This window comes from Equus przewalskii, chromosome 1, assembly GCF_037783145.1.
Source record: "Equus przewalskii isolate Varuska chromosome 1, EquPr2, whole genome shotgun sequence".
In the NCBI taxonomy this organism is placed as follows: Eukaryota; Metazoa; Chordata; class Mammalia; order Perissodactyla; family Equidae; genus Equus; species Equus przewalskii.
In genome coordinates this window covers 61734195-62887627 of record NC_091831.1, presented here as the reverse complement: position 1 = coordinate 62887627, position 1153433 = coordinate 61734195, and the positions used below count along the sequence as shown (strand labels likewise).

Genomic DNA, 1153433 nt, shown 5'->3' with positions numbered 1-1153433 from the left:
GTATAATTCTTTTAATATATTGCTAAATTCTATTTGCTAATTTTTAAAAGGATGTTTACTTCTATATTCATGAGGGATATGAGTCTGTAGTTTTCTTTTTTGTGTGTGGACTTAGTCTATTTTGGGCAACAGGGTAATATTATCTTCATGAAATAAATTGAGAAGTGTGCCCTCCTCTTCTACTTTCTGGAAGAGATTTTATAAAATTAGTGTTAACTCTTCTTTAAACATCTTGTAGAATTCTCCAGTAAAACCATTTGGGGACCTGGAGTCTTCTTATTTGAGAGTTTTTTAAATTACGAATTCAATATGCTTACTAGTTACACTATTCAAAATATCTATTTCATATTGACTGAATTGTGGTGGTTAGTGTTGGAATTGGTCCATTTCACCTAAGTCACTCCTGCTTTCTTTTGATTAGTATTTGCATGATACATCATTGTCCAGCCTCTTACTTTCAATTTGGCTATATCATTATATTTGAAGGGAATTTTTTTGTAGACAACATATATTTGGGTCATGTTTTTAATACATGCTGCCAGTCTCTGTCTTTTAATTATTGTATTTAGATCACTTATATTTGGTACAATTGTTGATATGCCAGCACTTAAGTCTACCTTTTTATTCTTCATTTTCTGTTTTTCATTTCTCATTTCTCTTTCATGCCTTCCTTCCCGTGGATTACTTGAATTTTTAAAAATTCAATTTTGATTTACCTATAGTGAGTGTTCTTGAGAGTAAATCTTTTCTTTTTTCAGGTATGAGAGCCTTCTTGAGGATTTCTTGTAGTGGCAGTCTTGTGGCTACAAAGTCCCTTAGCTTTTGTTTGTCTGGAAAAGATTTAATTTCTCCCTCATATCTGAAGGATATTTTTGCTGGATAGAGTATTCTTGGCTGAAGATTTTTATCCTTTAAAGTTTTGAATATGTCACTCCAATCTCTCCTAGCATGTAAGGTTTCTGTAGAGAAATCCACTGAAAGTCTGATAGGGGTTCCTTTGTAGGTTATTTTCTTCTGCCTTGCTGCCCTGAGTATTCTTTCTTTGTCATTCATTTTTGCCATTTTTACTACTATATGCCTTGCAGTAGGTCTTTTTACATTGACAAATCTAGGAGATCTGAAATCTTCCTCCACTCACATTTCTCTCTCAGTCCCTAGATTTGGGAAGTGCTTTTCTATAATTTCGTTAAGCACACTTTCTGTTCCATTTTCCCTTTCCAAGCCCTCAGGAATTCCAATAATTCTTAAGTTGCATTTTCTCATTGAGTCAGCTAATTCTTAGAGATTTTCTTCAGTTTTTTTAAATTCTTAGGTCTCTTTCTTCCTCTGTCTGGAGCCATTCAGCCTGTCTATCTTTGATTATGCTAATTTGCTCCCCTATGGTGTCTACACGGGCATTCAGAGAATCTGTATTCTGTTTTATCTGAGCCATTGTATTTTTCATCTCTAGTATTTCTGATTGATTCTTCTTTATAGTTTCAATCTCTTTTGTGAAGTAACTCCAGAACTCATTGACTTGTTTCTCTATATTTCCCTTTACCTCATTGAGTTTTTTGATGATAGCTACTCTGAATTCATTGTCACTTAGTTTACCTATTTCCAAGTCCTCAGGACCTAATTCTGTGTTTTTATTATTTTCCTTTTGGTCTGGAGCTTTTATAAATTGCTGGATGGTAGAGGAGCAGTTTTTGCACATAATGCTATTATTCGGTTGCAGTTACAGCCTGTCGCCACTAGATGGGGGTCGGGAGCTGCACGTTCTTAGCCCTCTGCCTTCAGCCGCGATGGCGGCATGCAGCGCGGGTTGGGGGAGAAGGGGCACTTTCTCTTGCGCCCAGACCTGGAGTCCATTCAGTGCTCGCTCTCTGGTTTCCCAGAGCCCTGGCTTGATTGGGTCCCTCCATGCAAAAGCTTTCCCCTGTTAGAGGGTTTCCACTGCACAGGTCTGTGGGAGTCCTGGATGATCCCACAGATGCGTGGCCCCTATCCCGCTCCTTCCTTCACCCACAGCAGCGATCCCAGTCTCTAGGGGAGGGAGTGAAGTTCTCTTTTACCATGTTCCAGCTCCTCCGAGGGCAGCTCCAGCCTCTCCGCCTTCCATCATTTGGCTGCTGTGGGTCTCTGATGATTTCTGTCATTAGGAGTTTTCTTTTTGGTTGGAAAGCAGCTGGTGCTTTTAGTTGCAGTTTGGAGGGGAGAGAGTCCTGGGTGAGCTCACTCTGCCATGTCACTGACATCACCCTTGGGAGTAAATCTTTTGATACTCTTGAAGGTATAGCTTTTTTAGTGGTTTCTCTAGATATTACACTATATATACATAACATATCACAGTCTATTTATGTAATTTTACCAGTTCAAGTGAATAATAGAGACCTCCTCCCTTTATGTTTGTTTACTCTCTCCTATTTGTAGTATAATTATTTTAAATATTTCCTCTATATAAATTTAGAATCCATAAGACAGTATTATAATTTTTGGGGAAATCATCAAACATCATTTTAGAAAATTTAAGAAGAGAAAGTCTATTATATTTACCCATACTTTTGCTGACTGTATTATTTTCTCCTTCCTGATGTTTTAAAGTTCCTTATTTTATCATTTCCATTCTGTTTAGAGAACTTCCTTTTGCCATTCTTTTAGGATAGCTCTGCTAGTGACAAATTCTCTTACTTTTCCTTCATCAGAGAATGCCTTCATTTCTTCTTCATTCCTGAAGGATATTTTTGCTGTGTATAGGAGTCTGAATTGATAGTTTTTTACTTTCAGCACTTAAAAACATTGTGTCACTCATTTCTGGGCCCCATGGTTTCTGATGAGTGATACACCATAATTAAAATTGTTTTCTCCTCTTGGTAAGATGTCATTTTTATCTGTTTGTTTTCACGAATTTTTCTTCACTTTTAGCTTTCATTAGTTTAATTATAATGCATTTTAGTATAGATGTCTTTGAGTTTATGCTGTTTAGGATTCGCCCAGCTTCTTGAATTATATGTTTTTGTCTCTTGACAAATTTGGAGAGGCTTCCACTGTTATTTCTTTTCATACCTTTTTCAGCCCCACCCTCTTTCTCCTCTCCTTCCTGGACTCTGATGTCCCAAATGTTAGATCTTTTGTTATGGTCCCACATGTATCTGAAGCTCTGTTCTTTCTCTCTCTCTCTTTCATCCAGATTGGGTAATTTCTGTATTTTCAGCTTCTGGTTCACTGATTCTTTGCTCTGTCTTCTATTCCACTGTTAATCCCACTCCCTGAACTTTTAATTTTGGTTATTATATTCTTTACTTCTAATATTTCCATTTGGTTTTTCTTTATATCTCTTATTTCTTGCCGAGGCTTCCTACTTTTTCATTTGTTTCAAATACATTGGTAACTGCTTGTTGAAGCACTTTTATCACAGTTGCTTTAAAATGTCTCAGATAATTTTAGCATCTCTGCCTCTTTTACACTGTGAGTTCAGTGAGAATGTAAGCAGAATCCTTCACATATTGAGATTCTTTTTGAATAGTTGTGATTTTTTTTCCTCCAATCTTTTCTGGCTGTCATATACGCACCCAATTCAAAATAATTTTTTGCTACTTGTCTTTATTGAGTCTTTCCAAAACATTCAATCTAGTTAACACAGAAAAACAAATTTATTTCTGTTCTAGTCAGATTTTATTAGTTTATGTTATATTTAAATAAGTTAGGTAATTAAAATTATAAGTAAAACTGACATAAAGAGGTTTAAGAACACAAACAACTGATTTGTAGTAAGCAGACAATACAACTGGTGGACATGTTGGAGAGTAGCATACCAGTTACAGGGGTTTATTGAACTGAGGCCATCAGTCAATATCTTTTACAGAGAGAATAAAGAAATATTAAAACAGAGGCCAATTAGCAGAGCTTCTACTATACATTTGAGGATTATGATAATTTTCACTAATAACCAAATTTACTAAATGGGAGTCTCACTGGGCCTGTTTTAATGAATAATAATACACATTAGCAATTAGCAAGATGAATTTGAAAACAAACACAATGGTTAAGCTTTAGATAAAGTAAGTTATTTTAAGTAGTTTAAACATAGTCTCTGCAATCTTGTTTATGCTGTTCCGTTCATTTGGTAAACAAAACACTTCTCCGCAGAGACCAAAAATGACAATCCAACCTATCTTGATTTCAGGCATTTTAATTCTCTATGGTGAGAGGATCCTCAACCTTTAGCAGATTATAAGCTCTGCAAGAGTAAGGACTACATCTGCCTCACTCACCACAACATTCTCAGTAACTATCACACCATCTGACACAAGGTAGATTATCAAATACTGTTTGAATGCATACATGAATAAATGAATGAATTAGTGCTTGAAGAAGAAAACATGGGGGCCCATACTCAGCACCAGAATGTCTACTCACAGAGGCAGGGGTGAATAAAGGGTGAGTCAGGAGCAGGACCAAGGCAGGACAAGAGTGAAGCAAGAGCAGTTCAGTCTGGTCAGGCCCACTTTGCCTGCCTTATTTTGGCCTTACATGATGTAATATGGACCCCACAGCCTTGCTGCTCACTATCCAAATCCTCCCTGGCCCTCACACAGCCCCCATCCACATCACTGAAGTTGCCCAGAACCACTTTCCCACTATCTCTAGGGTAACTTATACCTGGGCTAAAGTCACAAAGAACATATTTGTGTCACACAGTTGGTCCTGGTTTCAGTTTCTCTTGTCTGAATTTCTTTCCTAAACTTCTCACCTCCTTCAAAGCAGAGCCAGGCAGCCCCCTATGAAATGGCTCGGAGCAGGGGCACTCCCTAAACCCATTTGGACCAATCAGATTCTTTCTGTTGGAAATTTGAACTGGAAATATAGATGACTGCAATGTTCAGTAAATAACAGAAGCAAAAGCTTAAAGAACTTACCAAAGGACTTCTGACTTCTGCCACAATGGAGTTAGGAGGTCCACAAAACATCTCATAAAAAAAAGCAACTATCAAGGTGGACAAAATAACAAAAACAAACAAACAAAAATATTTCATCACTTTGTAATTCTACTAAAGGTATACAACAACTGAGAAATATTTATTCATTAAAATCACCAAACTTTAGGTTAGAACAGCATGAGTCTATGGCTGCTCACTCCCCATTTGCCTCCCCCAAGCTCTGTCAGTGCCATGACAACCAGTAGCTTCACCACAAATGCTAGGGGTGGCATACTTGATATGGAGAATTGTCAGTTGAAGTGATGATCCCAGTGGCAAGCAAAAAAGGGAGGACCAGGATCTCCATTAATCTGAGCTGTCAGGCCTGTTTGAGACAAGCAAAAGACTGGTGGACTAGCCAGGGATTTATCAAGAAGTTTCAGGAGGTAAGACAGCCATAAGTGGCTTGATAAGCTTCCCACATGTCCTGGGTTGACCAGAGACTATGTGCATACATAGCAGAGACCAAAGAAGGCCAAAGATGCCCACTCATCCATGACCAACAGAGCCTATGCACATGTGCAGAGGAGATGTGAGGCAATATTAAGGGTACGAACATATTAGTAACGAGTATCCTAGAAGGAGAGTAGAAAGATAAAGACGTAGAAAAAATATTTAAAGATATAATGGCCGAAACCTAAAATTAATCTACACATCCAAGAAGCTCAATAAATCCTAAATAGGATCAAGACAAAGAGATCTACCCCTAGATCCACATAGTCAAACTGTTGATAGCCTCAGACAAAGAATAAATCTTGAAAGAGAAAGCAAGAAAAAAACAACTCATCACGAATAGGAGAGCAACAATACAATTAATAGCTGATTTCTCATCAAAAACAATGGCAGTCAAGAAGCAATGGAATGGCATATTCAAAGTACTAGAATTAAAGAAAAATATCCAACCAAGAATCCCATACCCAGCTAAAATAATGCTTCAAACACGAAGGTGAAATAAAAACATTCCCAGATAAACAGACTTAGAATATTTGTGGCTACCACACCTATCTTCAAGAAGCACTAAGTGAAGTCCTTCAGGAAAAAAGAAAGTGACCTTGGCTGATAACTCAAATCCACAAAAAGAAACAAAGAGTGCCAAAAATGATAAATATGTGAGTAAATATAAAAGACTCTCTGTGTATATTTTTTCTCATTTCTTCTCTTAACTTGTTTTTAAAAACATGAGATTGTAATAGAGATAATTATAATACTGCTTTATTGAGTTTATAACACATATAGATGTAATATATATAACAATAATAGCACAAAGGAGAAGAGAGGAAGAGGAGGTGTATTAGAACAAAATTTCTGTATTTCATCAGAATTAAGGTAGCATTATTCTGAAATAGACTGTAATAAGTTACAATGAATATTGTAATTCCCTAGAACAACCACTGAGAAAATAACTTGAATCAGTAAGAAAACAAGAGAGAAATTAAAATACTTATTTTTCAACAAAAAAAAATATAATTACTAAACACCAAAAAAAGGCAATAAAAGAGAAAGAGAAAAACAAAAAAGACATAAAACAAGTAGAAAAATGTCAGGTGTAAATACAGCCATATCAATAATTACATTAAAAGGAAATGGACTAAAAACCCCTTCAAAAGGCAGAAATTGTCAAACAGGATAAAAAAAAAACAGACTCAACCATGTGCTGTCAACAAGAGACACACCATAGCTTCAAAGACATAAATAGGTTGAAACTAGAAAGATGGGAAAAGATACCACATGCAAAACAGTAATCATAAGAGAACTGGAGTGGCTATATTAATAACAAACAAAATGGACTTGAAGTTAAGAAATATTACTAGAGATAAAGAGGTAAAATTTTATAATGATAAAAGGGTTACTATATCAGGAAGTAACAACTATAAATGTATGTGGACTTAACAAGAGACCCCCCAAAATACATAAAGCAAAAACTGATGACATTGAAAGGAGAAATAGACAATTCAATAATAATAATTGGAGATTTCAACATCCCACTCTCAATAATTAATAGAACCACCAGGTAGAAAGTCAGAAAAGACATATAAGACATAAATAACACTATCAACCAACTTGACCTAACTGACATTCATACAACGCTCTGCCCAAAGACTGCGGAATAACCATTCTTTTCAAGAGCACATGGAATATTCTCCAGGATAAAGCATATGCTGGGCCACAAAACAGGCCTCTATAACTTTAAAAAGACTGAAATCATAAAAAGTACCCTCCCTGACTACAACAAGACTAAATTAGAGATCCATAACAAAAAAGAAATATGGAAAAATGCCAAAAATTTGGAAATTAAACAACATCCTTAAAGCAGAATCAACGAAATAGAAAGTAGAGAAAATCAATAGAGCCAAAAGTTGGTTCTTTGAAGAAGTCAACTAAACTGGCAAACCCTTAGCCAGACTACCTAGAAAGTCAGAGTTAAAATACAAATCACCAAATCAAGAATAAAGAAGGTAGATCATCACCGACATGCTGACACTACAGAAATTAAAAGGATCATAAGAATACAGGGACAACTTTATGCCGTCAAGTTAGACGACTAAGGTAAAATAGACAAATACCTAGAGGTGCACAAATTACCAAACTGACTCCAAAAGAATTGAAAATCTGGATAAACTTGTGATGAAAAATGAAATTGAAAGAATAATTAAAAATCTTTCCACAAAAAAAGCCTAGGCCCAGATGGATTTACTGGTGAATCAAATATTAAATATTTAAAGAAGAACTGATATCCATCCTTCACAAACTCAGGAATTAGTGGAGGAGGAAATGCTTCCCAACTCATTCTATGAAACTAGATTTACCCAGAAATGAAAGCCAGGCAAAGATACCCCACACACACAAAAAACTGATATCCCTCATAAACACAGATGTAAGGATCCTTGACAAATATTAGCAAACTAATAAAAACTTATAAACTTATAAAAAGGATGGCTAAGTGGTATTTATCCCAGGAATGTAAGGTTGGTTTAATGTTTGAAAATGAATTAATATAGTACACCATATTAAAAGAATAAAGAACAAAAACTCACATGATAATTTCAAGGAGAAATAGACAATTCAACAATAATAATGGGGATTTCAATACCTCACTCAGTAGATGCAGGAAAAGCATTTGACAAAATCCAGTGCTAATTATGATTCTTTTAAAAGTTATACTGGGACAATTGAATATCAATATGCAAAAAAATGAATTTACCTCTTACCTCATAGCATACACAAAAAGTAAATTCAAAGGGATCACAGTCAAAAAGTTAAATATAGAGTCACCATATGACGTAGCAAGTCTGCTTACTCCTAGACATACATCCAAGAGAATTGAAAACATACGTGCCCACAAAAACTTGTGCGCAAATGTTCACAGCAGCATTATTCATAATTGCCAAAAAGCAGAAATAACCCAAGTTTCCATCAGTGGGAAATGGATAATCAAAATGTTAGAAATTCATAGACTATTATTTGGCGATAAAAAAGGAATAAAGTTCTCAGAAGTGCACAACATGGATGAGTCTTGAAAACATTATGCTGAGTGAAAGAAGCCAGACAAAAAAGACCTTATATGGTGTGATTCCATCTATATGGATTGTCTAGAATAGGCAAATTCATAGAGACAGAGAGTAGATTGATGATTTTCAGGGAGTTGGTCAGGGAAGAATGGGAAGTGACTACTAATGGGTAAGGAGTTTCTTTTTTCTGGTGATGAAATGTTCTGGAATCAGATAGTGGTGATATTTACAAAACTTTGTTAATATATTAAAAAGCACCAAATTTTACCTTTTTAAAGGATGGACTTTGTGGCGTGTGAGTTATGTCACAAAAAAGTTGCTATATATTTTTTAGGGCCAGCCCAGTGGCGCAGAGGTTAAGTGCGCATGTTCTGCTTCGGTGGCCCAGGGTTCGCCAGTTCAGATGCCAGGTGTGGACATGGCACCGCTTGGCAAGCCATGCTGTGGTAGTCATCCCACATATAAAATAGAAGAAGATAGGCAGGGATGTTAGCTCAGGGCCAGTCTTCCTCAGCAAAAAGAGGAGGATTGGCATCAGGTGTTAGCTCAGGGCTAATCTTCCTTAAAAAAAAGTTTGAAAATTGGCATTAGGGGCTGGAAGAAGCCATGAATGGGCCAGTTATGAGTTACAGAAGCTGAGAGGTTCAGCTGTACTGTCATTCTTGTGTCCCCAGGAGATTTTTGCCTTCCTTATTGCTACCATCTTACAATAATCCCCCTCCTGGAGCTAGCCCGAGTTTCCTTTCTTACTACGAAGAAGCCTCACCAATACTCCTACACATAAGCTACCACAATGTCAGCTCCAAGAGGGCACGGAATTTTGCGCATTGCTGAATCTCTAGTGCCCAGAACAATACCTGGCATATAGTAGCTTCTCAACACATATTTCTTAAAGGAGTGAACAAATGAACGAACAGAGGAATAGTTGTAGAGGAGGGGAGGTGTAGAGGCAGGGATTTGCATACATTTTTCAATGCAGCCTGGCCAACATTTTCACAGGAATATGGACAAAATGCTGTGGGGTCCCAGAGGATGAAATAATGCCTTCTGGGGAATGTCAGGAAACTGTGGCAGAGGAGACCGCATTGGAGTTGGGTCTTGAAGGATGAGAAGGAGTTTGCCAGAGAAAGAATGCAGGGGAGTGGGATAGACAGAGATACAACCAGGCAAAGCACATTGTTCTGAAAGAGCCTGGTATTCTGGGGGACCCTGAGAAGGCTCATGTGGCAGAAGCACAGGGTTCATAGTTGAGGATAGGTGAGAGATGAGGCTGAAGAAGCTGGAGGGAGATGGGAAAGGGTCATCTATTCCCAGACAAGACATTTGGACTGACGCCTGCAGGAAGCACAGCCAAGGGAGAATTTTAGACAGGGATTGAATTTGCTTTTTAGGGAGCCCATTTTGGCTGGAGCAGGAAGAGTTTCTCTGAGTTCATGGGCCATCTACTCTGCTGGTATCTGCATTTCTGCGTCTATGTCTCTCTCTCTCTACATTCTTCTCTTCCTTCTCTCTCTCTTCTGTGCTTTCATGTCTAGGTCTCTCCTCTCTGTTTATGCATTTCTTTCCATTTTTTTCTCAAGACACGACCCCTTGAAGATATCCCTCAACCACCTCCATCTTATCTGTCCCCAAACAGCTTTCAGATTCCATCTCCGACTCATTTTCTCCAGGACACCATCCCCATCCAGGCTTGGGTCTTTCACAAACAAGTAACTCAGGATTTCCTCTCAAACAGCAAGCTCTTCAGGGCCTCACCCTGTATAGTGTACAGACAAGGCACCTGGAAGAAGAGGGAGGGTCTGAGTCACCCTCTTCTGGGCCCAGAGCCGGTGAGCCACCAGGTTCTGAGGCCTGCATGGAACCATGAGCTGGGAACACGATACTCTCCTCTCAGGCATCCTGATACTGCTCACAACATGGATAGGCCCATGATTCTGAAGCCACGGCCCTTCCAGCCTCATCCAGGAAAGCCTAATGCCCAGTTGCTCATACCCCAGCCCTTCTGCTCTGCAATATTTCCTGGTATCTACCCTCCCAGGGGCTGGATGACTAGGTCAGGGAGGAACAGCCCCTCCGCCATGCTGAGCCGGGCCTCCTCTCCAGGATGATTCTCTCCCCTGGGACAGGGGGATCATGCTTCTCTTCTAGACATGACCTCAGAGATGTGCAGTGAGGGCCCTGGCCCAATTTATCGCCACGGGGCTATAATTAGGTTTGTTAACATACAGTCAAGTGTAGTCGTGTTGACTAGGAACTTAATCACGTTACTATTGAGTTCCTGTATGCATTGCTCCGGGTGACTGTTTTACTTGTAGAGTTATAGCTAAGCCCAACGGGAGGAAATTAGCTTTGGACACAAGTTTAGAGGGGGGTTCTTTTTCCTCCTGACTTTGTCTCCCTCCCCACCGTCCATGTGAAAATATTTAGCAAACAGTGACAATGATGAAAAACAGTAGGAAACAAAATGTTCTACATTAGTATAAAACATGAAAAATGCAGCAAGGACCCTTAGCGGTACAACATGTGTTATGCTGGCTGGCAGTCCATTAGCTCTGATAGACATTTCACTTACCTAAGTCAAATATAACAGTCTAGTATTCATTAATATAAGAAGGGGCTGTGGAATCAGAGCTACCATCTGGCTGGGCCGACAGAATAATCTACAACTCATGATTAGGTCTAAGGAGTGGGGTTTCACTTTAATCTTTCTCATTGCTCGAAATTTCCATCTGCGCAGTTCGGCACATCATTTTTCTTCAAGACAAATGTGCTGTTTTTCATGTTCCAAAATTAGATCAGAAGAAAACGATTAATCATGTCACGGCCTGGGAAAGGAAACAAAGCTCCGATATTCTCCTGCTCCCCCCTCCCCCACCCCCCCGCCCGCCCGCCCCTCCCGGGGCCCTGGACGGCTGCAAGTTTCGCTTTTTTCCGCAACCTCTGGGTTTTCAGGACAACTTTCTGAGACGCCACCGCCAGCCGAGAGGAGGAGGGTGGGATTGGAGGGAGAGGGTGCCGCAGGGCTTGCAGGGAGAGTTTGGGGGGCCCTGGGACCCCAGCTGGGGCGCTCCCCTGCCTCCCTCTAGAGCCCCTCGGTCCCCTGGGGGGGTCACCCCTGGCCGGTCCAAACCGTCTACCCCGTGGAGCCTCCGAGTCAGGGCGCTGGGCGCTGCCGTTTGACCAGAGTGACAAAAAGGGCTGCCTGCGTCCCTCCCGCGCGTCCCCCTCCCGCGGCCGCCACAGTCCTGTCTGTCAGCCGGCTCGCAAGTCATAACAAATCCCTGGCGCGGAGCTGAAGCTGAGCATTTGCCGGAGCGTCATGGGGATGATGAATGACCCGCAGGCCTTTGAAGTGCTCTGCCAGTTCAGCTGGGTCCGCGGTGCTGACAGAGAAATATACACAACAGCGTAACCAATAATGAGAACATTAAACATTCCTGCGCCGTGACAGGCTGACAGAAAAACCCAGGCTCCCATCAATCATCGCGCAGATAGAAGCTTGACAATCGGCCCTCGCTGATACCCGCGGTCACCTTGCCCTCTCCCTGCGCTCGGCCTCTCTCCTCGCTCCCTCGGCCAGTCTCCCTCCTCTTCCTCTCTCGGGTTTTCCTCTTTTTTCTCGGCTGACTCCTCTCAGCCCCTCCTCCCCTTTCTTCCCTTACTTCTCTCCCCTCCTCTTCCCCTCTCTCTCTGCCCCACTCCCCCTTCTCCTCCTCTCCTGCCCTCCCCAGCCTCTCGGAGGTCAAGTGAGGTTTGGACTACTTCCATTTTGTTAGGCCGCCCTGTGTGAAACAGCGAAGAGTTGCCGCACAGAGTGAGAAGTGTGAAGTCTTTAAGTTTGTCTTTAACAATTTGTCGCTTTTAACCAGATGCAAAAAATAATGATACAATTACTGCATGTAAAACCCTCATTTGGAAATGTTATTAAAAGTCTAAAGCTAGGCCCACATGAACCCTCCTCTCCCTCCTCTGCAGGGGGAAGGTCTCTCTGGGTGTCTTCCTGTGGGACTTTGGCAAGGGACCCTTCTCTTTGTGCTAGCGTCTGCCTCTTTCTTTTCAACTCCTCTTATCTGACAGGATCTGCTTTCTGATGCCTGAAAGGGAAAAAACAGCAGAGAAACACCAAGATCTCTTCCTTTTCCTCCAACAGGAAATAGAATCTGCCCAGATAAAACGTATTTGATAGACCTTTGCCCTATTCCCCAAGGAGATGCCGGTGACCATTTAGCCACTCTCTGGATCCTCCGGGCTCCCAGGAGAACTTGGTATGGGCCACACTTTCCCCGCGCTGTGCTGAGTCTCTACTCCCACTTTGTGAAGACGGAGCATCACCCCTGCCCGCCCACCCACGCACAGATTACCCCTGCCAGGCCCACTGCCAGTGTTCAGCAAGGGCTCACGGAAAGAGCCCTGGGCTGGCGATGAGAAGAAGCCAGAGTTCTAGTTCCAACCGTGAGAACTTGGGCAAGTCCAGAATTTTCCTGGGCGTCTATATCTTCATCTACACCTGGGAGTAGAAGTTTCTACCTCAGAACTCTTACAGCTCTCTTTACCTTCTCCAGATTGAAGAGTTATTTTCTTCTTGGAGCTTTTTTTTTTTTTTTTTCCATTCTTGGCTTTTGGAGAAAGGAAACATTCCTTGACTTTCCAAAAAGGTCATGAAAAACTCCCCACAACCTCCACACACATGTCCAGAGATGGTGAGTGGCAGAGGGGGAGGGTCACTTCAGGGACTAAGGGTGTTATGAAGAGTACGGTGGGAACCTGGAGGGCAGAGATAAGGGAGGCCAGTGCTCATGCTCTGAGAAAAATCTCAGTCATGGACACAACACTTCAAATGCATTTGCATATTCATTCAGGTGAGCCAGCTCAGGTGTGAAGAGAGCATCTGTTGAGGCAATGTCCGCCCCATGAGTATATTGTCCTTTCCTTTCTGCCCACTTGGAAAGGCCAACTCTGCTCCCACCACCTCCAGAAAGCTTGTTCTGCTTGTCCTGACCCTTGTCCTCTGAGATTCTATGACCCCTGGCCCAGATGAGCAATCTTGCCTGCCCAGCTAGACTTGAAGCTACTTGAGGACAGGGATGGTGCCATGCTCTGCCCTTCTTTGGGTCACCTGGGACTAGCATGACATCTTCTTCTGAAATGCCTGTCCCACCCCCTTCTCTAAGGAACTGCTCCTACCAGACCTGTTCAAGGGGCAGCCCTCAGAGGCCATGTTTGTACTATATAACCCCACCCTCTGCCACACCTGATTGGTCCAGTAATAAACACCTATCCCTTCAACCAGTCAGATTCTCTCTTCCTTGAAAATCTGAACTCAGCCACAGATGGTGTTGGGCTCCTGAAAGTTGTGTAGTGTTTGGTGCTGGGGCAGCCATTTTGAGCCATGTACCTGCTGAAGAGAAACAAACAAACAAAAAAAGCTGATCGTCAAGGGAAGCAGGAGATTGAGGAGGTGGGCAAAAAGAAGTAGATATGAAATACCAGGTAGACCAGGTAGACAGCATATCTTCAATTCCCACATTGCCCATTCTCGTCCCCTGAAGCGTGGTTGTACTACTTCCTGCCCTTGGACGCCTGTGAGATAGCTGGCCACTGTAAAGACGTATGACCCAGGCCTGGCCAATCATTCTATCCTAACTTTCTGCCTATAAAGATTGGCCCAGGGATAGGCATGGAACCCATGTCGGGCAATCAGAGTCCTTCTCTGGAATTTTATATATTGATTCTGAAAGAGAGATGCTCTCCATTCCTTTTGGATTGGGACTTGTAAGGCTAGGACTCCAGAGTTTCCAGCACCTAGGCTGCTGCTGCCTGAAAAAAAGGCCAGCTTCCTGTAGGAGCAAATGAGGCCAACCCGAGCAGTGGAGCCTACTGATGACAAGTCTGATGACTTCGTCAGGTCCCTTGATCTAGTTAAGCCTGAAGCCCACTCTCTCCTTGGCCTTCACAGCAGGTGAGTCAATACATTCCCTTTCTTAATTAAACTAGGTTTCATTTTGTTTTTGTCCCTGGTAACCCAGAGAGTCCTCATACTGGTATTGAGGGGACATGTCAATTTAGGAGACTTCACCTAAAATCGATAAATGCTTCTAATCTCTTTTAACATATATGTACATGAATAAGAATCCACAAAGGCCCAGAACAAGGAGGGCTGCCACGAGCCTTTTCTGATCCTCTCCTTCTCTGTAGCCCTCTCCGTGACCTCACCTCTCATGCCAGGCAGTCAGTCTGTTCCCAGGCCAGGACAAAGTGACCCTTACTTCTGAGCCTGTCAGGAATGGCACTTCCCTGTCTCTATGGTTTGCCCTCACCCCTAAGCAAGAAGGGGACAGGCACTGGGCAAGGGGGGGTCTTCCCAGTCTCCGAATGAACCCATTTGGCCTGTCCCCCCGCCAGCCCAGCAGAAAGCAGGGCTCAAGCTGTCCCCTGGTCCACCTTGGATGCAGTCACAAGGCCCGCTCTTCAAACACCCTTTTGACCTCAGAAGTCCTTTGGGGCCAACAATGGACCTCTGGATGTTCATCCTCATTGTAATCATGGTTTGATGAGAAGGTTCGTGGACAAAGATGGTGTGGAAGAGCCCAGGTGCAGCAGCAGTTAAAGTAAAAAATGATCAAGAGGTTTTAGTTTAGCTTAAGATGAGCCAACCTTATGTGATATGACTGCTAAAAAGAAAAAAAAGGAGCCAGGTGAGGCTCTAGCATCACATTCAAATGGTGCTTTAAGAACTTTGAGAAACTGTAACATAGGCAAAGGTGATGAGTAGTCAAGAAATCCAATCATTGAGGAATAGGGGAGAGACCGCAGGATGCAGAAGTGACATCTTCATCAACACTGAGGGGGTTGGCACGTGCTTGTTCTCTATGACAGGGCTGTGAACACTTCAAGCACAGGTCTGGCACATAGTTAGCACTCGAGAGCATTAGTTCCCTTCTATCTTGTCCAGTCCTCATTCACCAGGGGCAGAACTAGAGCCAGCGAGCAGACTTTACAGGGAAGCGCCTTTTATCACAATCTAAGAACTTTCTGACAGTCCCAACTGTGCAGCAATTGGAATGCACCCTTTGAGAGGTAATGTGCTCCACATCACCACAGGTATTCAAGCAGAGGCTAGATCATTAGCTCCAAGGGATACTGTAGAAAGAATCTCTGAATTGAATGGCGTCAAGCTTTTAGGGCCCTTTTCCAATTCAAGGACTTTTGAAGCCTCAGCTGTTCTCTCTGTGAAGTGAATGTCAGGCCCCCTGTGTGCCACTGGACCCCCTCATCTTCCTAAATTTATGGCTGTGGCAGGTGGACTTTCCAAAGATGTGGCTGTTCTATTTTCGATGATGGCTGCAACAACATCTCCCATCTCACACACTCTTCTTACAGCATAACCTTGCTTATCCTCATGAAGAAGCAGTAGCTAATTCCTCTCCCATTCAGTCTGAGCCAGCTTGTGACTGCTTGCCTGAAGAATGTGGCAGAAGTGACACTGCATGACTTCTAAGGCCACACAGCTTCTGTTGGCTCTCTGGGGGGTGCTTGTTCCTAGAATCGAGTTGCCATGCTGTGAGGAAGCCCGAATTAGCCCATGCAGAGAGTTCACATGGAGAGGGCCATGGAGGTGTCTGACCCACAGCCCAGCCAAGGTCCTAGCTGACAGCCAGCACCAACCACCAAATGTGTGAATGAAGACTTTTCCAGATGATTCCCCCAGACTTTGAGTCAGCCCAGCTGAGATGCCAGAGACAAAGCGTCCTCACTGTGCTGCATCCAAATTCCTGACCCGGAGAATCTGTGACATAATAAAATGGCTTGGAAGGGGTTTGCTATGCAGCATTAGTAACTGGAACAGAGACTCAGAGGCCCACGGGCATGAGACAAGTCCAGGGCTGGGACCCACTGGTGGCTCAGTTGTTACCCTCTATGGTGCATCAGCCCTCTCCCCAACTGTGATCCTCTTTCCAGCCAGGTTTTATTCCAATCTGAAAAGCCAGGCCTTACCCCTGACATAAATAGTCCCAGCTCCCACCCCTTCTGGCTCCAATCTGGCCCACCAGAGAATAAGAGGGATTGAGAGTGTGGAAGTTGTGCTCACAGGGAAGACCCAGCCCTCAGGGACTTCCACCCAGGCCCTCTTTTCATAGCTCTGAGACAGTCTGTCTAGCCCTCCTCTTGGGACTCACAGGGAGTGGGACCAGCTCAGGGAGATCTGGGGAGGGGGTGTTGGAGCAGATCACTGCAGTCCAGCCCAGCCCAGCCCACTCAGCCAGGCCCTCAGTCCCTGCTGACCCCTTGGGCAGAGAGATCACAGAAAAGACATAGATGCCTGGAAAGGGAAAAAATCACACACAGCAAAATTTAGGGGGAAATACTTTCAGTTCTATGACTCCCATTTAGACCTTCACCCATGAACTAAAAATTTTGGGTGAATTTTCCCTCTTTATCCTGACCCCAATTTGGGCAAGTGTTATACATTGTCATAGGTCTTGAGTCCCCCATTTATCCTGGCCTGTCCCAAGGCCCACCTGCTAGGGTTTATGGAGCAGGCTGGGGTTCTGCAGACCAAGGGGTTCCAAGTGATGTCATGTCAGTGTCCACGATGTCTGTGACTGGCGAAGTGAGGAGAACCTCAGCTCCTGGCTGACCCCACTGGGGCCTTTGGGAAGGAGATAGATTTTTTACCAGAGGATTTGTTAGTGCCACTGTTTTGGAATTGAGGTTCTCCAGGGTGATAGAAGACTGCGTGGTAAAGGCTCTGAACGTGGAGCCCAACAGCACAGGCCTCTCCTACAGCCTAGCTCACAACATCCTCTTGCAGCTCTGAGGTCCCAGGCCCAGACACACCCCTCTGTTATCTCTTCATCTCCCCTGCCCACTCTCGGTCAGGGAAGCCCTGGTCAGTCTCAGCTGGAGCCACTCAACTGGAACCTTGGCTAAATGTCTGCCAAATCACTTCCAATTCACACACACAAAAATAAATATAGAAAGATTATCCTCTCACTCTAAACATGACTGTGTCTGTCTTGAGACAAATTCCCAATGGGGCAGCAGAATCTATGTCTGAACCTTGTGCCCCCATACAGCTTTGCTTGCACATGTTGCTAGTGCTGGGATGTTGGGGCAGACTGTTCCACCTGCAGTGGAGTTATGTTCTCTTGCTTGGCTTAGCATCTCCCTTTTTGTGGACAACACTTTATCTAACCATGCACAAGAGCGGGCAGGTGGCCCGTGCCTGGCCTATCACAGTACCCCATCCACTCAGCACTGTGATATGTCAAGAGTTGAGTGCCTGTCCCAAGCTTGGACAATCAGAGTCCTTCCCAGCACTTTTTAACTAGACCAGGGATAGATATTCTTCATTCTCCATGGGCACGGATGTGAGGCCACAGCTTTGGCAACCCTTCTGTGAGGAGAAGCTTGGCAGAGGATGACATTACTCCAGAGAGCAGCAGAACCTGGGGAGGGAGCCTTGAGTCCTGACTTCTTTGGAGGCCCTGGTTCCACTCATCTACCCTGCTCAAGGCTTGGTGTGTTCAACCTACTCTCAGGAAGCCTTCAATCAAAGGTCCAGAAAGTATCACAAGGCTAGACCCTGGTAAGTGGGGATGGGATGGGAAGTACTAGGAATGGGAGACAGAGAAAGTAAAAAGAAACAAACCTAGGATGGGGAGGAGTGGAAGGTGGGCTGCAGGGTGGGCTGGAGAGAGGGCCAGAAAGAAGGTCAGGAGAGAGGATGACAGGGGCAGGGGCATGTATCCAAGCCCGTAAATTGACCTGTCCCCAGGATCAGGGGACAGTGGCAGCAGAAAGATGGAAAAAGAGCACGTCATCTGTGTGTGTGTGTGTGTGTGTGTGTGTGTGTGTGTGTGTGTGTTCAGACCTTGGGGGCATCACCAGAGCAGGGAGAGGTATGAGAGCAGAGAACTGGAATCTCCTAGAGCCAGGCTGAGGAGCAGCAGCACGGGGGATAGCAGGCATGTGGCAGCCACCCCACAGCCTGTCACCACCAGAGGCACAAAAAGACGACCAGGCCCCCTCCTACAAGGACCAAAAGCCAGTGTGTGGAAGGGCATTTCTGAACCACGTGGGCAGAGGGCAGACAGGCTCAGGATGAGTGGACTGGAGAGTCCCATAGCTTGTTTGGTGTCCTTCCAGCTGACCTGCCTGCAGACTCCAGGGTCATATTCCTACAGCTGGAGCTCCACATTTGGGAGCATGAGATCCAGGATCACACCTCCCCCCAGTGGTGGGAGCTTAAGGAACACAAAAAGGTTTGCACAGCTGCTAGGCAGCTGGGAGACCTCAACAGAAGAGGCCAGCTCCTGGGGAGGTAAGGGTAGCCCCTTGGCTCAGCCCTGGCCCCCTGCACAGGGGCCCTGGCAGATGAAAGGTGGGTATGGGGCACCTTTTTCCCCCAGAGAAAGAGACAATGCAGGGAAGAATGGCAGCAAAACTGAGGAGGTATTGGGCACTTCCTATGTTCCAAGTCAGTGCCCAGCATCTGCTGTTCATTATCTCGTTCAATCGTCACAGCACCCTATGAATAGACACTATTGACTATCCTCAATTCACAGAGAAGGAAACCAAGACACAGAGAAACTAAGCAACTCGTCTAAGGTCACAGAGGTGGGAAGAGGCAGCTTTCCAGGCCCTCGTCTGTCTGGCTCCAAAAATGGTGAAGAATGAAGGAGGAAGCAGAAGGAATGTCCTCTGTGTCCTATGAAGTTCACATAGCAACATGTGTTTTGCACATATACACAGACCTAGCCCATTATATAAGCATACAGTGGAACCACCTTATATTTGTGAGTGAAAACTTAATTAAATTAAGTGCAATTTTGTGGCTCCAGGTTCTTTAGGAAAGTAGTTTTATACCTAATCCTATGGTTATGGTGGCATCCCAGAGGCCACCTGATGCAAATGAGGACAAAGAGCTCATGTCAGGAGCCCTCAGTGGCAAAGCCAGGTCTAGAACTCAGGTCTCTAGACTCCCTCTCCAGCACTTTCTGCACTTCCCTCTGATGGAGAGAAGCTACCATGAGGTTATCACAAACTACAGCATAATGTTCTCTGCTTTCCCTTGAGTCCTTCCCAGGGGTTTGATGGTAAATGTTTAATAACCAGCCCTTCAGGAAACAAACCAACCAACCAAGAAAAAGCCTGACTTGCAGCATTTGCCATTTTCCATAGTATAAATATTACTACCATGGTTGATTTCAATCTTCCAGTATGATGTCCCTGAATGGAGTTGGGGGAACTACAGAACACCACTGTTCCTTCCACAGTCAAGGAAGGATTCCAGAGCAGCTGGTGCTAATTGCAAGGACTTGTAAGTTAACCTAATAGTCTTCCTCCTATTTAGTTTGAAATTAGTGAGTCTGCCATCCACGGAGGCTCAGAGTGGGAGGGATGCTGACGGCAGAAGAGGAAAATCTGTTTATGAGGGGTTTTGATGCCAAAACAGACCAAAGCACTGATGTCATTAACTAGAAATTTAAATGGTTCCGACTGAATTGAGTAAAATATAGTGTCATGGTCTAGAGAATGGACTCTCGAGCCAGATGGTCTGGGTCTGATCCTAACAAGTTGTGTGACCTTGGACATATAACTTAACCTGCCCGTAAATTGGGGATGGCACTAGGGCCAATCTCATAGGGTTGTGAGGATTCAATAAGAAATGCGAACACAAAGCTCTCAGCACAGTGACTGGCACTTCGTGGACACTAGACGATGTGAGCTGTATTTATAACACAAATCACGGTGGTTATCTGTTGCTCCTATCTCAGTCCGCATGGAAAACAAACCATGATCAATAAGTAGTGATTGATCGCTGGACTAGAAGCTCCTTGAGAGCAAGGACCTTGTCCGTCTTGATCTCTGCTGTATCCTCCATACATAGAACAGGGCCTGACATGTTCATTGAACAGGCACTCAATAAATATTGACTGCATGTTGAGGATGGCATCTAATAGTTCTTAAATATTTGTATTTCTTTCACCCTTACTTGAATTGCATCCTCCATTTAAAAATAACCATCATTAATGCTGGCTAATGTCTATGCCATTATGCCAAAAATCATTGTATTTTTTAAGTCTGTTTGAGTGGGAATAAGAGCCTACCTTCCCCTTAGTTAACCACACCCATGGAAACCTACAGATGCAGATTATCACCCAGATGGTACATCCTACTTGGTGGCAGGACAACCAAAGACAGGCAAAAGGGCTCAGATGAAAACCTTTCCAGCATTAGCCTTACGCATCCCATACCCTTAAGTGACAGACGACACTGATCCCAGCCCCAGTCCTGACCCTCACCCCCGCCATCCCCCCAGCAGGCCCAAGAATGGTAGGGAATGTTGTGGACCTGCGTGGGGGCTGGGGGATTCTGCCTTCCATTTCTACTCTGCTCTCATCCCTTACTCTCCTCCTCACAGCCCCCCTCACCCTTCTTCCCCGCCCTCCTCAGACCCCAAGCCCGCTCCCTGCACAGGCTTCTCCTCACCATTCTCAGCTCTCCCAGACTGGTTTGTTAGGGCATGAAAAATGGCTCCGTGGAATAAAGATGTTTCCCCTCTGATGAAAACATTTGCAGAAGGTATGTCAGAGATCCTGGGGCTGGGGAAGGGCAGTCTCTCAAGAAACTTGTTTTTCCCCCTTCTTTTCCTCCCTCCCTTCGCACTCCCCACCGCCTCAGCTCTCCCCACCCTTTTGCTTACTTATTGGAAGAGTAATAAATATTGGGCCGACAGGCCCTTCTCACAGTTAAGAAGCCTACCTGTAAGCGAGCTCAATAATTAGCAGTCTTGAAGATGATATATGGCTTTCATTACCCTTTGGGACTGGAGACTAAATGAGGACAGAGCTAATTGCCGTGCAAAGCAGTTTGGCATGAATGAGAAAAATGCAGGCCCTGTCTCCTGCCAAAAAAAGGGCCCTATTGCTGCTCTGATCTCAAGGCTGGTTTCTGCCGCAGGAGTTCACTTGGTGTCCATAAATCATGGGCTGCTTACAGCTGGGGCTGCCCTGAGTCGTCAGTGGGCTGTGCGCTGAGTGACAGATCCCAGCTGACTGCATTAGAACTTCAACTCGCTTCTTTCTTCCCCTCCTCCTGGTCCTCTTCCTCCTCCTTTTCACACTGACTAGAAAATTAAACCCAGACTCCTGGGAGTGGGGAGGCCAGGGCTGGGGGTGGAGACTGTTGACTTGTGTTGGGTTCTGGATGCCCGCGCCCAGCTGCTCACTCCCTGCACACTGTCTCTCTGCTCAAAACATTCCCTGGGCCCCTGAGGCCAGGGAGGATGGCTCTTTCCATCCTCTTGGAATGCTCTGGGCTGAGCTGTTGTCCTTCGTTTGTCATCGAGACAAACATGGCATCCCTTCTGGCCGCATGTCTTCTTCTTCTTCCCCACCACCCTTTCTGGAAATGCTTCCCTTCCCTTAAAGCGGAAGGACTGACACCAGCCAGATGTGTGTCTGCAGCTGACAGGCGTACACAAGCCAAGGAAGGCGGAACTAGCCGGGTGGGCCAGGGCCATGTCAGAGGGGACACCTCCAGGAAACATTTTCTTCCCCACCCATCAGCCTCACCCCTTGGTCAGTCCTCAAGGAACCTTCCTTCTGAGGGTCCAGAGGGGGAAATGCACAGACTGTGCAGAGCACCACCCCCTTCCATTCACTTCCCTAGATGTGGGGAGGTTCCCTGCCTTGTGTGAAGACGCCAATTTCACACTCAGACCTGAGCTCCCTGACTTTTCTAAGGGCAGTCACATAATTAGTTCTTAGTGTGGCCAAATTATATTTGACACTTAATTTAAAACTCGAGGTTTCATAATGCAAAATCCTCTCCTGGCAATAAGGGTGACATGCACAATGAGTGTGTGTGCAACTTGACAGCCAGGGTTGGAGGTATGGGTCCCTGTAACTCCCAGAGAAAGAAGGGGGCTGATTTTTAATGAACACTACTTTACATCCAGTGATTTCTTGGATTTATTTATTTATTTCTCATTATCCCATTTATTTTCTCATTTCCTTCCCAACTGCCCTATGAGGCAAGTGCTATTTATTGGCTCTGTTGTACAGATGAGGAAACCAAGACCCAGTGAGGTTAATTCACCTAATGTCATCCTATTAGAGAAGAGGCCAAGCTGGGGTTCATGATCTTGGGAGACTCTCACTTCCTTATGCCATTCAATTCTTCCTTTAAGGATGGGAGCAGGGGTTCCCCAAACTGGAAGCCTCGGCTACTTCACATGGGTGGGAGTTAGGGCCAGACTTTGGCTGCACACTGTAGAATGCCTGGTTACAGCAGCTTAAACAAGTACAGATTATTTTGTCTCACATAACAAGAAAGCCAGAGGCAGGTCTTCCAGGACTGGTGCAACTCAACAGTGACTTCAAGAGTCCAGACTCTTTCTATCTTCCCACACCGTTATCCCTGCATTCTAGCTTCTTGTATTCCGGTTATAAAGTGGCGGCTGCACCACCAAGCGTCATGTCTTCAGTTCAGGGAGGAAAAAGGGATTAGAGAGAAAGAAGAAAGAAATTCTCCAGCCAAGCTTTCTTCTTTGTGTTTGGGTAGGGGAGCCCTCCCCAGCAGACATTCCCTTGCATCTCATTGGCCAGAACTGGATCCCATATCCCCCACCTTGTCCACCATTTAGACCAATCATTGGCCAAGGGAATGAGTTGCCAAGGCTCATTTAAACCAATCATGATTTATCTCCTGGGGCTGGGGAGATAATCTCAGGGTCCCAGCCTCTCAAAGATCAAGTCTCTCCAGTTGCTAATTGCATAAATCACATTGTTAATAAGAAAGAAGGGATGGCTGCTGGGTATGCAATGAACTGGGTTTGCCACACCCAGTCCTTACCCTTGGGTGCCTCTTGTTCTCATAGAAGAGACCTGGGTCCCAACTGGAGAAAGACTCTGATTTGCTGGATATGCACACAGACAGCTTTGAGGAGTTTTGGAAACTTGGTTCCCTCCTAAGCCACCTTCTCTGGGCTTTGTCGACCCCAAGCTCCCTGGTGACAGGAGTTTGTGTTTTGTCCTCTGCACCTGGGTCTGTGGACCTATGTGTGCATGGGGAGTGGTAACACTATGGTCACCTCCCGATGTGTGAACATATCTTCAGTGACTTGCTCATTGCCCATCCCACAGGACTCCACAGGCCATTGCTGGGCTCCTGGCTGCCCCTCGCACTTCCTGATTTCTTATATTTCCCTGACCTTTCTCAAGAGGCTCCTCCACATGAATGGAAGGATGGTGGGAGTTTTCTAATTGCTTGGCTCCACCTCAGGCCCTCCAGGTGCAAACGGCGTCACATCTCCACTTCCTCCAGACCCCAATGGCTTCTCATATCCTTGAGAATAAAACTCAAACTGTTTACCTTGACCTACAAGGAGGGGTGACCTGGCATCCCGACATTATTAGTAGTAGCACTCCTTTCAGTCTCAAATGTGTCCTCATCTGGATGAGAAATTACCTGGTCACCTGATCAGGCAGTAGGCTCTGCATGTTCCCAGCCCTGCCTCTGTCCCCAGGCTCCTGTCCTCTGCTCCCTCCACCTCACACGCCTCATGCCAAACAGGCAGAGTGGTTCCTTGAAGGGGCAAAGCTCTTCCCTGCCTTGTTACTACACTTGAAATACACCAACCTGCTCCTTCCTCTGCTCAGTTCTACTCAGCTCTCAGATCTCATTTCAACACTCCTTTTTCAGAGGGATCTTCCTTTATCTATCCCCTAGAAACTTTAATTCTATCATAGAAATGTGGTTATTTTTCTTTATTGCCAGAATCATCAATTTGAAGACATGTTATTTGTTTAATATCTCCTTCCCCCACTAGATCGTAAGCAGAGACCCCTGCATCTCCAAAGCCTAGCATAGGCTATTGCCCCATAACTGTTTTATGAATGAATAAATGAATGAATACATGATATTTCTCCCAAAGGCATACTCCCACCCCCAAGATACTAAGTTCACTATGATCATCTGCAGTGAGATATAATTCTGGCACAATTTGAGCTTCCAAGCAACATAACACTTCACTCTGAGCTACCTGTCACAGGAGGAGATTAAACAAAGCCCATCATAGAATGAGAGACGCTGCACTGTAAGGTCTTCCCTGCACCTGGTTCTCACCCTACCTCAGGCAGGATATCACCCAGTTTGCCTCCAACTCCACACCACCACATACAATGCTGTAGTTTCCCTGGAATGTGGATTTCCCAGATAGCTGAATTGATGGGTCACTAGGGATATATACTTAATAAACTTAATTGGATTAAATGCCTTCCCTTTTTTTTTTTTTGATCTACATAAGTTCTAGAATTCTTGGGCTGATTGTCCATCTTGACAAGTGGAACCTTGAACCAAATTTAACTTGATAAAAAAAAATACATCTTTCTTCTATTCCAAGTATCATGGAAATTTTGCTACCTGTGATAGACACAGTTTTATGTGCTATTGTCCACCCTTAGGAAAAAGGCCTCAGAATGAGCTGGATGTTATGGAGGTGGCTTCGGCAATATCAACCCTTGCCCATCCCCAGGCATAGGTGACAGGAGCAAGAGATGAAAAGGAGAGAGTTCTGCTAAAGGTTAGATCTCCCTGAAGTATGATGGCATTAGCTCTCCTGGAGACCTATGGAAAAATCCATTGTGCAGAACACTAGGTTATGCTCCTCCAAGACCTGGGCTGGGCTGACAGCAACAACCAGACCCCTCCTGTGCCCAGAGAGACCAGCACTCAAGCTAGGAACCACTGAAGGGTGGGTCAGCCTGGGGCCCTTGGGATTGCTGTGGAAGGGAAAGGAGAGTCAGGGCCCTCAGATCAGCCCCAGCAGACTCAAAACAGAAAAGCCATTTGCTCCCAACCAGAACGACGAAAGGCAAATGTCTACTTGGCTTATTTGCAGCCTGTAGACAGCCCAGGCCTGATGGGCTCTGGCATGGGACATCCAGAAATTTGACGGGATGACACTGTATGAGCAGCCTGGAGTTTCACCTGAGCAGACAGTAAGAAGGACCCTGTCCCAGGGGGCAGCCACAAACAGCTTCCCAGATTCCAGCAGAATGCATTCAGACATGCACACAGACGTACAGACAGACCTGCAGACAGATGTGCGATCAAGGATAACAGATACACAGCAATGGGCACAGAGATGCATACCCTTTCATATCAACTGACCATTCTTCCTCCAGCCAGTCCCATAACCCACCTCAGTCTCCTCCAGAAGTGTTAGTTTAATGGCACTGTTGCTGGAAGTAAAAGAGCACTGAGCACTTTCTACTTCCAGCCAAGGAGGAGAAACAGGAACTGGATTGACTCTCCCACCTGAAACAACTAAGGCGTAGTACAAAGTATATGAGACGATTTTTGAGACACTGAACATCAAGCAACAGAGATGTGAAATCAACAAGGTGAGCCATACTTTTCCTAACTTACTGCCTTGAGGGAGTTTCCAGGATGCAGCAAAGGAAGGAGGAATCCCAGGGAGAGCTTAGTTAAGGAGATGGAGCTAAGATGGTCTCTGAGGAAACCAAGGCATCTGGCATTTGCAAGATAGAGTCCTGGAGAGGAGAGAGCTGCACAGAGAGACAACTCCAGAGATGTGCAGTTCCTGCTCAAATACTCAGCAAGTACTGACCAGTGCATGGTGTATGAGGATGCAACCTGAGGCCAGGGAAAGAACTACCAGAAGAGATTAGAGGGCCAAGAATATTTCCTGTTTTCACCAGCCAAACAAGAAACCCCCATTTTTCACTGGGCAGTGAGCAGAGTACTTAGAGGGGGCTGGCCTCAGCAGTGGGACAAAATTAGCCCTAGACTACCACTACTCTGGTTCCACCTAGCAAATCTTAAAAGCAAGACCCAAAAGGATCAAATCGTTCCCAAGTAACTTAATGGCATCCAGAACAAAGCTGAAGAGGATTTATAAAAATACAAAGCATCCAACAAAGTAAAGTTCAAAATGTCTGGCATCTATCAAAAATTACCACACGTGCAAAGAAGTAGGAAAGTGCAACCCATAAAGAGGAGAAAAATTAATCAAGAAAAACCTAGAATTATCAGATAACAGCATTAAAACAGTTATTACAACTGTATGCATATACTCAAAAGCTAAAGGTAAGAGTAAACTTGTTAAGTAGAGACATGGAAGACACAAAAAGGACCCAAATCAACTTCGAGAAAAATAAAGTGGAACACGTCATCAGCAAACTATAGAACAACTCAGGCAGCCATATACATATATATATACACGTATATATACAAAGAGAGAGAGAGAGGGAGAGAGAGAATCCCCAAAGGAAAGGAGAGGGGAAAGATGAAATGATGACCAAAATTTTTAATCAAACTACTAAACCTCACTCAAGAAGAAATAGATATCCTGAATATTCCTGTATCTATTATAGAAATTGAATTTGTAGTTATAAACCTTCCCAGGCCCAGATGACTTCACAGTGAATTCTATCAAACATTTAAGTAAGAAATAACACCAATTCTACACACTCTTCCAGAAAATTGAAGAGAAGAGAACTCTCCAAACTCATTCTATAATGTTAGCATTATTCTAATACCAAAATTAGACGAAGACATTACTTAAAAAAAAAAGAAAAAAAAGACTATTGATCAATATCCCTCATGAATCATGATGCAAAAATTCTTAACAAAATGTTAGAAAATTGAATCAACAATATATAAAAAGGGTAACACATTATCACCAGGTAGAGTTTATCTCAGGGAGGCAAGGTTGATTTAATATCCAAAAATCAATTAATGTGATACACCATATTAATGGAATGAAGGGGATAAAAGCCAGTTTATTATCTCAATAGACATAGAAAAAGAATTTGATAAAATACAACACCCATTCATGATGGAAATTCTCAAAAAACTAGAAATAGAATGAAATGTCCTTGACTTGATAAAAGACACTATAGAAACCTCACAGCTATCCTTATACTTAATGGTGAGAGACCAAATGCTTTTCCCTTAAGATCAGGAACAAGATAAGGATGTCTGATCTTGTCACTCCTATTCAACATTGTACTAGGGGTTCGGGACAATCTAACAAGGCAAGAAAAGCTTTTTAAGAAGGCATCTAAATTGGAAAAGAAGAAGCAAATTGTCTGTATTTGTATATGTCATGATCATCTATGTAGAAAATCCATTCACATCTACAAAACCCTACTAAAACTAACAAGTAAGTTTAGCAAAATGGCAGGATACAAAATCAATTTCTAAAAATTGATTGTATTTCTATATACTAGCAATGAGCAATTGGAAATTCTAATTCCATTGTAATGGAAATTAGAATGGCCCTCATCAAGAAGACAAGAGATAACAAGTGTTGGCAAAGACATGGAGAAAAGGGAACCCTCACGCACTGTTGGTGGGAATGTAAATTGGTGCAGCCACAATGGAAGCAGTGTGGAGGTTCCTCAAAAAATTAAAAATACAACTACCTTATGATCCAGCAATCTCACTTCTGGGTATATATCCAAAGGAAATGAAAACAGGATAATGAAGAGATATCTGCACTCCCATGCTCATTGCAGCATTATTCAAAATAGGCAAGATATGGAAACAACTTAAGTGTCTATCAGTGGATGAAAGGACAAAGAGGATGTGGTATATACATACAATGGAATGTTATTTGGCCATGAAAAAGAAGGAAATCCTGCCGTTTGCAATAACACGGATGGAACTTGAGGGCATTAATGCTAAGTGAAATAAGCCAGAGAAAGACAAATGCTGCACAGTATCATTTATATGGGAAATCTAAAAAAGTCAAACTCATAGAAACAGAGAGTAGAAAAGTGGTTACCAGAGGCTGGGGGAGGGCGAAGTGGAGTGGGGGCGGGAATAGGGAGAGGCTGGTAAAAAGGTACACACTTTCAGCTATAAGATGGATGGAAATGCTGAGGATCTAATGTAGAACATGGTGACTGTAGTTGATAACACTATCGTATAACTGAAGTTTTCTAAGAGAGCAGAACTTAAATATTTCCACCAAAGGAAAAAAATATATAAATATGTAAAGTGGTAGATGTGTTAATTAAATAGATGGGAGGAATCCTTTCACAATGTATATGTATATCAAATCATTATGATGTATACTTTACGTATCTTATAATTTATCTAAGTAAAGCTGAAAAAAAGTTTTAAATTTACAATAGCATCAAAAATATGATTATTTAAAGATAAATCCAACTAAAGATGTGTAAGACTTGTACACTGAAAACTACAAACCATTACTGAGAGAAAATAAAGAAGACCTAAACAAATGGAGAGATAAACCATGTTCCCTGGTTGGAAGGTAGTTAGGACGTCACTTCTCAAAGTGACGTATAGCATCAAAGCAATCCCACTCAAAATCCTAGCAGGCTTTGCTGTAGAAATTGACAAGCTGATTCTAAAATTCATATGGAAATACCTAAGACTTAGAATAGCCAGCCAACTTTGAAAAATAACAAAGTTGGAGGTTAGCACTACCTTATTTCAAGATCTATTATAAAGCTACAGTTAACAAGATAGTGTGCTATTAGCATCAAAATAGACAGATCAATGGAACAGAAAGAGACCTACACATATATGGACAGTTAATTGTCAAGAGAGATACAAAGAAAGAAATTCAGTGGAAAAAGAATAGTCTTTTCAACAAATGATGCTGAAACAATTGGATATGTATACATAAAAACTGAGGTTCAAGCCATACCTCATACCATATGTAAAAAAATTAGATAAAAATGGATCATATACATATACATATAAAAAAATACATATACATATTAAAAAATGGATATGATACATATACATATAAAACCTAAAACTATAGAATTTCTAGAAATTTTTGTGACATTGAGATAGGCAAAAATTTCTTAGGTAGGACATCACAAGTGTGATACATAAAGGAAAAAATGATAAATCGGACTTCATCAAAATTAAAATTTTCTACTCTTCAATAAACACTGTTAAGAGAATGAAAAGACAAGTCATGCATTGGGAGAAATATGTGTAAATCACATGTCTGAGAGAGGACTTGCATCCAGAACAGACAAAGGACCCTCAAAATTCAATAATAAGAAAACAAACAATTCAATATAAAAATAATCAGCAAAAGATTTGAACAGACACTTTCAAAAGAAGATATACAAATGGCAAATAATAGTCAATAGGGAAATGCAAATGAAAACCACAATGAGATACCACTGCACACTTATTAGAATAGTTCCGATTAAAAAGGCTGACCATACCAAATGCTGGTGGGATGCAGAAGAACTGGGACTCTCATACACTGCTGCCAGGAATGTGAAATGGTGCCATCACTTTGGAAAACAGTTTGACAGTCTCTTTAGAAAGTTAAACATACACCTAGCACATGATCCAGCCACTCCCAGATATTTGCCTAAGAGAAATAGAAGCAGAAGTCCACCTGAAGACTTGTAGACAAATGTTTATAGCAGCTTTATTTGTAATAGTCAAAAACTGGAAACAATCCAAATGTCCATCAACAAATGAATGGACAAATAAGTGCTGTATTAAAAGAACAAAATGCCAGGGCCAACCCCATGGCCTAGTGGTTAAGTTCGGCATGTTCTGTTTCTGCAGCCTGGGCTCAGTTCCTGGGAGCAGACCTACACCACTCATCAGCAGCCATGCTGTGGTGGTGACCCACATACAAAATAGAGGAAGATTGGCACAGATGTTAGCTCAGGGTGAATGTTCCTCAGCAAAAAAAGGGAAGATTAGCAATAGATGTTAGCTCAGGGTGAATCTTTCTCAGCAAAAGAAAAAAAAACACCAAAATGCCTAAGATATATAGCTGTACACTCATGTTCATAGCAGCATTGTTCAATAGCCAATAACCAAAAGGTGGAAGCAACCCAAGTGTCCATAGATGGATGAATGGATAAACAAAATGTGGTATATACATGCAATGGAATATTATTCAGTTTTAGGAAGGAAGGAAATCCTGATACACACTACAGCATGGATGAACCTTAAGGACATTATGCCAAGTGAAATAAGCTGTTCACAAGAAGACAAATACTGTATGATTCCACTTACAGCAGGTACCCAGAGCAGCCAAATTCATAGAGACAGCAATAGAGGGGTGGTTGCCAGGGGCTGGGGGCAAGAAGGTATGGGGAGTTACTGTTTAATGGGTGCAGAGTTTCACTTTTGCAAGATGAGAAGAGTTTTGTGGATGAATAGTGGTGATGGTTGCACAACAATGTGAATGTACTTAACACTATTGAACTGTACACATAAAAATGTGTAAGATGGTAAATTTTATGTTATATGTATTTTACCACAATTAAAATTTTTTAAACTTTTTTTTAAAAAGTGCCAGAGGAAGGAAGAGATTCCTTAGACCTTGAAAGAATCCTAGACAGCTTCCCGAAGGAGGTTTAGGTGAGGTCCAGGAAGGAGAGTAGGATTTACCTAGAGAACAGGAATTGGGCACCCCAGGCAGAAGACAGCTGAAGCAAAGGCAGAAAAGCCAAAGAGGGCTGGAGGGTGTGGGGTCGGAGAGCCAGCAGCAGGGCACCTGGTGTAGGGAGGGATGAGGCTGAAAAGTCGACTGGGCCCACCAGTGAGGGCCTCCCAGCCTCTCTTAGAGAAGAGAAACATTTGTAAACATCAGCCCCACAGCACAATGGCTCCACCGAGACGGCCATTCGGGAAGGGAAAGACTTGGGGTCGCCTCTGACAGTCGTCGACAAATAAACATGTCCCTGGACATTCAGGAAATGCTCAGCAAGGCTGTGTCCAGGCGGGGCTGTTTGCTTATCTATGACTTTCCTGCTTTCCATCACCCTGTCAGCAGCCACCCTGGCCCCATCCTGACCCTGACGCCGGCCTGGCCTGGGCTCAGTCATTGGCTTCAGAAGAAAAGAGGGCTCTGGAAGGAGAAGGAAGGCACAGGGGCAGCAGGAGTGTGTGTGGTCAGCGGGTGAGGGTGTATGTCAGAGTGCATTTGCACACAAACAGGTCTGACAGCATTGTGAATGGCACAAAGTGTGTGTGTGCGTGCATTTGTCCACATGTGCACACGTGGATCTGTGTGTACATGTGAAGGCAGACACATGTCAGCGGGGTGTGTGTGTGTGTGTGTGTGTAGTTCACACCAGAGTAGGTGGGGGCCTGGGTGAAGCAGTGTGGACTCTAGGCCAACATGGACTGAGTTCAAATCCAACTCAGGCAAGTTGCTTAGCCTCCCTGTGCCTCAGTTTCTACATCTGTTAAATGGGAAAAATCATATTACCTATCTCACAGGGTTGTTGTAAGGATTGAAATGAATTCATGAATAAAAAGCACTTGATCAAATGGGGCCAGTACATAGTAAAGTGTCTAATAAGTGTTAGCAATTATTATTCAGAAATAGACGGTGTGTGTGTGTACGTGCATGCGCAAGTGTGTGTTGGTGTGGGTTCTGAGTGTGGAAATGTAAGCAGCTGTGCAGTGAATGAGCATGAGTGTTCTTGAGGGCACCTGTGCCAGGATTCAGGGGAGAGCAGCCACAACCAGCCAGGCGCTGGTCCCCAGGGCACAGCTTCCTAGCCTGGTGCCCCGCCTCCCATGAAGGCAAGCTAGGCCTTTGGGCAGCTTCCTTCTCTGCAGCCCTCTGCTGTGGGGAGCAGGCCCACGCTTCCTGCCTTGGGCTCCTCAAGCCTCCTGCTGTCTTTCCATTTCCTCGGGCTGCAGGAGTGTGAATATTTTTTCTGTCAAAGCCACTGACCCCAAAAAGAAATCAAGCAAGGATCACATAAAAAATCAACTTAATCTGGGGACTGTTTTTCCTTGAAAAACAACAAAGGAACTCAACTCGTCTGCTTTTTAAATCAAGAACAGTAAGTGGTGCCAATTCTTTAAAAAAAGTCCTCAATTTCATATTACGTGGAACTGCTTTATAAAAGGTAAAGCACTTTACAGATGTGAAGAATTCTTCTCGTTTAGAGGCACAGTGCGTCCCACGGTGGGTGTGGGTGGGGGACCCAGTAAGGGGAGAAAGAGAGACCAAGAAGAAAACCTGATGGTGGAGCTGAGAGGTTCATCGGGGAGGTGAACTTCAGATCCAACCTTCGGTGTTCGTGGGCTAACCGTGGCTCTCTGTTCTTGAACTGCTTGAACCCTCAAACCTCTAGAGGTTACATTCTAGATGGAAACAGTGGGCTTTGGAATCAGGCTGCCTGGATTCAAGTCCTGGCTCTGCTGTCACCAGGAGGGCTGCTCCATTAAACACCCTGTCCCTGGAATTGTGCAACCCGGGGGCCCACTTAGCAGGTACGTGAATTGGGCTATAGTGGGATGAAAGGTGACTCCAAAAGTATATGTCTATGTCCCATCCTATAACCTGTGGATATTACCTTATATGGCAAAAGACGTGAATAAGTTAAAGATCCTGAGAGGAGTCGCCTATCCTGTATTATCCAGGTAAGCCCAAAATCCAACGACAAGTGTCCTTATAAGAGAGAGGCAGAGAGAGATTTGAGACAAACAAGAGGAGAAGACAGACATTCAGAAGAGAAGGTGAGGTGAACACGGAGGCCAAGATTGGAGGGGGGAAAGTGACAGTTCCTTCCTCCTAGATTTTTTTTGAGGATTAAATAATAAAATGAATGTCCAGTTAGCTATACAACTCAGGGTTCGGCTTTAAGATTCAGGGTGGCAATATTAATCCCTCAGTTGTGTCCCAGAGCTCTCACTGCTGAGGACACATGATGAGCAAGATACAGGATCAGCATCATAGTGGGAATTTTGAGGTTTATGTCTGCCTTGGAGGCCCTGAAGCCTGCTTCTCTGCTTTCCTCACCTCCTGACTCCTGGCAACAGTCGAGAGCTGCCCAGTTTCCTTGTCTCTAATTGTCCACCAATGTCTATTCTCCTCTTTCCTCATTTTAGTAGCAGGAACTGCTGAGAGTCAGCTGGACACACAGCTCTCCAAATAGAGTCTTCATTTCCCACACTCCCTTACAGCTAGGTGCAGCCGTCTAAGTTTCAAGCAATGGGGCATGAAAGGAAGTGATGTGTGCCCTCAAAGGGAAGCTACATGCCCTCTCCTTTCTCCCACTTCTGAGATCTACAAGGTGGATTGGTAGAGTCCCTTTCAGTCAGGCAGATAAGGACAACTCCAGAGATATGCTGTCCAACACTAGAGCCATTAACTATATGTGCCTACTTAAATTAATTAAAATTAAATAAAATTTAAAACTCAGTTCCTCAGTCACTCTAGCCACATTTTAAGTACTCGATAGACACCTGTGGCTAGTGGCTACTCTATTGGACAGCACAGATAGAGATCATTTCCATCATCACCAAAAGTTCTCTTGGACCGTGCTGTCCTGGACGATGTGGAGCAACAAGACGGAAGGAGCCTGGGCCTTTGGGGAGCTCTGAGGAGCAAAGCCACCCTGCAGCCTCCTCTGCCCTGACTGCCTATCGTCTTGTATTTTTATAAGACAGAAATAAACTCTCTACCTTACCTGTCAATGCAGCCAAGGCAATATCCTAATAAACACTCTTTAAAAATCAACCCCTTTTCCACTTAAGTTACCAGAGGCAGTTTCTGTTGCTTGCAATGAAGAATGTTGACTGCTACAAAAATGAGTAAAACAGGAAAAATAAGAGATTGCTCATGTGGTCTGGGAGAGCAGGGAGGGCTTCTCGGGGAAGTGCTGTTTACACTGAGACCTTTGCCATTTGCTCTGTCCACAGCAGTGGGATTATGTTGAGGTCCTCAGGTCACTCACTGCTGTGCCCCAGGCAGAGCCACAGTGCTGGGTCAAAGTGGTGCACATGATGTGAGACAGGATGCTCCTCCCCCTAAAACGGACCTAGATTTATTCACCCACAGGAAACAGCTGATCCCAGTTCTGAGGCAGGAAATGTACAAGATGGGCCCATGTCACACCAGCTGGCAAGGACTCTACAAAGACACTAGGGTAGTGTCAAAAGGATCGGGAGCCAACTGAAGAGAACAAAGATGGAAGAAGTCGGGTGTCAATAACAGAACTAACTGCAATGGATTAAAATGCATCAAATATGCGTGATGTGAGTCCATAATGATACTAAAAACAAACAAGCAAACAGAGGAGGATGACTGGAAACAAACTTCTTGTTTTGACGACTGGTAAATAAAAGGAGGAATCCAGCCTGATCCTGCTCTTCCTTTATGAACAGTACACTGGGTAACCAAATAGTGGGTGAGGAGAAGTTTCTCTTTGCTAACAAATGAGGTAGGAATGATAGGTCTTGCAGTCCTTTATGAATTTATGGATCTAGGCTTTAAATATCACAAAAAGAGAGATAGCCAGACATTATATGTCTCCTGATGGAGGAATATACCACCAACACCAGCACCCTTGGCAAAAACAGAAGTAAGATACAAAAACCCCTGAATCTGATCAAACGTCTAGATCCAGCTTCCAACTTACAGGAAATTCAGAGTCCAGAGGAGCTTGCTAAACATACAATTAGAAAATTCAGGCTGTGAGAAACTCTTCTGAACAACAATCAAACAAATCAACTTCATGAAAAAAAATTAGAGGAGGAAATTATGGATTGATAGACTCCAGAGATGTAACAACTAGTCTCAATGTGTGGCCTTATTTAAAGATTTTATTTTTTTTTTCCTTTTTCTCCCAAAGCACCCCCGTACATGGTTGTATATTCTTCGTTGTGGGTCCTTCTAGTTGTGGTATGTGGGACGCTGCCTCAGCGTGGTCTGATGAGCAGTGCCATGTCCGCACCCAGGATTCGAACCCACGAAACACTGGGCCGCCTGCAGCGGAGCGCGCGAACTTAACCACTCGGCCACGGGGCCAGCCCCCAATGTGTGGCCTTATTTAGATTGTGACTCAGACAAACTAAAATTTTTTTTAAACTATGACATTAATGAAGCATTTGGAAATTTGGACAATGACTGGATATTTGATGATCTTAAAGAATTACTATTAGTTCTTTTAGGCATAATAATGCTACTTTCAGATGAAATGATGTGAGGTGTGGGGTCTGCTTCAATATAATCCAGAAAGGGCAGAAGTGAATGGGGATGTGGATGAAAAAAAAATGTCCATGAGTTGATAATTGTTGAAGTTGGGTAATGGGTACCCAAGCCTTCATTATACTGTTCTCTTTCTGTTTGGATATTTGAAAATTTCTGTTTGACATTTTCTAAAAGAATCATTTGGTATCTTTATCTGGTTGAAGTTTTCTAAAAATAATTTTAAAAATAATAATTCACCACACATGAATCCCAGGTCCAGCCAAGCCAACTGGGCCAAAGCAGATTTTGGGTTCTGCTGCCTTCCCCGCCTGCCCAGAGGCAACTCCCCTTCCATCAGCCAACCCGCTGGTCCCATGCCTGTCCCTGCTGATTTTATCTCAGGGACCTCGGCAGCCTTCCCTGCCATTGGGTCTTTTTGTTGTTGTTGCTTTAACAACTGCTTTACTGAGATATAATTCATATATTACACGATTCACTCATTTAAAGTGTACCATTCAATGGTTTCTGATATAGTCACCAATATGTACAACCATTACACAGCCAGTTTGAGAACGTTGCCACTGGCTCTTTATCACATACACACTCCAAAAATTAATACCTTCAAATCTTACACAAAAGGAGTTGGAGTCTTGATCCGTTCTTTCCCAGAAGGCCCCTGTGCCTTTTATGTGGTTGTCCTGTAATGATACAAGTTCTGTGTATCATTTACTATACACACACACAGTAAGCACCACCTCACTGGCCACCACACCACTGAATAGTGAATGCTGGCCTTCCAGGCCCGGGCCCAGCATGAGCAGAGGCTAGAGGCTTGGTGCTGTGCCCACTTGGGGTCAACAGGAGTCCTAAAGTCATTCAGAGATGAAAGAGGACACAGGAGGCGGAGAGATCCAGGCGAGGCTGAGGAGACTGGACTCGAGGGGGCCCCTAACACTGGAGAGGCTGCAGGTGTCCCTGCCCAGAGGGATGGGAGCCACTCCCCTCTGCCCTCCTCCCAGGTGGGAAAGCCCACTCCATCACCACCCGTTCCTGTCCTCCTGCCCCAATCCTGAGGCCTGCAAATCACCAAGGCCGCTAAGCCCATCCAGTCACACTTTTCAAAGCAGTAGTTTCCTTTATTCGAAGACAAGAGACATTTCCACTGTGGGCAGGCCAGCTAGGAGCCCTTTCTCTGTCCTGTCCTCCCTTCGCAGGGAATCAGTCTTCTTAAACTTCATCCTCCCAGAGACCATCTGGATAAAACCATTCTGGAAACTCAGGCAGACGCTAAGCCCAGAGCTCTCATCCATCTTGCCCTGTCAGAGCCCAGCGCTCTGGCCTTTAAGGATTTAAGCTGGGGCCACCACGGGCCTCCTGGCCACAGGAGAGAGCCCTGCTTGCACTCAGAGCCGAAACGTCCAGATATCTCAGGGACTGTAAACTGCCTTGTGGTCTTCTCCAGCCCTCCTACTTCGGGGCCCTTGGTGCCCCTCTGCTGTGTCACCCAATTGTAATCCAGAGAAGCAGTGTGGTAGAGTGGGAAGAATGCAGAGACCCAGGGCTGGAATCTTTCTCTGCTGTGTGACTTTGGCCAAGTGACCCAACCTCTCTGAGCCTCAGGGACCTCATAAGTAAAATAGTGGTTAATAATGCCCACCTTGGGGAACCACAGTAAGGACTAAATGAGATAATGTACTTTAAAATTACCCCCCTCCTCGTTTACTCTGCATCAGCCTTCTTACTGTTCCTTGAACTCTCCAACTACCCTCCCACCTCAGGGCCTTTGCACTTGCTGTTCCCTATACCTGGAAACTCTTTCCCTGGATATCCATGTGCGTGGCTTACTTCCTTCAGGTCTCAGCTCAAAATGTTATTTTGTCAAAGAGGCCTTCTTTAACCAGCCTATCTAAAATGGACATTACGACCACCACCACCCCCCACTATTCCCCACCAGCCCCCACCACCCCCACCTCCATTCCTCTCTGTCCTTTACGCTGCTTTAATTCTCTCCAAAGCCGTTAAGACTACCTAACACATTAGAGAGTAACATGTTTATTAATGCCTGTCCTCCCCGCTGGAATGTAAGCTCAGTGAGGGCAGCAACCATGTCTGCTTTGTTCCCTGCTGTGTCCCCAGTGTAGGGACAGTGCCAGCCACCTAGAAGTCACTCAACAACTATTTAACCAAAGGAGGAATAAATGGCCGATTGTATGAACGAGCCACCTTGCACAGGGCCTGGCCCGTCATAGGCACTCAGTAAACAGGAGTTATCACCGCTACTAATTTGCAGGTGCTGAGAGAGGCCCGAGGGGGCCTGGACTTTTGGGAACAGGTGGGGCTAAAGAGAAGAGCTCAGGTGGACTCAAAGCTACCCACAGCCTGTCCAGAGGCCAAACACCACACGCCAGCACATTTGGCCAAGGCAGGGATTTGCCATCCCGGCCTGAGGGGGCCTCGAGCCCCACCTACTACAAGCCCTGCACCCGGGGGATGGGGCCGGGCCTGGTCCTGAGGCTGGACAGACCCTCCCACCCACACCTAGACGGGGTGCCCAGCCACCCTGGGGCTGATAAGAGGCTCTCTGTCCCCTAGAGAGCCTGAGCAGCAGGAAGGGCTGGTTACTAGGACTGAGTTTGTGGTGGACCCCCAGGCCAGGTTGGGAATTAGGCCAGGCCCAGCCAGGGGAACCAGAGAACAAGGGCATGAGTCTGTAGCCCCGAACTGTGCCTCCAGGGTCTGGAGTTTCCCAGCTCAGAACAGGCTGGGCCCCAAATTATGGAGGAAAGAGCAAATCTGGGAGGAAAGCCCAGCTCCATCCCTGTGACTAGGTGACCTCAGGCCAACTACTAACCTCTCAGAGCCTCAGTGTCCCCATCAGTCAGGGAGAAATAATAATATCCACCTCAAAATGCTGACAGGATGGCTATTAAGAAGAATAATAGTTACTATTTACCAGCGCTTTGCTATGTCCTAGGGCTGTTACATTATCTCTTTGATTCTCAAAACACCCCTAATGTTAGGTGTTGCTATTCCTGTTTTACAGAGGAGAAAACTGAAGTTCAGAGAGGGTAGCGGCCAGACCAAAGCCACACAGCTAGGAAGAATCAGAGCAAAATTGGGCCCAAGTCTGCTGGTTGTAAAGTCCTGTTTCAACCACCACCTAGAGAATGCACTTAAGCACCGCCCCCCGCACCTGTCTAGGCACAAACAGACTTCCAATCAATGCAAATTTTCTTTTCCTTCCCTGAGATTCAGCTCTTGGGACAGGTGAGCCCGGCTACAGAGGCTAAAGGAGCAGGGAACCAGGTGGCCCTTAGGCCGGGTTAAGGCTGCAGCAATGGCCCCTCCCAGCCCCAGCTAAGCACAAAGAACCTGGGCTGGCTTCCTGCTCCCAGCAGGTTGCGAAGAGGCCCTTGCCAACACCGCCTCCCCAGCCCGGGCAGGCTGGGGTCAGCCCCACAGAGGAAGTTCACCCAGGTCAGGCCTGCCCCTTTCCCACAGCCCGGAGTGACCCTCACAGCTTTTCCACTCACCTCTGGGTCCACAGTATCCCAACGCCCCCTGCCCAGGGCCTGTGGGTAATGCTGCCTTGGGCATTGCTCCGGCGATAGGGGACAGCCTAATTCACATTTGACCCACACCAATCGATCAGGGAGGGGTGGGGACATTCATAAATCCATATCAAACAGCCCCCAAATTATGACAGATGACATGGCAGTCATAAAATTGCACAAGCAAAACTCACCAAGTCATTAATTTCATGGCCGTAGAAAATAAACAGACACATTTTTTCGCGGCCCTAATAAATTTTTTAAAACTCAAAGAATGGTCCATCTGCTTCGAATAATTTTTAATTTCCTATTCTGTCTCATTCCCATTAGCTATTCCACTGAGATATTTGCTAAATTCTTTCATTTACCTCCTCCCATCTGTATTCAATTACCCTATTCCCAGATAGAGCGAGTTTTTGTTTCTCCTAAGCGCAGGACGAAATACCCCCGCCTGTACCTTAAAGCAAATGTTATGTGTGTTTTATTATCTGTTAGACCGTATGAGTCATTCTAACTCGATTGCCTGTGTGGAAAGGCTTGGAGAGCAATCTGATTTTGATGTTTTCTGGCTTGGGTGGAAAACACCTGCCCGATTCTCAAAGCTAATCTATTAACGTGGTAAATGCTGTAGCAGATGTTCCTGAGTGAGCAAGGGGCCATGCTGGGCTGTGACCGGGCCCAGAGTGTCGGGCACACGGTAGAAATGCCCAGAGATCAGAGGCCAGCAATGCCACTGGGGGCTGAGCTGTCATGAAGTCACATTTTCCAGCCAGCTCCCAGGCTCCCGCTGGCTGGTGACTCCCCACTGCCTTCCTGGGCTTTCAACAGCCACTCTACATGGAAGGACATTTCAAGGTCATCTGGTCCACTCCACCGCACTCTTATTTTTTACAGTAGGGAGACTGAGGCCAAGAGAGGAGGTGTCCTTTCCCAAAGGCACACAGCATTCTGAAAAAGGAGAACATCCTTAGCGGCTGCAGGTGGGTACAGGGAGCTGAGATTCCTTTTGTGGAGGTAGGGAAAGGAGGAGAATCCTGTGAGCATACCTTTCCCCCTCGTGCCTTTTACCTAGGAAAACAAGATCACCTAGGGTCTTTTCAGTCTAAAATTCTTCACAGGCCGTCTTTCCTCAACCTGCAGGGGCTGGGCCAGGGCTGCAACAGAAAGGGAGACTGAAAAGCACGTTGAGAGGCCAAAGCCTTGCTCCGGGCGGGTTGGTTTCAACAGTGTACACACTGGGACCTGCAAAGCCCTAGGAAGGTGGATTGCCAGGCCAAGCTGCAGATCTTGGGAGGTACTGGGGTCCCCAAAGCCACATATGGCAGGATCCATGTAGCTGCACTGTGGGTGCCCACATCCACTCAGCACTCATTATTTCCATGCATGCTGGTGGCTTCTTACTATGGGCACCTGCAATACTGCCTGAGGCTTTCTCTGACCTGGGATCATGTTCAGTAGACCTTCAGGACAAAGAGACGTCAGGGACTTGACACTCCCAAGAGCAGCCCTAAAACAATGATGAATGGGAGCTGGTGTGTAAATACCCCAGCTCCCTCCTCTCTTGGATGGGACAATTCTGAGACATGTCTACACCAGTGATTCTCACCAGTGCTATGATTTTGCCACCCAGGGGACATTTGACAATGTCTGGAGACATTGTAGTTGCATGGTTGCTCTTGGCATCTAGTAGGCAGAGGCCAGGATGCTGCTAAACATCCTACATTGCACAGGACAGCCACCTACAACCAAGAATTATCCAGCCCAAAATGTCAGTACTGCTGAAGTTGAGAAGCCCTGTTCTCCACCCTCTCACAGAGGTCCCCAGTGGGATTGAGCCCCAGATGCCCACAGCAATAACCTGCTCATTTAGGCACCTTCTCCCGACTTCTTTCCCCTCCCTGGCCCCCTTCCCCACGCCCCTTCCAGCACTTCCTAGGACCACCTACTTTCACTCAAATCCTCATCTCAAGGTCTGCTTCTTGTGGTCCAACCTAAGATTATTACTACAGTCATGGTGACAACTTTGGAAGGGTCTCAAAGACTTGAGTTCCTATTGCAGCCATCTACACTCTTACCATACACACTCAGTCCCAATGACACACACACTGATGTGGCTTCTTGAGGGCACATATATGGGGGCACACCAGACCAGCGTGGGCAGGAAGTCCTTTGGTTCTACTCTGGTGCACCAGCTGAATGGAGCTGTGTTCACCCTGCAAAGAGATGTAAGACTTGAGTACAGGTTCGTTGCAATCCCTTTTCAGAATCCCAGCTGACTTCTTTGTAGAAATTGATAGGCTGATTCTAAAATTTATACTTAATTACCAGGGACCAGGGAAAGCCAAAACAGACTTGAAAAAGAAAGACAAAGTAGGCGGAATCACACTTCCTGATTTCAAAGCTCGCTACAAAGCAGCCGTAATCAAGATAGTGTGGTACTGGCACAAGGATAGATACAAAGATCAATGGACTAGCGTTGAATGTCCAGAAATAACCATATGTCTGTAGTCAACTGACTTTCAACAAGAGTGTCAAGACCATTCAATGGAGAAAGGATAGTCTTCATCAAAATTGAAAACTTTTGTGCTTCTATGGACACCATCAATAAAGTGAAAAGACAATCCACAGAACGGGAGGAAATATTTTCAAATCATGTATCTGGTTGGGGACTTATATTATAAGGGATCCATGAATTTAGAACTATTTTCTCCTGGTGAATTTAAATTTCATATATTGACCCTCTACATCTCTAATGATGCCTTTTGCCTTAAAGTCTATTTTGTCAGATAGTAATACAATCATGCCAATTTTCTTTTGGTTAGTATTTTTCTTGTATTTTTTCACTGTTCTACTTACAAATTTTTATATGTCCTCATGTTTTAGGCATGTCTCATGTAAGCAGAATTTGGCTTTTCTTTTTTCAATCTATGATACTCTATGTGTTTTAATTGGAGAGTTCAGTCTACTTATATTTATAGAAATTACAAATATATTTGGCTTTATTTCTATGATCTTATTTTGTGTGTTTTTTTCTAATTTGTCCTTTTCCTAAGGATTTTTCATCTTCTTTGTTGCATTGTTTTGAACTGATTGAGGTTTTTTACTCACTCCATTTTTTCCCCATGTGCTGGTATGAAAGATAGGCATTCTATTTCTTTTTTTTTTTATTGGTGACTTGGCATTTTGAAATGATTACAGAACTTAATCTAGTTTAAGGTTCATCAACATCTTAGCCTCCTGAACAATGCAAAGTACTTTGAAAGCATTAATTTCACTTACTTAAGGCCCACCCTTTTAGCTCCATCTCTCGTGTAACCCCATGGAATAGACATTGTTTTGGACAATCAGTGTGTTTGTTCAAATTTACCCATATTTTCATTATTTTCTTAATTCATCATTTCTTCTTGTATTTGAGACTTTCTTCCTGAGATCATTTTTCTTCTCTTTAAGTTCATCCTTCAGAAATTAATTGAGGGTCTGTTATTTATAAATTATCTTGGTTTTAGTATAAAATGTCTTTGTTTCCACCCTTACTCTTTTTTTTTTGCATTTATTGAGATATAATTTACACACTATAAAATTCACCCTTTGAAAGTGTACACTTTAGTGGTTTTAGGTTTAGGTTTAAAAGCTTATAAAGTTTTGCAAACATCACCACTATCTAATTCCCCAACATTTCATCACCCAAAAGGGAAATCCCATGTCCATTACCATCTTCTTTCATTGTTACTGTTGACACTATTGTAATTAATCACCCATTAGTTCTTATTTCTTCTAATTACAGAAGTTGTGAACAACAAAATTTTTTCTTTCTGAGACTTTTAAGATCTTCTCCTTGTCTTTGGTATTCTTCAGTTTGACTATGATGTGATTATGTCTGGACTTCTTTTTATTCATCTTGTTTAGGATTCATTGGAATTCCTGAATCTGAGGATTCATGTTTTTTAGTAATCATGAAAAATTCTCAGCTACTATGTCTTTGAATATTATGTCTCTCCCATTATTCCTATAATCACTTTCCAAAAATCTGATTAAACATATATTAAAGATTTTTATTCCATTCTCCATGTCTCTTAACCTCTTTTTCATATTTTCCATTTTTCTTTCTATGCTACATTACGTGTAGTTTTTTCAGGTCTATCTTCCAGTTTACTAATTTCCTCTCCAGCTGTGTCTATTCTATTTGTTCCATTGCGTTTTTAATTTCATGTGATAGATCTTCATTTCTAGAACCTCTGTTTGTTTATTTTTCATTTCTGCCTGGTCATTTTTATCATCCTTTGCTTCTTTCTTGTGCCACAGAAGTTCAAGCTGTGAAAGCTGTAAGCTGCCCGACAAGATAGATGTCCTCAAGGTGTGCAGCAGTTTCAGCAATCACTTAATTCCCTGGACAGATGTTTTCAATTTGTTCCTAGCCTCTCGTAATTTCCTTATTTTCCTATAGGCCCTTTCATTAAATGAAGAGAATTTCAAAAATATTTTTTCCAGCATCCTTACATGTTTTGTAACTGATATATTTGTAAACTTTTAGTCATCATATAGATTTTAAAACACTTTGTTTCTTTTCCAATGTCTTTGCTTTTAGAAAATAACTATTAAGCACCTACTATGTGCCAAGAACTGTGCTGGAGATTCAGAGGAGAACAAGACAGAGCTTGTTCCTGCCCTCGGGATTGCTTATGGTCTATGGAGAAACTAGACACTTAACCAGGCAAATGCACCCCACAGTTAATTGGTGCTCTGATGGGGTAGGCATTAGTAAACAGGCCACACTGAGATATATAGAGGCCAGAAACACTCTCATAATCACATTAACTCTCTTTAAGTAGATATTCAACTTTTATTTAAGGGGGAAGAATGCAAAGCAAAACTCAAGTTCTTTTCCTATATTAGAAGACATTAGGGAAGCTGTCTGTCATTATTCAACATGTGTTGTTACTGGAACTTGCATCTTTTGCACGGAGTTCCTAGCACCCACTCAAGCTACTTAGAAAGCCAGCTATTCCAACCACATACAGTAGCCTCCTGGAGGGATTTTCTGGTAAATTACATTTCCGCTGATGTTTTATTTGCTTCCTTAGCCATCCCTTAATTCTAGTGTTGTGAGTAACTACTGCTGCATAACAATTCACTTCAAAACAGTGGCTTAAAATGATAACTATATGTTACAGGTTGAATTTTGACCCCCTACAAGATATGTTAAAGTCTTAACCCTCAGTACTTCAGAATGTCATCTTATTTGAGAAATATGGTCATTGCAGATGTAATGACTTAAAATGAGGTCATAACGGAGTAGGGCGGGCCCCTAATCAAATATGACTGATGTCCTTATAGAAAGAGGGAAATTTGAATACACAGACTCAGGGAGAACACCAGGTGAAGAGGGAGGCAGAGACAGGAGTGATGCGTCTACAAGCCAAGGAACGCCAAGCACCAGAAGCTGGGAGGAAAGCATGGCACAGATGCTCCCTCAGAGCCCTTGGAAGGAAGCAGCCCTGCCAACACCTTGATTTTGGACTCTGGCCTCCAGTTCTGTGAGAGAATACATTGCTGTTGTTTTACCCAGTTTGTGGTCATTTGTTACTTAGGCAGCCCTAGGAAACTCATATATGACCATTTATTCTGCTTATAAATCTGGAGGCTGCCTGGACTCCAGGCAGTTCTTGCTCTGGGTCTGTCACCCCATAGGGCAGCTCACACACACAAGAGAGAACCTGGGAGAAGCTATTTGGCCTTTTCTAACCAGCCTCAGAAGTCACAGAACATCACTTCTGCTACATTCTGTTCAAGGGGGCTTGCCTAGCTTCAAGGTGAGGGGACACAGACTCCACCTCCTAATGAGAGGAGTATCTAAGAATTCATGGACATGTATTAAAACCACCCTACCAGCTCGTCAGGGGGAGCATCTGACCTGGAGGCTGAGGGAAGGCTCCCTGGAGACAGCAATGTCTGCCTGCCTGAACCCCTAGGTGTAAGGAGGTACCAGGTGAGCAGGGCATGTGCCAGGAAGAGGAGCCACTCCCCCTGCCCCAGCCCTGAGCCTCTCAGCTGATGCTGGAGTACTGCGCCCCTTCCATCCTCAAGCACAGCCTCCAGCCCTGACAGGGTCCCAGGCTCACTCATTTGGCTGAGGCTCTGTGCCAGGCCCTGGAGATCCATACTCTGCCCAGATGCCACCCAAGCCAAAGGGTTCCTCTCCGCCTGCCACCCAAAGGAATGGAGGGGAAGTTCATGTGCTTCATGTAGCTGACAGAGAGCCTTCTTCTTGTCCGCAGTCTGAGGACATTTCCGTCCCCACTAATCTGGGCAGACAGGAGGCCCTTCAGAGAGGGCTCCCCACACCAACACCAGCCCCCGATGCTCAGGGCTCAGTCTCAGGGTCTGAGGCAGTTCCCCACGAACTCCAGCTGTGGCTCCTCAGTTCTCTGCCTCCTGACGAGTCTGTAAAGCTTCTCCTCCCCTACCCACCGCACCCCTCGCTGCGGATAAGGAGATAGAATGCATTTCCGGTATTGCTGTAGTCTGAGAAGGCCACTCTTCTGTCAAGGGAAATATGCAGTTTTCTGATTACCTGGACGTACCTAATCTGGCACAGAGGGACACACACACACATACGCTGCTCTCCTTTCTCCGTGAGGCCTCTGATCTCCAGAAGAGGCTGAACAAAGGTTCACTCAAGGTCACATCACCCTCCCCTCCAGCCCGGCCTCCACCCCCAGAGCAGCAACCAAGACCATCAGACCGGTCTGTGTGGGGCAGCAGTGCCCACCCACTGAGCATCAGCTACAGGTCAGCCTGCGCCGTCTGTCCTTGCTGGCCTCCTTGCAAGGGACGTGTTCTGTCTCCTCAGTCACCAGTGCAGAAGCGGAGGCTGGGGGACCGGGCTGCTAGTGTGCCAGAGCCAAGACTCACTGTCATGTTCGTCTCAACATTTATCTCTAGAACCTGAGACCATTCTCTTCTCCCCCTCAGCCTCCTCCTACTGCACTTCTGCCTCTCTCATTCTCTCCTTCAACCCCTCTGTCCATCTATTTTTGTGTCTCTGAGCTCTTTTTCTCTTTGGCTGTAACCCTCACAAAGGTCTAGGGCTATCTAAAGGCTGTTTCGAATTTTCTCCAGAATGGGGTCACCTTCCCTTCAGTCTTTGGTGCTGGGACCTGGCCATGCTCATTAGGAAAATCCCGTGAAGGAATGAACCTGCCGCCTGCTTCTCCCCACCCTACAAGGACCTTTCCCAGGTCTTGAAGCTGAGACCCAGGGTAGGATGGATGGGGAGAGAATGGCGGAAGACCAGAATGACAAGGGACGGGCTTATTCCCAGTGGTCAGATACAACAGGACACAGACAGCAAAGGGGACAGGAATTCAATTCTTATCAATAATCAAAATTCCTCCCAACTTGAAAGCTCCAGCCCAAAGTGGTGCTGCCACTGGCCAGCTGTGTGACCTTAGCTATGTCACCTAACCTCGTTGAGCCAATGATAATCCCTACTTCAAAGGATTGTTGTTATGATTCATTGAGATAAGACTGTCAATTTGTTTGGAATGCTCTGGGCTGCAAATAACAGAAAAGTCAACCAAGACTTGCCTGAGCAATAAAGATATTTAATTATTTCACACACTGAGATTCTAGAGGTAGTTTTCAGGCTCTGTGCAATGATTCAGAAATGCCATTTCTGTATTTTTGCTTCACCATCCTTAGCTTGTTGTTTACATCTCATGATGTTTCCTTATGGCTGAAAGATAGCTGCTGAAGCTCCAGACATCATGTACCACATTCAAAAGAAGAACACCCCATAAACTAATAAACGGCCCTTCAGGTGATGGATTCCATTGCAGATGATCCAAGGAGGCCACCTTGAGAGATTCTGCCCTGCAGCATGGTCATGTAATACGAAACTCACTCTCACCTCAGAGGCTTTTGCATTTTGAAAAGGCCTTCAGAGAAAAGGTAGCACTCCATGCACCTGTGGGGCTAGGAAGGGTCAGGAGAAGTTTCCAGGCAGCTCAGGTCCTATCACAACCTTCAGAGCCGGAAGGGACCTGAGAGAGCCTCCCCCTCCTCCATACAAATGGGGAACCGAGGCCCAGGGCAGACAAGTGATTTCCTTGGAGTCACACAGCAGAGCCGGGCCAAGGATTCCTGGCTCTGAGCCCCTCTTAGTGCTCTGGGGGGAGTCCAGAGCAGGGAGGGCTCTGACCAGGGAAGGCAGCTGTCTTAGGTGGGTCCCCCAGAGGCAGAGCCTGGGCCAGGGATTCCTATCCAGATGATTTACTGGCGGAGGCTCTGAGAAGAGGAGTGAGGGAGGCAAGATGGGGAATGGGTAGACGCTAAGCCAGAATATGGTGTCAGCTGGAGTCTAGCCCCAGCCTGGTCCCTCTGAAGGTTCTGGAGCACGGACAACATTGCAGCGTTCATCCTACCTGACGCTTGGGGTTGCCTTCTGTACCACCACGTCTGCCAGTCGCTGGCCACAGTCTGCACACAGCCTCTGGGTGGGCGGTTCTCGCCCAGCTGAGGACCCCGCTCCTGTGAAGGGGCAGTTGCGAGACGTCCCCCCAGAAGCGGGGGGACGGGAAAACCAGCAGGGAGAAGGAAAACAAGCAGGTCCCCTCCCCAGAGCCCCACATTATCCACAGCATTCCAGCCACGGGACGGTGTACAGGAGCACAGGCCTGTCCCTTCTGCAGCCTCAGTGTCCCTGCTCCTAAAATGGGCCTGCGGAACCAAGGGTGGCTGAGTTCCTCTCCAGCTCTGCTCTCCCAAGCTTCCGTGAGTCCACTTCCACTTCTCCCCAAAGTTCCCGCCAGGCAGCCCCCTGCCCCCAGTCTCCCCACTTGCCCAAGCGGTTGAAGAACCAGTGAGACCAAAGTAGGGTCTCCCCTCAGTCAGGCCTGAACGCCACGAGGCAGGCAGAGCAACGGCTCCTTGGCACGTGTACGTCTCCATCCTGCTGAACGGGCCTGGGGAGTCAGTATTTCTTGAAATGTCAGTACCGAGACTACACTGGGTTGTCAGTAAATTCATTATCCCATTACGCAGGCCTGAATTATTCAGCGCTGCTGAGCCGCCTCAGGAGCTGCCTGAGCAGTCTGTGCCCGCATTAGTGGGATGGATGGAGTCAGGCCTGGGGCATGGTTGGTGCCAGCGTGACAGATCTGGGCCCAGAGAGGCTGCCAGTGTTCGAAGGCCCAAGGGGAGTCTGGCTGGCAGGATCTGGGACCTGGACGTTCGTGGGGCCTGGGAAGAGGGTAATGTACATATCTACCGTCCCCCTCGCCCCCCAGGAAATTGGCAGCATGTGTCTTTGGAACCCCACCTGCTCCAAAGGGCCCAGAGACAGAAGATCCAGGCAGCACCTCTTCCTGATTGTGTGACCTCCAGCAGTTCATTCAGCTCTTTGAGCCTCGGCTTCTGGATCTGTATAAGGTAGCAATGATGCTAAATGTTCCCAGTATCCACTCTCCCTTTTAAGTTTAATGATAGAACTGATTTTTCATGGAGCATATAACCCTCCAGAATAAAGACTATTTCTAGGTGGCCATGTGACTAAATGCTGGTCAAAGGGTTGTGAGTAGAAGTATGCTGTGAAACTTTCAGGAGATGTCCTTAAAGGAAGGGGATGAGTCCTGTTTTGTCCCTTCCATTTTTTTTTTTAAATTGGGGTGAAGGTGTGATGGCTGGAGCTCAAGTAGTCATCTTGCTCAATGAGGAGAAGCCAAAGGATGAGGATGGCACTAAAATAGAGTAGAAGCCTGAGTCCCTCTTGACCCTGGAGCCTTCTTAACACCTTCAAGTTGCATGTACATAAAATAGAAATCAACTTCTCTTTTGGTTAAGTCACTGTTCTTTTGGGTTTTTCTGTCACTCACAGCCAAACCCAACCCTACCTTGTTGGGCAAGTCTGAGGGTGAAACGAGACATTATAGTAAAAGCAGCCATCTCAATAGGCATTTCCTCTAGGATATTTCAGTGGTTAAGAACTGTAAGCCCTGAAACCAGAGGACCTGAGTTCAAATCACAACTCTACCACTTACAAGCTGTGCAACTTTGGGCAAGTTGCTTAACCTCTCTGTGCTTCAGCTTTCTCATCTACAAAGTGGGGATAAAAATGGTTCCACCTCACAGGGTTAATGTGAGGATTAAGCCAGTTAATATGAAATTACAAGAAGTGGCTGGCACACAGTAAGTATCAGCAGTTAGTCTCCCATTTTTCCACATCTAGGCAGATTCCCTATCTAGCTCAGGGACCTGGGTCCCCGTAACATTTCCCAAAGCTTCATCTCAGTGTGGATTTTCCCTGAAGGTGACTGTGCTCTCAGGACAGCAATGCCAGGGGCATTCTGAGCTTCAGCCATGACGTAAACAGCTTTGCCTTGAGGGAGAGGATGCCAATCTGAGCCAACAGGGATGGGCGGCAGGGACTGAGCTCCTGGTTTGGAGCCCAGAAGAGGGACTGCCCTCTGGGATCTAGATGAAGTTCTTAGGAAGAAAGAAAGAGAAATAAAGGCCCCTGACTGGCTGTGTACCCCGGGCAGGTATCTCTTCTTTCTGAGGCTCTGGAGAGTGGATTAAATCATAGGTTATAGCTCACGTGCCAGCAGCACAAAAAACAATACAGAATATGAGTGAAATTTGTTGGGTTTGAGGCAGCAGGGAGTGGTGGGGACTGGGGCAAGAGCACATGGCCCATGGAGGGACAGCGGCAGGCTCCATGCAGTGCCAGCCCACCTGCCATGCGGGGCCAAATGAGCCGTGCTGTCAAATCTGCTTTTTCAAAAGAAATGGAAATCAAATCTGAATTCTTTGTGAAATGTTTTGATTGTTTAGTGTTGGCTCCATTCTAACAAACAAAACACTGATCAAGACAAACAAAATATGCCCCCAGGCCAGCTTAGCAGCTGCCAGATGCAAATGAGTGCCGAGAGGTCCCCCAGGCAATGCAGTGGGAATCAGAGTCCCAGGCTCTCTGTGGGAAGTGGACACACACGTGTGGGCGTGTGGCGGGGTGTGCAGGAGAGAAAGGAGCTGGGGGCGTGTCCCTCCTGGAGAAGCATGTGATCCCTCCCCTGCCTGGGTTGGGATGGCAGGAGGGTGGGCAGAGGCAGGGGCTGCCCTGTGACCTCAGGCAGCCCTCTGACTCCCCAGAGCTTCAGCTTCTTCCTCTGAAAGGGAGATTGAGGAATCTTTTGCTTTTTCACAGAATAGATCAGAGAATCCTCAGCTCAAGCCTGAGGCAGCGCCCCTGGTCCGCCTGCCCTGCTGAGGCCCTGCCCAAGGGGCAGCCTCCGCACCCCCAGCTTTGGGGACACCCTGAGGCCCTTGGGACCTGTGTGTAGACCCTGACTCTTCGCTCTGCCACCTGTAATACGGTTACACATCCACACCCTTTGCCTCGTGCCCTCACAGGGCCACCCCATGGAGTAGCTAGAGTACACGCACTTGCTCCATCCTCGGGGCTTTGCCAGGTGACTCGCTGTGGCCACTGGAACATCAGCAGACCTGACTGAGGCAGAGGCTCTAAAAGCACTCGTGTGGTTGGCCTGTCGCACCTGTGCTGTCCCCAGCACAGCACAGCTCTGGGAAAGAGCATCCCCAGGTAGCCACTGGTCTCACAATGATCTGGACCCATGGCCTAAGCAGAAACCCCCAGCGGACCTGCTGACCCAGGAACAAGAAAAGCAGGGGGGCTATTTGGGAAGCCGCTGAGACTTAGGGCTGTTCCACAGCAGTGTCACAGCAGAGACCTGATTCCTCTGCCAGGAGGGTGTGGGCTTCCGTAAGCCCGTCCCCAGCTCACGGCACAGAAGCTCCCACCCTGTCTGGTCATCCACTGTCCCAGAAGCCCCTGCACCCCTGGCCTGGGGCAAATAGAGAGACTCCCCCTGGAGTGGGGAGACCCTCAGGCTTTGGGCCACACACATTTGGAGCCAGCCCCCGCATCCTGGCTGCCAGCCCTCAGATGAGTCACATCCACCACCTGAGAGTCACTTGTGGAATGTGGGAGGGGTAGGGAGGGCCCGAGGAGACGCCAGGGGTCTGCAGTGCCCAGCGCTGGCACTGGGACTCCGCAGGAGGGGGCGGGACTGGGCCTGCCGTGAGTCTGCAGGACAAGGCATCTCCTGTGAGGAAACTGACCCCTGAGGAAAACGGGGCCTCCCCTGCGGAGGGCATGATTTCAAGTTCATGTGGAATCCGTCATTCTAGACTGAAGGAAAATCAGGGACGGTTCCCTCAGCACACCCCTGTGGGCACAGGCCATACTGCTTGGGGGCCTGTATCAGTTAGGAATGCTTTGAACTTCAAAAAATATACAGCCAATCACTGCTTAAACACAAAGGCTCATTTTCTTAGATAACAAGGAGTCTGGAGGTAGACAGTTGCTGGTGGTGGTTCAATGACTAGATAATGTCTTCAAAGACCAACACTTCATCTTTCCTCTCACCATCCTGTTTGGTTTTTTCGCCTTAACCTTGTTGCTTCATGGCCACAAGATGGCTGCTACAGTTCCAAGCATCTCATCTTGGACAAAATCCAAGCAGAAGAGATGATGGCCAGGAGTGGCTGTGATAGTGGCACCCCTGGCCATCCTGTCAAGAAAGGGGGAAAGAAACCAGTGACACCATGAAATAGACACCTGCATCATCCACTGGGAACTCCCAGAAAGACCCAAATGCCAGGACCTGAACTGAACCAGAGAAACTGGATCATAGGTAAATCGCTGGTGCGTGGTAGATGCTTCTCAAAAGAACTAAATGAATTTCCAGAGGATACTCAGGCTCCGGACTTGGGCCCAATGGTGAGATGACAAACTTTCACGTGAAGCTGAAACAGAGTCAGGTTCACTTCCTGGTTCTGCCACCTATATATCACCTGACATCTGGAAAGTGGAGTCAATGCTGGCTACTTGAGAGGGCTGCTGTGAGGCACATTCCCACTGCCTGTTCTATTTGCGCGGTAGCAGGGGATCCTGTGCGTTTAAATACCCAACACTGTGGTTCTCAGGGAACCAGCAGGCGTATATTCAGCCTTACAGCCACTCAGAGAGGTCAGAGGTTGTGCCCAGCAGGGTTTTGCCGCCCTCTCATGATCACCACCAACACTCCCACTCCCATGGTGGTTATCTTACATGGCAAGGGGAACCCTGCAGCTGCAACTAGGGAGACTAAGCTGCTCACCTTAAAATAAGGAGATTATCTGGGTGGGCCCCACATAATCACATGAGCCCTTAAAAACAGAAGAGGAAGGCAGAGTGATTTGAACCCCCAGAAAGAGTCAAGGTGCCTTCGCTAGCTGTGAAAATGGAGGGGCTTCATGAGAAGGAACCGAATTCTGCCCACAACTAGAGAGGCTGGAAGAGGGCCTGGGGCCCCAGCACAGAACTGCAGCCCCATATGCCACTTTGACTTTAGCCTGGCGAGGCCCTGAGCAGAGAGTCCCCCCGTGACTTCCAGACTTCTGACCGACAGCACCGTGAGCCAATACATGGGGTCTGTCTGAAGCCACTCAGGGCGTGGTAGTGTATCACATGGCAGTGGAACACGAAGACAGAGGCATTGTCCCCACCGTCTAGTCAAGACACTCGGAGCTCACAGCCACAGAGGGAGTGGTAGGACCAGTGTTTGAACCCAAGTCCATCTGACTCCAGAGCCCATGCTGTCACTTCCCATTTGGCCTGTCCAGATGAGGAAACTGAGGCACTAGAGGCTGGGGCATTGTCAGTGCCAGCTCCGCAGCATCTCAGCACAGAGGAGGCAGGGCCAGGCTGTGGGCCCCCAGCTCAGCAGGGCCCACCCAGATGCGGTCAGACTCCAGGCTGTAAGTTTCTCTGTGGAGAGGAGGGCTAAGGAAGGCGAGCCCTGGAGAGAGGCCCAAGAGCACCTCTGGCAGCCAGGCTGCTGGGAAAGAGCCCCTGAGTGAGGGAAGGGGCCTGAAGGGCCCAAGGTAGGAAGGGCCGGGGCGGGGAGCAATCAGCCAGCCACCGAGGCCCTTCTGGGCCTGACAGACTCCACTTCCAGCGCCTAGCGTATGCCAGAGGAGACAGTGTCCCGTGGGCCAGATCAGACACGAAAATCAAACATGTATTCAGTTTGACTGACACAGAGCTTAAAAGAAAAAGCCTAACCCAAATGTTTTAAATTGTGAAGTTTCACATTAAAAGCCAGATTTCCAACGTCTCTTGAAAAATGAGGAGCTCTGGTCCCACCGCGCCTATCTTCCCACACGGCAGCATAGGCTGGGGCCGAGTGGCTGCCACACCCTCTGACGGGACACGAGCTTTGGAGCACTGCAGTCCCCACTGCCCTCTGTCGCCCTCTCCTCACTTACCTGCCTGGCCCCTGAAGACATGTGAGTTCCAATCCCTTAGGCCCAACTTGACTCCATGACTTTACTCTTCTGTCCCTGCCCCACTCAGTCCTGGGAGACCCCGGGGGGAGGGGCCCAGCCTGTGTGATGTTAGCAGGCTGGGAGAAACAGGCGTTGGGGGCATTAGGATAGAAACCCAGCGGCCTCTTTCATACCTGCTTTTGTGGACAGCTGTTCCCAGTGACCCAAGTTAGCTAAGAATTCACCAGGGGTCCAACCCCTGACTTCCTGGTGGACCTAAGGGCACTTACGGGCACCCAATTTCTCTACCCCCATGAGCCTGCAGGTGCCCAATGGGACAGCTGCATTTGGCCAAAAGGGCAACTGAGGGAGGTAAAAATGATCTTCCCCTCTCCCCAGCCTCTGCACTCCCCCCAGGGTAGCTGCCCACATCCAGTGGCCCTTTGCGGAGGCCCAGTTGCACCCACCACCACTGGGGCCACCTCCGAGGAAAAGAATCAAAGCCTACTTTGTCTCCAGGCCCAGGCCTTCCAGGAAAAGGCCCTGTAGCAGATTCAGAGGTAACACTCTGCTCCCTTCCTTGTGAGCTGAGACGCTGGCGCTGCAATGGAAGAGACAAGAAATGAGCAGCAAACGGGGGAGGGAGGTGGAAAAATTAAATTTTGCGTGATCAGCAAGGTTTCAAACAATCGCTCGCCAACTGAAGTGGGTGCCACATCTATAAGTCATTCTATTTTATAGGCCATTAGGATCTCTAGAGAGAACCTGCATGGAGACCACTGCTTTTTGTTGAAATTAAAATGTCAGAGAAAAAGAAATAGAACAAAACAGGGAATCTGCAATTAATTACCAGGCCATAAAAATTCAATAATCAGGAGGCAGAGCGGCCGCGGGCCCAGAGGTATCAGAGCCCGCGTAACAAGAATGGAATACATTAATCTTTTCAAATTAGTTTTTTAATCTGACGGGGATATATGGTGACATGCTTCCCCTCCCCGCCCGCTCCCCCCAGCCTCCACAGGCTCTGGCCTGAAGCCTGGCTCGGGGAGAGAGGTTCTGGTGTGAGCTGGGGGACTGCCCAAACTCTGACCCCCAGACAAGGGAGAGTGCGGATCTGCAACCCCAGCTGAGCGCAGGGCCGCCATGCCAGCTGGCCTGATGGAGAGGCCCCAGCAAGAGGTGCCAGGAAAGCACCTCTTGGGAGTCTGGTTCCCGCTGGGTCCCAGTGCATCAGAGGAGCTCAGAGGTGTGTCCTCCCCTGGCCAGTGGGTCAGAGGGTTTAAGAAAGCAAGAGCAGGATCTGGGGAGTAAGCACAGCGAGGTGGTCTCTCTGAGCCGAGGTTTCCTCCTCCGGAAAATGGGAATAATGTCACAGCCTCACAGAGAGGCTGGAGGTGTAGTGCCCAGTGCTCAATCAAAGGCCCCCATCTATTACTCTTTTTACTATCTAGACTGGCAGCTCAGGCAGCAAGGAGACCCAGAGACCACCAGGACACTATTCAGAGAGATTTATTTAACGCTTGCTGTGTGCTCAGCTCTGGGGAAGGAGACCAGCAGCCTCGGTCCTGATCTTGGAGAATGAGACTCATAATCAGGTCAGAGAAACATTTACAGGGCCAAGCAGGATGTAGAGGATCAAAAGGGGGAAGGAGCTTCTCCTAGGAGCAGGGCACCTTGCCTGGTGACAGGGAACTGGGAGGAGCGGGGTCGGCAGCCCACCCACCCACTGCCGGGGACAGCAGCTCCTGCCTGGCACTCTGGGCCTGGGGGTAGCCGGTTGGTTGGTCAAAGGATCAGTCCCAGCCCTGCCTTGATTCCAGGCCGTGCCCTGGAACTGGGCGTCCTCCTGCATCACGTCCCCAGGCAGCCCAGGGCAGTCCAGTGTCCCAAGTTTCTCTCCAGCTAGCCCTGGTCTTCAGCCTCAGCCAGGCCACTCTCTCACTGACCCCTCCCCTGCCTCCAAGAAGCCTGCCTCTGGGCCTGCTTGCTGAGTCCCACCTGGGAAGCCCCCCATGGAGCTCCAGTCTGGCCAGTGTGGTGACTAAATGGCCGCCCCAAGGGACAGCTGTAGAGCAGTAGCTGCTGGATGACCTTCTGCTATTTGGACTTTGACTCCTTTCAAATGTAACTGTTGTAACCCTCTAAGTGCTGGATTTTCTCATTTCATCCCCTGGGAAGCAGGAGCTATTAATAACCCCATTTTACAGAAGAGGAAATTGTGAAGCCGATGTTGGCCACCAGTTCTGTGTGTCCTGCGGTCTTCACTAAGAATACAAAACAGGACAGGTGCTTTCACCTCCGCCAGTTTGGCAAACAGTAGGTGTTCAATGCTCCCTGGATAGTGTCCCTGAGGACACAGCCCTGCAAGGTGTCTCACCTGCCCTCCAATATCTTTCATCCCCAAAATGTCTTCACTCCAACTCGATCATAACAGCAGCTGCCATTTATTGAGCACTTACTGTGTGCCAGGCTGTGGGATCTGGTGCCATTTATGGTAAGACTGTGCTCCCCGTTTTACATGAAGGAAACTGAGGCTCAGAGAGAATGATGGGCCCAAGATCTCACACCCACGTCTACTGGCACCCAAGGGTAGGACTCTAATTAAGGACATTGTCTCAGTGCCCCAGCAACCAGACCCACTCCAGGGTTCCAGAGCCCCACCTCTGGCTGTGTTCCCCCAAACCAGGTCCTTCACTCCTGGTCAACCGGATACCCTTGGTCACCTCCCCAGATTCTCTGTCTTTCTCAGGACTCCTTTAATTTCTATCACTTTGCAGCTGTTACTATTCTGTTACACCAACCCCAGGTGCCCCAGGGGATCTCAGCAGAAATGGTAGCAAGAAGAAAGAAGCGTAGCCAGGAAGGGCATCAAACGTTTCCTCCCTGACCCAGGCCTCTAGACCGCAGGCACCGAAGAACCCCCACCCTAGATGCTTGCTCCCCACCGGGCGCAGTTTCGAGCACGACCACCAGATGGCGTTCGGCTCGCTCGAGCGGGGCTTGCAGTAAGAGAATGCGGCCGCAAGATGGCACTCGAGGCCATGGCTCCGCGGGCAGTGCCCAGATAAGGCGGAGCCAGGAAGGCCCGCCGGTCCGGGTGCCGTCTCGGTAACCCCAGCGCAAGGGACCCGGCCGCCGCCGCTTCTTGCCTGAGCCATGACCCAGCCCATGCCCCGGCTCTCTGTGCCCGCCGCGCTGGCCCTGGGCTCGGCAGCTCTGGGCGCCGCCTTCGCCACCGGCCTCTTCCTGGGTGAGTAGGGCCGGACCTGCGGCACCCTCCGCAGGGTCCCCGCGGGCAGAGTGGGCACGGGAGCAGAGCCCGAGAATCCGCGAGGCTGGCCGAGGCTGAGGCTCACCCCTGGCGCCTGGAGCCCCCGGCTCTGACCCATCACCCCCTCTCCGGCAGGGAGACGGTGCCCTCCGTGGCGATCTCGGCGAGAGAAGCGCCTGCTGCCCCCCGAGGACAGCCCGCTGTGGCAGTATCTGCTGAGCCGCTCCATGCGGGAGCACCCGGCGCTGCGGAGCCTGCGGCTGGTCAGCAGGGCTGGGCACGGGAACAGGCGCCCACCTCGGGCCAGCGGGTCCCACGCGGTTGTGTGACCTTGGGCTGGGCCATGGCCCTCTCCGGGCTTCCGGGCTCCCCAGGCCCCGCGCAGTGGGCGTTTCCTGAGGGCCCATCCCCGGCCACGCCCACAGTCACGCCCACAGCCACGGCCCGGGGCGGGTCTGAACCTGGAGCGCGGCTGGGTGTCTGGCAGGGCTGGTGCGACCCTCTCCCCCACACACACAGCTGACCCTGGAGCAACAGCAGGGGGATTCCATGATGACCTGTGAGCAGGCCCAGCTTCTGGCCAACCTGGCGCGGCTCATCAAGGCCAAGAAGGCGCTGGACCTCGGTAAGACGCATGGTCCGGATCACTGGGGGCCGAGGTCACGGGGCCGTCCCCCCACTCTGTCCTGACCCTGCCCGTGTCCCTGTCCCCAGGCACTTTCACAGGCTACTCAGCCCTCGCGTTGGCCCTGGCGCTGCCTCCAGCCGGGCGCGTGGTGACCTGCGAGGTGAACGCGGGGCCCCCGGAACTGGGGCGGCCCCTGTGGAGGCAGGTGAGTGTCCCACACACCTGAAGTCCTCGTCAGGCCCCGGGAGCCCGGCCACTCCCATCTCCAGGAGAAGGGACGTGCTGGTTCTGACCTCGCTCCTTGCAGGCCGAGGAGGAGCACAAGATCGACCTTCGGTTGAAGCCCGCCCTGGAGACTCTGGGTGAGCACCGGAGCTGAAAGGGCCTTGGCGCCATTTCCCAAATGGGGCCAGTGGGCGCGAGCTAGTGACCAGGTCTGCTGGGCAGGCTTGGGGCAATGACAGCCCCTGCCGCCCGACCTTCCGGTATGCGACCACATGCAGGGTGGCAGGGCTAGTCGCAGCGCCTGGGCCGGGGCTTCCGGCCGCTGGGGCCTGCGGACTCAGCGCATCTGTTCCTCCATCTCCCACAAGACGAGCTACTGGCCGCCGGCGAAGCTGGCACCTTCGACGTGGCCGTGGTGGACGCGGACAAGGAGAACTGCGCTGCCTACTATGAACGGTGCCTGCAGCTGCTGCGCCCCGGAGGCGTCCTCGCCGTTCTCAGTGTAAGGGATAGCCGAAGGGGAGAAGAAAGCACCTTCCCTGGCTGGGTCCCCTTTGCCCTTGGCTCCTCCCTACGCCCCGCCCCCATGCCCCAAAGCCCCTCCCTCGTGGTACTCGAGTCCCTCGGCTTTCCGTGCCTCGGGTCCTCGGTCTCCAGCTCTCGCCCCGCCTACTGCTCAGGCCCCTCCCCGAGGCCCGCCCCCCGTGATGCCCCGCCCACCCACAGGTCCTGTGGCGCGGCGAGGTGTTGCAGCCTCAACCTCGGGACACTGCGGCAGAGTGTGTGCGAAACCTGAATGAGCGCATCCTGCGGGACGCCAGGGTCCATATCAGCCTCCTGCCCCTGGGCGACGGTCTCACTTTAGCCTTCAAGATCTAGGGCTGGCCCCTAGGCAAGTGGCCTCAAGGGAGGGGGAACTTAGGAACCCCAGCCTTGGACCCTAAGTTTTAAATCTATCAATAAAGTTGGGCCTGGGACACGATCCGATTCTCCATACTTCTGAGCCTTCCTTCGTGGCGCTCAAAAGGGTAAGGTGGGAAGGCCCAGCATAGGGAGGCTTTGTCAGGAAAAGGGAGTCTTGAGGTCATAGACGTGCATCCCCTCCCTGGCACAATCCTGAGGGCTGCCCAGCACCAAGGAGCCTCCACCTGACTGGAGGCAGTATATAGTTCTGATTGACCTGGCCACACACAAGTGGTCAGAGATCCCACATCCTCAGGTTTGCTTCCACTCCACAGGATCTGAGGGCTGGATGCTGGGTAGAGCTGCCTTGGTCTCCCCACTAACTTCCTAGGAGGGACAAGTAAATGAAGTTCCTGTTCAGTGCAGCTGGGACGCTGGGGAGACCCTATGTGGGATCTAACAAGGAGGCGGCCTTGCAGAGAACCAGGGTACTGGGTACTTTTGTAGGTTATGCCAGTTCTGCTGGACATTTGCCTGTGTTTTCAGAACTGTCAACTCGGCCTCAGCTCTGCAGGGGAGGTCCTTGTCAGTAGCCATCACTTCTGAGAACCAGACCACTTGACTTAGACCTGAGAACCTCAAAGTTGACTGGAGTATATATCCTGCCCTCCCATTTAAGTCCTAGAAGGTGAGGGACTGGTAGGATCACTGGCCAGAGAGATGTGAAGCAGACAGGCCTACAGGAGATTATTACTATGGCAATTTCTAACAAGTTCCCCAGAGGAAGATGAAGAGAAAGTTAGGTTTTCCAGCACCAACATCTAGGAGTGGAGATGGAAAGCAAGCCAGATGCTTCACTTTTCTCCTTTAAACCTCCCCAATCCTGTAGGTAGATCTCATCTCCACACCACAGATGAAGATCAGGCTCAGATACTGTATTATTTCCACTAACACTGCCTCAGGCCTCAGGCAGAAATAGTATCAGCCTAGAATACAATTAGGTTTTGCCACCACCTGATTAGGCCTGGATGGTGGATGTGCATCCTGGAGGCTGCTAGAAGCAAGACTGCACAAGCTAGAGGAGCCCACAGCTTGCAACTTTCATAATCTTACAGCTCCTGGGATATACCTTGCATCTCAGACAATTCTCAGGACCCTAGCTGTAAACCTACCCTTCTCTCTTCCACTCATAAAAGCATATTAAGCATATTAGGATGCATGTGGGTGAACAGGTCCAATTTACTCTAAGTAGATTCTTGACAAACTGGTAACTCACTTGTGCCACACCTCACAACATATGGCCACACCCCAGTCCAGAGTATTGGACCAGGAGACCCCAGCCACAGCATGAGGGAGGGCCACTGGTTAGCTAAGGGGCAACAGGCCGTAAGGGGGCTTCAGGTGTTGCCAGGCCCTGTGACCAGGTTTCTTGTCTGCTGAGCACCACCAGCAGTTTGAGAGCTGTCTGCTGGTCTACTTCACACTTTGCATATGTATCTCAAGCACAAGAGGTGCTGTCACACCCAGCTTGCATAGACATCTTTTCTGTTTTTCTTACATAGCAATAGGTCCTGACTCAATCAAATTGGTTCAAAATTCCAACTTTCTACCATTAAGTCATGTGTGTCTGATTCACATGGGCCATTCCAGCCAGTCCCTTAAGACAAACATCATGAGACCAGAAAGGGCCTTTGTGCCCCCCACCCAGTCCACCTGTGTGGAGAGCTTGCTTGGGCTTCTTCTAATCTCTCATTAAGATTCTTCTTGACCTGGAAATTTTCAGCAAATATCACTTTTTGGGTAATGAGTCTCAAAGGACTACATTTTCTTATCTGTTCTCTCTCAGACTTAAAACTCTACTTCAGATCTAGCATTATGAATTTCCTGAACAAACTTCCCCATTCTCCAACCTTTGATCATATGCTCCATCAAAAAACTTGCTCTTTCCTACTTTTCCAACTAGAATCACCTATTAATTTCTATCATTCATCCCCAATCCAGATGAAGGCCAATGGCCACACAGCCTAAAGGTGTTGCCTCTGGTTTCAATCTTAGGCCCAAGCTTTTCAGTCAGCGTCTGCTTGGAAGGAAATGAGTAATGACCTCTCACCGGCCCTATACACTCCCCTCTGACAATCCCTCTGCTTACAGACACTGTCTACACCTTGTTCTATTACCCCACACCTAAGTCTCATCGCACCTAACTAAGGTCCAGTTCATTTCCCGTAGCAATAGCTCGGAGAGGTATAATGTATGCATATAACCTTCCAGCACCATCCATCCCTTCACTTTCCTTTCTTCATCACTTACTCTCAAACGCTTCCTGGAGTTAACAATGATCAATGTAATTTTGCACAAACTTACAAACTGAAGATGTAAAGGCATATATCCTCTTATTTTATTGTAGTCTAAAAAGCTCATGGAATTACTCTAGGGACACAGAGGACTTTGTGGCACAGATTTAGGTAAAGAGCAAAATGCTCACTGGAAAAATAAAGTATTAGCTAGATACCAGGGAGATTTGACCCTAGCTGGCAAATTTTTAACTCTGCAAATACTTGGAGTCGTTAATTATGTATACTTGTTTTATTCATAATTTGTAATGTTTTGGGATACCAAAAGTAATTCTAATGGCTGAATTTAACAAAATTTTTTTAACCTCATCTTAAAACATCCACTGATCCATCTCATTCAATGGCAATATTCAATGTTAAAAGGAACATAAAAACAAACATGCACACGATTGCACAGTTTTCTTAAAGGTCTATTTCATTATTGGTGGGTAGCGCATTTAATAGTTAAATACATTTAAATAATGTATAGATGGCTGCATAACTGCAGCATTGGTAACTAGATAGATAACCAATTCAACTAGAAACCAGCTAACAAGTAACCGTCTAAATATTTAAAATACAGCTCTTATTTAGATCATCCTGTGTTTTGATCACCTTCTTGGGGTGGGGGGGGGGAAGCCTGCTGGTCACACTGGAAATATATTAAGGCCAAATCTTCTGATATCCATTCCCAGAGGTTTCTTTCAGCTGGATTAAGCCTCCAACTCCAGGGCAAGCCCAAGTTTGTGGCCTCCAGCATTAATGCTCTTCCCGTCTACCAGAGCAGACAGCGTAAGCTTCACACCTGTAAACAAAAGCAGACAACCATTACGTGGCTGAAACACCTCAAAGAGCCTGTAGTCTTCTTTAATCACCCTTCCTCAGCCATCAGAAGACCTACTAGTGCCAGCCACCAGAGGGCGCTTGGGGGTATCTGAGATACTAGAAACAATTCAGTTGGCACCACATCCTGGGTAACACATCAAGTCACAGAGCATTAAAAATGTTAATAATAAACGTTCAAAGTGCCCTAGAAAATATAACAATGTTCATTATACTACCCAGACTAAAAGATGATCACAATTGGATCCTGGGAAAGACATTTTGGGGACAAGTGGGGAAATCTGAATATAGACTACATATTAGGTATTAGTGTTTTCTTAGCTGTGACAATGATATTATAGTTATGAAGAAAAATGTCTTACTCTTAGGATATGCATACTAGGACTACTATGTCTACAAAACATACAGTTAAATAATTCCTAAGGGTTTGTAGGAAAAAAAAGTAAAAAGGATTGAGGAAGAACAACAAAGCTCCAAGTGCCACGATACCTCACTTCAAACTGTACTTTTGCTACAGTAATCAAAACAGTGGTACTGACACAAAGATCAATGGAACAGAACAGAGAGCTCAGAAATAACCCCACGCTTTTATGGTCAATTAATCTACAAGAAAGGAGGTAAGAATATACAACGGGGAAAAGGCAGTCTCTTCAATAAATGGTGTTGGGAAAACTGGACAACTACATGCAAAAGAATAAAACTGGACCACTTTCTCATATCACATACAAAAATAAACTCAAAATGGATTCAAGACAAACATAAGATCTGAAACCATAAAATTCTTAGAAGAAAACATAGGCAGTAAGCTCTTTGACATCAGTCTCAGTGATTTTTTAGATCTATCTCCTCAGGGCAAAGGCAACAAAACCAAAAATAAGCAAATGGGACTATATCAAACTAAAAAGCTTTTGCAGAGTGAAGAAAACTATTAACAAAACAAAAAGGCAACCTACTGAATAGCAGAACATATTTGCAAATGATATATCCAACAAGGGGTTAATATCTAAAATATATAAAGAACTCACACAATGCAGTATCAAACAATCTGATTAAAAAATGGGCAGAGGACCTGAATAGACATTTTCCCAAAAAAGACATACAGATGACCAACAGACACATGAAAAGATGCTCAAGATCACTAATCATCAGGGAAATACAAATCAAAACCAGTGAGATATCACCTCACACCTGTCAGAATGGCTATTATCAAAAAGATATTTGTTGGCAAGGGTGTGGAAAAAAGGGAACCCTGGAGCCCTGTTGGTGGGAATGTAAACTGGTATAGCCACTATGGAAAATAGTATGGAGATTCCTCAAAACATTAAAAATAGGGGCCAAGCCAGCGGTGTACTGGTTAAGTTTGTGTGCTCCACTTCAGTGGCCTGGGGTTCATAGGCTCGGATCCCAGTTGTGGAACTACACACCCTTCATCAAGCCATGCTGTGGCAGCATCCCACAAACAAAATAGAGGAAGATTGGCACAAATGTTAGCCTAGGGCCAATCTTCCTCACCAAAATAATAATAATAATAATGATGATGATAATAAAAGTTTAAAAAAAAGCAGAACTACCATACAATCCAGCAATTCTATTTCTGGGTATTTATCTGAAGAAAACAAAAATACTAGGTCAAAAAGATATATGCACCCCCTTTGTTCACTGTAGCATTATTTAGAATAGCCAAGATATGGAAGCAATCTAAATGTCCATCAATAGATGAATGGATAAAGGAAATATGGTACATACACAATGGAATATTACTCAGCAATAAAAAAGAATGAAATCTTGCCAATTGTGACAACGTGAATGGACCTAGAGGGTACTATGTTAAGTGAAAGAAGTCAAACAGAGAAAGACAAATACCACATGATTTCCCTTATGTGTGGAATCTAAAAGACCAACAAAACTAAAACAAACTCATAGATACAAACAACAAACTGAAGGTCACGAGAGGGGAGGGGAGTAGGGGGGTAAGGTGAAACAGATGAAGGTGATTAAGAGGTACACACTTCCAGTTAAAAAACAAGTTAAGTCATGGGCGCTGGCCCGGTGGCGCAGCAGTTAAGTTCGCACGTTTCACTTCAGCAGCCTGGGGTTCACTGGTTCAGATCCCAGGTGTGGACATGGCACCACTTGGCAAGCTATGCTGTGGTAGGCATCCCACATGTAAAGCAGAGGAAGATGGGCATGGATGTTAGCTCAGGGCCAGTCTTCCTCAGCAAAAAGAGGAAGACTGGCAGCAGATGTTAGCTCAGGGCTAATCTTCCTCAAAAAAATAAATTAAATAATAAAAAAATAAATAAGTCATGGGGATATAATGTACAGCATAGGGAATTTAGTCAGTATTACTGTACTAAGTTTTATGGTGACAGTTACTAGACCTGTGATCATTTCAAAAAGTATACAAACATCAAATCACTATGTTGTACACCTGAAACTAATATATAATACCTTACGTCAACTATACTTCAATAAGAAAAGGATTATGTATACAAACATGGAGAGATACAAGAAATGTGGTAAATGTTAGTACTTGGTGAATGTGGGGAAGGGTATATGGGTGTTCATGGTACCATTCTTTTCTTTAGATTTCAAAATAATCAAAATTAAGTCAGGAGGAAAGATCCCTATTTGGAGGGGAAAAAGTGCCAAGTGCTTTAGAACCTTGCTATTCAAACAGTAGTTCAAGAGCCAGCAACACTGGCATCACCTAAGAGCTTGTTAGAAAGACAGAAGCCCTCATCCCAGACCTATGGGATCAGAATTGGCATTTTCACAAGATTCCCCAGGTGATTCATGTACACAGAGGTTTGAGAAGCACTGCTCCAGAAAAAAAACATCAAGGCTCAAAATTCTATAAATGAGGCTATGAAGACTCGACAACCAAAACAATGAATCAACTTTGATTAAAGCAATAAAAATTCTAAGACATTTCCGGTACAAGGAGGAAAGTAAACAGAGAAAGGATATTAAATAATATGGAATCACTGTTAACTTTCTCAGGGGTGATAATGGTGTTGTGGTTATGCAGAACACGAGGACATTCCTATTCTGAGAATGCACGCTAAAGCATTTAGGGAAGTGTCATGACAGCTGCAGCTTCCAAACAGCCTGCAAAGAAAAAAAAGCTGGCAGGAGGACAAAAGAAAGAAAAAATTGTGCTAAAACTCAACACGTGCTCATCATACTCTTCTGCTAATTCTTCCATATGCTTGAAAGGTTTGCAAATAAGAAGCTGAGACATGATAACTAATTTTTAAAACACTATCAGAACAATCCTACTTTATCAAGAATACTTACCAGGCCTCAGAGTCTGAGTATAGCCGACTCCAATCAAACTAGAGTTGTTGACTTTTGCCTAAAATACAAAAACAACTATAAGAAAAATTTTTGAATGGAGAGACAAAGCCCCTACATGTTTCCCTATCCTGCAATTACAAAGTGTTTAGCTTTTCTATTAACATATAAAAGAATAAAATTTAATATCGTTATTAAACCAAACGAAAACCAGGTACCACTTAATTCTTATCCATTAAACTCAAAGTCAAATTGTCAGTAAAAGACAATACTCTTAATATCTAATGTGGGATGTTAGAAACCCCAAATTATCCACAGAGCACAAGAGCCTATATACTGTCATAAAAATCGGCCTTGTTGAGTCTAATCTAGCACAACAAAACCATGCCAAAATGTGGGTAAGAAGTCCACTAGGCTCAGTAGCTATGTGACGCACATACCAGCCTCAACGTGTGGAAAATGGAGGTTCAATTCATAACTTTGACACACACATTACTACTTTCAGGGGTCTCCCAAAAGAATCTCCAAACGACAAGCACTTCCTCTGAAGAATCAGATCAACTAAAAATCCTTTACTTCACATACTTACACCTCTCATTAATGTCCCTGGGTCTTGGCTATATGTAACTAGACTGCGTTTGAGAAGAGGTTCCAATAGGGCATCATTTACCAATCCAGGCCCCTGCCCTCCTTGCACAATTCTATTATTTTAGGATTTAGTCATACTCCTGCAAGGGCTGGAAGGATCCCTGGAGGGCAAGACGTGGTAAGGAGAAGGTCCTTCTAGCTCCATTTTCTCCTGCTGCTAACATCATGAAGCCATACCAGGGACCGATGGCTACAACTGGAGGCATCTCACCCCAATCTACAAGGACTAGTTTGCCTAGCCAGGCAACTCTGCTCTTCACATTGAGTGCTATGGTACAGAGGTAATAGACAGCCTCTGGGATGAAAACACATTTAGAAATGATTTGATGTCTACAACACTCTTTTGTAATGTGTAACATCAAAACAGTCCAATACAGAGAGAAAAATGATATAACTGTACAGGCAAAAGTCACATAAACTGCACTTGTATTCACTTGGCAATACAGACAAGTATTCATGAGCTACCAATGACCATGTGAGTTATTTGTCTAAGGAAGAAATGCCCCAAATTAGGAGCTTCAGAGAACTGGACACAAGTTCCTACTATTTTAGAATAGGAGTCAACCATGAAACTATGATGGAGCACTAAGCAACGCTTCAGAAACTTGCTTGGTTGGGGCAACAGCAGCATTTCTTAGGTGGGAAATGCCACATACCTTTCCAAACTAATCCCCAGGAGTCACTCAGTGACACACAGGTCCCAAGATCCGTTACCGTTTTAGACTATGAGATGAGTGTATCTAGATATATATCTATCTATATAGATATACAGATAGATATATCTATCTATATAGATAGATATATCTATAGATGACTATATACATCTATATATAGATGACTAATGCCATCTTCTGCTGGCATTAAATCTGTGATGGTGCCACAGACATACATTTGCAGAGAACAGCAATGTAGCTCCCAGAGAATAGTATGCTATGTGACTCCTGAGGTTTTTATTGCTACTGTGCAGTTAGAAACACAGAAGGGAAAAATAAATGAATCACTGCCTTAACAATGGGGAAAGCATTCTGGGCGCTTCTCACTCTCTCTGCTTACAACTGTGCTAAGATAAAACAAGGATGGGGCTAAAACTTAACTGTCTAAATTATCGAAACATGTTGTCCTCAGGAATGAAGACCACTTTATGGAACAAAATTAACTCTCATGGAAGGTTTAACTTTCTCTCATTCCCACTACATACAGTACAGGCAGTGCCTGACCTGTAATCACCTGACACACAGAAACAGCTGCTGATCTGCCTGAAATTGGAGCTAGGTCCTCTACACCCTCAGACACGGCATTCCCTCCCTCCTACCTCCACCCACTATGACTGAAGGGGGAAACAGCAGAAAGAGGCTAAAGACAGGACCAGGGTGGCCATCCGACCCAGCTAACTCGGGATGGGGGAAGGGAGTCCTCAGGATGCAGGCAGGACTTTGAGTGCTAAGTTGGAAGAGTCCCATGCAAAGCAGGATGAGCTAGCTGATCACCCTAGACAGGAGGGAAATCAAAAGACATGCAGTCCAGTCCTGGCTCTTCCCCTCCCCTTCTCCCTCCCTAGTAGTGGTATTAAGTCTTTTCTCTCTCCAAGCTTTGGTTTCTTCATCTGCAAAATGGCACGTGTACTACAGACCCTTCAGATCAAATTGAAGATATTTTGTAAACCACAAAATGACAAAGTCAAAGTAACAATTAAAGTACTATTATTCCTCATAAAAAGACAGAAAGACAAAGTAACAATTACAGTACAATTATTCTCTGACAGAGATAAAAACTGTCAGGGCCCAAAATATTAGCTCCCTGGGCTTAGACAGGCTTGGGGCTCAGGATTACCTAAATTAATTCAGCAGCTTTTGAAGTTAAAAAAACTCCTGGTTGGGGGGGCCGGCCCCATGGCCGAGTGGTTAAGTTTGCCGCCTCTGCTTCGGCAGCCCAGGGTTTTGCCAGTTCAAATCCCGGGCACGGACATGGCACCGCTCATCAAACCATGCTGATGTGGCATCTCACATGCCACAACAAGAAGAACCCACAACTAGAAGATGCACAACTATGTACCAGGCGGCTTTGGGAGAAAAAGGAAAAAAGCAAAATCTTTAAAAAAAAAAATTTTTTTTTTAATTAGAAAAAGAAAAAGAAACTCCTGGGGCCTGGATATCCAACTTCTAACACTGCCTCCATAGAAAAAGCACCATTCCAAGTTCTAATTCCAATTTAGGTGTAAACTGGGGATTGTGTGAACCACAGTTCAAATTTTTAATATACTAAAAGATTAATTCTCACTACTAAAACCCCATTCTAAGTCCACAGTAGTACTTACAGAAATGGAAGCAGTAGGATCCAACTGATATTTAGCTGCAATGCCAAAGCGAGTGCAGTTGGTACCTGATGTCCAAGCAAGGTTTACTGAAGTGTCAAGATCTTCACATACTTTCTGATAAATTGATCCTCCAAATTCTGTCCCATCATTGCTGTAAGATATTTTAAATTAGTAAATGTAGAATACACAATGTAATATGTCTAAAGCACTAGAGTGATATTATAGCATCACATTTAAATAAAAGCCATTGCTCACATGCATCTCTACTGTTCCACAGAAAACCTGAAAGTTTGGTTTTTTTTTTTTTGAGGAAGATTAGCCCTGAGCTAACTGCTGCCAATCCTCCTCTTTTTGCTGAGGAAGACTGGCCCTGAGCTAACATCCGTGCCCATCTTCCTCTACTTTATATGTGGGACGCCTACCACAGCATGGCTTGCCAAGCGGTGCCATGTCCACACCCGGGATCTGAACCAGTGAACCCCGGGCCGCTGAGAAGTGGAACGTGCGAACTTAACCACTGCGCCACTGGGCTGACCCCGAAAACCTGAAAGTTTTAAAAGGTCTCTTCTCAACTTATGTCCAAAAAACAAGGACTGGTCAAATAAATCATGGTACATCCACCCAGGCGGAATTGCCACATAGCCACTAAGGATCACAATGTAGAATACAAAATGCTATAGGAAAATTATCAAAATGTACTGAGGAAAGGGTTATAAAACAGCCTTTTCAGTATGTATTTTACATACATATACACATATAAAAAGGTGAAACACCAAAACATTAACAAAGATTATATATCTAAGTGGTGGGATTATGGGAAATTTTGGTTTTCTTCATTGAATTTCTATTATCTGTCAATGCATTATTTTTATAAGGGAAAAAAAATTCTTTTTAAGTCCTTTCCACATATTCATCTACTTTGGGTTAAGTAAAAACACCATACATTTTAGGCAATCCTATCAAATCAGCACCTCACACATTACAGACAATTAAGTCTGTAATTACATTAATATAATTACATTACATTACATCAAATGAATGCACTGGCAGAGTCTGGCAAAGTCTTAGCCTCTTCTAAAAATCCAAAGCACATCAAGCTTCATATGGAATGAATATTTACTCTCTCAGCACCAAAAGTCAGACATTTTTTACCACACATTTTGGAGGGGCAACCTAGAAATGGCCCAAGGATGATCTCCTTTTTATGTTAAAAGAAATCCCTTAGATTCTACCTAGATTAATAAGAATCGTCCTCAAGGCCTACACCATAATATCCCACAAAAGAAATACTCACACATTAGTGTGCAGCTGGAAGTCCCCAGTCCTGTAGCCTACTGCAAAGTTATTCCTTGTCAGCTTTGATTTGGCACTGTCAAAGGTCATCTGGTACCCAGCAAGCCAGCCTTCATAACCAAAGACAGCTGAACCATGGATTGCAGGTCCAGCAAAATCAAAGTCAACATCACAACCAAGGTTTATACACTCCCTCTTGTAAGAAGACTTGATTTTACCACTTTTCTTTCTGGAAAAAGAACAAACTGACTTAAAACTGATGCCTGTGGGAAAGATTTACATATATAACTTCTGCAGAGAGGGCACAAACGAAGAAGAAAAGAGAAATTTGCCACCACAAGGCAGTTGACTAAACTATCAAACAGTAAATGTGCAACTTTCCTAAATATACAGAAGAGGAATGCTTTTAAATTTAAAGCAGATAAAAATGTCCAGGCCTACCCCGTGTTTGGTGAAAAGGTGGTATCAAATGTCAGTTTCAAACCTTGACAAATCTATTTTGAAAGAAAAAGAGTTTGTTTTCAGCTTTATTTCCTTTTGAAATACAAAAATTAAATAATTAATACTAAATCACATTTTCAAAATGTTACCTGGTCTTCAATTGCGATTTCTGTTCCCAGAGTGTTATCAGTGTTCCATTTTTCTGTGAAAGTCAGACCATACTCACACCATTTATATTTGGTCTCCAAGGTCCCAGTAACTTTACCAGTGTCTGTATTAGATGAACCAGATGTTGAAAATTCCTAATAAGACAATAAAAACTTCATGAACTTTTTCTTGTAAACCTAGAAGAATCCACTGCCTAACTTACACCAAAAAACCCAATGAACATTTGGTAATTTCACTAGTCCTCTTTTTTCTAGCTTGCTGAGTACTCCTACCCTCGGCTACTCTCTCAGTACACACAAACAGAGTTACAAATTAGCCTGTAGCTACTGACTGCCGACTTACTTACAGTTGACATTTCCAACCAATCTATCACAACTTAACCTCTATCTAATTCTCAAGTGAACAACAAACTGCACACCTTTTTAAGCAAACTTCTGCTAAAGTAATTTTACTGGGGATTCAAAAATCAGTGGGGGAAAACAAAGGAATGGATGTTTTAGCACTGCATCCAGTCTACCTGATATTGAATAAAACACTAAATAAGTCAGTTTGGTTAATCACAGAGCTCATGATTAAAATCTGAGTTTATAATAACTGATACTCAATCTTTATTATGAAATTTTTCTTGAAAATCCTTAAAGGAAAGCACCCATTGTAGGAATCCACACCATAAAAAAAGATTTTTTTAAAAAATTCTCTGGTAATCCCAACATTCTGTCTTTCTGAGATAAGAGTCTTCATCAGGTTTCATGCCTTTCCAACCATCTTTCACATTCTCATTAAAAAAGAAAAAGAAAGTAGGGGGAGGGAATTAAAGGAAATTTACTCTACAACTGGTTTATATCATGCATAATATAAACTACATTATGTATAACAGATGTTATCAGTAGAAAAAATAATCCAATCTAGGGATCAATTTGAAGTGCATGATATAATCTTATGTTTGTAGCAAATATGCTTTGTCAATTCCTAATTGCACACCAACTGAAAGGGAAGGCATAATATGGAGGAGGGCTTATCTGAAATTTAAAATCTACAACAGATAAGCCAGAAATCTAATCTTTCAGAGCTCAGTATACAGGCAGGCAACTGAAATCTTCCAAGATAAATATAAAAACACCCTGAGGGTTCTGATTCACAATTTGTCTGCTAATGATGGCTGTACACTTTGGCCGTTAGAAAGACAAGTCTAAAGAAGATGGCTGATCTGAACTAATGAAAAAGAGAACTTCAACCCGAAATTGTGCTATCTGGAGAGTGAAGAAATAACAAAAACTGTATCAATAGAAAAGGCCAATCATCCTTCACTTAGGAAATAGAACATTTGTCTAACTATTGCTCTGCAATTAAACAGACTCAAATCCTTACGTTTTTATATACAATTCTCCTGAAATCAGATGCTTTCATTAACAGGAATTTCAAGTCAAAAAGCTTGGCACTCAATGCCCATACTAAAAAGCACTGGATTATGTCAGGAAGTAACACTGGATAAAAAACTTAGGAGTCCTGGCATCCAGTTCTGGCTGTCATTTAATACATGACTAACACTGAGGAAGACAGTTAACTTTTCTGGGTCTCAGTTTCCTCAACTGTAATAACAAAACCTACCTGTGGAGGATTAAATTGGAAGGACACTGTGAAAGCTTTGCACATTTTCATGTGCTCTACACAAAAGGAAAGTATTATTAAAACAATATACATAAAACATGAATGGGGAATACGTGAGTAGTTATTTTTAATCCTGAGTGACACTAATTAATGACTCTTAAGGCCCCACCCACTGCCATCCATCAGCCCACAGATTGAGAGCCAGCCTATATAGATGCCAAGGAATCCTCAAGACACAAAACCAAGAAGATCACACTGTCAGACCAGAATTGGGCGAAATGACACCACTGGTGGAGCTTACACCCTTCATTCCACCACCAGACATTTAGGCTTCCACATTCTGCGGTGGACTGGGCATCTCTACAGTTCAGGTGAGAAAACAGAACCAGCCGTTAATGGGACTTATTTGGGGCCAGGTACATATTACAAGATCATAGTACTTCAAAGTATCATGCTTGCTGAATTAGTCCTGTGCTGCATAACGATGTTTCAGTCAACACACATGCAATGGACCGCATACACAACAGTGGAACCATTAAGATTAGTACCATACAGCCTAGGTGTGTAGTACGCTATACTATCTAGGTTTGTGTAAGTACACTCTATGATGTTCACACAATGACAAAATTGCCTAACAATGCATCTCTCAGCACATATCCCCATCATTGACAAATGACTGCATATACATTAAGTGGAAACAAAAACATGCTATATCTAATCCAGCTCCTACACATCCTTCATGATCTTACACCTAATTCCATAAAACTTTTCTTAACCCTGTCCACAATAAGCCTTTCCTTCCCAAGAAAGATTTTGATTTTTCAAACAACCTAGTACTAGATATACTTCTCTGATTGTTCCCTAGTTCAAAGTTTATTTTGTCTCTCCAACCAGAAAGTAAGCTTTTTAAACACAAAGATTGAGTGTTCTTTTACTTTTAGAAGGCCTTTTGTGTTTCAACAGATTACAGAGCAAGTGTTTATAAGGGGCCTCAATAGGTTAAGAGTGGGAACACAAAACAACAATCACTAAGTCACTGCTCTGTAGCCTATCACTCTGAGCAAATGTCACTCAACCACACTGAATACTCAGGCTTCCCCTCAGATCAAAGAAACCAAACGACAGATGTGACCAATATAAAACCCCAGAAACCCAAGTCTAGGCATTAAGAAACTACAACATGACTAATTTTAAGAAATACCAGCTATGTACACTAAGGGAATTAACAACCACAGCAAGAACTTATCAAAATAACCAATAATATTCAATATGCACACACTATACCCATCCTCAAAACAAAAAAATTTTAGAGAAAGAAAAAAACTACACAAAATTAAATTTTACTTTACTCCCTTTGAGGGAGTTTGTTAGGGAGAATCAAGACATGAAAATACCAAAATATTACCTCTTTAAAAATACTCAAATCAGGGCTCTCTAAATTCACAAAATACATGTGGAAATCTTCCCAAAGGAAGGCTGCTAAAATCCAACCATTATAAAATGATTAGAACACTCAAATTAAGAGTTACTGAATATTTTAATGAACTCTTAATGCTTTTAATACGCATTGAGGGGGCCGGCCCTGTGGCTGAGAGGTTAAGTTCGCACGCTCCACTTCGGTGGCTCAGGGTTTCGCTGGTTCGGATCCTGGGTGCGGACATAGTACTGCTCGGCAGGCCACGTTGACGTGGCATCCCACATGCCACAACTAGAGCAACCCACAACTAAAATATACAACTACGTACTGGGGGGATTTAGGGAAGAAAAAGCAGGAAAAAAAAGACTGGCAACAGTTATTAGCTCAGGTGTCAATCTTAAAAAAAAAAAAAAAAAATGCATTAAAAGAAAGGGTTACCAAAAAACAGTATAGGTTCCCTGGCTTCAAGCCTGTAATCTTACTAAGTAAACAGAGTCCCACATGACCAGTGTCTTTCCTGAGTTCCCTGTGCATACATAGTAAGTAATACGGCAAAAGACCACATGAAAATCAGAAATCATATCCAAAGCCAAAACAAACCAAGTTACATGCAAATCCTTTAAAACAAAATTAACTTCTGCCTCTTCTTTAAGATAAAATGGGTAGACATTTTCCAGTTATGACTATCTTATAGGTTGAAAATTATATAAAGGCTCATCAGAACTTATTAGATATCTAACACTCACCACACCACTGCATGACTTTGTTTTCACATCCAGTTTCACCAAACCAAAACCTTCAAGTAGAGAGTAAAAGATAAGAAAATGATTCATTTGTATAAAAGATGCATACCAACAGCTGACTATACATATAAAAAAGAGATTTCACAGATTCAGAGGGGGATAAAAATGTGTGTTGATACACAATATTTAAATGAAAAAGTTTTAAATTATTCTATATAAACTGACATGTAAAGGACAGAACATCCCTATGCAGGTTTGCATAGTGTTTTGGTATATATTTGGCACCAAAAAAAAAAATGCTTTCAATGATTTTAAAATCTAAATATCAAATCAGAGAATCAATTCAACTTAAACCTCAGAACCAATAGCTTATTATAATACAGACATTTAAAACATTTATCCCAAAGCGGTATCTCTCTTTGGGATTAAAAAATCTAAATAATTGGGGGAATAACTTAAAGAGGGGGCAGGGATCTTCAGGAAGAAAACCCAGGGGCCAGCCAGCCTGGTGGCTGAGTGGTTAAGTTCTCGCACTCCGCTTCCGCAGCCCAGGGTTTCACCACTTGGAATCCTAGGCCTGGACATGGCACCGCTCATCAGACCACACTGAGGCGGTGTCCCACATGCCACAACTAGAAGGAGCCACAACTGAAAAAAAAAATACACAACTATGTACCAGGGGGCTTTGGCAGAAAAAAGGAAAAATAAAAATCTTTAAAAAAAAAAAATTAAAGAAAAAAAAGAAGAAAACCCAAATTCATTTGACAAAGCCCACAATCCATTAGGAGTCACCACCACCAAAGCAAAACAGTAACACATCATAATTCTAGTCAACCAAGGCATAGGCTACATCTGAAGGAAATGAAAACACAGCTGTTTTTCTCTTAAACGTAAATTCCTTGAAATTTAGTTTGAAAAAATGGGACAAAATTGGGGTAGATGCAAACGTGGACTGTTAAAAAACTATTTTAACAGAAATTTTACCTAAAATGTATCTAATAGAAGAAGTGAAGCAGCAGGATATTTACAATCTGAATTACTGATTTACTTTTCCTAAGCAATCCAAACACACATTTTCACTTCTGATCTAAAATTTTTCTAAAAAATTCTTACCAAATCCTTTGTTGAAAATATCTCTGGCAGCTTTGCCAAGGTCAGCATATGATGGAGGAACACACATTGCTGGTGGGAAGAAATATTCCAGTGTTAATGTTCCGGTTCTCCCACTTTCTGTCCAAGAACCAGATTATGACCCACGGCTATCTTTAAATTCAAGCAGTTCAACCTGTTGGAGATGTGTTTTCGACAGCACCAGGAGCTATACTAAAACTGTACTCCAATCACCCATGAAAGACATTACCAACAAAGGCTTATTTCTAAAATGGATAACCACAGTAAGTGGCTATACAAACTTGGGAAATGCTGTACAAAACAGAAAAACAGACTTTCTATTCCTAACTTTACACAGCCTCACCTCCTAGGACAGGATTAGTACAAAGCAACAAACACATACACACATGTATACCTATACATACAGATACAGCCGCCAAAATTGACTGGAATGGGTTGATTTACCCAAACGAGATAAATCAAAACCGGAGATAAGGCCCTCTGCCCCAGTACATCCCTTAGTATCCTCACTGAGTCCAAAACCAACATTCTGGAGCGGGAAGACAAAGGTAATTTACACTTTGGGAATTTAAATACTGAAACTTAGCAAAAACACGGCCATCTGTGTTTCACTCAAGTGTCTACATCAACTAAATATCAAATGGCACTTTAAACATATTAATACGATAGTCAAGTCCTCGGCCAATGCTGTGCGGCTTAAGGGCAAGCAATCTGAGCTCATTACACCAGCTCATTCATTCTACAGAGCACGTTCACGCCCTTAGGAGTACGTGTAATGACCTTCCGCTCTCACAGGGGGGGTTACTACTTCCTCTAGAAAAGTGACTGATCCAATCCGCCAAAGATCGAGTCCAGTAATTAGCAACGTTTTGCTTTTAAGTTTGCCAAAAACTCGTCCAAAAACTGAAAGTGAATGCAGTCAGAAACCAACTCCCCCGGCCTAGTCCCCTTATCCGAAATCCAGCAGCCCAGCCCCTCCTCCAGAGAGCCGGGAGAGGGAGTCAGGCTGGTGGAGCAGCTACCGAAAGGGGCGAATTTCCAAGTCCTTGGAGAGATGGAGGGAAAGAAGGAGAGGTTTTCTGGTCGGCAGGCTTAGATTCCCGGGACACCGCCACCCTATCCCGCAGAGATCCCTGGTCCACTTACGCCGCGGGCAGCTCTGGCCGCAGGTCGCCATGGCAGGGCCGCGGGAAGAAGTGATCTGCGGAAGGGAAAAAAATGCGGTCAGCGGGGGTCAGGAGGCCAGAAAGGAGTCTCACACAGAGGGGGCAAGAGGGAGCGGGGCAGCGCGGCCATCTTAGGGAGCCAAGGCCAACCCCGAGTCCGGCTCAGGCCTCCTGCTTTGCCGCCGGGGCCCAGACTCCCAGGTCGGAGGGAAGCGGGCGCGGCGGTACCTGATAGTCTCCTAACGGGAACCGCCGCCGCCGCTCCACTCACAACTGAGGCTGCTCGGCTCGCTCCGTGTCAGGCTGCAGCTGCGGCGGCTGGAGGGCGAAGTGAAGGAGACACCGTTCCGCCCGCCGCAACCCTGTCCTCTCCCCGCCAGGACCCCGCCGCTGCACCCGGGGCTGTCCGCCGCGCCTGTCCCCGCAGCGCCACCCGCTTCCCACTCCAACCCGCTCCGGAACGACCTCGTGGACCGAGGGCACCCCCGCCCCCGGGGTGGACTGCCTCCGCTCGTCAGCGGGGGCCGGAAAAGCAGAAGCTGCTGGACCTCGGGTCAGGCAGTGATGAAGGCAGCCCCAAAGACGAGGGGGCGGGGAACGGCAGAGGCAACGCGGCTGGGACAGCGCGAGAGGGGGATGGGGCGGAGGCCCCGCGCGCGCTCGTCACGGGCGGGGCGGGGCGGGGCGTCAGGCGTGTGCCCGCGTGGGGCCCGGAGCGACTGGGCGCGGCCGTGCACCCCGCGGGTCACGTACATCTCTCTCCAACTCCCATTCTCAGCCGTGGTTCCCGTAACCTGCTAAGACCGTCTACCGTATAGGGCGTCTGGAAGGAATTAGCTGAGCCTTAGTCCTGTTTACCCTGAGCAAGTGCAGCGTGCGCTTCTGAAAGACCGTCTCTCCGTCCAGGCCCAGGGAGAAACGAGTAGGCCACAGGGTCACCACCTCCAGCCCCTCGCGCCCTCCCTCCCCTCGTCTGCCTTCCGCGGCGGTGTAATCGCCTTGCTGAGCGGGACTCAGCCCCAGAGGCGCTCTTGGGCTGCTCCTCCCTGGACAAACTTGAGCACGCCTCAGGGTGCCCCGACCCTCCGTCCCCCTTCCCCCCTCCCGCCTCCTGCTCACGCCTCAGGTTTCCTCTTCTGTCGCCTTCTCCCCGCTTAGGGATGGGACTCCTTTACACAGGTACAGAACCCGCGCTGTCTTCGTGAGTCAAGCCTGCTAGAAAATTTAAGAGTCATGCTGACCAGGCGTTGAATGCTGCGCTCAAGTTCCCTGGGTGTGCAGGAAGAGTGAGGAAGCCAAGGGAATAAGAAAAAATGAGCCTAATGAGCTAGAAATGGGGTCAGTGGAGGCTCCGGAGTCAATCACCAATGTCAGCAATTTATCCCCTTTGTACCCCAGTTTCCTCATCTGTAAAATGACAATTTAAATCAGACGAAGTGGTCTTTAATAGCTGTTCAGCCATACACTATGAGCAAAGAATCTTTTCCCCTGATTTATTCTGGCTCTGAAAGCCAGCTCTGGTCAAATGCTGCCAAGGTTCCACCCTCCTCCTATACCAGGAAAGGATAGCTAGATAGGCTTCCACAATCCAAACAGGATTATAGCTGCAGCCTGATGGATATCCCTGCCCTGAGCAAACCCAGCCAGCAATCTTGCCTGGTCATGGTTGGGCTTACTCATGTAAAGGGTTAAGAGAAAGGAAGAGTCTTTGCTCTTAAGAGTTCAGGCAGCAGAAGCACTGATTAATTCTTTCATTCAAGCTCAGACAGGTTGGTCTGAAAGCTCCACTGGCAGCTGGTCTGTTCTGGCTATGTTTGATGCTATTGTGAGGCTAATGGCGGAGACTGACATCCCATTCCAACTGAAGCATAACACACCACCTCCCAGAAAAACCTAGTCTCTGCTTAGTCACCTCAATTACCTAAAGTAGGGCTTATTCACACTGTGAACTATCTGTAGCATTTTTTTTTAAGATTTTATTTTTTTTCTTTTCTCCCCAAAGCCCCCCGGTACATAGTTGTGTATTCTTCGTTGTGACTCCTTCTAGTTGTGGCATGTGGGACGCTGCCTCAGCGTGGTTTGATGAGCAGTGCCATGTCCATGCCCAGGATTCGAACCAATGAAACACTGGGCTGCCTGCAGCGGAGCGCGCGAAGTTAACCACTCAGCCACGGGGCCAGCCCCTATCTGTAGCATTTTTAACTCCCAGAAAATTTCACTTTGCCACAGAACACCGATCTGAGGCTTCACTGTCTGTAAACCCAAGGAACAGACACAATACCTAATAACCAGGAAAAGAATCACGGCAATTTACTTCAAAGTTAGATTCAGTAAATATATCTGAGTGCTTACATCCAAAGCCCTTTAGACCAAAGCAGCATTAGTAGCAGCCACCTCTTACACAGCAACTATCTTCTGTCACCCACAGGAGAACCAAAGTCTATTCAGATGCAGCCCTTGCTCTCAAGCACTTAAAGTGTGTGTAGAAGTGTCAAGAACAGTGAAGGGTCTAAGATTTTACCCTACTTACAAACTAGCAAGTTGCATAGGTTCATAGATGCTGACTGAAGACATGAGACTCGAAAGTCAGAGACAGAGGACTTTATTACTTGTGGCACAGCAGGCAGCATAAGTTTCATGTTTGAATCTGTTCCCCTTGCCCTCCATGTCCCACAGGGGTGATGCAGAGCACCCTAGATAGAACCTGTGCACACCATGTATTTGTGTCACAGCTGGGGAATCCTGAGCTGAGGAAACCTCCTGCTTATAAGCAGCTGCTAACAAACCTGCCTAGCCTTTGGCCCAGAGGGAGATATTATTACAGTATACTTTGCAGGAAATTGTCTTCCCTCTGCCCTAGAGGGAGACACTACCTCTATCTCCAAAGGCTGTTTGTTATGCACACATCCTTGAAAAAGTGTATTGCCACAGAGAACTGCGGGCACAGTCAGACTGAGGAGACGCACTAAAGTTTGAAAATAGGACTTATCAAAATTAAAAAGCCATAAGGTCAAGGATAGAAAGCAAAATTCTAGAAAGAGGTATATGCAAAGCCATATGGGGACTTGAAGTGACACGAATTGTTTGGAAACCACAAGTAAACAAAGCTGGAAAAAACCTGTAGAAAAAGTTGAGAGGGGCCGGCCCTGTGGCCAAGTGGTTAAGTTCGCGTGCTCCTCTTCGGCGGCCCAGGGTTTCCCGGTTTGGATCCTGGGTGCGGACATGGCACTGCTCATCAGGCCGTGTTGAGGTGGTGTCCCACATGCCACAACTAGAAGGACCCATAACTACAATATACAACTATGTACTGGGAGGACTTGGGGAGAAAAGGCCAAAAAAAAAAAAAAAGAGAGATTGGCAACAGTTGTTAGGTGCCAATCTTAAAAAAAAAGATGTTGGCTGGAGCGAAATGCTGAAGGTCCTGAAAAGAGTGGGTGAGGAGGAGTCTGGGGTAGCTGGAAGCAACATTTCTGACTTGAGCAACTGGGAGGACAAAGGTTCCACTCAGGGTGGGAAGGACTACAGGAAGAAGAAGTGTGAAGGGCAAAGAGGATGATTCAGTTTCAGATAAGTATGAGGAATCAGGGGCCACATCTAAATGGAGCTGTCCCGTAGGCAATTATGAAGCCTAGGAGAAAGGTCTGGGTAGGAGGCTAAAAGAAAACTCAGGAAGGAATGTTTTCCTGGAAGCCAAAGGGAAGGAGTGCTAAACAGTGTCACATCCTGAGGAGCAGTCAAGTGACATAAAGAGTTTTAGTTACTATTACCGTGTAACAAATTACCCCAAAACTTAGTAGCTTAAAACACTAAGCATTTTATTATCTGAAAGTTTCTGTGGGTCAGAAATTAGAGAACGGCTTAGTTGGGTGGTTTTGGATCAGGGCCTCTCCTGAGTTTGCAGTCAAGATGTTGGCTGGGACTACAGTCTTTTGAAGGGTTGCCTGTGCTAAAGGATCCACTTCCACGATGGCTCCCTCATGTGGCTATTGGGAAGGGGCCTCAGATCCTCACCATGTGAATCTCTCCATAGGGCTACTTGAGTGTCCTCATGACAGGGCAGCTGGCTTCTCCCAGAGCAAGTGATTCAAGAGAGAGGAAAAGACTGAAGCCATAATGTGTTATATGATCCAGCCTCAGAAATCACACTGTGATTTCTGCCTTATCCTATTTGTTAGAAGTCAATTACTAAGACTAGTCCACACTCAAGGGAAGAGGAATTAGCTTCAGCCTTTTGAAAGGAGTGTCAAAGAATTTGTGGATGTATTTTAAATCACCACAGTCGATGCTCTTGTCACATTATTTATATTTCTCCTAAACAGAAAATACACTAAGTCCGTCACAAGACTTCCCCCAAACCTCCAGCCTTTACAGCATCAGCAAGAGGCCTCTCAGGTGTAGTGCCTTAAGTACAGCAACTCCAGTACAGTTCCTCATGATCTGAAGACTTATGGACTAAAGAGACCAGCTGTCTGCCTCCCCCCGACATACACACATCCAACACACACAGAGTAGGATATGCAGGGGATAAGTGCTAAAGACACTCCTGTGAAAAGGGGGGAAACAGGACATACACATGAGTCCATAACAGTTCTGAAATCCAGCCAGGCAAATTTTGAAGATGCCTTTATTAGGACTCGGTCCTATTCCTGTCTGTGCAAATTGAGGTCACATGGGGAGAGCGAGCTCTAGATACACATTCCTTCTCTTCTTGCCCCAGGTGTATTCTACAATGTGAGGAATACACCCCAGCCCATACATCCAAGCTCCATCCCCCCTCACATACACATGCTCCTTGACTACCCCATGGGCTTAGGGATGTGTCACCGGCAGTTCAGTCCATCCTCAGAAGAAAGGACTCTGAAGAAGAAATCCATGCAGGCCCCAGAAGCAGGCTCAGGACTGTTTCAACTAGGAAGACTGAAATCTTGTACATCCAGAGTTTGGTCCAGATATGGAGAGGGGGGGCATGGGCTTTGGTAGGCATGTTCACTTGGCCCTGCAGATTCCTCACCCCATAGGAATAAGCACAATCTGAGGAGGGTTAGAGTGAAGCACTCTAAAATATGAGGTCCAGGGTGGGGGCCCCTCTTGCCCAAGTCGAAGATTAGGGATAGGGACTGGGAATCTTCATGTGATTGAAATAAACATTGAAATGAGACAGTGAGAGAAAGAAAGAAGATTGTAAGCTGTGGTTATGTTTAGAATGTGGGACATTGGGATGTAAGATTTAGCAGTGGGGCATTCTGGGTGGTGAGTGGCCATGGAAGGGTATAGTGGAAGTGAAGTTCACTGGAACTGAGGTGGTCAAGGATGACAGGTGAGGTTAAGTTGTTGGAGCCCTCTGCCCCACATATATCCAATACACAATGGTAGGATAGGCACAGGTTGTTGGCAGGGATACTGAAGTTACCAGGATGTGGCTAGGATAAGAGGTAGAGAGAGAAACTATGAGTCAGGTGCCAAAGTCCTCAGGGAACAAGGGAGAGTGACCAGGAAGCAGGTCATAAAGGATAAGTAGAGGATGGCATGAACCTCAAAGGAGGTGATTTTATAAGAGGGTGGAGGAATGAAGAAAGTGGCCACCCTTTCCATCCCCAGGTCCAGCACTAGGGTTGAGGAGGGTGTGGAAGAACAAGCAGCATTCCCTGCAATCCAATATCCATGGGAAAACGTAGTTTTGTGCTAAGGTAAGGAGAGTGAAAGGCATTCGGTAGTGAAGCTGAGGACTTAGGGTAGTTTGTTGACAATAGAATGAGGTTCTAGAGGGCACTGTGGGACGGAGTGGCAGGGAAGGCAGCAGTGGGAGGACGAATGAGGAAGAAGGAAGCACAGAAAGGACTGGGATGAAAACTAAGGAAAGCAAAGAAAATCAGAGGGACTTAAAATATTTTGGGGAGTTAAGACCTACAGCTAGAGGTGAAGGGTATCCTAGGATTAACTAGGCTTGAAAGTCAAGCCAGTACCTGTGAAAAATCCCTGAAATTGCGCAAAAAGGACAATGTGCCTGGTTTTGTGCATAAAATTTTGGGCTGTCATTCTTAGGCACATTAAAGCAAGAAAACCACTGATCTAGACTATCTATCAAATCCCAGCAGTGACTAGGAGAAAGGAGGAGCATTCTATAGCTCTCCAGATCACATGCAGGGTGGAATCCATTCTGATTTAGTATTTAATATAAAATGTGATGACTGAAGCAGAGGATGGAGTTACAGCTTAACAGTCATGACACAAATTAAGTGGAAGCTCCATGCAGTTCCTCTCAATTGATAGTCCAATGTAGTGATTCTGGGTTGATGCAGAGACTGATATAAAGCTATTTATTATCTAGTCAGCAAGCTGTCGTCTTGCTCAGAGTTCCAATCTTGCTCAGAGTTCCAATTACAGTGGTGTACACTGTGTACAGTGTTTACACTGTCACAGTGATGAGCACTCGTGAAACATTGTTTTGTTCCCTGAAAAAGCTCACACCTTCCTCTATGGGAAAGCTTAGCCCAAAGTAACTGGGAAAATGGACAGAGGCTCCTGCTCAAGAAACTTCAGTGGCTCCCCTTTACCTATAGGATAAGGTCTCTGATATAAGGAAGATGGACATGATCCTACTCTGCCTTCCAGAGGTCCTGTTTCCCATCTGCCACCTGTACTAATTCAGATCACAGACTATTCCCAAATCATGGTGTTTTCAGTGTCACTGCCTTTGCTTATGCTGCTCATTCTACCTAGAATGCTTCCTTCCTCCCACCCCCATTTTGAGTTAAACCATATGAATCCTTTTAAAATACATCCTAACTCAAATGTACTCACGCCACATCACAGTTTTTTTTTCTGACTTACCACCTATAGGTTCATTTTACGTTCTTTAAATTTCTATGGCATTTGTTACCTCATGGCATTTATTACATATTTTCCCATTATTTTATTATGAGGATTTTCAAACCGACAGAAAAGTTGAAAGAATTGTATAATGAACACCCATATATCCTCCTCCTAGATTCCACAACTACCATTTTGTTGTATTTGCTTTATCCCATGTCTATCCATCTATCCATTCATCAATCCATCTTACCTTTTTGATGCATTTCAAAGTTAGCTGCAGACATCATACACTTCACCCCTAAATACTTCAGCATGCATATCATTAGCTGGAGTTGAATATTTGTTTATGGTTTTTTTTTTTTAAGTAAAAGTTACCTAAACATGTTTAAAAAAAAATACTTCTGCCTTCTGCCTTCCCTATCAAACTCCTTAATGGTGAGAACGATTTCTCACTCACCTTTATCCCCAGCCACCAACCCACCCAATATCTAATAATGATGACGATAGTAATGAAAACACAATCAGAATAATCAGGGCTAACATATATCAGGCACTTCCTTCTTGCTAGGCACTGCTCTAAATACTTCATATGCTTTTTTTGATTCTTATAACAACCCTATGAAACAGGTACTATAAAGATACCTGTTATAGATAAGAAATATGAGCTTACAGAGGTTAGATAACTGGCCCAAGATGTATAGCTAGTTCTTTAAGTGATGGAGACAAAATTGAAACCCAGCTCTGTCTGAATCTGGGACATATGCTCTTAACCACAATTCACATTGCCTCCCCATTGTCCAAGCCTTATCCATTGAGGGTGACTAATCATATTTATGGAAGATTCAGAGTCCACTGCTTTGGACCATCCTTGTCATAGCCCATTAGCAGAGATAGTTGCCTTAAAAAACTTTCCCTGGTAAATCTGTCATGAGGGCATGAGCCTCCACAACGAAGGTAAACGGGGGAGAGGGAAGCTGGCTTCTCCACAGACTTGTCACTGGGTCAGTGCTGAGAATGTCTCATGACTCACATCCCACGGCTGCCTGCATCTACTGTGTGGCTGCCTTGTATCTCTGGGGCTGGTGTGGGAAGCAGTGGAAGGAGGGTGAGGGGGAGTTCTGAGGCCTGGGAAAGTCACAAGGGCAGCTTGGCTGGCAGCCGCCTGGACACTAAGTACAGTGGGAAGCTGATGAGGAAGCCAGAGGGACAATGGGCCATTATTTCTGGCTGTAGGAGGTTGGTCAGTCAGACTCACCATCCTTCCCAACAATGTGAGTTCTCCTAGACCTCTGGTTGGAAGTAAAGCAATTGGATTTCAAATGATTCACATGCTATGTATGGAGACTGGGGGCAATCACAGGGCTGATTATGGCTGTAAGTAATCAGTGGTTAACTTTGAGGGCCACCATCTTGCTCCAATCTCCACTATACACTACTGCCAGATAACACAACTGTGAGTGCATGACTCCCCTCTTCAGAACCCCTCCATAAAGCAACCCATGCACAAAGTTAAATACAGGCTAAAGTCACCCAAACATGGCCTAAACTTAACTTCCTAAGCATCCACAGAGTTTTTTTTTGAACACTAATTACATAGGGCATTAATAGAATTTACATATATAGAAAGAGCTCTGTGGTCAAATAGGTTTGGGGAACTGCTGGGTTAAACCAAGGTTAACCTATTTCTTTAAGTAGAACTTCACAGAGCCTTGAGTTATTGTACATGATGAGTTTCTGAAAGGGGAATGCAATATGTTCCCAGTTTTTTCAAGGATCGTAAGGGACTAGTGCTCCATAGAAAGTGCGCTATCTCAAATGTCATTCTCAACATAGCTACCCCTAAAATTTAACCAATTCTTCTAAGCCTATCATGGCAGCCATGAAAATGCACTGTTCAGATCTCCTGCTATGAGGAGCACAACAGCCTCACTGCTCTAGATGCTGCCCCTCTGTATCCAATGAAGCCACACAGGCTGCTCCCAGACGATGACTGAGCATGGGGGTGGTACTCATGCAGGTCCATCCCTGCAAAACATGGGTCTCCTCTAACAGGACACTTCAGCTTGAGGATGCCCCTTTGGCCTCGCCAAAACTTTTTTAGAACTGTGCTGCCATCTGAGACTCTTCCTACCCAATCTTCCTTCCTTCCCATATTGAAATCCAAAGCTTCTGCTTTTTCTTTTTTGTCCATCGCAGGCTTATCCCTCAATAAATCTTTTGCACATTTAATTCTATCTTGGCATCTACTGCTCAGAGGAGTAAACTGGCACAGCTATCTCAAATGTGTTTCTAAAGCCTTCCCAGATCCAGCTCCTCCTTGGAGTCTCATATCACTTTTATGGGATCTGCCTTTTATGGTCTGCACTGAGAGGCCTCCTGGTACAGTAGAGAAGCTCACAGACTCTGGAAGACAGTGGCCCAGGTTTGAATAACAACTCTGTCACTTACTAACAGTATAACCTTAAGGGAGTTCTTCAACAAGCTGTAAAGTGGGGGATGATATCACTGTCTTGCAAGGCTTGCAAGGATTAAATGAAATATTACATTTAAAGCACTAAGCATACAGCAGGTGCTCAATAAACAGAATGATTATGATCCTTTACAGTCATTTGTGTTTTTTCTGCTTTCCTCTATCAGATTATAAACTCTTGAGAGTGGACAGTTTAATCTTCATCTTTAACTCCCCTGGACAGCCTGCAATATAGGCTTTATTCATAGTGAACCAACAAATAGCTGTTAAGTTGAATGGAAAAAGTGGCCATTTGCAGAAAGAAAGGGGTATCTCAGAGAAGAGGGGCAAAAGAGCCAACCAGGAGAGTCTGTCAATGGTACAGGAAATGTAAATATTCAAAATATGTAATATATGTATAAGATAGAAAGTGTATATATTTTATTACATATATAATATTTAAATATATAAAAGAACCATGATTTCAGAAATAACTGCCTAGAAGAGGGCCAGGGAGACCAAAGGTATGCTCCCAGACCCCTCTGCAGAGATTGGTACTCTAAGCCCTGTAAACACAACCTGGAAGGGCAATTTTAGCAATGAAAGCCTCACACCCAAGCTCAGTGTAACTAGGAAAAATGGCAGGCAAGCAAAGGAAGGAGACTGCAAAGACTGATGAGAAACACTGTGTCAATGAAGGGACACAATTAGAACATACAGGGGCTGGCTCCGTGGCCGAGTGGTTAAGTTCGCGTGCTCCACTGCAGGCGGCCCAGTGTTTCGTTGGTAAGAATCCTGGGCGCGGACATGGCACTGCTCATCAGACCACGCTGAGGGAGCGTCCCACATGCCACAACTAGAAGGACCCACAACGAAGAATATACAACTATGTACTGGGGGGCTTTGGGGAGAAAAAAGGAAAAAAAAAAAAAAGAACATACAGAACCAGGGCTTTCCTGCCTAGTTCAGAATATTGCCTTCTCATTCAGTTCAGGATGTCAGGCCACCTTGGGTTTAGGGTTTTCCCATGGAATCTGACTTGGGAGGTGGAAACCACAGCACAGCAGTGGCGGCCTCCAAAGTAACCTGCTGTAAGTCTTGGCAGGAGGAAGCTACTGGAATTCCTAGATTCCTGGAATGCCTTTAAGCCCAGCTGTGGCTCCACCTCTGGGGAGGCTCAGGAAAGGACATCACCTGTCCCAGAAGCCCAGCATTGCTTTCTGATGGGAGAGGAGGCCTTCACACGCACTTCTGCTCTTCCCAAAGCTTCCTTAGTTTCTTGAAACCTCTACTCCAGGGGATTTTAGCAAAGAGTAGAAAAGTCATAGCTGGAAGAATTGCCTAAGACCCTGTTTGGGAGGCACAGCACAGCACAGCACTAATGGCCTCTTTGCTCTCCCAACAGGTAAGTGTGGTCATGTGCAGCAAGGTTTCCTCCCCAGGTAACACCCTTCTGTTCTAACAGGATGACCCTCCATGACCAGTCTGTGTTTTTCTTCATTTAAGGCTCTTATGCCACAGGAAAGCTCTGTGGGTATGATATGTGTATAGAAGTGGGCTTTTTTTTTGGAGGGGGGCAAGGTTAGGAAGGGTGCCTGTTAAGAGTCAGGGCTGCTGCTACAGCTCCCCTACAAGTAGAAAGCCACCAAGCTCATGAGGTCCAAATCTAGAGACCAAAGTGTACCAAGGACACCTCTTTCACCTCCTCCAAAACAGCATCAGATTCCTATGGGTTTCCAGCAATTTTATGAGACAAGCTACAAAGACATACCTTTTGAATGAATCATTCTGCTCTCTGAAGTACCAAGGACTTCAAATATAGTTAATTTAGATTAACTAGGCCCATCTAACAAGAGTTGGTTTGACTGAAATCATAAAGCATATTAAAAGAAACTGTTTTATTACCTTCAGGAATCTAGTTGAACTATGCTAATAAATTGCTTCTCAGTATAGGTCTTAAAGGAAATTTGTTTTAATGAACAGATGAGAATATTTTCTAATCCAGTCCATCAATTGTTTATATGGAAAGGGTTACATGTTAAGAGTTTAAGGTTAATTGAAATGCTTGCTCTTGTTTATATCACAGTATTTTAGTTGAACAAACCCTGTGTTTATAAATGGTATAAAATGAACTATCCAACTTGTCCTTCCTTCAAAATTAGTGAAGTCTCAATTAATGCCACAATCGCTCTGTTAGCATGAAATCAAGTTACCGTATTCATCACTCAGGAGGAACACAGCTTTTGCATGGGCTATTCTTCCACCTGGGAGGGCCATCCCTATTCTTTCAGATTTTGTGACACATATTCCTTCCTCTCTACAAATGCTTATTAAGCAACTAGTATGTGTCAGACACTGTGCTGGAGACTAATTAAAAATCAACAATCTCACAGTCTAGAAAGGGAGACAAATATGAACAAGTATTTTAAAGTGCTGTAGGTACAAAGATTGCTATGTGAACAGAGAACAGTAGGGTTACGAAGGAGTCAGTTCATCCTGAGAGCATCAGGACGGCCTCAGAAGTAAATAGTCTTAAAAATGGAGGATGCGTTTGTGTGGCAGACAAGGAAGGGAAGGGCAGCAAATAAGAAAAGATGCCCAGGCATGATACGGCTTGGAATGTTCAGCAACTACAAATAATATGGCAAGAATGGAAATTAAAACAGATGGGATAATAGGGGAGGAGGTAGCAGGAAGAGGGGTTACCTAGCAAGGCTAGGCTGGAAAGGTCAGCTGAGGCCATTTTGCAACCTACTACAGAGAGTGTCTGCTCAGGTTCTATCTCCTTCATGAAATTACAAACATGAAGTGAAAGACATATGGAGTGCAGGTCAAGGGGAGCATGGGCTGCCTGTTCTCAGTACTGGGCCCATATCACATCTGGAGTATCATATTTAGGATGATGGTGACAAAGCAGGGGGCATCAATGAAGTGGGAGGGTAAATCTGGTCCCTATTACTCCATCTTGGCCACAGGCAGAAGTCTAAATTTGTGATTTCTTAACTCAAAAGTTTTGAAAGCATATGTGTTGGTCCATTTAATTCCAGGAAAAGCCAAGTGAGAATGCAACAGTGACTCACCACTGCATTTAAAATACAACAGCCTTAGAGCCAAGCCCAGCCTCATGAAAACAGACTTCAGGACAGTATGGAACTGGATATTGGCCAAAAAGCCTGGGAGAACACATTCTGTGCTCCTAAAGAAGTAGAGCTAGGCCTTTCAAGATAGAGAAGACCAGTGGGAAGGGGCTTTAGAAATAAAATGTTAGCTATATCAGTTATATATTGCCGCCTAACAAACTATACGAAAACTTAGTGGCTTATGTTTGTGATTTTATGTCTGTGATTCTGTGCATTGCCTAGACAGTTCTTCTGGTCTCCCTTGGGCTTACTCATGCAGCTGCATCAGCTGGGGACTGGGCTCAGCTGGGATAGCCTGATCAGCTGGGCCTCTCTCCTTACAAGAACCTTTATCCCAGGCTCCTTCATGGCACAGTAGTTTCAGGCCAGCATCCCTGGAGGGCAAAAGTAGTAGCCTCTTGAGTCACATAATAGCACTCCCACCACATTTTATTAGTCAAAGCCAGCTACAAAGACAGTCCCTACAAGAGTCCCTACAGCTCTTGATGGATGGAGCAGTGAAGTCACATTAGAAAAGAGTACACAGTCTACCACATAGGACTTGGTGTCTACTACAAAAACACCTGTATGATGTGCGGTGAGTGCAGAAGGGCTGAAAAGCAAAGAAAGCCTTCCATAGGCCCCTGACCATGCAGATACAGAACAGTGGAAAAACTAAGTGGCAGAGTGGCCAAACTTCTGTAGACTCAATCAAAGCCTTCAATGAGTGCAATTTAGTGAACAATCTAGCAGAAAAGGCTAGACACGGCAAACGTAAGCGGCAGCAGGAGAGCCTTATATCAAAAGAGGGCATACTGCTCACCCCCACACCCTGACTCTCCACTAGAACTCACCTTTAGGGAGGTTTGGTTCAGCTATGGAGATTCGCCAAGTAACAGTATAACCTTATACTCCAACAATACCTTTTCTTTGTTATATCTGAGACTACTAACTCATTGTCTTCTTTCAAGCACCTTATGAAGTGAGCAGAACAGGGACTCTTGTTCTTCTTTTAGAGATAAGGACATTAGGGCCTGGAGGGACTATCCTCCAGTCCCCAGAAGGTTGGCACAAGAGCCAGGCTTCTCATAACTCCCTCTCAGGTCTCTGTCTTGTGCCAGGGCATTGCCTTTGTACCGGATGCTGACTGAGGCCTTCCTCCCCAACTCTTTCCTGCAGAGGTGGTTAAGTCATTCCCTGGAAGTGTGATATCTTCAGTTCTTAATTCCCCAGCATCTAAGGCTCTATATAAATAATGGGGATCTGTGTCCTCCATGCCAGTTTGTGGGCAGAGGAATTCCCCAGGCAAGGGTAGGTTATCAAGGCTTTGGGAAGGTGCCATTCAAAACAGCCCTCCTTAACCTGAAGGCTTAGCATAATTAATTCCACGATTAAATACCTTCGGTAAGGTAATAGTCACAAAGTGGATATCACTTTTCAATTTCAAAGTACTTTTACAATATGAACTCAGTGGATCCTTACAATGTGGTGATGATGATGATGATGATGATGATACCTTACACTTATGATATTTCAGGTACTGTTTTACATCCTTTGTATGTATTAAACTTATTAGTCCTCATAGTAATCCTATGACGGTAAGTACTTTTACCAACTCAAAACTGAGAGACAAAGAGGCTAAGTAACTTCCTAGGGTTACACAGCTGGCAAGTAGAGGAGTTAAGATTTGAGTCCAGGCACTTGGCTTCAGAGTCCATGCCCTTAAACCACTGTACTATACTGCCTTCCAAATATTAGGATCCCATTATATTAAATGAGGAAACTGAGACAGAGTGGTTTGGTGGCTTACCTGAACTCACACACAGTCCCACTACATCACAACTAGGAGACAGAACCCAGGTCTTTCCCCTGTAAGCCAAGCCCTATTACAGTGTGACATTGAGGTTATCAGCCATTTCTATTTTAAATGGTTATTGTTAACAGGAAGGATTATAAGGGATGAGAGGTGGAGCCCAGAGTGGGAGGCCAAAGGCAGTACTAATTTTGAATCTACTCCAAAACATGCTACCCTACAGCTAGGGAAATGAAAATGTAATATACTTTAGACATGCTGATATGTTCCCTGAGAAGATAACAGCTACCTTTAAATTTAGAGGCAGGGGAAGGATGCTGCGAAAATGGGAGCTGCTTAGTGAACTGACCCCAGAAGCTAGAGCCTAAGAAAAGGGACTTGGCAAAGGGAGGGCCAAGGGAGGTCATGCCTCAGATGCCATTTTTCCCCACACAAATACTGCCCAGGAAAGGAGAAACTTCCTCTCCCCTGCTGCCTAGATTAGAAAATCAATCTGTTGCTTTCCACTTTGGAGCCCTCCATGAGAATGCAGCTACCTATTCCCAGAACCTTGATCAAATGGGCTGAGGGCTACTTTCACTTCTGCCAAGCCATGGTCCACCCCAAGGCTTAACCCAAGAGTCCCCTTAGATGCTACAACTCAGATATTTGACCCACTCAGGAACCCCTGGCTCAGAGTGGCAGGATTGTGCTAAAGGCTAGACTCTTTCCACTCCTGGCTGGAGCCCAATCTCTCCACTGTAGGAAGGCAGGGGTTCTACTCTCTAGCTCCGGCCGATGAGAATAAACTATATCATCAAGGCTGGGTCTCTCTCACCTCAGGGCCAATGCCCTTATCATCATTTCAGATGTTTTTCCCCTGAGTGTCCTAGTGGTCACTTAGGATTCAGAATACCATCAATTGTTTTATGAATTGGTGCATTATCTTCTCCTGAATATCATGACAGAACGGGTTCAGCAGATCTAGTTCTGGCCACCAGAGAAACAAGAGTTAAGATGGAATGGGGAAAAAAATAAAACTGTCCCTATTCACAGATGAGACCGTCTACAACTACATAAAAAATCCTGAGGAATTTACAAAAGAACTTCTAGAACTAATACATGAGTTTGGCAATGTCATAGAATATAAGGTAAATATCCAAAAATCAATTGTATTTCTACACTAGTAATGTACAACGGGAAACCAAAATTAAAAGATGGAATGAAGGAATAAAAAAGCTAAGCATGATGCTTATGGTAATCATTTGTATAGAGCTTCCATTTAGAGTACTTTCACAATTGCCTAAGACAGGGAGGAGCAAACTAGGGAGCCTTGCGAACACCTGCATTCTCACTCTGCCCCATTCTGAAATGCCCTTAGGGGAGGGTGCCTCAGCCATGTTGAAATGCTCTTCAGGTGATTCTGATCACCTCTAGATAGAGAACCAATTTGACCGGGAACATCAGCAACACCTGGGAACCTGTGAGAAATGAAAATTCCTCCCATCCACAAAATCAAACTCAGGAGGTAGGATCCAGAGTTGTGTATTTAACAAGCCAGGTGATTCTGATGCACACACCACCATACTTTGTTCAAAGCAGCAACTTCCATAGTTTTCTGTGCCTAAGTGACAAAGACATGCAGGCTGCTGGAGGTTTGCAGCACCCTCTGCTGGTGCCCATCTGCAAAGGCAGACCTCTGAACCAAAAACAAGGCTCTCGTAACTCTAGTTTGCCAGCCTGCGAATTTTTTATTCAAGCGAAGAAAAGTTAAGAAAAATCCTGTTTCCTATTACATCCTCTGCTGCCTCATTCCACTGCAGCATTTCTGAGATGATGGTGCATTCTCCTTTGGCTCTGCTGCAGCTTTCATTTCCTTGCGCATCCTTCATTCTTTAGGACTTTAATAAAGGACCCAGAGGAGCTTGATGAAACTTTCAGGGATAACAGTCCCCAGTGCCAGGCAAGTCGCCCCACACAGAAGGAAGTGGGTGGATAAGGCCTTCTCTGCCTTAGCCTAAGGGTAGTGCCACTCTGTCTATAGCGGAGTTGTGGGAAGGAGATGTGAGTCACTCCCCTACACAAAACCAAAATCTCTCAATGACTTCCTCTAACACTTGAAGCAAAAGGTAGTCTTTACCAGGACCTTTGAGGCTTGCATGACTGAACCCTGGCTACTTCTCTCATTCATCTCCAATCACCCTTTCCCTTGCTCACTCTTAAACCAAATTGACCTCCTGGTTGCAGAACACTCCAAGCCTGCTCCAGAGGCCAGTGCACTTGCTATTCTCTCTACCCCTAGATATCCACATGGTTCCTCCCTCATTTCATTCAGGCCTCTGCTCAAATGTCACCTCTGCAGAAGGCTTTAGTGCTGTCAGGTAGCAAGTGTTCCCTGTCACTCTCTATCCTTTTATGTGTTTTTTATCGTGTGTGTGTGTGTGTGTGTGTGAGAGAGAGAGAGAGAGACAGAGATAGCACTTTTGGCTACCTAAAGAGTCAATTCCCACCAGCCAAAGATCACCAGGAGCACACATCAAAGTTAGTTTTTAAAATTAAACTTCCTGCAGCAAGAGAGACTAAACACCATGGAGAGGAGTGGGGAATCTCAGCAGGAAGATGTTGCAGGAGGCTTGTACAGGATTTGGGCCTGTGTTAGGTGATCTTACAGAGGTTTCAAGAAAACAAGGAAGTGGGGTGCTATTCTGGATTGGATGTTTTCAGAAAGCTGGGGCAATTCAGTATCTTACTCATATTATTCAGGAGGAGGAGTGTATAGTTATTTTTGTGTTGTACAGTGTCTGTTTAGGCCTGGTTATGAGTGAAGATGGTCCATCACAGTCATGCAGAGTAATCATTTGATGTTGGTATTCTATAACATTGCTTATGTTCAGTAGGGGAACACCACTGTAACTAGGCCAGTTACTAGCTGATAGCTGTAAGAGATGCTTTTTTTTCTTTCTCATATATATGCTTATTGTCTAGAAAGTAAGCTTCTTGAGGGCAGGAACTTTGTTGTATTTACCACTGAAGCACCAGTGCTTAAATAGTGCCTGGCATATAGTAGGTGCTCAATAAATGTTCAATAAATATTCTTTCAAAACATTTTCCACACCTTAGGTCTTACACATCTACAATGGAGGTCTATATCTGGGACAGGTAAATTCAGGTCCTTGAAACATTTTATAGGTGATGGCAGAGCCCATAGTAGCTGCTGGTGGGCAGACAAGGTTAACATTTACCCTTTATAGAACTTTACAACAGAGAGCAACTGAGTCTTCCAGACTCTCCCTTAGGCTAGACAGGACTTAGCTTCCTTCAGGTGCTTAGGGAAGACAATTATCAGAAAAAAATGCTACTCTCCAATAACAAGAGATGGCCAAGTTAAAGACTATGCTACAAACAAAATGGGAGAAACACTCCTTAATCTGTTAAATCATCTTCCTTTGCCCGTTCAACATCTTATATGGATTTTTAACAGAACATACGACACTGTCCACAATTCATTTAGTCTTCCAGAAAGATATGCACATCAATAAAGCTGTCACCATTCCACCATTCCCTTACTATATTACAATTTTTAAATACTTCTGCAGCTTACTTATGTAGAAAGGGAATTAAGATACCATTTTTAAACCTATTAGCTTGGCAAAAATAAGAAAGTTCACACATTATTTTGGCGATGGTGTGGATTAACAGGCAAACTCGTATGTTGCTAGTGGAAGAATAAATTGTGACTCCTTCTACTGAGGTCAGTATGATAGTATTTAAAATGCACAAAGCCTTTGACCCAACAACTTCACTTTTAGTAATTTATTCTACAGATAAACTTGCACATATGCAAAGTACCATATGTTATTTATTGTAGCACTGTTTGAATAGTAAACAATCTTTTAGGGAACGAGTAATAAATTACGACATCTGTACAATGAAATGTCATGCTGCTATTAACAAGAATGAGGCAAATCTCATACTTTATGTACATATATGGAGAGAACACTAATATATTATATGAGAAAAAAAAAAGCAGCTCTTGACATCAGGGAGCTGGCCTGATACCATTAACTAGGATTTGGTGTCGCGAGAAGCTGGACTGGCACTCACAGCTAGGCCTTATTGTTTTCCTGTTGAACATAAAAAATTTCACAGAACACCAACATCACACAAGGAGATCTGTGACCATGAAAGAGCAAGACAAAACCAAGACTACTCAGTAATCATGTCTGAACAGATAAAAATAATAACATTATTGAAACCACAAAAACAATCAAATATCCCTCTATCCTGGCTAATATGATTGACTGCTATTTCTGTTTGGTAAAATTGTAACATTAGTCTTTTTTTTTTTTTTTTTTTGAGGAAGATTAGCCCTGAGCTAACATCTGCTGTCAATCCTCCTCTTTTTGCTGAGGAAGACTGGCCCTGAGCTAACATCTGTGCCCATCCTCCTCCACTCTATACATGGGACGCCTACCACAGCATGGCTTTTGCCAAGCGGTGCCATGTCTGCACCCAGGATCTGAACCGGCGAACTCCAGGCCGCCAAGAAGCGGAACGTGCGAACCTAACCACTGCGCCACCGGGCCAGCCCCTGTAACGTTAGTCTTAATTCATTCCTCTTGCCTATTGTCAAGATTTATTAAGATACCTAATCATAGAATTGCCCCAGCATCCTGAAAGCATCCACTCCAGAGCAAATCCATGCTTCCTTAACATTTTCCCCCAAAACCACCTAATCTAAACCCAGATCCTATAATAAGTCCTTTCCAACACCCTCCAGCTGAGATGCCCTGTAATTCCCCATGGTGTGTGTTCTCCCTCATTACAAGGAGCAATAAGCACAACTTCTTCAATTAAGGTATGTCCTTGGAGGGGAAGGCATTGGCACATGTTGAGTGAAATAAGCAATTGCAAAACCATGTATATATGTGCATATACAAGTATATGCTACAATTTGTGTAAAATAATGTAAAAATAAATTTTGAAAATATTTGTTTGTATACGCATAGTATACCCCTGGAAAAACACAAGTTAAAAATGGTTGCCTCTTGGAAGGAGAACTAAAGGCTGAGGCACAGGGGTGCGAGGAAGAGTTTTCAATATACATAGTTTGTTACCATGTTCACTAATTACTTACTTAAAATTAATAATTTTTTTAAAAGAGAGTACGAATCAAGATAGTAAAAGAAAGGAAGAATCAAAGGCACCACTGTGGAATCGGTAGTGAAGAAAATTCAGAATCTTGCCTTACCAAATTTCCGCATGTGAGATTTCAACCATGTTGAAGTCCCTCAGATTGCATAACTACTGCCAATATGCTCCCGCTAAGCCTCCAAAATCAGTCTTTGTGGAAAAACAGGATCATATTTCACATGCTTTGATGTCTTATTGATGAAGGCTGCTGATTAATCTGTATCAAAAAACCATTAGGTACAGATATTCTCTTTAGGGTGGGATCCAGGGCTCTTAAGGCTGGAATATGAACAGGACATGGTGGTTTTGTATTTCTGGCTCTCTTGGGGAGCCCTGTGAGCTGAGAACATATAGCACTTAAATATCACGCTAGTCTAGCAGAGGCCTTACAGCTATCATCTGGTATTCTTCAAAGCTGTAGCTGAGGGTGATAACTGAACTCCTCTGAGGTATTCTCTTAGCCAAGCACTCTTCAAGTCTCCACCAAAGCCGGCTCCCACTCCACTTGATGGCTGGCAGCCCAGCACTAACAGGTGGGTTAGGTGCACGACCACAAGAAGGACAATTTTGGATACAGAGTATATTATATCCTATATTCATATTACACCAGCTAGTAGAAGTTGGCAGCTCATTTGTTTGGTGTCTTGATCTTCCTTCGCAGGGGGCAAAGGCCTTCGTCAAGCTGTGCCCAGTCCTGGGTCCTTGACTAGCATACTATCTTGGCGTCTCTACCCTTCCCTTCATCTCCAGTTTGATCTTTTGTGTACTTCCCACCATCTCACCTCTCTCTTTTCGACTTACACTTCTGCCCTTTACTAACTCCTGTTTTACAGCACTACTTAAACCTGTCCCAACAATTTAGACCCTGCCAAGAGACATTCCCAATGCTTCCATTTATAATAAAATCAAACACATAGCCTGTCAACAGTTCCCTAATACCTATACAAATAAACCCAATTTTTTGCATGGCAGTTAGAGCCCTCCAAGCCTTTCATCATGTCCTTACGAATTATCCTCCAGGGAAGGCTCAGTTCAGGTTTCACATGCTTTAGTGAATGTTTGGACCCTCAGTCTCCAGTTGGCCCTTCCTCTCCCAAGCTACCATTAAACGAAGACATAAAATTTGCCTATTGCCTCACTGATTTCCAAACATTTCCTTCCCCTATCCTCAACCCTTTTTTCAAAGGGAAAGCCTACTTGGAAGCCAAATACGTAAAACACCAACTCTAGATGAAAATGATACAAGCCCCAACTCTCTTCCCTTACGTCTGAAGATATTCAGCCAGGCAGTTTTAAAACTACTGGTCTATTCCACCAATGAATGTTATCTACCTTTTTAAGTTATCTTCCCAGCTAGATTATTAATTCCCTGGGGAAATAGGCCCTGTTTTATTGACCTAAATTCAACTAATATTTCAGCATTATTACCAGATACTGAGCCAACAAGGCTACAGTAATTTTATAATCTGGCCCTTAATACAACCTATGAAGTAGGCATTCTGCCTCCCCACATGCACCCCCATTTTCCACATAAAGTTAAGTGGAGTTGGAAGAAAAGACCCAATTTAATCAGCAGCAGAGATGCAACTCATACCTAGGTCCTCAGAGTCTAAATCCAGTGCATTTTCTATTCCACCAAGCAGCCTCTAAGTCTGTTCTGGACTAGTCTTTCCCCAGAGTTCCTGAGAGAGACCAGCTGGGGCCAGCAACAGAGAAACTATAATTAGTAGTGATCATGAAGACTAGTTCAGTTGTGGGGTAAGCTCATATGGTCCCGTGACAACGCTTAGTGTACCAACTACTCCATGGTTCTGGGCTACTGGGCTACCTCCTAACAACTGTTTTCTTGTTCATCATTATCTCCAAAGCTGACCTGACAGGATGATGTCATCTTCCCATATAAACTACAATTAAAATAAACCAAAACAAACAAAAAACTTAAATGTGTCCAGGAATAAGTAGCTATTTGCTTCTCTTCCCTTCCTCTCAACTTAGTCCACAATTATTCTACTAACCTCAGGAAGATGACTTTTCTTTCCTAGTTTACAGAAAGGAAAGAGGAAAGGGCAAATGGTTTATCTAATAGACAACTAAGAATTCGTAAACGCCAGGGACTAGATACTTTATTAGGATTTAAAGTTGCAGGGCCCAATCATTTGCAAAAATAAAAATTCACTGTATAAAAAATAGACCAGCTGCATTAATAATGCAAAGACATTTAAATAAGAGACTGCAAACCAGCTTTCAAATGTTTTATTTTTAGTGTTTTTAAACATTTTAATACAACAAAGATATAAAATAATATATATTAGTTAAATCTGGATATAATTTAGAATCAAGATATTTACTTATATACAATACTGTGCTTCAAGGTATCACTACCACAGGAACTTTCACATCTTCAAGTAATACTAGTTTTGTGTAGATAAGGTGACATTTAGGTAGAATTCTTAAACAAAACATGCCCATTTTAGTCCATGCCAATTTTGCTTTCCCCAGTAAGTACCAGTTTCTACTTTCTTTGTTCTGTATCAGAAATACTTCAATTGTCCTAACAATCTAACAATCTCTGAACAAATAGTTACTAAAATTAAGCATTTTCAAGATGACATTACTAACTGATAACATTGCTTGGCTATCTTCAGACAACCCAGTAGTTCAGATTGAAACAGACCTGAAATAACAATGAAATAAACACAACATTCCTTCTCCCTCCATATTAGGCACAAAGCTTCCTTATATTTAAACATAGAGTACACTGAATAAAAAGTCTTTTGGTTAATTTAGGGTAGAACATATTCTAAAAACCAACTTTATTGGTAGCTGAATTATGACTTACAGATTTCATAGATATTTTTAGTGACCTTGATGCAAAGCAGTAAGCCACATTTTAGTTACCTGATATTGTTGGCATTTGCTGGGGGTGAGAGGTAGATAAGAGGGGGACCAAAACCTACTTCCATGATAATTTCAGTCATTCAAAGCCACTCAAAGACAGAGAGGGAAAAAAACCTTCAACCTCTTTCCTTTCTCAAGGGTCACCTGAAGCAATCTGTTTTTGATGATACTAACAATTCTCTACAGAGATAGCAAGGGTAATCAGGCTAAACTTTTTACAAATGCAAACTATTTTAACTGCCAAATAATGTTGGCCTTAAAACTAACATGCTTTGCTGGCTTTGAAACTATCTAAATGAAACCAATACCATTGAAGAAAGCTATTGGACTATTCTAAGAGAGCTTTCTTGTCTCAAATGCCTCAATACCTTAAAGAACTGACAAATGACTATTACTATAATTACTTTTAGTAAGGGGTAACTTAAATCTACAAAAAGACTATCAAAGAATTAAATTTATTAGATCCTAGAGTTTAAAACAAGAATATGGTTAATGTTTTCAGGCATTTTGGAACTAGAATCCTTCAAAAAAGTTTACTATGAAACTAATGATGAAACTGCCTTTTGCTGAATGCAGTCAAAGCAGGTTAGTGTTATATGACTTTGAATATATAAATAACACTTTCTAAACAGATGTACTTAAAACAGACTGTTTCGTATCAGCTATAAAAGGATTTGGCTCCTCTGTTCTCCACTTACAAATGATAAGATTTTTGGAATTCTAAGTAACAGCAGGTACAGGACAGAGAAGAATGTCACTTGTAGTGTCACAGTTACACTACCAGCAGGTCTCTCAGTCACTGGGTTTTTTCTTGTGAACAGTCTACACTTGTTTAACTGACTGGTTCTAAGGCTAAGCTCATTGCTTACTGATTTAAAAGGATACTAATAAACAGACTCAGCATATGGAAGATATGACCACATTGCTTGGCTACCTTCAGACAAACCAGTAGTTCAGAATGAATTGCTAGCGTAAAAATACCACAGAGAACTATGGAGATCACAGCCATGTTGAGACATCTGCAGCATGGCCAAAAATTATCCCAAATTACTTGGTGATAATAGCAAACTCGCCTTCTTCAAAACCTCCCACTCCCTATGAACTCCAATTACCCTTTAGTAACACTGCCTTGCATGGTCTTAAAAAAAAAAAGGCAATGTTGCCCCCAGGAGCAGAGAAAATGCATCGAGAACTTTCAATATAACTTCCAGTTTGCATCCCCAAACCAAAAACCTTCTTAGTTCCTTCTGAGCTCTTAATGTTTAACGATGTAAGCCTCTCACCAGTCTGCAACTGTAAAACCTAATACACGGTCAAAAAATATGTAGATAGAAGGCATGTAGCTTCTCTACCTAGCCACATTCACACCCAAAATGTAAATGTAAATACTATCTTCACTATGGTTTAGATTTTAACAAGGAAAAAATACAAAGACAAATCTGGAAATTTCTGGACAAAACAAAAAGTGACTAAAATATAGGTTTCATATTTTAAAAAAACACAGAAAAGAATTTTGTCTCAAAGTTTTCCAAAAAGGGACTTGGAGATGATCAATTTATATAAACACTACCTTGTAATAGGTGTAACAATAAATTATAAATCTAGCTTACCTTTTCCTCAAAACAGATATGATAACGCAAGGCTGAAAAGTTATTTTACAATCCTCATTGCAGTCTGCTGTTAGGCACTCTTAATGTCAATAGCTCTGCAAAGTTAGCTGCAATTTTTTTTTTCTATTTTGTTCTAGAATAGAATCCATATGAAGGAAAGAAGACTGACGTTAGGAAATTTGCCATTAAGTCGCTATTTAACATTCTTGAATTAATGTTGCCATAGATTTTTGTCAAACATTTTCCCAAAAGCCAGCATCAGTCCCTTCTAGGTAAATTCAGTCCCATTCTGTCATTTGGTTTGAAAAGTGGCAAGAACACATCTTTTAACCTCAAGGGCCAAACTACTCTAACTGGCATAGGAAACATCCTTCACCCTTCATGATTATGCAACTTCCTTAGATGAAATGTTGGCATTTTGTCCCTAGCATGTAGCAGAATCAACAATTTAAGATACTATAAGATTCTGAAGAATGAGATTTAAAAGCATAATAAAACTTGACTTGCCTTGTGCCATTTTTCAAGTGAGAAATAAAAAATAATGTTCAGAGTAGACTCATATTGAGGTCACTCAGCACTGGCTGAAACTCGTTTGTATAATATTCCTTTCCTGCCCAATCCATTCAGGTTCATCTCTAACTTATACAGGGGTGGTGATGTGACTCAAGGTGCAAAAATAGAATATTTCACCCATCTAAGGAGCAAGCTTCTGCTAAGTGGCTTAATTTTAAACCTCAAATGCCAGTACCTTTTCTAACTCCTTGTTTTAAAATGGAATGTAAAAACTACGATTAATATTCCAAGTAGCAAAGCTCATCCACTGGGGTTCAAATTTCAATTCCATAACCATCCTATTGTCATAACTACTATAGAAAATCATTAAAAGTGACAAATGTTACCAAAGAGGTCAAATTACTTAAGGTATCAAATTTCTAGTGTTGTAAACAGCAACTAAGTTATATCACTTCCTGACTGCCAAATTAAGACTAAAAAGAATGTATGTACACGTTGTATTTAAAAATAAAAAACAAAACCTTTTCATATCCAAATATGTCTGCAACTGCTTACTTTGCATGGCCAAGAATGAGAAATTTCAAAAACCAAAAAGTTATATTATGCCTGCAAGCTGTTATAAATTTCTTTTCAGAAAGAGAAAAGATATTCTTTGCATGCATACCTCCCGACTTAAACACATAAGAATTTTATCTAACATCTGATAAAACACTCCACTATTTTGCTTATTAAATAACATCACTGAAAAGCATAAAATTGGGCTGTCATCTGTCTAACTAACATCTATAGCACAAGTTATTCCAGGAATCTACATCACTAAAATTAAGCCTATTTTATTTTTATAGATGCAGCCATTTTTCCCTCATGAATACTTACTGATGGTAATACTGAACCTCAGAACAAAACAGAAACTGCATCTTTTGTTGCATCTTTGGTGAAAAATGCCAGCACTATATATATTTGTACTTTGTCACCTCGTGTATGGCCCCTTTCATTTTCTTCTTGTTTCAGGCATTCTAGTATGTTCAGTAAACTTTTCTTAAAGATGGTTCAGAAGGCAAAAATTATTTGTTAGTAAAATGGATCACTTTTCAGACTTACATTTTTAAAGAAGACACAGAGATTAGTTCAAAGAATAAGTACTGCTCACTTGGTAGGGTTTTCCTTTGAAGATAACAAGGAACTTCAAAAAGACTAGAGTCCTACTAGAAATCAAAAAAAAAAAAATCTTTCAATCAACAAATTGCTTAAGTTGATTTAGTTAAGTTCAATAAGCAAATACTCAACAGGTAAGGGTAACAGCCTAATTTCAATCACAACATTGTCTGCCTAAAGAGAAGGGGCAGAAAACATTTACTTAAGCTTTCTGTTCAAACAGATTATGTAAGGACTCTTGATTGTTTTATCTTGCTTTCTATAATCACAGCCTTGCTCAGAAGTTTACTTTGTCAACACATAAGCCAAAAAGTAAGGCATTCAGAACAACCTAGGGGGAGAAAGCAAAGTTATTCACTTTCAACATCTACTGTATATTTAATCATGAACCCATTACAAAGATAGTTTCATCCAATTAGTCTTTTCATTATTGCTGGTTTTGAAAATGGCCAACAATATTCATTAGGTACTGTACCATTAACATTGCACTCAAAAAAAGAAAACATGGGAAACCAAATTCTCGCTCTCCTACTCTGCTGATAAGCTCTGGTATTGGCTAGAGTATGGTAGTACAAAAAGAGTCTTGTTGTGATATAAAAGGCAATAAATACATCAATGGAATAATGTTCGTGGGCAGCCAAAATGAAGAAGATTCCAAAGAGGTTGAGAACCCAGGATAAAGTGTGCAAGAAATTCCAGCTTCTTGGTGTATCTGGGAAAAGGACAGAAAGATCATTTTAAAACCACATTCCTTCCAATGCTTCTAAGTCACATGTTTCTTAGTTCAGTCTGTTTCTCCCATTCTTCAAAGAACTTGACACCCTTCCCACAGCCTCTTCTGCAGCTAGTCATCTAACATGCATAGAAGAATGAAAGAGATACTTACATTCAGTGACAAAGAAATTCAGCATAGTTAGGACGACTGTGTGGCCACTGAACATATAATCTCCACAGGTGTGAACACCAGTTAGGGTCATACCAAAGCCACTCCAAATGGCAAAAGCCCGGTGTAGTTTCTCCCATACGCTGCCATATATCTAAAAAGAAAGCTATGAATTAGTGCTTCAAATGCTTAGGGAGGTAGGGGCTTCCAAACATCCACTCTCACTGAAATTCAAATGCTGAATGACTTAGAAATAATATCTAAGCAAAAGCAACCAGACTTCCAGTCTAATGAATTTCAAACATCAAGAATGGGTGGTCAGGGCCAGCCTCGGTGGCCTTGTGGTTAAGTTCAGCACACTCCGCTTTGGAGGCCCGGGTTTATTTCCCAGGCATGGACCTACACCACTTGTCGTTGGCCATGCTGTGGTGGCAGCTCACAGACAAAAAAAGAGGAAGATTGGCAACAGATGTTAGCTCAGGGCAAATATTCCTTAGGAAAAAAAAAAAGAATGGGTGGCCAAAGCTTGGCAGTACTCAGAAGAAATATTTTGGTAACTACATGAAATCAATGTAATTCAAACTTCTCTACTAGGAGTTTCTTTACAATGAAAAAGTCACTCTAACACAAAAATATGTTCAAGTTTTTACTCCAATAATACAGTAGTATTTGCTTGGCTGTTCTTGCCAGTAAGAAATAGACTATGATAGGGGCTGGCCTCGTGGCTGAGTGGATAAGTTCGCGCGCTCTGCTGCAGGCAGCCCGGTGTTTCGTTGGTTCGAATCCTGGGCGCCGACATGGCACTGCTCGTCGAGCCACGCTGAGGCGGCATCCCACATGCCACAACTAGAAGGACCCACAACGAAGAATATACAACTATGTACCGGGGGGCTTTGGGGAGAAAAAGGGAAAAAATAAAATCTTAAAAAAAAAAAAAAAAAAGAGAGAGACTATGACAGAGACGATGGCTATTATTCAATATCCATTCTGCCCTTCTTCACTGGTAACAGAATCTCATATTTATTTGAAGCAGCAATGAACTCAACCAAAACATTGCATTTCTTAGCCTCCCTTGCAGCTAGGTGTGGCTCTGTGACTAAGTTCTATAAAATAAGATATATGTGGAAATGTAAAACATTTCTGGGAAGGCTATTTATAAAGGAAAGAGACAACAGCTCAGAGGAAGTCTTTTCTACCTTTCCTTCTTCTAGCCTACAACTTAGACATGATAGTTGAAACTCCAGCAACCATCCTGGACCACAAAATGGCCTTGAAGATGCAAGCCAAGTGTTAGGACAGGAGAGCAGAAAGACAGAAGAATCATGGGTTTTTGATGACTCCATAAAGTTACCACACCCGACCTGGAGTACTTACTTTCAGACTTATAAGCGAGAATAAACCATTGTTTGTTTGTTTATTACACCATAGCCATCTTAAATTTCCTGCTATTAGCAGCCAAATCTAATCCTAACTCCCACAAATGAGCTTAAAAAAGCAATCCACTTTGAGGAAGAGTTTGAACAACAGTCACACACAAAGGAAACAAAAAAATTGCTAAAATTTTATGTGCATTTACTATGTGCAAGGCATTCTGCTAAGTGCTTTATGTGTTATTGTATTTAATTTCTACAACAATCCTATGAAGTGATTCAATTGTACAGATGAGGAAACTAGCTTAGAGAGGTCACACAGCTAGTAAGTAACATTACCAGGATGTGAACCCAGAAGTCCAATTCTAAAGCCCTAAGTCTTAAAGATTATACTATGACTAATGAACAAAAGAAACCACCTCATTAGATATCACAATTTCATTAGCAATCTCACCTGGTGATTATACACTACTCAGTTTTCCCTTTCTGTCTCAGTTGAGAGCAGGAGAGGAAGACGAATTTATTATTAGAGAAAAGGAAAGAGAATGTACTAAAATACACACGGTTTGGTTCTTCCATGACCTCCAATGAGAATAGGGTTAGAGATATTACTCTCATCAAAGTAAAAAATCAGGCAATGAAGAACAGAGACTGCTAGGAAAATGTCTCAGCCAAGGACAGAAAACAAGTGATGCCAATCAAAAGAAAGCAATTATTACTCAATTACTCAAGTCTCCCTATCCTTTCCAATCTTAAAATGCCCCAAATATTCTTCCAGAAAAATTAAAATTTAAACCCAACAGATTGAATAAGATGCTTTGATGAGACAAGGTGTCGAAATTTGCTTTCAGTGTTTCTTTCATTATGATAGGTCTATTGCTAAATTTCGGAAACAGGTATGTTCTCGGTTCTGTCCCCAAACCTCATACTTTTGGGAATGATATTTCAAGCAATTAATTTATTACAATGAAAATACCCTATGGAGTTTACTGTAAGGGATTTGATTGCTAGTTACTATCACCTTAACTTGCTATTTTTAAAGACTGCTGCAAATAATACAGGTCAATAAGTAGGTTACATTATAATTCAAAACAATTAACAGTATTTAGGGCAGATTTGAATAGAAATGTCCATATATAAGTAACTGATAATGAAAAACACTCATTAGAGACAGAAAAAGGGCTGTCGATATTGCAGAGGGATGGTATCTAATTTATTTTTGTTGCATATGTTGCAGCCCTATGCACATATATCCTTCACTTTAGGGGCTGAACCACAACTAACTCCCTCAGCTACAGGAAATTCTCCTTTCAGTGTAATAAGCTTACATTTTTCTTCTTTTAAATCTCTTCTAATCAATAAGCATTCTATTTGGGGGAAACTGTTCTATCCCTCTTCATACCATGTATAAAAAAAATTCAATAAAGATTTAAATATACAAGACCATAAAGTCTCAGATATCATCTTTCATTAATCAGAGTGGCAGTGATAAGCAGTGCTGGCATGGGGGTGGGAAAACTGACATGCATACATTGTTGGTAGTGGTGAAAAACTACTCTTTTCTAGTGGACATCTGAGCAATATGTATCACAATTTCTTTTCCTTTTTAAAAAAAATTTTTTTTTTTTAGATTTTTAAATTTTTCCTTCATTTCTCCAAAGCCCCCCAGTACATGGTTATATATTTTAGTTGTGAGTCCTTCTAGTTGTCGCATGTGGGATGCCACCTTAGCATGGCCTGATGAGCAGTGCCATGTCCACGCCCAGGATCCCAACCAGCGAAACCCTGGGCCGCCAGAGCAGAGCATGCGAACTTAACCACTCGGCCACGGGGCCGGCCCCTACATATCACAATTTTTAACGCACGTGTTCTCTGACTTCACAATCCCATTTCCAGGAATTTCTCTTAACAAGATGATTAAATAAGTGAAAAAGCATAAATGTATAAGGATGTTTACAATAGCATTGTTTATAAATAGTAAGATTTGGAAACAACCTAAATGTATATCCTTTGGAAACTGGTAAATCATACAATGGAACACTCTGTAGCTATTAAAAAGATGAGGTTGAGTTATATGTATTTCTTTAGAAAAAAGTAAACATACTATTAAATAAAACAAGCTAAAGAACAATGTCTGCAATATAATCCTATCTTTTGTTTAAAAACTATCTATATAGGGCCGGCCCAGTGGTGCAGCGGTTAAGTTCGCACGTTCCGCTTCTCGGCGGCTGGGGGTTCGCCAGTTGGATCCCGGGTGTGGACATGGCACCGCTTGGCAACCCATGCTGTGGTAGGCGTCCCATGTATAAAGTAGAGGAAGATGGGCACGGATGTTAGCTCAAGGCCAGGCTTCCTCAGCAAAAAGAGGAGGATTGGCAGCAGTTAGCTCAGGGCTAATCTTCCTCAAAAAATAAAAAAAGTATCTATATAAACTTATATGAATGTATAAGCATGCTTAAAAATAGTCTATGTAGCTATATACACAACTGTTAGTATTATTTATGGGATGAGGTGAAAGAAGAGGGGATTATGTGAGCTTTTACTTTTTAATTTATATATTTCTATTCAATTTGAATTTTTACAATAAACATAAAACTTTATAATTAGAAAAAATTACCTTCCCATTAAAAAGAGAAACAAAACAGCTTTTACCTTAAAAATAAAATATTTCCTTTACAGTAAATCCTATATGTCATATTAATCCTTCCCTCTTTCTTACTGGTCAGTCTCCTGATACTAGGAGAAAGTTTTGTCATCTTTCAGCTCTGGGCTTTATTTTTAGTTCTTGATCTCCTTTGGCTGCCTAATCTTCCCTTGTCAGCATTTCAGCTATTTATATTGCAGTAGAAGAACTGACCCTTAAATTGACACTTTACCAACAACATTCAAATGATAACAAAGGTGTTAATATATAACATTTGAATATTTAGAAACATAACTAAAGCATGGAGGCTCGGAAAAGTAGAATAATAAATTCTTTTGTCTAAATTTAACAAGTCACAACAGTCAATTTTGTATATAAAGCACAAGCGATTTTCAGTTGTTGGTTTTTTAAAAATTTTTTAAAGTAATTCATTACCCTGTTTTCTCATTCCCATCTGCATAAGCTCTCCTCTCTCAATTTAACCATATGAGAAGTCTACAGTATCCCAAAACAAGCTACAAAGTATAAAACAAAAACAAAAAAATCAGCCATTAATTAATCCCAGATATACTCCGTAAAGTTTAGAGTAGTGCATATTGTATTTTAAATGGGATATGGTCAAACTGCAACACTTTTTAAAAAAAGAGTGATGAGGATAGTGAAGAGACCAGAGTCATGTCCTACGAGGAACTAAAGATGCTGAGGATGGTGGGAAAGAGAAAACAATAATTGAAAGAAACTTTTTTTCTACAGCTCCACACTGCAGAACTAGTATCATTGAATAGCAGTAACAGGGAGGTAGATTTGGGGTTAAGATTTTTACCAAGTTACTTCTAGAGGTTTCTTACAGATATTGAAAATACTGAAAAGCACATTTTAATATTAAAAGCAAAGTCTTAGCCCTAGTGCATATATGGTGTCATCAACCCACCAAGAAGAGAAAAGAATGATAAAGAAGGTAGCAGGCTACCTTTCCAGTACACTGCAGGTGCTGTCCTGGCACGGAGAGGGAGGTCACAAACATGGTAAAGCAGCGAAGCAAGAAAACAGTGCCCATCAGACTACAGAGCCTTCGCAGAAGTATTGACCTGTGAACAGAGTAGCCAAAGAAGGAGAAAATCAGAAGAAAACAAACCAAAATACCCCAGGCATCAAATGTTTACTTAAAGGGAGAGCAAGCAAGAAAACCACTAGACTTGGACAAGGACAGAAATCTTCGAGACCATCCAAAGTATCACTGTCCAACAGAACTTTCTGCAATGATGGAAATGTTCTATAGCTGCACTGTCCTATAAACTATCTACATGTGACTCCTGAGCACTTGAAATGTAACTAGTATCACTGAGGAACTGAATTTTAATATTTTTTTTGGTGAGGAAGATTCACCCTGAGCTAACATCTGTTGCCAATCTTCCTGTGAGCTGCCAACACAGCATGGCCACTGACGAGTGGTATAGGTCTGCATCTGGGAACCAAACCTGGGCCACCGAAGCAGAGCATGCTGAACTTAACCACTATGCCACTGGGGCTGGCCCACTGAATTTTAATTTTATTTCATTTTCATTCATTTAAATTTAAATAGCCACTTGTGGCTAGTACCTGCCATGCTGGACAGTGCAGATGTAAGAGCATCATTTCATTAATAAGAAAATATAGCTAAGAGAATGTAAAAGAGTTATGCAAGAGTGAAGTAAGACTAGTACCTAGCCTGACTCTTAGCTAAGTGGTAGTCCTGTAACTCACATATTGCTCATAAATTATTCACTTAACGAGAGGTAAAGTTAAACGTGATTTTAGAGAATTTTTTGCTCATTAATAAAAATGTAAACTGGTTAATGTTAGTAGCTAGTAAAGGTACTCTAACTTCTAACTTACATTAAATTTATCTCTAACAAAAATTTTTGAACTGCTTTGTGACATCACTTGTATTATAATATTATTTTTCTAAATGTCTTAAACTAAAACAGACCATAAGATTCTTAAGTACAGGGACTATGCTTTACACATTTTCAAAATGCTCCTCCCATCCTCCAAAAAAGCACTGACCACAAGGTTAGGTATGTTTCAAACTTTAGTGTGTGCACCTGGGATGGAGCCTAGGCGCCTGTATCTTACAGAGCCCAGGTGATTCTAATGAAAGTGGTACAAAGACTATACCTTGAGAAACACTTTCTTTGACTAATTAAACATCAAAACTTGCATTAATTGGCCACTGCTATGCTTTACTAAACCTACCAAGGTTTCCTATAAGGTCAACTCTTGTTTTGAAGAGTAGACAAATTCAAATCCACAGGGTCTTGTGAGGCAAAGTTAAACCAGAAAGCAGCAGTGATGCATGCATTTTTCAAACCAACTCTGATTTTAAGCAATCCATTTAAAAATATTGCTGCAAAACAGGAGAGAATGAAGTACAATATGGCCTAGAAGTGTACCAAGAATAACAATCATCAACCTTTCTTTTAACCTTCAAAACAGGGAAATAAGTACTGCTTAGGACCTAAAGCCCAACACTGTGGTTTACCTCAAGCACTCTCTAGTGAGGAGAAAGGATCAAAAACTCAAGAAAGTGTCCCTATTTCTCTTCAAGGCCAATGGACAGCGGATCCACAAACTATAGGTCTTTAAATATTTTCTCTGCTATGACTTATTTTTCACTTAAATCAAGTAATTCCCCTGATTAAAGTACAAAAGGAGTCTCCCCTTATGTTTCTCTTCTTTTTTAAATTAAAACACAATTCTTCCCTTTATATTTCTTTTTCAATGGGCCTCCTTCAAGTAGAGAACAATTTCTTCCATCCAAACATTTGACCAAAGACTGTCCTTGGAGAAGTTTCTATCCTTCTATAAAAAGTGACAGTTCTGATTTGTTTCCAAAGAAAGATAAGGCTAGACTGTCATTGATTGGCCCATGGTTGAACATCACCTTCTTTGATCTCTCCCTACAAAATACATTCAGAGTATTACTAAATATGTAGGTATTACCTCTGGGTGACTCTTTTGTTAATCAAACTCAAAACATTTTCCTATGTCAATAACTACAATGTCACAATTAAAGAAGAAAATGTGTTTAACAAGGAAACTGCAAAGGTAGAAACAAGGTTTGATGACCTTTACGCAAGACAATCAAAACACTTTCAGTCTTTTAATGAAATAATTGGCATACCTGTGCTTGTGAAGAAGAAGAACCAGGAGCCAAATATAGCACAGAATCATGCCACATACTTCTGTCATGGCAAAAGCCCACGGGATTCTAGGAACGCTGGAAGAGAAAAAAAATTACATTTTGAACTGACAAGAAGTATATGTACGTAATGACTCCACCCTTTTCAATAAGATTCTCTTCTAATAACAACCTTAAAATTGCTTTTTATAACTTTTACCTCTTTTAGGAGATGATATTTGGAGAAACTGGGGAAAAAACCTTTTTCATAAAGTGCTCCATTTACCAGAACCTCTTTGCTGTCTGTGGTTCCCAGTCACAGTTCTCTGTAAAGCAATAACAACTCCCTCGCTGTAGCACGGGAGACCTGGACACCGGACTGCCCACAAAAGACAACAGGGAAAAGGCTCACTTCTGGCACGATATGCTCATTTCAAAGTCCAGACAATCAGGGCTTGAACCTGATTCCTCTTTTTTTAGACTATTTGGTTTTGTTTTAGAGGCAGTAAATAGCGTTCTTCTTTTACTCCTTGATTTCTCTCTGTCCACTTTTGTATTATACTTCTGCTTTCTTCTACCTTTTCCACTGATCTCTTTCCTCACCAAATCCACAGCTCCTGTGGTTTTCCACTAGTAAAAGACGTGTCACATTTCTTAATTTAAAAAAAACAGAGAGAGGAAGAAGAAGAGGGGCGAGAAGGAAGAGAAGGAGGAGGAGGAGGAGGAAACGGAGGGCAGAGATGGAAATGAATTAGTCCAAACAGATCATCTCTAGGGGGTAGGATTATTGATGGTTTTATTTTTATTCTTTGTACATTTCCACTAAAAAGTTTTATACAATGGCATGTTAATTTTATAACTAAAGAAATAAAGCTATTTTTAAAAAGAAAACATGAAATCTGAAAGAAAGATATTAACAGTCTACTCCAAACCTTACTCAGAGTAACCGAAGAGTCTCAATCATCTGCATTCAGGGACTCATCTTTTAACTGTTTCCTCAGAAAAAAGATCCTTTTTTGTATTTTTAATCTATTGCCTTATTTATCTGGCATTACTGGGAAAGGGTCATTTTACACAGAAATTTTCAGATAAAAGAGATGACCTTTAAAAATTTAAACTTTTAAAATGAACATTTAAAAAACAATAATATATGTATATATGTATGAATATGTGTATATATATTTTTACATATGTATTTTAAATAGTTTTACAATGTTTATGATGAAAATAAGTTTTCTGCCCCACCCCCAACCTAAACCTAACTCTAGCTCCCCAGAGGCAATCACTTTCACTCTTCTGTTTTATTTGGCTTCATATCTTTTAGTCATACATCACAAACACGCACACACATAAACACACACATTCTCCTATGTTCTCAATATTATTTCACAATTTTGTTTTAAAATAATTTTTGGCTTTTACTTAATGTAAGTTTGTAAATATCATTCATAGCTGAGTCAGTAGAGAATGATTAAATCTCTTTTCTCTACAACTTCTTACAAATCTCTGTAGCTAACACTTTTTTTTAGTTTGCTCTGTTTCTTGTGTCCCTATCACCAATTCATCTCCAAATTATTCTATCAATTTCAATTTTTCCTTGGGTAAAATCTTTCCTAGAGCTCTTCTTGTTGTTCCAATTTAGAATGTTTCATTTTCTAGTCCTCCTGCATGGCTATTCGTCAGAATAAAACAACCCTCATCTTGGGAATTCTTTTTTATATTGGATTCTCTGTTTCCTGAATCCCATGTTCTCCTCTTTCTCCATTTACTTCTTAGTTTTGATGGTGTGTATCCTCCAGTTGTTTTCTGAGAAAGAGAGGCTATAGGATAAACGTGTTGTTAACGTCAGATTTATCAAGGTTCAATTTACAAACAGAAAAACTCACCCTTTTTTGCTGTATAGTGCAATGAGTTTTGACAAACATCTTCAGTCATGTAACCACCACCACTTTAAAGATGTAGAACATTTTTATCACTCCAAAAAGTTCCTACATTTTCTTTATCTACGATTTATCTACAATTTCTTTATCTATTCACTGGTTAATGGATATTTTGGGCTATTTCCAATTTTGAGTGATTATGAATAAAGACCACATACAATTCTTTGCATGGACATATGTTTTCATTTCTCTTGGGTAAATACCTAAGGTGAAACTGTTGGATCCTATTTTATTTTTTTATTTATTTATTTTTTTTTTTAAAGATTTTTATTTTTTTCCTTTTTCTCCCCAAAGCCCCCCAGTACACAGTTGTATATTCTTTGTTGTGGGTCCTTCTAGTTGTGGCATGTGGGACGCTGCCTCAGCGTGGTTTGATGAGCAGTGCCATGTCCGCGCCCAGGATTCGAAGCAACGAAACACTGGGCTGCCTGCAGTGGAGCGCGCGAACTTAACCACTCGGCCACGGGGCCAGCCCCTGTTGGATCCTATTTTAATTCTATGTTTAACTTAGAAGCTGTCAAACTGGGGCCAGCCCCGTGGCCGAGTGGTTAAGTTTGCGCGCTCCGCTTCAGCGGCCCAGGGTTTCACTGGTTTGGATCCTGGGCGCAGACATGGCATCGCTCATCAGGCCATGCTGAGGGGCATCCCACATGCCACAACTAGAAGACCCACAACTAAAATATACAACTATGTCCTGGGGGTATTTGGGGAGAAAAAGCAGAAAAAAAAAAAGAAAAAGATTGGCAACAGTTGTTAGCTCAGGTGCCAATCTTTAAAAAAAAACCAAAACTATCAAACTGTTTTCAAAGCAGTTGGATCATTTTGTATGTCTACCAGCAACGTATGAGAGTATCAGTTGCTCCAAATCCTCATCAGGCCTTGTTATTATCAATTTTTTTCATCTTAGCAATTCTAGTAGGGGTGGGGTTGGAGAGTACATTATTTATTTATTTATTTATTTATTGGTAAGGAAGATTGTCGCTGAGCTAACATCTCTACCAATCTTCCTCTATTTTATATGTGGGATGCTGCCACAGCATGGCTTGATGAGTGGTGTGTACGTCCACACCAGGGATCCGAACTCACAAACCCTGGGCTGCCAAAGCAGAGCATGCGAACTTAACCACTATGCCACCAGGCTGGCCCTAAGAGTGAATTTTTTGAGACTTACAAATTGAAAAATATTCTTGGGTTTAGCCTTATATCTAATTGGCAGTTTGCCTGCACAGACAATTCTGGATTAGACATTACTTCCTCTCCGAATGTTAAAGACATTGTTCCATTGTCTTCTAGCTACCATTGTTGCTAAGAATTCTGATGCTATTTGGACTTCCAATCTTTGTATGTTACTTGTTTTGTCTCTTAAGCTTTTAAGATCTTCCGTCTACAACCACTGTTTTGAAATTTTTCATTTCTTGTACTGGGTGCTCAGTGGGCCCTTTCAATCTGGAAAGTCACGTTCTTTGGTTCTGAGAAATTTCCTTGTATTACGTCTTAGATTATATCTTTCCCTTCGTTTTCTCTATGTATTCTTTCTAGAATCCCTATTTGTTCACTATTAGGCCAAATGGATCAATGTTACTTTTTCTCCTCTACTTTTCCTCTCTGTTCTACATGTTGGGCAATTTCATCAAATCCATGTTGCGATTATCTTGCTAGATTTTAAATTTCTACTCATTTTTAATTTTCCAAATGCTTTTTTCCCTGAATTTTCCTATTTTATTGCCTACTTTTACCACCTCATAGAATGCAATATTTCTTATCTGTGAGAATACGAATTTTTTTTTAAGTGTTCTGCTCCCTATTTTGTGCTTCTCAGTTTGCTTTTTCTGTTTGCATTGGTCTGTTTTCCTCAAATGCGGGGTGATTCTTGACTGACCATTTTTGACAGTAAAGTATGAAAAAAAATACTCCGTGTGTATGGACTGAGCTTGTCAAGTTGTAGATTTCACTGTCGAGTGATCAAGCAGAGGTCTGGTAGACGGGATAGGGACATTTCCCCTACCACAGTATCTATGGTCCTTTTCTCTTGTGCAGGTTTTCGAAGGAGAGGAATCTGTTCTCCTGCTTGGAGGATTGGTGCTGGGTGGGAATGGGGATGGGAGATAAGTCTGGCTACTTAAGGAAGGGAGCTGGAAGTCTCAGTGATCAGTACGTAGATTTACAGTTAATCTCTTTGAAAGCATGTACCTTTGTTCACATCTGGGCATGGTGCCCCCAAGTCCAGAATCCTTCACATTTGACTACTCTGGAGAATATACCACCCGTCTTCTGTTGGAGTAGAAAAGGTCTAAAAGCTTCTCAAATTGATTTTCAACCAATTCTCCCATATTTAGCTCCTATCTGTACCTGCCTGGTGCCTCCTGTTCTGAGTGTTTTTCTGGAGCTCTGTAGTACAAATACATTCACCTCTTGGGCACTACTAGTCCCAACTTCCAATCTCAAAATAGGCACTTAGCTTTCTACTTTTCAAATTTTCATTATTATCACTGTTTTTGCCTTCGTGGAATTACAGGGTCCCTCCTTGCTTTTTACTGTCATTTTAGTAGAGTGTTGTAAGGAAACTGTCAAATGTATATTCAATATCTCATATTTACTTTGCTGTCTTTCTAAAATGCATTATATACGTATACGCCTTTTTTTCTGGGTAGAATTTAATGTTCTTTGGTAATTCAGAGTCATCACTGTGAACAGTGATTATTACATTGAACATGGTAATGACCTCAGGGACTACTGAGAAGTGAAGCGCAGTTAAGCCCAAGATTCCTGTGGTTTTTCCATTATTTATGTTTGCTTTTTATCATGCTTCTGTTTCCTCCCTTGTTATCACGGCTATCAGCTATCCCTTCTCACTGTTCTAAGTAAGGCTGCCTCTAGAAGCATCCCTATCTCCTTCTAATTTTCTGTTTAAATGATGTACTGAAGCTGTTGGAATTGTGTCAAGCTTCAGAAGCAGACTCTGAAACAAAGATCACCATGAAAGTGATTACGGGTATTCCCAAAGGAAAACCATAGGGTAGTGAGGAAATGAGAAAAGGAAGATAAGGAAGCAAGGGAAAGGTAAGACATCAAGCAAAGCCCTGTGGGGAATTCAGGCAAGAGTAACTTTGGTTCAATCCTGTGGGGAATTTGAGAGACAGTATAGGTCAGACCTAAAAGTTGTCCCAATTAGGGTGAAGAGAAATGAAATATGTATATCCCCACCTCATCAGTCACTGGTTAAGGGCTGCTGCTGGAGGGATGTAAATTTCCAAGCATGTTTGGCTCTATTTTCAAGCAGCCAAAGTATGTTCTAGCAGTCCAAGAGCAGCTCTCCAACAAAGTGACACGTTTGCTGGATGTTGGGAATATCTATGTGCAAGAAAATGGAAAAGAGATCTGAGGGGATATAAGAGGAACACTGACAGCACCTGCTACCATTCTCCTATGAATAAAGTTTAGATGTATAACAGCATGGAGCTTTGTAGTGGGTGGCACTGTAGAGAGTTACGCAAAATTTGGTTTCAAATTCCCACTACAAATTGAAAACATATGTCTGTACAAAACTTTGTACGTGAATGTTCACAGCAACATTATTAATAGTAGCCAAAAAGTGGACACAACTCAAACATTCATCAACTGATGAATGGATAAACGAAATGTAGTATATCCATACAATGGAATATTTTTCTGTAATAAAAAGTAACAAAGTACTGATACATACTACTATATGGATGAATCTTGAACACATTATGCTAAGTGAAAGAAGCCAGACACAAAAAAAGGCCACATATGGTATGATTCCATTTATACTAAATGTCCAGACTGGACAAATCCAGAGAAACAGAGAGTAGATTAGTGGTTGTCAGGGTCTGGAGGGAGGAGGGAATGCGGTGTGACTGGTAACGGATATGAGTTTCTTTCTGTGGTGATGAAAATGCTCTGGAATTAGTGGTGAAGACTGCACAACTTTGTAAACGTACTAAAAACCACTGAATTGTACACTTTAAAATAAAATCCTCATTACTCTCCCAGACCATTTTCCCTCCCTTCTCCCATTATGCCTTGTTATAGTCATCTATACAACCTCAGCATTTGTCCTCTCATTTCTGGAAGATTTTAGCTCTGGTTCACTGTCACTCTCTCCAAAAGTTCTCCTGTTGTAATGTGTGTTCTTCTCACTCACTTCTCTTTTTACTTCTCCTCCAAGGATCTTGTCTTTTACTCTACTTTAGTGACCCACACCCATGGTTATAACCTGGATCTTGTCATTACTAAGATTATTCTTCATAATCTCAGTTTCAAGAATCCTGTACTAACCACCTCTTGTCTTTCCAGCTTAACTTTTCTAGTACTCTAACTTTAATGTCTTTCTTTCTTTCTTTTCTTCGCTGAGGAAGATTCACCCTAAGCTAACATTTGTGCCAATTTTCCTCTATTTTTTAGGATGTGGGCTGCCAGCACAGCATGGCCGCTAACAAAGCAGTGTACATCCATGCCTGGGAACTGAACCTGGGTTGCTGAAGTGAAGCACACCAAACATAACCACTAGGCCACTGGGGCTGGCCCAATAATTCTGAGACCTAAAAATCCATTGATCTTATAACATTTTCACTGTCCTTTACCTACATCATATCTTCACATCCTTCCTTATCCACCTGAGTCCAAGGTCAGTCATTAAAATCACTCCCTTGCCTCTTTTTCCTTCATCATACTGCCTAGTAACAACCTGCTTAAATCCAATTATCCACCAGTTCCGTACCTGTATCTGCGCTGTTGAGTGAGGCTGATAAAAACACACAACGCCAACACGACTACGAACCTCAGGGAGGCCTTTAGTGCTGCTGCTACTACGTCACACAAATCTATTCACTCTCCTAGGTGGCTATTTTATACCTCATCCTTTCTCTTCAAACCTCCAACCTTTTCTCTATCTAACTCTGTTCATAGAGAAAATAAAAACACTCAAAAAGCACTTCCTCTTGCTTCACCATCACATTTAGCCACCTTCTATCTCTGTTTCCATATTTTGCACCTTCTCCTCTATTATGAACAGTCCATGTGCCCAAGACCAGCCTCTCCCACCCATTAGGTCCCATCCCTTTTCATCTACTCAAGGACATGACTTTCCTCTAACATCATCCCTGTCCCTCAAAATTGGGTGATCACTATCATCAATACAACAAACGTGCTATGATATAGGCCATGCAAAACAAAACCTGGGTGACTCCACATCCTTTCCTCCCCTTCACAAGCTACAGCTCCATTTCTCTGCTACCCTTACAGAAAACTTGTAAGACCTGATTGTTTCCAATTTCTCTCTTCTCATTCTCTCTCTCATCATTCCTTTGCCCAATTTTTTTACTTTGAAAAATCCTGATCATACCAAAAGAAAAGTTGAAAGAACATTTATGTTCTTCACCTAAATCCATCAATTGTTTACAATAATTAACATTTTTCCACATTTGCTTTATTTCACTCTTTCTATACATACCTACATACACATACACATATACTCTTTTGGAGGAGGCTGAACCCCTCAAAGTAAGTTGCAGTCATTATGACACTTCTCCCCTAAATATTTCAACATGTGTCTCTGAAGAACAGGGATATCCTCTTCATAACCCAATACACTATTACACCCAGAAAACTGGAACACTGATTTAGTGTTACACTACATCATTTAATATACAGTCCATACTCAAATTTTCCTAATTGTCCCCAAAATGTCCTTTATAGCAACATTTTTTTTCTTGCTATAGGATCCAATTAAAGTTCATGCATTACTCTTGGTTATGTCTCTTTAATTTCCCTTACAATTCCCCCTGCCTGGCTTGTCTGCCATTACAATGACATTTTTGGAGAGTACAAATCAGCTGTCTTGTAGAATGTTCGTGTTCTGGATTTGTCTGATAATTTCCTCATGATTAGATTTAGGTTATATTTTGGGGGGGGGCAGGATTATTATATAGGTGATGTTGTGCAATGTACATAATGTCAGTTTGTCCCACAGTTTGTAGCATCAGTTTGTGATGCTATGTTTGATCATTTGGTTAAATGATGCATGCCAGATCTTGCCATTGTAAAGCAACTTATTCCCCCTGTAATTAAGGAATATGTGAGATGATCCTTTCAGATCATGTGAATATCCTGCCCACCAAGAGCCTTGAGTTCTTGTAATCCAGTACCATCTAAGAGTTCCAGTACCATCTAAGAATCCAGTACCATATAAGAGTTCTTATAATCCAGTACCATCATTATTGTTTTTGATGTTCCAGTTGTACTAATTTGCTGAGTGGGAGCCCCTTCAAACCAGCTCCTATGTTCTTTTGACATGTTTGTTTCCCTTTTTTTGTAAGGAGCCTTTTACCTAGTGGATTTTAGCATCCATAAACAACTTGCCTGAATAAATTATTACATTGGAAGCTGCAAAATAGTCAGGACATCCACATTTATTTGCTGGTATTATTCTTGGATTTCCCCTCTCACCCTACCATTTTTGTTTTGTTTTGTTTATCACTAGGGATTCACAGATTCTTTTTCTTACTCAATATATTATAATCCAGTACCATCATTATTGTTTTTGATGTTCCAGTTGTACTAATTTGCTGAGTGGGAGCCCCTTCAAACCAGCTCCTATGTTCTTTTGACATGTTTCTTTCCCTTTTTTTGTAAGGAAGATTGGCCCTGAGCTAACATGTGTGCCAATCTTCCTCTATTTTATGTGAGATGCCTCCACAGTGTGGCTTGACGAGTGGTGCTACGTCGGTGCCCAGATCCAAACCTGGGAACCCCAGGCCACAAAGCAGAGTCTGTGAACTTAACCACTTCTCCACTGGGCCAGCCCCTCCACTGGTTTTGAGCACTTTCTTGCTTTATGGCACGAGATCTGTTTCAGGCTCATTTTGCACTTTCCTTGGCCTAGACTTAAAACCAAACATTTCTCTAAGGAGCCCTGGTCTGGTTCCTTTTAGTAGGGATTGGTATTTAGAAACCGTGATCTAGATGCTCGTGGTGCTCACAGCTATGAAGTTTTTCTTGCAAAATATTTCATATCAGTTCACAGAAATCTTTCTCATTCTTTTCTACAATTAAATAGTACTCTTTTGTACAGATGTACCAATTACCAAATTCAACTAGTTTTCCATGGATAAGCATTCAGATTATTTCCAATATTTACAATTATTACAAATAATGTCACAATGAATAACTTTGTGCATATGCTGTTTCATATTTGTGGAGATATACTTTTAGGTAAATTCCATTAAGTCTCATATTCTCTCTTGAACCCATTCTCTCTTGAACCAATCAGGCTTTTGCCCTTATTAACTTACCGATGACCAACATGTTGCTAAATCCAATGGTCAATTATCCTCATCTTACTTGACCCTTCAGCGGCACTTGCCATAGCTAATTCCTGCCTTCTTAAAATACTTTTTTACTTGGCTTCCAGGATACTACTCTCTCTCTGCCTTGACCTTCTCAGTCTTCTTTGCTGGTTTTGCCTTACTTCTCTTACCTCTAAATGTTACAATGTTCTTGGGCTCAATCTTCAATCTTCTTTTTTTCCCTTCTGAACTCACTTCCTAGAAGACCTTATCTAACATCATGGCTTTACTGGTAACTCCCAAATTTCAGGCTAGGTCTCTCTGAACTCCAACTCATCTTTCCATATCTTACTTGGCATCTGTTTGGTGTAAAAGATATCTTAAACTTGACATGTCCAAAACCAAACCCTTAATTTTCTCTCTGGGTCAGCTCCTTTCATAGTCTTTCCATCTCTATGAAGGGCAACTCCGTCCTTCCAGATGCTCAGGTCAAAAATCTTGGAATAATCTTTGAATTCTTTTTGTTATACCTTACATGCAGATCCATCCGCAAATCTTGTTGGCTGTACTTTCAAAATATATATATATATAATTTGACTCTTTCATACTGTCTCTACCACTACTATCCTCATCCAATCCACCATCATCTTTGTCTAGATGAATTCAATAATTTAGTCTCCGCTTTCCCACACCCCTCTCAGGCTATTCTCAATACAACTAGAGTGACCTTTTTAAAATGGAAGTTAGATCACTCTACTCTTCTCCTAAATACTTTCCAATGGCTTCCCTTTTCACTCAGAATGAAAGCTAAAGTCCTTACAACGGTCTATAAAGTCCCTACACAATCTGGGTTCCTGTCTCCTCTCCAGACTTCATCTCCAACTGTTCTCCCCATCTCTCATTTGTTGTTCCTTAAACATGCCATCATACTACCAGTTCAGGATCTTTGCACCTTGCTGTTTTCTCCACCTAGAGTACTCTCTCCCCAGATAGCCACAGGCTTTTTTCCTTACTTCCTTAGGGTCCTCTGTTTATAGTTCGGAAAACTGTATACAATAGGGGAGGAGATATAGGGATGAAACAGTTTATTAAACAGCTTTCATCCAATCTCCTTATTTTAGCACCACCCCTTCACTTGTAGTATCCAGAGCATTGAGAAATCTGCAACATAAATTGGGTTGGCTCTCAGCTGTCCCAACTGCTGTTTTAGAATTAACTTATTTTATTTAGGTCTGCTGGTTGCCACTCATTCATCTGCTTTCAAACTTTAAAAAATGTATGGCTGTTTTCTCCTCTCTTATCTGCCCTATCCTTGTTGGCTTACAACTTAAAACAAAAAACCAAAATCTCTTTACTATACTTTTAGTCAGGGTTTGAGAGGGAACAAAATGTGATATGTATGTCGTTCTGCCATCTTAATGTGAGCATTTTAATTCATTTTACTTTAAAAAACATATACAAGGCACTTCCAGAAAGGCAAAACATTCTAGAAAAACAAACAAAAAAGTACTACAAACTTTAAAAAGATCTTAAAAAGCACAAATATAAAAACTAATAGTTTTGAGTTTTGTTCTATTTTTATTTTCATATACATATACTATATTCTTTTTTATGCATTCAGTATTTCATAAAAACAACAGAATACTATCAATGAATCAGTTTGTACCATTTGTGAAAATTCCAATTTATCTGGTGATAGAGGGGAATTCTCCATGTTTCTGGAAAAGCAGAATCCTGTTCATCACACACACAAAAAGAAAAGTAACCAAATTCCATTTATCATAAACAATGTTCCAGGAAACCCTTTTAAAATGTGAAGTGCCCGAGGAACTATAATATAGCTATAGAAAAATAAACTAAGCAGTGGTCTTTCCCATTCACCTAGGCTTAAGGTCTAATTCACTCTGAGAGAAAAAGGCCATTTCAAAGCGTATCTTTATATACTATCAGATAAAGCAAATGGAAAGTATATATCAACCAAAACAACAATAACAAAAAAGCTAATTATCATAAATATATTATTACCATTACTCTTATAGCAATCTTCCACAAACTTGGCAACTAGAAACAAAACTTACCTGTCTAAGAAAATATCTGGGAGTGGTGGATAGGTCTGCATGTCAGGCACTCGCTCGTGGACTATTACCATAATGAAAGATGTAAACCCGAATACTATAAAAACATATATACAACTCAATATGGTCTTCCAGTACTCTGGGTCCAATCTTCGAACAGAATGTTTGTTTTTACCATTCATATACTGGTACTGATCAGAATTCAAATCAGTGATGGGTCCATCACAGTCATGTGAAGGCTCCCCATTACAGAGCCACTCTGCACTCTGAAGAACACTGATGAAAGGGGTCATAGAACCCATGGGACTGTCACTGTTGTATCCCATGTCTTCTAAAACATCAATATGTATTTTCTGCAATTTTCGGACTGAAAGCATTAACCTCTTAATGTCCCCTAAGACTTTGATTTCCAAAGGGGGAGACCGGAGATCATACTCAGTCAATGTTAGCAAGGTGATTCCATCAAGTCGGTGCTTATTGCATAAAATGTCCACGTATTCAAAAAAGCCTTCATCCTTTAGCCAAACAGCTACATGCTTAGTTGTCCAGCGGCGAATGCAGAGTTGATTAGGACTGGCCATTTCCTCCTCCACTGCCTATCAAGGGAAAACAGGAAAACAAAACAAAAACTTGAGTGTGTCCTAACAACTCCTTTGAAGACCAAATACACATAAACATACCAGAAACAGTAATTTACCTTTACTGCCCTACTGGCTTCTAGAAGAGAGTAAAAGAAACAAAAATTACTCATTAATGAGTGGTTTTCAATAAATTAATATTCTAATAATTTTATGCATATAACCCCAATAGCAGAAGGAAGGCTAAGGACCTTTTTTTTTTTTTTTAAAGATTGGCACCTGGGCTAACAACTGTTGGCAATCTTTTTTTTTTAAGGATTGGCACCTGGACTAACAACTGATGCCAATCTTTTTCTCTTTTTTTTTCTGCTTTATCTCCCCAAACACCCCCTGTACACAGTTGTATATCTTAGTTGCAGGTCCTTCTAGTTGTGGGATGTGGGATGCCGCCTCAACGTGGCCTGACGAGCGGTGCCATGTCCACGTCCAGGATCCGAACCCTGGGCTGCCGCAGTGGAGCGCGCAAACTTAACCACTCGGCCACGGAGCCGGCCCCCTAATGACTATTTTTATAAAACATTATTTTACAAATGTCTTTTCCACACCACTGCAGCCATAACTTAATTTAAAAAATCCCATTTTAATACTTTTCATAACATGAGATATACAGAAAGATTTGTTATATGTAAAAATAAATCAAATTTCAGAAATCTTCATGTTCATGGAGTATTTCTCCCTCCTCCACAAAGAAAGAAAGAAAAAAAAAACACCACAAAGGCGGATAGAGATAACTAATTTCAGGAAAGCCATTAGATTAAGCGTATTTCTATCTACCATATAAACAACTATTTCTGTAACAGATACTAGGCCTTTAAACTAGATATAAAGAGCTATAAATATCTTAATAGCTCAGTTCTTTCTATACCTTGAATATTCCATTATAGAACTGAATAAGGACTTTCCTTCTTAAACTATCATTGAAATGTTAGTGACAAAAATTTTAAAAGAAAGCTATTTCAATGAACCCATAAATTTGAGGACCCAAACTTTACACTGCAATTATAAAAAGCCAATAATGTATGTACCATTTCAAAAAGTACTAATAATTTTTACTACTTTGATCCCACACAAATCTATTTATGTTCTTTTTCTATTTTAAAACTTTCAGTTACTTGGGCGTATATCACATTTATAAACCTGTATCAGTTACACTGGAGATTTACAAAGCCCTACAAAAAAAAAAAACGATTTCTCTAAAGCAGTTTCTCAACTACTAAAGCCTGTGGGTTTTCTGACATTTTCCAGATCTCCAAAGACCACATTTCCTTCTGAGATGATTTTTAAAAAACATACTAGACAAACTTTAAAGCATTAAAAAAAAAAAAGAACAAAGAATGCTACAACAAACACCCATGTGCCCACTACCCAGCTTGAAAAATAATAATTCCAATATGCATATTCTGTTTCTTAATCTGGGTATTAGTTATACGGTGTTGTTCATTCTGTGAAAACTCATCAAGCTGTACATTTATGATCTATACTTTTCTCTACATGTGTTAAACTTTATTTAAAAAGCAAAACAAAACATCAATATAAGTGAACATCCTTCCCTGATAGCATCCCCTTCCTCTCCTTCCAGTTGTTATAATTCCTGATTTTGATGTTTATCATTCCCTTCTAATATGCATTTTTGGCTATGAAAAATCTTCTATGCTTCTTGATGCTGAAGAAGGAAAAGGCCACAAATGTTTTACATTCTTCCCTTACCCACACAAACTCTTGCCATGAAGATTTATAATTACTTGAAAAAGGCAGATACTTAACTACATGGGCACCACTTGCACCATCAAAAATATTCAGCAAACAAGAAATACTTTCATTAAATATTTATTTCTTAATTACTTAAAAGCAATCCTAGTTTTTGGAAACCTTAAATCATCTTTTCTTTCCAGAGGTTTTAATATTATCAATTCACAACAGCTTTTCAGTTTTAGAAAATTAACAGCACATATATCTATAAGCAGTCTATACGTTTTAAAAGGCTATCTAATTCTTATATACTACAGAGCTACAAAAGCTCTTACTCAACTCTTCTTTTTAGGTACTGTATATCATTGCCATCCCAAAGGCCAAGGAATTGTGACTTAGTCACTTTAACACATGAAATTTATACACATTGATGTATATTGTTTTATACCATTTATTATATCTATATAAAATTCCATTAAAAATACGATTTTGCTATGTTCACATACATAGCCAGAGGGTTTCATCCTACCCACTACATACACATCTTTTCCCCAAGGTATGCTCTGAATAAATTACTACATCCTTGAATATTCAACAAGTACATACTACAAACTCTGCAGCAGTTACAACATAGCAAATTTGAGAAACTTATCTCATACAAAACAAGGCCAGATTTCTTCCATCGTTTTATTTCTATTTGGGTATATTTACCCTTTCTCTAACAGCTTACCAACAATGGGTTCCAAGTCACTCCCATCCTTGTAGCATTATTCTTCAGTATAGTTTCATCTCACACACTGCTCAAAATGATCTCCTTTTTCATCTTCTTCTTTTTTTTTTTTGGTCTTACATTACCAGTTCTTTACACCCTCAATCAGGCTAACAAACAGGCTTTGAAAAGGGTGTTTTAGCTGCTAGAAAATGAGTTATCATACAGGTAGCCCAATGGAAGTGTTTGAGCCTGCTGTGGCAATGCCCTAAAAACATGACACATTCCAGGGTTGTGCTTCAGCAGGTCAGGGCCTGTACTGTAATAGTATTCTACCACATATAGTCAGAGGCCTATATTTAGCTAACGCTGTGAAGATCTGCATTAAAGAGGTATATTAAAAGGTGATAAAAGGCTTTAGGGCCGACAATATTTTTGATATACTAGAGAAACTACAGGGAATAGGAGATTTTGAACAAAGAATATGACAGCTATAGATTTCACACGAATCCAAAAATGAAGAAATTAGGTTAGCAAATGTTTATGAACACTTTCAGCTTTAACCAATAATTAATATGAACGAATTATCAGTGAAAAGGACTTCTGCTTCTGACCAAGATATAATAAGAGGAACCAGATTACCCTCCCACCTGAAACAACCAAAAAGTACACAAACAATATGGGAAAAAAGCCCAGTTTCAAGACACTGGGCAACAGACAACAAAGGAGATCCCTGACAGAGCCCTACTGCCCTTGAGCCTATATCAGGTTTATAAACTTTATCAGATACACAGGAGACAAAAGCCTACCTGAAAATAAGGTGAGCCTACTGCCTCAGCTCACTGCCTTGAGAGTCTGTATGCAATGAGCGGCACAGGATGGAAGCTGGGTGAGGCCCAGCAGACTCAGTGAGTGGAAAACATGGAGCTGAGAGTCTGGGGAGGCTAGTGTTCATGGGATAGAACAGTGGAGAGGAGAAAGACGCATAGACAGAGAACTTGTCATGGACTGAATGTTTGTGTCTCCCCAAAATTCATATATTGAAATCCTAACCTCCAATGTGATGATATTAGGAGGTGATGAGGTCATGAAAGCAGAGCCCTCATGAATAGGATTAGTGCCTTTATAAGAGATACCCCAGAGAATTCTCTCACTCCTTCCACCATGTGAAGACACAGCTAGAAGATGACCACCTATGAACCAAGAAGCAGGCCCTCATCAGACACCAAATCTGCTGGCACTTTAATCTTGGACTCCACAACCTCTAGAACTGTGAGAAATAAATTGTTGGTTAAGCCACCCAGACTATAGTATTTTTGTTACACAGCCTGAACGGACCAAGACGGAACTCCAGAGATCTGCAGAGGGTCTTCCTTGAATATGCAGTTGAATGCTGATCAGCACATATATGTGAGGAAACCAAACAAGACTGAGAAAAGAACCACCTAGGAAGAGTAGAGGGAACAGTGCCCAGTACTTACACAAAGCCAATAGAAGTGCCCACCCTAAACAACCATACTGAAAAAAAAAATCTCATGATCCATGGGGCTTCAGGTAGAGTACACAGGAAGATCTTGCCATAGTAGTAAGGCAAAATTAACCCTAACATAGTAGTTCTCACCTGGGGGCAATTTTACCCTACCCCCAACATTTGGTAATTTCTGGAGACATTTTTGGTTGTCAAAACTGGGGGATCATCTAAACAATAAAGGCTAGGAATGCCGTTAAATATTCTACATTGCACAGGACAGCCTCTCACAACAAAGAATTATCTGACCCAAAATGTTATACTGCTGATATTGAGAAACCCTGCCCTTGACTAAATATGTCTCTGGTCCAGCCAAGCAAATCTTAAAAGCAAGACCCAGAACGATCACACCGTTTTCAAGTAACTTAACTATATCCCACAACAAAGCTCAAGAATATTAATAGGAATACAAAGTATTCAGCACCCAACAGGTACAATTCACAATATCTGGCATCCAATCAAAGATTACTAGGCAACAGTCAACCAAAATCAACCCAGAACTGACACAGATAATAGTATTAGCAGACAAAGAAATTAACACACTTATGCTAACTGTATTAAATATGTCCAAGTTCAATAGAGACATAGACACATAAAAAAGATCCAACTCAAACTTCTAAAGATGAAGTTATAATATATGTAATGAAAGACAACATACTAGATGGGATTAACAGCTGATTAGACATTGCAGAAGATAAGAATAATAAACCTGAAGACATATCAATAAATTATTTAAAAATTATTCAAAATAAAACACAGAAAGAAAAGAGTATTTTAAAAAATGAAGAGAATATTACTCAGCCTTTAAAAGGAATCTTGAAAACATTGTGCTACGTGAAATAAACCAGACACAAAAGGACAAATATTGTATGATTCACTTAGATGAGGTACCTAGAATAGTGAAATTCATAAAGACAAAAAAAATAGAATGGTGGTTTCCAGAGACTGGGGCAGGGGACAAGGGGAGTTATTATTTAATGGGTACAGAGTTTTCATTTGGGATGATGTAAAAGTTCTGGAAATAGATGGTGGTGATGGTTGCATAACAATGTGAATGTACTTAATGCCACTGAACTGTACACTTAAAAATGGTTAAATGATAAGTTTATGTTATAGATACTTTACCACAACTTAAAAAAACAAAAAGAATATCAGTGAGAGGAGGGACAACTTCAAATAACCTAACAGATGTGTGACTGTAGTCCCCAAAGGGGAAGAGTGAGAGGAGGGGACAGAAAAAAATATTTGGGGGCCAGCCCTGTGGCATAGTGGTTAAGTTTGGCGCACTCCACTTTGGCAGCCCAGGTTCACAGGTTCGGATCCCGGGCACGGACCGACACCACTCATCAAGCCATGCTGCGGGAGTGATCCACATAGGAAGACAGGCAGACTGGAAGACTGTTAGCCCAGGACTAATCTTCCTCAAGCAAAAAAAGATTAGCTCAGGGCTAATCTTCCTCAAGCAAGAAAAGAGGAAGATTGGCAACAGATGTTGGCTCAAAGCAAATCTTCCTCAGCAAAAACGTAAAATAAATAAAACAATACCAGTGAATGTTTTAAAAAAATTCTTGAAGTAACAATGGCCAGAACTTTTCCAAATTTCGTGAAAACTATAACACGTGTACCCAAAAACCTCAATAAACCTCAAACTTAAGAATCACAAAGAAAACTATACCAAGGCATATTATAATCAAATTGCTCAAAACCAATGACAATGAAAAAATCTTAAAAGCAAAAAAGGGAAAATAGACCCATTATGTGCACAGGAACAAAGAGAAGAATGAAATCAGATTTCTCACTGGGAACAACGCAAGCTGGAGACAGTGAAACAACGTCCTTAAAGTACTGAAACAAAAAAACTGGCAACCTATAATTCTGTGCCCAGTGCAATAACTTTCAAAGACAAAGATAAAATAAATAGTTTTTTAGACACACAAAAGCTGAACAATTTCATCACCAGCACACCTGCACTACCAGACATATTAAAAGGAAGTCTTTCAGGCAGAATGAAAATGCTACCATATGAAAATATGAATCTACACAAAGCACTGAATACCAGAAATAGTAACTATATATGGTAAATACATAAGTAAATTTATGTCAACAATAGCACAAAAATTGGGAGAAATGGGTTACTAAAATGACACTCTTTCAGAAAAGGAGGGAATATTTCTGAATTCATTCCATGAGGACAGTATTACCCTGATACCAAAACCAAATAAAAACATTACAAGAGAAAAAAACTACAGTTTGATAACCCTCAAGAACATAGATGCAAAAATTTTAAGCAAATCTTAGCAAATCAAATCCAACAATATTTAAAAAGGATACATCATAACCAAGTGGTGTTTATCTCGGAATGCAAAGTTAGTTTAACACTTGAAAATTAAAATAATTCACCATATTAACAAGCTAAAACAGGGAAATCACATGATCATCTCAAAAGACACAAAGTGGTATTGGCATAAAGATAAACAAATCAATGGAACAGAACAGAGAATTCAGAAATAGATCTACATATATATATGGATATCTAATTTTCTACAAATGTAGAAGGGCAATTCAGTGGAGAAAGGACAGTCTTTTCATCAAATGGTATTGGAACAATGGACATCCATAGAAAAAAAAACCAATCCATACCTCTCACCACATATAAAAATTAACTCGATATGGATCACAGACTTAATGTAAAACCTAAAACCAGAAAACTTCTAGAAGAAAACATAGGAGAAAATCTTTCTGATCCTAGCTTTCTCAGAAATGACACCAAAAGCAAAATCCATAAAAGAACAAATTGATAAATTGGACTTCATTCATCTAGGCAGGGGACTGAATGACTTCTATGGTTTTTAGTCTGCAAATTTCTGCATTGTTTGAATCTTTATAGTCATGTATTTTTATAACAAAGACAGAAAAATACATAGAATACATATTCATTGAAGAACATGTAAAATATAATTTTAAAACTACCCCCCAGAGAACTATTGCTTGTGATTTGTTATATATAAAGAGAAATCATACCATAGATAATTCTGTATCATTTTACTTAACATTATTACATGAATCCTGTCTTATGTTATAAATTATCCTTTGAAAAGGACATTCCATTGTATGGCTATACAATAATTTGTCACCTCCTCATTGTTGGCAATTGTTTACAATTGTATTACTATTACAAATAGTACTGCAGTGCCTTAAGTTAGATTTCTAGAAGTGGAATACCTGTATCAAAGATCTGAGGTGTTATTTAGACACAAACTCTGAGGTACATTGTTAAAGCTTGATCCACATTAAAAAGCACTGCAAAATGTTAATTCATATATATAAAGGAAATAGTTCAATGTGAGATAAAATTTAAAAGAAGTTTATTCTGAAATCATGAGCAATTAAGCAATTATTTATCAAAGGTCAATACTGTATTATCAAGGCACTGAGAGAACAGTCCACTCCTGCAGAATCTTACTAACCAGAAACATCAGTCAAACCTACTTTGAAGTCATAGATAGCAGATAAACAAAAGCAGCTGATTGTTCTGTACAAAGTGAAACATGTCTTATTTTTCGGGTGGACTCTGGTTAGAAATTTTTGAAAACTATAAAAAAACAATTTTCAGCACAACTCTTTTATTTACTAGCAAATTTATTTGTTTTCTCTCCAAATTCAGTTCACACTAATGAGATTTCAGTAGCCTGAGAGCAAAAGAGCTCAGTATATTTCCTATGTTCTTATCTCCATACTTAATAAAATGAAAAAAGCTTATCATAAACCTAAGAACTTTAAATCAAGTATTTCTTAACAGTAGCATAACTATTCCTTAATTAATGACCCTTTAAGATGCAACCTATTAGAGTGACCCAAATCTCTTCACAATAATATAACTCAGTTGTGTTCTACCATACTAAAACTGCAAACACTGCGTGTTAGGTTTAACAAACTAAACACAATCAGCCCAGAACTGCAAAAGGAGATAATGACTATCAACAAACTCTTTTCCAGTTCTGCCTTGTGGAAGCTATTTGTTTTGCCCCACCCTTCCTCTGTGACTGACAGCTGCAGGACAATCTGGCCATTCCTGGGAATGATGACTTGACTAAAAGGAGAATTATCGGCTATGACCTACTACTGACTCAGAGTACGTGACAAATATGATGAACTGGAGCTCAGTATCCTTTCCAATCTCCCTTCAGTTGTTTTCCGCTACTGCAGAGGTTAAAAAGCTAAAACCCAGGATCCAACTAGAATTCTAAATGTGAATTTAGGTTCAGCCAGCTAGATGCTCTGACATGAGATGTGGAAAGCAGAACGTAAAGCAGGGGCCATTTTCCTGAAGTTTTGGCTATCCACAAGAAAGACTACGGAAATGTTGGTTGTGTGTGTGTGCATGTAATTCTCCAGTTTTCAGTCACTAACTGTGTCTCAAAGCAGGTGTAGTTGTGAAGCAGCAGTACTGGCTTTCTAATACCTGCATTACAAATAAGATGGTATCTTCTTTGTGTTTGTGTGTGTTAAACTATACATAACATAAAGTTTACTATTTTAACCATTTTTAAGTGGACAGTTCAGTGGCATTAAGTACATTCTCACTGTTATACAATCATTACCACCATCCATTCCAGAACTTTTTCATCATTCTAAATGGAAACTCTGTAATCATTTAACAATAACTCCCCATCATCCCCTCCCCCAGCCCCTGGTAACCACTACTCTACTTTCTGTCTCTGAATTTGACTATTGTAGGTACTTCATAGAAGTGGAATCACACAATATTTGTCCTTTTGCATCTGGCTTACTTCCCTAAGTACATCTTCAAGGTTCATCCATGTTGTAGCATGTGTCAGAATTTCCTTCCTTTTTTTTTATTGAGTTCATAATAGTTTACATCAATGTGAGATTTCAGTTGTACATTATTTCTTGACTGTCACCACATAAGTGCTCCCCTTCACCCCCTGTGCCCACCCCCCATCCCCTTCCCCTGGTAACCTCTGAACTGTTTTGTCCTTGTGTTTGTTCATATTCCACATGAGTGAAATCATCTGATGTTTATCTTTCTCAGTCTGGCTTATTTCACTTAGCATAATTCCCTCCAGGTCCATCCATGTTGTTGCAAATGGGATGAATTTGTTTTTTTATGGCTGAGTAGTATTCCACTGTATATACCACATCTTCTTTATCCAATCACCAGTCGATGAGCACTTGGATTGTTTCCATGTCTTGGCTATTGTGAATAGTGCTGCAACGAACATAGGGGTGCACATGTTACTTTGCATGGTTGATTTCAAGTTGTTTGGGTAGATACCCAGTAGTGGGATAGCTGGGTGTGTGGTGGTTCTATTTTTAGGTTTTAAAGGAATCTCCATACTGTTTTCCATAGTGGCTGCACCAGTTTACATTCCCACCAGCAGTGTATGAGAGTTCCCTTTTGTCCACACCCTCTCCAACATTTGTTATTTTTAGTCTTAGTGATTATAGCCATTTTAACAGGCATAAGGTGGTATCTTAGTGTAGTTATGATTTGCATTTCCCTGATAATTAGTAATGTTGAACATCTTTTCATGTGTTTATTGGCCATCTGTATATCTTCTTTGGAAAAATGTTTATATCCTCTGCCCATTTTTGATTGGGCTGTTTTTTTATTGTTCAGTCATCTGAGTTCCTTATACACTACGGAGATTAACTCCTTGTCAGATATATGATTTGCAAATATTTTCTCCCAAGTGGTGGTCTCTTTGTTTTGACCCTAGTTTCTTTTGCCTTGCAGAAGCTCTTTAATCCGATGATTCCTTCTTTTTAAAGGCTGAATAGTATTCTCTTGTATGTATATATCACATTTTGTTTATCCATTCATCCATTAATGGGCACTTGGGTTGCTTCCAACTTTTGCCTACTGTGAATAATGCTGTTACGAACATGGGTGTACAAGAATCTATTCAAGTCCTACATTCACTTCTTTTGGGTATATACCCAGAAGTGGAATCGCTGGGTCATTTGGTAATTCTGTTTAATTTTTTCAGGAATTGCCATACACTTCTCAAAGCAGCTGCACCATTTTACATTCCCACTAGCAATGGACAAGTGCTCTATTTTTTCCACATCCTCATCAATGCTTGTTATTTTCTGGGCTTTTAAAAAAAATAATAGTCATCCTAATGGGTGTGAAGTGGTATCTCATGGTGGTTTTGATTTGATTTCTATAATGATCAGTGATGCTGAGCATCTTTTCATGTGCTTACTGTACATTTTCTCTATCTCCTTTAGAGAAATGTCTATGCAAGTCCTTAGACTATTTTTGAATCAGGTTGTTCGTTTTCTTATTGTTGAGATGATGTGTTCTTAAATGAATAGTTCCATGCTGGCCCCCTAATACCTCTGCCGACTGTGGCATTCTTCTGGCACACCAGTTCAAATCTTGTTCTAGAAGTCATTCCCAGCAGCCCAGCCCAGAGCCTAGAGCAGTTTCAGTCTCTTGAAACCAAATTCTGACTGAATATAGCAGCATAGGCCCTTCAGTCTTTCAAGTTGTCATCTTTCAAAGCCAAGCACCCAAAGGCTTCGAGCTCTCTCATAAGGTCCACATTTTGTTCAATTCTAGGTAAGGTAAAACAACTCTATCTTGTTTCCTTTAATTTCCTGGGAAATTAATTAAGCAGGATATGATTTTATCTGTTCTTCGCATTAAATATATATATATTCTTCCATTATCTTTGGAATGAATGACATATTTTATTTCAATAAGCTGTACAACTATTTTCTTCTCAACCAAGCACACTGAGGTAGTGAAAAAAGACTTAAGTAGTAAAATGTACCAATAATTTTAAAAAAAAACAAAGACTCTGATCTGGCCATTTCATCTACTAAGTGTCAAGAATAAGAAAGTAAACAAATACCACACTAGAAACTAAAGAAAGGGGGAGAAAAGGGAAAAAAAGAAAGTATCCAGCAAAAATAAATAAATAAGTATCTAGCCCCTAGTGCAGCAGGAGAGCTTAGTGGGTTTTTGTTAGGTTATTTTTGTTTTATTTGTAGAGGAGATAGTAGCAATTACTAAGAACATTACTAAGGCCTGTACGATTAGCACACAGCAGGTTCTCAATAAGCATTATTAAATGAATGTGCAAAAAAGAAGTAGCAATCAAAATAATTTAATAACTCAATTCCCAATACCCTTCCAAACAGGATCATTACAAACAAAACAAAAAAGGGGTTGGCCCAGTGGTATAGTGGTTAAGTTCGTGTCCTCTGCTTCAGCAGCCTGGGGTTTGCAGGTTCGGATCCTGGTGTGGACCTACACACCACTCATCAAGCCATGCTGTAGTGGCATCCCACATACACAACAGAGGAAGATTGGCACAGATGCTAGCTCAGAGACAATCTTCCTCAGGCAAAAAGAGGGAGATTGGCAACAGATGTTAGCTCAGGGCAGATCTTCCTCACCAAAAACAAAACAAAACAAAACACCACCACCAACAATAAAAAACCTGCCTTTAGGCTGGTTACTTCATTCTTCAGAATATACATTCTGTTAAAAAGATTTTAAAATTTCCCTTTATTTCTGCATATTTTTAATCACAAATTTTCAGAGCTTCAGACAGTTTCACATCAACAAATTTAGAATGTCTAATTGCCAAAAGATAACCCCTGGTCACTAATTCGCTAAATTCACAAGAAATCAGGGCCTGATATTCAGTCTCAAAGGTTCAAAACTGTATCTCACCAGTACCACAGAGCTGATCGAACCAAAGGAGACTAAGAGCAAACTCATAAGATACTGATGGATAAACCAGAACGCCAATACTAGACTCTTAAGTGTCTAGAAAGAATGCTCAAGTACCTTGCTCAAAGCACACCTTTTTATAATTTTGAAGTATCCAATAGGCTGATTTAATAATCAGAATGTTACTTGTAGAGTAAGTAAGCATAGCAAAGAAAAGCAGATGATGATAACCAAAATTTAAACCAGACTGTGCTACACAGAGTACCTGTCTAGAAAAAGATGGTTCACACCTCCCAGTTTCTCTCTCTCTCCCTCCCAGACGCTGCAGGATACACAGAACCAATTCTCTTTGACTCCTCCTTTGCCTATGCTCCAAGGAAACAATATACCTATTAGAACACTAGAATTCATATATTAGAATAATTTGAAATTTAAAAACATGCCCGTACCTATGTCCATGCCCCACCACAGGACAACTGAATTAGAATCCCTGAGGGCATAGGAGCTTTACATCTATATTTTTTAAAAGCTCGTCAAGTGGTTCAGATACGTAAAGAAGGTTTCAAAGTACTGTGAGACCACCCAATCTAATTCTGTCTGTTCTTCTATTTCTGGCTTGGATAACATTTAATCTTTGAGGTACCTTTGCACAAATCTTATTTCATCCATTATATGTTGATTTTATGTTGAGTTCTTGTCTCTTTTATATTATAATCTATGTGATAAAACTGAATAAGATATAGTTAAACATATACATAGAACTGCAGGAAAAAATATCTCACACTCTAGGGTTGACTGCTGATATATAATATTAAGAAAAATTGTACTTACTTTATATTAAAAATAATTGTTTAAAGTTTGGAGAGCAAGGGGAGGAGGAGAGATGGCACTGGACGTGTTTCTTAAAACACTAATAGCAGTATTTCAACCTTTACCTACTATCTACCTAAGGCTCTATAAACAGACCATTTCCTATTATCCCTAAGACCTTCCTTTTTCTACATAGATAACAAATTCAAAACTGAAGATGTCAAATGAGACTAGCTAATCATTTTAACTTTAAAGAAGTCCAAAAGAAAATAAAACAAATATTGTCAGAATAAGAAAAGCACACTGGAAACAAGATTCAGATGACTTTTTAGCTGATTTGTAAATATAGAAAAAATTATGCAGGACAGTAGGGCTTCTTTATTATAAAAGTATCAACTTTTATTAAAAGACCCTTTTGCAGATAGAAACAATACATTTTCCTCAATGTTTGTCTAGAAATCTGTGCTATTTAGGTACCAAAACCAGACAAATGAATATATTAATAATGCAATACAAACAGCTGAATAAAAAGCATATCTTTCCATTTCAGGCTTGCAACTACCCATTTCCCTTAAAGTTTATAAACACTACCAGGTCACTAGCCCAGTATCCCTGTATATACTCCCAATCAATAACCCTCTTTATCCTCCCATGGTAATCACAAACCTATCTTTGTGATAATGCCCCCTTTTTTTATAGCTTGATTTTATAGTTTTTCTTTATAGCTTTACTATTTAAGCAAGTATCCATAAATAATACAGTTTAGTGTTGCCTGCTTTTTGTATTTTATATGAATAAGATCAAACCGTGTGTATCCTTTAAGTCTTATACAAAAGAAGATTGCAGAATTCACCTATTACAAAAAAAAAAATCTGAACCAAATTAATCTTGGAAAAAGTTTAAAAGACTGTTAAATTGGTAAAAAAGAGACTTACGATTGAAAACAATATAGGAAATGTTAAACAGTCATTTTAATTTGTCCATTAAGACAAAATAAAGGGTATATTACCTAGGAAGAGTTAACTGCACAAAATAGGAAGGCATATTCAACCAGAACTAATAAAGTTTGTGATATCCTTCAAAGGAAGAAGACAAAAATACATATTGTTCCTTGGTGTGAATTAGTTAATCCTTTTTGAGCTAAAAAGTCCCAGGAGGACTTGTTTATTTAACTTTTGTATGATGAGCACAATGAGGTGAACAGGATTATCAGCTATTCAATCAATACCTACTGGTATAAGAATACAGCAGGCAGGATGTGTAGGTACAAGATACTTGATGTCTGCAAAGTGTTGTTCCTTAAAAAGAATAAATAGCCTAACTCACAGACTCCTTAAATTCCGAACTGTGTTCAGTACATTTTCAGGAAGTAACAACAAGTAATAACTAGATTAGTTAACACTTAAGACATTTACAAAGTGCCAGAAACTGTTCTAAGTATTTTACTTATATGCTCAAATAATCCTCATAAACCATATAGAATAGGTATTATCTTTATCCTTTTACAGATGATATAACTGAAACAGATGGGTTAAGTAACTCGCCCAAGATAAACTTGTACTAGTAACTAGTACAGAAAAGTTTTCAACTCAGGCAATTTCATTTCAAAGTCCATGTTCTTACTACAACACACTGCCTCACATGAGCTGAGGGCTTTTGTACCTCTGTAAGGGTTGAATTTCATGAATACTAAATATTTTCTAGTTATCAGCAGAGGAATTTATCAAAGGTCTTCAGTTACATTAGATAAAGATTACACCAATGTGACCCTAATAATGAGGGCTTTTTTGAATCATAAATGTTGCATTGTTCAGTCTCAAACATTTACTGTTTGCTATACACAGATGTCCGATACCAAGGGACTGGGAATACAGACAGTATCCTTAAGATGCCCTCACGTTATGTTTATTTACCTATTAAACATTCATTGTTCACATATTACATGAAGAGTATTCCAACAGGAAATGTGGTCTCTACCTAGATGAAACAGATCCTGCCATCTATGACTTTACAGTCTAGAAAAGGATACTAAAAGAAAGTCACTAAAAAAGGGGGAAAAAGGAATTACAGTTGCTAGTTCTCTATATATATTAGCTCACTTAATCCTCAAAACACTAATAAAGTGGTTACTCATGTAACCTGTTAAAAATTGGAAAGTTAAGGGAGTTTTAAAAAAGAGGTGATTTCTAGTTGGTGAGATAAGAGTTCTTAGAAGTGACATTTGAGCTGAGGCTCAAAGAAGGGATGAAACTGTGGCTTGAGATAGAGAAATAAAAGTATACTAGCAGAGGAAACTGCATGAGCAAAGACGTAAAGACAGAAAACAATAGAGAACATTAGTATTCATAAGGCACAAGGGAGTCTTAGGATATTAAGTAGAAAATATGAATTGGGGCCAGATCATAGAAACCTTTAACTGTCAAGTTAAGAATATTCTATAGACAATAGGTAGCCACTAGAGATTTCTGAACAAGAGAATGACATAAAGTGTGCTTTATAAAGAATAATTGTGGGGCTGGCTCCGTGGCCAAGTGGTTAAGTTCGCGTGCTCCACTGCGGCAGCCCAGGGTTTGGATCCTGGGCACGGACATGGCACCACTCGTCAGGCCACGTTGAGGCGGCGTCCCACATCCCACAACTAGAAGGACCTGCAACTAAGATATACAACTATGTAGAGGGGGGGTTTGGGGAGATAAAGCAGAAAAAAAAAAAGATCGGCAACAGTTTTTAGCCCAGGTGCCAATCTTTAAAAAAAAAAAAGAATTGTTAGAAGGGTATAAAACAGATTGTGAGGGTTGAAGCTAGCATGAAAAGTAATGAGAGATTGAATGAAAGAAACAGCTTCTAAAATGTAGAGACATGGGATGAAGGAAATACAGCAGATGAAAAGACGCCACTGTCTGCACTCTTTAAACTTTCTAACAGGTACATTTTTTTAAAATAGCATACGTGGACTTCTACTTGTGGAAAGATGGAGTAGACATACTTTTCCCTATTCTCCCCAAGCATTACATATAACACAAACATAAGAAGACTGAAAGGTGGAGGAGGAAGGCAGACTGGCTAGGCAGCTCAAGACTGGAGAAAAAGACACAATAATAAGTTATCCGGTGTTTTTGTTTGTTTGTTTGTTTTGTCACAAATATCCCAGACGGGGATGAAGATGGCAATCAGGAAATGCCGATGGATGCAGATAAGAGTTGCAAGGAAATCTTGTTTTCTCCAGCCAAGGGATCAGAAAAGAGGCAGCTTAGCAAAACAAAACATTTAGATGATAACTGTTCTATTCCAGCCAAACAGCATAGAAAAAACTACGCCTCACCTCCACCACCACCCCTGCTAGCAAAGGCTGAGTGGAGAGCCCAGATTTCTAACTCTGTCAGGCTGTAACTAGGCCATATCTCCCCCGACCCGTCCTACCAGGATGATATCAGAAAAGGCCAAGCAGGGAACAGTCTGCAATAACTGCCTAGCAGTAACAAGTCCCTCCTCCTCTGCTAAGACGGTGTCAGTGGAGACCTTATGGGGAGCCTGGACTTCTATCCACCTAACACTGATGAGGTCCTGCTCCCCCTCCTTGCTGAGGTGATGTCAGTGAAAGCCTAGTGGAAAGTCAGGACTAACACACGACTTAGTGGTAGAGGCCAAACACACCTACCCATCCTCCCACCCTCCAAATCCCCCTCCCACCAGGAAAACAATGAAGTACCCTATCCCCTCCCAGCCAGCAGAGTAGAAAACCTGAACCTCTACCTGACACTAAGGAGGCAGTACCTGTAGAAAACTACAATACGGGCAACCAATATCCCCCATGAATACAAATGCAAAAATCCTTAACGAAATATTAGCAAATAGAATTCAGCAATACATAAATAAGTATAAATACGTACATACACACCCCCCACCCCAAGAGCAAGCAGAGGTTATTCTGGGGATAAAGGCTGGTTCAATATTCAAAAATCAAACAAAGTAATGCACCATGTTAACCAGATAAAGAAGAAAAAGCACAAGATTGTATGAATTTATGCAGAAAAAGCATCTGACAGAAATTTCATCGTGAACACTCGTTCATGAGAAAAACTGTCAGAAAAGCAGGAATACCTGTAGAGGGGACATTCTCAATTTGGTAAAGAACATCTATTAAAAAAATATACAGCTTTAATGGTGAAAAACTGAATGCTTTCCTCCTCAGATCAGGAACAAGAAAAGGATGTCCACTTTCTAAACTGCTATTCAACACAGTACTGAAACTTCTGGCCAGCACAATAAGGCAAGGAAAGGAAATAAGAAGTGTACATTTTGGAAATGAAGAAATAAAAGTATTTCTATGTATTTGCAGGTGATATGATAGACTACAGAGAAAAATCCCAGGGAATCTACAAAAAAAAAAACCCTCCTAGAACTAATAACTAAGTTCAGTAAGGTTGTAGGACACAAGAGCAACATACAAAAATCAATTGTATTTCTATATACTAGCAATGAACACATGAACAAAGAAATTAAAAATATAATACCATTTATAATTACTAAAAAAAGAAATACAGGCACATTGCCTGTATTGCCTCGGAATTATTGCAGGTTTGGTTCCAGACCACCACAACAAAACAAATATCACAATAAAGTGAGTCACAGAAATTTTTTGTTTTCCCAGTGCACACAAAAATTATGTTTACACTATACTGCAGCCTATTATGTGTGCAATAGCATTATATATAAAAAATGTACATACTTCAAAAAATACTTTATTGCTAAAAATGGCTAACCATTACCTGAGCCTTCTATGAATCATAATCTTTCTGTTGATGGAGGGTCTGGCACCAATGCTGATGGCAGCTGACTAACCAGGGTGGTGGTTGCTGAAGGCTGGGATGCCTGTTGCAATTTATCAAAATAAGACAACAATGAAGTGTGCCACACTGACTCTTCCTTTCATGAACGATTTCTCTGTAGCATAGGATGCTATTTGATAGCATTTTACCCACAGAAGAACTTCTTTCAAAATTGGAGTCAATCCTACGAAACCCTGCTGCTGCTTTATCAACTAGGTTTATAGAATATTCTAAATCCTTTGTTGTTATTTCAACAATCTTCTCAGCATCTTCACCAGGAGTAGATTCCACCTCATGAAACCACTTTCTTTGCTCATCCCTAAGATGCAACTCCTCATCCGTTAAAGTTTTATCATGAGATCGCAGCAATTCAGTCCCATCTTCCGGCCCCACTTCTAATTCTAGTTCTCTTGCTATTTCTACCACATCTGCAGTTACTTCATCCACCGAAGTCTTGAACCCCTCAAAGTCATCCATCAGGGTTGGAATCAACTTCTTCCAAACTCCTGTTAATGTTGATATTTTGATCTCTTCCCATGAATCACAAATCTTCTTAATGGCATCTAGAATGGCGAGTCCTTTCCAGAGGTTTTCAATTTATTTTGCCCAAATCCATCAGATAAGTCACCATCTAAGGCAGCTATAACCTTATGAAATGTACTTCTTAAATAATAAGACTTGAAAGTTGAAATTATTCCTTGATCCATGAGCTGCAGAATAGATGCTGTGTTAGCAGACATGAAAACAACACTAATCTCCTTGGTGCACTGTCAAGGAGCAGTAACGTTTTTAAGGAATCCTTTTTCCTGAGCAGTAGGTCTCAAGAGTGGGCTTAAAATATTCAGTAAACCATGTTCTAAACAGATGTGCCATCATCCAAGCTTTGTTGTTCCATTTATAGCACACAGGCAGAGTAGACAGCATAACTTCTTAAGGGCCCTGGGATTTTCAGAATGGTAAATGAGCACTGACTCAACTGCAAGTCACCAGCTGCCTTAGCCCCTAACAAGAGAGTCAGTCTGTCCTTGAAACTCTGAAGCCAGGAACTGACTTCTCTTCTCCAGCTATGAAAGTCCCAGAAGACATCTTCTTCCCATAGAAAGCTGTTCTGTCTACACTGAAAATCTGTTGTTTGGTGTAGCCACGTTCATTAACGATCTTAGCTAGATCTTCTCAATAACTTGGTGTAGCTTCAACATCAACACTTGCTGTTTCACCTTGCACTTTGATGTTATGAAGATGCCTTCTTTCCTTAAACCTCATGGACCAACCTCTGCTGGCTTTGAACTTTTCTTCTGCAGCTTCCTTATCTCTCTCAGCCTTCATAGAATTGAAGAGAGTTAGGGCCTTGCTCTGGATTAGGCTTTGGCTTAAGAGAATGTTGTGGCTGGCTTGATCTTTTATCCAGACCACTAAAACTTTTCCCATATCAGCAAAACAGCTGTTTCGCTTTCTTATCATTTGTGTGTCCACCGGAGTAGCAGTTTTAATTTCCTTCAAGAACTTTTCTTTTGCATTCACAACTTGGCTAATTGTTTGGCACAAGAGGCCTACCTTTCAGCCTATCTCGGCTTTCAACATGTCCTCCTCACTGAGCTTAATCATTTCTAGCTTTTGATTTAAAGCGAGAGATGTGCGACTCTTCCTTTCACTTGAACACTTAGAGGCCATTGTAGTGTTATTAATTGGCCTAATTCCAATATTGTCAGGTCTCAGAGAATAGGCATGCCCAAGGAGAGGAACAGAGACAAGGGAATAGGTGGTCAGTGAAGCAGTCAGAACACACACAACATCTATCGATTAAGTTCGCCACCGTATGGGCACGGTTCATGGTGCTCCCAGACAATTACAATAGTAACATCAAAGATCACTGATCAGGGGCCAGCTCAGTGGCTGAGTGGTTAAGTTCGCGCGCTCTGCTGCGGCGGCCCAGGGTTCGGATCCTGGGCGTGGACATGGCACCACTCGTCAGGCCACGTTGAGGCGGCATCCCACATCCCACAACTAGAAGGACCTGCAACTAAGATATACAATGTGTACAGAAGGAGTTTGGGGAGATAAAGCATAGAAAAAAAAAAAAAAAGATTGGCAACAGTTGTTAGCCCACGTGCCAATCTTTAAAAAAAAAAAAAAAAAAAGATCACTGATCACAGATCACCATAACAAATATAGTAATGAAGAAGTCTGAAATATTGTGAGGATTACCAAATGTGACACAGAGAAATAAAGTGAGCAAATGCTGTTGGAAAAATGGCACTGATAGACTTGCTCAACGCAGGGCTGTCACAAACCTTCAATTTGTAAAAAACACAGTATCTGCAAAGCACAATAAAGCAAAGTGCAATAAAACGAGGTATGCCTGTATTCAGATCTAACTAGCATGCATAGGATCTGTATGTTGAGAATTGTGATGAAAGAAACCAAAGAAGACCTACATAAATAGAGAGATATTCAATGTTCATGGATTAGCAGACTCAACATAGTAAAGATGTCAATTCTCTTCAAATTGATATAGTAAGTTTTAACACAATTCCTAAGAAAACACCAGAAAGACATTTTTGTAGATACGGATAAGATTATCCTAAAATGTATATGGAAAAGTAAAGAAACTAGAACAGCTAAATTAATTTTGAACAAGAATAAAGTGGAAGAAATCACTCTACTCAATTTCAAGACTTATTATATTGCTATAGCAATCAAGACTACATGGTACTGACAGAAGTATAGACACATAGATCAATTGAACAGAATAAAGAACTCATAAGTAGCTTCACCCAAGTACGGATAACTGGTTTTTGACGAGGCTACAAAAGGAATTCAATGGGAGATAGGTGAAAAATAGTGCTAGTACAACTGGATATTCATAGGCAAAAAATGAATCTTGAATCTCACACCTTATGTAAAATTTCATTCAAAATGGATCACAGATTTAAATGTAAAGTGTAAAACTACAAAACTTTTACCTAATAACAGGAGAAAATCTTCAGGATCTATGGCAGAGTTTCTACACAACACCCAAAAGAACAATCCAAAAAACCCATAAACCAAAAAACCCTAAGTTGAGCTTTGATAAAATTAAAAACTTTTACTCTACAAAAGACCCTGTGAAGAGAATGCAAAGACAAACTACAGACTGGGAGGAAATACTTGCAAACCACATACCTCAGAAAGAACTCCTATCTTGAAGATATAAAGAACTCCTAAAATTCAAGATATAAAGCATTCCCAAAAGACGTGAAGAGGCACGTCATCAAAGAGAATATACAAGTGGCAGATAAGCACATGAAAAGATGTTCAACAGCACTAGCTACTACGGAAACACAAGACTATGATAAGATATTGGTACACAACTATTAGAACAGGTAAAATAAATTGTGATGATACGAAATGCTGGCAAGGATCCAGAGAAAGTGGACCTCGCACACACGGCTGGTGGGAAAGTAAAACTGTACAGTTGTGCTGGAAAACAATTCGGCAATTTCTTAAAAAACTAAACATCCACTTACCACACAACCTAGCAATTGTACTCCTGGGCATTTATCCCAGAGAAATGAAAAATAATATCCACACAAAACCTGTACACAAATGTCCCTAGCTTCATTACCTCTAATAGCTGAAACATGTATAAAAACGAAATAACCCACAATATGTGAACAGTTAAACTGTGGTACATCCATACCATTGAATACTACTCAGCAATAAAAATTTATACATCCATACCACAGACTACTACTCAGCAATAAAAATTTATAAACTATGGATACACATAATAGATGGTGTCTCAAGAGCATCATGCTGAGTAAAAAAAGCCAATCTCAAAAGGTCACATACTATATGATTCCATTTATATAATATCCTCAAAATGACAAAATTAGACAGGTGGAAAACAGATTAGTGGTTGGAAGAGGTTAGAGACAGTGTGTGACAGAGGATGCGGGGTAATGGAGATCTTTATAGTTATGGAATAACTCTCTATCTTGATTGGGGCAATGATTACACAAATCTACTCATGACAAAATGACACAGAAGTATACAAACACCTTGAACCAATGTCAATTTCCTGGTCTTGATACTGTGCTATAATTATGTAAGATGTAAACATTGAGGGAAACTGAGTGAAGGGTACATGAGATCTCTCTGTACCATCTTTACAACTTCTTGTGAATCTACAATTATCTCAAAATAAAAAGATAAAAAAAAATTTTTAAGGAGCAAAATGTCCTAAAAAATAGCACATGTAGTGTGTATATATTTTTAAATAAATAAAATATCAAACTATTAATAGTTACTCTTCCAGTGGACTCTTTCACTCTCTATATTAAATACTTCTAAAATTTCTAAATTTTATACAGTGAGCATGTAATATTTGATAATCAGAGGGAAAAGGTTCTCTTAAGAAGACGAAAATATTATTTCTCACTGTTTGAAGCACATCACACAAACATGTGAACAGAAAATTAAGAAAATCAATTAAATTCAATTATTAACCCATGTATGCATATATACACTAAATAAAAGACAAGAAATAGTAAGGCAACTAGAAACACCAAGGAGTCCAAGAGAAGATTTGATTATAGATCCAGCTCCATCACCCACTAATAGTGTGACTCTGCAAAATGACTTAACCTTTATACTTTAAGAGATCAAGAGACTACAAAAAGAAACTAATCAGAAATATTAAACACATAATATTTTGTAAATCAGGATGACAGAATTCTTACAATGTTAGAATTGGAAGTGACCTGAAAGATCTAGTACAATTCCTCAATTTACAGCAGAAGAAACTAAGGCTAGAGAGTTAAATACATTTCAGACTGCTATGCTACAAAAGAACCTGATAGAAAACCCAGAAAACATAGTAGTTAAGAGTGCTGGCTCTGGAATCAAACTGCATAGGTTCAAATCCTGGATTTATCACTTACAGCTACTTTATTTTGCAGAAGTTACTGAACATCCTTGGCCCTCATTATTTTCATCTGTAAAATGAGGAGAATACTATTCCGAATCCATAGGCTTGTAGTGAAGATTATGTGGAATAACACATGGAACGAATTTGTAATAATGCATGGCAAATAGAAATTGCTCAGTAAATGTAAGCTTGTTTGCCATCATCAACAACTCCTCTTTCTGCTAGTGTTGCCTTAGGCCTGAAATTAAATCATTAGGATAGTCATCTATCAACTTATAGTCAAATCCACTCTTAACTCCTGAAATCTTTGGGTTAATACAAAATAAGTATTTGAAAACAACTGTTAAATCTTATAAAAGTTTTGCTGAAGATGGAATTACCTTTCAGCAAAATAACAAGGTAATCAAGTAACATAAACTGAAAAACAGAATAACAATATAATAGTGATTCCAGTTAATGCAGAATTCTGCACATCAACATGAGTTTCTCATATAGACTCATTTAATGTCAAATTTAACTACATAAAACTATTTCAACAGGAGCATATCACTCACCAATATTTTTTTAATGTTATAGGTTGATGCAACTGATTATTGTTGATACATAAAAGTACCTCTATACTTTAACAATTTGGGAAGAAATTGGGAAAATTTCCTAAAGTGACATGCATCAATAAGTAGAAAGACACAAACTATCCCACTGGTCTTAACTCTGCAAACACACCAGACTAAAATGGCTCCTAGTTTATCATTACGCAATCTTTAGAATCAGAGGATATACTGACAAAATGAAACCTTTACTATGTGTTTTACAGAACCAATGTCTATGTTCAGATGGTGATTGTAGTGATTTAAATATGCTGGATTTTTCTCATAGTTTCACTTGATTGTGTGTGTACACACAAAATATGCTAAAATACTAGAGTACAGCTGTCTGTAGCAACTGTCCTCTTTAAAAACCATACATTCGGGGCTGGCCCCGTGGCCGAGTGGTTAAGTTCGCGCGATGCGCTGCAGGCGGCCCAGTGTTTCGTTGGTTCGAATCCTGGCCGCGGACACGGCACTGCTCATCAAACCACGCTGAGGCAGCATCCCACATGCCATAACCAGAACGACCCACAACGAAGAATATACAACTATGTACTGGGGGGCTTTGGGGAGAAAAAGGAAAAAAATAACATCTTTAAAAAAACCATACATTCAAATTCCCCTATAGGAATTTAGAACAATTGATGAAATTTGATTCATACATACAAAATGTGCCGTTTTGGGAAGTTATTAGTGATTTGGTATACAATAAAAACTTTAAAAAGTTATCATTTCCAAGTGATGTATAAAACCTAAAAAGATAATATCCAGGGGCCAGCCTGGTGGCACAGCGGTTAAGTTCGCATGTTCCGGCTTCTTGGCGGCCTGGGGTTCACCCGTCCGGATCCTGGGTACGGACATGGCACTGCTTGGCAAAAGCCATGCTGTGGTAGGCATCCCACGTATAAAGTAGAGGAAGATGGGCATGGATGTTAGCTCAGGGCCAGTCTTCCTCAGCAAAAAGAGGAGGATTGGCAGTAGTTAGCTCAGGGATAATCTTCCTCAAAAACACTACTACTACTACTAATAATATCCATATCCTAAGGCAAAAAAAGGAGAAGAGATTTTTTTAAATTATGTAAAATTAATGTTAACATATTCTCCTTAAGGCAATTATACATTACTGTTGCACTCACACTAAAATAAATTAAATCCAATTTTATCTAATAAAGCTTATTTAATATGCACACAATAGAGACAGATTATACCAGTTTGCAGACCCATAAACCAGAGCATAAAGGTAATTTTTATGAAAGCAAAAAGCCTAAATTATAATGTAGGAGGACAAGGTTTACTCTGGGCACTTAGCCCTGCAGTTTGCAGTATTTGAGACTATGTAGGGCTCTTTTTAATCCCACTTTTAATTTTTAATCCTAAATGAAAATCTTTTCATTGAGCGAACAAAAACTACTCTTTTCTCTTTATCAAAAGACAGTTTATCTTAGTATGCTCAGAGCATTGTTTCCAAAACATCTATGAAATCTGTTATACTTACAAAACAGTTTCAAAGACCCAGCACCAATTCCTACCATTCATTTTTGAAATTCTAGAGTGATTTTCTACCGCTTTGTTATGTCCCACATCAGAGCAGTAGAATTTGGGGCGGCACATGTGAAGAAATTAAATTACCTCCTCAGTTACATGCTCATTCTCTTGGCTGCACTTCAGTTCTGGGACATTTTTTGCTGCCCAGACCATGCACTCTTATATACTATTAAAAGAAAAAACAAGGTGGTCATGTATACCAAAGAACACAAACCTTTTCTGGCTCCAACTTGCCTTTAAACTAAGACTCCAACTATCAGGTTGCAGCTAATTTCTATACCACATCCAGAGGCATCTCAGCTCAATGAGTAAGAATCAAATAGACAACACTGTCCAGTTTATCTCTTCAGTTATAGTAAAAGTTTTAACACGATCAAAATTTAGCGGTAAATTTGATGAAGGGTTCTTGACCTGGCTGCATGCCAGAGCACACCAGTAAAGAAGCAAAGTACATAAAATTCTAATTCCTATTCTTATTACTAAAATAGTATTTGGGCAGGCTAGTAGTTTGACATATTGATTGGATTCTTTTAAATATGCTACACCCCCAAATCAAATTAACATAATGGAAAATTAGAAACTGGCTCAAGACTTCAAACTCCATCACAATATTGTGAAAATACATTGGATTTGGACCCAAAATTTAATGTGTGGTTTTGGCAATCTACGACTTTCATGCCAATATTATACTGATAAAACTGACATCCACTTAATTTAGTCTTAAAGTTGCAAATTAAAACCAATTTACAGGCATTTCTAATAACTCAGTGACACAGTTTAACTTACAGGAAGACCCTAAATTAGCAGAACTCATGGTTCTCATCTCCTACTAGAATTTCTTACCTGTCAAGAATTTTAAGGGAACAGAGAAAGGGTGAAGATAATAGATACATTATCACTTCCCTTGTCCTCTGCCACAATCCAAAAGCTTAACTAAACCCACAATAAAATTTGAAGACAAATACAAATATAGGTCACTGCTTCCACAACACTCTTTTGAGGTACATATCATAAAACACTGTTTTATGGTGAAATACTGTGGTGAAACTATTACAACTAAGTTTTCCTAATTTCTACTATCCTAAGCAAGAGCCAAGATAGACTCACATTATATTACACTCTGTACTGAAGTGATTTTATTACCAGGAGGGCCCAGTGCATAGTGAAGTAACAACATTTCAATATGGAAGCATGAACTCTAGACTCATCTTGAAGATTAGGCGTAAGATCCAGTAATGATGGTGCTGTGTGTATAGGAGGAGAGGGTGCAGGAATATTCACACCACAGGTCTGTCACAAATTCATACCCACATATTCAGACGGCAAATTACCAGGTAGTGACAGTGGCATCATGTAAAGACTGAATTGTTCACCAAGCATGCCCGGCCCATGCTCTCCTTTTTTTAGTTAACTTCTTGATTTCTCAAAGCCAAGAGAACCACAAGACTTAAAGTAAGAAGCACTGTCATGATATTACCTTTAGACAAGTGGCTCTTTCTGTTCTTGCCCAACTATTACCCTTCTATACCCTTGGAGAAAAAAACAAAACAAAACCAGATTTCAAGAGTTTCCAAAATCACAGGCAAGCAAAAATTTAAAAAGATAAAGAAATAGCATTTTGTAAATATGTAACACCTTATTTGTAAACAAATACAAATAAACGAGAGAAAAGTGAAAAAAAAATTAAGTTCCCCCCAATCTCTGTAAAAAGTAAAACATTTAATCTGGGCATGAGATAGCATAGTCCCTCTCTGTAACCTAAATCCATTAAAAGAATTATACTTAGCTCATATTATATTTTTCCACTAATACCACAACCTTTCAAAATAGCTTCATAGATAATATAGCAGAATATGGAATCGTATTCATATCTCACAGAAGTCAGTTTAATGTTCATAAAGAATCAAAGCTACAGAGGCTTTAAATTAAAAAAGTGAATTCAACTTTCATTAACAATATACCACCACATAAAGAACGAAGACAAGAAAAAGTTCCATCCACAAGTTAACGGTCGTGCTAGGTATACCCTACTATTAACACCATATATTATATCAGGCCTGGAGGTAAGAGTTTTGAAAGAATAGCTAGTTAGTATGGTCACTCTTATAAGATAAAATAATAATATTCATTAGAACATCTGTGATTCAACAGTTTCTCAAAAACAATGTTCAAATTTCAATTCTTAGAAAAGTCATAAAAATATCTCTAAATCCGCTATGGCAAAGTGTTTAAAAAGCATTGAGGATCTAGTGATTAACAAAATAAAAATGTTTACAAGTAGTTGTGCAATGTGATAAGAATCGGTGCAGAATGGAAAGAATGCCACCGAAATCAAAACATTTATCTAAGTATGTCTGCATGTTCTGCCATCACAGTCCTGATGGCTTCTTCTGGAATAATACAGATTTTCTTGCCTTAGAGAAACTGCTCTACCATAAAATACTAAGTGGCTGTGAGAAGTGTCAAAGTGAAACAAAAATAAAATAGCTATTAGGCATGCAAATATAGTAATTGTACAACTCCATCTAACAGTTTCTTTCTTTAAATTTGCACTAACATTAAGACATAACCTTTAAGAGTGAGCTCTTACAATTCAGTTCATTTAGCAAACTTTTACATGCCAAGACTTTTATTTAGAGCTATGTATGAAAACAGGGGCTCTAGAGAATCTCAGTGGGGTGACGGCAAACAGAAATATAAATAAACAATTAGTAATATGTAAACTTCTTCAACTAAACATCATTAGTATTAAGTTAAAGAAAAGGGAGTTAATATTTTGACAACTAGAAGCAAAGCTAAGAATTCACTTCTCCTTTGAAGAAATCATTACTAGCCCACTGAGCATCTGAAGATACAGCATAGAGTCTATACACATAAACTAATTTAAAGCTTGTTGCAATTATAAATTATTATCTCACAAAGATTAAACAGTAGATATCTGTTTAGAGTAGAAATATTTGATTTAAAGTTCGTCTTGAAATGGAGAACAACTTTGCAAAACCTATCATCAGATAAAAAGTTGTAAAGGTAAAACAACATATGAAACGTGGCTAAAGTCAAACAAAGATTTCATGAAGCAATGTTATAATTTAATAATTACAAAAGAAAATTACCTTATTTCTCCTAAGATGAATATAAATATTGTAATCATTATTTTTCTGGCACAATTATGGTTTTGGAACTATGTCTTCTATAAAAAGCATCTGTGTACCCACCTGTCCCAGTTCTGTTAACTGCCAACTACAAGCATCCTCTATTCTTATTTTTCTAGATCACTCTACTAAAAATATTATTCATACAATATCTACAAAATTGCATTAATATTGGTCCTGCAAATCTGTTAAAAGTACCCCCTCCAATTTTCAAGCGATAACTCCAATCCTGGAGTTACAGGTGAGAAGATCTGGTAGGCTCCTGGACTGTGGTGCTTTCACACACAGTTTTATGTATCCTTTTAACCCAGACACCTGCACTGACCATATTTTTACTCTGTGGTAAATACTTGAGTGCACTCAAGCTGCCAAATTGGAACCATTCAATACTGAGTATCTGTAAAACCTAAGTGTCCAAATTCTTGTTTCGAGTTTAATTTTTCAATGTAAAGGTAATGTATTAACCCTTTTTTAATATCTAAACTTGTCTGGTATTTAAAATAAATTTAATAAAGAAAAAAAAGAAACACTATTGCTTTTAGAAGAAATCCAAATAACATCTTTATTTTTAGAATCACTTCCTTTTCACTACTTTCCCCAGTCCTTTAGGCAAATCAGTGTTTAACGCCGCCCCTCCCACCCCAGATTCTTAAAAGAATCCACTGTCCACAAAGGAGAAAGCCCTATAATCCGAGTACATTACCCTAGTGATCTTGGATGCTTTGAAAGACACCTGTGATAATGCCAAAGCCCTAAATTATATCCCAAGAGCTCCTTGTCCTTCTGGACCCCATTTCCCTTTCTTCGACCAGCGACTTCCCACCCGACAGCTCCTCCCTCTTGCAGTCAAACGTAAATCCTTTCCCTAATTATCCCCACCCCCACTTTGGTCAGCTACCTCGTCAGTGCCAAGCCGGTTCCCTCTCTTTCGCCATGTGATAGCATCGACCCTGGTCCTTCTCTTCTGACTCCTCGCCCCCACCGCCAAACCCCAGAGCATCTCTTCCTCCGGCCCCACCTTCCCGCGGGACCCCTTCGATCTTCTTCCCTCACTACGCTGCTTTCAAAAACCTCCGAGCACTGGCCTCTTCAGGGCCACATCTCCCTCACCCGTCAGCCTCTACCTACCCCTCAGCCTCTGGCCATCGTCACCCATCTCAGGCCCTTGGCTCAACAACCACCATTTCCCTCAGATTCCATTCTAGAGCTGCCTCTCCAAGCTCCCTCAACCGTCTCCCGCGGCCCGTCCAGATCCCTGTCCTCGGCAGTCCCCGCCTCCATCCCTGGCTCCCCACTCACCCTTGGCTGCAGGCGCCCCCCAAACTCCCCTCTCCTCAGCCTCAGCTTCTGCTCACCTCCGCAGTCCGAGTCGGGCTCCCCAAACCCACCTCCGAGTCGGCGTCAGAGGCGCCGTCGGAGTCGGGGGTTCTCTGGGCCTGGTCGCAGCGAAGCGCCTCGAGCGGCGGGGGCGGAGCCCGGGGAGGAGAGCTGGAGTGGAGGTGGGGGCGGTGGCGGCTGCGCGCAGGCATCGCTCCGGCCTCGGTCTCAGCCGCGCCAGGAGCTGCTGGTCTCCGAACCGGAACTGCTTCGGGAGGCGGAGCCCTACCGGCGGGAGGCGGAGCCTTGAGGGCAGGGGCCGGGCCAAAACCGGAAGGGAAGCGGGGCTCAAGATGGTCGCGAGAGGAGAACGAAGAAGGGAAACCGTAGCATGGAAACCCGAGAGCGCATGCGTCAGGGCCAAAGCCAACACAGGAGAAGAGAAGATAGGCTCATGAAGATGCAGCGAGGCCTATGGGATTAATGGGGCTTGGGGGCTAAAGGAGGTTATCCTAATGACTTTGGAGGGAGTCAGCTCCTCTCCAAGAGTCAACTCCCATCATTGTTCTGTAGGGGAGGAAGACATTTCCTCTTCCCAAATGTGGGTTCATCTGGCCGGAGAACGAATTAAATTCACATGAGACAGAATAGCAAGAGAAAATTAAACAAAGCTTTATGAGGAACCATCGCCCAGGGCCTTTCTTCCCAAAGGAAGAAAGGGCTCCGAAGAAGTGGGGTGCACAGAGTGGTTATGTACCCCCAAACAGGGTATTTCGCATATGATTGAAATGTCCCTCCCACAATAGTCACAAGATTGCCCTGTCCGTGCAGTGCTTGATGGACACAGCAGGTAGTGGGTCTGCTGTCTCAGAGGGCGTAGCTGGAGGCAAGTCTATTGTCTGGAGCTGGGTGGTCACAGGTGAGCGCTGCAATCAGTTCCTAGCCTAAGAAGGAAAGATGCTTAATCCTTAAAGAAATGCCAACAGTTGGGAGGGGGAGGGAAGTCAGTTACAGGAGGTTATCAGACTAGCACAATAAAATGCAGATTTAAGTCCTTGCCTTTGGCATTGATTAAGAGTTTCTAGAGAGAAGGTCATCTGCTTTCTTCTTCCTGGTACAGAGAGGGAGGCACCTTTTACAGATAGAGATTTACCTTACAAATGTAAATGTGTCCTAACAAAGGGCAAGTTCCATTCCTCAGAGCCTCCTTCCCTGTCCCAGTTTATCAAAAGCAATCAGCCTCAAATAATCCTGATGCCAAAGAGACATATCTTGGGGTGGCCAATTCCAGGTCCCCACAGTCCCGCCTTTGAAACTTTAAGAAGTTTCACAATCCAGAAGCTGAGTGGTAGATTGTTTCATCTTACTGAACACATTTCTTAGTCCTGTTAATAGATCAGTCCAGTTAAAGTCATTTTGGAAGGTGGTGATGCAGGTGGGCTCCCCAAGTTAGGCCTACATTTTGGAAACAAGCAATCAGGTATTTAATAAGTATTTCTATGGAAATAAAAGAAAAACAAGGTTAATGGTTGGGGCAAATTATAAACTAGTTCCTGAGTCCAGCAGGCAGTCAGTAAAGAAGACTTCTCTACATGTCAGAGTCAAAGCATCTTTTGTAGCTTGAAAGTCATCGGGCATTCAGATATCTTTCTGAGTGGCTTACAGCTTACAAAGCAACAGACAGGAATCTCTCAAGTTTCTGTCAAGTCGTTCAGCTTCAGTTTGCAAGGCTTCAGGAAAAAGAGCAGGTTCAATTCTCAATGATTCCAAATGAAAATGAAGTAAAGATTGAAAACATTAGTTTGGAGATTTTTAACCAGGTATTTCAGCAGAAGAATTCAGGATCCAGTCCAGTTCACAGGTAGAGAAAAACCTCAAAGACAAATAACAGAACTAGGATCTAAGATCCACAAATGTGTATTTTAGTTTTTCACTGAAACATAGTTCTTCTCTCTAAAATCACCCTCATTTTTACCAAAGATAGCCAAATTAAGACTAATTGGTTTGCAAAATAAGTTTAGTTTCAAGAAACTTGGCCCAATTATTTACATAAGTGCAGCAAGAATAGCAATTGATCATATAGGCTCTTAAATCTCCTTTGCTGGAATTTTTTTATGAGGAGTCTCAGATTGAACTTTAAAGACCTCTCAAGGCCAGGAAAACCAAGCCAAGGACTTGCCGTCAGATTTTGCCTGCAGTACCTACAGATTTGGGTGGATTTCTCTCTTCTTGAGGTCCCCCAAAATATTCTGAGGTTCCTTACATCTGCCAGATAAGCAAGCTTCCTTACTTACCAGGTAAGATTGCCAGAATCTCTGTAAACAAGGTACCAGGCCCATATTTCCAAGTGGCTTATTTCAGAAAGTCAACCTTATTCCTCAAAGGCAGTATTGTCATATCCGAGTCTGTACATTTCTCTCAAATATGACATTCCAGTCAAAGCCTTGGTAATACAACCAATGTGTCCTGTTATAAGGAGAACAGATTCTTATTGAACTTATGCAAATAACTATATTGGCATGAAATAACCATACTCACAAAGAGTTTCCAAATTCTGGAGGGATCAGGTAGGGAGAAAAAGATAAATGTTTCAGTTTTCTCACAAAGGTATAATTTCACTCAATTTCACTAAATTGCTATAAGTCATAGTTAGCATAAAAGAAAAAATTTCCTTAAATCTGAGAAAACAAAACAACACATCAAAAACAATATTTCAAACAAAAGTCGTAAAAAAATTATAATCATCCTCAGTTCATTCAGTCCTGTATAATCAGTTCTTGATCTTAATCTTCTGTTAGCAGTTTTATGGGGTCATCAGTTTTTCCATTAGATTTCTGTAATTTCTTACCCAGAGTTCAGTTCTATGATCTGAAAGTTTATGGGAAAACTGTATTCCAGAGTCAGAGTCCTTTCCATTAATTCCTCTAAAGATGAGACATATTTGCAAAAGCAAAAAGCATCAGAGTAAACAACTGACCGTAAACGACAAAAGACTTAAAAATGGCAATTGACAGAGAAACTTGGTTATTTCTGTGATATACAACACCTTAAAATAATATTTAGAATTATGGCTGATAGCCAGGACAGATCAGAATTTTAGGAATGTTATATAATTTTCAAAACACTTACATCAGTAACATTTACCTGCACAATACCAACTAAGAAAGATTATCATCACTTTATCTGACAATGCTTCCAATGTAATTTAACAGACCAATAAGCCTAATTAGTTTAGAATCTTCCACCTTATAGGAAGAGAGAGCAAATTTCTCTGTGAATTCTCAGGGGCCCTCTGAAAATCCTCAGAGAAATTCTCTTCCTTCATTCAGGTCAAAGGAAAGCCTTTATTCAGGACTTGAATAATTTTTTTGAGAGAGAAGCTTGTCAAAAATATCAAAAGGTTTTAAAACATTTACTTAAACAAGATCAAGAGGTTGCTGATCTTGTCATTGTAAAACAAGGGTCACTGAAACAATGCTTCATAATATTTAACCAAAGTGACAACATCAAAAAAAAAAAACCTAAATAGAGAGACCTCTGTCTTTTGCATAGAGAGACCTCTGTCTTTTTGCATAGGAGATTATCTTAACCAAACATAGATCTTCTAAACCTTTTATAATCTCTTTATCAAGAGCAGACTAAGAGTTTAAGAAAATTATCCTTTTGAGAGAAAACCAAATTCTAATTTCTGCACCAGTTTACTTTTTCATATTAAAACCTGTTTACCTAATTAGATTCATTTTAATCTTAACCAACTTGACCAGGTACAAAACTCTTTTCAAAATTTCTATAACTTTCTTTTGCATTCAGCATTTGTTCCACGCTTTCTTTCTTACTTTCTAGTACTTTAGGACAAGTTTATCTTTCTTAACCCATCAAACAAAATATTTCCATTCTTTATACCCTCTTTACTGAAAACATACATTTTACTTTCCTTGAATACAGAACTGTTTTCCTTATTAATTTCCAGTAGCTTTAATTACTAATTACGTATGTTAATTAGACTTTTAACCCTTACAGACCATAGTAAAAAACTAAAAACTAAGCAATTATGAACTGTTTTATATCAGCATTCTAAACACTTTTCCTAATTTCTAGAAACATGCCACTTTACAATAAAACACAAGGCATACTTTCTAATAGACCCAAATGTTTTTTAGCCTCTTTACAATAAGAAGCCAAAAGTAAACTTACATTTAATAATTAATGTCTAATATCCTATTTGGAAATTATCTAGTTACTCAACGAATTTTATCCTTCAGATTAACCTAGCAAAACTTCAAAGTTTCAAGTTACCAGAAAGATTTTGGAAGTTATTTTAAATACACATACCATAAACTATAATTATTGCTAAAAAAAACGTTATCTATAAACTCTTATTTCATTTATATCTAAATCATTTGTTCCCAATAATGGTGTTTAGATTACCCACAAAAACTTTGAGACATTAGACAAACAGCTATCATTTAAAGCTATTGTGCTGACAAATTTGTAACAGGGATAACATAAGCTTTTATTTATTTATTCATTTATTTTAAACTAGTAAACCCAGGCTGCATGATTGCATTATATCCAAATACTGACAACTCTTTAGTACATGCCCTTTTAATCAAACCAACAAACTTAAACTTTCATTAACCAAAGATTAATCCATATCGTCTTAACTTAAAAGACATTGGGTTAATTTCTATTGCATTTAGAATTTATGTAAGCGCTTACTTTAAGCCAATTAAACAGAGCTCTTAGTTTTGGCCATATCACCTGGGGGTAAAAATATCACACACATATAGACACACACAGACACAGAGCCTTCACAGCTATTGTTTTAAAAATCACTCCATGAATCTGGTACAATAATACAAAGTTCCCTAGCTATGAATCCAAATTTTGTTCTGGGCCTTTTTACTAATATTTCTGGAGAAGACACTCAAGATGCTAGATTTTTTTCTCAGCAAGGGCACACTTATGACCTTTCCCCTCTTTTTTTTTTTTTTTTTCTTCAGTCTTAGGAATTAGTGATGGGCTAGATAGTAGTTCCTGGAGAAGGGAGATGATAATCCTTTTTTGAGATAAAGGAACTGGGTGGAATCTGAACTGCCTCTAGAGCTGTATTTCCAGTCTTGCAAGGATTTTCCAAGGACAGTTGGAAGTTACTGGGTTTAACTTACTGGCATTCTAGATTGACCTGCCTGTCCAACTACATCACAAAGGCACAGAGAAACTCAAGTTTTCTCCAAGCTGGAGTTTCCGGGGCATAACCTATCCAACTGAAAGCGTTTCCACTAGTTAAAATGCACCCAGGGGTGAGTCTCTGGGTTGAGGCATTCCTCATGGCCATAAAGCTGGTGTCCGACTGACAGAAGCCAGAGAAAGGGTGCAAAGGCACCTGACTGCAGGTATCAACATAGTTATAAGATCTAGTCAAATCCCACTGAGCCCAGGGCACTCAGTCCCTGAGCCAGCACAGGTGAGCCAGGCAGGGAAGCAGGAGGCAAAGGCCTGGAGAACAAAGGGAAAGAGATCAGGCCTCACCCTCATGGCCTTTCCCCCAAGGGTTATTGAGATAGAGGTCACACAGCAGTTCCCATGCAGGGGCACACAACACCATTAGGACAGTTCAAAGAATAAATCACAGGTCTCCTATCTTCATAACCAATTCAGTAGGCCACCTAAAATGCTTAACGAGTCAATCACCAAGAGAGGGCTCCCCACATGGTTGCTGGGGTGATCAGGCCCGGAAACCAGAGTGGGGGCTCCCAGGGGTTGAGCCTTTAACACCTTAAAAATTCCCTTCTCAGTTGCAAAGCTCAGAAAGAGTCCAAAATGGCCACTGTAACTTTAAGAGAGAGGAAAGAAAAGGGTCCATTACCTTGAAAATCTCCCAAACCTAGGGCAGCATCCTACTTGTTCTGCCTGTAGGGTTCCTATAGTAAGGGGTGATGGGGGCGTCCCTCTGCATTGCATCCTTTGTACACCTTCCCTATTATGCCTGGCAGTCATAAGTGCCAGGTGAATTGCCCCAAAGATAAAAGAACAGAGAAAAACAATGAAGAATTTTTCTGCCGGTCTGGGGGACATTCTACCCAATTGCGTCCTGGAGCCATTCTCCCAAGAAGGGGTTCCCATACTCAACCAAAGGTTAGAGTTTGGTACTTTCCTTGAACTGGAGTCCCGATTAGGACTTTCCCGCAGTTCAGAGAGTGGTCAGGTGCCAGATGAAGGGATCCCAATCCAGCCTTAGGAAAAGAAACCTTCCACGGGAGTCTTACAGATTGGCGGCCGTCCTAATGACTTAAGTGGCCGACCCGTGCCCGTGTAAAATTTGTCTATTAGAGATAGAGTCAGGAAGGAATGGATTCATTCATTTTCCATCACCCTCAGGCTTAAGGTACTGATTCTCTTCTGGCTGAATGCCACAATTTGCCCCATAGAGTAGCCATGGGCAGCAAACATGGATTCATACAGCTGTCCAAGAAAGTTCCCGATGGAGCAGTGAATTTAGATCCATTCTTGAAAAAGAGAAAGGCACAAGGAAGTCTAGAACTTTAGCTCACAAGCTGGTGAAGCAAGCGGGCTCAGCAAGCCAAGGAGTCAAAAGAAAGACTTCCTGGGCTCAAGGTCTGGAAGCAGTGCTCCTCTATTCAGAGAATAGTGTGGGGACAGGGCCTATGGGCAGGGAAGAGCCGCAGCATGGCGACAGGGCCCATGGCCAGGACTTAACAGGTCCTAGTCTTATACTATTGGATAGGGAAGTATTCCCAGTCAGACATTTTAAAACATACTCAGGCAAAGTTGATATAATCTCTTTATAAAGAAAATCAGCTCAAGCATTCCAACCTTTACAATCTTATCTACACTTAGACCTTTATATTTCACCAGTTCAATTATAACCTGAGTCAGGGTTTAAACCTAGTTACCATTTTCCATGTTTCCTTTTTAATTTGGCTTTTTTGATAGATATCAATAAAAATTATGATGAGAGCTCTCACAATTTTTTCCCCCCCAATTTAGAAGTTTTCTGAATTTAAATGATCCATCATCTGGCCGATTTGATGAATAGGATCTCAACAGCGACTCAACCAAAGCTTAACCAAGGACAAAGAGGCGTCCCCAAAAGAGATCCAAAAAATTCGCTCCCAAAAATAGCCTAAGAAAGTAAAGGCAAGCAACAAAGGTTGAGACGACAAAGGCTTCTTATGAAAGTGGTTGGGACCTCTTATGACAAACTTCCCTGAGAGCTTACACAGCTGGACAAAGAGAGCCAAGCTCTCAAGACAAACTTTCCCAGAGCCCCAGTCTATGTGACTGGCCACCAAGATGCATGCCGGTACATGCATCCTCCAATGGCGGAGACCAGAAAGGTCACAAAACCAAGCTCTCAAGACATAGAACAAGACAAAAGGCCCAGACAACAGGCTTATAGAGATGCCTATGTCTTATGACAAACAAAAAGACAGAGACAAGGAAAAGTCTATCTCTGGGAGGAAAAGGAGCTACAACCAGTGAGTACTCAAATCCTAGAGTCGCTGAATACAAGAAGCTAGCCTCACCAACATTTTCTCCTGCTAATCTAAATTTAGAAGAGCAAAAACGCACCACTCTTGCTTCCATTGGAGCCTGCAGGTAGAGATCCGGGAGACTGACGTGGTAAGAACTCTTACCTCTTGCCGGCTCTTGTCAGGGGTCCGGGATCTCTTGGCTGCAGTGGTCCAGGAACAAGCAGTGTCCAGCCAGGTAAATTTATCCTGCCGACTACGCCAAAACTGTAGGGGAGAAAGACATTTCCTCTTCCCAAATGTGGGTCTGTCTGGCCGGAGAACAAATTAAATTCACATGAGACAGAATAGCAAGAGAAAATTAAACAAAGCTTTATGAGGAACCACGGCCCGGGGCCTTTCTTCCTGAAGGAAGAAAGGGCACCGAAGAAGTGGGGTGCACACAGTGGTTATATACCCCCAAACGGGGTGTTTCACATGTGATTGAAATGTCCCTCCCACAATAGTCACAAGATTGCCCTGTTGGCACAGCACTTGATGGACACAGCAGGTAGTGGTCTGCTGTCTCAGAGGGTGTAGCAGGAGGCAAGTCTATTGTCTGGAGCTGGGCGGTCACAGGTGAGTGCAGCAATCAGTTCCTTCCCTAAGGAAAGATGCTTAATCCTTAAGAAATGCCAAAGTTGGGAGGGGGAGGGAAGTCAGTTACAGGAGGTTATCAGACTAGCACAATAAAATGCAGATTTAAGTCCTTGCCTTTGGCATTGATTAAGAGTTTCTAGAGAGAAGGTCATCTGCTTTCTTCTTCCTGGTACAGTGAGGGAGGCACCTTTTACAGATAGAGATTTACCTTACAAATGTAAATGTGTCCTAACAAAGGGCAAGTTCCATTCCTCAGAGCCTCCTTCCCTGTCCCAGTTTATCAAAAGCAATCAGCCTCAAATAATCCTGATGCCAAAGAGACATATCTTGGGGTGGCCAATTCCAGGTCCCCACAGGGGTATTACAACACAGAAGGGCCAAGAAAGTTGCCTAAGGTATGACAGTTAATATGTGCCAAAGCCAGTATTCGTACTCAAATCTGTCTAACGTCAGAAGCCATGCTGTTCTCATTCCACTATACCATCCCACCCTGAGGGAAGTCCCCAACCTAGGCCTAACATTGGCATAAACCAAGTCCAAAGCCACCTGAAGCCTGGCCCTAACCCCTCCTTGGCCTTGCTTCCCCATGCTGTGCAGGGCAGACTTCAGTGGCTCTAATGGGGGCGGGGACAGGTTCTGGGGTGCACATGAGTGCAGACTGCATTCCAAGGTGTCAATGAAAATAATCCATAACCAATCTATAAATGAAAATTTGGGTGAGTTTATTCTGAGCTTAAATTTTAGGATTATAACCCGGGAGTGTCTTTCCACAAAGGAACAGAGCACTCCAAAGAAGTGGGGGTATACAGGGTGGTTATATACCCTCAAAGAGTATGTTTCACATATGATTGAAATGTCCCTTTTACAATAGTCACAAGGCTGCTCTGTCAGCACAGTGATTGATGGAAACGGCGGATAGGTCTGCTGTCTCAGTGAACGCAGCGGGGTGGCAGGTGTGTTGCCTCAGGCTGGGGGGGTCACAGATGAGCGCTGCAATCGGTTCCCAGCCTAAAGAAAGTGCTTAGTCTTTAAGGAGATGCCTTAAAGGTTGGGAGGGGGAGGGAAGTTGCACCTTTATCTCAAGGGCCTTTTGCTCTTGCCATAGGGAATCTCCAAAGCAGATATGCAATGCATGCTTAACGGCCTTGGTCAGGCCCTTTTGGAAAGACAAGGTCAGGCCGAATTAGGTTTACACCAAATGGCTTCCTCATATACTCCAATATATCCTATTACTTGCCATTTTTACTTGTCAAAGGGATGTCACAATGTGACCTTTCCCCTCAAGCTGGACTCCGGGCCAGGAGGAGCTGAGAGCCTTCCCACTGCCCCCATCAGGGCCTTCATGCAATCACCTGAGAGTGGGCAAGACCTCTCCTTTGTTCTGCCAATAACTAACTCTGGCGGAAGGACAGATACAGACCTTCCTCAGTTTCTGTTGTGGGGACAAAAGCCCTTACAGGCAGAGGAATCTCCCTCCCACCTCAAAAATGTTTCTGATGACAGGCCCTTTGGCTTTTCAGAAAGTCTAGAGCAATATTCACCTCCCTTCTTCCCTTTTGACATACATGGCCCCTTTCAGCCTTCTCTTTTGAGAAATCAGCCATCTTCATTACAGAACCATTGTTCAAATGTTCCATCATGAGCCCTGTGGGCACCCTTTAGATGAGGTCCTCTATGCCTCCTCTCCACATTTCTCCAACTCTACAACTCAGAAAACTTCCCCGGGGCCCGAGAATCCAGAGGCTCATCCAACAGTCATATGGTTCCCACCTAGTTTGTGACCCACCCAGACCTAAAAACTTTTTCGATCATTCATCCTTGGAGCCAACAACCTCCTCTCCACCCTGGATCTCTACTTTAATTCAGTCCTCAGAACCAAATAACCTTATTCAGGGCTCTAAATCTGTTACTTCAACAAATTTTTATTATTATTTTTATTGAATTTATGATAGTTTACAACCTTGTGAAATTTCAGTTGTACATCATTGTTTGTCAGTCGTGTTGTAGGTGCACCACTTCACACTTTGTGCCCACCCCCCACTCCCCCTTTCCCCTGGTAGCCACTAATCTGTTCTCGTTGTCTACATACTTCAACAAATTTTTACAGCATCTACTATGTGTTAGACACAGAACATCGTTTATTTCATTTAATCCTCACAATTCTCTAAGGTAGGTGTAATTATCCTTACTTTACAGATGAAGAAACTGAGGTTGAGAGATAAAGTAACTTGCAGAGGTATGTCTGATTCCATGTTGTCACAGAGTTTGGGGGTGGGGAGACTTGGGGAGGAAAAGGTCCTGTTTTCTCTACAGGCCTCTGTGACTTGCTGAGTCACTTGCTGCTGGCCCACCTGTTCCTGCCAATCTCCAGGAAGGAGAAATGACACTGGAGAGACAGAGAGGAGCGAGCGCAGTGACAGAGGGGTGGGTGGGCTGGCTCATGGCTGAGGCCTTTCTCCCAGAGCTGAGGGGAGATGCCGAAGCCACGCCTTGCCCCAGTGTCCTGGAACTGGAGGAGCTCCTGAGGGCGGGCAAGGTTTCTTGCAGCCATGTGGACGAAGTTTGGCCCAACCTTTACATAGGAGATGCGTGAGTGATAGCTGGCCCAAGAGGTGTGGGGGTGGGGACAAGGAGAGATAGTTCTTGGGCTCTTTATCAGAGATGAGGGTGGAGTGGGAACAAGCAGAAATAGTTCTGCTCTGAGTATCCCAGGCCAGGGATTTTCGGCGGGACCCTCATGTGCTGAGGATAGTGCAGTGACCAGGTGCGGCCACCAGGGGGAGCAAGGACTTTGCGTGCCTGAAAGATGGGCACTCCCAGAGGTTCCTGGAGTCTTCTGGCACAACCGACAACTGGCGAGTCTGTGGGCAGAGGTCTGGGGAATGGTGATTTGGAGTATGAGATGGGGTGACAGAGAGTTCCCCTTCCGGGCCCCAGCCTCCCTCCTCTGGATATAGAGTGAGTGAGGAAGCCTGACTGAAGGTGAATCAGGGGAGGTGTCGCCTCTAAACATCTGCAAATTAGAAGCAAGTATGAGGTAGTGGCCAGGAGAGGCCGGGTGTGATGTGTGTGGGAGAGCACGCAGTGGGAAGGGAGGGGCAGCTGGGTCCCAGGACTGAAGCAATCCTTTCCTTCCTGTCTTGGACAAGGCAGGGGCAAGTGGCCTCAGCAAACAAAGAGGGCCTAAAGATAACTCTTTGTGCCACCAATTCTTCCATCAGAGAGCTCTGAGGGTGGGGCTGTGAGCTGTGGACCCCAGCTCAAGCTTGCTGGGTTCCTTCCAACTCCCTTTGGACCCTAACGGCTCCATCCCTCTGAAGCAGGGGGCCCAGCAAAGCCACCTTCCTGGACCCCGTGACTCAGCCAGCATCCAGCCCCTTTCCTCCCTTTCCCAGGACCACGGCAAATAACCGCTTTGAGCTATGGAAGCTGGGCATCACCCACGTGCTGAATGCCGCTCATGGGGGCCTCTACTGCCAGGGCGGCCCTGACTTCTACGGCAGCAGTGTGACCTACCTGGGGGTGCCAGCCCCCGATCTCCCTGATTTCGACATCAGTGCCTACTTCTCCTCCACAGCTGACTTCATTCACCGTGCCCTCAGCACACCTGGGGGTAGGAGTTGGGGTCTGAACCCTTATTCCATCCTGCTCAGTCATGGGGGGGATGTCTGGTTTCCCCTCAAACATCAGTATCCTCCCGTCCCTAGTTTTCAAAAAGTCATCAGGTTTTTAAAAATCCTCTGCTCAGTGCTCTAGCAATTTATCCAACTGCATTGTTTCACAGATGAGGAAACTGAGGCCTAGAATACAAGGTCATGCCATGGATTAGAGGCAGGCCTGCGGTTGGAAGCCAGGCTCCATCCCTCTGAAGCAGGGGGCCAAGCAAAGCCACCTTCCTGGACCCCACGGCTCAGCTAACATCCAGCCCCTTTCCAACAAAGGAGCTTGGGAAAGAGGGAGCCCCTGCTTTGTGCTCATCCTGGCTGAGAGCTCTGCCTTTGCTACCTGACCCTGGGCAAGCCACTGTCCCTCTCTGGATTTCAGTTTCTCATCTATGTGATGGGAAAGACAAAACTATGGCTCATAACACTTTTTAATATCCAAAGCACTTTGACATGATTTGTTCTTCATCCATTCATTCACCAGCTAGTTATTATCTTCTGTGTGCCAGGCACAGAGCTAGATACTGGGAATCCACACTTAGACATGGCAGGGTCCTTGTCCTCACGGAAAGACAGCCAAAATGGGAAGTATTATGAGTGCTACTCGTATGAGTGGACAAAAGTGAAGAGCTACAGGAACACAGGGTAGGAGTGCTCAGAGGATCAGGGAAGCAAGAGGACTTCCCTCTACAACATGGCACATACAGAAAAGGACGAACTGCTCTGTGGTTCAAGTGATACCATGAGTGGTCAGGAAAGCTTCTGCATGGAAGCCACGCCTCAGCCAAAACCTGATGGATGACTAGTAGAAGTTAGTCAGATCAACAACAGGGAAGAGTCTTACAGGTAGTTGAAATAGCATGTGCTAATGCTGGAGGCCAGGGATTATGACAGCTTCAAGGAACTGAAAGTTACCCAGTGTTCCTAGAGCTGAGAGTTGGGGTGGGATGGCCTGAGACGAGGCTGCAGGTTCAGCAGGGGCCAGCTCACAGAGGGTCTTATAAGCCATGTTAAGGAGTTTGGACCCCATCCCAAGGGTAAGCAAAACAAGTATTGGTCTACCCATTTGACAGATCAGGAAACTGAGGTCCATAAAGGCTGAATGACTTGCCCAGGGTCACAGATTCACCTCAGGAAGAGCAGGGTGAGGAACTTGGGTGTCCACCGCAGCCCCTGGGCCACCTGGTGGGAAAGGGTCTTTAACCAGGATGTCTTCCTCAGCCAAGGTCCTGGTGCACTGTGTGGTAGGTGTGAGCCGCTCTGCCACACTGGTCCTGGCCTACCTCATGCTGCGCCAGCACCTGTCCCTGCGGCAGGCAGTGATCACCGTGAGGCAGCGCCGATGGATCTTTCCCAACCGAGGCTTCCTCCGCCAGCTCTGCCAGCTGGACCAGAAGCTGCGGGGTGCAGGCCAGAGCTGAGGGGCCAGGTAAGGGCTGGACAGGATGTGAGGAGGCAGGGGGAAGGGCTGAGTGCAGTTAGAAGTGAGGTCGGGTGAGGGCCTGGGGAAGGAGAATGGAGGGGGAGGCCAATGAGAGCTGGAAGTGAAAGGTCAGGTGAGGGGCTGGCCAGGGGCAAGGCCACAATTGGAAGAAAGGGTTCAGGTGAGGGCTGGCAGGGGACATGGATGGAACCAGTTCTGAGGTTGGTTGTCGGGGCTATGTGTGGCCTGAAGTCAGGATTGAAGGCGGCCTGGCCCACTCCCCAAGCTGCTGGGCTCCCCTCACCAACCCAAGGTCTCAACAGGGCCTCGCTGAGGCAACCTCCAGTAGGATCCTCTCTCCCAGCCCACCCAGATTCTTCAGACCCCAGAGAAGATGGAAAGGCTAGGGAGGAAAGGGGTAGAAAGCATGGAATAGAAGAGGTGAGGCCTTCCTCCCTGGTCCTGATGCTGACATGCCCTGCCTCCTTGGCTGAAAGCCTTTGGGGCTCACCTGAACCCCACCAAGGCAGCAGCACAGCCAATCCTGGCACCTGAGGGCTGTCTAGACCTCTGCATCCCTTCCCCTCAGGTCTGGACCCCAGCTACAGCTGTGGGGAGGAAGTGTGGCTGAAGCTATGAATCCAGGCTTAGTTAATTCTCATGTCAGCCCTGCCTCACCATTCCCACCATGAGGAAGGAGAAAGGTGCTCCTACCCCCAGCCAGGACCTCCTCACACAAACGTTGCTCGATACAAAGTTCTCCTGTCATCAGGCTATTCAGTTCTCTGCCTTGGACCTAGACCCTGGTCCCTACCTGCCCCCTCCCCCAATCTGAGCTCAGAGTTCTACAGAAGGACCCTCCCTAACCTCCCTCCCTCTCTGGTTCTGGTGACCCCTTTAGGACAAAAAGGTCTTCATGAAGTTTATCCAGACTCCTTCCTGCTTCCATTTACTCCCTGCCTTCTTGTTCTGTGTTCAGTGCATTTGGAGCAATAGCAGACGGTCCTTAAGATGCACAAGGGGAACAGATCCCCAGTACCTCCTCTCTCAAGCCTCCTCCCTCCTGCTGGAGGTTCCAGTGTCCGCGGCTGCCCAGTAGAAGGAGTTGGGCTCCGCTAGCAGCAACACTACTTCTCAGGCTCCCAGCTCGAAAATGCTTGCCAGGTGCTGCTTCAGTGTCTTCAGCATCAGCCCGGTGTTTTCCTCCAGCTCAGCGGGGAGGAGGCAGAGGTGTCTCTTCCCAGGGTGGAGTGGTTGTGGAGACACCAGGATGGTGAGGGAGCTGCAGTGTGCCCACTGCTCTTCTTCTCCCACCATGCCCAGGCTGGGTCTATCCCTGTCTGGCTTCAACAGCCTGCCTTCCTCATATTCATATCCACCCCCACCCGCCCCCGAGGGCGATCAGCTGGGGGTTAGGACTCCAGGGCTGCACTCTGCTCCCCCTACCCTGCTTCCAGCTCCTACTCCTTCCCTCCTCTTACTTCGGGTGTGCTCCCACCCACTGACTCAGAGGGGCTGCCTGCTCTGGGTGGGTGACTGCCCTAGGATTTCCTGGGAATTGGGAGAGCAGCAGCTTTCTCCTCCTGCCAAGAGTTTCCAGGGCATGGCCAGAATCTCCTCCTGCCCCCTACCCACAGGAACTGTTTTTGTCTCCGAATGCATACCAGCCCAACCAAAGGGGAGCATTTTAGTAATATCGACCCCTTCCCACAGGCTATCAGGAGGATGAGCATTTGGTGGATGGGGATTAGGCTAGGACAGAGGGTTGAGAGTTTGGGGGTGAGTGTAATGGAAGAAAATTAGGGTTATAGCTGGGGTTGGGATTAGGCCTTGGCTGAGCTGGGTGGGAAACTTGTGGGGAGTTCTGCAGGTATGGGGAGCCAAGAGGAGGGCAAGAATGGCATGTTCCCATCCTACTCTCTTTCCTCTACACAGGTATTGGGAACCTGGCAGAGCAGCAGATCTCTGATCATGCCCAGTTACCCCACTTCCTTGGCCTGGGGCCCTTATACCCTGACCTCCAACCTCAGCATCTTTCCCATCAGGCAGCTAGCTTTGGGGGAGTCAGTTGGGCTACAGCACTGCACACTTCCTGGGGGTGCCATCTACCAAATAGTCTGTGCAACTGGAGCCCCCAGGAGTTGTGCAGTGTGCAGCTTGTGCAGCTGTACACAGCAGCCCTGGGGCTAGGGACTCTGAAAGATGAGGGGGCCATGGGGACAATCATTTCTCTCCATGAGCCCTGGGCCCCAAACCTGCCTCCTCATCTCTCCCAGCACCCATACCCACTTGACCTTACACAGAAGGCTCAATGCAGAAGCAGATTTAGGTGGCAGCTCTTGCTTCTGCCCCGATGAGTCCCAGACAGTCTGGGCCTTGGTTTACCTGCTTGTAACGTGGAGCTCATCTCTCCTCCAGAGCTGGTCCCTATACCCTCCCACAGGGTTCTGCCATTTTGCTACCCTGGCACTGGCGCTGCTGGTGCTGCTGCAGGCTCTGGCCCAGGTGGATACCCAGAAGATGGTAAGAGCCCAGAGTGGGGCCTGCCCTGGAGCTTGCTAATCCATCTGCTTCCTCCAGCTGCCTGCACTCCCTCTCAGCCACTGTCTTTGGTCCCCACAGGTGGGAATGGGCTGCCCTCTCAGCCAAGACCTGAGACTTCTCAGCCAGGGACCCCAAGTCCCCTTGTTGGGGAGGATAGGAGGAGAGCAGGAGGGGATTCTAAGTGTTCATGATAGCTCTTGGCCACACCTGCTTCCACCATCTCTCCCCAGGGCTCAGGGAGCCCCAGCAGGGGCTCATCTCAAGCTCCCTGGAGCTCAGAATTCAGAGACCCAGTGTTGGGGTGGCTGTGGGTATGCACGTGTCTCTGTGTGCTTCAGTTCTCTGGGAGTGTGAGTGGGGAAGAGTACTGAAGTATGGGTATGTGAGGAGGGTCTCTGGATAGCAGGGAGGGTTCTTAACAGGCCCAAATCCAAGGTCCCTAACCGACCACAGTTAGCCTTAGGAGGGACCTTAAAGCCCATCTTGCTGGCCTCAGAAGACAGTGGGGCCTGAGCCAGAAATGCCTTCTCGGGGAGAGAGGAGCTCAGCAGAGGGCAGAGTGGCTTCTGGATACACAGCTTCTGGCTGCAGGCCAGGGCTGGGCTAAAGACCTGCTCTGAACCCCACTTACACCTTTGTCTGTTTGCCTGCCTGCACTTTCCTCAGCTTGAGTGTTCTAGTTCTTAATCTTGGGCCAGTGCTGTAATCCTCATCTCCCAACTAAGGGCCCCTGGATCTGGGTTCTGATGTTTGTGATTTGGGCTAGTCTCTTCCCTGTCCTCCTCCATGGAAAAAGCCTTCTAGCTTTAACTTTCTGCCCATGGTCCACACCACCCTTAAAGGCCAAGGGAGCTTTTAAAATGGCTTATTCTATCTTCCTTCTCCCTGCCCCACAATCAACATTCACATATACATGTACTACAGGCAGACCCCTGCCAGGCTGCCTCTGCTCCCAGCAGAGCCAAGTGCCCAGCTGGGCTTGCTATGCCATGGGACCAGTGGGTGAGTTGGGAGTGGCAGAGGGAGGCCAGAAGAGGGGAGCAGCACATCATACTTTATAATTAAACTCAAATCAAAAAATAGAAACAGCATCAAGTGTGCGGAGACAGGCGGCTGGAAGCCGGCAGCACAAAGTGCCCGTCAGAGAAGACTACAGCCTGGGCCAGATACCCCTACAGGTGGGTGAGTGCCCCTATTTCAGGGGGGCTACAGAGCATGCTGGGTAATGAGGGCCAGGGCACCTGTGTCAGTGTGTGTTGTGGGGGAGATTTGGTTAGACTGGGGGACTAGTCTGTCTGTCGGGGTCAGACATAGAGGCACAGACAAAGCACTGTAGAGTCAGAAAGATCTGGGCTTGAACCCTGGCTCCTATGCTTATTGGTTGTGTGACCTTGGGCATATTGCTTAATCTCTCTGAGCCTCAGTTTCCTAATCTGTAAAATAGGGATGATAATATTACCTGGCTCATAATGGTACTGTGAAGATTCATTGAGAAAATGTAAGCACTTAGCTGTCTGATACATAATACATCCTTAGTAATTGGTGAAATATAATAATAATTATTGGTGGACAGAGGAGGAAATGTCAGCAAACAAGTGCCAGACCCAAGACCTCCTCCAGGTCTGCTCTCCTCCAAGGCCTGCATGCTGAGTGCACAGACCCACTGGCAGCTCACCATTAGCAGCCCACCTGCCTTCCTCCCAAGGCTTCCTTCACCAGACTCCTCACTTGTCCTGCCCTAAGATCTCTGGCCTCACCTGTCCTGTGGCCACAGTCCTGCCTGCTCTGCCTTGGGAGGAGGAAGCAGAAAGAATGGGCAGGAGGGAAGACCAAGGGGAACATCTCTGGAGCTGCAGCTGAGAAGGTGGATGGCAAACATCTGCCCCCCTGCCCTGAGGAGCCTTGTGCCTTGGCCTGAGCTGCCGGCATGCAGGGTGGTTTGCCAGGAGGCTGTGGAAGAGCACGAGCTCCTGTGAGAGGTTGGGAGATAGAGGCAACTGGGGAGAGCAACATAGAGAGGAGGAAAGATACAAAAACACAGAAAACAGGTGTCTGCATTTATCAATAGCAGCAACACAAGAGCGGGAAAACCACTGCCTACAGAGGCAGCTGTTCAGCTTCGCGGGAGAGGCAGGAAGGAGGCAGAATGAAGGCTAGAGGGAAAGGGGAGAAGATCCAGGCCGGGCCCTGTCTCCACTGGACATTGGGCCCTTGCTTCACCCTGTGGTGGCAGAGGAGATGTGGGAGGAAGTGTCAGGCAGGGTCCTTGGCAGTTCTAGTTGTAGGGGCTGCAGAAACCAGAGGAGCTGCTGCAGCCACCCACTCCCCTTCCTTGGATGTGCCTGGAGCTTGAAGGATGAGTCACTGGGTAGGGGGCTGGGCCTCACTCTGGCTGGCAAGGCAGGCTGGACCCCCAGTGGGATAGAGCAGACAAGGGGGGTACATCCATGAGCACCAGGAGTGAGGCCCTGGGTGGGACCTGAAAAGGAGTATCCCTAAGTCCAAGGAAAAGCCCCTATCTCCAGATCTGGCCTAGGGCCCCTAGGAGGCTGAGGAGTGGGCTGTGGCCTCGCAGTCCCTTTGCTGGCTCCTCCTCCCCCCAGGAGCCTCTAGAAGGATCAGGGTCTAGCTCTGTCTCAGCTGGAGCCTGGCTGCCTGCTCATTGACACAACTGGGCTGTGAGGCACTGACTAACCACTAGGCGGCAGCCTCACCCCACACCAAGTTCAGAGGCCTGAGCCAGCGCCTGCCAGGCTTCCCAGAGCCCCATCTGGTCCTGCCTGAGGCTCAGGAAGCACCAGCTGGCAGCTCCAGACCAGTATGGCCATTGGACAACCTTGGTGCCTGGGGGCTTCTCCCACCCCAACACACTACATTGCTCTCTGCCCTGTAGTTACTGCATTCCCAGCCACTCCTCTCTCATTCTCAGATCAGACCCCCAGAGAATCCTGAAAGTCAGGGAAGGCCAGGATCTTCAACATGAGAAAGAGAAATTATGACCCAGACAGGAGCAAAGATTTCCTCCAAGACACAGAAAGAGTTGTGGCCAGGCTCTCCTCCCTCTTTCTAAAGTTCTCTTTCCATCACTCAGGTAGCCTCCCATCTTCGTGGGAGTTCCAAGGCCAAGAGCCTTTAATCCCAGAGACACCAAGCAGAGAGGGGGCCTGGGGTTTGGAAGGACCACACGTCTGTCCATAGCAGCCTAGGTCTGCTCTCAGGCCCCACCCCCGTGGGCTCCAGGGAAGGACTTGGAATTCTAGCCGCTTCACAGCGTTTGTGTTCTGGGCAGAACCTGCCCAGCCCTGTTCCGCTCACCTGCTGAGTCCTGTCCCTGCACCTATTCCCCCACTCCCGGTCCCAGACCATGCCCTAGGTAGGTGGCAGGCCACTCAGCCTGCCCTGAGAGGTCACAGTGAGGGATGAGGGGAAAATCCGGGTCTTCACTTCCACCCTGCCCACCGGCTGCCCGCTGGGTGAGCTTGGCCAAGCCAGTGGCCTCCTGGGTGCCCGTTTCCCTTCCCGGTCCTGGCATCGCCTACCAGAGAGGAAAGACGTTCTTCCCAGTTTGTACCTTCCCTAGCTACTGGTTGAAGGGGCCAGAGACAGTTAGCCAAGATAAGCACTCCTTCCCAGCACGGCACCAGACCCAGGTTCTGGTGCCACTGACATCCCAGCTCTGCAGGGTCCCGGACTTCCTCAGTCAGCTGACTCCTGACAGAACCCACCTCACCTGGGTGAGGCCTGACCCGCAGCGCTGGCCTGAGTCACGGGGGTAAGGAAGAAAATCCCAGGGCCTATAGGCAGTTATGTAACAGCAACACCAAGTCTCCCCTATAGAGATGGATAAGTTAGTGACCACTCTCTGGAGTCCTCAAAGATGGTAACTGGAAGGCTTGGGGATGGAACTAAAGGAGCACAGAACTGGATTAAAATCCCAAATGGCTTTAGGCATCACTTTAAAAAATTCTCTCTGAGCTTCAGCTTCCTCCTGTGTAAAATAGGGACCTACCGCAACAGAAGAGGCATTAGCTCCTTTAGTATGGAAATACTAATAATCGTCAGTTCATAGCCCAAGCACCTCACTCCAGAGATGGACTCTGCCCTCAAAGCACCTGAAACTGGGAGGGGATGGGGGCCTGAGGAGCAGCCTGGAAGTAGCAGAGGAGGGGGCTTGAGAGGAGCTGCCCAGATTGTGGGGGCCTTCCTACATGCCATCTGAGGGCCACAGCCATCTGGGGTCTCCATCCCTACGAAGTCCCAAGTGACCAGCGACTTAAGGGGTGGGGTTTGCACTGACCAGTTGCCACAAAGGGAACTCCAGGGGCCCCTTGGCCAGAGCTTCCAACATCAGGGGACTCTGGACAGGGCCAGAGGGCTTCCCTTGTTCCCTGGGGAAAGGGTCTGGGCCTCAGCCCGGCTGAGCTGGTAAATAACCTCATCTAAAATAGGTGAGGCCCTTCCCTGGGGCACCTGGGCACTCTACCATGCCTAGGCCTCCCCCTCAGCTGGACCCACCTGTGGAGAGCCTGCCCCAGCCACTGCGGTGTCCACTCTGTTCCAGGATGGACTCACTGCAGAAGCAGGACCTCCGGAGGCCCAAGATCCATGGAGCAGTCCGGGTGCCTCCATATCAGCCACCCACGCTGGCCTCGCTGCAGCGCTTGCTATGGGTCCATCGGGCCGCCACGCTGAGCCACATCAATGAAGTCTGGCCCAATCTCTTCCTGGGAGATGCGTAAGTACAACCCATGGTGAGAGGTGAAGGGAGCAGAAGGGGAGCTTTTCCCGGAGCCCCCTAGGGGCAGAGGTGGCACCCTCTTTTCCTCCCACCATCTCATTCCATATGTTTCTTTCCTTTTATATTATTCTTTTAACTATGGAAATACAACACATGTAAGAAAAGTGCATAGAGTATATACGAACTATTTCACCACCTATGTCAAGAAAAAGGACGTTATTTGTGCTCAGAAGCCCCCGCTGAACCCTTCTCATCATAACCCTCTGGATAACCACTATCTAAGTGTTGAAATAAATATTTTCTTGCTTTTCTTTATAGTTTTACTGTGTATGTACCTACAATGTAGTTAGTTTTGCCTGTCTTTAAAAGGTATATAAATGGAATCATATTGTGTGTGTTTTGTGCCTGGCATCATTTGCTCAAAATTGTAAGATTCACCCATGTTATTATGTGTAGCTGCAGTTCATTCATTTTTCATTGCTGTATACTACTTGATTGTATGAATACACCATAGTTTATCCATTCTATTGTATATGGACATTTGAGTTGCTTCCATTCTTTGGCTATTATAAACAGTGATCCTAGGAACATTCTAGTACATGTGTCCTGGGTACATACCCAAGAGTTACTTTAGGGTGTATATATAGAGAGTAGAATTGTGAGTCATTTTCCCTAAAAGTTTTCTTAAAATTTAGAACATATGAATCAATATATGTGGATTTTAGAAATTTTCCTTAATATTTAGAAAATATGGATCAATATCTTGGTAACCATATGGCAAATATGCTGTTCTCCCCCCACACACAGATAACCAGTAATAAAAGTCCTTGTTTAATTGTTTTTTTAACCATTTTTAAAGTGTAAAGTACGTAGTACAGTACATTTTTTTATTGAGTTTATGATAGTTTACAACCTTGTGAAATTTCAGTTGTACTTTATTGTTTGTCAGTCGTGTTGTAGGTGCACCCCTTCACCCTTTGTGCCCACGCCCCACCGCCCCCCCCTTTCCCCTGGTAGCCACTAATCTGTTCTCTTTCTCCACATGTTTAAATTCCTCATATGAGTGGAGTCATACAGAGATTGTCCTTCTCTATCTGGCTTATTTCACTTAACATAATTCCCTCAAGGTCCATGCATGTTGTTGTGAATGGGACGATTTTATTCTTTTTTATGGCTGGGTAATATTCCATTGTATATACATACCATATCTTCTTTATCCAATCATCAGTTGATGGGCATGTAGGTTGCTTCCATGTCTTGGCTATTGTAAATAATACTGCAATGAACATAGGGGTGCATGGAACTTTTGGAATTGCTGACTTCAAGTTCTTTGGATAGATACCCAGTTGTGGGATGCCTGAGTCAGTTTGCACTCCCACCAGCAGTGTATGAGGGATCCTTTTTCTCCACAACCTCTCCAACACTTGTTACTTTTTATTTTGGTTATTTTTGCCATTCTAATGGGTGTAAGGTGATATCTTAGTGTAGTTTTGGTTTGCATTTCCCTGATGATCAGTGATGATGAACATCTTTGCATGTGCCTATTGGCCATCTGTATGTCTTCTTTGGAGAAATGTCTGTTCATGTGCCCTGCCCATTTTTTGATCAGGTTGTTTGAGTTTTTGTTGTTGAGTTGTGTGAGTTATTTATATATTATGGAGATTAACCCGTTGTCAGATATATGACTTGCAAATATTTTTTCCCAATTAGTGGGTTGTTTTTTTGTTTCAATCCTGTTTTCCCTTGCCTTGAAGAAGATCTTTAGTTTAATCAGGTCTCATTTGTTTATTCTTTCTATTGTTTCCCTTGTCTGAGAAGACAGGGTGTCCAAAAAGATCCTTTTAATACTGATGTCAAAGAGTGTACTGCCTACATTTTCCTCTAGAAGCCTTATGTCTCACCTTTAGGTCTTTGATCCACTTTGAGTTTATTTTTGTGAGTGGTGAAAAAGGATGGTCAATTTTCATTCTTTTACGTGTGGCTTTCCAGTTTTCCCAGCACCATTTGTTGAAAAGACTTTCTTTTCTCCATTGTAGGCCCTCAGCTCCTTTGTTGAAGATTAGCTGTCCATAGATGTGTGGTTTTATTTCTGGGCTTTCAATTCTGTTCCATTGATCTGTGCACCTGTTTTTGTACCAGTATCATGCTGTTTTGATTACTGTAGCTTTGTAGTATGTTTTGAAGTCAGGGATTGTGATGCCTCCAGTTTTGTTCTTTTTTCTCAGGATTGCTTTAGCAATTTGGGGTCTTTTGTTGCTCCATATGAATTTTAGGATTCTTTGTTCTATTTCTGTAAAGAATGTCATTGGGATTCTGATTGGGATTGCATTGAATCTGTAGATTGCTTTAGGTAGTATGGACATTTTAACTATGTTTATTCTTCCAATTCATGTACATGGAATGTCTTTCCATCTTTTTATGTCCTCATCCATTTCTTTCAGGAAAGCCTTGTAGTTTTCGTTGTGTAGGTCCTTCGCTTCCTTAGTTAAATTCACCCTGAGGTATTTTATTCTTTTTGTTGCAATTGTGAATGGTATTGTGTTCTTGAGTTCTTTTTTTGTTAGTTCGTTATTAGAGTATAGAAATGCTACTGATTTATGTAAGTTGATTTTATATCCTGACACTTTGCTGTAGTTGTTGATTATTTCTAAAAGTTTTCCAATGGATTCTTTGGGGTTTTCTATATATAAGATCATGTCATCTGCAAACAGCAAGAGTTTGACTTCTTCCCTTCCTATTTGGATTCCTTTTATTCCTTTCTCTTGCCTAATTGCTCTGGTCAAAACCTCCAGTACTATGTTGAATAAGAGTGATGATAGAGGGCATCGTTGTCTCGTTCCTGTTTTCAGGGGGATAGCACTCAGTTTTTGCCCATTGAGTATGATGTTGGCTGTGGGTGTGTTATATATATGGCCTTTATTATGTTGAGGAAATTTCCTTCTATCCCCATTTTGTTCAGAGTTTTTATCATAAATGGCTGTTGGATCTTGTCAAATACTTTCTCTGCATCCATTGAGATGATCATGTGGTTTTTATTCCTCAATTTGTTGATGTGGTGTATCACGTTGATTGATTTGCGGATGTTGAACCATCCCTGAGTCCCTGGTATGAATCCCACTTGATCATGATATATGATCCTTTTGATGTATTGCTGAATTCGGGTTGCCAAAATTTTGTTGAGAATTTTTGCATCTGTGTTCATCAGCGATATTGGCCTGTAGTTCTCCTTTTTCGTGCTGTCCTTGTCAGGCTTTGGTATCAGGGTGATGTTGGCCTCGTAAAATGTGTTACAAAGTGTTCCATCCTCCCTAATTTTTTGCAATGGCTTGAAAAGTATAGGTATTAAATCCTCTTTGAAAGTTTGGTAGAATTCCCCAGGAAAGCCGTCTGGTCCTGGGGTTTTATTTTTTGGGGTGCTTTTGATTGCTGTTTCAGTCTCCTTCCTTGTGATTGGTGCATTCAGACTGCTTCTTCTTGACTTAGCTTTGTGAGATTGTAAAAGTCTAAGAATTTATCCATTTCCTCTAGGTTATCCATTTTGTTGGCATATAGTTTTTCATAGTATTCTCTTATAATCCGTTGTATTTCTGTGGAGTCTGTTGTTATTTCTCCTCTTTCATTTCTAATTTGTTTATTTGAGCTTTCTCTCTTTTTTTCTTTGTAAGACTGGCTAGGGGTTTGTCCATTTTACTTATCTTCTCAAAGAACCAGCTCTTTGTTTCATTGATCTTTTCTACTGCCTTTTTTGTTTCAATAGCATTTATTTCTGCTCTGATTTTTATTATTTCTCTCCTTCTGCTGACTTTGGGCTTTGTTTGTTCTTCTTTCTCTAATTCAGTTAGGTGTAATTTGATGTTGCTTATTTGGGACTTTTCTTGTTTGTTAAGGTGTGCCTGTATTGTGATGAATTTCCCTCTTAATACAGATTTTGCTGTATCCCAATTGAGTTGGTATGACATGTTATCATTTTAATTTGTCTCCAGATATTTTTTGATTTCTTCTTTAATTTCTTCAATGATCCATTGCTTGTTCAGTAGCATATTGTTTAGTCTCCACATCTTTGTCCCTTTCTCAGCTTTTTCCTTGTAATTAATTTCTAGCTTTATAGCATTATGATTGGAGAAGATTCTTGTTATTATTTCAATTTTTTAAAATTTATAGAGGCTTGCCTTGTTTCCCAACATATGGTCTATCCTTGAGAATGTTCCATGTGCACTTGAGAAGAATGTGTATTCTGCTGTTTTTGGATGGAGTGTTCTATATATGTCTATTAAGTCCAACTGTTTTAGCTTTTCATTTAATTCCACCGTTTCCTTGTTGATTTTCTGTCTGGATGATCTGTCCAATGATGTAAGTGGGGTGTTGAGGTCCCCTACTATTATTGTGTTATTTTTAATATCTTCTTTTGGGTTTTTTAATAGTTGCTTTATGAACTTTGGTGCTCCTGTGTTGGGTGCATAGATATTTATAAGTGTTATTTCTTCTTGATGTAGTGTCCCTTTGATCATTATATACTGACCCTCTATGTCTCTCTTTACCTGCCTTATCTTGAAATCTACTTTGTCTGATATAAGTATTGTGACACCTGCTTTCTTTTGTTTGCTATTAGCTTGGATTGTCATCTTCCACTCCTTCACTGTGAGCCTGTGTTTGTCGTTGGAGCTGAGGTGTATTTCCTGGAGGCAACAGATTGTTGAATCTTGTTCTTTAATCCATCTCGCCACTCTGTACCTTTTTATTGGAGAGTTCAATCCGTTTACATTGAGGGTGATTATTGATGCATGAGAGCTGAATGCTGTCATTCTGTCACTTGTTTTCCAGTTTTCCTGCATTACCTTTGTTTCTTGTCCTGTGTGTTTTGGCCTACCCATTGACTTCTGCAGTTTCTTATTTCCTTACTTATGTTTTGTGTCTCTGTTCCGTTTTTAAGGTTAGTGGCTACCCTGAAGCTTGTATTCAGAATCTCGTGTATAACATAGTCCATTTTCTGGTGGCCTCTTATTTCCTTAGCCTAAACTGATTCAGTCCCTTTCCTCCTTCCCTCCTAAGTTATTCTTGTCATTTCTTATTCCATCTTGTGTTGTGAGTTTGTGGTTAAAGTGATAAGACTGTCTTTGTTTTTGGTGTTTTCATTCCCTTTATCCTAATGCTATAGTTGTATATTTGATATACTATTCTGATTCTATCTATTTGTCTCCTTACTCTGTGTTTTGTGACCCCTTTCTCCCTTTTTTCTTTTTTCAGGTATGAGGGCCTTCTTGAGGATTTCTTGTACGGGGTGTCTCGTGGCTATGAACTCCCTTAGTTTTTGTTTGTCTGGGAAAGATTTAATTTATCCCTCATATCTGAAGGATATTTTTGCTGGATAGAGTATTCTTGGCTGAAGATTGTTATCTTTTAAAGCTGTGAATATGTCATTCCAATCTTTCCTAGCTTGTAAGGTTTCTGCAGAGAAATTCTCTGAAAGTCTTGTAGGGGTTCCTTTGTAGGTTATTTTCTTCTGCCTTGCTGTCCTGAGTATTCTTTCTTTGTCATTCACTTTTGCCAGTTTTACTACTATATGCCTTGCAGTTGGTCTTTTTACATCGACATATCTAGGAGACCTGAAAGCTTCCTCCACACATATTTCTCTCTCATTCTCCAGATTTTGGAAATTCTCTGCTATTATTCCTTTGAGCACACTTTCTGCTCCATTCTCCTTCTCGTCACCCTCAGGGATTCCAATTATTCTTATATTGCATTTCCTCATTGAATTGGCTATTTCTTGGAGATTTTCTTCATTCCTTTTTATTCTTAATTCTCTCCTTTCCTCTGTCTGGACCCATTCAGCCTGTCTATCTTCGATTATGCTCATTTGCTCCTCTATGGCATCCACACAGGCACTCAAGGAATCAGTATTCTGTTTTATCTGATCCATTCTATTTTTCATCTCTAGTATTTCTGATTGATTCTTCTTGATAGTTTCAGTCTCTTTTGTGAAGTAACTCCAGAACTCCTTAACTTGTTTCTCTATATTTTCCTTTACCTCCTTGAGTTTTTTGACAATAGCTATTCTGAATTCATTTTTGTTTAGTTTACTTATTTCTGAGTCCTCAGGGCATAACCCTGGGTGCTTGTTTTCCCTCTGGTCTGGAGATTTGATGAATTGATGGATGCTGGAAGAAGGAAGGGTCTTCCCCATGGTGATATTATTCGGTTGCAGTTACAGCCTATCAGCACTAGATGGGCTTCAAGAGCTGAGTATTGCGAGCCCTCCATCTTCAGCCGAGATGGCGGCGCACAGCATGGGTTGGGGGAGGGAGGGGCACCTTCTCTTGCGCTCAGACCTGGTTTCCTGATCAGCTCTATTTGCTCTCCTGGGGTCTTGGCTTGCTGAGGTTACCCCACATGAAAGCTTTCTCCCATTAGAGGGCTTCTGTCTGGGCTGCACGGTGTGGGAGTCCTGGGTGATCCTGTGGATGTGAAGCCCCTCCCCAACTCCCTCCCTCACAGAGCCTCCCACTGTAGTGATCCCAGTCATTAGGGGAGAGAGTGAAGATCTCTCTTACCCTGTTCCAGCTCCTCTGAGGGGGTCTCCAGCCTCTCCGCCCTCTGTCGTTTGGCTGCTGTGGGTCTTCAAGGATTTCTGTGCTAGTATGATATTTTTTTGTTGGAATATGGTTGCTCTTCTTTTGTTGTATGTTTGAGGGGAGAGAGTCCCAGGCAAGCTCACTCCACCATGACTCTGACATCCTCCCTTGTTTAATTTTTTTAAAATGCATGCACACATACACACCATATGCTTTTCCACAATTATTTTTTTTTACAAAAATAGTGTCACTTTATAATCCCATTTTGTAATCTGCTTTATAGAGAAAGCTTTTTTAATGGAATTACACAACATATTTATAAAACATTTTAAAACAATGTTCTGTTTTGTATCCTGCATTTTTCAGAGGTTCTCAATATAGCACAAACATCTTTCCTTGTTTACCTACATGCATCTACCACATTTTAGTAGTTGCATGGTATTTCACTTAGCTATACCATACTCAATCTCCTATTATAGGATATTTAGGGATTTTTTTCCCTCAATTTTTCACTATTTTAAGTATCATTAGTTCCAGTTTACATATATCTGTGGGCACATTTTGGATTCTTTCTTTAATTAAGTTCCTGGACAAAAACTTGCTGGGGTGAAGCATGTATACATTTTTAAGGCTTTTGATGCATATGGCCAAACTGCTCTCCAGAAAAGTTGGCCTGAGTGAAAGGGATTCTTAAACTCCAACTAGAGGAGCCCTTTCACCCCATGCCAGTTCACTGGTTCCAGTCTCACCCTTGGAGGGGGATGGCAGAGGAGGGAAGGAGGCAAGTTCCAACCCAGCCAGAGCTGACCCACTGAGCTCTCCCCAACCTCCCAACTCCTCCTGTGCCCTCCCTCCAGGTATGCAGCCCGGGACAAGAACAAGCTGACCCAGCTGGGCATCACCCATGTCGTGAATGTCGCTGCAGGCAAGTTTCAAGTGGATACAGGTGCCAAGTTCTACCATGGAATGCCCTTGGAGTACTATGGCATTGAAGCCGATGACAACCCCTTCTTTGACCTCAGTGTCTACTTTCTGCCTGTTGCTCGATACATCCGAACTGCCCTCAATATTCCCCAAGGTGAGCTGCTGTGGAAGGCACTGGGGTGGAGGTGGGAGTGGGAGAAGGATTTGGGGCTATCCATTTTTCTGGTAGCACTGATGGGTGTGGTGGCCAGAACCACAAACCCCTTCATCAACCCTCTCACCCCATGAGGCAAATAGCTACTACCATTTAGTGAGCATCCCTTTCTGGAACACCCTGAAAACCAACAATCACAGACATAACTAAAGTCCAGTGTGGTTGTCAGTGTAACCATATTCCTCAGTAAGAGGTCAGGTGTTGGGCAGAAAGTACAGGACCTAGCAAAGGCTGAGCAGGCCCCTCTAAGATGAGGCCTTGGTATAGGCCTGCAGGGCCAGAGGAGAGAGCAGAACTGGGGGTAAAGGGAGGTACAAGGACACCCCCCGTAATCTATCATAAACCCAGGGGACTCCAGGAGTACTGTCCCCCTCCACTCCACAAGAGTTGCAAAGGATGCCAGAGAAAGCATCTTGGACCAAGAGAAGAGAATCCCAGCCGTTAATGTTAGCACTGCCACTAACTTGCTGGGTGACCTTGAACCAGTACCTTTCCCTCTCTGGGCCCCAGCTGCCCCATCAGACAGTGAGGACAGTGTCAGTATTCCAGGATGCTGTGATAGGTGGGCTGAAGGATGGCCAGAAGCATCCCTGATTCCCAAACGGGTGAGCAGTACAAGGACAGGTAGCTGACGTTAGGTTGGGTCTCCACACAGGCCGTGTGCTGGTACACTGCGCCATGGGGGTAAGCCGCTCTGCCACAGTTGTCCTGGCCTTCCTCATGATCTACGAGAACATGACGCTGGTGGAGGCCATCCAGACGGTTCAGGCTCACCGTGATATCTGCCCCAACTCGGGCTTTCTCCAGCAGCTCCAGGTTCTGGACAACCGACTGGGGCGGGAGACGGGGCGACTCTGACCTGGTGGGCAGCCAGGAGCCCTAACTCTCTGTCCAGCATAGCCTGACCCAACCAGCCTGGCCCTGGGGATAGCAGCCTCTGCTGTTTCCAGCGACCTTGAGATGTAAATAGCAAGTGGGGGCTTAGCTGAGGCAGAGGCAGGGAGAGCCAGGTGGTGACCTTTAGCAGGTGGATTTCCCTGACCCAGTCTAGAGATTCTTTATGCAAAAGAGAGTTCAGTCTGTCTCTATAATAAAAGGTTCATCATAATAAAGACAGGAGATCTTCTGGTGGTTTGTGGGGCGGTAGCTTACTCCCAGGATGGCCAGGAGGATCCAGAAGGCTTGCCAACTCTGCTTTAGCATGATGGCAGCCTAGAGGAGTGTGAGTCCATTGTCTGAATAAAGACCAAAGTTCAATGTGTCACCACCTTCTCCATGCCCTCCCTATCAAAAACCGACTATCAAAACTCGCTGTGCACAAATAGCATCTCTTGAATCCATTCAGTCTTTTCATTTATACTCTACTTTCAAAAGGACTGACTAAAATTACAGACACCTAAAAAATACAGGCATTAAACAAGAGGATAGAGATTGGGGAGGAGACACTCCAGAAAGCTTAGGTGAAGGGTGGTTATATGATGGAGCAAAACATTTAGCTCTAAGTTACTTAGTTCTTGTACCCTAATAAAATGAAACAAAATAAAAAGCCCACAGGTTCCTCACCTGTAATTGGTACAAGGTATTTATAAGGATTAAATGGGTTGTCTTTCCTCCTACCTCTCTGGCTGCTCCTATTTACCCTTGTCTCCTCCAGCTGACCCTTAAATGTCAAGGTTCTGGCCTCTGCCTCTTCTCTCCCTCAGTGTCTCCGCGCTCCTGGGGGATCCCCTTGCTCCCACAGCCTTAGCTCACATCTCTAGACTCATGACTCTCAGACCCCTATGGTGGCCCAAATTTCTCTCCTTAGCTCAAAACCTACTTATCCCACTGCTACCTCCATTTAAACATTGCACTTGAATTTCAAACTCAGCTGAACTTTTCATCACCCCCTACAAAGACCCACTCCTCTTCCTAGTTCCCCATGTTAATGAAGGGTTCTGACAGCCATTGTTACCCACATCAGTGAGGGCGTCACCCTGGACTCCTGCCTCTTGTACAATTATCAATTGTACCTATCAATTCTACCTCCTAAATACCACTCCGATCTGCTCACTTAATCTTTGTTGTAACTACACGAGTTCAAGCTGCTCTCACCTCTCACTTGGATTCTTCCAACAGCCTACTAACAGTCTCTCTACCTCCATCCTTGCCTCTCCAACCTCCACACAGTATGCAGGCATCTTGCTAAAATGAAACGTCACTCCTCTGTTTACAACCTCTGAAGTACCAACACCTTGACAAAGTATAAAGATGCTTCCTTATCTGAGACCTGCTTATATCTCCAGCCATATCTCTTGTAATTCTGTTCCCATGCATACCATGTAATTAGGAAATGGCAAATCCACTTGCAGTTTCCAGAATGTACCACACTCTCTTACCTCTGGTACTTTGCAGATGCTTCAGGTTGTACCACCTGAATGCACCACCCTCACCCATTTTCACTGGAGTCTCCTTGAGGTCTCAATTCAGATGTCAGTTCTGGGAATCCCTCCTGGACTCCTCAAGCCTCTCAGGAAGCAGTTCTCCTCGAGCTCCCAAAATGTCCATCCACCCCTTGTGATATCACCTGTCTTTCTGAATTATACTTGTCTAATGCCTTGTCATTCTCTTCCAAGTGGCTCTCTCTGACCAGGCTTTCTCTGGGCTCAAGTTCCCATGGCTCCCACCCTCTCTGGCTATGACCCTGTCCGCAGGTACAGCTCTCTGGTTCCATGCCACTTGGCCCTCTCTACAGAGGCCACCACGGGGAGTGGATCCCAGCTGGCCCCAGGACTGGGCCCGCCTCCAAAGGGCACCTCCTCTCCTCCCAGCTCCACCTGCCCACAGCAGCTCACCATTTGGTCACCCTCACACCCTCTTCCCAGCACATCTTGTCCCTCTTGGGCTAGCTTTGAACCCTCTCCTCACTCCCCACCAAGGCTCTCTGGGGCCAGCTCTGCCTTCTCCTGGGGGTTTAAAGGGTCTTTGCCCTTCTCTGCCATCTGGTCTATTTCTAGAGGGCGAGTGCTTTTCTTTTGTGTAAATCAAAGAAGGTGCCCCTCTGAGCGAATCAGCCTTTCAAAAAGAAGCACTCCTCGCAACCAGCTTGGTCAAGGAAAAGGTGTCCCTTCCTCCCAAGTGGATGTAGCTCCAAGTCAGAGTGCCCAGCTGACCGAGCTGAGCACAGGCTGGGTGTTGGCCCCCATTCACTCCTTCTGCAATTTATAAACTGCACAAACGTATGCTGCCTTGTCTGGGATGTAGGGATTGATATCTCTATTTTACAGATGAACAAACTGAGGCTCAGAGAAGTGAAATGAGGCTCTCTTGTTGCCTCCTGGATTCAGGATCTCTGGGCTCTCGCCTCAAAGGGCAGGTACTGCCCAGCCGGCTCCTCTGCTCTCCTCCCTGCAGTACTTGGTCCTAATCCTAGCTGGCTGTTGGCTGCCTCAGGTACTCTCTGGGCCTTTTCCAAAGGGTAAACATACATCCTAGCTGAAGGATGGCAGAAGGGCTCGTGCTGCTGTGACCAACCAGACAGGGCTCCTCGACAATCTGGGGACAGAAAACTGTTCTCAGTTCATCCTCGGGTTGGTGGGGCCTATAATTCTCCAGAGCAGACAAAGCTAGTCCCCGCTCAGTAGCCCAACCTGCCAACATTCAGTTCCCTTGGATCCCTCCTCTGCCCAAGAACTCAGCCCTTGTTACTATTTCTTGCTCATGCACTGTCAGCAGGATCCAAAATAGTGGCTCCAGAAGCCAGTCTCTAAATCAATATCCAGGTCTATGAGTGTGGACAGCCTGTCCCAGCCGGCTGCAGTAGGATGCCCAGAGGCTGGGACAGAGCCTCACCCTGGAGCTTTAGTTTCAGCACGTCACCTTCTTGGGGCTCTGAGGGTTGCGCTCAGAATCTAGGGCTGCAAGGGGAAGTGCGAGGGAAGCCCTAAGAAGGCAGGTGGTGGGAAAGCCAAATATTTTCCAGAGCACCCAGGGAAACAGAAGTTGAGCTCCAGACTGGCACCTCTGCCAGGAAGCCTTCCTGCCTGCTGCACTTGCCCCAGGAGGTCTGTGATGATGTGTCTGCTCCCCCTCTTCTCTAGAGTAGCCTCATGAAAGGAGTGGCGTATTGTTAAGAGCATGACTTTGGAGCCAGATTACCTGGGTTCAAATCCTACCTCTGCCCCTTACCAGGTGTATGACCTCAGTTACTCTCTCCGTACCTTAGATTCCTAATCTATAACATTTAGAGTAATAATAGCCAACATAGAGGATTGTTGTAAGGATTCAGTGGAGCATATAGAAAGTGCTGTATGCAACACGTGGCAAGCCCTCAAAAATGAGAACTGTGATTATTACCTGGTGTCAGCTGCTACATAGACCCCCAGTCTTAAACTAAACGTTGGCAGCACTTTCAGTGTATTGAATGAATGAATGAATGATTTAAAATTAGCTGACCTAAATGCAACATGGTATCCTGGATAGGATTCTGAAACAGAAAATGGACATAAGTAGAAAAACTGGTGAAATCTGAAAAGAAGTCTGTGGTTTAGTTAATACTGTTACATCAATTTTAATGTCTTAGATAAATGTGCCACGGTTAGGTAAGAAGTTAACAGTAGAGGAAGCTGGGTGGAAAGTGTAGAAGAAATGTTCCTACTATCTTTATAACTCTTCTGTAAATCTAAAATTGTTTCAAAATAAAAGGTTAAAAAAATTTTCTGACAATGACTGACTGCTTTGCACATGCCAGGCACTGTGCTGAGTGCTTTAGACACGTCACACGTCTTTTATTCAATTTCATCTATAGTGTTTTATTTCTTTAGAAAAAGCACAAATCAAATATGGCAAAAAGTTAAGATTTGACCACAATGAGTTGTGGAAATATAGGTGTTTGTTATATCTTTTTATTTTTTTGTGTTCTTAAAATATTTCCTAATTTAAAAAATCAAAAATAAATTGACTAACTTTCAAAATTAGAAACATCCTACTCTACATATTTAGGTTTTGAAACCCATCAGCAAATAGATTTTAGGACTGCATTTAGGAAGTGTTCTGAATTAATATGGTACCATTATTGCTGGCTTCAGGCCTAAAATACTGCAAATTCACATGTTATCCTTTTAAAGCCTTCAAGAGGCTTTATTATGGATCATCTTGCTTCAAGAAAAAGGTAATGATGGCCCAGTTTATAGTGTTTAGATGAAATAACTGTGATCAAAGCCAATAAGTCAAACTATGCGTTTCATTTAATCCTCACAACACTATGGGGTAGGTTGTATTATCACTCCATTGTACAGACAAGAACACAGGTGCAGAGAGGTTAAGCCATATAGCAGCTAATTTTAATTGAGAGCTTATGTACCTGTGTATTAGTCAGGCTAACGGTTCTGACAAACAAAGCTTTATTTCTCCCTCACAACACAAGTTAAAGGGGGCAGGGGCTGTAAGCTTGGAGGATGTAGAGACCAGATATATCATTTCCCCTCTAGTTCTGTAGGCCAAACTCAGTCACATGGTCACAGCTAACTGCAGAGGAGGCTGGGAAATGTAGTCTAGAGGGGTGCCCAGGACGAAGAGGACACTGAAGATATCGGTGATCATGAGTAGGCTTTTCCAAAGCAGGCATTCATATGAGATATACATAATCATTTAATCCTCATAAACCATAAGAGGTAGGTACTATTATTAGTATTCCCATCTTACAGATGTGAAAACTGAGACTCAGAGAGAGTTTAAGTAAACTTTCTCAAGGTCACTTAGCTGGCGCTGGTAGAATCATATTACAAAGTCAGCAAGCCTGTTTTCTTAAACGCTTCCTGAGCCTTCATTGTGGGTTGGCCTAGTGATTGTTTACCAATAGAATTTGAGGCAAAAGTGGTATTCTGGGACTTCTGGGGCTGGATCATAAGATGCCTTGCAACTTCTGTCTGGGTCTCTTGGAACACTGTCTTTGGGAGCCCTGAGTCACTGTGCAAGAAGTCTGACTACTCCAAGACTGCCACACTAGAGGAGTCACGTGTAAGCTAACTGGTCAACAGTCCCAGCTGACTCCAGCCTTCCAGCCTCCTTGCCAAGGCACTACACATTTGAGTGATGACCTCTTTTTGAACTCTCCAGATCAGCACATCTGCCAGCTAAATACCACCAAATGACCTCTGTCAACACCACGTGGAACAGAAGAACAATCCATCCAAGCCTGCCTGAATTAAGGACCCACAAAATCATGAGATACAGCATAAGAAAATGGCCCTGTTTTAAGTCACTAAATTTTGGGGTAGTTTGTTACATGTCAATAGATAACCAGCACAGCAGTAGAGCCAGCTCTGACCAAAAGCCCTGGTTTTTAACCACTAAATTAGCTTCTGGAAGAATAGGTGATTGAGAAAAGGACAGAGCAGCCACATCCATCCACCCCTTCACCAAGTGCATGACAATGAGGTTCCACATCTACAGAGGAGTACACATGACAAAGAGCCCTGGCTCATATCTGCCCAGAGCCCCAGTCTGGTTAGGGGCCCAAGGAGAATATTGGTGGCAAAGTCCTGGAGGTGGGCACGGTAGAGAGGCTGCCAGAAAGGGAACAACCCCCTCCCCCAAAAGCTCTGCCCTAAGCTCCAGCTGTCCTACCTTTTAGGCCATCAGACTCCTGCTGAGCCACCCAAGACTTCCTGACCAACAGGAGGCCCCTGTGGGTCTGCTGGCCTCTAGCTCCCAGCCTGGCCTTGACAGCTGCCTCCTCCATTTCCTCCCCAACAGGGGTGTGGAGGGCAGCCACAGTATGGACTCTGTAGCCAGTGGGACCTTCGGGAAACCTGGTTTGAGGAAAACTCAAAGAGAATACTGCACCCCCTCCCTACACAGGTACTGCCCTCCCTGGAGGCAGGAGGACCCAGCTGCCAGTATTCTCCTGTCCTCAGATCACTCTGCTCCCCTCAGTTTATTCTCCTAGGTTTCTGCATTAATCTCTTCACCCATGCTTCCTGAGCTGTTTGATGTCAGGTCAGCCTGGTCCTCTTTTCTTGGGAGCTGCTAGAATTTCCCCTCCTCTGAGATTCCCTGCACCCCAGCTGCTTATCCAGAGCCTTCCATCAGCCCATCATGTGCCCGCCCTCCCTCAAAATGCTTCCCCTTTCACATCCCTATACAGGTATTCTGGCTTTGCCTCCTGTACCCTCTGGGCCTACAATGTGGCTCCTGAGACCCACAACTGAGACCCCATCAGACTAGCTTCCAGGTCTCCCAGGGCTCCAGCTTAGTGCTGTTGTCCTCTAGGGCCATCCTGACTTCGGTAGTGAGTGGGGCGGAGGGTTGCTGACTAGGCAGAAATGAAAAAATACACACACAAGTATGAAGAATTGAGGACAGGTGAATTTTCCCAGGATCACGTGCCCACTTTAAAAGGGGCGCAGAGGAAGGCACTGCTTCACTTGAATGATGAACTGACAGGCAGGACTACTAAGGGGAAATTTGGGAGGCGGTGAGGGAGTGCTTCTAATTCCTTTTAGACCATACCACACAAATGTAGATATGTACCTCGTACAGTCCATGCAAGGCTCCACCATGCCAGTGCTCTTTTCCTGAGGGATTCCTGGTGTCACACACTCTCTACCAAATGGCTCTGCTGTTCTAGCCACAGATGGTACCATTAGGATAGGCACTTGGGCACAGACTTCTCCTTGCTCTCCTTTGACTTTGATAAAGAATTTCAATTGTTAGCTGGGTGGCAGTGTACCCAGCTAAAGTAGAACCTCTCCCAACCTCCCTTGCAGGTAAGTGTGGCCAAGTGACTACGTTCTGGCCAATGAGATGTAATTATGTAATTAAAGTCTCTTTCAAAGAGAGGGTGGGGCCTTTGATCCACTCCCAACCCTCTCCGCCATGGTGCTCCTTGGAGTGTGAATGGCACTGGCTGGGCTCCCTTGTAGTCCTGGACTGCCTCTACCTCTACACTTCCTGTACATGAGAGAGAAAGAAATGTCCATCCTGTTTAAGCCACTATTTTTCGTCTCTGCTACTTGCAGCCAAAGCTGGTCTCAACGATCAAATCTCCTGACCCACAGGTAGCCAGAAGCCTGTGAGGTAGTCTGATGTAAGAGGTTGCCATTGTGGGTGCTCCTTCCTGGATAAGGATGCTGCTGACCCAATGAGGTCTTCTCTCTTGGAGAGTTTGAGTGGGAGACAGATTTAGAGGTGGCAGGATGGGTGGAGAGGAGCCTGGAGAGAGGTCAGGGAGCAGGAGCAATGGGCTGCATAAACTGCAAAGTGGAGAAGAAGAGGGAGTCAGCTGGTAGCGGCAGGAGTATCAGAAGCCAAGCAGAAAAGAGCCGAGTGCCCACAGAGCCAGAGCCCTGGAAGGAAGAGCAGCCGCACCTGACGAGACTCCACGTTAACCTGGTCACTGGAGTCACGGTGTATCCTGGGAGACATTCCCATTCTCCAGGAGATTCCTTGTTTTCAAGTGTGTTCTTACAATGAATCTCTGAAGTCACTTGACTCTAAGTTTATTTTTTGGCACCTGAAAGAACCTCATCTATTCATTTAATGAATTTCAATCAGACCACAGGCAGCACCTGACAAGAATGAGTCTCTTTGGCAGGACAATGGGTCAGTGGATTCAGGCTTGTCCCAGAAATTGCCACCGCAACGAAGTGCCTAGCCTGGTCTATCTCTGTCTCAATCCAGCTTTGCCCTCCTGAGAAGTAGCAATATGTCTCTAGGCAAGGAGATTATAACATACACCACTACAACCACCACCACCACACCACCACCACCACTGAGTTGAGCTACCTGGGGTGGGAATGGAGTGGCAGGAAGAACAGGAGGCTTGGACACACATGGACTCAGGTTTTCACTCAGACTCCATCCTTTAACCAGCTTTTCGAGCCTGCACAGATAATTAACTCCTCTGAACTTCACATTCTTCAAGTGTAAAAATAGGAAGGATAATAGCATTGCACAGGTCTGTTGTGAGGATGGAAAGCATCCCAGGGCCCGAGAAACAGCCCAGTGCAAGCACACAGTAGATCCTCTACAAAAGCTGGCATTTCTTTCCTGCCTGCTAAGGCAACCAGGGGCTTGGGAAGGAAGATCTGGATCTTTATCCTTCCTGGGGCCAGGGTAGGGGGTCGGGGAAGCGGGGCTGGTCACACAGACCCCAAGAGAGACGCAATCTTTTCCTGCCGCTTCTCAGAACAGCAGTAGGGCACCAGGGGGTGATCACGACCAGCCTGTTCCAAAAGGCCATCATCTGGAGTTACTTTCACATTCTTTTAAATAGATGTATATGATGTATAAACTTTTGCCCAGCAGTTTTACATACATAAGAGGCTTGGCATTCTATTACAGGTTTCTTAAATATGGTTATAAGCTTACATTAGGATATTAGGCTGTAATGACAAATGCAGCCCTCTCACATAAAACTCCAATTCTCCAAACACTAGAATATTTGCTTAATGAAAAGAGTTTTACAGGCTCTCCAGATCCAGTTCATCTTTATTCTAGTCCTTAATTTAGAGAAGAGAGAAAAGTTAAACGTCACACACACAAACCTCCTACTTTTTCTTTCTTTCCAGAAGATTAGCCCTGAGCTAACATCTGCTGCCAATCCTCCTCTTTTTGCTGAGGAAGACTGGCCCTGAGCTAACATCCGTGCCCATCTTCCTCTACTTTATACATGGGACACCCGCCACAGCATGGCTTGCCAAGCGGTGCCATGTCCACACCTGGGATCCGAACCAGCAAACCCCGGGCTGCCCAAGTGGAACGTGCGAACTTAACCTCTGCGCCACTGGGCCAGCCTCACCTCCTAGATTTTTCGACAAACACTCTGGTGTGGTCTGGCCAAAATCCTTTGAGTTTTTGCATACACACACACACACACACGCACGCACACGTCTGAAGGAGGCTTGTGAGAAAAATCTGGAATGTCATGGATTTTTTTTCTTTTCAATTACAGCTCAATAAAAATGTCCTCATAAAAGTTATAGGTAAGCAATTGCTTTGCCAGCAGGATGGGGCTACCCATATCCCGGGGAGGCCTGCCTGGTGTGACTCGGGGAGGAAGCAGAGGAAGCCAAAGCTGGTTCTCCATCATCCTCCCCCTCCCTCAAACAACACACTCATAACAGGCTCCTCTGAGGAACTGGGAACGGCTCATGCTAGAGAGGAGGTGGGGCGCAGCCTCCTTATTTCTGAAGCCCCTCTAAGTCTGTCCAGCCAAGAGGCCAGCTGGGGCTAAGCTTTATATCAGGCATAATATTTTGAAAATACTAAATGGTTGTGTTTTTCATTCCTCTTCCCCATAATCAAGTCCCCAAGAAGTAGGATTGCCAGATGAAATGTGGGACACCAGTTAAATTTGAATTTCTGATAAGTAACAAATAATTTTTTAGTATAAATATGTCCCAAATATTGCAGAGGACATACTTATACTAAAAATTTATTTGTAAATCAGTCAAGCCTGCCTAGAAGTAGTTTTGCCATTATGGCCTCAGAGAAATGGGAAAGAGAGGCCAAATCCAGTAGGAGGAGGCCCAGAGGATGTTCTGGTGAGAAAGGAAAAGAAAGTGAATGATTGAAGAAGGAGAAGAGGATAGAGGAGGGGGCAGCTGGCAGCGAGGCCTATAGATAGTGACCTCCGTTCTCCAAGACAATGTCCCAGGGACAAAGTGACAAGTGGAGAGGGTGCTTCGCTCTTTACCCATTTAGGCTTCTGAAAGGAGATCATTGTGCACAACATGAGCAGCAGCAAGGCTCAAGGGGCCCCACAGCATCAGGGACCCCTCCCCACCATGACACTTGCAATAAACCCTGATGTACATTCATAATCCATCTTGGGCAACAGGAGGATTCTGAGAATTTGAGTTTTTAACTGGGAAGAGACTGGGATCTTATTATTTAGAAAATTAACTGTTCTCAGTTCCCAGCAGGGTGGGGTGGGGCTTGCGGGGAAAGTTAGAAGAGCCTAAAGAAAAACAAAGATGCCTCACTTACTTTGTACATCCCAGTGAAAAGAATGGCAGCAACATGAGAGCAGTGACTAGTATATATTGTTGTTACTTTTCCCTCAGTTTCTAGAACACTGCCTAGCACGTAATAGGTGCTGTTCAGGGATGGGTAGAGTGAGTGATTTTCGCCCTACTCCAAGCCAGATTGCCTGCAGCACTGAGGGTCTCTTCGGTCCTGGGCCACGCCCACTGACCTCCTTCCCTGAGAACTGGCCTCGGACAGTCCAAGACCATGTGCACAGATGCCAAAGTTATGAGGTGCTTAATAAAACATGAGTTTCCTTCCTAACTCAATCCATCAGCTTCTTGTTCAGGGAAAAGTTACATCATCAGGGTCCGAAAGCCTTTTTAAAACAACAACAATAGTTACGTGCTGTGTTAAGCACTTTACATTATTTCATTTATTCCTGAACATACAAATCCCTCATAGTCAAATTCATCAAGTAATCCTTTATAATCTACCATCAAAACATATCCAGAATCGGATTCACTTCTCACAAACTCTGCTGCTACCATCCTTGACCAAGCCACTAGCATCTCTTGCCTGGACAACCAGAGTAGCCCCCTCACTGGCTCACCTTTTGTTCACCACATTCTATTCCCCACATACCAGTCAAAATGTTCATCTTAAAATGCAAAGCAGATCATGTAAGCATCCTCCCGGGAATAAAATCCAAATTCCTTACCATGGCTGCAAGGCCCCATGGTTATAGGTCCTTATCTGCTAACGTTCTCTCCTTTACCCACTCTATTGCAACCACACTAGCCTTTGAATGCATTAGGATACAGGCTAGGTTACTGTGACAGAGACTCCAAAATACAGTGGCTTAAACAGACAGCTGTTTACTTCTCTCTCATGTCACTGTACAGAGGTACGTGGGCAGTCCAGACAGGTAAGGGGACTTGGCTCTAAGAGGTCATGCAGGGACCCAGGTTCTTTCCACCTTGTTGCCCTGCCATCCCTGAGAATGTTATCCTCATCTGCTTGGTTGAAGCTGAGTCACAGCCACATCCGTATCGCATGGACTTCCACTGTTGCTACTTCCTGGGTGCTTCAGCATCTCTCCTTTGTCCCCTCAACCCTGCTCACACTTTGCATGTAGTCTCTTCATTAACAAATTTTCATTTAGCCACCCATGGTGAATTCTGTCCCTTGTTGGATCCTGACTGATCAGGGTCCACTGCACAGTGTGGCAAAGTGAACCACTCCCTAAAATTGAGCTTAGTCCAGCATATATATAAATTTTTTTTCCTCCCAAACAAAGTGCCTGAAATTTAACCAGAATTGACTTAAGGTACCTGTCTGGACTAAACTCTCATGGGTTGGCTAATGCCTATCATTGAACTAAAATGTTCACGGCAGTTTGTAGTAATATCACTCTCTATGCAACAAGTGTTTGTTGAGTGCCTACTGGGTTCATGGATGACCAGCACATTATGATATGACACTCCCATCCAGCCTTCCTCCCTCAGTGCCAAAGTTGGCCTCCTCTGAGTGTCTTTATTGAGTCTCCTGGCTCTTCTGGGCAACTCTTATACACCTCCCTTCATAGCCCTCACTCACTGAGCTGCCAGCATGTGCTTAGAGGTCTGTTTCTCATTGGACAGTGAGTTTACCCAAGGCAGACCCTGCTTTCCTGCCTCCCTGTCCTGCTGCCTGCTTCTAGAACATGGCCTGGACACAGAGTAGGGTCTTGCCTCAGTGAATGCCTGCTGAATCTGTAGGGAGATTTCAGCTCCCAATCTAATGGTTTGTTAATTTAATTTTCTTTAGAGATTTCTTAATCCATCCAATGGGAGCTAAAACAATTAACCAGAGTTGAGGGTGAGTGGGAAAAAGAACAGTGAGGACTAGCATGCATTGGTTGCTTATTCCAAGCCAAGAGCTTTACATGCATTGTCTTACTTAATCCTCATGATAACCCTATAGGAAGATCCTGTTATTATTCCCAATGTACAGATGAGGAGACTGACTCAGAGAAGTTAAGGGACTTGCACCAGCTTAGAGCTAAGTGGCAGGGGCAGGATTTGAACCCAAGTCCTTATGTTTTGAAGGCACATGCCCTTCACTCTTCTGCTCTCCTGCCTCCCACACACAATTAATCACAGTCAAGCCTCATCAATGTCATTGTGATGCACTATCAGGCTGTGAAGAGGAAACGGCCATCTATCTGTAAAATAAACAAGTCCTGGCATGCAGACAGAGGTGCTAATAGAGACACAATTTACCCATTTGCTCTGATCCCTGACAGGCTCAAGAGGGCTTAAACAACATTCATTCTCTGGGAAAGGGGGGAGTTTGGGAGACCCCTGCCCACACCCATGCCCTAGGTCCTAAAGGCTCCAGAGCCCCCCAGCAGGAGTCTGGCAGCAGGCATTCCCAGTGTTTTGACAGCCAGGGAGATAAACAGAGGTATTGATTTCAGAGAAACAGCCTTGGCCCTTAAGCCTTCTCTCCAAACACAATGTCCTCACATTGCTTGGCCATCAGAGTCAAGAGTGACAGCTACACTACAAACGTGCCTGGCCAGCTGCCAAAAAAACTCCCCAGCAAACCACAGAAACCTCCAAGGCACCCACACAAGTTTTAGGACCTGGGGACAACTTAGGCTGGGAGGAGGGAAGGTTTGTGATCATCTGGTAGGAAGGATATACGTCAGGCCTGGGCAGGAGGACAAATGGAAGCCCCCATCCCACATTCCCATCACCACACTGACTTGTCTCATTCTCAGTGGTCTAGACCTGGGCTATCCAGCATGGGAGCCACCAGCCCACGGGGCTACCGAGCACTTGAAACAAGGCTGATCCATGTTAAGACGTGGTGTAAGTGTAAAATACAAATTTCAAAGATTTTCACGGAAAAAAGAATGTTAAATATCTCAATAATTTTTCATATTGATTACATGTTGAAAAGACAATATTTGGGGTATAGACAGTTAAATAAAATATATTATTAAAATTAATCTCACCAGTTTGTTTTACTCTTTAACATGGCTACTAGAAAATTTAAAATTGCATATACATGGCTTGCATTATATTTCTTTTGGACAGTGCTGATCTGAAGGATCAAAAATAAAATGTAACTGAATTCAAAGTGAACAAATGTAAATATTATTTTTATCAAAATGTAAATTAAAGGAAAACAAAAAACTAAAATCATTTCCATGTATATTTTCAAAAATTCTTTTTCTAAAATATTCAAAGTTTTGATTAAAAATAAAAGGGAATATATAATTATTGAATATCAATTTAAAATCAAAATGATCTAAATGAACCTGAAAATCTTAATTCACCTTTTTGAAAGTCTTGTTAAATCTTATAAACAATTGTTATAAAAATAAAATTATTGACAATTCTAGTAGTCAATGTAAAGGAGTGACATGATGCTTCACACTTATTACATCTAGACCTACCTATATACACTTTAAAGAATACTATGAATTGTTCAGTATACCAGAATATTCCTCAGCTGTTGTGTGACTGTTATGAATATCACGTTAATTCTGGGTCACCTCCAGAACCCAGAAGCAGAACACAGAGACACTGGATGCTCAGCACTACTAGATTTTTGTACTGTCTGAGCAGACAACTGGACAAGTTGAACAAGCTATCTTTTCTCTCATGTAAGTGCTTCCACAGCTCAAATCCTCCCCCATACTCCAAGATTAGTGGCAACACAACCCACCAAACTTCATGAAATTCAGACTCAGTTACCTTTTATTTTGAGGACACAGAACAAGAGAAAGAGAAACACATTCTCTGTGGCTTAACTGGTATTAGTCACAAAAGTGGATAGATTTATGGGTCACTCTGCCAGTGCTGAAAGCCAGATCCCAGGTGAGCAAGGCTTCCATGTATCCTTTTTATTTTTAAGTTTACATACACCAAAATCCACTCTTCTTTGTTTTACTGACAGACGCATATGCTTGTGTAACCACCACCATGACCAAGATACAGAACAGTTGCAGCAGCCCCCAAAATTCTTACTAGCATTTGGTATTGTTGGTTTTTTCTTTGTTCGTTTTTAGCCATTCTAATAGATGTGTAGCAGTATCTCAATGTTGTGTGTATGTTTGTGATATGAAGGGACCTCTAAAAAAACAAGCTCAGGGAAGGGACACCTGTTTCCAGGGTCTACAGATGATATTGTCTAGGAGAGCCAAAAATTCCCCTCTTGGATTGGTGACTTATCTAGGAAAATGCCTTAGCGGGCTTTTTTGATGAGAAAGGGATGCCCCTAGGCTTAGCCTGCTTGGGAGGTCGAGATTTAGAGGGAGCTGACCTGCTCTGCAAATCCTAAGGGAGGAGGAATCTGGAGCCTCTTGAGGGACTCACATCTAGAGAGGAGGGTGAGAGACTAAGAATGGAGAAAAAGGAGAGCTGTGAGATACTACATACAGAGAGGAGCCTCCTGAACACGGCAGGGACAGGGGCAGAAGTCTCTGGAAGGAGAAATTCCCTGAGAATGGAGCCCAGCCAACAAATATCTAAGAATAGGGAGATTAGATATTGAATTTAGAGTTGTCTCCTGCTCTGTGCTGTGGTTCCCTCTGCCACACACAGCGGCATTGGGCAGGTGGTGCTTTGGAGGAAGAACAGAAGAGGGCAGTGTCAAGCCTGGGGTGAGGTTGAGGAGTGAGAGGCCAGAGGGTGCCAGCGAGGGTGGAGAAGGCTACAGACAATTGACTCAGGATAAAGGTGAGCCATCCTACCTATACCTCTCTCAGGGGGAAAACAGCCCTTCCAACTCTCAAGGAGAGCTCTGGGCTTCCTGCAGAATGTGGGCCTCAGTCTGTTTGCTTTGCTTTGCTTCTTTTTAATATGAAAGAAGAGAGAGACCTCTAGGAGAGCAGCTGTCAGATGCTACCCGTCTGCCACAAAGATGTGGCCTCAGCCCTCTGGGCTGTGTCTGGACTCTAGCTGGACTCAGTGTCCACATAAACTCAGGTGTCCACAGAGCACTAGAAGCCTCTGGATCCTTTGGACCCAGAAAAGTAATGTATTAGTCAAACCTCATGTATTAGTTTCCTATTGCTTCTGTAACAAATTACCTCAAACTTAGTGGCCTAAAACAACACATTTATTATCTTACAGTTCTGTGGGTCAGAAGTCTGACATGGGTCTCATTGGGCTAAAATCAAGATGTTGGCAGGACTGCATTCCTTCTGCAGGTTCTAGGGGAGAATGCATTTCCTTTCCCTTTCCAGTTTCTAGAGGCTGTTCTTTGGCTCGTGGCCACTTCCTCCACCTTGAAAGCTAGCAACAGGGAGTTGAGTCCTCCTCACATTGTATCACTCCAATCTCCTCTTCTGTCTCGCTCTTCCACTTTTAAGAATTTCTGTAATTACATTGGGCCTACTTGGATGATCCAAGATACCCACCCTCTCTTAAGGTCAGATGAGTAGCAACCTTAATTCCATCTGCAACCTTAATTCCCCTTTGCCGTGTAAAATAATATATTCACAGGTCCCAGGGATTAGGATGTGGACATCTTTGGGGGCCTAGGGGAGGATATATGCTGCCTACCACACTTGCCACTGGGCCTAAGTGAGATTCTGATCCAGAGAGGTTGGGACAAAGAGCAGTGTCTACCTATCTCTGAAAATGGAGAAAGTAGAAGGTGACTCTGGGAAAAATGAGCTGCTAATAAAAATAACATGAGTCAGAGAAGCAGCGGCTGGTAAAGACCTATGTCAAACATTGTCATAGGTAAGTTCCTAAGAAGCTACATGAAAATAACAGCTGTTTCTACAGATCATACTTTACCGACACTAGTGCAGCTTGCTGTTGCACAGAATCCTAGGGGACTACCCTTGGAACTGGGAAGAGTTGGAGACATCTCTGGGTTACCTGGGTCACTCCCATCCCAGCAAGATGGTCTGTTTGCTGCATATGAGGTAGCTCTTATGGCATCTACCCATGGCCTGAGTTATGCCCTCAGAATTGTGCAGAGAGCTCTATTGTTTCTGTCACAGCTCAGCACTTCAGTTCCTAGAAGACAGACTAGGTGTCCCCTGCCACTACCACCACTCTTTTCTAATAAAATCTTCCCAGGGATTCTGACAGATCCTCATCATGAATGATGTGGTTTTCCACCCTTCCCCATCCTTGTCACCCTCTTTTGGGCATATTTAATGTGTGAAGGGTTGGAGGCTTGTGGGGAAGGGGGTCACCAGTCTTCTGGTCAACCACATTTAGAGTCTAATGGTGGTCATAATCCAGCAACCCACCAAATTCTTCTCTTGGCTTTATTTACTGGAACATCCTCTCTCTCTCTTATCTATCTATCTATCTTTCTATCATCTATCTATCTATCTATCTATCTAATCTCAGATGTCTTTAGATATTTGATGTTTGCCCCCCTGCTGCACCTACATGCTCAGATGCCCCTCTTGCCTCCTTAGCCCTTGACTTGGGCTAGGGTTGGGGCTGAGACCAGCCCCTCAGACTCTCAACTAGATGGAAATCTTTCTTCAGACTTTGTCAGTTCCAGCATCTCTGACTCATTTAGTTCTTGGAGTAATTGCAGAAGGGGCTTTCAACCCTACTGCTCTGACTGTAGCACTTGATAGCAGGGACATTTGGACCCTGACATTTTGACCTCCTTGTACATTGATCCTGAATCTCTGCCTTGTGAATATTCTTTGCACTAAGAAATCAATAAAAGGGGCCGGCCCCATGGCCGAATGGTTAAGTTCGCATGCTCCGCTTTGGTGGCCCAGGGTTTTACCACTTTGGATCCTGGGTGCAGACATGGTACCACTCATCAGGCCACGCTGAGGCGGCATCCCACATAGCACAACCAGAGGCACTCATAACTAGAATATACAACTATGTACTGGGGGGCTATGGAATGAAGATGAAGAAGAAGAAAAAGAAGGAGGAGGAGGAGGAGGAGGGGGAGAAGGAGAAGGAGAAGGAGAGGAAGAAGAGGACCACGAAGAAGAAAAGATTGGCAACAGATGTTAGCTCAGGTGCCAATCTTTGGGGGGAAAAAAAAGAAATCAATAAAAGCTAAGTCTTTTAGCAGTTTCACAATGAATAATACCAGTAGAAATAATCACTCTAAATAAAACTGGCAGTAGCTAAACCTACAAATTGTGAGGAACATCTTTGGTTTGCTGAATACAAAGTTGCAGAGAAGAACAGAATGACCCCGACACAAGAAAGACCCCAACTCGTTAAGCAAAGGATGCGGGGAGACTGGTGACTCCCTCCCTACTCCCCTCAATCCTTCACGCATTAACGTATGCCCCAAAGAGGGTGACAAAGATGGGGAAGGATGGAAAACCATGTCATTCGTTATAAGGAAACATAGGAAGCCCTGGAAAGATTTTACTAGAAAATTAGAGGAAACTGGACAGGCCCACTCCTCTCAGCACTAAAAAGAAGGCCACAGTGGTAGAGCTTGGTGTGGGGATTGTAGGGGAGGAGGACATTTCCTCTCCCCAAATGTGGGTTCGTCTGGCCGGAGAACGAATTAAATTCACATGAGACAGAATAGCAAGAGAAAATTAAACAAAGCTTTATGAGGAACCATCGCCCAGGGCCTTTCTTCCCGAAGGAAGAAAGGGCACCGAAGAAGTGGGGTGCACACAGTGGTTATATACCCCCAAACACACAGTGGTTATATACCCCCAAACACACAGTGGTTATATACCCCCAAATGGGGTGTTTCACGTGTGATTGAAATGTCCCTCCCACAATAGTCACAAGATTGCCCTGTCGGCACAGGTAGTGGTCTGCTATCTCAGAGGGCGTAGCTGGAGGCAAGTCTATTGTCTGGAGCTGGGTGGTCACAGGTGAGCACAGCAATCAGTCCCTAGCCTAAAGAAAGACACTTAATCCTTAAAGAAATGCCAGCGTTGGGAGGGGGAGGGAAGTTAGTTACAGGAGGTTACCAGACTAGCACAATAAAATGCAGATTTAAGTCCTTGCCTTTGGTATTGATTAAGAGTTTTTAGAGAGAAGGTCATCGCCTTTCTTCTTCCTGGTTCAGAGGGGGAGGCACCTTTTACAGATAGAGATTTACCTTACAAACGTAAATGTGTCCTAACAAAGGGCAAGTTCCATTCCTCCTTCCCTGTCCCAGTTTATCAAAAGCAATCAGCCTCAAATAATCCTGATGCCAAAGAGACATATCTTGGGGTGGCCAATTCCAGGTCCCCACAGGATCCTGGAGCAAAGAAGGCTAGAGCTAACAAGACAGGAGGATGAGAGAAGAAACCACTAGGAAGAGAGACCAGGGATGTGGAATTGGGACTTTTTTGGCATGCTAATACCATCTAGCATTTTTTAAATGTTTATCACATACCAGGGACTGTGCTAAGTACTTTCCATACTTTATTTCACTTAACTCTCATAAAAACATAAGAGAACAGCATTATGATTATTTTTCCCACTGAAGCCACTTGTCAGTGGTTTCTCGGGAAGCGACACAATGCAAATGAACACAAGCTTACAGAGTCTCCCGCAGTTTCACTGGCTGCCTCCACGTGATGCAGCATCCATCCCATTCACTCTGCAGAGATGGTTCCACAAACTCCCAGAAAAGACTAGAATGGAGAGTTCTTCTTCGGGCTGAGCGCCCTGACCCTCCCATTGGCTCTGTGCCAGCGGGCAAACCTCTCCTGTTCCAGCTATTCCAGGACAGAGCCCGGGCCAGGCCCCACAAACACCTGGCCTCATCCATCCCAAGAAAACAAAGCTGGGAAATCCCCCTGCCTGTCCTTGCCCTAGCAGCCACATGTCCTGCCTCTGTGGCTGGGCTGGGGACAAGCGTGAGGGCTCCAGGTACAGGACTCCCAAAGTTAAGAGTTTCAGGTCACATTGGTGAATCATTCTGCAAGCAGATGCCACAGGTCTCTTCTCAGACTGGGAAACATGCAAGGTCAGCGTCAGCAGATCTGACCCTAAAAATAGGCTCTCGGATGCCAGTCAAGGTGGCCGTGTGTGCAGCTGCCACACACCCCACGGACCAGCACCTCCTGACCCAGCCAGCTCCCAGCACGTACAGGTAAGGCCCTCGGGTGGGGAGGCTGACACCTCTTGGGTCTAGTCAAATGTCCTTTGAGGCCTGGGTGCGGAGATTAGAGGCCTCCCTTTCCACCCTGTTCTGGAACTGTGGAGAACAGCTGACATCCTTTTAGTATGAAAGGCTTCTTGTTGCCCTTTCTCTAGAGACTGCATGGAATTTTCTCCACTTCCCTCCCTCTAATTCTGAGCTTCCAGTTCAAGGACCATTTCTAGAGGATAATAGGGTGGGTTAAAGCTCATCAGTCTCTTCTGAAGCATTGGATGCTTTATATCACATATCATATTCCAGCAAGGGTCTGCATTTAGCCAGTAGAGGGGAAAAAAATTTCAGAGGGAGAAGGGGATAAAGACCCTGAAGTAACTCACACCATGTGTAGGGCAGCACAATTACAAATAAGTACTCAGCACCGCAGGGATGAGAATCCTTCCTGTGTCCTGGGTAACGCGGGGCACCAGTTGGACAGAGTGACTGTTTTCGAAGCTTTTCCCAGTCCTGGTGGGAGGATGAGGTTGGGGATGACTGCCCTGGGAAAGATGGGGATACTGGGTCACCGAGGGACAGAGCCACTCGACGAAGACAGCAGCATGTGTAGGTAGGAAGGTGGGAAGACGTCCTGTGTCTCAGACCAGGACTCTCCCATTAGACCCTGGTGCCCTTGTCCTATGGCCACAATGGCCCCTCATGGGCCTGGAACCCAAGAGCTGCTGGGTATGGGGCGGGGGTTGGGGGGAGGGGGCTCTGATTGTTCAGGAAAGCTGAACACATTCCAAGGGAAAAACCTCTCAAGTAAGAAGGGAAGGGGCATGAGGTGCACTTGTGGAGAGTCTCCTCAAGTTAAGGCCCCAGCACCTGACGGTCCCGGGTACTTGTAGCTTGTTTTGTCGCCCTGATCTCTCCCTTGTGGCCCCTCTTTATTCTCTTCAAGAGAAAATCATTTTGGTCCCACCAAATGACATTTACGAACAACACTTGAAGGGCTTCTGAGCTGAGTCCTGTACAAGGAAAGAGCCTTGGACATGGAGGGGAGTAGGAGAGGGTCTGAGGTTAGTGGGAGGTCAGTTGGCCCTGACGGCTCTTCAAGGGCAAAAGCAGATCTGTGCTGGGGGTGAGAGGGAAGGCAGTGGTCCTCCACCATCTGATAAGCTGGAGGCTCTCACTGGGGACACTTCAGTTCTGGGGTGACACTGGGCTTGGGGGGAATCTGGGTCCTATCTGAGAGTAGAATTCCTGCGGCTGTTGTCAACCACACAGGGGATGAGGAGCAGAGGAGGGGCACTGAGGCTTGCCTGTTAGCATTTCCTGCAACCCTGCTGAGGCCCAGCTGAGTCTACCTGGGGAGGGGACAAGCTGCCCTCCAGCAGCCACTGAGCCGGAGTTGGCCTTCCATAGACACTGCACAGCCTTTGTGTATTGGTAATGTTTCCTGGGGCTGACGATGTGCCAGGCACTGTTCCAAGAGCTTCTCTTATAAGCATTAACTCATTTACTCCTCACAACTACAATAACCCTATGAGGGATGTACTTCATCATGTTCATTTTCAGATGAGGAAACCGAGAAACAAGGAAGTGAAGTGGTTTGTCAACGTCGCAAAGTCCAGACAGTGGTAGAGACTAGAATCCAGTGTGCCTCAGAGTCTGATGGTATAGCCACTGTGCTCTAGTGCCCCTCAGTGGGGTGGGGGCAGCAGTGACATCTCACTCTCCTGCCTCCCTCGAGGCTCAGACTCAAACCTAGGTCCACCCCCAGGGAGGCCTGGGCCTGGAAACAGCTACTCCAGGTCTTCAGCCAGACTCCAAAGCAGATGGTGTTTGAATTTTCTCTTCTGGTGACCCTCCGTGGTTCCGGTGACCACTTCCACAGTAAATAGGGGCTTAAGTCTCATAGCAGCCTGGCACAGCCACCAGATATTAACTGGCTGGAGAGAGTCCTTTCTCCTCCTCCCAAAACCTTGCTTGCACATCATATAGGAGCAAATGAGTCCCATCACCCATAGGAGAATGTTCAGGCTTATTTATGGCCTTTCCCATCTGCCACAACTACCCTTCAGAGACCCTCAGCCCTGGCCAAACTGCTCTATTCACTCTTCCCTATTCTTGGCTCAGAACTTAGCTCCCAGCAGAGTTGGGAATTCTCCATCCACCCTTCTCCCTGCCTCCTTGTCCTCCCTTCATGAAACATTCTTTGAACCCATTTCAGTGTGCCAAGGACTTATATTATCTCATATAATCCAACAACCAGTGAGATGGATATTATCCCCATTTTATAGATAAGGAAGTTGAAGCCCAGGAACGTGAGACTCCAGGTCCTGTGAGAGCTCTTTCCATGCCTTCATACCACTTTGTGCTTCACACTGGGGAGGAAGGCATATAGAATTGAAAGGCCCAGCCCTGCCCTCAGGAGTGTATACCTTATGACCAAGAATATCGTGGCCTATCTATTGACATGGGTTGGGATGCTCAGCTGCCTGGTTTGAGTTCCAGCCATACCACTTACTAGCTTAATGTCGTTACTAACTTCTCTGACCCTCACTTTTCCAATCTGTAAAATGGGAAAAGCTATTCCCTGTCTAGAGATTTTGAGCGTAGATAATCACTGGGCACATGATAAAAGTAACCAAGTGTATAATCATTTCTCTGCATCCTGCTAGAGCCTCGATTTCTTAGTGAGCTTTTGTGGCAGGTTAAGAGCTGAGAGCTTAGCCCCCAGCCTTCCCCAGGCCCAGAGCCTCCTTTGTGCAGCATCAAGAGACAGGCTTACGGAGGAATAGTAGCCTGGATGGAATGGAGGGGAAGCAGACCCACGGTGAGGGCCGCACCCCCACGGTCTACCCCACCCCCATTTCTCCTCACACAAACAAGCCTCATGTTCTGAGGTGACGCACAGCAGGAAACAGTTCTTAAAAGATGTGGGTTAAAAGGCCATTTATTCCTGAGTTCACGAGCTGTGAAACTGCCTGCAGTGTTTCCACACATTTTCAGAGGCAGCAAAGGCCCAGCTACTTAGGAGTCAGGACCCACAACTGGCCTGCTCAGATGTCATGGCCTCTTGTCTCCTGTGCCAGAACCTTCTCTTCCCTACTGGGGCCTAGGCTGCAGAGGTAAAGTTCATCCCAATGGCAGCCTTGTCTGAGGAGGAAGCCATGTGTGGGCCTCCAGCCTACTCACAGTTTCTGGGAGGCCTGACTCTGCCAAACCAAGATTGGAGAAATCAATTACGAGTCCATAAATTACCACACAAAGCACTTTAAAACCATTCGAAGAGTTAATCAAACAAGTTAATGACATCAACACCATAGTAGAAGGAATATTAAATTACCTCTTTAAATGACGCCTTTTCTGTTTTTTTAATAAAAGGATTTTATATTAATTCACTTAATTGCCTCCTGTTAATGTACTTGCCAGAATCCAAACAAAAAAAAAAAATCTGTTAAACTTGGATTATGTCTGATACATTAAGAATTAAATTATAGACAACAGAAAATTCCTGGGTTTTCACATCTAGGTTTTAATTTTTTAAAGATCCACAGCCTTTATTTCCTAGTTGTGAACATTTTTGCAGATTTAAGATGCATAAAGACAAGCACTGACCTGTAGTAAATTTAAAATATGTATATCTATATACATACACTGCTGCCAAATTCCGCCCCTCTACATACCCCAGCAGTAGGCATTACTGTGCTAATAGAGTAATTTGCCCAACCACAACAACATTTTTAGTCTCCTTTTATTTCAAGGCACATTCCAAGCCCAACTTGGGTGGTGTCCTGGAAGAAATGTGGTGTGCATGCATTTAAACACAGACGAACTTCCCCCAATTATCCCAATGCATTAGGACATAAATATGCGACATACACATATGCACAGATATAGAATAACTTCAAAGGGAGAGGCAAATTTTTTAAAAGATTAGATTTTAAAAGACTTCTAGAAGGAAGAGATCTTTCTGGCCCAGCCCATCCCCGGTGCTTAACAGACAGATGGGTGAGTAAAGCTGGGTGGAGGGAGGGGACAGGGCCAGGTCTAACTTCTGAGGTGAAGTCAAGGAGGAAGTTATGCCACTTCCCATCCCCACTGATGACCCACTAGAGCACCCCAACATGAGGTGATTTAGATTAAGCCAGGAGCAGGCTAAGGCAAGTCATGGGGGACGGGGCAGGGTGCTGCCCTCTCTATCTGACATCTGTCTCTAGTCAGAAGGCAAGGAAGTTTCCCTCAGAGGTAGATTTACCCCAAAGCTTCAGAACCCCACACTTGCACTGGCCTCTTCCAAGGCCCTGAACCTATTTGGTTTTCTTAAAGAAATTGTACAAGCTTCAGGACCCACAAAACTTGATTCCCCTCTGGTTTCCCGGGAAGCACTGAGGGACTAGAATGAACTTCTGACATGACCTAGGCCTGGCTCAGCCACCAGAGGCCTCAAGGAGAGCACAGCCCCATCTTTGTGGAGCTCACACTTACTAGGAGGATACTCAGTGCCATGCGAGACGTAAGGAACACTTGGTCAGGCCTTGGCCTAAAGCCCACCTTCCTGCACCTCAGCCCATAGTTTTAGCGTGAGCATCTATTACATCCAGAACAATTCTAAAATAGAACTTACACAGGCTTTTTTTTCCCCCTCCATATACTCAAGTAATACATGTTCATCACAGAAACTTTAGAAAAGATGATTCCTTAAAAAGAAGAAAAATCACACATAATTCTATCATACTAAAATAAGCATATAGCCAGTGTTAATATTTTGGTGAAATGTATTTTTGTATAAGAACAGAATCACACTGTACATGCTGCTTCATAAATTTCTGGTTTCTTCTCTCCACTGGCACAAGCCTCTTTCCCTTTAATTCCTCAGAACCCCCACAAAGGCGGCTGTCTGTTGTGTCTAACAGTTTCACCAAAGGCGTAGGGTGACAAAGAGGGGGCTGACATAGCTATAGGGCACCACAAAGTTGAACATTGGGAATCCTTGTTCTCAGCAGTTCTGTGGCTGTTTCTCCCCTGGACACTCCTCACCTGGCTGTCTCTGGCCCCCACCACCCTCACCCCACAGCAGGATCCCTCACATCCCTTCTGGAGATGTTCTAAGAGGCTCAGAACTCCCCTTGCTTTCTTGTAGGAACAATGTAGCTCTCTTTGTTTCACACCACCACTTTCAGAGTCATGCTTCAGGACTTACCTTTTTCTCATCAAAAAAATCTCCAATGGTGTTTTTTGTTAAGCAGGAGGCCTCTTCTGTGGCTCACATTCTTGGGCATAGATACTCCACCAGTTTCTGCAGGTTCAAGGGGTGCACTTAGACATTTAATTTTCCCACTGAAATGAATGATGCATCTCTCCACTCTGCTTCTCCCATACTCCATCTTAGAAAGCAAAAGAGTTCAGTTTGGGTTTTTTGTTTGTTTTTCTGTTTGTTTTAAAAAGCATTTCTACTCCTTTTGTTACAGCTCCATTTTATCAAAGAAGAAAATGAAGCTTAGGAAGGATGAGACATGTAGATCTGAGAGTCCTCAGTGCCCGGTGGGCCTACGAGAGCAGTGAATGGCCACAAGCCAATGAATGTAGGGAGAGAGGGACAGAGAGGCAGAGAAGATCCAGGAAAGTTCCAGGTCCTGGGAGCAAGCAAGATAGAGTGGAAATTACAAATTAGAAGTCACAAGCAGCTTTCTGCCCAGACTGTTCTGTTTGGCCAGCATAGGTAAACAACAGACATGGTTATTTATTACAAAATATGATTATTTATTTATTTATTTATTTATTTATTTATTTTTTTGAGGAAGATTAGCCCTGAGCTAACATCTGCTGCCAATCCTCCTCTTTTTTCTGAGGAAGACTGGCTCTGAGCTCACATCCGTGCCCACCTTCCTCTACCTTATACATGGGATGGCTGCCACAGCATGGCTTACTAAGTGGTGCCATGTCTGCACCCGGGATCTGAACCGGCAAACCCCGGGCCGACAAAGCAGAACAGAAAAAAATTCCCCTGAGTCCTGCCACTTGCCCACAGTATGGACATGTTGATGGGTTTTTTTCTAGTTAAAAAAAAATATATATATATATATATATGTATATATAATTACATATATACACTTTTTTTTTTACATAAACTCAAATCGCAGTGTCAAAATTATAGTTTTGAATTCAGATCAAAGCCTTCCCTCATTGGGCAAGGGAAACCTGTATCTAAATGCAAGCTGTACCGTCGAAAATTCTGAAATGGAGTCAGAATTAATGTGTTGATTATTTCCAGAAATAGCTCCTCAGTGGCAAGACCACTGTTTCACAGAGGGAAACGGCACTCCAGGCCTTGGTGGTCAAGGCCCATTTGGCCTCTGCATTCTCTGTTATCACAGAGTCTTTAAATGTTTTAAAATTAGCAGCATTTTAGCTCAGGTTCCCTCCAAGGCGGACCCTGAGACCAAGGTTTCGGTGCAAGTTGTTCATTTGTGAAGTGCTCCAGCAAGCACGGTGCAGAGTGGAAAAGTGAGACCAGGAGGGAAGAGAGCCAGCAGAGGATGTGTGAGAGAGCAGGGTACCACTCTGGGCATGGGGCAGGAGCACACTGGGGAGCCTCCAAGAAACTGTGTAGAACAGACTCTAGAATGGTCCCAGTCAGGGTGGGGGAAGCTGGCGTATTTATCCACCAACTCCTGCCCCTCATTGGCAATAGCTTCTGTGAGCACTTCCCCATGCTTCAGATCTGACTAGTGCAAAGACCAGAAAATACCCACAAGCCAAGAGATTCAGGGGCTTGCAGGAGGAAACCTTTTGTGTATAAGGGAACTGTCCACTTACACTGCAGTGATCTGAGCCGAGGAATGGGATGGGACAAGGATAGCATCTGCTACAGCTGCCTATATTTAAAAATCAGCAGGTTTCTGGGGCTGGCCCTGTGGCCGAGTGGTTAAGTTCGCGCGCTCCGCTGCAGGTGGCCCAGTGTTTCGTTAGTTTGAATCCTGGGCGCGGACATGGCACTGCTCATCAGACCACGCTGAGGCAGCGTCCCACATGCCACAACTAGAAGAACCCACAATGAAGAATACACAACTATGTACCGGGGGGCTTTGGGGAGAAAAAGGAAAAAATGAAATCTTTAAAAAAAAAAAAATCAGCAGGTTTCTCATGAAACTCTGCCTTCTGACTTCTCATAAAAATATCAGACAATCCGGGCTTGCATTCTCACATGGAATGGCAAGTGGCTGCCCCTTCAGAGAGGGCATTTGCTCTCTAGTGTGCCACAGTCCCCACTACTCCCAGATGTCTCCAGCTTGAAGCCAATAGTTAGGTTTTTGCTTGTTCGTTTTATTCTTACATACCCAGTCCACTTCCCTGCTCTGTATTACCTGCCTGGCTCCTCTAGGAAGGAGCCTGAGTTTGCGCTGCTCTGAGGAGGAGGCAGGCTGATGCTGCAATAGGCCAAGTAGCCTTCAAGTTGGCATTTGGTTTCCTCGGGCCAAACCTTTAAATATGAAGCTGCAGCAGGAACCTGGAGGCCTTTCTGGACAACCTGCCCAGCTCTCATTATGACATTTAGCCTGTGATAGATATTGTGTGTGTCATCAAGACCTTGGCAGTTAATCTCTGGGTCAAATCTATGGAAACCAAACAGAACAGATTTGTCTTCCCCTTCCATCTTGGCTGTGATCTGGGAAACAGACGCTCCAGCCTCTCTGAGGTTCAGAGATTTGGGAGCCATGCAGAGAGGGATGCACACAGGCCGCCTTCAGGATTTGGAAAGATTACAGGTCTGTGGTTTCTGGACAGTTCTGTGCTTTGTTCTCATTCCCCATCAAATCTGCGTGCTGGAGGATAATAGATCCCAGAGCTCCCTGTGCATGCCAAGCCACTCTGGGTAGGCCACACCACTTCCTCTTCTGTCTGGAAATTCAGCCGCGGCTTTCAGCACGGAGATGGGGATGGGGATGGCTCCTTCCACAGGATAATGAAGGAGGAAGGGCCTCAGCAAGGGTGAGGTCAGCTTCAGTGATCAAAGGAGGCAAGCAGAAGTTTCAGAATGCAATTTACTCCAGCATCTCCCTAAATCACCTCTTCTGAAGCTTCCTTTAGTGGTTCAAAATGGCCTAAACTTCCAAATTTAGGTATATGGTGCCCAGCTTCTACTTACTTTGAAATAAAAAGAGTTGGTGCCATGGACAGGCTGAGCTCCAGACCTCTCAAAATGAAGGTGCCTGGACCTGAAGCAAGCAGAGCTATAATGGCACTCTTAGGATCCTGAGGTGTCTGTGCTGGTTCCTGCCACAGAAGTTTCTGGCCATCCCTTGAAACAACTCCCCACTTTGTGACTGGAAATGCCAGCAGGCAGGCCCCAGAAGGGAGTTCATGCCTGAGCAACCACCCACTACAGGGGCCTGTCCATCCTGTATTCTGCACTCGGCTCACATTCACCCCACTTCCAAATTAGCCCAGAGGCTCAGTCCTGCCTCATCAGCTCTGGCTGAGTCCCTAGCAGGCTCACAGTTCTTTATTTATTCACTCCCTGAGTCATTCATTCACTCATTTCATTCATTCACCAAGCCATTTCCTCATACTACAAATACTTTCTAAACACCTCCCCCATGTCAGACACTGAGTCTACAGAGACAAAGAACTCTAAGGAGCTGTCTTCAAGGAGCCCAGAGGAAGGTCGTCCAGCCCCTCACTCCTCCCAGTCCTGCACCCTCCTTCTAGGCTGAAGACCTGGCCTCCACTTCAGTGAGAAGATGGAAAGTATATTGAGCACCCTTACTACCCTTCTCCTGACTTAACAGCTCCTGACTCTTTAGCCATATTACTCGTGGGCAATTATCAAATTTCAGTGAGCATCAGACTCACTTGGGAGCTTGTGAAAATACAGACTCCTAGGCCCTTACCCCAGTCCAGGGTGCAACCCAGGAATCTGTATTTTTAGCAAGTGCTGGATGAGTCTGAGAGAAGTGGTCTTTAGATCACACTTTGACAGACCCCAAAGAAGGGTCACCCCTGCTGCCTATTGCTCCCAACCCCCAACTCAGGATTTTGCAGAAGAAAGTTACAGATCCTGCCTTCCCACGATCCTCAAAGACACACACTGCTAGCTAGTGATCCTTTAATTTATCTACTGTGAACGTGGGAGAATCAAATTCTCCATAGAAGTGCTTTCAACCCCTTCTTTTTCTTTTTAAAACTTTTTAATGGAAATTTCAAACACATACAAAGAGAAACAGTAACTACCTTACGACCATCATCCAACCCCAACCACCATTATCCACAGCCAATCCTGCCTCATCGCACCTCCACCTATACTCCCCACCCCACACACAATATATTATTACATTTTCCAACTATATCGTCTTTGAAGCAAATCCCAGACATTAGATCATTTCATCTGAGTATTTCAGTATATGTGTCTAAAAGATAAGGCCCTGTGATGTAACTTAACTGTCCTCTGAATCTCATGCAAATTGGTATTTAGATCTAGACTCTGAAGACTCTGATCAAAGATTCAGGTTTTTCTTTGGTGAGACTACTTTTGTGGTGGTGGTACGTTCTTCCATCAGAGGGCCCATAATGTCTGATCATCTCTTCTTATGTTACTAGCAGTCAATATTCAATGCCTACGTCCGTTAGCTCATTGGCTGTTATAAAATGGTGCTTTCTTCCTTCTTTATTACCTGGAATACTTCTATAAAAGATAAAATTTCCCTCATCTACCCAGTAGTACAGTTTGTATCAGAAAGGAACAATAAATGCTGGATTCTTTCCCTTTACTTATCCATCTGCAAAATAACGAGCTGGTTCTCTAGCATCTTCCAACAGTGAACAGTTGTTTTAAGTATCATTACTATTTCGATGTTTGACATGTTTCAATTCGCTGCAATTGTTTTTATTATTCATGTTCAAATTGTTCCATTTTTGACAAGAGGGAGCCTCTTTGAGTTTATTCTGAGTCCTTTTCACATGATCCTAGTGGTCTTGGAACTACCAACTCTTTTTTACATTTTTCAGATCCCTGGCCTGCCCCTCCTCACACTGCATCCCCCACCCTACCCCCTCCCATTCAGCAATTACTTCTCAGAAGACAAAGACCGTGTGTTACAAACATTCTCAACTTACAATCATCCTCATCTGTAAAATGGAGATAATAATAGCGCCTATCTCCTCGGGTTGTTAAGAAGATTAAATGAGTTAATAATTGTAGAGCACTTGGAACAGTGCCTGGCATAAAATACGTGCTACATAAATATTTGCTAACTAAATAAATAATATTTCCTCCCCATCACTCACCTCCATGTTTCTCAGTTACCTCACTTTTTACTCCTTCCTTCCAGTCTCAGAGCACCAGGAGCAAAACTTCCCTTCCAAGGGTGTCTGAGTGTAGATGTATCAGTCGTTCAACTCAGGGAACAAACCTGCCCAATTCCACAGTGAATTCATTTCCTTGGGGACAGTGGACACTCTTCTCCTGCATTTCACTTGCAGACCCTGACAAGCTCTCCAAACACACGTGTCAATCTCTAAACCCAGCTTTCTACCTTGGAACATCTCTTCTGAACCCCTAGTAAGTCAGCACAACCACCAGCCTCCTAGTGTGTGAGCGGCAAACAGTGACTTCAACTGTCTTAACAAGCTGACTAACCCTCACACAGCCAAATCTCCTCCTACTCTGTTGATCGAAAACAAATAAACAGCCAGTTTTCTTAATCAGCAAAATGGGTTTATTTTGGAAGAACAAAGAATTGCAATTTGGGACATGGTCTATTGTGAACCTCAGGCAAGTCTGGGAAAACAAAGGAGACAAACATTCTTTATGAAGTTGGGCAGGGCTGTTATTAACAGAGAGTCTATTGGAGGAAACTGAGAGTTTGAAGTATAGTGACTTTTCATTAGCTGAGTTATGGCAGTCTCTTATTGGCTGAGCTCTTGCGGGACAAGAAGGAATTTCTTCCTTCCTTCTGCCAGGGTAGTAAAGTAGTATCACTTCCTGTCCAGAGATGCAAGGTATGGCTCTGCCTGTGGGGGTCTGTAGCCTCCTGACTCCATTTTAAAGGAGGTTTCTGTTTATTAATTCTCACAACCCTACGGCTTCTGAAGCCCCGAGAATGTATATGGCTCCCAGACTACACAGGCTCTGGATTTCCAGATGTGCCCCTTCCAGTGGCCGACGGCTCTCTGCGCATGTTGAGTACCACCAACCTGGAATGGCAGGGACCTTCTGGGCCTTCCTATTCGGGTTCCAAATGGCCCAAACCAGCAGATTCCATTCAGATAAAGGAAAAAGTAGGCACTAAAGAAGAGGTAAAATCTAAAGGAAAGGAGGCAAGAGACCGGCTGCTGCAGGGATTTCTTAGGCCTGAAGCCGACCTCTGGTCTGTGGCAAATCCTCCTCAGCCCACGTCAGAGGGTGCCCAGCACTCTTGCTCTGGTGGAGACTGGAATGTTGAGGAAGTGTTGTTTAACTGTCATCATGGCCTCCCTGCTTGCCTCTGTGGCCTGGGAAGAGGAAGCAGGAACACAGCAGGCCAGCGAAATGCCTGCCAAAGCTTAAGATCAGCTTATCCCTACCTCTCTTTGTGAAGCCCATTTCCTACCTCTGTCCCCTGCTAACCCCAGTCCTGACTTTCTCTCATGACCAGCTGCAGAAAGGAAAGCAAATCCCTTGGCTCCAAAATGACATCCGGAGAACCGAAGACAAGCCTCAAGAATGCCTGCCCATCTGCCCGGAGGCTGCTGCCGAAGGCAGAGGAGGAGGAGGAGGCAGACTACTGCGCCCCTGGGGCCTTCGAGTTGGAGCGCCTCTTCTGGAAAGGCAGTCCCCAGTACACCCACGTCAATGAAGTCTGGCCCAAGCTGTACATCGGTGACGAGTAAGTCCCCAGGCCAATCCTCACCTTCAGCCTCGCCCAGGAGAAGGCAGCCAGCCCCTCCCCAAGTCACACCCTCGCCACCTCTTCACTATGAGCTTTTGCTTTTTAGCTTAGTTATTTTGTGAGAATTCTTTTAGTTAGGTCTAGGTTTATTTTCATATTACAGAAAACTCAGAAAAGGGGCTTAAGCAAGATAGAGCTTTATTTCTGACTCACATAAAGGAAGTCCAGAGGAAGTCAAGTTGGGGCCGTCACGGCAGCTCCAGGGTCATCAGGAACCTAGGCTTCTGTGCTTCTGCTCCACCATCCCAAGGGCGTGGCTTCCTTCCTCATGGTTACTGCATGGCTCAAGATTACTGATAGTGCTCCAGCCATTATCTAGGATCCAGACCACAGGAAGGCAGAAGGGAGTGAAGAACAAAAGGGCATCTTTCCAAAGGGAAATCTCACCTAAGACTTCCCCTACCCCTAGCTGCAAGGCAGGCTGGAAAATGTAGTTGTTTATTTTAGCTGGGTATAACACCAGCATGAATAAAGTCAGTTCTCAGTTTGGTGGCATAGAGCACATTAACCCATGTGTTGGGAAGCATAGGCCTAGCAAAGTTGAGATTGCTGTTCCCTCCACTAAATTTTTTTTCTCTTTTTTTTGTGAGGAAGATTGGCCCTGAGCTAACATCTGTGCCAATATTCCTTTACCTTACGTGGGATGCCGCCAGAGCGTGGCCTAACAAGCATGGATTTGAACCTATGAACCCTGGGCTGCCAAAGCAGAATGTGTGAACTCAACCACTATGCCACCAGGCCAACTCCTCCCCGCTAGATTTTTATAGCCACCATTCCCCACTCCTTAAACAATTGGGAAGTGCCTACTGTAAATAATATTAATAATAATAATGCCTGTCATTTATTGAATATTATGTGCCAGGCACTGTCTTAGCCATCTTCCATGTACGATCTCATTTTATTCTCACCATAGCCCAATGAAAGAGGTCACCTAATTACTCCCATTTTAAAGATAAGGAAACTGAGGTACAGAGGAGTTAAGTAGATGGCCAAAGGTCCCAGAGCTCAGTAGGTGGCAGAGAGCTGGATTCGAATACAGCCCAACCCAGAAGCTTTCATCTTAACTAGGACTCCTACTCCTCCCTCCCTCCCCCAGGATTTCAGCCCACATTCCATCTTTCCAAGGAGCGGGTGTGCAGGACCCTCCATGTGTGATTTCAATATACGTTGCGTTGCTTAAAACCTAAGGAGAACTGTCTAGTGGGAAGATCTAGGGGCAGAATTCTTTGCCTATTTTTTCCCTTAATATTTTTAAATTGAAAAAGTTACAAAAATTACATGCCCTTTGATACTAAATTAAACAACATAGAGGGTTATAAAAACAAACTGCATAATCTCCCTTTGTCCTCTCTTAATTTTGCCACTGAGTAACTAATATTAAGTTTACTTGCATACTTCTACGACTTTATGTATGCTATTGCAAACATAAGAAAACATATGCACACATATAAAGGGTTTTCATTTCTTTTAAAGAATTTTTAGCAAAAAGAAAAAAGGAATCATACAATTCTGTATTTTTGCTATTCCATAGTATAGCTGTACCCCAACTTATCCAATCATTTCCCAGTGTGAACATTAGGGGAGTCTAGGGCAAGGGTATATAGGGACTCTCTGAGCTGTTTTTTTCCAAAAATAATAGCTTCAGTGAGATCTATCTCATACTCCATAAAATTCACTCTTTTAAACTGTACAAGTGTACAATTCAGTGGTTTTATATAGTCACAGAGTTGTGCCCCTATCACCACTATCTATTTTCAAAGCATTTTCATCACCTCAAAGCATTTCGAATCCATTACGTACTCACTCTACATTCTCCATCTTGACCTAGTCTTAGGCAACCACCAATCTGCTTTCTGTTTCTATGGATTTACCTGTTCCGGACACTTCATACAAATGGAATCACAATATGTGACCTTTTGTGGCTGGCTTCTTTCACTTAGCATAATGTTTTCAAGGTTCATCCAAGTTGTAGCATATATCAGTATTCTATTCTTTTTTATTGCCAAATAATCTCTGTACCGTTTTGGCAACTTTTCTCTAAGTCTAAAATTAGTTCAAAATTAAATATACATACACTTGGACTCAAAATATCACTATAAGAGACGTAATTTATGGAAATAAGAGTACCAATGCATAAGGAAATATGCACAACAATGTTTATTTTAACACTGTTTGAAGTAGCCAAAAAAAGGGTGGGGGGTGGAATCTGAATCTCTTATCTTTTAATAATAAAATATTAAATAAATGTAGTAAACATATGGTTTTTCTACCATAAAAGCAATATATGCCCATTACATTAATATAGAAGTCTTTGTTTCTCTATTTGTAATAGTTTAAAGAGAACCTTCCTCATAGGGTTGTAAGGATTAAGTGAGATAATATATGTAAAATATTAGTGCAGTGCCTAGTACCTAGTAAGCACTCAATAAAAGTTAGCTGTAATAATAAAATAGTGATTAATGTAAGCAAGAAAACTTTTAAATCTCCCAGAACAGTCACCAAAGCCCACTAGTCTGAAGCCACTCCTATTAATAATTCAGTATATTTCTTTCTAGGCTTTCTGTGTATTATTTTTGGGTTTGAAATTTGTTTTTATATAGTTGTAACCATAATGCTTTTTCATTTTATTTTTTTCCCACATAGCATCATTCATAAACTTTTCCCTTATTACATCTCATATATTTAATTACTATATATATAATACACATATTATAATTATATATATACAATAATATATCAGATGGATATAAGATCATTTATTTAACCACTTCCCTATTGTTAGACATACCAGTTATTTCCATGTTCTCGCTTTTATAAATAATGCTGCAGCGGACATCTTTATGCATAAAAATTTTCTCAGATTTAGGATTATTTCCTTAGATCTGACCCTAAAAATGGTATAACTGGGGGAAGGAGGATTGAGATTTTAAGACTTACACTGTCTCTATGTCTTTGTCTATGCTGTTCCCTTTGTCTAAAATGCCTTCCTTTCATCTCATCTCTGTGTCCAGATTCTATCCATTCTTCAAAGTCCACTCACGTTACTTCTGCCATGAAGTTAGCTTTCCCCAATCCCTGTAGTGAGAAGAAAGTTTTTCTCCCTGTACTATATTATTTACCTTTCCAACAGCATATAATAGTAATAACAGCTAATTGTATTGGATTCTCACCATGGACCGTGCCCTGTGCTAGGCATCTTTAAACTCCACAACAACCCTATGAAGGAGGTGCCATTTTTACTCCTATTTTACAAATGGGCAAACCAAGGCTCACAGAGCTCATCTATTTAGTCAATCAGTCAGTGAGTATTTACTGGGCACCTTAATAGGAGCTGTGGGAGATACAAAGAGGAAACTGAGGCTCAGTGAAATTAACTGACTAGCCCAAGGTCACCCACCAGCCAGTGATAGAATTTATACACAAATCCAGATCAAGAATATGTGGTCAGTCAGATAAAGCAGCTGTTCTACAGTTGAGGAGAAGCGGTGTGTAGAAATGTAACAGGGAACAGAGAGAGAAGTAGTTTGCAGGGATGGAATGCAGGGTTTGAGTCCTGACTCTGCCAGTTACCATCTGTGTGATCTTGGACAAACTGGTTTACATCCCTTCTCCTTGTACGGGCAGTAATAGGGCATATCTCATAGGGTGAAGATTAAATGAATTAAAACAAGTAAAGTGCTAGACTAGTAGCTGGCACACAGTAAACCCTGAGTAAGTGTTTGGTATTAGTATGGATCTGAGAAAGCATTACAGAAGAGGTGAATCCCAAGCTTGACTTTGGAAGATGGGTAGGATTTCAACAAAATTCCAGCCAGAAGGAGCAGGATGAGAAAAGACATAGAGGTAAGAGCAAACAGGGTGATTTACCTGGAATACAGGGGACAAATGTGGGAGAAGGGGCACTTTCAGAAGGTCTGGGATTATGCCATATTTTACCAGTGTGTGGTGAGCTTAGATTTAGCCATGTGACAACAGGTAACCCCAACATCTTGGTGGCCTACCACAATAATAGTTTATTTCTCACTCATGTGATGTGTCCCTGGTGGACACGTCGGCTGGTTCTAACTGTGCTTCATGTCCACTTTACTCCAGGACCTAGGACTCAGAAGTAGCCCCTACCTGGGATTTTGTGAGTCTCCTGCAGAGAAAAGAGACACATGGCAAACCACAAGTTGACTCAGAAGTGACACATGCCACTTATGCTCACATTTCATTGGCCAAAGCAAGTCCATGCCAAAGCCTCAAGTCAACGGGGTAGGAAAGTGTAACCCAACCGTAGGGAGGGGCAGCAAATATTCCAAATGATAACACACAGACTGCCAAAGCCACAGTCTACTCTTGGGGTAGAGACTCTAGGCAGGTCCCTTTGCCTGATGAGTGAAAGGGCCTATATCCTCATCTCTAAAAATGGTTACTGAGGAGATTCAAAGAAATACGGAATGTGAAAGCATTTTGTAAATTATAAAGTAATAGACAAATGCAAATGTTATTATTATTATTGCTACTTAGTGAGAAAGAAACCTGGGAAGGTAGGTCAGGGTCAGCTTGTGGAAGGCTGAGGGCTGGCCAAGGGACTTCATTCAGGAAGCCACTGAGAGTGTTTGAGCAGGACAGACATGTTCTAGTTAGTAGAGTTCCAGACAGTAGAGCTTGACGCAATAAGATACGCTTGCCTCCTTGATATCTGACCATAACCTTGCTTCTTTCAACCAAGATGATGTCACTCCCCTTTCAGTTCAATCCAGCTCTGTCTAACCGAGCCTCAAAACAAACACACACACACACACAGTCTAGGCAAGCTCCATGGTCAGCGTGCGTGACCTGCATGCACAGCAGGGGCAGGGGGCTAAAGTCAGCACAGAGTGATGTTTGTCCCCTTCTCTGCTTAGGGTCCCTCCTAGACATCCACTTAACAAGGTTAACAAGACTCATAGATGCTTACTGAGCAATTAATTCCACTGCTAGTGCAACCACATGGAGGTTATAACCCAGCCGAGAGCAGGCACAGCTGCCGGCGTTTCTTGGTCTCTTTGCAGATGTTGCCCAAAGCAGCAAAAAGTTCCAAGCTGCCTTCTCATGCACAAAGCCTCAGTTTTAATTTGATATTTGCACTTAGGTTGAGTTTCTCCTTTCCCTAAAAGCACCTAAGACTTTTGAAAGTCGAGTACTAAGGCTCTGGAAGTTAGGGTGGTCAGGACCCAGGGTGAGGATGGGTGTCCTGGGGCAGCCAGAGCTACTGGCTGTACCTGGAATCTAGACCAGTGATGCCTGGGACCTGCTGGGGACCAGACTTACCCCCAAGAAGCAGCTCACTCTTTCCCCCACCCTCTCCCTTCAAGGGCTTCTTTATGGAGGGAGGCAGAATAGCTGAGCATCTGCTCCAGAGCCACGATGTCTGGGTCAAATACTGGTTTCTGTGTGGCCTCGGGCAAGTCACTCAAGCTTCCTGAGCTTCAATTTATTCACCTATAAGATGCAGATTTAATGGATTAATATATATGATGCTTAGTGCAGTGCCTGGCACACTCAGAAGTGTGAACTGTTATAGATCAGACAGGTTCTGGAAATTCGACAGTGTGAGAGGAAGGTAAAGAAGTCACTATTTTTGCCACTAAGGGTCCCTCATGCTAAGGGCAGGGCAGCCTTGGGACAGAAAACACCCCTGGTCAAATTTCTCCCATGAGATGCTATCATGAACCCAAGGCCAGGTTGGAAGGAAGGTCCCTCCTAATGGCCCTTCTCTAGCTCATGTACCAACTCCTTCCACAGACACTGTCCTGGCCTTCCAGGGCCCCAGTGGCCTAAGGCCTAAGGAGGCAGAGCCCCATCAAAGCCCTATGGGCCTGTGGGTTTCAGAATTTCTAAAGCATTTTCTCAGTCCCAGCTTATCTGAAGGGGATCACCTGGTGACTCCAAGTCCCTATTGCTTAACAGCCTGGGGAAAACAGAGGTGGCCCCACCACCACAGCCTGGGGAGAAGAGGCCACAGACAGGAGGGGGATGTGGTTGGTGTTCAGTGTGCTGGGTCAGCAGAGGGGGTTTGCCAGCCACCGTTTGGATATTCTCACAGAGAAGTCTTCCTCGCTCGAGGCGCAGCCACCGTCTCCCGACTCATTTCCCACAACTTGGTAGGGGGTCTGAATCTGCCACAGTGGGAACTGTAGGGTCAGCATGGAATAAAGCAAAAGCCCTCAAGCGGGATTCAGAGCACAGGGTTCAAGCTCCTAGTGTGGGTGGCCACTGTGTGTGGCCTTTAGCAAAACATTTTACTGTTCTGGGACTCAGTTTCTTTATTTGTAAAATAAAGGGATGACTTCAAAGGTCCCTTCCAGCTCTAAAGTAAAATTCTTTAAGAAATGTCCTATTAAATAAATTAGGCTTTATTAAGTTCAAGCACATACTTATTTTATTACTTTTAAGTCATTCAAATTAGGTTAACCAAGTGTTGCCCTCCAGAGAGCCAGGGACTGGCGTCAATGATGAGATAAGAATAATTCATCACCTCTTATCAATCAGCAGTCCCTAAATGGGTACTTCAAAAGTGCTTGAGTATGCTTGAAAGCAGTATGTTTCTGCAATTTAAATATTCTCACTTTAATCTCATTCATATCTTTCATTTGCTTAACAAAATCTTTTTTCTTTCCTATAGTCAGCAGGAGGGGAAATATCCTGGCTACTGTCAAAGTGCGTGCAAATTCCCAGCTAGGACAGCCTCCTGAAAGTAAGGCTTGGCTAAACAGGGTAACCGAGAAATTGCTCTTTCCTCTCCTGCTGTAGGCATCCCTGTGAGCCTATACCAGGGCGCTGTGGAGCTGCTTTGCCACTTGAGGGGCTGGGGCCCTAAGCAGCTTCCCATTTTTATTAAAAACACAGGTGCCTCCAAGGTCCGGCTTTTGGAGTCATCAACAGACAGCTGCCCCTGCCCATAAAGCCTGACTCCTCAAATGCCTGTGGCCAGCCCCAGGCAGCTGAGCTTGCTTTCCAGGGGTCTCTCTGTCTTACCCTTTCTGTTTTTCGGCTCCCTACCAAACCAACGGCCTCAAAAGCCAGAGGCATCTCCAGGGCCAAGCTGGAGTCGAGGAGGCTGGAAAGTGAGGTGAGGGCCAATCAACCAGCTGAGACAGCCCTCAGCTGGACAGAGGGCTTCTTATTGGTGCACCTGGACAGCTGCACCTCTCTCCCCAAAAAAGGAGAGCTAAAACTTGACCTGCTTCTTCAGGGTGGGCCACGGCTCATTTAGAATGCAGTGGAAACACAGCCAAGGTTAACAATTTAACATGCTGAATGTTACCTGAAAGAACTAGAAAACCTGGACTCTGAACCTCCAAGTACCAAAGATGACTTGGGTACAACAGGGCACCAGTCATGGGCAAGGCGACTTGGGCGACATGCCACAGGCCCTGGCCTGGCTGGGCCTTCTTACGCTGGGTGACAGCTTTTCAGTGAAGGCCTCAAGCAATGTCAACCATTTCCTTTCATGGTTAGCCAAATGCCTAGTCCCATCATTAATACAACATCATTTCTCAAAACCAGGCCTCCTGTGTATTCTCTCTTCCCTCTTTGCCCCCATCCTTGGAGGACTAGTTCTGGGGGAGTGGGGTAGACGTTGAAGAGATTTCTAAGAGTTAAAACTGCAGAGGCCACCTTGTGTCTTTGCAATAGTCAGTCTATCCTGAGAACTAAGGAAATAACATCAATAAAAATCATGGTATATATTTACATAATAAGTGAATATATGACATGTTCATTACTGAAAATCTACAACACAGAGATAGACAAAAAAGAAGAAAATTAAAATTCCCATTACCCATAATCTCATTACCCAGAGATAACCACTGATAACATTTTGGCATACATCTTTCTATTGCTTTTTCCCCCCGGAATTTGTCTTTTAACCTTTCAAAGGAACTTGAATATTGCATAATTCAACTTTACAAGAATATTGTAAGGAAAGTACTGCCACTGGAAGTGGTTCTATTTAACAAACAAAGAAAACTGAGGGTCCCAGAGGTTCAGTTGTTTTAGTTCACGCAGCCGTTCAAGCTTATAAACTCCACCTGTCAGCTCGGTGTCTTCTAGGAGCCTCGAACCCGGACAGCTTCATCAGCAAGCATTAAGAACAGCCACGAAACTAGGAAGCCAGTGAATCTCATTTTTGACAGGTGAATTGACTGAAATGAAAAGCTAGAAATGCGCCTGCTCTTTTAAAATCCACCTGCAAGGAGTAGGTGTGGGCAAGACTCCAAAGGAGGAAAAGGTCACCATCAGGGTCATGTCCATGAAATGATGTGAGACCACAACAGTGTCTAAAGCATCAGAATAAATAAGGCGCCAGATTACAGGATTTAGTCCTTGGTGAACAGGAGTCCACAATTCGGTGCAGGAAATCAGCAGGTCCTCACAGACAGGGGGGTATGAGAACCATCTGATCATTAGTGGGTCTCCTTCAATGCCCAATGCAGAATCCCAGCAACAGGGGAACAGCTGGTTTCCCACTGCAAGGAAGCTGGTGAAGGGCTTGTACAAACATATACACACACATCGCTCCTCCCCTCTGTGCAAAAGCATACACCTGGAGAAAATGGGCTTTCGGGTAGATGCTGAGGTGTATACACTGGGAATCAGGAGGGCACCAAGGGGTCTGAAAAAGGGGAATGTTAGGAATGCTGCCTCACAGAAAGTGCTCTTATTTGCCATTCCTCAAGGGTTGAGGGGTTGAAGCAAGCTTCCTGGAGGAACTCCAGAGGGGCTGGAAGGAAGCTGGCCCAGGCCAGAAAAAGTGGAAGGGAGGAGAAGTCTCTGCCTGAGGAAATTGGGCTATGTGAGAAGAACGTCACATCCTTGGCCCTCCAGCCTGGAGTCAGAATCCAGAGCTAGGCAAGAGGTCCACAGCGAAGAAGAGCTAAGGAGAACTTGGTCAAAAACAGGGATACGAAAATGTCCTTCAAAAGCAAACTGCACAAGGGCAACAAATTTGTGAGAAAATGTCCAACCTCATTGCTATAACAAAGTAATGAAAAACAAGACACTTTTTTTGCCTATGAAATTAGCAAAGAATAAAAGTCAGAATGTAAATTTGAGCAAGTTTTCTGGAGGATAATTTAGTAATGAGTATCACTGTGTTAAAAATGCTCATGCTCATTGACGCAGCAATTCCATTTTTAAAAATCTCTCCAGGACATAGAGATGTGCCCAAAGAAACACAGTGAAGCTGTTTGTTTACAGTGTTTCTTATAACACCTGCCACTCTCCCTCCATGAGAAAGAGACACAGAGAGAGAGAGAAACACAAATGTCCAAAACTGGGGGCTTGGTGAGGTAAAATTGAGATTTACGTATAGAATAGAATAGCATGCAGCTATTGATGGCTGTGTGTTGACATAGGAAGATGTTTACAACATATCACCTTGTCAAAGTTTTTAAAACTGTATATATATATAGTATTACACCCACCCCCAAAATGTATATAAAACATACAGATCTATGCATGGAAAAACAAATGGAGGATCTTAGTATATTAAAAAGCAAATAGTCTTTGTCTCTAGGGGTAGAAATACAGGTGGTTCTGTGTGCGTGTGTGGGAGGAGATATGTTTTCCACATTCTGCATTGAGCATGTGCTATTTTTGAAATTAAGTGGCATGTTATTTTAAAAATGAACAGATTGCTTACATCTAGGATTTTTCTTAAAACAACCAGAAACTAAGGATCTTGCTAGAAGTAAATTCCTGTATCTGTTTTTCTTCTGAGCTGTTCTCCTTCAGCAGAGGCAGATTTCTGTCTCTTTCTCAGATATCTGAGCAGGTGGCCCTGAAATTAAAAAACAAAACAAAACAATACAGTGCCAGACACTACCCTCCGGCTCCACCCCACACCCAGTTATGGCTGACCCAGGTGTCTAGACCAACTGGGGATCTGCTTCATCACAGCCCCTGTAGGCTAAGAGTACTAAGAGTCACCTGTTTATTTGCAGGTCCCTATTCTATCATGGATACCCTTCTGAGCCCTCAACTGGACTCTGAGTAAACCAAGCTAGGGGGAGATCTCCAGAGTGGTGTGTGAGGACACCACCTCCCCTTCCCAGGCCAGGTCACCACAGAGCCCCCCAAAACCTGCAGTGGGCCTCAGATACCCATCAGGTCTAATCTTCTCCATGAGCCCTTTCTCTCCCTCAGACATAGCCAAAACCAGCTCTGTGGGGTGAATGTGGAGGAGTCATGCAACGTCTTGTTGCATATCTACCCTGATCCTTGACCCCCAAAGCAGCAAAGCGCAAATTGTTATTTATTCAAATTGCCATTTGATTATGGTGAAACCCAGCTGCTGAACTGAGAGAGAACAGTCTTTATGCTGGGTAGGAACTTCCTGTCAAGGACAGTTAATTTTAATTTTTCCATTGAGCTCAACCTCAAAGTGAGGTTGATTGCTACTCAGCAAGATGGACTGCATTAGAGGAGCCTTTAATTGAGCACAGATCTATGTCCCCAAAGCATAATGTTTGTTGTATACATACTTTGGGACAAGAAGAAAAATGAAAAACAGACCTTTCCGAGGAAAAATTGAAAGCAGAATGTGTCCCATAGTTAGGATAACAGCGCCAAAAGCCAGCTGGGGGGCTTGGTAGAACTCCCCGCCTCCCCACGCCTCAGTTCCAATGGGCCGTTTGCAAATGTTTCTAAAAGCTCAATGCCTGTGTTCAGGTCTCTCTTTCCCAAACACTGGACTCCACTGTGGTTCCTCCTATGGCCAAAAAAAAAAAAAGCTCCAGGAAGCCAGCAATAGACAAGGGGCCCTTGGCTGAGGGGCCATGGCATGTTTTTTTGGTGCAAGGCTCCTCTCAGTCTAGGGTGTTGATTCACAGTAGCCAACATGGCCACTTCCGTCCGTGTCCTTTTACCACTGGCCTTGAGATGATCCCTCAGTTATGATTCCAGACCCTTGTCATCTCTTCCCTGAGCTGTAGAACTGGTCTTTGTGCTGTTGAGGGAGATGTTGTCCTAAAACCCAGAGGGGGTCACCCCTCCTCAAACACTATCAAAAGCTCTTCTCGACCCCCAAAACAGATTCTGGCATCTAAGCACTTCCATGATCAAATCCCACACTCTCTCTCCAAACCTTTCTCTACACTCATCTCATATCCTATGCTCTGGCCAAACCAGTTCCCTCCCTCCTGTCCTCATTCCCAACACATCAGCACGTCTGCTGTGACACTGCTCTAGTCCAGGCCCCCCTCCTCTCCTGGCTGTACAACTGCAATCGCCTCCAACAGAGCTCCCTGCTTCTATTTTTTGCCCCTCTCCAATCCATCTCCACACATCAGCCCCACTGATCTTCAAAAAAGAAAACAATGCTCACTCCTTCCTTAAAATCCTCTGTGGCATTCTACCACACTTCAAATAAAATCCAAACTCTCCCTATGGCCGACAGGGCCCATCTTTCCCACGTCCCCTTGTACACCACTCCCTCACTACTACAGCTACTGCTACTACTTTCCCTTCTGTTCTTAGCACTTACTATTCCCACTGCCTGGATGAAACACTTCTCCTCAGACTCTTCCCCTAGCTCCTTCTCATTCCTCAGTCTTAGCTTAAATGCCACCTCCCTGCAGTGGCCTTCGCTGACCATGTTGCCTAAAGCAGGATCACAGTCATTCTGCTCATTCTGCTATCTAAAATTATCCTGTTTACTTGTTGCTTAGTTGCTACCCCAATTAGAATCTAAGCTTACTGAGGGACCTTGACTAACCTATTCACTGCTGCATCATCAGCACCCAGGACAGTGCCTGGCATGCAATGGAACCTATATCATTTTTTGGGGATACATGATTGATTACAGGAAATAATAAACATTTCCTGAAAAGCCTTCATTTGCTCCAGCCTCCATCCCTTAGGTTGTGCCATTTCCTTGGCTTGGCGTGTCCTTGCCTCCTCCTTCCCTTTCATCAACACTCGCAGCAAGGCAGGCTCAGAAGCCCCTCTCCCATGCAGTCTCCCCTGCCCCTCTAGGCAGAAATGACTCCTGCTTCCTTTGACAGTCTACCTCTGTCTCACATTTCAAGGCCACCTATTTCAACATGACTTTACTCTTTGTTTCTAGAAATTCTTGCCTAGAAAGATAAGGCTATAAACTAGCAAATAACTTCACTGTTGGCTTCAGGAACTTCCCCGAAATCAATTCAAACAACAGACTGCTCAAATAGCTCTCCTTTTCAGAACAACGCTTTGCCCAACTAGGCAATGACTCACTTATCAAAGCAACGGTTTGGCATTGTGCTCACAAACCCCATGAACATCAGTATCAGGAATTTTGGCCAATCTCAGTCTTAAACCATTCATTCAAGCCCCCACTTCCACGCTCTTACAGACATTCGACGGTCAGAGGAGAGCACTGCTTTGCAGGGTCTCCTGAGGCTCCGTGAAGGTGGTCCTCTCCTTTACATTTGGCTTTGCATTCTGGTCACCTTTTGGGGGATTTGGTAGGTGACGATCCCCTCCTGCGACCACTGTAGTGTCCAGCACCAAGCTCTTCTGTATTTGGTGAATGATGAAAAAATGATGAACTGACCAATGAATAGCTCGCCTCCCCCAGCCTCCAACCCTCTCCCTTCTAGAACCGGCGGAGCTAGAAACATGAAATGGCACAGGCTGCTAAGATGTCAGTAGGAGCAGGGCTTTGGTCTAGGGTAGCCCTTCATTTCAATGACTAGTATTTATTGTAGAAGCCTGAATCGACAGCAGAAACCTGTAGGCGGCCCCCGAGTTTCCCCCCAGATCCAGACCAAGACACCGCCCAGCCCACCAGGCCCTTCTCCCTTGCGCCCAGGGCTACGGCGCTGGACCGCTATGGGCTGCAGAAGGCAGGCTTCACGCACGTGCTGAACGCGGCCCACGGCCGCTGGAACGTGGACACGGGGCCCGAATACTACCGCGACATGGCCATCGAGTACCACGGCGTCGAGGCCGACGACCTGCCCACCTTCGACCTCAGCGTCTTCTTCTACCCGGCGGCCGCTTTCATCCACGCAGCGCTCGGCAGCGATCACAGTAAGAGACCCGCCGCCCGCCTGCGGCCCCGCCCCCGGTCAGAGGCTGCGCCCCAGCCTGAGTCCCCGCCCTTCACCCAGGCTGGAAGCGAGATCCGAGTGCTTAAAGTCTGCTCCCCTCTCAAAGCCGGCCCTGTGGGAATTGCATGTGGTTGAACTGGAAACGTCTGAGCCCCTGGAGGCTGTGAGCCGCACTGAGCGTGCTGATGGTGGGGTTCGGGCCTTGCTTGCCGCTGTGGGGAATCAGAGTCGGGAGGGTTCAGAGGAGAGGCCTGTGGACTGAATCTATCTTCTCTAAGGCACATCAGCCAAGCGGCAGTCTGGGCGGCCCTCAAAGCTGGGATGCGGCTGAGACACTAATTGTGCCTGGGCACAAACCCGACTAAAAGCCAAAGCCTTCAATGCCAGAAAACCCTCAGGGAGCTGACTTGAGTGGGAATCTGTGGAGAGACTTCAAATTCTCTTGCCAATCAACCAAGCCCACAGCCTCCCTTCCTGCTCCCTTCCCCCCAAGTCACAGTCTGGTGAGGCCTCTTGTAGAACGTTGACAACCTCGCCTATATAAGTGACAAACTATATGTGAGAATCTGAGTTTTGCACCCATAATGTCCAAGTTTCCCAAGGTTAATTATCCATCTTTTATATCATAGTGCTAGTCCTTGCCCTCAAAATGCAGTTTTATCTGTCCTAATCCAGGGAAAGGCTACAAGGCTATTTTGGAGAGAAGGGCACAGTTAGGTAGGCATCAGGTAAGAGAATATGCAGTTATTGCTGCAGGGTTTATTTCAGTGACATACCATAGAGGCCAGAGGGACTTCAGCTCCCTAATCTGTTCTCTGACTTCAGTCCCATGTGTCACACCCCTTTATGGGGCCATCATGTAATTCAGAGCATCCAGTTACTGAAAGTCTTTCTTATCACAAGAGGTTGGGACTACAAGGCTCATTGACTGGCCTGCTTCAGAAACTTACAACATGTGCCTGGGCCTAGGCCATGTCTGCTGAACAGTCCCAGACCTTGATGGCTGTCCCAGGGTGGCCCTGGCCCCATAGCCAGCCATAGGCATCAACAATTTGTCATTATTTTGGTCCAGAAAGCAATGTCATGATGAAAAAAAGCCCATGGAGCTCAAGTGCTTGTATTAGGGGATGCCTCATTTCAAAGTCATCCTTTTATGAGTCTATTTATGGACCATCTTTCGTGTTATGCACATTTTGAGTTTCCAAGCAGGATCAAAAAGCAACTGGACTCTGACTCATTACCATGAGGTGAAATTCACCTCAAAGTATTTGAGGTTAACTGAAAACATATTTGGTATGAAAAAACAAAAAGCTACAACCACCCAATCCTTCAGATTCTGTTTAATGTGCTCACTTGCCATTACTATATCTTCGACCCTCACCTTAATGGAAGGGGTCTGGCAGGCTTTGGAGAAGACAGGCTGGGTTGAAATTCATGCTGCACACCTCACTAACAATGTGATTTCTCTGAGCCTTCGTTTCTCCATCTGGTGATGAAAATATTGACCTTGAAAGGTTATAATGAGGATCAGCAGTACCCACATAAAGCATTTGGCATAGGACCTGGTGCACAGCAGTCTCTCAGATGTGTTTGATAAAGAGAGGTCATGCACCGTGAAACACATAACCACACCAGCACATGCACATCATAATAATAAAGTTTCTAATCCCCAAAGGAAAAAAAAAGGGAAAAAGACATTCCAACTTTGAACTAGTATGATATACTCACAGGACAGCTTGTTTTCAATTCCTGGCACGCCCTTTTAGAGTCTGCCCCCACTGCTGAATCAGGAAAGAATGGGTCTCTAAAGTCATATGTTGAAGTCTGGTCAGATCACAGAGCATCGATGTGGAGCTGTCAGGCTGGTGTAGATTGTGACTGGTAGACTGAGTGGTTGAAATCACCCAGCAAAGAAAGGGTCGAGAGGGAAAAGGATATACACAGGGAAAAATATACATGCACAGAGAACATGTAGTGGATAGAATGGGTGGGCAGGGGTGTGGTACTAGACCAGTTGGCTGGAGATGGGGAGCAGGACATGACCACATTGCCAGGTGGAAGGCTGGGTTCCCTTCTCAGTGCTCTTGGCACTTGCACGTCTAAATGTTTCCTCAAGTCCAGGCTCAAATCAAATGCCAACCCTTCAGGACCAGGCAGAGTGCGTAAAGGAATGAAGCTGACTGTGTGTAAGGCAGTGGAGGATGGGAGGGTGGGGCCTGTGGCTAAACAGAGAGCCCCATATCTCCTCCTAAGTGGGCAGCTGCTACTCAGTCCCAGTCGACATTGGTCCTGTGAGAATCAGTGCAAATGTGATAGATCTGACTTTTCAGGAGAAGTCTCTAATCTGGCTTTTAATGTAGAATTGCTCAATTTTTAAGTGTTGGCAACAAATTGAAAATTTCTTAAAATATTGCAAAGCCCAAACAAAAGAAATCCAAAGGCTGTCAGTTTGTAACCTGTGCCCTGAGTGGTGAGGGTAGTTCATTAGTTCAGCAAGGGCGTTGTCATAGACACCATACAGTGGAGACGGCCTGTGCTCAGCCTGCATGCCACACACAGTAGGCAGCCTGGTTGTGTCTAGTCATGCAGTGGAAAACCAAGGGACACTAATGTGCCAATTTACAGCCAAGTCCACTCGTATGTTTCTTATTATACTCTTGACGTAAGAGGTGTTGATGGACAGGCTGGCCTGTAGGCAAGGCATCTCTCTTTCCTCTCTCCTGTCCTTCCTGTTCTTCTTTGGCTAGTTTTAGCCAAGTGTACACTGCTTCCCACCACTGCCTCTCACAGCCAGTCTTGTTCACTCTTTTTGAAAAGCATTCCTTGTGCTACTGTAGAGCTGTATTCGTGGCCTGCAATCAGCCCCATAGGGCCCACACCTACCCGTACCCTACCCTGATTTGACCCTTTGGAAATGACTCCCCAGGCAACCTCTGTCACTCTTGAGAAATGTTAGAGATAATCTAGTCCAGTGTCCTGCCCTGAGAGCTTGGGAAATAGAGGCCCAGAGAAGGCAAGTGAAGTGCCCAGGGTCACAGAGCTAATCAGAGGCCAGTGGGAGTTCCTTCTGTCACTCAGGCCTCACAGAAGAGTCCTTTGCCCTTATTTTGAGCATCTGGTGACTTTGCTGTATAAGAGGTCACCAAATATCATGGAAGGTGAGGCATTCCAGCTGGTTATAGGATCTGAAACAACTGAATTTGTCGTTCTTCATCAGAAAAAGAAGTACTTACAAACTACTGCTATGGGAACCCCATTTGGACAGCCTTAACTGCTCCTGGCATGGCATACTCAGAGGCGAATTAGTGTGGTTTTAATTTAATGAAGTCTTCTAGGAAAGCCCCAGGCAGATTCCATGAGGCTCTAAAGATCAGATTTTAGCATCACCACCCTCCTTTCATTCTTTTTCTCAAACAGTCCATAGCCTGCTTTTGAAGCCATCTTAAAATCTATTATGGACAAGGTAGGTAGGAATAAATAAATGAAGTCTGCTTTTGAGCAGGAGGTTGATTCTCTGGTGCTTCTAAGCTTTAACCAGACCAGATTTTCAGGGTATTTTAAGGGTCTCCTGCCCCACTGCAGCACACAAAGGTCTGTCCCCTGGCAGTTCAAAACATACCATGCACCCTTTTTCTGAGGACTTCCACATGCCCAGAACTGTATTGGGAGGAGTATGAACTCTGCCTTTGAGTGCTGCTGAGGAAGGCAAGTTCCAAGGTAGTGAGTGAGAGATGGGCAAAGGGCATCCCCCAAAAGCAACGAAGGCACTGCTTAGACAGCACACACCTGGCGGGGCCTAGGGGTGGGGCTGGGATAATAGGCTTGGCCTGTATGTCTGATTTGAGTGACAGAGGTCTACCTTCTTGTCACCAGTGAAAATATGCCATTGAGGTGCAGTAGAGATTCCGGATTTGGGTTTTCTTCATCAGATTATGGGAATTCACTTTTTGGTAAAGGCCAAAGGGGAAATATTTAACCGAAATCACCATTTGTCCAAGATTGATTGTGGCCTATGATTGGCTCATAAAATCAATTTAGTGGATGTGACCAGTATTTCTTTAAGAAAATTTTTTTTAATTGAATATATCGGGAAAGAATAGAAGACATCAGCATGCATGCACATCATAAAAGTACATAGTATTTTGTGAAATTTTTGTCTGACACATGCACACTTGTGATACCACAGAGCATTTCAGAGCTCCAACTCTGGTGTCAGGTGGCCTGGGCTTGAGTCACAGTTCTGCCACTTCCTAGCTGTGCTACTTGGACAGGACAAGTCACCTTTCTGCACTTTAGCTACCTCCTCTGCAAAATGGGGATAATAATTTTGTCTACCTCTTTGGGGCATTGTGAGGATTGCCTATGATAAAATATGTAAAAACATACTCGGAAGATATGGGGGTGAGATGAGGCTACGTACGTGTTAGCTGTGAATTTTATGTTGTGTTTTTTGGGATCACACAAAAAAGTTTGGAAGCCACTGATCCAGAAAGTTCCAACCCTGACAATGCTGTCTTCACTCAGGGCCCTGGCCTTGGCCCGTGTTTAACTCGCAGAGGGCCTCCTAGTTTCTCTGGTGTGAGACATGCTGGGAACCGGCCAAATGCAGCCTTCCTTGCTTTTTCTTCTCAACTCTCCTAAGAGCAGTTTCTCACCACCTGATGCTGGGCCCCAAAGGGTGCTGCTCAGCAGAGCCACAGAGCAAAGAGGGAGAAGCGCCCTGAGAGTCTGGGGACATGCCCTTCACCCTAGGGAGACCCAGCAAGAGCACATGGCTCGTTAATGCGGCTGTCATATAAACAAAATTTAGCTTCGGCAGCTCCTGCTGGAGCTGACCACTTCCCACTACTTTCCCCCTTTCTCTCCCACCCCGTCTCTCTCTCTTTCGCTTCCCTCTCACTTCCCCATCCTCCCACTTAACAGACTTCAGGCTCCCAAAAGTCTTAATGAACTACAGGTTTCATTTGTTTCAAACATTTAGTCATGACAGAAAGAATTACCCTTTTTGCCAGGAGAGGAAGAAACGCTTTTAGTTATCAGCAGAGCTGGCAGGCGGCCAGCAGCCTCTGGAACAGTCTGTGGGGATTAGAATGCCAGACAGAGGTAGACATTCCACTCCAGAAGCACGGTCCTGCCGGGTGATAGCTGGGGCTAGCCTCCTCCAAACCTGACTCACAATAAAGAAGCTGGCCCTGCTGCCTGCCCTCCTTTCTGGCCAAGGTGCACAAGGCAGAGGTGGTGCAGCCACACTCTTGTAACTCAGCAACATGCAGAGGGGATTGAAGGGCTGCCTGGTTAGCCTGTGGAGATTCGTGAGAATGAATTGTGACAAAATTAATCGTTCCTTATGGGGCACCTCTCTGCGCCAGCACAGTGCGTGTGGCGAGGGCTTCAGTGGATCTTTACGATTGGGCAGGGTGCGCAGGCCTCTCCAGCCAGGCCAGGGTGGAGAGAGAGAATCCTGGTGCCTGGGGTTCGCGGCCTCTTGATTTCTCGTGCTGCCTCTGCTGCTGACCATCACCACTGTCCTGGGCATGTCCTGTGAGGAAGATGAGGGGGCAGAGGTGAGAGGGACACAGGGGAGTCACATCCATTCAGAAGCTGTTCCAAGCTGTTTTTTCCAAGCTGTTCTCATACTCTGCTCCATAAACCCAGTGATGTCCATGAGTGTCTCCTTGGTCATCCTTCCAGGCCTCAGGCCTAAGACTCAGGAACAGGGACAGCATTGGAGTCACACAGCTCAAGCTGTCCCAACCAGCTCAACCCCAGTGGAGGGATCCCAGAACCACAGGAGAGGGTGGTCACTGGGATGGCAGTGGTGGGAACAGGTAGAGAGGCTAATCTCTTACTTTCTCTGTCCCCAGAGCACAGTGGCCAGTGGCCAGAGTAGAGCCTCAATAACAAGTTGCTTTCAACTATTTCTAGTGATGGTACCAGCTTTCAGGGTGACCTCTGGCAAGTCATTTCACCTCTCTGAACCTTTTTGCCATCTGTAAAGCAGGGATGATGATAATGAAACCCTTAAGGTTGTATTAAGGATGAAATGAGATGAAGTGTGTTGATGCACTGTGTGCGCTCTAGAACGCCACCAAATGCAGGACAGAAGGATCAGGGAAACTCCATCGCATAACGACGTCTCATCTGGGCCCAGGTGTCCCCACGGTAGTGGCCAAAGGAAGTTTTTTTTTCCTCTGGAGATTCTTCTAGATCTCTTGTTCTCAAACTTTTTGGTCTCAGAAAACTTTTACACTCTTAAGAATTATTGAAGACCTCAAAGAGCTTTTGTTTATGTAAGTTATATCTATCAATACCCTTTTAGAGATAAAAACTGAAAAATGTAAAAATATTCATTCATTTAAAAATAATAGACCCATTGCCTATTAACATAATATAGTATTTTTATGAAAACTTTATTTTCCAAAATAAAGTTAGGGAGAAGAGTGGCATCATTTTACATTTTTGCAAATCTCTTCAAGGTTAAGCTTATTAGAATCCAGCTGGATTCTCATCAGCAGCTTCTGCGTTGAGTCTGCTGTGATATATTGTTTTGGTCACAGTATATTAAGAAAACCCAGGAACACTCAGATATGTAGTTGGAGAAGGGAGGGATATTTTCATAGCCTTTCAGATAATTGTGAATATTCTTTGATACTACACCAAAACTGGACAAGTGATAGCTTCTTTTTTTGTTTGTTTAAGGTATGTTTTTTGGTGAGGAAGATTGGCCCTGAGCTAACATCTGTTGCCAATCTTCCTCTTTTTTTTTTTTTTTCTCCCCAAAGTGCCAGTACATAGTTGTATATCCTAGTTGTAAGTCATTCTAGTTCTTCTATGTGGGATACCACCACAGCATGGCCTGATGAGCAGTATGTACGTTCATGCCCAGACTCCCAGCATCCAAACTCGGGAACCCCAGGCCGCCGAAGGAGAGTGCACAAACTTAATCGCTATGCCACTGGGCCGGCCCCAAGTGATGGCTTCTTAAAGGCTGGTTGTGATGTGGAATCTATAGCCATATCAATAAAATTTATACTCTGTCACATAAAAATTCATTGGTCTGTCTTGCACTTTGAATGGATTTTTCACCCATGCATGATTTTTTACTATCCCGCGTTGGTCATTTAGAAAATATTGGTTTACTGAGTTATGTAGATCCTCCAAATGCTGACCATTTCCATTGTACGTATCAAAAAAACACATTTGTAAATATCACCACCAATCTTAACAGAAAATCTTAAAAGTATTGGGAAACTGTCCACCTCATGGTGATAGATACAAGTTTTCCAAAATTCTAATTTTTGCTTGAAAGTTTGCATTTTATCACTGGCAGCAAATACGGTCAGTGGTTTTCTTTGATGTAACAAGCTACCTTTTTTCACTTTTGAGAAAAACTCTGACAAATACCCAAGTTTGAATTACCATGGTTTTTCTATCAGTCATTCTTTCAAGCAAAAATGATGTTTCATGAAACAGTGGCTAATTCAGCTTACAGCTCAATCTCCGATGTGCTTTTCCTTGAGAGAACAACTGTACTTTGGGACGCAGCCAAAGTGCTTTCTGTGTACATCCCTTTTTAGCACACAGAATATTAAGAAGTGTAACCAAGGGCTGAAATTTGATAAAATTAATTTTTACTGCTACATCAAGGATATTCTTAAGGGATGTTGGCTTTCTTCCCCCTGAGAGTGCATGGTGGTGAAGAAAGCAATGACTACCAGTACAGTTTGCTGCCTCTTCTCCCTGTTCCATTTCAGATAAGATCCTGGTTCACTGCGTCATGGGCCGCAGCCGGTCGGCGACCCTGGTCCTGGCCTACCTGATGATCCATAGGAACATGACCCTGGTGGACGCCATTCAACAAGTGGCGAAGAACCGCTGTGTCCTACCCAACCGGGGCTTTCTGAAGCAGCTCCGGGAACTGGACAAACAGCTGGTGCAGCAGAGGCGACAGGCCCAGAGCAGCGACGACAGTGAGAAGGCCAGTGAGAAGGAGCTGTAGGGTCCCACAGGGAGACGGCAGAGACACTGGGAATGCAGAGGGAAGGCTGAAATAGCTCTGGCCTGTGACTTCGTTTGTCATGGAGAAGGGACAGTGAAACTAAAGCTTGACTTCTTCCAAACAAGCTCAAACTTCCCAGGTGTGTGCTGATGAACAGGGAAGATTGAAAGCTGCCCCTTGGAGAAGGCCAGTACTTGGCTTCCCAGCAAAATGGGTCAGACAGGCTTCCCAGCCAGAACTGGTTGTAAATGAGCACATGGTTCTGCACAAAGGCACCTGTACTTTTTTTTTTTTTTTTCTGTATAAGATGGAAGCAGAAAAGGATTTAAAAATGTGTAAGCATTGTGTTGTAATTAAATGTTTGGCTTTGTCTGAAAGTCAGATTCTTAAAAAATAATTTTAAAATATACATTTATTTTCTAACCACAGAAAAGTGCCCGGGAGAGCTGTGTTACAGGAGAGTTTGCACAGCTTCTCAGTGAATCCCCTTTCTGGGACATCTGCATTTCCTTACCTTCTCCTGCATCCTCTTTCGATGGAATCCCCGGGCTTGGGCCAACCTATAGGTGCTGCTCTCTGGAAACTGTGGAGAGTGACTCATTTGGTAGAAGTGGGGAATGGGGGTCCTGAGTCCTTATACAGAGGCCTCTGCTTTGGGCTCCTCCATTTCCTCAGGGAGCCAGGGCTCTTTAGAATTTTAGCAGAGCTGACACTACTCAGAAAAATTCACTAAATTGTGGTAAATTTGGACAAGAATTTGACTACAATTTTGAGAAAAAGAGGGAGGAGACACTCTTTAGGGGACTGGAACTTGGGGAAGCTCCTTTCATTGTGATTCTAGTCAAAGCAACACGGGCTAGTTTTCAGTCACACCAGAAAGTATTCGCAAATGTGTTTGCTCTAGAATGGGAGAATGAGGCAGCCAGGTGAGCTCAGGTGTGGAGTTCTCCTACCCATGAGCTAAGCCAGTCGCCATGACTGTGTGATCTCATTCTTGAGGAGAAAACAGCAGCAGGCACCAAGAGGCAGAGATGGCTTCTAGAACCAGGACCAGTAAGCCATACAGAACCGAAAAAGAGATGCTGATGGAGATGCCAGCAGGGAAGGACCAGAAACCAAAACCACCTGAAGAAAGCAAAAAGAGTGTGATAAAGGCCTGTTGGAAAAATAAGAAAAAGGGCCCATTCCTCTACTTTGGTTGTGGTTTTCACAGAATGAAAGGGGAAGTTCTTGATGGAGGGAGGATAATGTCCAGAGGCTCAGCAGCTGTAAAGCCACCCAAGAGGCATCTTGTAACCTTTGCCAGGCTTCCCTGTTTTTGTGCCGGAGGAAGAACTTGTGGCCTGGGCCCCTATGGCTGGGCCTGCCTTTCTGGGACTGCACAGGGTCTGCTCCAGGACAGTCACGTTGGCCCGAGAGAAATCGGGTCCTCATAGTGACACAGATTTGGGTGTGAGGGGAGCCAGACACAGGCTCTTCGGAAAGGGACTCTCGGGTCACAGTGGCCCCTAGCTAGACCTTCCCATCACAGGATCCCGATAACCCCCTTGACACTCATTCATCTTCTAGGTCTCATCTATTCCTTGTCCAAAGAGAAATCAATATTTCCATTTTAAGGAAATATTACATTTTCTATATCATAATGAAATATTTACATTTAGGTGAATCCATATGTGGGCAGGATGGAACATCTAGAGGTCCACTCCTGACATTCTCTTGGGTGTCCCTCCGCCTTCCTACATGCTCTCACCTCTCGGCGGGGTTATGAGTCCTGCTGAGGACAGCAGAAGCAGAAAACTTTAAAGTTGGAGGTCTGGTCTCTTCAAGATGACTCCTGGGAACCACAGGTAGGAGAAAGGAGGAACAGAAGTTTTTGCAAAAGTGTTTCAAGTCTTCAGAAGTAAAATATTAATTTGGTCAACAAATATTGATTGAGAATCTATTACATGCCAAAAACTGGTTTAGGAAGCCAAATGTCAAAAACAAAAATGCATGCTGTGATAAAGTGCAATGAGGGAAACAGGTACTGGGGTGGAGAACAATTGGGGGCAGGATGGGGAAAAAATCCACTTTACACGGGGTGGTTGAAGAACACCTCTCTAAGGAGATGAGCTGAGCTGAGACGTGAAGGAACTCGTCTTCCAAATGGGGCGGGAACGTTCTAGGCCGAGGAACAGCACAGGAGAAGGCCCTGACGTGGCAAGAGGTATGTTTTTGAGGAAACACACTGAGGTGGTGTGTTTGAGGAAGTGCCCATCAGCAAAGCTGCAGCTCGTGGGGGAGGAGGAAGTGCAAGGAGACAGGGTAGAGAGACTAGATTTTATTTCAAGTGCAAAGAAAGACCACTGAAGGGTTTTAAGCAGGGGAATGGTAGGATCTATGCTTTATGATCGCTCTCGAAAGAAAAAGTCACTCTTGCTGAAGAATGGAGAATGGATTGTAGGGAGGCAAGAAGGGCAGCTAGAAGGCTGTCGGAGCTATTGACAGGGAAGAGGAAGACAGCCTGCACGAAGCACCAGGGGACTAGTATTCAGGATTATTTTAGAATTATCCTGGAGAATTGACAGAACCTGCTGAGAGGGGAGGGAGAAATGAAAGTTATCAATTCAGTTTCTTGGTGGTGCCTTAATCCTGAGATGCAGTTGACCATGGCAGAAATGGGGGGAGGGGGCTGCAGATCACCAGTTACGTCATGTCTGTTAGACGTACAAAAGGTGTCCCACGTCATTTGACCTTGAATCCAGTGAGAGGTCAGAGGAATGTTCACAGCTGGAGGTAATAATTCTGGGTGTTATCCATCTAGAGGTGGAATCTGAAGCCATCATACTGGATGAGATAATGAGAGAAAATAGAGAGGAAGCACCCAGGCCTGAGTGCTTGGGTGTCAGGGGGAGATCCAGGAAAGCGGACAGAGAAGGGAGAAGGAAGACCAGGACTGTGGAACTATGGAAGCCTGGATACAAAGAAATCGAAGGGACTGTTTCATCACATGACAGTACTTGTACTCTTAGTAAGACTGACTGTAGACCACCGATTGCTTGTGACCACGAAGTACCCTGTATTTATATAGCACCTAACAGTTCTTAGAGCATCACATATTCATAAGCTAATCAGAGATGACAAGCCTTTTCACAGAGTAGTGTTCTAGGAAAAAGAGCTGTGATTTGGAAAAAATTGGGTTTGTTGCACCTCAAATTTTAGCTGAGTTTGGGCAATAAATTAGCTTCTTTGAGCCTCAACGCCTCATCTTAAATTGGATACAACTGCCCCATTTCCTGCACAGGGTTGGTGTGTGGAACATGTGGGAGGACTGTTTATGAAAGCTTTGCAGCAATATTGCAAGTCATTATTTTAAAAATAGAATGTGGGTGAGGAAGGTCGATGCCATCACACCTGGGAAGGCCCCACTTGAGCTATTAAAAAGTAAAGGTTGGCAACTGACAACCACTTGTTAAGACTTTTATAAATGAAAGAACATGGTACTGGGTTTAAAAGATGTGGCCGGTTAATGAACCTCAACCTTATGGCGACCACATTTCAGTTCTGATGAATCCAGCTCCTGTTTTCCAGGACCCTCAGTGTCCCATTTAGGTCTGAATTGATTTCTCTAGTGACAGCAGGTGAGGAGACCGTGCGGGCTGTTCTGAGGCCACCTCAGCTCAGCAAATTTCTCTCATATGCTAAGCCTTTCTGTCTGTCAATGAATGCTGTGACTTGGGGCCAGCAGAAGGGCTCTGGTACCTGGCTACGCTGCAGTCCTTAGGGAGCCTGTGAAACACAAGGAGTTGCCAGTACTGTTCTGAGATTCTGGTCTAGCAGGTCTGGGGTAGTGCCTTATCCACAAACTCCCTGGAGGACTGCGGGGCAGTCAGGGTGTGGGGGTGGAGTCCCGGTATCACACTGACCGTAGGGTGTGGTTATCAAGCTACTGCCAAAACGGAACACAGAGGGGCATCTCAGTCCCCAAAGAACCTTAACACAAGAGGAAAGAGACCAAATATCTGAACGTTTCAAGGTGAGGCCAGTGGGAGGTTCTGCGTATCTTCCAATCAGCTTGTTAGCAGGACCCCACCTCACCTCCCAGGCTCGGGCAGCCTCTTCCCTGATGTGTGGACCCCCTGGGCTGCTAAGCTCCTTGGCTGCTCCTGGACTGATGCAGCGGTGCTTCAAACAAGCAGCAAACCGTTGCCTCTCACTCTGAAGGGAGGTTAGAAGCTTCCTTTCCTACCAGCACAGCAACGTAAAGGTTCTCTTCTCCCCTTTTTGAGGACAGGCCTTGGAGAAGCGTCTTCTTCGAAGCCCTCCATCAGCCACTATAGATTTTCCCCCACTGACTGTGCAGTTGTGGAAGGAAGGGACCAAAAGATAACATCTTGACACTAAAGAAGTTACTCTTCCTAACTGCGAGAGAAAAAAATACTAAGGGTGAGGGCACAAGGCGAACCATCACTGGGGGCCCTCTGTTGGGGCCTGTGACTCCGGGGTCTATGCTCCATTCTGCCTCTTCAGAGTTCTATTCTGTCTCCTCAAAAGCTTGTGTCTATGATCAGTACAACATCTGATTTTTTGTGTTGAACCACTGGTGGAAAAGCAATGCTCTTCCTCCAAGAGTTTGAAAGTAGTGACCAGCTGCTCTGGCGAATTGTGAGCACCCACGTTTAGAAACTGATAGCTTAACGGGCCAGTTTCACATGGGTGCCAAGTCAAACATTCATTTCTAGGCTTGCCAATGGAATAATCAAATGTTTTAACAGTCAGAACTTTCTCTGAATTCCATGTTTGTGAACACTGACATTTTTCTTTTTGGTCTAAACTTTAGATTCTAAAGAACACATCCAATCACTCATTCACAACAGAGCAAAACTTGCACACCTTTTTTAAGAAAATGATTTTTCAAACATACAACCCCAAATTGGGTGCTTTTTTGTATTAATGTTTATAAAAATGAAATTTGCTACTGCTGCACTAGGGCCGGAGGGGAGTTTCTACAGACTGAACAAATGAGGCAAATGGATATCTGTGCAGGATCCCTTTGCAAATGAAGATCAAAGTCAAAAAGAAAAAAACAAATTCACTTTATTTTAAAGACAATGATTGGCATACAGAAGGTATGCACTAGCATAAAATAAACTTTCATGAAAAGCATTAAAATCCATTATAAATTAATTTATTAAATAGGTATTTGGTATATGTGATGGTTTTATAAGATATTACTCTTATTTATTGCCAACCCTCTCCCCCAAAGTCAAAACAAATCAGAAAACCTCATAACTCCAATTTACACTAAATAATTTATTTTCCCAAAATGTGTATGTGTTCTGAGATGTGACACATGATACAGTTCAATTGGTCATTCTCTATCAATCATAATATGACAGGACACAAGAGGCTAAAAATGGCTCATCATAATTTATTTTATGTTAAAATGTACAGCTTTTTTTTTGTTTTGTTTTGTTTTTTTTTTGAAGTGACTGACTAAAAAGAGAACAGATAAATACAAGAGTGTCGCTGGCTCCTATTTTATACAAGGATTTCGCCTCTCCTCCTTGGCCCTTACAGTCACCCTGTACAGGTACAAAGGCTACAAAAAGGAAGCAATATAAACAGACACAAATAACTTTTTTGCTTTTTTACATGCGATTTGTAAGCTTAGTTTGAGCTATTCACAAGCTACTTCTCTATTTTTCCTTAAAAAATAACTCCAATATTTTATAAAGATAGAAAAATCTACAGATGGAATGAAAATGTAAAGTTAGAGGCATTTCCATAAAATAGCAACTTTACACCAAATTCACTATTTTTTTTAAATCCTGCCAAGTATTTGGACATATATGAAATGTTTCAAAACCTGACAGATAAACACTGAGATATGCTTCATTCAATAAACAGAAGTCTGCATTTATAAAACAGAAAGCTGCCTTTTTTCCCCAAAGAAATCTGTCACCAAAATGGAAAAGGGTCTCAACTTTACACCAAACATTTAGCAATAAAACCCTTTTGACTAACCAAACGGGAATAGCTTTTATAGCTCTTTACAGTTTTATAATTAACAAAAATATAGTTTTTTTTAAACCCTCAAATTAGGGCACCCTAATCAAGGCAAAAAACTTAAGAAATGGCTTACCGTTAGCACAACACTTGTACAGTACTACAAAATGCACTGTCACTAACAAAGACATTAGCGGCATGCTGAAGTGTCACCTTAAACAAAATATACAATAACTGAAATGCTAAAGGCATTTACATGGAGTGGACAGGGAAGAAAAAAAGCTCTAGGTTCAGTATTAAAACAGATAATTTGGGGGGTGGGGCTTGATATCCACATTGTTTAACGGAAGCAGGCACGACAAGTGGCTGCCTCCAAATTGTAGTCCAGAGAGGCCTTCCTTTGCAGAGAATTTCATATAAAAGTAACAGAAACAAAAGTACCAAAAAAGAAAAAGGAAAAAAAGAAAAACAACTTGTATAAGGCTTTCTGCTGCATACAGCTTTTTTTTTTTTTTTAAATAAATGGTGCCAACAAATGTTTTTGCATTCACACCAATTGCTGGTTTTGAAATCGTACTCTTCGAAGGTATTTGTGCAGATCAATCCAAGAGTGATGCCCAGGGGTTTTGTGACTGCCCAGGTTGCCTACCTTCTCATGTAGGACCCATTGAGAGATTGTTTGGACATGCCTGTGTTCATGTAGCCGTGATGCCCAGGGGCCGTGTACATCATGTTACCATGGGGCGGGGTCTGCATTGGCTGCTGGGCATATGGCTGGGTTCCCATCATGCCCATCTGCATCTGCATAGGGTATTGGGGCGTTTGATTCATGTAGCCATGATTGCTGTGGTAGCCACTGTTCATCATTGGCTGGGACATGCTGTACCCATTCATGGCATTGAGAGTGTTCATGTTCATGTTGACAGAGTTGACATTGTAGGCTGGGGCGGGCATCAGGTTCACACTCATGTTCATGCCTCTTTGCATTGTTAAAGTCCGTGCAGGACCCTGCATGGCTACGGTCTGGGAGCGCCCATAGATTTGCGACTGATGGGTGGCAGCGGCTGGTGACAGAGATGCCGATTTGGTTCTCATGGAGACGTGGCCCTTGCTGGCAATCTGGGTTTGCAGTCTTTGGCTGTGGGAGATACCAATATTTGATGCAGCCATGTTTCGTTGCAAAAGAGGCGGTGGCAGATTCATTGGAGGAGGAGTCAGGTTGGGGGGTGGGGTCATGGTAGCTTGTGCTTGGGGTCCCCCAGGGACAGAGTGTGGAGACTGGGAAAGCTGAACAAGCCCTGTGTTACTTAATGGTGTGGACAAAGAGGCACTGTTTGCATAGGAAGTTACAGCAGCGGAATGGCTGTAAGGCAATGAATGATCAATAAGTGTATTAGTTAACTGCTGTAGTTTGGCAAGGCTGAAGGTGGCTGATGGCTGTGGGTAATGCCCAGCCCCAAAGTCACTTTGACCCATCCGTTCATATAAGCCAATATTGGCATTGCCAGTCTCAGGGATCTCAGCCAGCTGCATCGGCGGGGTGAAGTTAGCAGCCATGCTACACGGAGCCAGCTGCTGGCTGCTGCTCGGAGGCCGCTCCACCACACAGCCTTGAGGAGACTTGACGTTGCAGGTCGGGGGAGAACTGATGCTGGTTTGTTGCAGCATGCTGCAGCTCCCACTGATGTTGGACATCTGCTGGGTGACAGCGCAGCTGCTCTGTGTCAGATTGCTAGAGGTGAGGTTGCTATAAGAGCAGCTGTTCTGTGAAGAGCCATTTCCACAAATGCTGCCACCCATAGTGGAATCATAGCTGCTAGGGTTTTCGTAGTTCTCAGTTGTGCTCTCAATACTTCCCAGGTCACTAAATCCACTGTCTACGACTTGCTGTGAATGATCTGAAACTGACGGGACATCCATCATTGGACTGGTTTCCATGTTCTGCAAAGATGGCACTGAGATGGCACTTTGATCTGGGCTAATTTGGGCATAGCTATTTTCTAGGGCAGGAACACTTGGGCTGTTGACAGAACGTACTGACTGGCCAGGATGGGAATGGACAGATGAAACCGGGCTACTGTGGTCTGACTGTTGGCAATCATCCAGCGTGGCAGCGATTTGTGGACTTTGGTCTGCATGGGTGTAGTTCTGTAGGCTTCTACAGGCCTCTTGAGTCTCGGCACAATCCTGAAAGGTATCGTCCTGTTCACTGTTCTCCTGGGTCAAAGACTGAACTGCCTGGACTGTCTCAGAGTCGATTTCCATGGTTGCTGTATTTCCCTCTTTGAACTCAGAATCCACTTCTTCCCTGTTCTTTTGGTCCTGCTTCTGTGCCTGTTCTTCTGGGGGCTCCTCATCAGATTCAGGTGCCGTTTCAGTGTCTCCAGCAAGCTCCTTAGGTTCACTGTTACAAGAAGCTGCAAGATCAACGCCACAGTCCATTAAGACCTCTGGGTTTGAATGACTAGGCTGGACACTAAGGTCTAAAAAAGCCTCCTGGTTTTCCAGTACTTCTTTGAAGGCTTCTCTTGGGTGTTCTTTCTTCTCTGCTTCCGCAGACTCCATATGACTATCATCTTCATCATCTGCATCATGACCCTCGTTGTGAGATGGTTCTTCATCCTCTTCCTCCTCCTCTTCATGATCATCCAAACGGACAGAGTCTTCTTTGTCCATGCAGACTTCTGGTTCCTCTTTTTCCTGACTTTTAGCACCACCAGGATCTTTTTCTACGTTTCCTTCTTCTTCCTCCTCCTCTTCCTCTTCTTCTTCTTCCTCCTCCTCCTCCTCTTCCTCTTCAGGTTTGATTAGATCGTCTTCTGGCTTTTCACCTGGTGATTTATTTGGACTTATAGGTGCACATGTTTCTTCCCTTCTGTTTTCATCCCGAGGCAGCAGGGGTTCCACAGCTTCCTCAACCTCCTCCTCAATCCTGGTGGAAGTAGGGCTGGTTTTGTCCTCTGGAGTCTCCTTCTGTTCTTCCACTGTTACCTGGTCATCAGGTTCCATGGGTGTTTCTGGTGGGGTGTACAAGTTTAGTTTAAATCCAGTCTTCCTCTCTTTGTTTGGTCTCCACTTAGATAGACCATGCTTTGTTCCTTTTGGCCACACTTGTTTGCACTTTAGAGGTTCAGGATTGTCTCTACTGCCTTCTTTCAAGTTATTAGCATCATCATCCATATTGTCTTAGTGAGGAGACAGACAGAGAGGGGAGGAAGAAAACAAAGTCTTAGAAAGCATAACCATGAACAACTTGAATTCATTCTTCTAAATTAATTAGCAAACACTGCTTTCAATTTAGCATTTTAAGAGTTGATGGTAAAGACAGAATTAAAAGTAATATAGAATAATATTGTGGTATAAACTGAGTAAATAACCTAGGCCTAGGAAAATAATATATGCTACACACACACACGCTTAAAAGAAAGTTGTACTTTTTATAGGAAGCACATGGATAAAGGCAACTATAATAAGTTTATTTGAGTTTAACAAATAAGACATTCTCTGATGCAAAAGCCTGGAATTCCACAATGGAAAAAAATCCATTTGAACTTTTATACATTAGAAAATACAGGGAAACAGGGTTAATGCTAGCTCATATCCAAATCATCACAGCACTGAGGAAATGAATAGAAATCTAACTTGCATATTTATCCTGAGAAAGTGAACTTCTGTTTGTGGACATTTACTGTATTTAAATGATCTCAGATGACATTATTTACTTTGACTTGAATGTTCTCTCTGGCATAAAAATAACCTGTGTTCCTCCGAAACAAACGAATTAAATAACTAAATACCCAAAATACAAATGTATCTGCAATCTACTACAGGATCATCATTTTTACATGACACAAACTATAATGTATTTACCATGAAATTATTGAACATTTAAAATACAGCTACTCTTTTTATCACTAATTCTGTCCACATTGTATTTTGGATCAATTTGCTGCTCAAATGTATGGTTTGAATATTAAAGTAAATAAGAAGTAAACCATAATTGTCAAGTTCATTTTAATTCAGCTCATCTTATATCTACTGTACCTGTCTGCACATACGAATATAAATATATAAATATATTTATATAAATACAAGCAAACAAATATATGCATAAATATAAATATAAAATATCCAAGTCTTCTTAGGATCTTTAGAAAATTAAAGATCATACTGATCTCTTGATGGGGTCAATTTAAAGAAAAAGCTTTACAAAGAGAAATATCCTTATTAGAAACACTATTTTGGAGAACAAAAACAAGATCTAATAATCAGTGTGGAACAGAGATCTCTTTTGCCAGAATGCAATGATTTCCAATGCAATCAGTCAAAGCAGGGTACGCTCTTAGCTCATTTATGTAATAAAGGGTTAGAGATGAACTTACCTGCAAGTATTACACTCAAACTGGCTAGCTGAAAAGAACAGATACGTGATGTGGACTGATTCCTTCAGAAGCACAAAGTACAGTACTCAGTTAACAAACATCTCAAGATGTTCGAATGGTTTCATTTCTCTTCACATAGGCAGGGAATAGCCATGCAAATGCCCCTGGATTTCACATGCTACTGGACCTATCAGCTTCTGTAGCAACACCTCTCTAAACAGAAGATGAGTTTCCTGATAATTATTTTTTAAGAAAGAAGAAGATCCTGAAAGGAATCAAATGTAATACGGCCATTTATAATCTTTAAAGGCAAATGGCACAAAGTGGAGAACGAAGGCAGTGATGATTCATTTATAGGCTCCCGAGAAGACAGCTAAGAAGTGGAAATAAGGCTCAATTTTCACAAAAAAATGATCTCTTGCTGCAGTTTGTTGTTGTTGTTTGTATGTTTCTTTGTTTAAAGAAACTAAAGAACAAGGCTTGGTTTCTCTAAACCCAGGGTAAGATGTCATTCCCTCAGCAAAATACTGTATGCAGCAATAGTATTCTTATTAATTCAGAAATACAGGTAGATGCTTGCTCAAGTTCTTAAAATTGTGGCTTTTCAAAAGCAAGAGTGATAACCTGTGGTTCCCAGGGAAATGAGATAGCCTGTACCCTAGATGGGAATAAAGTAAAGTTTTGAATTTCAGCAGTAGAGTAGGAAGCCTGTCCCACATTTCCTCATGATTCAGCTGGGAGCACGACTTCCCAGACCAACAGGCAAGGGATGGTTGCTTTTAAACAGGGCATCAAAGACGATGCACTGGTGTTTAGTATTTTTTTAGAGGATGGGGCGAGGTGTCCCTGCCAATAGCAACTGTAAAAGAATAATTTAAAAGAAAGGACAGTTTTCTGATTTCTATATTATCCTATACTATCAAAGCTAATAGTGATGGTGTGGGGGTGTGGGTAAGTTTAGAGGATTCTCTACAATAATATAGCCTAAGACACCACTGATTATAAGATGCACCATCAATTTACTAATATTTGTTTTTCAGGAAAAAAAAGAAACAGTTGCATTCAATGTTGACACTGATAATAATATATACCTTGATTTCAAAAATATTAAATGTGAAAAAAAGTACATTTTAAAATCAAGGAAATGCAGTGTGTTCCTTATTGAGAGACTTCAAAATTTTCGAGGATAAGCCACTTTCTGGAAAGTAAGATAAACCCACCTAGAGGAATGTTCTGGCCTTAGAAATTGTTTAACATAAAATCCAATTCCAGGAAGAAGGTATAGAACGTTTTATGAATGAGAAAGGATATATGAGCACTTATTCGTGGTGGGTTGGCACAACCTCAGAGACGCCTTTGGATATAACTCCAGGTGCCTGCCTCTTGGCAGTAATATACAGATATTCACAAAGGTAGGATTTTTATAATTCTTCCACTTACTTCTACAAGGGTCGGAATTCTTAAAGCAACGATTGTCTTTTCCTTCCTCTTCCCCTGTTTGTCTTTTCTTCCCAGGCTGATGTTGGAATGCTTTTCTCAGGGGGGGCTTCTCGCCATCTTCCTCCACTTCAATCTCACAGGTAGGTTCCAGCTGTGGCATTGGCCTCTCTTCATCTGAGTTGTCAAAGGGCTCATTCAGTACTTCTGTCGTTTCAGAAATGGTCTCAGTTGTTACACTGCTGTTGATCCTCCTGCGTTTACGACCTCTTTTCTTCTTTAGTACAAAAGGCCTCTGAAATTAATTCCAAACATAATACATAAGAGCTCATGAGAAATTAAATGGTTGAAGTCGATATGCAGCAAACATGTACTGAACGCGTGCCTGAGAATCTGACATGTAAAGACTTCTGTAATGCCTTTGTACTTAACCTTCCATTTGATGTTTAACATCTCACTTGGGCTTCAACTACACAGGCAAGTGTTTTCCAAATAAAACAGCTGTTTACTCAAGCAGATGCTTTGAGAGGGAACATCCTAGCAGCTTAACTGTACATTTTAAAAGCTAAGGTTTGCTTTTCTAACACACATTTTCCATTGGCACTTGCTGGCTTCAATATCATGTACACCATAGCTATTAAGTTATCAAGGACACCAATGTTTCTATAAGTGATACAATAATTAACCAGCCACTGGGTCACTCATTTAATACTTGATAACTGTTCAAGAAGCATGTACCACATGCAAAGCACTATAGGAAATACGATGGTACACGGTACACAAGACGAGCCTACTTGTCCCCCATTTCACAGGACCTCAGGAACAATGAAAAGGGAAGAGAAAAAGGTACTGGAAGAAAGGATTACTTTACTGTTTAAAATGTTAACAGAGTCCAGTATTGGTGGCTGCAGAGATGCCAGTAGCTGATAATTTTACAAAATATTTTAATAGAGAAAGCATCTAAAAAATTAAAAGACATGTGAAATGTTTTACTTATATAAGACGTAAAAATTTTTTTTCTGGGGCCAGCCCCGTGGCCAAGTGGTTAAGTTTGCACACTCTGCTTCGGCGCACCAGGGTTTTGCCCGTTCAGATCCCTGGTGTGGACATGGCACCGCTCGTCAGGCCACGCTGAGGTGGCATCCCACATGCCACAACTAGAAGGACCCACAACTAAAATATTTAACTATGTACTGGGGGCATTTAGGGAGAAAAAGCAGGAAAAAAAAAAAAAAAGATTGGCAAGAGTTGTTAGCTCAGGTGCCAATCTTAAAAAAAAAATTTTTTTCTTTTAATTGCACTTAAGGTTGGCACCAATGACTCTCCATAATTGCAATTATAAAGTATTTTTTCCCAACCAAAAAGTATCTAATGATACAAAATTCAGATGCAGGAATAATAGGTAGATTTGCTGCTAAAATGTAATGTCAATAATAGGGCCAAAAAATTATGGAAAATACATTGTAAAGAAGGTTCAACATAATTGGTTAAAACTCAAACTCTAAGTAAACTGTATCCAAGAATTATTGTGTCTCATTTTCTCATTTTTTTTTTTTTTTAAGATTGGCACCTGAGCTAACAACTCTTGCCAATCTTTTTTAATTTTCTTTCTTCTTCCCAAAGCCCCCCATTACATAGTTGTTGCTTCTAGTTGTGAGTGCCTCTGGTCATGGCATGTGGGACGCCGCCTCAGCGTGGCCTGATGAGCGGTGCCATGTCCACGCCCAGGATCTGAACTGGTGAAACCCTGGGCTTAACCACTCAGCCACGGGCTGGCCCTGTCTCATGTTTTTAACTCTTTGACTGTTCAATGAAGTACACATATTAGCCTGCTAATCATATTCTGTAATTTAACGTTTATGGTTATCAATCCCCCCAGTTGGCCTGTCCTCCCTAGTGCACTAGAATTTTCTCAAACATGAGTATAGACAATATAAAGAACTGGTTTTCTTTAGATTGAGTCCATTTATATGATGGCAGTATATATCATGCCTTGGATGATTCTGGTTTCTGATGTTTTTAAAACAAATTTCTTTTGTTATATATAATTCATGAATGTACTTTCCTTGTAAGAAATCAAAACATTATTCATAAACCCAAAGTCCACTTTATGGGATGGTTCATTCTACCAGCTCCCCACAGCTGCCCTTCCACTAGAAGACTGCCAGGCTTAGAAGAATGCGTACCATCTGAAAGGTGGAACGGCAGATTCTTTGACAGACACCACACAGGATAGCTTTGGGGCTGAGCCTTAACTTGTGTTTCTCTAGTAGTCTTGTCAATACTAACAATATCTGGCCCCTCTCTGTCACAGACAGATACTGAAGAGAAAGATATTAGATCTGGGTTGAGCAATTATCTAAAGACAAAATCAATTTTTTACCTTCTGCACAGGGTGTATCTACTAAGCCATGAAGACACTTCAGTAATGTGTACGTGGCCACAAATGCAAAATAACAGCTTCAAAATGAAGGACCTAAAATACCTTCTAACAATTCTATGCAAAGAACAAGAAAAAGAAATAGCATCAGGAGCACCGGGCGTAGAGTGTGAGCACTCATCTGGTTCTTGCTTCATATCTAACGAGTTGTGAGACCTTGGACAAGTCTCCTAGCCTCTCCAGGCCTTGGTGTTTTCATTAAAATTCGGTGAAGGGTGGTTTAAGTGTTCTCCAGGGCCCTTTTCTGTTCCCATAGCCTGATTTACTCTAGTCCCACAAACCAGCAGGTGGCAGTAACTCCTAGACTAGAAAGCTGGCCTATTCCAGGTTTCCTGTCACAGCACTAACAAACCTCAAAAAGTAAACACAATCATGACTGTAAGATAAACAATAACGATATATGATCAGTAGGACTGGATACAAATAAACTACATCTAAAGAATAGAGAGTGAAACAAATACTAATAGATCTAAGAATGTTTGCAAAGACAAATAAGATTTGACTGAAACTGACTCAGACTGAAAGTCTAAACAGACACATACCTTTCTCTTTATGGCAACTGATTGTGGTTTAGTTAATCTTGGAGGAGAGCTTTGAATATTTTCTTCTTCCTCTTCTTCCTCCTCCTCCTCTTCTTCCTCTTCCTCCTCCTCCTCCTCTTCCTCCTCCTCCTCCTCCTCCTCCTCCTCCTCTTCACTGCTCTCTTTAGACAGCTCCATCAGCTGCCCTCGCTCCCCTGCCACTGGCCGGCTCTCCGGGGAATGCAAATATTTATTTTTCGATTGTACTTTTGCAGGTGATTGCCTACTGTTGGCTCTAGATGACAAGATTTCTTGCTCCTCCTTTTCCCAGCAGCTAGCTTGTTCCATTAGCCGCTCAGCCTAAGGAGGGAGGGTAAAAATGGCCAGTGAGAGGACAGTTATGCGGCCAGAGTCTCTAAGGATCAAAGGCAAAGGATCTCTAAGTCATTGCTGATCAGGGCAGTTAGCCAGCCAAGCAACATTCCACTTGCGTCATCTCAGGACTCTTTTGCATCAGTTAGGATAACAAATCAAAGAAGATTGGGTTTCAAGGGATATTTAGCAGTATTAATGATGCAGCAAATTGATTTGAGTCCTTTATCACTACATTACACGCTCACTGGCACAGAGCACTTTAAGCAAGTTCATAAACACAAAGAATCGATTGACATTGCAGCCTTGGAGCTCGGCACCAAATTTGATCTGATTACATGCTGTCAGTAGTGAAAAACACTGCTTTATGATCAATGATAAATGTTTCATTTTTCATACTCAATTCAATAAAATTATCATGTCTTATCATGCAACCTCAGTTAGGGTAAATTAGTGCCATATCATTTCACACGCTCGCTCTCCATAACCAAGCTTTTGACAATGATGTTAATGACTTTCTCAGCTTAAGAATGCTACAAGATTGAAGTTACACAACTTAAGCTGATGAAGCCAATCATTACCTCTTTTTCAGCTTCTCGCTCTTCTTCAGAAACTGCAGCATTAGAAATTAAAATTGGGGTCCACCTCAGACTCTCTGGATCAAGTTCATTGGTCCGGGAGCAGGTTTTCAGCTTTTCCATGTGGCCCAATATCAACTTTTCTCTTCTAATGATGACAAATCTGTAATGTGATGAGGCAGAACAAAGTGCAATCAAAAGGTGGAATTTCATTTCACCTTCACATACTGACATATGCTAGCACTAACATTACCTGGGCTGGGAAAAATCAGAAAGCTCATCAATGAAAAGGCATATAGCAAATTGAAATTTGATTAACAAAGAAGTGTCATTTCCTGTTTTCTTTTCAGGAGAAAGGTTTTGATAATACTGTTGGGGAACCTCTTATCTTTAAGTGGAAAAATCTGCCTAACTCCAGGGGCCTTTTCTGATAAAGATGCTTGAGAGGCAGCCAGGGTCGCCCAGGGTACTCACCTGCCGTCCCTCTTGTCAATCATGTGGAGGTGCTGCAGAGTGGTGGCGATGTCGTGTGGGCACATGCCTGTAGCTCTGCTGATCGCCTTGATGCTGATGTGCCTCTCGTGGTGGTGGTAGAGGTATTCTAAGATGACGCTCTTCCAATAGGCCAGGTAGGACAGACGGCCCAGGTCAGAGAGTGGCTTTTCAGGAGACCCTGCTTGGCCTTCTCTTCTAGAAAGCAAATAGCCTAGGCGGAAAAAGCAAAAGTCGACCTCACCGTCATGTTTTCAGACTGGAACAGGGGCCTCTTGAAATAATGTAAGTAGCAACAAGATAAAAACATCACATCGGAGAAGTGCATTCATTTTATGTATGTAGTCTCTTCCCAGTGACGGTGATTTGACATCGATGAAGTGTATGCTTCTGAATGTTTTATAGTGGCATTATAAGTCAATTCTTGTCACTAGTGACAGCAGCATCCCAAACATACACTGTTGCATATTTAACAAAACTAAGGTTGAAGACATAACTTCTGATAAGTCTCAGCATCCAAGTCCCCCACCAGCTTTAAATTCTTTCAAAAACTACATGTCAGGCATTTACTCAGAAATCCTGTCCAGGGACCACCGCAAACATTAACAAGTAAGTTGTTTTCTGCAGGAAGGACCTAATGACCCTTTGACAGCTGGGTCTTAATAAAAGAGAAGGGCCTCTGTTGACTCAGATTCCATATTGCTTATTACATTTAACCAGCGAGCTAATCCGAAGCTTTATTTTAGGACTAAAAAAAGAATGTCTTTTAAGTCAACTGCTGCAACTCATATCAGCTCCACTAGCTCTATTTTCATGGAAATTAATGTATAATCCAATCCTAGAATATGTTGCTCGTACAAATTAAAACAAAACAAAACAACCTCTTTAAAACAAACTGTTTCGTGTATACCCAGAAAATCCCGGCGCATGGTAAGCTTTTGAACATGCATTCTGCAGCATTACTGTGAAAGTTCTTTGGCAGAGGAACTTCAAAATGAGAAAAACTTTAAATCCACTTGAAGGTAATGAATGAAAGCTGGCGGCTGTCTCAGTAGTTAAGAGCCACTTATGGAGTAGAGAAGAAATGCTATAAACTAATGATGTCTTCCTTGCTCTAATTATCTATTTCAACACCTCACCTTCATGAACTTCCTAAATTTAAACAAACATCAACCACATACAGTAGGTGGCAGCAATTACAAAATCATGCTGCTCTGTAAACCATCCAAATCTTCAGCATTTTTCTTCTTTATCTACATTTCCAAAATGGCTGCATTCTCAAGAATTTTCTCAATTTTGGATTTTTTGTTAGAAGGAGAAATCAATGCCTCCGATGCATTTTCCTGCCTCTCAAAATCACTGTAAATAATGCAGAAATATAGAATAAGGAATCCAAGCTGACCCTAGCGGGGTACAACTACAGCATTTTGACGGTTTTAATCTGAATGCCATTATAAAAAATAGGCATATATTTAACTTTAGGTTTTGCTGAAGTCTTTGACTTATCTGTCTCTTTAATTCATGTTTAAGTGCAAAGGATTTGACTGAATGCAAATGAGCACCACAAAATCTTACAGTGAAACCACTGTCGACACGTCATCCGGCTGCACACAGAGGCTTTCAAGAGCAGCGTGTCAGGAATGCTAACAGTGATGGCCACTGTGCCGAATCCAGCCCACACCATGCCCTGTAAATATGGAGAAGAGCTCTCTGTTGCCAGAGTACAAAGGGTGCCCAAACCTCAGACCACAGATAATTGGCACATCCGTCACCTGCCTCCTAAGAGCTTGGCACACGCTGAGAAATTTACTCAGTCAGCTGGAGGTCTCAGCTCTGTACTCTTGCGCAGGGAGAGAACCATAGTGTCGTGGATATGAAACTATCCCCCTTTTGTCCATGAGATCCCACAATTAAAAGTCCCCTGCAGTGACTGTGAAATTCCCCAGCCCCTCACTGGTTCTTAGCTGAACTCCACAGCTGGGGACAGAAAGCACCTGCTCAGCCTAGCAGAAAGATTTCTGTACAACCAAAGTGGTCAGAAGGTGGTATGTGCCCTCCCTACCTTATGTCCCCCACTATGATGAGCAACCTTACCCAGCAAGCAAATGTATTTCTTTGTTCTGTCTTCTCTTCCCACAATCTCTACTCTGGGCTAAGAGGAAGCAGCCAGAATCCTCCCAAAACATATTTGACACAGCTGTTCATGTTTTCACACCCTGAGGCAGTACAGATACACCTTATCAGGGCCTGAGCCTAAACAAGATAGGCCACTGCAACTATCAGGCAACTTGGGGTCTGTGGAGAGCATTCAGGCATAAAACTTTCGGCACCTGCTACCCCCTCCATGTTAAGTGGCTGTCTCCTGGGACACTCACTGGGACACAGTCTGCAGTCTGTGCTGACACTGCCACGGAAGAGTCCCGGGGCCCATGGGGACCAGAGGAGGGGGCGGCATGGCAACGAGCCCTGTCGAGCATGCGTACACTGAGCCCACCGGACTTTCACAGCAAACACCTCCATACTGAGCTAGCAAAGGCTACAAAGCAGGAAAGCTACAAACACCTGACAGGAAGTGATCCTTTCCTGGGTGCTGGGGAGAAAAAACTGCAAACAAAACTCCAACAGGAAACCTCAAGCAGGTTTTCAGGGATGATGGGCACCAACACTGCAGATCACATAGTGCCACTGCTGGGAGGCAGCGCTGCATTGCCTGCAGTTTGTTTTTCCTTCTCTCTGACTCATGAGACCCTCAAGAAGCTCACAGCAATGGAAGGAATTTACACTTATGCCAAGAGCCATTTGTAAGTCCACAGAGCCTCCTCCTGCAGGAGAAATTTTTGGTTTAAATGGAATCCATTTGAACAATCAAAATGACCAAGAATAAATTTCTGATTCCTTATTTGTCAAGTGAAATCACCTGTAATATATTAAAACATATAGCTTAGAAGAAAAAGTTTTGTCACGTCTAATCCATTTGTGCACTAAGTGGATGCAATATATAATTCAAATTTTCTACCTGCAGCAGGCACTTTCCCTCAAAAAAGCTACAGCTTCACTACTCTGACCTTCATAATATGGCATTTTTTAAATAATGAATTTCTTAGAGGAAGATAGGCACAGCTGCTAGCTCAGGGCTAATCTTCCTCAAAAACAAAATTAAAATTAAATAATGAATTTCTTGCCATCTTTTGTTTCCTCCTACTTTTTCTAGGTTCCTCAAATCATAATTACGATATAGCCCACTGACAGAATAATTTTTGGTAAGAACATTTACTTATTAAGTGATTATAGAGATGTGGTGGTTTAAGTTACAGCTCTTAAATTTAACTTACCAAAAAGACTCCAAATAATTGATCTAAGATGCAGGGAAATAAAAAGCACTTATCTTGGAAGCCGGTGTATTATCCTGAAGCATCTGAAACAAGTACAACACACCCCTGGTGAATAGATTCCCATGGTGCTCTAACACCTCTCCTTCACTCGGGATACTTTCCATCAGAAACCTGAACTATCCCTGGGGAAACCTGGCTGTTCAGACTGAAAACAAAGTGATGTTTGGAGGACAAATCTCAGTAGCTGCAGTACAATTAGTTGCTGGTGAAATTATTCCCTTTAAATGGTCTGTTAGCCAGGGGTGCTGGTGAACAGCACTTACTCTGTGATCAGCAGGCCTGCAATTGGAAGCTGGCTAGCCCATAAACTCCTCACCTACGTCCACTATCTCGATACCAGCGAAAGCTGGCCGCTTCTTTTGCTTCACTGGAGCTACTTACCCAGGGAAGGTGAGGTCTGAGTTTCAGTACACGCCTTACACACTTAATTCAAAAGACTATCAAGGTGTTTGCTTAAAGGGAAAATAAGAACAATGTGATATCTGCAAAAAGTAAGCATTTCTAAGCTGTACTGCATGGGACCAAAATTTATATCACCTCTGTTAAGACTGACCTACTTGTAGTAAGAGAATCAGTTTTCATGTTAACTAGTCCTGATCCTTTGAGTTTGAAATGGTTAACTCCCTCCCAGGGGGAGGAAAAAAAAGTGATAGAAGAGTTGCCTTTGTGGAGACAGATCCATTAGGATAAGGAAGAAACTATCTAGACAAGGTCAAGATTTGTTTTTGCAGACCTAAATTCCCAAATTAATTGAACTCCCAGCACATTAATTGCAAGGTTAACCCTCGTTTAACATGAAACATTCCTTCCTTTTAAACTAGCAATATTTCCAGATTGCAGACTGGACGAGAAGTGGCATAACGTTCTCAGGCAAGGATAAAGATTTACCCCACAAAAGCAGCTGCCCTCAACCCTTGCCCACCTTCATCTTCTACCATTTGGAACCAAACCACATGAACTTTCTCAAACACAAAAGCATAAACTTTGGCAAGCTACTCCCAACTCCCATCTGCCTGGATTATGTGAGTTTGGGGTCACTAGCTGCTTTTAGGGGAAGATGATCTTCAAGGATTACACACCTTTCATCAGATACCTGTTTAACTCAGCAAACCCTGCTGAAAGGTTCCTATCAGTAGACAGCAGCGGGTTTGCGAGTCTGGGAACTGACACCAGGCCAGGGATTCATGGTGGCTCTTGAGCAGAGGAAATCCAACGGCTCTAATCACATATCTCGTGCTTGGGGACAGAAATTCACTGGTCCACACTCATCTGTTACTAGTTTCTAGGATTAAGCAGCTCTGTGACCAAGTGGCTGAATGGCATATTATCAGTTTAAATAGTGATAAATGAACTTGACAGGCTATTTATGTCTCCTTGCTGAAATTTTGTGGTGATTTTGCAATTGGTAAAAAAGAAAGCTGAACCTTAGCTTTCCCATTGTTTAAGAGAACAGGAGTGTTTTTTTAAATGACCTGTGACCTGCCTGAATTCCTATTGCTTTCCATTTACTAAAAGATATAGATGCCTCCCTAGCAAAAATGGAAATTTTGAATTGTTCAGGTATTTTCTATTTTAAGAGATTGGCTTTGAAAATGTGGAAATTTAAGACGTCTCTCTCTCCCATAGTTCTACGGGCTTGAAGTAATTATATAACAACTTGAATAAATATTACTTGACTTCTTAACAGACTTCTCAGTCCACTCTCTATAGACCTGTGGTTTTCAGAGGGTGGACGGTGGCTCCCCCAGACCAGCAACATCAGCAGCACCTGGGAACTTGTTAGAACTGCAAATTCTCAGACCTTCCCATCAGAAACTCAGGGGGCGGGACCCAGCACCTGTGCTTTAACAAGTCCTCCAGATGATTCTGACGCACACAAGTTTGAGGACCACTGATATGAATTCTGCTACAGAGTTGCTGGTTTTGATGAGCATGTGAAAACCATTTTGTGCAGCAGGAGAACCACTGACTAGAGAGTGTGACTGAAGAATCTCAGATAGGTGAGGAGGCCTCCCCTACCTTCTTGGTGATAGAGAACTGGGGACAGGAATCTCCAAAGCCCCACCAGACTGAAATTTAGCTAGAGGCCACTGAGGTGCTGAGTGGCTTTGTCCATAGGTTCTATGCCTGTGCTTCTCAACCTTCACTGTGCAAGCAATCACCTCTTGTTACAAAGTGGATTCTGATTTGGTACATCTGGGGTAGAGGGGGTGAGACTCTGCATTTCTAACAAGTGCCTATACCATGGACCATGACTGAATAGCAAGGGTTTAATACATTACATCAGTGCTTCTACAATTTTTTGGTCTCAGGACCTCTTTACGTTCAAAAAAAATATTTCAAAGCTTCTATTTATAAGGGCTATATCTATTGACTTTATTGAGAAATTTGACAAATATTTATTAATTCATTAAAAATCCAATACACCTTGTTAACATAATTTCTTATGAAAAGAATTACATTTCCTAAAATACAAAAAAGTAGTGAGAAGAGTGGCATTGTTTTACACTTTCACAAACCTCTTCAACGTGTGGCTAAAGAGAAAGCAGCTAGATTCTCATATCTGCTTTGACATTCAGTCTGTTGTGATATCACAGGTCATAAAATTTCTTGAAAACTCCACTGTACACGCATGAGAGTATGACAGTGAAAACGACAAATAGTACGTTAGTATTACTTTGAAAACAGTTATGACCTTGCAGACTCCATGAAAGGGCCTTAAGGATCCCCAGGGGTCCCCGGACCATACTTTGAGCCCATCTGCATTAACTAAAACATGAGAAGAATTTTTAAAAATTGGAAAACAAGGCCAAAGGTATTTTAAAACAGTACAGCATTTATTGATTACAGTATGACAGATCAGAAGGGGTACTATGGGTTGGTTAAGAGCAAGGTTCTGGAACCAGACTGCCTGGAATGGAACCTGGGCTCTACCATGCACCAGCTGTGTGATCTCGGGCAAGTTATTTAACCTGTGTTTCAGATCCCTCATCCATAAAACGTGGAGAATAATCATACCTATCTCCCAGGGTTGTTGTAACAATTAAATGAATTAATACAAAGCATGTAGAACAGAGCTTGGTATAATACAGAAACCCCATATAAGTGTTAGCTATTATTATTATTTAACATACTGAATTAACGAAATCTCAAGGTGATCATTTGGGTGACTAGATCTCCTTAATGTAGGGGAAAGAAGTGGAATTTGGAGAGAAGGAAGGAGACAGACTGCTCTATAGAGTCAGACTGAGAAAAGCTACCTTTCTTTTCCTACTTCTGTCTGAGGCACCTGAAAACCACTCCATTGCCTCAGACAGAAGTCCCCCCATCCCCCAGCTAACCACTCAAATATAAATTTAATTAATGGAAGAAGCAATGAAAAAAACCCCCATATTCTGCGCAAGGAATGATCTCAGGAAACTGATGACTGGAAGTTTCCAGCAAGCACAGTTCTGTGCCCTCTCAAATTCCCTTTGGCCCTTAAGTTCTTAACTTCAAGGACTACCCTCAGGAAACAGCAAGCCCATCAAACCACAATAACAATGACTGCTTGAGGGCTTCAGCAGAACCCAGAGACAGTCCCAGGACAAATGAAACAAAGACCTAAATGTTCTAGAAGACCAAAGTGTGTCCCTAAGAAAATGGCCTGAGCCAGGAAAAACCCAGAGAATGGAGACAGCAGGTCTTTGGGGAAGGAAGGCTGGATGCCCTGGGTCACATAACAGTCTGTTTCTCTAAGCCCCTTTTTAAGATCTTCCCTCTCAAAGATCCCACCAGCTTCACAGCAGACTGCTCTGGTATGAAGCTCTTCCTCAATTATTCAGAGGGGCCACCGGTCTTTCTTACTGAACACTCCCTGTCCCCCAAGTCCACTTGGGAGAGGAATGATGATTCTTTATCTCCCTCCAGTGGAAGGTGTGTGGTAGGGGCCTGACTCCTCTGGGGGTGTGGTGTGTGTGTGTGTGTGTGTGTGTGTGTACACAAACCTACAGACTATGCTGGAATTTACCAGATGAGTTCTATGATTCTGTGCATGAGTGTGGACTCCCTTGAAGGTGGTGGTCAGTCACGCAGGGAAAAGGTAGGTGCTTACATGAACTCATGTAATGAACTCACAAATAGGGCATCAGGCAGCAGGAAAGGGAACTCTCCTCCCTCTGCAGCACCCTTGTGTGGAGGAGGGTGAACATCTGTGAATGAGCTCCTGAGGAGGGGAGGAACCAGGGCCAGAGACAGACCCCTTGTTAGACAGCCACAGATGGCGAAAGATGAGTCAGTGGTATTTTTATAACTGATAACCTAATTCAGTGAGAATGTCTCTCCCTATTTTTCCTTTTTCTATCCTCTAGTCTAGCCCAACCGCTCTCAACTCTGGCTGCACATTAGAATCACTTAGGGGCTTTTAAAAACTCCAGATGTCTGTACCTCACTCAATCTCAACTTCTGCCTGTCTCAGGCCAGGCTGGTCTCAGACGTATTGGGGGTTATATTAAGCAAAAGGTGTGGGACTATATCTTGGCCAGATTTTAAATGATGGTACACCACCAATCACTCTTCTCCCTTTCTGCCACCCCAAAGAGCTGTGGAGGTAGCAGTGGTGCCTAATAAGAGATCCAAGTAGAAGGTGAATCTTGGGGTAAATGGAGACATCTAAGAGGCTAGGGAGGAGACGGTCACTTGGTAAAGAGAGCTCTGTGACAGACTTCACACAGGTTTCATTTATTTAAACATTTAACTGATGAATATTCATGTATGACACGTCACCACCAAACGAGCAAGGTCCTGGTCTGGCGTATTAGAAGAATATATTGTTTCTTTCTAAGAAGATGACCATGTATGGTCAATCTGTTTCTATGACTGAAACAGACTCAGCCTCTCAGTTTCCTTGTTAGGAAAATAAGGCACCTCTGGCAAAGGATAAAATGATCATGGAATGAGATCACAGTGTCAATATCACCTACAGACTAAAATCACGTGGGGAAGGCAAGAATTTTTTAAAATATCTTTCTTTAAATATATTTGGGGCGTAATCAGATTCTTCCTGAAGCCCACTGCCTATTACAAATCTAAGTAAAGCTCTGATTTGTCACTCAAAGGCACTTCTACTTAGGTAATGGTAAAGTACCAGTACCGTGGGCTCCAAAGCAACAGAAATTGGAAAGATATGTCAGAATAATGCCCTTCTCTTTTTTGATTTTCCACAGTTCAAACCACTTTTAAATTTTGGAAAATTTTAGGAAAAACAAATTTACAAGAAAAATTTTTTTTAAGATGAAGTAATTTGGCATTTAAAATTATTTCCTCTCTCATAAATAGGCAGAAGTCCACATTAGAGATTCAATCTGAAAAAATATTTCAGAAACTAATTTAATTCTTCAAGTTGAAACCTGGTTAAAATTTTCACATCTAAGTTACAAAATCCTAGTAACAAGAATTTACCATTGAAGAGTTAGAAGATTTTAAACCCTGAATTAAACACATACACACTTCAAATAAAGCATCTGCTCCAAGCAAGTAACTACATGTATTTATAATGCATCACCTGTAAGACCATTCTCCTGCTGCTAAAACATTACAATTGAACTTTTCCTTAAATAAACTTCTAAAAGCAAAAACTAGAGTTTCTTTTGCCCACTTTTACAGGTCTGAGGTTCTGTGGGGCAGCTGAGATAGTTTACTCTAACATCTAGCTGTCCAGCCTAATCCTATGTGGCAGACTGAGGGGAGTGTTTACATCAGCGTGGACACTACCACTGATTTCAGAACCAAGCTTTGGGAGACAGGACGTTAGAAGAGCAACTGCCTTTCCATTTGCTCTCCCACAACCCCCTAAAACTCTGTGTGTGTGTGTCTACACACTAGCTGTAATTTTCAAAAACTAGACAAAGTATGCTGTAATTCCAATTCTGAGTGGTGAGCTTTCACAAAGGAAACACAAATACACAAATACAGCAAGATTGAAGAAAGGAAAAAGAGGGAGTACAAATCTCCCTGAAATGTTTCTTTGTTTTCAAAGCACATTTCAGACGAAAATCTGTCAGTCTTTGAGATAACTTCCTAAAATCAAAGCACAGCCCATCACCCAATCTGATTCAGGAACTGATGCTGAAAATGTAAGGGAGAGAAACCATCTCCAGTTGTCCTCAGGTCATCCAGAAAAACAGTCGTATTCCACTGGTCTACAGAAATCGAAAACTTCTTTTTTCACTTATTTATTTATCTTCTATAAGCTTTCAAACAGGATTTGAGGTAAAAAGCCTCTGGCAACAAAAGGTGGTCTCCCCACAGGGTTACTGATAAACCCTTTTGATGGAGGTGCGGCACACATGGCATGCAGGCTGGGGGTGGGAGCTGGGGTGGGATGAGGTGTTCAATGAAGGGACTAGCTGGTCTGCCAGTGGATTTGGCGTCATGTAGGTATCTAGCCTTTAAATCCTATAGGAATCTTTAAGCCCAAATTGGTTACAGTTTTATGTTAGTTGTTGAAAAAACAAAAGCATATGAAATATCCTCACTAACAGTGTTAAAAGACAAAATTACTACCCTTCTAGTTAGTATGCGATACCTTTCTCGAAGTCCACTATTTGGATGGGCTCCCTAAAAGTTAAGACTTTAGTAGCAAAATAGTATTAGCACAGCTTTAGCTACAATACGCTAATCTTATCCCCATGAGCCTTTATTCTGTGTGGTCACTGTTAATCAGAGAATCTCCATTCAACTTTGAAAGGATTGGAATGGTTTAGTAGTGTGTTCAACAGTTGAGTGCCTACTGTGTTCTAGGCACTTTTCTAGCTAGGTTGTATATAAACACTCCATTTTCCAAATTTAATAAGGAAAAAAGCTCTGGGAGTTTAATTTAACTAGTATGCAAGTGCTGAACGCAAGAACCACAAACTACGTAAATAAGAGGAACTCAAATAGACATGTTAACAGCTAAAGTTCATTTTTTAAGAACCAATTCAATATGCTACATGCAAGCAATCAATCGTACTGCAATCATCATTTACAAATCAAAGGACAATGCAGATACTCACAGGGGATATACAACGAGGTGGAAGCGTGTGATTATGGACGAGCAGATTGAAACTGTAAATTATGTAACTGTCTCTTGTAATTACCCTGCTTGAGAACCGAAAGAGACATCCTGTATAATTTTGCAGGAGAATGGGGATCGAGATACAGAATTGCTTTTTAGTTGGTTTTAACCCTTCAACAGCTATTTAATTATGTGTGATGAGGTCAAAGAAAGTTTATGCTTAATTCACAAAAAGTTGGCAGAGAGGTATTTCAAAGTAATCCTCTGAAAAGCTCCAGATTATGAAAAAGACCTGATGATTTCTCTTCCTCTTCAAGAAAGATTTATCTAAATTATTTGGTAAAATAAACAACATTTAAAACAAATTCACAGGCGTCATTCATTTTATTTCCTCTCTAAAAACATTCATGATGGTCCAAGTTTTTAACTGAGGCAACTGAAAAGCTGCAGGGGTAGAAGTCCGTCAGAATTCTCAGACACATCTTCTGCTTTGGTAGGAAAAAAAATCTCATTAACTTCCTTAAATTTCGCAGGGAAAAGCTCCAACACTGGGCAAACCACAGGGCAGGACTTCTACGAACAGAGAATCATCTTCATTAGAAGGGAGGCTGTTTCTGCAATAATCAATCAGCAGAATCTTGTTTCAGCATATTTTAAGACATTCTAGCCTTTTTCTTTCCTTTTCTTAAAAATCTAAACATCTTTTCTCTTCTATAAGCACTGTTTCTAGTGCCTAAAGATCTGCCCCCAATAATAACCGCTGAACACCTAGCATTCTGGGAGGAGGCAGGGCAATTTCCTACTTACAGCGCCTGCCAGTATTGCTTTCCCTCATTTTCGATCTTTTAAAAAAAATAGAAAGAAAGAGAGGGAAAGAAGGAAAGAAAGGAAGGAAAAACAGAAAAAGAACAAGAAAAGTTCCAGTGCTGCAATGTCTCTTCTTTATCTCGTTGGCCTCTCTGTTCCATATTTTCTCTTCAGTCCACCCCTATTCTGCACAGCCGTTCCTTGTCAGAACACTCTATTTAACACCATTCTTTTATCACCATACAACTCTTCAATTATGTTTCTCTAGGTTTAAGAGTGGAAGCATAATTTACAGGAATGCTATTCTCTAATGGACTTGACTCAACGCTTGAGAAGATGTGATTCTAGTAAATTTCAGTACATTTCCTTCACTTAAAGATGGTTCTGCAAAGTCAGAAATGGAATTGATGCCAATACACCAAATACCCATGTACTCATGTTTTGATCTTAAAGCAGCAAAGGTGAAAAACTGTATCTCTCTTTTAAAAAATCACTAATATAATGCTGGCAACAAATCAAAAAAGTTTTCCAGTTTTAAGAATTAAAACTTTCCATTTGTCCCATCCCAACCACCCCTCCTTTCTCCCTCATACATAAGTACTATCCTGACTTTAATAGTAATCTCTTGTGTTTCTTTATACTTTAGCACTAAAATATCCCCAAGCACTGCAGTACAGTCCTGTCCATTAAAAAAAAAAAGAAGAAGAAACATCTTTTAATCTACAGGTTCCCCCCTCCACCCCTTTCTTTTCTTTATAATTTGTCTGTTGATGAACTGGTGCCATTTGACCTATCGAGTTTACAGAGCCTGGATTTTGCTGACTGCACATACACAAGGCGGTTCAATCGGTTCCTCTTTCCTCTGTGTTCCTGCAAAACGGCAGCTGGATCCAGAGGCTTGATCAGACTTGGGTTCGGCACTTTGGCAAACTACAGGTGGTGGCATGTTGCTTGATCAGGAAGCACATAATTTCTGATTATCCCCCCTGTTGCAATATGTGCTGCTGTTGATGTTCAATGTCTAGATCCATTAATTCACTGACAGAATTGCAAAATGGTGATGTCTTAATTCTACCATTTCATTTAATTTCATTTGTTAGCTACAATAAGTTTATAAAAAGATGCTTCCCCTCATTTACTATATGGTTACTAGTGGTATAGTTCATATAGGAAAGGCAAGTTAAATACTTTATTCACCAGTTTTCAGGATAATGAATTGGTTCCTATCATCTAAATTTGTCTTTAAATGTCATTACGAATGTGTGAGTTTCAATCAATTGCAATTGTGATCTTTATTATTATATTTACTGTCCAGTGGGAGCCTCTTTAAGTTGAATCCTGAGTCCTTTTGACAAGACCTTAATAATTTTTGCCTGCTTGCTATCTAGTGTGAAAAGAAGGATCACTCCTTTTTATAGAAAGAATTCTTCACTTCAATTTAAATGATTCAATTTGCCCCCTAAAAAGGATATATGCAATATATTGTGTATAGTGAGGGCTACCTATTACATTTTCTTAAAATTTCAGCAACACTTTTTTGAATACCATCTGCTATATAATCACACTGCATATTTTTTTCAATGTGGACAAATAGTTACATGCATAACTGAATTACTTTTAATCCATTCAACTATTTTCAAGCACTCTATAAACATTAATTTAAAATAATTTTGTTGAAAAAAGAAGTTCCTCTATGATGTTAACCCAAAGCATGATTCTATAAATAATTATAAAACAGAGTTTTGTGTATTGGTAAACATGAAAATGTAGCATTAATATTAGAGTAAAAACATGTTAACCACAAATCCATCGGGGAGAAAAAAATTAGATTCCTAACTAGCATTTTCCTAAGAAAATTTTGAGCAAATGAAAGAAAATCTATGCTTTACCCAAAACAAATTGATGTAAAAAAAAAAAATACTACCTTACAACCAGCTGAAATCATAAATCTGTTGTTTAGAAATACCATCATAAGAGGACCTTATCAAACTATCAAATATAAGAAATCAGAATATTCTACTTCCAATATAATACTACAAGCTGGAAAATATGTTTAAGGGGAATATTTCCCTTGAAACCAAAAACAGGTATAGCACTAATTTCAACGAATCAGAACAAAATCTTTCTTGATCTTGTTTTAATAATGGAAAAATGCTTCCCTTGCATTTATCTGTGCTGGGAAAATGGAAAAGAGAGTTGGAAGCATTCCCTCCTCTGCCTGATAGAGTCCCATGTGTGCCCCTCACACGCAGCATTGCATGCTGGGATGAATCCTCTGCGTGTCTGACCGTCCACTACCCTGTGGGCAAGGGCTGGATCATTTATCCTTATGGTCTCATCACCTAGGTCAACCCTGGCACAGTCCATGTAAAGCTCGTTTGCTGAAGGAAGGGATGAAGAAGGGATAAATAAGTGAAAAAAACAAAGACTGAGGAGATCTGAGATCAAGCACCAATTCTGCTATAAGCTAGCTGGGTGAACCTGGTAGGTGCTGCCAGTGACACAAAGAAGAGGACTGACTAGATCTGGGCATTCATTTACTCCCTCAACAAACCTTTTTGGGCACACGTACTATGTGTGTGGTACTGTGCTCATGGCTTGGATTTCGGCAGTGACAAGTCACAGTCCTCATGATGGCATTGCTAAGGTTCCATTAACTGTTGAAAATTAGGTTGTCTCATACCAATTATCTGAATGGAATTTGCCCAGTAGTGGGTTTCAGAATGACTCACTGCAAATGCCTGTCAATGTTAGAAATCCAAACAGACAAAAGATTTGTTAAAAAAAATCCACCTGCATGTCAAAACTTGAAAAAATTCTAAGCTATGTAAGGCAAAACGGTAGCTGTAGACCGTATGTTTCATATTTACGGTGTTTTCACTGAAGCAATGAATACAAACTATTCTATAAGAGCTATTTATTTGCTCTTATTTATGACAAGCTTAGTTAAAAAAAGATACAGCAATTGCTGGCTGCACTGCCTCATTTCAATGCATTCAGTAACAGTTAATTTCTAAATAAATCACTGAGAGTTCCATTTTCAACCTTGATGTTATCTTTAGCATATTAAATATACTGTACTTCAGCCCAATACATAAAACAATCATGACAAAGGCTTTTGGTGCAACATATTATAATGAGAAAATAAGGAAAAATAGTCATTTTCCTTATTATATTATAAACTAGAAAGCTATTAAAACATATGTTACCATTATACTTGATTACACAGGTCAAAACATGTCTTCCAAAACCCAGCAGAAGTCTGAAGATCCAGCCGCTGGTCTTAACCTCCAACAAGCGTTACGGTGGAGGTGGGGGGAGGGGATCCTATCTTAGAAAAAGGCTATAAAGTACTCAAGCACCATTTCAAAAACATAACTTATTATTCTTTAATGATGGCCTTAACTGTGCTCACCCAGGGAGGAGGGCTGCTGGGAAAACGATGAAAAGAGAGAAGCTTTCTTGACAGTTTCTGAAGACTAGAGTTGGAATTTGCCTTCCAAAATAAATGCACGAAGAAATGAATTATCTGATAAAAGTAAGGAAAAGCAAAGCGTCTCTTCAACCAACTATGTATAAATGTGAATTTTGTCACAGCTCTCATTTCTTTGCCCAAGGTTTACAGTAGATAATGCCAATCTTCTTTCTGATGCAACTTAAATGATTTTATCACAGAGGCTGTGCTTGAACAAGAACACCAGACCTCAAAAGAGGTCAGGGCACACCTGACAACATTTGGAAGTAAGCAGACCACACCTGACTGATGATGTTCTAATATAAAATAAAATTCTTCTTCCTAAGAATCACATATAAGAAGAGAAAGTACATCAAGAAAGTTCTTCCTGGCCTGCCCTTGTGGCTGACGGGTTAAAGTTCTGCGTGCTCTGCTTCGGCGGCCCAGGTTCATGGGTTTGGATCCTGGGCACAGATCTACTCCATTCACCAGCCATGCTGTGTCAGTGTCCCACGTACAAAAAAACAGAGGAAGATTGGCACAGATATTAGCTCAGGGCTAGTCTTCCTCAAGCAAAAAAAGAGGAAGATTGGCAATGGATGTTAGCTCAGGGCAAATCTTCCTCAGCAAAAAAAAAAAAAGAAGAAGAAGAAGAAAAGAATGGTCTTCTCAAGGTAATTCATTTAACATTTGTTCAACAAATAATAAGGACCTATTAAGTGCCAGGCTCTTCCAGGAGGTGAGACTATAGCAGAGAAGAAAGTCTCTGCCCCCATGAAGCTTACATTAGGTGAAGGAGATGGGCAATAAATAATAAATATATAAAAGACATATGTAACTTTCTAAGTGACTTTGTACTTGCTTAGCTTAGAGCCTTTTCTTTTCTGTGAGGAAGATCGGCCCCGAACTAACATCTGTTGCCAATCTTCCTGTTTTTGCTCAAGGAAGATTGTCCCTGAGCTAACATCTATGCCAGCCTTCCTCTATTTTGTATGTGGGATACTGTGACAGCATGGTTCGATCAGTGGTGCTAAGTCTGCACCCAGGATCCAAACCTGCGATCCGCAGGTCACTGAAGCGGAGCACATGAATTCAACCACTATGCCACCAGCTGGCCCCTTTTTTCACCTTTTAATTAGCCATTTGTACTTGACAGACTTTGGAGTGTAGTGGCTAAGAGTCAAAGTGCTAGGACTCAAATTGCAGCTATGCATTTATTACTTATGTAACTGTGCCTCACTTTCCTCACCCATACGAGGAAGTTTAAAGCACACATCTCGATCACTGTTGTGACGAGTGAATGAGTCAGTGCTCTTAGGAAAGTGTTGCACATAGGAGTACTCGGTAACATCAGCAACGTTGCTGCCACCAATGACTTTCCTTTTCTGCACATTCTGTGTTCATATCCTCTGCTCATTTTTCTATTAGGGTTTATGTTTTCATGCTATTAAATCTTTCCTTTTATATTTATTTAAATACTACAGATATCAAACCTTTGCCTGGCATATTTGTTGCAAACATCTTTCCCATTATGTTTACTTTTAAATAGTAATAGATTTTACTATATAGAAGTTTTACATTTTTATATAGTCAAGTCCATCTGTATATTCTTTTGTGATTTCTTTCATTGCTTTAATGTCTAGGATGTCCTTGATTATCCAAAGATTGGATAAGTAATATATATCCTTTCTTCCACTTTTTAATGGTTTTTGTGTGTTTGTTTTTTGTTAATCATTTAAATCTTTAATCTGCCTGGAGTGTCTTTTTAGTTGCTCAAACATCTAAGATGTTTTCTCACATGGTCATGCTTTTGAATATGCTGGTTCCCTCAGCCTGGAATGTTTCCACTTCAACTTCTTATGAGCTCTCAATGTATACTGTACAAACATACTGTCCAGCACTTGTTGACTTGTCAGTGAACTTGACCACCCAGCAAAAGCTATGTCTCCTTCATTTTTGTCACTGGTGTTTAGCAGAGTGTAGACTAGGGTGCCCCAATCAACAAAGGTTCAATGAAGAGAGAAAAAATGAATGAAATGACTCTTCTCATCCTCCTCCACTATCCAGTTTAGACTCAGATAAATGCATTTACACAAACACACAAGTAAGTGATGATGCCAACCTCTTTCACCACTGCCTCATACAATGTTCTGCAACCTACTGCTGAATCAGCTGCCTTTCCCTGAATCTCTCCTGGGTCAGCTAAGGAGGATGGGTTTTGCACCCTGCTCCCCAGGCAAGGTTCTGGCTTTGCAGGCTTGAGTAAAAGACAATTCATTATCTGCTCACCCACTGCCCAGCCAAGCAGAATCATAAACAGCTAAAAGTATATATAACAGACTATAACTGCTACATAAGTATGTATCAGTCAAAATATGCCCAGGCTACTCACTACAGCACTTCTAAAATTGTGAAATATTAGAAACAACCTATATGCCCATACCTAGGAGAGTAGGAATAAGCTATATACATCCATACAATGGAGAACTATGCAGCTGCAGGAGAGAATAAGAAGATCTCCATGAAGTAGTATGGAGTGACTACCAAGACATGTCGTTCAGTGGAAAAAATCAAAATGTAAGAGCCTATCTATAGTATGCTACCTTTTGTAAAAGAAAGGAGGAGAAATTAGAAAATACACATCTATCTTCTCATTTGTACAAAAAGAACATGGAAAGGATAAACTAGAAACTAATGAGACTGGCAACCTGCAGGAAAGGATCAGGGAATGGGAACGGGTGGAGGGAATCGGGGAGGGGAGTGACACTTCTCTGAGTATACTCTTTAACATAGTTTCAACTTTGAAAATCATGTTAATGTTTTATATTCTAAAAGAAAAAAAAAAGCAATGAGCAAAGAGAAAAAACTAAAGTGGATAACACAAACAAATAAGCCTAACTGTATCTCAAATAAATAACATCACCAGACTGAAGGGGAAAAAAGTTAAAAAGAACTAACCCAAGTAACATTTGAACACAGTATTTGGACTAAATATACTTGGAGTAAAGCCAAAAGAACTATGTACAAATACTGACCTCTAGTTAGGAGGTTTCTTTTTCACAGTGGTAAGAGTTAGCAATTCTGAAACTACTTAATGTGCATTCTAGGACCGAGCACACAAGTACATAGACTGTAGATAACAGAAGTCAGGTTTCTCGCTGTCACAGAAGAGAGTTACAAATATGGAAATGTGGAAGGATAGAATAAAACCTTGTAGTGGTGTTGATTCGGAATGCAAGGTTACGGTGTAAACTCATGATAGCAGTGTGTGTGTATGCATATACATGTATGTATATATATGTACGCGTGTGTATACACTCACACACACACACAGATTCATTCTTTCTTAGTTCTGCCACCTGAGAGGTCCTAGAAGCAGTGACACCACAGTAGCAATAAGCACACCTAAGTGCCAAGATCTTGTTTCTATATTGTTCTCCAGTATAAACAACCAAGGCCCTTAGGAGAAACGGGAGATTCTAGGGCTAGGTCAGAGAAAGAACAAGATGAATCCGGAACATGACACTGTACCAGAAAGTATGGAAGTGTTCAAACGGATGGGACATGTCAGAAGGACACAGGAACGAACTTGAAGCAGTTCCCACTGAATAAATCTTGGACAATTTGAGAAAATAAATATGGTAGCAACAAGTTATAATCCATAAAATAAAATAAAAATCCATGAGTATGTAATTATATAAATAAATTAATAATTAGGTAAATGAAGTAATTAAAAAACTAATAAAGCTCTTCTTTACAGTGAATGTCAATTAATAAGTAGAAGAAACAATGGAAGTAGAAAACCACCATTTCGTGACTACCATAGTAATAACTATCTTAGACAAGAATCATAAATGAATGCTAAAACAAGTAAGTGGAAATTGGATGAGAAATAGGATATTTACACAATCACAAAGTATCTTCTTACCAGATATTAACTGATTACAAAGGGGAATAAGTTATTTGACAATGAAGAAACCTGGCAGGCACCACCTTAAGCCAGTAACGTGACAAATAAATTATCAGATGATCTTGATCTTGATAAGCTGCACTGAGAAGGACACAGCATCACTTCTGTGGTATTCCTGCCAAAAATACACCTAACTTGAATCTAATCATGAGGAAACATTAGACAAGCCTAAATTGAGGGACACTGTACTAAATAAGTCGCCTGCACACTTCAAAACTGCCAAGATAAAAAAACAAAACAAAACAGGGGCCGGCCCTGTGGCACGGCGGTTAAGTTTGCACGTTCCCCACTTCAGCAGCCCAGGGTTTTGCCGGTTCGGATCCCGGGTGCAGACATGGCACCGCTTGGCAAGCCATGCTGTGGTAGGTGTCCCATGTATAAAGTAGAGGAAGATGGGCACGGATGTTAGCTCAGGGCCAGTCTTCTTCAGCAAAAAGAGGAGGATGGGCAGCAGATGTTAGTTCAGGGCTAATCTTCCTCAAAACAACCACAACAACAACAACAAATGACTGAGGTGCTATTCCAGATTACTCAGGAGACATAATAACTAAATTCAATATGTTATCCTGGACTAGGAAAATTTTTTTTCCCTAGAAAGGGCATTAGTGAAAACTGGCAAAAATTGGAATTTGAACAAGGTGGATGGATTAGATAATAGTGCTGAGTCAACACTAATTTCTTGATTTTGACAATTTGTAGTTATGTATGAAAGCATCTTGGTTTTTAGAAAAACACACTGAAATATTTAGGGGTACAGGTGCAACAGGTCTACAACCTATTCTCAAATGACTCAGGAAAAGAATTCTATGTATATATCATACACACACATATATCAGTATGACAGAGGGCAATGAGGAGGGAGAGAGAGGGAGACTGAGAAGAAGAAAGCAGAAAGCAGATGTGATAAGATGTTAACATCTGGGGAATCTGAGTGGAGAGTATATGAGAATTCTTGGCACTGTTTTTGTAACTTTTTTCTAAGTCTGAAATTATTTCAAAATTAAAGGAAAAAATAGGGGGCTGGATAAGGCATTGCTGGGCAGCTCTGGCAGCAGGGGCAGGCCACGGCCCGGCAGGGAACACTCTAGTACCCAATACCCAGCAGTACCCTGGGAGGAAGAGCAGCTACTTGCCTTGTCCTGGACGGCTCCAAAGCAGGTATCACAAAAGTTTTGTGGGAAGTGGGCTTCTCTCAAGTCTTGAGATGTCTGGTAGGACAGAGTGTGCTGTGTGTGTGTGTGTGTGTGTAAACAGAGATGGGGAGGACGTTAAAATTTTCTGACAGAGAAAGAGAGAGAACCTCAGAATCCAGAAGAATGAGATGTGGTATCCACTTCAACCCATGACAGTCACTTCTCCCCCTCTACCTACTTAAGTTTTGGGCAAAGAGTCACAAAACTCATGAGGTGGTTTATGAGCAAGCTGGGAGTTGGTCCCCTCTACTCATTCTGGCCAACCTCTGCAAATGACCTCCCAGGGAGCCCTGTTCTGACAAATCCTAGATAAACCGTCCTAGGGAGAGAGACATAACACCCTATTCCAAGGGCAGCATTTGGTGTCATGGGTGGCCATTCCATCTCTCCCGACTGTCCTGTAGAAGACTGTTGAGAGCTGTGGATTCGTGGTTCTTTACATGCACACAACACATCATAGGGCACCCATGTCTAGAACCAGCATGCAAGCGGGCAGCTGGGCATCTATGGCCATCCTCCTGCTGGTATCCTGTTTCAGCTTCCTAAACTAGCAGTCATTATAGACAAAATGAAGATTTTCCGGACTTTCAACTTTATTTGAATTACTGAAAATACATCCCCTGACCAAAAGACCCTCAGCCTCATGTACAAAATAAAAAGAAAATAAATCTAACCATTAAGAGGTCCCTTAAAAAAAACAGAGCAGGGGCCAGCCCTGTGGCCGAGTAGTTAAGTTTGCGCGCTCGCGTCGGCCCCCCAGGGTTTCACTGGTTTGAATCCTGGGCACGGACATGGCACCGCTCATCAGGCCATGCTGAGGTGGCGTCCCACGTGCCACAACTGGAAGGACTCACAGCTAAAATATACAACTATGTCCTGGGGGATGTGGGGAGAAAAAGCAGAAAAAAAAATAAAGATGATTTTTAAAAAACAAAACAAAACAAAACAGATCAGATTTTAGAAAACCCATAACTCTGGTTATCTGTTTTGCCCTGAATTCTGAGGCTGACAAGGCTTATGAGAGGTCACGGGGTTTATCTCCTCTTCTACAAGAGATTGGACCTGAATCATTCTAGAATGATATTATCTACTATTACTTTAAGTAACTCCAAAGAAGGAGATGCTATCAATATTGTCAGCAGCCTACTCCATCTCCTTTAAAACCTTTGAAGCCAAGGAATTTTTGGGGTTTTAAATTTAATTTCTATTGGGTTTACACCAGTTCCCATTTTCTTTGAGTGTTATAAGATTCTTCCCCTAATCTCCTCTTCTCTGAAGAAATAACACCAATCCCATTTCAACTTTATTCAAATCATTCCACCACACTCCTTAACCCACTCCAGTGTAGGGGCAAGGCCAAGGGTAGAGGAAAGAGAAAAACTAAATTTACACCCTCAGCACCGCATTGCCTGGACACACCCTAATGGATGGCATTCACCATGATGGCACTGAGCCATCCAGAAAGGTTCCATTGTGTTCCACAGTTCATGTTTAAAAATACAAGGTAGACTCTAATACAGTTTTCACTAAAATGGTTAACATGAAGATTTAGCATTTGAAGGGAGTATCTTTGTTCCTGGGTTGTTCTCTTATGTAGAAGATCTCAGTACCAGATCATGCAGTACAAACAAGATGATACTATATTTAGAGACTTGCATTTTTACCTGGTACGTACCAGTCCCTTTTTAATTTTATTGTGGGCAGTGACCAAATCACTTTGGAGATTCAATTCAAGTCAACAAAAGTATATCTAATGCAGATTATTGAGCGCTATCCTACTGAACACAAAGAAGAAGGTGTTCAAGGACTGTACAGCACGTTGGAAGTATGACAGTTATATCAACAACTACTGCAAAAGGGCGAATTGAGTCTAAGTGCTATGCTACAGAGATAAAGAGCAAGAAGAGAATGAGATGAAACTCCAGGAGGCAGAATAAAAAAGAAGAGGATGTTGAGCTGGCTCTTAACAATGGGTAGGATTTTGAACAGACAGAGGCCTGGGAAGGAGGAAGTGGTCATTTTAGGGAAGGGACTACATAGACAAAGAATGGAAGTATGGAAATATGCTCAGAATATTTGAATAAAAAGATTAGTCGATGAAAAAGCTTAAAAGATAGGCTGGAACTAGGTGTTGGAAGATCTTGAATATTGAGCTAAAGAGTTTGCCTTATTTTGTAGGTATGCAGATACTATACGAAGTTTAAGGCCTGAGGCCAGCTCGTGGCATAGTGGTTAAATTTGCGCATTCTCCTTTGAGGGCCGGGGTTCACAGGTTCGGATCCCGGGCACAGACCTAACACTGCTCATGAAGCCATGCTGTGGCAGCATACCACATAAAACAGAGGAAGATTGGCAATAGATGTTAGCTCAGGGCCAGTCTTCCTCACACAAGAAAAAAGTTTAAGGCCTGAATCACTGCTATGTATATCAGAAATTACAATATATTTATGAACAACTTATGAATGGTGGCCAAAAAAACCTCCATAACAAGACAATTGGATTTGCCCTTAGAACTGATCACAACTAGGACTCTGCAAAATAAAAATGGTGAACTCCTGGTAAGACGGCCCTCCATGGGATAACTAGATCAGAAAAGAATAAATAAGACTAGGGTAATATTTATTTTAATAACCAAAATGTTACCTGAAATACAAAAATAATTTTAAAAAATACTTCAAAAAAGAATATCTTTCAAAGTCAATGTCAACAAATTATACAAATCAGTCCAAAACTGCTAAACAGTTATTTTAACACCCAGACTTTAATATTTTAATATATAATAATACATATTTAGACACAACATATTTCTTCATGATTTTCCTTGAGCACATTTGCATTGTGATTTTTGCATTTGATGTGCCTTACAAAAATTACATGATTTCCTAAATTTTCCTTCTTCGAGTTTAAAATCAGACAAATTACAATCTGGTAATGAAGAAGTATAGAGTCCCAAGTGACAGATTTTCACGTGCTCAGAAATGACTATTATCATCGAATACCTGACCTTCGTGTTATTTGGGTATTTTGAATCAATTCTCAAAATGTAGCCTTAATACTACATTTATACATCCAATTGAATATAAACAAGGAGAAAAAAATTACCAATTTTTTTTACATTATCCCGTGCATACTTTTATATGTTATTCTGATTTTAATTGAGGAGACTCAGAAGATACAAATGTGTAACAAAAATACTTCTTGGGCAACCTCTAGATACAAACATTGTAATAATTTCCATAATAGACAAGGGAAATTAACTAAACAAGATAGTTATTTCTACTAGAGAGGCTCAAGGGATAGGCTATGGAAAGCATTGTTTTTCTAAATAGAAGCATCCCTTTCCTGCTCTGTACTGTACAAGATTATAGGCAAAATTTTAGGAAGCTGAAAATCCTTTTAAATAACACTTCCTTTAGCTTTAATTGCAAATAATTGCCTCTTTTGGTGCTAATGAGCATGAGCACCACAGAATGGAATGTAATTCTGCCGGTTCATTCAGGGTAATGGCTTTGTGAGCTGGTGACACTGCAGAGAGAACTAGTCTCAATTTCCTAGAGTACAATAAGTGAGCAGCAGTAAATTTTTCACTTGAGGAAGATTTTCTAACCTATGTAAATATAAATAGAAAATCCATTATCTATTGATAAAAACAACAAAGTAGATTAAATAAAGTTTTATGTGTTACTCTTTCCTTTAACAGCCATCAGCTTCCTGGATCATGAAAGTAAATAAAGCACTTCACTTACTGAAATCAATGAGAAACCGTCCAAATCCTTGCCTTTGGTGCTGGGGCATGATCATTATGCAGGAGACATTATACTTCTGCTGGCAAAGCTTTTCCTGAGGGAAGGAGAAACAGATCAAGTACGTCAGAGCTCTGCTGAAGTGGGCACTTCCCTGCACCTGCCACTGTCCTTGTACAATAGTCCACTAAGGTGAGCCAATGTGTTAGGTCAGGATCAAGCAGAATAATCCTACTGTGTTAATCAATCCAACTATCAGCTAATGAGAAACCATGAACTCCAGGCACGTCTCTCAATTACGTCTTTATTCTTGAAAGTCAACACCATAAAATATGAATGAAGAATCCAAGGAAATATGAGCTTTTCAAATGAAACAGAACACAAACAGTATAGAACAAATGCTTTCCTTGCCCAGACAACTTGGGAGATGGGGAAAAAAACATCCAGAGACTCACCCAGTGGGTAAGTTAGGACTTAGCCTCCTATCTTGTTAAATAACTTACAACTCTGCAACAGCAATCTGTCTTCTGCCTTTGATCAAATGCCCCAGTGAAACTAAAATAGTCTAGGTGTGGATAGATTTGCACAAATATATTTCGTCTATGAATAAAAAGTCATAGTAGAAAGCTAGAGAAACAATTAGCCTGCATTTCAAACCAGGAAAACAAAAAAGACAACAGCAACAAGAAACCCCAAAGCCTCCAAACAAAAGTGAGGCCAAAATATTACCAACAGTCTGAAACCAAGAGGAAGATTGGAAAGAATACGGTGGGAAACAGTTCTTATAGTTAAGGAAAAATATGAAATTTTCATGGCATGTGGCATCAGAGCAGCAATATTTTATTCAGAGTACACAGAAGCCGCTAAAACCTACACAGAGGAAATCTGGAAAAGGCTTTCAAGGTTGTGAGCGCTCTGGCCAAGTATAAACCACAAATAAGACTGACCACAAACAGTACTAACCACATCAAAGAATCACTTCAGAACACCCAGATCTTTAATGAACCTATTTGAAAGATCACAGGAAATGGTTGCGGGAAAAACCCTACAGGGCAGAATTAAAGATTTCTTTGTGAAAAAGATGTGCTCCCAACTTTTCCACATTTGTAGCTGTCTGTGGAGTCTCTGAGAAATGAAGAGGAAGAAATAATGTGTCAGTTTTCTTAAGAAACTGGATTGTCCATCACTAGATAAATAAATGAAAAGCAAAGGTTCAAAAAAATCAGTCTATTTTGCAAAGTTAGAGAAATGGGTCACTCTGTCTAAAAAGAGATGCACTCTGGATTAAAAGGATTCAACCTTGATGGCATTCTTTTCTTTGTCCCAAACTATTCCTAATTTTAGGAGATTTTAAAAAAATAACCCAATAGTGGTCCTCCCCCCAACCTCCTTTAACACGTTACTACAGCTAAATTTTAAACTATGGATAAAATAACTGCTCCTTCTGTCCTTCCCATTTAGAGACATCCATTACGTGCTTGGAAAGTCATGTGTATGCAGTGATTTACAGTGAACTTCTCTAGGTCACCTTGGCCATCCTCTGGCTATAACCTCTAGAATTCGGTTTAAGTATAACCCCAAAGGGCCATAGTCCTTCACACTCCAAATGACATATTAGAATATGGTTTAATTTGCTAGTCTTTTAAGATGTTTATTTTTTAGATTAATTTTTGTTTTATTACTCTGTCAAAGAATATTAGTATTCTGCGTATGGTAAGAAATGACAGTAGGTGCTGCCATATTATAAAAGAAGCTGAAAAAATGAGAAAAGTTTAGCTTGTTCTAAGTAAAACGTTGGGCCCCCCGGAGGAAGAGACTCGAACCACAAGAATCACCATTAACTGTAGACCCAGAGGCCAGCTTGAGAAGGCAGGACAAGGACAGCAGGTACCACTAAGGATTTATGTTTAAACTCAGACACATTTAAAGAAACACCATTTTCTAACAGGAAGACAACTGTGACCACTATGCTTTTTAACTCTTTGGAGAAAAAGATCTTTAAACACCTATATGAAAGGTAAGATGTTTTATAAATAAAATCATATAAATAGATTTCCTTTTTATTGTTTTATTTTGTGTTAATTCTCTGTCATCTTTTGAATCTGTAAAGTGCAAATTAACTTTCTTCTTTTTCGTTTTAAAGCTTTACCAAATATGTGGATTAAAACATTGAGGCTGTTACACATGAGTTCTGTCACTTATTGGTATTTTTCTCTATAGGTGGTCCCTCAGTTGATTCTTAAATTTAGAACAATTAACAGTTTGCAAAGGACTTTCATTTATATCTTTTGATCTTCCATGAAAATAACACTTCTATAAGGCATTCCATTTACATTATGCAAGAGTAGGTTCATTAAAATTCACTTATCTGATCACCTACTATGTAAAAATATACCATAAAATAAATAAAATATAGAGTTCAGATCATTTACCTTCTGCCTGGAAGTCTTAGTTACCATCTTAGCACAATGAACTATTTCCTAGGTGCCTAAGAAAAGTGAAGGTCATTACCTGGTAAATATCTCCAAACCCAGCTTTCCTTTATTGCATATGAGTTATTGTTTCTCAGAAGCCTTTGAACAGAAGAATGTGAGAGAAATCTCTCTAAACCAGTGAAAAAGACAAACTATATCCACTCAATATGTCAAGGGCTTGCTTCCCTATGTCAACAGCTGGAGATACTTTGGCTTTCTAAAGGTGAGGCTGCTTTAGATCTTAAAACAATAGCACAGAGAATAGGAAACGAAAGAGTAAAAGTAGTCATTATACCAGCTTGACTGTCCAAATGCCAACATTCCAACTCACTGAAATACTGATGACCAGAGAAGGAATGCAACGAGGAGAAATGAGAATTATCTCTTAAATGCTACATTACACTGAAACCTTCTGGTTGACACCATTTAGGGGGAAAGGGGAAATAAGCTTAACATTTAGAAAATCAAAGATGCTGGGTGGTCTGCCAGGCAGCAATTATAAGGGTAGATAGGCACTGACAGTCAAGATAGCAAGCAGTGCTGAGGTCCTTTACACACTTCCTAGGCACGATGTTTATTGTTTTTGTTTTAAATGAGCTCTAAACAAGAATGTGAGCTTTTCAGAAATATGTGTCACTTATTCAAATTAGAGTCATAAAAAAGCCCTGTTCAAAGAATTGGGCTCTACCAAAAACATTTTTAAAAAGAAAATTAAGGTCATACTGGCTCTTGTTTTACCTTAGAGAAGTATCCAACCAGATGACAGCCCTTTTCATCATTTTTTGTAAGGACATAAAAAAGGAAGGGCTCGACATCATAATACAACGTTTTGTGGTCCAGGAAGAGCTTGGCTAACAAGCAAAGGTTTTGGCAATAAATTTTGCTCATATTCCCATCAACCTAGCAAAGAGAAACAGACAACATTATTTAACATAAAAATATCACTCAATATAAAATTGTTTCTTTTATATGGTATTTTGTAAAGTATATAATTCTATTTCTAAAACCCAAACTGATAGATTAAAACACTCCATTAAACAAGTATAAAGTTAACCAGTAAACAGCTGTCACTTGGCACATCAGAAGTCCACCTTTTCTCTAAATTAGAGTAAATTTAAGGTAGCTTAAAGAGAAATTTAGGAAGAAAAGAAAGGCCAAACCACTAACAGAGAAGTAGTTTTTATTTGCAATTTATTATGAGTAAAAAATGATCAGGCATGCCCTCTCTATTTGAATCAAGTAAATCTGAATTAAAGAAATGTAAACACATTAAAATACTGCTCAAGAAAGTTAAACTTTATGCTGCTTTTAAAAGGGCTTCCCTTAAAAATAAAATAAATGAACTGTATTATTCTGATTCCACAGAAGCGTAGATTAGCAAAAGAGGTTTCCATTTTTATTTTATGCCAAGCATCTTTAAATATAATTGGAAAACATAAAATTTCTACATTGGGAATACTTATAGAGAAAGTGAGATGAATTTCAACCTACAATAAGTACCATAATTACCGTTTACTTCTCTTCAAAATAAAAAAATCAAGCTGTGATACTGATGATTATAGACAGGAGGCTAGGCACAGATGGCAATTTCTTTGATCAAATGTAGTTACTTGTTGAAAACAGAAAGCACAGCAGATTCAAGAAGAATTTTCCTAGCACTTTTCTTAGGGGAAATGGATATTTGCTAACCAGAGCTCTTTAACAATGAACTTGACCGTTCTCAAGTCTCCTGTGGACCATACAGGTTCTCATATTGCACAAATTATTTTTAGACTTCATATAACTATTTCCCTTGGATGAAACCTAGGTCCCACACATAGCAACATAATCAAATATGGGCAACGGGCACAGAGGATACAGTTCTCTCTTTAATTAAAGGAAGTTTCTAAGTATTTGGGAGTATGGTCCTTTCGGAAATGGTAGTATGTTACAAAAAGGAAAGATGAAGATGTATCCATCTGTGAACCAGAAAAACAGAGATGACAATGTTGAAGCAAAATTCTTATTAATTGTGACAGGTCTAATATGGCCTGATTTCAAGAGGGACAGATAAAGAGAAGATAGGAAAGTAGCAATCCGTGACTATTCTTCATTTATTTCATAAGTTACTTAGGAGACAGCTAAGAGCAAAGTATCCCACATGCTGTATACTCTACGTATTAAGTCAGATTCTAAAAGAGTGACCTTGACACTTATCCAATCCAACTACTTCAATTATTTTTATGAATAAATTTTACAAATATACTCCTGATTTTTCCCTCTCATCTCTGTATGGTCCAAAAGCACCTGCCCTGAAACAGCAGACCATTCTTATCAGCCATTCTTATCAGCCTAACAAGATTGATTCTCTTACTCCTGGAGGAGACTATCCCTGGATTTATGAGAGCTTCAACCCCACAGGCAGATACATTCATGCTGATTTATTTAACAATTATTTAAAGTCAACAATATGTTTTGCCTTTTGGGAAACAATGAGAGAATGATTTTTATTTTATTTTGGTTAGAAGAAAGGATCCAAGGCAACAAGGAAGGAACCAATAGGAAAGTTGAACTTGTGACATTAGTTAAGCCTCAACTGAGAACAAGTCTGTTGTCTCAACTGGTTGGAGCTGGATAGCATCCCAAAACTAGCAACAGGAAGGACATGCAAGTTGCATTTGGCTTTCCCTCTAGCCCAGTGGTCCTCATTGGGGGTAATTCTGCCCCCCAGGGGACAGTTTTGGTTGTTCCATCCAGAGGGGATGTGGTGCCACTGGCATTTAGTGCACAGTGGCCAGGGATGCTGCTAAACATCCTACAATGCACAGGATGCCCCCTAAACCAAACAATTATCCAGTCTGAAATGTGAATAGAGCCCAGGTTCAGAAACCCTATCCCTACCATCTACTAAGAAGTAACATATAAACAAATCTTCCTACAACAATACCTTCCTTCCTTCAAGCTTGCCAAAAGAGCCTGATATAACTAGTAAGAGGGGCCTTAAAAAAATCATAAGACACAATGGAATACTACTCAGCCATAAAAAAAGACAAAATTGGCCCATTCACAGCAACGTGGATGGACCTCGAGGGTATTATGTCAAGCGAAATAAGCCAGTCAGAGAAAGACGAACTCTATATGACTCCACTCATAGGTGGAAGTTGATATATTGACAAGGAGATCTGATCGGTGGTTACCAGGGAAAAGGGGGGGTGGGGGGAGGGCACAAAGGGGGAAGTGGTGTACCCACAACATGACTAACAATAATGTACAACTGAAATCTCACAAGGTTGTAATCTATCATAACATTCATAAAAAAATAAAAAATCATAAGACACAGCTGGAGTTACCTGTGTTCTCTGATCAGTTTTGAGAAAAAGTAGTGGGCCTAAGCTTATCTGACAGAGGGAACCTGGTCCATAACCTATGGAATGACCCTCCTATATTAAATACAATGCAAGACATCACAGACCAGAACTAAAGAGAAATGTGGGGCAGAACAATACATTTCAGTCTAAACAACTCAGAAAAAGAATCCTAAGGTAAAACTGTATTTCAGAGAAAGGAGATATGTCTGCTGTGCAAGGAAGGCTTGTTCTGAGCACCCAGGAACGAAAACAATTCACCAAAATGGGTACCAGAGAAGAAAATAAGTCAGGGAAATAGAAGTGCTCGACTGGAGTGAAGAAAATAAAGGAGAGAATTAAGAAGTCCCATGAATAGGCAATAACATGAAAGAAAGGCATGGTCTCCTCACAGTACAACTGACTCAGCTAAACTGGATCCCTGAAACTGACAATAAAACATGATTAAACAATGAAACGATAGAGAGGCAAAGACTTTCTGCTACTAAATCAATTTTGAAAACACAAAATGTCTTTAAGAACCCACAATGACAGACACATGGCCACAAGGGGTTCCTGTGAACAGCAGAGTTCTCCAGGGGTGGCCATCCACCCAGATTGGGGGGGAGTCCCAACATCTGCTGGGGTCTCACCCAAAGGATTATCCACCCTGCCAAGAAATGGGTGGAAACACAGGTGGCTGTGTATTGAGGAGATATGTACAGCTGCTCAATCCCCTGGAAGAGTGAACACCTGCCAGACATTGGCTGGAGCTGCTGAAAAAAGCTAATTTCTCCTGCCAAGGAAAGTAGAGTTTACAAAGCACTGAGGAGATCATAAATTCACTGGTGAATATATCTGGTGCAGACACGGATTTAGGGGAAGACAAAATAAGTTAATGTGATGAAGAAGGAATTTATCATCAACCTAAATGGTTGCTTAATATGGTTAGATAAACATTCCAAAACATAGGGATATTTTAGAGAGTGGTCTGAATTTCAACGCCAAAACTGAATATACTTTGTACCTTCTAGAAACAAATCAGTACATAGCCAACACTTAGAAGTGCTAGGTTTCGAAAGTTGAGTCTTTTTTATTTACACATGCTTACCTCAAATACTGAAAGGTCTTTCCTCCGGTAAATTTCATTTGCTGGAGGATGAAACCATCCACATTTCTTTGAGTGTCTTAACAAAATATTTTTACTTTTCATATATTTAAGACAGAATTCACACAGGTAAAGCTTTGGTAATCTGTTAAAATTTTAAAATCAAAGAATCTATGAGATTGATGATACTGTTTAGGCAAAATTATTAAATATTGTTCAATTTTCTCTAAATCATAAAAAGGCTGTATAATAGTATTTGAAAGAAGCAGTTTCAAAAAACAAAAAGAAAGCCAGTAATAAAGAGTATGTACAAACAGAACATTATTTTTCAGTATAATAATATTTGCTGTCTTTACTCTGTGAACAAATCATTTGTTTCCTTAGAAATATCCTACTGAAAGAAAGGTTTTCATACTTGGAATCACTACTCTAAAAACCAACAATAAGGATGGCATCCTGTCAGGCAACCATGCATACTTTTCAAATTTCAGATTTAATGTCACAGTTTCAACAGTTTTACATATATGGTCAGTGGTATAAATGTAACAATCTTTTACTCAGAGAGAAGTGAATTCATTATTTTTTAAAATGATCTGTGTACTTATAAGGCAGAGAAGTCCTAGAATTTAGCTGTTTCCATTTCTACTTATAGATTTCTACTTTAAAGTTATTATCATAGTTAGATACGGTCTAAAGCAATAAAAGTAGAAAAATCAAAAGACCTTATGCGTTTTTACCAATTCTACTGACTCTTTGAGTAACATTAGACAGCTTTCTTTCCTCTGCTGACTTTTTTTTCCACCTTAAAAATTGTAACACTGGGGCCAGGCCAGTGGTGTAGTGGTTAAGTTTGCACTCTCCGCTTCAGCGGCCCAGGGTTTGTAGCTTCGGATCCCGGGGGCAGACCCGGCACTGTTCATCAGGTCATGCTGTGGTGGCATCCCACAAAAAGTAGAGGAAGATTGGCACAGATGTTAGCCCAGGACCAATCCTCCTCACCAAAAAAAAAAATATATATATACATATATATATATGTAACATCAAAAAAAAATTGTAACATTTCTTATTTGTACCCTATCATGCTTAAATGGACACTTCTGGTATTTATAAGGAAATGTTTAGAAGTACATTCAAGGTCTTTGCGGTATAAGAATGGGGATAGTTAGATACAGACTCAGATAAGAGTAATTTCAAATCTTGGACTTGCAAATTTTATTCAAAGCTCTCAGACCACATGACTTACGACTACCCATGCAAATTAAAGCTCATAAGTATCTTTTAAAAATTGTTCAAGAACACAAAGCCAAGTGATACAAGTTGGGGAGACAAACCAAGACTCCTGACTCTTAGCTTGCCACTTAACTTCTAGAACACCCTCCCTATTTCCTCCAGTTAGATGACTGGCCAGACATTCATGTGGTAAAGAAAAGGACAATATCTATTCTAGAAGAAAAGCAAGTTTGTGATTACCAGAAATTTTGTAGGCTAAAACATTTGAGAAGATATTAATAAAGTAAACCCTGATGCACCTGAAATCTGTTTACAACATACCCATTTTTAGACATATTAGTTCAAGACAATTTCATACCTATCTTAGTTCAAGACAAAAGAAAACTCTAGTACCATTATTTTGTCTTCATTTTTAACAAGTTAGTCACAAATGGCTCTAAAACTCTAAAAGTAAAGATTTGGGGAAGGGTCTCTTAAGGCTACTTACTCCTACCTACTTTCTTCCATTTTTCCTTCTTTTGCTACATTTCTATAAAAAACTTAAAATAGCAGAAATTAGAGAGAAAACTAATAGGCCTAATTAGAAAAATGAAAAAGGCAAATGAGAAGAAACTACCCAATATTTTACAAAGGCTAACTTTTTCCCCCGATTTAGTTGCATACACAAACATCATTTACCCAATTAACCAAAGGAAGAAACCATGGTGTAGAAGCTAAAAGACAAAATTTACAATGCCTGTGTACCTAAGGAGTGTAAGGAGTTTACACAGAGCAGTGAATACTATAAAAAGGTGCTGGTAAAAGTAGTAGTTTTGGAAGCACTTACAATCAGCTGTCAAAATTTATGTCTTAAAAGTCATCTAATTCCTGCTTTAGAATCAAGAATCTTCCTTCCTCACATATATGGCATTGAAGTGATATACCTGCCAGGCTTATTCCATTACCTTGCATATTCCTGTGGGTAAGGCGAGGAGTACCAGGTTTGGATTTCATATTTCCCAAATTCTATTACAGAAGGGTACCGGCCACAGTCTTCTACTCCACTTTCACACTCTATTTTCTGTCAGACAGAAAGAAAAGAAAATAAACAAAATATAAGCAATAGAAGAGGATTTTGCTTCTTTCAAGAAGGGAAATGACCAGAATACTAATATTAATCATCAATTTTCATATTGTTGAAAAAACATTATATAGGTCCTTGTGAAATAAACTTTGTATAAGATTCATATATAAACAAACTAATACTCTAATAAACAGTATCACCAAGACAGAAAATGAGTACAATATAAACATATACGAATATCTATTGAACTGAATTCAATAATCTCTTGCAATGTATTAAAACCGAGGAAATCCTAAGATGATGTGGCTTTATACACTCTTACAGTCCCTTGTTCCTCCGTGAAGTAGTATTTACCCCAATTGTAATGAAATAATCAATTGTGAAGTCTGCAGTTTCACATCCATCTCCCCCTCCTCCCCTGACTCCCACGCAGTAAGCTACATGAGGTGAAGACTCTGCCTGCCTGATTCACTGTGGTACTCTCAGTGTCTAGCACAGTGCCTCACACAGACAAGAAATGTCCGTGAATGAAAAAGCCAGTGTTACCGTGCTGGAAAGAAAGGGCTTGAGATTTAACAGTATCTTTCAGATCATAGCCTGCTGTTCATCATGTCTATCTATGAATGCCAGAAGTAGGCTGAAAAAACAGGAGTATTTAAGGACTTCAAATCTCAAAGATTGGGGGAAATCTTCACATTTATCTTAGCAAAAGGAAAAACAACACAAACCATACCGAGGGGGCAAAATGAGGAATGGAAATATCCAATAGCCCCTAAAGTAGAAACCATCAGACGTATTTAGCCCAAGTGGCTGCTACTAAAAAAATAAAGCTTAAGAACCTATGGACAGACCCAGCCCGCAAAAAACGGCAGTGAGGGGGGTAGGAGTCCATCTGTGACTATTGTGCCATAGAAACTGAATGTGGTCTACTGACATAAGAAAGTCACAATCCATAACAAATTTGTCTTTGAGAAGTCCAATAGCTTTACCTTTTAATGTTTTTCTGACAATAAGCTAAGCAGAGTTAATATTTTAAGTGGAACCATTTAAAGAAATTACTGGACAATGAATATAAAAGTGACTACAACTGATCACGCAACACAATATTGCCTTCACCAATGCCAAAGAGTTAAAATTATGAGACATTGTTCATATGGCTGGCCATCTGTGTCGGAAAAAGTATTGGTAAATTTAAAAGCGATGTTCTTCTTTTGCTAATGGTTTAAAATTGCTATTTTCTAAATCTGAACAAAAATATTCAGACTTCTATTCCTCCACACCAAGAAGTGTTTTTCAAAATCTGCCTCAACTGCTGCTACTCTGGTCTATTTTGTGAGACCAGCTGAGCTCTTTCCAACTTTTAAGAGTGGAGACAACTCTACAGAGTCATTGCTTTTGAGTGTACAGTCAACAAAAATTATCATAACAGTTAAAGAACCACAAAGGATTTGGAGGGGAGTCTCTATAAAATCAAAGCAGCAATTTCATAATAGTCATACATACAGAAGTCACATATTATCCTTGTTACTATAATGTGGTATCCTGGCCTTACCTCCCAAGAAAGTTCCTGGGCTTGCTTAAAAACATCCAAATCCTCTTCAGTAACGGTATCCTTGTTTCCAACCACATTTATATCTGTACTTTCTTGTTTGACGCTTATTTTGATTTCAGTATCTGTCATTTAAAACCAGCAGAAAGGGTATTCACTGACTTGAATGACAAGTAACCACCATATATTACCAAAATGATACCAAATTAGCATAGTGGGCAAATAGGGATCTTTTTTTTTTTTAACCTTTCTAAGCTTTTACATCTAAGTACTGCTCATAGATTCAGCAGTACCCTTTCCCTGCTGTGCCCAAATTTTTATTTGAATTATCAGTCATCTTTTTATAGCTTCAATAAATAAATGAGGGAAAGTAAGAATACAAAGCAAAATCATATTTTTCAACCAAGATTAGAAGTTATATCAATGACTAGTTATAGAATTCCCATTATCACTTTTGAGATAATAAAATCTACCACTTTGTCCAAATGAGACATTTTTGTTTTTTGTTTTATAAAGGGTAGCAAATCTAACGGGCCAATTTGTTAGATGAAATTATGAAATCAGTTTTCTCCCTAAGGTGAATACACACATGGACACACACACATCCAGAAGCACACTTCACAGAATCACAGATCAGGCTTTGTTGAGAAGGAAGCAGGATGAACTTTGTCATGAGAATGCAATGGAGCAGAGGGAAATGAGGAGCTGAGATCCCCCTGGTGGAAGCATGACAGCGCACAACCAAACAGTGCCGTGATGAAGAGGCGGCATGGGAAAGAACATGGCAGAAGCATGACAGTGGCTACTCATGCGGGACTACAAAGCCATAAGCAACGCTATGGAGGCATCTGGGGGGTCCTAGTGTCACTACGAATGGAAATAAATAATAAAAGGTGGGAGAGTATTAGTTGGAAAAACAACATTTTAGAGGTTTAGTCAGTATTAGAAAAAGGTCAAAGTTTCACTGCTTCTGTATGAAAGTGAAGTGAGAACAAGAGAAATAGCTAAGACCTACGTGACAAATAGGAATTGATTTATTTATTTTTGGGGGGGTTGGGAAAAAGGGACGGGACGCAGGTTTGGTTGGAGCTTTGACCTTTTGCTTACCATCATCCTGATCAGGTTTAATCCTTCCGTCTGTCAAGCTCCCCTTCCCTGGTGAGGGGGTCCCCATCTGAGGGGTCACTTTATATTTTAATCTGCCTAGCATCCTGTGCTTTTTAAGGAAAGTTGTTCGCTTGAAGTGAGCAATTGCTTTAAAAATACGTCCTCTAGCCATCCCCCAGCTAGAGGAGGAGGAGTGAGAAATAAACCTACTTCTAATATCTCTTTTTCCAAAGAAATGGGCTTTAGATTTTGCCGTGGAAGATAATTCAGTTTTACGACGCATACGTTTGGGTGGTGCATAACTTGGGTGTCCCTTTTTCCGAGACTGTCCCTGAGTGGTATAGATATGAGAAAGTCCATCAAAGAGTGCCTTCAGCTGGCTGTTATTAGTAAGACTGCTAAAGGAGGGCACACTGGACTGGCTGGAAGAACTCTGGGGAGAGGTAGAAGAAGTGGAAGTGCTGGACTTTTGTGAACTGGGGCTCTGACCAGAGATGGGGGTTGGGGGTAGAAGTGAAGAAGGTGGAGGTTTTAGCTTTTGTGTGGTACCTGTAGCCAACACATGAGAAGTGCATGACTGTTTCTGAGAGACCTTTTTCCTTGGACGATAGTGCTTTGAAAAGTCTATTATTTCACCTCGTGATCTGCGACCATCAGGTGATGGTGTAAAAAACTTAGTAAGGCCATCAATAAGCCCTTTGGTTTTCTTGTTAACTTTAAGTGTAGAGGCAGAAATGTAGGTGGAGGTGGTGGTGATTTTGGTGGTGGCACCAGGCCGAGTGGGGTCTGTAACAGCCAATCTGCTGCTTGAGTCCTTCCCAGATGCAGCATGACCAGATGAAGGTGTGGTACAGACTTTAGTCTTTTGACCCCTACCAGGTGACCCCCTTCCTGTGAATGCATTCATGGATCCTTCATCACTGGTTACAGACCTAGGCAAAAATTTAGAGAATAGTATCAGCATTTAATAATAGAATTTAAAGGTATCTAAAACAAATTTATAGCAACTAGATGCATTCAATGTGCTTAAACTTAAGAAACAGAATTGCAACCCTAACAACTGTTTTTGTGTGTGCCTCCACTGAGATGTTTCTCTGTGAAGCAGGTAGCAGCAACTACACTGGCATGTTATGATTCTCCCAGGGCCCATCCAACAGGTACTGGAAAAATCCATGTGGACCCAAGGGCAATATAAGTAAGAAACTTTTGGAAGAGATTAAAAGAACACCCAATGCTTTCATTATAATTAAATTCAAATGCTACCCCTTGTGCTGTCACAAGTAATTATGACTTCCTGAAATGTCTTTTTAAAAGTATTAAAGGAAATGTCATAAGTGTTACAAAAGAATAAGCTTATCTAATCTTTAGTTAGAAGCAATTTTAACTCAATTTGAAAACTATATCAATCGAATTTGGGTTTTTTAAAAAATAGAAAACATTAAAAGATACCCTCTTCCTCTCAGCAGTTTTTGCTTAGAATGATAAGATAACCAATAATACTCTCTAAGCAGAGGAGACAATTAATTATAGCATAAAATATTGCTGAAAAAAGGACAACAATAGCAAAAAACTGAAGAAATGATTAAAGAAAAGCTACAGCGGGTCAGACATGACATGGAAAATCTGGTGAAGAAGCAGCACATTTACCATGGTCATTATCAGACACTGGTGTCAGAATCTTTATACACTGGTTCTGACTGCTAGTTTACTTCATTTGACGCTGGTTCTGCCCATACAGCTGTGTGGTCAACAGAGAATGGAGGTCACTCCACTAACACAGCTGCTTACGGGAACAGCAGCTGCCTGCCTTCACCTCAGGCTAGAGCTTGGAAAGCTACCCATTTTGCAGCAGAATTTTATACAATAGAAACATTTGCATGTGAATTATGGCAGTGCTGGGACCCAAGAATGCACTTTAAAAATTATCAATTTAGCTGAAGGCTAATAATGAAGAAATGGAAGCCTGAAAATGATATGATATTGAATTATAAAAAAATCTTAAGTAATTACAAATACAAGAGCACATTTTAGTGGTCATCTTGTACATAAAGATTTAATGAACAATTTCGGCAGTCAGCTGAAGGGGAGGCTGGTGCAGATGACCGCGGCAAGCTACTAGGCTCATCTGAGGCGGTCAAGCACCCGGAGCTCCGCCTGACGCCACCAATTCAGCCAAATCAGGTTAACGCTGGAGATCTCTAGTGTCACAGTGAGAGTTACCAATAAACAACTCATTCAGGCTACAATGTTTCACATTAGAATGCTGCATTTGGACTGTATCTGGAATCGATTGCCCAGAAAGGATAATAAGCTTATAAAGCATGTAAAAAGGAAAACTCCCTAGACTGTCTTAAAAATTCCTAAGCTCAAAGGACAATTTTGGACAAACAAAAAGTTAGGATTGGTGCCAGATGCAATTTTCAGCTGTGTCCTTTGTTTAGAAAGTTTATATCCTAATTTGGTTCTTTTAATTGGGCCCTGAGGATACAGTCCCATTTTGAGAACAATGCTTACACAGAACGAATGCAAAAACATACAATTTCTACTTCAAATGATGCTAACATGAAAGATTTTATTCATAAGTGTGTTTCATGTTTGCCTCCAGAAATTAACAAAAATTCCACTTAAAAATGCCACCAGTTAAAGGATTTTCACAGAAAACTCTAGAAGGGAGCACGCATCTTCTGTTTCTCCTTTGAGAGATAAAGGTGCAGGAGGTTACTGTTTACCTGAGAGCAGGTAATACAGTGAATTGCTTCAGACAAAATTAGGGGGAAAAGACTAAGCAAGTGAGCAAGACACCCGCTGTTTGTTCACGGTGTGTGCGCAGTGTGTGTGGAGCACCTCATTTCTACACGACAATGACCCTTTCACTAAGCCTAAAGACATGGGCAATGGTCTTATTGATAGAACTGCTTGAGATATGCAAGGCCACTGATTTTATCTGTAAACACCTGATTTAAGGTTGATAGTCAAATCTATACTCTACGCAGGTTAAAAAAATACACCCATTTCACTTCTTTTCTTTTCTCTGCTTTGCCAAGTAACTCCTGCTAAATGTTCTACTCGGCTTTAATGGCCACTATACGGCAACAGTCTAGTGGAAATGGGGTTATCATAGTATATCTGCAGGCCACTGTAGAGTATTTTGTATGTCTGTCTGCACACATGTGCACATACCAAACGGTCCTAACTCTTTGGGGACAAACATGAGGACAGTCATTTGCAGTTTTCTCAGAAGCTCCTATTTCATAAAAGGTATCTTAAAAAGCTGTAATACTAACTAAATTAGCATCAGAAAAGAGAAGTATCTTTCTAAAATGTTATCTGGAGCAACAAAAGAGATTCATTATAGACATGGACCAATCCCTCTCTTGTTTTAAAATTCCCATAAAAATACTTATACAATTAAGCGCTTGTAATGTTCAGCCAGTAATAAAATAGGCTGAATGACTGTTTCCAATTCTGACATTCCGCTTCCATCCTACTGCTTGAAAAATGTCATTTGGCATCACAGATACTGCCAACAGAAGACCCCAAAATGCCAACTGTAATTAAAAATTTTATTTTCAAAAAATTTCCACAGCTTATGCTAATAGGAAAAATATTCCTCATCCCTTGAGTTTGTAAAAATGATACTAAACGGTTAATGGAATCTAAGGGGGTTACAATCACCTATATTTTAAAGCACAACATAAAAGATTTCTTTTGATAAGATCTCAACCTACAACAATCGTTGCTTTAATTTATTTTTCGGTCGTCCAATGGGTTTTGCATATCGTCGTTTTATTTGTGCAGCTTTCTCATGAAGTAGTTTTCTTCCCTTTTTCTTTGGTCTGCAGACTTGGCAAATCCACATCCCTGAATTAATATATATATGAGAAAAATATTTTAATGTTTCATTTTAGGAGAGATATTAAATATAAACTGCAGCTGTAATAAGCTGCCCAAGGATGCCTGTATGCAGAACTTTACTGCAGAAGGAGGATTATTCCCCTTGTTATTCTCCTCCAGAAGCCATCAGTAACGGTCAATAGCCCCTGGGTCAAGGGAGTGAGAGCAGAGGGCTGCCCGTATCTCAGAACCCCTCCATAAGGCTTTTCCCAACATGTTACCAAGCCTCCCTCCACCACATAAACACACATGAAAACCCAATCCTGTCAGAGATTGTATATCTTTTGATTTGAGGAAGATATTTTCAAGTCAATCAGTTTTTGGAACTTCTGAAAAAAAAAATGTGTTTTGTCATATCTGGAAATTTCCACACTAAAAAAATTATCTGTATAAAATATAATTTTTAAATTAAAACTGCAAAATTTTAAGTACAATGGAACTACAATAATTAAAACTATACATCTCGCATAGGAAAATAGGTCAATGGATGAGAATTGAAAGACCAGAGCAACTGAAGCCTACAGAAAAAATTCAGCATTCAAAAAGGTCTTATTTCAAATCAGTAGGGAAAAGATGAAATGATTCAGTAAGTGGTGATAGAACAAATAGCTATCTATCTGGAAGGAAAAGAATTATTTCCTATTCTTTATGAAAATAAATTCTAGGCAGACGAATATTATAATATGACAAAATTAAATGTTACAAGTACCAAGAAAAATATGTGGATATTTATATAGGCTAAGCATGACTGACATTTAAGACTGAAGCCATAAAGAAAAAGATTCATGGATTTGACTACATAAAAATATAAAGAACTTCTGCAAATCAGTAAGAAAAAGGTGAAAACCTCAATAGAAAAATGATTAATGGATAAAAACAGGCACTTTACAAAGATGATATACAAACAGCCAATAATCAACCACAAAAAATGATCAATCTCACTGCTTAAAGAAAAAAATTATCAATCTTTTCTCTATTATCAAATTGGTAAAAATTTAAAATAAAAACACCATTTGATTAATCTAAGACACTATTGACTCAGATGCATCTGATTTCAAAGACGTTAAGTGTAAAAAAAAAAGTGTGTCAGACAATGAAATATAGTAACAGTCAATGTTGGTCATAATACTTGGAAACAGGTATTTTCATACACTGGTGGTGGGTCTGAAAACTGATACAACCTTTCCTGTACAGCCTCTGATCCAGCAATTCCTCCCTAGGAATTTATCTTAAGGCAATAATTATGTATGGAAAAAATTGGAAACATTTGTAATATCCACCATAGAGGATTAGTTAAATAAGTTATGATTTTTTATACACGGCGTTGCAAAAATCAAATACATTCAGGAAGCACCCAGGTACAATATACGTGACTGGATCAAGCTGGGATTTAAGACAATGGAGAGTAGCAAGATTGGGGCAAATTGGAGCACACATACTCTACATAAGGACTCAAATTCAAAATTTTTAAAATACTGTACCAGCTCTTCTATAATACATTTAGAGAAGTCTTTAAAATATATACAATCTTGTACCAACAAAGCATATCTGTGTCCCATAGTCACCAGGTTTGTAACCCCCACTCTATACACTATAGAGTTCTATATACTACACAGTTATTAAAAACTATGTTTAGGAGAATATTTAATGATGTGGGAATGCTAGAATCTATTGCTAAGAGGGGAAAAACATAAGATTACAAAAACATGTATAGAATGTTCCATTTCTTTTCAAAAGGATGTGTGGAGGCAGAGAAGGGATTTCTAATTGATTGTTCTTTTCATTCCTTCTTGTCAATCTCTATTTTCTAAATCTTTCACAATGTAAATATATAAATTTTGTAATAAGGCAAAGTAATTTTTAATGTTTAATAGATTATAAAATGAGAAAAAGGAGACTGAGCTAGGCTTACTTACACAATAGAAACGAAAATTCTTATTCTCTATGGATATAGCCATAAGACAATTCAGATGCTCATGTACAAAATGTCAACTAATGGCCAAGAAAATGGTGATGGCTCCTGTTGTAGGACTTTGGAGTCATCATTATCACCATCATCAAAAATAGGTAATTTCCTACCTCTGAACACAGTACTGAAGAATATGGAGAGTATTCTAAACTTTTGACCTACCTAATCTAAACTTATTCTAATAGGGGAGTGCTTTTTGGAGAGGAATGGTCTTTTTTATCCCTGTGTCTAAATCAGTCTTTATTACACACATTACCCTCAAACTAAATGCTTTTACACTCCTCTGTTTACAACCTGTGCCAAACCCAAAAGTATAAGGAAGGTGGGAGGGATGAAAAAATGCCTCAGGAACCTGTATACCTCTGAGCTGTCAGACATCATGACAAGGCTAATGAGTATGTAATAAAACACATTTTTAATACGGTTTAAAAGTTCACCTTTTGGCATTCTGGAAAGTGGGGGGTCACAGCACTCCATATGGAATCCTCTATCACAGGAGTCACAAAAAAGCATATTATCCTGTAATACAGCATATTAGAGACTAATTGAGACTGAAATCAACTGTAAAATGCCACAATTCTTATGTTATCCGATTAATAGTAATAAAATGTAATGAAGGAGCACCGCCATCCCTGTTGAAATCTGACATTTGTGTATTTAAAACTTTAAAAAGAAAATAGCCACAGTCCACAAAAAAGAAAAACTTTAACACTGAAAACTAACAATTTACCTGGAGATGGACTATTGAGAGTCATACTCACTGCATTTTTGCCTTGGATTCTACATGCACTGCAGGTCTTGCATTCGATGCACTGCCATCTTAAGGCCTTTACATTTGTTGTTAATTCAGGACAAAATTTCAAACAGGATGGGTGTCCTATAAGAATAAAAAGCAAATTGCTTTATGGGAATGGTGCCTGAGATTTTTTTTTTTTAAGATTTTATTTTTTCCTTTTTCTCCCCAAAGCCCCCTGGTACATAGTTGTGTATTCTTCGTTGTGGGTTCCTCTAGTTGTGGCATGTGGGACGCTGCCTCAGCGTGGTTTGATGAGCAGTGCCATGTCCACGCCCAGGATTCGAACCAACGAAACACTGGGCCGCCTGCAGCGGAGTGCGCGAACTTAACCATTTGGCCAAGGGGCCAGCCCCGTGACTGAGATTTTTTAAACTTCCTTTCCCTAAGACTTAGTCGATAGCAATGTCAGCCAAAGAAACTTAACAACTTGAAAATACAAAAAGATCAGAGAATCCATGGTATACTTTCCTTTCTGCCTTTTCTTTCCCGGTATGTACTGCAGTGACTGTACAAATGTTTTCCCTAAGAGAAATTTGGAAAATTTATACCAATTCCAATCACAAGTCTTGGAGAACTTGAAGATAACGTATGCTCAGATCATGTTCTCCTGTGTCTTCTGTTAAAGCTTCTGCCCTCGCCATCTTCATCAACCACCATTTACCCAAAGTGTTCTGGTCTGCCAGACTGAGTGGAGTGCTGAAGTGCAAACAATTCCTGCTCTCTGTGTGTGATGAAATCATAAAACTTCAAACAACAGTTAGCTAAATAAAAAACTGGGGCTGCTTAACATAATATAACTACAAATGCTATAACAAAACAAAACAAAACAAGAGTATACAAAGAATATCCCATTGCTGGGATATACAAAGAAGATACTATTGCTATCTTGCCCCCAAATCCCTGAATTTAAATTCTGGAAGTAAGAGCAGAAACAGTGAATTTGAGAGGTCAGAAGTTGAAAGATCCAGGTCAATAGAATACGTCAAAAAGCACACCCTCGGCAGGCTTCCCCAATTTTTCTGAGTATTTAGCTTTTCCACACTGTTTCGGGTACACTTTTCATCTAGCAGCTCTCACTTCACAGAGCAAATCTGGAGGCCCTGAGGGGCTACGTCATTCAAGGAAGCCAGCCAGGCCGCAGTGAGTAATAGATTCCTCCAAAAGGCTTGGGGAGTGCAAGCCTAGACTCTTTGAAAGGCAGTTCAGTTTAAAATCTGATGGTTTTTTATCACATAAACCTGAGATCTCCAAACTTGATTTTATTTTTCTAAATCTGGTTTTAAAATAGTAAGAACATTAGCAAATCCCATGTGAAAGAACTTATAACCAAGCTGCAAAAGAAACCTGAAGGGTAATAAAGAAAAGCAGATTCTGCAATTTCAAAACTGTTTTATAATTTCCTGACTTTGGCAGGCTCATTGTTTAAATATGTATTTTGGGTTGCTGCCAAAAAGGTCCTCCTCCCTAAAGCTTAACAGGTGCTTCATAAAATTCCACCCACCAAGAGATTGGGCTTTTTGAAGTAAAAACATTCAAAATCAATCATCAATGCTGTTAATAAAAGCGCACTATTCCTGAGTTAAAAAAAAAAACAACAACTCAACATCTGTATTTAAGATGTTGAGCAAATAAAATGTTGTCATAGGATTGCGACCTCAGGCAGAAGAGACACCCAGGCATTTAACCTACCACACCATTCTTTTACAAGGGCTTCTCTCACTCAAATGAATGCCCAGGGGTGGGGGAGTTAAATATATAAAAATGATATCAATCACCTCTTTCTGCTCAGGAACAGCAAACAAAGACAGCTTGCTTGTCGACTTTGAGAAGTATACTCTGAAGGGGGAGGGGAGAGGTCTTACCTTGATCAGGGAGTACTTTCCCCCTTATATGGTGAGGGGGATAAAAATTCAAGTTTTAAAGAACAGCAATTTAAATTCCACCCTTAAAATGGGTCCCATCAGTTTAAAAGTATACCATTTACTTCTCTTTTTTTCAGCCTTTTTACTACTTCCTGTAAGTCATACATCACTAGCACATATGACCTCAATTTCATGCACTAAATTTTTCTCTACATTAAAATCTGCTTTTGTACTCTGTAGCTTAATATTCAGTAACTAAGGGTAATTCACATCATATTATAGCTCACTATTTATTCTCACAGGTATGCTTTGAAAAATACTTTTTAGTAATTATACATTTTGAAGATTAATGGATTTCAGCCACTTTCAATCAAGAGTGAGGAATACTCTACCTCTTTTTGCTTTCTCTCACTTTAAGCAATATTATATCTCAACTAGTACCATTTAAGCTACCCTGTCAAATTTTAAAATCTCCAGCCTATCTTTCCTTTAGGCAGCAATCGGACCTTTATTTAGCTCAAGAGAATTGGCCATAGATGCCTTCCAGCTCTGAATTTCTATGATTTTGTAAAGGATGCTGAGGGATGAAGAAACATTTCCATTGTATTTTCTCATGACCAACTTTAAATTAACACAAAAGACTAACTGAGTCTTGGTATACTCCTCACAATCTATAGTAATTAGATAAAGGACAACAGTGCTACTGATAATGTAATTCCTTACCTCCCATTTAGCCATTCCATAAACTCACAAATTCCCTCGAAAATTCGGGTTCTCTCTGCTGACAATATTCTTAATGGTTTGTCTTTCTGGATTTGTTTTATTTTTGTGGTTTGCAATTTATCATATTTGAGAGCATAATACGTATTCATTCACTCATTCATTCTTACTACAAACACACATTAAGCACTAGGAGCTTATAACAGTTTTATCTAGTAAAACTAAAGGGATACTGTTTAAAATTAAACAAATACCGATGAGACCACAAATGAGTAGAAATGATTTTTGGAGGAAGTACTGTGGTAGAAAAAAGGCATAGGCTCTGTAGCAGACAGAATAACGCCCCCAAAGAGGTCTCTGCTATAACCCCTGTAACCTGTAAATATATTGCCTGCCATGGCAAAAGGGACTTTGTAGATGTGACTAAGGGTACAGGCTTTGAGATGGGGAGATTATCCTGGATTATCTGGGTAGACCCTATCTAATCACAAGTACTTAAAAGCAGAGAACCTTTTCCAGCTAGGTTAGTAAGATGAGATGAAAGGAGGAAGAGGAGAGATGCAAAGCAGGAGAAGGACTCCAGCCAGCTTTGCTAGCTTTGAAGATGGAAGAAGGGGGGGTCCCACAAGCCAAGGAATATGGGTGGCCTCTAGAAGCAGGGAACGGCCCTCACCAGAGAGAAAGCAAGAAAATGGGGATCTCACTCCTACAAACACAAGGAACTGAATTCTGTCAACAACTTTGTGGTAACTTGTTACAGCAGCAATGAAAAACATTAATAAGGACTCAGGCAGTGGGTCCCTCGGACTAGCTATCTAACCAACCACCAGTCCATCTTAGACCAGTGAGGAAAAAGACAGACAATTCAGATCATATAGTCTAAAAGGAGAAATAGACATTAAACAAGAATTAAATTAACGCATGACAATGGGGTGGCTCAGAGATATGGAAGAATCTAGCAGGAGGTTAAAGGAAGACCTTCCTAAAGAAGAGACCCGAAGGATGAATGAGGTTAGATGGGACGAGAGGAGGGGCAGGACAGGAGAAGTTAGCATGTGCAGAGGGAGAGAACAACATGGTACATTTAAGGAGTGGAAAAAGGTTCAATGTGACTAGTGTGCAGAATACGAAAGGGATGGTGATGTGGAATGGAGTTAAGAGGAGCCCAATCCAGGAAAGTTTTCTAGGCTATATTAAAGAATGGATTTCTTAAGGGTAATTGGTAGCCACTAAAAAAAATTCTGTGATTTAGGGGCCAGCCTGGTGGCATAGTGGTTGGGTTTGTGTGCTCTGCTCTGGGGGCTCAGGGTTCACAGGTTTGGATCCGGGCACAGACCTACACACCACTCATCAGGCCATGCTGTGGTGGCATCCCATATACAAAATAGAGGAAGACTGGCATGGATGTTAGCTCAGGGCCAATCTTCCTCACCAAAAAAAAAATAAAAAATAAAAAACAAATCTGTGATTAGTTTTATAATTTAAAAAAGTAACTTAGGCTGCAGTATGGAAAACCGGTGAGGGGAAAGAGGGTCAAGATGAGATTTAGGTTACTATAATAGCAGACTGACTGGGTTTGGTGGGGGTGTGGATATACTGAGGATGTAGGATATTTATTAGGACACAGAATCAATGTATTTTTGGTGATTCCTTGGTGTGAGAGAAAAGGACAGAGGATGGTTTGTGGAACTGAATGAGTACGAATGGCACCCATGCTCATTCACAGTCACAGCACACCTGCGAGCCGGTGGGTGCCATTTGCTGAAATAAGAAATCCCTGAGGAGAAGCTAGACCTTGTTTGTTTGCTGAGATTTCTGTTGTTACTGTTGTGGTGGTTGTTTTGGGGTGTAGGCAGCAGTGCAAGCTTGATAAGCTGTTTTGGATATTAACTCTGGGGAGCCTATGGGGTGTCCAAGTGGAGAAGTTTTGGAGGCATTTACACCCGAGGTGTGGCGCTCAGGAGAAGACCTGAAGCAAAGGAACAAACACAGGGCCAAGGACAGAGGCCTGAAGAAACACTGAAGGGATGAAGAGAGGCCCAGGAGCTAACAAAAGATGTGGAAGGAAGTGGTAGAGAGAAAACACAGAGAACACAATACCACAGAAGTCAAAGCAAGAGAACATTTCAAGGAAAAAGATCCTTAGGTCAAATATGGCTGAGAGGAGTATCTGATGTGGACTGAAAGATGTCCATTAGCTTCTGATGAAGACTGAAAAGTGACCTTTAGATTTTGCTACATGGAGGTCACTTTTAATCCCGACAAGCACAATTTTAGTGAAATAACAGGCCAAAGCAAGGTTTCTGCTTCCTGTTTCTCCACTTGGATGGTCAATCCAGCTTTGGGCTTGTGGAGGGTGGGGCTCATCAATCCTTCCTCCTCCATCCCTATCTATTCCTCTTTGGAGTACATCTTTAGGTTTCTTTCTAGTCAGGGGTCTCCTTCTCAACCTAATTATTCAATCTGTCTACTCAGTGCAAAACCGGACGACTAACCAACCAATCCCTGGGTTTTCTCACAGTGATCTTAAGAAACTAGCGATCCTTTTTGTATACCTATGTATCCATATAATGCACCTACTAGCTCACTCTGGAAGCAGAAGGCAGGCCAAGTTTGCTCAGGGTTAACACACAAATAAAGACAAACCCAGAGAGACTTCAAGTCTCCTGAGTGCAGACTGATATTCGACCTCACAGCTCTTGCTCCCTTTACTATACAAAGGTGATTTTTCTTCCTCTCCCAACTGCATCACAGCAGTTTTTCTCTGTCTCCAGTTTCAATGAGCTTCCACTTAGAATGATGCTGTAATTTTGAACTGTGCACTTATCTTAGATTTGCTAATTTGAAAACACACATGCACACAAGTCATCTGTAAGTAAGATTTAACCACCCAGCAATCTAAGCAGCAGACACAAAATTTCATTTGGTATAATATCTAATACTTATGTGAAGCTAATTAAACATAATTTGGTCTTAATGAGGCAAAGAGAATGTAACAGTGTTAATTTCAAAGTAGGCTGATCCATGAAAGTCAAGTAAAATCCGTTCCTAGTCCCAACATTTCGATAGACCTGAAGACTATCTGATGATTCTCATATTCACATTAGTGTTTAGAATAATCTTCCACATTTATGTAATGTTTTATAGTTACTAATAATCTTCATATCATTATCTCATTGGATCCTTACAACAATCCTGGGGACGCAGGCTGCAGACGTCACCCTCTGCATTTTACAGATATGGAAAACTGCAGCTAAACCTCCAGCAAGCAGAAGAGAATTGGAACACCACATTTGGGGCTCCTTGCATCACGCACCTCACCTCACATTTTACTACCTGCAAACTTGATTTTCAAAAGAATTTTTAGCAGGAAAAACACAGTTAAAGAAAATATTGCCCATTTGCAACCCTGAGCCATCTTAAAAATAGAGAAATTTCTAATTGGCTTTTACTTTATGATCTAAGCAGAAGGAAACATTTATTACTCACATCTCTGAAATCTAAGCAGAGTCTAAATGTGACATCATACAAATGGTACTTCAGATAGAGGCTGACCAAAAAGCAACAGGCACATATGGGAAACACATTTAAGAATGATCCTCCTTATGGGCTGCCATCTATCTACATTTTCTTTTTTTGATTTTATACTGCTATGGGTATTTTTTTCACATAAACATCTTACATTAAGAATTCCTCTAATCATTACAAAGTCTTGATTCAATCCTAGAACCAATGGACTCTTCCGTGTGTGAGAGAGCGGCCATTTCCATAAGGCCGACTAAGGGTACCAACTACTCTGTAATTCCCCCTTGAGAAACTGGACTGGACCATGACAATGGGGCTTCCACCATTATTAGAGGGGATTGTTGAGCCATGCCGGCCTTTTTTATTCTTTTTTCCCTATAATTACCAAGGTGTCACAACAGAGCTTTATGACTATAAGAATCCTCCAAGCTCTCTAAGAAGAATCATATTTTATTTTGATTCTTCTATTTAATGACTAGCAAATAAAAAAGTCCACTCATCTGATCTACCAGATGAAGTAAACATCTATAGTGCATCTCCCTGAGTTAGGAAGAATGGGTTCCTAATGACTTAAATATTAGTTAAATCCAGAATGGCACAGTACACTCAAGAGAAGATTAAGTGAACCTCAACACTAGAGCCAGATCCCTTTGCTGAGTCCAGAGAAGCACTCTGACCCCAGGGCTTGAATTTCTGCCATGACCCATACCTTGACTCCAAAGCCTCTGGCTCTTTCTACCTGAAGGGAGGGGGAAAGACTGGCTCACAAAATGACTCTAGCTATGTAACCCTTCTAGACACTATCCTCAATCCATTCTTCTCCATTTGTTAAAAGAGAAAACAAGAGACTGTTTTTGAAAAGAGAAAATATAACACTACACCTACACACCCTGAGGAAATAAGAAACTTCAGAGGAAAAGAATTTCAGTGACCTCAAAGTATAAAGGAGATGAAACCTCTCCTTTGGCAGGTCTTCAATCTGGAAAGACGGAGGGAGATGATTACATCAGAAAATCTAAGATCTGCCTGTTAGAATTACACCTTTATACCCTGTGAAGGAGGCCATGAAGTTATGATCTAAAAGATAATGATCATGAATTCTTTATCAACTCAGGCAAGTGTATCACCAGAGGTAAGAAAATATAGGAAGGGAACTTTTCTTCCCACATTAAGTGCGTTAATTAATCTGTCTAGGCGCTCAGACAAATAGATACTCAAGAAATAAAACAATGAAGGGTGTTTTTAAAGTACCACCTTAAAAATCACAAAGGGCAAACCCTAGACAAGTGAACACCACTACACTGATCAGGCAGTTAAAGAAAAGAATAATTCATTCAGAATGGGCCTCGTGAGAAAACCCAAAAGATAACTACAGAGTCAGAACTGATGAGTGAGGCACTACCTCACCAGGATAAAACAGGGAGATTGTATGGTTGAAATTTATTAAACTGAACACACAGATAATGCTTCCATGCCCTTTTGTCACTATCCATGATACCATGGGCAGGTAAAAGAATTTTAATGAATCGGTGAAGCCTATCAAAAAGACTGTCAGAATGCATTTCTCAAGCAGAGTTTACAATGTCTTATTTCCAAGGCTCTCCTCTCCTAGTCAGGTCCTGAAGGCTGCAGAACCACATAGGGCCTATCAAGTTAAAACTTCATAGGAGAAGGAAGAAGCATTACACAACACTGTCATTCCTCAGTGTGAAATATTTCTTCTACCCAACCATCAAGCAGCTGTCACACATGGTGATAAGATTTTAAATTACTCACAGCAATCAAGGACAACAATATCAAACATGCCAAATAGTAACAATGGCTGACATTTACAGTTCACTTACCATACTTCTGGCAGCCCCTGTGTTAGGCTACTTACTTGCATTCTCTCATTTAACTCCCACAAAACCCAAGAGGTAGGTGCTACCATCATCTAATTTTCTAATGAGGAAACTCAGGCTCAGAATGGTTAAACAAGTAACTCAAGGTAGAGGAGCTGGGCTATGGCTGGCTCTCAAGTTTGCTCTTAACCACTATACTATACTGACATCCTAAATGAAGCCGTCAGGGTATTTTGCAGGTTTGTTGTTGTTTCTAAAGATATTTATAACGAGAGAACTACTTGGTCATGAATTTTAAAATAACATGTGGGGGATAAAAGTTTCAGTAGTCTAGGAGAAGAAAATTTTAAAAATTAACACATTAATTTTTAAAAATCCAATAACCGTCACTTAATCTGTTGATATATATATTTGTGTTATATGTGTGTATCTAAGTATGTGTATATGTGTGTGTGTATACATACACACATATATATAACCATATATATTTGTCTCACCTAGGCAACTATCACCTGTTTACCGAGAAGGAAGACTGGCTTGGTAAGACAAATTCTCTTAATATAAGCATAATTTGACTTTTAAGCTCCATTATAAAACTAGACTATGGTCTTAAAATCTTATATTGAGAAAAAGGCAGAGGTGACAGCTACCTTGAAAGCATTTTGGGTATGGCCATTTGGCAACAGTCTAGTATCCCTACCCAGCAATTCCTTAATTTCAACATCACCTTCTGCCTAGATTATTCTTTTCCTATCTTATTCTAGGCAATTTGAATTTCTTTCATGCCTGATGATTTTTTGATTCTATCACTGCAGTTTCCAGAATACTGTCCCTTTCATTTGAAGTCACACAGAGCTGGGCTGTAATACTATATTTCACCAGTAGGTGTCATGACCTGAAACACTACATATTCCAAATCAAGTATCTCAAATTGAGACTTCAGGTTATAGAAAACAAGTCATTCTAGTTGTATCCACCTTGAAAACTCAGAATTCTCTACACTGAATTTAACCTGCAATGCAGAATACTCCACAATGAATGATCAATGCTGGTATGAAATCAAAGCTTAATTATAAATTTTAATACATAGCATTATATCAACATATGTAATATCTTTACGTCAGTACTAATATACTGGCACTATTTTCCCCCCTCTACCTGCACTTACTTTTTAAACTTAAAACCTATGCCATTACTACATAATTGCTTTAAATAACAAATACAGATTGGTAAAGAGATAAACAGCATGTAGTTATAAAGGGGAGTCATTGTACATACATACAAAAAATACCAACTTACCACTACTGCCACAATCTGCACAAGAGAGGAGTTCTTCTGGTTTCTTTTCACGATTTGATTCTTTAGTCCCCAAACAGAAGCTACATATTGGAATGGGATCAGCACGGGGCTATGACAGAATTAAAATGAAAAAAAAGTTAGTTTTCCATTTCAAAATTTAAAACAAAACATTAAAGTCAAAATCTTCTTACATATCTAACAAAAAAACATGCTAAAAAGGTATTCAAATCAATATTTTCTGCTAATAAAAAAGCTCTTAAGTTATTTGATACTAAAGTATTACCTAATGTATAAGTATAATATCTAAAATTCAGAAGTAATTTTTATTTAACCAATAAAATCTAAGACCTTTATATATTATAAAACCTTCCTGAAATGAACATTATCAAGGATTCATTTGAAATCTCAATCGTTCCCATAATCTATTTGCCTAAATTGATTCATCTATTCAATATTATAATCTATGATATCATCTAGTTAGGTCAGATTGTTTAAGCTTTATTAAATGTTTTAGTGCAGGTTACTACTTTTCATCTATTAAATATTTGACATAAAATCTTGGTATGTTTTTAGGTGACATAATAACAGAGTTAGAGCTAAGCAAGAACTTTAAAATTCTATAGGAGCACTTGAAAAGATCAAAAGACCATTAACAAGGCATGTCTCTGGCATGTCTTCAAAAGTAAACCACACCATGCCACACAAAGGAGATAAACTCTCAATCTCTGACATTTCCACTTTAATAGAAGGAACAACAAAACATTTGTCTAACCCCCTAGCACCCTTTAACTCTCACTAAGGAAACTGCTTTTAATGATGTATATAAATCTGCATACATTTTAGTGTCTCCATTGTTGTTTATGGAGTATACTAGCAATGCTAGTATTCCTATCCATGTGAATAGATGACTGTGCCTATAGATCTGATCAAATTATTTTGAACAGCCAAAACTGTATGAAAACTAAAATTTTATTGCATATTCCAAGCCTTCACACATGTTGTCTGCTAGCCATCTGAATGTAACTATAATGTATTTCTATTTGAATCTCACATATCAAAAATTCAGGGCAAGAAAACGTAGCATAATCACAAATGTTTCTCTAATGTAAATGAAAAAGAAGATTATGTTATGTCTTACTTTCTAAATATATATCAGCATAGAATAAACTTCATTTGTTCAGCTACTCCATCCCAAATGCCTAATACAATGTCTGAAGCACAGTAGGCACTCAAAATATACTTGCCAACTGAATAAATGAAAAAAAAAAACCCTCATCTCTAAGATAGTATTTAAAATGGTTATAATTCCAACAAATATCTTGGCTCACTCTGACAACATGTCATCAAAAAACAAAACTTGTCTTATGACCAAGCATTTGCAAAATTGTTCAATATGACTGTTAATTTCATCTTACAATATAAGTGTTCGTTATCTTGTCCTTATTTTTGTTTTAATTTGTTAATATGCACCGGCTTTACTTTCTGAGGTAGCTTTGCAAATGTATTTTTGTAGCCCCAGTTAAAAAGCAGAGTATAAAACACTGTGTATTAGAAAAACCAAAAAAGACAAGCTACAACAAATTGGTCACCAACTCCAGCCACAATTTTTTAAGTGCCAGATAATCAGCACTGCATAATTATGGATGCATAGTTATTATTTGCAACTGCTCAACTGCAGTACCTTGGGAACACTTTTGTTCCTTTAAATAGCAATTAAAGGAACAATCTGGTTTTAAAGTGACAACATTCCCCTGACAGATTCTAGCTAAAACCCAGTCCCCGTACTAATGGGATTCTTGCTTTCATTTGATATAACAATGCTCAAGCCATTGCTGCCACCTTGCAGTGATAAATAATTTACAAAATGTCACATATCATTCATGCAATGAAACAAATCCAAATCTGCGATCCCATTTTTCTTTCCCAGACGAATTTTTATTGTAAGAAAGACATGGCCATCAGCCAGCATTCAGCTCATTTTTCATTTTTAACTAAAGGTAACACAAAGGACAAAGGTTGCTAGTAGTTCATGGCCAGAAAGACTGATGTCCCACACTCTTCCCAATAATGGAAAGCATAGATGCTATCACTTCACGCCACATTCAAGTGAACCCCTCCATGCTGATGTACGCTCACATCCATTTATTTTAGGGATAACTATCTCACAATACTCTATAAAACCACTGCATTATACAGAAATGTCTGCCCTGCTGAATTATTGATAATTCAAAGCACTTTGTACTAACCTCAGTATAGCTGAGTCTAATTAACTTTAAAAATTTGTCACTTGTATGAAATGAAACTTTTACAGTAATGCATGTAAATGGGTCACAGAATTATTATGATTCACTATTCTCAATCAGACTACATGTAAATTGTTTCAAAAAATAATCCCTGGTACTAGATTAAAATGGATTGCTGTCAGAAAGAGGTCTGAATAAATGGCAACTCGATTCTACACATCCACTACTGACAGATCATATTAAGAGTCTGAAAACAGAACCAAACATTCCCAATTCTTAATTTCTTTTCTTTGAAATTTCACAAAGGCTCCTAACTTGTTGATCACATCTTCTCATCAACGTGCCTGCATATTTCAGAGAATTAACACTCATGAATAGGTTTAAACTCTGCAAACTGCTCAGGAAGTACCTCCTCCACATTTCCCATGTAACCGTCCTAGGGGAGCTGCTAGGTGAGAGGCCGCTCATACACTGTATCTCATCTAATCACCTTAACAATCCTGTCAGGAATGTATATTATTATACCCATTTTAGGAAGGAAATTGAGGATCTGAGAAGTTAGGTGACTTTTCTAAAGTTACACAGGTTCAGCTGTGGACCTGGCATTTAAACACAAGTCTGTCTTCACTAAAGCCCATTTCTCACCTGTACCACCTCCCTTCCTCTTCTCGCTTCTCTCAGGAAAATAAATGTTGAAAATGATCTTTCCATCAGCAGCAATAACTCTTTACTAATGTGCTCACTATCTCTTCCATCCAATTTCTTCCATGACTAATGGCATATGTTTTCAAAACTATTTAAAAAGCAACCATTAATATGCTATAGATTATTTATTAATTACAATGGGGAAAAGGTAACCTTACAGTGGAGAAATCTGGCAGACACTTCCTTAACCAAGTGACCAAACCTATCATCAACATGGGACAAGGAGACATCATGCAACTGAACATTGCACTGAAGGACTCAAGCAATGCCTATGCAGTATTCTTGCTGGAAACATTTACCCTGAATCTAATCATAAGGAAACAATCAGGCAAACCCCAATTTAGGGGCATTCTGTAAAACTACTGGCCTGGACTCTTCAAAAAAACCGTCAAGTCATGTAAGACCCAAAAAAGGGAAGAATCATCAATTTAGGAAACTAACCTGGTATGAAAACTAAACACAATTTGTGACTCTTGCTTGGATTCTGACTTAAAAAAAAAAAAAATACCCTATAAAGGACATTATTTGGATAATTATGGAAATATGCACTAAATAGTAGACAATACATAAACTAGATACAGCATAAATTTCTTGAGTCAATATAATTGTGATTAAATAGGAGAATGTCCTTGTTCTTAGGAGTTATTTGCTGAAACATTTTGTAGTAAAGTGCTACGATGTCAATAACTTAAGCTCAAATGATGCAGGGGGGAAAACCTATGTGTATTTGTATGTGTGTGCACAGAGAGGGAGAGAGAAAGCAAATGTGGCAAAATGTAAATGGTTAGTGAACCCATGTAAAGGGTACATGGGTGTTCATTATATTATTCTTCCATTTTTCTGGATGTTTGCAATTTTCCAAAAAGCTGAGGGGGAAAAATAGTATCCTCTCCACTCCCAAAAAAGATCTAGAATGAATTATTATACAGTTGGATTATAAGCATTTATAAAATAAAACATCTCAAACCAATTGCCAATTCACAGGAAATATAGAGGACAGAGGAACATGTCAATCTATACAGCAGGGGGATGCAAGTACCAAAACTCTTGAGGACAAATGACCCAGTTTCTTCAACAAATAAATTAAAAGGGAGACAGAGTGAGCAAGCAAGGCTTATCAGCCAATCACAAGGTATAGTCCTTACCTTGATCATGATACAAATAAATTGTAAAACAAAACAAAATAGGATGAGGGACCTGAAGGAACTGGGGCTAGTTAGCCTTGAAGAGACTGCTGGGAGGGGATAAGCTGGGTGTCTTCATGCAGGTCCTGGAAGGGTTAGATTTGTCCTCCATGGTTCCAGAGTATAAAACTTCGACCAATAGGGGTTACTGCAGAGGAGGTTAAACTTTCCAACAGAGCTGTCCAGCAATAGAATGGATTATTTTTTTCCTGCTTCCTTTATTTATTTTTTAAATTGTGACAAAATATACATAACATAAAATTTACCAGGCTCAACCACTTTTAAGTATACAGTTCAGTGATCTTAAGTATAATCACATTGTTGTACAACCAGCATCACCATCCATCTTCCCAAACTGATGCTCTGTCCTCATTAAATACTAACTTCCCACTTCCTCCTCGCCCCAGCCCCAGGATACCACCTTAATACTTTCTGTCTCCATGAATTTGACTCCTCTAGGTACCTCAGGTAAGTGGAATCATATAGTCTTCATGGAATGGATTCTTCTTGAGGCAGCTGAAGGCCGCCGTAATCAGAAGAAACCATGGAGAGGCCGGATGGGCCCCATCAGGATGGTGAGGATGCCACAGTGGACAAAGAAAGGAGCTGTGTACAAGTCGGGGATCCGGGATTCTTCAAAGGTCCTTTCCAGATCAAATATTTTAATGGTTCCAAGGCTGGATAATCGCTAAAGCTCTTCCCAGCTCTAATTTTTTATTGATTCTATTATACTTAAAAAGACATTTTAAGAGTTTTCAGGACCCTCGACTTCAAAATAAAATAGCCTTTTCTGAGCAAACATTCTTTAAATCCATGACAGTGCGTTTTTGAGAAATTTTATATTTGCTTACGGTTACTTTTGTTTCTGCCCTGAAGGAAACAACTTCATGTGATAGTCTTGTTAGTCTAAGTAACCGGACAAAAATAAATGAAAGCTCATGTACTTGATCAGAGCCAGGCGTTCTCAGGGCTCACATCCTCTTTCTGACAATGACATAAAACAGGGTTTTCTCCCCATGGTCTCCATTCACAACAGTCAGGGATATAGCCCTCTCTTTCCATAATCCCCCATGGAGTCATCTTCTTGAGTCATCTGCAACTTCTCGAATCTACTTACAAAACATATCATTTTAGTAATTCCAAGTGTTGAAAACAATTCAGCATTTTTCATTCATGTACTTGTGCTTGTATCATGGGAAGACCTGGAGTTAAATTTTGTTCTGTGAGCCTCAGGTTTCCTCATTTGTCAAAGGGCACTATAGCGTCCACATTTTCTAGCACTAGTGCTGCTAAAGTTCAAATGTGAGTGAGTGTGTGAAGTACTTTGTAACTATAAAGTTCTATTCAAACATTGTTACAATTATTGCAAAATTCACTTTGGCTATAAAAACAAAAAGAGCAAACAAACAACTTCAAGTCCTTAATAAACATAAGCACAAATGAACTGCTGTGGAGTTTAGAATTACTCTATAAAAGACTTTGATTCTGTGAGCCCCCATTATAAATATTAATCTTAGAAGTTTTTTTTTTAATGAATTAATCAGGGAGTACAGGAACAGGGTAGAAAACGCCTCAAGTGGGAGCCAAGAGGCCTGTAGCTGAATTAATAAAAGGAAAGCTCAAAGTAAAAGAAAAGAAAAAGATGTCAAAGGAAGAAAAGCACAAACAAACATAAAACCTTAAATGAATAACACCATAAAAGTGAAGAAAGATGAACATAAATCCTTCACACTCAAGTATGAAAAAGTTCATCTTTGGAGAAAGTTCTCTACACTTTACCTCAGACAACTCAATTCAGTAACTGCAAAACAAGTTGCATGAAAGGGCTGTTTTAAGACTCTTTTGTACCTATCTCTTTAATTTGCACCCTTGTTTTGTTTGGCACTGAAATTTGAAGTTTAGGTAATGCTTCGCTGTTTACCAAAATGCTTTTCTCAAATGTCTCACTTGTGCCAAACACCAATCCTGTGAGACAGGTCTGGCGGCTCTTGCTGTCTCCATTTTACAGGTAGACAGAGGGACCCCAGCCTGCTGACTCCAAGCCCTTTGCTCTTCCACTTTTCCCATGGTCGGTCCTTCATTTCATTTGGAGCTTGATTCAGTATTCCGCCTTATCAGAGAGGCTATCCCTGACCATTCTCTCTGAAATTGCCCTTCACCAGCACCTCTGGATCCTCCAGGCCTTGTTTTATTTTTCCGCTCTACACTCATCATTATCTGACATATTACGTATCATTTGTCTATTTTATTTCACTTACTAAACTATAAAAGCTCCATCGGGAGGGCAGAGACTCTGTTCATTGCTGTAGCTCCAGCCTCCAAGTACATTTTTGAATAAATGAATGAACAAATGGTCGAACTGCTTTCAGGTTAGGAACCGGTTCCTCCAGTTCAACAGGTCCCCAAACACTGACTACTGTTCTTTGTCTTAATGTATATCCTTAATGGCTACAATATGACCTGTGAAGCAACCACTGATGGCAAGGTGGGTTCCATTACTATCTAACCTGAAGGCTTTTGTCTACTCCGACCATTTATAATGAATGACACATTTGGGCATAAATGCACTTCTGTGGCTATAATCTGACAAGAGAGAACCAAAATTTAAAAATAGCTAGAAGGAAAATTATCTTGCCACTACCCTAAGTATTAACTATCAGGGATTGCTCAGTAGTAGTCACTATGGATTGTGTTTAAAATAAATTTGGGGCCACACCCAGTTGCCAGTACCTAACTGTGACCCTGCTCCCTTTTTTCCCTCTCAAGAAACAATACAAGTAAAAAAAAGAAAGAAAAAAAAAGAAGTCAAGGAGAATGAATACATTGCAGCAGGTAACAAAATTATAATAAGAGCATGAATCTGTTCAACTTATTTTAAAAAGAAAATATTTTACAAACGCTGGTGCTTTATGATTAGTCATGAATTATTTTCTACAAACTTCACAATTGATAGCGCCAGGACAGAGGTTGAAAGCTGTTCGTGTTGTTTTTAGGGTAACATGCTAACTTTTTTTTTTGGCCACTTTAGCCCTCTACTTGACATTTATCTATTAAAGAGCGGGACTTCATTTCTTGCCACTTAACCTACCTTATTCAACTGATGTCTGTCTGAACAGATCAGGCCCACTCTTAATTAGGATATATAGATCATGCACACTCAGGGTTTTCCTTTATAGCTATCTGCTTAAGATGTGGTCTTCGGAAATATACTAACTTTAAAAGTAGAAACTCCCTGTGATAATCTAAATTGTCTTATTTTTCAAGAGCGATGTCTTCTTCCCAAAGGTATGTGCTATAACTGTGATCAGTGCAGCCATTCCTCTGCAAGAAGGTTTGGTGACCAGCTTGCCCTCATAGCACATCCTTTGGTCTGCAGCAGAACTTTGTTACGACGCGTCTATCATCATTTTTTCTACACCTATGTACCCTTTTGTTTTATTCTAAGGCTATTCTTGCAATTCTGTCATGAATTTTAACCTGACTAGATGCCTAAATAATTTTTTCCAGAAGATAATTGGAGATATAAGACTTTTCACAGGCAACAATTTTACCATAATTTTACTCTTGCCATATAGATTTCTATAGTATCACCTCTCCTGCTCATTATACTTCTCTGTGGGTAATTGGTTCTGTGAGGGAGGACTACATCATCCCCACTGGCTCTGGACTGAGTTTCTGTATTACACTGGGCAAAAGGATTTATTATTGCTAATGTATGGAGATCTTGAATATGACTGCCGTATTTTGCCTCCTTGTCACAGTGAAGAGGATTCTCTGTACTTTGAGTGACAACAAATAAATTAAATCTAATAAAATAAAAATATTTAAAAGCATCCCTACACATATCTATAAATACATTACTTCTTTTTCCATTTAAAGAATCATTTAGAAACAATAACAATATCAATGACTACATACTGGGAAATTCCCATAATCAAAGGCTGATTCAGAAGTACAGAATAATAAAAACTTAGCCACAATGGAATAAGAAGAGAAGGAAAGACTCTAAGAATATCAGCCATAACAGTTATCAATTGTGTGGATCTAATTGAAATGCTCACATGGTATCCTGCAGTCTAGAACTCGTTCTAATTAGGCAGGTGTACCATTTATAAGAGTGCTGATTAAGGAAAGTGATTCTATTGGAAGGAAACAAATCTAATCCTGCACACTGCATTTAACAATAGCATCTCATTTGTTCCTTTTGGAGTTGGAGGGTGGGGAGTAAATGAAGCCTACAAATTTGGAGTGGGGGAAGCGGGAAGGACAATGAAACAACTGCCTTCCGCAGGGTCTTTAATTTCTTATCTGGACAGAGACTTGGCTTTTAAGATTTCATCTGAAAGTCTCTCCTCCACCCCTACCATTAGAAACTGCAGATATTGCATTTATCTTCTTAAGAGGGATCAAAGGCTGATTCAACACAGCTGGAAATTCAACACATGGTTACAGAAAGTCTGCTTAGGATTTACAAACTGTTCTGTTCAGCAAACATGTCATAATATTAGCAATATAATACAAACCCTACCCTAGATTTTGAAAAATGGAATTTTAAAATCAATTCATATTCAAGTGTCACAAATCTTTAACGGTTTCTCTTTTTTTTTAGACATTATTTTTTTAGAGCAGTTTTAGGTTCAGAGCAAAATTGAGCAGAAGGTACAGAAATTTCCCGTATATCCCTGCCCCCACATATGCAGAGCCTCCCCTATTATCAACATCCCTCCCTAGAGTGATACATTTGTTATAACTGACAAACCTACACTGACACAGTTATCACCCAAAGTCCACAGTTTACATTAGGGTTCTCTCTTGGTTGTATATTCTATGGTTTTGGACAAATTTATGATAACATGTATCTACCATTACAGTATCATACAGAGTATTTTCACTGCCCTAAAAAAATCTTTGTGCTCCGCTTCTTCATCTCTCCCTCCCCTCTAATCCCTGACAACCACTTATCTTTTTTTCTTACTGCATCCATAGTTTTGCCTTTTCCAGAATGTCCTATAGTTGGAATCATACAGCTGACTTCCCCAGTTGCCCCATGGCATCTGTTTTCATCTAGATGTGGTGCCTACAACCCCACCTAGGCACCATGTGAGCACTAGATATGATCATTCCACTAAGAGAAACCATCATTAACTGCTCAGAGGAGACACAGGCAACTGCATTGATTGTAATTAGATCCAAACAGAGAAGCAGAATGAAGAGATGAGACATTAGGTAGGTGGATATTAGCAAGTTAGAAAAGTGGTGTTAGTCACTTTCTCAACAATATCATCACCACCACCACCACCAACCCCAACAATGTTCTACATTCACAGAATTTACATGGCAGTTGAGATGCTATGCACTATTCAATAAGTTACTAATGTTTACTCAGCATTCAAGTACACCAAGTAGAGTATGACTGGTAGTCCAAGTGCTTGTCCTCACAGAACCAATAAAAGTGGTGCAATTCCATTACCACACTTAATTCTCAATAACCCTGTGGGCACATAAACCATCTAATGTACAGAATTTCCATGGCCCTGACGTTTTGGCTTTGGTCTTCCTCACTTTCAGACTACCACTGACCGTTTCAATTTCAGTAGTCATAAGCAGTAGGCCAAGAGGATTGCTTGGATAATTACTACCTGAATGTCAAGAGTTCTGACCTTGTTTGTTGGACTCTGCCCTAAACCTATTTTGGTGGAGGCTCTAGATCTACTAATGCTCTAGGCCAGGCACCACCCTGTGCACTCACATGAACATTATCGGTGACACTCCAGCATCACTCCAGGCTGTATGGAAACTGCACAAAAGGTAAGCCCCTCCCCTACCTATGCAAGCTACAGCAAGGCCAAGAAGAGAAACACCACATGTGACAGGCTTTCCCCCCATGGCAAGGAGTTTTAAGTTCAATTTCTTAGAACTTTAAGAGTCTACAGTAGCCTACTGAAGGATATACAGTAGGTGGAAAAAAGCTCTTTATTTTTGCGAAATCAATTTTTTTGCATATTTTAAGCCAAAGCTTAGTACACTGTGAGCTCTCTGAAGGAGATTCTTGTTTGGTTCATCTTAATTACCTACCACACATACTGAAGAACTATACACACTGTGGATGCCTGATAAATATTTGTAGAATACATAAATGTAACATTATTTCTCACACTTGGCACTTTCTCATCATTTTCTAAATTGCATTCTTACAGTAGCATATAAATGGAAAATAAAGAAAGAATAATACAACAGTACACGCTTATGGGGGGAATAAACACTTTAAATGTTTGCCCATTTAGAACCTTCACATCCACCCACTTATATTTTTTAAATTGTAAAACATACATAACATAAAATCTACCATTTTAACCATTTTTAAGTGTAAAGTTCAGTGGCACTAAGTACATTCACATTGTACATTCACATTGTTGTACAACTAAGTTAAGATATATTTTACATACAATGAAATGTACAGTTCAAAGAGTTTTATAAATGCAGACACTCATGTAACCCACATCTCTATCAAAATATAAAACATTCCATAACCCCAGAAAGTTGTCTCCTGCCCCTTCCCAGTCAATCCTTTCCCAAGCAACCACTGTTCTGATTTCTACCACCATAATTTGGTTTGGTCTGTTCTAGAACTTTGTATAAATGGAACTAGACATTGAATTCTTTTCTGTAGGGCTTCTTTTCACTCACCGTACTGTCAGATTCATTCATACTGTTGTACATATCAGTTACTCATTTCTTTTTATTACTGAGTAGTATTTTACTGTAAAACATACAAAAATTTTCTTATTCTCTCTATGGGTGATCAGCAATTAAGTTGTTTTCAGCTTAGGGCTAAAATGAATAAAACTGTTACGAACATTCTTATATAAGTATTTTTATGGATATGTGTTTTCATCTCTCTTCAGTAAATACCCAGAAGTGAAACTACTGGGTCATAAGGTAGGTAGATGCTTAGCTTTATTATATACCTTTAGCTAGATTACTCAAGAAAAAGAAAAATGCTAATTACCAATATTGGGAAGTAGGAAGGAGGTATTACTATAGATCTTGAAGACAATAAAATGATAGGAAATGTTATAAACAGCTTATGCAACAAATTAGACAACTTAGATAAAATGGACAACTTCAGTTGATAGACTAAATTAACAAAACTAACATGAGAGGAAGTTAAAAATCTGAATAATTCTACATCCATTAAAAAAAATGGTTCATAACTTAAAACCTCCCTAACAAAGAACTCCAGGCCCAATAGCTTTGCTGGTGAACTCTTTCAAAGACTTAAGAATACACTACAAATCTGAGATGATATACTTAAAAAAACAGAGGAGGAGGAAATATTTCTCAACTAACTTTATGAGCCAGCATAATTCTGATGCCAAAATCAGACGAAAACATTACAAGGAAAAAATTGAAAGAACAATCAATATCCCTCATGAACATAAACCCCCATTTGTTCTTCTTCTTCAATTTTACTTTGAAAAAAAAAAAAAACTTTACTGAGGTGTAATTTATACATAATAAAATGCACCCTCTTAAAGTTTGGACAAATACATATATCCATAGAATTATCACAACAATTAAGAAATAGAACCTCAGAAAGTTTATCACCTCAGAAAGTTCCCTCAAGTCCTTCTGCAATCCTCTTCCCCCTGCAGACCCAGATAACTACTGATCTGCTTATTATAGATTATTTTGCCTGTTCTAGGATTTCAAACATGAAATCATACTCTTTTGTGACTTCCTTGTGCTCAGCAGGTTTTTGAGATTCATCCATGTTGCATGTGTGAGTAATTTATTCTTTTTAACATTACACAGTATCTCATTATATCAACGTATCTAAATGAATTTATCCATTTACCTGTTGATGGACATTTGTACTCTTTACAGTTTTGAGCTGTATGAATAAAGCTAATCCGAACATTCATGTAAAAGTCTCTTTGTATATGTGCTTTTATTTCTCTTTAGTAAATACCTAGGAGTAGAATTGCTGGGTCATACAGTAAGTGTATATCTACCTTGATGAGACTAACAAAGTGTTTCCCAAAGTGATTCAACCATTTTACACTCCCAGTTGCACTTGGGATTGCTAGTCTTTTTAATTTTCACCATTCCAGAGATTGTGTGGAAGTGTCTCACTGTGGTTTTATTTTGCATATCCTTGATAGTTAATGATGCTGTATATGTGTTTTCATGTGCTTAATGGTTCTTCATATATCTTCTTTTGTACAGTTGCTGGTAGACTCTTCTGCCCATCATCATCTTCTGCTCCAACACATTGCCAGACCCTCTTTCAGTGGAAAACCTGTTGCCCCAGCTACTGAGAATGTTATAGGCAGTTTTCAGTTGTCACCCCCTCCAGGGATTGCTTCAATTGCGGAGTCATGTCACCCAAGGACATGCCCCTTCCTGGGGTGGCCCATATCCAAGTGGTACAGGTCCTCATCACTGAGTGATAGAGAAATATAAAGATCTGGTCATCTTGGCCCAAACTCTGTCAGATCAATCTAGCTCCAGAGCTATGTATGAAGTCAACCAAGGCTGTTATTAGCTGCATAACTGCTCAGTTCTTCTCTATGCACAACACTGCTTTGTTGCCCTCCCTCCCATAAGCGTTGATAATACTAAGAGCATCCCTCATAAATATTCTACACACAAAACTTTACCTCAGTGCCCACTTCCTGAGGAACACAACCTGTAACACCTATTTTTTAAATTGTGTTGTTTGCTTATTATTGAGTTTTAAGAGTTTCTTACACATATAATGGTTACAAGTCCTTTGTATGTATATGTGTGTATACATATATGCACGGATACAAGAGATACGTATTGTGAATATTTTCTGTCATTCTGTGGCTTGTCTCTTCATTTTCCTAATAATTTCTCTTGAAAAACATCAGTTTTTAATTTTTTTTTTGAGGAAGATTGATTGGCCTTGAGGTAACATCTTTTGCCAATCTTCCTCTATTTTACGTGGGACGCCGCCACAGCGTGGCTTGATGAGCAGTGCTAGGTCCACACCTGGGTCCAAGCCCATGAATCCCAGGTGTCCAAAGCAGAGCACATGACCTCAACCACTATGCCACCAGGCTGGCCCGCTTTTAATTTTGATGAGGTCCCATTTATTAATTTCTTCTACTTTTTATGTTCAGTCTAAGAAATTTTTGCCTATTCCAAAGTTGCAAAGGTTTTATCCTATATTTTCCTCTAGTTTCATGATTTTAGTTTATAACTTAAGTCTATGATACATTTTTAATTACTTTTTGTGTATGGAGTGAGGTAATGGTCAAGACTCACTTTTTTCCACATGTATATCCACTTATTTCAAGACCATTTGATGGGAAGATTTTTTTTTTCTTCTCAATGAATTAGTCCTTCAACTTTGGTCTTTTTCAAGTTTATTTTAGCTATTCTAGGTCCTTTGCACTGCCATATAAATTTTTAATCAGCTTGTCAATTTCTAGAAAAAGTTTGCTGATCTTTATTGTTCTTGTGCTGCTATATAGATCAGTTTGGGGAGTACTGAATTTGTAACATTATTGAGTCTTCTAATCCATGAAGATAGACATTTCTCCATTTATTTAGGTCTTCTTTAATTTCTTTCAACAATGCTTTATAGTTTTCAGGGTATACATTTTGTCCAAATTTGAGTATTTTCATATTGTTTGATGCTACTGTAAATATTTCAATTTCTGAATGTTCATTACTACTACATAGAAATACAATTGGGTTTTGTATATTAACCTTGTGTCCTTGCTAAATTCACTCTAGTTTTAGTAGCTTTCTTAAAGATTCCTTAAGATTTTCTATATAGACAATCATGTGGTCTGAAACTAGAGATGGTTTTAGTTCTTTCTCCCAGTCTGATGCCTTTCATTTCTTTTCCTGTCTTATTGCACTGGCTAGGAAGTCCAGTATAATGCTGAATAGAAATAATGAAAGGGGACATACTTATCTTACTCCTGACCTTAGAAAGAAAGTATTTGGTTTTTCACCATTATTTATTTATTTTTTAAGATTGGCAGCTGAGCTAACACCTGTTGCTGATCTTTTTTTTTCTTCTCCCCAAAGCCCCCCAGTACGTAGTTGTATATTTTAGTTGTGGGTCCCTCTAGTTGTGGCTTGTGGGATGCTGCCTCAGCATGGCCTGATGAGTGGTACCATGTCCACACCCAGGATCCGAACCAGTGAAATTGCAGGCCGCCAAAGTTAAGCGTGCAAATTTAACCACTCGGTCATGGGGCCGGCCCCGGTTTTTCTTTTTATAGATGCCTTTTATCAGTTAATAAAGTTCTTTCTATTGCTAGTTTGCTGAGAGTTTTGACCATGAATGGATTTTTAGTTTTGTCAATTGCTTTCCTATATCTATTGAGATGATCATATGTTTTCCTCATTTTAGAATATTAAACCAACCTTGCATTTATAGATAATCTCATTCTGGATAAACCTCACAATATATTATCCTTTTCATATGTTTCTGGATTTGATTTGCTAATATTTTTGAAAGGTTTTTCATGTTTTCATGAAAACATGTGTTTTCATGAGGAATATGGTTCCACAGTTTCCTTTTTTGCAATGTCTTTGGTTAGTTTTGGTATCAAAGTAATGCTGGTCTCATAAAATGAATTAGGATGTGTTCCCTCCTACTTTCTGAAAGAATTTACCTAACATTTGCATTGTTAAATGTTTGACAGATTTCATCATTAAACCTGTCTGTTATCTGAGCCTGGAGTTTTCTTTGTAGCACAGTTTTAAATTATAAACTCAATTTCTTTAATAGATATAGAGCTATTCAGGTTTCCTATTTTGTGTGTGTGTCAGTTGTGGTAATTTGGGCATTCACAGAATTTTCCCATTTCATCTAAGTTGCCCAATTTATTGGCATGAATTGCTCATAATATTTCCTTATTATTCTTATTATTCTTATTTTTATGTCTTCAGTGATATCCCCTCCCCCAGCCCTGGTATTGGCAATTTATGTCTTCCCCCTTTTTTTGATTGGTCTAGCTAGAGATTTCTGAATTTTATTGAAGTTTTCAAAGATCAGCTTTTAGTTTCCCCTATTTACTTTCAATGTTCTTTATTTGCAGAAAATGGTGATTCTAATGCTGAAACCTGATTTATTATCATCACTACCATGATCATTATTATTCTAAAACAAGACAGAAAGCCAAGAGGCTATTCAGAGGGGCGCTCCCTTTTCCGTGGATGTAGAGCAGAAGATCCACTCACTCTACTCTGGTGCCATGTCTACAACACTCCTAGGAGGCTGTGGGGGCAGGTGGTAACAGTTGATGGTTTACGAAAAAGGAATCCCACCAAGAACTGCTCTCTAGACAGTGGTTCTTAACAAGCGTGAACATCAGAATCACCTATATAGCTCTTTAAAAACGTACATGCCTAAGCCAAACCCACAGATTTTGATTCAATAGGTCTGGGGTTGACTTAGGCATCTTAATTTTTTTTTTTATTTTCGATATAATTTATTTCCTTTGCAATCATATACATTTTATTTTATGCCCTTCAAATTATTCTTTTGAGAATGAGACCATAAACTTTACAAGATTACAAAGGTGTCTAAGGCACAACACATGTTAAGAAACCCTGATGAGGTGGAAAGACTCAGCTTTAGAACCAAAGAGACCTGGGTTTAAATGCTTATTTGCTGATTCCTACTCTGTGACCTTGGGCACATCGTTTAACCTTCATTTATCTTCCATACTTCCACAGATTCAATAAATGTCTATTGAACACCTATTTCCAGACACTGTATTAAGGATTTAATACAGACAGACAGATATAACCTTTCCTGTATAGAGTTTACAACTGAGTGAGGGAGGCAGATGAGTCAACAGGTCATTACACAATACTGTGATAAGTGCTTTGATAGCAGAAGGAGAGAGTCCTGTGGGAGCTCAGGGTGGGGGGACTCCCAACCCAGACTTGTTGAGTCAGGAAAGATTTCCAAAGATAAGCCATTAAACTGAAACCTCCAAAAGAAGTGGACATTAGCCAAACAAAGAGACAGGAAGAGCAATCTAGGCAGGGGGATGAACTCTTAAGAGATGTGGCATGTTTGAGAAAATGAGAGAAAACCAGGTTGGGGAGAAGTAAGGGACTAATAGCACAAGGCACAGTAGCAGAAGGGATCAGACTGGAGGGTCTTGTAGCCACCTTAAGGATATTAGCTTCACCATAAGAGAAGTGGGAAGCCATTGATGAGTTTCATTTATTTATTCTTTTTAAAGGTTGGCACCTGAGCTAACATCTGTTTAGGGATCTTAATTTTTTAAAAGCTTCAGGGAGGTTCTGATGGTGCTCCGGGTTGAGAATTATAGCCCTGAATGACTAGGACATCAGGCAGTTGATGCTCAGGAGAGTCTAAGGAGTGAGAGAGTAAATACAGAGCAGTGAGGCTACTGGGAATTCATTGACCACTCTTAATAACTGTCTGAGGGCCCCAGAAATATAAATAAGTCTATGTACATGAACACACTTTAAAAGTTAAAAAGGGGCCAGCCCAGTGGCATAGTGCTTAAGTTCACACACTCCACTTTGGTGGCCTGAGGTTCACAGGTTTGGATCGCGGGCACACACCTACACACAGCTTGTTAAGCCATTCTGTGGGGTATCCCACATACAAAATAGAGGAAGACTGGCACAGATGTTAACTCAGCAGCAATCCTCCTCAAGCAAAAAGGGGAAGATTGGCAACAGATGTTAGCTCAGGGCCAATCTTCCTCATCAGAAGAAAAGGAAAAAAAAAGTAGGGGGATCTCATCAAGATGGCGGGATAAGCAGACTCTGAACTCATCTCCTCCCATGAACACAACCTGGTTAGAACTATTTTTGGAAAAATTGCCCCAGATTGAAAACTGAAAACCGAATAAAAACAACCCCCACAACAAGGGACAGTCCTGACTAAGGCAGAAGAGGCAAAATTCCTGCTAGACAGGAAAAAAGCCACCTTTGGGAGCAGTGGAGCTTCTCAGCTGGCCAGGCGGGAGCCACCCTAAGGTACGCAGCCCTCCCTGGAGGAGTGAGGTCCGGAGCGGGGGCCAACACTGCTATAAGCATCCTTCAGACTCAGCCCATCTGAGATGGGGGTCTTACTCTCTGGCTTTGCTGGCTTTTAACTGCAGCGAGGATACACCCAGAAAAGCTATCAGCCGAAAGCCGAAAAGACCTGGGTCTTAAAGGGCCCACGCACAAACTCACTCATTGCAGCAACCTAAAATCACCAGAGAGAAGGCTGACAGGCGTTTGGTGAAACCAGACTGACCTAGTGGACTCTGGGGACATCTTGGTGAGAGGAGGGACCTCTCCGGAGACTGAGACATTGGTGGTGGCCATTGTTCTGAACTGGTCCATGCGAGTTGACATAGACCCTGGTGGGTGCCACTGAGGTTCATCCCTTGGCCTGTTAGCCCAGGGGTCTGCCACGCCCACTAGAGCACAGATTTACTCCAGTTCAGCCAGGGCAGGCAACCTGCCCTAGGGACTGGCCCCACCTAACAGCAAGCCCTCAGGCTACATTTCAGCCTGCATTGACTGGTTGCCTCGATCCTCCACAGGCAGGCAAGGGTGTCTGCCTCTATGGGGCAGGGCCTGTGTGAGGACCAGGTGAACTGTGTGGGGCATTGGTGGTGAGGTGTGGGCCTCTGCAGTGTGGCCTCGGAGACAGGGTATGCTCCAGGGGCTTGAGAAGTTTGCTGGACCAGGACTGTGTTGATGGTGTGTGTGGTCCTGTGGGGGGTGAGGCTTATCAGCAGCACAAGACCTGTGCTTCACAAATAGCCATAAAAAGGAGCAGCCCCACCTTCCAAAGCCTGAAACAATTGAGCGCCCCCTGCCTAGGGCCAGCCCCACTCAGCTGCACTCCTAAGAGAACTGACAACAGCCTTGTAGGCCTGAGGCCTATCACAAATGTAAGCCCCTGAGCCTAGCAACCAGCTACACTGGGTACCAACCCAATTAAGAGGAAAACTGCAGTAAGAGTGTGCTGATAGACTTCGCAGCCAACAGTGCTGAGGCTCCCCAAAGCAGATTTACAAACAGCTGGCCAGGAAAGGAAAGACTAGACTCCCTGGGTACCTGCAGTGGGAGCAACCCTGCCACAGCAGAAGGACACAAGTTGCCCACAAAGGGGTCACTCCTGGATCTTCTGGACTGGTGATGAGAGGGAAGCACACTGCTGGGCCTCATAAGGCATCTCATACGTAAGGCCACTTCTCCAAGATCAGGAGACATAGCCGACTCACCTAATACATAGAAATAAGCACAGAGAAAGAGGCATAATGAGGAGACAAAGGAATACTTTCCAAGCAAGGGGACAGGACCAAACCCCAGAAAAAGGACTAAATGAAACAGAAACAAGTGACCTACTCGACAAAGAGTTCAAACAAAATATCACGAGGATGCTCACAGATATTGGGAGAAGACTAGATGAACAGAGTGAGCTCATCAGAAAAGAACTGGAAGATTAAAAAAAAAAAACAAAAAAAACAAACCAGAAATGAAGAATACAATACTGGAAATGAAAAATTCACTAGAGGGACTCAACAGTAAAGTAGAGGATACAGAAGACTGGATCAGCGAGCTAGAAGAAAGACTAGAGGAAATCACCCAAGCAGAACAGAAAACAGAATTAAGACATAATGAGAACACTCTAAGGGAACTCTGGGACAATATCAAGCACACTAACATTCAGATTATAGGTATCCCAGAAGGAGAAAAGGGAGACAAAGGGGCAGAAAATTTATTTGTATAAATAACAGTGGAAAATTTTCCTAACCTGAAGAAGGAAACAGACATCCAAGTTAAGGAAGCACAGAGAGCTCCAAACAAGATAAACCCAAAGAGGCCCACACCAAGACATATTATAATTAAAATGTCCAAAATTAAAGATAAAGAGAGAATCCTAAAAGCAGCAAGAGAAATGCCACAAGTGACACACAAAGGGAAGCCCATCAGGCTATCAGTGGACTTCTCAGCCGAGACCCTACAGGCGAGAAGAGAATGGGATGGCGTATTTAAAGTGCTAAAAGGAAAAGACCTACAGCCAAGAATACTCTATCCACCAAGGCTGTCATTCAGAATGGAAGGAGAGATAAAGAGCTTCCCGGACAAGCAAAAATTAAAGGAGTTTATCACCAAGAAACCAGTTCAACAAGAAATGCTGAAGGGACTTATTTAAGTGGGAAAGCAATGACCACAAATAGAGATTAAAAAAAAATATATATCTAAGAAACAAAACAACAACAACAAAAAAACAGGCAATAAAATCACTCGTAAAGGTAAAAATATAGTAAAGGTAGCAGATCAACTATCTGTGAAGATAAGATGAAGGTTAAAAGACAAATGTACTAAAATGACTTATTTCAATGATAAGAGGGTAATGGATAGACAAACACTAAACAAGACACTATATATGATTTCAAAAACATAAAACGTGGGAGGAGGGGAGTGAAAAAATAGAGCTTTTAGAAAGAGGTCAAGCTAAAGAGTCTATCAACTCGATATAGACTGTTATATACATACAATATTAAATAGGATCCTCATGGTAATCACAAATCAGAAACCTATACTGAGCAAGAAAAAAAGTAAGAGAAAAGAAATCAAACAGGTTACTAAAGATAGAGAAAAAGAAAGGAACAGAGAAGAACTACTAAAACGCCCAGAAAAAAAAAGTAACAAATTGGCAATAAATACATATTTATCAATAGCTACTTTAAATGTCAATGGACTAAATGCTCCAATCAAATGCCAGAGGATGGCCAATTGGATAAAAAAACAAGACCCATGTATATGCTGCATACAAGAGACACACTTCAGACCTAAAGACACACACAAACTGAAAGTAAAAGGATGGAAAAAGATATTCCATGCAAATGGCAAAGAAAAGAAAGTGGGGGTAGCAATACTTATCTCAGACAAAATAGACTTTACAAGAAAAACTGTAACAAGAGACAAAGAGGGGTACTACATAATGATAAAGGGAACAATCTAACAAGAAAATATAACACTTGTAAATATCTACGCACCCAACATAGAAGCACCTAAATATATAAAGCAATTATTAACAGACATAAAAGGAGAAATAGACAGTAACACAATCATGGTAAGGGACTTTAACACTCCACTTACACCAATGGATAGGTCATCCACACAGAAGATAAATAAGGAAACACTGGCCTTAAAGGACACATTAGACCAGATGGACTTAGTAGATATATACAGAACATTCCATCCAAAAACCACAGAATACACATTCTTTTCAAATGCATATGGAACATTCTCCAGCACTGATCACATATTAGGCCACAAAACAAGTCTCAATAAATTTAAGAAGATCGAAATAATACCATGCATCTTTTCTGACCACAAAGGTATGAAAACTAGACATCAACAACAGGAAGAAAACCAGAAAAGCCAGAAAAATGTGGAGATTAAACAAAATGCTACTGAACAACGATTGGGTCAATGAAGAAATCAAAGGAGAAATCAAAAAATTCCTGGAGACAAATGAAAATGAAAATACGACATGCTAAAATCTGTGGGATACAGCAAAAGCAGTTCTACAAGGGAAGTTGATAGCAATTCAGGCCTACCTCAACAAAGAAGAAAAATCCCAAATGGACAATCTAAAAGCACATCTAAAGGTAGTGGAAAAAGAACAACAAACAAATCTCAAAATCAGCAGAAGGAAGGAAATAATGAAATAAATGATACAGCGACTAAAAAAAAAATGCAAAAAAATTAATACAACCAAGAGCTGGTTCTTTGAAAACATAAACAAAATTGACAAACCCTTAGCAAGATTCACCAAGAAAAAAAGAGAGAAGGCGCAAATAAATAAAATAAGAAATGAAAGAGGAGAGATTACAATGGACACGTCAGAAATACAAAAGATAATAAGGGAATACTATGAAAAGCTATACGCCAACAAATTGGATAATCTAGAAGAAATGGATAAATTCTTAGAATCATACAACCTTCCAAAACTGGACCAAGAAGTAGAAAATTTGAATAGACCGATCACCAGTAAGGAGATCGAAACAGCAATTAAAAACCTCCCAAAAAATAAAAGTCCAGGACCAGATGTCTTCTCTGTAGAATTCTACCAAACATTCAAAGACCTAATACCTATCTTTCTCAAACTATTCCAAAAAATTGAAGAGGAGGGGAGGCTTCCTAACTCATTCTACGAAGCCAACATTATACTAATACCAAAACCAGACTAGGACAACACACAAAAAGAAAATTACAGGCCAATATCACTGATGAACATTGATGCAAAAATTCTCAACAAAATACTAGCAAATCAAATACAATAATACATTAAAAAGATCATACATCATGATCAAGTGGGTTTCATTCCGGGGATGCAGGGATGGTTCAACATCCTCAAATCTATCAACTTGATACACCACATTAACAAAATGAAAAATAAAAATCACATGATCATCTCAATAGATGCAGAGAAAGCATTTGACAAGATACAGCATCCATTTATGATAAAAACTCTAAACAAAATGGGTATAGACAGAAAATACTTCAACATAATAAAGGCCATATATGACAAAACCACAGCAAATATCATTCTCAATGGAGAAAAACTGAAAGCTATCCCTCTAAGAACAGGAACCAGACAAGGATGCCCACTGTCACCACTCTCATTTAACATAGTATTGGAAGTCCTAGCCAGAGCAATCAGGCAAGAAAAAGATATAAAAGGGATCCCCATTGGAAAAGAAGAAGTGAAACTGTCACTCTTTGCAGATGACTTGGTTTTATATCTAGAAAACCCTAAAGAATCCACTAAAAAACTTTTAGAAGTAATAAAGGAATACAGTCAAGTCGCGGGATACAAAATCAACATATAAAAATTGGTTGAGTTTCTATACACTAACAACAAAGTAGCAGAAAGAGAAATTAAGAGTACAATCCCATTTACAATTGCAACAAAAAGAATAAAATACCTAGGAATAGACTTAACCAAAGAAGTGAAAGATCTGTACACCGAAAACTATAAAACATTGTTGAAAGAAATCAAAGAAGACACAAAGAAATGGAAAGACATTCTGTGCTCTTGTATTGGAAGAATTAACATCGTTAAAATGTCCATACTTCCTAAAGCCATCTACAGATTCAACGCAATCCTTATCAAAGTTCCAAGAACATTTTTTACAGAAATAGAACAAGAATCCTAAAATTTATATGGAACAACAAAAGACCCTGCAGAGCCAAAGGATTCCTGAGAAAAAAGAACAAAGCTGGAGGTATCACACTCCCTGATTTCAAAATATACTACAAAGCCATAGTAACCAAAACAGCACAGTACTGGCACAAAAACAGACACACAGATCAATGGAACAGAATCAAGAGTCCAGAAGTAAACCCACACATTTATGGACAGCTAATATTCGACAAGGGAGCCAAGAGCATACGATGTTTCGAAAAGAGAGTCTCTTCAATAAATGGTGTTGGGAAAACTGGACAGCCACATGCAAAAGAATGAAAGTAGACCATTTCCTTACACCATGCACAAAAATCAACTCAAAATGGATTAAAGACCTGAATGTAAGACCCGAAACCACGAAACTTCTAGAACAAAACATAGGCAGTATGCTCTTTGACATCAATTTTAGCAGCATATTTTCAAGTCCCATGTCTGACTGGGCAAGGGAAACAAAAGAAAAAATGAACAAATGGGACTACATGCACAGCAAAGGAAACCATCAACAAAACAAAAAGACAACCTAACAACTGGGAGAAGATATTTGCAAATCATATATCAGATATGGGGTTAATATCCAAAATATACAAAGAACTCACACAGCTCAAGAGCAAAAAAACCAACAATCCAATTAAAAAATGGGCAAAAGATCTGAACAGAGATTTCCCCAAAGAAGATATACGGATGGCCAACAAGCATATGAAAAGATGCTCAACATCATTAGCTATCAGGGAAATGCAAATCAAAACTACAGTGAGGGATCACCTCACTCCAGTCGGAATGGCTATAATTAACAAGACAGGAAACAACAAATGTTGGAGAGGGTGTGGAGAGAAGGGAACCCTTGTACACTGCTGGTGGGAGTGCAAACTGGTGCACCCACTATGGAAAGCAGTTTGGAGTATCCTCAGAAAATTAAGAATAGATCTACCATATGATCCAGCTATTCCACTGCTGGGTATTTATCCAAAGAACTTGAAAACGCAAAGGCATAAAGATACTTGCACCCCTCGTTCACTGCAGCATTATACACAATAGCCAAGACTTGGAAGCAACCTAGGTGCCCATCAAGGGATGAATGGATAAAGAAGATGTGGTATTTATACACAATGGACTACTACTCAGCCATAAGAAATGACGAAATCCAGCCATTTGTGATAAGATGGATGGACCTTGAGGGTATTACGCTGAGTGAAATAAGTCAGAGGGAGAAAGTCAAATACCATATGATCTTACTTATAAGTAGAGGATAAAAACAACGACAGACAAACACATAGAATTGGAGATTGGATTGGTGGTTACGATGGGGAAGGGAGGGCGGGGGGAGGGCAAAAGGGGTGATTAGGCTCACATGTGAGGGGATGGAGTATAATTAGTTTTTGGGTGGGGAACATGATGTAATCTACACAGAATTCGAAATATATTATTATGTACATCTGAAAGCTATATAATGTTATAATCCAATGTTACTGCAATTAAATAAATAAATACATAAATAAATAAAAATAAAACCAAATGATTCTGACTTGGGAAAAAATATATATATAACTATATGATTCCGCCTATAAGAGATACTTAGAGTGATCAAATTCAGAGACAAAGTTGACTGGTGGTTGCCAGGGGCTGGCAGGAGGAGGGATGGGGAGTTATGTTTAATGGGTACACAATTTTGGTTTTGCAAGATGAAAAGAGTTCTGGAGATGGATGGTGGTGACAGTTGCATAACAATGTGAATGTACTTAACACTATTATTAAAAATGGTTAAGATGGTAAATTTTGTTATATGCATTTTACCACAATTAAAAAAAAATAAAGCTCATAGCCCAAAAAACAAAGAAAAAAGAAAAACAAATACACGAGTGTTAAAGACACGGCCTAATGCAAGGGCTAGTGTCTTGATTTTAAAGTACTATACATACACGGTTTAAAAAAAAAATCCAAACAGTATGAGGTTATACACAATGGAAAATAAGTCTCCCTCCTATGTCTAACCCCTGGACACTCAAATCCCTGTTCCAAAGGTTCATTGGGACACTTTCATTGATAGACCTGGCACATATAAACATATAACATCTTAAAAAACAAAACAAAACAAAAAACTTGAGGTACATAAACCAGTTTCATCCTAATAGATACTGACGATTATCACTACTTTTTTTCTTCTACAAAAATGTACATACAAGCATTTGCATGTACAAACATACCTACAGGATAAATTCCTAGATGCGAGATTGCTGGGTCACAGAACATGGGCATTTTTGACTCTATGAGGTTGTGCCACTGTATATTCCTAACATATTTTATCAAATTTTTTTCCTTGCCAATTTAATAGTTGAAAACTACAACACATTTTAACTTAAATTTGTTTTTCAAAACAACTTTTAAAAAATGGATTCCAAGGTCATATTTTAAGTCAAAAAGGAATAATTTTCCTTATCTTCTGGTATATGATAATACATATAAAGCTATCCCTCCACAATTCATGGTTAATCAAAGACCAATGTTCTCATACATCTTCACAACCTTTACATTGGAGAAGACAAACCACACAAAGGCAAAAGCACTAGCAAAGGACAGAGAACAGTAAACGAAACTCTACTCTCCAATGATCTTTCAGGATCAGCACATTAAGAACAGCATCCTCACACCAAAACGTTAATTAAAGCATAATTATAAGAGGATTGCACACTGTGTGTGTGTTTAAGAAAATAAGGAGTATATAATAATTTTTGACCGTGAGTTAAAAGGAAACTCTCCAAAGTTTGACAGATCACTGAAACTTAGAAGGTCACAGAAATGTTTTACCAGCCCATAAAATTTCAGTAATCCTTTCCATATCCAGGGTCACAACAAAGAACAATCTGAAATCAGTTTGAGCACAATCTGAGAACAAGCTGAGCACAGACCCATCTACAGAATTATAATATCAGTATTGTCAGGCATAGTTTTTCTTCCTCCCTCCCTCCTTCTTCCTTCTTTCCAACATCCCTTCTTTCTAATTACCTGCCATATGTCTATTTTGAGGGCCTGGCTTACGTGATACTGCTGACAGTCATCTCTAAATTATTCAGATGATTTTGAGGATAGTTGGGAGGGAGAAGGTCAGGAAATGATGATTAGTGCTTCTGAAAATTTAATATATAACTTTAAACAAAACTTTATATTAAAAAGTTTTTATATTAAAAACCTTAATATAAAACTTTAAACAAAACACCTGGAAATCTTGTTAAAATGTAGATCTGATTCATTAGTTCTGGGATGGGGCCAAAGATTCTGCATTTCTAAGAAGCCCCCCAGTGATACTGATGCTGCTGATCTGTGGTCCACACCTGAGTAGTAAGAATATTGATACTTTTAAAAAGTAACCCCAAAATTACTCAGATTCAACTTTAAGATATGTTTTACCATTTCAATATGAAGATTTACCAAAGAGCAAAACCCTGCAGGAGGAGCTATTATAATAGGAATAGTTAGTAGTTGGTGTGTAGCAGTTGTAGTAGTTAGCAGTAGTAGTAGCAGCAGCAGTAGTAACAGTAATTAGCAGCAGCAAACATTTGAAGAACACTTACTCTGAACACATATTCAGGTAAGCACTTAATTAACCATTAAAATGCCAGAAGGTAGGTGCTATTATCTCCACATTACAGATAAGAAAACCAAAGCTAACTTGCCCAAGATATTAGGCTCCAGGACCACTGCAGTACCTTATTCCAATTATCAAGTTCACCATCACTGTACTGTTATCAATGGACGTCACCATTTCTCAAGTTGACACATAGGAGGGGGCAATTGTTTAAAGGCCTTATTTTCTAGCTCCTATAAAGTCCAGCTTAGATAAATAAATAGACAGATTGTGGTAACTAATCAGTCTGGGTCAATGTCAGGAAGAATTTAAAACTATTATTTGACACTACAGGCAATCTCCCCTTGGATAACCAAGACTGGCCGTGTGTTTAGAGGCCACAGAGACGATGTTGTTTTAAATCGCTTGGCTTTATTGGCTAACTAAGGTGGGAGAGAGTGGAAGGGCTTGCTTTTGAAGTTATCTGAAGACTAACTTTGGTTACAATATGAGTTCCAGCATATTTGGCTTCGAAGCTACATTTTACACTTTTTAGAGATCAAGCTAAACACACAGTTCTCAGCCACAAAGCCCTGTAGAGTAACTGGATCCGAGCAAGGGCACTTAAACTCACTGCCAAATAAAAAGCGTGATCGCCTTATTCCACACACACAAATGCCATACTAGGATAGGCCAATTAATCATGAATATAACTTTTCAGACATTACATAATTTCACATAGACTTGCTTCTAATGCTGCCAAAGAAAACAGCAATTTGTATCACTAAGAATAAATCCACACTTGAAAAGAAATGAAAGTTACAAACATGAAACAGTGTAACTCTGGCCACTTCTTTTCATGCCACCCTCCTTCATAATTTTTCTAGTTAATTTTATTTTACAAAACTGGCATTAGTAAAACAACCTAAAATGATATAAGCCATAAAATTACATAAATAAATGAAACTAGAGAAATCCAAGTAATGTTACACTTATAAGAATAGTAAACTCTAAAATATGATTAACGGCACTAAAAAAATAAATAATAAAGTCATACGCACACTGCATACTTCTGGGTCCTCCAATATTACACAAAAACCCCTGGTATATTACGTCATTTATTATTATTTTTAATAGACTCCACTTTGCTATCTAAAACTATTTCTATTTTCTAAATAAATGTTTCACTGATACATCCCTCATAAATTAGGAATAAGTGATTAATTTGAAAGCAATCCACCAATATCTACAGTCAACATTTTCAAATATAAATAATCAACATAAGCCTAGTAAGTATCTATTTAGAAAATATTACCCGTCAGCCCAGGATTACCTTTAGCATGTTCATAAAATTCCTTAACAGAATATTTGCAAGCAACAAAACCAAGAAAACAAAAGCAATTAATTACTTCTCATGCTTAAATAATGGCTGTGCTGAAGATACATCAGACTTTAAAAGGGGGTAAGCATAAACTCATGACATATTTATCTGACTAGTCCTCTTCTACAGTCATTTTTGAAAAGAGTGTTCTCCTTCACACTATCCTTTCTCAAAAAATAAATTTCTCTTTCATTTACTCAAAAGTGGGTGGACTACTGCTTGCTTTTGAAACTTTCCTAAGGAAAACCTGTCACCTTAATCATTATCACACAAAAGTATGCAAGTGTCCATACATACACACGGGGCTCTGGTGCTTTTAAACAAAGACCAAACCACTAACAGCAGATCTTTAATAGGTATGCACAAACAACTGGTATAGTGCTTCTTTACCTTTGTTTAAACCCTTGCCTCACCAGCCAGGATTTTGTTCAACTTTATGTGTTCAGCATTTAAAATATGCATTTTTTAATTTTCTAAAAAAGAAATTACATCACAATTCTGAATGTTTTTCCTAACTATGTATGTGTACACAGATGTGTGAGCGCACATGTGTGTATACGTGTGTGTGTGTGTGTATAAAATAAGGGGGTGTGTTCTTCATTCTTTCCCCCCAGTTAATAAATAATAATAATAACAGTTAATATTTATTGCATGTTTACAATGTGCCAGGTACTGTGTGAAGTACTTACATTATTTCAACAATCTCAGGTTGGTGTTATTATTGCCCCAGTCTTATTAAGGAGGAAACTGTGGCACAGAAAGGTTAAATAACAGGCCCAAAGGAGCATGGCTGCAAGTGGCAGGGCTCAGATTCCAAGTCAGGCAGTCGACCTCAGAATCTGCTTTTTTCACCCCTGTGTGAGTCTCTAAATTAGGAACAGTAACCAGAACAGGGATGGAAAATAAGTCAAGGGCAAGGGTCATTTTGGGGGTGGGAGGCGGAGGTGAATTTATAATGGGAGTGGATATTATAAGAAGCAGCCATGGGAGGTCTATTATTGTCAGAGTAGATGAAGAGGAGACCATCAGCAATTCTCTGCTTAATTCAAAATGACTTTTACAGAAGATGAGATTTCAGAAGTTACTTAAAACAGAAGAAAAAAGGACAGCATCTTGAGAGGAGAGTATAAGAAACTGATTGTGCTTGGGAGATGGCTCAAAAGACTAATGTATTGAGTTCACAAGGAAGGTGCTAGGTAAAGGAACTTAAAACAAATGGAGAGAGAGAAGGCTGGGGACCTAAGCAGCAGAGGAGGGAAATGAGATAATCCAGAGCCTGCTGGTGCCTGGCTTTGATGCATGGAGTGAACAGCTAGAAGAGATGCAAAAGGAAATGAGACGCCACTGTAAAGATTTAAGGAAGGGGCTGGCATGGCCAGGAAGTCCACACAGCAGGACGTAACAGCCCATTCTAGAAACCTGGAAGAGAAGGCGAGGAGAGGAAAAGGACAGGCTTAGAAGCTACTGAGTTTAGTGGATTTCATGAAGATTTCTTAAAGACCAGTGTTATTCTGGACAAGTCTGTACATTGAGGGAAAAATGTCAGCCAGAAATTGATCTAAATTCAACAAAGTCTTCAGAAAAAACTGCCAAGGCAGAAAACTTCCTAGTGACTCTGCCAGTACAGCTAATTGTTTAGCAATTACTGGCCTTGATCATAACAGAAATTGTAGACATTTAAAAACTCTTATACTGTGAGGAACTACGTCTCAAAGCCCTTGAAATTTTTATTAGTATTTGGGCATGCTCTGAGCAAAGTTCTCTACCCACGTCACCAGAATAAAGATGATAATTTTCCAAAGAAAATTGTTACGTTGTCTTCTCCATTAAGCTAGTTATCCTCAGTGAACATGTACATATGAATAATTTATATGCACCTGGAATGATTAACATGAGCATACTGTTCCAAAGACACAGCTAGTTTTCTTAACAGTCCAGATCATAGAAATTCCTAACAGTTATTTTCTTTCTTTCTTTTTTTTGTGAGGAAAATTGGCCCTGAGCTAACACCTGTGCCAGTCTTCCTCCATTTCATGTGGGATGCCGCCACAGCGTGGCTTGACAGCAGTGCTAGGTCCTCGCCCAGGATCTGAACCCACGAACCCTGGGCCACCAAAGCAGACTGCACAAACTTACACTACACCACTGGGCCAGCCCCCTATTTTCATTTGGTTAAAGGGATAAAATACAGACATTTATGGGGGGAAAACAACTTTTGCAGCTTATTGATTTAGCTTTAGGAGTATTTCACAAGTGAGTCCTTTCTAGCAGCACACAACCAGGGGCATATGTCTCATTAATACGGAACAGCTACCTTGCAGTTTGCCCTCATGAATTAATCAACATCACTCAAATTCAAACCATCAGGCAAAAATCAACAGAGACCTACATCTCTTTGAACACTGTAGAACCACCCAAACAATGTTATCATTTATGATAATGACAATAAACTCAAACCCTAACCACAAGCCCCCAAACTAGTGTCTCTACTCATGAGTTATTTATTTCTAGGCTCTCTTCTTTCCAAGGAACTAATTGTGTGAATGAAAGCTGTCAAATGCAACACTGTCTATATTGCTGCATTAGCTGCATCACGTAACACTACAAACCAAGAGCTGAGAAACGGCAGGGGATAACCTCAAGGCCACACAGCAAAATTAGGGGTTTTGGGGAATCTGGATCTCTCCTCTAAATTCAATAGTCTATTGTTAGGCAAAGTAACCTGTTTCCTGATCAGCATGTGAAACAATACAGGAAAAAATGGTGTGTAAGCAGAAAGTCTTTCTTTATGAGCTGCAAATTATATTAAAAAGGTTTCATTTCTAATTATGGTCATAGAATTACAGATACCTTAAGAAGAAGAGCCTGTTTGTTCTCCCTGGTGTGAGCAACTCACTGATTTAGGCTCTCTTGAAGCCAGCAGCCAAGTGGCAGTGGCACAGATCCAGGAGTGCCTGGAGAAGAACAGATGGACAGCTATCCTAAAAAAAGAGCTCCCTGATGTCACCCAGCAATGAGATGTGAGAGCTGGATAACTATCCCATCCTCATTCAGGTACTACATGTATAAAATGAAAGGGTTCACAGTAAGTAGATATTTTTCTCATTGGAGAGCAGATAACACCATGGTTGTTCTCCCTTCCACTCTCATTTTCTAAGGAGGCCTTCCCAAGGCTTCCTATTTAACATAAATCAACTTCATCTAAGGATTATTTTTCAGTTTTCCACTTATGTTGGTTAAGAGAAAATTCATATTTCATCAAAGTTTTCAGAACGTGTTACACAAACTTTTGAAAGGTTGCTGACACACACTGTAGTAAAGGAATTAAGGGCATAGAATCTGGAACCAGACTCCCTGGGTTTAATCCCTAACTCTACCATTTTCTAGTTGTGTGACCAAGCCAAGTATTTGACCCCTCCTTTAGTTTCTATATCTGTAAAATGGGAACAACAATAGTTGTACGAATTACATGAGATCGCATATTTAAAGCACGTGTATAGCATGTGGTGAGTGCTCAAAAGATGTTAGCAGCTATGAGTTATTACCCTATGATGTAGATATTTTGGCTAATCAACATTTTTTCAGCACCTGCTACTTACTTCAACTGTACAAGAGCACAGACTCTCTATCCACTATGCCAGAGAAGATTAAAAGAACGAGAACATGTGACTCGTGCCTTGAAGAGTTTACAAATTATATGGGGAAAGAGGATACATACAATTCAAGACCATGATTTTAGACAAAACAATTCCACAAACACGTGTGTTTCATATTTCCTTCAATAACATATTCTGTAAGGTTGGCAAGTCAAATTCTCAAAGATCAGTTCCTCTATCCCTTGTAAAAGAAAGGAATGATGAACAGTTTTGAAAATTAAACGTGTCAAAAATTGTCACATGTTAATTGTATCTCAATAAAACTGAGGGGAAAAAAGAATTATTCTATTTTCTTCTTATAAATTCATTTAGCTAAAGAAATATTTGAGCACTTATATACAGGACACTATATTTGATTTTAAAATTCAGGTTTTTCAAGTTTTATTTCATTAAAATTGTATAGCTAGAACATAAATTATCAATAGAAGTATAAAAGTTGGGTAGAGTCAGTGCATAGGGCTTCTAAAAGGAGGTGAATTTTGATGAAAATTTTAAAACGAAGGGTGGGAGAGAAACTAACAGCAGAAGTAAAGGGCAGTAGACATGGGTAGAAAGGTAAGGGGTGGTGCCTATGACGATTAAAATACACAGACTTGAGCAAGGATTCATGCAGGGACAGGAAAAGAAAGGAGGTCCTTTAGATGGAGAGCCAACTTGGCAACAGCCTCAAATTAAGAAAAACAAAGCTCTCCTAACTGACCACCACGTAACGGCCTCGCCAGTCCAGAGCTCTTTATTTCCCCACAAAATGCTCAACACTAGTGGCTAATAAGCTATTGTCTAGGACACTTCTGCTTCCACCTGTTGAGTTCTGTGCTTAATTGTGTTTGTTTTCAAATCTGTTTATGTCAGTTATGCCTGTTACCATAATTAAGTACCTTAATTAAACACTGTTATACAACATCCAATAAACTATGTGTACAAAAGAATCGTAGTCTCTATGGACACTTAGTTGAATGTTTTTAGACAAATTTGACTAATAGTAAAAATAAATTGTACAAGATTTGGAGGAAATTACAATCTAGAAGAATTCTGCATTCAGATTGCTTCATAAATGCCTTTAAAGAAACTGAGACTGAAAATTGTTGAGAAAAAAGATGGGCAACTCCAACCCATGCTCAGAAGAAAAGCCTGCCTTCCATCACACAACGGGCAAACACATAAACATGATATATATCTTATAGTTAAAATATTAATAAAATGTTTATTTATATCCTTTTTTATTCCTTCCTTTTAAACAATTTTAAACTAACCAACCAATTCTTACCACCTCAAATAAAAGAGCTTTTATTGTAATGAAGTCAAGTGGCCCATATGATCATTCTTAAAAGACAATTACCAAAAAACTACACCTTCACATAGCTGGGAAAAATCCTATTCAAATACATAAATTTTTATATCTATACTCACTGTGTCTCATTTCAGCTAAGTCTATGTGATCATAGATGCACAAGGAATAATAACAGGTAAATCAAATGTAAATTTTGTTAAATATTTTGCCCACAAAACTCCAATCTGAATATTGAATTTAAACAGATATTTGCATTGTATAGACCCAACCTTAATATATTTTCCTTTTATCTAATGCAAAATAAATATTTCATATCTAGCACAAAAGAAGTCTAAATAGATATCAAGTACTTTCAAAGTATCTTAAAATAATCAAGAAAAGATAGATACTACAAGGATAATCAGTCTGTGAAAAGCAATCATTTTTCAAATATTATAATTTGCTACTGACTGACTTTAAGACCTAAATAATATTAACATAAACAATGGTAGATACCACCTACTTGTGTTCACTTTTTTCTTGAGTGGGTTAAAACACAGACAAGAACTAAACCTAGGATGTAGTAATAAGAATTATTTTATTTACTGTGAATTATTTTGAATACACACTTACTACTTATATATCTGAAACTATCACCCCAGTAGAAGCTACATATATTTTCCCATTAATTACCCAGAGCAGGTTATTAATCCTAACTGCAAACAATTTGCCCAACTGATGGCTCGTTGGTTTTTCTGACATGACCATTTCACAGATAATTAGACTATAAAACCACTAAATAGGGATTGTGTCTTGGACTATGTCCTGTACATGATGATGAATACACATGGCACTCAGTCAATGTATGACTAATGATAACACTGCCGTTCGTTTATTTTTCAAATACTTTATGTTCACTGAAAAATATTTATCACAGGATTTCACTGTACGCAAGAGCATCTGTAACACAGGGTAGAAACGGAATGTTTTCAAAACAGAGTGCCTGGAAACATTAGCCAGAACTCAGGCGGCCAGTATTTGGGGATTTTTTTGGCAGGCGCATAAAATAGATCAGACATTCTAGTTAGAAAACTAAATTCCCAGGCAATAGGTAGAAGAAACCAATTTCATTCAAGATAAATGATTACTTTCAAATTCCATTAAGAAGAAAGAATTCTGTTTGGTAGAGATAGGCATAAAATCATGAAAGACATCAGAAATAAGAGATGAGGCCCAAACCACCACTGCCTCGTATTCTGCAGCATTTCCCACTACAGAGGCCAGAAAGCTCTGCAAATTTTATCTAATTAATTATAAATCACTAAACAAATCCTGACAATGAGGAGAATGCAGCTTGGACAGAAACAGTCTGAACATTTCTAACTCTAAGTTCTACCACACAACAAAAGAGAAAAATATTCAGCAAGGAAAAACAAAGGTTCTTGGCTAGAAGCTCAACTCACCATCTTGTACTTATCAAAGTCATCTTAGAAGGCATTATTCCAGGGTTACTTTACGGTTGTCTAAAAACTAAAAAATGTACATGCACTGGCCCAAGGTCAGTGATCAATAAATACTTGTTGACTTGATGTCTTAATTTTTCAAGAAAAGGGTTATGAAGCCTTTAAAGTTTTAACAACTATGTATAAAAACTAAAGATTTCTTTCTCCAAAAAGTAAGTTCGTATGTCAAATGACATAAATGAGCTAAGAATTTTAAAGTACAGAATAAAACCAGGTAGGGGGCCAGCCCCGTGGCTGAGTGGTTCAATTCGCGTGCTCCACTTTGGCAGCCCAGGGTTTTGCTGGTTTGGATCCTGGGCGCAGACATGGCACCACTCGTCAGGCCACGTTGAGGAGGCATCCCACATGCCACAACTAGAGGGACCCACAACTAAAACAATATACAACTATGTACAGGGGGAATGGGGGAGAAAAAGCAGAAGAAAAAAAAGAAAATTGGCAACAGTTGTTAGTCCAGGTGCCAATCTTTAAAAAAAAAGAATAAAAACCAGGCTCTCCACCAGTGATTAAATCAGAGATTCAAACTGTTCTTCCTGACAGGAGAATAGAAAATATTACAAATATTTATTTCTTCTGTAGTAGTGAATTTTACTAAATAATACTTTTCATCTCTCTTCCTTCTTGCATGCATAGCACTTAAAACTGAAAACATACACTATTACACTTGATTACTACTCAAAATATCTAGCATTCTGTTTCACATGCATAAATCTTATCCATTCAATCACACTACTAGTTTCCCGAGAGAGAGAGGGTCTTACACTTTTTATAGCCTCTTCAGGGCCTAATGCACCATCAGGATATAATAGACTTGCAAAAATTACTTATTTATCAAGTAAGTAATAATTTAACCAGGGAAAGAGAAAGTAAACTCCCGCATCTGGCACAAGTAATAGATACTTGCTTTATTCAAATATCCTGGTTCATAGAGTAGGATTAACAACTTCACAAATTTTGAGTGGAGTTAAAAACTTATTACAGCTATACAAAACACAATTTACTTTTTCTTGAGTTTTGCATTGTATATCCTTGCATTACTACCCTTGATGAAATAGAGGACTCCCTAGTTAAAAGAACTTTTCAAATAATAAAATGCCAGGTAGGCTATTTCTTTTTCCTGGAGCACTCTTTGCTGATGAGTTTGGATGTCTGACTCATGATCCAGGTTAGCTTGCATAAGCCTGTGGAGTCCTCTCGAGTTTAGGGCAGCTCAGAGGGTCTCTCCTATATACAAGCATTGGAAAGCAGCACATGACCACCTAGTCTGCATATTTCCTAGGCTGTAAAACATGGGGTCCAAGAGCAAAGGTCACTGTGGAAGCTACCAGTAGACTCCTGATAGCACTGAATTGGTGCTGGATGCTTGTAAATGCCAAAGGACATCCACAAAGGCAAATGGGTAGGAAAAACAGCACCTACTCCAAGTTAGCATGAGAAAGACATCTGAGGAAGGGTGAGGAGTGAGGGGCTGGGGAAAAGGGCTACTAAGAGAACCCAGAGCCCCCTGGGGCTTCACTCCCCACCCCCGCAACCCAACCAGTGAATAATCCAGCCCATCACTACTTGCTGAGACTCTGAATCAGAAAGGATTTTAAATGATCTCTTTTTTAAAAAGAGATTTTCAATTTCCCCAACAGTCTGTCAGAGCCAAAGAAAGGCTTCTTACAGCAGGCTCCAGTCAGCCAAGACAAGGTGCCTCCTGCTGAGATGCTAGCTCCCCAGTTCAGATTTCCTGAATCATTCAGGCTCTCCTGAGGGGTTTCTTTATACCCACAGAAACATTGAGGTCTCACTCTGCAGGGATCATCTCTAGGCAGTCCCTTGTCAGTTGACAGATATGGCTCCTAATTCATTAGCAGTCTGTACTATTAGGGTGGGAGGTTGAAGAGATGCACAGAAGCCTTAAAGGAGCCTTGTCAAGCACCTATACTGGGTCAACACTAATCGGTAGAGAATTGTTTATTACATCAACATATAGGTCAAACCTAGAACACTCATGTCCTCAGCAAGATTTGTAATTATATTTCTGGAATGTGTATTCTAAGGAACAACAGAAGTGTAGTAATAACAAATGTTGATATGATGATTCTATTGCCTTACATTTATTGAATATGCTTAACTCTTACTTCATTACTGCATTCAATCCTCACAACCCTGTGTGAGATGAGGAAGAATAAATACCTCAAAATAAAGGAATGGAACACAGAGCTGACTTAACTAGAGGTCACTCCTTCCTGGGAGAGCCAGAACAGAGGTCTCTGGTGTGCACTGAGGAAGGCACGTAAACAGATACATTCATTCATTAAACAAATCTCTGTCCAATACCTCCATGCAAAGTGGTGGACCAAGCTCCAAGATTTCACAGGTAAATATGATAGGGTCTTGTCGTAAAAAAGTTGTGAGATGATACGAAAGGAACAAGGTGGCATTTAGGCTGGGTCTTGAAGTGTAGGTGATAAGTGTTGCTAGGTAAAGACTAAAACAAACATGCAGAGGCATGGACCCAAGGAAGGACCTGGGTCAGCTTATTAAAAACATATATACATAAAATAGAATAAGAGTTTATATTTACACTTATAGGTAACATAGATAAATGGTTTTTGAAAAAAAATAATAACATTCCATTTTTGACTAGTCTAAAACCCCATGTCTATCCAATTTCAAAATCAAATTCATTTATTGTGTTCACAATATACATACTAATATACATATTATGTACCCAGTTACACACTCACTGTGCCCTGCACCTATCATCATTGTAATTGCATGGTTATCTGTGTGATTATTTGTTTACTGGCTCCCCTGCCCTCCACCTTGCCATGGACTGTAAGTTCTAGTCAGTACAAACTGCATCTGTTCTGCTTACCACTCTATCTCCTACACATGTGTTGTGTCCGCATCCCACACATAAAGAGCACTCAATACATTCTTTCAGTGAATGAATAAATATCTATCAGGCACGGTTATAAAAGAATTCCCAGCAGAAGACAATGACACCTAAAAATTAATAATAACACTCTGTAATGAGGGTTATAAGAGTTACTGTTAAAGAGCTTTGAAAACACAGATGAAGAAGCAAATAATCCAGTTCAGATATCTTCCTACACATTCACCCTGTATAGACAGTTTCCACCCTTTAATAATTTACTTTTATAACAAATACTCATCCAACAGAACCTATGTTACTTTGTTAACGAAATTTAAGCAATAAAAGTGACTCAATTTCCAGGTATAGGTTTCACAAAATGCTCTATTCTCTGTCAACCACTGTGATTACCAGTGCCTTTGTGAGGATTATGAAAAAGAAATGTTATTATAAAGAAAGACTGGAACAAGCCTAACCCTAGACCTGCTTATTAGGAAATCCTCTTCTTTGAAATTAATGTAAATTGGAGGGATGCAGGGTGGTGGGGGAGGCTAAGGGAAGGGAAAGGGTAGGATGATTCTTCCACAATAAAAAAGAGATTTTATATTTTGGTTTGGATACAGAAGCTAAAAGGTCTCCTCTATCGTCCCCAAAATTCTAATATTAGACCTTTAGCTTTCAGATGTTAAGAAACAGTTTATGTCCCAAAGGTACAATTAAAACAAAGTTGAAAAAAATAACTCAATAGAGCAAACTGACAGGTTCCATCATCTGATTTCATCACAGAACAGTAGGAAGCATTTAACTGGCCTACAGAGAGATAGAAGAGTGATTCTCTTGGCTAGAAGGCACAAAATTCAACTTTATATTTTTCTGGCAAAGGAAGAATATCCAATCAGCAGAGTAGGAAGCAAGTCACAGAATTTCTAATTTTAAAAAGTCAATTTCATGGTTAAGAAGTGATGTTTTCATGGTAAGGAATATCTTTCATTTTTAAAGCCCAACTATGAGAATTAAGTAGAGAACATCCAACTAAGACAGTTATTTCCAAGGGTAATGTCCCTTCCTCTCAAAGTTAAAACTCTTAATATTCACTTGGCATGGAACATGTTTTTTAGTCATTCCTCTTCTTTGAATCTTTGCCTAATATAAGATTTCATTTGGATACACCACTCCCAATGATGTTTATAAGAATGTCATGCTATTAACCTCTAACCCAATTAGTCACCAAATTGGCAGAATATATTGCTATTTGGAAGCCAATAGCTTATGGAGGAAGTAAAAAAAAAATCTGAGCAAAATGAACTATGACTATTTATAGTTTTTGAAAAAGTATTCCAGGAAATCTACAGTAACAAATTCAGAATAAAAGTAAGTACAGGTCCTTTGTGTGCACTGGGGCGGGGGCGGGAGGTGGGTATTGTAAATAACAATAAGTTAAAAAAATTTAAAGGTACAGTACACCTTCCACCGTATGCCATCTTTCCCCTTTACTCTCCTCCCATCTCTGTTCATCTCAGTAAATGATAACTTCATCCTTCCAGTTACTCAGGCCAATAACCAATCTTGAGTCATTCCCAGACCATCCTCAGCAATTATGCTTCATCTGTACTATTATTTTCTTAATATTTTTAACTTGGCTCACTTTTGTTCTTTTAAAAAATATACGCAAAAAGTAACTCATCTTAAGCAATAATGTCCATGAAATGACAGGTTTGAAGCAGGGTCCCCCCCCAATACATATTAAAATAAAAGTAGGATTACAGAAATGAAGTGTTTGTCCATGGTCCACCACCAGTGGTACAATACCATACTCTAGGATTCACTGATACAGGCCAAAAGAAAGTTTACCAGGGGACCTGCAATACCTTTAGGAAGTAACACACACATACACACAAATACCCCTTTGCTTTACACCATGTAAGTTAAGATTTCAAATGACAATAGTATCAGATCATCTACGGACTTGAAATATATCATTAAGAAATGTCTAAATTCCTGGTCAGATTTATTTAGACCATGAAAACTAAGCTTTTAAAAAAAAATCTGTTCAATTATCTTTGGGTCCTTTTGCAAGATAATATTTGCTAAAATGCTCTGGCAAAGAGCAAACTTGCATGCTTTTCTAGAGTAGTTCTTTTTTTGAGCACCATTCTGTCTGTCTGTCTATCTATCTTTCTTCTTTCCTTTCTTCCTCCCTCTCTCCCTTCTTTTCTTTTAGGAGGGGGTTGGTTGAAGTGAAAGGACCTGGGAGACATTTCCTAAACTTGATAGATTTCTTCATAATAACAATTTTGCAGTTTATTTCTAGTGCCTTATCAAATGTGACTTCTAAAGTTTACTTTTCTATTTAGAGAATCTCTGATCGAGAACAATCTTTTACAAACTATAAAGCCATCCTTATATTCAAACATTTTAAAGAATGTGAGCAGTATTTTAAACTTGCTTCAGACAACCCATACAATCACAAGAGTTATTTTAAGAAAAAGACTCAGATGGACATGTCTATGTGAATTAATACTAATGTGCTGTTCTTCCAACAAAAAGGTTATTGACCTGTTGGTAGGAGTTGTCTTGTCTGGCAGAGATGATAGATTTGCCTTGTCTTATCTAGACCCCCTACTCTGTCCCCATAATGAGCCATGGCATACATGTGCATGACAGCTGGCAAGGGGGAGTCAGGATCGTGGCCATAGGCCAGAGCAAAGCTTACCAACCCACTCAGAGTCTGGACCTATAACCTGTGTCTCATTAGCACCTTGCGCCAAGCAACTGAGCTGCCACAAAAATCAACAGTGGCTTAAGCCATTTTGTTTACATGTGAAGCAAATCAGGTCAGTTTGAAAACCAATAGTTCAAGCAGCCACTAGAAAACTGCCAAAAGTACAGAAGAACCAATGGTGAGGAGGAATTATAAGGGTCCTGCAGTCCTGGTTTTGAGGTACACCCCACCCCCTCAGCAAGGATGAATTTGGAAAAGGAATGAGAATGCAATAGGCAAGTCCATTTTTAATATACTAGGTATTCAGTGCATGTTAACAAAAGACAATAAAAGAAGAAAAGCACATCTACAACTTCCTAAGTGATATCTTTCTTACTCAGTGGTTAGAACAACACTGGATAGGTGCACAAAAAAGAGCAAGAGACAGTTTGCTCTTGGAAATTGCAAACTTAAAAATTCTATGGTCTAAAAATACTTAGACTATGTAATCCATTTACATTAGGAAACCATTTGATCTCAAGGCAAAATGAAACAAACAAAAATAAATCCATAGCAAATCAAGCTCAAAAGAAATTATATGAATATTTTCATTGCCAAAATTTTGGATTTCCAAAACATCCAAATAATCTTTCCTTTTAGAATATAAAAAAAGAGGAAGATTCCAAGATGGCGCCGTGAGTAGTCCTCTTTGTCTCTCGCCCTTCGAGTCTACAATTATTTGGACACTTATCGCTTGACAAAGGATATCCAGACAGCATCCCAGGACGTCTGAGACACCCACGCGACTATACATCGGAAGGTGGACGGACTTTCCTCCGGGAGGATGTGGAAATAGGTGAAAACTCTCCGACCCCGACGGGCAGCCTAGTACCCGCAAGCGGCTTTCTTCCAACGGACGCCCCCAGAGGATCCACACACATCTAGGGCAGGAGCGAGAACACAACAGAGGAGCGACGGTGGAAACAGGTGACCAGAACCCTACTTAAACCCCCCGCAATTACTCCTAAACGCAGAGGGAAACTTTGGAGTTGCACACCTGAGCCCGTGGGGAGAGTCTCTCCCCGCCATTGGCGGGGAGACCCGGCCTGGTGCTCGGGGCGCCCGGAGGGTCCCAGAGAGAGACACGGAGGGCACGGAGGTCTCCCAGCTGCCGTTGCCCGCCCCGTGGGACTAGGGATTGCCGGAGATCTCGGAGAGGACCGGGGCGGGGGAACTTTCAAAGGCGGGTCCGGCGACCCGGTGGGGAAGCGCCGGAGCTCCGCCAGGCAGCAGACAAAACTCTCTGTCTGCCGGTAGCAGAGGGGCCACGCTGAGCACTCAGGGCTCCCGGCAGAGGCCCGGACAGAAGCCCAGAGGGCGGGGCGACCCCCAGCTGCCGTTGCCCACCCCGGGGGACTAGGGATTGCCGGAGATCTCGGAGAGGACCGGGGCAGGGGAACTTTCAAAGGCCGGATCGGCGACCCGGAGGGGAAGCGCCGGAGCTCCGCCAGGCAGCAGACAAAACTCTCTGTCTGCCGGTAGCAGAGGGGCCACGCTGAGCACTCAGGGCTCCCGGCAGAGGCCCGGAGAGAAGCCCAGAGGGCGGGGCGACCCCCAGCTGCCGTTGCCCACCCGGTGAGGCTAGGGATTGCCGGAGATCTCGGAGAGGACTGGGGCTGGAGAGAGTTCCAGAGACCCAGCTTAGTAGCCTAGGGGGAAACCCTACAGGCTCACAGAAGCCTTAGGGAAAGCCTCTGCACAGCACCAGTAGAAGGCACCCAGCCGCCAGCCACAAGGCTGGAAGACCCCAGGGCAAAAGCAGCATAGCTAGGTGTACTAACCACAGACTGTAGAAGATGCCAATAGCTCTCCTGCGACACATAGAGGACAAGTGAGATTTGGTGGGTGCCGACAGCAACCGAGCGACAAATAAAAGTGATCCCACCCCTGGCCGCTGGAAAAGCCCATAACACCGTTGCAGACCCCAAGGAGAGAGCGCATCTAGGTGGGCAACAACAGTAGGCACCTGCAGCCTGAAGCCCCCCGTGACGGCCCCCACGGCAGAGGAGGGAATCCAAAGGGCCACTGTGGCTACGAAGAGGGGCCCAGGCCCAGTTAGCAACTACGGACAGGGTTCCTGGTTGGTGAAGTATAAACAGCTGCTCCCCCCACCGCAGCAGCTGAAACAAGTGAAAGGAGCAACTAAACTCTATCTCCATGCGGAGGCACAAATCAACATCATCAAGCAATATGAAAAAATACATTAAATCTCCAGAACAGAAAGAAAGTAACAAATACACAGAAAACAATCCCAAAGAAAATGAGATATATAACCTAAATGATGATGACTTCAAAACAGCCATCATTAAAATACTCACTGAGTTAAGAGAGAATTCCGACCGACAACTCAACGAGTTCAGGAGCTATGTCACAAAAGAGTTTGATACGATAAAGAAGAACCAAACAGAAATACTGGAAATGAAGAACACAATAGAGGAGATTAAGAAAAATCTAGATGCTCTGAACAGTAGGGCCGATAATATGGAGGAAAGAATTAGCAATTTGGAAGATGGCAATATAGAATTGTTGCAGGCAGAGGAGGAGAGAGAAGCAAGACTTAAAAGAAATGAAGAAACTCTCCGAGAATTATCAGACACAATTAGGAGATGCAACGTAAGGATTATAGGTATACCAGAGGGAGAAGAGAAGGAGAAAGGGGCAGAAAACCTATTCAAAGAAATAATGGCTGAGAACTTCCCAAATCTGGTGAGGGAGATGGATCTTCAGGTGACAGAAGCCAATAGATCTCCAAACTTTATCAATGCAAGAAGACCAACTCCACGGCATATAGTAGTGAAGCTAGCAAAAGTCAACGACAAGGAGAAAATATTAAGGACAGCCAGGCAAAAGAAACTAACCTACAAAGGAACCCCCATCAGGCTATCAGCAGATTTCTCAGCAGAAACTTTACAGGCTAGAAGAGAGTGGAATGATATATTCAAAAATCTGAAGGACAAAAACCTACAGCCGAGAATTCTCTACCCAGCGAAAATATCCTTCAAATACGATGGAGAAATAAAAACTTTCCCAGATAAACAAAAATTAAGGGAGTTCATTGCCACAAAACCTCCTCTTCAGGAAATCCTCAGGAAAACCCTCATTCCTGAAAAATCCAAAAAAGGAAAGGGGCTACAAAACCAAGAGCAGAGGAGATAAGTAGAAGGACAACAACAGAGAGTAGCAGCTCTACATCAGAACAGATTAAACCATGGGACGAGAAACAAAGGAAACTGAAGAAAACCGGAAAACAAGACACAAAATGGTAGTGGTAGGCCCCCACGTCTCAATAATCACTCTAAATGTAAACGGATTGAACTCCCCAATCAAAAGACACAGAGTGGCAGGATGGATCAAAGAACAAGATCCAACAATATGCTGCCTCCAGGAAACACACCTCAGCCCCAAAGACAAACACAGACTCAGAGTGAAGGGATGGAGAACAATACTCCAAGCTAATAATGAACAAAAGAAAGCAGGTGTCGCTATACTAATATCAGACAAGGTAGATTTCAAAGCAAAACAGATAAAGAAAGACAAAGAGGGACAGTATATAATGATAAAAGGGACTCTCCACCAAGAAGACATAACACTTATAAATATATACGCACCCAACACAGGAGCACCAAAATTTGTAAAGCAACTCTTAATAGAACTAAAAGAAGACATCAACAACAATACAATAATAGTAGGGGACCTCAACACACCATTAACACCAATGGACAGAACATCCAGACAGAAAATCAACAAGGAAATAATAGAATTAAATGAAAAATTAGACCAGATGGACTTAATAGATATATATAGAACACTTCATCCAAAAACAGCAGGTTACACATTCTTCTCAAGTGCACATGGAACATTCTCAAGGATTGACCATATTTTGGGAACCAAAGCAAACATCAATAAATACAAGAGAGTTGAAATAATATCAAGCATCTTTTCTGATCATAACGCTATTAAACTAGAAATCAACTACAAGAAAAAAGCAGAGAAAGGTGCAAAAATGTGGAGACTAAACAACACGCTTCTCAACAAACAATGGATCATTGAAGAAATTAAAGAAGAAATCAAATATTATCTGGAGACAAATGAAAATGAGAACACGACATACCAAATCATTTGGGATGCAGCAAAAGCAGTCCTAAGAGGGAAATTCATCGCAATACAGGCTCACCTCACTAAACAAGAAAAAGCTCACGTAGAATATAAAAAAATTAATATTAAGAAAACCTCCCTGGGTACCATTTTATGCCAGGGTTTTAGTGGTTAGTTTAATTAGAGTTATCCCATCTTGGCGTGGAATAGCAAGGGAGAGAAAAGTGGACATGTTATTTTTAAATTATAACAAATCTCTCTTTGAAGGACAAAAGCAGCCTTATGAACAAAGAGGAGAAATCACTGTAGGTTGGAAGATTGTCACTTTAATGAGTCAACTGATCGAGATGGTTGTAGAGAACCAACTATTCAGGTGCCACTATATTAAATGCTATGTGAATGTTCTCATCAAGATGGCACTGTGAGCAGAAGTTGAACTCGCCTCATCCCACGAACACAACCAGGATACAAAATTTTAGGAAGAATCACCCTGGATTGAAAACTGAAAACTGGATAAAAAGAACCCCCACAACAAGGGACAGTCCTGACGAAAGCAGAAGAGGCAGTAACTCCGGCTGGAGAGGAAAAAGGCCACCTTTGGGAGCAGCAGAGCTTCTCAGATGGCCAGGCAGGAGCCAACCTAAGGAACCAGCCCTCCCTGGAGGAGTGAGGTCCGGAGCGGGGGCCAACACTGCTATAAGCATCCTTCGGACTCAGCCCAACTGAGAGGGGAGTCTTACTGTCTGGCTTTGCTGGCTATTAACTGCAGCGAGGACACCCCCAGAAAAGCTATCGGCCAAAAGCCGAAAAGATCCGGGTCTTAAAGGGCCCACGCACAAACTCACTCATTGCAGCAACCTAAAATCACCAGAGAGAAGGCTGACTGTCCTTTGGTGAAACAAGACTCACCTGGTGGGCTCTGGGGGCATCTTGGTGAGAGGAGGATCCTCTCCGGAGACTGAGCCATTGGTGGGGGCCTTTGTTCTGAGCTGGTCCAGGCATGCTGATACAGACACTGGTGGGGGCCATTGAGGTGCGTCCCTTGGGCTGTTAGCCCAGGGGTCTGCCACGCCCACTAGAGCACAGATTTAATCCAGTTCAGCCAGGGCAGGTACCCCCCCCTAGGGACTGACCCCACCTAACAGCAAGCCCTCAGGCTACTTTTCAGCCTGCATTGACTGAGTGCCTTGATCCTCTACAGGCAAGCAAAGGTGTCTGCTTCTGTGGGGCAGGGCTTGTGTGAGGACCAGGTGAACTGTGGGGGGCACTGGGGCAGAGATGGGGGCCTGTGCCGTGTGGCGGTGGGGTATGCTCCCGGGGGTTGAGAAGTGTGCACGGACCAAGACTGTGCTGATAGTGTATGTGGTCCAGAGGGGGGGTGAGGCTTATCAGCTGCAGAAGACTTGTGTTTCACAAATAGCCATAAAAAGGAGCAGCCCCACCTTCCAAAGCCTGAAACAACTGAGTGCCTCCATGCCAAGAGCTAGCCCTACTCAGCTGCACTCCTAAGAGAACTGACATCAGCCTTGTTGGCCTCAGGCCTATCACAACTGTACAACCCTGAGCCTAGCAACCAGCTACACTGGGTACCAACCCAATTAAGAGGACACTTGCAATTAGAGTGTGCTAATAGACTTTGTAGCCAACAGTGCTAAGGCCCCTCCAAATCGGATTTACAAACAGCTGGCCAGGGAAGGAAAGATCAGACTCCCTGGGTACCTGCAGTGGGAGCAACCCTGCCAGAGCAGAAGGACACAAGTAGCCCACAAAGGGGTCACTCCTGGTTCTTACGGTCTGGTGATGAGAGGGAAGTACACTGCTGGGCCTCATAAGGCATCTCATACATAAGGCCACTTCTCCAAGATCAGGAGACATAACTGACTCAACTAGTACAAAGAAAATAGCACAGAGAAAGAGGCATAATGAGGAGGCAAAGGAATACTTTCCCAGCAAGGGAACACTACAAAACACCAGAAAAAGAACTAAGTGAAATAGAATCTAGCAACATCCTTGACAAAGAATTCAAACAAAATATAATGAGGATGCTCACAGATATGCAGAGAAGAATGGATGAACACAGTGAGCACATCAGCAAAGAACTGGAAGATATAAAAAAGAACCAATCAGAAATGAAGAATACAATACTCGAAATGAGAAATTCACTAGAGGGACTGAATAGCAGAGTAGAGGATGCAGAAAAACGGATCAGCGAGCTAGACGAAAGATTAGAGGAAATCACCCAAGCAGAACAGAAAAGAGAAAAAAGAATTAGACAAAATGAGAACAGTGTAAGGGAACTCTGGGACAATATCAAGCGTGCTAACATTTGGATTATAGGGGTCCCAGAAGAAGAAGAGAGAGACAAAGGGGCAGAAAATTTATTTGTAGAAATAACAGTGGAAAATTTTCCTCACCTGAGGAAGGAAACAGACATCCAGGTTCAGGAAGCACAGAGAGCTCCAAACAAGAGAAGCCCAAAGAGGCCCACACCAAGACATATTATAATCAAAATGTCTAAAATTAAAGACAAAGAGAGAATCCTAAAAGCAGCAAGAGAAAGGCCCCAAGCGACATATAAAGGGAAGCCCATCAGGCTGTCAGCGGACTTCTCAGTCGAGACCCTACAGGCGAGAAGAGAATGGCAGGACATATTTAAAGTGCTAAAAGGAAAAAACCTACAACCAAGAATACTCTATCCATCAAGGCTGTCATTCAGAATGGAAGGAGAGATAAAGAGCTTCCCAGACAAGCAAAAGTTAAAGGAGTTTATCACCAAGAAACCAGTTCAACAAGAAATGCTGAAGGGACTTATTTAAGTGGGAAAGCAATGACCACAAATAGAGATAAAAGAAAAAAATTATCAAAAAACCCCAAAACAACAACAAGAAAAAACAGGCAATAAAATCATTTGTAAGGTAAAAGTATAGTAAAGGCAGCAGATCAACTACCTGTGAAGGTAATATGAAGGTTAAAAGACAAATGTACTAAAATTACCTATTTCAATGATAAGAAGGTAATGGATATACACACACTAAACAAAAGACTATATATGATGTGAAAAACATATAACGTGGAAGGAGGGGAGTGAAAAACTAGAGCTTTTAGAAAGAGGTCAATAGACTGTTACATGCATAGTATATTAAATAGGATCCTCATGGTAACCACAAACCAGAAACCTATAACAAGCAGGAAAAAAAGCAAGACAAAAGAAATGAAACATATTACTAAAGATAGCCATCAAACAACAAGGGAAGAGAGCAAGAGAAAAAGAAAGGAACTGAGAAGAACTACTAAAACACCCCAAAAAAAGAAAAAGTGACAAAATGGCAATAAATACATATTTATCAACAGCTACTTTAAATGTCAATGGACTAAATGCTCCAATCAAATGCCATAGGGTGGCCAACTGGATAAAAAAACAATCCATGTATATGCTGCATACAAGAGACACACTTCACACCTACAGACACTCAGAAACTGAAAGTGAAAGGATGGAAAAAGATATTCCATGCAAATGGCAAAGAAAAGAAAGCAGAGGTAGCAATACTTATATCAGACAAAATAGACTTTAAATCAAAAACTGTAATAAGAGACAAAGATGGGAACTACATAATGATAAAGGGAACAATCCAACAAGAAAATATAACACTTGTAAATATCTATGCACCCAACATAGGAGCACCTAAATATATAAAGCAATTATTAACAGACATAAGAGGAGAAATAGACAGTAACACAATAATAGTAGGGGACTTTAAACCTCCACTTACACCAATGGATAGATCATCCAAACAGAAGATCAATAAGGAAACACTGGCCTTAAAGGACACATTAGACCAGATGGACTTAGTAGATATATACAGAACATTCCATCCAAAAACCACAGAATACACATTCTTTTCAAATACCCATGGAACATTCTCCAGGATTGATCACATATTAGGCCACAAAACAAGTCTCAATAAATTTAAGAAGATTGAAATAATACCATGCATCTTTTCTGACCACAAAGGTATGAAACTGGAAATCAACGACAGGAAGAAAACCAGAAAAGCCATAAAAATGTGGAGATTGAACAAAATGCTACTGAACAATGATTGGGTCAATGAAGAAATCAAAGAAGAAATAAAAAAATTCCTGGAGACAGATGAAAATAAAAACACGACATGCCAAAATCTGTGGGATACAGCAAAAGTGGTTCTACAAGGGAAGTTGATAGCAATTCAGGCCTACCTCAACAAAGAAGAAAAATCCCAAATTGACAATCTAAAAGTGCACCTAAAGGTACTGGAAAAAGAACAACAAACAAATCCCAAAATCAGCAGAAGGAAGGAAACAATAAAAATCAGAGCAGAAATAAACGAAATAGAGACTAAAAAAACAATCGAAAAAATTAATGAAACCAAGAGTTCGTTCTTTGAAAAGATAAACAAAATTGACAAACCCTTAGCTAGCCTCACCAAGAAAAAAAGAGAGAAGGCTCAAATAAATAAAATCAGAAATGAAAGAGGAGAGATTACAACGGACACCTCAGAAATACAAAAGATAATAAGAGAATACTATGAAAAGCTATACGCCAACAAATTGGATAATCTAGAGGAAATGGATAAATTCTTAGAAACATACAACCTTCCAAAACTGGACCAAGAAGACGTAGAAAATTTGAATAGACCGATCACCAGTAAGGAGATCAAAACAGCAATTAAAAACCTCCCAAAAAATTAAACTCCAGGACTAGATGGCTTCCCTGGTGAATTCTACCAAACATTCAAAGAAGACCTAATACCTATCCTTCTCAAACTCTTCCAAAAAATTTAAGAGGAGGGGAGACTTCCTAACTCCTTCTATGAAGCAAACATTATCCTGATACCAAAACCAGACAAGGACAGCACAAAAAAAGAAAATTACAGGCCAATATCACTGAAGAACATCGATGCAAAAATCCTCAACAAAATACTAGCAAATCGAATACAACAATACATTAAAAAGATCATACATCATGATCAAGTGGGTTTCATTCTGGGGATGCAGGGATGGTTCAACATCCGCAAATCTATCAACGTGATACAGCAAATTAACAAAATGAAGGATAAAAATCACATGATCATCTCAATAGATGCAGAGAAAGCATTTGACAAGATACAGCATCCATTTATGATAAAAACTCTAAATAAAATGGGTATAGAAGGAAAATACCTCAACATAATAAAGGCTATATATGACAAACCCACAGCAAATATCATTCTCAATGGAGAAAAACTGAAAGCTATCCCTCTAAGAACAGGAACCAGACAAGGATGCCCACTGTCACCACTCTCATTTAACATAGTATTGGAAGTCCTAGCCAGAGCAATCAGGCAAGAAAAAGAAATAAAAGGGATCCCCATTGGAAAAGAAGAAGTGAAACTATCACTCTTTGCAGACGACATGATTTTATATCTAGAAAACCGTAAAGAGTCCACTAAAAAACTTTTAGAAATAATAAAGGAATACAGTCAAGTTGCGGGATACAAAATCAATGTACAAAAATCGGTTGCATTCCTATACACTAACAATGAAGTAGCAGAAAGAGAAATTAAGAATACAATCCCATTTACAATTGCAAGAAAAAGAATAAAATACCTAAGAATATGCTTAACAAAAGAGGTGAAAGACCTGTACACCGAAAACTATAAGACATTGTTGAAAGAAATCGAAGAAGACACAAAGAAATGGAAAGATATTCCGTGCTCTTGGATTGGAAGAATTAACATTGTTAAAATGTCCATACTTCCTAAAGTAATCTATAGATTCAACGCAATCCCTATCAAAGTTCCAACAACATTTTTTACAGAAATAGAACAAAGAATCCTAAAATTTATATGGAACAACAAAAGACTCCGAATAGCCAAAGGAGTCCTCAGAAAAAAGAACAAAGCTGGAGGTATCACACTCCCCGATTTCAAATTATACTACAAAAAAGCCATACTAACCAAAACAGCATGGCACTGGCACAAAACCAGACACACAGATCAATGGAAGAAAACTGAGAGCCCAGAAGTAAACCCACACGTTTACGGACAGCTAATATTCGACAAGGGAGCCAAGAGCTTACGATGGAGAAACGGAGAGTCTCTTCAATAAATGGTGTTGGGAAAACAGGACAGCCACATGCGAAAGAATGAAAGTAGACCATTCCCTTACACCATGCACAAAAATCAACTCAAAATGGATTAAAGACTTGAATGTAAGACCCGAAACCATGAGACTTCTAGAAGAAAACATAGGCAGTACGCTCTATGACATTGGTCTGAGCAGCATATTTTCAAGTCCCATGTCTGACTGGGAAGGGAAACAAAAGAAAAAATGAACAAATGGGACTACATCAAACTAAAAAGTTTCTGCACAGCAAAGGAAACCATCAACAAAACAAAAAGACAACCTAACAATTGGGAGAAGATATTTGCAAACCACATATCAGATAAGGGGTTAATATCCAAAATATACTAATACAAAGAACTAATACAGCTTAACAACAAAAACACCAACAATCCAATTAGAAAATGGGCAAAAGATCTGAACAGAGATTTCTCCAAAGAAGATATACGGATGGCCAACAGGCATATGAAAAGACGCTGAACATCATTAACTATCAGGGAAATGCAAATCAAAACTACAATGAGGGATCACCTCACTCTGGTCAGAATGGCTATAATTAACAAGACAGGAAACAACAAATGTTGGAGAGGGTGTGGAGAGAAGGGAACCCTTGTTCACTGCTGTTGGCAGTGCAAACTGGTGCAGCCACTATGGAAAGCAGTTTGGAGTATCCTCAGAAAATTAAGAATAGATCTACCATATGATCCAGCTATTCCACTGCTGGGTATTTATCCAAAGAACTTGAAAACGCAAAGGCATAAAGATACTTGCACCCCTATGTTCATTGCGGCATTATACACAATAGCCAAGACTTGGAAGCAACCTAGGTGCCCATCAAGGGACGAATGGATAAAGAAGATGTGGTATTTATACACGATGGACTACTACTCAGCCATAAGAAATGACGAAATCCGGCCATTTGTGACAACATGGATGGACCTTGAGGGTATTATGCTGAGTGAAATAAGTCAGAGGGAGAAAGTCAAATACCATACGATCTCACTCATAAGTAGAAGATAAAAACAACAACAAAAAAAAACACATAGCATTGGAGATTGGACCGGTGGTTACCATTGGGGGAGGGGGAAGGGGAGAGGGCAAAAGGGGTGATTAGGGTCACATGTGAGGGGATGCACTATAATTAGTGTTCGGGTGGTGAACATGATGTAATGTATACAGAACTTGAAATATGATGTACATCTGAAAAAAATAAAAATTAAAAAATAAATAAAAATAAATGCTATGTGATATGGATAAGGAATATTAGACAAAGTGCTTATCCACAAAGTTTACGACCTGTTGAAAACCTAAGATTAACAAATGTTAAAAACCAAACAATCCAACCAAAATAGCGAACTGTCTAGTTTAGGCAGTAAAAGAGTGCTGGAGGCACTCTTCTGATATGGCAGAATAGACAATTCATACCATCTTCCTGCTAAAGACAATGTAAAAAGGTGGACAATATATCTTTCTACAAGCAACAAACAGCTAATGAGCCAGATTCAAATTATCTGTCCAAGATTGGTGAGAACAGAAGGCCAGAGAGATAAGCCCAACATTCAGAGACACTTTTGTCCTAAGGTTATTTGCCAACTAAGGAAAAAAAGCTGAGATGAAATTTTGGTGGCCTCTGGGGCCTAAGAAGTTGGGGTCTCTAGTAGGCCAACCCCTACTGTAAGCTGGGCCACACATAAGGAAGGTAGTGATCAATACATAAGCAGCCTACAAATCGATCTGCAGCCCAACTCACAACACCTGAATCACAGACCTGGCCTGAGGAGGTCTTAAACTGCTCAACTAGGCAGAAGACAGAAGCACATGAAAATTCTACATCTCAAATTATTTCCATAAATATTTTTTCAAAAATAACATCCAACATATAATCAGGCACATGAAGAGACAAGACACCATGAATCAGAACTAACAGAAACAAGAGTCAACAGAATCAGATCCACAGAAATTTCAGATATTGACAATATCAGCAAAAATTTTTTAAAAATTATGTTTACTATATTCAAAGAGACAAAAATGAAGCTTAAAGATATGGCAAGGAACGGTCAACTATAAAAGTGACAAATTTGGAAAATAACTAAGAATTCAATAACTGAAATATACAATAACTGAATTTAGGAACTCAGTGAATCTGTTTAATGGTAGATTAGATACAATTAAAGAAAGAATTAGAAACTGCAATTGAGAAGAAATTATTCTGAGTACAGCTAAGAGAGAGAAAAAGATGAAAACTACAGAAGAGAGGGTAAGAGGCATAAGGCACATAGTGAGAAAGTCTAACATATGTTTAATCGGAAACCCAAAAAAAGAGAAGAAAGAAGCAGCAGCAGAAACAATATGTGAAGATATAACAGTTGAGGATTTTCTGAACTAATGAAAGACACCAATCTTCAGATCCCACAAAACAAATAAAAAGATATCCATATCTAGATATATCACAGCAAAACTTCAAAAGTAAAAACCAAAGAAAATATTTTAAAAAGAAGTCCGAGAAAAGGCAGTTGCCTTAGATTGACAAATAAAATCAGGAGACAGGGGAATATTTTCAATGTTTGTTCAAAGAAAATAACTACTTAGAGTTCTATACCTAGCAAAAATAATCTTCAATCATGAATGTGAAATAAAGATAAAATTACTTGTGCCAGTAAAACTGTACTCAATGAATTTCTTTTCTTTCTTCAAGACCCAGTCACTTATTTATCCATTTTTGTATCCCTGAGCCCCTAGATGCAATGCCTCACACATGGCAGGCAGTCAACAAATGCTTGCTGAAGTGAACTGCCACCTTAGCTCAAATATATTACAACTAGAACCACTAATGTATTAGAACAGCAGGACGTTATCTCTGTTTTCTTCGCTGCTATGTCCCTCATCTGAAACAGTGTCTGTCACACAACAGGTGCTCAATAAATACTACAAAATGAATTCATATTTTTATTAACAGAACTAAAAAGATATTAATGCTACATAACAGCTGAAGATAATTATTTGTTCCCTTTGTTTCTCCAAAAAGGCAATAAAATTTTAATGTTGTGCATTCTGAAATTAGAAACACTGATTAAAAATCAAATGCTCATAGGTATGGTTAACTTGAAATTACAAAAAAAAAGTCAAAAACTTACCTCATAATTATGAGGATACACTTATCATTAAAAAGCAGTGAAAAAAGGTGGTCCCTAACTGTTTCTAGTTTCATTTCTCATTATGCTCTCCACATCCCCTATGCTCCATTCCTATTAAGTGATTCACCAGTCTACAAAGTCACCAGTCTTTCATGCATTCATGCCAAATACTGTTGCCTCTGTCCACAAAGTCCTCCTCTTCTATGCCAGTTCTCCAAAAAGAGAAGTTCTCTGATCGTTGAAGACCCAGATCTAATGTCATTTCTTCTGAAAAGGCTGCCTCAACACTGTCACCCAGGGAGTTAGTGACTCTTTCCTCTCTATTCAAGATAGTACAAAGGCCTGTTACAGAAGGTACTACATTATGTTGACGTTACTTGTATATACGTTGTCTACCTCATTAGAGCTAGAAGGTAAGGGCCATGTCTTTTCTATTCTTTTATCTCCCTACCCCCAAGCAACAATCTTCATGACTAGGACATAGTAAGCGTCTAAAATGGTTTGCTAAGGAGATGAAAGACAAAGAACGAGGAACTATAACAGATTGAAGAGACAAAGAAGAAACAACCAAAGGCAACGTGGGATTCAGGCCTGGATCCTAGGACAGAAAAAATACTGTAGGTAAAAAAGTGGTGAAATTCAAATAGGGACTGTAGTTTAGTTAACAGCATTGTACCAATGAATTTCTTGTTTTGATGACAGTATTGTGGTTATGCAAGTTAGGGGAAAACTGGCTAAAGGGTATATATAAACTCTACTCTTTTTGCAACTTTTCTGCATTATTTTCAAAATAATGTTTTAATAAGTGCTTGCTAGATTGAACTATTTTATCAAATTCTAGAAACATCACAAAGAAATGTTCAGTTTTATACAAATTGCTCAAATATACAATGTAAATAAATAATGGAACAGGTCAAAGGAACTGTTTTCATATGTATACTATCTGAATTTTCACCAAGAATGAATTCATGTACACATGTATCAAGTATAATTAAGAAACAAAACCAAGCAAATAAATTATGTGAGAGGTAGAAAGCAAATTTATTATACCTGCAAATATGTCTATGGCCAGAGCAGTGGATAAAAATACAAGAGTCTGCGTCATGACTCTAAGCACTCTCTGGATAATACGGAACTCAGTGATGCACAGAAGAATATGTAAATCATAATACATGAAATCCAGTACTACTGGGCAGATATTTCATTCTGACACTTCATTGCACATGAAACCAAGCTCCAAAGCAAAGTGCCAGGCTACAGAAAAGAATAGAAAAATATGTCCTTGATAAAACTGTTGGGATTATAAAAATACAAACGTGAGAGGTCAGTTTAACTTAGAGAAAAATATGAATTACTAAAGAAAGCATCAATTCCATATAACATTTAGATTATGGATATAAGTGAAAGCACAAAAGTGATCTACAAGACAAGTTACCACTAAAGCATTATGATGTCTCACATGGGCTCACTACATGGCAACACCAGTATTAAAAACTATAGATCTTAGCTATCACCATCACAAGCAAGGAAGATCTAGAAGTACACAGAGCACAGCATATTCAAAGAAGTGAGGAAAATTCAGAATGCTACAATGTACAGTGGGATGGGGTAGAACATGCATTGTCAGCCTGTAGCATGATTCTGAAAAATACAGAGACCTACACAGATGCTTTAACAACTGATTCTCTTAAGCTGCATAGAGTAACAGTTTATCATTATGATTATCACTACTTTTGCCAAAGTAAAAACATGTTTTAATGAAAAGCTGTATTTTTAAAGACATCGTCTTTGCTTTTAAGGAAATTCTATAAACTAGACTTTGAAAACGAAGTAGAATGTGTCAACAGAAAAAAAATCAATTTGCACTGAGTATACACTGGAATCATAACCTAACTATATGGGCCTTTTAAATTGTCGAATTAAAAAAAGATGGCTCATTATTAAAGAAATTCCTAATTTCTTGAGCCAACAGCTTGAAAAAGTTACCAATTTCATCTGAAGTACCTTATTCACAAGTAAGTTTTCCTAAAATTTTCCAGAAGAAATAAATTGCTTTAACCTTTGCAGTAAATAAGACATAAACAAGATAAATATCGAATTAACTAAATCCAAATTAGTTCTAAGCATCTATTATCGAGAAAATTATGTTGAAAACTATCCATATTGACCAACTGAACAATTCCAATTGAACAATTCTTCAATTTAAAAAGAATTCATTTAAATAATAAATCTGATTGAATTTTATTTCTCATTTTTTGTGAGAATAGCATCTGTTTTCTGTGACAGGACTTTTAATTTCTGGATTAACTAATTATACTTTGAGAAAGCACAGTGATACACTGTATTAAGAAACTGCTACAGACTTGCTAAATAACTACACTTAAAGCTCATGCTAGCCTTGAAGACAGGTCTAGTGTACTTGCCTGACAGAACTGGATAGGCAGGAGATTCAGGCACTGGGCATAGGTCTCTTCCGGGGAAGTCCTGGGTGATCCCTGCAGGTCAGGTTGCTTCATGCCTCCAGAAGCAGATCTATTAGTGGGCCTTGGGCATATAAGTTTTCTTTCACCTTTGTGCACTCTCTCTCAAAAGGGCAAATTTCCAAAATACAAGTTGTTGCTTGACTTATGTGAGGTAATGTGCTTCTTTAAGCAAGATCCAAATTTAATTCAATCCTTGTGAATTCTAGAAACAATTAACATTATGAGAATATTTAAAAATCTATTTCAAAGTTTACCACGGGGATGCTTAACTTCAGATTTCCCTAACAAAAGGTACCTGCAGAGTTCTCTAACATAGAAAATAACTACACTGAATAGCTTGTTAGACCAAAACTCTCCCTCCAACTACTGGCCTACCCCTTTCTCTTTCTTCACACCCCAAATTCAACTAATACTTCACGTGACTCTTATTTATCTGCAGGATTATCATATAACTACCATTTATGGTTAGATCCAGTTTTTCACACTTAACTGGACAACCCTATCAACCCTATCAATAGCAACAAGGACACACGGCTGTCAAAAAGCAGATGGCTGCTCCAGCTGCTGGCTCCCCTGGGGCTGATATTGGGCAATCATGTTAGAGAGCCCAGCCAGGACGGCACAATGTGACACAGTCACTCTGCTCCACCACAGAGACACTGACATCAGGTAGAGCACTAAATCACGTGGGTCATTAATGAACTTGACCATAATTAGGTAATGCCACAGAATAAGAAATGAAAGAAAGTATCCCAATATGTGCCCAAATACAGGACAATATATCATAGCCTCCTTTGTACTTGCAATTTTGAAGGTCTAAAAACTGGCTATGGCTGCCCATATTATGAACTGCAATCACAGCTGTTACAACTGATGTTAAAGAGAGACAAATAGGAGAAAGCGAAATGCTCACATATAAATAACCTTTCTACCATACAGGCAGAGTGCTAAATACAAAACACATGGCTGAACTTTTACATAAAGAGATGCACAATATAGGAAATTATATTAACTGAATGACCATTTAATAGAAAATCTATTCAAAGTTGGAATTCTTCCTCCAAACCTATCCCCTTCAAACTTTAACTATCAGAAATATATATGCAAGACAGTGTAATAACATGCCCAAATAGCCTAGAAATTAGGATATTTGTAGGCTGATCTCATAGCCACTGAAGATATGCTCAGAAAGAAACCAGCCTAGAAATCCTTTGTAACATAAAAGGGAATATAATTTTGGAAAACAGAATCTTCTTTTAAAAAAGTAACAATAGGGGTCAGCCTGGTGGCATAGCAGTTAAGTTTGCAGGTTCCGCTTTGGTGGCCGGCAGTTTACCAGTTCAGATCCCAGGCGCGGACCTATGCACCACTTATCAAGTCATGCTGTGGCAGGCTTCTTACATATAAAATAGAGGAAGACAGGTACAGATGTTAGCTCAGGGCCAATCTTCCTCAAAAAAAAAGTAATCACAACACTGATTGTGTTTTCCCCCCAGATTATGGACATAATACACAGTCAGTCTACAAAACGTATCAAAATATTTCCAAAGGAAAGATAATTTGAAATGGATGTAAGAATCTCAAATATTACAAAATAATAATATAAAATCATGATGAGAACAAGAAAGCGTGAAGAGAAACCAATGACATGGTTCTACAAAAACTGCATGGTGCAGCAGGTGGATTAAGGTCTAAAGTGAGTAAAGACAGTAAAAATTATGTACAATGAATTTTTAAAAATATGCTCACACATACACAGTCACATACACATATATGCTCTCATTTAAGAGCATGAATCCCCGAAGAATATAAACAGTGTTCATCAAATATCCTCACACATATACTCTGCTATGCTACCCATAGAAATCAAAGAAAAATAAAGTTACTCTGAAGATTTTAGAGGAAAGATGTTTTACAAAATAAAGTACCCAATCTCAAAATATATTTTAAATAATGCATTCTTTCAAGAATGAAGAAAAATACAGAAGATCTTCTATCAAGAGTCAAAGAAAAAGATCTTGAAAATGGCAAGGGGTAGGCTAGACAAGATAAAACACCTCAAACCCAGATGAGGGAAGAAATGATAAGAGATGACATAGCTTCTCTATGTATATGTAATTACTCCCTGCCTTTGTCCATAAAAGATGAGTGGTGATATCTGTTTTATAGAAGTTCAAGTTTCCAGGCCTAGACAAAATTTCTCTTAAACCCAAGAGAAACTTTCCAGGGAGGTGGCAGATCTGTAGTCCATTCAGTTTGAAAAGTCAGGGAGAGTAGCTGAGATGCCAGAAGTCTGTATATGAGCAAATGCCAACAACAGCAACAAAACAAAGTAAAGGAAGAAAATTCAGAAAATAACAGACAAGAAAGTACTGCACTTACCCTCAGCAAAACCTTCAGAAAAAATTAAACAGATTATTTCTAAGTACCCCGAAGTGAAGTATCTTTAGAAGCCAAGATGGAGTCACTAAGCACTAAACCTCAAAAACTAAGCTCATTTCTCCTCCTGATAAGTTTACAGGACAGTGAGTCACAAAAAATGCCACAGACAAAAAAGGGCAGGTAACAAGTTATTCTCATGCTATAATTACGGAGAAGAGAGAAAAATTAGTTTAAAGACAGCTGAATTCACCAATTGACTGAAAAACTACAGCATAGCCAAAGTAGACTGATTAATAGAGCAACAAGAATGAGAGGTCTTTCCTTTGTCCCATCCTACTCAGTAGATACATGACCTAAAGAAAGCAGGAGACAAAAACAGGACATTAGGGGAAAAAAGAAACAGCTGAACACAAAGGCATAACAACCTCCTCCCTTAAAGTAGTTTGGGATCTAAGTGGTTTGGAGTGGGGCTCGGAAGCTGAGTACTCTGCTCATCCTATAAATACTACAACTGCTCCACAAAATTTCCTATGAAACAAAGAACAGACAAAGAGTGCTGAGCACTCCATGTAATATGCACACAGAACTTGGGGGAAGAAATTTAGGTCTGCTGTAGAACCCAAGCTGGTCTAAACTTAAGTCAAAAAACAGCTTTGGCCATAGCACCCTCGCTCCTCATCCAGAAGGCCAGTATCCATACAGAACCCAAGAGAGCTAAAGGAAAGAAGCACAGAGTCATGAGTGAGAGGAAGTGAGATAGCAGCTTATGCACAAAGTGGGAAGACTATCCGGAAAAGATGTGAGAGTCCAGTTCTGGTGTAATGCTAACCCAAATCTGAGTAGTTCAGCCTGGTATCCAGCCAATAAAGAGCTAGACTGGGCACAATTCTGCACAATAAAGAGGATAAACTCTAAAACTGATTTTAGGAAACAGGCTTGGCTTCATTTACATTTTAATAAATCAAGATGACCATCAGATTTCTCACGTCCCCAATTATCTACTTGTCCCCCAACCCATCATATATATACTTGTGAATATCATGATTAAGAAATCTTGGTTCAGAGTCCAAAAAGGAGGAAGGTCTGGGAAGAACTCGCAGTTGATATAGGGAAGAAGAACCACCGCAGAATTTGAGCCTCAGGGGCCAAGTCCCTGGGGCCTAGCAGAGTAAAAATGGACGTAAAATAATAAAAAAAAAAATAAAAGGAAACAAGGAACTAAGAACTTATATTAAGGATCTAAATGATGAGAGGTTATTTAAACTAGAAGAACATAAAAACTGGAAAAGCAGAGAATCAGCAGGAATATATCAGGGTGACCCATATAAAATTGCCATTTTTACAGGTCAAAAACAGTGTAATGTCAGCAATTTCATAAGGTCCAAATGAATAACGACACGACATTTTGCACTGGAAACTTGGCTCGTTCAGTGTAACTGCACTGGAGAGCACCAGAATGAAGACAAGTTTTAGATTCAAAAGGAAGAATGCCCCTCTGACAAACAGGGCAGGCCAAATTGGGAACTGGAAGCGTGCAAACTGAACAGATAAACCCCTCTCAAGAGATTTCTGTATTGAGTGGTCTCTAAGAATCCCCTCTGAAATATTCTGGAAGTTCTTTCCCACTTAGCGTAAGTAAGTTCTGGTGAGTTTGGTTCTGCCTATAGTAGGAATAGAGAAGACAGGTAGATGGGAAAGGAACGTACCCCGAAAAGAAAATGGGACAAGAGAAAGTCACGAAGTCAATAAAATGACCATTTCCACCATTTTCAACTCACTCTCTGCAGGACCTGGAGATCATTTTGCCTTTACCACAGTGAAATCTCAACCAACATCTGTAGACAGGAAGAAATATGAGCCCTATACACAAGTGCTGTAAATTTAAAGAAAAAATTTAGCACTATTAAAATGCAGTAAACAGGTCTAGAATGGAAGGGTTCACTGAGCTAAAGGAACTTACACTGCAAAACTGCAACCAGGTAGGTTTGGGCTGGGTAGTTTGGGACAGGCAGAGTGAAAAGCACTGCAGGACGGGAAGCTCAAGAAGCAGCCCAGCAGGAGCAGGAGACAGTAAATCTAGCTGGAGCAGAGAGCCTGCAGTGACGACTCAGGGAAAGTGGGCCGAGGCCAAGACTGTGAATCATCCTGATTGCCAAGCTCCGGCTTACACTCTAAGTTTGTTCACTATAGTCTTTCAAACACAGTGTACAGACAAAACGGAAGACTGAAGTAAGTGAAGGGGATATTTCATGTACTCGTGTACACGTTTAAAACATCACAATGTTTAGGATCCAGACAAAGAAAAAAGCAGAAAGATTTTTTTGAGTAATCAGTTGTTGCTTCATTTTTCTATTTTTCAGGTCAGATTTTGCTATATCTTAGTTTACAACCATTCTCAACAGATTTTGCTACATTTTAGTTACAACAGTTTACAAAGCATACTAAAAATCTCATTATTTTTATTACACCAATTTTTCTACACACTATCACAAATGTTATTAGACCATGTTCACCTAGGATTTCTTCTCTAAAGAAAACATACTGCTCCTCTCACATTTGAGCTGAGATGTAACAGTATACATTTTTGAGCACTTACATGCAAGGCAGTAGCATTTCAAAGTAGGAGTGCTTCACCCAGGGTTCAGGCAATAAGGGGGTACCTTGTCTGTAGCGAATTTAAAAACAGTAATGAACTCACTAAAAGTCAGTCTGCTTTTTATTATCACTTTGCACTGGCAATTCTAAATAATTCTAACTCCTCCCTGCTGGGGCTGATGGCTCCCATCACAGCCACCTCTCCTTGGTCCACCACTAGCACTGGTGCTCAGCATCATACTAAGAGTTCACAGGGGCTCTTTTAACCCTCATTTTACAGATAGGAAAAGAAAGGCTCGAGAGACTGAGGTAAATGGAAGAATGAGGATTTACCCCAGGCAGCCCGATTCCCAGGTTTAACCTACATGCTACTACCACTCAGGGAAAATAAGCAAAAGGCAGCAGAAACCCCCAGTTCCGCTCAGTTGAGAGTCAACAGCTGAGTTTGAATGTTGTCTTCCATTAGCCTACCTCCTACCTTTTCCATCAGTCAATCAACAACTGACTGCCGATAGCTCAGAGAACACTTTTTACTTATTAATTCATTGCCCATTTCTTGACAGTTTCCCTAGAAAGCGAGGGAGGTTAACTCTGCTACATCCCTGGCCACTGTGACCTGAGGCAACGATCTCTCACAAGACGAGGATTGGTAAACATCTATCTCATGACAACATTCTGGATTCCTTAGCATTCATTTTAATGGGCAAGGAGATCTATTGTTTATGTACTGTCAAAATCCCCATGATAGCAAAGTTTTTCTTAATTGCTTTAATTTTAGACTATGCCTTTAGTGGAAGTTATCATATTGAGAGAATGCAGAAAATAAATAAGAAACAATGTACTTGCATTTCTTCAATGGTTAATAATTTAACTATACAAACAACTCATTTCCTCTTTTCTGTTTCTCCATCCATTAAGTAGAAATGTTAAGTTACAATCCTCAAAAAGTTCAGTGAGGGTAGAATTTCTCTAATAATCCAAAATCTTTAGACCATAAAACTAAAAACAGAGGCCCACTGCTGTCAGGACCTTGGAAATTACAGTGAAGACCTTTCCCCCTGCCCATCTCCCAACTGCTAAAGGGGGAAAGAGAGAAATAAAACTGCCTTTACAAATTTAAACTTTAAAATCAACACATACTAAATATGAGTAGAACTATGGAGTCACTTTAGAGACGCAAAATAGCTTCCAAGTCTGGACTTCCAAACACTGGATGTATTAACACAGCTAAAGAGTGAAGCTGTCAAACAGCAAGGTGGTCAGTCAGCAATGGATGCACAGACTAAGGGAGCGGTAGGTAGAATTCTAAGATGGCCCCCTGGTATATACATCCTCTATAATTTCTTCCTTTTGAGTATGGTCAGGATCATGAATATGATGGATTTCACTCTCACAGTTAGGTTATGTTATGTGACCAAGGCGAGAGAATTTTGCAGATGTAATTAAGGTCTCAAATCCATTGATTTGGGCCCATCAAGAGGCAGATCATCCAGCTTAGGCCTGACTTAATCAGATGGGGGCTTTTAAAAGGATCAGAGATTGGAAAGATTGGAAGTGTGTGAGAGATTCTCAAACTGACCTTCAAGAAGCAAAAAGCTATGTTGTAGAGAATGCTACGTGGCAGGGCAGCCTCTAGGAACAGAGGGCCCTAGTCCTACAACCACAAAGAACTAAACTCTGCCCAAAGCCAGTGAGCCTGGAAGACCTCAACTCTGAGATGAGACCACAGCCCCAGCCAACATCTTGATTTCAGCCTGGTGAGATGTTGAGCAGAGGACCCAACAAATCCACGCCTTGACTCCTGACCCACAGAAACTATGAGATATTAAGTGAATTGTTTTAAGCTACTAAATTGCGGTGATTTGTTAATACAATAATTGGAAACTAAGACAGAAAGTCTCCAGATAAGTTGGTAGTTCCCATATAAACACTGTCCAGGACAAAGAGAAGGCATCCCTGTTGTGAGAGAAAAACTGTAATCATCTAACTAACTCTTCTGGTTAGATGCCATGCTCACTAATACAAGCTTGGCTTCCTATGCAGTCTAGCTTCAGGGAGATAATATACTGACCATTCAAACTGAGTACCCCGGTCCTTGGGACAACTACTTCTCAGGCAAATAAACAAATAATTATACTGGCCTCCTGACTTCATGCATCAGTTTCTTTAGCTAGGCTAGTCTCTGCAAAAGAGCTCTGCCCTTGATATCCAGAAAAAAATAAGGACAAAATTTGACAAAGCTAAGAATCAGCCAGACCCTGGAATGTATTAATTTTCCATCGCCACAAACAGTGACTCAAAACTACACCTATTTATTATTTCACAGTTCTGTAGGTCAGAAGTCCAGGCAGGCTCAACTGGCTTCTCTGCTTAAGGTCTCACAGAGCCAAACTGAAGGTATTTGGCCAGCCTTGGCTATTATCTGGACCCTCCTGGGAAGAATCCACTTCCAAGCTAATTTAGGTTGTTGGCAGAATTCAATTCTTAGCGGTTGTAGAACTGAGGTCCTCATTTCTCTGCTAGCTGTCAGCTGGGGGCCACACACAGCTTCTGGAAGCTACCCATATTCCTTGGTACATGGCCCCCACCATCTTCAAAGCCAGCAACAACACAGTGAATTGAATCCTATTCATACTTCAAATCTCTCTTTTTTCCCCACTAGCCAGAAAAAAACTGTTTTTAATGGGCTGGTGTGATTAGATTAGCCCACCTGGATACTTTCCCTTTTGCTATACAAGGTAGTATAATAATGGGAGTGCTATCTCAGCACATTCACAGGTTCCACCTATACTCAAAGGGGAGGGGAGTACACCAAAGGCAAGGGCCATTGGGGCTTATTCTTAGGATTCTGCCTACCACACTGGACCATGGCAAATCCAACAAGATAATTAATGAATGCTACCCCAGGAGGGTTCCTGAAACAACGAGCCAGCTTCCTACAGGAGACACCTCATACACCACATGGACTGTTAAAATGCCCATTAGTTTTAAAGCAATTAGGATATTTCTCTCTTTATTCCTTTTCCATATCTTTAGCATACTAGCTTATACATATATATTGTTACTTTTTATTTCTTTGAGCTGGAACCTTATCAATGTATTTTGAGCACACAAATTTTCATAAAAATTAAGACTAAATACTTACTGGACATCTATTTAGTACAAGGCACTATGTGAAGCAGTGTGAAAGATGGAAACACAAGTTAACTCCTCGGAAAGGGGTTGATAAATAATGTAAGTCAAAGAGAGGATAATACAAAATGATTAATGATGCCACACATTAAAATTAGTCAAAGGCCAAGAATTAATAAAATATTCACACCAGACTGCACAGCTTTTAATACAAGTCTCATAGCCAGAGTATTCCTACAAGTGTCACTGGTGACAAATAGATATGAAGACCTTTAAAATATTATCAATACAGTTCTAAATTTTGAGGGTGTTTAATGTGTATATAATTTTTACGTGTAAACTAGAAAAAATATAAGAGGAAATATACCAAAGTGGTTAGTCATTTGAGTAACAGAATTACAGGAGATTTTAATTACATTTTTATTAATTTTTAAATTTTCTCATTTTTTTCCAATAAGCACTCTTATAACCAGGGTGGGGGGAATATATATATATATATTTATATATATATATATACACATATATATATATATATATATATATACACATATATATATAAACATTTACACTGGGCAAGTCGTGGTATTTGGTCCAATCAAGCTTTCCTTCAAGCCAAAACCTGTCCTGTGCATAGCCCCCAGCTCTAAAAAACAGAAGCAGTTTTGGCATGGCACAAAAAAGACTAGTAGAAACCTGGCTATCTGGAATCTGAAGAAGGAAACAAACTTGTTAATAGCAGGTACTAGAGCTGAAAGGATACAAGAGAGTTGAAATTAATAAGGGCCACAGCGAATTGATGGCATGAGAGGACAGAAATGATGAGTAAGCAGAAGCTATGGGGTAGAGGAAAAGATATGGAACACAGAGTGAGGAAGCAACAGATGAGAGCAGAGCAAGCAATGTGCAGACGAAGGCAAAGACAGAGACTAGAGGGGACAAGAAGAGAATGGATAGGCAGGGAGGTGGGCAGACAGATGGGTGGACCAAGGGATGGACAGACACATGGACAGGGTGCCAGAGCTAGCACCCAGTTCTCCTAGGACTCTGATTTCTGAGAATTTTCTAGCCCCCCTTTTCAATAAATGATTTTTCATTCTTTTCAACCAAAATGAGGTCAACTACAATGACATTAAAAACATTACTTCCATAAGGCTAAAAATTAAAACAAAACACACGTTTTTAAAGGTCTTCTAAAAGACAAGTTCTTAATTTAGATTTTTTTCACTTCTTCAACTCCAGTTCCTCTCAAAAGCTGGTGGAAATCTAGGAATCTCTGAATCCCCCCACCCCAAGCACTCACAAACAGAACAATCCTAGCCAGAAAAGGATTTGCCTATTAGCCACACTATCTCCACCAAGACAGCAGCCTTATTAAATTACAACTGTTTGAACAAGGTCAAACACTTAGAGTTTAATTCAAAGTGTTTCCAGGTATAATGCTGTCAGGTCAACTTAAACAAGCCAACAGAGGCTTGGAGCCTGATTAACTATTAAAACAGAATCTTTCACATCTGTTTTTACCCAAGGATGAAATTACTGTACATCACTTCAACCAGCTCATTAACACACTATACACACATCTTGCCTCAAAGGTTACAGGAATATCAATGCTTCAGAGGCCTGCAGTGAAACCTGCCCACACATCCAGAAGTGAGGTCAGTGCACACTTTACAGGACGTCAATATCTCTTTCTAAAAGGTGAGCAATAATCAGTTAGACATAGACACATCTTAAAATAAAGGATGAAAACCTCCATGAAGTTAAGCCAGTTGCTTTTGATCTGAACCTTTTAATCATTCATTCAGTTGGCTTTGATAGGTTACTTGATAGGAGATGTTGAGCAAAAACTTTGATTCAACACTAATTATTTTATAAAATGAAGGGTTGTCACATCCAAATAGATGGCCACGGTGATTACATTTTTAACCTACAAAAACAAATATAAAAGATACATATGAATATTCAAAGGCACAAACAACTGAACAGAGTACATACTTTCATGGTATATTGGGTAAAAAGAGTAGTTAAAGATTTGCTGCTTTAAAAACTCCTCTAACAGGGAATGATACCTGGACAAATAGTCTAGAATTACTTTGAATATTTCTCTGTGTTTAATGTCCCCATACCCGAACCCAGTGAACAATTCTGAAACTGTTTTGCAGGACTATCTATGTCACAGACTATAATAGCTATTATTTGTAGCTGCTGTGCACATTTCCCACTCTCTCCTCTTCCTTTGGTACACCATTCCCTTTCTTCCAGGGAACCCCACTTCCACTCCTGGTCCTGGGGAACTGTCAATCACAGTGCCCTCACCCCCAGCCACCTGGATGGGTACATCCTCCAAACCATACTCCCTGAGCCTCTAGTGACAACGGCTGGTCTAAGGGGTAGGCACGTGCCTCAGGTGAGCTGTTTCTACATGCAGATTGGGAGAGAAAAGTCTTTAGGGGCTGAAACTGCTCACCTGGCAGGATATTTGGGTAGCCACTTTCCCATCCCCAAGGAGAAAGCCAATATGTATAATAAATATGTATACAGAGAGCAGAGTTCAAAATACAGAGAAACAGCTCTGACCACATCTTCTGAGCAACAGGAGCCCATTGAGCCTAATCCACCTCCACTTTCTGTTTTGAAGATTAGATGTCTATAGATAATATTAACATTAGTTAATGCCAGACTTATCTGTGTTTAGATATTAGCAATAAGTTAATAGAAAGATTGCTATTCTGACCCAAGGTGCAGCTAAACTCACACTTTCTCTAGGAAATCCTACCGATCTATCTTTTCTGAAGTTCTCCAGAACTTCAACTTCTACATTACCAAGAGATTTTATCTTCCACTGCTTTCCTATTGTTTCATATATGTAACTGATTTAAAGTTTTAAATCTCTTGTTGCTATATAGTCAAAAGAATATAAAAGCTGCCTAAATCTGAGATATTTTAAGTTAGTTCAATACAGACTAGGATAAGGATGAGAAAGTCTAACTACGTAATATTTGACCAAAAATAACAATGCTGGTATTGATGTGGAGTAGGTTTCATTGTAATATTGCCATACCTCAGATATTCAAGTTTCTTTTCAAAAAAGAGATGATCACTCACTTATTCAGGAGTACAGGTCAACTTCACACCCAAAGAAGAGTGGTCACAGTGCATAGACCCCAAGTGATAAAACCTTCACAATCCAACTTACATACTTGAGGCTAAGGAAACATTATTCAAGAACCACTTGTTGGAATAATCCCATAGCACAATATGAAATAGCATTTCAGTCGGAAAACCATAGGATGTGGAGTCAGGGGACCCAAGCTGGAGTTCTTGTTCTGTCACTGACTCACCAGGAGAAGATAAAACAGACAAGGCACAAAACTTCTCTTGAACCTGTTTTCTTTGCTGCAAAACAAGAGTAATGCCTCCCTTACCCACTGTATAAGTAGGCAGTGAAGATCCACTGAGATAAAGTAAAAATAAAACAGCATCATCTGAAAGCAATACACAAATATAAGTTGCTGTCTAGAAAAAATAAATTAGTTAATACCTTGTGCTATATTCAAACATGATCTTAATCCTCTTCCAATTTTATAAACAAGAAAAAAACCCTCAAAGAGGTTAACCCTAGCTCACGCAAAGTCACAGAACGGGTACAAGAAGAGGTCAGTCCACAGCACACATTCTTCCCATCACAAACCTGACTTCAGTGACTACAGAACAACGAAGCGACACACCTCGACTCATGAAGATCCAAATTCTAGGTGGCCTTGCCTAGTTTACAAATGCATTTCGAATTTGTTGAGAAGACATAAATTCTATAATAAGCACCTTATTGTTGTTCTTTATTATTGACAAAGAAAAGGTCCAGCAAATATACATAAGGGCTTATTGTGCTCTGTTGAACAAAATAACTTTAAAGTGTCTGTTTGTCTGCTATGCTTGGTATGGTTAAAAAGCTAATTTAACATGGCAAAAATATCTGCAACTGAACTATAGTTAATTTCCTATAGAATTTTCAAGTTCTAAGAAACAAAATAGTTCCCAAATTTTCAATTTTTGACACCAAAAAAGCAACACAGATCTCTGCTTATAGGTTTATAGTGTTCATTTACTGAATGCAAACCATGATGAATACATTTAAATTTTTAACAGGATGTGTTTTTTATAGAAAAGCTGAAATTGCCTGACTAGTGATTTAAATCATGATGCAAGTTGGAATCATTTAAAAATCAAATCCATCTTGGATGAAGTTCACTGCTAAGACACAAAATACGTGTGAGGCCTATCATTTATTTTCTGTAGGATGCAAGCAACAGGCCTTGTTAGGAGGTAATAGAAAAAAGAAAGTCTCCAGGTAGTCGTGACTCACTGGATTTTCCCTGCCCACAAGACTCAATGGAAGCAAAAGGAACTAATCAACATAATGGGACTAAGGGATAGGAGGTATGCCTGTGGGCCACCATAGTGGGGAGGTGAGGTGCAACACAAATGGCTACTAGACTTGGGCCACCACTCTAGGTACACAATCAGAGTGTCTCCGGGACAGACATTTCGCATCATGTTGGTGCGAGGAGTAGGGGAGGAGAAAGGGTTCAGTGGGGTGTGTGCCAGAGTGTGTGTCTGTGCCTGGGCTTGTTTCAAGGGTGGAGAAGGATGCAGTGAAACCAGAAGGTTAGTCTGCAGCATTATAACAAAAGCATTTGAATACTTAGAGAGAAAAAGGCTTTTTGAAATCTTAAACCATTAAATTTAAAAACCAGTGGTTAAAACAAAAACAGAAAATAAAATTCCAATATGGCACAATCTTATAAGACACACAAAATCACTCTTGAATGATATCATCAAGCAGAGTAAACCATACTAAATGTAACATCAATACATTCTTTTTTGATTGTTAAGCCCCACTACCACCACCAAAGACTATAAGGAATTTAACAGAAGGAAATTAATCATCATAATACTTTGGTTCAATACCGATCTTCAGTGAAATAATTTGGGCATTAGTACAGTTTACTTGAAATAAGATTTAAAGCAGCACATTTAACAGAAGCAGAACTCATTAAGCAACCTCTCAAAAGGATCATTTCCTCTAATTATTGCTTTTATAACAGAAGAGAAAGGCAGCCCAAAGTAAGTTCATAAAATCTACAATTAGCTGCCAAAATCTTACCAGGTAAAATTAGAAGAGAAAGGATATTCAGAAGAACAATTGGTAAAAAGTTCTGTTATTTCTAAAAAGGCGTTTGCTCTTTCTTTCTACCCATAATCATTTAAAGTAGACAAACTCTATAGGCCGGATATGTGGTAGATTCACAGGAACGAAGGAGTGAAAATACAAGACCAAGCTGCGTGCTCCAGAAGTTTACACTCCTGGGGTGGAGGGGAGGAGAGTTATCCTCACAATACCTCCAGACAAGTGTTCTAACCTGGGTTGTATGTAAGAAGCCATGGAAGAAGGAAGCTGCTGACTGAATGGTTAACTGGAAAATCTTCACATCTGACCTGAGTCTAAATGGAGAAGAAGGAGAAGGAGCCTGAAAAATAAGGTAAAGCAAGAAGGAAAGTAAGGCATTCCATATGCCATGCAAAAGAAAACAAAAAGAGAACAGTGAGTGAAAGGGTACAAAAGGATGAAATAGAGTATTTTTAGGAATCTTTGGACAGAGGAGGAGTTGGAGAGATAAGGAGGAATGATGATGGGGTGTACAAAGCTGGAAAGGTCGATGGGAACAAGATTATGGAGGAAGAGCATTTAGTCAAACTCTGGAATTAATTCAGACTTTAGGCCTTACTCAATAGGGCCTATTGGGAAGATACTGAAGACCTGATCAAAATCTGTCATATAATTTCCTAATCTTTTCAGTATTCCAAAGTAATAATTATAATAAATGTTTTAACTGCAAAAAATATGATTAAAGGACAGAGTGAAAAGGCAACCTATGAAATGTGAAAAAATATTTCCAAACCATGTATCTGATAAGGGGTTAATATCCAGAATATACAAAGAACTGCTACAACTCAACAAGCAAAAAAGCAAACGAATAATCTGATTAAAAAATGGGCAAAGGACTCAAACAGACATTACTTCAAAGAAGATATACTAATGGCCAAGAAGCATATGAAAAGATACTCAATATCACTAATCATAAGAGAAATGCAAATCAAAACCACAATGGGAAATCACCTCACACCCATCAGGATGGCCACTATCAAAAGAACAGAAAATAGTAAGTGTTGATGAGAATGTGGAAAAATCAGATCCTTGTGCACTGTTGGTGGAAATGTAAAATGGTACAGCTACTTTGAAAAACAGTATGGAGGTTCCTCAAAAAATTGAAACTGGATTACCATATGAACCAGCAATCCCAATTCTAGGAATATCCAAAAGAATTGAAAACAGTATTTAAAAGAGATATTTGCACACTCATCTTCACTGAAGCATTATTCACAATAGCCAAGAGGTAGAAGCAACTCAAGTGTCCGTCAATGGATAAATGAGTACAGAAAATGTGGTATTTATATAAAATGGAATATCATTCAGCCTTAAAAAAGAGGGAAATCCTGTCATATGCTACCATATGAATGAGCCTTGAAGATATTATGCTAAATGAAATAAGCCAGCCAGAAAAGACAAATATTGCATGATTCCACTTATATGAGATATCTAAAGTAATCAAACTCTTAGAAACACAAAGTAGAATGGTGATTGCTGAGGGTTTCGGGTAGGGAGAAAGGGGAGAAGGCATTGGTGTTTAATGGATACAAAGTTTCAGTTTTACAAGATGAAATAGTTCTAGAGATCCACTGCACGACAATGTGCACAAAGTTAACACTACTGTACAATACACTTTAAAAATGTACTGTACTATGTACTTTACACTTTAAAATTGGTTAAGATGGTAAATTTTATGTTTCTCACCATAATTTAAAAATAAATAAACCAATAACAACAAATACAAAAAATTACAATTAAAAGTTGCAAAGTTTCAGGCTAATTCATAAGGGGTCCCTAAGGCCAATATGGGGACATGACCTGTAGTAGCTGTATACTGAGTTAGCAAATTTCCAGTCTTCAGCTTATCATGAAATTTCAACTTTCTCAGATGACACAGTAATTGCTGGCAAGTCGTATGCTTGAAATCTGCAGGATACAACATAATAGAAACTATACTTAGTGATAAAACCTAGCTCTAGTCTACTGGGGCCGAGACGGCCGAATGTGTCATCATGAAAGGACTTTTCAGGGTTCAGTAACTCAGAACTACTGATTTGTAGCTAGAGTTTTAAAAAGAAATCATTATCTTAAATAAATAAGCCAAACTTTCAGGCATTAAAAAGTCCAATCTAGTCTAAACCAAAACTAATTTCATCCAGTGTGAAGCTTTTCCCCTGAGACCAGCATTGAGGAAAGGGTGGGGGGCCAGAGCAAAAGAGGCAATTTTGAGGAAAAGGAAACAGGAAAGTCTATCCATTTGTCTGTGGTCCTCCGGTCTGTAAAACATCTGCCACTTGCAGGAGTCCAAATGCCAGCTCTCACTAGTGAGACCCCTTCACTGGGATCTCCACGCTGCCTGAGGCAGGCAATGAGGGCCCTTCGGCTCATCTCTCACAGCCTCCGCTGAGTTCCTGCCCCTGTGGTTCACCCACAGCCTCTTTCTGCTGGAGTCCTACACATGGTGGGCAGTCTTCTTCTGCAGGGAAGGTTTTTCAAGATGACTCACAGCTGCTGCCCTCCAGGGAGACCTCCTGACCAGCAGAAAAGGTCAAGCATTTACTGCCCCCTCTCTATACACACTGCCCCCTACCCCTCCACCCTAGGAAGCTCCAGCCACACAGCTGCTTTCAGGTGAGAGGAAGACACCAGTCTCTGTGTTCACAGACATCTCCAAACTCCAAGACACACGACAATCTCTAAAGAACTCTTTCTCAGATTCCATTCTAATCCCACAGTAGCACCTGTCTTGTGAGTGCAGTTCAATAAAATGTCAATTTCCTTTTGCAATCAACCCCAATCTTTTCATTACTCTCTTGGTGTCTCTCTCAAATGATTGCAGGCAGGACAGAGAGAGGGAAACCCCCACTTCCCTCAGGGAAGAGCACTCCCTACCCCGGGAGTTCCTTGCATGTAATCCATTTCTAGTCTTCCTGACACAGGCTGGGTTACAGGGTAGAGGGTGTAAAAGTTGCTAGACCTATTTGGCCAATTCTTGACAAGTCCTGCAACGGATGCTTCTAAAATCTCTCCTCAGACTACGTGGGTACTTTCCATCTACTGGCTACAGCTTTTGGACTTTGGCCAAAATTTTAGACAACAGGAAACCTCCCATTTAACATCTTATCATATATAAAAATGATAAGGACTATATCAAACTGAGGTACTGTTATTAGGTGCCCAAGGTATCTCCATGAAGTCTAAAACTCCTCCAAGGACAGTTTGAAATTCAACTCTACTGAAAATTCAAATAATTGCACAAATAAGCACTGTTACACAGGAAAAGATGTCAACACTGCTGAACCCAAACTGTTGGTTGGCAGGCAGCATCACCATGCAATAGCTTGAACTCTCTGCCATCCAATGCTTAAAGTTCTGATCATGTGCACAAAGGTCGTTAGAGGCATCAGTACAAAATGTACAAAAGTAAAAGCTAAGCCCACCTGTAGTAACATTGATGTGTACGACTAGGACTATCCAGGAAAGAAATCTTAGTAATTTCAGTAACTCTACTGCCACTACTAACTGTCCCTGCATTTTGCAACATTCTCTCCAGATTTAAACTCCAGGTGAAAGCAGTCAGGAGGCTGAGCCTAAGTAGTGAGCCCACCCCTGTAACTCCTACGGGGCAAGAAGAAGAAACGCTCATTTGACCTGGGCTGGCTTCCACAGCAGAAGGTGGACCCCACCACAGCCCACCACTGGGCAACCTACAGTGGACAGCAAATGTCCATTATAGACATTCTATCATCTTTCTGAAAGAACTCAGAATATAAGTCAAAACAACACTGGCAATGATAAACAGTGTTAGTTCTGCCAGTCAACATTACAGGCTAATATCATTCTGACTAAAAAATAATTTATAAAAGTATATCACTATCACAATCTGCCATCATCAGTCAAAATAAACAAAAAATGAAAGCTGCCAGAAGGGCTAAAATCATTAATGCAATGCTGATGACAAAGATGCTGGGAGATTATTTAATTTTTTATGTCATATCATATTAATTGTCATGTTTAAATTTGCAAATTGCTGCTTAAAATATTCATTTACTAAAATAATAAATAACGCATGTTGTAACATAATAGTGAAATTATTATTTTTAAGTGCATCATAGACACAGATGAATAACCATTTCAATGCAAACCCTTTTACCATTTAGGGAAAAACAAGAGGATCTGATAAGTTATATTGCGGCAGAAAAAGCAAGAATTGCTACCACATTTCCTTACCCCAAACTGATCCTCCACATTTCAAATTCATAAAGTCAGCTCAGCTCAGCAAGGCACCAGAGGAGCCAAAACCAGAGTCCGGAAAGTTGACTGGAGGCTTCCTGCCAAAGGCAGCACTTGAAGCAGCAGCACCAGGCTAACACTGAAGTTAAACTGACAATGGAAAGGTGGCCAGATTTAAAAGAAAGGCTGTAAAGAATTGCAGGACAAGAGAAGCTGTTCCAAATCATACTGTAGCAAAGGTAACAAAATTACAGCTTTCCCTAAACAATGTTCACCCATTTTCATCTCCCACTAATCTTACTTGGTAAATCTTTTATGTTCAATTTCACCTCTTATAGGGCACAGTTCTTTATTTTCATTGAATAGGGATAAACACTAGGCTCTCCTATGATCTCCTTCAAAAGAGAAGTGGTCATTTGCAAATGCTGGAAGGCCGAAAGTAAAAACAAAGTTTGTAGCGCAAATGAAATTTTGAAATTGAATCATTTATATGCAAAAAAACCCAAAAACCCATGCTCTACATACTTTTAACACAGATTTGAACATACATCATAAAAACCCTAGAAAATAAACTTGAAGTGACCAAATTAAAAAACATTCAAACCAACGATGGTATAAAAATATTTGGTAACCAAAAGATTAAATGTAAAACATGTGCCTACTGAATCAAGGTCAAACTCCTAAACCTGGCATTCTTGGCTCTTCATGGTCTGGCCATAACCTACGCTTTAAAATCTTCCCATTGCTTCCCTCCAGAACAGAGGAGACCCATCCTCCAATCTATGGCAGGTCATCTCCTACCTGCCTTGTTGCACCCCTCAGATTTAAAAATCCATTTATTCCTTTGGCTCTTCCCCACTAGGGCTTAGTTCTCTACCCAGACAATGCATTTTCCTTTCAGTGGCATTAGGTAATGCTCCTTGGTTTGATCTATTTTTCTGCCTCACCATACAATTCCCTTATCCAAACAGCAGATGGTACACCACAGACAAGGTGTACCTCAGGGAACCGCCCCCCGCCCCCCACAGCTGGTGGATGGGTAACCCTACAGTGATTACCCCTGACTAACCTGGCACCACCTTGCAAACTGGTACCTTCAACCTCTTCACCAGAAAGTAAAGGTTATGATGGAGCAATTGGTCCTGGCTCTAGAATCCTGCTCTCCTATCCCCCTTTTCTCAGACCTCAGCTCTCAATTCTCTCCCACTGTATCTTCACAGCTACTTAAATTCTTAATGGAGCTGAACAATCTCTCAGCCATCCAGGCCATAAAGTGCTCAGACAAAGCTGAGTATCAAGTACAACGGCAGATGTAGAGAAATGGCTCAGATGACACAGATCTGTAGGCAACTCTATCTCCTCTAATACATATAACATTACACAATAAGTAATACATTTTCATGGTTTAAAAAAATTCAAATACAGATGAAGTCTCTACTGACCTCTTCAACCCCATCCCATCCTTCCTTAGAGTCCTTTATCAATCTATTTACGTACCATCTTTCATTAAATCTAAAATCTTACAATATCATGATTCACCAAGAAAGAAAAAAAGTTTAACTATTAACTATGCCACCAATTGTTAGATACACTGATTTCAGAAATGTTGAAATGTGAATAACATGTTTTAGAATCCATGAAATACATCTAAATGAGCTTTTAAATATATCTAAAATGAATTTATTCTATAGATTTCATATGTACAATACATATAGAATTTTTTAAATGTAATAAATATAGAAATATATCTAGTTTTGAGGAATTTTTAATGTAAATATGATAATTTTGTAAATTTTTTTCACTAAAAATGTATTTGGGAGAGCTTCACATACTAGTTGCATATAGATCTACCACACTTTTTATGTGCTGCATAATATTCCATATGCTGGCTGTACCATTGTGCATTTAGTTATTCCAATACTATTCCAATACCATTACTAACAATGATGGAATAAGCATGTGCCCATGTGAATTTCACTAGAGGCAAAATTACTGGTGAATCAAAGGTATGTGATTTTATTTTCATATATACTGTCAAATTGCCCTTCCACAAGGTCTGAACAATTTATACACTTGCTCTATATAAAGTATACCTATCTCTCCTCATTGTTGCCAAAACAGAATATTATCAATCTTTTTAATTTCTGTCAATCTAATGGGAGAAAAATCATACCTGATTATTTTGTAGAAGCTTCCTTATATTCTTTCTATTTAACTATTTTCTTCTAGTCTATTATTTTTCTTTTAATTATATTTGCAGTTTTGCCTTTGGTGATACAGACATTTCAAATTTTTAAACAGTCAAATTTACTCATCATTTCCCATTTGCACCCAAGATTATTTACATATAGGTAATATTTTTTTCTAATAGGTAAGCTATTCTTTGTAAACTCCACTGGGTTCTGCCCTGGCAGTGTTTGGAAGGAGATGGAATACACTCCCACAACCCACACACTGGAGAATTTCCACACAACTATCCTGAGACTACCTCTGAAAGGTGCAGGTGCCAGTCAGTACTCTGCCAGCCTGTGGGCACTATTTCAGGAAGGACTAGACAGTTCCTTTCCTTAATGTCTGAGACAGAAGCCTAACCCATTCCAGGCTACATGTGCCAACTTGGTCAGCCTGACATCATGGCCCAAGGCCACAGACCAATGACCAGACACAGAGAGAGGCAAGCATCTCACAATATGTGGCTGAGTTCCTGAGCCAGGGGTGTCTGGACACCCTGTGTAAAGATAACCCATTCCCCCTCTCCCTCAGACTCAGATATAATAGGCTGCCTGCAGAACTACAACGCTGACCTGGCAAAAACAAACCCCAAAGCATTGGGTAACTCTGGTGACTAGATCCTGACAAGCCCAGCTGCCAAGACACAAGTCCATGTGACACAGTCCCCTGTCCCCAGGGAGCCAAGGGGAAAAGCCTAGCTCCTTTTCCTCCACATTTGCACCATGAGATCAGATTATTAATTCCTCTGTGTCCAGCTCCCCACTGTTTACACAGTCTCCCTCTCTCACTCCATAACCTACTACTCCCCGCCTGTGTGAGCTTCACCCCTCAGTCCCTCATGACTCACCCAACTGCCAGAAAGAGGGCCCAGGACAGTTAGGTTCCGAGTTCCCTGACTCCAAGCAGCGCCAAGTGAGCTCTTATTAGTGGCACCAATGGGAAGACATGGGGCTGTAGATGGGTCATAGATTGGTAGGAACACACACCCCTCTGCTATAAGTTCATGATTTATTTAGCCAAAAACACAGAACTTTAATGGGCAAGTAAGGTGGCTACACAGAATAGAAGCAGATGCAGACTATTTTTCTGTGGGTTTTCCTTTGCCCCTGGGTTTCCAACTAAGAGCACAGCCAACTGAACTCAAGGGTCTTGCCAGATTTGGAAAGAAAAAAAAAGCTGAACTCTTGCTGCAATTTTTTAAAAAATCTGGCTTACCCAACAACCTCCATACTTCTGTTTAAGGGAATATTTATATACATTACACACTCCTGGTTGGTGAGCCAAGCTCAGTATCATCAAGAATTCCTCCTCACCTAGGTGAAAGAGAGTGTGTGTGAGGAAGGACCCATGTCCGATGTCTCTGCCTCCGGCTTTCCAGAATCTTGAGAAAGTGCATCTCTCAGAAGCAGTGAAGACCTGAGGGGCACTGCTCAAACACATCTGGAACTCAGCAGAGCTTCTTGCAGTGCACACCTGGGGAAATCACTTGGGACTCAATCCCCCCTCAACCCTCTCTCACCCAAAATTAATCTTGCATGTCAGAGTTGAGAGGCAACTTACTGTTCCCTGATGAAATAGCTCCTCCTCATGCTGTTACAGCCCCAGCCATCCTGCACAATACTGAAGCCAACTCCTGATGTTAACAGCCTGATGAAAATACCCCACTTGGCATTCTGCACTCTAGCAGGTACCCTCCCTTGAACAGAGCTCACCCCTTGGTCCATCAAAGCCCCCGTAGGAAGAAGCAAATAGAAAGCTCCTTGAGGGGACCACCTAAGTTCCATTCATCTCACCTCTTCATTTAGTACAGTTCTTTACATATAAGAAATATTTTCTAAATATGTGTTAAATTAATTATATTAGAATTATTTTTGGATGAATACTTGACTTCTCAAATATTTCTATTTATTTTATTTCTTAATATTTCATTTCTAATATATTTAAGTCTAATAAACTTACATCTTTGTTAAAGAAGTCCTTCCCTTTGGCTAACAGCAATACTATCCATTATCAACTTCAAATTTAATCAGCCTCAACTTCCCAACCAAAAACAAGGAACCTTGAGAGCCCAGGATGCCATTACACTAAATGGAGACTTTCTAGATGCTCTAGATCTGTGCTGTACAACGTGGTAACCACTAACCACATGTGACTATTTAAATTTTAAAGAAAATTTAAAATTTATTTCCTCAGTCTCACCAGCCACATGTGGCTACCATATTGGACAGTGTAGATACAGAATATTTCCATCATTCTTTTGGTCAGCACTGCTCTAGATGCATTATAAACGTTGAAAACCCAAAGAATTCTCAGCTTGCAGCCAGGAAGTATCAGATCATCAAAGTGCTATAATAAATTTAAAAATACACTTCTCCTTTAATTAAAACAACAGAAGGAAACACTCTCACTGATGAGTAGTGCTTTTATAATAATAGATTTGTCTCATCACAAGGAAAAATTTAAACACAGTATAACTCTCATCTATCTCTGGTTGCCAAAATTAATATGCTTCGCAGAGGGCAATGCATACTTAGAGTTGCATGAATCCTTTCTTTGGACAGAGAAAATTTTCTGGTTAATGGTCATTTAGGGAACTAATTTTTATATATCACTTAATGTCCTAGGCTGAGTAGAGTGTGCAAACATCTAGAAAATTTTCAGCCCAGGGATTTCAAAATGTATGCATACAAAACCAAAACACCTAAGTCTTCTAAGAGTTCAGAATTTGAAGCTAGGAGAAAAATGGCCATGACTATGTTAAGTGATTATGTAAATTAGAATAAAGGAAGCACCTATGTGGGTCATCTCCCCCTCCCTCTCCCCCTCTCCACTAATGCCAACATTCCCTAACAGATAAAACATACACACAGGGAGTTAAAGAAAAGGGATCTGCTATTTCTACACTGTGATAGAAAAGTTTTCCCCCAACAGTGAAGCAGTGAGAGGTATAATAAGTGTACAATAAAAAATAAATCAAAACTGCAGTGGATAATGATGGAAAAAAGGGTAGGCCTGGAGGTAAAAATAACAACTTATCCGGGAGTGTCAAGGTATAAAATAATGCATTAGAGTCTGAATTTTACACAGTTTTACACATTTGTGACATTCTCATTGGGCTGTCCACCACACTGTCTAATAAACTGAGCTTTAATTACCAAGGTCATTCTCACTAATTCTTACTGAGATGTGCTCTACTTAAGGACCACTCAAGGGGATCACAAACAACTTCACTTTGTTTTCAGCTAAGTTTTCTGTTGGATCCTAAAGCCTATGACTTTCTACTAACAGAAAGGTCAAAGGAAATACATCCCTAAAACAATGCCAGGAAGACAGCTGGAGATATTAGGGATGGCCAACAACTGGCAGTTTGGTGATGTCAACTTTAACTTTCAGGTCACCTTTTCCCCTCTACAGCATCTCATAGTCCTAAAACAGTAATCACCCTTTTACTCCTGACTCCTGTGTCCTTGAAGAGCTATTTATCACCATTAAATCAAATTATATTTTCTGGGCTGGCCCCCTGGCCGAGTGGTTAAGTTTGCGCGCTCTGCTTCAGCAGCCCAGTGTTTCACTGGTTCAGATCCTGGGCGTGGACATGGCACCACTCATGAGGCCACGCTGAGGCAGTGTCCCACATGCCACAATTAGAAGGACCCACAACTAAAAAAATATACAACTATGTACTGGGGGATTGGGGGAGAAAATCAGGGAAAAAAAAAAAGATTGGCAACAGTTGTTAGCTCAGGTGCCAATCTCTAAAAAAAAATTCTGCTTTCTCCTTTGGGAACATACATGTTCTGTGACAAACCAGGAAATCCTTAGACTATGGTGGGTAGTACCATATTGGGCTCACATACTGACCTTGACTTCACTGGAAAATTTTAAGTGGAAAAATTTCATCAAGAGAGGAAGAAATGAGGAACATTTTTCCCTTCTATTTACATATCTATTATTTCAATTCCGTTGCCAACTGTTTGTAATCTTTTTTTATAAACTCTCAGGAACTCAAGAGAAAATAGTGCATGAGTCACATTCCCAAAAGCATTTAAATGACAAGGAATACATTATCATATGCATACTATCATTCATTGAAATTTTTATTTTGTTGTTTTTAATAAAGAAAACCCAAATGATTATCAAAAGTATATTGTAAGATTTGGTACAGGTTTCTTAAAATTTAGAAGAAAGTATGTAGACTAAAAAAGTATTAACATATCAACCCTAAGAAAAAAAGTTTAAAACATTAAAAATAAAATGTTTTAACCAGAATCAAATTTACCAAAAACTTTCTTTACTGAGACATTAGAGAAGAAATTAACTTTTTAAACAAAGACAACTTTTAAAAGTAAGCAATCTTACAAAATGTTTATCTAACATAATCCAGGCATGCTGGCTACAGCATCTCTATTGACATACCTTAAAAACCACAAATTACTATGAAATAGGTCTGGAAACATGTGGCCCATGTAGAAAAAGTCTATAACAAAGAAAGATTTCTTTCTAAATTATATTAGTATTCATGAAGTGGAACAACCTGTTACGGATGTGCAGTGTTAGTCTCATATTCAATAACACCTTCACTAACAAAGAATATGTCCAAATATTACTTTTTTGTTTTTTTTACAAAACTTAATTATCAGAGGCTAGAACTGCGAGGCACAGGGATGAGTTGCAGGATATCAGATAAGAGGAGAGCTAAATAATGAAATTATCGTTAAATATTAACTAAAAGTCAAACATGCAAGAAAATATAAAATATGCATCGACAGTTTTAGGATGAAGTTAAGGAAAAGAGGCAGTGAGCCAGATTACTATTAACAGTAAGACAAGAAATAAGAGGAATCTCTGTTCGAATAGGGAAGCGGGGACAGCAGAGGAAACTGAAGAGGGACAGAGCTCTGGGGTCCGAAGTAAAGAGGAGAATCCAACTCCTGCAGCCCCAGCAGACAGTCCAGGTTTCAGCTTCAGGCAGAGAACTGCGGAGGGGAGAGAAGGTTCTTTCTGGCCCTGTTTTTCCATTCCATGTCACCCATTAAAGGTCTACATTAGGGCTACTTTCAGGTCAACCTCAGCAGGAAGCGTGGTGTGACGAGAGGGGCGCTAGCATCTAAAACTCCACCCCTACCTGTGTGCTAGCTAGTGGCATGCCTGCAACATAGCTTTAACATGTAAATTCTGCCTGAGATTACAGTTGTTTTCATTATAACTAGTCAATTAATCACAAGTGTCAGTGAATAATATCAGATTCTTCTGTTTTGACTGAAGGAAGAAGGCAGAGAACAGAAGATATGGGGTGTTTGAAGCTAGCCAGAAGGCAAAGGCAGGAAGCTCAAGACAGTGGAACCACCACTACTGAGTGACGTGCAGGCTATGAGCCAGCACCTCACTTTATCCAGGTTATCTCAGTTAAGCCTCACAATAACTCTCCACCCTGAAGTGGAGAGAGTCAAATGAGGGCAACTCAGATGTATACCCACCAAATCTGGGAAGACTAATGCTGTCCAGTAAGAATCAAACTATAAAAATCTCTGAGTTGAGAACAGGGATGGTCCAACATCCGCAAATCAGTCAATGTGATAAACCATATTAACAAAAGGAGAAACAAAAACCACATGATCATCTCCGTAGATGCAGAGAAAGCATCTGATAAGATCCAACATCCATTCATGATAAAAACTCTCAATAAAATGGGTATAGGGGCCGGCCCGGTGGCACAGCGGTTAAGTTTACACATTCCACTTCAGCGGCCCAGGTTTCGCCACTTTGGATCCCGGGTGCAGACATGGCACTGCTGTCAAGCCATGCTGTGGTAGGTGTCTACATATAAAGTAGACGAAGATGGGCACGGATGTTAGCTCAGGGTCAGTCTTCCTCAGCAAAAAGAGGAAGACTGGCAGCAGATGTTAGCTCAGGCTAATCTGCCTCAAAAAAAAAAAATGGGTATAGAAGGAAAATACCTCAACATAATAAAGGCCATATATGACAACCCACTGCCAACATCACACTCAATGGGGAAAAACTGAAAGCCATCCCACTGAGAACAGGAAGGACAAGGGTGCCCACGATCACCTCTCTTATTCAACATAATACTAGAGGTTTTGACCAGAGCAATTAGGCAGGAGAAAGAAATAAAAGGAATCCAAATAGGCACTGAAGAAGTAAAACTCTCACTCTTTGCAAACAACATGATTTTGTATATAGAAAACCCTAAAGAGTCCATCAGAAAACTATTAGAAATAATTGATAACTACAGCAAAGTTGCAGGATACAAAGACAACATACAAAAATCAGTGGCATTTCTATACTCTACTAACAAACTAACAGAACAAGAACTCAAAAATACAACTCCATTTACAATCGCAACAAAAAGAATAAAATATCCAGGAATAAATTTAACCAAGGAGATGAAACACCTATACAAGGAAAACTATAGGACATTACTGAAAGAAATCAATAATGACATAAAGAAATGGAAATATATTCCATGTACACGGGTTGGAAAAGTGAATATAGTTAAAATGTCCATACTACCTAAAGCAATCTACAGATTCAGTGCAATCCCAATCAGAATCCCACTGACATTCTTCACAGAAATAGAACGAAGAATCTTAAAATTCAAATGGGGCAACAAAAGACCCCGAATAGCCTAAGCAATCCTGAGAAAGAAGAACAAATCTGGTGGTATCGCAATCCCTGACTTCAAAAGATATTACAAAGCTATAGTAATCAAAACAGCATGGTACTGGGTACAAAAGCAGGCACACAGATCAATGGAACAGAACTGAAAGCCCAGAAATAAAACCACACATATAGAGACAACTAATCTTCAACAAAGGAGCCAAGAACATACAACGGAGAAAGGAAAGCTTCTTCAAGAAATGGTGCTGGGAAAACTGGACAGCCACATGGAAAAGAATGAAAGTAGATCATTATCTTTCTCCACACACACAAATAGACTCAAAATGGATCAAAGACTTGAAGGTAAGAGCAGAAACCATAAAACTTCCGGAAGAAAATACAGGCAGTACACTCTTTGACATCAGTCTTAAAAGGATCTTTACAAATACGACATCCACTCAGACACGGGAAACAAAAGAAAAAATAAACAAGTGGGAGTTTATCAGACTTAAGAGCTTCTGGAAGGCAAAGGAAACCAAGATCAAAATGAAAAAGCAACCCACTAACTGGGAGAAAATATTTGCAAATCATATATCCAATAGAGGATTAATCTCCATAATATATAAAGAGCTCATTCAACTGAACTACAAAAAAACAACCCAATCAAAAAGTAGGCAGCGGATATGAATAGACCTTTTTCCAAAGAAGATATACAGACAACCAATAGGTACATGAAAAGATGCTCAAGATCATTAATTATCAGGGGATGCAAATCAAAACTACACTTAGATATCATCTTATGCCCATTAGAATGGCTATAATCACCAAGACAAAAAATAATAAATGTTGGAGAGGTTGTAGAGAAAAGGGAACCTTCATCCACAGCTGGTAGGAATGCAAACTGATGCAGCGACTTTGGAAAACAGTATGGAGATTTCTCAAAAAACTTAAAATAGAATTACCATATGACCCAGCTATCCCACTACTGGGTATTTATCCAAAGAACTTGAAGTCAACAATACAAAGGGACTTATGCACCCCTATGTTCATTGCAGCATTATTCACAATAGCTAAGATGTGGAAGCAACCCAAGTGTCCAACAACTGATGACTGGATAAAGAAGATGTGGATACATATACAATGGAATACTACTCAGCCATAAAAAAAGACACAATTATCCCATTTGCAACCACATGGGTGGTCCTTAAGGGCATCATGTTAAGTGAAACAAGCCAGACAAACACTATGTGATTTCACTCATGTGGAATATAAACAAACTTACAGACAAAAAGAACAAGTTAGTGGTTACCCAAGGGAAGCAGGGGGAAGGTGGGCACAAGGGGTGCAGGGGCACATTTACCTGGTGTTTGACAAATATTAATGTACAACTGAAATTTCACAATGTTATAAACTATTTAGGCCACAATAAAAAAAAAATTTGTTTTTTTAAATCTCTGAGTTATCAGAGATAACAGTCTCTTTAAAGAATCAGAGCAACATTTGCCTGAAGACTCAGCAATTCCTCTCCCAGGTATATTCCAAGAGAATATAGGTATATTCCAAAGATTTGAAAACATGTGTCCACCCAAAAACTTGTACACAAATCCTCACAGCAGCATTATTCAAAATAGCCAGAAAGCAGAAACAACCTAAATGTCCATCAACTTATGAATGGATAAACAAAATATGGTATATCCATATAATGCAATATTACTCGGCAATTAAAAGGAATGAAGTACTGATACATGCTACACATTGGATGAACTTGAAAACATTATGCTAAGTGAAAGAAGTGAGACACTAAAAAGGCCATATACTGTATGATGCCATTTAAATGAAACGTCCAGAAGAAACAAATCCACAAGAGATAGAAAGTAAACTGTTAACAGTTGCCAGTGGCTGAGGGTAACGGAATAGGCAGTTACTACTAATAGGTACAGGGTTTCATTTTGGGGTAATGAAAATGTTCTGGAATTAGGTAGTGGTCAAAGTTACATGACTTTGTGAATATACTAAAAAAAACCCCACTGATTTGTATACTTTAAAAGGGTGAATTTCACAATATGTGAATTATACCACAATTTTAAAAAAGATTTGCCTGAACATAACATATCCAAAGACCGTCCATCAGAAGGGGAGACTTGTCAGCAACATGAGTTCAAAAACAGGGAAAAAACGAAAATGGCACCGTCTAGGGGAGAAGCTTCATTAGCAGAGGGACTAGGAACACTGAGCTCAGTCCCACTGGAAAGGCTTTTCTGAGCAGCATTAGCACTACAGAATTAATCCCAGGGGGGATTAATTGTGAACAAAGCCACCTCGAGGTGGGTAACATGGCAGCCCTAAAATCCCGTGTCAAAATCTCACATGCTTTAAGCAGCTCCATAGGGTTCTGCTTCCAGTATGCTCCACGGATCCAATATCACTTATTTCTCATTGTAAATTATTATTTAATAGTTTAATAATTATTGTGTATAATTTATAATTAAATTATTACTTGATACTATTAGATTATTATTAAAATTAAATTATTAAACTGTCTTTCGATCTTTTTAAACCCAATCAAGGTGGCTCCATCCTCAAGAGATGACTCACTTCCATATTTTTAGACCAAAAGAACATGGGCAAGACTAAGGTGAACAATCACCCGCATTTTCCTAGGACTGTCCAGGTTATAGCACTGAAAGTCCAGCATCCCAGGAAATCTCTCAATCCTGGGCAAACCAGGACAGTTGTCACCTTAGATAAGCCCCTGAAGTTGGTAACTATACCAAGATAATGTTGCCCTAACAAGGGTAGATGCTCTGTAAACCAACTGATGCAAACCCATTCCCATCACCTTCCCCTTTGTCTTCTAACCAAAGAGACTAGAAAGCTAAATTCTTGACCTCCCTGACTACCTGCAGCTAGTGACCGCCACGTGACTCAGCTGAAGGCAACGAAATACAGGCAGAAGCCCCTGTGGGGGAAGGGGATTGCCTCACTTCCTGAATAAAAAGGAAAAGCCTCACCAGGAGAAAGCCTTTGCTATTACCCTTGGCCCTTTCCCTTTTTTCCCTGCTGGAACAAAGAAGTGATGCCTAGACATGAAGAAGTTATTTCGTGATGATAAGAAAAGCATGAGGAAGGCCTCTATGCTAAGGATGGTGAAGCAGAAAGATACAAACACCCTGGCTCCTGATGGCATCGTAGTATCATGGGCAGCTGGCTGTCCCAGCCTTGGAATGCCTACCCTGGGCTGCTACAAGAGACAATTTCCACTGAAGCTCTATTATTTGAGTTGAGCATATCCCTAACTTACATTACCTATGAAACTTAAGAAAGAGCCAGCAGGTCACTCCAGGCTTAAAGGTAGTCATGGGAAATAAGAGTAAACTGTTCTCATTAAACATTCTCAGATATGCATATTTTACAAAAAAAGAAAAAGCTCAGAGATGGAATAAGGTTTGGGTCAGATATGGGATGGGGTGTTCACTGGTTATACAACTGGGAAATTTTTTAAAAGCTGAAAGGTTAATAGTTTCTTTCCCATGGTTAGGAAATAGGCATGAATGTCAAATCTACATCAAAATGGTCTCTTCAAAATGTCACGTGGCTTTCTTGGAGATAATCCATTTTGAATCAATAAATCTTTTATTGCTTGAATAGATACTAATCTTTCCACTTCACAGGTGAGAAGTCTAAGGCTCAGAGATGAAGTAAAAGGCCCAAAGTCAAGTAGTTAGAAAGTGCAGGAGCCAGTATTAAAATCTAGCACCAGCCCAAAGACTTCCTCTGCCCCAGGGATATGAGGAGTGGAGGAGGGTGCCTTGAAAGACGCACCATTTTGCCTAAATGAGGAAAGGACAAGTGGAGGCTCTACATAGTGGCACATATAACTTCATCAAGATTTCTTTAAAAAAGATTTAAACAAGTCTGATTTTATTGTAAAGAGGCTTTAGTCTTAAAGATTTATATATATTAGATAATAAGGTATCTTGTAAATAACAATAAATTGTCTGTTAAGATATTTACTAATATAACTATTACGTATAGGGAACAAAATGAGAAGTAAAATTGCTCAGAATATCCAATAATATGAAGAACAGGCCCACTTCCTGGGCTAATCCTTGAATGTTAGTATTCCCAGTGACCTGTTCTCTCTGCAACCATCATCCCTCACAGACTCCTCTCCCCCATGCCACACAACTTAGATTAGAAATGTCTCAACACTTCAGTCCATCCTCTCAACCCACAAAGACACTGGTCTACATACAAGACCCCGGTTCTCCTTTACCTCAACCAGCATATCACTCACTGCCTCCAATTTCTCTACCCCACAATGTTTCATGCTTCTACATGTTATCTACCTAAAACATAAATCTTTCCTCCTCTGCTTAAAAGCCTATTTTCAGAATAAAGTCTGAATTTCTTCACTGGACACAACTCTACCATCTTTATAGCTTCATATTCCATCACACTTCCCCTACCCTGAGCCATACCTTCTGTTCAGCCATATGCTACTTACCATTGCCCAAACATGCATTCTGGATCACATCCCCGAAAACTCTGTGCTCACTATTTCCTCTGGCTAGAGTGCCCTCCTCATTTGGGGGATGTCTGGTACACTCTGACACTAAATATCAACCTAAAAGTTCCTCCCTCTGCAAAGCATTCCCCAGCAAAACAAATTTCTCCTTCTTCGTGCTCTCAAGGTAATCTGTTCACCGCAAGCCCAGGCACTTAGCACACACCATTAGCATTAGTTGTATGCTTAGTTATTGACACAACCCACTAGTGTCCCTGGTTGACCACTATGTACTATATACCCATAATAGGTACTCAGTAAATGAATGAATATGAAAGATTTGATGAGTCACTGAAAAAGTGAACTCCATTAATCTTTGAGTTTCTTAAGGGAAGGAGTGGTGTCTTACTCATTTTTATATCCCTAACACCAGCAAATCTGAGATGCCCAATAAATGTTTGCTAAACTCATTATCATCATAGCTCTTTACGAAAATGTCTCCATTGAGGTATGATTTAATGCCATTCCTTTCTGTGAACTGAGGAATGAGAAATGAGAAAAGTCTCCTTGGACAAAGGTTTAGTGTTATTCAGGGAGACTTCATTTCGATAAATGTATTTCTGATTTGTTTACAATTTTTCTTTTTATACAACCAGCATGTGTTATTTTTACAATCAGGTATTTTCCTTTTGGTGAGAGAAGAGACAACATTAGGAAGAAAGACTGTCAATGTTATTACTCAATTATATAGGATTAGAATCCAAAATAAATTATCCCTGAACTCAGAAAAAGCAGGAAAAAAATTCTCTAGAAACTTCTATGCTTCCATATCTGATAATGAGACTCATAAACTACATCTTTCTCTTTTCTCCTTAACTTCCAGGATGTTTAGAACTAAATTACTCATTCTAGACACAGAGTTTATCTGTTCTTTCATCCTAACTATGTTTGATGCTGTGAAAAAAAATTAGTATATTAAGTATACTTCAATGAACTAAGTGACCTAAAATCATTTTTGGATGCAGGCATACTATAACCACCATATAATAGCTGAAATTAGGCAAAGCCACTTTCTGTAGCATCAAAACAGCAGTAAAGCCTTGAAAAAATTATACACCTCCCAAATCTTGGCAAAATCATCCCCCTCCCTTTTCTAAATTATTTCAATGCATTTTTAACAAGCTTTTTAGTTTTCACTGAGATCTTTAAACCATCACGTATTTAAGCACCATTAAAATCTTCTTTTGTAAAGCAGCAGACTGCCCACGTTGACACACAAAACTTTAGCTCTTCGTTATTCCGCTCCCAGAAACCCTTGTGGTTGCCTTAATTTTGACTTGGAATAAAAGGTCTACTTAAACTGAGAAATAATTCTGTATGATAATTACCAAAGCAATAACTCCTCAAAATAAAATTTTGCTTTAGTACTTGGAGATGCCTAAGAAATAGTACTACAAAAAGCAACAAAAAAATAAAAGTGAAGATTAACTTTTAATAAAACAAGTCTTTGTATGAAAAAAAGTAATGCCAGTCACAAAGAAGGAATACTTATACATATCTTCCACATTCTCTACATAATAGGGCAGACAAGCTCCTAAGAAGTTGAAGCCTATTTTTCTATTGCCGTAATAAAAAAAATGGGAGATATATTTACATTTTCAGAGCTCTTCAAATAGGGGGTAATGTTGACATGAAGTTGCAAGTGTAAATATTTGTTCCCTTCTTGGTTTATAAATTTCATGATGATAAAATTCTGTATATAGAGCCACTAATTAAAAAGGAATCTATTTGCCTTGTAGGATGTTTGAGGTTGTATGTTTATTCGAGATGAATAAAATGGTGTGTACTAGAAAGAAATGGGAATTAGAATTTTGAACTTTACTGGTTTAACAAGTTCCTCCTGGGAAGGAAAAGATATTTCATTTGTCAAACCTAAGAAGCTCCTTCAGATGATAATTTGTGTGAAGATGTAGCAGTGTAGTAAAAATTAACCTTGACCTTGAAAGGAAGGAAGGATGATGTGTGATGAAGAAACAGCAAATTAAATGCTTCAGGAAAAGGAAGACAATTTTCCATTACTTTGATTTTAGGGTCACTTGACAACACCTTTTAAAGGGACGTAGTAAAATGAAATCCCCTCATTGATCAAGATTGCTTTATTATGCTATTCAGAGAACTAGCTAAACAAAATCGATTATCACATAGCATATACACACGAACAGCCAGAACTACTACTATTTACTTCTATACTAATCTGGAATCTACACTTTAAGCTTGAATTGATCTCTTACAGTAAGAATCACCACTGCAAACAACTAACAGTTATTGAGTTCTTATTATATGCCATGGACTGTCCAAAGCACTCTGTGTATTAACTAATTTGATTTACCAAACAGCTCTGCGCAATGAGTACTATTATCCCCAATTTATGAAATAAAAAATAAAGATATTTAAAAACACATATATCTCACATAGTGAACTAATTTCTCTAACTTCTCTTACTGCTAGGAGGTCCAGGACTGAAAAACAGGGAATCAACTCTACGAAAATTGATATCCAGCCCTTCCCTCCTCCCTCCATAAAACATCTCTAGGCTCAGGCATGGATTTCTTCCCTTCTCACTGATGCTCTTTTTTTTTTTAAAGATTGGCACCTGAGCTAACAACTGTTGCCAATCTTCTTTTCCTTTTTTTTTTCTTCTTCTCCCAAAAGCCCCCCAGTACATGGTTGCAGATTCTAGTGTGACTGCCTCCGGTTGTGCTATGTGGGACGCTGCCAGAGGAGCGGTGTCATGTCCATGCCCAGTATCCGAACTAGCGAAACCCTTGGCCGCTGAAGCGGAGCGGCACAAACTTAACCACTCAGCCCATATGAGCCGGCCCTTGCTCTTTCTTTCTTAACTGCCCTGGGAATCTGGCCTCAGGCCTCTGCTCTTCTAATGCACTCTCCCTCAAGTAAGCTCATCAGGTCCCATTCCTTTAAATGTCAGCTATACATTGATGGCTCTCAAATTTGTGTCTCCAATTTAGACCTCTTACTCAAGATCTCGACTCTCCAGCTGACCGCCCTGGGTCTCCATTTGGATGTCCAACAGGCCTCTCAAATTCACAGCCAGGAATAGAACCACTGATTTGTTTTTTCTCAAATCACATTTCGACATCATCTTCCAGCATTCCCTACCAGTAAATAGCATCATCCACCCAGAATCATCCTTAAGTCCCTTCCCTCTACGTCCTACATACAATCCATTATTAAGTCCTTCTGGCTTTATCTCCAAAAAATATCCTAAATCTGACCTTCTCTTCCTCTACTCTCCCTGGACCCCACATTAGAGTTACATGGGCCATCTTTCTGTCCCTCTTAACACCCTTGGCTTGTTTTCAACTCATGGCTTTTACCTGGGCTGCTGCTTTTGCTTAGGACACTCTTCCTTGAAGCAAAGCTGCATCTTCAGTTTCACTCAGGTCTGAACCCAAACGTCACCTTCTCAGAGAAGCCTTCCCAGACCAGTCCTACCAAATCTTTAGAACACCTATCACTTAAGAGAACTGAATGAGTCTTATGGTTTCACTTGGTAACATGTTTATTGTAAGCTCCTTGAGGGTCATGTCGTTCCTGCTCACTGCAATTGTCTAGAACAATGCCTGGCACACAGCCGGCATTCAATATTTGTTGATTTCAAGACTGGAAGTAGAGGATAACTATGAAATCAACTAAGAAAACACTGACTTACAGTCCATCAATCACTCAAGAAATAAACAACACAGGACAGCCAACAGTAGCCACCCAAGTGAGTTTGTGCTTTGCTTTCTCATTCCCATGGGGACTGCAAGACCTCTGTTTACAATAATCCTTTTGATGGCAACTCAAAGTAAATAATACATTTTACATCATGACCTAGAATACATATATGTACATATTTAACTAAAACAGAAGTTTCATGAAATAGTACTCACCCTTTGTACATGGGACATGCTACGATTTTAGTGGGTTTTTTTCCTTTAATGCTGGTAGCAAACCCAGATATTGATTTCACAACCAACTAACGGGAGAGAATTCAGTTTAAAGAACACTGATCTCATGCCTATATTTTAGTTTTCTAGGTAAAATTGCTGCCTACACCTGATAACTTCAAATGAGTCACTTCACCTCGCTGAGCCTCACCTCACCTGTGAAATAAATCCCTCTGTTAACTATTCATAGAGTGGCTGACTTGCGTAGAACAGATTGAGAGTGCCAGCACCTTGGGAAGGAGAAGATTCTACTAGAATTCAGTCTAATTATCAAGGCACACCAATGGGGCAACTTCTACCTCCCTCTCTTCCCCTCGGCCGCCACATCCAATTCATCAGCAAGTTCCATTAGTTTCACCTCCAAAACACATTTCAGATCTGTCCTCTTCTCTTCATCCCCACTGTTACATCCCAGCCCATGCCTCCATCACCTCAACAGCCTCCTCCCAGGGCCGCCTGCCTCTCTTGCCCCCATAACGCCTCCCACACACAGCAGCCTCAGTGACCTTTAAAGTTCTGTTTTTTAAAAATTTCAAGCCTATAGAAAAGTTGCAAGAATATTACAATAAATACCCATATGCCCTCAACAATTTGCCACCTTCTATTTCTCTCTCTCTCTCTTTTCTTTTCTAAACCACTTGAGAATAAGCTGCAAAGACCATGACCCTTCACCTCTCTTAAGAACAAGGACATTCTCTTCAAAACTCCAACGGATTATCAAATTCAGGAAATTTCACATTGATACAATACTGTTATCTAATATTCAGTCCATATTCAAATTCTGCCATTTATTCCAATACTGCCCTTTATTGCAACTTTTTTTTCTAACCACACATTTAATTTAATTGTCATGTCTCTCATTTCTCAGTGATTTAAAAAACACAAATTAGATCATGTCATTCCCCAACTTTAAACTCTCTGCCGCTCTTCCCTGGGTCTCTCTGCCATAGCATACGAACTGCCTTTTTCTTCCTCAAACACAGGTACTGGACCCTTCCCTCCATGAGCCCTTCAGCTCTTCCTACAGCTGACCCCTCATCCTCTCATCTCTCCTCAGGAACTTTCCAGAGCACAGCATCTATAGCCGCACTCCTTGGTTTTTATCTGTCACTCCGCTCTTGATCTCCTTCACATCACTTAACACAGTCTTTAATTATCTTGTTGGTTTATTTGCTATCAGCACCTCTCCTAGTATAATATAAACTCTGTGAAAAAAAGGGGCATCTCCAAGAACAGTGCTTGGCTCAGAGTAGGCACTCAGTAAATATTTTTGAATGAATAAATGAAAGAATTAATAAATAAACTGCTAAAAAAAGAAAGTGCCGTGTCAATGACAGCACTGTGTAAGGCTGCACACTGATAGGTGCAAGTCAGTAAGGCCCCTTTTCTTCCACGGGATATTACGGTACATGGTCACAGCCAGAGTGCATCCAACATTAACACTCATCCCAAGGTAAGCACTGTGAAGATTACCAAGATGAATAACAAGATGGTTTAGCATGCCAGAACAAGATGGTTTAAAGTGCTAGAAAGACATACATCCTCAGCTCAAAACAGGAAGCCCACAGCATTATAAATAAAGACCTGGCTCTGGAGTCAGAAGACGGATTTGACTCCCATCTGTGTGGCCCTAACTCTCTCTGGGCCTCAATTGCCTCATATGTTTTGTAAGGATAATGACTACTCCTTAGCCCATCAGAGAGGAGAGGGTGCTACAAGAAAGAGAGTAGGTGGGAGACTCCAGTTTCCATTTGTTCTCCAAGGACTCAAAGGCCAATCTTTTACCCCTAAATTCAAAATTACTTTGTAAAATGTCAGAGGTTGAAATGACTTTTGTTTCTATTTGATTTCTTCTACTTTTTTCCATCTGCAGATGTCTACAGATTATCTTAGTAAGATTTTTATAACACCAGGCAATTGGCTTTCTTACATTCCTAAAGTATCTATTTTAGACCTTCCTAGTAATCACTATACATCCCACAGGGTTATGTAAAAACACACACTGTCTCTTCTTTTAACCAAATTTTAGCCTCAGACATTGATAGATCATAATTTCTTTTATACTACAAACATTTGCATTGCTTATTTCATTAGCTCATGAAAGTGTTTCACAGAAAAAAAAAATAGCAATTAAAATGATCTCTCTCAATAGCCAACATGTTTAAACAAGCAAAATGAAAATGAAAAGATCAAACGGATCTATTTGAAATTAGCTGATAACTGATTGGGCGATTCACTGGTCATCATTAAATAAAGAGATTCTTGTTGCTACTCATCCTAGATCAAGACATGGAGGGGCCAGCCCCATGGCCGAGTGGTTGGGTTCACATGCTCTGTGTCAGCGGCCCAGGGTTTCACCAGTTTAGATGCTGGGCATGGACCTAGCACCGTTCATCAAGCCATGCTGATGCAGCATCCCGCACAGCATAACCGAAGGACTTACAGCTGGAATGTACAACTCTGTACCGGGGGAGCTTTGAAGAGAAGAAGAAAAAAGATTGGCAACAGATGTTAGCTCAGGTGCTAAACTTAAAAAAAAAAAAAAAAAAAAGATATGGAGGCCCAAGTAAGAAGCTACTCAAATCTAAAATGCAAACCAAGGTATGAAATTCAGAGACTTGCCCTTAGGACTTTCAATTAGGTCTCATGTTTAAAATCTCTGTATGTTACCTCTGACACAGGATCAGAAAATATGACACATGTCTCCTGATCATCCTAGACATACTCTCCAAAAACTGTCCAAGTTTAGTGAAAAATCTGTCTGACTGTTTCTGAACAGGTTGTGGTGTTTCTGCAATGAAGCAAGAGACAAATGGAAACTTAATGTTAGCTAATAAACATTATAAGTACTTGCACTCATTCAACAGAGGTGAGCGAAAAGATAAGCTCTTTGTGGAGCTTTTCCATCTAGAGAGGACAACTGAAGTTAAAAAAAAGACCAAACAGGGGCCAGTCCCATGGCCGAGTGGTTAAGTTCACAGGCTCTACTTCGGCGGCCCAGGGTTTCGCCAGTTTGAATCCTGGGCACGGACCTAGCACTGCTCATCAAGCCATGCTGAGGCAGCGTCCCACATGCCACAACTAGAAGGGCCCACAACTAAAATATACAACTATGTACTGGGGGGGCTTTGGGGAGAAGAAGGAAAAATAAAAAAAATAAAATCTTGGGGCCGGCCCCGTGGCTGAGTGGCTAAGTTTGCGCACTCCACTTTGGCAGCCCAGGATTTCACCAGTTCGGATCCTGGCATCAGACATGGCACCACTCACCAAGTCATGCTGAGGTGGCATCCCATAGGCCACAACTAGAAGGACCCACAACTAAAAAAATACACAACTATGTGAGGATAAAATCAAAGAGCATATGTAAAGGGCTGAGTCCAGTGCCCAACACAGAATATATACTTAATAAATGTTGGTGGGCATTATGATGATTACCAGCAAATAAATCCAAATGAAAAAGTGGGTTCTGAATCAAAAGTCTCCAGGGTCCAACAGATGACCAAATTAGAGAAATCAGATGACTCCTCATCAATCGCTGTTAAATGATTTCTCTCTGACAATAAGCAAATCAACTAGTGGTTACAGTCATTTTCTCTGAGGCCACCTACACTGTACCCTGAGTGAAACCAAAAAGATTAGTCCAAGAAAAATTCTCCTAAAGAAGAAATGAGCCACACAATTTTGCCAATTTACTAAAACAATTAAGAACCCCTTTATTAAAAATGAAGCCACCTGAAATAGTTTACAGACATTGAGATAGAATCCATATAAAAATATGGCAGATTTAAAATAAAATAGCCCCACAAACAAAAATTATGCTGCTGGAATTTGCCAAGACATGATGTCACTAAGGCACGCTTTTAGAGTCCAGAATATTTGTGAAAATAAACCAAAAAAACAAGAACTCCATTAGCTTATCATGCATCTTCAAACACAAACACTGCCATAAAATCAGAATGCTTCTAAGATCAAACATATTTCCTTCAACTTAAAATATTAGGTAAAAGACAATTCTCAAGCATTCATCCAAACACTCAATAATCCGTGGCTTTAAATCATTTAGTTAATTGAGCAAAAAGTAAAAACGTTTTTGTTCATTCACTTCCATCAGAACTGAAAACAGTGTCAAAAGAGGAAGAAGGCTTTCACTATTGCTTTGTTGAATACCTGGATCAGACTGACCACCCTTTAAGATAGTCTTTGTGTACTCCACCACCCAAACCAAGCCACACGGAGCAGCTGCTCACTGACCAACTGGTCTGCGGAATTCAATGAATGACAAAAGGCTACCTTAATTCAATAAGATAATCAGCACACATTTACCCACCACCCAGAGTCTAACCATCTGCAAGGCGGCAGAGCCAAATGCCTATAAAACAACTGGCAGTGTGCAAACATGTCTTCGTGTCCCTCACGTCAATGAAATTTCTCTCTTAGCAACAGCTAAAAAGAAGCTGAACTTTCAAAAAAATTTCAAGATATCATGATCTAACAACTTGTTAGTAAGTTATTTTGAGTGCCACTGAGATTTCCAGGCCAGATGGGTAATATGTTTTATTCAATTGAGTCTTGTATGGGGATAACAAAATGTGAGACAGACACGATCTGGATCCTTTCATTGTTCAAGAGGCAAACCAACCTCATAGCTTCCAAATAACAGCAGGAGCAATGTAGCAGGAAAGAAAAGAGAGAGAGAGAGAGAGAAGGAAAAAAAAAAACAGCGAAAATCCAACTACAAGAGCAACTTCAGAGCAGGAAACCAGTAACAATTCAGACTTCAGAATCTGACATCTGCCTTAGGCCAGGATACCATTCAGCAAAACATGCATCTATAGTGATTAAAACTACCAAATAATAATAATGATGATGATAATTCAACATAGAAGTTTAAAAAAAAAAAGATAATGGGCACTATAAACGGAATTCAATATAGAAGTTCATTTTCTTTCTAACACATTACACCTAAATCAACGGATGCAGTATTTCTCAAAGTGTGGGATTCAAGATGCTCTGAGATGAAACTTGAGATGTTTGAGGTGATCTGAATCACACAGAGAGAGAAAGCTCTCTCTTTCAATTGTTCCCTTTTCAATTTTCTCTGAGACCTTCTCATTAAGTCAATGAGAAAGCCTCAGTTTCGTGCCACTGTCTTTCACCTCTCTAACGTTGGCTAGTCTTCCTTTGAGAGAGCAGGCCTCAGGCTCGGAGCCTTGGAGGATAACAGTATCCAGCCACATTTTAATAAAACCTTTTTTAATAATAACTTTTACAAGTTACCTTCTACTTATGACAAGGTATACTTGTTTTCCACTTAGGGTAATGATATAGTTTCCTTTTTCAATAGATCTATTAAAGAAAGTGAGGCAGTTTAATTTTTAATGAGTATTCTAATTACACTTCTCTTTGTAAATTTACATTTTGAAAAACTTTCAAGCTTACAGAAAAGTTGGCAGTATACAATGAATGCTTGAATATTTTTCACCTAGATTCACCAATTATTCACATTTTTGCCTAATAATTTTATCTACACCTGTATCTATCTATACTCACATATATATTTATATACACACACTTTTGTTATAGTTGTTACTGAACCATGTGAAAGTAAGCTGCAGCAGCATGTCACTTCACCATTAAATACTTCAGAAGGTATTTCCTAACTCATAAGGACATAATCTTAGATAACCAAAATGCCATCATCATATGAAGAACATTAACATTAATGTCAATCGCCCCTAATATCTGGTCCAAATTCAAATGTATCTAATTGTCCCCCAATTGCTAGTATAGAAGTCAACCAAGGTTCATGCATGGCATTTGGTTGTTATGGTTCTTTAATGGGACAATGTGAAAAAAAATATTAAGAAAATAATTAATATGGACAGTATATGAAAGTGGCAAAAACTGTAATGGAATCACACTTTGATTTGAAAAACACTGAACTAAACAATGGCCTGAGAGGAGTAGGGGAGAAGTAATCTAAATAATTAATAAAGAAAAAGAAAAAAAACCCTCTGCTATTAAACTCATTTATAGCACACAAAGCTATGAAGGAAAACATTTAAGATCTTCTCTTTCTTTACAGGGCCTTGAAAAAGGACATAGTAAGTCAAAATATCACTGTCAAAACATAGAGCTATATGCCAAAACGTGCTTCATTAAAAATTCCAGAGCTGATACATGTTCAAAATAACCAGCTCATCTCTTTTATTGAATGGGCACTGTATTAGGTTCTCAAATGTATCATCTCATTAAATCCTAATTGACAGCTCTATGAAGAATATTTTATTATTCCTATTTATAGATGAGATGACTGAGATTCAAGGAGTTAGCATGGGCCTTTGTTTTCTTTCCATTATTAGAACTTTTTCAAGAAGAATGTACTCATACATTTCTTACATATCTAAAAAAAATAAATTTTAAAAGAGAAAAAGTCAAAAGTATAAATCTATTTCTTGTTAAAATATGTATACAAATGTATGTATAATATTTATTTACAAGTGCTTTAAGAAAGCTTAGAAGAATACATACAAATCACTAACTGTAGTTGTCTTTGGAAGGCTGTTTTAAGGGGAAGAACACACAGGGCCTTTATAACTTCTTAAAAGTCAAAAAATTCAAATTCTAAATTTAAAATGCCCATATTCTTTCCATCATACTATGCTGCCACCAATACGTTTCAAGTACTACCACGCATTAGACATATTTGGTTTTAATTTAATGGTAAAAAATTATTACATTATAGTTTGTTACAACAAAGATTTGGATATATCATACATGTACAATATATTACATCATAGCTTCTAAAACCCAATACTGTGTTCTATCTCTCTTGCAGGAGGTTATGTTCACTCTCCCTCCCCCCCCCTCAACTCCCATGCAACGTGATCACCTAATACACGAGGATAACAAAAAGATGGCAACAGGGAATAAGTTTACTAATAAGAACACTTCTTTACTGAATAGACATGTTTCTAAAATGTTATGGGGAATTAAGACTGAAATTTTTAAACATGCCAGGAAAATTTACTATTCAAAGGAATGGATTAAATTTATTAAACAAATGATATATTATGAAGATGTGAGATTCATACTCAGAAAGCAAGGATGGTTAAATATTAGGAAACCAGTTATTATAATTAATAATATTAAAGATCAAAGGAGAAAAATCATATCTCCATAAATGCTGAAAAGACACCTGATAAAATTAAAAATCCATCCACAATGAAACTTCTTTAACATAGTAAGTACATAAGCCAGCATCCCACTCCCTACCCATGTTTAATGGCGATATAATGAAGTATTCCCCAAAAACATATCCACTATCACCAATATTCTTTAACATCATTAAAGAGGTATTAGAGCTGATAAAAATCAGACAAGAGAAAGATTTAAGATATAGAAATTACAAAAGAGGAAGTAAAAATTATCATTATTTGCAGATCACAGCATTACATATGGGGAAAATCCAAGATAATAAACTAAGAATTATTATAAACAAAAAGATAATTTAGTAAGGTGGCTAGGCACAAAATTAATTTGTAAAAATCAATAACTTTCCTGTATTAAAAAAAGAGCCAATTAGAAAGTAATGGAAGAGTCTATTTACAATAGCAACCCAAAAAGATCATACCTAGGAATTAATTTAACAAGAAGTTAACATCCTTCATACATACTACCAACACTCTATACTCTATACATTTATACTCATATCCAAAAGACTTTCAATGGATGATAATGGTTATATTACAGAAACATCTACAGATAAAATCATATAATGTCTGGGATTTGCTTCAAAATAATTCAGTAGTGGCAGGGGCCAGAGGGAGTGGGTAGGGATATAACTGAAACAAGAGTGGTCATGGGCTAATTATTTTCATAGCCAGTAATGGGTGAACACTGCTCTTGATTTTTATGTATGCATAAAATTCTCCACAATAAAAAAAAAATTTAAGTAAAAGAATAGATTAAAAAAGTGGAACGATATATCTGTTCTTCGATATAAGACTCAATATTATAAGAATGCCATTCTATACACTGAAAACTCCAATAAAATTACAACAAGATCTTTTGAGTACTAAGAAGCTGATTCTAAAGTTTATGTGGAAAAATAAGCAAGCACAATTAGCCATGAAGATTCTGAAAAAGAAAATAAGGGAGCATTAGCCTACCAAGAAAGAACAAGAGAGAAAGAAAGAAAATAAAAAGTGTCAGTGAGAATGTGGAGAAATTAGAACCCTCATACATTGCTGATAGCAATGCAAAATGGTACAACCACTGTTGAAAGCAGTCAGGAAGTTCCTCAAAAAGTTAAACATAGGGGGCCAGCCTGGTGGCATAGTGGTTAAGTTCACATGCTCCGCTTCAGAGATCTGGGGTTCACGGGTGTGGATTCCAGGCATAGACCTACACACTGCTCATCAAGCCACGCTGTGGTGGTGTCCCACACACAAAATAGAGGAAGACTGGCATAGATGTTAGCTCAGTGACAATCTTCCTCAAGCCAAAAGAGGAGGATTGGCAACAGATGTTAGCTCACGACCAATCTTCCTCACCAAAAAACTCCACAGTTAAACACAGAATTATCAAATGACCCAACAATTCCACTCCTGGGTAGGTATCCAAAAGAACTGAAAACACATATTTAAATAAATACTTTTACATGAGTGTTCACAGCAGCACTATTTACGCTGTCTACAAGATATACACTTTAGATTCAAAGACATAAATAGGTTGAAAGTAAAAGAATGGAAAAAGATATACCATGTAAACAGTAACCAAAGGAAGGTGAAGTGGCTATATTAATATCAGAAAACAGACTTCAACATGAAAGTTCTTACTAGAAACAAAAAAGGCCATTGTATATGATAAAAGGGTCAATACATTAAGAAAACATAACAACTATAAATACTGTATATATGTACCTAACAACAGAACGTCAAAATACATCTAGAAGTGACAATACTAAAAGAAGAAAGAGACAAAGTCAACAATAGTTGGAGTCTTCAATTTTATACTTTCAATTATAGTATAACCATGCAGAAGATCACAGCAAGGAAATACAAGTCTTAAACAGCACTACAAACCAACTAGACCTAACATATAGACCCCTATAGATGTCTCCACCCAACAACAGCAGAATACACATTATTCTCAAGTGCACATGGAACATTTTTCAGGATAGACTATATGTTAGGCCATAAAGCAAGCCCCAATAAATGTAAAAGGACTAAAATCATACAAGTATGTTCTTTAACCACAATGGAATGAAATTAGAAATCAATAACAGAAGTAAATTTAGGAAATTCACAGCCCAGTGTAAATATTTGGGCAACAGTGAATGAGAGTGAGGTGGCTGGAGAGGTCAGATGGCAGGTAGGGGCCAGAGTCTGATGGGCAACAGCTCAAGGCATGCCATACAGGAAACTCTCTTCCAACTGTGTCAGATTTAACACAGCAAGGATCTCTGACAAGTGCACTTCTACATCATTAAAGCCAATAGCTAATCAGCTATAATAAATCCTTTTCTGAATCCTCAGGTTCACAAAATGATCATAAGGAGTTAGTGAAACACAGGCTGACACAGAGGGCTAGCTAAGACCCTCTAGAAACCCACAGAATTTAAGTGGCAAATGATTTCAAGTGACCTATGTATTCTTGGAGATGGTAATACTGTACCATGGAGGCCACTCGCCTCTTGCCTTCAGCCTCCTCCTCCCCTACATTCCAAAGCAAAACTGGAGACAGCTCCAACAGGTTAAATGAGGTTAAGTGAAATAAAAGTGGGAAAGTTAATTGAGTTAAAATTATCAAAGGCAAAAGTGAAGCTGTGTATTGAGATCTACATTTCTGACAGATATAAAATTATGATGTGATTTTTTTTTTTTAAAGGCATCATAGGGGAGCGGCCCTGTGGCCGAGTGGTTAAGTTCGCTCGCTCCGCTTCAACAGCCCAGGGTTTCGCCAGTTCAGATCCTGGGCGCAGACATGGCACCGCTCATCAAGCCCACTGAGGCGACATCCCACATGCCACAACTAGGAGGACCCACAACTAAAAATATACAACTATGTACCAGGGGGCTTTGGGGAGAAAAAGGAAAAATAAAATCTTTAAAGGCATCATAAATTAGTGGAGAAAGTAAGACTTTTAATATATGATCCTGGAACATTCAGTCAGCTATTTAAAAAAAGAAGAAGAAGAAACATACACCATTTACCAAAATAAAAATTGCAAATGATTTTAAGGATTTAAGTAGAACACCACTAAAGACAAACAGAAAACTGCAAGGAAATACCAGTAAATGCCTCTCTGAACTCAGAATGGGGAAGAACTTTCTAAAACAAGCAAGAGAAAAAAAAATCACAAAAATTGGTAACCATAAACTTTATAGCTCAACTGAATAGTACTTGCATACTCATAAAAATATAAACACAATACAAATACTGACCTAAGCAAAAATGATGACAATTATACTGAGATGAGAAGGGCAACGGGAAACGGAAGGCTATATGTGTTTTAAGAGAACTTTGCCCTTATTTTCCTTGGCAAGAAGTCAATAGAAAATGTCTAAAATTGAAAATCAAGAAACAGCATTATAAGAATGTTGTTTAAAAATATAGAACTCTAACTTCCAGATGAAATTACCAAAGACGGTTGAAAGAGTTGAAGATGGTTGCTTCCAGGGCATAGGGATGAAGGATGGAGAGATAACCACACTAGTTTTTGAGCAATGACCATTAAACAAAAAAAAAGTTCAAGTTGTTCATAATCAAAGAAATGCAAAGTAAAGTACAGGGATCCGCTCTTCCCTCTACCACATTAGCAAGATAAAAAGTAAGAGCTAGGAAGCCCTTACATGGCCCCTCTTACTGTGCCCAAGAGCATAAGCTGCCCTTTTTATCACAGCCCAGGAAAAGCTCACTACCTCGCTATCTCAGGGCCATGCAGTTGCTGAAAATTATCCCTATGTAGTCTGTGCTATTATCATTTCCATTTGTCAGCTAAGGAAACCAAGACAGACTGAACTTGCCCAGTGGAAAAGTCAGGATTTGAACCTAAGCATTCTGGCTCCAGAGTCAGCTCCCCATAAGACTCCTTTTAGAATGATCTCTAAGATCTCTTTCAGCAAAAATGAGGGCCCTGCCTAATTAACACTTCTAGACTGTTTCCTCAACCACATAAGTAGGCCCTGTTTGTTTATCTATAAAAGAAGAAAGTTAGCCTCGGGCAGTGATTTGCTGCACATTGGCATCACCTGGGGATCTTCAAAAAGTTTGCCTGGCTCCCATTCCCACCCCAACAGTCTCATTTAACAGGTGTGGGGTGTGATCTGGGCATCAGAACTTTTTAAAGCTGTTCAGATGATCCTAATGTGCAGCAAAGTCTGGGAACCACTGGCCTAAGTTAAATGACCTGTTGAAGGAGGGGAGAGGTGAGAGGCTCCAGAAAAACACTCATAAATACACAAGCCCAACATTTTGCATACAATTTCAGGGGTTCACAAACTCCCTGAAGGGGGTCCTTGGATCTCATCTTAAAACCCCTGAACTTGGTGATCTCAAAGATCGCCTGCAACTCTAAAATTTTATTCTTCAGTTGAAGAATTATCATACAACAGTTTTACCAGATTAACTCATAATAGAGACAAGGGATGAATTTGCTGATTTTGGGTTTTCTATTCTGAAGCACAAACTCTAAGTTCAATTAATCAGTGGTGTCCTTTGGGTTGTGTATTTGGAAGAAATCATTTGGAAGAAAGGAGGAAACGGCACTGTCTGAGCTGTTTTTAACCAAATGCAAAGATTTCTAGAAAGTGAAAGCCTGTAGTGAGGAAAAAGGGAAAGGAGCAGGCCCATCGTCAAATTATCTTGGGAAACTGTGGGTTAAGCAAGTTAAATTTCAAAACTCCTCAGAGACTTTAAATCTCAGAACTTTATCAGCATCATTAACAGATGCACTTCCTTCTACCTCAGAACACGGTGCAGGAAAAGCTACCTTATATGACGTCACACTATAAATTTTAAGTCTCTTCAGTGACTCCTATGACAAACACTAAAAGGCGTTTAGAAGTCCAGGTTTATAAGAACTTAATGTAAGGCTCTTTTCTTTAAAAGAAATTTTTCTTCATGAGGAAAACAAGAGGCAGTGTAGTGTAATGGTTAAGTATACAGATGATAGAGCCAAGATGCCTGGGTTTGAATCCTGGCTCTACTATACAATACCTATGTGATCCTGGGCAAGTCCTTTAACCTCATGTGCCTCAGTTCCCTCCTTTGTAAACTAAGAGTGAAAAGAAGTACTACTTCATAGGCAAGTTACTATATTTAAAGCACTTTAAGTAGCGCCTGTCTCATAGTCAACAATACGTAAATGCTAGCTGTTGTTACTCATTCCTAAAGAAAAGAAAATTTCAATCACTCTGAAAATGAAGATGACCCCACAGGTCATTTGAGAAGGACTCACATAGCTGCATGTCTTGGCATGTTTCAACTGATAATTTTAATTACCATTTGAATATGGCTTATATTTTGTAACTTCTGTAGTGCCTAGTACAGTGCTTTGTATGTTACAAGAATTCAACAGATATGTGTCGATTTCATCCAAATAAATGAGATGACTGGCAGGTGGTAAAGTGGCTGTACTCCATCCTGTGTGCCAGGATTGAAACACCAGCTCCAATAATTCCTGTGTACTCGTGGACAAGGTACCTTCTCTGGCCTTTTTCTTCACTTGTAAAATTCCATTAATAACAGTACTAATCTCTCAGGGTTCATATAAAATTATTTTATATATATTAAATACTTAGAATATTACCTGGTACATAGTAAGCACTAAGTGTTTAATATTAATATCTTCTTTCACGTTTTATTTAGAGTCTTCAAATCTAATACGAACTGTTTATTACGCACAGTTTACAAGGCAGAAGTACATTTTTTCCTTTTTCTTTTTTTTTTTGCTGAGGAAAATTCACCTGAGCTAACATCCATGCCAATCTCCCTCTATTTTGTATGAGGGTCACAACCACAGCATGGCTGACGAATGGTGTAGGTCTGCACTTGGGACCTGAACCTGCAAACCAGGGCCACAGAAATGGAGTGCGCTGAAGTTAACCACTACACCACAAGGCTGGCCCCCAAGAAGTACATATTTTAACCATGTTCTTTTGCTTATGTTGTATATCACAGACAAAATGGGGAACTTCAATGGTCACAGACACAAATCATGAATTTCAGGAGAGTCAAGGCACTTCCCGCAAGATATATGGTGATGTTCTACTATGTCAAACAAAGATGACCTAAAAAGTGGTGGTCTTGATGATAACTACTTAGTTTACTTTACTCTGAAATTTTTAGAAGCTAGAAAAATACATACAATTGGTACCTGATCAATGTTCTGCAAACTGCCTTCAGGTTTGTGTTCATACCCTAGCAAGATTTATTGCTAACCAACGTGCCAGGCTAAATTGAAATCAAGATATTACACAGTTTTCCAATAAAGAAGTGATTTTATAAGTTGGTATAAATACTTTGAGGGGATGTAATTGTTGGCATCTTGTCATATTTCAGTAGTTGATGGAAAAAGAGATAAGTTGGAAGGTTTACAGAGGGTCAGAGCTCATCAGATGAAAAGATCACCTTTTTTTAACAGCTCTAGAAAGGACATTTATAGGCAGACTACTAAACAGTTATTCTCTAACAATAGGAACAGTCAGTATTTTCAAAGCATTCCAATTAACTGCAGCTACTGCAGAAGATTCTACGAAAACACCGTGAAATGAAAGGAAATGAAGAATTCTTGAGGTTAACTGTCATTGTGAATCTTTATTTGATATTTATTTTTTCTGAGTTCTTACTAAGAACTGAAAGAATGTAATATACATCCTTCTTCATGCTATTTTTTCCAACTGTATTAAGATATAATTGACACATAACATTGTGAGCATGATATTGTTCTTTTTTTAATAAGTCAGTTTCTTTTTCAGCCTATTTAGAGTTCTCTAATTGGGGATTAGAATTTAAATAAAAATCAAAATTTTTCAGATGTCGTTTAGTCTTTAAAACGTCACCAAGGAGCCTATTCTTATTGAGTTGCCTTACATATTTTCATGTGCTCTGTGGGCATTTAAATGAAAGACATTTGTCTACAATTTTAAATACACTTCTTAGAAAACATTTTGGATATCCAAACTCCTATTGTTAAAAACTCTCAAGCTATTATTGCCAAATCCATTCTTCAGTTCTTCAACTTGTGAGTAAAGAAATACTAAATGGAAGCAGGAAGCAGTCCCTGTTCCTGCCCTCATGGAAATGATTCAGTATGTACCATCAGACCTAGAACTCAGGCCTCTTGACCCTCAGCCTTCAAGCAGCATTACTCCCATAAACTGTGATTCATTCCTTTCTAAGCAGACTTAGACCATGTTACACCATGGCACTAACCTTCAAAGATCTGCAACCCCCAATGCAAAAACTGCTTTAGAAGAGGATACTAAAACCACTGTGTGGCGGGCAGAATACTCCCACACACACAAAGATGTCCACTTCCTAATGCCAAGAACCTGTGAATCTATCACCTCACATGGCAAAAATGACTTTACTGATGTGATTAAGTGAAGGACTTTGAGATGGGGAGATTATCTTGGATTATCTAAATGGCCCCAACCTAATCACATGAATCCTTTAAAAGCTGAGAGCCTGTCCAGGCTATGGTCAGAAAGAGATGTGACTGGAAAGAGATGTAATGCTGCTGGCTTTGAAGATGGAGGGAGGGAGCCACGAGCTAAGGAATACAGGCAGCCTGTAGACACTGGAAAAGATGAAGAAACAGATTCTCCCCTAGAGCCTCCAGAAAGGAAGAGAGCCCTGCTGGCACCTTGATTTTAACCCAATGAGATCAATGTTAGACTTCCAACCTACAGAACTGTAAAACAATAAACTTGTATTGTTTTAAGCCACTAAGTTTGTGGTAATTTGTTACAGCAGTAAAAGAAAACTAATACACACTGAATGAAAGGTTATTCACACGGTCTCAGAGTATCACTGTACAGATTACCTATTAACGACAAAAGGGAAAAGATGCCTTTATAAAGAGAGATCTGGGACACCACCTTAAGTAACTGATCAAATAAGCACTGCCAGTAATGAGACAACGTGAAAGGATATATCTCTTAAGATGACCAAAGAGGAAATACAACATCACCCATGCAGTATACTTGCCAAAAATGTTTACCCTGAATCTAGTCATGAGGACACACTCAGACAACTGTGGGACATCATACAAGACAACTGGCCTAGATTCTTCAAAAATGTCACTGATAAGAGAAGCAAAAAAAGAAGGAAAACCATTCTCTATTAAAGGAGATACAACAACAAAATGCAGTGTGTGATCCTTAACTGGATCCTAGAACAAAAACAAAAGTTATAAATGACATTTTGGGGCCATTGGGGGAAACATAAACTGTCTAGTATATAACATTTGTTCCACTATTGAATCTCTTACATGAGATACGAGTATTGTAGTTATATAGGAGAATGTTCCTTGATATATAATTATTACTATAACAATATTATAATATCTTAAATCATGTTTGCTATTTATTTTCAAATAGTTCAGACAAAAAATATGATGACGTATATATATGTGTATATACACACACATATAAAAATATACACAGGAGAGAGAAAAAAACAAATGTGGCAAAATGTTAACAACTGATAAATCTAGAAAGAAATACAGAGCTTATTGTACTACCCTTTAAACTTTTCTGAAATACTGCACTTCTGTAAATTACAAAGTTAGGGAGGAGCTATCTCCCTGCCTACCGTCCCAGTCTCCTCACACCCTCCAGCAGTCTAACTGCACTAGCTTTGTTCTTCAGACAGGTCACACTCTTCTACTAGCAGATCCTGTTTTCTGCTGCTCTACTCACATCTCAAGGTTCAATAGCTGGGATTGGGTTTTGATATAAGATAGAAGATCATACATGATTTTAAAACACCAGTTTTGGAAACAAGTTGATTAAATATCAAATAGGAATTATCATTTGATATCCTTAACACTGGATTTCAGTTTGAGCATTCTTTGTTTCTCTTACTACTGTTTCTCTTACTCCATATAACCTTTACTCTCTGTTTCTTGAACTCCATCATTCCCATTTATGAGCTGAGAGGGTCACGAGCATGGCAGTAAACCGTGGATAAAAATCAGGACTGGCCACATCAGAAACTACTACAGAAACATTCAAGTGTGTCTCTGGCTCCCAGCCCACATCACTCCCAAATATCACAGGCAGCCGAGACAAGGCTCACCTCCTTCCTGTAGGCCTCATTGCTTTCCACATGGCAGCTTACTGACATCAAAGAAAATGGAAGAAATTATCTAAATTCACCAGGCTAGTCTCATTCCCTCCCTTGAAGTGTGGAAGAGTCATTGATATCTCAATCACCTCTTCTGCAATACCTTTTTCCCTGCATGCTAAGATTTTGCAATGCTAAAAAAGGGGGGCCTGGGGGTATACTGGACTAACAGATGGAGGATTAAGAACAAAGACCTCCCTGACAGAGGGAACAAGAGCTAAAATGTTTGTATACCTACAATAATAGTACAGAATAACAAAAACTGAACTTGTAAATAAAATTAAGTTGCTCTTCTGAAATGCCTGTCTAGCTACAGACAGGAAAAGGCCCAGCATGGTTTCTATGTATGCTTATGCTGTTTCTAATAGAAAGGACACAATCAAGCCAAAACAAACATCTGTTAACCAGTCAAGTTTGTTAATGAAACAAAATTGCAGCTGGTTTTATCTAAGATCAAAAGTGAAGCAAATTAGAGAAAGGATGTATGAACAAAGCTGGTTTCTAAAAAATAATGGCTAAAGAATTCTAAACCCACTTGTCAAATTAACACAAATCCTTCCTGGATTTTGCTTAGACCACTGATTAGTATTTATTTTATATCTTTGTAGAGACCAGCCTCACAATTTAAATCTAATAGCATTCACTCTAGAATTTTGTTTATATAGTTCATTTCACAGATTTTTCAAACTATTACCTTTCATGAAACAAAAAAAGCTATACTCCACATTAATACTCTGCTAACTAAAAGGTTCACCTATAAAAGGAAAAACAATAGTATGCAGTCTGCAACTTGTGGAGAGCTCTTTGGGCAAATAGTGGAGTCCCAAGCAGAAGCCTAATAACCGTGATCTGTATTTCACAATGCACACTGGCCAGACTTCCTTTTTTTACACATATAAACTCCCCATCACCACCTGAAGACAGCAAGCACCCATACACAAATAAAATCATACTTTCCTCCTGGCCCTGCTAACTCAAAATGTCACGAACAAATTACATGGCTGACTCATTTGCTAACTTCAATTTAGTGAGCTAATTGATGTTTATGTACTTAGAAACATTAATAGATTGGAGAGATCAAAGTACCTGAGAAGATGCAGATTCACATTTTAAATGTTGGTGTAACTAGAGAAGAACAATTTCATCAGATCTACTGTAGTTTAATTGTACAGGCCAAAAAAATTAAACGTATAAACAAAACAGTATGAATTTTACAACCAAAATTTGCTATTGCAATGATAAAACAATCTTCTCATGTATCCTTTGTACATTATCATGTACAAAGATAAAATACATAAAAAGAATATAGACCTTCATTCTGAGAAAAAAAAATCTTTGCCATCCAAGATACAATCAGAATAAATCAGCAAACAGCACTTAACTGTTAAATAACTTCAAAGCTATAAAATACAGATTTTCTTAGCACAGAAAGTATAATAAATGTAGCTATTATAAGCTAAATAAGTATATGGAATACAACAATACATTCCTGAAAGCAGTCAAAAATATCCAAAATTATTCAAAAGTCCACACCCTTAGCATCCTCAATGCTTGAAAGATAATACCATTAGGAAATCAGAAAATAGACTGATCTGTGTATCATTCAGGATGGAATCATGTGCTGTAGAAAAGGCAGCAATACAGTACCAAATACTTATAAGATCCAGAGTTAAAAAGAATTTTTAACACTCATTTTAAGAGTCAAAAATCCCCTGACATAATGTCTCTACTTTACCTGAAGGCTATTTCATTAGAAGTCTAAACAAGTCCCATCTTGTTTTTTGTGTTTTTTTGAGGAAGATCAGCCCTGAGCTAACATCTGCCTCCAATCCTCCTCTTTTTGCTGAGGAAGACTGGCCCTGAGCTAACATCCGTGTCCATCTTCCCCTACTTTATATGTGGAACGTCTGCCACAGCATGGCTTGCCAAGTGGTGCCATGTCCGCACGCGGCATCCAAAGGGTGAACCCCGGGCCACCGAAGTGGAACGTGAGAACTTAAATGCTGAGCCACCAGGCCCAGCCCCCTAGACAAGTCCTATCTTGATAAAAGTTCAAAAGTGAACAAGCTGTCATGTCTCAGAGTACAACAGAAAGACTCATTCACTCTTCATTTTATCTTTCCCTTGACCCAACTAACTAGTTTGAGACAATGCAAGTGTTCTCTCAACAGTGTCTCAAGGACTGGTACTGCATGCTCACAAAAGTAGTCCTCAGATACTCTGCTATTTTGAAGAACGTCTGAAGCTTAATTATAGGAAAAACATGAACTACAATTTTTTTTTCTTCCCTGACCCTGGAACAGGAAGTATTTGATCCAGCTAGACCCTCACATTATAATAGGTCTCTGTCTGACTTTAGTCATTCTAAAACTGACTTTCATCCATATCAATCCCAAAATTCAGGTTACATGGAAGAGTCTATTTTGCAATATTTAGAGCTTTATCCAACTTTCAGTTGAACACACATAGCTAAGCATTCTTTGAGAAAGGTGACATCTGCAATACAAAGGACACCAATTCAAAGGACAACTAAGAAGGTCAACAGAGAGGAGGACATTTAGACTCTCTATAATTAGCAGATAAAAAATACACACATTTCTGCCAAAAAGATCCAGAGTTGTCTGAGACTACGAACAATTCCCCTAGGGCTGAGAGACTTCTGGAAGCCTGCCACATCAAAGAACAATATGGACTAGTGAATGGTCCTTCACAAAGTACAGGCAATTGGAACAGTCCCAGAGAGAGATGAAGAGGGTCTCTCTAGGGCAGGGATAATGGAACTGGAGAGGAGAGGACAGAATGGAGAAAACTGAAGAAAGGAAAATCTATAAATAAAGTTCTTCAATTTATGGCATTTACATAACACAAGAAACTGATGTAGGATGTACATTAATCTTACATTTATAGAAATATTTCATACTAATAACATTGCCAAAAGCCTTAATAAGATATTTCCCTAAAAGGGGGTGGGGGACAAATGTAATAAACAACTAAACAGGCCAAGACCACATGTGATTTTTTTTTTAAAAGATTGGCACCTGAGCTAACAACTGTTGCCAATCTTCTTTTTCTTTTTCCCCTGCTTTTTTCTCCCCAAATCCCCCCAGTACATATATATATATATATATATATATACACAAGTATTTTAGTTTTGGATCCACAAGTGATTTTAACAGTTTTGTCTCTCAGCCCCATTTCTGAACATCTGTGCTCCTTTTAAAACTCTTTGTTTTTTTCTTAATGACAGTATCATTGTTTTTGTAATTATGTTTGAAGGTTTTTGTAAGACTACTACAGTTATTTCATTTCTTCAAGAAAAAAAATACCAAAAGCCCTACTTCTACAAGGTGTAGAAGCCTACACCTACAGCAGTCAAGAATGAGAATTTCCTATTAGGGACTGCACTAGAAATATACCAAGATTTGATACTTAACAAACTTTAGGAAGATATTCTCAATAAAGTGAAATACCAAAGAACCTGTTTAAAATTGAACTAAACTGATTTTATAAAAATGCTGAAGCCCAAATGTTCAAATGAAATCTTAATGCTACAAAGCGTGTGGTGATAAACGAAGTCTCTCTTAGAATATTTGACTTTCCAAAGTCCTCATAATCTGACCTACTTGAGCTTTACCACTTTTGATGAGAAACACTAATACTGTCTTTGAGGAGTTTCCTCACTAAGTCAAAGATAAAGTTTTATCTGCGGTGGTTTAATTCATTTCCATATCACCTCACCAAAGACAGCTTTCTTAAAGAAATACAAAGAAGTGATGCTAAGGAGCCAGTGTGGTAACATCCACTCGGAATTCTAGGCTATCAGGAGATGTGCAGTTTCATTTCAGAGAGCAAGGAGCCCTGCTACTGTGACTTGCACTGTACCCCTCCCAGCCACCGTGCATAGGAACCATGACGACGTTAAATCTAGCTAGACACACGTTTACTATTTTCCCTGTTGCTTTCCCATACACGCTAACATTATAAATAGTATCTGCTTTAAGAACTGTAAGAAGCTCATTGCAACTACCAAATTTGAAATGCCAGATATCGATTTGTTGGGAGAAAACTGCTTCTAAGCATTCGAGGTACGGGAAGACCTATTTTTAGTGTTAGTGAAAAGCCGCCACTGTAGACCAGTACCCAGCCCAGTAGCAGAGCTGGGGAGTCAGACTGTCTCCTTAGAATCTTGGCTTCACCACTCACCAGCTCTATAACTGACCCTGGGCAAATTGCTTGGGCTCTGAGCCTGAGTTTTTCATCTGTAAAATAAGGATAATAATCTATGATCCTCACAGTTATTGTGGTAAGGAATAAATATAAAGCACTTGGAATAGTGCTAGCATTTAACACTTAAGAAATGTTAGTTACTATTTTTATTTTCTTTTTTACAGTTAAATGAAACTGCTTAGCAAAAGTAACTAGAATAACAGCTTCTTTGAAAGACATCAGGTGACAAAATTGTAACTGAGTTTATTTCATCTCTGTACAAACACTTGCCATTTATATCATAAATGTCCTCATACAATGCAAACTCTACAGACTTCTAGCACATCAAGAACTACAATAACCTGTCTTTCAAATATATTTTTAAAAGCCCTGTATAGGGGCCAGCCCTGGGGCCGAGTGGTTAAGTTTGCGCGCTCCGCTTCAGCGGCCCAGGGTTTCACTGGTTCGGATCCTGGGCGCGGACATGGCACTGCTCATCAAGCCATGCTGAGGCGGCGTCCCACATGCCACAACTAGAAGGACCCACAACTAAAAATATGCAACTATGTACCAGAGGGATTTGGGGAGAAAAAGGAAAAATAAAATCTTTAAAAGAAAAAAGCCCTATGTACATGAAACTACAGTACAACCAATCTGCGTACAGATCCCAGTTTAGCAGCTGAAGCAAGAATAATCAAAAGCCAACAATTAGCATAAGAAACTCAAAACACTTTCTACAGTACAAAAATGTTCACATTGACTATTTGATATTTTGGATCCCTCTGAGAATCTGATAAAAACTATAGACCCGGGGCCCAGACAGGTGGCCGAGTGATTAAGTTTGCACTCTGCTTCGGTGGCCCAGGGTTCCAATGGTTCAGATCCTGGGCGCAGACATGGCACCGCTCATCAGGTCATGCTGAGGTGGCATCCCACATGCCACAACTAGAAGGACCCACAACTAATATATGCAACTATGTACCAGAGGGATTTGGGGAGAAAAAGCCAAAAAAAAAAAAAAAAGAAGAAGATTGGCAACAGTTGTTAGCTCAGGTGCCAATCTTAAAAACAACAACAACAACAACAACAACAACAAACTATAGACCCTGACCCTAGAAAAACATGTGGATACACAAACCTGACATTCGATTTCAGGGGATTTGTGGCCTACCTGCTCCAAACTCATTCATGGATCCCAGGTTAAGAATTTCTATTACATTTAGCTTATTAGGAAGTTTACATGGTTTTAAACTATTTACCACTTGTAATTTCAAAGGGCAATATATTATGATGTGGTTTTTATTACATTTTTTCAAGGAAAAGTGCTATTGTAATGCACAATACAAACAAAAAAATATATTGTGTCCAAATTGATTTGATCTGATATTTATTTTTATTTGCTCTTTTTTAAGAATTAGATTATCATTACTCAATACAACTGATCTCCAAATTTCATCAAATAAACATTCTAGGACACATTTTTCTCAGCATTCCTTGTTATAGGATGATGCTAACTGGACAATTTAAACATCAGCATCATAAAAAAAGCAGTAACAATTGCATGTTAAGCAATAAATTACTCTGTTCTCAATCCGAGACACTTTCAGACATGAATTTTCCTTTAGACTAAAAATACTTCCATACAGATGCTGTATGAAAAAATATGATAAGGTTAGCAAGAAATGATGGGCAAGGTTAAAGAGACGGATAAGAAAGGGACTACGGAAAATCTATAGTGACTTCTCTATCAGAAGTAAAGAGATTCCCTGGATCACAAAATCATTGAAACATCCTGCTAAATGCTTAAAGCTGCCTGAATTAGTCCATATACCCGATAATGATAAATCCTTAAAATACCTTAGGGTAATATATATAATATGAAAACAAAGATATCCAAATCTATCAAGAAATGGCTCTATATCCCCTTAACGAATTTCCTCATGGTGTAAGCTTTTATAAAAATAGTTAATGAGAAACAGAAGTGCTTAATGTGGCTGTGTCAGACACAGGAATTAGGATTTGAGTCACTTGCTGTATTTTTTTGAAACAAATGTTATTAAAATGAAAATTTCATAGGTTTACTTCTTTCTTTATGCTCACGTTCTCTGACAAAGAATTGGGGGTTGGTTACACAAACAAAGACCACCAAAATAAATGTTGAGGAAAACTAATAAAATAAAAACACAGTTAAGAAATAAATGCTAGGGCTGAGATTAGTCCGTGGAAAGGCAAACCACCTGGTCATACTCACTTTCTAGAGCTGGGCCTCTATCAGCTTAAAGCACTGAGGGAAGCAGGGTCTATCTCCAGAGTTGGCCACATCCAAACAGGACAAACAAGCCAACAGGAGCATAACTTTTCCTAACACTCGTGTTTCCATCACTTCTAAAAATGTAGTTAACACATACAACCACCCTTTCTAAGAACAATGGTTAATGGTTTACAAGAGGTAAAGTTAACTGATATCAATGTGTCCACTTGCCCAAAGGACAGACAATCCTAAAACTGGAGGGCCTGAATTATTATCATAAACAATTTGCTACTGCTCTACTTTGGTTTTAGTTTGGGAAGCAATTTCAGCTGCTTTGAAACAAAACACTGGAAAATCCTACAGAACCAAAGACTTAAAATTTTAGCAGTAACTTAAGGAGAAATCTGCCACATATTTATAAATACTATAGAAATAACATAAGGCCCAGAGAAACCAAGAGAATTAGAAAAGAGAAGAAGATACAGTATGAGACAAATAAACATTCACTTTCAACCACTGAGAAGTGGACAATAATAAATGACTTTAAACTGAAACAGGCGGGATATTTAGGTCACATATTAAAACAATTCCAGAAACGCACAGACTATCAGTATTAAAATAATTAGTCTACAGATTCTTCTTCTCTGAAAATAATAAAGAGAAAAATATGTCAATTATACCTCAATAAAGCTGAAAAAATTTAAAAAATAACTTTTTTAAAAAGGAAAATATACTATGGCCTTTCTTAGATTTTTGATATATGATATATATGATCCTGCCTTGAGGAAGGAGAATTAAAGTTATCTATCCTGGTCCCTTCAAGCACTTATCAATTAGGAATTAGTTTAAAAAACAAGTGACATAATCATGTTAAATTCTTAGTCAACCAATGGGAAAGCCCTTAATATGTCGTAAAACAATACAGGACAGTTTATATTGTAAAAAAAAATACACATTTTAAAACATAAAAGCCTGCTCTAAGGCAAAACATTTGATTTTATCAGACTTTACTCAGAATTTTTGTCCATATGAAATTTAACTGAAACTGTACAAATCAAATGGGTAATACTTGGAACGTATTAACATTCTCTCTTCACTTACCTGGTCTTTCTCATGGGGTAGAAGGCTGACAGGTGGGAGCGAGGATGGGAAAGCACTGGGATATTTGGGAGCCCCTTTGCCGTCTAAGCTTCCATAATTAACCCTGTACTGCGGTCCATCTTTCAGTAACCTCCCATTGTTCACTGCGCGTTTGGCCCCCAGTCGCAGCCTCTGCTGAAAGGCTGGGTTGTTGGTGGTGCCCGTGAGATCACTTTGACTTCTGAGATACTTCTCTATGTTTTTCAGGGAGGAGCCATTTGGCTCCTCAAGTCCTTCAATTGCTCTCCTTAAAAGTTTATTCCAATCCACATTGCGGAGATCATTACATGATCCTCTAGATCCCTTGGTTGATTTAGGAAAAGTGCCTGGTTTAACTGATGAAAAGCGCCCAGGGTTGTCTGGGTCCTTATAAGAGGCAAGGCCTTTGTTGGTGACTTTGAGAACTGAGCCATCCTGAACACTGAGTTCCAGCTGTTCAGAGACTGTCTTCTTATCCAACCCATGGGAAGTGCTCACTGCATGGCAGATTCTCTCTTCAGAGGGCCTTTGCTTTTGCTTTTTTATTTTCTGTATAGCTTCAAGAATCCACTCTGTATAAAGTGGGTTTGCAAGTTTTACCATGGTTGACAAATGACTTCTTCAATACAAAAGTTACCCATAGAGGTTCTCCTTGTATTTAACAGAACTTGCACATTTAAAAGTCATTTACAATTCAACAAATGGGCAGAGTATTCCAGACCATATAAGCAACATCTTACAAACATCCATTCTTAAGAGATTAAAAAGACGGACAAAGAGGCAATGTTGATAGTTGTCTTATCTGCCCAACAGGAAAGACTGCATTCTGGCGAGGAACATCTTTAACTAGGATATCAAGACCTTAAAGGATAAAAAGGGAGGGAAGGCTCTTAATAATGGAACATCTAAAAATAAATTAAATGACTCTTAAGCATTACTTTTTCAGATGCAAAATGACCAGAGAAGTACTGACAGGCAGGTATTATGCAACAAAGTCAGTGACCATATTTTCCAACCAGAAATCAGGTCACAGTCTGAGAAGGAATCTCTTTAGAATTTTTCACTTGTTATTTATATGAAGTCACTTATGGGGCATTTAAGAGATGACATATAAGTTCTATATTTAATGTATAACCTTTATTGAAATTAATAAAATTACATGAAAGGGGTTCAAGATACATGTCTATCATAAACATAAAATCAACATCATATAAGTCTATGATATGAAATCTGGTGAAGGTACATTAAACTTACTTCAAGAAATCCTAAACAAAAAAAAAAGAGCAAAAATTCTGATTTTCTATTTCAGCTAGACATTATATTTCCCAAGTCTCACACATAAGAGAATTTCCCATCTAGCCATTTCTATAGAATTACATCTTCTCATCCCTTTGAAAAGAGCCTGTGACACCCTCTAACCCACATGTTGGAAAACTGAAACTAATATAGTAACACAATGCTTCACCTTTTAAATAATGTAGCATTCTAGGTATCTTAGTACCTGGTTAGTTCAAGACACTGCTCAACACAAGGAAGGTTCACACAAATCTGACTCCAGGTAGACAGTAGTATTGCTCTGAGACCCTCCTGATGGACACAAAAACCACCCTAGATCTCCAAGCTGGTATTGAGTACACTGCAAGAGCACCAGGAGAAAGTGCCCTGGCCTGGGAGTTAGGTCAGATCTGGGCTCTAATCTCGCTCTCCACTGACAATATTCAAATCTTAACTCCTTTTTTATAGTTTACAATTTATAGAGGGGCCAGCCTGGTGGTGTAGTGGTTAAGCTCAGCATGCTCTGCTTCAGCAGTCCAGGGTTCACAGGTTCAGATCCTGGGCCCAGACCTACACCACTCATCAAGCCATGCTGTGGTGGCAACCAATATACAAAATAAAGGAAGACTGGCACAGATGTTAGCTCAGGGTTAATCCTCCTCAAGCAAAAAGAGGAAGATTGGCAACAGACATTAGCTCAGGGCCAATCTTTCTCACACAAAAAAAAATTAATTTACAGAGTGTGTTCACATATAATGCTTGTCATTTAATCTACAGGACGACTCTATGGGTAAACTGAGGCTCAGGGAAAGCTGTAACTCACTCAAAGTCACAGTCAATAGTAGACTTAAGGCTCAAACACCATTATTCTAAAATCTAAACCCAGCACTATCTTCATCTAAGCCACAACTGCCTGCTCTAGCTAGTTCTGCCTCTGCCATCAGACTAATGGTATGAATGCCAGTTCTACCAATGTCTAGCAAGGAAACTCTGAGCAATTGACTTAAGTTTGAGTCACTTTACCTGTAGGGCAATAATAGCACATCCTTCACAGGACTGTTGAGAGAATTAAGTGAAAACAATATCTAATATTCAATACACAGTAGCTACCATCAAATGCAGTATCTACACACTCTGAAAAATGTCTCATAAAATACAAAATTAAAGTTCTCTCTCGTTATTGATTTAGATTTAACATAACCTAAAAAGGGAAAACAACGTCTTTCCTCAAAACTTTAGCCAGATATACTGAAGAATTTAACGTTTGCTCTCAAATATTGGGCCATTGAACTATACTTTTTCAATCAGCTTCAAAGAGGCAGTTTAAAAAGGATTATCCTCTTTGCAATCAGTAAACTGCAGGTTCACTCCATATTTTTCCCATCAGATTCAGAAACTTGGGGCTGAAGGGACCTTAGAGGTCATCCAGTCCAACTTCCAGCTATCCAGTAAAAGACCCCTTCTCCATATCCCCAAGTGATGAACCATCAAGTGTCAAGATACTTCCAGGGATTGAGAATTTGTCATTCTTTAAGGCAGTTCACTCCACTGTTGGACAACTAACTGTAATATATCTCCTGCTCACAGGAGCCAAAATCTGCCTTCTTATAACTCCTAAACACTAGTCCTACTTCTCTGGAACAATCTGAAGAAATTCTGAATAATTCTTTAATATGGCAGGCCTTCCAATATTTCTAAAACAAATATCTTTTGAAAATCACTAACAATCAAACCCCATTCTACCTCCAGCCCTACCTTACAGCACTCACATCCCAGTTCCTAACATCTCCACATATCACATAGTTTCCAAGCACGCCTTCTTTTGGTTGCTCACTAGTTTGACTAGTGCCCATCCTAAAATCTGGCAGTCTAGGCATTATCTAGTTATAAATGCAATCCAGGGTTGCATGAGCTTTTTTTTTTTTTTTTTTTGAGGAAGATTAGCCCTGAGCTAACACCTGTGCCAATCTTCTTCCACTTTATATGTCAGTCACCACAACAGCATGGTTAACAGGTGATGTAGGTCCACACCCAGGATCTGAACCTGTGAACCCAGGCCGCTGAAGCAGAGCACACCAAACTTAACCACTACACCATGAAGCCAGCCCCCGAACTTTCTTAACAGCCACTCAACTGGCTCATGCTAAGCATGCAGTCCAACTAAGAATCTTCTTTCAAAAATACTGTCAAGCTGAGTCTTTTCATTCCCTTCCTTGTGCAAATTTAAATGCTGGAATTTAAAATTTATTACAGTTCAAGTTCATCTTGTTGGTTTGAGTATATCTTCCAATATTTTAAAATTTGTTTTGAATCTTGATTCTGTCATCTATGTCATCTACAAATCTAATAAGCATTCCCTTTGTGTCACTATATAAATCACTGACAAAAATGTTAGATTTGGGACATGGTATGTTTAGGAATGAAATCACTGGCTTTCACAGTGTAACCACTTTCACGATAGAACACAGGAATCATCATGTGTAAGTTTAGAACAGGAAGCTGATATTTCCAAAGTAAAATGATTTGGGGCAAAATTTCATTAGAAGACATTTCACCACATCCAAGTCATTATTTCATCTTTCATCATTTATTCAGGATGAATCAATTAATTTAATCTGACTGTACACAATATAACTACAGAAGCAGAAGAGGTCACAGAAAAGTATCCAATATTGCAAAGTTGCTTTCAAGCATTTTGGTTACCCAAGCAAATGAACATACATTAAAACAAACTGCATTTCATAATTAATAAATGCTCAAAGTGTACCTTCATGACAAGCTATTACCACAATCCTCACCTATAATCAAAAGAATCATTCATATCCATTACCAACAATTTCAATAAGACTGACATTTTATACATTAAAAATATAAGGGAAAATACCAGAATTGGAACTCCAAATATTTTAACAGTCCATGACAAAAGTGAAGATTGTCCAGATCTTCAGGCAAATCTGCCAAAAGAAAAAAAAAGTAAATGTTAATTTGGGCATAAGGACATCCCTTTAATCTAGCAACCATCTATGGAACTCCACAACTATTCAACACCTGCAGCTTGAGTTTATTAGTACACTACATTTAATGATATATCAACTCTTTCATACCACTAAAGGATATTTAAGAATATGGAATTTGGGACAGGAAATGAAGCCCCAAAGCAAATGCCTAAAGAAATAAATTTCACTCTTCTTTGAGGCCAGCCCTGTTCTCCAAATTTGAAAAATTAGGTTTGTGATAAAGTCTAAGAAAGAATCTTATGAAGAAAAAAAAGCCTCCTATTACTTAAATAGGCGGGCAGGTATAACATTTTATCCGAAAAAAAAAAGTCCAAACTTGTTTAAAAGGTCAATATTAACTCTCTCAGGCAACATTCACTATTTGTTCCAAGGGTCACCTGGCATCTAGGTACTGATTAGACTAGCAAGATATGGCCAATAACTGCACCTAAGAGAAGGATGTACCAGTTTCCACAGCAGTAGGTATGTGCTGACATACGTCACATTTTTGGACAGTAGTGATCATTTTTACTTCAAAACCAAAAAATAAATTTAAAATAACAGTGAATAACTGCATTTAAAATAGTAGTGAATAACTGCATTTTGATCTCATGCAAAACAACCAAGCAACCTTCGATCCTCCATCTGCCCTCCCCCAGACACAGACACACACCCCACTCCTCAATTTAATCTCAAAATTAGCTCTCATCTGACACCAACCAACAGAGTTAATTAGGCAAAAGCAGATGTAACTCAGTTCTTTGCTACAAGCAGAATCAGTGTTAAAAAAACACACACACACAGCTAGGAGAGGAACAGAATCAGAAGTCTCTTATCCACAGCCAATTCTCAACTAAACACATGTATATTATCCACTTTATACATTATCCACTGCAAATTTTTTAATCTTAGGCTGGTTTGTTTCTGACATCCCACTGGCCCCACTGTAAATTAGTATATGCTAAGAGAATAGATTGAAAACCAATTTAACTTTAGTCTAAGCAATATCTAACTAGAAAGACAAATCTATAGGAAAAAAATTCATAATTCATTCAAAAGCCAAACAGAAATGCTTTTTTTCCCGATTCAAAATTACCCACACCACTTCTCTTTTTCAGAGCACTAGGATTTGTTTCATATGTAAACAGGACATTCTATCAAAAGTACAACCCTAAAAATCATTATTCTCATTTTTTTCTATAAAAACTTGAAAGTTAGACTAGAAAGCTATCAAAAAGGAAGTGAATCAGTCCAAATTAATTCTGGGGACTCATGCAACATGAAACTAAATTATTCTATTTTCTAAGGTTTTGAATCATTTTATTTTTAACTACAAAATAATATCAGTAAATTATATGGTTCTATCATATAGTTTTATAATAAAACACTAGTTACATCATTTATTACAGACTACTCTAAACAGATCTAGAGAAATGCTTAGTCCAACACTGAGCTTTCGGCTTCATTAGTAGGATATAAATATCAACACTATTCCAAAATATTCACATCAGCATAAGAGTCAAAATATCCTGGATCATAAATATTACGTGATGCCTCCTCTAAGCTTTTACTAAAGCTGTGTGTTGTTTCAAAATCAATGTCATAACACTTGAGTCATGAGATTACGGATGAGCCAAAAACAATGGTTAAAAAAAAAAGAATAAATATTAATAACAGAGTGTATTCTTTTGTCATCCTGAGTTTTCCTTGCTAACAGTTATTTTTAGCTCTCTCACTTTCATAAGCTCCTGGATTATTTTCATAGCCTATTATGTAACTGAGTGAGACTCACAAATCTTAAAGTATCTTCCAAAACAGAACATACACTGCTTAAGGGAAGGCACCTTGACTTTTCTTTTATAACCATCCAGCATAGACTATTGGCACAGTTGCTCAAAACAGCGTCTTCGGTTAACAAATATCTGCTGTCTGACATCAAACATCATCCACATGGTGATATTTGTTAACTTTCAAGTCCTGGATGCATCCATTTCCCCTAAAATTAATGTTCAAGGCTCAAAATGTGAATTGGGAAGTAAGGTTATAAATACTAATCAAAGAACAACAAATAAATATTTAGCGAGATGTTGTTGTGTGTGTGCAGCCGTACAGTAAGAGCTATGCGGATGGGAAGTAATTAAGAAGTAACAAAGCACTGCTTGGCATTTCCTCAAAAAGTTAAACATAAAATTACCACACGACTCCACAATTCCACTTCTAGGTATATACCCCAAATAACTGAAGATAAGTACTCAAATAAGTACACATACACAGAGGTTCGTAACAGCACTATTCACAACAGCCAAAAAGTGGAAACAGCCCAAATGTCCATCAACAGATGAAGAAATTAACAAAATGTGGTATATCCACACATTGGCATGTTATTCAGTCATAAAAAGAACTAAGTACTGATACACGTACAACATGGATGAACCTCAATAAGATGTGAAAGAAGCCACATGCAAAAGGTCACATATCATATAATTCCATTTATATGAAACTTCAGAATAGATAAATCCATAGAGAGAACACAGATTTACAGGGCTGGCGGGGGGTAGGGGAGCTGAGGAGAAACTGCTCTATGGGTAAGGAATTTTATTTTGGATTGATGAAAATGTTTTGGAACTAGATAGAGGTGGTGGTCACACAACACTGTGAATGTACTAAGTGTGAAATGTCACTGAATTGTTCCCTTTAAAATCGTTAATTTTATGTTATGTGAATTTCACCTCAATAAATTACTTTTTAAAAAAAGAAATAAAGCACTAAACTATAATACCACCAACCATTTTCTGACACCTGCTGTGGGTGAGGCACTACACAGATTATCAGTAAACCTTAAAACAAGCCTATAAGGTAGCATTGTTGCTCCACTTTGCAAAAGGAAAAGTGAGACATGACCTGGCCAAGACCTCAGACCAGTAAGTCATGAAGGATTTTCAATCAGATGCTAAAACCTAAACTCTTTCCTGTCTCTCCATTGGTTTTCAAACTAGGTTCCTTAGATCTCTTGTGAGAACATGCTTTGGGCATCACCTGCAGGTGCCCCTTGTAGGCCATAACCCCTTGTACCCAAAAAAGCAGCTCCATCTTAACTGTTCTATATATACAGTGGGCTTCTCCACAAGATTCATTTCAAAGAAAGGGTTCCTCTGACTACAGAAGGAAAAAACTGTGGAACTCTGGAAACAAGTGTGACTATATCTTGCTAAGTGTGGATGCGTAGAACACCACTTGAGTGGATGGGACTTAAACTGAACCTTGAAAGACAAGGCAGAACTTGGATAACTGTCTGGTTTCTCCAACCAAATTCAAATCTTTCATGGCCCAGTGCAAACAACACCTTCTCAGTAGCCCTACATCTCTTTGTCTAACAGGAAGCTTTTAGCTTTCTTACTATTTTGGCATTCATTTCCTACTTTGAATTATGCTTATTTGCATACTGACCTCATCTCCCTTACTAGACTGTAAAATTCTTAAGAACAGGATTCATGTTTGATTCATCTTTGTATGCTCCAAGATTGCCCAGGACCACAACTTGAACATAAGAAGGGTTCAAAGCCTATTGGTTAAATGAATACATCAGTGAATGAATGAAGGGAATCAAGGAGAAGACAAAGAAACTAAGAATGAGCTGTCAGACAAAATGGACACTGAGTCCATCCATGTGCATGCCTAGAACAGGTATGTGTTACAGAGGAATAAGAAATACAGTTGGCTGTCACAAAAGCTAGGCTGATGGGGCCGGCCCCACAGCCGAGTGGTTGGGTTTGCATGCTCTGCTTCAGTGGCCCATGGTTTCACCGGTTCGGATCCTGGACACAGACATGGCACCGCTCGTTGGGCCACATTGAGGCAGCACCTCACATGCCACAACTAGAAGGACCCACAACTAAAATATACAACTATGTACTGGGGAGATTTGGGGAGAAAAAGCAAAATAAAAAAGCTGGCCTGAAGCATGAGAACATGACAGATGAAGTAATAGGAAGCCACTGAAGGAGTAGTGACACAATAAGGCATAGTGGAGTGCATGCATGCACACACACAAATTTGTTGAATGTCTGAATCACTCTGGCCATAGTATCCATCCAGTATTGGATGGAGAAAAGAATGACTGAAGGAATAAACAAAAGCAACCAGTATTTCATCTCTTCAAATATCAATTTTATTCAGCTTATATTTATGAGTCTAACTCAGCAGCAAGCCCAGAGTAAGCACTCAATAAATGTTAGTTGAATTGAATATTTAATTCCCTATCTTTTTAGAATAATACTAAGTTCTTTCTCACTACTCATTAACATAGTTTTCCATTCATAAGCTAATAATGTTTTCCAAGGATTTCTAAGAGACTAAATCACCATGAAAATTATCATTTCAACTAATACATATTACATTAATTAGAAGTTTAATTTTTCATGTCATGCTCTCCTAGTTGACAATATCCTTGTTATGTCATTAAACTATAATTGTGTAAATCTGCTTCAACAAACAATAACTGAACCATCAATAAACTATTATGGCTTCCATAATCCCAGCAAAGATTAGTTTCAACATCATCATCATAAATGAGTAGAAACATGTCCCAAATCTCCTGGTGAAGCCCATGAATTAGGTTTGCACAGTCATCTCTGCATTTAAGTGCTCAAGAGTTTCAATCTCTAAACTTTAATCACACTGTTAGGAACCTCCCAGGAAATTTGATCCCTTGTAAAACAGGATTTTAGAGACAAGATGAAAAGTCATTTGAAGTCATCAGGCCTTCGGAGCCAGGGTACACTGATTAGTAATGATGATATATTATAACTAAGCATTTGCACTTAAGAAATAATCAACTAAATTTGGAGCGATTTTTGGGGGACATCTAAAATTTCTATTCAATCTTAGATTTCTTTCTAATTACAAATTAGCTTTAGCTGGGTTTTAATGACAAAGACAGAACAACATACTAAGAAAAAATCTGACATCTGAATTTTTAAAAGATTATTTTGAAAATATAGATCATCTCACACTTAAATGTTACCTTTATCACAAATGTCTTCAAACAGGGTATCCAGTATAGCCTGAAAACAAATTAGGGCTCCCTTTGAGAATCACAAAAAATTACAGATCTATTTTTAAAAATGACCACATATACATACAGCTATTTCCACAATTTCCAGGGCTTACAGAACCTCTATGGCCATCCCAGGACCCCGGAAGGTCCACTGGCTACTCCAGCTTTACTTACTTTAACAGACACAGTGAGGTTGATCATTTTATCCAGTTTCACAATAATTATCTCTATGTGTGCTTAATTAGGACATGTGACATTAAAAGTAAAAATGTTATTCTCATTGATTTTGGAAATTATCAAATATGCTACTGAAATCTTACTTAACAAGGTGTGCTATGATGGGACGTATCTAGAGGGTAGGGATCAAGTCCCCACTTTGCCAGCTACCTAAGCTGTGGCATATTGGACATGTTACTTAATCAACCTAAGTCTCAGTTTTCTCATCTGTAAAAATGAGAATATGTCCTCGTTTTGCAGAACTGTAAAGAGGAATAATTGAGATAACAAATATGAAAGAACCAAGGATGGAGGTGGACACATGGCAGGAACATAATAAAATGCTAGCTCATAAAAGGAAAAAGGGCAATACAGTCGGCTGGAGACCTGTAAAATCTAATCTGGCTAAACTTCTGTGTGTACGATCATTTGCTCCTAAGACAAGGGGAAGTCAGCACCTGGCTCTTAGTCATAGATGTAGACAAGCAAAAATTCAAGACAGGAAAAAGAAAAAGCGAAGAAAAGCAAAAATAGATTTGTAATGGTGAGGATGGGGTCGATAAGAGTGTATTTTACTCATAATCATGTATCTCTAAGGTCAATAAAGCTTTCAGGAGATTAATACTGCATAGGAGAATATCTACTTGACGTGAGGGTAGGAAGAGTCTTAAAACAAGACACAAAAAGCACTAACCATAAAGAAAAAAACAATAAATCTGACTCCATTAAAATTAAGAACTTCTGCTCATTAAAAGACATCATAAAGAGAGTGAAAAGGCAAGCCACAGAACTGACGAAGGCATTTGCAACATACATAACAAAGGATTTGTATCTACAGTAAATAAAGAACTTCTAAACAACAATAAAAGACACAAAGCCCAATTTAAAAAAAAAATAATAGGGGGCAGATTTGAATAGGAACTTTAAAAATGAGGAAATCCAAATAGCCAAGAAATGTATGAAAAGCTGTTCAACCTGATTACTAATCAGGTAGATGCAAAATTTACCAGATTAGCTAATTTGAAAAGCTAAGACTGAGAGTTCGAGAGGACAAGAAACAACGGGAATTCTCATACATCACTGGAGGGAGTGTGACATGGTACAACAGTGGAAAACAGTTTGACTGGTACCTAGTAAAGCTGAAAATAGCATCCTCTGCGACTAGGGCAACAACACAACTCATCATCCAAATCCAGACACTTTTGAGAATTAAAGGTATTACATTAATAATTACACCAGGACAACAGGTATAAGCCAGGATAAGCGGTCACCCTACCTTTGAATAAGCAATTCCAACCCTAGGGGCACACCTTAGAGAAACCTATACACATGTGCACCAGATGACAGGTACGGGAACACTCAGAGCAGCTTTGTTCACAATTTCCCCCAAGCTGGAAACAACTCAAATATCCTGCAACAGTGGAAAGGATGTTACAAAAATTGTGGAAGATTGTGGGAGTCCTGTAAAAAAGTGCTTAAAGGTGCTTTGGAAATGCAAATTAAAGCATTATAAGGAAGAAATATCCCTCCATCACACTTCTCCCATCTATGCATCATTTACCATTCTGCAAGCAAAGACTGATCACTATAGCTCACACATCCCTACTTTCATAAAACAATTTCCTTTTCTCTCACTTTATACAAATACAGGCATCTGTATGCAGGAAAAGTGAAGGTATTTTGTAGAGAACTATCTAAGAGACTGAAAAGTCACCTGTTAGGAATCCTGGCATTTAATAAAGCCAGATCCATTAGTTAGGTCTTCTTCTAACCAGTATGTGAAAGTCCATGAAAGTTTCTAAAGCACATTAAAGTTATTTATCAAACTTCCTCAACTACCTTCCAATACTCACCCTATTTTACCTTTCATTCATGTTATGCCTTACATCTGACAATTTCCACTTTATCTTCACAAGTAGTGAGTAAGATAAACATTTGGTTATAACGGCAGACATAACATCCACTCTACTCAGAGGCCTGCGTATGGCTGGTAGGCAAAACTACTGACCATGTCATCACCACCAGCCAGTTATTCCCCTAAGTTCCCCCTTTAATGTTAAAACCTTCCTCTGTCTCTACCTTTTCTTCATTTTTTTTTCTAACCATCCTTTCACCTCCCCAGCCTTCAATCCTAAGTAGAAGTTCTCGGGTAAGAATCTGATCCTTTACTGAAACATGCAATATTATCCTTTCCTTCTTTCTTTTTTCTTCTTCTCTCCAAAGGCCCCCAGCACACAGTTGTATATTCTAGTTGTAGGTCCTTCTAGTTTTGCTATGTGGGATGCTGCCTTAGCATGGCTTGATGAGCAGTGCTAGGTCTGTGCCCAGGATCCAAACCAGTGAAATGCCAGACAGCCAAAGTAGAGCACATGAACTTAATCACTCGGCAAGGGGAACAGCTCCCTATCCTTTCTGTCTTAAAAAGATAAAAAGACTGCCCCAATTCATTTTGATACATGTGTGAAAAATATATATAATAAAAGAATGGAGTGTTTTATTTCAGGCTATCCCAGAAAATCTAAGGTACACAAGTAAGACGGTAAGAATGTACGTTACTAATAGTCATATCAAAAAAAAAAAAAAAAACCTTTGTTGAAGCACCACAGAACTAACATTATCCTAACAGAACTAACTCCCATTTGCTACTTCCATCTCCTTGTTCATGTATGGAAGAGTCTTCATATACTCTTTAGTTTGAATTTCCTGGTACCTCCACCCCAAACATACTTGGTTCAATGGTTCTCTTTTCCCATTTTCCACATCTGTAATTCTTTATCACTATCTATTCACAACCTTGGTCCAATACTCACTTTATCACATCCCAATACCCTCTCCCAGTTGCAGGACTTAAACTCCTTCATGGGGCACAGGAGGCCATTTGCCTTTGTCCCTGATCTCCCACTACTCCCTGCAGTCTGGCCATACCAAAGCACTTACAAATTCAAAAATACACAGTATCCTTTCCCAAGGGAGTACAGAAGCCTCATCCTGAAACACCCTTCTTTCCTTCTCCTGCCCCACCTTCAAGACTCCAGCTCAAGTTTCACCCAAGAAATCCACCCTATCTAACAACCCTGTGTCCCAAACTAACACCTTTCGTTGTCCCATCCTCAGTCCTGGTGCAGTCCACCGAATCACATTCACCTCGACCTACTACTGCCCAGCTCCAGCCATCTTTCTTCACGCCTGCCACCTTTTCCCACTCCCGGGAATCCCTCATCCCCATGAGATTTTCTGCTACAGATATATTTTGCAAGTTCTAAGTAGCCTCCCTTCACATTTAAGTCTGCTCTGCTGTCTTATCATCTTTCAGAGACTCTCCCAGGCATATCCACCCCACCCTGCCATGTTTATTTAATTCTTCATAAACCCAAAGCCTGCAAACTTCCTTTCTATTCCAACATGCCAATTCACCCAGGTATCTCCTTCCCACCACAGCAACTGTACCTGCTCCTCACATTCCCCTAATACTACTCCCAATCCAATATCTACTCTACACTGCTTTCTCAACTCCACTCCACATCCACCACACCTAAATCCATCCTTACTCTGCTCTCAGACAACTGCAATCTCACCCTTCTGAATCATTTCACCTGCCTTCATCTACCCTTGGTCCCCCTTCCACATCTCCAATATTGCGCCTTTCTGTATCTTCCCTTCTGCACCTGCATGCACACGTCCACTTTCCCATCCTATCCATCCCCTCACCAGTCCTTCCCAACCACTCGCTGGCTCCCCACCGTTCCTACCAGGTCACTCCGATTCAGAAAACTCCTACAAGCCACCCACCTTCCGACCACCCGAGCCCCTCCCCCACTCCGATATCGCCCCGCCCCCTCCACCCTCGAGCCCCGCCCCTTGCCCTGGAGGCCCGCTGGGGGGCGGAGCCTGTCCCTCCTCCCCTTTCCCCGCCCCCTACCGTCACGCTCAGGGGCAGCCTGACCCCGAGCGGCCCCGCGGTGACCCTCGCGCAGAGGCCTGTGGGAGGGGCGTCACAAACCCCCGATCCCCACCTTCTGCTCCTCTCCCGCCCAGTCTCCTCCCCCTGGGAACGCGCTGGGTGGGTGACAGACCTGGCCGCGCGCCACTGCCACCGCGCCTGCCGGGGGTGCTGCCGCTGCCTGAGAAAAATCCGCGGCTGCCGCCTGGAGGAGGTACCGTCGCCTCCGCCACCTCTGCCGCCGCCGCCAGGGGTAGGAGCTAAGCCGCCGCCATTTTGTGTCCCCCTGTTGTTGTCGTTGACATGAATCCGACATGACACTGATTACAGCCCAATGGAGTCTCATTAAACCCGAGCCGCGGCCCCGCCCCAGCGCTGCTCCATTGGACGACACCGCAGACACTTAGAGCCACCCGTTGGCCTACGGCTCTGTCCGTCACGCACACAATAACCATTCTGCACCCCATTGGGGCAGATTCCTGCCGGTCATCTCGCCCCGCATAGACACACCCCTCGACACACATCATCCCCCTCTCCGGCACCACCCCGGGGGAGGGCCCACTGCCAGTACCAATCAACAGACCGCTGGGCCCGCCTCTTCTGGGCACCTATTGGTCCAGCACTTTTTCTCTCTCTCTGACACCGCGCCACCTCTACTTCCACCTACCCGCCCCCTCTACCTCTAGAAATGGATTGGGTCTACTCGCAGGAGAGGCGCTTGGCCTTACTGGCTGGAGACAACGCCAATCAGAGGGCCTTTTCCCTCTCCCCTCCCCCACTCAACCCCAAACCCCTAGCCCGCAGCTAAAGTTTGTGTGAGAGCTGATCGCTGGCGGCGGCCGCAGGATTCAGGGGTGGGCGGGGGCGGGGGCGGGCGCGCGCGGGCGGGCACGCGAAGTTAAAATTCGAGGTTCTCAGTCGCCGGCTCCCGCAGTGGAGAGCGCGGACGGGCGCGCCGCCCGGAGCGTTCCATCCCGCCCCCTCCTCCACCCTCTCTCGTCCCGTCCCGGGCGACTACTCGCCCGCCCCCTGGCTCTCATCCTTACCCCCCACATACCCCTACCCTGGAAGCCACAGGCCGCGTGCAGGCAGAACGATGTTGCTGCAGCCTCCTCTCCATCCCATACCGAGGGGGAGCAAGCCCCTACCCGCCGGGCGTGCACCCCCCGGCTCCACACTAGCCCGTGTCTGCAAGCACGTGCACCGTTCGCCGCTGCCTCCAGCCACCCCGGTCCCCGGCTAACCTCGCCTGCAGCCCGGCCAATCGCTTGCTGCCCTTTGTTGCTGCAGCCCGAGTCTCCCCGCTGCCTTCCTCAGCCTCCGCCTCGTCCTTTGCCAGCCGCCCGGGTCCGCAGCGCCGCGCTCCCCCCGCCTGGGACCCACCGCCGCCGCCGCCGCCGCCTCCTTCTCCTCCGCCTCCTCCTCCTCGGCTCCGGGCTGCAGCGCACAGAGCCCGAGGCAGCGCCGCCCAGCCCTGCTCCCCCCGCGCCGCCAGCTAGCCCGCCCGGCCCGGCCAGGGGCGCAGCCTGGACCCCGCCCGCCCCAGTCCCCGCCCCGGGGGTACCTGCCTCCGCCCTGGGGGGCTCCACTCGCCGCCCTCCGGGGAGGGCGGAGATGCCGGTGTCCGCGGGAGGATGGGGACGCCTGGGCCGTTTGGGGCGGGGAGTGTGCCCGCCAGGGCTGGGACTGAGAGGTGCGGTCCTCGCCAACGCGCCCCCCCTCCCGCCGCTGTGGGCCCCAAACTTCGTCCTCCGCCCAGGCCTTGCACCCTCGGGCGATCGCGGCAGTTTTGGGGTGGAGGATGCCTCGGGAGCTGTGTCTACCCTGATCAGGAGGAAGAGGGAGCAGTGACATTCAGCGACTGCGGACAGGGCACGGCGGCGGCATCCTTGGGTGGGAGTGGGGATGTCAGACGCGGGCTGGAGGGAGAAGCTGCCCCTCAAGATGCCCTCTCCCGGCCTGAGAGGAGCCAGAGAGCTCTGAGCTGCTTTCGGAGTGCTTTCTTGGGCGTTGCAGCCGACGGCAGAGGTGCTGGGGGGCGGGGGGAATCGGGGGAAGACCGCTGGGGGGGCCCTTCCCCCTCTCCTCTAGCCAGCGCTCGAAGGAAGGCTGATGGCGAAGTTCGGTTTTCCAGGCTTCCCCTGGGCCCCCCGAGTTCCTGAGGCCCACATGAGGGAGGCTGGGGGCTTCTCTGGCCGCCCAGTCAAGGCCAGTCTAACGCTGCCCACATGCCTTCCAGCGCCCTCCAGACTCGGAAGAGATCGTCCCTCGTTCTTCCCGGAGATGGGTGGCATGCTAGCAGGAGAGACTTCCGAAAATAGGAAAAGTAGGCTCAAGAAATGGCTTCTACAGAGTTTGAGTACAAAGTTTCCCTTCCGAGGCGCCATTTCTTCGGGAGGAGGAGGAGAACTATGTCTTTGTAAAAGATCCAAATTTCAGGCATGGTGGCCTGGGTGGAAAACCACCTGTTGACTGAAGTCTGTCCCTGGAGTCAGGGCAGTCTTGGGCCCTGGCAGAGTGACGCAAGGTGCCAGGGAGGGGAGGCCCCAAGCTTCCTGCACTGGTTGACTCCAGCATCCTCATGCCACTGACAGTGCAGCAGCAGCATCTTCAGCTCCCCATTAGAAACCACTGTACAAACTAGGTAGGTACTTTGTTAGAGCAACTTATCTCAGACAAACAAAACAAGCAGCACAGCCTTGTCCTCAAATACAGAGAGCACAATACACACTTTACTTTTAAAGATCGCCTGTTCCTTTGGGGTGTGAGCTGCCTCTACTTATAGCTTCTTGGCAGCAAGGTGAGAAAGGAGCTAAGACAAAGGGCACAGAGTTGGATGAAAGGATAGATAAAGGGAGAGGGGGAGCAAAAGAGTTGTAATACTAAGCGCAAAACTGTCACTGGTTCCATTATAAACCCCTTTTATAGGTGTTTTATTACTTGGTTGTTAGTTTTAAAAAAACAAACCTCTTTAGATTAAATCTTGGCATTCAGGGGCTCAGCTCAGGGAAACAAAACACAGGGAAAGCTTGCATCCGCCATCAGCTTGGCTACTTTTGAGTTAAATTACTGATAAAACAAACAACGGATTGGGCTTCCTCAGAGTCTCTCTACCTCTTTTCTTTAGTGTCTTCAGTAGCTGGCTCAAGGTGAATTTTTACAAGGCATTAGTTCATAATTCAGTCTAGTTCATTGAGTTATTTCAAAGAGAAGGACGTTTATAAGGTGTGCTTTTTTTTATAACGCAGGTGCTGGGATTTTTATTCTCCAAGAAGTTACTAAGTAAACTTAAGAATCCTGGCAGACACTTTAGCTTTTACTTTCTATTTTTTTCCTATGGTCTGCCCAGATGCACTTTATTTTGTAACTTAGATTTGAGTGTCCCAGACTGCATTTTATCTCAACCAATAAAAATAAACCATGTCTTAATTAAAAACAAGTTTCAAAACCCCATTAACTGTACACTCAAACTAAAGTATGCTAAAGAAGCAACCAAAGACAATAAAAGCCAAAAAGTACACATTTCAGATGTCTTCAGGCAATGAATTGTGGGAGATTTATGAGCATCTAACACTCATTCTCACTAATGAGTTAGCCACTTGGCTTTCCAGTGCATCAAGAAGTGAAGAGACACCTTGGAGAGAAATGGGTCTTGTTCACCTAAACTTGTGGTCCTGTAACCCCAGGAGCTGGCAAACACAGAACAGAGAAATGTCTTTATCCAAAATCTTAATATGTTTTCTGAGGTTCTTTTCTTAACAAACATTGTTCTCTAACAGTGGCATGGCAAGCAAAGGGAATGTCTTGCTTCCCCATTGATACTCCCCTCTAAGGTGAGAAATCCTGGCTCTTGAGATAAGTGGGACTGGAAAGGAAACAAAGACACAGCCAGAGATACTTAATGCTACTCCTAAAACTCTCTTATCTATGGTATCTCAAGTCTTCTGCTGAGCTAAACAGCTCAGTTAAGAAGTTAACCTAGAAATAACTTGAATTGAAAACCAAGTATTGTGCAAAATTTGCAAGCTGACTGTGCTGAAGGATTATGAATCCAGGGGCTCACTGACCAGTCCTCCTCCCTCCCCTAAAACAGCCCCCAACGGCCACCACTGCCAGAACTACTGACAACTACAGTTATACTGCTCAGTGTGGTCCACAGATCACTGCCATCAGAATGATGTGGGAATGAGTGCTTAAAACACAAGTCCCTCAGCCCAACCCCAGAGATTCTGAATCAGTAGGTCTGGAGTGGGGCTCCCAAATCTACATTTTTAGCCCGTGACTTGACTTGAAGCTTATGATCACTGAATTTGAGAACCACTGGCCTAGGCTGAATCCTCTACTTCCCCAACTGGAAAGGAATGCTGCTTCTGTGAGTGTCTAAGCCAGACAGTTATAGTCCCTGATACTGGGATGATTCCATGGTCTGACCAACGTGCCCTTGAGTCCTGAGTAAGGATAAAAAAGAATGCAGAGGAGCTTCAGGAGCTGAAGGGAACCTGGAGAGTTTGATCTTTTGGGTTTGTTTCCTTGCTCTGAGGCAAATCAGACAAACAGCCTGATGAGAGACATAACATCCACAGATGCACTAACAAGTCCTTCTGAAGGAAAGTGGGTAAGGAGGCAACAAGCCTGGATTCAGAAAGGATTTGTCCAGGCCTCAGCCCCACATGAATTCTATTTACATTCAATTAGTCACTTAAAAAAATTGGTCTATACCTCCCCTTCCTACTGCCACATGGAATCTTCTCTCTTCATTAACCGGAAATTGTCCCCACACAGTGTCTGATAAAGTAAGTCAAGGGCAGAGGGAGTGTGGGATGACCAGTCAAACTATTAGTTTTAAATAGGCTAGCAAATTCAAGCTATAGCTTTGTGTATGAACAGCCTGTATTATCTTAAATACCAGTACTCTGCACCCACACCCCATTTGTGTGTTCCTGCTTAAAAACCTTTAATGTCTTTTAAATGCATTCTGGATCAAGTCTAAATTCCTTAGTTTACCTCTAAGGCTAGAAGTACATCTGCACCCAACCAATATCTCATCTCTAGTTTCTCCCAACTCATCACACTCCTCCATGCCCAGCACTCACTGTTCCCTCTGCAGCCATGCCTGCCGCTACCTTACCTGATGAAGACATTGAGAAGGGTTCCTCCAAACCCATGATTCGCTGCTGCCTCCTCTGGGAAGTTTTCCTGGTCTTTTCAGGTAGCCCACAGGACTTTGAGCACACCTTTACTCCAGCCCTGGCACATGTTAAGTGCTCTGTTATTATTTGTTGAATTATGGAATAAATAAAAGCACTTAGCACACTCTGTTGTCACATTTGCCAGTCTGTTGTCCTATTCAGCTTTTCTCCTGCATAGACCAGCTTGTTCATCTGTGTAACTGCCCTAATGCCTGCTGCTTAGTAGAGAAACACCATCCATACCTGTGGTTCCCATCCCTGGCAGTACATTAGAATCACCTGAGAAATTTTTGAGCCAGCCTAGCCCTTAAGTTCCACCTGAGGCCACTTAAATAAGAACATCTGGGAGTGGGGCCCATTCATCAGTATTTTTTTTTTGAGGAAGATAAGCCCTGAGATAACATCTGTTGCCAATCTTCCTCTACTTTATATGTGGGACGCCTGCCACAGCATGGCTTGACAAGCGGTGCCATGTCCGCACCCGGGATCCAAACTAGTGAACCCTGGGTCGCCAAAGCAGAACGTGTGAACTTAACTGCTGCACCACCGGGCTAGCCCCATCATCAGTATTTTTTTTTAAAGCACCCTGTGCAGTCAGAGTAGAGAACCATTGATTTATATAAACCAGGAGGATGTCTCAGCATCAAGTGAGAAATTCTGAAGAAGACAGAGGAGTGGGAAAAGATCATAAAGTTAGCTAAATGTTGCTGAGAGGACAGAGTTGGCAGGGATCTTTTCGTTTTTGTTTTGAGACTCAAAGGTGTGGTGACCTTTCATTAATCATCAGAAGAGAGTCTTACGACTCAGTTTTTAGCACCAGGCTATACCAAAGAAAATTTGAACTATCCCAATACTTAACTTAATGATTCCCAGTCATTTGGATTTTGAAATTTTGGGGAAACTGTCAGAGTTGCCAACTTTTAATTTTGATAATAAGGACATTTTTAAAAAGAACTAACTGCCATCCACTACCTGCATCATTTCATAGGAGAAAGGACATTTTTAACTCCCAAAACAGTTAGAAGAACATATTCTCTGAATGAAAGCCCCTCCCGTTAATTTGAAAGTGGGCAGCTTTACTTCACATGTACATTTTCTTTCTTCCTCTTTTTTTTTCCATTGCAGTGCAGACAGTGGAACTTCATCTCTGAGTCTGGCTACCTGACAAGAGTACATTTAAGAATTACTGGACTATTTTATACTTTTCTAGGGGTAAGGAAGTATAGATCATGTTCAGTCTAACAATTTTCTCCAGTTTGTACGACCCAATGTACTCAACTAATCCAAGACGGTTTTCTCTTATTCTGTCTTCAGTACAGAAAGAAAATATACACCTCAGAGGGTCCGTGGCAAAGGAATATGGAAGAGAGCACCAAATTAAAAGTAGGACACCATATTTTTACCCATCTCTGCCACCAACTAATGTGTGTTCTTGGGCGAATCACAGAGTGGCATTGTCTTAAAACTTGGGTTTTCTATGAGACAGTAAGCCCTGTGTGGGTGCTGTGTCCTCAGAGCCTAGCACAGTGCCTTGTACACAGTAGATGCTCAATAAATATTTGTTAAGTTAACAAATAGATTAAATCAAGGGAGTTATTTTACATTATCTCTAAAGTCTTAACAGGCCCCAAATCCTACAACTTATTTAAATAGTAAACTGCAAATCTCTGCCCTCAGTAATTTATTATTAACTTACCCTGTGGTTCCCAAAAGGGCATTATTCTTGTATATAGTGTGCGTAAAGAATTAATGAAAGAGCGAAATTTCTGAATAACTTCCTTTTTTTCCTACCTCATTTTTAATTATAAAATTTGTATACATATGTGTCATAGAATGGACAATAGAGAAAAAGGAGAAAAATTAGTTGTAGGTCCTGATGCTGAATGATAATATTTTATCACATATTCTTCTAATTTTTTGCCTCTGTCAATATTTCTATTGTGACTGAAGGTTGGGATAAAATTTTCAGCTAAGGAAACTAGAGTAGTAAAAAGTAATTTACTAGAACTTACTAGAATATTGAGCTTCCTTAGAGAGTTTGCATTATCATAATCATTCCATGTCTGGAAATATCCCAGTTCTTCAACAGAATTGCAGAGAGAGGACCTGAGTTCTCCTTTCCAGTTATAAGGTGCTAAATGAAGTTAGCATGTCTAAAACATCCCAGAGAAAGCCAAGGGGGTAAGTCTGATGAGTCTTTTCTCCAGCTTGCTACCTTTCCTGGTATTAGGAACAAAAGACTGCTTGTGGGAGAATGTGGTTGAGCTTGATCATAACACCCTTGGCCAAAAACTCCTTCAGGGTTGAGACTGGATTTGGTTCATCTTTATATTCCCCAAATTGCCTTGCACATATGTTGAATAAAATAGAAGGTTAAGGATCTGTTATCCATCTGCTTATCTAAAGCCTACCTTTTAAAATTCGTAAATTAAACTGTAAACCTCATAAGCTTAAAGATTTCTTCTATAGTGATTTTTACACATCATAGGCATTTATTAAATGTATGAAGGTTGGATAAATACATTTCCTAACCACTGTGAAATAGTACTTCCTGTTACCCAATCTAAAACCACTTTTTCTAAGCTATGTATGTTTGTTGGGGAGTTGTCTTTAAACACTTAACACTTTAGCATTTGATCAATGGGTGTGTTTTATTTGCTATATACTATATTTGCTATTTTTTCTACTATATATATGTATACATAGTGTGTACTATGTATATATGTATATGTATATTATGTATATACATGACTAGGAACCACTCCCATCTCAGTTTCTCTCTTTCTAAGAGCAAAAGTACCATACTTTGAGGAGCTCTTCTCTACTACCAAAACTGTTTTAGCTGTTGCCTTCTGGAGTTTGCAGCCTATTAATCTGCTCCATGCGCATTACTTCAGTGGCTGATGTGACTTGGCATATCTACTGGCTGGGACTTAGATCTTCTGTTTTCTTACAATAGCAATGCCACACGTCAAGTAATAATCTTTAGTAAATAGTCAATAATGGCTTCTGATTTTGTTTCCTAAATCATAACCGATGACCTGAAATAACAACTCCAAGTTCTGTGTATTTGTAGTTTGTTGTATCTCAATCCCTGGCAGAGAGATCAGTGTTCACCACTATTCCCTGTGCTTCCCTACATTTCACAGTCTTCCTTTCAATTTGGTTAGAACCATGTAGCTAGTTTCAGCCAATGAATGATGAGCAGAAGTGGTATGTATTACTTCTGGGTCAAGGAAATTAAGAACCAAGATGGTCATTCTCTATTCCTCTCTTTCCCTTCAGAAGCATCTCAGAATCCATGTGTTCCAGATGAGGAACCTCAACTTGGCAGAGCCACTATTAGCCTGGACCTCTGAGTGACTGAAAGGAGCAGACTTCCCCGTACCGCCCCCCCACCCCCCCACCGCCACCACTTGCTTTGACATATAACAGGAGAAATACATTTTGTTGTGTTAAGCCAAAAAGATGTTGAAATGTGTCTACTACAGCAGGTAGTAGTGTTGCATAACCTAAATTAATATACTCCCTAAATGCAATACTTTACAAACACCTTTCTTAAATCTCAGTGACTATGTAGTTGAGGTAAAAGCACTCCTCTCTCCACTAATTATCCTCTTCTCCAAGCACCCCAGCTGACTGCCCATTGGCCATGTTTGTGATGGGTATATCAGATATATCATGCTATGTTGGATCTTCCTCATAGTACTTTAGTAAACTATTGATGACGTGGAGAGAATTAAAAAGTGGATCCATTTCTCCATGTAAATAAAAGCTGTGAAAGCCTGGGGCAGTAGTGTCACTCTCAGGCTAGAATCTACTGTATTTTGCCCTGAAAGGAGAGAAAAGGAAGTCGGAATCACCTTAGTACTTCAGTGTGGCTTTGTTAGCTTTCAAATAATTAACTTTCTCACCACTGTAAATTGAGTTTTTTGGAAATAATGGATGTTTCTTGGGAATATGACTGCTTATTAAGAGAAAGAAATTCTACCCCAGTCCATTCAGTGCCCTCTTTGCAGCTTCTCAACCTAGTCTTGGAGCTCTAAGAAATGACAAATGACCTAGGAGAAGCATATTTTATTCCTATCAATTAAAGGAGTAGGGGAACTCATGTTGGGCATGGTGCTGCGTAATTCTGTGGTTCTACTCAAAAGCTCTAAAGATGAATAGTGTGGAAATGCAGGATGTTGAACTGGACTGAGGGAGCATTGTTTGCTGAGCATGGCTTTAGACTGCTTGGTGTAACAATATTATTAATAACAGCTACCACTTACGGAGTACTTACAGTGCTAAGTGATTTCCCTGAATTGGCTCATTTGAGCCTCACAAAAATCCTTTTTAAATACTGCTATTACCCACCTCCTTCCCCCCACCCCCCGCCCATTCACAGACAAGGAAACTGTGGCCCTGAGGTGTTGAGCAGTTGGCAGGAGGTCAGAATTCCCACCCAGGCTCTTCATCCTTACACTCTACCTGTCCCTCAATGACATCTGAACCCAAGCCCAGGCCTGAAGCCGCTGCTCCATGAGGGTGGCCCCGTGGAGCTAGTCAGGAGACCAGGCAGCCACTGAGCAACCCACCCTCCTCCACTGCCCAGAGGGCACCTGTGGACCAGAAGCAACCCTTAGGCACCCACCACCTCACCCAGGCACTGAAGCCCAAGGCTCCTGGCCAGAGAGGAGGTTGGCTCCACCAACAATGAGAAGGCAGGAAGGCAGGAAGGCAGAAGGCCAAGGAAGGCGAATGGCCTCTGGGGCAGAAGGAAGGAGTCCTGCACTCAATGGAAAAGAGAAAGAGAAGGTGCTACTGGCAGCAACAGAGAAAAGAACCATCCCAGGTAGACTTCCTTGGGGAGGCCTGAGGTCTAACCACTTGCAGGCTGTGAGGACACTGGAATAACCGCTTTGGGGTTTACAAAAGCCTCTCACTTAATTCCTACAAGAATTATTCTGGGGCCAGCCGAGTGGCGCAGCGGTTAGTTCACAGGCTCAGCTTCAGCGCCCAGAGCACCGCTTATCAAGCCATGCTGTGGCAGGCCTCCCACATACAAAATAGAGAAAGATGAGCATAGATGTTAGCTCAGGGCCTATCTTCCTAAGCAAAAAAAAAAGAAAAAAAGAGGAGGATTGGCAGCAGATGTTAGCTCAGGGCTAATCTTCCTCAAAAAGAAAAACAAACAAACAAACAAACAAACAAACCAAGAATTATTTTACAGAGAGAGACAGAAGGAGCGAGGACGCGACTTGCTTCCCCCAGGCAGCTGCTGGACAGGGGCTCCTCGGCAGCCCCTCACCCACCTCGCCCTCCCCCGCCACAGGGCGATGCTCTGCGCCTTTGTCATTCCATATCCCACGGTGGCAGCTAAGTCACTCAGCTGTCACAATCAGGCCTGGAGCGGCAGGATACAAAATAACTCCATGGAGACCTCCCTGTGGCAGGGGTGGGGGCCAGAAGGCCTGGCAATTTCAGCACGCAAAGGAGCACCAGCTGCATCTCGCAAGTTGCTAAATTAGCCGGGCTGTGGTTTTGCTTTTAATTTTTGTGTGAATTCAAGAATAGGTAGCGGATGTCTTGGCAGCATGTGAATGAGACCCTTTCTGAAAGAATTCACCTAGCTGAGGGCCGCTGTCAGGCGCACAAAACTCGCAGTGAGCAGCAGACTTTGACAGAAGCCTCTTGCTTGCCCTCCCACTGCCGGGTTATGTGGCCTCCCTTCTAGGGGGCCTGCCTTACAGAACCGAGCACCTTGGGACCACCATCTCCCTTCCAGCTGGGAAGGGCGAGCTAGAGCCGGGGCCTGGGCCTGGGTCTGGCATGGCCTCTGAGCCCTCTGCAGTCAGGGAGCCGGCACCCAGCCTTCCTCCTGCTGGCCGGATATGACCCCAACAGTGTTCCTGGAAGGAAGCGGGGAAATCGGGCAGAAGGTTCTGGAAACTGACAGCCTTGCTCCTGAATAAGTCTGCTCTGCACCAAAAATATGCCTGCCTCCGGGTGACCCAGCCAGCGAGTCCTGTGGCCATCACCAGCCTGACATCGCCAAATGAGCAGAAGGAAAGGGCCATTCTGGTGATAATGGCCCCAGACATTTGTTGCTCTAGCAGAAAACAATACATAGATGGTTCATCTTAGTGTTGGTTTTGTTTCAGCATCACACCCAACTCTTTGCTGTCACCTTTCTCAATCTGAATGCACCCGATGTCTCCCATGGTAGTCCTAGGCCTCCTGGACTTGCAACTCCAATGTAAAGCCAAGGACACGAGCCAAGAGCCATAACAACCCATCTGGTTGCCTCAGCTGCTGCTTTTGCCCCCATGAACCAGTGTCTTTACTGAGACTAGATAAGAACTGACATGCTACATTTTTAAGAAAGTTGTACATATTTTTAAAAATGTATAATCCAACATGTACACTTAAGAGAAGAAAAGTACAGCTAATAAACATATGAAAAATGTTCAGATTCACAAGTTACGGAAGACCTGTGAGTTGCTATTTTTCCCCTTCCCAATTGGCAAAATGAAAATATGGAATCCCCCACACTGGCCTGGGTGTGGCAAGTTTGGCACTTTCAGTATGAGTGTAAACTGAAATGACGTTAATAGAAAGTAATTTGACCATGTTTATCAAGAGCCTTAAAAACGCCCCACGCAGATGAGTGGGCTCTAAAGCAGGGGCTTGGGAGCCAAGCAGATGTGAGTTGTGATACCCGCAGTTCCAGCTGTGTGCCCCAGGGCAAGTCATTTCACCTCCTTAAACCCCTTTCCTCAAGTATGAGGAAAATAGGAGTGCTCCTCCCTCCTCACAGGGCTGTTGTGAGGAAGAGGAGAAAAAATACAGGCTGCTTAACAAGTGCTGATGGTTGTTGCAGTGTATATCATAAATTCTCTTTGGCCCAGTAATCTGGACTGTCCCAAAGAAATAATCCAAGATGTGGACATAGATTCATGCACAAAAGATGTGCATCCAGCATTACTTATAATCATAAAAACATGGAAACAACATACCTAGCATTAGGGGAAAAGTTAAGAAAATTATGGTACAGCCACATGATTTTACATATAAACTCAGCTGATAGCATATGATATGTACCGTTCTGTACCTTGCTTTTCTCACTTAACGGTATGACATTTTGCAAGTTTTAAGTGTGCCTGCAGGATAAGTACCTAGCATTGGAATTGTCGGATCAAAGGATGTGTACTTAAAATTTTGGCAACTATGGCCAACTTGCCCCACAGGGCAGTTGTTCCAGTGCTAACTCCCTACAGCGATATCCCGGAGCCTGTTTCCCCAACCCTCTACACAGTGTTATCAACCTTTGTTCTTGGCCAAGGTGAAAGTGCTATCTCATTGAATTTCAATTTGCATTGCTCTTATTATAAATGAGGTTGAGCACCTTTTCAGATGTTTAAGAGCCATTTGTGTTTCCTTTTCATTGAATTGTCTGCTCAAGTACCTTTGGCCTTGGTTTCTATTGGGTAGTATGTCTGTTTTTTGCATCAGTTTAGCCCTTTAGCTGACACATATGCAAATATTGTTTTGTCCTCCAGTTTATCACTTACCTTTTAAATTTTTTTGGTGGTTTTTGCCATTCAGCTTTAAAAAATATATACATATTGTCTAGGCTCTAGGCAATTGCTCTTTCTGTGCTGTGACACGCTGTAATGTCCTAACCCACTGACTCTTTTCACTTTCTCTGAGCTCCGTGAGTGCAGGGACCTTGACTATTTAGTTGACCACTGGAACTCCCAGTAGGCACCCGATAGATACTTGTTCAGTGACTGTAGTTCCACTTTGTGCGTGAGTGCCAAGAACCTGTGGCCTCCTAGGTAAATTTGCATAGTACACAAAGAAAAAACATTCTTGTGTTCTACTAACTTCTGCCATGAAACAGTCATGTTCAACTTGTGACAGAAATGTAGTGAATTCTCAAGGTATTACCCCAACCTCAGAGGTCAGCAGTCTCAACATTCAAGGGCAAGTGAGAGTAGACCAGTCCAACCCCAGCCTCCGGCCTGGCCCAGGCCCAATCCAGCCCCATGTCAGACATACTCTCCCAGCTCCTAACAGACTCACTCTACTCTGGCTCCGCACTGAGCAGGCTGACCTCCATCCACAGGGCCTGGGGCAGCTTCAGAAGACCCTCAGCTTGTCTTCTGAGGGGCCTAAGAGGAAAAGGAAAGTTCCTTTCTAACAGCAAAGAACAGGGTGGCCCAGATTGTGTCGTGCAAATGATTAACTCTAATCTATGGAAGCTTCAGAGCATTCCTGGCCTCTCCAAGAATAACCAAGAAAATTCAAATTAAAAATAAAACGAGGGGCCAGCCCAGTGGTGCAACGGTTGGGTTCGCACATTCCGCTTAGGCGGCCTGGGGTTCGCCGTTTCGGATCCCGGGTGTGGACATGGCACCCCTTGGCAAGCCATGCTGTGGCAGGCGTCCCACATATGGAGTAGAGAAGGATGGACACAGGTGTTGGCTGAGGGCCAGTCTTCCTCAGCAAAAAGAAGAGGATTGGCAGCAGATGTTAGCTCAGGGCTAATCTTCCTCAAAAAATAAATAAATAAAAATAAATTTTTAAAAAATTTTAAAAAAGGAAAAGGAAGAGAGTACAGAACTACTTCCAGCCTTTAGCAGAGGTGGGCCAGGCTAGGCATTGCTGCCAGGGTCTCATATATTACTTGCTGTTCAGGGGCAAAATTGGCAAAGGTACAAAGTTAAACTTTGTCCCCAAAGCTGATTTCATTTTGGAGCTCGGACATCGGTATTGTTTTTCTAAGAACCACATTCCATGAGCAAAGGACATTGGTGTTGACACTAGGAGGGCAGTGTTCAGGCATCCAATACTGCCCCACTTGCATGGTTAGCCCCCTCTTTGCAGAAAGCATGAACGAGCCACTCTAAACAATGACCCTTACCATACCAGAGATATTGGAGATATCTTTATATCTTTACATATCTTAAAAGGCTTTTTTATTTTAAAAACATGTCAAATTTATAGAAAAGTTGCAAAAACAATTCAATGAACGCCCATACACTCCTCACCTAGATTCACCAATTGTTCTTATTTTTGCTACATTTGCCTTATCACTTTCTATACAATATATACTATTATTATTATCTTTTTACTGAAGTATTTGAGAGCAAATGGTAGACTTTTACTCCTAAATATTTCCATCTTCACTGCTAACATTGAGGACGTCCCTTTAAATAATCATAGTCAAATTATCAAATCCAGAAAATTTAGCATTGGTAAATTACTGTTATCTAATCTGTAGTTTGTATTCAAATTTCATTAATTGTCCCAATAAAGCCCTTCATAGTTTTTTCTTTCCCAAACCAGGATCCAATCCAGGATCACATGTTGCATTTATTTGATTTGTCTTCTTAATTTCTTTTAATCTGGAAGAGTTCCTCAGCCTAGTCTTTATAACTTTGATATTTTTAAAGATTACAGGCCAATCGTTTTGTAGAATTTCCTTTAGTTTGGGTTTGTCTGATGATTAGATTCAGATTATGCATTTTTGATAAAAGTACTTTAAATTGTTAACAATTCTTGTATATTATAAGCAAATTATCAGATGAGTCACATTTTGAAACAGATTTTTTCATTATAGTTCATATTAATTTGCAGCTTACTCTCTACTACATTATTTTTCTACATTTTTGTACTATCTCCTTTGGCAATCTTTAAACGTGGTAAAATAATTTTTTTGCATTTAGTGTTTATTCTTTTGAACATAGATCAGGGTGTCTCTCTTGCTGGCTCACTCTCTTTTTGTTAGTTCTGTTTTTGCACCTGTTAATAATATTTTGATATTGACAGTTCATTTTGAAATAAAAGAATTGTTTCCACTGAGACCAAGTCTCCTGTGTTGTATCCCTGTGTCTGGCGACAATACCTGGCAACACTCAGGAAGCCTTTGGGAACCATTGAGTGAGTGAATGAATTTAGTGGCTACAACTGAATTTTCTGAATTCAGGTCCTATGCAGGAAACAATTTTGATTGTTATTAATTACTATACACATTGAGAAGTATAGGAATTCATGTATTAAAATTTAACAAAAATTTATTCTACTAATAATTTTAGTGTCTCAATCTTCTGATGAACCCCAAATCCGCCATCTTTTATTGAAACCATAATTGAGCACTGGTGCATTTGAAGGAGGAAGGCTAGGGAGATGGAGGGGTTGGCTGGTCTGAAGCAGGGCTTCTCTGGGGAAAGGTGCTTCCCAGAAATGAAGACAGAGGCAGGCTGGGGGCTTTCAGGCTTACCACAGGACACCAAGTCTGAGTGCAGAGAATCTGACCTAGTCACTCCTTGGTTTGAATTTTGTAGCTTGTAGTCCAGCTGCCTCAGCCAGGTGTTCAAGATGCTTGCCCTCTAGAGCCAGCCCACCTTTCCAGGCTCAGGCTCTCCCTCCCCATTGTCCCTCTGCCAGTAACACTGCCTCCTCCACTCCCTCCCTGAAGTTCTGATGTTTGGCTAATAGATGAAAAGAGGCTCAAACTCACAGAGAATTAAACAAATTCAAATGTTATAATGAAATAGCGATTAAATTTATCAGACTGGCAAAGATTAGATAGATTAATTATACCCAGGAATGTGGCAAAAGAAGTGCTTTCATACACTTTTCATACATTTTACAGTATCTGTTTAAACTTAAGATGCCTTTACCTGTGAACTAAGCAATTCCAGTTCTGGGACTCTTTCCTGTAGAAATTCTTGCACAAGTGCAGAAAGAAACATGTAAAACACATTTTCTGTAAACTTTTTGTAACAATGAAAAGATGGAAACTGCTCATGTAACTGTCCACCAATAGAGACTGGCTAATAGACTATGGCACAGTATGTAGCCTGACACAATCTGGCTGTAAGAAAGAACAAGGTAGAGAGCTGCATGATCTAATATGCAACATTTCCAGGATATATTGTTAAATGGAAAAAGCAATTTGCAAAACAGATTAAGTATGATTAATAATATTGTGAAAATATTTAGTTCATCTGTTAATATATGCACAGCAAAAAATCTGAAAAAACCTACACTAAACTGTGAACGATGATTGTCTCAGAAATGCGGGATTGTGAGAGGCTTTCACATTCTTTGCTCGGCACATTGGTGATGTTGAAGGTTTTTTTTAAGATTTTTTATTTTTTCCTTTTTCTCCCCAAAGCCCCCTGGTACATTGTTGTATATTTTTAGTTGTGGATCCTTCTAGTTGTGGCATGTGGGACGTGGCCTCAGCATGGCCTGATGAGCGGTGCCATGTCCACGCCCAGGATTCGAACCAGTGAAACCCTGGGCCGCTGCAGTGGAGAGAGTGAACTTAACCACTCGGCCATGGGGCCAGCCCCTGTTTGAAGTTTTTATAAAAAATATTATTTGAAAATCAAAAAAACCCAAAGATTAAAAAGCCCATGAGTCAAAAAAGTGGTAGTGTTTGAGGTCAGGGAGTTGGTGGGGGTCCAGGTGCAACAAGATTGAACATATGTTGACTACTGCTGAAGCTATGGGAGAGGTACATGGGCGTTCCTTGTATTCTCTACTTTTGGATATGTTAGAATCTTCCATAATAAAAAGTAAAAAACAAAGAAAAAAACCACTTAAGACATGTAGGGGAAGAGCAAGCCTGTATGTCAATTGCAAAAGGATAGAGTTCTATGGAACTCTTTAAACATCTCAGTTTAGATTTTAGTAGGTAGAGAATGAGGCTCATTTATTAACTTTTTAAAAGTACGAAAACTAATTTTTAGAAGGATCACTTTGTTTAATTGGGGTTGGAGAACAGAAGGATTAGAGGTGAGGAGACAGACTAGAAAGGACTCTGCTAGCAGCAATAAGGTAGCAAGGAAGGGTCAGAGGTGGGGTAGAGGTTGCATGGAAAAGTCATGGTGACTGTCCAGGAGTGGGGAGGTGAGAAAGGAGTCCCAGGTAGCATTTCAGACCTTCTTTAGAGGCCCTGGAGGCCAGTGCAGCCATCAACAAAGTCAGACAGAAATCAGTTTCCTGAGTGCCGCGTTCCATCTGCTTCCCACCTCAGGGAAACCTCCCCACCTCTCCAGCTGCCTTTTAGCAGGCTCGTGCCTGGCTCAGGTGGAGATTGAACAACTGGCTTCTACCTTGATTCCACTTTTTTCTCCCTACTCCTCCCAACACCGTTTTCCATTTCTCGTGGGGCTCCCTATTTGGCTATAGGAGTTAGCAGGAGGGTTTTTTTTTTAATGTTCATTTATTCATCAAATATCTTTAAGTACATACAACATGTCCAGATATTGTTTGACTATACACAATAATGAATAGAATAGACAGGTCACTGGTCTCCTGGAGCTTACAATCTATTCTTCCATCATCACATAAGTAGTTTTGTTTGTTTGTTTTCTCCTTTAAAAAATTATTATTATTATTGTGGTTAAATATATATATCATAAGATTTACCATCCTAACCATTTTTTTTTTTTAAGATTTTATTTTTTCCCTTTTTCTCCCCAAAGCCCCCTGGTACATAGTTGTATATTCTTTGTTGTGGGTCCTTCTAGTTGTGGCATGTGGGACACTGCCTCAGCGTGGTCTGATGAGCAGTGCCATGTCCACGCCCAGGATTCGAACCAACGAAACACTGGGCTGCCTGCAGCGGAGCGTGCGAACTTAACCACTCGGCCACGGGGCCAGCCCCATCCTAACCATTTTTAAGTGTACAGTTTTGTGGCATTAATTGCACTCATATCTTGCAAGGCTGAAATTCTGTACCTATTAAATAATAACTTCCTATTCCACCCCTCACTCTGCCCCTGGCAAGCACCATTCTACTTTCAATCTTGATAAATCTGTTTACTCTAGGTACCTCATATAAGTAGAATCATAAAGTATTTGTCTTTTTGTGTGTGGCTTATTTCACTTAGCATATTGTCCTGAAGCTTCATCCATGCTGTAGTATGTGTCAGAACTCCCTTTTTAAGGCTGAATCAACCTTCCACTGTGTGTATATGTATCATATTTTTTTGGATTGCTTCCACCTTTTGGCTATTGTGATAATGCATCTATGAATGTGAGTACACAAATATTTCTTTGAATCTCTGCTTTCAAGTGTTTAGGTATATGCCCAGAAGTGGAATTGCCAGATTGTATCGTAATTCTAATTTTTTGAGGAATTGCTATAATGTTTTCCATAGCAACTGCTCTATTTTACATTCTCACCAACAGTGCACCACAAGGGTTCCAATTTTTCCACATCTTCACCAACACTTGTAATGTTGTTTGTTTTTATGGTAGCCATACTAATGGGTGGGAAGTGGTAAGATAGGTTTTAAATTATAGAATTTATGTACAACTAATATTGCTCAAGGATATATGATTTTCCATTCAGAAGGTTCTTTTCCACCATATTAAACCACCACAATCAGAGGCAGCAAGCTTTGGGAAGGATGAGCCATTGAATCGCCTTCTTTCCACGAGTCTAATCCCACTATACCGAATGCAGCACACCTGGAAGGTTCAATCCACTCCCTCTAGGGTTGCTCCTTAAATCAGTTTCCCCATCTGTAAAATGAGAATAACAATAGTATCTACCTCATAGGGTTGTTATGAAGATTAAATAAGTTAATTAATACAAAGCGCTTAGAACAGCGCCTGACATATTGTAGGCTCTGTATAGGCACCCATTAAATAAAACAATAAAAATGTTTTTCCAGTTTTGTGGCTTCCTTGGAGGTGCTGATTGAATGTAAGAATTGTGTATTACACTGAAAGGAAACATTAATTTATCAAACCTTTACTGAAAGCCTGTATGTCCCAAGTTGTTCTAGGCATGGGGAGGGGACATTGGGAGATGCTTCAGCATCATCCAGGGGCTGTGGCTCCCTGGTGAGAAAAACTTCTGAACATCAAGTTTCAGCTTCTCCAGAATTAAAAACACAACTGCTCAGCTTGCACAGACCCTGTAGCAGCACTACATGCTGGGCATTGTCCTGGGCATTTTATTTGCCATTTCTAATCCTTACAACAACCTTGTAAAACAGGGATTATTAATAACAGTTTACAGATGATGAAACTGAGGCTCTGCGGGGTTAAGTGACTTGCCCAAGATGGGGAGCATTGTGGGAGATGAGTCTAGGAGGGAGGCAGGGCCAGCTCACCCCAGAGATTGAGACCTTCAGGGTTAATGAACATCCACCATTTACTGAGGCTTGCTACATGCCAGCCCGGGCTAAGTCTTTACACATGAAACTCATCAGTGGACTCGCCATTCGTGGAAGAACTCTTCCTTGGAGGGACTTTTACTAAAGAGGAACTGGAGGCAGAGTGAGGCTAAATCATCAGCTGGCAAAATGTAAGTTCCTTACCCTGTTGCCAGCCACCTGAAAGGGTGGTTAAGCACTATCCAGGAATTTAAAAGGAGACGTCTTGCATCAAAATCACCTGGGTTGTATATCAAAATGCAGATTCCTGGGCTCCACCCCAGGCCCATTTAGTAAAAAACTGCCTAGGATTTGGATGTTTCAGTAAAGTTTTCCCTGGAGCCTGGAAAAAAGTAGAATGCAACTGTTCGCAGAGAGTTAAACCATGAAATCAGCATTAAAGAATCCAGGCAAGATATGCAAAGTCACCTCCAAGGGGACAGATCAGCCTTCCTCTTCCCTCTTAACACTAACCAGATTGATTGCATTAACAAATATAGAAGAAGAATGACAAGGAGAAAATGTTATGACCATGGCATAGAGGAGATTTCTTAAACAAGTTGCAAAAAGTAGAAGCCTTAACAGAAAAGGATTCAAATATTGAATCATATAAAAATTAAAAACTTCTGTACACCAAAAGATGCCTTAAAAAAAGTAAAGACAAGCCAGAGAAGGGGAGAAGATATTTGCATTACACATAATCAACAACAGATTGTATACAGTCAACAAAAGATCAGTATCTAGAATATATAAAGAACTTTTAAAAATAAATTTTCAAAAAGGGAGAAATATCTCCACAGACTAATGATCAAAGGACATGGACAGGCAATTAGAAGAAAAGCCCAAACCACAGATAAAGACGTGAAAAGGTGTTAAACTTTACCAGGGATGCAGAAATGCAAATTAAAATCACAAAGACATATTTCCAGCTGGTGAGGCTGTGCAGCAGATGAAACTTCTATATACACTGACAGTGTGAAGTGGGACATACTCTTTGCAGAGCAATTTGGCAATAGCTAATAACATTTAAGAGGCAAATACCCCACAATCCAGTAATTCCCCTCCTAGAAAAATTCCCCTACACGTGTTCCAAGCAGCAGGTACAAAAATGTCCACTGCAGCATTGTGGATAATAAATATGGAGACAATTTAAATGTCCTCTAATAGGAGAGTGAATAAATGTGTGATCCTACAATAGAACACCACACAAAAGTTAAAATAAATGAACCAGAGTTATGTGTATCAACATTTTAAAATGTAATCTAAGTCAGTCTCTCCTCTGCTCCCCAAGCCCTTCACTGGCTCCCCATTTCATTCCAGTGAAAGCAAAATCCTCACAAAGGCCTACAAGTTCCTCCATGATTTGCATCCCCCACCCTACCTATTATTTTTGGACGTTACTGGAATGCTGTCTGTGGCTCCCTCCTTCACCTCTGTCAAGTCTTCTTTCCAATGTCACCTTCTCCGAGAGGCCCTCTCCAGCCACTCAGTTTACAATTTACAGTCGCAAATACCTCTCCCCTTGATACTCCCAAGCTCACCTCTCCTGCTGTGTTTTTCCTTTCTCCTTGGCATGATGATCTCCTTTCAAACACGCAATATAATTCACATGTAATATTTAATGTTTACTTTCTGTCTTCCCCTGCTAGAATACAAGTTGCATGAGGGCAGAAATCTTTGTCTTTGTTTACTGGTGTATTCAAAACACCAAGAATGAATGAACATGGCTAAATCTCAAAATCACGTTAACCAATAAAATCATGATGCAGAATGATATTTATGGTATATTATCTATATAAAGTTTTAAGACATGTAAAGCAATACTATATATTGTTTATATATACATATATATGGAGCAAAAGTATAAAAACTTAAAGGAATCATAAATTTAGGATAGTAATTATCTCTGGTTTTGGAGCTGAAGGAGGATGGATTTGCAATTGATTTGTAATGTTTTGTCTTGAAAAATTGATCTGAGACATATGACAAAATCTTGAGATTTGACAAAGCTGAGAAATGAGATGTTGTGTCAGTTCTATTGTTTTCTCTTTGTGTAGCCTTGAAATATCTCATAACTTTAGAAGAAAGGAATAATAAATGAATCCATAAAAAGTTAGGTTGGGCATGCTAACCTGTACAAGGACAAGTGCTGGAGAGAAGCTGTCCTACCAGCAAATCATTGCAGTTCCTTTAGCTAAAACCATCCTAATTCTGAAAGGGAGATGTCAGCTACTAAATATTGAGCCACTAAAAATCAGTAAGTGCTGGCAAGGATGTGGACTGATTGACATTCTCAGACATGCTGGAAAACTGTCTGTCAGCATTATTAGATCTTAACAGGTCGTGTCCTCTGATTCAGCAATTCCACCCTCCGGGATATAACTAACAGAAATACATATGCAAGACCTCAAAAGACATGTACAAGAATATTCATAGCAGCATCATTCATAATAGCCCCAAACTGGAAACAACCAAATGCGCATCAAGAGAAGAACAGATACAAAAACCACAGTGTATTCACATTGGAGTACTATACGACAATGGAAATACATTAACTACAGCTACTTACACCACCGCAGGTAAATGTTGAACCAAAAGAAAAGACACCAAAAAAATACATACTGCATGATTTCATTTATAACAGTTAAAAAACAGCAAAACAAATCTGTGGTTTTAGAAGCCATGAAGGTTTAGTTTGGGGAGGAGGTAGTCTTTGGGACGGGTCACCAGGTGGAGGTGATTCTCGGAAACAGGAATGTTGGATTTCTTTTTTTTTTTTTTTTTTAAAGATTTTATTTTTTCCTTTTTCTCCCCAAAGCCCCCCCGGTGCATAGTTGTGCATTCTTCGTTGTGGGTTCCTCTAGTTGTGGCATGTGGGACGCTGCCTCAGCGTGGTCTGATGAGCAGTGCCATGTCCGCGCCCAGGATTCGAACCGACGAAACACTGGGCCGCCTGCAGCAGAGTGCGCGAACTTAACCGCTCGGCCACGGGGCCAGCCCCAGGAATGTTGGATTTCTTGACTGGAGAGGTGGTTACAAGGTTATATTCACTTTGTGACAGTTCATTTAGCTGTACTCTTATAAATTTTACATTTATATGGATGTGTGTTCCATGAGTTTAGCAGGGCCCATGCTAATCTCCATATTCTTCTAACATCTGTCCACATGCTTTCAAGGTGAATCGTGTATATATGTTATATGCCAATTTAAAATTTTTAAATAAAACATCTGAATTATTTAATTAACTACCCTTGTTCCTAGTCCACCAACCAACTTTTTGAATATGAGTTAGTTTCTGAAGGGAGAGAAAGTGCTAGCCGTATTATTTGGGTATTCCCTTCTTGGCACATCATGCATTCACCAATTCAACAACTATTTGTCAACTGCCTCCCTTGTGTTGAGCCCTCTGCTACATGGAGGACACACAATGATGAACGAAATCAGACATGGTGCTTGCATTCATGGGGCTTACAAACACACGCTATAGGCAGTGCTAATGAAACTCATATAAAGGGCACTATTTTTCACACTAAGTACATAAACTGGCTTTTAGCTGTGATGGATATTGCTGTTATCAAGTTCTTGTGCAAGTGTTTTTTGTGAACATATGTTCTCATTTCTCTTCGTATTTGCCTAGTCTAGGAGTGGCTGTGTCATGTGGTAACTCTATGTTTAACCTTTGGAGAATCTGCCAGACCGTTTTCTAAAGAGGGTGCCTTCACATTCCCATCAGCAAGGTACAAGAGTTCCAATTTCTCCACATTCTTGCCAACATTTGTTATTAGCTGTCTTTTTGATTGTAGCCATCCTAGTGGGTATGAAGTATCTCCTTATGGGTTTGATTCACGTTTCCGTGATGATTAATGATGTTAAAAAGCATCTTTTCATGCACTTATTGGCCATTTATATACTATCTTCTTTGGAGAAATATCTACTCAGATCCTTTGCTCATTTTTAATTAGGTTATTTACCTTATTATTATTATTATTATTTTAAAGACTGGCACCTGAGCTAACAACTGTTGCTAATCTTCTTTTTTCTTTCTGCTTTTTTCTCCCCAACTCCTCCCAGTACATAGCTGTGTATTTCAGTTGTGGATCCTTCTAGTTGTGGCATGTGGGATGCTGCCTCAGCATGGCCTGATGAGCGGTGCCATGTCTACGCCCAGGATCCAAACTGGCGAAACCCTGGGCCACTGAAGTGGAGCATGCAAACTTAACCACTTGGCCATGGAGCCAGCCCCTTCCTTTTTATTATTAAGCCAACAATATTTTATAGTTTTCAATCTACCATGTTGTACTTGTTTTGTTAATTTTTTCCTACGTATTTTATTCTTTTTGAATAAAGTTGTAAGTTGTAAATTTAACTGTTTTCTTAATTTCATTTTCAGATTGGTCAATGCTGGTGTATAGAAATACAATTGTAGTAGTATATTGATCTTCCGTCCTGCAACCTTTCTGAACTTGTTTATTAGTTCTAATAGTTTTTTTATAGATTCCGTAGGATTTTCTATATACAAGAGCATTTCATCTGTGAAAGAGAGAGTTTTATTTTTTCCTTTCCAAATGTGGATGCCTTTTATTTCTTTCCTTGCCTAATTGCCCCGGCTAAAACATCCAATATGATGTTGAATACAAGTGGCAAGAACAGACATCTTTGTCTTGTTCCCAATGTAAGAGGAAAAGCTTTCAATCTTTCACCATTAAGTATGATGCTAGCTGTGAGTTTTTTATTGATACCCCTTTCAGGTTGAGGAAGTTCTTAGTTTGGTGAGTATTTGTGTCATGAAAGGATGGTGGATATTGTCAAATGGTTTTCTGTATCTATTGAGATCACCATTTGTCTGCTCCTTTACGCTATAATTGTGGTCAGTTACGTTGACTGATTTTTGTATGTTATACCAACCTTGGATTCCTGGGATAAATCCTACTTGGGTGTGGAGTATAAGCCTTCTGATATGTCACTAAATTTGATTTCCTAGTGTTTTGTTGAGGATTTTTGAATCTATATTCTTAAGGTATATTGGTCTATAGTTTCATGTCTAGTTTTGGTATGAGGGTAATAATACTGGTATCATAGAATGAGTTGAGAAGTAATCCCTGCTCTTGTGTTTATTGGAAGACTTTGTGAAGGATTTGTGTTAATTCTTTAAACATTTGGTAGAATTCACCAGTGAAGCCATCTGGTCCTGAGCTTTTCTTTGTGGGGAGGTTTTTGATGACTGATTCGGTTTCTTTATTTGTTATAGATCTACTCAGATTTTCTATTTCTTCTTGAGTCAGTTTCAGTAGTTTATTCTTTCTAGGAATTTGTCAGTTTCATCTAGGTTGTCTGATTTGTAGGCATAAAATTGTTCATAGAATATTCTTTTCTTTTGTACAATTAGTAATCATATCCTATCTTTCATTCCTGATTTTAATAACTTGGGTATCATTTCTTTTTTTCTGGATCAGTCTTGCTAAATGTTTGTCAATATTGCTGATCTTTTCAAAGAACCAAGTTTTGGGTTGTTAATTTTCTCTGTTGTTTTTTTAATTCTCTATTTCATTTACTTCTGCTCTTATTTTTATTCTCATTCTTATTCATCTCAAAGTATTTTGTAATTTCCCATGTGACTTCTTTGACCCACTAGTTGTTTAAGAGTATATTGTATAATTTCCACATATTTGTGAATTTCCTAAATTTCCTTCTGTTAGATTTGTACTTTCATTGTGATCAAAGGCATATTTGTATGACTTCAATCTTTTAAAATTTTTATTGAAAAAAATTTATGGCCTAGCATATGGTCTATCCTGATAATTATTCCATGTGCATTTGAGAAGTGTATTCTGCTATTATTAGAGTATTCTATAGATGTCTGTTAGGTTGTTTATAGTGTTGTTCAGTTCTTCTATTTACTTGTTGATCTTCTACCCAGTTATTCTATCCATTATGGAAAACAGAATATTAAAATCTTTATTATTAAATTATCTATTTCTCCCTTCAATTGTGACTGTTTTTGGTTCACGTATTTTGGGGCCCTGTGTTACATATATCCATCGATGTATAATTGTTATGTCTTCTTGATATATTGGCCATTTTATAATTAAATAATCTCTTTCTTTGTCTCTAGTAGCAATTTTTATTATAAAGTCCATTTTGTCTGATATTCACATAGACATTCCAGCTCTCTTTTGGTTACTATTTGCATGGTGTAGCTTTTTCGATTTCTCTTCTTTCAACCTGTGTCTTTGATTCTAAAATGTTCCTTTTGTAGACAGCATATAGTTGGATTTTCTTTTATCCTTGCCGAAAATCTCTGCCTATTGATTGGAGGGTTTAGTACATCTACATTTAATTACTGATAAAGTAGGATTTGCATCTGTCATTTGATATTTGTTTGCTATATGTCTTGTCTTTTTTATTTCTCTATTCCTCCAGTACTGCCTTCTGTTCTGTTAATTAGATATTTTTTACTATATCATTTTAATTTCATTGCCATTTCTTTTACTATTTTTTTGAGTTTTCTTTGTGGTTTCCTGGGGATTGCAATTCACATATCTTAAACCAATCCAGTTTGGAATGATTCCAACTTAATTTCAAAAATATATAAAAACTTTTGTCCTATATAGCTCCATTCACTCCCCTTTCCTTTGCACTGTTATTGCCAAGCAAATACATCTTTATACAAAATATGTCCATCAATATATATTTTGTATGGCTTATAGTTAGTACTTGTCTTGTTAGCAGTTGTCTTTTAAATCAGGGAGAAAAAGAGTTACAAACAAAATATACGTGTATACTGTCTTTTATATTTACTTATTTAGTTATCTCTTCCAATGCTCTTTATTTCTTCATGTGAGTTTGGATTACTCTCTAGTGCTCTTTCATTTCAGCCTGAAGGACCCCCTTTACTATTTTCTGTAGGATAGGTGTGCTACTGACAAATTCTCTCAATTGTTTTTTTTGCAGGGAAAGATTTGCCCTGAGCTAACATCTGTTGCAAATCTTCCTCTTTTTATTTTTTCCTCCCCAAAGTTCCCGTGCATGGTTGTAATTCTAGTTATAAGTCCTTCTAGTTCTTCTACGTGAGCTGCTGCCACAGCATGGCCACTGACAGACGGGTGATGTGGTTCTGAGACTAGGAAATGAACCTGGGTGGCCAAAGCAGTGAGAGCTCTGAACTTAAACCACTAGGCCATCAGGGCTGGCTTATATTTTTGTTTTGTTTTGTTTTTATCTTGGAATGTCTTAATTTCTCCTCAATTTTTCTTGCTGTTTTTTTCTAACATTGTATTTTTCTCTTATTGTGGTAAAATATACAGAACATAAAATTTACTATTTTAACCACTTTTAAGTGGACATTTCTGTGGCATTAAGCACATTCACATTGTTGTGCAAGCATTACCACCTTTCATCTCCAGAACTTTTTCATCTTCTCCAATTGAAACTCTGTCCTTATTAAACACTAATGCCTCAATCCCTCTTCCCCCCAACCCTTGGCGAGCATCTTCATTCAATTTTATGTTTCTACAGATTTGCCTATTCCAGGTGCCTCATATAAGTGGAATCACACAATATTTGTCTTTTTGTGTCTGGCTTATTTCACTTAGCACAATGTCTTCAAAGTTCATCCACATAGCATGTATCAGAATTTCATTCTTTTGTGTGTATATAACCACATTTTGTTTAGTCATTCATCTGTCAACAGACATTTTGGTTGTTTTTATCTTTTGCCTCTTGTAAATAATAACACTGTTATGAACACTGGTATACAAATATCTTTTGAGTTCTCCTTAATTTTTGAAGGATAATTTTACTGGATATAGACTTCTTGGTTGACAGTTTTTTCTTTCAATTTTCAACTTTCTTTGAATATGTCATCCCAATGCCTTTGACCTCCTTGATTTTTTTTTTAATGTATAGGTTTATTTCTGGACTAGAATTTATGTTTTGTTTTGTTTCGTTTTTTGAGGAGATTAGCTCTGAGCTAACTGCTGCCAGTCCTCCTCTTTTTGCTGAGGAAGACTGGCGCTGAGCTAACATTCGTGCCCATCTTCCTCTACTTTATATGTGGGATGCCTGCCACAGCATGGCTTGATAAGTGGTGCCATGTCTGCACCCGGGATCCGAACCAGTGAACCCTGGGCCGCCAAAGCAGAACCTGCGCACTTAACCACTGCACCCCCGGGCCGGACCCTGACTTCCTTGATTTCTGATGAGATGTCAGTTGTTACTTTTGTTGAGGATCTCTTATATGTGATGTGTTGCTTTTGTCTTTCTGTTTTTCAGATTCTGTCTTTGTTGGTCCCTTTCAACAGTTTGATTATGATGTGTCCAAGTTCAGGTCTCCTTGAATTTATCCTACATTGTTTTTGCTGAGTTTCTTGGATATGTGGACGGTTTTCACGAGGTTTATTTTCTCAAATTTTGAAAGTTTTTGGCCATCCTTTTTTCAAATATTTTTTCTGCCCCTTTCTCTCTCTCCTCTCCTTCTAGGACTCTTATTATATATATGTTGATATACTTGAAGGTTTCCCACAGGTCTCTGAGGTTCTGTTCTTTTTTGCCAATCTTTTTTCTTTCTGATCCTCAGACGAGATAATCTCAATTGATCTATTCTCAAGTTCTCTGATTTTTTTATAACAACTTTATTGAGATATAATTTACATACCATGCAATTCACCCACTCAAAGTATATAATTCAGTGGTTTTTAGTGTATTTACAGAGTTGTGCAGCAATCACCACAATTAATTTTAGAATATTTTTACTTCTGAAAGATAAGCTCTGTACTCATTAGCTGTCACTCCCTGTTTACCCCAAAGCCTCCAGCCATGGGCAACCACAAATCTGTTCTCTTTCCTTACATATTTTCCTATTGTGAACATTTCATGTTTTTAATTTAAGAGTTTCTAGGGAATGGATTTGGCCTGGTGGACCCAGCCCACCCACCACCTAAATGGAATCAGGTTATCCCTCTTCATTCCCCCATCTCAAAGACACAGGCTTCCTGCCTCTTCCTTGTCCTCCTCCCTCACTTGTTTCTCTATCTTGTCATCCATCCCCTTACTTCTTCATCCTAGTTGCCTCTTCTCCCTTCTTTGCTCTACACTTTCCTTCCACTTCCCTTCTCTCTCCCTTGCTCTTCCAACATCTGCTCCAGTGAGGCAACATGACTTAGTGAATGTGCTCAGGATTTAGCACCAGGAAGATCTGAGTTGAATCCCAGCACTGCTGTGTGCATTTGGGAATGACCTTCTGTTTGCTCACCTGTAAAATGGATTTAATAACAATTAACTTGCCATGTTGTGGTGAGGAATAAATGAAATAATATATGCAAAGTTTGGCACGTGGTAAATGCTCAACATTGAAACGTTATCTTTATTCATGAATAAAGGTAATATTATACGTTCATTATTTCTGCTATGACTATATTATCAATTTTGTTTCTTTTTTTATGATTGTCAAATGTTCATATAATTTACCATCCATTCTTTTAAAGCATCTATTTCTTTTATGACCTCATGTCTTGATCCTTTTTTTTGCTTACCATGGCATATGGTCCCTGTCTCTTTAATTGTCTGCATCCCTGCTAATGTGTAGATCCTCAAGGGCAAGGACCAAGTCTTGTTCACCATCAGATGCCGGGCCCTTGGACAGTGTCTGGAACATGACAGGGACCCAAAAAACATTTACTAAAAGTCGAATGAATGAATGAATGAATGAATGAGCCTTTTCCCACTCTGGGACAGAAAGAAGTGCCCAGCAGGCCCAGGACACCTGTCTCTGCTCAGTGTTTCCCAGACTTCACGATGCAGTATCAGTATCACCATTTCACCATTAGCTGAAGGCCAACCATGCTATTATTTATTAAAAGTTTTATATAAATGAACTTGCTGTTTTACTGAAACATAGTCAAAAGGGAAATTTTATATCAATATCGTAAGTAGAAAAGCCAGTATCACTTGTCTTTATTCATTAGCATACCCATATTAATGTTCCAAATTAAAAAAAAATTCCATTGCGTATTCCTTAAAGTGACCTTGGGTACCATACTTTGGGAAATGTTACTTCTCATTCAGCACTTTTCCCACCCAATACACTGGCCATTTTACTTGGGATTTCAGAATTTCTGATTTTTCTCTGTCCTTTCCCTTCCCAAGGCTGAGATGCTGTGTCCTATGGAAAATGAAATTTCTTTGGTTTCCCTTAGTTTGAACTTACTTGGGGTCAACTCGAGATGGTACAACAGAAGGCATCAGGCTTTGGTTTCCAGGTGTGCACTCTGCTATTCTCAGGGCTTGATCCTTGATGTTTTTATTTCATTGCATCCCTTTGGTGCTCACCCCTGGGTGAGGCCACTATGACCTACCTCTGAGCACAAGGCATTGGATTTTTATGACTTGTAAATCAGATTAACCGGAAAGATCAAGATAAGGGCCCAGGTGAATACTTAGATTTACAAGGAAAAAGAAACATATTATTATTATATACCATGTCATTGGTTTCCAATCAGCCCAGTACTAGTGTTCTATGTTATAGAACATAAAGTGTCTCTAAACATGCTAGGAGAAATTTTTTCTTATAAAATCTCCTTCATAATTATATCATTGCTGCTTTGTAATTTCCATTAGAAACAAGTTTGCTCAGAGGTTCCTAACTTTGCTTAGTTTCCATAAAGTACCTTTTTGGCCAGTAGATTGTTGAACTGGATGCAAATCCTCTCTCTGAATTAAGTGAAAACTTGTTAAGTCACTTTATTTAGATCGAGGAGGGATTTTGATCTGTTTTTGGAGAAAGTACAGACGCTTTTTGATCCTGCCACTTCTCACAGCTATCGAAGATTATTTTACAAGGAAAATTTGGGGAAGTTCACCTTGGTTCACATTAATAAGCACTGCTGAAAACTGGAAGGCCCTTTTCCTTCTGGGATGCTGAAGGGCAGAACTACCAGGAGACAGGGAGCTGGGACTTGTTCCCCTGTCCCCCTCTAGGAGCCTGCCTGCGTGTGTGTCCTCCACCTCCAGGTGAGGCTCCCAGAGCTCCTGCCCCCAGCTCTGCTCCTCTTCCCTGGCTGTGGTCACCACAGTTCAATTCTGGCATGAAGCAGCCAAGCGTCAGCATCTTTGGTCCTCGCCTCCTGCAGAATTTGGCTAGAAGAACTTTAGGGGCCCTTCTGAGAGGGACAGGTCCTCTGGCCAATCCGAGTGGCTGGGTACTTTGCCAATGTCCCAAACTGACAAGTGACTGTGGCAAATAAATCACAGTCACTAATTTTGAAATATAAATTCTAAAATTTCCATCCAGACTGTCTGACAGAATATTAGCCAGAAGTTTTTCTTTTAGGGCTCCAGGGAAGTCAACGATAGAGTGGTTTTCTGCTTCCCTTGTGTAGGTCTTCTCAAGTGGGTGTGAAGGGGAAGGAAGGTGCCTCTTGACACCTTCTGTTTGCATTTGTTCTTTTGAGCATCTTTGTTCCTCGGTGACAGCAGCTCAGTGACCACACAGAGACCCTGTCTTCAGTCTGAGTCAAGCCCATGTGCTCACATTTTTATATTCACACAGAATAATTCCTGTGAAGAGAACTTCCTCTCCTCTTGTTGACTCACCAGTGATTCTCACTTCTTCCAACTCTAGATGCTGACATCCTATGTGTGGGAAGCCCGTGGTTTCCCAGCCTGGTGCCCTTTGTAATCCTGTTTCATCTACCTGGGAAGCCCATTCCTATTTTCAACTGCCCATCTCAAATGCCTTCTCATCCAGGTTGTTTTTCCATTTCTCTCAACTTTAAATCTCCATAGCACTTTGTGCATGTCTTCTAGAGCTTCCCTCACTCTGTGATATTAGAGTTATATGTGGCCTGTGCACTGGGCTATGTGCACCTTGAAAACAAGACCTTTGTCTTTTGACATCCTGTATCCACCCTCTACCCTTCTCAGAATGGTTGAGTACATTATTTGTTGAATTAAACCTAATCGCATCTATCTTTGCTTCTTTATTTTCTATTTTTTCCCTATTTGATCCCTTAGCTTCAGTCTTCACTAATTTCTGGATATATGCTCTCTTTCTATTCATTTGTCTCTTAATTTGTTAAGCAGACATTTATAATGTGCCTTCCAAGTGTCAGGCACTGGACGAGGCACTGGGGAGGACACAGTGAACAAAACACTGTCCCAGGAACCAAGAAGCCCACAGTCAGAAGGGAGGGATGGGGAGGAGAGAAGGACACGCTGCACTGGGGACTGCGGATGCAGTTTGGGGAAGTCAGGGGAGACTTTCTAGGGCTGTGATGTCTAAGCAGAATCACTGGCATTGGCTCATATATTCCCTATGCCTGCATATACCCTCTTCATCCCCTGGGCCCAACTCCATTTGACCTCCTCCCCTCCAAACCCTCCTCCTGGAGGCAGTCTCCTCTCTCAGCTTTCAAGACTGTCGCCCTCCTGGTCCTCAGACATTCTGGTCTTTTGTCAACGTCCAACAGCATTGGTAAAGTTTTGTCCTTGATCTTTTCCTCATTTTTCCTGGTTTGGCTCTCACCTCGATGCAAACGACTTTCCCATGTGTGTCTCTAAGCCCCACTTCTGGTTTGAGGTACATCACTACCTGCCTGCTGGATCCAGCTTTCTATAGACATTCTGATGTTTCCTCAAATTTGGCACACCCAGAACAGATGTGATGTTTTTCTTCTGAGTTCCCACTCCTAGGACATTCCGGGGATAGTGGTATCCTCCAGAGGTCTTAGGGTGAAGCCAGGGAGGAGGCAGGCTACCACTTCCTTTTGTCTTTTTGCAGAACCTGATACAAAGTTTACTCTTGTCATGTTCTCTCCGGCTTGGAGACATTCCTTTGTGATAAGTACAACCATACTATGATTTGTCTCTATTCATAGTTAGTTGCTACATCAAGAAGTTGCCTCAGCTAGTAGCCTACTTCTCAGATGTGCAGCACAATGGCAATGGAGTGCTGTGTGCCAAGCGCTGATTGGCTGGGTTTGCTCGTGGCCAGTTGTCTGAATACCAGTGAACTCTGCTAGTTTAGGATGGTTACCTACTATTCACCAAATACTTCCAGCTCTCTGCCTTTCTGGGACATGGAAGAATTGTAATTTTTGGCCCTCTTGTGGTTGAGTGGGGCCATGTAACTTGTTCCTGTTCTTGAGTCCTGAGTGGAAGTACTGCGCCTGGGCTGAAGCATTTAATTGCAAGTGGAAGACGCTTCCCAGAGCTCTTTCCCTTTGCCATGGCGACTGGCAATGTTTGTGATGACAGTTGCTTTGCCAGCCTGGGTTCTAGAATGAGAAGATAAGGAGCAGTGGCTCCAGCTAGCTCATGATAGACACAGAGCTCGAGTGAGAAATAAACCTTTGTTGTTATAAACCACTAAGGTTTGGGTGTTGTAACGCAACTCGTCCTGGGTAGCACCTTAATAGCGTGAAGTGAAGTCATATTTAGCACCATTTATATTTCAAGCACACATTCGTTTTTATAGATGAATAGCTGACATATCCACTTCCGTGAACTTTGTAGATGAAATTCCCAAAAACAATAGGTTTCTCTATTTCAAACAATGGCAGAAAATATATACACATTGACATAGCATATTTTACACAAACCTAATCTATGTGAAATCAGAGTATGTTCCACTTAATGAGTTAATAAATTAGGCTGGGACCACACTTACTGTCAAGTTTGCCTTAAACTACCTACCTCTGTTGTCACACCACATGCTTGATCTGCTGCTCAGATCTGACTCTGCGTCCACAGGAGTCAGCACGTGGTGGCTGCCTCGTTTCCATTGTAGCTCACTTTGATAAATCAGAAGTGGTGTTTCCAGTGATTTAAATCTCCCTGATCTTTCTCATTCCTGTTCCAACCTGCCACCAGAGTCTCAAGTTAGAAGGGCCCCTAGCTGTCACATACCCACCTCTCAAACCCCAGAATGGAGAGAGAGAAACCAAGTGAGGACCATCTATTAGTGGCAGAGGACAGACACTCGGAGTCCAGCCAAGGACAGTCCTTGGAGATCCTACAATTGACCAGGCCTCAATCCCTCAGCCTCAAATGCTGTTCCCTCTGTGGGTGACTAACTCCCCCATCTTCAGGTCTCTACTTAAATGTAGTCCTCCTAATGAGGCCTACCCTGCCTCCTAGATTTAAAATTGCAACCAGCTCCTCTCACCTTTCTTAACACTCATCTCCCTTTCCTTGTGTCTTTCCTCCACGGCATTTAACTCCTTGTAACATCCATATCATTTACTAGCTTATTGTTATTATTGTTTCTTCCTCTCTCCACTAGAACATGAGCTCCACAAAAGGAATTTTGTCATTTTTTTTGGTCAGTCTTGTATCCCAAGTAAACAGCAGAACAGTGCCTGGCACAGAGATAATGCTTGATAAATATCTGTTGAATGAATGAATAGGGTGGGGCCAGACATCTGTGATTTTGACAGCCTTCCCAAGTGAGTCCAAGCAGAGCAGGGTGGAGAACCACTGCCACATAGTCCTTAGTTCACTGGTGATGTGCGTAGTTCTTGCTCTTTACTCGATTTGGACCAAAGTGGCCAAGTGTGTTCTGGTTTCTTCCTGCTGGTCAGGGACAGCGTCCCTCCCACAGCCTTGGCAGAGCAAGGAAATGGAGTTGGTTCTGTGTGAGCCCATGATGGCTGCTTCTCTAAGTGCTTGTGTTCTCAATGGACACATTCCAAAAAAGAACACAAATCATGTGATACAGAATAATTTTTAGTGACTATTAAATTTGGGATGGAAGTGGAGGACGCATTTCTTTCCCTGATTACATTTTCAGAGCAGAGATCTCCCTGGCACCCTGTAGCTGTCAGGAGAGCATCTGGCATTGGTCTTGTTGTGAACATGGCAGTAGTAACAGGGAGATATAGTGCCACGACATCATTTGTCCTTTTAAGAGAGGAAACATCATAGTTGGCAAGCAATAGACTCTGTAAAAACATTTTTTAAAATTCTCTTTATTTAAAGAGTACCATTTGTTCCTAATTTTTTGCCTGATTTGTGTTACAGTCTTGTGTATTTTTTATCTGCCTTCTGTTGCCCATATTCTTTTCCTTTTTTTTTTTAATCAATAGACTATTTTTTAGAGCAGTCTTAGGTTTACACTAAATTGAGCAGATGGTAGGGAGAGTTCCCATACATGCCCTCCCAACATACACAGTTTGCCCTATCATTAACATCTTGCATAATGTGGTGTATTTGTTAAAATTGATAAGCCAGTATTAATACACTACTATTAACTAAAGTCCATGGTTTACATTAGGGTTCACTCTTTGTGTTGTATATTCTCTATGAGTGACAAATGCATAATGTCGTGTATCTGCCATTACAATATCATACAGAATAGTTTCTCTGCTTTAAAACTCCTTCGTGCTCCACCTGGTCCTCCCTCCCTCCTCCAAACTCCTGGCAACCACTCATCCTTTTACTGTCTCTATAGTTTTCCCTTTGCTAGAATGTCATATAGTTGGAATCATATACTATGTAGCTTTCTTCAACTGGCTTCTTCTACTAAGTACTAAGCATTTAAGGTTCCTTCATGTCTTTCTGTGGCTTGATAGATCATTTCCGTTTCATCAGTGAATAATATTCTGCTATATAGATTGCCACAATTTGTTTATCCATTCACCTTTTGAAGAACATCTTGGTTGCCTCTAGCTTTTAGCAATCATGAATAAAGCTGCTATAAACATTCATGTGCAGGTTTCTAAGCAGACATAGTTTTCAACTCATTTGGGTAAGTATCTTGGAGCACCATGCTGGTTTGTATGGTAAGCGTATGTTTGGCTTTGTAAGAAACTGCCAAACTGTATTCTGAAGTGGCTATACCATTTTGCATTCCTACTAGCAATGAGTCAGAGTTCTTGTTGCTCCATATCCTTGCTAGCATTTGGTGTTGTCTGTTCTTTGGATTTTGGTCATTCTAATAGATGGGTAGTTGTTTAATTTGCAATTCCCTGATGACATATGATGTTGAGCATCTTATCATATGCTTATTTGCCATCTGCATAGCTTCATTGGTGAGGATCTGTTCAGCTCTTTTACTCATTTTTTTAACTGGGTTGTTTGTTTTCTTACTGTTGAGTTTTAAGAACTCTTTGATATTCGGGATACAATTCCTTTATCAGGTATGTGTTTTGCAGTTTTTTTTAATATAACAGCGTTTTTGAGATATAATTCACACACCATACACTTCACCTTTTTAAAATGTATAATTGAATGACGTTTGGTATATATAGAGTTGTGCAAATGTAACCACAATTAATTTTAGAACATTTTCTTCACCTCAAAAAGAAACCCATGGCTATTAACAGTCACCCTTCATTTCTCCCCACCGCCTCCAGCCCTCGGCAACCACTAATTTACTTTCTGTTTCTATAGGTTTGTCTATTCTGCTCAGTGCATGTGGAATCATATAATATGTCATCTTTTGTGACTGGCTTCTTTCATTTAGTGTAATTTTTCAAGGTTCATCTATGTTGTAGCTTTTATCAATACTTTATTTCTTTATATGGCCGAACAATATTCCACTAAATGTGTACCACATATTGTTTATTGATTTATCAGTTGACGGTCATTTAGATTGTTTCCACTTTTTGGCTATTATGAATATTGTTGCTATGGACATTTGTGTGGACATATGTTTTTATTTCTCTTGTGTATATACCTAAGAGTATAACTGCTGGGTCATATATGGTAGCACTACGTTTAACTTTTTTTTTTAAAGGACTTCTTTTTTTTTTGGTGAGGAAGCTTGGCCCTGAGCTAACATCTGTTGCCAGTCTTCCTCTTTTTTTTCCTCCTCAAAGCCCCAGTATAGTTGTACATCCTAGTTGTGAGTCGTTCTAGCTCTTCTACATGGGATGCCACCACAGCACGGATTGATGAGCAGTGTGTAGTTCTGTGCCCAGGATCTGAACCAGTGAACCCTGGCTTGCCAAAGTGGAGCACACAAGCTTAACCACTTGGCCATGTGGCCAGCCCCTGTTTGACTTTTTGAGGAACTGCCAAACTGTTTTCCAAAATGGTGGCAGAATTTTACATAGCCACTAGCAATGTATGAAGATTCCAATTTCTCCACATTCTCATCAACATTTGTTTTTGTCCATCTGTTTGATTATGGTCATCTTAGTGGGTGTGAAGTGGTATCTCATTGTAGTTTTGATTTGCATTTTCACAATGACTAATGGTGTTAAGCATCTTTTCATAGCATCTTATTCACCATCTGTATGTTTTTGGAGAAATGTCTATTCCAATCCTTTCCCCATTTTAAAATTTAGTTGTTTTTCTTTTTGTTATTTAGTTATAAGAGTTTGTTAATACATTCTGGATACTAGACCCTTATCAAATATATAAATTGGAAACATTTCCTCCCATTCAGTGAGTTGTCTTTTCACTTTCTTTCTTGATAGTGTCCTTTGAAACACAAATGCTTTCAATTTTGAAGAAGTTTAATTTGTCAATTTTCCTTTTGTTGCTTGTACCTTTGGTCTTGTATCTAAGAAGCTATTACCTAAACCAAAGTCATGAAGATTAACAGCTATGTTTTATTCTAAGAGTTTTTGTTGTTTTTTTTGTGAGGGAAATTGGCCCTGAGCTAACATCTGTTGCGAATCTTCCTATTTTTGCTTGAGGAAGATTGTCACTGAGCTAACATCTGTGCTAACCTTCCTGTATTTTTTGTATGTGGGATGCTGCCACAGCATGGCCTAACGAGTGGTGCTAGGTCTACACCTGGGACCCAAACCTATGAACTCCAGGCCACTGAAGCAGAGAATGCAAACTTAACCACTATGCCACTGGGTGGCCCCAGAGTTTTATAGGTTTAGGTCTTAGATCCATTTTGAGTTAATTTTTGCATATGGTGCATGTGTGGAAGGAGTCCAACTTCATTCTTTTGCATGTGGATATCCAGTAATCCCAGTACCATTTGCTGAAATGACAGCACACAGACTTTTAATGAAGAAGCTAATGTTACGTTTGAAAGAGGCAGAAGAGGGCTTCTTCAGCCAGGTCTTCTGACTCTGTGTTTTCCTTTGGGGTTGCCTGACCAAGAGTCACTCTGTAGGCAAGTGCTGATGGTGGCCGTGGCCAACTTTTCCCATCTTTCAACGCTCATCTCCTTCATTCCACACCAATTTCCTTCATCTTCTAGTGCACTTAGAATAAAACAGAGTCTCCATAAAAGGTCCTTACACATCTAGTCTCACCACTGTGTGAAGCTTGAATCTTTCCCACAGGATCCTGGATAAATTGCTGGCTTGTTTCTCTTTAGATAACAGCAAGAAAGAGGAAACTCACTACTTTTGAAGTGACAAGTTCAATTAGTGGATGACTTGGTAATAATAACGATAACAACAACCACAACCACTATTTTTTGAGCCCTTACTCTGTGATAAGATGTATCATCTCCTTTTAATTCCTACAACAACCATCTGAGGTAGTTATTGTTAGTCTATTTTACAGAGAAGCACAGAGAAGTTATTTGCTCAAAGTCACACATATTGTTACTTTAACTATGTGGATCTAGGTTTAAATCTGCTCCATCTGACTCCAAAATCTGTCTTCCTAATTACTATATCCTTTCCAAATATGCTGTTGTGTTAGCAGATTTGGTTCTCTTCCCTCTGGGCACACAGGAGGACCAGCACACTTGTGATTAGGCGGTACTACATTACTATTTCCAGCCAATGGGCTGTGAGTTGAACTTCTAGGCTAAGGCATTTAAGAGCAGATGGGAGCTCTCCACTCTCTTTTTTCCGTTGCAGCACTCCTCGAAGCAATGATTGGAGACGGTGAAGCTGCGTAAAATGAAAGATACCTGGATCCCTAAGTCACCACATGGCAAATAGCTGCCTGGCCTTCATTTAACTTTGCCTGAGCAAGAAGCAAACTTTTATGTGTTAAACTTCTGAGAGTTTAAGGTTTGTTTGTTCTTGCTGTGTAGACTACCCCATCCGGAGTATTAAAGCTGAAGATTATAATTGCCTCCATTTATTTTACTCTTGATTGGAGTTCTGCCTTCTTGGGCTATCCACAAGGGTATGCCACATAATCTCAGTTTCTGACACCTGTCATATTGTTGGATTTGTTATTGTCTCCTGTGTGTTGATTTCCTGGCACTGATTAGTTAGCAGGTCAGAGATTATGTTCTATATTTCTTTTCTTTTTTCTTTTTTTTTATAGATTGGCACCTGAGCTAACAACTGTTGCCAATCTTCTTTTTTTTTTTTTTCTGCTTTTTCTCCCCAAATCCCCCTAGCACATAGTTGTATATTTTAGTTGTGGATCCTCCTAGTTGTGGCATGTAGGACCCCGCCTCACTATGGCGTAATGAGCAGTGACATGTCTGCGCCCAGGATCCGAATGGGTGAAATCCCAGGCCGCCGAAGCGGAGCGTGCAAACTTAACCACTCGGCCACGGGGCTGGCCCCTATATTTCTTCTTTATCCTAGCAGCTCTAGGCACAAAATTAGTGCTAAAGCAATGCTAGCTAATTGTTGAATCCCCCAGAAAAACCTATTTGTATTTGTATTTACCCTGGCTTTAAAAAGTTAATATTCAGGGGCTGGCCCCGTGGCCGAGTGGTTAAGTTCTCGCGCTCCACTGCAGGCGGCCCAGTGTTTCTTTGGTTCGAATCCTTGGCGCGGACATGGCACTGCTCGTCAGACCATGCTGAGGCAGCGTCCCACATACCACAACTAGAAGAACCCACAATGAGAAATATACAATTATGTACTGGGGGGTTTTGGGGAGAAAAAGGAAAAAATAAAATCTTAAAAAAAAAAAAGTTAATATTCATTAGATTTTTCAGTTCAGTTGAAGAAACTATTCTATTTATAAGTCTAGAAAGTTTTAGCAATTACTTTTAAGGACTTTCAAAATAATAATTTGATCCCATTTATAGATTCAGTTAAATACTTTTAGCCCTTTAAAACTGCATTTATAAATGTGATATATTTTATTTCCTTTTAAAGCTATTTCAGTTGTCTAATTGACAAACCCTCCCAAGTACCCATGCAATTTTTATAAATCTAATAAATTAAACATATAGATATGGTGAACCTAATTTCTCTAAAATGTTTCACTACTGTATATAAACCTGGTAAGATTTCTACTTAAAAATCATAAATCTAAATCAATTACCTGATTACACATTTTTGATACAAACACAAACTTCTAGCAAAGTTGAAAGTATAGTCCAAACACTTTTTTTCAAACCATTTCAGAGTAAGTTGCCGATCTGATGCCCCATCACCTTCAACCTTCAAATGTTTTAGTGTATATTTTCCTAGAAAAAAGGACATTTTCCTATACAACCACAACACAGCCATTAAAATCAGGAGATTAAACTGATACATTACTACTATTAACTCCTTAGACCCCATTCAAGTTTTGTCAATAGTTGTAATGATGTTCTTTATAGCAAAAGGATAAGTTCAGAACCATATGTTCATTTAGTTGTCCTGCCTCTTTATTCTCCTTCAGCCTGGAATAGCTCCTCAGCCCTTCTTTGACTTTCATATTCGTGATATTTTTGAAGGTTGCAGACCAATTATTTTGCAGAGTAGTCCCCAGTTTGGGTATGTCCAATCCTCATGAGAGGTTCAGGGTATGTATCTTGGGCAGAAATATCATGGAAGCACTGTTATGTTCTTATTGCCTTCTGTCAGTTGATGTGATTTCGTTTTTCTCATTACTGCTCATGTTCACTTTGATTGCTCGAGTAAGGTAGTGTCTTCCAGTCTTCACTGTAAACTGAATTTTTTAGTCCCTTTGTAACTAATCAGTATTTTGAAGCTATATAAATATCTCATTTTTGTAAAAGTTTTGAAAAAACTTTAACATATTCATTTATTTATTTATGCCTATATATTTCCTATTTTATTAAATGGATTATAATCCATTACTATCATTCTTTATTTTGATTCTCATGTTATCTATAATCAGGCTGGCTTGTTCCTTTTGACATGCCCCATCATTTTTTGAGCACTCTTTGCTCTCTGGCACAATACGATGTTTTGGGTTTATATTGCATTTCCCTGCCCTAGCCCTGGAATCACCCATTTCTCCAAGGAGCCATGATAGTATTTAGAAGCTAAGACTGGGGCTGTAGGTATACTCATTGCCATTGGGGTAATGCTCCTCCCAGGTTCTCTCTGTTGACAGAAACAGAGAGAAATGTGGCTTCCATTACTCTCAATATGTTTGTTTATTTATTTGATCAATACCTATGTACAAAATTAATCTCACACCTGGGCTGCCACCCTCTTTTCCCTGCTTGGACTCTGGCTCTCCACTCTAACCTCCCCCTGCATGGATCCCCTCCTCACCCTGCTTGGGATCTGACACTGCTCTGCACCACTGCTGCTCCTCACTTACTATCTAAAGGTACAGTCAATTCTCATTCGTGGTAGTTGTGTTCAATAAAGTCACCATAAATACTGAATTAGTGAATACTGAACCATTGCTCCTAAAGGAAATATAGGATTAAGATCCTGAGAGCCTCTGGTCACAATATTTTTGTCAATGGATCAATACATGCCTCATTTTATGTGTATTTCTGCTTAAAGTACATTATTCAATAGATATTGTTGATTCATTAACATTGAACTCACAGCCAACAGCACTATAACCCATGCCTGAATAAAGTTTACCTAACACATGTATTTTCTCTATAAGGCTCTTCACAGCCTTCTTGCACTTAGAAACAGTAGACAGCACTTCAAGACCACACTTGGGCCATTTTAAATAGTGAAACAAGACCAAAAAAGGACAAAAATGTGAAAAACATGGCACTAAATAGATAAAGAAAAGGACACTTGTGGAGAAATGTGTCAAGATGGTGGTATAGGCAGACCCTGAACTCACCTACTCCCATGGACACAACCAAGTTACAACAACTCTGGGAATAATTACTCCAAGAGAGAACTGAAAACTGGAGAAAAAGAACCTCTTCAACAAGGGACAGTCCTGACTGAGGTGGAAGAGGCAGAAATTGCTTTTTTGAGAGAAAAAAAAAAAAGCCACCTTCATGAGCCCAGGAACTTCACAGCCAGCCAGGAGCAATCATAAGGTATGCAGCCTTCCCTGGAGGTGTGGGGGACCTGAGCGGGGGAGCATTACTGCTATAAGCATCCTTTGGACTCAGCACAACCAAGATGAGACTCATAATATCTGGTTTTGCTGGCTACTAACAACAACAGTGACTACCCACAGAAAAGCTGTCAGACATAAGGGAAAATGAAGCTGGTTCTTAAAGGACCCATGCACAAATTCACCCATTTTGGAAAGCAATCTAAAATCACCAGAAAGAAAGGTACACAGTCCTTTGATGAAAAGAGACTCACCTGATAGGCTCTGGGTGCATCTTGGTGAGAGGTGAGAACTCTCCAGGGACTGAGACTTTGGCAGCAGCCATTATTATGACCCAGTACAGGTGTGCTGACACAGACAGTGGCAGACACCATTGGAATTCTTCCCCTGGCCTGTTAGCCCAGGGGTCTGCCCCACCCACTAGAGCACTGATTTAATTCAGCTCAGCCAGGGCAGGCAGCCTGCCTTAGGGACTGGCCCCACCCAACAGCAAGCCCTTGGGTGACTTGTGGGCCTGCATAGGCTGGGTGTCTGGATCCTCTGCAGCTGAATGGGTCCGCCTCTGCAAGGCAAGGCATGCACAAGGAGTGGGTGGAGTGTGTGGGGCATTGGTGGAGCGTGTGGGGTCTCTGCATTGGGGCAACTGGGTCCACTTCACAGGGTCAGGACATGTGCATGGGGCAGGACTGTGTTGATGGTGTGTGTGGACCTATGGGTGGTGGGACTTGTCAGCTGCAAAAGATTTGTGCTTCTCAAACAGCCACATAGGGAATTGACCCCACCTTCCAATGCCTGAAACAATTGGGTGCCCCCATGCCTGGGGCCACCCCACTCAGCTGCAATCATGAGAGAGCTGACAACAGCTTTGCGAGCTGGAGGCCTATAGCAATTGCAAGCTCCTGAGCCTAGCAACCAGCCACTCTGGGGGCCTACTCACTTAACAGAAAAACTTCAACAGGAATGTGCTATTAGACCTTGCAGCAACTGTGCTGGGGCTCCCCATGCCCAATAAAGTGACTGAAAGGTCCATAGCAGCCACATGCAGTTGAGCATTACAACCAGCTGGCAGATGGACAGCCTAGACTCCCTGGGCACTTTAAGCAAGAGCAAACCTGCCAAAACAGATGGACACATGTATCCCACACAGGGGTCACTACTGGAATATTTGGAACTGGTAATGAGAGGGAAGCATACTGCTGGGCATTATAAGGCATCTCTTACATAAGGCTACCTCTCTAAGATCAGAAGATGTAGTTGATCCACCTAATACATAGATATAAGCAAAGAAAAAAAAGCAAAATGAGGGGAAAAGGAATACATTCTAAGTAATGGAACAGGACAAAACTCCAGAAAAAGATCTAAATGAAACAAATGAAGAATCTACCTGACAAAGAGTTAAAAAAAAAAAAAAGTCATAAGGATGCTCACTGATCTTGGGAGAAGATTGGATGAACTCAGTGAGAATGTCAACAAAGAATTGGACAATATAAAAAACTACCAATCAAAATGAAGGATAAAATACTGGAAATGAAAAATTCACTAGAGGGACTTAATAGCAGAGTAGATGATACAGAAGAACAGATCAGTGAACTGGATGAAAGACTAGAGGAAATCACCCAGGCTGAACAGATAAAAGAAAAAAGAGTTAAAAAGAACAAGAACAGTCTAAGAGACCTCTGGGACAACATCAAGTGCACAAACATTCATATTATAGGTGTCCCAGAAGGAGAAGACAGAGACAAAGGGGCAGAGAATCTATTTGAAGAAATAATAGCTGAAATCTTTCCTAATCTAAGGAAAGAAACAAACATCTAGGTGTGAGAAGCAGAGATAGCACCAAACAAGACAAACCCAAAGAAGCCCACAGTAAGACACATTATAATTAAAATGTCCAAAATTAAAGATAAAGAGAGAATCCCAAGAGCTGCAAGAGAAAGGCAACAAGTTACAGACAAAGGAAACCCCATAAGTCTATCAGCTTATTTCTCAGCAGAAACCTTATAGGCCAGAAGAGAGTGGCATGATATATTTAAAGTGCTGAAAGGAAAAAACCTACAGCCAAAAATACTCTATCTAACAAGGTTATCATTCAGAATGGAAGGAGAGAGAAAGAGTTTCCCAGACAAGCAAAAATTAAAGGAGTTATCACCAACAACCAGTTTTACAAGAAATGCTAAAGGGACTTATTTAAGTGGGAAAGAGAAGACCACAAATAGGAATAAGAAAATTATCACACACACACAGGCAATAAAATCACGGGTAAAGGCAAATATACAGTAAACGTGGCAGATCAACCACCTATGAAGATAATATGAATGTCAAAAGACAAAAGTACTAAAATTACCCAGTTCAATGATAAGAGGGTAGCAGATACACATCCACAAAAAAGAGGTTAGACATGATATCGAAAATATAAAATGTGGGAGGAGAGGAATAAAAGAGTAGAGCTTTCAGAAAGAGGTCAAACTAAAGAGACCATCAATTTAATATAGATTGCTATATACATAGGTTATTATATATGAACCTCATGGTAATCACAAAACAGAAACCTATAATAAATATACAAAAGATTAAGAAAAAGGAACCCAAACATAATACTAAAGAAAGCCAAAAAAACCACAAAGGAAGAGATCAAGAGAATAAGAAAGGAACAGAGAAGAACTAGTAAAACACTCAGGAAAAAGTAACAAGTTGGCAATAAGTATATACTTATCAATAGCTACTTTAAATGTCAATGGACCAAATGCACCAATCAAAAGGCATAGAGTGGCCGATTGCATAAAAAAACAAGACCCATATATATGCTGCATACAAGAGACACACTTCAGACCTAAAGACACTCACAAACTGAAAGTGAAGGCATGGAAAAAGATACTCCACACATATGGCAATGAAAAGAAATCTGGGGTAGCCATACTTATATCAGACAAAATAGACTTTAAAACAAAAACTGTAACAAGAGACAAAGAAGCGTGCTATGTAATGATAAAGGGAACAATCCAATAAGAGGATATAACACTTGTAAATATCTATGCACCCAACATAGGAGCACCTAAATATATAAAGCAATTATTATTGTTTTTAAAAATTCTATTTTTCCTTTTTTCCCCCAAAGCCTCCTGGTACATAGTTGTGTATCCTTAGTCCTTCTAGATGTGGCATGTGGAATGCTGCCTCAGCATAGCTTGATGAGTGGTGCCAGGTCTGCAACCAGGATTCAAACCGGTGAAACCCTGGGCTGCCAAAGCAGAGCGTGTGAACTTAACCACTTGGCCATGGGGCTGGCCACTAAAGCAATTATTAACAGACATAAAAGGAGAAAGAAACAGTAACACAATAATACTAGGGGACTTTAACACTCCAGTTACACCAGTATATACATCATCCAAACAGAAGATCAGTAAGGAAATATTGGCCTTAAATGACACATTAGACCAGATTGACTTAGTAGATATATACAGAACATTCCATCCAAAACCCACAGAATAGACACTCTTTTTAAATGCACATGGAACATTCTCCAGGATTGATCACATGTTATGCCACAAAACAAGTGTCATAAATTTAAGAAGATTGAAATAATACCAAGTATCTTTTCTGATCATAAAGGTATGAAACTAGACATCAACTACAGGAAGAAAATCAGAAAAGCCACAAATATGTGGAGATTAAAAAAATGCTACTGAACAACAATTGCGTCAATGAAGAAATCAAAGGTGAAATCAAAAAATACCTGGAGACAAGTGAAAATGACAATACCACATTCCAAAATTTATGAGATATAGCAAAAGTGGTTCTAAGAGGGAAGTTTATAGTCATACAGGCCTACCTCAACGAACAAGAAAAATCTCAAATAAATAATCTAAAAGTGTATCTAAAGGAACTGGAAGAAGAAACAAACAAAGCTCCAAATTGGTAATAAGGAAGGAAATAATAAAAATCAGCACAGAAATAAATGAAATAGAGACTAAAAAATCAGTGGAACCAAGAACTGGTTCTTTGAAAAGATAAACAAAATTGACAAACCTTTAGCTAGATTGACCAAGAAAAAAAGAGAGAAGTCTCAAATAAATAAAATCAGAAATGAAAAAGGAGAAATTACAATGGACACCTCAGAAGTACAAAAGATTATAACAGAATATGATGAAAAGCTATATGCCAACAAATTGAATAATCTAGAAGAAATGGATAAATGCTTAGATTCATATAACCTTCCAAAACTGAATCAAAAAGAAATAGAGAATTTGAATAGACCAATCACCAGTAAGGAGATTGAAACAGTACTCAAAAATCTCCCCCAAAATAAGAAGCCAGGACCAGATGGCTTCCCTGGTGAATTCTACCAAACATTCAAAGAAGACTTAATGCCTATCCTTCTCCAACTCTTCAAAAAACTAAAGAGGAGGGGAAGCTTCCTAACTCATTCTATGAAGCCAACATTACCCTGATACCAAAACGAGACAAGGACAACACGAAAAAAGAAAATTACAGGCCAGTATCACTGATAACCTCTATGCAAAAATCCTCAACAAAATATTAGCAAATTGAATATAACAATACATTAAAAAGATCATACACCACGATCAAATGGGATTTATTCAGGGATGCAAGGATGGTTCAACATCCGCAAATAATCAATGTGATACACCACATTAACAAAATGAACAATAAAAATCACATGATCATCTCAATAGATGCAGAGAAAGCATTTGACAAGATACAGCATCCATTTATGATAAAAAATGAATAAAATGGGTATAGAAGGAAAGTATCTCAACATAATTAAGGCCATATATGGCAAACCCACAGCTAATATCATTCTCAATGGAGAAAAACTGAAAGCTATCCCTCTAAGAACAGAAACCATACAAGGATGCCCACTTCCACCACTCTTATTTAACATAGTATTGGAAGTCCTAGCAGAGCAATCAGGCAAGAAAAAGAAATAAAAAGGATTGAAATTGGGGGCTGGCCCCGTGGCTGAGTGGTTAAGTTTGCGCGCTCTGCTGCAGGCGGCCCAGTGTTTCGTTGGTTCAAATCCTGGGTGCGGACATGGCACTGCTCATCAAACCACGCTGAGGCAGCATCCCACACGCCACAACTAGAAGGACCCACAATGAAGAATATACAACTATGTACCGGGGGGCTTTGGGGAGAAAAAGGAAAAAAATAAAATCTTAAAAAAAAGGATTGAAATTGCAATGAAGAAGTGAAACTGTCACTTTGCAGATGACACGATCTTATATATAGAAAACTCTAAAGAGTCTGCCAAAAAAACTTTTAGAAATAACAATACAGTAAAGTTGCAGGATACAAAATCAACATACAAAAATCAAGTGCATTTCTACACACTAACAATGAAGTAGCAGAAAGAGAAATTAAGAATACAATCCCATTTTTTTTTTTGAGGAAGATTAGCCCTGAGCTAACTACTGCCAATCCTCCTCTTTTGCTGAGGAAGACTGGCCCTGAGCTAACATCCATGCCCATCTTCCTCTGCTTTATACATGGGACACCTACCACAGCCAAGCGGTCCCGTGTCTGCACCCGGGATCCAAACCAGCGAACCCCGGGCCACTGAGAAGCAGAACGTGTGAACTTAACTGCTGTACCACCAGGCCGGCCCCTACAATCCCATTTAAAATTGCAACCAAAAGAATAAAATACCTATGAATAAACTTAATCAATGAGGTGAAAGATCTGTGCACTGAAAATGACAAAAGATTGTTGAAAGAAGTTGAAGAAGACACAAAAAAATGGAAAGATATTCTGTGCTCTTGGATTGGAAGAATTAGCATAGTTAAAATGCTTCCTAAAGCAATCTACAGATTCAATGCAATCCCTATCAAAGTTCACAGAAATACAACAAAGAACCCTAAAATTTATATAGAATAGCAAAAGACCCTGAATAGCCAAAGGAATCCTGAGAAAAAGGAACAAAGCTGGAGGTATCACACTCACTGATTTCAAAATATCCTATAAAGCTATAGTCACCAAAACAGCATGCTACTGGCACAAAAAACAGACAGACAGATCAACGGAACAGAATCAAGAGCCCAGAAATAAACCCACACATTTGTGGACAGCTAATTTTTGACAAGGGAGCCCAGAACATACAATGGAGAAAGGAAAGTCTCTTCAATAAATGGTGTTGGGAAAACGGCACGGCCACATGCAAAAGAATGAAAGTAGACCACTGTCTTACATCATACACAAAAATCAACTCAAAATGGATTAAAATCTTGAATATAAGACCTGGAACCACTAAATTTCTAGAAGAAAACACAGGCAGTGCGCTCTTCAACATCAGTCTTATCATCATATTTTCAAGTACCATGTCTGACAGGGCAAAGGAAACAATAGAAAAACTAAACAAATGACTACATCAAACTAAAAAGCTTCTGCACAGCAGAGGAAACCATCAACAAAATGAAAAAACAATCTAACAATTGGGAGAAGATATTTGCAAACCATATGTCTGATAAGGGGTTAATACTCGAAAGGTAAAAGAACTCATACATCTCAACAACAAAAAACTAACAACCCAATTAAAAACGGCCAAAAGATCTAAACAGACATTTTTCCAAAGACGGTATACAGTTGGCCAACAGTCACATGAAAGGATGTTAAACATCATTAACTGTCATGGAAATGCAAATCAAAACTATGATGAGATATCATCTCACTCCCATCAGAATGGCTGTAATTAACAAGACAGGAAACAAGTGTTGGAGAGGATGTGGAGAGAAGGAAACCCTCATACACTGCTAGTGGGAGAGCAAACTGGTGCAGCCACTGTGGAAAACAGTATGGAGATTCCTGAAAAAATTAAGAATAGATCTACCATATGATCCAGCTATCCCATTGCTGGGTATTTATCCAAAGAACATGAAAACATGAATGCATAAAGATACATGCACCCCTAGGTTCATCACAGCATTATCCACAACAGCCAAGACTTGGAAGCAACCTAGGTGCCCATCAAGGGATGAATGGATAAAGAAGATGTGGTATATATACAAAATGGAATACTACTGAGCCATGAGAAACAATGAAATCCAGCCATTTGTGCTGACAAGGATGGATCTTGAGGGTATTAAGCTAAGCGAAATAAGTCAGAGGGAGAAAGTCAAATCTCACTCTTAAATAGAAGATAATAAAAACAACAACAAACTGATACATATAGACAGAGATTGGATTGGTGGTTTCCAGAGGCGAAGGGGAGAGGGATGAGGGCAAAAGGGGTGATTAGGCACATGTTTGTGGTGATGGATTGTGATTAGTCTTTGGGTGGTGAACATGAAGTAATCTATACAGAAATCGAAGTATAATGATGTATACCTGAGATTTATATAATGTTATAAACCAATGTTACTACAATATAAAAAAAAAAGAAAATGACACGTTTACAGTATGATAGCTGAAACAAGATGGCAGAGGGTTGTCTTGTTCAACCTCAACTGGGAAGGTGATTCAAATTTTTTGCCGCTCTGTGCATGCCCATGAACGACTTCAAAGGTGTCATGAGTAATCATTTTGGGATTACAAATAAATTTTAGTGAGTAGGCAAATTTACAAATATGGGATCCACAAATAACGAGAATTGACTGAATCCACTTTGCTCTGCCTCACCCAGTGGCTGTTGCGCTGACGGGAAGAAAGGGAAGGGAAGAGAGAGAAAGAGCTTGATGACATGTTTGAAATTGAAGTCACAAGGCTGAGCTGTTATACTAACAGGCTAAATTCTTTTAAGCACTAGAAGTACATAAAAAACAATGTGTACAAACACCTTAACTCAAAAATATTAATTCTCTGAGTGTTCTTCTTCTAAACATTTCCATACTTCCTTCTAAATCATACCAGGTTTGAAAGATACTTATCCATTAAGGAAATTATATTATCTCACACGATTTTTTTTTTCCTGAGGAAGATTTGCCCTGAGCTAACATTTGTCACCAATCTTCCTCTTTTTGCTTGGGGAAGATTCACCCTAAACTAACATCTGTGCCATTCTTCCTCTATTTTGTGCCACCACAACATGGCCACCAATGAGTGGTGTAGGTCTGCACCGAGGAACCAAGCCTGGGCCGCTGAAGTGGAGTGCACCCAACTTAACGACTAGGCCACAGGGCCAGCCCCTCACAAAATTTTTAGTATTATCTTCTGATACAATTTTTGAGGTTGGCTCATTGACTTACTTAAGGTTGCAAAACTACCAGAGAAGTGGGCTGCTGATGGGATTCTTGTTGGTGACCTGGACAGGATTCGGGGAATTAGTGTGTGCTGGAGCCACTCGTACAGGCTTGCAAGAGATGGCTGTGCAATCTCTTCTCAATTCTATATTCTGAGCCTTGCATTAGTGGTTTGAAATTGGCTATGGTGGGTGTATTTACACCATGGAAATCTGCAAATGCTACAAATCAGAGCTTTTTGGGAGAACTGGTTTTTAAACCTTAACCAGCACACCTCTGCCCTGAACCCTATTTATAGTTACTGTACCAATGACTTCATAACCCAGAAAGGGAGTGCTCAGATAGCCAGAAACCCTTCTCACCTCTACTCACAGAAGTCTTCAACCCTTATATCACTTGTTTGGATACTACATTTCTTCGGCTCTTAAGATACATAACCTCAACTCTAAAGATTTAAATTTGATGGATTTCTGCATTCTTTCACCTTCCTAGGACCAAACAACTCTTACAGCCATGGAAATAAAATCTGACTGAGTCCAGACTCTTTCTCAGCTTTGTCCAGCTCAGTCATGACCTTCAAAGTCATTCTATGTCCCCCCACCCCAACCTCTAACCCAGTGTACATCCTCCTGCAGTATCCAGCCCAGAATCCTCATGCTATAAACTTTCCTCGTATTTTTTTCTTGCTTAGGGTCCAGATGAAGTCTCCTTTTACAGACAAGTCCCCTGCTCTCACAGCTTGGGGGTCAGGCACCCCCCCACCCCCCGACCCGCCGCAGGCCTCCTCTAGCCGGGTGAGCCGCCACAGCCAGTTCCCCTAACACCTGGCACCAGGATGTGGACAAAGAACTCGTGCTGTTGTGCTGATCCTAGTGACTCAAGCTGTAAAACTGCAGGCCAAGCTGTTAAACCCAGTTTCAGGTAGACAGCCAAACAGGGCCAAGGCTGCCCTGCATCTGGGTTTTGGCAAACAGCGCAGTTTCCCCATCTGTGGGAGCCTTAGTGTGGCCTTTCCCTCCAGGAGGCAGTGCCGGTATAATTTATTAGGCCATAATTGTTGAAAGGAACAGTCCTTCTGGCCATTCATTCAGGCCAAAAATATTTCTTTATTGAGCATTCTCAGTGTTCTCAGCCTTGTGCTATGTGGGGTGTGTGTGTGTTGAGGAGAGAGTCACAAAAAAGACCAAGACTCAGTTCCTCTCGTGTAGCTTACAAGTCAAGCAACAACAGAAAGCAGAATATAGTAAATGCCAAATAAGTAGTAGAAACAGAAAATGCTAAATAATTTCAAAGGAAGAACTTCTCAGAGTGGCCTTGAATTTCACGAGTGTTTGAAGGTTGAATGGGACTTAGTGAAAAGCAAGGTGAGGGCACCTTACCTGAGAGAAGAGCTCACAGGCTTGGTGTTCAATGGCCGAGGGCATGTCCAGGGAGTGCCAAGTCGTAGGCATGGAATTTCTGAGGTGGACTCTCCTGGGGAGGGTCTCCTGAGAGAAGAGCTGAAGATATGGGGAGGGGATCTGGAATGACGGGCAAAGGAGTTTGAACATCATTTTGTAAGAAACAGGAAACTTCATCGAAAGTTTTTAAGGTGAGGAGCAGCATGATCTGGTCCGTGTCATGTGAAAACCAAATTGGGATTTCTGCTCTCACCATTGGAAGTATTTTCTCTAAGAGGAGCTTCAGCAATGTGCTGAGTTTTCCAGGTTAAGGGGGTCATGAGTGAAGGAAGAAGGTAGGTGTGTTTCCAAGAGCATCTCTTCTGTGCTCACTGGGCTGTTCCCGTTGTCCAGTTACCATCTGCAGTAGATGTCGGAAGTAACAATGTGATTCATCACCATAATAATAACCATAAAAGTAACAAGTATAGGTAAAATTTATTGAGTAATTCCTATGTGTTAGACCCTGAGCTAAGCACTCTACATGTATGATTTTGTAAAATACTTACATCAACTCTGCGAAGTAGATACTATTCTTATCCTGATTTTACAGATGAGAAAACTAAAGCACAGAGAAGTGAAGTGATTTGCCCAAGGTCACACAGCCACGAAGTGGCAGGGGGAAGATGAGAGCCTAGACTCACTCGAGAGCTTGAGCTCTGCCCTTCTACACCGTCTACACTGTCTTCTGAGATGAGGCACTTCCTCTATGGAGCAGTCCCCAGGGTGTCTGGGCAAGAGAGTGAATGAGAGGCTGGATGTCAACCCAAGTAAGTGGTTCAGTGGGTAGTTGAAGGATCACATCCGGAGGGCGCTGGAGGATGAATTCAGAATGACGTGTGTGTGTCACAGGCTCTGACCACCATCCTGATAGTTCAATTAGTTTAATGATGGATGAATGAGTTAATTAATTGATTGCTAACTGGTGGCCCACAGGACATCTGTTCTACAGACATTTTTGTCCCACATCCTGTTAAAAAAAACCACAGAGTCAATGTTTTAAAATCAGGTGATTTAAAAAAAAATCTAGAATTCCAGATTCTCTTACAAAAGCTGGAGATCTGGCAATAGCACATTTGCATTCCTGCAGAGCAACAGTCAGCTGGAGCAAATAGCAGCCGCCCCCGTGCCAAGGGGCTTTTGCTCCCCTGTTCACAGAGCCCACGTCATTCACACGGAGTACACACTTACACCCAGCCCTAGTGATCCACTTTTCTTACCTCCTTGGCCTCTATAGGTATTTGATTTTGAGGCCCTGTTGATAGGTGATTCCTCAAATAATCACAGGTGAAGTGAAAGTGGGAGGAACAGCAAGAAAATGGATAACAGCATCAAGATCCAGAAAGATCTAGTCAACAGATGTGCATCTAGTGAAAGTTTAATAGAGATACATGTAAAGTCTTATAATTGTCCATTAAATCAACTGTACTAGTGGGGACACAGGGATATAGCTTAAAAGTAATAAACTTAAAAAAAACCCCACAAGTTTTAGTTGATAAAAATCCTCAATATGAATCAATAGTATGATATGAGTGTCAAAAAAGCTGTGACTTTGGGTTATGTTAATAGAAGTATATAGCAAATGTTTGACTTCCTTGTACCAGGGATTAGAGGTATACTGCATAGCCTCCCAGGAAGAGTATGAATTAATTTCACAGGGTAGAGACTAAGGGAAGACAGATATTGGCACAGTGTAAGGAAGCTGCCCAAAGACAGGAGTGCTGCTCAGGAAGCAGTGCATTTCCTGGAAACTGGAGTGTTCAAGCATGAACAGGATGACCACGTGGCAGAAGGATGGAGTGGTGAGACCATCAGAGGAAGATTGGTCTCAGAGAACTTAAGGTCTATTTTAACCCTTGCATTCCATGATTCCAGGTACTAGAAGTCTCGCTGCAGAAAGGAATATGAGTATTAACCTCTTTGTGCCATTTCATTTGTGAGAACTACACGTATGGCACTAGTTTAGAAGAAAGCACTGGTTAACCATACACTAACAACTTGCCAGATATTGAGGGTCCTTGTGTAATTTCAACCCAAATCTGGAAGTCTGCTCCCTTAACAACACTTTGTAACCACTGGGTTAGCAATGAGTCTGTAATATCCAATGCACATAATCACCTCACCCAGGAGGCGATGCTCTGCAGTGGAAAAGAACCCCAGCTCTGGAGTCAGCCAGCCTGGGATCCAATCCTGATCCAGGTTACTCATGTGTAGAATGAGGATAATCACACCTACATACAAGTTAATATATAAAGTGTTTGTAATTTAGTAAATGAGCAACAGAGACTAACCAAAGGCTTATTTTTCTTTATAAATATTTTTAAGACCAGACTTACTTTTTGTTGTTGTTTTCTTCCTATTGTGGCTGTGTCTGTGAGGCTGCTTACATTTCAGCAGCTTTGACTCTTAAAAAAAAACATGTGTTGAGGAGACTGGATGGAGGGTTGGAAGATCTGAGCTCCGATTATGGGTGGGATCCACCCACCGTTCACATGGAGAGATTGTCACCAGCAATTTTAATAAGAAGCTCCTTATTCACCATCTAACTCAGAATCTCCTGTAAGAGCCTCCCTAGAAGGTATTTCTTTCATCAGCTCCTCAAAGTGCCACCTGCAGGTCCCCAAACATGCCAAGCACACCCGCAGCCAGGACCTTTTTGCTGTTGCTTCTTCTGCGTGAAACTCTCTTGCCTCAGGTTGTGCACAACTCAGTCTCTTTCTTCATTCACATATTGCCTTGTCAGAGGAAGTTTCCCTGAGCAGTCCAACTGGAATAGCACTTGCCCTTTGTCCTAGTTTATCTTCCTTTGAACATCACCTGAACATACGATGTAATTATTTATTACCTTTATTGCCCTATTGAATGTGTTTTCCTTGAGAGCAGGGACTTGGTTGTAAACAGAGCTCTTTTCCCAGGGCCTGGAACCTGCTGACATTTGTTAGGTTTCAATGAACATTTTTGGATTGTGTGGTTTACAATGGCCTTCTGGATGGCTTTATTACTTTCCAGAAAAACTGTACTCCAACCCATGCTGAGTTCACTCTGAGTAATGGATCTGCGGCCCAACGGCAATTCCTAGAAAGAGAATGCTACCCTCCTGGCACTGGGATGGGTCTCTTTTGTGGCTGGCTCATCTACCTTTTGCTTCCCTTCTGCTGCTAAGGTTAAACAGTAGCAGCAAGAGACTGAGAGCAGGTGCAGGGGCTCCAGAAGAATGAGACATTTACTCACATAAAGGGGAAGGAGGACAAAGCGCTCTACTTCTAGTGAGCCGCCGCGCAGAATAATCCCTGGAAATGGGTCAGCACTTCCCAGTCCTGTCTTTGAATGGTCCAATTGTCTGGCCCCAGAGAGCTGGTGAAGCTGCTTATAGACGGGTTTTCACGCTCAGGCAAGGAAAGAGTTTCCTTCTGATCGTGCAGCTGAAGGTAAACCTTTCATACGTCTCATCTATACACAACCATTGCATTTTATTCACACGGAAGATCATGTTTACTCCTTTGGCCCTTGAAAGGCGGATCCTGTTGAAGCAATTATTCACCAGCAGTTCACTTGCTGTTTAAACCTGTATTTCAAAACTGTGTTTGACATTGGAAATAAACTCGATTGGCTTGGAGGGGTTTTACGCGTTGGCATTTGGCTTGTTGGGCAGACGGCGCTTTTGAGCTGACAATTCAAACTATATCTTCTGATGGAAAGTGGTCAAATTGATATGGCTGTGGGTCTTAAATGAGGAAATATTTTTGGATTGCTATCCATATAATTATGTTTTTCATGACAGTGATTTTAAAAAGCTAACTGATAAAACTAAACAACTCACAGGGTAGGGGAGTGAGGGCTGAAAAACAACGCTTAGACTTTAGTAAGACAATTAACTCAGCAATTAGCTATATTTTGTATTCTGCATTTGTCCTTCATAACATGCAGCACATGCAGCATATGCAAGCATTTGTCCTTGTCACCAGAGCTTGCTGCAAGCTGACTCTGGCCACAGAGAATGGACAGAGGCTCCTCCCTTGAAACCCCTTTCCTTCAGGATAGGGGGTGAAAATGTGGTGGATGTATGACTCCTAGGATATTCATTTCCCATTTACTGGACTATAAAAATGGCTGAGGCCCAGATAGGAGACAGGCAGAGACCATGGCCTTTTGTTAATGACCTTCAAGCATGTTATAAACCAACTCTGGAATAAGCATACACATACCCATTTCCATCTTTGTGCTACCCACTCTGTCTTGCTCAAAAAGATGGTGGGTCCTTAAATGGTAGGGTCTATGAGTCATTCCTCTAGGCCTAGAAAGTGCCTGGTAAAGGGTGCTCAATAATGATATTGAGGGGGCTGGCCCAGTGGTGCAGTGGTTAAGCACACATGTTCCGTTTCTCAGCAGCCCAGGGTTCGCCGGTTCGGATCCCAGATGTGGCCATGGCACCACTTGGCAAAAAGCCACGCTGTGGTAGGCATCCCACATACAAAGTAGAGGAAGGTGGACACAGATCTTAGCTCAGGGCCAGTCTTCCTCAACAAAAAGAAGAGGATTGGCAGTAGTTAGCTCAGGGCTAATCTTCCTCCAAAAAAAAAAAAGATCATTGAATAGAATTGAATGATCACAAAGCAGAATTTTAGAAATGGAGGGACTTCAGAGACCACCTAGGCCAAGAATCTGATTTCATAGAGAAGGGCCTGGAGAGGTGCAGTGATTTGATTTGAAGAGTTGCCTAAGATCCAGTAAGGCTGGCAGTCATCAATCACCAGGGCTTTTGCTTTCTTGCCAGACATTTTTACACTAGAAAAACAGAAGTTTCAGAGCTGGAAGAGGAAGGTATTCGTAAAACATCTTTCACTTGTGTGTCTCTGTGTTTGTGGGTCACAACTAATTTCTTTCTATTTGCAGTATAGAAAAGTCATCCCTCTAACACTGTCATTTTATAGATGAGGAGGTTGAGCTCTGGAGTCACAATGCAGTTGCCCGGGGTTACATGGTTGGGTATGTGGCAGGACCTCCTTATTCTCTAGGAGCTAAGCCTGGTATTTTCCCGGGCGACTGAGTGCACGCCCTCCAGAGCACTGGGAACTTACCGAAGTGCCCATGGGGAAGTGAGACTACATGAGCCAACCACAATAAAAGATCCCCAAAGGCAAAGACTTTGGGTCTGTGGCAGTGCTTAGCACATACTAGGTGCCCAGAAAGTATCTGTTGAACGAATGAAGTACTAAAGGTATTTTGAAGCTGACCATGTAGAGAATGGCTGTAAAGTTACAGCATAAAAACAATCTCTACTTTCACAGAACGTTTACATCGAAGTGAGTCTTGTTTTCCAAAGAATTCATCCTTTGAGGCTATATATATTTATTTCAATATGCTGCTACTGTTCAAAATACTTTTAAAGCTCTGTTTTGGTATTTCTCTCTGAGTTTGGTAAAGTCCTATAAAATCAAGGTTTCCTTACGTTATAGTCACATCTTTTTCACCTAAACACAACTTTCTCAGTCAAATCCTCCATCATATTCATCATATTTTATTTATTCAAAGATGTTTATTAAATGTCTTTTGTATGCCAGCATTACCGACTTCAAGATTTAGAATCCAATCGTTACATGTATAGCCGTGAATATTCATTGAATGCCAGGCAATGTGTTTATAAGCACTTCATAGAAAACGACTTATTTAATCCCCATGACGACTTTAAAAGCTAAGTGTGGAAGCTGAGGCTTAGAGAGATTAAACAGAACACCCATGGTGTAAAACTGGGAGGAGATGAGTTTGAATCGAGGTCTGACTCCAGAGCCTAGTGGTCGGACATTCCCATACTTACTGTCAGATATACTGGTCAACAGGATTTTTAAGAGCTCTGTGGTATTCCATCATATCTGTAGACTGTAGCTCACCAAAGCAGCCTTCTGTTGCAGAACGTTTAAATGATTTCTATTAAAAATATTTTAAGGAATTCTGTGATGAACATCCTTCGCCATAAATCTTTACATAGGTCACGAACTTTTCTTCAGAAACAAATTCTAGACATAGCATTTCTAGGTCATATTTTTAAGGTTTTTAACCACCTTCTACAGTATATGAAGCCTTGTTTCCAATACTTAGATTATCGTTATTTAAATCATTGCCAATCTGAAAGGTATAAAAAGATATCTTATCTTGATTTGCATTTCCATGTTTTTAGTGAGAATAAACATTTTTTTCATTTGTATTCTTCTTTTGTGAATTGCCTTTTATTTAGTCTAATAGGATGCATGTCTTTTTCCTTCTGCTTTGCAAGTGTTTTTTAAATAAAGGATATTAAGCCTGTGTCTATCTTTCATACTGCCAACATTTTATCCTTGTCTGTCATTTGCCTTTTCAGTTTTTTGAAATCAAATGTAAGTTTTAAAATTTTATGTAGGAAAATCTATGCATCTTTCATGATTTTTGCTTTGGGTATTATGCTATGAAAAACCTTTATGACTCAACACTTTCTATAATCTCTAGTTATTTAAGATATTTAAAAAAATAACTCATCTATTTGGAACTTTACCTTGATGATTGGCATGCAGTGGGAACTGTAGCTTAATTTTCCCAAACAAACCAACTATCCCAGTACTACTTGCTTGAATAATATTTTACCCCTCTGATTTTTTTTATTGAGAAATAATTGCCATGTAATATTATTAGTTTCAGGTGTACAACATAATGATTCGATGTTTGAATGTATTGCAAAATGAGGACCACAATGAGTCTAGTTAACATCTGTCACCACAGTTAGAAATTTTTTTCTTGTGATGAGAACTTTTAAGATCTCTCTTAGCAACCTCAAATATGCAATACAGTATTATTAACTATAGTCACCATGCTGTACATTACATCCACATGACTTATTTTATAAGTGGAAGTTTGTACCTTTTAATCCCCTTCACCCACTTCGTCCATCCACCCACCTCTGATTTTAAATGCTACTTTTATGATATAACAAATACTTGGATATACTTGGGTCTGTTTCCAGGTTTTAAATTTTATTGTACTTCTCTATCTATTCTATGCCAAATCTTACTGTTTTAAATACTCGGCTTTCTAAGAGGCTTTAGTACTTAAGTATGCAAATATCCCCTGATATTCCCCCCCACACACCCAAAATTCATTCACTCACCTCTCCCAAAATCTCTTTTTGATTTTAATGGGACCTCCACTACATTTATAAATTAGTTTGAGAAGAACTGACAACTTTATAATGTTGCCTTTTCTTATCCAGGGATGTGACATGTTCTCATGTATTTATCTTTTTTTTTAAACACAACAGCATGTTTCACTTTTTTTTCAGGAACATTTCAGAAATATTTTATTTTTCCAGCTTTATTGAGGTAGAATTGACAATTTAAAATTTTGCATATTTAAGGTGTACAACTTAATGATTTGATATAGGCATACATTGTGAAATAATCACCACAATCAAGGTAATTAACATATCCACCACTTCATGTAGTTAGTTACCTTTTTCTTTCTTTTCTTTTCTTTTTTTTTTGTGGTGAGGAAGATCTACCCTCTTAGCAAATTTCAAGTATACAATACAGTACTGTTACCTATAGTCACATTGTTGTACATGTACTTATCTTCTTTTATGTATGTTGGTAAAATTTTGCTCTTTCCTTCAAGTAGAACTTACATACATTTTGTTAAGTTTATTCCTGGGTCATATATACACATGTACACACACACACACACATACACGTTCAAATACATGCATACACATTTTTATATATTTATATACAATTGCTACTTGAATGGGATTTTTTTTTCTTGTTTTCAAGCAGATTATTGATAGTAAATATTTATTTACTTTATAAGCAGGTACTTATTGTCTACTGTATGCCAGGCACTATGCTACGCACCAGGACTATGCTAGTGTACAAAACAGACCCAATCTGTATATAGTGCTAATAAATTCTAAAATATTGATCATCCTTGCATTTCTGGGCCAAGCCTTGCTTGGTAATAGATTACTATTATTTTAATATATCGTACTGATGAATTAGATTTGGTAGTATTCCATTTAGGATGTATGTTTGTAAATTCCATATAAATAGCTTAAGTGAGATTAGTCTGGTCCAGCCTGTGTTTTGTGTGTGTGTGTGTTTATGTTAGCTTTGTAAAATAAATTGGAAACCTTGCCATTATTTCTATAGTTTATATAGCATTGCAATTAAGTGTTTCTTATTCCTTGACAATCACATTAAATCATAAAGTTCAAACTAGAAGGCTAGAATTAAGCAATTCTAGAATTAAGCCCCAGGTTTTCTGAATCTCAGACCTTTGAAAGAATTTATGGAAATGGGACAGAATAGAGATTTATACGACAATAAGCCAGCTGATAAGAAACGTATTTCTTGTTTTGGTCCTGTTCCCTCCTGGGGTGACAGCGGCCTTGGATGTGCACATCTTGAAAGGACTGGCTTTTTTTCTAGGGAGGACACCAAGTATGTTCAACACTCTTGGCCAATACAAGATTGGACGGATGTTTGAGGCAGAGGGGACCAACTGGCTTTGTATGAGGTGAGTCGAATACCAGTGAGGACAGGCCAGGGGCAACAAGCAGCACCGTTGCTGTTCCTTTCTCATGGAACCTGCCTACATCAGATACAAATAAGAGTCCAAGAGCTCACACTTCTTGTCTTCATTCTCCGTGTCTTCCTGAATTTGTATACTTGTAGCTAAATCTATCAGGCCTGTTCCATGCCTGCTGCAGAGTCCAGCGTCAGGGCCAACCTGTGAGCCCAAAGCCTTGATTCTGTGATATAATATAATCCTTCTTGTTTTTATTTATATCCCTGAGTGTGTCCTCCAATTTTTAAATTTAAGCACCATCACCCTTACCTTCCCTAAGAACCTTTAAAGCACATGGGGCCCCTAAACCTCTTTCCAACAGCTCTTCTATTAGTTTTCTATTGCCATGTAAAAAATTGTCACACACTTAAGAAGCAGAAAACAACACCCATTTATTATCTTAGAGCTCTGTAGTCAGAAGTCTGTGGGATTTGGCAAGGTGCTCTCCCTCAGATCTCAAAAGGTCGAAATCGAGGTGCCAGCAGGTCTTTGTTCCTTACTGGGGGCTCTGAGGAAGAATTCGCTAACAAGCTCAGCCGGGTTGTTGGTCAAATTCAGTTCTTTCTGGCTGTAAGGCTGAGGGCCTGTTTCCTTTCTGGCTGTCAGCCTGGAGTCCCTCTCGGCTCCAAAAGATTTCCCGTGTACCTTATCTCATTGCTTCTATATCTTCAAAGACAGCAAAGGTGCAATGAGTCCTTCTCTTGCTTCAGATCTCTCTGACTTCTCCTTCTGCCTCATCTCTGCTGCCTCCTGCCAGAGAAAGTTCTCTGCTTTTTAAAGGCTCATGTGGTTAGACTGGGCTCACCTAGGTCATCCAGAATAATCTCCTTATTTTAAAGTCTGTAACCTTAATTCCATCTGCAATGGCTTGTTTGCCATGTTCTGTAACATGCTCACAGGGCTCAGGGACTAGGGCATGGACCTCTTTGTGGGACCATTAAGCTTCTCAAAGCTTTTATCTCTTTATTTTCTATGCAGGATATTTTAGGATGATCTTTTCCTTTGAAGAAGAAGTGGAAAACAGTTTCATCCTTTAGAAAAAAATAAACTGCCAGTCACCATCGTGCCCCAAACTCACACAGACATCATGCTTTCAGCTTATGACCATAAACTTCTTTGATTCTGGCGGCAAACTCAGTAAAATTCATTTGGTGGATGTAAGATCTGAGACAGCCAAATATTGACACACCATTAGGTGGCACTTGATAGAAAGCTTGCTTCTGTCTGAACTTTCCCAAGGCAACAATCCAACAAGATGGAAAAGAAACTTTGTTGTAAACAGGGCAGCACGGAGGATGGGATTCTTAGTGATTATAAAAAAATCCTTAAAGGCAAAAACTATCCAACACTCGAAAGTAATCTGTACGTTCAAGCTAACTTGAGAGAATTTAATTATTACTTTGCAAATGTAAACAGAGTATTTAAAATCTTGTATACATGATAGTTTTAAAAAATCCTGTGGTCAAAAAATTACCTCTAATATATTTTTATTGGCTGTAACATTTATTCTATGTTAACAATGAACAAATATTCATGGAACACATTATATGCAGGGCAGGCACACAATGAATATCACTATGTCCTGCTTCCCTCCAGCCCGCATTTTGCACTAAGCCGTGTTCTTCTGAAACAGCCCTGTCCAACAGAAATATAGTATTAGCCAAATATGTAATTTTTAACAGCTTTTTTGAGATATAATTTACATAACATAAAGTGCACTTGTTTAAAGCATATGGTTCAATAGTTTTTAGTATATTTACAGAACTGTGGAATCATCACCATAATCTAGTTTCAGAACCTTTTTCATTATCCTCAGAAGAAAGCTTTGTACCCATTAGCAGTCACTTCCCATTCTCCTCCTACCCTCAGGCCTAGGCAACCAGTAATGAACTTTCTATCTTTACAGACTTTCCTATTCTGGACTTTTTATATAAATGGGATCATATAATATGTAGCGTTCTGTGGTAGCTCTTTCATTTAGCATAACATTTTTGAGGTTCATTTCTGTTGCAGCATGTATCACTACCTGATTTGTCTTTATGGCTGAGTAATATTTGATTGTATGGATATAGCATATTTGTTTTTCCATTTATTAGTTGATGGACATTTGAGCTGCTTCTGATTTTTGGCTATTATGAATAATGCTGCTACAGAGATTCATGCACAAGTTTCTTTGTATGGACATATGTTTTCATTTCTTTTGGGTAGTCACATAGAAATGGAATTGCTGGGTTAGACGGTAACTCCATGTTTAGCTTTTTGAGGAACTCCCCAAATGTTTGCCAAGATAGCTGTATGATTGTACATTATCAAAATTTGTAATTTAAAAAATAGCTTTACTGAGATATAATTGACATACAATGAAATGCACATATATAGAGTATATGACTCGGCAAGTTTTGATGTAGGCATACGCTTGTGAAACCATCACCACAATCAAGAGAATGAGCACACGTAGCACTCCAAAATTTCCCTTGTGCCTCTTTGAGATCCATTCTTCCCACCCATCCCTACTCCATCACCCCATTATTCCCAAGTGACCACTGATCAGCTTTCTATCACAATGGTTTAGTTTGCATTTTCTAGAATTTTATATAAATGAAATCACACAGTATGTACTTCTTTTTTTCTGGCTTTTTCATTGAATATAATTATTTTAAGATTTATCATGTTGTTGAATATATCCATAATTCATTTTTTTATTCATGAATAGTATTCTGTTGTATGTATATACCTCAATTTGTTTATCCTTTCATCTGCTGATGGACGTTTATTTTTTTCCAGTTCAGGGCTTTTACAAATAAAGCTGCTATGAACATTCATGTACAAGTCTTTGTATGGATGTATGCTTTCATTTTTTGGATAAATACCTGAGTGGAATATTTGGATGATGTGGAAGGTATATAGTTATCACTTTAAGAAACTTCCAAACTGCTTTCCAAAGAGGTTGTACTGTTGTATATTCTGAGCACCAGTATACGAGAGCTCAGTTACTCCACATCCTCACCAATACTCAATATGGTCAGTTTTTAAAATTCTACTAATTCTAATAGGTGTGAAGAGGTACCTCTTTGTGGTTTTAATGTGCATTTTCTTAATGCTCTATGATGCTGAGCATTTTTTCCTGTGATTATTTGGCAAAGTATGTGTTCAAATCTTTGTCTATCTACAGTGTTATAAGCTGATATGACCCCAGTAAAAAAAAATCTTTACCTATAAAACTGGGGGTTTTTTAAATCTTTTTTTTTTTTAAGGCTTGGCACCTGAACTAAAAACTGTTGCCAATCTTTTTTTTTTTTTTCCTGCTTTACCTCCCCAGATCCCTCCAGTACATAGTTGTATATCTTAGTTGCAGGTCCTTCTAGTTGTGGCATGTGGGACGCCGCCTCAACGTGGCCTGACGAGCGGTGCCATGTCTGCGTCCAGGATCCGAACCGGTGAAACCCTGGGCCGCTGCAGCGGAGCGCGTGAATTTAACCACTCGGCCACGGCGCCGGCCCCTTATATTGAGTTTTGAGAGTCTGTTATATATTATTGATACAAGACATTTATCAGATATGTGTTTTGCAAATATATTCCCTTTCTGGGGCTTATATTTTCATTTTCTTCACAGTATCTTTTGTGGAGCAGAGCTTTTTAATTTTGATGAAGTACAAATTATTGATTTTGGGGATTGTGCTTTTGTGTCGTATCTAAAGATTTTTACCTAATCAACCGCAAGATTTTGGTGCTGTTCTTTTTTTTTTTAATAGAAGTTTTACACTGTTGGGCTTTAAATTTAGGTCTCTGGTCCCTTTTGAGATAATTTTTGTGTATGAGATATACATGATATGAATTGTGATACATGAATTGAAGGGTTTTTTTTCTTGTTTTTTGTTTGTTTGGCTTAAAACCAGCCACTTGTCCCAGCACCGTTTGTTGATAAAACTATCCTTTCTTCACCAAATTGCTTTTGGACTTTTAACAAAAGTCAGTTGTCACAGAATTAAAATTTCAGAAATAAACCCATGCATTTATGGTCAATTTTTTTTTTCAGTTATTTTATTGAGGTCATAATGGTTGATAACACTGTGTAATTTCAGGTGTGCATTATTATTTATCAGTTTCTGTGCAGACTGCATCATGCTCACCACCAACAGTCTAATTTTTATCTGTCACCATATATATGTGCCTCTTTACCACTTTCACCCACCCACCAAACCCCTTCCCCTCTGCTAACCACTAATCTGTTCTCTTTATCCATGTGTTTGTTCATCTTCCACATGTGAGTGAAGTCATGCGGTGTTTGTCTTTCTCTGTCTCTGTTACCTTACTTAACATCATATCTTTAAGGTGCATCCAGGTTGTTGCAAATGGGCTGATTTTGAATTTTTTATAGCTGAGTAGTATTCCATTGTGTATATATACCACATCTTCTTTATCCATTCATTAGTTGATGGGCACCTAGGTTGCTTCTAAGTCTTGGCTATTGTGAATAATGCTGCAATGAACATAGGGGTGCATACATCTCTTTGAATTATTGATTTCAAGTTCTTTGGATAAATACCCAGTTGTGGGATAGCTAGATAATATGATATTTCTATTTTTAATTTTTTGAGAAATCTCTATACTGTTTTCCATAGTGGTTGCACTAGTTTGCACTCCCACCAGCAGTGGATGAGGGTTCCCTTTTCTCCACATCCTCTCTGACATTTGTTATTCTTTTGTCTTGGTAGTTATAGCCATTTTGAAAAGTGTAAGATGGTATCTCATTGTAGTTTTGATTTGCGTTTCCCTAATAATTAGTGATGTTGAACATCTTTTCATGTGCTTGTTGGCCATCTGTATGTCTTCTTTGGAAAAATGTCTGTTCATATCCTCTGCCCATTTTTTGATTGGGTTGTTCGTTTGTCATTGAGTTGTTTGAATTCTTTATATAATTTGGAAATTAACACCTTGTCAGATATATGATTTGCAAATATTTTCTCCCAGTTGGTGATTTGTCTTTTTGTTTTGTTCCTGATTTCCTTTGCCTTGCAGAAGCTCTTTAGTCTGATGTAGTCCCATTTGTTTATTTTTTCTTTTGTTTCTCTTGTCCATGTAGACACGGTATTTGAAAAGATGCTGCTAAGACCAATTTCAGAGTGTACTACCTATATTTTCTTCTAAGAGTTTTATGGTTTCGGGTCTTATATTCAAGTCTTTAATTCATTTTGAGTTAATTTTTGTGTATAGTGTGAGAAGATGGTCTACTTTCATTCTTTTGCGGGTGGTTGTCCAGTTTTCCCAGCACCGTTTATTGAAGAGATTTTCCTTTCTTCATTGTACGTTCTTAGCTCCTTTATCGAAGATTAGCTGTCCGTAGATGTGTGGTTTTATTTCTAGGCTTTCAATTCTGTTCCATTGATCTTTGTGTCTGGTTTTGTGCCAGTACCATACTGTTCTGATTACCATAGCTTTGTAGTATATTTTGAAGTCAGGGATTGTGATGCCTCCAGCTTTGTTCCTTTTTCTCAGGGTTGCTTTAGTCATTCGGGGTTTTCTGTTGTTCCATGTAAATTTTTGGATTTTTTGTTCTATTTCCATGAAGAATGTCATTGGGATGCTGGCTGAGATTGTTCTGAACCTGTAGATTGCTTTAGGTAATGTGGACATTTTAACTATGTTTATTCTTCCAATCCATGAGGATGGAATATTTCTCCATTTCTTTATGTCATCTTCGATTTCTTTCAATAATGTCTCATAGTTTTCAGTGTATAGGTATTTCACTTCCTTAGTTAAATTTATTCCTAGATGTTTTATTCTTTTTGTTGAGATTGTAAATGGGATTGTATTCTTGGGTTCTCTTTCTGCTAGTTTACTATTAGTGTATAGAAATACAACTGATTTTTGTAAGTTGATTTTGTACCCTGCAGCTTTGCTGTAGTTGTTGATTATTTCTAATAGTTTTCTGGTGGATTCTTTAGAGTTTTCTATATATATATAGGCTCATGTTGTCTGCAAACAGCAAGTTTCACTTCTTCCTTTCCAGTTTCGGTCCCTTTTATTTCTTTTTCTTGCCTAATTGCTCTGGCCAAAACCTCCAGTACTATGTTGAATAGGAGTGGCGAGAGTGGGCACCCTTGTCTTGTTCATGTTCTCAGAGGGATGGCTTTCAGTTTTTCACTGTTGAGTATGATGTTGGCTGTCATATATGGCATTTGTTATGTTGAGCTACTTTCCTTCTATACCCATTTTATTGAGAGTTTTTATCATAAATGGATGTTGGATCTTGTCAAATGCTTGTCAAATGTTAATGTGGTATATCACATTGATTGATTTGTGGATGTTGACCCATCTCTGTGTCCCTAGTATAAATCCCACTTGATCATGGTGTATGATCCTTTTAATGTATTGCTGTATTCAATTTGCCAATATTTTGTTGAGGATTTCTGCACCTATGTTCATCAGCTGTATTGGCCTATAATTTTCCTTCTTTGTGTTGTCCTCGTCTGGCTTTGGAATCAGGGTGATGTTGGCCTTGTAGAATGAGTTAGGAAGCATTCCATCTTCTTCAATTTTTTGGAGAAAAGTATAAACACTTCATTGTGATCAAATGAAGTGTTTATAGTTATTTTTGATGCTTTTCTTCCCTTTATCTTTTTGTCATAATTGTTTGCCAACCTGCTCCAATAGAGAGCTGCAATTTCCTGGTTTTGTCCATCTATTTGTCTCCTTGCTCAAGGTTTTTGTTTATCTGGGACAGCTTTTATTTCTCCATTGTATCTGAAGGATAGTTTTGATGGACAGAGTATTCTTGGCTGAAAGTTTTTGTCTTTTAGTATTTTGAATATATCATTCCAATCTCTCCTAGCCTGTAAGGTTTCTGCTGAGAAATCTGCTGAAAGCCTGAAAGGGGTTTCTTTGTAGATTATTCTCTTCTGCCTTGCTGCCCTTAATATTTTTTCTTTGTCATTGGCTTTTGCCAGTTTTACTATTCTATGCCTCGGAGAAGGTCTTTTTGCACTGATGTAATTAGGAATTATATTGGCTTCATAAACTTGTACGTCCAGTTCTTTCACGAGGTTTGGGAAGTTCTCAGCTATTCGCTGCTCCTTTCTCCCTCTTCTCCCTCTGGAATACCTACGATCCTTATGTTACATATCCTAATTGAGTTGGATATTTCTCAAAGACTTTCTTCATTTTTTTAAAGTCTTAGTTCTCTCTTCTCCTCCACCTGATGCATCTCTATATTTCTGTCCTCTAAATTACTAATTCTGTCCTCCATAATATCAGCCCTGTTTTTGAAGTATTCTAGATTTTTTGAAAAAAATCTCATTCATTGTGTTCTTCATCTCCAACATTTCTGAGTGGTTTTTTTTTTTTAGAGTTTCAATCTCCTTGGTAAGTAGTTCTTCCGCTCATTACTTTTATTCCTGAGTTCATTGAACTGTCTCTCTGAATTTTCTTTTGACTCATTGAGTTTCTTTATGATGACTATTTTGAATTCTCTGTCATTTAGATTGTAAATTTCTGTGAGTCCAGGATTGGTTTTGGAGACTTGTCATTTTTCTTCTGCTCTGAAGTGTTAATACATTTCTTCATGGTGTTTGATAAAGTGATCCTTTGCAGGCACATAGTGGTAGTATCAGGTCACAGATTCCACCTGCCACCCCTGGGCAAGGGGCAGGAGCTGTGTTTTCTGAAGAGCCATGTCTGCTAGAAGTTGTGCTGATAGGCATTTTCCTGCTGGCCACAGCTGCTTGGTGGGTCACACATGCACACACAGGCACTCTGATGGGAAACTGCTGCCTTGGCCAGGGACTGGCCAAGCTGGTGTGTTGGGCCAGAGGAGAGGGGTGCTCTCTTTCACGTGTGTGGGCCAACTCTGCACTCATGGGTGCTTCACCTGGGCTGTTGCACTTGGTGGGGATGTCGACACAGTGGCTGAGCCATACTACTTGGCATGGAGCATTCCTGTGGGAATCGTCTGTTGGCTAATGAATGTCTGTTTGGTTGTAAATTAAGGGGGAGAGACTAAGGGAACAGCTCACTCTGCCATAATGCTGACATCACTATGCCTGATCAACTGTTTTTTTTGACAAGAATGCCAAGACAATTTGCTAGGGAGAGAATAGTTTTCTCAACAAATAGTGCTGGAACAAATGGATAGTCACATACAAAGGAAGGAAGATGGATCTCTACTTCACATCATAGCCAAAAATTAACTCATAAACCTAAATGTAAGAGCTAAAACTATAAAAGACTTAGAAGAAAATAAAGAAATAAATATTTGTGACCTTGGGCTAGACAGTGATTTCTTAGATATGATACCAAAAGCACAGGTGACAGAAGAAAAAAATAGATAAATTTGGCTACATCAAAATGAGAATTGTTTGTGCTGCAAATGATATCATTAAGAAAGTGAAAAAACAGTCTACAGAATGGGAGAAAATATTTACAGGTCATATATCTGATAAAGGAATTTCATTCACAATATATAAAAAAACACTTTCAACTTAACAAAACAAACAAATAACCCAATTAAAAAATGAGCTAAAGATTTGAACATATGTTAATCCAAAGAATATATATAAATGGCTGATGGCACATGAAAAAATGCTCAACATTATTAGTTATTAGGGAAATGCAAATCAAAACCACAATGAGATTCTACTTCTCACCTACTAGGTAAGAGTCACACCTACTAGGATGGCTATAATATTGAAAAAACCAAACCAATAACAAACCAAAACAACAATAATCAGAAAGTAACAAAAGTTGATGAGGATGTGGAGAGATTGGAAATTTTGTGCATTGCTGGTGGGAATGTAAAATTGTTCTTCCACTGTGGAAAACAGTATGGTGGTTTCTCAAAAAGTTAAAGTTACAATTATCAGATGACCCTGCAATTCCACTCCTGAGTATATACCCAAAAGAACTGAAAACAAGTACTCAAACAGATACTTGTATGACAATGATCATTGTAGCATTATTCACAGTAGCTGAAGATGGGAACAATTCAAGTGTCCATCAACAGATGAATGGATAAACAAAACGTGTTATATCCATGCAGTGGAATAGTATTCAGTCATAACAAGGAATGACATTCTAATACATGCTATATCATGGATAAACTTTGAAAACATTATACTAAGTGAAATAAGGCAGAGACAAAAAAGACAAATATTATATGATTCCATTTATATGGAGTATCTGGAATAGGCAAATTAATAGCAACAGGAAGTAGATTAGAGGTTACCAGGGGCTGGGAGCAAAGGTGGGGAGTTATTGCTTAATGGGTACAGAGTTTTTGTATGGGGTGATGGAAAAGTTTTGGAAATAGATAGTGGTAGAGGTTGCATAACATTGTGAATGTAATTAGTGCCACTAAATTATATACTTAAAATGGTTAAAATGAGATATTTGATGTTACTTGTATTTTACCACAATTAAAAAAAAACATAATGAGATAGCACTTCACTTTCATTAGGATGGCTATAATCAAAAAGACAAGCAATAACAAGTGTTGGCAAGGATGTGGAAAAATTGGAAACTTAATACACTTCTGGCAGGAATGTAAAATTTTGTGATTGTTTTGGAAAATAGTTTGCAGTTCCTTAAAAGGAAAACATAGAGTTTATGTGATCCAACAATTCTACTACTATATATCTATCCAAGAGAAATGAAAACATATGTCCACATGAAAATTTGTACACAAATGCCCATAGTAGCATTATTTGCAGTAGCCAAAAAGTGGGAACAACCCCAGTGTCCATCAACTGGTGAATGAATAAACAAAATGACCTTTGTTTATTCTTACAATGTAATATTATTTGGCGATTGAAAGGAATGCAATACTGATGTATGCTACAATATAGATGAATCTTGAAAGAATTATGCTAAGTGAAAGAAGCCAATCACAGAAGACCAAATATTCTATGATTCTGTTTATACAAAATGTCTAGAGTAAGCAAATCTGTAGAGACAGAAAGTATATTAGTGGTTGCTTAGGGTTGAGGCAGGGGTAGTAATGGGAAATGAGAGTGACTGCTGATAAGTACAAGGTTTCTTCTTGGATGGACAAAAACGTGAAGGACAAAAAAGATTGTGGTGATTATTGGACGACCCCGTGAACTTACTAAAAAACACTGAGCTGTACATTTTAAACGGGTGGATAGTATGGTTTGTACATTATATCTCATAAAGCTGTTAAAGGATCACTTGTCCATATATGCGTGGGTCTATTTCTGGACCCTCAGTTCTGTTCCACTTGTCTGTTCATCTATCTTTATGCCAGTGCCACACTGGTGTGATTACTGTGGCTTTGTAATACGCCTTGAGCTGATCACGTAGTGTGAATCCTCTGACCGCTCTTCTTTTTCAAAGCTCTTTTGCCTGTTCTAGGTCCTGTGCCCTTTCATATGAATTTTAAAAATCAGCTCGTCAGTTTTCACAAAAAAGCCTGCTGGAATCATCTATAGATCAATTTGGGGACAGTTGATATCTTAATGTTTTTGTATTCTGACCCATGAAGAAGCTATATCTATTTATTTATTTAGGTCTTTAGTTTCTCACAGCAGTGTTTTCTAGTTTCCAATGTAAAGGACTGTCACATATTTTGTCAGATTTATCCCCCAGTAGTTAATATTTTTTATGTTTTTATAAATATTTTATTAATTTTAATTTTTAATTTTTTACTGTTAGAATATAGAAATACAATTAATTTTTGTGTTTATCTTGTATGCTTCAACATTGCTAAACTTGCATATTAGTTCTAGTTGCTTTTTTCTAGATTCCATTGGATTTCTACATAGACAACTGTATTATCTACAAACACAGTTTTACTTCTTCAATCTGGCTGCTTTTTTTCCTTTTTCTTGCTTGACAACAGTGGCCAGACCTCCAGGACAGTGTCAAATAGAAATGGAAAGAGCAGATATCTTTGTCTTCTTGTTCCTGCTCTTAGGGAGAAATTATTCAGTTTTTCGCCATTAGGTATCATGCTAGCTGTAGGGTTTTTGTAGATTCACTTTTTCATGTTGAGGAAGTACCTTTCTATTCCAAGTTTTCTGAGAGTTTTTATCAAGAATGGATATTAAATTTTGTCAAATGCTTCCTCTGTGTCTATTAAGATGATCATATAATTTTCTTTTTTAGTTTGTTAATATGGTGAATTACACTGATTGATTTTGAATGTCAAACCAATCATATATTCCTGGGTTAAACCCTACTTGATCACGATGTAGTAACCTTTTAATGTATTGTTAGATTCAGTTTGCTGAAAAAAGCTTTTAAAAAAATTTTTAATCAATGTTCATGAGAGATATTGGTTTGTTATTTTCTTCTAATGCCTTTTTCTGCTTTTGAGACTGGCCTCAGAGAAGGAATTGGGAAGACTTCCGTTGTCTTCAGTTTATTTCAGGAGAGTATGTGTAGAATGATATTCTTTCTTCTTTAAATGTTTGGTAGACTTCATGAGGGAAACCATATAGGCCTGGAGTTTTCTTTGTGGGAAAGTTTTTCAACTGCAAATTCAACTACTTTAATGTATATAGGACAATTAATCTTATCTTTTTGTTTGTTTCAAAGTAAGGTTTATTGAGATATAATTAATATATCATAAAATTCATATTTTAATGTGTACAATTCAGTGGTTTTTTAAAATACATTCAGGTTGTGCAACCTCTACTGCTATCTAATTCCGGAATATTTTCATCACTCCAAGAAGAAATTCCATAACCATTAGCAGTCACGCCCCATTCCTCCCATTCTCCCAGTCACTGACAAATATTAATCTACTTTCTGTCTCTGTGATTCAGATTATTACCAAGTTAATTTCAATAGTATCCAAAATCTTTGCTCCTCTATTGCCTCAGTCTTCCCTTTATGCTGTTATTGTTACAAATTATATCTTTATACATTGTGTGCCTATCAACATATATTTATAATTATTGCTTATGCAGTTTTCTTTTAAATAAGATATGATAAAAGAAGAGTTATAATAAAAATACATTATTTAAAAAATATTTATCCATGTGATTTTTCATATTTACTCAGGTAGTTACCCTTACCAGTGTTCTTTTTATGGATCCAAGTTACTGTCGAGTGTCCCTTCATTTCAGCCTGAAGGATGCTGTTTAGCATGTCTTCCAGGGCAGATTGGCCAGCAATGAACACTCTCAGCTTTTTTTTTTTTTTTGAGGAAGATTAGCCCTGAGCTAACATCTGCTGCCAATCCTCCTCTTTTTGCTGAGGAAGACTGGCCCTGAGCTCACATCTGTGCCCGTCTTGCTCTACTTTATATGTGGGACACCTACCACAGAATGGCTTGCCAAGCTGTGCCATGTCCGCACCTAGGATCCGAACCAGGGAACCCTGGGCCGCCGAAGCAGAATGTGCCAACTTAACCGCTGTGCCACCAGGCCGGCCCACACTCTCAGCTTTTGTTTATCTGGGAATGTCACAATTTCACATTCACTTTTGAAGGATATTTTTGCTGGATTCTTGGTTAATAGTTTTTTTCTGTCAGCACTTTGAATATGTCATCACACAGCTTTTTTATTTTTAATAGACTTTATGTTTTAGACAAGTTTTAGTTTCAAAACAAAAATGAATAGAAAATACAAGGAATTACCATATACTCCTTGCCTCCCCTCCAGGCACAGTCTCCCCAACTATTAACATCCCACACCAGAGTGGTACATTTGTTATGACTGATGAACCTACACTGACATAGCATCACCCAAAGTTCACAGTTATATTAGGATTCACTCTTGGTTTTGTATATTCTATGGGTTTGGACAAAAGTATAATGACATGTATCCATTATTACAGTATCATACAGAATAGTTTCACTGCCTTAAAAATCCCCTGTGCTCTGCCTATTCACCTCTGCCACCCGAGCCTCTGGCAACCACAGATCTTTTTACTGTCTCCATAGTTTTTCCTTTTCCAAAATGTCAAATAGTTGGAATCATACAGTACATAGCCTTTTCATATTGGCTTCTTTCACTTGTAATACTCATTTAAGGTTCCCTCATGTCTTGTCATGGCTTGGTAGCTCATTTCTTTTTAGTGCTGAATAATATTCCATTGTCTGGATGCACTACAGTTGATTTACCCATTCATCTATTGAAAGACATCTTGGTTGCTTCCAAGTTTTGGCAATTATGAATAAAGCTGCTTTAAACATCTGTGTATAGATTTTTGTCTGGACATAAGGTTTCATTTCTTTCAGGTGAAGAGCAAGGAGCATAATTGCTGGATCATATGATAAGAATATGTTATTTTTGTAAGAAACTGTCAAACGGTCTTCCAAACTGACTGTATCATTTTGTATTCCCACCAGCAATGAATGAGAGTTTCTGTTGCTCCACATGACAGCATTTCATGTTGTCAGTGTTATGGGTTTTGGCTGTTGTAATAGATGTGAAGTTGATGTTTTAATTTGCAATTCCCTAGTGACATATGTTGTTAAGCATATTTTCATATAATTATTTTTCATTTGTATAACTTCTATGGTGAGATGTCTCTTCAGGTCTTTTCTGAAGAGAAATCAGTTGTTAATCTTATTGAGGATTCCTCGTACGTTTTTATGTGAATCTCTTTGAGTTTATCCCACTTGAAGGTTATTGATCTTATTGGATGTATGGATTAATGTTTGTTATCAAATTTGGGGAGTTTTCAGCCATTATTTCTTCAGATAGTCTCTCTCTTCTCCCTTTCTGGGATTCCTACTATACATATGTAGGTACGCTTGATGGTGTCCCATAGGTCTCTTAGGCACTGTTCATTTGTCTTCATTTTTATCTCTCTGTTCCTCAGATTAGATCACCTCAATTGACCTACATTCAAGGTCTCTGGTTCTTTCTTCTGCCTGTTCAAATCTGCTGTTGAACTCCTCTAGTGAATTTTTCATTTGAGTTATTGTAATTGTCAATTCCAGAGTATCTATTTGGTTTCTTTTTATATTTTTCTATCTCCTTATTGATATTCTCTGTTTGGTGAGATATCATACTTTCTTTTAGTTCTTTAGATATGTTTTCTTTCAGCTGTTTGAACATACTTAAAATGGCTGATTTAAAGTCTTGTCCAGTAAGTCCAGTGTCTGGGCTTCCTCAGGGACAGTTTTACATTGGTTGCTTTTTTCTCCAGGTACGAGCCATAATTTCTTGTTTCTTGCACTCCTTTGAGTGTGTGGGATGGGACTGGAGCAAGTTAAAATGTCACAAAGCTAACTGTTCCTACCAAGGTGCAGCCATTTTTCTTAAAAAGTGATCCCCAAGTTGCTTCAAGTTTTTGATTATTGTCCAGAGTTCTGAAAAATTGATTCTGACAGTTTTTTGCCAGTTTCGCTCTTATAGAGTGACAGACTTTTGGCATTCTATACTCTGTCATTTTCGCTGATGTTTCTCTTCTAAGTCTTTAAAATCTGGTTTACTTTATACTTGCAGCACCGCTCTTCCAACTAGCCACATTTCAAGCGCTTAATAATCACATGGGGCTAACAGCTATCTTATTGGACAATGCAGGTCTATAAGAAAATTTCCAGGCAAAGTTATTTAAAGGCGTATAGATGAGAAATGAGGTCTCTAATCTAATTGATTTTTTGTACCTGGACCAGAACTGATTTTCATGGCATAGTAAGTACCCTATGAAGCACAGGTAGCAATTAATAGCTACCACTTCTTAAGCACTTTACTTAATGCCAGATAACATTTTAAGACTTGCACGTATTAACAATTTTATTCTTCACAACAAACTAGTGGGTAGAAATTGTGCTTTAAAGATGCAGAAAGCAAAACACCAAGAATTTAAGCAACTTACCCAATGTCTCACAGCTAAAAAGTGGTAGAGCCAGGATTCAAATCTTGAAAGTCTGGCTTTAAAGCCCATGCTGTTAACCACCACTCTACACTACTTAGCAGACCTTAAAGGAAGAATTCAGAGAAAAATTATTTTGGCCAAGGGAGAACATGGTGGGGAGGAAACAGCACCATACAGAATATTAAAAACATAACAAAGTCCAAAACACATTTGCAAGAAAACAAACTTGCATTTTTATTGAGTGCTATATACCTGCACCTAGCACAGTATATGATATTTAGTAAGCAGTCAGTGAATGTTTGTTGAATGAATGAATGAGTGCTGCACATTTATGCGTTGTGTTAGGTCTTTACAAATGTCTCTCACGAAGTCATTTTAAAGAGGAGAAACTGAAGCTCAGTGTGGTGGTATCATTTTCCCCTTACTATTTAGTTAGTGCACGGATTAGACTGGAGCCCAGTCCTCAAATTCCTACCCTATAGCTTTTTCTTAGTTGAGAAAGGAACAAAGTTGAGAAAGGATAAAAGCTTACATCATACCACATGATCATATTTCATTCATGTGCAAGTAGATTATGTGACTGAGGAGGGGGAGAGAAGGTGATCCAGTTGTGGCAAACTGGGTACTATTTTTCTCTTGCCTACTTAGGGGACACACTTCTATGAATGGAGTAGAATAGGGAAGAAGGAAGGGGTCCAGTATGCAGAATGTGAGCAGAAGTATAACCAGATAATATGAATAATTATAGCTGTTCTGGCAGCTAAAATCCTTGGCAAGCTGTCATCTCTAAGTCCCTAATGCCCTGCAGAGACACTGAGAAGTGAGAAAGGCCTTCACTGAACAAACACTTATTCAGCGTCTACTATGTGGCAATGGATAGTTCTACCTTAGAAGAAGACATATACATCAATAAACAATTATATGATACATCATGATTGTAAAAACTACAATAAGAAAGTATGCAATGTACTTTGAGAGAAAAAAGGATGGAGCAGCAACTAACTGCCTGGGAGGTTCAGAGAAAATCTTTTAAAGGACCTGACTTTTGAACTGGATCTTTAAACCTGAGTCGTTGTAGAAGAAAAACAGTAATCCAAAGAGAGGCATGAGCACAGTTATAAGGTGTGTTTGGGCTGGAATGTAGGCTTATAAGGAGGGATGGCCACAGCAAGGCTGTTAAAGTGATTAAGGGTGGATGGTCAAGGAATTTAAACAGACTAGGGAATGTGATTGTTTTTCTGCTCTAGCAAGGCATCCTCCATGGTGAGAGGGAACTGACTAGTGAAGGGGAAGAACGAAAGTTGGGTAAATTAGTTAGACATGATGAAGGTCTAAATTATACCTGAGGGGATGAAGAGGTGAGGAAGAGATTTAAGAGAGGTAGAGCTGACAGAACTTAGGGATCAACTAGATATATGGGTGAGGGAGGGAGAAAGTCAGGAAGAATTATTTCTATTAATGGAGGGAGACAAAGTAGGAGGAATAGAATGAGTCTGGATGTTCAAGAGAAGGTGAGTTTGGTTTTGCCAATCAACGTGTCTAGAGAATATCCCAAGGGGCTGAACTGTAGGTTTCAAGCTTAAAGGTCAGGAGGGGATCAGGTTAGAAACAGAGATTTTGAGAGTAATCAGGTGATAGATGAATTCATGGGAGTCAAATTGGTTACCTAGGAGGAGCTTATAGAGTTACAAAAGGCTTGTGAAGGTAGAGGCTCCTTAACACTGAAGAGAAGGACAGAGGAACTCTTCCTAACAGACTAAGAAGAGGCTGTAAAGGAGTAAGAGAATGAGGAAAACGTGGTTGTGTAAAGGCAAGGGAGGGGCCAGCCCTGTGGCCTAGTGGTTAAGTTCGGCATGCTCTGCTTGGGCGGCCTGGGTTCAGTTTCCAGGCACAGACCTACACCACTTATCAGCAGCCATGCTGTGGTGGTGACCCACGTACAAAATAGAGGAAGATTGGCACAGATGCTGGCATAGGCAAATTTTCCTCAGCAAAAAGAGGCAGAATATCGATGGATGTTAACTCAGGGCAAATCTTCCTCAGAAAAAAACAAAGGCAAGGGAAAATAAATTTTAAGAGAGTGTGACCCTCCAAGTCAGATACTGAGAAAAGATGAGGTAGGGTAGGACTGAACATAGGCCATTGGATCTGACAATTAGGAATTTTCTAATCAGGAGAAGGGATGCTTCAGAGGAGGTAGAAGCAGATTGCAGTGGATTCAGGGGTCTGGGTGGGGAGAGGTCTGGTTGGTGTTTGCAGGGGTGCTTCATGAATCTTCCAACTACCAGGTGGGTTGGGGGACGAAGAGAGGGTGCTCCATACTTAAAAGAGGAACTTGGAGATTGTGGCAGCCCCAAGAAACCACGCAGAAGCCCAAGATTGGCTAATTTTGACATGTAATTCATGTTAAAAATTATATTTTGAAGTAAATAATATGTATGTTTTTGTATTAATGTGCAGTTTTATCTTCTTCATGTGATGCTGCAATCAATCAAGTTTAATGGGTTTTCCTAAGTACTTTATATTTTTCCCAACATTAGGAAAAATTTCAACCATACAGAAATGTTGAAAAGTATTACATAGCAAACATCCATCTATTTACTATTTACCTAGATTCTGCAATTAATATTTTGCTGTATTTGCCTTATCACTTATCTACTCATATTTCCATCCCTCTTTCCATTTTTTTTTTTTTTGAGGAAGATTAGCCCTAAGCTAACCTCTGCCACCAATCCTCTTTTTTTTTTGCTGAGGAAGACTGGTCCCGAGCTAACATCCATGCCCATCTTCCTCTACTTTATATGTGGGATGCCTGCTACAGCATGGCTTGACAAGCAGTGCGTAGGTCTGCACCCGGGCTCTGAACTGGCGAACCCCAGGTGGCTGAAGTGGAACATGTGAATTTAACTGCTGTGCCACTGGGCTGGCTCTCCCATTCATCTTAATTTTTGATGCACTTTGCTGTTAAGTTGAAGACATCAATACACTTCATCTCTCTCAGTATGCATATCACTACCTAGAGTCTGATATTTGCTTAGGGTTCCTTTCTGCATGTGCGTGAGATGAAAAAATCAGACAACTTAAGTGGGACATTCCCTGAGTTTTGACAAATGCATACACCTGTGTAACCCTTATCAATGACATGAAATATCACTGTCAGCTTAGAAAGTCCCCTCATTTCCCTTCCCAGTCAGTTTCTTCTCCTCTCCCAGAAAGCCAGCTCTGCTTTTTTTTCACTGTAGGTTGGTTTTGCCTGCTCTAGAACTTTGTATGTATGGATTCTTAGTTTGCACTCTTTTGTATCTGGCTTCTTTCACTTGGTGAAACATTTCTGAGATTGATTCATGTTGTCTCATCAATAGTTAATTTCTTTCTTTTGCTGAGTATACTCCATTGTTGGAATATATCAAAGTTTTTATTCTCCTGCTGATGGAATACTACCCTGTTTCCAGCTTTTGTAAATAATGAATAAAACTGCTATAAATAGTCTAATACAAGCCTTTTTGTGGATATATGCTTTCATTTCTCTTGGATAAATACCAGGAGTGGAATGGCTGGATAAAATAGGTGTGTTTAATTTTATAAGAAACTTCCAAGCCTTTTTCTCAAGTGGCTGTTCCATTTTACAGTTCCACTAGCAATGTTTCTTCACATCCTCTCCAACATTTGGTGCCGTCATTTTAATTTTGGTCAATCTAGTGCAGTAGCATCTCATTGAAGTTTTAACATTCATTTCTCTCATGACTAATGATATTGAATACTTTATCATGTACTTATTGGTCATTCATATATTTTCTTTTGTAAGGTCATCTGTTTGTCTTTTTGAGTTGTAAAAGTTTTTTGTGTGTGTGAGGAAGATTGGCCCTGGGCTAACATCTGTTGCCAATTTTCCTCCTTTTTTTCCTCCCCAAAGCCCCAGTACATAGTTGTATATCCTAGTTGTACATCATTCTAGATCTTCTATGTGGGATGCTGCCACAGCATGGCTTGATGAGCAGTGTGTAGGCCCACATCCAGGATCTGAACCGGCTAACCCCAGGCTGCTGAAGTGGAACATGTGAACTTAACCACTTGGCCACGGGGCCAGTCTCCATACTGAGTTGTAAAAGTTTTTAATATATTCTGGATATAAGTTCTTTGTTAGATATATGTGTTGTGAATATTTTATCCTGACCTGTGGCTTGTTTATTCCTAACAGTGTCTTGAAGAACAAAAAGCTTAATTTTTTTTGACTTCAATTTATCAATATTTTTTCTTTTACAGATAGTGCTTTCAAAGTTCTCTACAAGAAACTTTCACCTACTCCCAAGCTGTGAAAATATTCTCCTATGTTTTTTTCTAGAAGTTTAAGTTTTAGCTGCTGCGTTATGGCCATGACCCCACTCTAATTTTTAGGTATGGTGTGAGGTCAGGGTCAAAGGTTCATTTTTTCCCCATATAGATATCAAGTTGTTATAGCATAATCTCTTGAAAAGACTTTCCTTTCCCCATTGGGTTGCTTTGGTGTCTTTGTGAAATATCAAACTACTTCATAATTATTTTACTATTAATAGTTTTCACTCACACATTCTCTTAACACTCTCTCTGGAGGTGGATATATTTTCACTTCACAGGTGAGAAAACCAAGGTTTAGAGTAGTTCAAGAACTTGTCCAAGGGGACACAAAGCCAAGGACTTGAACATAGAACTGCTACTGAATCATGAAGAAATTGTTTACACTTTAAACCTATTTTATCCAGTGGAAGCGTTATTAAATGGATGTCTTTCTGAGGGTGATGGAGTAACAGAACTGAATAAGCTCATATTTTTATATTTCAACACTGGTGGTATTTTTAGACTGCCAGCCAAACACATGCTTCCTTTGTAGGCTCGTGTATATCTAAAACAATCTTTATATTATGTGTCTGTTTGAAAGGGTAAAAAAGAATAGTACTTGCTTTCCAAAATTGGGTAAGAATAATAGCTTTTAGCCAAAGTTACTTGGACTTTATTTAAGATAAAGAATTACTTCTCTCACCCTGATCTAAAAAAAAAGTCTTACTCTGATTCTTTCAGAGAAATAAAGCAGCACTTACAGATACATATGATGAAGACAGATGCAAAAACTAGAAGAAAACACAATAGCCACTCTAGCTTTTTGTTTTCTCTCCTACTCTGGTACATTTATTTGGGAACCCAGCTTGCCTCCAAACGCTTCATACCACCTTCTTTCCCACTTCATGGAAGCAGTTTTCTGGCAACCTTGATCATTTGGTGAGACTAGGCCTACCTCAATGCTCTAACTGTCCAGATCACCTACGCCTGCCCCTTAGGGTATCAGTTTCCTGTGCTTACCTCATTTGCTGACTGTGACACACAAATAGCCTGTTTTTCTGGCTCACTCAAGAACCACCTTTCCCCACATACAGGGAGCCAACCTTGTTAAAACCACTGGTCTATAATATACTTTAGGGATGTTACAACTAAAGCATCTATGCCTTGTGAGTTACACAGAATAAGAGGGTCACACAACTATTTGAAGCCAATGAGGGGCCGGAACCCAAGTCTTCTTGACAACTTCACTATTCTTCCCCCATACTACATGTTCTCCCTTCAAATATCTGTTAAACCAAGATGCTATGAAGTGGGACTAGGTTAACTACTTCTCATTCCTAGATGGAAAAATTTAGGCCACAGAGGGGAATGCCTAACAGTCAGTCAAAGGCAGCTTTCCTGAGACCCAGTTTGCTAGGTTAGCTATTATTTTTCCTTTGTCGTGTACCAGAACAGAGAATTAAAAAACTACGCCATAAACTCAAAGACAAAATCCATATATCCCAGTGACTATTTTTTATTATGAGAAATTTATGTGATCTCTGTGCACGTTAAGTATTACCAAATAGCATACTTTGGAACCTCCAAATGGTGACTTGAAGTCAGAAAAGCCTAGTTGGTGAGTGGTACTTGAACAATAGTCTTGGGGTAAGAGACTTACTCATCAAAAAAGGGGCAGGAAAGGTTTGTCAGTGCCCTTCCTGCTTATCTAAGAGGAAGACATTCTGTACTAGTTTTAATATGATAAAGATACCCTACCACTCAAAATAATTGTTCTTGAGAGACAAAGTCGGAAGACTCCCTGATTTCAAAATTTACTCAAATCTCCAGTAATCAAGACAGTCTGGATTGGCATAAGGATAGACATATAGACCAATGGAATAGAATTGAGAGACCAGAAATAAAACCTTACATTTATGGTCAATTGAATTTTGACAAGGGGGCCAAGATAATCCAAGAGTGGAGAAAACAGTCTTTTCATTAAGGTGCTGGAACAACTGAACAACCACATGCAAGAGAATTAATTTAGAACTCCCCACCTCACATATAGACAAAAATAAACTCGGAAGTGGATCAAATACTTAAATGTAAGAGTAAAAACTATAAAACTCTTAGAAGACAACAAAGATGTAATTCTTCATTACCTTGGATTAGGCAATGGTTTCTTAGATATGAAACCAAAAGTACAAGTGACAAAAGAAAAAATAGATAAATTGGACTTCATACAAATTTCAAACATTTGTGCTTTAAATGACATTATCAAGAAAGTGAAAAGACAGGGGCTGGCCCCGTGGCCGAGTGGTTAAGTTCGCGCGCTCCGCTGCAGGCGGCCCAGTGTTTCGTTGGTTCGAATCCTGGGCGCGGACATAGCACTGCTCACCAAACCACGGTGAGGCAGTGTCCCACATGCCACAACTAGAAGGACCCATAACGAAGAATATACAACTATGTACTGGGGTGCTTTGGGGAGAAAAAGGAAAAAAAATAAAATCTTTAAAAAAAAAATTAAAAAAAAAAAAAAAGAAAGTGAAAACACAATCCACAGAATGGAAGAAAATATTTGTAAATCATGTATCTGATAAGAGACTTACATCTAGACTATATAAAGAACTCTTACGACTCAATAATAAAAGGACAACTCACTCAATTGAAACAATGGGCAAGGGATCTGAGTAGATATTTCTCCAAAGAAAAAATATGAATGGCCAATAAAGCACATGAAAAGATGCACAACATCTTTACTCAATTGCATTAGGGAAATGCAAATCAAAACCACAATGAGATATCACTTCATACACACAAAGATGACTATAATCAGAGAGATAATGGCAAGCACTGGCACAGGTGTGAAGACACTGGGACCCTCAAACCTTGCTAGTGAGAATGCAAAATGGTGCAGTCCCTTTGGAAAAAAGTTTGGCAGTTCCTCAAAAAGTTAAACATAGGGTTACCACGTGACCCAGCAATTCCATTCCTATGTATATACCCAAAAGAACTGAAAACATATATCCACACAAAAAACTTATACAGGAATGTTCACAGCAGCATTATTCAGAATAGCCAAAAACTGGAAATAACCCAAATGTCTATCAACTGACAAATGGATAAAGAAAATATGGTATATCTGTACAATGGAATATTATTTGACAATAAAAAGAAATGCAGTACTGATATATGCTAAAAGATGGTTGAATTTTGAAAACATGCTAAGTGAAGGAAGCCAGACCCAAAAAGAACACAAATTACATGACTCTATTTTTATGAATGTCTAGAGTAGGCCAATCTATAGAGACAGAAAACAGATTAGTAGTTGCCAGGGGATGGGGAGTGGGGTGAATTGGGAGATAGAGTTTCTTTTTGGAGCAATGAAAATGTTCTTGATTTAGATAACGGTGACGGCTGCACAATTTTGTGAATATACTAAAAACCACTGATATTCTGACAAACCCCTAAAAACCACTGACAAAAACCATTTGGTATTCTCTCTAAAATCATCTCAATGACCTTGTACATTCGGGTTATATCCCATTTTATAGAAAGGAAATTGAAGCTCAAACAGGCTGAGTAATTTACCCAAGGTCATGTGAAGGTAATTAAGTCTGACTCCAGAGGTTCTACTATACTATTTGTCTTCCTTAAAACAGTGACTCACTGGTCTCCAATACTAAGTTATTTTTCAATGTATTATGTTATTCTTCCTTCTATCTCCATCAACAAATTAGATATCATTTCAGAGTCCAGGACTAAATAATGATCTTTCTTTCTTAGTTTGTTGAGCACAGGGAAAAGACAGAAAAAAATTCCTATATGACAATTTTTATTTGTATCAAATTACAGAGAAACATAAGTAAATATAAGATAATTTGAATACTGTAGTATAACAATTTGGCAAATTATGTAATTATCCAAAGTTTATTACATGTTTGAGCACGCACTGAAGAGATTATTTGGCATAACTTGGCAAGATAAGTATTTCTGTACTTTATTTGACTATTTATCAATGTATATATGTGGTACATATGTGTATATATGTGTGTATGTGTATGTGTGTGTGTGTGTACTTCTCTCTGGATTCCCCTACTGTATCGTTGTTATTCTTAGAATATGGCTATTTGCACAAAATTCTATCACACACATACACAGATACTCCCAAATTAAACCTACTTGTATAAAAAGCTAAAGATTGATGTGTCAGGATTAACTCATTTTTAAAAATCTATTATATTAAATTGCATCTGCATTCAAGGCAGAAATGTAGGAAAAAAACTGATTGATTTCCTAAGTACACATGAACTTACAAAGTAATTGAAAATGAAATAAAAATTTCTATTGAAGTGTTATATTTCTGTTTAATTGACTTTTTTTTTCTTTTGAGGAAGATCAGCCCTGAGCTAACATGTGCCACCAATCCTCCTCCTTTTGCTGAGGAAGACTGGCTCTAAGCTAAGATCTGTGTCCATCTTCCTCTACTTTATATGTGGGATGCCTGCCACAACATGGCTTGCCAGCGGTGCCATGTCTGCACTGGGGATCCGAACCAGCGAACCCTGGGCAGCCAAAGTGGAACATGTGAACTTAACCGCTGTGCCACCAGGCCGGCCCCTAATTGACAATTTTAAGTGGCACTATCAAACTGTGGAAATAAACATTATTTTTTTAGGTTATTGAGAGAATAAAGAGTCTACTGAGCATTACTGTGTCCTCTAAATCAAGAATGAGTATTATTATAGCAGGAAAAGATGGCAGATAATTTTCTTTATTAATATGGGAATTCTCAGGAAGCAATCAGGGCAGTGTCTGGCCTCCTGGGCTTGGGTTTCTTGCTTTTCCATCAGTGGAAGTCTGGTTTCTCAGGAAAGGTGCATCCAGTCCGTCTAATTATGACACTTGCTGCATAGTGGCCAGCACGAATGCATTCAGTCAGGGGCTTGTCAGAGACCAGTTGAGACAGAAAACCTGAAACACAGACAAAAGAGAACAACGTGAGTACTGTGTAATAGTGTCAGAAATGTCATATTGAGTCAGACCAAAAAATGGTCCATGCATCTATCCTTTTTTTCAGTCTTGATAGTAAAGTGTTAAACCTCAAGGGCTAGAGAGGTGTTCTGCCAAACATCACGAGCTTCCCCTAATATTTCTTTTAAAGAGCTCAAGTTGGGACATGACAACTCACCATCAAGCCAGTCTAGTCTTTCTAAGTCTAAACTATCATGCTTTCCTTTAGCTTTGAGATTAAAAGATTGTAAGAAATACTGGCCAAATAATATTACCTTGGGTCTTTAAAGCTGAGTAGTTATTAGTATCCCTCTCTCCTTCTCTCTGGATTCCCCTTCTGTATCATTCTTATTCTTAGAATATTGCTATCTGGACAAAATTCTATCATCTGGATGTTTCTCCAAGTATAAATTTGAGAGTTGAAAAGTTATGAAGGATCTTACATCTTCCTTTCACTCCCAGAAGTAACAGTGAAATAATTTATATAGTGAAGTACCATGGACCAGCATGACATTATAATAAATTATGATAAGGTAAAATAGCGTTGAGGACTTCTGCTTCTGACCTAGATGAAACAAATGGAACCAGATTTACCCTTTCTCCAGAAACTACTAAAATAAAGACAAAGCATATAAACAACGTTTTTCAAATATTGTACATCAGCCACAAAGGATCCATGAAGGAAAGGAAACAAGTGAGGTAAACCATAAAATTGCTCTAGTTTAAAATCTAGAGAGTTTCCAGGCTACAACACAAGGAGGGACAACCTATGTAGAATCCAACAGCCTCAGTGAGTTGAGAAGACAGAATTGGGAGTCCAAGAAGGATAAAATTAAACATCTAGGCAGACTGATCAGGAAAAAAAAAAGAGAAGACATAAATTATCAATATCAAAAATAAGAGAGGTGGTATCACTATCGAATTTGCACATACTAAAAGAATAATAAGGAAAAGTTATTAACAATTTTGTGCCAATAGATTTGACAAGTTACATGAATTGGACAAATTCCTGGAAAGAGACAAACTATCAAAGCTCACTCAGGAAGAAATAGGTAACCTAAATAACCTTGTATTTATTAAATATATTGATTTTGTAGTTAAAAAGATTCCTATAAAGAAAATCCCGGGTCCAGATGGTGTCACTAATGAATTCAACCAAACATTTAAGGAAGAAGAATAACATCAATGCTATACAAACTTTTCAGAGAACTGAAAAGGAGTGAATACTTCCTAACTCATTCTTTGAGGCCAGCATTACTCTGATACCAAAATCCGAAAAGAAAACTACACATCAATAATCCTCATGAACAGAGATGCAAATATTCTGAAGAAAATTTTAGCAAATCAAATCCAACAGTATATTAAAAAGGTAATAAATCAATTATCCTAGGAATGAAAGGTTGGTTTAACATTCAAAAATCATTCAATGTAATTTACCATGTAAACTAAGAAAACCGTAAGATCATCTTAATAGATGCAGAAAAAGAATTTGACAAAATTCAACATCTCTTCTAATAAAAACTTTCAGCAAAATAGGAATAGAAGGGAACTTCCTCAACCTGATAAAGGGCACTTCTGAAAAATTTACAGTTAATATCATTCTTAATGGTGGATGATGAAATGTTTCTCCCCTTAAGATCAAGAACAAGGCAAGAACATTTGCTCTTAAACACTGGCCTGGAGACTCTAGTCAGTGCAATAAGGCAAACAAACAAACAAAAATAAAAGGCATCAAGATTGAAAAAGAAGTAAAACTATCTTTATTTGTAGATGGCATGATTGTCTATGTCTATGTTTCTCAAAAGTGGGCAATTTTGCTCCGCAGAGGACATCTGGCAAAGTCTGGAGACATTTTTGGTTGTCACAACTGGTGAAGGGGGTGGTACTGGCATCTAGTGGGTAGAGTCCAGGAATGCTGCTAAATATCCTCCAATGTCTATCTATAATGCCGAGACTGAGAAATCCTGGTCTATCTAGAAAATCTTCTGGAATCTATAAGAAAGTTACTAGAACTACTAAGTGAGTTTAGTAAAGTTGCAGGATACAAGACCACACACAAAAATCAATTGAATTTCTATACCAGTAATGTGTGTATATATAGCAATTGTATATAGTAGCAATGAACAATTAGAAATTAATATTAAAAATACTATTTACCATACCATCAAATATGTGAAATATCTAGGGATAAATCTGACAAAAGTTATATAAGACCTGCACACTGAAAATGACAAAACAATGCTGAGAGAAATAAAAGAAATCCAAATAAATGGAGAGATATAAAGTGTTCATAGATCAGAAGATTCAATATTGTTATCAGCTTTGCAGAAATTTTTCTATTGATTCAATATAATATCAATCAAAATTTGAGCAGGCTTTTCTTATAAAAACTGAAAAGTTGATTCTAAAATTCATGTGGAAATACAAAGGACAGATTAGTCACAACACAACTTTGAAAAAGACTACTTGATTTAAAACTTAATATAGAACTAATATAATCAAGATATTATGGTATTGGCATAAAGATAGACATATAGATCAATGCAAATGAATAGAGTCCTGAAATAAACCTACTTCAATATGGTCAATTGATTTTTGACAAAAATATCAAAGCAATTCAGTGGAGAAGGAATAATCTTTTAAACAAATGGTCTTAGAACAGTTGGATGCCACATGTGAAAAAAAAAATCACTTGAACCCTTACCTCACATCATCTACAAAAATCAACTTGAAATGGATCATAGATCTAAATGTAAGAGCTAAAACTATAAAACTCAGAAGAAAACATAGGAGAAAATCTTAGTGATGTTGAATTTGCCAAAGATCTCTTATGATATAAGAAGTACAAACTTTTATAAAAGAAAAAATAATTTGGACTTTGCCAAATTAAACTCTTTTACACTTAAATAACAAGAAACAATCCAATAAAAAGTGGGCAAAAATGTCGAACAAACATTTTAGCAAAGAAGATAAACAGATGCCAAATAAGCAAATGAAAAGATGTTCAACCTTGTTATTCATTAGAGAAATGCAAACCAAAATCAAAATTAGATACCACTGCCCACCCACTACAATGACTAAAATTAAAAAGACAGACCATACCAAGTGTTGACAAGGGTATGTATCAATTGGAACTCTTACATACTGACATGGGAACATAAAATGATAAGACCACTTTGGTAAACCATTTGTTAGTGTCTTAAAAAGTTAAACATACACCTACCCTATGACCCAGTCATTCTATTTAACCCAAGGTACATGAAAGCATATATCCACACAAAGATCTGTAAATGAATGTTCACAGCAGCTTTATTTGTAATAGCTCCAAATTGGAAATAACCCAAATGGGGATGGATGAGAAAGGGCAGGAAGGGAGGATTACAAAAGAGCATGGGAATAGGGGATATGTCTACAGTGATGGTTTCATGGGTGTATACATATGTCAACATTTATAAAATTGTGCACTTTATGTGCAGTTTATTGTATGCCAATTACATAGCAATAAAACTATAAAAGAAGGCAAAAAGTGCTGTAGTTACAAATAAGATATGTCAAGAACTGAAGAATCTGGGGCTATTTTCCCCATGGGGAAACCTGAGCTGCTGTAGCAGTACTCAAATACTCATAAGAACAGACGATAATGAAAAACTGTTCTGTAGGCAGACTTCTAGGCCTTCTCCCAGGCTGTGGGCAGTCTAGGGGGTAAGGTTAATTGAGAAGCTGTGGTATAACAACCTGTAGAGAGCATTATAAGAGACTTATGTCCTTTCTCTTTTACCATTCTGACCACGCAGGCTTTTCCCTGTTAGATTTGGGGAATGCTCTGTATCCGATGAAACAAATAAGTATTCCCAACCAAAGAATAAAATTAATTTCGTTAATGGAGTGAAGTATTTTAAAGACATTTGCTTAGAATGTGAAATCACTCTCTCAAGAGGTTTATAGTAAGAGTATTTTATCACTGAGTTTTCAGGTAACAGTCAAAGGTCAACATTAACTTTCAGCCAAACTGTGCAACTAAAATGCCCAGCCCACACAGTGAATGGAGCAGATGCCAAATTCAGATCCAGATCAGCTTACAATGGAAACATGTCTAGAAGTCTTATAAGCAACATCTGTTTTCATCATTCCTCTTGGTATGATCTTTGTGAGAAAAAGAAAAGCTTAGTTTAGGAAATATTTTTGTGAATCACAAGTACCAGCATCACCAGCATTCTCTTTCTAAGAGAAGAGCTAGCTGATGACTGAAATGCAGTACTCTGAAGAGACATTTGTTTTGACAAGTAGAAAATCTGGATGCACAAAAAAGCTAAGACCTTTGCCCCAAGTGAGTATCAGTCTTTCAATAATCTATTTTTAAAAACCAACTGAGATGAACTACAGATATTATATAATAAATCAGAAGTGGAACTTTAATAAAGTAGCTGATACAAAACTCAAAAATTCTGTAAAATTGTTTAAACAAAGAGAGCTTATATTTAAAGAATCACGGGGAATCCTTTTATAATATGAATAAAAATCCCTGAGATTATTTTTTGTGTGCAAAATATACATAATCTAAAATTTATCATTTTAATCATTTTTAAGTGCATAATTCACAGAATTGAGCACATTTTGCAACGCCATCACCTCTATCGATTTCCACAACTTTTTCATCACTTCAACAGAAACTCTATACTCATTAAACAATAACTCTCCATTTTGCCCTACTCCTGGCCTCTGATAACTGCTATTCTACTTTCTGTCCCTATAAATTTGCTACTTCTAGGTACCTCATATGAGTAGGACCATACAGTATTTGTCCTTTTGTCTCTGGCTTATATCAACTATCATAATGTTCCCAAATATAATTTTTTAAGTTTAGATTTTTAATTATTAAATGGCCTAAAGTGTATTTTTAAAAAAAACTTTAGGGCTGGCCCCGTGGCCGAGTGGTTAAGTTCGCAAGCTCTGCTTCGGCGGCCCAGGGTTTCGCCAGTTCGAATCCTGGGCATGGACATGGCACCGCTCATCAGGCCATGCTGAGGCGGCATCCCACATGCCACAACTAGAAGGACCCACAACTAAAAAAATACACAACTATGTACCGGGGGACTTTGGTGAGAAAAAGGAAAAAAATAAAATCTTTAAAACAAAAAACGAAAACCTTTATTTGGAAATAATTTCAAATTCAAAGAAAAGCTCCAAGAATAAAAATAGTGCAAAAAGCATCTAAATATCCTCTGCTCAGGCATACTTATTAACATTTTGCTTCTTTTGCACACAAATACTCTCTTTATATAACTTCTTCCCCTGAACTATTTGAGAACAAGCTGCATTTTTCATGCTTCTTTACCTTTAAATCCATCAGTGTGTCTTTCCTGAGAATAAGGCTATTCTGTTATATAACCACAATCCAGTTCTCAACTTCAGCAAACACTGTTATAATACTGTTATCTAAGCTACTGTCCATATTAAGATTTTGTCAATGACCCAATAATATCCTTTATAGCATTCTTTTTCCTTCCAGGATAGAATCTAGTCTAGGATTTGTTGTATTTTTTAGCCTTCTTTAATCTTGAACATTTCCTTAGTCTTTCTTTGGCTTTGTGACAGGGACATTTTTGAAAAATACATACAGTCATCCCTTACTCCCTTTTTAATAGAGTGCCTCTCATTTGGGGTTTGTCTGATATTTCCTCATGATTAAATTCGGATTATGCATTGCTGGCAAGAATACTAGAAAAATTATGTCGTGTCCTTCTCAGGGTGTCACATTTAGAGGCACATTATGTTCCGCTGCTGTTCACTGGTGACGTTAATTTTGATCAACTGATCAAGATGTTGTCCTATTTCTCCACGTATAGCTACTATTTTTTCCCTTGCATCTAACAAGCAGTCTGTTGACAGACACTTTAGGACTGTGCAAATATTCTGTTCCCCATCAAAAGTCCCCACTCCCTCTCTCAGATTTAGTATCCATTCATGATTCTTTCCATGATGATTTTCCAACTCCAGCACTCTTTTCACATTTACCAGTCAGATCTTGGCATTCTACTATATGCAAGAGCCTACCCTTTCTTCCACTTGTTATTTTAAATCTATTTATTATCAGCAAGGAGGCACAGATTCTTTTTTATTAATGATTTATAATTCATTAATTCTTTCTCCAAGGACACCTGATTCCTATTAGGGTGGAATGGTATTAGAGTCCAATAGGTGGTAGGTGTGTTCTTTGCTTCTGGACCCTGTCAGTGAATAGAGCTAGGAAGTATGCATGTACACACACTCACAGATACACATAACACACTTATATCACAGACCTACTTTAGAAATTGAGTTGATACTTTCAACTCCAATTCATCCCAACAGGGTTCTTTCTTACCATTCCCCATTCCATTATTGTCATTATCATGTTCCTTCTTCTACAGCGAGAATTCTAGCTCTCAATAATACTTGTTTTTTTGCTCAGTTTTGTAATACTTTTAAAACAGCTTCAAAATTGCTTCATTCCAACTCTACAAAAAACCCCAAATTTACTAAAAAAAAATTGAGGATTGGTTTGCTCTTCTCCCATGTACTCAAATACTGTGTTAAGAATGTTACTTAGATTAGTTCTCTTTTTTACCCCACTTCAGGGTGGGTCATTGTACTTAAGATTGAAAAAATGTTGGGATCATGTGTTTCAATTTGCTTTCAGTTTTAGTCCCTCACTTCTATCCTTGTTAATTTAATTTTTAACAAATATGGAAAACATTAACATGTTTCCAAAAGTAAAAAGCTCTAAAAAAGATATACTCAGAGAAGTGCACTTCCTTTTATCCTATGCCCCTCCACCATCTCTCATAGGTACCCAATTTTACTTTTTTCTGGTTTGTCTTTCTGAGTTTCTTTACATAAAGATAAGTATATCTTATTTCCTCTTCTTTTTACACAAAAGGAGATAACACAGTGTATATATTCTTTTGCACTTTGCTTTTTTCATTTAGAAATATCTCCTGGAAATCACTGCATATCAATTCATAGATCTCTTCCTCGTTCTTTCATACAGCGGCATAGCACCTAATTGTAGGGATACACCATAGTTTATTCACTCCATCTCCTATGTGTGGATGTTCAAATAATTTCCAATATTTTGCAATTACAAATAATGCTGCAATGAATAGCCTTCTGTGTATGAATTTTTGTTTTGTTGAGGGTATATCTTCGGGATAAATTTCTAGAAGTAGAATTTCTGTGCTGAAGGGTAAACATATGTGTAGTTTTGTTAGATATTGCCAAATTCCTCTTCAAAGGAGTTGAGCAATTTTTATTTCCATTAGTAATGTTTAAGAGTGTCTATTTCCCCACAATCTCACCAAACGAGTGTACTGTCAAGCTTTTGAGTTTTCAGCAATCTGATGTGTTAGAAATGGCATCTCAGTGTAATTTTAATTTGTATTTCTCTTATTATGAGTGAGGCTGAACACCTTTTTATATGTATAAAGAACAAATCTCCTTCTGTGAGTTGTTTGTTTTTATTTTTCCATAGGATTTTTGGTCTCTCCCCCGCTCCATTTTTAAATGATCTTTGCATTTTAGGAATATTATTCCAAAAAAGCAGTTTTTTAGGTAGGAAAAAACCCCCAACAATAATAATATGCTATTAATATATAAAAATACTGTATTGGCAAGTAAACAAAGTGCTTATTCATATTTCATTCACTGAATGTGGTGAATTATAAAGAATGTGGTTGGCAAACACTATAGTAGATAAATATGGATTGCAGATATAAAAATAAAAGAAGCTAGCTCTCTTTTAGTAAAGATTTTGGGCATACCAAGAGTTCAAAAAGCAAAATCTTGAATAACTGACTTATTATGTGTGCTCAATATGAAAAGGTCCCTTAGGAGCCCCTTTGCTGGTGCCATTAGCTTATGGTCCATGCCAGTACAGCATCTTGAAAATGAAGGGTGAGGCTCTGTATATATGCTTTTCAACACAGTTAAGAGAACAGGAGAACATAACACTGGAGAAAACGAAACATCAACATAGCTTTCCAAATGAAGAGCTCATATGTTGAGGCAGTTGTTGCCTTTCTACTTTGGATCCTTCTCTCTCTGACCTCTTAACTCCTCTCTCATCCTTTTACAGAGGGGCTTATCCCAGGGTCTCTTAGACTTTTCCCAACTTTAGGCCATGTCATGGACCTTAGGTCTCTAGCTGTTGAAGCATAAGGTAGGTGAAGGCTTCTTACTGACACCGAATTTGGTTCTTAGTGCTAATGGTGGCTAGCTCTTTTTCTTGGAACAATCATTGATCCAGAACTCTCAGAATAAACCTCAGTCCATTAACAACTGGTATAGCTTGCTATCTTTTTGTTAATTTCATTTGAACTTTTCTTTCACTGATGTTAAAGAGAGTGATCAATTTTTGGAATAACTGAATCCAGTGTCTGATATGACGTCTAAACATATATTTAAACTGTACACAGGAGGTGCTAAGCTAGTTTCCTCAAAGCACATAGAGGCTGAATGGAAGACATAAGTATGTCATTATTTTCAATTAAGGGGATTGTATATAGAAAACTCCAAAGAATCTAGGAATTGCTGGACTTGAGAGTTTTGAAAGATTGCTGGATACAAGAGAAATATACAAAAGTCAATTATTCATATATATATAAACAACATTAAAACAAAAGGAATTTGAAAAAGATACAAAAGCAACATAAATTATGCCAGTCTCTAATGAAGACAATTATAAAACCTTACTCAAAGGCATTATAAAGTACCTAAATAAACAGAGAGATATGTTAGGTTCTTAGATAAGAAGATTCATTAAAGCAAATTCAATCAAAGCCTCCACAAGGTTTTGGGGAACCTGACAAGTTGGTTCTGAAATTTGTAGGAAAAAAGCAAAGGATCAAGAATAGCTGAACACTCCTACTGAAGAATATACAAGGTAGAAAATACTTGCCTCACCAGATTCAACATTTATTATAAAACTAAAATAATAAATACAGTGTGGTATTGGAACAGATACAGATAAATAGTGCAAAGGAAAAGAAGAGATAGTCCCCAAACAGATTTATGCAAATGTGGAAATTCGAGCTACAACAGAGGTTAGTATTGTGAATCCATGGCGAAAGGATGGTTTATTAGAAAATAGTGCTTAGGCAACTAGTTTTCAATTTGGAAAAATAAAATGACCTCATTCTGTATGAAAAAAAAATTCCAGATGTATCAAGGAATTAAATGTGAATGGTAAAATTGTAAGACTTTTAGAAGAAAATAAAGAATACATTAATGCTATAGAGGTAAGAAGGATTTCTTAAATAAGACACAAAAAGCACAAACCATAAAGTAAAAGATTAAAAAACTCAACTTTGGTAAAATGAAAACTTCTGTTCTTCAAAAGATACATTTAAAGACAGAGGAAGAAACAAATCAAGTTTGTTTTCTATATACTAACAAAGTTTCTAAAATATCTAAGATATTCTATAAATTAAGAAAAACAACCCAACAAAAAAATAAGAAAACATCTTGAAGAGGCATTTCAGAAGGAAACATAAGATGTTCACTCTCATTAGTAATGAGGGAAAATGCAAATTAAATCCACACTGAGATTCTACTATAAATGCACTGGATTAGCAAAAATTTAAAAGTCTGACAATGCTGCTTGATGATGAGGATGCCTTATAACCTTTATACACAGCTAATAGGAGTTTAAATTGGCACAGTGGACTAGGTAAACGATTTGGCATTACCTAGTAAAGTTGACTAAGCATTTTTCACAACTAGGTATACATCCTAGAGAAACTCTTGCACCACTAGGACACATGTCTAAGAATGTTCATAGTCACATTGGCAATAATAGCAACAAGCTAGAAACAACTCGTGTCCATCAACTGCAAACTGGATTAATTAATTGTGGCATATTACTACAATGAAATTGAACAAATTATAGCTATATACGTGAACATGGGTGAGTTCTCACATTGTTTTGGAATGCATAAACATGTGACAAACTTAAAAGAAAAGTAAGAAAACAATAATTAAGAAATAGTTACTTCTGGTGCTGGGGACCTAACTGGGGTACAGTATACAGGGGCTTCAAAGGTATCAGTCAATGTTCTATTTCTCAACCCGGATGTATGTAGAAGCCTGCTCATTTATTAATGTTATTTGTATTTGATTATACATGTTATTCTATATTTATAAAATGTGTAATTTCAAATTTTTTTTAAAACTAGGAAAGAATTACATGGAATATTTCTCTGTATATTCTTCCAGGCTTTTCATATATATATGTGTGTGTGTGTGGTGTGCATGTCTGTGTATACACACATATATGTATATATATGTGTGTGTGTGTGTCTGTGTGTATATATAGTGTATATATACATATGTATTATATATCTCAATGTCATTATGTTGTCTTTTTAAAATTTCTTTTCTTTTTTTTTTGCTGAGGAATATTTACTCTGAGATAACATCTGTGCCAGTCTTCCTCTATTTTGTATGTGGGTTGCCACTGCAGAATGGTTGTCAATGGGTGGTGTAGGTCCATGCCTGGGAAGTGAATTTGGGCTGCTGAAGTGGAGTGTGCTGAACTTAACCACTAGGCCACAAGGCCAGCCTGTAATTTCTTTTTTTTATTGAGGTAACACTGGTTTATAACATTATATACATTTCAAGTGTACATCATTATATTTCGACTTCTGTATAGACTACATCGTGTTCACTACCAAAAGTCTGCGTGTCATCTGTCACTGTACACATGTGCCCCTTTCCCCCTCTCCTCACCCCCTTCCTCTCTGGTAACCACCAATCTGTTCTCTGCATCCACATGTTTGTTTATCTCCCACATGAGTGAAATCATACAGTATTTATCTTTCTCCATCTGACTCCATAATACCCTCAAGGTTCATCCACATTGTTGCAAATGGCAAGATTCCATCTTTTTTTTTTATGACTGAGTAGTATTCCATTGTATGTGTATATACCACATCTTCTTCATCCCTCACCTGATGATGGGCACTTAGGTTGTTTCCAAGTCTTGGCTATTGTGAATAATGCCACAATGAACATAGGGGTGCATATATCTTTTTGAATTAGTGTTTTCACGTTTTCGGATAAATACCCAGAGGCAGAATAGCTGGACCATATAGTAGTTCTATTGTTAATTTTTTGAGGAATCTCCATACTGTTTTCCATAGTGGTTGCACCAATGTACATTCCCACCAGTAGTGTATGAGGGTTCCCTTTTCTCCACATACTCTCCAACACTTGTTACTTCTTGTCTTTTTAATAATAGCCATTCTGATGGGCATGAGGTTTTAATTTGCATTTAACTAATAATTAGTGATGTTGAACATCTTTTCACGTGCCTGTTGGCCATCTGTGTATCTTCTTTGGATAAACATCTGTTCAGATCTTTTGCCCATTTTTTAACTGAGTTGTTAGTTTTTTTGTTGTTGAGATGTATGAGTTCTTTACATATTTTAGATATTAACCCCATATCAGGTATATGGTTTGCAAATACCTTCTCCCAATTGTTAGGTTGGTTTTTCATTTTGTTGCCATACAGAAGGTTTTTGGTTTGATGTAGTCCCATTTGTTTATTTTTTCTATTGTCTCCCTTGCCTGGCCAGACATGGTACTCGAAAATATGGTGCTAAGATCAATGACAAAGAGCGTACTGCCTGTGTTTTCTTCTTAGAGTTTTATGGTTTTAGGCCCTAAATTCAAGTCTTTAATCCATTTTGAGTTAATTTTTGTGTATGGTGCAAGATAATAGTCTACTTTCATTCTTCTGCATGTGGCTGTCCAGTTTTCCCAACACCATTTATTGAAGAGACTTTCTTTGCTCCACTGTATGTTCTTGGTTCCTTTTTTGAAAATTAGCTGTCCATAAATGTGTCAGTTTATTTCTGGACTCTCAATTCTGTTCCATTGATCTATGTGTCTGTTTTTGTGCCAGTAACATGTTGTTTTGATTAATATAGCTTTGTAACATATTTTGAAAACAAGGAGTGTGATATCTTCAGCTTTGTTCTTTTTTCACAGGATTGCTTTGGCTATTCGGAGTCTTCTGTTGTTCCATATAAATTTTAGGATTCTTTGTACTACTTCTGTGAAAAATATGATTAGGATTGTGATAGGGATTGCACTGAATCTGTAGACTGCTTTAAGTAAAATAAACATTTTAACTATGCTAATTCTTCCAATCCATGAGCACAAAATGTTTCCATTTCTTTGTATCTTGTTTGATTTCTTTCAAGAACGTCTTAATAGTTTTCCGTGTACAGGTTAAATTTATTACTAGGTATTTTATTCTTTTTATTGCAGCTACAAATGGGATTATATTCTTGATTTCTCTTTCTGCCAGTTCACTGTTAGTGTGTAGAAACACAATTGATTTTTCTATGTTGATTTTGTACTCTATAAGTGTACTGTATTTGTTAATTATTTCTAATAGTTTTTTGGTGGATTATTTACGGTTTTCTATATACAGAATCATGTCATCTGCAAATAGTGAGTTTTACTTCTTCCTTTCCAGTTTGGATCTCTTTTATTTGTTTTTCTTGCCTAATCCCTCTGGCTAGGACTTCCAATACTATGTCGAATAAGACTGGTATCTTGTTCCTGTTCTTAGAAGGATAGCTTTCAGTTTTTCACTGAGTATGATGTTAGCTGTGGGTTTGTCATATATGGCCTTTATTATGTTAAGGTAATTTCCTTCTATACACGTTTTATTGAGAGTTTTTATCATAAATGGATGCTGAATCTTGTCAAATGCTTTCTCTGCATCTACTGAGATGATCATGTGATTTTTATTCTTAATGCTGTTAATGTAGTATATCACGTTGATTGATGTGCAGATGCTGAATCACCCTTGCATCCCTGGAATAAATCCCACTTGACTGTGGTGTATGATCCTTTTAATGTATTGTTTACTGTATTCGCTAATATTTTGTTGAGAATTCTTGCATCTATATTCATCAGCAATATTGGCCTGTAATTTTCCTTTTTGGTGTTGTCCTTGTCTGGTTTTGGTATCAGGTTAATGTTGGCCTTATAAAATGAATTAGGAAGCATCCCTTCCTCCTCAATGTATTGGAAGAGTTTGAGAAGGATAGCTATGAAATCCTTGAATGTTTGGTAGAATTCACCTGAGAAGCGGTCTGGTCCTGGACTTTTGTTTTTTGGGAGGTTTTTGAGTACTATTTCAATCTCTTTACTAGTGACTGGTCTATTTAGACTCTCTATTTCTTCTTGATTCAGTTTTGGGAGGTTTTATGATTCTAAGAATCTATCCATTTCTTCTAGGTTATTCAATTTGTTGGCGTATAGCTTTTTGTAGAATTCTCTTGTAATCATTTGTATTTCTGTGGCACCCATTGTAATTTCTCCTCTTGCTTTTCTAATTTTATTTGACACTTCTTAGATATTGTCTTGTAGCCTGCTTTTTTCACTTAATGATAACAATGTGAAATCATTTTTCACTTAAGAGATTAGCAAAGACAAAAATATTTAATACACTGTATTATCAAGAAGTGGACATTCTTTATATGCTGGAGTGTAAATTAGTACTTTTGAAGGGCACTTTGGCAATATATATCAAAATTATAGCCAGCTTTGGTGGTCTAGTGGTCAAGATTTGGTACTCTCACTGCTGTGGCCCAGGTTTGTTTCCTGGTCGGTGAACCACAACACCTGTCTGTCAGTTGTATGGGTGACCAAGTTTCACTGGAGTTTCTAGACTAAGACAGACTAGGAAGAATGACCCGGCCACCCACTTCTGAAAAAACTGTCCATTAAAACCCTGTGAATAGCAGCAAAGCATTGTCTGATGTGGTGCTGGAAGGTGAGAGGATGGCACAAAAAGAGTAGGTAGAGTTCCACTCTGCTGTACACAGGTGTCCAGGAGTCAGAATTGACTTGATGGCACTAACAACAAATCAAAATTATAAGTACACAAAGCCTTTAGCTTAGCAATTCCACTTCTAGGAACTGGAAGAGGTCTCTAAGCCACTACTGGCCATTTGTATTTCTTCTTTTCATGAACTGCCTGATAACAACTTTTACCTGTTGTTTCCATTAGGGTATTTCTCTTCTTTTATTGATTTGTAGGAAACATTCCCAGTCATTTAACTTTTTACTTCATCTGGAAATTATCTGAGTATGACGATTGATAGTGATCAACCTTCACTTTTTCCCAAAGAGTTTTACTTTTGTTCTACTACCATACCTTAAAAAATCCATCCTGTTCCTATCCTTTTTAAATATCTTATTTTCAAATAATTTTAGATTTACAAAGAGTTGCAAAGATATTAAAGAGTGCTCTTGAATCCACTGATTTTAAATCCTGACTTTATTAAACTCCTACATGTGCTTCCTTCCATTTTTAGTCTATCGTCAGATCCATGCAATACATTTCAGAAACACGTTTGTTCAAAATAGTAAAAAAGCAAAACCTCTGTGTGTCTAAAAAGACAACCTTATAATTTCCAGATTTTAGAGACGATTTTTATTTTCTGTCTGCTTTTCTTATCTCCTAAATGTTCTATAAGAAGCAATATTACTTTTATAATCAGAAAAAAGCCAATAAACATTATTTTAAAGAATAATATAGGAACATTTAACTATTTAGAAAAATGGTTAAGAACAACTCTTTCAAGAATTTCAGCTCAGTGATGTTTTAACAGTTTTCCATTCATGCTTTTAGAGTTCATTAATAATTGTAGCCACTTGAGAACAGAGCTTTCTTTAAAGTAAATCAGTATAAGTCTAAGTAGAATGAAACTGGTCACTCTTAGAAGATTCATCAAGGACATAAAGATCTTCACTACTTTCTGTACCCTTAGGCTTAGGGAAACATAGCAATCTTAGAATGTTTCTGAGGGAACCTTAGCACAGTCTTTCTTCCCCAAATAAAGTCTTCATCTATAGAAGCCATATGCCAAGTAAATCAGTCTGCCTCTTTTGAAATAGAAATTCAAGGACAAATGCTTCCCTAGCAGGGATTGCTGGGAGAATTCCTAACAGAATTAAGCAGAAAGGATCACTGTATATAATGTGATAGCAGTGAAAGTAAGCTTTTTGGTAAAAACTGTGAGGGCACTGGCCATAGGACACAGGTCTAAGCCTTAACACCTTAGGACACTGTAATTGATAAAGTTGGGAAACGTAGGACAGACACACAAACTGAAGATACTGGTAAAATGAGATGGACAGAAGGCAGGTTTTTCCACTGACTTCTATTTTAAAAAATTAATAGACTCTATTTTTTGGAGCAGTTTTAGGTTTAAGAAAAATTGAGTAGAAAGTACAGAGTTTCCATATACCCTCTCATTCTCCCATCCCTCAGTTTGCCCCTCACTAACATCTTTTATTAGTTTGCTACATTTGTTATAATTGATGAGCCAATATCAATTCATTATTAACAACTAAGGTCCATGATTTACATTAGGGTTCCCTCTTTGTGTTGTTAGTTCTATAGGATTTGAAAAATGTATAATGATCTGTTATCTATCATTACAATATGATACAGAAGAGTTTCACTGCCCTAAAAAACCCCTGTACTCCACCTATTCATCCCTCTTTACTCCCTACCCTGGTCCTTGACAACTACTGATGTTTTTACTGTCTCCATAGTTTTGCCTTTTCCAGAATGTCATACAGTTGGAATCATCCAGTATGTAGTCTTTTCAGATTGGCTTCTTTCCTTTAGCACTACGTATTAAGTTTCCTCTGCATCTTTTCATGGCTTGATAGCTCATTGCTTTTTATGGCTGAATAATATTCCATTGTCTGGATGCACCACAGTTTGTTTATCCAGTCGCCTACTGAAGGACATCTTTGTTGCTTCCAAGTTTTGTCAATTATAAATAAAGCTGCTGTAAACTTTGTGTGCAGGTTTTTATGTGGATCTAAGTTTTCAACTCATTTGTACAACTAAGAAGCACGACTGCTGGATTATATGGTAGGACTGTGTTTTGTAACAAACTGCCAAACTGTGTTCCAAAGTGGCTGTTCCATTTTGCATTCACATTAGCAATGAATGAGAGAGTTCCTGGTGCTGCACATCCTCATCACCCTGGCCACACATACAAACTCAAGATGTTGGTAAAATGATATGGGTGAAAGAAAGGTTTTTCCATAGTTTTAAATTCTTAATATTTACTTAAAAAGAAAAACCTCACTAAACAAAATGAACTGTTAAAAGTATATGCATTATATCCCAAACGCACTTATCTATTCCACTGCTTGGTGGACTTATTTACTTTATTGTGTGTTTTGTTGTTTTCTGGAAGATACTGATTCACCCCAGACTCCGTTGGTATTCTCCACAGCTTTGGCTCAGATCCTTAAGGACTGGGTCAATGATCTAATGAGTCATTTGCATTCCTGATTGCTATAATACTATGATGTCCCTACTGTCTCTATCCCTTGCCCCACCCCAGCTCATTTAAGTTATCAATGTCTTTCATACATGAGTAATATCAAGCTACACATTGTATAGTAGTGACAAGTTAATTACATAGTTATTAAGAGATAATGTGGGAGTAGTAACATAAGTTATCATGTAATTACCTTTGTTCTCAGAGACATTACCATGTAATTAAAGCAAACCTGATATAATATTTTACAGCAACCAATGGTGCTGCATTCTATATTCTCCTTCCTCCTCCCTATAAAAAAATTTGCTCTCAGTTATGCCTGGGTCAATTTGATTTTTCGATTCTTGTTTACTTTCCATCTTTCCTAGATATGTATACGTTAGTGATGATTTATGAGCTCTTTTAGACTGGCCTGCTATACCTTCTATGCCAATAGTTACCAGATATATGCTGCCACATGGGCATATGAAAGGCTGTATTTTTTTAAGGGTATATTTTTATTACTAATAGCTGTTTTAGGAAAGAGAATAAGATATAAATTAAAACTTTGACTAGTCTGAATCTTCAATTTACAAGACTCATGCCACTACCACTCCTATACTTGATTTTTGTTATAAGAAGCAAATGAAAAGAAAGTAAAAACTCAGAGTGCTATCAAACATACTTCGATTTATTCAATCAACAAAGTTATTGAATGCTACCATCACTAGGTACTGTGCTAGACATCAAAGGATTCAAAGATGGATAAAACCTAGTGTTTGTCCTTGAGGATTTTACAGCTTTAGGAGAGAAAGCCACGTAAATGCTTTAAAAATGATCCTGGCAGAAGTATGGAGTATGAACTTACTAGGAAAGAGATTATTGGTAGAGAGATCAAATAGGATCTACTGCAATATTCTATGAGTGGTTCTTGAAGTATGGTCCCATACTTTAGCATTGCCTAAGCCACACCCCAGATGAGTACCAAATGAGAAGCTCTGAGGATAGGTTCCAGCAATTTGTCTTTTAACAAGTTCTCCAGGTGATTCTGATGCATACTTAAGTTTGAGAACCACTGTTGTAGGTGACAGATAATCAGGACAGGAAGGAGAATAAACAGATTTAGTGATGTGATGTGGGTGCTGACAAAAGTTAAAAAGTTGAAACCAATTCTGTGGCTTAAAGCTTAGGAAACCAGGTGGAAAATGAAACATGGGATATGCCCTAGTTTCAATTCATGTCAAGCACCCTTCACCAGAGATTCTCATTGTCTTCTCTGTGGAGCAGCTACGTTTTTCCCACTCTCACCTGTAAGTGAGGGAACAGCAGTAAAGACCCTAGGTAGGACAAGACAAGGGTGCTGTTATTTGGTGCACTGGCCACTCCACTGGGCATTTTGGCAAACCAAATTTATAGATCTACTGGATACTTCAATACATTCTGTGAAATCTTGACTGGAGCCTCTGACCTGTATGCCAGTGCCTATTACAGTAGGAACTAATGTTCAGGATTATGATCTTAAGAATTAGTTTTCACATTTGTACTGTAGGTACTTAGGACAACTGATGTTAGATACTGCCTCCTTTCCTAACACATGTGTTCTATCCATATTTATCTCTATTCTAAGTGACAGTAAGGAAAAGGTAGCTGTGAGCAGTCTCTCTGCCACTAAATTAGTCACATATACATGCCAGCATGGGTTAATCTTAAATCAAGGTGACCTGACACTAAAGTATGGCATATCTTGCTATTTTCTGACTCACTCCCTCCCTCCCTCAATAACCAAATTCTTACATATACTGACCAGAATGTTTTTTATTTGATGGTAGGGAGTTAAGTCTGTTTGTAGCTGTGCATGTAATTGATCGATTCATTGATTCATACAACTAATATTTACTGAGTATCTACTCTGTGCCAGGCACTGTGTTGGGTCGTGGGGATACATCAGTGAATAAGACACATACAAGTCTCTGCTCTCTTGAGGCTTATATTTTAATGGTGGAGCTAAAAAAACCCAAAAGTAATACGTTAGTAATTAAGATAGTAAATAAGACAATTCCAGAGAATGTTCAGTGCTATTAATGAAAAGGACTGTGTACAGCAGTAGAGAATAGTGAAGGGACACATGTCAGATAGGATGATTAGAGAAGAGGTGACCTTTAAGTTGAGACTGAGGATGAGACAGAGATATCTGTGGCAAGAGTAGAGGAAGACCATCCTAGGCAAAGGGAATTTCACATGCAAGGTGTCTAAGGCCTGAAAAAAGACCAGTATAGCCAGAGCATGCAAGCAAAGGTGAGTATAGCATTAAATACAGATGCAGGGATAGCAGATGATATAGATACTTTGAAGCCACTACAGGAGTTCAGATATTTAGTCTAGGTACAACTACAAGCAACTGAAGGGTTGTAAGCCTGGGAGTGAAATAATTCAATTTTTTCCTAAAATGATTATTTTGGCTACCGTGTAGAAAATGGAATGGAGTGAAAGAAAGAGTGAATGTATGGAGATCAATTAGGAAGTTACTGTAGTAAAGTAGAAAACAGGCTGGCTTGAGCTAAAGTTATGGCAGAAAAGTAGAAGGCTTTGAGATAAGATGATATGAGATATAGCCCTAAAATTGAGTCAAAAGAACTCACTGAAGGTTTGGACAGAGGAAAAGAAAGGCATCAAGAATGACTCCTAGGTTTCTAGCCTGAGATATAGGATGTTTGATGTTCCACATATCGTGTGATACATGGAGCATGTTGTAGGCAACATTTTCAGAACCATAAGCATGGGAAAAATGGTATAGACAGGAATGCAAACATACACATTTATAGAGCCCACCCATTTATTACCCTTTTAAGAAGAGTCGCCTCACCTCCAGCGTTGCTGAGGGGATAAGTTGATATGTTCTGTGTGTGTAAATCAACCATTCCTGCTAATTAGACCAAGGGTAGGGCATTTGACCCAAGAGCAAACAACTTATGGTTCTTCCAGTGTCCTACTTATGAATGGCACAAAAAGTGAATTGAACTAACCTAACATTCTCTTTCAGGAGCCAGAATGGAAAGCAAAGAAAGATCAGGAAGCTGACTGTGAGGCAGGAAGAAGCAGACACGCAATGCAGCTGAGTAACATTAATGTGTAAGCACTGGAAGGAAGGTCCATGAATATCTGCTGTTGGGGGTCTCTAGAACTGATTCGAATCTAGAATCGCCATCTGGCTCTACTCTCAGTGAAAACTTGTCCAGTTTTGGCTCTTGTTTGAGATTCTTTTTATAACAGGTAACACTTAATGAATCCTTACCTGTGTCAGGCACTGAGCTTTATAAACATTATTTCATTTAACTGTTGTAATAACCCAAATGAGGTAGGTACTCATTATCCTCATTTTATAGATGAGGAAACTGAGGCTTAGAGACATAAGTAACTTGTCCATAGTCCTACAACTAGTTAACAGCAGTACCAGAACTCAAACTTACATCTTTTAACCCATTGTCTTAACCACCATGTTAAAATGCCTCCCTTAATGCTTGTGTGCTTGCTTAAAATAAATTCCTTATCCTGATCTAGATGAAATGGGTTTCTATTCCATTTGAACAAAGGAGTCAGATGAAAAGTGTCTTAAAGCCAAAGTATGATTCTCTACTATATCTTGCCCCACCCTCAGTGCCAACAAGTTCCCTCACATAGTTGTCATTCTTAAGAAAGTTGAATAGAACAAAGTAAACTACTGTATTGTGGGGATTTTGAAATGCACATATAAAAAATAGGATGATGTATTATAATCATAAATCCATATCCTTTCTTTTTCCTCTGCCTGACTTCGAATACTTTACTATAGAATTAAGATCTAAATACAATCGTGAAAAATAATTTTCCTCCTCTACCTTCTAAAAAATTCAAAGAAAGAGCTCTGGTGATGCCCTCTTATATAACAAAATTTTATAACCTGCTATTTCATGGCTTAAAGACTTAACTCAGGGTAGAACTTGGCTTATAACTACATAGCATTTCAAAGGCAAAGAAACCTTCCCCAACATCTTTCACTGTCCTTTGTGACAGAGTCTGTTACTCCTAGGCTTTAGAATTGGTTATCCCTCAGATGTCATCATTTTTATTAGTCATTTAGGCAGGCTGGGGCAGTAGTGCAAGAAGGCACGTAAAGTGTACTGTAAGGTACTGAGCAAATGATTATAGATATGGGGAGAAGACATTTTGAATATAACAGCCAAACTTATTTTTAAGAAACTTTCAGTTTTGTGTGCATCATCCTAGGTGAGTGAGTGTTTTCAACTGTGATCTTTTTCTAGTCATTTGCAAGAGGGCAGGTAGAGTGTCTATATGAACAGCTTTCATCGAATTCAATAGCTAATTCAGTTTCTGTAGAAGGTAAGCGACTCCTTAGTCTTACCCCTGTCTTTTGCACAGAAGTGCATCAACTTTTATCTTTAAGATGATGACTAACTTACAGCAAGCTAGAATATTTTAGATTCTTCTTTAACTAAAGAAGGTATTTAGAAACCAGGTGGCACTGACAGTTTTATGTGTCTAGGTCATGTTGTGCTACAAAAACATTTAAGTTTAATAAAGATGCTAACTAGATATTTTTTCTACAAAGACGTGTGTAAATATTTTATAATTGCTTTACTACTTCTTTAAAACTGGTTTTTCAGAAAAATCATGTACTTCTGCTGGTATGAGTATAGATCACTCTCTCTTTACATTGTGTTCTGGTGTTAGCCTAATTTCTAGAGTGAGAAAAAGTCTGAAAAACCCTTAGCCACTAAATTCATATATTTAACAGGTTACAGCCTTGAAGACTCGCTGTACCTGAAAGCACCATTAAAAATGCTGGACTGTTACTACTAGAGGAAATTTTTAATAAAAGCTAATTAAGCTACAAAACTCCCAAGCAGTTAATTGCTTTTAGGTGCTAAATTTCTGGTACTTCTAATTATCTTCTGATGACTTTACTTAGTGTTTTACAACCATGACAGATGACAATGAAAAACTGCAGTGAAATCCATCCACCCTGACACTGTGCTAAGCATCGGCTTCTGCCTCTCCAAGTAAAATCAATACTCTGTTTGAGTAAACACGTTTACAGCTTTATTAGGATGTCTGCTTGTTCTGTAACAGCTACTTGAAGCTGTGGTAACAAATCGACTCAACTCAGTTAAACCTAGAGAGCTGGGTAAGAGGCCCATCAATAAGGTTGTTATAAAAATAAACTGCAGGAGATCAGAAAGCTCAAGCAAACAGTCTGGTAAATGTCAATATTTTCCCTTACAGAGGATGACAAAAACAGTGAAATCATGTGGAAAGTCTTTTCTTCCCCCTTAAAAATGTTTCCTGTTTCAACTAGATAAAGCATATCTACTTTTTGTGCACAACTCTTATGAATGAAATTTTTGCTTCCTAATTCCCAAGTGCATCTGGAACAGGAAGATGATGTAAATACATGGTATTTTCCCTGCCATTTCAGATTCTTTGTTTTCATTCACATTTAGAGGCTTATTTTGATCTTCACTGACTTTATTAAATCATCTTATTCAAGTTATCTGGAATACCTTTGGTGGCTCAGACTCACCTTTTTTTAATTAATGAAACAAAACTTTCATCATCTACATTTGAGAGGTCATTTCAATGCAGTGTTCACTCTTGACATAATACCTGTGAGTCATGATGTTGTACCTTCCAAACTACACCTTCCACATTTATGCATTTAACAAGAGCAAACAGTGTTAGCTTCAGACAGGCTGCACAATCTTCTGACCAGTGGTAGTACAAGAAATGTCTGCTATCTATTAGGAGCAAGCCTCCACAGTGGCTATAGCTCTAGCACATACCTTCTTTAGATGTTCACAGATTGCTCAAAGAACTAACATCTGGCAGGAAATTCCCACTTCAATTTGGCTAGCTTAGACTATTCAGATGTGACAAAGTAATGGTTTCCCCCTGCTGAAAAGTGTTCAGATGTAAACTTTTTTCTTTCAATTTCTATGCAGTCTAGTTAGTAAAAGTTTGTCTTGTTTTGACTTCATATTGACTACCAACTAGTCATGAACTCAAATAACATTGTGTGACCTATATGTTGGAAAACAGCAATTAAGGGGAATGGGAGAGGAAGCTACAAATGTGTGGGAACAGACAAACAAGGTGAGAATAGAAAATACGAAGGTAATTTAGAGAATCCCTGTGGCTCTCAGAAGTACACGTAGGTCCAACATGAAAAAGAAGTAGCCTCCCTCTTCTGGAAACTTAAATCTTTTTTTTTTTTTTTAACTGAAACTCCTTTCTGAACATAAATTAGAAAGTGAAATTAATGCTCCTTTTTATTAGTTGGGAAATAGAATAATTATTTACATTGTGATTGCAAAGTGGCTTTAAGAGTTATTTGCATATTGTAGGTAACATCTTTTAGGGTAATACATCTTCTCTGCTAAAGCTCTTATGAGAAATTTGAAAATATAAGTATTAGAGGTAGCGCAGCTACTTTACTATCATTCAAAATAAACTGTTCTAAGCTACAGAGGACCCAACCACATTTAACAAAGCTTTTTTAATCCTAAAAATGCTGGCCTTGGGTGAGGTCTCTAGTCTTTTATATATATGTTCCTGGGTTTAATCTGTCAAAGATGTACTCACTTTTAGTCTAAAGATAATTTGTAGGTACAGTGCATATGCCTACAGCTGCCATAAGACATACAACTAAATCACATTAGATTAACACAGGCTGGTATTGACAGTCCACTGGGAACATATTGATTAGGTGCCCTTTCATGTTATTTGTTATGATTTTTCTTCTCAGTTTCATTTACTGGGAAGACATAGGGGAAGAGATTTCACTGGGAACAATGACAGTGTCTGTCACAAAATGTTCTCAATCTTTCCATTTGTTACTAAGGCAGTGACAAAGAGAGTTCCAAATGAAAAGGCAGACCTGCTGTGACAAAGCACAGCAGGACAACAGGAAGAAATTTTCTCCTGACCTGGGAAATTAGGAAATCATACTTAGAGATTATACAATTGTCTCCAATGCCAAGGGTACAATCGTAGCACTTGGGCTTTTGAGGGAGAATGTGAATAGGGCAGTTCCATCAGGGCTGGCTAATGACAAATAAGGGGCAAATGTTACGAAGAGCTTAAGATATCCAAATAGAACATGGAGGTATGCTTGTAGATGCCAGAGAGATTTGCCACTCACTAAACCCTTGAAATGGAACCACAAATTTAATTTATGTACATTTGAGGTACTCATTTAAAAATTATACATGAGGGGCCTGCCCTGTGGCTGAACCGTTAAGTTTGCATGCTCCGCTTCGGCAGCCTGGGGTTTCGCTGGTTCGGATCCTGGGCGCAGACCTAGCACTCCTCATCAAGCCATGCTAGGGTCGTGTCCCACATAGCAGAACTAGGACATACAACTAGAATATACAACTATGTACTGGGGGGCTTTGGGGAGAACAAGAAAGAAAGAAAAAAAGAAGACTGGCAACAGATGTTAGCTCAGGGCCAATCTTAAAAAAATTATACACGAAAATCTATGATGTAGTCATTTATCTCTTGTGCAGCTAGTAAGAATACATGGTACTCTGGTACCGGGATTTGTGATTAGCACATGGTAGGTGAAGTAATGCTTTACAAAGAACTTGAAATTAGGACTGGAATATAGTTATGCAAAGTCACAAAAGACAGAAATACTCTTAAGCCAGCTAGACTTGAAAGTAATAGAATACATTAACTATCTAAAGATAGAATGAGTCAATCAGAAAGGAGACATTTAATCAGGCAATAAAGCAAAGAAAGAAACTACATGGTAAATGTAAAAGTTGCCATTGTCTCTTCATTCATGTACAAGGTAGGCGAGTATGTTTCAACAGCTGGAGTATTTCCAGTCCTAGCAGAAAGGCTTCCCTAGTGTAGAGATGAGAGTAGGGGGTTTTAACCAAGGAATTTTTGAATATTTCTAACTAACAAGATCATCTCTATTAAGATGAATGCATCAGCTTGGTGCTATAACTCACTGTATTCAGATTCCATGCTGACCAAACAAGTTTATGATCTGACTTTCTGTATCTCTGTAGTACAATCCATTCTACTGCTTAGCACAGAAGCTTCTGGTTCAAACTCATTGGTTACTACAGTTCTTCAATTCTCCTCCCTTTCACTTTCTCTTTCTTTTCTGCAACAGTCTTGCCCTAGAGTCTTCAGAGTCCTATCAGATAACAAAAGCTCCTGTTCAATAAGTAATGTCATCTATTTAGATAATAGGAAGATTCTTTTTGGCAAAACCAGCTTTTGTTAGTAAGGCTGGTCTGTGGTTCTCAGTCCTAATGATGAGATTTCCCTAAAAGTTTAGACAGGTAGCATAGTGCAGTGAGTAAGAGCATTGACTCTGGAACCAGATTATCTGGGTTCAAATCCTGGCTCTGCTACTTTCTAGCTATGAGACTTTGGGCAAGTTACCTAAACCTTCATGTCTCAGTTTTCTCATCAGTAAAATGGGGTTAAAAACAAGCTACCTCAAGGAGATTTTACAAACATTAAATGAGTTAATATATGTAAAGTGCTTAAGATAGCTAGTAGGTGCTATATAAATGTTATCTATTGCTATTACTATGTAGCTTGACTTACATAGACAGAATGTGTTGAACATGCCAACATAAGTATTTCATTATTAAAATAACACTAGAGTATTCATCTCCTTGCATGACTCAGTCTTTCAGGACCTGATTATCCCAGGAACTGATCAGAGCAGGGTTAAAGTGAGAAAAACGGCAACCTAATTGAGGTATTACCAGTGAAGTCCTGCCTAATTTCAGCTTGCCTTCCACTTTCTCTATATGATTTCAATATGTATAGCGAAATCCAGTATGTGGACCCAGGGTATGATGAAAGTTAGTAAAGTGAGGAAGCTGCCAACGTATTACACAAAGGGTTGGCAAACTATAGCCAGAGGGCCAAATCCAGCCCAGTGCCTGCTTTTGGACAGCTGGAGAACTAAGAAGGTTTTTACATTTTTAGAGTGTTCTAAAAAACCAAAAATAAAACAAAAAAACAAACAAAACAAGAACTATGCAAAACAGGCTGTATATGGCTTGCAAAGCCTAAAATATTCACTATCTGACCCTTTACAAAAAAGTTTGCAGATCGCAGTTCCACATTCTTTCCTTTTTACTTGCCTCACTGTACCCCAACAATAAGTATATAATGAAGCTATGTAAGTAGAGTGATATAAAAGAGAGGCTAAAAACCCTGTAACAAAGAGCCCAAGTGCTTTGAGGAGGTAGCTCATTTATCACCCTAACCTCAACACAAATAGGTAGCTAGCTGTTCCTAGCATCCTATGAATGGCTCCTCTCTCCCTCAAAAAGTCTGTATATTCCTACTTAGTACTCGAAGAAAGATTACAGGTAGTTAGGTGTCTCTAAGGGAATCTGTTACTCTAGGGTCAGAGGTAGTGGCTAATCAAATCACCATCATATCTAGGATGGCCTCACGATGTGCCCTACTAAATGTCAAAGAAATAGAATACTTACTTAGAATATTTTAAAGTACTTAAATAATGTAAACACAGGGTACATGTTAAAAGTTTCTGTACTAAGACTCCTGTTTAATCAATTTCTAACCAAGAAATTAACAGTGTTTCCTTGAGGTATTATGGAATTTGGCCCAATTCTGGATAAGATATTTTTAGCCTAAATGGATTTATAGCTCTGATGCAGTATGGAATACAAAAAATAGCTGCAAAATACTAGCATTTAATCGATGATGAAGACTTTCAGAGCAAAGAAATAAAAGATGCAAGCATGACAGTCAAATAGAATGGTATCTGTGGTATGTACTCTTTCCAAAGAATAGGGCATGGGGCATGCTGCCAGTATAATGTTTAATAGCTCATTTAAGACTAGGCATGAATAGTTTCAAAGAAGGAAATATGAAAAACGTCAGTGAAAAAGACTACTAAAATAGAAGAATATATATATTTTAAACAAGACTAAGTTAAAACCATCAGGCAATCTTGAATAGGTTTCCCATGACTCAAATTATCTTCCAAAGAAAGGAGGACAATGGTCACCTCTATTTGCATTTTTTTCCTTGTCTTGCTTGATGTTATGAGAAATAAACGGAAATCAGGAGACTCTTCCGGGTTATCATTCAGGAATCTAAAGCTTTCTAGAGACTATAACATAGCTTAACCACCCCACTAACTAGAATGAGTTTAGATGTATCAAAAGAACCTTTAAATCAGATTTTAGATCCATCTAAGTCATCAAGCCAAGAATCTTCCAACTGTCTTGATGTCATTTTTTGAGTACTCATTCCAAAAATGATTTAGTCCTTATAAATTGTTCCAGTTCTTACCAAGACTGAACCAGACCAAAATTTAACCCTTCCTAGTACAATAAACTTCTAACTATTGTGTTAAAAAGATGTTTTAACCAAATAATATAAATGCAAAGACATCATTCTTCGTTATTAGCATACTGTTTAATATTCACCACAACTTGTTTTAAAGAACAACAATTTGTTAACATTTAAGCCTGAAGGGCTTTGAATATGCTATATACTGTATTTGATGCAGCTTGTTTATGCAATATTCTGACAGACACAATAAATCTTGTGAAAATGACTGGCATATATCATAATAGTAAATTACCTTTAAGCCAAAAGTACATATTTTTCCTGTAGTAAAATAGTCTCATAAAACTTACAATGACAGTAGCATATGGAAAGAATATTAGGAATTAATTATCTAAAAGAAGAAATTAAAAGCTATTAAATTCAAAAATCTTGGCTATGGGTAGAGACAAGGGTTAAAGGCAATGTTTAACTTAAAAGTCAGTATGAAATAAACAAGTCTGTACCTCCAACAAATGCATCTCCAGCTCCATTGGTATCAACAATTTCTTTCTGGTTTTGATCCAAGACAGGAAAAGCCGTGACTTCACTTCCTGCAATTAGAGCCAGAGAAAGGCAGACTGACTTCGCTTTGTAATGCTCAATATACACAAACTCACCCAGTAAAGTCTGAAGGTTCTTCATCATTGATCACTCAAAGAGAGAGAGAGCATGAGCTCCATATTCTGTACAAGGAAACCAAGGTGCAAAGTCATCTGTAAGCAATGCTTTTTTGGTAATTTTTAGTCTGCAGATCCTGTACATGTTTAGTTAGTGTTACATCTAGGCAGTTCACATTTTTTGGGAACGACTGTAAGTAGTAGCAGTACCTTTCTGGACAGTATAAATACTTAAACAGAAACTACAAGTTAAAGGAAGTGTTTGTAAAGACTGGATCATGGATCTCTAATAAAGCTTCAAGCCTGACTGCATTCCTGCCAGTGAAACCCTGGATAGTTAAAGAGCCGTAAATTTAAAAATTATAAATAACGAGCCTGGGGTGTTTCTCTACAGAAAATTGCAATAAAATGTAACTATTATTCTGTTACAATACTTCATGCCAGTGTCAAGGATTACTGATTTTAGTTGCATATTATAAATAATCTAATCTGGCTACTTTTTACAAAAGACTCACTATTTCCTTTCAACTATTTGTCAACTAGCAAAAGGGAAAGCTACCACTGAATGCATGGGAAGAACAAAACGGACAGTGCAGTGGGCTCTTGTCTTATGGCAGTCTGGACCAGGGCTTGGTTGTTTTGACTACAGAGTAACTTAATACAGTACTTTAAAGTTGGCACATGACAATAGAATGGAGTTATTTGTGATGAAATCTGGCCTAGAGGATATGTGCAAAAGATTGGATAGTGCTTTTTATTGGGGGTGGAACTTCTGAAATCACAAATTTGCATCCCTTATGGGGACTGGTGTGGCTGAAGACTTGTAAACTTCAATCTCATCTAAGATCAAGAGGGAGGGAAAAGGAGATCTTGAGAACTTTAAGGTCTCAGTAAAGAACTTAAGAATTTCAAAAAGTATGTCCTGTCTGCCTTATGCTACCTGCTACTGAGGGATACTTTCAATGAGAGATAAGCATAGATACAATAATTTAAAAAAGACCCTCCTGGAAAGATTGATATTCAAGAAGAGAACCCAATTTACTTAGTGGTCCCTTTTGACCATATGACTGTAGGTGCTAAGAAGACTCCATACCAGAAGCATCTATTTAAACTCTTTAAGCAACTAACTTTCCATACTTTGTAACACCAGGACCTACATGGCAGTTAACAAGATTTTGATTAACTGGAAGTTAAGACATAAAAATCCAGGATTAAATCTTCCAGGGAGTATGCAGTACATACTGCTATATAGGCAAGAAAAAGAAAAAGAAAAAGAAAAAAGAAGATGTAAGCAGACTTCACTAGTAATAATTAGGAAAGGGTTACAGTGTGATTTAGGGAAAGGTCTGTACCATAAATATTTATAAAGAAATCTGATTTTATTACTTCCAAGTACAAGTCACACTATAAAGGGAATTAACAAGTATAAACTAAGAACAAACAGGCACTAAATAAGTAAAATGAACTAAGTTAATGACACCATTACCATTTATAATAGGGTTATATTACATAATAACATAACGTGTCTATAAAACATTTTAGGTAATGTACGAATTAATATAAGAATTAATTACTGGATTACAGATTTAAAAATAATTACCTATAAAGGTAAGTAAGCCACAATTAGATATAATTCTTTGAGTTCTTTGTTTGAAAAAGTTACTGATTTTTGGTTGGATAAATCTTTATTTATGAATAAAACATAATTCACAATGGAAGAGATTATTTTGAACTTTGTTCTTAAGAATTATGACTTCTTGGTGTAAATTACTGAAAATTCTAAATGAATGCAGTTTTACTGCACTTTTTTCTGGATATATGTGTAGATTCTTGAGATGCTTTATCCTTCAGTGTCATATGAAGTTCAATTTTCTGAAATATACAGTACAATTATTTTCCTTTTGTACTTATTAATACAAATATATATACAAGAATGTCAAAATGTAAAAGAGCTGTCATAAATCAGTACAGGCACAGTCTAGTTTCTATTATCTTCTGTATCTATAGAGTTCTATTATGAGAACTACTTTCAATATAATGACCCTGAAAATTTGCAAGATCCTGAAATGTGTGCTAAATCAACGAAACAGGATTAAACAATGTTCAATAATATTTAAGTCCAGTTATATTTTTGGTATATTCTGATTTTTTGAAATGTGATGATCTAAGCTGGTTTACAGAGATGTTTAAAAAAACCCCACAGAACTAAAACAGTATTCACTAGCATGACTTATTCCATAGCCTTCTAGAGCATTTATTGTATGAACATATGAAGTACCTTACTAAATCTCAAGACACATTTATAGGCATGGGCATTATTCAGTCAATGAGGCCCAAGACACTCAAATGACTCTCATCGGGACCTAGTTACCTTAGGTGTGAAATATGCCTGGAGTAGCGGTGGGAACAAGCAGCAAAAGCAGCTTTCTGCCTTAGTTATAGAAAAATGACAGTTAGTTTTGATCAAGTACTTCTACTTAAGGGCTTTAGAAAAGTCAGAGCCATCGGTTCTCAATTCTTCCCAAACTTTTTGTAAAGTGAGAAGAAAAAGGATTGGGAATAATTATTATTCCTACTTTCCAGATTTCTATAAAACCACAAAACCATGAGCTTCCTCAAGCAGACAGGAAACGAACACTAACAATTCAGTTGATACCAGATTTATATGGTGTCATTTATTAGATAAGACTCTCAGGGCTTTCATTCAGAACAATGAAATTTAGCTTGCTTAAAATACAAAATAATGAAATTCAAACATTCTCTGGACAATTTATACAAACAAATAATTTACTCTTCACTTTACTATGACATAAGCCTCACTACCTAATTGCTTAAGAGGCCAGTTTGCCCAGAATCAAAACATCTTCACACAGCTATCATGCTAAGTCAATTAGAGTAGAGATGGTTAGTTCATAAAAATGTCATAATACCTAAGAGAAAAATAATAATAAAAAATGCAGTCACTCAATGCTAAACAACTAGATTTAAATGTTTCTGTAGCCTTATCACTACTAAATTAACTATATATTTTAGCACTGTATGTATACAACCTCTAATGATATTAATGATAATTAATACCCTTAGAAATTTTGTTCGAGGTATTTTAAAATGCTGTTTTGTCACTGTTTTATTGCTGTCACCTCTAAATTGTAGAGAAGATATAATTGACAAAGATACATGGCAGGATGAGAGGCAGGTAGGCAGGTGTTTTCAACCTCAAGGTAGACTGCAGTCACCACTTCTGCCACTGCCTCTGACTGAGTATCACCAGGCATGGAAAAGACAAAAAAGTGATGGCCAAAACTTCACCAGAAAGTGAAAAGTGACTATGTAAAAACCAGAACTCGTAGGATTCTTAAAAGAGGCTCCTGCACGCTGGCCATTCTTTATAATTAGGTAATTTCCAGAGTAATAATGTTTTGTTTGCTTGTTTTTATTAACCTTTTATTTAGAGATAATTTTAAACTAACAGAAAAGTTTGAAGAAAAAGATAGAGAACCCTCATATAATGTTTATCCAGATTTACCAGTTTTTAACATTTTGCCACAACTTCTTTATCATTCCTCCCATATATACATACATATTGTTCTTGTATTCTTTCAAGCCATTTGAGCATATACTATACCCTTACTCCTTAATAACTCAGTGTGTATTTCCTAAGAACAAGGATATTCTTTTAGGTAACCATGGTATAGTTGATGAATTAAAAAACTTAATATTGTCATTTTATGTAATCTATGTTCCATACTCCAATTTTGTTAATTGTCCTAATGTCTTTTAAAGCAATTTTTTTATTCAGAACAGGATCCAGTCCAGAATCACATATTGCTTTTAGTTATGCTTGTTTTTTTTCATTTAACTTTTAAATAGGTAATGTATACATATAGTTCAAAAGTATAAATATATAAAAAGGTATGCTATATAAAAACTCCCTCTCACATCTTATCTCCCATTCATCCAGCTTCTAATCCTGCTACTTTCCAATCTGGTTATCACTGTTATTGCTTTCCCGTATATACTTCCAGAATTTCTCTATGCAAATACAAACAAAACACATTTTTCTCTTTTTAAAAAAAAAACAAAAAATGTATACTATGCAGGCTGCTCTGAACCATGTTTTTTCACTTGGAGATCTTTCTATATTGGTAAACAGAGAATGTCCTCATTATTTTTCATTGCTACATAATAGTCCATTGTATGAATATACTATAACTTATTTAAGTAGTCCTTTATTGACGGACTTTCAGGTTGTTTTCAGTTTTCGGCTATCACAAACAATGTTGCAAAGCACTAATGCTTTTATTTTAAATAGACTCTAAATTTAATTCTTTTACCTAGTAGCCAAGTCAATAACATCATTCCTATTTTATATAGGGAACAGACACAAGGAAACTATGTTGTTATACAAATGGCATGAAAAATAGGAAAAAAATGAGGATCCAGAAAATGCTTTTTTTTCACTAGGATACACATACCAGGATATGAGCAAAGACACGCTGCTTAGATTGCCCTAATAAAACAGGGTAATGAAATAGATGACAAATTCTGCTAATAATAGAGATTTATACAACAATCCTAATTAACAAGGACTTTTGGGGAATAAAGAGTTCTGGGTTAATTTAATTTTCTGGTTAACTAAAGAAAAAGCAGAAAGTCTTTCCAGTTGGAAATTTTTCTAAATGTATTAATATAATATAATAATATACCGTGACATCTCTACTTTAGTTTATTGAATTGAGTCAAATTTTTCTTTGATAATAGAGAATCCTACAGCACATGTTAATGTCATTATTCTAAACATCAATTCTTATTGTAGTTCCAAAGGTATAAGTGCTTTCATGAGAGGCAGGATGAATGGTGGGAAGTACACTGGATTAGGACTTAAAAGACCCTTGGTTTTAGTCTGGTTTTGGCTCAGCTACTTCATTCAACAAATACTTATTAAGAGCTTACTGTGTGTCAGGCACTCTATTAGAAACTGGGAATACAGATGTGAATGGGACAAACAAAGCCCTCTGCTCTCATGGGACCTACGTTCTAGTGAGGATAAACAATATATAAGTAAGAAAAAATGAACGAGATAATTTGAAATAATAATAAATGCCACAAAGAAAATAAAACAGATCGATGTGATGAAGTATGACTTGAAGGAAAGTTAATTTAGACGGGGGGTGTTACTTCCTCACCAAGGAGGTGATGTTTGAATTGAGATTTCAATAGCAAGAAGGAGCCAGCTATGTAAAGATATAGAGGTGGAATATTAAGTGCAGTGGCCTTGGGCTAGCAACAAGTTTGGTGAGCTAAGCCTGTTTAAGGTTAAGAAGGCCACTGTAACTAGCGTATAGTGAGTGTAGGGAGACCAAGTGTATGTCTGTGTGTGTGTGTGAGTGTGTGTGTGTTTGGTGGTGGTGGTAGTTGGTAGGTAGAATTCCATTCTAAGTAAAATGGGAAGCCATTGGAAGGTTTTAAACAGGGGAGTGACACAATCCTATCTTTGATTTAAAAAGGTCAGGCAGCCTCATGAAGAATGGATGGAACGGCAAGGGGGGAAGTGGAGTCAACGATACTACTTACCAAGAGACCTTGTGCAATGTAACTTAAACTCAGATTTATTACTTAGAAAATGAGGATAATACTTGCTCTAGCTATTTTCTGTGACTATTATATGGATTAAGTATTAACAATGTTATGAAAGCACCCTGTCAAATACAAAGCCCTATACAACTTTACAAGGTGCTCTTAGGAGTTTATTTTCTTCATCAGGTAACAAGTATTTGTTGAACACTCACCATGAGCTCTTCATACTCTGCTAGATCCTTCGTGGGAGATACAGGAGAAATATTAAGATATGATCTGTCTTCTCCAAAAACTTAGAATCTAGATGGAAAGGGAAATCTAGCATATGTGAAAGAAATTGTGAAGTATCACACAAATAATACTTATTATAACTGCAACAGGAATTTATAGAAGAAAAGGAACAAGGTGAGATTAATTACCTGGAGATGGTTTCATGGAGAAAACTGAACTTAAGGTAGGTCTTAAAGATGTGTATGGCGAAGACAAGAGGAAAAGAAAGGTGTATATGTCCAAGGAGGCACAGAGAAAGAAGAAAGTTTGTATGTCAGATAAGGCAAGAAATAATGCTAGATGGGAGAAGGGGGGAGGTCCAGCCATTTCCAGCAATACTTTGAAAGCCAGACAAACGTTTGGATTTGATATATCAGGCAATGGGATGCACTGTAGTTTTTGAGTAAAAAAAGTGACAGTCAAAAGCTTACTGTGTCAGGTACTGCACCAAGTGCTTTATATTTACTTTATCTCATGTATTCTCATGGCAATCCCATGAGGTAGGTATTATTGACCTGATATTAAGGCTCCCAGAGGTTGTCAACTGCCTAGGGTCCTGCAGTAAAGCAAGACTTTGAGAGAAAAAGAATGAGAGAGAAGAATTAAAATGTGATTCCAAAGTTGTTATTTGAGCAATGTTGCTACCATTTTTCTGAAAAAAGATGATCATGGAAAAGTCCCAAATTTTGATTAAGCAGTATACAGCAGGTAATTGACATTTAAACTCCCTTTCTAAGCTCTGTACCAATAACTAAATTTGACTAAATTAAGCACATAAATATTCCATAGAGAACAGAGGCAGTATTACTTTGTGGTTAAGAATATGAACTAGCCTGCTTGGGTTCCCGTTCCCAGTTACTAGTAAATTCCCATTTACTAAGCTCGTAACCAAGTTAAACTCTCTATGCCTCAACTTTCTCATGTGTAAAATGGGGACAATGATAGTAATTATCTCATAGGATTTTTGTGAGCATTAAAGCAGTTGATACATATAAAGCACTTAGAGCAAAAGTTGGTAAGTAGTAAGCATTTAATGAATAAATGTACATGAATATTATTAATCTTAAAATGAGACTTTTGGGTATAGGGAATTCAAGTCTCATTTAAAATTGTTGCTTCTGAAGGTATGGTTTTGACCTTGTGCACTACTTGACTGAGTATCACTGTTTGCTGTAAAGCCTCTTAGTTTGTTCACGTTTTCTTCTAATTTTATACAAATGTTTCAAGTAAGCGCCAGTTAAAGTCTTCAGGGCTAAATGGAGACAAATAAGAGAATAAATGAGTGTTTGCTTTGAATATGAAAATAGTTTTCTATAGAAAAGTCGTGAAGAAAACAATGATAAATGGAATTACTGCTTTAAAACCTTGTTTCCCCTTTGTTTGGTATATATTTATTTATTTTTACTTTAAGAGGTTTCTGTTATCTTTAATAGGCTCACTAAATGAAGCATATCACTTTAATCTTATATAAAGCAGTTCATTTCAACCTGTTCTTTCTCTGCTTCTTTCTACATATTAGCTCCATTCTCATAACTATAAGAACTGGTTTCCTTTGCTGGCTTAGCTCATAGGTGACTCGCCATCTATGGATTGTCTAACTTTGGTGAGGTTCCTATCCCTGATTCAATCAGTGCCCAGAGAAGGAGCTAGGGCTCGTGGCACAAAATTTGGTCACCTATGTAAGAGAGGCTGTAGAAAAGGCAATTTGTCTGAAGATCCCTAGCACCCAGAACTATGCTTGGTGTATTATAGGTGCTCAGTAAACATTTGTTGAATGAACAAACAGTGATTTTTTCATAAACACAAATCTGACCATGTTATTCTCCTATTAAAAACCTGTCAATGGTTCTCTAAAGTCTTAACTGTAGGACATGAATTCAGTCACTGTTCAAATCTCATCTTTTGCCATTCCCTGACCTGCGATTGCTCTTTTGACAAACTCATAATTTTTCAAATGTGTCATGCTTTTACTCCTGTGTACATACTAAGTTTACTGCTCAGATTGTCTTTCACTATTAGTTACAAATCTCAGATAAGGCTTGTCTTCCTGAATGTAGTCCCTGACCTCTCTGGGTTCTGCTCAGAAGCAGAACAGATTACTTCCTCTTTGATGCGATCACTTATAGCCTTCACATACCTCTAAGAAAGTACTTATCATGTTTATAATTACTTATTCACAAGCTTTCTTTCTTTTACCAAACTATGATTCCTTCCTTGTGGGTAGGAATCATGACTTAATCTTATTTCCAGCTTAGTTCTGTACCTAGTACCTAGTAGGTGCTTAATAAACATTTTTACTCCTACCAGACTTCAAGTTCCTTAAGACTGGTCTCTGTTTCATGTAGTACAGTATGAACTCACTATATATTTTCTGAATGATCTTGAATAAGTGGTACATAACTATAATACACTTCTCTAGGTTAGTTAAGCAAACCAAGTAAACTAAAGGTTCTAGCTGTCAATGACCCTGTCTTTTAGCATTTTTAGGATTTACTCTAGGTTTCTAAATGTTTGTATGAAAGGAAACCATACAAGTGAAAACCAGAAGGTTATGAGCTATTTCAATAGTGAATAAATTCAACCTTGCACAACTTGTGCTAAAAACCTTTCCAGTTAGAACTGTGCTGAAGAGATCCTGGAGAAATAATGAAAATATGATTTGACTGGCGCCTTCAAACAAGTTATTTTCCATCATTTAGAAATGAAGACACTTTTATGACTCAATGATCCTAGGTTTAGATCCTATTTACAGACAGAGGCTCTGATATTGGGTCTTAGAGTTAACACTTGGATCAGATCAAATCAGGGCAATCAAATGGATCCTAGTGACATGGTTAGAGTTCATCTCATGAGGAGTATCATATAAGTCCGACTAACATCTATATGTTGTGATCCTTCCTTATAAAAAGACCACAGGCTCTTAGGTCTAGAACAAGAGGAAGAGGCATTTATTAGATAATTTGGACCAAGGCATTATGGTTACGGAAAAAACTGAGTGACCAAACATCAACAGCCTTCCTAATTTTTTTGCGGTTTAGTTCTAATCACTGCAGTAGTAGGATAAAGGACATTATTAGTATTCTAAATGCACCCCTTCTTAAAATCATGTATTTCCTTCTGAGTGTAACAGTAAAGATTTTCAAAATAGCTATGCATATACAAAGTTGTTCTCTGTTCTTAAGGAGAAGATAGTGATGCCACTACTTCTAATCTTGGACTTTCCATCAATAAGATTTCTGTTTGAGTTGTTGATGGTGGCAACGGCAAATGTTTACAAAGTTATCAAAGGAAAAGCTGCATTAGATATGAGGGGACCAGCGGTTCCTTTTTTCTTTTTATGGATTAGAAGAAATCTTACAGCAAGAAAGCATTGCTGAGATATCCCTGATATTTAGGACAATCTGGTTTACAGGGATGATAATACCTCAAGATAATGTCATAGGTTTATACTGAAAGAAAAAGATTTTTTAAACATTCTACATTGTACAATAAAATTAAAGTTCCCCAAAGTATGGAGTCAATTTCAATGGGTGCCCTGACACACACTGATGAAAGTTATGAGTACTATTTATCATCCAATAAACTGAATTAGATTCACAGATCACTTGACTACTTGGAGTACAGCGATAAACACCAGTAAACAACCATTTTATCCAATTAAACATAATACTTTTCTTTATTGAGTCATTTGCCAATCTCTCTTGCACTTAAAAGTAGATTAAAATGTGTAAACGTACGGTTAATTACCTATTAAAAAAAACCTCTCAAGTACGCTATTTTACATTGCTTTTAAAGCTTGCGTGTACTCCTCATCATTCTTTATGAACAGAAGTTGCAGCATCACATTTTTAAAAAGTTGCAGGAATAGTTTAAGGATCAAACTCATGCCTATCAGGAGATTAAGAAGAATGGCATGATTCTATAAAGAAAAAAAGATAAAGACCTTATGTCAAAACAGGCTGGTGTCTGTCATCCAATACTCTGTCAATTACCTCTAATTTCTCTCAGAACAGATCATACTAACAGTCCGAATCTGGTGCTTCCATTTCTCTCCCCAAAATATTGTTCTAAATGTCAACTAGTCTTCTCAACTGCCAAATAATTCTCACCCTCAGAATGAATAGAAGCCCTTAGGTGTCAAGTCTTTACACTTTGCTAGTTACGTTAAACTACTACTAGTTCTTCCACCAAACAACACAAGAATCAGTATCTTTGTTTCCGAGACTAGAAGATGAGAGATAATTCAATTTAGGAACATCACCTCATACGACTTCAGAGGATACCATTTATACTATAGCCTGTGTAAATAGCACCTGCTAGACTTGGCCTATTCATAGACCACAATACTATTTATGCTTCCTCAGATGACCCAGGGACAATATACAAACTGGTTAGGCTACAGAGAAGTCAGTGAAGCAAGGCTAGTGTCATTAATTGTGTGGTATGTGAGTTCCTGACATTAGTTACATTTGGACAGAAGAAATTTGTGCTATGCTATGAAAAAAAAAATCTCTACTTTTAATGTACAGACAAATTATGATAGCAACCTTCAAAGAAATAAAAGCAGCAGCAATGGCCCCACAGCCCAGATATCAAATTGCTCATTTATTTTAACACCTCATTTTAGATAAGTAAATGTTCTATGTGAGCTGTAGTACACAACGTAAGTATCAGTAATTACTTTTTATTTTACCATAGTGGCTGCTGATATGGAAGGGCAAAGAACTCCATGTTCTGGTTAGCTCATTCTGAAAGCCTAGAATCTGAGTGTCTGAGGGTAAGGTTCACATTTTCTGATAGTGATGGCAATACTCTAAATACTTTGAGAGTAAAGGGAACATATACTGGACGACATAGGTGCCTTCTACTCCTTATCCTCAGGTATTTTGGTCTTAAAGGTATGGAGACAGAAACATCTTTTATACTTTTAGGGAGAGTCATGGGCACAAGCTTTCACACTCTTTAGAGCATAAATGTGGCTGGGAAATACGAAAATGTGAACATTTTATCTAGCATATTCCAAGACTAGGAAGTCACTCTAGACATCAGAAAATTCTTCTTTCTTGATTAGACATTTAGTGGGAAGAAATAGGGGTAATTATTGAAACCTGGCAGAAAACCCATTATATTAGTTACTCAATAAATATTTGGTGATTGACTGAATTTAAAAGACTTCTAAGTTAGCAATCAAGTATATTTCCTGATAAACTAATTTTTACATACTATTTTAATAAAATAGAGAAAACTTGCTTAGATATTTTTTAGATATTCCTTAGATATTTTCTTAGTGGTTAGCAAGGGGATTACAACTAACACCCTAAATATATAACAAGCTAGTTTAAATTGATACCAACTTAGCTTCAAGAGCATACAAAACCTCTGCTCCTATACACCTCCTTCACTCACTTATGTCATCATTATAAATAACATCTTCATACATGTGTGTCCCTTAACATATATTGATAATTACTGTTTAATGTATTTGTCTTTTAAATAAAGAGGAGTTACAAATCCAAAATACAAGAATACTGGCTATTTCATTTACCTACGTAGTTACTTTTACTGGAGTTCTTTATTTCTTCATATGGCTTCGAGTTACTGTCTAGCATCCTTTCTTTTCAACCTGAAGGATTCCCTTTAGCACTTCTTGTAGGGCAGATCTACTAGCAATGAACTCCTTTAGCTTTTGTTTAACTGGAAATGTCTTAATTTCTCCTTCATTTCTAACAGACGTTTTCGTCAGATATAGAATTTCTGTATTCTTAAGCCCATTTTTTCAGATAGTGAGTTACAAATATAGTTACCAAGAGCTAACTCATCAAGTAGACTCTCCACAATTTTCACAATGCATTTTAATTTACTGAAGGTCCAAGAAGATAAAATTGTAGTGTGGGCAAAGATCAGTGTTGGGCTCAAGATAGCAAAGCTTTTCAGAAACTGGTTGCTGATTGTACTTGGATAATTAAATACACAAACCTGTGATCCTTTTAGGCTCACCTAATTAGTATCAAATGAGTTTACTTAATTGCAGCTAAATTAAATGCATAGGGTTTGCCTCATCTGAAAATAATTACATGTGCATTGTAATGTGAATTATGGAACATTAATTTGTAGTTTATCAATTACTCCCTAAACAGAGACTGGGACTCATTAGGACAAAGTTATTATCATAGTAGTTTTGATAAATAGCTCCTAGAAAAAGTTCTTGAATAATGTTTGCATATAAGTTCTCTAAAGGAAAGGTGTACATGTGTCAGAATTGGTACTGCTCAGACATTTATTGCAAAGCCCCAGCCTAGAAAAATGTGCTCCCTGAAGTATTCATCTGAGAGGCATACATTTGTATATATATGTATATAAAATCTCCACCCTCATTCTGCACAGAGCTAGAATTTTTTCAAGTTTACAGTAGAGGCTGTAATTACTTTTTTAAAGAATCTTTTAGTATAACGTTAAGTAATTATAGGTCAAACTATTACCTCTAACAAGCCAGTTCTTAGCACCCCTCAGATGGAGGAAATGATAGGTTAACTACAATGGTAAGAAAGATTTTGCTATGTTCATTATACCCAAGAACCACAAAAAAAGGGACAAAAACTCTCTCTCTTTCTCTACTGTGGATACTTTACCATAGCAGCTGTTTTCTTCTTCCTTTATGTGATCTTAAAAATCTGAGAAGGAAAGAAATATTTGCTGCTTGAAAATGAGTGGAGAATTATTAAAGGCAGAAATACAGACTAATCAGAGGGAGAAAACAGTCTAATTCTAGAGGTTTTTTTTTTTTTTAAAGGAAATGACTGTGTTGATTAACAGGGAAGAAACAGCCCAGTTCAAATCGGGCTCACTCAATTTAATACTTTTAATTTTTTGTCAAGGGGAGAAACCCTAACCACTTAAAATATTTCAAATGCAATTTCATGAACAGGCCTCAGATTTTCCTTAAATATAAAATGAATTTAAGTAAAAATAGGAGATTGTCATGTTTAAATGAGACAAACTTTTCAGACACCTTTTGCCTCACTTGCTTTAAATACACCCATTGTTTTTCACATTTTCCTATTCCTGCTCTACTGTGAGACAATGCCCACTGACTACATCAATAACTGTTACTGAGTTTATATTATTTCCCTTCATTTTTTTTTTTTTTTTTTGAAATGGAGAGGTTTTATTTGAGGAACCCGAGGTTGAAACCAGATTTTGGATCCACAATCAAATAAAACAAAGTAGTGGATTTCACATATTTGCGTATACAGATTTATGTATATACATATATTTGTAATAAGGAAAACAAAATGAAGTAACTGTTTATTTATCCAAGTAAGATAAAAAACAAAACCTGTTATCTACGATCACCATATTTTCATACAAGAAAGGCTATTTCTATACTAAAAAAGTAGGAAGGGTAAATATCAGATTAAAGAACTATTTTTGAGTAAATATATTGTGTAAAATATGTGTAAATATTGTCGTTGTTTTTCCTTTTTTTCTGTAGACAAGGGAAAAACTTTACAGATCAGGAGTGGTCTTCAGACAGGATTTGGGGATAGGCAGAAAGACGGTGAGAACTTCCTTTATATCCAAAGCAGGGATCTGATATTATCTCCTCAAGGTGAAATAACCTTGAATGGCCTGACATTTGCACAATTGCTTTCTTTTTGATCTGTCTGTAGTTCCAACTAATTACTTGAAAATACCTCTGCTATTTCCCTGCATCCTTCTGCCTATATTATTTTATGACAGTCTAATAAGAACTCAGCTTTCCCGACTGACCATATGTAAAATTAGATAAATTGCAATATTCTAATGGAAATGCTACCTTTTTTTTTGTATTTTTTTTTTTTATTAATGTTATGATAGATTACAACCTTGTGAGAGCCCTTCATTTTTCTTGGATATTTTGCACTGTGTGCCAAAAGAAACTCTGTTGCCACAGAGCCCAAAGAATGCACTGGGATGCTAACTGTAAACACTAAAATTTTGCTAGTCAGGAGCAGGGGCATTATCAGGCTTCAAAAGCAAGAGAGGTGAAGGCTGAACAGATATGTCAAGCCTTTCCTCTACATTTAGAATTTCTAACTTTGGCCACCATAGCTTTTTTCTCATTATTCTTGTAGTTTTCTGCCATTTTCTCCCTTTAAATATAGAGGCCAAGGGGAAGACCTAAGCCTAATACTCCTGTTTTCATTCAGCCCAATTTTGGCCTAAAGCAAACATCTAATTACTGATGATTAATTCTAAAGAACATAACCTACTTTCACATTCAGTGGGTCTACGTTTGAAACGAACTAGTGGCTTCTCCTCATTTTCCACTGCCTTTCACTCTTTTCTCTGTGTTAACTTAATCCCCAAAGTGACTGAGGAATCATAAACTGCCATTTTCCCACTACACAAAATATCTGTATTATGCAACTCACACCTCAAGGGACTTATATTAGTCTTGAATCATGTGCTCAAATTCACATTAAATTCAGATCTCTTTGTAATAAATGACAAGATGCATAAGGGTACTGTAATCTAGGCAACCATAATTATACAATTATTGACAAAATTCCTGTTGATAAACAATGCAAACATTAGGAAATACTATTTTGCAATTAAATGATGAAGAAAGCTGTTTACTGCCTTCCATTCTATCCTCTGTTAATAAGACTGAAGTTGCAGATGTTCACGTATGCTGCATTGATGCTAAATGGTGCATGATGCTCTAGGTGGTTCCCATAACCTTGCTTTGTCTACTATGAACTGACTCAATTGATATGATAATAGAGAAAAGAGCTGGGCTGAACTGCCACAAACTGCATAGCCTTGAGATTTGCCATTATTGGACAGCCAACTGCTCCTAAAAGTTCTTGTTCAGTTGTCACTGACGACTGTATTAGACAATGTTCCAAAATTAACCACTCAGGTGGGGACATCACTTATTGAAGCTTTCATCCTATCAAACAAGGTACCATCAGGGCATTTTTAAGGCTAACAATAGGGAATTTTGCGATTTTCTTTGGGACCAATTACTATTAGATTTAGCACAAAGAGAGCAGACATCATTCAGAGGTCACAAAACAGTGGTAGCACTTGCAACTTTTTGACACAGGAATTATATTTGGAGAAACACCTCTCTCCCTTTCACAAAAACCTATATTTCCACCTCATTATTAAATAAATATCATGTTTTAGATTAATAAATAATAAAATCTTTAATGTTGCTCAATATTGTACTTTGCTCATAAAATAAAGATGATATGAGAGACCTCATACAAGGATATAGGAATTGCACTGATGCATAAAAATAAAATGACATACTAGAGAACCTCAAACACTGAAGAAAATCCTAATACATTTCAAAAACAATTTGAACAGTAATAGGACAACTAGAAAAATACCATAAATATAGCCGTGAACTGGGAATCACTGAGTTTATAATTTAAGGGAATATATGATGAATGAAAGGATAAGAGATAGTAAATATACCCTTGGTCGGTAGACAATTAAAGAAGTAGGAGAAGAGACAAGAATTGCAAATAAGTGGGAAGAATATAATTTAAAGTTTAAAAAAAAATGTTGAAATAAAAATCCTAGAAAAGCTAATAGGAAAATTTAGTGCTAATGAAGGTATAATACAAAACAGGAAATATAATTGGGCTGTCCTGTAATACCTAGAGGTTAATATTAAAGATTTAACTCCCTAAAGAGCAAATTCCCATCTGACTAGTTGCATAAGAGATGGAAGAAAGGAATTTAGACAAACGCTTGATGAAAGAAACTATGAATACATGGAATTAATGTTTTAAAGACGGGTAACAACGATTTTTTAAAAAAAATCCAACTCTTTAGCTTAATTCAAGGTTTAAACAATAGTTTGTTCTGATTTTTGTTTTAGTTGGTATAAATCTTAAATTACAATGAGATCTTTCATTCTCAGCATTAGTGTTATTTCAGGGAGACCAGAATGTAAACTTGCGAAGTAAAATGGAGCCACTGGTACATTGTATTCACTGCCCCTCCTTACTGGGTTCATCCCTGTGGGAGAACTATAATCTGTTAATAAAGACTGTACGGTCATATGGTGCATAACAAGATTTTGGTCAATGACTGACCCATATGTGATGTTGATCTCATAAGATTAATACCATATAGTCTAGGTGTGTAGTAGGCTATACCATCTAGGTTTGAGTAACTACACTATAATGTTCGCATAATGACAAAACCAACTAACGATGCATTTCTCAGAATATATCCCTGTCATTAAGAAACACATTATTGTATTTACTATCTGATTAACAGCAGACTTGGCCATATGACTTGCTTCAGCTAACAAAATGTGAGGGGAAGTGATGTAAGAGCTGTAAGAACTACTGTGTAGTTCTTTCATCATGTCTTTCCCCCTCTACTACAACTAGTGTGCTCCTGATTGGGGCTTCCCTTCAGCATTGGTCCTAGAATGAAGAGAACGTAGAGTAGTACCTCAGTTAACCCAATGAATAAGAATGTAAGAGAAAAATAAATATCTATTATTGAAAGTCATTAAGATTTTGTGGGTTATCTGTTAGACTGCTGCCTTAGCCTAACCTGGTTAATAAACATATGAAAAAGGGCAGCACTGTGATTTTTAATCCTAACAGAATTCAATCACGAGATGAAGGCTATAGAGTAACTGCTTATTTGAATTTTATCATGCCTTCAAACTTGTCTGAACCAAAATGTAATATCAGACTAAACATTCAAGAGGTGATCTTAAAGAGCATCTGGATGAATGTGGTACAGATGATAAAAATGGGCCTATGAAGTCAGGGTTATCCCTGCTCCCTAACAGCTTCCTAAGCAACCCAGAAGGACAGAGGAATGTTAACATAAATTTAAGTAGGTTCTAGGGGCTTTTGATAATGGCAGACCAGGTAATTTAGACCAACTGTCTCATCAAGAACGTTTAGAACATCTGGATAAATTTATCTTTGAAAAACGTGCTTGAAGGCATCGAAGGCTTGACAAAAGAGTAAAGAATTACCAGAGTAGGATATAAGGGACAAGGGAGCCCAGAGAGGTGAGTCTGGAGTTTGATATTGCTAGGAAGACAAAACTGGAATCCAGAACCTGTCAAGAGAGATGGCCCTGGTAAAGCCTCCTCATCTTAGGTCGGGAACCCAAAGGGCTGCACCTAGGCTTATGGGTGAACAGGAAGTCGACAGGCCTTGGCAATTGACTGTAGCTTAGCTTCCAATCATCTAAATTCCCAAACTCAGATCAAGATGACTCTAGTGTGCTGGTATTCCCAAGCCTGCCAAAAGCAAACATGAATCATCCTATGCATCAAATTATTTCTACAAAAAATTTTCCACACATAATGTCTCACACAATAAAAAATAAGTAGCACTATAAGGAGACAAGCAAGAAATTAAAACCAGCAGAAACTGCACAACAGAAAGTAGCCCAAAGTGGTTCCAGATATTGAACTTATCAAACAGAAACTTTGAAATAACTATGCTTACTGATCAAGATTAAAAACAAAATTGAGAATTCAGCAGAGGACTATAAAATATAAAAAATGGAAATTGAAACTAAGAACTCGTGGGTTTAAACAAAAACTGAAAATAGGAATTCAGTTGCTAAGTTCACCAAACTTAGACACAGCTTAGAAAAGAATTAGTGAACTGTAAGACAGATCAGAAGAAAATATCCAGAATGAAGGACAGTGAAAATGGATAAGATGTGTTCTACATAGTTCTTGAAAGTGGAACTAGGACCTATAGATAGAGGTTATTAGAGGGAAAATGTCCGTTCAAAAGGAAGAAAAACTTTCTAACAATTTAGGCTTTATAAAACTGAAATGAATAGATCTGCTAAGTAGTGAGTGTTTGAGAGAGGATTCTTGAGTTGGGAATGAGATAAGACCATCCCTATGCCCTTGACGAGATCTTAGGATTTTATAAGAATTCAGAGAGTTAACAGGGAGAAAAATTAAACTGAAGCATCTCACGAGAAAAAGGTTGGAAAAGTATAGCATGATCCTATATACATAAAATTATGTAATGTGTGCATGCAAGCACTCAGTAGAATGATGTCTGGAGGGATAATCACTAAATTGTTAAAATTTGTTATCTCTATTTGGGGAAATTTCAGTGGATATCTTATATATGGGAAATTGCTGAGGATGGTATCAGTAACCATGAGATCAGAGCATTGAAATTAAGGGTATTACATTAGAGTAGCAGTTCTCAACCTTTTGGTCCAAGGATCCTTGTGATACTCTTAAAAATGGAGGACTCCAAATCGCTTTTGTTTATGTGAGTTATATTTATCAACATTTATTGTATTAGAAATTAAAACAGAGAACTTAAAAAATATTTATTAATAATTATATTTTTAACATATTTTTATGAAAAATGATATATTCCAAACAAAAACATTAGTGAAAAGAGTGGCATTTTTGCTGATCTCTTTAATGTCTGGTTTGATAAAAGACATGGATTTTCATATCTGCTTCAGTATTCAATCTGTTGCTATATCACACATAATGCAGCCTCTGGAAAACTCTCTGGAAAGTGAAAGTCAAAAAGGCAAATAATGTCTTATTATTATTGTAAAGTAGTTTTGACTTTATGGAAGAGACATTTTGAAAGAGTCTTGGAGACCTCCACTGAGCCCACACTTTGAAAACTGCTGCATTATAGTAAGGGCTATAGTCATCACTGTGCTGGGATGGTCGACCTGCTCACTCTGGACAAGTAGTAAGGGCCAGAATATGTCAGGTCTGTTGTGCTCACAGCTGTGTTTAGTGGGATTAGCCAGTAAGGAGTTAGTGCTATGCAGTTTAGAAAGTAAAGATTCCAAACAGTGCTTACATGAAAGCAAGATGGCCAACAAAAATATTTTAGACTTCTCTAGGCAGATAAAGTGCCACTGTGCTGCTCCCTTTATGTAATAATAGGCCTGAATTAATTACCCTAACCTGTGATTATTTTGTTGTTATAGCAAACAGAAGTAAAGTTTGATATAAATGCATTAGACAAAGTAGACTAACTGAGGCCTGGCGTGACAGAACTGACAAAGGTCTCCAAAGCGAAAACAGACTGATTTCCACATTAGAATCCTGGTAATTTAAGAATGAGATATAAGCCCAATCCAAGATAGATGGAGATCTGAAGCCTGCCTAGCATGGCAGTTGCTCCTTTCTGGAGCGTGTGAGCACACACACCCATACACACATACGCAAAGGTCTGCAGTCCACACTCTACTGTGAAGGACATGATTTAGCCTATTTTATCAGAAACAAAATTAACAGGCCATTGAATTTCTCTCCTACCAGGCTCAGAGTTTTTAAGACTTAAACGAATCCTGTCACAAGTGTTGTAGACACCATTTTCTTCCTTAATTGGGAAGGCACAGGGTTTCTCTAATGCAGAGAATTTACTACAATAGCTTGGGGACAGAGTATTTTTATCCTTTTCCTCATGATGCTAAACCCTGACAATGAAATATTTGACTAACTTTTAAAAGTAAAAAGTCTGTGAGAATGGTCTCTCTGAAATAAGGCTTATATCTTATCCTTCAAAGATTCTTTTAATGATACTTCTGTTACCTTAATATCTAGACCAAGGGTTTTCCATCTATGGCCTGTGCGTCCTATCTACCAAAGCTGCCTACTTTTGTAAATACAGTTTTATTGGAACATAGCCATGCCCATTTATATACGGTCACGTATAGCTGCTGTGATATCACAGAGGCAATGAACAGTTGCAACTGAGATTGCACATCCTGCAAAGTTTAAACTTTTTAGTATTTGGCCCTTTACAGAAAGTTTGCTGACTCCTAATCCAGACATATATAGTCCATTAGAACTGAAAGATACATTAGAGATATTCTAGTTAGTCTTTTCATTTTATAGTTGAATGAAATGAAGCCCAGATAATCAAAAAAGCAGTATATTGAGCACACAGAAGACAAGTGGAAGCTTCCTAGCACATGGGATTCCTTCGTTGCTATTTTCTAGCTTACTCATTCCACACTAGGAATACTCTGCCTAAAAGCAAGAATCCTGTCGAGTCTCTTAAAAGCCACATATGGTCTTGGCAAAGAAATTGCTTTTTCAACACCTGGGTAACTAGGCTGTGTAGGTCCCAGGAGTAGAGCGGTGCCCTCAGCATCAGTTCTAGTCAACCCCTGAGGAGTTAGATTTGAGAGAAAGCCACTTTCAAGGCCCTGCCTCATTAGTTCCTGCTGCTACCAATCTAGCTCAGGGAAAACTGATCCTTCCCCATGCCTGCTGCACCAAGGCCAGTCTTGGGGAAAGAGATTTTGTTCATAGAGGATTTGTTAATTAAGTCATCACTGTAGTAAAGAAACCACTAGTAGGTTATGCTACTTTAGGGTAGCTAAATTTGTACAGTTAATTAAAAGGAGTATGTTCTTTTAAAAACAACTGATAATTTTTAAAAAATACAAAAATAAGATACGGAAACACATAGTATTTATCATCTTACCCCCAACATAATCACTCTTGCTATTTTGATTGTAATAGCAGGCAATTTTATATTCTGATTTTTTTATACTTACAGAAAAGTCCTCAATTTTAAGTAATTAAGTTTCACAAAATGAATGAACCCATTGTGTTGGTTTATTTTTAATCTAACAGAATACATATAGATCACCTGAAATTGCTACATTATTTTTAATGGTAGCATCAAGTAAACAACATACTTTACCCATAATATTAGGGTTGCTTTTTTACTATTACACACAAAAATGACATGAATATTTTCACATGTAGTTGCTGCTATATTTTTGATTAAGTATTTAAATACTAAGAACTGAAATTACTGTATAAAAGGATATGAATACTTTCACTTATTTATACTCTAGCAATAGTATAAGGGCATCTGATTGATCACACCCCAAGCATCAAATAGCAATTCTTTTAAAAGATTCTCCCGTATCACATATCCCAGTCTGAACTTCTTTATGATAGTCCCTATGTCTTCTAACATATCTAGGTTCTACCTATGGAATTAATCTTGAATAACTAGAGTTCACATTGGTCTCAACCACAGGCAGGATGATACTGTCAGAAAGCCATTAATAGTCCAATTCTAGAATAAAAGCTCATTAATAAAAGCAAAAGTGTACAAAGCGGGGCCGGCCCTGTGGCCAAGAGGTTAAGTTCACGTGCTCCGCTTCAGCGGCCTAGGATTTTGCCGGTTCGGATCCTGGGTGTGGACATGGCACTGCTCGTCAGACCATGCTGAGGTGGCATCTCACACACCATAACCAGAAGGACAGTTGTAGAATATACAACTATGTACTGGGGGGCTTTGGGGAGAAGAAGAAAAAGAAAAAAAGGAAAAGAAAAGGAAGATTGGCAACAGATGTTAGCTCAGGTGCCAATCTTAAAAAAAAAAGTGTACAAGGGTAAAAAAAAAGTTTCATTAAAAGTATTTATTACAATCTGGGGCACCTGAGACATTGATCTTTCTGCATCTCTCACAAGGAAAAAATATTCACAGTAATGTGGTACTGATATTCGAAAAGCTGCATAAAAGCCAGTTTCCCATCCAGTTCACAGATACCAGCTCTCAAGAAAAATAATCATCCAGAGTCAGCAGAGATTCACAAACACACATATACAAATCTATATCTTAATAAAGTATATTACTTTAAGATTTTAGTTAAAAGTCACTAAATCACTAAAAATCACTCCATTTATCATAACTCAGGCAGCCCAGATTGCTTCAAGTTGTATATATATATTTTAAAATGGCTAACTCTTTTTTATACAGATAATGGTGCAGGTAAAATATTATACCTGACCATTCTAAGATTAAACTCATTTCTTTTATTAATAGCTTTATTGAGGCATGATTGACATACAATAAGCTGGATGTATTTAAAGTGTATAATTTGATAGGTTTGAATATGTATACACCCATGAAACCATCACCAAAATCAAGATAATAAACATACCCAGCACTTCTAAAAATTTCCTTATGCTTCTTAGTAAGCTCCCACCTCTTCCTGCCCCACAGTCCCCAGGCAACCACTCATCTGGATCCACAGCATCAAAATCTGATTTGAATTTCTAACCAATTTCTCTGTAATAATTCAAGTAACACTGCCTGTACTCAGTGGGTTTTGTCTCCATAAATGGATCTGTAATTTGAACAGCAGAGGTTACTTTCTAGGAACGTTTCTGAACTACCGATTCATTGGACCAACAGCAGCTTCAAGCATTTTGCTAAGTGCCAGTCTTCTGTGGAGACCGCCAGCCTTGTCATGTATTAACACATAATTATAGACCTCCAGCATTAGCTGATAATTGGTGGTTCTTGAAACAACAGTATTTTAAAACAAATGAAAGAGGAATTAATTTGATTATTTAGAACCAACCTTTGGAACATTCATAGCAATTCTGTCTTTTCTTTAGTTATTCCATATGCATTTAAAGATTTTTCTTTTCTTCTGAGTTAAGAAAAACATTCACTCAGGTGATTTTTCTTCTTTTACAGTTTGTAATTTTGAAAAAAACTGTGCCAATAGTCAATAATCAACTCTACGTTGTTGGCTGGCTTTCAGAGCCTAAGATGAGCATTTGATATTCAGAGTTTTATTGATGAAATACGTTCATTTAGTGCTATTCTTCACATATACATAAAAAAAGACCTAGGTATCCCATGTATACTCAGATGAAAAGTATCTATAGGCTATATAATTCTTAATACTGAATTTCCATTTATTTGTATTATCATTCTTCTAGTCACTTAAATTCAAAATCTTAGGGTCATTTTTGTCCTCTTACACAGTCACTAAACCCAATTAAACCTTCCTTCATGATGTCTTTTGCCTTGAGTAATGTGATCCTTCTTTATCTTTCTAGCTTCCTGTACCCACACTTGGCTTGCACATGTAGACATACTGAACTATGTCCCTCAATGCACGAAGTTCTACTCTTCTTTGTCTATGCCTCTGCACATACTGTTTCTTCTGCCTAGAATGTTCTTCTTTTCTCGGCCAACTGCAAACACCCATCTAACGTTCAGTCTTCTATAAAGCACCTCTTAGACTCCTCCATATAATTAGTCACTCCCTCTTCTTGGGTCCTTAAGCTTAAACATTCATCTATTATAACTCTTATAAAAATGAATTGTGATTATTTCTTTATATCTCTATTTTATATATTATGAGTTCCTTTAATATAGAGACCGCCACATATACAGTACCTTACTCAGTGCCTGGAACATAGTAGGCCCTCAATCCCTATATATGGGATGAATAAATTCTATTGTCTTCTTTTCCATAGCTTGCCACCATTCTAATTCAAATCCTTATTGATGCATATCTAAATTGTTGCTCCTATATGGGTCTGCCTGATTATAACTTCTCCCTCCTTCAATTGATTTTATACAATAGCATGGAATTATATCTCCTAAACTACTGTTTTGATCACATTATTCCTCTTCTCAAAATCCTTTAATAACTTCCCACATCTTTTCAAATCAGACCCAAATCTTTAGTGAAGCATTCAAATTTTATCCCAATCTACCCCTAAGTTATCTTTCTGTTTGTTTTATCATCTATTAATTTTCCTTAAAAAACTCTACACTAGTCATATAGAAGTACTTGTATTTTCTGGAACATTTTGTAGTCTCTATTTTTGCTACATTATTCTTTAAAAAATAAGTTCTCTATTGTTCGCACTCCTTTCTTTGAAAGCAGAGGTATACTGAGTATAACACAATTGTTTAAAATTGAGGTATAACACATGTATAGAATAGTGTACAGATTGGAAGTGTGACCCTGGAAGTACTGACTCTGAGACTAAATGGAAAGAGAGAGAGGGTTCTAGCTATCCCTAATGAGTCCAGCCTGCAGCCAACACATTAGCTGAATGCAGCCACACAAGTGACCACTGTCAAGACAGGCAGAACTGCCAAGCTGAGCCTAGCCTTGATTGCAGAACTGTGAGAAAATAAAACAGCTATTGATTTTGTGTGTGTGAGGAAGATTGGCCCTGAGCTAAAGTGTATTGCCAATCTTCCTCTATTTAATGTGGGATGCCACTATAGCATGGCTTGACGAGTGGTGCTAGGTCTGCGCCCAGGATCCCAACCTATGAACCCTGGGCTGCTGTAGCAGAACATGCAAACTTAACCTCTATGCCACTAGGCTGGCCCCAAAACTGCTATTGTTTTAAGCTACTAATTTATAGGATGGTTTGTTATGTTGAAACATTCCCTTCTTGCAATTATTAATTCCCTCCAAAGGCAACTTGATTTTCATCTCCAGTGACTTTATTATAAACAGAATCACATAGTAAGTATTTTTTTGTTTATATGAAAATGTCTTTATTTCACCTGCATCCTTGAAGGAAAATTTTGCTGGATACAGAATTCTGCGTTGGTAGTTATTTCTTTTTTTAGCGCTTTAAAGATGTTGTTCTACTCTCTTTTGACCTCCATTATTTCTGATGAAAAAACCTGCAGTTGTTCATACAACTTTTCCCTTGTACACAGTGTGCTATTTTGCTCCAGAAACTTTCAATATTTTCTCTTTCTCTTTTGGTTTTCGTAGTTTGATTTTAATATGTTTAGTTGTGGTTTTCTTTGAATTTATCCTGTTTGTGGTTCACTGAGCTTCCCAAATCTGGAAGTTCATGTCTTTGATCAGAATTGGGAAACTTTCAATTATTATTTCATCAAATACTTCTCCTGCCCCATTCTCTTTCTTTCTCTGGGACTCCAATTACACATATGTTAGGCCCTCTGATACTGTCCCACAGGTTACAGAAGTTCTGTTCATTCTGTTTAAATTTTTTTTTCTCTCCATTCCTCAGACTTGATAATTTCTATAGATCTATATTCAAGTTTACTGGCTCTTCTGTCATCTCTAACTGCTGAAAGAGCATCTAGTGAATTTTTTATTTCAGAAGGCACAGGGTGATTACTTAGTTTCCCCAAGGTCACATAGTAAATAAGTATCTTTTACTTACAATATTCTCTTTGCAAAGAAAATGTGTTTTCTTTCTTACTAGGCTTGCTAGAAGGTTCAGAGGCAGAAATTTTATCCAACCCTAGCAGCTCTATAGGATACTTTCAGCTGCAAATATGCATTTGTTTTCCTTTTTAGTTCTGATGTTGCATTATATTTTGCATTTTCTTTGTTCCTGGATAGATAGATATAGGAATAAAAATAAGGATGGAGCCAAAGATTAAAACCTAGATGAAAGTACAATTATGTCTGCAATTCCTATATGTGGAGACAAGTACTTTGTAACATTAAATCAAAGAAAAATAGTGATTTTCATATTTGATTAAAGGTTTAATATGAATTCAAAGAAAATAAAATTTTGAAACAAAAAAATTACATTTTTTAGTTCTAGAATTTTCATTTTTTAAAGTTTCTGTTTCTCTGCTGAGATATTCTAATTGTTCATTCATATGAGCAAATTTTCCTTTGCATCTTATAGTTAAAATAATTTCTTTAAAATTCTTGTTTGTTAATTCTGACATCAGGGTCATTTCAGAGTTGGTCTTCATTGATTGCTGTTGTTCTTCATTATGCATATTTCTTTGCATGCCTTGTAATTTTAGACTGTATCCCCAATATTGTGAAAGAGATGTTGTAGAGCAAGGGTCAGCAAACTATAGCCAGTGAGCTGGTCACCTGTTTTTGTAAATAAAGTGTTAGTGGAATGCAGCCATGCCCATTTATTTACATATTGTCTATGGATACTTTTGCATTACAATGGCATAGTTGAGTAGTTGTAACAGATATCATATGGCCTGCAAGTCTAAAATATTTAATCTCTGGACCTTTAAGAAAAAGTTTACTGACCTCTGTTGTAGAGACCAGTCAATTACATTTCTATGAAGAGGATTAATTGATTTTTTTTTCAAAGTAGGCATTAAACTTGGCTAGATTCAAATTCTAAACTGTGTGCCCCAGCAAAGGGCAACAACAGAAATCTCCATTCAGTTATTTTAGACTTAGCTGGGCTGCTAGAAAGCTATCCTGCATTTATGTAATTCCTGGGTCATCCAGATATTTTAGAAGGGTCTTTATGCGGAAATTAGGGCTATCTTTCTATGATTCTCTCCTTTCTGAAATTACTTTGCTCACTTTCTGCCTGATTTGGTCACCCCAAACTGTTTGTCTGCTCTTCAAGTCAGTAAGACTGTATGTTTTCTATTGTTTTACGCACGCCACTTGGCGCCAACTTGGGCCTGCCATAGAGAAAAAGGCCACAAAAATAGGAAACTTGCTCAAGACCATTCCCATTCTCTTTCAGGTATAGACTCTCTTTCAGTTTCTGCCTGATTTTCATTGTTCTCTAGTGTTTCCAGGTAGTTGCTTTTATAGAATTTTGTCCAGAGTTATAATTCTTAGTATTGGTAGTCAGGATTCACTCTTTTGGGTACGACTTTGCTCAACATTATGTTTGTTATAGTCACTTATATTGTTGACTGCAGTGGTAATTCACCCATTCTCTTTTCATTATGTATTTCACTGTATTAATTTAATATTCCATTTTACTGTTTATGGACATTTGAATTATTTCTAATTATTTTGGTCATTACAAATAGTACTGCTATATTTTTTATAACCAAGATGTATATCTGAAGAGGATTAGTAAAATAAACTATGGTATACCAATAAAATGGAATATTATGTAGCCATTAAAATATGGAAGAATCTCCAAGATATATTAAGTGAGAAAGCAAGGTGTGGAACAGTATGAATAGCTGACTTCCAATAGAAGCACTGGTTGCCTCTTGGAAAGGAAACGGAATAGACAGGGAACAAGATTAGGAAAGAGAACTTCATACTGTGTGAACATACGACACATTGAAAACACAAATTTATTTACAAATTTATAGAAAACACACATAAATACATTGTGTTTATCTTCCTATGTTAATAAAAAACTTTTATGACTAAATCAACTTCCACCTTATAGATATATTAATAAATTATCTATGGTTGAACATTTAGACTAGAATGAATAAGATCTATGTGAAGTATACAGAGAGATTTCTATGACATATTACAAAGTGAAAAAAGCAAAGTACAAAAGAACATAAACAGTGTGCCACCTTTCAAATAAAAAGGGGAAATAAGAAAATACTCACGTATCTGCTCATTTGGGCATAAAGAAAAAAGGGACTGAAATGTCTATCAATTAATGAATGGATAAATAAAATGTGGCCTATTCTTATATAGTGGGTTGAGTGTCCCCCGAGACCCCCCAGAATTCATTCTGGAACCTTAGAATGTAACCTTACTTGGAAACAAGGTCTTTGCAGATGTAATTAGTTAAGAGAGTCCTTCTAATAAGAGGTGAGCACACAAAGAGATACTAACTGGGAAGAAGACCACGTGAAGATAGAGGCAGAGATTGAAATGACAGAGCTATAAGCCAAGGAATGTCAAGGATTGGTTGCTAGGAGCCACTAGAAGCTAGAAAGACGCAAAGAAGGATTCTTTACTATAGTTTTCAGAAAGAATATGGTCTTTCTGCTATCTTTATAGAGTAATAATGTAATATATGCTATCTGGAGACTTCTAGCTTCTAGAACTGTGAGAGAATATGTTTTTTTTGGTATGCTTTGTGTTAAGCTGAGGAAGATTACCACTGAGCTAACATCTGTTGCCAATCTTCCTCATTTTTTGCTTGAGGATGATCAGCCCTGAGCTAACATCTGTGCCAATCTTCCTCTATATGTGGGTTGCTGCCACAGCGTGGCTGATGAGTAGTGTGGGTCTGCACCTGGGATCCGAACCTGTGAACCTGGGCTACCAAAGCAGAATGTGCCCAACTTAACCACTACACCATGGGGCTGGCCCCTGTATCTGTTGTTTTAAGACACTCAGTTTGTGGTAATTTGTTACAGCAGCCCTAGGAAACTAATATACCATGCAATGGAATATTATATGGTAATGAAAAGAAATAAAGTACTGATACATGCTGTAACATTGATGAACCTTAAAAACATTATACTAAATGAAAGAAGCCTGATACAAAAGACCATACATTGTAAGATTACATTTATACGGAATTTCCAGATAAGGCATATGCACAGAGACAGATTAGTGATTGCAAAGGGCTGGAAGACGTTGGGGGAATTGAGGAGAGAGCTTCTTTTGGGGTGACGAAAAGGTTCTAAAATTTACTGTGGTGATGGTGCCCAACCCTGTGAATATTCCCAAAAAAACCTGAATTATTCATTTTAAATGAGTAAATTGTATGGTATGTGAATTATATCTCGAAAAAGCTGTTAGAAAAAAAGATAAAATATAGGAAGGATAAATCATAAACTAAAGGATCCAGTTGCCTACAAGAAGTGGGTGGGAAAAGGATGGAAGAATGGGAATGGGAAAGGAGGGATGAGTGGGCAGTGATACTTCACTGACTATATCTTTGTGAATAGATACCATGGTATCTGTACAACCATGGTAACTTTCTATTTACCATAAAGTAAGTTATACTTAACAAGGATGTAGGGGGAACTCTGTGATGTTGGATTGGAGTAGACAAAATCAGTATGAACTCATATTTTAAAAATATATATACACAGATAGACATACAAATAGATAAAGATGTGTATACATTCATATATTTTCTAATCCCATACACAGAGAGGTCAAGAAGTAAAGACAATCCAGTTTCAATGAGAACAGCTAGTGCCAATCAAAGGACCCAAGGCTTCTTGGAGAAATTGTTGATTCCATGGCTGGAGCAGGGAAAGTACAAGATGAACTTAGAGAATCTTGTCCTAGAATATAAGGATGTCAAAAAATGATGGGAGCATGTTGAAAGGGCACAAGGGCCAACTTGAAGGCACCTTCCAATGGTCAATTCTAGAACAAGGTGAGCAACAAATAATAATAGTAATGAATTTTAATCCACAGAATAATCTGTGAGTCCATACTGATATAAATAAGTAAATAAATAAACAAATAAATGGGGAGAAAAGAAAGCTCTTCGTGATATAGAATTCCAATTAATAAATGTAGAGTAATAATAAAAATAGAAAATCATTATTTGGCTAATACCACAGTAATAAATATTACTGATTAATCAATGTATGTTAAAATTAGAAGTTAAAAAAGTATGATGAGAGCAAAAAAAAAAAATTAAAGACACAATTTCAAACTATTTCCCCCACAAAATATTTATTAAGGGAAAAACACTAACTTTGCAATAGAGAAATGTGAGAGGCACCAGCTTAACCAAGTGATCAAAGTTAACATCACCACTAATGAGGCAAACTGATATCATACACCTCTTGATATGATGCACCAAGTATAATATCATTTCTGTGGTATTCTTGCCTAAAACGCATAATCTGAATTTAATCATGAGGAAACCCATTAGTCATACCCAAATTGAGAGACATTTTATAAAACAACTGGGCAGTACTCTTCAAAAGTGTCAGTTATGAAAGACAAAGGAAAGACTGAAGAACTATGCCAAACTGTGAGAGAATAAGAAGAACTGACTCACTACTAATGCAATGTGGGATCCTGGTTTGTAACCTAGACCAGAAAAAGACTAGTGGGATAATTGGCAACATCTGAATAAGGGCTGTAGCTTTATTAATAGTATTAGATGCATATTAATTTCCTGGATTTTATAATTGTACTGTGGTTATATAAAATGCTAATGTTTAGGAAAACTGAGTGAAGCATAGATGGAAAATTCTACTACTTTTGCAACCTCATTGCTGCAAAATGAGAAGTTAAAAAAATAAAAAATTTAACACCAGTGCTGTTATGAACATTCTTGTATGTAAACCTTTGGGCATATGCTAGATTATTCCATAGGATTAATTCCTATAAGTAATGTTACAGAGTCAAAGGATATGCAAATTTTAAGGCTTCGGATATGTATTCTCAAGCTATCACCCAGGAAAAAGCTGTACAAAATTCCTCCCACCAGTAGTGGGTTTCAACTATTTTTCAAATTTCCAAGATGTACCAGATGATCTCTAAGGTCACTTCTAGTTCTTATTGCATCAAAATCTCACTTATATTCCACAAATCAGTTTACATGTCACTTTTAAAATACATTGTTCCCCTGATCACTAGTGTAAAGTCAACTCACACTTGCATTATTTCTATAGTACATTGTTTTGGTAAAATTCACATAATCTTCTCTATATACTGTCTTCTAATGTATACCTCACCTGACTTATTTAAGCATAAACTCTTTGAAGTAAGGGCCATATACCTTTGTTTCCAATATTACCCCAGCACAGTATGTTACATACAGCAAGTTATTCAATTTAGCCTTGAGGTAGTTAAACGAGTTGCAACTTGCTTCCTGTCATAGACACGTTCGGATACCTTGTCTGCTGATATTTTAGGTCATACTTTTGCTGGTGTCAGCTCCTTCTTCATTTTGCCCTGCTTATGTCTTTCCCAGGTCTTTACAGTTCAGGTTGTACTTGCAGAGGTGGGTACCAACTCTAAGTCAGTCCCAGTAAAGGCAGAATACGTATAAAAAGTAGGGCATGGAATTACCTTAGACATCCAGATGGAAGCTACAATGGCCCAGCTGTGACCACCAAGCTTTTGTTCTACCTTAATAAACTGTCTTCTGTACTAACCAATCCTTGGAACTGCACTGAGCTTCAGTCTAGATTCCATAACCTCACCCCTGAGTGATTATCCTTCCTAACATTCTAGTCTCCAATTTTTAAAACTAGCCTGCTCTAACTCCAAGGTGTTTGTTAGGTATTTTAGTGCTTGCCAGCTCCTGGCAACCTTTCTATTTAGAAGACCAATACAGCTCCTTTTATATAAGAATAGATCTCTCTGAATGACCCTGATTGCCTCCTGAGAAAGAGATTTTTCTGTTTTTCTGCTACCACTCCTAGCTCACGTAATATCTTGGTGTGTTTATAATAAAACTGCTGAGGCTTTTGTACTCCCTTGGAGACTGTACTTATACTTATGCAAAGTCAGATTTGTTATCAACCCCTGTATCCAGAACATCTTATCTCAACAATTGCTTCACCTGGGTTAAGTTTTTCTCAGCCCTGCTAGCTCTGCTTTCCTGACTTTCCTATTTAACCGAATCACTATGCCTCCTTCCCAGACCATTAATTTAATTTACTAAAATCTAACTAATCACAGCTTTGGCTTGTGAACATAGAAACAGCACATGAGGTCAACACCCAGAATCTTGTTGGTTAGCATGACTCATCCGGAAAAAAATTATCACCCCAAGAGTAACTATTTAATGTTTCTGTTTTCCTCTCTTAGGTAAAATTTAAAAGAACAGGAAGGAAAAAGCTAGCTATGCTTTGAAGCTGAACTGGGATCATCAAATACATAGTAACACATGGAAAGCTGAATTGCACACAGATCCCAGATTAAGCTTCAGTACTGTCAATGGTGACAAATGCCTCTATATTTTATAGATAAGCTTATAAGTGGCATGCTGGGTTGAGTTCTTGCTATCACGTGTCAAAGAAACCTTATTACCTTTATATTATGACCCACTTCTTATGCTGACATACCAACAAGCAGACATAATAAAAACTTCTCTTTTCAAAACTGTTCTTTGTACTTACAAAAAACTCAATAAAACAAATGTGAATATAGAAATCCCTTAGCAATGTAAAGATAGAAACTGATAAACCTGAGGCCATTTCAAAAGAAGGCTTTTTTGATTACCCTTTGTGTCAAATTCTCAAAGTAGTTAGAGCCAAGGCTCTAAAAAGCTTAAATCTTGTATTTGCTATGAGGGTCTAAGATCTAAATGTTTTAAAAGATCCCAGAATATCTGACTGACAAACTACTGTTTATTTTATCATAACAAATAGCACTGTTGATCTTTCACAGTAATCATGTTACAATTGCTAATTTATGGTAGAAATAAAATGGTAAGTCCTAGTGCAAGACACAGAAAGTCAAGGCCATGGTTTACTTTCTAGGACTCATGGGCATATTCAGATTAACCAGCAGTTCAGATAGAAATACGAACCTTGCTAGGGATCCATATAATTGTTGCAAAGAGCTAAACCCTTTTGTCTAGGCCTCTACACACTGTTCCTCATCCAATCTTCCTTAAGACCTAGATACCATTTAGACTTTTAAACAACATCTAAAGGGAAAAAGACAATTTAATAATAGTTCCTTCATTAAAATGAGAGTCATAGAAGGAAAAGTATTCTATAGAAAATACAGTCACAAAGATTTATCTGAATATGCCTAAAAAAATCCACTTTGACTCACAGATTATAATCACATTGTATATTTTATAAATGTAAACTCTTTAGTGAATACATATTCCTACTGCTCTAAATTTTAAGTGGCTCTACCATTTAGTTCTTAACCCCTCAACCAGGAATAATCTCCTGGAAATGGAGATAATTTCGCTAATGTTACCTGCTGTTTCTATATGTATTTAAAAGTGAGGTGAATATAGCTTATTTTAAACACTATTTTGAATTTCTAACTTCCAGTATTTATCACCAAAATTTCTCTAATTTTATTAATAGCTACAGTATCTCCTAATTTTGTATCAACTGCAAATTCTATTAATGAGTTACTTACTCTTTTTCTTTAAGGGAAGAAAAATGCTTTATATGAGCCAGTCCAGCAGCAATTTTTTTAGAAAGCACTTTAATATAAACTTTCTCCATGACTGAATTCATCAGCCTTTCACATTAGTCTTTAACATCTTTAAACCAAGCCAATTATTAATTTTCTAAGGCATTTCCCCTAGTGCTTTTACTATGATTTAGATTTAGACCCCTTTTCTCTACAATTTTTCTAACCCTATCAAATTTGTCTCACTCTAACCCTATGGGATTGTTCATCACTAATACATTTTAGAAGGATTATTGCAGCTTTTATCCTTTGGCATTTAATTAAAAAAAAAGAAAAAGATCTTCATCTTTAGTATTTGTTGATCTCCCTGAAACAGGGCTTTATAAACAAATAGATGTGTAGTTTCTTTTATGGAATTAAGATAAACTGACCACAAAATATTTCTCAGCCCAAATGATCTCTTCCTTCTTTTTATGTAGTTTAAGCACTTAATCATGTACTGCCCAGCATAGCATTCAAAGGCCTATCACAACTTACCATTTCATGCGTATCCACACCTCTCTCCCCAATATCTAATGTTTTTTGAGATATATCATACCCTTTAAGGCCTCTTTGCCTTTTGATCTTATTATCCCATTAACTTACATCCCTTTGTAATCTCAACTTGCCAAAATTATAAGTATTCTTCAAAGCCTAGTTCAAACATTACCTCCTTTGTGAAACTTTCCCCAACTTCTTGTTCCTTCTGTTCTCCTGTAAAAATTAGTTCGTAAAAGTTGTATACCACTTCTCATATTGTATTAGTGAGATTATGTCTCTCCTAGATTTTAAGAAAAGGAGTTTTTGTGTTATTTATCTTTATAACCACAATTCTTGATACATAGTAGGCACTCAATAAGACCATACTGATTTGAATTCATTTGTACTGTTACTGTACTGTTTTATTTATTGATGCCTTGCTTCTTCAACTTGTCCTGCTTGAGGTTAGAGATTCTCAGACTTCTTTAAGTTCTACATTACCTGGCATATTCTTAGCACATGATCAAGAATCTTTGAGTTGGAAGAAATATTAGAAATAATGCAGTCCATAACCTCAACCAATGCAAGAATTCACTTTACCAAATACCTTTGTTTAACCAGCTATAATGATTAGCATGACCAAATGGATTGGTTTGTCCAGGATAGTCCTAGTATATTTAAAAGCACCCCTTTCACTTTCAAAAGTGTCTGGGTTTTGATGATAAGTTTTATGGTTATCCTACTAATGAAAAACTGCTTACTTTCTCACAAGTACTAGACAGCTGAACAGCTCTATTATTACACTTTTTGAATTCTGAACCATGTGAATGTGTTGCCTATTCACAAAGCATTTTTAAAACATTTCCCCTTCTTTATAGGTGGGGAGGGAGTGGAGTTCTAGAAATACGGAAATACTTAAGAGTATAGGTAAAATTTATTATGATAAATCGAATAGACAGCTAAATGCAAAATTGTTAATTTGACAAAAAAGTTAAATTAGGACTTTTGTTGAGACTTTAGATTGTTTATTAAACCAGAAAAGCTCTAAACATAATAACTTAAAATAGATTAATAAAAGCAGGAAAAAGCTAAATAAACTTTATGGGCCAAGAGTAAACAGAGGGGTAAATCCTCAGGAATGCTGGCTTCTATTGGGCTACTTTAAAAATCAATGAATCAAAAATGATGTGAGCTTCTAAAGAAGCTTAATTAGGATGAACTGTCTTGGCTGAGGCTTAAAACAAATACGATAGTTAAGTCTTCATTTAAGCACAGTTTTTAATATTCAATGTGCAACCACTTTAAATGGAGGGAAATTTTAGCTGTTTAGTTACCTGAATCAGACATTTCCACTACACCTCCAAAGATTTTTATTTGAGCCAAAAACTTGCAAGCAGTGTTTCAGCCAAAATAAAATTTTGTTGCCAAGTTGTAATGCTCTGAGAAATGAATTTTAGAATCTAATCGAATTTCAGAAGAATCACTCACTGGGTACAAACAATAATTACTCTGAAAAATATTTGGTAATATACCTCTTACATAAATATCTATTGTATTTTATTTTCAAGAGTTTTCAATTATAGAAATTGCTTATTTGGAGTTTTAAAATAAGACGGATATAGTCTCTAAGAATCATTTGAGATACTGTGTATATATATCTATAAATGTAGCTATCATCTAGACATCCATTCACATATAAAAAATACATTTATAAGATATGTATACACACCTAAATATCAGAATGTTTTCCAGCTCTAACAAATTCTAACTAAAGATAAGTCTTAGAATTGGAGATTATTTGGCAGAAGCTCTGAGAGACACACTTAACTAAGTATGAACTACATCATATATGGACACTTTCTTGGGTCAAGGGGCCTCTGGATGTATTCCTACAAGATTTATCTTGCTAATGTCTGTTGGTATTGATCTTACGGTTAAGTGTAACTAGGAAAGAGATAGTGATCCTATAAATATATATTCTAAGGTATACTGTAAGCAAAATCTTTTCCAACTTTGGCACTATTGATATTTTAGGCCAGATAATTCTTTGTGGCAGGTGGCTGTCCTGTGCATTATAGAATGTGTAATGTCATCTCTGGCCTCTATCCACTAGATGCCAGTGGAATTCTCCCACCCTCCACTGCTCACTTAGTTGTGACAACCAAAGTGAGAAAAACTGCTCCTGGTTGAGAACCACTGCTATAAATAAACGAGAATGTAGCAGAGAACAGATTAGATTAGACTGGGATTCAAGAGGCTGGGTTCTAATCCAGCTGTTTTGTCTCTAATTTTGGGATCTTGGGTAAATTACCTAATCCAGGAGTTTTCAAAGTGGGTGAAGGAGGGTTAACCCAGCTAAGAACCTTATATAACAACTAGATGAGCCCACTTAACTTTTTTGGGCCATATATGTTTCTATTTTTTTTTTTTTTAAAGATTTTATTTTTTCCTTTTTCTCCCCAAAGCCCCCCGGTACATAGTTGTGTATTCTTTGTTGTGGGTTCTTCTAGTTGTGGCATGTGGGACGCTGCCTCAGCGTGGTCTGATGAGCAGTGCCATGTCCGCGCCCAGGATTCGAACTGACGAAACACTGGGCCGCCTGCAGCGGAGCGCATGAACTTAACCACTCGGCCACGGGGCCAGCCCCAATATATGTTTCTATTTTATAATAAAAAATATTGACTAGGGACTTTAATTTAGGCTCTAATGCCACAGCTTGTAACAAACCAACTCCTACACCATAATCAGCTGGAAAAGCTGCAAAAATAAAAAAATTAAAAAAAAAATGAAGGTATGAGAGAGTTACCAAGGTAGCCAAGATTTGATGGGACAAGATCTCTGAGAGAAGAGAACTCTAAAAACCTAGGCTGACATTCTAAAAGTGGATTTTCCCTCAGGGTATTTGCAAATTCTTGGTGCTGGGTGAGAGGCTGGGAATTTAGGCAATAGCATATTACTTAGAGGCGGAGAAGCCAACAGAGCTTTTGTCAATCTTTAGGGCTGGTAAGACAAAAATTGGAGTTTGGGGCTGTGAAGGCAGTCAGAACGGAGATGTCACAGTGCTAAAGAGAAGAGGAACACAGCAGATTAAGTCTGACACTCAGGGGTTTCTCCTTTGAGGTATTTGTAAAATTTGTAAGGTAGGAGGACAAGAGGCCAAGACACTAAGCAGAAGACCTCTAAAAGGCGGAGTATTGTTTTTTGCAGTTGTATAGTGCCAAACAGAACTCACCGAGGAGGAGGGACCCTAGTAAACACCCTAGGATTTCAGCTGAGATTTCAGGAGAGCTGTAGCAGAGAAGAGGGGGCAAATTAGAAGTAGATCGAGTCTTACAAAAACTGCAACCCAACCTTGAGTTGGCTTCGTCCTTCATCTATCTTTACTCTAGCTCCCTTCTACAGGAAGACAGTATCACCAACAGAAATGCTATAATTTATTATGGACAATGTTTATCATTTAACGAAAAATTATCAGGTAAATCGAGAAATAAGCCAAAAAGAAAAGAAGACAAAAGAAAAAGACCCACAGATGACTAAGATACAGTTTTTGGACAAGCAATTTATTATTACTGTGATTAACATGTTCAAAAAAATACATGACAAGGTAGAGGATTAAACTATAGAACTGGGATTAATAAAAAAATAATCAAATAATTTAGAAAATAAAATATGTGATTACTGAAAGAACTCAATAGATGTGTTGAAATGCAGACTGGACAAAGTAGAAGAAAAAGGATTAGTGAACTAAAGGACAGGTCAGCACAAAATATACAGACTGAAGTTTGAGGACAAAGGATGAAAAATACAAAAAAGAGCATGAAAGACATATGAGATACAATAAGAGGACCTAAGATATATGTAATTGGTGTCCCAATTGGAAAGAGAGGGATGCAGTATCTAGAGAGATAATAGCTGAGAATTTTCCAAAACTGGTAAGAGTCATCAGCCTTAGGTTCAGAAGCACTAAAAACCCCAGCAGGATAAATACAAGGAAAACCAGAAACAAGGAGAAAGTTAAAACCAAAGAAAAACTTAAAAAGGAGCCAAAGAAAGTGGAAATACTATATTCAAAGGAGCAAGAATAAGATGAATAGCTGTTCTCAACAAAAATAAGAGAATCCAAAAGATAAGGGAAAGTCATCTTTTTTTAAATTGTGGTAACAGTGGTTTATAACATTGTGTAAATTTCAGGTGCACATCATTAGATTTCAGTTTCTGTGTAGATCATATCATGTTCATCACCCAAGGACTAATTATAATCCATCACCACACACATGTGCCTAACGACCCCTTTCAACCTCCTGCCTCCCCCCTTCCCCTCTGGTAACCATCAAACCAATCTCTGTTGCTATATGTTTGTTTGTTCTTGTTTTTGTCTTCTATTTATGAGTGAGATCATGTGGTATTTGACTTTCTCCCTCTGACTTATTTCGCGTAGCATAATACCCTCAAGGTCCATCCATGTTGTCACAAATGGCCAGATTTCATCCTTTTTTATGGCTGAGTAGTCGTCCATTGTGTACGTATACCACATCTTTATCCATTCATATCCCGATGGGCAGCTAGGTTGCTTCCAAGTCTTGGCTATCGTGAATAATGCTGCAATGAACATAGGGGTGCATGTATGTTTACACATTCATGTTTCACGTTCTTTGGATAGATACTCAGCAGTGGAATAGCTGGATCGTATGGTAGTTCTATTCTTAATTTTTTGAGGAATCTCCATACTGTTTTCCATAGTGGCTGCACCAGTTTGTACTCCCACCAGCAGTGCATGAGGGTTCCCTTGTCTCCACATCTTCTCCAACACTTATTATTTCTTGTCTTGTTATTTATGGCCATTCTGATAGGTGTGAGGTGATATCTCATTGTAGTTTTGATTTGCATTCCCCTGATAATTAGTGATGTTGAACATCTTTTCATGTGCCTGTTGGCCATCTGTATATCTTCTTTGGAGAAATGTCTGTTCAGATCATTTGCCCATTTTTTAATTGGCAACATGTTACATCATGTTGTTAGGTTTTTGTTGTTGAGATATATGACTTCTTTATATATTTTGGATATTAACCTCTTATCAGATATATGGTTTTCAAATATCTTCTCCCAATTGTTACATTGTCTTTTCATTTTGTTGATGGTTTGCTTTGCTTTGCAGAAGCTTTTTAGTTGGATGTAGTCCCATTTGTTTATTTTTTTCCATTGTTTCCCTTGCCTGGACAGACATGGTACTTGAAAAAAAGCTGCTAAGATGGATGTCGAAGAGCGTATAGCCTATGTTTTCTTCCAGAAGTTTCACAGTTTCAGGTCTTACATTCAAGTCTTTAATTAATTTTGAGTTAATTTTTTGTGTATGGCGTAAGATAATGGTCCACTTTCATTCTTTTGCATGTGGTTGTCTAGTTTTCCCAAGACCATTTCTTGAAGAGACTTTGCTTTCTCCATTGTATGTTCTTGGCTCCCTTGTTGAAAATTAGCTGTCCACAAATGTGTGGGTTTATTTCTGGGCTCTCGATTCTGTTCCATTGATCTGTCTGCCTGTTTCTGTGCCAGTACAATGCTGTTTTGATTACTATAGCTTTGTAGTATATTTTGAGACCAGGGAGTATGATACCTCCAGCTTTGTTCTTTTTTCTCAGGATTGCTTTGGCTATTCAGGGTCTTTAGTTGTTTCATATAAACTTTAGGATTTGTTATTTTATTTCTGTGAAAAATGTGCTTGGAACTTTGAGAGGAATTGCATCAAATCTGTAGTTTGCTTTAGGGAGTATGGAAATTTTAACTATGTTAATTCTTCCAATCCAAGCGCACAGAATATCTTTTCATTTCTTTGTGCCTTCTTCTACTGCTTTTGACAATCTTTTGTAGTTTTCAGTGCACAGGTCTTCCACCTCTTTGGTTAAATTTATTCCTAGATATTTTATTCGTTTTGTTGCAAATGTAAATAGGATTGTACTCTTAATTTCTCTTTCTGCTACTTCGTTGTTAGTGTATAGAAACTGAACTGATTTTTGTATGTTGATTTTGTATCATACAACTTTACTATATTCATTTATTATTTCTGAAAGGTTTCGGTGGATTCTTTAGGGTTTTCTATATATAAAATCATGTCATCTGCAAACAGTGACAGTTTCACTTCCTCTTTTCCAATCTGGATCCCTTTTATTTCCTTTTCCTGCCTGATTGCTCTGGTTAGGACTTCCAATACCATGCTAAATTAGAGTGGTGAAAGTGGGCATCCTTGTCTGGTTCCTGTTCTTAGAGAGACAGCTTTGAGTTTTTCTCCATCGAGAATGATATTAGGTGTGGATTTGTCATATATGACGTTTATTATCTTGAGGTACTTTCCTTCTATACCCATTTTATTCAGGGTTTTTATCATAAATGCATGCTATATCTTGTCAAATTCTTTCTATGCATCTATTGAGATGACATGTGATTTTTATTCTTCATTTTGTTAATGTGGTGTATCATGTTGATTGATTTGCAGATGTTGAAGCACCCCTGCATCCCTGGAATAAATCCCACTGGAAAGTCATCTTTAAAGAGCTCAAAGAATGTAACTCCCAATGTAGTGCTCTATACTCATTGAAAGGGAAAATAAAAACATTTTCAAGCAAACAAAAACCAAGAGAATTCACTCAGTGAAGTACTAATGGAAGCTATTTAGGCAAAAGAAAAATTATAAAATAATTCATAGTTATTCAGATGAAACCATGGAAATGCAGGAACAAAAGAAAAACAATGGTAACAGTAAATTTAACTGCATAAAATAATATTTTGTTAATACAATGCATTACAATATATGTAAATTAAGATGACTGACAACAATAATGAAAAAGGTTGGGAGGCTCAAATTGAATTAAAATATTCTAAAATCCTACCACTGTATGAGAAATGGCAGAAGTTACAATTTACATTTGACTTAAATATGTCAAGGATACATCCTGTAACCTTTAGGGCAAACATTAAAAGGATATACAACTGATAAGCTAATAGACAAAGAAATGAGAATAAAAAATATTGGAACAATCCAAAAGAAGCAGGAAAGTAGAGAAAAAAGAAGATAAACAAGTGGGACAAATAGAACAAAAAGAGTAAGAGGTAATATATTAACCCAATTATATTACATATAATTGGACTCCAATTAAAAGATAAAGATTGTCAGAATGAATTAACAAACAACAAAAACTATATGCCAATTACAAAAAAAGATCTTAAATTTAAGAACATAGAAAGGCTGAAAGTAAAGGGATGGAAAAAGGTCTACCACGCCAACACTAACCAACAGGAAGCTGGCATAGTTATACTAATAATAGATAGAACAGATATTGAGGCAAGAAGCATCACTAGAGGTAAAGAAGGATATTTCAAAATGATAAAAGGTTCAATCTATCAGGAAATATAAGAATTCTAGGGGGCCGGCCCCATGGCCAAGTGGTTAAAGTTGTGTGCTCTGCTTCAGCAGCCCAGGGTTTCACCAGTTCAAATCCTGGGTGCAGACACAGCACCACTCATCAAGCCATGCTGAGGCGGTGTCCCACATGCCACAACTAGAAGGACCCACAACTAAAAATACACAACTATGTACCAGGGGGCTTTTAGAGAAAAAGGAAAAATAAAATCTTAAAAAAAAAAAAAGAATTCTAAATTTATAACATACTTGTCAGATAGCTTCAAAATACTTGAAGCAAAATTTGACAGAACCAAAAGTAAAAATATACAATTTCAAATCATAGTAGGAGACTTCAATAAACCTCTCTCAATAACCTATAAAACAAGCAGATAAAACTAAACAAGAGTATAAATGATCTGGACAACAAACTTAACCTAACTGCATATACAAAGACCATATTTAAGACTGTCAGCGTATACATTCTTTTCAAATGCACAAAGAACATGTATAAAATTGATAATATGGTGGACAATAACACATAATTTCAACAAATTTTGAAGAACTAAAATCATTCAGCATATCTGACCACAATAGAATTAAACCCAAAATCATAAACAAAAGATAATTAGAAAATCTCCACATATTGATGAATTAAGCAAAACTTTCTAAATAACTTATGGATTAAAGCTGACATCACAACAGGAATTAGAAAATATTTTGAACTGAAAATAATGAAAAAAAAATCTCAAAATTTGCAAATTAAACATATAGAAAATAGAAGAAAGACAACAGTAATACCAGAAATTTAAAAAATAAAAAACACAAAATGCAGGAAAGCAACAAAGGCAGAGTTGGTTCTTTAGAAGACTAATAAAATTGATAAACCTATGTGGCCATAAAAACATGCCTCAGATCTGTCATGTGGAGCCTAAGTGACTGATGGCCCCAGCTGTGCTCTGAATCGACCACTGGTATTCATGCTGAGGCCACGCTTTCCATGAACCTGGGACCGAGCACAGCAGGAACACTATGGAGACCTATTCTTGAGAGATGTGGGACTCCTTTCGGCCACTTTGGCTTGAGAACTCCCCACTGGCCTCGTCAAAACTTAACTATATTGCAATCTAAGCCTCTTCCAGTCCAGTCTTCCGTCTTTCCCTCTCTCCAACATAGGGGTCAGACCAGCAACACAATTTGACAGGTCTCCCTGCCTCCTCTGATTCCCATTCTATTTTCCCTCACAGGTATTTCTGTCAGTAAATCTAGTGAACGTCTAACTTCATCTTGGCACCTATTTTTTTGAAAATCCAAACTAAAATAAACCTCTAGGAAGAGTAATCCAGGAAAAGAGAAAAAGCACAAATTTAATTCCAGGGTCAGGAATTTAAAAAGGAATATTACTATAGATGCTACAGCAATGAGGAAAATGAGAGAATATTATGAATAATTTATGCTAATAAACTTGAATTTTTACATGAAATAGACAAATTTCTAGAAAAATACAACTTATCAAAACTGGCATAGAAAGAAATAGAAAAAACTGAACATTGCTATTCAATTAAAGAAGTTGAATCTGTAATGAAAAACCATCCTACAAAGTATTCTCTAGACGCAGATATTTTGATAAGTAAGCTCTTTCAAAATTTACATAAAAATAACATCAATCTTATAATACTCTTCCAGAACAGAAAAAGGCACATTCTAATTCACTTTATAAGGCCATCATAATGTTCCTACCCAAACTAACAAGGATGTTACGAGAAAGGAAAATTACAAGACAAGCTCTCTCATGAACAACACTACAAAAATCTGAAACAAAATATCATCAGACTAAACCCAATAATATATTAAAATAGTATCGTGATGATATTGAGATTATTCCAAGAATGCAAATGTGGTTTACCATTCCAAAAATCAAGTTGTAATTCACATATTAAAAGAAAAAGGGGGAGAAAATCATATAGTAATCTTAATAGATGCAGAAAAGTTATCTGATAAAACATCCTTTCATGACTAAAAAAAGTCTTAATAACAAAACTCTTAGCAAACTTTTAATAAAGGAAACTTCCTTAATGTGATAAAGAATATTGACAAAGAGTCTATAGCAAACATTACCCGTTTTGATGAAATATTGAAAGTTTTCACTTGAGATGGGAAATGAGACAAAGATGCTCACTATAACCATTTCAATTGTATTTGTATTCAACATGCTTTACTGTGCTAGTTAGTTCAGTAAGAAAAGAAAAAATATAAGTAGAAAGACTGGAAAAGAAGAAATGAAACTGTCATTATTCACAGATGATATTATATACATAGAAAATCCAAAAGAATCAGCAGATACATTACTACACTTAATAAGTGAAAACAAAGTCATTATAAAAAAAATCTATACCAGTAAAAAATAGAAACTGAAATATAAAAGGATGTCATTTAAAAATGGATAGCATCAAAAAACAAATAACTAGGAATCTTATAAAAGATATATTTACAAGACCATTACACTGAAAACAACAAATATTTGGAGAAAAATTAAAGACCACCTAAATTAACAGAGGGAAATACTCCATAGACTGGAAGACATAATAATGTAAAGATGTAAAGATTCTCTCCGAGTTGATTGCAAACTCAATATAATCTGAATAAAAATTCTAGTAAGGGGGCCAGCCCTGTGGCCAAGTGGTTAGGTTTGTGTGCTCTGCTTTGGTGGCCCAGGGTTCAGCTGTTTGTATCCTGGGCATGGACCTAACCACCGCTCATCAAGCTATGCTGTGGCGGAATCCCACCAAAAAGAACTAGAATGACCTACAACTAGGATATACACCTATGTATTTGGGCTTTGGAGAGAGAGAGAAAAAATTCTAGTAAGGATTAAAAAAATTTTTTAGGAGGGTGACAATAAACAAGCTGATTCTAGAATTTATGTAGAAATGCAAAGGGGCCAAGAAAAGCTTGGATAATCTTGAAGAACAAGTCTGGAAGACTGACATTACCAGATATAAAAAAATTATAAACTAAATAATTAAGAGAGTGTAAACTGGTACAAGGATAGATAAAGAGAACAGTGGAACAGAACAGATGGCCTAGAAAAAGACTCACAAACGTAGATCTGAAATGTAACAGAGGTATCAACTTAGTGCAGTGAGGGAAGGGATGTTCCTTTTAATGAATGATGACGGGTCAACTGGTTATTCATGGGGGAAAATAAATAAATTATGCCCTCTACCCCGTACTATATTTAAAAATTATTTCTCATGCTAGATGAACTACGGATCTAGATAAAAAGAGTAAAAAATAAAATTTTAGAAAAAAAGAACAGGAAAATATCTTCATGAGCATAGGCTGTGCAAAGATTTTCTTTAAAAGAACATGAAAAGCACTACCCATAGGGAAAAACATTATAAATTGGATTATGTTAAAATTAAGAGCTTTTATTTATCAAAAGATACCATGAAGAATCAACAACTACAGCAAAGTAGCAGGGTATAAAATCAACATACGTAAATCAGTAGCATTTCTATACACTAACAATGAACTAACAGAAAAAGAACTCAAGAACTCAATCCCATTCACAATCGCAACAAAAAGAATAAAATACCTTGGGATAAATTTAACCAAGGAAGTGAAGGATTTATACAATGAAAACTACAAGACTTTCTTGAAAGAAATTGACGACGACATAAAGAGATGGAAAGACATTCCATGCACATGGATTGGAAGAATAAACATAGTTAAAATGTCCATACTACCTAAAGCAATCTACAGATTCAATGCTATCCCAAACAGAATCCCAAGGACATTCTTTACAGAAATTGAACAAAGAATCCTAAAATTCATATGGGGCAACAAAAGACCGCAAATTGCTAAAGCAATCCTGAGTAAGAAAAACAAAGCTGGAGGAATCACAATCCCCGATTTCAAAACATACTACAAAGCTACAGTGATCAAAACAGCATGGTACTGGTACAAAAACAGGTCCACAGATCAATGGAACAGAATTGAAAGCCCAGAGATAAAACCACACATCTATGGACAGCTAATCTTCGACAAAGGAGCAGAGGGCCTACATTGGAGAAAAGAAAGTCTCTTCAACAAATGGTGCTGGGAAAACTGGACAGCCACATGCAAAAGATTGAAAATTGACCATTCTTTTTCACCACACACCAAAATAAACTCAAAATGGATCAAAGACCTAAAGATTAGGTCGGAAACAATAAGTCTTCTAGAAGAGAATATAGGCAGTACACTCTTTGACATCAGTTTCAAAAGAATCTTTTCGGACACTATAACTCCTCAGTTGAGGGAAACAATAGAAAGAATAAACAAATGGGACTTCATCAGACTAAAGAGCTTCTTCAAGGCAAGGGAAAACAGGATTGAAACAAAAAAACAGCCCACTAATTGGGAAAAAATATTTACAAGCCACTTATCCGACAAAGGGTTAATCTCCATAATATACAAAGAACTCACACAGCTTAACAACAAAAAAACAAACAACCCAATCAAAAAATGGGCAGAGGACATGAACAGACATTTCTCAAAAGAAGATATAAGTATGGCCAATAGACACATGAAAAGATGTTCATCATCGCTAATCATCAGGGAAATGCAAATCAAAACTACACTAAGATATCACCTTACACCTGTTAGATTGGCAAAAACATCCAAAACCAAGAGCGACAAATGTTGGAGAGGTTGTGGAGAAAAAGGAACCCTCATACACTGTTGGTGGGAATGGAAACTGGTACAGCCACTATGGAAAACAGTATGGAGATTTCTCAAAAAGTTAAAAATAGAAATACCCTATGACCCAGCCATCCCATTACTGGGTATCTATCCTAAGAACCTGAAATCAGAAATCCCAAGAGTCCCTTGCACCCCTATGTTCATAGAAGCATTATTTACAATAGCCAAGACGTGGAACCAACCTAAATGCCCAGAAACTGATGATTGGATAAAGAAGATACGGTATATATACACACTGGAATACTACTCAGCCATAAAAAAGGAAAAAATTGGCCCATTCGCAGCAACATGGATGGACCTCGAGGGTATTATGTTAAGCGAAATAAGCCAGACAGAGAAAGACAAACTCTATATGACTCCACTCATAGGTGGAAGTTAACATATTGACAAGGAGAACTGATTGGTGGTTACCAGGGAAAAGGGGGGGTGGGGAGAGGGCACAAAGGGGGAAGTGGTGTACCCACAACATGACTAACAATAATGTACAACTGAAATCTCACAAGGTTGTAATCTACCATAATATTAAAAAAAAAAAAAAAGATACCACGAAGAGAATGAAAAGGCAAGCCATAGAGTGGGAGAAGATATTTGCAATCTAACAAAAGACTTGTATGTGGACCAGAAAAAGAATTATAAGTCAATAAGACAATCTACTATGGGCAAAACTTCAACAGGAACTTCACACACAAAAAATATGAAAATGCTAATGAGCAGATGAAAAGGTGCCCCACCTCATTACAAGAGGAAAGTTCCAATTAAAACCACAACAAGACAGTAGTACATACTAAACAGATGGCTAAAATTGAAAAGATGGATAGTAGCAATTTCTGGTGAAGATGTGGAAAGATAGCCATTCTATATGCTTTGGTGGGACTATATACATTGGTACCATCACTTTGGAAAACTGGAACTAAAATATAGAACTCTTCTGTATCACAACTGTGGTGGTGGTTACATGATCTTATGCATTTGTCAAAACACACAGAACTTTACAAGATAAAGGGTGAATTTTACTTATTAAAAAAATTAACCCAGGGGCCAGCCTGGTGGCACAGTAGTTAAGTTCACTTGTTCTGCTTTGGTGGCCCAGGGTTCACCAGTTCGGATCCCAGCTGTGGACCGATGCACCGCTTATCAAGCCATGCTGTAGCAGGCATCCCACATATAAAGTAGAAGAAGATGGGCACGGATGTTAGCTCAGAGCCAGTCTTCCCACACAAAAAGAGGAGGATTGGCGGCAGATGTTAGCTCACAGCTAATCTTCCTCAAAAACAAAAAACCAAAAAAACAAAAAACCAAGAAAAAAACAAAGAAAGAAAAAAAAATTAACCCACATACGAAAGGAAACCAAAATGGACTACAAACTCTAACAAATGAATAATGTAACCACACTAAAGTGGATGGAATAAAATAACTAACCTAAGTTACTTTGGATAACAATATTTTGACTAGACACTGTAGGGCTAAAGACAAAAAGAACTGTAAAGAAACAGTGTACTTTGGTAAGTAAATATGTTTCTCACAAGGGTATGGGTAAGCAATTCAAAACTACTTTAGGATGGAACAAATAAGTAAACATATTTTAGATCATGAGAGCCAGAACTTTCAATGACAGAGGAAGAAGCTATAAATAAGGAAAGGAGGAAGGCTAGAATGAACTCTGTGTTGTTGGACTGGAATCAAAGATGTCACTTTGAGCTCATGGAATTAAACATATAAACAAATAGATATAGAAATAAATATAGATGGGTGTGTATGCATAGGTTATTATACATACACATATTGCCAATCTATTCGCTAAGAGGGCCTGGAAGCAATTATACTCAAGTAGCAATAAGCTTATCTAGCACCCAGATCTGGGTTTCTAAAAATCAATTGTCAATAAAAGGAACTGGAGTTACTTGAAGTGGCTAATTCCAGGACCGAGGCAGGGAAAATACAAGGGCCTAGAGCATCTTATGTTGTCAAACAGTAATGTAGTGCGCAAAAAAGGATGGGGACAGGGTCAGATAAAAAGTCTATAGGACTTGGTAATTCTGTTGCAAAAAGAGGCAAAACTAATTGCTAGCAGCAGAAGCCAAAATAATGGTTACCTTTGGTGGGGGCAATGATTAGGAGGGGAGCACATGGGGTAGCTTCTAAAGTGCTAGAAGTGTTCTATTTCTTGATATGGTGGTAGTGACACAGGTGTGTTCACTTAATGAAAAGTTACACCAATTTTACATGTATATTATACTTCAAAACAAACTATACAAGATGTTCCATATTTTGATGATGGTAGTTCTTACATGTTATTTAGTAAAATATGTGTGCATTTTACTATATGTAATCTATACCTCAAATAAATCTGACTTAAAGGTCCTTTGAGAAATAAACACTATAATAGGGTTAACATTTTTGCCTGGTTGAGGTTGTCTTCTATTTTGCTTTCCAGCTTTGACAGAAAGGTAGGAGTTGAAAGAAGTCTCATTTCTTGACAGGCCAGAGATCACTAAAGCATACAAACCATGCCCCAAAGATACTACTTTGTCAGGAATGTGACAGTTCCACATATGTTATTCTGAATTGTTTTTGATCTCTTGGCTAATTAAAGGGACTTTCTGTTTTGTGGTTACAAAAACCTAAAAATGGAACATGCGCTAATAACTTAGTTGTTTATATTCATAGTCAAGAAATATAAATTCTTTAAAATATCTGGTAAGAACTTTTTTCTATGAATGTCATACACAGACATTCTGAAAGAATGCTACCTAATTTGTTCTATCCACATCATCACCAACCTATGCCAACAAGATCATCACTTAAAATCAGTTTGGCTGTAGCAGAGGTAACATTTTCAAAATGATTTAATAATATTTTGTAGCAGTAGGGATTGTGATGATGTGCTGACATTATTCTTCTGCTGCTGAGATTGTTTTCCCTCAGAATTTGCATTTTCTATTACATACTTTCTGTGCTTTATGCCTACAACAATTGCAAATCATATTGACCTTTTCTTACAGAGTAATGGACAGCATTGAGTGTTTTCAAAGAACATGAAAAATTAACTAGTAAAAGGGGTGACAAGTTTCTTTAAGGACTCAGGAACATGAAGACAAGTAACTTAATAATCCCATTTACTTAGAAATTGACAAAGGGCACTAAGATGACACTATTTTAAATTATAAGCTCCTCAAAGGCAGGAGACTATTGAAAGTGATAATGTAGATTGCTTGTAAGAGTGGATGAGTCCTTCATACTTTGTGATTGATCAAGAAAGACAAGCATTCACCAAGGCCTGACTTACTGAAGTCCGAGATGCTTAGTTACTAAAAGGTTCTGTTTCCATCATTCCACAGGATTATAGGACTTGAGGTAACATTATCAAATCAACTAACCCAGTGGTTCTCAAAGTGAGAAATGGAGGATAGACAGCATTGCTGTATCACCTAAGAGAGTTTTTTTTAACAAATACACAACCCTATACTCCCCTTCCCCCAGACTCCACCACTCCCATTCTCATAAATCTTCTTGAGGAAGTATATTCTAATACGTCTTACAGGGATATATCAGCTTGAGGGGAAGGCGGCTTTTATGAAGGCAGGGCTGTATTTACCAAAGCACCACTAGGTGATTCTGATATGATAGCATTAACCTTCCAGTTAAAAATGTCTCGCCTAATCCATTTTTTCCCTTTGGGCAAAATTACAATTCAAATAGCCCAGAAAGAATTCTGAAAGTATTCAGAAAAATCTACAATTTATTCTTCAGGGTACCTATTTCATTGTCTCATAAGAGCCACTGTGTGAAATGTATTATTTTCAATTTATAACAAAAGGTCTATTACTTTTTCCAATTTTTAGTGATATATTTAGTACAGAAACTTGGAGAAATTTAAACTTTCTACAAAGACATATATATGTATAAGTGTGTAATGTATGTATTTTTTTCACTACAATCCTTAACATAATAAGGTGCTAATATACAAAGACCTCATTAGTAGCTGCTGTCCAGTAGGTAATAAAATCCATAGTCTTAGTTTTCTTAAATTTATAGACACAGAAATGGTTTCCTTGATCTGACTCTCATGCCACCTAACAGGTGCATTCAACATTTATTAAAAGGATCAAAATGGACAGAATCATCTTTTCTTTCCCTTTCCTTCATTCCCAGCCTCTTACTCTTATTACTTTCCAGTGTTCTGTTGTGTCCTCCCTCCCAACCCCTCTGCAAATCTTGGAACTCAACTAGCCTGCAAGCAATGAGACAATCAATGATTGATATGTGACAAAACTTCTAGGCTGGATGGATACTCAATCTGAAGTACAGGTGACCAAAAAAATAGGGTAAATGGAAAAGACTTTAGATTTAGAAAATCTAGGCAATTTAGAGAAGAGGAATTCAAAGAATTACACTTATAAAATAAGAGAAAGTGGTTTATAGACACTGTATCTCAAAAGGAGAAAGGTCTCTAGAATTAAATACCAAGAGAACTGATTTTGTTACATTATTCTTACATGCCACAAACTTAGTATTGATCATTTAAAAATACTCTATAGTGTGAGGTTTAAGGAACAATGGTTCCTAATTAGTGTTTTAATAAGTGTGTTAGCACTGCCTTGTGCCATTCTGCAACGTCATTTATGGTAAATTAAGGAACACTTTCCCTTCCCATCTTCCATTAGTGTTTTAATGCTAGGAGGTAGGGAAAAAACTGATCCATATTCAAGAGGAAAGGAGGAAAAACAATAACAAATTGGCATCTCTTCTGTGAATTGCCCCACAGGCCAAGCATTTTTATGTTCTTAATCATTATTAAATGACTTAACATGACACCCAGAGCTTGACGAATGATTGCATCCTGACATGAGAACGAATTACAAATGAAATGAAAGATCAAGCTGTATTAGAGGATTGCCTCTGGGAAATGAAAATCTTTAATTCTCTTTTATTATTGACATTTATTTGGCCGCCATGAATAACAACACAGCAAAGAGATTCAGCTATGCTTGTGCACTGAATAGCTTATCCCAGGGCTCAAAACTGCATTAACATTTATCATATTTGCTTTTGTAGCTGACACTACTGAACAGATTCTCCATCCATCTTGTATTTATCATGCATTGCAGATACAGTACATCCTCTAATTTAAGTTCATTTTCATATAGGAGGAACAGCAAAGATTAGCCAATGTCTTTGCTCAAATAAATTCCTGCTGGTAAGCATTCCTAAGAATGGTTTAATAGATTTAATAAAGAACAAAATGAGTTGACAAGGAAACTCAGTCATAGGAAGGGGAGGCTAATTTAAAAGGTTTCAATTTTGGGAAAATTGTGCAAATTCACAATGAGGAAGACAATTGTACAATATGTATATCTGCAATAATATAAAGCCTTAAAATAAATGTCTCCATAAAGAGCAACCAAATAGCATTTCATGAATCTGAAGGCAGTACTACAGTTCCTATAAGATAAGAAGTCTGCATGTTTTTCAACTTTCCAAACAGTGTTCATTGCTAAGACAGGAACAGGGCATACAATACAGAAAGACAGGAATTCAGATAGTTATTATCAATGTAGGGATATCTTTTCATAACTTGTTTCTTTTCTCTCTTGTACAAATCAACAATGTGGCTTTCCTGTCACAACAGGAAAAGATTATTATATCATACCTAGTGCCTTTGCTTACATGATCTTCTTTGACTGGATTGTCATCCTTTCTTTAAATCCTTCCTACAATTCAAGGCTTACCAACGATATCAAAGTATCTTGGGAAAACCACTTAATATCTCTGAATCTTGTCTGAAAAATTATTTTTTAGTGTTCTTTGTTTTTTATACTTTTAATTATGGAAAATCTTAAACATATACACATAATGACCACCCGTCATATATCCATCACCCAGCTTCCATAATTATTAACTCATGATGAATGTCATTTCATCTATAACCCCACTTCCCTATTTACCACTCACTGAACTATTTTGAAACAAATATTTTTTGAAGTAAATCTCTGAATCACGCTTTTGACAATTCTAAAATAAGAAAATTGGAATGAATTAATTCTAGGTTCCCTTCTCCCCAAAATTTAACAATAATTTCTTCTTTGGCCCTTTTCAGGCTTATAATATTTAATTTAGCAAAAATTTACTTCATATTCACTATAACATCTTTTTTTAAGTTTTATTGATCTCCTTCTTTGAATCAATACAACCCATATTATCTGTAGCAATAATTTAGGAGTATAACTATACTTCCTTTTATTTATATTTTGATGTGTATTAATTTTATTTCCCAGTTAGATCTTTAAGGCTCATATCTTAAATTTCAGTGCTCAGCAGAGTACTGAACCAACACAAAGGTAATAATTGCTACTGTTTTAATAATTATTAATTAACTGATTGATTTTAATCTTAATGGTTCAGACAGAATTAAAAGGTTTGGGGTCAGCCCCGTGGCCGAGTGCTTAAGTTCGCGTGCTCTGCTTCGGCAGCACAGGGTTTCACGGGTTTGGATCCTGGGCCAGGACATGGTACTGCTCATCAGGCCACGCTGAGGCAGTGTTCCACATAGCACAACCAGAAGGGCCTACAAGTAGAATGTACAACTATGTACTGGGGGGCGTCAGGGAGAAAGAAAAAAAGAAGGAAAAAAAAAGATTGGCAACAGATGTTAGCTCAGGTGCCAATCTAAAAAAAAAGGTTCATATTTTGGCTTTAATAGTAGATAGCATCATCTTGACAATATTAATCATTTTAATCAATAAAATGTTTGTTTACTAGATGAAATTCTTATTCTATTTCTATGAGTGCTATAAAATAGATGGCTGAATAAAAACAGAAGTGAGGTTTTTTTTCTTGAAGTTTAAAACTGAAGAAGTAATTTATTTCTGGATTTTGTTTATTCACAATTAGATAAATTTATTTTATTAAAGTATAGGTATCTGGTAAGTAAAATGTTCTGGGTTTTTTTCCAGGAAGGACATTTCTAGACTGACAGTATCTCCAAAATGTTAAAGTAAATAAACCAAACCAAAGTGGATTTACTCAATTGAATTTTAATAAATTATCTTCTTGAAAATAAAATATTTTCTACTGAGATAGAAGGTAGGTTTATTAAAATTAAAAACTATAAAAGGAGGGCTGGCTTGGTGGCATAGTGGTTTAAATTTGTGTGCTCTGCTTCGGTGGACAGGGGTTCGCAGGTTCAAATCCCAGGCACAGAGCTTATGCACCACTTGTCAAACCACGCTGTGGTGGCATCCCACATAAAATAGAGGAAGACTGGCATTGATGTTAGCCCAGTGACAATCTTCCTCAAGCAAAAAGAGGAAGATTGGTAACAGGTGCTAGCTCAGGGCCAACCTTCCTCACAAAAAAAAACAAAACAAAACTATAAAAGTACATTTTCACAGAAATGGAACAAACAATCCTAAAATTTGTATGGAACCAATAACGCCCCCAAATAGCCAAAGCAATCTTGAGAAAGAAGAACCAAGCTGGAGGCATCACATTTCCTGATTTCAAACTATATTACAGAAATATAGTAATCAAAACAGCAGGATACTGGCATAAAAACACTACACACATATAGATAAATGGAATAAAATAGAGAGCCCAGCAATAAACCAAAGCATATATGGTCAATTAATTTATAACACAGGGAGCCAGCTCTGTGGCTCAGTGGTTAAGTTCGCGAGCTCCGCTGCGGCGGCCCAGGGATTGGATCCTGGGCGCGGACATGGCACCGCTTGTCAGGCCATGTTGAGGCGGCGTCCCACATCCCACAACTAGAAGGACCTGCGACTAAGATATACAACTGTGTACGGGGGGGTTTGGGGAGATAAAGCAGAAAAAAAAAAAAGGTTGGCAACAGTTGTTAGCCCAGGTGCCAATCCTTAAAAAAAAAAAAAATTTATAACACAGGACCCAAAAATATACAATGGGGAAAAGACAGTCTCTTCAATAAATGGCATTGGGAACACTGGACAGCGACATGCAAAGAATGAAACTGGACTGCTATCTTACAACACACACAAAAATCATCTTAAAGTGGACGAAAGATTTGAATGTAAGACCTGAAACCATAAAGCTCTTAGAAGAAAACATAGGGGTAAGTTCCTTGACATTGATCTTGGTGACGATTTTTTGAATCTGACACCAAAAGCAAAGGCCACAAAAGCAAAAGTAAATGTGTGGTACATCAAACTAGAAAAACTTCCGTACAGCAAAGGAAACCATCAGCAAAATGAAAAGGCAGCCTATGGGATGGGGAAAAAATTTTGCAAATCATATATCTGATAAGGGGTTAATATCCAAAAGACTTAACTCATATAACTCAACAGTAAAAATAACAATCCAATTAAAAAATGGGCTGAGGATCTGAATAGACATTTTTCCAAAGAAGACACACAAATGGCCAACAGGTACATGAAAAGATGCTAAACATCACTAATCATCAGGGAAATGCAAATCAAAACCACAATGAGATGTTACCTCATACCTGTTAGAACAGCTATTGTCAAAAAGACAAGTAATAAGTGTTGGTGAGGATATGGAGAAAAGGGAACTCTTGTGCACTAGTGGTGGGAATGTATATTGCTGCAGCCACTACGGAAAGCAGTATGGAGGTTCCTTGAAAGATTAAAAATAGAACTACCACATGATCCAGCAATTCCATGTCTGGGTATTTATCCAAAGGAAACAAAAACACTAACTCGAAAAGATACCTGCACCACCATGTTCACTGCAGCATTATTTACAATAGCAAAGGCATGGAAACAACCTAAGAGTCCACTGACGAATAAAAAGATAAAGAAAACATGGTGAATATATATACAATGGAATATTAATCAGCCATCAAAAAGAAGGAAATCCTGCCATTTGCAACAACATGGATGGACTCTGAGGGCATTAGGCTAAGTGAAATAAGTCAGATGGAGAAAGGCAAATACTGGATGATCTCACTTATATGTGGAATCTAAAAAAAACCTCAAACTCATTGATACAGGGAACAGCTTGGCTGTTGCCAGAGGCAGGGCTGAGGGGGTATGGGGAGGGAGCAAAATGTGTCAAGGTAGTAAAAAAGAGAAAAAAACGTTACATTGTTTTGAATAAATTATAATAGAAAGAATATAGAATTTTGTTATGAATGATTAATCTCCATAAAACTGGGTTTCTCACAGTTTCTACATGTACCTGTAGCCATTATGGTGTCATCTCTCCCTTGGGTGAAAATCACGATTCGCTGCCTCTTCGAGTTCACCTTTGGCAGAGCCTGTGTCTTTCTGGCTATCTCTTTAATGTCTTCAGTCTATTAATGAAAAGGAGGAAAAAATTCTCATAACCAGTACAATAAAGCCAAACTTTATTAGATTAAGGATTAAGCTTCTCATGTTCAAAATAAGAGAGACCTGAATATCTATTAAAAGTTATTTAAAAAATTTTACCACATACAAAAGTAAACAGAATAGTACAAACCTCCAAGGAAAACCCACCATTGGGCTGCAACAATTTTAAATTTATGATGAATCTTATTTCATCTATACCTTCATCCATCTGCCTTTCATATTATTCTGAAGCAAATCCCAGATACTATATCATGTCATTTGTAAATGTTTAGTATGTATCTCTGAAAGGTAAAGACTTAAACATAACCACATAACTGTAATCATATTTTGAAAAATTCACAATAATTCCTTAATATCAGCAAATACCCAGTTAGTTTGCAAGTTTCCAATTAAAGAGAGATTTGTAAAAAGAGGAATGTTGAATTATTTTAGAGGTCTGCAGAGCATAATTATGCTGTGGAAATAACATGGTTGCTATAATGCCCAATTTTTCAGAGAACTAAAATGAGAGGAAGATGCCAGCCATTTCCTACAGACTTAATTTTCTTTAAAAAAGACAAAGCTTAAAAAATTACAAATTAATCTAGAAACCCTGATGCTATTTTTCATATAGCATAGGCCGTGAAGTTTTACATCATAAATGTTGAAACTTAAGATCTAACTCATAAGCCATAGGCAGGACTTTTAGAATCATGTTTTCAACAATTTTAGATAATTTAAAAATCCATGTCTGAATTCAGTGGGCCTCTAAAATTGTCCATGGTTTCAGCTTTGTTGGTAGTTTACTGTATCACTGTGCAAAGTTTCAAACAGTTATGGAGAGAGAAATATATCTGAGTGGCATAAAAGATGTTAATTAGGACATACAGGGGGCCGGCCCAGTGGTGTAGTGGTTAAGTTTGTGTGCTACACTTTGGCAGCCCAGGGTTCACAGGTTCAGATCCTGAGCATGGACCTAGCACTGCTTGTCAAACTCTGCTGTGGTGGCATCTCACATAAAATACAGGAAGATTGGCACAGATGATAGCTTAGTGACAATCTTCCTCAAGCAAAAAGAGGAGGATTGGCAACAGATGTTAGTTCGGGGCCAATGTTTCTCACCAAAAAAAAAAAAAAGGATATACAGGACCGAAAAATTTAAGTAAGGGAGGCAGACAAATCATTCTGGTCACAAACAACATCAGAAACCATGACATTTTAAAAGGTATGACAATCTTCAGTGAAATATTTATATGTTGTTTGTTCACTAAATACTTAAATTCCAGATGCTATATGAAGTTAAGCTTCTACTACACTTAACATGATGATTCCAGAGGACTGTTCTTTCTGAAAAGACACTTCTGGTAGGACAATGCTGTTGACCTTTCAAACATGCTGACTATTTTACTTTTGACTGCTTATTGTAGAAGAGAACTAAGCCTGAACTCTGATAAGATGAGAAAAGAAATTCCCTAGGTTTTGCTGGCAAGACTATTAGAAATCACTAGTAATAGCTGAAAGGACCAAAAAAATGCCATATAATAACAATGTCTTCACTGTCTTAAATAAATGTATACATTTAATTAAAATGACTCACGTATTCTCCCAATCTCCCTACCACACATATATTTTACGACAGTAGGATTTTTGCTTATGATTGAGTACAGTTCATATTTAATAAAGATAAGAGGCAAACTCCAGAAACAGATTCACTTTATCATCTTGGGAGCAGAATCTTATGCATGTGCTGGATGTTTTTAAAATAGAGGTCTTTCTTCAAGGTGGTATAAAGAATATATTAAGAATGACATTCCACTGTTGTCTTCAACCAACCCTGTGAGAAGATATTTTTTTATGTGAGTTTTGGTAACCTAATCAAAGAAATCTTACTTATGTCTCAAATTAAATCTTATAAAAACGGTAACTGAAAAAGGGTGAAATAAACTTTCCAAATATAAAACATAAATTTTTACAGAAAAGTTAAGCTTTATTCTATTTGTATCATATCTATAGCTCATATAAAACCTCTTTGTCCCTGTGGGATCACCGTCAGTGAGCACCAAATCTAAATTTCTCACTATGCCTTGTGCAGCCACTGCTTTGCTCTCAATAGCTGATCTCCATCTAGTATAAAAACTCGTGTGAAAACCTCAATTTTGTCTTCCCAATGCTACAGATTTCTAGCTCTGTATTCCTCCCACCCACATGGTAGATTCTTCTCCCGTATACTTGGGTTAACATATCTTAACAGAATGGTGAAATTACAGGGAACTTTAGAGTATGATATACCTGGATTTACTATTTGTGTGATGTTGAGCAGGTAAATAAACCTCTCTGAGGATCCATTTCCTCATCTACAAAACTAAGAAAATGATATTTATGTTAAAAGATGTAAGGAGTATCAAGGTATCTCCCTCTAAGATACTTATTTGCTATAAAAGGAAAAATAGTAATGTTACAGTGGAGAAAGTTGACAGACATCACTTTACCCCAGTGATCACATTTAGTGATGCTAAAATTAGTGGACAAAACAGGATATTTGCATAGTCCTAAAATATCACCCCCAAGATATTTATTAACTATAGTGGGAAAATAGTAACTTTACAGAGGATAAACTGGCAAACACCACCTTAACCCAGTGACCGAGGGCAACATTATCAAGAATAAGATATTGGGAAATCATATACATCCCTGATATGATGCAATGAGAAGGGCACATCCTTTCTCTGGTATTTCCATCAAAAATGCATGACCTCAACTTAATTATGAGAAAATATTAGACAAACTCAAATTGAGGGACATTCTACAAAATGACTAACAAGTACTCCTCAAAGTATCAACCACCAACAACAAGGAAAGAATGAGAAACTGTAACAGATAGGAAGAAACTAAGGAGATATAACAAATAAATGCAAAGTGTGATCCTGGATTAGATTCTGGAACAGAAAAAGGAAATTAGAGGAAAAACTGGGGAAATCAGAATAAAATATGTAGTTCAGTTATTGGTATCGTACTAATGGCAATTTCCTGGTTTTAATGATTATATCTTGGTTAATTAAGATGTTAACATTAGGGAAAACTGACTGAAGGGTATCTGGGAACTCTCTGCACTAGTTTTGCAAATTTTCTAAGCCTAAAATTATTTCAAAATAACAAGTTATAAATAGTTGTGAGGATGAAAAAGGATAACGTAAGTGCAAGAATTTAATGTAACATTTAGAACATGCTAAGTATTTAATAAATATTAATTTCTTTCCTCTAATGAGTGTAATACTCTCCAAATCTGTCATATGCTGAGGGTGCCCCAAAATCTCTAGAAAGGGCCTCAAGAGTTTTGAGTGTAGAGAATTCAATTATGGCATCTAATAATGAAGGTGAAAGAGGAAAAGAGGGAGAAGTAGAAGAAAGCTCATACAATTTAGCTGTGAGCCTGCATATAGCTCTGAAGTATATGTATATACTCATGTATATAGCTCATTAAATCTTAACTTTTCTAGGCAGTAGGTGTTATTACTACATTCCCTTTTTATAGATGAAGAAACTGAGTCACAGAAAAGTTAAGTGACTTCCTAAGGTCATTAATACACTAAGTGGAGCCAAGACTGGCACCCACAAAGTCTAACTCCAAGGATTACACTCTTAACCACTGCTCCATGCTATCCACAAATTGCACTGATTCTACAAATTCTGGCAATGTGCTTTCTGTCGTTGTTATCACACAACTAAAGCATGTTCATCTCAAATCATTTTTCTGCCACATTCACAAGTCATTGACAATCTTGTATTCAAGCTTGCTATTTTTTCTTAATTATTCTGGCTTGTATTTTACCCTAGTGAATTTCAATATTTGAATTTCAAGATATTTCTCATTTTCCAAGGTCATTTGGAAATCTAATCTTCTCCTCCAACATGTTAGAATGTGAGAAAGAAGTGTAGTTTATATAGTAAAGAATACCAGACTTAGAGAGCTGAGCTCTGGTTCTGGCTCCATTATATATTAGCTATGTGACCTTGAACAAATCATGTAGCTTTTTTAAAAATCTCTTGAACTAATATGGTAATACATGCCCTACCTGCCCTCGAAGGTTTGTGTGAATATTAAATGTATTAATGATATGTTAGAAAAGGTTTTATAAACTGTGAAGCATTTTATAAAGGTAAAAGTATGCTTTTATTGTCATTGGTGATAAAATACCTTAAATTTAGCATTGTCTTCCAAATTAAAGAATATAGTCTCTTCATTCCGTTTTTAACAACCTGGTGATATAAATGTTAAACAATACTGTCACAATCTACCTACACCTGTAGAATGCCAATTGTGGTGTTCCCACACATTGCCTCACTTAACCATAGCATATTTTGTTTTCCAACTAGAAACTTCTGTAATAATTAAGGTGTTCATATGATGTGTCAGACTCCAGTCTTAACTCATACTACACTCCTCTTCACTCACTCCACTTCACTCATTCAATGTGACTCCAGTCACTGGCCTTCCGTCAGTTCCTGAAGTACACAGTAATTATGCTCTTTCTTGTTTTTTTTTTTTTTTTTTTGCTCCTTATTTGAGGGCCTTTATACTCTTGCTCCTTCTGTTTGAAATTTGTTTCCCTGTTTGTTTTGCTTTTTTTCTGCCATGGCTAGATATTCATATTTTTCAAGTTGTACTTCCTCAGAGAGTCATTCCCTGACTATTGTATCTAAAATAGCACCTCCTCCTGTGTTCTCTTTCACAGTACACTCTCTGGTCATTTCCCTCTTGTCTTCAGGGTCTATCAAAGTGTTAGGCACATAGTCAGTGTTCAGTAAAGATTTGTTGAATAAATGATAAAATGAAGAGAATTAGAAGAATATTGTATTTTTTTCCCTTAATCTAACTGTTCTGAAACTGTCTTCTTTTGGTACTCAGTCACCTAGCAAAGCAGCATTGCACTCTCTTAGCCAGCAAGACCTGACTTAATGTTTATTTCCAGAAACTCTGGGTAATCATACTGTATTCTTTATATTTGTGAGGAACACAGGAACTTTAGAACAATCTTGGAGAATTCTTTGGGAATCAATACCTCCTGAACACTCTCTGTGGACTTTCTATCCAGTGCTGATCAATGGAACTTTCTGTGATGATGTGTATGTTTTATATCTGCACTGTCCAAAACGGTAGGTACATTGGCTATAGTGCACTTGAAATGTGCCTAGTGACGCTGAGGAAATGAATTTTAAATTTTACTTAAATAGCCACATGTGGCTAGTGGGTGCTGTATTGGATAGCACAATTCAATGCTTTACTCTCTCAGTGGTTTAAGATGATAGAGTTGTCATTGGTCAGAGAAAGAATACAAGTCTGGGATCCTCTAGGTAGAGCCATGGGCTGTGGGGAAAGTTGGAACAGGGAAAAGGATTACTTTATTTCCTCTATAGTCATAAGTTTTATATCTTAGAGATCTAAAGTAAGAAAATTAAAATTTGTTGCTTAGAGTAAAACTAAATAAATTACCCAATAAGGAAGGTATGAATCCTCTTTATCATTAGGCACATACTCTATTGCACAGAGAATGAAAATACAAATAATATTCATTTTTAGGTTTTGGAGGTATTTTCTTCACTTTATTTAAATCAACTTTCAATACAGCTTTTAAAAGCCTTCTTAATGAAACACGCTTTTAAGAATCTTATTTTTATTCAGGTTCTAAAAATACAAAACTTTTATCGGCTCAGCTCAAGATAAGACAGATTTAAAAACACATTGCAGTCTGAACTGATTTTCCAGAATAATAAAAGGCCTCATGAAACTTTTTACCCCAAGAATTGTCATTTTAAATTCTTAGCAGGTCTGTCATTTAAATCAGGCACTATGCAATTTTCCATCACCTATATATATAAAAAAATCCTCTCTATTCTGCTTTGTGCTCTGCCCAGCTCCAGTTTTTATCTCATTCTCCAGTGCCCTCCTAAGCTGCCTCTTCTTACTCAAAATTGCCCAATTCATTTTAAAGATTAAAGATTTTTTTTAAAAGAAAGATTATCTAAAATTTTGCAGAGAAGCTAACCAGAATATCATAAACAATGCCACTGAGGATATTTCCTGATGAATAAACACTGGTTATTTTTAGAGGCATTTGGATTGTCTGTTAGCAGACAGATCACTAGTGGCAATACTCAGTGGTTTTGGGAACTGATGGGGATTTATAATAGAAAGTGAGTGTAGGAAGGCAGAGATGGTGGGAAGAAAAAAATGCTCACCTTTCTTTTTATCTTTTCTTTTCTCTCCTCTCATTCATGCCCAAAATTTAGAGGTAAAATTAAAGTTGGGAGGGATAAAATGCAGATTTTGTCTAGTCTGTCACGCTAGGCTTGAGAGCACTGACACATTTTCATACACATTAAACTGTTAAGATAAACTGATTTATTCTTGTTTGACTCTTTAAAAATACGAAGTTTCATACCTATGTCTAATTGACTAAGGAAACTTTAATGGCATTTGAAAATCACTGAATTTCTCTAGATAGCATTCCACACATGGATCATATTTTATTAACAATACTTACTTGAGGTTATTCTACTCAAGGCTCTTATATATTCTGCAGTGCTTGTAATATTTTAGGGAACAGATGAAGGGACACATCAAGACACTGTGTGCGTTATTCATCTAACATATCACCGTCAACATCACCAAAAGAGCAGTTTTGCTATGTCAGGAGGTAATAAGGTATATTCCTACTATAATCGTCATCACTTTGCTTATATGCTGTAATCAATTATGGCAAATTTATGGTTAAAAGAAATAATTCTAGAATCATTAAGTAAGAACTAATGGAAGGGTTAATATGGTGCTGGTTGGTAGAAAATAGAAAAAGCAGTTTGTTGCTAAGACTGAATTTAAACCAGGCATATTCAAAGCAAGTAGTTCAAGGGGGCAATAGAAGTATGAAGTAGTCAGGTTTAATAAACTATTTAAAAAAATTATTATCTAGGCACTACAGAATCATAATCATTTATCATGCAACCTGTTATATTTCTAAGCATCTACCAAACTGGTTATTTTCTAGAACCAAAATACATTTTTTATGTTAGCACAGAAAACAGGGCACAAATTTAAGTTTTACAAGCTTTTATCTGTGGAGAATTTTGATGTAACAACAGAGAATATCAATTGTTAATATTAAAATTTAACATCAATGAAAGTTTAAAACATGACAGAAAACATCTACTTATATTCTCATGATCAAAACACTTGACTTTTAAATTGAATATTCCTCTGGTTACATCTAGTCCTGTATATCAATAGCCAGTTTGGGAAATTACAAAGTGAAACTTAAATTTGATTAAAAAAATATTTGGAAATCTTTACTCCTTCTTCCACATTGATTCAACCTTATATTCACAAGAATATGGTAAAACACAAAAAGCAAGCACCCAAGAAATTATCACAGTACCTAACAGTTGAGTATTATAAGGCAAAGTTTCCTATCCTGATATAGTTTTTCCATAGGATCTTGACAGTAAAGTAGAATACTTAAACCACATGCTCACTGTCTTCCTCCAAGAAAAGGAAGCTCTGTGTCTGGCTGTCAAGTCTTACGACATGGGTAACATGCACATGTATTACAGTACTTTGTTGCTTGATAATGAATCTGCCTTTCATATATTTAAATAATAGTTCCATCACAAATTCATTCAGCACCTTTCTCTAAAGAGTTCAAAGTGAGCTTACTAATAGATCCAATCAGTGCTTACAGCTTCTCTATCTGGCATACAATACTGAATATGCAAATAAGGAGAGAGTGTCCATATTCCAGCTCTAGTCATCTTAAATTTTTTAAATTACTACCATGCGACATTCCAACTTGCCATACAGAACACAGCATTCTGCATAATTCTGGCTCCATAAATATGATAGTCATAAAATTTGTAAACTGAGTTAATTCTTTGTCATTTATCCTGGGGTCAGATTAAAGTCAGCATTTTCTAACAATTGACTAGAAGATGGATATTATATAGATAAAAACATGGTCTTGTCTGTTATGCTAATTTTGCCAACAACAACCACATGGAGTTTTGAATCTTGACAGGATAATACTTTTACCAGGAAAACGGAATCCGGACGTGGAAATTAAAGCCATTTATCGATATTTAGTTTCAAAAAATTTATATGTTTTATGCTATCCAAAAAAAAAAGGAGAAGGAAAAAAAAAGATTCAAACAGGAAGTTTATATGAGCAGAATTTAAATTAATCAGTTCCTAACAACTGTTAAGTACAACCTTTTGGAAATTAATTTGCATAATGATAATCTACATGTAGTGGGGTTGAAATTATTTAAACGACATTATAGTTCACTATTTAGTCTTGCTCCACCACTGCTTTTGCAGCGAATCTTTATGAAATGTAATGTAGCTAATGAGGTAGCTTTTTAACTGAACAAACTGACAGGCCCCATATCTGCAGAGGCAGCTTGAAACCGTGCCCAACCTCTTGGCTTCCCAAGAGGCTTTTCAAAATTCAATAAATAACATCTGTAGGCGATGTTGGGTGCAGACCTAGCAGAGTGCGTCATAACACTGTGCTGGCAGAACAAAGAAACCATGACGACTGCCAAGTTTCCATGGCAACCGCTGCGAGGCTCTGAGAGTATAATAGCACATCAATCACTGTCCAAAAGAACTTCATTATCAGCTAGAAAAAACCTTTAGGATCTGTTTAGTGTGCAATTGCGGGTTAACTCACCTCAAAGCCTTGCTCTCTAGCAAAAGTGGCAGCTTCCTGAAATTAAAAAAAAAAAAAGAACAGTTAATTATGAAGTGCTAGGTAATGAAGAAATAATCCATTTTGAAACTCTGATTCAAACAGCCTTCTTTTTACACAATTATCTCAATATACCCACATAGTTCAATTTTTATTCTTACACCAAAAAAGCTTTCTTTTTTCCTTGGCATAAAAAAAAGGCAGCATAATGTCAACACACTTCACAAGTTAGAATAAAGAAGATGTAGCGCATGTTTTTACTGTAGCTGTCAGTGAGTTCAGGTGTTTTGACCCCAGCAAAGACAGATAATCATTTGAAACCTGAAGAACACGCCGGTGCTTATGTTTTTAATTAAAACAATATCTTTCAGAAAGCTCTTCTGTCTGTTAATAAATGTAAAGATTCAGAAAAATCACCATTTTGCAATCCCTGATGAAATTTATTCGAGCAAGGATCATCAATCGATGTCAAATTCATTATGTGAAAGGATCATGGGGAACTGGGTATTTCATGGAATCAAAATATTACAGATTATATGCTGGTCACAGGGAGTGAAGTATAACTTAATAATGGAAGGCTCAAGCTGTCATCATCTTAACCCAGTGATCAATCCTACCACTTATTATCATTAATAGTGGGATCACCAAATATCGTGCCTTCTGTTATAATGTAGTACAAAGTACACAGCATTACCTCTAAAGTTTTCTGACCAAAAATTTTTAACATGAATTAATCAAAACTTTAATTCAAAACTTACAGTCTACAGGAAATACAGAGGATAGCAGAACAAGTTAAATGATACACTGAGAAAGCAAATGGACAAATCTGTAAGAATATTCTTCAGGACAGGGGCCGGCCCCGTGGCCGAGTGGTCAAGTCCTCACATTCCATTTTGGCGACCCAGGGTTTCGCTGGTTCGAATCCTGTGATCGGACATGACAGGGCTCATCAAGCCATGCTGAGGTGGCATCCCACATGCCACAACTAGAAGGACCCACAACTGAAAATACACAACTATGTACTGGGGGCTTTGGGGAGAAAAAGGAAAAATAAAATCTTAAAAAAAAAATGTATATTCTACAGGACAAGTAGCTTAGTGTCTTCAATCAATCAATGTCATGATAAAGTGAGGAGGGGAAAAATGACCAAGAGCAATGTAGAGACCTTACCTGATGCAGTTTTGAACAAACCAGCTATAAAAGACATTTTTGGGACAATTGGAGAAATCTGAATATGAAACAGGAATTAGATAATATGAGGAATTATCAATTTGATATGGAAAACGTCCTTAATTTTTAGAGGTTTATCCTGAAGTACTTAGGAATAAAACAGCATGATATATGTAGCCTACTTTAGAATACCTTAAAAAAAAAAAGTGAAGCAAAAATGGCAAAATGTTAACTATTAAATCTAGATGTATTCAGTATTTCTACATTTTGTCTGTTTGAAAATTATTATAACAAATAGTCCAAAAAAACCTCCCTATTTCCCTTTGACATAAGATGACGAGGTAACAAAAGTTAAACATTAAAGAAATATAGTTAAACATTTTAATACACATTTTTCTAGATATTAAATATCTTAAGGGCACAATCTGATGAACATTGTTATATAATCTAATGCCCTTATAACAGGTTATCAAATGACAAAAACACACCTATGTAACCAAATCCTTTCTCTTTCTTTACTCTTTGCTTTGCGCATATATTTTAATTTTAGGACTGATAGAGAAAACGGAGGAAATAGTACTTTTCAACTCCACTTCCCTCTTGAAAATGGAAAAAAGTGCAGAGAACTGTCAAGAGCCTCTAAATCTTAACTCACATTCCTCCAAAATTATCTTTGCCAAGAGATATTAATAGAAAGATGGGATTTGAGCCTGAGTAGTGAGCAGATCCAACTCGACTAAAACGACTGCTGCACCAAACCATGTAAGGCAGAAAGTACGGTCAATGTCTTCAGCATAAATTTGGGTACTGTCTACATGTTAAGGAAAACACTGGGAAATACAGCATGTATGCACTTATGGTCCAAAATACTAATAATGTGTAGATTTAAACAACCATTTCGAGGGTTTAAAAAGGTTGAAATGGATAATTACAGCTGAACACTGAAGTTAATAAAAAGTGATAAGCTGAAAGTTCAACTCCTTAGGCTGTTCACTAGAGAAGCATAACCTTGATTGAGTTAGCCTTAGTGATGTAGATTAAAAAAACTGAATTATGATCTTGACAATTGGTGCAAGAAAGGTTAGCCTCTTTGACAATTTACTTACAGTAGAATTTTGTACACCATATAGTCAATAATATTTGCTGACGTGGATGTCAAGGAAAAAGATAAGGATCAAAAGACATCAATGCAGTATTTTTCCAAGCTGTCCAACCCAACAATTAACCAAGCGAACTCTTATACGAAAAAGACAACTGAAAAGCTCGGCTAGAACAACTTATTCACATGGAACTTCATCAGAGACATGAAGGAACCCTCGAGGACTATAAGATAAAGTTAATATGAAGAATCTGTATGACTAAAATTGTACTAAGACATAAAAGCTCAAAATTCACATGGAGTAGTTAAATTGCTTTTTTAATGTTCAGTTTTGCTCACACAAATGTAAGAAGCAATTAACTGTGATCTGTTATGCTATAGTAGAACTGACTAATTACAAGAAGGCACATATATAAATGTCAGATCAGTATTCGTTAAGGAAACCAGGCCCTAGGACACTTCCACATCTGTAAACTATTCCAAGTGGTAACATATTTCTGACTGAGGAAGGATATGCTGAAGAGAAGTCAACTCGATTTCCAATCTCAGCACCCCCTCACACAGGTTTGCAGAGCTGTGCCCTATCACTGAAAAGCTAAGCACTTGTTCTAGGGCTTAAAAAGATCTTATCTCCTGACTTACTCCCACCTTCCTTTGATCTGGGGCTGGTGCCCCCTACTCCATTAAAGAAGGCAGCTGGCTCACTTCACTGAAGACTTTCCCAAAGCTAACCTTTGATCTGAAGGTGTTTGTAGATACAAGGATGGAACAACATTTATTTTTTCCTCTCAGCAAAACAAATAAAACAACATAGGGGAATAGTTTGACTCAGTAAGAATTTTAAGCAGGATACTAGTTCTCAGATTCACTGCATTAGGGACAGAAAGAAAAGGCATTAGGTCAGAAAATAGAGAAGAAAAAAGGGGCATACATGGTGGGCAGAAGAGCAAGGCAGGTTCCAAATATCAGGGGTAATTCCAAGTGAACTGATCACACTAAATTGAAAAGGACTTTTTAGTGTGCCTTTGCAGTAAAAGTGAGAAAAGAAAACAAGCAAGTCCCCATCTGTGCTGCCCCAGGGCGCCACGCACTGAGTTTCACAAGTCTAATGAAGCAGTCAGGTTAAAATCCAACTGCAGAGTGGATGTGACATGTGGAGAAGGGCTAGGGTTAGAATAGAGAAGCAGGGTGGTTCCTAATCCATGTGATAATCATTATATTTACAGGCTTTCCATTTTAGATCTGACATCAAAAATCACAAAGGAGGATGGATTAAGGAAATAAACAACTGATACAGAGGCTTTCCTGCTCCCCCGAGAGTATAGCACTTTCATTCATGCATGACAAGCAACAAAAGCAAAACCAAACAGGCCAGGAAAGAGTATTTCTGAGAAGGCTGGATTTCACATTAACACTTCTTTCCATTTTGATAACTTTCACTGTTCTTCAGTTTCTCAGGTCACATTTTCAGAATCCAGTTCCCATTGTTGTCTATGAAGTATCATTTTTGGTTTACAATGAGTGATACTCACATAATACGTCTTTTACAACAACAAAGTCATTTTTTCCTTCCTGGAATTGAGTGTTGTGAATAAAATGACATATAATTAAAGTCTTAGACTCTCATCTACACCACGCTATTTAGGATTTGCAGCAGGCTTGCTGCTTCACTGACCAGACTAAAAGGGTGCTAGTGAAACAACAATCAAGTATGGTTTATTGAGGCGAGGTTTAAAAAAAAAAATCTGAAATTTATGGTTAATGAAAACCATGGAATACTTACATTAAGAGCTATTTAAAGGGATTAGCAAGCCACTATTAAAAAAGCACAGTCTTCGGATTATACAGGAACAGAAGGAGAAACTCAAGTGTGTGTTTGTGTGTATGAAAGACAACTATTTGCTTTATAGTCAATTGAGGAGGAAACAATTTCTCTGCATTCTGTCTGATAATACCCCAGTTTTAATTTATAAAATAGAATTATCTGTACTCAATAGTAAATCAAAACCATAACTTGTCCATATTCTTATTTCAATTCCAACTATTTGTTACTAGATATATAGAAATACAAATGATTTCTGTATATTGACCTTATATCCTGAGACTTTGCTAAATTCACTTATTTGTTGTAGGAGCTATTATTTTGCTTTTGTAAAGATAGTTTTCTATGTTCCTACTAACCATGCCAGAAAGTTATTTTGCGAAGTTAGCAAATGCCTTTAAAAAAATTTTCATCTCTCTTTTCTCCAGGGTGATCTGAAGGGTATGACTACTAACTACGACCACTTTACCATAAGCTCATAACCCTTGCCCTGCTGCTTCCTGCTCTGCACTTCAAACCACTGGACCCAGTTAGAACTATTATCTGCTTGCTTATGTTACCACTCTACTTTTTAATCTTAGACATGAGGGGTCCTGGGTGTAGGCTGAAACTTCATGGACTGAAACAAAAATGGGAGAAGGTCCAATTTAGGACCACAGAAAGGTACTTCTGACTATCCACAGAAAGCAGTCCATCCATCCAAAACAAACTACTTTGTTGCTCCAAAGCAAGGAGAAAGCAGAAAATTCAGTGGGAGTCCCCCTGGTCCTCATTCAAGTCATAGGAGTCCAGAGCTTTGGGAAAAGCCAAGGGAGAATGGAGCCACCAAACCAGTTCTGCTGTTTTACTTTGTTCATCTCTCCATTCAACAAGTATTTACCTTCTAAGTATCGTTTTAGGCTAATAGATACTATTATCCTAAAGGTATATCACTGCTACAGTTGTTGCAGAGCTTATAATGGTATTAGACTTTGACTCAGTAATATTGGAAACAATACTATAAAAATGCTAAATGGTGTGGTGTACATCAGTCTAACACACAATGTTATCTGTCTCTCTCTCTATAAATCTATGTATAAAAGTCTCTCTATATAAAATTCATACATTTATATATATACACTTAGATGTATAAAGCTCTCTTTGAATCGCTTTAAATGCAATATAGTACTAGTCAGGAGGCAGTTACAGCCAAATGGAAAGTACAGGGCTTAGACTCAGAAGACCTACACTAAGTTTGCAGTTTTACAGCTCACTTGCTATGTAATCTTGAGCAAGTCACCCAGTCTATCAGTGTATATCCATAAAGTTGAGGCCAACAATATCTATTTCACTGGACTGTTACTAGGAATAAATGAAATATCTAATGTGAAACTGTAAAATCATTTTGCCTATTGAATTTAAGTTCTTGGTAAGATCTCAGGATAGTTTAAACAAATGAGTTCCAGAGCATCCAGAATGCACTCAATGATTTGTTCTATCTGTGGATCATATGTATAGCAGGCAGCCTCCAAATTGGCTCCCAATGATCCCTGACTGCTGGTATTCAAACCCTTGTATAATTCCTTCCCCTTGAGCGTGGGCTGGATCTAGTGACTTGCTTCTACCAAACATAAGGCAAAAGTGATGGGATGTCTTGTTCATCCATCCTTTTGCTCACATGCTCTCTCTGAGCTCTTGCTCTAGGAGAAATAAGCTGCCACGCAGTGAGTACTCTTATGGAGAGCCCCATGGCTAACAATCAGTGAGGATTTGAGGCTTGCCAACAGCCATGTAAGTGATTTTGGAAGTGGATCCTCCCCTAGCAGTGATATGACTACGGCCCTGGTTGACCTCATCATTATAGCCTTATGAGAGACTGAGTCAGTCATCAAGCTAAGCTGTGTCTAGATTCCCTACCCACATTTTACACGCAAGGAACCTAAGCTTTAGAGAGGCTAGGTAACATAGCCAAATTCAGATATTTTCTCATTCAGATTGTTAGCCCTTAAAAAAATTCTCACAAAAATCAAATCAAAGCAAGCATTGTCAACAGATTATTCACAGGGTGAGCAAATTATGGAAGGATAACTTAGATACATACTATGTAAATGCGTTTGTATAAGTGATTATGGTTATCTATTTCTTCAATATAGATAAACTGGGATATATTATCTTTTGCACAAAATTCATTTTTTGGCATCAAGTTTAGTTTCACTTTACAATGTCTTTTGTTATTCTGAAGCAATGGTTACCTTACCAAGATTAGAGTAAGATATTTAAGTAGTGCTAGAATCCTTGAGTGAAAAAAATATTATTGAGGCAAAGCCTAATACCATTTTAAGGTCTGCAACAGACGTAGCACTGATATACCTCTAAGTCATGGTGATATTTAATAATAAAGAACTACCTGCTGTTTATTTCTTTTCATACAATATATTATAAAGACATGTTGCTGAAGCCTCTAAATATTTCCTCATGTTGTCTTTCAGACTATGAATTACCTTTTCTTTATGCTATCTACAAAATCATTTATGTGCCTTTTTATGAGAATACATTAATGTTATACTATTTTTAATTATACTATATTCTATATATTATTATATATATCAATTACATATAATTATAAATATATAATTATTATATATTATTATAATTATATATCAGTTACATATAATTATATATATAATTACAAATATATATAATAAACATATACTATTTGTACTATAAATATATATACTTAATTACACTATTTCTGATGAGGAAAAGTTTCACTTTGTAAACAAAGTAAATGGAGGCTAGATAAAATTGTTAAGTAAAGTATGAGCCTGGGAACCCCCTTTTAAAATAAATTCCATTAACAAAAATATCTGTATTGATTTTTCCAAGGAGTATAACATACAACTTTTTGGAGATTTTCAACCTGTGCTCTGACATTTATTACCATATGCTTCCTGTCTGAAGAATGCTGAATAGAAATATTATTTGACATTTATTGAGTGCCAAAAACTCTGTGGGGCAATGTATAAGCTATAAAGACACTTATGGCACCTATCCAATAGGTTTATAATAAAAATTAGAGTATATAAATTATACCTCAATAAACGTGACTGAAAAAAACATTAGGCAGCTAAAACACAAGCCAAAAAAATTAGGCTTAGTTTAGAACATACTTAACTCTTTCACAAAGTGATTTATTAGGTGACGTGTCTATTCTAGCAAGGAGAGTTTCTCATTCTCACCTTTAAGCATATTTAATGGTGGTAACTAAAGGAAAACAAAGTTAGGAAAAGTGCTTCGTGAAAATGTGATTGATTAGCTTATTTAGGCTAACTTCGAGAACAATCTATGTTTTTCAGTTACTGAAGAAAGAGAAGAGAGATGATAGCATAAGAAAATTCTCAGGGTAGTAGGCCTGTTATTGGGTATTTTATTTCCATTTTTAATGAGATAACATGTGCTTGGCACAAAGGAGGCACTCATCAAATGTCAATTATTTTCCTTATTTCATTTGATCCTCTTAAAAATCCCCTAAGTATTTTTCTCATTTCACAGATGAAAATCTGAAGGTTCAGGGAGATTAAAATATGTCTAAGACCATAGAGCAGGTGATTGTTATAGCTAGCGTTTGGATCTCAGGCTTTCTGAATGGTCTGTGCTGGTCTGCTACTGATGAACTCTTACAGCTTTGACATGTCTGAGAAAGTCTTTATTTCATTTGCATTCTCAAAAGGTATTTTTGCTGGGTATAGAATTATAGGTTGACAATTGTTTCTTTCAGTGATCCAAGATCTAGCTCGTATTGTTTCAGATGATAAGACTGGTGTCATTCTTATCTTTGTTCCTGTATATATAACGTATTTTTTTAAAAAACAAAATCCTGGCTGCTTTTAAGATTTTCTAATCACTGATTTTATGCAATTTGATTATGATGTTCCTTGGTGTAGTTTTTCTCCTTGTTCCTTCCGCTTGTGGTTTGTTGAGCTTCTTGGATTTGTGGGTTTACAGTTTTCATCAAATTTGGAACATTTTCAGGCTTTATTACTTTAAATATTTTTCTGTTCTCCCTCTCCCTCCCCAGGACTTCAGATATGTACATTAGGTCACTTGAAGGTTTTCCACAGCTCACTGATCCACTGCTTACTGTTTTTCCAAGTCTTTTTTTTTTTCCCCTCAGTGTTTAATTTTGAATGGTTTCTACTACTATCTTTAAGATCACTAATTACTACTTTTTCCTTTTGCAGTGTCTAATCTCATCCGGTGCATTTTTTATCTCTAGAAGTTGGATCTTTCTAAAATTTTCCATATCTCTCCTTAACAGGCTTATGCTTTCCTTTACCTTCTTGAAATATAAAAGATATTTAGAAATGCTAATCCTTTTCAACTAATTCTAACATCTGTGCCTTTTCTGAATTCATTCTATTGATGGATGTTTTTATTCAATTACTGGTTGTATTTTCCTGCTTTTTGAAGGCCAGATAATTTTTGACTGGATACCAGACATTATGAATTAGATATTTTGGGGTAGTGGATTTTTTGTATTTCTTTTTACATTTTTGAGGTTTATTCTAAAATTCAGTTTGGTAACTTGGAAACAGTTTGATCCTTTCCAGGCTTATTTTTAAGCTTTGTTAAATGAAATGAGAGTAGTTTATCTAGAGCTAATTTGGTACTCTAACAATGTAATACATTTTTTGAGTACTAAATAAAACGTCCCATTTATTGGAGGTTTCTCCACTCTGGCTACTGGAGACATAAACTATTATTAGCCTTGTGTGAGTTTGGGGAATGTTCTGCCTGCTCCTTTCCAGTGGTTTTATCCTTGGCCTTGAGTAGTTTTCTCACATACATGTGCTGATCAGTTTTCAGCTGAGACTCCAGGGAGCCCTCTGCAGATATCTAGTGTGTATGCTCTGTCTCCATGCAGCTCTCTCTTCTCCAGTACTCTCTCTTGCAAATTTTAGCCACCTGGGCCTCCTTTAACTCTTAATTGTTTCAATTCAGTTGGACCACTGGGTTTGGGATCCACCTTCCTACACTGCAGACTGGAAACTGTTTAAACAGATGCTATAGCAATGGTAGGGATTCCCTCATTTGTTTCCCTTCTCTCAGGGATTACCATCCTGTGCTGCCTATTGTCTAATGTCTAGCAACTGTTGTTTTATATATTTAGCCTGGTTTTACATCGTTTAAGGAAGGAAGATAAATCTGATCCCTCTTACTTCATTACTAACAGCAGAAGTTGAGTGTGGATCCATCTTAAAGATCCTAAAGTATCCTGGAACAGTCAACAAATTTGTAACTCTATTTATTGGTTTAAAAAGCTTATCTATCAGGCCAAAGACAACACAGATTGATCATTTATCTTAAGCACCTCAGATATTGGTTTTTACACCTTATTGTACAAAGGACATAGTTCCTTTATAGCTCCTGCACTAAATTAGAAACATTCTACTTTACCAGCAATCTACATTTGAAATTGTCTGGAGGGAACTCTACTCAGTTCTAAATCTTCATTTACTTTACCACATCCCATATTATTGTCATTTTCTTGCTTTTTGTCTCACCAAATAGAAAGTTCCAGATAGCTAATAAAATCATTCCATCTTTTTTTTTTCTGGTCTTCCCTTTCAATCAATAGAGGGCTCTACTACAATGCATGATCAATACATTATGTCTGAGATCAGCAGCCTGCAGGACAAATTCAGCCACTGCCTGTTTTTATTAATAAAGTTTCACTGGAACATAGCAATGCTCATTCATTTACATATTGTCTATGTTGTTTTTATGCAACCACAGCAGAGCTGAATACTTCAACAGAGATCATAATACCTGAACTTTTACAGAGAAAGTTGGCCGACTTGCGCATTACACTACGAGTAGGTTATTTATAAGTTTCAAAACAGACTTTTTTCTTCTTTATTGAGTTACCAATGATGGGCTGAAGGTCCTATGGAGAGCAGGCTCCAGTATGTTAGCTTTAAGATAAGTAAAATGTGTATCTTTTGACAGGTCTTATTTCCTTCATTCGCTGGCAAAAAAAATCTAAAAATCAAATCACTTATACTAATAAAAAGACAGTAAAAGACAAGATAAATAACCAATTCTTATGAATTTAGCTACATGTTTATGCAGGAGAATGAGAATGGCATTACTGATCAGTGCTAAGCATGAGATGAAAAGAGGAAGGGGAGATCTCAGATAGGGAGAGATCAGCATTCTTCATTCAGTTCAAATGTTCTTTATATTTTCCCTATTCCATTATTGATGCTTCCCAAGTTACCAGGGTGTGATAATCACTGTCACCATAAATTCTACCCTTCATGGCCATTCTAATGGCCCTAACTTATTCTAGTCCCGGAAGTTTTGCAAAATTAACTCTCAGAAAATAGGGTAAAAACAAAATGAAAACAATATACAAAACACAGAAATGGACAAGTACACTGGGTACAGCTGTTTTTGAAACTACTGAGCAAAATGGCAAAGGTAAGGTGTGAGATATAGCAGTGTAATACGAATGCTGGATAGAGCACCAGGATCTAGCTGTTTTGACTCTAGCTGCAGAACTTATCACAAAAGCTCTCCTATTCTTTGATTCTCTTAGTCTTTTGAGGGAAAAGAGGGAATAGAATTAGAAATTCCAGTAACATTTAAAGTCCAAAATATTACTGGATTAAATTAAAATAAGGGAACACACAGGACTAATCGTAATTTATTAACATAAGAAAATACAGTAAAAACAGAGAAGCATCTAGTCCCTTACCTCCAGTGAAAAAAAGGTAATTCCTCCCCAGGTTAGAATTTTAATCTATGGATTTTATATAAGACACCCCATCCAAATACTACCAATAATCAGTATTATTTTCTTCCTTGTTGCCAGAAGACTCACAATAATTATGCACAGAGTATATTGTAATGCTGCTGTCTCACAAGCAAGTCCAAAACAGAAAAAGCTCAAAATTTTCACAATGCCCAGTGGGAAGTAGCAAGGACAGTCATGGCAGTAACAATCAACACGTTTCTTTTCTTTGTGGTGAGGATAATTTGCCCTGAGCTAACATCTGTTGTCAATTTTGCTCTTTTTTTGCTTGAGGAAGATTAGCCCCAAGCTAACATCTGTGCCAATCTTCCTCTATTTTGTATGTGGTCACCGCCACAGCATGGGATGAGTGGTATAGGTCCATGCCTGGGATCTAAACCTGTGAACCCAGGGCTACCGAAGTGGAGCACACCAAACTTAACCACTATGCCACGGGGTCAGCCCCCAACATGTTTCTTTGCTTTTTTGTTTTTCAACACGTTTCTTAAGAAACCCCCCCCCAAAAAACAACAAACCCCCAAAAATAAACCCACGAAACTACAAAGAAGTTGAAGGAAAAAAATCTAATGTGCATGAAAAGAAATCAGCCAAATGTACAAGTCAGGCTATTAAAAAAAATAATCATAGAGAAATGAGAGAAAACACCCAACAGAGCACGTAGCAGGTACTCAGTAAATGAAAGGTACTCAATAAATTGAAAGCATGATTCACTTATCCTTGCTGACTATTTCTGAAAAGCTCACACAGCATTTGATAATGAAATGGGAGCCAATCATCTTAGTTTACAAATTAGAATCAAGAAATGTCCGTCTTTCTACTTTACAAAGCTCTTGTCAGAATCTGAGATAACACAAATTATCCAATCCTAGTGCTTTCCTGTGGTGTTCTATAGTCCCCATGAGAAAGGATGAGTTTTCACTGGGTATCAACAACACATTGGGAATTGAAGGTAATGTAGCACAGAGGTGAGTAACAAAGGATTTGTATTGTACTGAACATTGTAAACTGATTGGGCTAACAGATGGGATTTTGCTATTAGCAATTTTGACTTATTGTACATAGTATTACAAGTTGGCTTCCAGCTATAATCCATTAAAGAAACGGTTTTCTCATTGGTCACCAATCCCAGCCTTTCTCCTTGACCTTTTTGAATAGGTCTTGATCTCTTTTCTCGAGGGAAGAAGAATTTCTGCACGGTGTAAAACTTTGGAATAATTATTTTAAGAAATAAAATAAGAACTCATTTCCTTCTATTCTTTCAGAGGTTTAATTTCAGTCTCTTTCCAAATTTCTTTGTATCACCAATTACTCTTCATTTCCTGAGTAAATATTTTCCCTCCTCTGGGTCTTTGGTTAATTTTCCCCCACTTACTCCTGCACATTCAAGCTCTCGTTTGGATCTTCCAATTCCAACGGATAATTTAATAGGTGAAAAACGAGACTTACTGATGTTTTAGAGGTTGAACTTTCCCACTCTTCTAGGAACTGTCCTCTCTACTTTTCTGTTGCTTATCTTCTTTCCCTTTCTCTCTCACCTTTCTGTTGCTTATCTTCTTTCTCATTTGTTAAATTCCTTAAATACAGCCTTTCTCTAAAAATTCAGTTATCAACTTTCCAATCTTTTCTCTTTACTTTTTTTTTTGGGGGGGGGGGCTAATTTTCTTTGTTCCTTTAATTTGATATCATCATCAGATATCCTGCTTCACTTCCAGAGTCCCTTTGACACTTTTTCCTCTTTGCATCTGACAGCTTCTAAGTTCTGCCAAGTACATTTAATAAGCATAAGGCCTATAACATTTATAGCTTTGTTTCCATACCTACTGACACAAACTTAGGTCAATCCTGTACCACCTCTTGCCTAGATTACTGCTACAGTCTCCTAACCAGTTTCTGGTACCAGTCACACTCAGTGTGAATGCATCTTTGCAAGTGACCATCAGATTCACCTTTCTAAATATCAACTATGATTCGCCTTTGCTCAAAAAGCTACTTACTGGTTCCTGATAGAGTCCTAGTTCCATAGCCTGACTTTCAAAGGTCCTCCATAGTGTGCTTCTACTTTTCCTTTCTAGCCTAATCTTTTACTATTCCCTTATACATGTACCAGATGCCATTCAAACTAGAATATTTACTATTCTTTGAACATGCCCCAGGCTTTTTTGCCTTCATGCTACCTTGCACATGTAAGCACTAAATGCATTAGAATACCCTTCAACCACCCTTGTCAAAATGCTACCAATCCCTCTGGGGTTAGTTCAGCCATCTTTTGCTTAATGGAAGGCTTCTTGAATTGTTCATGGTCTCTCCTTTCTCTACCTCCAGAAGTGGCTTCCTGCATTGCAGAAAAGTTTTGCTCAATTTGTAAAGGTTTCTCTTATGGCAATTATGTGCAGAGTAGAAACATAGTTATTTGTATAGACAGTTTATCTCCCCTACTAGATTATAAATCCTTAGTGCAGAAACTCTTTTTCAGTTTGCATCTTCAAAGCATCTATCATATTGATCTGTACAGAATAGATAATAAATCCTCTGCTGATTTACCAAATGATAAAGACAAAGCATTCACCTACAATAAGCAAAGAAGAAATATCTCTGCATTAGATTAACATTGACTTGATTTCTTGTGGTTCATACTTTATTTTTGGGATCAGAGTTGACTGACTTAGTATGCTGTAGATGCCTCTATTATGCTATTTTTTTTTTGCATTGCACTATAATTTATTTACATCATCTATTTTCTCCCCTAGTTTATGAGCATCTTGAGAACAAAGTTTTATATCATACCCTAGAAATATGTCTCACACATAGCATGAATTAAATGTGTGCTGGAATGAGTTAAACTGACTAATTTAAAGGAATCTTATGGATAAAGCAAAAGATCATTCATCTTACGTGTACTGAGATTTTCAAGAATGAGATCTAAGATTTGGGGGCTGGCCCTGTGGCTGAGTGGTTGTTCGCGCGCTCTGCTTTGGTGGCCTAGGGTTCCGCCGGTTTGAATCCTGGGCGCGGAAGTAGCACCGCTCATCAGGCCATGCTACGGCAGCGTCCCACATGTCACAACTAGAAGAACCTACAGCTAGGATATACAACTATGTACTGGGGAGGCTTTGGGGAGAAAAAGGAAAAATAAAATCTTTAAAAGATTTGGCTAAAAACGTAGTAAGTTGCTGGTCTGATATGTTACATGAGACTATGAAATCCATATCTTGTGCCATATCCGCAATTCTTCTGCTCTGAAAAGTTATCATGGGGGCCCGCCCATGGCTGAGTGGTTAAGTTCACGTGCTCTGCTTCGGTGGCTGAGGGTTTTCGCCAGTTCGAATCCTGGGCACGGACATGGCACCACTCAACAAGCCACGCTGAGGCGGCATCCCACATGCCACAACTAGAAGGACCCACAAGTGAAAATACACAACTATGTACTGGGGGGATTTGGGGAAAAAAAGGAAAAATAAAATCTTAAAAAAAAAATAAAAGTTATCATGAAGGATTTCGGCATTTGTCTCATTTCCAAATATCACACAAATAATCAGGGAAATAGTCTTTCCTGGAAGAATATTTTACTCTGAAATTTTTAAATCATATTTTCAAAGATATACACAGTCCAGACATCTCTGGCAGATACTGGATATCAAAGAGTATAATACAGCACCATAACAAGATAAGTGCCAAAAGATTTATGACAGAAGTAGCAAAAAACAAACCAAAAAAACCAACTAAACAAAACCCATAAAACAATACCCTACATACACATTAAATAACAGGGGTAAATACTAAGTTCCAACTCAGTTTGAGGACTTGGTAAGTTATCAACTAAGAGCAATTCTGTGACAAGCTACTGTTTTACTTTGCTGACATGCAAGATAATTACAAAATGTACAGCACGTGGGATAGAAACAAAAGTCTAAATGAGCTTATAACCAGCAATAGCCCACTATGGTACACTTTCACTTTAAAACAACACCTTTTTTCCCCCTCTAGCAAATAAATGCTAACATATATCCTATGTAAACCATGTCATTTTTTCACTGCCATTGCACACATTATTATAGATATCATGAAATGTGCACCTCAAGACCCACTGCTAAATTTTCTTATTTCAAAAGAAGCGATTGACCTTATGTGTTAAGTGTTCCAAGGACAAGATCTGATCCAGACAGTGAACCCCTTGGAAATAGAAGCTAGGAGCAATGTTCAGAAATCTAAAAACCTTGTTCTGAAAGAAATGATCTGATTTACATCTCTAATTAACATGCACTGCTCCTCACAAACAAGGAAAGTCAATACTTGATTAGCCAGAGTAGATTAGAGATGGTTTGACACAACAGGGGCCTGAAATGTGCTCACCAACCCAGTAGAGCCTGCTAATTAGGCAGTATTGGATTAGCAGTAGCAGGGTGGAAGGCAAGTCTGAATTTAGGAGTGGGTTGCCAGAGGGGAGGGTATTAAGTCTCCCACCTCCATGTCAAAGAAAATAAGTCACTATAATTTTACCATGGTTAACCTTCACCTGGACAACCAAGACGTGACAGCCATTTTGTTATTATATATAGGGATTTTCAGTTATCAGTAACTTCTCTTTCTGCTTTGCTACCTTCACATAATCCCCTGCTAATCAATAGATGATGGTAATGTATTTTTCTTATTTTGGAAGGATGACAAGAAAAGTCAAGAGTCTCAAGAAAGCAAGGGTACATTCTTGAGAAGAGAACTGTATTAAAACATGTATATGAGAGAATGCCAACAATATTTATCACATTACATAATTATAGTACAATATTATTATCTATATTCATTATACGGTGCATTGGATTTTTATGGCTTATTTATCATCATTACAAATTTGTACCTTTAAATATCATCAGTCTTATCCTCCCCGCCCCCCCCCCCAACCGCAGCCTGCTGTCATTCCCTGGTAACCACTATTTTACTCTGTTTTTTTACAGATTTGACATTTTTAGAGTCTACATATAAGTGATATTATACAGTACTTGTCTCTTTCTGACTTATCTTGCTTAGTATAATGTGCTCAAGGTCCATCCACATTGTCACAAATGACAGGAGATGGGATGTAATTCATTTAACTGCGTGGTAGGTAGATGGAAGAGGTGAGAAATACTAAGATTTTTGAGTAGGCAAGCAACATAATTAGGATTACATTCTAGAAAGATTAATTTATTTAGCAGCAGTATGCAGACTGGATGTAAAAGGGGAGATGAATGAAGATTCTTAGATGGCAGATCAAAAAACAAGTGATAAGCAAAATTCTTCTTTTTTCCTTTGGTGAGGAAGATTGGCTATGAGCTAACATCTGTTGCCCATCTTCTTTTTCGCTTGAGGAAGATTGTCCCCGAGCTAACATCTGTCCCAATCCTCCTCTGTTTTGTATGCAGTTTGCCGCCACAGCATGACCTGACAGATGGTATAGGTCCACGCCTGGGATCCAAACCCACAAATCCTGGGCCACCGAAGTGGGGCACACGAACTTAACCACTACACCACCAGGTCAGCCCCTAAACAAAATATTTAACTCAAAGAACAAATTACAGAAATGACAAGTTCTAAGATAATAACAATATAATGAACTTCAGGTGAACAATCAGCTTGCTTTCTATGTTTCATAAAATAATGGTATAAAAAGACAGAGTCCTAGGGGGCTGGCCCCGTGGCCGAGTGGTTAAGTTCGTGCGCTCTGCTGCAGGCAGCCCAGTGTTTCGTTGGTTCGAGTCCTGGGCGCGGACATGGCACTGCTCATCAAACCACGCTGAGGCAGCATCCCACATGCCACAGCTGGAAGGACCCACAACGAAGAATATACAACTATGTACCGGGGGGGTTTGGGGAGAAAAAGGAAAAAAATAAAAATCTTAAAAAAAAAAAAAAAAAAAAGACAGAGTCCTGGACTTGGAATCAAGAAACTTGGACTCCAGTTCTTTGCCATTTACTTTACCTCTAGTGTGACTTTAGGCAAGACACAAACTCTCTTTCTTAGATGCCTCATGCCCAAAATGAGAGTTTTATAACACTTTCTAAAGTCCTTCTAACTCTGAAATAATGATCATAAAAATGAATTTTTGGAAGGTCCATACCCATCCACAGACAGTCCATTATTAGGGAGGGCCTCATATACAAAAAGGCTAGAGACTCTACTTAGAAACGACTGGCCTAAATCAGTGAGCAGATTTAAATATCTGTAATTTTCTACTGCTTATATCTTTCTGTAAAAGGTAAATTAAGTTTTTAGAAGACAGGAAAAGATTCATTCCTTCTTTCTAGAAGCCAAAATTCAAGAAACCTTTTGCCTTATTCATGGGTACTTAAAATAAACCCTTGCCAAGGAAAACAAATGGCAAAATATGGAGGTTGGAAAATGTGAATCATCACTGGTATTAAAACCCACATTTAATAATTACACTGCAGTTTCAAACTACTGCTGAATCCCACTAGGTTTAAACATAAATTCAGTAAGAATTTATGATTTTATAAATGGCATTTAAATGTATTCAGAAGTAGAAATAAGAACCATCTGATAGAGAAGCAATTGTGGTTGAAACGAAAAGAAGGAGAAAATAAAGACATAAGGAGGCCAGAAGGTGAAGAAGAGGAAGGGTATATAAATAGGCTGACAGTGAATGTACTACAGTAATGATTTTGTGGCTAAAGTTAGGAAGCAAATGCTTACAAATTTATCTGCTGTATTACGCTTTTTCTTACTTGATGCGATTCTGAATTAATACAATTAAAGATGAGGCACTTGTCATTTAAAAGGCAGAAATTATTCCAGCAGAACTTTGTGCCAAGTTCTTAAGGATTTTTAGAACATATGGAAATATGCACCACATGACTGAAAATAACAATTTGGCCTTTATTCCACATCCAATTTGGATTTTATTTAACTGTCTTCTGAAATTTTTATTCCATCTTAATTTTAATCATATTCATTAATCTGTAAAATAGAATTGCAAGGAGGGGTCTTATTACATTGTTCTCCTTCCCAAAATATGGTTTATACTTTATTCTTGATATGATCACTTGTTTAAAAGTCATCAGTACTTTAGGCAGCAATCTTGAATTGTTAAAATCTTTAACTCTCTCATTCAGTTGCAGGGAATAGTTATGCAAATATTGTTTCATCAATTCAACAAGCACATGGTAAGGACACAGTAACATTTCTGGAGCACTACTGGAGCTAGGCTGAATTCTAAGACCTGTGATTTGACTTTCTAGGCTCTAACTTCCCTTTCTGAACTCTTTTACTTTAACCCAACCTTCTAGCTCCCAGGGCTTTAAAACCATATTTTAAATAATTTAGGATCCCACAAGGTCTACATACCTTTTCTCTCTATGCTACTAATACTTAGCAATTTTCCTAGGGCCCTTGGGCACAGAATAGGGAAGAGAGTAAAAATTGTCAGTCTTGAAGGGTGAACAGAAAATATTCAGCATGGGAAGTTACATCTAAGCTTTTGAAGCTACCAGCTTTGGCCAAGATTCTCAAGCCCCAGGAAGCAGCAGAGCCCCTGAACTTCAAGGGCTAACAGTGGGTGTCTCAATAGAGTGAATGTGGACAGAAGATTGGGGCGGGGAAGAGGTTAATTTCCTAAATGTTTTACCTTGTGTGAGAGCCCTACAGAGGTGAAGGAAAGCACACCAATAATGACTTATATTGATTCCTCAAGAAAGGGATTTAATTTAAGGAAAATAAGATTAAAGTGACTTTTTTTGGGGGGTGGAACATGTGAGATTAAGGAGTAAGACCACAACAAACACAAAAATGCCTACTTTCAATACAAAATAATGTACATATGACCAAGTATATCAAGGTATAGTATACAAATGTTGAGAAATACATACCAAAATAGTGAGAAAATGCAGAGTTTTTTTTATTAAGGTTATGATAGTTAACAACCTTGTGAAATTACAGTTGTACATCATTATTAGTCATGTTGTAGGTACACCATTTCACCCCTAGTGCCCTCCCCCCACCCTCCTTTCCCCTGGTAACTACCGATCACTTCTCTTTGTCCATATGTTAACTACCACCTATGAGTGGAGTCATACAGAGTTCGTCTTTCTCTGTCTGGCTTATTTCACTCAACATAACACCCTCAAGGTCTATCCATGTTGTTGTGAATGGGACGACTTTGTCCTTTTTTATGGCTGAGTAGTATTCCATTGTATATCTATACCATATCTTCTTTATCCAATCATCAGTTGCTTGGCACTTAGGTTGGTTCCATGACTTGGCTATTGTGAATAATGCTGCGATGAACATAGGGGTGCATGGAACTTTTGGAATTGCTGATTTCAGGTTCTTAGGGTACATACCCAGTAGTGGGATGGCTGGGTCATAAGGTATTTCTATTCTTAACTTTTTGAGGAATCTCCATACCGTTTTCCATAGTGGCTGCACCAGTTTGCATTCCCACCAACAGTGTATGAGGGTTCCTTTTTCTCCACAGCCTCTCCAACATTTGCCACTCTTGGTTTTGGATATTTCTGCCATTCTAACAGGTGTAAGGTGATATCTTAGTGTAGTTTTGATTGAAAATGCAAAGAGTTTTTAGCAAATGGAATAGGGTTAGTCAGAAAAGGTTTGTTAGAGAGAAAGGATTTGTGTGCATGGAACTTTAAAAGAGCATCCTGCGAAGAAAAACAGAGTGAAAGCGTAAACACAAAAAGTATTACAGAATGCTAAGAAAATCACACAACCAGGGTACATGACCATCAAAGAGAACAAATGAAATACCATTAGTTTTCCAGGGCTTGAGAAGGTTTTCAAGCTTCAAAAATTAAAGGTAGAATGTATACAGAGTTTTCTTTTTTCAAGTGGCTTTCCTCCAAATCTTGATGGGCTCATTTGATTTAAATGGTCTTTTCTGGGAGATTTCTGAGATTCTGGCTTTGACTCTAAGCAAAGAACTGTTAGAAGTTAAAGATGCAGACAGCGGAGAGATGCTTGGGAAGTTGGTAAGTGAAACAGGTTGTATTCTGACATACTTGTTAGGAATTTATTATACAGTAGTATCCACTAACATAGTAGCTTTCAAGGTTTCTTGATAGCAACCACAGTGAAATATTCACTTTACTTTGCAACTTGCCATACACAGACATATGTATACATGCATTTCTATAAATGTACATTCTTATATCTTTTATATTTATTTCATTCAGAATTGCTAATTTTGTTCCCTAGAGTGAAACTAAGAATATCACTTACAAAGTAACTTGACTTTTTGGAACCCAGACGTAAGAAAGTTCCTTGAGGGCATTTTATAGTGACTACAACACAGTAAGTGCTAATATATTACTCCATCCTTTCACTTTCCAAGCACCCACTATGTGCCAGGGACTGTTAGGAACTAGTAATATAGGAGAGACTATGAAGGGAATCTAACTGAGATTTGGTGGTGTGGATGAAGAAAGAATCTCTAAGAGAATGATATTTAAGTTGAGACTTAAAGAATGAGTAAGAGTTAGCTGGGTGAATAATACCAAATAATGGGATAAAAATAGGTCAAGGCAGAAGTTCCTTATGCACGTGCAAAGAGCCTGAGAGGACAGAAGAAAGAGTTCAATGGTTTTTAAAACTGAAAATAGGCCAGTGTGTCAGGAGAACAGCTACTAGAGAGACAGTGTTATGGATTCTGAATTTTGTTCTAAGTGAAAAAACAAAATAAAGCAAATACCCACAACACGACATAACCAAACAAAGAAAAATATTTGTTGAATGTAAAACCAAATCCAGAAAACAAATTTAATTCTGCCCTTGACCTGGTTCGCAAGGATAGTTTTAAAGTTATAGAGCAGAAAATATAATGCAAGTGTACTTGACACAAAGAACACTGATTTAATTTCTTGCCAAAGCAGGGATTTATTGAAAGCACATGTACTACACTAAAAAGAATCCTAAAATTTTATGTGCCACATTTGATAAGAGATCTAATTTATATTCTGGCATTTAGGCATTTAGCTAGAAGCCTGGATTAGTGATGCAGCAATATAATAAGGACCTCATTTTCTCTGTTCTTTTATAGATATGTCATATTCACTTGGTCACTGGCAACTCCAACTAGTACAAACTGATGTACTAATTTCAAATAAAGGTTAGGGGTCAGGAACAAGGAGAATAAGACTATCTATAAAGAAAATGAAACAAATTGCTAATGAGTGAAAGTGTATTTGCACCCATTCCAATATACTCCAGTCCTTGAGTCTATCCCTAAATCAGAGCATTTCATTGCTTTTCTACTGCTCCAGTTGCTCTAATTCTAGACCAAGTACCAATTAATTCTAGAATTAATAAAAAGTCTATATTCCTTTAAAAATGCCATATAGGCTTTATTGATTAAAAAAGCACTTATTAAGCATCTATTATGTGTCAGGCAGTGGGCCATGAAGAAAAACATGACTCATGTTCTTATACTTCCCCTATAATGATACTTTGCACAATTAATGCTGGTGCTTCCCTGTCTCACTTTCCCACTAGATTGTCTATCTTGCTCACCATTTTATCAAGAGAAGTGCTTGGCACATAGCAGGCATTTAAATATTTTTTGAATTAATAAATGGTTTTTAGGAACCTTTAGTAGTTACAAGGTTGTGTAAATGCTCAAGAACACCAGATATAAACAATTAAGCACAAAAAACTCAACTAAATCTTTCACTTTAACTTAACTCAAGACCATAATATCAGAGGGTAAACTCTAGGGATCCATTAGAAAAAAATTACAAGGTAAAGTTGGGAGCCAAGGCAATGGAGAAATAGTAAAACTGTCACTAATCCTTATGAGACCTCTTAGAACATGTTTAGAACCCTGAAAAGAGGAGAAAATTCATTCTCATAAAAGCTCTCTATACAAAGTTCATTAAGTATTCAGATTTTCAGTTTTGTACCCTAAGAAACATATTTCTACATACCAGGATCTCTCATATATAATAATATCAGCATCAAGTGGCAACTAGTTTAACTGCACTGAAAATGGAATACTTTCAGTATTCTACCTACTTTTTCTTAGATAAATCTTATAGGGCTGCAGGCAAAAGACTAAGTCAACCAAAATATATTCCTAATAAGATATTTCCTTTATTGGTACTAAAAAAACAAAAATAAATTTCACAGTCTTTCTGGGCTTGAGTTTTTGTACCTGTAAAATGAAGGGATAGGTTTCCCTGGCCTCTTAAGGAGGTCCTTCTAGTTCTAAACCCTATTTTTAAAAATTTATCTTTTATTGAGGTATAATTGAGATATAATATTATATTATCAGGTGTAGAACATAATGATTTAATATTTGTATACATTGCAAAATGATCACCACCAAATTCTTGTGGTGAGGATTTCTAAGATTTATTCTCTTAGCAACTTTCAAATATGCAATACTCTAAACCCTACTTTATGACCAGCAATGAAGCTTATTTTCTGAGCATGACTGGGGCCACTGTAGTATGATGACATTAACTGAAAACGATTTGTGGGGTTACCACTTGGAGGTGAAGTATCTTTTGTGAATTACAGTCAAGAAAAGAACTAGTTTAAATTATATTTAAGTGATTATGATGGCTTTTTTTTTTCCACGTGTCCAACTTGGTCAGACTGAACTATCCTCCCCAGTTATTCAATCAAGCACTAATCTAGTTGCTGCTGTGACAGAATTTTGCAGATATAATGGGAACCCCTAACCAGTTGATGTTAAGTTAACCAAAGTGAGATTATCCCAGGTAGGCATGACTTAATTAGGCAAGCCCTGTAAAAGACAGCTTAGGCTTTCCCTGAGCTGAGAGACTCTAACCAGCTTATACCCATACAGTTTCAACCTGCTCACGATCTCTTTTCTGACTGGTCTTTGCTTTGGTCTTGCTTAGCCAGCCTCCAGAACTGCCTAAGCCAATTCCTTATATCTATATCTATATGGTCCTACTGGTTTTGCTTCTCTCTTTTAACTCTGACACATATAACGATGCTAAATAAGTTATAAACAGTGAACAACTTAAAATATTTTAACTGTTCCCAACAATTTCAGTGAAATGAGTGGTCTTGAGGAGTAGACACATATATATTGGGCAGAAGAAATCTATATTCAGATGAAACTTTGAGGGGTGCAAAGGTAACTCTGATGCCCTATCCTCAGATTCACACTGTTTATTTTCTCAGACTCTTAGACTTTTCATTGTCTCTTTCCTTCCCTATCCAAGACTGAGATGAGGAAAGGATGTTAAAGATACTCACACTCTGGTATTAATACTTAGCAACATTTAGTATGCCAAAATTTCCAGAAGGTACTTCTATTTTAAGAGTGAAAAGCTTTAACACAAAGGAGTAACCGGCAAATGGTGGAATAAGCAAGAAAATAAGTATGTTCTGGCAGAATTAAATTCACAGTCTCTCAGATGATCACTTATTCTGTCTACCTGAACACTGGCCACTTTCAGTTTTTTGGATGATTTCTTCATTTTACATTCTAGAAATGATTGCAGCCAAACCTTTCCCACTAGTAACATTTCCTTAGCAGATAATACTACTACAGAAGAAACTGACATTTTTTTTGTTCTGTTTTCTTTTGGTTTGGGGAGAGGGGTCTTTATACATTGTTGGGTAATTATCAATTATTTTATTATTTAACTTTTGATGTACTTATGCCATGTACTCCAAACTAGATCATGAGCTCTTTGAAGAGAGGCTCATACCTTGCGCCTCTAAAAAAAAAAAATGCTACCACGACTTTTTCTTCTAAGAGGCTAGCAATAAGACAGGTACCCAATAAGTATTTATTGATTTGATAATTTGTAGAACAGTATGTAGAAGGAGGGTAATTGTGGCTTGGCTTTTATCTAAAGGAAATTTTTCTGCTTTGTGTGAAATTCCAGTAGCAAAGCCTTTCATAATAATACCATAACTAGGAAAGGTGTATATATATTAGCCACAAAACTAATAGTAAATATAAAGATACATAAAAGACTAAATTAACTAAATTTCAGAAAAGGACAAACTTCTGGTTTGTTACATGTAGCTTTTTACTTTTGGTTTACATATTACACATTACTTTTACTTTATGGCAATATTTAGAAGTAACTGCTAACCATTCTAGAGAATTTGGTCTCTTGCTAGGCTAAAACATCATTGTTGCAAATATGATTACATTTTTAGTTTGTCCATGCAGTACAACTCATCATCTAGCAGACACTTGGTACACTACAGGACTTAAATGATTAGACTGTGAAAATAAGTGAATGAATGAGTATATTACACTCATATGAAATGTGCTATTTGATATTAATAAAGGTCAGAAGCTATAAAGAACAAGACTAACAAATTTGACTATATATAAATTTAAAACTTCCATTTACAAGAAACTATCCAAAATAAAGTCAAAAGACAAACTGGGAGAAATATTTACAAGTCAGCGAGGGATTTATTCCTTAGTTAAAAAATACACAAGAAAAAAGTTAGTAGGAAAAAACCAAACCATGCAAAAGAAAGATGGGCAAAGAAGTAAGGGTATAACAGAAGATGAAAAATACAAATGGTTTGTAAACATATGAAGAGACGTGAAACTTTAACAATAACTCTAGAAATGCTAAATAAAACCATAAGATGTCATTTTAAATTTATCATTTCAGCAAAGCTTAGAAATACATTTAAATTAGGAATATCATTTGGTAGAAACTCTAAGGAGGGCAATTGGCAAAATTTATCAGAACTTAAAATACTCAGCAGTTCTACTAGAGATTGAGCCTACAGAACATTTACATAGAATAGAGAGCCCAGAAATATACTCACACATCTATGGACGCTAATTTTCGACAAAGGAGCCAAGATCATACAATGGAGAAAGGAAAGTCTCTCCAATAAAGAGAGAGGAGATAAACAGATGGTCCTGGGAAACTGGATGGCCACATGCAAAAAAATGAAAGTAGATCATTATCTTACACCACACACAATAATTAACTCAAAAGGATTAAAGACTTGATTCAGGTCTTATAAGACCTGAAACTATAAATCTCTTAGAAGAAAACATAGGCAGTACACTCTTTGACAGTAGCCTTACAAGTACCTTGTAAATATCATGTCTCTTCAGGCAAGGGAAACAGAAGGAAAAATAGACAAATGGGACTACATCAAACTAAAAAGCTTCTGCACAGCAAAGGAAACCATCAACAAAAGAAAAAGACAATCTAACAACTGGGAGAAGATATTTGCAAATCATATATCCAAAAAGGGGTTAATATCCAAAAAATATGAAGAACTCACACAACTTAACAACAAAAAAACCCCAAACAACCCAATTAAAAAATGGGCAGAGGATCTGAGCAGACGTTTTTCCAAAGAAGATATACAGATGGCTAAGAGGGCACACAAAAAGATGTTCAACAGCACTAAGTACTAGGGAATTGCAAATCAAAACCACAATGAGATATCCCCTCACACCCGTCAGAAGCTGGCTATTATTAAAAAGACAAGAAATAACAAGTGTTGGAGAGGATGTAGAGAAAAGGGAACCCTTGTACACTGCTGGTAGGAATGTAGAGTGCTGCAGCCACTACGGAAAACAGTGTGGAAACTCCTCAAAAATTAAAAATAGAATTACCATATGATCCAGCTATACCACTTCTGCATATTTACCCAAAGAACATGAAAATACTAATTCAAAAGATAATATGTACCCCCATGTTCATTGCATCATTCACAACAGCCAAGACTTGGAAACAACCTAAGTGCCCAAGGACAGATGAAGAGATAAAGAAGATGTGGTACATATATAAAACGGAATACCACTCAGCCATAAAAAGATGAAATCTTGCCATGTGAGACACTGTGGATGGACCTTCAGGGCATTACGCTAAGTGAAATAAGTCAGTTAGGGAAAGCCAAATATGGTAGGACTTCACTCATATGCAGAATACTAAAAGCAACAACAATGACATCAAACACACACAAAGACACAGAGAATAGACTGGTGGTTACCAGAAGGGAAGGGAGGAGGATGAAAGGGGTAAAAGGGCAGATGCGTCTGGTGACACATGGCAATTAGACTTTGGGCAGTGACCACGATGTAGTCTTCACAGAAATCGAAATATAATGATGTACACCTGAAATTTATATAATGTTATAAACCAACGTTACCTCAATTAAAAAAAAAACAAGAGAATTTACACAAAAGTACACGGACATATATTCACTATGGCACTAAAATAACAAAAACCAGGAACAATCCAATATCATTCAATAGAACAAACTCTGGTGTATTCATACTATAATACAATGATTATAAAAAGTAAGGAAGATAAGTCTACCTTCTTCTTCTTCTTATTATTATTCAGAAAAGAGGTCTAGGTATTTTGTTAGGTAAAAAGCAGAATGATAGTACGATCTTGCTAAAATGAATATTTCTAATACTTTTTACAATAAAAAGTAATCTGAAAGAGCATATCCAAAACTATTAACAGAGATTATTTTACTATGAGACGTGATGGGATTACGAGTTTCCTTTCTGCATTATTTATTTTTGTAACGTCTAATTTTTAAACAATTACCAAGAAATAAGGTTCAAGTATGAGATAATGATGCTATCTCTGGTCATCTGTTCTACTTCATTGTAAATTATCTGGATACAGAAGTTGCTGATATTACATAGTGTTTATGTAATAGTAAATTACATGGTTTTTAAATTATAAAGGGGATGAAAAAGCAAACACAAATATTATACAATCAACATATATCCCCATCAGTAGTCAGTCAAATATATATGCCTATTTAGCTTTGTAGGTTTACTAATTTGTGTTTGAAGACCTACGATTCACCTTTTACAAACTTCGGTTAATACAAGGTAATGAGAAAATAAAGCATTGGGTTCCTTTGCTATGTACAGCATAGCTGCTTTTCGTAGTTTTAATAAAGAATGCTTAAAAATTTTAATTTGTAGCTCACCATTGACATTAGGTATAATGTAGCTGGCAGCTCAAATTGAAATTTACTTAGCTTACTTTTATACATGTTAGAAATAGTTACAGAGTAGTATCATTCTCTAACATGTCATAGCACTTGGACTATTTCAAATAAATACCTGATAAGATCCACAGTAACAGGGGTATACTCCTATTCTATTTCTTGAGGTCTGACAGCCTACTACATACTCTAAAGAATGCAAGAGTAAGGCAGAAGTGGGGACCTGACAGCACCAGTCACAGAAATCAGCAGTTTTTTTCTATAGATACACTGCCGTGTAACCTATGCTTAAATCTTACAGAGCAATAATTGTCCTAAAAGGAAACTAACAGCATACCTCCAGCTGTGCTTGGCATCCTTCGCTCCTTAAATTCTAAAACAGACTCCTATATTTTTTTAACTTGATACATAAAAGAAGATAGCAGGAGAAAAGCTAAGATTGATTAAGGATTGGTCACTAAGACTGAGAAAATTTTTCCATGAATGCTATATACACCCCTCCCACCAAATCTCCTGAGTGGTACTGATATTCCAATAGAAGATATTTGGCTAAATATACAATAGCATAGAGTCCATGCTGGTCAAAGCTAGTGAAGCTATTCATTTAGCTCAGTAGCGAAGAATACATACCATATAGTACAAGAGAGGTTGGAGACTTGAAATACACTCCTGCCAATTGCTTGTTACTTTGAAAGCTTTCTAAACCAATGATAAGCTATCCGCACTAAGAAGGGTATGGAATAGCCTCAAGTTGTATATGCAGTCCTTATGTAGAAAATAAGCATGGCTCATATGGCATATTGCTTTTCCCTATTTTAGAACTAGCACAGGAACCATGTGATGCATTCATTGCTATGGTAACTATATTTCAGTAGTTAACAGGAGAGCAAATGGGCATGTAAAACATGTATAAGTTGTCGATATTTAAGTAATTGCTGCCCTGGAGCTGCAATAACTTAAAATTCCTTGTTGTAAGACTTATTAGAATAAAATTCCATCCCTTTTATTTTTTTAAATGAGGTTAATAAGCCTTCACTCCCCATAATGCCTTCCCCCATTCAAGAAAACAAATGAATAGTTGTTTCATCCCAGGGTTTCACTTGCTTCAAAGAGAACTATTATAACTATTATTATTATTATTATTATTAGAGATCTAGGCTTCTAAAACAGTATGTGCAATGTCTTACATGATATAAGGATGAGTGGAGTCTCTGCCTTGGTCAATAGGAAAAATGTTCTGCCTATCTTCTCTAGGGGTTTGAGTCTACTGTTAGGACCAACTCAGTCAGATTTTTAGGTCTGATTATACAAGGTTAAATCTCTGATTTGGCACCAGAGTTATTTCAGTCTTATAGGTGCTTTCTGACCAAGCAACCAAGAAACAAGATCCTCCCACCATTTGATTATCCTTGATTACTTTTAGATAAGTCTCTGAATGTCCTATATTTTAGTGAGATACTTATAATATTGCATATTTAATTTTAGACTTTTTGTATCATGCCACTTAGGAATAGAAATCTTAAGTTTTCTGACAATTCTATCTTTCCTCTACTCCTTCTGATCCATGATTCTGACTTGTGAGACAGGTTACGGGATCTGATGCCAGTGACTTAAAAAAAATTTAATGTGTCAAATGAGTTAAGAATATAAAGGGAAAGGTCAGCCCCTAAAATAATTTTTAAAAGTTAAAATCTATACCAAATTCCATATTATCTTAAGTCTGTGGTCACAATGACTATAACACTATGGTTTACACATAAAATAAGCTATATCTGCATGTCCACAAAATTACATTTTTATATAACAAATATATTGGGGTTCTTTTATAAAGAACCACATTCTGTAGGAAATAAAACACTGCTTCACTACAATAAATATTAATGTCAAAATAGACTACCGAAAAAAATCAGAATTCTGATTTTATTCATAGTAAATGGCAATGTTAAGTTTTACCATATTTTATAACCTGCTATTAACTTTGAACTGAAAAGTTTTTTAAAAATTTCAATAAGTTTCTAATTTAGAAAATACAGTATCATTTTATTGGAACTTGGAAGAAAATTACATGTTAAATAAAGCAGGTTATATTTATAATCAATATACCTCAGACATATAACTATTCATATAGAAATTAAGCTGGAGAGAATAAATTTGTGTACAAAAGAGTAATTCATACTTTGTGCTGTTTCAATGACAGGAATATTTTCTTCAAACTCATTGGTTCATTGACACCATATGGAGCATGCTGATCTTCAGATACCGAGAATGTCTCCAAGATACATTTCATTCTAGTGTGTTAAAACTTTCTACCCTGCAGCTGTCATTATAACTATAATTCATACCCTACTATAAAAATGCAAATCACATAGCTTACTATGCTTGCAGAAATAGAAGGGATTTCTAATGGTATTTATATCTCCAAGTCATAATTTCAATTCTTTGTTAGAAGCATTCCATACATGTGAAGCCGCTGATGATTCTGCTGACTTAACTACTGCTACAGGTGGGGTAAAAGGATGAGAAAGAGGGCAAAGGAAAAGGGATCTCAAAAAACCATTTCAACAATAAAATATTATATAGCAACATAAATTAATAAACTTCAGAAACATACAACAACATGGCTGAATCTCAGAAACCTATTATTGGATGAAAAGGGCAAAACTCAGGCAACTATATACCATATTATACCATTTCTATAAGGCTAAAAGAGAAACACAACAATATATTGTGTAAAGAGATAGACATATATATTTATATACATACTTTTTATGTTATATATAAATATTTATATGTATTCATATATAAATACATATATAAACACATACACAATACATAGATACACACATACATATGCAAGAGATATTTAAATATATATATATACACATATGCAAGGAAATGAAAATACAAAAGTCAAGAACAGGGATTAGCTCCGCAGGGGATTAGCAAAAGTGGGGTTTTTTTTTGCAGTCCTAACAGTATAATTTCTTTTTAATTGTGGTAATATTGGTTTATAACATTATATAAATTTGGGGGTACATCATTATATTTCAATTTCTATGTAGATTACATCATGCTCACCACCCAAAGACTAATTAAAATCCATCACTGCACAAATGTGTGTAATCACCCCTTTCGCCCTCCTCCCTTCCCCTTGCCCCCTCCCCCTCTGGTAACCACCAATCCAATATCTGTCTCTATGTGTTTGTTTGTTGTTGTTTTTGTCTTCTATTTATGAGTGAGATCACTTCTTTATCCATGAGGCGGGAGTCATAGGCATTTGCTTTGTAACACGTGTTACATATATTCTTTGATATACATTAAATATTTCATAATGAAAGAAAAAAGAAAAAGGAGATGAGAAAAGAAAAAGAGAGTATATTGCTGTATAATTACCCTTGAATGGGCCAAACATCACAGTTCCCATTTTACTATAAGAAAGAGTAAGAGAATGGGGTACAAGAGGCTACCATGGGAAATTACCTTTGTTTTACCCAATATAAAAGCATACACAATAAAGCAAAAGATTTACCTTTTTTCACAGAGGATGTTTAGTCAATTTTTTTAGATAATCTTTTCACAATTTGTATGTCACATGTAAGCATATGTAAAATAGCATTAAATAAAACTTTTCTTCTTCTAAAAACAAGAGAGGCAGGATTTATTTTTCTTTTAAAAGATGGTGAGATTTTTTCTAGTAGAGATGCCTGGTTGGCTTGCAACTGGCTATTATTTATAGCATTGTGTATTTTCTTATCACTGAGGTATAATTTATACACAGCATGATGCAGATCTTAAATGTTCACCCGTAACAAGATAAGGAATATTTCCATCATCACAGAAAGTTCTCTACTGCCCCTTATCAGTCAATCTCTATGGTTCCTTACAAAAAAGAAACTGCTTTCTGATTTCTATCATAGATTTTTCTTTTTCCTGTTTAAATGGAATAATACAGAACACAAATATTCTTTTGTATTTGACTTTTTGTGCTCAACATAATGTCTTTGAGGTTTATCCCTGTGGTTGGGGGTATCATTAGTTCATTCCTTTTTATTGTCTAATAGTGTACTATGGTATGAATATATCACAATTTGCTGAAAATTGTCCTGTTGATGAATGTCTCTGTTTCCTGCTATGAATATTTTTGCATAATTCTTTGTGGACATATGTTTTTGCTCCTCTTGAGTAAACGATTTACTGGGTCATAGGTTAGATGTATAGCTAACTTTATTTTTAAAAACCAAACAAAATGGGGCCGGCCCGATGGAGTAGTGGTTAAGTTCACAGGCTCCACTTTCGCGGCCTGGGATTCACAGGTTCGGATCCCGAGTACAGACTTACACACTGCTCACCAAGTCATGCTGTGGCAGTGTCCCCCATACAAAGTAGAGGAAGACTGGCACAGATGTTAGCTCAGCGACAATGTTCCTCAAGCAAAAAGAGGAAGATTGGCAATAGATGTTAGTTTAGGACCAATCTTCTTCACTAAAAACATAAAACAACCACCACCACAAAACAAAACAAAAAACTACCAAAACGTTTTCCAAATTTGTGGTACCACTGAATGATCCCACTAGTGGAGAATGAGAGTTCCAGTTGTTCCATATCCTTGTCAACATTTGAGAGCCTTTTAATTTTAACCACTGAACTAGGTGGGCAATGGTATCTCACTGTGCTGTTAATTTGTATTTCCCTAATGATTAATGATGTTGAGCCCCTTTCACAAGCTTATTGGCCATTAGATTATTTCCCATTGTGAAGTGTCCAAGTCTTTTGCCCAGTTTTTTTCACTGTGCTCTTTGTCTTACAGGATTTGTAGGACTTCTTTATACATTCTGTATACAATCCTTTGTCAGATACACAAATTGTAAATATTTTCTCCTTATCTGTGGTTGGCCTACTTATTATCTTAATGGTATCCTTAAAAAAAAAACCAAACAGTTTTATTAAGGTATTAATTTACATACTATAAAAGTCACCTGATTTCAGTGCACAATTCAATGATTTCTGTGCCAATATCACCACAATCCAGTTCTAGAACATTTCCATCACCCCTAAAAGGTACCTTCATGCTCATTTACAGTGAATCCTTCTTCTACCCCCAGTCTACTATTTGAACTGCTTTAGGCATAGGAGACATTTTGAATTAATGAACCATTTTTTAAATGTAAGGTCATGATGCAAAAATAAAGTAAAAATAAAGAAGTATAAAATGTTTTAAAATCTCAAATAATGGTTGATAGCAGCAGCTTATGAAAACAATTTTTTGTTAGGTTTATCTACCATTACCACCTAATTTCTTAATCTTTTCTATCAATGTAAAAAATTAGTGAAAAAGGCTAAGACATTTCACAATTTAATCAGTATAAAGGTGGTGTATTTCATAGTTGGCTGTCAATTAACAAAACAAGTTGGGGAAAAAAAGTCAAGTCTCTCTACCCTTAAAAAGACCCTAACAGGGCTGGCCCCGTGGCCGAGTGGTTAAGTTCTCGTGCTCCACTGCAGGCAGCCCAATGTTTCGTTGGTTTGAATCCTGGGTGTGGACATGGCACTGATCATCAGGCCACGCTGAGGCAGCGTCCCGCATGCTACAACCAGAAGGACCCACAACGAAGAATATATAACCATGTACTAGGGGGCTTTGGGGAGAAAAAGGAAAAGAAAAATCCTTTAAAAAAAAAAAAAGACCCTAAAATATATATATATCGTATGTCTGGATCTCTAAGTGTAAGGTATGTACGTTTACTATGTAAATGGCATAAAATCAGAACAAACATGGCCTGAAAATATGTTCCAGCTTTAGTTAAATGTAGGGTTCTCTACTCTTGCTATTAGTTATAGCGTAGGGAAAAAATTATGCATAACCATATTTTCTTCCACTAGTATTCTCTGCTGAACTTCTCATAGTTCTTAAGCCTACTTTGTTATCCTGCCTTTTCAGTCCCCTAATGATGTCTTGTGATGAAAAGAATTTCTTAATTTTAACTAGTCCAATTTACTTTTTCTTCATTGCTAGTATTTTGTGCCCTTCACAAGAAATTTTTTCCTACGTAAGACTATGATGATAGTTTCCTATGAGTTCTTCTAGAAGCTTTATTGTTTTACATTTTATATTTATGGACATTCCATATAGAAGTGATTTTTGTGTACAGTGTAGGGTAGGGGTCAAGATTAATTTTTTTCCATATGAACATCCAATTGACCCCAGCACCATCTTTTCCTCTCTATTCACCAGTGGCACTGTTGCTGTAAGTTAGGTGATTGTATATGTGTGGGTCTATTTCTGAACTCTACACTTTGTCTATTAGCTTATCCTCAAGTCAATCCCACACAGTCGTAATTACTCTTGCTACATAAGATTGTGTTGATATAATAAAAAGTTTACTTAAAAAGTAATTCAATTACATTTGAGTATAGCATATGAGTATAGCATAGTATAAACTAAGGTTCAAATGGATATTAATAAGTAAAATAATATAAATTAATTACAAATACTAACATTGGTAGGCCTATATTACTTATCTACCAAGAAAATAAAAAGTCTTTACAAATTGATTGCTGGACTATCCTGACTCTCTATTGCCTATCACACCATGTCAATGCACATTTACTTGGCCCCTATTCCAATCTATTAAACAATGTAGCCATGTCAAAGCACAGATTTATGAAAATCTTAATAAATCTTCTTTTACCATCTTCATCATTGCTTAAAAACCTCCAATATCTTCCTGTTGTTGCTGCAAGGGGGCAAGACTGGGGGGAGAGCAATTATGAAGCTATTGTAATAATCCAAACAAGTGACAAGGGCATCATGAACTAGAAGGAAGGCAGTAGAGGTGGTAAAAAGTAGTCAGATTTTTAATATATACTGAAGGCAGATTCAAAATTGACTGTTTTGGGAGTCACGTCAGCATGATGGTGGAGTGAGCTCTCCTGGTAATCTCTCCCTTTCACTATACAATGAAAAAGACATTCATACTCCAACAGAGGACATCCAAACACAACACAAAAGACGTCTGAGAGACCCACGCAGCCATACAATGGAGAGCGGAGAGGCTGGAGCCCCCCTCAGAGGAGGTGGAACAGGGTAAGAGAAAACTTTGCTCCTTTCCCAAAAGACTTTGATCCAGGACTACATGGGCTCTGAGAGGGAAGGAAGGGCGAGAGGATGTTCATTTGTGGGAACATCAAAGATCCCTGAGGGCCCTTGCAGCCTAGAGGGAAGCCCTCTACCAGGGTGAAAGGTATCATGGGGCGTGATCTCATCAAGCCAACACCCCAGGAGAGCAGATAGGGAGAGTAGAGCGAGAAAACCCCAAGAGCATGCAGAAGAAAGCGCCCTGCTGCCCATACCCAGAGCCGGCTCCAATGCCTGAGATCTCAGCAGAAGGCAAAGGGCTCAGAATATGCTGCTCTTGACCCCCACCCAGCGGTGAGAGGCAGTAACTGTGACCAAACTATACCACAATGTGCAAAAACAGAGCCACGCTCGCTAGGAGCAACAAAAATTAAGTCTCCAGACCAGAGAGAAAATGACCAGTACTCAGAAATGTAATCTAAATGACAAAGAATTCAAAATAGCTATCATCAAAAAACTCAATGAGTTAAAAGAAAATGTAGAGAAACAATTCAACAAGTTCAGGAGGTATTTCACAAAAGAAAATGAAACTATAAAGAAGCATCTATCAAAACATTGGAGATGAAAGACACAATGGAAGAGATAAAATAAAATATGGACTCCCTGAACATTCAAGCAGACATCATAGAGGAGCAAATCAGCATAATTGAGGATAGACATGTTGAAATGCTCAAGATAGAGGAGGAGAGAGAACTAAAACTGAAAAGAAATGAAGAAAGTTTCACAGAAATATCCAACTCAATGAGGAAATGCAACATAAGAATTATGGATAATCAAGAAGGAGAAGAAGTGAATGGAGTACAAAGCTTTTCCAAAGAAATAATAGAAGAGAACTTCCCAAACCTGGGGAAGGAGACGGAAATCCATGTGGAAGAGGCTATCAGATCTCCTAAATATGCCAATGTAAAAAGACCTACTGCAAGGCATATAGTAGTGAAACTGGTAAAAGTAAATGACAAAGAAAAAATACTAAGGGCATCAAGGCAGGAGAAAATAACGTACAAAGGAACCCCTATCAGGCTTTCAGTGGATTTCTCTGCAGAAACCTTACAGGCTAGGAGAGAATGGAGTGACATACTCAAATCTTTGAAGGCCAAAAACTTTCAGCCAAGAATACTCTATCCAGTGAAAATATCCTTCAGATAGGATAGAGAAATAAAAACTTTCTTGGATAAACAAAAGCTAAGGGAGCTCATATCCATGAGAACCCCCTTACAAGAAAGTCTCAAGAAGGCCCTCATACCTGAAAAAAAAAAAAAAGGGAAAAAGGGGTTATAAAGCACAGAGTAAGGAGATAAATAAGCAGACAAAATCAGAAAATTGTAGCTATACATAAGAACAGGTTAGCATATACTCAAGCATAGCATTAAAGATAAAGGGAAGGAAAACACCAGATACAAAGATAATCTTGTCATTTTAACCACAAACTCACAACATAAGATGGAATAAGATATGAGAAATACAACTCAGGAGGGGAAGAGGAAAGAGGCAGAATTGGTTTAGTCTAAGGAAATAAGAGGTCATCAGAAAATGGACTATCGTATCTACAAGATTTTGAATACAAACCTCATGGTAACCACTAAACAAAAAAGCAGAACAGAGACATGCATAACAAATAAGGAGAAAACAAAGAAACACAATATAAAAAACTACATAACTCAATTGGCAGACCAAAATACACAGGACAAGAAACAAAGGAAATGCAGGAGAAGGGGAAAATGAGTGATAAAATGGCAGCATTAAGCCCTCATATATCGATAATTGCCCTAAACATAAATGGATTGAATTCCCCAAAATCGACTGTTTTGATTAAAATTAATAGGTGACAAGGGTTATCAAAGCTCCCTGACAATAAATCACTGGACATCTATCCCTGACCTAAAATTGCCACTCAAGATCTATAAAGTAAGAATGACAACTAGACATCATGAACTTCTTCAGGACGTTCAAAGAATCCAGAAATAGTCTCTTAGATGTATAAGCATATCTATAGCTATCAAAAGTACCATTATAATTTTAATGAATCGACATACATAGTTTACATCTGTTATATCCATGAAACTATGGAGGATAAAAGTAATTCTAAACACCTTTTTGCCTTCCCTAATCTCTGCTTTCTCAAAGAATATATAATCTACTATATAAACTAAATTGCCTGTACAAAAGATAAAAAACCAATGCTGTATAAGAACCAAGTGTGATAGCCCAAAGAGTGTTCTATAAACTCAGGGAGAAAATTAGTGAATAAATGAAGATTTCATAAAAGAAATGGGATCTATGCCTCAAGACCCAACACAATCCCATCCTCAATTAGTCCCATTTTGAAGAATACACCCTCATTTTAAATGATTTTAGAACAAAGTACCTGCCCCTCATAATACACATCAGTTTGTAACTATAAATTGAGTAGTACCTTAATTAAATACATAACATCTGTCTCTCTCACTAGACTGTAAAATCCATGAGGGTAGGGACCATGTCTGTTCTTTCTCACCAAGTATCCCCAGCATCTGACAGAGAGTAGACACAATAAATTATTATGAAATAACTGAATAAAGGAAGGCAGGAAGTCCAAATTCTTCTGCCAGGTTTTCCAAGATCATGGAAATTTGATCCTTTTTTACTTAGTTACAACAGGTAACCTTTGTTCCAAAAAGGCCTGGTTTTATTCACAGTGCAAACTTATTTATTCATTTATTGAGTATTTATTTGAGAAATATTGAGAAAATATTTATTGAGTACCTACAGTGCATAGGCACTGTTTAAGAGGCTGGGGATACAGCAGAGAATAAGTTACAAAGTCTTTATCCTTATTGGGTATACTTCAAACTACACTCATTCTTGCTTCAGTGGCATTCTCAAGCTATTCCTCCTGTGTAAAACATCTTCTTTACTCCCTTCTCTCACCTCTAAGATGAAGATTTCCTGAACACAAAATCCTCTGGTAGGGTTGCCAAATAAAAGACAAGATGCCCAGTTAAATTTGAATTCCAGATATGAAATAAATTGGTTTTTTAGTATAAGTACGTCCCAAATGTTGTGTGTCCCATCTAAAATTCAAATTTAAATGGACATCCTGTATCTCTATTTGCTAAATCTGGCAACTTAATTATCTGGTAATTTTCCCTTTTCCAAAGTTCCATTCTAATTATATTCAGAATCATAGAGATTAACATTTAATTATCATCTTCTGTAGGATTTTTGTTTTGTTGCTCCACGTTGTTAGTACTTAACAAATACTTGATAGATGGATTCAGAAATTAAAATTACAATGAAGATTTATTTACAAAGATGTTCTCCTCAACTGTATTTGAATACTGAAAAAATTAGAAACAGTAAAAATGTCCAACAATACAAAACTAATGAAAATACATGATATAATACAGCCACCCAAAATGATACCTGAAAAAACAATGACATTGGAAAACGCTGAAAATATATTAAGTGGAAAAAGGGATATAAAATTATAATAATGAAAATATCAATTTGTTAAACACTGCATATATAGAACAGTTGGCTATCCACTTCAAAAATGCCCATGTCATGAAAGAGAGAGAAAAAGCAAGGAACTGTTCCAGATTAAAGGAAACCAAAGAGATATGGCAAGTAAAGGCAATGCATGATCCTGGACTGGATCACGGAGCAGGAAAACAAAATTGCCAGAAAGGACATTCTTGGGAGAACTAGAAAAATTTGAATATGTACTGTGATTAGGCATATATAAGTAAAGAGAGAGAATACTCTTATTTGTACTGTTCTTACAACTCTTCTCTAAGTTGGAAATAGTTTCAAAATAAAACATTTAAAAATATGTGTGGAAAAAAACCTGCAAGGAAATACATGAAAAATTTTTAATTTTAATGCTAGATGATATGATGAATGTTGATTTTAATTTTTTTGTATGTTTCTTAATTTTTCACTCTTGACAGGGAGCATGTATTATTAGTATTGTTGGAAATTTTAAAAAATTTATCTATTTTGATATCCCTATTGATAGGGATCTTATAAACGTCCATGACAAGAAATTATTTTTAACATTTTATTAACTTATCGTTATAAGATAAGCTAGCAAATTGAATACATTCTCAATTACTTTCCTAAGAATGGGAGGTACCAAAAGGTATGCATCAAATCAGTTTGTTCATCTACCCTTCTATTTCCACTTCTACTCTTCTACTCTTCTATCTAGGACATTCTATTGTCGTATAATACAGGTAATTTCTAAAGGCTCTAACTTGTAATTGATCTAGGTATAAGCAACTTTTTAGAAATATTCCCTATACTCATGTTACCTATTATACACAAAGATACGGGGAATCTGATAACTAAGTCAGTGGCGTCTTGGGATTATTTTTCTGATTGCTTGGAATAAAATAAAAAGGAATGAAAATCCAGAGCTCAGTTAATATCAATCTAAGTGAGAGTAACTAAAGAAATAGAGATGAGAATATTTCCAGAAAAGGCCTACCTTTTCCCATGCCCTTGCTGCACAGTAACTAATGCATTAAAATCACATTTTTTAAAGGCCCTTCATAACTCTTCCAGTCTCATAAGTGTTTCACTTCTTTCATTTATTATTTGAAAAATAGTACTAAGTACCATTCAGTTGTGACAACATTGCTTGGCATATCTTTGTCATTTGTAGCTATCTAACTGTCCTGAGCAACAAGCAAAAGTTTTGCTAATTTATTTTGTAGTATTCCTTGTGTATTTCTGGGTTCCACATAACAAGAAATATAAACTCTGATTTCAGGATAACAAATGTGAAGTTTGATTATGAAGAAGTAACCTGAATTCACCTCCTAACCAGAATTTCCCTCTGAAGAGGTCATTTTTGAGTTAATACCATGCTGAGAGAAGAAAATGTGTGTTTCCCCACATTGTAAGAAATTAATTTTCTACAAACTATCAACTCAAGTTGGCTTGATGCTGTAATAAAGGATTCTGTTTATCTATTCTTATTTTAATTTGAATAAATTAGTACAAATATCCACTCTACTAACTAACGTCTCCATGTTTAATATTTAGTTTTATTCAGGTCAATTACTGAAAACATTTGTTGCCTCACAAGAAGAATTATTCAGTATAGCTCAAAAGGAATAGTAGTTTAACAATAAAACAACAGTAATGGGAACATCCTATCTACTTGGCCTTGAAAATACCTAACACAAATCAATATGAGCAGTCATATTTCTGAATACACATTAGAATACCCTTCCAAGGAAAAGGAATTAAAAACAGGAGGAGCCAACGAACTCTTGAAATTAAGAAAAGATGATAGATTTAAGTCTTCTGATCTTGGGTAGCAATATTTGGCAATAGGGAGCTGAAGTCCCAGTCCCCTAGACTTCCATCTCTACACCATGGATTGAAATCAGAGAGGAAGAGGGCTGACAAAAGGCTTTTGGTGGAAACCAGAGTTCCTGGGCTTGTTAAATTAGTACAAGGGTACCACAAAATTGAAGCCTTTAGAACTAAAATTCATGTTAGCTGGGACTCCTAAGCCAGACCTGACCCTCTATGTGAAAACATATTTGAGATTCCTACTTTGAAAAAAGTTGACAGGAAAGAGATTGTGATAAGTAACTGACTATAATAGCAGTGTAAACATTCTTAGAGATCTTAGAATACCTAGTACAGAGTACAGTGCCTGACACAGAATATGCTCTCAATAAGTTGTTGTCAAATTGAAGGACATTAAATCTCCAAGAGAGTACCTTAAACTAATGAAAACAGAGTAGGCTTGTTGCCATTTTTCAGATGAGAAAATTAAGGGCTAGAGAAGTTAAACAGACTTGTCACTGACACACAGCTTAACTGGCTAACAGATCAGTGGTCCCATGACTCCCAGGCTAGCGCTCTAATAACTATATCATATTGAAAAGTACATCTGGCATAGAGACAAAGCATTAATATGTGCATCTATACCATTAAATCTTGAGGAAGACGCTGAATGGAAATGACAAAAATTTGAAAATCTATTATCCATAGTTGAAATCAGGATCAACGTAGATAAGCAAGCCCCAGATGCTCCAGTTCATGATATCCTCCTAACTCTGAAAAGGTGAAAATTGAAAGTAATGTAAAAATCCTAGTCACAAATAGTAATTATGCGTTATTTTAACAGGAAGATGTAGTCATCCTTGACTCTTCTCTTTCTTTCAATCTGTTAGCAAATCCTGTTGGTTCTATATCCAAAATATATCCAGAATTAAAACAAACAGTTCGGACTACTTCTGCCACCACTATCTTGGTCTAAACTACTATCATCTTTTGCTTAGATTATTGCCAAAACCTAATAATGAGTCTCTTTGCTTATGTCTTTGCTCCCTTATAGTGTATTCTTTCTTAGTAAAGCATCAGTTTCACAAAGGCAGGTATTTTTGCTTTTTGTATTCCCAGAATTTAGTACAGTACCTAGCACAGAGTAGTCACTCAAAAAGTATTTGTTAAGTGAATAAATACAGCAGCCAGAGTAATCCCTTTATTTATTTATTTAAAAAAAATTTTTTTTGAGGAAGATTAGCCCTGAGCTAACATCTGTGCCCATCTTCCTCTACTTTATATGTGGAATGCCTACCACAGCATGGCTTGTCAAGCAGTGCCATGTCTGCACCCGGGATCTGAACTGATGAACCCTGGGCCTCTGAAGCGGAACATGCGCACTTAACTGCTGCATCACTGGGCCAGCCCCCAGAGTAATCCCTTTAAAAGGTAAATCACATCATTTTACTTCTTTGTTCAAAAACCACGCCCAATTCTCTCCTATCTAATTAAAAAGCCAAAGCCAAAGTCCTTAAAATGGTCCCCAAGGCCCTAAATAATCCAGCATCCCACACAGCTCTCACCTTATCTGCTACTACTTTCCTTTCCTAGCCACATGAGTCTTGCTGATGTTCACTTACTGTCTATCTGCTTGGAATGCTCTTCCCTCAGATATATCTCCTCCAGATCTCTGCTCAAACACTGCTTTTTCAGTGACGTGTTCTCTGATCATCATCATACATATATGTTTTTATCATATATATATGTTTTTACACACATTTTTTAATGTCTAAAACTCATAGATTATTTTTAAAAATAACCAGAATACCACTGTCCATCTAAAAATTTTAACAGTATTTCCTTAATAGCAACAAATAATGCAATCATGTTCATATGCCCCCACTGACTTGAAAGTTATTTTGTTTTTTCAAGCAGTGACTTTCCATTGGGATTGGGATGCAAATAAAGTCTATGCTTTGTCATTGGATGGCATATCTTTTAGGTCTCTTTTAATCTATAGATTCTCTCTTTTAAAATTTTGGTTTAAAAAATTGAATTATTTGTCCTATAGAATGTCTCTCAATCTAGATTTTGCTGAATGCACCTCTGTGATATTATTTAATGAGCTTCTCTCTGCCTCTTATACTTCCCAGGGTAGATTTAGAGAGTTTATAGATTCAGGTTCGAGTTTGGTTTTTTTCCTCCAAGAATTACATAGGTGGTGGTGTGCAGTTCCAACAGAAGGTGCATAATGACTGAACACAATAGAATCTCCACACGAATTAGAATATAGTTGCTGTACACAATTAAAGCGTGCCAGAAAGATGGCTCACAAAATAGACAAAAATTAATCTACCATTTCAACACAAGCTAACAGACATTAAGAAAATGACATAAAACACGAAACAGAACAAGTTAGAATGAGAAAAATTCAGAAATAAAGCAACAGAACTTAGGAAAGAGTTAGAATAAAAAAAAACATATTTCAAAAATGAATAGTAACCTAGAAGGAACACAGAATTAAATGCAACAATTTCTGTCTTAAGAGAAACAGAAAGTGAAGAGAGAAAATCTAAAAACAAAAACATATGAAGACAGACACAAAAATTTTTGAGGAAAAGAAACAAATATTGAAGCCAGGCAAAGAAGACCCAGCATGTGGATAAAAAGAGTGCCCGAAAAAAGAAAATCAAAGCAAGAAAATAGAACAAATACCAAAAACTACATTTTAAGAAAACTTTCCTGAAAAAAGACTTAAAACTATGCACTGAAAAGCATACACACTATGTTTCTAAGAATTTTGACCCAGAATGAATGCCACCAAGATAAACTCTACTAAAATCACTTTAAAGAAAAAAAATCTTTGTGCAAAAAGAGCAAATGACTTATGGGGGAAATAAAATGAGATTATTATCAGACTTTGACAACAAAGAAAATATAGCAAAATGTTTAAAACACACAAGGAAAGAAAACATGAGGCAAGGATTTTATATCCAGCAAAACTAAGCTTCAAGTATAATGCCTACAAACAGTTAACAACATGTGAGAACTAAAGGAATATTGTTTCCATGAGGCTTTCCTGAGGAAATCAGCTATAAGCTACAGGAAATCAAAACAACCAAAGAAATATTAACATAGGATTGGTGGCAGTAATTAAACATATAGTTACTTATATAACTAAGAATAAATGAGAGGAAACAGGGAAAGAAATATATATCATGACTACATCCTCTAAAAATGTAGTATAGCTTGTAAAAATGGGAGAGAAATATAGATATAAGTAAAAAAAAGTTAAAATTATTTTCAGTAATCATATTGATAGTGACAGTATTAAGATTATTATTGTGAGACAGTTGTAAATGTCCTATGGCATAAAGTAAATGAGCAAGTATGTGAATTTCCAATTCTATCATACCCTGTGTCCTAAAGAACCAAGATTCTTAGTGTTAAAGAAAGGGAATAAAAGATATATTATAACAGAGGTTAGGTAAAAACCCTGTAGCCCTAAAGTTGAAGTGGAACTAACAGCATAAATTCATGGGTTAGTTAGGTTAAAAAATTAAATATACATACAGATGTATATGTGTATAAGTGTATATGTGTATAAATGTATATGTGTATATACATATGCACATATACACTTACGTGTGTGTGTGTGCATATATCACACACATTTCCTAGCTCTGTCCACTGAAGAAGATTACAAACAATAAAGAAACAATCTTGTAGCAATGAGCATCCCTTGCACCCAGACTGTGTTCTTGAAATAAACTTTCTTACAAATTTTTGTTTCCATTATTACTTCCGTCATTTCAAATTTTGTGTATTTGTACTCTCTCTCATTTTTATTGATTACATTACATGATTCTGCACACCAATTATAAATTTTGCATAAATAATAATCTATTCATGCACCCTTAATATGGTATAATAAAGACTATATCTGGTTCTTGTCCTGGTTCCTGGCAAAGAACTTCAAACACCCTTGGAATTTCCTGAGTGATAGGCTTATCTTTCTAGTGCTAATGAGGTGACTTATTGTGGGCCCCTAAAAAGCTTCAGACTGGGGCTAGAATTTGGGGTCAGCCCTACCTCCAAAGACGGGGGACTGGAGATTGAGTTTAATCATGTAGGCAATGATTCAATCAATCACATCTACGTAAAGAAACTGTAATAAAAACTCTGCACACTGAGGCTTAGTGGAGTTTCCTGATGGGTAAACACACTGATGTGCTACAAGGGTGATTTGCCTTGACTCTAAGTGGAGAGGGCATGGAAGCTCTGTATCCAGGATCCTTCCAGACCTTTCTTCTTGAATTCTATCCTTTATAATAAAACTGTAATAATAAGTATAGTGCTTTCTTGTGTTTTATGAATCATTTGGGCAAACTATCAAACCTGAGAGGGTTATGGGAATCTCTGGACTTGCAGCTAAGTTGGTCAGAAATGTGGGTGGCCTGGAGACCCCCAAAGTTTGGCTGGCGTCTGAAGTAGGGGTAGTCTTGTGGAGAACTGAGCCCTTAAACCTGTAGAGTCCGATGCTAACTCTCAGCAGTTACTGTCAGAATTGAATTATAGTCCATCCAGTTGCTGTGGAAACCAAACTAAGGGAAAAAATAATGATCAAGGAAAAGCAAAGTACACAAACAAACGTGCATGTTATTACCTAACTAGGCATGCTAGTGCCTACAGGGCAGGAAAAGTGCTGTCTGTATTTTTAAACTACAAAAATAACAGGGATGAGTATTTTTCCAGTTTTTCTTCATACATATCTACAGAGGATTTCGTCACGCTGTTCCAAAAGTTATAAATTTTAGGATTGTCATTCAAATTCAAGAGTCAACCCAACAGCCCATGTAATGTACGACTTGCTACCATATGAAGGGAAAAGAAAGGTAGGAGTCAGCAGTGAAGAGAACATTCACGTTTATTTAACTCCAGGTTAATTTCAATTTTGCATTATTATGTTACACAGCATACATAAAACTGTCAAATAAGGGTTAATATTTTATCACTTAAAAATATTTTAAATGTGCCAAATATAATCTAAAGTAGTTATAAAGTTTAGTTTGGCAGATTCAGATTTAAGATAAAATCTTGAATTTTTCTAAGATCAAAAGTGGTGATTAAGTAGAGACAATCATATTTGTAAAGACAACTATACTCTACAGTTTGCAAAGATTCAAATTATCCAAGCAAAGGAAAAAAGTCATTCATTCATTGATTAAATGTTTAATAAATACATATTATTTGTTAGGCAGGAGGACTATAATGAAGAACAAAAGTCTGATATGAAGGAAACATCTAGTGTAAGAGAAAACACATTAACAAGTAATTACTAAACAATTTAAGAGTTATAATTACACACAAAATATCACAGAACCACTTTTTTTTTTTTGAGGAAGATTAGCCCTGAGCTAACATGTGCTAATAGTGCTCCTCTTTTAGCTGAAGCTTGACCCTGGGCTAACATCTGTGCCCATCTTCTGCTGTTTTATATGTGGGATGCCTGCCACAGAATGGCTTGGATAAGCCATGCGTAGGTCCGCACCTGGGATCCAAACCAGAACCTGGGCCGCTGAAGCAAAGTGCACAAGCTTAACTGCTATGCCACCAGGCAGACCCCCAGAATCACATTTAAATAATGACTAAGTGAATGGGGATAAAGGGAGAAGGAGAAAAAGGGGAGAAGGTGTGAGGGAAGTAATATTTGAACTGAGTTTTAATGGATAAGAAGAAGTTTGCCAGATAGAAGTGGAGAGGGGTGAGGATAAAGACAGAAGAATTGGCATATAAAAAGACATGAAGGCGAAAACGAACAAGTGCATTCTGGAAAATATGAATAGTTATGTACTGCAGGAGAATGAGGTACTTGTGGGAGAGAAATAGGAGATAAAGATAAACATATACAGACACAAAATGAAACTAAAGAGTATATAATGGGGATTCATTCACATTGATCTAATACTTTTAAACAATCAAGCACAAAACAAGACAAAAGAGTCTTTAAAGTCTATACCTTAAAGATATCACTTTTTATTTCTTGGATTATTTTTACCGTGCTAAAATGAATTGGCTGGTAGGAGGTGAATCATGCTACAGTCTTAATTCAGTTTAATTCTTGCAGCAACTAGGTTTTTGAAATAAGAATAGAATTTTACCCTTCTAATGACTTCTGTTTGATGGAAATACCTTATAAACAGTTGATGACAAACATTAAAACAACCTCACTAGAAAAAGGTATTCACATGCACTGCTGCTGGGAATGAAAACAGGTGTAACTCTTTTGAAGAGGAATTTGGCAATATCTAACAAAACTATACATGCACTTATCCTTTGATCCAACAATCCTACTTATAGGAATTTACCCTGAAGAAATAGCTCTAACATAAAAACATGAGTGCACAAGGTTATTCACTGAAAGATCGTTTTTAACTGCAAAATACTGGAAACAACTTAAATGCCCATACACAAGAATGACTGAATAAACTATGGTACATTCACACAGTGGGGTACAATGCAGCTAAAAAAAAAATGAGGAAGAGGTTTATGAGCGTCTATGGAATGATTTCCAAGATATACTTAAGCAAAAAACAAAACAAAACAAAGCTAAGTGCAAAGAGAACCTACAGTATGCTGCATTTCATGTAAGAAAGAAGTGGATATAAGAAAATAAACATATTGCTGCTAATTTGTGCTAAAAGAAATACAGGAATGTGAGCCAGAAACTAATAAGATTACCTATGGGGCACAGGGTAGGTGGGAAGAAACAAAGTAGGAAGAATGAGAAAATGAGGAAAGAAGTAGATGAGAGATGAGGTCCTGGAGAGTGACACTTCTGAGTAAACTTTTTTGTGTAGGTCTGATGTTTAGAACCATGTAAATGTTTCACATATTAAAAAAAAAATTTAAAGTAATTCAGAATTTTGGGGAATCCAAAGTGGAATACAAACAGTAACAAATGAGCCTAACTGTAATTAAATAACATAACCACCCTGAGAGATTGGGGAAAAAAGAACTAACATAAGTAACTTCAAAAAAAGTATTTGACTACGTATTCTAAAGCTAAAGACAAAAAGAGCTGTACACAATTACTGAACTCTAATTTGTAAATTGATTTTCACAGCACGTATTAGTTATCTGTTATTGCATGACAGATTACTCCAAAACTTAGTGACTTAAAACAACAAAAACTTTATCTCATAGTTTCTACGGATAAGGAATCCAGACATGGCTTAGCTGGGTGCCTCTTAATCAAAGTCTTTCACAAGGCTGTGGCCAAGGTGTAGGCCAGGACCGCAGTCATCTTATCTTTGATTAAGGGAGCATTTGCTTCCAAGCTCATTTATGTGGTTGTTGGTAGCCCTCAGGTCCTCACTGGCTACTGACTAGGGACATCAGTTCCTTGCCAAGTGAGTCTCATTAAGGCTACTCAAAACATGGCAGCTTGCTTTCCCCACAGAACGGACTCCAAGAGAGAGGGAAAGAGAGACAAAATAAGAAAGAAGTTAGGGAACTTTTGTAATCTAATTTTGGCAATGACATATCACTTTTGTTATGTTCTATTTGTTACAAGTCATTAGATCCACAGTCAAGGATGGGAACTCTATAGGATCATGAATACCAGGAGGAAGAGATCAGCCGGGGACATTTTATAGGCTACCTATCACAGTCTATCTTCTAGACCCCAATTCATGCCCCTTCCACATGCAAAATACATTTACCTTCCAAAGGTGGCTTTGTAATTCTGGAACTACTTTATATGTATTTTTGGTTTGAGCAAATAAGTCACTAAATTGTAAATAACAAAAGTCAGGTTTCTTACTGTAAAAGAAAGGAAATACGAATAAGGAAAGAAGGAAGGTTAGCTTTAACCCTGTGGTGTTAGATTGCAATTTGAGGTATCATTATGGCCTCATGGTTTTTAATATAAAGATAGATAAACATAGATGTTTGTATGTATATACACATATATTTCTTAGATCTGTTTGCTGAGAGGCCCGAGAAGTAAACATATCTGGTAGCATTGAGCACACCAAGTTCCCAGCTCTTGGTTTCTAAATATCAATGTCTAATAAAGTAGTCTCCAAGAAACCAGGACTCTGTGGACAAATGCAGAATTCCAGGGCTGAGACAGGGAAAATACAGCACAAATTTAGAACAACTTGAAGTGCCAGAAAGTAAGGAAGTGCTCAAAATTAATCAGGCAACACCAAAAGAACAGAGGAGCCAACATGAACGAGCTCCCCATGGCCAAAACTGTGATAACTCATGAAACAAAATAATGATTGCAATGGGTTGCAACCCATAGAATAAAATAAATATCCATAAATTATACTGGTATAAACATGTAAGTTAACAAATTAACAAGTGGAAGAAAAGGGGCAGCTCTTCCTTACATAGAATTCCAATTAATAAATGCAGAAGAAATGATGGAAATAGAAAAATGAGCATTTGGCAAATACCACAATAACTGTTGGAGGCAAGAACCATCAGTGGGTGCTAAAAGTAGTGGGTGAAAATATAATAAAAGAACAAAATACTTACATACTCTTTTTCATTTCCCCACAAGATACTTATTAATTAAATTACAAAGGGGAAAATAGTAACTTTGAACGTAAAAACTGGGTCAACATCTCCTTAACCAAGTTAATATCACCAGTAATGAGACAAGTTGAAATCTTGATATATGTATGAAAAAAGACACAACAGCATTTCTGAGGTATTCTTGCCAAAAAAGCATTAATTATGAGGAAATATCAGTCAATCCTACCTTGAAGCACATTCTACAAAATAATTGGCCAGTACTCTTCAAAAGTGTCTGGTCATAAAAGAAAAAGAAAAACTGAAGAATTGTTCCAGACTAAAGAGACTAAGGAAAAATGTTAACTAAAGGTAACGTAGGACCCTGGATTGGATCTGGATCAGAAAAAGAACATTAGGAGTTTTCCAAATGTGAACATTTTACATAATCATTGTAGAATTATCAAGGGAAATTCTTGATAAAATACTATTAACTAATCTATAGAAGCTATCTAAATTTTGCCAATTATCCCTCTAATGTCAAGGAAGAAAGGCATAGAAAAAAATTTGAGCTGAGTCAAAAACCGGACTTTCTAAATATAGTCCAGTGCTCCTTCTACTGTCATATAAATTTATAGTTTTTATTTACAAGAATAAGTCAATTTCATTAAATAATTTTAATAAGAAGAAATTTTTAAAATGCATTAAATAAGAACTTTAAATATTAACTCATTACTTTTATATCATTGCATACTAGACAAATAATACTAAAACAGTCACAGAATTTGTGGTACAGTAACCAAAACAATCAAATAAATAAAAAGATTAATCGAAATACTGAATCACATGAAAAGGGATAACTGCATAAAATATGATTATCTCCATAGCACTTCAAACCATTTCAAATTGAAGGGCTTTTTACCAATAATGGATGATAGTTTGGCAATGATTTAAAAACTTTTCATTTTTAGAAAGGCAACGGAGTTGGTAAGGGGAGGGAGATGAAGGCAGTAAGAAAGGAAAGGTATGTTGGTGAGGATTGAAAGAACAAAAGAGGAAAGGAGAGAGTTAAGCAGAAGGGAGAAAAAGAGACGCAAAGCATGTAGTTAGATAGCCTTTGGCTCTTTCTGAATCCTTCCCACAGCACATCTTTACAACACGCCACTGACATTAGAAGCTTCCCTTGTGCTACAGTAAATCTCATTTTCTTTAGACAAGTAAAATATATCAGAAAGACCCTAAGGAGAAAGTTAAACCCAGGAGCTAAGCAGCAATATTATGATGCCCCTGCCCTATCTTAATTGAAATTTCATTATCCTTAGCATAAAATATAAATATGTCAGAATTTTATAAGAGCATCACAAATTTTTTTTTGAAGGGGTTATGCATCTTTTCTGAAAACATCTTTTTCTACCTTCCTTGCCTGATCTTATAACAACCTTAGATTTTGTCTATATCGTGGGCTCCTCTCTCTACTTACGTCAAAGAAAGAGGAATGGAAAGATCTGTATGAACAGTTTCAGGAAGGCGACTTCCATCTTTCCTTGGAAGAAAGAAGGCACTTTTGTATTCTACCCTTAAAAGGGTAAAATCATCATTTTAGATACAGCCCTATTTCCCACATCCACGTTGGGAACACCTTGACAAGAGGAAAGGAAAGATCATCTCTTCTGCTATCAGAATATGGACCTGGTGACAGCCTAAAACTCTCTTAAAATGTTTGGAAATCATGTATCTTAAGGAATTAGATTTGACCAAAAGTTATAAAAATTCCAAAAGGAATTCTCTAAGGATAAAATGTACATAGATTTGAGAAAGTGTTTCAAAAATTAAAAATAATACCTTTACAAAGAACAGAAAGTCTCCTAACCAAAGAGAGAATATCTGAATGAATATATATGCATGAATAGCACTGATCACATTTGACAGACATAAAGATTTACAGAGATTTTCATACTGAAATAGCAAATGACTTCCATTTTACAGATGTATAGAAACTGACAAAATACTTTAGATAAGATAGAGTTTACTGAAGGTTATTTACAATTAAAAGCACTACTGATGTTTTCAAATTATTAATTTTTGTACTGTCATTTTAAAAAGAATCAATGGCCATTAGAAAGATTAAAATGGATTTAACAGTGTAAACAATAATATCAATAAAGTCTCTTTTCCCCAGCAAAGTATATAAAAGAAGAAGAAAAAGCCAACCTATTCCATCCGCTTTGGTAAAAAGATGATTAGGGTTTACTTCCAAGCAGATACAGCCACTATTCAGGTTTAGAAAACAGGGATTCAAATACCTAAAACCAATTTTACGTTTTTTTCAAAATGTCCTGATGCATTAAGTAGCACTCCTGTTTTTGGGTGTACATCATCGTCCTAATATAATTGAAGAGCTACTCAACAACAGAAACAAACACAACAACCAAGTGTAGAGCTTTGTTCACTGTTTTGTAACTCATCCACTGAGAAAATAGATATTAAAAAAAAAGTTAAATCATCACTCAGGAAAGACAGTAATTTCAATTTAGCTGGTATCCTCTGCAGGGTCAACAGGTTTAAAGTGGATTTCCCTGCAAGAAAATGCACACTGTGGGAATATTGCCAGCAAGAGGACTGATGAAACAGAGTAACATATAATCTTTATAAATAGAAATCATCTGGGAGATTCAAAATACTAGCTCTATGAGGGGGAGTTTTATCCAAAATGTATCATTCGTAATCCATATGAAATAATTAAACTGAATTCCTCTGCCCAATTTTCAAGCTGTATTTTATTATTTAAACTATCTTACAGTGCACTGTATGGGTGATGTGATGTGTTTCACTGTGGAATTAAGTGGTAACTCTTGACAAAGCAATTATTATCATGAGATAACTGACGTTATTTGAGAGTTAAGCATCCTGAGGCAAAGTTGAGTATACTTAATCCTGGCAGGTTAATTATCTAGTGATTATGGAGCCTTGAAAGGTATTACTCTTAAGGACCATTTGCAAGATGAAACTACTCAAAAAAAATTCCTAATTTAATAAAAATGAAAAACAAGAATAATAATCAAGTTCTTTAGTCATGTATTGCTAGATAATGACTACAAAGCAGCTTGCATTAGTAGGCATCAATGGATATTTCTACCTCCACGTAGAAGGTCCTTTATTAAGCTGATTAAATGTGAGTATAGCTAACAAACGGTTGTCACTGAAGAGAAATGTTTTAAACTTTGAAAATGTCAAAAATAAATTAAAAACACAACGTAACATTTAAAGAATTTATATACTAGTTTCAAAACTACCTTAACAAGAACAAGCAATAAATTCAGATGAGCAGTTTAAAGTACAAAATGCAAAGCAATACAATACCAAGAATTTTTAATTAAGGCAACATGGAAATTTGTCTCTATGTATTTCCGAATCTCAGCTAAAAGTAAACTGCACAAATTAAAATCACGCTAACATCCCACTTCACATCCATTGGTATGGCTATTGACAAAAAAGGAGAAAATAACAAGTGTTAGCAAGGATGCAGAGAAACTGGAAACCATGTGCATTGCTGGTAGAAATGTAAAATGGTGCACCTGCTGTGGAAAACAATTTGGCGGTTCCTCAAAAAGTTAAACATAGAATTATTATCATATGATCCAACAATTACACTTCTAGGCATATTCCTAAAAGTCCTGAAATCAGGGACTCAAGTAGATACTTGTACACCAGTCTTCATAGCAGCATTATTCACAAAAGACAAAAAGTGAAAACAAAACAAATGCCCAGCAATAGATGAGTGAATAAACAAAGGTGAAACTAATACATGCTACAACATGGATGAACCTTGAAAATACTATTAAGTGAAATAAGCTAGATGCAAAAACACAACTATTGTTATGATGCTACTTATATGAGGTACCCAGAATAGGCAAATTGATACAGACAGAACAGTAGTTATTAGGGACATGGGGGTGGTGTGGAGTTATTGTTTAATGTGTATAGAGCTTCTGTTTGGGATGATGAAAAGGTTCTAGAAATAGACAGTGGTGATGGTTGCACAACATCGTGAGTGTACTTAATGCTACTGAACTGTACACTTAAAAATGGTAAATTTTTAATGTATTTTTTACCATAATGAGAGAAAGAAAAAAGGTAAATTATATCATTTAATAATTATACTTTGTTTTTTATCACATTAAGGCAGCAATGATAGTCATGTGGACATCTCTATTTTGTCTCAAGATGTGCCCAACCAAATATTTTCAGATATTCCTTAGAGAAGAACATCCTTTTCCCTGGGCAAATTGAACAGAAAAGAAATGCGGGTGGGAGGGGTGAGAGAAGGGAAAAATCTAGCTTGAAAGGCACTACAGTTGACCCTGTAATACTAACAATGAAAGACAATAACTATATAAATTAATATTTTAGGCACATTATTTTAGATTTCAGAACAAGGACTTTGCTGATTTATAATAAAATTGGTCAGCGTTAATGAATATTAGAATGTGTCAGAAAATGAATCCTCAGGATTTTTTTAAAACATTTTAAGAAAAAATTTACAAGATCATCTAGCATTTCTATATAAATCCCTCACTTTGCACATGAGGAAACTGAAGGAACAGTAGTTGGCTAATAAATTAGCAAATTGATTAAGGAAAAAAAGTCTAAACATTTTACTAATACATAAAGATACATCATTTACTAATATTTAAAGTAGGGTCAGGACTTTTAGTGTGTGTCTGCTGAATAATATTCTAGTCTTTCTTACAGAACCAGATCCATAATTCATAGTTTATGAATTCTTGTTTCAGTTTCTTTAAAGCAGAGTGAAAACTTGAAGACGTCTATGAAGCATCCCTGAGTGTAGATAGTTACAGCTTTTCTTCTTCCTTTAATCTTTTATACTTTTCATGCCCACATCTAATCTAAGGACAACTTTTTAAAGCAATTTGTCTTTACTGAGTTTTGTACCCAAACAATTCATTAAACTAATTCTCATTCTATTTGCGCTCACATTTTATCAGATTATCTAATAATTAAATAATTATATAATGAAGATGAACTGCATAAAAAAGGTTTAGAAACAAATAAACTGACTCTTGGTAAACAAACAGTTTTGTAGGAAGAGAAGTAATGTTGTACACCAGAGAACGGTCTAACAGCCACAAGTTTTCTTTCAATCACTTGGCACCACTCATGTTTTATGAAGGGAGTGGGGAGTGCAGGTTATCCAAGCAAGTTAGTTAGGAGAAACTTAATTAAGAGGGGAATAAGATCAACACTCCTAATAACACTACCACCACCACCCAACAAAACTGAGTACTTTTATGAGTCAGGCTGCAACTTTACAAGCATTAGAGAACCAGCCATAGAATTGTTTTGTAGGTTAAATGATGGTTTGTAACTTTAAAGCATTACTCAATGGTAGGGCATGATAATTTTTAGTAGTCTGTCAAGATTAAAGCCCAGGATAAAAGCACTCCTCCTCTGACTTGATATTACCATTGAAATATAAAGGGATCTTTCAGGAAATAATGAAATTTGATACACGTTGAACAAAAAATAAAAAGTTGGCACTTCATTTTAACATTGGTCCTTTGGAACTTTTTATTTGAACGACTCGATTAACTTTTCCTGTTTTTAAAATTACCTAAATGAAATCACACACTATATATTCACTTAAAATAGCTTTATGAGGTATAACTGACATGTAATAATCTGCTCAAGTTAAAAGTATATAATTAGATAAGTTCTGACACATGTATAAAGTCTTGAAACCACCACAATCAAGACAAGGAACACACCCATTACTTCCAAAAGTTTCCTTATGGCTGTTTATGAACATTGCCTCATAGCACAGCTTCATCCCCAGGCAACCATTGATCTGCTTTCTGTCACTATAGATTAGTTGAATTTTCTAGAATTTAATTTAAATAGAATCATAGAGAATGTATTTTATTTCTAGTATCTCATCTTTCACCCAGCATAAATATTCTGAGATTCATCCATATTGGTGCATGTATAAATAGTTCACTTCTTTTATAGTTGAGTAGTATTCTACTGTATGGATATATAACAATTTCTCAATCTAGTCCCCAGTTGATGGACATCTGGGTTGTTTCCAGACTTTGGGTATTACAAATAAAACTGCTAAGAGCATTTGTGTATGTCTTTATGTGAACATATGCTTTCATTTCTCTTGGGTAAATACCTAGGAGTGGGATAGCTAGGCCATATAGTGGGTGTATATGTAACTTTATAAGAAACTGGAAAACTGTTTTTCAAAGTAGACATACCATTTTACATTCTCACCAGCCATATATGATAGTTCTAGTAGCTCCATATCCTGTCAGTATTTGGTATAGTCACACTATTTAATTTTGGACACTCGAATAGCTGTGCAGTTGTGTGTTGTATGAATTGAAGTTTGCCTTTTGGATATGGATATTCAATTGCTACAACATGATTTGTTAAAAAAGAAACTACTCTCCACGGATTGACCTCTGAAACTTTGTTGAAAAATCAATTGTGGGTCTACTTCTGGACTATCTTTTCTGTCCCCTGGATCTATTTGTCTATGTTTAGGCCAATGCCACATTGTATTGATTACTGCAGTTACAATATAGTAAGTATTGAAACCATGGAGCGTAGGTTCTCTGATTTTTTTTTCCCAAAGTTGGTTTGACTATTCTAGTCCAGTGCTTTTCCATATGAATTTTAGAATAGGTTTGTTGACTTCCACCAAAAAAACATGCTGAGATTTTGATTATGTTAAATCCATGGACCAATTTGAGGAGAAATGACACTTAACAATAGTGTTTTAAAATCTATGAACATGCTATCTATTTAGTTCTTTAATTTTTCTCAAAATGCTTTGTAGTGTTCAGTACACAAGTTTTACACATCTTTTGTCAGATTTATCCCAAAGCATGTCATATATTTTTGTGGTATCAGAAACAGCATTTTAAAATTTCAGTTTATGAGTGTTTGCTGCTAATATATAGAAATATAATTGATTTTTGTATTTTTATCTTGGATCCCACAACCTTGTTAAACTCACTTTCAGTTCTAATAGCTTTTTATTGATTTCGTAGGATTTTCTACAAAGACCATCATGGTATTTGACAATAGGGACAGTTTCACATCTTCCTTTCTAATCTGGATGTTTTCCATGTCTTCTTAACACTGTACAACGTTGAATAGAAGTGGAGAGAGTGAACATCCTTGCTTTTTCTTGATCCTAGAGGAATGTATTCAGTCTTTCATCATTAAGTAGCACGTTAACTGTACATTTTTTGTGGATTCTTCAACCTTTACAAGGTTGAAGAAGTTCCTTTCTATTTCTAGTATTCTGAGCGCTTTTATCTGGAATGGACATTGGATTCTGTCAAATGTTTTTTTTGTGTTTATTAAGATGATATTTTTTTTCTTTTTAGTTTTACTAAGGTGAATTATATTGATTGATTTTAAAGACTGGCACCTGAGCTAACAACTGTTGCCAATCTTGTTTTTTCTTTTTTTCCTGCTTTTTCTCCCCAAATCCCCTCAGTACATAGTTGCATATTTTTAGTTGTGGGCCCTTTTAGTTGTGGCATGTGGGACGCCGCCTCAGCACGGCCTGATGAGCAGTGCCATGTCCACACCCAGGATCTGAACCGATGAAACCCTGGGCTGTCAAAGCAGAGTGCGCGAACTTAACCACTCCGCCATGGGGCCGGCCCCCATTGATTGATTTTAAAATATTAAACCAACCCTGTATTCCTGGTCATGATGAATTATCCTTTTTACATATTATTAGGTTTGATTTGCTAAAATTATCTTAAGAATTTTTTTATCTATGTTTATGAGGAATACTGGTTCATAGTTTTAATTCTTTGTTTGGTTATGGTAGTGTTTCTTCTTCTTCAATTTGCTAGGATAGTTTATACAGAATTGGTATTATTTCTTCCTTAAATGTATGGTAGAATTCAACCTTGAAGCATTCTGGCCATTGAGTTTTCTGTGTGGGAAGGTTTTAACTAAAAATTCAATTTCTTTAATAAACAACCTGAAATAGCCCTATTTCTCTTTCTTCTTGAGTGTGCTTTGGTACTTAACATCTTTCAAGGAACTTGTCCATTACATAAAAGTTGTCACTTATACTGGAATAATATTGTTAGAAGGGACCACAGTAGCTTCTACTCTAGACTAATTTTGTCCCATTAGTGTTCTGAGTACTCTATTTGAAGCCCCATGAATTATGAGGTTATTGACTCTGGCTAGTGGAACAAGAATCGTTACAGGCCCTATGTGTACTCTAAGGATTATTCCCTTTAATCTTTTCAGGTGGTTCTTCTCCCAGCCTTCATAAGTTTCCTTACAAAGATGTGCTGACCAGAACTCAGCAGAAGACTTGGGTCAGACTCTGCAAATCTCTTGTGTTCTCTATGTAGCTCTTTCCTCTCTGGTACTCTGACTTGCAAACACTAGCTGTCGGATTCTCTGAACTTCCAGCTCCTTCTCCTCAGTTCAAAAGAGACTGCCAAGAGGGTTCCCCTCTTTGTGTTGTGGCCAGGAAATTCTCTCCAAGCAGTAAGCTGTGCTAATCATGAGGCTCACCTGATTTATTGCTTGTCTCATAGGGATCATTGTCTGTCTTTACCTGTGAAGATATAGCCTTGGTGGACACGGGTTTTTTTTCAATATTAAGGTTATCAGAAAAGATTTAAAGCATTATTTCTAGTGTATGACCCTCTGAAAAAGGGAAGGTGGCATCAGGTAGACAAGAAGAGCCAAGTGTGTTTGGTTTTAGCTAAGCGCTGACATTTTAAAAATTTATACTAAGCACAGGAGATTTGATTTTTTTTTGGGGGGGGGGTAGGGGCAGATAAAACAATCCTGTATGTATTCTCTGATAAATATATTTTACATTTAGTAGCATTTTAGAAATAAAATGTCTTTCTCCTGAAGAACTGAAGATAATTTATTATTATTAGTGTACTCAAGGAGAAGAACATTGGGAGATGAGATTAAAAAGATAAAGCTCACAAATACCATACTTGCTTTTTGTAACGAAATATGGTATCATTTTTATTTATCCTTATTAAATATCATCACTCAACTGATATTTCCAGTCTATTAAAATTTTTTAAAAGCCTCACTTAGACATTCAACTTACTCGGTATTTGTTAAGGTGTTGCATTATTTGCATTCTCTGCAAATACAGCTTTATCTGAATCATTGATAGTTTAGTTGAGCAAAGCTCAGAGTAAACACTGGGGCATATCACTAGAAATCTATTTATTTATCAGCAGACTTTTTAAGACCGGTTCAGTAAAAGAGCAAATATATTTAATTGCCCTGTATCTAATATTTATTATTCTATAATCCATTTTATGACAGATCATCTCAAATATACTATATACCTGTTTACTGGTCTGCCATAATAGGTACTACATATCCACTAAGATGAATTCAAATGACCAGTAATTACATAAAAAAAGTAAAAAGTCATCCTAACATGACTTATAGCCTTGTAGCAGTGTGCAGTTTTACCACTTCCTCTTCTAGGTAAGAAAAAACAGATTCCTTTAATAATCAATATTAAGTCATAGTCAAACTTTACCGGTTTGTAGAATTAATCTTTTTTTTTAAATGTGGTAAAATACATGTAAGATAAAATTTTACCATTTTAACCATTTTAAGTGTTCAATTCAGTGACATTAAGTACATTCACAATGTTGCACAACCATCACCACTATCCATTTCCAGAACTTTTTTGTCATCCCAAATAGAACCTTGTACCCATTAAATAATAACTCCTAATTTCCCTTTTCCCCAGCGCCTGGTAAACACTATTCTACTGTCCATCTCTATGAATTTGAGTATTCTAGGTACCTCATATAAATGGAATCCTTATAGGAAAATTCAACAGTTGTCTGTGTGTGGCTTATTTCATGTAACACAATGTTTTCAAGGTTAATTCATGTTGTATCACGTGTCAGAATTTCATTCCTTTTTAAGGTTGAATAATATTCCATATATATATATATATATATATATATATATATATATACACACACACACCAAATTTTGTTTATCTATTTATTTGTTGGGGAGCATGCGGTTTTTTTTCCAACTTTTAGCTATTGTAAATAATGCTGCTATAAACATTGGTGTACAAGTATTTGAATCCCTGCTTTCAGGTCTTTTGACTACAACCTAGAAGTGAACTGCTGGATCATATGGTAATAATTTTATGTTTAACTTTTTAAGGAAGCACCAAATTGTTCTCCATAGCAGCTATACCATTTTACATTCCCACCAGCAATGTATAAGGGTTCCAATTTCTCCATATCCTTGCCAATACTTGCTTTTTCCATATTTTTATAACAGCCCTCCTAATGGGTGTCAAGTGCTATCTCATTTTGGTTTCCATATGCATTTCTCTAATGATTAGTGATGGTGAGCATATTTTCATAGGCTTATCAGCCATTTGTATATCTTCTTTGGAGAAATGTTTATCTAAGTCCTTTGACCATTTTTGAATTGGGTTGACTGTTTTCTTGCTGTTGAGATACATATTTTGAATATTAATCCCTTATCGGATATATCATTTGCAAATATTTTCTCCTATCCCATGAGTTGTCTGTTCACTTTCTTGATAGTGTCCTGTGATACACAAAAGTTTTCAATTTTGATGAAGCTCAATTATTTTTTCTGTTATTGCCTGCACATTTGGAGTATTTTTTAAGTGATTATCATTTTGATATCATCAACATTTTCTGCAAGCCTAGTCATTCTTGGGCCTCTATTCTTTTCTATTCTCCTAAGTCTCTACCAAACTTTTAGCATTGTTCCCTATTCTATAAATGTTTTCCACCTTTTTTACATGTTATACAAATGTGAACACTATTAGTTTTCTGTGTGCTCCACAATATTTTTTTTTAAGGCTCCTCTCCCTGTTTTTTAAGTAATTAAGGTCATTTGAAGTTATAAAGTCACAATTGAATTTTTGGTGGTATTCAATCCTGTGAAGTTATCTCTACTTCCAAAGTCTCATTCTTTGGAATCATATTTACATTTTAAAAAGTTTTAACATTTCTCTTGTTAAAGTCTAGAGCATATATTTAAGTATTGCCAGTCTGATCTTTCCTGATTATAAAGAACTCTGAGTTAAAGTATCAATTTCTCCCAAGGATTCTCAGACTACCACACTGATGACGAATTCTTTCATGTTATTTAAAGGGCTAGAGTAGCACTTTCCCTAGTTACTTCCTTTACCCTTCAGAAAATAAAACCAGCAGTAAGGAAAATCTAAACCATAGATTTTTAGTCAAGTGAGACTTCCAGCAGATACATAGGAGTTTAAGGCTTTTACCACTATGTCTTGCCTTTATGTCAGTTTGTGAATTGTCAAGAATGCAGCATTTCTTTCAATTGGTTAGTGCCTTTGAAGATACTCTCACCGTATTATTTCTACAAAACACCCAGGTGATCTCATATTATTTCCAGGTCAAATTTTATGTTATTCTAGGCAGACAAGACAGTTATCTTATTTAGATACAAAATCAGTGAATATAATCGAACTGTTAGAATTATAGAATCAGAATCAGAATGGGCTTCTGGGATAATTAATACAACACCTTCCCTTTACATATAAAGACCCTGAGATTCATGAAAGTTAAGTGACAATACATAGGTGTATGAAGATACACTGAAGATCTCTTTGTTTTTTCTACTTCACAGATTTTTAAAGTCTACCGGTTAAACAGAAGCTATAAATACTAAATGAGAAAAAACAAAATATATTTCCCACTAATTTAGAATGAAAGAAAGTATATTCTTGGTAAAAAGAAAAAACTGAAAAAAATGAAATTCCATTTCATTACCTTCAAATATAATATGCAAATGATACTACTAATAAATGTAATACAAATGACAATATACCAATATTTGCTCATAATTTATCAAATTAAATTAAATAGACTTACACTTTGAAGAGCTACTTAACTTCATAAAACAGTTATTTTAGACTAGATGCCCCTTACCTTAATTCATGAAAATTTCAGAGGAAGATATTATTTTATTGGTTAGAAAACAAAGTAGTTGATGTCAAGGGCTTTGAATGAGGGGAAGGGTTGACTGAAAGGGGTGATGAAAGTGTTTTTTATCTTGATTGTGGCTGTGGTTACATGTCAGATATGCATTTGCAAAAACTCATAGAAATGTACAGTAAAAAGAGTGAATTTTACTGTATATAAATTATAAACCTCAATAACCTAACCCTTTAAAAAAACAATATTTTACCATGTAAGAAATTAGTATAAACTGAAGGAAATACTGAAAATACTGAATTAGTGTGGTTCAAATTGAGGCAGTTTTGTTGTGTAATTCTCAAGTATATTTATGCAAATATTTTGCTTTTTACTTATATATCTGTAAACTTATACACAAACCAGAAACCAAAAAGATCAGGTACGTTTTTTAAAAAACTAACTTACCGTCTCATTTCCAAAAAGTATGTCAACATAAGGCATAACTTTCATCAATGATTCTTTGAAGAACTGACTAATAAATGGTGCAGACAGATTCAAAGTGAAAATTCTGTTGTTTTCAGAAGCATGGCAAGCCACTTTTAATACTGACTCCGGGGAAACCGTAAGAAAAAAACCCTGGTTAAAGAAAAAAAGGAAGGGAAATTAGAAATGCCATCTCTACAGAGTCACTCTCAGTGAGAATAAAGAAATCTATACAAAATACAAAAGCCTATATATTACAAACTTTAAAATAGTTATAAAACGCAAGGTAGAAAATAGCATTTGATTAGGAGAAAAGTTTATCATATGAGTTCTATAGGCTTGATATTTGACATTATGTCACAGTATAAAACATCACTTATTTCACAGTAGATCCGTATGCTCAATACTGAAAGAATTTGGGGAATCTACAAAAGAAAAAATATTTGAAAGGTCTCACTCAAGACAACAATTACATTAAAATTAGAGAAACAGTAATGAAGGCAGATTGAATCCTTCCAGCTTCTTATAAACAGTTTGCATTTTTGTAAGTGATGTGATATTTATTAAAAATAAAATTAGTTTAAAAATGAAATTAGTTTACTAAGATCAGAGCTTGGTACCTTATGAAACATCTAAACTGATTTTTTAAGGAAGATTCTGAAATAGAATCTTCAAATAATTAGAAAATAATTCAATAATGAAATAGAAAAATATTTTAATTAAAATTTCATGTTAGGAAAGTTACATTTTATTATTTATTTATATATTTTTTGAGGAATATTAGCTCTGAGTTACAATCTGCTGCCAATCCTCTTTTTGCTGAGGAAGATGGGCTCTGAGCTAACGAGCTAACATCCGTGCCCATCTTCCTCTATTTTATATATGGGACGCCTACCACAGCATGGCTTGACAAGCCGTGTGTTGGTCCGCACCTGGGATCCGAACCCGCAAACCCTGGGCCTCCGAAGTGGAACGTGAGAACTTAACCGCTGCGCCACCAGGCTGGCCCCAGGAAAGTTATATTTTAAAATGCTATTTATCTACATCTTAAACATTAGCAAAAGTCTTCTAAAATACATTTATGCTTTCTAGATGAAAGAAAGTATAAGTAAAGACATGGATGCTCAAGGAGGAAACGGGTTTGAATGGTGCAGAAGTGAGTGAAGGAATATACAAAGGGCAAGAGAAGATAAACTTGGGAAGGCCAGCTGCATTATAGACCATTAAGGGGCTTAAGAGGCAGGTTAGGAGTCTATTAGGTGGGGTGGGGATGCATGATGCATAACGAAGATTTCTTGAAAGAAAGGATAACAAGCTTGTGAGAAAAGTTAGAATGTTAACTTAGACAGCAGCAATTCAGCAACAGTCAATAAAGGCCTGCATTTGGCTCTGAACAAGGAAATCATACTGGGAGTATTACATTCTAGACTTAGTAACTGTTTAAGATGTGGAAGACAAAGGAGAAAAGAGTCAAAAGATGACTGAGATTCTGGGGCCAGCCTGGTGGTGTAGTGGTTAAGTTTGCGTGCTCGCCTTTGGCGGCCTGAGGTTCGCAGGTTCAGATCCCTGACATGGACCTACACACTGCTCAGCATGCCATGCTATAGCAGCATCCCACATACAAAACAGAGGAAGACTGGCACAGATGTCAGTTCAGGGACAATCTTCTTCAAACAAAAAGAGGAGAATTGGCAATGGATGTTAGCTTACGGTGAATCTTCATCACCAAAAAAAAAAAAAAAAAAAAAGATGACTGCGATTTTGAATATGGTTCCACTTTAACAGAATCAGAAAAATTGAGAATAAGACCTGGCTTAGATGTAAAGAGAGAATATTTAGTTACAGTCAGACTACATTTGAGGTGTTAAGGGACTTCCAAAATAGATATCAGAAAGTTGGACTCACAAGAAAAGCCATGGAAGAACGTGATGGTAAAAGGGAGGTAGTAATTACTGAGGAAGAGAACGTAGAAAAAGAAGATGGTAAAGGACAGGATGGAGAAGAACAAAAATGAGAGGGCAGAGGAAAGGAAAAAAGTAAAGGAGAGAATAAGAGGAAGGCAAATGAGAACAGTAGAAGTGACAACAGAGAAATCCAACAAGGGAAATTTCAAGAAGATACTTAAAGGTACCTATAGCTATCAATTGGTAGAGAAACAAAGAATTGAGCAAAAGCCACAGGATTTGATGATGAGGAGAAAGTACTTACGGTATGAAGGTAAAAATAGTTTTAAAGAAAGAATGGTGAGAAAGTAAGGGTGAGGATTATAAATTGTTTTGAAAACTTTATCAGTAAACAAAAGAATCACCTGAAATTTACTGAGCAATTCTTGTGTTCCAAGTACTATACTAAAAGCTTTATGTATATTAACTCAATTATCATTTTTTCCTTATACCAAACCCATGAGGTAGATAACTGTTATTATTCTCCTTTTATGAATAAAGAAGGCAAGATGGGAAAGTTTAGAAATGTACAGGTCATACAGCTTATATGTGATGGAACTTGGATTCAAATGACTCCAGAGATAATGCCCCTAGTTTGAGTAGATAATAGAGAAGAAAAAAGCAGAAAGATACTTTTAGTGGGGGAAGAGGAATGGGAGAGTGGTTTTTAAGAACAGGGAAAGTTGGAGCATTTTTGCTCTTCATTGAAAAGGATCTGGTAGAGAAACAGAAGAATGAAGCAGAAAGATGGGGAGGATTAGACAGAGGAAGGAACCAGAGAAGAAAGACAATGGGAACCAGAAGGGGAGAAGAGCTAGCTTATAAATGGAAAAAATAACCTTGAAAATGTAAAAGAAACTTCTCTTAACAGTTACAAAAAACCTACTGAAATATTCACTTAAAACTGAGGAACTAACCACTTTCATCACGCTTTAAGAAGATTTTTTTCTTATTACTTTCAAACTGAACATTAAAATAATATTAAAAAATTAATTTTGTGGTAGAAGTCGTGTGTATTGAGATCCATCTTTGAAGCGTTTATTGCCCTTATAAAATTCTGAGATATTAAGAGAGAATTTTACACTGTAATTGTCTCATTACTTTAAAGTACTACTAATGAAATTCTAGTAAAAATGTTTTCCTATCACAATAACATAATACGTCCTCATCATTTAAAGATCCCAACCCTTTAATTCTTTACCAATATTCAACTATTCTAAAAGGTAACAAGTCTTTGTCTTAGGTAACATTATTTTAAAAATGTTTTCATCTTACTTTTTTAACCTACTATCATATCACTTGCAAACCATGACCATCCAAGCTGCTTCCTTTGCTATTTCTGTCACTTGGAGAATTAAATATTACAGCATTAATCACTTGGAGAATTAAATTATATAGCATCTTGTCTCCACAGTAATACGTATGTACTTGCTTTTTAGCCTTTCATTTAATGAGGAGAGTTTAAAGCTCCCCACCCCCATTTCTCCCCAGACTATTTCAGCATGAAATAAAAACCTCCCAGAGCTAGCATTCTGCCAGCTGTGGATTAACCACAGACAGCCATAGAGTGGTCTACATAAATAGTAACCTGGTCAAATAATTAGGCTTCTCACCAACTTCTAACTGAAAATTTGATCTGTGCTAAAATACATCTGATTGTAATTTAAGGTACAGAACAGTACACCTCTGGAGTCTAAATTTGGCCTCATTCCAAATGTGTGTATGTTGTATGTGTGTTTTACTTTAAAACCAACACAAGAGTATTGTAATGTGGATACTTTAATCTCCTTTTTGTTAATTTTATAAAAAATATACAAAAAACTGTCAGTTTCTAAATGAGGCAAACACAATTTAAATTAATTCCATTTTTGAATGGTCTCCTGTTTTTCTTTAAGTAAATATTTAGTATTTAAACAATTTAGGATTTGTGCTCTGTCAGAGTGCAAAGACTTAAAACTGATGCCAACCATAATTTTTCTTCCTAGATTTATATTTGCTAGGCCACATGTTCCAGACTGTAGTATCACCAAAAATATAAATGGTGCCATTATAAAAATTTTTTTCAAGTGTCAGGTTACAACGAAAACAGACCAATAGTTTACAAGGCCATAGTTTAGAAAAATACTCTATATAATCAACAAAATCTTGTGATTTTTTAAATTAGGGATTTCAGTCTACACAACAGTTAAATCTGCTATTATTTGTCCCTAAGAGTAACCAAAAGCAAAGCAGATTCTAACACTAAAGAGGTTAAGTGTTGGAGGTTGGATAATATTAACCAGAACTGAGAGTAAGCAAGACAATTTTACTCCTTAAAATGAAAAACAAAAATGCAGGAGTAGGAGGGATAGTGAAAGACTAAGGTAAAGCCAAAGAACCATTTTAGCAGAGCCAGACATAATGCTTGGAAATCTCAAATACTAGATTTGTCATCCAACTACTCTAAGGACTTCTCAGGGTAGTTTAAACAGAGGGGAATGAGGGAAATTAAACTGTTAAACATACTAAAAGAAAAGGAAAGGAACTACTCTTTACCAGTATTTACCTTAATTCAGGGCAATCACTTGGAGTTCTTTTTAATCCTCCCTACCTAAGAGCACAAACTCTTTTTATTATTTCCATCAACAATTATCTGAGGAATAGATGTGTGTGTGTGCACGTGTGTATGTGTACATAAACACCTATGTAAATTTTAGGGATTCATAACTCTTGGAAGTATAAGAGTCTTGATCCAAAAGGAAATAAAGCTATGTAGAGCAACCATGCCTTATAATTAACAACTGTGAATAAACAGTGAGATAGAAAAAAAAAAGGCCTTTTGTTTAGAAAAATACTCTGATCAGAATGTAATAGGGCAGAAATGGATATTGTTTTGAAACATTCAGAAAGTGGATTTTAACCTATTTGGCTCTATCTAGATACACATATGCATAAAATTTTATATGCAGTGGCGGTAGGGGTGGGTCAGTAACCCCTTGAGGCTCATTTATAAATAACGGGTAAGCACTGGATTTGACTGAAGGTTAAGAACTTGTCATTTAGTTTGTTTTCTCAAAAATACAGAACCACATAAATTACAAGTTATTTAAAGAGCTTGACTTTCTTTTCTTAAAAGCATGGACAATCTCTAATAAAAGAGAACTTCTGGAATGGGAAAGGCTTTCAAGACTGGAGAGAGAAAGATTATCTAAAGATTTGCTATAGAAAAATCAAAACCTTCAGTTGGTTTTCTTCCAAACGTGGGGCTGGGGGCGGGGGGGGGGGGGAAGGGAGGGAGGGAAGAGAAACAAACAAAAAACCAGGAAAAATGCCTACAGTAAGTATGACAAAGTGTTAATATCTTTAGTCTATAAAGAACTTAAAAAATAGATTAAAAATTAAACAAACATCAGGACACCAATTGCTAAATAAGCGAAGAACGTAATGAAGCATTCCATTAAAAGAGAACTACACTAGTAAATAAATATATAGACAAGTATTCCTCTCTAGCAAGTAAAGAAACAACATGGTACTACTAAATGATGACGAAAGGTAGGTGAAATTAATATATCAATATTGCTGATGGGAATGCAACTGACAGAAAATACACATAAGGAACCATAAACAAATTCATACTCTTTGACCCAATAATTCTACTTTTGAGAGTCTACTTTAAGGAAATAACCCAAAATATGGGAAAATATACATTCACAAGCATACCAGTATACTATTTATTTTATTGAAAACCTGGCAACAGCGTAAACATTCAATGACAGAGGAATAAATAGTCAGGTAAGGACTGGCATATATACTCACTCTAAAACTGGCTATTGATCATTTAAAATGTGGCTAGTGCAACTGAAGACCTAAATTTCAAATTTTACTTAATTTTAATTTAAATGTAAGAAGCCACACGTAGCTAATAAGCTCACGCAATGTGGCTAGTGTAACTGTGGAACTAAAATTTTAATTTAGTTTATTTAAAGTTAACAATGGAAGCAGTCCAAAATATTTTTCTGCTAAACACAGTTTTATTGTTTTGGTAGGACTACATTTCATTTTGATCATGGAAAATTTAGTGAATGAATGGTGTTATAAATGTAAAATAGATACCAATTTCAAAGACTTAGTATGAAACAAAAATCTTAAAAATGTAATTAATAAGTTTATATGATTAGATGTTGAAATGAGAAATATTTTAGATATAGTGAATCAAATAAAATATATTAACATTAATTTTATCTATTTCTTTTTACTTTTTTTATGTTGTTACTAGAAAGTTTTGAATTGCATATGTAGTTTGTACTGCATTTTCATTGGACATTGCTGCTCTAGAGAATACTTTGAAGTTATTAAAATGATTACGAAAACTAGTAGCAAAAGTGGAAAACGTTTATGCTACATAAATGTTAAATGAAGCATAAGACATACAAATAATGTGTACAAAATATGGTTACAAATTGGATTAAATCAATAGAAAAAAAACTAGAAGAAAATACTCCTAAAATAAAAATGGTTAGATTTGAGTAGAAAAATTATAGATAATTTTACTATTTTCTCATTTTTCAAATTTTGCTGATGTGGTTCAATTACTCTTCTGATAAAAACTGCTTAAAAGATAAAAATATTTCGTTCACTTGATGTAAATCTATGCACAAACAAGAGATACACTGTGAGAAGCTTAATTCAATAAACAAGAGTAAGAACAGATAAACAGCTAGGAGTAAGTCTACATTATTTCTTCGAGTATACAGACAGTTGAAAAAGGAACAAACTAAATAAGCATAAATCACTATTCATACAAGCAAAAGAAAAATAAAGAAGGATGTGGGGTAACTGAAAAATATCTGGACAACCAGAGAGCCCCACCAAACCCAGGCTAACTGATGAAGGAGGTTGAAGGTACCAGAGGCTGTATCTTAAGATGTACCACTGTTGTTTTAAAGAACATAATTGGTCTGTTTTCCATGCCATAATGAAGATGCCATAGTAACACTAGTCAGAGAACAGGGTTGAGAGAATGAATGAATTAGTAAGCCAAAAATAACAAATACAACAACCATATAGCATGTTTTCTCACTCTTAATGGGTCCTCCATCTTATATGAATCTCCCAGAAAGTACAAAATCTATTTCCTTGTAAGAGAGGGAGGATCAAATATGAACTCTGACAAAGCATAGTTCTCATTTGCTTGTAAGGAAAATAACTGACTTTTGACAACCATTAAGATAACGTACAAATCATTTACAATTACAATGTTGTGATATGCACTACTTCATACCAATGATAGCAATAGAATTACTAAAAGAAAAAAGTCAGAACAAATACACTAGCAAATGCTGCATTGATTATATCTCCACTGACTGAATGTAATGCATCAATGGAATAGAATAATTCACCTAGAACTTTCTGCCTGTGTGGCTCTTTTGGAAGCATCAATGAAATCACTCACTCCACATATATTTTAACCTCTTTAAGGATTAAAATACCTACAAACTATACCATGAATGCAGAAGTCAGCTTTTCTTCCATCCCAAATAACCCTCTCAAAAAGCATGTAATAGGAGGCAGCAAGAAATAGGGGAAAGAAGATGGTTTTAGGGGGACACGTAAGAGGATATTTATCACAACTTTGCTGAAAAGTAAAAGGGAGTGTGAGGCATCCTGGAAGTCCACTTCTATGGGAAAAGATAAGGAAAATGTGGTGAATGCACATCATTATATAGAGATTAAAAACAATAGATTAGAAATATATATATCAGATTGAATAAGCTATATACAAGTATCTACATACTTTTATCTACTGTACATAATATCAACACACATGCACACATCTAAAACAGGATACATTTTTCAAGGAGACAGGACACATCAAACACATTAGAGTATCCACGGTGGGGTGAGGAACGGAATTAGGGATCAGGAATGATATGAAAAACAAAATAATAAGAGAGGAGCCATGCCTAAGCCAAATGATAATAATTTGACAGGGTCTGATTTTAACTCAATTCTCTGCACTATAGAATTTAAACAAACTAGTATACTTATTTTTAACAATTTTGCCAATCTGACTACTTATTAACTGCGTGATTTTGGGCAATTTAACTTCACAGACCTCACTGTTTTCACCTGAAAAATGGCAGTAACACCTATACCTATCAAGGTCATTGTGAAAATTAAACGAGTGCTTAATACACGCCTGGCAAGTTGCACACACTCCATACATATTTATATTTTATAAATATTATTTCTGTAGTAATATCAAGAGTATTAGGGAGTTTTGTTTTGTTTTTCCATGAATGGTGAATTCTATGTTATAGCTGTTAGTTACAATTCTGAACCAAAGTACACTCTTTAATGTCAATATACAGTTTGGGGGGCTGGCCCCGTGGCCGAGTGGTTAAGTTCGAGCGCTTCGCTGCAGGCGGCCCAGTGTTTCGTTAGTTCGAATCCTGGGCGCGGACATGGCACTGCTCATCAGACCACGCTGAGGCAGCGTCCCACATGCCACAACTAGAAGAACCCACAAAGAAGAATACACAACTATGTACTGGGGGGCTTTGGGGAGAAAAAGGAAAAAAATAAAATCTTTAAAAAAAAATATACAGTTTGGTATTTCCTTTGAAAAACAAAAATATAAAACAAAATCCATCATTCCTTTTCCAAAAGCTCTTCCTGCCTCCTCTCTTTGATTTAATCATCCTGTATCTTGCTGACAGATTAATCACTCTGATCACTCTTCTTTTCCTAGTAAATTAAATCCAAATGCCTCACACCCCAGCATTCAAAGCTTTCCACAGAAGTACTCCAACTTACATAGTAAACCAGCTGTAATCTATATTACTTCACAACATATGTCCTTGCTTCAATCATACAGAATGCTTTACTTCTCCCAAAATAAATCTTGTGACTCTTTATGTTGTTTCTTCTATCTGAAATATCCCCTCCCTCCACCTGTTGGAATTTTATTCATCCATCAAGGCCCATTTGAAATCTAACTTCCATCCCACAGAGTATTACTGCATTCCCACCAATGAGAAGTTCTCATTCTTCTTTGAACTTCCATAGTAGGTAGTATTACGAAATAAATAACCAAGGGTATTTATTTTATTTTACTTAATAATAAAAGCAACTTGCATTTGTCTTATCTCCCTAACTTCACTGTAAACTTAAGGGCAAGAGTACTTTCTATTTTTATGTTTGCTGCAGTACAAAGTACAATGTACAGATATTTTAAAGATACCTCAAAATTTAGAACCGCAAAGACCCCAAATAGCCAAAGCAAGTCTGAGAAAGAATGAAGCTGGAGGCATTGTGCTCCCGGATTTCAACCTATATTACAAAGCTATAGTAATCAAAACAGTATGGTATTGGCATAAAAACAGACACAGAGATCAATGGAACAGAATAAAGAGCCTAGAACTAAATCCACACATATATGGTCAATTAATTTACGACAAAGGAGCCAAGAAAATACAATGGGGAAAGGAAAGTCTCTTCAATAAATACTGTAGGAAAACTAGACAGCCACATGCAAAAGAATGAAACGGGACCACTATCTTACATGTACCATACACAAAAACTGACTCAAAATGGATTAAAGACTTGAACATAAGACCTGAAACCATAAAACTCCTAGAAGAAAAGATAGGTGGAGTGACGTTGGTCTTGGCAATGATTTTTTTTGGATTTGACACCCAAAGCAAAAATAAACAAGTGAGACTATATCAAACTAAAGAACTTCTGTACAGCAAAAGAAACCACCAACAAAATGAAATGGCAACCTACAGAATGGGAGAAAATATTTGCAGATCATATATCCGATAGGAGGTTAATATCCAAAATATATAAAGAACTCATATGACTCAATCACATAAAAATCAAACAATCTGATTAAAAATTGGGCAGAGGATCTAAAAAGACATTTTTCCAAGGAAGACATACAAATGGCCAACAGGTAGACGAAAAGGTGCTCAAAAGCAAACCAAAACCACAATGTGGTATCATCTCACACCTATTAGAATGGCTATTAACAAAAAGACAAGAAATAAAGTGCTAACAAGAAATAAGTAAGGACATGGAGAAAAGAGAACCCTTGTGCACTGTTGGTGGGAATGTAAATTGGTGCAGCCACTATGGAATATAATATGGGGCTTCCTCAAAAATTAAAAACAAAACTACAATAATGATCCAGCAATTCCACTTCTGGGTATTTATCCCAAGGAAACAAAAACACTGACTCCCCCATGTTCACTGCAACATTATTTACAGTAGCCAAGATATGGAAACAACCTAAGTGTCCATCGATGGATGAATGTATAAAGAAAATGTGGTATGTATATACAACGGAATATCAGCAGCCATAAAAAAGAAGGAAATCCTGCCATTTGCAACAACATGGATGGATCTTCAGGGCATTATGCTAAGTGAAATATGTCAGATAGAACAAGACAAATACTGTATGATCTCACTTATATATGGAATCTCAAAACAAAAAACAAAACACAAAACTGAGCTCATAGATATGGAGAATCTGTGGTTGTCTGAGACAAGGGTGTGGGGTAGGCAAAATGGGTGAAGGAAGACAAAAGGTACAAATTTCCTGTTATAAAATGAATAAGTCATGGGAATTAATGTAAAGCATGGTGACTACAGTTAATAATACTGTATTGCATATCTGAAAGTAGCTAGGAGAGTAGATCTTGAAAATTCTCATGAGACAAAAAATTTTTGTAACCCCAAGGAATGTATCACAATCTAATGTTGAAACCGTGTATTACTCTGAGATAAAATAACCTAGAGCACTCTTATGAGTTTCCTGCAGCAACCTGGGATGTCTTAGTACACAGTTGGGAAACTGTGGCTCTAGTTGAAGAAAATACCTTGACAAGCATTTTTATTTGAGAGAGCTAAAGCCCTTCTTGAACATAATTCAGAGTATTTAGAAAATGGAAGTTGATTTACTCTGCACAAGGTAGCAGAAGTAAATCTGAGTATAAGGGTAGCATTCCAGAAAGCAGAGGTGAGAGGATTTTATAAAAAGATGGCAGCAGGGTGCCCTGAAAGTAAAATATAGCCAATGAAAAATTGCCTGTGGCTGGGATCCCCTAACAATTTTAGTAATGCTTCCTGTCCTTTATAGTGTTATAATCCCTCTCCATTATAAAAATTAGTTCTTCACCTCTCAAATATGTGTAAATAATTTTTCATATTTCTGTTCAAGGACGTTTGAATTTAAGAATTGTCTTTGCCCCCAAATCCAATGTCTATGTCCCATCAGTTTTAATTCTATAGTAACTCTCACAGCTATGCCATCTTTCCCATTTATGCAACATTAATATTAATTTCCTATTAATACAACCCTCATTACTGTGTAAACACTACTGCAACAGTTTCCTGTTTTGGCAAAGCTCCTTTGCTCAAAAACCTTAAATGGCTTGTTTCCTATACAATATATCTCAAGTTCCTGACATGGCATTAAAAACCTGTTAAATCTGAGTAATCTATCTTTCCTATACTCTCTCTGATGACCTATCTTCATGAAACTTTCACTCTGATCACACGGGGCTTCTAGCTAGCCTAAGTACAAATTCTACATCTTCCTATATCCCTGCCTTTGCTGGTGATGTTTATCCACTTTATAGAACCTGTTCTTCACCTTCTACTTGATCATAAGTTGGCAAAATGCTTTCTGCTAAAGGCCCAATAGTAAATATTTTAGGTTTGTGGGCCATATGATCTCTATTGTAACTACTCAACTCTGCTGTTGTAGCACTAAAGCAGGTATAGACAATACATAAAAGAATGAGCATGGTTGTGTTCCAATAAAACTTTATTCACAAGAACAGGTGGTGGGCCAAATCTGGCCCACAGGACATACTTTGCTGACCCCTGAACTGAAGGAAACATGTACTATTAAGTGGAAATGAAAAGAATCACCTAGATAAAAAGAATGTTGGAGAGAAATATTAATAGGAAATCCAATGTACAGTGGTAATGAGAGTTAGCTTCCTCTTAAGAATAAAGAACATGAAATTTAAAGTTAAAGTAGATTTAGAGAGAGAAGGAAACTATATAATTACATTTCCTGATATCTTCTCTTGAAATGAGAACATCTGACTATTTCCTGAGGTTAGCACTAAGTTACCACAAGTCTCCTACACTTGAGTGCAACACCTAAATTCCAGAGGGTTCTAAGTTATTGCTGCTCTCCATCTCCACCCCTTAGGCTAACTCAATGCTTCTCCCAGATGCCTCTGAAGATACTCTCTAGTTTCCACATGCAGGACAGGATTATTTATATAATTTTTATACCATGAGTAGTATCTATTGGAAGAGACAAAAATTGTCAAGTGGTGGAATGTGCTAATAAAGCTAACCAATGTTTTTAAGATTTTTTAAAATTTTTAAAAATGAATTACAATCACGGTTCACAGACCAGGCACTTGTGGATGAGAATTAAAATAGAGCGTGCCTTCTTTGATGCCAAGGTATTGCAGAGAATAACCTTCTTCTAATTTAAGCTCTGGACTGCTTTGTGGCAAATTATTGAAATAAACACTTGCTATTCCCACATTTTTCATAAGTGGCACAAATGAAAGTGTTTGTCTTAATTTTTATGTAAAAGTAACAATTGGAGTTGTATGTCTCCCTAAAATTTCTAAAATAGCAACAGATAATCAAGTAGCAGGTGACAGTTGAAAAAAAAAAAAGACTGGAGGGGCTGGCTTGGTGGCATGGTAGTTAAGTTCGCACACTCCGCTTTGGTGGCCAGGGGTTCCCAGGTGTGGACCTACATACTGCTCATCAAGCCATGCTGTGGTGGTGTCCCACATAGAAAAGAGAGGAAGATTGGCACAGATGTTAGTGGAGGGCCAATCTTCCTCATCAAAGTAAATAAATAAATAAAAATTAAAAAAAATGACTGCAGTAGAAATTTAGATATTCAAATTCTGGTCTAGGTTTTGGACAAGATAATTTGAAACATTTGAGCAATATATTTAATCTCGACGAGCTTCTGTGCCTTTTTTTCATTTTTTTGAGGAAGATTAGCCCTCAGCTAACATGTGCTGCCCATCCTCCTCTTTTTGCTGAGGAAGACTGGCCCTGAGCTAACATCCGTGCCCATCTTCCTCTACTTTATATGTGGGACGTCTACCACAGCATGGCTTGCCAAGTGGTGCCATGTCTGCACCCGGGATCTGAACCGGTGAATCCCCAGGCCACTGAAGCAGAACATGTACACTTAACTGTTGTGTCACCAGGCCAGCCCCGAGCTTCTGTGTATTAATTTGTGAAAAACAGGAGATTGAATGGATGATCTTGAGAGGATCTTCCATCTCAAAAATTCTATAATTTAGTTAGGTTTTAAATTAATTGATATTTTTTAATCAAGGTAAAATTCACATAACATAAAATTAACCATTTAAAGGTGAACAATTCAATATCACTTAGTACATTCACAATGTTGTGCAACCATTAGCTCAATCCAGTACCAAAAAGTTTACATCTTCCCCAAAAACAAACTCCATACCCATTAAGAAGTTATTCCACATTGCCCCTAGCTCCTGGTAACCACCAATCTGTTTTCTGTTTTCATAGATTTACCTGTTCTGGATATTTCAAATAAAGGGACTCATACATCATGTTATCTTTTATGTCTGGCCTCTTTCACTCAGCATAATGTTTTTGAAGTTCATATATGTTGTAGTATATTTATTTTTTCTTATGGCTGAATAATATTCCATTGCATGGATATATTGCAATGTGTTTATCTATCAGGTTATGGACATTTAGCTTGTTTTCATAAGTGATGTTTTTTGCATATTATTTTTAGAAGCAATAAATAACAAGAACGTGTAAATCTCAAAAGTGCACTCTAAAAAAGATCTGAAGGGATTTCTGAGGAAGGAGTCCCTTTTATCCAGAAATTGACAAATCTTAGTGAGGCAGAAATGCAATGAATTATAACTTCTGATTCATATAACTAATTGAGGTTTTAGTGAAAAATTTTATTTTTTTTTAATTTTTACTTTTTAAAGATTTTAATTTTTCCTTTTTCTCCCCAAAGCCCCCTGGTACATAGCTGTATATTCTTTGTTGTGGGTCCTTCTAGTTGTGGCATACGGGATGCTGCCTCAGCGTGGTTTGATGAGCAGTGCCATGTCCGCACCCAGGATTCGAACCAACGAAACACTGGGCCACCTGCAGCGGAGAGCACGAACTTAACCACTGGGCCACGGAGCCAGCCCCTAGTGAAAAATTTTAAAACACAAAATTCTATCTAAGATGAAAAAGTTTATGAAATACATAGATCAGGGTCTGAAAGAGAAGTAATAGAGAACACAAATGATCTTTAAGAACCTACACTGAGATGGTTGCTCTTTTTGGCCATATTTTATCTGGAAGTGATCTTAAGTAGCTACTTTACAGAATGAAAAATAGTGATTTCTCTCCATTACTACTGGACACAGTTGTTTTAAATCTGAGTTCAAGAATGGCAAAATGCAACTATTTTTCTGAGTAATCATTTTGGCTCTCTGAAGTTTGCATTGTTTATTTTCATGAAAGTATCATTTTATAAATGGAAAATGACTAAGCTGAAAGCTATTGTTTTATCATTCTAAGTGGTCAATGTTTCTGTTTTTGATAAAGTCAAATTTCAAACCATTTTCTGTGACATAGGAAAGAGCTAAACTGTCAGTAAATGTAGTTTTACTGACTCTGACATTTTCTTCTTAGGTGCTGCAAGCCTGTCAAAAGGACAGAATTGCTTTTAGACTTGAAGAATTTCTTTATTGCCGAAGCAAACTCTGATTGATTGCTGCCAGATCAGTATCTATCTGCTCATAACAGTAGCACAAGAAGTCCAAAAGGTACAGATAGCCCTTGGCAACAGATATGAAACCTTCAGGACACTGGAAGCCTTGTATGTTAATTAGCATTTTTCAGATATCATATGATACTTAGACATTAATTGTCTTCTGGCTGTTATTAAGTTACACAAATTGATATAATTTTTAAATTAAGAAAAGTGACTAAAATACACTTTTAACACTGATATAGGACAGTAGTTCTTGAAATGTAATTCCTGAGTCAGCAGCTTCAGTATCATCTGGAACTTGCTAAAAAGGCAAATTCTCGGTCCCACCCCAGACATAGTGAATCAGAAACCGTGGGCAAGACACAGCAAACTGTGTTTTCATGCCCTCTAGGTGATTTTGATGCATGTTAAAGTATGAAAACCACTGATCTAGAATAATGAAATATCCATTCATTATCCTTAAGACTTCTATCCATTATACAGAAACTCAAAATCTTTATGAAGATGGTAAAAAGGAGGCCCACTACAAAATACAAAACTTTTCTGTAGTGTAGAAAAAGGTTGTGTTTCTTTGTTCTAAGAGGTACCTCCAATATTTTCTAGATAAAAATTAGAATTAGTTTCCCTGCAATGGTAGCATTGGCCTGAACACAGCCATTATGCTATTATATGGGGCTTCCAAGTTATGTCCTGTGAAAAAAGGTTTCGCAGTTAAAAATATTTGATCTATTATGGAGATTTCTCAAAAAATTAAAAATAGAAATACCATATGATTCAGCTGTCCCAGTGCTGAGTATTTATCCAAAGAACTTGAAATCAACATTACAAAGATATTCACGTACCCATATGTTCATTGCAGCATTACTCACAACAGTCAAGATGTGGAAGCAACACAAGTACCCTTTTATGGATGAATGGATAAAGATTATGTAGTATACATACACAACAGAATACTACTCAGCCATAAAAAAGGACAAAATCGTCCCATTCGCAACAACATGAATGGACCTTGAGGGTATGATGGTAAGCAAAATAAGCCAGACAGAGAAAGACAAATACTGCATGATTTCACTCATATGTGGAAGATGAAAAAACACAGACAAATAGAACAGTTTAGTGCTTACCAGGGAGGAAGGGAGCTTGGAAGTGGGTGAAAGGGGTAAAGGGGCACATATGTATGGTGATGGATAAAAATTAGGCTACTGGTGGTGAGCACAATGAACTCTGTACAGAAAATGATAAATAATAATGCACACCCCAATTACACAATATTATAATCCATTATGATCTCAATAAACTGAGGAAATTAAAGCCCAGAGAGGTTGGTCTACTTGCCCAAGGTCATTAGTTGGTCAAGTAATGATTTGAAGAGGTACTAGAATTGCAGTCTACTGACTTGCATGTCTGCTTACTTGTTTATACACACTCCTGTCATGTTCCACAATTAATGAGGCAACTTAAAAAAAACGATTAGGGAAAATAGAACTCAGAATAGGTTAAGATTGGAGGAAAAAGAAATACATGGCATAGGGGTCTTGAACTAGCTCTGAATTTGGTTCTAAGTTTCTTGACAGTCAAAGCAAAGAGTCCGACATCCAGTTACTTAGCATTCATTCTTGAGGAGATGAAAAATACCAATCTTGTATGAGAAACATTTGGTTCTAAAATATACTTCTCATATGGTACTTAACATATTAAACACTGATTAATACAGAAGACTATGCTGTCCTCAACAACTTCTCAATAGCAGGTTCAGTCTATTTACTGTAGCATTCTTCCATGAAAGATGAAGGCCTTCATATCAAAACACCTCAGTAAAAGCAACGCAGGTGGGAGTAAAGACCCAGTAAATAGCTTTCTGATGATCCAAGCGTACAACGTGGACTTTTTAGAAAAAAGGATAGACTCTATTTTCCTCAAATAATCCTCTATCAATATCAATTCCCTAAAGTAGGGTGAGAAAGCAGTTGAATAGCAGACAATTTGAAGTTGCGAGGTTGTACTTTCTCTAAGTACATTCATGAATATATTTCTCATTTGGTACATGTTCCATAATACCATGCCACCCACTCTATTATAGAGATTTTAGAATTAATCAATTTATTTATCATGAAAATCTGATCAGTGGTAAAAGCTCTATGATTTACATAAGGTAAATGCTAATGTAAGGAGATGTACATTACTGTTCTATAACACAATTTGTTCAAATAACAGCGCCCCAAAAGGTGTTCATCAACTATTGTAGGTAGTACTTGAACCTCCTGCTTTTAAATTTATTTTTAAATATAGCATTCATCACTACTTAGCATTATATTATACATTCACTTACTTATTTTATTCTTTCTCTCTACTGCTGGAATATAATATGTATGAAGGCAAGAACATCTGTTTTGGTCCTTATTGCATACCTAGAACCATGCCTGACATATAGTGAGAAAAACATTTTAAATATTTTTTAATGGAATGCACAAGTTTTTTTCTTTTTTAAACCTAAGACACAATATTATGTCTAATTTGCCGAAACGACCAAATGTCAGAGCAGCATACGTCTGTGTTCGGGAACCAAACCCAGGCCACTGAAGTGGAGTGTGCCAAACTTAACCACTAGGCCAGGCCAACAACTGTTTTTAAATTAAAACAAACAAAAAAAAGGTTTTTGTGTGTTTATTGAAGAAGATTGTATTTTTTTTAAGTGGTTATGTTTATACTTACACGTTTTCTAATGTTCTTTTCTAAGGCCTTTGTTATTTTATTTAACCTTTTGCTATCTGGTTTATCTGTTTGATTGGTATCCTTTAATTCTCATCTCTTGCCTATATAAGAGGCTTTGGGTTTCTTCTATTTCCTTCTATCTTTCTCTCTCTCTCTTTTTCAGTTACATCATTTCTACTTTGTCCCAACATATAAAATTGGTACATTACTCTTTTACCCTTGGATCTTTTTACTTTAGTCATAGATGTACGTGAATATATTTTTAAATGTTCACCATCATTTAAAACCTCCTGGGGCAGGCCCGGTGGCATAGTGGGTACAGAATTCCCTAAATTCTGTGTTGAAAACTGTTTTTTATAGTCTTTAAACAAAAGAGTCTATTTAGAGTCAAGAAGAGATGGTGTCTGAAGTTAAAACAAATTAATTTGAAGAATACCACGTAGCTGAAACAACGGTTGCCACCTAAGTTCTGTCTCCCTCCAAGACAATACAGAACTAGGATGGAAAAATAAATCTATGAAAACACCATGTCCTCAGCATAAGTTGAAAACAAAAAGAATGCCTAAACTTCAAAGGAACTACAAGTATAAAAAAAGAAAAATCACCAAATTCCATTGCAAGATCTCTTACATTCATGCCCCACCCCCACTCCACTGTGAGGTCTTGTGGAGAGCAAAGGTAGTTTGAGAAAAACTGTCGGCTAAAGAGAAGGAAGCTGGTAACTGAGCTTAAGGGCAATCTAAAACCACTGTCAGAAAGATGATATCCATCCTAAAAATGAAAATATTAAATAGGTATTCAGGCAGATCAGAGAAGGAATTTAAAAGTACACAAATTTGAAAAGGCACTCTTTGAAATGCATAATTCCTAAGGGAGAAAAAAGGCAAAAAGAAGCCCCTTTGGCAATTGAGTCACAAACAGGAAAAGAATCAAAAGGGGGAAAATTTAGAGCTTTGAGAGAGCACAAAGTTGGAGAACTCACAATCCCTAAACCTTCCCTGAAAAAGAAAATCCCCTGAAAACAACTCCTATCCCCAACCCCCACCCCCCAAACAAATCCACTAAAGAATCGGCACTTTGATACACTGACAGAAGAGGGCACTGTTTACTAGGAATCATTTAAAGCACCATAATACCACACACATATCCACACATCCATGCACACGTACAATGAACAAGAGAAAGAATAACAAAAATGAAAATCAATACATATCACTTGAGGAAAATTCCACAAGGAAAGCCAAACATGAAGCAAAAGAAAACAGCAAGACAGCACTGCAAATGGAATTAAATATACTAAAAGAAGCACTTGAAGATATGAAAACTCACCATCAATCTGAAATTTAAAAACTAAGGATAGAAAAAACAAAACAGCAAGAAGAGAGTTGACCGAACTCAGGAAATAAAAATGAACCTAAGATAAAATCATCTCAGAAATGAAGAATAAATTACAACGTGCCCACGGAAATAAACTCAAATGAAAATGTAATAAGAGACAATGAAGAAAGGCAGGAAATTAAAAGAGAATGAAAAAGAAATAATAAGGAAGTAAAATGAGTCAGAGAAAAATAGTGGAAATAGAAGACAGGGAAAGTTGGAATAACATTCATATTGTTAAGTCCCTAAAAAAATAATATAAAGAAACAGAATTAATATTCAAAACTAAAATCCCAGGAACCTTTTAAAAAATAAGAAAGACGTGAATCAAGACATTGAGAGTGCCTGCTGGATACCTGAGGAAATTAATCCACAATGCATATATATCAGATAAATTAGGAGATATATCAGAGTAAAACTACTAGATTATAAGAAATAAAGATAATCCTCCAGACTTCCAAGTACAACAGTCAAATAACTTGCAAAGGCAAAATAATTAGACTGGTATCAAACTTTTCAAAACCAACATACAAAGCATGGCAATAATGGAACCACAAATTTTCAAAAACGCAATAAAAAGAAAGAGTAAACTGAGGATTTTTATATCTAGCCAAGCTGTCCATTAAATATCAAGACTATAAAAAACAGTTTTCAACACAGAATTTAGGGAATTCTGTACCCACTATGCCACCGGGCCTGCCCCAGGAGGTTTTAAATGATGGTGAACATTTAAAAATGTATTCACGTACATCTATGACTAAAGTAAAAAGATCCAAGGGTAAAAGAGTAATGTACCAATTTTATATGTTGGGACAAAGTAGAAATGATGTAACTGAAAAAGAGAGAGAGAGAAAGATAGAAGGAAATAGAAGAAACCCAAAGCCTCTTATATAGGCAAGAGATGAGAATTAAAGGATACCAATCAAACAGATAAACCAGCAAAAGGTTAAATAAAATAACAAAGGCCTTAGAAAAGAACATTAGAAAACGTGTAAGTATAAACATAACCACTTAAAAAAAATACAATCTTCTTCAATAAACACACAAAAACCTTTTTTTTTTTTTAATTTAAAAACAAAATTGTGGGCCAGCCCCAGTGGCCTAGTCTTGAGTAAGTAGGAATAATCAGATTTGAAATGTTCTTTTAAGAGATTCTTTGAAATCATGTAAAATGATTTGAGTTATTATAAGTTATTATAAGTTTGTTGAATCACAAAGAGCCCACATCAGTTTTATATTAATATAGCAATATTGGAATCCATATTTTTGAAAGCATTAGAACATTTAACCAATAGTTCTGGAAATGAATCCTTTTGCCAATCATAATCTAAATACTTAAAAATTCCTTCTCTTTATTTCTTCCTTTTAAATCAACGGCATCTGAATTTCAAAAATATTTCAATAAAGAAGGAAATAAGCACTTTTTAAAATGTTTTGGAAAAGGTTTTCAAATTAGATAAAAATGAGGAAATAAAAACTTCTTTATGCATTCATTGCAATATTGATTTTATCAATGTGTTTCTATAAGGATACTTATATACTAACTTTGAATTGGGTAAACATATGGTACATATGTAATTAATGATGGTGTACAACTATGTTAACCCACAAAATATTGCCAGGGATTTACCAACAGCCACAATTATACAGAAGAAAATTGCAGTTGAAAATACAGGGTTTTGTCTTTTAACATTCTCTCTTTACGTCTAGAAGGTACCAGAGATATTGTATCCCTAGTATATATAATATATACTAGTATTTTCACTTTTTGTCAGACTCTTCTCAAATGTCTGGTAAAGCTGGTTGTCCATTTATATTTAGGAGTGATGTGCTAAGTATGTGATTAGACAATGTACAAGATGATACTTTTTGACCTTCTTAGAATATTTGAGTAAAAGCTTTTTTATAGGAGGGGTAATTTCTATGTCTTGTCTAGGGCTATTTCATTTCTCCAGAGGAGATTGGATCCTCCAGTTTTCTGCTTGAGTGAATTTAAGTCCAAGTGCTAGCCAGGGAAAGGATCTGAGGGCTGACTGTTAGTTTACAGATTCTCACATAACCCTCTTGGCCTGTTTTCAGTCCAGCACTTCCTCCTGAAGTCTGTCCTTTATGCTTGGACTCCTGAGTCTGAAGCTTTTCCCATTTTTTCCTAACCTACCTTCTCTCCATTATCCTGCAGAGATAAGGGAAGGATATTTGTCAGGCTATATGGGATATGAAAGGGAATCTGAAAGTTCAACTCTTAATCATCTCCTCTAATTTTCAGCCTCACTAGATATCTGGTACATACTATCATTTTGTAAACTTCACAAGGTTCTCTGGATGAAACAGCATGCTTCTTGTTGGAATCTCCGTCTGTAGGCATTTATGCTTCAGCTTTCTTTACTCTGCTAATCTAGTTACCACTTCTCCAATATACTTTCTGTTAGTGGCCAAGCTGTGCTAGTGGCCCACATACTGAAAAGTAGAAGAAGACTGGCATGGATGTTAGCTCAGGGCAAATTTTCCTGAGCAACAAAACAAACAAAAAACAACCAAAAAACCAAAATTGTGTTTTCCAGAGGCAAACTTGATGAATGAACTACGCGATAATATTCAAAAAGTCATTTCTCTTGTCTTTAGGCAGAATTATATATGCTCAAGGAGTAACAAACAGCACTGTTTCTGGAAAATATCAGATGACTAATAAATGTATATAGAAATAAAATGAATATTTATTTTTGGCCAAATGTTAGTAGTATGCTTCCACTTTAATCTAGATATGCTGCTAAAAATAATGCCATACTTTTCCTCTGATCAAACAGAATATTACCTATCTCAGACTATAAATTATTACTGATTCTTAAATACTTATTTAAATAGAGTACATTATTTAAAAGTCAGAGATTAAGGAAAACTTCATTTATTAGCAATTTCTCACTATTGATAAATTTTAATTAGAGATAACTGAAAGATGTAGAGCTGGTTTTAAGATAGCATTTCTGATGCCAGAGTATAGACATTTTTGCACAAAAAATTCTCTTCTCAAAAATTACATTTTCTTCTCAAAACAATATAGAGATTGAGAAACTAAAACAAAACTCCTTTGTAAATAAAACTTGAAGATACTGACAATCATGGATATATGAAGAAAAAAAACTATGCATTCCATTTTAACTTGATAAAATAGAAACTGGTTTAATTCTGTTGAGTTAGCATTTAGTAGTTATGCATAGAACTTAGGGTGAGCCATCATACTGTGATCCAATTGGAGAATAATCAGAAAATTATCCCATCCTGCTCTGAGTCTAGCACAACAATAGCAGCACTTTCAGGACTAGACATATCTCTGTTTCAAAGTATGCCTTAGGAAACAGAATGCTATCCAAAACAGAACGCAGACAGACAATGAATTCTTAAAATTGGAACTTAATGCAAATCTAAACATTCCAGAGATTTTTTTCATATATGTGTATATGCACACACACACACACACACAAATACCTATCTCTTAGGGTTTTAGTAATGATTAAATGACACACATGATCTAGCCTACTCGATGTACTACTACACTTATCTGCACTCTTCCTCTAGTAGCACAGCTGAGAATAAGTCGTTTTTCCTCACTTCTCTAATCTTTATCCAAAATTCATGACTTTCAACTTTTGATCCAAATTTGCTGAATTTCTCAGTACTGTTATTTTGACACATTACATAAACTCTCAGCTAAGTATACTCTTATGTGTCTCTTGAGCTAAACTCTACCTTTTATATTGTAGAAATCAGTATCTGGCTGAAAAGATGACTAAATATATAAGCAAAGTGTTCTATATGAACTTTCTTTTAATATAAAATATGTAATTACCTTGTCTGTGAGTCAAACTACTACACGGTGAACTCCTCAATGGCAGTCCAGTCTTACAGGCTTACTCATTCTTAGCAAAGATCCAGGTAATAACAATAACAACAATAGTAGCAGCAGCAGCAGCAGCTATATTTTTTAGAACATTATATGTGCCAGGCTTTTTCATAAGTGCTTCAAATATATTAAGTCATTTAATCATTACTAAAACCCTAAGAGATAGGTACTCTTATTACCCTATTTCATACTTGAGGAGATTGAGACAGATATGTCAAATGACTCACCCAAGATCACACAGTTGAAGTAGTGGAATCTACTCTAGACAATCTCAGAGAGCCTATAAGATTAGCCACTTTACCACAGCACCTAAATGTTCAATACATACCTGTTGAACAAAGCTAAACATAATCCCTGTTAGATTGATTAAATGTCTTTAATGTTTTAAAAGGCTAGTTTTCATTCACGTTTAGAAATGAAATGGAAAACATATTTTAGATTCCTCTATTTCTAATATCTAAAGTTTGGAAAATTATTTTTCTTACAAGTTACCAAGAGGGAAAAAACTCTGTAAAGGATAACTCAGGACAGTTATAAAAAGTATGTTTACTATTATCACATTTTAAAATGCGTTCTTTCCTTGTAGGTTATTCCTCAACTTTTCAGTGTAAATAGGTGATGTTTTTATACTTCTCACTGCATGCCATTAGGAGACACATTAAGTTATTATTAGTTAAGATGTTATATTGAATCACTTGGTTAGGGTGGATTACATCCCTATTTTAACGATTAAATCTAAAGACTGAAAGTCCTGGTTGGCTAAAAATGCACAGTTTTTAGATAAGCCAAGTAATATATTGAATGTGAAAGATACTTTTCTGTTAGTGCTTCAATATGCTCTTTTTAATGATTCTACTATTTCTTCTAATTTTCTCTTTGACATTTCCCTTATTTTCATTATTTAAGGTCTGATACTTGGGACATTGTAAGAGACATGGTGAGATCTGATAGAAAGCTAAACACAATATTATATTTTTATAAAGAAAATATGTGAATTATTTATCCTATATTTAATGTGTTATTTACGAACAAGTGAAAAAGATTGTGGGAATTTTCTACAGGTCAAAAATTTTCAAGATTTTCAAGAAAATATTACTCAGTTTTAAACTCAGTTCAAAAATATTAACAATAGCCCCAAAATTAAGTTGACCTAATCTACCATCCTTTTCCCAGTTTTAAAGTGCCCAGAAAAAACCAAAATGGAGTATTTCATAAAATAAATGCTAAAGATTCCAGCACTAAAAATCATTTTAATCATTTAAAACTTTTTCTGTAAAAAAATTTAATGTAAATGGTATATATGCATTTTTTTTGCTGAGGAAGATTGGCCCTGAGCTAACACCTGTGCCCATCTTCCTCTATTTTATATGTGGGACACCTGCCACAGCATGGCTTGATAAGTGGTGCGTAGGTCCATGCCCGGGATCAGAACCAGTGAACCCTAGGTCGCTGAAGCAGAGCATGCTAACCCAACTGCTATGCCACTGGGCCAGCACACTGTAAGTGCTATATTTTTGTTATTTTCTAGCAATCATTCATTCCTAAACTGAAGCATCAAACCCACACAAGAACAAAATTCTTAATAACAAATATTATCTTCAGCATGTACAAAAATTAAATTCTAATCACTTTGTTTAATTAATATAAAAGGGCTTACTATGAAATATTTACAACTAACCCTTTTCTACATTTAACTGCATTATTTTAAAGAATATTAATAATTTTGAGGGCTTTTACTTTTTTATAATGCTATGATAATCAATGTTTACAAAACCACTTTATGAATACAAGGCAAGAATAGGACTCTTCTAGAACCACAAAAACTAATTATGATTAGGAAGCTACTCTGAATAAGGAGTTCCACGTAATAAAAATAGAGTCAATGGCAGCCATGATACAATTTGATAAGCTTAAATATAATGAATACCACTTGCAGATTTGTGAAACACGAATTCTTACCAAAAATAAAAAGAAAAATGTTTACTTTTCCTGAGAAACCTAATAATAAGTACCCGTTATCAAGGATAACACGTACTGGCAGGATTATATTTGTTATTTCTAACTGTCACTAAAATCCTGAGAAGGAAATTTTATTATTTCATATTGCAGATAAACTAAGAACCAGAATGGTTAAATAACAGCCTTCAGACAAACAGCTAGTAAGTACATGACTGAACTGGGACCTAAACTCCGATCTGACCTCCAAGGCATATTCCACATCACTTTGTGTCTCAAGAAAATAGATTTTGATGAAAAGAATAGACACATATTTATGATAAAGTTTAAAACACTTATTGAAATCAGTACATGTTTAAAACATATGTCATTAGCTTGACCATACTAATTAAAATGGAAGACTGTATTGTGGTGAGTTTCTGGATTCTCTATTCTCTTCCATTACCTATCATTACACCAATATCACATATCTTTATTACTGTAAATGTATATGCAGGAAATTAACTTCTTTCATCTTGTTCATCGTTAAGAGGGTTTTAAGATCCCTTGAATTTCCGAAAACATTTAAGAATCAGTTTGTTAACTTACACCCTCCACATCCCTACTTGTTAGGATTTTTACCAGAATTGCATTGAATCTACCAGATTGGTTTGAGAACTGACAATATCGAATTTTTACAATATTCAGTCTTCTAATCCATAAACATCTTAAATGTCTCCGTTTATTTCTTTCTTTCATTCAATATGTGTATGATTTTCTGTACAGAAACCTCATACATGGTTCATGAGATAAGGTTCTAGATATCAGATACAACTAGTGTTCAAAAGTAACAAAATTTTCCAGGCTGTAGGGAATTCATATCTTCAACTTTAACAAATAATGCAACAGTGTTTTCCAAAGTATATAAGAGTTACTAATCCTAATCTTGGGCAGCATTTGGAATTGTTAAACTTTACAACAGTCTGTTCCTTTGTGCTTTTTGTGTCTTGCTCAAGAAATCTCTCCTTACCCTCTAAGTCATACAGGTATTCTTCAAGGTTACCTTCTAGAAGCTCTATTATTTTACCTTAAATATTCTGATGTACAATCAACTTGAAATTGCTTTCTGTATATGGTGTAAAACATGCATTCGGTTTCACTTTTTCTTTACTAAAAAATAATTACCTCAGCACCACTTATTGAATAATCAACCATTTCCTCTCTGAACCGCAATGCCAGATCTTTCATAAATCAAGTTACTATGTTTTTTGGGATCTATCTGTCTCTGTCCTCTCCATCTTATTCCAATGGTCTACCATTGTGCCAATAGTACACCTTCTAAATTGCAAAAGCATAAAATGTTTGAATACATGGTAGGACACCTCCCCATATTGTGCTTCTTCAGGAGTATCTTGATTACTCTTGACTTTCTGCTGTTCCTGGGAAACTTAAAGTTCCCAAAAATCTTATTTGCATTTTGATTGGAATGGCACTGACTCTATGGTTGAATGTAGGCAGAAATGACATTTTTAATGACGTTAAATTTTTAAATTTAAGAACATCATATAAGACTGATATTTGACTTAAAATTTAAATAACTAAATATAAAAGTATTTCCTTAATACCCGAAAGTGACTAAAAACTATGACAAATTTTCCCTAGATGTCACCAAGGCTTAATGAAAAGGAAAGCTTATATAAAGTGTTTGAGGATCGTGATAAGAAAACATACAGTTATTTTCTGTTCATATTCTACTAAGTTCAGACCATTAAAAGAACTGGTGCATATATTTCATAAGCATAATTCCTGCTAGTATGGAACACATCCCTAACCCCTTCCTTATTTGAACTTTCTGTAAAGCAGCTGGCTTAGAAAAACACATCTTATTCAAACATGAGAAATCAAAAGGGAACCATCCTAGAATCTGTGGATTAACGGAAAAAATAAACTGTCAAAATAAATGACACATGAAAGACATTTAAAAGAAATACATGGGGCCGGCCCTGTGGCCGAGTGGTTAAGTTTGTGCGCTCTGCTTTGGCGGCCCAGGGTTTTGCTGGTTTAGATCCTGGGCACGGATATGGCACAGCTCATCAGGCCATGCTGAGGTGGTGTCCCACATGCCACAACTAAAAGGACCCACAACTAAAATATACAACTATGTACTGGGAGGATTTGGGGAGAAAAAGGAAAAATCTTAAAAACATTAAAAAAATAAACAGGTCCAGAACTTACCAAGAAATTATAGAAACAAAATAAGTAAATCTAAGACAACAAAATGATATCCCTAAACTAGAGTAATCAAGTAGAACAGAAAAATAGCTAAAAATGTATTTGGACATAATAGCATTCACCTTAAACCAAATGTCTATTCATATTCTTCCAATAAGCCACAGCAACAACAAGGAGACCAAATAAAACAACATGTGACCATGTCTTCAGCATTACTAGGGCACAGAATACAGGGAAGAAATGCAAGAAAAAGATAAAATCACTCCAGAGATAAATTTCAAAGTGTCTGAGATAATATATTCAAATTAAAATATAATATGGGACAGCAAAGAAATGAAGGCAAATAACAAAGAGAATGAAAATAAGAAAGAAAAAGGGTCAGAGAAAAATGGATGAAATGGAAGACAAAATTCGAGATATGCATAATTAAAGCCCTGGAGGAAGAAAATAAAAGAACTGAACAGAAACAATATTTAAAATTTAAGAAAAATTTCCAAAACTATAAGAAAATTTAAATCTACATATTTAAAAAACTTACTGTGTACCTGGGGAAGCTGACTACAAACAAAATGTGACATATATCTTGGTAAAATTATTAGACTTTAACAACAAAGAAAATATTCTCAGGGCCTCCAGGCAAAAAGATAAACTTAATCATAAGGGTAAGAAAATTAGGCTGGCATTAGACTTCTCAAGAGCAATATACAAAGCAGGGCAATAGCAGAGCAACACTTTCAAGAAATAAAGTCTAAGATTTTATATTCAGCCAAGCTCTCTTTCACGTACCAAAGTTATACAAAAAAAAAAAGAGAACACAGGGCATATTATACACATGTAACCCTTCCTGAGGAATCTATTAGAAGATGAGCTTCATCCAAGCAAGAGGTAATTGGGGAAAAAATAGAGGACTATTGAGGATTCACTATACTTAATTATAGAGCTGTAATTATAAATTAAAAGACTGGAAGGGACAATAGTTTATAAACATTATATACTCTGAAAAAGTAGAAATACTGCAATTTAAAAACAGAGAAGGGAGAAAGAAAAAAGTGGAAGAACATTATTGACCACTGTATAGGTAGTAGGTGGCGATCAAAGAATATCATTAAATACTGGTAGACTAGATAGTAAAATTTTAAGTAAGAAAAAAAGAGAATAAGGGCACTATAAATGGTGTATACAAAAAGCTAACACTAGAAAGGAAATATAAACCTTCCAAAATACCGAAACAAAAAATTTTTAAATAGCAATGATAAGACACCACATGGAGAGAAAAAACAGTATACATAATACATTCAGTAACTGTAACAGAATAACATGACAGAGTTGAGGCCAAACATACCAGCAGCCTGCTGAGAGAAAAGTATTTTCAAATTGCCTCAGGAAGCAAAATTAGATTTTTTACTGAAAGAGTGATTCAAAATGGCTAAAAGGGATAGTGGAAGATAAACCGGGCCAATGGAACAATAAGAAAATAGAAGTTACAGTCCTGATATAAAGATATATTTGAGAAAATTTTCTAGAAATAAAACCTAACCTGCAGCTGGAAAGAGCTCAACACTGACATATAATAGATAACACTAAGACATACCCTGGTAGATGAATGAGAATTCAAAATTTAAAAAGAATCCTTGGGTGACCCAGCAAAAAGATCAAGGTACTGATAAGGATGGAGGATGGGCCAGAATCAGTCTGGTCTTATTAATTCAACAAACGTTTATTAGATATACACTAAGTAGTGAGCACTTACGTCAGCTCTTGGAATTCAGCAGTGAACAAATCAGACCAAATTCCTTTATTATTGAGGTTTGCATTCTATTGAATGGAGACAGACAACAAACAAATAAACGAAAGAATATATACACAGATGGTAGAAAAATAAAGTTAGATAAAGGAAACAACATTACCAATGAAGAGGGAAAACATAAACATTAGTGCTCAGACTGTTCAAAGCATCATCTAAAGCCCTAAGACAATGAAGTAATGCCTATCACCTTTTTAAGGAAAGAAAGCCTAGCTAAGAATTTTGTATTTAACTAAACTGCCATGTAAGTATAAAGGAAATGACAAAATTTTTGAACATAAAAAGAACTTGGGGAATATAGTCACTATGTGACTTTCTGAAGAAATGACTGAGAATAAGCTTTAGCAAACCAGAGATGAATTGACTATTATTAGAGGTTTGGCAATGAACGTTGATTCTTTTTAACTATTAAGAATAGGACCAAAAATTGTGCGTGGATGAGAGTGGTTATGATTATAGAACAGAACGTAAATTTTATAAACTCTGACAATAAAGAAATATATAAATACAGTAATTGAGAGAAGATGGTGAGAGACTATGAGAGTAAGTAAGATTTCCTCATCCTTTACAGGCAGGGGTCAAGGAGATTCTAAAAAGCTGATAAATCATGTCATCACAGTCTAAGTATACTTAAAAATACAAGAGAAAGAAATGCTTCGTAAGAAAAAGGAATGAGGAATTCCTCATAAGAATCAATAGCTAATACCTAAAAAACACAATTATTTATACAAAGTTACAGATCTAAAGATAATCACTAGAATAAAAATGTAAGCCTTACAAATTACTGGAAGAAACATACACACAAACCAAAGAGGGGAAGACCACATGAAAGATTAAACAAAAAAGCTCATAAAGCTGAAAGCATCATATAAAGTGATAGAACTCAGCCCCAAAATATCTGCTTTAACTATATATTTTACATAATAAACATGCACTATTGATTCAAACAATAACATAAATGAATCTTAAACACATTTTACTCAAAGAAGCCAGATCCAATAGGTTAGATATTGTATGATTCCATTCAAGCGACATTTTAGAAAATACGAAACCAGAGAGATGAAAAACAAATTAATGTTCCCCAAGGGTTGTGGATGGGGGGAGTGTTGTCTGTAAAAGAGCAATAACTTTGAATTTTTAGGTGACAGAATTATTTTGTATGGTTATTTAGAGGTGTATTCATGACTATATTTGTAAAAACCTAGAGAGCCGTACTCTGCAATGAGTTACTTTTACGGAATACAAATTTAAAAATATTAACTAGGATGCTGGGGAAACCTAGGATGGAATGCCAACAGTGACAAACTGGTCTAACTGTATTACAGATGTATATTACAACCTTACGGAAGGTGGAAGGGAAGAAAGAAGCTAATTTAAATAACTGGCAGGCAGTACTTTGTTGAGATGCTGTAAGACTAAACACAAAAAGAACTGTACATAAACATTGTACTTCAGTTGGTAAATTTGTGTGTCAGAGGAGTACGATTTAGTACTTTTGTAACTACTTACAGGTATACCAGAGTTGAGCAAATAAATAAATCTAAGTCAAATAATGAGCACCAGCTTTCTCACTATCAGAGAAAGAACTTACAAATAAGGAAAAGAGAAATGCTACAATGAACCCTGGTGCTGGATTATTCATAGACAGTATTATGAACTCCTGCTTACACACACAGATAGATAGATAGACAGATAGGCACAGGAATAAATATACTGTGTGTATACATAAGCAAGTGGACATAAATATATGTCCTAGCTCTATCTGCTGAGGGAACCTAGAAGCAATGACAGCCAGTAGCAATGAGTACATCTACTGTCCAGACGTTGGTTTCTAAACACGAGTCTTCAATAAATGAAACTAGAGTTCCTTGGAGAAATAGGCTGGGGTATGGTGAGCCTAGAGTATCTTGCAGTGCCAGAGAGTAAGGAAATGCTAAAAGAAGGAAAGGGTCTATCACAAGGATAGAGAAGCCAATTTGAAAGAGATCCCAATGGTCTAAGCAAGAATCTGAGCAATAAAATTAATACAGTATTGGGTTATAACTGAAAGAACTAAATAAATATCCATGAGTCCATATTGATATAAATAATGGTTTTTCCATTTATTAAAAAATACTTGACATATAACATTATGCAAGCTTAAGGTTTGCAATGTGATGACTTGATACACATATATATTATGAAATGAGTACTACAATAAGGTTAGTTAACACATCCATCACCTCACAGTTACCTTTTTTTTTAATGTGCTGAGAACATATTTGTTAACTAAATAATGATTGACTGAATAAAATTAGAAAGTCTGACAACACCTATAAATGGTGTTCAGATAGCAAGAATATGGAAACAAATAAAATACAGTATGGAAAAAGACAGTATCATATCAGTTTCTTACATCATTCCACTTTCTGAAATGATGGAAATATTCCTCTTCACTGTCCAATGGGTAGCTACTAGCCACATGTGGCTGTTCAGCACTTGAAATGTGACTACTCTGATGGAGGGATTTAATTTAATTAAAAAATTTTACATGTAAATAGCCTTATGTAGCTAGTGGCAATCCTACTGAACAGTAAACTTCTAGATCTTACTAGGAAATACAGGTGATAGAACAACAATACCACAAGGAAATACTGAGCCAAATCCAGACTATGAAATATGATGGAGGACAAATGACCTGGTTTTTCTGACAAATCAATGGGAAAAAAAGTGAGGAAGGGGTGGGGAAAAGAACTATTACAGGAAGAAGAGTCTTGTGAGACATCAAAACTAGATGACATCTCAATTGATGCAGAAAAAAACTGACAAAATCCAACATCCGTTCATGATAAAAACACACAACAAACTCAGATTAGAAGGAAATTATCTCAACATAATTAAGATCATATACAAAAAGCCCACAGATAATATAATAGTCAAAGGTGAAACATTGATAGGTTTCCCTCTAAGAGTAAGAGTAAGAGTAAGGCAAGGGTGCCCACTCTAGCCAATTCTATTCAACATAGTACTGAAAGTCTTAGCTAGTGCAGTGAGGCAAGAAACAGAAATAAAAGGCATCCAGATAGAAAAGGAAGAAGTAAAACTATCTCTGGAAAACCCAAAAGATTCCACCAAAAAATGTTAGAATTACTAAGTGAATTCAGTAGTTACAGCATACAAAATCAACACACAAAAATCAGTTGTGTTTCTATACAATAACAATGAATAATCCAACAAGAAACTTAAGAAAACTATCCCATTTACAACAGGAAAAAAACAGAAAAAATATTTAGGAATGAACTTTACAAAGGTGGTGAAAGACTTACACACTGAAAACTATAAAACATTGCTGAAAGAAATACAAGAAGACAAAATCATAAATGGAAAGATATCCTATATTCATGGATTGGAAGACTTAATGTTGTCAAAATGTCCATTCTACCAAAAGTGATCTACAGAGTCAATGCAATTCCATTAGAAACCCAATGGTATTTTTTGTAGAAATAGAAAAAAAAAATCCAAAAATTCACATGGAATCTCAAAAGACCCTTAAACAGCCAAAACAATCTTGAGAAGAAAAAACAAACCTGGTGGCTTCACACTTCCTGATTTCAAAACATATTACATGGAATATCTCTGTTTGCTAGATGGGATGCTACCTGATTCATGAATCATTGAATAAAGCCAATTAGATCTTCAAATTTAAAAAAATATTATAAAACTATAGTAATCAAACAATATGGTACTGGCATAAAGACAGATGTATAGACCAAGGGAATAGAATGAAAATCGACAAACAAACCCTCATGTATATGGTGAAATGATCTTTGAGAAAGATGCCAAGTCTATACAATGGGGAAAGAAAAGTCTCTTCAGCAAATAGCACTGGGAAAACTGGATATACACATGCAAAAGAAGGAAGTTGGACTCTTACCTTACACCATATATAAATTAACTCAAAAGAGATTAAAGACCTAAATGTAAAACCTAAAACTACAAAACTCCTATAAGAAAACAGGGGGAAAGCTTCATGACATTGGACTTGGCAATGATTTCTTGCATATAACACCAAAAGAACAGCCAACAAAACCAAAACCAGACAAAAGTGACTATAACAAACTTCAAACTATATATCAGATAAGGTGTTATAATCAGAATATATAAAGAACAACAACAACTCAACAATGAAACAATCCAATTAAAAAATGGGCAAAGGACTTTAATAGACATTTTTCCAAAGAAGATATACAAATTGCCAATAAACATCTGAAAAGATGCTCAACATTGCTAATCATTAGAGAAATGAAAGTGAAAATCATAATGAACTATCACCTCATACCTGTTAGGATGACTACTATGAAAAAAACACACCCCAAAACAGAAAATAACAAGTGTTGATGAGGATGTGAAAAAGTGGGAATCCTTGTACACTGTTGGTAGGAATGAAAAATGGTATGGCGTCTAAGAAAAATGGCATGAGGCTCCTCAAAAAATTAAAAATAGAATTATGAGAGGCCAATCCTGTGTCATGGTGGTTAAGTTTGACGCGTTCCACTTTGGCAGCCCCGGTTTGGGGGTTCGAATCCCAGGCATGAACCTATACCACTTGTCAGCCATGCTGTGGTGGTGACCCACATATAAAGTGGAGGAAGATTGGCACAGATGTTAGCTCAGGAAAAGTCTTCCAAAAGCCAAAAACAAGAGGAAGACTGGGAACAGATGCTAGCTCAGGGCTAATCTTCCTCAGCCAAACAAAGAGAGAATTACCAGATGACTCATCAATCGCCCTTAAGGTATATATCCAAAAGAACTGAAAGAAAGATCTTTATGATATATGTTCATAGAAGCATTATTCACAAGAGCCAGGGGGTGGAAGCAACCTAAATTTCCATCAACAGGTAAATGGATGAAAAGAGATGTGATATATAAATACAATGGAATGAATATATTATTTAGCCTTAAAAAAGAAGGAACTCTTGTTATATGCTACAACATGGGTGAATCTTAAAGACATTATGTTAAGTGAAATAAGCCAGCCACAAAAAGACACATACTGCTTGATTTCACTTATATGAGGTATCTAAAATAGTCAAACTCTTAGAAACAGAAAAGAATGGTGGTTGCCAGGGGCTGGGGGAAGAGGGAAAAGAGCGTTTCACTTAAGCAAGATGAAAAAGTTCTAGAGATCTGTTTCACAACAATGTGTATATAGTTAAAACTACTGTACTGTGCACTTAAAAGTGCTTAAAAAGGGAAGACTGATGTCAGGATCATGGTGGAGTGAGCTGTCCCTGTGCACTCTCCTCTGTAAGATACAACTAAAAGGACATTCATACACAATCAGAGGACATTCAAACAACACAAAAGAAATCTGACAGACACATACACTCATACACCTGAAGGTGGAGGTGCTTGCCTCCCTGGAGGAAGTGGAAAGAGGCAAGAGGAATTTTCTCTTTCTCCCCAAACAGCAGCAACCCCAGGACCATCTGCAGCTCTGAGAGGAAAGTGGGGAAGGGTGGCCCTTTGCGGGAATACCATCACTCTTCAAATTCCCTCAAAGCCCAAGGGAAAGCCCCACACACAGAGGTGACTAAGCTATTGCGGGGGTATCTTCATCAAGCTAGCACCACAGGAGAGCAGACAGTGAGGGCCCAGTGAGAAGCCCCAAGGATCCAGCAGGTGAAAGAAAGCACCCATCCCCCAGCCTGGCACTCCAGCTCTTGGGTTGGCTAGAGCCCACGCAGGCACAAAAGCAGCCAGCAGCTGGGGTGACAGTACAGGTGAAAGAAAGAGCATATCCTCATGCCTGGCACTCCAGCTCTGTGGTCGGCCAGACTGTCATACATAGAGAGAAGCAGCCAGTGGCTGGGAGGATAGCACAGGTGAAACAAAGCGACCCTCCCGTTGTCCAGTGCTCTAGATCAGCGATGGGCCAGAGTGCCACACAGACAGACAAGGAGTCAGCGGCTGGAGCTAGGGAGCTGTGGATCACAGTGGGATCAGAATAAACAACTCTGACTGCCACACAGTGGCAGTAGGTGGAAGCTGCGACCGTATACTCTGACTATGTGGAGACAGAAATCCATGCCATCAAGCAGTATGAAAAATATATTAAATCTCCAGACCAGAAGGAAAATGACAAGTAACCAGAAATCAATCCTGAAAGCACACAGATTCATAATCTGAATGGCAGAGAATTCAAATAGGTATCATAGAAAAACTCGACAAGATACAAGAAAATACAGATAGACAGTTCAACGAAATCAGGAACTTCTTCACAAAAGAGATAGAAACTATGAAGAAGAAGCAATGAGAACTGTGGGAGACGAAACGCACAATGGGTGAGACAAAGAAAAATCTGGATACCCCCCTGAACAACAGAGATGACATTATGGAGGACCAAATTAGCCATCTAGAGGATAGAAATATACAAATGCGCAGAAGGAGGAGAGAGAAGGACTAAAAAGAAATGAAGAAATTGTTCCAGAAATATCCAACTATAATTAGGAATATGCAACATAAGGATTATAGGTATTCCAGAGGGAGAAGAGAAGGAGAATGGAGCAGAAATCTTGTTCAAAGAAATAATAGCAGACAACTTGCCAAACCTGGGCAAGGAGCTGAAAATAAAGTGAAAGAAGCCAAGAGATCTCCTAAATATATCAACGTAAAAAGACCATCTCCAAGGCATATAGTAGTAAAGCTAGACAAAGCAAATGACAAAGAAAAAATACTAAGGGCAGCAAGGTAGAAGAAAATCACTTACAAAGGAACTCCGATCAGGCTTTCAGTACATTTCTCAGCAGAAACATGGCAGGCTAGGAGAGACTGGAATGACATATTCAAACTTCTAAAAGACAAAAACTTTCAGCAAAGAATAATCTATCTAATAAAATTATCCTTCAGATATGATGAATAAATAAAAACTTTCCCAAACAAAAGCAGAGGGAGTTCATCACCACAAGAAAACCCCTATAAGAAATCCTCAAGAAGGCCCTCATACCTGAAAAAAAGAAAAATAGGAAAGGGACTACATAGCCCAGAGGAAGGGGACAAATAGGTAGGCAAAATCAGAAAATTGCAGCTCTCTATCAGAACAGGTTAGTAAACACTTAACTATAATGTGAAAGATAAAGGGAAAGAAAACACCAAAATGAATATAATCTCGTCACTTTAGCCAGGAAGTCACAACAAAAGATGAAATAACATATGACAAAGTGGGGAGATCTTGTCAACATGGCAGCATAAGCAGGCTCTGAACTCATTTCCTCCCATGAACACAACAAGGTTAGAACTATTTTTGGAAAAATTACCCTGGATAAGAAACTGAAACTGGATAAAAAGACCCCCCACAACAAGAGACAGTCATGACTAAGGCAGAAGAGGCAGAAATTCCTGCTGGAGATGCAAAACAAAACTACACTAAGATATCACCTTACACCCATTAGAATGGCAAAAATAACCAAAACAAAATGTAACAAGTGTTGGAGAGGTTGTGGAGAAAAAGGATCCCTCATACACTGCTGGTGTAAGTGCAAACTGACTGAGCCATCCCACTACTGGGTATCTATTCAAAGAGCTTGAACTATCATTTCCAAAAGTCCCATGCACCCCAATGTTCATTGCAGCATTATTTACAATAGCCAAGACGTGGAGACAACCTAAGTGCCCATCAACAGAGGACTTGATAAAGAAGATGTGGTATATATATACAATGTAATACTACTCTGCCATAAAAAAGAATAAAATCATCCCATTTGCAACAACATGGATGGACCTTGAGGGAATTATGTTAAGTGAAATAAGCCAGATAGAGAAGGACAATCTCTGTATGACTCCACTCATATGAGGAATTTAAAAATGTAGACAAAGAGAACAGATTAGTGGCTACCAGGGGAAAGGTGGTGTCAGGGGTGGGCACAAAGGGTGAATGGGTGCACCTTCAACACGACTGATAAACAGTAATGTATAACAGAAATTTCACAAGATTGTAACGTATCATTAACTCAATAAAAGTTAAATTAAAAAAACAAGCAACCAAAAACCAGGCAATAAAATCACTTGTAAAGGTAAAAATATAGTAAAGGTAGCAGATCAACTACCTGTGAAGATAATATGAAGGCTAAAAGACAAATGTACTAAAATCATCTATTTCTATGACAAGAGGGTAATGGATAGACTGACAGTAAACAAGAGACTATATATGATTTCAAAAACATAAAATCGGTAGGAGGGGAGTGAAAAAGTAAAGCTTTTAGAAAGAGGTCAAGCTAAAGAGTCTATCAACTCGATATAGACTGTTACGTACATAGTATATTAAATAGGATCCTCATGGTAATCACAAATCAGAAACCTATAATAAGCAAGAAAAAAAGGAAGAGAAAAGAAATCAAACAGATTACTAAAGATAGCCATCAAACGACAAGGAAAGAGAGCAAGAGAAAAAGAAAGAAACAGAGAAGAACTACTAAAACACACAGAAAAAAAAGGTAACAAAATGGCAATAAATACATAGTCATCAACAAGTACTTTAAACGTCAAAGGACTAAATGCTCCAATCAAATGCCATAGGGTGGCCAACTGGATAAAAAAACAAGACCCATGTATATGCTGCATACAAGAGACACACTTCAGACCTACAGACACTCAGAAACTGAAAGTCAAAGGATGGAAAAAGATATTCCATGCAAATGGCAAAGAAAAGAAAGTGGGGGGTAGCAATACTTATATCAGACAAAATAGACTTTACAACAAAAACTGTAACAAGAGACAAAGATGGGCGCTACATAATGATAAAGGGAACAATCCAACAAGAAAATATAACACATGTAAATATCTATGCACTCAACATAAGAGCACCTAAATATAGAAAGCAATTATTAACTGACATAAAGGGAGAAATAGACAGTAACACAATTATAGTAGGGGACTTTAACACTCCACTTACACCAATGGATAGATCATCCAAACAGAAGATCAATAAGGAAACACTGGCCTTAAAGGACACATTAGACCAGATGGACTTAGTAGATATATACAGAACATTCCATCCAAAAACCACAGAATACACATTCTTTTCAAATGCACATGGAACATTCTCCAGCACTGATCACATATTAGGCCACAAAACAAGTTTCAATAAATTTAAGAAGATGGAAATAATACCATGCATCTTTTCTGACCACAAAGCTATGAAAACTAGACATCAACTACAGGAAGAAAACCAGAATAATACCTAAAGCAGTCTACAGATTCAATGCAATCTCAATCAGAATCCCAATAACATTCTCACAGAAATAGAATAAAGAATCTTAAAATTTATATGGGGAAACAAAAGACGTCCAACAGCCAAAGGAATCCTGAAAAAAAGCACAAAGCTGGAGGCATCGCAATGCCTAACTTCAAAATTTACTACAAAACTATACTAATCAAAACAGCATGGTACTGGTACAAAAACAGGCAGAGAGATCAATGTAACAGAATGGAAAGCCCAGAAATAAAATCACACATCTATGAACAGCTAATCTTCGACAAAGGTGCCAACATACAATGGAGAAAGGAAAGTCTCTCCAACAAATGGCGTTGAAAACTGGACAGCCACATGTCAAAGAATGAAAGTAGACCGCTATCTTTCTATATACACAAAAATAAACTCAAACTGGATCAAAGACTTGAAGGCAAGACCTGAAACCATAAAACTTATAGAAGATAATACATAATATAGGCAGTACATCCTTAGACATCGGACTTAAAAGGATCCTTTTGAATACCATGTCTACTCGGACAAGGGAAAAAAAAGAAAAAAGAAACAAGTGGGACTTCATCAGACTAAAGAGCTTCTGGAAGGCAAAGGAAACCAGAATCAAAACGAAAAGACAACTCATCAACTGGGAGAAAATATTTGCAAATGATATATCTGACAAGGGGTTAACCTCCACTGAACTACAAAAAAATAAACAACCCAATCAAAAAGTGTGCAGAGGATATGATCAGACATTTTTCCAAGGAAGATATACAGATGGCCAATAGGCACATGAAAAGACGTTCAAGACCACTAATAATCCGGGAAAGGCAAATCAAAACTACACTTAGATACACCCTACAGCTGTTAGAATGGCAATAATCACCAAGAGAGAAAATAACAAACGTTGCAAAGGTTGTGGAGAAAAGGGAATCCTCATACACTGCTGGTGGGAAGGCAAACTGGTGCAGTCACTATGGAAAACAGTACGGCGATTTCTCAAAATATTAAAAATAGAAATACCATATGACCCAGCTATCCCACTACTGGGTATTTATCCAAAGAACTTGAAATCAACAATACAAAGAGACTCATGCATCTCCACGTTCACTGTAGCACTATTCACAATAGCCAAGATGTGGAAGCAACCCAAGTGCCCACCTATGGATGAATGAAGAAGATGTGGTATAGATATACAATGCAATACTACTCAGCCATAAAAAACACAAAATCATCCCATTTGCAACAACCTGGATGGACCTTGAGGATATGATGTTAAGTGAAATAAGACAGACAAAGACAAATACCATATGATTTCACTCATATGTGCAAGATAAAGAGACACATGGACAAAGAGAACAGTTTAAGTGGTTACCAGGGGGAAGGGGATTGGGCGGTATGCACAACGGGTGAAGGGGCACATTTAGGTGGTGACTGAAAAATAATAACGTACAACTGAAATTTCACAATTTTACAATTAAAAAAAGTGCTTAAAAAGGTAAATTTTACATTATGTGTTTTTGACCATAGACACACACACAAAATGAAAAAACTAGATGAGAAACCCACACATACACACACACCTTATTTGCATAATTATTTGAATAAAACTACAAAATAAGTGCAAACTGTAAATTATTACTGAGATTACAAAGGAAATTTTATTGTAAACTAGATATTAGAATTTACTAAGGGATTACTGTTAACGTACATAACATGAAGGTGGGTAATGGCTACAGAGGGGTTCATTATGCTATTCTATCTATTTTTGTATATGATTTCAAATTTTCCATGAAATGTTCAAAACATTATAGATTTTCAGAGCTGGAAGAGACTTTAAAGATAATCGAATTCATCTTCCAATTTTATGAGAAGACGAATCTGACACAGTTACTAAACTTGAACATTATATAAATTAGTGGCAAAACTATGATTAATATTTGAAATTCAATTTGCGATCTAATACTTTATCTAGTATACAATACTGACTCCTTCATAGAAGCTCTATTAATGAACAAAGACTATATATGATACATTTTACTTATTCCCTCTGTAGCTAAACTAAATTTTAAATAAATTTAACAAATTATTAAATATCATTCCACTAACAATTATCATTAAAAATTGACATGACAGCATGCTATATTTGAAAGGATCACTAGATATGATGATGAAACTTTGGAGAATGTTAAGTTTATTAAAACTGTAAAAGTAAAAGATCTTTTGGTTCATTTTTGAGTTCTTCACCTCAACAACATCAAAAATTGTCCAAAGACATCACTAATGGATGGTCTTAAAAAATAAGAAGGGTAATAAAGTCAGTTAAGGCACAGCCTTTTTCTTGAAGAGACACTGAGGAAGACTCTCTTTAAGAGTCATATAACTGTACATCTATCTTCCTAAGGGCCTTTTAATATTACCAGCTATAACAAACACCACCTACTCCCTCTCCCAGTCAGAATCACTGACCATCTGGGACCCTTGAATTGAATGGAAAAAGGGCACTTGGGAAAAGTAGTATAGGTGTAATAAAATACAAAAAGTTAAGAGGAGGAAATTGCCTATACAGTGTAGTGAGAACTAATGAGGAAATGTGGTATAAAGGAAAAAAAGATAGGGTACCTGGGTTTAAGAAACAGCTGTCAGTGACAAATGCGATGTGTGCCCTCTCTCTATCTAGTTCCATTAAGATGATAGCTACCTTATTTAATAGAAATGAATTGAGATTGCAAACTCAACTATCATACAAAAATAACTTTTATATAAATTGTGATTCCAGGGCACTACAAGATCAGTTGATGTTTAATATATAGTTTTAAACAAAAATGAACAGTGAAATTTAATATTGTCTCTATGAAAGAAATATGTCATGAAAACTTCAAATAGAGAAAAACATAAAATAGTAAGTGAATCCCACAATTCCATAATCCCACTTTCTACAGATAAAAATGAATAATTTCATTATTAATTCTCAACAACCATAAAAAAGGAAAGATTCATATATTATTATTCTACTATGAAATTATCTGGATAATATCCATGAAATTTTTTTATTGTATTGTAGCACTGAATATAATAAATCAAAAAATTATATCTTATTCTTTTGGACTCTTAACTATTAATGACTGTTAATCTGGACTGTGAAATCAAAGACACAAGGAAAGCCCTGGATATATAATTTACGACTTCAGGGTAACATTTGTTGTGGCTTTATGGACTATCAACTCAAGACAGAGATGTCAAGAAACTGCAATTCATTGCTTTTCACTGCACCAGGTCTGAAGTACCCTAGTAACACACAGTTTCTTTGATATAGACTTACAACAGTGATACAGTGTTAGATTATTCGGAAGATAAAGGGACTAGTAAAGGTCCATGAATTTTATTTTAATGCTAGAACATGCCACTGTCCTTTCTTTGAGGTCATTTACCTTCACTGAAATAGTGTTAACAGATGAAATAATTAAAAAAAGAAAAAAAGGCAGGGGGGGCCCTGGCCTGGTGGCGCACTGGTTAAGTTTGCACATTTCACTTCTCGGCGGCCCAGGGTTCACCGGTTCAGATCCCAGGTGTGGACATAGCATAGCTTGGCAAAAGCCATACTGTGGTAGGCATCCCACATGTAAAGTAGAGGAAGATGGGCATAGATGTTAGCTCAGGGCCAGTCTTCCTCAGTGAAAAGAGGAGGATTGGCAGTAGTTAGCTCAGGGCTAATCTTCCTTAAGAAAAAAAAAAAGGGCAGGGGGATGGGTAATAATATTGCTGGATCATTAACCTATAATTACAAAAGGGAATTTTTTATTTATTTATTTTTTGGTGAGGAAGATTGGCCGTGAGCTAACATGTGTTGCCAATCTTCTTCTTTTTTTTTAAAGCCCCAGTACATAGTTGTATATCCTAGTTGTGAGTTCTTCTAGTTCTTCTATGTGGGATGCTGCCACAGCATGGCTTGATGAACGGAGTGTAGGTCCATGCCCAGGATCCAAACCAGGGAACACCAGGTCACCGAAATGGAGCATGTGAATCCAACCACTATGCCACCAGGCCAGCCCTCAAAAGGGAAAATTTTGACTTGTATCTTTTCCTTCCATATTTTCCAAAAATATCTAAAGTTAATCATTTAAAATATACACATACACAGTAATACAACCATATATGTAGTCAATTATCTTATTCTTCTTGGGAAGATCTGCAATTTCATAAATTAATTTATCTAGATTTGTTTAATTGAAGATTTTATTTATTGCATACAAATACTACTAAACCACTAACTGTCTCAAGTAACAGATATTAAATGAAGACATGACATTTCAGCTAATGAAGCAAAGCCATTTACCTTGAAATTTTCTTGCTATAGAAAGAGAAACCTTTAAACATGGCCTTAAGTTTGCAAAAATCAGCAACTTTAATCTATCTACTTTCTTTTGACCTTTACAGTCAACCTCAAAAAAATGTTCAGCAACATAAATTCGATCTCCAAAGGCTGCTGCAAATCTCATTTTCTGCTGTTTTTCCATTAGGTATTTATGGGACTTGCTAGCGTTACAAGGGACTAGTAAAACGCCAAAGTAATCCTGCAGTTCCTGTCTATGAATTCAGCTTTTCCCTTTGAGATGATAACTGTTATCCCTTGCCAAAGTCTTTTCTGAATTGAGTATAAAACTAAGACTATAGGTGTAACGTTCTCTTTTAAGACGCACGATGGGTGAGTGGGGATAGGGCAGAGGGAAAAACATTAACTAGATTTAGCAGTTTAACTATGGAAACAAAATAAATTTTAAGCCATCAAGTAGCTTCTTACACATTTGTACTAATTGAAATCACAGGATGATTACAGAGGATAGAAACTGAATTCAATGAATTCTGAAGTTTGAAGAGCTCAGCTGCCTGCATGCCTTTTTTTAACTACACAGGAAACCAGCTGCTTCCATTTATGAACTGCATTGAACACATGTGCTCCAGTATATCCATGACATAACTTGTAACACTACACCTTCAAACAAGTTTGCCAAGAAGGGGAAGGGTGTACAAATATGTCAGTGAGACAAAAAATATTATATATGCTTATTCTTTTTAACGTTAGTAAGGAAAGAAAAGAACTTCAAACTGTGTTTCCATTAATATTCTTTATAATTCTTTATAAAATATAAATAATAAAATCAAAGAACTTAAAAAGAAATCAATTCACTCATAAACATAAGATAATCAGAATCTAAATCCAAATTAAGTCTGAGACAAACAGCAATATTAAATTAATCACTCATACCTATCATTCACTCAATATGGATAAGGGACTATATTAGCCAAAAGATATTGGGCTATGAGCCTAAAACTTTCCCTAATTTATATAAAACTAGACCAAATTCAAATTCTTCCCATTTCCTCATGTCAGTTAGTGGAAGTTCCACTCTTGACTCATTTCTTTCTTTCATACCTTAATTCCAACCCAACAGCAAATCCTATTTATCTACCTGCCAACTACATTCACAATCTGATCACTTCTCACCACTTCCACTGCCAATAACCTAGTCCAACCCACCATCTCTCTCATCTGGGTTACTGCAACAGCCTCCAAACTGATCTCTTTACTTTTGTCTTTGCCCCATTCAGTTTCTTGTCCACACAGCAGCAAGAAAAACCCTACTAAAATATAAGTCAGGTTATGTTTTTCTCCTCTACGCAAAACCCTCTAAAGGCTTTTTATTTCATTCAGAGTAAATAAATAAAGTCTTTACACTGGCCTATAAAGTCTTATTTAATATGCCCCTCAACTCTTTCCCTCTATAACTACATCTCCTACTACTTTTCCCATTGCTCATTCCATTCAAGCCATATTTGCCTCCTTGCTGTTTCTTAAACATGCTATGCCCTTGGCATAGAGCCTTTGTACTTGCTATCTATTCCCTGTGTCTAGATAGTTTTTCTCCCTGTTATGTGTACGGCTCCTTTAACTTAAAATTTTTATTTAAATGTTAGCTTCTTGGGCGAGACTTTCCCTAATGGTCCTATTTGAAAGTGTCAGCCCTCTCTCCAGACCCCAGGACTCTTTATCCTCCCTTTCTGTTTGATTTTTCTCCATAGTTTCTATTATCATCTAAGACACTGAATATTTTGTTCGAATCTTTACCCACTAAAATTAAGCTCCTTGGGGGCAGCACTTTTTATTTGTTTTGGTCTGTGCTATATTTTCAGCACCTAGAAAAGTGCCAGGCACATAGTAAGTCTTTAATAGGAATGAATTAAGCATTTAAAAACATTTAAATTTAAATACATTTCTAAAGGCAAGGTATCTTTTGAACTTCTGCTTCTGTATCTCTTGAGTAAAAATGATTAAAGTTCATGGAATAGTTTTTCAAGGTATGATGGAAATAAATACACAGTAAATCCTAAATTAATATCACTCCATGAATTGTTTACAGATTCTTATTTTACTTTATTCATTTATTTTTCTTTGCTGAGGAAGATCAGCCCTGAGCTAACATCTGTGCCAAACTTTCTCCACTTTATGTGTGGGTCACAATCACAGTATGGCCAATAAGTGGTGTAGATCTGTGCCTGGGACTGAATGCAGAACTCTGGGCCACTGAAGCAGAGTGCACCAAACTCAACCACTATGCCATGGGGCCAGCCCCTATAGATTCTTATTTTAATATACGAAGAGCACACTCACATAACTATTCTTACAAAGATGAAAATTTCCAGAAACTAGGACAAAAAGAACACAGAAAAAGTTGAGTGTCATGTATAAAATATATCTTATGTATATTCCTGAAATTTTTCTTGGTAGTCACTGTTCATCAGTACAAAGGCTTTACATGTATAATTTTGGAAGCATACAAGTAACACAAGTGTACAGGAATCTTTGGGTGTCCAAGAATACACCAATTCAATCATAAGAGCCATAGTCCTTTAATTCAGTAAAAACCCCTTTAGGAAGTTTTGCTTATGATTTTTCTCTTATAAGACATTTAGGATCTATACGGTATCAAGTAACAATCTAATTCTTTTCTAAGAACATTTCCTTGAGTTGTATTAGTATTTTATTTACACTTTGCCTAATTCCTTGAGGATTAAGCTGGTTTAAAAGGATGTAAAAAAGACAGGACCGTGACAAAAAGTTAGTGGTAAAGAAGAATAAACAGAATAAACATTATATGTATACCATAAACTGCACAACAGAGATTTGATTTTAGCCTTTTAACAACCATGGGGAAAAACATAGTGATACAACTGAAAATGTACAAAAGATTGGCAAATCAGGGTAAACAGTATATACAGGTTCTCTGTTTAAAAATATACCAAAATAAAATAACGACAGTAGACAGAAATTTCTCAAGAACTTTAGTTGCGTTTTTCCATGTTTACTGAGGAAATCTAAGTCATCACTGTCTTAGAATTCCAGAAGACAGCTTTGAGACCATCATGAATCCTTAAATCCAGGAATTATGGATATGCTAAATTAAAACTTCTGTTTTTATCCTAAATTTTATATGAATCATGTTTCTTTTATGTGTATCTCTAAACTTAAAGCTAATCAGTTTTTTATCCCTACTATAGTCTTCTCTTCTCATTTAAAGGTAATTTTTCAGAAAGAATTCAAGTTCTTATCATTTCAGAAGGGCAACTGCTATTTGACAAGCTGTAGAGAACAAAGTATGTTGGATGCTACATAGTTAACTAGACTCATTCACTACGTAAGATCACAGCAAATGTGAGTCAAACTACAAAAGCTAAATTTGTGAATGGCAAGGAACTATCTTATTCTTTCATTTTGAAGTAGATGACTCAACTATGACTAACCTATAATACTCTATCTGATGGCCAAAACACAAAAATTACTTGGATTTTTAAAATTAGATATGAAACATATGTGACCTGTTGAATTACTTTCTGAAACTTCAGTTGTTAGTTTTAGGAGAAAATGCGGTCTCTACTTTTTTTTAAACTTTTTTTTCCTATACTTTTTTCTCTGTAGATTGATCTACAGAATTTTAGAAAAGCTCTTCAACTGTACTCTTTAAAAAAGTTCTATTTTTCTGAGAGTACCACGATAAAAGTTTATTCTTAATATGCTGTACAACTTCTCCTAATTTCTCCAAATTGTTAAAAAAAAGTTCATGTTCTTTACAACAGGTCAATAATTTAAATAGGCTTTATCCAATTTAAAATATATTAATGATATAAAAAAACTATCCAAAGCAACGTTCTCAGAGTTCTGGTATAAAAACAAACAAAAAAGACACATAACAAAGAGATTAGAGTGTTTTCAAAACCTGTAAGGCATTTGTATAAGATTTAAAACAGACATATATGCTTTTGAAGGCAAGAACTTTCAAATGCAACAGTTAATCCACATAATAATTCAACAATCAAGACAGGCTAAAAGTTCTAACAGGTACCATATGCAACCTATAATAAAACCTGAGTTAAGATATTTCAAGCAACAGGATAATTTCATTTTCCATTTTAACTACCCATTTATTTTAACAGGCTATGATATAGCACATAAAAATGCTGTAATTATTGTACAAAACCCTCACAGAAATAAGATATTTTATTATTAGTCAAGAAGCTAAGATTCAGGGAGCAATACAGCAAAAACATTTTTCTATGTTTACTACAGAAGATAATTCATACTGAATTAATTGAAAAAGTCATGAAGTCTAGTAATTGTTCAAATAACTAGCTAAAAGTAGATGAAACAGGAGGAAAGTTATATTTAACCTGAAAAATGTATGAGTTCCAAACCATTATCCATTATATTGAATACCTACTATATGTAAAGCTCTATGTCAGTTACAAAGCGAATACATGTTTGCAAGACATTATGCTATTGCAATAGAATTACCAAAAAATATTAGTATTGCGATAGGGAAGGATCAGAGATACATCTAAATGATTCCACATTTTAAATCAGAAGGAAACAATTAAATAAAGTGCAAATAGTACTGTCAGGATTTTTTTCCTTTCCAAAATAAAGAATCAAAGTCATTGTTCTGAGAATCATAGCAATAGAGGGCTTCACAGGCCATTCAGACTAGAAAGGTGAGAAAAGTTTTAAGATGGAATCAATGTGCAGATAAAATTAGCTGTTAGTTGAGTAAAACAAGAAATCTATTTATTGTTTTTTGCTAACAGTCTTTGAGACAAGGGAACACTGTCTGGCAGCTGAACCAAGAGAAGTTGGGAACTTAAATGGCATTGTTAAAAGGAAATATTCTCTATTTCTGGTTTCTCAAGTTTATAGTTGGTTTACTCTAAGGACTTACTCTAAGTATTCCTTACCTGAATCACAGAAGATGTTCTGTACATTTAAGGACAGAAAACTGGCAACCCCGATCAGCTGTATTTCAATATTACAATAGTGTCTTTTATTAGAAACTTAGTACTCTGAATTCATTCATCTGCTAGACAGAACTTCCTGGCCATTGTGATGACATAATTTCTGACAAAGGCATTCTCAGTAAAATGGAGACTACCAGGACTAATCATTATAAATATTATAATGATTACTTTAAATATTTTCTTAAACTGTTTGTAATTCATGGAATAAAAAGGACACTTCACAAAAACATCCACATCACATCATGTCACCCTGAAGGGGCAACTTCACAAAGCAAGAGAGACAAATAAACAAAAACTTGGCAGATTTCAAGTTTGTTTGTTAGGGACAATTTTGCTTATACCTCAGTTGTTTGCAGCAGAGTACCTAAACTGTACAGGGTAGGAATAAGGCAAATAGGATAATCTGGCACTCTTAGTGAGATGGAACTAATTACATTGAATATAAAATCATAACTGAAATTTTAGAAAAAACTAAGCATCCTTAAATAGGAATCTCTCCATTATTTGCATTATAAAAAGTCTAATGGAGTTAATGAACATCTGAAAAAAACTACAATCTTACAACATGTTTTTAAAGCAACAACACTGGGCCGGCCCCGTGGTGGAGCGGTTAAGTCTGCATGCTCTGCTGAGGCAGCCCAGGGTTCCGCGGGTTCGGATCCTGGGCGCAGACATGGCACTGCTCATCAGGCCACGTTAAGGCGGCATCCCACATGACACAACTAGAAGGACGTGCAACTAAGATATACAACTATGTCCAGGGGGGATTTGGGGAGACAAAGCAGGAAAAAAAAAATGATTGGCAACAGTTGTTAGCTCAGGTGCCAATCTTAAAAACAAATAAACAATACTATACATATGTGTGAGGTAAAAAGCAAAAATCAAACCCACAAATTAAATATACTGAAATGGCTGAAATTTCACAATTGCAGAATAACAGACTCATAAGCACGACATATGAAATAAGCTCTACCCTACCCACCTCCAACAACCAAAATGAGTTAGACAGAGAGAGAGAGTTTGTTTGTGTTTGTGTGTATTAGTATCATGTAGCTTATGTCAAAAGGACCTTTTGGTACACAGAAGTAGTACAACAAGGACTTTTTTGTTTTTCCACCAAAAACTGCTTTTACTGGAGTAAGCTTGGGAGAATAATGCTCAAAGAGAGCTCAATAGCAGATGTTTTTTCACAGTATTTTCTCCTGAGGTAGAGGAACAGTTAGGTAGCCATAGACAGAAACAAGCTTCCAAACCCAAATTTCTTTCTAATTTGAAATTTGCAAGTAAAACAGACTGCCTTCTACTTCTTCACGTGTGAGTGTAATTATGAGGACAAATACTTAGAGGGAAGCTCAAAACAAGAAGTGATCATGACGGTGGGAGTGGGGGGAACATAGTTAGATATTTTTTTCTTTTTTAAATCATTGGGAGACAAGAAAGAACCAATAAAAGTTGGTAGGGCAATTAAGCAAGAAGAAAAAAACAGTTGCCTTATTTTAGCAGTGAAAATGTTTGACTCTTGACTACAGAATGCTGATTTTGTGTACAAGTATTTTTTCCAAACAGCATCCTGCTGAACCTACTGTCCCTTGAGACATAAAAAGATGTTCCGTGAATAAAGGGTTTTGTCACACAGCACAGCAATCTGTTCAATTTTTGCCTATCCATATATTTTCCAGCTAATTTGAAAATGAAACTCTTTACTCATGGAATATAATTTGGGAAAAAAAATACTTTTCACCATATGTTAAAGTAGGGTTTATATACGTGTATGCTTAAAAACATCTTTTAATCAAGTTCTGTTTGATTATTTCTTGTTCTTGGCCATATTAAACCTTAACTGATCAAAAGAACTCTATGGTTAGGGAAGAACCACTAGGTGGTCCTGTGGGCTGGTCCTAAATGTAAGTTAGATGAGTATTTCAGAAAGCAGTACAGGAAAGAAAGCTATTTACCTTCATTTATCAGTGGGAGCTAGTAGTACAAGGTGTGGCGTATAGAATGGTCTATACCAAATAGGATCTGCATTACCTTACTGGAAGTATGGGGCAATAATAAAATTTCCAAAGCCAAACTGAATGATATTATATAACTTTTCTTTGGACTAGGGGTCCGAGTATCCACTCCTGAATGATAGAAAAGAGCAGTAACTTCAAACTGGGGTGTGGGATCATTTTTTTAAATGGTCCCACACAAATCATGGGAATTCTGCATTAAAAATGTTTTCATACAAAATTTTAAAAATTACTCCCAATTGTACATCCAAGAAGATGTGACACACCCCCGATATTTTTCAAGTCAGTTTGAAAGGCAGGGTCTGAGGCTCATCAAGAGGAGAGTTAATAAATGGTTCGTTTTACCAAGAAAATAACAACGACGTTTCAAATATCAGTCTGTCATTCCAGAAATACTTACTCATCACGTTACACGCTAACCACTGTTTTTACAACCATAAAACATTCCCTCCCTTCTCATCACAAAGACTTCGTGATCCTCAAAAGTATCAAGCATGTTGTACTCTCTGTTGTATGTGCCTGGAACATTGGTATTTCAGATATATACATGATTTGCCTCCTCAAATAATTTCTGTCTCTGTCAAAAGTCCTGTCCTTAAAAAGATCTTCCAAGAACATCCTGTTTAAAGAAGAGCACCCCCCAAACCCTGCCAGTCAGGCGCTAACCAATTTCCCTGGTTTATTCTTCTTTAAAGTACATACTGCCACCTGACTTCCATAAAATATTCACTATCATCTGAATATATATACTATATAATTGTTTATTATATCATATCCCTTTCCTCTGCCTCTCTAGAGTGAAAGATTCCTAGAAGCAAAGAGTTTTGTTCCTGCAGTACACCTAGTATCTTGTATATAGTATGGACTCACATAATATCTGCTGTTGAATCTGCAAATACTACATGGCCTTAAAAGAGACAGTATATTAAATGGAACGGACCAAGTCAGGAAGTAATGATTGAAACGAAATCTGATAGAACTGTAGAGTTAACTAGGTAAAGGAAGGTGGGAATATGAGAGAGTTGTTTGAGCAGAGAAGAAAAAAACCTGAAAAAAAGTCCAGTGTGGCTGGAGCTCAGAGAACACTGTATGAGAGACGCAGGTAGAAATTAGACAAGAAAAGGCATTCTTTTGGAAGTGAAAAAGATTTTCAAATTAAACTCTCCCTTAAAGATTTGCTTACAGGAGGAGGCAGAGAATAGTTTTGTGGGTCTTAAAGCAAGGCCACTGCAAAGTATGATAACAATAGTCACTTCAGAAATAATCATTTAACTAAGATGAAGCAATATTTTTGAAAAACAAAGTTAAATATTTCTCAGGTTACACAAATGAAAGTCACTTATGAATCATGAAATCAAACTTAGAGCTTCTAATCATATCGTCTGAATTAACAAATCACTTTACTACTTGTATAATGAGAATGTTAGCTCTCTAATGTTCCTGAACAGGCAAGTGACAAATCGAAATGGCAAGCAATAAGATATATTGGAGTATATGAGGAAGCCATTTGGTATAAACCTAATTTGGCCTGACTTCCACCCAGCTCGAAACAGCAGACCTGCCACCCTGCTGTGTTCACCGAGACAGCAGACCTACCTGCTGTTTCCATCCATCGCTGTGCCGACAGAACAGTCTCGCGACTATTGTAAAAGGGACATTTCAATCCTATGTGAAACATCCTCTCTGGGGGTATATAACCTCTCTGTGCACCCCACTTCTTTGGTGCCCTTTCTTCCTTCAGGAAGAAAGGCCCCGCGCCATGGTCCTCAGATTTTAGCTCAGAATAAACTCTCCCAAATTTTCATTTATAGATTGGTTATGGATTATTTTCGTTGACACAAGGAATAGGCAGATATTATTCAATATAACTCAATCATAAATGGAAGAGTTAACTATCTTTTCTAAATTGTGAGGTTGCTTTGTATATAGTTCTATTCCAATGAACTATAAAGAAGTGCCTTTATTATACCAAATAAGCTACTTGTCAAATATGTTCTTTCTTTTACATATAGATTTTCTTTCTGTTAGGATCCAACTTCTCTTCAGCATTCTCATGACTTAACTTTGGAATAAACATATATAAAATTTAACAGAGTCTGGTAAATAATAAAAATATCATCATAGCAAACATTTGGTGCTTCTGGTGGGCCATGTACTGTTCTAACAACTTACATATATTATCATCCCATTTTGCCGATGAAGAAAGTGAGGTTCAGAAGTTAACTTGCCTCATATCACACAGCTAGTAAATAGTGAAACTTGGATTTATATCCTGATAATTTAACTCCAAGGCATACCCTCTTAACCAATATAATACTCTTGTCTTAATACAGCATGAAGCTCCTAAAAAAGATTTATTATTTTTACACATATTTTAAGCTAAAATATATAAAACACAAGAATGTTTCCATAATTGAAAACATTTCATATACTCATTGCATTTACTTTAAAACTTTTCCAAGTTACCTCAAATGCACTCTACTGATGGTTTCTTCACAGTAATAAGTACATTAATGAAACAAATTGAATCAAGTACTGTTATTGAAACTATGCCATTGACAAACACCAGGAAAACAACTCTAATAAACAATCTTTTTAAATGGGGAAAGAAGAGGGAAATGGTATCAATGATTCCCAGTATGTATGAATGAAGCCAAAAGATTTTTATCTAATCAATCTGTAGCATTCCTAAGGCCTTAGGTGGTCTTTATTTAACATTCTTACTTCTGACATGCTAAAGAAATGTCCATTCACTGCAAAAGTTAAGAAAACAAAAATATGGACATCTGCTAACTATGAGAAAATTTTAAGATATTAATAAAGTTCCAATTTAGAAAGAGTTCTGCCTCACTAAAAAACAAAAACTTAAAAAACATATATATATGCTTTTAGGTTCAATTCTTGTCATTGTTCTCCAAATTCATTATGGCTTCTATCATAAATATCCAGAAGCTTAGAACAGCTCTTATAAAAACAAAACAAAAAATTTCATTAGTCTTTTAAAAATTGTTAATTAAATTATCGTTATTGAATTATAAGTTTATAGGTTGTTACTTTTTATGAAATCAATCAATGAAATTGTTGTTTCAATCCTTTTTTCTACAATTTTATAGGTTAGGGACACGAGAGAAATGAGAAGAAAAGGAAATTATAATAAAACGAAATAATTTTTAAAAGCAAAAATCACGGAAAGACTACTACTAAGTTCACTTGACATGCCACAAAAAAGCTTTTAATTGCCTTAAATTTGTGAAAAACTACCCAGGAGATCAACAAATTCTCATCAATGAACTGTATTATACTAACAAGAGACCTTGGCTTCTAGCCAGAGAGAACAAACAAAAGGAACCATTCTCAGATGGCTGCAAATTATCCAAAAGGAAAAGAAAGAGACAGAGTCAAAGTAACATTTGCTTGCATGGTGGGGAAAAAGATCAAATATTGATCAGTCCAAGCTGAGGATATTACAGCCACAGTCAGGGAGATGGGATGCATGTTCTTAGTCCTACAGAAATGCATCTTAAATGCTGAGCAAATGAGTTATTCGCTAGTTGGACTTTTGTAAAAGAAAAAAAAAAATTTCAACAAAACATCTGGATCGTACCAGGTGTTTATACTTTTAAAATTTAATAACTTCTTGACCATTTCAGCAATCATCTCGTTTGTATGACTTTCAGAAGGATTTGTAAGATTTGCTTGAATTTTAAACATATCTCTATTACCATGAGACTAATCACTTACCTATATTAAACTATCGTTTGCACAAATAATCAGAAAATAACATAACTGCAAAATGAAGACAGTTTAAAAATTAGTACATCTCATTAAGTATCTATATACATCTATAAAGTTTTTTCTAACTTTTATTACAGCAAAACCTAGACACTTCCTTTTTTATGGGAATATTACCACTATCATTGTTGAAAACTTTAGAGGTTACAGTAACCTAAAAAAATTGGAGAAAATTCTTAATATTCTACAGCAAGAAGCAAACCAGAAATTAGTCTATTACTCATTCAAAATGAATTTTTTTCATTTAAGCTCTATTCTAATTATAATCACTAAGTGTATCTGGTAGTTAAAACCAAAGTTCTCTATTAAAAACTTGTGGTCAGTCATGTGATAAACTAGAATCAACGGAAAATGTTCACCATGAATTAACTTGCCATGAAAGATTGTTCTTGAAAACTCTGAATAGAATTCTTATTATTACTATTCTGTAGCAATATGAAGCTTTCATTTATAATTTTCCTGATATATATCTAAAGTATTGTGTTTCTACCTCTATTTATAAATTCACGGTTGTAAAACGTTGAAATAAAAATAATGCTTGTACGCCTAACCTCCTTTCTTCCCACCATATTCATGTGTGTTGGTCAATTACAGACTGACTTCAAAAATTCGGCAAGATACGGCAAATCATTAACAACTCTAAAGAAGGCAGCACCACAAAGCTTAATACCACAATTTCAGTTAAGTAGAATGAATGCCTATTTCCACATTCTAGCTAACGACATAATCCAAATGCAGATAAAATTATAGGTTAACCTGAAAATTTTAAATTAATTTATCTAAAATATATCTTTCATGTGTTCTTGTCAACCAAGTTTATTTTCTTAGTCGCAAATTTACTGAAATAACTATTATTTGTTCAAGGTTACATCTATCTTTCTTTTAGTCATGCATGATTATATGTATCTTAATTTTTGTGTAACACATTATGTCTACACTCTGAGCAATTAATTATAGCTAGTCCACCATGAACAAGCAAAACAGGAAATTGAGATGTTTAATCAATATACTGGTTCTGATCAAGCCCCTTATATATTAGTTCTTTCAAGCCTCTTTTCCCAAAATATCAAACACAGGAAAGAGTAAGTGAATAATCATACTAATCATTATTTTTACATTAAGAGTTATGTTACTATTCTTTTAAAGAATAGTGTATTTTGGTTTATTTTCTTTCACTTTTTCTGGCACATTACTTCTTCATTTCAGGATAGTCTTGTTCTATCATTTACGTCTTTGTGAAAAGAGAATGAATTCTAACCATTTGTAACAAATTCCTAATCCCAGTGAAGCTTTGACAGATGGAATGAAATACTCAGATAGTCACTTTAGGAGCTTTGCTATATTGTTAGCTCTCCCAACCCCACCTTTTTTCTGCATTGCTGGAACAAGTGGATCGGATCATCTGATGAAAATGAACTACAAATCTCAATGTTACCACGGGGAAAAAAGTTTCATTTCTAAATTCTTAGTCGTATTTCAAGGAACAGAAATTATATTCACCTTTCATCATTAGCATTTTTTACTATATCTATAATCATGTGATAGAAGCTACCGGTACTCCCCAAGAAAGAATACAGTTAGCAAATTGTTCCATTGGAACAGTGCTTTTATTGTCTCTTTGGGAAAAAGTGGAAAAGTAAATACACTACTTTGCATTTTGTTACCTAGTTTGCAGACAACTTTACTGGCTAAAATAGACAATAAAACAATGTTTATCTTTTAGTATTAAAATCACTAAAAAGCCATCAGAGTAAGATATTCTTTACTCCCTCCTGCTCCTCACAAGGAAATCTCTGCATGCCATTGGCTGACTAGATATTATAAAATCAAGATAAATTGAAAAGAAAATCATAAAATAAGTAGAACTATTATTTCACTTTTTTCACAAAATCCCATGAGAAATTAATTTAACTATGAAAAAAAAGCAGTAGAATCATAATTCTTAAAATTTTAAAAGCACAAAAGAGAAAAAAGGATGTCCAGTTGTTCCTTTGACGTTTTTCTAATACTTAGAAGTGGAAACACAGTGAGAAATAAAGCAATTTCTATGTATTAACAGACCACTGACCCTCAAATGAGATAGGAAGGTAAAAAGATAGCACAGTTAATTAATCTTTAAACCATTTATCTAATAAACCTCTAATCCGCAAACAAATATCTGTACTCAGTAGGATAAAACTACAGCAGCTTTCCTTTATATTCAATTGCTTTGCCTTGTTCCACAGAAAAGCTATAAACAGATGTCCTGTTCACTGAAAGATACCAAACCAGAGAAATTTTATAATGATTGAAGACAAAATAACTGAATATAAACTTTAAATACATAAAAGCCAGAACACTGAAAAAAATCAGTTTACTATTCCTTATTCAATTATGTGATATATTTCAAACATTTTGGTTTCTCTGAATCCCAAAGGAGATGCATTACAAAACCAAGTTTGGATTTCTTCTGTATGCTGTTTTAAATTAATTCAGCAAGCAATATTTATTAAGTATCTTTTAAATGCAAAGCAATAAAGCACTGAGAAGAGATCTAAAATCACATAATAATTCTTACCCTCAAAGTGTTTACATTCCTGCGGGGGAAGATGTGTTAGAAAATGACTTTCCCCAATTTAGGAATTGGGACTGTATTGATTCTTAATACTAATTTAGATATGGCGCTTGGACTCAAAGTACCATCGGATCTGGATGCACATGATGGATCACACTACAACACAGACAGATGTTATGTTTTTGTTCATTACTTAATCCACTTAAACAACAAACATTTGTTGAACACGTTTTTCCAGGTATGGAACGTTTTCCACGTTATGCCAGGCTGTGGGGATACAAATACAAGGATAAATAACACACAATACCAGCTTTTAGAAAGCTCACAGGCTGGTTGTATTCTTGCTCTTATCATATTTTTATCCTCTTAGTCACCATACATATTCCTGCCTTGATCTATGCTTAATCACAAACGAGAACAGATCACTCCATTTCTGTTACCTAAATCACATCTATAATTCAAGTTCGACCTCTTCTATCGGTCCTTACAATGATTTCAGACAGACAAAGTGTTTGTATGAACTCTAAGTTGTTAAGATTTGAAAAAAAACTTAAGATACCTTCTGTTTCCTTTATACTCTTAGCAAAATACTAGGCACATAACAGATTCTTCTCTTTTTTTGTGGTGAAGAATCGCCCTGAGCTAACATCTGTGCCAGTCTTCCTTTATTCTGTGTATGGGATGCTGCCACAGCATGGCTTGATGAGTAGTGTGTAGGCCATACCCGGGATTCAAATCTGCGAACCCAGGGCCGCTGAAGCAGAGCACATGAACTTAACCACTATGCCACCAGGCTGGCCCCACTTAACAGATTCTTAAAGAATTAAAAGTAAAAAACCACCCCAACATGATTAAAGACCAAATACCTTGAATTTGCTATTTCTTTCACAAAAATTTATCTTCTGTGATAGCATTTTTGATGTGACAACTTGGCTAGGCTACAGAGTCCAGTTGTTCAATCAAACACTAATCTACGTGTTGCTGTGACCGTATTTTTCAGATGTAGTTAAAAAGCCCTAATCAGTTGACATCTAGCAAGTGAGTCAATAATCTGGATAATCTGGAAGGGCCATAGTGAATCAGTTGGAAGGCCTTAAAACCACAGCCAAGGTTTCCCTGACAAATAAATTCTACCTATGGAAGACAGCTTTGGTTCATGCCTGTGAAGTTTGAGCCTGATGGTGATTTCCCCTTCCTGACTGCCTTTCCTATGGTTTTTGGAGTACTTAGCCAGCTTCCACAATGATACAGGCCAACTCCTCGAAATCTGTGTGTATGTATACACATCTCACCTATTGCTTCTGCTTCTCTGGTTGAACTCAGACTGACACAATCTCACTATTCCAAATTATATAAGTACTATACGAATACATTTTCAAAGAATGTGTACCTCTGCTTTTTAATTGGAAAAGTGGGCATTTTATCAATTAACGAAGTCAGTATATATTATTGGATATGAACATAAAAAATAAGATTTATAAACAAGTTTGAAATGAGGTTAGTATAAACCTGAATAGGATTTCTAACAATTCTTGGCCAAAACTTCAGCTTTCAATTAAAGGGGCCCAGTTATAGAGAAAAACTGAAGAGGAGTTCCAACAGTTTGTTTTCTTTGCGAACAGAGCACTTTAGTAGGCACTGAAGAGTGTCACAAAGAAAGAGAGGACATGGATTTATCTGAAAGTTGCTTAACATCCTGGGGCAAGGCAAGAAGCCTAGAAAGCCTATATATAGAGGAGGAGGTGACATATAATGAATATTTATCATATGCCATACATTATATATATGCTATCTCATTTAATCCTCATAATCTAATGAAGTAAACATTATTATTCTTATTTCCATATGGGAAAGTGGAGGATTAGAATTGGCCAAAATCACATAGCTAATAGGTGGCAGAATCAGAATTTGAACACAAGCCTATATAAAGCTCCAACTTTTTCTGCACTGTAGAAGGAAATGACTCCCTAGCAGTATAATGAATCATTCATTGAGAACTTACTATGTGTTAGACCATTTTATTAAGCACTTTTATGTATTTTTTGCTGATGTTTTACAACTCTTCAAGATAAGTGCTATCTTAACCTCCATTTTACAGATGAGGGGACTAAGGTTGGAAATGGACATAGAGTAGTAGGATATTAGCTAAAGCTTAAGAATCATCTTAATTTAGCACCCTTGTATCTGAGAGTAGTCCATAGCCAATCTATCTTCTTCTGGAGAAGTACGGGAGTGGAGGGATATTTAAGTAAATATAGCAAATAGTATAGCTGCTAATTTAACAATCATCATGTACATAATAAAAGATGTTTCATAGAAATTATTACTGGGAGGGTAGAAGATTTGAAATGTTTCAGTAAAGCCCTAAAAAAAAAAAAAAAAAAGACAACAAAACCCCAAAGATTGCACAATGCAAATCAATGAATGAGGAACATGGGGTGCTTTGAGACTAATCATATATATGTTGGCTTACAAAATCAATGTAAAAGTTTGCTTAAAATCACTGTAATAAACTAGAACAAATATAGTTGATGAAACAAGTTTACAATTGTCTTAATATATTTCTAAGCTCTAAAAGCAACAAGAAACTGAAGAATATTTGAAGATCTTTGTCTTCTATATTCCATCCACTTTATATACCTGGGAATTACTAGCATAAAGTGTTAACTGCAACTGTACAATTATCCACCCTCTCACTACTATTCTTCCAAATTACAGTCTTACATAACACTCCTTCTTAAAAAGATTTTATGGTTCCCAACTGCGTATAGTTTAGAGTTCATATTCCTAAGCATGGAATATAAGGTCCTTCTGATGTTTTTACTTTTCTACCATCACCTACTTTTCTACCATCTTCTTCTACCATTCTTCCACATGCAGCCTAACTTAGTACTTCACAATCTGTTCCACAGGAGAGGTTAAAAAGCTCTCTGAAAAAAAGGGCTAGAGGGGCAAATAGATTTTTAAAAGCTGCATATCATATCTTTCTTAGAAATTCAAAATGAATATCAGCCTATTAAGGGGAGGGGACAGGTTGGAAGAATTTCTAAGAAAAGTAAGTAAATTACACAAGGGTTACACAATTAGTGGTAGACCATCCCCACATAAAAAAAGGTTCAGGGGCGGGCCTAGTGGTGTAGTGGTTAAGTCCATGCACTCAGCTTCAGCAGCCCGGGGATCACAGGCTTGGATCCTGTGCACAGACCTACACACTACTCAGCAAATCATGCTGTGGCAGCATCCTACATACAAATTAGAGAAAGACTGGCACAGATGTTAGCTCAGGGCTAATCTTCCTCAAGCAAAAAGAAGATTGGCAAGAGATGTTAGCTCAGAGACAATCTTCTGCACCAAAAAAAAAAAAAAAGGCTCAAGTAATTAGAATGAGTAAGGAGATAAATTATCAGTCTTAAATCAGTATAAAAGAAAAAGTTAAAGCCCCTTAAAGTACATACCATCCATTTTAGCATTCACCTGGCAGAATCTATTCCCAAATTATTTACTGGGTTTTGGCTAACCTACTATTTAGATGAAATAAAAAATACACTTAAGATATAGGCTTCAATTAATTCAAAATCATTACTGAAGTAACAAAGAAAAATACTATACACATTCAAATATGTATTCAGAGTTAAATCATTCTTTTTTAAAAAGGTAGAAGTTTTAAAAATGATAAAAGTTCAAAAAGTGACCAGCAATTCCTTCGAGAGAAGAGAGCAGTTATAACTTTCATTTATACTTGACATTTTCCATTACCCTTTCTTAGAATTCTCAGTAAACAATTACTTGTACTCACTTTATGATTTAGCTTAGGCTCAACAGCCACTTCCTCTAAATAAGGAAACCCAGGTTAAGAGAGGTTAAATGCCTCAGCGCGGATCAGAGGTGGAACTAGCTATATAACTATGGGGTTCTCAGGAAATAATTTACTCTTTCCTGCAAGCAGGTGTAAACATACTAAGACATGTGGTATTACAGATATTCCAAGTAGCTTCTTTTACATTTTAACCACTTTATTTCACTCAAAGGCACGAAAAATAATACGGCATAATAGTAGAGAAATATATAGAAATGGATATAAAAACATGTTACAAACAAATGAAGGAATTATTAACACTATTAGCAGCACTTTATTCTTTATTAAACAAAAATTAGATAATAATTACCACTTAGTTATAAACTGGAAAATTCTTCATTTGAGGAATGAATAATAAGAAACATAAGACGTTAATAATAAATTAATTACAGATACATTAATGGCATTCACACTTGCTATTAACATGTTAATCACTAAGTACGCAAGATTTTTCAAGCTAGGGGCAGCTGATTTTAACAGAATGTCTTTTCAACAGAAGCTGCGTATAACATCTGTAAGTTTCATGTCAGAATAGAGGAGAGAAAAAAATTTTTTGGAAAAACTACTGGCCAAGTGTGTAGAAACTAAATTGTGCATGAAATGAATTAATTCTTTATGAAAATATTGAACAATCTATTTACAACACATTGTTAGCATTTGTTTTTCTAAACTAGTGATTATGACAATAAAAAAATAAATTCTACAAGGATGTTTATTCTCAATGTCTTATTACTTCTTGTCTAACCTGTATTTTTAATATTCTGTGTATATGTGCCACTATAATCAGACATTGTGAAAATTATTATACTGTCACAGAAAAGGATTTTATGGTTTCTGGTGGGAAATAAAGCAGTCAGACAAACCATTTGACAGAAAAAAATCATAATTTATGAAAAGTAATAGATCAAGATATTAATGACCATCACTCCTGAACTCACTGCTGGATGCTAAAGAAAAAGGATCTAAACCCCTAAACTCTGAATTAAAAAGGAACGGCTTCTTTAAAAGTCCAAATCTTTTTTCCACATTATAAATTATATGTTTATCCTATAGTTATAGAAGACATGTTGCCAAGGGGAGAAGCAGCTTCAGAGTATACTCCCCCATCCCTCACTACTTTCCATGTCTACTTGTTTTAATAAACACTTCAAAATACTCCAGAAAGCAAGAACCATTTCATTTCTAACAGAGAAGGCTAGAGAACAACTTGAAGATGTGTACTCTTTAAAGGTTCATATCCGTTATATGATGAGGATCAAACAGAAGATGAGCGAGTCTACTAACTCCCAAGTATGTGTTTATCAAAAAACAGACAAATATGCCCCTTTAAAAGCGGAAAACCTTGGAGCAGGATTTATCCTCAGGAAAAATTTTTCTTCTTCCTCTTTCATTAAAGGTCCTTTGCTTCCTAGCTAATTGATGCTTCAATTTAGCTACCTTAAGCGTTAAGCATTTATGGAATATTGTGGAAAATTAACCAGCATTTGTACCTGAAGTTAATTTCTGTGGGGGAATATGTTTCAAGCACCAAATAACTAATTACAAATAAACTTTGGGCATATTGCTTATTTGTTCACACTGGATGGTCTGGCAAAGGACTGATGAAGTGCCAATGAGATAATCATATTAATAGGTAGGTCAGTTTCATATACCTAAAATGGAGAAGCAAGTGATAGGTGATCTGTAAAGTTCTAATATTGATTCTTCCACACTGGACTACCAACATTTGAGTTTCATCCTAAACACTATAATGTATTTAACCAACAGGGACTACAGTAGAATGAATAAGTTAACACCACCACGGTGTTTGATGAAAATAATAAATAAAACAGAAATAATACTTTTACATTACACATTCCTTCAAGGTGTTCCTTTCTAAATATATTTAATACTACAAGTGGTCTAGGTAGTCTAAAAGTTCTGTAATACCATCCATTCTTTTAAATCACAGCTTTATTGAGACCTAACTCACATACCATACAATGCACACATTTAAAGTGCACAATTTAGTGGTTTTTAGTATATTCACAGATATGTAATCATCACCACGATCAATTTTAGAATACCTTCCCAATCCCCCCTGCCCCAAAATCCTCTACCATCAGCAGTAACTCACCATCTACTCCTCCCTCTCACCTGCCCCTCACAATATTTTCAGCCCAAGGCAACCAACAATCTAACTTCTGTCTCTATGGATTAACTATGCTGGACTCTTCACATAAATGGAATTATACAATATGTAGCCCTTTGTAAATGGCTTCTTTCACTTAGCATAATGTTTTCAAGGTTTATCCATGTTGTAGCACATGTCAGTACTTCATGCTCTTTATTGCTGAATAATATTCCATTGTATGGATACAATAAATTTTATTTATCCATTCACCAGCTGATGGACACTTGAATTGTTTCTACTTTTTGACTATTATGGATAATGCTGCAATGAACATTCGTGTACAAATTTTTGTGCAGATATAGGCTTTCATTTCTCTTGGGCATATACCCAGGAGTGGAATTGCTATGTCATATGGTAACTCTATATTTAGCCTTTTGAGGAACTGCCAACATTCCCACCAGCAGTGCAAGAGAGTCCTACTTTCTCTACATCCTTCTCAACATTTGCTATTCTTTTTTTGTGTGTGTGAAGAAGACTGGCCCTGAGCTAATATCTATTGCCAATCCTCGTGTTTTTGCTTGAGGAAGACTGTCACTGAGCTAACATCTGTGCCAATCTTTCTCTATTTTGTATGTGGGACACTGCCACAGCATTCCTTAATGAGTGGTGTGCAGGTCCATGTCTGGATCCGAACCTGTGAACCCCAGGCTGCTGAAGCAGAGCGTGCAAACTTAACCACCACACCACTGAGCCGACCCGTTATTATCTGTCTTTTTTATTATAGCCATCCTAATGAGTGTGAAGTTGAATCTCATTGTGTTTTTGATTTGTGTTTCTCTGACAGCTAATGATGTTAAGCATCTTTTCATGTGCTTATTAACACGTGTGTTTTGTGTACATGTGTATGTATGCATTTTCAGAAAGTGGATGTAAGGTGTTCAGTTTGCAAAGCTATAAGGTTAGTACAAAGCTGATGAAATGACACTTAACTTGTTACCTTTGACAGTTCAGCTGAGGCAATCCTCACATATACTAAGTAAGCACTCATCCCTCTAATTTATATCGCAACAGATCTTATCCTTCCCAGAAGATTGGTAGTTCAAAGACAGCACCTATGTTTTTTTATCTTTGTACCTGTCACATTACTTAATAGGTCAAGCAGTAGGCAGACTCAATGAATGAGTTAATAAATTTAATAAAGGTACTACATTTAACACGTGATCTCATATTACCTTCAAAAATCCCTAAGATAGAATGGACTGACAGTAGTCAATCCCATTTTGAAAGATGATGATCATACACAATTATGCTTTGAATTAGTGATACCATTAGAAAACTCCAAATTTCCTAACCCAAATTCAGTACTCAGTATACCTTTGATTAGGCCAGAGATTTCTGATGTTCAGATCTAAGTTTTAAAATATTTATATCTGTAATAAAGCAGTGTCTTTAGTTCATGAGCATGAATAGATGGTTCACTTCTTTTAAACAAAATGAACATAAAACTAGAGATTATCTCATTAGGATATGGTAAAGCTTAATTAATTTTCTAAGTGTGAAATAAGTGATCGATGGAGTCTTTTGTTTCGCTCAGTATAAGAGGTAGAATTGGGGAATGACTGTTTACGTCTATGAACCTATAATGAAGGTCTGAGTTCCAGTCTCAGATGTACAACTTATGAGTTGGTGACCTTGAACAAATTATTTAACCAGAGGTTCAGTTGCTGCATTTTTCAAGTGGATAACAGAATTTAACTCAGAGGGCTATTGAGAGGAGTAAACATGTAATGTACTAGGATGTAGTAAGCAGGTATTGAAGTAAATTACTATTCTTCAAGGGAACATTGTAAACATGTCCAATGTGGAATCAATTTTCAAAGAAAAAAAATTCTTTAACCTATATCAAGCCAGTAGGATTAATGTGAATGTCTTAGCTTGGTGGGGAACTAGGTGACAGAGATGGAAAAAAGATGCACTTGTACCTTTTGAATTACACATTATCTGCATATGTTATATATTCAAAAATAAGTCAACGAAAACATAAATAACCAAATTAATTATTTGATTACTAAAAGGAATATCTTGTTATGAGAAAATTATTTCTATATTACAAGCTGATATAAGAACTTATATGACTTAATAACATGGACTACTAATACCAAACATATATGCTTACAGGAAATTATGCATGTCTATATACTGAAATTATGTCAAGTTGATTTGTAAAGCAAATGTGATTATTTCAAATTGGGACATTAATTTGAACATTAAATCAACATAAAATGGTTTAACATTAGAGATTTAATTTTATGATGTTTGCTTGACTTATTGTGTATTTCACATTTTATAAACATGAAAACCATATTTGCTGATTTAAGAAAACATTTTCAATAAAAAGGTGAACTTTCTTTTGGAAGCTAAGATAGATTATAATCCATTAATATATCCTTCAACAAAAAGAATGAAATCTTCCACTGGTTAGACTGATAAACTCTTTCGTGTCAAAACTAAGCCCTTTATCATGATAACCCAGAATAATGGTCAGCTGCTCTAGGCACTTTATCTACTTTACAGATGAAAAATCAGCTCTACTTCCGTGGAATTAGATTAATGCCATAACAGGAAATACTTCTGGGGCTGAATTTGCTTCATGCCTTCAAGGCTGCCTGTAAATTTAAAGTACTTCCTGAACTCAAAAGATAAGACAGGAGAAGGAAAAAGAAAAACAGTACAGTGACCCTTTTACTGAAGGAAAATATTGCTTCCTGAAAAAGCTGTTGAATGCTACTTGCTAAGGGCATTATGCTCTAGTAAACCTAGGGCAAGTCTGTTTTAGTTGAACATGGGGATTCTGGTCGTATATTTCACAGATGCTATAAATCTGTTCCTTCTATAATCCTTTTTGATAAACTTTCTTTAAGTCATCTTGGTGAAAGCTAAAGTAATAACTTTCTCAGCTTTTAATAAATTGCTCACTATTTTACATATAAAATTTTATAAAGGATTATAGATTAACACATTTGGAAGAATGCTGACCCCCAAGCTCTAGAATTAAATTTTGGTTCAGAATGCATACCAAAGGCAGCAAATCCAGTAGACACTTAATTGGGCATTCTAAATGTAACATAAAAAAATAGAAGGCATTATGTGGAACATGAAAAAGAGTTTTTAAAATGGTGATCATCATATGAAGATGAGAATTTTTATATGGAAGACATATAATTAGAAAAGAACACTGGCTATAGGTATGCATTTGAACATGCCCACATGAAATTGAAGACAAATACAATAAAACAAATGATTATATGATCTAAAAAAGAAGCAAGAAAGGAGGAAATGGGCCCACTATGAAAACAATAAAGAAAATCAAGAGAAATACAACATCTATCAATTTATATACATCTGGTTGCTTACAATGTGTATAGCACTGTGGCGTATACAAAAAGAAACATAAGATTCTACAGATGCATACTGAACATACATTAAATACTAGGCACAAATGCTAGTAGCTAGCGGTAACGTGGTTATTAAGACAGGCAAGGACTTTCTTTACCTTCTCATCTGCTAGCATCCTAGGAGGGATCAGAGAAGATAATTACTAATTCAGATAACTCAATAAAGGCAACAAGCATGGTTATACAACAGGTGCGGAGTGGTCTAGAGGCGTACAATGACCATAGCTCACGGAAGAGCAGGAGAAGCAATTTTAGAAGGTGATCAAAAAAAGTCTCGCTGGGGTTGGCCCCATGGCTGAGTGGTTGAGTTCGTGCGCTCTGCTGCAGGCGGCCCAGTGTTTCATCAGTTCGAATCCTGGGCGCGGACATGGCACTGCTCAACAAACCATGCTGAGGCGGCATCCCACATGCCACAACTAGAAGGACCCACAACTAAGAATATACAGCTATGTACTGGGGGGCTTTGGGGAGAAAAAGGAAAAAATAAAATCTTTAAAAAAAAAAAAAGTCTTGCTGAGAGGATGATATCTGAGATGAAAGCTAAAGGGTATGAATGAGTCGGCCACTAGAAAACTTGGGTCAAGGGCATTCCAGAAACAAGGAGTAAAAGTGAAAAACTTGAGAAGAAAAAGAGCTTGGATGTTTACGTAATGGTCAATGAGGGAGGGAACAGAATAAGATGATACGACTGGTAAGAGAAAGCCATAGACATGTAAGGTCTTACATGTCAATGCATGAAGTTTGGACTTTATTTTATGAGTAACTGTCTGCTATGCAAGGGATTTAAACACTAAAGTGTCTTACGCTGACTTGCATTTTAAAAATGTCACACCAATTATTCTGTAGAGAATGGTTTGGAAAGAGTTAAAAAGTAAAAGTAAGGAGACCAGTTATTGCCATAGGCCAGGAGTAGAATAATAGTACCTCAGAGTAGAATAGTAATTGCAGACAAAAGAATAAATGGATTCTAGATATGCTTTAAAGATAGAGACTTCCCGAAGCAGAAGGAATACTGAAGGATGACTCCTAGGGTTTGGCCAAGGGGCCCTGAGCCAAACTCTAGAGTGATGCCATATATAGGAAGACCTTGAAGAAACTGCAGGTTTGGTTCCAGACCACCACAATTAAGCAAATATCACAATAAAGCAAATCACACAAACTTTTTGGTTTCCCAGTGCATATAAAGCTTTGTTTACACTATACTGTAGTCTACTAAGTGTGCAATAGCCTTATGTCTAAAAAGAACAATGTACATACTTTAAAAAATACCTTATTGCTAAGAAATGCTAATCCTCATCTGAGCCTTCAGCAAGTTGTCTTTTTGGTGGTGGATAATTTGAAAGAAAACTTTTTTTCTGAGCAGTAGATCTCAACAGGGGGCTTAAAATATTTAGCAAACCATGTTGTAAACAGATGTGCTGTTATCCAGGCTTTGTTGTTCCATTTATACATCACAGGTAGAGTAGATTTAGTATAATTCTTAAGGGCCCTAGGATTTTCAGAATGATAAATGAGCACTGGCTTCACCTTAAAGTCACCAATGGCATTAGCCCCTAACAAGAGAGTCAGTCTGTACTTTAAAAGTTTTGAAGTCAGGCATTGACTTCTCCTCTCCAGCTATGAAAGTCCTAGAAGGCATCTTCTGATGCAAGGCTGTTTCTACATTGAAAATCTGTTGTTCAGTGTAGCCACCTTCATTAATTATCTTAGCTAGATCTTCTCGATAACTTGCTGCAGCTTCTACACCAGCACTTGCTGCTCTAGCTTGCACTTTTATGTTATCGGAGACAGCTACTTTCCTTAAACCTCATGAATCAACCTCTGCTAGCTTTAAACATTTTTTCTGCAGCTTTGTTACCTCTCACAGTCTTCAGAGAATTGAAGAGAGTTATTTAGGGCTTTGCTCTGGATTAGGCTTTGGCCTAAGGGAATGTTGTGGCTGGTTTAATCTTCAGTCTAGACCACTAAAATTTTCTGCACATCAGCAATAAGGCTGTTTTGCTTTCTTATCATTCATATGTTCACTGGAATAGTGCTTTTAATTTCCTTCAAAAACTTTTCCTTTACATTCAGAAGTTGACTAACTATTTAGCACAAGAGGCCTAGCTTTTGGCCTATCTCGCCTTTCAACATACTTTCCTCACTAAACTTCATCATTTCTAGCTTTGGATTTAAAGTGAGAGACCTATGACTCTTCTTTTCACTTGAACACTTAGAGGCTGCTGTAGGGTTATTAACTGGTCTAATTTCAGTACTGTTGTGTCTGAGGAAATGGAGAGAGATGGGGGAATGGACAGTCACTGGAGCAGTCAGAACACATACAACATTTATTGATTAAGTTTGCCATCTTATATGGGCGCAGTTTGTGGTGCTCCAAAACAATTACAATAGTTACATCAAAAATCACTGATCATAGATCACTATAATAAAAATGAAAAAGTTTGAAATATTGCGAGAATTACCAAAACGTGACACAGACACATGAAGTGAGCAAATGGCACCGACAGACTCGCTCAACACCGAGTTGCCAGAAAACATCAATTTGTAAAATACAGAATCTGTGAAGTGCAACAAAATGAAGTGCAAATAAATGAGGTTTACCTGTATAGAGACGTATTAGACACAAGAGAGAAACAGGATTGATAGTATACATCAAGACTTCTGTTTGCATAAAATCAAGTAACCAGAGTTGGACATTGCATTTGGAGATCACAAAAGAGGTATGCACTAAAAAATACATCTGGAAATATTCACACTATGAATGGTATTTATAGCCATGAGTATGGCTAAGATCAACTATGACAATAACGCATGAATGAGAAAATTCCAGAATGTGCCAAACTTTTAAATTTATTGGCCCAAATTTCCTCCTAGAATTGTTTACTGATTAAACATCATTTTCATTTCTAATATTGCTAATGTATGCCTTTTCTTTTTCTCACTTGATTAATCTTACCAGCACTTAAAAAGCTAGGTTTTAGATTTAAGTCTCTCTCTCATTTTCTATTTCATTACTTTCTATATTTATATTTATCATTCTTCTTTCCTCTTATTTTTCTTAGTGGATGTCTTAAGATTTTTTATATACAAAATCATGTTATCTGCAAATATAGTGTCTTAGTCCCTTCAGGCTGCTATAACAAAAATACCACAGACTGGGTGACTTGTAAACAACAGAAATTTATTTCTCACAGTTCTGGAGTCTGGGAAACCAAGATCAACCGTTTGATGAGGGCCCATTTTGTTTTATAGTTGGCCACCTTTTCTCTGTGTTCTTATGTGGTAGATGGGGCAAGGGACTCTTTAAAGAGCAATAATCCCACTCACAAGGTCTCTGCTCTCAAGACCTAATCACCTCCCAAAGGCCCCAACTCCAAATCCGGTAACACTGGGGATTAGGTTTCAATATATGAATTTTGGAGGAACACAGTCTATAGCAGATAGTTTTACTTCTTCATTTCTAATCCAGGTCTTTTATTTTTTCTTGCTTAATTGTTATGGCAAGAAACGGTAGTACAACGCAGAATAGAAATTTGCTTAGCTCTAGACCCAGATTTTTTGCCATCTTGTTTTTCTAAAATTTTTATAGTTTGTCTTTTACATTTAAGTCTGTCATCCAGTTTGATTAGATTTTTGTATAAGATGTGAGGTTTGGGTTAAGGTTCATTGCTCGGTCTATGGATGTCCAATCCCTGAAACATCTTGAAAAAGCTATCTTTCTTCTATTGAAGTGGTTTTGTACCTTTGTCAAAAATCAGTTGAGCATATTTATATCAGTCCTTTAATGATTTTAATTATAATTTTTATTTGCTCATTGGTTGTCCTAAAGCTTACAATATACATCTTAGCTTATCAAATCTACTTCAGATTCATATAAACTTAATTCCAGTAAGATACAGAAACCATGTTCCTATGCAGCTCTATTCCCGCCTCCCTCTTGTGCTATTATAATTACAGATATTAAGTTCATATGTACGTTACAAACCAGCAATTCATTTTCATACAAACTATATAATTTTATGTGCTTTAGAGAAGAAAGCAAAGCAAGTATACATGTATATACTTTGTTATATTAACCTTCTTATTTACCATTCTGGTTCTCTTCATTTCTTCCTGCGCATTTAGGTTGCCATCTGGTGCCATTTTCTTACTTCAAAACAGTTTTGTTGCCACCCACCTCCTTTGCAGTGTTACTGTTATATGTATTACATTCTGATATGTTATAGGGCTAACAATACAATTATATACATATTGATGTATGCATTTGCTTTAAATGAGTTAAGAAAGAATATGCAATTATATCGTCTTTTATAATTACTTACATACTTACCTTTATTGGTGCTCTTTGTTTTATTGTGTGTAAATTTGAACTACAAACTTTCAGCTGAAGAACTTTAGTATTTCTAGTAAGGCAGATCTGCTCGTAACGAATTCTCTTGGATTTTCCTATCTAGAAGTGTCTTTATTTCACCTTCATTTTTGAGCTATTTCAGCCAAACAGAAGATAATTTGTTGATTTGGTTTGTTTGTTTCAGCACTTCAAATGTGTCATCTCACTACCTTCTGGTCTCCATCGATTCTAATGAGAAGTCAGCTAAAAATCTTATCGGTGCTCCCTTTTTTGATGATGACTTTCTTTCCTTGCTGCTTTCACTATTTCCTCCTTGTCAATATCTTTCAAGATTTTGACTATTATGTGTCTTTGTATTTAGCTACTCTTTACATTTATCCTACTTGGCATTTAGTGAGCTTCTGGGATGTGTAGATTAATATTTTCAATAAATTTGGGAAGTTTTCAGTCATTATTTCTTCAAACATCTTTTCTGTCCTTATGTGCAGACATGGTAGTAGTTATAGTATAGAACCAGGCATCAAAATATTTCCATTCTCTAACTATGTGATCATGCATAAGACACTTAAAATTTTTTGTCTCAATTTCCTTATATGTAAAAGAGATGAATTATATCAATTATATTCCACCTAACTCACTGGATTCCTGTAAGGACCAAATTAGATGATATCTAGCTAAAACATACAAAATATTAAATGTGTAAATTTTTTCCCCAAGGAAAAAGCCTTTATCTATATGCCTTTGATATTATTCTATCCATTAGTTATCATTCTTCCATACTGCACCATCAGACTCTTTTGTTCTATCATATGTTTTTCAGCCAATACACAAATTCAAATACTCCTCTTATGTCTTTAAGGAAACCTTCCCTTTCATTCAACACTCTTTAACTCTGTGTAATCTGCCCACTATAACCATCTCTCTGGTATAAGGATTCTCTCTGTGGTGAAGGACAAGTTGACTTTTTTAACCCAGTCCAACACAGACCCATGATATGGCACCACTGTGCATGACTCTTTTACATTTTGTGCCACAAGAAACTCACCGAAGGTTGATTCCCAACATTTGAAGTTGTCCATTCCCTATTCAATGAGGAATCCAGTGATCATGCACCTGGATGATGGGGGCAATGCCAACGTGCTAAAAAGTTTCTAAATACTTACTCTCAATTTCTGTATTTAATTCATTGCAGACTGGGATTAAACGTTTCTCAGACTACACTTTGCTCTAATGATTTTTTTTTCACTGTCACCAGTGGTATAATCAAGGTCTATTAGTTGATTCACTCAGTGATGAACTCTTATCTTTCAGAACCATCCTTCTCTAACTCTTCTATTGATTTTAATTTCTGCCTTCACCACCTAGGAAGCATTCCTCAACGTGGTGCTTTTGGTATTCTTCCCATATCCTTTCTCCTGTTAATCTCAATACTCTAGAAGCTTTCCTAAATCCATCATTATAATTGACTCCCAAATCTGCACCTTTACCTCTGACTTACTTCCCAAGAACCAGAGTTGCAGTTGAGATTATCTATGGGTATCTCATTCGCATTTCTATTTCAATATATCCAAAATCAAACTCACTAGATATCTAGACAATCATTTCTTTCTCTGGATTTACTAAAGAAGGCAGGATTCTCTCAAGTCATCCAAGATAGCAGGTAACCTCTAACTTGTTTTAGTCTGTCACATGCATTCCATTCCAAAGGCTCTTGTATTCTCTCCTGCTTTTCTTACTGGTATCTTAGTTAAGGTTCTTATACTCTCTTGCCTTGACCTAGACTAAAGTAACACTTTCCTAATTAATGTCTCTGTAACTAACCTCTCTTACCCCCAGGTCAGGTTAATGTAGCAAGCACAGTGTTTTGTTTTGTTTTTTTTAAAGATTGGCACCTGAGCTAACAACTGTTGCCAATCTCCTTTTTCTTTCCTTTCTGTTTTTTCTCCCCAAATCCCCCCATTATATAGTTGTATAATTTAGTTGTGGGTTCTTCTAGTTGTGGTACGTGGGAGGCCGCCTCAATGTGGCCTGATGAGCAGTGCCATGTCTGCGCCGAGGATCTGAACCAGCGAAACCCTGGGCTGGTACAGCGGAGCACACAAACTTACCCACTCAGCCATGGGGCCAGCCCCGCGAGCACAGTTTTGATCATATTACTTCTCTCCCTACTCAAAACCTTTCAATAATACTTCATTGCTTTAGCACTCCATGATATAGTACTAATCTCAAAATTTACCACTAATTTATACAAATCAATTCTGACAAGTCTTCAATTCTCTTAAAATATGTAGCAATTGTAAACATCAGTAAATAGTTACTGAATGAATAACTAACTTAAATGATTAAAACATCTGGATTCAAAATAATTTTGAAAATAAAATCATTCTTTGTACTGTTTATATGATTATAAGCTTTTATATTACTATTCTTCTTTTACTAAAACCATTCTATAATCAATGCTATTTTCATATATCTAATAATGTTGTTGCTGATTTTAGTCTTGGATGAACTACATTCTAGCCTCCTGCTGTTACTGAGAAATGCATTAAAGCAGGTCACATGGTTTTCCTCATGTCAACAAATGATGGCTCAATTAGGCAGATAAGTATCTACAGCCCTCAGCAGAATCTTCAGTCCATTCTCAGCAGTTTAGAAAAGCACTCTGGTTAGCATTAGAGCTAAGGAAAGGAACACTTGTAATTCTTTAAGTATTCAATTAAATTTTTAAATTCAAGAGTGGCTATTGAATGTTTCCAAACACAAACAGTGTGGAAGTAGACTTTCATCATGAATGAGCACTCTAAATCTGATGTGTATGTAAATTTCTTAATGAAATGAGATTATGACATTTCTGATGCACTGTTTGCAGTATAAACACTTACGAATGATCCATTTTGCTAATTTTCTCATCAATAGAATAATTCTATGCTGAGTAGCTAATTAATGGACAGGGTTTGCTTGCACTGAAACAAAGGACTTCCAAATAAAAGATACATGGAGCTACTGCTGAGTCACCTTGTAGAGTAAAGCCTTACACTTAAGGAAAGGAAACCTCAGGAATGCAGAGTATAAAAGAGAATCAGGGAGTAGAAAAGGTCCCTGAGCAGTCAAACGTCTAAATATTTAGTACTCAACTTATTTGTTCTTTTCTAAAAATGTCACCCACCTAACTAGATTTCCCCATACACTAAAAATTTAGTGACAACAAAAAAAGAAGTAGGTTGCTTAAGGATGATACATTACCAGCTACAGAAGTGGTAACATTATCTATATCTGCTCAAATTACATTTCAGTTTTGAGCCATTTAAAATAAAAGCAAATAAATGTGCAAAAGAATAGACCCATGTAAGAGCCCAATAAATGGCAGATATTATAGATGATGGCCTTGAGATACGAAGAAAAACTAAACTATATTCATGGAATTAATGAAGAAAGACTGAACCTGAAACACTTCTATATAGCTACATCTATATCTGAAAGAATAAAATTTAAAGAAGGTTCCATTCAGTATTTTGTTTATTAAGATTCACTGCTGCCCTCGACAATTCTGGACATCTCATATATCACCAAAGTTTCAATACTACTAATAGCAGTGCTAAATTTATCTAAATGAGAAAAAATTGTCTATTGTAATTTATCACTCTTGCCAGCACAAGGATTCATTGAAACATCCCTCAATAACATGGAAATAAGAAATATTAATACCGCCTTTCAGTCAACCATAAAACAACAAAGTAGGATAAGATATGCAATATACAATATATGTTTGAATATATTAACAAATCTAAAGAAAGATTATGCTGAGGTTAGTATTGCTGTTAGTGTTGACAGGTTAAGAAAGAGGAACAAAGGAAAATGTTAATCAAAGAAGAGCTCAGGAAGCACTGGGCAATGGACTGCAACTTTTTAGGTCCCTATTGATCAGATAACTGTAGAACATTCAGATACTATTAAAGATTAATTTACTCAAGTCCCCTTATTCTAACTCCATGTCACCACAGAGAAAATACTTAGCTTCCAATGCAAATTTGTCTATATACAGAGAATATGCAGATTAGTCAGACACAAACATTAGGGTTCAAGCGATAAGTATATTTCCTACTATAAATGAATGTGACCTATCATTGCGAACATGGTAAATTTAATCATCCTTGCCTCCTCTCCTTCTCTCATATCCCATAATCAATCTATCAAAAAACTTTGTGAGAGTGACATCAGCATCATGGAGGAGTGAACTCTTGCCTTAGTCTCTCCTCCCTAAGACACAAAGCAAAGGACATTCACAAACCAAGAGAACATCCACACAACACCACAGACGTCTGAGAGATCCATGCAGCCATACGCCTGAAAGGTGGGGTTGCTGGATCCCCCAGGGAGGCAGTGGAAAGACATAAGCGAATCTCTTCTCCCTCCTCCAGCTGCAGCAGTCTAGGGAGCAGGACCTTGCATGGTGGCCGGCCCACAAATCTGAGAGGGGGAAGGGGAAAAAAGACAGCCCTCATGGGAACATTTCTGCTCTGGGAGTTGCCTCCTGGCCTAGGGATTCCTCCATGCTGAGGCTGCTAAGCAACTGCAGGGGTGCCCTCACCATGCCAAGCAGCCCAGCCAGGGAGCCAATGAGTGTAGAGCAGGAGCACGGTGGGGAAAGAAGGTGCCCCCTCTCCCCACATCCCACCTAGTGTATCAGCTTGGCCAAGGCAGGGGATCCCGGACGGAGGGCCTGCACCTACATGTGTAAAGTAGCTGTGGCTAGATGCAGCATATCATCAAATGAATGGGCACAACTGCCAGGCGTCATGGCAGTCAAAGAAAAAATAGCTCCTGGCCCCCCAGTGGTGGCAGGTGGAATCTGCGACCAGATACTACCACTAAACAATGGCAAAAGCACACCTCTTCAAATAGCATGAAGTACATTAACACTCCAAACCAGAAGGAAAATTACAAGTACCCAGAAACGAATCCAGACATCACAGAAATTTACAATCTAAATGACAGAGAATTCAAAATAGTTATCATAAAGAAACTCAATGAGTTACAAGAAAACTCAGAAAGACAGTTGAATAAACTCAAGAATAAAATGAAACAGCAGAGGGAATTCTTCAAAAAAAGAGACTGAAACTAAAATATAACACTCAGAAATGTTGGAGATGAAGAACACATTGAATGAGATTAAAAAAAAAATCTGGAATACTTCAAAACCAGACCTGAGGGGCCAGCCTGGTGGTGTAGTGGTTAAGTTTGTGCACTGTACTTTGGTGGCCTGGGGTTCGCCAGTTCAAATCCCGGGGGTGGACCTAGCACCACTCCTGAAGCCATGCTGAGGTGGCATCCTACATAGACGAACTAGAAGGACATACAACTATGTGCTGGGGCTTTGGGGAGAAAAAAAAAAAAGAGGAAGATTGGAAAGCATGTTAGCTGAGGGCCAATCTTCCTTACCACCACCCCCCAAAAAACGCACAAAAAAATATATTAAAGAAAAATTAAGCTGCAGGAAAAAAAAAAACGAGATGATACTATGGAGCATAGAATTAGTAATTTAGAGGACAGAAATATAGACATGCTCAGGTGAAGGAGAGAAAACTAAGACTTAAAAAAAATGAAGAAATTTTCCAAGATATAAGTGACTCAATTAGGAAATGCAATGTAAGGATTATAGGTATTCCAGAGGGAGAAGACAGGGAGAAAGGAGCAGAGAGCTTTGTTCAGAGAAATAATAGCTGAGAAATTCCCAAACCTGGGGATGAAGCTGGAATTACATGTAAGTGAAGCTAATAGAACTTTTAATTACATCAATGTAACAAGACCTTCTCCAAGGAATATATTAATAAAACTGGCAAAACACAATGACAAAGAAAAAATATTAAGGGCAGCAAGGCAGAAGAAAATAACCTACAAAGGAACAACTAACAGGCTTTCAGCAGATTTCTCAGCTGAAACCTTACAAGCTAGGAGAGAGTAGAATGACATATTCAAAATGATGACAGACAAAAACTTTCAGCCAAGAATACTCTATCCAGTGAAATTATCCTTCAAATATGATAGAGAAATAAAAACTTTCCCAGACAAAAACAGCACAGGTAGTCCATCGCCACAAGACCCCTTGCTATAAGAAATTATCAAGAAGGCCCTCATACCTGAAGAAAAAAAAAGAAAAGGTTTACAAAGCCATGAGCAAGGAGATACTTAGACAGACAAAATCAGAAAATTGCAGCTCTCTATCAGAACAGGTTAGCAAACACTTAATTACGACATTAAAGATAAAGGGAAGGAAAGCATCAAAAATAACTATAATCATTTTAATCACAAACACCCAGCACAAAATGGAATTGTGATAACAATAATTTAGATGGGGAAGAGCAAAGCTATGGAAACTGCTTAGACTAAGGAGATAAGAGACTATCAGAAAATGGACTATCTCATCTACAAGATCTTTTAGACAAACCTCATGGTAACCACTAGACGAAAAATCAAAACAGAGACAGAAATGATAAATAAAGAGAAAAGCATCAAAGACAATCACCAAACTGAACTGGCAGTTGGATACACAGGACAAGAAACAAGGGAAATAAAAGACCAGAAAACAAGAGATAAAATGGCAGTACTAAGCCCTCATATATCAATAATCATTTTAAACATAAATGGATTGAATTCTCCAATCGAAAGACACAGAATGGCTAGATGTATTAAAATACAATGGACCCAGCAATATGCTGCCTTGAAGAAACACATCTCAGCTCAAGACAACACAGGCTCAGAGAAAAGGGATGGAAGACAATAATCCAAGCTAATGGCAAACAAAAGAAAGCAGGTGTTGCTAAACTTATAACACACAAAGTAGACTTCAAGATAAAAAAGGCAATGAGAGGCAAAGAGGGGCAGCATATAATGATAACAGGGACACTCCACCAAGAGGACATAACAGTTATAAATATATATGCACCTAACACAGGAGAACCAAAGTACATAAAGTAACTATTAAAAGACCTAAAAGGAGCAACGCAATAATAGCAGTAAACACCCTACTTACATCAATGGACAGATCATCCAGACAGAAAGTCAAGAAGGAAATAGTGGAACTAAAGGAAAAACTAGACCAGATGGACTTTATAGATATATCAGAACACTCCATCCAAAAAACACCAGAATATACATTCTTTTCAAGAGCACATGGAACATTCTCAAAGATAGACAATATATCGGAAAACAAGACAAGCCTCAATAAATTTAAGAAGACTGAAATCATATCAAGCACGTTTTCTGACCATAATGCTATGAAACTGGAAGTCACCTACTAGAAAAAAGCTGGGAAAGTACAACTATGTGGAGACTAAACAATATGCTACTGAACAACCAATGGATCAATGAAGAAATTAAAGTTGAAATCAAAACATATATGGAGACAAATGAAAATACATCTTACCAACTCATATTGGATGCTGCATGCAGGACTGCAGGATGCAGTCCTAAGAGAGAAATTTATAGCAATACAGACCCACCTTAACAAACAAGAAAAATCGCAAATAAATAATCTTAAGCTACATCTAATAGAAAAAGGATAAAAAAGGCCAAAGTCAGTAGAAGGAGGGGAATAAAAATTAAAGCAGAAATAAATGAAACAGAGACCAAAAACACAGTAGAAAGGATCAAAAAAACTAAGAGCTAGTTCTTTGAGAAGATAAACAAAATGGACAAATCCTTAGCCAGACTCTCTAAGAAAAAAGGAGAGAAGGCTCAAATAAATAAATTAGAAATGAAAGATAAGAAATAACAACAGATACCACAGAAATTCAAAGGACTATAAGAGAATAATATAAAAAACTATAGCCAACAAATTGGACAATCTAGAAAAAAATCGATAAATTCTTAGAGACATAAAACCTCCCAAAACTGAATCAAGAAGAAATAGAGAATCTGAATAGACCAATCACAAGAGATTGAAACAATAATCAAACACCTCTCCAAAATTAAAAATCTAGGACCAGATGGCTTCTCTGGAGAATTCTATCAAACATTCAAAGAAGATTTAATACCTATCCTTCTCAAACTGTACCAAAAAATTGAAGAAGGTGGAACACTTCTGAACTCATTCTACAAGGCCAACATCACGATGATCCCAAAGCCAGACAAGGACAATAACAAAGAAGGAAAATTATAGGCTGATATCCCTATGAACTTAAATGCAAAAATCTTCAACAAAATGTTGCCAAAGTGGATACAGCAATACATTAGAAGGATCGTACACCATGATCAAGGGGGATTTATACCAGGGACGGTGGGATGCTTCAGCATCTGCAAATCAATTAATGTGATACACCACATTAACAAAATGAGGAACAAAAACCACATATCACCTCAATAGATGCAGAGAAAGCATCTGACAAGATGCAACATCCATTTATGATAAAAACCTTCAACAAAATGGGTATAGGAGGAAGGTAACTCAACACCATAAAAGCCATATATGACAAACGCACAGCAAACATCATACTCAATGGGGAAAAACTGAAAGCCATCCCTCTGAGAACAGGAACAAGACAAGCGTGCTCACTCTCAACACTCTTATTCAACATAGTACTGGAGGTTTTGGCCAGAACAATTAGGGAAGAAGAAGACATAAAAGGAATCCAACTTGGAAAGGAAGAAGTGAAACTCTTGCTGTTTACAGACAACATGCTTTTATATATAGAAAACTCTAAAGAATCCATTGGAAAAACTATTAGAAATAATCAACAACTACAGCAAAGTTTCAGGGTCCAAAATCAACTTACAAAAATCAGTTGCATTTCTATACTCTAATAACAAAATAACAGAAAGAGAATTCAAGAATACAATCCCATTTACAATCACGACAAAAAAAATAAAATATCAAGGAATAAATTTAACCAAGGAGGTCAAAGACCTATACAAGGAAAACTATAAGATATTACTGAAAGAAATTCATGATGACATAAAGAAATGGAATGATATTCCATGCACATGGATTGGGAGAATAAACAGAGTTAAAATGTCCATACTACCTAAAGCAATCTATAGATTCAATACAATCCCAATCAGAATCCCAAAGACATTCTTCACAGAAACCAAACAAAGAATCCCAAATTTTGTACAGGGCAACAAAAGACCATGAACAGCTAAAGCAATCCTGAGAAAAGAGAACAAATCTGGAGGTATCACAATCCCTGACTTCAAAATATATTACGAAGCTATAGTAATCAACACAGCATGGTACTGGTACAAAAACAGACACAGAGATCACTGGAACAGAATTCAAAGCCCAGAAATAAAACCACACATCCATGGACAGCTAAGCTTCGACAAAGGAGCCAAGAACATACAATGGAGGAAGGAAAGCCTCTCCAATAAATGATGCTGGGAAAACTGGACAGCCAGATGCAAAAGAATCAAAGTAGATCATTATCTTTCACCATACACAAAAATTAACTCAAAATGGATTACAGCCTTGAAGGTAAGACATGAAACCATAAAACTCCCAGAAGAAAATATAGGCAGTACATTCTCTGACATTGGTCTTAGAAGGATCTTTTTGAATACCATGTCTACTCAGGCAAGGGAAACAAAAGAAAAAACAAACAAATGGGATTTCATCAGACTAAGGAGTTTCTGCAAGGCAAAGGAAATCAGCAACAAAATGAAAAGACAACCCACCAACCAGGAGAAAATATTTGCAAATCATATATCTGACAAGGGGTTAATCTCCAGAATATATAAAGAACTCAGACAACTCAACAATAACAACAAAACAACCCAATCAACAAGTGGGCAGATGATATGAACAGACATTTTTCCAAAGAAGATATACAGATGGACAACAGGCACAGGAAAAGGTGTTCCAAGTCAGTAATCATCACAGAAACGCAAATGAAAAGTATGAGATATCACCTTATACCAGTTAGAATGGCTATAATTACCAAGACAAAAACCAACAAATGTTAGAGAGGATGTGGAGAAAGGGGAACCATCATAATGCTCCTGGTGGGAAAGCAAACTGGTGCAGTCACTATGGAAAACAGAATGGAGACTTCTCAAAATATTAAAAATAGAAATACCATATGATCCAGCTTTCCCTCTCCTGGGTATTTATCCAAAGAACTTAAAATCAACAATTCAAAGAGACTTATGTACCCCTATGTTCACTGCAGCATTATTCACAATAGCCAAGACGTGGAAGCAACCCAAGAGCCCATCAACTGATGAATAGATAAAGAAGATGTGGTGTATATATACAATGGAATACTACTCAGCCATAAAAAAAGAAAAAAATCATCTCACTTGCAACAACATGGATGGAACTTGAGGGTATTATGTTAAGTGAAATAAGCCAGACAAACACTGTATGATTTCACTCATATGTGGAAGATAAATAAATACATGGACAAAGAGAACAGATTAGTGGTTACCAGAGGTGAAGGGGGTTGCAGAGTGGGCATAAGGGTTAAAGGGACACATATATATGGTGACTGACAAATAATAATGTACAACTGAATTTTCACAATGTTATAAACTATTATGACCACAATAAAACAAAAAGCAAACAAACAAAAAAGGCTTGGACACAGAAGCCAAATGGATGGATTCAAATCTTGAGTTGGCCTCTTACTAGCTGTGAAACCTGGAGGAAGTTAATTAGCATCTCCATGCCTCTTGTTCTTCATCTGTGAAAAGAAGGTAATAATAGTGTCTACTCTGATAAGGGTATTTGAGGTAAATTAATTAATACATGTAAAAATCTTAGAATGGTATGTGGCACAGAGTAAGTGCTATATAAATATCTATTATTATTAACAACTCTTCAGAGAATATTGTCATTATATCGTCTATTACAACACATGACCCTTATTCATGGCTATATTCTTAATGCCTAAAGCACTACCTGGCACATAATAAGCACTTGATAAATATTTGTTGAATGAACAAATGAATGCTCCTGAGAGATGTATCGCTTTTAGTGTACTAATAAAATCACTCTTCCTAATCTTCAAGTTTGAGAACACCACTAGTCAAATCTTCCTCGTTTTCATATTTGTATAACTGATTACAATTGACCACAAACATTTTCATCTATATCAGAGAGTTCTTTCTTCTCCCCTTCTTTCTTTCCTTCTCATGAAAACTTTCTTGGTTTAATATTCATTAATATTACATCCAACTTGATAGAAAGAGCTTATGAATATATTTTTAATCTCTTCCTTCCCTCCTTCTACTACAGAAATGAATAATGGTAATAAGGTCACTTGTCTGAAGAATTGTAGATATCTTCAAGTAATTCTAACCATCTTTTTCATGTATATAAAAAATTGTTCAGAATTAATTGAAAGAATTGAGATATTCTGTTCCAAGTTATAACTGTATATTAACTATATATATAACTATATATTAACTATATATAAAATATATATTAACTATAAATATAACTACATATTAAACTGCTATCGTGTTAAATCTCAAGGTGATTCTAGGTAACATAATTTAATGCTGTAAGAGGCATAAAGTCAGTGTAATAAGACATTTCACAACACAAAATCAGTTTCCTAGTTGAACAGTTTGAATAATATTCATTTAGAACCCTGGTTAAGTGTCATTTGGGACTTTCCACTATGAGTCCACCCTAAGATGGTTTCTGCTCAATTTCTCCTCTGCAATAAAAGGACAGTTTATCTAAATTTTCAGTTGGAAATTTCAAAAGTATAAAAAGTTCCAAAAATAAAAATAGTACAGGGAACACCCATATACATACACCCATTACTCAGATTTTCCTGTGAACATTTTACCCCATTTGCTTTATTTGCATTTGCGACTATTCTGTCCCTCTCTCTATATGTGTGTATTTTTCTCCTATTTCCCTGTGATTTGATGAGATTATGTATTCTGAGCCAGAATACCGCATAGGTGATGTTGTGTCCTTGTCAGGGAACCTCACTTGGAGCCACACAATGGCCATCTGATCCTCCTTGGCAATGATAATTTTGATCACCAGGTCAGGTGTTGCCTGACTTCTCCATCATATTAATGCTGTTTCCTCTTCTCCCCTACAATTAATAAATATTCTATGAGGAGACACTTTAAGACGATGCAAACACCCTGCTCCTCATCAACATGTCCTTTTAGATGTTGCATCCATTGATGATTTTTGCCTGATCTAATCTGTACCCCGGTAACTGCAAAATAATGTTTTTTTGTTTTTTTCCAACTCCAGCACACCTTCCACATTTGCCAGTCAACTTCCGGCATTCTACTGTAAGCAAGATACCTTCCTTCCCTCCCTCCTGCCTGTCTATTATTGGTACAGTCTCATAAAACATTTTTTCCCAATGGTCTATAATTCACTACTGTATTTAATTATTTCAATGCTCAAACTGTCCCAGATTTGGCCAGTGGGAGACTCTTTAAGCTAGCTCCAATACAGTTATGATTAAAAAAACCCATCACTGTTTCGAGTACTTTATGTGACATTACAAGATGTTTATGTTGCATCTACTTGGCCCTAGACTTGGAGTCAGCCATTTCAACAACGAATTCTGGCTTCTTTTAGTGGATGTGGTGGGTTGAACTGCGACCCACAAAAAACTATGGTTAAGGGCTAACCCCTGATATCTGTGAATGTAGGCTTACTTGGAAACAGAGTCTTTGCAGATATAATTAAGATGAGATCACAGTGGATTAGAGTGGGCCCTAATCCAATGACTGGTGTCCTTATAAGAAGAGGGGAATTTGGATACAGACACATCAGGAGAATGCCACGTGACAAAGACTAGAGTTACGTTGCCACAAGCCAAGGAATACCAAGGGTTGCAGGCAACCGCCAGAAATTAGGAGCCAGGCACGTAACTGATTCTCCTTCTGCCCCTCCAAGAATTCACCAACCCTGCCAACACAATGATTTGAACTTCTGGACTCCTGAACTGTGAGAGAATAAATTTCTGTTGTTTTAAGTTTGTAGTAATTTGCTATAGCAGCCCTAGGAAACAGAGTGGGAAATGGTGCTAGCTGTGTCATTACTACTTGAGTGACCTTGTTCCTTTGCCCATTTAGCAACAGAGCTAGGAAATAAATGCATGTATATTCACACATACATACACACATACACAAATATACACACATAAATATACTTATACACATGGTGCATATATTTACAGAGCTACCTGTAATCTAATCCATCTCCACAGTGTTCTTTCTGTCTTCTCCTATTCTATATTTCTATGTCCTTTTTCCAGTGAGAACACAGACTCCTAACAATATCAACTTACTCATTTGCTCAAAATAGTTTCAGAACTAGTTACCCATAACACTAAAATAAACGAATCTACTGAAAACAGTTCAGGATTTGTCTGCAATACTTTCCTCCTCTCCTACTCTGCCCCAAACTGAGGATGTAGTCCAATATTGTGTTCATAAATCACCTGGATTAGTCCTCCCTTCTTCTTTCACTTCTTTCTTTTTTATCTTCAGTGTGGTTATAGTATTATTTGACTTTTGACAAACAATTAGGTTCATTTCTTTCAGTTTGCTTACAGTTTTAGGTCCCCTATTCCACCAATATCATTTTATCTTACTTTTTCCATAGGCAGGATATTGACATGCTAACAAAATTCAAAACTATACCAAAAAGATGTACTCCAAGAAGTGTCATGCCCTCCTGTATCTCTTCCACCACACTTTCCTTTCTACCACGTGTATGTTATTGATTTTGTTTTCTGCTTTACTTTTCCTGCATATATGCATGTTTTATTTGCCCTCTGTCTTACATAAAAGGTAGCACTATATATGCTCTTATGTGCTTTCCTTTTCACGTAATATTTCCAGGAAATCACTCTATACCTGTTTATAACAAAGTTGCATAGTACTCTATTGTCTGCATGTACTAGTTTACTCAACCAATCTCCTATGACTGGTCATTTAGTTTCTAATATTTTGCAATTATTAATGATGCTTCAATGAATAATCTCAGCAAATTATTTTTATATGCCAGAGGATTGGATTCTTGGATTAAACTAATTCCTACCTGTGCAGATTTTTATCTTTACTCTCATGTGTAACTAAGTGGTGGTAGTGGGGTTATTGTGGAGGAATATTTAATGGCATGAGCAAACATTCACTAAATATTAAAAAAAAATCATATTATGAAACAGTAGATATGGTATGATGAAAATTATATAAAACTTCAAAGAGATGCTTACATGTATGCACAAAAAACAAACATATGTGATGGTATTATGGAGGATTTTAATTTTATTCTCTGTACTCTTTATATTTTTCAAGTTTAATGTAATCATCATGCATTATGTTTACAATAAAAAATAAAAACAATGAATTATATTTGCAAACAAAAAGGAAGAGTTTATTTCTGGCAGCAAAGCTGATTTAAGTACTGTAACACAGCCCTTCTGCTGAACACAACAATAAATGATGAGTTAAAATAAAAGGAAAAGAAAAGGATCTTTTTGGTTTTGAAATATACTGCTGGGTTGACACAGAATACTCAGAAGGCTAAAACAAAGTAAAAATGGAAATCCAGAGAGGAAAACAAACACTCAAAACACCTTTCATTATGGGGATATGCCAAACCCAGTGAATTGGGCTTCAATTTTCACAGCCATGTTCAGAGCTGGTGTGCTGGTGCTGGCTCATGAACAACAAAGAAAACAAACCACCCTATCAAAAACTGAGCAGAGGATATGAACAGACATTTCTCCAAAGAAGACACAGAGATGGCTAAATAGGCACATGAAAAGATGTTCAACATCACTAATCATCAGGGAAATGCAAATTGAAACTACACTTAGATATCACCTTACACCCATTAAAATGGCTATGATCACTAGGACAAAAAATAAATCTTGGAGAGGTTGTGGAGAAAGGGGACTCTCATACACTGCTGGCGGGAATGCAAACTGGTGGGCATGCAAAAGCCACTACGGAAAACAGTATGGAAATTTCTCAAAAAATTAAAAGTAGACATACTATATGAGCCAGTTATCCCACTACTGGGTATCTATCCAAAGAAATTGAAATCAACAATTCAAAGCGACTTATGCACCCCTATGTTCACTGCAGCATTATTCACAATAGCCAAGTCATGGAAGCAACCCAAGTGTCTATCAACCACTGACTGGACAAAGAAGATGTGGTGTATATATATGTACAATGGAATACTACTCAGCCATAAAAAGAACAAAATCATCCCATTCACAACATGGATAGACCTGGAGGGTATTATGTTAAGTGAAATAAGCCAGACAGAGAAAGACAAACACTGTATGATTTCAATGATGTGGAAGACAAACACACACATGGACAAAGAGAACAGTTCAGTGGTTACCAGGTGAAGGGGGCTGAGAGATGGGCACAGGGGGTGAAGGGGAGCACTTACGTGGTGATGGACAAATAATAACGTACATCTGAAATTTCACAATGTTGTAAACTATTATGAACTCAATAAAAAATATGTCCTTTGTGGGGGGAGGGGGGAAGAAAGCTAAATATACATATCTTTCCAAATTCTCGTTCAGTAACTTCATGTTGGTAGCCTGAAATCAGCCATAATATGAAACTAGAAAATATTACAAAGCAGGACTTCTTTTCTCTAGAGAGCCAGTTTAAAAATATTTACCAGCACATTACTTAGCTCAAGATTTAGGAGAGAAATTCTAGGTATACTGAAGATAGGAAGTCTAATTGGAGATCTCCACATAGAGCTGGGACTCTAAAGAGCTGCATGCTCAGTGTAAGAGTAAAATAGAACCATGCCTATCCCACGGAAAGAATCAGCAAGGAAATCTGCCTGTTTCAAACTCGGGTCCGGGTGGAGGTAAAAATATCTTCCCTGAAAATTTAACCACAAGGCCACTCTCATGAAAGTTTATGGATCTGGAACTTGCACTACCTATACAGCCCACAAAACTTTAAGCCTAAAAATATTTGAATGTGTTCCCAAGTTGATAGTAATCCCAGGCTTTTGGCAGATTCAAACGCAAATCCTCTCTTTGGAAACACTGTCTTCATCTCAACCTCAGAAATTACCACAAATAATGAATATGTTGTATTTTCCCTGACCCAGCCCTAGAATCAGCCATTTCTTCAAGGAACCTTGGATTCTTTTACTGGAGAATGATATTTACAAACCCAGATCTGGGTGCTGGGTATGTTTGTTGCTACTAGGTACACCGCTTCTAAGCTTTCTTAGTGTACAAAACTAGGAAATATACATATGTATACTAATCCCCGTACAGACATACATCTGTAATTCTCTCCTTTTTTTTGAGGAAGATTAGCCCTGAGCTAACATCTGCTGCCAATCCTTCTCTTTTCGCTGAGGAAGACTGACCCTGAGCTAACATCCATGCCCATCTTCCTCTACTTTATATGTGGGATGCCTACCACAGCATGGCTTGCCAAGTGGTGCCATGTCTGCACCCGGGATCCGAACCGGAGAACCCTGGACTGCCGAAATGGAACGTGCGAACTCAACAGCTGTGCCACAGGGTGGGACTCTGTAATTATTTCTGTATCTACCCATTTACTCGTATTAAGCTAATGAGTTCATACTATTATGTCCAACTCTAATTCAGTACCACAGTGTTCATTCTAGCTCTCCCTCCTTATCTTGTTTTTCTGTAACACCTCTCTCTGACAATGAGAAACCTGAATCCCACCATTCATCATCTATTTAGATATTTGTTCAACCTTAATATATATGTAAAGCCGGTTCAAAATTGTTAATCCATATCCCTATAAGAAACAAATTTACCAACCAGAATATAGTGTTTCTGTAGTGTTCCTTTGTATTTAGCTTTACATTTTCCAGTCAAAACAACATTTTCCAAAGTTATTTTAAGTCAGCTCCTTTTTTCACCACCCCCTCCAGTGAGGTAATGCCACACATTACATTCAGGTAGAGTCATTTGTCAAGGTCTGCACTCCATCCTAGGTTTCCCAATATTTAAAAAAATTCATACATTAAAGTTAATTCCTTGTGATGTACAATTCTATAGGCTTTAACAAATCTATAGAATCACATATCCACCACTATAGTACCAAAAACAACAGTTCTATCACCCAAAAATTGACCTATGTGTTTTCTTTGTAGTCAACCATTTTTCTTCCCTATCATCTGTAATTTTAATATCTGAAATGATTAAAAATCAGAGTGCAAAAATTAAAAATCATGATTCGGGCAGAATAAAACCTAAAACTCTAAGGAGAGCCACTGCTTGAAGGTTACTAGCGTTGAGAGCTTCTAATCTATCACTTAGAGTTCTAGGCTGGAGAAAGGACACCTAAGTTCTTTAATTAGCTTTTCCATGATGTTATTCTAAAACATGAGACTATGAGATCAACTTTGATCTTGTTCATGGTTGAGAGTTGGGTTCTGGTCCCAAGCACCTATTTTCTGCATTTATAAAATATTCTCCAAGGAGAGAACCTGCAAGTTTTGTTCACACAAATGTTTAAGATCGAATTTTTAATGGTTTACTAGGGAAATATTAAAAAAACAAAACTACATTGTGGCAACAATAAACTAGAAATTTATCTTACAGGCTATTCAATTTGCACTATCAATTATGTGATTATTTGGTCTTAAGAGGTATGCTATGATAGCTGCCCAGGATCACAGATCTAAAGCTTTTAATTTCAGAAGGATAGCTTCTCAGGTAGATTGACAGATAAGGAAGAAGAATAAAAATTTTCAGGTTATTATTTATACTCTCTCTCTTTTAAACACACGCGTGCGCGCACACACACCCCCCACCCAGGTATGGAAGTTTTCATTTTATTTACATTTAAATAGTGTTAATTCTGTACAGATATCACATACAATTTGCGAATCACGTCCCCAAAGGCAGTGTCATCTGGGAAGGTGGTTAACTATACAGGTCTAAGCAGCTCAACCTACTTGCTGGCAGTACCATCATCAGTTAAGGACTTTTAAGTTGAGCTTTCTCCCCCTGGTGGCAGTGTCTGCATGGATAACATTTTTAAAAATATTTGGATAGTATCTTAATGTTTACAGCTACTATAGTCAATTGCAGGTAGGCAATTTAAGGATAGAAGTAGATTTAAATGAAAAAGGAACAGATCTCAAAACTCTTCTAAAGGAAGCACTTGTCTCCTATAGTTTCTCTTTTTTTCCAAAATGCAATTACAACCATTACATCATTGTAAATTACACGCTGGGGTTATCTCAGTAGGCATCTGCCAAATGTAAAACTTACAAAAGGTCTTCAATGTAATAATCATATTTTATCATTTTAATTACAAACTCTTCAAAAAACTCCCTAAGGTGTACCAATTGGGGTGGTCTAAATTAACAGTATCTTAGTAGCCCAAGGGTAGTAAAAATAGATTGAACTACCAAATTTCATCATACTTATAGCAGCTGTCTTCCTGCCTCTAAGAAGCTAAGTATTTAACAAAGCAGACAGCTTGGCATTGGCATCTGATTAGCAGTGTGTCTACTGTCAGATAGAATGTGCTTGGCTCTTTTGTTCCAGGCTTTGATTAGAAATCTGGAGAGCAGGGGCATCATGTAACTTTATTCTTAAGGTTTCTGAAAGGTAAACAAACTGTGATGTTTCTTCTGGTATTGTACATGAAAGACTGATGAATGCTTTTCTGGTGATATGCTTTATCAAATCCTAGAAAATTTAAATTATAAGGAATTCCTGTATTTTAAAACACACCAAAGATTACTTGAAACAGGCAGATCTTAAAATAATTTTAATTAAATACTTTATACATTAAAATATTTTTGCAATAAGGTGCTTTGAGTCATATTGAGTCCTGTAATTAAAATACTGTTGGTGGGGAGGAAGAATAGTCATTTCAGAGCACATAAATACAATATTCTACTCCAAAAAATACCAACAGTCTAAATAAAGATTCAGAAAATATTTTAAAATGCATATGAACATCTTTTTGGAAAAATAACAGTCTTGTAAGAATAATATTGTTTTGATGCAAGTGCTCAAACATTAAACTATAAAAGGGTGATGCTCATTACTTTCTCCCTACAAATTTCTTTGAAAATTCTTTACAAATGATTGTGCTTATTGGCAGAGTTCAAAATCAGTAGAGTCCATGCAAACAATCTACTTCAATGAGAAGTACATTCTTTTACTCTATCAAATCCATCGGAGGTAATCAGACTGGATGTTTTATTCAACAGGGCTGAAGAAAATTGTTCTACAATAGGTTAATTCAAAATGGCAGCATAGAAAATGCATCTGTCAGTGGGGATCAAATTACAGGGCAAGCTCCTCTCAATGCTTAGAAAAACAAGTCTGCAGTTCTACAGATTATGTGCCTGTGTGTGTTTAAAGGGGTGGGAAAGGAGCTAAATATCTGAGCTAACCTCCAATTAAAGTCAATCATAAAAACAGCCAATTTAATGAGTGCGGATTTCTTTGGGTAATTATAACACCAACCACTTTTTTCTCTTTTAAATCTGTAATTCTGCCTTCTTGTTATTGCTTGCTTTGTCATTAATCGCCTCAGGACCTTGATTTCCTAGCAACAGACTGCCACCAAACATTTGGCTCCTGTTCAACATTTTCTTTGTGAAAAATGGCACTGCTGTTGCCGCCTGGGCTGCTGCAGCTAGACTGACTGTGTAAGTGCTCTAATAATGTATTCCACTGGAAAAAAAATCACATGATATGGGGTGCAATGCCCGAGCTCAGTTAATTATGGAGCTGGGAAGTTTATCTACAATCTAAAAGCTGTGTTGAGGGGAAGGGGGATATAAGGATTAAAATGGTGCTCCTTCCATTATCAATAATTTGCAGGTGAGAATTTACAAAGAAATATTTTATTCTTGAGTTGATAGGTTTCTGTTTAAGTTTATTTAGGAAAGGATACAAAAGGCCAATGTCCCTTAAATGTTGCCTGACAAATTCTTTCTCTTCAAAATAGCCCCAAACACACAAAGGAATCAGAACAGTTTGCTGCAATTTTAAAAAGCAAATTAACCTATGTATCTGTCAGCTGTTTCTTTTCTACTTAAGGCAAAAATCATGTGTATATGTAAATATGCTATGAGATTGCAGAATGAGGTTTTCATTCACAACATGAACACTAGACATTATGAGAACAGAATAATTCAAAATATTGTGTTTTGCTATACTGTACACTTTATTTTTAGTCTATAAGAGAGAAAAAAGATGCTTATCTTTATTTTTGAAATGATTCAACTGGGATTGAAGAAAATGAGACCTCATAATTGGAAACCTAGTGATAAGTTAGATAGGTATTTTGCCACTTTCTTCTTTGTAGATTTATTGAGATTCTCCATGCCTCAGAAATACTACCACTCCCAGTAATGATAGTTATGGAAATTAACATGGCATGTCAGATATGGTTTGCTGATACCTTGGCTTTAGTTCTCAACAATATGGCTTTATAAGACCGGCATGTTTCAGGACGGCTGTCAGGATATGATAATTTAATATGCCCAACAGTACACTAAATATTATGGAAGCATCTGTGAAGCTAAGAAGTCACTGGACATTCCAATTCTTACCAATTTCTACTTATTGTATTAAAAACTTCCCAAAAAGTATAGTCCCAATCCACCTCATCTGAAGAAATGAAAATGCTACAGTCTACCTGAGAACACCACAATGACTACATTGATAGACTGAAATAAAAATGACATTAGGGAATATTTATAAAGGAGCACTAGCATTAAAATCTCTTTGGTTATATGCAGGTAGTTAAAATACACAGATATTTTTAGAAGAGAGAGAATGAATTAAAGATATTTGATGATTTTTTAGAACTCTGCTTATCACTGGCACTTAATCACATCATTTCACCATTGAGCCTGATTCCTCACTTTAACATATTTTTACAAAAACCAATTCTCAGTTGACAGAAGAAAGCAAATATATATTCACAATGAGAAAGGTTATAGAAATCCAGAATGGACATTATTTATCAATTCAATTCACTATTTACTATAACAGAGGCTCTTGACCTGGGCTCCATGAATTAGCAAAAAGTCTTTCGAAATTTATGAACTTTGAAAACTTATATGAAAATTTTATAAGTAAATAAATTTTTCTAGAAGGGTTCAAAACTCAGAAAAGACTAAAAACCACTACACTAAGCCCACCAATCTACCTGAGAAATGCTAGTTGACATTTGTAAGTAAAATTATATTTTAAAGATTCAATTTAGTTTATTATAGCTGTCAAACTAAATAACTGTTAACCTTAAAAGAAGCTACATTCCTACAAAAATAATTCTTTTTGAGGGATGAATAATGGAGTATATGGTGCTCTCTTTATTATATGTGTATCTTTCTAGAAAAGAACTAAAATCTTTTTCTTTGTATTTTATTTGACTGTGTCTCTTTCTGTCACATCTCTTAAACTTAACAATAACATAATACAAGGTGGTCTTAAATTCTTTATAGATTGAAGAAAGAAATAAATACTTTGAAAAATTAATACAGAAAATGACTAGTCAGGAAAGGAGAGTTGAACAGAGGTGGGAAGTTGGATGAAAATTAGATGTTTGGGGTGAGGGTATTACAGGGGAAGGTGGGAATTAGAGAAAAAAGTATTCAAGGGTTTATCACAATCTCAAGAAAAACTTGTGCCACCAATCTGTATAGAGGACAAGAGAAATGCAATTTGGAAAAGCATCAATCAATCTTTCAGAATATCCTCAACTATTTAGGATTTGCTAATGTTGCTAATTGTATTAGGACAATGTCAGTAAAAAGAGGATGAGAATATGTCCTAGAAGTCTAGAGAGGTCCCTGCAGCTTCCAGAAGCTATTTCCAAGGGATACAGAGAAAACACATGATAGATACAAGAGGTTAGAGTCAAATGAGCCCTATTATATAGCTGAGAAACCTGTACTGGTCTGAAATAGGGTACAAAGTAAATATGGATTTATATGAGAACTTGCGTTCTTGAGTAAGGCAAGGAAGAAAACTGTTTTCTCATTTTCTTCATCCACTTTACCAAATATAATTTTTAAAAAACTTCACCTACTACGTCATCCACCCAAATCAGAAAAAAAATTTGACTTTTTAAGGAACTGACCCCAAAACATGGTAATATATCCAGAACAAACAAATGAGAACAAAAGCTCAAAGACCCTCTTCAGACGGTCTGCAAAAGAGAAAGAGGTTAACAGTCAGACATCAAAATAGACTTATTATTACTGCCATTATATATGTCAAAAAACAACAAATTCATTATTTTTCTAATTAAGAACAATTATATCATTTGTAGCCATAATACCTGGTTATCACTGAAACTATTATGAGAGACGTGGATATAAGACTGAATCCAGGAACCATGGGGAATAACTGCTAATGGGTACAAAGTTTCTTTCTGTGGTGATGTGAATGTTCTAAAAATAAATTATGGTGATGGTTGCAGAACTCTGTAAATCTACTAACAATTACTGAATTGTACATTTTAAACGGGTGAACTTTATGTTATACAAATATCTCAATAAAGCTGTTATAAAAAGACTAAATCTAATTTTATTTATCTGAAAAGATAGAGACAACATAAGGGTTAAATCTTATTAAGCTATAAAGATTCTATAATGTGTACAGTAAATATGTTGGAAAACAGATACACTTCTACAGATACGAGACTGTTTATGTCCAGTTTATATACAAAGATATGACAACTAGCACATAAAAATGTACACTTACCATCATAATGTTTATAAATTTTCCCTCTCTTAATCATGTTTATTAAAGAGATTTAGTAAACATTTCATTTCCACAAGCAATTGCTGATTGGTCTGAAATATATAAATAAAGTAAATGGAAGTGGAAACATTTCAGTAGAGGGTTTGTTAATTCATTTGGGGCTCTGTATAAGGGCCTACTGTTTTAACAACTAAGTGCTATATATATGTTTATTTTCTTACCATTCTAAGGCAATTAGCACATAGTGTGGTTTCCAAACTCACATAAAATTCCAAGGCTTCGTTATAACGCCACGAATCCAAAACACAAAAACTTGCAATCATTATCTTTAGAGCTCATAGCTTCTGTAACCAACACTATCTTGCTTCTACTAAGTAAGTCAAAAGATTATTCTGTTTAACTAAAAATAACCTTACTTTAATGTTCCATATATTCTCTCCCTTAGTAGAGTTTTACTTTTGATAGCTGCCAAAAAGAAGACTTAAGAAAAATTACACGAACATAGGAGTAAATTGCCCAACTTGGAGAAAATATTTATCTATAAAAATCACAAACTCTTACTCTAAAAAAATGATTCTGTTAGAATTTAACCTGTCCCAAAAAACCAAGAAAAAAAATAGAGAAACTGGAAATTAATACAAATAGAATTCCTGTAATCATACTCTTGTTTGAAAAATTTTCCAGAAAGAATCAAAGACTGTCCTTATTAAGGAAGAAGTAATAACAATAATCATTTGTGTAATTCACTGAACAAAAATAATATATGGCAAATTTTTTAATGTTAAAAATTGAACTCTAATGCTAATACTTCAGAAGGAATATATAAAGTCCTTTTCTTGTATCTCTCTATACTATACATGAATTAAAGAAAGATGTCTTTATCACATAGTTTTGTGCTTTACTTAATGGGATGTCAAACTGGCACATAAAATTCTAAAGGCTGGCACGACAAAGATTTGTATATACTAAGTGTGAGGAATTATACACAAACATGAAATGCTCTGGATAGAAAAATTAAAACCCCACATATTTCTTCTCATTTTACTTTTCGAAGTTATAAATGTAACAGTTAAGGTCATCTGCAAGGACATTTTAAAATAAAGGCTTAACAATTCATAGTTAATACATAATGAAGTCAAAGAAACAGCCCAGAACAGAGTTGTCAAAAACTTGAGGAAAAAATACAGGAACAAAGCCAAACGGTGATTGCTGATTTGACTAATATAATACATAAGAGTTCAAAAACCGCTCTTAGAACACTGATAAAATGAAAAGTCAGAGGTGGTTCAACCATCCCACTCAACCAATAAACTCAGAATAATAGTATAGGGATTAATAAATTCCCAAAAGTGCTGTGAATTCTATCTAAATGTTTTATAAAGTGTGATATTATTAAATCAATTCATTCACAAAACAACTTAAATTTTTTAAAAAATCCATTATTTACTTACTCTGCCAAAGTATATTCATTATAATAGTACAGCTTTCAAAGGTTTGCTATTGCAAAGGCATTTCTATATCTAATATGGTTTAAGGCAATGAGTTTAAGTAATCGTCCATGAGTCAGTAAAACTTTTCTATCTTCAACTGTTCAGATTTTTATTGGGGGGTGGGGGAGGTATAAATCTCAAATGTATACATATTAAAGTAATAGTTATCTTTCATTTCATTTTACATTACTCCAATTTCGATTAGGTTACCATTACAACACAAATTCACTCATTTTCACTAGAAACTTTTTCAAATCTTTTCACTAAAGAGCTAAGAATACCATAAGTCACATACTAAATTTTGAGCAAAATGAAAATGATCTATTAAAATTTCTAATCAAGGTTTACTGTAAGCATATCTTTTAGTAAATACTGTCAAATCCTAAAAAAACAGCCAGCATATATTTCATTATACATTCATTCTAATTGTTATTCAATGTTTGAGAAAACATTTCTAACGTAAAATTTCTAATATATGATTTCTTAGACTATACTTCTTACAATTTATCACAACACCTCATTTTAAGCACTTTACTTATTGCTTTCAGATTACTGACAAAGATGTTTAATTGAAAACTGAGTCTAAATAACCAGTTCTACTAAGATAAGTTATTATTCATGGTATCATTAAGAATTTTAGGAGGAATGACAACAGCATCATGGCAGAGTGAGCTCGCACCTTGAAGTCTCCCCACTAAAGTACAACCAAAAGGACATTCATACACCAACACAGGGCATTCACACAACACAAAAGACATCTGAGAGACCCACACAGCCATGTGTCTGAAGGTGGTGGGGCTGGATCCTCCGGAGAAGGTGGAAGCTGGTAAGGGGGACTTCTCTCTTCCCAGTGGCAGCCAGTGACCTTGGGACAGCAGGCAGCTCTGAGAGGAAAGGGGGTAGAGGTGGCCCTCTGCAGGAACACCAATGCTTTCTGAGTTCCCTCACAGCCTGAGGGAAAGCCCCACACATACAGGAGACTGAGCTGCTGTAGGGGTGTCTGCACCAAACTAGCACCCAAGGAGAGTAGTGGATGAGGGCACAAGGAGAACATGGGGATGGTATAGAACAGAGTGCCACCCCCCCTTGCCAGGCACTCCAGTCCTGTGATCACCCAGAGTGCTGTGCGGAGTGAGAGGCAGCAGCAGGGAAAGGTGGGCAGGTGTAAGCAGGTGCCTCTTCCCCAACTTGGCACTCCAGCCATGTGATCACCCAGAATGCCGTGCAAAAGAGAGCCAGTGGCTGGGAAAGCTGCACAGGTCTGAGAAGGTGCCCTTTCCCCCTTCTAGCACTCAAGCCCTGCAATAGCCCAGAGGTCTGCACAGAGAGAAAAGCAGAGCCTGGGGAAAGCACAGGTGAAAAAAAGAACCCCTCCCTCTGCCTGGCGCACCAGAAATGCCATTGGTTAGAGCATTGCAAAGAGAGAAAAGGAGCTGTGGCTGGAGCTGGGGAGCTCCAGATCATGCTGGACCCAGAATACACAGCACCTGACCCCACCCAGTGGCAGCAGGTGGAAGCTGCGACCAGATAATAACTGTACAGAGGCAAAAATTTATGTTGTAAAGCAGTATGAAAAAGTATATTAAATCTCCACACTAGAAGGAATGTGACAAGTAGCAAGAAAGCAACACTGAAGACACAGAAATTGATAACCTAAATGACACAGAATTCAAAATAGCTATCATAAAAAAACTCAATGAGTTACAAGAAAACACAGAAAGACAAATCAATGAATTCAGGAAATTCTTCAGAAAAGAAACTGAAACTATAAAGCAGAACCAGTCAGAATTGTTGGAGAAAAACACAATGGGTGAGATAAAGAAAAATCCAGAAGCCCTAAACAACAGAGTTGACATTATGGAGGATGGAATTAGCAACTTAGGGGACAGTAATATAGAAATGCTTCAGATGGAGGAGAAAAGAGAACAAAGACTAAAAAGAAATGAAAAAACTCTCAGAGAAATATCTGACTCAATTAAGAAATGCAATATAAGGATTATAGATATTCCAGAGGGGGAAGAAAAGCAGAATGGAGCAAAAGCTTATTCAAAGAAATAATAGCTGGGAACTTTCCAAACCAAGGGAAAGAGTTGGAAACACAAGTGAATGAAGTCAATAATCTCTTAATTACAACAATGTAAAAAGACCTACTGCAAGGCATATAGTAGTAAATGTGGCAAAAGTAAATGACAAAGAAAAAATGCTAAAGGAACCAAAACAGAAGAAAATAACTTACAAAGGAACCCCTATCAGGCTTTCAATGGATTTCTCAGCACAAACCTTGCAGGCTAGGAGAGAGTGGAATGATATATTCAAAATTCCGAAAGACAAAAACTTTTAGCCAAGAATACTCTATCCAGCAAAAATATCCTTCATATATGATGGAGAAATAAAAACTTTCCCAGACAAACAAAAGCTAAGGGAGTTCACTCCCACAAGATGCCCCCTACAAGAAATCCTCAAGAAGGTCGTCATACCTGAAAAAAAAAATACGAAGCCCTGAGTAAGGAATGAATAGGTAGGCAATAATTGGAAAATGGCAGCTCTCTATCAGATCAGGTTGGTAAACACTTAACTTTAACATTAACGATAATGAGAAGGAAAACACTAAAATAAAAATAATCTCATCATTTTAACCACAAAGTCACAACACAAGATGGAATAAGATATGAAAAAAGTAATCTATAAGGGGAAGAGAAAAGGGATTGAATCAACAAAGTCTAAGGAAATAAGAGTCTATCTGAAAATGGACTATCTCATCTATGAGACTGTTTATACAAACCTAATGGTAACCACTAAATAAACAATTAGAGAAGAGACATATACGATAAACAAGGAGAAAATGAAGAAAATATCATAGAAAACTACGTAATCAAATTGGTAGTCCAAAAATCACAGGACGAGAAACAAAGGGAAATGCAGAAGAACTGGAAAACGAGCAATAAGATGGCAGTATTAATCCTTCATATATCAATAATCACTCTAAATGTAAATGGACTATTCTCCAATAAAAAGACAGAGTGGCTGGATGGATTAAAGAACAAGACCCAAAAACATGAGACCTCCAGGAAACACATCTCAGCTCCAAAGACAAACAAAAGCTTAGAGTGAAGGTATGGAAGATGATACTACAAACTAACAGCAAAGAAAAAGAAAGCAGGCATCGCCATACTTGTATCAGACAAAGTAGACTTCAAGACAAAATAGGTAAAGAGAGATAAAGAGGAGCAGTATATAATGATAAAAGGGACACTTCACAAAGAAGACGTAACACTTACAAACATATATTTGCCCAACATACGAGCACGAAAGTACATAAAGCAAGTATTAACAAACGTAAAAGGACATATTAATGACAACACAATACCCCACTTACATCAATGGATAGAGCATCCAGACAAAAATTCAATAGTGGAATTAAACGAAAAACTAGACCAGATGGACTTCATAGATATATATATAGAGCACTCCATCCAAAAATAGCAGAATATACATTCTTCTTAAGTGCACATGGAAGATTCTATTGGGAAACAAGGCAAACCTCAATAAATTTAATAAGATTGAAACCACATATAGTATCTTTTCTGACTATAATGCGATGAAACTAAAAATCAACTGTAAGAAAAAAGCTAGGAAAGGAACAAAAACTTAGGTAATTAAACAACATGCTACTGGACAATGAATGGATCAGTGAAGAAACAAAAGGAGAAATCAAAAAATATCTGGAGACAAACGAGAATGAAAACACACTATACAAACTCGTATGGGTTGCAGCAAAAGCGAAATTTATAGCAATACAGGCCCACATTAACAAATAAGAAAAAGCTCAATTAAGCAGTCTTAAACTACACCTATTAGATTTAGAAAAAGAAGAACAAACAAAGACCAAACTCAGCAGAAGGAGGGAAATAATAAAACTAGAGCAGAAATAAATGAAATTAAAACAAAAAAGACTGTAGAAAGGATCATTGAAACAAGGAGCTGGTTCTTTAAGAAGATAAAATTAACAAACTCTTAGCCACACTCATGAAGAAAAAAAGAGAGAAGGCTCAAATAAATAAAATTAGAAGTGAAAGAGGAGAAATTACAACAAATATAACAAAAATACAAAAGATCCTAACAGCATATTATGAAAAACTATATGCCAACAAACTGGACAATGTAGAAAAAAATCGATAAATTCTTAGACTCTTACAACCTCCCAAAACTCAATCAAAGAAGAACTAGAGAAGATGAAAACCAACCACTAGTAAAGAGATGGAAACAGTAATCAAAAGCTTTCCAAAAAATAAAAGTCCAGGTCCAGACAGTTTCTCTGGAGAAGTCTACCAAACATTCAAAGGAGATTTATTATCTATCCTTCTCAAACTATTACAAAAAATTGAGGAAGATGGAAAAACTCCTAACACGTTCTATGAGGCCAAAATCACCCAAATACCAAAGCCAGACAAGGACAACAGAAAGAAGGAAAATTACAGGCCAATATCCTTGATGAACATAGCTGCAAAAATTCTCAACAAAATACTGGCAAATCAAATAGAGTAATACATTAAAAAGATCATACACCATGACCAAGTGGGACTCATACCAGGGACACAGGGATGGTTCAACATCCACAAATCAATCAATGTGATACACCACATTAACAAAATGAGGAACAAAAGTCACATGATCATCTCAATAGATGCAGAGAAAGCATTTGACAAGATCCAACATCCATTCAGGATAAAAACTCTCAATAAACTGGGTATAGAAGGAAAGTATGTCAACATGATAAAGGCCATATATGACAAACTCACAGCCAACATCATACTCAATGGGGAAAAACTGAAAGCCTTCCCTTTGAGAACAGGAACAAGAAAAGGGTGCTCACTCTCGCCACTCTTATTCAACATAGTACTGGAGGTTTTGGCCAGAGGAATTAGCCAAGAAAAAGAAATAAAAGGAATCCAAACAAGCAATGAAGAGGTGAAACTCTCACTGTTTGCAGATGAAATGGTTTTATATAGAAAACCCTAAAGAATCCATTGGAAAAACTATTAGAAATAATCAACAACTATAACAAAGTTGCAGGATACAAAGTCAACTTACAAAAATCAGTGGCATTTCTATATTCCAATAATGAACTAACAGAACAAGAACTCAAGAATACAATCCCATCTACAATCCCAACAAAAAGAATAAAATATTTAGGAAGAAATTCAACCAAGGACGTGAAAAATCTATACCAGGAAAAGTATAAGACATTACTGAAAGAAATCGATAATGACATAAAGAAATGGAAAGATACTCCATGCCCATGGATGGAAGAATAAACATAGTTAAAATGTCGATACTACCTAAAGCAGTCTACAGATTCAATGCAATCTCCATCAGAATCCCAATAACATTCTCACAGAAATAGAATAAAGAATCTTAAAATTTATATGGGGAAACAAAAGACGTCCAATAGCCAAAGGAATCCTGAAAAATAGCACAAAGCTGGAGGCATCGCAATGCCTAACTTCAAAATTTACTACAAAACTATACTAATCAAAACAGCATGGTACTGGTACAAAAACAGGCAGAGAGATCAATGTAACAGAATGGAAAGCCCAGAAATAAAATCACACATCTATGAACAGCTAATCTTCGACAAAGGTGCCAACATACAACGGAGAAAGGAAAGTCTCTCCAACAAATGGCGTTGGGAAAACTGGACAGCCACATGTCAAAGAATTAAAGTAGACCGCTATCTTTCTATATACACAAAAATAAACTCAAAATGGATCAAAGACTTGAAGGTAAGACCTGAAACCATAAAACTTATAGAAGATAATATATAATATAGGCAGTACATCCTTAGACATCGGTCTTAAAAGGATCCTTTTGAATACCATGTCTACTCGGACAAGGGAAAAAAAAAGAAAAAAGAAACAAGTGGGACTTCATCAGACTAAAGAGCTTCTGGAAGGCAAAGGAAACCAGGATCAAAACGAAGAGACAACTCACCAACTGGGAGAAAATATTTGCAAATGATATATCTGACAAGGGGTTAATCTCCATAATATATAAGAAGGCATACAACTGAACTACAAGAAAATAAAAAACCCAGTCGAAAAATAGCCAAAGGATATGAACAGACATTTTTCCAAAGAAGATATGCAGATGGCCAACAGGCACATGAAAAGATGCTCAACATCACTAATCATCAGGGAAATACAAATCAAAACTACAATGAGATATCATCTTAAGCCTGTGAGAATGGCTATAATCACCAAGACATAAAATAACAAATGTTGAGAGGGTGTGGAGAAAAGGAGGACCCTCATACACTGCTGGTGGGAAAGGAAACTCATGCAGCCACTATGGAAAACAGTATGGATTTCTCAAAAAACTAAAAATAGAAATACCATATGACCCAGCTATCACACTATTGGGTATTTTTACAAAGAACTTGAAATCAACAATAGAAAGAGACTTATGCACCCCTATGTTCACTGCAGCATTACTCACAACAGCAAGACATGGAAGCAACCCAAGTGCCCACTGAGAGATGATTGGATAAAGATATGGTATATAGATACAATGGAATACTACTCAGCCATAAAAAAGACAAAACTGCCCCATTCACAATCACACGGATGGACCTTGAGGGTATAATGTTAAGTGAAATAAAACAGAAAGACAAACATCATATGATTTCACTTATTTGTGGAACATAAACAAACTTACAGACAAAGAGAACAGTTTAGTGGTTAGCAGGCAGAAGGGGTGTAGGGAGTGGGCACAAGGGGTGAAGGAGCACATTTATATGGTGTCTAACAAATAATGTACAACTGAAATTTCACAATGTTATAAATAATTATGACCACAATAAAAATAAATAAACGAATAAATAAAACAGTCAAAAATGAATAAAAGAGTATCAAACAGAGTATTCTAGTCTAGGTAGCAGATGCTAAGTCCACCTACATCCTGGCCAGGACTCACTCTGTGATTAGGAAATCTCAGCAAACTGATAAAACAATTAAAAAATTTCTTGGGAAGGTAATTTGTGATTCCAGTATAGAAGGTGTAATTGATCAATTTAGACTTGGTAATCAGTTTTAAGTTACAATCATATATATTTTTGTATTATTGGAAACTATATACTAGTGGAACTTTAAAAAAAAAAAACAAAAAACAAAAGAATTTTAGTAGAAAAACCAACCAGGCAAACAAAATGATAGATGTAAAACCCAAATAGTTGTTACTGATTACTACTTGTCCTTTATATACAAATACTCCTATTTCTCTCCAAGTATGAATTCCATTCCTTTTCTCCAAAGTTGTACACTTCTCTGACCCATGTTTCCTCCACTCACCTACAATCACATTTTCCTTTATTCCAGAAGCAAACATTAACACTTGAAAACCCTACCCTCTACAAAAACCACATTTCCCAATGGTAAGATCGTAGGTTGAAAAGAGATAAAAGTGGTCACAATGGAGTTATAAAACAAATATGGACAGGGAAAAAGATCTGTAATAAGCCATGGAAACTGAAAAAATCAGTGAAAGAAAGCAACAGGCATAGGTGCCAACGAAAAATTCAAAATACAAGTCCCCTCTTCTCAGATAATTATCAACAAACTATGATTCACTATTCTTTCATTTAAAACGCTTAATTTTCGATCAGTAGAAAAGGGCACATATCTGGCTGACTTAGTTTATACAAAGTAAGTCACGAGGTATTGGAAGCTTTTGTTAAACCTATTTCTTAAATATCCGCTTAATCTCTAAAATTGAAAGTTCTCCCTATAATAAGCCTAAACTTGTAAGCAGATTCATGCTTTATAGTGTATTTGAAACTTGGAAATTTTTCCTCAAAAAAAAATGTTATTAGAAATAATGCATAGATTTCTATGCAAAATCCCACTGTAGTGACAATATAGTCCAAAACATTATAAAGGGTTGACTGAGAAAAAATTACTGCAAAATTAATAATTATACATAGATGAACAGTATATACTGGCTGACACCTTTTAAATTATTTTTAAATGATAAAATGGTGGCTAGAGAATTTTATAGAATCTACAATAATATGTTGGAGAGCTTTGGAGTTGAATCAACCTCAAGACTAATTTAAGACTTCTCACCACAACTTGGAATTTCTGCTATTACTTGACTATTCTCTATAATACATTTATCAGTGATAGTTTTGGTCATTCTGACACTTAAATAGTTCAAGGAAGGAAATATAAAATCTGGGGACAGGGAAAGAAAGAATTAACTAGGTTAAATGAGAACTAAATCTGCAGTTTAAAATAAATACCGTGTTCCAGGAAAAGTCAGTATAAAACAATGGACACAGAAATAAGTCATGGTTAAGTTATTAGCAGGTTCAAATTCAAAGAAAAATTTAGGCAATCTTGCAGAAAGAGACAATCATCTAAAAAGAGAAAAACCAAATCAACCTGGGAATTTCTGCTTCCAATCAAGATGGATTAATGGGGAATGGATTTATATGTTCACATTAGACAACTAAAAATGGACAAAACATATAAAACAACAAGTTTCAGACATTGGCCAATAATCAAAGAAGGGACAAAATAAGGACAACTCTATAATTCCTCAAACTTACTCCCTAAACAGGGTTTCCAGGCTGCAGTGCAGGCAGAGACAATTGAAACAGAGTCCAGTAGTGTCCATTTGGGGAGGACAAGGTGCCTAACAGATGCAAGGGCAGAATACTGGACAGCAGAGAGCTGCTTGAAGAAAGAGGTACAAAATGAGAACTCTGGAGATTTGCAGGAGTTTTTCATCAAGTCTTCAGCACATTAGCATGAGGAAACAACCCAAAGCCAAGGTTAGAACAAGGGAAAAAAAAACATGTAATAGAATTAGTAGACAAGGACACTAAAACACTTGTTATAATAAGATTTCACAAGTTAAAAATGGCAGATGGCAACATAAGTATGTAAAGTAGACATGGCAGAAGTAAAAAAAGGCCCAAATCAAACTTCCAGAGATGAACACTATAATGTATGAGATAAAAAATACAGCGGAAGGGATTAATAGAAGATTAGGTATTGTAATAGAAATGATTAGTAAACTTCAAGACACACACAATAGTAATTATATGAAATGAAGAACAGAGAGCAAAAACAAAGAAAACTGAAAAGAGCATCACTGAGCCACGGGACAACTTCAAGCAACTTAATGTTAATTGAAGTCCCGAAAGGTGGGTTCAGGTGGCGAGAGAAAATTTATTTACAGAAAAATTTCCAGAGGGAACAAATCCGAATTAGAAGAAGCTTAAAGAAAACTAAACCAAGGTATAACATAATAAAATTGATTAAAATCAATGAATAAGGGAAAAATCTTAAAAGCAAACAGAGGAAAACAAGATATATTAGATAAGGGGGAACAATGATAAGAACGAGAATAGACTTTCTTCCAAAAAATGGTGCAAGGCAGAAGACAGTGAGAAAACAGGGAGTGGAGCCTCCAGCCTGAAACCACAACAAAACAAACACACAAAAAGAGACATGATGAATGCAACAATGGTTTTTAAGACAGTGGACATCAACGATGAAAAATAACGATCTTTGAGAGATTGGAAACAATCTAGGTGAGCCCTAAGAGTGAATCAGCATACTGCCTTGAAAGAGTTCCCAGCTACAACACAAGGAACGGGAACTGTGGATTCAGGAGACCAGAGCAGTTAGAGTTCAGAGACCATAACACTAGAGAAGAGAAAGCACTGCAGAGAACCCTAGAAATCTGCAAAGGGTTCCCATTAAACATTCACCAGAGCAGAGCCTGGGAAGAACTATCTAAAAATATTAGAGTGAAAAGGATTAGAGGGAACAGTACCTGTTTCCACCATCTAGAGCAGAAAAACTCATAATTAGTGGGTCATTTAAGAGAACACAGGAAAGTCTTGCCTCAGTAGTAGGGAATATTAGTTTTAGACCAGGGTTTCTTAAACTTGGCTCTATTGATATTTTGAAATTGAAAATCCTTTGTTGTGGGGTGCTGTCCCACACATTGTAGGATGCTTAGCAACATTCCTGTTTTATATCTACTAGTAGCAATCCTTACTCATCATAATAAAAAATGTCTCCAGACTTTGCCAAATGTCCCTAAGGGGCAAAATCGCCCCTGGTTAAGAACCACTGCCACTGAATGAGCACTATTCTAGATTCACCTAACAAATCCTAACCACAAGACCCAAAAGCACCAAACTTGTTCCAAGTAATGTGAATTCATCCCAGAAAAAACTTCAAGAAGATTTATAATAATACAAAAATATCCTGTACCCAAAATGGTGAAATTCACAATGTTTGATAGTCAATGATTACCAGACATACAAAGAGGAAGGAAAACACAACCCTTAATGAGGAGGATAACTAATTACTCAAAGCTACCCCAGGATTGACACAGATGTTAAAATTAACCAAGAGAGACATTAAAACAGTTCTTTTAATTGTGTTTCACATGTCCTAAGTTGAGACAAGGAAGAGATAAAAGACCAAAATCAATCTTCTAGATATGAAAACAAGTGAAATGAAAAACAGACTGGATGGGATTAATGACAGTTCAGATATTACAGAAGAAAATATTAGTGAACTAGAAGGTATAGCAAAAAAAACTATCCAAAATGAAAATAGAAAAAACAATGCACAAAAAAGAAGAGCGTGGCATCACTGAGCTATGAGACAATTTCAAGAGACCTAACATATGGGTAATTTGAGAGGCAAAGTGGTGGGGCAGAAAACATATTTAAAGAAATAATGGTTGAAAACATTACAAACATAATAAAAGCTATAAACCCAAAGCTCTAATAAGTTAAACACATCCCAAGCACAAGAAATAAGAAAAAGAATACCCTAAGGCCTAATACAACCAAACTGATCAAAACCAGTAATACATAGGGAATCTTAATAGCAACCAGGGTTGAGGGTGTATGGCATGTTACATTCAGAGGAACAAAGGTAATGATGTCAGATTTCTCATTAATAATAACGCAAGTGAGAAGACAGTAGAGCAATTTTCAAGCACTGAAAACCAAAAACAAAACAAAAAAATCTGTCAACTTAGAATTATGGACCCAGTAAAAATCTCTTTTATAACAAAGTGAAATAAAGACATTTTCAAACATACAAAAACTGAACAAATTCATGACCAACAGATCCAAGTACTTGAAATGCTAAAAAATGCTCTTCAGGCAGAAGGAAAATGATACCAGATGAAAACCTAATTCTAAGCAAAAGGAATGAAGAGCACAGGAAATGGTAACTAAATGACCAAATATATGTTTTAAAAAAATTATTTAAATCTCTTTAAAAGATATTTGAGAATTTAAACAAAAATAATGTGTTACAGTGTTTGTGAAGTATGTAAAAGAAAAATGCAAATTATATATTAATAAAGTTGTTTTAAAAAATAATTAAAATTTAAAAAAATTAAAATGTATGAAATGACAGCATAAAGGCTAGGAGACATAAAATTGAAGTATGCTATTGTAAAGGTCTTATACTACGTGGGAAGTCACATAGTATTATTTGAATGCAGACTGCAATGAATTAAAGATGTACATTATAACCCTAATACAATCACTAAAATAGCAAAACAAAACAAAAATACTGGATTGATTCAAAAGAAGGCAGGAAAGAGAAAGAACAACAAATGGGACAAACGGAAAACAAATACCAAGATGATGAACTCAAATCTAACCATATCAATAATCACATTAAATGGGAATGGTAAAAACAGCCCAATTAACAGGTAGGCATTGTCAGGTTGGACAAAAAATAAGATCCAACAATATGCTGCCTGCAAGAGATGCACATTAAAAATAAACACACAGGGGCTAGCCCCGTGGTCGAGTGGTTAAGTTCGCGTGCTCCGCTGCAGGCGGCCCAGTGTTTCGTTGGTTCGAATCCTAGGTGTGGACATGGCACTGCTCGTCAAACCATGCTGAGGCAGCGTCCCACATGCCACAACTAGAAGGATCCACAATGAAGAATACACAACTATGTACTGGGGGGCTTTGGGGAGAAAAAGGAAAAAAATAAAAATCTTTAAAATAAGTAAATAAATAAATAAACATACAATAGGTTATAACTAAAAGGATGGAAAAAGACATACCATAATATCAATAATCAAAAGGAAGTTGGATTGGTTACATTAATATCAGAGTTTCCTATAGAGTAGATTTTAGGACAAAGTATATTATCAGGAATAAATATTTCAAAATGATAAATGGGTCAAATAATCAATGCTACACCTTTACACACCTAATAACAGAGTTTTAAAATACATTAAGAGAAATCTGATAGAATTGCAAAGAGGAATATATAAATTCATGCTAGTAGAAGGAAGAGTCAGCCCTGGTGGTATAGTGGTTAAGACTCAAAGGATCACAGCCTGTGTTCCTTTCTAGGTTAGGGAACCACACCTTGCATATATCGGTTGTCATTCTGTGATGGTTGCAAACTGCCGTAATGCTGAAAGCTATGCCATTAGTATTTCAAATACCAGCAGGGTCACCCATGGTGGAGAGGTTTCAGAGGAGCTTCCAGACTAAGACAGACTAGGAAGAAGGACCTGGACACTCACTTCCAAAAAAATTGGCCACGAAAACCCTATGAATAGCAGTGGACCAATGGCTGATATAGAGCTGGAAGATGAGAGGATGGCACAAAAAGACCAGGCAGGGTTCTGATCTTCTCTACACAGGGTCACTAGGAGTCAGAATCGACTCCACGGCACCAGCAACAAAGAAGGAAGATCTCTGGGAAATCTCCGTATCTAGAAAATAAATAACACACTTCTAAATAACCCATGAGTCAAAGGAGAAAGTAAAAGAAAAAGTGGAAAGCTGAATGAAAATAAATGAAGGAGGAAGAGTAGAAGAGGAACAAATAAAATCCAAAGTAAACAGAAAAAAAGGAATAATAAAGAACAGAAATAATAATTAACCCAGACTTGGATTTTCCATAAAAAGTGCTAGAAGACAATAAAGCAACGTCTACAAAGTACTTTGTTTCACAAAATATCACGCCAAACAAGTTGTCATTTATCTATAAAAGCAAGAAAAAGTAAACAAAAGCTCAAGAAAAAAAGAGCTCTGAGTCCTTTCTTGAGGGAAAAAATGTTTGATGACAAAATGCAGCCAATTGAGAGAGAATCAAAATAAACAATTAAGGAATGGGGGTAAAGTAATCGGTTGTAAGCATTTGACTCAATTAAATATAGAATTAAGACTGTAAGAACTGTGGTTGTAGAACAGAATGCAAATGTTTAAACACTGAAAACAAAAATAAAATAGAAATATAACTATGAAAAATCAAGAGGCAGGATGAAACACTGAGTGCTAATTTTCTCATTTTTGATACCACAGTAATGTTGCTTAAAAAAGGAAACACACAGTTTAGAAAAATTAATGGCTTCAATTTCCTAATCGTTTTTATAACTCTGTCCTAAATATCATCGTCTTAGAGGGCTATCAGAAGAAATATTTCTTGTAAGAGAAGAAACAGATATATGCCTATCTAGTGCTAAGGTGAAGAGCACCTGAGATTTATATTTTGAAAAATATAACTAGCTATCACTATAACCAGTAATCTCTAATCATCTACTAACAAGGAATTTGGTTTAAACATGAAAAAACTGAGTTTACATGCTATAAATGAGACACCTGCTCTGGAGATTTAAAAAAAATGTCAACACTTTATTTAAACCAAAAGAGAACGTTGGTATATGTATATTCCATTTCAGCTTTTTATCAGAAAAGTTTTTGATGTGAACTTTGCATTGTAGGTCCATTGCATTATGTGACAGAGAGAATGATCCAGATTTTGAAGTGTGTGTGTGTGTGTGTGTGTGTGTGTCTGTGAGGAAGATTGGCCATGAGCTAACATCTGTTGCCAATCTTCCTCTTTTTCCTTGAGGAAGATTGTTGCTGAGCTAACATCTGTGCCAATCTTCCCCTATTTTACATGGGTTGCTGCCAGAGTGTGGCTTGAGGAGTGGTGCTAGGTCCACACACAGGATCCGAAACGTTGAACCCCAGCATGCCAAAGTGGAGCGCATGAACTCAACCACTACGCGACCAGGCCGGTACCAAAGAGTCTGAATTTTCTTAGTGCTCATGACCATTACCAATTTATGGAAGAGTGGAAAGAAGACGACAATGTAGATCTGGATTATTTTACATAATTCAGACAGATGTCTTAATTATGGAACTTCACTGAACAGATATACTGAGTTGCTTCCTTAGATCAAGAACTTTTTATACCTAAAGAGCTCTCAGAATTTCAACTTATTAAACCTCAGTAGTTAATGCTGATGAGATGAGAGGACTGCTGACCCTATAGAATCTGAAAGTGTGGAGGAGTCCACCTGATTTGTTTAAATAAGCATAGATAAATATCTACTCAAGCTAAACTTGCAGTATCATAATATACTGTCATAATTTCAGTCAATATAAATAATATAAATAATTTCAAATTTTAAACCATGTGCTCTTTGAAATTCAGACTTACAGATGTAAGATAGTTTGAAATAGCACACAGATCCCTGCTAAAGAATCAAACTACAAAACATTAACAAAGAAATTAACAAGACATTAACCAAAAAATCAGATCATTTGGAGAAATAAAATAAAATAGAAGGTAATCAAGAAGGAAAAATTTTTAGTTTTTGAAATGTTTTCTCACACACTGGCAGAGGAGGTAACGTGACTTTCTTCTACATAATCCTCTCGATGTAAGCATTTATGTGACAGTTATAAAGAGGTAGGATTTCCTATACAGAGGAATCAATAACAACCTTGTAAAGCCTACAGCAGTGCACATAAACATGCTGTAGGAAATATTAACACTAGACTGAAAGAAATAATTAAATTCTCAACAAACATGTTCCTACTGGATAATCAATCTTTTACACGTCTCACCAGCACCAGCTGTTTCACAGCTCAGGTAGTGAATGGCAGCAGCTGTTATATCAAAACCATAGATTATATGCATATGAGGTGCTTTTAATTTTTCATAGGTATCTACTTATTTGTGACCAGACATGGTCAACTCATATTAAATAAACACAAGGTATTCAATGGGTGATTAATTCAGGAGGATTTTTAGTACAGTCTTATTTTAGAAATAAATTCTTAACCAATTATTTTTATGTCATAAGACAATAATTCAAATTACATATTGCCCTTGTTCTCAGATTTAAGAGATTTGTCCTGATCAATGTTTCTAAAATATTAAGTTAAATGGTAATTACTATGGAATAAATAGCAATTAAGATTTTTTTAGGCAAATAAGCTCAAACTGTTTGCAGTGAATATTTATACCACTAATATTTTCCGACACAATGCATGCATCATTCATAACAAGTAGCCTAAAAATATAAAATGTAAATTTGCAGAATTACCTCAAAAGATCTTAAGAAACTGATTTAATACAGAATTTGACAGTACTTGTTAAAGAAAAATCTATGTATAACATATCCAAAAAGAGGTAGACTTGAAGGTAAATAATATAAACTATGTTACCATACAGTGATCATATGTCCGTTCTGTATTTGTAATGGTGAACCTAACACATGCTTTGAGAAAAATAAGTAATTCGCAGCATAAGGGCTGGCCTCATGGCTGAGTGGTTAAGTTCCCACACTCCACTTTGGCAGCACAGGGCTTGCCGGTTCAGATCCTGAGCACGGACCTACACACTGCTCATCAAGCCATAGTGTGGCAGCATCCCACATAGAAGAACTAGAATGACCTACAACTAGGATATACAATTATGTATTGGGGCTTTGGGGAGAAAAAAAACAAGAGGAAGATTGGCAACAGATGTTAGCTCAGGGACAATCTCCTCAAAAAAAAAGAAGAAAGAATTTGCAGGACAAGTAATGGACAACTATTTAAAAATTTACATCAACTAACAACTATAATTTATAGAGTAAATACGTAACAAAAATTTGAATTAAGTAAATACTTACTGCTATGTAATATGTACCAAAAATTTGAATTAGGTAAATACTTACCGCTATGTAATAAACTCTTGCTTTTTCAACCAACATCCAGTTTTTCTCCATATCAAGATGTTTTTCCTTTTTATAACAATTGGCAGCAGCAAGATTAGCTACAAGGGACCTACAACAACAACAAAAAGCATAGGTTTTACTTACACTGTTGCCAAACTTGTCAATTAACATTATTTTTGCAAATTTTGCTGTATATTGACTATAATAAATATATATAAAATTAATTTTGTTTTGGGAACTTTTTGAAACTTCTATGTGGCCTTTGAGAAAAACAAAGATGTTAATACATGTCCTAAATACGATGTGGTATTTTGAGAACCTGGCATTTAAGTTACATTTTGAAACTAACATGATACGACTATCTACTTTCTACATATTAATAGTTCAAAATGCAGTTAAGAAATATGCTACCATGCTGTTACGCAGAAAAAAATATATATATATGCTAGTAAAAACTTCATTTTTAAGTATCAACATGCTGTACATTTATTATTTAGTCTAATACTTTAGAAATCAAGTATGGGATTAATTTCACAAAACACACATATAAATGTAGACTGTATTTACTATGAGGAATTAATTTGCAAATCATTACATTTTAAGGACTGGAATAAATTTAAAGTAGTTTCTATAGTTGAAAACTCCCTGTGCTGGTTCAGTTTTACAGCTAAAAGATCTAAGCAGGATACTGCATTTAAAATCTTGCTGCAACTGTCACATAGAGCTTTTCATTATTGCCCAACAGTTAAACTTAATAAAATAATTATTTACATTACAAACAAATTAATAAAATACTTTCCTGGGGCCAGCCCCAGGGATGAGTGGTTAAGTTCGTGTGCTCCACTTCGGTGGCCTGGGGTTTCACGGGTTTGGATCTTGGGCGCAGACATGACACTGCTGATCAGGCCATGCTGGGGCAGCATCCTACATAGAGGAAGTAGAATGACCTACAACTAGAATATGCACTATTTCCTGGGGGGCTTTGGGGAGAAGAAGGAAAAAAAAAAAAGACTGGCAACAGATGTTAGCTCAGGTAACCAATCTTCAAAAAAAACAAAACCAAAAATCTTTCCCTCATCATTCTGACTCAAACTAGAAAATAACTTGCCAATTTTTCATTTTGCTAATCAAATGCTCACAGTTATGATTTTAAAAAATCCAAATATATCATCTCACCACTTGAGAATTTGGTAATATAGCTGGTTTCTCTGTTAAGAAAAAAATAGATCGATTCTCTTCCAAAACTCATCCACATGCCAACCGACTACTGAAGGATACATCTGTTTATATTCAATTAAATGAAGGAAAATAAGAGTAACACACACATTGATAAATTCATACGAAAAAATAACTGTTACACACTTTAGAATAATTAGGCCTAATTTATAAAAAATATTTTAGTAATCAAGACTTTAGTAAAATTTTGACAAAAATGGTTACTAAATAAAAGCAAACATTTCCAGTATCAGCTACTAAACTCAATTTCGATACCAAAACTACTCTTCGATAGGAAACTACATAACTTCTCCAAAAGAAAGATACACATATTCTTACCTTCCAAATGTATTTAGATACATTTGGAGAATGAGAACGTGGATTGGGAAGATTATATTATCCAAATTCTTTGATTCCCGAGTTTTGGATAGTGGCAGTAAGAGTTACCAGACCTATCTAAAACAATTTATCCAATTTTCTGAGGTTCCACAATTTGGACAATGAGTTAGACCGTGACTTCCAGTTTTTGACTTCCAATATCATCTGAACAAAACTGATCATTATAGGGGCCAGCCCCATGGCTGAGTGGTTAAGTTTGCTCGTTCTGCTTCAGCAGCCCGGGGTTTTGCCAGTTCGGATCCTGGGTGTGGACCTAGCACTGCTCATCAAGCCATGGTGAGGTGGCATCCCACATAGCAAAGCCTACAACTAGAATATACAGTTATGTACTGGGGGGCTTTGGGGAGAAGAAGAGAAAAAAGAAAAAAAGATTGGCAACAGATGTTAGCTCAGGTGCCAATCTTTAGAAAACAAACAAACAAAAACTGATCATTATAGGCAGATTAGTATATAAATTAAGCTGCTGGCATCTGGGAGACCTAATATTATCATAACAGTTCTTTAAAATAGCAATTTACCATATAAAAACAAGTTAGCAATTTTACTCTAGCCTGAGTGGTATCAGAGGCAAAACTTGACCCATTTCTGACTAATGAGAAAACTTCGCACCTGCACATAAAAGTTGGTTTTAGAAAAACTGAAAAAGGGGGCTGGCCCCGTGGCCGAGTGGTTAAGTTCGCGCGCTCCGCTGCAGGCGGCCCAGTGTTTCGTTAGTTCGAATCCTGGGCGCGGACATGGCACTGCTCATCAAACCACGCTGAGGCAGCGTCCCACATGCCACAACTAGAAGGACCCACAACGAAGAATACACAACTATGTACCGGGGGGCTTTGGGGAGAAAAAGGAAAAAATAAAATCTTTAAAAAAAAAAAAAAGAAAAACTGAAAAAGGAGAAAGATCTAAACAAGAATATTTCAAATATGTTTGAACAACGGATGGTTTTATTTATTGAAACTTTAAATTCATAAAGTTCTCCTACACACACAAAATAAAGTTACAGGAAAGGATTAAAAATGGGTTTGGCACTCTGTTTTTGCAAGTTAAATTTTAGTTATTTAATGACTACTGCCCAGAATACTGTCAGATCCTTAACATACATTCACGTTTGCTGGAGGTCAAGGAGTGAGCAAAAATAAAAGGAGTAAGAAAGGGGAATGGAGCAAGGGGAGGAGAAAAAACGGAGGAGATTAAGAAAGGAAGACAAAGAAGCAAATAGAAAGGAGGGAAAAGAAGGGAGACAGGGAATACAGGAGGACAGACTAAATATTTCCAGCTATGAGGAATACAAAATTTTAGTGAATCTCTATTTAAAAAGAGAAAATCTTTGGTGATTCTAACAATATAATAGCTAGGAAATTTACTTTATTTTTCCTTTGCAAAGGAGAAAAAAGCCTATGCTGATGAGCAATATGGTAAAAATGCTGTTAGCAACACATGAATGTATTGAAGGAAAACCTCCATGTAGCTGCAAAAAGCACAAATACAACCAATGCATGGAAGGCCCTGAGAGATATAGTTCAAATTCATATACAGAAGAATTCTCTAATAAGCAAAGTTGTAGAGAAATGTAATGGGTTGCTTCTTGAGAAGTGCATTACTCAGGACTGAAGTTTTTTAATATGGATGGATGACTATTTGCCAAAAATGCTTTAGATGTCCTAATTCATATGAGACTAGATATAATGTAGTATTTCATATATGTTAAAAAATACATATGTAGGGACTGGCCCCATGGCCGAGTGGTTAAGTTCATGCGCCCCACTTCAGTGGCCCAGGGTTTCACTGGTTCAGATACTGCGCACAGACATGGCACCGCTCACCAGGCCACGTTAGCTCAGGTGCCAATCTTTAAAACAAAAAGAAATATGTATATATGTATTTGAATATTCTACTCTCAGGATATGGTGAAAAGAACATTCTTTCTAATGCCAGTTTGGCAAGAAACTAGCCACAAGACATTGAATAAAATGCTTTCCTTTTCTGATCCTAATTATAAAAAGTAGAGATTAGACTAGACAATCTCAAAAATTTCATTCTCATATGCCTCATGAAGACAACAGCAGGTTCAACAAAGGAAATTTTTTTAAAATAAGAAAAAATGATACAAGGAAGAAGAGTTTATTAAATATTAAAAGCAATTATAAACATGAGATCTAAATTCCAAATTCAGATTGGAATTCAGAGTATACCAGTGTTTAAAAAGCCAATTAGTACAGGGCTTCCCTTGGAATTACACTGACCTGTTGTCATCAGTGATGCACACAGCACAGGTTCCTGTTGGTTGCTCATTCTGTTCATAATAATGAGCATCCACATGGACTTCAGCAGTTTTTTTCTTCAGGATCTCCCCAAATTTATCTATTCCGATGCATCCAAAAAATGTTGCTGCTTTGTGTGGTTGCTGAATCATCCACTGAAAAATAGGAACATAAATAATATTAATGGGTCAGAAAAATAGAACACATAGTTCAGTATTCTGCCATAGATGGTGGCATAAAAGGGATGCTTAGAAGCTGTGGCAGTTATGAATAGAATTCCAACCCTGTATTAGAATAATAAATCTAATATAACCACCACATAAAATGTTATTATACTACTTTCAGGGAGAGAAACAGAGCATAGCGGTTAAGAGCTCAGAATCTAAACTCACACAGACCTTACGTCAATGCTGGCTTGATATAGGAAAATAATAGTGAGTCCCAACAGAAGTAGTATAGCATTGTCATTAAAAGCCCAGATAATATGTATTAGCAGTGGTTGTCACTATTATTGTCATACTTGTAGTAATTCATATATAAGTTAAGCTAAACTATGCTCATGTCTAATAAATTGTTTTAAAAATTCAGAAATAAAGTGTTAAAAATTTCAATTCTAATCTTATCATTTCATTAGTCTCATAAAATTTAATTTCTCTGCCATAAATTAGTGACAGTGGATTTCTTTTAAAATGCATATTTTTCACTGATATGAAATGTTATCTTTCATAATTAGTTCAAATTCCTGAGGTTTCTAAAACTTCTATTAGCTATCCTAAAGCCACCATCGATTTTGTTTCTAACACTTATAGTTAGCAAAATACAAAGTCAAAAGACAATAAAATCTTATCATATTCTCAAATATTTGGAGTATAAAAGAAATGCATGTATATTTGAGAGTTAAAGGAATGAGGAGAGAAACAGAAGGTAACAGAGAGAAAAGCATAAGATAAAGATACAGTAACCGTCTGATGATCTAGCAATCTGACTTCTAGAGATTTATCCTGAAGATACATGTCCACAAATGTAAAACAACACATGTATACGTATTCTTTGAGACATTATTTGTAATAGGAAAATGTTGGGAACGACCTAAATGTCCATCCGTATAAGACTGGTTGAATAAACTATGATAAATCTATTCTGTGGTATACCACACAGCAATTTAAAACAAAAAAGAAAAAGGAAAAGCTGTATGGAATCATCCATCTATATGGAGTAATTGCCAGGATATTTTGTCAAGTAAAAAATAAAAAAGAGCAGGGTTCAAAAGTGTGTATGAGTGTATATGGTTTAAGAAAGAATTAAGAACATATATTCTTTTAGTATATAAACATATTCTTTTAGAATTTACATGTAATTTTAAATTTGGTTCTTCTACAAAAGGAAACATAGGAAAAATAAACCAAAAATTAAAATTGTTTTCTATAAGGGTGGGTGGCAAGGAATGGAATACAGAAATAGGGAAGAAGAAAGACTTCTCTGAATGTAATACTTCACATGAACTTGACTTTTCAAATGTTAAAATTTTACTTTTTTGAAAACGAAATTCAATTTAAATTTCAAATTCAATTAAAAGTGGTAAAGTTTAATACAATAGAAGTAAAGAAATCAAAGAAAATATCAAATTGCGACATAACCACAAAGAAAAAAATACAAACAACTTTTCAACATACTGTTAACTTTTCAACCTACTAATACAAGGAACAAAAACAAAAAAGTCTTGAACTTTAATAGTAGGTTTATTGTTGGTAACGACATTGGGTAAAATTATTTTGCGTCTATTGTAGGACAGTGAAATGGACATAAAGTTGATGTCGCTGGGAAGCAGGCTTGAACTGCTGTGAACTAGGCTTGCAGGATAGGAGAAGGACAATACAAATATGGAATGGGGCAAAGGAAGAATGTTCCAAGCAAGAAATTTGAGGGAGACTATCTCAATCAAATGATTTAACTTAGTTTCTTCCCTTACTAAAGATGCTGACATTATATGCCTCCTGCTATGATGCAATGAGAAATACGAAGTATCACTTTTATATAGTATTCTTGTCAAAAATGTTTAACCTGAATCTAATCATGATGACACAATCAGGTAAGTCCAGATTATGGCATATTTTATAAGTAACTGGCTTGGACTCTCAAAAGAAGGAAATGCCTAGAAAGACATCCCACAACCCCCCTAAAAAAGGTGGAAATATTGTTGTAGATCAAAGTAAATTAATGAATATGACAAATACACACACTGTGTAATCCTTACTGGGTCTTGGATTAAGAACAAAATCATGGGGCCGGCCCCGTGGCCAAGTGGTTAAGCTCGAGCACTCTGCTGTGGCGGCCCAGGGTTTCATGGGTTCAAATCCTGGGTGTGGACATAGCACTGCTCATCAAGCGATGCTGAGGGAGCATTCCACATGCCACGACTAGAAGGACCCACAACTAAAAATACACAACTATGTACCGGGGGGCTTTGGGAGAAAAAGGAAAAATGAAATCTTAAAAAAAAAAAAAAAAAAGAATAAAATCAAACAGCTATAAAGGACACTAGTAGAATAATTGTTGAAATTGGAATACTTATATCAGAAAATAGTACTGTATCAATTCTAAATTTCTCAAACAGAGGATAAATACTTCAAAATGGTTTGGATGAATTAATTAATTAATTAATTAATACAAAGAAAGAGAAGCAAATGTGTTAAAATTTTAACAACTGGTAGATCTATGTGTGAAGGGTATAGGGAAGTTCATTTTACTATTCTTTCTACTTTTTCTGTAAGTTAGGAAATTTTCAAAATTAAAGAGTGGGTCAAAGATATTATAACGAAATCAATCATTCCATTTAAAGACTAGTAATAATTTGAAATTAATTTATTCAATCTTGGATATTATCAATCCATTTATTAAAATGAGTAAATCACATCAAGCAGTTAATATCTTAAAATGCATCAATATTAATGCCTAACAGATTTTAAATACTTTAAACTAGACTTAGGGAAAGTATAAATTTAACAGCAGAGAATATGTATTGTTCTATAAATTACTTTTAGTCATGTAGAAAGGAGGGTTAAATGATCAGCTATGTCTCTTTTATGTAGAAAAAACAAGCCAACAACAAATTTTACTATGATTATTTAAATAACTTAATATGCTATCAAAATAATAGAAAACCATTCAGTGAAATTGAAGTCATCATAATCAAACTTTACATATTCAAACTATAATCTGAAAAGGGGGCTATATCAGCTCACTACCAGGCTTAAATTTGACTTATAACACTTCCATAATTGGTATTTAAATGAATTGAAATATCTCGATTATGAATCAATATTCCTTATACCTGCAAGACAAAAATGGACAAATAATACAGATATTCAGCAGGTTTTGTTATAATTCCACTATTGAAAATTTCACCACAATGGCTAACATTCTGGCTATTTCTGATATTAGCATACCAGGACACTGAACAAAATGTGAGAACCTTATTTTTGATCAGTTATTTCCACTCAAAAGTTAGTCAATCTAGAGGCTAGCCCAGTGGCATAGTGGTTAAGTTCGTGCACTCTGCTTTGGCAGCCCAGGGTTCACAGGTTCGGATTCCAGGTGCGGATCTAGCATCACCACTCATCAGGCCACGCTGTGGCAGCATCCCACATAAAACAGAGGAATATTGGCAACAATGTTATCTCAGTGACAATCTTCCTCACACACACTCACAAAGAAGTCAATCTAAAAAATGCAAGTTTAGTAAGCCAAAGTAGATACACAAAAGGAATAGAAGCCATGTTTACTGCACTTAATAATCTAGCTGAGTAAGTAAAGATTTATAACTAAGAAAGCTGAAATAGATGAAAAATATCAACGTTTTTAGTTTCCAAATTAATTTGTTAAGAGTTCTGTTAAAGTTAGAGTTGTCCTAAAATTTTCTCTCAAACACAACATTACCAACACCTAACCAATTTCCTACCATTCTGACATCCAATCAATAAATATTTAGTGGGTGTCTACTAGAGGATAAAAAGATGAAAATAACAGTGTCCCTAATACGAAGTCACAACTGCTACTTTTTCAGATTCTCCAGGAAAGAGATTTAACCATGTTTTCATATTTCTTTTAGCTAAAACAAATGGCCCAGCTTCTCTTTGTTTATATACGTATAGTATATCCTTAAACACCTATCTTTAACTTCCCCTTCAGCCATGAGGGAGCAGCAGGGTCTAGAATTACTCTTGTGCTGTCAATAACTAGAAAACAAAACCAAAAGGAAACTACAGAATTTTCAGACATTGGACAACAGGCAGAGAAGGGCTGTGATCTCTGACAGATAAGAAACAAGGTGAGCCCTGACATCATGCAAGCTCTATGCCAAGAGGCAATTTCCAGACTAAATGCTGCAGGTACAAAGAAGCCCAGCATTCTCACTGAAATGAGGGGACAGAGATAAGTGTTCAAAGAAGAAAAAGAAGGCTAGCAATTACGGAAAAGAGTTTCAGAGAGGAATAAGCTGAAATCCATACAGAATAACTCTTGAGGCTTTGGCTGGATACCAACCTGTGCATGCTTAAGGAATATATGAGATCATAGGGAATCTAAATAAATGCTCTAGGATTAAAAAGTGAGTTTATCAAGGTCTCAGGATTCAAGATCCATTCACAAAAGTATAATATAATTCTATATACTATCAGGGAACAGTTGAAAATTAAAATGAAGAAAACGTCATTTACAATAGAACAAAAAATGAAACACATTGGGACAAATTTAAGAAAACATGTGCAAGACCTATACATAGAACACTACAGAAATTCGGTGAGGAAAAAAAAGCCTACATATATGGAAAGCTATAGTACTATGTTTATGGATTAGAAAACTCAATATTCTTAAGACAGCAAGTCTCCCTAAATTGATTCATAGATTCAATGAAACACCAATCAAAATCTGTTTCTTTCCTATGAAAGATCAGATTCCTGCTCTGCCTGTTGTGAAATGTCTGAAAATTCTGCCATGTCTGCAAAATTTTCATAAATGTTATTAAGATATCAAAAAGCAGATTCTAGGGGCCAGCCCCATGGCATAGCGGTTGAGTTTGGTGCACTCCGCTTTGATGGGCCAGGGTTCACGGGTTCAGATCCCGGGCACAGACCTACACCACTCATCAGCTGTGCTATGGTGATCATCCACGTATAAAATAGAGCAAGACTGGCCCAGATGTTAGCTGCTGAGGGCTAATCTTCCTCAAGCAAAAAAAGAGGAAGATTGGCAACAGATGTTAACTCAGGGCAAATCCTCCTCATCAAAAAAAAAAAAAAGAAAGAAAAGAAAAAAAAGAAGCTGATCACATATTCAATAGCAAAAGAAAAAGGAACAAGAATAGAATAGCCAAAGGTTAGGAGGTATGTCAGTGACGGAAATCAACATTGCCAAATCCCAATTTCTTCAAATATAAAATGTGGAATATAATCTAAGATCTTGTAAGGATGTTTTAAGAATTAGAAATAGACTAACAAGACGTGCACTTCAGTTCATCTATTATAGTTGGATCACTTTTATACAAATGAAAGAGCTTCACTATACTATAAATAACTACACCTAACTGGAGAACAAGAAAAGCACAGGCATAATTGGTAACTTCAAATAAATACGTGGATTAGGGTCAGGCCCAGTGGCTAAGTGGTTGAGTTCGCACGCTCCACTCTGGTGGCCCAGGGTTTCAACGATTCGGATCCTGGGCGCGGACATGGCACGGCTCATCAGGTCATGTTGAGGCAGCATACTACATGCCACAACTAGGAGGACCCACAACTAAAATATACCGCTATATACCGGGGTATTTGGGGAGAAAAAGCAGGGGAAAAAAAAAAGATTGGCAACAGTTGTTAGCTCAGGTGCCAAAAAAAAACCACGTGGATTAGTTGAATTCAATTTTAAAAGCAATACTAAAGGCAGAATGTTACCAGAAAACATCCAGGAGGGAGATTAATTGCAGCTGAGGGGATCAGAAAAGGCTCCCAGAAATGGGTGACATTATCAATCAGTTTTTGAACGATGGGTATAATTTTCAAAAATGGCTATGACTTGGAAAGAAAGTAGAGGCATAGAGTACTTGCCTCCTTTCCTGTCTTAGGAATTTAATCATGGTGTCCCTAAGGCAAAAGAAATTCCATTTAAGTAGTTAGTTCCAAACAACTTAATAACTATTATTTTGTAACAATTTAGCACCTGTTGCGTGCGGCAAAATTCTCAAACCTTGGAATCAGGTGGTGATCACCACCCTCATTTCCTATTTCACATTGATTTTTGTGCAGTACCTGTTTCTTAATCACAGAAACTACCAAAAACCAGTTTTGCAGAGTATATGATACAACCAAAAAGAATGCAGCAATTTAATGTTAGAACGGAAACACCTGGCCAATAGGCACATGAAAAGATGCTCATCATCGCTGATCATCAGGGAAATGCAAAACTACACCAAGATATCACTTTACACCCATTAGAATGAAAAAAATATCTAAATCTAATAGTAACAAATGTTGGAGAGGTTGTGGAGAGAATGGAACCCTCATACACCGCTGGCAGGAACGCAAACTAGTGCAGCCACTATGGAAAACAGTATGGAGATTCCTCAAAAAATTAAAAACAGAACTACCATACGATCCAGCCATTCCACTACTGGGTATCTATCCAAAGAGCTTGAAGTCAGCAATTCCAAAAGTTCTATGTGCCCCAATGTTCACTGCAGCATTAGTTACAATAGCCAAGACATGGAAGCAACCTAAGTGCCCATCAACAGATGAATGGATAAAGAAGTTGTGGTATATATATACAATGGAATACTACTCAGCTGCAAAACAGAACAAAATCATGCCATTTGCAACACATGGGTGGACCTTGAGGGAATTATGTTAAGTGAAATAAGCCAGTTAGAGAAGGATAATCTCTGTATGACTCCACTCATATGAGGAATTTAAAAATGTGGACAAAGAGAACAGATTAGTGGCTACCAGGGGAGAGGTGGGGTTGGGGGTGGGCACACAGGGTGAAATGGTGCACCTACAACATGAATGACAAACATTAATGTACAACTGAAATCACACAAGATTGTAACTTAATTAAAAAAAAAAAGAAGGAAACACCTGGAGCTAGTGGTGCATGCTGTATCTGACAGATGTCACTGTTTGCCTAGAAAATTTAAAATATCCTACAGACCCAATGTGGGTTTGCTACAGCACCCAAGGAGCCTTTGAACATAGTTTGGGAAATAAAGGATTATAGTGTCGACAAAAACAATGAAAAAGAGAAATAAAGAATTAATAGGAGTATAATGACAGAGCTGCTATATGCAAGGGAAGAAACTGATGGGAAAAGTAGATCTAGGCCAGATCATTAAATGCCACTTTAAGAAGTTTAGGCAGCATTCTGTAGGAAGAAGGATGGGCTTTTGAGCAAGAGTGAGATGATAAGAGCTGATGCGTCATTAACGTAAGGAATCAGGAGGAGAACACTTACAACTGAATTTAAACAGGGGCTGAATAAGTTACATATTAAGCTTCACATGAAGAGTCTTTAACAACATATGGAAAGATTTCTATTAATTATTAACTTCACCTTCCAGGTGCATTTCCTTTTATCAACTAAATGCAATATTTAGGACAATATAACTGACAATGATTTTCAAGAGCCAGTCACTTCTAAGATAGTGCTATATACTTTAATTCACGTCAGAATAGAATGATGAAGAATGACACCTAGATGCTAAAATAGTTGCAGAATAAGCCAAAAATAAGAAATTTTATACCAGAAAACTCAATAAGCCATTTCAGGAAAACTATAAAGCACAACTAACAGAAATTAAATGTCAAAACTGGGAAATAGCAACAAGCAGATTGCAAAGGGAGATGAGGAAATCAAAACTGAAGTAGTTGGTTAGGAAAACAGCATATATCACATAGTTTAAAGGACTCATTCTTTCAAATGACTGATATACTACCAAGTGAGACAGAGTAAAACACGAAATTTTCATAAATATTATTAAGAACCAATTCTCCCTGAATAACTAGTACATTATACTCCTTTCCTGCCAAAACTGCTCTATTTCCCAAGTTGGCAAGCATCCTATTAATAAAAATTGATTCCAAATAATCCTATTATTATCTCCATCAATGGTTCTTTTGTATTTTTATTGTTAAATACCTGTTAACATCTGTTTCTCAGAAGAGATTTTGGGAAACTTAGGCCTAACAGGAAAAAAACATAAATCTTAGACTCAGATGTATGTAAGTTCATTTAGCCATTTGATGATAAATTACACCGTCTATCAGAGATATATTTTTTGCAGAATTATTCTGAGAATTGAACAACAAAATGTAAGCAAAGTGCCTAAAGCAATGCCTGTTAGCAAGTACTGATGATGATGACAATTAACAGGCCACTGATATGATAAAAAGAATTTTTAGTCTAACTTCTTTCAACTCATTCCATAAATATTTTCTGATCACCTACCATTTGCTGAACATTACTGTAGTAAATAATGGATAAAGCAGCCTTTCTCTATTTCTTTCATAGGCTTCTTTTCTCCCCATCCCTTAGCGTTCCATAGGCCTGGATCTAAGGATTATCTGCTCTTCTCACCTATATGTTTTCTCCAAATATGGTCTAATCTACTCCCACAGTTTCAATTACCGTGTATACACTGAGACTCTTCATCTCTATTTTCAGATTACTGACCTGAACCTTCAAATACCTATAAACTCTATTTTGCCTACTAACTCTACATACTTCTACTTCTCTCTATCTCCATTATTTCTACTTTAGTGCAAGTCACCGTCTTCTCTCAGCCTACTGCCAGTGTCTTTAAAATTTTTGTTGTTGTTGAAATATATTCACATACCATAAAATTTACCACTTTACAGTGTTTCCCTTATAGTTACAAGCTTATGCAACCATCACCACTATCTAACTCAAGAACATTTCAACACTAAAAAAAGAAACCTGTGCCCATTAGCAATCATTCCCCATTCTTCTCCCCTACTCTATCTCCCACAATCATTTGCAATAGTTTTTTAACTCATTTCCCTGCCTCCAGTTCTGTTTCCCTCCAATCCACTGCACTTTTAATGATCTTTCAAAAATGTCCTTCAATACTTACCCATTTCTCTTAAGCAAAGTTCAAACATAAACTTTATTGAACCATCTACTGCCTCTCCAAGTTCATCCTACAGTATTACTCTCTTGAATGCAATGTTCCAGCACAGTGAATACTTCATTCCATTTGTATTCTGTCTCATGTCTTTCCAGCTTCCTACTTAGGTGTTAGGCCTCACTTTCTTGGTAAACTCTTCCTGAACACTAGAGTATACGCCCATGTCTCATGTTGCCAGAGGAAACTGTATCAGTCCTACCACAAAATTAATTCAACATAATTGTAATTTCCTGTTCAACACACTGTTTTCCTGGCTTCTTTGATGTATTTCTACATCTAGAAGTGGGTCTGTCATTTTATGCACTTAATAAATATTTGTCAAATAAATGAACAGGAAACCCATAATTCTTTCTTCATAAAGCTTACAATTTAGGGTTACATAAAAATTACAGAAAAAAGTACATTACTATAAGATACACAGAGAAAAAGTTATTGTAGCAGCTGGGAGTAGCATGTACCTTAGACTCTGGGGAGTGGACAAAGATTTCCTAAGGGAAATACAAGAAACTGTGTCCAGGCTAAAACTTGTAGGAATTATGGGACATGGTGGGTCTTGGATGGAATACTTAATTTTCAAAGGAAGAAGGATGACAAAGAAGATTAGAAGTAAAAAGGAGACTATTGGAATTATAGAACTAAGAGTAAATTCAGTACTCCAAAGGGATTTTGGTACCTTATAAATGCAATGAATAAAGATGAATAAGAAAAGTTCTTAGAATCAAAATGCTTATAATCTCTTCTGTAGTCTAAAGATATAGCATTTTCTAAAGCACACAATAAATGCACACTGAATGTATTCTACTTGGAGATATCATTAGTGATATAACCATTAAACCCGTTTAAAGATTCAGCATAGGACCTGGGATAAGGTTAGCACAGAATAAATTTTAAACATTATTATAATTCCTACTCTTGTAATTATTATATCAGCATCAACAACACTATTGTTATTGCTATTTCGAAGAGAAATTGTTAAGTATTTAGAATAATAATAAGGAGTCTGAATGTAATCTTCTAAGAAGATTTGTAGCCCACCCGAGGTCCATGGGCCCCTACTAGTGCAAGGTATGTGTGGGATGAAGGGCGAAATCTATGAACTCCCTAAAATGATAAAGAAACTGAGACGCATTTTTTAGAGGAAAGGATTCACAGATTTCATCAGATTCGTAAAAGGGACTGGGCCATCCAGACCAAAGAGAAGGAGACACGGGGAGAAGGTAGCTATAGCGAGGGAGGAAGATCTTTTTTTTAACTAGGTTATAGGACGGAACCAAATTAACCAAGAAAACCATTTAATCCAAAGATATCCAAATTAAAAAATATTGTAGAAGTTATGTGTCCTTAAAACAACTTATATTATCTGAAACTGTTACTAAATTAATTTCTTTAACTATCAACAATAACTAGCCTGGATTTATTTCCATAGGTCTCCAAAACCAGGGGATAAAAAATAACACAATGCATGAGTATGGTGTTATAATAGGTTTCAGGTTTTTAATCAACTTGACTTTCACCAGAAGCCTTTAAGCAACAAGATTTCTAACAAGTGGATAGTATATATTCTACTTCTATGTCCTTCCAAAATTTTAAAAATCATGCCTACTTTTAGTTTCTTGTTTACATACAATGAAGCCTACATTTTAGGTTGGGGAAAAAAAATCTCTTAAAGTGAACTCAGATCTTTTAAAAAAACCTCTGGAAAATGTTTTCAGAAATAGAATTCAATATAGCATTTCCACAACATTAATGGAAATTGTTAAATTCCTTTACATAATGAAATGATGTTCTAAATATATATGGCAATATGTTGATGGGGTTCAGGACACGCTACACCAAATTATGGCACATTGGCTGAAGGAATTTGAGAAAATGGCAGAAACAGGAAGGTCATTCTGACCCTCCCTTCCCTTCTCCCCTGAAACAGGTCATAAAATCCTCATGTTAGACGTGTCCTCTCTATACCTAGAGGAAAAGAACATCTTTATGTCTGAAGACAAAAGGATGCCAAGAACTCTAACTAAAAGACCTTGCTAAGTCTCCCCCAGTTTACTATACTTGCCTCATACTTTCTGACCTATCACATTTCCACTAAATTTCCCACTCTTCATCAAACCTAGCATAAAAATACTCAGGCCAAATTGTTTCTTCAGCTCTTCATTTCCTTATGAAAGCTCCCACGTCACATAAAATTTATGTTAAATAAATCTGTATGCTTTGTCAGTTTAATTTTCAGACCCAGCCAGGGACCCGAAGAGGGTTAAGGAAAACTTTTTCCTCCCCTATAACCCACAAACAACTTCAAATTAAAGGAGATTGTAGTAATAGCTGTTCTAGAGTTTAAAGAACATTTTTATTCATCTATATATTTCATTATAATTTAAAATAATTTCCAAAATCATTTATCATTTTCCCCATATATTCCAAACACCTTCCCCTGACAACTTAAGAAAAACTGTGCTAACACCAGATATAAACCAAAGGTTCAGCTGAAAAACACTATAATTAGCTAAAGATGAGTTAGAAACAAAAATACAGTTAAGAGCTAAATTAGTGAGTACTTACTATACATTGGGCATTACGCTAGTTCTTTACCCACTACGTTATATCAGTTAATCTGATCTACCAAGCACGAGGTAAATACTATTCCAGTCTCACAAGTGAGGAAAGAGAGAGTAGGTCAGTGGCAAAGCTCAAGTCTCTATGATTTTAGAAGATATACTCTCATTCTTTACTCTAGATATGAGGAAAGAAAGGGAAGTAAGGAAAATCATACTAGAATGAGTGTCATCAGACCTTAGACATAGGGCTGGCTTGGAAAAGAGTAACTGTGTAACCTCATATAAGTAACAATCTCTCTAGCTATCATTGTCCTAACTTGTAAAAGTGAGAAAATTCTAGTGATTTTCTAAGAGATCTATCACTTCAAGCTATGAAAAAGCAGAAAAATATACTATATATAAAACAAGAAAATAAACACCATAGAACTTTATTGTGGCCAATTACAACTGGGACAGAGGGGGCTGGCCTGGTGGCACAGGGGTTAAGTTCGCACCTTCTGCCACTTCTCGGTGGCCCGGGGTTTGCCAGTTGGGATCCCGGTTGCAGACACGGTACCACTTGGCAAAAACTATGCTGTGGTAGGTGTCCCACATATAAAGTCGAGGAAGATGGACATGGATGTTAGCTCAGGGCCAGTCTTCCTCAGCAAAAAGAAGAGGATTGGCAGTAGCTAGCTCAGGGCTAATCTTCCTCAGACAAAAAAAAAAAAAAAAAAGAACTGAGACAGAGAGGTGAGGACAGTAAAAAACCTTTAGAATAAACCACAGTGGTCTTTAGAGGTAACAGTGTCACTCAGATGCTTTTGCCGAGAAATTCTACAAAATCCACAGAGAAGCAAGTCACCTAATAACTAAAGAGTAAGAGAAGAATTGAGAAAAATCCTAACCCTTTACTATCTCTAGCATTCACGTTATAAAAAGCAAAGTCCCTCAGGGCAGTCAACATCTGCCCATCAACACCTATCAGCAGCAACATCAAAAACATAACGCAAAGGCCAAGTCAAAGTTTAAGACAATGATGAACTATGACAGCCTCTATTAAATTACCCCTTCCTTCAAGGTGTGTTTGATCAAAACAGTAAAGTTATTTTCACTCAGTCACATAACAAGCTATTTGTTGAGACTGAAACATCTGGTCAATATCTCCTAACACTGCAATTTCATGCACAGTTAGCATAAGGACACGTTTCTTCTCCTCTTCTTTCAGAGTCCATAACGGTGGCACATATGGCTGATCATTTCATTCAAAGAGGATTCAATTCAAGGCATCACACACAATCGTCTGTACTTTATGGTGTTTTAAGTCTACCTCCGTAGTTTTGCATCATCATTGCTCACTGATGTTCTCTTCTACTATAAAAGCCTGCAAATATGACAGAACACTTAAAGCTTAACAGCTTTCCTCCACTGGAGTTAGAAAGCATTTAAGGCAAAGAATCTATAAAGTGGCAGGTGGTTTTCTATTGCTAAAAACTCCCAATACATTAAACTATTTACCATTTTATTTACTATTTAAGCAAAGATCTAGCACAGATTAGGAAAGTAATTTTTAATGACAAATCAAATGCTTAACTTTCTGCATGAAAGATCTATGAAAGTATACTCTTTTGGTATAATTTTAAATTATAATAAATGACTTGAAAACAATATCACAGGAATATTTAAAAATTAATTTTAACAGGGGTTATCAGACTTTTTTTAAACTTCACAAAGAGCAATTCTATAAGAAAATAAGAATGCTACAATTTTATCAGTCCAATATGCTGAAAATTTTCCATTTGAAATTCATTGATTTGTTGTCATGGTAACAGGGCTCTTTCTTAAACACTTATAGTAGTAAACCTGAACTCATACCATAGACTTCTCTTTTCCCCTTTCTTCCTTTAGGATAATAGCTTCAAAGGAAAAATTGGGTGGAGGTAGGGGACATCTTTAAAGCTACTGTTTCACATCTCCTTTGTCACACCTCCCTGATAGTATAGTAGTATAATTGCATGAGGATAGTTACCTTCTGAAATATAAGATTTGCCTAGACATTAATAACTAAACAAATTTCAATGAGGAAATATTCTTCTAGTGATAAAGAATTACTTATGACCATCTTACAATAAGTAGCATGCAATGGCTGATTAAAGAAGGAGAATATCACCATGACCGAATTGAAATCTAAGTTAAAAGTAATGTCCAGGGCTGCTACTCTAGCATATAATTTAAATATTTTGTTTGTTCATTTGTTCATTAATTTAGTCAGTCAATCCAATCTAAAGTCATTTATGGAACACTTCTGTGGGCCAGACACCACGCTGGCACTGAAGCATAAATGTGAATAAGTCAGACATGGTCCCCATCTCATGGAGATTCCAAACAAGATAAAACACAAAGCAAACAAAGCATTAAACAGAAATAAAATAATTGTAAGAAAAGCTATAAAGGAAAAAACAAATAGCTGAGAAAGACAATGGGTGGAAGAAGGGCAAGGAAAGAATCTACTTTAAATAGGCCTATCTGAAACACAAAATATGCAAAAGAGCTTATCAGACAAAGAGTGAACTTGGGGGTTGAGGAGTTTTCCAAGTGCAAAGCTTCTGAGGCACAAAGGAGTTCGGCATGTTCAAAAGAACTGAAAATCAGTGTGGCCAGACCTCAGTGAGGGAGATGGAGGGTAGCTAAGATAAATTTGGAAAAATATGCAGATTCCAGATCAAGCACACCTTGTTGGGTACGAAGAGGAGAATAAATTTTATCTAGGGTGCAACAGGATGCCACTGAAGGGTTTTTTTAAACAAAAAAGCAAAATTATGGAATTTAAATAAAGATCACTTTCGCTAGTGTATAAAAAGGGATTTTTATACTGTATATAAAAGGAGAGGCAATAAGAAGATCAATTAGGAGGGTGTTATTCACATCCCACAGACAGTCCTTTGGAAAAGCTTATTGGCTCTATTCTCAAATTATTTCCGGATTTTAACCACTTTTTTTTCCAACCACTTTTCTTTAATTCCACTGTGACCACCCATCCAAGTTACCATAACATCTTGCCTAGACTGTTGCAAACTGCCTAATTCCCATGCTTCCATCCTTGACATTTTCCTTTTAAAATTTAAGTCAGCGCATGTCATTCCTTTGCTCAAAACCCTGCAATACTCTCCACATCACTCAGTAAGAAGCAAAAGTCATTACATTAGTCTACGATGCCCTACAGGATCCACCCACTCTCCTTTACCTTCTGTTGCCTCTCTAACCTCATCTGCTGCTCGTCATATTCTGGTTCGACTACAGTGATCCTTGCAGGATTTTGAAACATGCCAAGCATGCCGTCCCTTAGCAACTGCTAACATCTCTACTAGACTGGACTTCCACAGCTAGCCAGATGCCTCCTCCCTCATCTTGAAAGTCCTTATTCAAATCTCACCTTCTCAGCGAAACTCTTGCCCACATACCCTACTTAATATTGTAAAACGCTCCTTTCGTTCCAACATTCCCGAAACCATACTCTTCTACTTTTTATCCCTATTCTTTATCACCTTCTAACTTGCTTCTGTAGTACATTTATTATATTTCACCCTCCCACTAAAATATTAGCTCTATGAAGGCAGGAATTTTTATCTGTTTTGCTTACTGATGTATCGCCAGAACTTGACATATAGTAGATACCCAATACGGATTTGATGAATTGTATCTTATTAACAGATCAATAGATAACAAAAGAGACATCAATAGATACCAAAAACTTATTTTGATGATATGCATCACATATTCCTAAAACAATGTACTTGTTTATTTTAAAACAATGAGGGGCCAGCCCCATGGCTGAGTGGTTAAGTGTGGGTGCTCTACTTTGGTGGCCCAGGATTTTGCTGGTTCGGATCCTGGGCACAGACATGGCACCACTTATTAGGCCATGTTGAGGCGGCATCCTACATACTACAATCAGAACGATCCACAACTAAAATATACAACTACACTCTTTCAACTCACACTTTAACCAAAAATGTAAAAAGAGCAGAAAAGTAGAAAATTCAGCTACTTATATTTTAGTAACTTTATGACAGAGACAGATTTCCTAACCAGGGCATGAACACCCAATAGTACAAAGGAAAATACTGACAGCATGACTCGATAAATCTTAAGATCACTATACAGGAAAAAGAAGTGTATGTATGTGATGGGGGTGGGGCGCACATGGGGGAGTTTGATATCCTTAATGTACAAAGCACTCTCAAAAATCACTAAGAAAAAGATCTGCAAGTTTGTCACAAGGGTGGTGGTGCTTGATAGAGTGATGTCCACCGATATAGATGATAATACATATATTTCTTTAAGGTAAGCAAAGAATACAAGCATTTCAAATACCGAGAGGGCTATCTATAGTAAGAAAAATGGCAGCACTTTGAAAAAACAAGAGCAATCTTCATTGGCTTTCAAATCTGTATTAAGGATGCCACTGTTGAAGCTATTTCCTATTCAAGAGTGAGGACGCCACAAGGTCTTTCAAGAAGCTCCCTTTGCCATTCTCACGATACTGCTGAGGTGCTTATGCCATTCTGGTCGTTCCTGATTGACTCTAATAAGAGACTAGCTTTGAGCCTGCCTATCTACCATAGGTAAATAAGTGGTAACAACTACGTCGGAGTCCCAAGTGTTGATTTGTGAAGCCAGGTGAATCAAAGCACAATTTCCCAGGCATATCCCCTATCTCTGGTGGGCCCACACTTTAGCCCACCTGTACCTATTCTTAGAATGAAATAAACAGGAAAGGACAATAATCATATATATTTTTTGCAGAGTAACATCAGATAATTAAAATGTACAGAGTTCTTTTAGAAAAAAGATTTACATGCAAAGAGATCAAGGAGAATCTTGTTAGTAAGTTCAACTGTAAGATCACTAAAGTTAAAATGTTATGAGGCAGCTACCAGGGAATTATACATCTGTTAATCCAAAAAACTTCTATTAAGCTCTTATTATATCTAAAGTACTCTGTGAGGGAATACCAGCGTGAATAAAACCTTGAGGAGTTCACAGTCTAGGTGGAGGAGGCAGCATGGAAACCGAAATACAATGAGCATTATAACAGAGGAATGCACAAAATATTCTGAAAGCATGAAGAAGTTTGGGGAGTAATGAAAAAGTCAAAGATAAAATGACAAGCTAGTTGTTGATGGTTGATGATTTGACCAGGCTGAAAAGAAGAAAAATAAAAGTAAATTACAAACAGAGATACTCACACGTGTAAAAACAGAGAGGGATATCATGTTCATGGCTTACTCAGGGAATTAGTAAGACACAAGATCCATAATAACATATTTTACGAAGGACTAGTAGTCCATAATACTGAAAAGCAGGCTGGGATCAGAGAGTTACATGATAAAAATGTATTTTAGTAATATAATTTTGGCAACAGTGTTCAGAAAACTAACCAAAAAATGGGAGACAATTCTCAATGGGTCTATCATGTCTCTGTAGGTCTTTATCAGATTTTGCTCTCTCCTTTTAAGGATGTTTATATAACAAACAGCCTTAGAAGATAAAGACAGTGGCTTTATCTTAGGGTAAAGGTTGGGCAGGTTTTCAAGAAGCACCTTTGAAGACTGGGGTTTCCTAAGTTCAGGATTCTTTAATTGTAACACAAATTCTCTGCGAGCACAGGTTCCCCCTAGGTCAACCTCCACATTACCAATGAGTGACTGAGGAGGCAAGCAGAACCAATGGGAATATGAAATTCACGCTGCCTGCTATGCTTTGAGTGAAAACTTAATTTGTCTCGGACCCAGAAGGCTCTTGTCTTCTGTCATTATGTCATTATCTATGAAACTGTGGGAGACTAATTTGATAGCTTGCAAGTGGTACAAAATCCAAGACATTTCACAGTTATTGATAAAAAAAAAAAAAGAGGAGGGCCAGGACAGGACGCAGGAAGACCAATTGCCAGGCCATGTGGTATTATAGAAAAGAGACAAGGATCTCAACCTTAAGAATTCTAAGGAAGGAGAAAACAGACAAGAAACATTTTTTTGGAGGCAAAAAGGACAAGACATGGCATTGATTGAGGTGTGGGAGGTAAGAGAGAGCGTGGGTTGAGTATGACTACAATGTCTCTAACTGGATGACTGATGCGTGGTTATGTCATTAAAAGAGAAAGATAAGAACATAAGAGTAAGTACAATGTGAAAAGCCAGAGAACTGAGAGTTGAGTTTGAACATATGGAATTATGAAAATATTCATGTAGAGATACTTACTGAAACATTGGTAATACAGCTTTGTATTTGTTCCAGAAAGAGATCACAAACAGAAAAAGCATTGAGATTCAGCTATTCTTGCAGAAAAGTCTGCAGATCCTCAGAAAACCCTGAGAACTTGTCAGAGGATCCACAAAGTCAACTCAATTTTCACAATAGTATTAAGCTGTTATTTGCATTTTTCACTGTGTTGACATTTGCTTTCATAGTGCAAATTCAACAATGGGTAAAACTGCTGGTACCTAAGGACAAAAAGAGGCAAGGGAACAAAGCTGTACCAGTAGTAACTGAATTACTCAAAACCCTGTGCTCATATTAAAAAGATACCAATTTAAAAATTTTTTGAAGCAGAAAAATCACTGTTTTTTATGAAACATTGACCCTCAAATATACATCTTTTAAATTCTCCGTGTAAGGAAATGGGAAGTATGAATGAAGTACAATGGTTTCCTGAGGAAACGCATTTGTGCAGTTGAGTTTCTATATGAACCAACTGCTTTTTTTTACAAAAAACTATTTTTATTTGAAATAATGATTGACAGACAAATGATAGTTATTCAGACTTGAGTATCTGGCAGACATTTTCTTGGAAATGAAAAAAAGTAAGCCTGGCGCTTAAAAAAAATAACTGTCACGATTTATTGCTAATAATAAAATTTGAGCTTTCAACTGAAATCATAATTGTGTACAACTCCTATCTACCACAGTGAGATTCTCAATACATAAAAGACTATTTTCTTGAGATTGGTAGATTGACAAATGAGACATTTTGTATTTGCATAATTTAATAAATGAAAACTTTGTAAATGACCAATGTATCATAGTAAAAGTCAAGAAGATCTATTCAAAGACTTAGACCAAAAGATATATATTTTTTTAACATTAACAGCTTTGTTTAGATACTATACAATTTACATTTAAAGTATACTATTCAAGGGCATTTAGTACATTCATAGAGTTGTGGAAACATTACCACATCAATTTTAGAATATTTTAAAAAAAACCCACATCACTTAGCCATCACACTCCAAAACCCCTACTCCCAATAAGCCCTAGGCAACCACTAACGTATTTTCTTTTGCTTTAAACATGCATATTCAGGACATCTCACAGAGACTGAATCATAAAATATATGGACTTTTGTGAGTGGCTTCTTTCACTTAGCATAATGTTTCAAGTTTCACTCATATTGTGGCATAAACCAGTACTTCAGTTCTTTTTATGGCCAATATTCTACAGTATGAATACTCCACATTTTGCTTATCTATTTATCAGTGGATGGACACTTGGGTTGTTTCTACTTTTTTGCTACTATGAATAATGCTGCTATGAACATTTGCGTATAAGTTTTTATATAAACATATGTTTTCACTTCTCTTGGGTACATACTAAGAATGGCTGGGTCACATGGCAAATCTATCTTTAGCCTTTTGAGGAATCGCCAGACTATATCCCAAAGCAGTTGCACCATTCTACAATCCGACCAGCACAACTTTTCAACATGCTCATATACAAAAAATTTCTGTATACGGAGTGACGTAGGGGTATAACTTCATTCTTTTGTATGTAGATATCTATTTTTTCCAGCATCATTTGTTGAAAAGGCCATTCTTTCTCTAGTGGACTGTCTTGATATTCTTGCCAAAAATCAACTGACCATAAATGGATGGATTTATCTCTGAACTCTCGAAGCTATGACAACTAAATTTGACAAAGGTGCAAAGGTAATTCATTGGTGAACAAATAGCTTTTTCAACAAAAGGTGCTAGAATTATTGGACAGTAATTTACAAAAACAAAAATCTTCAATCTATTGCTCACACTATAAATGAAAATATCACAAGGTAGACCACAAATCTAAATGTAAAATCTAAAACTATAAAACTCCAGCAGAAGATGGGATAAAATCTTTGTGATCATGAGTTGACTTTTGTCTAACCAAAGGATTTTTAAATATGGATTTATTACTGGCACTGAATAAATGTTAATAATAATGCCATCATGTACCATGATTTTTTTATCATTGGCCATTTAGAATTCCATACATAGAAATATCATAATGACTATAATTTTTCCCATATTGTTGAACATTTAGATTGTCTTCAGTTTTCTACAATTACAAATACTGGCTCAATATATTTACATGTTACTTATGTACACATCTAACTATTTTTATCGGATACTTAAACTAGGAATTATTGGGTCAAAGATTATGTGCATATTAAACCTGTAAAGAACCGTCAATGCTCTACAATAAAGTGTACCTTGTTTTCACACCCATACAGAAAGGTTTAAAAGTGTCCTTTGTTTTCTATCATCCCTAACACTAAACTCTAATCAGTTTATTTTTAACAATGTGACAAATAAAGACGGTAACTTTTATTTTAACTTGTATTTTGATTGTTAATTAGGTTGAGGAGCTTTTCATTTACTTATTAGCAATTCATATTTCTTCTTATGTGAACTGAATTACCCATCATATTCTCTGTTTACTTTCTCGGTTTGGTTTTCCTTTCCTCTTTATGATGCCAAGAATCCAAGAATTTGTTTATATATTAGGAACATTAACTCTTTGTCTGATACATCTTGCAAATATTTTCCTCCATTTCATCTTTGTTTATAATTTTTTCACCAAAATTTTTTTTTGCATTTTTATGTACTTTGATCTTTATGATGTATGAAATTAGACACAACAATAATTGAAGGAAAAGGTAAGCCAGCAAAAGGTACAGAGAAAGGATGACTCAAAGAGTTAATAAAAGAACAAAGAATGAGTGCTATTTGTCCTGAAAGCTAATGGAAGAAAGAAATTTTCAAAATTGAGAGAGTGATCAACAAATGAAACAACCTAAAGTGGGTCACAGTTAGGATTCAGATTTTTAAATGGCCTTTGGGTTTGGCAATTATATTATTAGTGACTTTTGCAAAAAGAATGTATTTAAAAAGAGATAAAGTTGAGATCTCACATTGCAGTTAGTGAATAAAGAATGAGTGGGAGTGGGAGGTGGAGCAGTGGTGATAATGAAGGTATAGCACTCTGTCCAGACATCTGGCAGGGAAGGGGAGGGAGGAAAAAGCTAACAGTTTGAGGTTCTAGAGAATGAAAAAAGATGGAATCGAGTTGAAAAGACAAAATTTTATAAACAAGTTTGAAAACAATGGGGAGAGAAGGTGAAGAAGTCAAAACAACAATTTTTTTATATTTATAGGGTATGCTATGAAGTTGCTTGCTGAGAATAGGGTATGATGGTACAGAAGATTGGGAAAGATGTAAACAAAAACAAAGAAAAATAAGAACTGGAGTAGAAACTCAAAGTACTGTAGATGCAGACATGGGTGAGTTTTTAACAATGCCTAGAAAAATGATTTGCACATAGACAAACTCACTGAATAAGTATAAAATTTAACTAAATTTGGGATAATTAAAAAATATACATACTTCAGAAAATATCGTTTTTATATTAGTTTTTAATACATGTTTTATGCAAACCAATAGACTAATATAATTACACTGTGACATGATTTCCTAAGGAAAACATATAATTTCATTTATTTAATTTCAATAGAATCCGGTAAAGAAATTTCAGATTAAGGAGTTGGCAAGTTGATGAAGCAACAGCAGTTGAAATTTACATTTGTAATATAGCATGAAATATTTGTTAATGTCCAAAAAATGAAATCTTTAAAATTTCTCAAGATCCTTAATAAATAATAATATTTTAATATATATAACACTCTAGAAATAAGAATCATTTAAAATATTATAATCTAAAATGTAACAATAAGAAAACTTAGTCAAGTTTCTATCTAAACTATATTACCATGAGTAACTGTCAACAAAACATTTCCATAACAAAAGCAAAAGTAAAAAGTACTAAAATTGCTAATCACCGGTAAAGCTTGCAGCTAGAGTTAAAATGAAGACTTTACTAAATGTATTCAGTTATTAAATGTACTCTGAAAATGATTTTTTAATGACACTAACACTGAGGGGAAATTGGGTAAGGATTACATGGGAACTCTCTGCACTACCTCTGAAACTTTCAGTAAACCTAAAATCATTCCAAATCAGAAGTTTATTTTTAAAAACTAACAATGAAATAATAGTTTTACATTTTTAAACTTTTTATTTTTAAATATTTTATACTTATAGAAACATTGCAGAAATAATAGAGAATTCCCACATAACTTTGTCACAGCTTCCCTTAATATTAACATGTTATATAATAATAATAAACTCATCAAAATCATGAAATTGCTTTCATATGTTGAAGAGCTTGCCCACATACCATAAAAAACTCTGGGTCATAAGGTAATATTTTTATTGCAAAATTTCCTTGACATCGTTTATTGCTGTTCATCTGAGGTGATAAAGAAAAGGACATTTCCATTTGCAAGCAGAGTGAAAAAGAGTAGTGTTTTCACCTATCAATTTTATCGTTCAACTTTCTACAATATATTGCTATTTTGGAAATGGGTATCCTCCAAGTGGATGGATAACAAGGTACTTACTTAAAATTGTATGAGACATATTAATCATCAAAAGAATTTCTAGAAAGGGGCTGGCCCCGTGGTCGAGTGGTTAAGTTCGCGCGCTCCGCTGCAGGCGGCCCAGCGTTTCGTCTGTTCGAATCCTGGGCGCGGACATGGCACTGCTCGTCAGACCACGCTGAGGCAGCGTCCCACACGCCACAACTAGAGGAACCCACAACGAAGAATACACAACTATGTACCGGGGGGCTTTGGGGAGAAAAAGGAAAAAATAAAAATCTTTAAAAAAAAAAAAAAAAAAAAAAAGAATTTCTAGAAAGAAAAGCTACCATTTCCAAAAATATTCCAGGAAGAGCTGAAGATCTGGAGACCAGAAATTTGTCAAAAGACCCCCCTATATAATATTATAATTTTCATCTAATAGTCTCAATATCCAACGTATAAGAGTGGTGGATGGTTAGGTAGACTGATCAAGAATAGGTGGCTAGATATTGTGAAATAAAAGGACACAAAAATTGAGAGAAAAACGTGAGTACAGTCAAATGCACTAAGTGCAGTGAAATGGCAGATCTAGGGTCAGTGAAGCTTAAGGCACAAGGGCTAGGAGAATTCTATGTAATCAGAGAACTGAAATAACAGGAGAAAAGTCAGGGAAAGACTGAAAAGGATGAGAGGTTTTAGTCAGAGAATAGAATATTAAATTTTTAGACTTCATACACAGAACAGTAGGGGATGATAATGTAGTACATGTAGACATGATAGAGTATAATTAAAAAAGAACTGAGGTCAACAAATTCTGAAACTACCATGAGGGCTGGGTTACAACAATGAAGTCAGACCACTATCAGTTAAATTATTCCTTACCTTCTAGTTGGAGAATTCTTGATAGATACCTACACAAGCCTCAATGAAATTCATTTAAACATCTTAAGACTACAAAACTCTAAAAGAAATTATTAAAATGCTCATTCTATCCTGTATCTGTTGAACTCATGGGAAAAACACAATTTAAAAAAAAAGCCAAAAAAACAAGAAACGTTAAAATTGTCTTGAAAAGAGGATTTTCGAGCAGGATCACCATTTCACAAAATATTTTATTACTAGTTTTTCAAATAATGTCTAATGCTATTAGACATTAATCTCCAGGAATTATATTCAATGTAATTAATCTTCAGAAATTATATGCAATGACACTGAATAGGCATTTAAATTAAGTTTGTAAAGTAATCCTTTAGATAGAGGAGAAAAATGTGATATCTACAAACTTTTCATTTAGAAAACAGAGGAAGACAGATTTCTTACACCTCTGAAAAATTTGGAGGTAACGTGAGTGAGATATTAAGGATGAAGCAATTCTCTCTTGCAAAAACTATTCTTTTTTATATGTTTATTATAAATGGATATGCCAGCATTAGGGCTATACCTTCCAGTTTTACCTGAACATGAGTCAAAAATAAATAGACATCCTTCAAAGTGCACGTTAAAAATATAATCAAAGACATTTCAGAAAGTTGAGGAGAACCGACTTTCTCTTTTCCTTGGGGGGTGAGACACAGGACACTTTAGATTATGATTGTTCTAACACATTAACACAGCTGATTTTAATTTTTCCTTTCCAAACCCAAAAGTTGCAATTGCTAAAACATATATTTCATTGTGAATTTATTTTTCATCATAATGGGTTGTTTGAAAAGGAAATATGATTAAAAACATACTAGACAATCAGGAAAGCAACCAGGAAACTAACAGTTTAAAACATCTCCAAAATAAAAATTACAAGGCTATTTTAAAATCACCTTAAAATTACTCTATATGATCATTAAAAAATATTAATAGAAGATTTTTAATAATAAATAACTCTTAAATAACCTCTACCATAAAGACACATATTCCAAGCTCACTTCTAACCATAATCTATTGGGCCAAATGTATATCAGAAGAAATTGAAGAAAACAGTCAAAAGGCTTAAAAGATGTTGCTCATTCAAAATCTGGAGACTAAGTAGTGGGAAGATGGTGGCATAGGTGGAGTGTGAACTAACCTCCTCCCACAGATACAACAAATTTACAACTACCCTTGGAACAATTATCCTTGAGAGAGAACTGAAACTGCATTAAAAAGATCCCCACAACAAGGGACAGTCCTGACTGAGGTGGAAGAGGCAGAAATTCCCTTGTGGAGAGGAAAAGAAGCCAGCTTCACGAACTCAGGAGCTTCACGGCCAGCCAGAAGTAATCCTAAGTTAGACAGCCTTCCCTGTAGGAGTGGGGGACCCGAGTAGGGGAGCATTACTGCTATAAACATCTTTTCGACTCAACACAATCAAGATGAAACTCATAATATCTGGCTTTGCTGTCTACTAACAACAACAGGGAATACCCCGAGAAAAGCTGTCGGACATAAGGGAAAATGAAGCTGGCTCTTAAAGAGCCACACACAAACTCACCCATTTTGGAAACCAACCTAAAATCACCAGAAAGAAAGGTATATGGTCCTTTGGTGAAAAGAGACTCACCCGATAGACTGTGGGTGCATCTTGGTGAGAGGTGAGAACTCTCCAGGGACTGAGACATTGGTGGCAGCCATTATTGTGACCAAGTACAGGTGTGCTGACACAGACACTGGCAGACACCATTGGAGCTCTTCCCCTAGCCTGTTAGCCCATGGGTCTGCCCCACTGACTAGAGCACCAATTTAATCAAGCTCAGTGAGGGCAGGTAGCCTGCCCTATGGACTGGCCCCACCAAACAGCAAGCCCTTGGGTGACTTGCAGGCCTGAATAGGCTGGGTGCCTGGATCCTCTGCAGCTGAATGGGTCCGCCTCTGCAGGGCAACGCATGCATGAGGAGTCGGTGGATTGTGTGGGGCACTGGTGGAGTGTGTGGGGCCTCTGCATTGGGGCAACTGGGTCTGCTTCACAGGGTCAGGACACGTGCATGGTGCAGGACTGTGTTGATGGTGTGTGTGGACCTGTGGGTGGTGGGACTTGTCAGCTGGAGAAGACTTGTGCTTCTCAAACTGCCACATAGGGGATTGACCCCACCTTCCAAAGTCTGAAACAAGTGGGTACTCCCATGCCTGGGGCCACCCCACTCAGCTGCAATCATGAGAGAGCTGACAACAGCCTTGCAGGCTGGAGGCCTACAGCAATTATAAGCCCCTGAGCCTAGCAACCAGCCACTCTGGGGGCCTACTCACTTAACAGAAAAACTGTAGCAGGAATGTCCTATTAGAGCTTGCAGCCAACTGTCCTGGGGTTCCTCTAAACCAACAAAGTGACTGAAGGGATTATAGCAGCTGCATGCAGCTGAGTCTTACAACAAACTGGGCAGGGGGACAGCCTAGTCTTTCCACACATCTGGAGTAAGAGCAATGCTGCCATAACAGAAGGACACATGTAGCCCACACAGGGAATGCTCCTGGAACATTTGGAACTGGTGACAAGAGGGAAGCACACTGCTGGGTCTCATAAGGCATCTCTTACATAAGGCCACTTCCCCAAGTTTGTAAGACATAGCTGACTTAACTAAAACAAAATATAAGCTCACAGAAATGGGCACAGTGAGGAGACAAAAGGAATGTGTTCCAAATAAGGGAATAGGACAAATCCAAAGAAAAAAAAACTAATTGAAACAGAGATAAACAATCTACATGATAAAGAGTACAAACTAAGAGTCATAGGGATGATCACTGATCTTGGGAGAAGAAAGGATGAACTTAGTGAGAACTTCAATGAAGTGGAAAATATAAAACAGAACCAATCAGAAATGAAGAATACAGTACTGGAAATGAAAAATTCACTAGACAGACTCAATAGCAGAGTAAATGATACAGAAGAACAGAAGAGCGAGCTGGATGCAAGACTAGAGGAAGTCACCCAAGCTGAACAAACAAAAGAATTGAAAAGAACAAGGACAGTATAAGGGACCTCTAGGACAACATCAAGTGCACTAACATCTGTAATATTGGTGTCCCAGAAGGAGGAGAGAGAGACAAAGGAGCATAAGATCTATTCAAAGAAATAATAGCCAAAAACTTTACTAACCTAAGGAATGAAACAGACATCCAACTACAGGAAGCACACAGAACACCAAAGAAGATGAGCCCAAAGAGGCCCACACCAAGACACATTATAATTAAAGTGTCATGAACTAAAGACAAAGAGAGAATCCTAAAAGCTGCAAGAGAAAGGCAATAGGTTACATACAAAGGAAACTGCATAAGGCTATCAGCTGAATTCTCAGCAGAAACCTTACAGGTTAGAAGGGAGTGACATAGTATATTTAAAGTGCTGAAAGGGAAAAACCTACAGTCAAGAATATTCTACCTGGCAAGGCTATCATTCAGAATGGAAGGAGAAATAGAGTTTCTCAGATAAACAAAAACTAAAGGAGTTTATCACCATTAAATCAGCCTTACAAGAAATGCCAAAGGGAATTATTTAAGTGGAAAAGACCAAAAATAAGAACAAGAAGATTATCAAAAAATAAATAAACAAAATCATTGGTAATAAACATAGCAAATCAACCACACATAAAGGTAAGGTCAAAAGACAAAAGGACTAAAATTATCTATTTCCATGGTAAGAGGTTAATGGATACACACAGACACAAAGGTTAAATATGATATCAAAAACATAAAATGTGGGGAGGAGAGCAAAAGAATAGAGCTTTTAGCAAGAGATCAAAGTTAAACAACCATCAACTTAACAGAGATTGCTATTTATGGAGGTTATTATATATGACCCTCATGGTGATCACAATCCAGAAACCTATAATAAATACACAAACAATTAAGAGAAAGAAACTCAAACAAAATACTAAAAAAAGCCATCAAACCAAAAGGGAAGAGAGCAGGAAAAGAAGAAAGGAACAGACAAAAACTACGAAAATACTCAGAAAAAAAGTTAAAAAATGGCAATTTGTCCATTTTTATAAATAGATAGTTTAAATGTCAAGGGACTAAATGCTCCAATCAAGACATAAGGTGTCTGACTGGATAAAAAAGCAAGACCCATACATACAAGCTCCATACAAAAAACACATTTCAAATCTAAAGACACTCACAGACTGAAAGTGCAGGGATGAAAAAAGAGACTCTATGTAAATGGCAAAGAAAAGAAAGCTAGGGTAGTAATATTTATTTGAGACAAAAAGACTTTAAAATTGTAACAAGAGACAAAGAAGAACACAACATAATGATAAAGGGAACAATTCAACAAGAGGATAGTACAGTTGTAAATATCTAATACACTCAACAGAGGAGCACAAAAATACATAAAGCAATTATTAAGAGACATAAAAGGAGAAATAGACAGTCATACACTAATAGTAAGGGACATTAACACTCCACATACATCAACGGATAGATCATCCAAACAGAAAGATTAACAAGAAATCACTGGCCTTAAATGAGACATTAGGCCAGATGGACTTAGTAGATACATATAGAACACTGAATCCAAAAACTGCAAAATACACATTCTTTTTGAATGTACATGGAACATTCTGCAGCATACATAACATATTAGGCCACACAAGAAGTCTCAATAAATTTAAGAAGATCGAAATAATATCAAGCATCTTTTCTGACCACAAAGGTATGAAACTAGAAATCAACTACAGGAAGAAAATCAGAAAAGCCACAAATATGTGAAGATTAAACAAAATGCTACTGATCAACAATTGGGTCAATGAAGAAATCAAAGGTGAAATCAAAAAATATCTGAGGACAAATAAAAATGACAAGACAACACACCAAAATTTATGGAATATAGCAAAAACGGTTCTAAGAGAGAAGTTTGTAGAAATAAAGGCCTACCTCAACAAACAAGAAGAATCTCAAATAAACAATCTAACAGTGCATCTAAAGGAAGTGGAAAAAGAAGAACAAACAAAGCCCGAAATCAGTGGAAAGAATAAAAATCAGCACAGAAATAAATGAAAGAGAGACTAAAAAAACAAATAGGAAAAACATCAATGAAACCAAGAGCTGGTTCTTTGAAAAGATAAACCAAACTGACAAACCTATAGCTACACTCAACCACGAAAAAAAGAGAGAAAATAAATAAAACCAGAAGTGAAAGAGGAGAAATTACAATGGACACCTCAGAAATACAAAAGATAATAAGAGAATACTATGAAAGGCTATCTGCCAACAAATTGGATAATCTAGAAGAAATGGATAAATTCTTAGAATCATACAGCCTTCCAAAACTGAATCAAGAGATAGAGAATTTGAACAGATCAATCACCAGTAAGGTGATCAAAACAGTAATCAAAAAATCCCAAAAAACAAAAGTCCAGGACCAGATGGCTTCCCTGGTGAATTCTACCAAACATTCAAAGAAGACAATGCCTATCTTCCTTCCACTCTTCCAAAAATTGAAGAGGAGGGTAAGCTGCCTAACTCATTCTATGAGAGCAACATTATCATGATACTAAAACCAGACAAGGACAACACAAAAAAAGAAAATTATAGGCCAATATCACTGATGAACATCGATGCAAAAATCCTCAACAAAATACAATCAAATCAAATACAACACTACATTAAAATGATCACACATCATGATCAAGTGGGATTTATTCCAGGGATGGTTCAACATCTACAAATCAATTTATGTGATACACCACATTAACAAAATGAAGAATAAAAAATGACATGGTTATTTCAATAGATGCAGATAAGGTATTTGACCAGACACAGCATCCATTTATGATAAAAAACAAACAAAACGGGTATAGAAGGAAAGTACCTCAATATAATAAAGGCCATATATGACAAACCCACAGCTAATATCATACTCAATGGAGAAAAACTGAAAGCTATCACTTTAAGAACAGGAATCAGACAAGGATGTCCACTTTCGCCCCTCTTATTTAACATAGTATGGGAAGCCCTAGCCAGAGCAATCAGGCAAGAAAAAGAAATAAAAGTGATCTAAATTGGAAAGGAAGAAGTGAAACTGTCACTTTTTGCAGATGACATGATTTTACATACAGAAAATCCTAAAGAATCTACCAAAAAACTTTTTAAAATAATAAACGAATACAGCAAATATGCAAGATACAAAATCAACATACAAAAATCAGCTGCATTTCTATACACTAAAAACAAAGTAGTAGAAAGACAAATTAAGACTACAATCCCATTTACATTTGCAACAAAAAGAATAAAATATCTAGGAATAAATTTAACCAAAGAGGTGAAAGACCTGTACACTGAAAACTATGAAACATTGTTGAAAGAAACTGAAGAGGATACAAAGAAACGGAAAGATAGTCCATCCTCTTGGACTGGAAGAACTAACATAGTTGAAATGTTCATACTTCCTAAAGCAATCTACAGATTCAACGAAATCCCTATCAAAGTTCCAACATTTTTTTCACAGTAATAGAACAAAGAATCCTAAAATTTACATGGAACAATAAAAGACCCAGAAGAGCCAAAGCAATCCTGAGAAAAAGAACAAAGCTGGAGGTATCACACTCCCTGATTTCACAATATACTACAAAGCTATAGTAATTAAAACAGTACGATACTGGCACAAAAACAGACAAACAAACCAATGGAACAGAATCAAGAACTCAGAAATAAATCCACACATCTATGGATAGCTGATTTTCAACAAGGAAGCCAAGAACATACAATGGAGACAGAACATTCTCTTGAATAAACGGTGTTTGGAAAACTGGACAGCCACATGCAAAAGAATGAAAGTAGACCATTATCTTACACTATACACAAAAATTAACTCAAAGTGGATTAAAGAGCTCAATGTAAAACCTGAAACCATAAAACTTCTAGAAGAAAACATAAGCAGTACGCTCTTTGACACTGGTTTTAGCAGCACATTTTTAAATACCATGTCTGACTAGGGAAGAAAACAATAGAAAAAATAAACAAATGGGACTACATCAAACTAAAAAGCTTCTGCATAGCAAAGGAAACCATCAATAAAATGAAAAGTCAACCTAACAACTGGGAGAAGATACTTGCAAATCATATATCTGATAACGGGTTAATATCCAAAATACACAAAGAACTCATACATCTCAACAAGAAAACAAACCCAATTAAAAAATGGGCAAAAATTCTGAACAGAAATTTTTGCAAAGAAGATATACAGATGGCCAACAGGCACATGAAAAGATGTTCAATGTCACTAATTATTAGGGAAACGCAAGTCAAAACTACAATGAGATATTACCTCACACCTGTCAGAAAGGGTATAATTAAAAAGACAAGAAATAACAAGTGATGGAGAGGATGTAGAGAAAAGGGAACTCTCGTACACTGCTGGTGAGAGTGCAAACTAGTGCAGCCACTATGGAAAACAGCACAGAGAGTCCTCAAAATATTAAGAATAGAACTACCATATAATCCAGCTATTCCCACTGCTGGGTATTTATCCAAAGAACATGAAAACACGAATGCGTAAAGATATATGCACACCTATGTTCACTGTGGCATTATTCACGATAGCCAAGACTTGGAAACAACCTAAGTGCCCATCAGAGGATGAATGGATAAAGAATATGTGGTATATATATATACAATAGCATACTATTCAGCCATAAGCAAGAATGAAATCTGACCATTTGTGACAACATGGATGGACCTTGAGGGTATTATGCTAAGTGAAATAAGTCAGACGGAGAAAGTCCAATACCATAGGATCTCACTCATAAATAGAAGATAAAACAACAAGAAACACACACATAGATACAGAGATTATATTGGTGGTTACCAGGGGGGAAGAGAGGCGGGAGGAGGGGTGACTTGGCACATACGTATGGTGATGGATGATAATTAGTCTTTGGCTAGTGAAAATGATGTGATCTACACAGAAATTCAAATATAATGAGGTGCACCTGAAATTTACATAATGTTGTAAACCAATGTTACCTCAATTAAAAACATATTTAGAGTGCTAACCCAAAACATTATAGTAGGCAAATGCATTTAACAAGAAAAGAAGTGGGGCAAGGCCATGAATACTTAACATAGTTCTGGTTTCCAACGAAATAATACTAATATCTAACACTCTACCACACACTTAGAGCTTTTGTTCTGTGATGTTCATTCACTTCTATAAATTGATTTATTTTGTGATTAAAGATTCAGCTGACTTTAGAAAACTCATTTAGAGTTACATGGACACAAATTCCTTTAGTTATTTTGTTTGTTGATTTGTTTTAATAGCTTTACAGAGGTTTAAATGATACAAAATTATCTATACAAATTCAAGGTGTAAAATTGTTTTGACCTATCTATATATCCAATGTACAATTAATCTTTCTTTTCTTTTATGGATCATTCTACTGGTGTCATATATGAAAAATCTGTCCACATAATTTTATTGAGTAATGTTGCATACTTTTAAGTATACAGATGCTGTACATATTTTCTCAGATTTGTCCCTCAGTATGTCATATTATTGATGGTATGATAAACATTGCTTTTTATTAAATTTCAAAATTTTTGCTGCTAGTAGAGAAAAATACATTTGATTTTAAAATATTGATCCTGAATCCTATAAATGTGTTAAACTCAATTATTGTAGTACCTTTTTGTAGATTCTATAGGGTAATGTACACAGATGATCATATCACTGACTGACAGATTTACTTCTGCTTTTCTAACCTAGATGCTTTTCTTTTTATTGACTAATGGTTCTGGCTAGAACCTCCAGTACAATGTTGAATAGAAGTGGTGAAAGTGGACATCCATGTCTTGTTCCTAATCTTAGTGGGAAAGCATTCAGTCAGTAACAGTAAATATAATGTTAACATTGGTTCTTCATAGATTGTATTTATCAGGCTGAGAAAGTTCCCCTCTATTTCTAGTTTACCGAGCGATTTTATGAGGAAGGGATGTTAGATTTTGTCAAATGCTTCTCTGTATCTAAAGACACGATCATATGGCTTTTATTTTATCATTATTTCAGATGGGAAGGTAAATCCTGTACCTGTTACTCCATCTTGTTAGAAAGAGGGAACTCCAAATTCCTTTAATTTTGAAAAATAAAAAATAGACTTCTAATCAGTGAAAGCACCTAAGTATGCAAATATATAGCTCGTATTTGTTAAAGACCTGTTTCTAACTCTTCAACTGTTAATGAATTAGCAGGTCCTTAGATAAAATGGCTAAATTCAGTGTAAATGGTTACAAATACCCCATAGCAAAATACAGTATTATATTCCAATATACTGAATGACGAGAAAATAACATTTCAGACAGAAATTTGAAGTAGACTAGTGAATTCTGGCAGAACTATAAAGTGTAAATATGAAACTCACTTAAATCAATGACATTTATCATGGTTATGTTAGTAGCATCTGATGTGTGATATTAAGAGATGAACGATGCTGTGAGACTATGATTTATAAGAAACATATATATGATCATTCAGATGACTGAAATACATTTCTCAGATATATTTGGTCTTCATCCAGTGTTCCTGGCTCACACTCTCAAAACCCTTGGAATTTCCTAAGCCAAGAGAATGATATAGGTGTCTTTTGATATGTTAATAAAGGCGACTGTTGGACCCCACCCAAAGATGGGGCGGGTTGCCAGGAGAACCACATACATGATCAGAGGATTGGAACTTTCAGTCCCACCCCTTGATTTCCAGGGAGGGAGAGGGGTTTTAGTTTGAATTATTTGCTAGTGGCCAATAATTTAGTCATTCATGACTGCCTAAGGAAGCTTCTAAAAAAACCCAAAAGTACAGTTTGTTGGTCCTTTTTTTTCCTTTTTCAGTGTTGGGGGAAATGCTTCCACATACCATGGTCCTGGGCCTCAAGCTCCACAAGGACAGAAGTTTCTCTGTTCTGCAGCCTGCTCTATGCATCTCTTCATCTGGTTGTTGATTCATATCCTTTGTAAAAAATGGGTCATCTACTGAGTAAATGGGTTTTCTTGAGTTCTGTGAGCCGTTCTATCAAATTAATTGAACCTGAGGAGAGGGTCGTGGGAACCTCAGATTTATAGTCAGTTGGTCAGAAGTATAGGTAACAACCTGGATTTAGGACTGGTGTCTATAGCAGTGGGTGGTCATCTGGGACTGAGCCCTTTAACTATGGAATCTCATTCTGTCTCTGAGTAGACAGTGTCAGTCAGAATTGAGTTGAATTCTCTGACACCCTGCTGGCATACAGGAACTGCCTGTTGGTGAGCAGAAGCCTACACACACACACAAGTTGGAACTGCATCCAGGAACTCCTCTGCAGATGCACAGCCTCATTTTAATGTCAGTTAATGTTCACAGAAAAATAAATTAAGAAATATTAAGTTTAAAAAGAAAGACTTCAAAACGTCAACTAGATTAGCCTCCCTGCCTCTAACCAATTATAGGTGATTCTCATTATTCAAGGTACTTATGTTGTAGAAAGTTGCCAGAAACATTGAATTTGTGAATACTGAACCACTGCTCCTAGGGGAAATACAGGGTTAGGTTCCTGAGATCCTTTGGTCACAACATTTTTTGTCAACCAATCAATATCAATACATAATGTATCTCTAAATAGAAACACATAAAACAAAATTATTTTATTTATATTTATATATACATATATAAAAACGAAACTATATATATAACTATATATATAAATGTGTGTGTGTATATATCTACACATATTAACATTTGACTCATTAACATTGAATTCACGGTCAACAGCACTATAACTCATGCCTGAACAAAGCATGTGTAATAGTATTTTCTCCCAACAGCACATCACAGCTTTCTAGCACTTAGGAACACTAGACAGCATTTCAACACTATGCCTGGGGTCATTTTAAACCAAAGAAAATCACCAACGAAAAGGACAAAAATGCAAAAAACATGGCACCAAATACACCATGAAAAGGACACGTTTATAGTATGAGCACTGAAACAGGAAGGCAAAGCGTCACCTTGTTTGACCTTAGATGGTGATGTGCACATCAGATGACTCAAATTTTTTGCTGCTCTGTGTATATTTCTGAATGACTGCAAAAGTACCCTGAGTACTGAGTTCGGATTTACAAATAAATGTATGTTGAATAAGTGAACTGGCAAATGTGGAATTTACATACAATGAGGATCAATTGTGTATATATAGTGGGATCCACCATGGCCTTTCCCAACATTTTAAATCAGTGGTTCTGAACCACTTTTTGAGTTTCCAATTCTTTTGAGAATATAATAAAAGTTGTGTATCCTCTAAAAAAACCCACACATTAAAAACCACAATTTCAGTGGATGTATGTACCTCATATATGTCCATAAATGAATGCCCATTCCAACTGATAATCCATGAACCACCGTTTAGAAAGGCTAGCTTTAGAGGTTCTAGGGAAAGAATTATTAAAGCATCACTTGATAACCATTTTAAATTTCAACTATTGCTTAACTCTTCATATTTATAAATAGGCATTGCTATACCTATCATCAGCTTACATTTTCTGGATGCACAGCACAAGAATGATTGGGGTTTACCAACTAGACACAACATACAATGTGATAGAAGATAAAATGCATTTGCAATTTTCATGCTTTCTAGAAAAGACTTTTCTTGCCTTTCTTGCAGAAACACTATTTAAAAAAATCTACAGAACATAAGCAGAAAAGCAATACATAAAATTTACAGAGCTCTTCTTGCTTCTTAAATGCTCTAATTTTGGTATATGAACACATAAAGTGTGAGGTTTCATAACACACTGATATTTATATCAGCTTGATAATTTTATTTGGCTCTCTATATATGAAATATCTAAAAGTGTTGACGTAATCTAGTATCCCTTTAGTCTCAAAGAGAAAGTTTGACCGCCAAAAACACTTTTATATCTGAATTACAACTGACATCAACCTGGTAAACATTTGTGAAGTAGTAACAAGAAAGCATGTACTATTTTCTAAAAAGAAAAGGGAATGACAGAGAAAACACATATCAGCAATTACTTCAGCATTAACCAATCAAGCTAGTTAATCAACAAAGGAAATGACAGCTTTTTTATAATTGTATATTAGGATATGAGGAACTGCTACGTAGAAATGTTCTGGATTAAAAATTTGAAAAAGTACTGGATATTTTAGTATAAAAATTAAAATATAACTTACTGCATTTTAAGTACAGAGGGTTCAGACATGTCGATAATATTCAAGTAATTATTAAAAACATGATTATAATAATAGAGAACTTCAAAGGTCAAAATGTGGCTCTTTGATAATTATTAAACCTAGCAACACCCTGCCTCTGATCATCTAAAATATATTTCTGGGTTAAAACGAAAAAACAACGAAATAAAAAATGATTAAATAAGCTGAATAGACATTTCTCCAAAGAAAATATACAAATGGCCAAGAAGCACATAAAAAGATGTTCACTAGCATTAGTCATTAGGGAAATGCAAATCAAAACCACAATGAAATACCACTTTATAGCTGCTAGGTTGGGTATAATTAAAAAAAGGGGATGGGGAAATAGCAAGTGTTGGCAAGGATGTGCACAAATTGGAAGCTTTGTACATTGCTGGAGAAAACATAAATTGGTGCCACCACAGTGGCAAACAGTTCAGCGGTTCTTTGAAAAGTTAAATGTAGATTTACCATATGACCCAGCAATTAAACTCCTAGGTATATACTGAGACAAATCAAAAACAGGCATTCAAAAGGTAGAAACAACTCAAATGTCCATCGACTGATGAATAGATAAAACATAGTTTATTCATACAGTGGAATATTATTCAGCTACAAAAAAGAACGAAGTGCTAATGCATGTGACAATGTAGATGAACCTCAAAAATAGTATAAGTGAAAGAAGTCAGACATAAAAGGTCACATAATGTAATGATTCCATTTATAGGAAACATCCAGAACTGGTAAATCCATAGAGACAAATACCTTACCAGTGTTTGTCAGAGGCCGGCAGGAGGGGAGAATGGGGAGTGATTGCTTAATGGTCTGGGGTTTTACTTTGGAGTGATGAAAATGTATTGGAACTAGATAGGGATTATCGCTGTACAACACTGTGAATGCAGTAAATTCCACTGAGTTGTACACTTTCTAGAAGAGAAGGGAACAAACCAGAGTAAGGGAGGAAAGATTATAGGAAATGGTGATGCCTGGGGTAGACTTTGTAAGACTGCCAAACAGATAAAGGAGAGGAAACCATGAATAGTGCCTGTGACATTGCAGCACAGCATTAGAATATATCAGAAAGAAGGCTAGAATTCATTTGCTAAGAGGCTGTGAGAACCCAAGAGGAAATACAATAGCCTTGGGGTAAAAACTGAAAGGAGTAGGAAAGAAACACTGTAGAAGCCATAAGGATACAAAGATCCAGCTATGGAAAAGGAGATAAAGGAAGCAAAGGGGAGGAAAACCTGGAGAGGTATCACTGAAGCTAAGCAAGAGAGAAAAAAAGTTTTAACCTGGTGATAAGGGCCATATATAGGTCAAATGAGAGAAGAATTGAAAAGTGTTCAGTGGATATGAAAACTAAAAAAGGTCAGGAGTGACTCTTGCTACCTGGATGTCAAAGAATGCTAAGAGTAGTTGAGTGAATAAGAGATAAAGAAGATAGATTACATTTTCAAGAAATTCAGCTGAAAAGGAAAGAGGATAGATGAGGGTAGACAGATGTTGGTGAGAGACTTTCTTACTTTATTTTGGGATGGGAGAGAATTAAGGCACATTTATAACAAAGATAATGAAGACCAGGGAGGGGATAAAATTTGAAGGCAGTCTCAAGAAAGGATGAAAAGAAAAGAGCAAATGGGGCCGGCCCAGTAGCACAGTGGTTAAGTTTGCACATTCCACTTTGGCAGCCAAGGGTTCGCCAGTTCAGATCCCGGGTGTGGACATGGTGTCACCTGGCAAGCCATGCTGTGGTAGGCATCCCACATATAAAGTAGAGAAAGATGGGCACGGATGTTAGCTCAGGGCCAGTCTTCCTCAGCAAAAAGAGAAGGATTGGCAGCAGATGTTAGCTCAAGGCTAATCTTCCTCAAAACAAAAAATATCTGTTTCTCAAATTCAGTAGTCCCCCTTTATAAGTGGTATCGCTTTCTGTGGTTTTGCTTTCTGAGGTTTCAATTATCCTTGGTCAACCATGGCATGAAAATATTAAATGGAGAATTCCAGAAATAAACAATTCACAAGTTTTAAATTTCACACAATTCTGAGTAGCATGATGAAATCTCACACCATCTCACTCCATCTTGCCCAGGACGTGAATCATCCCCTTGTCCAGCATATCCATGCTGCATATGCTACCGGCCTGTGAGTCACTTACTAGCCATCTCAGTAATCAGATCAACTGTGGCAGTATTGCAGTGCTTGTATTCAAATAACCCTTATTTTACATAATAATGGCCCCAAATTGCAAGAGTAAGTGATGCTGACAATTCAGATATGCCAAAGGGAAGTTACTGTTGTTAATCTTTTACTGAGTCTAATTTATAAATTAAACTTTACCAGAGGTCCGTATGAATGGGAGAAAACACAGTATATATAGGGTGTGGTACTATCCGCACTTTCAGGCATCCACTGGGGGTCTTGAAACGCAACCACTGTGGATTATGGTATTTGATAGAAACAATAAAGTATAGATGTGGATGCAGTTAAGTGTGACCATGTATAAGACATTGAGAACACTTCTTAATGGCTAAAATGATTGCTTACTAGAAGTTGAGAATTTGTGTCCTGACAGAGCAATAGGAGGATGGGTAGGAATTGGAGGACAGGAATAAATTATTTAAGTAAATTCTGAAGAAAATAAGAAAGAAAGCTGACCAAAAGCAAATAAAAGAATTGAAAAGAAGGTTGAGGGCCCAACTCATTGTGGAAAACTGAGTTATTTTGTCTCCGTACAAACAGCAAGATTTTCTACAAGTTTTGACCCATCATTTATTCTGCTATCATCCCAGTTTCTTCTGGCATGATAAACAATTTCAAGTGACTATGATTCAGAATACCATAAGTAACTAGTCAATATTTACAAATTATGTCTGTTGGTAAAATTTTTTTCATAATTAACCATGATAATTTCAGATGTACTTCAAAAATGGGCTATATTTATGAATGGATCTGTAGAAATGTAATAGGTATACGTTGATGATAGTTTATTTATAAGAAGAACCCCTTTACTTTCCTCCTGTAGCCAAACATAGGGTAAAGAATTCCTAGCTCTGAGGATGGAAGCTTTAGTCTGTTTCTTATCTCCTAGTATGAAATATATATAATGCAAATTATATACATATTTGGGTAGGTATGAGGGGTTTTTAGCATATATATTTGTAAAGAAGTAATTTTGCATAAACTGTTATTCTAGATTTTCAAAATTGAATGAGCTATATTTCTCTGGTCACAAACAATCAATTTTATCACATACACTGTGTGTACATATATATATATCTGACAATAAAATTTGAAATAAATGAACCATAGGTCTGTATTAGACAAAGTAGATGTTAAATCAACTGCTCTGTACATCACAGTTAGTTTCAGAAGCCTATGCTAATGCTAAATTAAGGAATACTCCTTAAATGTTCTATAAGGATAACTTCTGAATTACGCTTCAAAACACAGGATTAATAATACCCAAAATATCACATAAGCACTGCCACTTGAAATTAATATTTACAGATATAAGGCTATCCCATAACAAGCATAAAGATATATTCTAACTTTGCATCTGTCACAATTATGAGGTAAATTTAGTTTTTAAAACTCTTATAAATAAATAGTGACTTAAGTCCAGTGTTTTAGTTTCCATTACAATCCTAAATACTGAGAAAAACATTAAATTTAAAAAACTCTAGAAGTATTTTTTTCTGTGGGTATTAATAAGTGGATTCTTTTAATGAATAATTTATTTTTATTCAAGGTCACCACAATTTCATCCTTCAATATATTCTGAAATATATGTATGTATATATACAAAACTTTATTCATATAAATAGAATTTCGCCCCTAGGGATCCCAGCCTCAGTCCATCACTTTTTTTAGAGTTTAACTCATGAGGATGTGAGAAAAACATTCAGACTGCTCATGGGATATAGATCATAAACATGTAAACGTAGGTATGAAATATTCACTTTATCTGCTTACACCAAATACTAGTCATTAGCAGCATATTTTTGTTATGTTTCCACCTATGTAAGGCCTAGGTTCAAACTGCAGTTCTGCTACTTACTAACCATGCAGCTCTGTACTTCTATAAACAAGTGTTAATTCAAAAACTGTCAAACGTCTGATATTTAACCCTATTTACACACTAAATAATTACTCAGCCAGCGTCTGCCTATTTGTCTCTTCCTCTCTCTTTCTCTACACACACAAACACACACTGACAGAAGGACGTGATACCTCTGGATCAGAAGGACAATTTATTACTCATGGCGAAAACAGCAGCCAGAGCAATAACTTAGTGCTGCTTTCCTGAGCTTCAATACTCATGGGGCAATACAATGAGGGCTAGATGTTAGCACATGCAACAGAGAGCATCACAGGAGAGTAATCCCAAAATTAAGAAACTGATTTTCTATGTGATTTCTGCTCTGCTCTGTTCTAGAGAGAAAGATCATTCATTACTCTAGTATATAAGCAAATCTCCTACAGAGAGGGGAAGGTGAGGTCTTTTATTTTAATATCATGGGATATCTCCAAGGAGGGAACATGTTACTAGTTTTACTATCCAGAAATTTCTCCTTACACAAACATTGACACTGTAAATGCCCTCACTTAGAAGATTTAAGACTGTACAGGAATGTGAGAAATCCACGAACTATCTCCTGACACTCAGTTTTCCCTTAGTGAAATGATAATGATAACTTAGTGAATGATGATGAGACACAATGAAGTTATATTGAAGTAGTATAAGGTTTAGACGTAAGTTGCCTAAAAAAGTGACTAGCATATAGAATAATTAACTATTTCAGACAGGAGGACTTAGAATAGGCTTCCTAGAGATGTACTGACAGGAGTGCTCTTGATTCACTGGGTACAAAATGGAAAACCCTACTATCTATAACAAAATGCAAACCATCCTATGAAATGAGTATCTTATTATAAAATAACCCAATAATATCTACTATACAAACAAGATGAAGAAGATTCCTCCATTTATACTAATTAACCTCTTACACAGTGATTTTCAAGATATAATCTGCGATGTGCTAGTGGATGATGTTAACTGTAATTGGTCACAACCATCATTTTTGCATTTAATCGAATAAAAAAATCAAGTGTGCTGCAAGGTACTAGAGGTAAGAATTATTTAGCGAAAATTTTCAGTTATATATATACACACACACACACACAGGCATCCTTAGAAGTAACAGAACTGCATTTCTTAGTGTGGACTGGCAGACATACACATTTAGTTATATAAGATAAATAAGACTACATCCAAGAATTGGGAATTTGTAAATAGTAACCTAATGTTTGCCAACAAATAAATACTTAAAAAATAAAATTCAGGAAAGCTCAGTTTTCAATATAATGAAAATTAGAAGAGATACAGACCAGTTGCTCAAATGTCAACTGAAGACAAGATAAAAGGAATTGTCTAAATTATAACAGAAAAAAAATTAGACACTCCTGAGTGAGAAGGGCTACATATCGTAGTGAAAAAGTTGGATAACACTTTTCTCTTCAGCTTCTGAAAATTCTATCTGTAAATATTCCCTAACTCATCTTCCACATCCTACCTTTCTAATAATATGCTAAGCATTAAAGAAGATAAAAGCCATATTAAACAACCACTACCCCAAAGGAGCTTATAATAAAACAAAATTAAGCATTAGTCCATACACATTAAATTGTTAACTCTTGATTGCACAGGCCTAAGTCTTTACTTTATATATTATCTAAAATGCTTTTCTTTGTCTTTGGGTCATTTCATTATTCTTCCAGGTGACAGAGAAGTTTTTAAAAAGTCAACCTATACATCCTTTGTTAATAAATCTAAGAAATGAAATGACGAAAAAGCAACTATCAACTAACAGGTGGTTTATGGTTTAAGAATAAATTTAGGGGGCTGACACGGTGGCATAGTGGTTAAGTTCATGTGCCCAGGGTTCATGGGTTCAGATTCCAGGCACAGACCTACACGCCACTCATCAAGGCATGCTGTGGCAGCATCCCATATACAAAATAGAGGAATATTGGCACAGATGTCAGCTCAGCAACAATCTTCCTCAAGCAAAAAGAGGAAGATTGGCAACAAATGCTAGCTCAGGGCCAATCTTCCTCACCAAAATAAAAAGAACAAATTTAGTCAGGAAAGCTGGGTTTGAACACTCAGCCTTACTCCTCACAATATCTAGCCATATGAGCTTGGTCAAATTACAAACTCTCAACATACACATATAAAATTAGAAAAAATCTGACCACAGACAACCAAATCCATTGAATGAATAAATACTTGTAATGAAGTCTTAGTGATTTACCACACAGTCTTCTGCTTGGACTTAATCAATGCACTACAAATGCATATGGCTTATATAATCATAATCACACACAGTGGAAGCAGAGAGTGAAAAGTAAGAAGCAATAAGATATCTAGCAACTCAAATTTAATTCAAGTGCTAATAGATCTTTCCCTTTGAATCTGATACAGATTTTTTACTTAAAAAACAATGTCATTGGGGCTGGCCTGTGGCTGAGTGGTTAAGTTCGTGTGCTCGACTTTGCCGCTAGGGTTTCGCCAGTTCAGATCCTGAGTGAGGACATGGAACCACTCATCAAGCCATGCTGAAGCACTGTCCCACGCAGCACAACCAGAAGGACCTACAACTAGAATATACAACTATGTACTGGGAACCTTTGGGGAGAAGAAGAAGAGAAGGTAAAACTAAAAAAAGAAGATTGGCAACAGATGTTAGCTCAGGTGTCAATCTTTTAAAACAAACAAACAAACACGTCATTAAAAATGGAAAGACGGCATGAAATTTTGGAGCTGTAATGGACCTTAGGAATCAAGACTAAAATAATCATTTAACAGATTAAGAAGGTGAATCACTTGTCCACGATCACTGAGCTACTTGGTAGCAGAGTATGGAGTAGACCTTCTACCTCATGAGTTCCCATTACACCTGTCACTTATTATGACTGTTTCTATCATCCAAGATGTTTATAAAGTTTCCCTTAAGACTATCCAGATAAATGTCTTCCTCTGAAAAGCCACAAAACAGTTGAAGTTTATCATGTTTTTTCCATAAGCAGTATTCCAGAGGTGATATTCGTTCAAAAACAATAATTGTTTTAATACCTACTCAAGGACTTTGTGGACAGTTATCAAAGAATGCTAAGGTTGAAGGAATTGCGTTGTGGGGAAATTTTTACTATTTATAAAATTGTGTAGGGATAAGAGACGCAATTTTCCAGCAAAAACAAAATCACAAAGACACTAAAATATTTCTGTGAGAGTCAATGAGTCTGTGCATGTGATTCATTTCAGGGCAGCATAGGATTTGCTATACTGATAAGAAGATAAAAATTACTATCTTGTCTCTGGCTGGAACTTATTCCAGATGCTCAAGAGAATGATGAGTTCACTTTTTCCTACTCCCATGTGAAACTTCTGCTCAACAGGAGTAATCAGTAGAGAGACTAACCATAATCAGAAGTTTAACTGCTTGTATTATAATTCATTCACCAATTTGTTGAATACATATTTTTTAATGCTGCTTTAATGTGATGCTCTTCATAAAATGAAAACTTGTTTTTAATGCAGAGATTTAGAGCATTTTTAAAGCTTGATTTATGTTCTACGCCCTTCTTTTTTTTGTGATTCAGAAAAGCATTTTTAAAATCCCTAAGAAACTCTATACACAAAATCAAATACTCTGTTTCAAAAACAAGATTGCTTTCTTTCATTATAAAACAATTTTAACTTTGCATTTATATGACCTTAGTGTTTCTTTCCACTTTAAAGAGACTTTTTTACAGAAAAAAATATAAGACATGTAACTCATAGTCAGACTGATTAAAAACCGGAAATCAATGAAAATTTAGACTAGCTTAAATTAATTACAAGCTAATTAATCAATTATATTAAATGAGGCCCACCCATGTTATAATTACATTCTATTATAATTGTTACACACTTATATCAATATCACTAGTGGAGTAAAATTCTAAATGGTAATAAACTATCAGTATAAAAATTTAATCTCTCAAAGAAAAATCTTAGTGGTACATAAATTTAACTAAAAAATTATGATTAGATTTAATACTCATTTCTTCATGCCAGAAGATAACCTTATAAAATATAACTGTTACACCCAGTATTCAGTAAGATTAAAATACAGAGTGGCATGGTGGTGTAGTGGTTAGGTTTGACTGCTACACTTTGGCAGCCCAGGGTTCTCGGGTTCGGATCTGGGGCGTGGACCCACATGCCGCTCATCAAACCATGCTGTGGTGGCATACCACATACAAAATAGAGAAAGAATGGCAAAGATGTTAGCTCAAGATAATCTCCCTCGAGCAAAATGAGGAAGATTGGCAACAGATGTTAGTTCAGGGCCAGTCATCCCTCAAAAAAAAAAAATTCAGTATTCATGGAAGTATAAACCACTGTTTTAAAATTGTTTTGCTGATATGTACCACGGCATAAAAAGAAGCGAAATAGACTTTTTTTTTTTTTTTACTGAGGAAGATCCACTCTGACCTAACATTTGTCATCAACCTTCCTCTTTTTGCTGGAGGAAGATTCGCCCTGAGCGAATCCCTGGCAAATCTTCCTCTATTGGTGGGCCATCACCATGGCATGGCCACTGACCAGCAGTGTAGGTCCATGCCCAGGAACCAAACCTGGGCTGCTGAAGCAGAGCCCCCTGAACTTTACCACTAGGCCACCAGGGCTGGACCAAACATGAATTTTTGACTCATTAGATAATAGAAATTTTTAAATGCAATGAAACTTAAGCTCATTCAAATGTTCTTCTCAAAGACATTAATAAAAACAAGCTAGGTTTTATATAAAGAGTAGATGATGTTTTACAGAATAGTATATTGAGTGATTCCATGCAAAAAAGATAACGACTAATTTCACACTTTGATATCAAAAGTTCTGTTAATTACACATAAAAGACATTTATGTGTGCTAGAGAAGACACACTGTAGATTAAAAGTTACAAATATATTTAAAGTAACAGGGTGAAAAAAAAGATATATCAGACAACTAACCAGAAGAGAGCTGAAGTGGCGATACCAACATTAGACAAAACAGACATAAGACATAAAAATACATTAGGTCACTCAGAGGAAACGGACAAATTCCTAGAATGCCACAAACTACTGAAACTGATTGAAGAATAAATAGATAGATAATCTGAATAGACCTATACAATGCGTGAAGAGACTGAATTAGTAATCAAAAAACTACCCACAAGGAAAAATCTAGGCCCAGAGAGCTTCACCACTGAATTCTAACAAACATTTAAAGAAGAATTAATATCAGTTCTCCACAAACTCTTCCAAAAGACAGAAAAAAGAACATATCTCAACTCATTTTATGAGGCCAGTATTACCATATCAAAATTAGACACAGAAACCACAAGAAAAGACAACTACAGACAATCTCTCTTAATGATATGATGCAAAAATACTCAATAAAACAAATTCAGCAACATAGAAAAAGAATTATGTAACCTGACCAAGTGAGATTTACCCCAGGAATGCAAAGTTGGTTTCACATCTCAAAATGAATTAATGTAATACATCATATCAATAGAATAGAAAACAAAAATCACACGATCATCACAACAGATACAGAAAAAGCATCTGGCAAAATCTAATACTGTTTCAAATTAAAAATACTCAGCAAACTAGAAATAGAATGGAATCTTCTCAATCTGATAAAGGGCATCTAAAAAAACCCAGAATAAACATCACGGTGAATGATTGGATGCTTTTACCCTCAAATGAGGAAACAAGACAAGGATATCTGTTCTTACCACTTCGATTCAACATTATACTATAGGTGCTAGTCAAGGCAATTAAGCAACAAAATAAACAAATAAAAGGGTTCCAAATTGGAAAGGAAGAAGTAAAACTGTATTTGCAGATGACACATTTTGTATATAGAAAATCCTGAGAAATCCACTCAAAAATATTAGAACTAATCAATGAGTTCAGCAATGCTGCAGGATACAAGATGAGCATTTAAAAAATCAATTTTATCTCTATACACTTGTAATGAACAATTCAAAAATGAAATTAAAAAAACAACTCAATTTATAATAGCATCAAAAAATATTTGGGAATATGCTTTTTTAAGTGCAAAACTTATACTCTGAAAACAACCAAATTTTGTTGAAAGAATTTAAAGATCTAAATAAATGGAAAAGCACTCCATGTTTAGGATTGGAAGACTTAACATTAATTAACATGGCCAATATGACCTATATTGATCTCTATCAGAATCCAAGCTGTATTCTTTGTAGAAGCTGACAAGCTGATTCTAAACCTCATACGGAAATGCAAGGGACCCAGAATAATCCTGGGGGAGGATTGGAGAGATGATAGCTTGAGGGAGCATGTGGTTTCTTTTTGAGGTAATGAAAATGTACTAAAATTGACAATGGTGGTAGTTACAGTATAGATGAATATACTAAAAACCATGGAACTGTACCCTTTGAAGGGATGAATTATATGGTATATGAATTATATCTCAATAAAGCTACTTTTTAAAAAGTAGCATGAGAACAAAGTTAAAGAACAGTTTAATTTCCTTTAGGGGAGGGGAGTTCACTAAAAGATACCAAGGAATGGTGACATTTGTGCTACGTATATGTTTTACTGTTCCGTAAGTCTTGAAAAATATGAAAATACACATATAGCAACAATTAACCACAATAGCACAAATCTGAGCATGCTAGTATTACATTGCATATTTCTACATTATGGAACTTTATAAACGAACAATTGTCAAAACAATGTTCAATATAATGACAGCCAAAAAAATAAATACACAAAACTCCAAGAATAGTTATTTGTATTATATAAGCAACTATATGACATGGGAACTATAATGAAAGCCAACACAAGATACATTTTGGATTAAGGAAGTCCAAACAGAAAACTTTGAAGAAGCCATAAGTAGACAGCAAAAGAGAACAAACAAAAACAGAGACAGCAAGAAGCAAGGGTAATGACTGCAAAAATCCTTCCAATGTATAAAATATAGCATGGCAAGTACAAGAAATTTAGGTAAAAGAATAGTAAAAATGAAAACTTAAATGTGAAAGAAAAGAATCCAGGACATCACTTTGAATAGTACTTTCAAGGAGAAGAAAAATAAGTATAAGTAGGAAACTATACCTTTGGATGCCACAAGGAAATGCACAAGAAAATAAGGATGAGTGTTCATCAATCACATGAGTAATAAAATCTCTCTCATTCAATTTCTGACACAAAGGATAGGGTACACGTCTAACGAATATGGTTAGTCTTAAAAATCATTTTCCCATATTACTTAGGGAAGAAGTTTGTGGTATTTTTTAAAAAGTATTTGAAAGACAATGCCAAATGTTCTACATGAAGTACTATTCCTGGTACTATTGTGCAAATGGACAATAATTAACATTGATTAAATAAATTGCTCCTGTTAAATGTGCCAGCCATCTTAAAATTTTCAAAATTATGTATTTATTTACAATTGGTAATACACAGCATATTACAAAAATGATTAAAACAGTAGGAAAGCACATTGAATGGAAAACAATTTTTCCACAAACAGGAATTTCTGACTTTTCCTAAACTTGTTGCCTGCTTAATAAATATTCTTACTCAATTTCCATTTCTATTTGGTTATTTATTGACTCTATTTTGATCTGTCAATCTATGTACCCAGAAAATATATCCATTGAAACTATATATCTTAGATTTCCCAGAGCAGTCTAGACTTTATCAAAGCAAATGGTATATATGCCCTCATTTTCATAAAAGACCTATTTGCTTACAGTTTCTAAATAGTCACATTCACAGTTCCCAAACCAGGAATCAGAGTATATCATCTGAAACCTGGTTTCGAAAATATTTTTTTTTTCAGTGAGGAAGACTTGCCCTGAGCTAACAGCTGTTGCCAATCTTCTTCTTTTTCTTTTTTCTCTCCTCAAAGCCCCAGTAGACAGTTCTATATCTTAGTTGTAAGTCCTTCTAGTTCTTCTACATGGCACACCACCACAACATGGTTTGATGAGTGGTGTGTAGGTCCGTGCCCATGATCCGAACTAGCGAACCCCAGGCCGCTGAAGCGGAGAGCTTGAACTTAACTACTCCACCATTGGGCCAGCCCCCATGAAACCTGGTTTAGAAAATATTTTAAGAATGAAAAGGCACTAGGTGCAGAAATGAAAAGTGTCAACTACTTAAACTGCCAAAACCGTACATGGGGGGCCGGCCCAGCGGCGCAGCAGTTAAGTTCGTGTGTTCCACTTCTTCGGCCTGGGGTTTGCCAGTTTGGATCTCAGGCACAGACCCCTACCACTTATCAGGCCATGCTGTGGCACGCGATCTCACATATAAAAACCGGAGGAAGATGGGCACGACTGTTAGCTCAGGGCCAATGTTCCTCAGCAAAAAGAGAAGGAATTGCAGTGGATGTTAGCTCAGGGCTAATGTTCCTCAAAAATAAAAAACAAGTATATGGGAATACAGGGGAAACAAGTGAGTTTTTCTCATATATAACATAAACAAGGTAAAATGCAGATAAATGACAAAACATTAAAAACATTTCCTTAGATTTTTAACCAGTATGCTATACCTTTTCCTTCCCCTCACACTCACCAAAAAACAGGATTTTTCTGGTCAATAGAGTTGAATCCTAAAATTATGCTAAATGAATATAACTCACATATATTTTAAATCAATCTAAAGACAATTTATAGTAATAGAATACATTAATATCAGCTCAAATAGTTTACATTCCCTCACATGTACAAGAAAAATGGCCCTTCAAAATGGAAGGGAATTTCATCAACTGGTTTAAAAATAACAATGAAATAAAGAGCAGAACAGACCGGACTACTCTTGGCCTCTGGCTTCCTTCAATATAGAAATGCTATAAAGGGAAGAGTAAGCCAGCACCGATGTAGTACAGAAACCTCCACTTTAATAAATCATTTTTTCAGAAAAAAGAGAAGTCTGCAAAATCTGTGAAAGTGATTTATCTTCAGGTGAATAAAATGAACAGCAATTGATCTTGCACCTAGGGAGTGATTATTCTACAGGTTACAAATATATCTCTGTTAAATATCGCTACAGGTTGGGTGGTCTCATGTTTTGAATAATTTATTTATATATTTAAGATTTAGGATGTATTTTGAAGTTTTGTAGTGGATGCTACCCTTTCTGATGGGTGATTAATTTTTCTCTTATTTGGACACTTTGTACATCTGTAAAATGAATCCAGCCTGGCATAGGAGCATATATGAGTGGCACCAAATACACATTTGGGGATAAGTAGCAGAGGTAAGACCTCCACAAGAAAGTGATGTTTAAGCTAAGACATATGAAATTGGTACAAATTGGTGAAATAAAGGTTAAAGGTCGATGAGATTGCATATTTTATGCCAATGAGATAGGTGACCACCAAAAGTTTCAATTTATAACACAGAATTCTGAAGAAATCATGAGTATTCTCTAATTTAGTCTATAAAGAGGATCATTTTGAAAATGAAACTATTTTATTTATATTTGTAATCCTGGAATCCTGTGAAGAGGTTAAAAAAGCAATAGACGAAGGAAAAATAGTTTACAAAATTAATTTTCATACAATTAGTTTCAAAGTCTTAAGCCCTCACTTTTTTTTTTTTAAATATGTATCATGGGGTTATTCTGTCATGAAGAGAGAATTAGCTTAGACAAGAGATGCAAAGGATGTAAAGACCTAAGACTTACTGAATGACAAAATACTAATTTTAGATTCACAGGAAGTTGCAAAAATAGTACAGAAGGCTCCCATGTCGCCTTCTCCCAGCTTCCCCTAATGATAACATATTACATAACCATAGTCCATTTTCAAATTCAGGAACTTGACATTGGTACAATACTAAACTACAGACCCTATTTAGATTTCACTAGTTTTTACACACATTCTTGTTTTTGTGTGTGTATAGTCTAAGAAATCTTACCAGTTGTATCGATGTGTGCAACCACTACCACAATCAAGATACAGAACTGTGCCATCATCACCAAAAAGACCCCTATGCAACAACTTTGTATTCACACTATCCCCCTTGCCCTTCATCCCTAAACTCTGGTAACCACTGTTCTGTCTTCCACAACTATATATTTTTTATTTTAAGAACATTACATAACTGGAATCATACAGAATGTAACCTTTTGAGATTGGCTTTTTTCACTCAGGATGACGCCTTTGATACCCATGCAAATTGTCTACATCAGTACTTTATTTCTTTTTAAAGCTGGGAAGTATTCCATTGTATAGATGTATAACAGTTTGTTTATCCAATCACCTGTTGAAGGTTATTTGGATTGTTTCCAGTTGGGCAATTACAAATAAGGCTGCTATAAATATTTGTCGCAAGTTTTTGCATAAACGTTAAGTATTCATTCCTCTATGATAAATACTCAGGAACGTGACGGCTGAGTCAAATGGAAATGTAGTATGTTTAATTTTATAAGAAATGTCAAACTGTTTCCCAGAGTGTCTACATCATTTTACATTCTTACCAGCAATGAATGAGAAATCCAGTCATTCCGTAGTCTCAGCAGTACTTGTTATTGTCAGCATTTTTAAATTTTAGCTATTTGAATATACATGCAGTGATTTCTCATGGTTTTAACTTGCACTTCTCTGATGGCTAAACATACTGAAACTGTTTAACATGCTTATTTGCTATCTTAAATATCCTCTTTTATCATTTAAACATTTTAAAATACATGATCTGAAGAGGGAATATTACAATAATATCTCCAAGTGTGCAGTTAGTAAACTCTTCTAGGTAATTAAACAGTCTGACAACAGGGATAAATACACAAAAAGTTAATGAAGCTGTAAGAATAAAAAGTGGAGACAAACATAAATATAAAAAATATAACCTAAGTTATTCAGAAAAATATCATTATAGGATGATTTGATTAAAGCTATTATAATAACCTAGGAAAGGCACTTAAAAGTCATAGGGCACGCACCAGATGCTCTAAGTGCCCCTCTTATATCCTTTGGACCTGTTTCTCCTTGATCCAGATTATTTCTAACAGCTGGTATCTTCCTCTCTATGTCTAAGAGCTTTTCTTCTGAACTGGTGAAGAAAGCTGGTATATCCACCTGAGCACTCAGGAGGTGCACAGTTCTCTGGATTGCACTCCACAACCAATAATAGCAAACACACTCACTTCTGGTGAGTTAATTCTGAAACTGATTTTGACACTGATTTTTCTCAAAATTCCCCCACAGCATAAAGCTCCAGCAGCCTATCATGGTATAATAACTTTTTATTAGCTGCATTGTCTTCCTTGAATCACCTCCTGCCACCGTCGCGACTGTTACTGACACCTCCCAAATAGGCCATTTGTTCTAAAACCCTTGTCCTAGGTTCTGCTGCTGGGAAAACCTATATAAACTACTCAGCACAACAAAGTAAGTCTCCTGAAAAATAAAAATATTTAAAAGAAAAGAGTAGTGACAACCAAGAAGATGGATGAGCTTTCCTTTTTCTACCTATTTACTTATTACTCATTTTAAAACTGTCTTCAACTGTAAATTAGCAGCACAGTTCTCCGCATATTGAAAACATAATTTCTAACATGTATATTACATCAAAATTCAACAGATGTCTATGACTATAAATGAAATTTTCAACCTGTAAAATGTAATACAGTAGTCTCCCCTTACCTGTTGGGGATACGTTCCAAGACCCACAGTGGATGTCTGAAACTGCAGATAGAACCCAACCCAATATATACTATGTTTTTTCCTATACACACATACCTTTGATAAAGTTTAATATATAAATTAGGCATAGAAAGAGATTAACAACAATAACTAATAATAAAATAGAACAATTATAACAGTATACTGTAATATAAAAGTTACTGTAGATCTTAGCAACCTCAGCATACGATTTTTTCCTTTCCTTATTAAGTCAAGAACTTTTCACCTTTTCAGTTGAAGCACTTTATGATTTCTATTTGGCACATCCGAACTTCCAGCATCTCTACTCTTGTGCTTTGGGGCCATTATTAAGTAAAATAAGGATTACTTGAACACAAGCACTGAGATACTGCAACAGTGGATCTAATAACCAAGATGGCTACTAAGTGACTAACGGGTGGGTAGCGTATAGAGCGTGGATACACTGGACAGAGGGATGATTAGCATCTGGGGTGGGACAGGATGGTGCAAGATTTCATCATGCTACTCAGAATGGACACAACTTAAAACTGTTCAATTGTTTATTTCTGGAATTTCCCATTTAACATTTTCAAACCGTGACTGACTGTGGACAACTAAAACCACAGATAAGGAGAGAACTACTGTAATTTCAACTTCCGGATTCAATCTAACATGATTAAAGAGACCATGAAAAATAAACACATCAAGGGTTAGTATAAAGCTGCAGTAATCAGCACAGTGTGATACTGGAGAAAGAACAAACATATAGATCAATGGAACAGAATACAGAGTACAGAAATACAACCATATAAATGATTTTTGAAAAAAGTACAAAGACAATCATAGTGATTTATAAAGATTTCAGGAAAGGGTACCAGCTAGAACAACTGGATGTCCGTATGCCAAAGCAGGGGGGGAAAGAAGAACTTTGTTCCATATCTCACCCTACATACACAAAAATTAACTCAAAATGGATCCCTGACCTAAATGTAAAAAGTAAAACTATGAAAGTTCTAGGAGAAAATCTTTCTGACTTGGATTAGCGAAAGAATTCTTAGGTATTACACAGAAACATAATCAATAAAAAGCAAACTGATAAATTGCTAATAAGAATTTCTGCTCATTAAAAGATATTATTAAGAAAATGAAAAGACAAGAACAGACTGGGAGAAAATATTTGCAAATCACATATCTGATAAAATGTTTGTATTCAGACTCTACAAAACTCAATAATAATGAAAATAACACAATTTTTTTAAAGCGGTAAAGATATGAACAGACACTTCTCCAAAGACGATATACAGATAGCAAAAAAACATATTAAAAATATGCTCAACATCATTAGGAAACGGTAAATGAAAAAAGGGATACGACCCTACCACTTTTATAATGGATAAATAACAAAATCTAACAATACCAAGTGCTGACAAGGACGTGGAGTCACTAAAACTCTAATACACTGCGGGTGGAAATACAAAATGTTAAAGCCAACAGTTTTGCAGTTTCTTATGAAGTTAAACATACACTTACCATGTGACCCAGCAATCCCACCTCTAATAAAATAAAAACATATATTAACACAAAAACTTATATACAAATGTTTATAGCAGCTTTATTTATAATCGCCAAAACTGGAAACATTCCAAGTATTTCTCTGCTGGGGATGGATGTACAAGCTGCAGTACATCAAAATGATGGTATACTACTCAGCCATAAAAGAAACAAACTACTGATATACCATAAAAGAGATCACTCTCAGATGCACTTATGCAACTGAAAGAAGCCAGATTCAAAAGCTATGCACTGTATGATTCCATATAAGTGTCAGGAACTCACATGAGCTCAAGAGAGCTGAGTTGCCAGGTTTGGGAGAAGTCCATTAAGACAACAAGCCAAAATGAAAGTAATACTCAAGCCTTTCATCACTTACTGTGATACTATAAGAAACAGGCTAAACCATAGAAAGCATAGCTCCAGACTGTTCCATTTTCCCCCAAGGAGCAGCACACTGGTCAAGGATCAGGTGGATCAACACAATTGTGAGGGTGGTTTCATTGCCAAGGGAGTCCCCAAACAAAAGGCTCCAGCAGTTTCACGACTCTGGGTCCAGGGGAAGGCAGAAGAGGAAGAGCTAGGAGTAGAAAAGTACTGAGTACTAAGTCAGTAGAGAAAGATGTCTTCAAACTTCCCCCTCATTTCCCCAATAAGAAGGTCTTGACAGAGGCATCTGAGGCAGGCCTCTCTGAAAGCCCCAGATAAAGAGGCCTCTGAATGAAGGTGCTTGAGCTAGAAATTCAGATATGTGCAAGAGCATGGCTGCCCAGAGGGGCAGAGTCCTTGACTGCAACTCCCTTCAGAGACTGCAATGCACTGGTTTTGCATTCCAATGGTGAGGGGAAGGCAGCTTTCTCATGTAAAGCTCACAAGGCAAAATGTTTGTAAATGCCTATGACTGGGCCTAAGAAAAAATCACACACAGGTTTTTAGCTAGGAGCTGGATTCCTCAATACGAAACACAGGAAAAGTCAAAACTAAAGGGACAAAAAACTATGAGTTATGGGATTTGATTTTATCCTATTCAAAAGCTAACACAAAAGTCTGTTACTAATTCATGGATGAGGGCAGAAGACATGAGACTCCTGAGTCAAAGACAAAAGACTTTATTACTCACAGCAAGACACAAGAACATAAGCATATTTGCACAGTTCCCCTTCCTCCAAGTCCTATGGTGCTAAGACAATATGGGTCAGATAACTGGTTTGTATGTAGTGGGTCTGCACTGGCAGGTGAGGAACATCAAACTTGGTGAATCCACCAATTTTACAGCAAACAGTAACTAAGTTTGCTCTTTGTCTGGGGAAAGACAGTTACCTCATATCTTAAGTTCACCAGCTGTATAAATAACACTCAGAAATGTCCCAGGGGCCAGCCCCGTGGCTGAGTGGTTAAGTTCACGCGCTCGGCTTCAGTGGCCAAGGGTTTCACTGGTTCAGATCCTGGGCGCAGACATGGCACTGCTCATCAGGCCATATTGAGGAGGCGTCCCATATGGCACAACCAGAGACACTCACAACTAGAATATACAACTACGTACTGGGGGACTTTGGGAAGAAGAAAAAGAAAGAAGATGAGCAACAGATGTTAGTACAGGCGCCAATCTTTAAAAAGAGAAAAAAGAAAGAAAGAAAGAAAAGAAATGTCCCAGGAAAAAAGTAGTCAGAGCCTTACAGTTCTGGCACAGCGAGCAAGAAAGACTGTCTCTGCCAAGAAAAACAGAGCAGCAATTGCCAAGAGCTGAGGTGAGGGAAAGGTTGACTACAAAGGGGCACAGGGAAGTTTTGTGGTAATGGAACTATACCTTCTCTTGTTTCTGGCAGCGATTATACATCTGTATACATGTGTCTTAAGTTATATAATTGAACATTAAAAAGGTCAATTTAACTGTGTGTAAAATTATTTCTGAATTTTAAAATGGAAAAAAAAAAAGAAAATGAAGATATTGGGACCTTGTGTTAACATCCTCAGTGGCCCTTTCTGCATATGTCTACTTTCAGTTTCCAACTACTTAACAATGTTTCCAGCATTCATTTAAAATTCATTTATTACACTTTTAGAGATACTGAAAACTATTCAAACTTACTAACCTAGGACTCACAGTTTCTAGATCTCCTGGTGTTTACAATTTTTGAGAAAGAAAATAGCTTAAACTTGCAAAATAAAATAAATAAAAATTAATATAGTTTACTGTTGCCTTTCAGCTTTCTAAATTAAGATATGCAAAATACAGTAACATTTGGCAAGCTTCCAGTCACCCTTCTTACCATCAATATTAACTGACACACAGAATAAATTTTCAAAATCATCAAATTGCCATTGCTCATGTTTCTCCTACTGACCAGTGATCTAAACATTTATTTTAGTTAGGAAGGTTTTTAATAGAATGTAACATCTGTTTTATGTTATTTGGGAGACAGCAAAATTCTTCCTCTCTGACTGGATTATTAATGCTCATGCCTTCTACGGAGTTATTCTCTTCATTTGGAATCCCCACACTAGCTCTCCGAAGTGCAACATACTCCCTCATGTAACATATTCTGCTAACTGTATAATACTGTAGATACCATAACTTTAATGTGACATGCTAGCATTTCCTCCTTAAACAACAAATGCATTTCTTATTCTCAATCACAAATTTAAATTTCCTGTGTATTCCCAGCTCACCAGGCATTTTTCTCTTAAAACAGCTGCATAAAAGAAGATGATTTCAAGTTTTTTATTTTGTCATTTCATTTTTTATAGACCTCTCTACAACTCTTAGAATGGAAAAGTGAAGAGATATTTGTTTTAATCCGTGTACTATTAAAGCACCTTAAGCATAAGAAACATTGTAAACTAGTTGTACTTCTTAGGAGTGATGTAAGTCAGTCCATGACACATATAAAATTATTTAAAGTAATGGTTGTATTAAAATCAAGACAATTCCCTTTAACAAAGGCATTCTGCCTGTGTTCAACTCTAGAATTATATTAACGTGAATACATTTTCATTTTGATTTTTAAAACTCCTCAAAATTTGAGATATATTCCTCATTTTGTTTGAGATTAACACCAAGATTTATCTGAGCACATCTTACATTTCATTGATTAAAATGGAGATAAAATAACATGACAAATGGAGTTGTTATATTTCTATTACCTTCAGTTTTTCTTGTTGTGCAATATTTTGTTCATAATGAATGGATTCTGACAAAATTGAGACAAACTACATCACTACTGATGATTCTCAATTAGTTCTTCAGTTCATTTCCTTTGCCTAACTCCAAGAAAACTACATATGGTTTAAATTACTGGTATTTTTTACTTTCTGCCAATACACAAACTATGCATTTTTTGCGTTGAAAACATTCCCGTGAATAATTATAATAGTCTCCAAAGAGACCAGATGGTAATAAACTCTAGAGCAAATTTGGAACCTAATCATAAGTTTACCTTTTCATAGTCTCATCATCATAATACAGTTCTTTGTGTTATGCCATTAAAAAAAATACTGGTGAGAGAAATAATATGAGTATATATTGTACTTAAATAAAAAGATATACAATCATGTTAGGGTCTTTGATAACTACACACACCCCCATCTTACATTGTTAGCAATTTTTAAGAGAGCATCAACTTGATAGAGTATGACATTACTTATCACATAATATAGTGATTTTTACATTAGCAAGATTACTATTAGAATAAAATTGAAGAAATATGATCTACCTAATGGCAGCAAATGATTTGAAGTTAAAAAAATAGAAATACAGTCTAATATTATATAGAATTCCCACTGATTTTTATTTTGCTATTCTTCTAGGAAACATAATTAAATTATTCTGGCCATGCCATTTCAATCGAAGTAAAAGACTTGTATAATCATTTATCACTCTATTTAACAGTATCATGCTTGTGAGAAATAAAACTGAGGAGTGGATTTCAAAAGAAGCATAATTCAAAACTTTCAAAACATATTTAGTATATAAATTAAATTTTAGGCATTTCCTTGTATCTGTAAAAAATAAAAGTTAGCCAAAGAGTAGCTTATTTTGTACTTTTCAATTTAAGCTACAAAATTAATGTATAATAATTAGCTGTATTTTCTGTATTCCTTATAATATCTATAACATATATATCTATAATATATAAACCTATAATAATATACAATGTCTCTGGTATTAAAAAATTCTTATAGCTCAAAACAAGGAATATATAAAATTACACAGCAATGGAAGAATAGAGAGAAAACAAAGAGAAGTACAACAAGGAGAGAAAAAGAAAGTTTAAATAGAAACAGCAAATATAAATTTGGGGGGAGGGCAGAGATTACAGAAAACAGAGACCAAAAAAAGCACCTGTCCAAAAGGTATTTTATCTTTTTGTTTGCTATTGTAAATAAACTTTATAATTTCTATTTATAGTCTATTAAAATGCCTCAATATTTTAATTTTAAATCCAGATAATTTATTGATTCTCTGTTTATAACAGTTTTCACTTCATTTTGTTGGGGTTTTGCACAATAGATTCAAGATAGCCTTAATTTATTTTCCTATTTTATCTATAAAATATGATGCTGGTATTGGAGTTGAGAAAGATAGATTCTCTCATATTAAGGAAGCTTATATCTATTATCATGAACAGATGCTGTTTTAACATCTCCAGAGAAGATCCAGATTCTCTTTCGTTTTACTGATATGTGACTAAAATAATAGATATTATAATATTAAACCATCCTTGCATTCCTAGAATTAACCCTACTTCCCAACTTGGTCATTGACTATTAAGGTGGCACTAGATTCTATTTCCAAATATTTTGAGATGTTTACAATAGTCATAAATAGTAATCTATACTTTTAGTTTTATGCTCACTTAGCTCTTTTTCTTTCTGCTATCCTTGCTGGGTTATGGTATAAATGTGAGAGCAGCTTGAAAAAAATAATCTAAGGGCTTTTTTTCTCCAGTTCTGCCAAACGGTTTAGAATTATCTTAGATTCTCTGCTTCTCACAGGTTTGGTCTATTTTCCTAGTGAAGCCAGCTAGGATTATTACTCTTGTGGAGAGTAAGGTCTTTGATAATGAGGACTATTACTCTTGTGGAGAGTAAGGTCTTTGATAATGTGCTCTATTTCTTGTATAAGCTTTATTTCATTAATTTTTTCTGTTTAGAGTGAATTTTGGCAATTTACTTCTTTTGGACAATAGTTCACTCCATCCAAGTTAATTCATTTCATCCATAGAAATGAAAATGTAAACTTTCAATGGGATTTTATTTTTCACATATTATATGATAAAGAACACTCTGAATTACTCTGAATTGGTGAGAATGCATTAAAATAAACATTTCATTCAGTTCAGGTGGAAACAGAAATTGGTAAACTGTTTATGTGGACAAATTTGGCAACTTCCATAAAAATTTACTACACCAATGCTCTTTGACTCAGCAATTTGATTTGTAAGGGTAAATTATAGATACATTCACACAGATGGAAAATGAAATGTATATTAAGATACGCAATGAAACATCTTTGTAAGCCATCTAAATGTCCAAAAGTAGGGTATTCATTAAACAAATTATAATACTGTCAAAGAAGGGACCATTATGGCTATTAAAAAGAATCAGCATAGGGTATTTATCCAAAGAACTTGAAAACACAAATGTATAAAGATACATGCACCCTTAAGTTCACTGCAGCATTATACACAATAGCCAAGACGTGGAAGCAACCTAGGTGCCCATCGAGGGACGAATGGATAAAGAAGATGTGGTATATATACATAATGGAATACTACTCAGCCATAAGAAATGATGAAATCCAGCCATTTGTAACAACATGGATGGACCTTGAGGGTATTATGCTAAGTGAAATAAGTCAGAGGGAGAAAGTCAAATACCATATGATCTCACTCATAAGTAGAAGATAAAAACAATGACAAACACACACATAGCAACAGAGATTGGATTGGTGGTTACCATGGAGGGGGGTGGAGCAACAGGGGTGATTAGGCTCACATGTGTGGGGATGGACTATAGTTAGTTTTTGGGTGATGAACATGATGTAATATACAGAGAATTCAAAATATATTACCAGATACATCTGAAAACTATATAATGTTATAATCCAATGTTACTGCAATTAAAAAAAACAGAAATCTGCATAGAAAAAAACAGGTAAAAAAATAAATAATAAATCAATTAAAAAAATAATTGCTTTACCATTGCAATAATTTCAAATTTCATTAACAGAAGATCAGGCCTTTCATATCATAATAGTATCAATGTTAAACAAGCACATATTTAAATAAGTTTAAAAATTAATGTGAATACATACTCCTGAAAATGTCAATGATGGAATGAGTCTCTTGACTGGTAAAGAAGTAAAATTTAAAAATAGGAAGTCACTGGCTCTAAATGGAAGGCAACAATGCCCCTAAGGAGGATAAGGAGAGACAAGACATGGAGGTTGGGGGTTCTGAGTACTTGGTCACCTCTAAAGAGCAATACACAGTACAGTGCCTAGGAAGCAAAAATTTTGGCTCACTTTCTCACAGTTAAAATGAGCACCTGGCAAACTAGTAGAACCTGGAAAGTAATATCACAGATACTCATTTGACAATTCATTATTATAGACTGCAAAATTTGATACTATAATATCCAGACTATATCTATGAAGGATGAAGAGTAGCCATTAGACAGTAACAAAGATAGAAGGGATACAGTGGAGACAAGTCTCACATGCACCCAGACTTCTACCCAAGGATATTTCCCAGACCACAATATAGGAAAATAGAGTAAAACATACATTGGCAGTCTCATTAAGGTGAGGAAGCAAATCAGAGTTCAGGGATGTCCTCAGACATCTGGGATTTAAGGAGCAGGGTACCAGAGAACAGGGAGCTGCAGAGAAAGAAGCCCCAAAAAACTGTAAAAATGTTCCTTGGGAGAATAACGCCTAATATAAACTAGAGACTTCAGGTGATAATGACGAGCATATGTATGTTTATCAATTGTCACAAATGTACCACTCTGATGGGAGATGTTGATGACAGGGGAAGCGTGAATGTTTGCGGGCAGCAGCTATATGGGAAATCTCCATACCTTCTGCTCAATTTTCCTGTGAACCTAAAACTGCTCCAAAAAATAAAGTTTATTTATTTCACCCTCTCCCTCGAAAAAATGAAGAGCAATTTCCTAAGATTTAAGACAAACCCTAAATATTTTGACAGACGTACAATTCATTTACTAATTCAAGATTTTTAGCAATAAGCTATTAAAGTACTACTACAATAAAAATCCTGTCTTAAGAATGTTTTTTGGACATACTTGGAATCTCTTCACCCATGGAATCAGAAGAAAATTTTATAGTAATACTCAACTTAAAATTATAAAAACACTGTGTTCCTATACATATCTTTTTTTTTCTTTGTGACCATTTTAAGTAGTGGGTATTTTCAGAACTTATATTAAGAACAGGCATTGAGGTGTTAAGTTGATTACATAATTGTTTTCTCTTTTGAGCCTACTGCTAAAATATATTATTTTAATATTTTTCCTTCTTTTATTACTTTCGCATTCACTAAAATATAAGCATTATGAGGGCAGGCACTTTGTTTTGTTCTCTGCTATTTCTCCTTAGCATCTCCAACATTCTGTCACTTAGAGGACATTCAATGAACATTTTTTTAGTGACTGAATTGATTAATAGACATAACCTTTTATGTGAAAGCTGTATTTTTCTTTACTGCTTGATGTTGTGGTTTGTACTAATTTTATTTAGTTTTCTGACTAACAAATAATCAGGAAACTCTCCCTAACACTAGAAAAGTTGGCTGATTTCACAGCCAAAGCAGTTGTGACCCAACAACGATTGCTTAACTCACTTGATCAGGGAAGTTTTAGATACCTGATGAGCAGGGAGGTGTCTGTGTAGTAACAAACACCTCTTGTGGCACATGGATAAACACCTCTGGGGAAGTAGAGACTCAATTACATAGAATTAGAGAGCAAGCACATCCACTGCAACAAATTTCACCCAATAACCCAGTCTTTTGACTTATCCACCTGGTTATCCTCTGGTTTAGCACTATCATACAAACTGCGCTTCTTGTATAGTTCTTTACCCTGCTTTGTGTACTTGTTGTTCAAGTCTGTTCCTATGGCTTGCCAAAACTTTGTAAACATGATGTACCTAACGAGGTGATGTTAGGTCAACAATTTTAAATGATTTCTAACACTTATGACCTCAGACAACTATAGACTTTGAATAAGAGATGCCTGAGAGTTCTCCCTCCCTCCCTGTCACTCAAATGTGGCCTAAATGGTTTCCAACCACTATGAACTTTCCCTTCAACATGGGACATGACAACCAGCAAAGGTCCTCCTGAGGGACAAAAGCACTATATGCAGAAAACCTGACTCTTGGTCAGTGATGCTTTTGAAGAAAAATCTTGATGATGGATGCCCCCTGTCACCACTCTTATTTAACATAGTATTGGAAATCCTAGCCAGAGCAATCAGGCAAGAAAAAGAAATAAAAGGGATCCACATTGGAAAAGAAGGGGTGAAACTGTCATCTTTGTGGACGACATGATTTTATATACAGAAAACCCTAAAGATTCCACTAAGAAAGTTTTAGAAACAATAAAGGAATACCAAGTCACAGGGTCATTTCTCGTGAATAAAGGGGTCTCAATAAGATTAAAAACTGATTTCTCACCAGAAACCATGGAGGCCAGAAGGCAGTGAGATGACATATTTAAACTGCTAAAAGAACCAAGAATTCTATATCTGGCAAAAATTATCCTTTAAGAGTAAAGGAGAAATTAAGACATATTTAGATAAACAAAAGCTAAAGGATTTTGTTAATAGTAGACCTGCCCTACAAGAAACGTTAAATGAAAGGACACTAGACAGTAATTTGAAGACATAACACAAAATAAGGAACACTGGTAAAGGCAACTACACGAGTAAATATAAAAGCCAGGAGTACCACACTTTTGGTTGCAACTTCTCTTTTATTCCTATAGGACTTAAAAGGCAAATGAACAAAACAATAATTATAAAGCTATATTAATGGGCACACAATCTCTAAAGATGTAATCAGTGACAATAACAACATAAGGAGGGAAGACGAAGATGTAAAGGAGCAGAGTGTTTGTATGCTACTGAAACTAAGCTGGTACAATTCAAACTAGGTTGTTATAGGTTTAGAATGTTAACTGTAATCCCCAAAGTAACCACTAAAAAAATAACTAAAACACATACAGAAAAGGAGAGAAGAAGGGAATCAAAATGGTACAGTACCAAAAATAAAAAATACATACAAATGAGTACTTGTCATGAACTGAATTGTGTCCTCCCCAAATTCATATGTTGAGGCTCTAATCCCTAGAATTTCAGAATGCAAGTGTATTTCGAGATAGGGCCTTTAAAGTGGTAATTAAGTTAACATGAGGCCCTTATGGTGGGCCCTAGCCCAATCTGACTGGTGTTCTTAGAAAAATAAATAGGAACACACAGAGAGACAACAGAAGTGTGCACAGAGGAATAACTACACAAAGAGGTAACAAGAAGAGAAAGGACTCAGAAGAAACCAAAACTAGCCAACATCTTGATTTTGGGCTTCTGGCCTCCAGAATTGTGAGAAAATATATTTCTTTTATTTAAGCCATCCAGTCTACGGTATTGTTACAGCAGTCTTAGGAAACCAATATAGTATTTATTTGAAATTAAATATTATTCTGTATTATTTACTTTTCTGTCACATAAGTGCTGTTATTTAAACAAAACAACAGAAACAAATTACTAATGGTGGCAATTAGTAATAATTAAAAGCAGGACTAATTAAACAAATAGTATGTGTGAGAAAAATATAACAATCGTTATAATGCTTCTTTTGTTAAAATAAACATAGCAACTTATTTCAACTTTTCTTAACTCTTTATTAGATATTTACATTTTATAGGCCATAATGTGTATTCTTAACATATGTAAATGTAAAATTTTTAATAAGAGTAAGTATACTTAGCTTAAACAGATATTACCAATATTTAGAAAAAATAACACTGACATGTTTCTTTTTGTTCCATGAAATAACAGAATATTTTTACTCTGTTCCCTTTCCAATAATACTTCTTCCAATTAACTAGAACCATTAGGACATCCTTCTTTTAGGTGTGGTTAAACTGAATATCGTTAAATATAAATTTCACTTTCACTTACAGCTCTGCTCTTATCAAGTCCACATTCTTGGTGTGATTCTAGTGTGACGCCGTCAGCTAAATACGCTCTTAACAAAAGCATTTGAGCGTGAAATACTTAGGATTTTACTTACTAGCAATAGCAGGTATTTGGATATATGAGTTAGCTTCTAGCTTTACAAAATATCCATCTACTTTACATCTAAATGGTTGTTTTGGTATTCCAATTGTTTATCAATCACATACTTTGCATTTATAGATTCATTATATATGCCATCCAGGTCTAAAATGAACATCATTTCAAAACACTCAGAAGCACAATGATAATTTCAATTTGTGCTATCAAAGTTGGATTCCAAATAAGTTACAGTTTTAGTAAAGAAACTGAGAAAGTATTATTTAACTTGGCTGCCCTTTTGTGGTGACTTTTCTCCCCCCTTAATTATGAAACAGTCATATTACACAAAAATGAGTCATGTGTTTGTTGTATCAGCTTTTTCCAGTCTCCTTACAGCCTCTTCAAATATCATCAAACACTTTTGGAGAAATGGCATGTAAATTTCTGCTCTACTGTAACCTTTTTCTCATTCTCATCCTCAATATATTGCCAAATTAGACAAAAACATTCTTGTCTCACATTTTAAAAATATTTTACTGCAGGACATCTTTTCTAAGTCCAGCAACAATTACAGTCATTTTTTAGGCACATGTCCTGGGAAGCTATCTCCTTCCATTTCTTTAAAGTCAAAAATTACAACGTGTGGCATCTGTACATACTGAGAAAACTGAAAAGTGACCAAAAACATTCACTATGAAAGCATCAGTATCACAGGAAAACAAATCACATCTCTTTTTAGCAGTGTTGTATACAAGGTGTACAGGATATTTAGCAGATAAGATGTTTTTATTCTCATTAATAAGAAGTTTACACTGAAGGGAATTTGACAAAATTTAAATTTGCACTGTCTGGCAAATATGCAGATAAGAAAAGTCTAGAACTGTATTTGGACGTGATATCAACAATATTTTGTTTTACATTGCCTGTGGTTTCATTAAATCTTCAAGAACATGATTAAACAAATCAAAGTATCTAAAAGTTAATAGGAACTTTTTTTGTTGACGTGATTTGCTAGTTCAACTGATATATCAAAGTACAGTTGTTGCTAAGATCTGACAGAATGAGCTCTACATTGTAAAGTGTTAACCTTTACTCTCCTGACGGACTCTCAGTTCTTTCACAGAGGTGGTGACTTTTGCAAATAATGTTCTCTTTCAATTTTCTGCATATTTTTCCATAGCTACCATGTAAGTTATCGTTATTAACTACCGAACAAGGAGAAATCCACCTAAACCTGGTGTCGTGTGGGGAAATTACCTTGAAGCACTGGTAGCCTCCTAGTATATAAACAAGCAAAGTATCTTGGAAGGCACAGAACAGAAAGGACCTACAGACCTCAGCAAAAAGAGGAGGATTGGCAGCAGATGTTAGCTCAGGGCTAATCTTCCTCAAAAAAAAAAAAAAAACAAAAGAGCAAGAAACAAGGGAAAGAACTGAGGTAAGTTAGTACTCAAGGTGCACTACCTTAGGATGCAATCAAGTATAAGGACCACCCTAGCTGAACGTTCAAACATCCTGTCTCTCTTCACCTCATTAGCCTTGCTACATACTCACTTGCACTCTGGGAGAGACTCAAGGGCAAGGAGGCTAAAGCTTGAGAAAGAGACTGCTGAATAGTCAAGGTTTTATTTGACTTTCTGGAGTAGAGAGTATATGGGACCAGAATGAGAACATACTAAGTGTCACTAATGAGTGATCAACTTGGGGGTGATATAACTGTCAGCTCAGTGGTACACGGTCATGATATGTTCTTTCCACCCCTTCCTACCTATAAGTAATACTCATGTTTGTTACAACATAGTTTTTCTCTATTCTATCTTCAGCAGTCTTACAGGTTACAAACTTACTTGCAACTTATATTTAACTCGAGTTTGCCTGTTTCCCAAGCTACCTGTCTATTTACTATCTATATTTAAAATATCCTATGAGTTTTGCCTCAATCATATAAGCTATCAGTTTACTTTCTATGAATTTCATCCATCCTGTTTGTTTTTCTTGTCTTTACAGAATAATTGAATATTTTCAGTATAAATATTACATAGAACACATACAGATACAGAAAAGACATATTACATATGCTAAATACCAATAAAAACATAGTAAATGATCTGTGAACAGTTGGATGACTGAGTTCTAATTTTACCGTAGATCTTATCATATTTTAGATCTACAGTTCAAGTATCTAGTAGACATTCAGTTAGTGTAGCTCTACTGGACTGATATTTGCTGCCCAATATTTGCTTCTTCAATAATCTACAGTGATAGAGAAAATGGAAAGTGGTACTCCAGTTGTTTTCTAGGGTAAAGGAGAACTCAAATGGGTAAGAAAAGAAGACGACAGCCCAAAACCAAGCAATCAAACACACTAACACAAAACAAAACTCAGCACCTTCCCTGGTGGGCTGTTCCTGTGCAACTCCTTTCTACTGGATTTGCCTAGACTTTTTAGACAGCTTTAAGCTCAATCTCAATGTCCACATTCATTCATCACATTAGATACAGCCAAGACTAAACCATGATTATTCACTCTAAGGCTGTAATATTTTTTTGATATTTTACTTAAAATTTAGACGAGACAGTTTGAGTTAGCAGTTACTACCTAGTACAATAACTAGCATACAGCTGATGCTCAATAAATATCTGCTTTATGTACCAAAAAGAATCAGTTATTCCTATTAATGATTGCCAAAGAAAATCTGAGCAATTCTCCTTCTAAAGGGAAGTACTTCTAAAAGAATGTTTCCCAAAACTATGTGGTTATCCTAGTCATAAATTATAATTTGGCAATTATGTAGTTGGATCATCAATCAGATGCAAAGGAAAAGTACTCTCAAAGTATTAGGGGAAGTAAAAAGTCAAGCAAGATGTTCAATTGAGGGCTAGATTGAAAAACATATTTTTAAGTGGACGAGAGCCACAAATCTAGTTGTGCTGTGCACGAATGGGTACACTTAGGCCTTCTTAAGATGAAGAAAATTCAGAAAAATGGGGGGGAAAGCCTTCAACCCTAGTGGTTTCCAAATTTTCTTTTAAAAAGTAGTATAATTTTTTTAACCATTTGTTATCTTATTAATCCTTACAACTTCCATCTGAGATAAGCTTTAACCTCCACATTTACAGATGAAAGGTCTATAAAAGTTGAATAAATTGCTCATGGCTTCATAGCCAGCCAGTCAAGTGACAAATCTTAAACGCAAACTCATTTCTAATGGACTCTCATGGTCCCAAGAGCAAATCCATGCTCCTGACTTGTTATTTTTTAAATTGTGTTAAAATAGACATTCACAAAATTTACCTTAACCATTTTTAAGTGACATTAAGTGACATTCACATTGTTGTACTACCCTTACCACTATCCATCTCTAGAACTCCTTTCATCATGTAAAACTGAAATTCTATACCTATTATGCAGTAACTCCCCATTTTTCCTTCCCCCAATCCCTGGCAACCACCATTCTATTTTCTATCTCTAAGAAATTTGACTACTCTAGGTCTCTCACATAAGTGGGATCATCAGTATTAGTTCTTTCATTACTGGGTTATTTCACTTGGCATAATGCTCTCAAGAGTCATTCACATTGTAGTATGTGTGAGAATCTCCCTTTTTTTTTAAGGCTGAATAATATACCATTGTATGCATATACCACATTTTGTTTATCTATTCATCCATTGAAGTACACTGGGGTTGCTTCCACCTTTTGGCTATTGTGAGTAATTCTGCTATGAACATGAGTGTACAAATATCTCTTCAAGACCTTGATTTCAATTCCTTTGGGTATGTAATCTGTCTTAGTCTACGCAAGTTGCCGTAACAAAATACCAAAAACAGGAGTGCCTAAACAATATAAATTTATTTCTCACAGTTCTGGAGGCTGGGAAATCTAAGATCAATGTGCAGTCAATTTGGTTCCTGGAAAGGACTCTCTTCCTGGCTTGTAGATGGCCAACTTCTCACTGTGTCCTCATGTGGTGGTAGGGGGAGGGGAGAGCAAGCTCTCTGATGTCTCTTCTTATAAGGGCATTAATCCCTCATGACGGGACTCCTCATGACCTCATCTAACCCTAATAACATCTCAAAGGCCCCATCTCCAAATACCATCACATTGCAGGGTTAAGGGCTTCAACATATGAATCGGGGTGGGGGTGGGCACAAACATTCAGTCTGTAGCATTCTCAGAACTGGAATTGCTGGGTCAGATGGTAATTCTATTTGTAACTTCTTGAGGAACTACCATACTGTAAACTATCCAGTGTACAGGGTTCCAATTTCTCTATATCCTTAATAACACTTGTTATTTTATGTTTATGTGGTAACAGCCATCCCAATGAATGTGAGGTAGGCAGCATAAATTTTTAAAAAGTTAAATTTTACATTAAAGCTAATATACAAAATAGAAAGCAAAATTGTTCTTCTTTTAAATACAACAAATTTAAAACAAATCTAGAAATACCCTTGCCTCCTTGTGACAACTTGTGAGAGCCCTGACCAACAGTTTGAGAAAAATCTTAGAAAACAGACTGATAAACCAATCTGATGTTGGGAAAAGGGGGTTCAAGTTGGATAAAGAAAAACTGCTATTCGTGAGTGTCTCTTTCAGTTTTCCTAGCTCAAATTTAAAATCTAGGACATGAGATAAAAATCCTACTGAGAAAATGAGAACAGTCGTGATTCAACCAGAAATTGAACATAACACTGGAGGTGTATTTGGGCAGATATATAGAGTTTTGGATTCAAGTTTCCAAAAACTGGAGAAATCATATACATGAGTACTGACATATTTTTATTCTGGTTCTTCTAAATTTGTTTGTTTGTCTGTCTTTTCGGGGTGGAGAGAATTGTTCCTATAACATCATATTATACTTAATAGTTTATTCTTCTATTGCTCCACGCCACCACCCTGATGCCCAAATATATTTTCATTATAATGAAAGCTTCAAGAGTAGGATCAAGTCCATTATTAACTGTTGCATCAACACCATCTAACAGACTACCTGGCACATGGTAGGAATTTAATAAATGATGATGAAGAAAGGGAGGAAGAACAGAAGAAGAAAAGTTAGGATACTTAATGGTTGAAAAGGAAAAAAAATGGTAAGTTTTGCAATGTAAGCTAGAATTTTATAAACAAGGGAAATTTCCTGTTTATTGATGTTATCTATCATATATAGCACAGAGATTTCTCTAATATCAATACATGTTGGCTGAACTAAACTGAATTGCTTTGCATATGGTCTAAAAGAAGGATTGAGGGGGCTGGCCCCGTGGCCGAGTGGTTAAGTTCACGTGCTCTGCTGCAGGCGGCTCAGGGTTTCGTTGGTTCGAATCCTGGGCGCGGACATGACACCGCTCATCAAACCACGTTGGGGCAGCGTCCCACATGCCACAACTAGAAGGACCCATAGGGAAGAATATGCAACTATGTACTGGGGGGCTTTGGGGAGAAAAAAGGAAAAAAATAAAATCTTTTTAAAAAATAAATAAATAAATAAAAGAAGGATTGCTAGTCTTACTATCAGGATAGGATTTCAACCCCAAATATACCATTAATAAGAAAGTAAAAATAACGGATGAGCCACCCAAAACTTTAAATTCCATTTACATCCTCGGTAAAGATAGGAACAAATACACCATTACTAGAATACATTGTTACAATGAACATGAAATATTGTCAAAACTGAAAATAATAACAGGCAATGATGGTTTTATTAGTGAGACCAACATCAGGTAGAAATCCAATCAAGAGCTTGATATTAATTATATAAGTAATAAATCTTGGGAAAGTAGGAATTGAAAAAGATCCTCAAGAAAGAAGAAATTTGTTAAGTGGACAGCTAATGGCTTCCTGGCTCTAGAGGGAGAGAAGAGTGAAGGGGGAGTAGAATGTGCTTTGACAGACTGAGGCTTTAAAAAAGAGATCTGTCATGGACAGAATTGTTCCCACCTGAAAATGCATATATTGAAGACCCAAACCACAACGTTAACTGGAGATAAAGCCTTTAAGGAGACAATTAAAATTAAATGAGGTCCTAAGGGTGGAACCTCTCAACTGACAGGACTGGTGTCCTTATAAGAAGATGGAAGAAACACCAGAGATCTCTCTCTTTGCGGGCACAGAAGAAAGGCCATGTGAAGACAGTGAGAAGGCAGCGATCTACAAGCCAGGAAAGAACCCTCACTAGAAGCTAGTCCTGATGGCACCTTGATCTTGGACTTCTGCCCTCCAGAACTGTGACAAAATAAATTTCTCTTGTTTAAGCCAAGCAGTCTGTGATATTTTGTTGTAGCAGCCCAAGGAGACTAATACAATATTCTAAGGACAAAAGTAAACTGTAACTTTTTCTAATAACTTGAGCTTACAAAGTGACCAGCAGGCTGTTTTAACAAGAACAATACAAATTCAATTGACAAATACAAAGATCTTCTCATTAGGCCACTCCACACAAATGATCACTTTCAAGATTAATTTTTACAACTTAAAGTATTTTAATACTATGATTAAATTTGAGCTTTGGAAGTAGGTAAGATAATTACACTGCACACTAAATCAACTAAGTGTTAGTCCAAAAAACCAGAAATTGTTCAACCTTTCTCAATATTCTACTTCTCCAGTCCTTGAGATAATTAAAATTCAAAGGAAAAGCAAATCCATGAAAAATCAAAATGACCAGAGTCCATCAGAGTTGACCAATGATTGCAGTACGTGAGATTTTCAGCTACTTTTCAAATCACAAAGGGTAAGAACCTGTGGCAGGTAAAGCTTTTTCATCTCCTTCATAATTGAAAGTTTAAAAAGAATACTAACCAGTCTCACTCAAGATTAGGTTAGGCTGGTGACTTTGAGAGAATAATGTCAAAATGAGATTATCCAATTACCCATTGGAAGATAAAGATATGAGTATAGATACAGCTATATAAATTTGTACTTTTTATATATATTATATATATATATATATATATATATATATATGTATGTATAAGTATATATAAAAGATATGCACAGATATAGATATATAAGTATCTATACATATACACATGAACACTTACAGTATCTTGTTCTAAGAATGTCCTTTCGAAGCACCATATGAAATGCAGAAGCCATAAAGTCTAATTACATTAAAAAAACTGAGAACTTTGGCAAAGTAAAAGACACTATAAGCAGAGTTAAAGTATAAATAACAAATAAACAATAAATGGCTTTCAATTTATAGAATAAAAAGGAATACTAACCATAAAAATATCAGGAATTTCCACAAACCAGTAAACACAAAAAATTCTAAAATAATAAAAAAGGAATCAACAACTAATTAAGAAAGAAAAAGTGAAAATGAACAATAAACATTAAAAGATATTCAAGCTTACTAACAAGCAAAGGAATACCAATTAAAATAAAATAATTTTTGTGGATTAGATGGGCAATAACTGCTAAAATCCCAATTCAAAACCAACAAAACTATTCTATAGCAACAAAATACACCCTGGAAAATTTATGAACAATGACCAAAAGGCCTAGAATCATTTTATAATCCATTTCTTTGTAACTTTTAAAATAATTAACCAACCTGGGCCACTTTAATTGAATTCTGGGTAGAGCCACCAGCATGATATTCAACTTTGAATTTTTTCACAAGTTCATCAAACCTATAAGGAAATCACAGTAGAAAAAAGTAAGTTAGTATCTGTCACTTGTCACAATGTTATATTTTCTGATTAGAAATGCATTAAATCACAATTAGTGGGATTTTTTTTGAATTATACAATTATGTTGAATAAATGACTTAAAATACTGTACGAAAAACAACTTTGCTACATTTCCATACTGAAGAAATTTCTTCCACAATTGTACAACTACAAGAGTTTAAAATACATAGGCTGTCCATACTTAAACATTAAACTAAACATGAGTAAAAATAAAAATACATAAATTATTGTTTATAAAAGCAACACATATTTCCTATATTAAGTGTTGATCTCTAGAAACCATACAAATGTATATTCAAATAAATTTTTAAAGCTTTTGATATCATAAAGACTATTAGCTTATAATTTAAAGAATCAGGAAACTATATTGGGTTGTAGGAATGATTCTAGGCAAGTTGCTTGGTGATAGTTTCTGTATCTGCCAAATAAAGGCACAGAGAGAGATGACCTAAAGCTTTGATATTTCATTATTCTGGTACATGATAAAAGCTATTTTCTCTCCAGGAAAATATATATACTCACTTTATGTGAAACTTTTCATATACATGAAACATGATCCATGTACACCTCTCCTACTACATATACCCAGTCAAAAGACTATGGACAACAATTCCAATAAGTCTCACATTAGATGGCATTAATCTGGATCACAAATCAATATTCCCTACTACATGGCTCTAACATGTTAGGAACTATGGGAGATATCCAAGGGGCATAAGTATGTACGTTAATGTCAAAGGATTTACAAGCTGTGGAAAGACAAAAAGATGAATAAACATGAAAAAATTGAGAAAATTAGAAAATACTGAGTTACAGAATAACAAAACATATGCAATATAGAGCCAGCCCTGATGGCCTAGTGGTTAAAGTTCGGCACGCTGTGCTTTGGTGGTCTGGGTTCAGTTCCAGGGCACAGAACCACACTACTCAACTGTCAGTAGCCATGCTGTGGTGGCAGCTCACATAGAAGAACTAGAAGGACTTATAACTAGAATATACCACTACGTACTGGGGCTGTGGGGAGGGGGAAAAAAAGGAAGATTGGCAACAGATGTTCACTCAGGGTGAATCTTTATTAGAAAAAAAAAAAATGTATGCAATGTAGACAGCAAGTGCTACAGAAGGTTAGTCAAAGGAAAAGAGAGATTGGGACGTGAGTAGAGTATTCAAGGAAGATTCCAATCATGGAAAGTATTGTCAAAACTTTAAGTATAGAAGCAGATCCTTTTATTCAAATGAAACATTTAACAGAACATCAAAATATAAAAAAGAGATAAATGTAGAGATGATCAGATTAGGAGTAGGGAAAACGTAGCTATATCCACTCCCATTTCTCTAACTGTCTTGGGATTCCATCTATAAAACCCTGAGATGCCACTAAAACAATTAGCAAACTAGCCAAGAACTTTAAGAGCAATATTTGTATACCACTAATAATACGAATGTAATAATAACAGTAGAGAAGGGAAAGTACATAGGCACAGATGTGGTTAGGTGAGTAGCTGTGGTAGTTACGGGAAGTGCCTTTCTAACTACTTTCTGAACTAGGTATCAGCTAACTGTGATGTTAGAGATTGGAGAAGAAAGGGAGAGTGAGGGCCAGCCCTGGTACCGAGAGGTTAAGTTCAGCATGCTCTACTTTGGCGGCCCAGGTTGAGTTCCCAGGCATGGACCTACACCACTCACCAGTGGCCCTGCTGTGGTGGCAGTTCACTTACAAAAAGAGGAGGGTTGGCAACGGATGTTGGCTCAGGGTGAATCTTCCTCAGGAAAATAATAATAATAAAATAAAATAAAAATTTTTAAAAAGGGAGACAATGGCAAAGTAAACGCAGAGTCATCAATTGCTAAGCTCCTCTGAGGTCACTCCATTTTCAATCTATTTAAATTTATAGTGATTACTGATATATGAGGGCTTAATGCTGCCATTTTATGACTTGTTTTCCAGTTCTTCTGCCCTTTTCCCTTCTTTGCTGTCCAGTGCATTTCCGACTACCAATTCAGCTTGGTACTTCTCTCTGAAAGTTTTCTTATTTTTCTCTTTATCATTTGTGTCTCTGTTCTCATTATTTGTCTAGTGGTTACACGAGGTTTGTATAAAAAAAATCTCATAGGACCAGTGACGTAACCATGATGGCGGAGTGAGCTTGCCCAAGACTCTCTCCCCTCCAACATACAACAAAAAGGAGCAACCGTATTCCAATAGAAAATATTGTAATAGCACATGAATCCTCAGAGAGTCATGGAAACCAAACAACGGAGGGCAGAAAGCCTGGAGCCCCCCACGGAGGAGCTGGTAGGGGTAAGAGAGAACTTGACTCCCTCCCCTAAAGGCTGGGATCACTGGCGTGGGAGGCTCTGTCAAGGAAGGAGTGGGGAAGAGGTCACATGTCCGTGGGATCAGCCAAGACTTCCTAGTGTCCTTGCAGCCTAGAGGGAAGCCCTCAAATGGGGCGAAAGCTTTCCCATGGGGTGACTTCAACAAGCCAAGACCCCAGGAAACTAGACAGCAAGAGCTAATCGGGAAACCAGGGACTGTAGGCAGGAGAAAGCATCCCCCAACACATCCGAGCCACACTGCACCATCTTGGCTGAACGTGCAGGGCTCAGAATACGTGGCTCTTGACTTTTATCCCATGGCAATAGGCTGTAACTGCAACCTAATACTATCACAATGGGAAAACCTCGTTCTTCCAGATCAGACAGTTCCTCAAATCTCCAAAACAGAGAGCCAATAAATACCCAAAATTCAGTCCGAAGGACTCATAAATAAGTAAATTAAATGACAATGAATTCAAAATAGCCATTGGCAAAAAACTCAATGAGGTAAAAGAGAATATAGAGAAACAATTCAATAAGTTCAAGATCTACTTCACAAAAGAGACTGGAACTATAAAGAAGAGTCAATCAGAAATACTAGAGATGAAAGACACAATGGAAGAGACAAAATAAAATATGGATACCCTGAATTCTCATGTGGACACTCTAGAGGAGCGAATCAGCATAATCAAAGATATACATGTTGAATTGCTCCAGACAGAGGAGGAGAGAGAACTGCGACTAAAAAGAAATGAAGAAAGTCTACGAGAAATATCATGACTCAATTAGGAAATGGAACACAAGAATCATAGGTATTCAGGAAGGTGAACAGAAGAATGGAGCAGAAAGTGTGCTCCAAGAAATAATAGAAGAGAATTTCCCAAATCAAGGGAATGAGAGTGAAATGTGTGTGGAGGAAGCTATCACATCACCTAGATTTGTCAATGTAAAAAGATCTACTGCAAGGCATATAGTAGTAAAATTGGCAAAAATGAATGACAAAGAAAGAATACCAGGACAGTAAGACAGAAGAAAATAACCTACAAAAGAACGCCTATCAGACTTTCAACAGATTTCTCTGCAGAAATCTTACAAGCTAGGAGAGAATAGAATGACATATTCAAAACTTTAAAAGATAAAACTCTTCAGCCAAGAATATCTTCAGCCAAGAATACTCTATCTAGCAAAAATATCCTTAACACATGAGGGAGAAATTAAATCTTTCCCAAATAAAACCTAATGGACTTCATAGACACGAGATGCCCCCTACAAGAAATCCTCAAGAAGGCCCTCATATCTGAAAAAAGAAAGAAGGGGAGAAAGGGGTCACAAAACACAGTCTAAGGAGACAAAAACATAGAAGCAGGATAGGATAGCAAATATTCAACTATAGTATTAGGATAAAGGGAAAGAAAACATCAAAAGCAGAGACAATCTTGTCACTTTAACCACAAACTCACAACACAAGTTGGAATGAGGTATGAGAATAATAATTGAGGAGGGGAAGAGGAAAGGGACTGAGTCAGTTCAGACTAAGGAAATAAGAGGCCATCAGAAAATGGACTATGTTATGCACGAGATTCTGAATACAAACTTCAGGGTAGCCACTAAACCAAAAAGCACAACAGAGACACAAAAGATAAATAAGGAAAACACCAAGAAACAAAGAAAGAAAACTCCATAATTCAATGGGTACACCAAAACACATAGGACGAGAAACAAAGGAAATGCAGGAAAACCGGAAAATGAGTGATATAATGACAGCATTAAACCCCCATACATCAATAATCACCCTGAATGTAAACAAAGTGAACTCGCCAATAAAAAGACACAGAGTGGCAAGATGAATTAAAGAACAAGATCCAACAATATGTTGCCTCCAGGAAACACATATCAATCCCAAGGACAAACACAGGCTCAGAGTGAAGGAGTGGAAGACAATACTCCAAGTTAATGGCAAACAAAAGAAAGCAGGTGTCGCAAAACTTATATCAGACAGAGTAGACTTCAAGATAAGGCAGGTAAAGAGAGGCAAAGAGGATCAATATGTAATGATCAAAGGGAAACTCCATCAGAAAGAAATAATGCTTATGAATATCTATGCACCAAACATAGGAGCAACTATTAATAAACCTAAATGAAGATATTAAAAATAACACAAAACACCCCACTCATATCATTGGACAGATCATCCAGACAGAAAATCAACAAGGAAACAGTGGAATTAAATGAAAAGCTAAAACAGTTGGACCTAACACACATAATTAGAACACTCCATCCAAAAACAGCAGAATACACATTCTTCTCAAGTGTGCAAGGAACAATCTCAAGGATGGACCATGTGTTGGGAAACAAGACAAGCCTCTATAAATATTAAAAAGTTGAAATAATAAGAAGCACCTCTCCGTTCATAATGTTATAAGCCTAGAAATTAATTACAAGAAAAAAGCTGAGAAAGGGACAAAGATGTGAAAACTAAACAGTATGCTATTGAACAAGCAATGGATCATTGAAGAAATTAAAGAAAAAATGAAAAAATATCTGGAGACAAATGAAAAAGATAACATGACATACCAACTCATATGGGATGCAGCAATAGTCGTATTAAGTGGGAAATTCATCGCAATACAGGCACACCTTAACAAACAAGAAAAATGTGAACTAAGCAATCTCAAATTACACCTAAGTGAATTAGAAAAAGAAGAACAAACAAAGCCCAAAGTCAGCAAGAGACAAATAATAAAAATGAGAGCAGAAATAAATGCTACTTAAACAAAAAAGACAGTCGAAAGGATCAATGAAACAAAGAGCTGTTTCTTTGAGAAGATAAATAAAAGTGACAAACCCCTAAGCAGACTTGCAAAGAAAAAAAGAGAGAAAGCTCAAATAAACAAAATCATAAATGAAAGAGGAGAAATAACAGACTCCACAGAAATACAACAGATTATAAGAGAATACTACAAAAAACTATATACCAACAAAAAGGATAACCTAGAGGAAATGGATAAATTCTTAAATTATTACACCCTCCCAACGCTGAGTCAAGAAGAAACAGACAATCTGAACAGACCATCACAAGGAACGAGATTGAAATGGCAATCAAAAGCATCCCAAAGAACAAAACCCGAGGACCAGATGGCTTTCCTGAGGAATCGTACCAAACTTTCAGAGAGGATTTAACACCCATACTTTTCAAGCTATTCCAAAATTTAAGGAGGATGGAACACTTCCTAACACATTCTAAAAGGCCAACATCACACTGATACCAAAGCCTGACAAGGACAGCGCAAAAAAAGGAGAACTACAGGCCAATATCGTTAATGAACATACATGCAAAAATTCCTAACAAAAGTTTGGCAACCTGACGTCAGCAATACATCAAAAGGATCATACATCACGATCAAGTGGGATTCATAGCAGAGACACAGGGGTGGTTCAACATCCGCAAATCAATCAACGTGATACTCCATAACAACAAACTGAGGAAAAAAAACCACATGATCATCTCAATAGATGCAGAGAAAGCCTTTGACAAGATCCAACGGCCATTTGTGAAAAAAACTCTTAACAAAACGTGGATAGAAGAAAATTACCTCAACATAATAATGGCCATATATGACAAATGCACAGCCAACATCATACTCAATGGGCAAAAACTGAGCGCCATCCCCCTGAGAACAGGAATGAGACAAGGATGCCCAGTATCAACACTCTTATTCAACATAGTACTGGAGGTTTTGGCCAGAGCAAGTAGGCAAGAAAAAGGAGTAAAACGAATCCAAATAGGGAAGGAAGACGTGAAACTCTCGATGTTCACAGACGACATGATCTTATATATAGAAAACCCCAAAGAATCCATTGGAAAATTATTAGAAATAATCAACCACCTGCAGCAAAGTTGCAGGGTATAAAATCCAATTACATAAATCAGTAGCATTTCTATACTCTAATAACGAACTAACAGAAAAAGAACTCAAGAACACAATACCATTCACAATCACAACAAAAAGAATAAGATACCTTGGGGTAAATTTAACTAAACTGAAAGACCTATACAATGAAAACTACAAGACTTTCCTGAAAGAAACTGATGACGACATAAAGAGATGGAAAGACATTCCATGCACATGGATTGTGAAGAATAAACATACTTAAAATGACCATACTACCTAAAGCAATCTACCGATTCAATGCAACCCCAATCAGAATCCCAATGCCATTCTTTACAGAAATAGAACAAAGAATCCTAAAATTCATATGGGTCAACAAAAGACCCGGAATAGCTGAAGCAATCCTGAGAAAAAGAACAAAGCTGGAGGCATCACAATCCCTGACTTCAAAACATACTACAAAGAAACTACAGTAATCAAAACAGCATGATACTGGTACAAAAACAGGTGCACAGATCAATGGAACAGAATCGAAAGCCCAGAAATAAAACCACACGTCTAGGGACAGGTAATCTTCAACAAAGGTGCTGAGGGCATATAATGGAGAAAAGAAACTCTCCTCAACAAATGTTGCTGGGAAAACTGGACAGCCACATGTAAAAGAATGAAAATTGACCATTCTTTTTCACCATTCACAAAAATAAACTTTAAATTGATCAAAGACCTAAAGGTAAGACCTGAAACCATAAGGCTTCTAGAAGAAAATATAAGCAGTACACTCTGACATCAGTATTAAAAGGAGCTTTTCAGACACCTTATTTTCTCAGACAAGGGAAACAACAGAAAGAATAAACAAATGGGATTTCATCAGACTAACGAGCTTCTTCAAGGCAAGGGAAAACAGGATTGAAACAAAAAAACAACCCACTAATTGGGAAAAACTATTTGCAAATCACATATCCGACAAAGGGTTAATCTCCATAATATATAAAGAACTCACACAACTCAACAACAAAAAATCAAACCACCCGATCAAAAAATGGGCAGGGCACACGAACAGACATTTCTCCAAAGAAGATATACAGACGGCCAATAGGCACATCAAAAGATGCTCATCATCGCTGATCATCAGGGAAATGTAAATCAAAACTACACTAAGATATCACCTTACACCCATTAGAATGGCAAAAATAACCAAAACAAAAAGTAACAAAGGTTGGAGAGGTTGTGGAGAAAAAGGACCCCTCACACACTGCTGGTGGGAATGCAAACTGGTGAAGCCACTACGGAAAAGAGTATGGAGATTTCTCAAAAAACTAAAAATCGAAATAACATATGACCTGGCCATCCTACTATTGGGTATCTATGCAAAGAACTTGAAATCAGCAATTTCAAAAGTCCGATGCACCCTTATGTTTGCTGCAGTATTATTTACAATAGCCAACATGTGGAAGCATCCTAAGTGCCCATCAACTGACAACTGGATAAAGAAGATACAGAATATATACACACACAATGGAACACTACTCAGCCGTAAAAAAGAATAAAATCGTCCCATTCGCAACAACATGGATGGACCTTGAGGTAATTAGGTTAAGTGAAATAAGCCAGCTGGAGAAGAACAATCTCTGTATGACTCCACTCATATGAGGAATTTAAACGTATGGACAAAGAGAACAGATTAGTAATTACCAGGGGAAAGGGGGAGTGTGGGGTGGGCACAAAGGGTGAAGTTGTGCACATACGACACGACTGACAAACAATAATGTACAACTGACATTTCACAAGGGTGTAAACTATCATAATCTGAAGAAAAAGTTCAAAAAAAATCTCATAGATGCGATAGTCCATTTTCTGATAGCTTCTTATTTTCTTAGACTAAGTCAATTTCATCTCTTTTCTCTTTCACTTCTAACTTATTATTGTCACAACTTAATCCACTTTGTGTTGTGAGTTTGTGGTTAAAATGATGAGATTTTATTTATTTTTGATGTTTTCCTTCCCCTTCTCTTTAATGTTATAATTGTTTGCTAATCTGTTCTGATAGAGAGCTGCAATTTTCTGATTTTGTCTATTTATCTCCTTGATCAAGGTTTTGTAATCCCTTTCTCTTCTTTTTTCAGGTATGAGGGCCTTCCTGAGCATTTCTTGGGGGGGGGGGGGGGTCTTATCGCGATGAACTCCCTTAGCTTTTGTTTATTGGGGTAAGTTTTTACTTCTCCATCATATCTGAACGATATTTTCATTGGATATAGAGAGTTTTCTTGGCTGAAAGTTTCCGTCTTTCAGCATTTTGAATATATCATTCCATTCTCTCCTAGCCTGTAAGGTTTCTGCTGAGAAATCCACTGAACGCCTGATAGGCATTCTTTTGTAAGTTATATTCTTCTGCCTTGCTGCCCTTAATATGTTTTATTGCTCATTTACTTTTTGCCAGCTTTACTACTATAGGCCTTGGAGAAAGCCTTTTTTCCTTTTTTTTTTTCCTGAGTAAGATTAGCCCTGAGCTAACTACTGTCAATCCTCCTCTGTTTGCTGAGCAAGACTGGCCCTGAGCTAACACCCATGCCCATCTTCCTCTACTTTATACATGGGATGCCTACCACAGCATGGCTTTTGCCAAGCGGTGCCATGTCTGCACCCGGGATCCAAAGTGGCAAACATTGGGCCACCGAAGCAGAACGAGCACACTTAACCACTGCACCACCAGGCTGGCCCCATGGAGAAGGATTTTTTACATTGATAGAGTTTGGAGATCTGTTAGCTTCTTTCACTCGTATTTCCAGCGCCTTCCCCAGGTTTAGGAAGTTCTCAGCTATTACTTCTTTGAACAAGCTTTCTGCTCCATTCTCCTTCTCTTCTCCGTCTTGAATACCTATAATCCTTATGTTGCATTTCCTATTTGAGTTAGATATTTCTTAGAGAATTTCTTGATTTCTTTTTAGTTGTAGTTTTCTCTCCTATTCCACCTGAAGCATTTCTATATTTCTATCCTCTAGACTGCTGAGTCTCTCCTCCATAATATCAGTTCTGTTGTCCAGGGAGTCCAGAATTTATCTCACCCATTGTGTTTTTCATCTCCAACATTCCTAATTGGTTTTTCTTTATAGTTTCAATCCCTTTTATTAAGAAGTTCCTGATTTCATTAACCAAGTGTATTTTCTTGTAACTCGTTGATTTTTTTTATAATAGCTATTTTGAATTCTCTGTCATTTAGATTATAAATTTCTGTGCCTTCAGCATTGATTTCTGGGTGCCTACCATTTTCCTTCTGATCTGGAGTATTAACATATTTTTTCATATTGTTTGAAGCGTTGATTTGTGTGTCTGCATAGTGATAGTATTTAGTCATGGCTTCCACCTGCTGCCACTGAGTGGCAGTCAATACCTGTGTATTCTGCGCTTGCTGTGATCCATGGCTTACTCGCTCAGTCACCGCTGCTGGTTTTCTATTGTATGCATGGATGGCTGACCAGCTGAGATGGAACACCAGGCAAAAGGGAGGGGCTTTCTTCCACCAGCCTGATCCTGGGGTGTTCTCGTTCTGCCCTCACTATCTGCTCTCCTAGGGTGCTGGCTTGATGAAGACACTCCCACAATAGCTTAGCCTCCTCTCTGTGGGGCTTTCCCTCAGGCTGTGAGGGAACTTGGATAACGAACGTATTCCTGCAGAGGGCCTCCCCTCCCTCTCTCCTCTGAGAGCTGTGCACAGTCCCAGGGTCACTGTTGTTCTGGAGGGAGAGGAGATCCCCTTACCTCCTTCTAGTTCCCCTGGGGGTCTAACACGTCTGCCTTCAGACCTATGGCTGTGTGGGTGTCTCAGATGTCTTTCATGTGTGAATGCCTTCTGTTGGTATATGAATGTCCTTTTTATTGAATCTTACAGGGGAGACTCTAAAGGAAGCACTCACTCTGCCATGATGCTGATGTCACTCCAGGATCTCTCCCCTTTCAAAAGCCAATTCCTCCAAAGGTTTTAGTATTATTTGTAGTATTTTCAAATGGTCACCTCCATAAAGATATGTTCCCCAGAATCTGTGAGTATAACCCTACTTGGAAAAAGTGTCTTTGCAGATATAATTAAGGATCTTGAGGTAAGATCCTCCCTCCTGCATTACCCAGGTGGGCCCTAAATCCAATAAGAAGTCTTCTTATATCAGACAGAAGAGAAGATGGAGGCAGAGATTGGAGCAACATGGCCAGAAGCCAAGGAATGCCAACATCCACCAAGAGCTGGAAGAGGCAAGGAAGGATTCTCCTCTAGGCTCTTCAAAAGGAGCACAGCCATATCAACACCTTGATTTCAGACTTCTGCCCTGCAAACTGTCAGAATAAATTTCTGTTGTTGTAAGCCACCCCAATCTGTGGTAGTTAGATTAATACCATCCTTTCTCACACTCTTAAGAAATTCTCTCCTTCAGTTATAGTCTCCTCTATTCCACCATTTTTTTCCTTCAAATGACTAAGAATCAAGTAGCTATAATATTTTGGGAAGAAATAGATGGGCCTAAATTTGTTATAAATAACTAAAATCACAGTAAACAAACTACAATGTATTTCTAAGAACTTGGGAAAGTGTAAAGCAAGATATAAAATGAAATCTCTATTTTGGAAGGCACAGTGTACTGCTTAACAGCAATCTGACTACAGACTGGAACACTTATTGCATCACATCTCGTGTGACCATGGTGACATGAACAAATCCTTCTCTGTTTCACTTTCCCGATGGTAAGTAGGGGCTAACAGTACCCACCTCATAAACTTCTAGCGAGCGCTAAAAAAAAATGATGATTTGGATAGACTGTTTAAAACAGTTACTTTAGGCGTATAGTAAATACCATATAAATATTAGCTATGGAACTTAACCCTAACATCTCAGAGGCTTCTGAGATCCTAAGTTTTGGAAAAACTGAGTAATAGCTTAAAAAGTTTCTTTGCTTCAGAATATCTCAAGGCCTTTAATATACTGATGCACACTGTGAAAATTCAAGATGGAGAGAGAGTACACACATTTCCTAAGTTTATTTGGTCATGTAATTCTTTTTCTCTAAGGCATCTAGCAAAGCTCATGGTATCTTTAAACCTTAATAGTCTAGAAGCATATTGGTCCAAAAAGGTAGCTACTAGCCTTATATGGCTATAGACATTCAAATTTAAGCTAATTAAAGTTAAATGAAATTTAAAATTCAGCTCATAAGTCACACTAGCAACATTTCAAGTGTTCAATAGCCACGTGTGGCTTGTGGCTATCATACTGGATTCACAAATACAGCACATTCCCACTATTACTAAAACCTTCTATTGTATGGTGCTGGGAAAGTTCAGTAACAAAAACAAAGTAAACAACAGAGAAAACATGATCAATTTTAGACCTGAAAGGGACCTAAGAGAATGCCTTCATTTAACAAATGGGGAAAGTAAGACATAAAGTATTTGAGTAAATTGCCAAAAAAAGTCACATACGGCAAACTGGTGAGTCAAAATCAGAACTGCAAACTCAGAGTTACCTGTTAATTGCAGACCCAGAGAAATCAGTGTATATGCCTCCTCATTCCAGTCAACTAAGAGTTTTCTATAGAAACCAACATTTTGTTTATTAATGTTATCTTTGGAATCAGTTCAAGAGGTATAAAATTATACAACCTCACATTTCAAGATAGATGACGAAGCATATGTTTGATTCCTCTTCCAAGTCAAAAAACATGTTTCATATATACGTAAATAAGCAAAAACTTGAAAGCATCACAAAGCAAGGAAAGACGCCACATGCAGACCAAATTTGAGAAATAAAATTCTAGTTTAACAGAAAGCAAATGCAATAAAGTAACAAAGCAGTGATAGGAGACATAATAGTAAGAGTAATTTCTTTAAACACTGGTATTTGGAACATCAGGGTAGCTGCCCGACCATTCCTACCTTATCTACAAAAGTAAAATTTATTTAAATGCTCCAATTTGTCATACTAAAGTCCTCCTTATTCTGACCATTGTGTAGAGTCATAGTCTACCTGCCAATTTCTTTTTCCTTTTTCTTTCTATTTTTTTGGTAACAACTTTTTTTTAGATATAATTCATATACCATACAATTCACCCATTTAAAATCTACAATTATTTTAAGTATATGCATATTTGTGTAACCATGACCACAATCAATTTTGGAATATTTTCATTAACTAAAAATAAAACCCCATTGGCTTTAGCTATCAAACCAAATATCCTTATTATCGTCCCCTACTCTAAGCAATCTACTTTCTATCTCTGCAGTTTTGCCTATTCTGGACATTTCATATAAATGGAATCTTTCAGCATGTGTATGGTTTTGCTGACTGGATTCTTTCAGTTAGCATAATGTTATCAAGGATTATATATGCTGTAGCATATTATCAGTACTTTATTCCTTCTTGTGGCTAATAACATTTCATTATATGGATACACTACATTTTGTTTATGCAGTCATCAACAGATGGATACTTGTGCTTTCATCTTTTGGCTATTGTGAATAAGGCTGCTATGAACAATCATGTACAAGATTTTGTGTGGACATAATATTTTCATCTCTCGTGGCTATATATTGAGATGTAGACCTGTTGGATTAAATGGTAACTCTACATTTAACTTTCTGAGGAACTGCCAAACTATTTTCCACTACGTAACTAGTTTTTGCTGAGGCAATAGATGGAAACCTGCCTGTCTAACTACATGAAAAACGAGAAACTAGAGAATAATAGAGTTTCTATAAATTAACTTTCTACCACTGTTGAAATTTTTTTAAAAATCAGTAGTTGAATGGATGACCTGAGCAATAAAAATGGACATTAATATCAAACGAGCTGAAGACACGAGCTGAAGTTAAGGAAAATATTCAGAAATTGGATAGAAAACATGAAAAATGAAAAGTATGAAAGCAAAATTAAACAACACAGAAAATGGATCCAGTGACCCAAGATCCATTTCACAAGAATGACAGAAAGGGAGACAGAGATAATGAAGAGTAAGAAGGAAATACTAGGAGAAAATAGTCTTCAAAACAGGAAAAAAATATATAATATTCAGATTTGTCCAAATACCAAGCAATTTTACTAAGGGGTGGGGGGTGGGGGGACTAGGATCCATACTTGGACAACTCTTGTTAAATTTTAAAACTCTCATATTAAGGGAAAACTTTAAAAGCTTCTAGAGTAAAAAATAACAGCTTTTACCATATAGCTTTTTATATAAAGTATACAGCTTTTAGGATGTTTAAAAATTCCAGAAGGAATATTACTTAAATAAAATGCTAGAGAAAAACTGGATTCAGTGCTTATCAAACTTCTGGACGAGAGTTTCCAGTTGACAGAAGCCAATAAAGAATAGGAACAAATTTGATAATATAAAAATATTTAAAACTTTTTTATGTAAAAGCAAACTCAAACAAGAAATTTTAACTATAAAGGAGAGGAGATGTTTAATAAATACGAAAAATAGTTACCTTTCATTAAAATCTATTTTTAAAAAATATTTCAAAAATATGTTTCTTAATTTAATTTTTAATGAATTTATTAACTCAGCACAATCACATGCCACTTAACAACAAGGATATGTTCTGAGAAATGCATTGTTAGTCGATTTCGTCATGGTGTGAACATCATAGAGTATACTTACACAAACCTAAATGGTACAGCCTACTATACACCTAGGCTATATGGTACTAATCTTATGGGACCATTGTCATACACACGGTCCACTGTTGACTGAAACGTCGTCATGCGATGCAGGACTGTACTTTTAAAAATATAATTTTAATATTCTCATACAAAAGAGAAATAAAAATATTAAGGCTCAGATAAACTGACAAATGAACAATGAACAAAAAAAAATGACTAATGTTGGAAAACAACTAGCCTCAATCACTAGTAATCAACTATATACGAACAGAGATTTCTGCACATTAGTCAAGAGTATGTTATAATACTCAGCATTAATAGTGATATGAAAAAGCTGACATAACCATACAGTATGACAGAACTCTTTTGTAAAGTAATTTAGCAACACATATCAAGAATCATAAAAATGTTTATACCCTATTATCACAAAATTCCATTTCTAAGACTACTCTAAGGAAGCAACCCAAATCATAAATAACGCTATATGCAAGAGCTGCTCATCCTACCATAATATACAATAAAGTAAAACTAAAAGCAACATAAACATCCAAAAAATTTGACAATTTCTGAAAAAATTAAACATATACTTTACTAGACAACTCAGGTACATGACTGTTTATAACAATCTTATTTATTTATAATCACCAAACACTTGAAACAACCTAAATGACCATCAGTGAATGGATAGACAAACTGTGGTACATCCATACAAGGAACACTGTTAAGCAATAAAAAGAAGCAAATGACTAATACATTCAAGAACATGGATGAATCTCAAAATTACTGTGCTATATGAAAGAAGCCAGACATAAAAGGGCTACATACAATATGACTCCATTTATTTGACATTCTGGATACGGCAACGTCTTAAGGACAGAAATCAGAGTAGTGGTTGCCAGGTGCTACACGCAGAAAGGAGAAATTGACTATAAAGAAGTATGAGTTTTTGGGACAATGAAAATGTTCTCTTTTGGTGATGGTCACACACTGCATACATTTTCAAAACTCACAGAATTATACACATAAAAAAGGTGAATTTCACTCCACATAAATTATACCTCAATATACATCAATAAATCTGACTTATTAAAAGAAAAGGAAAGAAAGAGAATATACTACCTAGGGAAAAGATCAAGAAAATTCCAAAAGACTATCTCTCTCTCTCCGCATGTATGTACATAGGTAATGTATCTACCTACCAACCTATGCAGAAAGACATATACATGGACACACAGAGATACATGTGAAGCACATCTGAAACTCAAAATAATCCTGCAACAAGCAAGATGAATACAATTATCCTAATTATCTAAGACACAATGTAGAGTTGTAGTGACTCGTTTTTTAAACTTTTAATTTTAAAATAGTATCAAACCATGGAAAGTCTGTAAGAACAATACAGAGAACACCTCTACATGTTTTACAAAGATTCACCAATTTTTAACATTTTGCACGTTTTCTCTTTTTCTCTATAGATACATCGATGAATATCTAGTTTTTCAAAATCATTTTGGTGTAGGTTGTATAGATAATTTTATTATTTATAATCCCTCAGTGAATACTTCCTAAGAAGATGAAGTTTATACCTAGGAAATCACTTGATTTTATGGGTTCGCTAGATAGCTCCAATTCCAATCCAATCCAATGCCATTGTCTTCTCCTATTGCTTGTCATCTCCCTTTCTACAATATATCTCCCTTCTTCCACAGCGAGATCCCTTGTTCTGAGGTCTAGGACAGGGCTCAGTGCCCCTAATGGACAAGCCCCTTACAGGACAAAAAGGGAAATCTAACTTTCTAGAATGGACTGAGGATGGAGTACTGGGAAGAGAGCCTGCCTGATCCTGCTCTATGTCCAAACAGGCCTGGGACCTATGTTGGACTTTTCAGGAGTGACTGTGTCAGTTCTAAACTACATTCTCCACATCTCTCCTTTCTTTTTCATAGTCTCTTAAGCCTCCCCCAGATCCCTGCTCTGTAAAGGCACAGAAGTATAGAAGTAGCAAGGGCTCTACTGGAATATGATGTTTCTTCCTCTACTTATAAGAAATCTGAATTCTTAGTATGTTCTGCCTCCTAGCAATTCTGAAGGTGCAGGTTATGTGTAATTCTCTTTGTGTCCCTTGTTTTAAGATGGATGAGGAAATTCAGATTCATTATCCTCCAAGCCCAGTTAAAGTGATTTTGATGGATTTCTCAAAATTAGTAAGTGGCAGACTGGGACATTCATAGTAATTAAGAAAACATTAAAATCATATAAAATAAAAATAAGAAAATTTAGAATAAAATACCTTATAACCCGAAACTGAATGAATGACTTTTTTTTTCTTAAAGATTTTATTTTTCCTTTTTCTCCCAAAGCCCCCCAGTACATAGTTGTCTATTTTTAGTTGTGGGTCCTTCTAGTTGTGGCATGTGGGATGCCTCCTCAACGTGACCTGATGATCGGTGCCATGTCCGCACCCAGGATTTGAACCAGCGAAACCCTGGGCGACCAAAGTGGGGCGTGCAAACTTTACCACTCGGCCACGGGGCCAGCCCCTGAATTACTTTTTAATAAAAGGTAGCTGTGGCTTAATTATTTTTAAGCTACATCCAGAAGATGAATTCTAAAAAGCCAGAAAAGTAAAAGAAACAGAGAATGATAAGGAATGAAAAACGAAGAGAAGAAATTAAAGAATAGAAATAACTCTTTAAATTTTAATGTGTATTTTTTTCTACTTATCAGATATGAAGCAAATACTTCAAAAGATTTCATGATTACACCTTATAACTTAGCATCAATCATTTTTATTTGAAAAAAAGTCCTTATAAATAAGATATAAGAATTATGAACAGGAAAGTATCCACAAAATCACCCTTTACAATTTCTAGTTCTGTCTTAGGGCAACTGCTTCCCACTTTCACAGTAACTAAAGTCTCTTTTACCCTAGTCTTAAGAGGAAAACAAATGTAAACTCAGCATACATAAGAAGATAAACCAGATCTCACATTGTGCTAACATCACCACAACATAGAAACAAACATCAAGAATTCTGGACATTTCAAAAAGGAAGAGAAATGAGGAATAAGACACAAAAGTAAAACCTTTACAGTACAACTTAAAACATTTAACTTCCTTAAGAAAGGATTCATAATTGCCAAGTAGAATTTTTGATGAAGTTCTTTCCTAGACTTCTCATCTAAACAAATAATAGATGAAAAAACATCAGTAATTCTAAACAGGTTATACTTATTAAGACCAAATGTTAATAGAATAACACAGGGGGAAAAATCCACAGGCAATTGTAAGATTCAAAGCTTTGAAATCTTTTACCACAAAGGGTTAGTGAGGTTGAAAAAAATTCACTTAAATGTCACTTTGATAAAAGCCAAAAGAACATTTCCCACATGTGTTTATATTTAAGCATACTTTAAAAGATGGAAAAAGTAACAGTCATTCAAAACTAAGGTTAAGCTATTAGTTCACCAGGATTGTAATTTAAAGGTATTTCTCCAATCTCTAATTTTATTCTTTGATAAGAAAGCAGTTTTAAGCATGTGTTGCTTAGATAAGCCCTGATTCAATTCTAAAATGTTTAAAGGTTTAATTATTCCCACGATAACTCTGAAGATGAAGTTTTTTGCACGTGAGATAATCAAATATACTGTTGAAAATCACTTCATATATAAGTATAGATGATTAAAATAAAATGAATTATTTCTAAATTCAGATGCACAATATGTCTATTAGGTTTCTACCCATTCTAAGAACACAAACAAAATTTCACTAAACTAATTGACTATTTTCATTAAATAGTAAAACTGACATTTAGTTTTAAACCATAAAAGAGAAAGCCATATAAAAGGAAAAGAGAAATACTGCAGGACAGTGGTTCTCAAAATGAGACATGTGTCCCCTGGTAAACTTAGTGTGTCATCCATATTTCCACAGGTGGTTCCAAAACACAGATTATACTTTTTCCCTCCTCTATTGATTTGGTTTCAGCTGTTATTTCTATCGCAGAATCCATGGTTTGTAATGGGGCCTCAGTTTCTCTGATCATAGAAAAATTCTAGAAACATACGTAACAGATATGGAGAGGAAGTATTCAAGGAATAATTAATCATTTTTCTCTCCCAAACTTAAAAAAAGTCACTCATCAGAAACACTGAGTCAAACATTTAAATCTCTTATCAAAAGGTAACACATGGAACTTCTGATTCTGAGTAGCATATAGTTCATATAGGTCACAGCCAGCACTCCTACTGACCACAACTAGAAAAGTCATACAAACTATAAATCATTAAAGGTACCAAAAAGCCATGGAAGCAACAAGGACCAAATGAATAAATTTCCAGGGACGTGAGAACTGTTCAGAGGGCAGACCAGTACTGGCAGCTCTTTGTCCAACCTTCGATTTTGTAGTCAGTAGCACAGGGCTGGAGAGACAAAATTTGATAGCAGGGACCTCAACACACAACTGGTTTGTCCTGTAATGCATCTGCTGAATTCTGAAACTGAATGGTAAGCTAAAGGTTAACCAAAATCATCAGAAAGCATAAAGTTCTCCCAATCTGGCAGTGCTTACAAAACAAAGACAGACCAGGAGAAAAGGAACTAAAAACATAATAGGTAAGAAATGAAAGCCCAAGGAGTGGAAAATAAAAACTACAGATACACAGAAGCTTTTCTCCTGAGGACTGGGACAGGACATGTATCTATACTGGTTACATACAGAAGCTGAAAATTCAGACTTAGAGCTTAGCAGAACACTGGGATGGGGGTGGAGGGCAAGGAGGTAAAAAAAAGTGGGTACTTCAGCCATTATATAGTACTAAAGTAATAAAACTGGAAACTGAGGACCTAAAACAAAAGGTCAGTTTCCCAATTTGGATATTTGTCAAATTTTGAAGGTGGGTTGAGCAGAAGGATACAGAATAAAGCTGGAAACCTCCAAGAGCAGCTCTGATGACCTTGTTCTGGAGGAATGTTTCAGAGTTGATGAGACAAAGAACCAATGGTTTCAAATAAAAGTCCTAGAGGGTCAAGCTCTACAAACAGAAGCAAATGAGGTAGACTGAATCTGTCAAAACTGAAAATCAACTTTGACCTAGCTTAATCCTTGATTTTATTAAGGCAATTAGCTTTCTTGTCACTAACAAAAAAGAAAAACACAAGAGAAAAAGTTTCAGAAATGATTCAGATACTGGAAAAAAAGGGACTTCAAAGTAACTATGATTAATATTTTTAAGAAAACAAAGGGAAGGATGTATAAACCAGATGAAAGAATGGAGAATTTCACCAGAGTTGAAATTATAAAAAAAAAAAAAAGAATAAAATAAACATTCAGAACTGAATAATTTAATATATGAGTTTAAGAATTCATTGAATAGGTTAAATTTAGACTATTCTCTCTGTATCTTCCTACCACTTAGCCCCAGGCATGGGTTTAGTCAGAGTGTGTGTGGCAGAAATGGGAAAACAAAGCCCTAGTTCTCTGGTTAGAAGACCAAAAAGGAGAACTACAGGGAAACACAGAATACTAGAACTCTTGAAACATCTGGAAAAAAACAAAAGACTCAGCAAAGAAATAGAAGATACAGAAAGAAGATCAAGTGAAAACTCAATAACTGAAATTTAATTTTATCTATTTATTTATTTATTTTTGGTGAGGAAGACTGGCCCTGAGCTAACGTATGTGTCAATCTTCTTCTATTTTTTGTATAGGGGATGCCACCACAGCATGGCCTGATGAGTGGTGTGTAGGTCTGCACCCAGGATCCGAAACTGTGAACCCTGGGCTGCCAAAGTGGCGTGCACACACTTAACCTCTATGCAACCAGTCTGGTCCCCAATAACTGAAATTTTAAAGCTCACTAGCAAAATGTCAGCTCAACAGCAAAATGGAGAAGACAGAGTTAAGATTCAGTACACTTGAAGAAAGACCAGTAACAATGTTCCAGTTTGAACAACTTAGAGAAAAATGACTGTTAATAAATGAACAAATACTCAGACACCTATGAGATAATACTAAAAAGATATAATGTTTATGTCACCGAAGTATCAGAAGAGAAAAAAAAGCAGTGCAGAGAAACTTTTTGAAGAAATAATGGCTTAAAACTTTCCAAATTTGATGAAAGACACATTGCTACAGGCTTAAGAAGCTCAGATCAAACAGAACAAACAAAAGGAATCCATACCCAGACACATGCGAAGAATCCAGAGGATAGAACTGCATAGAATATCAATATTTAAGAGGAAAAGGTATCAGCAGAGGAAGGGAAACATCCAGCTAACAAAAACGCCAAGAGTGAGATTTCAAGAAGGAAAAAAGGAATATCCAGCTTAGCCAAATCACTTACTAAGGACATATAAGACAAATTTGGTATCAATATGATCGAAAAATGATTTCATATTCTAAGTCATCAGGGTAGGCACCATTCCTTAATGGTTAAGAGCACAGGCTCTGGTGTCAGACAGACCTGGCTTTAATTTCATGTTCATCTAATTGTCTGACATGGGGCAAGTAACTTAAATTCTCTAAGATTAGGTTTCCTCCTTTGTAAAACATAATATTAAAGACTGTGTCTGTTTTTCATTCCACAATATTTAAGCATAGTGTCTGAGAGATACCATGCACATACACACAAAAAAAGAAAAATTAATAAATGAACGAACGGATGGATGGACAGGGGAACTATGGAAGGATTAAATGAGAGTCTTCTTGCTGCTGGGGCTGCTGCTGCTGCTGCTGTTGGATATTTAAGAAAGTGCAGACTACCAAACCATAAAAAGCCTTTAAAAATTAAGGCTTTTAAAATTTTTCTAAAAAGAATTTGACATTGATTTGGATTTTGCCTATGTCCCAGATACCTACTGGACACTTAGGTAGAAAATTAAGGCAAAAGAACTCAAAAAAACAAGAAGGTAGAACATTTTTATTAGAGAAATTTAACTTTATAAGACATAAATTTTAGGGGCCAGCCCATGGCCGAGTGGTTAAGTTCGTGCGCTCCGCTGCAGTGGCCCAGGGTTTTGCCAGTTCCAATCCTGGGCGAGGACATGGTGTCGCTCATCGAGTCACACTGAGGTGGCGTCCCACATGCCACAACTAGAAGGACCCACAACTAAGAATACACAACTATGTACCAGGGGGCTTTGAGGAGAAAAAGGAAAAATAAAATCTTAAAAAAAAGAGAGAGAAATTTTAGGTTAACACTTAGATATGATGTTACTTGGTGAGAAAAACAAAATCAAATTATTTGTAAACAACTGAGATCAGATAAGCTGCTCTGCCTTGCTTCCCCTACAACAGGCTCAAGATGAGAAAAACGTGTGTCTATGTGTGTGTATAGTACACTATTTCACTTTCATTTATTAACTCCTTATCTTTCTTCCAATTAATACAAAACATTGCCACACTGTTGTGAGGATTATGCCAGTGCCTTCAACACAGTAAGCACTCAATAAATGTTACCTACTATTTTTATAATTGTAGAGAAATAACTTAGTTGCTGATTTTGCAGAAACTATTCAATCAGTTTATCCTCTAAAAAAAGTAAATAATTGACATCTTTAAAATTTTAAATTCAAACTTCCCCAAAATTTGGAAGACTTAATATTGGACATTCTCAATCCCTGCTTTACTAAGTAATATAGAATAAAATATCTTGCATAATCCTTGAAACAATTAACCAAATATTACAGCTATACAAAACAAATACTAACCACATAACAGTCAATTCAAAAGCAAATACAACACATATTATTTTTTACATTATTGTTAATGCAATTCTCATTTTGATACTACTTCCTAAAAGCAAAGATTCTGAAATTTGTCAGTATAGAAGTTTTATCTTATGCATGTCTTTGCAGCAAAAAACATTAAAATCATTATGAAAAGTGTTTAGATACTGAGGAGATGTTTTCTTTCATCTTCCAAATACTACTAAGAGAAATTCCAATAAAGAAAACCACAAGTTTGCTGAAGGTTAAAACATCTGGGGAATATATTAAGATATTCATTCTTAGGAGCTCTATGTTAAAGAACAGCCTGAAGGGTAGATGATAAATCTGCTCTAAAAGTGGAAGTGTGTTTTTAATCCCATTGAATACAAACAGACTTCTAAAAAAAAGAAAGAAAAAAGGAACTATAATTCAAAAGCAAGGTGCCAAGAGACAAAAATGCTCCATAAAAGGAAACTTTAAAAATAAACACCAGGGCTCCATTATAAAATATATAAGACTTAATTATAAAATAATCATGAGAATATAATGATTTTAGAGACATCGGCAACCAGAAGGTTAACTATCAATAATCCTTTGTAATTGTTAACTGAAGAATATTGGGTGATGGGTTCAGATTACAAATATTCCTTTGTGAAAGATGTTTCTCCAGCTGTAAATTCTCATGGGGTAATAATAAACTTCAGAAAGCTGTTGCAAGGAATAAAAGAGTTAAGAAAAAACTGAAGATGTATATGTATTTTGCATCAAGTTAATATTAATGCAAAAGTTTGTTTCATAAAAACATTATTTGCTGAAATATTCAATATAGAATGTATCCAGACATGATATATGAAACATATCTTATATATGTAAGATATATATATATCTTATAAATATAAAACTCATATTTCCCACAGAATTTAAAATAAAACTGTCCATGAAGCATACTAATTTGAAGAAAGTATTCATACTGTTTTTTAAAACACCACCAACACTGAATTCAGTAGAATGTGGCATATAAATTCTTTTTAGTACACACTGGATTTCAAAAGTAAAAAACTTTGAGCAAATCACCATTAGTCAATTTGGAAGCAAAAGCAAACCAAATAAGTTAAAAAGGCAAACGCCTGAATTCCAATGTTATTGGGCTACTATAGGAAAAAAGTGTTTGTTGCCGGACACCCTACAGGATATATTCTACTGACATATAATTTACAGGTTAATCTCTTTCCCAACATTTTGAAGACTTAAATTACATTATGTAGACAACAAACTATTGCAAATTTGAACATTTTTAGTATTTTCTAAATTTAAGAACTCTAAAATGAGAATAAAGGACAATCAATCCAATGCATACTTGGTTCTTAATTAGACATACTATTATTCTTTCAGGAGGGGAGTGGTGGGTAAGAAAGCTTTCTCTGTAAAAGATCAGACAGTAACCATTTTGGGCTTTGTGGGTAAAGAGAAAAACACAAGGATATTATTTAGGTAGTTGTAATCAAGAAAACAAATTTCCAGAGAAAATTTTGCTGATGAAATTAAAAATATACCTGAGTAACTTTTTTTGTTTTGTAGTTCAGGTTTACTAATGAGAAGAATATAATTCTCGTGGAGGGAATAACATTTCATTTAATTGGTGTTCAAAGTTAGTGTTTCCTATCAAAAACAATTGCAAATGTTCATCTTGTTAACATTGATCTATAATGAGATTTTACATATTTCAACTTTGAAAATGTCTTTTCACACAGATAGACTCTGCCAAATACTGACATCAATCTACGAGCATATGATTTTAATTGAGCATATTCATCATGTAGAAAGCATTTATACAATTCTATTACAGGAGTCCCTTGATATTTGCCTTTTAGCCTGTCACTATATTGTAGGTTAACCACTTCCAACTCAAAGTTAGGTGGAGGCTCCTCAACTGCACTGTTAGAGGATTTTGAAATAAGGAAGTTTCCTTTGCACCTGCATCAAGGTCTGAAAAATACAGGTTTCAGCCTGGAAAATATATCTGCTACAAAAGTGTGTGGGAATGGAGATGTCACTTCTTGTTTTAACTTCTGACAGAATGAGACATATATAATGTAGTTTGACATTACTTGTGATTCAAACTACATTAGTCACTGTCAAATGACTACCATAGTTTAAGTTTCACATGTTAGTGCTGTTTTGCCTTGCAATTAAGAAACAATATCAACTATATCATTAAGAAACAATATAAAGAGTCAAGCAAAAGGTAAAATTCAAAGCCATTCAAAGTTCCATGAAAGCAGTTAAAGGTGCTCTTCTTGTCTAGAAAAATCTGAATCTTGACTGTGTGCTCAAAAAAAATTGCAGTAATCAAACCAATGGATGGTAGGGCGAGATAAATAGCTCAAATTCCTTACAAAAACTTACAGAATTATCTCTTCATAAGATCAAATTAAGTTTACTATATTATTATTCAGTAACAAATGACAGATTCAAATATTTTCCACAATTTTTTAATTGTATTAATACAATGAAAACCACGGGCTTTAAAAACCTTACATTTTTACAGACTTTGTAAATATGTCCAGTTAACTCTTTTTCCTTTCCACATATATTTTTACCACCCTCATTTGTAACACATCTTAATGGATTCCACTTCAGACTATACTAAAATACTGTCGTCTTAATTTCTTTGAAAATAATCTTGCCTGCAGTTGTTCCACACAGGCTTTCTGTGGAGGCTAATTAATTCTTCAATCACTTGAAACTCTGCATTATGTCTTTGAATAAACAATGAGCAGTGCCAGTAAACATCTGTTGACTCATCAAGAGCCAAGGAAAACTACTCAAAATCATTATCATCTTCTTTAATTGACTACTGATATTGCTACCAATGTCCACAATTCTTAAAGCAATTACTGTCGCCAAAAGGCTAATAGTCTTAAACAAATTTATTTTCTCAACACTTCAGCTATTACAATGAAACACAGTTTAACTAATTCACCATTGGTATATCACTCTCTTTGCTAGGCTAACAAATGAGCCACTCCAAACCTTACTTTGGGTACAGCTTTATTTTCACTTTTGTGTACATGTGTGAAAAATTTCTACTGTGATGAGATATTTTAAATTTTCTAATTTTTATGAGAGTTGCTTTCCTGTGAGTCTGGAATACTATAAGTGCTTAGCCTGGTAATGGCAATGTATACCAAATTCTTTTAATAAAACATAATAAACCCAATGTTTTACCATCTAATTTAATAAAATAATTCACGGTCCACTCCCTTAAAACCATGAGATTCAAAGTCCCCTTTTCTCGCCTTTTCTTGTTTTGACTTGATGGTATGCACTAGTCATAAAAAAATAAAGTATTACAGCATGGCAATACATGTGACACTTGAAACACTACTGAATTACAACTGCATTACTGAGATGTGTAGTGTGCCAAGCAGCAGTGTGACGCAATGAGAATGCCACGTGAAATCCCAGTTGCAACTCTACTCAACTCTGCCACAGTGGTGGGAAAGCAGCCATAGACAATACATAAACAAACGAGCATGAGTATCTTCTAATAAACTTTAATTATGGACACTGAAACTCAAATCTCTTCCCTATCATAAATTTTCCTATCATAAAATATTATTCCATTTTTTCCCAACCATTAAAAAATATAAAAATTCTTAGCTTACAGACCACACAAAAGCAGGTGGTGGGACAGATCTGACCCACAGGCTGTAGTTTGTCAACACCTGTTTTAGAGAAGTGACATATTCATTTTGGGCTCAGTTCATCCTTCTGTAACATGTAAATAAAATAACAATTGTTGTATCTATCCACCACAGAGGGCTATGAAAAAGATTATCAAAGACAACATGTGAGCAGGTTCTGAGACTGTAAAACAAATGAGTGTCAACTAATTCTATTTTGCATTCACAAAATAATGATTGTACAACATTCAATGTACTATGCCAGGCAGTGGAGAGCATGTGAGCATAAAACATGATCTATATCTTCTATTTTCTATGAGTTTACAATGTAAGTGTGAAAATACAGCATAACCAAAAGAAATACTGAATTGCTTGTGTTAAATACCACATGAAGACAATCCAATTACATAAACATAATAGAACAAACACTAGAAGGATTTAGGCACTTCGAAATTCACTATGTACACACAAAACACAAACATTTCACCCACAAACTCTTTTAATAAAATACGTATTTCAGGAACCAATCTTTCCTAGAGCTTATTCCATAACAACTAGCACCTAAAGTCACCCTCTTTTTAGTGGCTTCATAGTCTTCCATTTTATAGCTACAACCTAATCTCTATAGTAAACATTTGGGTTTTGTCTAGTTGTTTTGCTTTTACAGGTAACACAGGAACAAATAACCTTACATATACATACAAGTTCATAGATCACAGGGCATTTAAAATTTCAATAAAAAATATAAGTTGTTCCATCAAAGAGGTTGTGGCAATTTATATCCCCATGATATTACGAAAGTGCCTATTCTCTATATCCTTGCCAATACAATGTATAAGAATTACCGTAACAGCTTTATTTTTAATTCCTCTTTTGAGAGAGGATATTCTTTCATATGTTTAAGTGCCATTAATATTAACTCTTCTACCCATCATCTGTTCACAGACATTATTCATTATTAATATGTAATTGTCGGTCTTTTATTATTGATTTCCAGAAGCTCTTTACATATTACAGAAGCAGAATGTGGACTCTGATGCAATTGGCTATTATTATCAGTTTGTAAATTGTCTTCTGACTTTATGCAAACTTTTTGCCATTTTTTGTATTTTTATGGTCAAGTGTCTCTTGCAAGAATGTAAAAAAAGAACTGCAAATTAAACCCAAAGAAAACAGAAATAAAAAAATCACAAAGAGCTAAATATATAGAAATAGAAAATAAGCATGCTCTATAGGGGAATAACAAAGCCAAAGCTGGTTCTTCAAAAAGGCTAATAAAATTCATGAACCCTTATGAAGAAGGGACAAATAATCATTAGCAGATATGCAAAAGCATATATCTCCACAGATCATACACATATTAAAAGATCACAGACAGATATTTTGAACAAGGGTATACCAATGCATTTTAACATTTGCACAAAATGTACTAATACTTATAAATACAAACCTTAGCAGAGCTAATATAAGAATATATAGAAAAATCCAGAAAGTTCTTTATTTTTTTAAGAGAATATTCCCACAAAGAAAACTCCAGGTCTAGAGAGCATTTTGAGTGCATTCTACCAAACAGTTAAGAATGAAATAACAGCAACCATAGGCAAAAATCATACAGAGAGTAAAAAAAGAGATGAACATCAAAAAGAGTATCTACATTAAAACGAAGGACATTTATTCATGAAAAGATACCATTAAAAGAGTGAAAAATCAAGTCTCAGAGCCAGAGATGGCATTTGCCAAACAAAATGGATCATAACCTGAATATATAGAGAATGCCTATAAATCAATAAAAAATTATTAAACACCCAATAGGAAACTGGGAAAAACAACTTAAACAGGGGCCGACCCTATGGCTGAGTGGTTAAGTTCCCATGCTCTGCTTCAGTGACCCTGGATTTCACCGTACGGATCCTGCGTATGGACACAGCACTGCTCATCAAGCCATGCTGAGGTGGCATCCCACATAGCACAACCAGAGGCACTCACAACTAGAATATACAACTATGTACTGGGGGGTTTTGGGGAGCTGAAGAAGAAGAAGATGAAAAAAGAAGATTGGCAACAGATGTTAGCTGAGGTGCCAATCTTTAGCAAAATTTAAAAAAAGAACTTAAACATGCAATTCACAAAGAAGTATATTCGAATAGTCAATAAACAAATAAGAAAACGCTCAACTTTATTAGTGGAAATGGTCAAGGAAATACAATTAAAACAACAATGAGATACCACTACTCACCCACCAGAATGGCTAAAAGAAAAATTATAAAGACTGAAAATACTGGGGCTGGCCCCATGGCAAAGTGGTTAAGTTTGTGTGCTCTGCTTCAGTAGCCCGGGGTTCACAGGTTCAGATCCCAGGCGTGGACCTACACACCGCTCATCAAGATATGCTGTGGCGGCATCCCACATACAAAACAGAGGAAGACTGGCACAGATGTTAGCTCAGCAACGATCTTCCTCAAGCAAAAGAGAGGAAGATTAGCAACAGATGTTAGCTCAGGGCCAGTCTTCCTCACCAAAAAAAATAATAAAATAAAATAAAAATAAAGACTGAAAACACCAAGGAAACAACTGGAATTTTCAGTCGTGTTGATGGGAATATAAAACTTTGGAAATCTTTTTGGCAGTTATCTAGTAAAGTTTAAGACAAGCATACCCTCTGACCCTGTATTTCCATTCCTACATATACTTCCAACAGAAATGTCTGCACATGAACACGAAAAGACACATGTAAGAATGTTCACTATAGCATTTTATAATAGAGCCAAACTAGAAACAACCCAAATATCCATCAACAGTAGAATATAAAAGTAAATTAAGATGGGTTTTTACAGTGGAATAGGACACAGAAAAGAAAATGAACAATTCACTACTATATGCAATGATGTGAATAAATCACAAAAAGATGAGCCAGAGAAGCCAGAGACAAAAAAAATACAAACTATATGATCCCATTTATTTAAAGCTTGAAAGCAGCAAAGATAATCTTTAGTATTTTAAGTCAGGACAGTGGATACCTTTGGGGAAGGAGGGAGGCCAGGGGTGCTTCTGGGCTGCTGGCCAAGTTCTATTTCTAGAACTGGATGGTGGTTAAACAAGTATATTTACTTTAAGGTAATTCTTTCAGCAGTACACTTATGATATGTATACTTTTCTATGTGTGTTATTCTTTAACTCATAGAAAGCTAATAAAAGGAGAATGAATGCTGAATTTTGCAAATGGATTTTTAGCATTTATGAAATTAGTCATATAAAATTTTTCAAAAAATCTATTAATATGGCCCCATTGGTCTGGGTCCAATCAAAAGATTAAAACCACACAGTAAGTGAAACAGAGGAAGTTTAACATAAAGAATTACTAACTATGATAAAAGAGATTGAAGAGTACCCAAGGAAGGAAAAACTTGTAAAGGATCAGACCTCATCTGAGAAGGTGTGGTTCGGCCACCAGATAGCAGGGTTCACTGGTTTAGTTGGTGTGGAGTTGCAAAGCAAACAACAGAAACCCCCTGGGAAGCAGTTGAGGAGAGCATGGTAAATTATCTTAATAGATTTCCTAATTCTAAACTATCCTTTCATTTTAGAATAAAGCCCACTTGTACTAGTATCTTGTTATATAGCTATATTCTGTTTATACTGCTGTTAATTTATCACTTGTGGCTCTTTGTATACAGAAAAGTATAAAAAATATATTTTTGTATATCAATCCTGTAATCACCCACCAAGTAAATGTTCTTGTTTCTAGTGACTGTTCAGTTGATATTTCTTGTTTCACACACATATAATCATTTTGCCTGCAGAGAGTATTTCCTTTCTTTACTATTTCTATATCTTACTTATTTTTATTAGAGTATCATGATCTGACTTACGTTTTCAAAAAGTCAACCTGTCTGCTGTGCTGAGAATATAACGAAGGTGGCAAGAGTGGAAGGAGAGAGACTAGTTAAAAGGCTATTGCAGTAATAACCCAGACAAAGGATGACAGTGGCACAAAGTGGGGGAGAGATGACTGTAGTGGTATAGATGGTAAGAAGTGATTAGATTGAGGATATATTTCAAATGTGGCCCAGTAGGACTGGGGAAGGATTAGATATGTGCTATGAGGAAAAGAGAAGAATCAAGAATAACGCTAAGGTTTTTAGCCTGACAACCAGAAGGATAAAGTTGCCATCAAGTGAAATAGAGAAGGCTGTAGTTGGAACAGGTTTGGGGGCAAAAGTTAGGAGTTCGGTTTTTGATATGTTGAGTTTAGGATATCAAAAATACAAGCACATTCATTAAATAAATGCTGAAAGAAGAAATCAATTAATCAATCTCTCAACCATGACTGATTCTCCAATTTTCCAAAACTGCTATGATTAAGAACACACAGAGTTATGCCATAGGTAGGACACACTCCATTTCACTGCAAAAAAAAATGATTCCTGAGACTCGCAAAAAAGGATAGAGACTTCACAATGGGTGCTATCTTCCCATGGCAGAAACTGGCCTATATACCAACTGCCATGTGCAGGGAGAACCAAAATGCAGGCTTTACCAAGGCAGAAACAAAGGCCCAAATTTCCCTCCATCATATTCCATACGATCTTTGCAAATAAATAAAACAAGTAAAAGACTGGTATTCTTGGTATAGCAGACAACACTAGGTTCACAATAGTTCTAGATAGATAGACAGACAGGTTTATCAACAGATAGACCAATCCATGTTAAAAAAAAAATACCTTTGAGAAAAAGAAAAAAAAAAATACCACAGTTCATGGTGCTAGTGACATAGTCATTCTGTGCCCAAGGAAGACCTGGCAAGTTTACTTCAAGAGAGACATCTTGCATTAAAAATTTGAACTGCAAGATCTTAAAGTTTCCTGTTTTTCAATATGATATGGTTTTCTTTATTTCATGCTACCTCTTTTCCTTCTTGCAAGAAAAGTCATGAGGAACCAAATATTGTGCATGAGAAAAGTGAAGTATACAATCATAGTGACATATGAAATATAAAGGTAGCCAAAATTAGAATTTTTATCTCCCACATATTTTGTCATTTTCTCAAAGAATTTCTAATATTGTAAAGCTGTCATACTAAATTAAATGAGGTAACAGATAAAACTATAAAAACTTAGCACATTATCAAAATTCCAATGACATTTTTTGCAGAAATAGAAAAAATCTTAAAATTCATATGGAATTTCAAGGGACCCCAAATAGCCAAAACTATCTTGAAAAAGAAGAAAGCTGGAGGATTCACACTTCTGATTTCAGAACTTACAACAAAACTACAATAATCAAATAGTGTGTAATGGCATAAAGATAGACATATAGGTCAAGAGAACAGAATAGAGAGGCAGAAATAAATCCTTGCATACATGGTAAAATGGTTTTTGACAAGAGTGCCAAGACCATTCAAATGAGGAAAGCATAGTCTTTTCAACAACTGATGCTGGGAAAACTAGATATCTACATGCAAAGGAATGAAGTTGGACACTTATCTAACACCACATAAAAAATTATCTAGAAAGGGGGCTGGCCCCGTGGCCGAGTGGTTAAGTTCGCGCGCTCCGCTGCAGGCGGCCCAGTGTTTCGTTGGTTCTAATCCTGGGCGCAGACATGGCACTGCTCGTCAGACCATGCTGAGGCAGCGTCCCACATGCCACAACTAGAAGAACCCACAATGAAGAATACACAACTATGTACTGGGGGTCTTTGGGGAGAAAAAGGAAAAAATAAAATCTTTAAAAAAAAAAAAATTATCTAGAAAGGATTAGAGACCTAAATTTAAGAGCTAAAACTATAAAACTCTTAGAACATAGAGCAAAAGTTTCAGGACACTGGATGTGGCAATGATTTCTTGGAAATGACACCAAAATAACAGGAAACAAAAACAAAAATAGACAAATTGGACTTCATGAAAATTAAACTTTTGTGCAGCAGAAGACAACATCAACAGAGTAAAAAGACAACCCACAGAATAGAAGAAAATATTTGCAAATTGTATATCTGATAAGGATTAATATCCAAAATATAGAGAACTCCTAAAACTCAACAAAAAAAAACCCAAACAGCTTGATTCAAAAATGGGCCAAGGACTTGAATAAACATTTCTCCAAAGAATATATACAAATGGCCAATAAGCACAAAAAAAGATGTCCAACATCACTAATCACTAGGAAAATGCAAATCAAAATTATACTGAGATACTACCTCATACACATTAGGATAACTACTATCAAAAAAACAGAATATAACAAGTGTTGGCAAGGATATGGAAAAATTGGAACACCTGTGCATGTTTGGTGGGAATATAAAATGGTACAGCAACTGTGGAAAACAATATAGTGGTTCCTCAAAAAGATTAAAAATAGAATTATCATACGACCCCACAATTTCACTTCTGATATATACCCAAAAGAATTATAATCAGGGTCTCAAAGAGATATTTGTACACCCATGTTTATAGTAGCATTATTCACAATAGCTAAAATGTGGCAGCAACTCAAGTGTCTGTCAACAGATGAAAGGATTAGCAAATTGTGGTATACATATACAATGGAATATTATTCAGGCTTAAAAAAGGAAGGAAATTCTGACATATGCTACAACATAGATAAACTTTGAGGATATTATGCTAAGTCAAACATGCCAGCCACAAAAAGACAAATATTGTATAATGCCATTTTTATGAGGTACTTAGAGTAGGAGGAAAGAGGAGTTATTGTTTAATGGGTATGGGGATTCCGTTTTGAAAGATGAAGAAGTTAGCTATGAGATGAATGGTGGCGATGACTGCACAACACTATGAAATTTTAATTCGTGTATTTTACTACAATAAAAAAAAAACTGGAGAAAAACTTAAGCAGATATAATTTTAAAATATTTTTTAAAAAATCAATAATACAGGGCCAGTTCCCGTGACCTAGTGGTTAAGTTTGGCATGCTCTGCTTCAGCAGCCGGGGTTCAGTTTCTGGGTATGGACCTTTACCACTTGTCTATCAGTGGCCATGCTGTGGCGGCAGCTCACATACAAAAAAGAGGAAAACTGGCAACAGATGTTAGCTCAGGGTGAATCTTCCTCAGACAAAAAGAAAAAAGAATTAATACTTCAATAATCACAATACTTTTCCCAGTTACAATTATCATTAAGATTTGACTACTGCCATATATCCTTTATATAAAAGAATTTCATAGAATTTATGCTGGCTTCCCACATGTCTGCAACTCATAACAATCTACACAATGCTTTGGTAGAAAATGCTTTATCTTTGTTATGTGTGACATCAAGATTATTATTTCTTTATCAGCTGATGATAATATAATAATGAGCAAAATGCTTCTATATCCTTTAACCTATATTTCACATATGGGCAATAAAATGTATTACAAAACATTTTCCATTTTAAGTTTGTAATTTGGCAGAAAATTTTCCACAGCATTTAACTTACTATTATTCGCTACAGACTCTTCCTAAAAGCAAGGGGCAGCCCATTTTCTCCAGATGACTCATTAACTAAAGGCACAGTAGAATGAAGTGTTCCAACTTAAAATACCAACAGCTAAATATAACCTCTTCCACAACACTGGAAGAGTCAGTGGCTGTCTTTACTCTGTAAGAGCAATCTTAAACAGTTACCTTAACAGAACACATTTAGCACATTAGGTGATCAGCAAGAAGAAAAATCTGGAACAGTGTAAAGTTTTCAAAGAACGCATTCAGCAAAAATTGGGGAAGCTTTGCAAATTACAAAAAAAAGGAAATTAATTTTTTCTCATTCTTTAGGTAAAACACGTACCTCTCTCATAAAAGAATTTAGCACTTTAAAATATGAATACTGGTCACAAATACTAAAATTTATCTACTGGTGCCTAGTGTAGTTAAGTTGAAAGGCTTTTTCAGCCATTAAACAAATGAGAATCCAGTCATGGTTATTTCATTTGAGATTACTCTTTTGAAGAAGAACAGTGAATATATTGGAAATCTTACAAAAATATCAAGCCAAACTATTTTTTCTGGATATTTATCTTGCATATAAGATAAAAATGTAAAAATATTATCTGAAATTACTAATCAACAGTACTGATAGCTTTTCAAATAAGCAAGAAGGAAAGCTAGCAGAAGACCCTTACAAACACAGTAATCAAAGTAAAAAAAAAGAGAGAAAGAAGTATAAAGAGGAAGTCTGACAAACTGAAGATAACTGTTAGAGATGGACAAAGGAAAGAAATGAAGAAAGAAAAATTTGACAGCTTTTGAGACCTTAGATTTAGTCATCCCTAAGGCCCAACTGTTTCCATACTTTTGCAGTTTAGTGACTTGAGTTGCTAAATTCCTTTTTTAGCTTAAGCTAGTGCTGGTAAGGTTTCTTGTCATATGTAGCCAAGAAACCTAACACAGTGTAAAAATATTCTTTTAAAAAAGAGTAAACTACTAATTGTCAATACATCTACAGAAATACATCAATTTCCAGGTGTACTATGACATCATACATTCCATCTTTTCAACTTTTTCCACAAAGGAGAATGATCTCTCCTTTATTTCAAGCTTGGGGGCACGGGTCTTTTAAAAATCATCAACGTAAGATTCATTATAGGAGATCACTTCAGAGACAACTTTTTTGAAAAGCAGCACCAATTTAAGAAAGGAAACGGAAACAACTTTCCTGAAGTACTCATCTCTTTTAAAAATGTCACATCATTTTTAACAGAAAAATTAGTTGGAAGGAATACAAAATGGTAACAATAGTATTCTATTCACAGTGGAATTACTGATGATCTTTATATTTTTCATTTTATTTTTATGTATTTTCCAAATTCACAACAATCAGAAAGAAATGTTACTTTTTTAAAAAGGGTACATTTTATTTTAACCTTCATCATGGTTGAAAGGACATCTTTGCTTAGGCTTAATCTTCACATAGTTTTGAGAAGTGAATTGTTTATTTACTTCAATTCAACAAATATTTATCAAATATCTACTATGTGTAATGCAGAGTGGCATAGCAAAAATGATATGTAGTTCATGGAAGAAGCCATAAGAAAGACTTCAGTGAATATATGTTTGTTGATATAGGTTTTGTGTGTATATGTGTGTGTATGAGAGAGATGTTTGAGTTGCAATAAAGTTTAATCCAGGCTTTATGCCACAACTTTATGGCTCAATTCAACAATAAAGTATGAGCTGCTTCAGTTTAACATTTTTATTTCCTACCTACTGACACAATTTTCAAAGTACCCACCCTCCCCCAGTCAGCTGCAATATAGGCTTATAAAACACTACTTGCTTTTCATGTAAATAATCTCAGTATAATACGCAAAACAACATTTATGGATATTAAGAAAGAAAAGTGAAGTAGCACTGTTACTCACTTTAGATCCTGTTTTCTACTATAATAGTTATCAAGATTCCACTCCAGAGGTGTGTCGACAGTTACCTGTAACATAGTTCAACTTCACTGTAATATTCTAATAGTTTATAAATTTTGGCAAAAAAACAATGAGACTTTCAGGTAAACGATTCTATAGTGAAGTTTTAAAAGTTTACTTTAGTATGTTATGGTCACGTTTGTTTTTAACCACAATACTGATTTAAATGATCTCTAGTAAAAGTCTTTTTCAGTGCTGGAGAATGTGAAAACTGGAAGTTCAGAAGCTATTTAAACTCAACAGATTCCACTAGATGGGCAAGTCCTAGAACTTTCCACTGTGCCCCTTCCTAGGACCCAGAACATAACTGGGCTCTTGGCTATTGTGTTAAGGCTTGATAAAGGAAAAGGTCTCAATGCCTACAGTTCGCCAAGGTTGAAGAACAGATTTCAAAAATATTGGAAGGCAATTTAGGAAGCAGCTTACATAAATGTTTATTTGGAGCCTATTAAGGCCTTAAGGATGCCCTACATTATGTTCCATATATTATCATTAATATGCTTTATCTCAGATTGACACAACCACTCTCCCAAGCTGAGTATAACCTGAGAAATCATTCCTCTCATTTTTTACACTGCCAATCTGTTGATTCCACCTCCCAAATAGCGTTCACTTCCACCTTTTTCCCCTTTAATCTCATTGCCACATTTCAAGACCTCCTTATTTCTTACTTGGGCTATTTCAACAGTCTAATAAGTCTTCTATGTATATCTATATCTAATTTCAGGTGTACTGACTGCAGAAAGGCCTTCCTCTAATCCATTCTACACAGTTTAATCAATTAGCTCCCCTATTTAAAATCATTCCCATTACCTACTAAAAACAAATCTAAACTTCTTAGAGTATATATAATACAACCTGGTTTAATGCCTTTATATATACTAAAATCACTCTTAGTTCCCCAACTCATGTACTACGCTTCAGTCATATTGAGATGTTCCCATAAAATGCTTTCTCATATCTCCGTATGTCTTTTGCAAAGACTGTTCACAAGTATAACCATGCCACACACATACCTTGCTACCTATCATTTTATTTGTCTAACTTCATACTTGCCTTTAAAGACTCAGCTTAAGGCATCATCTTCTCTGTGAAGGCTACCTTCACTGTTATCCTTCAATTCTAAACTAGGTATCTCTCCTCTATGCTCTTAGAGGTCACTTTTCAAGTATTTCTCATAACATATCGCTTTTTCATTAAATTACTAGCTGTGACTACTCAGAATTCTCTCAGACTCAGTTTGTTCATCCATATAGTGATTAACAGTATCTATACTGAAGGACTATTATAAGGATAAATCCAGGAAGTGCCTAGCACTTAATAAAAGTTCCAGTAAATGATAGATATACTGTCATTAATATTTTTCTCAAAGACAAACACATTAGCATTTATCTTCTTTACTTCAACAGCTAATCCAGCAGTTGGCAAAAATAAGCTGCCATACATTTGTAAAGTAAATAAATCTATGTTTCAGAAAGATGACTCCTGTAACAGTATAGAAGATGGAATTGAGGAAGTCTTGCAACAGACCCATTGGGACTTCAGAAAGAAGAGAATCACTTTCAGGGTGTTTTCAACACCTAATACATGCTACACGGAGACCCAGAAGATTTGGTGCCTCAATTGAGAATTACTACTGAAGGGAGTTTCTCTTAATTAAGAGGAGGAGGGGATGACTGGATGGGGATTCAATCCCTCATGACAGAAAAGGTGGAAAAAGAGAACCACTGAAGAAACAGAGCCAGAGGAGAGAGGGCTATAGTACTTAATTCAAGAGATAATGAATCAGGCAATAACCAGTAAAGTAGCAAAGAGGGGTGAAATTTGAGAGCCATTTCAGATGGCAATAAGAGCTAGTGAACAATCTGTTTGTGAAGGTTGAAGGAGAAGGATCAAAGATAGCTGAAAACGGTTAGTATGACAAAAGTTAATTGTGATAAACAGAAGCAAGGCACACAATTAAACTGACCCAGTTTTAGAAACCGGTAGAGTCAAAAGGGAGAGAGAATTGAAGGTAATGGTAAAATCTAGCTGAAATAACTGACCATGCGACTCAGGCTGGATAAAGAGAATAGAGCTAAGATAGGAAAGAGCTAAACAGGAAGCTGATACAGATTTTTTTTTTTTAAAGCAGTTCTGAGCAGGGACTAGGTTCAGAATGTGAAAAGAAGGTCACTGAAGTGGAATGGAGATAAAGGTAGTTATAAAAGAGGAGTTTAAGGAAGTGTGTGATAACTGGTGCTAGAAATGTCATCCACATGAGAACTAAGAAGATATCAGAAAACAGAATATTTGTAAAACAGGTACCAAAGTTTTCAAAGAAGGTGAAATGGTCTAAAAAGGGTGACACTCCAAAAGCTTCCCAACGATCTTTCCTAAGCTTGATCTAGGATTTGCCTTATTGAGTAACTAAGTTAATTAGAGCTTGCTTCCACTTCCTCTAACTTACTGCTGTCTTCCAGAATAAGACTTCCCTATTTTCTGGTATTTTTTCCATGGACACTTCAGTTTGTTATGGCCAGAACAGCACATTCTACATCAGGTGACTTTCATATATTGTAAAACCAAAATAACAGCAAAAAATCTGATTTTACACTAAACAACACAAATTTAATAATCTTATACTAGAAGATATGAACGAACAGTTATTCATTCTACCGATTCTGGTAAGAGAATGACCTAAATGAAAACAAGAAAAAATCTCCATGCATACATTTGATACAACCGTAAACACTTCCGTAAACTACATGTTTTCTAGGAAACTTTAGCTGTTCTCATCACCATCGTATATCAATGGTTATTCTTATTACTACGTACAGCTTTAAAAGCAACAAAACAATTTCTTATTAAGGTGGTTAACTCCAACAAAAGAATAAAACTAAACCTTACAACCCTTAAAAGCTTAAGGGAATTATTATAATTTATGGCTATTCGGAATATTTTAGTACATTTTAAATGATCCAGTTACAGTGTCTTTTCATAAGTACATTGGTATCGCCATGCAATTTTAATCCATATGCTTAAACCCCTTTCACAGTTTATAGGAACAAAGCAGTTCTGATTCACAAACAATGCCCTGCAGTCAAATACTCATGAGGTATTAATTTACAACTTCATCTGTGATCAGTTAAACTGCATGTGAAATCTTAAACATCCTTAAAAAGCTCACCACAAATATAGTTCAATAAGAGATTCTTGGGTTAACATTACTTTAACAAAAAACATGTAAGATTAAATTCTATGGTAAAATAAAACCAAATGCCACTTTCTTTTAAGGATAAGCCACTAACAAAACAATCTTTTAAACTGTCACCTTTTGCATCTAAAATATTAATTAAAAATGTAATGTCAGTATCAAAAAACATATGCTTCAAAAGCTCTGGTAGGACAAGTCACAGATAAAAAGAAAACCAATTTCAGGAAGAAAATGTACATATTTCAACAAATAAGATGTTTCTTTAATCAGTCCCAGGAGCCAGATTTATTAAAATGTCAGGTCAATCTGAATTATACCAAAATAAAAGATTAAAATTACCAGTTTTACCAAACAACTAAAATGTCAGATCTACATAAGTTATGGACAAAGACAACAGTAATGAAAGAAGATGATATAAGTTTCCAATTCAGCTTATTTTAGTGAAAAACAATAATCCCTAACTTCCAAGAAACTTGCAGTTTTGAGCTTTAATATTTACGTAATTCGAACCTTAGAATGTTTATTTAGGATTTTTTTAGCGAGCCACAAGTAATAGTTATTTTGATCAGTTTTTTAAGGCAATCAGAGAAATTATTACCTCATATAACAAAACATCCGGAGCTACAGGAGTTCTAGGATTAGTTAATTTACACTCAACATTATCATCACAGGCCTAGGTTCTTTCCATGTTTTCCCTGTGCCATCCTTAATGTGATGACTTTTGTCCCTTAGTGATCCAAAATGGCTAGAATAGTTGCAAGTATCACTTTACCTAATGTCCAAAGATCAGAAAACAGACTGCCCTTTCCTAATGCATCTCTAACAAAAAACAAGGAAAACTTGTCCCAATAAACATCTTCTTAAGTGTTTCTGGCCACTCCTTATTAAATCAATCTCTAGCAAAGGTAATGAAATAACCATGACCGGCTTAAATTAATTTAGATTCAGCCCCTGCAGGTAAAGAAGAACACAGCTTCCCACAGGGCATAGGGGCATCTAAGTGATAAAAACCAGAGTATCAAAATGACTATATCGATTTGTGACGCATCGAAAAGTGAAGCATCAAATCAATACTATTTTCATACATTGCATATAATTATATACAACAGTTGCTATTTCCTTTACATGATTCAAACCAACATTATACATCCAATGAGGCAACCCCTTTTTGTAACCCTGTATATCTCAATTCTGATAAACTGAATATCTCACTAGAAAACTTTATACAGTATATATATATATATATATATATATATATATATATATATATACACACACAGTAATTTTCCATCTAAATTAAGAAAGACAAAATAAGATAAAAGCAGTAATTCAAAGTATGTATCAGGCTTTCAGCAAAAAGCAAGGAATTGAATACATGCATGAACTTCTGATTCCTCCTGAACCCCACTAAAACTACTCTCAAAGACAAAAATAACAGAAAAGCAAACAAAGGTGACAAAAATTTCGATATTAGAAAGCAGAGTGAGGAGTAGTGATTAACTCAACAAACCCAAGAAAGTTGAATCCTAAACAGCAGCAGAGAAAGACAGAAGAAAGTTGGAAAGCAATCACATTTACAGTGCCATACCCCTAAAAGACACCACACTGGCTGGCATTAGGCATCTGTAGGAATGGGAGTAAAGGTAGGACATAAAAGTTTGTTTAAAAAGCAGCTAGACTTCCAGATCCTGTCCTGTACTCTGCACATTAGGACATACACCCCACCTCTTTTTCTCATCCAGGCAGAAGACAGGAGATCCATCTTCTAGAAAGGATAAAAAGAGGACTAAAAAAAATATTGAGAACATAAGGATTAACTGAAAATTGACACACTAAACTTTGGGGCCTCCAATTTTCTTCTCCTTCTTGGCTCCAGAAGGCAGAAAGTTGGAAAAGGAACCTTTCTATAATTGAAATAGTCTAAGAAACAATCTAATGTTATCAACATGGAATTCTGCTACAGAACAGCCCAGCCAGATCATTTAACAGTGGCACCAACAGCTGACAACTCCTACCCAAGCACAGATATTGTCTTTCAATTTCCCACTTTTAAAAATAAGCAAAGAGGTAAATATCACCAGACGTTTAAAGAAAATCTCTACTGTGAAAGACAGATGCTAAAATATACAAAAATTGTAAACGACAACTTCGAGAAAAGGGAGATGTGCATTAGGAAAAAAGCTGGGGGGAAAAAGCCTATCTTATTAATATCCTCAGAGAGATGAGAGAAGATACTGCATCCATGAGACAAGAACAGATGTTACTAAAAAAGAAAATCAGAATAAGAACCCTTTGAAATTAAAAATATGACAGTAAAAATCAAAATTTCTCAAAAAAGTAGAATAAAATTAGAAGAGAAAAGATAATATAGAGGACCAATCCAAGATGTCTAATATCCAAATGATTGGAGTTCCAAAAGAGAGAGAGAGAACAAAGAAAATAGGAAGAAATCAAACAAATTATTTCAGAAAAACAAAGCTGGGAAAACTGATTTCTCAGAACTGAAGGACATGATCCCTATCAAAAGAATCCATCACCAATGTGTCCAGTAAAACGGATGAAAAGAGATTCATGCAAAGACATTATCAGGACAAAGAGCCTAAAGGCTTTTGTAGAAAAAAACAAACAATTCAAACAAAGGATCAAGAATCAGAATGGCATCAGATTTCACCACAGCAACACTAAAAGCCAGAAGACAATGGAGCATTGCCTTGAAAATACAAAGGCAATTTTGACAAAAAACAAAAATGAAACGCACTACTGAGACAGAATAGCTTTATACCAAAAATGTCTGCTTTAAGTAAGCTGATTTTATGACAGCTAGTACCCCAAGGGACAAGTAAGATCACTCAAATCTGAGCAGCTCTAAATACTTCAATTCTATATAAAGAACAAGAAAAATGGAGTTGTGGCTTAATTCAGGATGCTCCCAACTCTCAGTTGGAAACTTCTAACTAGAACTTCTAATGTTCATGAAACACTTCCTTCTTCTTAACTGGAAATCATGCAAAATCAAAGACAATGAAAATAGCACTTCATTTTCAGTAAAATTTTGTTGTTAGTGCTGTTGAGCCAATTCCAACACCAAGTGACTTTGTGTACAGCAGAGTGGAACCTGCCCAGTCTTTTGGGGCCATCTTCTTATCTTTCAGGGCTCTATCAGACAATGTTCTGCTGCTATTCATAGGATTTTCACAACCAATTTTTCAGAAATGGGTGGCCAGGTCCTTCTTCCTAGTCTGTCTTAGTCTGGAAGCTCTGCTGAAACCTGTCCACCATGGATGACCCTGCTAGTATTTAAAATACTGGTGGCACAGCTTTCAGCAGACAGCAGCATGCATATGCCACAGTGTGACAACTGATGGATGGGTGATGTGGTTCCCTGACCAGGAAATTACCACTAGACCACCAAGGCTGGCTCAGGTAAAATTAGGAGACAAATATAGTAAGTAGGTATTGCAAAGTTAAAAGGAAAAGATGCAGTAATCAATGATGGTATAGAACCACTATAAATGTAGACTGTAAGCTCTGTCAGAAGCAGCTGCCATGCAGCAGGAAGAAAAGCACAGAGTGTGGCACAAGTCCAACAGCGGAAACTCACTAGAAAGAGTCTGCAAAAACATACTTTTTGAAGGTGACAGGAGTACCATGAAATGCATAACTACACCACCAATTTGCCAAGTTAGAAATAAGACAAGAAAGCCCACTATCATCACTATTATTTAACATCATACTAGCCAACACCATTAAACAAAATGAAGGAAAGTAGAGGTATAAATATTGAGAATTGAGAGGTAAATATATTACTACTTGAAGCTGTTATTATTGCATAGCTAAAAAGAATTCCAAAAAATATTAACAAAAAACTTTAAGAGAAGATGGCATGGTAGATGGGTAAAAAATTTATATATAAAAGTCAGTAACTTTCATTTATATAAACCAAAATTAGTTTTAACCAATCCTGATTCACAAAACCAATGAAAAAGGTAAACTTTAAAAACATATAATACGTATAAAAAATAAATATAAAACACTTCTGAAATCATTAACAGAGACTTGGAGCAACAAAAGGATAAACTATAAATATTAAGACATCAATTTACCTTCAGTTAATTTCTAACTTTAACGTAATAACCATAACCAATGTTCAGAGACAACAGGAAGCCCTACTGGCCTAAATTTCTTTGTAAATTGTTGGCTAAAGCTGTAAATGAAGTAAGTAGTTACAAAGGAATAATTGACAAAATGATCTAACAGCAAACCTCTGTAAGTAGAAGACTTTTCTACCAAACTCGACTGGAATTAAACACAGCACAGCTTTTAACTTATCCATCACAACAAAGAGCAGTAAAATATCAATATTTGGAGGCTATAAAATTAAGCACAATCTTTTTAATTGTAATCAGAATTAGAAAATAAGGCATATTTTTAATGTTTTCATCATACATTATTTAAGTATAACCTTTCCTTCATACAATAATTTTTAAGTTCCTACTGTGTGCTAGCCACTACCTAGGAGCTGGATATAGAAGTCAAGAGGATGAAGCTCCTGCCTTCAAGGAGCTTTACATTCTAGTTAGAAGAGACAGATAATAAACAAGGAAACAAAGTAACTTCAGTATCTGTAAGTGTTATGAGAAGTGTCATCTGAACTGAGAACTGAGAGAAGCACAAAAGAACCATAAGGAAGAGCATTCCAGAAAGAGGAAAACAACACATGCAAAGGTTCCAAGGTAGGAATGAGCACCTGTTCAAGAAACAAAACAAAGATCAGTGTCATTGAAGCATATGAGCAAGAGTGCTCTTAGATGAGGTAAGAGTTACACTCAAAGTGTCAATGTCAGGATCAATCATCCTTCCTCCTACTTAATCTGTTGTTTATAGTTAGAGAATTATGTAAATACTTGAGACTGAGAGCTGATAAGCAAACACTTTCAGATTTTGCCAGTAACTAATGCTGCTTCCCATCATTTGTTTTACTCTTATATTATGAAAAAATTAAATGTACATTTTCACAGACATTGAAGAGAAGAAAGAGAACAGAGTAATGGAAAAATTTCTCACATCCCTTATAAGGAAAATTAATTTTATATGTAACATTCAGTAATGCAAAAGATATTAGCAACACTTCCCCTTTATGCAAATATCTACATATATTTTGACTAAGTCACATTAAAGACAGTAAACAAATCATCTATACATCATAACATAAGTATATTCTGAAATAATTAAGGTTTCCCTTCATGTTAAATCTCTGCAAATAATTTAGTATCAATGGATTTGCAGTGTAGCTGGTTCGTACCAGGAAAAACAAGTATTTGTTTGCTGGACTTATCAAAGAGAAGGTTAAGCTAATACAACAGGGGCTGTCCCTGTGGCCAAATGGTTAAGTTTGTATGCTCTGCTTCGGCAGTCCGGGATTTCGCCCGTTCGAATCCTGGGCACGCACACAGCAACACTCATCAAGCCATGCTGAGGCAGCATCCCACATGCCACAACTAGAAGGACCCACAACTAAAAAATACACAACTACGTACTGGGGGGCTTTGGGAGAAAAAGGAAAAAAATAAATAAATAAAATCTTAAGTTAATACAACAATGCTAAGTGGCTTTGTCATACCAAATAACTACAATTACACTATTAGGAAGAAAAGTAAATGATATATTTAAAACAAAATTGCCTTAAAATATACCTTAATAAAAATGTAAAACAGAAATACTTTTAATCTCTAAGCATGAAAACATAAATGGCTAAAGTGTCTAATCAGTAGTGTTAGACCTAAAATTTCCAACATTAGAAATGACAATTACTGCACAATATTAACCAAGGTCTGTCCTGTCTCCATGTCTCACTTAAACAATTGCCAATCTGGAGGTATCAAAAACCTCCACAACTTGATATTGGGGTGAATATATGTTACACTAAGAAAAATTATCAATACAGGAGCCCCTATTTATAAGTTAAGTCTCATTTGTTCCTTAATCTAAGGTGACTAGTCCCTATATACCATCCTGTCAAGTAGATTACATTGTTATCCTCTTCTCCTCACTTGCTGGCATATGTATTCATTTATCAGGCTTCTTTCTCCAAAATATTCCAGTTTCGTCTACACTAAAAATTGGTTGTGAGAGAGAATTTCTCTCTTCTTGATGATCTCTGCACAAGTGTTTTAAGAAACTTTTTAGCAGCTATGGTATCCCCAATTGCTGCCCTACCACTAACTTGGATATCACATGCATTTAAAGGGGCTGAAGCCTACAGAATTCTCTGCGGCTCTGACAAGTTTGATCAGCGGCAGCTACACACTGCTATAGACTTTAAATTCTCAAATTCTTGGTCTTTTAACATAGGGTCAACATACATCTAATATTGATGCTTAGACTGCTATAAATTCAAAAGATTTTCTACCAACGTCTCTTATTGATTACTTACAATTGCTTAGGCTAGCAGTTCTCAAAGTGTGGTCCATAGATCACAGGGGTACCTAAAATTATTTCAGGGAATCCACAGGTTAAAACTATTTGCCTTTTACAATGTTATTCTTGCCTGACTGTACAGCAAAGTTTTCCACAGGCTACATAACATGTGATGACATCACTCTGGCGGCTAACGGAATGGATGCTTGTGTATTTCTGTTTCATTATGAGAATTTTTTAAGGTAATAGATCTAGGGTCTTAATATGTGTGTTTTCAGAGACTGTTTTTTCTCAGTACATCTACTGGGCTGTACCTGTATAATCTACATGTCTGTGAGGCCATATTTCATTTGTATACTTCAATCGAAACAATATATTGTAACAGATTGAATGCAGAAGCAGATGAAGCTCCACGTGCCTTCTATTAAGTCAAACATTAAAGAGATTTGCAAAAATGTAAAACAATACCATCCTTTTTTCAATATTTTTTGTTTTGGAAAATACAGTTATTTTTCACAAAAATGTGTTACTTATGTTAACACAGAATGGGTTTATTACATTTACCTTTAAATGTATTAATACATACATTTGGGGGATGCTTTTCACGTGTTTAATCACTAGCTTTGTCTTCCATATAATTCCTGTTGTTGCATAAACCAATTTTCACTTTTTAAAAAAATTTCTCTACTTTTAACCACTATCAGATGGATACCTCGCTCCTCATCAGCATTTCATATTCTTAAAGCTTTACACCTATATAATATTCTTAAAAGTAAATTGAAATTAAAACACTAACAAAGCAAACACAGTACAGAACAGTACTTTACACGCAGTACACAGTATTTTATTGTTGGTTAAACACAGTACAGTATTTTATTGTATACAACAATAAAATAACAAGCCACATCGGTTTACAATGTCTTTTGGTCTGATGTGGTTTTATTAAAAATGTTATATGGTGAAAACTGGTAAAAAGAACTTTTCAATATTTTACATTGATATTTATCAATTCTGAATAAAAGACACCAGTATAACACAGCTTACAGCTAGCCAAATTTAAATATGCCATAAGTCAAATAATGATGTAACACTATGTTATCTTATAAGAAAAATAGTTCTATTCCATCACTATCAAGAATCTCCTGTGTATTGCTAGTTATTGGAAATGTGGGTTACCAAATATCTAATGTTCAAATAGTTTAAAAACCATTATGGAGGTTCTTGAGTCTACACAACAGTTAACCTGAATACATTATAAAAGCCTTATAGCTGACGGGAAAAAAATTATGATAAATATAAGCAATATTTTCTAATAAAGATGAATGGTAATTGAAAAATTAATGCTACATTTAAAATACATTTCTGAATATTACACACAGCAATAAAGCACTTTAATTAAAAAACAAGTTTAAACCATATTTAATCATTCATCTTTCTCAACTCTTACCACCAACTTCCTTCTATTCTTCAAACACACAAACCATTTATATTATTTCCCCAAACAATAAAACTACTGATCATAATTTAACTATATTTATTGCTGTCTTTAAAGATAATTTATATTTCCCAACATAAATTAATTACAAAAACCTTGCATGAACTAAATCCGCACATTCAATGCAAGTATAAAAATACAGGTAAGTCATGAATAGTACTAAAGCTATCAACTGTCACATTAAGCAGTGAAGGTGGTAATCAATAAACTAAATAATTTAAAAATTAATTATTATAAATTATTATTTGTAATATTCAGAGATTATAAACTAATATAAGACATACAGCAAGTGTTGATAAAACCCACAAGTGTCAGGCTAATAACCATGCTTAGAGGTAAGCTAACATTTCGGGAATACATGATATATGCCAGGTACTAAGCTAGGTATTTTACACATATTATCTTATTTCATCATTGTAAAAACTGTATCAATAGATTTCATATCCGCACTTTTGCCAATGAGGAAATGGATTCTGAGAAGTCACGAAACTAATAAGTAGCAAAGATGAAATTAAAGTAAAAAATTCTAGTGAAATGAAAACAGTTTTAAGACAACTTTCTTAAAGAAACGATTACCATTTTACAACCATTCTTTAGTCTCATAACAAGATTCCAAATTTGCTTTTGGGGAATCATCCCTCCAACACTCTTAATCGCAAAGTTTCCAGCAGTGCTAACGCTATCTCCAATTGCAGGAGTAGGTATGTAGCCCAAGCCAAGCCAAACAGATCTATTATGATCTAATACCACAAATTTTCTTGGAGCCACCAGAACAGATGCAAAAGAGTGAGAAAGATGTAAGCCTACAGCTGCTGGCAGCTACCCTACCTCCAGGAGATGAGAGCCTATTTGCAAAAGGAACCAATACCAAGAGAAACAAAGCTAACAGTTGAAGAGGGTCCAAGTAACATTATTTGAGCCACTAGATCAAGCTTCACCTGAAATCAGCCATACCATGATCTTTTTAATTATGTGACAGTAAATTTCCATTTGCTTAAGCCAGTTTGAGTTGGAATTTCTGTGACTTGTCCAACACACCTATCAATAAAAATTTAATGGCATAAATCATCTCCAGAAATCAAATAATGTATTTAATTATTCTCAGTCTGAAAACTAAAAAGAGATTAAAAGGAATCAAGAAACTACTTTCAGTATTTCAAAAGTTTAGTGGAGTTATACATTGACCAGGGATAAGGCCACTAAAACCTATTAAAACACCAAGTTCCTTCTGACTGTATCATTTCAATATGAAAACTTTAGTTATCTTGTTTTAATATGAGTTCTGAATAAAAATACATTTTTACATATAATCTTTTTTAAAATTAGAAATAGATTGTTACTTTTAAAATACAGTTTATTTGATGGACAAACTGCTTTAAAACAGGAAACTTCAAAATGATCACTGGAGGAGAAAACATCAAAAACTATCATATTACTTTGAAAAATACTGAATAAAACAATTCACATCTTTAATATACAAGCAATTCCTGACTAACTCCTTACTTTGCGACTGCCTTTCAATCCTTCTACCCTGAGGCTATTTAGCCTCCAGAGATATCAAATAAGTAGTCTAGGCTAATGGCACCGCCTAGTGTCCTGTACTGGTCATTTTCTGACTTACCGTCTTCCACTTCTTTTCGCTGCTGAAGGAACACAAGCTAGTCTCCCACTGTTTTTCTCTTTAATAATTCTTCCAAAATCTACTTCTTATTCATATCTGCATACACGCTGCCCTAAGTCTCCTTTCATCTTTCTCTAAACGACTGTCCAGTTACTGTCCAGAACAGCAATTTAGTATGCCCTTGATTTCTGCCAGGTACCTTGGTATTTAAATGTAGGTTATCATCACAAGTACTGTGTAAAGTTACTACTATGAGTATCTCATTCACATGCCCAAGAGCACATCACTGGACCGGCAGTATGACTCTAAAGCCATTTACTTAATTACTACTCATAAGACCCATGCTGCTTTTTTTTAACTCTTCTTTTCATACTACAGCAAACCATAAACCCAATTTATAACATTAGTGGATTCAGCTGTATCTCAGAAGAAAACAAAAACCATTAAAAGTGAAAATTAGATGTAAAAAAAAAAGTCTCAATCCACCATTTGAAATTATCTAGAAGTTCTTACCTTCAGAAAGTTATCATCCATTTTTTTCACTCTGAAAATTAAGTCAAGCTTCCCTCAAATTCCATCACAGCAAAAAATGTTTCTGTTCACTTCTGCTGACTATACTAACATAATTTTCTAATATTTTGTATTATGAATTATAATTCTCTAGCTTATCATCAGTTAAATCAATTTTGGGGAAAGGACTTAAAGAGCTAACCACCATTGTTCTTTTTGTTTTAAGAAAATTCAGGGGCCAGCCCCATGGTCTAGTGGTTAAGTCTGGCATGCTCTGTTTAGCGGCCCAGGGTTCACAGGTTCAGATCCTGGATGCGGACCTACACCACTCATCGGCCATGCTGTGGCAGTGACCCACATACGAAATAGAGGAAGATTGGCACAGATGTTAGCTCAATGCAAATCTTCTCCAAGCAAACAGAGGAAGATTAACAACAGATGTTAGCTCAGGGTGAATCTTCCTCAGCAAAAAAAAAAAAAGAGAAAATCCAAATGAAATATTGGATAAGTTATTAACAGACCAATAAAACAAAATTAGAACCCAGAAACAGACTCATACACATACAGAAAACTCAATATATGGACTGTTCAAAAAATTATGCCAGGATAACTGGTTATCCATATGCAAAGAAATTTAGTCTCAAACTATCACACCATACACAAAAATTATATTCAATTGGATGAAAGATCAAACTCTATAGAACACATACAGGAAACTCTTCGACCTTGAGTAGGAAGAAATTTCTTAAACAAGGCATAAGAGCAAAAAGCATAAAAGAAAAAGATAGATAAATTTGATTACATCAAATTTCAAAACTTGGATGAAATGAAAGACACCACAAAGTTAAAGACAATCATATAAAGGGCACAGATAGATGAAACAGATAAAATCTAAGAATTAGTAACCATAAAATACAAAAAACTTCTACAGATTGGTAATTTTAAATATTCCAACAAAAAAAACTGAGCAAAGGACACTAAGAAGCAATCACAAAACAGGAACCCTTAGGCAAAATAAATGTTTATATAGTAAAATATGCTCAAACTCATCAGACATTTTTAAAGCGTTAAGCTGAAACCATGAGATACATTTCACACATATCAAAACAGAAATAAATTAAAACTTCTATTGATACCAATTCTTAGCAAGACAACTGAGGAAGAGAATGCTCAGATACTGCTGGCAAGAACAATTCAGCAATATCTAGTAAAGTGCAAGACGTATATGACCAGTAATTCCAAACATAGATATAAATCCCAGGCAGCATTGTCCTAAAGAGTTTTCTGGAATCACGGAAATAATCTGTATCTACAATACCCAACACATTAGCCACTGGTTACATGTGGCTATTCAGCACTTGAAATGTCACTAATGCAGCCGAGAAACTGAATTAATTTTATTAATTTAAATTTAAATACCCACATAGGGCAAGTGGCTACTATACTGGACAGTACAGCCCTAGAGAATCTCTCACATATTCATACACATATAAATACAAGAACCTCAATTGCAGCAATGTTTCTAATACTGAAAAAACTTTTAAGTCTTCAATCAGAGAATAAATTGTGACATTCATGTAGTAGTATATAGGAGAAAATAAATTACATAATAATACGTTAATATATATAAATTTCAAAAATATAATACTGCACAAAAAAGCAATCTGAAGGACAGAACAGTAAAACAGCATTTACATAATATTTTAGAGCCTTCAAATCAATCCCTCATATTGCTTATGAATATATACATATACAGTTTAAGCACTAAGAAAAGTATTACAGCTAAAAACACCAAAACAGCTAGAAATAGCAGTAACCTTTGGGATAAGAGGGAGAGTGGGATTGCAGAGAGTTATACAGAGGGACCCAACTGTATCTATTGTTTTATTCCCTCTCCTCACCACACTCAAACCTTCAACAAATACAGCACACTGTTAAGATATTGGGTACATAGGTGTTTTAGTATTATTAAATTTTTCTATATACTTAAAACATTTCATAAGGAAAATCTAAAAACAAGAAAATCCATGCTATAAACTGTAGAACACAATCACCTGAAAGTTTGAGAATTCTGTTTAATCTTTAATTTCTCCCCATCTCATTCAGCTTACTAACATCCATCACTAAACACAATGAAATCAAATTTGTAAAGGTCTAAAATACCCAAGTGTATTTTCATGAGGAAGCATAGCCTATCACTAAAAATGTTTTCTACTTCCTAGTAAAAGCAGTATATAAGCAAGGTTTCTCTTTTTCTTATGACTTTTTGACTTCTCATTCAATTCCCATGTGTAGTATTTGTAAAAATCAAGTATTTTCAGCATGGAAAAAAGAAAAAAACTTTGCTATATAAGAATTATCCTTGGGATAATTCATGGATGTCTGAACCAGGTCATTTAGCTATGAGGTCAATTATAACATATGTTTTAAATAACATTTAATCTACTTTGCTGAACCTCTTACTAAATGTTTATCTTTTGCAACAACTGAACAACTCATAAGGATCATATATTAGGTATTTCCGCCAAGACATTCTGCTCTCTCCTAGTTTTAAAAATCAAAAGGTAACAAATGTGTTCAAGAAAATAGAAACAAGCAAATGTCTCATTCCATTTAAAGAAAGCCTGTCTCTGAATTCAAGAGTTTTCTTGAATCAGTCAGTCCTCCTATGGTTGAGAAGCACAAAATACATGTTTTATCAATTAGATTCTTACCAATCCCTAGTATGGTGTCACTATAATGTTATTGCGTAACACAATATGACTGAACAAATAAATGAACAATCAATGAATGAAACTGCCTATTTATCATCAGTATCAAATGTGTTCCATGTTGGCTTGCTATGCTTCATGGCTTGGTAAGACAAAATAATATGAAAAACTGGAAATAAATGTGCTTGAAAAAGCAATTCTGGGGCCGGCCCAGTGTCTGAGTCGTTAATTCACACGCTCCACTTTGGTGACCCAGGGTTCTCTAGTTCGGATCCTGGACGTGGCCCTACACACCGTTCATCAAGCCACGCTGTGGCAGCATCCCACACAGCAGAACTAGAATGACTTACAACTAGGATACACAACTATGTATGGGAGTTTTTTGGGGGGGTGGGGGGGAAGAGGAAGATTGGCAACAGATGTTAGCTCAGAATCAATCTTCCTCATCAAAAAGACTGCAGAAAAAGTAATTCTAACTCAGTGTTGGAGCTTCACACCAGAATTCGAAATTTGCATAGAAGAATCTCAAAGCTTCTCCCTCTTCTTGCTTTATGCATCCCACCCTCCATCTCTCAGAGGAAGCAGCGATAAACAGGGTAAAGGCCAAATCCCAATTTTAAGGTTAAAATCTTGTGTCTTATGGCAAGGTCTTCACTCTGTGCTCCATCTGGCTAGTGCACTTATACTTGGGAACAATCCCTCTGTCCGAAAAATGACAAAGCCAGGAGAAAGGCTTGGAGGGGATGGTTTAAGCCAGCCACTCTCAGCCTAAAAAGATCTTCTCCTCAACCCATCAACCCTTGAATTGATTCTCTCATGCTGTTTCTCCCCCATTAGAATGCCAAGATTATAAAGACCAATATCAGGGTATGAATGTAAGAGAAAACAGCCAAACAGGTCTGCGTGCAGAATGAGTACAAAAGGAGCCTTTGCAGAATATATTACAAATGGCCAATAAAACAAAAATGTTTTCAACCTCTGCAATAATCAGGGGAAAGAAGGCTTATTAGAACTGTTAAGGGGCCGGCCCAGTGGCGCAGCAGTTAAGTGCACACGTTCCGCTTCGGCGGCCCGGGGTTCACTGGTTTGGATCCTGGGTGCAGACATGGCACCGCTCAGCAAGCCATGCTGTGGTAGGCGCCCCACATATAAAGTAGAGGAAGATGGGCATAGATGTTAGCTGAGGGCCAGTCTTCCTCAGCAAAAAGAGGATTGGCAGTAGTTGGCTCAGGGCTAATCTTCCTCTAAAAAAACAAAAGAAAAGAAAAGAACTGTTAAATGTCACATTTTCACCTATCACATTGGTAGCAGGTGTAAATAAACACTATGATACTCTATCTTAAGGAACTGATACAACTTCTATAAAACATAATTTGGCATCTCTCAAAAATTAAAATCTATATTCCCTTTAGTTATATCTTATTTAAAAACTGGCAGAATTTTGTAAAAGTACATCCAAAAAGATGATAAATCTGAGTAGTTTTGCTAGTGAAAAACTAGAAAAACCCAGAAGTGTTCATTAACAGGAAATAGGTTAATAAAAATAATTCATAGTTCTAGAGAGAAAGAACAGAGAAAATGGTAGAGAGAAAATTACCAAAAAGGTATAACAAAAGCGGAGGAAGGACACTAAAGTCTCTAGACTGTAAGGGCCAATCACACGCTCAGCACAATGAAAAAAAAAAAGAAGAGCCATACTAAGAAAAACTACAAAAAGATATTTCAGAATCCCAGGGGGAAAGTGAAGATCCTTTCCAAGAGTTTCCAAAGAGAAAAAATAGGTCACATATAAAGCTCAAAAATCAGTACATCAGTCTTTTCATGGGCAACACTGGCTACTAATGGAATAAGGCCATCAAATTTTTGAGGAAAAATTATTTTCAACCTATAATTCCATACCTAGTTGAAATTCCAATCTAATGTGAAGGTAGAATAAAGATATTTTAGATCAGAAGTACTCAAAAGTTTTATTTTCTACCCATTCTCTTTTCAGGAATCTCTGGCAGATATACTTCAGTGAAACAAGTGAATAAACTAACAAGAGGGAAAACAACTGAAAACCAAATTATCCAACAAAAGAACAACAAAAGGAAGTCACAGAATCAGAACCATAGAAAGGAAACTAAAAAAGACAAAAAAACTGATTGAAGCAGAATAGAGAGTTGAGGGAGAAAAGTCTCCAAGAAAAAAAAATTGAGCTTTTGGAGCTATATTTAAGCACTCGGAAAAAAAAGCAAGGCAATAAACACAATGAGAGGAAGAAGAGGACACAAAAGTTTACTTAAGTAAATGAATGTAATATAATGCATGACATTATTCAATACCTGCATGCTCATTATAATGTAAATACTGAGTATAGATTCAACCAAAATTATTACATAGCTTTTCAAAACTCGAGATGTATAATATGATCTGAAGCCCAAATAACCATAAAAAAGTCAATAGATAACACCTAAAATTGGTTAATCAAGAAAAGTGGAGTGAGTACATTATTTAAAAATAAGATAATATCAGAAGGAAGAAGATAATACTATTGAAAGTGGCTGCTTCTAAAGAACTGAGAAGGCAGGAGACTGCTATATTTTATGATAAACCTTTTGGCAATAATAGGATTTTCACCCATGCAAAAATTACTTTAATACAAAAAAGTTCCTAGTATTATCAACTTTGATGGTGTTAAAATTTTGTTTTGTTTTGTTTTGCTTTTTGGTGAGGAAGATTAGTCCTGAGCTAACTCCTGTGCCAATCTTCCTCTGCTTTATATGTGGGATGCCTCCACAGCATGGCTGATGAGTGGAATATGTCCAGACCTGGGATCCGAACCCCCAAACCATGGGCCGCTGAAGAGGAGAGCTCAGAACTTTAACCATTCAGCCATGGGGCCAGTCCCTAGAACATCCTTTAAAGAAATATAAGATAGGTGAACAAAAAAATACTAATTTATTGGGAAGAAAGATGGGCAGGACAAGGAGTATTCCCAATAATATGAAGACGGAGAGAAAGAACAAGTAATGAAATTTTTTCTGAATCACTCAATTCAATGAGCAGTTAATTGAGAAAAATTATTACACTGAGTTCATAACTCATTCCTAAGAATTCTGAAGCATACTTAAATCACCACCACCACAAGAATATAAAGCTTAACAAAACATCTCTTGGTTAAAGATTTTCAAGTTAATTATATCTAACTATCTTAATTTTTTAACAAAATTCTTAAAAAACTACACTTGAGCACATGCTTATGTGTTCAAAAAACAATAACTACCGATAAATATTCCATACGGGCCATGACAAGAAGGTTGAAAAGCAATGCATTACGGTATATCCTCATATTTATATGTTAAACAACCATGTTATAGAAAATAATTTGATAACATTTTAAAAAGGTAAAAATTTAAGGAAAAGGGCAGAATATAAAACTATTATATTATTAATATCTAAAGATATTATATAATCACCATATCAGCCCACAGCACTCAACAATGGACATAAACGACAGATGCAAGTCTTCATTTTTAAAGAGATGAGCCTTACTTTATCAGAGTTGATATTATGATCCTTTACTTTTTCCCAGCTAAATAAAATGCTTCAAATTTTGATTACTTCTAAATCTGTTATATTAAGTCTGAAACCAATTAATGATGTACTGTAGCCTGCTAAGTAGAATTAAATTAGTGTATAATTGATTACTGTATAATTGAAGCAGTTGTAGAGTTACCAACTTTAATTAGGATGGCTTATTACAGATAATTTACACTATGAGAAAAAACAGAAGAAAGAAGTTCATCACAACTTTATATTAAGATCCAAGATACAGTATTATATATTAGAAAGGGCTATACGTTATTACCAAGTACTCTGAAACTAAATCATTTTAGTGCTAATCCTTTAAAAGGAGAAAATTATTAATCTTTTAGCCTAGATTTTTCAAATAATTACACTATTTATGGTAATCTACATAGTAGGTGTTGCTAACTTATGTGAGTGAATAAAAGAATCCTTATCGATATTTTGTCTACCTACAACACTAAATTACACTAAAAAGAACACATATTTAAATATTTCTCATAACTCCTTTAGAAGGTAATCAAGCAACAGAAAATTCCATTTGTCTTACCCTAAAAGTAAACCAATATTAATTTACCAACAAAGAAGCAAGTAAGGAGAAAGAGCATCTCAGCAACAAAACACAGGAGTGCCTGCAGTTCTCTCAATACCCTGTGGGTGGTAACTACAGCCCAGAAAGTTCCACAGGTAAATTGGTAACTCCCTCAAGTTTAAAACCATAGTAATTAGGTTCATTATCGTACATGCTAATGACACAGAGATAATAAGTTTGCAGTGAATTCATATACTACCAGCTCCTTACTATGATGCTCACTTCTAATAGTTTATTTACAGCACAACTTACACTGCATTTTTTCTACAGTTTAAATGTATTGCCTAGATAAACAGGAATCATTCAGTGTAGAAATCTAATTTACTGTCAGTAAATGGTAACAATCTCAAGCAAATATACACGGTTTGTATATTTGTACTATAATTTTTGCTCCTTATTCATAATTACTTATGATAATAATCAAAACACCATAAGAATGTCTTATAGAAAGATTAAGGTACCTATAGCTATACAGATGATTATTCTAATGATATCAGATAATGGTAATTACCCACAATGATTAATTGATATCAATAAATTGTGAATTGCTTTAGTAACATTTTCAAATAAGAATTAATATCACTGAACTCATTTAAAAATCTAAATATAAATTATTTTGGAACTTTGAATATCAAAGTATAAATGAGCCTCTTAGGTTTCTTAATACATAAATATTTACTGTAAAATAACATCGAACGTAAGATTAAATTCAGTGACCTACAAAATTGCAGTTGTCTTCTATTTTTACCCAGTGTTGTAATGGATTTATATCATACTTGCCGTATTTATGTTAACAAATTGAAGATGAGGTAATTTTCGTCTCTTTCAAAATGACTTTCTTCTACATACTTACAATAACTCATCTCATTCTCTAGATATATTATGAAAACTTTTCCATTACTATGTACATGAATATCTCTAAACCAGACAGGCAAGATTTTTTCAATGAATTTTTATTCTTCTACAATGATTCCTTCTAAAATAATTTTACTTCTAAGCTAAGACTATTTTAATATGCAGGTTGCATCAATGAAGACAGGTCAGGTAAAGTTCAGGTAACAAGTGCAAAATGTCAGTGGCTTAAAACAATAAAGTCTTTATCTCACTTATATTGGATGTTCATGGGTCATCTAAGGCTCTACTCCATGTATTTTCATTTCAGTACCCAAGATGATGGAGCAATCACCATCTCAAATTCTGCCAGTCATCATGGAAGATGGAAAGAGAGGTCTGGAACAGTCTTGCTGTGGTAATTAAACACTCCAGCCCAGGAAAAAGACATTTCACTTCTGCTCATAACTCATTAGCCCAATGATCTGAGTAAGTGAAATCTTGAAAAAGTTTAAATCTGTAAAATTTCCAAAAACATTTTTTTCCTCAAAGACATCTACTTCACTTAGCAGGTTTGGAAGATAGGTAAGATAATGTTCAAGAAGGTCTTTGAAGACAAATAGCATTCCAAATTCCTTTTTGTATTAATTCACTATTGTAACAATCACTTCTTGCCAAATCTGCCAAAATTATAACCAGGATAATATTAAGTACCCTTTCAAAACTGCAAATTTGAACACATCACCTGCTTAAAATCCTTCAATCTTCTTAGCATATTTCTCCATGAAATGATCCCTGCTTGCTTTTCTGTCATCTCAGAATACTCAATACAACTTACAAAATGCTCCAGGGAGACAAAACTAATAACTATGCTTCTCTCTGGCTTCCCTGCCTTTTCACATGCTGTCCATGTCAGAATGCTTTCTCTGCCACCTCCACTTGATGAAATCTTACTCTTCCTTCAACTAAACTTAAGCCCATCTCCACTGTGAAGCTTTTCCTGACTCTGATCACAACTGGCAAAACCCTGGGCCACTGAAGTGGAGTGCGCGAACTTAACCACTCGGCCACAGGGCTGGCCCCCACTTTGATCTTTCATAAGGAACATGTAATATACCTGTACTTGGAACCAAAAAAGAAGAATTTTTATAATTTTGCAATTATAATTTATACTAATTAAAAAATCAGAAATAGAATGAGAGTTTACTGCAGTTATACTCTCCAGAGACAAAGCTGTTAATAGTTTGGTTATAAAACCATGCACCGCATGATAACATTTCAGTCAGTGACAGACAACAGATATGACGGCGGTCCCATATAGCCTAAATATTGCTTGGGCTCCTCAAAGGGCCTTGAAGAGGCTGTGTACGTGAGGAACCCTGAAACAAGTGACTACAAAGTACATCCATCTCTATTTCCTACCCTAATTTCAAGACCTATTTTCTATTCCTTTTATCTACAAAAACACTTAAAATAGTCAGACTTCCTCAATGATACTCTGCTACTATAACATAACAACATGTTAAAAGAAAAAGAAAGAAACAGGCCCAAAATTGAGTCACTTGTGCTAAGCCCCACATCAGCTAATTAAACCTTAATATCTAAGCTAAATACAGTTTCAGCCTCTCCCAGGAATGTGACCTTCCAGATTGATTCCAATCTGGATTGATTCCAATCTGGAGTTACCTGGTTAGCACTAGTGAGATAATCTGCCTTTTAGACCCCCACCTTTCCCCCAAAGGAAGGTGACCTTGCCTGAAACAACCTACTCTCTGTAAGAAACTTCCTTTTCTGCCCTCCACTGTCCATAAAAGGCTTCCATTTTGTACAGTTCTTTGGAGTTCCTTTCTATTTGCTAGATGGACGCTGCCCCACTCATGAATTGTTAAATAAAACCAATTAGATTGTCAAATTTACTCAACTGAATCTTGATTTTTTTAACATATCTATTTTCTAGAACATATCATCTCTAGCTTCTATCCCAATTAAATTACGTACATTGACACTAAAATTGTCTACTAATTCTGTTTTAATTATATCTTAATAGTATGCAAGCCTTACAATGGTCTTCTATTGTACTTCAAATCAAGGGTAAATATGTTAGACCCCAGTTAGGTTTCTGTCACTGGTAAATGTGGGGAAAAAAATCTAAATCAAAATGGCCTAATAAATTTTCTTATATATTTCACAGAACCTAAGAAATTTCCTCTAATTTCATATAAGACTTAGTCCCGAGGCAGGGTAGCTTTAGGATTGAGTCATTTAGCAGCTAAACAGGAGCATTCAGGATCCAGATTCTATCTTTTCACTCTGTCATACAGTTTTTATTTTATACTCAAAGCAGTGTTTTGATTTGAGTACAACCCTCATATGGTTACAAAACAGGTCCCACAATTTCAAGTACCCATCTAAATGGACAACAGGCGGGGCGGGGGGGGGGGGGGGAATTCCCTAGAAGCCCCTCATAAAACCTCCCTCTCGTCTCATTGGCCAGATATGAGTCACATGCCCATGTCTTAACGAATTACTAGCACAAAAAATAGGATGACCCTGATTGGCCTAGACTGATCAGGATTTACTCAAGTCACATGGTAGCACGGTGAACCTATCTACATACACACACAAAAGAAGGATCTGCCACAAGGACAATAGCAGTAACGAATGGCTGCTGGTTAAGCTTTTTATTAAGTAAATCAATAGCTAATCTTGACATTAATTACAGATTTTTGGCTATGACATATATCTGATTATAGGGCAAGGCTAGATGATGTCTTTAGATCCATCACAGCTCTAAAGTCCTAGAAAACAGGCAAACAGCATAGTGGTTAAGAGCCTGGGTTTTAAAGTCAGACTGACCTGGGTTTGAATACCCATCCTGCCACTTATTTGCTGTAAAATCTTAGTCAAGATACTGGCTCTTCTGAAAATCCAGATAGTAGTAATATTTAACTCATGCTGCTATGAGAACTAAATAGGATGATGAACACAAAAAGCTTAGGATTTTAGCTAAGCTTCATAGGAAGTACTCAATAAATTTTATCTCAAATTTTAACAGTCTATAACATACATTATTATTGTGATTTTTGCACCACTAATCTAGAATTTGTGATAACTAAGACACTGCTTATTTCCAAACCAGAAAAATTATTGATTCCACCTCCTATGTTTTATAAATAACAAGCTGAGAATTTAACAGATTTAATGATATACCTAACAGCTATCCCTCTCCTAATTCTTCTCTTTTCCCTTTAATAGGCATTTCCTCCACCTACAACTTAAATATCTGCAACATTCCTTTAGGTTTATTCTAAACTCAACATTACAAAACCAAATTCATTACTTTCCCAAATCACATTGCTTTTCCTTTCGAAATTAACAGGATCACCATATATCTATACAAATGCCAAAAACAAAACTTGAGACTCTTCCTGGATGCCCTCTCCTCACTGATCAATCACTAAAACCTGTCAATTCAACCTCTGAATTTTATTTATATATAATTTTTTTAAATTTTTTTGGTGAGGAAGATTGGCCCTGAGCTAACATCTGTTGTCAATCCCCCTCTTTTTGCTGAAAGAAGATTGTCGCTGAGCTGACATCTCTGCCAACCTTTCTCTATTTTGAACGTGGGACGCTTCCACAGCATGGCTTGACAAGTGGTGTGTAGGTCCAAGCCCAGGATCTGAACCCACGAACCATGGGCCACTGAAGCAAAGTGCACAAACCTAACCACTACACCACCAGGTCGGCCTCTGAATTATATTTTTAATTCATCCCCTATGTTCTAAAGTCACTACTACTACCCTGTAATAGATCTTCACTATCTCATTCATATCTATTATGAAGAGTCTTCAAATTAATATACCTGCCTCCAGCCTTGACCTCTCTTAACTTTATCCTGTATTCTATCAATTATCATTATAAAATACAGACTAAGCATGTTTGCCTACTTAAAAACTTTCCACAGGTCCCAAATATCTCTCAACTTTACTCAACAAATTAGCCTAGTACATATAGGACTTTAAAACCAACAACTTCAGCTTAGTATATAAGACCTTTCACAATCTGGCTCCAAACCACACTGTGTAGCTTCTTCTCTTACCTCTCCTTCCATGACATACCTAGTGTTTCAACCAAACTATACAATACCTCATCATTCTCCAAATACACCTTGCTCGTTCATGCTTCTGTGTGGTCACATAGATCCCTCTATTTGGGGCATAGGGATAACTCTTCCTCTGTCAATGCTGATTCCTCTGTTCCCAACTATTTTCTACCCATCCTTCAAGGCCCAACTCAGGTATCAGTCTTTGATATAGGTTCTTGTATCCCTCACAGCTAGAGCAATTTATTGCTCTTAAAGGATTTTATACATAATTCTATCATAGCAGTTATCTCACTGTATGATAGCTAGCTATTGCCTGTCTATAATCCTGGAGAGACTGAATTCTTTCAGGGGAGAGTTATATTTTACTAATCTCTACATTTCTGGTATATAATAAACATTTAATAATAAGCCTTAACTAGATGAATAAGTAAACAGTGGCAGAATAAGAACTCAAGTCATTAGACTCCAAGTTCAAAGCATTTTTACTTTCCATTTTACTAGAAATACTAAATGAGAAATTTAATGCTCAGATCTGTCTTCTGCATTAGACTATAAACTCTATGAATGAAAGAAAATTATTGTTTAACACTCTGTATCCAATGTCTAAAGTAGGGCTTTACATAGAGTAGAAGATTAATAAATATTAGTTAAATGAATAAATACATGAATTAATAAATAAAAGAAAACTTCAGCATACTTGAAGAATGGGGCAATCACGTATTTTGTCTAATAACGGGTTAACAAGGAAGCCCATTCATTCAGTTCTGGTCAAATTTCTTAACACTGTAAAACTGAGGGCAAGATTCTACAGTGCCACGAATCTTATCTTGAAGAGAGATTATAATCTACCTATAAATATCTATTGCTTCAACTTGGCTCATTTCACTCATTCATTTCCTAGTTGAATCTTGTAGTAAATTAATTTAACTCCTATGCCATGCCTTTAATAAATGTCTGATAAACAAATAAAACTGTGTGTGTATGTGTACAATAAGACATTATAAAATCTCGAATTCTTTTTGTAAGTATTAAGGATATAAATGATATCTAGAGAAAGATATATGCATAGACACAGAAACACAAGCACCCACTTGCAAATGAAAATAAAACCAAATATTTTGCTATAATCTATTTCTTTCTAGTAGTAGTAAGAATATTTATTTTCTTAGAAACAAAAAAAAAGAATTAAAAATATCAGGCTTATTTCTCCTCCTCAACACTCTGTTGAATTAAGAAGTAATATAATATGTTTTAATGCAGTCACCATTCTAGTGATTATATTACAAAGGACCCTACTACTTACAAAACTACCAACTGAGGAGAATTTCACACAAATATTGGTTATAGATTAGTTTACTTTGTTGGAATACATGGAAAAGGAACAGACAGAAGAGTGGTAAACAAGAGGAAAATATATTTGTCATCATAAGCAAATCAGAAAATAAAATACACCCCAAAATATCATTAATTCAATGTACATCTTCAAAATGGCTTTTACCTTCCTTTGCAATGTTATTTTTCCCTTTCTCTTCCAAATTTCTGCTACCAACCCATCATCTCTTCAAATGGCTTGCAATAAAAGGAACAAACAAAATACACACACTCCTTCTAAGAGAATCAATCATACTGCTCAGGGCAAGACCATAGATCCACATAAAGTCTTCGGGTTTACTGACTAGTTGATATCAAAGTGGAACATATCTGCTAAAGCAACTGCCTTTTTAAAATGAACTCATCATTAAAACAAGTTATTTTCAACAAACATACTCAAACACATAATAATAGAAAGAACTTTGAAACTTATCTAACCCAATTAACCATATCTCCCTGATTCATTTGCCAACATTCCTACCAAGTAATCTGGTCTATACTTTAACACCACAGCAAGGGAACCTATCACCTTCAAAAGAAGTTGATTCTATTTTTATATTTCTTTGCTACTAGAAAATTTTCCTTTATTGAGCTAAAATGATTCAGTCTGTGTCATACACCCATCGGTTCTTCTATCCTTGAGGTTTCATAAATAAATCAATAAATCTAATCTCATTTCCACATGAAGGAAGCCCTTCAAATTAAGAGGGCCATCATATATATCCTGACTCCCTTTCCTCGAGTTAAAATTATCAAGGTTTTCAATCCATCTTCATGACATGGCTTTAAACTCCTTCAACACTTTTATTAAAAAAAGAAATGTTTCATAATCCAACCTCCCAACCATGAGATACAACATGAGAAATAATGCATGTTGACCAAAAAGGCAACATGGAATTACTATCCTCTTAATTTTTGAAACCTAAGAATAGAATATCTTGTTCTTCTATGAGTGGACTGCCATAAATGTCCAGGGAAGCCTGTAACCAATGTTTCATTGTTGATGAGGGGGAATAAAACAAGAAAAGAAGATAATAAAAGAGTCTCTAAAATGCAAGAGCCTCTCTCTTTGCCCTCAACCTTATTTTTTGGACACTAAGGCTATTTCATGTACCTATTTCATGTGCCAATTTCTTTTTCCTGATGGAAAGTTCATACTTCATAGCAGGGTTATACTAGACATTTTGAGTGTGGGGAAAAAAATCCACCATTTTATTGTAGCTGAAAAATCAGGTCAATATTCCCAATCTACTCATATACATAACAAAGTTAGGTAAAATATCAAACTATAAAACAGTTTAAGGAGTTTGGAATTGGTATTAGGTTGGAGAATATCTACATAACAAAACAGCTAATAAAATAAATCAAAGCAGTCAGAAGTCAGTGATACAAGTATCAGCTAAGCCTAAAACTGGCTGAGTATACTTGACTAAACCACTATACCTTGCTGGGCCTCAGAGTACCCTCATGCATGAAATAAAGAATTAAGGTCAGAAGTTCTCATTATGCTTTGATCTCAGTACCTCTTTACATTTAAAAAAAAAAGTATTAAGTACTTGAAAGAGTTTTTATATCTATCCCTGGTTACCATATTAGAAATTAAAACAAATCTTTAAAATGGCTATTAATCTATTTTTTTTTTAAAGATTGGCACCTGAGCTAACAACTGTTGCCAATCTTTTTTTTCTCCTGCTTTATCTCCCCAAACCACGCCCCCATACATAGCTGCATAGCTTAGTTGTGGGTCCTTCTAGTTGTGGCATGTGGAACGCCGCCTCAACGTCACCTGATGAGCAGTGCCATGTCCCCACCCAGGATCCGAACCCTGGACTGCCGCAGCGGAGCGCACGAACTTAACCACTCGGCCATGGGGCCAGCCCCTATTAATCTATTTTTGTAATAATAGAAGCACTAAATGTCAACAAAAGTAACATTGGGGGGGGGGGGGTGGCGGGGCTGTTTCCAAACTAAAAAAATTCAGTGAGAAGAGTAACAATGCTTTATAATTTTTGCAAATCTCTTTCATGTCCAGCTTATTAGAAGACAACTCATATGCCATGCATTCAATCAATATCACATGTCATGTTACCTCTGGAAAACTACCTACATTCCTGAGAGAATGAGAATGAAAAGGGCAAGCAATGTCTTAGCATCATTTTGAAAATAGCTCTGCCCTCATTTACCCCCTGAAAAGTTCGTATGAACCCTCTAAAGAAGCTCTGAACCACACTGAGAGCTCCTAGACTAGAACATCTCTAATTCTCAAGATTCACGTGAAACCAGACTGAAGATGAGATTTTTGATTTTTTTAAAAATTAAAAATACACTTATCTTCACCATGATAGAATGCATTGCTAATATGATTCTAAGAGATTTCAGTGAGATGGTCCATTTTTAAAACAACTATAGGGGCCAGCCAGGCAGTGCAGTGGTTAAGCTGATGCACTCCATTTCGGCAGCCCAGGGTCCCCAGGTTTGGATCCGAGGTACAGACCTATGCCACTCATCAGCCATGCTGTGGTGGTGACTCACATACAAAAAGCAAAAGAAGATTGGCACAGATGTTAGCTCAGGGCAAATCTTCCTCAAGCAAAAAGAGGAAGATTGACAACAGATGTTAGCTCAGGGTGAATCTTCCTCAACAACAACAACAACGCAACAACAACAACAACAACAACAAAAAGCCATCTCAGAAAATAAGTATAAAGATTAAAACAGTAGTATACAGAATACTCTTTGTTACTATGAAAATTTCTAAAAGGAAGAAAATCTATCTAACTAATTTTCTTTGTAATATAATACTACCTAATAATACTTGGCATGACAAAATTATTCTTTTATGTAACAAACATACGCAGATCACCTACTATATGTAAAGCACTGTGATAAGCAGAATGAAGGAAACTAAGCAGGAAGAATTTTATACTCTTGCAGGAAAGATCAGACATATACTCCAAAACTATAACACAAAGTAAAACAATGACAAATGTTATGAAACAAGATAAAGTAGTGTGGTGGTTCACAATCTTAAGGGTATTATGAGGATGATGTTAATTATGATTATTTATTCATAAAGTCTAGGAATGTAAGAAAATATACTATCTATATTTGCTAGCCTATAAAAATATGCTTCATTCACTGAATTCAAAGTAATATACGGGGGCCAGGCTGGTGGTGGAGAGGTTAGGTTTGCATGCTCCGCTTCAGTGGCCTGGGGTTCACTGGTTTGGATCCCGGGCCTGGAACTGCACACCACTTATTAAGCCATGCTGTGGCAGGCGTCCCATATATAAAATAGAGGAAGATAGGCATGGTTGTTAGCTCAGGGCCAATCTTCCTCAGCAAAAAGAAGAAGATTGGCAGTGGATGTTAGCTCAGGGCTAATATTCCTCAAAAAAAACAAAACAACAACAAAGTAATATACATACTTTTCCAGACAAAATAAATGTAAGAAATAAAAGCAAGTTTAATATCTAATTTCACAGATGACAATAACATCATTGCTGGCATAATCAACAATGACTTTGACGAGTACTTCTAACAGCAACTTTATGATTCAATCTCATGGCCAGACACAAATACAAACAGAGAGATAGTAAGATCAGAAAAGTAATTACATTAAAATCCCAGAAGCAGTGGCTGAATCTTTCACTGAAATGTTTCACTGAAAAGTATCTATACTTCAATAGCTAGCCATTTTAACTATAATTGATAGTCAACTGCAGGATCTAAATGAAGAGTGTACCACATAGTTTTTTCTTCCTAATATACAAATTAATTTAGAAGAGCCATCTCTTTCCTTTGTAAAAATAATGAATTCAAGCCTAATTTTCTCTCCTTTATTTGGGAAATGTTCAAGAACACATAAAATAGTCAAAATGTTTCCCTTTTTTGTAAATAACTATATAACTCAGTAATACTGTTTACTTGAAAATGTAAAGAAAGCCAAAACAAATTTTGATACTATACACCTTTTATAATTACATTTTTCATGCATATGGAGTTATGACAGTTACCTTAAGACGAATATCTACTTAATATTTTTAGACTAAATATAAGGTTCTCTGCCATGTTAACTCTAGCAATAGTCTCTACCTTCACTAAGATAAACTTAGAGTACTGAAAGAAGTTTACAACATGTGAATACTTCTTCCCACCGAGCTCCTCTACTCCCAAAATATTAAATCCAAAAAATATTAGATCTTCCACACTCTTAAGTTCTATATACACTTATCCTCTTTATTTTCACAGACAAAACAGGTGAAATAGCGCCATCTGGTGCTTACTTTTAAAATAATTTTCTACATTTACCTACCTTATTGATACTTCTTTGTAAAAACTGCATAACAGGGAATCATACAGTACTATGAGTAAATAATGAAAAGCAGCTTGATTAGCAAGCAAAAGTATACTTGAAAATTGAACCAAGGTTGCAGTATTGTTTTGTTTTTTAATTACTAAGAAGTTAACTGTTATTGTAATGCTAAGGATAAAATTGTAATGTTAAGGATAAAATCTCAAAACTTAACCTTGTGGTCTTAGCTTAAAAAAGAAGTGTCAATTTTTAATACAAAAATAATTTATAGTTTTTATATAAATTATTCAATACTACACGTATACTATTCAAGGGAGAGGATGAGATGTAAACTATTATACTACTTTTTACAAAAGATACTGCTGTCTGTTATTTATGTTTATTTTAGGGTTGATTTTTTTTTAAAAATAGCCGTGTCTAAATAGTCAACTGAAATAGTAGGGCTGATCTCAAGGTTTATTAACAATAAAAGCTTTCTTAGTACTAACAGTATACTGGACAAATGGTCAAAACATAAATTAGGTCATCATTTTATGAGCTAAATAGACATGTAACAACTATGGGAAGGAATATAAACAAACTGAAGACAAAATCAGAAATAAGGTGGAGTTATTTACTTTGGTAATTTTCATATCAGGCTTTTAAAGGTGAAATGGAGAAGGAAAGCAGGATCAAATACTAAAGTCAAACAAAACGGTAGCATATATCTTAGATGAACTTTTATCTAAAATCGTAAAAAACACATATTATATGTTTCCAATAACTATTGGAACTATCTTACTGGGGCTTAAGGTAGAAGAGAAGGCTGTTGGCAGGGGAGAGCGCCAAAGGGGAAAGCCAGATTCAGACCATCAACTGCTTCCAAGTCATGCTTAGTAACCTGAAATTCATCCTGTAGGCAAGAGAAAACTATCTAAGTATTTTAATAACATGGTCAAGTGATGGAACAAATTAGCATTTTAGAAAGGCAGACAATCAGCAGGACAGAAACAAAAGTACAATGACATTAAAAAAAAGAATGTGAAGTACGGATTGAAGGGATGAGACTGGAGGTAGGGTAATCATATAAGATCTACTGTAATATTCCAGGCAAGAATATAAAAAGAAGAATGAATAGAGTTGGAGAGATTTAAGCATATTTATTCTTTAAAAACGTATTGAGCTCCTAGAATATGCTTCATAATGCCAAACCCTGATGATACAAAGATAAAGTATTCTTGTCTTTGGTTAGCTCATAATCTAGAGGAAACAAAGAAAAATAAACAGGGAATTATAAAACAACCTAATAACTCCTCTAACATAAAATCTGGGGACAACTCAGATTTAGGAGATGTTAAAAATAAGACAACAGGCCCAAACTGGAGTTGCTTATGCTAAGCCCCCAATCATCAAACTGAAACTTATTACAGTTTCAGCTCTCCCAGAAATGGAATCTTAAACCAGTCAATTAGGAATCACCTGATCAGCACTAGTTAGGTAATCTGCCTGACAGACCCCTGCCATCGCCCCTAAAGGAAAGTAACTTTGCAATACGCAAAGCATAGTATAACTTCCTTGTTCCCACTCCCTTCTGTCTATAAAAGTCTTTTATCTTGTACAGCTCCTTGGAGCTCCTTTCTATCTGCTAGTCTGGATGTTGCCTGATTCATGAATCACTGAACAAAGCCAATAAGATCTTGAAAATTTACTCAATTGAATGTTGTTTTATAACAGAGGTCAAAGTTTTCCAGATAAATAAATATCTGAATCTTGAAAAGGATTTGGAGTGGTGAGAGGTTACCTACTAGGAGGTTTTTAGAGGGAGGAGTGTGCACAGATACATGTGCAAGAGAGACATCTTCAATGAACTGCAAATACATGTCACAACTAGGGAGTAAAAAGCAAAGGAAGTTCCTTGGGCTTCATCCTGCAGACAAAGAAGAGTTTATGTTTTTAACCTGAAAGAAATAAGATCAGATTTTCAATTTAGAAAAATTGTAATAGGACAAATGTAAATAATATGCATATTTCAGTGTCCCCATGCACAGGAACTAGTTTTTTAATTCACATAAATTACCTGACATTAACAACACAAAAGCTAATGGTGACAAAAAAGCCAAAGAACTACAATTGATTTCAGAGTATTCTCAATTCCACACATACACTGTGAACTTGAACAAGTAAGTGAAAGTTTCTATTCCCCTATTCTTCATAGGAGGAAATATTACTACTACTTCAAAGAGGTCATGACAATAAAGAATAGAACACTTAATCACTAGCCAATTCTATTTCACACAAGCTTTCCCAACCTGTATTCAAACTAAAAATCATGGTTGGAAAATAAAGAACAAATCTGCTTCTTTTCTGAAAGGGTATCAATTCAAAATTCAATGTTTCCATAATGCATGCATATATACATATTAGGAAAATGAACACAATTTGGTAAAGTTGAAAGAACAAAGAACTAAAAAGAAGACCTGAGTAACAGTCTTTTCCTTGCCAATTATGATTTCTATGCCTCAGCTTACTGATTAGTAAAATTAAAATGGCACTAAATGTTGTCCACAGCTTAAAATATTCAGGAACCTGAGGGACATTTTCATTACTGCTATGAGAGAAGAAAGGCATAAGTTAAGCATTAAATAACATCCTAGGAATATGTTTGTAGATAGGAAATGGAATCATTCCTTTTATGCTGATAAAACACGTTTTTACCCACCAAAACTTCTGCACATAAAATGGCCATAAGCAGAGGGCCTAAGAACCGTAACACCCTAAGTCTTTTAAAAAAGGGTTTTAAATAAATTTCCTAGAGATTGACATTAAACTGTATGATAAGTCATTCCTGGAATTAAACCTGTATAATGTCTTTATTTAGTCTGCCTTACAAATGTGGATGTTCAAAAGATAATGATTAATAACAGTCATAATGCTGTCAGCAATAACAGTTATAAAGTCAATGAGATGATCCCCAGAATCTTACAGAATCTTATTGTAGTCTTATAGTTGTTTTGTTTTACAATATCCATAAATCATCCAGACAGAACAAGAAGACAGTTAAGAGACCTATACTTTCACATAGGTGTTTCCCAGATAGTGAAACCTGAAATTAGCAAAAAAGATGTGCTTCATCTCATAAAATGTTCATTTTCCCAAATAACTAACAATGAGTTTACAAGGTTAAATTATCACAGTTTACTTGCTTTACGCAGGCCCATTTTAGATTATGAAAACACATATTTAACCTTAGAATATGCTTCATAGACCACAAATCTAAGGTAAGAACAAGAGAAAATTCTCCCAATTATACAAATTAATGGAAGACAATGAAACATTATTACACATCAAGAACTCAGTCAACAAATAAAAGGCCCTAAGTCCTAGGAATACAAATGATAGTTTCTACCCCTAAAAAAATGTTTAATCATTTTCAAGTATCTGATGAGATGGCCTATAGAAAGCAGTAAATTTACACTATGCTAACTCCTGAGGGCATAATTAGAACCAACATGGGAAACAAATAAGAAAACTCCAAATGATAACAATAACAGCTAAAAATAATATGAAAGTTTTGAAGAGAGGCTGAAAGTTACTCACTTCTCAGGAATATTGCAAAAGTAGATGCTACTGTAATCTTTAAAGAATTGCAGCATTATTATTTTACAAGTCTCACATATTAATAAAAAAAGCTTTACAGAGAAATGAAAAGCAAAAATATATGCAAACATTATGAAAATTAGAGCAGAACCTTCTATTTAAAAAGTTCTTCATATCCAAAGCAAATTGAATTTTTGTGGTGTGGTCATTACAAAACTGATTCAAAGATACCTAAATTAAAGTATTTAAATTATACAATCATCTACTAATATTAAACATTCTTACATATAAGTACTTGAATATGACAGTACATCTTGCTTTTCCCAGTGATTATTCAGTTCTACTTTTACTCTTTTTTTAAGGTCGATTGAACCCATAGTCGTCACTTTTACCCTTAGCTAATATATAACTCTTTGCATAGAAGACAATATTCTTTATTTTATGGAGAAGATCTAATCCCATCCTTGCTGAGTGACTGATTAAAATAATTCCAAACAACAAGTGACTGAATAATAATATATAGTAGTCTGGAATAAAAGTCTCAAAACTACTAAGACTTTAAAAAAACAAAAACCTATTATTATAATGATGTTTTCAAGAGGAGGTAGAAATGTGAGCAGCTTCCCCACTGTGATCCCCTTAAAATATGCATCGCTTCTCGAATATAAAGCACTAACCAAAGCAGCTCTTTACTCTGTAGTATACCATTCTCCTGAATGGATTTTTCTACACTTCCTGGTTTAGAGACAGTAAATAATTTTGTTCGTTTATTTTTAAAGTGTCCTGCTGGGTTGCTGAGGAGGAAATCAAAGAAGAGGCTGAAAATTATGTCAAGACAAAAGGAAGCATATTTCTCAAGGGTTCACATAAGTGCACACATCCCCTTTCAAGTCTGAAGATAACACAAATCTTCCATGCTTTAAAAAATACCCACTCAATTTTTACACATTTTTTACATCTTGGTTACTATCAGAGAATGGGTTTAAATTTCCAATTTTTAAAAGTTTTAATTTTCTTCAATGTGCAGAATAATAAGGAATAAAGACCATAACAGAAAATAGTTTGAGGAACTCTCTCACTGAGGCAGTTTATAAGTCTAGCCCTGGTTGCTATGTTCCCAGGAAAATCTGACAGCCCATTTTATTTAAACATTGTGAGCACTGCACTGTTAATTCCCAAACCAACAGTCACTTCCCTTTTGCAGTGGAACTCCAAATTTTGTTCAAATATTAGAGGGCCTTGTGCTTTAGCCTATGGAATCACTCATGATTGGAATAAGCCAAATCATGATAATTCCATTTTCTTTGCCAGTCATTGGTTTAGGAATGGGCATGTGATGCAATGGAAGTCAATGATAAATTAAGGAGAAATCTGCTGGGGTAATTCTGGGAAAGCTCATCTTGCTCTTAAAAAGGAATACAAGGGGCCGGCCCGGTGGCATAGTGGTTAAATTTGCACACTCTGCTTTGGCGGCCCAGGGTTCACAGGTTTGGATTCCAGGTGTAGACCTACACACTGCTCATCAAGCCATGCTGTGTTGGCATCCCACATAGAAAACAGAGGAAGACTGACAACAGATGTTAGCTCAAGGCCAATATTGCTCACCAAAAAAAAAAAGGAACACAAGATTTTCCTGTGAGTCAACAGATACTATCAACTACATCTGACCTGTGGAACTACAACAGCCATTTGTAACTGTAAGGATTACCAGCCCAAAAGAAGAGTGGGGATGGTAAGCAGAAAAACATAAAGACCCAGGGCTCCCTGATGATGTTCCGGAAGCACTGAATTAACCAACCCTTATCTCCAGATTTATTGTGTTAAACAATAAAATTTTCCATTATAGGTTAAGTCATTTGTTTTGGGTGTCTATTACTTCCTTACGTAATACTAGTATGTGAATCTCCTGACTTTAGAGAATACCAGTTCTGAAAAAGTTTATACTCTCATCTACCACATATTTAATAAGATGAAAAAATTTCTAATTAAAGAAATCTAGAATTGGCATTAAAAAATTCTCTCAGAATCCAGACCTAGGAGGACAGTGACAGAAATTATTCCAAATTTAATCAATACTAGCTGGATTCTAGAATTAGACGCACTTATATACAAAGTCAATCCAAATGTTGGAGAAAAAACAAAGATTTTTGCTCTCTGCTAAGAAAACTTAAGTTGGTAATATTTAAGGAATAATGAGAGGCACCTAATTGTATCTTAGGAGTGTATCTTATTTTCTTAAAGGAGCCTGCTGTTAAATTTGATAAGATTCATGAAGACATAAAAGACATAAAAACCAAAAGTCTGTTTAACCATCAACTTTGTTGTAAAACCAAGAGTAACAAAAATCATTGTGAATAAATCCACTTAATGGTAAAACATACAAATAAATATATGAATTAACAACATCACAGATACTCTGCAGACTATCTTTCAAAATAGTCTTTAATTATTCACAAACATTTATTAACTGTCTACTATATTCCAGGGAATACAAGATGAATAAAATATGAACCTTATACTCAAAGTACTAAGTCTAAAAGAAAAATAAGCAAAATGTAAATAAATAAAAATAGCAGTAGAAGTAATTATGCACATACCAGGCATCATGGAATTGCCTATATGCATTATTTAATCCTCACAATAATTCTATAAGGTGAAGCGTTATCGTTCTCATAATTTAGATGAAGAAACATTTAAAGGAATAAGTAACTAAACCAAAGTCACACAACTAGTAAGTGTCAAAACCAAGATTCTAATTCTGGTCTGCCTGAGGGTCTGCAGCAAACTAATCCCAGAGCACAAGAATGGTGGCCAGTAGAGAAGCCTACCAGAAAGAATTAATATCTGAGTTAAGCTTTAAAACATGAATAGGGGTTAATCAAAGAAGATGAAGGGAGTTCCATGGTTTTCTTTTAAAAATGTTTTACCCATATGAAAAAACAAAAAACAACAACAACAAAACCTACCACAGCCAGTGTTGACCCGGCTCAGGTGATTCCCAAAGTATAGTATGTGCACCACTAGTGATACTCGAGATAATATTTTTTTAACTTCTTATTTTGAAGTAATTTCAAAGTTACAAAAAAACTGCAAGAATTGTACAAATAACTCCTGTATACTCTTCATCTACATTTACTTATTTTTTAATATTTATTTTTCTATTCACTGGTTTTTTGGTGGGGATTTTTGGTTTTTGTTTTGGTGAGGAAGATTGGCACTGAGCTAACATCTGTTGCCAATCTTCCTCTTTTTGCTTGAAGATGACTGCCCCTGAGTTAGCATCTGTACCAATCTTCCTCCATTTTATATGTGAGACACTGCCACTGCATGGCTTGATGAGAGGTGTGCAGGTCTGCGCCCAAGATCCGAACCTGCAAACCCTGGTCCACCAAAGTGAAGCACATGAACTTAACCACTATGCCACTGGGCCAGCCCCTACATTTACTTAATATACATTATAACACAGTTTAACTTCTCTCTCTCTCTCACTCTATCTCTATAACTATTTAATTCATGCATTTTTTTTGTAGGAATACTACCTACACATGTGATATTCTGTCCTCAGTGCATCACATCAGGAAGCACATGATGTCAACTTGTACTTAAGACAACTTTAAGTGGCAAACATTTTTTATTTTAAAAGTTCTATATTTAAATAAAACTCATGATTTTACAGATATTAACAAGATGAGGTTAATTTTTTAAGTTAACATAAAGAAAAATTGAAATAAATATTATAGGAAGTACTAACACTGGGAAGCACTGCTATGCATGTGACCCATATGTTAAATCAAATTCAAAATGAGATGAACTTAAGTAGCCAGCAATAATGTAGAGGAAGTCCACTCCAGATTTCTCCCAGAGAGTAATGGAAGATGGGTTAGTTATCCTTAAAAAACAATGAGAAGTAACGGATTAAAAGAGAAAAACTGTAAGAACTCCCAGAAAAATATTTATGTATCAATACAAACTTTTTACTGACAGAGGAAAACAATATGCCTTTTCAAGGGCATAATATACACTTGAAAGATGACTGATGGATTTGTTATACTAATAAAACTGGTTCAATTCTATTCTTTGAAACAATTCTGATATCAAATTCAAAGTCAACAAATATAAAGCGAATAAGAATCATCCTTGAATTTCTTTGCGCCACCCTAATGCATGCCTGTGTTTGTGCGAACTATATTATACTTTAACAGAATAATAAATACTCAGTATTAACAAAAGATTCAAAGATAATTATCCTACAAAATTGTTTAAAAGCCTATTCATGCATGATCGTAACAACGTCCTTCAATCCTACTTAGAACATAGTTAAACTTTTATAAATTAAAAGAGCATATATACTTGAGTTCATTCTTATCCTCATTATTATGTTGTAGTCCCCAGCTTTACAGTTGACATCAGTTTGCCCATTTTCCTAAATTCCATCTTGGAAGCCAATCACATTCCCTCTGCCCTCATTATAGCACGAAAAAACATCTTTGAAGAGGTAATTACACAATTTAATATTTAAATATAAAATAATGTGGGGAGGAAAGGAGAAAAAGTGATGGTGAAAGAAGTATCCACACTTCCACAAAGGGAAATTGATGGTAAGGTTTGATAACACAGGATTTTCCTTACAAGAATATAAATTTATGGAAATTGAATATGTGAAGCATATTTTCTGCATTTCTTTGTTCTATTTTGGGATCTTGCTAAGATATTTCTTTTTGTTCTCTCTACCACCCAGAAATTTTGTCTCTTTTCTGTAAATCAAAACAAAAAAATTCCTTAATGAACATTCTCCCATCCAATTCAACATTGAAAAGACTCCAAAAAAAAAAAAAAGCAGCAGCCAGCCTGGTGGCATAGTGGTTAAGTTCGCACACTCCACTTCAGTGGCCCAGGGTTTGCTGATTCGGATCCCAGGTGCAGACCTAGTACTGCTCGTCAAGCTGTACTATGGCAGCATCCCACATAAAACAGAGGAAGATTGGCCCAGATGTTAGCTCAGGGCCAATCTTCCTCACATACACACACAAAAAAAGGATAATTTCAAATATGATATATAGAATCCAGGATAATTTCAAATATGATATATATAGAATGCAGTTAAACTTCAAACCTTTTTTTTCCCCAAAATCTTCCATCAGGGTTTTTTCTACCTCCTCTGGTCTTACCAAACACAGACCTACAGACCCAGAAATCACAAGTTTCTCTGGCTTTCCCAAACAATGCACTAAAGTAGTAAAAATGCTTGAGGAAGGTGTTTTAATTTCATATATGCTATTAAAATTTAGTATACACAAAGTGAGAAATTTCTATAAAGGCAAAATTTTCATAAGAAAAACACTTGGAAGTGATTAGGAAATAAAGTAAAATTCTACAAGAAAATTTTAAAATGTATTCTAGATAATGTTTCAACCACTTTGCTAAATAATAGAAAAAGTCAAGTTGCAATCTTAATGAAGTTCTACAGAGGGAGCTATCATCACAAAGAATAAATTTATATTACACAGAACTTCAACAAAAGATCTAGTCTGTTGGAAATATCAGATTTCTATCCATCAACATCAGCTCAGATTAGCCTCTAAGATTTTACCTTAACCATCAGCCAACCCAAAAAAACACAGTATTACCTACAAACTATGGCATATTTCTAGTAAACCAAACTAAAACTTAGGAAATATAATATCCATCATAAATCCCTTGAAACACTTTGTAAAGTAGGTATACTTGTTCTAAGCCATAAAACTCCTCCAAAAAAGTAAACAATATTCTTTTTCCTAAGTCCTTGAACTTAGGCAAAGTAGAAAGCAACAAAAAAATCTAAAATCAGTGCCAGCCCCAGTGGCCTAGTGGTTAAGTTCAGTGCACTCATCTTCAGCAGCCCAGGTTCAGTTCCTGGGTGCAAATCTACACCACTGCTGTGCTGGTGGACCACATACTAAAAAACAGAGGAAGACTGGCATGGATGTTAATTCAGAGTAAATCTTCCTCAGGAAAAAAAAGTCTGAAATCAAATCACAGTATATCCTTTTCTACTATGAGACAAGTTATGGAATCTCTCTGAGCCTCAGTTTCCTATAAAATGGGAATGATTATAATATCTGCCTGATAAGCTTGCTGTGAGAATTAAACTAGAGCATAAAAGTAATTAAAATAATGTCTTCTTCCCTTGTTCTTTAATACACGTTATTTAATTGCTCAATACTTTCCAAAAAGAAATCAATAATTCTAGTTAGTAAAGAAAATGTTTTCAAGGATTAGATTAGCTGCTAATAGATCCTAAAAGTTCCCCAAAACTCCCAAATCCACATCATTCCCAAAAAGTGTGACTCAGTCCTTAAGGGGATATAAACAGTGCTGGCATAACCCTCACACTATTTTTCAGGTACATATCTGTCATAGCTTCATTTTCAAAACATTCCTGTTTGTTGGAGAACAAGGAGAAAAAGAATTCAACATATCAGCAGTTTCTGCTCTCTCCATCCCATGTTGACTCCAATGAATATTCACCCCATAAATATAACAGCGAAATACTGTCAAGTAAATTGTTTGTAGCAAGGGACCAATGAACACTACATGGACTGAAAACCTGTGGATAAAGTTTCAGGAAACACCTTACTCCCCATCCCTGAAAAATCAAACAGGTAGAGAGCGCAGATCATTACCTTCTTTTTTTTTCTGAAGAATTTTATGCTAGGAACTCAGAAAGTATACGCAGAAGGATTACTCAATAGACTAAAAGCAAATTAAAGAAATCATTTGCTTAATGAATAACAATAAAATAGTGAAGCACTAGTCTAAACCCACAGTGATATCTGAGAGACACCTTCTCCAAGAGCAGAAACCAGTTCTCGAGGGTTTTCACAAACCATCATATTCACAAAGACCTGTATCAGACTAACCATTACATGGTTCTTCATAGTTCAAAACTTTTTCACATATGTAATTCTATCTAATCTCATTACACCCAATAAGATAAAATGGAATTATCACCATTTTAGAAATGAGGACATTAAATTCAGAAAATTAAGTGATCATGCAAGTATGGTAGTTTTATATTATGACAGGACTGGTTAGTAACTTTTCCCTGATCCTTTTTGGACCTTTACTTCCCTAGTTTTTCCCACAATTGAATAAGGTTTAATTCCTATAATAAATTCCTTATTTCTTAATACTTGTAGTTGAACTGAATATTAACTGACACACCAAGGTTACAGTCTGTGGCAAAACTCATATATAAACTAAGTTTCTTCTAATGCTAAGTCCAGGGCATCACACATTTCTTCAAAAGCAGAAAGTGATAATTTAGGACTAATCCTTAAAGAGTTTTAAGATTTTACCACTAATGATATACATTTTTAATTCACTTATCATATATGCAAGAATATAAGACCAAGTTTAATCCTAAAATTATCTGTTATAATGAGTTCTTCTCCCTTCTGACAGAGTTAATGATTTTCTTTTAAACAATAAAACATTTAAGCAAACGTTTCAGAAGTTTCATAAGCCAAGTACAACAGATAAGAAGAAACTATGAAATCCTAAAATTGCAAAATGAGAGCACAGTTAAAAATTTAACTAAAAAAGTGAACTCTGGTCACAGAGTAGTTGAGAACCATTTGTGGAAAATGTACAAAAGCCTGAAATGAATTCAATCAATGCTAGTTTGGAATTCTTAAAGAAGTCACCTGACTGTATTAGCAAAAACAGGAGCAAAGAAATCTAACACAGATTTAGTACTTATTCCTGGAAGCACAGCTTCATAAGCACACACGGTAAATGTTATTATAAAAAGCTTTTTAAAGATCAATTTAAAAAGCAATGTAGTTAACAGTTACCTTACAAAGACCATGACTATATATAAAATCAACAAAATAAAATCTATTTTCATGTAAGAGACACTTGTAGGTTAGGATGAAATGTTCAACAAAAATATCATACATGGAATCAAACAACGGAGATCAAAAAAGATTAACATATCTAGTGCTGACAAAGATGTCAATAATGAAGATTCTGAACGTTTAAGGAAATGAGAAGTAAAAAACAAAAAAGTACCTTAAAATTACTTCACATAAGATGTGGTTATAAAATGTTATGATGTAATGAAACTAAATTATAAGTGTTATAAATTGATTTATTTCATAAACATCTCTAAAAGCTTTTAGAATCAGGTTGGCCAAAAAGCTTTCTACTACATACTCTCTCTTTGGAAAAACAGGAAGTGCCTTGAATCTGGAAGTCGGGCATACATAGTATTTAATTATTCTCAATTCACCCACTAGTAGCTATAGGTCTGAAGTGGTTCCTAAAACCATAATACAATACTGTGAAATTAATCAGTCACTGAATCTTGATATAGCTATTGAGTTCACTATAATCAGTTACTGAATCTTACAATGTATGTTAATCCCTTCTAATAAAACAAAAATCACTGCATACTGAGGAGCTACTTGGTGTAACAGAAAAAGCACTTTAAATGGGAATCAGGAGACTTGGATTCTGGTCCAGTGGTGTCGTTAAATAGCAGTGTAACCTGTAGCAAGTCACTTTATCACTGTGAATCTCACCCAATTCATTATAAAATATGGATATTAGTTCTAAAGTTCATTTCTAGAATCCAAGTTCTATAACTTAAAAGATGTGAAAGTCACAATTAGAATGACGTGCAACTAAGATATACAACTGTGTAAGGGGGGGTTGGGGAGATAAAGCAGAGAGAAAAAAAAAAAGATTGGCAACAGTTGTTAGCCCAGATGCCAAGCTTGGAAAAAAAAAAAGAGAGAAAAGATATGAAAGAAAGCAGTCCCTGAGACAGGGACCATAAAAATGTTCATGATATTTAAAATATTGCACTTTATTTATGAATATTGAAAAAATATTAACCATTTAATTTTGTTGTTGGTTCTAGATGTTCTTTATTTCAATTTTGACTTTTTGCTTGCCAGGGTTTTTTTTTTTATTTTTCCTTCAGCAAACGAACAAAATCTATTTGCTTTACAGGCAATCAATTCTTACATCATTCTTACAAAATGATCTTGATGTTTCCGAAGAATTGCTAAGTCACAATTCTAATAATAATGGATTTAAGAGCATATCAGATGTTACTGATTGTCTCTCAATACTCTTCACATAGTCTCTTTTTTGAAGAAGTAGAAGAAGAAGATTAGCCCTGAGCTAACTGCTGCCAATCCTCCTCTTTTCGCCGAGAAAGATTGGCCCTGAGCCAACATCCATGGCCATCTTCCTCCACTTTACATGTGGGACACCTACCACAGCACAGCATGCCAAGCAGTGTGGCATGTCCGCACCCAGGATCCAAACCTGCGAACCCCGGGCCGCTGAAGCAGAATGTACGAACTCAACCACTGTGCCATTGGGCTGGCCCCTGCTCTTCACATATTCTTAAACATGCTACTTAAATACTTATATATCTCCCCTGCTAATCTAGAAAGTGGGCACTGTTCTCTAAGAAATTATAATAATTTCACACTGAATGAAGGATCAAGGTGTAACAGTGTCCTTTCCAATACTCTTTCTCCATATCCCTTACATAATTCATTTATTTTCTCCCATTTCATCATAATCCTAAATCGTCAAAAACTTAAATTCAAGATGATTAATTATTATATGACAAAATTTTAAATTTAAGGGGGTAATTCTGACAAAATAACTTTTGACATAAAAAGATAGTCACTGAAGAGAATCCATTCACTATCAGAAGGGAAAATATACCTTATATCTAGAACAGCATACTTTGCTTATAAAAATTCACTTTATCTTGGCAGCTATCTTGAAAGGTCAAGTAAATAAATGTGAATCTTTTCTAAAGAGGATTGCATCATGCCTTATGTAACATAGCAAACCAAAAAGAAGTCCTCAGATACCAAGTGACTTCTGTGTTAAGTGGCATGGATACTTCTAAATTTATTTATATTTGCCTTTGGAATTTGTCCCTAACTCTAGCCAACTTTTAACTTTCCTCATCTGAATCTTCCCGATCTCATATCAATATTCTGTTCAAGGTAATATACAATTTAGATATTCATAAAACGAACAGATATTCATAGAAACAAAATGGTTCTATCTTCTATAACTGCAGATATGTTCAATAATAAGAAAACCCATGCTTACAAAATCTCCAATTATGAAGCTGTTTTGAAATGTGAAATAATATTAAACTGAAGAATGAGTCTCCATTTATAAATGAAGTCAGTAGCTTTTCTTTAAATAGTACCTAGCATACTGGCTGATAACAGGGTGAAAAAATATTTATTGAATGAAATAGTGATTTTACCTTATTTTAAATTACTCCATTTATAAAACTACTCTGATAGACTCAGAAAAATCTACAAAGACTAATGAAACCAGTTCATTATTGGACCATGTATAGAGCAAAGTATAAATTCCATAGTTTTGGATTAATCCCATCACAAAGTTAACTGCCTGGCCTTCCCTACTTAAAATCATCCCTCAGGGCCAGATCCCGCGGCTGAGAGGTTAAAGTTCCACATGCTCCACTTTGGTGGCCTGGGTTCACAGTTTCGGATCCCCAGTGCAGACCTACTCCACTCACCAGCCACGCTGTAGCAGTGTCCCAAACACAAAAAAACAGAAGAAGATTGGCACAGATGTTACCTCAGGGCTAATTTTCCTCAAGCAAAAAAAGAGGAGGATTGGCAATGGATGTTAGCTCAGGGCAAATCTTCCTCAGCAAAAAAAAAACAAAAAAATCATGCCCCAGAATCTTCAGTATGTAGAATATTAAAAAAACAGGAACTTGAAAAAACCACTCTCTTTAAAGAAACAAGTGTCATTGTTATGGCTGACCAATTTCCCCTGCTTTGTGCATGTCAGCCTTCCCCAAATAACAAGCATATTTGTGAAGCTTGAGTGATTACGTGTAAATGGAATCTGAATCATCACATTTTGGGAAGAATAATTTTAATGAAAATATGGTTAATATTTACCACATAAAGTATTATCAAGATAATTATCATTATACTCTTAATGATGCATTTTCAAAAAGCAAGCTAATATGATGGTGTCAATGCATTTTTACAATATCATGATGAATCAAGACTGCCTTTAACAGATTAGAATTAAGAAACAATAATAATGTTTTATGAGAATAAAGCATGGAATTATTAACTGGATATTTTGTTATATATCTGCATCTCATGATATTTTTAAGCTTAGTATTGAGCACAAAGAGATCTTAGCTATTGTAATTATAAAAAAACCCAAATGAGATTATGTATGAACAGCTTTCATAAAAGGCTGCTATTGAATTTTTTTTAAATTAATATTCTGCTCTTACAGTAGCATATTCAACTGAGAGTTTTCTTTAGTGTATGGGTCAAAAAATACAAGTCATAGAGCCAGCAGCCAAAAGAATTAAGATAATCAACTAATGCCAAATCAATCAAGTGACGATACTAGCAAGTATAAGAACCTTACTATGTTAGCATTAGTTATTAAGGAAGACTTCAGGGGCCGACCCAGTGGCGTAACGGTTAAGTGCACACGTTCTGCTTCAGCGGCCCAGGGTTTGCCAGTTCAGATCCTGGGTGTGGACATGGCACCGCTTGGCAAGCCATGCTGTGGTAGGCGTCCCACATATAAAGTAGAGGAAGATGGCCACGGATGTTAGCTGAGGGCCAGTCTTCCTCAGCAAAAAGAGGAGGATTGGCAGCAGATGTTAGCTCAGGGCTAATCTTCCTCAAAAAAAAAGAAGGAAGACTTCATGTTACACTAAAAAAAAAAAAAATTGTGCCTTTCAACTTTTAGACCCTTGTTGTGTTTGCTCACTTAGTTCACCAATTACAATTATAAAGTTGAAAATGTTCATCTCATAATAGATATTTATATTAACACTTTAAATTTAGGGAATTTAGAATTTCTTTCATTAAGTTCTTCTTTTTTCTCGTAATAGAAATAACACAACTCATTAGAAAAGATTTAAAATACAGATAAAAGTACAAAGAAGAAAATAAAATTCATCCATAATCTCATCACCCAGAGATCTACTATTTTACTATAATTCTCTTCTAGGATATGCACAAGCAAGCTTTTTCACCTACTTAATCATCATGACATTAAATATTTTCATAAAAACATTTTAATAACTGCATAATATTCCACAGAGTTAACTTAAGCACAGGAAAAAGAAAGTAGATCATTTAACACTAATTCAGTGGTATGGCACTTACCATTTTAAGATGGTCAACAAAATTTGTGTTTTGTATAAAATGTGTATATATTAAGTGTTAAGACACATGTCACAAATCACATGGCTCCTAATAAGAGTCTAGACTCTTTTCCATCTTTCTTTAAATTGAAATAAAATAAGTAAAGCAAAGAGTAACCTAGAGAACATGTAATTCTTTTACGTTTTTTAAGCAGTGATAAAACAAAAATTCTAATAACCTAAAAATCTACTCCAATCAATAAAATGTATTTTCCCTGTCATAATATCACATAATTATTTTTCCAGGCCACTTCCATTAGATTAAAAATTTGAGTTATTAAAGTATCATAAGACTATACACCTTAACCAGTTTTTCTAATAATTATGGCAGGTTTGAGCTAAATATCTACCTCTCTTTCCTAGTTGCTGATATGACCAATGACACTCATTTGGACCACAGCTGGCAAAGGTGAGGGGTATCACTCATTTTCCTCAGAGTGACTATGACATACAGCTATATATGTAGATGCGGTAGAAAAATAATTCTAATGTACTTTTAGTGATAAATATTAATTTATAAAATAATTACTGTGTAACATACTCAAAGAAGAGTAGAAATCTGCAAGAGGAATGATAACAACAAGTATTTAACTTTCAAATCCAGAAGATGTTGCAAGTGGCCTAAAATAAAGAAATTTCTAGAAAAAGACATAGTATCGACACTCATCCAGTATATTCTACACTTGATACTATTAATGAGACAGGATTGCCTTTCCTAAATCTGTTATAGAATATCCAGAAGAGGTATTATACACTGTGAAAAGAAAGGACATCTATCCAAATTTAACATACCCCACATGAAAATATAATTTGAAACCCTCAATCTTTTGTTTTGAAATTCAGTCATCAAGCAAAGCTGATATTAAAATTCATTCGGCCAAAAGACATGCAAAACCTCTTTAGTAAAAACTAAAAAGCACTGTCAAGAGACATTAAAGGACTAAATATTGTTAAGATGTCAATTCTCCCCCAAATAGATTCAATATAATCCCAAGGATAATCCCAAAAGGCTTTTCTGAGGAAACTGAGAAGCTGATTCTAAAATACATGGCAATGTAAAGGATCTAGTACCTCCAAAGCAACCTTGAAAGAAAAATAAAGTTGGAGGAATTACATTAAGTAACTTGAATACTTACTACAGTGTATTACTGGCATAAAGAGTGATAGGTAAATCGATGGAACAAAACAGACCTATATTTCTATGATTATTTCATTTTTGACAAAGGAACCAAAACAATCCAGTGGACAGTCTATTCAGCAAATGGAACTGGAATAATTAAGTATCTATATAGGAAAAAAAATGATCCTCAACCTTTATTCAAGCCATATACAAATGTTAATGATAGATCATAAAGCTAAACATAAAAGCTAAAACCATACAGTTTCTAAAGAAAAAAATATAACAGTATCTTACAAATTGACGGTAGGCAAAGGTTTCTTAGATAGATCAAAGAAAGCAATTATTATGAAGGAAAAAACTGATAATTTAGACTTTATCAAAATTAAAAACTTGCTTATCAAAAGACACTATTAAGGGGTAGGCCCCGTGGCAGAGTGGTTCAAGTTCCACAGGTTTCACTTCAGTAGCCCGGGGGTTCATGGGTTCGGATCCCAGCAGGGACCTACTCCACTCATCACCTATGCCATGGAGGCATTCCACATACAAAAAAAGAGAGGAAGATTGGCACAGACGTTAGCTCAGGGCGAATCTACCTCACCAAAAAGAAAAAAGAAAAGACACCATTATGAAAAGCGGTAAGCCATGAACTGGGAAGAAGAAATTTATAAAACATACATCTGACATAAACTGGTATCCAGGAAATATATGAATTCAAACAACTCATCAATAAAAAGACAAAACAACCCAATTTATTTCATGTGCAAAAGATTTGGACAGACACTTCACCAAAGAAAATATAAATGGTCAATAAGCAATTGAAAAAGTGCTCAATATCATTAATCATCACAGAAATGCAAACTAAACCACAATGAGATACCACTATACATCCACCAGAACAGCTAAAATTAGACAAACCAACAAATACCAAATGTTGTTGAGGATGTAGAGCAACTGGCACTCATATATTGCTGGTAGGAATGTAAAATAGTACTACTCTAAAGAAAATCTAGTAGTTCCTTATAGAAGCAAACATACTGTTAGCCTATTGACTCAGCAAATCTACTCCTGAGTAATTATCCAGGAGAAATAAAACATGTTCACAAGAAGACTTGTGCAAAAATATTAATAGCAGCTTTATTCATAGTAGCCAAAAACTGGAAAAGAAAAAGCCTAGATGCCCACCAATAAAAGAACAGATAAACAATGGACTATTAATCAAAAATAAAAAGAAATTAACTAATACATGCAACGATACAGATGAATCTCAAAAATATTATACTAAGTGAAAAAAGTCTAAGCACATATATATGATTCTATTTAGAACAACTTCCAGAACAGGGAAAACAATCTATGGTAGAAAAAAATCATAACAAGGGTTACTTATGGGAGGGATAAGCAGAGACCGATTACAAAGAGACATGAAGGAACTTTCTGGGGTGGTGGTAATGTGCCATATCTTGATAGAGGTTTGGGTTACAAACATTTTATGCATCTGTCAAAATTCAGCAAATGTACAATTGAGATCTGTGCACTACATTGTATGAAAATTTTACATGTAAAAAAAATAACCTCTGAAACACTGAACTTTAGATGATGGTACACATGTTGAAATACTCAGGGGGAAACATACTGATACCTGTGATTTACTTTAAAATGTATCCAAAAGACAGATGAAATAATGGATAGATAGAAGAATGAATAGAAAGGTGATAAAGTAGAGGAGCTCCCCTTATCCGTGAGGAATACGTTCCAAGACCCCCAGTGGATGCCTGAAACCACGAATAGTACTGAATATATACCATGTTTTTTCCTATACATAAATACCTATGATAAAGCTAATTTATAACTTAGGTACCGTAAGAGATTAACAACAATAACTAACAGTAAAATAGAGCAATTATAACAATATACTGAAATAAGTTACCGGAGATCTTAGCAATCTAACCATAAGATTTTTTTTCTTTCCTTATTAAAATGAGACCTTTCACCTCTTCACTTAAAGGAACCACTTTCAAGGTACTCTTTGGCATATCCAAATTGCCAGCATCACTACTCTTGTGCTTTGGGGCCATTATTTGGGGCTAAATAAGGGTTACTTGAACACAAGCACTGAGATTTCATAGCAGTCTGATAACCAAGACCTGATAACCAAGATGGATACCAAGGGACTAACAGGCAGGTAGCACACACAGTGTGGATACGCTGGACAAAGGGAGGATTCACATCCTAGGCGAGACAGAGGTGGATGGCAAGAGATTTCATCACACTAACTCAGAATGGTGTGCAATTTAAAACTTATAAATTTAAAACTGGAATTTTCCATTTTATATTTTCGGACCATGGTTGGCTGCAGGTAACTGAAACCACAGAAAGAACTGTGGATAAGAGGGGACCACTGTAAATAACATGCTAATGAGAAAATGTAGGTGGTGAGTATTTGCATGAATATATACTGAATGTTTAAAATTTTTCATAATAAAATCTAAGAAAAGAAATCAGTCTACCCAAGGGGGTGAACTATGTCATAGACAGCTAATAAAATTTTTAATGAATTAACAAATTAATATGGGTTATATATTAAATAATATGAATATATTCTTTAAAAGCAGTTTTCTGGTATTTTTACTATCAGTCATAGTCTACGAGGGTCAAAAGAACCTCTAGCTCGACTACCTACCTAATTCCCCGACCGAAAGAGCTGTTACCAGACCTACAAATAACAACCAACCAACGGCACAGTGATAATCACCTATCCTCACTGACTATACTTGCCAGTAAAGAAAGGAACTACATAAAATTTCTTGACGATATATTTGAGAATCCACTATGGAGATTATAACAAATGAAGATAGAACAAATATTAAAATATTGAAAGGTTAGCATAACAATGGGATATATCAACTGTTAAGAACTCAAAAAAATCTTCCTACAAATTGGTCGTACCATTTTATGATTAATAATTATTACAATGTCTTCAGTGAGAGAGAAGAAAGAAAATAATTTGGAAGTTTCAGGGCAGAGTTTTTAAAAAGTACTTAGAAAAATCATTACTTAATCTTGAGAAGAAAATAATAGTCTTGAAGTACTCTGTCTAAAAAAAAGTTATTCTCCATACAGATGAGTACAAATGAAGATTACATTAAACTAAACCATAAGTGACCTGAGTTAGATATTAAAATAAAATATCCTAAACATTAGAGAGTATCGAACACTAGGAAAACTCTAAAAGAGCTTGTAAAGTTCACCAGTATTTTTACAAACAAGATAGAACCTTCACTATTATCAAAAATAACTGTGGTCCAATCTGAAGGTGCAGTTGGCCTGAAATTACGCAAATTCTTAATTCTACAGTATTATTTAACGTGAGGTATTTGCATAATAATTAAGGTTATCAGAATTTTATTACTGCACAGTGCGGAAAAAAACAGACTAGCTAGAAAATAGAAATATATAAATTTTTTTTTAGCTTCGCTCTTTGGACAATCTTATGATACTAAAAAGGTTAGGACGAATTTAAATAACTCATAAACCTGTAATTTTTAATTAAAAACCTCACAGTTCCTATGAGGTGGTAATCTTTTAAACAATACTGTAGGGCAGTTGCCATATACTGTTACTATATAGCAACAGGAATATCACAGAATTATATACAGACAGTCCCCAACTTAACGATGGTTCGACTTAATTTTCTGACTTTATGATGGTGCAAAAGCAATAAGCATTCAGTAGAAACCATACTTTGAATTTTGAATTTTGATCTTTTCCTGGGCTAGAAATACACTGTCCAATACTCTCTCATGATGCTGGGCAGCATTAGCAAGTCGCATCTCCCAGTCAGCCACACAATCACAAGGGTAAACAACCAATACACTTACAACCATTCTGTACATATACAACCACTCTGTTTTTCACTTTCACTGCAGTATTCCATGAATTACACGAGATGTTCAACACTTTAGTATAAAATAGGCTTTAGGCTAGAGATTTAGCCCAACTATAGGCTAATGTAAGTGTTCTGAGCACATTTAAGGTAGGCTAGGCTAAGCTATAATGTTCACTAGGTTAGATGTATTAAATATATTTTCAACTTATGATATTTTCAACTTACGATGGGTTTATCAGGATGTAATCACATGGCAGGCTGAGGAAGATCTGTATACAGTTATTTTTATCCAAAAGATAGAATGCTAACAACATTAAAACTTTAAAAAGAAACACTATTTTATTCCCATTTGAAATTTTATTATTTAAAGTGTTTTACCTTACACTAAATAATAGCCAGGCATCTACTTTTTAATAAAGCAATAAAAGAAACAAAATTATATTTCTCCATCTTAAGCATGAGGGCAAGGAAGTCAACTGAGTAAAAGACAACAATTAACTACGACAATTTAATATATTATCTGGGGAAAGAAAATGAAATGACATATTTCCCAATATGCCCTTAGTCTAGATAATGGAATACAATACTACATATTTTAATGTGTATATGGGAACAATTATTTCCTGTGTTAACCTTATGTAGTGTAAATTATCCTAATCCTAGTAGGATTAAGGTCATAGTGTTAAGTATATCTTTATACCATATATAATTTTAAGAATCAGATTGTTTACATACAATCTACTCCACGAACAGAGTAAACCATGCACAACCTCAGGTTTAACACACTTACAGTTCCTTGTGTTTGTCTTCAGCCAAGATTTGGTCATTTGCTTTAAGAGAATACCTATAAAACAGAAACAAAAATAGACTGGTCATTTAAACATACAAGTACAATTGCCTCATGGACATCTGACTGTGGTATCAACCCAGAGTCAGTTGACCCCTATCAAACAAGCAGTACTCTCTGTTACAGGTCTCTGTCTTAATTGATAAAACATAAAAATGACCAAGTTCTTTGCTGTGCTATTAGTCACTTCCACAGACACACTCCAAGAACTGAAGGGAGATGAACTTGACCATGGTTTGATAACATAAGATATCTTCAATAATCTTCTGTAGTGAATCATCTGTAATGTTACATTCATCCAGCAGATCAAAATTCAAGAAACTACTATAACATTAAGTATCTAAGAGTTCATAAAACAATATACAGTTATTCATTCGTTAAATACATATAAAGATCTTCTGTGTACCAGACTATGTACTAGGTAGTGTAACACAGGAGGAAAAGTAAGTTTTGGAGTTCCTGACTAAACCATTTACTAGCTTAATGGCCACAGGCAATTACTTCACCTCTTTAAGTCTCAGTTTCCCTGTCTATAAATTTGAGGTTGCTAGAAATACTAGAATAGGGATCTTTCAAATTGCTGTATATTTGTACTGCTGGAGGTAATCAGACTTTCTGAAGAGTACACAGAAATAGATACTTAACAATGATGGACAACAATTCCCAGGTCTTCAATTTCCACTTGTATTCAACGCTTTCCTAAAACTAATCTACCTGACAATGGATCAGAGGTCCAAGTGGAATGTAGATTCTCCTTCTTGCCTCCCCTTTCACAAGTGCTTTTACTCACTTTATTAAAATATGGCATACCTCTCACCCATCCTAAATGGAACTATATTGCATTGCCTGGGATGTAAAGATCTCTGAAGTGCTAAATGAGGAATGATTCATATTTTGTCTGCAAAGCCATAAACTGGCTACAGGGCTTCCTGGTTTATACATTATTTCTATAAAGAATGAAGCTGGAAATTATAAATGGGGAATTGTATTAGGATGTTCTATTTTAAGATACATTACGGAATGGGGCAGAAGTTCATTACAATTTTCATTTTAAAAGTTTGTCTCTTTCAGCCCATGTTCATCATCAAAGAATGTATTACTTTTCAGGAAGAGTCCTGTGAAGCAAAGCTAAAAGTTTCCAGTAAGGAACAAGAAAAGCGTCAACTTATTTCTTCGAGGCAACAAACTTAAAACAAGGCTCCTTGCCCGTTCATTTATATACCAAGAATTAAATATCAGAAGATGGCTGTCACAGGAACACAAATCAAATCATTAATTTGAATTGAAAAATGAGGCCAGACTTCTTCTATCATGAAAGTAAATCTGACTAGTTTGACAATGAAGAATAATTTTGTCTATAAGGTTGCAAGGCAGATGATGGCCTTAAACTGAACAAAAAGCTTTGACTAAAACATTTTTAAGTCACTTGATAAAAACATTTTATAAAAACAATATTCTTTTCACATTAAGTATATTAAAACTAACAATATTAAACTTTTCCCAGCAACTCCAGAAATGTTCAGGTAAACATATGCCTATAAGTAAAACACTAATAGATAAAATTACTAATTTTTTTTTTAGCTTTTTTATTTTTCTGGTATACTTCCCAGAATTGCATGTCTCTACTGACTCTAATAACTGGCAAGTCAGGGGGATTCTAATTTTTTGCTTCCAATAAAACTGAAGAAAGACCTAATCAAATTATCAGCTGATAAATAAAAATTATTTCTGATGACAGATATTTGATGATAGAGAAGTTCAAATAACTGAGAGAAAGAGCTGAAACAAAACTGTCCACTACCATCAAATTATGTGAACATTGTTCTCAGCATTTATATCTCTAAAAGAAAAAAAGGGAAACGAAATTGATGCTAAACATTTTCTTACTGCAGCAATGAACGTTATTTATTCACAAAAGGTTGAACTAACTTAATTATAGTAAATATTAGCTTCACCCATCTCATTAAAAGATACATTTCCAATAGTTTTCTATTTCTCCCGTTTAATATTTATTCAACAACAGTTAATAAACTTATGTTGTTTTACTAATTATATACTAATTATGACTTACTAACCAGGAAATTTTTTAAATTCAATTTACACACGTTTTTGTTGAAGAGATATATGATAGGGTGATCAATATGCAAGAAAGGCTTTAATGCTAAATATATTACGTTCATAATGTATGCATAATATATTATACGCAAAATATAACTCAAGCATAAAATACATTATATAAGGATAAAGTCTGGTGGGGAAAAGTGTAAGAGAAATAGAAATTTAGAGTGACATTCACAACTTGGCAGAGTGAGTTGTTCTCTTTATCTCTCCCTCTCTTAACTACAACTAAATGGACATGCATTGACCAATGGAGGAAGTCCACACAGTACAACAGGACACCTGAGAGACACACACAACTATACATCTGAGGGTGGATTGACAGGACCTACAGGAAGTGCTGGAGCTAGGTGAGCACTTCCTGCCCACCCCCCTACAGCCCTGTGCACACGCACACTTTCGAGCCTAGAATGAGTGCCAGAAAAGTGGACACCCCCAGGGGCGACTGTGGGAAGACAGAGTGACAGCCCTTAGCCCATTCGTGATCGCTTTCCTGGAGGGAGGGAGCCCACCATGCCCCTGTGGCTCCAGGGAGTGGCCCTGGATTGGTCCCTGTGAGGAAGCCACATCCACCAAGCACAGCAGCACGGGGGGTCCACAAGCAGACAGAGTGGGAGATCTAAACACCAGTGGAAGCACGCTCCAGGACCACACAAGCACCCATAGTACTGCTGAGCCCTGAAAATGGGAATGCACCCCAGGGTGACTGTAGGAAGAGGGGGCAGCAGCCCTTAGCCCACTCGTGATCCCTTTTCCAGCAGTGGGGGAGCTCACTGTGCCTCTGCGGACCTGGCTAAGTCCCCATGAGGAAGTCCCACCAACAAAGCACAGTCCACACAAGTGCCTGAATGCTCTCTAGGCTGCCACAAGTGCCCATAATGCCCCTACAACTTCCAGAAGAGGAGTTGGGACCAGAAACTCTGCTTCTGCTTCCCACTAGTGGTAGCAAGTGGAATCTGTGATCTAATACTACCACAAATGTGCCAACAAAAGATTAGTTCACCAAACAAGATCAGAAACTACAGCAACAATTCAGACCAGAAGGAAAATGACAATTCATCAGAAACCAACCCCGAAGGCACAGAAATTTATAATTTAAATGACAGAGAATTCAAAACACCTGTCATAAAGAAACTCAATGAGTTAAAAGAGAACACAAAAAGACAGTTCAATAAGCTCATAAACAAAATTAATAAGAAGGAATACTTCACCAGAGAGATTGAAACTATTAAAAAAAAAAGTCAAGCAGAAATTCTGGATACGAAAAACACAATTAATGAGATAAAAAACAATCTAGAATCCTTAAGAATAGAGCTGATGTTATGGAGGAAAGAATTAGTGATTTAGAGAATAAAAATATACAACTATGACAGGTGGAGGAAGAGACAGAACTAATATTGTAAAAAAAATGAAGGAATTCTTCAGGAAATATCAAACTCAATTAGGAAAAGCAACATAAAGATTATACCTATTACAGAAGGAGGAGAGAGGGAGAAAGGAGTACAGAGCCTATTGAGAGAAATAATAGCTGAGAACCTCCCAAACCTGGGGAAGGAACCAGATTTAAAAATACTTTCAAAGCTAATAAAATGCCTAATTACACCAATGCTAAATGACGTTCTTCAAGGCATATGATATTGACACTGGCAAAAATCAACAACAAAGAAAAAATATTACGGGCAGCAAGGCAGGAGAAAATAATCTACAAAGGAAACCCTACCAGGTTTTCAGCAGCTTTCTCAGAAGAAACCCTAGCAAGCTAGGAGGAAATGGAATAATATATTGAAAATAGTGAAAGACATAAACTTTCAGCCAACAATACTCTATCCAGCAAAAGTTTCCATCCGATATGATGGAGAAATAAAAGCTTTCCCAAATAAACAAAAGCTGAGGGAGTTCATCACCACTAGATCTCCCCTACAAGAACTGATTAAAGATGCCCTCATATTGGAAACAAAAAGGCAAAGGTCTACAAAGCTTTGAGCAAGGAGATGAATAGACAGACAAAATCAGAAAACTGCAGCTCTCTATCAGAAGAGGGAAGCAAATGTTCAATTATAACAAAAGATAAAGAAAACGAAAGCATCCAAAGTAGGTATTAACACTTCAACTTAGTCACAAACTCACAACATTAAAAAGAGAATACATGCAACAATAACAGCTCAGAAGGGGAAGAGGAGAGGGATGGAACCTAGATTGATGTAGATAAGAGGCTATGAGAAAATGAACTGTTTCATCTACAAGGTCTTTCATACAAACCCCACGGTAACACTAAAAAAATCAGAGCAGAGCCACAACTCACAAAAACTGAGACAACCTCCTCAGAAAACCACCAATATGAAACCGCAGTCAGAAATACAAAGAGAAACAATGAAAACATAACCAACCAGAAAACAAGAGATACAATGGCAGTATTAAGCCCTCATATATCAGTAATCACTCTAAGTGTAAATGGATAGAATTCTGCAATCAAAAGACAGAGAGTAGATGGATGGATTAAAAGACAAGACCCAACAATACAGTGCCTCCAGGAAACACATCTCAGCCCTAAAGACAAACACAGACTCAGAGTGAAGATGATACTCCAAGCTAATGTCAAACAAAAGAAAGCAAGCATTGCCACGCTTATACCAGACAAAGCAGACATCAAGATAAAAAAGGCAGTGAGAGACAAAGAGCAGCAGTATATAATGATAAAAGGGGCATTCCACCAAGAGGACATAACACTTATGAATATATATGCACCTAACACAGGGCCACCAAAGTACATAAAGCAACTAATTAACAGATCTAAAGGGAGAAATTAACAGCAACATGATAATAATACGGGACCTCAACACCCGACTTACATGAATGGACAGATCATCCAGACAAAAAGTCAAGAAGGAAATGGCAGATTTAAATGAAACACTTGACCAGATGGACTTAACAGACATATGGAGAGCATTCCATGCAAAAACAGCAGAATACACATTCTTCTGAAGTGCACATGGATCATTCTCAAAAACAGGCCATATGATGGGAAACAAGGTAAGCCTCAATAAATTTAAAAATATTGAAATCATCTCAAGCATCTTCTCCAACCACAATGCTATAAAACTAGAAATCAACTACAAGAAAAAAATAGGGAAAGCCAGAAATAGGCAGAGACTAAACAATATGCTACTGAACAGCCACTATATCAAAGAAGAAATCAAAAGACAAATTAAAAAATACCTAGAGGCAAATGAAAATGAAAATACAACATGCCAACTCTTACGGGATGCAGCAAGTACAGTCATAAGAGGGAAATTCACAGCATACAGGCCCACCTCAACAGACAAGAAAAATCTCAAATAAGTAACCTTAAAGTACACCTAACACAACTAGAAAAAGAACAAACAAAGCCCAAAGTCAGCAGAAGGAGGGAAATAAGAAAAATCAGAGCAGAAATAAACGAAATAGAGACTAAAAAGGAGAAAGTATCAATGAAACTAAGAGAAGAAAATAAAATTGACAAACCCTTAGCCAGACTCACCAAGAAAAATAAATAATGAAAAGAAAGAGGAGAAATTACAAGAAATACTGCAGAAATACAAAGGATTATAAGAGAATACTATGAAAAACTATACGCCCACAAATTCAATAGCCTGGAAGAAAGGGATAAATTCTTAAACTCAAACAACCTCCCAAAACTGAATCAAGAAGAAATGGAGAATCTGAATAGACCAATCAGAAGTACAGACATTGAAACAGTAATCAAGAATATCTCCCAAAACAAAAGTCCAGGACCACAAGGCTTCTCTGGGGAATTCTCCCAAGCATTCAGAGATTTAATATCTATCCTTCTCAAACTACTACAAAACATTGGAGAAGATGGAACCCTTCCTAACTCATTCTATGAGTCCAACATCACCCTGACACCAAAACCAGACAAGGACAAGACAAAGAAGGAAAATTACAAGCCAATACCACAGATGAACATACATGCAAAAGTCTTCAACAAAATATTGCCAAACCGAACACATCAATACACTAAAAGGATCATACACCATGATCAAGTAGGTTTTATTCCAGGGACACACGGATAGTTCAACATCCACAAATCAATGTGACACACCACATTAACAAAATGAGGAATAAGATTCACACAATCATCTCAATAGATGCAGAGAAAGCATCTGACAAGATCCAACATCTATGTATAATAAAACCTCTCAATAAAATGCGTATGGAAGGAAAGTACCTCAACATAATGAAGGACATATATGTGAAACCCAGAGCCAACATCATACTTAATTGTGAAAAATTGAAAACCAACCCTCTGAGAATACAAACAAGACAAGGGTGCCCACTCTCACCACTCCAATTCAACATAGCACTGAAGGTTTTGGCCAGAACAATTAGGCAAGAAAAAGAAATAAAGGGGATCCAAATTGGAAAGGAAAAAGTGAAACTCTTGCTGTTTGCAGATGACATGATTCTATATATAGAAAATCCTAAAGAATCCATCAGAAAACTATTAGAAATAACAATTACAGCAAAGTTGCAAGGTACAAAATCAAGTTACAAAAATCAGTTGCATTTCTATACACTAACAACAAAGTAGCAGAAAGACAAATCAAGAATACAATCCAATTTACAATCGCAACAAAAAAGAATAAAATATCTAGAAATAAACTTAACCAAAGAGGTGAAAAGACCAATACACTGAAAACTATAAGACACTGTTGAAAGAAACTGAAGAAAATATAAAGAAATAGAAAGATATTCCATGCTCACAAATTGGAAGAATAAACATAGTTAAAATGTCCATATTACCTAAAGCAATACAGATTCAAAGCAATCCCAATCAGAATCCCAATATATATTCTTCATGGAAATAGAACAAAGAATCCTAAAATTTATATGGAACAAGAAAAGACCCTGAATAGCTAAAGCAATCCTGAGAAAACAGAACAAAGCTGGAGGCATCACAATCCCTGACTTTAAAATATATTACAGAGCTACAGTAATCAAAACAACATGGTATTGGCACAAAAACAGACACACAGATCAATGGGACAGAACTGAAAGCCCAGAAATAAATCCTCATATCTATGGACAGTTGATCTTCAACAAAGGAGCCAAGAACATAAAATGGAGAAAGGAAAATCTCTTCAATAAATGGTCTTGGGAAAACTGGACAGCAACCTGCAAAAGAACGAAAGTAGACCATTATCTTGCATCATACACAAAAATTAACTCAAAATGGATTAATGACTTGAATGTAAGGCCTATAACCATAAAACTCCCAGAAGAAAATATAGGCAGCACACTCTTTGACGTAGGTCTTAGCAGCATCTTTTTCAACACCACATCTACTCAGGCAAGGGAAACAAAAGAAAAAGTTAACAAATGGGACTACATCAGACTAAAAAGGTTCCGCAAAGCAAAGGAAACCATAAACAAAACGGAAAGACAATTGTCAACTGGGAGAAAATATTTGCAAATCACATATCCAACAAGGGGTCAATCTCCAAAATATACAAAGAATTCACACAACTGAACAATAAAAACACAGAAAACCTGATCAAAAAATGGGCAGAGGATATGAACAGACATTTTTCCAAATAAGATATACAGTGGGCCAACAGGCACACGACAAGATGCTGAACATCACTAATCATCAGGGAAATGTAAATCTAAACTACACTAAGATATCTGGGCCAGCCCAGTAGCATAGCAGTTAAGTTCGCATGCTCCACTTCAACAGCCCAGGGTTCACTGGTCAGGATCCCAGGCATGAACCTACACACCACTTATCAGTCATGCTGTGGTAGGCATCCCAAATGCAAAGTAGACAGGCATGGATGTTAGCTCAAGGCCAATCTTCCTCAGCAAAAAGAGGAGGACTGGTAGCAGATGTTAGTTCAGGGCTAATCTTCCTCAAAAGAAAAAAAAAATACTACACTAAGATATCACCTTACACCCATTATAATGGCTATAGTCACAAAAACAAAAATTTTAAAATGTTGGAGAGGGTGCGGAAAAAAGGGAACCCTCATACACTGCTTGTGGGAATGCAAACTGGTGCAGCCAATATGGAAAAGCGTATGGAGATCTCCCAAAAAATTAAAAATAGAAATACCATATGACCCAGTTATCCCACTATTTAGCATTTATCCAAAGAACTTGAAATCAACAATTCAAAGAGACTTATGAACCCCTATGTTCACTGCAGCATTATTCACTATGGCCAAGAAAAGACAAGATCGTACCATTTGCAATAACATGGATGGACTTTGAGGGTATTATGTTAAATGAAATAAGCCAGACAGAGAAAGACCAACACCGTATGATTTCACTCATATGTGGAAAATAAAACTAACACATGGAGAAAGAGAATAGTTTAGTGGTTATCAGAGGGGAACAGGGTTGTGGTGTGGGCAAAAAAGGTCGAAGGGTCACATTTACATGGTGACTGACAAATAAGAATGTACAAGTAAAATTTCACAATATTATAAACTATTATGACCTCATTAAAAAAAAAAAACAGCAAACCTAAGTGTCTAATCATAAGTCTATGTAAGCACCATGAAAGAGCAGAGCAGGGGTCTATTAAAGCAAAGAAGAAAGGAGACTTTTCTAGGTCAGGAGATCAGGAAAGGCAGTCATGAGGAAATCACATTGGAGCTGATGTATAATGGATGAGGAGAAGATAACCAGGCAATTTTTACAGGGGATAGACGCCCAGACAGAGGTAATTCCCGGCACTGTGTGAGGCAGTAGAGGTCAGAAGGTGGAACACGGAGCAAGGAGGAGAATGTTTCCAGATGAGGCTTCCAGAGAGAGACAGGCATCAGACCTTGCAGGGCTGTACTGTCCATGAAAGTAACTTTGTTTGTTATCCTAACACAGTATGTCTGAAAGATCACACTGGTGGTGGGTAAGGCGGCTTCTGCACTGGTCTAAGAAGATATGATAAGGACTTGGGTTAGAGTGGTGGCAATAGAGAGAAGCAGATGTTTCAAGAAATATTTAAGAAGTAAAATCAATAGGACCTGGTGCTACATCTATTATGGGCAAAGAGGAGAAAAAAAAGAGGAATCCAGGACACACACACACACACAGACTAGAATGAGACACCACCTTATACTTGTCAGAATGGCTATTAGCAGCAAGACAAAAAAATGAAGCGTTGGAGAGGATGTAGAGAAAGGGAACACTCATACACTGATGGTGGGAATGCAAACTGGTACAGCCAATATAGAAAACAGTGTAGAGATTTCTCAAAATATTAAAAATAGAAATACCATATGATCCAGATATCCCACTACTGGCTATTTATCCAAAGAACTTGAAATCACTGATCCAAAGAGATTTACGCACCCCTATGTTCACTGCAGCATTACTCACAATAGCCAAGATGCGGAAGCAACCCAAGTGCCCTTCTAAGGATGAATGGATAAAGAAAATGTGGTGCATATGTACAACACAATACTACTCAACCATAAAAAGACAAAACCGTCCCATTCACAACAATATGTATGGACCTGGAGGGCATGATGTTACATGAAATAAGCCAGACAGAGAAAGACAAATACTGTATGATTTCACTCATATGCGGAAGATAACAAATACATGGATAAAGAGGACAGATTAGTGGTTACCAGAGGGGAATTGAGGGGTGGGCAAAAGGGGTAAAGGGGCACATATGTATGGTGACAGACAAAAATTAGATCACTTGTGGTGAGGACGATGAAGTCTATTCAGAAAATGCTAAATAAGAACGTACACCCAAAATTACACAATGTTATAAACCATTACACTCTCAACAAAATTACTGCAAAAAAAATATTTAAACAGAAAAAGGAATATAAAATTTTTAAACATTAAAAAAAGAGCTTGTTCAGGTATTTTCAGAAATGGATGATGGCAGGTATCCAACCACAATGGTATTTAGAGTCCACTAAAAGAGCAATTTATCAGTTTTATTTTACATCAGAATAAAAACCCATAAATATTAACTTAGTGAGGAGGCACTTCTTTATTAAAACATTTTTGTGGAAGTTAAAAAATTTGAAACCAGTGGATTTGATGATATCTATATTTTAGCAAAGTGCTTGGTACACATACAATAGGAACTTGATCATCATTACTTCCCTTCCTTCTCTAGCTAGCTAGTGATAGAGAAATAAACATTTCTTGCCCTTAAGGAACCTCACAATTCAGTAAGCAAATCAGAAGAAAGTAACTCTCACAGTGTGGTAAGCATTACGATAAAGTTAAGTACAATGTACACTGTTCATACAAAAGAGGGAGTAATAAGTCTCCTCCCTAAGAGAGTCAAGAAAGGGATAGCTTTTACATGTTCCCCAACTTTCTCTTCATTCCCTGTCATCTCTCTTCTTTGCTCCTTCCCCATAAACCACCTTCCCTTTTAAACTCTCAGGAAAAGAATGTAAAGGGAATAGTGAAAGAGGCCTGAAAAAAGGATCAGGCAAGAAGCAGACAATAGCCCAATTTTGATCAAACTGCCAAAGAGAGATTTTACTCTCCTAATTCACACAATACATCTCCACGTCCTCAACAATGACTTTGCAAGACCCATTTTGAACTGTTCTCCAGGCAAATTAGTTCTCTAATCCCAAACAAGCTCAAAGCTGTCACTTTTCCCATAGTATTTCTTTCTCTGACCTGATTTACCCCTGCCCCAAACCTGGTAACTTTCCATCACATCTCAATAACCTTTATTTTTCTTCATCTTTGCTGGTTTTTATCAATTTTATCTTCCTTGTCTCTTCCTTGACCCCTGCACACTGATTCTTAGGAACATAGCCAAACATATACTACCCAGAGTTAGCCAAACCACAAGGTTTAAGGACACAGTACCCAAGACTGTCCTTGCTTCTGATACCATCTGCAAGTTCAGGGGGTTCCCAAAATCACCCTCAGGTACAACACTTCACTAGAAGGACTCCCAGAACTCACTGAAAGCTATTATACTCATGATTACAAATTACAAGGAAAGAATACAGGTGAAAATCAACCAAGGGACGAAATATACAGGGCAGTGTTTGGGAGGGTTCCAAATGCAAATCGTCCATTGTTCCCTCCTCACAGAGTCAGGATGCATTATTCTCTCGGCATCAATATGTGACAACATGGCACATTGTTGATATGTGACAATGTGGCATGGAATATTTCCAATCAGGGAAGCTCATCAGAGCTTCAGTGTACCGAGTTTTTATTGGAGCTTCATTATGCAGGCATGACTGATCAACTGAGTGCCCAAGTAATTTAACTCAGTCTCCAGGTCAAGTGATACCATACAACCCAAAACCTGACCCTAAATCACATAACTGGTCACAACACTGGGTATGGACAGCCCTGCTCCTAAACTAAAAAGACACTTCTATCAGGTATGATGTAGATTATCTCCCAGAAGCCAAGGGAAAGGCGAGACCTCTCTTTGTGGAAGGCCAAGTTCTTTACTACACATATGGCTATGTGAGTGTTTATTTATTTATTTACATATGTCTATAAATATACTGATGTGTATGTGTATTTCTTTATTCATAAATTTCCATCTAGATTTGCTTTTTTCATAGAATTCTCCTTTATAAATATGCACTTTACCCAATTTTAGTTAGGTAAACAACTACATGAAATGCCACTAAACAACCTATGGTTATTAATTATCTATCTTGCTGCCTAAAAGAACAATATTCTAATTTTACAACTGGAACATCAATTTCGTTTGCAAATTAGAAAAAAGGTACTATTAGACAGAGGTGATTTGTTCCTCTAGGCAACCTAAATCTATTTCTAAAGTTCACAAACTACGATCAAACTCGATAGCTATAGATGGTTACTTGTAAGAGAATAAAAACTTTACGGAACACTTTTAAAATGTAACCAAAAAAAAAAACAGTATACATCTATAATTGTAAAAATTATGTTATAAACTAAAAAGACAATTGAAAATCATTTTGAAAGTAGGCAAAGTACAAATTATAATTATAAATATAAAGGTAAATATACCATGAGGACCATAATCATCACTAATGAAATGGAGCTATTTCTCCTGAAATATACAGTTTGTTTAAATGTGGGATTATAATCATATGTTAACCGCACTTTTATTTAGAATGTTCTGTTCTGCCAACTGAACTGCTATTGGCAGAACAGAAGATATACAGCCTTTTGAATATATCACATTTAACTTATTCTATGGATACTCAATTTTTTAAATTAATAAACTTCAAAGGGAAAATTCAGCTTAGTAGGAAGTACAGAGTAGAGAGCTATACCTCAACTTTCTACTGTCTTTCTCAGAAGGATAAAAAGCACAGCCTATTTTTAAGTCAGGTTTTGATTCTTAAAGACATGACTAGATAGATGGTCTGTTTTTATATCCATTTCTTACATTCAAACATGAACATAGTCCCTAAAAAATCAGAGACAGCAAAACAGTATATGGTAGTTCTCAACCTTTTTTCTACCTGAATTTACCACAGGGAAAAGACATACACTCCAATCAGTAGAAGACAAGGAAGCAGAAGGAGCACAGGGAAGGGCCCTCTTTATCCTGCCACTCACCCCCACAAAAAGAACCCAGGAGGGCATTAAAGAACATTAGATTGAAGGTCTAAGACTTGTCTTATTGTCCTGATTCTGCCATTAAGTAGCTTTCTAAAGTAGACAAGCCATTTCATCTAAGCAGGATAAAACTACTTATGTCACAGGGTTGCTATGTGGATCAAATACGATAATACAAGAAGAGTGCCCAGCACAATATTTAACACATAACAAATACTCATCCTTTCCCACTTTCTTGAAATGCTTCCACTTCTGTAAAATGAATAATCTAATTAGTTCAGGAGGCAGGGAGCAGTTTAAACTGTTTGCATGTTTTGAAACAGTTACATGACTACAAATTTCCATTAAGGAAAGCTCAGAGAGTTGTGTACAAGGATGTCAACCAGAGTATTATTTATGGAAAGGTAAAACTGTAAACAATCACACCATCCAGAAAGTAACAGATTACATCAACGAATAATAGTACAACCATCCAGAAATGGTTCAATATTAAGCTTAAAAAAAAAATGAAAAAGAAGAAATATGGCAATGTACTCCCAAAAACAACTGGAAACATACATGTCAAAATATTATATAGCATTACAGACGATTTTTATTTTCTTCTTTGTGCTTTTTCAAAACATAAATAATAGGCATTATTTTTAAAATTAGAAAAAATATATCAAAAACAAATAGACATAACACTTTAGAATGTGGTTACAATATTCACCTGGATGTAGCTTTCACTTAAACTTTTCAATCAATGAACATGTAAGCCTCCAAATGTTAGTGCCAAACTCAAAACTTTTCTTGTATAAAAAATTTTAGGGGCAGGCCCGGTGGCACAACAGTTAACTGTGCACATTCCACTTTGACGGCCCGGGGTTCGCCGGTTCAGACCCCAGGTGCGGACATGGCACCGTGTGGCAAGCCATGCTGTGGTAGGCGTCCCACATATAAAGTAGAGGAAGATAGGCACACATGTTAGCTCAGGACCGGTCTTCCTCAGCAAAACGAGGAGGATTGACAGCAGATGTTAGCTCAGGGCCAATCTTTCTAAAAAAAAAAAAAATTTTTTTAATATTTATTGTATCAATACTGATAGCAACAAGCGACAAGTTGGAAGAAGGGAAGTGGGAAGGGAAGGAGGTGGAGGGCAAGAGGAAAAGAGGAAGTATGGGAGAGAAGGAGGAGGAGTACTTTCCCTCGACCCTGTCTGAGTTGTTTAAGGAAGACACACTTGAAGCAAAAAGAATAAAATTCAGTAATGGCATTCCCACCACAGGCAATGGGAAAATGGTACTGTTCTTTAGGTTTATGATTAAATGTCAGAACACATAAATAAAGCATATTTTATTTGTATATATAAGGTATATATATATATAACATAATATAATGTACATTATAGATAAGATATGCTAGAATAGCAGTATTGTACAACAGCTATAAAATAAAGTTTGGGCCTTTTACAAGAGACTGAAACAAATTTTATTTATTCAATGTACTCTTTCCCCTGAAGATTAGCATAATAGAATTTCAGGTCTAGAAAGGTACTTGAAGAGATTGTGAAGTCCAGAAACAGCCCAGTCTTAAGTGAAATGTCCTGCCCAATGTCACACAGACAGTTAATGCCAAACTAAAACTTACTACATAGCAGGATGAGAATAAAATATTCCATAAATACTTGCAACTAAGATTGGCCTCTGAGAATCAAACAAGTAAAATTTCTAGAAATCTACAAATATTACCACAAATTGCAAAAAATTCTAATAACATCCTGCAAAGCTTTATCGAATTGGCAGAATCAATCCGGTAGAACAGTGTGGGTATGGCAAGATTTTAAACTTAGCATGTTTAATTGGCTATTGCAATTAAAAAAATAAAGGTCGATTAAAACATATTAGAAAGGAGGAAAAGGGAAACCAAAAGTATTAATAACCACAACAATGTTTCAGACTAAAGCTGAAATTTAAGAGGCCTATAAAGAAACAGATTAAGAGTAAACTAGGGTTAGAATGAGAAGAAGAGCTAAAAGTTACAAGGTTTATGAAAATAATATTTTAAATTCTCATTAGTAAACTAGATGAGGATTAAAACTTAATTAGAGAAAGCTAAAGGAAAGAGAATTAAACTAGATCTAAACCTAAACAAATAGAATTATACTTTTCATATTCTTAAATTTTTCTTTCCTTATGCTTTTTATTTAAAAAAAAAAAAGAACTGATAACTACTCAAAATGACTAACCACATATTTCCATTAACGGATATTTTTAAAATTTGGTATTTGTGAAATGTCACTGCTTAGCTCTTGGGCCACATCAATGAAACTAGCCTACTTTATATGACACCTCCCATTTATTTCTAAATACATTTTAATCTGGCTTCTGTCCCTATCACTCCACTGTGAGTTACCTAGCTGAGGTCACCATTGACATCTTATTTTCAAATTCAGTGAACTTTTTTTTCTTTTAAGATTTTATTTTTCCTTTTTCTCCCCAAATCCCTCCAGTACATAGTTGTATATTTTTAGTTGTGATCCTTCTAGTTGTGGCATGTGGGATGCCACCTCAGCATGACTCGACGAGCAGTGCCATGTCTGCGCCCAGGATGCGAACTGGCAAAACCCTGGAACCCTGGGCCGCCGAAGCAGAGCGCACAAACCCAACCAGTTGGCCACGGGGCCGGCCCCTCAGTGAACTCTCGTAGGCCTTATGTTATTAGACATCTCTGTTACATCTGATATTATTAAACATTCTGCCATACAAACTCACTATACTTCCTAAGACTCTGTCTTAGTTCTCCTGCTAAAAGCTCACTATTTCTTCTTCTATCTTCTTCCATAATTCTTCTTCACCTATCCATCCACTAAATGTTCTATCATCCAACCTACTTCTTCTTTTACTTTATACCCCTTCTCTAGAAGGGATCATCTACTGGTTGCTTTAAATACCACCTACATAATGATAATGATGATGATGATGACGATAATGATAATAATAGCTAACACTTATTGAATGGCATTGTGTCAAAGTACAATATGTTTTTTTATTGTACATCTCTCCAGCCATGAATCCTCTAACCACAAGAAACATAAATCAAACTCTCTCCTAATTATGCCTACCTAGATATCACATATTCAATTCATGCATGAAAAAAATTGAACTCAATCTCTCTAACCCCTCTAACATGTCCTTCTCCCATACTCCTCAGCTTAGTTGTACATATCACCATCTACTCAGTCACCAAAACCAAAAGTTGTAATGTCATCCCTGATGCCTCTGTCCCCTTCATTAAATCAATCATCAGGAATATTCTTATTGAAGATCTTTAGGGGCCGGCCCTAAAGATGGCTGAGTGGTTAAGTTGGTGTGCTCCACTTCGGCGGCCCAGGGTTTCACCAGTTCGGATCCTGGGTGCAGACATGGCACCACTCATCAAGCCATGCTGAGGTGGCATCCCACATGCCACAACTAGAAGGATCTACAACTAAAGTATACAACTATGTACTGGGAGGCTTTGGGAAGAAGAATTAAAAAAAAAAAAAAAAAGGAGATCTTTATAGAAGACGACCATTATAACACTAAAATATTATGAACTTTCTCCCAACCATTCTATCCTAACTACAAAGATCAAGTCGCCATCTCTCAACAGGTCTATCACTACAGCCTCTTCTAATCTATCTCCTCAAATCCACTGACTGACTACAGACACAGTGATTTATATAATTTTAAATGTGAATCTGACCACATCATTTCCCTGTTTAAACCCCCTCATGTTTTCTCCACTGGGACATGAGAGACATCCCAAGCTCCCTGGTAGCCAATAATATTAGCTAACACACAGCAAATACATAAATTATCTCATCCAATTCTCATATTATAATATGCCTATTTTATTCACGAGGAAGTTGAGCTTCCATAGATTAAGCAACATAACCAAGGTCATACAACTGCAAGTAGATCCAGGGCACAATCTTAACCTCTATTCTACAATGCCATAAATGAACTGATTTCTTTCTACATCTGTCTCCTCAATTAGAATTCTAGCTGCTTAACGGCAAGAAACTTACTTAACACTATATTCCCAGTATTTGGCAAAATGCTGACCACGGAGCAAGTGCTCCAAAAAACTTGTACTGAGCTGAAATAAACTGTTAAAAGCGAATCCATGTTTAGGGAAGCCTTAGGAATACTATTTTCCTCATTATTCATGTAAGATCTGAACATCAGAGAATCTACAAGGAAGACCACCTAAGAATATCTGGGCAAAAGGAAGACTTCATAAATGAGTCTGTGTTCATTTAGTATCCATACTTTAGGTCTTATTTGAGAAAAGCCTCACAGCAATTCAAGACCAATCACTTAATAAGTGAAACAATATAAAGATTCAGAATCAAAAATACTAGTTTATTTCAAATTCTAGGAATCTAGACTTCTAAAATAGAGAATTAGAATAACCAAAGATCATCTTTCTTTTTTTCTTTCTTTTTTTGAGGAAGATTAGCCCTGAGCTAACTGCTGCCAATCCTCCTCTTTTCACTGAGGAAGACTGTCCCTGAGCTAACATCCGTGCCCATCTTCCTCCACTTTATATGTGGGACACCTACCACAGCATGGCGTGCCAAGTGGTGCCATGTCCGCACCGGGGATCCAAACTGGCCAACCCCGGGCTGCTGAAGCAGAACGTGGGCACTTAACCGCCGCACCACCAGGCCAGCTCCTATCATCTTTCTCTTAATGCAGGTCACAAGATAACCAAGTTAAAAAAAAATCAAAACTCAGTACCATTTCCAAATACCAGCAATAATCTAGAAAATGTTATTGAAAGAAATTCTACTCACAATAGCAACAACTTTATTTTTAAAATACCTAGAATAAAGCTAACAAAACAATGTACACCTACGAAGAAATAATAAAATGTTGCAATAAGACCTCAGCTACCCTAATGTCATAACCATTAATCACGTGACTATTTAAATTTAAATTAAATTTTAAAATTCAATTCATCAGTTTCACTAACCACACTTCAAATGTTCAAAGCTAAACATAACTACTGGTTACCATGCTGGATGGCACAAATACAGCATTTTCTTCAAGGCAGCATGCTGTAGAGATAACAACTTATCCCAGTATTCATTTTTACTTTAATTACTTCTACAGGGTTTGAATTTTTCTCAAAGGACATTTCTTTTTATGATTTTTGAAGCTAACAAATTTAGCAACGATCACTACCATAAGATGTACAAATCTAAAAAGAAAAACCTAACCATTTTGTACCCCTGTATTTAATGTACTTAGAGCCTATGTGTTATTGAAATATATAAAACAATACCTAAAATAGAGAAATATATGTATCTACAGAAAAACTCATCTAGTAAAGATCTTTTTTTCCAAATTAATCTTTAAGTGCAACACAATTCTAAACAAATTCCCAGAAAGAATTCTGTAGAACTTGACAAGCTCATTCTAAAATTTATGTACAAAAGAACCAAAAATAACTAAGAAAATTCTTGAATAAGAACAGAGTGTAGGGACTTGCCCTATAAGACATCAAGTTTATTGTAAAGTCTTAGTAGTAAAATAAAGATAGAGCTGCATTAGTTCAAGGACAAACAGACCAGCAGAAAAGAACTGAGAACCTAAAAACCAAGCTACAGATAAATAAAAATCAGCAGTGCAGGTCACTGGGCCTGATAGCTAATTTCCCATAAGGAAAAAAGATTTTTAAACTGGATCCCAACCTCACACTACATACAAAAATCAATTCAGGTCAATTAAAGACCTAAATACACAAAAGCGTAATGTTAAAACTTGTAGAAGAAAGCAATACAAAATAGCTTTCTAAACAATTAACTATAAAAGTGTCAGAGCATTTCACAATTAGTTTTAAAACAAAGCAATAATATCTTTTTATATGGAATCTTACTTGACACTCTAAACACTGTTTCACCTTCATATCTAATACACTCATTTATAGAAGTAATTCATCTTAATTTATACAAATAATTCAATTGTAAATTTTCAGCATTGAATAATCAATACTGAAATATATGACCAACTGTAATTACTTTGAGTATTTGTGAACATTAAGTAATGTCATTCATGCATGCTTAATCAAAACTTACCTACAGTTTGTATGATTATATTATTAAAGATTTATAACTGTGAGAAAAACATCTATTTCCTCAACTACTCTAGTTTCCCTTCTTAAAACTGAGGATTTTCATGTCTAATGATGGTTTTTATTTCCCAATTACCATTTCATTAATTCTCTCATTCCTCTTACTTCTGTAGCATTTATCTGATGTCAGGAAAAATGAAGACAAATCTGTCTTACATATTCCTTCCCTCCCTTTTCTATCCCCGTTAATACATACCTCTTCTTTTATTCTCCATAATTAGACTCACCCTCACCTGGAAGAATTTATATGTTCCATACTTCCTCCTCCCCTCACATCGACTGTGTCTCTTCAATATGCTAGAAAGAGTATTTTCAATAGCCTACTTCCTGCCACAAGTCTACCTACTTCTTTTCAGTTGTCATATTTTGGCAAACTGAACACATTAAAATTCACTAACTTAATTTTGCTTTTTATTCAATTAGATAAAGATCCTGAATTTTTCTTATTCCAGGGAAAAACTAGCTTTACAATCTTGAAATAAACAATAGCATATTCTAGAAGAAATGCAATTTTGGGGTATCAAATAATTATCTAATTGATATTTCTGAATAATTAAAGATTCTGAATTTTTCTTATTCCAAGGAAAAACTAGCTTTACAATCTTGAAATAAACAAAAGCATATTCTAGAAGAACTGTAATTTTGGGGTATCAAGTAATTATATAATTAATATTTCTGAATCATGGCAATGCTTTCTCTATTCTGGAAACAGGTCATCTGTAGGCAACATACCAACCTCCCAATGAAAGAAGTACTTTGTTTTGAAAACTTAAGAGGAGTATTGCTGAGTCTTTCAATCTCTGACAAAGGATTTATGAATCTACTCTAATGTACTAATTAAAACTAAATATTAACAATTTCAGGAACAAATTACATACATTTTCCTCACCTATAATATACCTATAATTGAAGGAAAATAGAATTTCATTAAGTTTATAAACCTTTACATATCTACCATAATGTACACCAAAAAAATCTGGATATATAATTGAATTTTTCACTTTCAAATTAATACTTCCATTATAAGGTAGCCAAAAATAAAGAATACAGGTTTTATAATGAAAACGAACCTGTATTACAAATCTCTGCACTGTGACTCATGCATTTTTGGTCATGAACACATTTCTTAAGCTCTAAGTTATTCTTTATGAGGATATCTCTCTCATAAAGTTGTTATGAAGACTAAACTGATACCATATAAAAGGACACCTAACACATGCTGAATAAATGCTATTATCAGATAATAATTGTTGAAAACTACTATACTCTTATTTTTCTCTTTATTCTTGAAAGTTTTTCAGATGGACTGTCTATGGACCTTCTTTAGATTCAACCCTTTGTGATGCACTAATCCAATTTGCAAAGACAGCATATGATGGTTCTTGTTCTTACAAAAACTGTTCTGAAAAGCTTGACAAACAAAAAGCATATCTGTCAAGAGATTTTCACATATTGAGGTATATGGGGTAGCTATTGAGGTTCAAACTGATTCGGCTTAAACTAAAGAAGCCTGACTTATGGTCTGTCAAACCATAACACACATTGTACATCTGCTTTAAATATTAAAGAACGCACTCTCCTAAAATAAGAATGCATAGTTCCCCTCCTGCGCCCTATCCTATCCTTAACACCCTATCAATAATGCCCATCTTATAGTCATTTGCAAATGAATACCTTTTTAAAACTTTGATGAATATGTATCCTGGGCATGTTTAATGTATGTTCCTTGTTCTAAAATGGTATTAAGACTGTACTGAAAACCACGCTTCTCCAGAAAGCTTTCTTCCTTTGTGCAAACTGCCTTCTTGGGTTATAATCCTCACCCTACCTCAAGTAAAACTCACCTTCTCTCTCTTATCTATAGAATGGTTATGGGCTATTTTGTATCAACAATCTGCATGTGGACAGCAGCTGACCTAAGGTAACCGAAACCTCAGGAAGCAAAATTGTAGATAAGAGGGGACTACTGTATATAAAAGATTCACGAAGATACTTTTCCTAATTGTCTCTCTCCCCAGCAATGTTTATAACTGCTGCATGCAAGGCTTATACTATGGATATTTAATTATAAACAGTACAAAAAAGATTATTGAGCTTCCTTTCAAGTAAGAGATTATTAGGAAGCGAAAGAGAATAAGTAAATGAGAGCCAAAAAGGTCATAGGAAATTGTAAATGAAAGAAAAAAACCTTTTATTCAAAACACCGTGATACCAGCTCAACACAAGGTTAACATAAGGGAAGCCATATTGTAGAAAAGAGCCATATTGTAATTTTGAATTACCTTTGATTAACTAACCCAGACATGCTCTGTAGATTTTATGGCCCCTCCCAGCTGCTTTAAATTGACAACTTTGTTCTTTTGAGTTCCTTAGGAATGTGATGACCCCAAGGCAGAGAGTCTATGCTAACAGCCATCATCAATGACAACTGAAAGATCAGGGTATAGGGCATTGCTCTGGTCCCTGATGCGTATCTAGTAAAACAAAAGACTATCAGGAACTAAGACCAGATGTCTGCCCGTACCTGGAGATCAGATGGAGGCCCCACTGGGATTAGGTCTATTTTTCAGGGTCTGTTAAAATTTGGGTTGTCTATACTTCTTATCCTTCTGGTCCAATACTTGATTATAAAATGTGCCTTTAGATGTTGTTCCAAAACTGCTGAGCAAGGTACAAAATTCTAATAATGCAAAACGTCAACCTGAAGCCAGGAACAAGGGAATATTTCCAAATGAGTGCTAAACAGTTTCACTCCTCTAACCCAGATCTACACCCCAATTCAGCAGGAAGTAGCTAGATGGGTCGTCACCCCAAATCCCTCAAGAATAAGGAATGATCAAAGAATAGGAGGACTGAAACAGGCTGAAACCAGCAAAGAGTTAGCCACTGATGATTAAGCAGCTAGGAACTAAAGGTTTTTTTCCTTTTTGCAATTACTAATTACAGCTTTTAGTTGTTCCCCTGCCATCGTTAACTGTGCTGTTTAGGCAATATGCTGACTCCCACTAGGTTCCCATAGATAACATCTTCCTGGAACCTGAGTCACCAGGGTGATGGGTGATTGAGCTGGTTTTCAGGAAAACCACTTCAGGCCAGTTGAGACCATCAACTCATCACCTGGGTGTGTGCAGATGTCCAATAAGCTACCTTCTGACGTCAAGAGGCTAAAAACTTGAACCTGAGATCATGCTAACACCGACATTTTGTGAACATGCGTCCTGTGAAGAGGCATGAAGTCTGACTACACTTACACAGATCATCAATTACCTCACTGTTCCTCACCTACAACCATCTATCTCCACATTTAAGACCACCTTTCCTACTCCATAAATATCCCTAAGTCCCTATTTTTGGGGAAACAGATTTGAGACTTATTCTCTCTCTCAATTCCTCACACAGCTGGCTTGTGATTAAAACCTTCTCTGTCCCAATCTTGTCGTCTCAGTGTTTGGCTTTCTGGGAGGTGGGCAAAAACACACCTGGTGCAGTAACAACTGCTTGTTCAAAAAATTTTAAGTTAAGATCATCATATTAATTATATAAATTGTTGAAAACTTAAAACAAAGGAAGAGGCCAGCAATTAACAAAAGATTTGAACTAAAGAAAAGAAAGATAATTTATTTATCTAGCTATTGTTCTGTGAGGTAGAAACCAGGCTTACGCTTTCTGAATCCTCAAAATATGGCATATAGTTATTATTATTAGTTTGTACAAATGTTTTAACTACCAATAATTTAATAATCTAGTTAAGCAATAAGGGTAGTTAGCATCCCATGGTAGAAAAAGAAACAAATAAGGATCGGGAGATACAGATCCCATCTCATGTTTGCACTGCTAACTGTAATCATGAGCAAAGGATTTAACTTCTCTGAGCCTGTTCCTCTGTTGTAAAATGAGCAAAGAGGATTAAATTTAATCTCCAAATTCAAATCCATCTCAAAAATTCTATGAGTCTGTAGTTACACATTTCCTGCTGCTGTACATATAATAATAGTGAAATACACATGCACATCCCTTAGACTTCCACTTAAATATGGCAGAAAGAGTATTCTTCCTTCCAAGACACTATTAAAACAATAATAAAGGTACAAAAAGGGGTGAACATTCACAGGATCAAAAAGAACAGTAATGTAAGCATTAATGGGCAAGCAGTTCCTACAAACTTTCAGAAAAAGGACAGCTGATGAGCAATTTAGCAGAGGTGAAGAAATTAAAATCTCAATTGCAAATGAAAGAGGCTAGATGATTAGCAAGCCTAGTACACCTGCAGAAGCCCTAAGTCTCAGAGGAAACAGAGAAGGCATGGAGCTAAAAGTAGAGAAACTAACTACCATCTTGTTACAGGCTCTTAAATAATACACCCTGATATCAGTTCCCCCACATTGAACCCAGCATATACATGGTTACAAACAAAAGCATTCATCCCCATTCCCTGCTTCTTTAGTTACACTCATACGTCACACTCACACAAAAGTTTTGGCTAATTGCAGGCCCTTGAAGGTTATTACAGGGAAGCTGATGTCCAGAGAATATCAAGAAACCAAAGCTTCCCAAGCCCAACTCCTCGGCTTCCTGGCACCAGAGTCCACCATGGAGACAGCCAGCCAAGGACATCCTGGAATTCCTTATCTCCTCCCCTCCTGCAAGCAGCTGAAGGCTGGTAAAAAATTCCAGCGAACAAGGTCACAGGCTTTCTCCCTCCCCACATTCCTCACAAACCTTTAAAACCCTTCACCCGTTTCTTAACGGGAAGCTAGCAATTCTTAAGGTACTAGCTGTTGCTTTGCTCCCTAAGCAATAAAGCAGGAAGACTTTATTCTTCAGAATACCTAAAGAAAGGAAATTGGAAGACTTTTCTGTAAAGAAACTGAACAGCCTCAGAAAAGAGACTTCCAAATACTAATGTTAGAGGTCACTCTCCCAAAACTAGGCTTTTATCATAATCAAGCCACAATAAAGTCCCATCAGTCGACAACCCCAATCCATGCATACCAACCTTCCAATGAGGTTTTTAATGTGAGGCATGGGGTGGTGGGCATACATTTGAAAACAAAATTGTTTTGCTTTATTTGTTAGTGCTCTTTGGCTATGTAACAAATTCACCCACAACTTAGCAGGTTAAAACAACAAATAGTCATTATCTCACACAGTTTCTGAGGCTCAGGAATCCAGGAGTGATCTAATTGAGTTTTTCTGGCTCAAGGTCCCTCATGAGGTTGCAGTCAAGCTGTCAGCCAGAGCTGCAATCACCTCAGGGCTCAAAAGAGGATGGAGAGTCCACTTCTAGGCTCATTTAATGTGGCAGTTGGCAGGTCTTGGTTTCTCTCTGGCTGTTGGCCAGAGGACTTCTATCTCCAGCCACATGGGCCTCTCCATAGGGTAACCTGAATGTCCTCAAAATATTACAACTAGCTTCTCCCAGAATGAGTAATCCAAAAGAAAGAGACAGACAGAATGAGAGTATATAAACAACTGAGAGTTGTTGATGGAAAACACAGTCTTTTACAAATTAAATCTCTGAAGTAGCGTGTCATCACTTCTGCCATATACCCTTGGTTACATAGATCAGCCCTAGTGCAATGTGTGAGGGGACAACTCAAGGGAATATCAGAAGGAAGGGCTCATGGGGAGCCATTTTGGGAGCCAGCTATCACAGTCTGCCTTCTCATCCTCAAGGTGCCTCTGTTTTTTTCTCTGCCTCCTATTTTTCATATCCATGTATAGTACCTCTCCAACATTATACGCGGTTTGGTCTGTAGGACGTATAGCAAGCATACGGCAAAAATGACAGCATGTCACTTCCAAGATTAGGTTATAAAAAAGACTGCAGCTTCCATCTAGGAAAAATGACTCTCTTTTCCTCTCTCAAATCACTGGCAATGGGGCAAACAGCTGCCATGTTTTTAGGAAACTCAGAGGTCCACGAGGCGAAAAACTGAGGCCCTCAGTCCAACAGCTCTTAAGAAAATGAGGCCAGCCAATAATACGAGTGAGCTTGGAAGCAAGTCCTTCAGCCACAACTGAGCCTTGAAACGACTGCCACCCTGGCAAACAGACCAACTGCAATTTCATCAGAGACCCTAAGCCAAAACCACTCAGCTAGGCCACATTTTCAAATTCCTAACTCTCAGAAACTGTGTGATACACTAAATGTCTGTTAGTTTAAGCAGCCAAGTTTTAGGGTAATGTGTTACACAGCAATAGTTACCTATTATTATATAGCAATAGATAATTTTATAAAAATCTTTTAAAGAAAACTTGTAAAAGCAATTCAGGATTGTTACAAAAATCTTAAAACTGTATAGATTGTTGAAATAAAAGTACCCACCCTAGGCAACCTACCCTCCCACAACTTTTTCTTATTCCTATGCAAATAAATGGAATGAGATTTTTAATCTTACCCTTAAATATGAACAGACAGCCGCAGATCACCTAATACTAGAGGAAAGTCTCCATCATGAAGGAGAAAGACCACAACAAATAATCACAAAACAGAGATCCACAGGGAACAGAGATGAATCAGGAAATAGAAGATAAACCTTCAAAAACCAAACAAAACCATCTCTAATATGCTTAGACGCACAAGAGGAAAAAAACAGCATCCATAACACAAGAACAAAATGTTACATAATATAATTTACTAACACGAAGGACCCAAAAAAAAAAGATCTTAAAAGCTTCCAGAGAGAAGAAAAACTGGTGATATACAAAGGAAGGAGATGCATTGGATGCTGGCAGACAATGGTACATGCCTTCAAAATTCTCAAAGAAAATTATACTCACCAATCAACAAGGTGTGAGGGAAAAAAATTTTCAAAGATCATCAGACATACACAAGGATTCAAAATATGTACCATACATGTGCTCGTACACTTTTTTTTTTTTTTTAATGAAGATGCCCAGAGCCCTGCTTGGCTGGGCTTGCTCTGGCCTGTGTGCTGGGTGAGGGGGAGACTGGAGGCTGGGACAGCACTGGAGAGGCTGTTGTAAGACTCAAGGTGAACAGGTATAGACCCTGTACCAGAGTCAAGGTGGTCCAAGTGAAAGAGAGGAAAAGCTGGGTTCTAGAACCCGCATCAGGTGTGTCATAGGTGCTATCTGGCTGACCTGGGGAGGACAGATTTCTTTTTTGGTGTGGGGGAGGGGGAGATTAGCCCTGAACTAACATCTGTGCCCATCTACCTCCATTTTCTATGTGGGACGCCTACCACAGCATGGCTTCATCAGTGGTGCGTAGGGCCAGGCCTGGGATCCCAACAGGCAAACCCCAGGCCGCCTAAGCAGAGCTTGTGAACTTAACTGCTGCATCACCAGCCGGCCCCTCATACACTCTGTATCTTAGGAAGTTACTGAAGGATATGCTACATACATACACCCACACACGATATGAGGCGCAGGAAACGAGAAATCCAAAACAGGAAGTCAAAAGGTCATTCCAGGAAGACTATTGTTTTAAAAAAAAAAAAAAAAGTCTAACAACACAATCAGTTCAGTTTGGAGCACAAAGATGGAGAACTCTAGAAGGGAGGTTACCAGATGAAAAGAGGTTGATAGACACATATTTCGGGGATTAGGAAAAGGGAGGGAGAGGGAAGAGGTTAATAGGCTCAGGATAGATTTAATAAAGTGGTTTGAAAATTTGAACAAGTGTGCAAACGCAGAATGCAATAAGTAAGTGCAAGATAAACAAAAAGTTTTATAAGTAATCATAGTCCACAATTTTGTTCACAATGATTACTGATTTGTTTTCATGTAATACAATAATATAAGGAAGATAAAGAGGGAATGATGGTAGGTAAAACAGAGCTAAATCCTTAGCTACTACAATAGGAGTCAATATAGAATACCTAAAATAGACAAACCAAGTAAAAGCTAGAGGACACAGACCTCAGATACCCCCTAAGCTTGGGACTGCTAGTTACATGGTGTGCACAAGAAATTAACCTTCGGGGCCGGCCCGGTGGTGCAGCGGTTAACTGCTTAAGGGCACACGTTCTGCTTCGGCGGCCCGGGGTTTACCAATTCGGATCCCAGGTGTAGACATGGCACCGCTTGGCACGCCATGCTGTGGCAGGCATCCCACATATAGAGTAGAGGAAGATGGGCATGGATGTTAGCTCAGGGCCAGTCTTCCTCAGCAAAAAGAGGAGGATTGGCAGCAATTAGGTCAGAGCTAATCTTCCTCAAAAATAATTAATTAATTAATTAATTAACCTCCAATTCACCTAATCTCACAGTAAATATTCAGGAATGTACAGGGAGTTTTTACCAGTTACTACCACCTGGTCAGCAAGGAGGTAAGTAATCAGAGACTCTTCAAACAATTAAAGCTACATCAACATAAAAATCCTAGTAAGCACACCAAAAACAAAGTTCTCAGAAGGTCAGAGAGAATCCTCTCCACCATCACCCAGTAACGTGATTAGGTAATCTCCTCCCATAAGGACCTGAAAACCAAGAAAGTGTGCCCCTCCACATGGAGTACTACTGCGTCCTCAGTTCTGGAAGCCATCCTGATGGAATCATGTTCTTGTAACCTTTCCTTACATTCAAGGAACTTCTATACTTTGCCTCTCCAATCAATCACCCTTATGGAAATCACATAGAGCAGTATTAGCATATTATTTAGAAACAAGGCAGATACCAGGAAAAAACAGCTAATAGAATTAAAAATGTTTTCTGAAAAAAACAGCAATTATGGGGAATGGAGTAAAAGGGGAGAGGCAGACAATGCAGAAAAGAACCAACATTTTTCCCTAAAAATATTCAGTATTAGTTTACTTTTTAACTAGTATTAGTTTTACATTGATACGTATTTTTTTCATTGACAGGGTCAAATTTTTTTTAAAATCAGAATCAGAAAACAAATATTTTATCAAAAAAACAGTGTAAGATACTAATAAGTATATACTTAATTCATTTGTTACAGTAGCTAGCAAATTATTCCTGGATAATTTACACAGTTCAAATGTAAAACATTTATCTTAAAATGGTCTGAAATGTAAGCTAAACATAGTCCATTGAAATAAGAAGGAACACTTTCAAGTGTATTTTGGGAGTTATAAGAAAAGGGACTTTTTTACCTTTTATTTCAGAGTCTAAAAATTTGCTTTTTACCTCCAAGTACTGATTCCAAATATCAAAGTTAAAAAATAATATCCTCCCAAAATAAAAAAATAAAACTTCGGCTGGCCATTGAAGATCAGCTGCTAATGAAACAAAGAAGCTACTTGAGGTCACAGTAGTGACAGCACACAGCTGCCAGATTATAATCATTCTGATCACATTTGCAAGAACTTTTAAAAACAAACATCTAAACATATTGTAGAGTAAAACAGCAAATTAGCTAAGGCTACACATAGTATTATCCCATAAACACACGCATCCGTCCCTCCATTATACATGCCTAAGAGATGTCTGGAGGCATGTTCATCAAAATAATAAAGTTACACGTCATAAAACTTCAGATTTTTTACTTTCTCTTTGTATTTTTATATGCGGTTGGATTTCTTTAAAAATAGTGACCATCAATTAGTTGATTATCTAAACAAAACATCTCACACTAAGCAAACAAAAGGGATCTAACTTCAAACCCATGAAATTCATGTTCAATTATTTTCTTTTGTTCATAAAGCTTTCTTGGGGTGTAAGTGGCATACAATACACTGTATATATTTAAATATACAATTTGGTAAGTTTTGATACATGTTTATACTCATGAAATTATCACACAATCAAGACAATGAACACACTCCTACAAGTTCCATTCTGTCCCTTTGTAATCTCTCCTTTCCACCCTCCACCACACTCTGGCTCATGCACATGAAACCAAGGATCTGCTTTCTGTCACTATAGATTAAAGTTTCTGTTGTCTCATATAAATGGAATCATACAGTATATTTTCTTTCTTGTCTAGCTTCTTTCAATGAACATAATTATTCTGAGTTTCATCCAATTAACACTTTATTCATTTTTTCTATTTCTGACTAGTATTCCACTGCATGGGTGAACTGTCTAATGATTCACCTGTTGATAGACAGGTAACTTCCAGGTTTTAACTATTAAAAACAAAGTTTCCATGAACATTTGTGAACAAGCCTTTGTATGGACACATGCTTTTACTTCTTTTGGGTAAATACCTAAGAAGGGAATGGTTGGATAAAACAGTACCTGTATGTTTAACTTTTTAAGACTGCCAAACGCAGTGCAGCATTTTACATTCCTATGAACAGAAAGTTTCAGCTTTCTTCCACATCCTGACCAAAATCTGCTTATGCTAAGTTTTAAAATCTTAGCCATTCTAACAAATGTACAGCTGTATTTCACTGTGGCTTTAATTTACATTTCCCTAATAACTGAAGTAGTTGAGTATCTTTTCATGTGCTTATTTGCCATCCGTGTGGCTTTGGTGGATGTTCCAATCTCTCACCCATTTTTTTATTGGGTTATTTCTTTTCTAACTGAATTTTGAGAGTTCTTTATATATTCTGATCAGTAGTCCTTTATCAGACATAAGCTGTGCAAAGATTTTCTCCCAGTCTGTGATTTGTCCTTTCAGTCTCATAACAGACTCTTTACAATAGCAGAAATTTTTTATTTTGATGAAGTCCAATTTATCACAGTTTTTCCTTTATAGAACATGCTTCTGGTGTTATACATAAGAAATCTTGGTTTAAATCAGAGTCACGAAGATTTCCTCCTATGTTATCACCTGGAAGTTTCATAGTTTTAGCCTGGCCATTTAGTTCTATCAGTTAATTTTGTATATGGTACAAAATATGGATCCAAATTCATTTTTTAGCACATGGATATCCAATTGTTCCAGCATTGTCTGTTGAGAAGACAATCCTTTCTCCACTGAATTGCCTTGCACCTTTGTCAAAAATCAGTTGTCCGTTTACATCTGGGCCTACTTCTGGACCTTCTATTCCATGACAACAATATCTTTATGCCAATATCACTGTTTTGATTACTGTAGCTTTATAATAATTCCTTTATAATAATCAGGCAGCAGCTTTCTTATAGATTCCATTACACATTCTACACAGGTAATCATGCTTTTGAAAATAAAAACAGTTAATTTCTTCCTTTGCAATCTGGATGTCTTTTTATTTCTTCTTGCTTGCTGCCATGACTAGAATCCTCCAGAACCACTGCATACATTTTGAAGTGGTGAGAGCTGACATCCTTGAATTATTCCTGATCTTAGGGGAAAGCATTCAGTCTTTCACATTAAGAATTATGTTATCAGTAGGCTTTTCCGTAGCCTAACCTTTAGGAGGTTAAGGAAGTTCCGTTCTATTCCTAGATTGCTATAAGAAATTTTATGAGGAGTAGATATTGGGTTTTGGCAAATGGTTTTTCTGTGTCTATTGAGATGATTATATGATTTTTCTCTTTTAGTTTGTTACTTTGTTAATATACTGAATTACTCTAATTACATTCCAAATGTTAAACTTACTCTATATTCCTAGTATGCTATTTAATTCTGCAGTAAGTGATATATACAGCGATACTTGTGTAAATGCAGGTAAGTGATTTTCAACTTTCACTATCACTTTGTATTCAAAGTTGGTAAGATAATTATAGATAACAGAACGAAAACATATCAATCTCAATATAACAATAAAAAATATAAACAGAAGTTAGAAAGTAGAAAGAAGGAAAAATAGGGCACTGGTAACTTCATCCTACATCATGAGAAGTAAAGGGATTCTACTCAAAGTTGACAGAACAAGACATTTTAAGAAATTTATGTATATTATATTATTTAAAAGTACAAGGTAACCAAAAGCACTAAAATTATTAACATAATTGCATGAAGGAGAGTTTTTGATTAGCAAAGCCTATTTTAAAAATTTTAATCTCAATTTCTTAGGATAAGACACATCCTCCAGTTTATCCTAGGCCCCCCAACCCATTTCCTATTAGATTAAATTCTTGCCTGATTCTTTGACATTCGAGTTTATTCATACAAAGAGTTACGGACATAATATCCAGAACATTAACAAACAGAATTTGTTAAAAATGCTTGTCCCTCTAAAACTAGCAGTATTTCTGTATAGTAGCAATGAAAAATCCAAAAATGAAATTAAGAAAACCATTCCATTTACAATAGCATCAAAAATAACGAAATACTTCGAATTAAATTTAACCACAGAAATGCAAGACTTGTACGCTGAAAACTACTAAACATTGCTGAAACAATTTAAAGAAGACCTAAATAAATGGAAACACATCCCTTGTTCATGAATTGGAAGTCTGAATATTGTTAAAATCGCAAAATTTCTAAAACTTATCTACAGATTTAAAGCAATCTCATTCAAAATTCCAACTGTCTTTTTTGCAGGAAGGGACAAACTGATCCTAAAATTCATATGGAATGCAAGGGACTCCAAATAGCCAAAACAATCTTGAAAGACAACAAAGATGGAGGGCTCACATGTCCTGACTTCAAAACTTACTACAAAGCTACAGTAATCAACACAGTATGGTACTGGCATAAGGATAGACATACAGATCAATGAAATAGAATTGAGAATCCAGAAATTAACCCATACATCTATGGTTGATTGATTTTCATCAAGAGTGCCAAAACCATTCAATGGGGAAAAGAATCTCTTCAACAAATGGTGCTGGGACAACTAGATTTCTAGATGCAAAATGAAGCAAACCCTTAACACATATCTTACACAAAAACTAACTACCCAAAATAGACCAAAGACCTAAATTTAAGAGCTAAAACTATAAAACTCTGAGAAGAAAACATAGGCATAAATCTTCATGACCTTGGATTTAGCAACAGATTCTCAGATATGACAGCAAAACCACAAGCAACAAAAGAAATAAACTGGACTTCATCGAAATTAAAAACATCATGTGCATCAAAGGACACTATCAAGAAAGTGAAAATAACCCACAGAATGGGAGAAAACGTTTGCAAATCAAATATCTGATAAGGGTCTACTATCCAGAACATATAAAGAACTCTTACAAGTCAACAACAAAAAGACAACTAAATTAAAAACTGGGTGAAGAACTTCAAAAGACATTTTTACAAAGATATACAATGGCCAAAGAGCACATGAAAAAATGCTCAACACCATTAGTCATTAGATAAATGTAAATCAAAACCACAATGAGATACTACTTCACACCCACTAAGATGGCTATAATTTGAAAAAGGGAAAAGAACAAGTTTTGGCAAAAATATGGAGAAAATGAAACCCTCATACACTACTTCTAGGACTACAAAGTGGCTACCCAAAAACTTAAACACAGAATTACCATACGACCCAGTAATTCCACTCCAGTGTATACACCCAAGAGAAAGGAAAATATATATCCAGACAAAAACTTGCACAGAAATGTTCACAGCAGCTTTGTTCACAATAGCCTAAAAAGGAAACAACCAAATTGTCCATCAACTAATGAATGGATAAACAAAATGTGGTATATCAATACAATGGAATATTATTCTCCCATAAAAAGGAATGAAGTACTGAAACATGCTATTATAACATGGATATACCTGGAAAAACATTATGCTAAGTGAAATAAGCCAGACACAAAGGTCACGTACTATATGCTTTAATTTATATGAAATAAAATGTGCAGAATAGGCAAATCCATAAAAACAGAAAGCAGACTGACAGTTCTCAGCAGACTGGGCATTGGGTGGGGGTGGGGAAATGGCAGGCAGGGATACTCAAATGACTTGGGTATGGGTTCCTTTTTGGAGTGATGAAAATGTCCTGGTAATAAATAGTGGTGATGGTTGTACAACACTGCAAATATATTGGCAGTCAATGAATTGTACACTTTAAAGCGGTTAAAATTACAAATTTTATTTCAAGTGAATTTTACCTCAATAATTTAAAAAATACTTCCCCTGGGCACAGAACTTGGGGTGTTCAAGGGAAAGAGAACCTTGTTTCCTCATTATTAATCTTTTTTCACTACTTAATTTTTCCTCTGTACCAAATAGTCTCAGTCAGTGAGATAAATAAACACAAACTGATTTCTCAGCTAAGTTAACAAAATCAAATATTACTATTAAGGGAAAAATACCAGAGGTTTGTGGCCTTTGAATTATGTCCTGCATATTCTTCTTGTCCTCTCTAATCCTCTTTCTTCTCCCATATATATTATGATACCATTACATATGCAGTTCACTGACAGTAATATAAAAATTAGGGAATTAAATGATTAGGTAAATCATACATATTTCTTTCTTGCAAAGAACAAAAAATAAATTTCAAGTGAAAACAGCACAAGGAAGAAACAAATATACCCAAATTTTCTCAGGGAAAATTGTGGTCAGTTACTCAATAAATAATGATAGTGCACTTGCTATTAACAGGTTTAGATTTCCTGAATTTTCCTTCAATTGAAGGTGTTAGACAGTAAATTCACTTGTAAAGTTTTCATCAGTTTTGCTTTAGATATAAGTTCCACATAGTAAATATGAAGACTTTAATACTTACTTATCAAGGAAATCCTTATCCACTACAGCAGAGATATCAAGAAGAGGATTTCCCATTCCAAAGAGAATATTTTCCCTAAAAAACATAAACAAAATACAAGTTAGAAATACTTCTGAAAACAAGTTGATGTGTAAAATGTACAAATACATAAATAAATATCTTCACCTTGAAAATAAATCTGACATGCTACTTTATTAAACCTTTTGATTCGCCTATTACATGTAAGATAACATTTTAGAGGTAGCCCAGAGACATTTAGGAAGGATAATGACTTTTAAATTGGATGAAATAAAATACAACAAAAGAAGTAGCAAGATCATGGGACTTTTTCCTTCATGTTCAACAGCTAATGACTGATGCTAATGAATTACAATGTTCTTTTTTAAAAAGCAAAAAAGGTCTATCACAACAAAATTCTATACTTAAACATGACAGATAATTAGCTGTAATGAGTAAGATACCCATTTACTGAAACTTATTAGGGAGAATGAGGAAGTCCTAGAGGAGTCCAGGCAAGAGCCCTATCCTTGAAAAACTGATAACTGTGGTAGGGCCTTCACAACAGGTATCATAGACAATGCATTTCTCAATTACATTTAACAGACTGATGAAGTCTGTTTTCCAAAATTGTTTACCATATGCTCAAAACTGAGGAAAGAACAGAACTCCACCACAAGTGATGCCTTAACAGGAGCCCAACTGACAGCATGAAATGACCAGTGGCCATGGGTGGGTCAGCATCAATGGGAGGAATTCTTATAGTTTATTCAATAAAATTTGCCTCTGTGTAATTTCCCATTGGTCTCCAGTTTAGTGAAGATCTCTGACAGTTGCCCCCAAATGAGTTACCATGCTCACCATTTGGAGACTATCAGTAATATCAATAGGACCAGTACCCCACTGTTTAAGAAAACAAGCTATAGAGGAGAGTGATATCAGCATCACAGCGGTGGGAACTGTTCCCTTTGTCGCTCCCCTCTAAGTTCCAACTAAATGGACCTTCATTAATCAGCAGAGGATTCCCTGCACAGCACAACAGGATGTCTGACTGATCCATGCAGCCCTGCAACTGAAGGTGGGTAGAGTGGATTCTCAGGAGGCAGTGGACCTAGGTGAGCATACCCCTCTCCCACCCTGGTAGCAGCAATCTAGATCTTTCCTCACACAGTAGCCAGCATGACCATAACAGGAGGCAGGGGCAGGCTAGCCTGTGCGAATACTTTCTGAGTTGCAGCTCAGCCTGCAGGAGTGCACACCATGTCACAGTGGCCCTGCCCATGGGAATGCTCCCCACTGAGTGGCTGGGCCTGCGAAGGAGCACCCACCAAGAGCAGCAGTTCAGGAGAGCCACCTGAGAGAACAGAGCTGCCCTGCATACAAAAGGAGTGCCCCTCCCCTCTCACCTAACGCACCACCTCAGCCAGTAACCTGCCAAGTACAGTGGTCCCACAGCAGAATGACCCACCAGCAGAGCACAGAGGCCCTGAATGCACATCCGTGGGTGAATGCACAAGCAGATACAGCCAGCGCACAAACACAGAGCAGCCCTACCAGCACAACCTACAGTAGATGCAGTGGGATCAGAAAACACAGCTACTGCCCACCCGCAGTGGTGGCAGGTGGAATCTGCGAACTGATACTATCAAAAATACACCAGTAAATGATCACTTCAGCAAGAACTACGATGAACTACATTAACAGTTCAGAGCACAAGGAAAATGACAACTCTCCAGAAATGAATCATGAACTAAGAGAAATTTACACTCTAAATGACAGTGAATTCAAAATAATTATCATGAAGAAACTCAATGACTTACAAGAAAACTCAGACAGAAAGTTCAGTCATCTCAGGAATAAAATTAATAACTAGAAGGAATAATTTATAAAAGAGATTGAAACTATTAAAAACAAACAAACAAACATGGGCAAGCCTGGTGGCACAGCAGTTAAGTTCACGCATTCTGCTTCCGCGGCCAGGGGTTCACCAGTTCAGATCCCAGGTGCGGACACGGCACCCCTCATCCAGCCACGCTGCGGTAGGCATCCCACATAGGAAGTAGAGGAAGATGGGCATAGATGTTAGCTCAGGGCCAGTCTTCCTCAGCAAAAAGAGGAAGATTGATGGTAGATGTTAGCTCAGGGCTAATCTTCCTCAAAATAAATAAATATGTAAATATGTAAATTGCATGCTATGTGAATTATATCTCAATAAATTTAAAAAAGTAACAGAAATTATGGATATTAAGAACACAATTAATGGGATAAAAAATAATCTCAACTCCATAAAAAATAGAGCTGATGCAATGGAGGACAGAATTAGTAATTTAGAGGACAGAAACATAGAAATGCTTCAGGTGGAGGAGGAACGAGAACTAAGACTTAAAAAAAAATGAGGAAATTCTTTGAGAAATATCCCAATCAATTAGGAAATGCAACATAAGGATTATAGGTATTCCAGAGGAAGAAGAAAAGGAGTAAGGAGCAGAGAGCTTGTTCAAAGAAATAATAGCTGAGAACGTCCCAAATCTGGGGAAAGCACTAGACTTACAAGTACATGAAGCCAAAAGAACTCATAATTACATCAATGAAAAAAGGCCTTCTACAAGACATACAACAGTAAAATTGGTAAAGTCAACAACAAAAAAAATATATATATTAAGGGCAGCAAGGCAGAAGAAAATAACCTACAAAGGAACCCCTATCAAGCTTGCAACAGATTTCTCAGCAGAAACCTTGCAGGCTAGAAGAGACTGGAACGATATATTCAAAATACTGAAAGACAAAAACTTTCAGCCAAGAGAACTTTATCCAGCAAAACTATCCTTCAGATAGAGAAATAAAAACTTTCCCAGATAAACTAAAGCTGAGGGACTTCATTGCCACTAGGCCTACCTTACAAGAAACACTGAAGGGAGCCCTCCTATCTTAAACTAAAAAGCAAAGGTTTACAAAGCCTTGAGCAAGGAGAAAAATACACAAATGGAATCAGAAAATTGCAGCTCTATGCCAGAATAGGTTAGTAAACACTTAACTATAACATTAAAGACAAAGGGAAGGAAAGTATCAAAAATAACTATGAACACTTCAATTCAGTCACAAATTCACAACACAGAAAAGAACAAGTTGAGACAATAAAAACTCAGAAGGGGAAGAGGGAAGGGATGGAACCAGCTTAGGCTAATGGAGATAAGAGGCTATCAGAAAATGCACTATCTTATCTGAGATCTCTTACACAAACCTCATGGTAACTACTAAACAAAAAAAATCAGAGCAGAGCCATGAATCATAAATAAAGAGAAAACCATCACAGAAAACCAGCCAACTGAAAAGGCAGTGAGAAATACAAGGGAAAAGAAACAAGGGAAACATAGAACAATTGAAAAACAAGAGAGAAAATGGAAGCATTAAGCCCCCATATATCAATAATCACTCTAAATGTAAATGGATTGAATTCTCCAATCAAAAGACACAGAGTGGTTGGATGGATTGAAAAACAAGATGCAGAGGCCGACCCCATGGCTGAGTGGTTAAGTTCGCACACCCCACTTTGGCAGCCCGGGGTTTTGCCAGTTGGGATACTGGGCATGGACACGGCACCCCTCATCAGGCCATGCTGAGGCAGCATCCCACATAGCACAGCTAGAGGCACTCACAACTAGAATATACAACTACGTACCATGGGACTTTGGGAAGAAGAAGAAGAAAATAAAAAGGTTGCCAACATATGTCAGCTCAAGGCCAATCTTTAAAAGAAAAGAAAAACAAGACCCAACATTGTTAGGTCCGGGAAACACATTGCTGCCTCCAAGAAACACATGTTAGCTCTAAGACACACCCAGGCTCAGAATGAAGGGATGGAAGACAATACTCCAAGAGAACAGCAAGCAAAAGCAAGCAGGTGTTGCCCTATCAGACAAAGAAGACTTCAAGATAAAAAAGACAGTGAGAGACAAAGAGGGGCACTATATAATGATAAAAGAGACATTCCACCAACACCACTTATGAATGTATATGGACCTAACACAGGAGCACCAAAGTACGTAAAGCAACTATTAACAGATCTAAAGGGAGAAATTAACAACAACACAATAATAGTAGGGGACCTCAACACCCCAACACCCCACTTACATCAATGGATAGATCATCCAGACAGAATGTCAACAAGGAAATAGTGGACTTAAATGAAAACGTAGACCAAGTGGACTTAATAGATATATAGAGAACACTTCATCTGAAAACAGCAGAAGACACATTCCTCTCAAGTGCACATGGAACATTCTCCAAAACAGACCATTGGAAAACAAGGCAAGCCTCAATCAATTTAAGAAGACTGAAACACATCAAGCATCTTTTCCAACCATAATGCTATGAAACTAGAAATCAACTACAAGAAAAAAGACAGGGAAGTCACAAATATGTGGAGACTAGCCAACATGCTACTGAAAAAGCATTGGATCAATGAAGAAATCAAAAGATATTTGGAGACAAATGAAAATGAAAATACAACAAATTAACTCTTATGCAATGCAAGAAAAGTGGTCCTAAGAGGGAAATTCATAGGAATACAGGCCCACCTCAACAAATAAGAAAAATCTCAAATAAGTAATCTTAAACTGTACCAAACACAACCAGAAAAAAGAAGAACAAACAAGCAAAAAGTCAGCAGAAGGAGAGAAATAATAAAAATTACAGGAGATATAAATGAAATAAAACCAAAAAAAAGTAGAAAGGATCAATGAACCTAAGAGCTGGTTCTTTGAGAAGATAAACAAAGTGGACAAACCCTTCGCCAGACTTACTAAGAAAAAAAGAAAAGCCTCAAATAAATAAAAGAGAAATGAAAGACGAGAAACTAGAACGGATACCAGAAAAATACAATTAAAATACTATGAAAAACCATATGCCAACAAACTGGATAACCTAGAAGAAATGGATAAATTCTTAGACTCATACAACCTCTCAAAACTGAATCAAGAAGAAACAGAGAGGGGTCGGACCACGGCCGAGTGGTTAAGTTCACACTCTCCACTTTGGTGGCCCAGGGTTTGGCCAGTTCAGATCCTGGGTGCAGACACAGCACCACTCATTAGGCCATGCTGAGGTGGCGTCCCACATGCCACCATCAGAAGGACCCACAACAAAATATACAACTATGTACTGGGGGGATTTGGGGAGAAAAAACAGGAAAAAAAAAAGATTAGCAACAGTTGTTAGGTGCCAATCTTTAAAAAATATATATATAAGAAACAGAGAATCTGAATAGCCTAATCACAGGTAATGACATTGAAAGAGTAATCAAAAACCTCCCAAAAAACAAAAGTCCAGGACCAAATGGCTTCTCTGAAGAATTCTCCCAAACATTCAAAGAAGATTTAATACCTATCCTTCTCAACGTAGTCCAAAGAACTAAACATGGACGCTTCCTAACTCATTCTATGAGGTCAACATCACCCTGATACCAAAACCAGACAAGTACAACACAAAGAAGGAAAAGTAGAAGCCAATACGACTGATGAACACAGATGTAAAAATCCTCAACAAAATATTGATAAACGGACTACAGCAATACATTAAAAGGATCATACACTATGATCAAGAGGGATTCATACCAGGTACACAGGGATGGTTCAGCATCTGCAAACGAATCAATGTGATACACCACATTAACAAAATGAGGAATAAAAATGACATGATCATCTCAATAGATGCAAACAAAGCATTTAAGAAGATCCAATATAAATTTATGATAAAAACTCTCAATAAAATGGGTCAGAAGAAACTACCTCAACATAATAAAGGACATATATGACAAACCCACAGCCAACATCATACTTAATGGTAGCAAACTGAAAACCATCCCTCTGAGAACAGGAACAAGACAAGGGTGCCCACTGTCACCACTCCTATTCAACATAGTACTGGAGGTTTTGGCCAGAGCAATTAGGTTGGAAAAGTAATAAAAGGAACCCAAATTGGAAAGTAAGTAGTAAAATTCTCCCGGTTTGCTGACTACATGACTCTCTATACGTAGAAAACCCTAAAGAATGCTTCAGGAAAACTAAAAGTTACAATCAACAACTACAGCAAAGTTGCAGGGTACAAACTCAACTTACAAAAATCAGCTGTATTTCTATATGCTCATAATGGACTAGTAGAAAGAGAAGTCAAGAATATAATTCCATTTACAACTGCAAAAAAAAGAATAAAATATCTAGTAATAAATTTAACTAAGGAGGTGAAAGACCTACACAATGAAAACTACAAGACACTGTTGAAAGAAACTGAAGAAGATATAAAGAAATGGAGGGGCCGGCCCCATGGCTGAGTGGTTAAGTTTGCACGCTCTGCTTCGGCGGCCCAGGGTTTCCCCAGTTCGGATCCTGGGCACGGAGATGGCACTGCTTGTCAGGCCACGTTGAGGTGGCGTCCCACATGCCACAACTAGAAGGACCCACAACTAAAAACATACAACTATCTACTGGGGGGATTTGGGGAGAAAAAGCAAAAAAAAAAAAAAGATTGGCAAGTTGTTAGCTCAGGTGCCAATCTTAAAAAAAAAAAAAAGAAATGGCAAGATAGTAAATGTTCATGGATTGGAAGAATAAACATAGTTAAAATGTCTATATTACCTAAAGCAATCTACAGATTCAATGCAATCCCAATCAGAATCCCAAGGACATTCTGCACGGAAATAAAGCAAAGAATCCTAAAATTTATACGAAGGACAAAAGACCCCAAATAGTTAAAGCAATCCTGAGAAAACAGAACAAAGCTGGAGGCATCACAATCCCTGACTTCAAAATATACCATAAAGCTATAATAATCAAAACAGCATGGTACTGACACAAAAACAGACACACAGACCAACAGAACATAAGGAAAGTCCAAAAATAAAACCACACATCTATGGACAGCTAATCTTCCACAAAAGGGCCAAGAATATACAATCAAGAAAGGAAAGTCTCTTCAATAAATGGTGTGGGAACACTGGACAGCCACATGCAAAAGAATGAAAGTAGACCACTATCTTACATGATATACAAAAATTAACTCAAAATGGATTAAAGACTTGAATGTAAGCCCTGAAACTATAAACCTCCTAGAAGAAAATATAGGCAATACACTCTTTCACATCAGTCTTAGCAGCATCTTTTTGAATGCGTGTCTACTCAGGCATGGGAAACAAAAGAAAAAAATAAACAAATGAGACTACATCAGACTAATAAGCTTGTACAAGGCAAAGAAAACCTTGCAAAAAATGAAGACAAGCCGCCAAATGGGAGAAAATATTTGCAAATCATATATCCACATGGGGTTAATTTCCAAACTATATATAGAACTCATATAGTTCAACAACAAGACAAATAACCCAATCAAAAAATAGGCAGAGGATATGAATAGACATTTTTCCAAAGAAGACAGACAGATAGCCAACAGATACATGAAAAGATGCTCAGCATCACTAATTATTAGGGAAATGCAAGTCAAAACTACAATGTGCTATCACCTAACATCTGTCAGAATGCCTATAATGAACAAGACAAGAAATAATAAGTGTTGGAGAAGATGTAGAGAAAAGGGAACCCTCATATACTGTTGATGGGAATGCAAACTAGTGCAGTTACTATGGAAAATAGTATTGAGATTTCTCAAAGAATTAAAAATAGAAACACCACACAATCCAGCTATCCCACTACTGGGTATTTATCCAAAGAACATGAAATCAAAAATACAAAGAGATCTATGCACCCTTATATTCACTGCAGCATTACTCATAATAGCCAAGACGTGGATGCAACCCAAGTGTCCATCAACTGATGAATGGATAAAGAAGATGTGGTATGTATATATATACATACACACAGGCACACACACACAAACACACAAAGGAATGCTACTTAGCCATTAAAAGAGACAAAATTGTCCCATTTGCAACAATGTGGATGGACCTTGACAGTATTACATTAAGTGAAATAAGCCAGACAGAGAAAGACAAACACTGTATGATTTCACTCATATGTGGAAAATAAACAAACACATGGATAAAGAGAACAGATTAGTGGTTACCAGAAGGGAAGGGAGTGAGAGGGTAGGTGAAAGGGGTAAAGGGGCACATACATATGGTGATGGATAAAAACTAGACTATTGGTGGTGAACATGATGTAGTCTACAGAGAAACTGATATAACAAGGTACACCTGAAACTGTACAATGTTATAAATCAATATGACCTCGATAAAAGAAATTAATTTAAAAAAAGAAAACTAAAAAAAAGGAGAGAGAAGGAGGTATAGACTACAATTATAGTCTACTATGATTTAGAACACTAAATCACAGTCTCTTATTAAAACTACAGACTGGGCAACTACGGCTGAATACACAATAAAGAGACATTTGTCCCTTTTTCTACTTAAAGAAAGCTGGATGGAGGAGGGTTAAAAGATAATACATTTATTTATTCACACTGAAGTTGCATTTGTGATCAAAATAAATGTCTAATATAAAAAGAAAATAAGTGTTTACAAGATGAAGGATCAACAGGCAGATACAGTGAAACTTGACCATCATTTCATCAGGAACTTCTCTGCCTGATTTGCGTATTGTTATTCAAACAATAAAAACTCCTAGAACTTGTTAAAGAAAAAAGAAGAAAAAAGCTTGGGAGAAGCGTTAACTGGGCTGCTTGGCTGTTTCTTTTTAGTCACTCTTTTTAAGTGTTCAATGTGTACAGTCTGGTAACCACCACCGGAATCAAAATATGGAACATTTCCATCACCACAAAGAAGTATCCTCCTGCCCCCCTGTTAACCTCTTCACCCCCAAATGGTCCCCTATTAGTTTGAAGGACTACAATTGGGACACTTCTTTTTAAGAAGTCAATCCTTTGAACATCTCCTGTATTCCCAAAATAGTTTATTACACTCCATTTGAAAATCTAGTAAAGACAGTATTACTATTAATGCACCCTCTCTGAGCCTATGGTTTCTATAGTCAAAGAAGTACTGAGAAGATGAGCACAATGAGTCACAGTAACCATATTTAAACTCATATTCCTAAATGTGTCTCTCCAGCAAAACTTTTTTTCTGACTGTAACTGGACAAGAATACACTTACACAACGAACAAGAATCTGCTGGGAATGAATTGCTCAAGTTTAAGACTGGAAATAATTTTTTATGTTTTATTGAGAATGATGATTAGAAAAAATTTAAGTGGTAAATTATTCCTTTATTATTATTATTAATAAAATAAGTAAATGATAATAACAACATTTGCCTTGTTATTGCCAAATAATATTACAATTCAGTTAAGGTCATTTGAAGCCATTCTCTTAACAAACAAGAATTGTGTACTTGTTATCTGTTCCTTGCCATCCTCTTTCTTTCACCACAAATTACCTTGCTCAAGAGATCTGGGTCGTTGATCCATCCCAGTTCATGGAGAGTAGGGGTCTGAGCGACTTAACCTGGGGCAGAGCAATGCCTAAGCCAATCAGCATAATGCAGTTCTCGAGCCTTTGTGATCACTTCAGAGATGGGCATGTAACGTAAGCCAATCAAATCAGAATGAACCCAAGATTTTTTCTAAGAATGCTCAGATACAGAACATCTTCCTTCCTAATAGATACAAGTGCAGAAGGTACTGGCAGCCCTAAGTATCTCAAGGTGCCCAGGTGGCTGCCTTGCAATCAATCTGACATCACAGAAAACAGAATGGAAAAAATGTAAAGAAACCAGGTTACTGTTGAAGTTACTGGAACACTGAACTAAGCTTTACCTGAAATCTATACCCTCTTTGGACTTTTCAATTACATTTAGGTTAATAATTTTGTTTATTCCAATTTGAGGCTGGTTTTCTATTACTAACATATAAATTATCATATTTCATTTTGCGAATCTGCATTAGTTTTGTAATGTTTTTTCTTTTTTTTAGTGAGGAAGATTGGCCCTGAGCTAACGTCTGTTGCCAATCTTCCTCTTTTTTTTTTTTTCTCCCCAAACCTCCAGTACATAGTTGTATATCCCAGTTGTAGGTGATTCTAGTTCCTCTACATGGGACGTCACCACAGCATGGCTTGATGAGCAGGGCATAGGTCCATGCCCAGGATCCAAACTGGCAAACCCTAGACCACTGAAACAGTGTGTGTGAACTTAACCACTTGGCCACAGAGCTGTCCCTGTAATGCATTTTTAATATAAAGCTGTAATATAGACAAGGTTGTTAGTATTTGCATTATGAATCCACGTTCTATTAATTTAAGTTTCTCTGAGGCTAAAGTCTTTTACTTATTCTCAGGCAGATTCCCTTTTTTTTTTTTTTTTTTTTAGAAAGATTAGCCCTGAGCTAACATCCATGCCCATCTTCCTCTACTTTATATGTGAGATGCCTACCACAGCATGGCTTGACAAGTGGTGCATAGGTCTGCACCAAGGATCTGAACCAGTAGAACCCCAGGCCACAGAGAAGCAGAACCTGCAGCACCACCAGGCTGGCCCCTCAAGGCAGATTTCTTGGTTTCCTTTTTCTTTCCTTTGTGGTAAGGATTATATGAATTTTGGTTTTACTGTCATAGAAACGTGGAGTCTAAAAAACATATTCAACCATCATTTGACATTTTCTTTGTATATCAACAATAAATGGTAATATTATAGTTTAGTTTCATACACTAAGTTCCTACTTGTTTACATATATAGGCTGCTTTGTGTCTTAAGTCTGTGGGGGATCAGAATTAGCCATCCCAAAATGTGTCTCTTTGGCTTGATTTTTTTTTCTTTTTTGAGGAAGATTAGCCCTGAGCTAACTACTGCCAATCCTTCTCTTTTTGCTGAGGAAGACTGGCCCTGAGCTAACCCATGTCCACCTTCCTCTACTTTATACATGAGATGCCTACCACAGCATGGCTTGACAAGTGGTGCACAGATCCACACCCAGGATCTGAACCGGCAAACCCCGGGCCGCCGAGAAGCAGAACGTGCAAACTTCACTGCTGCGCAACAGGGCCAGCCCCTGGCTTGATTATTTTTAAGAAAAAAAGACTCTGAAAGAAACTCTGACCTTCTCCCTAACTGCCTAAAAGAATTTAAGATAGAAGGCCTGTCACCAGCACTGGCCATCACCATAGATAACTCTGGGTATGACTGGCTGGGAGGATCCTTGCTAAGCAGATCCCAGGTTATCTGTAGATGGCCCAGCAAACATTTGTTAATCAAACATTTGCTTTCCCATCTCCATGTAAATTTCCTTCCTTTCCTTTGAAGACCCAAACTACTACCACCAACATCCTTCTTTGTCTTTAGCTGAAGACGGTATTGAAGGTGGTGGCTAGAGCCATTTTGGCGAGTTACTCAGTTTTCCTGGGTTTCTCCCACGTATAAATGTTATTAAACTTTGTTTGATTTTCCCCTGTTATTCTGTCTCATGTAAATTTAATTCTTAGACCAGTCAGAAGGACCTAGAGAGTAGAGGAATAGTTCTTCCTCCCCTACACTGTGATATTGTTATTTATATGAAATGTATATTTGATCTTCATCCCATCTGGGAACAGAGCTCCTAAAACCCTTGGAATTTCCTAAGTGAGGAGACGAATAAGGGTATCTTTTGTTAGGTTAATGAGGTGAGTTTTGGAAAGCCCCCAGATAACCTAAGGATGAGGACTGGTTGCAAGGGGAACCAACGAGGTAATCAGAGGATAGGAACTTTCAGTCCCATCCCCCAACTCCAAGGAGGGGAGAAGGGCTGGAGACCAAGTTCAATCACCAGTGGCCAATGATTTAATCAATCATGCCCATGTAATGAAGCCTCCATAAAAATCCAAACGGACAGGGTTCAGAGAGCTTCCAGGTTGGTGAACACATGGGAATTTGGGGGGAGTGGCTCACCCACAAAAGATGAAAGCACCCATCCCCTCCCACGTATCCTGCTCTATCTATCCTTGTCTTCCATCTGGCTATTCTTGAGTTCTATCCTTTTATAAGGTTGAAATAAATTTCTAGGCCCAAGATGGAGCCACTCCTGCCCAGAGTGCTCCATCAATAAACCAAAGTTTCATGTTCCTGTGTATGGTCCACTTGCCCAGAAATGCAGTACATCCAGTCTGCTACTCTTCAAATGCCCAGCCAACTCTATACCTATTTCCTTGTTCCTTAGTCATTCTAAATAAGATCAGATATGCAAGCCCAGCCAGTCATGCTCTGTTTCTGCTTTGCCCCCTTCTAACACTCCAGAAAACTCACTCTTGACCAAAATCCCCTGGGAAGAGTGCTCCACTGCTTGTGAGGCACTGTATTCCCTCAATCCATGCATTGTTTTCCCTTAAATACAGGACATCAAAATTGTTACTAAATTGGAGAAGGGGCGGAGGAAAATGGCTGGGTGAGCTGACCTGGGACTCTCTCCCCTCAAAATACAACAAAGGATTGGAAAAACTGAACTTCAGAGAATAAATCTAATGCCAACACGTTAGAGACCTACAATACCAAAAAGGCAGAGAACAGAGACCTTGCTGCTGGCCTCGGAGGAGCTGGAACGGGGTAGGAGAGAATGTCGCTCCCTCCCCTAGAGTCTGCGATCCCTGCTGTGCAGTCGAGAAGGAGCAGGGGAGGGGCCGTACGACCGGGGAATCATCCAGGACTCCCGTCACTGGTACAGTGGAAACCCGCTGACAGGGGAAAGCTTCATTGTGCGGGTACCCCATAAACCTGGGGCCTCGGGAGACCAGAGAACAGAACTGACAGGAATCCAGACTGGTGCATGAGAAAAGCAGCCCCTCCCACACGGAAAAGCACACTGGGCACAGCCATCTTGCCCGAAGGCGAAGAGATCAGAACACGCGGCTCCCGACCCCCATCTAGTGGCGACAGGCTGTAACTGCAACTGAATTCTACCACCATGCGAAAAAACTGCTCCTCTACCATCCAGAAATTTATAAAAGCCCCAGACCAGAAGGAAAACAATAAAAACATAGAATTAAGTCCTGAGGACTTGAAATTAGGTAAACTAAGTGAAAATGAGTTCAGAGCAGCTATAATCAAAAAACTCAATGAGGTAGAGAGAAAGATAGAGAAATAAGCCAATGAGTTCTGGAGTTACTTCACAAAAGAGATTGAAATTATAAAGAAGAATCAAACAGAATTACTAGAGATGAAAAACACAATGGACCAGATAAAACAGAATATGGATTCCGTGAATGCCCGTGTAGACATCATAGAAGAGAAAATTAACATAATTGAAGATAGACAGGCTGAATGGCTCCAGACAGAGGAAGAGAACTAAGAATTTTAAAAAATGAGGAAAATCTCCGAGAGATGGTGGATTCAATGAGGAGTAAGAACTTAAGGATCATAGGAATTCCCGAGAACATGGAGAAGGAAAATGGAGCAGAAAGTGTGCTTAACGAAATTATAGAAGAAAACTTCCCAAATCTAGGGATTGACGGAGAAATGTGTGTAGAGGAAGATTTCAGATCTCCTAGATTTGCCAATGTAAAAAGACCTACTGCAAGGCACATAGTAGTACAAATGGCAAGAAGGAAAGACAAAGAAAGAATACTCAGGAAAGCAAGAAAGAAGAGAATAACCTACAAAGGAGCTCCTATCAGACTTTCAGCAGATTTCTCTACAGAAACCTTACAAGCTAGGAGAGTATGGAGTCACATATTCAAAGCTTTAAAAGATAAAAATCTTCAGCCAAGAATACTCTATCCAGCAAGAATTTCCTTCAGATATGAGGGAGAAATTAAATCTTTTGCAGACAAACAAAAGTTAAGGGAATTTGTAACTAAAAGCCCTCCAATACAAGAAATCCTCAAGAAGGCTCTCATACCTGAAAAAAGAAAAAAGGGAGAAAGGGGTCACAAACTACAGACTAGGGAGACCGATGGATAGAACCAGAACAGGATAGCAAATATTCAACTATAGCATTAGGGTAAAGGTAAGGAAACTACCAAAGCAAGGACGATCTTATCACTCTAACTACAAATTCACAACACGAGTTGGAATAAGAAATGAAAATAATTATTTAGGAGGGGAAGAGCAAAGGGTCTAAATCAGTATAGGCCAAGTAAGTAAGAGACCACCAGAGAATAGACTATATTATACACGAGATTCTAAATACAAACTTCAGGGTAGCCACTAAACTATAAAACAGAACAGAGCCACAAAACATACATAAGGAAAACTCTAAGAAACCCAGCATAAGAAATTGCAGTATTAAATGGGTAGGCTAAAGCACACAGGAAAAGAAATGCAGGAAAACATGATAATGAGTGACAGATTGACAGCATTAAGTCCACATGCATCAATAATCACTCTCAATGTAAACGGATGGAACTCTCCAATAAAAAGACACAGAGTGGCAAAATGGATTAAAGAACAAGGTCCAACAATTTGTTGCCTCCAGGAAACACACCTCAGCCCCAAGGACAAACACAGGCTCAGAATGAAGGGGTGGAGGACAATACTTCAAGCTAATAGGAAGCAAAAAAAGGCAGGTGTTGCAATTCTTATATCAGACAAAGTGGATTTCAAAATAAGACAGGTACAGAGAGACAGAGAGGGACAATATATAATGATCAAAGGGACACTTCATCAAGAACAAATAACGCTTATAAATATCTATGCACCCAACACAGGAGCACCAAGATTCATAAAGCAACTATTAACAGACCTAAAGGAAGATGTTAAAAACAACACAATAATAGTAGGGGACCTCAACACCCCACTCACATCAATGGACAGATCATCCAGACAGAAAATCAACAAGGAAATAGTGGAGTTAAATGAAAAACTAAAACAATTGGACTTAACAGACATATATAGATCACTTCATCCTAAAACAGCTGAATACACATTCTTCTCAAGTGCACATGGAACATTCTCAAGGATAGACCACATGTTGGGAAACAAGGCAAGCCTCTACAAATTTAAAAAAAATTGAAATAATAACAAGCATCTTCTTTGATCATCATGCTATAAGGCTAGAAATTAATTACAAGAAAAAAGCTGAGAAAGGCACAAAGATGTGAAGACTAAACAACACACTACTGAACAAGCAATGGATCACTGAAGAAATTAAAGAAGAAATCAAAAAATACCTGGAAACAAATGAAAATGACAAAAATATCTAAAACTAATAGTAACAAATGTTGGAGAGGTTGTGGAGCAAAAGGAACCATCATACACTGCTGGTGGGAATGCAAACTGGTGCAGCCACTATGGAAAACAGTATGGAGATTTCTCAAAAAATTAAAAATAGAACTACCATACAATCCAGCCATCCCATACTGGGTATCTATCCAAAGAGCTTGCAGTCAGCAATCCCAAAAGTCCTATGTACCCCAATGTTCATTGCAGCATTATTTACAATAGCCAAGACGTGGAAGCAACCTAAGTGCCCATCAACAGATGAATGGATAAAGAAGATGTGGTATATATATACAATGGAATACTACTCAGCTGCAAAACAGAACAAAATCATTCCATTTGCAATAACATGGACGGACCTTGAGGGAATTATGTTAAGTGAAATAAGCCAGCTAGAGAAGGATAATCTGTGTATGACTCCACTCATATGAGGAATTTAAAAATGTGGACTAAGAGAACAGTTTAGTGGATACCAGGGGAAAGGTGGGGTGGGGGGTGGGCACAAAGGGTGAAGTGGTGCACCTACAACACGAATGACAAACATTAATGTACAACTGAAATTTCACAAGATTGTAACCTATCATTAACTCAATTTAAAAAAAAGTTACTAAATTGTTTTAGTTTTGTCCTTTGACAATAATAATCTAGTAAGTAAAATAGTACTTACTAGTAGTACTAATACTTTATTTTTTTTTTTTTAAAGATTTTTATTTTATTTTTTTTTTTCCTTTTTCTCCCCAAAGCCCCCCGGTACATAGTTGTGTATTCTTCGTTGTGGGTTCCTCTAGTTGTAGCATGTGGGACGCTGCCTCAGCGTGGTCTGACGAGCAGTGCCATGTCCGCGCCCAGGATTCGAACAGACGAAACACTGGGCCGCCTGCAGCGGAGCGCGCGAACTTAACCACTCGGCCACGGGGCCAGCCCCCAATACTTTACTTTATTAGTACTAGTAAAATAGTAAGTAAAATGTTTCTCTGAGTTCTGTGAGCCCCTCTAGCTAATTAATTGAACCCAACAAGGGGATCCTGGGAATCTGATCTATAGCTGGTTGGTCAGGAGCACAAACGACAACCTGAACTTGCAACCAGCATCTGAAGTGGGGGAAGGGGCAGTCCTGTGGGACTGAGACCTCAACATGTGGGATCTAATACTATCTCCAGGTAGATAGTATCAGAATTGAGTTAACTGCTGGGTGGTGTTGGAAAACTCACACTGTGGACTTGCCCTATGCATCTCTTCCATTTGGCTGTTCCTGAGTTGTAGCCTTTAAAATGAACTGGTATACACTAAAAAAAAAAAAAAAGATGGTGTCTTAGGCTAGGTTCTCCCAAAAGCAAGCCCAAGACAAAGGCTTATAAGCAGGGTATTTGAAAAGTGACGTCAGAAAAGTTGGAGTGAGGGATGAGGGAGTGAAACAAGGAAGGAGAAAAGCCTATAAAAACGTGTTATTGAGTTGGCCATGATTATAGATGATACTGCTCATTCCCACCACTACAGGTGACCTTTGATCAAACTTTTCAGGAAACCTCATAAAATGTGCTTCAGAGCTCCCTGTCTAAAAGACAAAAGAGAAAGAATTTATACATTGACTACTGTCCCCCATTGCAAGAAGTACACAGTATGGGCCTTGATGAGAGATGCTGTCAAACTGTAACTGACCAAAGCCTGTGTGGAACCCGATGCAGCAACAGCGGCTAGTGTGAGAGGTGGGGAAAATGGAATTTAAAGTAGCACCCAAGAGGTGTCTTCATACACAAAGTTAAATATAAACTGTACAATTATTTCCAAAAGCAAATGACTTTAAACTACTCACGTCAGGTTTTCCTCTCTAACTGAGAAACTAGTATATGACTTCATTCTAATATAATAAATTAACTCTGTTAAAAACACTAATTCTTTTAAATAGCTAGTTTCTTAAATACCAACACATATAAACTAGTTCTCAGGCCAATAAATACTAAGACATGTATTACCCTTGTTAAATGATGAAGATACTATATATGTAAGCATTCATTTTGATCTTGTCTGCTAGATATGAACAAGATGGGGTCCAGTCTATGGCCAAAAACTATGACTGATCCACACTGAGATTACTATTTTCTTCCAAATGTTAGCAATGTTTTTTTTCCTGGAATGGATGCTAGAATGAAAGATTCTGAATTACTTTTTTTTTTGGTCAGTAATTTTTAAATGTCTCATAATTCAGGCCTCTAGCCAACATAAACCTATACTATAATTATTTTGTTGGATAGCTAACAGATTTTATGCACTGACATAGATATCAGAGTAAAAGTTTCTGAGAAAAATTTGTCTTGGCTATTGATATATTAATACTGATTAGCCCTCTGGCCAGCAAAAATGTTTAGTTACAGTATGGTGCCAGAATAAATACTGAGTTTTCCTTAACTATTACACCAATCATCCTCTCTTTAAATCCAGAAACCTCAGTTTCATATGTGATTCATCTCTCTCCATCAATAAGCACCACTTTACTAGCAACTGTATCTTTTCAGTTTTATCAAACACTTCTCATACCAGGAACCCTACAACATCCCACTGGCACTGCCTTTAACCTAGGCCCTCTATAGACCTTGCCTAAATTTCAACATTGCTGCTCATTTTTTTCAGACACAATAAATCCTGTACATAGCATCAGAATTATATTATTTACACAAATCCGACTATGGTATTTTTCTACTTAAAGTCGGCCTAGCTTCCAATTATGTACAGGATAAAATCCAAAAGCCTTAGCTTTTGAAACATAACGGACATTGAGTCTAGTTGGAACTCACTATATCTCCTCAAATCTCAGATGCCATGAATTCTACGATACATTCCAATTTCTCATGATGACTGCAAGACACAATCAGTTGTAAGATTCATGCTAATTTCAGAGATATTAAAAAGGGAAGAAATGTGCATGCTAAAATCATTGAAATACCATGCCTCTCTAACTTTACCTCTTTAAAATACACAATCTATTTTCTAATCATGATACCTCACTGTTCCCTGAGAAAGACTCAAAGTCCTTCCCCTACTTCTTAGGCCTCACAAACTCCCATTCATCTTTTCAAAATTTCTCATATCCCACCTCTCTTAGGAAATCTTCCCTACCAAACTCATACCCAAGGGTTACCATGTAAGGCTACACAACCTGTCCCTTGCATAACTCCAGAAGGTGCTGTTCACAATGTGAATGATAGCTCCTACAGTTGTGTATTAAGGAAGGCACTGCTGTCCTCCCTTCCAAAGTTTTATTCATTCCCTCACCCTAGGTTCTCTAAGTTCTTTGATAAACTTTTCAATTGATTTTCCGAGTTGCTTTATACTTTATCTCAATCAACTGATCTCAATCACCTAAACATAAAGGGTAAAGATTTTTTTAAATATTAATTACATTTGTATTCTCAATGACTAGTATATGACAATCACAGACTTTGATCAATTTTGCGATTCTATGTTCTGCTTTTCTATCAACAGACTGCTGCTTCTCTCAAGTTCCCATAGATCAGGGCTGAGTCTAGAGTAAAGTTAGATTTTAAAGGTACTTACATCAAAGGTGAAATGATAAAACACTAAGTCAAGATAGGTTGTGATAAATTAAAAATTAATATTGCACTTCCTAGAGCAATCACTAAAATCTGATAATACAACAAAGTACAGCTAAAAAATGTATAGCAACGTATAGCTATAAAATGAAAAATTAAAATATACCCAATTTAGAAAAAAAGGCAGCAAAGACAAAACAACATACAGGATAAATGGAAAACAAAAGGATGTTATACTTAAACCTAATCATATTAGTAGTTACATTAAATGTAAATGGATTAAACACTCTCTAAAAGATCAAGATTTAAACTGCCACACAGTCACACTGGATTAAAAAAGACAACAACAAATTAAATGCTATTTCCTAGAGACACACTTTAAATATAAGGCCATAGAGAATTTGAAAATAAAAGGTTGGATAAAAAGATATACCATGCAAACATTAAATCATAAGAAACCTGTGGTGGCTAAATTAATATCAGACAAGGTAGACTTTAAAACAAGGAGAATCACCAGATACAAAAGAATTTCACTAAAGAAAAAATAAGTCAATTCATCAAGAAAATAAATGGCTTCAAAATAGAAAAAAATTGGAGAGAAACAAAAGAAAGACAAATGCACAACCTTAATTTTAACACCACTCTTCAATATGGTAAAACAGACAGACACAAAAATGAGTAAGGAGGCACATTACTAGATAGTTATCTTAGAGAAATGAAAACTTAAGTTCAGGGGCCAGCCCCATGGCCAAGTGGTTAAGTTCGTGTGCTCCGCTTCGGCGGCCCAGGGTTTCACCGGTTCAAATCCTGGTCAAGGACATGGCACCACTCATCAAGCCACCATGAGGCAGCATCCCACATGCCACAACTAGAAGGACCCACAACTAGAAATACACAACTATGTACCGGGGGGCTTTGGGGAGAAAAAGGAAAAATAAAAGCTAAAAAAAAGGAAGAAATCTATCATAACATTAATAAAAAAAAAAAAAAAAAAGGAAGAAAACTTAAGTTCACAAACAAACCTGTACAGAAATGTTCATAACAGCTTCATTTGTAATAGTAAAAAACTCCAACTGTCCTTCAACGGTGAAAAAATAAGCAAACTGTGGTACACCCATACAATGGACTAACAGTCAGCAATAAAAAGGAATGAACTATGACACAATAACTTGGATGGATCTCAAAGGCATTATGCTGAGTGAAAATAAAACCCATATCTACATGTTACACACTGTATGATTCCATTTATATAAGACTCTCAAAGTGAGAAAATTACATCAACGGAGAACAGATCAGCAGTTGCCAGGGGTTAAGGGTGTGAGGACAGTATGACCACAATGGATAACACAAAAGAGTTTCTTTGCAGTAACAGAACAGTTTAGTACCCTAACGTGTTAATGGTTACACAAATCTGGACACAACAAAATTTCATGGAACTATACACCACTACCACCCAATAAAAAACAGTGTATGCAAAAACTGGAGAAATTCTAACATCTGTAGTCAAATTAATAGTACTATACCAACATCAATTTCCTGTTTTGGGTAATATATTATGGTTATGTAAGACTTATCTTACATAAATTGGGGGAAGTTGGATGAAGAGTGCACCAGAACTCTGTACTATTTTTGCAACTTTTTGTGTCTTAAAGAATTTTGAAAGAAAGAAAGAGTAGGGATATAAAAAAATGTTTAAAAAATAATTAGGGTGACATCACCAGGAATGGCAGAATAAGGGCCTCCAAAAATCCTCTCTCCCATACAAGCAGTAAGAACACTAGCAAAAAATGTCAAAATCAACTTTTTCAGAACTCTATTAACCAAAGGCTTGCAACAATCTGAGAAGCATTTATTCAAAAACAAATGGCTGAATCTCAGTAAAAACAGCAAGCTTTGTGGCATTTTAACTTGCCCTATTCCCGCTCCCCTCTTCCAAGCTCCAAGATAGCCTTAAAAAGCAAAAAGCCTAACACAGTAGAAACCAGGAGCCTAGCAACCACTGGAGGGGTCAGATCAGGATTGGAACTCTTTCAAAGCCCCATTTTCAGAGAACTGCTATTATTTGAGCTTACTGGCAGTTCCCTAAAAACCCTACTCCAAAGGCTTCTCATTATTTGACCTGACTCAGAGCCTGCCCAATGCTAACAGCCTTTTCTCCCAGGTGTGTTTGTCAAAATCAATCAGCTGCAATTGTTTAACATCCCAGCTGTCTAAAGCAGTTGGGGTAAACAACAAGATAACCAAAAAACTTAAAAGTAAAAATGGGGTATCAGATGTCCATAAGAGGTTTTGAAAAGTTCTGAATATCCCTGAGAATCTAGAAGGCCACATACATGTGCCCACGGCTGTGGGCATGCTCAAGAAAGACCTTAAAAGGTCCTAAGCAATCATTTCTGAGCATGAGACTCTGACAAGCAGGAAATAAAGGCTATGGCACAGTTGTTAAGCCTGGCTGAGTGTTGAAGCTATGCCTCACTGAACACACAGAGCCTCTCAGCAAAGACTAGGAGAATTAAGTATTGGCAAGAATGTAGAGAAACTGGAATCCTCATACACTGCTGTTGGAAATATAAAATATTGCAGTTAGCTTAGAAAAAAGCTTGGCAGTTCCTCAAAAAAGTAAACATAAAATTACCACATGACCTAGTAATTCCACTCCTGAGTACATACCCAGGAGAAATGAAAACACGTGACAACACAAAAACTTATACATGAACGTTCACAGTAGCATCACTCATAGTAGACAAAAAGTGGAAATAAAAATGTCCATCACCTGATGAATGGATAAACAAAATGTGGTATATACATACAATAGAATATTATTCAGCCACAAGAAGGAATTAAATACTGATACGTGCAACAACATAGACGAACTTTGAAAACATACCCCATGAAAGACGCCAGACACAAAAGTCCAAATATTACATGATCCTACTTATGAAATGTCCAGAATACGGCAAATTCACAGAGACAAAGTAGATTAGTGGTTGCCAGGGGATTGGTGGGAGAAATGGAGAGTGACTGCTAACAGGCGTGAGGTTTCCTTCTGAGGTGATGAAAACGTCCTAGAATTAGATGGTGGTGGTGGCTGCACAACCTATGAAAAACCACTGAGCTGTACAGTTTAAAATGGCATATTTTATGTATATGAATTATATCTCAATTAAATAATAAATTAGTAGTAATAATTAAGTAAATAAAACAAACTATTTGATATAATTGCTATTTTTGGAAAACTACACCCAACACTGCAATATTCATTTACTTAATGAAAGATGTGCAAAACATCTACAGTGAAAACCTCAAAATACTGCTAAGCAAAACTAAAGACTTCAAAAAGACATTAACATTCACCAAAACAGACCACAGGCCAGGCCATAAAACTAATCTCAGTAGGTATCAAAGAACTGAAATAATAGACAATATATTCTCTGTATATACAATATAGATGAGTTTACAATGTATAAACAATACATTCTCCCATCATGGAATTAAATTGAAAATCATTGTTTTAAAAATAACTAAAAATCGGGGCCGGCCCAGTGGCCGAATGTTAAGTTCGCGCGCTCCACTTGGTGGCCCAGGGTTTCACCAGTTCAAATCCTGGGCGCGGACATGGCACCGCTCGTCAGGCCAGGCTGAGGCGGCATCCCACATGCCACAACTGGAAGGATCCACAACTAAAACTACACAACTAGGTACCAGGGGGCTTTGGGGAGAAAAAGGAAAAAAATAAAATGTTTAAAAATTAAATAAATAAAAATCCCCAAGTAATTAGAAATTAAACAATTAACTTCTAAATGACCTGTGAATCAGAGAAGTCACAATAGAAATTAGAACATAATTTGAACTAAACACACATATCAAAATTTGTATGATTCAATTAAAGAAGTACCCAAAGGGGAACATTTTATATATGAAATGCATATATTAGAAAACAAGAAAGGTTTAAAATCAATGATCTAAACTTCTAACTCAAAAAAACTAGAAAAGAACAAATTAAATCCAAAAGAATAGAGGCAAGGAAATAAGATGAGAGCAAAATAAATGAAGTAGAAAACATTACCAAAACAGAAGTTCAACAAAATCAAACTCTGAGTTTTTGAAAAGATTAATACAATTGATAAACCTCTAGCAAGACTGATCCAAAAAAGTTATAAAGGAAAAAAAGAGGTAGCAATATCAGGGATGAAAAGGGGGACATAAAAACAGTGCCCACAGACAATAAATGGATACTAACGGAATATTATAAGCAACTTTATAACTACTCAACAATTTAGAATAAACTTCTTTAAAAATGCAACTTCCCACACTGACACAGGATAAAATGGAAAATCTGAATAATCATACATCAGTTAAAGAAACTGAATTTGTAATTTGAAACCTTCCACCTCTTCACCCAAAAAACATTCCAGGCCCAAGTGGCTTCACTGTTGAAGTCTATCAAAAATGTAAAGAAATAATATCAATCTTACAAAGCTACAATAATTAAGACAGTGCGGTACTGGGATAACAATATACAAATATATCAAAGGATTGGAATAGTGAGTCCAGCAAAAGACCTATACCTATCTAATCGGTTGATTGAGAAACCCTTACACCATAGCAAAAAATTAATTTAAGATGAATCATAGACCTAAATGTGAAAGCTAAAACTATAGTTTCTAGAAGAAAACAGAAGAGAATAGAGGTAAGGAAAGATTTCAAAGAAGACAATAGTTAACAACCATAAAATAAAATAAATTAAATCAATGCATTTGACCTCATCAAAATTTAAAACTTCTCCTTCCAAAAGACATTGAGAAAATGGAAAGGCATAGATCAGACAAGGAGAAAATATTTGCTACATATGTAAATGTGTGTGTGTGTAAAATCTGACAAATAACTTGCATCCAGAATATAAAAAGAACTACAAATCAGCAACAAAAAGATAACTCAATCAAAATATAGGTAATAAACCTGAACTGACAGTTCAAAAGAAAGATAAGCAAATGGACTATAATCACAACATCATTAGCCATCAAGGAACTACAAACTAAAGCCACGATAAAATATAACTACACACTCACCAGAATGGTTAAAATCAAAAATACAAAACATTGTCAAGAATGTGGAATAACAAGAACTCTTATAATAGCCCCAGTGGGAACGTCGAATGGGTTCAGTTTTCCATTTTTGAAAAAGTTTGGTGGTTTCTAAAGTTAAACATACATCTACCCTAGGACACAGCAACACCACATCTAGGTATTTACCCAAGTCCACATAAAGGCTTATACAAAAATTGCAACAGCAGCTTTCCTAATAGTAACCAAAAAGTAGAAACAACTTAAAGTCCAACAACAGAACTGTTGTTATAACACACTGTTACTCGGCAATGAAAACCAACTACTGATACACACTTCAAAATGGATGAATCTCAAAATTATTATTGAACAGAAGTAATCAGATACAGTGTACTTACTGTACAATTCCATTTACATGAAGTTCTAGAATAGGCAAAACTAATCTCTACTGATAGAGGTTAGAAAAGGGTTGCCTGGGTTGGGCAGGGAGTGGGATTGATTTTGAAAAGAGGCAGGAGAAAACTTTCCGGCAAGTTGAACAGGTTTGTATGTTAACCTGGGTGGTATTTACACAAATATATAGATAGCCAAAATTGAGTGAACTTAAGATCTGTGATTTTACTGTATGTAAATTATACTGTTGGCATTTTTTTTTAAGTGAACAGACTAGAGAAATATTTGTGTCCCTTAGGCTACGTAAGGCCAATACTTGCATTCGTATTCTAGATCCTATGCCTTCTTGTATACTCAAGGAAATTATCTCCTCCCTCTGTCCAGCATCATCTATTTTTTGGCTTTCTATTGGATCATTCTTTTCAGCATACAATATGTTGAAATTTCAGACTCCTCCCCAAAAAAACCCTCAATTCCACATATATCTCCAACTACTATTATTTACTTGCTCCCCATTACAGCAAAACACTTCTAAAAGACTGTCTACACTCTGTTAAACGGCAAGTGCCCCTAAACTAGATAAAATTGTTCATTTTAAATTCACTTTTTCAAGAACACATGTGTGACATAATGACTAACATTTATATAGCAATTTGCAGCTCATAAAGCATTTTTATATATGTTATCGCCTTTAAATCCTCACCATACCCCTATAGGACAGGTATTGCTATTATCCCTGTTTACAGAAACAAGAAGTTCAGAAAGGTTTTATAACCTGCCAAAGGTCAGACAACAAACAAATGATTCCTAACTTCAAACAATGTGCTTTCTTGTTCAATACACTACAGTTAGACACTCAGAACTCTCTTAATAAAAATGACCAATGAAAATTATCCAAATCTGGCCAGAACAGGCCAATATTTCATTATCTTATGATCCTACTTCAAAGAACGTTTCAATGACCAAAATCTACCACAAGAAAATTATTGTAGTGTGTAAGCAGGTGACCAGATAATTTATTATCCAAACAGGACACTTTTGAGAGCAAAGAGCGAGCTATTAATAATTATGCAGAATAACAGGCATGACCCAGGATTGTTCTGGGCAAACTGGGACATACATTGATCCTTTTCATAAGTTAGCTTTGCTATTTGAAAATAAGAATCCATACTTATGTTTTATTACAGTATCTTTTAAAATAATTTAACCGGTTAGGTATGAAGAGGTAAAGAGACATGATTGTTAACCAATGTTACAGGAAAGGGTTAACATTCAAAGAGTCTAGACAACCATTATGGTGCCATTTTATCTCTGACAGTTCTGCTTAATGTAGCAATACTGTGGCTGGAAAGACGTGGATTGAGAAAATCTTATATGCTTTTTCAAACAAAGATGACCTATTTATAAATACGAGCATTAGCAGTTCACAACATTGCACAGTTCTGTAAGAAAAGGATTCCTGTTTTAGTTCTTCAAAATTTTTTATAAATGAAACAATTCAATTTTATTTTAAAAGCTCATTTGCCTCACTAAGACATCCCACAGCATAAAGTTTGCAAAGCAATCTGAAATTTACAATTCTTATAAAAGACACAGGTCATGAAACAAGTTTGAAAATCTGCTTAAAGGTTCTAAAGAAACCAATTCAACAAAGTAAGGCAGTTTCAATCTTAGCCAGATTTTAGTCTCTATATGAATGTTCTCGACCTGAGTGGCTTGGCAGATCCTATTGGACGCATCTCAAAAAGTTTTGAGTCTTAGGAGAAAAACACCCCAGGACCCCACCCACAGCCCACATAAATTTTCCAATGTGGGCCTAACCCACAGAAGCCGTTCCAGAATCATCATGTAGGGCACAATCATGTTGAGTCCCAGAATAGACTTAGACCAAATCTGACCTGTCTGGGCAGGCCAAAGAATAGGGCTCCTCAGCTCTACAGCAAATACTCTCCCTGTCTCCCTATCTCATTTTCCCAGTCTTTCCTGGCATAAACTCAAACTGTAAGCAATGCCCAAATCAGACCAGATACTGATGTTAGGAAAACAAGGCAATATTCATAGGGATATTCTGAAATAGTGTTGCTCAGTGAAAAGTGCATAAAGTAAGAGTCAGAAGACCTAAGTTCTATATTAAGCTCTACTACTGCCTAAATAAGACACATCACTTCACTTTGGGCCTCAAAGTCCAGTATAAAGAAAAAGAGTAAAATGCTGTCTAAGATTCTCTTCTAGTCCTGACATTCTACATTTTCCTCTGTCTCTTGAATTTAACTCAAGCATCAACTTTCCTATTGGGCCGATTAAAAATGACAAAAGCATCAATTTGCCAAATATGTTCTATCATTTCCCAAATGAAGACCAGATGGAATCTGGTATACGTGACAAGGATAAAAGTTGTTCTTCAAGGATAATTGGTTTTAGGGGCTGTAAATTTAGACTCTTCATCAGTAATGATGTAGCAGAATAGAATACAAATAATAAAAGTCAGAGGGAAGTATGTCCAGCCAAATTCATTCAAAGGTCTTAAGTTTCTGAAAAAATTCTTTTGATTTAAGCCATTATTTAGGATTCCTAGTAGTTGAATCCTACACTGGAAAAGGCATTGAACCAAGTGTCTAGAGATCTGGGCTCTAGTTCAAGATATGCAACTATCTGTGCGAACTTGAACAAATCATGGTATCTCTTGGCTTCAGTTTCTTCAACTGTAAAATGAGGGAATTATCTAGGTAAGTTTGCTTCCTGCTTAAAAATTTAAGATTTAAACATTTCTTTTCAGACGACACCATTCTCTAGGGGGCTAAAACTGTTTTTAACAAGAGAATACTGATTTATAAAATGCCTTAAAATTTAAAAGCACTTTCATACCTACTCAACAACACCATCACTCAGTATTTCATTAAACAAATGTCCAGAGAAGAGAAAAAGACCCTCAACTAGAACCCAGGTATGTAGATGACTGGTCCTCATTGGTTTCCAATCCTATATTCTGTCACAGTCATTGCAAAGAGTCACATATTACTATATTTACAACAATTATTTTAAGTGTAGTGTAAAAAACAACATTGGACACAGTCATATTTTGATAAATTATGATCTTGATCACTCTCCACACCAGTAAAAGTGGGTCAATAATACCTATCTTTTGCACTACTGTTAAGACTGGGCACAAAATGGGAACATGCCTAACATCATGATTGTGAAAACTAAAGGTATGACATAATTGCATTAAATGCTGTCCTCACTGGGAACTGGCTGGTATCTGTAGGATTACCAACTCATTCAAAACTGTCACCACATATATAGGGCTGCTTCAACTTCAACAGTCTGCCTATCTACTCCTAAATCTAAGTTATCAAGTTCCTTGGAGGACTAGAGGAAAGCAAAAGAGTTACTATAGTTGTCTCTCACAATACTTTCCAATTTTTGTCCATAGAAGCAGTTTTTTCAGGAAATTTAAGTACTATACTGTTTCTGTCTGCATCACGCAGAGCATTAGATTATGGATATCTGGATTCAATTCCTAACTCTGCCACTAACTGACTGTGCCCAAGGCACTCAACTTGTCTTGGTCTTAGTTTCCTCAGGTGTAAAATGTGGTAGCTGGTTTAAATGACATCTATAAATCTTTTTTTCCAGTCACGTCGCTGTAGTTCAAGACTATGTAAAATGCAGACTAACATCTGAAGAAACAAGCATAAATGATAAATGTTAACTATTGGCAGTTATCTATCCCTCCATAATAAGTCAAATAAGGCTGGTGTCAACCTTTAAGACAGTCTTGAAAACAACCACCACTCAACCCCTACATTAAAAGATACACCCTGGGCCGGCCTAGTGGTTAAGTTCGTGGACTCTGCTTTGGAGGCCCTGGGGTTGCAGGTTCCGACCCAGCAGATCCCAGCATGGACCTACGCACCACTGATCAAGCCATGCTGTGGGAGCATCCCACATACAAAACAGAAGAAGACTGCCACAGATGTTAGCTCAGGGCCAATCTTCCTCACCAAAAAAAAAGGGGGGGGGGGGGTACCCTGTTGTCACTTACCAAACAGCAGAAGCATCAGATTGTGTGTTTCTCCACTGAACAGTAGCCAGGAAGACTACGGTCAATTAAAATTGAGTCCACATAAGAACTGATTCTTACCAGAAAAAGTATTTGACCCTCACTCCTAATTAGCAAGAGGCTGCCATGATGGGAGTGGGAGCAAGACTGGGGTGGGGGGGATTAATTTGGCTTAAGAGCATAATCCTAATTCATGCTAAAATACTGTCAGCATTAATAGCTAGATTTATATGTCCCAATATAATTTACTGTGAAACCTTTTCATGTGGCTTTCCATCTTTCAGCATCCAAATGTCTCCTGCATAATGAGGTAAGTACTGTTTGTCTCTGTTTGTATAGGATTATGCAATTTAAGAAAGAGAAAATGTTTCCAAATTCAGCACAGTCGCATTTTACCTTATCTTACCTAAGGGTATCTCTTAAATATTGCGTAGTCAAAAATTACCCCTGAGAAATCGTTAAATCACCAAGACTTAGGCTGCTGGAAGCTCAAAGACCAAAAATTAACTTATTCTATTCTCTTGGTATTTGTGTTGGCGCCTCCCTTTCTCTGGGACTATAAAGGCCAAGATCTACTTTAAAAGAGGCAGTTCAGAACAGTGGGTAAATACGTCAATTTATCTCTTTTTATACATAGCTGCATTAGCTTAAGTCAGTCAATGCTCCCCACAGAAAGCGGACAGGCCCATTACCCTGCTGCCATTAAAAAGAATCCTCCAAAACTACGGAAAAGCGCAATTTCGGAGAAGTCTCCTGATTATTGCTTTCGCTTTCGTTATATACCATCTCACAAAACTAATTTCATTTGAGACTCTCAGATAAAAGCAGATAAATCTGTGCCTTCGGGAACCAGAGTAGTAACTAATTCCAGTCATAAGCAAATTCGCGGGACTCGCAGTTTCACACCTTGTGGGCGATCTACCTGCTTCAGAGAAGGGCCAACTTTGCAGGTCTGCTCACGGCCACCAACGAAGTTCTGTCGGAAGGCACGACACGCAGGCATGGACACACACGGTGCACCTCAAACTTCCTCAGGCCCCAGGTCACCCCTGGGGGGAGAGGTGGCTACATTTTTCATGAAAAATCCACTACACACACAAGCAAGCTTCAAACCCTGGACTCTGGGCGAGGATCACCCCAGCGGTGCGGCTACTTACAGGGCTCCGCCACATGCCACAGACCCAAAAACTTCTGAGGAAAGCAGAAATGACCAAATGAAAAGTGCAGAGAGAGCTCCAACATGAGGGGGGCTGGTGGCACTAGAAGGCTCCAGACCACCCAAGAGAAGGGGCGACAGTTCTCAGGCAGTCAGGAGGCTAAAGCCCAACAAGCGAGCACTTTAGGCTGCAACCCTCTCATTACCTGACAGACGTCATGGCTTCACCTTCCTGCCCCACGCACGAGCCCTCGCGTCCGAGTTTGTGTGTGCGCAGTGGCAGCAGGTACCACAGCGACCGCTCCTCTGCTCAGGCACTCAGCGACTAATAGCGCGTCCTCACACACCCCGCGCGCGGGCGGCCCCCGCGGACGGGCCCGCGCACTGATTGGCCGCGTACGCAGGGGGCGGGCGCTGCGCCAGGTCCGGGGCCGGAGATGAGCCCTGGGCGTGGCGCGCCACGACTACCCGCCCGCGCGTCTCGTGCCGCCTTCCCGGCGCCGGTCTAGCTGGCTGCCTAGCTGGCCCGGTGGCCATCTTGAGTCCTGGTAACAGTGTTCCCTCCCTTCGCGAAAATTGCGGGGCAAGAGGTTGGGTGCCCGCCTCAAAAATGGCCGCCCCGACTGGCAACAGGTTCATCGGTCACGCGGCCACGGTCTACCTCGGCGTGGTCAGGTCGCGTTAAGAGGACTTGGGACGGGGACGCTATCAAGGCAATCTTCGGGGATGGGTTGAACAGCTTCCAAACCCCTCTGCAGAAGAGCAGCAGCCGCCTGGAAGCCACAGCCCGGGGAAAATCGAACACGTGGCAACACTAGCACAGTATGGTAAATTCGAACTCGCAGCCTTTAAAAGTCATTTGCTGAGTGCGATGGTCCTCCAAGGTTCTTGGACTTCAGAAGCACTTAGATCAGTTTATTTAATATGGAAGTGTCCCGGGCTCACTGTAAACTTTGTGAATCAGAATCTGTAAGGGTGAGGCCTGGACATTCGTATTTTTAACAAGTTCCCAGGTGATCCAGATACACACATAAAGTTTTAAAATCCCTGGGCTTTGGGGCCGGCCGGGTGCGCAGCGGTTAAGTGCCCACGTTCTGCTTCGTTGGCCCGGGGTTCACCGGTTTGGATCCCGGTCGTGGACATGGCACTGCTGGGCAACCCATGCTGTGGTAGGCGTCCCACATATAAAGTAGAGGAAGATAGGCACGGATGTTAGCTCAGGGCCAGCCTTCCTCAGCAAAAGAGGAGGATTGATGGCAGATGTTAGCTCAGGGCTAATCTTCCTCAAAAAAAAAAATCTCTGGGCCAAACTAGCCCATTCATACTGATGAGGATTTTAGGCTACTTAATTTTAAAACTGCAGAGGAGAAGCAGGATGCAAGGACTGGAATTTGCTTGAGAGATATTTGCATTTGTGAAGGAAGGGGGGATGGCCTTATCTCTGGAAACTCTTAATGGGGAAGGCAAGAACTTAAGTTGTTTACTCTCTGGCAACCTCATGTAACTGACCCGCCCTCAAATCCTCCTTTGTCTTTGGCTGAGGATAATATTTAAGCGGTGACTTCTGCCATTTACTCAATCCAGTTTGATTCTTATCTAAAAGTTGTGGGACACCCAAGGGCGGACCCTATCGGCACTGATAGCATTTTAACTTTTTTACATCTTCTTTCCTTTGTCTTGTAAAGAGATAACACTCACATGCCTATGCCTTAAATTTAGCCTTACTCTCCACCCATGTTTGCAGCAGAAGCGGCAGCAGCAGCTCTGACTGCCCATGGGTCCTGTCCCCATGCTATTCCACACTATTCTCTAAATAAAAGAGCACTACTGCTAGACCTTGAGAGTCCAAGAAATCTTTCTTTTGACTCCTCGGCTCACCGACCCCGCATCAATACTATCCTGCTTGCCACACTTTATTGCCAGATTACCTCACTTTTCTGAAAAGCAGCGCTCTGAAGCAAGGATCTAATGCTAGAAGAAAAAAATTGGAAGGACTCTCCTGGCCCTAATTTTACAATTTAGTGGGGTAGAGAGTTAAGAAACTGATTCTGAACCACTAATAAAAAAACAGGTAAATTAATTCCAACTGCTGGAAGATAGAGGGAAAAATCAGTAGATGCTTTATGACCTAAATAGCTTTTATTTCCTCTATTATTCTCTGTATAGTAATATTTATATTAGACTACAACTTCCAGTGGCCTTCATTTACTGACAGTACAGGATGATGATCGGTTCCATAGGTCTGAAATCAGTTACATTAGAAACACAACCCAACATCATGTGATACTGAAATGTAGCTAATATGACCGAAAGAACTTAATTTTTAATTTAATTTTAACTAGTTTAAAATTTTAAAACCAAGGCAATGTATAATATTTTTCTATTGAACACAATTTCGTTTTTATTGGACTACATTTCCACCTTTTAACTTGAAAATTTAGCATCCCAATTGAGACACTATAAGTATATAAAATACCAGATTTTTCAAGACAGTGCAACACAATATATAAAATATCTCAGTAATAATTTTTATATTGATTACATGTTAAAATAATATTTTGCTATATTGGGTTAAATAAAATATTAAGATTAAACTATCTTTTCATTTTTTTAATGTGGCTACTAGAAATTTAAAATTATATGCATCTTGCATTATAGGTCTACTGGACAGTGCTGTTCTACTATCTAAGTTATCACTGCCCCACTGACAGAATAATAATGTTCACAAAATGAAAATAGTAGACAGATCCATTTATACAGATCTGTGGTTCCTTGCTAACCATCTAAAACATCAAATATTCCAAAAGATTTCAAGTTTCTTTCGAAAATGCTTATTTCAGCATTGTCTCTTTAATTTGGGGAATGCCTATCCAGAATGAAGCCATGGACTCATAAATCTGATGTTTTTGGTCCATGAGAAAAGTCAGTTAAAAAGAGAGCTATCCTTGGCTGATTGAGACTTGAACCAAACGTGCACAAGCAGAATTAGTCAATGGGCCGGCCCGCGGCCGAATGGTTAAGTTCGCGCACTCCACTTCAGGAGCCCAGGGTTTCACCAGTTGGAATCCTGGGCACGGACAGGGGACCGCTCATCAAGCCATGCTGAGGCGGCATCCCACATGCCACAACTAGAAGGACCCACAACTAAAAATACACAACTATGTACTGGGGGGCTTTGGGGAGAAAAAGGAAAAATAAAATCTTTAAAAAAAAAAGAATTAGTCACTTGTTCCTCTGGCTTAAACAGAACAGCAGTAATGCGAGGTCGGTGAGCCGAGGAGTCGAAAGAAAGATTTCTTGGACTCTCAAGGTCTGGCAGTTGTGCTCTTTTATTTAGAGAATGGTACAGAATAGCATGGGGACAGGACCCATGGGCAGTGAAGAGCTGTTGCTGCTGCTGCATGGGGACAGGACCCAGCGGCAGTCAGAGCTCCTGCTACTGCCCTGAGTTGAGGGTTAGGGCTAAATTTATAAGGCATGGGTACGTGACTTATTTTTACTGGAAAAAGAAAAGATGATGTAAAAAGTCATTAAATGATTTCAGTGCAGATGGGGTCTGGTTGTTGTGTGGTCATATAACTTTAGATAGGAATCTGGTCATATAGATCGGCATGTAGGTGAGGATGCCCTGGGCTTCCCTGCCTGGGGCAGCCCTAATTCATACCATAAAAATCCACCGGGTCATAGAGTTCGGCATGTAGGCCAGGTCACCTTGGGCTTCTCTACCTGGGGCAGCCTTAATCCACATCAGCAGGCTAGCAATTTGAAGTGGTGGGGACGCTAATTCAACAGTTTCCCTCTTCCCCTTGTGGAAAATGTTAATAGATAACCCACATGAAGTAAAGCCAAACCAGGAATAATCCTTTTAGAAAGGATTTCAAAACCTCAATGTAACTTTTAGTATGGGTTGTAGTGTGGTGCTTCTCAAACTTTATTATGCATACACATTACTTGAGGGTTCTTGTTAAAATAAGTGTTTGCCTCCATAGGTCTCTGAGGCCAAGATTTTGCAATTCTTTATGTACCCAGATCTCGACAATTGCTTCTGGTCTATGGGCCATGCTAAGTACCAATTATACAGGAAAATAGCAAGATTGTAAAGATAGCAAGACAGATGTGGTTTGGAACCCCTGTTGACTTCCTAATAGCTGCATGACCTTGGGCTGGTTCTTAATCTATCTGTCCCTCAGTTTACCCATTACATGTTTCTCAGGGCACTGTAAAGATTAAAACTTAACTAATTCTAGTAAAGTGTCTAATAGAGTCCTTGCCACATGGTGTGATTATTACTTTGTTGTCACATTAGTTATTACATCTCTGAGGGGCCAGCCTGGTGGCGCAGTGGTTAAGTTCACACGTTCCACTTCGGCAGCCCGGGGTCACTGGTTCAGATCCTGGGTGCAGACCTACACACCACCTGTCAGGCCATGCTGTGGCAAGTGTCCCACATATAAAGTAGAGGAAGATGGGCACAGATGTTAGCGCAGGGCCAGTCTTCCTCAGCAAAGAAGGGGAGGATTGGCAGCGGATGTTAACTCAGGGTTAATCTTCCTCAAAAAAAAAAAGAATTATTTAAGAAAAAATATTTACATCTCTGAGAAGTATGATATGAAAGCTAATATGAACTTGGCCCTTTGAAAAATAAAATGCACTTTTGCTCATGCCTAAGATGCTTTAGTAACCCCTACTTTTGATTTTTAATAAAGTTTTCTTAAAAAACTAATTTTGGTAGGAAAACAGCTAGACTTGAAACTTTATTTTTTTTAACAAATATACTAAATTCTATGTCATTAAGGGAAGATAAAGGTCTGCAATATTCAAATATTTAATCAAATTAAAGCCATATCACATTCAAAGATTTAAAAAACAACTTATTTTTCATAAGTGACACTTTGCAACTAACAATCAAAACCTTAAATGTTTTTTACTCTAGCAGTTAACACAACTTTCAAAAGTTTATTCTTTCAAAATATATTTAGGTACCAGTTCATTTCAGCAGATAGAGACACAAAAATGTTATTTCAGCAAACAAGGCTCATGTGTGATTGTTCTTTCAGAGTCAATCAGGTAGGAACAAAAAATAAAGACATGTTTTTCCAGGTAAAAAGGCAGAAGTTCTTTTTATTCACCACACCTTTCTTTCCTCAGCCTTTCTCGCTGTTTTTCTAATCTTTCCCTACCCTCTCTTCCACCCAGTCTTTACCAACACACATGTGCACAGACACAGCTACTGAGTTCTTTTGGTCAACTTTTTTTTTTTTTTTTTTGAGCAAGGTTAGCCTTGAGCTAACACCAATCCTCCTCTTTCTACTGAGGAAGATTGTCCCTGAGCTAACCTTTGTGCCCATCTTCCTCTATTTTATATGTGGGACACCTGCCACAGCACGGCTTGATAAACAGTGCTAGATCCACTCCTGGAATCTGAACCAGCAAACCGCAGGCTGCCAAAGGGGCGCGTGTTGACTTAACCGCTGTGCCACTGGGCTGGCCCCTTTTGATCAATTTTTTAAGCGTTTTATTTCAACTCTATTCTTTTCACTTTAGGGAAAAGCAGTCAATTGAAATTTTTAACATCCATTAACCTTTTTTTTTTTAAAGATTTTATTTTTTCTTTTTCTTCCCAAAGCCCCCCCAGTACATAGTTGTGTATTTTTAGTTGTGGGTCCTTCTAGTTGTGGCATGTGGGACGCCACCTCAGCATGGGCTGATGAGTGGTGCCACGTCTGTGCCCAGGATTCAAACCAGTAAAACCCTGGGCCACCGAAACGGAACATGCAAACTTAACCATTCGGCCACGGGGCTGGCCCCTATTAACCTTCTTATAATGTAAATAGTTGAATCAAGACTAGTGGGTCAGAATAGTTTGCTCTTGGGAAGATCGATAAGTAAATATTCTGTCAAGTTTATATAATCATGTGGTTAGTTGGCTGCTATAAAAGCAAATAGCCAACTCCAAATAGTTAAATGCCTCTGGATAGCATAACAAATATGTGGAGCCACTCTACTAATCTTTCCAACAAATGCTTCAAGCGCCAAAATAATAGCAAAGTTCTCTTCAAATACAGTTTGCTGTTAAAGGTGCAATAAAACAAGCACTTTCATACATTATTTGTGGGAATATAAATTTAGTACATTTCTAGAAAGCTTTTTGGCAATATGTGTCACCAATTCCACATTTTAGGCATCTATAATAAATAAAATAGAACAATGTGAACAAAGATTTGTATATACCCAGTGATTCATTTCAGCATTAATAATAGAAAAAAATTATTATATCCTAATTAACCAAAATAGGGCAATGGTAATATAAATTACAGACAAATATTATAGAGCCATTATAAAATGTTTCCACAGACTTTTTAAGGACGTAAGAAAATGCTCATGTTATAATATTATATGAAAAAAGCAAAACAAACAGACAAAAGGAATGTAGAGTATGATCTTAGCTGTTAAAAAAAAATATGCCATATATGCACAAAAAAAAGATTGGAAAGAAACACACCAAAATGTTATTATTGGTTTGTCTGGAAAGTAGAATTATGCATAATTTATACTTATTTATATTGATCTGGCTTATAAATTTCCTACCATATATTGTTGTATTAACGTAAAATTTTTCTATTTATTATTAAATTTTAATTATCTTTCTGAAATGGTTTAAAAATACAAAACTTATTCCTCCTCTTTTTTAAAATTTGTATTTTTTTAAATCACAACCATCAAAACTACTCTTATTTTTAGAATTCAGCTTATTTTATAAATGTCTCATCTTTTCATGTGTAAAGATTCTTTAAGACAGAAATAACAAAAACAAAACGTCTTCATGATTTTCTTTGTTAATTTTTAATCTTAACTTGACAAAAGTTAAAAGTGTAAATACTGTAACCGCGGGCCCTCCAGGACCAGTTCAGCTGACCCTACTGCTTATCAACGGAGTGATTAATAATTGCTTTTTCAGAAAACCTGCAAAGTCACATAGCCAGGGCATGCGCAAAAGAAGAATTCATGACCTAAAATGACTGTAGAACCAAAGATCCTCCTTCCCATGGAACCCAAGGACTGGAACACGACCAGAACTTGAAAGTCAGACTCTTATCTGAAATGAAGGATCCCTCATTCAGGAAGATCCAGTGTTAAAATTCCTTCCCCACCTCATCAAAAACTCTATCATAAAAGTTTAGAACCTTATCATAAATGTTTAGAACCCTGTCATAAATGTTTAAAACCTTACCATAAATGTTTGAAGCCTACCAATCAAAACTTGTCCCACCAGCATTTCCGCATGCCAGCCTGTTCTCCCCAACCTCTTAAATTTTGCCCCAAATCCTGAATTGGGGAGACAGATCAGAGGGCACATGCCCTCTGTTCTCCCTGCAGATAGATCTCACAGAATCAAGCTGATCTCTTGAGGCCAGACCAGTGGCATAGTAGTTAAGTTCACAGGCTCTGCTTCAGTGGCCCAGGGTTCGCCAGTTTGGATCCTGGGTGCGGACCTACACACCGCTCATCAAGCCATGCTGTGGTGGCATCCTACATACAAAGCAGAGGAAGACTGGCACAGATGTTAGTTCAGGGACAATCTTCCTCAAGCAAAAAGAGGAAGATTGGCAACAGATGTCAGCTCAGGGCCAATCATCCTCACCAAAAAAAAAAGCTGATCTCTATTCCCAAAGGCTATTGCTGTAATTAATTGGCTTGTTTATGTGCATCAGGCAGAGAACCCTGATTTTGTGCAGTAACAATACCACTTTTAGAACTTTACGTAGCCTTTAAGAGGTCAGCTGTCACCAGACTGAATGTGGAACATCTTCCCTGCATGTTACTTAAACATACATCTCCAGGGTCAAACCAATGGTGTAGTGGTTAAGTTCTCATTCTCCACTTCAGTGGCCCAGGGTTCACAGATTCAGATCCCAGGTGCAGACCTACACAGCACTCATCAAGCCACACTATGCCGATGTCCCATATACAAAAATAGAGGAAGACTGGCATGCATGTTAGCTCAGAGATAATCTTCCTCATGCAAAAAGAGGAAGATTGGCAACAGATGTTCGCTCAGGGCCAGCCAATCTTCCTCACAAAAACAAAAACAAAAAAACTCCCCATTTCATATGAATTAAAATACTAATAAAATAATATTTTTAAAGCAATGCATATTATACTCCAAAAGGAGACTTGTACCCCCTAAAATAAGTAGTATGCCATAGCGTAAACTTCAGGAGCCTGGGAATAAGAAGCTGGAAATTCTAATCCTAGACCCACCAGAAAATGTTATGCCCTTTGACCATGGGTTTCCTTATCTGAAATACAAGGGAGTTTGCTATAGGTGACATCTCAAGTCCCTTTCAGCTCTTATTGGACAACGAAAGAAAAAACATCCACTTGTGTCTCAATACAAATTGGGGTATTTTTTAAAGAGGTGATCAGTTTTAATGCTATAAAAAGCACGCAGTTTTAGTTAGCTTTCATCATGAACAAGATTATTCAAAGAAACATTGCTAAATGTATTAACTCTTTTCCCCAAAAGACATTATAAGAGGTCTACTATTTTTATTTCCTTTTAATTATCTGTAGGGTCTTATGTCACATTTCACTTTAACATTTGATAAAATAAATGGCAAGCGATAGGATATACTGGAGTATATGAAGAAGGCATTTAGTGTAAACCTAATTTAGCCTTTTTTTTTTTTCCAAAAGGGCCTGATGTGGCTGTTGAGCATGTATTGTATAACTGCTTTGAGTATTTGCTATTCCCAAAGACAAAAACAAATGTCCTTAAGATAAAGATGCAGGTTCCCCGACACTGGCATTTCCTTAAGGATAAGCATCTCTCCCTAGACTAGGAAGTGATTGCTGCGCTCACCCTGTGACCACCCAGCTGGAGAGAAACAGACCTGCTCTCTGCTGTGACCACCCAAATAGCAGACCGACTACCTGCTGTGTCCATCAGTCTCTGTGCTGACAGAGCAGTCTTGTGACTATTGTAAAAGGGACATTTCAATCATGTGTGAAACATGCCCTTTGGAGGTATGTAACCACTCTGCACACCTCACTTCTTTGGTGCCTCCCTTCCTTGGGGAAGGAAGGCCCTGGGCTATATGGCCCTCACATTTAGCTCATAGTAAACTCACCCCAATTTTCATTTATAGATTGGTTATGGATTATTTTAATCAACAAGTTACATGTTCAAACAGAATATAATCTTTAACTGGAACCTGACAATTTATTTCCCAGGAGTTTTTCAAGAATATACATTTGATTAATTGAACTTTATTTAGTAAGAATTTTTAGCAAAACCCCCTCCCAGGAACACCTACCTAATGCTTCTTTATTTTCAGTGAACTACAAATCTCTGAAATTCAAAGAAAACCTCCAATCTAAAAGTACAGGACAACAGTACGTCCCAATTTTGTATGCTGCCAAGAACATATTTTTAAACTATACAATTGAATATCACTATCATTTCACAAAAGAAAGAGCATTTTAACATAAAAATGCATGAAGGACATCACAGAATAAAGAACAGCCCTTCCCAAAGTCTGGCTGGTAATCTTATTAAGTACGTTTTCTATAGAAAAGATTTTTCTGATTTTTATTTCACCAGAGATCTGGTTTACAGTTCTTCACAAACAAGCTTTTAGGAACCATTCACTCATTAACTCATCGAATATTTACTGAGCATCTACTCTACTACTCAAGACACTAGAGATTCAGCAACAATCAAGAACATGCACTACCCTTACAGAACTTACATTCTAGTGAGGGGATATAGATGAATAATCAAATAAACAAATAAGAATATCAAATGACCATAAGTGATATGCAGACAATTAAAACCAACAGATCAAGATAGAGAAAGAGTCCTTTAGATTGGGTAGTCAGGGAAGGCCTTCAGCAGGAGAAATCTGAATGACAAGGATAGGTTTGGGGGGCGCGGAAGGCATTCCAGATAGCACTAAAATGATAACTGGAAGGCTACTGTGAAAAAAGGCTAGGGAGAGAAGAAAGGTTTGTGGTCAGAGCAAGAAGCAGATCATCTTAGCTTTTATGAGCCTAAGAAGTTTTTATTTTGTTATATAACCCTGACAGGAAGCCACTATAATTAAGTTTCAAACAGAGGAATGATATGATTTGATTTTGTTTTAAAAGATCACCCTGGTCATAGTGTAGGGAATGGACTACTGGAAGATGAAAGCAGAAGGACCAAATTAGAAGCCTATTATAGTAATACAAATGACAAATAGTAGTGGTTTGAACCATGAAGATAATGGTGGACATAGAGACAAGTAAACGGACACTTTAGAAGTAGAATGACAGGGCCTTCTGGTGGACTAGATATAGGAGATTAAGGAAAAGAAAGGAATCAAGACTAACTCCTAGATTTTGGATTAAATTGGGTAAATTTGGACTAAATTGGGTAAATGGTGCTGCTGTTTGCTGAGATAAATGGAGAAGGCAATAGAGAAGCTCAGAAGACTGGAGTTCTGGGATAAGTCAAGGATGGGGACAGAGACTTGGGAAACAGATTTTTCTTTCTAATCTTTCTTACTAGTGCCTACTGTTTCCTATTGATAGACTAAAAATAAATGTCCAGAATTGCATATGCAGTTTCATTTGAACTACACTCTAAAAGGGGAAGCATTCTACCTTGGCAGTCAGCTGCTAGCAACTGTAGGGGAGGAAGACATTTCCTCTACCCTCTCTGGGTTCTTCTGGCCAGAGAACAAATTAAATTCACATGAGACACAATAACAGGAGAAAATTAAACACAGCTTTATAACATCTATACATGGGAGAGGCTCAGGCAAACTGAGCAACTCACCAAAATGGCTGAAGCCACCACCTTAAATATCATCTTCAGCTAAAGACAAAGGAGGATGTTGGGGGTGGAAGGGGAGTCGATCTTGGGAGATTACCACACAAGTACAGTAAACAAGATGCAGATTTAAGTCCTTGCCTTTGGCATTGATAAAGATTTTCTAGAGATAAGTCTATCCCCCCTTCTTCCGGGTACAGAGAGGGAGACACCTTTAAAGATGGAGATTTCCTTTACAATGTAACTGTTTCTTAACAAAGGGTAAGTAAACTCTGCTTTTCAGAGTTGCTTTCCTGTCTGCATTTTATTAAAAGTAACCAGCCCCAAACAATCCTCATGCCAAAGAGACATATCTTGGGGTGGCAAATTCCAGGCCCCAACACAGCCAATAAGTGTATCTATATAGTAGAATAATAGGTAAAACTTACTGAGTGCTTAATATGTGCCAGACACCATGCTACTGTCTTTCAAGTACTATCCCATTTGAATTTACAACAACCCTACCAGGAGATATTTTATTATCACCATTTTACAGATGAAGAAATTGAAAAGTTCAAAGTGGTTAAATAACTTGCCCAAAGACACACATCACACAACAGAAATCCAAACTCTGATGGTCTGACTCCAGAACTGAGACTGATTACTACTATACAGTAGTCCCTCTTATGCATGGGGAAATCGTTTCAAGACCCCCAGTGGATGCCTGAAACCAAGGATAGTACTAAACCCTAGATATACTATGTTTTTCCTATACATATATGCCTATGATAAAGTTTAATTTATAAATTAGGCACAGTAAGAGATTAACAATAACTAATAATAAAATAGAACAATTATAACAATATCCTGTAATAAAAACTCACAGGAGTTATGTGAATGTGGTCTCTCTCTTTCTCAAAATATCTTACTGTACTGTACTCACTCTTCTTCTTGTGATGTGAGATGACATAATGCCCACGTGATAAGATGAGGTGAGGTAAATGATGCAGAGTCTGTGACCTAGCATTAGGCTACTACTGACCTTCTGACAAAACGTCAGAAGGAGGATCTTCTGTTCCTGGATCACAGGTAACTGAAAACACAGAAAGCAAAACCGCAGATCAGGGGGCCTTACTGTACACAGTGTCAGTAGAGTAAACCCAAGATAGTCTGACATACATCTGAGGCTTTTCTAAATATCCAAATTTAAGAAACCACTCTATGATTTCAACCCATAAGATACAATGATCCACTAATAGCTTTCTGATTAGCTGAAGCACCACATGAAATACTTTCAGAAATTGCTTCTTTTATTTCCACATATGCTTATTCACAGATTAAATATGAGCAGCCAGTGTATCTGCCATTTTTGTCTTTTTTTTTGAAGATTTTATTTCCTTTTTTCTCCCCAAAGCCACCTGGTACATAGTTGTGTAGTTTTAGTTGTGGGTCCTTCTAGTTGTGGCATGTGGGATGCCGCCTCAGCATGGCTTGACAAGCGGTGCCATGTCCATGCCCAGGATTCAAACTGGCGAAACCCTGGGCCACCAAAGCAGAGCCAGGGAACTTAACCACTCGGCCACAGGGCCAGCCCCCATTTGTGTCTTTAATTTAGCTGAGACTTCTAATTGTCAACAAGAATCACTTCTTAGACTTCTTCATATTTTAAAACTTCAACCACAATTTCATTTCTGTCAAAATCACGAGTGATTTTTGATAAATAAAAAATATATTTTTTTAACCACTCTGCAAGAATTTAGGGGCACAGAATGAGTAGCAAGTGGCCAAATTTTACTATCAGGCTAAGTAATCCCCCATCCCAGCCATTCAGCTTGTGCAAATCAAATTTAGGTTTCACTACAATTACAAATTATTTCTTATCAAGATCTTTCAAGATTTAGAAGCTGAAAGCACAGATTTCACAAAAGCTTCCAGTGTGAAAAAAAAAAAACAGTACATACATATATATATATATACATATAGTCCTTGGGTATATCCTTTTTCTAACTCCTAGTGCCTATCATTTTCTATATAAGAGTAAAAATAAATGTGGTCTCAAATGAATATGGTTTCATCCAAAAAATATCCTAAGAAATAATAATTTCTACCTGACTGTTTTACAAATGATGGAATTGATTTCTAAAGTTTTCTTTCATTCAATGTTTTTGGGTTTCTTTTTCCTCTAAGAGGGTAACCTAACAACAGGAACCACCAATCCCATAGTCTTTACTGATTAAGACTGACCTAGATTTGAAGGTCCTATCTTCACCAAGCTACATGGACAGAGGGTCATCTTCTCTCACAGTCTGTGGAACAGGAACCAGATTGACATTGGTACTCATCTGCCTAAAGACTGACCTGAATTTGGATTTCAGGGTGAAGAACCCAACACTACGGAAATAGAGTACACTGTTTTCCTGCAATGACTAGGTATTTAAAATTGAAAGACTTGGGCCAGCCCAGTGGCATAGTGGTTAAGTTCACGCACTCCACTTCTGTGACCCAGGGTTCACAGGTGTTCAGATCCTCGGCGCAGACCTAGCACCACTCATCAAGCCACACTGTAGTGGCATCCCACATAAAACAGAGGAAGATTGCCACAGATGGTAGCTCAGGGACAATCACCCTCAAGCAAAAGGAGGAAGATTAGCAACAGATGTTAGCTCAGGACCAATCTTCCTCACCAAAAAAAATTGAAAGACTTGAAGATTTACATGGTGGTGGAGGTGGCAGTGGTAGGAGTCTCCATGTTATTGGGAAACACAAGAGGGAGAGAAGTGCAAAGAGCCCACCAAAACTTGTATTTGAAAAAATGTAATTTTTGAAGTGTCTTTCCACATGTAGTACAACAAACATTCTAAGTCAACTGGAATTAAAACTACAGATACAGGGGACTGGCCCAGTGGCGCAGCAGTTAAGTTCGCACGTTCCACTTCTCAGCGGCCTGGGGTTCACTGGTTCGGATCCCAGGTGCGGACATGGCACTGCTTGACACACCATGCTGTGGTAGGCATCCCAAATATAAAGTAGAGGAAGATGGGCACGGATGTTAGCTCAGGGCTAGGCTTCCTCAGCAAAAAAAGAACGGGATTGGCAGTAGTTAGCTCAGGGCTAATCTTCCTGAAAACAAAAAAAAAAAAAACCTACAGATATAAATACAATACATATACTGTATATGCTACAGCACTCCTTGGAATGTTATCAATGGAGATTACTTCACCCTGTGGTTACTTATTTTTTGTGTTTTTTTGAGGAAGATTAGCCCTGAGCTAACATCTACCACCAATCCTCCTCTTTTTGCTGAGGAAGACCGGCCGTCAGCTAACATCCGTGCCCATCTTCCTCCACGTTATATGTGGGACGCCTACCACAGCACGTCTTGATAAGCGGTGCCATGTCCTCACCCAGGATCCAAACCAGCGAACCCTGGGCCGTTGAAGTGGAACATGCGAAATTAACCACTGCACCACTGGGCCAGCCCCACCCTGTGGTTACTTAATGGGATCATGTAGTCTCAAGTGAAAATTATTAGCTTTTGGGGTGGGTTTTAATGCAGATTTCCTAATGATATATTACATATCTGCGAGAATAAGGCATGAAAGACATTAAGAACAAATTATTTGATTGCCTCAATAATTATAAAAGACATTCATCAAGAAGTGCAATGTGATGGGACTAACAATATCAGGGTTTGGTGCATGTTTATATACACATTGTATGTATATTATTCTAAAAATTATTATTTTGGTATAACTAAGTATAACTTTTATCACTTCACTAAAAGTTGAGATAAGATATTTATCCTCACAATGCCTACTTATAAGTTTAAAATACACAAGTTCTCCCATTCCCATTTTATTTTGGGGTAGGTTTTAATATTTATTTTTAAATGCTGGCGTTTAAACCCACAGAATTTCATTCTAAGCTCTTTATTTGTTTACATTCTCCTCCTTAAATACTTTGAAAGAAATCTTGACTATCATCATGTCTTCCTAAGTGGGAAAAAAACAGCCTGGGGTGGAAGAGCATTTAAGATGAATGTGGTTGATCTGAAAAACAGGACATCTGTCTGCACACAGAGGCAAAGCAGAATTACTCAGCAGCAGAGCTGGTCAACCAACCAGCTCAACCCATTCCCTGAAAGCCAGGGATTACACCCAGACACTCTTTCAAGATTTAAGATTCTAAGTAGCCAAGTGTATGACAAGATAAATCTTTTTGCTTATGTCTATAGAGATTGCTCTTAATGTTCCAGTGGGCAGATACTCTGAAATGGGCATTTCTTTAAATTCCTGTGGTTCTATCACAGAGCTCGGGCCTCCTGTGGGAAGCAGTATGTCAGTTGAAGGTACAGTATATCATAAAACCTGCATTTCACAAGAGTGGATGAATCCTTTTTTTATTGAGGTGTAATTGACACATAACATTATATTACTTTTAGGTGCACAACGTAATGATTCAATATTTGTATATACTGGAAAATGATCACCACAATAAGTCTACGTGACATCTGTCAAAACCATACATAGTTAGTAAATTTTTTTTCTTGTGATGAGAACTTTTAAGTTTTTAACAAAAACGTTTAATATTTTTATTTCTTTACTGAAGGGTGGGATGGGGGGTTGGAACAGACTTCTCACTCTTTCAGGTTTCAACAAAAACATAGCCTCAGACTGGCTGTATCCGAAGGGAGGGAATAATTAAATCCAAATGTAATTTTCAGGCATTGTAAGAAGGCAGCTCCTTTTGCACTCCAAATAGACTTTTTAGGTCATGTTAGAAAGCAAACATCCTAAGACTCATAGAAATTTTTAAACCTTAAATTATTTCTTCAAAAACATAAAACCCTCAGTATTCCATGGAAAAATAATACGTGTATTTAAATTAAACTCTGAACTTTGAAACCAATAGACAAATTTTCCAAAGTGGTGGTGGGGCAGGAGAAGACTATTACAAGTAATCATCTTTTGAAGGGCAATAAAGAATCGAAAGTTTGAATATATAATTCAGTCATGTTTCTCAAAATTATTTTACCATAATTGTGGCAGATTAAAAATGGTCACAATTTCTTGGAGACAAGAATCTATGTCCCCTCCCCTTGAATCTGGCTAGCCTATGACTCCTTTGACCAATAAGTTATAGTGGAAGTGATGCTATGCCAGATTCCAGGCTAGCCTTTAAGAGGACTGCAAGCTCCTGCCTTGGTCTATTGGAGCCCTGAGCTGCCATGTAAGAAGTCCAACTACTGAGCTGAAGAAACCACATGGAGATGCCCTCAAACCACATAGAGAGGGACAGGAGCCCAGATGAGCCAAGCTTTCCAGCCATCCTCACTAAAGCACCAAGCAAATGAGTAAAGACAACCTCCTGACCAGAACTGTTGTCAGCTAAATACCTTCAAGTGATCCTAGTCAATACCATAGCAACAGAAGAATCAACCAGCCGAGCCATGTCTGAATTCCTGACCTACAAACTCATAAGCTCTAATAAAATGGTTGTTATTTTAAGCTGCTAAATTTTGGCATAGAAAACCAAACTCACTGTGAAAAATAAATTTTGCATTGCAATCTAGTATTTCTATACATAACTGAAACAATGTTTCATAAGGCAATACTTAGCCTTACCATATTCAATGCACTGATATTTTCTATTCTATTTTCCTTTCATAAAATACCAGTTGTGCTACACCCAAATTGATTCATGATCTAGTTTGAAAAGCATTTTAGTCTATACTACTCACTTCACAGGTGCATACATAAACATATACAGAAACCTTAATAGGACCAAGGTGTCTTGATTCCTAATCCAAAACTCTTTTCCCTGTACCATGCTAACAGCCCGTAAGTATTAGAGCTCATAACAAAAAGTTTCTCACATACACACCTCAGAGTTGAATGAAAAGCTGAAAAGCTAAAGTCTGAGGTTGGAGATTATGGAGAAATCAGAAATAGCTAAGAGAAACTGAGCCTTTTCCTTTTTTATCACTTCCTTTTACCTCCCCCTTCCTGTTCACAGATCTGTATTTCCCTCCCCCTACTTGCTTTTTCCTATGGTTATCAAGCATTATGAAACTGAGGTTTTTAAGTATCGGTTGAATTTAACAAAATGTAGTCCTCTTCTTAAAAGTAGGCTAACTGAACGTTTAATCATTTCTTTAACAAGGTTGCTTTTTTACATTATTTGTATGCGGTCCAAGACTAATTGTGGCTATAGGTCATTTTTAATGAAAAAGAATTCTCATCACTCCCATCTCAGATCCGATAGAACATTTTTATAAAATTTTTAATTATTGGGGCCAGCCTGGTGGTGCAGTGGTTAAGTGTGCACGTTCCGCTTCAGCAGCCCAGGGTTCGCCACTTTGGATCCGGGGTGCAGACATGGCACCGCTTGGCAAGCCATGCTGTGGCAGGCGTCTCACATATAAAGTAGAGGAAGATGGGCAATGGATGTTAGCTCAGGGCCAGTCTTCCTCAACAAAAAGAGGAGGATTGGTGGCAGATTTTAGCTCAGGGCTAATCTTCCCCCCGCCAAAAAAAAAATTTTAATTATTAACAGTATTAAAAGATTAATAGCTTTTTAGATTACTAGAAATTTTTTCATGTATAAAATAGGAATAATTTTTGAAGCAAAGGGCTTGCTTAATTTTTTTAATCATAAAGTCATTGTTGATTCCTGTTGCTAATGTTTATATAATATCTGAATATTGCAGCTAATTACTAAAAATCTTAAAATAAGACAGATTCAGTTTGAGTCCTATCTCTGCCACTTACTAACAGTGTAATCTTATGCACATTAAAATCTCTGAACAGTAATGGTTATTTCTTATTATTATAATAATAATGCTAAAGTTATAAGATTCAAATTATTAATATCAGGGAGAAGTACAAAATTTCCAAAGTAAATTAAAACTTACTAGAAATTGTTCTCTTAACTGGAACATTTTAACTTTTAAACATTGGTTTGCCCAAGGCTTTTAATTAGAAAACACAATCTGCTCAAATTTCAAGTTCAAGTTAATCCATTTGCAAAGCATACCATTAAGTATATCCCACAAGGGAATTTTTATTCTTGTGGGGAGAGAAACTACTCATGTGTAAATAAGAGAACTTGAGAGTCAAAAATCTATACAAAGTTACTAAACACACTGCCACAGAATTTCTTTAAATAGTGTGCTTATCTAGCACACATAGAATCACTTTGACAAGTTCTCAATTTGAATCTTCATAGTGTAATATAAACAGTAAGAAATGTGAGTCAGAGTCCTGAGTGTGAAATAAGAGCTCACTACTTAGGAACTCAGCTTCTCTGGGTCTATTTCCTCAGGTCAAGACAGCTACTTGGTGGCCTTCTTGTGAGGATCAGTAAGAAAAGGTAAGTGAAAGTGCTTGATATATTCTTTAAATATGTTATTCTTATCTTAAAAAAAGAAAAAACAAAACCCTGATACTTCATTTCTTATTCCAGAGGGTAGTACAATGGGAATCTCTCATCTCAGATACTTAACAGCTTTAAGTAACTAGCTATGTTACCTAATATCATTTAACCTCTCTGAGCTTCAATTATCTCAACTGTACAATGTAAATATTAGACTCTGATTTTAAGTACCTCATCATGCACTAACAATCTAAAGAGTCTAAAACATGTTCAAAGAGTTTTCAAATATCCCATGAAAATGTGAACTACCATTTTAAAGCCACATCTGGCTGATACTGAGATTTGCTGTTGTTTTCACACCTCAACTCTATGATTTGCAGAAAACCTCAACTCCGGGAGGTCCCACCCTACCTGGGAATCTTAGCCATCTCCTCCCACCCCTGCTCCTACCCTAACCCACCATCATTCCCAAGCAGTGTTTGGAAATACCAAAGTAGCTTCTCAAGGGGTTCTCAAGGCTAGAAGAGACTTTTAAAACTTGTTTTATGAGTATATAAAAAGCAACATCTTGGCCAAAATGAAATCATTTAAAGAGCCCTGAATCTGACTTGATATCCACAGAATACTAACAAGTCTTCTGATGAATGTAGTTTATTCAAGCTTCAATCTCTGATGTGTGTGTATATGTTTTCCCACTAGTGGAAAAATATACTCCTGTTCCCTTATTTGCGCTGAATCTAGGGGAGGAATGCTATACAAATAGGGGAAGAGGAATGTTAGAGAAGGGATTCCTGTCTAATGGAGGAGGCTAGGCAAAGATAACTTAAGATCCGTCCCAATTCTAAGGATCTGTGACTCTTAAGTCTAGGAATTTATATATTTCTTTACATAGCACCCTTATGACATTCAAACACAGGGATGGATGCACCCAAAGAAGTTGAATCTATCATGTAGAGGAGAACCTATACTCCCCTCCCCCCCAAAAAAGACAAGTCTTTTGAGGGTTTTTTTGCTAAAATACTATTTTTTGATACTAAACATTTAGTACTTACTGAATTTAATAATGTAACTATATTTTATTGTAATATTTCAAATCTAAACAATTCAGTTGTATACACTGGATAAGCAAGTGCTAAGTAAAAACAACAAGACAAAGTAGAATTTGTCAGCATTCTTTAATGCAACATGCTATTCCATGCTAAAACGTAACATAATCAGTTCATCTTGAGTGCGTGAGAACAGAGACATAACCAAGGGTATAAGTCTGCATCACTTCTACAGCCTAACAGCTTTAAGCTTCAACAAAACTAAGAACTAAAATGATAACTAAGACGTCAGCTCTGTTTAGGAAAAATAATTTCCAAAAAACTCTATTTCAGGAGGAACCTAAACTTCCTCAGTCATGCCTACAAAATAAGAAAATGTTCAAATCTCTAATGTGGTTAACTTCAAAGACAACACATTTGAACTATTTATTTTTATTTATTCATTTATGTATTTATTTATTTTTGAGGAAGATTAGCTCTGAGCTAACTGCTGCCAATCCTCCTGTTTTTGCTGAGGAAGACTGGCCCTGAGCTAACATCCGTGCCCACCTTCCTCTACTTTCTATGTGGGACGCCTACCACAACATGGCTTGCCAAGCAGTGCCATGTCTGCACCTGGGATCCGAACTGTGGGACGCCTACCACAGCATGGCTTGCCATGTCCGCACCTGGGATCCAAACCAGCAAACCCCAGGTCGCCAAAGCAGAAAGTGGGCACTTAACCGTTGTGCCACCGGGCTGGCCCTGAACTGTTTATTTTTAAAGGAGATACCTTTCTTGTATTTCATCATTCTGTTGGGTCACTGAGATCTTTGTATATTCACTCTTGCAGAAAACTTATTCCTCCACCAAATAAGCAATACTACTATATTAAAAAAAGAAGAAGAAGAAGAAAGAAAACACTGAACACAGGGCCCTAATAAAATTTTACTGTTTATATAGGGGAAGTATATTTATCCTGAGGGAATTTTCCCCATGGACAAATGAAGGAAATTATTATTATAGTCAAAGCTCACTACAGTCACCAAAAAGAACAGAAATGCAACCCAGGAGTGCTTCTCTTGCCTCTCTGTTCTCCAGTATTGGATTTATTTCACACACAAACACACTCCATGTAACAAAAAAAAGGAAAGGTCCAAGAACCACGAAGTGTTTGCAAGTAAGGCTTCTCTCTATCAACTCTTATGAACAGACAAGAATTTACAGCTAATACATGAATCCATTTTGCACCACCGAGTATTATTAACATCTTTTTCTTTTTTAAAGATTGGCACCTGAGCTAACATCTGTTGCCAATCTTCTTTTTTTTATTTTGCTTCTTCTCCCCAAAGCCCCCCGGTACGTAGTTGTATATTCTAGTTGTCAGTGCCTCTCTGGTCATGCTATGTAGGACGCTGCCTCAGCATGGCTTGATGAGTGGTGCCATGTCCATGCAAAGGATGCGAACCAGCGAAACCCCAGGCCACCGAAGCGGAGGGCGTGAACTTAACCACTCAGCCATGGGGCAGCCCCTTAAAACATCTTTGAAGAGTTAATTCATTCATTCAGCAAAAATTTAGAGCCTGTTATGCTGCAGTGAAGTAATTAGTTATGAAGCACTAAGAGATTTCCAACTAGTTTCCTTATTTTGAGTTGCAGTAGACAAGATAAAACATGCACATACTGTACATAGCAATAATGCAAAGAATGAAGTACAAACAGCCAGAGAAGGAGTCATTTCCAGGCTGGGTGATTAGGAAAGTTGTAGAGAAGACACATTATGGCTAGACCCTGAGGAATGAGGTTTTGAGTTGGGGAAGTGCTTCTTTTCATAAATATTTTCTGTATATGCTATAATGGATTTTTGTCTTGCTGAGGAAACAACACAACCTCCCTCATTCTACAAGGTCTGGGTGGAGTTGTTGATTAGAGTAGCTCACACACTCACCCATGCCCACTGGCCTGCATGGGCACACACATGTACACACACACACACACGGGATTAGAAGTGAAAATATAACCAAAGATGGCTAAAATCCCCATCTCTGATACAGTAATTGGTTCAATGGTCAGTATTTAACCCAGGCAGGACCAATCAGCATATTCTCAAAACTGATACATGCATGTGGAAAGTCTCTTCCATTGGGCTCATTGAGATTTTGGCTTGGGGTTGAGAAACGTCATCTTTCTTGTTACATTGAGATGGCCTATGTGAGAAATAAATCCAATACCAGAGCCTGACAGAGGCAAGAGATGCGCTCCTCAAATGAGTCATATTTGGCCAAACTTCCCAGTTGTCCATAATTCGGTCTCTTAGAGACTTAGAAATGGTTCTATTAGGGAGGTATCCAAGTCCAGCCTCAGCCTCTAGAAGGCAAATAGCCAAGTAACTACTTTAATATCACTTCTGATCATTTCTAATTTTGTGAGTGATCACATAGGCTACCTTCATATCTATAATCCTATATTTATTTGCAGGTAACATAGCAAAATAGTAGGGCTTACTAGTACCTAAATGCAGCTTACTGACAAAATAGTGAGACCATTAATACAGTAACCAAACTGATGTGCCTTGAGCAGGTAAGAATTTCTTACATGATAACTGCTGTACATATTTTCTTATTCTATTCTAGAGAAGATGCTGAAATCAGTATGCATGCAATTAAAGCCACAATGCAAATGGAAACTCAGATATTCTTACATTGAAAGATAACTATATTGCTTTCTCTATGACACATTTTTTTAAGAGATCATATGAAGCCACAAGTACAAACAAAAACACCAGAAATAAAACATATCAGGGCAATAATTTTAAATCTGCATTGGAAAATACTCAAAATTTATCTTCTGGGGCCAGCCCGGTGGCGCGCAGTGGTAAAGTGCGCACATTCCACTTTGGCAGCCCGGGGTTCGCAGGTTCAGATCCCAGGTGTGGACATGGCACCGATTGGCATGCCATGCTGTGGTAGGCGTCCCACATATAAAGCAGAGGAAGATGGGCACAGACGTTAGCTCAGGGCCAGCCTTCCTCGGCAAAAAGAGGAGGATTGGCAGTAGTTAGCTCAGGGATAATCTTCCTCAAAAAAAAAAAATTATCTTCTTCAAGCAGTATGTGGAACCAGTTTGTGAGACCACTTCAGTGAAATAAGCCTTTCAAATCTTCAAGTCCAAAAGTTGAAGAGAAGTCTTTACCTTAGTTAATTACTATTAGAGAACAAGAAAAGCCTAATAACTCAGTAACATAACCAATACCAGTATTAGGGTAGAGCTAGCCAAAAGAGATCTTTGAAATAAGCATCTACTTAGTAATGTAGAAGTGTCAAATGGGGATTGTAGGAAAAATCTAGCAACTGACTGTGATGAAAAATTGTTGTTCCTGCACAAGAGCAAACTTTTAAAGGGTGACTATTTAAATTTTTAATAAAGATCCACAATCCTTTTGTTGAATCCTTAGGGCAAGATATGTTTTGGGGCTAGAATTTCATGAGATTCAGAAGTTTATGAACTTTAGAAAGGCAACACACTGTAGGTACGATATATTTTGTAAACCTCCCAGTAGGTTTTCATGCACCATGCCATTAACAGAGTAATATTTCTACAGCAAAACATATACATTTGTATCAGACACACTCTACAGAGAGCTTCATCAGTTCAAGTTTTGCTGCCAAATTAATTCATCTCAAGCTTTTTTAAAAAACTTCCAGTTTTCAGCTTTGGGGGATTTCAGAAATATAGATGAAAAGATTACAACCTATAATAAAATCATAGTACTTATTTTACAAAGTTTCAGGTTTACCTAGTATCCCACAGGTCCATTTGTAATGGTGTTATTTAGCCACTCAGCACTCAGCCAAATTACTTATTCAGTGTACATCAAGTTTCCCCAACTTAAAATTAAGAGTCCTAATATACATGTTCCGTGTGGAAACTTTGGAAAATACAAAAAAAGAAGAAACCAAAATAACCCACAGTCCGTCCACCTAGAGATAACTACTATTAAATTTTTGGTGTCTAAATTTTCAGATTCTTTCTATATATATTAATATAGTAATTAGGATCAAAATTTCTATAGTTTTAGTGTGAATCTTTGTTTTTATCTTACTATGTACCTGGAATATCCTTTCAACCTAAGGACTTTAGTCTTTCTTAAATTCTGCAAAGTTCTCAATCATCATCTCTTCCAATAGGGCCCCTCCACCATTAACACTATTTGCTCTTTTTGGAACTCCCAGCTAGATGTGAGTTGGTGCCTCTCAATTTATATTCATATTTCTTAATTTCTCTTTATTTCTCTGTGATATATCTGGATGAATTACTTAGTATTATCTTCCAATATTTCTTAATTTCTCTTTATTTCTCTGTGATATATCTGGATGAATTACTTAGTATTATCTTCCAATGCACTGTTTCCCTTCAAATATGTTCGGTCTAGAGTTTAACCAACCTATTTTTTGTTTTAAATTCACTAACTCCATTTTTTCTTTTACACAACCATTTACTTCATATCCACCTATTCTTTTTTTTCCTTCATGTTTCTTTTCTTTCTTTTTGAGGAAGATTAGCCCTGAGCTAACATCTGCCACCAATCCTCCTCTTCTTTGCTGAGGAAGACTGGCCCTGAGCTAACATCTGTGTCCATCTTCCTCTACTTTATATGTGGGATGCCTACCACAGCATGGCTTGACAACCAATGCATAGGTCATCACCCAGGATCCGAACTGGTGAACCCTGGGCCGCCAAAGCAGAACGTGCGAACTTAACCACTGTGCCACCAGGCTGGCCCCATATCTACCTATTCTTGATGCATAACATGTTGTTTCTTAATGGCTATCACTACTTTTATCTTTTTAAGGACCTTTAAAATACTTTGTCATTTTGCAATTGCTCTTATAATTTCATTAGTTTTTGAGTGAATTTATCTCCTGATTGTTGTATTTATTTTCTAAGTAACACTCTTCCTCATATGTTTGCAGGCTCACTTTCCTTTCATTTTTCTAGTGGTTTTCAGGTAGGCCAACCCATCTTCAGAGCCCATGACCTCCAAGCTTGGCGCTCTTATACTAGATGATAGTGGGGAAATTACAGTTCCTAACCTGAGCCACCTGGCAGCTCAGCGACTTCTGTGTCACCACTTCAGGTTCACAGCTTTTTAAAGCAGCACCCAGGAGAAGAAGTTTTCAGCCTTCTTTTCATCCAGCCCCAGCCCAGCTCAGAGTTTCATGCAGGGTATCGGACTTCAGTTCTCCTGCACAGAGTTATTTCCATAAGTTCCTGAACCCAGAGTCTGACTGCATGTGTCTTTTCCATTTTAGTCACTGGAGATGTTTATCTTGATCTGGAGTATACCTACACCTTTTCAATTTTTTAAAATTTATTTGTTTACTGTTTTTAAAAATTAGTTTATAGAGGTCATAATGGTTATAACATTCTGTAACTTCAGGTGCACATTACTATTTAAGTTCTGTATATAATACATTGTGCTCATCACCAAAAGTCTAATTTTTATCCATCACTATATATATGTGCCCTTTCACCCGTGTCACACACCTCCCAGTCCCCTTCCCTTCTGGTAACCACTAAGCTCTTGTCTTTGTCCATGTGTTGTTTAGCTCCCACATATGAATGAAATCATGTGGTGTTTGTCTTCATCTGTCTGGTTTATTTCACTTAACATACTGCCCTCAAGGTCTATCCATGTTGTTGCAAATGGGACAATTTTGTCCTTTTGTAATGCCAAAGTATTCCATTGTATATATATACTTCTTCTATATCCATTCATCACTTGTCGGGCACTTGGGTTCTTCCATGTCTTGGCTATTGTGAATAATGCTGCAATGAACATAGGGGTACATGAATCTCGTTGAAATGTTGATTTCAAGTTCTTTGGATAAATACCCAGTAGTGGGATAGTTGGATTACATGGTATTTCTATTTTTAATTTTTTGAGAAATCTCCATACTGTTTTCCATAGTGGCTGCACCAGTTTGCATTCCCACCAGCAGTGTATTAAGTGTTCCCTTTTCTCCACATCCTTCCCAACATTTGTTATTTTTTGTCTTGGTAATTATAGACATTCTGACAGATGTAAGGTGATCTCTCATTGTAGTTTTGATGTGCATTTCCCTAATACTTAGTGATGTTGAACATCTTTTCGTGTGCCTGTTGGCCATCTGTGTATGTTCGTTGGAAAAAATATGTGTTCATATCCTCTGCCCAGTTTTTGATCAGGTTGTTTGTTTTTCTGTTGTTGATTTGTATGAGTTCTTTATATATTTTAGAAATTAACCCCTTTGTTGGATATATGACTTGCAAATATTTTCTCCCAGTTGGTAGCTTGTCTTTTTGTTTTCTTTACAGTTTCGATGGCCTTTCAGAAGCTCATTAGTCTGATGTAGTCCCATTTGTTTATTTTTTCTTTTGTTTCCCATGCCTGAGGACACATGTATTCAAAAAGATGCTGCTAAGACTGATGTCAGAGTCTACTGCCTATATTTTCTTCTAGTAGTTTTATGGTTTCAGGCCTTACATTCAAGTCTTTAATCCATGGTGAGTTTTTTGTTTATGGTGTAACATAATGATCTACTTTCATACTTTTGCATGTGGCTGTACAGTATTCCCAACACCATTTATTGAAGAGACTTTCCTTTCTGCAATGTATGTTCTCAGCTCCTTTGTCAAACATTAGCTGTCCACAGATGTGTGGTTTTATTTCTGGACTTTCAATTATGTTCCATTGATCTGTGTGTCTGTTTTTGCGCCAATACCATGCTGTTTTGATTGCCATAGCTTTGTAGTATATTTTGATGGCAGGGATTGTGATGCCTCCAAATTTGTTTTTTTCTCAGGATTGCTTTTGCTATTCACGGTCTTTTGTTGTTCGATAGAAGTTTTAGGATTCTTTGTTCTATTTCTGTGAAGAATGTCACTGGGATTCTGATTGGGATTGCACTGAATCTGTAGACTGCTGTAGGTAACATGAACTTTTTAACTATGTTTATTCTTCCAGTCAATGAGCATGGAATATCTTTAAATTTCTTATGTCATCATCAATTTCTTTCAATAATCTTTTAAAGTTTTCAGTGTATAAATCTTTCACCTCCTTGGTTAAATTTATTCCTACATATTTTATTCTTTTTCTTGTGATTGTAAATGAGATTGTACTCTTGAATTCTCTTTCTGCTAGTCTATTATTAGTGTATAGAAATGCAACTGATTTTTGTAAGTTGATTTTGTATGCTGCAACTTTGCTATAGTTGTTGATTATTTCTAATAGTTGTCTGATTGGTTCTTTAGCATTTTCTATGTATAGAATCATAACATCTAGAAAGAGCAAGAGTTTCACTTCTTCCTTTGCACTTTGCATACCTTTTTCCTTTTTTCTTGCCTAATTGCTCTGGCCAAAACCTCCAATGCTATGTTGAATAGGAGTGGTTAGAGTGGGCACCCTTGTCTTGTTCCAGTACTCAGACGGATGGCTTTCAGTTTTTCACCGTTAAGTATGATGTTGGCTGTGGGTTTGTCATATATGGCCTTTATTATGTTGAAGTCCTTTCCTCTATAACATTTTATTGAGAGTTTTTATTATAAATCGATGTTGGATCTTGTCAAATGCTTTCTCTGCATCTACTGAGATGATTATGAGATTTTTACTCTTGTATTTTGTTAATGTGATGTATCATATTGCTTGATTTGCAGATGCTGAACCATCCCTCTGTCCCTGGTATCAATCTCACTTGATCATAGTGTATGATCCTTTTAATGTATTGCTGTATTCGGTTTGCAAATATTTTGTTGAGGATTTCTGCATCTATGACCATCAGCGATATTGGTCTGTAACTTTTCTTGTGTTTTCCCTGTCTGGTTTTGGTATCAGGATGATGCTGGCCTCATGAATGAGTTGGGAAGCATCTGTCTTCTTCAATAGTTTTGGAATAGTTTGAGGAGGATAGGTGTTAAATTTTCTTTGAATTTTTGGGAGAACTCTCCGGAGAAGCCATCTGGTCCTGGAATTTTGTTTTTTGGGAGGTTTTGATTACTATTTCAATGTCTTTACTTATGATTGGGCTATTAAGATTCTCTACTTCTTCTTGATTCAGTTTCAGGAGGATGTATGAGTCTAAAAATTTATCCATTTCTTCCAGGCTATCCAATTTGTTGGCATAAAGTTTTTCATGTAGGGGCTGGCCCAGTGGTGCAGTGGTTAAGTTCACACATTCTGCTTTGGCAGCCTGGGGTCAGCTGGTTCAGATCCTGGGTGCGGAGATGGCACCACTCAGCAAGCCATGCTGTGGCAGGCATCCCACATATAAAGTAGAGGAAGATGGGATGTTAGTTCAGGGCCAGTCTTCCTCAGCAAAAGGAGGAGAAATGGAAGCAGATGTTAGCTCAGGGCTGATCTTGCTATAAAAAAAAATTTTTTTTCATGTAATCCTTTGTATTTCTGTGGTATCCGTTGTAGTTTCTCCTACTTCATTTCTAATTTTATTTAGTTGAGCGTTCTCTTCTTCTTAGTGAATCTGGCTAAGGGTTTGTCCACTTTGTTTTTCTTCTCAAAGAACCAGTTCTTAGTTTCATTGATCCTTTCTACTGGTTTTTATTGTTTTTTCATTTTTGTTATTTCATTTGTTTCTCCTGTAATTTTTATTATTTCCCTCCTTCTGTTGACTTTGGGCTTTGTTTGTTCTTCTTTTGCTAGTTCTGTCAGATGTAGTTTAAGATTACTTATTTGACATTTTTCTTGTTGAGGTGGGCCTGTATTCCTATGCATTACCCTCTTAGGACTGCTTTTGCTGCATTGCACAAGATTTGCTATGATGTATTTTCATTTTCATGTGTCTCCAGGTATTTTTTTATTTCTTCATTGATCCAATGGCTGTTTAGTAGTATATTATTTAGTCTCCACATATTTTTAACTTTCCTAGGTTTTTTCTTGTAATTGATTTCTAGTTTCGTAGCATTATGGTTGGAAAATATGCTTGATATATCATTTCAATCTTCCTCTTTTTTTTTGTGCTTGGAAAGAGTCACTCTGAGTTAACATCTGTTGCCAATCTTCCTGTCTCTTTTTTTCTTTTCGCTCCAAAGCCCCAGTGCATAGTTGTGTATTTTAGTTGTAACTCCTTCTGGTTCTTCTGTTAGCTGCCACCACAGCATGGCTATTGACAGACAAGTGTTGTGGTTCCGTGCCCAGGAACCGAACCGGGGCTCCCAAAGTGGAACATGCCAAACTTTAACTGCTGGGCCATCAGGGCTGGCTCTCAATCTTCAAAAATTTATTGAGGCTTGCCTTGTTTCCCAACAAATGGCCTACCTTTGAGAATGTTCCATGTGCAGTTGAGAAGAATGTGTCTTCTGCTGTTTTCAGAATGTTCTCTATATATCTATTAAGTCTACCTGGTCTAGATTTTCATTTAATTCCATTATTTCCTTGTTGACTTTCTGTCTGGATGATCTATCCATCGATGTGAGTGGGGTGTCCCCTACTATTATTGTGTTGCTGTTAATTTCTCCCTTTAGGTCTCTTCATAGTTGCTTTATATACTTTGGTGCTCCTGTGTTAGGTGCATATATATTCATAAGCACTATATCCTCTTGGTGGAATGTCCCTTTTATTATATACTGCCCCTCTTTGTCTCTCACTGCCTTTTTTATCTTGAAGTCTGCTTTGTCTGATATAAGTATGGCAACACCTGCTTTCTTTTACTTGCCATTTGCTTGGAGTATTGTATTCCACCCGTTCAGTCTGAGCCTGTGTGTGTCTTTAGAGCTGAGATGTGTTTCCCGGAGGCAGCACTTTCTTGGATCTTGTTTTTTAATCCCCCCAGCCACTCTGTCTCTTTTGATTGGAGAAGTCAATCCATTTACATTTAGAGTGATTACTGATATAGAGGAGCTTAATAATGCCATTTTGTCTCTTGTTTTCGTTGTTCTATATTTCCCTTGTTTCTCTTCCTTTGTATTTCTGACTACCATTTCAGTTGGGTGGTTTTCTCTGATGGTTTGCTCTTTATGTATGATTCGTGGCTCTCCTCTGACTTTTCTGTTTAGTAGTTACCATGAGGTTTGTATAAAAGATCTCAGATGAGATAGTGCATTTTCTGATAGCCTCGTATCTCTATTAGCCTAAGCAGGTTCCATCCCTTTCCTCTTCTTCTCCTGAGTTATTGTTGTCACCAATTGTTCTTTTCTGTGTTGTGAGTTTGTTGCTGAAGTGTTCATAGTTATTTTTGATGCTTTTCTTCCCTTTGTCTTTTGTTATAATTGTTTACTAACCTATTCTGACATAGAGCTGCAATTTTCTGTTTCTATCTGTCCATATATCTCCTTGCTCAAGGTTTTATAAACCTTTGCTTTTTAGTTTAAGATAGGAGGGCTCTTTTCCATGTTTCTTGTAAGGTAGGCCTAGTGGCAATGAACTCCCTCAGCTTTAGTTTACCTGGGAAAGCTTTTATTTCTCTATCATATGTGAAGGATAGTTTCACCGGATAAAGTTTTCTTGGCTGAAAAGTTTTTGTCTTTCAGTATTTTGAATATGTCATTCCAATCTCTCCTACCCTGTAAGGTTTCTCCTGAGAAATCCACTGAAAACCTGATAGGGGTCCTTTGTAGGATATTGTCTTCTGCTTAGCTGCCCTTAATATTTTTCTTTTGTCATTGACTTTTGCTAGTTTTACTATTATATGCCTTGGAGAAGGTCTCTTTACACTTACATAATTAGGAGTTCTACTAGCTTCATATACTTTTAAGTCCTGTTCCTTCCTCAGGTTTGGGAAGTTGTCACTGTTATTTCTTTGAACAAACTCTCTGCTTTCTCCTGTTCTTCTCTCTCTGGAATAGTTATAATCCTTATGTTGCTTTTCCTAATGGAGTTGGATATCTCTCTAAGAATTTCTTCATTTTTTTTTTTTAAGTCTTACTTCTCTCTCCTCCTCCACCTGAAGCATTCCTATGTCTGTCCTTTAAATTACTAATTCTGTCCTCCATAATGTCACATCTGTCTTTTAACGTTTCTACATTGTTTTTTACCTTATTCATTGCGTTCTTCATCTCCAAAATTTGTTTGGTTTTTTTTTTTTTAGAGTTTCAATCTCTGGTGAAGAATTCCTTCTGCTCATTCATTTCATTCTTGAGTTCACTGAACTGTCTTTTTGAGTTTTCTTGTAACTTGTTGAGTTTGACAATTATTTTAAATTCTCTGTCATTCAGATTGCAAATTTCTGTGACTTCAAGACTGTTTTCCGGAGACTTGTCATTTTCCTTTTGTTCTGGAGTGTTAACGTAGTTCTTCATGGTGTTTGATGCAGTGCTCCTCTGCCAGTGCATAGTGGTAGTATCAGGTCACAGATTCCACCTGCCACCTCTGGGGGAGGTGGGTGGGCAGGAGCTGTGTTTTCTGAACCCATGTGTCTGCTGGAAGTTGTGCTGATAGGGCTCATCTGCATTTGCCTGTTGGCTGCAGCCACTTGGTGGTTCACACACACATGTGCAGGTGCTCTGGTGCAGGTCCACTGCCTTGGCTGGGGACTGACCGAGCTGGTGTGCTAGGCAGGAGGGGGGCCCTTTCTTTCGTGTGCACATGTTGCCCCCATTTTGCTTCCATGGGTGGTTCATCTGGGCTGCTGTGCTTGGTGGGGACACCCACACAGTGGCTAAGCCACACCAGCCAGTGTGAAGCATTCCCATGGGCTGGGCTGCACTACGAAAGTGAAAGCATTCATGTGGAGGCCTGCCTGCTTCCCCACCTCCTCTTACAGTTGCACACCAGCTGCTGCATGAGGACACACAACCTAGATCACTGCTGCTGGGGACGGGGTGGGGATCCACTCATCTCCTTCCACTGCTTTCTGGGGATCCAGTATCAGCACCTTCAGATGTATGGCTGCATGGATCTCTCAGACATCCTTGTGCTTTGTAGGGAATCCTCTGTTGGTTAATGAATGTCCGTTTGATTGTAACTTTTGGGGGTGGGGGGCAGGACTAGACTAAGGGAATAGCTCACTCCACCATGACACTGACATCATTCTTTCCATTTCTTTTAATTTGTAAGTGCTACATTTGGAGCAGAGAAGGAAGACAAAAGCAGAATAAGCAGTACAATAATAATAACAGCTAACATTTATTGACACTTACTATGTGCCAATTTTACGTTTTTCTCATGAAATATCTTAACAATCTTTTGAGGTAGGTACTATTATTATACTCATTTCATAGGTGAGAGAACAGACACACAGAACCAACAAGCAATCTTCAACATTGCCAGCAAATAAAGACAAAGAGTCAAATTAGATGTCTGATTCTAGAGGCCATGCTCTTAACCACTACTCTACTGACTTCCATCCTGAACAGAATGCTGTTTATAATTTTGATTCTCTCTCTTCTTTTTTCCAGTTAACTGTGAACATTTTGCACACAGGCAGGATTTTAATTGATGGAAGGGAAGTGGAGCCCTATTATAGGTAGAAAGCAGCATATAAGCCGCATGTTTTATTTAGTGTTATTCAATCTAGGCCTACACCTAAAATCAGAAACTAGTTTTCATTGCCTATCTTTTTTCCTAAAGCCCTTCTCACTTTCCCTGGGCTCCAAACACTTCATGCTTGCCCCTAGATATCCATGACTTTCGATGCAGGTTTTCCTCTGGCTCTGTCTCTCCACCACCCTCACTCTGCTCTACTATATGATACCCAGGAAAGGACCTGATTAAGGCATTCATAAACAGTACCTCAGAAGACTTTTGCCTTCCATCTTCCTTCATAGTCCAAAACCTTAATCTTAAACTATTAAATTTGTGAATATAAGCAAACAGCATGCAATATCATCCAAAAAGAGCTAAACTCAACTCTAGGCTGCATTATCAAAAATATAAAGTCTAGAAAAGTGAAGATTATCAGTCCCAGTCTATGCTGTGCTGATAATTCATTCAACAAATATGAATTGGACAGGTCCTAAAGACCAGGCACTGTGCAACACTACGGACACACAATCAACCTTTCTCTTTTCCAGTCTGCATATATTTTCCTTATTTAATCCTCAAAACCACCCCTCCGAGAACAGCGTGCTCAGTTTATAAAAATAATCTTCCAGAGAATTTTATGAAAGAGAAAAAAATGTTTTCTTTTTTTTCTTGAGGAAGATTAGCCCTGCTCTTAGTCTTCCATTCCTCTTTTTGCTGAGGAAGACTGGCCCTGAGCTAACATCCGTGCCCATCTTCCTCTACTTTCTATGTGGGACGCCTACCACAACATGGCTTGCCAAGCAGTGCCATGTCTGCACCTGGGATCCGAACTGGCGAACCCCGGGCCGCTGAAGCAGAACATGCACACTTAACCGCTGTGCCACCCGGCCAGCCCAAAACTGTGTTTTAGAAGGAGGTTACTAAAGCTGTTGCTTGGCCACCTAAGATACTTAGACTTTTCTTCCCAGGGTTACTATTCAATTTTATTTTATTTTATTCTTTTTTAAAGATTCTATTTTTTTCCTTTTTCTCCCCAAAGCCCCGTGGTACATAGTTGTATATTCTTCATTGTGGGTCCTTCTAGTTGTGGCATGTGGGACGCTGCCTCAGCGTGGTTTGATGAGCAGTGCCATGTCCGCGCCCAGGATTCGAACCGCTGAAACATTGGGCCGCCTGCAGCAGAGCACGCAAACTCAACCACTCGGCCACGGGGCCAGCCCCTACTATCCAATTTTAAAACACAGGGTCCTTAGTGAGGTAGGAAAGGGGGGTGGGGGGAATCCAAGTGAAATGGTTAGGAAGCAACAATTTGAGAAAAACTGAATATTTGCTGATTGGAGAATTGCAGTTTGTTTTCTTTTTAATATTAAAAGTTGTGACTCAGAACAATCTTTAATTGTTAATGTCAGAGAAAGTTACAATGTGGACTCTTAGGATTCAACCCTTCCCGACATCAACTTCAGGGCTCACAAATACTTGCTATGATGATTAAGTAGAGCTATGCCTGAAGGAGATTAGGCAGAACTTGAGACTGGAGACAGAGAGACTAGTTAGGGAGCCAATCAAAGGCTAAGCAAGATAAAATCTAAACTTGAGCTGTCACAGCAGGAATGGAAAACAAAAGGAATTTATAAGACATTGGTGAAGGAGAAAAGACCAACTTTGATAACTACATGTGGATGGAAAATGAGTCAAGTATCTAAGTTCCAAACTTTGGAGAAAGAGAAGTTAGTGGATGCAGAAACCATAGAAGGACATAGACGGACAACAGGTGTATTTAGTTTGCTACATATGACTTTGAAGTGTCAGCAAGACACTCAGAAAGAGATATTGAGGAGACAGTTAAAATTAGGGTCTGAGAGGTGAAGAATATAAAGATAATAGAAGCAGATAGAAAGATCACACATATGAAACCCTCCAGTACAAAGCCTGGACTCCCTACACCTTCTGCTTCGTCAGACCAAACCATCTGTAGTTCCCTAACAGAGGCAGCTCTCTTTCATCTCCACCTCCAAACAAACACTCCTATAATGCCAGATACCCTACTTTATCTATCCCTGGTTAACTCCCTGTCATCTTTCAGAATGCTCAGGTATCGTTTTCCCAAACTCCACTCATTTCCCACCAAGAGGATGGTACCTGAGTCTTACTTCTCCCTATAAATGTACCTAATTTTTAGCACCATGCCTAAATTAGCAGGCACTTAAAAGACTGACTGAAAGAACAGACTTGGCATGTGCTCAACAAGCCTTGGAAGGAACTGTATCCTCTTGGATGTGACAACTAAAGAAATTAACTTGGATGAGATTTTCAAAGGAGAGAAAAGAAAACTAAGTGGTCCCAAATATAGGTAATCATCGTGGAACATCTTCATCTAGGGAGCGGTTCTCATAAATGCTTCTTGATTTCTTTCACCCCTAAATACCTCATCTGTAACACAAGGATCATTATTCTTACCTCACAGATTACTGGGAAAATTAAATGAGATAGCATATATAAAGCACCCACTATAAAGTCTAGCACTCAACTAATGTTCCCTTCTGTTCTCCAACCCAATGTGAAAACATGTTAGGGCCTGCCTATTTCTTTGCAGCTTTAGTAACTGCTATCCGCTGAAAAACAATCCAACCTAGAAAATAATGGATACTTGAGAAACAGAGGCTAGACTTGTCAGATGTTCTCCCTAGAGCAGTTTTTTTCAATCTCAACACTATTGTCAATTTTGGCTGGATAATTCTTTGTTGTAGGGGGCTTCCTGTGCATTGTAGGATATTTAACAGCATCCTTGAACTTTACCCACTAGGTGCCAGTAGCACTCCCCACCAAAAATGTCTCCAGACTGCCAAACACCCCCTGGGAGGAAAAATTTCACCCTCATTGACAACTACTACCTCAGAGCTAACTGAAATTCTCACAAAGCCCTAAATCCATTGTCTGACATCTACAAATAAATTTGATAAAAGTATTTGTTCCCCACTGACTGATTCTACACAGTAATTATGGTTAGACTTCATAAGCCTTTCTCCTTAAAAGTTAACCAAAACTGGTAGCTAGCCCCTTAACTGTCAAGCAAGTCATCATAGATAATGCATGCAGTCTAATCACTCAGTACATTACCACACTGCAACCCTTAAAGCCAAACTAACATAATGAAAGTAGGAAGAGCCAATCCCAAAAGGTCTTCACACAAAATTTAAAAGAGTTGTCCCAGTACTCAAGTGTCTCATCTTTTCACTTCATGTCTACAGATCGCAGTAAGTAGAAAGTGTATAAAATGGGTTGTAGTTGCCTAAGGACTTTCATAAATTTTAAGTTACACTAATGACATATAAAATGCTTTATATGTATTTAAGATTATTGGGGCCGGCTCCATGGCTGAGTGGTTAAGCTCACGCGCTCCACTGCGGTGGCCCAGGGTTTGAATCCTGGGCGGACATGGCACCACTCATCAGGCCATGTTGAGGCAGCGTCCCACATCCCACAACTAGAATGAGGTGCAACTTAGATATACAATTGTGTGTCGGGGGGGGAGGGGGATTGGGGAGATAAAGCAGAGGGAAAAAAAAAAAGATTGGCAACAGTTGTTAGCCCAGGTGCCAATCTTAAAAAAAAAAAAAAAGATTATTATGTATCATATGCCCATATATTGCAACAACATAAAAAGTTAGGTACACTAACAAAAAAAAAGAAGCAAAAGTAGAGAAACAAAAACTGAGTTAATAGTTCACTAGGGTTTTTGGATAAATTGCTTCCAGTCAATAAATATAGCATAGTAATTAAGAGCAGACTTGGAATCAGACTACTTGGATTAAAATCCCAACCCTATCACTTACTAGATAGGTGACCCTGATCAAGTTACTTAACCTCTCTATATCTGTTTCCTCCTTGGTAAAACCGAGATTATAGTATCTACCTTGCAAGGTTGTTGTGGGAGAGAATGAGTTAAAATAGATAAAGTGTTGAAACAATGCCTAGCAGATACTTACTTAAGTATTAAACAGTATTATTTCTCATTATTTTTAAGGATTCATAGGAGGAGAAAAGTGTATCTTGGGTTGTTGCATAAAAGTAGGAATAATAGAGTCAAACAACAATGAACTTGCACCCATATGCTCTGGATTATTTCAGTTTCTTATCTAATTGTGTCATTTGGGCTTCAATTTCCTCATCTGTAAAACAGGAAAGCACTTTGAAAACGGATTAGCATAAGGGAAAATCTAAGGCTGTATGTTTAGTAGGGAAAACGTGCATCTGTCTTCCAATTCAGTAGAGGAACTTTATGAAGGAGGTGCCTTTTACAGAAATACTCTAATAATGGGCCCAGAACGGAGAGCACATGCCTTGAAACCAGGTGGGTCTGATTCAAAAGCCCTTGCTTTACTCCACAGTTTGAAAGCTTAAAATAAAAACAGAACATCTTGAGTTGTAAAAAAAAAAAAAAAAAAAAAAGTTTATTTTCTTCATATAAAGTACGTACGTAGTACAAATACATTAAAGGCACTGGTCACCATCAATTCAAAACAGCATGAACATACCACCAGGCCCCTAAGTGACCTTTTCTTTTCAATTATGAATGATTCGTTCTTTTGGAGAACAAGAAGGGCGATGCTGGAAGAAATGAGATTTCTCTTCTATAATCAGGAATGTCCTAACAGTTTTAAATCAGTTTGATATGTCTATTTTTAGAAAGGAAAACCACTGCCTCCCAAGGAACATTTCAAAATCATCAAGGACTGCGCACGCTGCACATTACACTTATTAGGAAGGAATATTTTAGCAAACAACTTTTTATAAGTAAAAGTTGCCACATAAATCACGTGAGGCAGGTGGTAGTGGCAGAAGTGTCTCCATTGCTGCCAAAACGTGCCAAGAAAAACCAACCTTTCCTACCATTCAACCAGAGGCCGCCCCCGCAAAGCCTCGGAGGCCGGGTCTAGGTCTCGGAGGACGGGTCTAGGTCCCTGGTAGAGGGTCTTCAAAGATGCCAGCTTTCAGGGTATATACGAAAATGAAGGTCAAATCGCCCTTCTGGGACACCTTTATGAAAAATCTCCAAGAATCCTCTCTTTGCCTCAGCGTAGAGCGGTAGCTCGGCACCCTCCTCGTTATCCCCCAGGGAAGAGGCAGCGGCAGCGTATCACTCTGCTCTGGTCCAATCTCGTCCTCACGAGCCGCACCAGCCCAGCCAGTGGGGGCTCCCACGTGGCGCCCGCAGCCTGGCCACAGCCGGCTTGGGCTACCCCCACCTCCCGGTCCGCGCCTCGGCTGACGCTCTGATTGGCCAAAGGCGGCCCGAAGGGCTCCGGAGCAGGCGGCGATTCGGCCAAACTGGGCGGGCACCGGGCGAGGGGGCTCGCAGCCATGCGGGGAGCTCTCAGAGCAGCCGGTCCTACTTGTTGGCCCCAGGCCGGCAGCGAAGGCACCACCCAGCACCGGGGCCGCGCAACCCCACGTGGGTCCTGGTTAGCGGCAGATGCCGTCACCCTCCACCTTACGTCGGGTAGCGCTCACCTCAGCGCTCGCGGCGCCTCCGCCTTCAGCTTTTTGGGCTTCCGCTCCTCCTCAGCTGCTGCCATCTTCGTGCACCCTACCCCTCTGGCCTCACACCCTCCTCACATCACCACCTCCTTTCCTCCGAACCCCGCCCCTCCCGACTCTTCTCAGTCGGTGCCTCTCCCACACACAGCCCCTGGCTCTACCCGTCGGCCGCACTCATTGGCTAAAACATAGCCCCTTCCTGATCCCGCCCACCCGACTGTAGGAGGACCCCAGACTGAGTTAGGCTGCGCATGAGAGCGCCTGAGTCCAAATGGTGAGAAATCCCCAATTCCTCTAGATTCTGGGTGATCTAGAAGATTTAGATCTTAAACCTCTAGAGACATCTTTCTTCTCAATCATCGTCTTCCCGCTTATTTAATCTTTTCAGCACTGTAGAGCGAGGTGGTTTCTTTCAAGCTGTCGGTAAGGCAATCTACTGGGCACTCCAACTGCGGGGTCCTCACGGCCTTCTCAGCTGCCTCAGCCTCCGTCCGGAGAGGACCCGGCGCCGAATCACTGACAGGCCCAGGTCTTGGGGTGAGTGTGAGGGGCGGGGAGACTGCGGACAGGGGACAGCTCGAAAACTGAGGAGTAAGCTGAGTAGCTGGGGCTCCGAATTCCAACCTGGGCTGTAGGAGCGTCTGTGGTGCTGTGTGCCGGGCCCGCTTTTCCCTCCCGGCCCTCCGGGCTTTCTTGCCAGCAGGGCCGGAAGGGAGCGGTACTCCTGGAACCCAGTGTTCTCAGGCCCCAGGCCCAAGAGGTTCGAGCTGTTTGGGGTCCCTGTCCGTGCTCTGGCACAGGAAAAAGTCTTGTCACCCACAGTGAGCTGGAGCACCGACGACTCGGACCTCAGCCCCAGGCTTCTGCTTTGGAGGACAAAACCCCTGACTGACCTGAGCGGACGTCCTCTTAGAGGGTGGCGCCTGGATCAGCCTGGGGTGGGGAATACAGTGAAGAGGGTGTTGCAACTCTTAGAAGAGAGGTGACGGGAATCTAAACTGAGGAGGTGGCAGTAAGTATGGAAAAGTGATGAGTGATCTGGCTGGCTGGATTTGGTGGATTTGGGTTGAACCTGCAGCTGAAGCTTATAGCCTACATGATTAAGAAGATGGTGCCACTATAAAATTGGGATATATCAAGTTTGAAACCGTGGTTTAAGTGGAGATGTTAGAAAGATTTTTTTAAAACAAGCCTGGGAAGTAAGCCGGAAAGAAACTTTCAAGGTGCGAACCAAAACAGGTAAAGTTTCATATAATCGGATAAGAAGTGTTTGTTTTGTTTGGGGGAAAGTTATCGGTTACATGAAATGCTGCGAGGGTCAAAGGAGGAAGTTGAAGTCTGAGAATAGTTCGTTAGATTCCATGATTAGGAATCATTGGGTCACTTGAGAGAGCTGCTTTAAGTACAGTAGATTACTGAGAGGAGAGGCTGCAAGTGAAGCCTTAATTCTTCATCTGGAGCATGAAGCAAAAGATTTTTGAGAGTGGCAAGGTCTCTAAGAGGTTTGGAGTTTTTCTTAAAGTTAAACACGAGACGCATTATGTTTTGGTGCAGAAAACAGGTAACCAATGTATAAGATTAAAGATCCAAGAAAAAGAATACCCAGGAAGAAAGGGAAGGGTGTGGGTGGATTGGTTTTGAAAAGAAAGGAGAACACTTTCAGTTGAAACCATAGGAAAACTGGAGGAATGAAGTGAATGAAGAATTACCTGAAACTTGCATATCTTTAGTAGGAAAGTTCTCTTTACAATAAGGTTAACTTTTCTTCCTGAATGTTAGGATTTTTACAATATTTCTAAACATTCAACATAATATACTACTGGAGTTCCTTGCAGACCAGATATTTTTAAAGAGCTCAATAATATCTTAATTCATGAGTAGCCAATGGTATTTGTAGAGAAAAGGAATTCTCTCTCCTATCACACAGAGAAAATAGAAGCCTTCATCTTCCTGCAACCAAATAACACAACCCTTCTTCCCTTTAAAGAGGAAAAAGTGTCTCTTCACCTTAGGGAAGGCAAATCCTTCTTTCACCTAGTCTCCCAATACCGTCCTCTTCTACCTTCTGAGGGTCTTTTTTTGGGTTTTTTTTTTTTTTTCAGTTATTCCCTCTCTCCTACATCATTAGCCTTTCCCCCTTTACTCACACCTTTCTTTCAGCATTTAAAAATATTCTTCCTTTATTAACCACTCCCATTTATTTTCCTGTCTTTTCATTCCCTTCACAGCTAGAGTTCTTGAATGTATCATCTACTCTCCTTATGTCTGTTTTCCCCACTTCTTGTTATTTATTTCTCAGCCCACTGCAGTATATCTTGTTTCCATCATTCCACTGAACTACTACTAAAATACTTTTACTAAGATCACCAATGTCCTCTATGTGTTAAATCATACATTCTCAGTAGGGACAAATATTGCTTCCTGTGAGGCAAAAAAATATATATACTGTCTTTATGTATAAAGCACAGATATGTTTACAATACATAAAGAGATATACAGATATATATTTGGTGGTATTAAAATTTTATGGGGGAGGGCCGGCCTGATGGCGCAGCGGTTAAGTTGGCACATTCTGCTTCGGCAGCCCAGGGTTCGCCGGTTCGGATCCCGCGTGCAGACATGGCACCGCTTGGCAAGCCATGCTGTGGTAGGCGTCCCACATATAAAGTAGAGGAAGATGGGCCCGGATGTTAGCTCAGGGCCAATCTTCCTCAAAAAAAAAAAATTTATGGGGGAGGGGCGTGAATGAAGGGGAGTCTGAAAAGGCCCCTTAGCAGCCAATAATGAAAGAAAATTGAAACACACTGTTAAATCAATGTCATTTTCAGTTCTTCTTGTAGCTTGAACTCTTTGTGCATTCAAAATGTTTACTACTTTGTTCTTCTGGAAACACACTAACACACTTTAGTTACTAAAAACCATTACTCTCCCCTTTTTTTCTTATCCCTCTTCAGCCACATCTTCTTAGGTTTTTTTTAGGCCCACTTTATTGACTCAGCTGCTACTCAAATGTTGGAGTTCCTTCTACTATGTACATTCTCTCTTTGTAGTTATATTCTTCTTATAGTTACAATTCCTGTTAACAAGCAATCATTATTACTCACAAATCTGTCTCCAACTTGGCTTCTTTCTGAGAATAAAGTGAACCAACCTCTGCTTATCTCCTTCTCCAGTCTCATCTCAACACTTCCCTCTGCCTTCTAAAATTGCTACATCTGTCATGGATTTCTTTGTCTTGTGTTCTCTCTCACGTCGAAGCCTTATGAATTTCTGTAGCACACTGTGTTTCCCCTATCATAATAAGAATTACGTCTTTACTGAATTAACTTGGGTGCCTTCTTTGGTGAACTCTAAATGCTGTGAGTTTAGGGACTCTATTTTTGTTCACCCTTGTATCCCAATTGTTTAATGTATAAAAAATATTCAAAACTACTTGTTGAATGAATAAATGGTCAAAATATTCGCTAAGAATTAGAGGAGCTAGATTCTTTTCTGGTCTCATTCTCTCGCCTTGGATATAGGCCCTTCTATGCTTCTATTCTGTTACATATAGAAGGAATACATTTTCCTTTTTAGACACTATCTTCCAAGAATATTTTGACTATTGTAATTGCATTGCTTATGAATCATCAGGATGAGTGTGTTCAACATTTGGTAAAGAGGATTTATGAAGTATTTAAACTGCAGTCAAATCTTTGATGAAACTACCTCTGAACACAGCTTCTCAAGTGGCTTTAAAATAAGCTGGGAGAATTCTGCTTTCTGACTCAAAAGTCACTAAGAACAAAAAGATGGTTGTGGTGGTGAATGTGTTGCTTTCCCAGAAAGTTTATTAAAATAATGAAAGAAGTAACTGCAGGTACTAAAAGGATAAGTAGCTAAAGAAACAGGCAATTTTACACTGCTGCATATGGTATTTATATAATTGTTGTATGCATTAGGCCCTTGGTTACAATATGGATAGAAGAAATAAGCTCTATTTTCCTATAATAGAATGTTAAGATGGGTTTTAAAGCTAAGCACTGTTGAGAACAACAAGTGTACGCTTTCATCTCAGCACTAAGGATAACAACAGTAAATCCAGATGGCTGGTTTAACTTACTGTATTCTTCTGAGACCTGAACTACTGCCAGTGAAAAGAACTTTGGTGGAAACTTTTCCTGGAGAGACTTTTTCACCAGCTTAAGAGGATGAGTAGGAATCTGGCTCCTAAAATAAATAAACTACCAAGTCACTTGCTTCAAGAATAAGCAGCTCTTTTAGGGTATATTGTGACAGTGGAGTACCACAGATCCACATGAACTATACTTTCTATAGGATGAATGGTTTAAGAAGATAACCTATGTCAGCTCCTTTAAATATAACTTCTACTCTAAATAATCTATTAGAACACATTTTGACTTCTGACTAAACAAGAAGCATATTCTTCAGCTCTTCCTCATAAATAAGTAGCTCAAACAGGACATTTGCTGCCCAGTCCCATATGGTAACTACTAGCTACATGTAGTTATTTAAATTTAAATTTAAACTTCAGTACATCAGTTGCATTTGCCACATTTCAAGTGCTAAATAGCTACATCTGATTAGTGGCTACTATATTGGACAGCACAGATACGGGACATGTCCACATTGCAGGAAATCCTATTGGACACTGCTGCATTAGAGTGTATTCCTAATAATTACTCTCTGGAGGAAGGTAAGAACAGAGGCTCAGAATTCAATTGGATCTGGGTTTGAATCCTAGCTCTGATACTTATTGTATGATCTTAGATAATTGACTTAAACATTTGTGAGATTTTATTGTGTTATCTGTAAAATGGAGAATAAAAGCAGTATTTATAGCATTGAGTTGTGAAAATTAATGTAGGTAAAGTGCATTGCATAGTATATGGCCCACAGTAAGTACTCAATACATTTTATATATTCATTTATTTTGAATTTATTAATTCATTTTGAATGGAGCTGAAAGTTAATTTTTGCAAAGGATGCCATATTCTTTGCTGGCTCACCTGAAGTGCTCAAATCTGAATCTCACTGAGTCAATTACAGTGTTCCACTTTACACCACACTTTATATTTCAGATGAAGATTTTATTCCAAGAAAAGGAGTCATAATGCAAATTTAGTTGCAGATCCTATCACTAGATATTCCTGTTTCATTTAAAAAATAAAAGTGTATCAGCAGAAGTTATGGTTAGAGTAAGTAGGTTCTATATAGCAAGTCCACTTATTCCAATGGCACTGTTTTATCACCCATACAGAAATATAAGACTGACACAAAGCAGACATACTAAACAACATATTTGGTTAGATAAAGTAGAAAAATTTAGCAGGTTTCAGATATTGATCTGGAAAAATTTAGTAGGTCCAAAGCCTGAGGTATCACGGTTTATTGCTGCCAACTCAAATTGATTGCTGGGCTAAGTGGAGATGGCTTTGAACAAAGAAATATTTTTTTGTTTCTAATAAGCAGGAACTCTAAACTATTAACAGAGTTTATGTTTTATTAATACAGTAATTACTAAAACACATCTTAGTAATTAGTATTATTTACTTGATAACTCTTGAACATGTATCAAATGGGAAGGGGAAATCATCACGAGATAGTCTTTAAATGTCAGCTGCTTTCATAAAATAAATGACTTCCTTGGGGTCGGCCTGGTGGCACAGCAGTTAAGTTCCTGTGTTCTGCTTCAGCAGTCTGGAGTTTGCCAGTTCGGATCCCAGGCAACGACCTATGCACTGCTTATCAAGCCATGTTGTGGCAGGCATCCCACATAGAAAATAAAGGAAGATGGGCACAGATGTTAGCTCAGGGCCAAGCTTCCTTCCTCATCAAAACGAGGAGGATTGGTGGTGGATGTTAGCTCAGGGCTAATCTTCCTCTAAATAAATAAATAAATAAATGAAATTACTTCCTCTGAAAAAACTGATCAGGTTGATGTCATTATTTTCTGTATGAACAGAATTGGATGACTCCATTCTGGAAAGTCTTTCCTCTTTGGAATTTATCTTCATGAATAGAAACTGTATTCATAGATTGTAAATTCTTTCTCCTTACGCTACATTTACCATACAGTAGTATAATTTTGAATGAATAGACCACTAAACGCCTAATACTGATGTTATCCATATAAAAGAAAGGAACAAGTTAAGGTAATAGACATTTTCCCACTGTCCCCCATATTGCAAAGACAATGAAGTTTTTATTTGAAGCATTACTAACACTCAGAAAAGTGTACAAGTCGTAACATAAAGCCCAATGAATTATCACAAAATGAACGCAACTTGTAACCATCATCTAGATCAAGAAATAAAACATTACCAGCACCTTAGAAGACCACCCCCATGCTGTTCTCCTCACTACCCACACTCCCCTCCATAAAAGAAACCATTTGATTTCTCAAACCATAGATTATTTTTTGCCTGTTCTGGAACTTCACATAAACAGAATCATATGTATGAATCCTTTTGGGTCTGACTTTGTTCAATATTGTGTTTGTGAGATTCATCCATATTTTGTTTCATATGGCCATGGTTTATTCATTTTCATTGCTACCTAATATTTCATTTTATAATACACTACAGTTTATTTTTCAATTGTACTCTTAATAAAGATTTGAGTTGTTGTGCTTATTGGCCATTTCTGTATATATCTTCTTTGGGATGTCCTGTTTTTTGCTCATTTTTTTAATTGTGTTATTTGTCTTTTTTTTAATTGAGTTGTAAGTGTTCTTTATAATAGTCCTGTGTAAGATAGATGGCTTGCAAATATTTTCTCATTCTGTGGGTTGTTTTTTTATACTTCCTGTTTATTTATTTATTTATTATTGTGGTAGCATTGGTTTATAACATTATATAAATTTCAGGTGTACATCATTATATTTCGATTTCTCTGTAGATTCACCCCCCGAAGACTAATTACAGTCTATCACCACATACATGTGCCTAATCACTGCTTTCACCCTTCCCCCTCCCCACTTCCCCTCTGGTAACCACTAATCCAGTCTCTGTTTCTGTGTGTTTCTTTGGTGGTGTTTTTATCTACTACTTATGTGTGAGATCATATGGTATTCAACTTTCTCTTTTTGACTTATTTCACTTAGCGTAACACCTGCAAGTTCCATCCATGTTGTCACAAGTGGCCGGATTTCGTTATGGCCAGATTTCTTATGGCTGAGTATTATTCCATTGAGTACATATACCACATCTTTATCCATTCATCCCTTGATGGGCACCAAGGTTTCTTCCAAGTCTTGGTTATTGTGAATAATGCTTCCATGAACATAGGGGTGCATGTATCTTTATGTATTTGTGTTTTGATGCTCTTTGCATAAATACCCAGCAGTAAAATAGCTGGATCATATGGTAGTTCTATTCTTAAATATTTTGAGGAAGCTCCATGCTATTTTCCACAGTGGCTACATCAGTTTGCACTCCGACCAGCGGTGTGTGAGTGTTCCCTTCTCTCCATATCCTCTCCAACACTTATTGTTTCTTGTCTTGTTAATCATAGCCATTTTGACAGGAGTGAGGTGATATCTCATTGTAGTTTTGATTTGCATTTCCCTGATAGTTACTGTTGTTCCCTAATAGAAAAGATGCTGAACATCTTTTCATGTGCCTGTTGGCAATGTGTATGTCTTCTTTGGAAAAATGTCTGTTCAGATCTTTTGCCCATGTTTTAATTGGGTTTTTAGATTTTGTTGTTAAGATGTAGTGAGTTCTTTGTATATTTTGGACATTAACCCTTATCAGATATATGGTTTGCAAATATCTTCTCCCAATTGTTAGGTTGTCTTTTCATTTTGTTCATAGTTTCCTTTGCTGTGCAGAAGCCTTTTAGTTTGATGTAATTATTTGTTTATTTTTTCTGTTGTTTCCTTTGCCCAGTCAGACATGGTACTTGAAAATATGCTGCTAAGACTGATGTTGAAGAGCATACTACCTGTTTTTTCTTCTAGAATTTTCATGGTTCCAGCTCTTACATTGAAGACTTTAATCCATTTTTAGTTAATTTTTGTGTATGGTGCAAGATAATGGTCTACTTTCATTCTTTTGCATGTGGCTCCCAGTTTTCCCAACACTGTTTATTGAAGAGACTTTCCTTTCACCATCGTATGCTCTTGACTCACTTGTTGAATATTAGCTGTCCACAAATGTGTGGGTTTATTTCTGGGCTCTCAATTCTGTTCTGGTGATCTTTGTGTCTGTTTTTCTGCCAGTACCATGATGTTTTGGTTACTATAGCTTTGTAGTATATTTTGAAATAAGGGAATGTGATACCTCCAGCTTTGTTCTTTTTTCTCAGGATTGCTTTGGCTATTCAGGGTCTTTTGTAGTTCTATATAAATTTGAGGATTCATTTTGCTAGTATGCAATTTGCTAGTATTTTGTTGAGGATTTTTGCATTGATGTTTATCAGTGATACTGGCCTGTAGTTTTCTTTTTTGTGTGTTGTTTTTCTCTGGTTTTGTTATCAGAGTAATGTTGGCTTTGTAGAATGACTAGGAAGCTTCCTCTCCTCTTCAATTTTTTGGAAGAGTTTGAGAAGGATATATATTAAGTCTTCTTTGAATGTTTGGTTGGATTCCCCAGGGAAGCCATCTGGTCCTGAACTTTTCTTTTTTGGGCGATTTTTGAGTACTGTTTCAGTCTCCTTACTGATGATTGGTCTATTCAAATTCTTTATTTCTTCTTGATTCAATTTTGGAAGGTTGTATGATTCTAAGAATTTATCCATTTCTTCTGGATTATCCAGTTTGTTGGCATATTCTCTTATATATTTGTATTATTCTCTTATAATCTTTTGTATTTTTGAGGTGTCCATTACAATTTCTCCTCTTTCATTTCTGATTTTATTTATTTGTCCCTTCTCTCTTTTGTTCTTGGTGAGTCGAGCTAAAAGTTTGTCAATTTTGTTTATCTTTTCAAAGAACGAGCTCTTGGCTTCATCGATTTTTTTTTTAGTCTATTTCATTTTATTTCTGCTCTGATTTTTGTTATTTCTTTCCTTCCTTCCTTCTGATTTGGGGGTTTGTTTGTTCTTCTTTTTCCAGTCCCTTTAGATGCACTGTTAGATTGTTATTTGAGGTTTTTCTTGTTTGTTGAGGTACGCCTGTATTGCTATAAACTTCCTTTTTAGAACTGCTTTTGCTGTATCCCATAGATTTTGGCATGTAGTATTTTAATTTTCATTTGTCTCCAGGTATTTTTTGATTTCTCCTTTGATTTCTTCATTGACCCAATCATTGTTCAGTAGCATTTTGATTAATCTCCACATATTTGGATAAAAAAATAAGACCCATAGGGGCTGGCCCCGTGGCCGAGTGGTTAAGTTCGCGTGCTCCGCTGCAGGCGGCCCAGTGTTTTGTCGGTTCGAATCCTGGGCGCGGACATGGCACTGCTCGTCAGACCATGCTGAGGCAGCATCCCACGTGCCACAACTAGAGGAACCCACAACGAAGAATACACAACTATGTACCAGGGGGCTTTGGGGAGAAAAAAGGAAAAAATAAAATCTTTAAAAAAAATAAATAAATAAGACCCATATATATGTTGCATACAAGAGACATACTTCAGATCTAAAGACACTCACAAACTGAAAGTGAAGGCATGGAAAAAGATACTCCATGCAAACGGAAAAGAAAAGACAGCTGGGGTAGCAATACTTATATCAGACAAAATAGGCATTTTAATAGAGGTTGCATTGAATCTATAGATCAATTGGGAGAGTATTGCCATCTCAACAATATTAAGTCTTCCAATCCATAAACATGAAATGTCTTACCATTTATTAGGTCTTTCTAATTCTTTCAGTGATGTTCTATAAAATTCAATGTACAAGTCTTTCACTTCTTTTGTTAAATTTAATCCTGAATACTTTTATCCTTTTGATGCTCTTGTAAATGGAATTGTTTTCTCAGTTTCATTTTCAGACTATTCATTGCTAATGTATAGAAACACAATTGATTTTTTATATTAATCTTGTATCCTGCAACCTTGCTGCTCATTTATTTGTCGTAATAGTTTGTGTGTATGTATGTGTGTGATAGTTTTACTTCTTCCTTTCCAATTTGGAAGCCTTTTGTTCCATTTTCTTGTCTAATTGCCCTGGCTAGATTCTATCATACTGAGTAGAAGTCATGAGAGTAGATATCATTGTTCTTGATATTAAGGGGAAAGCTTTTGGTCTTTAACCATTAAATAAGATGTTAGCTAGGGATTTTCATACATGCTCTTTATCTGGTTAAAGAAGTTTCTTTCTATTCCTTGTTTGTTAAGGGTTTTTATCATAAAAGGGTGTTTGATTTTGTCAAATGATTTCTCTGCACCTTTTGAAATTATGCTTTTTGTCTTGTATTTTATGAAAATTGTGTTGAATTTTATGAAAATTATATTGATTGATTTTCATATGTTGAGCCAACCTTGCATTCTTGGAATAAATTTCACTTGATCAGGGTGTATTATCTTTTTTACATATTGCTGGATTCAGTTTGCTAGTATTTTGTTGAGGATTTTTGCCTCTATATCCTTAAGTGATATTGGTCTGTAGTTTCTTGTATTGCTTTTGTCTGGTTTTGGTGTCAGGATAATACAAGGGTACTTTTTGATATATACTAAATTTAAGCTTTTTTTCCCCCAGAAAATGATCCACAGTCTATTTCTCATAAACTGTTCTGGTGACATATTTCTGGAGAAGCACTGGAAGAGCGTTGTGAGCCAATCTGTTTGTGATTATTTCTTTGAAGCTCAAGAGAAAGCTGCTGATGTTGAAAATGTACCACCTGTCATTTCAACACCTCATCACTACCTCATCAGCATCTACCGGGATAAGCTCTTTTTTGTGTCCGTCATACAGACTGAAGTGCCACCTCTCTTTGTAATTGAGTTCCTACATCGAGTTGCTGACACTTTTCAGGTTGGTTATTCATCAGATCTTTTGATCTTAAATTATCCAAGTTAGTTGGAGGTGGGACACATGATTATATTTTTTTATTACCCAGCTTTTATTATGTTGTCTGTTTCTCTCTCTCTTCTTTTCAACTAAGCATAAGTTCATAAACTCTTTTTTGGAGGGTGTACAGTAGCACACATGGCTGCTCCATTCACTGTTTTAGAAGAACAGAACAATCTCATAGTCATGGAAGCCTTATTTTTTATATGTATTGCATATTATGTCATCAGGAAACAATAGTGCCCTCCACATACAGTTCTCTGAATGGTCTCAGGATTTTTATTGGTTATGAAATCTTCTAATGTTTACATTTTATTATTTTCTCTTGTCTTGCTGAATATATCAAATAATTTGAAATTTATCTGTGTGTTTGGGGTACCTAATCAGGGCAAATGAAGTTTATATTTCACATTCTGGTTTAAATGTTTCATTGTACTTTCTGGCATAGCATGTAATAGGAATTCAATTCAATGTAAAAATATTAAGAAACTATTGAGGAATAGTATATGGAACTATAGACAGGTGTTTTTCCCTCTGTTTTACATTCATCTTAAACAGTGAATTATGTTACTCTAGGTTTATCCCTCTGAACAAAAAGTATTTAGCAAGCCTTTCTCTATGCCTTCCATTGTGCAATATTATGTATATATTTGTTAGGACTACTTTGGTGAGTGTTCGGAGGCTGCAATTAAGGATAATGTGGTCATAGTATATGAGCTCTTGGAAGAAATGTTAGACAATGGATTTCCACTGGCTACTGAATCTAACATTTTGAAAGAACTGATTAAACCACCAACAATTCTACGTTCCGTCGTCAACTCTATTACAGGTAAGGTAAAAACATACTCTCTTAGGAACTGAGCAATGAAAACTTTATAAACAACTCATTGTTGCTGATGATCTGGCAGATTATTAAGATGGTCCAGTTTTTCCGGAGTTAAAATTAGTGGTAATGTTAAAACGGATGTATATTTCTTTTCACGGAAAGAGGCTAGTCTTAAGTGATAAAGAACTTTTGGTTATTACTCTTTTATTAGAGGATTTTCTACAAGACCACAACAGCATTATTACTGTTAATCAGCACTAAATAAGAAGACTGAATAAATTATCCCAGTTAATCATAAAGAAGCCAATATAGTGATGGATGTTAACTTACTGTGGTATCATTTTGCAATATATACATATATCAAATCATTATGTTATATACCTTAAACTAATACAATGTTATATATAAATTATATCTCAATAAAACTGGAAAAAATAAAAAGGAATATATGAGGCTACTTGGAAGAGCATTTAACCTATTTATAGACTGGCATTTTAATATTTAAAATAGCATTATTTTATGTGATGTGATGCAGGTGTTAACTAATGCGATAGTGGTAATCATTTTGCAGTATAAAAGTGTATCAAATCAATACATTGTACCTTAAACTTAACAAAATGTTTTGTGTCAGTCATATCTTAACAAAGCTGGGGAAAAAAATAGCATTTAAAACTGGCATTAGGCTGCTACCCCACAATTACTAAAGAAAATTTAAGGCTCTCCACCACAGACTACATACTGCCTCCTCCAAGTCTTTGTTTTAATACATCCAGAAGATGTATTAAAACAAAAAGAGAGAGGAAATTAGTCTATTTGTGAGATCTCATGTGTTGTATGAGGGCTTTGTACTTGTCTTACAAGCTTCCAATTTTGGTTTAATTCTTCAGTATAGCTAGAAATTAAGTACTCCAGATGACAATATTCTTTTGAAAATATTAAAGTCTTCTAGAGAAGGATTTCTATGAAATGTTATATGCTGTTCCAACTATACTGTCCACCATTGTAAATGCCTCTCCAAGTGCACTGACCTAAAAAATGGGGCAAGAGAGGCCTTTAAGAAAGTGATCATTCAACAGCTTTTTATTCATCCTCTGTGCAAAGCTGATTGTAAGGAGAAATTCAAGGACAGATAAGGTGGAGCACCTATGCTCCTAAAACTTACACTCTGGATGAGAAACTGGAAAAAAATTAAAATACGTAAGTAACAGGATAAGATTTTGAAAAGTAGTTCCATATTTTATAGATGATGTACTGACACTGGAAAGTGCACATGATGTAATATCAAATGGGAAAAAAAACACACAAAAATATAGAAGTTACTCTTAATTGTACATAAATATTCACACAGACAAAAAAGTTCTAAAATGTTTACAATGATCATTTCCAGCCAGGGAACTACATATTATCTTTATTTTTGCTTTATACTTGCTAATTTCCAAAATAAACACGTATCTTATAGTCAGAAAAAAGTTACTGTAGAGTGAAAAAAATATAATACAGATTAGTAAGGCAATACCTTAGAAAGTTCAAGAGACTAGTTCAGTACATGAAGTAATTCCTCCTGAACTGTAATTGGTGGCCCTGGGGCAGGGCCCTGGAGAATCAACAGAATTTAGGAAGAGAGGAAAGAATAAGAGCATTCTTCATGGATGGATGGAACTGTGTGAGAGAAAACACACACAAAGTAAAAAACTTTGAGTTGTATTAACCCATTTAGCTGTTTTTTTTTAGTTGAATAGTGGGAGGAAAAATTAAAAAGTTAAAATTGAGGAAGTCCTTGAATGCTAGGCTAACTGTTTAGCTTTTATCATGAAGCCAGTAGGGAAACATTGAAAGTTTTGAACAAGAAGATTAAAGCAAACACTGTTTTTAGAAAATTCTGGAGGTCAACAGGTTGGAGACAGGAACCCCAACCATAATTAGACTACAAAATTGTATATATAGTATGACTGCAACTCTATTTTAAAACACAATCAGAAAAAAGCAAAATTATCAAAATAGAAAAGAATAATAAATGTAACCTAGTTTATGAGGGAAATGTTTAAAGAAATATACCAAAATGTTAGTGGTAGTTGTATTTTGGTAATAGGAAGATAGATATTTTTTTTTAGCCACTTTTCTGATCTTTCCGTATGTTGCTGTTGTTAAGCATGCACTACTTTTGAATTGGAAATGTAAATTAATCAAAATGTTAAATACTTCACAGCTCAAGGATATATGTTTTGGACAACCAGACCTATTTTTAGACCTATGTCAATTTACCACGAAACTAGTCGTATATTGAACATTAGCCATATTACAGCCATATGGGTGGGCTGACCTTAAAATGGGAAAAGGCCAGAGTATGTTCTTCATCCAGTTACTCCACTGAGGCCTGCTTGGCAGCATCTCATGTAGATAGAATTTAAGCTGAATACCAAAGGGCCTAGTTATCACTCTGTATTCTCAGTGGAGACATTTTATCGGCAGAAGGTTTTGAAACAGTCAGCCTCTTTTTTCACCAGTGGCAACAGGATAAGATTCTGTTATTGAGCCACTGGAATTAGGTTAGGTTACTGTTAACACACAGGAAGCAAAAGATAAGTAAATGAATTTTACTGGTTTGGCAGATGGAGGATCACATGGCCTATTTCTGTCTTCTAGAAATTTGACCATGTCGGTATGGACATGTCTCTGACAATTCTGGAAACCATCCACAACTTCAATGAAGAAAAACTGAAACGTTAAAGAAGCAGCTAAAGCATTCATTTTTTTTTTCTTTTTCTGTTAATAGCTTTTCTGACGACCATTTTATACATTAGCTTTGCTTTCTCCTTTTCCGGTTTCTAGGCAGTAGTAATGTTGGAGACACACTCCCCACTGGGCAGCTGTCCAACATCCCATGGCGCCGGGCAGGGGTAAAGTACACAAACAATGAAGCCTATTTTGATGTCGTTGAAGAAATAGATGCAATTATAGATAAATCAGGTAATTGTGTGCATATGGTCTTATTAGGGAAAAAAACAGTTCAGCTGACCTAAGTTGAATAGGAAATCGAAATCGCTCAGCAGTATGGTTTCAGTGAAAAGGCATTTGTATTGTAATGATTTAAAACTCTGTTTATTTTACCTGGAGATTCTGTATAATTTTCATAACCACTAGTTGAGATCTGCCAAACCTTTGCAAGTCAGATCTCATGCTGCTTACTTTAAGCCAATTATTAAACTATATACCTTTCCCTCTTGCCATTTATTCATTCTAACTTTTATTGTATATCTACCATACACCATACTTTTGCTACTACTTTATGTGCAGTACATCTAGTAAAGACCCCAGACAAAACAATACTCTATTAGAATCATAAATTTTTTTTAAAAAAAACATCTAGTCCAACCCTCACATAAGGAAAGTGAAGCTCGGAAGGGTTAAGTAATCTGCTCAAAGTCACACAGCTAGTTAGTGTGTGAAAATGAGCTACTGTGAATTATAGCCATATGTTTTCTTCAGTGAGTGCCTTTTTCATTACCAAATTATTTTGCACAGAATAAATAAGAATGGCTTCTATTTCTTGAAGGTTAACATATGGCTTAGTCCATCTCATGATAAATTTGCCTCATTTTTACATTCTGTTTAAAAATGTTTTAACTTCATATCCAGCAGTCTTACAAAGTTGACTCTATAAAAATAGAGACAGGTCTGATTTTCCTTAGAATTATCATATTCCAATCAAAGTTAGGTACAGACCATAGCACTCAGTGAAGAAGCTGTCTGAACTGGTGTAATGGATCCTCTCTCCACTGACCTGTTAATAGATGTGCAAAGCTTCAGTATGTCTGACACCCAAGAGGCATCTCCATTACTTCAGATACAGTGATAACTCTAGTAAAGACACAGATTGCAGTAATGTTATCACCCTTTTTCTTTCTTTCGTCAGGATCCACAGTCTTTGCAGAAATTCAGGGGGTCATTGATGCTTGCATTAAGCTATCTGGAATGCCTGACCTTTCCCTTTCTTTCATGGTAAGTTCTGTTCTCCAGTTCTGAAGCTCCTTGCATGCCTCATACATAAGAAGTACTAAATGAAGTGATAAATACTGAGAAATGTTTGTGTCTTAGATTGCCAAGGATTATTTCAGAAATATTCCTGGCACAGGTTCCCAAGACAATAGCTTACATGATGGGCATGGCCTTTATGGAAAGGCTGAGGAGAGCTTTTTGCCTAAGTGTGTTAGAAGTGGCTTAAATAGCTGGCTGGCTTCTGCAAATCTGCAGTGTCATTTTTACCGAATTATTTGCTTTGCTGATAAGAAAGGGCATTGATCTTTTGCATCATTTTAGACTTGGCATGACACACTACTAAGAACAATCAAGAGAACTGAGTTCTGGTGCTGTCTCTGCCACTAACTTGTCCTGACCTTCAGTTTTTTTAAGCATGAAATGAAAATGATACTACTCGCATTTTCTATCTCATAGAGTTATTAAAATTTAAGTAAGTATATGAAATATTTGCAAACTTTAAACATTGTGAAATTATAATGTGTTGATGTGGTTATAATAACAAACTCTTACATGATTGCTTTATCTTTAGGGAGCATATTAATTTCTCATAATATCTGAGTAGAGTTGCCATATTTGTTATATTCTATGAATGCAGCTGTCTTCTGCTTTCCTGGCAGAACCCAAGGCTTCTCGATGATGTCAGCTTCCACCCCTGCATCCGGTTCAAGCGTTGGGAATCTGAAAGAGTTTTGTCATTTATTCCTCCAGATGGAAATTTCCGACTCATATCATATCGTGTCAGCTCACAAAAGTATGTCGATGGTTCAACCAGAATCTGCCATCATATATCAGTGTGTTGGGTAGAACTCACCTTTCCCTGTTTCATGCTGACAGTTGGATACTTGAATTCATCATTGCTCCCTTTAGCCATGGCTCACGAGGAGACCAGGAAGAACTGGTGAAAATACGTGTTTAAAATAATCAGCGTACCTTGAATCTAAGAGTTTAGAGTAGTAGTAAATGAGACTATAGTAAAATATGTACTTGAGAGCAAGCATTTTGGACCATGCATAACCTGGGCAAAACCATGAACCAGTGCCATAATTTTACTGTGGTCTGTAGACATCATGGCTGACAGAAGGAGACAGACGTACCTGTAGCTCCCCAGGACATCCCCCAACTAACTGGTTTCAAGTCACTCTTCTCTGCACTGAGGTTTAAATGAATGATTTAGTGTTGTCGGCTGTAACTGGTTTGTCCCTTGAAAGTACCAGAAGATATCTGGGTAACATCAGGACAGGACTCAAAAGCAGAGGAATTGTTTTTTGGCTCTTACCACATACAAACTGCTTTATTTAGTTTGTATAATTTTAAATTATCTTTCCATGGGATCTTAATTCATTTCTTTAAGCTAGGGCTATTTGCCCCAATTTTTTATGCTATAATTAAGTTTCAGACTTCTATCTTGATTTGTATACTTATCGCTCAGGAATTATATAATTCCTAACACAGTGGCACCAGAACACTGCTGTACTCAGCTCCCTCACTCTGGTGCAGATGCTGAATCTGCAGTTCTGGGGGAATGGGACCCTATAGTGGAGTTAGAAACAGGGTAGGACTGAGATGTGCAGGCCACCTCTGGAGCTGTCTCATACCATTAATTGTGTCTTTGTGCTTTTGTTTTTTTCTCTTTTTAGTCTAGTGGCAATACCAGTGTATGTGAAACATAGCATTAGCTTTAAGGAGAATAGTTCTTGTGGCAGATTTGATGTTACAATTGGACCAAAGCAGAATATGGGAAAAACTATTGAAGGAGTCACAGTGACAGTTCACATGCCAAAAGTTGTGCTGAATATGAACCTGACACCAACACAAGGCAGCTATACATTTGATCCAGTTACCAAGGTACAGCCACCTCAAATCAAGAGTGAGCAAGTGTTTCTGCAATGTTTATTTTGTGATTTGGGAAGGTGGGGGGCAGAGGGAAGGGTTTAATGTCCTGGTTAAAACTAAAGTTTCTAATAAAACCTGAGCATACTGTGCTGTGCTTCTGCCACTGGCTGTGGATGGAATCCTGCATCTGCTGCTGAGTAGAAGAAAAGTGAGACTCATTCTGTTCTCTTTCAGAATGTGCCTTTACTCATCCATTGATAATCCAGAGACTCACTCTCTCTCCAATAAGGAAGAAGATGTAAAAGCTTTTTTTTTTTTAAAGATTTGCCCTGAGATAACATCTGTTGCCAGTCTTCTTTTTTTCTTTTTATTCTTCTCCCCAAAGCCCCCCAGTACGTAGTTGTATATTCCAGTTGTAGGTCCTCCTAGTTCTGCTATGTGGGACGCTGCCTCAGCATGGCTTGATGAGCAGTGCTAGCTCCGTGCCAGGATCCAAACCAGCAAAACCCTGGGCCGCTGGAGCAGAGCTGGTGAACCTAACCACTCTTTGAAAAAGAGAAAAGCATTATATGGGTATAAGAAGATACCATTTTAGTCTATTAATTGTTAACTTTTCTGTAGAAATTTATCATTAAGACCCTTCTCTTCTTTTTAATTTAAAAGCATTGTTTTTAAATTACACAGTGGATATTTGCAGGAAAGCTGCTTCCTCATCCTACATAAACATGCCTCAAGCAGAAGGCATGTTTTCAGAGAAAGTGTAAAAGATGATTTTCTCTAAACTTCCTGCTTGGGTAAAAATATGATTATTTTCAACAAAAGAGTCATTGAGCTGCCTGATAAATGAAAAGGCTTATTTTTTAATAAAATCATAGAATGTTAAAGGTCATCTAATCCAGTCCTGAGGATTCAAAGAACCTCCAGAGAGACCACACAGGGCTGAACAGTGCAAGGGGGAGCTGCAGATCCCTGGCCCTTCACCCCGACTTCAACCATGACAGCTTCACTTTCTCATCTATTTCTGAGCTTTCACACTAAAGATTTCATTTGAACAAAGGGTTCCATAACTAAAAGTTTAGAAACACCAATTTAGTCAGTCTTCTCTAAACTGAGGCCCAGAGAGAAACAGTGATTGTGGTATAGTGGAAGGAACATTTGAAATCAGATAACCTTAGGTTAAAATCCCAGTCTTGTCGCTAACTAGCCATGTGACCTTGAGCAAGTCATTTGACCTCTGAGCCTTAGTTTCCTCATTTGTAAATGAAGACAAAAATCTACATCACAGGCTTCTATGAGATAACTTATGAATAGTGCTAAGAATAGTGCTATATCCGAAAGTGGAATTTCAACAAATGTTGGTTCTCTATCCTCACTCTCCATTCAGAGTCACAGAACTAATTATTGGTAAAACTCAGTGACAGTCCCAGGTCTCATTTCCAAGACACTGTGCTTCATTTTGTACAGAAGTTTGAACTTTTGTCTTAGTACATCTGTCTTTAATAAATTCAGATTGTTTTTGTTTTTTATGTCTTTTTAAGGTACTAACATGGGATGTAGGAAAAATTACTCCACAAAAGCTCCCAAGTCTTAAAGGACTGGTAAATTTACAGTCTGGAGCACCCAAACCAGAAGAGAATCCAAGCCTCAACATACAGTTCAAGATCCAGCAGCTTGCTATTTCAGGTAAGGAAAAGTTTGACTTGTGTTTAAAGGTAATTGAGTTTTGCTGACGTCAACTATTGGGAACTTAGAAGGGTAACTGACATTCCCTCTCTAGAAAGAGCAAGAGCTCGTTTGCCTTTCACACTGTACTGTGGGGCCACCCTCTCGGGTATGATGATTTTGGAGAGCGCCTTATTTCACACAGCTTCCCTTCACCTTATTCACCTCATTCTTCACCCTTATTCAAGCACCAACAGAGCCGTTCATACTCACAGAAAGTAGAATTATTCTTAAAAGACATTCCTAGCTCACATGGGAATCTGAACTAAAAGTATACCCCCACAGTGCTATAATTTGTGAATGGTAGAAGGGACATTGCTTCCAAATGGTGGAAGGGGCACTGGTTATTATCAGATTTACTGTGTAGAGCTCATTGCTAAACAAATATTATACTGGTTGGTGTGACCAGGATAATCATTTATGCTTTTCTTTACCTATTGTTTTTGACACAGGCTTAAAAGTAAACCGCTTGGACATGTATGGGGAGAAATATAAGCCATTTAAAGGAGTGAAATATGTCACAAAAGCTGGAAAGTTCCAAGTGAGGACATGAGAAGAGGCCAAAATTCCTCAAGATTTGTCTGTCTTACAAGTGTCATTACAGTTTATTACTATTAAGTACCAAGTGGGTGGGAATACATATTCCAGTTAAAGCATTTGTGTCAAGCTACACACCGCTTACAAAATTGCTTATTAATCAATGTAGGGTTCTTAAGGAGCTTTAAGCTAAGGTAACTTTTGAATGACTTAGCTTATTTTGTATCTTTTCACTTAGGAAGATTTTGAAGTTGATTTCCTCCATGGGGGGGCACCAGCTGGAGGCTGCACACTGTAACAGTAAAGGCAGAAGGCTACAGTGATAACCTCTTGCCTAAAACAAGTGAACTGGTCTCAGCCAGCAGGAGCTGTCTTAATCTGTAGTGTGATGTGTCAAGTGCAGCCAAATGTCACACTTGATCTTAGCCATCTCAAATCAGCATCTGTCCCAACAGAGGAAATTTCCCCCCACCCTGAGAAGTTTACAAAAGACTGCCTCTTCAAGTGTTTGCCTTATTCAGCTTTTCACTTGTGCCATTAAGCAAGCACTGTAGCAAAAGCCACTTCCACATGGCCCTGGCAGGGAGCGCTGCTGCTCCATGCTCCATTCTCACTGTACTTGGTATTGTATTTTTTATAAATCAGATTTTTATGTAAAGCTCAGATTTTGATTTACAGGGACCTTGCTGCAGAAAGTACCATCTCAGTTTTGTGCCACTGGTTCAGCTGTTAGCACAGCAAAAATCATTTGTATCAAAGGGGCGAATGCTTTATTAAGGTAATAAAAGGGAACCTACTTCTGCTTCTAGGAAGTTATTGCAAGCACAAGCATTTGAGATTTTAAGCAAATTAAAGTACTAAAAGAGAAAGTTAAATGAAGCTTTGCCATCTTCATGTTTTATACAGCTTATCTAACACCACTTAAACAATAATTAGCCTAAAGGCCTCATGCCCTAGTTCAGTGAAAGGAGGAAGATATGCCTGCCTCACTATCCTCAATCTTTTTTTTTTTTTTTTAATCTTTTATCTTTTCTATTGTTGTTCTCAAGGGCTTGAATTTGCCTGCATCCTTGTCTTCAGGGGGAACTCCCTTTTCATATTGTGTGCTTCCCAAGGCTATAATCAATAGATTTCTTCCTTAAAGTATTGCCGTAACTGTCACTGGAGTACTTGAATGTCTCTACTGACAAAGTATGTGAAGGTACATTATATTGAGGCAGAAACAAAATCCTCAGTAACGTTGATGAAACCATGTTGATCATCGTGGTTGGCAAGTCAGTCTACAGTTGTATCATTTCACTCAACTTCATTGGCTTAGAAGTCCCTGCCCAGTTATTTTGCCTTTGTTAGACATGAAGAATGGAGAAAGGCTGAAAATTATAAGTGCTGCTTGTTCTTCATGTTTCCTTCTTGTTCTTATGCTATTTTCTTCTCCTTGTGATTCCATTCTTTTCATTCTTCTCAGCTTATAACTCCCTTTCCCTATGCTAAGGATAGCCCTGATACTCATCCACTCTGCTGTCAAGGGCTAGTGGTTGGTGCTGGTAGAGGGAGCCCAGTACACAGCAGCATTCTTACCTTTGCCTGCCTAGGGTATCCAGCCTGCCTTTCATCTAATAGGAAAGGTTACTTTTTGCAACTTTGAAGTTTCTAGGCTAACCAATATCAGCTTGGCAACTAAAATTAAAATGTTGCCAAATATTTATTCCCTTTGCCTAAGGCTGGTTACCCAGTTGAATTACTTTTCCTTTTTAATGTCTTACTCTTCAGAGTTCATACCTCAAAAGAGCAATCAGTACATCTGCTTTTCTTTCTGCAGAATCCCTAATCTCAACTATCTATACCTGGACTGTCCAATTTTCTTTCTGTGCCGTCTTCTCTTATATACAAGCAGATTGTATGCCAAGAGTCCCTTGCCTCTAGCAATTTCTGCTGAAACTTTCAAGTAGACTGTTTCCTTTTACAATTAAATTATTGTGTTTATTAGTTTGATTGGATCTAGTAAACCCTTTCTCTAGCTCTGGCTATACTGTCAATAAAAAGATGAAAGCAACAAGTTGATTTTTTAGCTTGACTATTGATTGAGCATTCTCAAACGGGCACGCCTCAGTATCAGAGCGGGCTGAACATGATCAGATTTTGTTCTGTCATCACACAAGGTGTGAGGGTTGCTGCAAAGCTCCAAGTGCTCCTCTCTTAACTTCAGTATGCTAATAGCCATGTATGCTTTCTCTAAGCATCACCCTTCTGGCCACAGACTGATTTAAAGCTTCCTCTCCCTACCACCGCCACCACCTACTAATAACAAAGATCTATGAATACTTAGTACTAGTGGGATATTTTTTAAGACAGAATTCCAGCTAATCCCAGAATAGCCCTGTTTTCTAAATTCCTAAAGGAGTTCATCCCAAGAGCAAATGAAGTAGATGCTCATTTTTTGCATAGAGGAGTCACCATTATTTTATTCAAAGGCAATTCATGTGATGGGTTCATTCAAGTGTGCTACAGAAGAACCCTGGGAAGATGCTGGTCTTACTGTCCTTAGAGTCACCTGATTTGGGAAAACTGAAATATAATGCAACTAAACTATAATGCAGCAAGAAGGCAGCACCAGTGAACATAGGGTGAGCAGCAAAAATGAGACCATGAATACTCTTTTCAGACATTGCTGAACTAATTCAGTAGCCTTGGACATTTCTGTTTAACTCAAACAGGCTGGAATCTGCCTCCCTAGTCAGCAACTTTTATAAGTTAAAGCAGAACTAACTATCACCCTTTAATGATTTTTTACCCCTTTCATATCTAGAAAATCAGGCAAAAACAGTGATGTCCTAGCTCTATTCCAAGAACCTACGCCTTTAGTTAGTGTTTCCTCAAGCAAGAGGAACATGTCCCCAAAAGCCAGCTCTGCATCATAGCCCTTGTGGATCCCTGACAACCCTATTGTTCTGTATTGAGCTTTGGAATACGTAAAACGGACCTGTGGTATTCCTGTACATGTAACAGCTTCAGCTCATTAGGGCATAGCAATGGTCTCCACAAATAGCTAGACTCTTCTAAGATGAAGACAGACTACTTAACCAGGGGATGATCCACATCACCTGGCTGCTTTCCTCCTACTTTTAACCTTTGTCACTTTTCCTTCTAGTACATAATCCCCAAAGTTGTCATTTATTACACAGATCCTTGTTAAGTAAATATACTACTGCTGGTTTCTCCTCCTTCCAATACAACACTTGGACTAAATAAAAATCTTTAGTTTCCAGATCTTGAGGATTAGTTTCATTGGCTATTCTTTAAAACAAAGGAGAAGACCTAAAAGTTCTGCTAAAATAACATACCCATCATTTAAAGCATTATTTATACAAATGCACTTTATTGTTTTAAACAGAACAAAAGAGACAGAAAATATTTGTATATAACAAATCCTAGCTTATAAATGTAGTTTCTTAGTGGTAATGTCTCTAATCATCATTCAGGGATTTTTTTTTTTTTAATTTTGCTTCACTGTGTCTTGAGCACTGATATTAGAGAAAAGCACATCAGCATAAAGTGTAAACCAGTGTTTCAAAATGCTGGAAGAACTTGGAGAGCAAACATGATTTTTCTTATTTCCTCTAAGTAATCTTTAGTAAAATAAAAGGTGATCTTTGGCATAGATTCATACTTTAAAGGCATTAATATTGCATTTATATCAGGTAAGCAACTATACAAATAAGCTGAGGGCCTTGAAAATAATCTTTAGCAGTTAAAAGGAAATAGAGGAAGCCTGAGTGTACGGTACCAGCTTTTAAGACAAGTTTTACACATTCAGTGTTGGATCTAACACACATTGGAGGTGGGAAGGAAGGACATTCAGGCAAAGCTTCTTACTCCTTTACTCATCCAGTTCTGGCTTGGGGAAGAAATATGGTTTCATGTGCTGGGGAATGCTTAGACAGCAGTGATAAGTGCAAAAAAGGAAAGATTGCCTTCTCTCTCACTTTGCTAATAGAAAACTTATTATGATGATAATTAAATATCATACCCATTACTCTCTTGAAAAGTTGTACTTGGGAGGGAGGAGAGGATGCAAGGGGCTTGGTTGTAGTTGGTTAAGGGAGGTAGGAGTTACTGAGGACTATTTCCCATTGATTCATCCCAAACAGCGCCAAAATTCCAGTCTGTAAGTACCACTCTCCCTTAGGTAGGAAGTGACCTTCAGACAGGATTGCCTTTCCATTAAACACTCCTGGGAGGCAAGCACCAATTCTTAGGACTGAATTTCAAAAGGATAAAAAGGATCTTTCAAAATTACAGATGAACAAATACATATCTTTAAAATCTTGTTTAGGAAGAGTATGGGGGAAGAATACAAAGGCCAGGATAGGAGACATGATTTGGTTAAAAATTAAATGCAGCATTTCAGCTCAGAAAGAACAAGAGCTAAGAATGAATGATAAGGCCTCAGCACAGACCTCTGCAGGCAGTGACAAAACATGGAGTGCCTGGGAATGGCCCTGCTGGAAGGATGGGCAGGGCCACGCCCCAGCTACTCTGCCCTTTCAGTGGCAGAGAGCACCAAGACACACAGTGTTCGTGGGATGGCTACCTTGGCAGGCCGAGGCAGGATATGGGACAGGAAATTTCCCTAGCACAGATATCGCTCAGGGGCACAGTAAAGACAGAATTATCCGATTCTGTGATTTCCTCCTAACAAGAGTAAAATTTGGTTTTGTAAACTGTGGGAAACTAGAAGGATTAAATTGTGGAAGGGCGGGAAGTGAATCCAGGCCCCATAAAGCTGAGGCTCCCCAAGAGGCCACCTTCCCCTGCGACAGCAAAGCTCACTTCTGAAAAGGACCCAGGTAGCACAGCCAGGGAAGGTAGGCAGGGTCAGCAGCAACATGGAAAGCCCAAAAGAATTTTGGAGGCACAGTGATTTCCTTCTTAACTGACTTGCCTGGGCCTTAGGTCTTGGGAGCCTGGCAGGGAGAATGGGAGGCAAGGAAAAGGAAGCAGAGGGAGAACTGTTCCCTAGGGAACAAGGGCAGAGCAGGGTGTCTGGCTAGTGTTCACTCTTGGATTCTGAGCTTCTGTGAAGTCCATAGGCTAGAAACCCAGTCTGCCTATTGGGATAGAGTATGCACGAGTATAACTGTGTTTGAGAATACAGGCTTTATACGGAGACATATTTCAAAGTGTCCATGACAAGAGTATTAATGTTTTCTAATGTGAAGAGGCCCCCATTCCTTTCTGTTATGTCAGGCCACAATGTGGTTTTCAACCCCCCAGCAATTTTGAGTGGTTCCTGGGACTCAGATCATTTCATTCTGTTTAGTAGGGGTTTCTATGCCAGCCAGGTTCCACCAAGTACCTACTGGTACCAGGGAGTCTTTCTAACCCAGCGCAGTGTAAATCCAGCATCAGTTCGAATTTTGATTGAAGCTGCTTCTGCTTCTCGAACAGTCTCCTTCACAGACTGCATGAGGTTCTGGGCATTGTGAACCAGCATCTCTGTGGCCTGCAAGGACAGAGGAGCTCTCCGTTACTCAGTCTCTGACACAGCCCTGCCTCCAAAAAAGGCTAAAGCCAGGGGTGGACTGCAGTTTACTCTACCTGCATCTGGCATCCCCCATCACAACACTGGTGGTTTAGCTGGATCACCAAAAAGAACCCAAAACTGGACCATCACTAATTGTATACTATACCCTCAAATGGCTTCTAGCGTATGCTCTTTTCCTAGTCTTCACACAAGCTCCTCCGTTGGGCTCTTGCTGTTCCCTTTAACTGGAATGCTCTTCCCCCAGGTTTCCCATGGCTCACCCCTCACCTCCTTAGATCTTTGCTCACTTGTCACCTTGGAGAGGCTTTCCCTGATCACCTTATTTTAAATCACAAATCACCTTCCCAACTCCTAGCATTCCTTATTCTCCATTGCTTTCTTCATTTTTCTCCACAGAACCCATCATCACTAACTGATGTACTATATGTTTTACTAGGTGGGTTTTTTTTGTTTTTTGAGGAAGATTAGCCCTGAGCTAACTGCTGCCAATCCTCCTCTTTTCGCTGAGTAAGAGTGGCCCTGAGCTAACATCCATGCCCATCTTCCTCTACTTTATATGTGGGACGCCTACCACAGCATGGCTTTTGCCAAGCAGTGCCATGTCCGCACCCGGGATCCGAACCCCGGGCCACCAAGAAGCGAAACGTGCACACTTAACCTCTGCGCCACCGGGTCGGCCCCTTACTAGGTGGTTTTATCTGATTTTACCTAAAATTTAAGTTCCATTATGGCAGAGATTTTTGTCCGTTTTGTTCACTGCTCTACCCCAGTATTAGCACAGTGCCTGGCACATAAGTGGTATTTCATAAATATCTAATTAATAAATGGAAAAAATAACCAAATGAACAAACCAACCACCTTATAAATCCATGAAAATCTAAATAGTAAATCTTCTAAAACACACAAACTTACAGGACTGGGATCACACTGGTGCTCCACCACAGAAAGTCATGGAACTTATAGATCCATTAAACCACGAATTCTTTTTTTTTTTTAATTCTTAACTATTTTTGACCCACAGACCCTTTGAGGATTTAATGAAGGCTGTGGATTCTCTCCAGAAAAAGGCTCACATGTGCAAAATTTCAGAGGGTTCATGGGCTCTGAGAGGCATAACTATGGGCTATAATTCTGGAACAGTTGATCTTTTCACCTGGTCAACAAAGAGGCTGAGGCCCATAGAGGTTTGGAGACTTGTCAACCAAACTCACACGATAGTCAGGATGAGGACTCAAAACTTCTGACTTGGAATCCTGTATTTTTTCCATTCTAACACATTGTCAGTTTCTACCTTTTTTTAAATTGTAATATTTAATGGAACATAGTAGACATTCAAAAGATACGTTTGTTGGTTAATTGATTAACTAAATAATAAGGTCTGAAACTCTGAGCCTTATCCTTCCTTCCCTGTTTTTGCCACTTCTTCTTGGGGCAGAAGAGCTCATATGACAGGAAAGAGCCCAGTGCCCAAACCCTGGCTAGAATACATGGGAGTTAGGGGTGACAATCCAGTTCCTACGGTTTGGGAGAAGAGAGGGTTAGGGTGAGAACCACTGGCTTAAAACGTGGTAGTGAGGGGTCAGGCCCATGGCATAGTAGTTAAGTTTAGCACATTACGCTTCAGCAGCCTGGGTTCATGGGTTTTATCCTGGGAGCAAACCTATACCACTCATCAGCCACACTGTGGCAGTGACCCACAATAGAAAATAGAGGAAGACTGGCACAAATGTTAGCTGAGGGCTATCTTCCTCAAGCAAAAACAGAGGAGGATTGGCAACAGATGTTAGCTCAGGGCTAATCTTCCTCAGCAAAAAAAACCCCAAAAAAAACATGGTAGTGAAAGGAGCATTACTGGCACCAAAAAGAGTAGCCGCCTTATCTCTAAAGTGCCCTTAGCCTCTGTCACCTGGCCTAGAGATCAGAGATGGTTTTTCAAACTATTTGAGTTCCTCAAAGGGAGGGATTATGTCTATTTTTTTAAATTCCTTATATAGTGGCTAATACAGTGCACATACATAGACCATGTATGATAAGCCTTGTCTGGGCAGTTCAGCCAAAGATGTGCTACCTGCCATAGGAAGAAATTGGGAGTCTGGCTCGCAGCAGAGCCTTCTAGAGAGGAGATAAGGAGAGGAAGAGGAAGAGGTGCTCAAATGAGGGCTTTCTGAAAGACCTGGGCCACATTTCCAGGAGGCAAGGAAGGAGGACAAACTCCAAGAAGTGGTTGCCAAACTACATATAAGAGGCATTGCTTAAGAGAACCCTCCCACCATCCTTACTTCAATCTCTGTCAAAGAAACCGAAAGAGAAGCACCTCCTTTGAGCTGTCATTTCAGCCTCAGCACAGGCCCCTGAGAAGCCTACACTATTCATCCTCCCTCAGGTACTTACCCAGAGAGCTAGGAAGGAGAAATTCTCTCCAGCCAAAAAGATATAGTGGGCAGGAGTAAACAGGCACTGAAGGCCTCAAGAGGGCCAAACGTAATCCAGGGGGGAAAAGAACTGAGAAGAGTCCTAACTGCTACTGATTCCAACACTTAACCTCCCTAGGCCTCAATTTCCCATCTGTAAAATAACAAAAGTTACACATGAGCCTTACTTCCCCTTCCAAATTTCTGATGCATCTCTCCAACACAGATGCCCTTCTGAGAGGGTTGAAGACTGCATCCCACATACTGAATGCTCAATTAACAGGTTAAATTTCCCCAAAGCTGAATTAATTGCTATAACTAGCAAAGAAGCTGCTGGCAAGAAACCAGAAGGAGCAGACACATACCTGCTCAGATTCCTCATCACTGATGTTGGTCCGGCCCAGCATGGTGGCCTTTACTGTGGACAGGATTTTCAGCTGGGTGCTTATGGTGGGGATTCGCTCACATACCTAAAAAGAAAATTTAATTTAGCCTGTTTCTATATTTTTCTTGCCCACAAGCTCTTTGAGGGCAAGACTTATCCACCTCTGTATTCTCAGCGGCTAGCATGCAGAAGGCACTCAGTGAATTAGCAGCAGAATTCCACTTCTTTTCTCCCTAGGATCAGTATATGCCCTGTGTCCAGAAATGGAAGCACTAAAATTTCTTTCATTTGATTAGGAAATAAACTCCTGAATCTGTTTTTCCCCCAATACACATGCATATTTCCCCTTTTATTTCTTTCCACTCTGAAGCACTGCCGCCTCCTTGCTCACCCACTTTTCTCTCTTCTGCGTTCCTCCCTCCCACACACCCTCACTCTGATTCACACACACACACACTTTCCTGAGTACCTGTAAGAGGTTGGTTCTAATGCGCTTATCTGTGCACTGCTTGGCAACCTCCTTGGCCAACCGAGTCACCTCATCTGAGGCCTTGGCGATGTCCTTGGCACATTGAATCAGTGCCCGCTTGGTACCACTGCCCCCTCTTACCAGCCGAGACATCTCAGCCATCAACAGAGCCATGCGCTTGGCTGCTGCAATGATGTCATTGCCCTAGAGAGAAGCAAAGATACAGTGTGAGCTCAGCCCACACTCTGGCCAAGTTAGGGAAGGAGGTAGAAGCACAGAGAAGAGGAGAGAGCCTGCTGCTCTAGCAGCCCTCTGGAAGAGTGAGAAGAGGATAAAATGATATGGATAGCACAGGGGAAACAAAGAGAAGAGTGACCCAGGGCACTCACCCCAGCACTCAGTGAGTGAGAGTGAGAGTGAGAGAGAGAGAGAGATCACCCGACTGAAAAAAGGAAGACCTGGATCTTAATCTGAAAGGACAAGATGTGCGCCCCAGGCACAGCACTAAACAAGCATGTCAGCATCTCCAGGTTAATCATGTCAATAAAATATCAATAAAATGGGGCCAAGAAGTTGGTTAAACAGGCATTTTCCTTTCTATAGGGGAAAAGCAGTAGAGCTGGCCTGAGGGGAAAATACAGAGGAGGCTTTTTTTCCAGATGCTGAAATCATCCTCTTCATCCTTACACTTGTTACAAATAGCAGCCAAGGACTACCGCTGCTGAACTAGAACTTAAAACCCCAAGTAACTATTATCAGCCTTGGTGATAAAAAATATATTTCCTGACCTAGACTACTCCTTCTCTCCCTCTATTGCCTCTTTGTCTTGCCTGCCTTATTTTAATTTTTCACATTTAAAAAGGCCAAGAATCAACCCTTCAGCCCCTCAGCTAAGTGGCTTCAATTAAAGAAACCTTTAGCTAAGAGGATGCTGGGGGACATATCAAGAAAATAAAATCATGAGCCAAGCTGTAAATGGAACCCCCCATGCCAACTAATAGCAGTTTATCTTAGATTTGGCATTTTATCTTAGTTTATCTTAGATTTGGCATAAAACCCTCATGGGTCATAATAAAGAATTGCACAAGTAATTTACTTTATATCCTAAAAGGTTCATCTTTTGGCTGGTAACAACCAAAAATAACAACTGCCATGTTCAAAACCACCTGAAAGGCCAGGACCTCCTCATTTTTCCCCTCATGCTTTTCAATTTCTATATGATGCAGTGAGGCATACACAAACCATGCCACTGCAGGGCACTCTGTGAGAGATCACCATGGGCACCAGAAAGTGGCTGATCGTTTATGCTGGAAGGCGTGTAACATCTCAGGCAGTAACTGAAGCCAGAGAGAACACAGGTATGGGAAGAAGTCATGAGAATAGGGTGTGTTAGACAAGGCCGTCTGGGCCCACCTCTTCCAGTGCAGACCTGGGATCACTATAGAACTTCATGACCTTGGTTAGAAGACAGTATAGTGCCAGGGTTAATTATTACCCAACACTCTTCAAACCCTTTCTTCTTGCAACATGCCACCTTCAAAGGGAAAAAAGTGATCAGCCCACCCCTATACCCGAAACTAGCCTTGGTTCAGTCCCCAAGGCCAAAGCTCTATTACTGCTTGTCCTGCAGCCTTGAGTGCTCTCTGTTCCCCATTCCCATCCTCTCTCACTGCAACACCTGGACAGGCAGTCAGTGAAGCCCCTTTCCATATGGGTTCCCATTAAGGCCAGCATCTGCCACACAGCCAAGTGCAGGGCAGCAAGCAGTCCTCCCCAGAGACCCTGCCATATGAAGCTGCTTCTCATCCTGATCAACTCTGCCTGAGCCATCAGTGAGAGATCAGCAGGGGCGGGGGTGGCAGGCAAAGCTCAATGATCAGGCCAGGTGACTTCTTACTGGTCTACAATGGTTCCTGACCTGCAAGTCATTGAGAGATGCATCCACGGCTTCCCAAGGGATTTAAAGTTCCCAAAGTGCCCACAAGGTCAGTAACAAAAGGAATCCTTTCAAAAAGTGACCCCATCTCTCACTAGCCCCCAAACATAAATGCAATCCAATTAATCTGGTATTAGCAAACCTATCAACTTGTGAAGCCAGTCCTAACAACAAGGTGCAGACAGACAGATGCCCACCCTGCTCAGACTCACAGGACCCGCACAGATCATGAGTGATGCAATGTGTCAAGGCTGCACATGGCCGGATGCATATGGAGCAGCCCCAACTGGGGGTGCTAATCAGTACCTTACTAGACCACTTGGTAGCTTCCCGATGCAATGACTGAGCCGCGGCCAGAATGGGCTGGTTGACCGGCTGATTGGATGGCATTAACAGCAGCTCAGGTTCGTAATCGTCTTCCATGTCAGGGGGGACAGGGAACCCAACAGCATCGGCCGCATCTGCCTCAGCTACAACACTTAGACCCACCTCAGCGGCTGGGTTACCCGGCTTTGTCGATGGCAGGAAGGATGAGAAACAGGGACAGTGTTAGTAAGAGCAGGAGGACTTGGGAAACTGAGCTTCAGCTGGTTTAGTAACCAAAGCTTGCCTAGGATGGGAAAGAAAACGGCATATTCTTCAGGAGCCAGATGACCAAGCTCCACAAAAGGGGGAATTCTCAGCCTCCAGCACCAGTCCAACCTACCCTGTTCATAGTGAGTGAAGGAAAGAGATTCACTCCAGTGGCAAAGGGTTTCCAGAGAAACATTTATACCAAGAAAGCAAGTGGCATTCCTTCCTTTTTTATTCACTGACTGCCAAAGTTAAACTTGCCAAGAGTAATTCTCACGACAGAACATTTTTGAGACACCAAACAACCCAACAGTAGTATCTGATTACTTTTAAAAGGAATCCAGAGGGAAAAAGTAAATGCAGCCACAGAAGTTGCTTTGAACAAAACAAAGTGACACCTGCTGGCTCATATGGACACTGTTCTACATGTTCTTGGACACAGGCAGTGACTTGAGTCAGCTCTGTAGCTGCCAGACACACATTATTATTTCCCTCAGGAGTTAAAAGTCCCAGAATTAAAAACAACACATTGGAGGCAACAGATATATCAAACCAGGAAAGAGGCAGGACAGCAAACATGATAGTGACTGAAAAGGACTTATTAAGTACCCTACAATCACCCAGCTGGAAGGGGGCTCGAGAAGTGATCCAGCCTCCATCTTACGGAAAACCCACACCTCAGACCAGCTCTCTATCCCCTCAAGATGTTCAGAGACAATGCTTCCACAATCTCATATTGAATCCATTGCTAGTACAAACTCAGAAAGCTGTTCTTTGGGTACAACCTAAATCTCTCCTGTTGCAAAATAGGGTTCCCACTCACCTCAAACTCAATTTACATATTTAATAGATAACACATGGACTTGGCAACTGACCAAGGCTGAACTCAGAAGAGACCAAAATTGGTGCCCATGAGAGAACAGAATCCAAGCAGGGAGAGAATGAATTTAATACCAGGGATGGGAATTCTGAAAGGCCAGGGGAAGAGGCAAAGGGATGAAATGCTAAAATAGGCTAGAGAGGAAAGAAAATAAAAGGAATTGCCCCAATGAGGCCAAAACCACTTATGTGAATAATGGTGAACACAGGTTCTTTATATCAACCATCTTTAATCAAGAGGAGTAGGAGTTTGTGTGGAATTATACTGGCGGTTGCTATCACTCCTAAAAGTCTTATCTGGCACAGAAAACTGTCTCCAAAAGGTGACGACAAAGTTGGAGGATTCAGGGTCAACAAGGGATTCAGGTACCATCGAAATCCTTTCACCTAACCTCTGCCTCAACTGGGACTCATCCCCATTCCTTGGAGGAGAGGCTAGCTCACTGCTGCTGGGATTCAGAGTCCCAAAGTATACAAAGACAGATAGATTGACAGATACTACAAACACATACCTCCACCCACCTCCCCAAACACACATGGTTCAAGCAGCTCCTGACTTCACACAGCTCATAGTCAGCAATCCTCTGATGCTCCAAACCTCCAGAGACAGTCAGACCTAAGGATTTCTGGCCACAAATGGCAGATTAGGGTAAATAGGTAGGCTGAAGCTGCCTGCCTCTTAAATTTTATCTTTACAATTCATGTATATTCTACTTCACGATGTATCTGGGTTTATTTGTAATCAAACTTAAATTTCCTTTAAAACCTTTGAGTAAAACCAAGTTTCATTTTCATTGTCACCCCAACCCCCCTCCTCACGTGCATGCTAATGGTCCTAGGGGTGTGCATGTCCCAGTTGGAGAGAGAAGATTATAAACAATTCCACAGGTTGGACCTGACCAGCAAGGTCACCATTCTGTCTTAGAACCTGGGCTCACAGCTAATGGTTCAGAAAAATAGTTAAAAAACAAAGGTCAATTTCCCAGTCTGAAAAAACCCAAGATCAGTTGCATGTGCAGGAAGTCCCTAAGGAACTACATTCAATACAAGAGTTTGAGATGGCTGAGGGTTTGAAAAGAAAAAAGGCAAATAGTTGGTGGAAATAAAGATCTAGGGTCATATTAGAAACAGTTTAGAACTGACTTACAACTACATTTCACTGCAAGGTTAGTAATAATATTTAGCTCTTATCTGGAAAAGCTACCACTCACTTTTAGGGGAAAATAAGCAAAAGTTATTCATGAGGCATGACTTGCTGTGGCATCCAAATTTTCACCAACCACATTAATATTTACACTTTCAGATTTGTTTAGTTGGAGTTAGCCTAGAGCTGTCTTGAGTTGAGGAGTAAGATGATTCTGAGAAAAGGACAAAGCACAGGCTTCTAACACAGTAATCTACTTGCTTGCAAACATTTCATCTAGCTGCAGCAGAGCCCACAGAAGACAGTGTCATGTTTGGAGTGCTGATAATTAGCAAGAGAGCATCTAAAAACATTCAGCAATACTAAGAAAGAAAAGCAATTTCTAAAAGACACCAAACGTCCAGCATGAGGGCAGCTGATGCTCTAATGGACAGAGGAAAGAGACTCTCAAGCCACAGGCATCCTAGCTCTCACTTTTGCTGCCAGAAGGAGAAACCATCAAGCACCAGAAACATCTCACTAAACTACTATAAGAGGATCACATGACTGGCAACAACAGGAACCAAAGCAGAGAGAGGAGGACTTTCCAAATAGATTCTTCTTCCTGGGCTGTAAGCATGGTTCTTCATCCTTTCTCAACAAGAAAAGCTTCATCACTCACCTTGCTGGACCATTTGCGAGCTTCATCATGGAGTTGCCTGGCAGCCATCATCATTGGCTGATTAATCACCTCCCCAGCTTTCTGCTCAGGGAACTCTTCGTCCTTCTCCTCCGGTGGTGGGGGTCTGGGGGGAGGGACCTCTCCCTCAGGCAGAGGTGGTTTGGGAGGAGCAAGCTCATCTGTCAGCTAAGAAACAATTACTAGGTTGTAAGTAAAGCCCTAGGAACTACTACCCGCTAGAATTCTTTCCTTTCCTCTAAAAAGCATCCCCAGAAAAGCCACCCACATTCACTCCATATAAGACCACCCAAACTGAGCACAAAGACCACCTGCTTCAATCTCAACAGAAGCATACTTTCTTCCTTTTTCCTCGATAAAAAGCTAGCTGCTACTGTTTTGGACATATCCCAGAGTGGCATGCACAGTACTACCAGACCAAGGATTCTCAAAGAAGATCTAAGTTCTGGTTCTGACTCTGTTGAGGGGCCGCTACATAGGCAAGTAACTTCTCCCCTGGGCCTTAGGTTCCCCTCTGTCAATGAGGGGTAGCTAGCCAAAACAGCCTCTAAGATCTTGATTCTAAACGTCATGACTATTGACCACAAAAGAAGCTGTTCTCCAAAAGAGCCCTCTCCCTGGCCCTAACCACCCACCAACAGGCCAGCTGGAAAGAATCAAGCACTGGAAGCTAGGGGAGCACTATTCCTTAACCAGGGGCACAATGATCCAATTTTGTCCTCAACCAACTTAGAAACTTACATCTTTTACTGACATTAAATATGAGAAAGTAAATCAAGAAGAGTAAATCATATCATTGCCTTGATAAACTATTCCCAAGGTCAAGCTATTTCCAGTGCTGTTAGTTAGAGTAAATGTCTAAAAATAATCATTATTTCTTTTTTTTTAAAGATTGGCACCTGAGCTAACAATTGTTGCCAATCTTTTGGGGTTTTTTTCTGCTTTTTATCCCCAAATCCCCCCAGTACGTAGTTGTATATATTTTAGTTGTGGATCCTTCTAGTTGCGGCATGTGGGATGCCGCCTCAGCATGGCCTGATGAGCAGTGCCATTTCCATGCCCAGGATCCGAACCAGCGAAACCCTGGGCTGCCGAAGCATAGCATGCGAACTTAACCACTCAGCCACGGGGCTGGGCCCTAATCGCTATTTCTGATTCTAGGACTTGTATATGCAAGATATTGCCCAGCTAACCTCCCCCTAAACCATTTACCTATGAAAGAATAAATTCATGGTACTTTGGGGGGCATCAAAAGATTTTAAATTACAGTTGGGAAAAAGTAAGCTTTTCTTTTAAAAAAAAGGATTGTATTACTTTTATTACCAAAAAAATCAAGTAAAGGAAAGAAGAATATACACAAGAGTCTAACCACCTCAGTTTTGCCATCATCAACTGGGAACACATGGAATCTCCTCACCACATAATAAGCTGAGCAGTTTATTTTCCCACTCCTCACTAACTTGCCCACTAACTCATCACTCAACACATCCACACTTACCAAAGCCAGCTCCAGTGCTCCTATCACTCCCCATCAGAGTAGGCCAACACCACAGACCCCACCTACCCAGCATACCACATGCATAAGCACTGGGTTGGGACTCCACTAGATTTAGGAATGAAAGTCAAGTTGCACCTCCAACTAAGCTTCAAGTAAAAGCTAAACAAAGCCACACAGTGATTGAGGCTCCAGAACAGTCTACCTCTTCTCTTGCCACAGTCCCAGCACCCTGCTGCTCAATTCTCCCCATCTCTCTGAATTTACTTACGCGGAGCTGCTCAAGGTCTGGTGGAGGAGGCGGGAAGTCAGGCTCCTGAGGTTGGAAGGCTTCTCTGACCTTGGCAACAGCTCCCAGGATCCTATATCCTGAGTCCAGGAAGCTCTTTTGCAGGCCTAAACACAAGACACCCTCACTTTTGGCTGGGCAGGTCAGTGCCCTTGGAGCACTGTCTGTCCAGCAGAAGAACTGGTTTCCATTAACAAAAGCTGGGTATGAAGCTTCCAGTAAGCATCACAGGCAATGAGTAAGAGTAAGGCAGATGCCCTGAGGCCTACAAAGAGTCAGAAGTGTCACAAACCAGCTGTGCCCTATAGTGCTCAGGGGGCCTTCTTGCCTATACAACTAATAAGAATTCAGGACATTCCTGGGTGTGAAAACTTTGGGCTCAGGTGGTGCTCATCATCTCTCATGATGAAGCAGTCAAGAGATAAGCCTCAACTCAGAACAGGGCAATGTCAGTTTCAGATTGGGCACAGTCCCTAGAGTACTTCTCAACTTTCTCCCTACCCCTTTGCTTCACCTGGCATTCAGCTTATTAACCCCTATGTTGAGCTGCTGCTACTGTCCAGTCACCTGGAATTCAGGAATCTACTCAAGCTATTAGAGACTCCAGTTAGGAAACTGAGCTTGTCCTTAGTGAAGGTGGATTAAAGATACTAGAAAGATTCTGCCTGGGCTAGGGATGAATACGGCAGCCCCTCCTTCCTACTCTTTCACGATAACTGGACTCTACTCATAGACGAGGCTACAAACATTGGATGCTCAGAACAGGAAGCATTCAGATGTTTCGAACCAAAGGATTGGTAATATCTTGAGTAGTACTGAAAATACGATCAAAATTCAGCTAAAGAAAACCCAGATTCTTTGGTATAGGACCAGGATAATCACCTAGGAGATGACAGGTCAACTTAAGCCCTCCAGATTTGACAGAAGCGGAAAATGTTTTCCAGAGAAAAAGCATATTAAGAAAAGTAATGCTCGTTACATAAGCTAAACAGTTGGTAAACTGTTTATCATATATCTTTTGAGAAATTTCCAAAATAATGACTAAACAGGGCCGGAGCTATTTAGTCAGACAACATTAAGAAAGTGCAGAGAAGTTGGTCCAGAGTAACTTACAACCCTGCCAATGATGCAGAAAATATTCTGTTCAATATCTTTTGGACAGAAAAAGATTAATCTAGCATTCTCAAACTAAGTGTCTGTAGTTTTTGCTCCCAGATTTTGTATGTGGTGGTCGTGGGGTGCATATTTTCTCCCCACCCTGTCAACTTCCTGAGTTAACTTCCCAGCTGAGGTGAACCACACCAGGCATTGCTTACCAGGATCAGAAATGTTTCCAGCCACAGCCTTTGCATCCATTACCATTGGGGAGATAGTTTTGCTCAACTCATCAGAGGCAGCTTTCACAGCCTCACGGAACTTGGGATCCTCAGAGTTCTCCACCTCCCTCTTAGCCACCAGCAGGATCCGGTTGGCCCGACGGGCAATGCTGGTTGCCCCAGCGACCAGCATCTGAGGCTGAATATTGGCCATGGCTACTTTACACTTGTCCAGATCTTTTTTAATTGCTTCTTCGGAAGCATCCAACAAAGATTTGGTATCAATGGCTTCGTCCACCAGCCCTGTCAGGAGAACAGAAATAGAATTTAGTTTCTATTTTAGAAGAACAGAGATTCCAAAAGCCCGTTGTCCACTCAAGTTTCTCATGTGAAAGTACAAGATCCAGAATTCTCTCATTCAGCTCAAAGCCCTTCTTACACAATCAAAAGCTTCCAGGTGAATACCATAGTTAAAAAAAAGTGCAGATGTAGCCTAGGAGGCCAGAGAGACTCAGAGCATTTATACCAACTTTGGTCACTGGTCTTCTCGTATCTACCACAGACAACCAGAAATGTAACGACATCAGGAGGAAACAAAAATTACGTCCGAAACCTTCACCGCATCATCACCACCTTATCTGTTAATAATTTTTTCTCCCTTCTTGTCTCACTCCCCAGCCATCTGTTGCTTGTTGGCAGCTTGTATTGCCCAAGATGAGCCACGCGGAGGATTCCAGTAACCCTAACAGCCTGTTTCTTGTTTCTGTTACCTCTCTTCAGACACCTCAGGAGCTCCACTTTCATCTCTGGCTGCTGTGGATCTCTGTCACAGCAGGTTCTGCAGGGAAGCAGAAGAGCATGCATCCCTCTTTTCTTCCCTCGTCTCCTATCCCTCCCTCCATAGAGAAGGAAGATGATTCAGAGCTGCCACTTCAATTGCACAGACACAGGTTTGTTGGTGGTTGGTTTCTCCTTTTTTAAAAAAACTATGTAGTTGATAAGTTGGAGGAAACTCTGAGACAAGTTGTGTTAAATGGTAGCTATTGTAGTTCCTTGAAATGTGAATCCACTGAAAATGACAGGGACACTTAGTGTATCCACAAACACCGCCTCTCAGCCTCTGAAACCAAACTCTGGCTCAGACTGAGCAAAGACACTATTCAAAGGGGAGATAGGAGCTGTAACAATAAACATCACAGCAGGAGGACAGTATTAAAACAAAAGAGACTCAAAGAGTCTCTCTTCGGACAAAGTTGCAAGGCTCGAATGAGAAACCGCTGCTGCTCAGTAGCCCTAGTCAGGGCCAAGTACACTGTCAAGCACATGACCATCCCTTTATCCAGTTACAGCTGAGTAACATAATCCGTCCAGCTTGAGTTTCTCAGAACTTATTTCTCATAGGTTAGACAATAAGAACTTTGCGCACAGCTCTACCTGTCATTTTTTCAACATTATCAATCCACTGGTTCTTCATGGTCTCAAAATGTTCATAAGCAGCTTGATTTCCAGGATTCCTAAGTAAGATGCGAGCAGCTGAGACGACCTGGCAACGACAAAACAACCCTTTAAACACCAGAGCACCCTCCCACTCAAACACAAACTTTCAGTTACGATTCCCCTTCTTTACCTATAGATGGCACTGTAAAGCCAAAAACCAGCAAGTCTCTTTTCAGACTGAACACATTAGGTTTGGTCTCATAAACAGCACCCCAGAATAGGCCCTCACAAAACATTTTACAGTCACAGCCTGATTTTAAGAAGGTAATAAAGTAACAAAGTAAATGAGTGTTCACTTAATACTTTAGGACATACACAAAATTGACATATATTTAAGCCCTTGATGTCAACTCTTCCATTTTAAAAAGCACCATGAAGAAAGATACCAAAAATTACTTAAAATTGATAGGAATATTTATAACAAATAACTGTCTACAGTTAACAAAGTGCTCTCACATCCATTATCTTACTGAATCCTTACAACAACCTTATGAGAGAGACAGGATAGGTAATTTCTCTACAGATGCAAAACCAAGGCTCAGAAAATTTAAGTGAGCTCCCACCCAGTCAGTTAGAGCACTTGGGGAAGGAACTAACATTTATCAAGTATTTGGTAAGTTACAGGCTGAACAAGCATCCTCTTAATCCTCAAAACAATCCATTAGGAAGGAATTATCTCCATTTTACAGATGAAGAAACTCAAAGTCACAGAGGATTCAGGTCCAGATCTGTCTCCAAAGTCCTTACTCTTTGTACAAATGGTGTTTTAAATCTAGTTTTCTGTTTCCTTTTTTTTAGGAATCTGAGTTTTATATAGAAATCCTATGTTTTACGTTTACGTTCCATGTTTTATGGAAGTTTCTAAAGAAACTTTAGACATGTTCATATTATACAGTTTTTTTAAAACTATGATTTTTCAAGAGAATCTGACTTATTAATATGTCATGTGGCCAAAAGTTGAACAATTAGAGACGTGCTTATTTCCCTGTCTCTCCTGCAAGTCCCCACCAAAGCCAGTATCACAAATCTATAAAACCTAGCACAGTTCCTAATGCATTATAGGTACTCAGTATATATCTGCTGAATACATGAATGAAAAAATAATGCATTTTGTATATTTTGATTAGAATTAAAAATGCACAAACATCACACCAAACGATGTTGAACTGGTATTTTTAGAAACACCTATCATTTACTGAACTTTAATTCCTGTCCAAATTGTTTTCTTTTGTTCTCACTCTTCTAGTATACTAGCTCTATCTTGGTTATATAATTAAGTAGAAAAAAGAAAATAAGTTATGGACACAACGGAATTTTTTAAAAGTTCCCTCAAAGAGATATGGGGAAAGGCATAAGCTCTAAAATCAAAATAAACTAACCTCTCAAGATTATCCAAATATTTCCCTTATGTGTGTTTGTGTTGTGTGTGTGTGTGGGGGGGGAGGTGCTTTACTAGTTTTTTCTACTTTGAAAATTAATCTATAATCATTGTAAAAAACTTCAAACAATATAAAAATGATTTTGACACTATGGATATGAGTGTTTTTTCCATGACATTTTATGTAAATGTTCAAAAATGTACAAAAACTGTTCCATAATTAACCTTCTTTACTGAATACTATATGGTGAATATTAAAATGACGAAGAGTGAGCAAAACCCAACCTGGGGTGTGAGTTCTCGGGCCGTCTTCACTGACGCCTGAATGCCTTCCACTGTTGATTTATTAGCAGTTCCAACAGCAGCTGCCTTCTCTGCTGTGGCACCAAGCCTTCCTGAATGGTTTTCAAAATTAGCTGCTCTCTCATCAAATACCTTGAGGAAAAAACAAAGACATAAAGAAAATTTATTTCAATAAAAAGGCTCAAGCAGCCAAAAAGTCTCTCTTTAAGCAGAGGCAGCAACTGCTCAAGCAAAGACTTTAGAAATGACATCAAACCCTCAATAAGACAACAATCAAACACCAAGTGTTGCCCTTGCTATATCTCCTCAGAGGTTTGGCCATAAGCATCATCTGCGTGCACGTGTGCACACACACCCTTGAATTTCAGTGCAACCAGTGCTTACCAAGTGCAAACAGGACATACAGCACTGTGCAGTCTGCAATAGGGAGTGAAGTCTTCACATTTTGGAAATAATTCCCATTTCCAAAAGGCTTATCCTCTAGTTTCAAAAAGACAAGCAAACCCACTCCAGGTTCCAGTGTAGGTGGCTGGGTGTATTAAAAGCCAAGAATATCCATGGAGTCCTAAACAGAGCTCCAGTCTCCTCAGGGCAGCATCTTTCACATATCCCATTACCATTAATGTTGTAAAACTCTGCCCTGACCTCCATGGAAAAAACGATAACTGGTGCTCACACTCAGGCGTGACACAAGGGTGAGGATGGCTAACTTTTACTACCCCAAATGTAAAACCATCTACTGAATTATTTATTCAGTTCTCACATTTTTAAAAAGTTAACTTTTCCTTCAACAAGGATATTATACAAGGTTGCATACCATGAAAAGGACGATTTAACTTAGATGAATTGACAAAAACTCTGTCATCTGTTTGGATAACATTATTAGAATTGATGCCTAAAATAGCAAAGTATACCAAACAGCACTGGTTCAGGTTTATACTATACACAGAGCATGTCAGGAAATGCCTGGCAGAATGCTTCCTCTTCTTTGCCTCCTCCTCAAGGTCTACCTGCCCACAATTAGAGACTAGTTCTGGCTCCTGGCAGACGATCTCTAAAGGCCTCCTGGCTCAACAGCAGGCTCCAATCTCATTGCCAGGGTTCTGTGTTTACCCACTCAAGTCTCTTCCCTATTCTGGCCTCTGGTTTGGATTCAGCTACCTGGTTTGTGCATTTAATGCTCAGAACCTCTGCCTAAATCTCTGTCCTGTCTCCTGGCCTCAGTCCTTGTTTCTCTCCTTGGCTGGTGTCCCACACTCTGGATCTACAGGGCTTTTCCCTACCTTGGTTGATCGTCTGGATCCCAGCCCATGTCTGCTGCTCCCCCTGATTAAACCGTCTGCTTAGCTTGCTTTTCTCGTCACTCAATCAAAATGTACTGATCACCTATTATGTGCCAGACCCTGGAGTAGGTGCTGAAGATACAAAGATGAATAAGACGTAATTTCTGCATCTCAAGGAGTTCACTCCTAGTGGGGTATAAAAGGTCCATAAGCAGATATTTATAATAGAGTGTGCTACGTGCAATAACACAGCTAAGAACTGACAGCATGGGAGTAAAAGGAAAGGCACCTAACCCATCCAGGAAGTATAGGATAACAGGATAAAGAACAAACAGGAATTAGCTGAAAAAGAAGGTAATTAGGCAGAGAAACAGAAAGAACAAAGACATGGAAGGGAGAAAGGATAGAGTATGCAGGAAACTATAAGCAATTAGATATTGCTGAGGCATGAACTGAGAGGCAGGGGTTTGTGGGAAACAGATATAGAGACAGTATTAGAAAACAGATCATAGAGCTCGGGCTTTATTCAGTAAGAAAGGGAAGGCCCACTGAAAGGTGTAAGCAGGAAAATATCTGGGTCAGATCTCTATTTTTATTTTATTTGTGGCCAAGTGACAGATTCAAAGAAAAGCAGCCAGAGCTGAGCAGTCATACAGGCAGCAAGGGACAAGGTTCAGAACTAGAGCTGTGGCAACATGAATGGAAAATGGAAATGATTCAAGAAATATTTGTGAAATCAAATTAGCTTGCCTTAATTTATTGGTGTAGGAAGATGAAGGGAAGGAAACGGTCAATAGTGACTCACAAATAGATTTCCAAGAAAGAGACAAGAAGGAGGCTAACGCATGCTAAGGTAAGCTATGAAACACCTGGGTGGAGATTACCAGTAGATAGTAGGATCTACTAGTCTGAAACTCAAAGAAGTCTGGAACGAAAAATAGCAAATCACCCCAGCCTAAGGGGACCAGGAGCTGAACAGCCCAGTAATCTAGGCTAGAGAAACAAAACGGGGGTCATTAAGCAAACAAGAATAACACAGTTCTACAGTGTCTTGGTTGCCTGACCCAACCCCTTCTCCTTTGCTCCCAATATTATAGAGGCTGGAAAACCAAATACTTGCTTCCTTAAACTCTTTTGCATCTTAGGTAACTATGTGACAAAGCTCTAGCCAATGAGACATAAACAAAAGTCTCCTGGAGGATTTCTGGGAAAGCTGTTACTTTCATTCATTCAGTATCAACATATCAACATATGCCAGGCACTGTTCTAAGAATTAGGAATAAAGTAATGACAAAACAAAGTTCCTGCCCACAAAGAATTTTCATGATAATGTGAGGAAGACAGACAAACAAAAAACAAGGTAAATACATCAAATGTTGATAAATGCTGAGGAGAAAAGTAGGATATAGAGATTAGGAAATTCCTGGGAGTGGGGGTGGAGGTGGGGTTCCTATCTTAGGTGGTGACCCAAAAGTGACATTTTAGTAGAAAGCTGAAGAAAGTGAGTAAATACATATAGTTATCTATGGAAAGATCAGAGAGAACAATAAGTACAAAGGCCCCAAGGTTAGAACATATAAACATAATCAAGGAATACTGGGAATACAATGCAAGGAGGTTAATGTAGACAGAGGAGCAGGAAGGGGAAGAGTTATACCACACGAGGTAAGAGAAGCAGACGGGGGACCAGATGCAGTGGTGTACCAAATCCACCGCTTGTACCAACTCACCCAGCTCACACAAGCCAAATGTGCCCATCTCTTTCCAACCCTGCTTTCAGTGACTTCACATTGAAACAGCCATGATAGGAATATTTAAATTATGGAAATCAACAAACATTACAAATCAAGGCTTTTTGCTTTTTGGGTTTTTTTTCCTGGAGAGTTTGGCTATGAGCACATCACTGCCCTCACTGTTTATTGTAAGGACTCTGGCTTCATGCTGGGTCAGGGAGGAGTCAGTAGAATGGTTTAAGTAGATGAACAACATCAAATGATTTCAAAGGATCACCCTGACTTCTGTGTTGAGAATAAAGTGCCCTAATAAAAGGGATAGTTATGACTGGAATGCACCCATCCCTTATTTCTTATTGCCTTGAACATAAGGCCTAGGGTTGTAACAGCCATCTCATGCTATGATGAAAAGACCAAGAAAATCACAGAGATGCCAGCTTTCATGGTGTCAAGTTGCTGAACCAAGGCTATCTTTCTCTATATTTCTTGTTATCAGATGAGAATCTAATCTATTTGCTTTAATCTCTGACAGTCAGGTGCTTGCAACTAAAGACATGTCCTAAAGACATTCCTAACTGATACACTTGGTGTCTAAGAGAAGAGGTAGCAGGGCCTTCCCTCTCCCACTCTTCTACCTTTCATCTGCAATTTCCCAACCATTGTCCCTGATGTACACTGTAATCACATTTTACCTTTACAAATAAATAATCAATAAATAAATGTATGTGTATGTGTGTATGGCTAGCAAACAGAAGAAATGGAAGACCTCAGATATTCACCTCTTCCCTATTGGGTGCATCAGGGGGTGCAGTGGCCGCAACTGCCAACAGCTTGATGGGAGTTGTGGTATCGCTGAAAACATCTGACACCTCCTGAGTCATGGCCTCCTGCATCCGGGCTTTCAGATCCTTAAAAACATTGTTTACAAATAAAAATTTCCAAAAATATTCCAGAAGCACATCCGACAGTGTTCTCACTTCACTGACACGTTCATTCATTCAATAAATATTTATTGAGTATCAACTATGTACACAGCACTAAGCTAGCACGGAACAGGTGTAAGATATGAATCCTGCCCTCTAAGCGATTAGAGTCTAATAGGAGAGGTAAGACAAGACCTACATTTCCCTAGAAATTGTTCCACCCAATCAAGAAATCTTACTTCTTTTCTTGGTGGCCTCCAATAAACAATACTGAGAATCATGGGGTTGAGCCCAAAGAAAGCTCTGAAACGAGATGGAGCTCCTCACCATTCTGAATGCTAGAGGGGCCTGATAATGACCACAGTAACTGTAAGGATTGTTTGGTGGGTGCAGTGCCAAATTTCTAAGCATTTTGTTACATTAGGAGGAAAGAAATCAAGAATGGGAATTTTTTTGATACATGTTTTTTCAGTTAAGTTTATAGAAAAACTGATAACATATATGTATCCAATTCTTAACTAGGTCTAAAGAAGTCCCGAAAAACATCCTTTTCATAGTTATCACACTTAGTCCAATCTGTTTTCTGGATTTATACAAAGAAGTCACGGGGCCAGCCCGGTGGCACAGCGGTTAAGTTTGCATGTTCCGCTTCAACGGCCTGGGCTTCGCCGGTTTGGATCCTGGGTGCGGACATGGCATTGCTTAGCAAGCCATGCTGTGGTAGGCGTCCCACATAGAAAGTAGAGGAAGATGGGCATGGATGTCAGCTCAGGGCCAGTCTTCCTCAGCAAAAAGAGGAGGATTGGCAGCAGATGTTAGCTCAGGGCTAATCTTCCTCAAAAAAAAAGAAGTTTCAATCGCCTCTCACTGTTTCTCAAGGTGGGTGGCATTTACTGGCTGGTGATACTTGAGGTGGTTTTTAGGTGTTAAAAAGACAAATGTTTTTATTTTAATAATTACATGTTTCTTATAAAGAATATTAGAAAAAATATAACTAGGTCACCAAGCTCATGGTTTCAGGATTACTAGAAGGTTTTCTTTTAAATAAATTTATTTAAGTTTAAAAAAAGAGTCCATTTTAAGAAAAATATTGATTAAATAAAAAGTACAGGTGATAGGTGGATGGAGCAAATTCAAAATAGCTCTTCACTGAGTGAAACATGGGAAATATAACTTTAGTTGCTGTCACTGGTGAGCTTTTTCCTAATAAGCTGTGGATTTCCTTATATCCTTGGTCACACTCTTTTCACTTTCCCTAGACTCAGGAAATGATATATTTTAAAAAACTCTCTCCCTCCCTAGTTTTTCAATAACAGTAAGCATAAGAAATGTAATGATATGTACTCCTGAGTTTTACCTTTAAAGAGTCTTGGAGCTGAGATGCAAGTGCTCTCGCCTGAGGACTCTCCCCTTCCCCTCTGGCAGCCAGGTCAGCCAGCTGGGCCGTCAGCTGGTCCACTCGGTCACACTTTGCAAGAAGATCTTGGCGATAAGGCCCCATCATGACATTAGCCAGACGATGCCCTTCGGCCACAAGCCCCCGGATGGCAGCCTGACCTGGACCAAGAAGAAAACACTGAAACTCACAAAGACCTGGAGAAGGTACCTACAGTGCCATTCTGGTAAGTTGTTTTTTTTTTTTTTAACAGTAACACTTAGTGGGTTTTTTTACCCTGACAATAGAAAAAAATGTGAGACATACAGAAAAGTATAAATAAAAGTAGATAAACCACCCATAGTCCTTTCACCCAGAGATTGGCACATTTGAACATTTCCTTCCAGTCTTTTTCAATGCCTTGCAAGTCCTATACACACATACAAAATTGGGATTATACTATACATTAACTTTTATTCCTTGTTTCTTTTAATTTAATGCAAGCATTTTTCCACATCATTAAATATTCTTCAAAAATAATTATCTAATGGGGTTGGCCCCGTGGCCGAGTGGTTAAGTTCACGCGCTCCGCTGCAGGCGGCCCAGTGTTTCGTCGGTTCGAATCCTGGGCGCGGACATGGCACTGCTCATCAGACCACGCTGAGGCAGCGTCCCACATGCCACAACTAGAGGAACCCACAACGAAGAATACACAACTATGTACCGGGGGGCTTTGGGGAGAAAAAGGAAAAAATAAAATCTTAAAAAAAAAAATAATAATTATCTAAAATTTATGTAATATTTTATCATATTAACTACAATTATTTGGCCATTTGCTTATTACTAAACATTTATACTGTTTATATACACTCTTGTATGTAACTCCTTAGAAACATCTCTAATTATTTCTTAGAATAAATTCCTATAAGTCAAATTGCTGATTCAATGGGTATGAACATTTTTAAAGCTCTTGACATATTATATGAAATTAACATTCAAAAAGTTTGTACCAATTTATTCCTCCACCAGTAAATTATATGTTAGCTTAATTCCCCAACACTGGGAATCACCAATTTAAAAAATTATCTTTTTATCCAATGAATACAGCAAATGAAGTAAAGAGATCTTTCTGCTTCAGCAGGTTTGCTATCATAATATGACCTAAATTCTTATAGATTCATTCCTAAAATTTCCCAAAAATCAAAACTTCAGGTTATCAACTATACAGGTGACTGTGATGCAGTAGCTCTCACAACTGAACAGTAACCTTGGTAGTTGTGTCTTTCTAAAAATTATGTTTACCTGGGAACTTTCTAAGGACTATAATAAAAGAAATACTATAGAATAGACATATACATAGACTGGAAATAATTAGTTCAAAGTTTCAGTTCCAACCTGAGGACTTTTCTATTTGCCCACAGCAAAATCATTTATTTGCTAATACTTCTTAATTAAATCACAGGAATCTTATTGGCTGCATTTGGAAATGAAGTCATATTACAGAATGACTTACTCACTAGTAGCTGAAGAAAATCCTTCTGTGCCTAATTATAGATGATATAGGATCTCTATCAACAACTTACTTATTTTCACTGAGACCAGTTTAATGAAGGTTGACTGCACTGACGACCTTACCAACTCCCCGGTCATCCACTGTGGGATTATCTATCCACCGCTGTGCTTGCTCAATCTTGCCCTCAAGGTGGACAGCTGCTTTGGCAGGTCTGCTGTTGGCCACAGCCCTGTTGGTTTTGGTCTGCAAGTTCTGCAGGGCCGTGGCCACCTGTTTGGCCAATGCTCGGGCCTCTGGGGAATCTCCTTTCCCCCTGCAGAGGAAAAGACAGCCATCCTGTCACATATAGACACTATTTACATTGAGATGACTTATTTGCTAACACCAATGCTAATAAGGTGACAAACTGCTAATGATTATTATTAACTTAGTTTGAAAGGAAATAGGTTTATCTATTTGGCCCTTAAATAAGCAATTAATAATATAAATTATATATACATAAATATATAATATATATATAAAATATATATATAAAATAATATGAAGTATAAATTATAAATAAATAAAACATTGCATAGTCAACCAGTGGTGAGATCTGGAGCTGGAAAGTCATATTAAGCCTGAAACATGGTAGGTCAAAGCTAGATGAAGAACCCAAATAAATAAAGTCAACACACAGAGTGAAACAAACAAAGCACACCACACAGCTACTAAGAGATGGAGGGAGGCGCTTCTAGTTGCCACAGGATCTGGCCATACTTTAAGCTATTGGGTTCTATTCGATGCCTCTATATATTTTCAATAAACCTCCACTTTTTACTTGAGTTAGTTCCTTGCAACCAAAGAACCTCAACAAGAACATCAACACAGAAATAAAAAGACAATCACAGTTATATCACAAAGGGAGATAACTGTCCCCAAAACTTTATTCCAAAGACTTCAGATTCTAACCATTATGAACATACGAAGATTCTAACACATTGTTTTTTGGTTTTGGGGTTTAATTTTAATTTTTGTTTTTATAGCAGTAACATTGGACTATAACTTTCTGATATACATCATAATATATTTCAAATTCTGTGTAGATTACATCATGTTCACCACCCGAAAACTAATTATAATCCATCACCACATATGTGCCTAATCATCCCTTTTCCCTTCCTCTCCGCCCTTCCCCTCTGGTAACCATCAATCCAATCTCTGTTGCTATGTGTTTGTTTGTTGTTGTTTTTATCTTCTACTTATGAGTGAGATCATATGGTATTTGACTTTCTCCCTCTGACTTATTTCATTTTAGCATAATACCCTCAAGGTCCATCCATGTTGTCACAAATGGCCGGATTTCATCCTTTCTTATGGCTGAGTAGTATTCCATTGTGTATATATATATCACATCTTCTTTATCCATTCGTCCCTTCATGGGCACCTAGGTTGCTTCCAAGTCTTGGCTATTGTGAATAATGCTGTGAAGAACATAGGGGTGCAAGTATCTTTATGCATGTGTGTTTTCAAGTTCTTTGGATAAATACCCAGCAGTGGAATAGCTGGATCATATGGTAGATCTATTCTTAATTTTCTGAGGAAACTCCATACCGTTTTCCATAGTGGCGGCATCAGTTTGCACTCCCACCAGCAGTGTACTACGGTTCCCTCCTCCCCACATCCTCTCCAACACCTGTCATTTGTCTTGTTAATTATAGCCATTCTGACCGGAGTGAGGTGATATCTCATTGTAGTTTTGATTTGCATTTCCCTGATAGTTAATGATGTTGAACATGTTTTCATGTACCTGTTGGCCATCTGTATATCTTCTTTGGAGAAATCTCTATTCAGATCTTTTGCCCATTTTTCAAATGGGTTATTGGTTTTTTTTGTTGTTGAGACACATGAGTTCTTTGTATATTTTGGATATTAACCCCTTATCCAATATATGCTTTGCAAACATCTTCTCCCAATTGTTAGGTTGTCTTTTCGTTTTGTTGATGGTTTCCTTTGCTGTGCAGGAACTTTTTAGTTTGATGTAGTCCCATTTGTTTATTTTTTCTTTTGTTTCCCTTGCCTGGTCTGACACATTTTATATCTTAAGTTCACTTGGTCATAGAAAAGTAAACTTCAGGCTAATCTTACCTATCTCACCTATAAAAAGGAAAATATTAACCTACCTGCCAGAAGGACTAATTTAAATACTCTCTTAAGAGCTCCTTTTTGATTCTAAATTTCTATACTTTCTCTACCATAAAGGACAAAGAAGGTATTTACCATGGTTCTGATCCTGGCTACTCCTGCTGCCAGAAGGTTATATATATGGACACGTGATAACAATAAGTAAAGACGGCATGTGACCACACCTGAAGGCCTGCTGTTCTCACCATTGCCAGTAATTCTCTCCTCATCATTAAGAAACATCAATGAGTGCCTGCGATGCATATGGACTTGTGTTAGGGTCCTGAGAACACAGTTTCCTCCTCTGAGTATTTTTAAATCTAATAAGAATGTAAATAGACTATATTAATGGGCTAATATTAATGAACATAGACCTAACTGTGTTGACATTCTATTTTACAACTGTCAAATTATACATTTCCCCACCTAAATAATTCAAGATTTGGGGTATAAAACAGTGATCCCCTTGGGCCGGCCCTGTGGCCGAGTGGTTAAGTTTGCGCACTCCGCTGCAGCAGACCAGGGTTTCGTTGGTTTGGATCCTGGGCACGGACATGGCACCGCTCGTCAGGCCATTCTGAGGCACCATCCCACATGCCACAACTAGAAGGACCCACAACCAAGAATATACAACTAGGTACGGGGGGGCTTTGGGGAGAAAAAGGAAATAAATAAAATCTTAAAATAAATAAATAAATAAAACAGTGATCCCCAAATGACTGTGCTTGATATACAATCAAATTTGAGCTATAACCTAAGGTGGTCTCTATCACCACAACCTCTTGCCTAAAGTATGCCTACTCTGCTCCTACTGATTTCCTATTTCACGATCCTAGGCAGGAATTTGCTTTCTTAGCAAACATTGCCCTCTTAATCAATATAAGACTTGAAAGAACTCTGAAGTACCTCTTTGGAAAAATGTGAGGCACTCTCTCATGGAAGAACAGGAAATGAAACATGAAAGTGAAATGAAAACCCAAATCTCACAAAATACTTGACTATGGTTATCTGTGCAGAAGTGGCTAGAGGGCTAATGTGGGAAAGAAGCAACTTTTACTTTTGACATCGTACCCTTTCTTAATGTTCATTTAGCATGTGCTATAGGTTTTCTTTTCTAAAGAGAGAAAAGTATCTATCAAAGGAAGAAAGTAACACCTCTTTTCTATATAGTCAAAGTAGTGCCATGAAAGCCTTTAAGAGAAGAAGCTGTGGTGAGGACGTCATATTTAAGGATCTTTTCTAATTACTACTTAGGAAATAACACTTCTAGGGAAGAAGAAAGTATTTTCTCATGCCTCCCTCCAATCACACCCCCCCACACCACACACACACACACACACACACAAATCTTTTCACAGCTAGCCACAAAAATTATTTTCCTCATATGCCTGGGATACAGATATGTCACAAACATTACGTAACAGGAAAAGTGCCGGCTCAGAAATTTAAAAAATAGATCTCATAAAAGGAGATCTTAGCATCCTAAATTTATTAATTTAAAACTATGTGACCAGCAATAAATTATTAAACTTTAGTTATGTCAGGGATAAAACAGAGTAATATCTGACCAAGCCATGTCACATAGAATTGATGAGAATACAGTGTAAGAGCATCATATGTGCACGTAACCTACAGAATTCAATTATATATGTGCTTAGGAGAAAAAGAGAGAGATTAATGGGCAATTTAAGCAACCAAATACATACTGTCTTCGTAGATCTGCTAATTTAGAAGTCAGAGCAGATATTTCTCCAAGAGAACGTAAAATGTCATCCCTCTCTTTAGGATCATCACATAATTCTGCTATTTTCCGAGCTTCAGCCAAAGCCCCTCGAATCTGTTCTTCTCCTTCTGGTCCACCATTTGGATCTGCAAGCCAATTCTACACACATAGAAATGGAAAATAAGCACACTCTGATCTACTCACAAACCACATTTTATTAAACTTACCAAGACCATCAGAAATATTTTGAAAGTAATCACAAGGCACAGCAGTAATTGTTTTTATAATGCTGATCCTTATTATTTTACATAGGTTCTTAGCTCAGGTAAAATCAAATCAATTCCTCATCTTTTTAAAAATGATTTTTTTCTTCCCCATTAAAATAATACATCTTCACAAGCTTTATCTTATCTTTGAATTAATCACATCTTATTAATTCTTCAGTTTCTCAAACACATGTTTCTTTGCGAAATACTTGAAAATTATTTTACAGTAGTATCAGAAAACTTTAACCCTTTAACATTGCTATGACCAAATATAGTTGTGAATTCTGAGATGAAGAACAATTTTATTCTTTTATTTATTTATTTATTTATTTCCTGCTTTTTCTCCCCAAGTCCCCCCAGTACATAGTTGTATACTTTAGTTGTGGATCCTTCTAGTTGTGGCATGTGGGACGCCGCCTCAGCGTGGCCTGACGAGCAGTGCGCTGTCCATGGCCAGGATCTGAACTAACGAAACCCTGGGCCACTGAAGCAGAGCACGCAAACTTAACCTCTTGGCCACAGGGCCAGCCCCTAGAACAGTTTTAATATACTGTAAGGTACATCAGGAACTAGAACTCTCTTGGTACTCAGAGTACTTACTTTTAACTAATTGAAGTATTCAAAATTAAGATCTCTATCTCAAAATACAGATAAACATTAGTCTAAACCTGCGGTGGCGAGGAGGTGTTTACATTGGTAACTGCTGGGAATTAGTCATCACTTAGAAACACCCATTATCCACCCACAGTAAATTAGGGAGACAGAGAGAGAGATACAGGATATTTATGGAACATTTCTCTTTCTCTTTTATTTCCCACCTCTCCTGAAAATCATCATTACTACCTGAGCAGCATCGATCTTCTTCGCAATGCTCTGCTTTGAGTTGGTCATGGCTTCCAGCTTGCGGGCTGCATTTTCCACTTTCGCTGTGAGCACATCTAGACCTTGAGACACCTGCTGGGCTTTCTGCATGGCCACTGGTGAGGCGCCTTGTCCTCTACTCAAAACAGACAGATGCTGTCATTGTACTCTCTCAAATACTTAATAGCAAAATATTACTAAAAGCACAATATATGTCATTTTTGTTAACATGCTTGTGTTTTTCCTTTTCTCTAGTAAATCGGGGATAGCACAAGAAAACACAGAGATAAGCAAAGCAAAAGACCCAAACTGTCTACTTTCTCCTTTGCTCTTAAAAATACACATTAGCTTCATGGAACTGCATAACCACTTTAAATATCAGGCCTGCAAATTTTGATAATAATGATTCTCCTCTTGGTGGTGATTACATAATCAAACCTAAACTTCAGCAGGGAAAATGTGCTTGTGATCTTATTGCCATGGAGGATTTTGTTACCATAGTAAAGTATGCTTTAGAAATAAACAGCCCACTAGATTATTTACTGGCAACTATACATTGAAAATGTTTCAGGAGGCAGCATGCACAGTGTTACTGAAAGCACACCACACTGCGACCAAGCAGATCTGTGTTCAAATCCTGACTCCTGATACCTGTGGAACCTTCTTTACAATGTTCAACCTCCCTGGGCTTCAGTTTTCTAAATTATAAAGTGAGGGTTGGGGAGGTAAGAATACTTGCTCTGCTTACCAAACAGAGTGGCTTCAAGCAAAAAGATATAATTGAAAACACTTTGGCAATAAAACAATACACATATACAACTATTATTATGATTGAATTATCATCATTATTATTATAATGATATAACCTAATGATAATCTTAAATGTCTACCTTCCACTCCTAGGCAATCTGTAAATATCAAACCCAGTTAGTACTGAGGAAAAAAAGCACATGGTGACAAGAAACCATTGTTTCCCAGTAAGTTCCTAAAGAATTAATTTCACTATTTTCCTCTCTCAGAAATGGTATGCTACTACTACAAAAAATGATCAGTTAGCAGAAACTTATTTTCCCTTTGTAAGAGACTTTCCACGTCATAAACAAAGTAAAATTTGCCATCTTTATATAAGTTCAGATTTTTTAATCCACCCAGCCTGGTAAATTCAATAATAGCGGTGGCAGCTTTATCATTTGGTAGAATGGCATGGCTGATCATCTTAACCTGAACTTTAGAATGAACTCCAAAACATCTCTGCTTCCCTTACTAATAGTATGGATGTCTGTCATTCATTTAGCTATCCTCTTTTTAAATTTATCTCTATTTTTCATCTATACCGATACTTGAGATAATAAATCAATAATATTTATTGCCAGGTACATATACCTTTTATTTGTCCTTTGACACCTCCCTTTTACATGGCAGAAAAGTGGAATACTTTTAGGAAATATTCTTTTTATGATTTAATTTGCTTTTTTCCTTCAAATCTAATAATTCATGATGAGGAACCCTTTTGGTACAAGAGTCCAACTGTGCAAAAGTAAAAACATTTATGGGCTACATAATTTTTCATTCAAAATAAGAAGTGTACAGTCCCATGGTGGTAGAAATATACACTTATAATCTAGAAACTCTAGGTGACCAAATAGAAGAGTATCAATGACAAAATTGTTACTGAGTTTCAACTACAAAAATGTTAAATAACTAGGCATAGTTAAGAACAGGTAACAGGGAGACAGCTTTCCAACCTTTCATCATGAAAGGATGTTGCAGGCTCCAGCGTGAAGCAGGTCCATAGCTGCTCCTCACTCTTCTAGACTTTTCTCTTTACAGACAGATGGTCGATCCCATACAACAACTACTTCATTCTCTGCTCAAATTCATCTTTCTCTAAATACATACAATTGCGTATTTGAGAATTCCAAGTGAAAACTGTCTACCACACTGGGAAAAGGCTGCAGACAAAAGAGCCAGCAGCGAGAAATTAGAAGAGCCAAGAATCTTGTCAAACTGCATTGGCATTTCTCCAAATGGGAACAGAACTTCCTTTTGTCCTTTCTGTAAAGTTCTGTCATGCTCATGACAGGGGAGACTGCTTCACAGTAGGAGAAAAAGGCTCAGTGAGCTCAATGAAATCCACTTATTTATGCTGTTCCTTCTTTCCTTCAAGAGAGAGACTCTTAAACCTGAAGCCCATGGAGCTTCCAGGGCTACAGTGAACCCATGGACCTCTGGAAATTATACATAATATTATAGGGGCATGTTTATATGCAACTTTTTAGGTAGATATTAATGGTTTTCATCAGATTATTAAAATGATCTTGGTCCAAAAAATGTTAAGAACCACTGCTTTAAGAACTGTATTCTTAAGTCTATTATGTTAATACATTTGAGACCAGGTATAATGGTATGCAACATGTCGAGGAGGCCATTTCTGAGGCCGTAATTTGTATGGAGACCCTGTATATTCCAATTACCTCAAGATGTTTCATGACATTCTTGAAGCAAAATTAAACTTCATCTACACTAGTGTTTCAACATAGTTCAATTTTTCTCAATGCCCATATTATAAAATTCCTAAAATTCAAGATCTTTTAGAACTGCATTAACTGTATATATGAGTTCCAAACAAACCTGTATTACACTCAGTTTTCTTTCTTTCTTTCTTTCTTTTTTTTTGGTGAGGAATATTGGCCCTGAGCTAACATCTGTTGCCAATCTTCCTCTTTTTTCTTGAGGAAGATTGTCCCTGAGCTAACATCTGTGCCAATCTTCCTCTATTTTCTATGTGGGACTCCATACCTTGGCTCAATGAGTGGTGTGTAGGTCCGTGTCTGGGATCTGAAAGTGTGAACCGCAGGCCACCAAAGCAGAGTGCACAAACTTAACCACTATGCCACCAGGCCGGCCATATACTAAGTTTTCTTAATAGCCGACTACATATATTTAGTTTATGGAGGAAAAAATTCTAAAAGCCAAGACCTGAGGTGAGTAAAAGATAGGTAAAAGAATTATACAATCAAATGAACAGTGATGAAATAGAAACTCAAAAGAGCCCAGAAATGACCAACTTAGAGGATAATCTATTTAGCTGATTTTAAAAGTGATATGAAATCATTCCAATGTCTTTATTCTTTCTGTTTCTTTCTACCCATCCTTCATAAAAGATATCTACTCCTTGCCTCTTATTTTTCATAAGCCAATGGCTAGAAATTAAAAAACCAGATTTCTATTTCAACTTCAACTTTATTACAAGGCATCTGCATATTTTAAAAGTTCAGCAAAGAGAAAATTCACTTCAATTTCAAAAGAATTAGTAGATTATGATATCTATGTTATCTATTAGACAAAGAGAACTAGAAACCTGCTTTCTGAATCATTCTATCAGGCAGGAGATCCTATCTGTTACCCACTACTGCTCTGCTAAGAGCAGAGGAACTTTACCTGGCTCGGAGGTCAGCCACTTGGTCAGTCATCTGTCCTAGCATTTTGCAGGTTCCCAAGATCTCCCTGCGTTCTTTGCCTGCACAGAGTTCGCCAACTTTTCCAGCTTCATCTAAGATCTGCCTGATGGCTTGCTCACCAGCATCCCCTAAAATAAAAAGATATTCAATATCTACATTGTTGACACATTAATTATTTAGAGAGGATGCTTTACAAGTCATTTCATTCATGAAGGAACAGATGATTTTAAACAATAAGACAAGTGAATAGAAGGCAATACATCTGATAGCTAACAGCCAAGCAGTGCCCTTACAACCACAGGGTGAGGTTTCAACCACAGATACTGCTAAAAAAGATATACGTGGAACCATATCCATCTGGAGATAGTAAGCAGCTTGTGGTAAGAATATGGATGACGAAAATAGGCCCTAACAGTTTCATAGTACTTAGCACCTACAAACCTCCCTCCAATAGGCTCTTCATTCAAATATTAATCTAAAACTGAATAAATATTAGATTAGAAAATCCATAAAGCCTAGCTTAATAACCTATTTGGGTCTTATCTGTTTATATAAGTCAACTTTACTTTCCAATTCTTATTGGCATCATCATTTAATCTGCTTAATTACTTTATTGACATAAATGGAAATCTGCCCAATGGGAATGAGAAGAGAAGAGTTTTTATTCAAAATAATTACCTTTCTGAGTCAGGGAAGGGGTGAACCAATAATTCGGCAAAGAATGCCCAGTTCAGCTTGGTTTATTCCTCCATGAATAGGGGTGATTATTCTATACTCTTCATTCTTTTAAAACTAGTAATGCTTCAATTAGTCAAAACTATCAGAGAATGGAGTATGTCCCTAAATAGTGTACTAGTTATCTCAGGATTATGAGATTATGGAAAGACTTCTTTCTTTATTTCTTTTGTTTGCCTGGTTTTTAGCTTTTTATTGTATCTACAGAAAAGTAGAAGCAGAGGGTTACCTGGGGAGGCACTGGGGTCACGGAGCCAACCTTTGGCCTGGTTCAGTTTGGAGTCTATGGAGGCCAATGCTCTCTTCATGGCTTCAGTGTCCTTTTGAAGAGAAATACCACGATTATTTTCTTTGCAAAAATTGAGATACTATGATACAAAGTAAGACAGAGAAGAAGTTACAACATACAATAGCTAAGGTAGTCCTACAACAGCCTTAAAAAATATTCTCATCACACCATAACGCCTATTTCTGTCAAAATGCAGCGTCTTGCATGCAAATCTTCAGTTAATTCTATTCTCTTTCCTGGTCTCCCTATTGCCAAACTGTGAAAATTGGTAAAATTGCTCAAGCCAAAAGATGTTTAATGTCTTCAGCAGGAAAAAGCCCTGTTGTCACATGCTTCATTATTAGACTTTCTACTAGTCAACATTCATCTACTTTAGCCCTGCCAAAGCCCTCCCAGCTTCAGGGAAGCCTCATTAGCAAGTGGTGCCACAAATCACAGTTCTTTTACATCTTGTTTTGAAATACACACCTACTGGATAATGTTTCACTATATTTAATTAATCTGAAAAACTTGGAATTACTGGTTGGAAAAAATTAAAAATGTTAATCTAGCAATTTAGTTTTAATTCCACAAATAAACCACTAAATGTAATACAAGAAAGAAGTCTTTTTCTGGCCTTCCCTGCCACGCATCATCCTTAGTTCCCGTAACCATCCCTAACCTGGAAGAAGAGGCAGGATAAAATAAGTGGGTCTCAATTTAACGTTTACATTCAGGATTCATAATGGCTAGCATAAATGAGAAGCTGAAACAACAGGCTAGTCACTTTAAAAATATAAATATATTTTAATAAAAGTTTTAAAAATATAGAAAAATTCAGAGAACAATATAACAAATAGCCATGTACCCATCCTCACAACTGACAGACTGGCCACTTCTTAAGTCTCTATTTAACAACTTAAAAGATAGCCTATCTCACCTTTACTCTAAGGAACTGGCTCTTACAGAGTCCATCCATCAAAGCACAGAGTTAACCTTTGAAATTCTAGGCAATGCCCTAAATCCCTACCTTTTGTCAATTTCCGGTCTTGCAAAACTGGGGTTCTTAAATATGTTGTACCACTAGTTTTCCACAGGGGGGAACCAGGAGCATCCTTACTTCCAACTCAAAGGAGACCCAGCACTAAGCACAAATAAGCCCTGGGAGCACTCATAGTTAGATATAAGGTCAGCAGCCTGACCCCAGCTTTTCCAAAGTACCTATTCAAATTATAGGACTCTCAGCTTTGGATTCCTTTCTTCTGCATCTCAACAGATACAGGTTGTTCTACTCTTGTAACCGTGGCGATCTAAGGCTCTAAATGGCAAATCTCAATCACAGCAGCTAAAGAGAAGCGAACTAAATTACTGAAAAAATGGAAATAAAATAGTATTATCATCAAGTTATATGGAATTATGGTAGTGCTATATCAGTCTAAAAGGCAGAGTCATAGGAGGATCTATTTCAAAATCCATTTGTAATTAGCACAAGTAGACAAGTGGCATTTTTTAAGTGCTCTGATTCTCTAATAATTTAAATATCTGCTCCTCTTCCATCTTGTTCTACATTTATCTCTACAGAAAATTCTGCCTTCAAAAGTCAACTTGAGCTTAAATCCAAAATAGCAAAGCCAAAATCAAGAGCTCTTTAGAGAGAGTTTCAGGCAACTCCCAACCTCAGAGTTGGATAGCCTTTAGGATCAAACACGAATTATAGGACTTTGTGTGGGTACAGACTAAAAAAATTCACAATCTCTCACCTAGGAAGCATGTGTACATTCTGATGAAGAGAAATGATATTCATGTAAAAATACTTAACTTAAAATCTGTTAATAACCATTTTTCCAACACACTTATATGAAACAATAGATATTTACTAATTTCAAAAATCTAAATTTAAGGGGAAACAAAGATCAGAAACTTAAGTGTCTACTCTAGCATTAAAGGCTACTAGTTAGGAAACTAACTTTAATTGAGCATTTCCTGCATGTTAGGTTTTGTTTTAGTCGGTTTTTTCCCTCAATTACTTCATTGAACTTCAAATTTAAATGTAATTAAATTTTACAAATGAAGAAACAGGGGTTCAGTCCTAGAATCTAATTTGATCTCAGGTTTGTTGACAACAAACCTCATTATTTTATGTTAGATGAAACTGAGGAATTTTTTTCTTTTACCAAAGAAAGTTGCCAAAGATTCCACTAACCTTCTATAATAGTCAGCAAATCTTTGCCTTGTCGATTTTGGCTTTGGTCAATACTGCCCAGAAAATCAGCTCTAGAAATAAAATTCATAACCCTCCCTAACCTAAATGACTGCTTTTATTCTCCATTGCCCAAAAATGATTTGAAACACAATGGAAAAACTGGCTTTGCTCTATTCAGTATCCTCAAAAATCATTGCTTTTTCCTCCCTAATAAAGTGTGAATGGTGACCACACCTCAAAGAAAGAATCTGACTCTCAGGATGTGAGTAATTTACTCCTGTGTGGGAGATGTGACAACATCAAGAAGTTAAAATTAAGAGAGATGCTCATTTTCCCCTAAAAAGAATCAATGGTAAATTGGGAATAAAGCTGCATTTTTAAACTGAGAATTGCAATTAGTTACCCAAGTTTTCAATAGCATGAATTTTAGACAGTTTTGGAGATTTAAAGCAGTCACTGAAAGGGCCACCTTAAATTCTTTCTGGAACAGAGCAAGTTGTAAATAATCATTTAAACACAATACATTTTAATGTCATATCTATTAAAAACAAAAATGTTTATGGGAACAAATATTTTGGTCTCCTAAGAATCTCATATATATTTCTTTTGAAGGGCAGTATTGATTATGGAATTGACAGAATTCTGTCATAAGCAACAAAAGAAGTATAAGAACACTGGATCTAATATAAACAAATTCACTAAACAACTAGGACTAGAAGTCAATTTTGAGACATATTTATAAACAGTGAAAATAATCACAACCCTTGTGTTCAACCATACTATGTACAAAGCTTTTAGTTAAACCTTGTCACGTAAGTCTAAGTATCCAGAGTACAATCTGGGTATGAAATAGAAGAGAAAAAACCTGCAACTTCATTTGAGTACTTTTCTCTATAAAATCCCAAATTTGGGAAAGAGAAAAGTCTCTACCAATCTCTTCTCTGGTTTTTTGTTATTGTTTTTTAAGAATGTAAAGAAACCAGATCTAGTCATGCAGCTTTGGGGACAGCTGGCAGGTTTCTGGTCCCCTCCGCCTATAGTCCCCCTTTTTTTTTTTTAACCACTTTTTTTTTTTTTTTTAAAGATTGGCACCTGGGCTAACAACTGTTGCCAATCTATTTTTTTTTTCCTGCTTTATCTCCCCAAACCCCCCCCCCCGGACACAGTTGTATATCTTAGTTGCCGGTCCTTCTAGTTGTGGGATGTGGGACGCTGCCTCAACGTGGCCTGACGAGTGGTGCCCTGTCTGCGCCCAGGATCCAAACCCTGGGCCGCCTCAGCGAGCGCGTGAACTTAACCACTCGGCCACGGAGCCGGCCCCTATAGTCCCCTTTATTATAAAACTTTTATGAGTCTAGGTTTTAAATGAAAAAACCACAGTGCCTTGGCACTCTCCCACACATACCAAAAGGTAGAAGGACAACCTAAAAGAACTCCTTTCTACACGCTTTCCTCTGAAATTTAATATAGAATTAGACCTAAAGAACATTGAATAATACTGAGAACCAGTGAGTTCCTCCAACAGACAATCAAAAGGAACTGCGGCAGAAAAAGAAAGGTCCTGCAACCCTAGGCTCTTGAAAATTTTAAATATGAGGCAAAGAACCGCCTCTCTCTCACTGCCTAATCTACTCTCCCTTTGTCCACAAACACCTCCCTCCCCACTCTTCCCACTCCATTCCATTCCTGACCACATTTCCACCCACAAATCAGTGTTTTAAACAAGGATGTTTCTGGAAAGAATAGACTGGGCAGTAGAACAAAATCTTACAAATTACATTTAAGCAAGAAGAACAAGTCGTCTAGCCTGAGACTTCAGGCAAGTTACCCTTCCAGGCTTCAGTTCCTCATCTCTAAGAATACCTTCCCTGCTCTAAAATTCTATGCTACCTGTGAGTGCACAAACGCATTTCAGATGTACCAACTAAAAAGATCACTTGGATCAGAAGGGAAATGTCAAGTCCTTTAACATTTTGGGCTTTTCTCCTTTTTGTGGGGAGGGGATAAAATATCATAAATGCCTAACTAAATTAACTATTTAACTCAAACTCCAAGGGATAAATCTTTCATTGCATTAGCTGCTAAAATAAAACACTAGAAGACTCATAAAAAGTTCACATACAACATTATTTTTTCAAAAATGAAATAAAAATCAACCCTTAAATCCCAATGGTCTGCTGTAAAGGCAAGTATTACAGGATTGCATGTTCTAACCAATACTTCCTCCTTTGGTAGAGAGGAGTAATCTATGCAAGACTTCTGAGTCAGTCACTACATCTTCGCCCACCAGCCCAGGCCCAGAGTGGGAGGAGACCCACAGGAACTAACTTTGAACAATAGTATCTAATCACTCAAGGTACGGCTGCAGGAGTCCCTATGCAGGGTTCAGAAACTCTTAGCATTGAAATGCTTTTTAAATTTTTCTCATTTCCTTTCAATTCTCAGCATGTTTCAAGATACAGGTAACATAAATACAAAAAAGAAAGATTAAATATAGATTGCTAAATTTACAAAGGGTGGAATTAGAATTGTTTTTAATTCACAAATTCTTTTATTTCATAATGTATTCCCAGCAAAAATGCTAAACTATTTTTTAATGATCACTGTAAGACGATTATTGCTTTAAGGAGGGGAAAATGTTTACTTTCAAAATGAAATGAAGTATTTAAAGTCAAAGTATTTTTAAATTTGTAAATCTGCAATTTGAGTGTTGGTATGAAAGGTAAAATAATCAGCTATTGCATTGCCTCTTTAAAATCTTAACTTATTTGGCAAGACGCACTTTTACCAAGAATTTTTTCCACTTACTTTCTTCCCCCACTTTTCTAGAGGAACCACCACTTTCCAGGAGAAAACTGCACCAGTGGGGAAGCATGAAACAAGTATGGTAAGACAAGGTTAATTCTTTATTGGTAGGGCAGAGGAGGTAAAAGATACCGTAGTATTAAACAGAATGGGAACCCAGGGGTCACAGACAGTCATGGTCTGATTAATTCACTGCTTACAACTGAGAAACGAAAGATGCATAATGCTACTAAACTGAAAAATAACCAAAACCTTACTTACCAATTTCCATTGTCAAGGTAAAATTTTTTTTCTAAATATTCTACCAAGTAATAAAACAATTACTCTTAGAGGCTAAGGGGAGGTAGAGTGGATGGTGATTGAGTCGGGAGGGAGATTGTCATGTATTTTTTTCATAGCATTTTGATTTTTGAACCAGGTAAATGTAGAACAAAAGCAAAATAAAGCTAAAAAATAAACATTTCTTGTTCATTCTGATGTCATTATGTACTTGAGCACAACTAATCTTATTTACTTTCTTTCATTATGGTAGTTTGTTTTGCAGCATCCTAGCAGTCTGGTTCCTTCAAGGTCAGCATAAAACTAAAACAGCTACAAGACTGTACACCATGGGGACCAGGTCTATTTCCCTTATATATCCCCCCAAGTGCCTAATCCTTATCCCGAAAAATTCAACTGACTAATTTTTTTAAAGCAGCAGCTCTCAATGGCACTTGGGCAAAATAAAGCTTACTAACAATTTACTAAATGATGTATGACTTTTCCTTGCCGAAAACAGAGAAATATTCAGACTTCAATGCCTGCTTCTCCTTTTTACTATTTCTCCTCTGCCAGAAGCAAAGGCGAGAGAATAAGGAAAGAGATCAGGTTAGGGGAACATGAGGTCATGAAGAACTATGGCTGATTCACAGCTTAGACAGCAGAACATGCAGTGAGCTATGGATTGAAGTCAGGAAAAACTTTAGATACACCTTACTTTTTTCCTTTTGATTTTGAAGGCTAGGATTAGTGTGAAGGATAGGTGCCCCATCTAAACTCTCTAGCCTACCCTTTTGATTATGGCTGAAAACCTCAATGATACATCACCAAAAGCAAAATTCCATACCCTGCAAAAAAGACTGGTAGGAGAGGCAAATACAGAGACAGCATCAGCTGAAAGTTTCCTTTCCTAAGAGAGAGTCCACAGGTAACTTAAGAGTCACCAGCTACCTGGGGAAATCTGCCCCTCAAATGAAGTCAGTGAGAATGACCAGGCGAGAACAGTTCTCAGGAGCCTGTCAAAGAGATAAAAGTACCCACCAAATAGAGAAAGCCTGATATCCCATAATAATGTCTTTCCTTTTGCTTTCCCCAAAGAAACAGCTCAATATGAGCCAGAGTCAGTCTGCGCAGCACAGCCCCAAGTCCCATATTAAGTTATATTCTGACACATATTCGAGCACAGTGTTACACACCGGCACACAGAATAGGCACAGCACACAGCACAAGAAAACCTCACAGACATGCTTTTTCTCTATTTAAGCGAAAAAGAAACTAGAGGGCAAGAAAAAGCTTACCTTCTAAACGTGAGAAAAAGAATAAAACAAACAAGAAAACAAAAAAAGATGCATAAAGAAGTCATAACAGGGAAGTGAAAGTTGTTAAATATGCAAAAGCAAAATTAAGTAAAATATCAAAGACTTAAAATGATTTTACCATATAGATTTAAAATACAGTCTTAGAACTTGTTCAAGAACTTCGTGTCTCTGTAAACAAATCCATAGTTAAAATAAGCTGACTAATTTCTTCTGCATATTTAGATGCGCTTTCTGGGCAACAAGAGAGAGGGCTGGTGATTTTAGGCCCCAGCTTTTTTTTTAAAAGATTTTATTTATATATTTATTTTTCCTTTTTCTCCCCAAAGCCCCCCGGTACATAGTTGTATACTCTTCGTTGTGGGTCCTTCTAGTTGTGGCATGTGGGACGCTGCCTCAGCATGGTTTGATGAGCAGTGCCATGTCCGCGCCCAGGATTCGAACCAATGAAACACTGGGCAGCCTGCAGCAGAGCACCCGAACTTAACCACTCGGCCACGGGGCCAGCCCCTAGGCCCCAGCTTTGATCTTACCTTACAAGTATCCTGGAGGACAAACATAGCCCTACCAGCACCCAGTGGAAGTCACACTACAAAAATCCCCTCTTTAGTCTGCTACCAGCCTGCTGGGTAGCCTTAGAGACAACATTTGGGTCACACATGGGGAAGCTGGATCCTGGAGACAGTGTGTTCGCCCCACCACCTGTATCCTGGGCTCCTACACAGAAAGTGTAAACCCAAGTGTCTCTGTTCCCCAAGATAGTCACTAGACAGGGAGAAGCAGACCAGAACAGCAGCAACACAAAACCACAGCTGCTGGGCTCTAGAAGGAACCCATCAACTCTTTTGGAGTCCAAGAAGAAATTCTAGAAAAGGGTAAAGGGATCCCCTCAAACTAACTGACAAAAGTGAAAACTAATATTTTAATTAAGCTCTCCTTAGGGAAAACGAAATGACGAAGGGACACACCTAGAAATGCCAACAGTTTCCCTCTGTAGATTTCTCTGGGTCAAAGGCTGGTTACGGAAAAGTTTTCCATAAAATTTAGTCACAGGCATATTCTGTATTTTACTTAGTCACCTAGTAACAACCACCCATGAAAAAGGTAGGGCTCCCACCCACAGGAGTATACATCACACCAGAATTCCTCCACCAGCCCAGTCCATGAGACTCTAGCATGAAGGCAAAGCTACACATCTCAGCCTTTAACCAACATTCATCCCACATAACTATTTCTTTTTTTTACCTTGTAGCAAAGGAAATTTGAAAAAGTAGCAAGTAACCCATGAAACAAAAGTGAAGAAATTACTTTCATAATGTCTGAACAGTCTTATTCTACACACAATTACAAGATAAAATACAGTCATGTACTGCATAACAGTATTTTGGTCAACAATGAACCACATATACAATGGTGGTCCATAAGATTAGTACCAGATAGTCTAGGTGTATAGTAGGCTATACCAGCTAGGTTTGTATAAATATACTCTGTGATGTTCATACAACAATGAAATCACTTAACAATGCATTTTTCAAAACATATCCCCATCATTAAGCAACACATGACTATATACGACAATCAAACCCCCAGAAGGGGAGAATTTGGGATTTTGCTTAGTTCTCCTCCAATAACACTTACCTTGCTGGCCCAGGCATCTTCATCCCAAGAAGTGAGTTGTAATACACGAATGATCTCATTAATTTCAGCACTCATCTTTTCTACAGTAAAATTGCGATTCTTCAAAGCTTCCTCTATTCCTTGGTTTTTTGAGTTTTTAGTTGTTACAAAAATCTTCATAGCTATAAAAATAAAAGATCAAAAAATAAGCTTAGAATTTAATCCTGTTGTATAACAATATCACACAAAATGTTCTACACTTTGAACACATGTTTTGGGCTTCTAAGGTCTTAAAAAGAATATAAAAACAAACACTGCAAATCTGCCGATAAAGTTCCTACATCAGCAACTGTCATTGTAAAGAAAACTCAACGTACAAAACATCACCAAGCATGATCACAGAACTAATTTAACGTGCATGTACTGATGACCTACAATCACAAAATATCCAGTGTCCTAAATCAGTTATCATCCCAGCCCTAACACTGGCCCCCTCTAACACAAGCCTAATGGGACAAGATAAAAACAGTCAGTAAAACCATCAGTGGAGTATCCTGCTGCCCCCAATCTCGATGAAAGATTCCCAAAGTGTTTATCTTGCAGGATTTCTCTCAACATGTAGCAGGGACTTTCTAACCCCCAAAAGAGAGGAATAAGAAAATAATAGTAATATGAAACACTGGAGAGAGTATCTTTCCATGAAATAATTAAAGTTATAAAAATAAAGATTAATCAACACTTCATCGAGTTACCTAGAGTAGGAAGAAATCCTCTTCCCAACAATCTTTCTGCCACATGGATCAGTTGGCCTCACTGTTTCCGAGAGATTATAAGACTCTATTATCAAATTTTTGTTTTCTAGTTCACGTAAGGGCTTTCTGAACTCTTACATTCACATATCTCCTTTTTTAGTTACTACCTGAAATGCCAAAGCAGGAAGGCAGTTGTTGGGGGTCACAGTGACATGCCTCATAAGATTCTGAAAATAGGAGCCAGCCCCGTGGCCGAGTGGTTAAGTTCGCATGCTCTGCTTTGGCGGCCCAGGGTTTCGCCAGTTCGAATTCTGGGCGTGGACATGGCTCCGCTCATCAAGCCAGGCTGAGGCAGCATCCCACATGCCACAACTAGAAGGACCCACAACTAAAAATACACAACTTATGTACCAGGGGACTTTGGGGAGAAAAAGGAAAAATAAAATCTTTTAAAAAAAAAAGATTCTGAAAATAAAGCTGCCTTCTGAGAGTTAAACAGTCAAACCACAACTTGACTAAGATAACTACATAAACCATGAGGTGTCTGTACATACTAGACACTCAATAAGCATAACTCCCTTTTGCTTGTTGAGAGAGTAGCCACGATGTTTGTATTTCTGGACTCTTTTCAATGGGAAAGTGATCCCAGTTGGTGTAGGCCATCAGCTCTACAATGTAGAGAACAGTTAAATATATTTTAGGAAAAACTGTGTTAACACAACACTGAAAAGCATTCTGGGTTCACTTCTTTATCATACAGTACTCCATAATATCCATTCTAGCTCCTAATTGTTTTTTTATAACACAAATAAAGGTGTCAAAATTCATACATCCCAGATTACTGATTCTAGAGGAGATTCCACCTCCTGGAAAAAGAACCTATTAGAATTTAACAAGAACAGAACTAGGCAACAGAAGGGCAGTTTCAAACAAAGAGCAGGAGGAGAGCATTAGAGAAAATGAATACTGGTTCTTAGCCAATCAGCTGCAGTCATCAGGTAATACTCAATCCATCAGGTCTCATTTTTACCCAGGCTGAAGGACATGCAACCATGCAACAAAAGAAAATGAACATCAGAGTTTAGAATATGTTAACATTTTTTTTTTTTCTCTAAGATAAAGTACAGGCAGAAAATACCTGAAATGAGAACTGGCAGCAACTCTTTCACGGTGTTCATTGAGTTCACCAGCATCACTCGGTGCTCCTGGTGAGTTAGTTCCTGCTGCCTCTCGTCAATCATCTTGGCCATCTTAGTCATTCCTGGGGCATAAGGAATAAATTGGGCAGGGTGAGTAGTGAAACAATCCAGAGTCTGCCTTTCTGAGCCTAAATCTATTAATGAATTACTATGAAAGTCCAAACTGATTGTTCACACTTATTTAAACAACAGATCCTATCACTGGACTCTAGCATTTACGATGATAGAATTTCTCAGGAAAATTCTAACTTAATGCAACTTTTATCTTTTCATTAAAAGTAATTTATTAAATATAAATCCTAAATGTGACATAATTTTCACACATTTGACATATACACATTCATAAATATAAAAAAATTGAAATGAATAAATATATATTTGTAAAAAGTAAATTCACAAGTAGGAAAAAAATATTTTTCCTGGCTACCATGTATACAGGTTTCAGGCCATGTACTTGGCCACTGCGCCTACGTATGTAAGAATCTCAAATGAACTTAGTATTAAGAGTATAGTGACTGAAAAGAATCTTAAGAATTGCAATAATGTGTTTTGTTTTCATCTTTATATTTTTCTGTACTTTCCAATTTATCCAAAATAAGCATGTACTACTTGTATAATTAGAAACAAATAAAATATTATAAAAATAATTATAGTGATGAGAGCATCTGAAAGCATCTGGTGTTTTGGAATCAGCCTGCTAGCCCTTTTTGTTTACTTTGGTTATTATTCAAAGGTGCTATGTGATTCTCTAAAGCTTTGATTTTCAAACTGCTCTTAGGATTTCGTAAGTAGTTCACAGATCGTCAAGAAGTACCAAATGAAGATAGAAAAGGTGGGGCCGCCCCAGAGTAGCTCTATTTTTGTCTTTTATATGTTGGGACTCTGCATAAGATTTCATTTGAAGAAGTAAAATTTTCTCCCAGTGCTATAAGAAAGTTTAAAGAGTACTGCTCTAAAGCCATTTCCTGGTGATCTTCAGTGATGGTTCAGAGAAATTCTTAACTGCTGTAAGTTTACAGAATGACTGCACCAGAACCTTACAAAAATACTGTTAATAAAAATCATTTCACGTAAAACAAAAGAATTTCATAAGGTGGTATGTGATCTTTAATACTAACCAGTTAAACATCTGATGTGTCTTGTCATTGGTCTCATTCATACTTTAAGGACCCTCAAGTTCATGTTATATGTCTATAACATCAAAAGCTGGTACCTGTTCATATATTTTGAATATTCAATTATCAGACGACTAAACAATCATTTCAAAATGAGAATTAGCCAGAGTAGCGCTTCTCTTCTTCTAGGTCTGATTATATTATGCAGCTTGGGCTAGGGCATGCATCCTTTATAGTAGGTGGGCTAATTAGCAAGAGCTATAGGCCAGCTGGGAGACAGTGAAGGAATGCTGTATAATGTGGAATGGAGAGGTCAGGATTCAGGGTGGCCCTAAGCATTACAGTAATAGAAAAGTATCTCCTACACTCTCCAGCAACATTTGCAATGTCTCGTTTAATTCATTAGACAGGACAGAAAGCAGATTCAGCTTTCAGAGACAATGATATCTCCTCAGTAGAAGCACAGCATAACTCCATCAGCAGAGGAGAGACACCTAAAAGCCCAATGCATCATTACCTACCTTCTACAAAAGTAGGGGGGAGTGTTCCTTTCCTCTTGATCAAACAAGGACAATCCATAAAAATTTTTATTATAAAAAGTGGATATGACTAACCTGGTCCAAGATTCTTTGTGTAAGTGACCAAATCTTCCATAGTTTCCACCACCTCTGCCACTGTAAGATATTCCAAAATTCCTTTGCAAACTCTAATAATTTTACGAACCTGAAAATATATTTCAGGGTATTCAGTCAAGTGAGTGAACAATAAGTAGAAAATGTGGTAATTCAGATGTGTAGCTATTCAACATTTTCTCATCCTAAACAATCATCAATCCTCCATTATTATTTTTGACTAGGCATTTTGTCGGAGAGAGACTGCCTACCTCAGCCTCGTCGAAGGTGAGGAGCAGGTCTGATGTGCCAGAGAGGATGCCCCTTGACCCATCAATTAGATAATCTCGAGCAGGCACTGAGTAAGGGTCTGACTGAAGCATCTGGGCTGCCTGGACAAGTTTGGTGCAAGCATTCTCGACCCTGTGAGGAGGAATAAGGATTTAACCCACTAGCAGAACCAAGCAAAAGAATATCATACGCAAATACAAAGACAGTAAATAGATGTAAATTCACATTTTCTCCCCACATGGAAAATAGTCAAGACCAATGTATAACAGAACCTAAGTTTTTAGCTTTTAAAATTTACAAGTAAGGGCAGCTTATTCATTCATTCACTCCACTAATCCCTTGTTTTTTGCTATTTCCTGGCAACAAAAAATGATGAGAAAATGTTTTGGACCTTTTACTTTAGGTTGCTATATCTCTGTAACTCCTTTGTTTCCTTACTCCTCACCCTATGCACCTTGCTGTTAAAAGACACTACACAGAGAACTGAAATCTTTGACAACAGTTTCAGATTTAACAGCTGAAAATAAAATGCCAAAGCCCGTTGTTAAGTGAAATTTAATAATCAGACGAAGAAAAGGAATAGGAGAAAACACAAAGAAAAAAGCATGAGGCAATGATAAATTTCTCATTCATCGAGCTAAATGGATTTGTTTGACAAATCCATTGGACTGTTTGAAAATAGCCCTATAACACTATGTTGTTAATTAAAATGTCACTGGCATTAATAACTGAGGCAGTTATTAATAGATTAATATTAATATAGTTTAATGTAACATAGACGAGCTAAGCAGCCAAGACTGTTTTTTAGGGGTGGAGAGAAGATCACTTAAAAGAGGAACCCAAATGAATAACCCAAATATTCCCCTTGACCCTCTTGTACTACTAAAATGTATTCATTCATTAGATTATTCATCCACACAGAGTTGAAAAGGACCTAATAGATCATCTCCTCTAATCTCATATTTAATAAATCCATTATGTTATCACTAAGTAACTTACAAAGACATAGAACAAATCACTTAAAGTTAAAATATTTAGCCAAAATTATACGTTCTTATTTGAAAACATAGAAAAGCCTAGTGACTAGCACATAAGATAGTGCATGAAAAAAAATTAGCGAAACCGAAGTCACAGCAATAAAACTTCAAAATGAAACAGAAAGGAAAAAAAGAAAAAAAATGAACAGAGCATCAGTGAGCTGCGGGATAACTCCCAGCAGCCTAATACGTGTGCAATTTGAGTCCCTAAAGGAGAGGAAGAGGGGACAGAAAAAAATATTTGAAGAAATAATGGTGACATTTTTTCTAAATTTAATGAACTATAAAGCCCCAGGTCCAAAAAGTTTAATAAATCTCAAGCACAAAAAATATCAATAGAACTACACCAAGGCACATCATAATGAAATTGCTTAAAACCAATAATACAGGGAAAATATTAAAAGCAGCCACAGAAAAATGACACTTTATATACAGAGAAACAAAAAATAACAACAGATTTCTTGTTGGAAACAATGCAAGCCAGAAAGACAGTGGAGAAAAGTACTGAAAGAAAAACAATCTGTCAATCTAAAAATCTATACCCCCAAAAAATATACTTCAAAAATTAAGGCAAAATAAAGACTTTTTCACATATATAAAAGCTAAAAGAATTCATCACTAGCAGACCTGAACTATAAAAAATATTAAAGGAAGTCCTTCAGGAAGAAGCAAAATTATAACAGATGCAAATTTGAATATATAGAAAAAATGAAGAGCACAAAATGGTAACTATGTGGGTAGATATTTTTTCTTACTATTTAAATATCTTTAAAAGATAATTAACTCATAAGAGCAAGAATTTTTGGGGGGCTGGCCCCATGGCCGAGTGGTTAAGTTCTCTCGCTCTGCTGCAGCAGCCCAAGGTTTCACCAGTTCGAATCCTGGGCGCGGACATGGCACCAATCATCAGGCCACACTGAGGCGGCATCCCACATGCCACAACTGGAAGGACCCACAACTAAAAATACACAACTATGTACTGGGGGGCTTTGGGAGAAAAAGGAAAAATAAAATCTTTAAAAAAAAAAAAAAAGCAAGAACTTTTTTAAAAATGAAGTTAGAAAGGGCTGGCTCTGTGGCCAAGTGGTTAAATTCATGTGCTCTGCTGCAGGCAGCCCAGTGTTTCGTTGGTTCGAATCCTGGGAGCAGACATGGCACTGCTCATCAAACCATGCTGAGGCAGCGTCCCACATGCCACAACTAGAAGGACCCACAAGGAAGACTATACAACTATGCACCAGGGGGCTTTGGAGAGAAAAAGGAAAAACAATAAAATCTTTAAAAGAATAATAATAATCATTTAAAAAAAAATGAAGTTAGAAAAAGTAAATTTGATTTGCTGGCTAGTTAGACAGTGAAGACTGGCTTTGCCAATGATTATGCAAGATGTTTTCCATAAATTAAGCTAAATTTACATGGAAACATACTTAACACATACATATAATATACAATATGGCAGAAAATACATCCTTTGCAACTAGTTAAACTTATGATTTAAAAATGTTTCAATGAGAACTTTAAATATTTAGAAGTATTTCAAAAGTCCTTTAGGAACAGCCAACCACTCATTAAAGATCACTAGGTGAACAACGCTGAGCTCTTGCTTCAAGGTTTCTTAGAGCCATTCCCTCTAACTGAAATACCTCTCTCTCCCCGCTCTCTTGCTTCACTAACTCCCACTTGTTCTCTTAGACTACGCTTTTAAATGCCTCTTACACTTTAGGAAACCATCGCAAATCTATGAGTTCCTCTCCTACGTGCTCCCATGAGACTTATCACACTCTCTCAATTTTGTTTTCTCTATCTCCCACAAGACTATAAATTCAACAAGGCAAAGGACCTCGTCTATCTTGTTCATTAATGTATTCAGAGGATACAATGCCCGACACATAATAAAAGCTCAATAAATATTTGTTGAATAAATGAATGAATTTTCAACAAATACAGGCAATCATGAAATCATCTGGCCCACAGAAATCATTAACTTTATCAAGTCACAAACTTTATTTTATTTCCAGGTAACATAAACTTTGATGAAATTATAGCAAACAAACATAAGCATCATAGGACTCAACTGCCGCATTACAGCTATTTGCAAGGATCCAGTTACTGCATAAGTGTTTCAAATTTGGAAAAAACAAAAATTAAATGAGAGTTAGGAATAACTATCATGGAGAAAGGAAACAGAAAAAAAAAAGAGATGAAATGGAAAAGGTTTACAGCAACAAATTTGATTCTCCACTAACGGTTCCCTTGTGTGGTAAAATGATAATGCCAAAACAGACACTATACCATTTTTTTCCTACAATAAGACATCTGATCTTATTGACATTAAAATTTAATGACACTCATAAAAGCCAAACAAATCCCACCATGACTAACCAGTAGTCAGAAACAGGACGGAGTCTGTCTTGTCTGTGGAAAATAGATTTTATTTAAACATTGCAGCTGCCTGGCTTTTTAAAGCAATCTTCTACTTTTTAATACAACTCTGAATTTTTTAAAAAGCACTTTACAGAATGACATTAGGGATAAGGCCTGTTTCCTAAATAACTATATATCCTGACTACATACTAATAATATTGATTTACATACTTTAAATCAATCAACTAGCATAGGTTAAGTCTTCTCTCTGCCTTTGAGTCTTCAACCTAAATTAATAGAAAATTCTTATGCTTTAGATCAATGGGCCAATGACAGCTTATGGGCCCCAAAATCCGTTCACTCATAACTCACTAACCCATTCTTCCCAGAATTACATACGATATAACTTGATACAATTTAAGAGATGTAAAGGTTCCAAACTACTCAGTTTCACGTGATTTCAATTATCATTAATCAAGCACCTTAAACTTATGCTTAACTTTTTATTTAAGAAAAATAAGAGAAAAACAGATTCAGAGATTGCAAAGATTGATTGTCACAAGTCATTTTAAAGGTTTTTCTAGACTGCATCCAGAAATGAGTTACTAAGCTTAGATTCCTTTAGTTTAATTCTTTCATATATTTGTTCAGCTAACAGATTCAGGACCTACTACATGCCATAGGAGTCCTAGAAATAGAAAGATTTTTTTTTATAAGTCCCTACCTTTAAACGGTTACCACTTTGGTAGGAGGAGACATACATGTAAACAAATACAAATTAGTATCTAGAAATATGTCCAGCACATGCTGAGGGGACATAAAAGTGAGAGAAGTCATTTTTACCTGAGAGATTAGGAAAGTTGACATGGAGAAGGTAAAGACAACTTTGCTCCTGCCCTCAGAAGCTCAACACTACTTATAAAGATGATTCTCTTCACAGCATTTCTTTGAGCTGTTTTTCCAATGGAATAATTTCTCTCTCTCTCTGTGTCTCTCTCTGTCACACACACACACACACACACACACACGAGAGTCTTTTGCAAAAACTAACATGCATTGGCAATATGCCTGGTTTGACTAGGGAGGGCAGTCTACTATCACAAAGTGCAGGTAACTCACTCACCCTGAAACTAAACAATCTCAATCTGCTGCTGTAAAAATCAGTCATCATATTCCAGATCACTGTTTTAGTTGAGGAAAGGGAGAGAGACCTTTGGACAAAATAATACAAAGGAGACAGTCTGATGAGTCTGATGAGTAGACATATACTACGCCCTATTTTAAAACTGAAAAGCTCTCCAAAACATTCGACAAGTTAAACTTTCACCCCACCCCCCAAAAACACATGGGGGGGGGCAACTATGCTATATCAAATTCACTGTTTTAATAAAACCTGACCTTTGATGGTATAGCCATTTAGCTTATAAATACTGTCACACACAAAAAATGCACCCTATTTGCTAAAGACTGAAGTGCTATAGAGCAGAACACATGAAAATCTGATTTCCTGGAAACACACCTAAGGCAGCTGGTGTTTACATCTTGGGATCTGTCCTTTTGAGAGAGAGTTGGTCAGAGCACAAGCATATCCAATCACACAAAGCACAGATAACACTTGGGAGATGTGAAGGAAACAGGTGGAAGGAAGAAAGAGAACACAACTGGCTGGTCGGTGAGGCTTTCCCCACTGTGGCCACTGCACCCAGCACCTCCATTTTCAACTAGGCTGGCTCTAGCATAGTTATTTGGCGGGCAAAACTGACTGGAAGGGCTATTCCTGCTCTCTTCTTAACCTATGTTGAGACTTTCCTTCCCTTCCCATCGGTGCAGGGTCTCTCAAAGATCAAGAATGGCCCAGATCACTTCCAAGTTTGAGAAGCCCATCATATTTAAAAATGAAGAAGTGCCAGAACAGGATCATAAACATGATGGTACATTTAAGTGTTCACATTTCATACCAATAATTGCATGATAAAAACTTTTTAAGATTCCCTGTTTTTATCTATGACTACATATATGGTATCATTGAAGATAATACTGAAGTCCAGGCCCTTCATAAATATAAGATGTGAGTTTGAGAAACCAGGGCATGAGGGTAAGGGGCAGCCCCTCAAACTCTCTCTGGTTTCCCATATTTAGAGCCTACCCACAGCCAAAGGTCTGATAAGTGAAAATGACAAATGAGGCCTCAAAAATTCTCCCTTCACGAGCTATTAAAGCATTTAAATTGTTAATCTGATGAATGAGCTCCAGTGAAATTTCAGGCACCAGCCACTGATGTTCAGCCTTTCTAGTATCCCTCAGATAGGAAGTACTGCTTCTCTAATCACTTCATTCCATTCTCAGATCTTTTCATGTCTGTACACGTGATTAAAAAATAATAAAAATAATATATGATCTCAAAAGACCCAGGGAGATGTGTGAAAATAAAATTTTCTTTTAAATACTAGCCATTTGGCACAAATTTTACTTCAAAATAGCAAAAGTAGATTCATTCTGTGGCATCCAAGTACTAGCCAATATGCTTTGCTCCTGGCGTTGCCATTTTGAGAAAAGTCAAGGATCCTCAGCCATCAGTCATCTAGAAACCTGAGTGGAGGCCATAAGAAGTTAGTGTTTAGGAGGGAGTCAGGAACACAGAGTACAATGACAAGCTGTAATCTAGTTCAAGTAGCAAGTCCACAGCACCAACTCACCCACGTGTACACAGTATGATAACACTACAACATGCTGTTCTAACCCTGTGCTCCTAAAGATCCTACAGACCTCATCCACAAATTATTACTTTTCCTGTCATAACTCAGTGATAATACAAGACACTGCATGTGTATACCCAAAAACTAAAATTAAAAACCACAATGAGTCATGCTAAAAACATTCAGAACCCTTTAAAGGCAACACCAAACTCTTTTTGCTAGAATATGTATATTGAGATTACAAAGCTAAAATACACATATAAACACCATGGGCTCACTGAATTCTTCTATTTCAGATAAGGTTAGGAGAGTATGCAGCCAGTTTTGACTTAACCTCCAAACAAAACAGGATTCTGCCAGAGCCAAGAGATAACTGAAGGGGAAGCAGCACCCTGGGAATGGGAGGGTTAGAAGTGTCACCGCTGCCCAAGCTATACACTCCTCAAGTCTTGGTAAGAGCTTATTTGAAAGGTAGAGTATGAGCCACAACCTTTGAATCCTTTAAAGCCTGAATGATTAGTCCTAGTCTTTCTCCCCATTTCCTTCACCTCCTGTTCAAATATGGCATCTGTGAAGGAAGAGGAGATTCTGAGAATGCAAGGTTCAGTCAAGAACTCTGCTACCTACAGGTCCATCAGCTCCTATGGTTCTTCCTCCATCCCATGCTCGGGTTACAGCAGAAACAGATGAACGTATAAGCAAGTGTGTCTTATGGATACTAGTAGGTTTGAAATGTATGTGGATGCTGTTGTGATGAATAAAATAAAAATTTATTTTAAAACATTACAAATTCATTTTATCTTTCGTTCTTATACATTCTTAATCAACTAATAATAAAAAGTTTCACTATTATTATTTGAAGTTCCTTATGGTGAAAAAAGTTGACAATCACTGCTCTATAGCACAATGTAATAAATGAGCTAGAGGTATAAACACAAAATGAACTGGAATAGATACAATAATAAGAGAATATTTTTACTTATGAAGAAAATTGCCAAAAACTAGAATATGGTTTAAAAAAAAGAACAACAAAATCTGGAGATACAAGCCTACAGTAGGCTAATATCAATCAACAATCATTCTAAAAAAGGATAATAAACAATAAAATAATTAACAGAATTTAGGACCCAGGAGAATTATAAATTTCTAGCCACTTAATAATATTGCTTTAAAATAAATAAAGATAAAGGGCTGGCCCCATGGTATAGTGGTTAAGTTCAGTGCACTCTGCTTTGGTGGCCCAGGTTCATGGGCTTGGATCCTGGACATGAACCTACACCACTTGTCAGCCATGCTGTGGCAGCAACCCACATATAAAGAGGAGGAGGATTGGCATGGATGTTAGCTCAGGGATAATCTTCTGCAGCAAAAAAATAAAAAATAAAAATAAAAAATATATATATATAAAGCTAAAACTGACAATTATGAGGAAAATTGACAAATCTACAATTATTATAGGAGATTTCAACATATCTCAATCATAAACCGACAGTTCAAACAGAAAAAATAGTAAGGTTATAAAAAGTTTGATCAATAATATTTATATGTTGACCTAATCAATATAAAGAGAACCCTGTACTCAAGCAAAAGAGAATATACATTCTTTTCAAACACACATAGTACACTTACCAAAACTGACTACTTATGTCACAAAAGAATTTCCAAGAATTGATACTATACCAACCATGTCTTTTGGGCACAATGCACTTAATTAGATATATAACAATAAAAATATAGTAAATTTGGGCTGGCCCCATGGCCAAGTGGTTAAGTTTGCACGCTCCGCTGTGGTGGCCCAGGGTTTTGCTGGTTCAGATCCTGAGCGCAGACATGGCACCAGTCATTGGGCCATGCTGAGGTGGCGTCCCACGTGCCACAACTAGAAGGACCCACAACTAAAATACACAATTATGTACTAGGGGGATTTGGGGAGAAAAAGAAGAAAGGAAAAAAAATAGTAAAAAGAATTTAAAAATCTTTAGAATGCACATGGTTAAAGAGGAATTCACAACCAAAATTACAAAATATTTAGGGATGAACAACCATTAAAGTACCTATAGCTGTTTCTAAACTTGCAGTAGGACTTAGAGCAAAATAAGAGCCTAAATACATCTATTTAACAACAAGAGGGGGCCGGCCCCATGGCCAAGTCGTTAAGTTCTCGCGTTCCACTGCAGCGGCCCAGGGTTCGGATCCTGGGTGCGGACATGGCACGGCTCGTCAGGCCACGTTGAGGCGGCATCCCATATGCCACAACTAGAAGGACCTGCAACTAAGATATACAACTATGTACCAGGGGGGATTTGGGGAGATAAAGCAGAAAAGAAAAAAAGATTGTCCACAGTTGTTAGCTCAGGTGCCAATCTTTAAAAAAATAAAAAATAAAAACAAGAAAGATTAAATATAAAGATTGAAATATTGAAAATAAGGTATTCAAATAATAAACTTAGAAAATAATAATAAGTAGGAGAGAAGAATTTAATGAAATAGATCTTTGGGGAAAAAACTAAAACATAAATCTCTAAAAGAGTGATAAGAAAAAAAGGCAGAAATAAATAATACTGAACAAAAAAGGATAGATAAAATGGATAATTTCTTAGAAAAGTATCAGATTGTCAAAGTTAACTAAAAATGAATTTAAAACCTGAATTCGACGATAAAAAGAAACTGAATGAGTAATCAAGTTTCTTACTCCAAAAGACACCAGACCTAGAAAGTTTTCTTTAGATGCAAGTTTTGCCAAACTTTCAAGAAAGATCATCTTTATCTTATGTAAACTGTTTCAAAGACTAGGAATAGATCTTATTTTACGAAGCTAAAATAAACCTGATACCAAAACTGGATAAGAACAGAACAGGAAAGAAAATTATAGATCAGGATCCCTCATGAACAGAGAAGCAAAATCCTTTAAAAATATTAGCAAATTGAAATTAGCTCTGCATTTTCTTTTTTAAACCACAACCAACTAGGGTTTATCCAAAATGCAAAGATGGTTCACCATCAGAAAACCTATAATCATGTAGTAGACCAGAAACCATCTTATAAATAAAAAACGCATGATCATTTCAACAGATACAGAAAGAGCATTAAATTTTAAAAAATCATGATTTTTTAAAAAAGGTCTTAGTACAGGACATAGTAAGTTTAGGGCAAAATTTTCTGTGAGAAAAGCTTAAAAAGTAACTGAGTTTATTTGAAGAAAATGAGGGAAAAAAAGATTCAGAAGCTAAGGAAGGAAGCTAATAATTACCAAATGTCTTTTTTTTCCAGGTACTTTCACATACATTGTCTCACTCTTTTAAGCCTCACAACAACTATTACATTATAAGCAGAGATTCTTAGAAAGAAGGGTGAGAAAGAATTTTAGAATACTGGAATGAGCACAAGCCTGGGAGTCATATAGTTCAGGGTCTGAATCCTTCCTCTACCATTTACCTCCTGGGTAACTTTGAAGGAGTTAACAGGCTTCTCTGAGTCTCAGCTTCCTCATCTGCAAGATGAGGCAGATTAAACAACACAACTTAAAGTACCCAGCTCATAAAAAGTATTCAAAGGGGCCGGCCCCATGGCCGCTCTTCTGCACACGTTCTGCTTCTGCAGCCCAGGGTTTCCCCAATTCAGATCCTGGGTGCGGACGTGGCACCACTCATCAGGCCACACTGAGATGGCGTCCCACATGCCACAACTAGAAGGACCCACAACTAGAATATACAACTATGTACGGGCGGGGAGGGGGGGTGGAATTTGGCGAGAAAAAGCAGAAAAAAGAAAAAAGATTGGCAACAGTTGTTAGTGCAGGTGACAATCTTTTAAAATAAAAAAAGTATTCAAGAAATGGAGCTATTTTTATAAGGTTATTTTGCTTCTACTAAAGAAAGAATAAAGATTTTAAATAGATGTGAGGGAAAAAATTTAAACCCTGAGAATTTCTTAATTTGGCACTGGACCCATATAGGAATAGTTAAGGTAATAAGGGAATACTTGTGTCTAATTACTTTTAGTGTTTCTGTTTGGTTCTGCAGGGTTGGGGTGGAGCAGCCAACGGCCTCAATTCATCTATAAAATAAAGCAGTTGGATTAAATAGTCTCTATGATTCCTTTTAGCTTTTAAATGTTATGACTCTATGGGGCCGGCCTGGTGGCACAGTGGTTAAGTTCCCACGTTCCACTTTGAACCCAGGGTTCGCTGGTTTGGATCCCAGATGCAGACCTACGCACCACTTGTCAAGTCATGCTGTGGCAGGTGTCCCACATAGAAAGTAGAGGAAGATGGAGACGGGACACGGATGTTAGCTCAGGGCCAGTCTTCCTCAGCAAAAAAGAGGAGGATTGGCAGTAGATGTTAGCTCAGGGCTAATCTTCCTCAAAAAAAAAAACGTTATGACTTTAACTTCTTTACAGCTTAAAAGATGAAAGACACTGCAGTACATCACAAATTACTTCTTTAACAGTCTTTCCTCGGAAATACTGAGAAAAAGTGTAAATTGTTATCCTCTAAAAGTGGTGTAATGTTAGTGCTGCCTAGAGAGAGAAGGGTGGCCTACATGAATTCTCAGAAGGTCAGATTGTGGAAAGAACACGACTTGGAAGCCACGAGACCACCAACAGGAATTACGTCCACCACTAGCTAGCTAAGCAACCTTGGATGAGTTAACGTTTATCAAACCTCAGTTTTCTTATCTGTAAAATGGAGTTATTAATATCTTGAAGTTGTTGTTCTCAGAATTACATGAGAAAATGAAAATATATAAGTATCTGATCCAACAATATGCACTCAATAAATGTGAGTAACCCCTGGAGTTACTTTCAATCTTGATTTTTACTCTATAGACAATGGAAACCAAAGCATTACATGTTTAAAGTTTTATTAGTTTATTTCTTAGTCACGAAGGGTATACAAAGCAAACCAAGGATTAAACCCCTGCCAAGCTGTTTAGAACTTTTCTGCAAGTTAATAAAATGACTCAGAGTTCATCATTGAGAAAACTCAAAACTTAAATCATTTTTGTTTGAGAACGTCTGTGAAGAACAGTAGTACCCAATTATGTTTAATGTGGCAAGTTCAAAGGTAAACTATTTAAAGTTTGAGTGCTTGCTCTAGGTCAAAAATGCAGCAAAGTAGCTGGCATATATGAACGATTATCTCACAGAAACTTGGTTGTCTATGTTAAGAGACAAAAATCTTCTCTTAAAATAGTATGGACATTTTAATTACGTCAATTCTTCCAATCCAAGAGCATGGACATCTTTCCATTTCTTTGTGTCTGCTTCAATCTTTCAACAATGTTTTACAGTTTTCAGTGTACAGGTCTTTCACCTCTTAGTTAAGTCCTAGGTATTTTATTCTTTCTGTTGTAACTGTAAATGGGATTGTATTCTCTCTCTCTCTCTTTTTTTTTTTTTTGAGGAAGATTAGCCCTGAGCTAACATCCGTGCCCATCTTCTTCTACTTTATATGTGGGACGCTTTAACACAGCATGGCTTGCCAAGCAGTGCCATGTCCACACCCAGGATCTGAACCGGCAAACCCCAGGTCGCCAAAGTGGAACATGTGAACTTAACTGCTGTGCCACTAGGCCGGCCCCAATGGGATTGTATTCTTAATTTCTCTTTCTGTTCTCTCTTAATTTCTGCTTTCTGTTAGTGTATAGAAATGCAACTGATTTTTGTATGTTGATTTTGTATCCTGCAACTGTTCCGTATTCATTTATTATCTCTAAATTTTTTTGGCGGACTCTTTAGGGTTTTCTATATATAAAATCATGTCATCTGCAAATAGTAACAGTTCCACTTCTTCCCTTCCAATTTGGATCCCCTTTATTTCTTTTTCTTGCCTGATTGCTCTGGCTAGGACTTCAATACTACCTTAAATAGAGTGGCAAAGGTGGAGGGCATCCTTATCTGGTTCCTGTTCTTAAAGGAATAGCTTTCAGTTTTTCTCTATTGAGTATGATATTAGCTGTGAGTCTGTCATTTATGGCCTTTATCATGTTGAGGTACTTTCCTTCTATACCCATTTTATTCAGAGTTTTTATCATAAATGGATGATGTATCTTGTCAAATGCTTTCTCTGCATCTATTGAGATGATTGTGTGATTTTTATTCTTCATTTTGTTAACGTGCTGTATCACATTGATTGATTTCTGGATGATGAACCATCTTTGCATCCCTGGAATAAATCCCACTTGATGTTGGTGTATGTTCTTTTTGATGTAGTGTTGTATTCGATTTGCTAGTATTTTGTTGAGGATTTTTGCATTGATGTTTATCAGTATTGACCTGTAATTTTCTTTTCTTGTGTTGTCCTTGTCCGGTTTTCATATGAAGGTAATGTTGGCCTTGTAGAATGAGTTAGGAAGTTTCCCTTCCTCTTCAACTTTTTGGAAGAGTTTGAGAAAGATAGGTGTGAAGTCTTCTTTGAATGTTTGGCAGAATTCACCAAGGAAGACGTCTATTCCTAGATTTTTATTTTGGGGGAGGTTTTTGATTACTGTTTCTATCTCCTTACTGGCGATTGGTCTATTCAAATTCTCTATTTCTTCTTGATTAAGTTTTTGAAGGTTGTATGATTCTAAGAATGTATCCATTTCTTCTAGATTATCCAATTTGTTAGTGTTTAGCTTTTCGTAGTATTATAATCTTTCATATTTCTGAGGTGAACAAATAACTTCTTATAGGGTGAGTCTAACAGATATTTTAACATTACAGCATTGTCATTATACTCCTAAAGTCTATGAATATTGTAGCAGTTTCTAAGGCAATCATCATGCAACTGTATACCTCTTGTGCAAGCATGTGGCTATTAATGAAATCTTGGGTAAAATTAGTAAATTGTAAACTCTATCTGCCAGTGCAGTCAGGGATCAGATAACTTTTGCTCCACCCAAGAAAAAGTCTTTCTGTGACAATGCAAATCTTGCTCTATATTAAATTAGATCTCACTTTTACAATAAGGAATTACCTGAGCATTGGAAGTCCCTCATTGACAGTTACAACTCAAATATATAATCTTTAACCGATATTAAACCACTTTCCAACATTCCAATATGCCCTTAATTGCCAGTCACACAAATAGATTTTGATTTGATTTTGAGACCCCCACATCCTGAAACTGTCAAAAATTCTGTAAATGTCATATCCTTCCCTGAAAAATATCTAATTACACACCAGATTACTTAGGTATAAATCTGTCTACAGACCAGGAGTCTTCTGTTTTCTCTACCACTGACATTCTAATATTTAGGAGTAGAAATTGATCTAAGAATAAATTTTTTAAACTTATTTTATTCTTTAGTGTTGCCAAAGCAGACACTATGTAGAAATCCTTGTGAATGTGGCTATCAGAGGAAGCTTCAGTCTATCATGCCCTGGAAACTTCAAAACATCAACCAAACAGCCCAAAAGTATGTCCTAGTCAATAGTTCCAAGGATGTCATTAATTGCTTCCATCTGTTTCCCTCTCTGTCCTCTCCCCTTCCCAGTCAAGGTGTCTACTAAAGTTATTTTCTGCTTCATTTTGCATTCTAAAGAAAGGCCTAAAAAGCCATCATATTTTAATCTGCAGAATATTTATTTGCCCCCAAATGTGTTTGACAACCATAGCCATACTGTTTTTGCACTCCAGGCTATTTTCAGGTAACATTTCAGAGTGTAACATATTCAGTTATGTGCTTTTTCTTTTTGAGGAAGATTAGTCCTGAGCTAACATCTGCCACCAATCCTCCTCTTTTTGCTGAGGAAGACTGGCCCTGAGCTAACATCTGTGCCCACCTTCCTCCACTTTTATGTGTGGGACGCCTGCCACAGCATGGCTTGATAAGCGGTGCATAGGTCTGCTCCCGGGATCCAAACCAGCGAACCCTGAGACACCAAAACACAACACGCGAACTTAACCACTTTGCCACTGGGCAAGCCCTTCAGTTATGTGCTTTTTAAACACTGCTCAGTAAATATTTCAGTTGGTCATAACATAATGTTTTTTTGTGACTCCCCAAGAAGATTAGGCTTTTCCCCCATGGTACAATAAAGGTTAAAACCTTTGAATGGTTTCATCCATTGATGATCCTTACCTAAATTAATTGTTTCATTAAAAGCTGCACTGATGACTTTCTAATTCTGTCATTTATTCCACATTTATTGGTTAGAATTCCCCTCATCAACTAGGGCTATCAGGCTACTGTGAAATAAAGTCTGTACAGGAAAGGCAGGATAGTTACAAATTTTTTTGTCATGATGAGCATTTTTAAGATCTACTTTCTTAGCAACTTTCAAATACACAATGCAGTACTATTAACTATAGTCACCATGATGTACATTACATCCCCAAGACTTATTTATCTTATAACTGGAAGCGTGTACCTTTTAACCACCTTCACTCATTTCATCTACCTCCCATCTCCTGCTCTGGCATCCACTAATCTCTGTATCTATGTGTTCAGTTTTTCTTGGATTCCATATATAAGTGAGATCATACAATATTTGTCTTTCTCTGTCTACCTTATTTCACTTAGCATAATGGCCTCCAGGTCCATCCATGTTGTTGCAAATGGCAGGATTTTCTTCATTTTTATGGCTGATTTTCTTTTCTTTTTTTTTTTTTTTGGTGAGGAAGATTCACCCTGAGCTAACATCCGTTGCCAATCTTCGTTTTCTCATTTGCTTGAGGAAGATTAGCCCTGAGCTAACATCTGTGCCAATGTTCCTCTACTTTGTATGTAGGATGTCTTCACAGCATGGCTGATGAGCAGAGTAGGTCCACGCCTGGGATCCAAACCCACGAACCCAGCCCCCCAAAGCAGAGTGCACGGAACTTTAACCATCTGGCCACAGGGCTGGCCCTTATGGCTGAATATTTCATTGTGTGTATATATCAAATTGTCTTTATCCATTCATCCATCGATGGACACTTAGGTTGTTTCCTTGTCTTTGCTATTGTAAATAATGCTGCAATGAACATGGGGGTGTAGATATCATTTCGAGCTAGTGATTTCCTTTGGATAAATACCCAGAAGTGGAATTGCTGGATCATATGGTAGTTCTATTTTTAATTCTTTTAAGAAGCTCTGAAAAGGCAGAATAAATGCTTAATTCTTTTCTTTAAATTCCCAATTAACACAGTAAGGGTTGGTGTCATTGTTACCACCAAGGGTGATCAATGAAGTTTTGTTTTGTTTTGTTTTAACGTTACCTACTTTAAGAAAAAAGTTATAGCCAGGGTACACTCCTTAATGTTTCTAAATCCCCAAGGAAGGCTGTGAGAGCACATACCATATTTTAAGGGTATATTTCTGGGAATGAGCAGAAATGAGTTTCCGAAAAAATTATTTTCCCAATCAAATGATATTCATAGACTTAAACGTCAAGGTTGAAAGAACTTTATGTAGAGTCATCTAGTCCAACTACCCACCTGATTTGGAAACCCCCTGTATAATCTCTCACTATACTCTGTACCTTCCACAGGGTGAGGGACAAACGGGTACAAGCTAGAGCTGTGATTTTAATATAAGGTAAATTGAAGTTTAACTATAATATGTTTACTGACAGCATAGGATTCCTCTTCATATTACCATGCTGATGGAATGGCACACAAACAAAGTAGGCTCGTACTAGTTAGAGCAAGAAGAAACCCTAGAGGTCTCCAAGTCCAATGAAAGCAAGTTAAAAAAGATATTCCCACAAAACAGGCTCTACAAAAAACAGATGCTTCTGGTACCTTACTTCCTGACATATGAACATTTTGCAGAATTAACAGAAACATAGTTCTGTAGAAGCACCCACTCAAGTAAGTTAGAAATTAGAAGACATCAGTATGGGTGAAATTTTGCATCTGTTCAATGAAAATAATAGAACATAAGGAGGATAAAAATAAAGGAACATTTCTTGCTTTATTTAAAATTGTGATATATAACATACATATAGAAAATTGCATAAAATATTTGTATAATATAATGAATAATTATAAAACCACCACTCATGTAACTCAACACTTAAGTCAAGAAATAGAACATTATCACCACTTTAGAAGCCCCTGTGTGCCTCTCCCTGAATATAACCCTCCTCCTTCCTCCCAGAGGTACCATTACCCTGACTTTTGTGATCATTATTTCCTCACTCATCTTTATCTTATTACTATATAAATAGGTAACCCTAAACAACATAGTTTATTTCTATATGTTTCTGAACTTTAAATAAATGGAACCTACCTACGCCCTATCTTATCTTTCTACCTATCATTCAGTTCCCTCAATTATTTTTGAGATTCATTCATTCTTTTTTTAAATTCAGGTGAAATTCACAAAATCAGCCATTTTAAAATGAAAAACTCTCATTCCTTTTTATTACTGATTAATACTCCAATTTATGACTATACCATAATTGTTTTCATCCATTTTACTGTAGATAGACCAGTGGGTCATCATGAACAATACTGATATCAATATTTTTTTATATGGATCCTAGTGTGCATAGGCATAAGTTTCTCTAGGAAACATACCTGGGAGTGGACTTGCCTGTTTTCTGCTTTACTAATGCCAAACTGTTTCCCAAAGTGGCTGCACCAATATATATTCCCAACAGCAGTGCAGGAGATTTCCAATTTTTCCACACCCTCATCAACAATTGACATTATTGTTATCAGACTTCTTAATTTAGGGGTTTATAAAAGAATAACTTGTACTTCTCTGATGACTAATGAGATGCAGCACCTTTTCATAGATTTACTCATCTGGAGTTCCTCTCTTTTGAAGTGACTATTCAAGTCCTTCTGCCCCGCCCCCCCCTTTTTTTAACTACATAGACTTATTCTTATTGACTTGTAGAGGTTCTATTTTTTTTTTTTAATTGTCTTATGCATCAGCCTTTACTTTTACTTAGGACTTGACTGCCATATAAAACAAAGTCATGGGCCGGCCCTGTGGCGAGTGGTTAAGTTCTCACACTCCGTTTCAGTGGCTCAGGGTTTCGCCAGTTTGGATCCTGGGCGTGGACATGGCACCACTTATTTGGCCATGCTGAGGTGGCATCCCACATGCCACAACTAAAATATACAACTATGTACTGGGGGGATTTGGGGAGAAAAAGCAGAAAAAAAAAAGATTGGCAACAGTTGTTAGCTTAGGTGCCAATCTTTAGGAAAAAAAATAACAAAGTCATTAGTCAAAGACAACATAATCAAGAACCTGAAAAGCTTTAGCTAAGCAAAAGTTAGTATCTCTGCTTGCTTTACATAGCAGAGGCCAAATGTCTGGAAATTATTTGCAGGAATACTAGGCAATATGTAAGTATAACTTAAAATGCTCCTGAAATATGTCACAATAATTTTTTTTTAAATTTAGTATCTACAGTTATTCCCTTACCCCCAAGCAAAGGTGTTTTAAAATACAATTTAGATTCATGCAAGCTAAGGTCAGAATGTTTCTGAATCCTTTCCATTCTGGAAAACAAAACTCAGAAATAATGGTTTTCTGAGAAATTATGATGTCAAAAATGCCTAAGACCAGTGAATAAAATCAACAGCAGGAAGCCTGAGTGGCGAAAGACAAAAAATTGAAAGTTCAATTGTAAACAGAGCTTTATATATATTTTTCAAAAAGGTAAAAAAATCCTGGAATCACTTTTCTTTTCTAACAAGAAATTATTCTGCTTAGCAATAGAAAACGGTTTTAATTACTTACTTAATAAATGCTGGTGGCATATCTCTCTTTAAAATCTGATCCTCAGTGGTTTGAACAGTCTCTTTTCCAACCTACAGGGGGAAAAGATTCACAACCCAAATATAAATTCTCAGACTTTAAAACTATTACTTAAACATATTTGAAACATATATTTTACATATAATCTATCATTTGAAATTATCAAGATTGCTCCCATATGTGCTTCCACAATACACATGGATAATAACATGGAGTACAAACACAATATTAACCCCTCTCTAGAGCAATTAATTTGAAGGCATCAGTGAGCACATGAGAAAAAAAGAGAAATTCATCATTGAGAATGTGTGTGTGGTTGTTATGTTTAAAAGTACATGGAGTACATGAATCAAGTTAGGTAGGCTAAAATGTCTATACAGAAAAAATTGATGTTACTGGAACTGGGAAAAATATGTGAAGCAATTATGACTCTGAAACTAGAAACCAAACATATGAAAATATACAACTTCACTAGTAATCAATATGATTTTTTCCCTACTTATAGAATAACTTTAAAAGAAATAATATATAATGCTGAATGTTACAATGGAATAGTTTTACACCCTGCTGGTGGTAATGTAAACTGGTATATTCTCTTGGGAAAATCCTTTGCTAGTGTATGTCATAAAAAATAAAACATAAAACCTTATGACCCAGCCATCCCACTACTGGGTATCTATCCTAAGAACCTGAAATCAGCAATTCCAAAAGTTCCATGCACCCCTATGTTCATCGCAGCATTATTCACAACAGCCAAGTCATGGAACCAACCTAAGTGCCCAGCAATTGATGATTGGATAAAGAAGATATGGTATTATATACAATGGAATACTACTCAGCCATAAAAAAGGACAGAGTCGTCCCATTCACAACAACATGGATAGACCTTGAGGGTATTATGTTGAGTGAAATAAGCCAGAAAGAGAAAGACGAACTCTGTATGTCTCCACTCATAGGTGGTAGTTAACATATGGACAAAGAGAACTGATCAGTGGTTGCCAGGGGAAAAGGGGGGTGGGGGGAGGGCACTAGGGGTGAAGTGGTGTACCTACAACATGACTAATAATGATGTACAACTGTAATTTCACAAGGATGTTAACTTTTATAACCTTAATAAAAAAAATAAATAAAACATAAAAAATGTCATATCTAGGGGCTACCCTGGTGGCGTAGTGGTTAAGATTGCACGTTCCACTTTGGCAGCCCGGGGTTCAAGGATTTGGATCACAGGCATGGACCTATGCCCCATCTCATCAAGCGATGCTGTGGCAGCATCCCACATATAAAATAGAGGAAGACTGACAGAGATGTTAGCTCAGCAACAATCTTCCTCCAGCAAAAAGAGGAACACTGGCAACAGATGTTAGCTCACGGCCAATCTTCCCCACCAAAAACAAAAGTCATATCTAGGAATTCCACTTATGAGAATATACCCTATAAGCAATAATATCAAATGTGGTAATAACAATATTCACAAAAGTACTCACTATCATGTTAGTTATAAAAGTCAAAATATTTTTTAAATAACTTATCCAACAATGAGGAACAGTTAAGTAAATTAAGATACATCATTAGATTGAGTACGTGAGGCCATTAAAACAATGGTTACAAAGACTCAGCACCGGCGGGAAATGTTTAAAACATTATATTTCATTTAAAAGGAGGAATAAAAAATAATAAATATACTATAATTACAACAAACCAAGAAAATCCATATGTATAAGGCAAAACAAAATGTTAAGAGTGGTTGTATTAATTCCGGGGAGGAAATTTTGAGTGAATTTGTATCTGTAGTTCCTGTTTTCTCATTCCTGAAATGTGAATATACAATTTTCATAATTTAAAAAGTAATATTAAAATGTTACTCTGGGTTATTTAGGTGCAATTATTTGCTGCCTAATAATTTTAGTAATTATCTATCATTTTATACAAACCTTCCCAATAGTAATGGCCAAAAATTTTTTTTAATCAAAATATTAAAAGTCACACTAATCATATTGTGTGCATGTGCACATTATTTATTAAACCACCAATGGTACACATACTTACTTCTTCAAAATTATTCTTATGCAGGGCTTGGATGTCAACTTTTCTTTCACTATGTCACATAAAGTACTCTAGAAGAAGTACACTTTAATATAGCAAATAGTGAAATTCACCCATTTTATCAATATAAAGCTACCTGGGAGTGCTAAGACATAAATATAAACCACATTTTAATGCGGAAATATGTGAAATTTTTTAAACCCAGAACGTAAAATATGTCAACCCTACTATTTAACCATTTAACTTTTGATTGAGTTTAAAGAAAAAAAAACAAGTAAAAAAAATCCCTAAATGTACAATAAATCAGCTAAAGAAAATAACACAATAAACTATTCTCAGGGAATACAAGTCATGCATAAGTTAATGAATACAAGATTTTTCTCTCAAGTTAATAGCTCAGAAAAAAGCAACACACATACACCACTGTGTAACAGCCAGTGCTTTTGTAGACAACAGACTGTCTGTATCATAATAAAAGCCTTTCAAATCAGCAGCTGGTTCTCTAGAGTTTCTCAGATCAAAACATGACAGAACATTTCCAGATGTATTGTTCACTATATTTTCCAACTAAAATCAACCATTCAAAAAGCTGTGGGCCAAGATTCCATGAAGTAAAAAATGAAGTTCAGCAACAAAGTCACTAGTTCATACTAATTATAAAGGGCCTGACAGGATTTTACACACATGGAGGTTCCTTTTCTTACACACACACAGAAGGACAGACAGATAGAAGAGGGGAAGAAAGGCAGTGAGTTTCTATCTCCCTTAGAAAATATTCAGTTCTTCAGTGTTATTAAACATTTATTGACTATAACTACATGTGCTAGGCACTGTTCTAGGTACTGGGGATAGAGCAGGGGGTAAAAATATTTATCCCTCCTTGCCTCTTCATTCCTCCCCACCCCCAAACTTCTGGCAACCACTGATATTTTTACTGTCTCTATAGTTTTGCCTTTTCCAGAATGTTATATATTTGGAATCATACAGTACACAGACTTTTCAGACTGACTTCTCTCAATTAATTTAAATTACCACATGTGGCTAGTGGCTACCATATCGAACAGCTCAGATCTATGGGACTTTCATTGTCTCCTAAAACTGGTCTTCCTGCCTCCAGATTCTTCCTTCTTCTAATTCACTCTTCAGAGCTGTCGTCTCTTCACAGAAGAAAGGAGCTGGGCCTGGAAAGACAGAAGTTGCAGGTGGAGAAGAGAGGGATCAGACAGCCCAAGCAGAAAGAGGAGCACAAGCAAAGGCTTGTATGTGTTTGAGCACATGGTTGACTAGACAAGAAGAGACTGGTGTGGCTTCAGCAAAGGAAAGGAGGCTAGAAAAGAGTCAGCCTGGGAAGGGCTTTGTATGCCAAGTGAAGGCAGAGAGGATTATGTAATTAACCTGCCCATTTATTCAAAGGTTGTCATCCTCTATTCTAAATCTTTCCAATTCACTATCTTATCACTGAAGTATCAAGTCAAGAACTTCCAAAGAAGCCAGTTTCTAAAGATACACAGGACAAGAAAGGCATCTCCTATATGAACAACTGGCAAAGCCTATCTAGGAGAGCCAAAGACAAAGCTCCACATTTCTAAGCCATCAACCAGGAGATGACAGAAAATGCACTTCCCTCCTCTCTCTTCACACCATCAAAACAGAAAGTTTCTACAGCACCCATCTTTACCAAATAAAAATAAAGTAGAACAATTAAGAAAGGGATTAATTCACAAAACACTCTTTGTTAACCAATAGGAATCTTCACAGCTTGTGGAAAAACATTATTCCTGGAGGTCAGCCTTAGTATGGGGAAGAATATGATTCCTAATATAGTCTACAACTTTGCAAACAAGCAGGTCAGTAATAACCTTAACAAATACTCCTTGAACCTGTGCAGTACCAGGTCATGAAAACACTTGGGTGGCTAAGCCAAATGTTTTTACTACATACATGTTAAGAGCACCTGCACGGGAATTTGGTGACTTGGTTTCTAGTTCCAGCTTAGCTAATAAATGGCTATGTGACCTGAAATAAATCATTTAATTACTCAAGTATTTATTCTACCATTATGTGATCTCTGTAGGTGTACTGTGGGTTAGCCAAACTCCCTTTTAGCTCTCTGATAAAGGAAACTTACCTTTAAATTTATCTTTTCTACCTTAAGTCCTCATTTACTACCTCAAATTCCTTTTGGGAACAAGACAAGGTATAAAATGATTAATAAGTACAAAATTTAAAAGCTCTCACTTCCAGTATATTTTATCTATGTTTTATGATGGTGAGATTAAAGTAGATGCCTGATTTTTTTTCTGCTTTTTTTTTTCTCTCCCCAAATCCCCTCAGTATATAGTTGTATATTTTTTAGTTGTGGGTCCTTCTACGAGCGGTGCCATGTCGGTGCAATGCCCATGTCCAGGATCCAAACTGGCGAAACCCTGGGCTGCAGAAGTGGAGCACGCAAACTTAACCACTTGGCCACGGGGCTGGCCCCTGATTTTTTAACCTTAAAATAAATCTTATTCCCTCTGTAAAAAAGAACCATATGTTAAAGGGTAAAAAAAATTGCAGAGAAAAAAACGACACATAGGTCTTAGTTACAGTCAAAGTTCTGAGCAGGTTTTCCAGATTAGCATTTAAAAACAATGCTTTCAAAGTAATCTAACTTTATAGCAAATACATTTTTTTGCTTCCAAACTTTACTGCATTGCTGAAACTCAGATTTGTTGCTTTTATTCACTGCTAAAATTATTTCTCTTGTATTTTCTTCTTCAGAGAATTGCCTTTAACTTTTGAGGCCCAATTCCATTCACTTCAATAAACAGGCAGTAAGTGCCAACTATGTGTCCGCTAGGTGGTGGGAAGAGAATGAGATAAGAAATAAAGCATCTTTAGACCTATAAACTGAAATAATGGTAGTGAATGAGTAAGAGGCCTGGAGGCATTTTCAGGGGGCTTGGCAGGAAGCCCTGTTTCTTTTGAAGAGCTCTTACATTATTCAACAATTTAAATATCTTTTGTTCAGTATGTGACTTTAGTTCAAAATTCTATGCAAGAGGCCTTTTCTCTTCTGCTCTTGTTATTCTTACTCCTTTTATCAGCATCTACCCAATTTGGGTCAGTAATGTAGAAAGATTTGGTTTCTTTCCAGCAAAAATAGCTTGGCTGGTTCAAGTCACAACGCAGACTGAAAAATACGTTAATGAAGACGTCTCCCTTAGTTAGACTAAGTATAAGAAAACAGGAAGACAACACGCAGCAGGGAGGACTTGTGTTACTGATTTGCACAGTGTAACTGGTAATTATAGAGCAATGCATTAAAAAGGTGGCAAGGAGATGGTAATCAACAGAAATTCTTAATGTATTTAGATAAGAAGATACAAACGATGAAAACATAAGCCTAACTCAGAGTTAAAGTTACAGTGGGCCAAGCTACAGGGCCAATTGACTGTGACCAATTCATTTGTGACCAGACAAGGGAATGTACACCCATATGCCTGTACTTAGTTTGGCTCCAATCAGTGTTTCTTATGGCATAACTCTTAGGCTGATCAATTTATTAAACTAACACCCATTCTGTTATGCAGCTGTGTTCCATACCACGCCTAGGCCTTACAAGGATAATGATAATGTATGTGACTCACCATCAGCAACGCCTTTGGTTGCTTTCCTGCAGTAGTGATGGACTTGTGATCCATCCACCCTCCCTGGTATCTTTTGTATCAGTCACAGATGATATGCCAGAGTCAGGTGTTCAAAAAGTCATATATCCAGAAAAACTAGGATTCTCTAACTTACTCTGATTTCCAGTTCATTCATTTAATCAAGCACTTATTGAACACTTCCTATGTGGTAGGCACTGTGTACACACTCTGTATGATGGGAACAGAAAAATAAGTGAGACTCAGTCCTTGCCCTTCAGACAGACAAACGCTTAAACAAATCATTGTAACAGTGCAATGCATGCTCTGATAGAGTTACATCCAAGTTTCAGTTCTGCATCAGTGAGATACAGGAGATTTCACGGAGGAAAAGAAAGTCTAAGAAGGCTGATAAGAGTTCTCCAGGAGTAATGGGATTCAGAGAAGAAAGCAGAGCTTTCCAGTAATGGGGCAGCATATGTGAAAGCATGGCCAGCTCAAGGAACACAGATCCACATGGGTGGAACACGGAATTGGGTGGAACACGGAATTGGGTGGAGGAGAGGTGTGGAGAGACTAGAAAGTTGGAGAAGCAGCAAGGGGCCACATCAGGGAGGGCATTGTATGCAATGGGCTTAGACTTTATTCTCTAAACAATGGGAAATTATTTAACAGTTCTAAGCAAAAGACATTAGCTTTGCATTTCAACAAGAAAAATTCAGCAGCAAGAATGGACCAGAGGGAAGAAAACTAGAAGACAAGTTCATTTGTTAGTTCATTTATTCAATCAAATGTTTATAGGGCTTTTCCTCTCTCCTGCCTTCCACCACTTCCTTCAGACCTAAACTCGAGCCAGCTGCCCACTGGCCTAGCATCACTTTCGCCATGACCCACAGTGATGCTGACATGCAAAAGCAGATTAAGCATATGATAGCTTTTACTGAACAAGAAGCCAATGAGAAAGCAAAAGAAATAGATTTGAAAGCAAAAGAATTCAATGATAAGAAAGGTCTTATTGTACAAACCCAAAGACTGAAGATCATGGAATACTATGAGAAGAAAGAAAAGCAGATTGAGCAATAGCAGAAAATTCAGATGTCCAATTTGATGAATCAAGCGAGGCTCAAAGTCCTCAGAGCAAGAGATGACCTTACTACAGACCTACTAAATGAAGCAAAACAGAGACTCAGCAAAGTGGTAAAAGATGCAGCCAGGTACCAAGTCCTATTGGTCCTCCAGAGTTCATACCAGTTGTGGGAGCCCTGAACGATTGTTCATTGCAGGAGACAGGATTTCCCTCTGGTAAAGGTTGCAGTGCAAAAAGCAATCCCTATTTACAAAATCACCAACAAAGATGATGTTGATGTCCAAACTGATCAGGAGGCCTACCTGCCTGAGAAAATACCTGGTGGAGTTGCGATCTATAATGGGGATTGTAAAATAAATGTTTCCAATACCCCGGAAAGCCAGCAGGATCTCATAGCCCAGCAGATGATGCCAGAAGTACAGTTAGCCTTGTTTGGTGCAAATGCCAACAGAAAATTTTTGAACTAAGCCTTGGGAGGTGGAGCTCATCCACTGTTCTACCGCTATGATGCAGAAGTTTCTGCTATTTGAAGAAACAAGATTATCTACATAGCTTCCCCTGTGCTGTTCTAATAAACCATACTTATCAGTGGATACCCTTCTGTAGCTAATGTCCTTGGCTTAACTTAACAATGGGAGAAAGTTTCACTTAATGTGATCAGGAAACCTACCTCTAGCTTATGTAAAAATAACGCAACTTTTAGTTGGTTCTGCAGCATAAAGGTGGTTGCATGAACTTCACTGAGTCTTCTGCTCTTCCTCTGGCTCCAGTTATCTAGTTTACAGGGTGATGTGTATGTGTTCTCTGCCATTAAGTCTCTGCTCTTTAAGCTTAAAATGCATATGAGGTATGCATTCCTTCCAGCAGTAGTAGCTTCACTGTTACCTGTTTGGGCCTAGAAGTGTTTCTCATCTGTAAATCTTATTTAAAATCTAAGCCATGACTATGTTTTATTTATTAAAACAAAAGGTTTATATGAAAATATGTATTTATATAATATACCATGTGCCAGGTATTACAGACAGTGATGAAGAAAATACACATGGCCCCCAATCTCATAGAGCTTACAGTCTTAGTGAAAAATAAAGATGCACTAAAACAGCAGCAGTATGGATGGATATGAGGGCAGACGTAAGATATGTATCTACATGACACTCTCTCCACGTGGAGGGTAAGGGAGAAATCTAGGATGACTTCCAGGCTCCTGACTCAAGTGACTTCATAACACAGGTAATACAGAAGCAAGCCAGATCTGAGAGGGAAACTAATTAGTACCTATGGGATGTTCAGATGGAGATAAGCAAATGTTCAATAAGCAATTGAATAGATAGTTCCTCAGTTTACTTGCCTGGACTGAAGAAATAGATTGCAGTTGGTGGAAGAATAAGCTGGTGAAAAGAGCAGAGAAGGAAACATCTGAGAGGTGGGTAAGGGGAATGGCAGAACTGTGTCATGAAAGCCAAAGGAATAGAAAGTGGAAGAAAGTGAACGAACAGTCAATAGTGTCAACTGCCAAAGAGAGGCTAGTGGTTTCTGGCATATTCATAGAGTTGTGCAACCATCACCACAATCGATTTTGGAACATTTTCATCACCCCAAAAAGAACCCATTAGCACCCACCCACTTCATTTATCCCCAACCCTCCTCCACCCACATCCAGCCTTAGGCAACCACTCACCTACTTTCTGTCTCTATAGATTTGCCTATTCTGGATATTGGATATAAATGGAATCATACACTATGTGATCCCTAGTGACTGGCTTCTTTCATGTTGTAGCATTAATCAGTACTTCATTGTGTTTTATTGCCAAATAATATTCCTCTGTATGGTTACATTACATTTTGTTTATCATTCATCAGTTGCTGGACATTTGGATTATTTCCACTTTTTGGCTATTATGAATAATGCTGTAACATTAGTGTACATGTTTTTGTGTGGATGTCTGTTTTCGTTTCTCTTGGGTCTATATCCAGGGGTAGAATTGCTGGATCATGTGGTAACTCTATGTTTAACTGCTTGAGGAACTGCCAGACTGCTTTCCAAAGAGGCTGTACCATTTAACATCTCACCAGCATGTATGAGGGTTCCAATTTCTCCACATCTTGGCAATACTTGTTATTATCTTTTTTATTATAACCATCCCAGTGCAGTGGTATCTCACTGTGGTTTGATTTGCATATCCTTGATAGCTAATGATGATGAGCATCTTTTTATGTGTTTATTTACCATTTGCGTATCTTCTTTGGAGAAATGTCTATTGAGATCCTTTATCATATTTTAATTAGGTTACATATCTTTTGCAAATACCTTTTCCCAGTCTGTGAAATGTTTTTTCATTTTCTTGATGATGTCCTTTGCAGCACAAAAGTTTTTAATTTTGATGAAGTCCAATTTATCTATTTTTCCTTTTGTTCCTTGTGCTTTTGGTATAGTGTCTAAGAAGGTTTTGCCTAACCAAGGTTATAAAGATTTACCCCTATGTTTCATTCTAAGAATTTTATAGTTTTAGCTCTTACATTTAAGTCCATGATCTATTTGGAGTTTATTTTTGTGTATGGTATAAGCAAAGGGTAATTATTTTGTTTAAATAGAAGAAAACCAAGAATGTTGATACTCTGAAAGAAAGGAGGCAGGAAACAAAACACGGATTATGAAGCAAGGTCCCTGAAGAGGCAGGGATAGAATCTGGAAAGTAGGTAGAGAGATTAACCTTTACGAGGAAGAAGACCACCTCTTCCTCAGAGACAAGAGGAATGGTAGGGGAACCAAGTAGAGATAGAGATATAACTGTAACTGTGGGATCTATGGGTTATACCTTCTTAGAAATTTTAAGGCATAGTAGTATGTATAAAGATCTAAGATAACCTTTGTGGGGACCTGAAATTGGCCACCCCAAGATATGTCTCTTTGGCATCAGGATTATTTGAGGCTGATTGCTTTTGATAAACTGGGACAGGGAAGGAGGCTCTGAGGAATGGAACTTGCCCTTTGTTAGGACACATTTACATTTGTAAGGTAAATCTCTATCTGTAAAAGGTGCCTCCCTCTCTGTACCAGGAAGAAGAAAGGCGATGACCTTCTCTCTAGAAACTCTTAATCAAGGTCAAAGGCAAGGACTTAAATCTGCATTTTACTGTGCTTGTCTGGTAACCTCCTGTAACTAACTTCCCTCCCCCTCCCAACGCGGGCATTTCTTTAAGGATTAAGCATCTTTCCTTAGGCAAGGAACTGATTGCTGCGCTCACCTGTGACCACCCGCTCAAGACAACAGACGCCTCCGGCTACGCCCACCGAGATAGCAGACCACTACCTGCTGTGTCCATCAAGCACTGTGCCGACAGGGCAATCTTGTGGCTATTGTGGGAAGGACATTTCAATCACATGTGAAACACCCTGTTTGGGGGTACATAACCACTCTGTGCACCCCACTTCTTCGGTGCCCTTTCTTCCTTCAGGAAGAAAGGCCCAGGGCCATGGTCCTCATAAAGCTTTGTTTAATTTTCTCTTGCTGTTCTGTCTCATGTGAATTTAATTCGTTCTCCGGCCAGACGAACCCCCATTTGGGGAGAGGAAATGTCCTCCTCCCCTACACCTTCAGTCAGGAAATCTGTTCAATTTTCTTTAATTCACCATTCTCCAAATTCATTTGACCAAGAATTCTTTATTTCTTAATGCCTACTAAACTATGATAGAATTAGGTTATACTTAGGGAAATAGTGATCTTTGTGCAGAACTTGGAGCAAGGGTGGTTTTTGTTTGATCCACATTTTTTTTTTTTAAATCATGAAATTTCACAAAGATCCAAACTTCTGGCATCTCTTAAAGTATCAAAAGATTTCACCACATTAGAGCTGCATTTCAGCAAGGAAACAATTTGCTGGAACCCAAATGTTGCAAATGGGGAATATACTCTCTGCATCACTTCCTATATCTTAACATCTAGACCATTTCAGTCATTTATGTCACTGCCTGGTCACTGTGGGTATCTCGGTTTATCATTCCTATCCTAGGCAACCCTCTCAGTGTCTACAGAGTGAAAAGTTCCTGAAGCCACTCTTAGAAATTCCTTATCTATCTCCTCTCTAAATATTTTCTTTTATCAAAGTGCTCTTCTTATGAGAGCTGAGAAAGACTGAAAGTATTTATGTCAGGAATGACAAAATGGCAGTGTATAAGCCAAGTGCAACCCACAGACCTATTTTGTCTGACCTGCAAAATATTTTTTTAAATGGGAAATTTCACATTAAAAAGAAATATAGATTTCCAGATTTTACTGAATATCAGGAAGATCTGGTAATACCAGGCCCTGTTTCCATATGGCAACAATAAGCTGAAGACAGTAGCAGCTGTCTTCAATCAGGACCTGCATTTTTCATTTTACCAGAGTCCCTCCTGCTCCCTAGTGTCCTACAACTGGTCTGATTCACTCATTACCTATTTGGCCCTGCAGGCATCTGAGTTTGTGCTGCCTGATTTAACAAAAAGATTCAGTCTTAGCACAGCGAATGAGACAAGCTCCCTAATATCATGAGTGTCGTATGAAATTTTACTTATGCCTCAGCTATTTCACTAATATTGAAACGTCTCACTCACCCCCAAATATATATCAACACCAAAAAAAAATGACTGGAAGGAAACAAAGCACAGAAAGTAGAATTTCAGATGATTTTTATTTTCCTCTTAATCTTTTTCTGTACTTTCCAGATTTTTTTTAAATGATTATGTACTGCCTTCCTAATCAGAAAAACATAGACTAAATTTTGGAAATGTATAAACAATATTGTTGGTAAATAACAATCTATAAAGAAGAAACCACCAGTGCCTAAATGGTTCAAATTTTGACCAATTGCCAAAAACAATTTAATGTGCATCAATGAGAAAACAATCAAATGGGTTAAACAGCTGATGAACCATGTCGGTGGCAAGTTCTAATTTCAAGTAAGCTCATTTGACGCAACACACTTTCCTTAGAACTAGTGTTAAGCTGCCTTGGCAGCAGCTGTTTATTCTAACGCACCATGAGACTGAGTGGATCAATTAAGGCTAGATAAATGTTAGCAGAGCAGCCTTGCTCACTAGATCCCTATTAATAAGGATACTGTGGCAGGCTTCCAATTTACAGATACTTCATTCTCCCCGTCAACTCAGAATTCTTCTGCAGACTTCACAATCACTTACATTTGTGCTCTGGATGGCCACCAATTTAACAATAAAGCAGGTCATCAGCACAGGGAACTTCTCCCCATCCCCCACTTTCTCCCCCTCTCTCAAAGAAACACAAGATACACTCCTTCCTTTTCACAGAGAATTGCAGAGTGAGAAAGAACATGGCAATCTAGTTGCAGAACTTGAATTTGAATCTAAGCCTCTTGCTCCTCTTCCTGTGTTTTCAGGTACACTTCCTAACTTGCAAGCAAGGCAAGTTGTTAAGTGACAAATATTCCTATACTTGCTTAGAGTTTATCAAACCCTACTTAAAGTGATTTCCATTTTGGCTTCAAATATACATAAGCAAACGCTACATAACATAACATAAAGGACTCCCAATTCTCTCTTTAGTTCTGCCTCTAGTGACAGGAAATCAAGCAATAATAATGGGAAAATAAAAGGATTGTTTTTCACTCAATCTCCTTTACTTTTTTCAATTTTTTTAGTTATTAAAAAGATTACTTAGGGGCTGGCCCAGTGGCCAAGTGGTTAAAGTTCCACACGCTCAGCTTTGGCAGCCCAGGTTCGCAGATTTGGATCCCGGGCACAGACCCACTCCACTCATCAGCCATGCTGTGCAGGCATCCCACATACAAAACCGAGATGGACTAGCACAGACGTTAGCTCAGGGCTAATCTTCCTCAAGCAAAAAAAACAAAAAAAGAGGAAGATTGGCAATGGATGTTAGCTCAGGGTGAATTTTCCTCACCAATAAATAAATAAATAAATAATAAAAAAGATTACTTAAATGGGAACTCAGTCCCACTAACTTCATAATTAAATAACTATCACATATGCATAAATACTGGTGGAGAGGAAAAGATCTTTTCATGATCTGACTGTAATCTTTAGTAGATGCTTCAAGTAGAGAACAAATTCCTTAGGGGAAGGGTCTGGACTGCTTTTTCCCATATAGCCATGATACAGTGGCACATAAGTGCTCAAAAAATAAGTGCCAACTGAAATAAGTAAAATGATAAAGAAAGATAATTAGTAAAATAGGTTAACATTTAACTCTACCATTTTTATATCTGCCCATATATACTCTTTAACTTCTCCATTCTAATTCCTTCTATTCCTGCACAATTAACTCAGGAAGACTTTTGTTCTTTTATTTTCATTCTCTCCTCAGTACACCTATAAACTAATCCTCTATGACTCTATTAAGATTTCTAGCTGGGCTCCCACAGGCCATTAAAAAAAAATCATGGATAAAAACATGAAAAAAAGCAAGCTAAATATTGCTAAGGGAAATTAGGTCAATTCTATCACCTGTCCCATCTGTTTCATACATGATTATAAGGAAACAGTGCAGGTGGATGTGCTTTGTATACCATCAAAGTGTTATCAAATATAGGATATCTCTGTGCTATAAATGTTTAGTCCTTAAAATATCCCGGAGGCTCCACCAGCATTAAAAATAGTCTCCATCTTCTTCCACACTGCACTCTAACCAAATCTACTTTTCTCAAAATAGTATCATTCCACAGAAATTAAAATATACTCTTATTTTTTCTCTTTTTCTGCTGTCATAGCTAGAATTGCAAAAACATTTTTTCTTAACAGTTTTAGTTCACAAATATGCAATTACATTGTAGCTTTTGCAGATAAGCTTGGGTATGTAACCACCATTTGTAACACTGTCCCCACGGAAAAATAACTTCAAACCAATTTGAAATTTTTGAAAAACAACTCATTTTTATGTTAGGAAAACTGGGACCTAGTCTACATCCTGGAACATAACATGGAGTGGAGGGAAAAGAAATGGGGCTCTGGAATGAGTCTCACCTTGGTCTGCTACTGCTAGCTCTGTGTCCTTGGCAGCCAACAATCTCTTCGAGCCCCAGTCTTCTTAACAGTAAAATGGGAAAAGCAAAATCTCTCTCAGGGCTAAAGGATGTTAATATATATGTAAATCACCTAAAACAGGGCCTGGAAGATAACAGGTCCTAAATAAACATTAGTCCCTTTTTCTTTCCCTCCACCATTGCAGCACTCATTTGTGACTTCCCTTTGCCACTTAAAAAATTTTTTTTTATTGAGCACATGCTATAAATGGAGTTCTTTAGTACTTCATTAAATCCTTACAACAACCCTAGGAGGTACGCACCATTACTATTTCATTTTACAGATGAAGAACAGAAGCACGGAGAGGTGAGCTGACTTGCCTAAAATCACTCAGATAGTGGTGTAGACGTCAGCATACCCATGCTCTAATCCTAAACTACTTTCGTATTTTTTTTTAAATGAAGTAGAGGGATTCAATGATATCTAACGTTTTCTGCTGTTACATTGCATAATTCTATAATTCTATGGAGCCATCAGATGGCAAGAAGGAGAAGAAAAACCTCAAGCTCACAATGGGCAAATATAAACCATCAGGATGCAGTCTAACCAAGTAACCCCAAATGTTCCAGTTTTCCTTTCCAGAAACTGGAAAGTTTCCACAGTCAAGAAGGATTAGGCTCACTAGGGCTTCAGTTCTGTAACTGTTATTTGTTTAGGAATAATCAACTGAGTTAATCTGGCCTCAACTAGCTTTTAGAATTGAACCAGAACTGACCAACAAAATAGCCCTTTTTTTTTTTTTTTTTACAGGTGTGGTCAAACCTTGAAATAGTAACCTAATGGCAAGAGTCTTTAAGCGTTGTCACTAATGTTGGGAGCCATCCTGCTTACTAATTGGAGATTACTCAGAGTCACTTTTACAGGACAGTTATTGAATTTGGCTCCAGGCCACAATAAGACATTCTGACCCATTAGATTAGGTCCATAAGTGGGGCCGGCCCCGTGGTGTAGTAAAGTTCCCACACTCTGCTCCAGCTCAGGTCCTCGGCGTGGACCTAGCACAGCTTGTCAAGCTACGCTGCGGCAGCATCCCACATAAAATAGAGGAGAATGGCACAAATGTTGGCTCTGGGCCAATCTTTCTCACCAAAAAAAAAAAAGTTAGGTCCATAAGCAAATTACTCTATATCTTAGTTCAAGCTACGAACACCTTTCTTACAAGCAGCCAGAACTAGAACTTCAAAGTTTTGTAATATTAATGTGTCAAAAGGTTAAGGCTGCCAATTAAAACGCTCATAGAAAAAACTCTTGTTCTATGGTACCTATATTAAATAAACCCCCAAAGTTTCATCTTTAGGCTTTTCTCCTTAATGTTTTTACCTTTTCTTCTCAACATATGGGCTGAGCACAGATTCAGTTCTAAATTTGCTGAAAAGTAAAAGAGGAGAACCACAGCCTCACATCCAGATCAACCTGGCTGAGACGCACAGATAGAAAAAAGCTGTCAACCATCCCCAGCAATACTACTTGTGTTTGTGCCTTCTGCAGATCGTATTTCGTCACTGCTCTTCATATAACATTAACAGATTAGACACAGCTTTGGCCTAAATCAGGAGATAGACTTTTACAGGAATATTAAGTTTACGGTCCCACACTGCACTGTATAATGACGTTCTGGTCAATGACAGACCACATATACAACAGTGGTCCCACAGATTAGCACCAAATAGCCAAGTGCGTAGGCTATCCCATCTAGGTTTTTGTAAGTTCACTCTATGATGTTTGCACCACAACAAAATCGCCTAATGATGCATTTCTCAGAACATATCCCCGTTAAGTGACGCGTGACTATATTTACTTTTGTTTCACTTGCTTACTAATACAAAATATCAATACTGCAGCCTAAATGTTGAACAGGTGCCATAGACACCTGTTAGTAAGTTCTGGCTCTACCATCTTAGATAACTTATTCCCAGTTGGGCAAAAAGGAAGAGACAGAATTAGTCAGAATTAAGAGAATTACATTTTAATGAGAGTCCGTTCATTCATCTATCTAATTTTATTGTTGTTGTTTTTGTTTTAAGGAAAGTATTAAAGACAATGCTGGCAGAGCACCTAAACACTAACCTACAATCCTTTTATCTCATATTATTATCTATTATTTGTTATTTATTTTATTTATATTATTATTTTTTTATTATTATTCTATTATTATTTATCTTAGTAAATATCAACTTCACTCCTAACGGTTCATTACAGAACAAGACAAATCTATATTTAGTTCGTAAATGGAAGCCTTCCCAAACTGAGAGTTTATATGGAAGATGTAACAGCAGAGAATCCCTCGAGATCGAGAGAGAATATGGAAGGGTTTCATTGTTGAATCTGATTTTAAAGTGTCAATTCCTACCTTAGCAGGCAAGTTTCCATAAGTCTAGTAATCAACAAATATACTAAAAGCTTAAATAATCATCACACAATTAGGTAATCCTCCTTAGGTGAAATCCAAATTCTCTCCCCAGGGCACACATACTTCATCAATTGTTAGGTGGATATGGTGTTGGTAAACGTCCTATGAATTCTTCTATACAGCTGATCCCATCAAAAATATTACTCTGGTGCCGGCCATGGGGCCGAGTGGTTATGTCTGCATGCTCTGCTTTGCCAGCCTGGGGTTTTGCCGGTTCGGATCCTGGGCATGGACCTAGCACCGCTCATCAAGCCATGCTGAGGGGGTGTCCCACATGCCACAGCTAGAAGGACCCACAACTAAAATATACAACTATGTACTGGGGGGCTTTGGGGAGAAGAAGGAAAAATAAAAAAAATAAAATCTTTAAATAGATATATACATATATTACTCTGTGGAGATGTATTTTCTTTCTTTTTCAACAGAAGTAAACTAGAGATGTTGAAAGCATCTCTTATATCTTGACATTTTTAGATTAATTCATTCCTTAAATTATGTCCTGAGAATTCTGTGTGTAAGGCAATGTGCAGGTGACACTTCTTCAGGTGACCCAAAGATGCACAATTAGGCCTGGAATAGCATCAGGACTACATAAATGACTCCAGTGAGTACCAACAGGGAGGTATAACTTAGCACTACTGGGGGCTGCTGGACAGGGAGGTCAACCAGTTGCTGAGATAAGGGCAGTCTTCAGTATTTGAGCTGAGCCTTAACGCATGGATTTAATTTCTGGAGGGAAAGGTATCTTCAATGGAAGGAGATGTAGTATGTGTACAAAAGCAGAAGTGAGAAGGATTTGGAGTTTGCTCATGAAATGCCAAGCAGTCTCACTGGACTAGTATAGACCCCCTGGGAGGGCACTATGGTGGGGTAAGACCAGCAATGGCTTCTGAATTTCAGAAGGGATTCTGAAAGAACTTCATGGAGATAGTGACATCAACACTGGGCCCATTTTAACAAGAAACAAAGGGTAATTCCAGGCAGTGAGAATAGTGCAAACTATAACAACAAAAAGATGTGGAAAAATATTGAACTTATCTTTTTCACTTCAAAAACAGTGCATGTTCATTATCAGGGGAAAAACATGAACTGTGGTAAGAAAAACAAAAAAACTTAACCTGAAATCCCACCACCCAATCCCACTACATTTTAGTACATGCTCTTCCACATATAGATAACACAAAACGGGATCTTCTAAATACATCCCCCTCCTGTTTTTGCATAACACCTCAACAGCATGGCTATCTGTCCATGCCAGCTTGAAATACACATTGGAGTGATTAAAAACCACGGGCATACCCGAGTTCAAGGGCAAGTACATAGCCCTTCCCTTATAGACCCGCCTTCCAGCTCCCAATTCAACTTGATCTTTTCTGTTTTCTTTCACAATTTCTACAGGTGGATCCATGCTGCTAGCTGTTGTATTCAATTTTTCTTTCTTCCACATGAGCGCAAAAAGGTATGCTATGACTTTAACATACAACTTCAGTAAAATCATTGTTGACATCTTTTAGATTTGATAAGGATTCTACGTTTTCTGTCCTGCATTTCAAAGCAATCTCATTTGCATAATTAAAATACTTAAAATCTGGTCTGCCACTTACTACCTGTGGGCTCTACTGAGCCTTAGTTTTCCTCACCTATAAAATGGGAATGATCACATAGTGTTGCCCTGAGGATAAACAAAATAATTAGAAATTTTTAAAACTTATTTGTTTTACTGGTACATTTTTGAAATTGAGAATACTATGAATCCAAATGTAAATTAAGTAATAAAGAGACTGTCTCTAGAATTTGCCCCCTTTCTCTATCTGCATTCCTCTCACTGCTTGAAGGCAGCGTCACTATCTCTTGGATGGATGGCTCTCCAATTCCTGTACCTCACTCTCCAATCTACACATCTTCCTCACCACTACCCGAGTTATCTTACAAAACCCAAAATGGCCACATTATACCTCAGGTTAAAATCCCTCCACTACTTAACAACCTGTGCTTAGAATGTTCCCCTTCTAGGAATTATCCTATAAATTGCACTTGCAAATGCATAAAATATCTGTCATTCATAGCCACATTGTCTGAAATAGAAAAAGACCACAAATAACCTAAGGTCCTTCCATAAAAGTCTAGTTAAATAAATTAGGTTACAAGCATCAATGGACCATTATGCAACCGTCAAAAGAAAAGAAAGCTCAGGCCCAGCCCAGTGGCATAGTGGTTACGTTCACGTGCTCTGCTTTGGTGGCCAGGGGTTCGCAGGTTCGGATCTTGGGCACAGACCTACACACTGCTCATCAAGCCATGCTGTGGCAGCATCCCACATACAAAAAATAGAGGAAGATTGGCATGGACGTTAGCTCAATGACAATCTTCCTCAAGCAAAAAGAAAAAAGAGGAAGAATGGCAATAGATGTTAGCTCAGGGCCTGTCTTCCTCACCAAAAAAAAAAAGGAAGAAAGGGAAGCAAGGGAGGGAGGGAGGGGGAGGAGGGAGGGAGGATCGGAGGGAGGAAGGAAGGAAGGGAAGAAAGCTCTATATGTACTGGTAAGAAATGTTCTCCAAAATATGTTAAGGGAAAAAAATCAAGGAACAGGACAGTAATAATCACCATGTGCATAAAGGAAGAATACATATTACCTAAATCACAAACTATCTCTATAAGCATACCCAAGTCATTGGTTTCCTACGAGAAGGAAAACCAGTGGCTGGAGTTCAAGGATGGGAGGCAGACTATTCACCATATACTTTGCTAAACCTTTTAAATTTTGAACCAGGTGAATTTTTTACTTATTCAAAAATTGAAGCTATTTAGTTTATTGATTAATATGGCATATAAATCCCTTCACAAGCTAGCACAATCTACCTTAGTAATCTCATTACTAAAGCTTCCCCACCCCCTAACTGCACATTCATGCCTTTGTATCTTTGCATTCACCCTGCACAGAAGGCTTTCCCATTCTTCTCTGGCTGGCAAACTTCCTCATGCTTCAAATACCACCTAAGATAGAACGAACTTTCTCTCCTGTCTTCCTGCCATATTCTGCAAAAGGGCCTTTGGCCTGCTTTGATTACATGTTTGCTCCCTGGCATCAGCGGCTGAGTTCACAGTCCTACATGAGTCCATTAGAAGCTTATACCCCTCAGAGGCAAAGTCCAGACCTCAGAAGGCATTAAAAGAGGGATGAAACAGCAGCATTATTCACAACAGTCAAAAGGTAGAAGCAATCCAAGTGTCCACAGATAGATGAATAGATAAACAAAATGTGGTATATGCATACAATGGAATATTATTCAGCCTTAAAAAGGAAGGAAATTCTGGGGCTGGCCCTGTGGCCAAGTGGTTAAGTTCGTGCACTCCGCTGCAGGCGGCCCAGTGTTTCGTTGGTTCGAATCCTGGGCGCGGACATGGCACTACTCAACAGACCACGCTGAGGCGGCATCCCACATGCCACAACTAGAAGGACCCACAACGAAGACTATACAACTATGTACCAGGGGGCTTTGGGGAGAAAAAAGGGAAAAAAATAAAATCTTTAAAAAAAAAAAAAAAAGGAAGGAAATTCTGACACATGCTACAACATGGATGAACCTTCAAGACATGCTAAGCCAATCACAAAAGAACAAATAGTGTACATTCTGCTTAGATGACGTATCTAGAGAAGTCAAATTCATAGAGAGAGAAAGAATAGTAGTTGCCAGGGACCCAGAGGAGGGAGAAATGGGGAGTTCAACAGGTAGAGAATTTCAGTTGTGGAAACTGAAAAGGTTCTGGAGGTAAATGGTAGTGATGGTGACACAACAATGTGAATATACTGAATGGCACAGACTGTACACCTAAAAACAGTTAAAACAGTAAATTTTATATTAGGTAAATTTTACCGCAATAAAAAAAATTAAAGAAAAATAACCAGAGACTTAAGACAGTAATATTATCCTGGCATTTCACCAGATTTCAAAAGTGCCTTTCTATTTTCATCTTAGTATTAAGCTCTTGTAGTTTCTACACCTCAAGATGGTTTTTTACCAAACCAAAAAAATGAGAATGAAAACAATGTTTCAAAAAAGGTATGATGAAAGAACAAGAGACTCCCAAAACTGACAAGCAGATTTTGAAAAAAAGACAAACAGATTCCTAGAGGTAAAAAATACTGTCATTTAAATTAAAAACTCAGTGGCTGGATTAAATGGCATATTAGACACAGCCACATGAAAATTACCAGACTGGAAGAGCTAAAGAAATTACCAAATGGAAATTGTAAAGAAACACAGAGGACAGAGTGAGAGAGTCCAACATTTTTCTAATTAGAGTCCCAAAGGGAGAGAATTAAATGAAGGAAGAGGCAAAAATTCAAAGAGATAATGAGAAAGACTTTTCAAGGACTGGTAAAAAAAAAAAAAAAACCAACCCTCAAAATCAGGAAGCCCCGGAAATACCAAGAAAGATTATAAGATCTTAAAAACCCCAGGGAGAAAAGACATAATCTACAGCAAAACAACAGTTAGACTGATGGCTGACTTGAATGCAGAAACACTGGGATAATACTTTCAAAGTGCTGGAAAAAAATTACTGTCAGCCTAGATTTGTATATCCAATGAAATTATCATTCAAAAAGAGGACAGAGTAAGATACTTTCAACAAATAAAAATTTAGAGAGTGTACTGCCCAAAAGTGTGTACCCCACCTAAAGATACTAGTGAAGAATGGACTTTAGGAAGAAGCGAAATGTACCTAGAAGGAAGGTTTGTTCATCATTTCTCTTATATCTCAAAGAAAATGGTAAACGTGGGTAAATGGGAAAAAAACTGTGTAAGACAACAATAGTATCTAACTCATGGGGTGAAAAAAACCAAGACAGATGAAATCCTAGAGAACTATATATAAGGAGACAATGGAATTAGAAATATTTTACAATCTTTATATTATCTGGGAAGATAGTAAAGATGCTAATAATTTAAGATTTTGAAGTTAAATATGCATGTTAAAAAATTTCCAGAAAACCACTGGAAGACTACAAATAATAGGTATACCTTCCAAACTAGTAGTTATGGTCCCCCAACCCTCATGTTCAACTCCACTACTCCTGTGTTGATAGGACATGTGAAAGAGATTCTAGCCTTTCTTTCAGGCAAGAGACATTAAGCTCATCCAGTATCTGGCATAGTATGTAGTCATTAAATATTTGTTAAATTAATTTGGCTTTTCTAGAATAAGATGAATTCGATTTCACAAACGCATCATACTTCTCAAGTATACCTGGAAGGCAGATTCCATCTTATTATTTTGGTGAGTGGCCTAACTACCCCTTCAGTTTTTCCTTTTTTAGAAACTAGGACAGGGGCCAGCCCCATGGCATAGTGGTTAAGTTTAGCAGCCCAGGTTCACGAGTTCAGCTCCTGTGGACCTACACCACTCATGGGCCATGCTGTGGCAGCGACCCACAAATAAAGTGGAGGAAGACTGGCACAGATGTTAGCTCAGAGCTAGTCTTCCTCAGCAAAAAAAAAAGAAAAAAAAAAGACAACAAATGCTTGGGATAAAATCTTGAATCCTACGCCCCAATTCTTGCTTTTAAATTGAGGGAGGGGGATATATTTCCCCTCCACTAAACAAAGGAGATATCAATCAAAAATTTAGATGTTTGATTTTAATCTTGGGAAACTGGCAATCAAAGGTTCAGACATCTAAACTGTGAGTGATATTTTCCCCACAGTTGATAAAACTATGTATTCCACAACATATGGAATTCTACTGAAAGCTTTCACTGGCACTTTGCCTTGTTGAGTAAAAGTTAGAAGCTATGCTTAGATATTCAAAAAAAAATCATTAAACTAACACTTAAAATATGACTTTAAAGTCATGGGAAAATATATTAATATACCTAACACTCATTGAGTTCTTAACTATGTGTCAGGCATAGTTCTAAATATTTTTACAAACTCATTAATTCTCACAATAATACACTATGAGCCTGGTAGTATGATTAGCTATGTTTCACAGAGAGAACCATAAGAAATAGAGTTTAAATAATTCCCCTGTGTTACATACCTCACAGGTATCAATCAGTGGTCGGATCTGAACCTCAGGAGTTTAGGTCTGGAGACGTTACTCTTAACTATTACACTTGACTGCCTGCCAAGAGTCTTGTCACGTTTGTATGCTGATTTACCTTGTATCTATATCTAAAGTCTGACTTGTATATTTGCTAATTCATAATAGAAGCATTTTGCCAAAGATGGCTATTCTGTTCATTTGCAAAGGATCAAAACTAATAGAGAATTCCAAACCCATGTTACATTTTTATTTACACTTACATATTCTGCATAATTCTGTATCGGGAAGGATTATCCCCATCTGTACCCTAGGACTCTGCTTGGAATTTATTCATTCAGGAAACATGAACTGTATAGTCCTACTACATGCAATGCCCCGTGCAAAGCAATTATTTATAGCTACTTTCCTAATTGGCAGTTAAATTTCACCAAGATTCACTCACAGCATGACATATATTTTTCCAAAGCAGCTTAAAACAGTTTTTGCTAGGGAAGCAGCAAATGGTCTTTCCATTTGTTCACTCTACAAAGATTCCCCAAGACTCTACTACGTGCCAAGCACTATGATGGGTGCTGAAAATTCAGGGGCAAACATAGCAGAGCCAACATTCGCCCCTGGGGCTCTAGTGGGGAAAATAGTTAAACAAGTAATAATCACACATATAATTACTTACAACTGTGATAAGCATAAGAAGAAAAAATATAGAAAGCATATGATAGCAGAACCTAACTTAGTTTTGGAGGTAGAGTCAGGAGGGTATCCCTAAAAAAGTGACATTTTTCGTGGAGGTCGAGGATTAGCAGAAATTACTCAAGTAAAGAAGTGCAGAAGAATAGTTCAGGTGGAGGGAACAGCACATGTAAAGGCCCACAAGAAGCACTGGGCTTTGGAGGAAATGAAACCCCCGCGTGCCTGAAGTGCCACACGAAGAGGGCAGCTGAGGCCAGCGTTCAAAGGTCTTTTCCTAACTATGAGGCCCACCACTGGCTCATTCTGCTGCTGGCTACCTCACATTTTCTCCATGGCTCCAAGGAATAAAAATTGTATTTACAGTACTAATGCACAACACTTTAAAATGAATAATTTAAATTCTGCAACAATTTCATTGGTGGAGAGGATATGGATAAGATAAATCTTTTATAAAATTATGAATTTCATCTGTATTTTAACAACTCGAGGCCAGAGACCATATCATATATCCTACTATCATTCAGAACATCTAGCAATGTGCACAGCTAGAATCTGATAACTAATTTTGTTCTTTGGGAAGAGGAGCTGTAGGATAAGGAATTTAAGTGTTACTAGTCTAGAATATAGGTATAAGATTCACTAGCCCATTCATATATCCTCATTTAATTTAATCACGTGAATAAAAACATGTTGTCCATCTTTCAGATAAAAGATGAGCCAGTTCTCCAGGGATGGGGTGCGGTCAGAGAGAAGGCAGGAATATAGGGAAGTTAGATAATAGACATCCCTCAGCTCTAAGAACAAATGTGCCTTTTCTCTTTCTTTGCAGAAAGCTTAGTTGTGGGAATAAGTTAAGCTTATTTTGAAAGAAGGAATGACTTTGACTTGGATTGTGGCCAGCTACAATGAAATTTAGCCACTTTCCCCTTAAAAGTCATTCAACTGGAAATCTTATCAGTGGGAAATTCTCTAAGGGCCAAAGACTATTTTCTGCAACTTAATAATATCTGTAAAACATTTTTAGTTCTAAGATTCACTACCTCTCATCCCCTAATCACCCTCACATCTCATGTTCATACCAATCCAATGAGCTGACTTCTGATAGAAGTGACAGAATTCTTTGAAACCTAAAAGTCCAAAAAACCAAGACAACACAGTATCACTTATGAATCTTTGTTTCTCTCTGTGATTACACAGACATTTGTATATAAGCAACATTTGAGACCATGAAAAGAGAATCACCATGTCTTCTAACAGAGGCAAGAGAGAGTGCGCTATCCTCAATGTCATGAAAGAGCCTAGAATGACTAACTGGTATAGCGAGTATCAAAGAACAACACACTTACTGAAAGAATATCATGAGTAAGGGACTGCAATAAGCACAGCACTGGGAGTAGCAAGAACATAACCCAGTCCTTGCCCTCAGGAAACCAACCCTCTTAAAGGGAGACACCTAGGGGAGTAAAGAGAGAGGGGAAAGAAAAAACACAATCAAATCAATCAGGCAAAGACTGATGACCCAGCAAACAAGGACACAAAATCTACAACTTTTACCAAGGAATTGGAAAGAAGGCAATGAATCTCCAATTTCGTATGTCTAATTATACAGGTACCCTTTTACCCATTACTCTATCATACTCTATCCCTTTGTCTGCACATCATGCACATACTTAAATAGATTTAATCAACTTAAAGACCCCATATCTTTAATAAGCATGTCAAGATTAGAAGTTCTCTCAGGATCTAGCCCATTATTTTGAAGTTATTTCATTCCACACTCACTCAAACAGCAGTTATCTAAGTAGAGCATGGTTCCCTCAACAGCACATTACAGAGAAAGTCTTAGGATGTTGTAACAGACCGGGTTTCCTCACTTTTCTCTGAAAATTCTTGAGCAGGAAAATGAATTAAAGGGTTTGGGGTTGTCTTCTTAATGGTGAAAAAGGATAAGAGCTGGTGCATCTATATACGGTTTTCACTTATATCCGGAGAAACACAAGTTGGTTTGGAGCAGAGAGAAAAGACAAAGAGAGAGGAAAAGACAAATCAAATTCAAAAAGACTGAAAAAGGCTGAGAAACACTGAGGGAAGATTATGACTAAAGATAGATTTTCTAAATGTCAACAGCGAAAATGTAATACTCCTGTAACAAGAAAAATTTTGTTCTATTTGAAAGACTATCTGAAGGCTTAGCATGACAAAAAATGATTACTAACAGTATACTGTTCAGTAAGATACTATATTATTTCTAGTGGTGTATGAAGGATAAAACACTTTATATGAACAATAATTTTCCACTTATATAATAATCTCAATTTCCTTCTCTAATAAACTTTTTTGTAAATTGTTAAGAAAGGTAAGACAGCCTTCCTCTCCACAACCATTCCCAATGGAAACTGAGTAAGTACTAAAATGGCTGAAAAAACAGAGAAGCAACCACTTAGATCATTCAAAACTTTCGTTATCTGAACTTAATTATGTGGCCTAATATACCCAAACACAGATTGTAAGAATTCTACAGGTCCAGTGTAAAAGGAATAGAAAGACACAAGAAAGCCTCCAGCGGGAGGCTTTTCCTCCAACATATCATCAACTTTCTTCTCTGGGTGTTTCAGTCTTATTACAGATTTGAACTTTACTCCTTAAAGCTCTCTCTGAAATATTTATACAACACAGCACTGAGGGCTTAATAAAGCCAAGGCTGAAATTCGTGTTTTCTTCCTCTAGTCCCATCTGTGTGGGAAGGTTTAAGGGCAGACTTGCCTGAAAGCAACATGAACTAATAAAATGACCTTTCCTCAGTAAGAATCCTGAGCAGAACATTATTCTAGAGAGAAATCTGCTGTGATAACAGCTAATCTCTGACATTTACTCATGAACAACTGCTACTTCTTTTGATTATTATGTAAAAAACATACTCCGTTGTCATGATCATGATGACATTAGTTTCAATAAAAAGGTTGGGCCTAGTTCGGCCAGAAAGCAAAAAAAAAGCAGATCAACTTTATGATATCTTTGTCTCCTGCCATATGGTTAAGGAAATAAAGATCTTTTAATGAGGAATTCACAACTCATAGTATAATACTACACTGTAGCCAACAGGGCTCTAAATAACACATCAACACCTGGTCTAAATTGTTAAATTTTAAAAAGACATTCCTAATTTAAAAAGAATGCAAAATCTCAATGCCACTTTCAGACAGGAGGCAACATTTTCTCAGAATATGAATTTAGTAAGTGGCTGCATAGTTGAAATGACTCTGAAACAGAGAACCACAACCCAAAATAGCTTGAACACTGTTGTTATCTCAAACAACAGGCAGTTAGTCATTCATTCCTAATCTCTCTTAGTATATACTCTACTTGTTTCAGACAAAGTTCATTATAAATTCGACGAGACTGTTCAGATTTGGCTATACCAGATGTTTGAAAGCTGGGAATGGAAAATATTCATTGCACAAAAATTCCTATTACAATATTTTGCAGGCAAAAAATGACTACTATGTACATGTTCATTTAATTTTTTAAAAAATTATATTACACACCTATAACCAGCCTGACTCTGGAAATAAAGGGGGGGGGGGGTAGACAACAGACATGGTCCCTGCCAGTGAGGAAATTACAATCCAGCGGAGAAGACAAACACTGACCAAGTATGATGACTGTCACTAAAAAGCATATACATGCTATGCTGGACTCTAAGCTGTGGATAATGAGGATATTCCCACCTACTTGCTTCCTAAGTGTGCACAAAAGACCAGGAAGTTGTCAGAAAACTTTTAAAATAATGACCCTCTCAGTTGTGATACATATAAAACATAACCATTTTATACATATATAAATGACATGTAATTAAATGAGAATATAAAATAACCAAACTACTTTTTTAAATAAATATACAAGAAATATTAAAATCCAAATAAAAGTCCCATCCCCATAAAAGTAGTTGCCTTAATTCTGCTCTTAGTATCAGACTGTAACAGAAGAAGCCAACTTAAGATACCATAGGACTTTAACTTTCATTTTGTTCACTTAGAGTTATACCAGTGCTATTTATAAAACAGCTTTAGAAAAGCCAAACTTTCTACTATGTAGCTATATATAAACAAATATTTAAATCGGGGCTCCATTAAAATTACAAACAGTTTTAAAAATATACAACCTCCAAAAATCTTCTGTTCTCTCAATCACATGAGTAAATGTTAAGCATTATTGGAACAAAGTTCACATCTGTCTCATTCTTACATCTCTTTTGATCTGGAGACAAAGTTTTTCAAATTCCGTTTCGTGATTCCCCACAGAATCCACAAACCTACTTTAAATACAGAAATACTACAAACCTACTTTAAATACTATTTAGCTCTAATAGGCTTCAAGCTAAGCAGCAACATATACTATAAAAAGCCTTTATCTGTCTTGCAGGCATAAGTACTTTTGTGCTGATCTGTTTCCACTCTTATTTTTTTAAAAAGAGAAATGCTGTGAAATTGAATGTCACCACGAAACAGAACCCTTTCTTCATATCATTCTTTTCACATAGGCTCTTCAAGCAGGCCATGTCAAAGTGAGGCTTTAAACACATAATCTTGCCAGGCATAGAACAAATGGAAACTCTGTGACTAAAAGCATTCTTCTTGCTTCTGATTCTAGGTGGAAAACTTCCACTGCTATTTAACACCTTTGCTCTAACTGGACATCGAATGGTGGAGTGAAAAAAGCAGAAGATCTAGAGTAAGAGAAACAGCATGAGTCCAAGCTCCACCACTAACTAGCTGTGCATTGTGGGCAGGTTACTTAATTTCTCTGATCTACAGTATCCTCATCTGTAAAACTGGGACCACAGCAATACCTACCTTAAAGGAATACTATGAGATTATACATATGCAAGTATTTTATAAACTATAAAGGATTATACAAATGGTCTTATTATTTACCTTATTAACTTTTTCCTTAATATAGGAATTATATGTTCATTTTAAAAATTGGAAAATATGGCAAAGTATTAAGAAGAAAAAAAAATCATCCACAGGCCTATCACCCAAATATTGTTATTTATTTTAAATGAAATAAGTCCAACATCAACCAAAAGAAATTAAAGCAAAAATAATTTCAGACGTTAAGACTAATAATTTACAAATGACAAATGTAATTGCTGATCTCTTTTTAAGAGCAGAACAGTCTTTCCCATCTATTAAGTTTAAAGTAAACCCAATGCTTCTATTTGTCCTAGAGCTGGCCCCAACAGGGTATGATATATGGATGAGGCTCATAAGAGTCAAGGCCACAAAAACTTCCAAAATAAATAATTCATGAGCCCAAAAAGTAGTTACAATATATGCCCTCAGATGCAATGGAGAAGACAAAGTGTCTGCAGCCCCATTAACAAAACCAAAACGACTGTAGGGTCACAAAGACTGACAGATTTTCTATGAGCCACTTCAACGGAAAAAAAGAAAAATTTATATACCATGCTACAAAATGGGCAGTCTAAGACAGAATCTAACTTTTACACACTGCTTACTGAATCCCATCCTTGGAACTTCTTGTACCCCTCCTCATTTTTCCTTTTGCACCTAGGCTCCCCTCCTTGTTTTATTATTACATTAGGATCATTCTCTGTGTTTAAAATGGCCTTATTCTATACAATGGAATATTATTCAGCAACAAAAAGGAATGAAGTTCTGGGGCTGGCCCTGTTGCCAAGTGGTTAAGGTCACGCGCTCCCCTGCAGGCGGCCCAGTGTTTCGTTGGTTCGAATCCTGGCCGTGGACAGGGCACTGCTCATCAAACCACACTGAGGCAGCGTCCCACATACCACAACTAGAAGGACCCACAACGAAAAATACACAACTATGTACTGGGGGGTTTTGAGGAGAAAAAGGAAAAAAAAAATAAAATCTTTAAAAAAAAACAAGGAATGAAGTTCTGATACGTAATATACCATGGATGGACCTTGAAAACATTATGGTAAGTGAAAGAAGTCAGACACAAAAGGCCACACATTTTATAATTCCATTCATATGAAGTGTCCAGAATAGGCAAATCCGCAAGGACAGAAATTAGATTGGTGATTGTCTAGGGCTGGGGTTGTGGAAGGTGGGAGAGAAGGAGTGACAGCTAATGGGTATGTTTCTTTTTGATGGAACAAAAATGTCCCAAGATTAGATTGTAGTGCTGCTACACAACTCTGTCAATATACTAAAAAATACCATACATTTTAAATAAGTGAATTGTATGATATGTGAATTATATCTCAACAAAGCTATTTTTAAAAAATGGTCTTGTTCAGGATCCTGAGCTGAAAAAAAGGTAAATAAATATTCCCATCCTACCTCCTCCCTAAGTGTGGAGTAGAAGTGACGACTTAGTTGTGACAAGATATATATGTAAAGTGACCAGATTACTTTTTTTTAAATATCAGCAACAGTTTTTATAATTATTTTCCTTTTTTTTTTTTTTGCTGGGAAAGATTTGCTCTGAGCTAACATCTGTTGCCAATCTTCCTCTCTCTCTCTTTTATTCCCCTCCCCAAAGCCCCAGCACATAGTTGTATATTTTAGTTGTAAGTCCTTCTAGTTCTTACATGAGCAGTTGCCACAGCATAGCTACTGACAGATGAGTGGTGTGGTTCCACGCCAGGGAAGGGAACCCAGGCCACTGAAGCGGAGTACACCAAACTAACCACTGGGGCCATCAGGGCTGGCTCCAGATTACTTCTGTTTAACAAATATACATGAAATTACAACTCTAAATGAGTCTTACTCCCCAAAAAGTAGTTAGCTTAATAATGCCCCAAGTCAAAACTTGGTCCACAGATTCTCGATAATTCTGTGCCTTTGTTTGGGTAGTTCTTTCCACTTGTAACATCTTTCTTACCACATCTTTAAATGTTCAAATCCCACTTGTCTTTAAGGCCAGCTCAAATCCTCCATGAAGCCTTCCCTATGCTCCCACCAAAAGTAATGTCACCTTCCTTTGAAGTTTCCTGGTACTTCACTTCCTGAAGGCCACTTAGGACTTTCAATCCAGTATTATACTTATTCTGCACAGTATCACACTTATTGCTTTGACATTAAAAGGGGGTCTCAATAAATACCTATTGATATGTGGATGACTACTGCTTAACAATTGAGAATTTCACCTTCACCCGGGAAATTTTAATTTTGGAAATATCCCAAATGTCATTTAGACTTAAGAATGGTACATAAAGTAGGGCTAAAGAATATCCACTTCAGATAAAATTTTCCTGACCAAAATAAAACAAGACTAATTTGATACATGGATGCAAATCTGAAAGAAATTCCCAAAGAGAAGCACTGTAATAAAGATACAATCTCCCAAGGTAACTGAAAGAAACCTGAATTATATAAATTCCAGAATATTTGTTTGAAAATCAGTTTCATTATTTTATAGTAACACCATGTTTTTTCCTCGCAAATGTGAGAGTTCTATTATCAAGTTCTACTAACTCTTCTACTATATTTCTAATTAATTCCTTCTCCATTTTCCCTGCTACACCCAAAGTCCAGGCCCTCATTTTCTTCATGACCAACCAATTTAAAAAGTTTCCTAATTTACCTCCCTTGCCATAGTTCCTTCTTTCCTTCAACAATACTTATCGAGTCATCCTGTGTGCCAATGTTGAGGGCAGGAAGTGGAGAGCCCATAAAGAAATATCAAATGAGGCTTGTTCTCCAGACACAAACTAGTTGGAACCTTGACACATGTACACAACCCATCACAATACCCAGCATCATACATATATATAAGGGCCACAATTGACACTGAGAATTCCAAGCAATGGGTAAGTCTTCCGGTCACCCCAGAACACAATCTATGTAGTCTCCCTCGCACACAGTCTCATCCTCTCCCTCCCACTCTTTTTGCTCATCTTATTGGATAAGCCTTCTGTTAAACTGCCCATATGTCATGCATCTACTTCATCTCCAGTTTCTCTCCAACTTGCCTCCTGAGCTAATCAAGACAATCTATTTGCTGTAACCTGGAAGTGACTTACTCACAAGTACATTTGTTCATGAATGACTATTTATCAGCACAATCCTCCCCACTTTCTCTCTACTGATTCCTATCTACCACCAATCTCAAGTCCCTTCTTCTGTATCCATTGGGAAGTATGTAACTACTACGTGTAATTTTTTTTTCAGCTTGTGACTGGCCTTATTTCTTTTGTATTTGTCTCACAGTATCTATTACAGCGTTTCCTAACTAAGGGTGTATATCACGACCACCTATGGAGCTTCTTAATAATACAAAGACTTTGACCCTACTCCCTAGAGAGCTCCTCAGTAAGTCTGGGGTGGGAGGTGGACATCTTTATTTCTAACAAGTCGCACTGGTGATTCTGATGCACACCCCAACCTGAGAACTACTGATTTATTACAAAGCTCTCTATACAGCAGACATTCAATTCTTATTAATTCATGCATTGAAGCTCATAAATAACTTTTCTCTAAATAGCCTAACCAGATATCAACCCCTAGACTACTCTAGGTTGGTTCCAAGTGCAACATGTGGTTTTCAGATTTCACTTCCTGAAGTACTCCGTGGAGGGACACTATTACCTTGTCTCTTTACATTGCTTCCCTATTTGTTGAAAAATGAAGGCCTGGAATGCAGCCATGTTAGACAGCACTACATAAGAATGTACTCTGGAGTCTTAGATTAAAATTAGTTATGAAAAGAACAAGAACAATGTAGAATTAGACATGTTGAATGAATACAGTGTTCTTACTGAATAAATTTTTACTAAATCTTTACAGAAGGAAGATCAGAAGTTTGGTCAGTATTGTCTCCCCATCTTCCTAGTTGCCAGTCTCCTGAACCGCCTGAGACAGTGGAGGGGCCCCTGAAGACTGAGGAAGACTTTCAGCTGCTCAAGTGCCTCTAGTGCATTAAAGTGCTCTAATCAGATAAGTAACCCAAGCCCCACCCAGACCCACAGTTGCCTCCCAACTACCCTGACACACACTATTTACACAGCTCAGCTCAGCGGGGGAGCAATATCAACTTTTTCCAAAGTTGTTCCTCACAGGCAGCAGGAATCTGAGTCACCCACCCAGAGTGGGACAGAAAAGTGTGATATTAGCCAGGGGAGTGTTAGGAGCTTGGTCACAGCACCTCTTTTCCCATTTCAGAAGCGGGCTCCGCCTCCTCCAGGAATACCTCCGTTATTAGTCACAGCTGTGGGCCGCAGGGGTCTGCAGAGCCGGGAAAGTTGTGGACTAGAGAGGAGACGCCCCGTCCTTCTCCCCGGCAGAGGCCCCAGATCCCAGATTCCACAGGCCTCTCCCAGCAGCTCCATCTTGCTTCCTGCCAGGAGGAGGGGCCGAGAAGGAGGGCCCCCAAGTCTGGAAAAGGCCCCAGTGGGAGGAAGCCGTTTGACAGCAGGTAAAGCCAGGTGGAAATCTCCACCCGAAGGAATGAAATGAAAGGCAGCAGGGTTAAGCGAAAGGGGAAAAGGAACTTGTAGTCATGAATTACTGCATAAAGAAACTACCCGGTGTTGGAGGGTGCCAGAGGTGTGAGCAGAAGTAGAAAAGCCCAGGAAGAAAGGAGGAGACAGACGAGTGGCCAGTAAAACAAGTGGACAAAGGGCCAGACGTGGGGAATGCTGGGGAGGGACGGTGGGCGAGGCAGGTCTCAGTATGAGGGGCAGAGTATTAGAAAGAACAACGTGGCTCAAACAAGAATCCCTGGAAGGAAAGGCAGCGAATCATCAGTAGGGGAGCCCGCCAGCCCTTAGGCCAGACTGGGGAGACCTAAAAAGGAGCTGAGAGCAAGGCTGTCAAGGTGAGGGGCGACAGCCTTGCTGGGGGAAAGGGGCCGTCAACGTCCTAACAACTCTCACCTAGCGACTACGGGTCATAAACTGCGCTAGGCACTTTACCGAAAAAAACCCACAAGGCAGGCATCATTATGACTGCCCCCATCTTGTACATGAGAAAACTGAGGCCCAAAGAGGCTCAGGGGCTTGCTCAAGGTCACAGAGAGGAGGAATCGGGATTCGAACCTATGGCGACGTGGCTCCTGAGCCCACGCGCAAAGCCACAGGCAGCGAACCGGCCAACGGGAAGCGCGAGGCGTCCCCGGGACCCCGGGGATGTCTCCCGTCCCCACTCCCCACCACAGGCCCAGCTCGCTCACCCGGACGAGGTTGCTGACGGCCGCCTGCACGGCGGCCACGGGCGCGGTGAGGTCAGGGATGGCTTTGCCGTCCACCTCGCCTTCCTCGTGCATGATCACCAGGTGCGAGATCTGCTGCGCCACTGGCTCCAGGATGCTCTCGATCGTGCGCGTGTGAAACACCGGCATCGCGGCGGCGAGCGGGGCGGCGAACCGCGGGCTACAGAGAACCGGGAACGATGAGGCCGAGAACCCGCAAAGAGACAGACTCCGAGCGCCGACTACGGACTCCGGGCTTCCCTCGGCGTATCCAGCCTCACGGGCGCCCCTCCCCCTCGCGTCACTGCACCCAATGGCAGAGCCGCTCGGACCCAGGCTGCCACTATTATTGGTCCCCTTCGAGATGCCCCGCCCCCGCCACCGCGCTGCAAGACCCCGCCCCACCCCCATTCCCAGGGGAGGGGCCTGGGATTGGCTCTGTGCCGCCGGGATCGCGACCGGATTCCGGAGCCCTAACGCGGGGCGCTCCTTATAAGGAGATGGTGGGAGCGGAGCGTGCGGTTGGAGTCGGTGGCCCCGCCCCCTGGCGCCGCCTCCCGCTTGGGCTCTGCAGAGCTCCGCCTTCTGCAGAATCACCTCAGCCGGGTGGGGTCTCCTCACCTCGGGCGGCGGGGGAGTCTGACGAGACCGGCGAGCCATAGGTCTCGCCGCCGCCTCCTCAACCTTTCCCTTCCCTTTGAAGCCCTCAAAATACTCTATTTCCTCTCGGTAATACATGGAAACGTTTTTAGTAAAACATTCAAACGACAGAAGTGCACAGAGAAACATGAACGTCCCATTCATTCACATACACACTCCACCCACTCCCTTCCTCAGCGATATGCACTGTCAACAGTTGGTGTGTAGCCTTCTAGACCTTCTGTCCATTTTCTTGTACGGATATATTTTCTAAGAAAGTGGAACTTACTTTTCCTGAAACTTGATATTTTTCCCCCGTAATTAAAATTCCCTGGTTATCTTTAACCGTTGGTAAATATAGGTCTACCTCGTTCTTTTTAATGGCTGCATGGTATTCCAGTGCATGAAATCAATTTTTATAACCAATTTCCTAGTAATGGGCATTTAGGTCGGATTACGTTTTCCACTGTTAAAAAACAATTCTGCATGAACATCATTGTACTTGGCTCTGTGTTGTGCACATGTATATTTATCTGGGAGAGATACCTAGAAATGGAGTGAAAATGAAAAAGTATGTACCTTTTACGTTTTGACAGATATGATCAAATTATCTAATCCTCTCACAGCATGCTTTGTATAAGTCATCTTCTGAATGTCCTCCTCACCTCAAATTCTGTTTTGCCCAAGCTTCCCCATTCTGAGACAAAATACTTTCACTAATACTTTTAAGCAGAAGATCCTCAAGTCAAATGAAAATATTTCCAAAAGTCTCAAATTTTGCAAGAGGCTAAACTGTGTGTATTGTCCTATACAATTTTTTTTTTTAAGATTGGCACCTGAACCAACATCTGTTGCCAATCTTCTTTTTTTTATTTTTCTTCTTCTTCCCAAGCTCCATCCCCCCAACACATAGTTGGATATTCTAGTGTGAGTGCCTCTAGCTGTGGCATGTGGGACACCGCCTCAGC

The 1153433-nt window shown here is 38.2% G+C and overlaps 9 protein-coding genes, 3 long non-coding RNA genes and 2 pseudogenes across 43 annotated transcripts; 8 read left to right on the top strand and 6 right to left on the bottom strand.

Moving 5' to 3' along the window:
* Nucleotides 1-56323: 56323 nt before the first annotated feature.
* COMTD1 (catechol-O-methyltransferase domain containing 1) lies at nt 56324-58438 on the top strand. Its single transcript, XM_008534833.2, has 7 exons — nt 56324-56582; nt 56739-56866; nt 57123-57228; nt 57318-57436; nt 57539-57593; nt 57825-57958; nt 58183-58438. The coding sequence occupies exons 1-7, from the start codon at nt 56489-56491 to the stop codon at nt 58333-58335; spliced, it is 789 nt and encodes a 262-aa protein (XP_008533055.1). The 5' UTR covers nt 56324-56488; the 3' UTR covers nt 58336-58438.
* A 2492-nt stretch (nt 58439-60930) lies between these two features.
* On the bottom strand, nt 60931-77402 carry VDAC2 (voltage dependent anion channel 2). Its single transcript, XM_008534832.2, has 10 exons — nt 75990-77402; nt 75742-75796; nt 74578-74646; nt 73468-73517; nt 69678-69830; nt 69529-69581; nt 69089-69316; nt 67795-67945; nt 64836-64893; nt 60931-61497 (listed from the first exon to the last, which is right to left on the bottom strand). The coding sequence occupies exons 2-10, from the start codon at nt 75770-75772 to the stop codon at nt 61406-61408; spliced, it is 885 nt and encodes a 294-aa protein (XP_008533054.1). The 5' UTR covers nt 75773-75796; nt 75990-77402; the 3' UTR covers nt 60931-61405.
* A 19962-nt stretch (nt 77403-97364) lies between these two features.
* On the bottom strand, nt 97365-152792 carry SAMD8 (sterile alpha motif domain containing 8). Of its 5 annotated transcripts, XM_070566599.1 has the most exons (7): nt 133223-133322; nt 121380-121399; nt 120686-121278; nt 109364-109459; nt 107171-107288; nt 102190-102340; nt 97365-102015 (listed from the first exon to the last, which is right to left on the bottom strand). In XM_070566599.1, exons 3-7 carry the CDS (start codon nt 121261-121263, stop codon nt 101711-101713), a joined length of 1248 nt encoding a protein of 415 aa, XP_070422700.1. In that variant the 5' UTR covers nt 121264-121278; nt 121380-121399; nt 133223-133322; the 3' UTR covers nt 97365-101710. The 5 variants fall into 5 exon arrangements, with proteins under 5 accessions (XP_070422700.1, XP_008533050.2, XP_008533051.1 ...); XM_008534828.2 differs by lacking the exons at nt 121380-121399; nt 133223-133322 and adding an exon at nt 150145-152792; XM_008534829.2 differs by lacking the exons at nt 121380-121399; nt 133223-133322 and adding an exon at nt 150089-150406.
* Nucleotides 152793-160594: 7802 nt separating this feature from the next.
* Nucleotides 160595-179427, top strand: DUSP13B (dual specificity phosphatase 13B). 7 transcript variants are annotated; one of them, XM_070566527.1, is made up of 8 exons: nt 160595-160830; nt 161637-161854; nt 163125-163332; nt 165745-165849; nt 166954-167048; nt 170432-170605; nt 178035-178255; nt 178971-179427. In XM_070566527.1, the coding sequence occupies exons 3-8, from the start codon at nt 163246-163248 to the stop codon at nt 179171-179173; spliced, it is 885 nt and encodes a 294-aa protein (XP_070422628.1). In that variant the 5' UTR covers nt 160595-160830; nt 161637-161854; nt 163125-163245; the 3' UTR covers nt 179174-179427. The 7 variants fall into 7 exon arrangements, with proteins under 7 accessions (XP_070422628.1, XP_070422638.1, XP_070422614.1 ...); XM_070566531.1 differs by having other exon boundaries at nt 160638-160830; nt 163152-163332; XM_070566513.1 differs by lacking the exon at nt 161637-161854 and having other exon boundaries at nt 160614-160830.
* Nucleotides 179428-198030: 18603 nt separating this feature from the next.
* On the top strand, nt 198031-236367 carry DUSP29 (dual specificity phosphatase 29). The gene is made up of 4 exons (XM_008542820.2): nt 198031-198316; nt 209944-210174; nt 223058-223278; nt 231053-236367. The coding sequence occupies exons 1-4, from the start codon at nt 198153-198155 to the stop codon at nt 231295-231297; spliced, it is 861 nt and encodes a 286-aa protein (XP_008541042.1). The 5' UTR covers nt 198031-198152; the 3' UTR covers nt 231298-236367.
* On the bottom strand, nt 236352-428136 carry KAT6B (lysine acetyltransferase 6B). Of its 12 annotated transcripts, none has more exons than XM_070566449.1 (19): nt 427679-427813; nt 417111-417180; nt 412934-413812; nt 317086-317252; nt 298863-298971; nt 289581-289696; nt 289257-289338; nt 286685-286817; nt 282957-283888; nt 281853-281974; nt 280182-280297; nt 278011-278152; nt 274315-274476; nt 271106-271199; nt 247490-247721; nt 247019-247178; nt 246087-246425; nt 243108-243399; nt 236352-240470 (listed from the first exon to the last, which is right to left on the bottom strand). In XM_070566449.1, exons 4-19 carry the CDS (start codon nt 317239-317241, stop codon nt 237931-237933), a joined length of 5727 nt encoding a protein of 1908 aa, XP_070422550.1. In that variant the 5' UTR covers nt 317242-317252; nt 412934-413812; nt 417111-417180; nt 427679-427813; the 3' UTR covers nt 236352-237930. The 12 variants fall into 12 exon arrangements, with proteins under 12 accessions (XP_070422550.1, XP_070422541.1, XP_070422582.1 ...); XM_070566440.1 differs by lacking the exon at nt 427679-427813 and adding an exon at nt 426568-426899; XM_070566481.1 differs by lacking the exon at nt 427679-427813 and adding an exon at nt 426568-426899 and having other exon boundaries at nt 283506-283888.
* LOC139074737 (uncharacterized) lies at nt 363981-371782 on the bottom strand. Its single transcript, XR_011524431.1, has 3 exons — nt 371647-371782; nt 369235-369342; nt 363981-364134 (listed from the first exon to the last, which is right to left on the bottom strand). It is a non-coding gene; the product is annotated as an uncharacterized lncRNA (long non-coding RNA).
* LOC103558163 (uncharacterized) lies at nt 426513-436741 on the top strand. The gene is made up of 5 exons (XR_011524428.1): nt 426513-426687; nt 432749-432835; nt 432938-433006; nt 433702-433804; nt 434909-436741. It is a non-coding gene; the product is annotated as an uncharacterized lncRNA (long non-coding RNA).
* Nucleotides 436742-509013: 72272 nt separating this feature from the next.
* Nucleotides 509014-1032408, bottom strand: ADK (adenosine kinase). Of its 6 annotated transcripts, none has more exons than XM_070566381.1 (12): nt 1032181-1032316; nt 1006701-1006909; nt 965661-965735; nt 932278-932331; nt 845133-845211; nt 774365-774537; nt 770511-770619; nt 660873-661043; nt 600635-600670; nt 591784-591898; nt 537411-537497; nt 509014-510169 (listed from the first exon to the last, which is right to left on the bottom strand). In XM_070566381.1, exons 3-12 carry the CDS (start codon nt 965714-965716, stop codon nt 510045-510047), a joined length of 1005 nt encoding a protein of 334 aa, XP_070422482.1. In that variant the 5' UTR covers nt 965717-965735; nt 1006701-1006909; nt 1032181-1032316; the 3' UTR covers nt 509014-510044. The 6 variants fall into 6 exon arrangements, with proteins under 6 accessions (XP_070422482.1, XP_070422473.1, XP_070422457.1 ...); XM_070566372.1 differs by having other exon boundaries at nt 1006760-1006909; XM_070566356.1 differs by lacking the exon at nt 1006701-1006909 and having other exon boundaries at nt 1032181-1032408.
* AP3M1 (adaptor related protein complex 3 subunit mu 1) lies at nt 1032347-1054175 on the top strand. 5 transcript variants are annotated; one of them, XM_070566347.1, is made up of 11 exons: nt 1032423-1032481; nt 1032596-1032744; nt 1033030-1033219; nt 1042852-1043127; nt 1043821-1043992; nt 1046819-1046956; nt 1047903-1047988; nt 1048645-1048778; nt 1049665-1049872; nt 1051399-1051543; nt 1052035-1054175. In XM_070566347.1, the coding sequence occupies exons 4-11, from the start codon at nt 1042855-1042857 to the stop codon at nt 1052133-1052135; spliced, it is 1257 nt and encodes a 418-aa protein (XP_070422448.1). In that variant the 5' UTR covers nt 1032423-1032481; nt 1032596-1032744; nt 1033030-1033219; nt 1042852-1042854; the 3' UTR covers nt 1052136-1054175. The 5 variants fall into 5 exon arrangements, with proteins under 5 accessions (XP_008516069.1, XP_008516070.1, XP_070422448.1 ...); XM_070566353.1 differs by having other exon boundaries at nt 1032440-1032481; nt 1033030-1033430; XM_008517847.2 differs by lacking the exon at nt 1033030-1033219 and having other exon boundaries at nt 1032347-1032481; nt 1042958-1043127.
* On the top strand, nt 1045600-1045718 carry LOC139078520 (U6atac minor spliceosomal RNA; annotated as a pseudogene).
* Nucleotides 1054176-1055475: 1300 nt separating the features above from the next.
* On the bottom strand, nt 1055476-1152383 carry VCL (vinculin). 2 transcript variants are annotated; one of them, XM_008517854.2, is made up of 22 exons: nt 1151809-1152315; nt 1118659-1118729; nt 1100871-1101021; nt 1100602-1100710; nt 1098812-1098934; nt 1096943-1097103; nt 1088684-1088774; nt 1087700-1087847; nt 1084241-1084394; nt 1083115-1083290; nt 1079368-1079558; nt 1077715-1077914; nt 1076214-1076342; nt 1072401-1072550; nt 1070675-1070783; nt 1069241-1069543; nt 1067907-1068031; nt 1066123-1066308; nt 1063172-1063375; nt 1060930-1061133; nt 1060441-1060545; nt 1055476-1057622 (listed from the first exon to the last, which is right to left on the bottom strand). In XM_008517854.2, exons 1-22 carry the CDS (start codon nt 1152235-1152237, stop codon nt 1057476-1057478), a joined length of 3666 nt encoding a protein of 1221 aa, XP_008516076.2. In that variant the 5' UTR covers nt 1152238-1152315; the 3' UTR covers nt 1055476-1057475. The 2 variants fall into 2 exon arrangements, with proteins under 2 accessions (XP_008516076.2, XP_070422408.1); XM_070566307.1 differs by lacking the exon at nt 1063172-1063375 and having other exon boundaries at nt 1151809-1152383.
* LOC139074718 (uncharacterized) lies at nt 1093268-1094400 on the top strand. The gene is made up of 3 exons (XR_011524394.1): nt 1093268-1093387; nt 1093755-1093812; nt 1094263-1094400. It is a non-coding gene; the product is annotated as an uncharacterized lncRNA (long non-coding RNA).
* LOC139074716 (V-type proton ATPase subunit E 1 pseudogene) lies at nt 1125187-1126017 on the top strand (annotated as a pseudogene).
* Nucleotides 1152384-1153433: the final 1050 nt, after the last annotated feature.

Coding starts and splice junctions, on each gene's coding strand:
- COMTD1 (XM_008534833.2), top strand. CDS start 56,489: ATGACCCAGCCCATGCCCCGGCTCTCTGTGCCCGCCGCGCTGGCCCTG. Junction 57,229..57,317: donor CAAGAAGGCGCTGGACCTCG/GTAAGACGCATG, acceptor CCCTGTCCCCAG/GCACTTTCACAGGCTACTCA. Junction 57,594..57,824: donor GCCCGCCCTGGAGACTCTGG/GTGAGCACCGGA, acceptor ATCTCCCACAAG/ACGAGCTACTGGCCGCCGGC.
- VDAC2 (XM_008534832.2), bottom strand. CDS start 75,772: ATGGCGACCTGCGGCCAGAGCTGCCCGCGGC. Junction 74,647..75,741: donor CGGCCAGAGCTGCCCGCGGC/GTAAGTGGACCA, acceptor TCTTCCCACCAG/CAATGTGTGTTCCTCCATCA. Junction 69,317..69,528: donor ACCTTTTCACCAAACACGGG/GTAGGCCTGGAC, acceptor TTCTTTTTCCAG/AAAGAAAAGTGGTAAAATCA.
- SAMD8 (XM_008534828.2), bottom strand. CDS start 150,318: ATGCCTGCGCGCAGCCGCCACCGCCCCCACCTCCACTCCAGCTCTCCT. Junction 102,341..107,170: donor ACCTGCAGTGTACTGGAAAG/GTAGCCTGCTAC, acceptor CTTTCTTTTTAG/ATATATGGCAGCGTATGGGA. Junction 102,016..102,189: donor GAATTTCTTTGTCACTGAAT/GTAAGTATCTCT, acceptor TCCTTTTCCCAG/ATACACCAAGAAGCTGGAAT.
- DUSP13B (XM_070566513.1), top strand. CDS start 160,622: ATGACACTGGAGAGACAGAGAGGAGCGAGCGCAGTGACAGAGGGGTGG. Junction 163,333..165,744: donor GGCCAGAGCTGAGGGGCCAG/GTAAGGGCTGGA, acceptor TCTCTCCTCCAG/AGCTGGTCCCTATACCCTCC. Junction 167,049..170,431: donor TGGGCCAGATACCCCTACAG/GTGGGTGAGTGC, acceptor ACTCTGTTCCAG/GATGGACTCACTGCAGAAGC.
- DUSP29 (XM_008542820.2), top strand. CDS start 198,153: ATGCCACAGGTCTCTTCTCAGACTGGGAAACATGCAAGGTCAGCGTCA. Junction 210,175..223,057: donor AAGCTGTACATCGGTGACGA/GTAAGTCCCCAG, acceptor CCTTGCGCCCAG/GGCTACGGCGCTGGACCGCT. Junction 223,279..231,052: donor AGCGCTCGGCAGCGATCACA/GTAAGAGACCCG, acceptor GTTCCATTTCAG/ATAAGATCCTGGTTCACTGC.
- KAT6B (XM_070566431.1), bottom strand. CDS start 413,554: ATGGTAAAACTTGCAAACCCACTTTATACAGAGTGGATTCTTGAAGCT. Junction 280,298..281,852: donor CCCAGGAACTTTCTTGGGAG/GTAAGGCCAGGA, acceptor TCTGTCTGACAG/AAAATAGAGTGTGAAAGTGG. Junction 240,471..243,107: donor GAATTCCGACCCTTGTAGAA/GTAAGTGGAAGA, acceptor CTCCTCACTAAG/ACAATATGGATGATGATGCT.
- ADK (XM_070566356.1), bottom strand. CDS start 1,032,245: ATGGCAGCAGCTGAGGAGGAGCGGAAGCCCAAAAAGCTGAAGGCGGAG. Junction 845,212..932,277: donor GAAGACAAACACAAGGAACT/GTAAGTGTGTTA, acceptor ATTTCCTTATAG/GTTTGATGAACTTGTGAAAA. Junction 774,538..845,132: donor ATTCAATTAAAGTGGCCCAG/GTTGGTTAATTA, acceptor CCTATTTTTCAG/TGGATGATTCAGCAACCACA.
- AP3M1 (XM_008517847.2), top strand. CDS start 1,032,459: ATGAGAGCGCCTGAGTCCAAATG. Junction 1,032,745..1,042,957: donor TGACAGGCCCAGGTCTTGGG/GTGAGTGTGAGG, acceptor ATTTCTTTGAAG/CTCAAGAGAAAGCTGCTGAT. Junction 1,048,779..1,049,664: donor TATCGTGTCAGCTCACAAAA/GTATGTCGATGG, acceptor TTCTCTTTTTAG/TCTAGTGGCAATACCAGTGT.
- VCL (XM_008517854.2), bottom strand. CDS start 1,152,237: ATGGGGGTGGGGCGGGGTCTTGCAGCGCGGTGGCGGGGGCGGGGCATC. Junction 1,087,848..1,088,683: donor TGACCCCAGTGCCTCCCCAG/GTAACCCTCTGC, acceptor TTTTTATTTTAG/GGGATGCTGGTGAGCAAGCC. Junction 1,076,343..1,077,714: donor AGCTCCAAGACTCTTTAAAG/GTAAAACTCAGG, acceptor AATGTTTTTAAG/GATCTGAAAGCCCGGATGCA.